This window comes from Triturus cristatus, chromosome 8 (assembly GCF_964204655.1).
Source record: "Triturus cristatus chromosome 8, aTriCri1.1, whole genome shotgun sequence".
NCBI lineage: Eukaryota > Metazoa > Chordata > Amphibia > Caudata > Salamandridae > Triturus > Triturus cristatus.
Window position 1 is genome coordinate 968,789,401 of NC_140591.1, and position 1,153,433 is coordinate 969,942,833.

The 1,153,433-nt window shown below is 48.2% G+C and overlaps 3 protein-coding genes across 5 annotated transcripts; 1 reads left to right on the forward strand and 2 right to left on the reverse strand.

Annotated features, from left to right (window-relative positions):
• Positions 1–338,567: 338,567 nt before the first annotated feature.
• On the reverse strand, positions 338,568–787,843 carry OFD1 (OFD1 centriole and centriolar satellite protein). Of its 2 annotated transcripts, none has more exons than XM_085622492.1 (23): positions 787,708–787,843; positions 730,028–730,140; positions 706,330–706,530; positions 706,167–706,235; positions 706,050–706,080; positions 697,864–697,971; positions 688,285–688,421; positions 683,883–684,056; positions 643,624–643,730; positions 525,207–525,326; positions 524,802–524,875; positions 516,227–516,318; positions 510,438–510,627; positions 489,398–489,528; positions 476,317–476,428; positions 460,489–460,956; positions 444,021–444,168; positions 436,026–436,126; positions 407,808–407,927; positions 387,589–387,743; positions 362,267–362,437; positions 343,418–343,485; positions 338,568–338,954 (listed from the first exon to the last, which is right to left on the reverse strand). In XM_085622492.1, the coding sequence occupies exons 2-23, from the start codon at positions 730,121–730,123 to the stop codon at positions 338,909–338,911; spliced, it is 2,919 nt and encodes a 972-aa protein (XP_085478618.1). In that variant the 5' UTR covers positions 730,124–730,140; positions 787,708–787,843; the 3' UTR covers positions 338,568–338,908. The 2 variants fall into 2 exon arrangements, with proteins under 2 accessions (XP_085478618.1, XP_085478617.1); XM_085622491.1 differs by having other exon boundaries at positions 460,489–461,109.
• A 125-nt stretch (positions 787,844–787,968) lies between these two features.
• Positions 787,969–885,854, forward strand: TRAPPC2 (trafficking protein particle complex subunit 2). The gene is made up of 5 exons (XM_085622493.1): positions 787,969–788,331; positions 809,059–809,179; positions 866,370–866,514; positions 874,907–874,992; positions 885,395–885,854. The coding sequence occupies exons 2-5, from the start codon at positions 809,087–809,089 to the stop codon at positions 885,491–885,493; spliced, it is 423 nt and encodes a 140-aa protein (XP_085478619.1). The 5' UTR covers positions 787,969–788,331; positions 809,059–809,086; the 3' UTR covers positions 885,494–885,854.
• A 46,059-nt stretch (positions 885,855–931,913) lies between these two features.
• RAB9A (RAB9A, member RAS oncogene family) lies at positions 931,914–1,089,955 on the reverse strand. 2 transcript variants are annotated; one of them, XM_085622494.1, is made up of 3 exons: positions 1,089,819–1,089,955; positions 974,739–974,771; positions 931,914–934,752 (listed from the first exon to the last, which is right to left on the reverse strand). In XM_085622494.1, exon 3 carries the CDS (start codon positions 934,714–934,716, stop codon positions 934,105–934,107), a length of 612 nt encoding a protein of 203 aa, XP_085478620.1. In that variant the 5' UTR covers positions 934,717–934,752; positions 974,739–974,771; positions 1,089,819–1,089,955; the 3' UTR covers positions 931,914–934,104. The 2 variants fall into 2 exon arrangements, with proteins under 2 accessions (XP_085478620.1, XP_085478621.1); XM_085622495.1 differs by lacking the exon at positions 974,739–974,771 and having other exon boundaries at positions 1,089,819–1,089,926.
• Between the last annotated feature and the right edge of the window lie 63,478 nt (positions 1,089,956–1,153,433).

Sequence of the window (1,153,433 nt, forward strand, 5' to 3'; positions counted from 1 at the left end):
GAAACAGCACCCCCTGCATGACACCCTACACTACCCAAACACCACTGCACTGCCCTGAACCCTAAAACACTTCCCACAGCATGAACCCCTACACTACCCGAACCCCACTTCACTAACCCTAAAACACTACCCACAGCACGACCCCCTACACTACCCGAACACCACTGCACTGCCCTAAACCCTAAAACACCACCCCCAGTACGACCACCTACACTGCCCGAACATCAGTGCACTGCCCTAAACCCTGAAACACCACCCCCAGCATGTAAATGTAAATTTGAATGTAAATTTGACACTTGTATAGCACACTACTCACCCGCAAGGGTCTCAAGGCGCTTGTACGAATACCGCTGTGGAACCCATCCTGACTTTCCCTGTGAGGCGTCCACTCCTGGGCACCCCCAAGGTGGAGGCCAGGCATCCTTAGCGTTGTGGGGGCCGTTGTGGAGATTAAGCAAGCTGTTGCCCAGAGTTGCAGAGTGGGACTCCATGATTGGAATAGGCACCGAGGCGAGAGAATTATCGGGTCTGTGGAATTTTGAACCCAAGACCCGCCGAGGCGGGGAATTGACCCCTGGTCCCGGGCTAGACCTCTGCATCAGGGTCTGCCGCTCTAATCATTGAGCCACACTTCTCCATGACCACCTACACTGGCCAAACACCACTGCACTAAACCCTAAAACACCAGCCCCCGTGTGACCCCTTACTCTGCCCAAACACCACTGCACTGCTCTAAACCCTGAAACAACACCCCCCTGCATCACCCCCCCTACACTGCCCGAATACCACTGCACTCACCTAAACCCTGAAACACCACCCCCATGCGACCCCCTATACTGCCCGAACACCACTGCACTGCCCTAAACTCTGAAACACCAGTCCCTGTGCGACCCCCTACACTGCCCAAACACCACTGCACTGCCCTAAACCCTAAAACACTACCCCCGTACGACCCTCTACACTACCCAAACACCACTGCACTACCCTAAACCCTAAAACACTACTCCCCGCAGGACCTCCTAGACTACCCTAAGACCACTGCACTACCATAAACCCTCAAACACTACCCCCAGCACGACCCCCTACACTGCCCAAACACCACTGCACTGCCCTAAACCCTGAAACACCACCCACAGCACCACCACCTACACTGCCCGAACACCACTGCACTGCCCTAAACCCTAAAACACTATGCACAGCATATCCCCCTACACTGCACGAACACCACTGCATTGCCCAAATCCCTAAAACACTAGCCCCAGCACAACCCCAACACTGCCCAAACACCACTGCACTGCCCTAAACCCTGAAACACTAGCCCCAGCACAACCCCCTACACTGCCCGAACACCACTGCACTGCCCTAAACCCTAAAACACCACCCCCAGCACCACCCCTACACTGCCCAAACACCACTGCACTGCCCTAAACCCTAAAACACCACCCCCAGCACCACCCCCTACACTGCCCGAACACCATTGCCCTAAACCACCACCCCCAGCACCACCCCCCTACACTGCCTGAACACCATTGTACTGCCCTAAACCCTAAAACAGCACAATCTACACTACCCTAAAACACTCCCCCAAGCACCACTCCCTACACTACCAGAACACCACTGCACTATCCTAAAACACTACCCCAGCACGACCCGAACACCACTGCACTACCTTAAAGCCTTAAACACTACTCCCAGCACGACCCCTTCACTACCAAAACACCACCGCACTACCCTAAACCCTAAAACACTACTCCCAGCACGACCCCCTACACTACCCAAACAGCACTACTTTACCCTAAAACACTACCCCCAACACGACCCCCTACACTACCCAAACAGCACTTCTCTACCCTAAAACACTACCCCAGCACGAACCCCTACACTACACAAACACAACTGCACTACCCTAAAACACTACTTCCAGCATGACCCCCACACTACACAAACAGCACTGCACTGACCTAAACTCTAAAACACTACCCCAGCACGAACCCCTACACTACCCAAACACCAATGCACTACCCTAAACCCAGAAGCACTACCCCCAGCACGACCCCCTTCACAACCCAAACACCAATGCATTACTCTAAAACACTACCCCCAGCACGACCCCCTTCACTACCCAAACACCTATGCACTACCCTAAAACACTACCCCAGCACGACTCCCTACACTGCCCGAACACCACTGCACTGCCCTAAACCCTGAACCACCACCCCCCGCACGACCCCCTACACTCCCCTAAACTCTGAAACACCACCCCCTGCATGACCCCCTACACTGCCCAAAGACCACTGTGCTGCCCTAAACCCTGAAACACTACACCCACATGACCCCCTACACTGCCCGAGCACCACTGCACTGCCCTGAAGCACGACCACCTACACTGCCCGAACACTGCACTGCCCTAAACCCTAAAACATAACCCCCAGCACGACCGCCTACACTGCCCGAACACCACTGCACTGCCCTAAAACACCACCCCCAGCACGACCCCCTACACTGCGTGAACACCACTGCACTGCCCTAAACCCTAAAATACCAGCCCCAGCACGACCCTCTACACTGTCCGATCACCACTGCGCTGCCCTAAACCCTAAAACACCACCCAGCACGACCCCCCTAAATTGCCCAAACACCACTGTGCTGCCCTAAAACCTAAAACACCAGCCCCAGCACGACCCCCTACACTGCCGAACACCACTGCACTGCCCTAACACCTAAAACACCAGCCCCAGCATGACCCCCTACACTGCCCGAACACAACTGCACTACCCTAATCCCTGAAACACCACCCCCTGCACAACCCCCTACACTGCTCGAACACCACTGCACTGCCCTAAACTGTGAAACACCACCCCCGCACGACCCCCTACACTGCCCAAACACCACTGCACTGCCCTAAACCCTAAAACACCACCCCCAGCACCACCCCCTACACTGCCCGAACACCATTGCCCTAAACCACCACCCCCAGCACCACCCCCCTACACTGCCTGAACACCATTGTACTGCCCTAAACCCTAAAACAGCACAATCTACACTACCCTAAAACACTCCCCCAAGCACCACTCCCTACACTACCAGAACACCACTGCACTATCCTAAAACACTACCCCAGCACGACCCGAACACCACTGCACTACCTTAAAGCCTTAAACACTACTCCCAGCACGACCCCTTCACTACCAAAACACCACCGCACTACCCTAAACCCTAAAACACTACTCCCAGCACGACCCCCTACACTACCCAAACAGCACTACTCTACCCTAAAACACTACCCCCAACACGACCCCCTACACTACCCAAACAGCACTTCTCTACCCTAAAACACTACCCCAGCACGAACCCCTACACTACACAAACACAACTGCACTACCCTAAAACACTACTTCCAGCATGACCCCCACACTACACAAACAGCACTGCACTGACCTAAACTCTAAAACACTACCCCAGCACGAACCCCTACACTACCCAAACACCAATGCACTACCCTAAACCCAGAAGCACTACCCCCAGCACGACCCCCTTCACAACCCAAACACCAATGCATTACTCTAAAACGCTACCCCCAGCACGACCCCCTTCACTACCCAAACACCTATGCACTACCCTAAAACACTACCCCAGCACGACTCCCTACACTGCCCGAACACCACTGCACTGCCCTAAACCCTGAACCACCACCCCCCGCACGACCCCCTACACTCCCCTAAACTCTGAAACACCACCCCCTGCATGACCCCCTACACTGCCCAAAGACCACTGTGCTGCCCTAAACCCTGAAACACTACACCCACATGACCCCCTACACTGCCCGAGCACCACTGCACTGCCCTGAAGCACGACCACCTACACTGCCCGAACACTGCACTGCCCTAAACCCTAAAACATAACCCCAGCACGACCGCCTACACTGCCCGAACACCACTGCACTGCCCTAAAACACCACCCCCAGCACGACCCCCTACACTGCGTGAACACCACTGCGCTGCCCTAAACCCTAAAACACCACCCAGCACGACCCCCCTAAATTGCCCAAACACCACTGTGCTGCCCTAAAACCTAAAACACCAGCCCCAGCACGACCCCCTACACTGCCGAACACCACTGCACTGCCCTAACACCTAAAACACCAGCCCCAGCATGACCCCCTACACTGCCCGAACACAACTGCACTACCCTAATCCCTGAAACACCACCCCCTGCACAACCCCCTACACTGCTCGAACACCACTGCACTGCCCTAAACTGTGAAACACCACCCCCGCACGACCCCCTACACTGCCCGAACACCACTGCACTGACCTAAACCCTGAAATACCACCCCCAGCAAGACCCCTACACTACCCGAACACGACTGCACTACCCTAAACCCTAAAATACTATCCCCAGCACAACCCCCTACTCTTCCTGAACACCACTACACTGCCCTAACCCTGAAAATAGCCCCAGCACGACTCCCTACACTACTCGAACACCACTGCACTGCCCTAAACCCTAATACACCAGCCCCAGCACGACCCCCTACACTGCCCCAAGACCACTGCGCTGCCCTAAACCCTAAAACACCACCCAGCACGACCCCCTAAATTACCCGAACACCACTGTGCTGCCCTAAATCCTAAAACACCAGCCCAGCACGAACCCCTACACTGCCCGAACACCCCTGCACTGCCCTAACACCTAAAACAACAGCCCCAGCATGACCCCCTACACTGCCCGAATACCACAGCACTGCCCTAAACCCTGAAACACCAACCCCTACACTGCCTGAACACCAATGCACTGCCCTAAATCTGAAACACCAGCCCCAGCACGACCCCTACACTGCCCGAACACAACTGCACTACCCTAAAACACTACTTCCAGCATGACCCCCACACTAAACAAACACCACTGCACTGACCTAAACTCTAAAACACTACCCCAGCACGAACCCCTACACTACCCAAACACCAATGCACTACCCTAAACCCAAAAACACTACCCCCAGCACGACCCCCTTCACAACCCAAACACCAATGCATTACCCTAAAACACTACCCCCAGCACCAGCCCCTACACTGCCCAAACACCAATGTACTACCCTAAAACACTACCCCCAGCACGACCCCCTTCACTACCCAAACACCTATGCACTACCCTAAAACACCAGCCCCAGCACGACTCCCTACACTGCCCGAACACCACTGCACTGCCCTAACACCTAAAACAACAGCCCCAGCATGACCCCCTACACTGCCCGAATACCACAGCACTGCCCTAAACCCTGAAACACCACCCCCTACACTGCCTGAACACCACTGCACTGCCCTAACACCTAAAACAACAGCCCCAGCATGACCCCCTACACTGCCCGAATACCACAGCACTGCCCTAAACCCTAATACACCAGCCCCAGCACGACCCCCTATACTGCCCAAACACCACTGCACTGCCCTAAACCCTGAAACACCACCACTAGCAAGACCCCTACACTGCCCGAACACCACTGCCCTAAACCCTGAAACACCACCCCCAAACCCTGAAACACCACCCCCAGCGAGACCCCTACACTACCTGAACACGACTGCACTGCCGTAAACCCTGAAACACCACCCCCTGCATGACGCCCTACACTGCTCAAACACCACTGCATTGCCCGAAACCCTGAAACACTACCCCCAGCAAGACCCCCTACACTGCCCGAACACCACTGCACTGCCCTAAACCCTGAAACACCACCCCCGCATGACCGCTTACACTGCCCGAACACCACTGCACTGCCCTAAACCCTGAAATACTATCCCCAGCAACACCCCGTACACTGCCTGAACACCACTGGACTGCCCTAAACCCTGAAACACCACCCCAGCAAGACACCCTACACTACCCAAACACCACTGCACTGCCCTGAACCATAAAACACGTCCCACAGCATGACCCCCTACACTACCCGAACACCACGGACCTGCCCTAAACCCTAAAACATTACCCACAGCACGACCCCCTACACTACCCGAACACCACTGCACTGCCCTAAACCCTAAAACACCACCCACAACATAACCACCTACACTGCCCGAACACCAGTGCACTGCCCTAAACCCTGAAACACCACCCCAGCATCACCACCCACACTGGCCAAACACCACTGCACTAAACCCTAAAACACCAGCCCCCGTGTGACCCCTTACTCTGCCCAAACACCACTGCACTGCTCCAAACCCTGAAATACCACCCCCCTGCATGACCCCCCTATACTGCCCGAACACCACTGCACTCACCTAAAGCCTGAAACACCACCCCCATGCGACCCCCTATACTGCCCGAACACAACTGCACTGCCCTAAACTCTGAAACACCACTCCCTGTGCGACCCCCTAAACTGCCCGAACACCACTACCCCCGTACGACCCTCTACACTACCCAAACACCACTGCACTACCCTAAACCCTAAAACACTACTCCCCCGCAGGACCTCCTAGACTACCCAAAGACCACTGCACTACCATAAATCCTCAAACACTACCCCCAGCGCAACCCCCTACAGTACCCAAACAGCACTGCACTGCCCTAAACCCTGAAACACTAGCCCCAGCACAACTCTCTACACTGCCCGAACACCACTGCACTGCCCTAAACCCTGAAACACTAGCCCCAGCACGACCCCCTACTCTTCCTGAACACCACTACACTGCCATAACCCTGAAACACTAGCCCCAGCACGACTCCCTACACTGCCCGAACACCACTGCACTGCCCTAAACCCTAAAACACTAGCCCCAGCACGGCCCCCTACTCTTCCTGAACATGACTACACTGCCCTAACCCTGAAATACTAGAACCAGCACGACTCCGTACACTGCCCAAACACCACTGCACTGCCTTAAACCCTAAAACACCAGCCACAGCACGACCCCCTCCACTGCCCGAACACCACTGCACTGCCCTAAACCCTAAAGCACTACCCCAACACGACGTCCTACACTATACGAACACCACTGCTCTGCCCTTAACCCTAAAACACTAGCCCCAGCACGACCCCCTACTCTTCCTGAACACCACTGCACTGCCCTAAACCCAGAAACATCCCCCCCAGCAAGACCCACTACACTGCCCGGACAATACTGCCCAAAACCCTGAAACAGCACCCCCAGGAAGACCCCCTACACTGCCCGAACACCACTGCACTGCCCTAAACCCCGAAACACCATCCCCAGCAAGACCCCCTACACTGCCCGGACAATACTGCCCAAAACCCTGAAACAGCACCCCCAGGAAGACCCCCTACACTGCCCGAACACCACTGCACTGCCCTAAACCCTGAAAAACCACCCCCTGCATGACCCCCCTACACTGCCCGAACATCACTTCACTGCCCTAAACCCTAAAACACTATGCACAGCATCTCCCCCTACACTTCACGAACACCACTGCATTGCCCGAAACCCTAAAACACTAGCCCCAGCACGACCCCTACACTGCCCAAACACCACTGCACTGCCCTAAACCCTGAAACACTAGCCCCAGCACAACCCCCTACACTGCCCGAACACCACTGCACTGCCCTAAACCCTAAAACACCACCCCCAGCACCACCCCCTACACTGCCCGACCACCATTTCCCTAAACCACCACCCCCTACACTGCCTGAACACCATTGCACTGCCCTAAACCCTAAAACACCAGAATCTACACTACCCTAAACACTCCCCCAAGCACCACTCCCTACACTACCCAAACACCACTGCACTATCCTAAAACACTACTCCCAGCACGACCCCCTACACTACCAAAACACCACTGCATTACCCTAAACCCTAAAACACTACTCCCAGCACAACCCCCTAAACTACCCAAACAGCACTACTCTACCCTAAAACACTACCCCCTGCACGACCCCTTACACTACCCAAACAGCACTTCTCTACCCTAAAACACTACCCCCAGCATGAACCCCTACACTACACATACACAACTGCACTACCCTAAAACACTACCTCCAGCATGACCCCCACACTACACAAACACCACTGCACTGACCTAAACTCTAAAACACTACCCCAGCACGAACCCCTACACTACCCAAACACCAATGCACTACCCTAAACCCTAAAACACTACCCCAGCACGACCCCCTTCACTACCCGAACACCAATGCACTACCCTAAAACACTACCCCAGCATAACTCCCTACACTGCCCGAACACCACTGCACTGTCCTAAACCCCACCCCCTGCACGACCCCCTACACTGCCGAAACACCACTGCACTGCCCTAAACCCTGAAACAACACCCCGCACGACCCCCTACACTCCCCTAATCTCTGAAACACCACCCCCTGCATGACCCCCTACACTGCCCAAAGACCACTGCGCTGGCCTAAACCCTGAAACACTACACCCGCATGACCCCCTACACTGCCCGAGCACCACTGCACTGCCCTAAACCCTGAAGCACGACCACCTACACTGCCCAAACACTGCACTGCCCTAAACCCTGAAACACCACCCCCCCCCGCACAACCCCCTACATTGCCCGAACACCACTGCACTGCCCTAAACTGTGAAACACCACCCCCGCACGACCCCCTACACTGCCCAAACACCACTGCACTGCCCTAAAACACTACCCCAGCACGACCCCTACACTGCCCGAACACCACTGCCCTAAACCCTAAAACACCAGCCTCAGCACGACCCCCCTACACTGCCCGAAAACCACTGCGCTGCCCTAAACCCTAAAACACCACCCAGCATGACCCCCCTAAATTGCCCAAACACCACTGTGCTGCCCTAAAACCTAAAACACCAGCCCCAGCATGACCCCCTACACTGCCGAACACCACTGCACTGCCCTGACACCTAAAACACCAGCCCCAGCATGACCCCCTACACTGCCCGAACACAACTGCACTACCCTAATCCCTGAAACACCACCCCCCTGCACAACCCCCTACACTGCCCGAATACCACTGCACTAAACTGTGAAACACCACCCCCGCACGACCCCCTACACTGCCCGAAAACCACTGCACTGCCCTAAACCCTGAAACACCACCCCCAGCATGACCCCTACACTACCCGAACACCACTGCACTGCCCTAAACCCTGAAACATTACCCACAGCATGACTCCCTACACTACCCGAACACCACTGCACTGCCCTAAACCCTAAAACACCACCCACAGCACGACCACCTACACTGCCCGAACACCAGTGCACTGCCCTAAACCCTGAAACACCACCCCCAGCATGACCACCTACACTGGCCAAACACCACTGCACTAAACCCTAAAACACCAGCCCCCATGTGACCCCTTACTCTGCCCAAACACCTCTGCACTCACCTAAAGCCTGAAACACCACCCCCATGCGACCCCCTATACTGCCCGAACACAACTGCACTGCCCTAAACTCTGAAACACCACTCCCTGTGTGACCCCGTACACTGCCTGAACACCACTGCACTGCCCTAAACCCTAAAACACTACCCCCGTACGACCCTCTACACTACCCAAACACCACTGCACTACCCTAAACCCTAAAACACTACTCCCCGCAGGACCTCCTAGACTACCCAAAGACCACTGCACTACCATACACCTTCAAACACTACCCCCAGCGCAACCCCCTACAGTACCCAAACACCACTGCACTGCCCTAAACCATGAAACACTAGCCCCAGCACAACTCTCTACACTGCCCGAACACCACTGCACTGTCCTAAACCCCGAAACACTAGCCCCAGCACAACCCCCTACTCATACTGAACACCACTACACTGCCATAACCCTGAAACACTAGCCCCAGCACGACTCCCTACACTGCCCGAACGCCACTGCACTGCCCTAAACCCTAAAACACTAGACCCAGCACGACCCCCTACTCTTCCTGAACACCACTACACTGCCCTAACCCTGAAACACTAGACCCAGCACGACTCCGTACACAGCCCAAACACCACTGCACTGCCCTAAACCCTAAAACACCAGCCCCAGCACGACCCCCTCCACTGCCCGAACACCACTGCACTGCCCTAAACCCTAAAGCACTACCCAACACGACGTCCTACACTATACGAACACCACTGCTCTGCCATTAACCCTAAAACACTAGCCCCAGCATGACCCCCTACTCTTCCTGAACACAACTGCACTGCCCTAAACCCTGAAACACCACCCCCAGCAAGACCCACTACACTGACTGAACACCACTGCCCAAAACCCTGAAACAGCACCCCCAGGAAGACCCCCTATACTGCCCGAACACCACTGCACTTCCCTAATCCCTGAAACACCACCCCCTGTGCGACCCCCCTACACTGCCCGAACACCACTGCACTGCCCTAAACCCTGAAACACCACTCCCAGCAAGACCCCCTACACTGCCCGAACACCAGTGCCCTAAACCCTGAAACCCCCCCAGCAAGACCCCCTACACTGCCCGAACACCACTGCACTGCCCTAAACCCTAAAACACTACCAACAGCACGACCCCCTACACTACCCGAACACCACTGCACTGCCCTAAACCCTAAAACACCACCCCCAGCACGACCACCTACACGGCCCAAACACCAGTGCACTGCCCTAAACCCTGAAACACCACCCCAGCATGACCACCTACACTGGCCAAACACCACTGCACTAAACCCTAAAACACCAGCCCCCTTGTGACCCCTTACTCTGCCCAAACACCACTGCACTGCTCTAAACCCTGAAACACCACCCCCCTGCATGACCCCCCTACACTGCCCGAATACCACTGCACTTACCTAAAGCCTGAAACACCACCCCATGCGACCCTCTATACTGCCCGAACACAACTGCACTGCCCTAAACTCTGAAACACCACTCCCTGTGCGACCCCCTACACTGCCCGAACACCACTGCACTGCCCTAAACCCTAAAACACTACCCCTGTACGACCCTCTACACTACCCGAAGACCACTGCACTACCATAAACCCTCAAACACTAACCCCAGCGCAACCCCCTACAGTACCCAAACACCACTGCACTGCCCTAAACCCTGAAACACTAGCCCCAGCACGACCCCTACTCTTCCTGAACACCACTACACTGCCATAACCCTGAAACACTAGCCCCAGCACGACTCCCTACACTGCCTGAACACCACTGCACTGCCCTAAACCCTAAAACACCAGCCCCAGCACGGCCCCCTACTCTTCCTGAACACGACTACACTGCCCTAACCCTGAAACACTAGACCCAGCTCGACTCCGTACACTGCCCAAACACCACTGCACTGCCCTAAACCCTAAACACCAGCCCCAGCACGACCCCCTCCACTGCCCGAACACCACTGCACTGCCCTAAACCCTAAAACACTACCCCAACACGATGTCCTACACTATACGAACACCACTGCTCTGCCCTTAACCCTAAAACACTAGCCCCAGCATGACCCCCTACTCTTCCTGAACACCACTGCACTGCCCTAAACCCAGAAACATCCCCCCCAAGCAAGACCCACTACACTGACTGAACACTACTGCCCTAAACCCTGAAACAGCACCCCCAGGAAGACCCCCTACACTGGCCGAACACCACTGCACTGCCCTAAACCCTGAAACACCATCCCCAGCAAGACCCCCTACACTGCCCAAACACCACTGCCCAAAACCCTGAAACAGCACCCCCAGGAAGACCCCCTACACTGCCCGAACACCACTGCACTGCCCTAAACCCTGAAACACCACCCCTGCACGACCTCCCTACACTGCCCGAACACCACTGCACTGCCCTAAACCCTAAAACACCACCCCCAGCACGACCCCCTACACTGTCCGAACACCACTGCACTGCCCTATACCCTAAAACACCAGACTCTGCATGACCCCCTACACTGCCCGAACACCACTGCACTGCCCTTAACCCTAAAACACTACCCCAGCACGACCCTCTACATTACCCAAACACCAATGCACTACCCTAAACCCTAAAACACTACCCCAGCACGACCCCCTACACTACCCCAGCATGAACCCCTACACTACCCAAACACCACTGCACTACTCTAAACCCTAAAACACTATTCCAGCATGACCCCCTACACTACCTAAACACCACTGCACTACCCTAAACCCTGAAACACCACCCCCCTGCATGGCCCACTACACTGCCCGAACACCACTGCACTGCCCTAAACCCTGAAACACCACCCCCAGGAAGAGCCCCTTCACTGCCCGAACACCACTGCACTGCCCTAAACCCTGAAACACCACCCCCAGCACGACCCCCTACACTGCCCGAACACCACTGCACTCCCCTAAACCCTGAAACACCACCCCAGGACGACCCTCTGCACTGCCCGAACACCACTGCACTGCGCTAAACCCTGAAACACAACCCCCAGCAAGACCCCCTACACCGCACCGAACACCACTGCACTGCCCTAAACCCTGAAACACCACCAATAGCAAGACCCCTACACTGCCCGAACACCACTGCCCTAAACCCTGAAACACCATCCCCAAACCCTGAAACACCACCCCCAGCAAGACCCCTACACTACCCGAACATGACTGCACTGCCCTAAACCGTGAAACTCCATCCCCTGCATGACGCCCTACACTGCTCAAACACCACTGCATTGCCCTAAACCCTGAAACACCACCACCTGCAAGACTCCCTACACTGCCCAAACACCACTGCACTGCCCTAAACCCTGAAACACCACCCCCGCATGACCCCTTACACTGCCCGAACACCACTGCACTGCCCTAAACCCTGAAACACTATCCCCAGCAACACCCCGTACACTGCCCGAACACCACTGGACTGCCCTAAACCCTGAAACACCACCCCAGCAAGAGCCCCTACACTGCCCGAACACCACTGCCCTAAACCCTGAAACACCACCCCCAAACCCTGAAACACCACCCCCAGCAAGACCCTCCACACTGCCCGAACACCACTGCCCTAAACCCTGAAACGGCACCCCCAGCATGACACCCTACACTACCCAAACACCACTGCACTGCCCTAAACCCTAAAACACTACCCACAGCACGACCCCCTACATTACCCGAACACCACTGCACTGCCCTAAACCCTAAAACACCACCCCCAGCACGACCACCTACACTGCCCGAACACCAGTGCACTGCCCTAAACCCTGAAACACCACCCCCAGCATGACCACCTACACTGGCCAAACACCACTACACTAAACCCTAAAACACCAGCCCCGTGTGACCCCTTACTCTGCCCAAACAGCACTGCTCTAAACCCTGAAACACAACCCCCCTACATGACCCCCCTACACTGCCCGAACACCACTGCACTCACCTAAAGCCTGAAACACCACCTCCATGCGACCCCCTATACTGCCCGAACACAACTGCACTGCCCTAAACTCTGAAACACCACTCCCTGTGCGACCCCCCTACACTGCCCGAACACCACTGCACTGCCCTAAACCCTAAAACACTACCCCCGTACGACCCTCTACACTACCCAAACACCACTGCACTACCCTAAACCCTAAAACACTACTCCCCCGCACGACCTCCTAGACTACCCAAAGACCACTGCACTCCCATAAACCCTCAAACACTACCCCCAGCGCAACCCCCTACAGTACCCAAACACCACTGCACTGCCCTAAACCCTGAAACACTAGCCCCAGCACAACTCTCTACACTGCCCGAACACCACTGCACTGCCCTAAACCCTGAAACACTAGCCCCAGCACGACCCCTACTCTTCCTGAACACCACTACACTGCCCTAACCCTGAAACACTAGACCCAGCACGACTCTGTACACTGCCCGAAGACCACTGCACTGCCCTAAACCCTAAAACACCAGCCCCAGCACGACCCCTCCACTGCCCGAACACCACTGCACTGCCCTAAACCCTAAAGCACTACCCCAACACGACGTCCTACACTATACGAACACCACTGCACTGCTCTAAACACTGAAACACCACCCCCAGCAAGACCTTCTACACTCACTGAACACCACTGCCCTAAACCCAGAAACAGCACAACAGGAAGACCCCCTACACTTGCCGAACCCCCCTGCACTGCCCTAAACCCTAAACCACTACCCCCAGCACGACGTCCAACACTACACAAACACCACTGCACTGCCCTAAACTCTAAAATACGACCCACTGCACGACCCCCTACACTACCCAAACACCAATGAACTACCCTAAAACACAACCCCCGGCACGACCCCCTTCACTACCCAAACACCACTGCACTGCCCTAAACCCTGAAACACCACCCTCTTCATGACCCCCTACACTGTATGAATACCACCGCACTGCCCTAAACCCTAAAACACTACACCCAGCACAACCCCCTTCACTACCCAAACACCAATGCTCTACCCTAAACCACCACCACCAGCAAGACCCCTTACACTGCCCGAACACCACTGCCCTAAACCCTGAAACACCACCCCGAGCAAGACCCCTACACTGCCCGAACACCACTGCACTGCCTTAAAACCTGAAACACCACCCCGTGCAACCCCTACACTGCCCGAACACCACTACACTCCCCTAAACCCTGAAACACCACCCCCATGCGACCCCCTATACTACCCGAACACCATTGCACTGCCCTAAACCCTAAAACACTAGCCTCAGCATGACCCCGTACACTGCCCCAACACCACTGCGCTGCCCTAAACCCTAAAACACCACCCCAGCACGACCCCCCTAACTTACCCAAACACCACTGTGCTGCCCTAAAACCTAAAACCCCAGCCCCAGCATGAACCCCTACACTGCCCAAACACCACTGCACTGCCCTAACACTTAAAACACCAGCCCCAGCATGACCCCCTACATTACCCGAATACCACAGCACTGCCCTAAACCCTGAAACACCACCCCCCTCACGACCCCCTACATTGCCCAAACCCCACTGCACTGCCCAAACCCTGAATCACCACTCCCGTATGACCCCCTTCACTACACAAACACCAATGCTCTACCCTAAACCCTGAAACACCACCCCCTTATGACCCTCTACACTGCCCGAACACCACTGCACTGCCCTAAACTCTGAAACACTACCCCGTGCACAACCCCCTATGCTGCCCGATCACCACTGCACTGAAACACCACCCCCAGCAAGACCCCCTGCACTGCCTGAACACCACTGCCCTAAACCCTAAACACCACACCCAGCAAGACCCCCTACACTGGCCCCAACACCACTGCAATGCCCTAAACCCTGAAACACCACCCCCTGCATGACCCCCTACACTACCCGAACACCACTGCACTACATTAAACCCTAAAGCACTACCCCAACACGACGCCTACAATATACGAACACCACTGCTCTGCCCTTAACACTAAAACACTAGGCCCAGCACGACCCCCTACTCTTCCTGAACACCACTGCACTGCCCTAAACCCTGAAACACCACCCCCAGCAAGACCCCCTACACTGACTGAACACCACTGCCCTGAAACAGCACCCCCAGGAAGACCCCCTACACTGTGAAGTAAAGGTTTTCCCTTTGGACTGTCTCACATCAATAATAGAGGCACTACTCAGGTGTCATGTCAAAGAGGGATATAGCTTATAAAAATGTCTACCGAGGCCAAATCAGTGGCCATATGAAGTTCAGAGCTCCCTAACAATATACACAATAGAAGCCAATAAATGAATGAAAATCGATCTTTCCGATAAAGTATCGCAAGGGTGATCCAATACACAGCAATGCAATTAAACAAAGGGCATACATAAAGGAAATTTAGTTAGTCAATACATGTTTTATTAAAACAAATTTCAAAAAAAGGAGAGCGCGCATCATGGATACAAACAAAATAAATCAATACATAAAAAGTTCTATTTATAAAAACCAATTGCTTCATAAAAATATATACACAGATTTTAAAAAAACAACAATATACCTTACAAGTCTAAATCACACAAATTAGGTGGAAGGACACATTTTGTAATAAAAGCACCCCAATTGTGCTTCAATAGTGTTGGTTTGTGTACCCTTAGGACCAGTACCACTAACCTCACTATACCCAGATATTTGGTAATTGGTCCCAGGACAAATACAACTCGGGTTGTATTTGTATTTGTTTTAATAAAACATGTATTGACTAACTAAATTTCCTTTATGTATGCCCTTTGTTTAATTGCATTGCTGTGTATTGGATCACCCTTGCGATACTTTATCGGAAAGATCGATTTTCATTCATTTATTGGCTTCTATTGTGTATATTGTTAGGGAGCTCTGAACTTCATATGGCCACTGATTTGGCCTCGGTAGACATTTTTATAAGCTATATCCCTCTTTGACATGACACCTGAGTAGTGCCTCTATTATTGATGTGAGACAGTCCAAAGGGAAAACCTTTACTTCACAGTATATTTTGGTGCTCTGTTCCTTTGGACGTTATTGAGCCCCTCTCCTTGTTTTTACAAGACCCCCTACACTGCCCGAACACCACTGCACTGCCCTAAACCCTGAAACACCACCCCCTGCATGACCCCCCTACACTGCCCGAACACAACTGCACTGCCCTAAACCCTGAAACACCACCCCCAGCAAGACCCCCTACACTGCACGAACACCAGTGCCCTAAACCCTGAAACCCCCCCAGCAAGACCCCCTATACAGCCTGAACACCACTGCACTGCCCTAAACCCTGAAACACCACCCCTTGTAAAAACTCCTACACTGCCCGAACACCATTGCACTGCCCTAAACTCTGAAACACCACCCCCAGCACGAACCCCTACACTGCGCGAACACCACTGCACTGCCCTAAACCCTGAAACACCACCACTAGCAAGACCCCCTAAACTGCCCGAACACCACTGCCCTAAACCCTGAAACACCACCCCCAAACCCTGAAACACCACCCCCAGCAAGACCCCTACACTACCCGAACATGACTGCACTGCCCTAAACCCTGAAACACCATCCCTGCATGACGCCCTACACTGCTCAAACACCACTAAATTGCCCTAACCCTGAAACACCACCACCTGCATGACCCCCTACACTGCCCGAACACGACTGCACTGACCTAAACCCTGAAACACTACCCCCAGCAAGACCCCCTACACTGCCCGAACACCACTGCACTGCCCTAAACCCTGAAACACCACCCCCGCATGACCCCTTACACTGCCCGAACACCACTGCACTGCCCTAAACCCTGAAACACTACCCCCAGCAACACCCCGTACACTGCCCGAACACGACTGGACTGCCCTAAACCCTGAAACACCACCCCAGCAAGACCCCCTACACTGCCCGAACACCACTGCCCTAAACCCTGAAACAGCACCCCCTGCATGACACCCTACACTACCCAAACACCACTGCACTGCCCTGAACCCTAAAACACTTCCCACAGCATGACCCCCTACACTACCCGAACCCCACTGCACTAAACCCTAAAACACTACCCACAGCACGTTCCCCTACACTACCCGAACACCACTGCACTGCACTGCCCTAAACCCTAAAACACCACCCCCAGTACGACCACCTACACTGCCCAAACATCAGTGCACTGCCCTAAACCCTGAAACACCACCCGCAGCATGTAAATGTAAATTTGAATGTAAATTTGACACTTGTATAGCGCACTACTCACCCGCAAGGGTCTCAAGGCGCTTGTACGAATACCGCTGTGGAAACCATCCTGGCTTTCCCTGTTAGGCGTCCACTCCTGGGCACCCCCAAGGTGGAGGCCAGGCATCCTTAGCGTTGTGGGGGCCATTGTGGAGATTAAGCAAGCTGTTGCCCAGAGTTGCAGAGTGGGACTCCATGATTGGAATAGGCACCGAGGCGAGAGAATTATCAGGTCTGTGGAATTTTGAGCCCAAAACCCGCCGAGGCGGGGAATTGAACCCTGGTCCCGGGCTAGACCTCTGCATCAGGGTCTGCCGCTCTAATCATTGAGCCACACTTCTCCATGACCACCTACACTGGCCAAACACCACTGCACTAAACCCTAAAACACCAGCCCCCGTGTGACTCCTTACTCTGCCCAAACACCACTGCACTGCTCTAAACCCTGAAACAACACCCCCCTGCATGACCCCCCCTACACTGCCCAAACACCACTGCACTGCCCTAAACCCTGAAACACCACCCCCATGCGACCCCCTATACTGCCCGAACACCACTGCACTGCCCTAAACTCTGAAACACCACACCCTGTGCTACCCCCTACACTGCCCAAACACCACTGCACTGCCCTGAACCCTAAAACACTACCCCCGTACGACCCTCTCCACTACCCAAACACCACTGCACTACCCTAAACCCTAAAACACTACTCCCCGCACGACCTCCTAGACTACCCTAAGACCACTGCACTACCATAAACCCTGAAACACTACCCCCAGCACGACCCCCTACACTGCCCAAACACCACTGCACTGCCCTAAACCCTGAAACACCACCCACAGCACCACCACCTACACTGCCCGAACACCACTGCGCTGCCCTAAACCCTAAAACACTATGCACAGCATATCCCCCTACACTGCACGAACACCACTGCATTGCCCAAAACCCTAAAACACTAGCCCCAGCACAACCCCTACACTGCCCAAACACCACTGCACTGCCCTAAACCCTGAAACACTAGCCCCAGCACAACCCCCTACACTGCCCGAACACCACTGCACTGCCCTAAACCCTAAAACACCACCCCCAGCACCACCCCTACACTGCCCAAACACCACTGCACTGCCCTAAACCCTAAAACACCACTCCCAGCACCACCCCCTACACTGCCCGAACACCATTGCCCTAAACCACCACCCCCAGCACCACCCCCCTACACTGCCTGAACACCATTGCACTGCCCTAAACCCTAAAACACCACAATCTACACTACCCTAAAACACTCCCCCAAGCACCGCTCCCTACACTACCCGAACACCACTGCACTATCCCAAAACACTACCCCAGCATGACCCGAACACCACTGCACTACCTTAAACCCTTAAACACTACTCCCAGCACGACCCCCTTCACTACCAAAACACCACTGCACTACCCTAAACCCTAAAACACTACTCCCAGCACGGCCCCCTACACTACCCAAACAGCACTACTCTACCCTAAAACACTACCCCCAGCACGACCCCCTACACTACCCAAACAGCACTTCTCTACCCTAAAACACTACCCCCAGCACGAACCCCTACACTACACAAACACAACTGCACTACCCTAAAACACTACCTCCAGCATGACCCCCACACTACACAAACACCACTGCACTGACCTAAACTCTAAAACACTACCCCACCACGAACCCCTACAATACCCAAACACCAATGCACTACCCTAAACCCAGAAACACTACCCCCAGCACGACCCCTTCACAACCCAAACACCAATGCATTACTCTAAAACACTACCCCCAGCACCAGCCCCTACACTGCCCGAACACCAATGTACTACCCTAAAACACTATCCCCAGCACGACCCCTTCACTACCCAAACACCTATGCACTACCCTAAAACACTACCCCAGCACGACTCCCTACACTGCCCGAACACCACTGCCCTAAACCCTGAACCACCACCCCCCGCACGACCCCCTACACTCCCCTAAACTCTGAAACACCACCCCCTGCATGACTCCCTACACTGCCCAAAGACCACTGCGCTGCCCTAAACCCTGAAACACTACACCCGCATGACCCCCTACACTGCCCGAGCACCACTGCACTGCCCTAAACCCTGAAGCACGACCACCTACACTGCCCGAACACTGCACTGCCCTAAACCCTAAAACATAACTCCCAGCACGACCCCCTACACTGCCCGAACACCACTGCACTGCCCTAAAACACCACCCCCAGCACGACCCCCTACACTGCCCGAACACCACTGCACTGCCCTAAACCCTAAAATACCAGCCCCAGCATGACCCCCTACACTGCCCGAACACCACTGCGCTGCCCTAAACCCTAAAACACCACCCAGCACGTCCCCCCCCTAAATTGCCCAAACACCACTGTGCTGCCCTAAAACCTAAAACACCAGCCCCAGCACGACCCCCTACACTGCCGAACACCACTGCACTGCCCTAACAACTAAAACACCAGCCCCAGCATGACCCCCTACACTGCACGAACACAACTGCACTACCCTAATCCCTGAAACACCACCCCCTGCACAACCCCCTACACTGCCCGAACACCACTGCACTGCCCTAAACTGTGAAATACCACCCCCGCACGACCCCCTACACTGCCCGAACACCACTGCACTGACCTAAACCCTGAAACACCACCCCCAGCAAGACCCCTACACTTCCCGAACACCACTGCACTACCCTAAACCCTAAAATACTATCCCCAGCACAACCCCCTACTCTTCCTGAACACCACTACACTGCCCTAACCCTGAAACTAGCCCCAGCACGACTCCCTACACTACTCGAACACCACTGCACTGCCCTAAACCCTAATACACCAGCCCCAGCACGACCCCCTACACTGCCCCAAGACCACTGCGCTGCCCTAAACCCTAAAACACCACCCAGCACGACCTCCCTAAATTACCCGAACACCACTGTGCTGCCCTAAATCCTAAAACACCAGCCCCAGCACGAACCCCTACACTGCCCGAACACCACTGCACTGCCCTAACACCTAAAACAACAGCCCCAGCATGACCCCCTACACTGCCCGAATACCACAGCACTGCCCTAAACCCTGAAACACCACCCCCTACACTGCCTGAACACCAATGCACTGCCCTAAATCTGAAACACCAGCCCCAGCACGACCCCTACACTGCAGGAACACAACTGCACTACCCTAAACCCTGAAACACCACCCCCCTGCACAACCCCCTACATTGCCCGAACACCACTGCATTGCCCTAAACTGTGAAACACCACCCCCGCACGACCCCCTACACTGCCCAAACGCCACTGCACTGCCCTAAACCCTGAAACACCACCACGAGCAAGACCCCTACACTGCCCGAACACCACTTCCCTAAACCCTGAAACACCACCCCCAAACCCTGAAACACCACCCCCAGCAAGACCCCTACACTACCTGAACACAACTGCACTGCCCTAAACCCTGAAACACCACCCCCTGCATGACGCCCTACACTGCTCAAACACCACTGCATTGCCCTAAACCCTGAAACACCACCCCCGCATGACCCCTTACACTGCCCGAACACCACTACACTGCCCTAAACCCTGAAACACTATCCCCAGCAACACCCCGTACACTGCCTGAACACCACTGGACTCCCCTAAACCCTGAAACACCACCCCAGCAAGACCCCCTACACTGCCCGAACACCACTGCCCTAAACCCTGAAACAGAACCCCCAGCATGACACCCTACACTACCCAAACACCACTGCACTGCCCTGAACCATAAAACACTTCCCACAGCATGACCCCCTACACTACCCGAACACCACTGACCTGCCCTAAACCCTGAAACACCACCCCCATGCGACCCCCTATACTGCCCGAACACCACTGCACTGGCCTAAACTCTGAAACACTACACCCTGTGATACCCCCTACACTGCCCAAACACCACTGCACTGCCCTGAACCCTAAAACACTACCCCCGTACAACCCTCTCCACTACCCAAACACCACTGCACTACCCTAAACCCTAAAACACTACTCCCCGCACGACCTCCTAGACTACCCTAAGACCACTGCACTACCATAAACCCTGAAACACTACCCCCAGCACGACCCCTACACTGCCCGAACACCACTGCACTGCCCTAAACCCTAAAACACTATGCACAGCATATCCCCCTACACTGCACGAACACCACTGCATTGCCCAAAACCCTAAAACACTAGCCCCAGCACAACCCCTACACTGCCCAAACACCACTGCACTGCCCTAAACCCTGAAACACTAGCCCCAGCACAACCCCCTACACTGCCCGAACACCACTGCACTGCCCTAAACCCTAAAACACCACCCCCAGCACCACCCCTACACTGCCCAAACACCACTGCACTGCCCTAAACCCTAAAACACCACTCCCAGCACCACCCCCTACACTGCCCGAACACCATTGCCCTAAACCACCACCCCCAGCACCACCCCCCTACACTGCCTGAACACCATTGCACTGCCCTAAACCCTAAAACACCACAATCTACACTACCCTAAAACACTCCCCCAAGCACCGCTCCCTACACTACCCGAACACCACTGCACTATCCCAAAACACTACCCCAGCACGACCCGAACACCACTGCACTACCTTAAACCCTTAAACACTACTCCCAGCACGACCCCCTTCACTACCAAAACACCACTGCACTACCCTAAACCCTAAAACACTACTCCCAGCACGGCCCCCTACACTACCCAAACAGCACTACTCTACCCTAAAACACTACCCCCAGCACGACCCCCTACACTACCCAAACAGCACTTCTCTTCCCTAAAACACTACCCCCAGCACGAACCCCTACACTACACAAACACAACTGCACTACCCTAAAACACTACCTCCAGCATGACCCCCACACTACACAAACACCACTGCACTGACCTAAACTCTAAAACACTACCCCACCACGAACCCCTACAATACCCAAACACCAATGCACTACCCTAAACCCAGAAACACTACCCCCAGCACGACCCCTTCACAACCCAAACACCAATGCATTACCCTAAAACACTACCCCCAGCACCAGCCCCTACACTGCCCGAACACCAATGTACTACCCTGAAACACTATCCCCAGCACGACCCCTTCACTACCCAAACACCTATGCACTACCCTAAAACACTACCCCAGCACGACTCCCTACACTGCCCGAACACCACTGCCCTAAACCCTGAACCACCACCCCCCGCACGACCCCCTACACTCCCCTAAACTCTGAAACACCACCCCCTGCATGACTCCCTACACTGCCCAAAGACCACTGCGCTGCCCTAAACCCTGAAACACTACACCCGCATGACCCCCTACACTGCCCGAGCACCACTGCACTGCCCTAAACCCTGAAGCACGACCACCTACACTGCCCGAACACTGCACTGCCCTAAACCCTAAAACATAACTCCCAGCACGACCCCCTACACTGCCCGAACACCACTGCACTGCCCTAAAACACCACCCCCAGCACGACCCCCTACACTGCCCGAACACCACTGCACTGCCCTAAACCCTAAAATACCAGCCCCAGCATGACCCCCTACACTGCCCGAACACCACTGCACTGCCCTAAACCCTAAAACACCACCCAGCACGTCCCCCCCTAAATTGCCCAAACACCACTGTGCTGCCCTAAAACCTAAAACACCAGCCCCAGCACGACCCCCTACACTGCCGAACACCACTGCACTGCCCTAACAACTAAAACACCAGCCCCAGCATGACCCCCTACACTGCCCGAACACAACTGCACTACCCTAATCCCTGAAACACCACCCCCTGCACAACCCCCTACACTGCCCGAACACCACTGCACTGCCCTAAACTGTGAAATACCACCCCCGCACGACCCCCTACACTGCCCGAACACCACTGCACTGACCTAAACCCTGAAACACCACCCCCAGCAAGACCCCTACACTTCCCGAACACCACTGCACTACCCTAAACCCTAAAATACTATCCCCAGCACAACCCCCTACTCTTCCTGAACACCACTACACTGCTCTAACCCTGAAACTAGCCCCAGCACGACTCCCTACACTACTCGAACACCCCTGCTGTTAGAAAAGGTAGACGGACCGGGAGGGCCGGCCGGGGTCAGGGGGAGAGGTCTCCGGGGAGAGCCGTCTCCAGCGATCGTACAGACAAGTAACTTCCCCCCCACAGACAGAGATCACACACGGATAAGGTTCAGTGTTCTTTATAGGTACTTAGTTATGATACGGTAGAATGGTACAAGGAGGTCTGGACGCAGGGGTCCCCTCGATTAGAGTCTCGTAAGGTAGGGAAGGGGGTAGCGGGTCAGTCTATTTACCAATCAGGTAGTTCGGATGAGATGATGATGAGCTCACAATCCTCGAGCTTGGGGTTTAGGTAGTACGGTCCGCGGCAGCGCCAGCAGGTCCCGGTAAGGATGGTTGATACAACGGGCCGCGGCAGTGCCAGCAGGTCCCCGGAAGATGTACGGTCCGCGGCAGCGCCAGCAGGTCCCGGTGAGGATGGTCGTTACAACGGGCCGCGGCAGCGCCAGCAGGTCCCAGGAAGATGGTCGTTTCAACGGGCCGCGGCAGCGCCAGCAGGTCCCAGGAAGATGACGGTCCGCGGCAGCGCCAGCAGGTCCCGGTGAGGATGGTCGTTACAACGGGCCGCGGCAGCGCCAGCAGGTCCCAGGAAGATGAAGGTTGCAGAAGGCCGCGGCAGCGCCAGCAGGCAGGACGATGGTTCACAAGAGCGGGCTACGGCAGCGCCAGTAGACCGTCAGGGTTGAGTTCACTCGGTGTCTCTCGACTCCAGGATACAACTGCCTTCCTGCTCCGGAGCTGTCTTAGTTATAGGGCTGGTGCCTTTTGATGTCCGGACCCTCGCACTTGGAGGTCGGAGGGTCCGGGATGAAGGTGTCCAGACACCCAGCAGGGGGTGGAGCCAGCGCCTGGGGGCTGCTGGAGGCGATCGGCACCTGGCGGGGGAAGAGCTCTTGACGCTTCGTTCTCCCATTGACCTGCCAAGTGGTCCGCTCACCTCCTGGGTGGATGGTGGTGCCGGGATGTCGGGGCCGGCCAGGCCCGGGGTTAGGGTCGAGGTGAGGCCACGCGGCCGCGTGGTGCAGGGCCCAAGATGGCGGCTTGACCCGGCCGGGGAAGCCGGTGGGGCTGGGCCCCGTGATGAGTAGGGGTCCGGGGGCAGAGGGTCCGTCGGGACACGGAGTACAGGGGCTTGTCACGGGGGTATGCCTGGTGGGCCGGAGCTCGGGCCCTGTCGTGCGGGGGGGGAGCAAGCCCTCTGTGTGGCCTGTCCAACATGCGTCCCCCCCAGCTGAAGGCGGGGAGAGTCACCCATCTCCTTGGGGACTCTCTTCGTCGAGGCGGAAAAAGCGGGACAGGCCATCCGCGTTGGCGTGGTCTTGGCCTGGCCGGTGCTCCACAGTGAAGTCCATTCCCTGCAGGGAAATGGACCAGCGCAAGAGTTTTGGGTTCTCCCCCCGCATCTGCATCAGCCATTGCAGGGGTCGATGGTCGGTTTATACCCGGAAGTGGGTACCGAAGAGATAAGGTCGGAGCTTTTTGAGGGCCCACACTACTGCAAATGCCTCCCTCTCGATTGTGCTCCAACGCTGTTCTCGGGCCAGGAGACGTCGACTGATGAAGGCCACCGGCTGGTCATGACCTTCGGAGTTCAGCTGAGAGAGGACGGCCCCGATGCCGTGGTCGGAGGCGTCGGTCTGCACCACAAATTCCCGACTGTAATCGGGGGCCTGGAGCACCGGGGCGGTGCACAGGGCGGCCTTCAGCTCCTCGAAGGCCGCTTGACAATCAGGAGTCCAGTGGACCCGCTTCGGTTGATTCTTGGATGTGAGTCCCGTGAGGGGCCCCACGATGCTGCCGTAGTCCTTTACGAACCGCCGGTAGTAGCCGGTGAGCCCCAAGAAGGCTCGGGCCTCGGTCTGGGTGACGGGGGGCTGCCAGGACTGGATGGCAGCAATCTTAAGTTGTAGTGGGGCCACCAGCCCGCTTCCCACTTGGTGCCCAAGGTAGGTCACAGACCCTTGGCCAATTTGGCACTTGCCGGCTTTAATGGTGAGGCCGGCCCGCTGGAGGGCTTGGAGGACCTCTTGGAGGTGACGGAGGTGGTCGGACCAGTGGCGGCTGTATACAGCGATATCGTCCAGGTAGGCAGCGCTGAATTCTTCGAGCCCTGCCAAGACCTGGTTCACAAGACGTTGGAATGTGGCGGGGGCATTCTTCATGCCAAAGGGCATGACCTTAAATTGATAGTGGCCATCGGGGGTGGAGAAGGCTGACCGTTCCTGAGCCCTGGGTGTGAGGCCGATCTGCCAGTAGCCCACCGTTAGGTCGAAGATACTAAGGTAGCGGGCGGCCCCCAGCCGGTCGATCAGCTCGTCTGCTCGGGGGATGGGATGAGCGTCGGTCCGGGTGACAGCGTTCAAGCCCCGGTAGTCGACGCAGAATCTCAGTTCAGGGGCGGTGCCGGGGGCAGCGGCCTTGGGAACTAATACAACCGGACTGGCCCAGGGACTGTCCGAGGGCTCGATGACCCCGATCGTGAGCATCTTGGCCACTTCCTCCTGTATGCAGGCCCGTACCCGATCTGGTACGCGGTAGGCCCGGTGCCGGACAGGGGGACTGTCCCCGGTGTCTACGTCGTGCAAACACCAAGGGGTGACCCCGGGGGTGAGGGAGAACAGGGCAGCGAACTGCAGCAGGAGGTCCCGGCAGTCCTGGCGTTGCTCCGAAGTGAGGGCGTCGGAGAGCCGGACCCCATCCACGGAGCCGTCCTTCTCCTGAGTCTTCAAGAGATCCGGGAGGGGCTCGGAGTCTTCTTCTGTACCACTGTCGGTCGCCATCAGGAGGCTTAGTTCGGAGCGCACAAAGTGTGGTTTGAGCCGGTTGGTGTGGAGGACCCGCAGGGGGTTCCGGGTGGACCCCATGTCGATGAGGTAAGTGACGGGGCTTTTACGCTCGACCACTTTGAAGGGCCCCGTCCACTTGTCTTGCAGGGCACATGGTTCGGTGGGGGACATCACCCATACTTGCTGCCCAGGCTCGAATTCAACGGAGGAGGCATTGTGATCATACCACCTCTTCATGTCCTCCTGACTGGCCTCGAGGTTCGCCTTGGCCATCTCCCTGAAGCGCCGGGTCTGGTTTCGTAGGGCCAGGATGTATTTGAAGACGTCGGGAGGGGTCGTTAAGGGGGCCATCTCCCAACCTTCCTTGACTAGGCTGAGGGGCCCTCGCACAGGGTGCCCGTACAAGAGTTCGAAAGGGCTAAAGCCGAGGGACTTCTGGGGGACTTCTCGGTAGGCGAAGAGGAGGCACGGGAGCAGCACATCCCACTGGCGACGGAGAGGCTCTTCCAATCCCCCAATCATCCCCTTGAGAGTGCGGTTAAAACGCTCCACTAGTCCGTTCCCTTGGGGGTGATAGGGGGTCGTGAATCTGTAGGTGACCCCGCATTGTTGCCAGAGGGACTTCATGTATTTAGATATGAAATTCGTACCTCGGTCGCTGACGACTTCTCGGGGGAAGCCTACCCTGGAGAAGATCCCCATCAGGGCCCGGCCAACCACCGGAGCTGTCACTGTCCGTAGGGGCACCGCCTCGGGGTAGCGGGTGGCATGGTCCACTAGTACCAAGATGAACCTGTGTCCTTGTGCCGTGCGGGGGTCCAGAGGCCCCACAATGTCTATCCCCACCCTCTCGAACGGGGTGGTGACCACAGGGAAGGGTTGCAGAGGGGCCTTCAGCTTCCGACCACTCTTCCCGCTGGCTTGGCACGTGGGGCAAGATCGGCAGTGGTTCAGGACGTCATTCCTCATTTTTGGCCAGAAAAAGTGGGTCACCAGGCGACTGTATGTTTTGTCCTGGCCCAGGTGTCCAGCCAGGGGGACATCGTGGGCCAGGTTGAGCAGAAAGTCTCGGAAGCGGAGCGGTACCACCATAACTCGACCGGCCCCCAGCTCGGCGATTCTTTGCTCGCTGTAGAGCAGGTCGTTGTCCCAATAGACCCAGTGGGTTCCGGTGGTGTCCCCTGCGTTTTGGGTATCGGCTTGTTGGCGGAGTCCCTCGAGGGAGGGACAGGTCTTTTGTTCCTGGCGGAACTGTTCTTGGGTGGGCCCCCCCTCTTGACGCCACTGAGCCAGATCCGGAAGGTCCTGGTGTTGTGCGTCTGCTTCGATAGTCGGGTCCGGGAGGTCGGACTCGCCGTTGTCCTCGACGGGGGCAACCGGGGGCGGAGGTGCTGGCCATTCGGTTTCTTCTGATCGGGGGGTGGCCCGGGCGGCCATGGATCGGGTGGTTATGCAGGCCCAGTCCGGGAGGCCCAGCATCCCCAGGTGCTCTCTTTTCTCGACGGTGGCCCACGGGGAACTCTCGAGGTCATTCCCCAGGAGGCAGTCCACGGGGGCATCGTCCCGGACCGTCACCTTCAGTAGGCCGGAGACCCCTCCCCATTCAAACGGGACGCAGGCCATCTTACACATACTCTCAGAGTTATCTGCCGAGCGGACGGGGCAGAGAATGTTCGGCAGGATCTGCTCGGGCTTCACCAGATGACAGCGGACGGCCGTCACGCTGGCGCCGGTGTCACGCAAGGCCTCGGCTCTCTGTCCATTAATGGTCACCCACTGACCGTATTTTCTGGTGTTGGCGGGTAGGGGAGCCCGCGGAACCATGTCTCTTCCCCCTAGGCATGCCAGGACCATGGCGGCCGGTTCCCACCCTTGCTGGGCCGGCTCGTACTCTTCGGGTCCCTCCGATGATTGCTCTTCCCCTAGGGCAGCGGCCGCTACCTGGCGGGGCTTGGGTGTTTGATTTAGCGGGCAGTTCGGGTCATTGGCGTAGTGGCCTAGTCGCTGGCACCGGTGGCACGTGACGTTGGCTCGGTACCCAGGCCGCAACGGGGGATTGCCCCGGCCGGCCGGAGGCGGGGTGCTGGCCACGGGTGTTGTTGGTAAGGCGTCTCTCCCTCGCCCCTGGCCCCCTCCTCCTCCCCGAGGACGGTGCTGGCCTTGGTTGCCTCTGTTCTGGTCGTGGGGCCCTCTCCGGCCCACTCGGGTGCTTTCCCACCGGTCAGCTTCGGCGGCGAGCTGCCGGGGGTCGGTCAGCTTACTGTCGAGTAGGTGCTGCCGGAGCTCGACGAAACAGTTGTTTGACAGGTGCTCCCATACCATAAGGTTGAAGAGTTGTTCGTAAGTGGTGACCTGACTTCCCTTGATCCACCCTTCGAATGCCCGGCTGAAATAGTTCACGTATTCTACCCAAGTTGTACCTGGGATCCTGGTGCAATCTCTGAACCTCTGGCGGTACATCTCGGGCGTGAGGCCGTAGCGGGTGAGGAGGGCAGCCTTCATGTGGTCGTAGGACGACATCTGGTGATCGGGGAGCTGCAGCAGGGCATCGCGACCCTCGTTGATAAATCTCCCCCAAAGTCCGGCTCCCCAATCACTCCGGTCGATTCGGTGGGAGGTCATTGCGATCTCATAGGCTTTAAACCACTGTTGTATGTCGTCTTCTCGGACATATTCGCGGACAACATCCTTGGGGATGTGAACTTTTTTCTCACTTGGCCCCGGGGTGTGTGGTCGCTCAGGCACCCCCAGTTCCTTATTCTGTTTGCGCAGTTCTATTTCCGCTAGTCGGCGCTCGTGCTCGAGCGTTATTTTTTTCTCTTCCAGCTCTCTCTGTCTCTGCTTTTCTTCTCGTTCCTCTCGAAGCCGCATATGCTCGAGGTTAAGTTTCTGTTCAGCTAACTTGAGTTCCCCATCCATCTTGAGTCGTGCCATCTCCAACTCGTGTAATCTGACTCTGTCTCTTTCTCGGATCTCCTCTTGCGGGAGGCCCGTTCCCCGCTCCTCGGGAGCCGTGGCGTTCCCCTCTGGTGTGATGCTGGTTTGGTCTGGTGTGACGCTGCTTTGGTCGGAGGGTCCTGTGACCCCCGTTTCTGTCCATGACTCCAGAGCGCGCTTTAGATCATCCTTGGTACTCAGGCCGGTGGTAGCAATGCCAAGTTCTATGCAAAATTGTCTCAGTTCGCGGTGGTTGTATTCTTCTAATTTCTCCATTTGGAATTTCTCGGTGGAGCTGCTCTCTTTGGTCGACATCGTGTTTTTGTCGTGGGGTGAGCTACTCTCTGTACGATTACGCGTTGATTCGGATCGCGCCGCTGGCCACCAATGTTAGAAAAGGTAGACGGACCGGGAGGGCCGGCCGGGGTCAGGGGGAGAGGTCTCCGGGGAGAGCCGTCTCCAGCGATCGTACAGACAAGTAACTTCCCCCCCACAGACAGAGATCACACACGGATAAGGTTCAGTGTTCTTTATAGGTACTTAGTTATGATACGGTAGAATGGTACAAGGAGGTCTGGACGCAGGGGTCCCCTCGATTAGAGTCTCGTAAGGTAGGGAAGGGGGTAGCGGGTCAGTCTATTTACCAATCAGGTAGTTCGGATGAGATGATGATGAGCTCACAATCCTCGAGCTTGGGGTTTAGGTAGTACGGTCCGCGGCAGCGCCAGCAGGTCCCGGTAAGGATGGTTGATACAACGGGCCGCGGCAGTGCCAGCAGGTCCCCGGAAGATGTACGGTCCGCGGCAGCGCCAGCAGGTCCCGGTGAGGATGGTCGTTACAACGGGCCGCGGCAGCGCCAGCAGGTCCCAGGAAGATGGTCGTTACAACGGGCCGCGGCAGCGCCAGCAGGTCCCAGGAAGATGACGGTCCGCGGCAGCGCCAGCAGGTCCCGGTGAGGATGGTCGTTACAACGGGCCGCGGCAGCGCCAGCAGGTCCCAGGAAGATGAAGGTTGCAGAAGGCCGCGGCAGCGCCAGCAGGCAGGACGATGGTTCACAAGAGCGGGCTACGGCAGCGCCAGTAGACCGTCAGGGTTGAGTTCACTCGGTGTCTCTCGACTCCAGGATACAACTGCCTTCCTGCTCCGGAGCTGTCTTAGTTATAGGGCTGGTGCCTTTTGATGTCCGGACCCTCGCACTTGGAGGTCGGAGGGTCCGGGATGAAGGTGTCCAGACACCCAGCAGGGGGTGGAGCCAGCGCCTGGGGGCTGCTGGAGGCGATCGGCACCTGGCGGGGGAAGAGCTCTTGACGCTTCGTTCTCCCATTGACCTGCCAAGTGGTCCGCTCACCTCCTGGGTGGATGGTGGTGCCGGGATGTCGGGGCCGGCCAGGCCCGGGGTTAGGGTCGAGGTGAGGCCACGCGGCCGCGTGGTGCAGGGCCCAAGATGGCGGCTTGACCCGGCCGGGGAAGCCGGTGGGGCTGGGCCCCGTGATGAGTAGGGGTCCGAGGGCAGAGGGTCCGTCGGGAGACGGAGTACAGGGGCTTGTCACGGGGGTATGCCTGGTGGGCCGGAGCTCGGGCCCTGTCGTGCGGGGGGGGAGCAAGCCCTCTGTGTGGCCTGTCCAACACCTGCACTGCCCTAAACCCTAATACACCAGCCCCAGCACGACCCCCTACACTGCCCCAAGACCACTGCGCTGCCCTAAACCCTAAAACACCACCCAGCACGACCTCCCTAAATTACCCGAACACCACTGTGCTGCCCTAAATCCTAAAACACCAGCCCCAGCATGAACCCCTACACTGCCCGAACACCACTGCACTGCCCTAAACCCTGAAACACCACCCCCGCATGACCCCTTACACTGCCCGAACACCAATACACTGCCCTAAACCCTGAAACACTATCCCCAGCAACACCCCGTACACTGCCTGAACACCACTGGACTGCCCTAAACCCTGAAACACCACCCCAGCAAGACCCCCTACACTGCCCGAACACCACTGCCCTAAACCCTGAAACAGAACCCCCAGCATGACACCCTACACTACCCAAACACCACTGCACTGCCCTGAACCATAAAACACTTCCCACAGCATGACCCCCTACACTACCCGAACACCACTGCACTGCCCTAAACCCTAAAACATTACCCACAGCACAACCCCCTACACTACCCGAACACCACTGCACTGCCCTAAACCCTAAAACACCACCCACAGCACGACCACCTACACTGCCTGAACACCAGTGCACTGCCCTAAACCCTGAAACACCACCCCCAGCATGACCACCTACACTGTCCAAACACCACTGCACTAAACCCTAAAACACCAGCCCCCGTGTGACAACTTACTCTGCCCAAACACCACTGCACTGCTCTAAACCCTGAAACACCACCCCCTGCATGACCCCCCTACACTGCCCGAACACCACTGCACTCACCTAAACCCTGAAACACCACCCCCATGCGACCCCCTATACTGCCCGAACACAACTGCACTGCCCTAAACTCTGAAACACCACTCCCTGTGCTACCCCGTACACTGCCCAAACACCACTGCCCTAAACCCTGAAACACCACCCCCAAACCCTGAAACACCACCCCCAGCAAGACCCCTACACTACCCGAACATGACTGCACTGCCCTAAACCCTGAAACACTACCCCCAGCAACACCCCGTACACTGCCCGAACACCACTGGACTGCCCTAAACCCTGAAACACCACCCCAGCAAGACCCCCTACACTGCCCAAACACCACTGCACTGCCCTAAACCCTAAAGCACTACCCCAACATGACGGCCTACACTATACGAACACCACTGCTCTGCCCTTAACTCTAAAACACTGGCCCCAGCACGACCCCCTACACTGCCCGAACACCACTGCACTGCCCTAAACCCTGAAACACCACCCCCAGCAAGACCCACTACACTGACTGAACACCACTGCCCTAAACCCTGAAACAGAACCCCCAGGAAGACCCCCTACACTGCCCGAACACCACTGCACTGTCCTAAACCCTGAAACACCATCCTCAGCAAGAGCCCCTACACTGCCCGAACACCACTGCCCAAAACCCTGAAACAGCACCCCCAGGAAGACCCCCTACACTGCCCGAACACCACTGCACTGCCCTAAACCCTGAAACACCACCCCCTGCATGACCCCCCTACACTGCCCGAACACCACTGCACTGCCATAAACCCTGAAACACCACCCCCAGCAAGACCCACTACACTGCACGAACATCAGTGCCCTAAACCCTGAACCCACCCCCAGCAAGACCCCCTATACAGCCTGAACACCACTGCACTGCCCTAAACCCTGAAACACCACCCCTTGCAAGACCCCCTACACTGCCCGAACACCTCTGCACTGCCCTAAACTCTGAAACACCACCCCAGCAAGACCCCCTACACTGCCCGAACACCACTGCCCTAAACCCTGAAACAGAACCCCCAGCATGACACCCTACACTACCCAAACACCACTGCACTGCCCTGAACCATAAAACACTTCCCACAGCATGACCCCCTACACTACCCGAACACCACTGCACTGCCCTAAACCCTAAAACATTACCCACAGCACAACCCCCTACACTACCCGAACACCACTGCACTGCCCTAAACCCTAAAACACCACCCCCAGCATGACCACCTACACTGTCCAAACACCACTGCACTAAACCCTAAAACACCAGCCCCCGTGTGACAACTTACTCTGCCCAAACACCACTGCACTGCTCTAAACCCTGAAACACCACCCCCTGCATGACCCCCCTACACTGCCCGAACACCACTGCACTCACCTAAACCCTGAAACACCACCCCCATGCGACCCCCTATACTGCCCGAACACAACTGCACTGCCCTAAACTCTGAAACACCACTCCCTGTGCGACCCCGTACACTGCCCAAACACCACTGCCCTAAACCCTGAAACACCACCCCCAAACCCTGAAACACCACCCCCAGCAAGACCCCTACACTACCCGAACATGACTGCACTGCCCTAAACCCTGAAACACTACCCCCAGCAACACCCCGTACACTGCCCGAACACCACTGGACTGCCCTAAACCCTGAAACACCACCCCAGCAAGACCCCCTACACTGCCCAAACACCACTGCACTGCCCTAAACCCTAAAGCACTACCCCAACATGACGGCCTACACTATACGAACACCACTGCTCTGCCCTTAACTCTAAAACACTGGCCCCAGCACGACCCCCTACTCTTCCTGAACACCACTGCACTGCCCTAAACCCTGAAACACCACCCCCAGCAAGACCCACTACACTGACTGAACACCACTGCACTACCCTAAACCCTGAAACACTACCCCCAGCAAGACCCCCTACACTGCCCGAACACCACTGCACTGCCCTAAACCCTGAAACACCACCCCCAGCAAGACCCACTACACTGACTGAACACCACTGCCCTAAACCCTGAAACAGAACCCCCAGGAAGACCCCCTACACTGCCCGAACACCACTGCACTGTCCTAAACCCTGAAACACCATCCTCAGCAAGAGCCCCTACACTGCCCGAACACCACTGCCCAAAACCCTGAAACAGCACCCCCAGGAAGACCCCCTACACTGCCCGAACACCACTGCACTGCCCTAAACCCTGAAACACCACCCCCTGCATGACCCCCCTACACTGCCCGAACACCACTGCACTGCCATAAACCCTGAAACACCACCCCCAGCAAGACCCACTACACTGCACGAACATCAGTGCCCTAAACCCTGAACCCACCCCCAGCAAGACCCCCTATACAGCCTGAACACCACTGCACTGCCCTAAACCCTGAAACACCACCCCTTGCAAGACCCCCTACACTGCCCGAACACCTCTGCACTGCCCTAAACTCTGAAACACCACCCCCAGCACAAACCCCTACACTGCGCGAACACCACTGCACTGCCTTAGACCCTGAAACACCACCACTAGCAAGACCCGCTACACTGCCCGAACACGACTGCACTGCCATAAACCCTGAAACACCACCCCCTGCATGACGCCCTACACTGCTCAAACACCACTACATTGCCCTAAACCCTGAAACACCACCACCTGCATGACCCCCTACACTGCCCGAACACGACTGCACTGACCTAAACCCTGAAACACTACCCCCAGCAAGACCCCCTACACTGCCCGAACACCACTGCACTGCCCTAAACCCTGAAAAACCACCCCCGCATGACCCCTTACACTGCCCGAACACCACTGGACTGCCCTAAACCCTAAAACACCACCCCAGCAAGACCCCCTACACTGCCCGAACACCACTGCCCTAAACCCTGAAACAGCACCCCCTGCATGACACCCTACACTACCCAAACACCACTGCACTGCCCTGAACCCTAAAACACTTCCCAATCAATCAATCAATCAATCATAGGCATTTGTATAGGGCACTGCTCACCCGGAGGGTCTCAAGGTGCTGGGGGGGGGAACGCTACTGCTCGAACAGCCAGGTCTTGAGTTGCTTCCTGAAGGCGAGATGGTCTTGCGTTGCCTGGAGGTGGATGGGGAGGGAGTTCCATGTCTTGGCTGCCAGGTAGGAGAATGATCTTCCTCCGGCGGTGGCTCTGCGGATGCGGGGGACGGTAGTGAGAGCGAGGCTGGCGGAGCGGAGCTGGCGGGTGGGCTTGTGGAAGGTCAGGCGGCTGTTGAGGAACTTGGGGCCCAGGTCTTGGAGGGTCTTGTGTGCGTGGATGAGGAGTCGGAACGTGATTCTTTTGTTGACGGGGAGCCAGTGCAGGTCTCTCAGGTGTCCGTAGATGTGGCTGTGTCGGGGGATATCCAGTATGAGTCGTGCTGAGGCGTTCTGGATCCGTTGGAGTTTCTTCTGGAGTTTGGCGGCGGTGCCGGTGTAGAGGGCGTTCCCGTAGTCCAGCCGACTGGTGACGAGGGCCTGGGTGATCATTTTCCTGGTCTCGTTGGGGATCCACCGGAAGATCTTTCGAAGCATGCGCAGGGTGTTGAAGCATGAAGACGAGACGGCGTTGACTTGTCTGGTCATCGAGAGGGAGGAGTCCAGGATGAAGCCTAGGCTGCGTGCATGGTCCGTTGGCTTGGGGGTGGCTCCCAGGGCGGGGGGCCACCAGGAGTCGTCCCAGGCAGAGGGTGATGATCCCAGGATGAGGACCTCCATCTTGTCTGAGTTCAGTTTCAGGCGGCTGTCCTTCATCCATTCGGCGACGTCTTTCATCCCTTCGTGTAGGCTGGCTTTTGCGGCGTCCGGGTCGCTGGTGAGGGAGAGGATCAGCTGGGTGTCATCGGCGTAGGTGATGATCTTGAGGTTGTGTTGACGTGCGATGGATGCGAGGGGGCTCATGTAGACGTTGAAGAGGGTGGGGCTGAGCGATGACCCTTGTGGAACGCCGCAGATGACTTCGGTAGCCGCTGACCGGAACGGGGGGAGGCGGACTCTCTGGGTTCTTCCGGCGAGGAATGAGGTGATGCACTCCAGGGCCTTCTCCTGGATGCCGGTGTTGTTCAGGCGCTGTACCAGGGTGCGGTGGCAGACCGTGTCGAACTCTGCGGAGAGGTCAAGGATGATGAGGGCCGCAGTCTCCCCGTTGTCCATTAGGGATCTGATGTCGTCTGTGTCTGCGATGAGGGCGGTCTCCGTGCTGTGGTTGGCTCGGAAGCCGGATTGCGAGTGGTCGAGGGATCCATTGGTCTCGAGGAAGGCGGCTAGCTGTCTGTTGACGGTCTTCTCGATGACTTTGGCAGGAAACGGGAGGAGCGAGATGGGGCGGTAGTTCTTGAGGTCGGAGGGGTCTGCAGTTGGTTTCTTCAGCAGGGCACTGATCTCGGCGTGTTTCCAGCACTCCGGGAAGGTGGCGGTGTTGAAGGAGGCGTTGATGATGTCGCGGAGGTGGGGTGCGATGATGTGGTCGGCCGTGTTGAAGATGTGGTGTGGGCAGGGGTCCGTAGGGGATCCGGAGTGGATGGTGTTCATTGTGCGTGTTGTGTCTTCGGTGCGGACTGGGGTCCAGGTGCGGAGGGTGGCGGTGGGGGGCATCGGTTCGGTGGTGGGGTTCGTGGTTGGTGGGCCGAAGCTGTTGTGAATGTTGGTGATCTTGTCGTGGAAAAAGGCTGCGAGGGAGTCGCAGAGGTCTTGCGAGGGAGTGATGTCATTGTTTCCGGCGTCGGGGTTGGAGAGCTCTTTGACGATGCTGAAGAGTTCCTTGCTGTTGTGGGTGTTGTTGTCCAGTTGTTCCTTGAAGGCTGTCTTCTTTGTGGCGCGGATCAGTTGGTGGTGTTTGCGGGTGGCGTGTTTGAGGGCCGTCATGTTGTCTGTGGTCTGGTTGGTGCGCCAGGTGTTCTCCAGGGAGCAGCAGTTCTTCTTGGAAGTGATGAGCTCGTCGGTGAACCAGGAGGCTTTCTTGCTGCCGCGTCTGCTGGGGGGGTTCTTCTTCAGTGGTGCGAGGGCGTCTGCGCAGTTGGTGATTGTGAGAAGTTGGCCTGGTATATGATGCTCACTAGTTAAAGTGATCACCTTGTACCATGCCAAGCAACCCTTATGGTGTGGTTGTAAGTCAACCTTTTCGGACTAGCTGCCCTAGTGGTAGCGTAGGCTAAGCAGTCTTTGAGGCTAAACTCGTGAAGCGTGTTAAGCCAGCTGTTTTACCAAATGCAACCCCCTTTTATACCAATGAAAGGACACCACACAGATATATATTCAAAATATATAGGTATTTATTTATCAAAGTAACCCCTAGTCTCTTTATGAGCACAGGAGCACAAATCGTCAAACAAGATTATCACAGAATACACAGAAGTTGCACTTTATATGGATAGGCCCTGGTGGCCACTCGAACCATATACTAAAATAGTGGTATAAGTACCACGAACAGAAAAGGGAAAAGGCCTAAGGCCTCTAGAATCGCTGGGCCTACAAGGAGCTAACGTCAGTTAGTGACCAGGAGGTCCAAGGGTGGCGTGTGCAGAGCGAATAGTCACACGCGTGCTCCCATAGGTTTCAATGGGTGCGTAAAAAGTACAAAGTTACTGCAAAGGAGATCTTCCGGGTTAACTAGGAACTTAAGATTTGGAACACAGGCACTAGAGATGTATTACTACACTTGGGCACCGGAGTACCAGCTTTACCTCACCCACAGGAAGCAGGTGCATAGGCCTCAAAGTGCGTCGGGTTTCTTCTATCTGTTCCGTTGAGCTTGAAGACAAAGATGCTGCAGGCGGTCGGTCCGGGAGAGATGCAGTGGACCCAAGAGTGGATCGGAGATGTTGAAGACCTGTAAGCAGAGGGGACAGTGTTCACAGTCACTAGCCAGTGACCAGCGTGGCACCAGGTGGGTACCAGGCAATGTCGGGTGCAAACAGGAAGGAAGGTGTAGCTTGACTCTGCAGCCACGTGGTCCCTGAAGGTCGACGACGTCCAGGAGTCGGCTCACGAGCTGTCCCACGCAGGCTCTCGCTGTCGGCGGTGTCGGCGTCTTGATCGAAGCAAACAAGCCTTGGCAAAAGCAATTGTTGTAGGCAAGGAGTTTAAGCTGATGGTTCTGACCAGCAAGGTCAGAGGAACTGCTCCTTTGGAGGGGAGCAAGGGCCAGTCTGGAGCAACCAGACCAGCGGTGTTTGTCGTAGATTTCGTCGCCAAGATGGCCACTAGCCAGCGGGCCAGCAACCGGTTAGGCGCGTCGAGTGGCAAAATGCAGAAGGGCCCCACGCAGATCGTGGAGATGCTGGAGGGCTCACCTTTGGTGCAGATGCTGCTCGAGGGTTGGGCTTCTCAGGACCCAAAGCACAACTTGGAGGGAGCCTCGGTTGTTGCACTGGTCAGCTTGTCGTAGTCGTTCCAAGATGGCTGGCTCCACGTGTCTCGGTGCCTCCACGGGTCTCCTCTTTGCAGGGACTGTGGATCGGGCGGTGAGAGGTCTGGAGGTCCAGGTCTTGTCAGTCTCTGGGCTCGGGCTCCGGCGGGAGGCGGCGGCAAAGCAGACGTTGATTCGCTGGATGGTGCTTGCGTTAGCAAGGTGGTCACTCCCTGACCACAGGGGAGATTGGCTTCAGTCCTCTGTGCAGCAGAGCGTCGAAGTTCCCGTCTTCTTCTTAGTTTCAAGTTGATTCCAGGATGTCTGAAGTCCTAGGACACAGCTCCTACCTTTATTCGGATTCTAGGGGCCGGACTACCTGCTAGGTCCCTCCCTATGGGTGGGACCAGGAAGGGGGGTGGTTACACCCCCAATCCTTTGTCCAGCTCGCCCCAGGCCCGGGACTGGTGTGCCCCAGGACCGGTTTGAACTGGCATATGCCCCGAGGCTCCTTGTGAGCCACAGGCATGTCTGGTTTCTTTCAAGCCCTACCTGACCAATACACAAAATCCTGTCTGGGGTGGTGCACGCACCTCCCCTGGCAGGAAACCCTTTGTCCGCACCTCCCAAGCTGGAAGGACTCCCAGCAGCAGGAGGGCAGACTTGTGTCTGTGGTGGCAGCATCCATTTTGTGGAGCTGAGGCTATGTCTGATTTTACCCGGGTTTCAGGTACTGTACATGTCGTGTCCCTCTAGAAGGGTGGAATGCTAACCCCGTCGCCAGAATTGGCGAGGGGTTAGTATTCCAATTCGTATGACACCTTACTCGACATGTTTTGATAAAGCCAAACCAAAGATAGCGTTTAACCGCGAGGTTCATAATGCACTTAAGAGTATATGGTATGACGATATCTGGAAACAGTAGAAGGAAGTTGTTCCGACCACTGCAGACAGGCTCAGCTCATGCCAGAGCACCATCTCACATGGAACCAAGCACTCTGCCTTCAGGATTGTTAAGGCCTGCTATAGGAGTGACTTATAGGTTACCAGGTGTCCCATTTAAGGTTAGGTATAGGTATACTACACCTAAGTAAGAGGTGATTACACCAACTTACCCCAGCTGAGTGATCAGCCAGTTGTGTCAAATCGTTAGGCCAAGCCTGGGGTGGCATAATACATGCTGCAGCCCTTGGCAGGCCTTGGGTACACCAATGCCCTGGGTACCTAGTGTACACTGGTACAGGGGCTGACAGGGTGATCCAACCAATTGGGTATGTACCTAGGGTACATGGAGTCCATTTTAAAGAGAGAACAGCCAGGCTGAGATCCTGAATAGCAGGATCTCAGGCCAACTAAGTCGAAAAACCAGCTAGACACTAGGCAAAAATTTGGGGGTAACCATAGTCAGATATCCACCTTCCTACACAACCCCCCCCCAAACGAAGGGAGATAAGGCTGACCTCGACCAGGTAAGCCTATATTGCCCAAGTGGCCATATAAGGAGGAACCAGCACTGGCATGGTTACCCCCTGTCTCATGGTCCACTAAGCAATCCCTCACCCTAAGGGTATCAGAGGGTCTCCACCATAGGGAATCTCTACCTTTGGTGTGTCTTGGCAAAGTAAAAGGCTGGTGTTGAGATGGAGTACTGAAGTGAGTGTCCTCAAAGTGAGGCCTCAGCTTCCTCCAATCATCCTCCACCATGGATGCCTTTCTTTCCTTAACTGAGTTGCACTGTGCTCTCAGGGTCAGCCTCTGGCTACCTAAAGCTGGAGGCTGGGTCCCTTTTGTGGGCTTACTGGAGGGACAGGTCAGGTCTGGGGCCCTAAGGTCCCATGTTTGCCTGTACCCAACAGAATCCCTCTGGGGGAGGTCCCTAACTACCTGTAAAGGAGATCCCTCAGGGATGTTTTTACCCATCACCTGACTAGGGCTACTAGCCAGGCAATCCTCATTCTTTTGATGGGGGGGTTCTTGTGGACAGGGGCCCTCTGGGGGTCCACTGGCCTCCCTGACCTCTGCAGCCCTGGGCTGACTGAGGCAGGGTAGAGAGAGGCAGGCTACCTGCACCAGACTGGATCCCACCTTGGAAGGGGCCACTGACATCAGAGGCTCTGCCAGGCCAGGCCTGGCTACCTCTGGGGCAGTTCCTTCACAAGGGGTGAGGTCAGATCCCTGAGGAGGCTGACCTTTTCCTAATGTCTGGGGAGAGGGAGACTTTTCTTCCTCCCCACTACTCTCAGTTTGTGTGGAGTGATCCATTGTTTCAGGCTTCACTACACCTATGTCAGTCTGAGTATAGGCTGAGACCATTACAGCCTTGCCAACCTTTTCAGGGGGGCACTCAGTTTGTGTTTGAGCTGTGACTGTCACAGCTCTGCCAGTCCCTACAGGGAAGTCTGTCTGTGCCTGGGCTGTGGCTACCACTGCCCTTCCAACCTTTTCAGGGAGGAAATCTATTTGGACAGGGGTTGTGAATGGCACAACCCCCCTACCCTTTTGTGAAAGGCCTACCATTTTAGAATGGGTGTCTTGTTCAACTCCAGCCCAAGCTGAGAGTTCTAAGTCATTCCCCAGTAAGCAGTCTACAGGCAAGGTGGGGGACACTGCTACCCTTTTAGGGCCAGTGACCCCTCCCCAGCTGAGACATACCTCTGCCATGGGATGACTGTTCTGTTTGCCATCAATGTTAGTCACCTGGTAGGAGAAACCGGGCAAAAGCTGCTCAGAGGGAACTAGCCAATGGGCCACCATTGTGATGCTAGCCCCAGTGTCTCTGTAGGCCTCAGCTTTTGTACCATTGATGTAGGGCTCCTGTCTGTACCTACCCAAAGTGTTGGGACAGGCAGTGAAGTTGGCAAACCCCATGCCACCATCACAGACAAGAGTGGTTGCTGTAGGGGAATTGGCTAAGCCAGGGTCCCCCTGTGTTCCCCAAGTAAACCCACCCAGATTTCTGGGGGCACTCCCACCACCTGGGGGATTACTGCTGACAGTAATAGGTGGTGTGACAGGAGTAATTGGAGGAACAGTTTTGTTTTTAGCCCTTGGGCAACCGCTGTCAGTTTTCCAATGCCCAGGAGTTTTACACTCATGGCAGTAGGGCTTTTTAGCTGTGGTAGAGGAGGGAGCTTGGGACCCACCACCCTGTGTGGAGTTTTGGGGCCCTGAGGAAGGTTTCTCTTTTTCTTTATCCCCACCCTTCTCTTGAGGCTTGGTGGTATCTTTCTTTTGGTCACCACCCTGGTTTTTAGGCCTGATCCTGGTCCTGACCCATTTATCTGCCCTCTTTCCCAATTCTTGGGGAGAGGTCAAATCTGAGTCTACCAGGTGTTGATGGAGAAGCTGGTTTTGACAATTACTTAAAATCTGCTCTCTCATCATCAAATTGTACAATCCTGTATAATCAGACACCTTACTTCCCAGCAACCAACCCTCCAAAGCCTTAGTGGCACATTCCACATATTCAGACCAGTCCTGAGTCTGTGTCTTCTGGGTGTCTCTGAACATTAACCTGTACTGTTCAGTGGTTAAGCCTAACCCATCAACTAGGACACTCTTCAGGACTCTGTAATTTCTGACATCCTCTTCTCTAACAGTGAGGAGTCTATCTCTGCCTCTCCCCTCAAAGGAGAGCCATAAGATTGCTGCCCACTGGTCTTCAGGAACCTGCTGCACTTTGCAGGCTCTCTCAAGAGCAGTCATCCATTTGTGGATGTCATCCCCACTTTTGTAGGGGGGCACAATCTTGGACAGGTTCCTATTGTCAAAGACCCTATCTTTGTCCCTAGGGACATTGCTGCCACCAGTGGGTATAGACCCACTCTCTCTATGCTGCCTAGCCTTGCTCAGTTTTTCTTCCATCAGGGCTACTTCTAGCTCCTGCTTCCTGATCCTCAGCTGGGCTTCCTGCATTCTGGCCTCATGTTCCCTCCTCTGAGGGGTGGTCATCCTTCTCCTGGAGTGACCTTGAGAGCCTCTAGAGCCATGGGAAGCACTGGAGTCACCTGAGCGATTCCTTTGCCTTCCAAGCCCTGTGTTAAGTCCACTGGGGAGATCCAGTGGGTTGAACCCACTGTCAGTCCCCAATAGCCTTGGTTTAGCTGGGCCAAGTATAACACTTGGCACTGGGCTAGTTCTCCCTTCATCCTCACTACTGTCAGTATTCTTTTCACTCTCATCCTCTGTGGTAGGCATCCCATCTAAGGGGTGACTATTGGGAAGGGGTACTTCAGTGGCATCTTCAGAAGGGGGGCCTCCTGTTCCTGTCCCTAAGGGGGCTAACTGGGAAGCTTTCTTGAGTGCTCTCTGATTCTCATCATTCTGTAAGAGCTCTCTGAGCTCAGCAGAGTTTGGGTTCTTGGGCTGTTTAAGGCCTCTAAGAGTTGCCAAATGCCTGAGCTCATTCTGATTAAGGGTAGCAAAGCTGGATGGTGCCCTCTGGGGGTCACTCTCAACAGAGATGGGTACAGTGGACCCCTCTGCCCCGGCCATTGCTCTTAAGTGTGGGTGGATGTGTTGCAATCTACCTACACTTGGGTTTACCTACTAAACCTATCTAGTAGTTGTAGTCAGGGTGTGCTACTCCCTTTGCTCTACAACAACTAAGTTCAGTAGAACTTAAGTATATCTAATCTTGTTTTATATGTACCTACAGGTACCTATGTGATCTTTCAATTGGTAACCAAGAGGTTACAATGGTAAAACACAGCAAGCTCAAATCCAACCGCTGCTCACCAATGTGAGAAGTTGGCCTGGTATATGATGCTCACTAGTTAAAGTGATCACCTTGTACCATGCCAAGCAACCCTTATGGTGTGGTTGTAAGTCAACCTTTTCGGACTAGCTGCCCTAGTGGTAGCGTAGGCTAAGCAGTCTTTGAGGCTAAACTCGTGAAGCGTGTTAAGCCAGCTGTTTTACCAAATGCAACCCCCTTTTATACCAATGAAAGGACACCACACAGATATATATTCAAAATATATAGGTATTTATTTATCAAAGTAACCCCTAGTCTCTTTATGAGCACAGGAGCACAAATCGTCAAACAAGATTATCACAGAATACACAGAAGTTGCACTTTATATGGATAGGCCCTGGTGGCCACTCGAACCATATACTAAAATAGTGGTATAAGTACCACGAACAGAAAAGGGAAAAGGCCTAAGGCCTCTAGAATCGCTGGGCCTACAAGGAGCTAACGTCAGTTAGTGACCAGGAGGTCCACGGGTGGCGTGTGCAGAGCGAATAGTCACACGCGTGCTCCCATAGGTTTCAATGGGTGCGTAAAAAGTACAAAGTTACTGCAAAGGAGATCTTCCGGGTTAACTAGGAACTTAAGATTTGGAACACAGGCACTAGAGATGTATTACTACACTTGGGCACCGGAGTACCAGCTTTACCTCACCCACAGGAAGCAGGTGCATAGGCCTCAAAGTGCGTCGGGTTTCTTCTATCTGTTCCGTTGAGCTTGAAGACAAAGATGCTGCAGGCGGTCGGTCCGGGAGAGATGCAGTGGACCCAAGAGTGGATCGGAGATGTTGAAGACCTGTAAGCAGAGGGGACAGTGTTCACAGTCACTAGCCAGTGACCAGCGTGGCACCAGGTGGGTACCAGGCAATGTCGGGTGCAAACAGGAAGGAAGGTGTAGCTTGACTCTGCAGCCACGTGGTCCCTGAAGGTCGACGACGTCCAGGAGTCGGCTCACGAGCTGTCCCACGCAGGCTCTCGCTGTCGGCGGTGTCGGCGTCTTGATCGAAGCAAACAAGCCTTGGCAAAAGCAATTGTTGTAGGCAAGGAGTTTAAGCTGATGGTTCTGACCAGCAAGGTCAGAGGAACTGCTCCTTTGGAGGGGAGCAAGGGCCAGTCTGGAGCAACCAGACCAGCGGTGTTTGTCGTAGATTTCGTCGCCAAGATGGCCACTAGCCAGCGGGCCAGCAACCGGTTAGGCGCGTCGAGTGGCAAAATGCAGAAGGGCCCCACGCAGATCGTGGAGATGCTGGAGGGCTCACCTTTGGTGCAGATGCTGCTCGAGGGTTGGGCTTCTCAGGACCCAAAGCACAACTTGGAGGGAGCCTCGGTTGTTGCACTGGTCAGCTTGTCGTAGTCGTTCCAAGATGGCTGGCTCCACGTGTCTCGGTGCCTCCACGGGTCTCCTCTTTGCAGGGACTGTGGATCGGGCGGTGAGAGGTCTGGAGGTCCAGGTCTTGTCAGTCTCTGGGCTCGGGCTCCGGCGGGAGGCGGCGGCAAAGCAGACGTTGATTCGCTGGATGGTGCTTGCGTTAGCAAGGTGGTCACTCCCTGACCACAGGGGAGATTGGCTTCAGTCCTCTGTGCAGCAGAGCGTCGAAGTTCCCGTCTTCTTCTTAGTTTCAAGTTGATTCCAGGATGTCTGAAGTCCTAGGACACAGCTCCTACCTTTATTCGGATTCTAGGGGCCGGACTACCTGCTAGGTCCCTCCCTATGGGTGGGACCAGGAAGGGGGGTGGTTACACCCCCAATCCTTTGTCCAGCTCGCCCCAGGCCCGGGACTGGTGTGCCCCAGGACCGGTTTGAACTGGCATATGCCCCGAGGCTCCTTGTGAGCCACAGGCATGTCTGGTTTCTTTCAAGCCCTACCTGACCAATACACAAAATCCTGTCTGGGGTGGTGCACGCACCTCCCCTGGCAGGAAACCCTTTGTCCGCACCTCCCAAGCTGGAAGGACTCCCAGCAGCAGGAGGGCAGACTTGTGTCTGTGGTGGCAGCATCCATTTTGTGGAGCTGAGGCTATGTCTGATTTTACCCGGGTTTCAGGTACTGTACATGTCGTGTCCCTCTAGAAGGGTGGAATGCTAACCCCGTCGCCAGAATTGGCGAGGGGTTAGTATTCCAATTCGTATGACACCTTACTCGACATGTTTTGATAAAGCCAAACCAAAGATAGCGTTTAACCGCGAGGTTCATAATGCACTTAAGAGTATATGGTATGACGATATCTGGAAACAGTAGAAGGAAGTTGTTCCGACCACTGCAGACAGGCTCAGCTCATGCCAGAGCACCATCTCACATGGAACCAAGCACTCTGCCTTCAGGATTGTTAAGGCCTGCTATAGGAGTGACTTATAGGTTACCAGGTGTCCCATTTAAGGTTAGGTATAGGTATACTACACCTAAGTAAGAGGTGATTACACCAACTTACCCCAGCTGAGTGATCAGCCAGTTGTGTCAAATCGTTAGGCCAAGCCTGGGGTGGCATAATACATGCTGCAGCCCTTGGCAGGCCTTGGGTACACCAATGCCCTGGGTACCTAGTGTACACTGGTACAGGGGCTGACAGGGTGATCCAACCAATTGGGTATGTACCTAGGGTACATGGAGTCCATTTTAAAGAGAGAACAGCCAGGCTGAGATCCTGAATAGCAGGATCTCAGGCCAACTAAGTCGAAAAACCAGCTAGACACTAGGCAAAAATTTGGGGGTAACCATAGTCAGATATCCACCTTCCTACAGTGATCCACTGTGTGAGGTTGTTGGCGGCTTTGTTGGGGTCCGTTGAGCTGGTGGGGGGGTTCTGGCTGAGGAAGGTGGTGAGCTGGTCGCCGGTGATCTTGTTCCAGCTCCTGCGGGGGGCTTGTTGAGGGTGGTGGTGGGTCGTCGTTTTACTGAAGCTGAAGTGGACGCAGCTGTGGTCAGTCCACTGGAGATTGATGGATTGGCTGAAGGTGACGTATTTGCTGGATGAGAAGACTGGGTCAAGCGTGTGGCCGGCGTAGTGGGTGGGGGTGGTTACCAGTTGCTTGAGTCCGAGGTTGGCCAGGTTGTCCAGCAGAGCAGTGGTGTTGCGGTCCTTGTTGTCCTCCAGGTGGAAGTTGAGGTCCCCCAGGAGGATGTAGTCGGTGGAATTGATGGCGTGCGGGCTGACGAAGTCTGTGATGTCTTCGCTGAACTGTGTGCGTGGTCCCGGTGGTCTGTAGACGAGGGTGCCTCTGAGCGTGGTCTTGGGGTCGGTGTGTATCTGGAAGTGGAGGTGTTCGGCGGAGGTGAAGGTGTCATCGGAGTTGGTCGTGATGCGGATGGTGTTCTTGTGGATGATGGCGATGCCTCCTCCTGTCTGGTTGACGCGGTCCTTCCTGGTGATTTTGTAGCCTTCTGGGACGGCGATGGCGACGTTGGGCGCTGAGGAGGCGTTCATCCAGGTTTCCGTCAGGAAGGCGATGTCTGGTGCTGTCGAGTCGAGGAGGTTCCAGAGTTCGACGGCATGCCTGTGAACGGAGCGGGTGTTGAGCAGGATGCACATCAGGTGTTTGTTGCTGGGGTTCGGTTTAGCAGGTGCGGTGTTGGGTCGGAGGCCGGTGAAGAGGCAGGTCAGGCAGCTGAAGGGTCCGTGGGTGCGTCTCGGGGTGGCTCGGTAGCAGGCGGTGTTTCGGCCGGTGTTGACTGCGTGGAGGGTTTTGGCGTCGTAGATGTGCAGGGTGTGCTGGCGAGGGCGAGGACCAGGGGGTCTGGTGCTGGGCGCGGTCCAGGCGCGGACGGGCGCAGACGGGCTTACCTTTGGCGCACCTTCGGCGCTCAATCGGCGCGTCCGCTGCGCGGTCACTCTGGTGGCGTCATAAGTAAGGAGCCGGGAGGGAGGAGCAGCTGGGTGGCGGGAGCGGGGCGGCAAATGGAATCACAGGGGGCGGGGCCTCAGGGAGGCAGCGGCGGGAAATTCCAAGAAGCAGCGGGCAGCGGAAAATTCCCAGGAGCAGCGGGAAATTCCCAGGAGCAGCGGGCAGCGAGCGAAGGAATCTGCAGGCAGGAGGCGGCAAAGGCAGGCAGGAGCGGCAGCAGTGAGTGGGGCGACCAAGCCCTGTGGAGGGCTGAGCGGTCACCACAGCATGACCCCCTACACTACCCGAACCCCACTGCCCTAAACTCTAAAACACCACCCCCAGTACGACCACCTACACTGCCCGAACATCAGTGCACTGCCCTAAACCCTGAAACACCACCCCCAGCATGTAAATGTAAATTTGAATGTAAATTTGACACTTGTATAGCGCACTACTCACCCGCAAGGGTCTCAAGGCGCTTGTACGAATACCGCTGTGGAACCCAACCTGGCTTTCCCTGTGAAGCGTCCACTCCTGGGCACCCCCAAGGTGGAGGCCAGGCATCCTTAGCGTTGTGGGGGCCGTTGTGGAGATTAAGCAAGCTGTTGCCCTGAGTTGCAGAGTGGGACTCCATGATTCGAATAGGCACCGAGGCGAGAGAATTATCAGGTCCGTGGAATTTTGAGCCCAAGACCCGCCGAGGCGGGGAATTGAACCCTGGTCCCGGGCTAGACCTCTGCATCAGGGTCTGCCGCTCTAATCATTGAGCCACACTTCTCCATGACCACCTACACTGCCCAAACACCACTGCACTGCTCTAAACCCTGAAACAACACCCCCCTGCATGACCCCCCCTACACTGCCCGAACACCACTGCACTCACCTAAACCCTGAAACACCACCCCCATGCGACCCCCTATACTGCCCGAACACCACTGCACTGCCCTAAACCCTAAAACACTACCCCCGTACGACCCTCTACACTACCCAAACACCACTGCACTGCCCTAAACCCTAAAACACTACTCCCCGCACGACCTCCTAGACTACCCAAAGACCAGTGCACTGCCGTAAACCCTCAAACACTACCCCAGCACGACCCCCTACACTGCCCAAACACCACTGCACTGCCCTAAACCCTGAAACACCACCCACAGCACCACCACCTACACTGCCCGAACACAACTGCACTGCCCTAAACCCTGAAACACCACTCCCTGTGCGACCCCCTACACTGCCTGAACATCACTGCACTGCCCTAAACCCTGAAACATCACCCCCCAGCACTACCCCCTGCACTGCCCGAACACCACTGCACTACCCTAAACCCTGAAACTCAACCTCCAGCACGACCCCCTACACTTCCCGAACACCACTGCACTGCCCTAAACCCTAAAACACCAACCCCGGCACCACCCCTACACTGTCCAAACACCACTGCACTGCCCTAAACCCTAAAACACCACCCCCAGCACCACCCCCTACACTGCCCGAACACCATTGCCCTAAACCACCACCCCCAGCACCACCCCCTACACTGCATGAACACCATTGCACTGCCCTAAACTCTAAAACACCACAATCTACACTATCCTAAAACACTCCCCCAAGCACCACTCCCTACACTACCCGAACACCACTGCACTATCCTAAAACACTACCCCAGCACGACCCGAACACCACTGCACTACCTTAAACCCTTAAACACTACTCCCAGCACGACCCCCTACACTACCAAAACACCACTGCACTACCCTAAACCCTAAAACACTACTCCCAGCACGACCCCTACACTACCCAAACAGCACTTCTCTACCCTAAAACACTACCCCCAGCATGAACCCCTACACTACACAAACACAACTGCACTACCCTAAAACACTACCTCCAGCATGACCCCCACACTACACAAACACCACTGCACTGACCTAAACTCTAAAACACTACCCCAGCACGAACCCCTACACTACCCAAACACCAATGCACTACCCTAAACCCAGAAACACTACCCCCAGCACGATCCCCTTCACTACCCAAACACCAATGCATTACCCTAAAACACTACCCCCAGCACCAGCCCCTACACTGCCCGAACACCAATGTACTACCCTAAAACACTACCCCCAGCACGACCCCCTTCACTACCCAAACACCAATGCACTACCCTAAAACACTACCCCAGCACGACTCCCTACACTGCCCGAACACCACTGCACTGCCATAAACCCTGAAACACTACACCCGCATGACCCCCTACACTGCCCGAGCACCACTGCACTGCCCTAAACCCTGAAGCACGACCACCTACACTGCCCGAACACTGCACTGCCCTAAACCCTAAAACATAACCCCCAGCACGACCCCCTACACTGCCCGAACACCACTGCACTGCCCTAAAACACCACCCCCAGCACGACCCCCTACACTGCCGAACACCCCTGCACTGCCCTAAACCCTAAAACACCAGCCCCAGCATGACCCCCTACACTGCCCGAACACCACTGCGCTGCCCTAAACCCTAAAACACCACCCTGCACGACCCCCCTTAATTGCCCAAACACCACTGTGCAGCCCTAAAACCTAAAACACCAGCCCCAGCACGACCCCCTACACTGCCGAACACCACTGCACTGCCCTAATCCCTGAAACACCACCCCCGGCACAACCCCCTACACTGCCCGAACACCACTGCACTGCCCTAAACTGTGAAAAACCACCCCTGCACGACCCCCTACACTACTCGAACTCCACTGCACTGCCCTAAACCCTGAAACACCACCCCCAGCAAGACCCCTACACTACCCGAACACCACTGCACTACCCTAAACCCTAAAATACTATCCCCAGCACAACCCCCTACTCTTCCTGAACACCACTACACTGCCCTAACCCTGAAACTAGCCCCAGCACGACTCCCTACACTACCCAAACACCACTGCACTGCCCTAAACCCTAATACACCAGCCCCAGCACGACCCCCTACACTGCCCCAAGACCACTGCGCTGCCCTAAACCCTAAAACACTACCCAACACGACCCCCCTAAATTACCCGAACACCACTGTGCTGCCCTAAATCCTAAAACACCAGCCCCAGCATGAACCCCTACACTGCCCGAACACCACTGCACTGCCCTAACACCTAAAACACCAGCCCCAGCATGACCCCCTACACTGCCCGAATACCACAGCACTGCCCTAAACCCTGAAACACCACCCCCTACACTACCTGAACACCAATGCACTGCCCTAAATCTGAAACACCAGCCCCAGCGCGACCCCTACACTGCCCGAACACAACTGCACTACCCTAAACCCTGAAACACCACCCCCCTGCACAACCCCCTACATTGCCCGAACACCACTGCACTGCCCTAAACTGTGAAACACCACCCCACATGACCCCCTACACTGCCCGAACACCACTGCACTGCCCTAAACCCTGAAACACCACCACTAACAAGACCCCTACACTGCCCGAACACCACTGCCCTAAACCCTGAAACACCACCCCCAAACCCTGAAACACCACCCCCAGCAAGACCCCTACACTACCCGAACACGACTGCACTGCCCTAAACCCTGAAACACCACCCCCTGCATGACACCCTACACTGCTCAAACACCACTGCATTGCCCTAAACCCTGATATACCACCACCTGCATGACCCCCTACACTGCCCGAACACAACTGCACTGACCTAAACCCTGAAACACTACCCCCAGCAAGACCCCTACACTGCCCGAACACCACTGCACTGAACCCTGAAACACCACCCCCGCACGACCCCTTACACTGCCCGAACACCACTGCACTGCCCTAAACCCTGAAACACTATCCCCAGCAACACCCCGTACACTGCCTGAACACCACTGGACTGCCCTAAACCCTGAAACACCACCCCAGCAAGACCCCCTACAATGCCCGAACACCACTGCCCTAAACCCTGAAACAGCAGCCCCAGCATGACACCCTACACTACCCAAACACCACTGCACTGCCCTGAACCATAAAACACTTCCCACAGCATGACCCCCTACACTACCCGAACACCACTGCACTGCCCTAAACCCAAAAACACCACCCACAGCACGACCACCTACACTGCCCGAACACCAGTGCAGTGCCCTAAACCCTGAAACACCACCCCCAGCATGACCACCTACACTGGCCAAACACCACTGCACTAAACCCTAAAACACCAGCCCCTGTGTGACCACTTACTCTGCCCAAAGACCACTGCACTGCTCTAAACCCTGAAACACCACCCCCTGCGTGACCCCTACACTGCCCGAACACCACTGCACTCACCTAAAGCCTGAAACACCACCCCCGTACGACTCTCTACACTACCCAAACACCACTGCACTACCCTAAACCCTAAAACACTACTCCCCCGCACGACCTACTACACTACCCAAAGACCACTGCACTACCATAACCCTGAAAACACTATCCCCAGCAACACCCCGTACACTGCCTGAACACCGCTGGACTGCCCTAAACCCTGAAACACCACCCCAGCAAGACCCCCTACAATGCCCGAACACCACTGCCCTAAACCCTGAAACAGCACCCCCAGCATGACACCCTACACTACCCAAACACCACTGCACTGCCCTGAACCATAAAACACTTCCCACAGCATGACCCCCTACACTACCCGAACACCACTGCACTGCCCTAAACCCTAAAACAGCACCCCCAGGAAGACCCCCTATACTGGCCGAACACCACTGCACTGCCCTAAACCCTGAAACACCATCCCCAGCAAGACCCCCTACACTGCCCGAACACCACTACCCAAAACCCTGAAACAGCACCCCCAGGAAGACCCCCTACACTGCCCGAACACCACTGCACTGCCCTAAACCCTGAAACACCACCCCCTGCATGACCCCCCTACACTGCCCGAACACCACTGCACTGCCCTAAATCCTGAAACACCACCTGAGCATAACCCCCCTAACTTGCCCGAACACTACTGTGCTGCCCTAAAACCTAAAACACCAGCCCCAGCATGACCCCCTACATTGCCCGAATACCACAGCACTGTCCGAATACCACAGCACTGCCCGAATACCACAGCAATGCCCTAAACCCTGAAACACCACCCCCCTCATGACCCCCTACACTGCCTGAACACCACTGCACTGCCCGAAACCCTGAATCACCACTCCAGTATGACCCCCTACACTGCCTGAACATCACTGCACTGCCCTAAACCCTGAATCACCACCCCTGTGCGACACCCTACACTGCCCGAACACCACTGCACTGCCCGAAACCCTGAATCACCACCCCGTACAACCCCCTACACTGCCTGAACACCCCTGCACTGCCCTAAACCCTGAAACACCACCCCCGTACGACCCCCCCTACACTGCCCGAACACCACTGCACTCACCTAAACCCAGAAACACCACCCCCATGCGACCCCCTATACTGCCCGAACACCACTACACTGCCCGAAACCCTGAATCACCACTCCCGTACAACCCCCTACACTGCCTGAACACCACTGCACTGCCCTAAACCCTGAAACACCAACCCCGTGCGACACCCTACACTGCCCGAACACCACTGCACTGCCCGAAACCCTGAATCACCACCCTGTACAACCCCCTACACTGCCTGAACACCACTGCACTGCCCTAAGCCCTGAAACACCACCCCCGTGCGACCCCCCCTACACTGCCCGAACACCACTGCACTCGCCTAAACCCAGAAACACCACCCCCATGCGACCCCCTATACTGCCCGAACAACACTGCACTGCCCTAAACTCTGAAACACCACTCCCCGTGCGACACCCTACACTGCCCGAACACCACTGCACTACCCTAAACCCTGAAACACCACCCCCCTGCATGACCCCCCTACACTGCCCGTACACCACTGCGCTACCCTTAACCCTGAAACACCACCTCCAGCACGACCCTCTACACTACCCGAACAACACTGCCCTAAACCCTGAAACACCACCCCCGAACGACCCCCTGTACTGCCTGAACACCACTGCACTAAACCCCGAAACACCACCCCCGCACGACCACCATACACTGCCCGAACACCACTGCACTGCCCTAAACCCTGAAACACCACCCCCAGCACGACCCCATACACTGCCCGAACACCACTGCACTGCCCTAAACCCTGAAACACCACTCCCCGTGCGACCCCCTACACTGCCTGAACATCACTGCACTGCCCTAAACCCTGAAACATCACCCCCCAGCACTACCCCCTACACTGCTTGAACACCACTGCACTACCCTAAACCCTGAAACACCACCTCCAGCACGACCCCCTACACTGCCCGAACACCACTGCACTGCCCGACCGGTCTATTTCTGGTTCCGGGTCTATGTCAACAGAGTCAGCGGATCAACGCGCAATGGTGTAGCCGCTGCTTTTCGCGCGTTTTCCTTAATTGAAGCTTATACTTAAACACCCGCCTACTTACTCAGTCTCACCGACGGAGCTGACCGGGCTGGTTATCGTGGCAGGACATTGTTCCTTTGGGGTGTAAGTACGGCATAGCCGCTCAGTACAGGTGGTGCCTCACCTGGGCTCCTTCCACGTAAGTCATGTGGCATATATATATTTTTTGCATAGATTTTTTTTCTCCTTTTTCCTTGTAGAACGCTAAGTTGGCACTCCTACCACTCGGTCTACTAGGTCATGAGGTCATTAAATTTCTCTATAACAAGTAGGTTGATATATTCTTTCCCCCCGTCCCACTGACCTGACCTAGAATTGATTTTGGATAGTATGATCATAGGAACCACGTTCCTTTACTGTATAGAGTGTGTGCTTTATGTTACATGTACGTTTTGTCCAATGTCTGTGTTTACTTTCACTCACCATTTTTCACCACAGACCACGTGATAACGTTATGGATAGCGTCAAAAGGAGATTACCTAATCACTTTTTTTCAGATCACTGAATGCTCACGATGGACTGATCATCTAGCTACGTGAATATGGTTTTTATCCCCCACTTTTGTTTTTTTCTAGGTTTATGGACCATTCAAGACCTATTTAGGCACTACTTATTCAATTCCCGTTACACCTTGTTTTAAATACACATCACAGTGAGTTCTTAGGAAGGGATCCTTAAGGTCCTGAAGAAGAAGCTTGGGGAGCTTCGAAACATGTCAACACATATAGGAGGCATAGCTCATTGAGGCATCCACACCTCCTCCCCTTCACTTTTTTTATTAATACCAGCTCAACGGTATATTAAAAGTTTCTAGACCACAGAGCCAGGTATTTTTTAATTCACTTGTCCATTCACTCCGGACCCTTCCTCTCACGCCCTCGCATCACACATAGTTGTCTCATCAAGATCAGTGCTCCCACGCAAACGTAGGTAGTAGCACGCCCCGTCCCGTAGAGGGGCGGGAAGACCCCTATGATGAAGCATGACACCAAGGGCCCTTTTGGTGTGTGAGGGGTATTTTAACAACCTGAGTGTATTCTCCACCACCGTGGGATACATATTTCGTGTGGGCGATTCTGACACATTATTCCTATCTGTGGGTGGATCACTGTGTTTATGAACTAAACCCTAAAACACCAGCCCCAGCATTACCCCCTACACGGCCCCAACACCACTGCGCTGCCCTAATCCCTGAAACACCATCCCCAGCAAGACCCCCTATACTGCCCGATCACCAGTGCCATAAACCCTGAAACAGCATCCCCAGCAAGACCCCCTACACTGCCCGAACACCACTGCACTGCCCTATACCCTGAAACACCACCCCCTGCACGACCCCCTACACTGCCCGAACACCACTGCACTGCCCTAAACCCTGAAACACTACCAGCAAGACCACCCACACTGCCCGAACAACACTGCACTGCCCTAAACCCTGAAACACCACCCCCTGCAAAACCCCCTACACTGCCCGAACACCACAGCACTGCCCTAAACCCTGAAACACCACCCCAGCACGAACCACTACTCTGCCCGAACACCATGCTCTGCCCTAAACCCTAAAACACTACCCCCAGCAGGAACCCTAAACTTCCCGAACACCATTGCTCTGCCCTAAACCCTAAAACACTATGCACAGCATCTCCCCCTACACTGCACGAACACCACTGCATTGCCCAAAACCCTAAAACACTAGCCCCAGCACGACCCCTACACTGCCCAAATACTACTGCACTGCCCTAAACCCTGAAACACTAGCCCCAGCACAACCCCCTACACTGCCCGAACACCAATGCACTGCCCTAAAATACTATCCCCAGCACGACCCCCTACAGTACCCAAACACCACTGCACTGCCCTAAACCCTGAAACACTAGCCCCAGCACAACCCCCTACACTGCTCGAACACCACTGCACTGCCCCAAACCCTGAAACACCACCCCCTAACAACCCCCTACTCTTCCTGAACACCACTACACTGCCCTAACCCTGAAACACTAGCCCCAGCACCACCCCCTTCACTGCCGGAACACCACTGCACTGCCCTAAACCCTAAAACACTACCCCCAGCACGACCCCCTACACTACCCAAACACCACTGCACTACCCTAAACACTAATTCCCCGCACGACCTCCTAGACTACCCAAAGACCACTGCACTACCCTAAACCCTAAAACACTACCCCAGCACGACCCCCTACACTACCCAAACACCACTGCACTACCATAAACCCTCAAACACTACCCACAGCACAACCCCTTACAGTACCCAAACACCACTGCACTGCCCTAAACCCTGAAACACTAGCCCCAGCACAACCCCCTACACTGCCCGAACACCACTGCACTGCCCCAAACCCTGAAACACCACCCCCTAACAACCCCTACTCTTCCTGAACACCACTACACTGCCCTAACCCTGAAACTAGCCCAGCACGACTCCCTACACTGCCCGAACACCACTGCACTGTCCTAAACCCTAAAACACCAGCCCCAGCACGACCCCCTACACTGCCCCAACACCACTGCGCTGCCCTAAACCCTAAAACACCACCCCAGCACGACCCCCCTAAATTGCCCGAACACAACTGTGCTGCCCTAACACCTAAAAGACAAGCCCCAGCATGAACCCCTACACTGCCCGAACAAAACTGCACTGCCCTCAACCCTAAAACACCACCCCAAGCACGACATCCTACACTACATGAACACCCCTGCACTGTCCTAAACCCTAATGCACTACACACAGCATGACCCCCTACACTACCCGAACACCACTGCACTGTCCTAAACCCTAAAACACTACCCAAGCACGACCCCCTACACTACCCAAACACCAATGCACTACCCTAAACCCTAAAACACTACCCTAGCACGACCCCATCCACTACCCCAGCATGACCCCCTACACTAGTCAAACACCACTGCACTACTTAAACCCTGAAACAATACTCCAGCATGACCCCCTACACTACCTAAACACCACTGCACTACCCTAAATCCTAAAATACTACCCCCCGCAGGACCCCCTACACTACCCAAAAACCACTGCACTACCCTAAACCCTGAAATACCACCCCCCTGCATGACACCCTACACTGCCCGAACACCACTGCACTGCCCTAAACCCTGAAACACCACCCCCAGGAGGAGCCCCTTCACTGCCCGAACACCACTGCACTGCCCTAAACGCTGAAACACCACCCCCAGCACGACCCCCTACACTGCCCGAACACCACTGCCCTAAACCCTGAAACACCACCCCCAAACCCTGAAACACCTCCCCCAGCAAGACCCCTACACTATCCGAACACGACTGCACTGCCCTAAACCCTGAAACACCACCCCCTGCATGACACCCTACACTGCTCAAACACCACTCCATTGCCCTAAACCCTGAAACACCACCACCTGCATGACCCCCTACACTGCCCGAACACGACTGCACTGACCTAAACCCTGAAACACTACCCCCAGCAAGACCCCCTACACTGCCCGAACACCACTGCACTGCCCTAAACCCTGAAACAGCACCCCGCATGACCCCTTACACTGCCCGAACACCACTGCACTGCCCTAAACCCTGAAACACTACCCCCAGCAACACCCGTACACTGCCCGAACACCACTGGACTGCCCTAAACCCTGAAACACCACCCCAGCAAGAACCCCTACTTTGCCCGAACACCACTGCCCTAAACCCTGAAACAGCACCCCCAGCATGACACCCTACATTACCCAAACACCACTGCACTGCCCTGAACCCTAAAACACTTCCCACAGCATGACCCCCTACACTACCCGAACACCACTGCACTGCCCTAAACCCTAAAACACAACCCACAGCACGACCCCGTACACTACCCGAACACCACTGCACTGCCCTAAACCCTAAAACACCACCCCCAGCACGACCACCTACACTGCCCAAACACCAGTGCACTGCCCTAAACCCTGAAACACCACCCCCAACATGACCACCTACACTGGCCAAACACCACTGCACTAAACCCTAAAACACCAGCCCCCGTGTGACCCCTTACTCTGCCCAAACACCACTGCACTGCTCTAAACCCTGAAACACCACCCCCCTGCATGACCCCGTTGTTGGACTTGGCCCTTCTGGCAAGTTCACCCCTAGAACTTTTTGCAGTATCCTAGCCTTTTTTCTGTGTTGTACTAGTGGTTTTAGGCCTCTAGGCGCTTTCACACTGTGTCCCAGTGGAAAGCGCGTGCGCTCTGAGTATGGTTTGGTGAGACTGACCTGCCCTCCCATAGGAATGCATGGGGGAATGTATGTGTCCTGGGTAGTTCCTGATGCGTGGGGAGTGCAGGTGCGAGTTTGGTTTGTACGGACTCGTGTGATAAAATGCTGCGCGATGATGTGTGCGGCGTGCATGTATCTAGTGTGGAAGTGCCACTTCTAGAAGTGGACACTTCTGTGTGCAGTGTGAAATGAGTGCCTTGTCTGGCGATTGGCTGGCTGAGGTCATGTGACGGGCTAGGGAATCCCCAGAGTCAGGAGGAGTCGCCCAGTGGGGAATAGGGAGATTAGCAATCAGATGGGTGGGAGGAGTACACCTAGGACCTGAATAGGGCTGGGCTTTCCCCACACAATGCTGGCTCCGCCCCCTGTGGTGCGACTGATGACCCTGGCCTGTTCTGTGAATAGGGAGAGGGGCTGAGCAAAACAAAGTGCTCAGGAACCAGTTGTATCTGGTTCGCCCCTTCCCTGCACTTTTGAGACAAAGGGATTTGGTGTATAAAAGAGGGGCTGTGACCCCATGAAAATGTTCTTGCTCTGACTTGAATCAGCCAGGGGCGCGCTGCTGCTGGGGCCCAGGGGAAGGCTTGCCTCCCTGGGCCCTGCCCAGCCCCTGGATGCCTAATGGACTTTGTGGGACCTTTTTTCTGCTTCCTGGATCTCTCAAGGACTTTCTGCTGGTCCTGAACATAGCGCCTGGAGAGCGCTTTATCCTAATTTCCCCCAGAGAGAGGAGCTGGGGCTGTGCAGCGTCGCGCTGCTGAGAGCAGGAGAGAGGGAATCCCCAGCGTAGGGATTCCCCCATGATGCGTGCTTTCGCGGGTGCCCACCCCGCTCATTTGGTCGTTAATAGCGGGAGCCTACTCCGCTTTATGTTATTAAGTATATGCAGGTGCCCACCCTGCGTCTTCGTCTCGACTTCCTAATTCATTCGGGTGCCCACCCCACGACTTTGCCCGTGATCGATTTGCGGGAGCCCACCCCGCTTATGTCCGCTTCATCTTTATTTTACGTTGCGGGTGCCCACCCCGCGATTTGCCTGTTGGAAATCACCGCTGCGGCCCGAGTCGCGGCAAAACCGGAAGTCAGGCAGGCACGCCCGTGACGTGGGCGGGGCCTGCAGCCAAGCCGGAAGAGGCCGGCGTGAGTTCACAGCGCAGGGCTCCCATGCTCGAGGGAGAGCCCCGCATCGCACAGACAGCAAAGGAGAGAGTTTCCCCCGATGTGGAAAGCCCGAGGGAGAACGGGAGCCCACCCCGCCTCCCAGAGATGGAAGAGGGAAGCCCCGCATCTAGCAGCTGAGAAACTTGAGTCCCGGGTCCCAGGAGGGGGCCCGGGTGAAGGAGAGAGGTGACCGGGGCAAGCCGCCGATCCCAGAGGAGATCCAGAACGGCAAGGTCACCGGAACCGGTGAGTAGAGGGGGGGGGGCTGCCTCCCTCCTTTGTTCAGGGTGCCCACGAGGCACCCAGGCAGTCCGGTTTAGGATGCAGAGCGGCCCCGTATGGTAGTGGGCCGCTCCAACCGGGACATGATATTTTTAAGAGCGCGAGTGGCGCTCCAACGTTCAAGGGGCATCTTTATTGTTCAAGAGTCCCCCAGGGACTCCAACGTACGGGGACATTGGTTAGAGCCGTAGCATGGCTCCAACGTCGGGGGCATTATTTTCTCTGAGCCCACGAGGCTCCAACATTATTCAGGGGCATTTCCTTGGTGTTTTGAGCCTAGAGGGCTCCAGTGTTTGGGGACAGATGCCATTTCGCCGCCAGTGCGCTCCACAGTACTTTGGGGCAAGGTCCTCTTCTATATTGGCGCATATTGATTTCAGGAGCCCGGGTGCTCCATGGGGGACATGTTGTTTCTAGAGCCTAGGTGGCTCCCACGTTGTGACATTGTGTCATGGGCCATTTGAGAGCCCATGCCTCATTTTACTTCCCCAGCTGCGCAGCACTTAGTGCCAGCTGCAGCGTTTAGGCCCTGTGCTTGTCCCCAGATGCCCAGCAAGTAGTGGGCAGCTGCTACGTTTAGGTTCTGGTGCGACCTGGACCCTAATGTGATTGAGGTGTTATTGCGATTCATGCTAATGTGATTGGGTGTTAGGAAATGTACTGGGTATAGCATATTATGCGCACCCTGTGTCTTATACCTCTAAATGTGGTCATTTCTGCCTAGGAGGTTGTTTTACCTGTTTAGGTTGGTGTTAGGGAGATTGTACTTCCCTGTGCGATTATACGCCCCTAGTGTAGGTTTACGTAGGTGGTTAGGTCTAATGCGTTAGACCAAGGAGAACTTGCATAATGTGTTTATGCCCCTGTGATGGATGCAGGATAGGTTTTATACCTGATGCTAGTGTGATGACGCTGAGGTCATTATTGCGCCACTAGTTACTGGTTGTGTTCTACAGTGCTAATTTGTGTTATGTTCTACATGTACACTTGGTGATTTGTGCTAATTCTGACAGTGGCCCATGTGGCCCTGTCCCGTGTAAATAGTCCCTTGCAAAATTCTGCCCAGTGCCAGTTGGCACAGTGTAAATTGTGTGAATATTATCTAATGTGTTTTGGTATAATACAAAGGCTATTTTTATATAATACCTTGTGTGGAGTTTCTTTTGTGGTGGGCCTTGGGTGTTGTTGCTGGGTGCGCGCGCAAACGCTTTACACATCACCTCCGGGATAAGCCTGACTGCTCGTGCCAAGCTACAAAGGGGGTGAGCAGGGGTTATCTTTGGCGTGTAACTCCCCAGCCCTGACTAGAGTGGTGGTTTCTGCCTGGCTTTGGCGCAAGCCCTAGCCAACCGGAAATCCCATTTCTAACATTGGTGGCAGCGGTGGGATAGGACTTGCGTTTGCGTTGTACCGCAGCAGCAACTGGCTGCACTACAAAACTCAGCATTTTAGATAGTCACATGGTATAGGGATTATTGTTCTAAGTTTGTTTTTAAGTGTCATTTCTGTGGAAATGTGTTTCTGGATTCACCAGTAAGGGTGGGATCCAGTGGTGGCAGCAGATGTGTGTCCAGTGCATGTATTCCCATTCCCAGTTCCCGGGGTAGTGGTACCTGTGTCACGTGGTGGTCAGGTTGAGAAATCAGGGGCGGTAGAAACTGTTTTACCAGTCTTGGGAGGGGTTTGGGGATGAATGTGTAATGCGCTGGATGAATGTGAATGTCCCATTCCCAGTTCCCGGAGTAATAGTACCTGTGTCACGTGGTGGTCAGGTTGAGAAATCAGGGGCGGTAGAAACTGTCTTACTAGTCTGGGTGGTGTGTGTGTGTGGATGAATGGTGTGAGTTCTCTGAAATAAGGAGCTTGCTGAATACTTTGGTGTGAGTTCTCTGAAATAAGGAGCTTGCTGGTTGATTGGGTGTGAGTTCTCTGGGATAGGGAGCTTGCATTGGGGAGTGATTCCAAAAGGAGTGGCTGAGGTGTCTTCCAGCCCAGCGTGGTGGAAGAGGTTCAGAGTAGCCCAGCTAGGTCTCGGTGTAGGAGCTCACGTCCTGTCTCTGCGGAGAAGGAGTGGGTGGGACTGCGTGTCTCCAGATGCCCGAAACCCAGTCTCAGGGCCTGGATGGTTTCTTTAGGGAACATCAGGTCGGGGGCCTAGGCTGTACCAATAGGTCATTTGAGGAGGATCTCCCAGTGTCTAGAGGACGTGGAGTGTCTGTAATCAGAGCTCCAGTAGTCCTGGTGTCTGGCGGTACCGCTCCAGTTGGGAGGGTGCGGAAGTCCTGAGGGCGGGGTGAGAGGGGGAGGGATTCCCCAGTGGGAACCAGTAGGTCAGGGACCAGCCGGGAGGGCTGAGTCGCCACTGAGTGACCGTGGTGTCGCCACTTCTGTCCTGGGGGGTCTGCACGCACTGTCAGATGGACAGGAGGTCGTGAGATCAGCACCAGGCAGACTGTCACTCGACCCATTAGTTATGTGTCACCCTACCTAAGTCCTGGTTCGCCAGGCATCTGACCAAAGGGTACGTCCCTCGGTTGGGGAGCCAGTAGTCGGTGTTTCCGGATCTGGACGTAAGGGCAGCTGTAGTCCTGAGGGCAGGTGGGACTCATCTTAAGTGAAGAGACCCTGCTCTACAGTGGAAAGGGGTGCAGAGGGAGGGAGTCCTCGCCTCTGACCCCTTGGATCCCAGGTGGTAGACCAGTTGGTGGAGAGAGGTCCTGAACTGGTGGGAGAGTTGTGTTCTGGTGGGTGCTTCCCTGGGAGGGTGTGGAACCCCAGAAGTAGAGGTAGGGTGGGGCATTCTTGCCCGTGACCTCTGTCCAGCCTGAGGGTGCGGACCCTAGGTTGAAGGATCAGTGGTAGTTGGGAACTACACTGAGAGGGAGAGTGGAGAATGGCTTGTATGCCAGGGGTTACTACCCCCCACTCTGGGTCTGGCAAGGACCAGTGGTATCTGAGTGGCCTAGGGCCTGGTCCTGGCCGTGGACAACTAGGTAGTACCAGTGGGGTAGCCTAGTTGGGCCTGAGTTTTTTTTCGGTTGTTTTTTTCAGATGGAACCACGTTGATTGAGAATGGCGTAGAACCGGAGAGTGTCCCTGCAGTGCAGGCCTGCGTCCGTGTTCTATCGCCCCAAGCAGGGAAGACCATCACGGTGGTGATTGGTCTGCCCTGCGTTTTGGCTGGAAGGGGGTTGTGTTAGACTTGGCCCTTCTGGCAAGTTCACCCCTATTTATTTACTTATTTATTTTGAAAGTTTTGTATAGCGCGAACAAGACTCTTGTGAGTAACAGAGCGCTTAACATGTTATAGGTGCAGTTCTGAAAGTCATAAAGATTAAGCTATACATAGGGACAAACTAAAGAGTATCAAACAAACAATCATCAGACATAAAATACAGAAAACCGTAACAAAGATCAAGTGAATTTAGCCATGAGGATCGCTTTCACTTCTTTTTTGAATGCGGCAGACGAAGGGTTCATTCTTGTTTCACTGGGTAAGGCATTCCAGATCCTAGGAGCCATGCCCGAGAAGGATCGGTTATAGTTTTTTTTTTTGGCAAATCTTTGTGGTTTCAATAGAAGAGTCTTGGCACTCCTGGAGGCTCTGTTGCCCGAAGAGTGCACCAATTTCTGAGCTAGGTAGTGGGGGGCATTGTGGTGGAGGGCCTTGTGGGTCATACAAGCGATTTTCAGATGGATTCTGGCTTCAAACGGAAGCCAGTTGAGTGCTCTTAAGTCTGGTGAAATGTGGGAGTTTCTCTTTGCGCCCGTGATGAGTCTCGCTGCAGAATTGATCGTGGCTCTTAGTGGGGCTGTCGATGTCCTCGGAAGGCCGCAAAGTGTAACTGCCCCGTATTCCACACGAGGGATTACTAGTGCTTGGACCGCTAGTTTGAGCTTTAGCAGTATCCTAGCCTTTTTCCTGTGTTGTACTAGTGGTTTTAGGCCGCTAGGCGCTTTCACACTGTGTCCCAGTGGAAAGTGCGTGCGCTCTGGGTATGGTTTGGTGAGACTGACCTGCCCTCCCATAGGAATGCATGGGGGAATGTATGTGTCCCTGGTAGTTCCTGATGCGTGGGGAGTGCAGGTGCGAGTTTGGTATGTACGGACTCGTGTGATAAAATGCTGCGCGATGATGTGTGCGGCGTGATGTATCTAGTGTGGAAGTGCCACTTCTAGAAGTGGACACTTCTGTGTGCAGTGTGAAATGAGTGCCTTGTCTGGCGATTGGCTGGCTGAGGTCATGTGACGGGCTAGGGAATCCCCAGAGTCAGGAGGAGTCACCCAGTGGTGAATAGGGAGATCAGCAGCCAGATGGGTGGGAGGAGTACACCTAGGACCTGAATTGGGCTGGGCTTTCCCCACACAATGCTGGCTCCACCCCCTGTGGTGCGACTGATGACCCTGGCCTGTTCTGTGAATAGGGAGAGGGGCTGAGCAAAACAAAGTGCTCAGGAACCAGTTGTATCTGGTTCGCCCCTTCCCTGCACCTTTGAGACAAAGGGATTTGGTGTATAAAAGAGGGGCTGTGACCCCATGAAAATGTTCTTGTTCTGACTTGAACCTGCCAGGGGCGCGCTGCTGCTGGGGCCCAGAGGAAGGCTTGCCTCCCTGGGCCCTGCCCAGCCCCTGGATGCCTAATGGACTTTGTGGGACCTTTTTTCTGTTTCCTGGATCTCTCAAGGACTTTCTGCTGGTCCTGAACATAGCGCCTGGAGAGCGCTTTATCCTAATTTCCCCCAGAGAGAGGAGCTGGGGCTGTGCAGCGTCCCGCTGCTGAGAGCAGGAGGGAGGGAATCCCCAGCGTAGGGATTCCCCCATGATGCGTGCTTTCGCGGGTGCCCACCCCGCTTATTTGGTCGTTAATAGCGGGAGCCTACTCCGCTTTATGTTGTTAAGTATATGCAGGTGCCCACCCTGCGTCTTCGTCTCGACTTCCTAATTCATGCGGGTGCCCACCCCGCGACTTTGCCCGTGATCGATGCGGGAGCCCACCCCGCTTATGTCCGCTTCATCTTTATTTTACGTTGCGGGTGCCCACCCCGCGATTTGCCTGTTGGAAATCACCACTGCGGCCCGAGTCGCGGCAAAACCGGAAGTCAGGCAGGCCCGCCCATGACGTGGGCGGGGCCTGCAGCCAAGCCGGAAGAGGCCGGGGTGAGTTCGCGGCGCGGGGCTCCCATGCTCGAGGGAGAGCCCCGCATCGCACAGACAGCAAAGGAGAGAGTTTCCCCCGATGTGGAAAGCCCGAGGGAAAACGGGAGCCCACCCCGCCTCCCAGAGACTGAAGAGGGAAGCCCCGCATCTAGCAGCTGCGAGACTTGAGTCCCGGGTCCCAGGAGGGGGCCCGGGTGAAGGAGAGAGGTGACCGGAGCAAGCCGCCGATCCCAGATCCAGAACGGCGAGGTCACCGGACCCGGTGAGTAGAGGGGGGGGGCTGCCTCCTTTGTTCAGGGTGCCCACGAGGCACCCAGGCAGTCCGGTTTAAGATGCAGAGCGGCTCCGTATGGTAGCGGGCCACTCCAACCGGGACATGATATTTTTAAGAGCGCGAGTGGCGCTCCAACGTTCAAGGGGCCATCTTTATTGTTCAAGAGTCCCCTGAGGGGGGACTCCAACGTACGGGGTCATTGTTTAGAGCCCTAGCATGGCTCCAATGTCGGGGGCATTATTTTCTCTGAGCCCACGAGGCTCCAACGTTATTCAGGAGCATTTCCTTGGTGTTTTGAGTACCACTGCACTCACCTAAACCCTGAAACACCACCCCATGCGACCCCCTATACTGCCCGAACACCACTGCACTGCCCTAAACTCTGAAACACCACTCCCTTTGCGACCCCCTATACAGCCCGAACACCACTGCACTGCCCTAAACCCTAAAACACTACCCGTATGACTCTCTACACTACCCAAACACCACTGCACTACCCTAAACCCTAAAACAGTACTCCCGCGCACTACCTCCTAGACTACCCAAAGACCACTGCGCTGCCCTAAACCCTGAAACACTAGCCTCAGCACAACCCTCTACACTGCCCGAACACCACTGCACTGCCCTAAACCCTATAACACTAGCCCCAGCACGACCCCCTACTCTTCCTGAACACCACTACACTGCCCTAACCCTGAAACACTAGCCCCAGCACGACTCCCTACACTGCCCGAACACCACTGCACTGCCCTAAACCCTAAAACACTAGCCCCAGCACGACCCCCTACTCTTCCTGAACACCACTACACTGCCCCAACCCTGAAACACTAGACCCAGTATGACTCCGTACACTGCCCGAACACCACTACACTGCCCTAAACCCTAAAACACCAGCCCCAGCACGACCCCCTCCACTGCCCGAACACCACTGCACTGCCCTAAACCCTAAAGCACTACCCCAACACGACGTCCCACACTATACGAACACCACTGCTCTGCCCTTAACCCTGAAACACCACCCCCAGCAAGACCCCCTACACTGCCTGAACACCAGTGCCCTAAACACTGAAACACCCCCCAGCAAGACCCCCTATACTGCCTGAACACCACTGCACTGCCCTAAACCCTGAAACACCACCCCTTGCAAAACCCCCTACACTGCCCGAACACCACTACACTGCCCTGAACTCTGAAACACCACCCCCAGCACGAACCCCTACACTGCGCGAACACCACTGTACTGCCCTAATCCCTGAAACACCACTCCCTGTGCGACCCCCTACACTGCCTGAACATCACTGCACTGCCCTAAACCCTGAAACATCACCCCCCAGCACTACCCCCTGCACTGCCCGAACACCACTGCACTACCCTAAACCCTGAAACTCAACCTCCAGCACGACCCCCTACACTGCCCGAACACCACTGCACTGCCCTAAGCCCTGAAACACCACCCCCAGCAAGACCCCCTACTCTGCCCGAACACCACTGTCCTAAACCTGAAACAGCACCCCCAGCAAGAAGACCCCCTACACTGCCCGAACACCACTGCACTGCCCTAAACCCTGAAACACCATCCCCAGCAATACCCCCTACACTGCCCGAACACCACTGCCCTAAACCCTGAAACAGCAACCCCAGCAAAACCCCCTACACTCCCTGAACACCACTGCACTGCCCTAAAACCTGAAACACCACCCCCTGCTCGACCCCCTACACTGCCCGAACACCGCTGCACTGCCCTAAACCCTGAAACACCACCCCATGCTAAACCCCCTACACTGCCTAAACACCACTGCACTGCCCTAAACCCTAAACCCCACCCCCAGCACGAACCCCTACTCTGCCCGAACACCACTGCTCTTCCATAAACCCTAAAACACTACCCCCAGCAGGAAGCCTAAACTTCCCGAACACCATTGCTCTACCCTAAACCCTAAAACACTATGCCCAGCATGTCCCCCTACACTGCACGAACACTACTGCAATGCCCAAAACCCTAAAACACTAGCCCCAGCATGACCCCCTACTCTTTCTGAACACCACTACACTGCCCGAACCCTGAAACACTAGCCCCAGCACGACCCCCTACACTGCCCGAACACCACTGCACTGCCCTAAACCCTGAAACACCACCCCCCTGCATGACCCCCTACACTGCCCGAACACCACTGCACTACCCTAAACCCTGAAACATCACCTCCAGCACGACCCCCTACACTGCCCGAACACCACTGCACTGCCCTAAACCCTGAAACACTACCCCAGCAAGACCCCCTATACTGCCTGAACACCACTGCACTGCCCTAAGCCCTGAAACACCACCCCCAGCAAGACCCCCTACTCTGCCCGAACACCACTGCCCTAAACCTGAAACACCACCCCCAGCAAGACCCGCTACACTGCCCGAACACCACTGCACTGCCCTAAACCCTGAAACACCATCCCCAGCAAGACCCCCTACACTGCCCGATCACCAGTGCCCTGAACCCTGAAACAGCATCCCCAGCAAGACCCCCTACACTGCCCGAACACCACTGCACTGCCCTAAACCCTGAAACACCACCCCCTGCACGGCCCCCTACACTGCCCGAACACCTCTGCACTGCCCTAAACCCTGAAACACTACCAGCAAGACCACCCACACTGCCAGAACACCACTGCACTGCCCTAAACCCTGAAACACCACCCCAGCAGGAACCCTAAACTTCCCGAACACCATTGCTCTGCCCTAAACCCTAAAACACTATGCCCAGCATCTCCCCCTACACTGCCCGAACACCACTGCACTGCCCTAAACCCTGAAACACTAGCCCCAGCACAACCCCCTACACTGCCCGAACACAACTGCACTGCCCCAAACCCTGAAACACCACCCCTAACAACCCCCTACTCTTCCTGAACACCACTACACTGCCCTAACCCTGAAACTAGCCCCAGCACGACTCTCTACACTGCCCGAACACCACTGCACTGCCCGAAACCCTGAATCACCACTCCCGTACAACCCCCTACACTGCCTGAACACCACTGCACAGCCCTAAACCCCGAAACACCACCCCCGTGCAACACCCTACACTGCCCGAACACCACTGCACTGCCCGAAACCCTGAATCACCACCCCGTACAACCCCCTACACTGCCTGAACACCACTGCACTACCCTAAACCCTGAAACTCCACCCCCGTGCAACCCCCCTACACTGCCCGAACACCACTGCACTCGCCTAAACCCAGAAACACCACCCTCATGCGACCCCCTGTACTGCCCGAACAACACTGCACTGCCCTAAACTCTGAAACACCACTCCCCGTGCGACACCCTACACTGCCCGAACACCACTGCACTACCCTAAACCCTGAAACACCACCCCGCTGCATGACCCCCCCTACACTGCCCGTACACCACTGCACTACCCTAAACCCTGAAACACCACCTCCAGTACGACCCTCTACACTGCCCGAACAACACTGCCCTAAACCCTGAAACACCACCCCCGAACGACCCCCTGTACTGCCTGAACACCACTGCACTAAACCCCGAAACACCACCCCCGCACGACCACCATACACTGCTTGAACACCACTGCACTGCCCTAAACCCTGAAACACCACCCCCAGCACGACCCCATACACTGCCTGAACACCACTGCACTGCCCTAAACCCTGAAACACCACTCCCCGTGCGACCCCCTACACTGCCTGAACATCACTGCACTGCCCTAAACCCTGAAACATCACCCCCCAGCACTACCCCCTACACTGCCCGAACACCACTGCACTACCCTAAACCCTGAAACTCAACCTCCAGCACGACCCCCTACACTGCCCGAACACCACTGCACTGCCCTAAGCCCTGAAACACCACCCCCAGCAAGACCCCCTACTCTGCCCGAACACCACTGTCCTAAACCTGAAACAGCACCCCCAGCAAGAAGACCGCCTACACTGCCCGAACACCACTGCACTGCCCTAAACCCTGAAACACCATCCCCACCAAGACCCCCTACACTGCCCGAACACCACTGCCCTAAACCCTGAAACAGCAACCCCAGCAAAACCCCCTACACTCCCCGAACACCACTGCACTGCCCTAAACCCTGAAACACCACCCCCTGCTCGGCCCCCTACACTGCCCGAACACCACTGCACTGCCCTAAACCCTATAACACCACCCCTTGCTAAACCCCCTACACTGCCCGAACACCACCGCACTGCCCTAAACCCTAAACCCCACCCCAGCACGAACCCCTACTCTGCCTGAACACCACTGCTCTGCCATAAACCCTAAAGCACTACCCCCAGCAGGAAGCCTAAACTTCCCGAACACCATTGCTCTACCCTAAACACTATGCCCAGCATGTCCCCCTACACTGCATGAACACTACTGCAATGCCCAAAACCCTAAAACACTAGCCCCAGCACGACACATACACTGCCCGAAGACCACTGCTCTGCCCTAACCCCTAAAATTCTATCCCCAGCATGACCCCCTACTCTTTCTGAACACCACTACACTGCCCGCACCCTGAAACACTAGCCCCAGCACGACCTCCTACACTTCCCGAACACCACTGCACTGCCCTAAACCCTGAAACACCACTCCCCGCATGACCCCCTATACTGCCCAACACCACTGCACTGCCCTAAACCCTGAAACACCACCCCCCTGCATGAACCCCTACACTGCCCGAACACCTCTGCACTACCCTAAACCCTGAAACACCACCTCCAGCACGACCCCCTACACTGCCCGAACACCACTGCACTGCCCTAAACCCTGAAACACTACCCCAGCAAGACCCCCCTATACTGCCTGAACACCACTGCACTGCCCTAAGCCCTTAAACACCACACCCAGCAAGACCCCCTACTCTGCCCGAACACCACTGCCCTAAACCTGAAACACCACCCCCAGCAAGACCCCCTACACTGTCCGAACACCACTGCACTGCCCTGAACCCTGCAACAGCATCCCCAGCAAGACCCCCTACACTGCCCGAACACCACTGCACTGCCCTAAACCCTGAAACACCACGCCCTACACGGCCCCCTACACTGCATAAACACCACTGCACTGCCCTAAACCCTGAAACACCACCCCAGCACGAACCCCTACTCTCCCCGAACACCATGCTCTGCCCTAAACCCTAAAACACTACCCCCAGCAGGAACCCTAAACTTCCCGAACACCATTGCTCTGCCCTAAACCCTAACACACTATGCCCAGCATCTCCCCCTACACTGCACGAACACCACTGCATTGCCCAAAACCCTAAAACACTAGCCCCAGCACAACCCCTACACTGCCCAAACACCAATGCACTGCCCTAAAATACTATCCCCAGCATGACCCCCTACTCTTTCTGAACACCACTACACTGCCCTAACCCTGAAACACTAGCCCCAGCATGACCCCCTACACTGCCGGAACACCACTGCACTGCCCTAAACCCTAAAACACTAACCCCAGCACGACCCCCTACACTACCCAAACACTACTGCACTACCATAAACCCTCATACACTACCCACAGCACAACCCCCTACAGTACCCAAACACCACTGCACTGCCCTAAATCCTGAAACACTAGCCCCAGCACAACCCCCTACACTGCCCGAACACCACTGCACTGCCCCAAACCCTGAAACACCACCCCCTAACAACCCCCTACTCTTCCTGAACACCACTACACTGCCCTAACCCTGAAACTAGCCCCAGCACGACTCCATACACTGCCCGAACACCACTGCACTGCCCTAAACCCTAAAACACCAGCCCCAGCACGACCCCCTACACTGCCCCAACACCACTGCGCTACCCTAAAACACCACTCCAGCACGACCCCCTAAATTGCCCAAACACAACTGTGCTGCCCTAACACCTAAAACACCAGCCCCAGCATGAACCCCTACACTGCCCGAACAAAACTGCACTTCCCTTAACCCTAAAACACCACCCCAAGCACGACGTCCTACACTACACGAACACCACTGCACTGTCCTAAACCCTAAAGCACTACCCACAGCATGACCCCCTACACTACTCGAACACCACTGCACTGTCCTAAACCCTAAAACACTACCCAAGCACGACCCCCTACACTACCCAAACACCATTGCACTACCCTAAACCCTAAAACACTACCCCAGCACGACCCTATACACTACCCCAGCATGACCCCCTACACTACCCAAACACCACTGCACTACTTAAACCCTGAAACATTACTCCAGCATGACCCCCTACACTACCTAAACACCACTGCACTACCCTAAATCCTAAAATACTACCCCCGCAGGACCCCCTACACTACCCAAAAACCACTGCACTACCCTAAACCCTGAAACACCACCCCCCTGCATGACCCCCTACACTGCCCGAACACCACTTGTTGGACCCGGCCTCGTAACATGGCTCTACTGGTCCCCACACCACATAACCTGGTACCGGCAGCCCCAATCCCCCGGCCTAACCGATTCTTTCCACCAGAACACACGCACCCGACCCGGACATCCTCGTCCATGGCCTCTCTCCCTTCGACCACCCCGGGCCAGCGTGCCCACTTCATGCACCAAGATGGCCGCCCGGCCCCAGCGCGACCCGGGCCTAGAGGCGCCACTCCGGCTGGAGGACATCACGCTTCCAGGGGATGTGAGAGGGAGGAGCAGTTTCTATCGCACCTCTGAACTCCCCTGGGACGATGGGTTTCGATCGGCCCTCCGGCCTCCCTGAGGGCTGGCTCCACGCCTGCTGGGTGTCTGGGACTCCTCCCGACCCGGCCCTGAAAAGATCACAAGACAATGGCAGGAAACCCCGACAAGCGACCCCCAGGTGACAAGACCCCTGCCTGCACAGACTCCGGACATCAAAGAGGGGTCGACCTATAACAAGGGGTGCTCTGGGACTGTCCGGGAGTTTTGACGCTGGAACAACGAGAGCCTGCTGACGCGGTCGCGGCTCCTGGAACTTAGAACCACCTGAGCCCTGCTGAGTGACTCGCGGCTCCCTGAAGATCGTAAGACCTCCGAACTGTACCTGAGCCCTGCTGAGTGACTCGCGGCTCCTTGAAGATCGTAAGACCTCCGAACTTGTACCTGAGCCCTGCTGAGTGACTCGCGGCTCCCCGAAGATCGTAAGACCTCCGAACTTGTACTTGAGCCTGCTGAGTGACTCGCAGCTCCCTGAAGATCGTAAGACCTCCGAACTTGTACCTGAGCCCGCTGAGTGACTCGCGGCTTCCACAGACTCCACCGGTCCCGCCGGACCCCACGACAACCAGCCTACCCCCCAGCTCGAGGATTGTGAGCTGTGCGCCGGGTACGTCCTTGCCTTGAACGTTTTACCAGAGACTGTCCCGCTACCCCCTATCCCCTTCCGAGACTCATTGAGCCCGTGCTCTCCTTGTACATATTTGCAGTGCTAACCTGTTTGATAAAGATTGGTTCCTAAGAACGCACGGTGTGGTGTTTCTGTGTCGTGTGGTGCCAGAAGTGCGATCCTCGATACGAGATTCCTCCTCCTGAGGAGTCTCCCGCCAGTGCCCGGCTACGATACTTTGAGGGTGGGTCTCAGGGTAGTCAGGACCCCCTTTCCGGGCTCCTCTGAGGTCGCCGTCTAACATTGGTGGCAAGCGACGGGATTTGGGCCCATCACCGAGAGATCGTACCGTGAACGACGGACGCACTACCGACAAAGATGGCAGAAGGAAACGCCATGATCCCCGCAGAAATCAACGCCAACAGGGTGTTCCAGGTGGAACAACTAGAGGAATACACACACAAAGAACTAAAGAAATTCTGCAAAGAACTTAGAATCGCTACCACCGGTCTCAACACCAAGGAAGATTTGCAGAAAGCACTGAAAGCCTGGGTGGAGGCCGGGGCCTCCCGCCCGGAAGACACGGGGGAGTGCCCCGACGAGGCCGAACCCCCCCAAGGCGAAAGCAGCAGCAATCAGGTGCGAGGCATCGTACCAGACGGGGGTCTATCCCCGGAAGAACTCGCGGACAGAGAGAGAAGCCGCAATCACGAACTCGAGTTAGCTAAACTCAAAATCGAAGGCGAATTAAAGTTAGCGGAGAAAAAGCTAGCAGTGGAGCAAATGCGCGTGCAAGGCGAGCTAGAAGAGAAGAAGCTCCAACGGGAACACGAAGGAAGGAAGCTCCAACTAGAGCACGAACGCAGCTTGAAAGAAATCGAGCTCAAGGCCAGAAGTGAGGAAGGGAGGCCCCCGGGAAACCGAGAGGCAACCTCCCCAGCGGAGCAGAAGGTCCACATCCCCAAGGACGTGGTCAAGGAATATTATAAAAACGATGACATTCAGCAATGGTTCAGGGCCTACGAGGTCGCCATGACCTCCCATCGGGTCCCGCAGAAGGACTGGGGGGCAGGGTTGTGGGGACGGTTTCTGAGCGAAGGAAGGGACACCCTGCTCGACCTACCCCTCTCTCTGCAGACCTCCTACAGCCACATGAAAGAGGCTCTACTCACAAGGTACGGTCTCACCCCCGAGATGTACCGTCAGCGATTCCGGGACTGCAGGAAAATCCCGGGCACCACCTGGGTGGAATATGTAAACTTTTTTAGTCGGGCCTTCGATGGGTGGGTCAAGGGCAGCAAAGTCACCACCCTTGAGGAACTCACCGACCAACTGTTGTGGGAACACCTGGCTGCGAACTGCTTTGTGGAACTACGCCAGCATCTGCTTGACAGCAAACTCACCGATCCCAGGAAGCTGGCGGTGGAAGCAGACCGCTGGACCAACACCCGGGTCACCCGGGGCATGGTAGGAGAATACCCCCGAGCCAGTCAGGGACCACCCCGCCAGAGAGGAGGGGGGAACCAGGGAGGCCAGAGAGAGTCCCAGCCTAGTCCCCCAAAGACCCAACCTCCACCTTTCCCAGCACCCCCCCCACCAGTAACCGGACCCCCCGGGAGACGGGGACACAGGGTAACCGTCACTTGTTTCCGTTGCCAGAAGCCCGGGCACTACGCCAATGACCCAGAATGCCCCATGGCCACCCAAAACACCCCTGCAAGACAGATAGCCAACATAGCTCTGGGGGAGGAGGTTGAGGAAACCGGGGAGTGGGAACCCGCAGCCATGGCCCTAGTATCCCTGGGAGATAGGGAGATGGTCCCTGGTAGCCTCCTGCCCTCCAACACGAAGAAATACGGGCAGCTCGTCAAGATCAATGGCCACCAAATAGAGGCCCTGCGGGACACCGGGGCCAGCATCACCGGTGTCCTCAGGCACTTAATCCCCGAGGAGCAGATCCTCCCCAACGTCTTTTGCCCAGTAATTTCCGCCGATAATCGAGAGAGTATGTGTCAGGTAGCTCTGGTGCCGTTTGAGTGGGGTGGAGTGATAGGTAAGCTGAGAGTTGCCGTAAGAACCTCCCAGCCGGTCGACTGCCTCTTAGGGAACGACCTGGAGAGTTCTCCCTGGAAGCACGTCGAGCGCAAGGCCCACCTAGAGATGATGGGGCTCCCCGAGTGGGTGTGCGCCACCACCCGATCCATGTCAGCTCGACTTCCCCCCCTGGGAGAAGGCGAAGACGCCCCGACCGAAGAAGTCAGAGCAGTAACCCCCGAGGGTCCTCCCGTCCCCCCATCGGAAGGGCCCGTCGCCAGCGACGAGCCCTCACTGTCCGACACCGCCCCGGTCCCCGAGTTAAGCGATCTACCCGAGTTGGCCCAATGGCGCCACGAGGGCGGGCCCACCCGGGAGGAGTTTTGCCGGGAGCAAGCCACTTGTCCTTCCCTGGTCAGACTACGGCGCCAGGCCGAGGGCCAAGCCGCAGGCGACCAAACTGGAACGCACCGAATTTATTGGGAGAATAGCATTTTGTACAGTGAACAGAAGTCGGTGGAGCTGGGATCCGGACGGGTGCTGGTGGTACCCCTCCGCTTCCGAGACTTCCTCCTGGGCTTAGCCCACGACGTCCCCCTCGCCGGCCACCTGGGTCAAGACAAGACCTACAGCCGTCTCGTGACCCATTTTTACTGGCCTAGAATGAGAGCAGCTGTAGAAGCCCACTGCAAGTCCTGTCCCACGTGCCAAGCTAGTGGGAAGAGTGGGGGAAGCGCAAGGCTCCCCTCCAACCCTTCCCGGTCGTCAGTACCCCCTTTGAACGAGTCGGGATCGACATCGTGGGGCCCCTGGACCCCCCCACCTCCCAAGGTCACCGTTTCATCCTGGTCCTGGTGGATCACGCCACCCGATACCCTGAGGCGATCCCCCTACGCACCGTCACGGCCCCCGTAGTAGGCCGGGCCCTGATGGGGATCTTTTCCCGGGTAGGTTTTCCCCGCGAGGTCGTGAGCGATCGCGGCACTAATTTTATCTCGAAGTACATGACGTCCCTGTGGCAACAATGTGGAGTGTCCTACAAATTCACCACCCCGTACCATCCCCAAGGGAACAGCCTAGTAGAGAGGTTTAACAGGACCCTGAAAGGGATGATCACCGGCCTAGAGGAGCCCCTCCGGCGTAAGTGGGACGTCCTGCTCCCCTGCCTCTTGTTCGCTTACCGAGAGGTCCCCCAGAAGTCCCTAGGGTTCAGCCCGTTTGAGTTGCTCTATGGACACCCCGTCCGAGGTCCCCTCAGCTTGGTTAAGGAAGGGTGGGAGGCGGCACCCCAGACCACTACACGAGATGTGTTCCACTATGTTCTGACCCTCCGGAACCAGACCAGGAAGTTCCGAGCACTGGCCGAGGCCAACCTAGAGACAAGCCAAGAAGAGATGAAGCGCTGGTACGACCAGAATGCCACTCTGGTCGAGTTCAAGCCGGGCCAACAAGTATGGGTCATGGCCCCCGTGAAGCCAGGCGCCCTCCAGGACAGGTGGACCGGGCCCTACAAAGTGATTGAGCGGAAGAGTCAAGTCACATACTTGGTGGACGTCCAGTCGCCTCGGGATCCCCTCCGGGTCCTTCACGTGAACCGCCTCAAGCCTCACTTCGTGCGGACAGAACTGAGCCTCCTGCTGGCCACCGATGACGGGACCGAAGATGAGTCCGATCCCCTCCCGGACCTCCTGTGTGTCAAGGAGCGGGATGGCTCCGTGGAGGGAGTGAACCTCTCCCCAGCTCTCACTGCCCAGCAACAAGAGGACTGCCGCCAGCTACTAGGACAATTTGCCGACCTCTTCTCCCTGATCCCCCGAGTCACCGACTGGTGTGTCCATGACGTGGACACCGGGGACAGCCCGCCAGTGAGACACCGAGCATACCGGGTCCCAGACCGGGTCCGGTCCTGCATTCAAGCTGAAGTCTCAAAGATGTTGACCATGGGGGTGATCGAGCCATCTGACAGTCCCTGGGCCAGCCCAGTGGTCCTGGTCCCGAAGGCAGCGGCCCCCGGTGTCGCCCCCGAGCTCCGGTTCTGTGTGGACTACCGGGGGCTCAATGACGTCACCCGAGCCGATGCCCACCCCATTCCACGAGCCGACGAGCTCATTGACCGACTCGGGGCAGCCCGGTTCCTCAGCACCTTCGACCTCACCTGCGGATACTGGCAGATTGCGCTCACCGAGGGGGCCAAGGAGCGGTCCGCCTTCTCCACCCCAGATGGGCATTACCGCTTCCGCGTAATGCCCTTCGGAATGAAAAATGCCCCGGCCACCTTCCAGCGACTGGTGAATAGAGTCCTGGCCGGGCTGGAACAGTTCAGCGCGGCCTATCTAGACGACATCGCCGTTTTCAGTTCCGAATGGAGTGAACACCTCCAGCACCTCCGGAGGGTGCTAACTGCCCTGCGCCAGGCAGGCCTCACAGTAAAAGCCAGCAAGTGCCAAATTGGGCAAGGATCAGTAGTCTACCTGGGGCACCAGGTCGGGAGTGGCCAGGTCGCCCCTTTACAGCCAAAGATCGACGCCATCGTGGCCTGGGAACCCCCCACCACCCAAACGGAGGTCCGAGCCTTTCTGGGCCTCACTGGCTACTACCGAAGATTCATCAAGGGGTATGGCAGCCTTGTCGGCCCCCTCACAGAACTCACATCCAAAAAACAGCCAAAGAAGGTGCAGTGGACGACCGCCTGCCAGGAGGCGTTCGAGGCCCTAAAGAAGGCCATGTGCACGGCCCCCGTCCTCCAGGCTCCCGACTACTCCAAGGAGTTTGTAGTCCAAACCGATGCCTCCGAGCATGGCATTGGGGCCGTCCTGTCCCAGATGAATGACCAAGGCCTAGACCAGCCCGTCGCCTTCCTCAGCCGGCGGCTGTTGCCCAGAGAACAGCGATGGAGCACCATTGAGCGCGAAGCCTTTGCCGTGGTCTGGGCACTCAAGAAACTACGCCCCTACCTGTTCGGCACCCATTTCAAAGTCCAAACCGACCATCGGCCCTTGCGATGGCTCATGCAGATGCGGGGAGAAAACCCCAAGCTACTGCGGTGGTCAATCTCCCTCCAGGGGATGGATTTCACCGTAGAACATCGCCCTGGTACGGACCACGCCAACGCTGACGGCCTCTCCCGGTTCTTCCGCCTCAGCGAAGAGAACCCCCCAAGATGATGGGCAGTTCTCTCCGGCTTTCAGCTGGGGGGGACGCGTGTTGGACCCGGCCTCGTAACATGGCTCTACTGGTCCCCACACCACATAACCTGGTACCGGCAGCCCCAATCCCCCGGCCTAACCGATCCTTTTCACCAGAACACACGCACCCGACCCGGACATCCTCGTCCATGGCCTCTCTCCCTTCGACCACCCCGGGCCAGCGTGCCCACTTCATGCACCAAGATGGCCGCCCGGCCCCAGCGCGACCCGGGCCTAGAGGCGCCACTCCGGCTGGAGGACATCACGCTTCCAGGGGATGAGAGAGGGAGGAGCAGTTTCTATCGCACCTCTGAACTCCCCTGGGACGATGGGTTTCGATCGGCCCTCCGGCCTCCATGAGGGCTGGCTCCACGCCTGCTGGGTGTCTGGGACTCCTCCAGACCCGGCCCTGAAAAGATCACAAGACAATGGCAGGAAACCCCGACAAGCGACCCCCAGGTGACAAGACCCCTGCCTGCACAGACTCCGGACATCAAAGAGGGGTCGACCTATAACAAGGGGTGCTCTGGGACTGTCCGGGAGATTCGACGCTGGAACAACGAGAGCCTGCTGACGCGGTCGCGGCTCCTGGAACTTAGAACCACCTGAGCCCTGCTGAGTGACTCGCGGCTCCCTGAAGATCGTAAGACCTCCGAACTGTACCTGAGCCCTGCTGAGTGACTCGCGGCTCCCTGAAGATCGTAAGACCTCCGAACTTGTACCTGAGCCCTGCTGAGTGACTCGCGGCTCCCCGAAGATCGTAAGACCTCCGAACTTGTACTTGAGCCTGCTGAGTGACTCGCGGCTCCCTGAAGATCGTAAGACCTCCGAACTTGTACCTGAGCCCGCTGAGTGACTCGCGGCTTCCACAGACTCCACCGGTCCCGCCGGACCCCACGACAACCAGCCTACCCCCCAGCTCGAGGATTGTGAGCTGTGCGCCGGGTACGTCCTTGCCTTGAACCTTTTACCAGAGACTGTCCCGCTACCCCCTATCCCCTTCCGAGACTCATTGAGCCCGTGCTCTCCTTGTACATATTTGCAGTGCTAACCTGTTTGATAAAGATTGGTTCCTAAGAACGCACGGTGTGGTGTTTCTGTGTCGTGTGGTGCCAGAAGTGCGATCCTCGATACGAGATTCCTCCTCCTGTGGAGTCTCCCGCCAGTGCCCGGCTACGATACTTTGAGGGTGGGTCTCAGGGTAGTCAGGACCCCCTTTCCGGGCTCCTCTGAGGTCGCCGTCTAACACCACTGCACTGCCCTAAACCCTGAAACACCACCCCCAGGAGGAGCCCCTTCACTGCCCGAACACCACTGCACTGCCCGAAACCCTGAAACACCACCCCCAGCACGACCCCCTACACTGCCCAAACACCACTGCACTGCCCTAAACCCTGAAACACCACCCCAGAACGACCCCCTGCACTACCCAAACACCAAAGCACTACCCTAAAACACTACCCAAGCCCGACCCCCTACACTGCCCGAACAATACTGCACTAAACCCTGAAACACCACCCCCTGCATGACCCCCTACACTGCTCGCACACCACTGCACTGCCCTAAACCCTGAAACACCACCCCTGCATGACCCCCTACACTGTACGAATACCACTGCACTGGTACGAATACCACTGCACTGCCCTAAACACTAAAACACTTCCCCAGCACGACCCCCTTCACTACCCAAACACCACAGCACTGCCCTAAACCCTGAAACACTACCCAGCGGATGACCCCCAATGCTGCCCGATCACCACTACACTGAAACACCACCCCCAGCAAGTCCCCCTGCACTGCCTGAACAACACTGCAATAAACCCTAAACACCACACCCAGCAAGACCCCCTACATTGCCCCAACACCAGTGCACTGCCCTAAACCCTGAAACATGACCCCCTACACTACCCGAACACCACTGCCCTAAACCCTGAAACACCACCCCCAGGACGACCACCTACTCTGCCCGAGCACAACTGCACTGTCCTAAACCCTAAAACACTACCCCCAGCACAACCCCCTTCACTACCCAAACACCACTGCACTGCCCTAAACCCTGAAACACTACCCCGGGCACGACCCCCTATGCTGCCCGATCACCACTGCACTGCCCTAAACCCTCAAACACGACCCCCTACACTGCCCAAACACAACTGCACTGCCCTAAACCCTGAAACACCACCCCTCGAGACCCCCTTCACTGCCCGAACACCACTGGACTGCCTTAAACCCTGAAACACTACCCCGCGCACGACCCCCTATGCTGCCCGATCACTACTGCACTGCCCTAAACCCTCAAACACGACCCCCTGCACTGCCCGAACACAACTGCACTGCCCTAAACCCTGAAACACCACCTCGCGAGACCCCCTTCACTGCCCGAACACCACTGCACTGCCTTAAAACCTGAAACCCCACCCCGTGCGACCCCAAATACTGCCCGAACACCACTGCACTAAGCCCCGAAACACCACCCCGCATGACCACCATACAGTGCCCGAACACCAATGCACTACCCTAAACCCTGAAACACCACCCCCTTACGACCCCCTACACTGCCTGAAGATCACTGCACTGCCCTAAACCCTGAAACACAACCCCCATATGACCCCCTACACTGCCTGAACACCACTGCACTGCCCTAAACCTTGAAACACCACCCCCATGCGACCCCCTACACTGCCCGAACACCACTGCACTGCCAAAACCCTGAATCATCGCCCCCGTACAACCCCCTACACTGCCAGAACACCTCTGCATTGCCCTAAACCCTGAAACATCACCCCGTGCGACCCCTACACTGCCCGAACACCACTGCACTCCCCTAAACCCTGAAACACCACCCCCATGCAACACCCTATACTGCCCGAACACCACTGCACTGCACTGCCCGAAACCCTAAAATACTATACCCAGCACGACCCCCTACTCTTCCTGAACACCACTACACTGCCCTAACCCTGAAACACTAGCCCCAGCACGACCCCCTACGCTGCCCCAACACCACTGTGATGCCCTAAACCCTAAAACACCACCCGAGCATAACCCCCCTAACTTGCCCGAACACTACTGTGCTGCCCTAAAACCTAAAACACCAGCCCCAGCATGACCCCCTACATTGCCCGAATACCACAGCACTGCCCGAATACCAAAGCAATGCCCAAAACCCTGAAACACCACCCCGCTCATGAGCCCCTACACTGCCTGAACACCACTGCACTGCCCGAAACCCTGAATCACCACTCCCGTACGACCCCCTACACTGCCTGAACACCACTGCACTGCCCTAAACCCTGAAACACCACCCCCGTGCGACACCCTACACTGCCCGAACACCACTGCACTGCCCAAAACCCTGAATCACCACCCTGTACAACCCCCTACACTGCCTGAACACCACTGCACTGCCCTAAACCCTGAAACACCACCCACGTGTGACCCCCCTACACTGCCCGAACACCACTGCACTCACCTAAACCCAGAAACACCACCCCCATGCGACCCACTATACTGCCCGAACACCACTGCACTGCCCGAAACCCTGAATCACCACTCCCGTACAACCCCCTACACTGCCTGAACACCACTGCACTGCCCTAAACCCTGAAACACCACCCCTGTGCGAAACCCTACACTGCCCGAACACCACTGCCCGAAACCCTGAATCACTACCCCGTACAACCCCCTACACTGCCTGAACACCACTGCACTGCCCTAAACCCTGAAACACCACCCCCGTGCGACCCCCCTACACTGCCCGAACACCACTGCACTGCCCTAAACCTTGAAACACTATCCCCAGCACGACCCCTACACTGCCCAAACACCACTGCACTGCCCTAAACCCTGAAACACGATCCCCAGCTCAACCCCCTACACTGCCCGAACACCAATGCACTGCCCTAAAATACTATCCCCAGCATGACCCCCTACTCTTTCTGAACACCACTACACTGCCCTAACCCTGAAATACTAGCCCCAGCATGACCCCCTACACTGCCGGAACACCCCTGCACTGCCCTAAACCTTGAAACACTACCCACAGCACAACCCCCTACAGTACCCAAACACCACTGCACTGCCCTAAACCCTGAAACACTAGCCCCAGAACAACCCCCTACACTGCCCGAACACCACTGCACTGCCCCAAACCCTGAAACACCACCCCCTAACAACCCCCTACTCTTCCTGAACACCACTACACTGCCCTAACCCTGAAACTAACCCCAGCACGACTCCCTACACTGCCCGAACACCACTGCACTGCCCTAAACCCTAAAACACCAGCCCCAGCACGACCCCCTACACTGCCCCAACACCACTGCGCTACCCTAAAACACCACTCCAGCACAACCCCCCTAAATTGCCCGAACACAACTGTGCTGCCCTAACACCTAAAACACCAGCCCCAGCATGAACCCCTACACTGCCCGAACAAAACTGCACTTCCCTTAACCCTAAAACACCACCCCAAGCACGATGTCCTACACTACACGAACAACACTGCACTGTCCTAAACCCTAAAGCACTACCCACAGCATGACCACCTACACTACCCGCACACCACTGCACTGTCCTAAACCCTAAAACACTACCCAAACACGACTCCCTACACTACCCAAACACCAATGCACTACCCTAACCCCTAAAACACTACCCCAGCACGACCCTATACACTACCCCAGCATGACCCCCTACACTACCCAAACACCACTGCACTACTTAAACCCTGAAACATTACTCCAGCATGACCCCCTACACTACCTAAACACCACTGCACTACCGTAAATCCTAAAATACTACCCCCCGCAGGACCCCCTACACTACCCAAAAACCACTGCCCTACCCTAAAACACCACCCCCCTGCATGACCCCCTACACTGCCCGAACACCACTGCACTGCCCTAAACCCTGAAACACTACCCAGCGGACGACCCCCAATGCTGCCCGATCAACACTACACTGAAACACCACCCCCAGCAAGTCCCCCTGTACTGCCTGAACAACACTGCTCTAAACCCTAAACACCACACCCAGCAAGACCCCCTACATTGCCCCAAAACCAGTGCACTGCCCTAAACCCTGACACATGACCCCTACACTACCCGAACACCACTGCACTGCCCGAAACCCTGAAACACCACCCCCAGGACGACCCCCTACTCTGCCCGAGCACAACTTCACTGTCCTAAACCCTAAAACACTACCCCCAGCACAACCCCATTCACTACCCAAACACCAATGCACTACCCTAAACCCTGAAACACCACCCCCTTACGACCCCCTACACTGCCCAAACACCACTGCACTGCCCTAAACCCTGAAACATTACCCCACGCACGACCCTCTATGCTGCCCGATCACCACTGCACTGCCCTAAACCCTCAAACACGACCCCCTACACTGCCCGAACACAACTGCACTGCCCTAAACCCTGAAACACCACCCCGCGAGACCCCCTTCACTGTCCGAACACCACTGCACTGCCTTAAAACCTGAAACACCACCCCGTGCGACCCCATATACTGCCCGAACACCACTGCACTAAACCCCAAAACACAACCCCGCACGACCACCATACACTGCCCGAACAACAATGCACTACCCTAAACCCTGAAACACCACCCCCTTACGACCCCCTACACTGCCTGAAGATCACTGCACTGCCCTAAACCCTGAAACACAAACCCCATATGACCCCCTACACTGCCTAAACACCACTGCACTGCCCTAAACTTTGAAACACCACCCCCATGCGACCCTTACACTGCCCGAACACCACTGCACTGCCCAAAACCCTGAATCATCGCCCCCGTACAACCCCCTACACTGCCAGAACACCTCTGCATTGCCCTAAACCCTGAAACATCACCCCCGTGCGACCCCTACACTGCCCGAACACCACTGCACTGCCCGAAACCCTAAAATACTATACCCAGCACGACCCCCTACTCTTCCTGAACACCACTACACTGCCCTAACCCTGAAACACTAGCCCCAGCACGACCCCCTAGGCTGCCCCAACACCACTGTGCTGCCCTAAACCCTAAAACACCACCCGAGCATAACCCCCCTAACTTGCCCGAACACTACTGTGCTGCCCTAAAACCTAAAACACCAGCCCCAGCATGACCTCCTACATTGCCCGAATACCACAGCACTGCCCAAATACCACAGCAATGCCCTAAACCCTGAAACACCACCCCCCTCATGACCCCCTACACTGCCTGAACACCACTGCACTGCCCGAAACCCTGAATCACCACTCCCGTACGACCCCCTACACTGCCTGAACACAACTGCACTGCCCTAAACCCTGAACGACCACCCCCGTGGGACACCCTACACTGCCCGAACACCACTGCACTGCCCTAAACCTTGAAACACCACCCCCATGCGACCCCCTACACTGCCCAAACACCACTGCACTGCCCAAAACACTGAATCATCGCCCCCGTACAACCCCCTACACTGCCAGAACACCTCTGCATTGCCCTAAACCCTGAAACATCACCCCCGTGCGACCCCTACACTGCCCGAACACCACTGCACTCCCCTAAACCCTGAAACACCACCCCCATGCAACCCCCTATACTGCCCGAACACCACTGCACTGCACTGCCCGAAACCCTAAAATACTATACCCAGCACGACCCCCTACTCTTCCTGAACACCACTACACTGCCCTAACCCTGAAACACTAGCCCCAGCACGACCCCCTACGCTGCCCCAACACCACTGTGCTGCCCTAAACCCTAAAACACCACCCGAGCATAACCCCCCTAACTTGCCCGAACACTACTGTGCTGCCCTAAAACCTAAAACACCAGCCCCAGCATGACCCCCTACATTGCCCGAATACCACAGCACTGCCCGAATACCACAGCAATGCCCTAAACCCTGAAACACCACCCCCCTCATGACCCCCTACACTGCCTGAACACCACTGCACTGCACGAAACCCTGAATCACCACTCCCGTACGACCCCCTACACTGCCTGAACACCACTGCACTGCCCTAAACCATGAAACACCACCCCCGTGCGACACCCTACACTGCCCGAACACCACTGCACTGCCCGAAACCCTGAATAACCACCCCGTACAACCCCCTACACTGCCTGAACACCACTGCACTGCCCTAAACCCTGAAACACCACCCCCATGCGACCCCCCTACACTGCCCGAACACCACTGCACTCACCTAAACCCAGAAACACCACCCCCATGCGACCCACTATACTGCCCGAACACCACTGCACTGCCCGAAACCCTGAATCACCACTCCCGTACAACCCCCTACACTGCCTGAACACCACTGCACTGCCCTAAACCCTGAAACACCACCCCCGTGCGACACCCTACACTGCCCGAACACCACTGCCCGAAACCCTGAATCACTACCCCGTACAACCCCCTACACTGCCTGAACACCACTGCACTGCCCTAAACCCTGAAACACCACCCCCGTGCGACACCCCCTACACTGCCCGAACACCACTGCACTGCCCTAAACCCTGAAACACTATCCTCAGCACGACCCCTACACTGCCCAAACACCACTGCACAGGCCTAAAACCTGAAACACGATCCCCAGCACAACCCCCTACACTGCCCGAACACCAATGCACTGCCCTAAAATACTATCCCCAGCACGACCCCCTACTCTTTCTGAACACCACTACACTGCCCTAACCCTGATATACTAGCCCCAGCATGACCCCCTACACTGCCGGAACACCACTGCACTGCCCTAAACCCTAAAACACTTACCCCAGCACGACCCCCTACACTACCCAAACACCACTGCACTACCATAAACCCTCAAACACTACCCATAGCACAACCCCCTACAGTACCCAAACACCACTGCACTGCCCTAAACCCTGAAAAACTAGCCCCAGCACAACCCTCTACACTGCCCGAACACCACTGCACTGCCCCAAACCCTGAAACACCACCCCCTAACAACCCCCTACTCTTCCTGAACACCACTACACTGCCCTAACCCTGAAACTAGCCCCAGCACGACTCCCTACACTGCCTGAACACCACTGCACTGCCCTAAACCCTAAAACACCAGCCCCAGCACGACCCCCTACACTGCCCCAACACCACTGCGCTACCCTAAAACCCCACTCCAGCATGACCCCCCTAAATTGCCCGAACACAACTGTGCTGCCCTAACACCTAAAACACCAGCCCCAGCATGAACCCCTACACTGTCCGAACAAAACTGCACTTCCCTTTACCCTAAAACCCCACCCCAAGCACGACGTCCTACACTACACGAACACCACTGCACTGTCCTAAACCCTAAAGCACTACCCACAGCATGACCACCTACACTACCCGAACACCACTGCACTGTCCTAAACCCTAAAACACTACCCAAGCACGACCCCCTACACTACCCAAACACCAATGCACTACCCTAACCCCTAAAACACTACCCCAGCACAACCCTATATACTACCCCAGCATGACCCCCTACACTACCCAAACACCACTGCACTACCCTAAATCCTAAAATACTACCCCCCGCAGGACCCCCTACACTACCCAAAAACACTGCACTACCCTAAACCCTGAAACACCACCCCCCTGCATGACCCCCTACACTGCCCGAACACCACTGCACTGCCCTAAACCCTGAAACACCACCCCCAGGAGGAGCCCCTTCACTGCCCGAACACCACTGCACTGCCCTAAACCCTGAAACACCACCCCCAGCACGACGCCCTACACTGCCCCAAACACCACTGCACTGCCCTAAACCCTGAAACACCACCCCAGAACGACCCCCTGCACTACCCAAACACCAAAGCACTACCCTAAAACACTACTCAAGCACGACCCCCTACACTGCCCGAACAATACTGCACTAAACCCCGAAACACCACCCCCTGCATGACCCCCTACACTGCTCGCATACCACTGCACTAAACCCTGAAACACCACCCCTGCATGACCCCCTACACTGTACGAATACCACTGCACTGCCCTAAACACTAAAACACTTCCCCAGCACGACCCCCTTCACTACCCAAACACCACTGCACTGCCCTAAACCCTGAAACACTACCCAGCGGACGACCCTCAATGCTGCCCGATCAACACTACACTGAAACACCACCCCCAGCAAGTCCCCCTGCACTGCCTGAACAACACTGCTCTAAACCCTAAACACCACACCCAGCAAGACCCCCTACATTGCCCCAACACCAGTGCACTGCCCTAAACCCTGAAACATGACCCATACACTACCCGAACACCACTGCACTGCCCTAAACCCTGAAACACCACCCCCAGGACGACCCCCTACTCTGCCCGAGCACAACTGCACTGTCCTAAACCCTAAAACACTACCCCCAGCACAACCCCCTTCACTACCCAAACACCAATGCACTACCCTAAACCCTGAAACACCACCCCCTTACGACCCCCTACACTGCCCAAACACCACTGCACTGCCCTAAACCCTGAAACATTACCCCGCGCACGACCCCCTATGCTGCCCGAACACAACTGCACTGCCCTAAACCCTGAAACACCACCCCTCGAGACACCCTTCACTGCCCAAACACCACTGCACTGCCTTAAACCCTGAAACACTACCCCGCGCACGACCCCCTATGCTGCCCGATCACTACTGCACTGCCCTAAACCCTCAAACACGACCCCCTACACTGCCCGAACACAACTGCACTGCCCTAAACCCTGAAACACCACCCCGCGAGACCCCCTTCACTGCCCGAACACCACTGCACTGCCTTAAAACCTGAAACACCACCCTGTGCGACCCCATATACTGCCTGAACACCACTGCACTAAACCCCGAAACACCACCCCACACGACCACCATACACTGCCCGAACACCAATGCACTATCCTAAACCCTGAAACACCACCCCCTTACGACCCCCTACACTGCCTGAAGATCACTGCACTGCCCTAAACCCTGAAACACAACCCCCATATGACCCCCTACACTGCCTGAAAACCACTGCACTGCCCTAAACCTTGAAACACCACCCCCATGCGACCCCCTACACTGCCCGAACACCACTGCACTGCCCAAAACCCTGAATCATCGCCCCCGTACAACCCCCTACACTGCCAGAACACCTCTGCATTGCCCTAAACCCTGAAACATCACCCCGTGCGACCCCTACACTGCCCGAACACCACTGCACTCCCGTAAACCCTAAAATACTATACCCAGCACAACCCCCTACTCTTCCTGAACACCACTACACTGCCCTAACCCTGAAACACTAGCCCCAGCACGACCCCCTACGCTGCCCCAACACCACTGTGCTGCCCTAAACCCTAAAACACCACCCGAGCATAACCCCCCTAACTTGCCCGAACACTACTGTGCTGCCCTAAAACCTAAAACACCAGCCCCAGAATGACCCCCTACATTGCCCGAATACCACAGCACTGCCCAAATACCACAGCAATGCCCTAAACCCTGAAACACCACCCCCCTCATGACCCCCTACACTGCCTGAACACCACTGCACTGCCCGAAACCCTGAATCACCACTCCCGTACGACCCCCTACACTGCCTGAACACCACTGCACTGCCCTAAACCCTGAAACACCACCCCCGTGTGACACCCTACACTGCCCGAACACCACTGCACTGCCCGAAACCCTGAATAACCACCCCGTACAACCCCCTACACTGCCTGAACACCACTGCACTAAACCCTGAAACACCACCCCCGTGCGACCCCCCTACACTGCCCGAAAACCACTGCACTCACCTAAACCCAGAAACACCACCCCCATGCGACCCCCTATACTGCCCGAACAACACTGCACTGCCCTAAACTCTGAAACACCACTCCTCGTGCGACACCCTACACTGCCCGAACACCACTGCACTAAACCCCGAAACACCACCCCCGCACAGCCACCATACACTGCCCGTACACCACTGCACTGCCCTAAACCCTGAAACACCACCCCCAGCACGACCCCATACGCTGCCCGAACACCACTGCACTGCCCTAAACCCTGAAACACCACTCCCCGTGCGACCCCCTACACTGCCTGAACATCACTGCACTGCCCTAAACCCTGAAACATCATGCCCCAGCACTACCCCCTACACTGCCTGAACACCACTGCACTGCCCTAAACCCTGAAACACAACCTCCAGCATGACCCCCTACACTGCCCGAACACCACTGCACTGCCCTAAGCCCTGAAACACCACCCCCAGCAAGCCCCCCTACTCTGCCCGAACACCACTGCCCTAAACCTGAAACAGCACCCCCAGCAAGACCCCCTACACTGCCCGAACACCACTGCCCTAAACCCTGAAACACCATCCCCTGCACAACCCCCTACACTGCCCGAACACCACTTCACTGCCCTAAACCCCACCCCCAGCACGAACCCCTACTCTGCCCGAACACCACTGCTCTGCCATAAACCCTAAAACACTACCCCCAGCAGGAAGCCTAAACTTCCGAAAACCATTGCCCAGCATGTCCCCCTACACTGCACGAACACCACTGCAATGACCAAAACCCTAAAACACTAGCCCCAGCACGACACCTACACTGCCCAAACACCACTGCACTGCCGTAATCCCTGAAACAATAGCCCCAGCACAACCCCCTACACTGCCCGAACACCACTGCACTGCCCTAACCTCTAAAATACTATCCCCAGCACGACCCCCTACTCTTTCTGAACACCACTACACTGCCCTAACCCTGAAACACTAGCCCCAGCACGACCCCCTACACTGACCGAACACCACTGCACTGCCCTAAACCCTGAAATACCACTCCCAGTGCGCCCCCCTACTCTGCCTGAACACCACTGCACTGCCCTAAACCCTGAAACACCACTCCCCGTGAGACCACCTATACTGCCCAACACCACTGCACTGCCCTAAACCCTGAAACACCACCGCCCTGCACAACCCCCTACACTGCCCGAACACCACTGCACTACCCTAAACCCTGAAACACCACCTCCAGCACGACCCCCTACACTTCCCGAACACCACTGCACTGCCCTAAACCCTGAAACACTACCCCAGCAAGACCCCTCTATACTGCCTGAACACCACTGCACTGCCCTAAGCCCTGAAACACCACCCCCCAGCAAGACCCCCTACTCTGCCCGAACACCACTGCCCTAAACCTGAAACAGCACCCCCAGCAAGACCCCCTACACTGCCCGAACACCACTGCACTGCCCTAAACCCTGAAACACCATCCCCAGCAAGACCCCCTACACTGCCCGATCACCAGTGTCCTGAACCCTGAAACAGCATCCCCAGCAAGACCCCCTACACTGCTCGAACACCACTGCACTGCCCTAAACCCTGAAACACCACACCCTGCAGAACCCACTACACTGCCCGAACACCACAGCACTGCCCTAAACCCTGAAACACCACCCCAGCATGAACCCCTATTCTGCCCGAACACCATGCTCTGCCCTAAACCCTAAAACACGACCCCCAGCAGGAACCCTAAACTTCCCGAACACCATTGCTCTGCCCTAAACCCTAAATCACTATGCCCAGCATCTCCCCCTACACTGCACGAACACCACTGCATTGCCCAAAACCCTAAAACACTAGCCCCAGCACGACTCCTACACTGCCCAAACACCACTGCACTGCCTAAACCCTGAAACACTAGCCCCAGCACAACCCCCTACACTGCTCGAACACCACTGCACTGCCCCAAACCCTGAAACACCACCCCCTAACAACCCCCTACTCTTCCTGAACACCACTACACTGCCCTAACCCTGAAACTAGCCCCAGCACGACTCCCTACACTGCCCGAACACCACTGCACTGCCCTAAATTCTAAAACACCAGCCCCAGCATGACCCCCTACACAGCCCCAACACCACTGCGCTGCCCTAATCCCTGAAACACCATCCCCAGCAAGACCCCCTATACTGCCCGATCACCAGTGCCCTAAACCCTGAAAGCGTTACAACAAACAAATGATGGACGGAATGCTGACAATGCAGACATTCTCCCCCAGTCAAGAGATCTGGGTTAAATCCATCGTTCTTTTGCCCACTACGCCACCCCAGTTCAGACATGGCCATATGCAAATCAGTCTTGACCCTGTGTAGGGGGTCGTGCAGGGGGTGGTGTTTCAGGGTTTAGGGCAGTGCAGTGGTGTTCGGGCAGTGTAGGGGATCTTGCTGGGGATGCTGTTTCAGGGTTTAGTGCAGTATTGTTCGGGCAGTGTAGGGGGTTGGATGGATTTAACCCAGATCTCTTGACTGGGGGAGAATGTCTGCATTGTCAGCATTCCGTCCATCATTTGTTTGTTGTAACGCTTTTCGCCCTAAGTGGGATGGGTATTCCCAGACGTGGGACCCGTGCTCACTACGTCACTGGAGTCAAGCTATCCTGGCTGATGACGGCTGATAGCCAGAAACCGGTCCTAGGATGCTTGATTCCGGTCCAGGGAAGACATGGCTTGGCAGTTCAGGCTGGACTGTTCCCATGAGGCACAGGGTCAAGACTGATTTGCATATGGCCATGTCTGAACTGGGGTGGCGTAGTGGGCAAAAGGACGATGGATTTAACCCAGATCTCTTGACTGTGTTTGGGCAGTGTAGGGGGTCGTGCAGGAGGTGGTGTTTCAGGGTTTAGGGCAGTGCAGTGGTGTTCGGACAGTGTAGGGGGTCTTGCTGGGGATGCTGTTTCAGGGTTTAGTGCAGTATTGTTCGGGCAGTGTAGGGGGTTGGATGGATTTAACTACACTGCCCAAACACCACTGCACTGCCCTAAACCCTGAAACACTAGCCCCAGCACAACCCCCTACACTGCCCGAACACCAATGCACTGCCCTAAAATACAATCCCCAGCACCACCCCCTACTCTTTCTGAACACCACTTGTTAGACGGCGACCTCAGAGGAGCCTGGAAGGGGTCCTGACTACCCTGAGACCCACCCTCAAAGTATCGTAGCCGGGCACTGGCGGGAGACTCCCCAGGGGGAGGAATCTCGTATCTAGGATCGTACTTCTGGCACCACACGACACAGAGTGACCACACCGGGTATTCTGAGAAAACAATCTTTATCAAGTAGGTTATCACTGCAAATATGTACAAGGTGAGCACGGGCTCAAGAGTCTCGGAAGGGGTAGGGGGTAGCGGGATAGTCTCTGGTAAAGGTTCAAGCAGGGACGTATCCGGCGCACAGCTCACAATCCTCGAGCTGGGGGATACGATGTTGTAGTCGGGGTCCGGCGGGACCGTGAGAGTCGGTTGGAGCCGCGAGTCACTCAGCGGGCTCAGGTACAGGTTCGGAGGTCTTACGATCTTCAGGGAGCTGCGAGTCACTCAGCAGGCTCAGGTACAAGGTCGGAGGTCTTACGATCTTCAGGGAGCCGCGAGTCACTCAGCAGGGCTCAGGTACAAGTTCGGAGGTCTTACGATCTTCAGGGAGCCGCGAGTCACTCAGCAGGGCTCAGGTACAAGTTCGGAGGTCTTACGATCTTCAGGGAGCCGCGAGTCACTCAGCAGGGCTCAGGTACAAGTTCGGAGGTCTTACGATCTTCGGGGAGCCGCAAGTCACTCAGCAGGGCTCAGGAGGGTCCAAGTTCCAGGAGCCGCGACCACGTCGGCAGGCTCTCGTTGTTCCAGCGTCGAATCTGCCGGACAGACCCAGAGCACCCCTTGTTATAGGTCGACCCCTCTTTGATGTCCGGAGTCTGTGCAGGCAGGGGTCTTGTCACCTGGGGGTTGCTTGTCGGGATTTCCTGCTATAGTCTTTTGATCCTTTCAGGGCCGGGTCGGGAGGAGTCCCAGACACCCAGCAGGCACGGAGCCAGCCCTCAGGGAGGCCGGAGGGCCGATCGAAACCCATCGTCCCGGGGGAGTTCAGAGGTGCGATAGAAACTGCTCCTCCCTCTCTCATCCCCTGGAAGCGTGATGTCCTCCAGCCGGAGTGGCGCCTCTAGGCCCGGGTCGCGCTGGGGCCGGGCGGCCATCTTGGTGCATGAAGTGGGCACGCGGGCCCGGGGTGGCCGAAAGGAGAGAGGCCATGGATGGGGACGTCCGGGTCGGTGCGTGTGTCCTGGTGGGGAGGTTCGGCTGGGCCGTGTGCTTGGGCTGCAGGTACCAGGTTTCGGTGGTGCGGGGGCACGGAGGGCCATTCTACGAGGCCGGGTCCAACACGCGTCCCCCCCAGCTGAAAGCCGGAGAGAACTGCCCATCAGCTTGGGGGGTTCTCTTCGCTGAGGCGGAAGAACCGGGAGAGGCCGTCAGCATTGGCGTGGTCCGTACCAGGGCAGTGTTCTACGGTGAAATCCATCCCCTGGAGGGAGATTGACCACCGCAGTAGCTTGGGGTTTTCTCCTCGCATCTGCATGAGCCATCGCAAGGGCCGATGGTCAGTTTGGACTCTGAAATGGGTGCCGAACAGGTAGGGTCGTAGCTTTTTGAGTGCCCAGACCACGGCAAAGGCTTCGTGCTCTATGGTGCTCCATCTCTGTTCTCGGGACAACAGCCGCCGACTGAGGAAGGCGACGGGCTGGTCTAGGCCTTGGTCATTCACTTGTGATAGGACGGCCCCAATGCCATGCTCGGAGGCATCGGTCTGGACTATGAACTCCTTGGCGTAGTCGGGAGCCTGGAGGACGGGGGCAGTACACATGGCCTTTTTTAGGGCATCGAAAGCTTCCTGGCAGGCAGCCGTCCACTGCACTTTCTTTGGCTGTCTTTTAGACGTGAGTTCTGTGAGAGGGCCGACAAGGCTGCCATACCCCTGAATGAATCTTCGGTAGTAGCCCGTGAGTCCCAGAAAGGCTCGGACCTCCGTTTGGGTGATGGGTGGTTCCCAGGCCAGGATGGCGTCGATCTTTGGCTGTAGAGGGGCGACCTGGCCGCTCCCGACCTGGTGCCCCAGGTAGACCACGGATCCTTGCCCGATCTGGCACTTGCTGGCTTTTACTGTGAGGCCTGCCTGGCGCAGGGCGGTTAGCACCCTCCGGAGGTGCTGGAGGTGCTCACTCCACTCTGAACTGAAGACAGCGATGTCGTCCAGATATGCCGCGCTGAACTGTTCTAGCCCGGCCAGGACCCTATTCACCAGTCGCTGGAAAGTGGCCGGGGCATTTTTCATCCCGAAGGGCATTACGCGGAAGCGGTAGTGCCCATCGGGGGTGGAGAAAACGGACCGCTCCTTGGCCCCTTCAGTGAGCGCAATCTGCCAGTATCCGCAGGTGAGGTTGAATGTGCTGAGGAACCGGGCTGCCCCTAGTCGGTCAATGAGTTCGTCGGCTCGTGGAATGGGGTGGGCATCGGCTCGGGTAACGTCATTGAGCCCCCGGTAGTCCACACAGAATCGGAGCTCGGGGGCGACACCGGGGGCCGCTGCCTTCGGGACCAGGACCACGGGGCTTGCCCAGGGACTGTCAGAGGGCTCGATCACCCCCAGGGTCAACATCTTCGAGACTTCCGCTTGAATGCAGGACCGGACCCGGTCAGGAACCCGGTAGGCTCGGTGTCTCACCAGCGGGCTGTCCCCGGTGTCCACGTCATGAACACACCAGTTGGTGACCCGGGGGGTCAGGGAGAAGAGGTCGGAAAATTGTCTTAGGAGCTGGCGGCAGTCCGCTTGTTGCTGGGCAGTGAGGGCTGGGGAGAGGTTCACTCCTTCTACGGAGCCATCCTGCTCCTTGACACACAGGAGGTCCGGGAGGGGATCCGACTCATCTTCGGCCCCGTCATCGGTGGCCAGCAGGGGGCTCAGTTCTGTCCGCTGGAAGTGAGGCTTAAGGCGGTTCACGTGCAGGACACGGAGGGGATCCCGAGGCGACTGGACGTCCACCAAGTATGTGACTTCACTCTTCTGCTCAACCACTTTGTAGGGCCCAGTCCATCGGTCCTGGAGGGCGCCAGGCTTCACGGGGGCCATGACCCACACCTGCTGGCCCGGCTGGAACTCGACCAGAGTGGCATTCTGGTCGTACCAGCGCTTCATCTCTTCTTGACTTGCCTCCAGGTTGGCCTCGGCCAGTTCTCGGAACTTCCTGGTCTGGTTCCGGAGGGCCAGGACGTATTGGAACACATCTCGGGGGGTGGTCTGGGGTGCTGCCTCCCACCCTTCCTTAACCAAACTGAGGGGACCTCGGACGGGGTGTCCATAGAGTAATTCAAACGGGCTGAACCCTAAGGACTTCTGGGGGACCTCCCGGTAAGCGAACAAGAGGCAGGGGAGCAGGACGTCCCACTTACGCCGGAGGGGCTCTTCTAGGCCAGCGATCATCCCTTTCAAAGTCCTATTAAACCTTTCTACTAGGCCGTTCCCTTGGGGATGGTACGGGGTGGTGAACTTATAGGACACCCCACATTGTTGCCACAGGGACGTCATATACTTCGAGATAAAATTAGTGCCGCGATCGCTCACGACCTCGCGGGGAAAACCCACCCTGGAAAAGATCCCCATCAGGGCCCGGCCCACCACGGGGGCCGTAATGGTGCGTAGGGGAATAGCCTCAGGATAGCGGGTGGCGTGGTCCACGAGGACCAAGATGAAACGGTGGCCTTGGGAGGTGGGGGGGTCCAGTGGTCCCACGATGTCGATTCCGACTCGTTCAAAAGGGGTACTGACGACCGGGAAGGGTTGGAGGGGAGCCTTGCACTTCCCCCCACTCTTCCCACTAGCCTGGCACGTGGGGCAGGACTTGCAGTGGGCTTCTACCGCTGCTCTCATTCTAGGCCAGTAAAAATGGGTCACGAGACGGCTGTAGGTCTTGTCCTGACCCAGGTGGCCGGCGAGGGGGACGTCGTGGGCTAAGCCCAGGAGGAAATCTCGGAAGCGGAGGGGTACCACCAGTACCCGTCCGGATCCCAGCTCCACCGACTTCTGCTCACTGTACAAGATGTTATTTTCCCAATAGATTCGGTGTGTCCCGGTCTGGTCACCTGCGGCTTGGCCCTCGGCCTGGCGCCGCAGCCCGACCAGGGAAGGACAAGTGGCTTGCTCCCGGCAAAATTCTTCCCGAGTGGACCCGCCCTCGTGGCGCCAATGGGCCAACTCGGGTAGATCTCCCAACTCGGGGACCGGGGCGGGGTCGGATGGTGTGGGTTCGTCGCGGGCGACGGACCCTTCTGATGGGGGGACGGGAGGACCCTCGGCGGGGACTGTACTGGTCTCTTCGATCGGGGTGTTCTCGACTTCTCTCCGGGGAGTGAGTCGGGCTGACATAGATCGGGTGGTGGCGCACACCCACTCGGGGAGTCCCATCATTCCTAGGTGGGCCTTGCGCTCGACGTGCTTCCAGGGAGAACTCTCCAGGTCGTTCCCTAAGAGGCAGTCGACCGGCTGGGAGGTTCTTACGGCCACCTTGAGTTTACCTATCACCCCTCCCCACTCAAACGGCACCAGGGCTACCTGACACATACTTTCTCTATTGTCTGCGGATATTACGGGGCAAAAGACGTTGGGGAGGATCTGCTCCTCAGGGACTAGGTGCCTGAGGACACCGGTGATACTGGCCCCGGTGTCCCGCAGGGCCTCTACCTGGTGGCCATTGATCTTGACGAGCTGCCCGTATTTCTGTGTGTTGGAGGGTAGGAGGCTACCAGGGATCATCTCCCTATCTCCCAGGGATACTAGGGCCATCGCTGCGGGTTCCCACTCCTCGGCTTCTTCAACCTCCTCCCCCAGAGCTACGTTGGCTATCTGTCTCGCAGGGGTGGTAGGGGAGACTTGGGTGGCCATGGGGCACTCTGGGTCATTGGCGTAGTGCCCGGGTTTCTGGCAATGGAAACATGTGACGGTCACCCGGTGTCCCCGTCTCCCAGGGGGCCCTGTCACCGGTGGGGGGGGCGCCGGGAAAGGTGGAGGTTGTGTCTTCGGGGGGCTAGGCTGGGACTCTCTCGGCCCTCCCTGGTTCCCTCCCCCTCTCTGGCGGGGTGGTCCCTGACTGGCTCGGGGGTACTCTCCTACCATGCCCCGGGAGACCCGGGTGTTGGTCCAGCGGTCGGCCTCCACAGCCAGCTTCCGGGGATCTGTGAGCTTGCTGTCAAGCAGATGCTGACGTAGTTCTATGAAGCAGTTCGCAGCCAGATGTTCCCACAACATGAGGTCAGTGAGTTCGGAAAGGGTGGTGACTTTGCTGCCCTTGATCCACCCATCGAAGGCCCGACTGAAAAAGTTTACATACTCCACCCAGGTGGTGCCCGGGATCTTCCTGCAGTCCCGGAATCGCTGACGGTACATTTCTGGGGTGAGGCCGTATCTTGTGAGTAGAGCCTCTTTCATGTGGCTGTAGGAGGTCTGCAGGGAGAGGGGTAGGTCGAGCAGGGTGTCCCTTCCTTCGCTCAGAAACCGCCCCCACAACCCCGCCCCCCAGTCCTTCTGCGGGATCCGATGGGAGGTCATGGCGACCTCGTAGGCCCTGAACCATTGCTGAATGTCATCGTTTTTATAATATTCCTTGACCACATCCTTGGGGATGTGGACCTTCTGTTCCGCTGGGGAGGCCGTCTCTCGGTTTCCCGGGGGCCTTCCTTCCTCGCTTCTGGCCTTGAGCTCGATTTCTTTCAAGCTGCGTTCGTGCTCTAGTTGGAGCTTCCTTCCTTCGTGCTCCCATTGGAGCTTCTTTTCTTCTAGTTCGCCTTGTACACGCATTTGCTCTACTGCTAGCTTTTTTTCCGCTAACTTCAATTCGCCCTCGATTTTGAGTTTGGCTAACTCGAGTTCATGATTGCGGCTTCTCTCTCTGTCCGCGAGCTCTTCCGGGGATAGGCCCCCGTCTGGTACGATGCCTCGCACCTGATTGCTACTGCTTTCACTTTGGGGGGGTTCGGCTTCGTCGGGGCGCTCCCCCGTGCCTTCCGGGCGGGAGGCCCCGGTCTCCACCCAAGTTTTCAGTGCTTTCTGCAAATCCTCTTTAGTGTTGAGACCAGTGGTAGCGATTTTAAGTTCTTTGCAAAATTGCTTTAGCTCTTTGTGTGTGTATTCTTCTAGCTGCTCCACCTGGAACACCCTGTTGGCGCTGGTTTCTGCGGGGCTCACGGCGCTTCCTTCTGCCATCTTTGTCGGTAGTGCTTCCGTTGTTCACGGTACGATCTCTAGGTGATGGGCCCGAATCCCGTCGCTTGCCACCAATGTTAGACGGCGACCTCAGAGGAGCCTGGAAGGGGTCCTGACTACCCTGAGACCCACCCTCAAAGTATCGTAGCCGGGCACTGGCGGGAGACTACCCAGGGGGAGGAATCTCGTATCTAGGATCGTACTTCTGGCACCACACGACACAGAGTGACCACACCGGGTATTCTGAGAAAACAATCTTTATCAAGTAGGTTATCACTGCAAATATGTACAAGGTGAGCACGGGCTCAAGAGTCTCGGAAGGGGTAGGGGGTAGCGGGACAGTCTCTGGTAAAGGTTCAAGCAGGGACGTATCCGGCGCACAGCTCACAATCCTCGAGCTGGGGGATACGATGTTGTAGTCGGGGTCCGGCGGGACCGTGAGAGTCGGTTGGAGCCGCGAGTCACTCAGCGGGCTCAGGTACAGGTTCGGAGGTCTTACGATCTTCAGGGAGCTGCGAGTCACTCAGCAGGCTCAGGTACAAGGTCGGAGGTCTTACGATCTTCAGGGAGCCGCGAGTCACTCAGCAGGGCTCAGGTACAAGTTCGGAGGTCTTACGATCTTCAGGGAGCCGCGAGTCACTCAGCAGGGCTCAGGTACAAGTTCGGAGGTCTTACGATCTTCAGGGAGCCGCGAGTCACTCAGCAGGGCTCAGGTACAAGTTCGGAGGTCTTACGATCTTCAGGGAGCCGCGAGTCACTCAGCAGGGCTCAGGAGGGTCCAAGTTCCAGGAGCCGCGACCACGTCGGCAGGCTCTCGTTGTTCCAGCGTCGAATCTGCCAGACAGACCCAGTGCACCCCTTATTATAGGTCGACCCCTCTTTGATGTCCGGAGTCTGTGCAGGCAGGGGTCTTGTCACCTGGGGGTCGCTTGTCGGGATTTCCTGCTATAGTCTTTTGATCCTTTCAGGGCCGGGTCGGGAGGAGTCCCAGACACCCAGCAGGCACGGAGCCAGCCCTCAGGGAGGCCGGAGGGCCGATCGAAACCCATCGTCCCGGGGGAGTTCAGAGGTGCGATAGAAACTGCTCCTCCCTCTCTCATCCCCTGGAAGCTTGATGTCCTCCAGCCGGAGTGGCGCCTCTAGGCCCGGGTCGCGCTGGGGCCGGGCGGCCATCTTGGTGCATGAAGTGGGCACGCGGGCCCGGGGTGGCCAAAAGGAGAGAGGCCATGGACGGGAACGTCCGGGTCGGTGCGTGTGTCCTGGTGGGGAGGTTCGGCTGGGCCGTGTGCTTGGGCTGCAGGTACCAGGTTTCGGTGGTGCGGGGGCACGGAGGGCCATTCTACGAGGCCGGGTCCAACACCACTACACTGCCTTAACCTTGAAACACTAGCCCCAGCACTACCCCCTTCACTGCCGGAACACCACTGCACTGCCCTAAACCCTAAAACACTAACCCCAGCATGACCCCCTCACTACCCAAACACCAATGCACTACCTTCAACCCTAAAACACTACCCCCAGCACGACCCCCTACACTACCCAAACACCACTGCACTACCCTAAACACTAAAACACTACTCCCCCGCACGACCTCCTAGACTACCGAAAGACCACTGCACTACCCTAAACCCTAAAACACTACCCCAGCATGACCCCCTACACTACCCAAACACCACTGCACTACCATAAACCCTCAAACACTACCCACAGCACAACCCCCTACAGTACCCAAACACCACTGCACTGCCCTAAACCCTGAAACACTAGCCCTAGCACAACCCCCAACACTGCCCGAACACCACTGCACTGCCCCAAACCCTGAAACACCACCCCTTAACAACCCCCTACTCTTCCTGAACACCACTACACTGCCCTAACCCTGAAACTAGCCCCAGCACGACTCCCTACACTGCCCGAACACCACTGCACTGCCCTAAACCCTAAAACACCAGCCCCAGCATGACCCCCTACACTGCCCCAACACCACTGCGCTGCCCTAAACCCTAAAACACCACCCCAGCATGACCCCCCTAAATTGCCTGAACACAACTGTGCTGCCCTAACACCTAAAACACCAGCCCCAGCATGAACCCCTACACTGCCCGAACAAAACTGCACTGCCCTTAACCCTAAAACACCACCCCAAGCACAACGTCCTACACTACACGAACACCACTGCACTGTCCTAAATCCTAAAACACTACCCACAGCATGACCCCCTACACTACCCGAACACCACTGCACTGTCCTAAACCCTAAAACACTACCCAAGCACGACCCCCTACACTACCCAAACACCAATGCACTACCCTAAACCCTAAAACACTACCCCAGCACGACCCCATACACTACCCCAGCATGACCCCCTACACTACCCAAACACCACTGCACTAATTAAACCCTGAAACACTACTCCAGCATGACCCCCTACACTACCTAAACACCACTGCACTACCCTAAATCCTAAAATACTACCCCCCGCAGGACCCCCTACACTACCCAAAAACCACTGCATTACCCTAAACCCTGAAACACCACCCCCTGCATGACCCCCTACACTGCCCGAACACCACTGCACTGCCCTAAACCCTGAAACACCACCCCCAGGAGGAGCCCCTTCACTGCCCGAATACCACTGCACTGCCCTAAACCCTGAAACACCACCCCCAGCACGACCCCCTACACTGCCCGAACACCACTGCACTGCCCTAAACCCTGAAACACCACCCCAGAACGACCCTCTGCACTGCCCGAACACCACTACACTGCGCTAAACCCTGAAACACTACCCCCAGCAACACCCCCTACACTGCCCAAACACCACTGCACTGTCCTAAACCCTGAAACACCACCACTAGCAAGACCCCCTACACTGCCCGAACACCACTGCCCTAAACACTGAAACACCACCCCCAAACCCTGAAACACCTCCCCCAGCAAGACCCCTACACTATCCGAACACGACTGCACTGCCCAAAACTCTGAAACACCACCCCCTGCATGACGCCCTACACTGCTCAAACACCACTGCATTGCCCTAAACCCTGAAACACCACCACCTGCATGACCCCCTACACTGCCCAAACACGACTGCACTGACCTAAACCCTGAAACACTACGCCCAGCAAGACCCCCTACACTGCCCGAACACCACTGCACTGCCCTAAACCCTGAAACACCACCCCGCATGACCCCTTACACTGCCCGAACACCACTGCCCTAAACCCTGAAACACTACCCCCAGCAACACCCCGTACATTGCCCGAACACCACTGTACTGCCCTAAACCCTGAAACACCACCCCAGCAAGACCCCCTACACTGCCCAAACACCACTGCCCTAAACCCTGAAACAGCACCCCCAACATGACACCCTACACTACCCAAACACCACTGCACTGCCCTGAACCCTAAAACACTTCTCACAGCATGACCCCCTACACTACCCGAACACCACTGCACTGCCCTAAACCCTAAAACACTACCAACAGCACGACCCCCTACACTACCCGAACACCACTGCACTGCCCTAAACCCTAAAACACCACCCCCCAGCATGACCACCTACACTGCCCGAACACCAGTGCACTGCCCTACACCCTGAAACACCACCCCCAGCATGACCACCTACACTGGCCAAACACCACTGCACTAAACCCTAAAACACCAGCCCCCGTGTGACCCCTTACTCTGCCCAAACACCACTGCACTGCTCTAAACCCTGAAACACCATCCCTCTGCATGACCCCCCTACACTGCCCGAATACCACTGCACTCACCTAAACCCTGAAACACCACCCCATGCGACCCCCTATACTGCCCAAACACGACTGCACTGACCTAAACCCTGAAACACTACGCCCAGCAAGACCCCCTACACTGCCCGAACACCACTGCACTGCCCTAAACCCTGAAACACCACCCCGCATGACCCCTTACACTGCCCGAACACCACTGCCATAAACCCTGAAACACTACCCCCAGCAACACCCCGTACATTGCCCGAACACCACTGTACTGCCCTAAACCCTGAAACACCACCCCAGCAAGACCCCCTACACTGCCCAAACACCACTGCCCTAAACCCTGAAACAGCACCCCCAGCATGACACCCTACACTACCCAAACACCACTGCACTGCCCTGAACCCTAAAACACTTCTCACAGCATGACCCCCTACACTACCCGAACACCACTGCACTGCCCTAAACCCTAAAACACTACCAACAGCACGACCCCCTACACTACCCGAACACCACTGCACTGCCCTAAACCCTAAAACACCACCCCCAGCATGACCACCTACACTGCCCGAACACCAGTGCACTGTCCTACACCCTGAAACACCACCCCCAGCATGACCACCTACACTGGCCAAACACCAACTGCACTAAACCCTAAAACACCAGCCCCCGTGTGACCCCTTACTCTGCCCAAACACCACTGCACTGCTCTAAACCCTGAAACACCATCCCTCTGCATGACCCCCCTACACTGCCCGAATACCACTGCACTCACCTAAACCCTGAAACACCACCCCATGCGACCCCCTATACTGCCCGAACACCACTGCACTGCCCTAAACTCTGAAACACCACTCCTTTGCAAACCCCTACATTGCCCGAACACCACTGCACTGCCCTAAACCCTAAAACACTACCCCCGTACGACCGTCTACACTACCCAAAAACCACTGCACTACCCTAAACCCTAAAACACTACTCCCCCGCACTAACTCCTAGACTACCCAAAGACCACTGCACTGCCCTAAACCCTGAAACACTAGCCCCAGCACAACCCTCTACACTGCCCAAACACCACTGCACTGCCCTAAACCCTGAAACACTAGCCCCAGCACGACCCCCTACTCTTCCTGAACACCACTACACTGCCCTAACCCTGAAACACTAGCCCCAGCACGTCTCCCTACACTGCCTGAACACCACTGCACTGCCCTAAACCCTAAAACACTAGCCCCAGCACGACCCTCCACTCTTCCTGAACACCACTACACTGCCCTAACCCTGAAACACTAGACCCAGCATGACTCCGTACACTGCCCGAACACCACTGCACTGCCCTAAACCCTAAAACACCAGCCCCAGCACGACCCCCTCCACTGCCCGAACAGCACTGCACTGCCCTAAACCCTAAAGCACTACCCCAACACGACGTCCCACACTATACGAACACCACTGCTCTGCCCTTAACCCTGAGACACCACCCCCAGCAAGACCCCCTACACTGCCCGAACACCAGTGCCCTAAACCCTGAAACACCCCCCAGCAAGACCCCCTATACTGCCTGAACACCACTGCACTGCCCTAAACCCTGAAACACCACCCCTTGCAAAACCCCCTACACTGCCCGAACACCACTGCACTGCCCTGAACTCTGAAACACCACCCCCAGCACGAACCCCTACACTGCGCGAACACCACTGTACTGCCCTAAACCCTAAACACCACTCCCAGCATGAACCCCTACTCTGCCCAAACACCACGGCTCTGTCCTAAACCCCAAAACACTACCCCCAGCAGGACCCCTACACTTCCCGAATACCCTTGCTCTGCCCTAATCCCTAAAACACTACCCCCAGCACGTCCCCCTACACCACATGAACACCACTGCACTGCCCTAACCCGGAAAAACTAGCCCCAGCACGACCCCCTAGACATCCCGAACACCACTTCACTGCCCTAAACCCTAAAACACCAGCCCCAGCACGACCCCCCTCTACTGCCCGAACACCACTGCACTGCCCTAAACCCTAAAACACTACCCCAGCACGACGTCCTACACTACACAAACAACACTGCACTACCCGAAAACACTAGCCTCAGCACAACCCCCTTCACTACCCAAACACCAATGCACTACCCTAAAACACTACCCCAGCACGACTCCCTACACTGCCTGAACAACACTGCACTAAACCCTAAACACCACACCCAGCAAGACCCCCTACATTGCCCCAACACCAGTACACTGCCCTAAACCCTGAAACATGACCCCCTACACTACCCGAATACCACTGCACTGCCCTAAACCCTGAACCACCACCCCCTGCATGACCCCCTAAACTGCCCGAATACCACTGCACTGCCCTAAACCACCACCCCAGCAAGACCCCCTGCACTGCCCAAACACCACAGCCCTAAACCCTAAAACACTAACCCCAGCACGTCCCCCTACACTGCACGAACACCACTGCATTGCCCAAACCCTAAAACACTAGCCCCAGCACGACCCCTACACTGCCCAAATACCACTGCACTGCCCTAAACCCTAAAATACTATCCCCAGCACGACCCCCTACTCTTCCTGAACACCACTATACTGCCCTAACCCTGAAACTAGCCCCAGCACGACTCCCTACACTGCCCGAACACCACTGCACTGCCCTAAACCCTAAAACACCAGCCCCAGCACGACCCCTACACTGCCCCAACACCACTGCACTGCCCTAACACCTAAAACACCAGCCCCAGCATGACCCCCTACACTGCCGAATACCACAGCACTGCCCTAAACCCTGAAACACCACCCACTCAGGACCCCTACACTGCCTGAACACCAATGCACTGCCCTAAATCTGAGACACCAGCCCCAGCACGACCCCCTACACTGCCCGAACACAACTGCACTACCCTAAACCGTGAAACACCACTCCCGCACGACCCGCTACACTGCTCGAACACCACTGCACTGCCCTAAACCCTGAAACACCACCCCTGCATGACCCCCTACACTGTACGAATACCACTGCACTGCCCTAAACACTAAAACACTTCCCCCAGCACAACCCCCTTCACTACCCAAACACCACTGCACTGCCCTAAACCCTGAGACACTACCCAGCGGACGACCCCCAATGCTGCCCAATCACCACTGCACTGAAACACCACCCCCAGCAAGTCCCCCTGCACTGCCTGAACAACACTGCCCTAAACACCACACCCAGCAAGACCCCCTACATTGCCCCAACACCAGTTCACTGTCCTAAACCCTGAAACATGACCCCCTACACTACCCGAACACCACTGCACTACCCTAAACCCTGAAACACCACCCCCTTACGACCCCCTACACTGCCCAAACACCACTGCACTGCCCTAAACCCTGAAACACCACCCCCAGGACGACCCCCTACTCTGCCCAAGCACAACTGCACTGCCCTAAACCCTAAAACACTACCCCCAGCACAACCCCCTTCACTACCCAAACACCAGTGCACTACCCTAAACCCTGAAACACTACCCCGCGCACGACCCCCTATGCTGCCCGATCACCACTGCACTGCCCTAAACCCTCAAACACGACCCCCTACACTGCCCGAACACAACTGCACTGCCCTAAACCCTGAAACACCACCCCACGAGACCCCCTTCACTTCCCGAACACCACTGCACTGCCTTAAAACCTGAAACACCACCCCGTGCGACCCCCTATACTGCCCGAACACCACTGCACTAAACCCCGAAACACCACCCCGCACGACCACCATACACTGCCCGAACACCAATGCACTACCCTAAACCCTGAAACACCACCCCCTTATGACCCCCTACACTGCCTGAAGATCACTGCACTGCCCTAAACCCTGAAACACAACCCCCATATGACCCCTACACTGCCTGAACACCACTGCACTGCCCTAAACCTTGAAACACCACCCCGATGCGACCCCCTACACTGCCCGAACACCACTGCACTGCCCTAAACCCTGAATCATCGCCCCCGTACAACCCCCTACACTGCCAGAACACCACTGCATTGCCCTAAACCCTGAAACACCACCCCCTTGCGACCCCTACACTGCCCGAACACCACTGCACTCCCCTAAACCCTGAAACCCCACCCCCATGCGACCCCCTATACTGCCCGAACACCACTGCACTGCCCGAAACCCCAAAATACTATACCCAGCACGACCCCCTACTCTTCCTGAACACCACTACACTGCCCTAACCCTGAAACACTAGCCCCAGCACGACCCCCTAAGCTGCCCTAACACCACTGCGCTGCCCTAAACCCTAAAACACCACCCAAGCATAACCCCCCTAACTTGCCCGAAAACAACTGTGCAGTCCTAAAACCTAAAACACCAGCCCCAGCATGACCCCCTACATTGCCCGACTACCACAGCATTGCCCGAATACCACAGCAATGCCCTAAACCCTGAAACACCACCCCCCTCACGACCCCCTACACTGCCTGAACACCACTGCACTGCCCTAAACCCTGAAACACCACCCCTGTGCGACACCCTACACTGCCCGAAACCCTGAATCACCACCCTGTACAACCCCCTACACTGTCTGAACACCACTGCACTGTCCTAAACCCTGAAACACCACCCCCGTGCGACACCCTACACTGCCCGAACACCACTGCACTGCCCGAAACACTGAATCACCACCCCGTACAACCCCCTACACTGCCTGAACACCACTGCACTGCCCTAAACCCTGAAACACCACCCCCGTTGGACCCCCCTACACTGCCCGAACACCACTGCACTCCCCTAAACCCTGAAACACCACCCCCATGCGACCCCCTATACTGCCCGAACACCACTGCACTGCCCGAAACCCCAACATACTATACCCAGCACGACCCCCTACTCTTCCTGAACACCACTACACTGCCCTAACCCTGAAACACTAGCCCCAGCACGACCCCCTAAGCTGCCCTAACACCACTGCGCTGCCCTAAACCCTAAAACACCACCCAAGCATAACCCCCCTAACTTTCCCGAAAACAACTGTGCAGCCCTAAAACCTAAAACACCAGCCCCAGCATGACCCCTATATTGCCCGACTACCACAGCATTGCCCGAATACCACAGCAATGCCCTAAACCCTGAAACACCACCCCCCTCACCACCCCCTACACTGCCTGAACACCACTGCACTGCCCTAAGCGGCGAGGTGTGGGGGCTCCTTGCCAGGGAGCCTCGTGGAGTGAGGGAGCCATGGAGCACAGGCGTCATCGTGGATTGGTGGCAGGGGTGTGTTGAGCCCTACTGACGGTGAGGGGAGCCTCGGCGCCCCATAGTGGCCACTGCTTCGGGAGGCTGCCCTGGAGGACGACTGCCTTGCGGCCCCCTGGTGTACCTCCTTGCTTGGGAGCATGGGCAAACCGAGGCCCCGGCTGGGGGCGAACCCGACGGACCCTGTGGGTGACACTGCCAGCAGCCGGGATGGAGGGGCACGCACGGAATCTGCGGCGGGCCTCCAACAACGCCAGTTGGAGCAAATCCTGCAGGCCATTGCGGACACAAGAACTGCGTTACAGACCGAAATTGCGCAGGTGTCTACAGATCTGGGACTGCTTCGGGCAGACCACAGGAAGTTGGCGGATAGGGTCAAGCAAACGGAGGACACATTGGACCTGGTGGCCCCGGCGCAGAAAGCCTCGGAGGCTCAGACGGCGGACCTCCTGCGGAGGGTGCAGATCCTGGAGAAGAGGGCCGAGGAGGCAGAAGGGCATAACCGCCGCAACAACATTCGCGTGGTGGGTCTGCCGAGAAGGTTGAAGGGGGAGGCATGTTGTCCTATCTGGAGGCCTGGTTGAAGGAGGTAGTGGCGCCAGGGGGGCTCACGCAGTTTTACACCTTGGAGCGGGCGCATAGGGTTCCGGCTCGCGACCCGGATCTGGGTCGGCCCCCCCGGCCAGTGGTGGCCCGCCTGTTGCACTGCAGGGACCGCGATATTATTCGCCAGAAGGCCAGAACCATGGGCCCCTATCAAGTGGATAATGTTCCAGTCTCTATTTATCCCGACTACCCCATGGAAGTCCAGCGCAGGCGCTCCTCCTTTCAGGCGGTGAAGAAGGCACTGCGGGACGAGGGTTTGCAGTATTCCTTGCTGTTCCCGGCCCGCCTCCGAGTTGTGCTGGACGGTAAGACATCCTTCTTCAATGACCCCGCGGCGGCCTGGAGTTGGTTGGAATCATTCCGGACTGGAGCTGCGGCGCATGCCGGCGGAGGTGAGCCATCGGGGACCCCGGCGAGGGCCCGTCGCAGCAGGCGCGCCAGGACACGGACGGCAGGGGTCAGATTACCAGGGGCGTCCCAAACAGTGCTGGAGCGGCGGGCGGCACTGCAGGCGGTCTCCGAGATATCAGGGGCCGCGGCTTCCAGGCCCAGTGAAGATTCGGGATCCCAGAAGGGATCTGAGACTTCCCTCTCCGATGGCGCTGGACGGGATGCGGAGCTGCTGCCTGACGTCACTCCAGGGACGGCGGATGAGATGCTGGACGCTTGAGGTTTTGGGGTCTCACCTGTGCACCGTAAGGGGAGCATGTGCAGGGCGGATGATGTTTGGGGTGGTTGGTCTAGCCTAGCATTATGATGCCGGGGGAGCGGTCCGTGCTGGGCGGTGGGTTGTGGACGGGGACTGTTGAGGGGATCCGGAGGCGGGAGCGAGGGGTCTGAGGTGCGAGGAACACCGGGGGAGGACTTACAGAGACTGGGCATGGATGCATAGAAGGAGACTGTCGACAAGCCTGTCTGGCGCAGAGCCACCACCTCACCCTCACAGACGTTGTGAGACCCTGGTGGCTACCAGAGTGTTTTGTTTTTTCTTGGGGTGGTGTTTGGATGGGTAACTACGGTTTAGCACCTGTTCTGGGGCAGGGAGGGAGTTCGGGGAGTTGGGTTGTTACAGGGTTTCAGGGGGATGTCAGTGTGCCTCAGAGGGCCAGGAAAGGATGGCGGATCAGGCGATGGGATGGGGACCCCACCTGAATTGAGATTTTTGACCTGGAATGTGAGGGGGCTCACCTCTATGGTGAAGAGACATAAAGTCCATGCCTACTTGGTGCGGAGAGGAGTCCAGGTAGCCTTCCTCCAAGATACCCACTTAGATCGAGAGGAGGGGAAGGCATTGCATCGGCGCTGGCGGGGCCAATTGTTCTATACTACCTTTTCGAAGTTTGCCCGGGGGGCCCTGATTTGGGTGAGGGCGGGAGTTCCTTTCCAGCCATTGACGATGCTAGTGGACCCGGAGGGTAGGTGTGTCGCAGTACAGGGGCGCCTGGACGGGAGGGACATGGCATTATGCAGTGTGTATGCACCTAATGTAGACCTGGCTGCCTTTTTCTCCAGATTGTCGGGGCAACTGGCTTCATATTTGACGGGAACGGTGGTGATGGGAGGGGACTTTAATTCAGTGACTGATGTGGATCTGGATAGGTCCCACCCACCCCTTGCACAGTCAGTAGTCCGCCAGGCGAACAGCAGTAGACGGGCTTGGCAGGAAACCTGGGGGTTGGTGGACAGTTGGAGGACACATCATCCGACAGATAGGGATTACTCCTTCTACTCAGCCCCCCACGAGTTGTATGTCAGATTGGATAGTATACTGTGCTCCCCGGATGCCCAGACTTTGATGCGGCATAGTGAATATTTGGCAAAAAACGTCTCTGACCATAACCCCTGCGTGGGGGCGCTGCAATGGTCCAAGCAACGGCAGGTTATTCCTACTTGGCGTCTAAACCCCTTGCTGCTGGAGGACCAGGTTTTCCGGGCGGAGGTTAGCAGATGCGTGGAGCAGTATTTTGGGAACAATTCGGAAACGGCGTCGAGCCGGGCGATGGAATGGGACGCGTTCAAGGCGGTCGTTCGGGGGGTTTGCATTTCGTCCACTGCCGGAGTGCGGAAGACATTGTTGAGAGACATTGAGGGAGTGGAGGCCCAGCTGCGTACGGCCAAATGCGCGCATCAGGCGGGGGAGGGCTCGCTGGCCACGATTGTCGAGGCGCGTGAGGGAGTGGCGGTGCGAGTGGAGTAGCTCTGCTGTTTTGACCATAAAGATTACCTCACCCGGGCACACGCGGAAAGAGATAAAGTGGGATCCCTCCTGGCATGGTTGGTGACCCCAACAGCCCGAGGCACCCCAATACTCTCTCTGGTCGAGGCAGAGGGCGCTCCGGTCTACTCTCAGGCAGGGATAAATAAGCAGTTCGCTAGTTATTATGCAGGGTTGTACGACAGCACCATGCAGGGGGAACCTGAAGGCCTGGACGAGTTTCTATTGGCGGCTCGGCTGCCCCGGTTGGACCCGGAGCACGGGAAAGACCTAGGGGGTGCCATAACATTGGGCGAGATTCGCGCGGCGATTAAACACATGGCCCGGCGAAAGACCCCAGGGGCGGATGGCCTGCCCATCGGGTTTTATGCGGCGTACCCGGAGCTGTTGGCTCCGCGGTTGCAAGCCCTCTATAGTGAGGCGTGGCGAGTAGGGCGTTTATCCGCCTCCGCTCGGGAGGCGATCGTGGTGCCCCTGCTGAAACCCGGAGGGGATGCTAGTGCCCACACGGCGTACCGTCCGCTCTCCATGCTGACGGTGGATTACAAAATCTTGAGTAAAATATTGGCGTCGCGCCTATTGCCTCATATGACCGCCCTGATTCATCCGGATCAAGCGGGCTTTATTCCCCGGCATAACACAGCCACCTCAGTTCGACGTTTGCTGCGGGTGATGGAAGTGGACCGGGACACATACCCAGAGGCCTTCACACTGTCGGTCGACATAGAGAAGGCCTTTGACAGTGTGGAGTGGCCATACTTGTATCAGGTGTTGCAGGCATTTGGCCTGGGGGATGGCTTCGTACGCTGGACCACCTTGCTCTATAACGATGCCACGGCCCGCGTGAGGACGGGGGCGACCATATCAGCCCCCTACCGAGTGCGGCGGGGGACGAGGCAGGGCTGCTCGCTATCCCCATTGCTGTTCGCCCTGGCCATTGAGCCATTGGCGGCGCATGCCAGGCTGGGGCGCTCCTATGCTGGAGTACAATTGAGGGGGGAAGCCCACTATATACCCCTTTATGCGGATGATCTGCTGATGTTCTTGGCGGACGCGGCTGGCGCACTACGCGGAGCAACCGCCTTATTGGAGGTCTTTGGTTGCCTGTCCGGGCTTAAGGTCAATTGGGGCAAAACATGCTTGTTCCCGCTGTTGCCGGGTGGACAAGCCCCCCAGTCGCTGGGAGTGATACGATGGGAGGGTAGCTGCCTGCACTATTTGGGGGTTAATATCTATCACACCCAGCCTGATTTGCTGGAGGGGAATGTTGGCAGGGCCATCCGAGGCTTGCGCGATGGGTTTCTGGAGTACGCTCCCACTTTCGTGCGCTGGGAGGGTAGCGCTGCTGAAGATGGTGGTGTTACCACGCCTCCTATACTTTTTTCGCACCCTGCCCATATGGATACCTGCGTCGTTCTTCGAACGGCTTCGAGCACTGTCTACGGGCTTCGTTTGGGGCTCGGGACGGCGGCGGGTGGCTTTGACCACATTGAGGCGGCCGAGAGCGGAGGGGGGCCTAGCAGTCCCGGACTTTGAATGGTACTATCTGGCGGCACAGCTCCAATGGCTCACGCAGGCGGTGGCTAGGGAGTATAGAGGCCCGGAGGGCCCACAGGGTAGGGTGATTCCACGCCATGTGCTCGCATTCATAATCCTTCAGCAGCGGCTGGACCTTACCCAGCTTACTCTAGAGGAACGCACCCTCAGGTTGTGCTGGAACCGGTGCCAGAGGAGGGCCGCCATAACTCACCCCTATGCCCCGGAGATCCCCCTGGGTATGTGCACGGCGTTCCCGCATGGGGGCGATTGGTCGGGACTAGCCGCTTGGGAGGAGCTGGGCGTACAAGTAGTGGGTGATTTATTCAGAGAAGGGGTGCTGCTGCCCTTCCAGGACTTGCAGGACTCTTGTGGGCTCCCGCGGGGGGATTATTTACTTCATGCAGCACTAGTAGCGAGCATCCAGAGGCATTGGAATATGGGGCTCTCGGAGCCACCGATCGCCGCGGGATGCCAATATGTAGTAATGGCGGCGGGGACGACCAAGGCCATTACATGCCTCTACCGCAGACTGTCGACGGAATGCCTGCGGCCTCTTGATGCGTTGAGGGATAAGTGGGAAGCGGACCTCGAGAAGTCGATCCCCGAGACGACATGGTCCACGCTGGTGCGGCGGGCCTGGAAGGGAACGCGTAATGCCCGGTTTCAGCTGGTTCAGTTTTTTACGCTACACAGGGCTTATCTGACGCCGGTTAAGATATTGCAATATTTCGGGGGCGCCCATTCTCAGTGCCCGCGGTGTGGGGGAGATGGGGCTGATTTTCGCCATATGTTTTGGTCCGGCGCGCAGTTGGGTGACTACTGGGAAGCTGTTATGGAGTGCCTGAATCAGGTGACAGACCGCTCTATTGCCCCGGAAATGGGGGCCTGCTTGTTGCTCTGGTTTCCCCATACCCGCCGAACGAAGGTTACCAGCAAGTTCTACGACTTAGGGTTAATCATGGCTAAGAGGGAACTGACTATGCACTGGAAATCACGGGCGGGGCCTAGCTTTTTGAGGTGGAGGACGGCGTTTGCGAGATGGGCAGGCGCAGAGGGTACACTCCGATTGCAATTAGCCCTTCGGAGGGATGACGAAAAGGCACTGGCGACGGCCCGAGCATGGGAGGCGTTGGTGGTGGAACTTCAGGGGCTGATGTCTGATGCAGGGGGCGAGGGGAGCACCTCTGACCAACAAGAGGAAGTGGCGAGCGGGGAGTAGGAGGGGAGCAGTGGTGAGAGCTGGATGCATAAAGTGTGGGTTGACATGGGGGACAAGCCCGAGTTGCCTAGGGAAGGTTGAGCACCCGTACATGATTCATTGTAAGGTGGGGGCACATCAGGAGGGGGAGAGGCAGAGGGGGGCACACTGACGTGGGTGGTGGGAGGGAGAGGGAGGGGGGGATTCACGTGGGAAGGGTGAATGATCTTTTGCATACTTGGTAGCAATGCTACATGTAACAGTCTCCGTTGGAAGGGGGGGCAGTGGAGAGCTGTGTTGAGTTGTGGTTACGAAAACAATAAAAAATGTTTAAAAAAAAAAAGGGTGGGATCCAGTGGTGGCAGCAGATGTGTGTCCAGTGCATGTATTCCCATTCCCAGTTCCCGGGGTAATGGTACCTGTGTCACGTGGTGGTCAGGTTGAGAAATAAGGGGCGGTAGAAACTGTCTTACCAGTCTTGGGAGGGGTTTGGGGATGAATGTGTAATGCGCTGGATGAATGTGAATGTCCCATTCCCAGTTCCCAAAGTAATGGTACCTGTGTCACGTGGTGGTCAGGTTGAGAAATCAGGGGCGGTAGAAACTGTCTTACTAGTCTGGGGGGTGTGTGTATGTGGATGAATGGTGTGAGTTCTCTGAAATAAGGAGCTTGCTGGTTGATTGAGTGTGAGTTCTCTGGGATAGGGAGCTTGCATTGGGGAGTGATTCCAAAAGTAGTGGCTTAGGTGTCTTCCAGCCCAGCGTGGTGGAAGAGGTTCAGAGTAGCCCAGCTAGGTCTCGGTGTAGGGGCTCACTGCCGGTCTCCGCGGAGAAGGAGTGGGTGGGACTGCGTGTCTCCAGGTGCCCGAAACCCAGTCTCAGGGCCTGGATGGTTTCTTTAGGGAACATCAGGTCGGGGCCTAGGCTGCACCAATAGGTCATTTGAGGAGGCTCTCCCAGTGTCTAGAGGACGTGGAGTGTCTGTAATCAGAGCTCCAGTAGTCCTGGTGTCTGGCAGTACCGCTCCAGTTGGGAGGGTGCGGAAGTCCAGAGGGAGGGGTGAGAGGGGGAGGGATTCCCCAGTGGGAACCAGTAGGTCAGGGACCAGCCGGGATGGCTGAGTCGCCACTGAGTGACCGTGGTGTCGCCACTTCTGTCCTGGGGGGTCTGCACGCACTGTCAGATGGACAGGAGGTCGTGAGATCAGCGCCAGGCAGACTGTCACACGACCCATTAGTTATGTGTCTCCCTCGTTAAGTCCTGGTTCGCCAGGCATCTGACCAAAGGGTACGTCCCTCGGTTGGGGAGCCAGTAGTCGGTGTTTCCGGATCTGGACGTAAGGGCAGCTGTAGTCCTGAGGGCAGGTGGGACTCATCTTAAGTGAAGAGACCCTGCTCTACAGTGGAAGGGGGTGCAGAGGGAGGGAGTCCTCGCCTCTGACCCCTTGGATCCCAGGTGGTAGACCAGTTGATGGAGAGAGGTCCTGAACTGGTGTGAGAGTTGTGTTCTGGTGGGTGCTTCCCTGGGAGGGTGCGGAACCCCAGAAGTAGAGGTAGGGTGGGGCATTCTTGCCCGTGACCTCTGGTCAGCCTGAGGGTGCGGACCCTAGGTTGAAGGATCAGTGGTAGTTGGGAACTACACTGAGAGGGAGAGTGGAGAATGGCTTGTATGCCAGGGGTTACTACCCCCCGCTCTGGGTTTGGCAAGGATCAGTGGTATCTGGGTGGCCTAGGGCCTGGTCCTGGCCGTGGACAACTAGGTAGTACCAGTGGGGTAGCCTAGTTGGGCCTGAGTTTTTTTCCAGGTTTTTTTTTTTCAGATGGAACCATGTTGATTGAGAATGGCATAGAACCGGAGAGTGTCCCTGCAGTGCGGGCCTGCGTCCGTGTTCATTCGCCCCAAGCAGGGAAGACCATCACGGTGGTGATTGGTCTGCCCTGCGTTTTGGCTGGAAGGGGGTCGTGTTGGACCTGGCCCTTCTGGCAGGTTCACCCCTGAAACTTTTTGCTTTTTAACTGTGACTTGTGTTAGTGATTTTTGGTTTCTGCGCACCTTACCACTGTGTCCCAGGGTAAAGTGCGTGCGTGTAGTGAGGTTGGCCTGCCCTCCCATAGGAATGCATGGAGGAATGTATGTGTCCCTAGTAGTTCCTGATGCGTGGGGAGTGCAGGTGCGAGTATGTACGGACTTGTGTGATAAAATGCTGCGCGATGATGTGTGCGGCGTGCATGTATCTAGTGTGGAAGTGCCACTTCTAGAAGTGGGCACTTCTGTGTGCAGTGTGAAATGAGTGCCTTGTCTGGTGATTGGCTGGCTGAGGTCAGGTGATGGGCTAGGGAATCCCCAGAGTCAGGAGGAGTCACCCAGTGGTGAATAGGGAGATCAGCAGCTAGATGGGTGGGAGGAGTACACCTGGGTCCTGAATAGGGCTGGGCTTTCCCCACACAATGCTGGCTCCGCACCCTGTGGTGCGACTGATGACCCTGGCCTGTGCTGCGAATAGGGAGAGGGGCTGAGCAAAACAAAGTGCTCAGGAACCAGTTGTATGTGGTTCGCCCCTCCCCTGCACCTTTGGAAACAAAGGGATTTGGTGTATAAAAGAGGGGCTGTGACCCCATGAAAATGTTCTCGTTCTGTACTTGAATCTGCCAGGGGCGTGCTGCTGCTGGGGCCCAGGGGAAGGCTTACCTCCCTGGGCCCTGCCCAGCCCCTGGATGCCTAATGGACTTTGTGGGACCGTTTGCTTCTGTTTCCTGGATCTTTCAAGGACTTTCTACTGGTCCTGAACATAGCGCCTGGAGAGCGCTTTATTCCCTCAGAGAGAGGAGCTGGGGCTGTGCAGCGTTGCGCTGCTGCGAGCGAGAGAGGGAATCCCCAGCGTAGGGATTCCCCCATGATGTGTGCCTTGCGGGTGCCCACCCCGCTTATCTGTTTGCTTTGGGTGCGCAGGTGCCCACCCTGCGTCTTCGTTCTAGGAGAAGGAGTAATACGGGTGCCTACCCCGCTTATTTACTTATTTAAAATTGCGGGTGCCCACCCCGCACTTTGCCCGCCAAAGAAATCACCGCCGCGGCCCGAGCTGCATTTAAAAATAGCCGCCGAGTCCGCAGCCCGCCTGGTTGTGGCCGGGGCCGCGGGACGGAAGCGGAAGTGCCGCCATTCCCCCGTGATGAGGAAGTCCGGTGACGCAGGGCTCCAGTGTGAAAGGGAGACAGGCGCAGGGCTGGGGAATTCCAGGAGACAGGCTGGCTGCCATGTGGTGGGTAGAGAGATTACACCAGGATGGGTGGGAGGAGTACACCTTTGACTCTGAATAGACCTGTGCTCTGCCACCACAATGCCGGCTCTGCCCCCTGTGGAGCGGCTGATGTCTCTGCCCTGCTGCTGAAAGGAAAGAGCAGAGTCACCACAACAAAGTGCTCCAAAACTGGACTGAGCCAGGCCCCCTGGCGACAAAGAACAAAAGAATTGTGCTATAAAAGAAGGAGCCCTGCTCCTAAGAAATCAGATCCTGTTTGCGCCAAGAAGTACCTCTGCCCGAAGAGAAGGACCTGCGAAAGCTGCATGGAGGACTACTGTCTCTGACCTGTGAGACTGGCCTGTGGTGGGTGCCTTACTGCAAGAAGGAGAGGAGGAAAAGACTAAGGAAAGACTTTGAAATTCAACTTGTGCTAAACTTATCTCCAAGGGCTTGCTGGTGAACTTGCCCCCTGAACTGCGCCCCAGGAACAGTGGGCGCTACCCCCCCCTTGAAGAAGAAGAGGCTGCCGTGGGTGATTCTGTACCACTAACCCCGGGGAACCTGTGTGCTCTTATCTCGCTGAGCAACGCGACTTCTGCCGCCGGAGCTGCTGTGAGCACCGTAAAGGCCTGCAAGCCTGAGCAATGCAAGCATCTGCCCCCCTCGAGCCGTAGCTCGCAACGTAAGGAGGAGGTAACTGTGTCTGAGCGCTGAGCCCTTGCGACCCTCCCCGGGCCGTAGAGACTTCTGTAAAGACCTAAAACGCACTGGTTCGCCATCCGGACGAAGCTAACAGCGCGCCGCGCTGAGACATCACCCCTGGGCTGCCTCTCCTGCTTTTAACCTCGCTGGTGTGCTGAGAAGTTGGCAAAGCGTCCCCGCGAAGCATCGCAGTCCACGAAGGAGCCGGGACTAGGACGCAACGTGGGACACTCGAGAAAGACGTCTGCAAGCCTCCACAAACATTTGCCCCCAAAGAAATAAGGTATTTGTGCCCTGTGCGCCTTGGTACGACCCGTACTTGCCTTGTACGAGCTGTGCCTGCTCTGCCGTCCGTGTGCGGCGCGTCCCTGCTACTGTACGATCTGTACCGTATTAAATCCATTGCCGGCGCTCACGCGGGAAGCGTGAGGTTTGGCAAGGAACGCCCCGAACGTGTACGACGCGCACCTACGAGGGTACGGTCCATACGGTTCGAGTCCGGCATACGCGTACTCACGCGAGAAGCATGAGAAACGGCAAGACACCTCTAAAACCTTGTACAAAGCGTAACAAAGGCGCTACGAAGCGCACAGAACCCCTAAGAATCCTATTTTAAGTACAATTTTGCCATTTTAAGAACTGTGGACTGCCTGAAAGCCTTCAAGAGTAACTGGAACCTTATTTAAGTTAAATACTGTATTTTTGACAACCTGCCTAAAGAAATCTTTTATATAAAGAACTTTATTTTGATATAAATACAGCCTTGTGTCTTTGTGTGGTGGGGAGGGGATTATTGTGTGAGATATCTTGAACCCTTAACCTAATGCAGGGGTTATTTTTAAAGAGGTAATCCTACGCCCTGACTTAGAGGAAAGGGTCTCTGCTTGTCGCAAGTGCATACCTGCGCCAACCAGAGACCCCAGATTCTAACATTGGTGGCAGCGGTGAGGATTTACGGATTTGCGTTCAGGGTGTCTGCGCAGTGATTACTAACCATTGCACAATGAGGACAGTTCAGTAGCTTGAGCTACAGAACTTTTAAAATTTTAACTTCGCTTGCCAAGAAAGAAGATCCCTTGTGTTTGGAGTCATGTCTGGCCCAAACAGCATTGAGAAATCAATCTCTGAAACCTCTGAAATCCAAGGAATGGAATGGGAGGCGTCAAAACTGGACAGCTACAAGAGAACTGAACTCAAGTACTTCTGCAGGAAGCTCAAGGTTCCACATGCAGGATGCAAAAACAAATCAGATCTCTACAAGGCGCTCAAAGCCTGGATTGAATCAAGGGGTACAACTAAGGAAGTTACACCATTGAAACCAGCGGAAAGCGTTCGCAGTTTTGGCAGAAGCCTGTCGCCAGAGGAGCTGGCAGACAGAGAGGCCACCAGGGATCATGAGATAACATTGGCAAAGCTGGAATTAGAAAGCCAATTGGAGCTAGAAAGCAAAAAGCTGGCTCTGGAAGAAAAGAAAATGGCTCTTGAAGAAAGAAAGATTCAGATGGAGCACGACTTGATAATGAGGAAACTTGATATGGAGCTCGAGAGGCTTGAGGCCAGGAGTGTCTCAGCCCAGCAACCAGAAAGGTGCGTAGCTCAGAGATTGAGCTTTTCTGAGTGGGAGGAGGAATCCAGCTCAGATGGTGGCAGCAATATTGAATTTTATAGTGCTGAGAGAGTAGTACGCACACCCAGAGATATGGCGCCTGACTTGAAGGAGGGGGTTAACATACACCAGGAGGTTGTGGTAAATTTAAATTACCTGTACTTAATTTATGCGGTAAAGTTCAATAAGGATAACTCAGAATAAATAAGAGGCAGAATCCGTGATATTTGAGGTTTTAAAAGGGGTTTTATTCCTTACAAAGGAATTGGTTCGAACCAGGCAATCGGGTTCCGTCACCACGAAGGTTCGGGAAGGGATCGAGCGTACTTTATTGACAGGTTATCATATATATAGTCAATGCATTACAGTAAAGGCAGATGCAGAAGGCGTAACAGTTGAGAGGAGAGATAAGAATACACATACGTAATGAAAAAGGCGTTACAATAGGCGTGCATAAGGGCGTGTACTAGAAACGTCATTATGAGGATGTCACAGGTGGGTGGATCCATAAGAGAATCCTGCAATGTCAGCAGAAATACATGGCAGAGATGCGCGTGCAGCAGCATGACGTGTGATTGACGTGTAACTGGAGGGTGAAGGAGACTTGACATTTAGCCCCACATGAGGAGACAGAAGTCTGGGATGTCAGAACAACCTAATCCCAAATCGTATCTAATATCTTGTGTTTAAGGAACTGTATTATCTGGAAGGAAAGGTCTCTTAGGCAGAGGCTATCCTATACTGACTGCTAGTGCGTGTATAAGCGTCTACGTGTCTACATGAGATGCGAGGGAGCATGGGCCTACCATGGTAACAGGAGCTATGAATTACTTGCACGGAGACAGTAAGCCGGGCCCTTTGCTCTGCAGCTGAAGGGATGTTTACCTAAACTACTAGACAGGAATGTATTTTTCGAGGAGCGGAGCAGATAACTTGAAGGCTAAATACAGTCTTGGCAGGCAACAGGCCGAGCCGGGCACCGTTAGCCGCGCAGGGAGTAAGACAAAGGTCATGGATACAGATGCAGGTCCAGGCTGGAGCATTCAGAGGCAGAAGGCAGGAAAAGGCTCGATGGCAGAATTCAGGCCTAACTTGCCAGAGCTGAAAAACGTGAAAGGTACACCATATAGAGACGGTGGCAAGGCATACTTAGGAACGGAATATTTGACCCATTCATGGTGGATCTGAAAGAGGACATGTTAACGTTGGACGCAAATGTATTTGCGTCTTCATAGCTGGAAGTGGAGGGAACATACATGTACTTGTAGCACGTACATGGAGCCGTTGGGGTCTAAGATAGGGGACACAATTGATCATAAAAATTCATATTTCCTCATTCCCTCCTTGTCCCCTACGGACCCTTCATGATATATCGATCCTCATGAATCCATCAATCTGTTCATGTAACATCATTTGCTCTTCTTTCTTCTTACAGGATTTTGAATGAGAACTTGAATGTGGAATACATGATGTGGCACACAGGCCGCAAACCGCTGGCCCACATTGTAGACACAGGCAGCAACTGAATACTATGAGAAGGGCAATACCTAGGAAGGATAGGACCTTCCATCCCCAGGCTGACAACACACTCCAGAACCAACCGGACCAAGTCCAGGTGCCTGGATTCTGGTGTATCTGACTTGCAATTTTATGAAGACGAGTTATGGCTTTATATACTGATGGCGCGTTTTCTGGAATGAAAACACAGCAGCTTGATCCGATGACTCTACAGGCTCCGCCCCTATCGGCCAGGATGACGTCAAGGACAAGACGATTTTGGAGAACAACAATCCGCATCGCAGACTGCTCCTCCGTTAAGTTGCCTAGGGCAGAAGTAGTTTCATTCACTACTGCTTCAAGGGTTCTGGTTAATTTACGTATCAGTTTACTATTAGAGACAACACCTATGTAGGGAAAGAGACATTTATTGAAGTCTGTGTATTGTTCCCATGCCGTTTCAGTGTAGTCGACAATCGGGAGATCTCTCTGGGGTCTATTGTGTATTAGATGGGTATTTCTATGATAATCAGGAGGGGCTAGGAAAACAGGTGGCAGAAGGAATGCAATGTAACAGGTACCATCCCAATCTAGAGGTAAACGTATATATGCGGTATGACCACAAATGAAGTAGGAATGACGGGAAGCTCTAAATGTAGACTTGCCTTGATCACTGAATTCGATCACAGTAGTACATTTACTATGACCCAGGTGTACTGAACCATTCTTTCTTGCACATAATTCACCTTTGACTGGTAATACTGACATAGCAGGCAAGACTGGTGCAGCTTCGGATTCAACATTCAGAATCATGAGGTTAAGTGTAAAGTTACCTAATCCATATACTTCGTTTTCTAGATCAGTTCCTGTCTTTCTGGGAAGTCCCTCTTTGTTAGGGTAGCAGGCTTTAAGCAAAACTAAGTTCAGGTTTCCCCATACCCAGTTGCCCTGGTAAACTACGGTATCTGAATCTAAAGAATTAATCAAACTAAACCATGCACCACAGGAACCATTGTGTGTGAACGGATACGGAAAGAGGGGCAGAACTCCCTTGTATTTCTGGTAGGGAGGGAGTCGGCCACATATCCAACAATTTGTAGCGTTGTTGGTCTGATGGAAGTGATGTAACATACTAATGAATGTGTTGTTGCTCAGCGCAAGTCTGTAGGGCAACTCATGCGGAGGTAATTCGCTAAAAGTGTGTTCGGCAGTAACATTGAAAGCAGAATGTGCACGCTTGAAAATAGGGTAGTATATGTGCAACAGTATACTTGCAGCAATAATCAGAAGATTTAGAAAAAACATAATCAATAATGTCACTATACAGTGACTACGAAGTGATTTACAATATGCACGTTTCTTGAGCTGTTGCTGTCTATCTCTCTCTCTATTTCGGTCTAGAGGATACATGTCAGAAACTAATTTAACCGATTCACCTAGGAGAGGACTTAAACAATTAAATTGTCTGACTTGCTAGACCTTAGTTTCAGTTTATATTCCTGGGAAGCAGTTTTCTTGACCAGGGGGAGTTTTGAGTCAGTCTGTGGAGGAGGGCAGGGCTGAGAGTTCAAATCAGAAGGCAGTCCGTGAAATTTCTTGATGTGGCTCGAGTGCAGCCAACCCTTGCGACCCTCAATCTTCACTGCTGTCCTCGTGGTCAGAAGTACTAATTTCGGCATTTGCCAGCGAGGCTCCAGCGGGCTCCTCCTGTCGAAATTTCTTATAAACACGTAATCACCGGGAACCACTTCATGGGGCTTCACCTCGGTGTTGTCGGGAAAGGCTGCAGCTACCTGTGAACGGCAAGATTGTAGTGCAGACATCAAGGAAGCAAGGTAATCTGTCAGCATATTACAATCCACATCAGTGATTTTACGAGGTATAGGCGTCCCCCACATATTTGGTGGCCTACCGAAGACCACCTCGTACGGGGATAGCCCTGTTATATTTTAGAAAGTCGAATTTTCAGAGTCTGATTATGACGCTCCACGAGACCTGCTGCCTCGGGATGCCGGACACAGTGGAATTTCCACTGATAGCCTAGCAGGAGTGTAATGTGTTTCACTAGCTCGGATGAGAACGGCTGACCGTTATCTGAGTACACGATACGGGGCAAACCATACCGTGGGAAGAATTCACGAACCAGCTGCTTGGCAGTGGTCGGAGCAGTGTAATCTGGGACTGGATATGCTTCTGTCCATCGGGAAAGTGCGCATACAACTACGAGGACATATTTGAATCCTCGACAACGTTCCATCTGGATATAATCCATCTGGAGGACTTCAAAAGGGTGATCGGGAGGTTGAAATCCACCTTGCTCTACAGGAATGCCTTTACCTGGGTTGAACTGACAACAAATCATGCAAGTACGCACTTTCTGTTTGGCTGCTGCTCGTAAGTGTTTATTGAACCAAATGTTTCGAATACTGTCTAGCATAGCTTTCTCTCCTAGATGCGCTGGACTATGTATTGTGTTAATGATAACTTGAACCATGGAGTCGGGGAGAAACCATGTAGATTTTCCCTTCGTCATCCATCCCTGATCTGTTTGGATCCCTCCTAGTTCAGTCCATTTCTTGATTTCCTCTGGTGGAGCATGTGTCTGTATGTCAATTACATCAAGGGCGGGATCCCTAACTGTCATGCAGTGTGTCGATGTCGGAACTATTGTCTTTGTCAAGTCAGTTGCATGAGTCCGATTCTGCGCTGTTTGCTTAGCTGTTCGGTCTGCCAGGTCGTTACCCTGGGAAATGATATCGGTGACTTTTGTATGGGCCTTGCACTTCATGATAGATATCGCAGTAGGCAGATGTATTGCATCTAACAGAGCTTGAATGAGGGGACCGTGTTGAATGTTGGCACCGTGAGAAGTTAAATAACCTCTCTCTCGCCAGAGGACTCCGAAGTCGTGTACAACTCCGAATGCATAACGTGAATCTGTGTATATGTTAACTCTCTTATTCTTGGCTGGAATACAGGCTTGTGTCAGAGCGATAAGCTCTGCTGCTTGAGCTGACAAGGTGTCAATACAATTCGTTTCAATAACTTCGGTGTCTGTCGTGACTGCGTAAGCGGCCACTAACTCTCCTGTACTTGTTCTCATGCATGAACCATCCACATAAAGTGTCAGGTCTGGATCTGGTAATGGAATGTCTGTCAAGTCTTGTCTGGGTTTCGTCGTAATAGTAATGACTTCAATACAATCATGTGCCAATGGGTCTGTTCCACTTAATGGCAAAAGTGTGGCAGGATTTAATGTACTACAGCGTCTGATTTCTATGTGTGGCTGGAACAATGTCAATTCATAACCTGTCAGTCGTGCTATAGTCAAGTGCTGGGTCTGTGTTCGGTTTAAAAGAACTTCCACGGAATGTGGAACTTGCACTGTCAATTGATGTCCTAATACTATGGAATCGCTTTGTCTGATCGCTAAAGCTGTCGCTGCGACTGATTTCAGGCACGTAGGCAGAGCCTGGGCTACTGGATCTAATGTGCTAGAAAAGTAAGCACACGGTTTGTGTGAACCTGCTTGTTCCTGAGTGAGTACTGACAAGGCAGTACCTTCGCGTTCTGTGACAAATAGTGTAAAAGGCTTACTGTAACATGGTGTCGCTAAAACAGGTGCTTGACATAAGGCTTTCTTTAAGTCTTCAAAAGCTTGTGTATGTTCCTGAGTCCAAGGGAGGACAGTCGATGTCGCTGCCTCCTGGGTTGTCAACTGAATGAGTGGCTTTACTAGAAATGCATATTGGGGAATCCATTGTCTACAGTACGAAGTGAGGCCTATGAAGGCCCGCACCTCCTTTTGTGTCTTGGGTGGTGACATGTTTACAATTAACTGGATGCGGTCAGGTGTGAGCTGTCTCCCCCCTTTGGACAGCAAGTGCCCAAGGTACACAACTTGCTGAACACAGAATTGCAGCTTCGAAGGGGACACCTTGTGCCCCTTGTCGGCCAGAAAATGTAAAACCGTCAGTGATGCTTTTTCACATTCGGGCTCGCTTCGGGCGGTGATCAGCAGATCATCGACATACTGAAGCAGGGCAGTGTTAACAGGCATGTGGATACTGTCAAGTTGTCTTTTCAGTGCTTGGCTATAGATGCTGGGGCTTTCTGTGAATCCTTGAGGTGCGCGTGCAAATTTGAAGCTTCGTCCATTTAAACAGAATCCGAACAAATATTGGCTTTCCGGATCGATTGGGACGCTAAAGAAGGCGTTCTTGAGGTCAATTACAGTAAAGAACGTTGCTTCTGAATCAATAGCTGTCAATAATGAAGAGATATCTGGAACCACGGGATACTGTGGTACAATGCATTTATTCAATTCGCGCAGATCAATAATTAATCGATAAACTGGGGGCGCATTTGGATCAGTACGTTTAAGAATTGGAATGATAGGAGAATTACATACATTGGAGTCGGTTTCCACAACCACTCCTTGTGCAATGAGCTCGTCAATGATTTGCAGCAAAGCCACTACAGCATCTGGAGGTAACTTGTATTGTCGAATTCGTGGTAATACCACTCCAGTTTTGAGTGTGACTCGATATGGTGTAATGTGCATACAACCTACATCAGTGGGGCCTTGTGCCCATAAATGTGCAGGGACATTCTGTAACCGGCGATCTATATCTTTCAATACGTAGTGACCTTTAAAGTCACGCAAAAATAGTCGTACCCCTTCCGGGGAACAACATATTACAGCTCCTAGAGCTTTCAGTGTCTTTATACCTAACAAGTTTTCTGGGCATGATTTTGTAAGCAATAAATCTGTAGTCCGTGTCAATGGACCAACTGCAAGAGGAAGAGGTTGCGATACTTCGTTAACAATAGGCTTTCCTGAAAATCCAAGGGAAACATTCTGTGAGCCTGAGAGGGGTGCCCCTGGAACCTCGTCGTGACTTATAGTTGTTCTGCTTGCCCCTGTATCAATTAAAAACTTTCTGTCTTTCCCTAATACTTGACTATGTACATAAGGACCCTCTTGATCTACAGGAACCTCAATAAGAGGCAAGCCAACCTCCCTCTCTAGGCTGTTTCATGTGTATCGCTGATAATCGGGATAGTCATTTTGTGCATACTGGTACATCTGTTGTGTCGTGTTTTGTGTTGTGGCAATAGGCTGTGGCTGCGGTACTGCTACGGTCTGTTGTGAAGCTTGCATAGGCTGTACATTCTGAGGTACTTGTGGTTGGATCTGATCCTGTCTAGGTGGACGCGGTCTCTCCTTGGTTTTACCCGTAGAGATATTGTGTTTCAGAACTGCACAATCGTTTATATAATGACCTGGCTGTTTACAATAGTTGCATGTCCCTTTAACAGGAGCCGCTGAATTACTGGACTGTGTCGCACCCTTTTTATGACCGTCAGCTGGAACTGACTGAGCAACGAGCATTTTCATTTTCGTGTCTTTCATACGTCTTTGTTCGTGTTCTTGTTCTTCTCTAATTCTATTCTGGTGGTACTGTAACATTTGTAACATTTGTGACGGGGAATTAGCTTGCCAAGTGCTCTCGACTTTCAATACTCTGTTCTTAACCTGGGGTAGGGAATTCTCGACTAATTTTGTTACAAAAAGATGTGGATAAGAATCGCTACTTGCTTTCAGGCCGCTATTAATACCAAAACATTTTTCAAATCGGGAATAAAAATCACTAGTGTCTTCATCGGGTTTCTGTTTGCAGGCTGAGATTGCACCCCAGTCTTCCTTTTTCGTAGTTAATAAACGTGGCAGTACTTGTACTAATAATCCTGGTAACGCTTTAGTTTTGTCCCCAAGCCCTAGGCCTGGAGTTCGGGTATTTTCTTCGTTTTCTAATGCAGTCCAATCAATCTTTTGCTCTCCCACCTCCCATTCTTTTTCTTTGAGTTTCTCGTAAATACCGGCAGGCAATAATACTTTTAATATTTTCATAATGTCAGGATAGGTATAATCACCCATGAGTAACATGTCTTTTATTTCACGGTGGAAACCTGCTGGATCTTTGTCATGGCTAGGCACTAATTTTTTCATTTCCAATAGTTCTATTTTAGTTATGGGCGTGTACACAAACACGCGCCTAAAAGTATTATCATCATTTCTAACTGGGTGCACTTCACGTAAGGGATTCTGTCTGTCTATGTAATACATTTTTCTTTCCATGGAGGGAGCTGGATCAAGCTGTGGACACAGGAAGGCACTGTATCTGTGCCGATGTTCTAGAATTACTTTAATTAGATCGGTACCTAGACCTCTCCATTTCTTCATGAGTAGTTCTATCAGTATATCAGGTAGGGGACCAGGATCGGAGTGTTGACCTTTATACAATATAAGGAGGTGTTGTATCATGTACATACCAGCTAAACACTGTTCGTCTGGTGAAAGATTCAAAAACGTGTGTGCTAGCGCGTCATCACTATATTTATCAGAACTGTCAGCCCATTGTACTGCTGACCTGGCTAATTCTTGTTCATCCATAGAATCGAGTACATGGTACCCCATTCGTTCTTGAAGTATTTTATCAGTAGCCTGAAATAAGTGTTCGGGGGTCTTTGGATTTGACATGGCTGCTTGAAAAATTCTCTTACTTTCTGGACGTATCGGACGCATTGAATTATTAAAAGATCTTCCCTTACCTACATAAGCTATCATTTCTCTAGCTGGTAATTGTAATTGTCCTGTTGTCGTTTCTGGTTGTTCCTCTTCCTCCGAGGATTCAGTCTTATCTGTATCTAGTTCTCTTTCAGGCTGTTCTCTTTCACGTATTTGTTCTACTGTTTTTCGGATCCTTCGGTACATATTTTTTATACTATTCTGTTTATCATGTTTTCCGTCTGCTATATTCTGACCCCATTTGTTAAGTGCTTTCATTTCTTCCGGGTCTGCACTAGGCCTGTCTCTGTTTCTTATCAGGCAGTTTATGAAGAAGCGTAACAACAGTTTTTGCGTGTCCACTTTCTGGTATGCCATGGCCTCGCCAATACTTTCGGGACCTTGCCCTGTTTGGACAAAGTGATATATTTTGTCTAGATGATCAACCATTCCTGGTAGTATCATTAAATAGTTCGCAACTCGTCGTAGACGTACTGATGATAGCATCATTCTGTCGTCTTTACCGGGTACTGGATCATATCTACAGTCTGTAAGAGGCTCTTTAAGTATGTCGTAATTCGCTGTTTGAGGTGTACGTTGGTGTGCTAAATCCCTATAAGTCAATCGATGTGTCGGTGGTGGCGTATGAAAACCTCCTGTCGCACCTCCTGAGGTGCCAGGTCCAAAAGGATTTGTTGGGTGTAAGGTAGGGAGAATAGGTGCAGGAAGGAGTGGAGGAACAGGCGGAAGGTTTGGAACGGGAGGAGTAGTATGTTGCTGCAGAAGTGGGGGCGGATTATCTCGGGGTCGAGCGCCGTTAGCAGGTGGTGTGCGTGGCGGCGGAACATTAACATATTCGGGGGCTGCATCGTCTAAATAGGAAGAAAGGAAAATGTCCTTTGCGGTCTTGTGGTGCAATTTAGTCGGAAGCAATGGAGATGGCAGATCTTTTGGTACTTCCAGGGTGGCCTTAGGTAAACCCTCGGCCAGAAGAGGATACATACCATTCATAAGAGTGTTTCGTTGTCTGTCTATTTGTTCTGCTTTTACTCGAATACCTTCCTCAACTAATACGTTTTCTCGGGCTTTGTCTGAATCCTCCCTACTTTTCTCTTCTTTTCTGAGCGCTTTCTCTGTGCGTCTATGCGATTCTTTACGCCATAATTCAATGGCATCTTTCTGTGACTGTCTGGCTTTCTTTTTCCATAATGCTTCTTCTACTCTCATGATGCAATCTGCATCCCATGTCCCAGCAGCGGGCCATCTCTGATTCTCTGCTAACTCCTTGGTGTAGTCCACCCACAAATCGAGATATAATACGGCATCTAGGCCATGTTTATGGTACATAAAGTACCCTGGAGTGTCCCTAGGTGGAATGGGAACGGCTTCCTCGAGTATCCCTTTTCTAGTTTTTATCTGTCTTAATTTTGAGAAGAACGGCATCTTAAACCTTGCTACTTGATTCTGACTCGGACTTGAACACAATTAATACAATAAACACAGTAATGAAGATCGAACAATCACTCATACCACGACATTTAAAACATATTAAAACATTTTAAAACGAACAACGATAATTAGAATAAAACTAGCTAACTGCATAATACTGGATGTACTGCTAAACAGTACAGATACACTGCTAAAACAGTGCAGACCGAGTCTGTGTACCCAAACCCGTCTTGACCGGCACAAATTAATGCGCACGTCTAGATGCGTCCCCAGCAACGGTACTCACCGGGAAGCACGGAACGGAACGGAAGGCCTCGGAAACTCTGGACTGGACTGGACCGGACTGGACTCGACTCGACTCATGACATAGGTACTTCGGAACTTCGGAACCTGGTGGGCCTCTGTATACCTCGGATCTTGCTCTCTCAGCTAGGCTCTGGTCGGGATCCTCCGCACTCCTCACCGCCTCGTCTGGGTGTTGATCGCAGCCTCAGTCACCTCCGTTGGCCTGAGGGAGGTACAGGAAATCCTGCGGGTACGCGTAGTTGTCCGTCCGGCTGTGGCAGGAGACCGGGTCTGCAACGCACCTCCGGCGCGTGGGGTGGGGGAGGAGTCCCTATTCGGGCGCCAATTATGTGGTAAATTTAAATTACCTGTACTTAATTTATGCGGTAAAGTTCAATAAGGATAACTCAGAATAAATAAGAGGCAGAATCCGTGATATTTGAGGTTTTAAAAGGGGTTTTATTCCTTACAAAGGAATTGGTTCGAACCAGGCAATCGGGTTCCGTCACCACGAAGGTTCGGGAAGGGATCGAGCGTACTTTATTGACAGGTTATCATATATATAGTCAATGCATTACAGTAAAGGCAGATGCAGAAGGCGTAACAGTTGAGAGGAGAGATAAGAATACACATACGTAATGAAAAAGGCGTTACAATAGGCGTGCATAAGGGCGTGTACTAGAAACGTCATTATGAGGATGTCACAGGTGGGTGGATCCATAAGAGAATCCTGCAATGTCAGCAGAAATACATGGCAGAGATGCGCGTGCAGCAGCATGACGTGTGATTGACGTGTAACTGGAGGGTGAAGGAGACTTGACATTTAGCCCCACATGAGGAGACAGAAGTCTGGGATGTCAGAACAACCTAATCCCAAATCGTATCTAATATCTTGTGTTTAAGGAACTGTATTATCTGGAAGGAAAGGTCTCTCGGGCAGAGGCTATCCTATACTGACTGCTAGTGCGTGTATAAGCGTCTACGTGTCTACATGAGATGCGAGGGAGCATGGGCCTACCATGGTAACAGGAGCTATGAATTACTTGCACGGAGACAGTAAGCCGGGCCCTTTGCTCTGCAGCTGAAGGGATGTTTACCTAAACTACTAGACAGGAATGTATTTTTCGAGGAGCGGAGCAGATAACTTGAAGGCTAAATACAGTCTTGGCAGGCAACAGGCCGAGCCGGGCACCGTTAGCCGCGCAGGGAGTAAGACAAAGGTCATGGATACAGATGCAGGTCCAGGCTGGAGCATTCAGAGGCAGAAGGCAGGAAAAGGCTCGATGGCAGAATTCAGGCCTAACTTGCCAGAGCTGAAAAACGTGAAAGGTACACCATATAGAGACGGTGGCAAGGCATACTTAGGAACGGAATATTTGACCCATTCATGGTGGATCTGAAAGAGGACATGTTAACGTTGGACGCAAATGTATTTGCGTCTTCATAGCTGGAAGTGGAGGGAACATACATGTACTTGTAGCACGTACATGGAGCCGTTGGGGTCTAAGATAGGGGACACAATTGATCATAAAAATTCATATTTCCTCAAGGTTCAAGGGCATGAGGTAGCTCCAGTAGTGCGCAGTATCCCTGAAGGGAATAGGGTAACTGGCGCAGGGGTTCATGGTCCTGGTGGCGGGAGGGACACTCTACTGACTCTAGATGAGAGGTGCAGGGAGAGGGGTTCACCCAAAATTGAAGTCCTGGTAGGTGAGTGTGAAGACAGCCCAGAAGAGTGTGGGTTGTGTGACAGAGATAGTCAGATACTGTCTTGCCAGTCTCAGGAGAGTGGTGTGGAGTATGTGTGTGAGGCACTGGATGGTCAGGTGAAGGATAGTTTGGTTAACCCTGCTAGGGGGCTGTGTGATCCAATTGTGGGAGAGCATATTGTAAGTCCCTGTTTTCCAGAGCTATGCCAACACCTATGGGAAAGTGAGTTCTCTGACCGCAGGGAGCTCACATTGGAGGCAGACCTTTTGGTGGATTCCAGAGGGTCTGGAGAGGCATTGGGGAGTGACCCCGTGGGGAGTGGCTCAGGTATCTTCCAACCTAGAGTGGTGGAAGTGGTGCAGAGTAGCCCAGCTAGGTCCCATGGTAGTGGGAGGGGTGTAGGGGCTCACGTCCTGTCTCAGTGGAGAAGGAGTGAGTGTGGGGCTGCGTGCCCCCAGGTGCCCGAAGCCCAGTCTCAGAGCCTGGATGGTTCTTTAAGGGAACACCAGGCGGGGAGCCTAGGCTGTCCTGATGGGCCGCCCGTTGAGGGGGATCCCCTAGTGTCTAGTGGACGGGGAGTGTCTGTAAGCAGGCCTCCCTCGGTTCTGGTGTCTGGCAGTACCGCTCCAATTGGGAGGGTGCAGAAGTCCAGAGTGAGGGGTGAGAGGAGGAAAGAGTCCCCAGTGGAAGAACCAGTGGGTCAGGGGCCAGCCAGAAGGGATGCGTCACCAGTGAATGACCATGGTGACACCACTTCTGTCCTGGGGGATCTTCAGGCACTGTCAGATGGACAGGGGTCAGGAGATCAGCGCCAGGCAGACTGTCAAACAACACATGAGTTATGTTTCACCCTCAGGGGGGGCATGCGTGCCCCCCCGGGAAGTCCTGGTGCGCCAGGCAAGCGTTCAACTGCATGGGTTGGTCCCAGGGTTGGGAAGCCAGGTTCAGGTGTTGTCTGACCTGGAGGGTGGGACAACTGTAATCAGTGTCCTGACCCATGTTGCTTCTAGGGGTACCACGCCAGTTGGGAGTGGGCAGTACTCTGGAAGGGGGTTCAGAGGGAGGGAGTCCTCGCCTCTGACCCCGGCTCAACTGAAGGGTTTAGACCCTAGGTTGGAGGGCCAGGTTCAGGGTGTCCCCCCTGACCTGGACGCCCAGTTGCAGGATAGAACCCCTGAACTGGTGGGCGAATTGCGCAGGACACCTGCCCCAGGTGCCCTGGCAATTCTGGAAGGGGGTATCACTCGAGGTGGGAGGGTACAGTGCCCCAAGAGAGAGGACCGGGTGTGGGAGAGGCCACCCCAGTCTTTGGTCCAGCCACCGGGTACAGTCCTGGGGCTGGTGGTTCAGTGCCAGGATGTCATACCTGACCTGACAAGGGGGAGAATGGACAAAGGGTGGCAAGCACCTGGGGCTACTGCCCCCCGCTCCAAGGCGCCACAGAGGATTGAGAGCCCTGAGAGGCATACGGCCTGGGTCTCATCCCTGACTACTGTCAGTGGCCACTGTAGCATTTTGATGTCTGTATGTTGGGACACACCGGTGGGCCAGTTAAGGTTAGGTGTTGCACAGGTGGTGTCCACAGGTGAGGAGAAGGGTTCCCCATGGATTGGCTTGGTGGGCCCTGAGAGTATGTACAGAGGGAGTCCGATAGTTTCAGATTGGCGTAAAAGTGGAGTCTGCCCCTGCAGTTGCGGGCCAGGTCCTTGTTCTATCGCCCCAAGCAGGGAAGACCATCACGGTGGTGATTGGTCTACCCTGCGTTTTGGCTGGAAGGGGGTTGTGTTGGACCTAGCCCTTTTTGCAGGGTCATCCCTAAACTTTTTGCCTTCCTCCGGTATTTTTTCTGACCTGTTATTGGCTGTTTTATGACTCTGGGCACGTTACCACTGCTGATCAGTGCTAAGGTGCATATGCTCTCCCTATGGTAAAATGTATATATTGATTGGTGTCCATGTTTGGCTTATTTGGTTTACTATCAGCCCCTAGTAAAGTGCACCAGGAGTGCCAGGGCTTGTAAATACAAATGCTGCTGGTGGGCTTGCAGCACTGGTTGTGCCACCCACAGAAGCGGCCTAGTAAAATGTGTCTAAGGTCTGCCACTGCAGAACCTGCGTGCAGTCTGGTACTGTCGCGCTGACTGCGCAAGTGCACTGACTTGCCAGTCCCTAAACCTTCCCTTAACTACATATTAGTCACCCCTCTGGTAGGCCCAAGGGCAGGGTGCATTGTAGGTATAAGGTAGGACATGTGTGTGGCATGTCCTAATAGTGAATTACAGCCATTTTCGTTTTTCACTATTGAAGGCTACCTGCTCTCCATAGGCCAGAATGGGCTGCTGGAATTACTACACGTTGTAATCCCAGTGGACTCATAGAGCATGGTAGAAAGTCAAGTTTAGTATGCCTGAACTCAGAATAATAAAACACTTCTTTTAGTAAAGTTTATTTTAATATCCTGTGTTTGTAAATACTACTTTTAGAAAGTTAGTATTTACTGACCTGGCCATTTCAGTCCGCCTCTGCTGTGTGTGTGTGTTCTGCCTAGTAACAGTAAAGGAGCAGGGCTGGGGAATTCCAGGAGACAGGCTGGCTGCCAGGTGGTGGGTAGAGAGATTACACCAGGATGGGTGGGAGGAGTACACCTTTGACTCTGAATAGACCTGTGCTCTGCCACCACAATGCCGGCTCCGACCACTGTGGAGCGGCTGATGTCTCTGCCCTGCTGCTGAAAGGAAAGAGCAGAGTCACCACAACAAAGTGCTCCAAAACTGGACTGAGCCAGGCCCAGGCCCCCTGGCGACAAAGAACAAAAGAATTGTGCTATAAAAGAAGGAGCCCTGCTCCTAAGAAATCAGATCCTGTTTGCGCCAAGAAGAACCTCTGCCCGAAGAGAAGGACCTGGGAAAGCTGCATGGAGGACTACTGTCTCTGACCTGTGAGACTGGCCTGTGGTGGGTGCCTTACTGCAAGAAGGAGAGGAGGAAAAGACTAAGGAAAGACTTTGAAATTCAACTTGTGCTAAACTTATCTCCAAGGGCTTGCTGGTGAACTTGCCCCCTGAACTGCGCCCCAGGAACAGTGGGCGCTACCCCCCCCTTGAAGAAGAAGAGGCTGCCGTGGGTGATTCTGCACCACTAACCCCGGAGAACCTGTGTGCCCTTATCTCGCTGAGCAACGCGACTTCTGCCGCCGGAGCTGCTGTGAGCACCGTAAAGGCCTGCAAGCCTGAGCAAAGCAAGCATCTGCCCCCCTCGAGCCGTAGCTCGCAACGTAAGGAGGAGGTAACTGTGTCTGAGCGCTGAGCCCTTGAGACCCTCCCCGGGCCGTAGAGGCTTCTGTAAAGACCTGAAACGCACTGGTTCGCCATCCGGACGAAGCTAACATCACCCCTGGGTTGCCTCTCCTGCTTTTTTTTTTTTTTTTTTTGTGAAAACCTTTATTGACATTTCAATCAATTACACATATGGGCCTACAACCCCCGGGGCCGGCCGCTAAACAATCAGAATAACAGAAAGCAGGTCTATCACAGTCAGTACCTCGGGGAGCAGAATCTCGACGCTAGCATTCTCACCAGGATAATAAAGGTTTACATTTTATAATAGAAAAGGATGGAAGGATCAGGTGCCAAACAGTTTCCCAGCAGCGAAAAATGGCAGGCAGAACGATGAACGTAAACAATACACAGCAGTCTATCTAAGCAATGGCGCTGAAACAGGAAGTTCAGGATGTAGAGGAATGACACGGCCATTTGCGCCTGCAACCCCCTGCCCCAAGACCCAGGAAACTCCACGGAAATTATGGCACTCCGGAAACAGCAGTGATTAACAACAAAGGAGTACTACCATGCTGATCCCAGAAAAAGACAAAGAAGAATAAGGAGAAGAAAAGGAGGCCATAGAAAAAGGAGATGAAAGACTAGAGGATCCCCCCCCCAACCCCCCACCCTGCACCTCTGCAGATGACTACGGCCCCCCCCCCCCCAGCAGTGTGCCTGTCGCCCCGGAACCAGACCCGAAATATAGAAGAAACAGAGAAAAGAAGTGGGAAAAGAGCCCCCACCAGACGGGGGGGTAGGGAGAGTATTAATAAACTGGAGGAGGGCCTGCAAAACACGCCCCCGGCTTCTCCCTCCCGCACCACACGGTTTCCCATAAAGCACACAATAAAGAACACAAAATCGACCCTGTCAAAGAGGAGTAAGGAGCATTACGCACTTGGTACACTAACAGTTATGCCGTGAGAGCACACAACTCCCGAGCCCGCCCGCCTAGTAGGTGACCACCTCGGAAGGGTCAGCATCATCCTTGGCCACTCTTTGCAAACCCACCCATGCATACCCCCAGTCCCAGTGCCATGTCCAATATTACCAGGAGGAGAAGTGTCCAATAGAACTCAGGAAGCGACACACACAGGTAGGGTAGAGGGCTCTGAAGACCGACACAGTCAGCTCTAGGGAGGATCGTCTTTCCCGATGCCGAGCCAGGATTTACACTGCACACCAGGCCCAGTAAGGCGGAATCAGCCAGGGCGGGCGACCGTTGCTTGGACGTTGCCTGGGTCGTCGGAGACCGCGCACGGGACAAGGCCACCACCCCCCACTCAGGTCCGAAACCTCCGGGACAGACCAAATCCACAGCCAGCTGATCGCACGTTAATATACTGTCCGGAGAGTCCAGGCGTGCACTATTCACAGGGGCGGCCACGACACTGTCCCCCCGTGCGCGGCGTGAGAAGCCCCAGTGTACCTGGGGATAGGCAGGCGGCAACTGTTCCGACGCTGATGTCACTCCATCGAGCTTGCTCCCCAACACCCAGGCTCCGTGAATCAGGGTGGAGTGAAGGGCACCGAGAGCCTCGAGAAGGTCACCGTACCCCAGTACAGCTCCCGGCGCTCGCTCCGCTACGCTCCTCAGAGTCGCACCCTCCCAATCCTGCTGCAACCCGGTGTACAGGATGGTGGACTCAGGCATACCAAAATGGCCGCTGGGTAGGTCCATCCCAGATCGGGGCCGGGGCTCAGACACAAGCGCCTCGGGTTCCATGGCACTGGTAACTGGGTTCCGAGGGCAGGCAAACAATGTGTCCGGTGTGTGGTCACGGGCCACGGTCGTCCCCACCACGGACCAGCGCCCGCGAAAATCCGGGAGCAGCCCGCAAGAATCGGGACAAGTTACGGGCGGCGTCCGGGCAGCTCACCGGCGAAGGCTGAAGCAATCACTGGAGAGTCTTGGAGTTGCCACCACGGGCACGCACTCGTTCAGCTACGCTTAGTGGTAGGAGCGACCACGGCGAAGCGCAGTCCGACATTCGCACCACTCCGGCAGTCCGACCACACCCAGTCACCAAAGGCCGTTGTTGTTGCACAGCCGCCCGGCCACGGCGTTCACTCGAGGTCCCGGCTCCGGGGCTGCACAGGCCGCAAACTTCAGACGGACATTTCTCCGGCGGTACCGCTGCCAGAAACTTCGGGGTCACACGGCCGGTTGCCGCTCGCGTTCACCAACACGGGTAGATGGCGCAGGCTAAGGATCTCGTGCAGGATATCTGTGCGGGGTGCGGAGGTTCACGGAGCCGGGAGCCTACGCTGCCGTCCCGGTCGCCATCTTGGCTCCTCCCCGCCTCTCCTGCTTTTAACCTCGCTGGTGCGCTGAGAAGTTGGGAAAGCGTCCCCACGAAGCATCGCAGTCCACGCAGGAGCCGGGACTAGGACGCGACGTGGGACACTCGAGAAAGACGTCTGCAAGCCTCCACGAACATTTGCCCCCAAAGAAATAAGGTATTTGTGCCCTGTGCGCCTTGGTACGACCCGTACTTGCCTTGTACGAGCCGTGCCTGCTCTGCCGTCCGTGTGCGGCGCGTCCCTGCTACTGTACGGTCCGTACCGTATTAAATCCATTGCCGGCGCTCATGCGGGAAGCGTGAGGTTTGGCAAGGAGCGTCCCGAACGTGTACGATGCGTACCTACGAGGGTACGGTCTGTACGGTTCGAGTCCGGCATACGCGTACTCAAGCGAGAAGCGTGAGAAACGGCAAGACACCTCTAAAACCTTGTACAAAGCCTAACAAAGGAGCTATGAAATGCACAGAACCCCTAAGAAGCCTATTTTAAGTACAATTTTGCCATTTTAAGAACTGTGGACTGCCTGAAAGCCTTCAAGAGTAACTGGAACCTTATTTAAGTTAAAGACTGTATTTTTGACAACCTGCCTAAAGAAATCTTTTATATAAAGAACTTTATTTTGATATAAATACAGCCTTGTGTCTTTGTGTGGTGGGGAGGTGATTATTGTGTGAGATATCTTGAACGCTTAACCTAATGCCCTCTGGAAATCTAGCCTGACTGCTCGTGCCACTTTACCTAGTGGGTGAGCAGGGGTTATTTTTAAAGAGGTAATCCTACGCCCTGACTTAGAGGAAAGGGTCCCTGCTTGTCGCAAGTGCATACCTGTGCCAACCAGAGACCCCGGATTCTAACAAATACCCAAACACAAAAGCACTACCCTAAAACACTACCCCAGCACGACCCCCTACACTGCTCGAACACCACTGCACTGCCCTAAACCCTGAAACACCACCCCTGCATGACCCCCTACACTGTACGAATACCACTGCACTGCCCTAAACACTAAAACACTTCCCCCAGCACGACCCCCTTCACAACCCAAACACCACTGCACTGCCGTACACCCTGAAACACTACCCAGCGGATGACCCCCTATGCTGCCCGATCTCCACTGCACTGAAACACCACCCCCAGCAAGACCCCCTGCACTGCCTGAACACCACTGCCCTAAACACCACACCCAGCAAGACCCCCTACACTGCCCCAACACCAGTGCACTGCCCTAAACGCTGAAACATGACCCCCTACAGTACCCGAACACCACTGCACTGCCCTAAACCCTGAAACACCACCCCCAGCACGACCCCCTACTCTGCCCGAGCACAACTGCACTGCCCTAAACCCTAAAACACTACCCCCAGCACGACCCCCTTCACTACCCAAACACCAATGCACTACCCAAATCCCTGAAACACAACCCCCTTACGACCCCCTACACTGCCAAAACACCACTGCACTGCCCTAAACCCTGAAACATTACCCCGCGCATGACCCCCTATGCTGCCCGATCACCACTGCACTGCCCTAAACCCTGAAACACGACCCCCTACACTGCCCGAACACAACTGCACTGCCCTAAACCCTGAAACACCACCCCGTGAGACCCCCTTCACTGCCTGAACACCACTGCACTGCCTTAAAACCTGAAACACCACCCCGTGCGACCCCCTATACTGCCCGACCACCACTGCACTAAACCCCAAAACACCACCCCACACGACCACCATACACTGCCCGAACAACAATGCACTACCCTAAACCCTGAAACACCACCCCCTTACGACCCCCTACACTGCCCGAACACCACTGCACTGCCCTAAACCCTGAAGACCACCCCCCTGTACGACCCCCCTACACTACCTGAAGATCACTGCACTGCCCTAAACCCTGAAACACAACCCCCATATGACCCCCTACACTGCCTGAACACCACTGCACTGCCCTAAACCTTGAAACACCACCCCATGCGACCCCCTACACTGCCCGAACACCACTGCACTGCCCAAAACCCTGAATCATCGCCCCCCTACAACCCCCTACACTGCCCGAACACAACTGCACTACCCTAAACCCTGAAACACCACCCCCCTGCACGACCCCCTACACTGCCCGAACACCACTGCACTGCCCTAAACGGTGACACACCACCCCCGCACGACCCGCTACACTGCCCGAACAACACTGCCCTAAACCCTGAAACACCACCCCCAGCAAGACCCCTACACTATCCGAACACCACTGCACTACCCTAAACCCTAAAACACTCTCCCCGGCATGACTAACTACACTACCCGAACACCACTGCACTACCGTAAACCCTAAAACACTCCCCCCCCCAGCATGACCCCCTACACTACCCTAATACCACTGCACTGCCCTAAACTCTGAAACACCACCCCTGCATGACCCCCTACACTGTACGAATACCACTGCACTGCCCTAAACACTAAAACACTTCCCCCAGCATGACCCCCTTCACTACCCAAACACCACTGCACTGCCCTAAACCCTGAAACACTACCCAGCGGACGACCCCCTATGCTGCCCGATCACCACTGCACTGAAACACCACCCCCAGCAAGACCCCCTGCACTGCCTGAACACCACTGCCCTAAACCCTAAACACCACACCTAGCAAGACCCCCTACACTGCCCCAACACCAGTGCACTGCCCTAAACCCTGAAACATGACCCCCTACACTACCGAACACCACTGCACTGCCCTAAACCCTGAAATACCACCCCCAGCATGACCCCCTACTCTGCCCGAGCACAACTGCACTGCCCTAAACCCTAAAACACTACCCCCAGCACGACCCCCTTCACTACCCAAACACCACTGCACTGCCCTAAACCCTGAAACACTACCCCGCGCACGACCCCCTATGCTGCCCGATCACCACTGCACTGCCCTTAACCCTGAAACACGACCCCCTACACTGCCCGAACACGTCTGCACTGCCCTAAACCCTGAAACACCACCCCGTGAGACCCCCTTCACTGCCCAAACACCACTGCACTGCCTAAAAACCTGAAACACCACCCCGCGTGACCCCCTATACTGCCCGAACACCACTGCACTAAACCCCGAAACACTACTTCGCACGACCACCATACACTGCCCGAACACCAATGCACTACCCTAAACCCTGAAACACCACCCCCTTACGACCCCCTACACTGCCCGAACACCACTGCACTGCCCTAAACCATGAAGACCACCCACCTGTACGACCCCCCTACACTACCTGAAGATCACTGCACTGCCCTAAACCCTAAAACACAACCCCCATATGACCCCCTACACTGCCTGAACACCACTGCACTGCCCTAAACCTTGAAACACCACCCCTATGCGACACCCTACCCTGCCCGAACACCACTGCACTGCCCAAAACCCTGAATCATCGCCCCCGTACAACCCCCTACACTGCCAGAACAGCACTGCGTTGCCCTAAACCCTGAAACACCACCCCCGTGTGACCCCTATACTGCCCGAACACCACTGCACTGCCCGAAACCCTAAAATACTATACCCAGCACGACCCCCTCCTCTTCCTGAAGACCACTACACTGCCCTAACCCTGAAACACTAACCCCAGCACGACCCCCTACACTGCCAGAACACCACTGCGCTGCCCTAAACCCTAAAACACCACCCCAGCATAACCCCCCTAACTTGCCCAAACACCACTGTGCTGCCCTAAAACCTAAAACACCAGCCCCAGCATGACCCCCTACATTGACTGAATACCACAGCACTGCCCGAATACCACAGCAATGCCCTAAACCCTAAAACACCACCCCCCTCACGACCCCCTACACTGCCTTAACACCACTGCACTACCCGAAACCCTGAATCACCACTCCCATACGACCCCCTACACTGCCTGAACACCACTGCACTGCCCGAAACCCTGAATCACCACCCCGTACAACCCCCTACACTGCCTGAACACCACTGCACTGCCCTAAACCCTGAAACGCCACCCCCGTGCGACCCCCCCTACACTGCCCGAACACCACTGCACTCGCCTAAACCCAGGAACACCACCCCCATGCGACCCCCTATACTGCCCAAACAACACTGCACTGCCCTAAACTCTGAAACACCACTCCCCGTGCGACACCCTACACTGCCCGAACACCACTGCACTACTCTAAACCCTGAAACACCACCCTCCTGCATGATCCCCCTACACTGCCTGAACACCACTGCACTACCCTATACCCTGAAACACCACCTCCAGCACAACCCTCTACACTGCCCGAACAACACTGCCCTAAACCCTGAAACACCACCCCAAACGACCACCATACACTGCCCAAACACCACTGCACTGCCCTAAACCCTGAAACACCACACCCAGAATGACCCCATACACTGCCCGAACACCACTGCACTGCCCTAAACCCTGAAACACCACTCCCCATGCGACCCCCTAAACTGCCTGAACACCACTGCACTGCCCTAAACCCTGAAACACCACCCCCCGCACGACCCCCTACACTGCCTGAACACCACTGCACTACCCTAAACCCTGAAACACAACCTCTAGCACGAACCCCTACACTGCCCAAACACCACTGCACTGCCCTAAACCCTGAAACACTACCCCAGCAAGACCCGCTATACTGCCTGAACACCACTGCACTAAGCCCTGAAACACCACCCCCAGCAAGACCCCCTATTCTGCCCGAACACCACTGCCCTAAACCCTGAAACAGCACCCCCAGCAAAACCCCCTTCACTCCCCGAACACCACTGCACTGCCCTAAACCCTGAAACACCACCCCCTGCACGACCCCCTACACTGCCCGAACACCACTGCACTGCCCTAAACCCTGAAACACTACCAGCAAGACCCCCCACACTGCACGAACACCACTGCACTGCCCTAAACCCTGAAACACCACCCCATGCAAAACCCCCTACACTGCCCGAACACCACTGCACTGCCCTAAACCCTAAACACCACCCCCAGCACGAACCCCTACTCTGCCCGAACACCACTGCTCTGACCTAAACCCTAAAACACTACCTCCAGCAGAAAGCCTAAACTTCCCGAACACCATTGCTCTGCCCTAAACCCTAAAACATTATACCCAGCATGTCCCCCTACACTGCACGAACACCACTGCAATGCCTGAAACCCTAAAACACTAGCCCCAGCACGACACCTACACTGCCCAAATACCACTGCACTGCCGTAATCCCTGAAACACTAGCCCCAGCACAACCCCCTACACTGCCCGAACACCACTGCACTGCCCTAACCCCTAAAATACTATCCCCAGCACGACCCCCTACTCTTTCTGAACACCACTGCACTGCCCTAAACCCTGAAACACCACCCCCTGCATGACCCCCTACAATGCCCGAATACCACTGCACTGCCCTAAACCCTAAACTCCACCCCCAGCACGAACCCCTACTCTGCCCGAACACCACTGCTCTGCCCTAAACCCTAAAACACTACCCCCAGCAGGAAGCCTAAACTTCCCGAACACCATTGCTCTGCCCTAAACCCTAAAACAATATGCCCAGCATGTCCCCCTACACTGCACAAACACCACTGCACTGCCCTAACCCCTAAAATACTATCCCCAGCATGACCCCCTACTCTTTCTGAACACCACTACACTGCCCTAACCCTGAAACACTAGCCCCAGCACGACCCCCTACACTGCCCGAACACCACTGCAGTGCCCTAAACCCTAAAACACTAACCCCAGCACGACCCCCTCACTACCCAAACTCCAATGCACTACCTTAAACCATAAAACACTACCCCCAGCACGACCCCCTACATTGCCAAACACCAATGCACTACCCTAAATCACTACCCCAGCACGACCCCCTACACTACCCAAACACCACTGCACTACCCTAAACCCTAAAACACTACCCCCGTATGACCCCCTACACTACCCAAACACCACTCCACTACCCTAAACCCGAAAACACTATTCTCCCGCACGACCCCCTAGACTACCCAAAGAACACTGCACTACCTTCAAACACTACCCCAGCACAACCCCCTACAGTACCCAAACACCACTGCACTGCCCGAATCCCTGAAACACTAGCCCCAGCACAACCCCCTACACTGCCCGAACACCACTGCACTGCCCTAATCTCTGAAACACCACCTTCTGCGCGACCCCCTACACTGCCCGAACACCACTGCACTGCCCCAAACCCTGAAACACCACCCCGCATGACTCCCTACACTGCCGGAACACCACTGCACTGCCCTAATCTCTGAAACACCACCTCCGCACGACCCCCTACACTGCCCGAAGACCACTGCGCTGCCCTAAACCCTGAAACACTACTCCCGCATCACCCCCTACACTGCCCGAACACCTCTGCACTCCCTAAACCCTGAAACATGACTAGCAGTACGACCCACTACACTGCCCGAACACTGCACTGTCCTAAACCCTAAAACATAACCCCCAGCACGACCCCCTACACTGCCCGAACACCACTGCACTGCTCTAGTCAGGGCAAGGAAAGTACACGCCAAAGATAACCCCTGCTCACCCCCTTGGTAGCTTGGCACGAGCAGTCAGGCTTATCTCTGAGGCGATGTGTAAAGCGTTTGCGCGCGCACCCAGCAACAACACCCAAGGCCCACCACAAAGGAAACTCCACACAAGGTATTCTATAAAAATAGCCTTTGTATTATACCAAACACATTAGATAAAAACACACACTTTACAATGTGCCAACAGGCACGGGCAGAATTTACAAGGGATTATATATACAGGGGACAGGGCCACATGGACCGCTGTCAGGAATTAGCACTTTTTAGAACTTAGCATAGCAAATTACTGTAGCACAAAATAACACCTAGCACACAACCAGTAACTACTGGTATCAGGTAAGTACCACCTACGCAACCCTAACCACCTTAGGAAAATATTGCGCAGGGAATCAGGACCTCACTAGCACCCCCTGTACTAGGGAGAAAACAACCACCTAAGTATCACAATACCTATAGGGGTCTAAGCACATAAACACATGATGCATAAAATACATTCAGAGGTGTAAGACAAAGCACATGACGCATAAACACATTTAGAGGTGCAGGAAAGGTACAATGGCGCAAAAACTCACCGTAGCCACTATCTGTGGCAGTCCCTGGGCCAACTGGCCTAGTAGGGGCAAGGACGCCCTGCGTCCAGAAAAGTCAGGGCACGGCTGCGCAAGCTGCGCAAGCTGCGCAAGCTAAAACACAGAGGCCCCAACCTAAACGTTGCAGCTGCCCACTAAGTGCTGGGCAGCTGGAGAAAGTGAGCGTGGGCACCACTGCGCCTTCTAAACAAATATGGCAGGGGTTGGAGTTCCACTGAGGGGAACTTGTGAGCCTCACAGGCTCGTGGAACAATGTGCCCCCTTCGCTGGAGCCTTCACGGCTCTAGGACCATGCGCCTGTCTGCAGCCTCCTGGGCTCTTAATCAAGAATGCCCCTAGATAACGTAGGAGCGGCCCGCTGCCTTCCGGGGCCGCTCTGCTGATGAACAAAATGCCCCCGTTAGGTTTAGAGCCTCCCTGGGCTCTTCAAAAACAATGTGGGCCGTTGGAGCGCACCAGCGCTCAAAGAAAATATTGCGGGCCTCGTGGAAGCGCAGGCGCTCAGTCCCCATGCGGCCCCAACTCAGCACCTCTCCTCCCCAGCCTACCGCCTCGACTCACCGGTTCGTAGCTGGGGGGGGGGAAGGGTCCTCGAGGCGAAGGTGGCGGCAGTCTTCCTCCGGCGGTGCAGGCAGGACGGTGCCCTATAGCGAGGGGCCCTCTTCACCGGAGCTCTTCCCTCGGAGGTCTGGAATGCGGAGCCTACGGCTCTGTGCACGCCAGCGGCACGTCCCAGTGCGGGGTGGGCTCCCGCCTGGGTGGGGGGCGCAGTACTTCTCCCCAGGGCCCCGGGGCGCAGGGTAGGCTCCTGCCGGCTCCGGGGCTTCCAAATCAGCACGAGTCCTCGGTGGGAGGCGGGGTAGGCTCCTGCCTTCCCACTTCCTGTTTTGGTTGTCCCGGAGGCCCGCCCCCGGCCCGCCTGACTTCCTGGTCGGGCGCCGGAGGGCGATTTACGGAGCAAATGCCGGGTGGGCACCGGCGCTTTTAGTATTCAATAAATCGAGGTGGGCACTCGATATTGTGGCAATGTCCCTGGCAGGGTGGGCACCTGCCAGGGGACCTCAGGATCAGCCCAGAACGGGGCAAACGCCGGGTGGGCACCGGCTTTCAAAAATAGAGCGCTCCTGAGCGCTAAAGGCAAGAGTAAAAGCGCTCTAGAAGTGCTGGGGTCCAGAATAAAGCGCTCCTAGTGCTATGAAACAAATGAAAGCGCTCCCAGGCGCTTAAGGATAAAAACCAGGTCCAGAACAAAGTCTTCAGAGGTGGGGGGTCAGGACTGGGCCCAGGGGCCAGCTCACAGGGCCCTCCAGCAGGGAGGCAGTCCCCAGTGGCGGTCTCTCCTGGCACCCAGCAGCAGCAGCCCCCCTCAGGTAAGATCCTGGCAGAGAACAGTTTCTGTGGGGACACAGCCCCATTTTTATACAGTCAAACCCTTTGTTCTGGGTTCAGGGTGAGGGGGAATTCCAGTCGCAGCTGGTTGGGGAGCACCCTTGATGTGCTCAGCCCCTCACTCTATTCACTGGCAGGGCTAGGGTCGTCAGTCGCACCACAGGGGGCGGAGCCAGCATTGTGTGTGGAAAACCCTGCCCTATTCAGGACCCAGGTGTACTCCTCCCACCCATCTAGCTGCTGATCTCCCCATTCACCACTGGGTGACTCATCCTGACTCTGGGGAATCCCTAGCCCGTCACATGACATGACCAGCCAATCACGCGACAGACACACTGCACACAGAAGTGCCCACTTCTAGAAGTGGCACTTCCACACTAGGTACATGCACGCCGCACACATCATCGCGCAGCATTCACTCCCACGAGTCCGCACATACCAAACTCGGGCCTGCACACCCCACGCATCAGGAACTACTAGGGACACATACATTCCCCATGCATTCCTATGGGAGGGCAGGCCTATCTCACCACATGCACTCAGAGTGCGCACGCACTTTACCCTGGTACACAGGGAAAGTGCGCAGAAACCAAAAAATCACCACACCAAGTCACCAGTAAAAAGCAAAAAAAAAGTTCAGGGGTGAACCTGCCAGAAGGGCCAAGTCCAACATGCCCTAAACCCTAAAACACTACCCACAGCACGACCCCCTACACTACCCGAACACCACTGCACTGCCCTTAACGCTAAAACACCACCCCAAGCACAACGTCATACACTACACGAACACCACTACACTGCCCTATACCCTAAAACACTACCCCCAGCACAACACCCTACACTACAAGAACACCACTGCATGGCCCTATACCCTAAAACACTACCCACAGCATGACCCCCTACACTACCCAACACCACTGCACTGTCCTAAACCCTAAAACACTACCCAAGCACGACCCCCTACACTACCCGAACACCACTGCACTACCCTTAACCCTAAAACAGTACCCCCAGCACGACATCCTACACTACACAAACACCACTGCACTGCCCAAAACCCTAAAACATTACCCTCAGCATGACCCTCTACACTACCCAAACACCAATGCACTACCCTAAACCCTAAAACACTACCCCAGCACGACCCCCTACACTACCCCAGCATGACCACCTACACTACCCAAACACAACTGCACTACCCTAAACCCTAAAACACTACTCCAGCATGATGCCCTACACTACCTAAACACCACTGCACTACCCTCAATCCTAAAACACTACCCCCTGCATGACCCTAAACACTGCCCGAACACCACTGCACTGCCCTAAACCCTGAAACACCACCCCCAGGAGGAGCCCCTTCACTGCCCGAACACCACTGCACTGCCCTAAACCCTGAAACACCACCCCCAGCACAACCACCCACACTGTCCAAACACCACTGCACTGCCCTAAACCCTGAAACACCACCCCCAGCACAACCCCCTACACTGCCCGAACACAACTGCAGTGCTCTAAACCCTGAAACACCACCCCAAAACAACCCTCTGCACTGCCCGAACCCCACTGCACTCCGCTAAACCCTGAAACACTACCCCCAACAAGACCCCGTACACTGCCCGAACACCACTGCCCTAATCCCTGAAACACTACCCCCAAACCGTGAAACACCACCCCCAGCAAGACCCCTACACTACCCTAACACGACTGCACTGCCCTAAACCCTGAAACACCACCCCCTGCATGACGCCCTATACTGCCCGAACATGACTGCACTGACCTAAACCCTGAAACACTACCCCCAGCAAGACCCCCTACACTGCCCGAACACCACTGCACTGCCCTAAACCCTGAAACACTACCCCCAGCAACACCCCGTACACTGCCCGAACACCACTGGACTGCCCTAAACCCCGAAACACCACCCCAGCAAGACCCCCTATACTGCCCGAACACCACTGCCCTAAACCCTGAAACAGCACCCCCAGCATGACACCCTACACTGCCCAAACACCACTGCACTGCCCTGAACCCTAAAACACTTCCCACAGCATGACCCCCTATACTACCCGAACACCACTGCACTGCCCTAAACCCTAAAACACTACCCACAGCTCAACCCCCTACACTACCCGAACACCACTGCACTGCCCTAAACCCTAAAACACCACCCCAGCATGACCACCTAAACTGCCCGAACACCAGTGCACTGCCCTAAACCCTGAAACACCACCCCCAGCATGACCACCTACACTGGCCAAACACCACTGCACTAAACCCTAAAACACCAGCCCCCGTGTGACCCCTTACTCTGCCCAAACACCACTTAACTGCTCTAAACCCTGAAACACCACCCCCCTGCATAATCCCCCTACACTGCCCGAACACCACTGCACTGCCCTAAACTCTTAAACACCACTCCCTGTGCGACCCCATACACTGCCCGAACACCACTGCACTGCCCTAAACCCTAAAACACTACCCCCGTACGACCCTCTACACTACCCAAACACCATTGCACTACCCTAAACCCTAAAACACTACTCCCCCGCACGACCTCCTAGACTACCCAAAGACCACTGCACTACCATAAACCCTCAAACACTACCCCCAGCACAACCCCCTACATTCCCCAAACACGACTGCACTGCCCTAAACCCTGAAACACTAGCCCCAGCACGACCCCCTACTCTTCCTGAACACCACTACACTGCCCTAACCCTGAAACACTCGCCCCAGCATGACTCCCTACACTGCCCGAACACGACTGCACTGCCCTAAACCCTAAAGCACTACCCCAACACGACGTCCTACACTATACGAACACCACTGCTCTGCCCTTAATCCTAAAACACTAGCCCCAGCACGACCCCCTACTCTTCCTGAACACCACTGCACTAACCTAAACCCTGAAACACCACCCCCAGCAAGACCCACTACACTGACTGAACACCACTGCCCTAAACCCTGAAATAGCACCCCCAGGAAGACCCCCTACACAGCCCGAACACCACTGCACTGCCCTAAACCCTGAAAACACCACCCCTGCATGACCCCCCTACACTGCACTGCCCTAAACCCTGAAACACCACCCCAGCAAGACCCCCTACACTGCCCGAACACCAGTGCCCTAAACCCTGAAACCCCCCCAGCAAGACCCCCTATACTGCCTGAACACCACTGCACTGCCCTAAACCCTGAAACACCACCCCTTGCAAAAACCCCTACACTTCCCGAACACCATTGCTCTGCCCTAATCGCTTAAACACTACCCCCAGCATGTCCCCCTACACTGCATGAACACCACTGCACTGCCCTAACCCTGAAACACTAGCCCCAGCACGACCCCCTACACATCCCAAACACCACTGCACTGCCCTAAACCCTAAAACACTACCCCAGCACGATGTCCTACACTACACAAACACCACTGCACTGCCCTTAACCCTAAAACACTACCCCAGCACGACATCCTACACTACCCAAACACCAATGTACTACCCTAAAACACTAGCCCCAGCACGACCCCCTTCACTACCCAAACACCAATGCACTACCCCAGCACGACTCCCTACACTGTCCGAACCACATTGCACTAAACCCTGAACCACCACCCCCTGCATGACCCCCTACACTGTCCGAATACCACTGCACTGCCCTACCACCCCCAGCAAGACCCCCTGCAGTGCCCGAACACCACAGCCCTAAACCCTAAAACAATACCCCCAGCACGTCCCCCTATACTGCACGAACACCACCGCATTGCCCCAAACCCTAAAACACTAGTCCCAGCACGACCCCTACACTGCCCAAACACCACTGCACTGCCCTAAACCCTAAAATACTATCCCCAGCATGACCCCCTACTCTTCCTGAACACCACTACACTGCCCTAACCCTGAAACTAGCCCCAGCATGACTCCCTACACTGCCCGAACACCACTGCACTGCCCTAAACCCTAAAACACCAGCCCCAGCACGACCCCCTACACTGCCCCAACACCACTGCGCTGCCCTAAACCACCACCCCAGCACGACCCCCCTAAATTGCCCGAAACACCACTGCACTGCCCTAAACTCTTAAAGACCACCCCCAGCATGAACCCCTACACTGCACGAACAACACTGTACTGCCCTATACCCTAAACACCACTCCCAGCATGAACCCCTACTCTGCCCAAACACCACTGCTCTGCCATAAACCCTGAAACACTACCCCCAGCAGGACCCCTACACTTCCCGAACACCATTGCTCTGCCCTAATCCATTAAACACTACCTCCAGGATGTCCCCCTACACTGCATGAATACCACTGCACTGCCCTAACCCTGAAACACTAGCCCCAGCACAACCCCCTACACATCCCGACCACCACTGCACTGCCTTAAACCCTAAAACACTACCCCAGCACGATGTCCTACACTACACAAACACCACTGCACTGCCCTTAACCCTAAAACACTACCCCAGCACGACATCCTACACTACACAAACACCAATGTACTACCCTAAAACACTAGCCCCAGCACGACCCCCTTCACTACCCAAACACCAATGCAATACCCTAAAACACTACCCCAGCACGACTCCCTACACTGTCCGAACACCACTGCACTAAACCCTTGTTGGACTTGGCCCTTCTGGCAGGTTCACCCCTGAACTTTTTTGCTTTTTACTGGTGACTTGGTGTGGTGATTTTTTGGTTTCTACGCACTTTCCCTGTGTCCCAGGGTAAAGTGCGTGCGCGCTCTGAGTGCATGTGGTGAGATAGGCCTGCCCTCCCATAGGAATGCATGGGGAATGTATGTGTCCCTAGTAGTTCCTGATGCGTGGGGTGTGCAGGCCCGAGTTTGGTATGTGCGGACTCGTGTGATTGAATGCTGCGCGGTGATGTGTGCGGCGTGCATGTACCTAGTGTTGAAGTGCCACTTCTAGAAGTGGGCACTTCGGTGTGCATTGTAAATTGTGTGCCTTGTCGCGTGATTGGCTGGTTGAGATCATGTGACGGGCTAGGGATTCTCCAGAGTCAGGATGAGTCACCCAGTGGTGAATGGGGAGATCAGCAGCTAGATGGGTGGGAGGAGTACACCTGGGTCCTGAATAGGGCAGGGTTTTCCCCACACAATGCTGGCTCCGCCCCCTGTGGTGCAACTAACGACCCTAGCCCTGCCAGTGAATAGAGTGAGGGGCTGAGCACATCAAGGGTGCTCCCCGACCAGCTGCGACTGGTTTTCCCCCTCACCCTGAACCCAGAACAAAGGGTTTTAGTGTATAAAAATGGGGCCGTGTCCCCACAGAAACTGTTCTCTTCCAGGATCCTATCTGAGGGGGGCTGCTGCTGCTGGAGGCCAGGAGGAACCGCCACTTAGGACTGCCTTCCTGCCTGGAGGGCCCAGTGAGCTGGCCCCTGGCCCAGCCTTGCCCCCCTGCCTACCTTCCTAGGGACTTTGCTGGACTTTGTGCGTGTTGGTGTCCCTAAAGCGACTGGGAGCTTTGGTGGTGTTTGGCGCTGAGAGCGCTTTTGCTTTGTTGCACATAGCGCTAGGGGCGCTTTGCTTGTGGCCCCCCTGCATCTGGAGACTTCACCAGTGCCTGCTTCGAAGCACCTGGGGAGCGCTGTACCTATTTTTGCTGAGTAGCGCCTGCCGTGTGACCGGCAGCGCGGCGCTACGACGATCTGCGAGGGAACCCCGACGTAGGGATTCCCCCGCTTCTGCCGGGTCTAAAGCGGGAGCCCACCCCGCATTGTGGCGCTCGTTGGCGGGTGCCCACCCCGCTGATATGTTGGTTTGAGGAACGGAAGCCTACCCCGTGTTGCCGGCACCAAAGCTTCCCGGGCCGCCGCGCTGCCCGCGGTGACCCGGAAGCCGTCTGGAAAGCCCTGAACGGGGGCGGGGACTGACTCGGAAGATCCAGGATGCGGACGGGAGCCTACCCCGCGCTCCTGGGATAGCCATCGCCAAGAGGGAACCTTGGGATTCACCGCGGCAGCCCGGGTTAAGAGGCACGTCGGACCCAGCAAAGGACCGCGCCTGACTGCACGGGGCTCCCTTGCCAGCGAGAGAAAGCCCCGACGGCGAAGAGAAAGGCCGGAGGGGAGCAGAGGGCCTCCCACCGTGACCGGAGCTGCCGTCCAAGTCCCGGTGAGTGGGGCCTGAAGGGGGGACCGTGTTAGCCCTCCCCAAGCACTGTGGAAGCCTGGTGAGGAGGGCTCCGTGGGGAGGTTGTTAGAGGGGGTGGCCGCCCCCCCCCTCCTGCCAGTGGTTACTCCTTTTTGGGGGCATTACTCAGAGTGTTCTCGAGTGCGAGTAGCACTCCAACGCGGGGCCATAATTGTTTCACGAGCCTGTGAGGCTCACGAGTTCCCCGAAGAGGGACTCCAACGACGGGGGCTACATTGGTTTTAGAGCCCAGAGGGGCTCCCACGTTACCGGGCATCATTACTCCAGAGCCCTAAGGCTCCAGCGGGGCCATCAGTAGTTCAGAGTCCAGAGGGACTCCAACGACGGCACATTATTATTTAGAGCCTGCGAGGCTCTAGGGGGCATTTCAGTTGTTTCAGAGCCCTGGGAGGCTCCAACGTTGGCCCCAGCATTTCTCCAGTTGCCCAGCACTTAGTGGGCAACTGCTACGTTTAGGTTGTAGCCTCTGTGTTTTTGGCTGGCGCAGCTTGCGCAGCCTTGCCCTAACATTTGGACACAGGGCGCCCTTGCCCCTTCACGGCCAGTTGGCCTAGGGACTGCCACAGTGGTGGCTAAATGTGAGTTTGGCGTTATTGTCTCCCTTCCTGCACCTCTGAATGTGTTTATGCGTCATGTGCCTTGTTTTACACCGCTGAATGTTTTTATGCATCATGTGTTTTGTTGGACAGGCCTCACAGACGGTTTGCTCCCTCCCCGCACGACAGGGCCCGAACTCCGGCCCACCTGGCATACCCCCGCGACAAGCACCCGTACTCCGTCTTCCGACGGACCCTCTGCCCTCGGACCCCTACTCATCACGGGGTCCAGCCCCACCGGCTTCCCCGGCCGGGTCAAGCCGCCCTCTTGGGCCCTGCCCCACGCGGCCGCATGGCCTCACCTCGACCCTAACCCCGGGCCTGGCCGGCCCCGACATCCCGGCACCACCATCCACCCAGGAGGTGAGCGGACCACTTGGCAGGTCAATGGGAGAAAGAAGTACCAAGGGCTCTCCCCCGCCAGGTGCCGATCGCCCCCAGCTCCCCCAGGCACTGGCTCCACCCCCTGCTGGGTGTCTGGACACCTTCATCCCGGACCCTCCGACCTCCAAGTGCGAGGGTCCGGACATCAAAGGGCACCAGCCCTATAACTGAGGCAGCTCCGGAGCAGGAAGGCAGTTGTATCCTGGAGTCGAGAGACACCGAGTGAACTCAGCCTTGACGGTCTACTGGCGCTGCCGTAGCCGCTCTTGTGAACCATCGTCCTGCCTGCTGGCGCTGCCGCGGCCTTCTGCAACATTCATCTTCCTGGGACCTGCTGGCGCTGCCGCGGCCCGTTGTAACGACCATCCTCACCGGGACCTGCTGGCGCTGCCGCGGCCTTCTGCAACATTCATCTTCCTGGGACCTGCTGGCGCTGCTGCGGCCCGTTGTAACGACCATCCTCACCGGGACCTGCTGGCGCTGCCGCGGCCTTCTGCAAACTTCATCTTCCTGGGACCTGCTGGCGCTGCCGCGGCCCGTTGTAACGACCATCCGCACCGGGACCTGCTGGCGCTGCCGCGGACCGTACCACCTAACCACCAAGCTCGAGGATTGTGAGCCCATCATCCTCTCATCCGAACCACCTGATTGGTAAATAGACTGTCCCGCTACCCCCTTCCCTACCTTGCGAGACTCTAACCGAGGGGACCCCTGAGTCCAGACCTCCTTGTACCATTCAACCGTACCTTAAATAAGTGCTTATAAAGAACACTGAACCTTATCCGTGTGTGATATCTGTCTGTGGGGGGGAAGTTACTTGTCTGTACGATCACTGGAGACGGCTCTCCCCGGAGACCTCTCCCCCTGACCCCGGCCGGCCCTCCCGGTCCGTCTACCTTTTCTAACATTGGTGGCCAGCGGCGCGATCCGAATCAACGCGTAATCGTACAGAGAGTAGCTCACCCCACGACATAAGCACGATGTCGACCAAAGATAGCAGCTCCACCGAGAAATTCCAAATGGAGAAATTAGAAGAATACAACCACCGCGAACTGAGACAATTTTGCATAGAACTTGGCATTGCTACCACCGGCCTGAGTACCAAGGATGATCTAAAGCGCGCTCTTGAGTCATGGACAGAAACTGGGGTCACAGGACCCTCCGACCAAAACAGCGTCACACCAGAGGAGAACGCCACGGCTCCCGAGGAGCGGGGAACGGGCCTCCCACAGGAGGAGATCCGAGAAAGAGACAGAGTCAGATTACACGAGTTGGAGATGGCACGACTCAAGATGGATGGGGAACTCAAGTTAGCTGAACAGAAACTCAACCTCGAGCATATGCGGCTTCGAGAGGAACGAGAAGAAAAGCAGAAACAGAGAGAGCTGGAAGAGAAAAAAATAACGCTCGAGCACGAGCGCCGACTAGCGGAAATAGAACTGCGCAAACAGAATAAGGAACTGGGAGTGCCTGAGCGACCACACACCCCGGGGCCAAGTGAGAAAAAAGTTCACATCCCCAAGGATGTTGTCCGCGAATATGTCCGAGAAGACGACATACAACAGTGGTTTAAAGCCTATGAGATCGCCATGACCTCCCACCGGATCGACCGGAGTGATTGGGGAGCCGGACTTTGGGGGAGATTTATCAACGAGGGTCGCGATGCCCTGCTGCAACTCCCCGATCACCAAATGTCGTCCTACGACCACATGAAGGCTGCCCTCCTCACCCGCTACGGCCTCACGCCCGAGATGTACCGCCAGAGGTTCAGAGATTGCACCCGGATCCCAGGTACAACTTGGGTGGAATACGTGAACTATTTCAGCCGGGCCTTCGAGGGTTGGATCAAGGGAAGTCAGGTCACCACCTACGAACAACTCTTCAACCTTATGGTATGGGAGCACCTGTCAAACAACTGTTTCGTCGAGCTCAGGCAGCACCTACTCGACAGTAAGCTGACTGACCCCCCGCAGCTCGCCGCCGAAGCTGACCGGTGGGAAAGCACCCGAGTGGGCCGGAGAGGGCCACACGACCAGAACAGAAGCAACCAAGGCCAGCACCGTCCTCGGGGAGGAGGAGGGGGCCCGGGGCGAGGGAGAGACGCCTTACCAGCAACACCCGTGGCCAGCACCCCGCCTCCGGCCGGCCGGGGCAACCCCCCGTTGCGGCCTGGGTACCGAGCCAACGTCACGTGCCACCGGTGCCAGCGACTAGGCCACTACGCCAACGACCCGAACTGCCCGCTAAACCAAACACCCAAGCCCCGCCAGGTAGCTGCCGCTGCCCTAGGGGAAGAGCAATCATCGGAGGGACCCGAAGAGTACGAGCCGGCCCAGCAAGGGTGGGAACCGGCCGCCATGGTCCTGGCATGCTTAGGGGGAAGAGACATGGTTCCGCGGGCTCCCCTACCCGCCAACACCCGAAAATACGGTCAGTGGGTGACCATTAATGGACAGAGAGCCGAGGCCTTGCGTGACACCGGCGCCAGCGTGACGGCCGTCCGCTGTCATCTGGTGAAGCCCGAGCAGATCCTGCCGAACATTCTCTGCCCCGTCCGCTCGGCAGATAACTCTGAGAGTATGTGTAAGATGGCCTGCGTCCCGTTTGAATGGGGGGGGGTCTCCGGCCTACTGAAGGTGACGGTCCGGGACGATGCCCCCGTGGACTGCCTCCTGGGGAATGACCTCGAGAGTTCCCCGTGGGCCACCGTCGAGAAAAGAGAGCACCTGGGGATGCTGGGCCTCCCGGACTGGGCCTGCATAACCACCCGATCCATGGCCGCCCGTGCCGCCCCCCGATCCGAAGAAACCGAATTGCCAGCACCTCCGCCCCCGGTTGCCCCCGTAGAGGACAACGGCGAGTCCGACCTCCCGGACCCGACTACCGAAGAAGACACGCAACACCAGGACCTTCCGGATCTGGCTCAGTGGCGTCAAGAAGGGGGGCCCACCCAAGAACAGTTCCGCCAGGAACAAAAGACCTGTCCCTCCCTCGAGGGACTCCGCCAACAAGCCAGTACCCAAAACGACGGGGACACCACCGGAACCCACTGGGTCTACTGGGATAACGACCTGCTCTACAGCGAGCAAAGAATCGCCGAGCTGGGGGCCGGTCGAGTTCTGGTGGTACCGCTCCGCTTCCGAGACTTTCTGCTCAACTTAGCCCACGATGTCCCCCTGGCTGGACACCTGGGCCAGGACAAAACATACAGTCGCCTGGTGACCCACTTTTTCTGGCCGAAAATGAGGAATGACGTCCTGAACCACTGCCGATCTTGCCCCACATGCCAAGCCAGTGGGAAGAGTGGTCGGAAGCTGAAGGCCCCTCTGCAACCCTTCCCTGTGGTCACCACCCCGTTCGAGAGGGTGGGGATAGACATTGTGGGGCCTTTGGACCCCCGCACGGCACAAGGACACAGGTTCATCTTGGTACTAGTGGACCATGCCACCCGCTACCCCGAGGCGGTACCCCTACGGACAGTGACAGCTCCGGTGGTTGGCCGGGCCCTGATGGGGATCTTCTCCCGGGTAGGCTTCCCCCGAGAAGTCGTCAGCGACCGAGGTACGAATTTCATATCTAAATACATGAAGTCCCTCTGGCAACAATGCGGGGTCACCTACAGATTCACGACCCCCTATCACCCCCAAGGGAACGGACTAGTGGAGCGTTTTAACCGCACCCTCAAGGGGATGATTGGGGGATTGGAAGAGCCTCTCCGTCGCCAGTGGGATGTACTGCTCCCGTGCCTCCTCTTCGCCTACCGGGAAGTTCCCCAGAAGTCCCTCGGTTTTAGCCCCTTCGAACTCCTGTACGGACACCCTGTGCGAGGGCCCCTCAGCCTAGTCAAGGAAGGTTGGGAGATGGCCCCCTTAACGACCCCTCCAGACGTCTTCAAATAAATCCTGGCCTTACGAAACCAGACCCGGCGCTTCAGGGAGATGGCCAAGGCGAACCTCGAGGCCAGCCAGGAGGACATGAAGAGGTGGTATGATCACAATGCCTCCTCCGTTGAATTCGAGCCTGGGCAGCAAGTATGGGTGATGTCCCCCACCGAACCATGTGCCCTGCAAGATAAGTGGACGGGGCCCTTCAAAGTGGTCGAGCGTAAAAGCCCCGTCACTTACCTCATCGACATGAGGTCCCCCCGGAACCCCCTTCGGGTCCTCCACACCAACCGGCTCAAACCACACTTTGTGCGCTCCGAACTAAGCCTCTTGATGGCTACAGACAGTGGTACAGAAGAAGACTCCGAGCCCCTCCCGGATCTCCTGAAGACTCAGGAGAAGGACGGCTCCATGGACGGGGTCCGGCTCTCTGACGCCCTCACCTCGGAGCAACGCCAGGACTGCCGGGACCTCCTGCTGCAGTTCGCTGCCCTGTTCTCCCTCACCCCCGGGGTCACCCCTTGGTGTTTGCACGACGTAGACACCGGGGACAGTCTCCCTGTCCGGCACCGGGCCTACCGCGTACCAGATCGGGTACGGGCCTGCATACAGGCGGAAGTGGCCAAGATGCTCACGATCGGGGTCATCGAGCCCTCGGACAGTCCCTGGGCCAGTCCGGTTGTATTAGTTCCCAAGGCCGCTGCCCCCGGCACCGCACCTGAACTAAGATTCTGCGTCGACTACCGGGGCGTGAACGCTGTCACCCGGACCGACGCTCATCCCATCCCCCGAGCAGACGAGCTGATCGACCGGCTGGGGGCCGCCCGCTACCTTAGTATCTTCGACCTAACGGCGGACTACTGGCAGATCGGCCTCACACCCAGGGCTCAGGAACGGTCAGCCTTCTCCACCCCCGATGGCCACTATCAATTTAAGGTCATGCCCTTTGGCATGAAGAATGCCCCCGCCACGTTCCAACGCCTTGTGAACCAGGTCTTGGCGGGGCTCGAAGAATTCAGCGCTGCCTACCTGGACGATATCGCTGTATACAGCCGCCACTGGTCCGACCACCTCCGTCACCTCCAAGAGGTCCTACAAGCCCTCCAGCGGGCCGGCCTCACCATTAAGGCCGGCAAGTGCCAAATTGGCCAAGGGTCTGTGACCTACCTTGGGCACCAAGTGGGAAGCGGGCTAGTGGCCCCACTACAACTTAAGATTGCGGCCATCCAGTCCTGGCAGCCCCCCGTCACCCAGACCGAGGTCCGAGCCTTCTTGGGGCTCACCGGCTACTACCGGCGGTTCGTGAAGGACTACGGCAGCATCGTGGGGCCCCTCACGGGTCTCACATCCAAGAACCAACCGAAGCGGGTCAACTGGACTCCTGATTGTCAAGCGTCCTTCGAGGAGCTGAAGGCCGCCCTGTGCACCGCCCCGGTGCTCCAGGCCCCCGATTACAGTCGGGAATTTGTGGTGCAGACCGACGCCTCCGACCACGGCATCGGAGCCGTCCTCTCTCAGTTGAACCCCGAAGGTCATGACCAGCCAGTGGCCTTCATCAGTCGACGTCTCCTGGCCCGAGAACAGCGTTGGAGCACCATCGAGAGGGAGGCATTTGCAGTAGTGTGGGCCCTCAAAAAGCTCCGACCCTATCTCTTCGGTACCCACTTCCGGGTACAAACCGACCATCGACCCCTGCAATGGCTGATGCAGATGCGGGGGGAGAACCCAAAACTCTTGCGCTGGTCCATTTCCCTGCAGGGAATGGACTTCACCGTGGAGCACCGACCAGGCCAAGACCACGCCAACGCGGATGGCCTGTCCCGCTTTTTCCGCCTCGACGAAGAGAGTCCCCAAGGAGATGGGTGACTCTCCCCGCCTTCAGCTGGGGGGGACGCATGTTGGACAGGCCTCACAGACGGTTTGCTCCCTCCCCGCACGACAGGGCCCGAACTCCGGCCCACCTGGCATACCCCCGCGACAAGCACCCGTACTCCGTCTTCCGACGGACCCTCTGCCCTCGGACCCCTACTCATCACGGGGTCCAGCCCCACCGGCTTCCCCGGCCGGGTCAAGCCGCCCTCTTGGGCCCTGCCCCACGCGGCCGCATGGCCTCACCTCGACCCTAACCCCGGGCCTGGCCGGCCCCGACATCCCGGCACCACCATCCACCCAGGAGGTGAGCGGACCACTTGGCAGGTCAATGGGAGAAAGAAGTACCAAGGGCTCTCCCCCGCCAGGTGCCGATCGCCCCCAGCTCCCCCAGGCACTGGCTCCACCCCCTGCTGGGTGTCTGGACACCTTCATCCCGGACCCTCCGACCTCCAAGTGCGAGGGTCCGGACATCAAAGGGCACCAGCCCTATAACTGAGGCAGCTCCGGAGCAGGAAGGCAGTTGTATCCTGGAGTCGAGAGACACCGAGTGAACTCAGCCTTGACGGTCTACTGGCGCTGCCGTAGCCGCTCTTGTGAATCATCGTCCTGCCTGCTGGCGCTGCCGCGGCCTTCTGCAACATTCATCTTCCTGGGACCTGCTGGCGCTGCCGCGGCCCGTTGTAACGACCATCCTCACCGGGACCTGCTGGCGCTGCCGCGGCCTTCTGCAACATTCATCTTCCTGGGACCTGCTGGCGCTGCCGCGGCCCGTTGTAACGACCATCCTCACCGGGACCTGCTGGCGCTGCCGCGGCCTTCTGCAAACTTCATCTTCCTGGGACCTGCTGGCGCTGCCGCGGCCCGTTGTAACGACCATCCGCACCGGGACCTGCTGGCGCTGCCGCGGACCGTACCACCTAACCACCAAGCTCGAGGATTGTGAGCCCATCATCCTCTCATCCGAACCACCTGATTGGTAAATAGACTGTCCCGCTACCCCCTTCCCTACCTTGCGAGACTCTAACCGAGGGGACCCCTGAGTCCAGACCTCCTTGTACCATTCAACCGTACCTTAAATAAGTGCTTATAAAGAACACTGAACCTTATCCGTGTGTGATATCTGTCTGTGGGGGGGAAGTTACTTGTCTGTACGATCACTGGAGACGGCTCTCCCCGGAGACCTCTCCCCCTGACCCCGGCCGGCCCTCCCGGTCCGTCTACCTTTTCTAACATGTTTTCCTTCCCTACACCTCTGAATGTTATGCATCATGTGTTTATGTGCTTAAACCCCTACAGGTATTGTGATACTTAGGTGGTTGTTTTCTCCCTAGTACAGGTGGTGCTAGTGAGGTCCTGATTCCCTGCGCAATATTTTCCTAAGGTGGTTAGGGTTGCGTAGGGGGTACTTACCTGATACCAGTAGTTACTGGTTGTGTGCTACATTTGCTATTTTGTACTACAGTATTATTCCTATGTTCCAAAAGTGCTAATTCCTGACAGTGGTCCATGTGGCCCTGTCCCCTGTACATATAATCCCTTGTAAATTCTGCCCGTGCCTGTTGGCAAATTGTAGAGTGTGTGTTTTTATCTGATGTGTTGTGTATAATACAAAGGCTATTTTTATAGAATACCTTGTGTGGAGTTTCCTTTGTGGTGGGCCTTGGGTGTTGTTGCTGGGTGCGCGCGCAAACGCTTTACACATCGCCTCAGGGATAAGCCTGTCTGCTCGTGCCAAGCTACCAAGGGGGTGAGCAGGGGTTATCTTTGGCGTGTAACTTCCTTGCCCTGACTAGAGGGGTGGTTTCGGCCTGACTTTGGCGTAAGCCTTAGCCAACCAGAAATCCCATTTCTAACAACCCTGAACCACCACCCCCTGCATGACCCCCTACACTGTTCGAATACCACTGCACTGCCCTAAACCCTGAAAAACCACCCCCAGCAAGACCCCCTGCAGTGCCCAAACACCACAGCCCTAAACCCTAAAACACTACCCCAGCACGTCCCCCTACACTGCACGAACACCACTGCATTGCCCAAAACCCTAAAACACTAGTCCCAGCACGACCCCCTACACTGCCCAAACACCACTGCACTGCCCTAAACCCTAAAATACTATCCCCAGCATGACCCCCTACTCTTCCTGAACACCACTACACTGCCCTAACCCTGAAACTAGCCCCAGCACGACTCCCTACACTGCCCGAACACCACTGCACTGCCCTAAACCCTAAAACACCATCCCCAGCACGACCCCCTACACTGCCCAAACACAACTGCGCTGCCCTAAACCCTAAAACACCACCCCAGCACGACCCCTCTAAATTGCCCGAAACACCACTGTGCTGCCCTAAAACCTAAAACACCAGCCCCAGCACGAACCCCTACACTGCCCGAACACCACTGCCCTGCCCTAACACCTAAAACATCAGCCCCAGCATGACCACCTACACTGCCCGAATACCACAGCACTGCCCTAAACCCTGAAACACCACCCCGCAAGACCCCCTACCCTCCCTAAACACCAATGCACTGCCCTAAATCTGAGACACCAGCCCCAGATCAACCCCCTACACTGCCCGAACACAACTGCACTGCCCTAAACCGTAAAACACCACCCCCGCATGACACGCTACACTGCCCGAACACCACTGCCCTAAACCCTGAAACACCACCCCCAGCAAGACCCCTACACAATCCGAACACCACTGCACTACCCTAAACCACTCTCCCCAGCACGGCCCACTACACTACCCGAACACCACTGCACTACCATAAACCAGAAAACACTCCCCCCAGCAGGACCCCCTACACTACCCTAACACCACTGCACTGCCCTAAACTCTAAAACATGACCCACAGCACGACCCCCACCACTACCCAAACACCAATGAACTACCCTAAAACACTACCCCCAGCACGATCCCCTGCACTACCCAAACACCAAAGCACTACCCTAAAACACTACCCCAGCAGACCCCCTACACTGCCCAAACAATACTGCACTAAACCCTGAAACACCACCCCCTGCATGACCCCCTACACTGCTCGAACACCACTGCACTGCCCTAAACCCAGAAACACCACCCCTGCAAGACTCCCTAGACTGTACGAATACCACTGCACTGCCCTAAACACTAAAACACTTCCCCCAGCACGACCCCTTCACTACCCAAACACCACTGCACTGCTCTAAACCCTGAAACACTACCCAGCGGATGACCCCCTATGCTGCCCGATCACCACTGCACTGAAACACCACCCCCATTAAGACCCCCTGCACTGCCTGAACACCACTGCCCTAAACCCTAAACACCACACCCAGCAAGACCCCCTACATTGCCCCAACACCAGTGCACTGCCCTAAACCCTGAAACATGACCCCCTACACTACCCGAACACCACTGCACTGCCCTAAACCCTGAAACACCACCCCCAGCACGACCCCCTACTCTGCCCGAGCACAACTGCACTGCCCTAAACCCTAAAACACTACCCCCAGCACAACCCCCTTCACTACCCAAACACCAATGCACTACCCTAAACCCTGAAACACCACCCCCTTACGACCCCCTACACTGCCCAAACACCACTGCACTGCCCTAAACCCTGAAACACTACCCCACGCACGACCCCCTATGCTGCCCGATCACCACTGCACTAAACCCTGAAACACGACCCCCTGCACTGCCTGAACACAACTGCGCTGCCCTAAACCCTAAAACACCACCCCGCAAGACCCCCTTCACTGCCCGAACACCACTGCACTGCCTTAAAACCTGAAACACCACCCCGTGCGACCCCCTAAACTACCCGAACACCACTGCACTAAACCCTGAAACACCACCCCCTTATGACCCCCTACACTGCCCGAACACCACTGCACTGCCCTAAACCCTGAAGACCACCCCCCTGTACAACCCCCCTACACTACCTGAAGATCACTGCACTGCCCTAAACCCTGAAACACAACCCCCATATGACCCCCTACACTGCCTGAACACCACTGCACTGCCCTAAACCTTGAAACACCACCCCCATGCGAACCCCTACACTGCCCGAACACCACTACACTGCCCAAAACCCTGAATCATCGCCCCCGGACAACCCCCTACACTGCCAGAACACCACTGCATTGCCCTAAACCCTGAAACACCCCCCGTGCGACCCCTACACTGCCCGAACACGACTGCACTCCCCTAAACCCTGAAACACCACCTCCATGCGACCCCCTATACTGTCCGAACACAACTGCACTGCCTGAAACCCAAAAATACTATACCCAGCACGATCCCCTACCCTTCCTTAACACCACTACACTGCCCTAACCCTGAAACACTAGCCCCAGCATGACCCCCTACGCTGCCCCAACACCACTGCGCTGCCCTAAACCCTAAAACACCACCCCAGCATAACCCCCCTAACTTGCCCGAACACCACTGTGCTGCCGTAAACCTAAAACACCAGCCCCAGCATGAACCCCTACATTGCCCGAATACCACAGCAATGCCCTAAACCTGAAACACGACCCCCTACACTGCCCAAACACAACTGCCCTGCCCTAAACCCTGAAACACCACCCCGCGAGACCCCCTTCACTGCCTGAACACCACTGCACTGCCTTAAAACCTGAAACACCATCCCGTGCGACCCCCTAAACTACCCGAACACCACTGCACTAAACCCTGAAACACCACCCCCTTACGACCCCCTACACTGCCCGAACACCACTGCACTGCCCTAAACCCTGAAGACCACCCCCTGTACGACCCCCCTACACTACCTGAAGATCACTGCACTGCCCTAAACCCTGAAACACAACCCCCATATGACCCCCTACACTGCCTGAACACCACTGCACTAAACCGTGAAACACCACCCCCACACGACATGCTACACTGCCCGAACACCACTGCCCTAAACCCTGAAACACCACCCCCAGCAAGACCCCTACACTATCAGAACACCACTGCACTACCCTAAACCCTAAAACACTCTCCCCAGCACGACCCACTACACTACCCGAACACCACTGCACTACCATAAACCCTGAAACACTCCCCCCAGCATGACCCCCTACACTACTCTTACACCTCTGCACTGCCCTAAACTCTAAAACACGACCCACAGCAAGAACCCCACCACTACCCAAACACCAATGAACTACCCTAAAACACTACCCCCAGCACGATCCCCTGCACTACCCAAACACCAAAGCACTACCCTAAAACACTACCCCAGCACGACCCCCTACACTGCCCGAACAATACTGCACTAAACCCTGAAACACCACCCCCTGCATGACCCCCTACACTGTACGAATACCACTGCACTGCCCTAAACACTAAAACACTTCCCCCAGCACGACCCCCTTCACTACCCAAACACCACTGCACTGCCCTAAACCCTGAAACACTACCCAGCGGATGACCCCCTATGCTGCCCGATCACCACTGCACTGAAACACCACCCCCAGCAAGACCCCCTGCACTGCCTGAACACCACTGCCCTAAACCCTAAACACCACACCCAGCAAGACCCCCTACATAGCCCCAACACCAGTGCACTGCCCTAAACCCTGAAACATGACCCCCTACACTACCCGAGCACCACTGCACTGCCCTAAACCCTGAAACACCACCCCCAGCACGACCCCCTACTCTGCCCGAGCACAACTGCACTGCCCTAAACCCTAAAACACTACCCTCAGCACAACCCCCTTCACTACCCAAACACCAATGCACTGCCCTAAACCCTGAAACACCACCCCCTTACGACCCCCTACACTGCCCAAACACCACTGCACTGCCGTAAACCCTGAAACACTACCCCTCGCACGACCCCCTATGCTGCCCGATCACCACTGCACTGCCCTAAACCCTGAAACACAACCCCCTGCACTGCCCGAACACAACTGCGCTGCCCTAAACCCTAAAACACAACCCCGCGAGACCCCCTTCACTGCCCGAACACCACTGCACTGCCTTAAAACCTGAAACACCACCCTGTGTGACCCCCTAAACTACCCAAACACCACTGCACTAAACCCTGAAACACCACCCACTTACGACCCCCTACACTGCCCGAACACCACTGCACTGCCCTAAACCCTGAAGACCACCCCCCTGTACGACCCCCCTACACTACCTGAAGATCACTGCACTGCCCTAAACCCTGAAACACAACCCCCATATGACCCCCTACACTGCCTGAACACCACTGCACTGCCCTAAACCTTGAAACACCACCCCCATGTGACCCCCTACACTGCCCGAACACCACTGCACTGCCCAAAACCCTGAATCATCGCCCCCGTACAACCCCCTACACTGCCAGAACACCACTGCATTGCCCTAAACCCTGAAACACCTCCCGTGCGACCCCTACACTGCCCGAACACCACTGCACTCCCCTAATCCCTGAAACACCACCCCCATGCGACCCCCTATACTGTCCGAACACCACTGCACTGCCCGAAACCCAAAAATACTATACCCAGCACGATCCCCTACTCTTCCTGAACACCACTACACTGCCCTAACCCTGAAACACTAGCCCCAGCACGACCCCCTACGCTGCCCCAACACCACTGTGCTGCCCTAAACCTAAAACTCCACCCCAGCATAACCCCCCTAACTTGCCTGAACACCACTGTGCTGCCCAAAAACCTAAAACACCAGCCCCAGCATGACCCCCTACATTGCCCGAATACCACAGCAATGCCCTAAACCCTGAAACACCACCCCCTCACGGCCTCCTGCACTGCCTGAACACCACTGTACTGCCCGACACCCTGAATCACCACCCCCGTGCGACACCCTACACTGCCCGAAACCCTGAATCACCACCCCGTACAACCCCCTACACTGCCTGAACACCACTGCACTGCCCTAAACCCTGAAACACCACCCCCGTGCGACACCCTACACTGCCCGAACACCACTGCACTGCCCGAAACCCTGAATCACCACCCCATACAACCCCCTACACTGCCTGAACACCACTGCTCTGCCCTAAAGCCTGAAACACCACCCCGGTGCAACCCCCCTACACTGCCCGAACACCACTGCACTCACCTAAACCCAGAAACACCACCCCCATGCGACCCCTGATACTGCCCGAACAACACTGCACTGCCCTAAACTCTGAAACACCACTCCCCGTCCGACACCCTACACTGCCCAAACACCACTGTACTACCCTAAACCCTGAAACACCACCCCCCTGCATGACCCCCCTACACTGTCCGAACACCACTGCACTACCCTAAACTCTGAAACACCACCTCCAGCACGACCCTCTACACTGCCCGTACAACACTGCCCTAAACCCTGAAACACCACACCGAACGACCCCCTGTACTGCCTGAACACCACTGCACTAAACCCCGAAACACCACCCCCGCACGACCACCATACACTGCCCGAACACCACTGCACTGCCCTAAACCCTGAAACACCACTCCCCGTGCGACCTCCTACACTGCCTGAACACCACTGCACTGCACTGCCCTAAACCCTGAAACACCACCCCCAGCACCACCCCCTACACTGCCTGAACACCACTGCACTACCCTAAACCCTGAAACACAACCTCCAGCATGACCCCCTACACTGCCCGAACACCACTGCACTGCCCTAAACCCTGAAACACCACCCCCAGCAAGACCCCCTACACTGCCCGAACACCACTGCACTGCCCTAAACCCTGAAACACCATCCCCAGCAAGACCCCCTACACTGCCCGAACACCACTGCCCTATACCCTGAAACAGCACCCCCAGCAATACCCCCTACACTCCCTGAACACCACTGCACTGCCCTAAACCCTGAAACACCACCCCCTGCATGACCCCCTACACTGCCCGAACACCACTGCACTGCCCTAAACCCTGAAACACTACCAGCAAGACCCCCCACTCTGCCCGAACACCACTGCACTGCTCTAAACCCTGTAACACCACCCCATGCAAAACCCCCTACACTGCCCGAACACCACTGCACTGCCCTAAACCCTAAAAACGACCCCCAGCACGACCCCCTACACTGCCCGAACACCACTGCACTGCCCTAAGCCCTGAAACACCACCGCCAGCAAGACCCCCTACTCTGCCCGAAGACCACTGCCCTAAACCTGAAACAGCACCCCCAGCAAGACCCCCTACACTGCCCGAACACCACTGCACTGCCCTAAACCCTGAAACACCATCCCCAGCAAGACCCCCTACACTGCCCGAACACCACTGCCCTATTCCCTGAAACAGCACCCCCAACAAAACCCCCTACACTCCCTGAACACCACTGCACTGCCCTAAACCCTGAAATACCACCCCCTGCACGACCCCCTACACTGCCCGAACACCACTGCACTGCCCTAAACCCTGAAACACCATCCCCAGCAAGACCCCCTACACTGCCCGAACACCACTGCCCTATTCCCTGAAACAGCACCCCCAACAAAACCCCCTACACTCCCTGAACACCACTGCACTGCCCTAAACCCTGAAACAACACCCCCTGCACGACACCCTACACTGCCCGAACACCACTGCACTGCCCTAAACCCTGAAACACTACCAGCAAGACCACCCACACTGCCCGAACACCACTGCACTGCCCTAAACCCTGAAACACCATCCCATGCAAAACCCCCTACACTGCTCGAACACCACTGCACTGCCCTAAACCCTAAAAATGACCCCCAGCATGAACCCCTACTCTGCCCAAACACAACTGTACTACCCTAAACCCTGAAACACCACCCCCCTGCATGACCCCGCTACACTGCCCGAACACCACTGCACTACCCTAAACCCTGAAACACCACCTCCAGCACGACCCTCTACACTGCCCGTACAACACTGCCCTAAACCCTGAAACACCACACCGAACGACCCCCTGTACTGCCTGAACACCACTGCACTAAACCCCGAAACACCACCCCCGCACGACCACCATACACTGCCCGAACACCACTGCACTGCCCTAAACCCTGAAACACCACTCCCCGTGCGACCCCCTACAATGCCTGAACACCACTGCACTGCCCTAAACCCTAAAACACTACCCCCAGAAGGAAGCCTAAACTTCCCGAACACCATTGCTCTTTCCTAAACCCTAAAACACTATTCCCAGCATGTCCCCCTACACTGCACGAACACCACTGCAATGCCCAAAACCCTAAAACACTAGTCCAAGCACGACACCTACACTGCCCAAACACCACTGCACTGCCCTAATCCCTGAAACACCACCGCCAGCAAGACCCCCTACTCTGCCCGAAGACCACTGCCCTAAACCTGAAACAGCACCCCCAGCAAGACCCCCTACACTGCCCGAACACCACTGCACTGCCCTAAACCCTGAAACACCAAACCAGCAAGACCCCCTACACTGCCCAAACACCACTGCCCTATTCCCTGAAACAGCACTCCCAGCAAAACCCCCTACACTCCCTGAACACCACTGCACTGCCCTAAACCCAGAAACACCACCCCCTGCACGACCCCCTACACTGCCCGAACACCACTGCACTGCCCTAAACCCTGAAACACTACCAGCAAGACCCCCACACTGCCCGAACACCACTGCACTGCCCTAAACCCTGAAACACCATCCCATGCAAAACCCCCTACACTGCCCGAACACCACTGCACTGCCCTAAACCCTAAAAATGACCCCCAGCACGAACCCCTACTCTGCCCGAACACCACTACTCTGCCCTAAACCCTAAAACACTACCCCCAGCAGGAAGCCTAAACTTCCCGAACACCATTGCTCTTTCCTAAACCCTAAAACACTATTCCCAGCATGTCCCCCTACACTGCACGAACACCACTGCAATGCCCAAAACCCTAAAACACTAGTCCCAGCACGACACCTACACTGCCCAAACACCACTGCACTGCCGTAATCAGTGAAACACTAGCCCCAACACAACCCCCTACACTGCCCGAACACCACTGCACTGCCCTAACCCCTAAAATAATATCCCAGGCATGACCCCCTACTCTTTCTGAACACCACTGCACTGCCCTAAACCCTGTAACACCACCCCATGCAAAACCCCCTACACTGCCCGAACACCACTGCACTGCCCTAAACCCTAAAAACGACCCCCAGCACGACCCCCTACACTGCCCGAACACCACTGCTCTGCCCTAAACCCTAAAACACTACCCCCAGAAGGAAGCCTAAACTTCCCGAACACCATTGCTCTTTCCTAAACCCTAAAACACTATTCCCAGCATGTCCCCCTACACTGCACGAACACCACTGCAATGCCCAAAACCCTAAAACACTAGTCCCAGCACGACACCTACACTGCCCAAACACCACTGCACTGCCCTAATCCCTGAAACACCACCGCCAGCAAGACCCCCTACTCTGCCCGAAGACCACTGCCCTAAACCTGAAACAGCACCCCCAGCAAGACCCCCTACACTGCCCGAACACCACTGCACTGCCCTAAACCCTGAAACACCATCCCCAGCAAGACCCCCTACACTGCCCAAACACCACTGCCCTATTCCCTGAAACAGCACTCCCAGCAAAACCCCCTACACTCCCTGAACACCACTGCACTGCCCTAAACCCTGAAACACCACCCCCTGCACGACCCCCTACACTGCCCGAACACCACTGCACTGCCCTAAACCCTGAAACACTACCAGCAAGACCCCCACACTGCCCGAACACCACTGCACTGCCCTAAACCCTGAAACACCATCCCATGCAAAACCCCCTACACTGCCCGAACACCACTGCACTGCCCTAAACCCTAAAAATGACCCCCAGCACGAACCCCTACTCTGCCCGAACACCACTACTCTGCCCTAAACCCTAAAACACTACCCCCAGCAGGAAGCCTAAACTTCCCGAACACCATTGCTCTTTCCTAAACCCTAAAACACTATTCCCAGCATGTCCCCCTACACTGCACGAACACCACTGCAATGCCCAAAACCCTAAAACACTAGTCCCAGCACGACACCTACACTGCCCAAACACCACTGCACTGCCGTAATCCGTGAAACACTAGCCCCAGCACAACCCCCTACACTGCCCGAACACCACTGCACTGCCCTAACCCCTAAAATAATATCCCAGGCATGACCCCCTACTCTTTCTGAACACCACTACACTAACCCTGAAACACTAGCCCCAGCACGACCCCCTACACTGCCCGAACACCACTGCACTGCCCTAAACCCAGAAACACCACTCCCCGTGCGGCCCCCTACACTGCCTGAACACCACTGCACTGCCCTAAAATCTGAAACACCACTCCCCGTGCGACCACCTATACTGCCCAACACCACTGCACTGCCCTAAACCCTGAAACACCACCCCCCTGCATGACCCTCTACAATGCCCGAACACCACTACACTACCCTAAACCCTGAAACACCACCTCCAGCACGATCCCCAACACTGCCCGAACACCACTGCACTGCCCTAAACCCTGAAACACTACCCCAGCAAGACCCCCCTATACTGCCTGAACACCACTGCACTGCCCTAAGCCATGAAACACCACCCCCAGCAAGACCCCCTACTCTGCCCGAACACCACTGCCCTAAACCTGAAACACCACCCCCAGCAAGACCCCCTACACTGCCCGAACACCACTGCACTGCCCTAAACCCTGAAACACCACCCCCGTGCGACACCCTACACTGCCCGAACACCACTGCACTGCCCGAAACCCTGAATCACCACCCCGTACAACCCCCTACACTGCCTGAACACCACTGCACTGCCCTAAACCCTGAAACACCACCCCCGTGCGACACCCTACACTGCCCGAACACCACTGCACTGCCCGAAACCCTGAATCACCACCCCGTACAACCCCCTACACTGCCTGAACACCACTGCACTGCCCTAAAGCCTGAAACACCACCCCGGTGCGACCCCCCTACACTGCCCGAACACCACTGCACTCGCCTAAACCCAGAAACACCACCCCTATGCGACCCCTGATACTGCCCGAACAACACTGCACTGCCCTAAACTCTGAAACACCACTCCCCGTCCGACACCCTACACTTCCCAAACACCACTGTACTACCCTAAACCCTGAAACACCACCCCCCTGCATGACCCCCCTACACTGCCCGAACACCACTGCACTACCCTAAACCCTGAAACACCACCTCCAGCACGACCCTCTACACTGCCCGTACAACACTGCCCTAAACCCTGAAACACCACCCCGAATGACCCCCTGTGCTGCCTGAACACCACTGCACTAAACCCCGAAACACCAACCCCGCACGACCACCATACACTGCCCGAACACCACTGCACTGCCCTAAATCCTGAAACACCACCCCCAGCATGACCCCATACACTGCCCGAACACCACTGCACTGCCCTAAACCCTGAAACACAACCTCCAGCACGACCCCCTACACTGCCCGAACACCACTGCCCTGCACTAAACCCTGAAACACCACCCCCCAGCAAGACCCCCTACTCTGCCCGAACACCACTGCCCTAAACCTGAAACAGCACCCCCAGCAAGACCCCTTACACTGCCCGAACACCACTGCACTGCCCTAAACCCTGAAACACCATCCCCAGCAAGACCCCCTACACTGCCTGAACACCACTGTCCTATACCCTGAAACAGCACCCCCAGCAAAACCCCCTACACTCCCTGAACACCACTGCACTGCCCTAAACCCTGAAACACTACCAGCAAGACCCCCCACTCTGCCCAAACACCACTGCAGTGCCCTAAACCCTGTAACACCACCCCATGCAAAACCCCCTACACTGCCCGAACACCACTGCACTGCCCTAAACCCTAAAAACGACCCCCAGCATGACCCCCTACACTGCCCGAACACCACTGCACTGCCCTAAGCCCTGAAACACCACCCCCAGCAAGACCCCCTACTCTGCCCGAACACCACTGCCCTAAACCTGAAACAGCACCCCCAGCAAGACCCCCTACACTGCCCAAACACCACTGCACTGCCCTAAACCCTGAAACACCATCCCAGGCAAGACCCCCTACACTGCCCGAACACCACTGCCCTATACCCTGAAACAGCACCCCCAGCAACACCCCCTACACTCCCTGAACACCACTGCACTGCCCTAAACCCTGAAACACCACCCCCTGCACGACCCTCTACACTGCCCGAACACCACTGCATCTGCCCTAAACCCTGAAACACTACCAGCAAGACCCCCCACACTGCCCGAACACCACTGCACTGCCCTAAACCCTGAAACACCATCCCATGCAAAACCCCCTACACTGCCCGAACACCGCTGCACTGCCCTAAACCCTAAAAACGACCCCAAGCACGAACCCCTACTCTGCCCGAACACCACTGCTCTGCCCTAAACCCTAAAACACTACCCCCAGCAGGAAGCCTAAACTTCCCGAACACCATTGCTCTTTCCTAAACCCTAAAACACTATTCCCAGCATGTCCCACTGCACGAACACCACTGCAATGCCCAAAACCCTAAAACACTAGCCCCAGCACGACACCTACACTGCCCAAACACCACTGCACTGCCATAATCCCTGAAACACTAGCCCCAGCACAAACCCCTACACTGCCCGAACACCACTGCACTGCCCTAACCCCTAAAATAATATCCCAGGCATGACCCCCTACCCTTTCTGAACACCACTACACTGCCCTAACCCTGAAACACTAGCCCCAGCATGACCCCCTACACTGCCCGAACACCACTGGACTGCCCTAAACCCAGAAACACCACTCCCCGTGCGACCCCCTACACTGCCTGAACATCACTGCACTGCCCTAAACCCTGAAACACCACCCTAAGCACCACCCCCTACACTGCCTGAACACCACTGCACTACCGTAAACCCTGAAACACAACCTCCAGCATGACCCCCTACACTGCCCGAACACCACTGCACTGCCCTAAACCCTGAAACACCACCCCCAGCAAGACCCCCTACACTGCTCGAACACCACTGCACTGCCCTAAACCCTGAAACAACATCCCCAGCAAGACCCCCTACACTGCCCGAACACCACTGCCCTATACCCTGAAACAGCACCCCCAGCAAAACCCCCTACACTCCCTGAACACCACTGCACTGCCCTAAACCCTAAAACACCACCCCCTGCACGACCCCCTACACTGCCCGAACACCACTGCACTGCCCTAGACCCTGAAACACTACCAGCAAGACCCCCCACTCTGCCCGAACACCACTGCACTGCCCTAAACCCTGTAACACCACCCCATGCAAAACCCCCTACACTGCCCGAACACCACTGCACTGCCCTAAACCCTAAAAACGACCCCCAGCACGACCCCCTACACTGCCCGAACACCACTGCTCTGCCCTAAACCCTAAAACACTACCCCCAGAAGGAAGCCTAAACTTCCCGAACACCATTGCTCTTTCCTAAACCCTAAAACACTATTCCCAGCATGTCCCCCTACACTGCACGAACACCACTGCAATGCCCAAAACCCTAAAACACTAGTCCCAGCACGACACCTACACTGCCCAAACACCACTGCACTGCCCTAATCCCTGAAACACCACCACCAGCAAGACCCCCTACTCTGCCCGAAGACCACTGCCCTAAACCTGAAACAGCACCCCCAGCAAGACCCCCTACACTGCCCGAACACCACTGCACTGCCCTAAACCCTGAAACACCAACCCAGCAAGACCCCCTACACTGCCCAAACACCACTGCCCTATTCCCTGAAACAGCACTCCCAGCAAAACCCCCTACACTCCCTGAACACCACTGCACTGCCCTAAACCCTGAAACACCACCCCCTGCACGACCCCCTACACTGCCCGAACACCACTGCACTGCCCTAAACCCTGAAACACTACCAGCAAGACCCCCACACTGCCCGAACACCACTGCACTGCCCTAAACCCTGAAACACCATCCCATGCAAAACCCCCTACACTGCCCGAACACCACTGCACTGCCCTAAACCCTAAAAATGACCCCCAGCACGAACCCCTACTCTGCCCGAACACCACTACTCTGCCCTAAACCCTAAAACACTACCCCCAGCAGGAAGCCTAAACTTCCCGAACACCATTGCTCTTTCCTAAACCCTAAAACACTATTCCCAGCATGTCCCCCTACACTGCACGAACACCACTGCAATGCCCAAAACCCTAAAACACTAGTCCCAGCACGACACCTACACTGCCCAAACACCACTGCACTGCCGTAATCAGTGAAACACTAGCCCCAGCACAACCCCCTACACTGCCCGAACACCACTGCACTGCCCTAACCCCTAAAATAATATCCCAGGCATGACCCCCTACTCTTTCTGAACACCACTGCACTGCCCTAAACCCTGTAACACCACCCCATGCAAAACCCCCTACACTGCCCGAACACCACTGCACTGCCCTAAACCCTAAAAACGACCCCCAGCACGACCCCCTACACTGCCCGAACACCACTGCTCTGCCCTAAACCCTAAAACACTACCCCCAGAAGGAAGCCTAAACTTCCCGAACACCATTGCTCTTTCCTAAACCCTAAAACACTATTCCCAGCATGTCCCCCTACACTGCACGAACACCACTGCAATGCCCAAAACCCTAAAACACTAGTCCAAGCACGACACCTACACTGCCCAAACACCACTGCACTGCCCTAATCCCTGAAACACCACCGCCAGCAAGACCCCCTACTCTGCCCGAAGACCACTGCCCTAAACCTGAAACAGCACCCCCAGCAAGACCCCCTACACTGCCCGAACACCACTGCACTGCCCTAAACCCTGAAACACCATCCCCAGCAAGACCCCCTACACTGCCCAAACACCACTGCCCTATTCCCTGAAACAGCACTCCCAGCAAAACCCCCTACACTCCCTGAACACCACTGCACTGCCCTAAACCCTGAAACACCACCCCCTGCACGACCCCCTACACTGCCCGAACACCACTGCACTGCCCTAAACCCTGAAACACTACCAGCAAGACCCCCACACTGCCCGAACACCACTGCACTGCCCTAAACCCTGAAACACCATCCCATGCAAAACCCCCTACACTGCCCGAACACCACTGCACTGCCCTAAACCCTAAAAATGACCCCCAGCACGAACCCCTACTCTGCCCGAACACCACTACTCTGCCCTAAACCCTAAAACACTACGCCAGCAGGAAGCCTAAACTTCCCGAACACCATTGCTCTTTCCTAAACCCTAAAACACTATTCCCAGCATGTCCCCCTACACTGCACGAACACCACTGCAATGCCCAAAACCCTAAAACACTAGTCCCAGCACGACACCTACACTGCCCAAACACCACTGCACTGCCGTAATCCGTGAAACACTAGCCCCAGCACAACCCCCTACACTGCCCGAACACCACTGCACTGCCCTAACCCCTAAAATAATATCCCAGGCATGACCCCCTACTCTTTCTGAACACCACTACACTGCCCTAACCCTGAAACACTAGCCCCAGCACGACCCCCTACACTGCCCGAACACCACTGCACTGCCCTAAACCCAGAAACACCACTCCCCGTGCGGCCCCCTACACTGCCTGAACACCACTGCACTGCCCTAAAATCTGAAACACCACTCCCCGTGCGACCACCTATACTGCCCAACACCACTGCACTGCCCTAAACCCTGAAACACCACCCCCCTGCATGACCCTCTACAATGCCCGAACACCACTACACTACCCTAAACCCTGAAACACCACCTCCAGCACGATCCCCAACACTGCCCGAACACCACTGCACTGCCCTAAACCCTGAAACACTACCCCAGCAAGACCCCCTATACTGCCTGAACACCACTGCACTGCCCTAAGCCATGAAACACCACCCCCAGCAAGACCCCCTACACTGCCCGAACACCACTGCACTGCCCTAAACCCTGAAACACCACCCCCGTGCGACACCCTACACTGCCCGAACACCACTGCACTGCCCGAAACCCTGAATCACCACCCCGTACAACCCCCTACACTGCCTGAACACCACTGCACTGCCCTAAACCCTGAAACACCACCCCCGTGCGACACCCTACACTGCCCGAACACCACTGCACTGCCCGAAACCCTGAATCACCACCCCGTACAACCCCCTACACTGCCTGAACACCACTGCACTGCCCTAAAGCCTGAAACACCACCCCGGTGCGACCCCCCTACACTGCCCGAACACCACTGCACTCGCCTAAACCCAGAAACACCACCCCTATGCGACCCCTGATACTGCCCGAACAACACTGCACTGCCCTAAACTCTGAAACACCACTCCCCGTCCGACACCCTACACTTCCCAAACACCACTGTACTACCCTAAACCCTGAAACACCACCCCCCTGCATGACCCCCCTACACTGCCCGAACACCACTGCACTACCCTAAACCCTGAAACACCACCTCCAGCACGACCCTCTACACTGCCCGTACAACACTGCCCTAAACCCTGAAACACCACCCCGAATGACCCCCTGTGCTGCCTGAACACCACTGCACTAAACCCCGAAACACCAACCCCGCACGACCACCATACACTGCCCGAACACCACTGCACTGCCCTAAATCCTGAAACACCACCCCCAGCATGACCCCATACACTGCCCGAACACCACTGCATTCCCTAAACCCTGAAACACCACTCCCCGTGCGACCCCCTACACTGCCTGAACACCACTGCACTGCACTGCCCTAAACCCTGAAACACCACGCCCAGCACCACCCCCTCACTGCCTGAACACCACTGCACTACCCTAAACCCTGAAACACAACCTCCAGCACGACCCCCTACACTGCCCGAACACCACTGCCCTGCACTAAACCATGAAACACCACCCCCCAGCAAGACCCCCTACTCTGCCCGAACACCACTGCCCTAAACCTGAAACAGCACCCCCAGCAAGACCCCTTACACTGCCCGAACACCACTGCACTGCCCTAAACCCTGAAACACCATCCCCAGCAAGACCCCCTACACTGCCTGAACACCACTGTCCTATACCCTGAAACAGCACCCCCAGCAAAACCCCCTACACTCCCTGAACACCACTGCACTGCCCTAAACCCTGAAACACTACCAGCAAGACCCCCCCACTCTGCCCAAACACCACTGCAGTGCCCTAAACCCTGTAACACCACCCCATGCAAAACCCCCTACACTGCCCGAACACCACTGCACTGCCCTAAACCCTAAAAACGACCCCCAGCATGACCCCCTACACTGCCCGAACACCACTGCACTGCCCTAAGCCCTGAAACACCACCCCCAGCAAGACCCCCTACTCTGCCCGAACACCACTGCCCTAAACCTGAAACAGCACCCCCAGCAAGACCCCCTACACTGCCCAAACACCACTGCACTGCCCTAAACCCTGAAACACCATCCCAGGCAAGACCCCCTACACTGCCCGAACACCACTGCCCTATACCCTGAAACAGCACCCCCAGCAACACCCCCTACACTCCCTGAACACCACTGCACTGCCCTAAACCCTGAAACACCACCCCCTGCACGACCCTCTACACTGCCCGAACACCACTGCATCTGCCCTAAACCCTGAAACACTACCAGCAAGACCCCCCACACTGCCCGAACACCACTGCACTGCCCTAAACCCTGAAACACCATCCCATGCAAAACCCCCTACACTGCCCGAACACCGCTGCACTGCCCTAAACCCTAAAAACGACCCCAAGCACGAACCCCTACTCTGCCCGAACACCACTGCTCTGCCCTAAACCCTAAAACACTACCCCCAGCAGGAAGCCTAAACTTCCCGAACACCATTGCTCTTTCCTAAACCCTAAAACACTATTCCCAGCATGTCCCACTGCACGAACACCACTGCAATGCCCAAAACCCTAAAACACTAGCCCCAGCACGACACCTACACTGCCCAAACACCACTGCACTGCCATAATCCCTGAAACACTAGCCCCAGCACAAACCCCTACACTGCCCGAACACCACTGCACTGCCCTAACCCCTAAAATAATATCCCAGGCATGACCCCCTACCCTTTCTGAACACCACTACACTGCCCTAACCCTGAAACACTAGCCCCAGCATGACCCCCTACACTGCCCGAACACCACTGCACTGCCCTAAACCCAGAAACACCACTCCCCGTGCGACCCCCTACACTGCCTGAACATCACTGCACTGCCCTAAAATCTGAAACACCACTCCCCGTGCGACCACCTATACTGCCCAACACCACTGCACTGCCCTAAACCCTGAAACACCACCCCCCTGCATGACCCTCTACACTGCCCGAACACCACTGCACTACCCTAAACCTTGAAACACCACTTCCAGCACGACCCCCTACACTGCCCGAACACCACTGCACTGCCCTAAACCCTGAAACACTACCCCAGCAAGACCCCCCTATACTGCCTGAACACCACTGCACTGCCCTAAGCCCTGAAACACCACCCCCAGAAAGACCCCCTACTCTGCCCGAACACCACTGCCCTAAACCTGAAACACCACCCCCAGCAAGACCCCCTACACTGCCCGAACACCACTGCACTGCCCTAAACCCTGAAACACCATCCCCAGCAAGACCCCCTACACTGCCCGATCACCAGTGCCCTAAACCCTGAAACAGCATCCCCAGCAAGACCCCCTACACTGCCCGAACAACACTGCACTGCCCTAAACCCTGAAACACCACCCCCTGCATGACCCTCTACACTGCCCGAACACCACTGCACTGCCCTAAACCCTGAAACACTACCAGCAAGACCACCCACACTGCCCGAACACCACTGCACTGCCCCAAACCCTGAAACACCACCCCCTGCAAAACCCCCTACACTGCCCGAACACCACAGCACTGCCCTAAACCCTGAAACACCACCCGAGCACGAACCCCTACTCTGCCCGAACACCACTGCTCTGCCCTAAACCCTAAAACACTACACCCAGCAGGAACTCTAATCTTCCCGAACACCATTGCTCTGTCCTAAACCCTAAAACACTATGCGCAGCATGTCCCCCTACACTGCATTTACATTTACATTTACATTCTGAACACCACTACACTGCCCTAACCCTGAAACTAGCCCCAGCACAACTCCCTACACTGCCCGAACACCACTGCACTGCAATAAACCCTAAAGCACCAGCCCCAGCACGACCCCCTTCACTGACCCAACACCACTGCGCTGCCCTAAACCCTAAAACACCACCCCAGCACGACCCCCCTAAATTGCCCGAACACCACTGTGCTGCCCTAAAACCTAAATCACCAGCCCCAGCACGAACCCCTACACTGCCCGAACACCACTGCACTGCCCTAACACCTAAAACACCAGCCCCAGCATGAACCCCTACACTGCCCGAACACCACTGCACTACCCTTAACCCTAAAACACCTCCCCAAGCACGACGTCCTACACTACACAAACACCACTGCACTGTCCTAAACCATAAAGCACTACCCACAGCATGACCCCCTACACTACCCGAACACCACTGCACTGCCCTTAACCCTAATACACTACCCCCAGCACGACCCTCTACACTACCCAAACACCACTGCACTACTCTAAACCCTAAAACACTACTCCAGCATGACCCCCTACACTACCTAAACACCACTGCACTACCCTAAATCCAAAAACACTACCCCCTGCAGGACCCCCTACACTACCCAAAAACCACTGCACTACCCTATACCCTGAAACACCACCCCCCTGCATGACCCCCTACACTGCCCGAACACCACTTCACTGCCCTAAACCCTGAAACACCACCCCCAGGAGGAGCCCCTTCAATGCCCGAACACCACTGCACTGCCCTAAACCCTGAAACACCACCCCCAGCACGACCCCCTACACTGCCCGAACACCACTGCACTGCCCCAAACCCTGAAACACCACCCCAGAACGACCCTCTGCACTGCCCGAACACCACTGCACTGCGCTAAACCCTGAAACACTACCCCCAGCAAGACCCCCTACACTGCCCAAACACCACTGCACTGCCCTAAACCCTGAAACACCACCACTAGCAAGACCCCTACACTGCCCGAACACCACTGCCCTAAACCCTGAAACACCACCCCCAGCAAGACCCCTACACTACCCGAAAACGACTCACTGCCCTAAACCCTGAAACACCACTCCCTGCATGACCCCCTACACTGCCCGAACACGACTGCACTGCGCTAAACCCTGAAACACTACCCCCAGCAAGACCCCCTAAACTGCCCGAACACCACTGCACTGCCCTAAACCCTGAAACACCACCACTAGCAAGACCCCCTACACTGCCCGAACACCACTGCCCTAAACCCTGAAACACCACCCCCAAACCCTGAAACACCACCCCTGGCAAGACCCCTACACTACCCGAACACGACTGCACTTCCCTAAACCCTGAAACACCACCCCCTGCATGACGCCCTACACTGCTCAAACACCACTGCATTGCCCTAAACCCTGAAACACCACCACCTGCATGACCCCCTACACTGCCCGAACATGACTGCACTGACCTAAACTCTAAAACACTACCCCCAGCAAGACCCCTTACACTGCCCGAACACCACTGCACTGCCCTAAACCCTGAAATACCACCCCCGCATGACCCCTTATACTGCCCGAACACCACTGCACTGCCCTAAACCCTGAAACACTACCCCCAGCAATACCCCGTACACTGCCCGACCACCACTGGACTGCCCTAAACCCTGAAACACCACCCCAGCACGACCCCCTACACTGCCCGAACACCACTGCACTGCCCTAAACCCTAAAACACTGCCCACAGCACGACCCCCTACACTACCCGAACACCACTGCACTGCCATAAACTCTAAAACACCACCCCCAGCACGACCACCTACACTGCCCGAACACCAGTGCACTGCCCTAAATCCTGAAACAGCACCCCCAGCATGACCACCTACACTGGCCAAACACCACTGCACTAAACCCTAAAACACCAGCCCCTGTGGGACCCCTTACTCTGCCCAAACACCACTGCACTGCTCTAAACCCTGAAACACCACCCCCCTGCATGACCCCCCTACACTGCCCGAACACCACTGCACTCACCTAAACCCTGAAACACCACTCCCTGTGCGACCCCCTACACTGCCCGAACACCACTGCACTGCCCTAAACCCTCTTCCACTTGTTTTTGATATTGTAGGATTAGGGGAATAGAACTGTGGCAGGTCATTAGACTTTTCCCTGAGACCCTTATAAACTTGATGTTTTGATTGAACTAAACCCTAAAACACCAGCCACAGCACGACCCCCTCCACTGCCCGAACACCACTGCACTACCCTAAAGCACTACCCCAACACGACGTCCTACACTATACGAAAACCACTGCTCTGCCCTTAACCCTAAAACACTATCCCCAGCACGACCCCCTACTCTTCCTCAACACCACTGCACTGCCCTAAACCCTGAAACACCACCCCCTGCATGACCCCCCTACACTGCCCGAACACCAGTGCCCTAAACCCTGAAACCCCCCCAGATAGACCCCCTATACTGCCCGAACACCACTGCACTGCCCTGAACTCTGGAACACCACGCCCAGCACGAACCCCTACACTGCACGAACACCACTGTACTGCCCTAAACCCTAAACACCACTCCCAGCATGAACCCCTACACATCCCGAACACCAGTGCACTGCCCTAAAACACCAGCCCCAGCACGACCCCCTCCGCTGCCCGAACACCACTGCACTGCCCTAAACCCTAAAACACTATCCCAGCACGACGTCCTACACTACCCAAACACCAATGCACTACCCTAAAACACTACCCCAGCACGACACCCTACACTGTCCGAACACCACTGCACTGCCCTAAACCCTAAACCACCACCCCTGCATGACCCCTACACTGCCCGAATACCACTGCACTGCCCTAAACCCTGAAACACCACCCCCAGCAAGACCCCCTGCACTGCCCGAACACCACAGCCCTAAACCCTAGAACACTACCCCCAGCACGTCCCCCTACACTGCACGAACATCACTGCATTGCCCAAAACCCTAAAACACTAGCCCCAGCACGACCCCTTCACTGCCCAAACACCACTGCACTGCCCTAAACCCTAAAATACTATCCCCAGCACGACCCCCTACTCTTCCTGAACACCACTACACTGCCGTAACCCTGATACTAGCCCCGGCACGACTCCCTACACTTCCCGAACACCACTGCACTGCCCTAAACCCTAAAACACCAGCCCCAGCACGACCCCCTACACTGCCCCAACACCACTGCGCTGCCCTAAACCCTAAAACACCAGCCCAGCACAACCCCCTAAATTGCCCAAAACACCACTGTGCTGCCCTAAAACCTAAAATACCAGCCCCAGCACGAACCCCTACACTGCCCGAACACCACTGCACTAACACCTAAAACACCAGCCCCAGCATGACCCACTACACTGCCCGAATACCACAGCACTGCCCTAAACCCTGAAACACCACCCCCTGCACGACCCCTTCACTGCCCGAACACCACTGCAGTGCCCTAAACCGTGAAACACCACCCCCGCACGACCCACTACACTGCCCGAACACCACTGCCCTAAACCCTGAAACACCACCCCCAGCAAGACCCCTACACTGCCTGAACACCAATGCACTGCCCTAAATCTGAGACACCAGCCCCAGCACGACCCCCTACACTGCCCGAACACAGCTGCACTACCCTAAACCCTGAAACACCACCCCCTGCATGAACCCCTACACTGCCCGAACACCACTGCAGTGCCCTAAACCGTGAAACACCACCCCCGCACGACCCACTACACTGCCCGAACACCACTGCCCTAAACCCTGAAACACCACCCCCAGCAAGACCCCTACACTATCCGAACACCACTGCACTACCCTAAACCCTAAAACACTCTCCCCAGCACGACCCCCTACACTACCCTAACACCACTGCACTGCCCTAAACTCTAAAACACGACCCGCAGCACGACCCCAACCACTACCCAAACACCAATGAACTACCCTGTTAGAATCTGGGGTCTCTGGTTGGCGCAGGTATGCACTTGCGACAAGCAGGGACCCTTTTCATCTAAGTCAGGGCGTAGGATCACCTCTTTAAAAATAACCCCTGCTCACCCTCTAGGTAATGTGGCGCGAGCAGTCAGGGGGCTGATAGTAAACCAAATAAGCCAAACATGGACACCAATCAACATTAACATTTTACCATAGGGAGAGCATATACTGGTCAGCAGTGGTAAGGTGCCCAGAGTCATAAAACAGCCAACACCAGGTCAGAAAAAATACAGGAGGAAGGCAAAAAGGTTAGGGATGACCCTGCAAAAAGGGCCAGGTCCAACATACCCTAAAACACTACCCCCCAGCACGAACCCCTACACTACCCAAACACCAAAGCACTACCCTAAAACACTACCCCAGCACGACCCCCTACACTGCCCGAACAATACTGCACTAAACCCTGAAACACCACCCCCTGCATGACCCCCTACAGTGCCCGAACACCACTGCACTGCCCTAAACCCTAAAACACTGCCCACAGCACGACCCACTACACTACCCGAACACCACTGCACTGCCCTAAACCCTAAAACACCACCCCCAGCACGACCACCTACACTGCCCGAACACCAGTGCACTGCACTAAATCCTGAAACACCACCCCCAGCATGACCACCTACACTGGCCAAACACCACTGCACTAAACCCTAAAACACCAGCCCCTGTGTGACCCCTTACTCTGCCCAAACACCACTGCACTGCTCTAAACCCTGAAACACCACCCCCCTGCATGACCCCCTACAGTGCCCGAACACCACTGCACTCACCTAAACCCTGAAACACCACCCCATGCGACCCCCTATACTGCCCGAACACCACTGCACTGCCCTAAACCCTAAAACACTACCCCCGTATGACCCTCTACACTACCCAAACCCTAAAACACTATTCACCCGCACGACTTCCTAGACTACCCAAAGACCACTGCACTACCATAAACCGTCAAACACTACCCCCAGAACAACCCCCTACAGTTCCCAAACACCACTGCACTGCCCTAAACCCTGAAACACTAGCCCCAGCACAACCCTCTACACTGCCCGAACACCACTGCACTGCCCTAAACTCTGAAACACTAGCCCCAGCACGACCCCCTACTCTTCCTGAACACCACTACACTGCCCTAACCCTGAAACACTAGCCCCAGCACGACTCCCTACACTGCCCGAACACAACTGCACTGCCCTAAACCCTAAAACACTAGCCCCAGCACGACCCCCTTCTCTTCCTGAACACCACTACACTGCCCTAACCCTGAAACACTAGCCCCAGCACGACTCCCTACACTGCCCGAACACCACTGCACTGCCCTAAACCCTCTTCCACTTGTTTTTGATATTGTAGGATTAGGGGAATAGAACTGTGGCAGGTCATTAGACTTTTCCCTTAGACCCTTATATACTTGATGTTTTGATTGAACTAAACCCTAAAACAACAGCCACAGCACGACCCCCTCCACTGCCCGAACACCACTGCACTACCCTAAAGCACTACCCCAACACGACGTCCTACACTATACGAACACCACTGCTCTGCCCTTAACCCTAAAACACTAGCCTCAGCCCGACCCCCTACTCTTCCTGAACACCACTGCACTGCCCTAAACCCTGAAACACCACCCCCTGCATGACCCCCTACACTGCCAGAACACCAGTGCCCTAAACCCTGAAACCCCCCCCAGAAAGACCCCCTATACTGCCCGAACACCACTGCATTGCCCTGAACTCTGGAACACCACCCCCAGCACGAACCCCTACACTGCGCGAACATCACTGTACTGCCCTAAACCCTAAACACCACTCCCAGCATGAACCCCTACTCTGCCCAAACACTACTGCTCTGCCCTAAACCCTAAAACACTACCCCCAGCAGGACCCCTACACTTCCCGAACACCACTGCACTGCCCTAACCCTGAAACACTAGCCCCAGCACAACCCCCTACACATCCCGAACACCAGTGCACTGCCCTAAAACACCAGCACGACCCCCTCCACTGCCCGAACACCACTGCACTGCCCTAAACCCTAAAAAACTACCCCAGCATGACGTCCTACACTACACAAACACCACTGCACTGCCCTAAACCCTAAAATACTATCCCCAGCACGACCCCCTACTCTTCCTGAACACCACTACACTGCCGTAACCCTGATACTAGCCCCGGCACGACTCCCTACACTTCCCGAACACCACTGCACTGCCCTAAACCCTAAAACACCAGCCCCAGCACGACCCCCTACACTGCCCCAACACCACTGCGCTGCCCTAAACCCTAAAACACCAGCCCAGCACAACCCCCTAAATTGCCCAAAACACCACTGTGCTGCCCTAAAACCTAAAATACCAGCCCCAGCACGAACCCCTACACTGCCCGAACACCACTGCACTAACACCTAAAACACCAGCCCCAGCATGACCCACTACACTGCCCGAATACCACAGCACTGCCCTAAACCCTGAAACACCACCCCCTGCACGACCCCTTCACTGCCCGAACACCACTGCAGTGCCCTAAACCGTGAAACACCACCCCCGCACGACCCACTACACTGCCCGAACACCACTGCCCTAAACCCTGAAACACCACCCCCAGCAAGACCCCTACACTGCCTGAACACCAATGCACTGCCCTAAATCTGAGACACCAGCCCCAGCACGACCCCCTACACTGCCCGAACACAGCTGCACTACCCTAAACCCTGAAACACCACCCCCTGCATGACCCCCTACACTGCCCGAACACCACTGCAGTGCCCTAAACCGTGAAACACCACCCCCGCACGACCCACTACACTGCCCGAACACCACTGCCCTAAACCCTGAAACACCACCCCCAGCAAGACCCCTACACTATCCGAACACCACTGCACTACCCTAAACCCTAAAACACTCTCCCCAGCACGACCCCCTACACTACCCTAACACCACTGCACTGCCCTAAACTCTAAAACACGACCCGCAGCACGACCCCAACCACTACCCAAACACCAATGAACTACCCTGTTAGAATCCGGGGTCTCTGGTTGGCGCAGGTATGCACTTGCGACAAGCAGGGACCCTTTTCATCTAAGTCAGGGCGTAGGATCACCTCTTTAAAAATAACCCCTGCTCACCCTCTAGGTAAAGTGGCGCGAGCAGTCAGGGGGTTGATAGTAAACCAAATAAGCCAAACATGGACACCAATCAACATTAACATTTTACCATAGGGAGAGCATATACTGGTCAACAGTGGTAAGGTGCCCAGAGTCATAAAACAGCCAACACCAGGTCAGAAAAAATACAGGAGGAAGGCAAAAAGGTTAGGGATGACCCTGCAAAAAGGGCCAGGTCCAACATACCCTAAAACACTACCCCCCAGCACGAACCCCTACACTACCCAAACACCAAAGCACTACCCTAAAACACTACCCCAGCACGACCCCCTACACTGCCCGAACAATACTGCACTAAACCCTGAAACACCACCCCCTGCATGACCCCCTACAGTGCCCGAACACCACTGCACTGCCCTAAACCCTAAAACACTGCCCACAGCACGACCCACTACACTACCCGAACACCACTGCACTGCCCTAAACCCTAAAACACCACCCCCAGCACGACCACCTACACTGCCCGAACACCAGTGCACTGCACTAAATCCTGAAACACCACCCCAGCATGACCACCTACACTGGCCAAACACCACTGCACTAAACCCTAAAACACCAGCCCCTGTGTGACCCCTTACTCTGCCCAAACACCACTGCACTGCTCTAAACCCTGAAACACCACCCCCCCGCATGACCCCCTACAGTGCCCGAACACCACTGCACTCACCTAAACCCTGAAACACCACCCCATGCGACCCCCTATACTGCCCGAACACCACTGCACTGCCCTAAACTCTGAAACACCACTCCCTGTGCGACCCCCTACACTGCCCGAACACCACTGCACTGCCCTAAACCCTAAAACACTACCCCCGTATGACCCTCTACACTACCCAAACCCTAAAACACTATTCACCCGCACGACTTCCTAGACTACCCAAAGACCACTGCACTACCATAAACCGTCAAACACTACCCCCAGAACAACCCCCTACAGTTCCCAAACACCACTGCACTGCCCTAAACCCTGAAACACTAGCCCCAGCACAACCCTCTACACTGCCCGAACACCACTGCACTGCCCTAAACTCTGAAACACTAGCCCCAGCACGACCCCCTACTCTTCCTGAACACCACTACACTGCCCTAACCCTGAAACACTAGCCCCAGCACGACTCCCTACACTGCCCGAACACAACTGCACTGCCCTAAACCCTAAAACACTAGCCCCAGCACGACCCCCTACTCTTCCTGAACACCACTACACTGCCCTAACCCTGAAACACTAGCCCCAGCACGACTCCCTACACTGCCCGAACACCACTGCACTGCCCTAAACCCTCTTCCACTTGTTTTTGATATTGTAGGATTAGGGGAATAGAACTGTGGCAGGTCATTAGACTTTTCCCTTAGACCCTTATATACTTGATGTTTTGATTGAACTAAACCCTAAAACAACAGCCACAGCACGACCCCCTCCACTGCCCGAACACCACTGCACTACCCTAAAGCACTACCCCAACACGACGTCCTACACTATACGAACACCACTGCTCTGCCCTTAACCCTAAAACACTAGCCTCAGCCCGACCCCCTACTCTTCCTGAACACCACTGCACTGCCCTAAACCCTGAAACACCACCCCCTGCATGACCCCCTACACTGCCAGAACACCAGTGCCCTAAACCCTGAAACCCCCCCCAGAAAGACCCCCTATACTGCCCGAACACCACTGCATTGCCCTGAACTCTGGAACACCACCCCCAGCACGAACCCCTACACTGCGCGAACATCACTGTACTGCCCTAAACCCTAAACACCACTCCCAGCATGAACCCCTACTCTGCCCAAACACTACTGCTCTGCCCTAAACCCTAAAACACTACCCCCAGCAGGACCCCTACACTTCCCGAACACCATTGCTCTGCTCTAATCCCTAAAACACTACCCCCAGCACGTCCCCCTACACTGCATGAACACCACTGCACTGCCCTAACCCTGAAACACTAGCCCCAGCACGACCCCCTACACATCCCGAACACCAGTGCACTGCCCTAAAACACCAGCACGACCCCCTCCACTGCCCGAACACCACTGCACTGCCCTAAACCCTAAAACACTACCCCAGCATGACGTCCTACACTACACAAACACCACTGCACTTCCCTAAACCCTAAACCACCACCCCTGCATGACCCCCTACACTGCCCGAATACCACTGCACTGCCCTAAACCCTGAAACACCACCCCCAGCAAGACCCCCTGCACTGCCCGAACACCACAGCCCTAAACCCTAAAACACTACGCCCAGCACGGCCCCCTACACTGCACGAACATCACTGCATTGCCCAAAACCCTAAAACACTAGCCCCAGCATGACCCCTTCACTGCCCAAACACCATTGCACTGCCCTAAACCCTAAAATACTATCCCCAGCACGACCCCCTACTCTTCCTGAACACCACTACACTGCCCTAACCGTGAAACTAGCCCCAGCACGACTCCCTACACTTCCCGAACACCACTGCACTGCCCTAAACCCTAAAACACCAGCCCCAGCACGACCCCCTACACTGCCCCAACACCACTGCGCTGCCCTAAACCCTAAAACACCACCCCAGCACGACCCCCCTAAATTGCCCGAAACACCACTGTGCTGCCCTAAAACCTTAAATACCAGCCCCAGCACGAACCCCTGCACTGCCCGAACACCACTGCACTAACACCTAAAACACCAGCCCCAGCATGACCCCCTACACTGCCCGAATACCACAGCACTGCCCTAAACCCTGAAACACCACCCCCTCAGGACCCCCTACACTGCCTGAACAGCAATGCACTGCCCTAAATCTGAGACACCAGCCCCAGCACGACCCCCTACACTGCCCGAACACAACTGCATTACCCTAAACCCTGAAACACCACCCCCTGCACGACCCCCTACACTGCCTGAACAGCAATGCACTGCCCTAAATCTGAGACACCAGCCCCAGCACGACCCCCTACACTGCCCGAACACAACTGCATTACCCTAAACCCTGAAACACCACCCCCAGCAAGACCCCTACACTATCCGAACACCACTGCACTATCCTAAACCCTAAAACACTCTCCCCAGCACGACCCACTACACTACCCGAACACCACTGCACTACCATAAACCCTAAAACACTCCCCCCAGCATGACCCCTTACACAACCCTAACACCACTGCACTGCCCTAAACTCTAAAACACGACCCACAGCACGGCCCCCACCACTACCCAAACACCAATGAACTACCCTGTTTGAATCCGGGGTCTCTGGTTGGCGCAGGTATGCACTTGCGACAAGCAGGGACCCTTTTCATCTAAGTCAGGGCGTAGGATCACCTCTTTAAAAATAACCCTTGCTCACCCTCTAGGTAACGTGGCGCGAGCAGCCAGGGGGCTGATAGTAAACCAAATAAGCCAAACATGGACACCAATCAACATTAATATTTTACCATAGGGAGAGCATATGCACCTTAGCACTGGTCAGCAGTGGTAAGGTGCCCAGAGTCATAAAACAGCCAACACCAGGTCAGAAAAAATACAGGAGGAAGGCAAAAAGTTTAGGGATGACCCTGCAAAAAGGGCCAGGTCCAACATACCCTAAAACAGTACCCCCCAGCAAGACCCCCTGCACTACCCAAACACCAAAGCACTACCCTAAAACACTACCCCAGCACGACCCCCTACACTGCCCGAACAATACTGCACTAAACCCTGAAACACCACCCCCTGCATGACCCGCTACACTACCCGAACACCACTGCACTGCCATAAACCCTAAAACACTGCCCACAGCACGACCCCCTACACTACCCGAACACCACTGCACTGCCCTAAACCCTAAAACACCACCCCCAGCACGACCACCTACACTGCCCGAACACCAGTGCACTGCCCTAAATCCTGAAACACCACCCCCAGCATGACCACCTACACTGGCCAAACACCACTGCACTAAGCCCTAAAACACCAGCCCCTGTGTGACCCCTTACTCTGCCCAAACACCACAGCACTGCTCTAAACCCTGAAACACCACCTCCCTGCATGACCCCCTACACTGCCCGAACACCACTGCACTCACCTAAACCCTGAAACACCACCCCATGCGACCCCCTATACTGCCCGAACACCACTGCACTGTCCTAAACTCTGAAACACCACTCCCTGTGCGACCCCCTACACTGCCCGAACACCACTGCACTGCCCTAAACCCTAAAACACTACCCCGTATGACCCTCTACACTACCCAAACACCACTGCACTACCCTAAACCCTAAAACACTACTCACCCGCACGACTTCCTAGACTACCCAAAGACCACTGCACTACCATAAACCCTCAAACACTACCCCCAGAACAACCCCCTACAGTTCCCAAACACCACTGCACTGCCCTAAACCCTGAAACACTAGCCCCAGCACAACCCTCTACACTGCCCGAACACCACTGCACTGCCCTAAACTCTGAAACACTAGCCCCAGCACGACCCCCTACTCTTCCTGAACACCACTACACTGCCCTAACCCTGAAACACTAGCCCCAGCACGACTCCCTACACTGCCCAAACACAACTGCACTGCCCTAAACCCTAAAACACTAGCCCCAGCACGACCCCCTACTCTTCCTGAACACCAATACACTGCCCTAACCCTGAAACACTAGCCCCAGCACGACTCCCTACACTGCCCGAACACCACTGCACTGCCCTAAACCCTCTTCCACTTGTTTTTGATATTGTAGGATTAGGGGAATAGAACTGTGGCAGGTCATTAGACTTTTCCCTTAGACCCTTATATACTTGATGTTTTGATTGAACTAAACCCTAAAACACCAGCCACAGCACGACCCCCTCCACTGCCCGAACACCACTGCACTACCCTAAAGCACTACCCCAACACGACGTCCTACACCATACGCACACCACTGCTCTGCCCTTAACCCTAAAACACTAGCCCCAGCCCGACCCCCTACTCTTCCTGAACACCACTGCACTGCCCTAAACCCTGAAACACCACCCCCTGCATGACCCCCCTACACTGCCCGAACACCAGTGCCCTAAACCCTGAACCCCCCCCCCAGAAAGACCCCCTATACTGCCCGAACACCACTGCACTGCCCTGAACTCTGGAACACCACCCCCAACACGAACACCTACACTGCGCGAACACCACTGTACTGCCCTAAACCCTAAACACCACTCCCAGCATGAACCCCTACTCTGCCCAAACACCACTGCTCTGCCCTAAACCCTAAAACACTACCCCCAGCAGGACCCCTACACTTCCCGAACACCATTGCTCTGCCCTAATCCCTAAAACACTACCCCCAGCACGTCCCCCTACACTGCATGAACACCACTGCACTGCCCTAACCCTGAAGCACTAGCCCCAGCACGACCCCCTACACATCCCGAACACCAGTGCACTGCCCTAAAACACCAGCCCCAGCCCGACCCCCTCCACTGCCCGAACACCACTGCACTGCCCTAAACCCTAAAACACTACCCCAGCACGACGTCCTACACTACACAAACACCACTGCACTGCCCTAAACCATAAAACACTAGCCCAAGCATGACCCCCTTCACTACCCAAACACCAATGCACTACCCTAAAACACTACCCCAGCACGACTCCCTACACTGTCCGAACACCACTGCACTGCCCTAAACCACCACCTCTGCATGACCCCCTACACTGCCCGAATACCACTGCACTGCCCTAAACCCTGAAACACCACCCCCAGCAAGACCCCCTGCACTGCCCGAACACCACAGCCCTAAACCCTAAAACACTACCCCCAGCACGTCCCCCTACACTGCACGAACATCACTGCATTGCCCAAAACCCTAACACACTAGCCTCAGCACGACCCCTTCACTGCCCAAACACCACTGCACTGCCCTAAACCCTAAAATACTATCCCCAGCACCACCCCCTACTCTTCCTGAACACCACTACACTGCCCTAACCCTGAAACTAGCACCAGCACGACTCCCTACACTTCCCGAACACCACTGCACTGCCCTAAACCCTAAAACACCAGCCCCAGCACGACCCCCAACACTGCCCCAACACCACTGCGCTGCCCTAAACCCTAAAACACCACGCCAGCACGACCCCCCGAAATTGCCAGAAACACCACTGTGCTGCCCTAAAACCTAAAATACCAGCCCCAGCACGAACCCCTACACTGTCCCAACACCACTGCACTAACACTTAAAACACCAGCCCCAGCATGACCCCTACACTGCCCGAATACCACAGCACTTCCCTAAACCCTGAAACACCACCCCCTCAGGACCCCCTACACTGCCTGAACACCAATGCACTGCCCTAAATCTGAGACACCAGCCCCAGCACGACCCCCTCCACTACCCGAACACAACTGCACTACCTTAAACCCTGAAACACCACCCCCTGCACGACCCCCTACACTGCCCGAACACCACTGCAGTGCCCTAAACCGTGAAACAGCACCCCCGCACGACCTACTACACTGCCCAAACACCACTGCCCTAAACCCTGAAACACCACCCCCAGCAAGACCCACTACACTACCCGAACACCACTGCACTACCATAAACCCTAAAACACTTCCCCCAGCATGACCCCCTACACTACCCTAACACCTCTGCACTGCCCTAATCTCTAAAACACGACCCACAGCACGACCCCCACCACTACCCAAACACCAATGAACTACCCTGTTAGAATCCGGGGTCTCTGGTTGGCGCAGGTATGCACTTGCGACAAGCAGGGACCCTTTTCATCTAAGTCAGGGCGTAGGATCACCTCTTTAAAAATAACCCCTGCTCACCCTCTAGGTAACGTGGCGCGAGCAGTCAGGGGGCTGATAGTAAACCAAATAAGCCAAACATGGACACCAATCAACATTAACTGTGAGACCGGCCTCGTGGCGTGGGCCCTCCCGACCAGCAAGTCACACTACAAACACGCCAAACCTCGTGGGCACGGCCTTCCGGCCTCCGTGGACCAACATCCCGAGGGCCGACCAGATCCCCAACACGCATGCCCGGCCGAGGGAGAACGAAACCCCCCCAAACCAGACCGAGAGGCGCCGACTCTGTCACACCTCTGGACTCTTCCCGAGGGAGGTTTCGATCGGCCACCAGGCCCCCGGTGAGCGGGCGCCTCTCCTGCTGGGCGTCTGGAGTCCCTCCCGGACGCATCTGAACAGATCAAGGGGCTGAGCGACAGGAAACCCCGACACACCGCCCCCCAGGCACGAGACCCCTCTCCGCGAGGACTCCGGACTTCAAAGAGGAGGGGGAGTATAACAAGGGGTGCTGAAGGGACGAGAGGCAGAGAAGACCTGGACTGACGAGAGCCTGCTGACCTGGTCGCGGCTCGATCGCTCACCGAACAGAAGAACGCTATCCGAACCCTGAAGCCACCTGAGCCCTGCTGACGCCGTCGCGGCTCCCCGAACTCTGAACCCTGCTGACGCCGTCGCGGCTCCCCGAACTCTGAACCATCTGAGCCCTGCTGACGCCGTCGCGGCTCCTCGAATTCTGAACCATCTGAGCCCTGCTGACGCTGTCGCGGCTCCCCGAACTCTGAACCATATGAGCCCTGCTGACGCCGTCGCGGCTCCTCGAATTCTGAACCATCTGAGCCCTGCTGACGCCGTCGCGGCTCCCTGAACTCTGAACCATCTGAGCCCTGCTGACGCCGTCGCGGCTCCTCGAATTCTGACCCATCTGAGCCCTGCTGACGCCGTCGCGGCTCCCTGAACTACGACCATCCGGTGCCTGCTGAGTGACTCGCGGCCCGCTCCTCCAAGAGAACCGGCAGAGATTGCCGAGAGAAGCAACATCCCCTCAGCTCGAGGATTGAGAGCTGTGCGCCGGATACCTCGCAGAGACACTGATTCAAAGACTGTCCCGCTACCCCTTTTCCCATCATCATAAGATCGCTGCCGCTTGTGGCATTAATTCTGCACCTGCCTGCCGGATCATAAAGATCCCTGACAACAACTGATAAAAGCTTATTACCTTATAACGACCTACTGTGTGGTGTCCCTCTATCCGAAGAGAGAGAGTAAGCGCAGCGCGTGCGATCCTAGGTGCGAGACCCTTCCAGGAAGGGCCTCCCTGCTCTTGCTCGGCCTAATTCTGGGAAAGGTGGGCCTCAGGGTGGTCAGGAACCCATTCCGCAGCCTCCCCGGGGAACGCCTTCCAACATTTGGTGGCAGGCGACGGGATCCGAGCCAACACCTAGAGATCGTGCAGTAGACGCCTGACGCACTACCAAGAAGAATGGAAGGAGAAACTTCCCTAGGTGCCGCAGGCACCAACCCAAGCACGGCATTTCAAAAAGACCAGTTAGAATCTTATACGCACCGGGAACTGAAACAATTTTGCAAAGACTTTGGAATCGCTACCACCGGACTAAGCACGAAAGAGGACTTCCAGGGGGCATTAAAAACCTGGGTCGAGGCAGAAACTCCCCGGTCACAAGCAGAAGGAGAGCACCCCAACGAACCACGAAGCAGCCCGGGGAGGAACGGCGCCCCCGAGGGGGGCCTATCCCCAGAGGAACTAGCGGACCGAGAAAGAAGTCACAACCACGAACTGGAACTAGCAAAACTAAAAATCGAAGGAGAGATAAAACTGGCTGAGAAAAAACTGGCAGTAGAACAGTTACGCCTACACGGAGAACTAGAGGAAAAGAAACGACAGAGAGAACACGAAGAAAAGAAACTCCAACTAGAGCACGAATGTAGCCTGAAGGAGATCGAGCACAAGGCCAAGCGGGCGGAGACCCGACCCTCGGAAACGCAACCCATCTCCTCCACCGTGGAACCAAAGGTCCACATCCCCAAAGATGTGGTGAAAGAGTACTATAAGAACGACGACATTCAGCAATGGTTCAAGGCCTACGAAGTCGCCATGACCTCTCACCGAGTCCCGCAAAAAGACTGGGGGGCTGGGCTGTGGGGCCGGTTCCTGAGTGAGGGGAGAGATACCCTGCTGGACCTGCCCTCCACGGTGATGAACTCCTACAGTCACATGAAAGAGGCTCTAGTAGCCAGATATGGGCTCACCCCTGAAATGTACCGGCAATGGTTTAGAGACTGCAAAAAGATACCCGGTACCACATGGGGGGAGTACGTGAACTTTTACAGCCGGGCCTTGGACGGATGGATCAAGGGCAGCAAGGTCTCCACCTTCGAGGAGCTGTTCGACCTAATCACATGGGAACACTTGGCCGCTAATTGCTTCGTAGAGCTGCGCCAGCACCTCCTGGACAGCAAACTCACACACCCTCGGAAACTGGCCGTCGAGGCTGACCGGTGGGTGAACACCCGGACCTCCCGGGGCCCCGTGGGAGACTACGGTCGCCACAATCAGGGACCCCCCCGCCAGAGGGGCGGAGGGAACCAAGGCCGGCAAAGGGAGCTCCCGGGGGGAGCCCCGCTCAGCCCTCCCAGAGGACAATCTCCGCCCTTTCCAGCTCCGCCTCCGGCCAGCACCGGGCCACCAGGGAGGCCGGGACCCCGAGGGAGAATCACCTGTTTCCACTGCCAGCAGACCGGACACTATGCCAGTAACCTTCAGTGTCCCCTGTACCAGCGGACCGCCACCACGACCCCGCCGGCTCAACAGATGGCCTTGGTAGCCCTGGGGGAAGAGATGGAAGAATCCGAAGAATGGGAACCAGCCGCCATGGCCTTGGTCTCCCTAGGGGACCGGGAGATGGTCCCCGGAACGCCCCTGCCCGCCAACACGAAGAAGTACCGACAGCAGGTGACGGTCAACGGTCACCGCATCGAGGGGCTCCGGGACACGGGAGCAAGTGTCACGGCGGTCCATTGTCACCTGATTTCCGAGGATCAGATCCTGCCTGACGCCTTTTGCCCCGTCATCTCATCAGACAATTCCGAGAGCCTCTGCCGGATGGCCCTAGTCCCCTTCGAATGGGGGGGAGTCACCGGCAAGTTAAAAGTAGCGGTCCGAACCTCCCAGCCCGTGGACTGCCTCCTGGGCAACGACCTGGAGAACTCCCCGTGGGGACAAGTGGAACGAAGGGCCCACCTCGAGATGATGGGCCTACCCGAGTGGGTATGCGCCACCACGCGCTCGATGACTCTCCGGGCGCCTTCCTCCGAGGGGGGAGAGGCCATGCCCCTGAACACCGCCACCATCCCCGAGAGCCAGGATACACCACCAGAGGCCAACGACCCCCTTCTGGACGAACCAACCGCTCCCGGCGAAGAATCCGGGCCTTCCGACCCCGAAACCCTGACCAAACTCGGGGACTTGCCAGAACTGGCCCCGTGGCCCTGCGAAGGGGGCCCCTCCCGTGAAGAGTTCTGCCAGGAACAATCCACCTGCCCGTCCCTCATTGGAGCCCGACAACAGGCCGAGGCCCAAGCAGCAGGCGACCGGACTGGCACCCACTGGGTATACTGGGAGAACGGACTGCTGTACAGTGAACAGAAGTCGGCCGAGTTGGGATCGGCCCGAGTACTAGTAGTACCCCTACGCTTCCGAAGTCTTCTCCTGGGCCTGGCCCATGATGTACCCCTGGCCGGACACTTAGGCCAAGATAAGACCCCTCCAGACGTGTTCCGATACATCTTGGCGCTCCGCAACCAGACCCGAAAATTCAGGGAGCTCGCAGAAGCAAACCTCGAGGCCAGTCAAGAAGAGATGAAGCGCTGGTATGACCAGAATGCTACGCTGGTCGAGTTTCAGCCAGGCCAACAAGTCTGGGTCATGGCCCCGGTGAGACCCTGCGCTCTCCAAGATAAATGGACTGGGCCCTTCAAGGTGATCGAGCGGAAGAGCCAAGTCACATACCTCATCGATGTGCAGTCCCCGCGGAACCCCCTCCGGGTTCTCCATGTGAACCGCCTCAAGCCCCACTTTGTGCGGACCGAATTAAGTCTACTCCTGGCCACCGACGATGGGGCCGAAGAAGACACCGAGCCCCTCCCAGACCCCCTGGGGGCGAAGGAAGCCGATGGATCCGTGGAGGGAGTGAGACTGTCGACCGCCCTCACAGCCCAACAGACCGACGACTGCCGCCAGCTACTAGGGCAGTTCGCGGATCTCTTCTCCCTGACCCCCGGGGTCACCAGCTGGTGTGTCCACAACGTGGACACCGGAGACAGCCCGCCAGTGAGACGTCGGGCCTACCGGGTCCCTGATCGGGTCCGGTCCTGTATCCAGACCGAGGTGGCAAAGATGTTAGACCTTGGGGTGATTGAACCCTCCGACAGCCCCTGGGCCAGCCCGGTAGTCCTGGTTCCGAAAGCGACTACCCCGGGTGTTGCCCCCGAGCTGAGATTCTGCGTGGCCTATCGAGGCCTCAATGCGGTCACCCGAGCAGACGCTCACCCTATCCCCCGTGCCGACGAACTCATTGACCGACTTGGGGCCGCCTGCTACCTCAGCACCTTCGACCTGACCAGTGGGTACTGGCAGATTGCCCTCACCGAGGGAGCCAAGGAGCGCTCCGCCTTCTCCACCCCGGATGGGCACTACCGCTTTAGGGTGATGCCGTTCGGAATGAAAAATGCCCCGGCCACCTTCCAGCGGCTGGTGAACAGGGTCCTGGCCGGACTAGAGGGGTTCAGCGCAGCATACCTTGACGACATAGCAGTCTTCAGCTCCCAATGGACCGAGCACCTCCAGCACCTACGTCAAGTCCTGCTGGCTCTCCGCCGGGCCGGCCTCACCATCAAAGCTAGCAAATGTCAAATTGGGCACGGCTCCGTAACTTACCTGGGGCACCAGGTGGGGAGTGGGCAGGTCGCCCCCCTCCAGCCGAAGATCGACGCCATCTTGTCCTGGGAACCCCCTACAACCCATACGGAAGTCCGAGCCTTCCTGGGCCTCACCGGCTACTACCGAAGGTTCATTAAATACTATGGCAGCATCGCAGGCCCTCTCACAGAACTAACCTCCAAAAAACACCCCAAGAAAGTACACTGGACTCCCGCCTGCCAGAAGGTGTTCGACACCCTAAAGGCCGCAATGTGCGCGGCTCCAGTACTCAAAGCACCCGACTACGCCCAGGAGTTTGTGGTCCAGACGGACGCCTCAGAACACGGCATCGGGGCAGTCCTCTCACAATACGACGACAAAGGTATAGATCAGCCCATAGCCTTCATCAGCCGAAGGTTACTGCCCCGGGAACAGCGGTGGAGCACAATTGAACGAGAGACGTTCGCCGTAGTCTGGGCTCTCAAAAAGCTACGGCCCTACCTGTTCGGAACACACTTCCGGGTGCAAACAGATCATCGACCCCTGCGGTGGTTGATGCAGATGCGAGGGGAAAACCCCAAGCTGCTACGCTGGTCCATCTCTCTCCAGGGGATGGATTTCACTGTGGAACATCGCCCCGGGACTAACCACGCCAACGCGGACGGCCTGTCCCGATTCTTCCGCTTCAGCGAGGAGAACTCCCAAGTGGATGGGTAGTTCTCCCCGCCTTTCAGCTGGGGGGGGCATGTGTGAGACCGGCCTCGTGGCGTGGGCCCTCCCGACCAGCAAGTCACACTACAAACACGCCGAACCTCGTGGGCACGGCCTTCCGGCCTCCGTGGACCAACATCCCGAGGGCCGACCAGATCCCCAACACGCATGCCCGGCCGAGGGAGAACGAAACCCCCCCCCAAACCAGACCGAGAGGCGCCGACTCTGTCACACCTCTGGACTCTTCCCGAGGGAGGTTTCGATCGGCCACCAGGCCCCCGGTGAGCGGGCGCCTCTCCTGCTGGACGTCTGGAGTCCCTCCCGGACGCATCTGAACAGATCAAGGGGCTTAGTGACAGGAAACCCCGACACACCGCCCCCCAGGTACGAGACCCCTCTCCGCGAGGACTCCGGACTTCAAAGAGGAGGGGGAGTATAACAAGGGGTGCTGAAGGGACGAGAGGCAGAGAAGACCTGGACTGACGAGAGCCTGCTGACCTGGTCGCGGCTCGATCGCTCACCGAACAGAAGAACGCTATCCGAACCCTGAAGCCACCTGAGCCCTGCTGACGCCGTCGCGGCTCCCCGAACTCTGAACCATCTGAGCCCTGCTGACGCCGTCGCGGCTCCCCGAACTCTGAACCATCTGAGCCCTGCTGACGCCGTCGCGGCTCCTCGAATTCTGAACCATCTGAGCCCTGCTGACGCCGTCGCGGCTCCCCGAACTCTGAACCATCTGAGCCCTGCTGACGCCGTCGCGGCTCCTCGAATTCTGAAGCATCTGAGCCCTGCTGACGCCGTCGCGGCTCCCCGAACTCTGAACCATCTGAGCCCTGCTGACGCCGTCGCGGCTCCTCGAATTCTGAACCATCTGAGCCCTGCTGACGCCGTCGCGGCTCCCTGAACTACGACCATCCGGTGCCTGCTGAGTGACTCGCGGCCCGCTCCTCCAAGAGAACCGGCAGAGATTGCCGAGAGAAGCAACATCGCCTCAGCTCGAGGATTGAGAGCTGTGCGCCGGATACCTCGCAGAGACACTGATTCAAAGACTGTCCCGCTACCCCTTTTCCCATCATCATAAGATCGCTGCCGCTTGTGGCATTAATTCTGCACCTGCCTGCCGGATCATAAAGATCCCTGACAACAACTGATAAAAGCTTATTACCTTATAACGACCTACTGTGTGGTGTCCCTCTATCCGAAGAGAGAGAGTAAGCGCAGCGCGTGCGATCCTAGGTGCGAGACCCTTCCAGGAAGGGCCTCCCTGCTCTTGCTCGGCCTAATTCTGGGAAAGGTGAGCCTCAGGGTGGTCAGGAACCCATTCCGCAGCCTCCCCGGGGAACGCCTTCCAACATTTAACATTTTACCATAGGGAGAGCATATGCACCTTAGCACTGGTCAGCAGTGGTAAGGTGCCCAGAGTCATAAAACAGCCAACACCAGGTCAGAAAAAATACAGGAGGAAGGCAAAAAGTTTAGGGATGACCCTGCAAAAAGGGCCAGGTCCAACATACCCTAAAACACTACCCCCCAGCACGACACCCTTCACTACCCAAACACCAAAGCACCACCCTAAAACACTACCCCAGCACGACCCCCTACACTGCCCGAACAATACTGCACTAAACCCTGAAACACCACCCCCTGCATGACCCCCTACACTGCCCGAACACCACTGCACTGCCCTAAACCCTAAAACACTGCCCACAGCACGACTCCCTACACTACCCGAACACCACTGCACTGCCATAAACCCTAAAACACCACCCCCAGCACGACCACCTACACTGCCCGAACACCAGTGCACTGCCCTAAATCCTGAAACACCACCCCCAGCATGACCACCTACACTGGCCAAACACCACTGCACTAAACCCTAAAACACCAGCCCCTGTGTGACCCCTTACTCTGCCCAAACACCACTGCACTGCTCTAAACCCTGAAACACCACCTCCCTGCATGACCCCCTACACTGCCCGAACACCACTGCACTCACCTAAACCCTGAAACACCACCCCATGCGAACCCGTATACTGCCCGAACACCACTGCACTGCCCTAAACTCTGAAACACCACTCCCTGTGCGACCCCCTACACTGCCCGAACACCACTGCACTGCCCTAAACCCTAAAACACTACCCCCGTACGACCCTCAACACTACCCAAACACCACTGCACTACCCTAAACCCTAAAACACTACTCACCCGCACGACTTCCTAGACTACCCAAAGACCACTGCACTACCATAAACCCTCAAACACTACCCCCAGAACAACCCCCTACAGTTCCCAAACACCACTGCACTGCCCTAAACCCTGAAACACTAGCCCCAGCACAACCCTCTACACTGCCCGAACACCACTGCACTGCCCTAAACTCTGAAACACTAGCCCCAGCACGACCCCCTACTCTTCCTGAACACCACTACACTGCCCTAACCCTGAAACACTAGACCCAGCACGACTCCCTACACTGCCCGAACACAACTGCACTGCCCTAAACCCTAAAACACTAGCCCAAGCACGACCCCCTACTCTTCCTGAACACCACTACACTGCCCTAACCCTGAAACACTAGCCCCAGCACGACTCCCTACACTGCCCGAACACCACTGCACTGACCTAAACCCTCTTCCACTTGTTTTTGATATTGTAGGATTAGGGGAATAGAACTGTGGCAGGTCATTAGACTTTTCCCTTAGACCCTTATATACTTGATGTTTTGATTGAACTAAACCCTAAAACACCAGCCACAGCACGACCCCCTCCACTGCCCGAACACCACTGCACTACCATAAACCCTTAAACACTCCCCCCCAGCATGAACCCCTACACTACCCTAACACCACTGCACTGCCCTAAACTCTAAAACATGACCCACAGCACGACCCCCACCACTACCCAAACACCAATGAACTACCCTGTTAGAATCCGGGGTCTCTGGTTGGCGCAGGTATGCACTTGCGACAAGCAGGGACCCTTTTCATCTAAGTCAGGGCGTAGGATCACCTCTTTAAAAATAACCCTGCTCACCCTCTAGGTAACGTGGCGCGAGCAGTCAGGGGGCTGATAGTAAACCAAATAAGCCAAACATGAACACCATGAACACCAATCAACATTAACATTTTACCATAGGGAGAGCATATGCACCTTAGCACTGGTCAGCAGTGGTAAGGTGCCCAGAGTCATAAAACAGCCAACACCAGGTCAGACAAAATACAGGAGGAAGGCAAAAAGTTTAGGGATGACCCTGCAAAAAGGGCCAGGTCCAACATACCCTAAAACACTACCCCCCAGCACGACCCCCTGCACTACCCAAACACCAAAGCACTACCCTAAAACACTACCCCAGCACAACCCCCTACACTGCCCGAACAATACTGCACTAAACCCTGAAACACCACCCCCTGCATGACCCCCTACACTGCCCGAACACCACTGCACTGCCCTAAACTCTAAAACACTGCCCACTGTACGACCCCCTACACTACCCGAACACCACTGCACTGCCCTAAACCCTAAAACACCACCCTCAGCACGACCACCTACACTGCCCGAACACCATTGCACTGCCCTAAATCCTGAAACACCACCCCCAGCATGACCACCTACACTGGCCAAACACCGCTGCACTAAACCCTAAAACACCAGCACCTGTGTGACCCCTTACTCTGCCCAAACACCACTGCACTGCTCTAAACCCTGAAACACCACCTCCCTGCATGACCCCCTACACTGCCCGAACACCACTGCACTCACCTAAACCCTGAAACACCACCCCATGCGACCCCGTATACTGCCCGAACACCACTGCACTGCCCTAAACTCTGAAACACCACTCCCTGTGCGACCCCCTACACTGCCCGAACACCACTGCACTGCCCTAAACACTAAAACACTACCACGTACGACCCTCTACACTACCCAAACACCACTGCACTACCCTAAACCCTAAAACACTACTCACCCGCACGACTTCCTAGACTACCCAAAGACCACTGCACTACCATAAACCCTCAAACACTACCCCCAGAACAACCCCCTACAGTTCCCAAACACCACTGCACTGCCCTAAACCCTGAAACACTAGCCCAAGCACAACCCTCTACACTGCCCGAACACCACTGCACTGCCCTAAACTCTGAAACACTAGCCCCAGCACGACCCCCTACTCTTCCTGAACACCACTACACTGCCCTAACCCTGAAACACTAGACCCAGCACGACTCCCTACACTGCCCGAACACAACTGCACTGCCCTAAACCCTAAAACACTAGCCCCAGCACGACCCCCTACTCTTCCTGAACACCACTACACTGCCCTAACCCTGAAACACTAGCCCCAGCACGACTCCCTACACTGCCCGAACACCACTGCACTGCCCTAAACCCTCTTCCACTTGTTTTTGATATTGTAGGATTAGGGGAATAGAACTGTGGCAGGTCATTAGACTTTTCCCTTAGACCCTTATATACTTGATGTTTTGATTGAACTAAACCCTAAAACACCAGCCACAGCACGACCCCCTCCACTGCCCGAACACCACTGCACTACACTAAAGCACTACCCCAACACGACGTCCTACACTATACGAACACCACTGCTCTGCTCTTAACCCTAAAACACTAGCACCAGCACGACCCCCTACTCTTCCTGAACACCACTGCACTGCCCTAAACCCGGAAACACCACCCCCTGCATGACCCCCCTACACTGCCCGAACACCAGTGCCCTAAACCCTGAACCCCCCCCCCCAGAAAGACCCCCTATACTGCCCGAACACCACTGCACTGCCCTGAACTCTGGAACACCACCCCCAGCACGAACCCCTACACTGCGCGAACACCACTGTACTGCCCTAAACCCTAAACACCACTCCCAGCATGAACCCCTACTCTGCCCAAACACCACTGCTCTGCCCTAAACCCTTCAACACTACCCCTAGCAGGACCCCTACACTTCCCGAACACCATTGCTCTGCCCTACTCCCTAAAACACTACCCCCAGCACGTCCCCCTACACTGCATGAACACCACTGCACTGCCCTAACCCTGAAACACTAGCCCCAGCACGAACCCCTACACATCCCGAACACCAGTGCACTGCCCTAAAACACCAGCCCCAGCCCGACCCCCTCCACTGCCCGAACACCACTGCAGTGCCCTAAACCCTAAAAGACTACCCCAGCACGACGTCCTACACTACACAAACACCACTGCACTGCCCTAAACCCTAAAACACTAGCCCAAGCACGACCCCCTTCACTACCCAAACACCAATGCACTACCCTAAAACACTACCCCAGCACGACTCCCTACACTGTCCGAACACCACTGCACTGCCTAAACCACCACCTCTGCATGACCCCCTACACTGCCCGAATACCACTGCACTGCCCTAAACCCTGAAACACCACCCCCAGCAAGACCCCCTGCACTGCCCAAACACCACAGCTCTAAACCCTAAAACACTACCCCCAGCACGTCCCCCTACACTGCACGAACATCACTGCATTGCCCAAAACCCTAAAACACTAGCCCCAGCACGACCCCTTCACTGCCCAAACACCACTGCACTGCCCTAAACCCTAAAATACTATCCCCAGCACGACCCCCTACTCTTCCTGAACACCACTACACTGCCCTAACCCTGAAACTAGCCCCAGCACGACTCCCTAAACTTCCCGAACACCACTGCACTGCCCTAAACCCTAAAACACCAGCCCCAGCACGACCCCCTACACTGCCCCAACACCACTGCGCTGCCCTAAACCCTAAAACCCCACCACAGCACGACCCCCTAAATTGCCCGAAACACCACTGTGCTGCCCTAAAACCTAAAATACCAGCCCCAGCACGAACCCCTACACTGTCCGAACACCACTGCACTAACACCTAAAACACCAGCCCCAGCATGACCCCCTACACTGCCCGAATACCACAGCACTGCCCTAAACCCTGAAACACCACCCCCTCAGGACCCCCCACACTGCCTGAACAGCAATGCACTGCCCGAAATCTGAGACACCACCCCCAGCACGACCCCCTACACTGCCCGAACACAACTGCACTACCCTAAACCCTGAAACACCACCCCCTGCACGACCCCCTACACTGCCCGAACACCACTGCAGTGCCCTAAACTGTGAAACACCACCCCCGCACGACCCACTACACTGCCCAAACACCACTGCCCTAAACCCTGAAACACCACCCCCAGCAAAACCCCTACACTATCCGAACACCACTGCACTACCCTAAACCCTAAAACACTCTCCCCAGCACGACCCACTACACTACCCGAACACCACTGCACTACCATAAACCCTAAAACTCTCCCCCCAGCATGACCCCCTACACTACCCTAACACCACTGCACTGCCCTAAACTCTAAAACACGACCCACAGCACGACCCCCACCACTACCCAAACACCAATGAACTACCCTGTTAGAATCCGGGGTCTCTGGTTGGCGCAGGTATGCACTTGCGACAAGCAGGGACCCTTTTCATCTAAGTCAGGGCGTAGGATCACCTCTTTAAAAATAACCCCTGCTCACCCTCTAGGTAACGTGGCGCGAGCAGTCAGGGGGCTGATAGTAAACCAAATAAGCCAAACATGGACACCAATCAACATTAACATTTTACCATAGGGAGAGCATATGCATCTTAGCACTGGTCAGCAGTGGTAAGGTGCCCAGAGTCATAAAACAGCCAACACCAGGTCAGAAAAAATACAGGAGGAAGGCAAAAAGTTTAGGGATGACCCTGCAAAAAGGGCCAGGTCCAACATACCCTAAAACACTACCCCCCAGCACGACCCCCTGCACTACCCAAACACAAAAGCACTACCCTAAAACACTACCCCAGCACGACCCCCTACACTGCCCGAACAATACTGCACTAAACCCTGAAACACCACCCCCTGCATGACCCCCTACACTGCCCGAACACCACTGCACTGCCCTAAACCCTAAAACACTTCCCACAGCACGACCCCCTACACTACCCGAACACCACTGCACTGCCCTAAGACCTAAAACACCACCCCCAGCACAACCACCTACACTGCCCGAACACCAGTGCACTGCCCTAAATCCTGAAACACCACCCCCAGCATGACCACCTACACTGGCCAAACACCACTGCACTAAACCCTAAAACACCAGCCCCTGTGTGACCCCTTACTCTGCCCAAACACCACTGCACTGCTCTAAACCCTGAAACACCACCCCCCTGCATGACCCCCCTACACTGCCTGAACACCACTGCACTCACCTAAACCCTGAAACACCACCCCATGCGACCCCCTATACTGCCCGAACACCACTGCACTGCCCTAAACTCTAAAACACGACCCACAGCACGACCCTCACCACTACCCAAACACCAATGAACTACCCTGTTAGAATCCGGGGTCTCTGGTTGGTGCAGGTATGCACTTGCGACAAGCAGGGACCCTTTTCATCTAAGTCAGGGCGTAGGATCACCTCTTTAAAAATAACCCCTGCTCACCCTCTAGGTAACGTGGCGCGAGCAGTCAGGGGGCTGATAGTAAACCAAATAAGCCAAACATGGACACCAATCAACATTAACATTTTACCATAGGGAGAGCATATGCATCTTAGCACTGGTCAGCGGTGGTAAGGTGCCCAGAGTCATAAAACAGCCAACACCAGGTCAGAAAAAATACAGGAGGAAGGCAAAAAGTTTAGGGATGACCCTGCAAAAAGGGCCAGGTCCAACATACCCTAAAACACTACCCCCCAGCACGACCCCCTGCACTACCCAAACACAAAAGCACTACCCTAAAACACTACCCCAGCACGACCCCCTACACTGCCCGAACAATACTGCACTAAACCCTGAAACACCACCCCCTGCATGACCCCCTACACTGCCCGAACACCACTGCACTGCCCTAAACCCTAAAACACTTCCCACAGCACGACCCCCTACACTACCCGAACACCACTGCACTGCCCTAAGACCTAAAACACCACCCCCAGCACGACCACCTACACTGCCCGAACACCAGTGCACTGCCCTAAATCCTGAAACACCACCCCCAGCATGACCACCTACACTGGCCAAACACCACTGCACTAAACCCTAAAACACCAGCCCCTGTGTGACCCCTTACTCTGCCCAAACACCACTGCACTGCTCTAAACCCTGAAACACCACCCCCCTGCATGACCCCCCTACACTGCCTGAACACCACTGCACTCACCTAAACCCTGAAACACCACCCCATGCGACCCCCTATACTGCCCGAACACCACTGCACTGCCCTAAACTCTAAAACACGACCCACAGCACGACCCTCACCACTACCCAAACACCAATGAACTACCCTGTTAGAATCCGGGGTCTCTGGTTGGTGCAGGTATGCACTTGCGACAAGCAGGGACCCTTTTCATCTAAGTCAGGGCGTAGGATCACCTCTTTAAAAATAACCCCTGCTCACCCTCTAGGTAACGTGGCGCGAGCAGTCAGGGGGCTGATAGTAAACCAAATAAGCCAAACATGGACACCAATCAACATTAACATTTTACCATAGGGAGAGCATATGCACCTTAGCACTGGTCAGCAGTGGCAAGGTGCCCAGAGTCATAAAACAGCCAACACCAGGTCAGAAAAAATACAGGAGGAAGGCAAAAAGCTTAGGGATGACCCTGCAAAAAGGGCCAGGTCCAACATACCCTAAAACACTACCCCCCAGCACGGCCCCCTGCACTACCCAAACACCAAAGCACTACCCTAAAACACTACCCCAGCACGACCCCCTACACTGTCCGAACAATACTGCACTAAACCCTGAAACACCACCCCCTGCATGACCCCCTACACTGCCCGAACACCACTGCACTGCCCTAAACCCTAAAACACTTCCCACAGCACGACCCCCTACACTACCCGCACACCACTGCACTGCCCTAAGACCTAAAACACCACCCCCAGCACGACCACCTACACTGCCCGAACACCAGTGCACTGCCATAAATCCTGAAACACCACCCCCAGCATGACCACCTACACTGGCCAAACACCACTGCACTAAACCCTAAAACACCAGCCCCTGTGTGACCCCTTACTCTGCCCAAACACCACTGCACTGCTCTAAACCCTGAAACACCACCCCCCTGCATGACCCCCCTACACTGCCCGAACACCCTTGCACTCACCTAAACCCTGAAACACCACCCCATGCGACCCCCTATACTGCCCGAACACCACTGCACTGCCCTAAACTCTAAAACACGACCCACAGCACGACCCCCACCACTACCCAAACACCAATGAACTACCCTGTTAGAATCCGGGGTCTCTGGTTGGCGCAGGTATGCACTTGCGACAAGCAGGGACCCTTTTCATCTAAGTCAGGGCGTAGGATCACCTCTTTAAAAATAACCCCTGCTCACCCTCTAGGTAACGTGGCGCGAGCAGTCAGGGGGCTGATAGTAAACCAAATAAGCCAAACATGGACACCAATCAACCTTAACATTTTACCATAGGGAGAGCATATGCACCTTAGCACTGGTAAGCAGTGGTAAGGTGCCCAGAGTCATAAAACAGCCAACACCAGGTCAGAAAAAATACAGGAGGAAGGCAAAAAGTTTAGGGATGACCCTGCAAAAAGGGCCAGGTCTAACATACCCTAAAACACTACCCCCCAGCACGACCCCCTGCACTACCCAAACACCAAAGCACTACCCTTAAACACTACCCCAGCACGACCCCCTACACTGCCCGAACAATACTGCACTAAACCCTGAAACACCACCCCCTGCATGACCCCCTACACTGCCCGAACACCACTGCACTGCCCTAAACCCTAAAACACTGCCCACAGCACGACCCCCTACACTACCCGAACACCACTGGACTACCCTAAAACACCACCCCCAGCACGACCACCTACACTGCCCGAACACCAGTGCACTGCCCTAAATCCTGAAACACCACCCCCAGCATGACCACCTACACTGGCCAAACACCACTGCACTAAACCCTAAAACACCAGCCCCTGTGTGACCAATTACTCTGCCCAAACACCACTGCACTGCTCTAAACCCTGAAACACCACCCCCCTGCATGACCCCCTACACTGCCCGAACACCACTGCACTCACCTAAACCCTGAAACACCACCCCATGCGACCCCATATACTGCCCGAACACCACTGCACTGCCCTAAACTCTGAAACACCACTCCCTGTGCGACCCCCTACACTGCCCGAACACCACTGCACTGCCCTAAACCCTAAAACACTACCCCCGTACGACCCTCTACACTACCCAAACACCACTGCACTACCCTAAACCCTAAAACACTACTCACCCGCACGACTTCCTAGACTACCCAAAGACCACTGCACTACCATAAACCCTCAAACACTACCCCCAGAACAACCCCCTACAGTTCCCAAACACCACTGCACTGCCCTAAACCCTGAAACACTAGCCCCAGCACAACCCTCTACACTGCCCGAACACCACTGCACTGCCCTAAACTCTGAAACACTAGCCCCAGCACGACCCCCTACTCTTCCTGAACATCACTACACTGCCCTAACCCTGAAACACTAGCCCCAGCACGACTCCCTACACTGCCCGAACACAACTGCACTGCCCTAAACCCTAAAACACTAGCCCCAGCACAACCCCCTACTCTTCCTGAACACCACTACACTGCCCTAAGCCTGAAACACTAGCCCCAGCACGACTCCCTACACTGCCCGAACACCACTGCACTGCCCTAAACCCTCTTCCACTTGTTTTTGATATTGTAGGATTAGGGGAATAGAACTGTGGCAGGTCATTAGACTTTTCCCTTAGACCCTTATATACTTGATGTTTTGATTGAACTAAACCCTAAAACACCAGCCACAGCACGACCCCCTCCACTGCCCGAACACCACTGCACTACCCTAAAGCACTACCCCAACACGACGTCTTATACTATACGAACACCACTGCTCTGCCCTAAACCCTGAAACACCACCCCCTGCATGACCCCCCTACACTGCCCGAACACCAGTGCCCTAAACCCTGAAACCCCCCCCCAGAAAGACCCCCTATACTGCCCGAACACCACTGCACTGCCCTGAACTCTGGAACACCACCCCCAGAACGAACCTCTACACTGCGCGAACACCACTGTACTGCCCTAAACCCTAAACACCACTCCCAGCATGAACCCCTACTCTGCCCAAACACCACTCCTCTGCCCTAAACCCTAAAACACTACCCCCAGCAGGACCCCTACACTTCCGAACACCATTGCTCTGCCCTAATCCCTAAAACACTACCCCCAGCACGTCCCCCTACACTGCATGAACACCACTGCACTTCCCTAACCCTGAAACACTAACCCCAGCACGACCCCCTACACATCCCGAACACCAGTGCACTGCCCTAAAACACCAGCCCCAGCACGACCCCCTCCACTGCCCGAACACCACTGCACTGCCCTAAACCCTAAAACACTACCCCAGCACGACCTCCTACACTACACAAACACCACTGCACTGCCCTAAACCCTAAAACACTAGCCCAAGCACGACCCCCTTCACTACCCAAACACCAATGCACTACCCTAAAACACTACCCCAGCACGACTCCCTACACTGTCCGAACACCACTGCACTGCCCTAAACCCTAAACCACCACCCCTGCATGACCCCCTACACTGCCCGAATACCACTGCACTGCCCTAAACCCTGAAACACCACCCCCAGTAAGACCACCTGCACTGCCCGAACACCACAGCCCTAAACCCTAAAACACTAACCCCAGCATGTCCCCCTACACTGCACGAACATCACTGCATTGCACAAAACCCTAAAACACTAGCCCCAGCACGACCCCTTCACTGCCCAAACACCACTGCACTGCCCTAAACCCTAAAATACTATCCCCAGCACCACCCCCTACTCTTCCTGAACACCACTACACTGCCCTAACCCTGAAACTAGCCCCAGCACGGCTCCCTACACTTCCAGAACACCACTGCACTGCCCTAAACCCTAAAACACCAGCCCCAGCATGACCCCCTACACTGCCCCAACACAACTGCGCAGCCCTAAACCCTAAAACACCACCCCAGCACGACCCCCCTAAATTGCCCGAAACACCACTGTGCTGCCCTAAAACCTAAAATACCAGCCCCAGCAGGAACCCCTACACTGCCCGAACACCACTGCACTAACACCTAAAACACCAGCCCCAGCATGACCCCCTACACTGCCCGAATACCACAGCACTGCCCTAAACCCTGAAACACCACCCCCTCAGGACCCCCTACACTGCCTGAACACCAATGCACTGCCCTAAATCTGAGACACCAGCCCCAGCACGACCCCCTACACTGCCCGAACACAACTGCACTACCCTAAACCCTGAAACACCACCCCCTGCACGACCCCCTACACTGCCCGAACACCACTGCAGTGCCCTAAACCGTGAAACACCACCCCCGCATGACCCACTACACTGCCCGAACACCACTGCCCTAAACCCTGAAACACCACCCCCAGCAAGACCCCTACATTATCCGAACACCACTGCACTACCCTAAACCCTAAAACACTCTCCCCAGCACGACCCACTACACTACCCGAACACCACTGCACTACCATAAACCCTAAAACACTCCCCTCAGCATGACCCCCTACACTACATTAACACCACTGCACTGCCCTAAACTCTAAAACACGACCCACAGCACGACCCCCACCACTACCCAAACACAAATGCTCACCCTCTAGGTAACGTGGCGCGAGCAGTCAGAGGGCTGATAGTAAACCAAATAAGCCAAACATGGACACCAATCAACATTAACATTTTACCATAGGGAGAGCATATGCACCTTAGCACTGGTCAGCAGTGGTAAGGTGCCCAGAGTCATAAAACAGCCAAAACCCGGTCAGAAAAAATACAGGAGGAAGGCAAAAAGTTTAGGGATGACCCTGCAAAAAGGGTCAGGTCCAACATACCCTAAAACACTACCCCCCAGCACGACCCTCTGCACTACCCAAACACCAAAGCACTACCCTAAAACACTACCCCAACACGACCCCCTACACTGCCCGAACAATACTGCACTAAACTCTGAAACACCACCCCCTGCATGACCCCTACACTGCTCGAACACCACTGCACTGCCCTAAACCCTGAAACACCACCCCTGATTGACCCCCTACACTGTACGAATACCACTGCACTGCCCTAAACACTGAAACACTACCCAGCGGACGACCCCCTATGCTGCCCGATCACCACTGCACTGAAACACCACCCCCAGCAAGACCCCCTGCACTGCCTGAACACCATTGCCCTAAACACCACACCCAGCAAGACCCCCTACACTGCCCCAACACCAGTGCACTGCCCTAAACCCTGAATCATGACCCCCTACACTACCCGAACACCACTGCACTGCCCTAAACTCTGAAACACCACCCCCAGCACGACCCCCTACTCTGCCCGAGCACAACTGCACTGCCCTAAACTCTAAAACACTACCCCCAGCACGGCCCCCTTCACTACCAAAACACCAATGCACTACCCTAAACCCTGAAACACCACCCCCTTATGACCCCCTACACTGCCCAAACACCACGGCACTGCCCTAAACCCTGAAACACTACCCCGTGCACGACCCCCTATGCTGCCCGATCACCACTGCACTGCCCTAAACCCTGAAACACGACCCCCTACACTGCCCAAACACAACTGCACTGCCCTAACCCCTGAAACACCACCCCCTCACGACCCCCTCCACTGCCTGAACACCACTGCACTGCCCGAAACCCTGAAACACCACCCCCGTGCGAAACCCTACACTGCCCGAACACCACTGCACTGCCGGAAACCCTGAATCACCACCCCATACAACCCCCTACACTGCCCAAACACCACTGCACTCGCCTAAACCCAGAAATACCACCCCCATGCGACCCCCTATACTGCCCGAACACCACTGCACTACCCTAAACCCTGAAACACCACCTCCAGCACGACCCTCTACACTGCCCGAACAACACTGCCCTAAACCCTGAAACACCACCCTCGAACGACCCCCTGCACTGCCTGAACACCACTGCACTAAACCCCGAAACACCACCCCCGCATGACCACCATACACTGCCCGAACACCACTGCACTGCCCTAAACCCTGAAACACCACCCCCAGCACGACCCCATACACTGCCCGAACACCATTGCACTGCCCTAAATCCTGAAACACCACCCCCAGCATGACCACCTACACTGGCCAAACACCGCTGCACTAAACCCTAAAACACCAGCACCTGTGTGACCCCTTACTCTGCCCAAACACCACTGCACTTCTCTAAACCCTGAAACACCACCTCCCTGCATGACCCCCTACACTGCCCGAACACCACTGCACTCACTTAAACCCTGAAACACCACCCCATGCGACCCCGTATACTGCCCGAACACCACTGCACTGCCCTAAACTCTGAAACACCACTACCTGTGCGACCCCCTACGCTGCCCGAACACCACTGCACTGCCCTAAACACTAAAACACTACCCCGTACGACCCTCTACACTACCCAAACACCACTGCACTACCCTAAACCCTAAAACACTACTCACCCGCACGACTTCCTAGACTACCCAAAGACCACTGCACTACCATAAACCCTCAAACACTACCCCCAGAACAACCCCCTACAGTTCCCAAACACCACTGCACTGCCCTAAACCCTGAAACACTAGCCCCAGCACAACCCTCTACACTGCCCGAACACCACTGCACTGCCCTAAACTCTGAAACACTAGCCCCAGCACGACCCCCTACTCTTCCTGAACACCACTACACTGCCCTAACCCTGAAACACTAGACCCAGCACGACTCCCTACACTGCCCGAACACAACTGCACTGCCCTAAACCCTAAAACACTAGCCCCAGCACGACCCCCTACTCTTCCTGAACACCACTACACTGCCCTAACCCTGAAACACTAGCCCCAGCACGACTCCCTACACTGCCCGAACACCACTGCACTGCCCTAAACCCTCTTCCACTTGTTTTTGATATTGTAGGATTAGGGGAATAGAACTGTGGCAGGTCATTAGACTTTTCCCTTAGACCCTTATATACTTGATGTTTTGATTGAACTAAACCCTAAAACACCAGCCACAGCACGACCCCCTCCACTGCCCGAACACCACTGCACTACACTAAAGCACTACCCCAACATGACGTCCTACACTATACGAACACCACTGCTCTGCCCTTAACCCTAAAACACTAGCCCCAGCACGACCCCTTACTCTTCCTGAACACCACTGCACTGCCCTAAACCCTGAAACACCACCCCCTGCATGACCCCCCTACACTGCCCGAACACCAGTGCCCTAAACCCTGAACCCCCCCCCAGAAAGACCCCCTATACTGCCCAAACACCACTGCACTGCCCTGAACTCTGGAACACCACCCCCAGCACGAACCCCTACACTGCGCGAACACCACTGTACTGCCCTAAACCCTAAACACCACTCCCAGCATGAACCCCTACTCTGCCCAAACACCACTGCTCTGCCCTAAACCCTAAAACACTACCCCTAGCAGGACCCCTACACTTCCGAACACCATTGCTCTGCCCTACTCCCTAAAACACTACCCCCAGCACGTCCCCCTACACTGCATGAACACCACTGCACTGCCCTAACCCTGAAACACTACCCCCAGCACGACCCCCTACACATCCCGAACACCAGTGCACTGCCGTAAAACACCAGCCCCAGCCCGACCCCCTCCACTCCCCGAACACCACTGCACTGCCCTAAATCCTAAAAGACTACCCCAGCACGACGTCCTACACTACACAAACACCACTGCACTGCCCTAAACCCTAAAACACTAGCCCAAGCACGACCCCCTTCACTACCCAAACACCAATGCACTACCCTAAAACACTACCCCAGCACGACTCCCTACACTGTCCGAACACCACTGCACTGCCCTAAACCACCACCTCTGCATGACCCCCTACACTGCCCGAATACCACTGCACTGCCCTAAACCCTGAAACACCACCCCCAGCAAGACCCCCTGCACTGCCCAAACACCACAGCCCTAAACCCTAAAACACTACCCCCAGCACGTCCCCCTACACTGCACGAACATCACTGCATTGCCCAAAACCCTAAAACACTAGCCCCAGCACGACCCCTTCACTGCCCAAACACCACTGCACTGCCCTAAACCCTAAAATACTATCCCCAGCACGACCCCCTACTCTTCCTGAACACCACTACACTGCCCTAACCCTGAAACTAGCCCCAGCACGACTCCCTAAACTTCCCGAACACCACTGCACTGCCCTAAACCCTAAAACACCAGCCCCAGCACGACCCCCTACACTGCCCCAACACCACTGCGCTGCCCTAAACCCTAAAACACCACCACAGCACGACCCCCTAAATTGCCCGAAACACCACTGTGCTGCCCTAAAACCTAAAATACTAGCCCCAGCACGAACCCCTACACTGTCCGAACACCACTGCACTAACACCTAAAACACCAGCCCCAGCATGACCCCCTACACTGCCCGAATACCACAGCACTGCCCTAAACCCTGAAACACCACCCCCTCAGGACCCCCTACACTGCCTGAACAGCAATGCACTGCCCGAAATCTGAGACACCACCCCCAGCATGACCCCCTACACTGCCCGAACACAACTGCACTACCCTAAACCCTGAAACACCACCCCCTGCACGACCCCCTACACTGCCCGAACACCACTGCAGTGCCCTAAACCCTGAAACACCACCCCCGCACGACCCACTACACTGCCCAAACACCACTGCCCTAAACCCTGAAACACCACCCCCAGCAAGACCCCTACACTATCCGAACACCACTGCACTACCCTAAACCCTAAAACACTCTCCCCAGCACGACCCACTACACTACCCGAACACCACTGCACTACCATAAACCCTAAAACACTCCCCCCAGCATGACCCCCTACACTACCCTAACACCACTGCACTGCCCTAAACTCTAAAACACGACCCACAGCACGACCCCCACCACTACCCAAACACCAATGAACTACCCTGTTAGAATCCGGGGTCTCTGGTTGGCGCAGGTATGCACTTGCGACAAGCAGGGACCCTTTTCATCTAAGTCAGGGCGTAGGATCACCTCTTTAAAAATAACCCCTGCTCACCCTCTAGGTAACGTGGCGCGATGAGTCAGGGGGCTGATAGTAAACCAAATAAGCCAAACATGGACACCAATCAACATTAACATTTTACCATAGGGAGAGCATATGCACCTTAGCACTGGTCAGCAGTGGTAAGGTGCCCAGAGTCATAAAACAGCCAACACCAGGTCAGAAAAAATACAGGAGGAAGGCAAAAAGTTTAGGGATGACCCTGCAAAAAGGGCCAGGTCCAACATACCCTAAAACCCTACCCCCCAGCACGACCCCCTGCACTACCCAAACACCAAAGCACTACCCTAAAACACTACCCCAGCACGACCCCTACACTGCCCGAACAATACTGCACTAAACCCTGAAACACCACCCCCTGCATGACCCCCTACACTGCCCGAACACCACTGCACTGCCCTAAACCCTAAAACACTTCCCACAGCACGACCCCCTACACTACCCGAACACCACTGCACTGCCCTAAGACCTAAAACACCACCCCCAGCACGACCACCTACACTGCCCGAACACCAGTGCACTGCCCTAAATCCTGAAACACCACCCCCAGCATGACCACCTACACTGGCCAAACACCACTGCACTAAACCCTAAAACACCAGCCCCTGTGTGACCCCTTACTCTGCCCAAACACCACTGCACTGCTCTAAACCCTGAAACACCACCCCCCTGCATGACCCCCCTACACTGCCTGAACACCACTGCACTCACCTAAACCCTGAAACACCACCCCATGCGACCCCCTATACTGCCCGAACACCACTGCACTGCCCTAAACTCTAAAACACGACCCACAGCACGACCCTCACCACTACCCAAACACCAATGAACTACCCTGTTAGAATCCGGGGTCTCTGGTTGGCGCAGGTATGCACTTGCGACAAGCAGGGACCCTTTTCATCTAAGTCAGGGCGTAGGATCAACTCTTTAAAAATAACCCCTGCTCACCCTCTAGGTAACGTGGCGCGAGCAGTCAGGGGGCTGATAGTAAACCAAATAAGCCAAACATGGACACCAATCAACATTAACATTTTACCATAGGGAGAGCATATGCACCTTAGCACTGGTCAGCAGTGGCAAGGTGCCCAGAGTCATAAAACAGCCAACACCAGGTCAGAAAAAATACAGGAGGAAGGCAAAAAGCTTAGGGATGACCCTGCAAAAAGGGCCAGGTCCAACATACCCTAAAACACTACCCCCCAGCACGACCCCCTGCACTACCCAAACACCAAAGCACTACCCTAAAACACTACCCCAGCACGACCCCCTACACTGTCCGAACAATACTGCACTAAACCCTGAAACACCACCCCCTGCATGACCCCCTACACTGCCCGAACACCACTGCACTGCCCTAAACCCTAAAACACTTCCCACAGCACGACCCCCTACACTACCCGCACACCACTGCACTGCCCTAAGACCTAAAACACCACCCCCAGCACGACCACCTACACTGCCCGAACACCAGTGCACTGCCCTAAATCCTGAAACACCACCCCCAGCATGACCACCTACACTGGCCAAACACCACTGCACTAAACCCTAAAACACCAGCCCCTGTGTGACCCCTTACTCTGCCCAAACACCACTGCACTGCTCTAAACCCTGAAACACCACCCCCCTGCATGACCCCCCTACACTGCCCGAACACCCTTGCACTCACCTAAACCCTGAAACACCACCCCATGCGACCCCCTATACTGCCCGAACACCACTGCACTGCCCTAAACTCTAAAACACGACCCACAGCACGACCCCCACCACTACCCAAACACCAATGAACTACCCTGTTAGAATCCGGGGTCTCTGGTTGGCGCAGGTATGCACTTGCGACAAGCAGGGACCCTTTTCATCTAAGTCAGGGCGTAGGATCACCTCTTTAAAAATAACCCCTGCTCACCCTCTAGGTAACGTGGCGCGAGCAGTCAGGGGGCTGATAGTAAACCAAATAAGCCAAACATGGACACCAATCAACCTTAACATTTTACCATAGGGAGAGCATATGCACCTTAGCACTGGTAAGCAGTGGTAAGGTGCCCAGAGTCATAAAACAGCCAACACCAGGTCAGAAAAAATACAGGAGGAAGGCAAAAAGTTTAGGGATGACCCTGCAAAAAGGGCCAGGTCTAACATACCCTAAAACACTACCCCCCAGCACGACCCCCTGCACTACCCAAACACCAAAGCACTACCCTAAAACACTACCCCAGCACGACCCCCTACACTGCCCGAACAATACTGCACTAAACCCTGAAACACCACCCCCTGCATGACCCCCTACACTGCCCGAACACCACTGCACTGCCCTAAACCCTAAAACACTTCCCACAGCACGACCCCCTACACTACCCGAACACCACTGCACTGCCCTAAACCCTAAAACACCACCCCCAGCACGACCACCTACACTGCCCGAACACCAGTGCACTGCCCTAAATCCTGAAACACCACCCCCAGCATGACCACCTACACTGGCCAAACACCACTGCACTAAACCCTAAAACACCAGCCCCTGTGTGACCAATTACTCTGCCCAAACACCACTGCACTGCTCTAAACCCTGAAACACCACCCCATGCGACCCCATATACTGCCCGAACACCACTGCACTGCCCTAAACTCTGAAACACCACTCCCTGTGCGACCCCCTACACTGCCCGAACACCACTGCACTGCCCTAAACCCTAAAACACTACCCCCGTACGACCCTCTACACTACCCAAACACCACTGCACTACCCTAAACCCTAAAACACTACTCACCCGCACGACTTCCTAGACTACCCAAATACCACTGCACTACCATAAACCCTCAAACACTACCCCCAGAACAACCCCCTACAGTTCCCAAACACCACTGCACTGCCCTAAACCCTGAAACACTAGCCCCAGCACAACCCTCTACACTGCCCGAACACCACTGCACTGCCCTAAACTCTGAAACACTAGCCCCAGCACGACCCCCTACTCTTCCTGAACATCACTACACTGCCCTAACCCTGAAACACTAGCCCCAGCACGACTCCCTACACTGCCCGAACACAACTGCACTGCCCTAAACCCTAAAACACTAGCCCCAGCACAACCCCCTACTCTTCCTGAACACCACTACACTGCCCTAAGCCTGAAACACTAGCCCCAGCACGACTCCCTACACTGCCCGAACACCACTGCACTGCCCTAAACCCTCTTCCACTTGTTTTTGATATTGTAGGATTAGGGGAATAGAACTGTGGCAGGTCATTAGACTTTTCCCTTAGACCCTTATATACTTGATGTTTTGATTGAACTAAACCCTAAAACACCAGCCACAGCACGACCCCCTCCACTGCCCGAACATCACTGCACTACCCTAAAGCACTACCCCAACACGACGTCTTACACTATACGAACACCACTGCTCTGCCCTAAACCCTGAAACACCACCCCCTGCATGACCCCCCTACACTGCCTGAACACCAGTGCCCTAAACCCTGAAACCCCCCCCCCCAGAAAGACCCCCTATACTGCCCGAACACCACTGCACTGCCCTGAACTCTGGAACACCACCCCCAGAACGAACCTCTACACTGCGCGAACACCACTGTACTGCCCTAAACCCTAAACACCACTCCCAGCATGAACCCCTACTCTGCCCAAACACCACTGCTCTGCCCTAAACCCTAAAACACTACCCCCAGCAGGACCCCTACACTTCCGAACACCATTGCTCTGCCCTAATCCCTAAAACACTACCCCCAGCACGTCCCCCTACACTGCATGAACACCACTGCACTTCCCTAACCCTGAAACACTAGCCCCAGCATGACCCCCTACACATCCCGAACACCAGTGCACTGCCCTAAAACACCAGCCCCAGCACGACCCCCTCCACTGCCCGAACACCACTGCACTGCCCTAAACCCTAAAACACTACCCCAGCACGACCTCCTACACTACACAAACACCACTGCACTGCCCTAAACCCTAAAACACCAGCCCAAGCACGACCCCCTTCACTACCCAAACACCAATGCACTACCCTAAAACACTACCCCAGCACGACTCCCTACACTGTCCGAACACCACTGCACTGCCCTAAACCCTAAACCACCACCCCTGCATGACCCCCTACACTGCCCGAATACCACTGCACTGCCCTAAACCCTGAAACACCACCCCCAGTAAGACCACCTGCACTGCCCGAACACCACAGCCCTAAACCCTAAAACACTAACCCCAGCATGTCCCCCTACACTGCACGAACATCACTGCATTGCCCAAAACCCTAAAACACTAGCCTCAGCACGACCCCTTCACTGCCCAAACACCACTGCACTGCCCTAAACCCTAAAATACTATCCCCAGCACGACCCCCTACTCTTCCTGAACACCACTACACTGCCCTAACCCTGAAACTAGCCCCAGCACGACTCCCTACACTTCCAGAACACCACTGCACTGCCCTAAACCCTAAAACACCAGCCCCAGCATGACCCCCTACACTGCCCCAACACCACTGCGCTGCCCTAAACCCTAAAACACCACCCCAGCACGACCCCCCTAAATTGCCTGAAACACCACTGTGCTGCCCTAAAACCTAAAATACCAGCCCCAGCAGGAACCCCTACACTGCCCGAACACCACTGCACTAACACCTAAAACACCAGCCCCAGCATGACCCCCTACACTGCCCGAATACCACAGCACTGCCCTAAACCCTGAAACACCACCCCCTCAGGACCCCCTACACTGCCTGAACACCAATGCACTGCCCTAAATCTGAGACACCAGCCCCAGCACGATCCCCTACACTGCCCGAACACAACTGCACTACCCTAAACCCTGAAACACCACCCCCTGCACGACCCCCTACACTGCCCGAACACCACTGCAGTGCCCTAAACCGTGAAACACCACCCCCGCACGACCCACTACACTGCCCGAACACCACTGCCCTAAACCCTGAAACACCACCCCCAGCAAGACCCCTACATTATCCAAACACCACTGCACTACCCTAAACCCTAAAACACTCTCCCCAGCACGACCCACTACACTACCCGAACACCACTGCACTACCATAAACCCTAAAACACTCCCACCAGCATGACCCCCTACACTACATTAACACCACTGCACTGCCCTAAACTCTAAAACACGACCCACAGCACGACCCCCACCACTACCCAAACACAAATGCTCACCCTCTAGGTAACGTGGCGCGAGCAGTCAGAGGGCTGATAGTAAACCAAATAAGCCAAACATGGACACCAATCAACATTAACATTTTACCATAGGGAGAGCATATGCACCTTAGCACTGGTCAGCAGTGGTAAGGTGCCCAGAGTCATAAAACAGCCAAAACCCGGTCAGAAAAAATACAGGAGGAAGGCAAAAAGTTTAGGGATGACCCTGCAAAAAGGGTCAGGTCCAACATACCATAAAACACTACCCCCCAGCACGACCCCCTGCACTACCCAAACATCAAAGCACTACCCTAAAACACTACCCCAACACGACCCCCTACACTGCCCGAACAATACTGCACTAAACCCTGAAACACCACCCCCTGCATGACCCCTACACTGCTCGAACACCACTGCACTGCCCTAAACACTGAAACACTACCCAGCGGACGACCCCCTATGCTGCCCGATCACCACTGCACTGAAACACCACCCCCAGCAAGACCCCCTGCACTGCCTGAACACCACTGCCCTAAACACCACACCCAGCAAGACCCCCTACACTGCCCCAACACCAGTGTACTGCCCTAAACCCTGAAACATGACCCCCTACACTACCCGAACACCACTGCACTGCCCTAAACCCTGAAACACCACCCCCAGCACGACCCCCTACTCTGCCCGAGCACAACTGCACTGCCCTAAACCCTAAAACACTACCCACAGCACGGCCCCCTTCACTAACAAAACACCAATGCACTACCCTAAACCCTGAAACACCACCCCCTTACGACCCCCTACACTGCCCAAACACCACTGCACTGCCCTAAACCCTGAAACACTACCCCGTGCACGACCCCCTATGCTGCCCGATCACCACTGCACTGCCCTAAACCCTGAAACATGACCCCCTACACTGCCCAAACACAACTGCACTGCCCTAACCCCTGAAACACCACCCCCGTGCGAAACCCTACACTGCCCGAACACCACTGCACTGCCGGAAACCCTGAATCACCACCCCATACAACCCCCTACACTGCCCAAACACCACTGCACTCGCCTAAACCCAGAAATACCACCCCCATGCGACCCCTATACTGCCTGAACACCACTGCACTACCGTAAACCCTGAAACACCACCTCCAGCACGACCCTCTACACTGCCCGAACAACACTGCCCTAAACCCTGAAACACCACCCTCGAACGTCCCCCTGCACTGCCTGAACACCACTGCACTAAACCCCGAAACACCACCCCCGCACGACCACCATACACTGCCCGAACACCACTGCACTGCCCTAAACCCTGAAACACCACCCCCAGCACGACCCCATACACTGCCCGAACACCACTGCACTGCCCTAAATCCTGAAACACCACTACCCGTGCGACCCCCTACACTGCCTGAACACCACTGCACTGCCCTAAACCCTGAAACACCACCCCCCAGCACGATCCCCTACACTGCCTGAACACCACTGCACTACCCTAAACCCTGAAACACAACCTCCAGCACGACCCCCTATACTGCCTGTACACCACTGCACTGCCCTAAGCCCTGAATCACCACTCCCAGCAAGACCCCCTACTCTGCCCGAACACCACTGCCCTAAACCTGAAACAGCACCCCCAGCAAGACCCCCTACACTGCCCGAACACCACTGCACTGCCCTAAACCCTGAAACACCATCCCTAGCAAGACCCCCTACACTGCCCGAACACAACTGCCCTAAACCCTGAAACAGCACCCCCAGCAAAACCCCCTACACTCCCCGAACACCACTGCACTGCCTTAAACCCTGAAACACCACCCCCTGCACGACCCGCTACACTGCCCGAACACCACTGCACTGCATTAAACCCTGAAACACTCCCAGCAAGACCCCCCCCACACTGCCCGAACACCACTGCACTGCCCTAAACCCTGAAACACCACCCCCAGCATGAACCCCTACTCTGCCTGAACACCACTGCTCTGCCCTACACCCTAAAACACTACCCCCAGTAGGAAGCCTAAACTTCCCGAACACCATTGCTCTGCCCTAAACCCTAAAACACTATGCCCAACATGTCCCCCTACACTGCACGAACACCACTGCAATGCCCAAAACCCTAAAACACTAGCCCCAGCACGACCCCCTGCTCTTTCTGAACACCACTACACTGCCCTAACCCTGAAACACTAGCCCCAGAAGGACCCCCTACACTGCCCGCACACCACTGCAGTGCCCTAAACTCTAAAACACTAACCCCAGCACGACCCCCTCACTACCCAAACACCAATGCACTACCTCAAACCATAAAACACTACCCCCAGCACGACCCCCTACACTACCCAAACACCACTGCACTACCCTAAACCACTACCCCAGCACGGCCCCCTACACTACCCAAACACCACTGCACTACCCTAAACCCTAAAACACTACCCCCGAACGACCCCCTACACTACCCAAACACCACTCCACTACCCTAAACCCTAAAACACTACTCCCCGCACGACCCCCTAGATTACCCAAAGACCACTGCACTACCCTAAAACACTACCCCAGCACGACCCCCTACAGTACCCAAACACGACTGCACTACCATAAACTCTCAAACACTACCCCAGCACAACCCCCTACAGTACCCAAACACCACTGCACTGCCCGAAACCCTGAAACGCTAGCCCCAGCACAACCACCTACATTGCCCGAACACCACTGCACTGCCCTAAACCCTGAAACACCACCCCTTAACAACTCCCTACACTGCCCGAACACCAATGCACTGCCCTAAACCCTGAAACACCACCCCTTAACAACCCCCTACACTGCCCGAACACCAATGCACTGCCCTAAACCCTGAAACACCATCCCCAGGACGACCCCCTACACTGCCCGAACACCACTGAACTGCCTTAAACCCTGAAAAACCACCTTCTGCACGACCCCCTACACTGCCCGAACACCACTGCACTGCCCCAAACCCTGAAACACCACCCCCGCATGACCCCCTACACTGCCCGAAGACCACTGCGCTGCCCTAAACCCTGAAACACAACCACCAGTACGACCCCCTACACTGCCCGAACACTGCACTGTCCTAAACCCTAAAACATTAACCCCCAGCACGACCCCCTACACTGCCCGAACACCACTGCACTGCCCTAAACCCTATAACACTACCCACAGCACGACCCCCTACACTACCCGAACACCACTACACTGCCCTTAACCCTAAAACATCACCCCAAACACGACGTACTACACTACACGAACACCACTACACTGCCCTAAACCCTAAAACACTACCCCCAGCACAACACCCTACACTACACAAACACCACTGCACTGCCCTAAACCCTGAAACACCACCCCAAAATGACCCTCTGAACTGCCCGAACCCCACTGCACTGCGCTAAACCCTGAAACACTACCCCCAGCAAGACCCCGTACACTGCCCGAACACCACTGCACTGCCCTGAAACACCACCACCAAACCCTGAAACACCACCCCCAGCAATACCCCTACACTACCCGAACACGACTGCTCTGCCCTTAACACCTGAAACACCACCCCCTGCATGACGCCCTACACTGCTCAAACACCACTGCACTGTCCTAAACCCTGAAACACTACCCCCAGCAAGACCCCCTACACTGCCCGAACACCACTGCACTGCCCTAAACCCTGAAACACCACCCCGCATGACCCCTTACGCTGCCCAAACACCACTGCACTTCCCTAAACCCTGAAACACTACCCCCAGCAAGACCCCATACACTGCCCTAACACCACTGCACTGCCCTAAAACCTGAAACACCACCCCAGCAAGACCCACTACACTACCCGAACACAACTGCACTGTCCTAAACCCGAAAACACCACACCCAGCACGACCACCTACACTGCCCGAACACCAGTGCACTGCCCTAAACCCTGAAACACCACCCCCAACACGACCACCTACACTGGCCAAACACCACTACACTAAACCCTGAAACACCACCCCTTAACAACCCCCTACACTGCCCGAACACCAATGCACTGCCCTAAACACTGAAACACCATCCCCAGGACGACCCCCTACACGGCCCGAACACCACTGAACTGCCCTAAACCCTGAAACACCACCCCCCTGCATGACCCCCCTACACTGCCCGAACACCACTGCACTGCCCTAAACCCTGAAACACCAACCACTGCATGACCCCCCTACACTGCCCGAACACCACTGCACTGCCCTAAACCCTTAAACACCACCCCCAGCACGACCACCTACACTGTCCAAACACTACTGCACTGCCCTAAACCCTGAAACACCACCTCCAGCACAACCCCCTACACTGCCCGAAAACCACTGCACTGCCCTAAACCCTGAAACACCACCCCAAAACGACCCTCTGCACTGCCCAAACACCACTGCACTGCCCTGAACCCTGAAACACCTCCCCCAAACCCTGAAACACCACCCCCAGCAATACCCCTACACTACCCGAACACGACTGCTCTGCCCTTAACACCTGAAACACCACCCCCTGCATGACGCCATACACTGCTCAAACACCACTGCATTGCCCTAAATACTGAACCTCCACCACCTGCATGAACCCCTACTCTGCCCGAACACCACTGCTCTGCCCTAAACCCTGAAACACCACCCCCAGAATGAACCCCTACTCTGCCCAAACACCACTGCTCTGCCGTAAACCCTAAAACACTACCCCCAGCAGGAAGCCTAAACTTCCCGAACACCATTGCTCTGCCCTAAACCCTAAAACACTATGCCCAGCATGTCCCCCTACACTGCACGAACACCACTGCAATGCCCCAAACCCTAAAACACTAGCCCCAGCACGACACCTATACTGCCCAAACACCACTGCACTGCCGTAATCCGTGAAACACTAGCCCCAGCACAACCCCCTACACTGCCCGAACACCACTGCACTGCCCTAACCCCTAAAATACTATCCCCAGCACGACCCCCTACTCTTTCTGAACACCACTACACTGCCCTAACCTTGAAACACTAGCCCCAGAACGACCCACTACACTGCCTGAACACCACTGCAGTGCCCTAAACCCTAAAACACTAACCCCAGCACGACCCCCTCACTACCCAAACACCACTGCACTACCCTAAACCACTACCCCTGCACGACCCCTACACTCCCGAACACCACTGCACTGCCTTAAACCCTGAAACACTACCCCCTGCACGACCCCCTACACTGCCCGAACACCACTGAACTGCCCTAAACCCTGAAACACCACCCCCCTGCATGACCCCCCTACACTGCCCGAACACCACTGCACTGCCCTAAACCCTGAAACACCAACCACTGCATGACCCCCCTACACTGCCCGAACACCACTGCACTGCCCTAAACCCTTAAACACCACCCCCAGCACGACCACCTACACTGTCCAAACACTACTGCACTGCCCTAAACCCTGAAACACCACCCCCAGCACAACCCCCTATACTGCCCGAAAACCACTGCACTGCCCTAAACCCTTGAAACACCACCCCAAAACGACCCTCTGCACTGCCCAAACACCACTGCACTGCCCTGAACCCTGAAACACCTCCCCCAAACCCTGAAACACCACCCCCAGCAAGACCCCTACACTACCCGAACACGACTGCTCTGCCCTTAACACCTGAAACACCACCCCCTGCATGACGCCATACACTGCTCAAACACCACTGCATTGCCCTAAATACTGAACCACCACCACCTGCATGAACCCCTACTCTGCCCGAACACCATTTCTCTGCCCTAAACCCTGAAACACCACCCTCAGCATGAACCCCTACTCTGCCCAAACACCACTGCTCTGCCCTAAACCCTAAAACACTACCCCCAGCAGGAAGCCTAAACTTCCCGAACACCATTGCTCTGCCCTAAACCCTAAAACACTATGCCCAGCATGTCCCCCTACACTGCACGAACACCACTGCAATGCCCCAAACCCTAAAACACTAGCCCCAGCACGACACCTACACTGCCCAAACACCACTGCACTGCCGTAATCCGTGAAACACTAGCCGCAGCACAACCCCCTACACTGCCCGAACACCACTGCACTGCCCTAACCCCTAAAATACTATCCCCAGCACGACCCCCTACTCTTTCTGAACACCACTACACTGCCTTAACCCTGAAACACTAGCCCCAGAACGACCCACTACACTGCCTGAACACCACTGCAGTGCCCTAAACCCTAAAACACTAACCCCAGCACGACCCCCTCACTACCCAAACACCACTGCACTACCCTAAACCACTACCCCTGCACGACCCCTACACTCCTGAACACCACTGCTGTTGGACAGGCCACATGAAGGGCTTGCTCCCTCCCCGCATGACAGGGCCCAAGCCCCGGCCCTCCAGGTGTTACCCACAGAAACAACCCGCACCCCGTCTCCCGACGGAACTCCTGCCCCCGGACATCTATGTATCATGGGGCCGAACCACTACCGGCTCCCCCGGCCGGACCAGCCGCCATCTTGGACACTGCACCACGAGGCCGCGTGGCCTCAGCTCGACCCTAACCCTGGGCCTGGCCAGGCCCCGACATCCCGGCACCACCATCCACCCAGGAGGTGAGCGGACCACTTGGCAGGTCGATGGGAGAAAGAAGTGTCGATGGCACTCCCCCGCCAGGTGCCGATCGCCCTCCAGCTCCCCCGGGCGCTGGCTCCACCCCCCTGCTGGGTGTCTGGACTCCCTCATCCCGGACCTCCCGACCTCCAAGTGCGAGGGTCCGGACATCAAAGGGCACCAGACCTATAACTAGGGCAGCTCCAGAGCAGGAAGGCAGTTGTATCCTGGAGTCGAGAGACACCGAGAAGAACTCATCCTTAACGGACTACCGGCGCTGCCGTAGCCCTGCCTTGTGAACTGTCGTCCTGCCTGCTGGCGCTGCCGCGGCCTTCTGCATCCTCCATCCTCGTTGGGACCTGCTGGCGCTGCCGCGGACCGTTGTCGCTACTACCTTTGTCGGGACCTGCTGGCGCTGCCGCGGACCGTTGTAACCACCACCTTCATCGGGACCTGCTGGCGCTGCCGCGGACCGTGTAACAACCACCTTCATCGGGACCTGCTGGCGCTGCCGCGGACCGTGTAACGACCACCTTCACCGGGACCTGCTGGCGCTGCCGCGGTCCGTCCAAGCTAGAACACCGAGCTCGAGGATTGTGAGCTATCCATCATCGCATCTACCAGATTGGTAACCAGACTGTCCCGCTACCCCCTTTCCCAAACCAAGAGACTAGAATCGAGGGGACCCCTGAGTCCAGACCTCCTTGTACCATTCCATCGTACCTTAAGAAATCGTTTATAAAGAACGTTAAATCCTATCTGTTAGACCTGGCACCATTGGCGTGGGTCACCCTTCCATTTTTGTCTGTGCCTCAATGTGTTTTGTGTTGGTGTTAGCTGCTCAGGGCACTGTGCCACTGCCATCCAGTGCCACAGTGCAAGTGCTCCCTATGGTAAAATGTATTATGTGAATTGACTTCCACGTTTGGTTTATTTGGTTTACTATCAGTCCCTAGTAGAGTGCACCAGGGGTGCCAAGGGCTTGTATATCCAAATGCTGCTAGTGGGCTTGCAGCACTGGTTGTGCCACCCACCGAAGCAGCGGGGTAAAATGTGTCTAGGGTCTGCCACTGCAGAACCTGCGCGCGGTCTGGTACCGTCGCGCTGACTGAGCAAGTGTCCCCACTTACCAGTCCCTAAACCTTCCCTTAACTACATGTTAGTCACCCCTCTGGTAGGCCTAAGCGCAGAGTGCATTGTAGGTATAAGGTAGGACATGCCCTGATATGTGTGGCATGTCTTAATAGTGAATTACAGCCATTTTCGTTTTTCACTATTGAAGGCTACCTGCTCTCCATAGGCCAGAATGGGCTGCTGGGATCGCTACACGCTGTGACCCCAGTGGACTCAGAGAGCATGGTAGAATGTCATGTTTAGTATGCCTGAACTCGGGATAATAAAATACATCTTTTAGTAAAGGTTATTTTAATATCCTGGGTTTGCAAATGCTACTTTTAGAAAGTTAGCCTTTGCGTGCCTGACCATCTCAGTCCGCCTCTGCTGTGTGTGTGTGTGTTCTGCCTAGCAACAGTACAGGAGCAGGGCTGGGGGATTCCAGGAGACCGGTTGGCTGCCAGGTGGTGGGTAGAGAGATTACACCAGGATGGGTGGGAGGAGTGCACCCTGACTCTTGAATAGACCTGTGCTCTGCCACCACAAAGCCGGCGCCGCCCCCTGTGGAGCGGCTGATGTCTCTGCCCTGCTGCTGAAAGGAACAAGCCGAGTCACCGCAACAGAGTGCTCCAAAACTGGACTGAGCCAGGCCCAGGCCCCCTGGCGCTAGAGAACAAAAGAATCACTGTATAAAAGTAGGAGCCTGGCTCCTAAGAAATCAGATCCAGATTGAACCACGAAGGAACTCTGCCCGACTAGAAGGACCTGGAAGAAGCTGAAGGAGGAGTAACTTTCCCTGACCTGAGGGACTGGCCTGCAGTAGGTGCCTTGCTGAGGAAGGAGAGGAAAAAGACTGAAAGAGACTTTTGCACTTTGTTCTTCAACTATCTCCAAGGGCTTGGAAGAAGAGCTTGCCCCCTGAACTGAACCCCAGGACCAGTGGGTTCACCGTGTCTCCGCTCGTCTGAGAATTCGAGCCGTGTGCTTTCTCCCGCCGGAGTGCCCTGCGCACCTTCGCATCCCTCCTAGGGCCGTGACACCCAGAAGCCTGGCCGCCTCCACTCGCCGAGAGCCCCGCTCTACCTGAGTCGCTCTGGACCCATCGAGTCTGGCCGTCCCGCTTCTCTGTCACCTGCCTGCTACTGGAGCGCGCTTGGTGCCCTCTCGCCCTCCCGCCGGATTTCTAGTGGGGAAGTGAAATCCAGCCTCGGACGGCCGCCCGTACGTCGTAACGTATCCGGCCGCCCCGCTTCACCTCCCAGCCTGAGTCTGACCGTGCCGCCCTCCGCAGTGACCTCCCGCACAGTCCGTGTCGGGGGCCCTGGGCCGCACCTGTCTACCGAGAGCTGCCCGCTGAAGTCTCGATCCGGAAGACCCGCGAGGTGCAGAACCTGCATCTCCCCCGAAGACTCGTCCAAGCACATCGCACGTTCCCAGGTACAGTGAACTCTCTATCGGACTCGGGGTCCGCAACGTTCTGATTTCCCCGTATCACTGTATCCCGGGTGCCCTGCGCATCATCGTGACTGGACCGACTCAACCGAGCCCTGTGAAGCGCTCGTGATCGAATAAGTTACCAAAGACAAGAACAGTGCCTAATTATCATCTTGTGGCCTCCAGTTCGCAACCGTTATTGATGGTCTTGTACATGCCTGCGTAACAAAGAATCTTTTATATAAAGCATCCGTATTTTTGATACAACTTACGCCTGGTGTCCATTTGTGGGGGATCGTTGTGATTTACTGTGTGTGATCATAAATGCTTAACTGATTAGCGCCCGGAAGTTTAGCCCTGACTGCTCGCGCCACACTACCTATAGGGTGAGCAGGGGTTGTTCTGAAGGGGTAATTCTCTCGCCCTGAATAGAAGAAGGGACCACTGTTTGTCACAAGTCCCTACCTGTGCCAACCAGAGGTTCCCCATTCTAACATTGGTGGCAGCGGTGGGATTTCGAATTTGCATTTATGATTTACATACAGTGAATTATTGATCACCACGTAGAGCAGACCTATAACGCAGCCACAGATTGATTGACAGTTGTTGCTAAAGAAGAATCTCCACCTTAAGGAACCATGCCTAGCTCAGTCAATGGAAAAGGAGCGTCCTCTGTATTCTCTGGAGTGGATGACATCGATTGGGAGCCCGAGGCACTGAGGAAGTGCACAAATGATGTCCTGAAGGGATATCTCTCCAAGTACAGAATCAAGCAAAGTGGACTTAGCAACAAGGATCAGTACGTGACAGCGCTGAGAGCCTGGCACGAATCAAAGTTCCCAGAGAATGCACGGGAGGTGATACCCCCGAAGGTGTTTTTGAGCCTAGCAGAGGCCTGACGCCCGAGGAGATGGCCGACAGGAGTGCTGCACGAGCACATGAGGTGGAGATGGCAAAACTGCAAATGGAGATGGAAAGGCAGAAACTGGCCATGGAGCATGAGGTAAAAATGAGGGAGTTGGATCTCAAGGCCAGGAGTTTAGACAACTCACCCTCTGGTGGCAGCAATTCAACAGAGTCAAGGGTGCACATTCCTAAAGATGTAGTCAAAGAATATTATAAACAGGATGATATTGGGCAGTGGTTCAGGGCCTATGAAGTAGCCATGTCCTCCCACCGGGTCCCTGAGAAGGATTGGGGAGCGGGGTTGTGGGGAAGGTTCCTGAGTGAGGGGCGGGACACACTGCTGGATCTCCCCTCGGAGGTCAAGACATCCTATCCACACATGAAGGAGGCTCTTATGACAAGGTATGGGTTAACTCCTGAATTGTACAGACAGAGATTTAGGGATTGCACCAAGAAACCTGGTACCACTTATGTAGAATATGTGACCTTTTTTTGCAGAGCGCTGGATGGTTGGGTGAAGGGTAGCAAAGTGAATGATTACCAAGGGCTGTTTGATTTAATTGCATGGGAGCACTTGTCGGATAATTGTTTTCCTGAGCTACGCCAGCACCTGATCGATAGCAAGCTGTCCAACCCGAGGAAGCTTGCTGAGGAGGCGGACCGCTGGATCAGCACCAGGGTCCACAAGGGTCCCGTGGGAGGCCCCGCCAAAGGTGTTCAGGGTCCCCAGCAGAAGAGTGGGGGGGGGACAAGGGTAAACAGAGGGAGTTCTACAGAGGGCCCCAAAGTAATTCCCAAGGGAACCAAGGGAAAGGTTCTCAGCCACCCCCACCCATGAAGCAGACCGGGGCCCCGACAGGTAACCCTGTTCAAAGAGGGCCCCTCAGATGTTACAGGTGTAACAACCTGGGGCACATTTCCGTGGATCCCAAGTGCCCCCTGTCTGGTAAACCAGCACCCTCTGGTGCTCCACCCCCCAAGCAGGTGAATAGTGTAGCCTTGGGGAGGGAGATAGATGTCCAAGGGGCGGGGGATCCCGTACAGATGACCCTAGTCTCATTAGGAGACAGTGAGATGGTCGCTGAGGCCCAGCTGCCCCCCAATACTCAAAAGTATGGGCAGTAGGTGACCATAAATGGCAAGAGGGTGGGGGCTCTTAGAGATACAGGAGCCAGTGTGACTGCTGTCAAGCAACACCTGGTGTCTCAAGAGCAGGTTGTCCCACACGCATTCTGCCGTGTTGTCAACGCCGACAACACAGAGAGTCAGTGTCCAATGGCTCAGGTTCCCTTTGAGTGGGGGGGGGTCTCTGGTACTCTGCAAGTGGCTGTGAGAGAGGCCATGCCTGTTGATTGTCTCCTAGGTAACGATTTGGAGAGCTCCCCTTGGGAAAAGGTGGAGAAGACAACTCACCTGCGGATGGTGGGCTTGCCTGATTGGGCGTGCGTGACCACCCGGTCGATGGCAGCCGGTAGGGGTGTTGAAGGAACCCTGGAGCCTGAGGGAGAGGCCCAGGAACCGGCCTTAGAGAGAGGGCAAGGGAGGCACGGGAATCCGGCTCCTGAAGTTCCCACGGCCCAGGAGGAAGCAGACCTTGAGGGGGATGCCCTGGAGCCTACCGGGGAACAGATAGCCGAACTGGGGGACCTGCCTGAGCTGACCCATTGGCAGCAAGAAGGAGGCCCCACCAGGGAGGAATTCTGCAGGGAGCAGAAAGAGTGCCCCTCTCTAGAGGGTATGCGGCAGCAGGCTGCAGCCCAGGCCAATGGTGATCAGTCCGGAACTCACTTGATCTACTGGGAGAACAACCTCCTATACTCCGAGCCTAAGGTTGCTGAACCTGGGTCAGCCCGTGCGCTGGTGGTACCCCAGAAGTTCAGAGCCTTCCTACTGGGGCTGGCTCACGACGTACCGTTAGCAGGACATTTGGGGCAGGACAAGACCTTTGAAAGGCTTGTCACCCACTTTTATTGGCCCCAAATGCGCAGGAGTTCTGACACTCACTGCAGGACATGCCAGACTTGCCAGGCAAGTGGCAAGAGTGGAAGGAAGCTGAGAGCTCCACTCCAACCTCTCCCTGTGGTGGGGATTGACATTGTGGGGCCACTGGACCCCAAGACAGCCATGGGCAACAGGTTTATCCTGGTCTTGGTGGACCATGCCACCCGGTACCCTGAAGCCATCCCTCTGAGGACAGTGACGGCCCCCGTGGTGGGACGGGCACTGATGGGAATTTTCTCACGAGTAGGATTCCCTCTAGAGGTGGTGTCTGACAGGGGGACCAACTTCATATCGAAATATATGAAGTCCCTTTGGCAAGAGTGTGGTGTAACCTACAAGTTCACCACACCTTACCATCCCCAAGGAAACGGGTTGGTTGAGCGCTTCAACCGAACCCTGAAGGGCATGATTATGGGTCTCGAGGAACCCATGAGGCGTAAGTGGGACGTCCTCTTACCATGCCTTCTCTTTGCGTACCGCGAGGTGCCACAAAAGTCTCTAGGGTTCAGTCCCTTTGAGCTTTTGTATGGCCACCCAGTACGAGGACCTCTTAGTCTGGTCAAGGAAGGCTGGGAGCAATCTCCCAGGAAACCTCCCCAGAATGTATACAGTTACATGCTGGCTTTCCGGAACCAGACTAGGCGTTTCAGGCAACTTGCTGAGGCAAACCTGGAAGCCAGCCAGGAGGAAATGAAGCGGTAGTACGACCAGAATGCCACTCTGGTTGAGCTTCAACCTGGCCAAAAAGTGTGGGTCCTGGCCCCTGTGGAGCCTTGTGCACTCCAGGACAAGTGGATAGGACCCTTTGAGATTGTGGAGCGCAAGAGTTCTGTCACCTACTTGGTGAATTTGCGGTCTCCGAGGAACCCCTTAAGGGTCCTACATGTCAATCGACTGAAGCCCCACTTGGAGAGGTCCGAAGTGGGCATGCTCTTGGCCACCGATGACGGGATGGAAGAGGAGTCCGAGCCTCTTCCTGACCTCTTGGTAGCCTCAGAGCGAGACGGGTCAGTGGATGGAGTTAACCTCTCACCCACCCTGACCCCTGAGCAACAGGGTGACTGTCGCCAGCTGCTGGGGCAGTTCCCTGACCTGTTCTCCCTGGTTCCTGGTATCACAAATTGGTGCGTCCATGATGTGGATACGGGAGACAGCTTACCTGTGAAGCACAAGGCCTACCGGGTAACTGACAGGGTCATCAGAGCCTGCATCAAAGAGGAGGTCTCGAAGATGCTTGCTCTAGGGGTGGTTGAGTCCTCCAGCAGTCCTTGGGCCAGCCCAGTGGTCTTGGTCCCAAAGGCTGCAGCGCCGGGTGCCACGCCCGAACTCCGGTTCTGTGTGGACTACCGAGGACTCAACTCAGTCACGAAGACTGACGCGCACCCCATCCCCAGAGCTGATGAGCTCATCGATCGGTTAGGGGCTGCACGGTACCTCAGCACGTTTGACTTAACGTCTGGGTACTGGCAGATCGCCTTAACTGATGGGGCCAAAGAGAGGTCCGCATTCTCTACACCAGATGGGCATTACCAGTTCCGGGTGATGCCCTTTGGGATGAAGAATGCCCCTGCCACCTTCCAGAGGTTGGTCAACCAGGTGTTGGCGGGGCTGACCGAGTTCAGCGCCGCCTACCTGGATGACATCGCAGTGTTCAGCGGCACATGGGAAGAACACCTGCAACATCTCTGGGAAGTGTTGATGGCGCTGCGCAAGGCAGGCCTCACGATCAAGGCAAGCAAGTGTCAGATCGGGCAGGGTTCAGTGGTGTACTTGGGACACCAAGTGGGGAGCGGCCAGGTGGCGCCCCTCCAACCCAAAGTTGAAACCATCCTGGCTTGGGAGCCCCCAAAGACCCAGACGGAGGTGAGGGCCTTTTTAGGACTCACCGGGTACTACAGGAGGTTTGTCAAGGGGTATGGCAGCATCGTTGCCCCCTTGACAGAGCTGACTTCGAAGAAGCAGCCCAGAAAAGTGATATGGACTGACACCTGTCAGAAAGCCTTCGACACCCTGAAAACTGCCATGTGCACGGCGCCCGTGCTCTTGGCTCCTGACTTCTCCAAAGAGTTCCTGGTGCAGACGGATGCATCAGAGCATGGTGTAGGGGCTGTTCTCTCACAGATCACTGAGGAGGGCTTTAACCAACCCGTAGCCTTTATTAGCAGGAGGCTACTTCCCCGGGAACAAAGGTGGAGTGCGATAGAACGAGAAGCATTTGCTGTGGTCTGGGCGCTAAAGAAGCTAAGACCCTACTTGTTTGGGTCTCACTTCCGGGTTCAGACCGACCACAGGCCCCTCAGATGGTTGATGCAAATGAGGGGTGAGAACCCAAAACTGTTGAGGTGGTCCATCTCCCTACAGGGTATGGACTTTACGGTGGAGCATCGCCCTGGCACAGATCACGCCAATGCTGACGGTCTGTCCAGGTTTTTCCGCCTTAGTGATGCAGAACTCCCTGGGGTAGGGTAGTTCTCCCCACTTTTCAGCTGGAGGGGACACGTGTTAGACCTGGCACCATTGGCGTGGGTCACCCTTCCATTTTTGTCTGTGCCTCAATGTGTTTTGTGTTGGTGTTAGCTGCTCAGGGCACTGTGCCACTGCCATCCAGTGCCACAGTGCAAGTGCTCCCTGTGGTAAAATGTATTATGTGAATTGACTTCCACGTTTGGTTTATTTGGTTTACTATCAGTCCCTAGTAGAGTGCACCAGGGGTGCCAAGGGCTTGTATATCCAAATGCTGCTAGTGGGCTTGCAGCACTGGTTGTGCCACCCACCGAAGCAGCGGGGTAAAATGTGTCTAGGGTCTGCCACTGCAGAACCTGCGCGCGGTCTGGTACCGTCGCGCTGACTGAGCAAGTGTCCCCACTTACCAGTCCCTAAACCTTCCCTTAACTACATGTTAGTCACCCCTCTGGTAGGCCTAAGCGCAGGGTGCATTGTAGGTATAAGGTAGGACATGCCCTGATATGTGTGGCATGTCTTAATAGTGAATTACAGCCATTTTCGTTTTTCATTATTGAAGGCTACCTGCTCTCCATAGGCCAGAATGGGCTGCTGGGATCGCTACACGCTGTGACCCCAGTGGACTCAGAGAGCATGGTAGAACGTCATGTTTAGTATGCCTGAACTCGGGATAATAAAATACATCTTTTAGTAAAGGTTATTTTAATATCCTGGGTTTGCAAATGCTACTTTTAGAAAGTTAGCCTTTGCGTGCCTGACCATCTCAGTCCGCCTCTGCTGTGTGTGTGTGTGTTCTGCCTAGCAACAGTACAGGAGCAGGGCTGGGGGATTCCAGGAGACAGGTTGGCTGCCAGGTGGTGGGTAGAGAGATTACACCAGGATGGGTGGGAGGAGTGCACCCTGACTCTTGAATAGACCTGTGCTCTGCCACCACAAAGCCGGCGCCGCCCCCTGTGGAGCGGCTGATGTCTCTGCCCTGCTGCTGAAAGGAACAAGCCGAGTCACCGCAACAGAGTGCTCCAAAACTGGACTGAGCCAGGCCCAGGCCCCCTGGCGCTAGAGAACAAAAGAATCACTGTATAAAAGTAGGAGCCTGGCTCCTAAGAAATCAGATCCAGATTGAACCACGAAGGAACTCTGCCCGACTAGAAGGACCTGGAAGAAGCTGAAGGAGGAGTAACTTTCCCTGACCTGAGGGACTGGCCTGCAGTAGGTGCCTTGCTGAGGAAGGAGAGGAAAAAGACTGAAAGAGACTTTTGCACTTTGTTCTTCAACTATCTCCAAGGGCTTGGAAGAAGAGCTTGCCCCCTGAACTGAACCCCAGGACCAGTGGGTTCACCGTGTCTCCGCTCGTCTGAGAATTCGAGCCGTGTGCTTTCTCCCGCCGGAGTGCCCTGCGCACCTTCGCATCCCTCCTAGGGCCGTGACACCCAGAAGCCTGGCCGCCTCCACTCGCCGAGAGCCCCGCTCTACCTGAGTCGCTCTGGACCCATCGAGTCTGGCCGTCCCGCTTCCCTGTCACCTGCCTGCTACTGGAGCGCGCTTGGTGCCCTCTCGCCCTCCCGCCGGATTTCTAGTGGGGAAGTGAAATCCAGCCTCGGACGGCCGCCCGTACGTCGTAACGTATCCGGCCGCCCCGCTTCACCTCCCAGCCTGAGTCTGACCGTGCCGCCCTCCGCAGTGACCTCCCGCACAGTCCGTGTCGGGGGCCCTGGGCCGCACCTGTCTACCGAGAGCCGCCCGCTGAAGTCTCGATCCGGAAGACCCGCGAGGTGCAGAACCTGCATCTCCCCCGAAGACTCGTCCAAGCACATCGCACGTTCCCAGGTACAGTGAACTCTCTATCGGACTCGGGGTCCGCAACGTTCTGATTTCCCCGTATCACTGTATCCCGGGTGCCCTGCGCATCATCGTGACTGGACCGACTCAACCGAGCCCTGTGAAGCGCTCGTGATCGAATAAGTTACCAAAGACAAGAACAGTGCCTAATTATCATCTTGTGGCCTCCAGTTCGCAACCGTTATTGATGGTCTTGTACATGCCTGCGTAACAAAGAATCTTTTATATAAAGCATCCGTATTTTTGATACAACTTACGCCTGGTGTCCATTTGTGGGGGATCGTTGTGATTTACTGTGTGTGATCATAAATGCTTAACTGACTAGCGCCCTGAAGTTTAGCCCTGACTGCTCGCGCCACACTACCTATAGGGTGAGCAGGGGTTGTTCTGAAGGGGTAATTCTCTCGCCCTGAATAGAAGAAGGGACCACTGTTTGTCACAAGTCCCTACCTGTGCCAACCAGAGGTTCCCCATTCTAACACTATCCTTGTGTGGTGTACATCTGTGGGGGGGAAGTTACTCATCTGTACGATCGCTGGAGACGGCTCTCCCCGGAGACCTCTCCCCGTGTCCTCGGCCGACCCTCCCGGTCCGTCTAACATTGGTAGCCAGCGGCGCGATCCGAATCAACGCGTAATCGTACAGAGAGTAGCTCACCCCACGACAAAACCACAATGTCAACCAAAGAGAGCGGATCCACCGAGAAATTCCAGATGGAGAAATTGGAAGAGTACAGCCATCGTGAATTGAAACAATTCTGCATGGAACTAGGCATTGCTACCACCGGCCTGAGTACCAAAGACGATTTCAAGCACGCCATTGAGTCGTGGGCAGAAACCGGGGTCGCCAGATCCCCAGACCGAGACATTGCAGCATCAGAGAGGAACGCCACGGCTCCCGAGGAGCGAGGAACGGGCCTCTCGCAGGAAGAGATCCAAGAAAGAGAAAAAAACAGACTACATGAGTTAGAAATGGCACGGCTCAAAATGGACGGTGAACTAAAATTAGCCGAGCAAAAACTGAACCTAGAACATCTGCGGCTCTGAGAAGAACGGGAAGAAAAACAGAGGCAGAGAGAGCTTGAAGAAAAGAGATTAGCATACGAACACGAGCGCAAACTGGCAGAAATAGACCTACGGAAGCAGAACAAAGAACCGGAGGTGCCCGAGCGACCGCGCACCCCGGGAGCGACAGAAAAGAAAGTCCACATCCCCAAGGATATCGTTCGAGAGTATGTCCGAGAGGACGACATACAACAGTGGTTCAAGGCCTACGAGATCGCCATGACCTCCCACCGGATCGATCGAAGTGATTGGGGAGCCGGCCTGTGGGGGAGGTTCGTCAACGAATGCCGCGATGCCCTGCTACAGCTCCCAGACCATCAGATGTCATCCTATGACCACATGAAGGCTGCCCTACTCACCCGATATGGGCTCACACCCGAAATGTACCGCCAGAGGTTTCGAGACTGCACCCGGATCCCGGGTACAACTTGGGTGGAATATGTCAACTATTTCAGCCGAGCCTTCGAGGGTTGGATCAAGGGAAGCCACGTAACGACCTACGAGCAACTTTTTAATCTCATGGTGTGGGAGCACCTCTCTAACAACTGCTTCGTCGAGCTCAGGCAGCACCTCCTCGACAGTAAATTGACTGACCCACGGCAACTCGCCGCCGAAGCTGACCGGTGGGAGAGCACCCGAGTAGGCCGGAGAGGGCCACACGAACAGAACCGGAACAACCAAGGTCAGCACCGTCCCCGAGGAGGAGGAGGAGGCCAGGGGCGAGGAAGAGACACCGTCCCGGCCACTCCCGCTGCCAGCACCCCGCCCCCGGCCAGCCGGGGCAACCCCCCGATGCGCCCGGGGTTCCGAGCCAACGTCACGTGTCACCGATGCCAGCGAGTCAGCCACTACGCCAATGACCCGAACTGTCCACAGAACCAAACTCCAAAACCCCGCCAGGTAGCTGCCGCCGCCCTGGGGGGAGAAGAAATCTCTGAAGAACAAGAAGAATACGAGCAGGCACAACAAGAGTGGGAACCGGCCGCCGTGGTTCTAGCGTGCCTAGGGGGAAGAGACATGGTCCCGCGGGCTCCCCTACCCACCAACACTAGAAAATATAGTCAGTGGGTGAACATTAATGGACGCCGGGCCGAAGCACTACGTGACACGGGGGCCAGTGTGACGGCCGTCCGCTGTCACCTGGTAAAACCGGAGCAGATCCTGCCGAACATTCTCTGCCCCGTCCGTTCAGCCGACAATTCAGAGAGCCTATGTCGGATGGCCTGCGTCCCCTTCGAATGGGGAGGAGTCTCCGGCATGTTGAAGGTGACGGTCCGGGATGATGCCCCCGTGGACTGTCTCCTGGGGAATGATCTTGAGAGTTCCCCGTGGGCCGCCGTCGAGAGAAGAGAGCACCTGGGGATGTTGGGCCTCCCGGACTGGGCGTGCGTAACCACCCGGTCCATGGCCGCCCGTGCCATCCCCCGACCAGAAGAACCAGAATGGCCTGCACCTCCTCCCCCGATCGCTCCAGTAGAGGACACCGACTATACCGATCCCCCAGAGCAAACCCCCGAAGGGGCCGCCCAGCCCCAGGACCTTCCCGACCTGGCTCAGTGGCGTCAAGAAGGGGGGCCCACCAAGGAACAGTTCCGTCAAGAGCAGAAGACCTGTCCCTCCCTCGAGGGACTCCGCCAGCAAGCCCTCGGCCAGAGCGCAGGGGACACCACCGGAGCCCATTGGATCTATTGGGACAACGACCTGTTGTACAGTGAACAGAGAATCGCAGAGTTAGGGGCCAGTCGAGTGCTGGTGGTGCCCCTCCGTTTTAGAGACTTCCTGCTAAATTTGGCCCACGATGTCCCTCTGGCTGGACACCTGGGCCAGGACAAAACCTACAGTCGCCTGGTGACCCACTTTTTCTGGCCGAAGATGAGAAACGACGTCCTCAACCACTGCCGGTCCTGCACCACGTGCCAGGCCAGTGGGAAGAGCGGCCGCAAACTCAAAGCACCTCTGCAACCCTTCCCAGTTGTCACCACCCCGTTCGAGAGGGTGGGAATAGACATTGTGGGGCCCCTGGACCCACGGACAGCACAAGGACATCGGTTTATCCTGGTACTGGTGGATCACGCCACCCGCTACCCCGAGGCTGTGCCCCTGCGAACTGTAACAGCCCCGGTGGTCGGCCGGGCCTTAATGGGGATCTTCTCCCGGGTGGGCTTCCCCCGAGAAGTCATCAGCGACAGAGGCACAAACTTTATTTCGAAATATATGAAGTCCCTCTGGCAACCGTGCGGGGTCACCTACCGATTCACAACCCCCTATCACCCTCAAGGAAACGGACTAGTTGAACGATTCAACCGCACGCTCAAGGGAATGATTGGGGGATTGGAAGAGCCCCTCCGTCGCCAGTGGGATGTACTACTTCCGTGCCTCCTCTTCGCCTATCAAGAAGTTCCCCAGAAGTCCCTTGGTTTTAGCCCTTTCGAACTCTTGTACGGGCACCCTGTGCGAGGGCCCCTCAGCCTAGTCAAAGAAGGTTGGGAGATGGCCCCCCTAAAAACCCCTCCAGACGTCTTCAAGTACCTCCTGACACTACGCAATCAGACCAGGCGATTCAGGGAAATGGCAAAAGCGAATCTTGAGGCCAGTCAGGAGGACATGAAAAAATGGTAAGATCAAAATGCCTCCTCCGTCGAATTCGAACCTGGTCAACAAGTGTGGGTGATGTCCCCCACCGAACCATGTGCCTTGCAGGACAAGTGGACGGAGCCCTTCAAAGTGGTCGAACGCAAGAGCCCCGTCACCTATCTCATCGATATGGAATCTCCCCGGAACCCCCTCCGGGTCCTCCACACTAACAGACTCAAGCCCCACTTTGTGCGCTCGGAGCTCAGCCTCCTGATGGCTACAGACAGTGGAGCGGAAGAAGACTCCGAGCCTCTCCCTGATCTCCTGAGGACTCAGGAGAAAGATGGTTCCGTGGACGGGGTCCGGCTCTCCGATGCCCTCACCCCGGAGCAGCGCCAGGGCTGCCGGGACCTCCTGCTGCAGTTTGCTGCCTTGTTTTCCCTCACCCCAGGGGTCACCCCCTGGTGCTTGCACGACGTGGACACTGGAGACAGTCCCCCTATCAGACACCGGGCATACCGCGTACCAGATCGGGGGCGGGCCTGCATCCAAGAAGAAGTATCCAAGATGCTCACGCTCGGGGTCATCGAGCCCTCGGATAGCCCCTGGGCCAGCCCGGTCGTGCTGGTCCCCAAAGCTGCTGCCCCCGGCACCACTCCTGAACTCCGATTCTGCGTCGACTATCGGGGCTTGAATGCTGTCACCAGGACCGACGCTCATCCCATCCCCCGAGCGGATGAATTGATCGACCGCATGGGGGCTGCCCGCTACCTCAGCATCTTCGACCTGACAGCGGGCTACTGGCAGATCGGTCTCACACCCCGGGCCCAAGAACGGTCCGCCTTTTCTACCCCCGATGGCCACTACCACTTCAAAGTCATGCCTTTCGGCATGAAGAATGCCCCAGCTACTTTTCAGCGACTAGTGAACCAGGTCTTGGCGGGGCTCGAGGAGTTCAGCGCCGCCTACCTGGACGATATCGCTGTGTACAGCCGCCACTGGTCCGACCACCTCCACCACCTCCGAGAGGTCCTGCAGGCCCTCCAGCGGGCCGGCCTCACAATCAAGGCCGGCAAGTGCCAAATTGGTCAGGGATCCGTGACCTACCTCGGACACCAAGTGGGAAGCGGTCTGGTGGCCCCTCTGCAACTCAAAAATCGCTGCCATCCAGTCCTGGCAGCCCCCAGTCACGCAGACCGAGGTCCGAGCCTTCTTGGGGCTCACCGGCTACTACCGGCGGTTCGTGAGGGACTATGGCAGCATTGTGGGGCCCCTCACGGGACTCACATCCAAAAACCACCCGAAGAAGATTAACTGGACCCCAGACTGTCAAGCGGCCTTCGAGAAGCTGAAAACCGCCCTGTGCACTGCCCCTGTGCTCCAGGCCCCCGATTACAGTCGGGAATTCATTGTGCAAACGGATGCCTCCGACCATGGCATCGGGGCGGTCCTCTCCCAGCTGAACTCCGAGGGACTTGACCAACCGGTGGCCTTCATCAGCAGACGCCTCCTGGCCCGAGAACAGCGCTGGAGCACAATCGAGAGGGAGGCCTTCGCAGTGGTGTGGGCCCTCAAAAAGCTCCGGCCCTATCTCTTCGGTACCCACTTCCGGGTGCAAACAGATCATCGACCCCTGCAGTGGCTAATGCAGATGCGGGGGGAAAACCCAAAACTATTGCGCTGGTCCATCTCCCTGCAGGGGATGGACTTCACTGTGGAACATCGACCGGGCCAAGACCACGCCAACGCAGATGGCCTGTCACGCTTTTTCCGCCTCGACGAGGAGAGTCCCCAAGAGGATGGGTGACTCTCCCCGCCTTCAGCTGGGGGGGACGCATGTTGGACAGGCCACATGAAGGGCTTGCTCCCTCCCCGCATGACAGGGCCCAAGCCCCGGCCCTCCAGGTGTTACCCACAGAAACAACCCGCACCCCGTCTCCCGACGGAACTCCTGCCCCCGGACATCTATGTATCATGGGGCCGAACCACTACCGGCTCCCCCGGCCGGACCAGCCGCCATCTTGGACACTGCACCACGAGGCCGCGTGGCCTCAGCTCGACCCTAACCCTGGGCCTGGCCAGGCCCCGACATCCCGGCACCACAATCCACCCAGGAGGTGAGCGGACCACTTGGCAGGTCGATGGGAGAAAGAAGTGTCGATGGCTCTCCCCCGCCAGGTGCCGATCGCCCTCCAGCTCCCCCGGGCGCTGGCTCCACCCCCCTGCTGGGTGTCTGGACTCCCTCATCCCGGACCTCCCGACCTCCAAGTGCGAGGGTCCGGACATCAAAGGGCGCCAGACCTATAACTAGGGCAGCTCCAGAGCAGGAAGTCAGTTGTATCCTGGAGTCGAGAGACACCGAGAAGAACTCATCCTTAACGGACTACCGGCGCTGCCGTAGCCCTGCCGTAGCCCTGCCTTGTGAACTGTCGTCCTGCCTGCTGGCGCTGCCGCGGCCTTCTGCATCCTCCATCCTCGTTGGGACCTGCTGGCGCTGCCGCGGACCGTTGTCGCTACTACCTTTGTCGGGACCTGCTGGCGCTGCCGCGGACCGTTGTAACCACCACCTTCATCGGGACCTGCTGGCGCTGCCGCGGACCGTGTAACGACCACCTTCATCGGGACCTGCTGGCGCTGCCGCGGACCGTGTAACGACCACCTTCACCGGGACCTGCTGGCGCTGCCGCGGCCCGTCCAAGCTAGAACACCGAGCTCGAGGATTGTGAGCTATCCATCATCGCATCTACCAGATTGGTAACCAGACTGTCCCGCTACCCCCTTTCCCAAACCAAGAGACTAGAATCGAGGGGACCCCTGAGTCCAGACCTCCTTGTACCATTCCATCGTACCTTAAGAAATCGTTTATAAAGAACGTTAAATCCTGTCCTTGTGTGGTGTACATCTGTGGGGGGGAAGTTACTCGTCTGTACGATCGCTGGAGACAGCTCTCCCCGGAGACCTCTCCCCGTGTCCTCGGCCGACCCTCCCGGTCCGTCTAACAACTGCACTGCCTTAAACCCTGAAACACTAACCCCTGCACGACCCCCTACACTGCCCGAACACCACTGCACTGCATTAAACCCTGAAACACTACCAGCAAGACCCCCCACACTGCCCGAACACCACTGCACTGCCCTAAACCCTGAAACACCACCCCCAGCATGAACCCCTACTCTGCCCGAACACCACTGCTCTGCCCTAAACCCTAAAACACTATGCCCAGCATGTCCCCCTACACTGCACGAACACCACTGCAATGCCCAAAACCCTAAAACACTAGCCCCAGCACGACACCTACACTGCCCAAACACCACTGAACTGCCGTAATCCGTGAAACACTAGCCCCAGCGCAACCCCCTACACTGCCCGAACACCACTGTACTGCCCTAACCCCTAAAATACTATCCCCAGCACGACCCCCTACTCTTTCTGAACACCACTACACTGCCCTAACCCTGAAACACTAGCCCCAGAACGACCCCCTACACTGCCTGAACACCACTGCAGTGCCCTAAACCCTAAAACACTAACCCCAGCACGACCCCCTCACTACCCAAACACCACTGCACTACCCTAAACCACTACCCCTGCACGACTCCTACACTCCCCGAACACCACTGCACTGCCTTAAACCCTGAAACACTACCCCCTGCACGACCCCCTACACTGCCCGAACACCACTGCACTGCATTAAACCCTGAAACACTACCAGCAAGACCCCCACACTACCCAAACACCACTGCACTACCCTAAACCACTACCCCTGCACGACCCCTACACTCCCCGAACACCACTGCACTGCCTTAAACCCTGAAACACTACCCCTGCACGACCCCCTACACTGCCCGAACACCACTGCACTGCATTAAACCCTGAAACACTACCAGCAAGACCCCCCACACTGCCCGAACACCACTGCACTGCCCTAAACCCTGAAACACCACCCCCAGCATGAACCCCTACTCTGCCCGAACACCACTGCTCTGCCCTAAACCCTAAAACACTACCCCCAGCAGGAAGCCTAAACTTCCCGAACACCATTGCTCTGCCCTAAACCCTAAAACACTATGCCCAGCATGTCCCCCTACACTGCACGAACACCACTGCAATGCCCAAAACCCTAAAACACTAGCCCCAGCACGACACCTACACTGCCCAAACACCACTGCACTGCCGTTATCCGTGAAACACTAGCCCCAGCGCAACCCCCTACACTGCCCGAACACCACTGTACTGCCCTAACCCCTAAAATACTATCCCCAGCACGACCCCCTACTCTTTCTGAACACCACTACACTGCCCTAACCCTGAAATACTAGCCCCAGAACGACCCCCTACACTGCCTGAACACCACTGCAGTGCCCTAAACCCTAAAACACTAACCCCAGCACGACTCCCTCACTACCCAAACACCACTGCACTACCCTAAACCACTACCCCTGCACGACCCCTACACTCCCCGAACACCACTGCACTGCCTTAAACCCTGAAACACTACCCCCTGCACGACCCCCTACACTGCCCGAACACCACTGCACTGCATTAAACCCTGAAACACTACCAGCAAGACCCCCCACACTGCCCAAACACCACTGCACTGCCCTAAACCCTGAAACACCACCCCCAGCATGAACCCCTACTCTGCCCGAACACCACTGCTCTGCCCTACACCCTAAAACACTACCCCCAGTAGGAAGCCTAAACTTCCCGAACACCATTGCTCTGCCCTAAACCCTAAAACACTAAGCCCAACATGTCCCCCTACACTGCACGAACACCACTGCAATGCCCAAAACCCTAAAACACTAGCCCCAGCACGACCCCCTACTCTTTCTGAACACCATTACACTGCCCTAACCCTGAAACACTAGCCCCAGAACGACCCCCTACACTGCCCGAACACCACTGCAGTGCCCTAATCTCTAAAACACTACCCCCGAACGACCCCCTACACTACCCAAACACCACTCCACTACCCTAAACCACTACCCCTGCACGACCCCCTACACTACCCAAACACCACTGCACTACCCTAAACCCTAAAACACTACCCCCGAACGACCCCCTACACTACCCAAACACCACTCCACTACCCTAAACCCTAAAACACTACTCCCCCACACGACCCCCTAGATTACCCAAAGACCACTGCACTACCCTAAAACACTACCCCAGCACGACCCCCTACACTACCTAAACACCACTGCACTACCATAAACTCTCAAACACTACCCCAGCACAACCCCCTACAGTACCCAAACACCACTGCACTGCCCAAAACCCTGAAACGCTAGCCCCAGCACAACCACCTACATTGCCCGAACACCACTGCACTGCCCTAAACCCTGAAACACCACCCCTTAACAACTCCCTACACTGCCCGAACACCAATGCACTGCCCTAAACCCTGAAACACCACCCCTTAACAACCCCCTACACTGCCCAAACACCAATGCACTGCCCTAAACCCTGAAACACCATCCCCAGGACGACCCCCTACACTGCCCGAACACCACTGAACTGCCCTAAACCCTGAAACACCACCTTCTGCACGACCCCCTACACTGCCCGAACACCACTGCACTGCCCCAAACCCTGAAACACCACCCCCGCATGACCCCCTACACTGCCCGAAGACCACTGCGCTGCCCTAAACCCTGAAACACTACTCCCGCATCACCCCCTACACTGCCCGAACACCTCTGCACTGCCCTATACCCTGAAACACGACCACCAGTACGACCCCCTACACTGCCCGAACACTGCACTGTCCTAAACCCTAAAACATTAACCCCCAGCACGACCCCCTACACTGCCCGAACACCACTGCACTGCCCTAAACCCTATAACACTACCCACAGCACGACCCCCTACACTACCCGAACACCACTGCACTGCCCTTAACCCTAAAACATCACCCCAAACACGACGTACTACACTACACGAACACCACTACACTGCCCTAAACCCTAAAACACTAACCCCAGCACAACACCCTACACTACACAAACACCACTGCACTGCCCTAAACCCTGAAACACCACCCCAAAATGACCCTCTGCACTGCCCAAACACCACTGCACTGCACTAAACCCTGAAACACTACCCCAGCAAGACCCCGTACACTGCCCGAACACCACTGCACTGCCCTGAACCCTGAAACACCACCACCAAACCCTGAAACACCACCCCCAGCAATACCCCTACACTACCCGAACACGACTGCTCTGCCCTTAACACCTGAAACACCACCCCCTGCATGACGCCCTACACTGCTCAAACACCACTGCACTGTCCTAAACCCTGAAACACTACCCCCAGCAAGACCCCCTACACTGCCCGAACACCACTGCACTTCCCTAAACCCTGAAACACTACCCCCAGCAAGACCCCATACACTGCCCTAACACCACTGCACTGCCCTAAAACCTGAAACACCACCCCAGCAAGACCCACTACACTACCCGAACACAACTGCACTGTCCTTAACCCGAAAACACCACACCCAGCACGACCACATACACTGCCCGAACACCAGTGCACTGCCCTAAACCCTGAAACACCACCCCCAACACGACCACCTACACTGGCCAAACACCACTACACTAAACCCTGAAACACCACCCCTTAACAACCCCCTACACTGCCCGAACACCAATTCACTGCCCTAAACCCTGAAACACCATCCCCAGGACGACCCCCTACACTGCCCGAACACCACTGAACTGCCCTAAACCCTGAAACACCACCCCCCTGCATGACCCCCCTACACTGCCCGAACAACACTGCACTGCCCTAAACCCTGAAACACCAACCACTGCATGACCCCCCTACACTGCCCGAACACCACTGCACTGCCCTAAACCCTGAAACACCACCCCCAGCACGACCACCTACACTGTCCAAACACTACTGCACTGCCCTAAACCCTGAAACACCACCCCCAGCACAACCCCCTACACTGCCGGAAAACCACTGCACTGCCCTAAACCCTGAAACACCACCCCAAAACGACCCTCTGCACTGCCCAAACACCACTGCGCTGCCCTGAACCCTAAAACACCTCCCCTAAACCCTGAAACACCACCCCCAGCAAGACCCCTACACTACCCGAACACGACTGCTCTGCCCTTAACACCTGAAACACCACCCCCTGCATGACGCCATACACTGCTCAAACACCACTGCATTGCCCTAAATACTGAACCACCACCACCTGCAGGAACCCCTACTCTGCCCGAACACCACTGCTCTGCCCTAAACCCTGAAACACCACCCCCAGCATGAACCCCTACTCTGCCCGAACACCACTGCTCTGCCCTAAACCCTAAAACACTATCCCCAGCAGGAAGCCTAAACTTCCCGAACACCATTGCTCTGCCCTAAACCACTATGCCCAGCATGTCCCCCTACACTGCACGAACACCACTGCAATGCCCAAAACCCTAAAACACTAGCCCCAGCACGACAACTACACTGCCCAAACACCACTGCACTGCCGTAATCCGTGAAACGCTAGCCCCAGCACAACCCCCTACACTGCCCGAACACCACTGCACTGCCCTAACCCCTAAAATACTATCCCCAGCACGACCCCCTACTCTTTCTGAACACCACTACACTGCCCTAACCCTGAAACACTAGCCCCAGAAAGACCCCCTACACTGCCTGAACACCACTGCAGTGCCCTAAACCCTAAAACACTATCCCCAGCACAACCCCCTCACTACCCAAACACCACTGCACTACCCTAAACCACTACCCCTGCACGACCCCTACACTCCCCGAACACCACTGCACTGCCTTAAACCCTGAAACACTACCCCCTGCATGACCCCCTACACTGCCCGAACACCACTGCACTGTATTAAACCCTGAAACACTACCAGCAAGACCCCCCACACTGCCCGAACACCACTGCACTGCCCTAAACCCTGAAACACCACCCCCAGCATGAACCCCTACTCTGGCCGAACACCACTGCTCTACCCTAAACCCTAAAACACTACCCCCAGCAGGAAGCCTAAACTTCCCGAACACCATTGCTCTGCCCTAAACCCTAAAACACTATGCCCAGCATGTTCCCCTACACTGCACGAACACCACTGCAATGCCCAAAACCCTAAAACACTAGCCCCAGCACGACACCTACACTGCCCAAACACCACTGCACTGCCGTAATCCGTGAAACACTAGCCCCAGCACAACCCCCTACACTGCCCAAACACCACTGCACTGCCCTAACCCCTAAAATACTATCCCCAGCACGACCCCCTACTCTTTCTGAACACCACTACACTGCCCTAACCCTGAAACACTAGCCCCAGAACGACCCCCTACACTGCCTGAACACCACTGCAGTGCCCTAAACCCTAAAACACTAACCCCAGCACGACCCCCTCACTACCCAAACACCACTGCACTACCCTAAACCACTACCCCAGCACGACCCCCTACACTACCCAAACACCACTGCACTACCCTAAACCCTAAAACACTACCCCCGAACGACCCCCTACACTACCCAAACACCACTCCACTACCCTAAACCCTAAAACACTACTCCCCCGCACGACCCCCTAGATTACCCAAAGACCACTGCACTACCCTAAAACACTACCCCAGCACGACCCCCTACACTACCTAAACACCACTGCACTACCATAAACTCTCAAACACTACCCCAGCATAACCCCCTACAGTATCCAAACACCACTGCACTGCCCGAAACCCTGAAACGCTAGCCCCAGCACAACCACCTACATTGCCCGAACACCACTGCACTGCCCTAAACCCTGAAACACCACCCCTTAACAACCCCCTACACTGCCCGAACACCAATGCACTGCCCTAAACCCTGAAACACCATCCCCAGGACGACCCACTACACAGCCCGAACACCACTGAACTGCCCTAAACCCTGAAACACCACCTTCTGCACGACCCCCTACACTGCCCGAACTCCACTGGACTGCCCCAAACCCTGAAACACCACCCCCGCATGACCCCTACACTGCCCGAAGACCACTGCGCTGCCCTAAACCCTGAAACACTACTCCCGCATCACCCCCTACACTGCCCAAACACCTCTGCACTGCCCTAAACCCTGAAACACGACCACCAGTACGACCCCCTACACTGCCCGAACACTGCACTGTCCTAAACCCTAAAACATTAACCTCCAGCACGACCCCCTACACTACCCGAACACCACTGCACTGCCCTTTACCCTAAAACATCACCCCCAAACACGACGTACTACACTACACAAACACCACTACACTGCCCTAAACCACTACCCCCAGCACAACACCCTACACTACACAAACACCACTGCACTGCCCTAAACCCTGAAACACCACCCCAAAATGACCCTCTGCACTGCCCGAACACCACTGCACTGCGCTAAACCCTGAAACACTACCCCCAGCAAGACCCCGTACACTGCCCGAACACCACTGCACTGCCCTGAACCCTGAAACACCACCACCAAACCCTGAAACACCAACCCCAGCAATACCCCTACACTACCCGAACACGACTGCTCTGCCCTTAACACCTGAAACACCACCCCCTGCATGATGCCCTACACTGCTCAAACACCACTGCACTGTCCTAAACCCCGAAACACTACCCCCAGCAAGACCCCCTACACTGCCCAAACACCACTGCACTGCCCTAAACCCTGAAACACCACCCCCGCATGACCCCTTACGCTGCCCAAACACAACTGCACTGTCCTAAACCCGAAAACACCACACCCAGCACGACCACCTACACTGCCCGAACACCAGTGCACTGCCCTAAACCCTGAAACACCACCCCCAACACGACCACCTACACTGGCCAAACACCACTACACTAAACCCTGAAACACCACCCCTTAACAACCCCCTACACTGCCCGAACACCAATGCACTGCCCTAAACCCTGAAACACCATCCCCAGGACGACCCCCTACACTGCCCGAACACCACTGAACTGCCCTAAACCCTGAAACACCACCCCCCTGCATGACCCCCCTACACTGCCCGAACACCACTGCACTGCCCTAAACCCTGAAACACCAACCACTGCATGACCCCCTACACTGCCCGAACTCCACTGCACTGCCCCAAACCCTGAAACACCACCCCCGCATGACCCCTACACTGCCCGAAGACCACTGCGCTGCCCTAAACCCTGAAACACTACTCCCGCATCACCCCCTACACTGCCCAAACACCTCTGCACTGCCCTAAACCCTGAAACACGACCACCAGTACGACCCCCTACACTGCCCGAACACTGCACTGTCCTAAACCCTAAAACATTAACCTCCAGCACGACCCCCTACACTACCCGAACACCACTGCACTGCCCTTTACCCTAAAACATCACCCCCAAACACGACGTACTACACTACACAAACACCACTACACTGCCCTAAACCACTACCCCCAGCACAACACCCTACACTACACAAACACCACTGCACTGCCCTAAACCCTGAAACACCACCCCAAAATGACCCTCTGCACTGCCCGAACACCACTGCACTGCGCTAAACCCTGAAACACTACCCCCAGCAAGACCCCGTACACTGCCCGAACACCACTGCACTGCCCTGAACCCTGAAACACCACCACCAAACCCTGAAACACCAACCCCAGCAATACCCCTACACTACCCGAACACGACTGCTCTGCCCTTAACACCTGAAACACCACCCCCTGCATGATGCCCTACACTGCTCAAACACCACTGCACTGTCCTAAACCCCGAAACACTACCCCCAGCAAGACCCCCTACACTGCCCAAACACCACTGCACTGCCCTAAACCCTGAAACACCACCCCCGCATGACCCCTTACGCTGCCCAAACACAACTGCACTGTCCTAAACCCGAAAACACCACACCCAGCACGACCACCTACACTGCCCGAACACCAGTGCACTGCCCTAAACCCTGAAACACCACCCCCAACACGACCACCTACACTGGCCAAACACCACTACACTAAACCCTGAAACACCACCCCTTAACAACCCCCTACACTGCCCGAACACCAATGCACTGCCCTAAACCCTGAAACACCATCCCCAGGACGACCCCCTACACTGCCCGAACACCACTGAACTGCCCTAAACCCTGAAACACCACCCCCTGCATGACCCCCCTACACTGCCCGAACACCACTGCACTGCCCTAAACCCTGAAACACCAACCACTGCATGACCCCCTACACTGCCCGAACACCACTGCACTGCCCTAAACCCTGAAACCTCACCCCCAGCATGACCACCTACACTGTCCAAACACTACTGCACTGCCCTAAACCCTGAAACACCACCCCCAGCACAACCCCCTACACTGCCCGAAAACCACTGCACTGCCCTAAACCCTGAAACACCACCACAAAACGACCCTCTGCACTGCCCAAACACCACTGCACTGCCCTGAACCCTGAAACACCACCCCCAGCAAGACCCCTACACTACCCGAACACGACTGCTCTGCCCTTAACACCTGAAACACCACCCCCTGCATGACGCCCTACACTGCTCAAACACCACTGCATTGCCCTAAATACCTAACCACCACTACCTGCATGAACCCCTACTCTGCCCGAACACCACTGCTCTGCCCTAAACCCTGAAACACCACCCCCAGCATGAACCCCTACTCTGCCCGAACACCACTGCTCTGCCCTAAACCCTAAAACACTACCCCCAGCAGGAAGCCTAAACTTCCCGAACACCATTGCTCTGCCCTAAACCCTAAAACACTATGCCCAGCATGTCCCCCTACACTGCACGAACACCACTGCAAAGCCCAAAACCCTAAATCACTAGCCCCAGCACGACACCTACACTACACAAACACCACTGCACTGCCGTAATCCGTGAAACACTAGCCCCAGCACAACCCCCTACACTGCCCGAACACCACTGCACTGCCCTAACCCATAAAATACTATCCCCAGCACGACCCCCTACTCTTTCTGAACACCACTACACTACCCTAACCCTGAAACACTAGCCCCAGAACGACCCCCTACACTGCCTGAACACCACTGCAGTGCCCTAAACCCTAAAACACTAACCCCAGCACGACCCCCTCACTACCCAAACCCCACTGCACTACCCTAAACCACTACCCCTGCACGACCCCTACACTACCCAAACACCACTGCACTACCCTAAACCCTAAAACACTACCCCCGAACGACCCCCTACACTACCCAAACACCACTCCACTACCCTAATCCCTAAAACACTACTCCCCCGCACGACCCCATAGTTTACCCAAAGACCACTGCACTACCCTAAAACACTACCCCAGCACAACCCCCTACACTACCTAAACGCCACTGCACTACCATAAACCCTCAAACACTACCCCAGCACAACCCCCTACAGTACCCAAACACCACTGCACTGCCCTAAACCCTGAAACACTAGCCCCAGCACAACCCCCTACATTGCCCGAACACTACTGCACTGCCCTAAACCCTGAAACACCACCCCTCAACAACCCCCTACACTGCCTGAACACCAATGCACTGCCCTAAACCCTGGAACACCATCCCCAGGACGACCCCCTACACTGCACGAACACCATTGAACTGCCCTAAACCCTGAAACACCACCTTCTGCACGACCCCCTACACTGCCCGAACACCACTGCACTGCCCCAAACCGTGAAACACCACCCCCGCATGACCCCCTACACTGCCCGAACACCACTGCACTGCCCTAATCTCTACCACCCCGCATGACCCCCTACACTGACCGAAGACCACTGCGCTGCCCTAAACCCTGAAACACTACTCCCGCATCACCCCCTACTTTGCCCGAACACCTCTGCACTGCCCTAAACCCTGAAACACTACCACCAGTATGACCCCCTACACTGCCCGCACAATGCACTGTCTTAAACCCTAAAACATTACCCCCAGCACGACCCCCTACACTGCCCAAACACCAATGCACTGCCCTAAACCCTAAAACACTACCCACAGCACGACCCCCTACACTACCTGAACACCACTGCACTGCCCTTAACCCTAAAACACCACCACAAACACAACGTACTACACTACACGAACACCACTACACTGCCCTAAACCCTAAAACACTACCCCCAGCACAACACCCTACACTACACGAACACCACTGCACTGCCCTAAACCCTAAAACACTACCCACAGCATGACCCCATACACTACCCGAACACCACTGCACTACCCTTAACCCTGAAACACCACCCCCAACACGACCACCTATACTGGCCAAACACCACTACACTAAACCCTGAAACACCACCCCTTAACAACCCCCTACACTGCCCGAACCCAATGCACTGCCCTAAACCCTGAAACACCATCCCCAGGACGACCCCCTACACTGCCCGAACACCACTGAACTGCCCTAAACCCTGAAACACCACCCCCCTGCATGACCCCCCTACACTGCCCGAACAACACTGCACTGCCCTAAACCCTGAAACACCAACCACTGCATGACCCCCCTACACTGCCCGAACACCACTGCACTGCCCTAAACCCTGAAACACCACCCCCAGCATGACCACCTACACTGTCCAAACACTACTGCACTGCCCTAAACCCTGAAACACCACCCCCAGCACAACCCCTACACTGCCCGAAAACCACTGCACTGCCCTAAACCCTGAAACACCACCCCAAAACGACCCTCTGCACTGCCCAAACACCACTGCACTGCCCTGAACCCTAAAACACCTCCCCCAAACCCTGAAACACCACCCCCAGCAAGACCCCTACACTACCCGAACACGACTGCTCTGCCCTTAACACCTGAAACACCACCCCCTGCATGACGCCATACACTGCTCAAACACCACTGCATTGCCCTAAATACTGAACCACCACCACCTGCAGGAACCCCTACTCTGCCCGAACACCACTGCTCTGCCCTAAACCCTGAAACACCACCCCCAGCATGAACCCCCACTCTGCCCGAACACCACTGCTCTGCCCTAAACCCTAAAACACTACCCCCAGCAGGAAGCCTAAACTTCCCGAACACCATTGCTCTGCACTAAACCCTAAAACACTATGCCCAGCATGTCCCCCTACACTGCACGAACACCACTGCAATGCCCAAAACCCTAAAACACTAGCCCCAGCACGACACCTACACTGCCCAAACACCACTGCACTGCCGTAATCCGTGAAACACTAGCCCCAGCACAACCCCCTACACTGCCCGAACACCACTGCACTGCCCTAACCCCTAAAATACTATCCCCAGCACGACCCCCTACTCTTTCTGAACACCACTACACTGCCCTAACCCTGAAACACTAGCCCCAGAAAGACCCCCTACACTGCCTGAACACCACTGCAGTGCCCTAAACCCTAAAACACTATCCCCAGCACGACCCCCTCACTATCCAAACACCACTGCACTACCCTAAACCACTACTCCTGCATGACCCCTACACTCCCCGAACACCACTGCACTGCCCTAAACCCTGAAACACTACCCCCTGCACGACCCCCTACACTGCCCGAACACCACTGCACTGCCCTAAACCCTGAAACACCAACCCCAGCATGAACCCATATTCTGGCCGAACACCACTGCTCTACCCTAAACCCTAAAACACTACCCCCAGCAGGAAGCCTAAACTTTCCGAACACCATTGCTCTGCCCTAAACCCTAAAACACTATGCCCAGCATGTCCCCCTACACTGCACGAACACCACTGCAATGCCCAAAACCCTAAAACACTAGACCCAGCACGACACCTACACTGCCCAAACACCACTGCTCTGCCGTAATCCGTGAAACACTAGCCCCAGCACAACCCCCTACACTGCCCGAACACCACTGCACTGCCCTAACCACTAAAATACCATCCCCAGCATGACCCCCTACTCTTTCTGAACACCACTACACTGCCCTAACCCTGAAACACTAGCCCCTGAACGACCCCCTACACTGCCTGAACACCACTGCAGTGCCCTAAACCCTAAAACACTAACCCCAGCACGACCCCCTCACTACCCAAACACCACTGCACTACCCTAAACCACTACCCCAGCACGACCCCCTACAGTACCCAAACACCACTGCACTACCCTAAACCCTAAAACACTACCCCCGAACGACCCCCTACACTACCCAAACACCACTCCACTACCCAAAACCCTAAAACACTACTCCCCCGCACGACCCCCTAGATTACCCAAAGACCACTGCACTACCCTAAAACACTACCCCAGCACAACCCCCTACAGTACCCAAACACCACTGCACTGCCCTAAACCCTGAAACGCTAGCCCCAGCACAACCACCTACATTGCCCGAACACCACTGCACTGCCCTAAACCCTGAAACGCTAGCCCCAGCACAACCACCTACATTGCCCGAACACCACTGCACTGCCCTAAACCCTGAAACACCACCCCTTAACAACCCCCTACACTGCCCGAACACCAATGCACTGCCCTAAACCCTGAAACACCATCCCCAGGACGACCCCCTACACTGCCCGAACACCACTGAACTGCCCTAAACCCTGAAACACCACCTTCTGCACGACCCCCTACACTGCCCGAACACCAATGCACTGCCCTAAACCCTGAAACACCATCCCCAGGACGACCCCCTACACTGCCCGAACACCACTGCGCTGCCCTAAACCCTGAAACACTACTCCCGCATCACCCCCTACACTGCCCGAACACCTCTGCACTGCCCTAAACCCTGAAACACGACCACCAGTACGACCCCCTACACTGCCCGAACACTGCACTGTCCTAAACCCTAAAACATTAACCTCCAGCACGACCCCCTACACTGCCCGAACACCACTGCACTGCCCTAAACCCTATAACACTACCCACAGCACGACCCCCTACACTACCCGAACACCACTGCACTGCCCTTTACCCTAAAACATCACCCCAAACACGACGTACTACACAACACGAGCACCACTACACTGCCCTAAACCCTAAAACACTACCCCCAGCACAACACCCTACACTACACAAACACCACTGCACTGCCCTAAACCCTGAAACACCACCCCAAAATGACCCTCTGCACTGCCCGAACACCACTGCACTGCGCTAAACCCTGAAACACTACCCCCAGCAAGACCCCGTACACTGCCCGAACACCACTGCACTGCCCTGAACCCTGAAACACCACCACCAAACCCTGAAACACCAACCCCAGCAATACCCCTACACTACCCGAACACGACTGCTCTGCCCTTAACACCTGAAACACCACCCCCTGCATGACGCCCTACACTGCTCAAACACCACTGCACTGTGCTAAACCCTGAAACACTACCCCCAGCAAGACCCCCTACACTGCCCGAACACCACTGCACTGCCCTAAACCCTGAAACACCACCCCGCATGACCCCTTACGCTGCCCAAACACCACTGCACTTCCCTAAACCCTGAAACACTACCCCCAGCAAGACCCCATACACTGCCCTAACACCACTGCACTGCCCTAAAACCTGAAACACCACCCCAGCAAGACCCACTACACTACCCGAACACAACTGCACTGTCCTAAACCCGAAAACACCACACCCAGCACGACCACCTACACTGCCCGAACACCAGTGCACTGCCCAAACCCTGAAACACCACCCCCAACATGACCACCTACACTGGCCAAACACCACTACACTAAACCCTGAAACACCACCCCTTAACAACCCCCTACACTGCCCGAACACCAATGCACTGCCCTAAACCCTGAAACACCATCCCCAGGACGACCCCCTACACTGCCCGAACACCACTGAACTGCCCTAAACCCTGAAACACCACCCCCCTGCATGACCCCCTACACTGCCCGAACACCACTGCACTGCCCTAAACCCTGAAACACCAACCACTGCATGACCCCCCTACACTGCCCGAACACCACTGCACTGCCCTAAACCCTGAAACACCACCCCCAGCATGACCACCTACACTGTCCAAACACTACTGCACTGCCCTAAACCCTGAAACACCACCCCCAGCACAACCCCCTACACTGCCCGAAAACCACTGCACTGCCCTAAACCCTGAAACACCACCCCAAAACGACCCTCTGCACTGCCCAAACACCACTGCACTGCCCTGAACCCTGAAACACCACCCCCAGCAAGACCCCTACACTACCCGAACACGACTGCTCTGCCCTTAACACCTGAAACACCACCCCCTGCATGACGCCCTACACTGCTCAAACACCACTGCATTGCCCTAAATACTGAACCACCACTACCTGCATGAACCCCTACTCTGCCCGAACACCACTGCTCTGCCCTAAACCCTGAAACACCACCCCCAGCACGACCCCCTACACTGCCCGAACACCACTGCACTGTATTAAACCCTGAAACACTACCAGCAAGACCCCCCACACTGCCCGAACACCACTGCACTGCCCTAAACCCTGAAACACCACCCCCAGCATGAACCCCTACTCTGGCCGAACACCACTGCTCTACCCTAAACCCTAAAACACTACCCCCAGCAGGAAGCCTAAACTTCCCGAACACCATTGCTCTGCCCTAAACCCTAAAACACTATGCCCAGCATGTTCCCCTACACTGCACGAACACCACTGCAATGCCCAAAACCCTAAAACACTAGCCCCAGCACGACACCTACACTGCCCAAACACCACTGCACTGCCGTAATCCGTGAAACACTAGCCCCAGCACAACCCCCTACACTGCCCGAACACCACTGCACTGCCCTAACCCCTAAAATACTATCCCCAGCACGACCCCCTACTCTTTCTGAACACCACTACACTGCCCTAACCCTGAAACACTAGCCCCAGAACGACCCCCTACACTGCCTGAACACCACTGCAGTGCCCTAAACCCTAAAACACTAACCCCAGCACGACCCCCTCACTACCCAAAAACCACTGCACTACCCTAAACCACTACCCCAGCACGACCCCCTACACTACCCAAACACCACTGCACTACCCTAAACCCTAAAACACTACCCCCGAACGACCCCCTACACTACCCAAACACCACTCCACTACCCTAAACCCTAAAACACTACTCCCCGCACGACCCCCTAGATTACCCAAAGACCACTGCACTACCCTAAAACACTACCCCAGCACGACCCCCTACACTACCTAAACACCACTGCACTACCATAAACTCTCAAACACTACCCCAGCATAACCCCCTACAGTATCCAAACACCACTGCACTGCCCGAAACCCTGAAACGCTAGCCCCAGCACAACCACCTACATTGCCCGAACACCACTGCACTGCCCTAAACCCTGAAACACCACCCCTTAACAACCCCCTACACTGCCCGAACACCAATGCACTGCCCTAAACCCTGAAACACCATCCCCAGGACGACCCACTACACAGCCCGAACACCACTGAACTGCCCTAAACCCTGAAACACCACCTTCTGCACGACCCCCTACACTGCCCGAACTCCACTGCACTGCCCCAAACCCTGAAACACCACCCCCGCATGACCCCTACACTGCCCGAAGACCACTGCGCTGCCCTAAACCCTGAAACACTACTCCCGCATCACCCCCTACACTGCCCGAACACCTCTGCACTGCCCTAAACCCTGAAACACGACCACCAGTACGACCCCCTACACTGCCCGAACACTGCACTGTCCTAAACCCTAATACATTAACCTCCAGCACGACCCCCTACACTACCCGAACACCACTGCACTGCCCTTTACCCTAAAACATCACCCCAAACACGACGTACTACACTACACAAACACCACTACACTGCCCTAAACCACTACCCCCAGCACAACACCCTACACTACACAAACACCACTGCACTGCCCTAAACCCTGAAACACCACCCCAAAATGACCCTCTGCACTGCCCGAACACCACTGCACTGCGCTAAACCCTGAAACACTACCCCCAGCAAGACCCCGTACACTGCCCGAACACCACTGCACTGCCCTAAACCCTGAAACACTAGCCCCAGCACAACCCCCTACATTGCCCGAACACTACTGCACTGCCCTAAACCCTTAAACACCACCCCTCAACAACCCCCTACACTGCCTGAACACCAATGCACTGCCCTAAACCCTGAAACACCATCCCCAGGACGACCCCCTACACTGCCCGAACACCATTGAACTGCCCTAAACCCTGAAACACCACCTTCTGCACGACCCCCTACACTGCCCGAACACCACTGCACTGCCCCAAACCGTGAAACACCACCCCCGCATGACCCCCTACACTGCCCGAACACCACTGCACTGCCCTAATCTCTACCACCCCGCATGACCCCCTACACTGACCGAAGACCACTGCGCTGCCCTAAACCCTGAAACACTACTCCCGCATCACCCCCTACTTTGCCCGAACACCTCTGCACTGCCCTAAACCCTGAAACACTACCACCAGTACGACCCCCTACACTGCCCGCACAATGCACTGTCTTAAACCCTAAAACATTACCCCCAGCACGACCCCCTACACTGCCCAAACACCAATGCACTGCCCTAAACCCTAAAACACTACCCACAGCACGACCCCCTACACTACCTGAACACCACTGCACTGCCCTTAACCCTAAAACACCACCACAAACACAACGTACTACACTACACGAACACCACTACACTGCCCTAAACCCTAAAACACTACCCCCAGCACAACACCCTACACTACACGAACACCACTGCACTGCCCTAAACCCTAAAACACTACCCACAGCATGACCCCATACACTTCCCAACACCACTGCACTGGCCTAAACCCTAAAACAATACCCAAGCATGACCCCCTACACTACCCGAACACCACTGCACTACCCTTAACCCTGAAACACCACCCCCAACACGACCACCTACACTGGCCAAACACCACTACACTAAACCCTGAAACACCACCCCTTAACAACCCCCTACACTGCCCGAACACCAATGCACTGCCCTAAACCCTGAAACACCATCCCCAGGACGACCCCCTACACTGCCCGAACACCACTGAACTGCCCTAAACCCTGAAACACCACCCCCCTGCATGACCCCCCTACACTGCCCGAACAACACTGCACTGCCCTAAACCCTGAAACACCAACCACTGCATGACCCCCCTACACTGCCCGAACACCACTGCACTGCCCTAAACCCTGAAACACCACCCCCAGCATGACCACCTACACTGTCCAAACACTACTGCACTGCCCTAAACCCTGAAACACCACCCCCAGCACAACCCCTACACTGCCCGAAAACCACTGCACTGCCCTAAACCCTGAAACACCACCCCAAAACGACCCTCTGCACTGCCCAAACACCACTGCACTGCCCTGAACCCTAAAACACCTCCCCCAAACCCTGAAACACCACCCCCAGCAAGACCCCTACACTACCCGAACACGACTGCTCTGCCCTTAACACCTGAAACACCACCCCCTGCATGACGCCATACACTGCTCAAACACCACTGCATTGCCCTAAATACTGAACCACCACCACCTGCAGGAACCCCTACTCTGCCCGAACACCACTGCTCTGCCCTAAACCCTGAAACACCACCCCCAGCATGAACCCCCACTCTGCCCGAACACCACTGCTCTGCCCTAAACCCTAAAACACTACCCCCAGCAGGAAGCCTAAACTTCCCGAACACCATTGCTCTGCACTAAACCCTAAAACACTATGCCCAGCATGTCCCCCTACACTGCACGAACACCACTGCAATGCCCAAAACCCTAAAACACTAGCCCCAGCACGACACCTACACTGCCCAAACACCACTGCACTGCCGTAATCCGTGAAACACTAGCCCCAGCACAACCCCCTACACTGCCCGAACACCACTGCACTGCCCTAACCCCTAAAATACTATCCCCAGCACGACCCCCTACTCTTTCTGAACACCACTACACTGCCCTAACCCTGAAACACTAGCCCCAGAAAGACCCCCTACACTGCCTGAACACCACTGCAGTGCCCTAAACCCTAAAACACTATCCCCAGCACGACCCCCTCACTATCCAAACACCACTGCACTACCCTAAACCACTACTCCTGCATGACCCCTACACTCCCCGAACACCACTGCACTGCCCTAAACCCTGAAACACTACCCCCTGCACGACCCCCTACACTGCCCGAACACCACTGCACTGCCCTAAACCCTGAAACACCAACCCCAGCATGAACCCCTACTCTGGCCGAACACCACTGCTCTACCCTAAACCCTAAAACACTACCCCCAGCAGGAAGCCTAAACTTTCCGAACACCATTGCTCTGCCCTAAACCCTAAAACACTATGCCCAGCATGTCCCCCTACACTGCACGAACACCACTGCAATGCCCAAAACCCTAAAACACTAGCCCCAGCACGACACCTACACTGCCCAAACACCACTGCTCTGCCGTAATCCGTGAAACACTAGCCCCAGCACAACCCCCTACACTGCCCGAACACCACTGCACTGCCCTAACCCCTAAAATACTATCCCCAGCATGACCCCCTACTCTTTCTGAACACCACTACACTGCCCTAACCCTGAAACACTAGCCCCTGAACGACCCCCTACACTGCCTGAACACCACTGCAGTGCCCTAAACCCTAAAACACTAACCCCAGCACGACCCCCTCACTACCCAAACACCACTGCACTACCCTAAACCACTACCCCAGCACGACCCCCTACAGTACCCAAACACCACTGCACTACCCTAAACCCTAAAACACTACCCCCGAACGACCCCCTACACTACCCAAACACCACTCCACTACCCTAAACCCTAAAACACTACTCCCCCGCACAACCCCCTAGATTACCCAAAGACCACTGCACTACCCTAAAACACTACCCCAGCACAACCCCCTACAGTACCCAAACACCACTGCACTGCCCTAAACCCTGAAACACTAGCCCCAGCACAACCACCTACATTGCCCGAACACCACTGCACTGCCCTAAACCCTGAAACGCTAGCCCCAGCACAACCACCTACATTGCCCGAACACCACTGCACTGCCCTAAACCCTGAAACACCACCCCTTAACAACCCCCTACACTGCCCGAACACCAATGCACTGCCCTAAACCCTGAAACACCATCCCCAGGACGACCCCCTACACTGCCCGAACACCACTGAACTGCCCTAAACCCTGAAACACCACCTTCTGCACGACCCCCTACACTGCCCGAACACCAATGCACTGCCCTAAACCCTGAAACACCATCCCCAGGACGACCCCCTACACTGCCCGAACACCACTGCGCTGCCCTAAACCCTGAAACACTACTCCCGCATCACCCCCTACACTGCCCGAACACCTCTGCACTGCCCTAAGCCCTGAAACACGACCACCAGTACGACCCCCTACACTGCCCGAACACTGCACTGTCCTAAACCCTAAAACATTAACCTCCAGCACGACCCCCTACACTGCCCGAACACCACTGCACTGCCCTAAACCCTATAACACTACCCACAGCACGACCCCCTACACTACCCGAACACCACTGCACTGCCCTTTACCCTAAAACATCACCCCAAACACGACATACTACACAACACGAGCACCACTACACTGCCCTAAACCCTAAAACACTACCCCCAGCACAACACCCTACACTACACAAACACCACTGCACTGCCCTAAACCCTGAAACACCACCCCAAAATGACCCTCTGCACTGCCCGAACACCACTGCACTGCGCTAAACCCTGAAACACTACCCCCAGCAAGACCCCGTACACTGCCCGAACACCACTGCCCTGAACCCTGAAACACCACCACCAAACCCTGAAACACCAACCCCAGCAATACCCCTACACTACCCGAACACGACTGCTCTGCCCTTAACACCTGAAAAACACCCCCTGCATGACGCCCTACACTGCTCAAACACCACTGCACTGTGCTAAACCCTGAAACACTACCCCCAGCAAGACCCCCTACACTGCCCGAACACCACTGCACTGCCCTAAACCCTGAAACACCACCCCGCATGACCCCTTACGCTGCCCAAACACCACTGCACTTCCCTAAACCCTGAAACACTACCCCCAGCAAGACCCCATACACTGCCCAAACACCACTGCACTGCCCTAAAACCTGAAACACCACCCCAGCAAGACCCACTACACTACCCGAACACAACTGCACTGTCCTAAACCCGAAAACACCACACCCAGCACGACCACCTACACTGCCCGAACACCAGTGCACTGCCCAAACCCTGAAACACCACCCCCAACATGACCACCTACACTGGCCAAACACCACTACACTAAACCCTGAAACACCACCCCTTAACAACCCCCTACACTGCCCGAACACCAATGCACTGCCCTAAACCCTGAAACACCATCCCCAGGACGACCCCCTACACTGCCCGAACACCACTGAACTGCCCTAAACCCTGAAACACCACCCCCCTGCATGACCCCCCTACACTGCCCAAACACCACTGCACTGCCCTAAACCCTGAAACACCAACCACTGCATGACCCCCCTACACTGCCCGAACACCACTGCACTGCCCTAAACCCTGAAACACCACCCCCAGCATGACCACCTACACTGTCCAAACACTACTGCACTGCCCTAAACCCTGAAACACCACCCCCAGCACAACCCCCTACACTGCCCGAAAACCACTGCACTGCCCTAAACCCTGAAACACCACCCCAAAACGACCCTCTGCACTGCCCAAACACCACTGCACTGCCCTGAACCCTGAAACACCACCCCCAGCAAGACCCCTACACTACCCGAACACGACTGCTCTGCCCTTAACACCTGAAACACCACCCCCTGCATGACGCCCTACACTGCCCGAACACCACTGCACTGCCCTAAACCCTGAAACACCACCCCCAGCATGACCACCTACACTGTCCAAACACTACTGCACTGCCCTAAACCCTGAAACACCACCCCCAGCACAACCCCCTACACTGCCCGAAAACCACTGCACTGCCCTAAACCCTGAAACACCACCCCAAAACGACCCTCTGCACTGCCCAAACACCACTGCACTGCCCTGAACCCTGAAACACCACCCCCAGCAAGACCCCTACACTACCCGAACACGACTGCTCTGCCCTTAACACCTGAAACACCACCCCCTGCATGACGCCCTACACTGCTCAAACACCACTGCATTGCCCTAAATACTGAACCACCACTACCTGCATGAACCCCTACTCTGCCCGAACACCACTGCTCTGCCCTAAACCCTGAAACACCACCCCCAGCATGAACCCCTACTCTGCCCGAACACCACTGCTCTGCCCTAAACCCTAAAACACTACCCCCAGCAGGAAGCCTAAACTTCCCGAACACCATTGCTCTGCCCTAAACCCTAAAACACTATGCCCAGCATGTCCCCCTACACTGCACGAACACCACTGCAAAGCCCAAAACCCTAAATCACTAGCCCCAGCACGACACCTACACTGCCCAAACACCACTGCACTGCCGTAATCCGTGAAACACTAGCCCCAGCACAACCCCCTACACTGCCCGAACACCACTGCACTGCCCTAACCCCTAAAATACTATCCCCAGCACGACCCCCTACTCTTTCTGAACACCACTACACTGCCCTAACCCTGAAACACTAGCCCCAGAACTACCCCCTACACTGCCTGAACACCACTGCAGTGCCCTAAACCCTAAAACCCTAACCCCAGCATGACCCCCTCACTACCCAAACACCACTGCACTACCCTAAACCACTACCCCTGCACGACCCCTACACTACCTAAACACCACTGCACTACCCTAAACCCTAAAACACTACCCCCGAACGACCCCCTACACTACCCAAACACCACTCCACTACCCCAATCCCTAAAACACTACTCCCCCGCACGACCCCATAGTTTACCCAAAGACCACTGCACTACCCTAAAACACTACCCCAGCACGACCCCCTACACTACCTAAACGCCGCTACACTATCATAAACCCTCAAACACTACCCCAGCACAACCCCCTACAGTACCCAAACACCACTGCACTGCCCTAAACCCTGAAACACTAGCCCCAGCACAACCCCCTACATTGCCCGAACAGCACTGCACTGCCCTAAACCCTGACACACCACCCCTTAACAACCCCCTAAACTGCCCGAACACCAATGCACTGCCCTAAACCCTGAAACACTATCCCCAGGACGACCCCCTACACTGCCCGAACACCATTGAACTGCCCTAAACCCTGAAACACCACCTTCTGCACGACCCCCTACACTGCCCAAACACCACTGCACTGCCCCAAACCGTGAAACACCACCCCCGCATGACCCCCTACACTGCCCGATCACCACTGCACTGCCCTAATCTCTACCACCCCGCATGACCCCCTACACTGACCGAAGACCACTGCGCTGCCCTAAACCCTGAAACACTACTCCCGCATCACTCCCTACTTTGCCCGAACACCTCTGCACTGCCCTAAACCCTGAAACACGACCACCAGTACGACCCCCTACACTGCCCGAACACTGCACTGTCCTAAACCCTAAAACATTAACCCCCAGCACGACCCCCTACACTGCCCAAACACCAATGCACTGCCCTAAACCCTAAAACACTACCCACAGCACGACCCCCTACACTACCTGAACACCACTGCACTGCCCTTAACCCTAAAACACCACCACAAACACAACGTACTACACTACACGAACACCACTACACTGCCCTAAACCCTAAAACACTACCCCCAGCACAACACCCTACACTACACGAACACCACTGCACTGCCCTAAACCCTAAAACACTACCCACAGCATGACCCCATACACTACCCAACACCACTGCACTGTCCTAAACCCTAAAACAATACCCAAGCACAACCCCCTACACTACCCGAACACCACTGCACTACCCTTAACCCTGAAACACCACCCCCAACACGACCACCTACACTGGCCAAACACCACTACACTAAACCCTGAAACACCACCCCTTAACAACCCCCTACACTGCCGGAACACCAATGCACTGCCCTAAACCCTGAAACACCATCCCCAGGACGACCCCCTACACTGCCCGAACACCACTGAACTGCCCTAAACCCTGAAACACCACCCCCCTGCATGACCCCCCTACACTGCCCGAACACCACTGCACTGCCCTAAACCCTGAAACACCAACCACTGCATGACCCCCCTACACTGCCCGAACACCACTGCACTGCCCTAAACCCTGAAACACCACCCCCAGCATGACCACCTACACTGTCCAAACACTACTGTACTGCCCTAAACCCTGAAACACCACCCCCAGCACAACCCCCTACACTGCCCGAAAACCACTGCACTGCCCTAAACCCTAAAACACCACCCCAAAACGACCCTCTGCACTGCCAAACACCACTGCACTGCCCTGAACCCTGAAACACCACCCCCAGCAAGACCCCTACACTACCCGAACACGACTGCTCTGCCCTTAACACCTGAAACACCACCCCCTGCATGACGCCCTACACTGCTCAAACACCACTGCATTGCCCTAAATACTGAACCACCACTACCTGCATGAACCCCTACTCTGCTCGAACACCACTGCTCTGCCCTAAACCCTGAAACACCACCCCCAGCATGAACCCCAACTCTGCCCGAACACCACTGCTCTGCCCTAAACCCTAAAACACTACCCCCAGCAGGAAGCCTAAACTTCCCGAACACCATTGCTCTGCCCTAAACCCTAAAACACTATGCCCAGCATGTCCCCCTACACTGCACGAACACCACTGCAAAGCCCAAAACCCTAAATCACTAGCCCCAGCACGACACCTACACTGCCCAAACACCACTGCACTGCCGTAATCCGTGAAACACTAGCCCCAGCACAAACCCCTACACTGCCCGAACACCACTGCACTGCCCTAACCCCTAAAATACTATCCCCAGCACGACCCCCTACTCTTTCTGAACACCACTACACTGCCCTAACCCTGAAACACTAGCCCCAGAACGATCCCCTACACTGCCTGAACACCACTGCAGTGCCCTAAACCCTAACACACTAACCCCAGCACAACCCCCTCACTACCCAAACACCACTGCACTACCCTAAACCACTACCCCTGCACGACCCCTACACTACCCAAACACCACTGCACTACCCTAAACCCTAAAACACTACCCCCCGAACGACCCCCTACACTACCCAAACACCACTCCACTACCCTAATCCCTAAAACACTACTCCCCCGCACGACCCCATAGTTTACCCAAAGACCACTGCACTACCCTAAAACACTACCCCAGCACAACCCCCTACACTACCTAAACGCCACTGCACTACCATAAACCCTCAAACACTACCCCAGCACAACCCCCTACAGTACCCAACACCACTGCACTGCCCTAAACCCTGAAACACTAGCCCCAGCACAACCCCCTACATTGCCCGAACACCACTGCACTGCCCCCAGCAAGACCCCCTACACTGCCCAAACACCACTGCACTGCCCTAAACCCTGAAACACCACCCCTGCATGACCCCTTACGCTGCCCAAACACCACTGCACTTCCCTAAACCCTGAAACACTACCCCCAGCAAGACCCCATACACTGCCCTAACACCACTGCACTGCCCTAAAACCTGAAACACCACCCCAGCAAGACCCACTACACTACCCGAACACAACTGCACTGTCCTAAACCCGAAAACACCACACCCAGCACGACCACCTACACTGCCCGAACACCATTGAACTGCCCTAAACCCTGAAACACCACCTTCTGCACGACCCCCTACACTGCCCGAACACCACTGCACTGCCCCAAACCGTGAAACACCACCCCCGCATGACCCCCTACACTGCCCGAACACCACTGCACTGCCCTAATCTCTACCACCCCGCATGGCCCCCTACACTGACCGAAGACCACTGCGCTGCCCTAAACCCTGAAACACTACTCCCGCATCACCCCCTACTTTGCCCGAACACCTCTGCACTGCCCTAAACCCTGAAACACGACCACCAGTACGACCCCCTACACTGCCCGAACACCAATGCACTGCCCTAAACCCTAAAACACTACCCACAGCACGACCCCCTACACTGCCCAAACACCAATGCACTGCCCTAAACCCTAAAACACTACCCACAGCACGACCCCCTACACTACCTGAACACCACTGCACTGCCCTTAACCCTAAAACACCACCACAAACACAACGTACTACACTACACGAACACCACTACACTGCCCTAAACCCTAAAACACTACCCCCAGCACAACACCCTACACTACACGAACACCACTGCACTGCCCTAAACCCTAAAACACTACCCACAGCATGACCCCATACACTTCCCAACACCACTGCACTGTCCTAAACCCTAAAACAATACCCAAGCACGACCCCCTACACTACCCGAACACCACTGCACTACCCTTAACCCTGAAACACCACCCCCAACACGACCACCTACACTGGCCAAACACCACTACACTAAACCCTGAAACACCACCCCTTAACAACCCCCTACACTGCCCGAACACCAATGCACTGCCCTAAACCCTGAAACACCATCCCCAGGACGACCCCCTACACTGCCCGAACACCACTGAACTGCCCTAAACCCTGAAACACCACCCCCCTGCATGACCCCCCTACACTGCCCGAACACTGCACTGCCCTAAACCCTGAAACACCAACCACTGCATGACCCCCCTACACTGCCCGAACACCACTGCACTGCCCTAAACCCTGAAACACCACCCCCAGCATGACCACCTACACTGTCCAAACACTACTGCACTGCCCTAAACCCTGAAACACCACCCCCAGCACAACCCCCTACACTGCCCGAAAACCACTGCACTGCCCTAAACCCTGAAACACCACCCCAAAACGACCCTCTGCAGTGCCCAAACACCACTGCACTGCCCTGAACCCTAAAACACCTCCCCCAAACCCTGAAACACCACCCCCAGCAAGACCCCTACACTACCCGAACACGACTGCTCTGCCCTTAACACCTGAAACACCACCCCCTGCATGACGCCATACACTGCTCAAACACCACTGCATTGCCCTAAATACTGAACCACCACCACCTGCAGGAACCCCTACTCTGCCCGAACACCACTGCTCTGCCCTAAACCCTGAAACACCACCCCCAGCATGAACCCCTACTCTGCCCGAACACCACTGCTCTGCCCTAAACCCTAAAACACTACCCCCAGCAGGAAGCCTAAACTTCCCGAACACCATTGCTCTGCCCTAAACCCTAAAACACTATGCCCAGCATGTCCCCCTACACTGCACGAACACCACTGCAATGCCCAAAACCCTAAAACACTAGCCCCAGCACGACACCTACACTGCCCAAACACCACTGCACTGCCGTAATCCGTGAAACACTAGCCCCAGCACAACCCCCTACACTGCCCGAACACCACTGCACTGCCCTAACCCCTAAAATACTATCCCCAGCACAACCCCCTACTCTTTCTGAACACCACTACACTGCCCTAACCCTGAAACACTAGCCCCAGAAAGACCCCCTACACTGCCTGAACACCACTGCAGTGCCCTAAACCCTAAAACACTATCCCCAGCACGACCCCCTCACTACCCAAACACCACTGCACTACCCTAAACCACTACCCCTGCATGACCCCTACACTCCCCGAACACCACTGCACTGCCTTAAACCCTGAAACACTACCCCCTGCACGACCCCCTACACTGCCCGAACACCACTGCACTGTATTAAACCCTGAAACACTACCAGCAAGACCCCCCACACTGCCTGAACACCACTGCACTGCCCTAAACCCTGAAACACCAACCCCAGCATGAACCCCTACTCTGGCCGAACACCACTGCTCTACCCTAAACCCTAAAACACTACCCCCAGCAGGAAGCCTAAACTTCCCGAACACCATTGCTCTGCCCTAAACCCTAAAACACTATGCCCAGCATGTCCCCCTACACTGCACGAACACCAGTGCAATGCCCAAAACCCTAAAACACTAGCCCCAGCACGACACCTACACTGCCCAAACACCACTGCTCTGCCGTAATCCGTGAAACACTAGCCCCTGCACGACCCCTACACTACCCAAACACCACTGCACTACCCTAAACCCTAAAACACTACCCCCGAACGACCCCCTACACTACCCAAACACCACTCCACTACCCTAATCCCTAAAACACTACTCCCCCGCACGACCCCATAGTTTACCCAAAGACCACTGCACTACCCTAAAACACTACCCCAGCACGACCCCCTACACTACCTAAATGCCACTGCACTACCATAAACCCTCAAACACTACCCCAGCACAACCCCCTACAGTACCCAAACACCACTGCACTGCCCTAAACCCTGAAACACTAGCCCCAGCACAACCCCCTACATTGCCCGAACACCACTGCACTGCCCTAAACCCTGAAACACCATCCCCAGGACGACCCCCTACACTGCCTGAACACCATTGAACTGCCCTAAACCCTGAAACACCACCTTCTGCACGACCCCCTACACTGCCCGAACACCACTGCACTGCCCCAAACCATGAAACATCACCCCCGCATGACCCCCTACACTGCCCGAACACCACTGCACTGGCCTAATCTCTACCACCCCGCATGACCCCCTACACTGACCGAAGACCACTGCGCTGCCCTAAACCCTGAAACACTACTCCCGCATCACCCCCTACTTTGCCCGAACACCTCTGCACTGCCCTAAACCCTGAAACACGACCACCAGTACGACCCCCTACACTGCCCGAACACCAATGCACTGCCCTAAACCCTAAAACACTACCCACAGCACGACCCCCTACACTGCCCAAACACCAATGCACTGCCCTAAACCCTAAAACACTACCCACAGCACGACCCCCTACACTACCTGAACACCACTGCACTGCCCTTAACCCTAAAACACCACCACAAACACAACGTACTACACTACACGAACACCACTACACTGCCCTAAACCCTAAAACACTACCCCCAGCACAACACCCTACACTACACGAACACCACTGCACTGCCCTAAACCCTAAAACACTACCCACAGCATGACCCCATACACTTCCCAACACCACTGCACTGTCCTAAACCCTAAAACAATACCCAAGCACGACCCCCTACACTACCCGAACACCACTGCACTACCCTTAACCCTGAAACACCACCCCCAACACGACCACCTACACTGGCCAAACACCACTACACTAAACCCTGAAACACCACCCCTTAACAACCCCCTACACTGCCCGAACACCAATGCACTGCCCTAAACCCTGAAACACCATCCCCAGGACGACCCCCTACACTGCCCGAACACCACTGAACTGCCCTAAACCCTGAAACACCACCCCCCTGCATGACCCCCCTACACTGCCCGAACAACACTGCACTGCCCTAAACCCTGAAACACCAACCACTGCATGACCCCTGTTAGAAAAGGTAGACGGACCGGGAGGGCCGGCCGGGGTCAGGGGGAGAGGTCTCCGGGGAGAGCCGTCTCCAGCGATCGTACAGACAAGTAACTTCCCCCCCCCACAGACAGAAATCACACACGGATAAGGTTCAGTGTTCTTTATAGGTACTTAGTTATGATACGGTAGAAGGGTACAAGGAGGTCTGGACGCAGGGGTCCCCTCGATTAGAGTCTCGTAAGGTAGGGAAGGGGGTAGCGGGTCAGTCTATTTACCAATCAGGTAGTTCGGATGAGATGATGATGAGCTCACAATCCTCGAGCTTGGTGTTTAGGTGGTACGGTCCGCGGCAGCGCCAGCAGGTCCCGGTAAGGATGGTTGATACAACGGGCCGCGGCAGCGCCAGCAGGTCCCCGGAAGATGTACGGTCCGCGGCAGCGCCAGCAGGTCCCGGTGAGGATGGTCGTTACAACGGGCCGCGGCAGCGCCAGCAGGTCCCAGGAAGATGGTCGTTACAACGGGCCGCGGCAGCGCCAGCAGGTCCCAGGAAGATGACGGTCCGCGGCAGCGCCAGCAGGTCCCGGTGAGGATGGTCGTTACAACGGGCCGCGGCAGCGCCAGCGGGTCCCAGGAAGATGAAGGTTGCAGAAGGCCGCGGCAGCGCCAGCAGGCAGGACGATGGTTCACAAGAGCCGGCTACGGCAGCGCCAGTAGACCGTCAGGGTTGAGTTCACTCGGTGTCTCTCGACTCCAGGATACAACTGCCTTCCTGCTCCGGAGCTGTCTTAGTTATAGGGCTGGTGCCCTTTGATGTCCGGACCCTCGCACTTGGAGGTCGGAGGGTCCGGGATGAAGGTGTCCAGACACCCAGCAGGGGGTGGAGCCAGCGCCTGGGGGCTGCTGGAGGCGATCGGCACCTGGCGGGGGAAGAGCTCTTGACGCTTCGTTCTCCCATTGACCTGCCAAGTGGTCCGCTCACCTCCTGGGTGGATGGTGGTGCCGGGATGTCGGGGCCGGCCAGGCCCGGGGTTAGGGTCGAGGTGAGGCCACGCGGCCGCGTGGTGCAGGGCCCAAGATGGCGGCTTGACCCGGCCGGGGAAGCCGGTGGGGCTGGACCCCGTGATGAGTAGGGGTCCGAGGGCAGAGGGTCCGTCGGGAGACGGAGTACAGGGGCTTGTCACGGGGGTATGCCTGGTGGGCCAGGGCTCGGGCCCTGTCGTGCGGGGGGGGAGCAAGCCCTCTGTGTGGCCTGTCCAACAACCCCCCTACACTGCCCGAACACCACTGCACTGCCCTAAACCCTGAAACACCACCCCCAGCATGACCACCTACACTGTCCAAACACTACTGCACTGCCCTAAACCCTGAAACACCACCCCCAGCACAACCCCCTACACTGCCCGAAAACCACTGCACTGCCCTAAACCCTGAAACACCACCCCAAAACGACCCTCTGCACTGCCCAAACACCACTGCACTGCCCTGAACCCTAAAACACCTCCCCCAAACCCTGAAACACCACCCCCAGCAAGACCCCTACACTACCCGAACACGACTGCTCTGCCCTTAACACCTGAAACACCACCCCCTGCATGACGCCATACACTGCTCAAACACCACTGCATTGCCCTAAATACTGAACCACCACCACCTGCAGGAACCCCTACTCTGCCCGAACACCACTGCTCTGCCCTAAACCCTGAAACACCACCCCCAGCATGAACCCCTACTCTGCCCGAACACCACTGCTCTGCCCTAAACCCTAAAACACTACCCCCAGCAGGAAGCCTAAACTTCCCGAACACCATTGCTCTGCCCTAAACCCTAAAACACTATGCCCAGCATGTCCCCCTACACTGCACGAACACCACTGCAATGCCCAAAACCCTAAAACACTAGCCCCAGCACGACACCTACACTGCCCAAACACCACTGCACTGCCGTAATCCGTGAAACACTAGCCCCAGCACAACCCCCTACACTGCCCGAACACCACTGCACTAACCCCTAAAATACTATCCCCAGCACGACCCCCTACTCTTTCTGAACACCACTACACTGCCCTAACCCTGAAACACTAGCCCCAGAAAGACCCCCTACACTGCCTGAACACCACTGCAGTGCCCTAAACCCTAAAACACTATCCCCAGCACGACCCCCTCACTACCCAAACACCACTGCACTACCCTAAACCACTACCCCTGCATGACCCCTACACTCCCCGAACACCACTGCACTGCCTTAAACCCTGAAACACTACCCCCTGCACGACCCCCTACACTGCCCGAACACCACTGCACTGTATTAAACCCTGAAACACTACCAGCAAGACCCCCCACACTGCCTGAACACCACTGCACTGCCCTAAACCCTGAAACACCAACCCCAGCATGAACCCCTACTCTGGCCGAACACCACTGCTCTACCCTAAACCCTAAAACACTACCCCCAGCAGGAAGCCTAAACTTCCCGAACACCATTGCTCTGCCCTAAACCCTAAAACACTATGCCCAGCATGTCCCCCTACACTGCACGAACACCACTGCAATGCCCAAAACCCTAAAACACTAGCCCCAGCACGACACCTACACTGCCCAAACACCACTGCTCTGCCGTAATCCGTGAAACACTAGCCCCAGCACAACCCCCTACACTGCCCGAACACCACTGTACTGCCCTAACCCCTAAAATACTATCCCCAGCATGACCCCCTACTCTTTCTGAACACCACTACACTGCCCTAACCCTGAAACACTAGCCCCAGAACGACCCCCTACACTGCCTGAACACCACTGCAGTGCCCTAAACCCTAAAACATTAACCCCAGCACGACCCCCTCACTACCCAAACACCACTGCACTACCCTAAACCACTACCCCAGCACGACCCCCTACACTACCCAAACACCACTGCACTACCCTAAACCCTAAAACACTACCCCCGAACGACCCCCTACACTACCCAAACACCACTCCACTACCCTAAACCCTAAAACACTACTCCCCCGCACGACCCCCTAGATTACCCAAAGACCACTGCACTACCCTAAAACACTACCCCAGCACGACCCCCTACACTACCTAAACACCACTGCACTACCATAAACTCTCAAACACTACCCCAGCACAACCCCCTACAGTACCCAAACACCACTGCACTGCCCGAAACCCTGAAACGCTAGCCCCAGCACAACCACCTACATTGCCCGAACACCACTGCACTGCCCTAAACCCTGAAACACCACCCCTTAACAACCCCCTACACTGCCCGAACACCAATGCACTGCCCTAAACCCTGAAACACCATCCCCAGGACGACCCCCTACACTGCCCGAACACCACTGAACTGCCCTAAACCCTGAAACACCACCTTCTGCACGACCCCCTACACTGCCCGAACACCAATGCACTGCCCTAAACCCTGAAACACCATCCCCAGGACGACCCCCTACACTGCCCGAACACCACTGCGCTGCCCTAAACCCTGAAACACTACTCCCGCATCACCCCCTACACTGCCCGAACACCTCTGCACTGCCCTAAACCCTGAAACACGACCACCAGTACGACCCCCTACACTGCCCGAACACTGCACTGTCCTAAACCCTAAAACATTAACCTCCAGCACGACCCCCTACACTGCCCGAACACCACTGCACTGCCCTAAACCCTATAACACTACCCACAGCACGACCCCCTACACTACCCGAACACCACTGCACTGCCCTTTACCCTAAAACATCACCCCAAACACGACGTACTACACAACACGAGCACCACTACACTGCCCTAAACCCTGAAACACCACCCCAAAATGACCCTCTGCACTGCCCGAACACCACTGCACTGCGCTAAACCCTGAAACACTACCCCCAGCAAGACCCCGTACACTGCCCGAACACCACTGCACTGCCCTGAACCCTGAAACACCACCACCAAACCCTGAAACACCAACCCCAGCAATACCCCTACACTACCCGAACACGACTGCTCTGCCCTTAACACCTGAAACACCACCCCCTGCATGACGCCCTACACTGCTCAAACACCACTGCACTGTCCTAAACCCTGAAACACTACCCCCAGCAAGACCCCCTACACTGCCCGAACAACACTGCACTGCCCTAAACCCTGAAACACCACCCCCGCATGACCCCTTACGCTGCCCAAACACCACTGCACTTCCCTAAACCCTGAAACACTACCCCCAGCAAGACCCCATACACTGCCCTAACACCACTGCACTGCCCTAAAACCTGAAACACCACCCCAGCAAGACCCACTACACTACCCGAACACAACTGCACTGTCCTAAACCCGAAAACACCACACCCAGCACGCCCACCTACACTGCTCGAACACCAGTGCACTGCCCTAAACCCTGAAACACCACCCCCAACATGACCACCTACACTGGCCAAACACCACTACACTAAACCCTGAAACACCACCCCTTAACAACCCCCTACACTGCCCGAACACCAATGCACTGCCCTAAACCCTGAAACACCATCCCCAGGACGACCCCCTACACTGCCCGAACACCACTGAACTGCCCTAAACCCTGAAACACCACCCCCCTGCATGACCCCCCTACACTGCCCGAACACCACTGCACTGCCCTAAACCCTGAAACACCAACCACTGCATGGCCCCCCTACACTGCCCGAACACCACTGCACTGCCCTAAACCCTGAAACACCACCCCCAGCATGACCACCTACACTGTCCAAACACTACTGCACTGCCCTAAACCCTGAAACACCACCCCCAGCACAACCCCCTACACTGCCCGAAAACCACTGCACTGCCCTAAACCCTGAAACACCACCCCAAAACGACCCTCTGCACTGCCCAAACACCACGGCACTGCCCTGAACCCTGAAACACCACCCCCAGCAAGACCCCTACACTACCCGAACACGACTGCTCTGCCCTAACACCTGAAACACCACCCCCTGCATGACGCCCTACACTGCTCAAACACCACTGCATTGCCCTAAATACTGAACCACCACTACCTGCATGAACCCCTACTCTGCCCGAACACCACTGCTCTGCCCTAAACCCTGAAACACCACCCCCAGCATGAACCCCTACTCTGCCCGAACACCACTGCTCTGCCCTAAACCCTAAAACACTACCCCCAGCAGGAAGCCTAAACTTCCCGAACACCATTGCTCTGCCCTAAACCCTAAAACACTATGCTCAGCATGTCCCCCTACACTGCACGAACACCACTGCAAAGCCCAAAACCCTAAATCACTAGCCCCAGCACGACACCTACACTGCCCAAACACCACTGCACTGCCGTAATCCGTGAAACACTAGCCCCAGCACAACCCCCTACACTGCCCGAACACCACTGCACTGCCCTAACCCCTAAAATACTATCCCCAGCACGACCCCCTACTCTTTCTGAACACCACTACACTGCCCTAACCCTGAAACACTAGCCCCAGAACTACCCCCTACACTGCCTGAACACCACTGCAGTGCCCTAAACCCTAAAACACTAACCCCAGCACGACCCCCTCACTACCCAAACACCACTGCACTACCCTAAACCACTACCCCTGCACGACCCCTACACTACCCAAACACCACTGCACTACCCTAAACCCTAAAACACTACCCCCGAACGACCCCCTACACTACCCAAACACCACTCCACTACCCCAATCCCTAAAACACTACTCCCCCGCACGACCCCATAGTTTACCCAAAGACCACTGCACTACCCTAAAACACTACCCCAGCACGACCCCCTACACAACCTAAATGCCGCTGCACTACCATAAACCCTCAAACACTCACCCAGCACAACCCCCTACAGTACCCAAACACCACTGCACTGCCCTAAACCCTGAAACACTAGCCCCAGCACAACCCCCTACATTGCCCGAACACCACTGTACTGCCCTAAACCCTGAAACACCACCCCTTAACAACCCCCTACACTGCCCGAATACCAATGCACTGCCCTAAACCCTGAAACACCATCCCCAGGACGACCCCCTACACGGCCCGAACACCATTGAACTGCCCTAAACCCTGAAAAACCACCTTCTGCACGACCCCCTACACTGCCCGAACACAACTGCACTGCCCCAAACCGTGAAACACCACCCCCGCATGACCCCCTACACTGCCCGAACACCACTGCACTGCCCTAATCTCTACCACCCCGCATGACCCCCTACACTGACCGAAGACCACTGCGCTGCCCTAAACCCTGAAACACTACTCCCGCATCACTCCCTACTTTGCCCGAACACCTCTGCAATGCCCTAAACCCTGAAACACGACCACCAGTACGACCCCCTACACTGCCCGAACACTGCACTGTCCTAAACCCTAAAACATTAACCCCCAGCACGACCCCCTACACTGCCCAAACACCAATGCACTGCCCTAAATCCTAAAACACTACCCACAGCACGACCCCCTACACTACCTGAACACCACTGCACTGCCCTTAACCCTAAAACACCACCACAAACACAACGTACTACACTACACGAACACCACTACACTGCCCTAAACCCTAAAACACTACCCCCAGCACTACACCCTACACGAACACCACTGCACTGCCCTAAACCCTAAAACACTACCCACAGCATGACCCCATACACTACCCAACACCACTGCACTGTCCTAAACCCTAAAACAATACCCAAGCACGACCCCCTACACTACCCGAACACCACTGCACTACCCTTAACCCTGAAACACCACCCCCAACACGACCACCTACACTGGCCAAACACCACTACACTAAACCCTGAAACACCACCCCTTAACAACCCCCTACACTGCCGGAACACCAATGCACTGCCCTAAACCCTGAAACACCATCCCCAGGACGACCCCCTACACTGCCCGAACACCACTGAACTGCCCTAAACCCTGTAACACCACCCCCCTGCATGACCCCCCTACACTGCCCGAACACCACTGCACTGCCCTAAACCCTGAAACACCAACCACTGCATGACCCCCCTACACTGCCCGAACACTGCACTGCCCTAAACCCTGAAACACCACCCCCAGCACAACCCCCTACACTGCCCGAACACCACTGCACTTAACCCTGAAACACCACCCCAAAACGACCCTCTGCACTGCCCGAACACCACTGCTCTGCGCTAAACCCTGAAACACTACCCCCAGCAAGACCCCGTACACTGCCCGAACACCACTGCACTGCCCTGAACCCTGAAACACCACCACCAAACCCTGAAACACCACCCCCAGCAATACCCCTACACTACCCGAACACAACTGCTCTGCCCTTAACACCTGAAACACCACCCCCTGCATGACGCCCTACACTGCTCAAACACCACTGCATTGTCCTAAACACTGAACCACCACCACCTGCATGACCCCCTACACTGCCCGAACACCACTGCACTGTCCTAAACCCTGAAACACTACCCCCAGCAAGACCCCCTACACTGCCCGAACACCACTGCACTGCCCTAAACCCTGAAACACCACCCCGCATGACCCCTTACGCTGCCCAAACACCACTGCACTTCCCTAAACCCTGAAACACTACCCCCAGCAAGACCCCGTACACTGCCCTAACACCACTGCACTGCCCTAAACCCTGAAACACCACCCCAGCAAGACCAACTACACTACCCGAACACAACTGCACTGTCCTAAACCCGAAAACACCACACCCAGCACGACCACCTACACTGCCCGAACACCAGTGCACTGCCCTAATCCCTGAAACACCACCCCCAACACGACCACCTACACTGGCCAAACTCCACTACACTAAACCCTGAAACACCACCCCTTAACAACCCCCTACACTGCCCGAACACCAATGCACTGCCCTAAACCCTGAAACACCATCCCCAGGACGACCCCCTACACTGCCCGAACACCACTGAACTGCCCTATACCCTGAAACACCACCCTCCTGCATGACCCCCCCTACACTGCCCGAACACCAGTGCACTGCCCTAAACCCTGAAACACCAACCACTTCATGACCCCCCCTACACTGCCCGAACACCACTGCACTGCCCTAAACCCTGAAACACCACCCCCAGCACGACCACCTACACTGTCCAAACACTACTGCACTGCCCTAAACCCTGAAACACCACCCCAGCACAACCACCTACACTGCCCGAAAACCACTGCACTGCCCTAAACCCTGAAACACCACCCCCAGCAAGACCCCGTACACTGCCCGCACACCACTGCACTGCCCTGAACCCTCAAACACCTCCACCAAACCCTGAAACACCACCCCAGCAAGACCCCTACACTACCCAAACACGACAGCTCTGCCCTTAACACCTGAAACACCACCCCCTGCAGGACGCTCTACACTGCTCAAACACCACTGCATTGCCCTAAACACTGAACCACCACCACCTGCATGACCAACTACACTGCCCAAACACCACTGCACTGTCCTAAACCCTGAAACACTACCCCAAGCAAGACCCCCTACACTGCCCGAACACCACTGCACTGCCCTAAACCCTGAAACACCACCCCCGCATGACCCCTTACACTGCCCGAACACCACTGCACTGCCCTAAACCCTGAAACACCACCCCAGCAAGACCCACTACACTACCCGAACACAACTGCACTGTCCTAAACCCTAAAACACCATACCCAGGACGACCACCTACACTGCCCGAACTCCAGTGCACTGCCCTAAACCCTGAAACACCACCCCCAACACGACCACCTACACTGGCCAAACACCACTACACTAAACCCTGAAACACCACCCCCTAACAACCCCCTACACTGCCCGAACACCAATGCACTGCCCTAAACTCTGAAACACCATCCCCAGGACGACCCCCTACACTGCCCGAACACCACTGAACTGCCCTAAACCCTGAAACACCACCCCCCTGCATGACCCCCCTACACTGCCCAAACACCACTGCACTGACTTAAACCCTGAAACACCACCCCCTGCATGACCCCCTACACTGCCCGAACACCACTGCACTGCCCTAAACGCTGAAACACCACCCCCTGCATGACTCCCCTACACTGCCCGAACACCACTGCACTGCCCTAAACGCTGAAACACCACCCCCAGCAAGACACCTACACTGCCCGAACACTACTGCACTGCCCTAAACCCTGAAACACTACCCCATGCGACCCCTTACACTGCCCGAACACCACTGCACTGTCCTAAACCCTGAAAACCTACCCCCAGCAAGACCTCTTACACTGCCCGAACACCACTGCACTGCCCTAAACCCTGAAACACCACCCCCCTGCACGACCGCCTACAGTGCCCAAACACCACTGCACTGCCCTAAACCCTGAAACACAACCGCCTCAAACCCCCTACACTGCCCGAAACCCTGAATCACCACCCCCGTACGACCCTCTATACTGCCTGAACACCACTGCACTGCCCTAAACCCTGAAACACCACCCCCGTGTGACCCCCTACACTGCCTGAACACCACTGCAGTGCCCTAAACCCTGAAACACCCCCCTGCACAACCCCCTACACTGCCCGAACACCACTGCACTGCCCGAAACCCTGAATAACCAACTCGCACGAACCTCTACACTGCCTGAACAACACTGCACTGCCCTAAACCCTGAAACACCACCCCAAGCATGGCCCCCTACACTGCCCGAATAACAGTACTCTAAACCCTAAACACCACACCCAGCAAGATTCCCTACACTGCCCCAACACCACTGCACTGCCCTATACCCTGAAACACTACCCACAGCAAGACACCCTACACTGCCCGAACACCACTGCACTGCCCTACACCCTGAAACACCACCCCTAGCTAGACCCCCTACACTGCCCGAACACCACTGCCCTAAACCCTGAAACACCACCCCCAGCATGACCCCCTACACTGCCGGACACCAGTGCACTGCTCTAAACCCTGAAACACAACCCCCAGCACGACCCCCTACACTGCCCGAACACCACTGCACTGCCCTAAACACTGAAACACCACACCCATGTGACCCCCTACACTGCCCGAACAACACTGCACAGCCCTAAACCCTGAAACACCACCCCCCGTACATCACCCCTACACTGCCCGAACACCACTGCACTGCCCTAAACCCTGAAACAGCACCCCCAGCAAGACCCCCTCCACTGCCCAAACACCACTGCACTGCCCTAGACCATAAAACACCAGCCCCAGCATGACACCCTCCACTGCCCGAACACCACTGCACTGCCCTAAACCCTAAGACACTACCCCCAGCACGACATTCTACACTACAGGAACACCACTGCACTGCCCTAAACCTTAAAACACTACCCCCAGTACGACACCCTACACTACACGAACCTCACTGCCCTGTCCCAAACCCTAAAACACTACCCAAGCACGACTCCCTACACTACCTGAACGCCACTGCACAGCCCTAAACCCTAAAACACTACCCCCAGCATGACATCCTACACTACACAAACACTACTGCACTGCCCTAAACCCTAAAACACTACCCCCAGCATGACCCCTTCACAACCCAAACACCAGTGCACTACTCTAAACCCTAAAACACCACTCCACCACGACCCCCTACACTACCTAAACACCACTGCACTACCCTACACCCTGAAACACTAACCCCCGCAGGACCACCTACTCTACCCAAAGACCACAGCACTATCCTAAAACACTACCCCGCGCACGACCCCCACACTACCCGAATACCACTGCACTGCCTTAAAGCCTGAAACACAACCCCCCTGCATGCCCCCTACACTGCCCGAAAACCACTGCACTTCCCTAAACCCTAAAACACTACCCCCGCACGACCCCCTACTCTGCCTGAACACCGCTGCATTGCTCTAAACCCTGAAACACCACCCCAGTACGACCACCTACACTGCCCGAACACCACTGCACTGCCCAAAACCCTGAAACACTACCCCGTGCACGACCCCCTACACTGCCTGATCACTACTGCACTGCCCTAAACCCTGAAACACGACCCCCGCATGACCCCCTACACTGTCCGAACACTACTGCACTGCCCTAAATCCTAAAACACTACCCCCAGCACGACTCCCTACACTGCCTGAATACCACTGCACTACCCTAAATTCTGAAACACCATCCCCAGCAGGACCCCCTACACTGCCCAAACACCACTGCACTGCCCTAAACCCTGAAACACCACCCCCAGAACGACCCCCTACACTGCCCGAACACCACTGCACTACCCTAAACCCTAAAACACTACTCCAGCACGACCCCCTACACTACCTAAACACCACTACCCTAAATCCTAAAACACTACCCCCGCAGGACCCCCTACACTACCCAAAGACCACTGTACTACCCTAACACACTACCCCGCACAACCCCCTACACTACCGGAATACCACTGCACTGCCCTAAACCCTGAAACACCACCCCCAGCACAACCGCCTACACTGCCCGAACACCACTGCACTGTGCTAAACCCTGAAATACTACCCCCAGCAAGACCCCCTACACTGCCCAAACACCACTGCACTGCTCTAAACCCTGAAACACTACCATCAGCACAACCCCCTACACTACCCAAACACCAATGTACTACCCTAAAACACTACCCCCAGCATGACCCCCTTCACTACCCAAACACCAATGCACTACCCTAAACCCTAAAACACTACACCAGCATGACTCCCTACACTACCCAAAGACCACTGCACTACCCTAAAACACTGCCCCCGCACAACCCCCTACACTACCCGAATACCACTGCACTGCCCGAAACCCTGAAACACCATCCCCAGAACGACCCCCTACACTGCCCGAACACCACTGCACTGCCCTAAACCCTGAAACACCACCACCCTGCATGAACCCCTACACTGCCCGAACACCACTGCCCTGCCCTAAACCCTAAAACACCACCCCATCACGACCCCCTACACTGCTCGAACACCACTGCACTGCCCTAAACCCTAAAACACCACCCCCTACACAGCCCAAACATCACTGCACTACCCTAAAACACTCCCCAGCATGACCCCCTGCACTACCCGAATAGCACTGAACAACCCTAAACCCTAGAATACTACCCCCAGCATGACACCCTACACTACCCGAACACCACTGCACTACCCTAAACCCTAAAACACTACCCCCAGCACTACCCGCTACACTACACAAACACCACTGCACTGCCCTAAACCCTAAAACACATCCCCCAGCATAACCCCCTTCACTACCCAAACACCAATGCACTACCCTAAAACACTACCCCCAGCACAACCCCCTCCAGTACCCCAACACCACTGCACTACCCTAAACCCTGAAACACCACCCCGCCCGACCCCCTTACAATGCCTGAACACTACTGCACTGCCCTAAACCCTGAAACACCACCCCCAGCACGACCCCCTACACTGCCCGAACACCACTGCACTGCCCTAAACCCTGAAACATCACCCCCAGCAGGACCCCCTACACTGCGTGAACACCACTGCACTGCCCTAAACCCTGAAACATCACCCCAGCAGGACCCCCTACACTGCCTGAACACCACTGCACTGCCCTAAACCCTGAAACAGCACACCCCGCACAACCCCCTACACTGCCCGAACACTACTGCACTGCCCTAAACCCAGAAACACCACCCCCAGCACGACCCCTACACTGCTCGAACACCACTGCCCTAAACACTGAAACACCACTCCCAGCAAGACCCCTACACTACCCGAACATGACTGCACTGCCCTAATCCCTGAAACACTACCCCCTGCACGACCACCTACACTGCCCGAACACCAGTGCACTTCTCTAAACCCTGAAACACCACCCACAGCACGACCCCCTACACTGCCCTAAACCCTGAAACACCACCCCCACGTGACCCCCTACACTGCCCGAACACCACTGCACTGCCCTAAACCCTGAAACACCACCCCCACGTGACCCCCTACAGTGCCCGAACACCACTGCACTGCCTGAAACACCACCCCCTGCACAACCCACTACACTGCCCAAACACCACTGCACTGCCTGAAACCCTGAAACACAACCCCGCACGACTCCCTACACTGCCCGAACACCACTGCACTGCCTGAAACCCTTAATCATCACCCTCCTTACGACCCCCTACACTGCCTGAACACCACTGCACTGCCCTAAACCCTGAAACACCACACCGTGCGACCCCCTACACTGGCCGAACACCACTGCACTAAACCCTGAAACACCACCCTGTGCGACCCCCTAGACTGCCCGAACACCACTGCACTGCCCTAAATCCTGAAACACCACCCCCGTATGACCCCCCATACACTGCACAAACACCAACGCACTGCCCTAAACCCTAAAACACCACAACCAGCACAACCCCCTACACTGCCCAAACACCACTGCACTACCCTAAACCCTGAAACACCACCCCCTGCACGACCCCCTACACTGCCCTAACACCACTGCACTGCCCTAAACCCGGAAACACCACCCCTGCACAACCCACTACACTGCCCGAACACCACGGCACTGCCCTAAACACTGAAACACCACATCCAGCAAGACCCGCTACTATACCCGAACACCATTGCCCTAAACCCAGAAACACCACCCCCAGCAAGACCCCCTACACTGCTGGAACACCACTGCACTGCCCTAAACCCTGAAACATGACCCAGTACACTGCCCGAACACCACTCCACTGACCTAAACCCTGAAACGCCACCCCCTGTATGACACTCTACACTGCCCTAACACCACTGTACTGCCTTTCAACAGGGTACTATCCCGGCACTCCAAGTAACAAATTAGTGTATCACGCAGTAAAGTGAAAAATGAGCAGTCTAACGCAGCCTAATTAACAGTTACAACTTGCCCCCAATGATTTGAAAATAAACAGTACTGTACCAATGAAATTCAATCATAGCACATACATGGTTTAATTAACATGTGATTCAAGATTCCAAATAGCATTACAGAAATGGTTCATGAGCATACATGGTTCAAAAATTTTCAAAAATCAGAGTACAAAAAATGTAAATCATTTCAGTATTGTGCCATAATTTTTCAAGTAGCAAAGAAACATGCAAGCGTATTCGAAATACAGCAAGGTAGTAATCCCAGAACAGCCGACACGTGTTTCGTTACCGATGTAACTTCTTCAAGGCTGTTAAAGTAAAATTAAAAAACATTTAAACACAATCCCCGTATGGATAAGAAATCATCAGTCTAATTCACTCCTTTCATCATGTTCATGTTTGTTATCTCCAGTCACGTGTATCAGAGTTAGTCCCACCGAAAGAACCCATTCCACTGAAAGTAGTGAAATGTCCAAGCATGCATTGGTACAGTGATAGCATGCTTGGACATTTCACTACTTTCAGTGGAATGGGTTCTTTCGGTGGGACTAACTCTGATACACGTGACTGGAGATAACAAACATGAACATGATGAAAGGAGTGAATTAGACTGATGATTTCTTATCCATACGGGGATTGTGTTTAAATGTTTTTTAATTTTACTTTAACAGCCTTGAAGAAGTTACATCGGTAACGAAACACGTGTCGGCTGTTCTGGGATTACTACCTTGCTGTATTTCGAATACGCTTGCATGTTTCTTTGCTACTTGAAAAATTATGGCACGATACTGAAATGATTTACATTTTTTGTACTCTGATTTTTGAAAAATTTTGAAGCATGTATGCTCATGAACCATTTCTGTAATGCTATTTGGAATCTTGAATCACATGTTAATTAAACCATGTATGTGCTATGATTGAATTTCATTGGTACAGTACTGTTTATTTTGAAATCATTGGGGGGAAGTTGTAACTGTTAATTAGGCTGCGTTAGACTGCTCATTTTTCACTTTACTGCGTGATACACTAATTTGTTACTTGGAGTGCCGGGATAGTACCCTTTTGAAAAGTATGTTCTAGCCACCAGCACCCTTTCTTGGGCCTAGTGGACTCTCGCATCCTAGGTAGTGGGATGCTTTCCTATCCGGATGGGCACCTTAAAATTGTTCTAGCTACTAGGGAATAGATGTGCGACCTAATTCCATCACTACCTTGTCTAGGATTGTTGTAAAACCACTGTACTGCCCTAAACCCTGAAACACCACCCCCAGCACGGCCCCCTACACTGCCCGAACACCACTGCACTGCCCTAAACCCTAAAACACCACCCCCAGCCCAACCCCCTACACTGCCGAACACCACTGCACTACCCTAAAACACTCCCCCAGCACGACCCCCTACACTACCCGAACACCACTGCACTACCCTAAACCCTAAAACACTACACACAGCATGACCCCTTACACTACCCAAACACCACTGCACTGCCCTAAACCCTAAAACACTACCCCCAGCACGACCCCCTACACTACACAAACACCACTGCACTGCCCTAAACCCTAAAACACTACCCGCAGCACGACCCCCTTCACTACCCAAACACCAATGCACTACCCTAAAACCCTAAAACACTACCCCCAGCACGACCCCCTACAGTACCCCAACACCACTGCACTACCCTAAACCCTGAAACACCACCCCCGTACGACCCCCCTACACTGCCCGAACACCACTGCACTGCCCTAAACCCTGAAACACCACCCCCAGCACTACCCCTACACTGCCTGAACACCACTGCACTGCCCCAAACCCTGAAACACCACCCCCAGCACGACCCCCTACACTGCCCGAACACCACTACACTGCCCTAAACGCTGAAACACCACCACCCGCAAGGCCCCCTACACTGCCCGAACACCACTGCCCTAAACCCTGAAACACCACCCCCGTGTGACCCTCTACACAGCCCGAACACCAGTGCCCTAAACCCTGAAACACCACCACCCGTGCGACCCCCTACATTGCCCGAACACCACTACATTAAACCCTGAAACACCACCCCGCGCGACCCCCTACACTGCCCGAACCCCACCCCACTGCCCTAAACCCTGAAACACCACCACCCTGCACAACCCACGACACTGCCCAAAAACCACTGCACTGCCCTAAACCCTGAAACACAGCCCCCGCACGACCCCCTACACTGCCCGAACACCCCTGCACTGCCCGAAACCCTGAATCACCACCCCCTGTACTGCCTGAACACCACTGCACTGCCCTAAACCCTGAAACACCACCCCGTGTGACCCCCTACACTGCCCGAACACCACTGCACTGCCCTAAACCCTGAAACACCACCCCGTGCGGCCCATTACACTGCCTGAACACCGCTGTACTGCCCTAAACCTCGAAACACCACCCCGTGCGACCTCCTACACTGCCCGAACACCACTGCACTGCTCTAAACCCTGAAACACCACCCGTATGACCCCCCTACACTTCCCGAACACCACTGCACTGCCCTAAACCCTGAAACACCACCCACAGCATGACCCCCTACACTGCCTGCACACCACTGCACAGCCCTAAACCCTGAAACACCACCCCCAGCATGACCCCCTACACTGCCCGAACACCACTGCACTGCCCTAAACCCTGAAACACCACCCCCCTGCACGACCCCCTAAACTGCCCGAACACCACTGCACTGCCCTAAACCCTGAAACACCACCCCCAGCACGACCCCCTACACTGCCCGAACACCACTGCCCTAAACCCTGAAGCACTACCCCCAGCAAGACCCCCTACATTGCCTGAACACCACTGCACTGCCCTAAACGCTGAAACACCATCCCCAGCAAGACCGCCTACACTGCCCGAATAACACTGCCCTAAACCCTGAAACAGCACACCCAGCAACACACTCCACTGCCCGAACTCCACTGCACTGGCCTAAACACAGAAACAGCACCCCCTGCACGAACCCCTACACTGCCCAAACACCACTGCACTGCTCTAAACCCTGAAACTCCACCCCCAGCAAGACCCCCTACACTGCCCGAACACCACCACAATGCACTAAACCCTGAAACAGCACCCCTAGCAAGAGCCCCTACACTGCCCGAACACCACTGCACTGCCCTAAACCCTGAAACTCCACCCCCAGCAAGACCCCCTACACTGCCTGAAGACCACTGCCCTAAACCCTGAAACACCACCCCCAGCAAGACCCCCTACACTGCCTGAACACCACTGCGCTGTCCTAAACCCTGAAACACCACCCCCTGCAAAACCCCCTACACTGCCCGAACACCACTGCACTAAACCCTGAAACACCACCCCCAGCACGACCCCCTACACTGCGCGAACACCACTGCACTGCCCTAAACCCTAAACACCACCCCCAGCATGAACCACTACTCTGCCCGAACACCACTGCTCTGCCCTAAACCCTAAAACACTACCCACATCAGGACCCCTACACTTCCTGAACACCATTGCTCTGCCCTAAACTCTAAAAGACTACCTCATTACGACCCCCTACACTGCATGAATAACACTGCACTGCCCAAAATCGTAAAACACTAGCCCCAGTGTTGGACTTGGCCCTTTTTGCAGGGTCATCCCTAAACTTTTTGCCTTCCTCCTGTATTTTTTCTGACCTGTTGTTGGCTGTTTTATGACTCTGGGTACCTTACCACTGCTGATCAGCGCTAAGGTGCATATGCTCTCCCTATTATAAAATGTATACATTGATTGGTTTCCATGTTTGACTTATTTGGTTTACTATCAGCCCCTAATAAAGTGCGCCAGGAGTGCCAGGGCTTGTAAATACAAATGCTGCTGGTGGGCTTGCAGCACTGGTTGTGCCAACCACAGAAGCGGCCTAGTAAAATGTGTCTAAGGTCTGCCATTGCAGAACCTGCGTGCAGTCTGGTACTGTCATGCTGACTGCGCAAGTGCACCTACTTGCCAGTCCCTAAACCTTCCCTTAACTACATATTAGTCACCCCTATGGTAGGCCCAAGGGAAGGGTGCATTGTAAGCATATGGTAGGACATGCCACACAGATCAGGGCATAGTGAATCACAGCCATTTTCGTTTTTCACTATTGAAAGGCTACCTGCTCTCCATAGGCCAGAATGGGCTGCTGGAATTATTACAATCTATAATCCCAGTGGACTCAGAGAGCATGGTAGAAAGTCAAGTTTAGTATTCCTGAACTCAGAATAATAAAATACTTCTTTTAGTAAAGTTTATTTTAATATCCTGTGTTTGTAAATACTACTTTTAGAAAGTAGTATTTCAGTCCTCCTCTGCTGTGTGTGTGTGTGCTGCCTAGGTTCAGTGAGGGGCAGGGCTGGGGAATTCCAGGAGACAGGCTGGCTGCCAGGTGGTGCGTAGAGAGATTACACCAGGATGGGTGGGAGGAGTACACCTTGACTCTGAATAGGGCTGTGCTCTGCCACCACAATGCTGGCTCCGCCCCCTGTGGAGCGGCTGATGTCACTGCCCTGTGCACTGAAAGGAAAGAGCAGAGTCACCACAACAAAGTGCTCCAAAACCGGACTGAGCCAGGAACAGGCCCCCTGGCCACAAAGAACAAAAGAAACTGTGTATAAAAGAAGGAGCCCTGCTCCTAAGAAATCAGATCCTGTTTATGCCAAGAAGAACCTCTGCTTGACGAGAAGGACCTGGGAAAGCTGCATGGAGGAGTACTGTCTCTAAGCCTGAGAGACTGGCCTGTGGTAGGTGCCTTGCGGCAAGAAGGAGAGGAAAAGACTGAGAAAGACTTTATTTTCAACTTATGCTTTGTGAACAATCTCCAAGGGCTTGCTTGTGAACTTGCCCCCTGAACTGCGCCCCAGGAACAGTGGGCGCTAACCCTCCCTGGAAGAAAGGAAGCTGCTGCCGGTGAATTGCCCTTCAAACGCTGACTCCAGAGACCTGAGTGCAACAGGGAACTTGTCCCGCACTCTGAGACCCTGTGTGCCCCCATCCCGCTGAGCAACGTGACCCCTGCACGACTGTGCTGCTGTGAGCATCGTGACGGCCTGCCCCGCCTGGCCTGAACAACGTAAGCTGCTGCCCCCTTGAGCTGGAGCTCGCACCGTAAGGAAGGATTGTCCGATCTGAGCCACGAGCCTCTGTGGCCCCCGAGCCGTAGAGACCACCGCAAGGACCGACGACACCCAAGGTTGCCGCTTCTGGACAACGCCCGCCGCGCCGCTGAATTCACCCCGAGCAGCCCCTCCTTCCCCCAACATCGCGACGAGCCTCGAAGTCCCGAGGTGCCCCACAAAGCACCGTTGTCCTCTGCCAAACGGGACTGCACCGCGACGTGGGATGCCCCTCCTACGACTGCTGAGGCCGCCCCGAACTCGCCATCAAGATACAAGGTACTGTGCGCATCAAACGCCCCGGTACGACGCGTAACCTCCACGGTACGGCCCGTACTACCCTGTACGCCATCGTCCCCGTACACTGACCCACGCGGGAAGCGTGAACCATCGAAGGGGTCGTCCTGAAGAGCGTACGTCCCGGTACGACGCGTACCATCCACGGTGCGGCCTGTACTGCCTTGTACGCCAGTGTCCCCGTATGCCTGCTCACGCGGGAAGCGTGAGAGTAGTGGGGGAGCGTCCCAAGGACTGTACGACCCGTACCACCAGCGGTACGACGTGTACCAGCAGCGGTACGACTCGTACGGACGGCGCTGCGACGCGCACGGACCCCCAAAAGGTGCAGACTGCACCCAAACCTTGCCTTGTGAAAGAACTGTGGCCTCAAGAGAGCAAATTGGAACCGTATTGCAAGTAACTGGAGCTGTGTCTGAACTCTTAAGCTTGTATTTAAAGCCTGCTTGAAAAGTCTATATAAAGAAGCTTTATTTTCATAAGTACAGTCTGGTGTCTCTGTGTGGTGGGTTGGTGATTGTTGTGGGACGCCCTAAATGCTTAACCTCATGCCCTCTGGAGTTTAGCCTGACTGCTCGCGCCACACTACCTAGAGGGTGAGCAGGGGTTATTGTCTAAGAGTAATCCTTTGCCCTGACTTGGAGGAGAGGGTCCCTGCTTGTCGCAAGTACATACCTGCGCCAACCAGAGACCTCCGATTCTAACACCCAGCACAACCCCTACACTGCCCAAACACCACTGTACCGCCCTAAACACTGAAACACTAGCCCCAGCACAACCCCCTAAACTGCCCGAACACCACGGTGCTGCCCTAACACCTAAAACACCAGCCCCAGCATGACATCCTACACTTCCCGAACACCACAGCACTGCCCTAAACCCTGAAACACCACTCCCAGCACGACCCCCTACACTACCCAAACACCATTGCTCTACCCTAAACCCCTACCCCCAGCACGACTCCCTACACTACAAAAACACAACTGCACTGCCCTAAACCCTAAAACACTACCCCCGGCACGACCCCCACACTACACAAACACCATTGCACTGACCTAAAACACTACCCCAGCACGACCCCCTACACTACCCAAACACCATTGCACTACCCTAAACCCTAAAACACTACCACGCGCAGGACCCCTACACTACCCAAAGACCACTGCACTACCCTAAACCCTAAAACACTCTCCCCAGCACGACCCACTACACTACCCGAACACCACTGCACTACCATAAACCCTAAAACACTCCCCCCAGCATGACCCCCTACACTACCCTAACACCACTGCACTGCCCTAAACTCTAAAACACGACCCACAGCACGACCCCCACCACTACCCAAACACCAATGAACTACCCTATTACAATCCGGGGTCTCTGGTTGGCGCAGGTATGCACTTGCGACAAGCAGGGACCCTTTTCATCTAAGTCAGGGCGTAGGATCACCTCTTTAAAAATAACCCCTGCTCACCCTCTAGGTAACGTGGCGCGAGCAGTCAGGGGGCTGATAGTAAACCAAATAAGCCAAACATGGACACCAATCAACATTAACATTTTACCATAGGGAGAGCATATGCACCTTAGCACTGGTCAGCAGTGGTAAGGTGCCCAGAGTCATAAAACAGCCAACACCAGGTCAGAAAAATACAGGAGGAAGGCAAAAAGTTTAGGGATGACCCTGCAAAAAGGGCCAGGTCCAACATACCCTAAAACACTACCCCCCAGCACGACCCCCTGCACTACCCAAACACAAAAGCACTACCCTAAAACACTACCCCAGCACGACCCCCTACACTGCCCGAACAATACTGCACTAAACCCTGAAACACCACCCCCTGCATGACCCCTACACTGCTCGAACACCACTGCACTGCCCTAAACCCTGAAACACCACCCCTGATTGACCCCCTACACTGTACGAATACCGATGCACTGCCCTAAACACTAAAACACTTCCCCCAGCACGACCCCCTTCACTACCCAAACACCACTGCACTGCCCTAAACACTGAAACACTACCCAGCGGACGACCCCCTATGCTGCCCGATCACCACTGCACTGAAACACCACCCCCAGCAAGACCCCCTGCACTGCCTGAACACCACTGCCCTAAACACCACACCCAGCAAGACCCCCTACACTGCCCCAACACCAGTGCACTGCCCTAAACCCTGAAACATGACCCCCTACACTACCCAAACACCACTGCACTGCCCTAAACCCTGAAACACCACCCCCAGCACGACCCCCTACTCTGCCCGAGCACAACTGCACTGCCCTAAACCCTAAAACACTACCCCCAGCACGACCCCCTTCACTACCCAAACACTACTGCACTACCCTAAAACATTACCCCCAGCATGACCCCCTACACTACCCATACACCACTGCACTACCATAAACCCTAAAACATTACCTCCGCATAACCCCCTACACTACCCAAAGACCACTGCACTACCCTAAACCCTAAAACACGACCCCCTACACTACACAAACACTGCTGCACTACCCTAAACCCTAAAACACTACCCCCAGCACGACCCCCTACACTACACAAACACCACTGCACTACCCTAAACCATAAAACACTACCCCCTACCCTACACAAACACAACTGCACTACCCTAAAGCCTAAAACACTACCCCCTACACTACCCAAATACAATTGCACTACCCTAAACCCTAAAACACGACCCCCAGCAGTACCCCCTACACATTCCAAACACCACTGCACTACCCTAAACCCTAACCACTACCCCTAGCACGACCCCCTACACTACCCAAACACCACTGCACTACCCTAAACCCTAAAACACTCCCCCAGCACGACTCCCAACACTACCCAAACACCACTGCACTACCCTAAACCCTACATCTACCCTCAGCAGAACTACTACACGACCCAAACACAACTGCATAACCCTAAATCTAACCCCAGCATGGCCCCCTACACTACCCAAACAACACTGCACTACCCTAAACCCTAAATCTACCCTCAGCACGACCCCCTAAACTACCGAAACACCACTGTACTACCCTAAACCCTAAAACACTACCCCCAGCACGACGTCCTACACTATCCAAACACCACTGCACTACCCTAAACCCTAAAACACTCCCCCAGCACGACTCCCTACACTACCCAAACACCACTGCACAGCCCTAAAACACTAACCCAGCACGACCCCTACACTGCCCAAACACCACTGCACTGACCTAAACTCTAAAACACTACCCCAAGCACAAACCCCTTCACTACCCAAACACCACTGCACTACCCTAAACCCTAAAACACTACCCCAAGCACGACCTCCTACACTACCTAAACACCACTGCACTACCCTAAAACAGTACCCCCTCAGGACCTACACTACCCAAAGACCACTGCACTACCCTAAAACACTACCCCCTGCACGACCAACCAACACTACCTGAATACCACTGCACTGCCCTAAACCCTGAAACACCACCCCCAGTACGACCCCCTACACTGCCCGAACACCACTGCACTGCCCTAAACCCTGAAACACCAACCCCCTGCACAACCCCGACACTGCCAGAAGACAACTGCACTGCCCTAAACCCTGAAACACCACATCATGCATGACCCCTTACACTGCCCGAACACCACTGCACTGCCCTAAACCCTGAAACACCACCCCCGCACGACCCCCTACACTGCCCGAACACCACTACACTGCCCTAAACGCTGAAACACCACCCCCCGCAAGGCCCCCTACACTGCCCGAACACCACTGCCCTAAACCCTGAAACACCACCCCCGCGTGACCCCCTACACTGCCCAAACACCACTGCCCTAAACCGTGAAACACCACCACCCATGCGACCTCCTACACTGCCCGAACACCACTGCACTAAACCCTGAAAACCACCCCCGTGCGACCCCCTACACTGCCCGAACACCACTGCACTAAACACTGAAACACCACCCTCGCACGACCCCGTACACTGCCAGAACACCACTGTACTGCCCTAAACCCTAAAACACTACCCCAAGCACAAACCCGTTTACTACCCAAACACCACTGCACTACCCTAAACCCTAAAACACTACCCCAGCACGACCTCATACACTACCTAAACACCACTGCACTACCCTAACCTGCCCGACCCCCTACACTGCCCAAACACCACTGCACGGCCCTAAACCCTGAAACACTACCGCCGTGTGACCCCCTACACTGCCTGAACACCACTGCACTGGCCTAAACCCTGAAACACTGCCCGTGCGACCCCCTACACTGCTCGAACACCACTGCACTGCCCTAAACCCTGAAACACCAGCCCCGTAGGACCCCCCTACATTGCCCGAACACCACTGCACTGCCCTAAACCCTGAAACACCACCCCCAGCACGACACCCTACACTGCCCAAACACCACTGCACTGCCCCAAACCCTGAAACATCACTGTTAGAAATGGGATTTCGGGTTGGCTAGGGCTTGCGCCAAAGCCAGGCAGAAACCACCACTCTCGTCAGGGCTGGGGAGTTACACGCCAAAGATAACCCCTGCTCACCCCCTTGGTAGCTTGGCACGAGCAGTCAGGCTTATCCCGGAGGCGATGTGTAAAGCGTTTGCGCGCGCACCCAGCAACAACACCCAAGGCCCACCACAAAAGAAACTCCACACAAGGTATTATATAAAAATAGCCTTTGTAGTACCAAAACACATTAGATAAGAACACACACTTTACAATGTGCCAACAGGCACGGGCAGAGTTTACAAGGGATTATATGTACAGGGGACAGGGCCACATGGACCACTGTCAGGAATTAGCACTTTGTAGAAATTAGCACTTAGCACATAGGATATAAAATACTGTAGTACAAAATAGCAAATGTAGCACACAACCAGTAACTACTGGTAACAGGTAAGTACCACCTACGCAACCCTAACCACCTTAGGAAAATATCGCGCAGGGAACCAGGACCTCACTAGCACCACCTGTACTAGGAGAAAACAACCACCTAAGTATCACAATACCTGTAGGGGTCTAAGCACAGTACACATGATGCATCGCAACACATTGAGGTGTAGGGAAGGAAAACACATGATGCATAAAATACATTCAGCGGTGTAAAACAAGGCACATGACGCATAAAAACACATTCAGAGGTGCAAGTTTAGGAACAATAGCGCAAGAACTCACATAAGCCACCACCTGTGGCAGTCCCTAGGCCAACTGGCCTTGTAGGGGCTAGGATGCCCTGTGTCCCAATGTCAGGGGGGCCTAAACGTGGCAGCTGCCCACTAAGTGCTGGGCAGCTGTGGGGACTGAGGCCTGGGCACCTCTGGGCCCTTAGAACAATTATGGCCTCCTGAGCCCCTCTAGGCTCTAAAACAAGAAATGCCCCCTGAGCCTCGCAGGCTCTAAACAATAATGCGACCCTTCGTTGGAGCCTCGTGGGCTCTGAAACACGAATGCCCCCGTAACGCTGGAGCCTCGGGGCTCTAAACAAATACTCGCCCCGTTGTTGGAGTCATCCAGGGCTCTGGCGCCAATGAGGGGGTATCGTTGGAACCTCGTGGGCTCTCGGAACAAGACTGCCCCCGAGTTGCTGGCCTCTTTGTCAGAAGGAGGGGGGCCTCGTCAGAGCGGCCCACTGCCAAGCGGGGCCGCTCGGGAATGAAGGCAGGTGCTCCTCTCCGTTGGAGTGCCACCAGCGCTCTCGTTAGTGTGGCCCCCGTGGGAGCGGCCCGCTACTGCGGCGCCGCTGGGGGGGGACAGGGCAGAGTCTACCACCCACACGGAGTCCCGCTTACCTGGGACTCTTGCGTGGTCTCTCGCAGCACTTCTCCTCAGGGCCCTGGGGCGCAGGGTAGGCTCCTGCCGGCTCCGGGGCTTTCAATCCAGCGCGAGTCCTCGGTGGGAGGTGGGGTAGGCTCCCGCCCTCCTATTTCCGGTCCTGGTTGTCCCGGAGGCCCGCCCTCGGCCTGCTTGACTTCCGGGATGCCCCGGCTCCGGGCTGCAGCGGTGATTTCTCCTGCCGTAAGAGGGGTGGGCTCCCTCGTGATGATAAAGCAATATCCCGCGGGGTGGGCACCCGCTTACAGTTACAGCAATGTCCCTGGCAGGGTGGGCACCTGCCAGGAGACTCCGGAATCGGCAAAGGCGGGGCAAACGCCGGGTGGGCACCGGCTAGCAGAAATAAAGCGCTCCTAGCACTAAGGGCAGAAGTGAAAGCGCTCTCAGCACTGAAGAAAAGTCCAGCGCTTCCAGGCGCTTGGAGAGGGAAAATAAAGCGCTCCCAGCGCCTAAAGGAGGATCCCAACCAAGTCCAGCAAAGTTCTCCCCTGCATGCAGCAGGGCAGGGGTGGGGGGCAAGGCTGGACCCAGAGCCAGCTCACTGGGCCTCCAGGCAGGGAGGTAGTCCAAGTGGCGGTCCTCTGGTCCAGCGGCAGCAGCTCCCTCAGGTAAGATCCTGGCAGAGAACAACTCTGTGGGGACGCAGCCCCATTTTTATACACCTTTTCCCTTTGTTCTGGGTTCAGGGTGAGGGGAAAAACCAGTCGCAGCTGGTTGGGGAGCACCCTTGATGTGCTCAGCCCCTCACTCTATTCACTGGCAGGGCTAGGGTCATCAGTCGCACCACAGGGGGCGGAGCCAGCATTGTGTGGGGAAAGCCCTGCCCTATTCAGGTCCAAGGTGCACTCCTCCCCAGCCATCAGCATGCTAATCTCACACTCACCACTGGGGCAGACCCAACCAGACACCTGGAGCCAGGCTCACCAGCCAGCTCCAGCCAATCACATGCCAGACACACTTTACACTAATAGGCCAACTCCTAGAAGTGGCACTTCTGCACATGACATAATCACGCATTATATATCATTGCGAAGCATTATATATCATTGCGAAGCATTCAATCACACGAGTCTGCACATACCAAACTCGAGCCTGCACACCCCACGCATCAGGAACTACCAGAGACACATACATTCCCCATGCATTCCTATGGGAGGGCAGGCCTATCTCACCAAATGCACCCAGAGTGCACACGCATTTTACACTGGGACACAGGGAAGTGCGCAGAAACCAAAAATCACTACCACCAGGTCCCAATAAAAGCAAAAAGTTCAGGGGTGAACCTGCCAGAAGGGCCAAGTCCAACACAACCCCCTTCCAGCCAAAACGCAGGGTAGACCAATCACCACCGTGATGGACTTCCCTGCTTGGGGCGATAGAACACGGACGCGGGCCCGCAACTGCAGGGACACCCTCCGGTTCTACGCCACGGTGAACCCATGGAATTCCTTCTAAAACCACTGTCCGGACCAACTGGGCTACCCCACTGGTACTCCCAAGCTGTCCGCGGCCAAGACCAGGCCCTAGGCCACCCAGGTGCCACCGGTCTTTGCCTAACCACAGAGTGGGGGGTAGTAACCCCTGGCACATAGCGGCCATTCTCCACTCTTCCTGTCTGCAAGACAGGACTAGACTGCCACTGGTTCTCCAGCCTAGGGTCTACACCCTCAGGCGGACCAGGAGTCTCAGGGAAGGCTCTCCTCCCCCTACCTCTTCTCCTAGGGTTCCTCCTCCTCTGGCGAGGGGTACACCTAGAACGCCATTCCAACCCAGGGTTTAACCCCTCAGGTTGCACCGGGGTCAGAGGTGGGCTCTCCCACCCTCTGTACCCCCTTCCAGAGCCCTGCTCCCTACCAACTGGGGCGGTACCTCTGGAAGAAGAACCGGTCAGGACACTGGTTACAGTCGTCCTACCCTTCAGGTCAGGCTGATCCTGAACCTGGCCTCCCAACCTCCGGTCTAGAACCTTTGGTGGAATAATCGCCTGGCACTCCAGGACTTCTTGGGACTTACACACCATCCCCCTGAGGCTGACACATGACCCATGTGTCGTGTGAATGTCTGTCTGGCGCAGATCTCCCGTCCCCTGTCCACCTGACTGTGCGCGAAGATCCCCCAGAACAGAAGTGGCGCCACCCCGGTCCCCCCAAGAAGAGCTAGCCCAACTGGCTAGTCCCTGGTCCACTGGTGCATCCACTGGGCAACTCATCCCCCAATCACTCCTCACGCTGGACTCCTGTACCCTCCCTACCGGAGCTGTACTTCCAGACTCTAGAACCACAGGAGCTCTGTTTACAGGCGCTCCAGGTCCTCTACTCACTAGGAGATCTTCCATAAAATGGACTAACAGGACAGCCTAGGTCCCCAACTTGGTGTTCCCTCATGGAACCATCCAAGTCCTGAGGCAGGGTTTCGTACGTCTGGGGACCCTCGGTCACCCACCTACTCCCGCTCCACTGAGCCAGGCCGTAAGCCCCTACACCCTCCTCGCTATCCTGGGACCTAGCTGGGCTACACTGAGCCTCTTCCACCACGCTGGGCTGGAAGATACCTGAACCACTACTTTTGGATTCACTCCCTAATGACTCTAGAGAACCTCTAGCACTTTCCCAGCACTCTGCTTCATCCACAAGCTCAAATGGCTCAGACAATCCACACCCCAACAGGTGTTGGCGCAACCCCGGCACACAACAACTGAGCAGGTGTTCTTTGAGAACCAGATCAAACAGTTTATCAAAATCAGATTCTGCTGGATCTTTTACCCAATCAGACAGTGCATCCTCACATGCATCCACAAACTCCTCCCAAGACTGGTGAGACAGATTCCTACTGCCCCTGAATTTCAACCTTAACTCCTCCTCTTGGGAAACAGGTACCAGACTGGGGGAACTGGGACTGGGATTTCCTACACTGAAATCTATATAGCTACCACCACTGGACTCTACCCTCCCTGGGGAATCCAGAAAATTTAAACTGCGCGCAGGGGATAGTCTACCCTCCAGAGCTACTTTGCCTCTGGTGGAGGCCCTCTCAGCCTCCTCTATCCTCTCCTGCGCCAAGACCCTCTCAGTCTCTAGCTGTTGCTTCTTGACCTCCAGCTGCGCCATAGCCTGCGCATGCTCTAACCTGAGCTTTTCTAACGCCAGCTGGTGCTCCCTTTCTTTCCTCCTATCTTCCCACTCATCTGGGGACAGGGAAAGGTATGGTGTGCTGCTCCTGACACTGGACCCAGCAAGGGACTCCCTATCTACTGGCGTCCCTGTCAGGTTACTTTCTTCCTCCTCTTCTGAATCTTCAGGGCTCCCCACAGACCCACCACCCTCCTGGTGTGAGGCTCGGGCCCTTATCCTACTGCGCTCAATACCCCATTGACCCTTTTGCCATAGGATCAGGCTGCTTCTAAGTTCGGCCTGAGTGTCTGACTCATCCACCCCTATGTCTCTCTCTTCACAGAACCTTACCCACTCCAACATACTGTACCCAAACAGATCACAGAAATCAAAAGCAGGCTCCATTTTGGCGGACGTTCTTGAGAAAAGATTACACAGGGAACCTAGGGGTCTGAGCTTAACAGGAGCACACAATTCACAAAAAAGGGTTCAGCAAGCTCTCTATCCCAGAGAACTCACACTCACTTGCCTAGTGCCACACACCATTCATCCACACACAACCCTCCCCTCGGACTGGTAAGGCAGTTTCTACCACCCCTGATTCCTCAACCTGACCACAAGTGACACAGGTACCAACTCTGTGCGCAGGGCAGGGGACAAATGTACTGGACACTATTATGCTGCCACCACTGGATCCCACCCTCTGGTGAATACAGAAAACACAATGCACTTAGGGGGATGATCTACCCTCCAGAGCTAGGGACACCTAAATCACAGTGCACAAGAAACACATTTCCACAGAAATGACATTCAACAGCAACCTTAGAACAATAATCCCTATACCATGTGATTATCTAAATGCAGAGTTTTGTGGTGCAGCCAGCTGCTACTGCGGTACAGCGCAAACGCAAGTCTAAATCCCACCGCTGATCACCAATGTTAGAAATGGGATTTCTGGTTGGCTAGGGCTTGCGCCAAAGCCAGGCAGAAACCACCACTCTAGTCAGGGCTGGGGAGTTACACGCCAAAGATAACCCCTGCTCACCCCCTTGGTAGCTTGGCACGAGCAGTCAGGCTTATCCCGGAGGCGATGTGTAAAGCATTTGCACGCGCACCCAGCAACAACACCCAAGGCCCACCACAAAAGAAACTCCACACAAGGTATTAAATAAAAATAGCCTTTGTAGTACCAAAACACATTAGATAAGAACACACACTTTACAATGTGCCAACAGGCACGGGCAGAGTTTACAAGGGATTATATGTACAGGAGACAGGGCCACATGGACCACTGTCAGGAATTAGCACTTTGTAGAAATTAGCACTTAGCACATAGGATATAAAATACTGTAGTACAAAATAGGAAATGTAGCACACAACCAGTAACTACTGGTAACAGGTAAGTACCACCTACGCAACCCTAACCACCTTAGGAAAATATCGCGCTGGGAACCAGGACCTCACTAGCACCACCTGTACTAGGAGAAAACAACCACCTAAGTATCACAATACCTGTAGGGGTCTAAGCACAGTACACATGATGCATCGCAACACATTCAGAGGTGTAGGGAAGGAAAACACCTGATGAATAAAATACATTCAGCGGTGTAAAACAAGGCACATGACGCATAAAAACACATTCAGAGGTGCAGGTTTAGGAACAATAGCGCAAGAACTCACATAAGCCACCACCTGTGGCAGTCCCTAGGACAACTGGCCTTGTAGGGGCTAGGACGCCCTGTGTCCCAATGTCAGGGGGGCCTAAACGTGGCAGCTGCCCACTAAGTGCTGGGCAGCTGTGGGGACTGAGGCCTGGGCACCTCTGGGCCCTTAGAACAATTATGGCCTCCTGAGCCCCTCTAGGCTCTAAAACAAGAAATGCCCCCTGAGCCTCGCAGGCTCTAAACAATAATGCGACCCTTCGTTGGAGCCTCGTGGGCTCTGAAACACGAATGCCCCCGTAACGCTGGAGCCTCGGGGCTCTAAACAAATACTCGCCCCGTTGTTGGAGTCATCCTGGACTCTGGCGCCAATGAGGGGGTATCGTTGGAACCTCGTGGGCTCTCGGAACAAGACTGCCCCTGAGTTGCTGGCCTCTTTGTCAGGAGGGGGGCCTCGTCGGAGCGGCCCATTGCCAAGCGGGGCCGTTCGAGAATGAAGGCAGGTGCTCCTCTCCGTTGGAGCGCCACCAGCGCTCTCGTTAGTGTGGCCCCCGTGGGAGCGGCCCGCTACTGCGGCGTCGCTGGGGGGAACAGGGCAGATTCTACCACCCACACGGAGTCCCGCTTACCTGGGACTCCCGCGTGGTCTCTCGCAGCACTTCTCCTCAGGGCCCCGGGGCGCAGGGTAGGCTCCTGCCGGCTCCGGGGCTTTCAATCCAGCGCGAGTACTTGGTGGGAGGCGGGGTAGGCTCCCACCCTCCTATTTCCGGTCCTGGTTGTCCCGGAGGCCCGCCCTCGGCCTGCCTGACTTCCGGGATGCCCCGGCTCCGGGCTGCAGCGGTGATTTCTCCTGCCGTAAGAGGGGTGGGCTCCCTCGTGATGATAAAGCAATATCCCGCGGGGTGGGCACCCGCTTACAGTTACAGCAATGTCCCTGGCAGGGTGGGCACCTGCCAGGAGGCTCCGGAATCGGCAAAGGCGGGGCAAACGCCGGGTGGGCACCGGCTAGCAGAAATAAAGCGCTCCTAGCGCTAAGGGCAGAAGTGAAAGCGCTCTCAGCACTGAAGACAAGTCCAGCGCTTCCAGGCGCTTAGAGAGGGAAAATAAAGCGCTCCCAGCGCCTAAAGGAGGATCCCAACCAAGTCCAGCAAAGTTCTCCCCTGCATGCAGCAAGGCAGGGGTGGGGGGCAAGGCTGGACCCAGAGTGTTGGACAGGCCACATGAAGGGCTTGCTCCCTCCCCGCATGACAGGGCCCAAGCCCCGGCCCTCCAGGTGTTACCCACAGAAACAACCCGCACACCGTCTCCCGACGGAACTCCTGCCCCCGGACATCTATGTATCATGGGGCCGAACCACTACCGGCTTCCCCGGCCGGACCAGCCGCCATCTTGGACACTGCACCACGAGGCCGCGTGGCCTCCGCTCGACCCTAACCCTGGGCCTGGCCAGGCCCCGACATCCCGGCACCACCATCCACCCAGGAGGTGAACGGACCACTTGGCAGGTCGATGGGAGAAAGAAGTGTCGATGGCTCTCCCCCGCCAGGTGCCGATCGCCCTCCAGCTCCCCCGGGCACTGGCTCCACCCCCCTGCTGGGTGTCTGGACTCCCTCATCCCGGACCTCCCGACCTCCAAGTGCGAGGGTCCGGACATCAAAGGGCGCCAGACCTATAACTAGGGCAGCTCCAGAGCAGGAAGGCAGTTGTATCCTGGAGTCGAGAGACACCGAGAAGAACTCATCCTTGACGGACTACCGGCGCTGCCGTAGCCCTGCCTTGTGAACTGTCGTCCTGCCTGCTGGCGCTGCCGCGGCCTTCTACATCCTCCATCCTCGTTGGGACCTGCTGGCGCTGCCGCGGACCGTTGTAATTGCTACCTTTGTCGGGACCTGCTGGCGCTGCCGCGGACCGTTGTAACCACCACCTTCATCGGGACCTGCTGGCGCTGCCGCGGACCGTGTACCGACCACCTTCATCGGGACCTGCTGGCGCTGCCGCGGACCGTGTAACTACCACCTTCACCGGGACCTGCTGGCGCTGCCGCGGCCCATCTCAGCTAGAACACCGAGCTCGAGGATTGTGAGCTATCCATCATCGCATCTACCAGATTGGTAACCAGACTGTCCCGCTACCCCCTTTCCCAAACCAAGAGACTAGAATCGAGGGGACCCCTGAGTCCAGACCTCCTTGTACCATTTCACCGTACCTTAAGAAACCGTTTATAAAGAACGTTAAATCCTATCCTTGTGTGGTGTACATCTGTGGGGGGGAAGTTACTCGTCTGTACGATCGCTGGAGACGGCTCTCCCCGGAGACCTCTCCCCTTGTCCTCGGCCGACCCTCCCGGTCCGTCTAACATTGGTGGCCAGCGGCGCGATCCGAATCAACGCGTAATCGTACAGAGAGTAGCTCACCCCACGACAAAACCACAATGTCAACCAAAGAGAGCGGATCCACCGAGAAATTCCAGATGGAGAAATTGGAAGAATACAGCCATCGTGAATTGAAACAATTCTGCATGGAACTAGGCATTGCTACCACCGGCCTGAGTACCAAGGACGATTTCAAGCACGCCATTGAGTCGTGGGCAGAAACCGGGGTCGCCAGATCCCCAGACCAAAACATTGCAGCATCATAGAGGAACACCACGGCTCCCGAGGAGCGAGGAACGAGCCTCTCGCAGGAAGAAATCCAAGAAAGAGAAAAAAACAGACTACATGAGTTAGAAATGGCACGGCTCAAAATGGACGGTGAACTAAAATTAGCCGAGCAAAAACTGAACCTAGAACATCTGCGGCTCCGAGAAGAACGGGAAGAGAAACAGAGGCAGAGAGAGCTTGAAGAAAAGAGATTGGCATACGAACACGAGCGCAAACTGGCAGAAATAGACCTACGGAAGCAGAACAAAGAACCGGAGGTGCCCGAGCGACCGCGCACCCCGGGAGCGACAGAAAAGAAAGTCCACATCCCCAAGGATATCGTTCGAGAGTATGTCCGAGAGGACGACATACAACAGTGGTTCAAGGCCTACGAGATCGCCATGACCTCCCACCGGATCGATCGAAGTGATTGGGGAGCCGGCCTGTGGGGGAGGTTCGTCAACGAATGCCGCGATGCCCTGCTACAGCTCCCAGACCATCAGATGTCATCCTATGACCACATGAAGGCTGCCCTACTCACCCGATATGGGCTCACACCCGAAATGTACCACCAGAGGTTTCGAGACTGCACCCGGATCCCGGGTACAACTTGGGTGGAATATGTCAACTATTTCAGCCGAGCCTTCGAGGGTTGGATCAAGGGAAGCCACGTAACGACCTACGAGCAACTTTTTAATCTCATGGTGTGGGAGCACCTCTCTAACAACTGCTTCGTCGAGCTCAGGCAGCACCTCCTCGACAGTAAATTGACTGACCCACGGCAACCCGCCGCCGAAGCTGACCGGTGGGAGAGCACCCGAGTAGGCCGGAGAGGGCCACACGAACAGAACCGGAACAACCAAGGTCAGCACCGTCCCCGAGGAGGAGGAGGAGGCCAGGGACGAGGAAGAGACACCGTCCCGGCCGCTCCCGCTGCCAGCACCCCGCCCCCGGCCAGCCGGGGCAACCCCCCGATGCGCCCGGGGTTCCGAGCCAACGTCACGTGTCACCGATGCCAGCGAGTCAGCCACTACGCCAATGACCCGAACTGTCCACAGAACCAAACTCCAAAACCCCGCCAGGTAGCTGCCGCCGCCCTGGGGGGAGAAGAAATCTCTGAAGAACAAGAAGAATACGAGCAGGCACAACACGAGTGGGAACCGGCCGCCATGGTTCTAGCGTGCCTAGGGGGAAAAGACATGGTCCCGCGGGTCCCCCTACCCGCCAACACCAGGAAATACAGTCAGTGGGTGAACATTAATGGACGCCAGGCCGAAGCACTAAGTGACACGGGGGCCAGTGTGACGGCCGTCCGCTGTCACCTGGTAAAACCAGAGCAGATCCTGCCGAACATTCTCTGCCCCGTCCGTTCAGCCGACAATTCTGAGAGTCTATGTCGGATGGCCTGCGTCCCCTTCGAGTGGGGAGGAGTCTCCGGCATGTTGAAAGTGACGGTCCGGGATGATGCCCCCGTGGACTGTCTCCTGGGGAATGATCTTGAGAGTTCCCCGTGGGCCGCCGTCGAGAGAAGAGAGCACCTGGGGATGTTGGGCCTCCCGGACTGGGCGTGCGTAACCACCCGGTCCATGGCCGCCCGTGCCATCCCCCGACCCGAGGAACCAGAATGGCCTGCACCTCCTCCCCCGATCACTCCAGTAGAGGACACAGACTACACCGACCCCCCAGAGCAAACCCCCGAAGGGGTAGCCCAGCCCCCGGACCTTCCCGACCTGGCTCAGTGGCGTCAAGAAGGGGGGCCCACCCAGGAACAGTTCCGTCAAGAGCAGAAGACCTGTCCCTCCCTCGAGGGACTCCGCCAGCAAGCCCTCGCCCAGAGCGCAGGGGACACCACCGGTGCCCATTGGATCTATTGGGACAACGACCTGTTATACAGTGAACAGAGAATCGCGGAGTTAGGGGCCAGTCGAGTGCTGGTGGTGCCTCTCCGTTTTAGAGACTTCCTGCTAAATTTGGCCCACGATGTCCCTCTGGCTGGACACCTGGGCCAGGACAAAACATACAGTCGCCTAGTGACCCACTTTTTCTGGCCGAAGATGAGAAACGACGTCCTCAACCACTGCCGGTCCTGCCCCACGTGCCAGGCCAGCGGGAAGAGCAGCCGCAAACTCAAAGCACCTCTGCAACCCTTCCCAGTGGTCACCACCCCGTTCGAGAGGGTGGGAATAGACATTGTGGGGCCCCTGGACCCCCGTACAGCACAAGGACATCGGTTCATCCTGGTACTGGTGGACCACGCCACCCGCTACCCCGAGGCTGTGCCCCTGCGAACTGTAACAGCCCCGGTGGTCGGCCGGGCCTTAATGGGGATCTTCTCCCGGGTGGGCTTCCCCCGAGAAGTCGTCAGCGACAGAGGCACAAACTCTATTTCGAAATGTATGAAATCCCTCTGGCAACAGTGCGGGGTCACCTACCGATTCACGACCCCCTATCACCCTCAAGGAAACGGACTAGTTGAACGATTCAACCGCACGCTCAAGGGAATGATTGGGGGATTGGAAGAGCCCCTCCGTCGCCAGTGGGATGTACTACTGCCGTGTCTCCTCTTCGCCTATCGAGAAGTTCCCCAGAAGTCCCTCGGCTTTAGCCCTTTCGAACTCTTGTACGGGCACCCTGTGCGAGGGCGCCTCAGCCTAGTCAAAGAAGGTTGGGAGATGGCCCCCCTCAAAACCCCTCCAGACGTCTTCAAGTACCTCCTGGCACTACGCAATCAGACCCGGCGATTCAGGGAAATGGCAAAAGCGAATCTTGAGGCCAGCCAGGAGGACATGAAAAAATGGTACGATCAAAATGCCTCCTCCGTCGAATTCGAACCGGGTCAACAAGTGTGGGTGATGTCCCCCACCGAACCATGTGCCTTGCAGGACAAGTGGACGGGGCCCTTCAAAGTGGTCGAACGCAAGAGCCCCGTCACCTATCTCATCGATATGGAATCTCCCCGGAACCCCCTCCGGGTCCTCCACACTAACAGACTCAAGCCCCACTTTGTGCGCTCGGAGCTCAGCCTCCTGATGGCTACGGACAGTGGAGCGGAAGAAGACTCCGAGCCTCTCCCTGATCTCCTAAAGACTCAGGAGAAAGATGGTTCCGTGGACGGGGTCCGGCTCTCCGATGCCCTCACCCCAGAGCAGCGCCAAGGCTGCCGGGACCTCCTGCTGCAGTTTGCTACCTTGTTTTCCCTCACCCCAGGGGTTACCCCCTGGTGCTTGCACGACGTGGACACTGGGGACAGTCCCCCTATCAGACACCGGGCCTACCGCGTACCAGATCGGGTGCGGGCCTGTATCCAGGAAGAAGTATCCAAGATGCTCACGCTCGGGGTCATCGAGCCCTCGGACAGCCCCTGGGCCAGCCCGGTCGTGCTGGTCCCCAAAGCTGCTGCCCCCGGCACCACTCCTGAACTCCGATTCTGCGTCGACTATCGGGGCTTGAATGCTGTCACCAGGACCGACGCTCATCCCATCCCCCGAGCGGATGAACTGATCGACCGCATGGGGGCTGCCCGCTACCTCAGCATCTTCGACCTGACAGCGGGCTACTGGCAGATCGGTCTCACACCCCGGGCCCAAGAACGGTCCGCCTTTTCTACCCCCGATGGCCACTACCACTTCAAGGTCATGCCCTTCGGCATGAAGAATGCCCCCGCTACTTTTCAGCGACTAGTAAACCAGGTCTTGGCGGGGCTCGAGGAGTTCAGCGCCGCCTACCTGGACGATATTGCTGTGTACAACCGCCACTGGTCCGACCACCTCCACCACCTCCGAGAGGTCCTGCAGGCCCTCCAGCGGGCCGGCCTCACAATCAAGGCCGGCAAGTGCCAAATTGGTCAGGGATCAGTGACCTACCTCGGACACCAGGTGGGAAGCGGTCTGGTGGCCCCTCTGCAATTCAAAATCGCTGCCATCCAGTCCTGGCAGCCCCCAGTCACGCAGACCGAGGTCCGAGCCTTCTTGGGGCTCACCGGCTACTACCGGCGGTTCGTGAGGGACTATGGCAGCATTGTGGGGCCCCTCACGGGGCTCACATCCAAAAACCACCCGAAGAAGGTTAACTGGACCCCAGACTGTCAAGCGGCCTTCGAGACGCTGAAGGCCGCCCTGTGCACTGCCCCTGTGCTCCAGCCCCCCGATTATAGTCGGGAATTCATTGTGCAAACGGATGCCTCCGACCATGGCATCGGGGCGGTCCTCTCCCAGCTGAACTCCGAGGGACTTGACCAACCGGTGGCCTTCATCAGCAGACGCCTCCTGGCCCGAGAACAGCGCTGGAGCACAATCGAGAGGGAGGCCTTCGCAGTGGTGTGGGCCCTCAAAAAGCTCCGGCCCTATCTCTTCGGTACCCACTTCCGGGTGCAAACAGATCATCGACCCCTGCAGTGGCTAATGCAGATGCGGGGGGAAAACCCAAAACTATTGCGCTGGTCCATCTCCCTGCAGGGGATGGACTTCACTGTGGAACATCTACCGGGCCTAGACCACGCCAACGCAGATGGCCTGTCACGCTTTTTCCGCCTCGACGAGGAGAGTCCCCAAGAGGATGGGTGGCTCTCCCCGCCTTCAGCTGGGGGGGACGCATGTTGGACAGGTCACATGAAGGGCTTGCTCCCTCCCCGCATGACAGGGCCCAAGCCCCGGCCCTCCAGGTGTTACCCACAGAAACAACCCGCACCCCGTCTCCCGACGGAACTCCTGCCCCCGGACATCTATGTATCATGGGGCCGAACCACTACCGGCTTCCCCGGCCGGACCAGCCGCCATCTTGGACACTGCACCACGAGGCCGCGTGGCCTCCGCTCGACCCTAACCCTGGGCCTGGCCAGGCCCGACATCCCGGCACCACCATCCACCCAGGAGGTGAACGGACCACTTGGCAGGTCGATGTGAGAAAGAAGTGTCGATGGCTCTCCCCCGCCAGGTGCCGATCGCCCTCCAGCTCCCCCGGGCGCTGGCTCCACCCCCCTGCTGGGTGTCTGGACTCCCTCATCCCGGACCTCCCGACCTCCAAGTGCGATGGTCCGGACATCAAAGGGCGCCAGACCTATAACTAGGGCAGCTCCAGAGCAGGAAGGCAGTTGTATCCTGGAGTTGAGAGACACCGAGAAGAACTCATCCTTGACGGACTACCGGCGCTGCCGTAGCCCTGCCTTGTGAACTGTCGTCCTGCCTGCTGGCGCTGCCGCGGCCTTCTACATGCTCCATCCTCGTTGGGACCTGCTGGCGCTGCCGCGGACCGTTGTAATTGCTACCTTTGTCGGGACCTGCTGGCGCTGCTGCGGACCGTTGTAACCACCACCTTCATCGGGACCTGCTGGCGCTGCCGCGGACTGTGTACCGACCACATTCATCGGGACCTGCTGGCGCTGCCGCGGACCGTGTAACGACCACCTTCACCGGGACCTGCTGGCGCTGCCGCGGCCCATCTCAGCTAGAACACCGAGCTCGAGGATTGTGAGCTATCCATCATCGCATCTACCAGATTGGTAACCAGACTGTCCCGCTACCCCCTTTCCCAAACCAAGAGACTAGAATCGAGGGGACCCCTGAGTCCAGACCTCCTTGTACCATTTCACCGTACCTTAAGAAACCGTTTATAAAGAACGTTAAATCCTATCCTTGTGTGGTGTACATCTGTGGGGGGGAAGTTACTCGTCTGTACGATCGCTGGAGACGGCTCTCCCCGGAGACCTCTCCCCTTGTCCTCGGCCGACCCTCCCGGTCCGTCTAACACAGAGCCAGCTCACTGGGCCTCCAGGCAGGGAGGTAGTCCAAGTGGCGGTCCTCTGGTCCAGCGGCAGCAGCCCCCTCAGGTAAGATCCTGGCAGAGAACAACTCTGTGGGGACGCAGCCCCATTTTTATACACATTTTCCCTTTGTTCTGGGTTCAGGGTGAGGGGAAAAACCAGTCGCAGCTGGTTGGGGAGCACCCTTGATGTGCTCAGCTCCTCACTCTATTCACTGGCAGGGCTAGGGTCATCAGTCGCACCACAGGGGGCGGAGCCAGCAGTGTGTGGGGGAAAGCCCTGCCCTATTCAGGTCCAAGGTGCACTCCTCCCCAGCCATCAGCATGCTAATCTCACACTCACCACTGGGGCAGACCCAACCAGACACCTGGAGCAAGGCTCACCAGCCAGCTCCAGCCAATCACACGCCAGACACACTTTACACTAATAGGCCAACTCCTAGAAGTGGCACTTCTGCACATGACATAATCACGCATTATATATCATTGCGAAGCATTCAATCACACGAGTCCGCACATACCAAACTCGAGCCTGCACACCCCACGCATCAGGAACTACCAGGGACACATACATTCCCCATGCATTCCTATGGGAGGGCAGGCCTATCTCACCAAATGCACCCAGAGTGCACACGCATTTTACACTGGGACACAGGGAAGTGCGCAGAAACCAAAAATCACTACCACCAGGTCACCAATAAAAGCAAAAAGTTCAGGGGTGAACCTGCCAGAAGGGCCAAGTCCAACACAACCCCCTTCCAGCCAAAACGCAGGGTAGACCAATCACCACCGTGATGGACTTCCCTGCTTGGGGCGATAGAACACGGACGCGGGCCCGCAACTGCAGGGACACCCTCCGGTTCTACGCCACGGTGAACCCATGGAATTCCTTCTAAAACCACTGTCCGGACCAACTGGGCTACCCCACTGGTACTCCCAAGCTGTCCGCGGCCAAGACCAGGCCCTAGGCCACCCAGGTGCCACCGGTCTTTGCCTAACCACAGAGTGGGGGGTAGTAACCCCTGGCACATAGCGGCCATTCTCCACTCTTCCTGTCTGCAAGACAGGACTAGACTGCCACTGGTTCTCCAGCCTAGGGTCTACACCCTCAGGCGGACCAGGAGTCTCAGGGAAGGCTCTCCTCCCCCTACCTCTTCTCCTAGGGTTCCTCCTCCTCTGGCGAGGGGTACACCTAGAACGCCATTCCAACCCAGGGTTTAACCCCTCAGGTTGCACCGGGGTCAGAGGTGGGCTCTCCCACCCTCTGCACCCCCTTCCAGAGCCCTGCTCCCTACCAACTGGGGCGGTACTTCTGGAAGAAGAACCGGTCAGGACACTGGTTACAGTCGTCCTACCCTTCAGGTCAGGCTGATCCTGAACCTGGCCTCCCAACCTCCGGTCTAGAACCTTTGGCGGAATAATCGCCTGGCACTCCAGGACTTCTGGGGACTTACACACCATCCCCCTGAGGCTGACACATGACCCATGTGTCGTGTGACTGTCTGTCTGGCGCAGATCTCCCGTCCCCTGTCCACCTGACAGTGCGCGAAGATCCCCCAGAACAGAAGTGGCGCCACCCCGGTCCCCCCAAGAAGAGCTAGCCCAACTGGCTAGTCCCTGGTCCACTGGTGCATCCACTGGGCAACTCATCCCCCAATCACTCCTCACGCTGGACTCCTGTACCCTCCCTACCGGAGCTGTACTGCCAGACTCTAGAACCACAGGAGCTCTGTTTACAGGCGCTCCAGGTCCTCTACTCACTAGGAGATCTTCCTCAAATGGACTAACAGGACAGCCTAGGTCCCCAACTTGGTGTTCCCTCATGGAACCATCCAAGTCCTGAGGCAGGGTTTCGTACGTCTGGGGACCCTCGGTCACCCACCTACTCCCGCTCCACTGAGCCAGGCCGTAAGCCCCTACACCCTCCTCGCTATCCTGGGACCTAGCTGGGCTACACTGAGCCTCTTCCACCACGCTGGGCTGGAAGATACCTGAACCACTACTTTTGGATTCACTCCCTAATGACTCTAGAGAACCTCTAGCACTTTCCCAGCGCTCTGCTTCATCCGCAAGCTCAAATGGCTCAGACAATCCACACCCCAACAGGTGTTGGCGCAACCCCGGCACACAACAACTGAGCAGGTGTTCTTTGAGAACCAGATCAAACAGTTTATCAAAATCAGATTCTGCGGAATCTTTTACCCAATCAGACAGTGCATCCTCACATGCATCCACAAACTCCTCCCAAGACTGGTGAGACAGTTTCCTACTGCCCCTGAATTTCAACCTTAACTCCTCCTCTTGGGAAACAGGTACCAGACTGGGGGAACTGGGACTGGGATTTCCTACACTGAAATCTATATAGCTACCACCACTGGACTCAACCCTCCCAGGGGAATCCAGAAAATTTAAACTGCGCGCAGGGGATAGTCTACCCTCCAGAGCTACTTTGCCTCTGGTGGAGGCCCTCTCAGCCTCCTCTATCCTCTCCTGCGCCAAGACCCTCTCAGTCTCTAGCTGTTGCTTCTTGACCTCCAGCTGCGCCATAGCCTGCGCATGCTCTAACCTGAGCTTTTCTAACGCCAGCTGGTGCTCCCTTTCTTTCCTCCTATCTTCCCACTCCTCTGGGGACAGGGAAAGGGATGGTGTGCTGCTCCTGACACTGGACCCAGCAAGGGACTCCCTATCTACTGGCGTCCCTGTCAGGTTACTTTCTTCCTCCTCTTCTGAATCTTCAGGGCTCCCCACAGACCCACCACCCTCCTGGTGTGAGGCTCGGGCCCTTATCCTACTGCGCTCAATTCCCCATTGACCCTTTTGCCATAGGATCAGGCTGCTTCTAAGTTCGGCCTGAGTGTCTGACTCATCCACCCCTATGTCTCTCTCTTCACAGAACCTTACCAACTCCAACATACTGTACCCAAACAGATCACAGAAATCAAAAGCAGGCTCCATTTTGGCGGCCGTTCTTGAGAAAAGATTACACAGGGAACCTAGGGGTCTGAGCTTAACAGGAGCACACAATTCACAAAAAAGGGTTCAGCAAGCTCTCTATCTCAGAGAACTCACACTCACTTGCCTAGTGCTACACACCATTCATCCACACACAACCCTCCCCTCGGACTGGTAAGGCAGTTTCTACCACCCCTGATTCCTCAACCTGACCAACTCCAACATACTGTACCAGTAACTACTGGTAACAGGTAAGTACCACCTACGCAACCCTAACCACCTTAGGAAAATATCGCGCAGGGAACCAGGACCTCACTAGCACCACCTGTACTAGGAGAAAACAACCACCTAAGTATCACAATACCTGTAGGGGTCTAAGCACAGTACACATGATGCATCGCAACACATTCAGAGGTGTAGGGAAGGAAAACACATGATACATAAAATACATTCAGCGGTGTAAAACAAGGCACATGACGCATAAAAACACATTCAGAGGTGCAGGTTTAGGAACAATAGCGCAAGAACTCACATAAGCCACCACCTGTGGCAGTCCCTAGGCCAACTGGCCTTGTAGGGGCTAGGATGCCCTGTGTCCCAATGTCAGGGGGGCCTAAACGTGGCAGCTGCCCACTAAGTGCTGGGCAGCTGTGGGGACTGAGGCCTGGGCACCTCTGGGCCCTTAGAACAATTATGGCCTCCTGAGCCCCTCTAGGCTCTAAAACAAAAAATGCCCCCTGAGCCTCGCAGGCTCTAAACAATAATGCGACCCTTCGTTGTTGCCTCGTGGGCTCTGAAACAAGAATGCCCCCGTAACGCTGGAGCCTCGGGGCTCTAAACAAATACTCGCCCCGTTGTTGGAGTCATCCTGGACTCTGGCGCCAATGAGGGGGATCGTTGGAACCTCGTGGGCTCTCGGAACAAGACTGCCCCAGAGTTGCTGGCCTCTTTGTCAGAAGGAGGGGGGCCTCGTCGGAGCGGCCCACTGCCAAGCGGGGCCGCTCGGGAATGAAGGCAGGTGCTCCTCTCTGTTGGAGCGCCACCAGCGCTCTCGTTAGTGTGGCCCCCGTGGGAGCGGCCCGCTACTGCGGCGCCGCTGGGGGGGACAGGGCAGAGTCTACCACCCACACGGAGTCCCGCTTACCTGGGACTCCCGCGTGGTCTCTCGCAGCACTTCTCCTCAGGGCCCCGGGGCGCAGGGTAGGCTCCTGCCGGCTCCGGGGCTTTCAATCCAGCGCGACTCCTCGGTGGGAGGCGGGGTAGGCTCCCGGCCTCCTATTTCCGGTCCTGGTTGTCCCGGAGGCCCGCCCTCGGCCTGCCTGACTTCCGGGATGCCCCGGCTCCGGGCTGCAGCGGTGATTTCTCCTGCCGTAAGAGGGGTGGGCTCCCTCGTGATGATAAAGCAATATCCCGCGGGGTGGGCACCTGCCAGGAGACTCCGGAATCGGCAAAGGCGGGGCAAACGCCGGGTAGGCACCGGCTAGCAGAAATAAAGCGCTCCTAGCGCTAAGGGCAGAAGGGAAAGCGCTCTCAGCGCTGAAGACAAGTCCAGCGCTTCCAGGCGCTAAGAGAGGGAAAATAAAGCGCTCCCAGCGCCTAAAGGAGGATCCCAACCAAGTCCAGCAAAATTCTCCCCTGCATGCAGTAGGGCAGGGGTGGGGGGCAAGGCTGGACCCAGAGCCAGCTCACTGGGCCTCCAGGAAGGGAGGTAGTCCAAGTGGCGGTCCTCTGGTCCAGCGGCAGCAGCCCCCTCAGGTAAGATCCTGGCAGAGAACAACTCTGTGGGGACGCAGCCCCATTTTTATACACCTTTTCCCTTTGTTCTGGGTTCAGGGTGAGGGGAAAAACCAGTCGCAGCTGGTTGGGGAGCACCCTTGATGTGCTCAGCCCCTCACTCTATTCACTGGCAGGGCTAGGGTCATCAGTCGCACCACAGGGGGCGGAGCCGGCATTGTGTGGGGAAAGCCCTGCCCTATTCAGGTCCAAGGTGCACTCCTCCCCAGCCATCAGCAAGCTAATCTCACACTCACCACTGGGGCAGACCCAACCAGACACCTGGAGCCAGGCTCACCAGCCAGCTCCAGCCAATCACATGCCAGACACACTTTACACTAATATGCCAACTCCTAGAAGTGGCACTTCCGCACATGACTTAATCACGCATTATATATCATTGCGAAGCATTCAATCACACGAGTCCGCACATACCAAACTCGAGCCTGCACACCCCACGCATCAGGAACTACCAGGGACACATACATTCGCCATGCATTCCTATGGGAGGGCAGGCCTATCTCACCAAATGCACCCAGAGTGCACACGCATTTTACACTGGGACACAGGGAAGTGCGCAGAAACCAAAAATCACTACCACCAGGTCACCAATAAAAGCAAAAAGTTCAGGGGTGAACCTGCCAGAAGGGCCAAGTCCAACAATAACCCCCAGCACGACCCCCTACACTGCCCGAACACCACTGCACTGCCCTAAAACCTGAAACACCACCCCCAGCTCGAGCCCCTACACTGCCCGAACACCACTGCACTGCTCTAAACCCTAAAACACCACCCCCTGCACGTCCCCTACACTGCCCGAACACCAGCGCAATGCCCTAAACCCTAAAACAGTACCCCCACCATGACCCCCGTACACTACCAAAACATCACTGCACTACCCTAAACCCTAAAACACTACCCCCTACACTACCCAAATACCACTGCACTACCCTAAATCCTAAAACACTACCCCAGCAGTACCCCTACACTATCCAGACACCACTGCACTACCCTAAACCCTAAAACACTCCCCCAGCACGACTCCCTACACTACCCAAACACCACTGCATTACCCTAAACCCTACATCTATCCCCAGCCCGACCCCTACACTACCCATACACCACTGCACTACCCTAAACCTACCCCTAGCACAACCCCCTACACCACCAAACACCACTGCACTGTCCTAAACTCTAAAACACTACCCCAAGCACAAACCCCTTCACTACCCAAACACCACTGCACTGCCCTAAAACCTGAAACACCACCCCCAGTACAAGCCCCTACACTGCCCGAACACCACTGCACTGCCCTAAACCCTGAAACACTATCCCCACCAAGATCCCCTACACTGCCCAAACACCAGCGCAATGCCCTAAACCCTGAAACACCACCCCCAGCAAGACCCCCTACACTGCCCAAACACCACTGCCCTAAACCCTGAAACAGCACCCCCAGCAAGACCCCCTACACTGCCGGAACACCACTGCACTGCCCTAAACCCTGAAACACCATCCCCAGCACTACCCCCTACACTGCCCGAACACCACTGCACTGCCCTAAAACCTGAAACACCACCCCCAGCATGAGCCCCTACATGGCCCGAACACCACTGCACTGCCCTAAACCCTGAAACACTATCCCCACCCGGATGCCTTACACTGCCCGAACACCAGCGCAATGCCCTAAACCCTAAAACAGTACCCCCACCATGACCCCCTACACTACCCAAACATCACTGCACTACCCTAAACCCTAAAACACTACCCCCTACACTACCCAAATACCACTGCACTACCCTAAATCCTAAAACACTACCCCAGCAGTACCCCTACACTATCCAAACACCACTGCACTACCCTAAACCACTACACCCAGCATGACCCCCTACACTACCCAAACACCCCTGCACTACCCTAAACCCTAAAACACTCCCCCAGCACGACTCCCAACACTACCCAAACACCACTGCAGTACCCTAAACCCTACATCTACCCTCAGCATGACTCCTACATTACACAAACACCACTGCATAACCCTAACTCTCACCCCAGCACGACCCCCTACACTACCCAAACACCACTGCACTACCCTAAACCCTAAATCTACCCTCAGCACGACTCCCTAAACTACCGAAACACCACTGCACTACCCTAATCCTGAAAACACTACCCCCAGCACGACCCCCTACACTACACCAACACCACTGCACTACCCTAAAACACTACCCCAGCACGACCCCCTACACTACCCAAACACCACTGCACTACCCTAAACCCTAAAACACTCCACCAGCACGACTCCCTACACTACCCAAATACCACTGCATTACCCTAAACCCTACATCTATCCCCAGCCCGACCCCTACACTACCCAAACACCACTGCACTACCCTAAACCTACCCCTAGCACAACCCCCTACACTACCCAAACACCACTGCACTACCCTAAACCCTAAATCTAACCTTGGAACGACCCCCTACACCACCCAAACACCACTGCACTGTCCTAAACTCTAAAACACTACCCCAAGCACAAACCCCTTCACTACCCAAACACCACTGCACTGCCCTAAAACCTGAAACACCACCCCCAGTACAAGCCCCTACACTGCCCGAACACCACTGCACTGCCCTAAACCCTGAAACACTATCCCCACCAAGATCCCCTACACTGCCCAAACACCAGCGCAATGCCCTAAACCCTGAAACACCACCCCCAGCAAGACCCCCTACACTGCCCAAACACCACTGCCCTAAACCCTGAAACAGCACCCCCAGCAAGACCCCCTACACTGCCGGAACACCACTGCACTGCCCTAAACCCTGAGACACCATCCCCAGCACTACCCCCTACACTGCCCGAACACCACTGCACTGCCCTAAAACCTGAAACACCACCCCCAGCATGAGCCCCTACATGGCCCGAACACCACTGCACTGCCCTAAACCCTGAAACACTATCCCCACCCGGATGCCTTACACTGCCTGAACACCAGCGCAATGCCCTAAACCCTAAAACAGTACCCCCACCATGACCCCCTACACTACCCAAACATCACTGCACTACCCTAAACCCTAAAACACTACCCCCTACACTACCCAAATACCACTGCACTACCCTAAATCCTAAAACACTACCCCAGCAGTACCCCTACACTATCCAAACACCACTGCACTACCCTAAACCACTACACCCAGTATGACCCCCTACACTACCCAAACACCCCTGCACTACCCTAAACCCTAAAACACTCCCCCAGCACGACTCCCAACACTACCCAAACACCACTGCAGTACCCTAAACCCTACATCTACCCTCAGCATGACTCCTACATTACACAAACACCACTGCATAACCCTAACTCTCACCCCAGCACGACCCCCTACACTACCCAAACACCACTGCACTACCCTAAACCCTAAATCTACCCTCAGCACGACTCCCTAAACTACCGAAACACCACTGCACTACCCTAATCCTGAAAACACTACCCCCAGCACGACCCCCTACACTACACCAACACCACTGCACTACCCTAAAACACTACCCCAGCACGACCCCCTACACTACCCAAACACCACTGCACTACCCTAAACCCTAAAACACTACCCCCAGCAAGACCTCCTACACTATCCAAACACCACTGCACTACCCTAAACCCTAAAACACTCCACCAGCACGACTCCCTACACTACCCAAATACCACTGCATTACCCTAAACCCTACATCTATCCCCAGCCCGACCCCTACACTACCCAAACACCACTGCACTACCCTAAACCTACCCCTAGCACAACCCCCTACACTACCCAAACACCACTGCACTACCCTAAACCCTAAATCTACCCTTGGAACGACCCCCTACACCACCCAAACACCACTGCACTGTCCTAAACTCTAAAACACTACCCCAAGCACAAACCCCTTCACTACCCAAACACCACTGCACTGCCCTAAAACCTGAAACACCACCCCCAGTACAAGCCCCTACACTGCCCGAACACCACTGCACTGCCCTAAACCCTGAAACACTATCCCCACCAAGATCCCCTACACTGCCCAAACACCAGCGCAATGCCCTAAACCCTGAAACACCACCCCCAGCAAGACCCCCTACACTGCCCAAACACCACTGCCCTAAACCCTGAAACAGCACCCCCAGCAAGACCCCCTACACTGCCGGAACACCACTGCACTGCCCTAAACCCTGAGACACCATCCCCAGCACTACCCCCTACACTGCCCGAACACCACTGCACTGCCCTAAAACCTGAAACACCACCCCCAGCATGAGCCCCTACATGGCCCGAACACCACTGCACTGCCCTAAACCCTGAAACACTATCCCCACCCGGATGCCTTACACTGCCTGAACACCAGCGCAATGCCCTAAACCCTAAAACAGTACCCCCACCATGACCCCCTACACTACCCAAACATCACTGCACTACCCTAAACCCTAAAACACTACCCCCTACACTACCCAAATACCACTGCACTACCCTAAATCCTAAAACACTACCCCAGCAGTACCCCTACACTATCCAAACACCACTGCACTACCCTAAACCACTACACCCAGTATGACCCCCTACACTACCCAAACACCCCTGCACTACCCTAAACCCTAAAACACTCCCCCAGCACGACTCCCAACACTACCCAAACACCACTGCAGTACCCTAAACCCTACATCTACCCTCAGCATGACTCCTACATTACACAAACACCACTGCATAACCCTAACTCTCACCCCAGCACGACCCCCTACACTACCCAAACACCACTGCACTACCCTAAACCCTAAATCTACCCTCAGCACGACTCCCTAAACTACCGAAACACCACTGCACTACCCTAATCCTGAAAACACTACCCTCAGCACGACCCCCTACACTACACCAACACCACTGCACTACCCTAAAACACTACCCCAGCACGACCCCCTACACTACCCAAACACCACTGCACCACCCTAAACCCTAAAACACTACCCCCAGCAAGACCTCCTACACTATCCAAACACCACTGCACTACCCTAAACCCTAAAACACTCCACCAGCACGACTCCCTACACTACCCAAATACCACTGCATTACCCTAAACCCTACATCTATCCCCAGCCCGACCCCTACACTACCCAAACACCACTGCACTACCCTAAACCTACCCCTAGCACAACCCCCTACACTACCCAAACACCACTGCACTACCCTAAACCCTAAATCTACCCTTGGAACGACCCCCTACACCACCCAAACACCACTGCACTGTCCTAAACTCTAAAACACTACCCCAAGCACAAACCCCTTCACTACCCAAACACCACTGCACTGCCCTAAAACCTGAAACACCACCCCCAGTACAAGCCCCTACACTGCCCGAACACCACTGCACTGCCCTAAACCCTGAAACACTATCCCCACCAAGATCCACTACACTGCCCAAACATCAGCGCAATGCCCTAAACTCTGAAACACCACCCCCAGCAAGACCCCCTACACTGCCCAAACACCACTGCCCTAAACCCTGAAACAGCACCCCCAGCAAGACCCCCTACACTGCCGGAACACCACTGCACTGCCCTAAACCCTGAAACACCATCCCCAGCACGACCCCCTACACTGCCCGAACACCACTGCACTGCCCTAAAACCTGAAACACCACCCCCAGCATGAGCCCCTACACGGCCCGAACACCACTGCACTGCCCTAAACCCTGAAACAGCACCCCCTGCACGACCCCCTACACTGCCCAAACACCACTGCACTGCCCTAAACCCTGAAACACCACCCCCAGCACGACACCCTACACTGCCCAAACACCACTGCACTGCCGCAAACCCTGAAACACCACCCCCAGCACGACCCCCTACACTGCCCGAACACCACTGCACTGCCCTAAAACCTGAAACACCACCCCCAGCACAAGCCCCTACACTGCCCGAACACCACTGCACTGCCCTAAACCCTGAAACACTATCCCCACCAAGATCCCCTACACTGCCCAAACACCAGCACAATGCCCTAAACCCTGAAACACCACCCCCAGCAAGACCCCCTACACTGCCCAAACACCACTGCCCTAAACCCTGAAACAGCACCCCCAGCAAGACCCCCTACACTGCCCGAACACCACTGCACTGCTCTAAACCCTGAAATACCATCCCCAGCACGACCCCCTACACTGCCCGAACAGCACTGCACTGCCCTAAAACCTGAAACACCACCCCCAGCATGAGCCCCTACACGGCCTGAACACCACTGCACTGCCCTAAACCCTGAAACAGCACCCCCTGCACGACCCCTTACACTGCCCAAACACCACTGCACTGCCCTAAACCCTGAAACAACACCCCCAGAAAGACCCCCTACACTGCCTGAACACCACTGCACTGCCCTAAACCCTGAAACACTACCCCCTGCAAAACTCCCTACACTGCCCAAACACCACTGCACTAAACCCTGAAACATCGCCCCCTGCAAAACTCCCTACACTGCCCAAACACCACTGCACTAAACCCTGAAACATCGCCCCCTGCAAAACTCCCTACACTGCCCAAACACCACTGCACTAAACCCTGAAAAATCACCCCCAGCATGACCCCCTACACTGCCCAAACACCACTGCACTGCCCTAAACCCTGAAACCCCACCCCCAGCAAGACCCCCTACACTGCCCGAACACCACTTCCCTAAACCCTGAAACACCACCCCATCAAGACCCCCTACACTACCCAAAACCACTGCTCTACCCTAAAACACTACCTCAGCATGACCCTCTACACTACCCAAACACCACTGGTCTACCCTAAACCCCTACTCCCAGCACGACTCCCTACACTACACAAACACCACTGCACTGACCTAAACTCTAAAACACTGCACCCAGCATGACCCCCTACAATCCCCAAACACCACTGCACTACCCAAAAACACTACCCCAGCACGACTCCCTACACTACCCAAACACCACTGCACTACCCTAAACCCTAAAACACTACCCCCAGTACGACCCCCTACACTACCCAAACACCACTGCACTACCCTAAACCCTAAAACACTACCCCCTACACTACACAAACACCACTGCACTACCCTAAAGCCTTAAACACTACCCCCAGCAGTACTCCCTACACTACCCAAATACCACTGCACTACCCTAAACCCTAAAACACTACCCCCAGCAGTACCCCCTACACTATCCAAACACCACTGCACTACCCTAAACCCTAAACCACTACCCCCAGCACGACCCCCTACACTACCCAAACACCACTGCACTACCCTAAACCCTAAAACACTCCCCAGCACGACTCCCAAAACAACCCAAACACGACTGCACTACCCTAAACCCTACATCTACCCTCAGCATGACTACTACACTACCCAAACACCGCTGCACAACCCTAAATCTACCCCCAGCACGACCCCCTACACTGCCCAAACACCCACCACTGCACTACCCTAAACCCTAAATCTACCCTCAGCATGACCCCCTAAAGTACCGAAACACCACTGCACTACCCTAAACCTGAAAACACTACCCCCTGCACGACCCCCTACACTACACCAACACCACTGCACTACCCTAAAACACTACCACAGCACGATCCCCTACACTACCCAAACACCACTGCACTACCCTAAACCCTAAAACAGTACCCCCAGCACGACCTCCTACACTACCCAAACACCACTGCACTACCCTAAACCCTAAAACACTCCCCAGCACGACTCCCTACACTACCCAAACACCATTGCACTACCCTAAACCCTACATCTATCCCCAGCCCGACCCCTACACTACCCAAACACTACTGCACTACCCTAAACCCTAAATCTACCCCTTAGCACAACCCCCTACACTACCCAAACACCACTGCACTACCCTAAATCCTAAATCTACCCTTGGAACGACCCCCTACACTACCCAAACACCACTGCACTACCATAAACTCTAAAACACAACCCCCAGCACAACCCCCTACACTACACCAACACCACTGCACTACCCTAAACGCTAAAACACATACCTCAGCACGACCCCTACACTGCCCGAACACCACTGCACTACCCTAAACTCTAAAACACTACCCCAAGCACAAACCCCTTCACTACCCAAACACCACTGCATACCCTAAATCCTAAATCTACCCTTGGAACGACCCCCTACACTACCCAAACACCACTGCACTACCATAAACTCTAAAACACTACCCCCAGCACGACCCCCTACACTACACCAACACCATTGCACTACCCTAAACCCTAAAACACTACCCCCAGCACGACCTCCTACACTACCTAAACACCACTGCACTACCCTAAAACACTACCCCCCTCAGGACCCCTACACTACCCAAAGACCACTGCACTACCCCATGTCACGGGTCCCATTGGTGCCGCGAGCAACGCTGCCAATTGCGTGGCTCGGGCTACCCTCCGCGATTACCTGAACTATGGGGAGAGGCTTCGGGACCTGTGGTGCGGTGTACAGAAGACAGCGGCTCCAACACTCTTCTGCTACGCAGCAGGAGGAGCGTGCGCGAGGACGTCAACCCGGAAGCCTTCCAAAGAAACTTCCGGGTTGACAACGAAGCAGATTATTTTGCTTCGTGAACGGATCATCGCGCTTCGAGAGAACTGCGTCTGTGCGGTAAGGCGGCGGAGGGTACCTGTGACGGAAAAGGGATATTATCCTGGTTAAAGACTTAGGCTCTACTCACCTTGACCTAGTTGGATGGGGGCTTAAGTTTCATGGAGAAGCTTGTTGCTTGTGACAGTACAAATTCCGCCGACTGCCATTTATATTTTGGAATGCATGTTTACCAGCAGTTATGTTTACGATGAGGAGGCAATTATGCATTATAACAATTATGTGACCAGATAAAACGTATTATCGATTATCACGGCAAGGGTGCAACCAAGTTACCGCGCACTCACAACCCACAACCATGGAAGTATAATTGTTTATTACAGTTTCCTAACAGGGGGCTGTAAGGTCTTTCTAGGATTCATCCCCTGTGATGCCTGTTTTCTTTATCAATTGGTGGGTATTGCGTGAGAGTGTGTGTTCAACTGATAACTGCACAGATGTAGAGAGATGAGCCTCACATAGGGCAGGAACTCATTGCTTAGTTCTGTACTTTCAGCTACCTTTTCATCATTGGATAAATAGGAATAGGACATTCCTAAATGTGCTTTTACGCAAGACTGTGTTGTTTTCTTTACAGGTAATAGGCACACTAGTTTTCGCACTGTATGTGTTATTCATTTCTGTCCCTGCTCAAAGGTGTTGTTTTTCGTTTCAGATCTCCCTCCCTGCTGTCCCCTTCCTTTCCTTCCCTCACTTGATCACCTTAACCTTCTGTGCTATCATAGCAAACAGAATTAGGGCTATCAAGGGGTGGACCCACTTGAGCCACGAATCGATCCCGAGGATTCGGCAGGAGAAACCGAAAGGTGACAAAATGATCTGCCCAAGTATTATCTCTCCTCTTGGTTGATTCGGGGATAAAGATGGCCACCTTAGAAGACGTGTTAGCAACCTTAGCCGTCTTACAACAAGAAGTAGTAGCCTCTCGAGCCGAGACAGCTGCCTTGCAAGAACAATTTAATAGGTTTTCACGAAACCCTTTTGACGTCCCCGCTGCTCAGCCTAGTATGGGTGGGTTATGGCCCAATAGAGGAGGGATACAGGTAGTTCCTCCCATATCAGTGGAAATTCCAACGCCCATTCCCTTAGCCCCACCCGAGCGTTATTATGGGGACGTAACCAAGGTGCAGGTTTTTTTAACACAAGTGTTATTACACTTCTCTTGCTGTCCCAAGGCCTTCCCTACTAACCAAGCGAGGGTTGCATTCATGATATCATACCTGGCAGGTGACGCAGCCCTATGGGCCGTTCCGTTGGTAAAAATGGACGACCCGCTACTATATGATTGGGATGAGTTTCGGGCTGAATTCGAAAAAGTATTTGACCAAAGAGCCACTACCCTATCAGCTGACAGGGAGTTGTTGGAACTAAAACAAGGTTCACGAGACTTAGTAGTGTACATCAACTCCTTCCAGCGGTTAATCGCGGAAACACAGTGGCCTGAACAGAAAAGAGCTGCACTCTTTTATCAAGGACTAAAGGACGACTTAAAGGATGTCCTGGCCCAAATTGACCCCCAGCCTTCTACTTGTACGGATTTAATTAATCTTACATTGCGACTAGATCACCGTTTAATTGAGCGGCGAGGGGATAAGCGTAGAGTAGAAAGACCATATCCCAAAACTGAAAAAAGTCGAGCACCCGGGGGTAACAACATCAACCACCCTGAACCCATGGAGATAGGGACAGTACGAGCCCCTCTCTCCTCTGAAGAGAGAGAACAGAGAAGAAGGAATGGCCTATGCTTATATTGCGGACGTAAGGGGCATTTCCTTAAAGACTGTATGGTTAAGCCTAAATTTAGAGCAGGTCTTCCTAGAGCTGTGTCTGACGTACCGGAGACGAAGGCGGGAAACTGAAAAGCTCAAGAATAGGAAAGGGGGAGTTCTTGGGCAAATCCACTATCCCTTCTTTAAGTGATTCATCACCAGACCTTCACAAACACTTCTACTTATCGCTTTCCATATATACTGACACAGGGTGGAAAGAATGTAAGGCTATGGTTGACTCTGGGGCTACTGGTCTTTTCATGGATGAGAGTACCTCACGGAGGCTACAGATACAGCTAGAAAGGAAACGGAAACCTGAAAAGGTGTGCACAGTGGACGGTAGAGTCTAAGTATCTGGTCCTATTTGCTTCTGTACACAAAAATTACAAGTAGTATGTGATGGTCTACATAAAGAAGAGATTAGTTTCAACATCATCCAGGCCCCCCAGTATGGGATTATATTGGGGTTGCCTTGGTTAGTCAAACATAACCCCAGGGTGGATTGGGTGTCCAGAACATTGACCTTTGACTCTTCTTGGTGTAAGGAGCATTGTGGAATTCCTCTACCCATGTCAGTCACTGGCTTAGCCGATAAGCACACTATAGCCACAGCCGCAGAACAAGATGTCATCCTTCCTCCTTGTTACCATGAATTTTTGGATGAAACTCAGGCAGAAATGCTACCACCTCACAGACCATACGACTGCCAAATCGACCTGGTTCCTGGTGCAAAAATACCATGCGGGCGGATATACGCCCTCATTGAGCCAGAAGAACAACATCTCAGGCAATACCTAGATAACTATTTAACTAACGGATTTATTCAACCATCTAAATCCCCTGCAGCATCACCCTTATTCTTTACGACTAAGGCTAACGGCGAACTCCGAACCCTTATTGACTTTCGTGCTCTCAACACTATCACGATAAAAAATCGATACCCGCTGCCACTGATTCCTGTCCTTCTCGATCAGGTAAGAGGGGCTAAGATTTTTACTCGCCTAGACCTAAAAGGGGCTTACCACTTAGTCCGCATGAGGAAGAGCGACGAGTGGAAGACGGCCTTCCGAACCAAGTATGGTCTCTTCGAGTATAATGTGATGCCCTTTGGGCTTTGTAATGCCCCTGCGGCATTTCAACACTTTATCACTGATGTCCTCCGAGAATTTTTGGATATATATGCCGTAGTATATATAGATGACATTTTAATCTTTTCTGCTGACGAAGACATCCATCGTCATCATATCAAATCTGTATTCCAAGCATTACGCAACCATGGCTTGTATTGTAAAATCAGTAAATGCGTATTTCATGTGCAGGAAGTGGAATTTAAAAGTGTTATACTAACACCTAACGGACAAGAGATGGCTAAACATAAGGTCCAGGCAGTGAAAGAGTGGAAATCCCCTTCCTCAGTGCGAGAGGTACAGTGTTTTCTTGGCTTTGCCAACTTCTATAGGCGTCTTATACACCAGTTTTCCAAGGTAGTATCTCCCATTACCGAACTCCTGAGGAAAAACACGGCCTTCCATTGGTCAGTTGAAGCCGTACAAGCCTTTGAACGCCTCAAGGACGCCTTTACATCTGCCCCCATTTTGGCTCACCCCGACCCAAAACGGCCTTTCACAGTAGAAGCTGATGCCTCAGATGTGGCCCTAGGGGCTATCCTGTCTCAAAGACATGAAACCACCGGACAAATGCACCCCGTGGCATACATGTCACACAAACTAAACGAAGCAGAATGCAACTATACCGTTGCTGAAAAAGAGTTATTGGCAATAAAGAGGGCGTTTGAGGTATGGAGGCACTATCTGCTGGGAGCACAACACATGGTCACAGTATATTCTGATCACCGTAATCTTCAGTTTATGAGATCTGCGCGTCTGTTATCTCCACGACAACTGAGATGAATGCTATTCTTTGAAGAATACAGTTTTGTAGTTACCTATAGACCAGGGACAGAGAATAAAAAGGCAGACTCTCTCTCCCGACAGGATTCAGCACAAAACGAAAATAGGAAACAAGTACACTCCATAATGAACCCTGCTCAGGTCATTGGAGTTCTCCAAACCATGGCATTCCTCCAAAAGATAAAAGACGCCATACAGCGACCTTATTGGAGAAACTGGCTAAGGAAACACAACCAATGGAAGGTCGTACAAGGGCTCCCTATGTGTCATAACCAGTTACTGGTCCCCACTAAGGCAAGACAGCAGGAAGTAATTCACTGGTGTCATCACGTACCCAGTGCAGGTCACAACGGGGTGGACAAAACGTTAAACCGAGTATTGAGAAATTTCTGGTGGCCCTCAGCCCACAAAGATGTAGAACAAGCCGTTTACAGTTGTACGACCTGTAGTCAAGCCAAGACAGACCACAGAAAATCTGCAGGCTTATTACAGCCACTACCCACTCCTTAAGAACCGTGGGAAACCATTTCAGTGGATTTTATTGTTGGTCTACCCAAGGATAAAGGGTTCTCAGCCATTCTAGTGGTGGTTGACAGCCTAACCAAAATGGGGCATTTTGTAGCCTGTACTAAAATCCCTAGCGCAGGACAATTGGCCCATTTACTTCTGGTACACATAGTGCGCTTACATGGACTTCCAAGGATCATAGTCTCAGATAGGGGGTCTCAATAAACCGTTCAGTTTTGGACGGCCTGGTGTAAGGCGTTACATATGGCCTCTGCTAGGTCAACCAGCTTCCATCTGCAGACAGACGGCCAGACCGAACGCCTTAACCAGACTTTGAAACAATACCTGAGGTGTTATGTGGAGGACAGTTCCAACTCATGGGTGGACTTACTATGGATCGTTGAGATGGCATATAATAGTGCTATTCATCAATCCACCTCTATGGCTCCCTTTTACAGTAACTATGGGTTTCACCCTAGAATAATTCCTTTTCTACATCCCAGTGTAAACACTAAGATTCCAGATGTCCACCAGAGAATAACACACATACAGAGAACTATCAAGATCACCAAGAAACATCTTAAAGTAGCCAAGATACGATACAAGATTCAAGCAGACAAGCACCGTATTTTTAATCCTAAATACATAGGCCCGTATCGAATCAAGAGGTGCATCAATCCTGTTACCATGTTGTTAGACCTACCTAAAACACTTCTTATACACCCGGCATTCCATGTCTCCTTACTCAAACCTTTATACGTCTCGCCACAGAAAAAACCCCCTCCAGTGTGGGTAAATGACGAGCCAAGATACGAGGTGAAAGGCATCTTAGACTCCAGAAAAAGAGGAACAAAGATGTGGTATCTGGTACCCTGGAAAGGATATGGGGCGCAGGAAAACTCATGGGAACCAGCTTCAGGCATCCATGCCCCTCAGTGTATACGCAAGTTTCATAGACTAAATCCATCCAAGCCACGCCCTTGTCAGCGTTCCTCGGAAGAGGGATGTGCTGTCACAGGTCCCATCGGTGCCGTGGGGGGTGCCGCGAGCAACGCTGCCAATTGCGTGGCTCGGGCTACCCTCCGTGCTTACCTGAACTATGGGGAGAGGCTTCGGGACCTGTGCTGCGGCGTCCAGAAGAGAGGCGGCTCCAACAATCTTCCGCTACGCAGCGGGAGGAGCGTGCGCGAGGATGTCAACCCGGAAGCCTTCAAAAGAAACTTCCGGGTTGACAACAAAGCAGATTATTTTGCTTCGTGAACGGATCATCGCGCTTCGAGAGAACTGCGTCTGTGCGGTAAGGTGGCGGAGGGTACCTGTGACGGATAAAAGGGATATTTTCCTGGTTAAAGACTTGGGCTCTACTCACCTTGACCTAGTTGGATAGGGGCTTAAGTTTCATGGAGAAGCTTGTTGCTTGTGACAATACAAATTCCGCGGACTGCCATTTATATTTTGGAATGCATGTTTACCAGCAGTTATGTTTACGATGAGGAAGCAATTATGCATTATAACAATTATGTGACCAGATAAAACGTATTATCGATTATCACAAGGCAAGGGTGCAACCAAGTTAACGCGCACTCCAAACCCACAACCATCGAAGTATAATTGTTTATTACTGTTTCCTAAAAGGGGGCTGTGAGGTCTTTCTAGGATTCATCCCTTGTGATGCCTGTTTTCTTTATCAATTGGTGGGTATTGCGTGAGAGTGTGTGTTCAACTGATAACTGCACAGATGTAGAGAGATGAGCCTCACATAGGGTAGGAACTCATTGCTTAGTTCTGTACTTTCAGCTACCTTTTCATCATTGGATAAATAGGAATAGGACATTCCTAAATGTGCTATTGCGCAATACTATGTTGTTTTCTTTACAGGTAATAGGCACACTAGTTTTCGCACTATATGTGTTATTCATTTCTGTCCCTGCTCAAAGGTGTTGTTTTTCATTTCAGATCTCCCTCCCTGCTGTCCCCTTCCTTTCCTTCCCTCACTTGATCACCTTAACCTTCTGTGCTATCATAGCAAACAGAATTGAGGCTATCAAGGAGTGGACCCACTTGAGCCACGAATCGTTCCCGAGGATTCGACAGGAGAAACCGAAAGGTGACACCCTGTTAGAATCCGGGGTCTCTGGTTGGCGCAGGTAGGCACTTGCGACAAGCAAGGACCCTTTCCTCTAAGTCAGGGCGTAGGATCACCTCTTAATAATAACCCCTGCTCACCCTCTAGGTAACGTGGTGCGAGCAGTCAGGCTAGATTCCAGAGGGCAATAGGTTAAGCGTTGCAAGTTGTCCCACACAATAATCACCTCCCCACCACACAAAGACACAAGGCTGTAGTTCTGTAAAAATATAGGTCTTTATATAAAAGATTTCTTGAAGGCAGGTTACTAAAATACAGTTCTCTTGTAAGTACTAATCCAGTTACTTTCATAGGCTTAAAGGTAGTCCACAGTTGTAAAAATTGCACAGTTCTTTTCAAAATAAGCTCCTTTGGGGGGTAGTGCGCTTCGTAGCGCCTCAGGTACGCTTCGTACCGCTATTTTCGTACGTCGTGCCGTTTCTCACGCTTCTCGCGTGAGTACACGTATGCAGGCCTTGAGCCAGACGGGCCGTACCTACGTAGGTACGCGTCGAACTTGTTCCCGGCTTCGCTTGCCTAGTCTCACGCTTCCCGCGTGAGCGCCGGCAATGCTTTTCGATGCTGTACGGTCCGTACAGTGACAGGGACGCGCCGTACACGGACGGCAACACGGGTACGGCTCGAACACGGGCAGTACGGGTCAAACTAGGGCACCAGTCACAAGGTATCTCAGAGGCAGGGACGCGCCGTACGAAGGCAGGTACGGGCCGTCCCAAGGGGTACAAGTTACTTTAGAAGCAGGTACGGTCCGTACGAAGGCAAGTACGGGCCGTATCACGCGCACAAGTCCCAAATCTTCCCAAAGTAGGTACGGCTCGTACGAAGGCAAGTACGGGCCGTACATTAGCGCAAACAATCACAAATACCGTTATTCTTCACAGGGATGGTCACTGCAGCCTTGGGGTTCCATGGAGAGGTGTCCCATGTCGCGGTGTCGTCCCTCACAGTCAGAGGGCGGCGGTGCTTCGTGGCAAACTCGCAGAAGGTCTCAGCCACACGACAAAGGTCAGAGGAGGGGAGAGCAGCTCCGGGGCAATTCTTAGCGCGTTGCAGCGCGATCGGCTTTCCAGGGGATCACTAGTGTGTTAAAGGTCCTCGCGGTGATCTCGGCGGCGCAGGGTCGCAGAGGCTCGGTGGTTGGACACTCAGGGTCTTTTCTTCGCGGTGCGAGCTACGGCTCGGCGGGGCAGTCACTTGCGGTGCTGGGACCAGGTGGACAGGTCCTTGCGGTGCTCATGGTAGCCCCAGGTGGCAGATGTCGCGGTGCTTGAAAAGTGAAGGGGATGCACACAGGTTCTCTGGAGGTCAGCTTCACGAAATCGCTTCCAGCCACTTCTCCTCTTCTGGGGGAAAGGTAGCGCCCACTGTTCCTGGGGCGCAGATCAGGGGGAAAGTTCACAAGCAAGCCCTTGGAGATTGTTTGAAAGCACAAGTTGATGCAAAGTCTTTTCCTTTAGTCTTTTCCTCTCCTTCCAGCAGACAGGCACCCACTGCAGGCCAGTCTCTCAGGCAGAGAGACAGTATTCCTCCTTCAGCTTCTCCAGGTCCTTCTCCTTCAGGCAGAGGTTCGTCTTGGCGCAAACAGGATCTGATTTCTTAGGAGCCAGGCTCCTTCTTTTGAAGCACAATACTTTTGTTCTTTGTCGCCAGGGGGCCTGGGCCTGGCTCAGTCCAGTTTTGGAGCACTCTGTTGTGGTGACTCTGCTCTTCCTTTCAGCAGCAGGGCAGAGACATCAGCCGCTCCACAGGGGGCGGAGCCGGCTTTGTGGTGGCAGAGCACAGGTCTATTCAGAGTCAAAGGTGTACTCCTCCCACCCATCCTGGTGTAATCTCTCTACCCACCACCTGGCAGCCAGCCTGTCTCCTGGAATTCCCCAGCCCTGCTCCTTTACTGTTACTAGGCAGAACACACACACACAGCAGAGGCGGACTGAAATGGCCAGGTCAGTAAATACTAACTTTCTAAAAGTAGTATTTACAAACACAGGATATTAAAATAAACTTTACTAAAAGAAGTACTTTATTATTCTGAGTTCAGGCATACTAAATATGACTTTCTACCATGCTCTATGAGTCCACTGGGATTACAGCGTGTAGTAATTCCAGCAGCCCATTCTGGCCTATGGAGAGCAGGTAGCCTTCAATAGTGAAAAACGAAAATGGCTGTAATTCACTATTAGAACATGCCACACACATCAGGGCATGTCCTACCTTATGCCTACAATGCACCCTGCCCTTGGGCCGACCAGAGGGGTGACTAATATGTAGTTAAGGGAAGGTTTAGGGACTGGCAAGTGGGTGCACTTGCGCAGGCAGCGCGACAGTACCAGACTGCACGCAGGTTCTGCAGTGGCAGACCCTAGACACATTTTACTAGGCCGCTTCTGTGGGTGGCACAACCAGTGCTGCAAGCCCACCAGCAGCATTTGTATTTACAAGTCCTGGCACTCCTGGTGCACTTTACTAGGGGCTGATAGTAAACCAAATAAGCCAAACATGGACACCAATCAATGTATACATTTTACCATAGGGAGAGCATATGCACCTTAGCACTGATCAGCAGTGGTAAGGTGCCCCAGAGTCATAAAACAGCCAACACCAGGTCAGAAAAAATACAGGAGGAAGGCAAAAAGTTTAGGGATGACCCTGCAAAAAGGGCCAGGTCCAACACACCCCAAAACACTACTCCCCACATGACCCCCCAACACTACCTGAATACCACTGCACTGCCCTAAACCCTGAAACACCACCCCCAGCACGACCCCCTACACCGCCCGAACACCACTGCACTGCCCTAAACCCTGAAACACCAACCCCCTGCACAACCCCTACACTGCCGGAAAACCACTGCACTGCCCTAAACCCTGAAACACCACCCCATGCACGACACCTTACACGGCCCCAACACCACTGCACTGCCCTAAACCCTGAAACACCACCCCCAGCACGACCACCTACACTGCCCGAACACCACTGCACTAAACCCTGAAACACCACCCCCGCGTGACCCCCTACACTGCCCGAACACCCCTGCCCTAAACCGTGAAACACCACCACCCGTGCGACCCCCACACTGCCCGAACACCACTGCACTAAACCCTGAAACACCACCCCCGCACGACCCCCTACACTGCCCGAACACCACTGCACTAAGCACCGAAACACCACCCCCGCACAACCCCCATACACTGCCCGAACACCACTGTACTGCCCTAAACCCTGAAACACCACCCCCAGCATGACCCCCTACACTGCCCGAACACCACTGCACTGCCCTAAACTCTAAAACACTACCCCAGGCACAAATCCCTTCACTACCCAAACACCACTGCACTACCCTAAACCCTAAAACACTACCCCCAGCACGACCTCCTACACTACCTAAACACCACTGCACTACCCTAACCTGCACGACCCCCTACACTGCCCAAACACCACTGCACTGCCCTAAACCCTGATTCACTACCCCCGTGCGACCCCTACACTGCCCAAACACCACTGCACTGCCCTAAACCCTGAAACACAGCCCGGTGCGACCCCCTACACTGCTCGAACACCACTGCACTGCCCTAAACCCTGAAACACCACCCCCGTACGACCACCCTACACTGCCCGAACACCACTGCACTGCCCTAAACCGTGAAACACCACCACCAGCATGACCCCCTACACTGCCCAAACACCACTACACTGCCCCAAACCCTGAAACACCACCCCCAGCACGACCCCCTACACTGCCCGAACACCACTGCACTGCCCTAATACCTGAAACATCACCCCCAGCATGAGCCCCTACACTGCCCGAACACCACTGCACTGCCCTAAACCCTGAAACACCACCCCCTGCACGTCCCCCTACACTGCCTGAACACCACTGCACTGCCCTAAACCCTGAAACACTATCCCCAGCAAGACCCCCTACACTGCCCGAACACCACTGCCCTGAAACAGCACCCCCAGCAAGACCCCATACACTGCCCGAACACCCCTACACTGCCCTAAACCCTGAAACACCATCCCCAGCAAGACCCCCTACACTGCCCGAACACCACTGCCCTAAACCCTGAAACAGTACCCCCAGCAACACCGCCTCCACTGCCCGAACACCACGGCACTGCCCTAAACCCTGAAACAGCACCCCCAGCAAGACCCCCTACACTACCCAAACACCACTGCTCTACCCTAAAACACTACCTCAGCACGACCCCCTACACTACCCAAACACCACTGCACTACCCTAAACCCTAAAACACTACTCCCAGCACGACCCCCTACACTACCAAAACACCACTGGTCTACACTAAACCCCTACTCCCAGCACGACTCCCTACACTACACAAACACCACTGCACTGGCCTAAACTCTAAAACACTGCACCCAGCATGACCCCCTACACTACCCAAACACCACTGCACTACCCTAAAACACTACCCCAGCACGACCCCCTACACTACCCAAACACCACTGCACTACCCTAAACCCTAAAACACTACCCCCGGCACGACCCCCTACACTACCCAAACACCACTGCACTACCCTAAACCCTAAAACACTACCCCCAGCACGACCCACTTCACTACCCAAACACTACTGCACTACCATAAACCCTAAAATATTATCCCCAGCATGACCCCCTACACTACCCAAACACCACTACACTACCATAAACCCTAAAACACTACCCCCGCATGAACCCCTACACTACCCAAAGACCACTGCACTACCCTAAACTTGAAAACACTACCCCCCCACGACCCCTACACTACTCAAAGACCACTGAACTATCCTAAACCCTAAAACACTACCCCAGCATGACCCACTACAGTACCCAAACACTACTGCACTACCCTAAACCCAAAAACACTACCCCAGCACGACCCCCTACACTACACAAACACCACTGCACTACCCTAAACCCTAAAACACGACCCCCTACACTACACAAACACCTCTGCACTACCCTAAACCCTAAAACACTACCCCAGCACGACCCCCTACACTGCACAAACACCACTGCACTACCCTAATCCCATAACCACTACCCCCAGCACGACCCCCTACACTACCCAAACACCACTGCACTACCCTAAACCCTAAAACACTCCCCCAGCACGACTCCCAACACTACCCAAACACCACTGCACTACCCTAAACCCTACATCTACCCTCAGCATGACTCGTACACTACCCAAACACCACGGATGTATGACATTACAACGCAGGTTTTTACAACGCGTGCAGTTACATCGCATGCGTTACAACGCATGCGATGTTACAACGCTATGCCATTACAACGCAAGTCTTTACATCGACTTGCGCTAGATGGCGTGCTAACATTAAAAAAGTGTAATTTACTATTCCAACTCCAGTCCACTTAACAGTAGGGAAGGTGTTGGGATAGTAAACTACACTATTTGTAATGTTAGCACGCCATCTAGCGCAAGTCGATGTAAAGACTTGCGTTGTAATGGCATAGCGTTGTAACATCGCATACGTTGTAACGCATGCGATGTAACTGCACTGCGTGGTAAAAACCGCGTTGTAATGGCTGTTCCCCTCAGTGATGTCATGAGTGATGTCACTGACCATGTCATGAGTGATGTAATATGTGACGTCATCAGCAGTGCATTGCGGGGGCGCGAGTTATAGTTAGCTGAACTAATTATAACGGGGGAATTTCTAGAGTTTTGTATGAGGGAAATGTCCAGCTAACTAGAACGCCCCTGAAACCTATGGTTTTTTAAGTGTATTTCTGGGGTTTTTTAAATGCTAATTCCTAACTATAACGCCCCTGAAACCTTTTGTTTTTTCAGTGAATTTCAAAGGTTTTTTAAATGCTAATTCCCAACTATGTCAGGCCTGAAACCTATGTTTTTTTCAGTGAATTTCAAAGGTTTTGTAAATGACAATTTTTAATGTATTAATTGTTATACTGTTTTTTCTGATACTGATTTACTACATTTTTTTAACTATTTATTTTTAGATTTTTTTTTAATTACATTATAATTACATTATAAATTACACTACAAAATATACTTTCTCAGAATGAATTACTTTAGTTTAAATACTTGGCCAATAGGCAACAGACTTAAGTACAGTAGTTACAGTTGTTGCAATGGGCAACACAATTTCAAACACAAAGCAACATTGAGCTCAATGTGAATTTCTAGTTAAATGCAATTAGTTACTTTATGGATTACTTTTCTAACCACAGGACTGGATCCTAGATTCAGTCCTTGGACATCTCCTGTAAACCGTTGAGTAAAAGCGCTTTGGTTACAGTAGTAATTTTTAAGGAATATTATTGTATTTTAAAACTTGACACTTAGAAACTTTTTCCCATAGAATCACCAATGTTATCCTATGGCAGAAAATTCACTTAGCAGGTAAGTAGTGTTATCGTTACTTTTTCTTACTCAGTGGTGGATCCTGGATCCAGCACTGGCCAACCTCCTGTAAACAGTTGAAAGAATGTGTTTAAGTCATACAAACGATTTTTGGGAATATTTTTAGTTTGTGAAAATAGACAATTGGAACCTTTTCTGGTGAAAACCACACAATGGATTCCTATGGAAGGAAATACAAGTTACTGGTAAGTACGCTTAGAATTACTTTTCAGGGTCAGTGCTGGGCTAAAAGATGCAGCCCTGGGTTCTCTCCTGATAACAGGTGAGTAAATCGGAATTCGTAGTTCGGCTGATTTAGAGGAATATTTGTACGTTTCAAAAATGGACACTTAGAACATTTTCTGGTGAAAACCACACAATGGATTCCTATGGAAGGAAATACAAGTTACTGGTAAGTACGCTTAGAATTACTTTTCAGGGTCGGTGCTGGGCTAAAAGATGCAGCACTGGGTTCTCTCCTTATTACAGGTAAGTAAATCGGAATTCGTAGTTCGGCTGATTTCAGAGGAATATTTGTACAATGGTGAAGGAAGGGGGAGGGGCCTGAGGTGACGTGTGCAAACACGCCCTGTGGCGCGCTTTAAGTTGGGGAATTAATTCCTCTTCAATCCTGAGGTCCCATGGGGGCCAACTAGCCCACCAGGTACCTCCAGTATGCGCCAGGGAGCTGCATTGTAGAGAGGTATTCAGAGGCCATGCCCCTTTTTACAACACTCTGCAACACAGCTCCGTGGCGCTTGCTGGAGGTACCTGGTGGGCTAGTTGGTCCCCAGGGACCCTCAGGATTGAAGAGGAATTAATTCCCCAACTTAAAACGTGCCACAGTGTGTGTTTGCACAGATCTCACCTCAGGCCCCGCCCCCTACCTTCACCACTGTGCAAATGCACCCCGTGGCACATTTTAAGTTGATAGATTAAGTCCCCTTGAATCCTGAGGTCCCCTGGCGGCCAACTAACCCACTAGGTACCTCCAGTAAGCGCCAGGGAGCTGCGTTGCAGAGGTGTAAAAAGGGGCATGGCCTCATTACACCTCTCTGCAACGCAGCCCCCTGGCGCATACTGGAGGTTCCTGGTGGGCTAGTTGGCCCCCAGGGACCCCCAGTATTGAAGGGGAATTTGTTCCCCCTCTGCAAACGCGCCAGGGGCGCGTTTGCAGAGAGATGAAAGGAGGGGGCGTGGCCTCCTCCCCGATCCCGTTTTTAAAAAAAAATTTCTTTTTAAGAAGGGGGGCTGTGTAGCCCCCCTTCTTTTTCTCATTTTTGGGCCCTGTCCCCCAGGGCCTGCCCCCAATTTGTATTTTTTTATTTAAAAAAAAAATCGGGAAGGGGGCCGGATGGCCCCCCTCCCGAGGCCATAATTTGCCCCAGGGACCCCATCCCCCGGGGCCGTTTTTTGAATTATTTCTTTTTAGGAGGGGGGCCGCGTGGCCCTCCTCCTGGGCCACTACTGGCCCCGGGGACCCCATCCTCTGCAGCCTGGCCATCTCGTTGGGGACCGTGGGGGGTCCCACGCCCCCCACGGTCCCAGCCGGCTCCCCGCTTCCTGCGGGAGCCGGCATTGCTTTTCCACATGGGGAGCAGCTAACATGCTGCTCCCCATGTGGAAAAGCAATCGTCTTTGCTTCATTGAAGCGAGAGCAGGTTTCCCTGCTCTCGCTTCAATGAAGCAAAGCAGTTTGCAATGGCAGGGTGGGAGCCGCGAGGCTCCCGCCCTGCCATTGCAGACAGCAGTGTCCCGGGGGTGGGCACCCCGGGACACTGCAGGAGCTGACCCTGGGGGGTGGCGGTCCCCAGGGCCATCTTTGGCTCCAGGAGGGGGGCCCCCCTCCCACTTAATTTTAAGCCCCGGGGGGTGGTGGTCCCCGGGGCTTGGGGGTCCGTAACGGACCCCTATTTTAAATAATTAGTGCCCCGGGGAGGTGGCGGTCCCCTGGGCGTGTGGGGGAGGCTCAACCCCCCCACACTTTTTTTTGTTCTAAACAAACATGCCCCGGAAGGTGACGGTCCCCGGGGCTGCGGGGGGCCATGAGCCCCCCGCATACATTAAATTAAAGCCCCGGGGGGTAAGGTCAGGTACATAGTTTGCAATAACAATCCTTCTTAAACTATGTACCTGACCTTACCAAAGGAACAGTTTCTCTCGTATGGTAGGACTCAATGTCCCAGAAGGCAATTGATAACACGCCCACTGGGGGCGGTCATACTAATGAAGCAATTAAAAGGAAACATCACCACGAGAGCCTCAGTTGCTTGTTTGCTGCCCATGAAGAAGGGATTTGATATCCTGAAACGCGTCGGCATAGAATACAATTTTAAGGGAAACAAGACGGCATGCTGCATTCTACAGCGAAGCAATGTCGAGTGACCTCCCATGCGCAAGGCACATTGGTTAAAAGATTTTACACGGCGGCCAGCCGTGGGGAGGAGCACCATCACAGGCTGGGGGAGACGTGCAAACCAGCTTGTGAGACTGCAGTTCTGAACTCTCAGGGCTTTGACAGTACAGCGCTTCATATGCAAATCAAGCCTGCAATCTTCGTTCCACCTACCAAGGTTAAGAAGGATTGTTATTGCAAACTATGTACCTGACCTTACCAAAGGAACAGTTTCTCTCGTATGGTAGGACTCAATGTCCCAGAAGGCAATTGATAACACGCCCACTGGGGGCGGTCATACTAATGAAGCAATTAAAAGGAAACATCACCACGAGAGCCTCAGTTGCTTGTTTGCTGCCCATGAAGAAGGGATTTGATATCCTGAAACGCGTCGGCATAGAATACAATTTTAAGGGAAACAAGACGGCATGCTGCATTCTACAGCGAAGCAATGTCGAGTGACCTCCCATGCGCAAGGCACATTGGTTAAAAGATTTTACACAGCGGCCAGCCGTGGGGAGGAGCACCATCACAGGCTGGGGGAGACGTGCAAACCAGCTTGTGAGACTGCAGTTCTGAACTCTCAGGGCTTTGACAGTACAGCGCTTCATATGCAAATCAAGCCTGCAATCTTCGTTCCACCTACCAAGGTTAAGAAGGATTGTTATTGCAAACTATGTACCTGACCTTACCAAAGGAACAGTTTCTCTCGTATGGTAGGACTCAATGTCCCAGAAGGCAATTGATAACACGCCCACTGGGGGCGGTCATACTAATGAAGCAATTAAAAGGAAACATCACCACGAGAGCCTCAGTTGCTTGTTTGCTGCCCATGAAGAAGGGATTTGATATCCTGAAACGCGTCGGCATAGAATACAATTTTAAGGGAAACAAGACGGCATGCTGCATTCTACAGCGAAGCAATGTCGAGTGACCTCCCATGCGCAAGGCACATTGGTTAAAAAATATATATATATATATATATATATATATATATACACACTTGTGGGCCCAAGTACACACATATATTTCTAAAGGCTCCGGGTTCCCGCACGTGGGCGGGGATTATTCAGTGCTTATGACTATTGATGAGTATCCCCTGGAAGAGGAGTATCTTTCCTACTAGCAGACACAAGGTGGGAATTTTTTCTTTTGAGTCAATTACCTGCCCTTGACCCAGTTAACTTCAGATTCTAACAGAGCACTGCATTGCTCTTCTTAAACAATATTTTTTGTACTTGCAAGATCTTCTGATATGCTTAATACCCAGTCTCCACACATATCTAGTAAATAAGTAAAGTGTGCTACTAGGCTTGCTTCATCTCTGTTTCTGACGAACAATGCTCATGGTCCTTGTGAATGCTAGCATCCAACACCGGGACTGAGTTGCTAACACCTCAGCAGTAGAACTTGTGGTGTATTGATGTCATGTTCTCAAGGCTGGAACTGTTGCAAACTGTATTTAGCAAGTACTGGAAACTGGGGAACTAGCCTTGAATATGATATAAAGTGTCAGTCCGAAAAGCCATTGCGGTGATTAGTTTCCCCAGAAACTCTTAAAGCAGCTAAGTGCAAGAACACAGCCCATGCACCATTTGCCACTGTTTGTTGTAGAATCTGTAACCTGAAATTCAACTTTTCTACCACGACTGCGGGCTAAGTGTATATTATACCATAATATTTGTTATATGTTCTAACAAACCTAAGGAAGTCCGAGGAGTAGTGCTAATTTTAGAAAGTCAAGATAATAGTTTTACGGTGTTGGAGAGAGGAAGAGAACATCTTCAAAATGGATGAAAACCGTACCGGATTTTACGGGAAATTAGGTCATTGTATAGGACCAAAGCCTCCTACATAGCCCAATCTAGTAAAACACAAGAAATAGAGATGCTTAGCATTATATCTTACAAATAAAATCTTTTACACACAAGAACTCGGCGCTAGGCTGAGGTTGCCTTGAAAGTTTAAAATGCAGAGCCCTTACTAGTAAGTGACAGCATGGCTGAATACATTCAGTGTGGACATGCGGCCTCGAGGAGACTGCATATTAGGTACAATGAAAAGAGAAGAGGCTCAAAATGAAACAATTTCAAAAGGTCTGTGAGCAAACTGATCATGGACGTCACAGGATGTGGGGGGGGGGTTGTAGGAGACAGTATTCTGCCCCAGGCTGACACCTTTACGGGGCTGCACACCCCTGCTTTAAAATCTATTTACAGATTTGAAAAGGAAGCCTGCTATTTTCTTATTATGTATTATTAAGGAGGCAAGTAACATGAAAATGCGACTATATAGCACCATGTGTTCTATAAAAAAAACTAAGACTACCTGTTTTCTTTCTCTGGAGGACTTTTTTAAACTTTGAATCAGGTACCAGTAGGTATAAATAGATGAAGTGGGGCCACGCATGTAGCTTTTTACCTGGGCGCCACAAAAATCTGTGGCAAGAATGAAATAGATGCAGAATGTGATGCCAAAAACTGCTTAGGGTGTTTGTTTAAATGTCTAGCAAAACATTTAACTCTCAGATAGATTTTGCAAGAGTCAGAAAAATTGAAGACATTAAGGTTTTTGCAAATTTTCAAATGGCCAAATTCTGAAAAGGAACAAGTGATATACGTGAGCTAATTTAAATGAATGAAATATACACAACGCCCTGTAAAACGTGCTTTTATTTTTGTACAAAAAGTAGAGCTTTATTGACCCAAAAGTGTTACACTAAAACAAATATGACTAAAACGGGGGAAAAAAATTGTATTTCATAGAAACTTTAATACATACAAATTAAAATTACACACCGTTGTACTATGTTGTTATTTACACGTGCCACCTTGCTAATGTAAGACAACATAATCACATAATCCATCAATCACGCATTTTAAATAAATGCAACACTTCTTTTGGAAAAACAGGATACACAAACGCACTCCATAGTTTTAGTGCAACAAAAGCACTTTATTTTGATGACAACTTGATGCCCTTGTCCAGCCGTAGCTCACCAGAAATCATCATCTGTCTCGCCACGAGAAATGGCGGCAATGCTAAAAGTTGGGAAAACAGAACAACGGTGTTAGGAGTCAAACTGCACAAACCATCTGCCAGAATGTTGAATTCATATTGTGTGAGCTCTAAATGGAAAAGGCCATTGTCCCACAAGAAGGAAACCTCCCATCCTGACCTTAACTATAGTGATGACGTAATACTTAATCAAACAGAGGCTGCACAGCTTATCTTTTTAACACAGTTACAGCTTAAAATAGGGCAAAACCGCAGCAAAGTTTTATCAGATTTTGTTCTTGATTTGCGAGCTTTTAAATCATGACTTTGCAATAGAAGAGCAAAAAAGAACATTTGTTTCAGGTAATTTTACATTTTCACGCGATGACTCTGGTCTTGAAAGTGAGAATTACCAATCACATATTAATAGTTATCAAAATCAATACAAGACCATTATTTGAAAAAAATAAAATGCGCTTAAGAAACAACGCTGATCCAAATGCACTGAGCAGACTAAGTTTCTATTGACTTCCTAACTCAGCGTTTTTTTTTTTTTAGGTCTGCCATTAGCCAAGACCTCTTGATTTACTAAAATTAGTTATATAATATACTTACATAAAGGGACATTCGATCCAAGACATGAAAAGCTAGAAGCCAACTCCGGATCCATATAGAAAGGCGCAGATAGAAAGGAAATTAGGTCAGCATGCTTGGGTGGCACATATATGTGACTCCAGTCATCACTTCTAGGGCAGGACAGGGTCGAGCGGAGCTGTATGACACCAGTTACTGGCACTGAAAAATGTTCCTGATCCAGTATGGTGCCAGGGAATATTCTAAATATCGCCAGCGCTGGGATGCCCGAGGGTAGCTATGCGCTATACAAATGCTTAATAATAATTATAATAAAGGTGAGTTACGTGCGGTTAGAAGTATCCATCAGAATGTAACTCTTTCCTCTCCAACCAAAGGAACATACCCAGGCATACCAAATTCTGTGAGTGACAGATAAGCATTCAATATAGGTTCATTAGAACAATGTTTTTCAATACACCTTCCGAAATAAGGAATATGGCTTGGAAGAAGATAAGACTTTATTTGTACAGTCAATTAAAATGATTGCAGTTAGGAATCCTCACATCCGGGTACACGTACACAATTGGATAAAACATTTAAAAAGTTTTAAAACAACTATAGAAGCATAGTTGTATTAGAAATGATCAGCGGTCTTTTCCCCTGCAGTCAAAAAGATTCCCCTTTATCCTCCTACGACTCTTATTCCCAGTCAGGTATGGCGGATTAGTAGACAGGCTTGCCCAACCTTTGCAAGTCAATCATTATAGGGGTTAGTGACTCAGCATAGAGGAGGTTCCTTGGCCTGGGGGAACCCAAGCTGTACAGCTGCATTTTGTAGCTAATCGGGGTGAGTAACCTCTCAAGCAAGGCTTCTATGGCATCTAGACGTGTGACATTTAGAATGCACCATACTGGCCGAAGGCAGAACTTCCTTATTGGGAGCAATCTGTCACAAATGCAGAGTACACATGTTAATGACTGCACAGAGGCGACATTGTCTGTCAGAGTCATCCAAGACCCTGTGTCCGTAGGATTTCAAAGGGGGCATCCAAATCGCAAGCCCATGAGCTGACGTTTCATACTCAAATCCAGAGGCAAGGAAAGGTAAGACGGGTGGGTTCCTGGTCCGTATAAACTTAAGCAAAAAGAACTATTGATGGACAGAATGCAGAACAATGTCATACATTCACACCAGTACAGAGATCTGAGCCTAAATCGATCGTTTTTTTACTCACCATGCCATTCCAGTTTGGACCCAGCCATATGCAAATCAGTCTTAACCCTGTGCCCAATGGGAACAGTCCAGCCCGAACTGCCAGGCCAGGTCCTCCCTGGACTGGAAACAAGCATCCTAGGACCGGTTTCGGGGTTTCACCCCTCTTCAGCCAAGATAGCTTGATTCCAGTGGCATGGAGAGTACAGGACTCACGTCTGAGCATACCCGTCCCACTCGGGGTGACAAATGCAAAAAGAACTATTGATGGACAGAATGCAGAACAATGTCATACATTCCCCCCAGTACAGAGATCTGGGCCTAGATCCATCGTTGTTTTGCTCACCATGCCATTCCAGTTTGGACCCAGCCATATGCAAATCAGTCTTGACCCTGTGCCAGGTCTAAACTGGGGTGGCATGGTGAGCAAAATAATGATGGATTTAACCCAGATCTCTTGACTGGGGGTGAATGTTTTGATTTGTTCTGCATTCTGTCCATCAATTGTGTGTCTTGTGCCGTATAAACTTAAGGCCATCCCTCAGTAAGACAATTTGCTAGCCCAAATGTCAGTTACCTAGAGTGCCTCAAGAGCGCGGTTCAAGTACTTGTGCCAATTTGTTGCCGGGTTCGTTGCCTCTTTCCAGATAGTACTCTTCAGCGTGTGACTCTTTGCTTACTTTACCGCTGTAGGCTAAAAACACCGCCTTGATGATCCAGTGCTGCAAAGTTAGACCAAACTCTTGCAGAATTTGAGCATGGGATGTGCAATTTGGGAGCGCGAAGTCTCTTCAGTAACAGGAAGACTGTGCAACATACCCAGCCAATTGGCCATTTTGTCTCTGAGTGCCATAGCCCCATACTTGATGGTGGGGAGGAGTTTGCATCCCATCACCTTCAGAAGAGGGGATAGATCTGGGTTCTTCAGTGATTTTTGAGGCTTGCGAAAAGCCTATTCTAGGGAATTTGCTGCCCCCTGTTGGGCATTAATGTGTGGAGCCTAACGGCCTCTATTGTCCAGCCACACTCCCAGACATTTATAGGCATCCACCACTTCAATGGCCTTCCCCTTCATGAGTCTTGACCCCTTCTTTCAGTTTACAGGAGATTATTATTGCCTTCATTATGTTTTTTTTCACGTTGTTGGATCTATAGTAGCTAGCAAGCGCATCAAAGAACCTCTAGAGGCCAATTGGCGTTTGGTTCAGAAGGACTGTATCGCCTCCAGGAGTCAGGTGTTGTTAAGGTAGGAGAAAACCGGTATCCCCCCATCCTTTGAAGATAGGCAGCAACCACCACCATCGTTTTCGTGAACACCTTGGGGGCGCTGGTAAGGACAAAGGGGAACACAGGAAACTGAAAATGCCCCTGACAAAACTTGATCAACAGGTAATGTCTGTGGAACTGCACGATGGGCACATGAAAGTATGCATCCTGAATGTCCAAGGCTATCATCCAGTTGCCCAGATCCAGGGCAGACAGAACTTGGCCCAGTGTTAGTACTTTGAATTTGTCCTTCCGTCAGCACTACAGACCTGGCTCCACAATGGGAAAAAACACGGGGTTTACAATTGCAAACTTTTTTCTCATTTGAGTTACTACTGATCTTAAAAAAGTGGAATTTGTTATGGGACCTAGGCCTGTTCTGTTAGGGTTTTTAGAGCATATCTAGCTGAACAACTCTGAAGGAAGGACAGGGCCCTCCACAGGAGGATCAAGTCTATTACTCTGAGGCCAGGCTGCTCGCCTTGGGAGTCATCTCCCTGTCCTTGTGGTAATGTACAAACAACCATCACACTTTTAAATATCTTGACTAACACCAAAGCACCATGTGTTTTGGCATCCCCTTCTTGCGCTTGGTGGTTCAACCACTATGGTCACTTATTTATAATGATCATAAACTAGATATAGAAGAAATATAAGAAAAAAGTACATGTAAATGGAGCTTGTATGATCATTGGACCTGATGGAAATCCCTCCCATGTATTCTGTAGTCTCACCACCTGAGTGGAAAAGGAAGCTGAAAGGACACAGGTGGGGAGGTGATGTTTATAATGAAGGGTTTTGTCACAGCCAACTGGCATCGCGCAGCAATATTTGAACATGCTGTCACATAAGAGGTGCCATGGCATCATTTAAAGTTTTTAGTGTCCCGGCCTGTGATTTGGATTTTATGAAAGATAAATGTGCAGATGGAATAGTATCTGAAATACAACTTATTGACAGTGTTGAGAAAACAAAGCACCCACCATAACCCGCAGACAAAAAAGCAGAAATTTTATCCTAAGCAGCCATTTACTACAACATGGAAATGCGTCTAGTACAGCTACTCACACAGGTGCTATTACGTCTCAATGCAAGAAAACCTCAAAAAATGGATGTAAATGCTATTGATTATTGTAACCTCCATAAGAATGAATTGTTTAAGCAAAAAAAATTACATTTTATTTGGATTAGGACATTAACCTTGAGAGAATAATTCCTAAGAGTGGAACTGAAGCTTAAAAAGTGGATAATTGTCAGTGAGGAGCACATCTCTGGGGTGAACTCACTTGATATTAGTACTAACAACTGTATGACTTGCCTCTTGATAATGGGTAGTGTTTCTTCTATACATCAATACACACCACACATAATTAACCAGCCTAAACAATATATGCAGAAACTGGCTTTCACTAGCAACAATGCTTATGAATAATAATTATCAATAGACCTTACCTGTCATCTTTTTCATCAGATGGCCTGTCTGTTACTAAGGTGTCTTCAGGTACATCTTTCCTGGAACTCTGAAAGCAAATCACAATAAATATTTTAGTTCAGGGCACTAACGTTTTCTCACTGATGTGCAGACTGAGTGAGAACATAAAATGACAACTGCACTTCCTATTGATATTTCCGAGCAGTTCAAACTGCCATAATTAGAGTGACTTTGTATTATGGAATTAAAGTTTGATGGTTAACAGCAATGCTAGTTCTTCTGCAATCCTGGAAACTCACTAGAAACAAAATCTTACAAATACTGGAGACTAGGTTAGTCTACACACACATTTTAATGACCAACTTGCATCAATATCCTTGGAAAACAAATTCTAGACCAGTCAAAACACTGAAAAAAGTCACAGTAAGACCTGTACTCCGTCTTTCCCCAATGAGGTCAGTTAACATTCTGACAGCACAAACATTTATAAGCATATTTCTAAATAAATTCTAAATTGACATAGGACTACATTTGTCTATAAAGCACAACAGTTTTAAGCATAAGAAATGTTTCTCTTCGACTATACAATGCCGGAGAAATCGGTGAATTTCTATTATATGTAAAGGTTGCTTAACTGGCAGTCTAGAATTAGCAAAAGTCTCTGACAAATGCACAGATTGGTTGAAGTGGAAATAATATACAACCCTAGGAAGAAAGGAAGGGCCAGTATGTAGGCTACATTTATCCCTATGAAAAAGCATTCAAGTTCATCAACAGAATATACTCATAAGGAAAACAATACTTACCTGACAATTGGTGTGCAGGCTGTAGTGATGTAGATTCCCAAACTTTGCACACTCCTGCAATCTAGCATTGGGCTTGGCTCATTAGAAGTTGTTTTTCTTCAAAGAAGCGGTTTAGGTTTTGAGGTGACTTCCAATATTTCCCACTGAAACCCACAATGTCCCAGGGCAAATACCCAACTCAGATCATGCTTTTCCCCAATGGGTAAGAGTGGGTAAGCTAAGCAATACAATGTTTGTGGACTGGAATTGTATGTAATGCACTTTATTATGTTAATTACATGTTATTTGAACTTGCACCCAGGGAGGCAGGATGGGTAGAATCTGCAACACTACAGGATGCAAACCGGTTGTTACAGGTAAGTAAAGTTTGCCATTTGCAGCATGTATAGCTGCAGATAAAATGATATGCACATACTAAAAAAAAAGTGTCTTTCTGTTAAAGGGCTGCCTTGCTAGTAAGAATGGGAGATATTTTAAATGATCTTTTTAATACAGTTTTAAATATATATACATTAATGGTGTGTTACCTGTAAATGCCATAGTGGCTCCTATTTTGAGAGGGTTGCGCCTTTGGAAAAGAGGGCAATATACATTTTTCTTTAGCTTAACATTGCTGAATGCACGTATTACATACACCACCTAGAAATGCTAGGTTAAAATTGGTTTGGCTAGATCAGATTATGCAAAAACAAAAAACAGTTACTTAGTCTTTCGAACAGTTTTTGTGTGATTAGCAGATTTTCAAGGTCTTTCAAAATCAAGTTACGGTAGTGCCCTTTCTCCTACCAATTGTGGATATTAAAAAACTGTAGGTCAGTAGTCTGACTGGGATGAAATAGTGAGACTACTTTAGGAAGGAATGGAGTGCTAGTTCTGAGAACCACCCCATCTGTGTGTACTTGAAGAAAGTGTTCCTAAGATGCTAAGGCTTCCAGTTCATTAACCCTATGAAGGAACTTAACTTCAACGAGTAAAGCCTTTTTGAAAGAAAAAAATTGTACCAGACTTAAGTGCAGTGATTTGAACGGCAGGCCCATTAACCTTACAAGAACAAGGTTTGCCCATAATGGAGTAGATGGAGCTCAATGCAGAATGGTTCTTAAGGCCTTTCATTACAGGTTTAATTACAGGAATTTTAAAAAATAAACTGAATTTGTCTATAGGCTCCTACTACGGCTAGATGAACTTTAATCGTAAACCAGCCCTGACCTTTGCAATAGTATATAGCAAACAATATCCCTTGTTGTGGCTTGAAACTGCTGGGTGCCCTTGTTTGAGAAGTGAATGAAGGGCTTCCGTTTCACAGTGCGTCATGCTTGAGTGCTTGTCTTTCTATATTCTTATGGTTTTCTAGCTTCTCTTTGGAAGCTGCAAATAACCGAATCCTAGGACCTCGATGCCAAAATATTTTTGAACGCAGAGGAGTAATCAGCCGAGCAGTAATAGGTGTGGAAAAAGCTGCAACTTCTCGTGCCTGTCGATCAGGTGTCTCCAACCAGTTGATCGCAAACTACCAGTAGTTCACACACACCTTCAGAGTAGCTCATAGCCTTGAGTTCAATTTTAAATACAAGCAGGTTCATATTTTCCTTGTAACGTTAAGGGAAGGCTGTGTTTATTTTTAGGTCTCGGCCTGGCGAAAGCAGCGCATACACTGCTTTGCCAAGCAGAGGCCTTTTGGAATCGATACGATTCCAGCGTGCACGCGGGGAGACAAACGAGACAAAAGATGTGCACGCGGGGATTGGATGATTTACTGGCGGCGTGATACACTGGGGACTTTTTTTTCCGCCGCCAGTAAAGGCAGTCCCGCGTGCACATCTGTCCCTCCCATGACGGGCCACGCTTGTTAATTACAGACACGTACAAATACTTCGTTGTTTTGTAAGTTGCATGCGTGGTCCGCTTTCTTGCATCTGTCCCCTGGGGCAGCTTTCTTTTCGGACTTGGAGTGTCTTGCTGCCGTTCCTCACAGACCCAACAGGTGACGCAGTTGCATGCCTACAGATGAGCTCACTTGCCCGAGCCTCTTCTGTCGCTCCGAATAAAGAGCTGCATCTCAGAAGGGTCCCCCTGGACCGGGTTGCGCACCGCGGCCTGTGAGAAGCAGCAAGGTTGGTGCTTCGAGCTGGGCGTTTGTACCAACTTGCCTTTTGTCACACAAGGGACCTCTCATCTTCCGTCGCTGGCTTCATCGCTGGTATCCGGAGACTCTGGTTGTTTTGAAATTAATTAGCTTTGCTGTCGCATTATACTGTAGATTTTGTAGAGCGCTTACCCTTTTTGCAGAGATAGCCCTCTGCCCTCCCTCACTCTTGGTTCCGTATAGCTTGTGCCTGGAGGCTGCCCTCTGAGAGGCGTAAAGCGAGTATTAGCACCTGGTTATAGCAGGACTGAACCGCTATCCTTCGAACGCTCCTGATGGGACCCGGAGACTGCTCTGGAAAGGTGTTCAACAGCTGAACGGGAAAGCTGCCATCAGAGCAGTTTACATTCGTAAATGTAGGCAGCGGACTGTCATGCGAGCACCTTGAAGTACCTTACAGCAGTACTGGGAAACTGCAGTCTGACCGGGTAACCACCTCTATGAGAGCCTGACATCTAAGCACCTCAGAGCTGTCCTGACATGGAGACTGACATCCAAGCTCTATATAGCGCTGAAGAGAGTCTGCTGTCTGGGAATCCTACTATGGGTGCAGGAGGCTGCCTCGGAACAGCTCACATCTGTACTAGGAAATGCCCACAAACGTTCTTTACCCCCATCTTTGGAAATCGGGCGGTTTCAGAAGCCACGGGCCCAGTTAGGGTTTAGGGAGAGCGCCTCACGCCCTTCACATCCTATAGAGTCCCTACGTATGGCAGTGGGTTCCGATGCATTCCTCGGTCACTAGCCCTTTGCACTGCAGTGAGATCTTACTCATCAAGGTACCACCGACTTGGTGATGTCATCATTGATGTACCTTGGCATGAAATCTTCCTTGTGCAGTCATGAACAGAAAGTAGTGGATAAAATAAATGTAATACAGCTTCCTTGCCTGTTGCATATATTGGTTTTCAATGTTCTATACTGCATCCATAACTTCTTTCACATACAGCGTTCAATGCAGTGACTTTTTGTACATAACATGTCTCACTGTCATTGTCCTGTAGTCTTTTAAAAAAAATCTGCAGGTGCTGAAGAAATAAAGGAGGCCTCTGTGGAAGAAGTAAGCAAATTGGCGATTTCTTTTTATTCTCCAAATCAGCGCTGTACAAAAGTGTTCCCACTTGCATCTCCCTAGAATAACCCTCTCATTCCTCCTTACTGACCCCAGAATTAAGCTGACAACCAGCCTCATCCGAGCATGCCTCAACTACTAACATATACCCTTTTCAGGCCTTCCAAAAACTCACTGCCAGACTCCAAAGACCACAGAACCAGTTAGCCAAACTGTGCTGCAACTTTTATGAACGAGAAGACAGGAGACTTATCCTCACAAAAATCCACTGGCTCCTAATCAGCGCCAGGGCCAATGTAAAGACTTGCCCACGGGGCATGCTTGGTCTAAGATCTTCTATACCTGCAGAAAATGCCTCCTCACTGAGACCCAATCAGAGCCCGTTACTCATTGTTAGCTTATCAGATTCACCAATGATCTTTCGATAGGGAGAAACGCTCACATCACGGGAAGTAGAAAGACCTACACTATGGATTTCCCTCAGCCTAAATGGGAGAGCAAAACCCAACTTCATTCAAAAAATCTCCTGAAAACCAACCCATTCAGACTTGCCTTTAACTGAACTCTACATGGTGCAGGAGTCACAGCCAAATAATTATGGACACAGTAATACCCCTGTGTATGGTCACTAAGTTCGGAATTCCACCATCCTGTTGTATTTATTACCCCATAAGTGATTTGAAGTAACCGCAGGCATGTATGCCTTATAACATTTCAAATAAATAAACAATATTTTTGCTGGTGAAGTTTTGGCCTAAGCTGGACAGGACTGTCACATCACTCCACTGTCCTAAAACCTGCCACCTGGGTTTGATAAATCAATTTCCAGCTTGACAAGCTTACTCTTTTACTGTTTGTACTCATTTTGATAAGGTCAATCTTCCTTTAAAGTTATTTGCAATAGAACACTTTTTCCGTATAAATTTTTAGCATTTAGTACTGTGACGTGAAGTTTGTAGGCCCGCAGCACGGCGTCTTTGAAAGGCTGATTGCCGGAGCGCTTCCAGAATGGCAAGTTTTGCGCTGACTTTTGATCACTATAATGCTGTGGAAGTGCGTAGATCGCTTCGCTCATTTTGGAGTCTCTTCAGCGCCGCGCGTAATAGAGATAGGATGGGGAGCTTTCCGACACACTAAACAGTTGCCCTTTTTCAACAAAAGGAAAGTGGCTCTTCATTTACTGGCTCCCACCTCCGCACGCCCAACCAGGGACGTGGTACGGCGCTCCTTGGCAGCTGGGTATGGGGTTTTGAACTGCAGGTTGTGTGACTGCACTGCTTGACCCCAAAGCTCGCTCACTTAGATAAGGGCAGGCATGCATACATTTCTCACCAATGCGGAAAATTAATGTGCGCTACATAGTTCGTGCATTGTTCTGTAGCTAAGTTTGCCTGGGTGCTCTTTGTGCCTACTGGCCTCGCATTGCTGTGGATATGTCCTGCAAACATTATGCAGTACCCTGTTGGTGTAGTGTTACCACCTCCGTTTAATGCCTCAAAGGTTTTCGCAGATGGAGACCTGTTACTAAACAAGCATTAAAAATGCAATAGGTCTCGCCTTTCATTAAGTTAAAGCCATTTGCTTTGCTATACAATACCATTAGCAAAGCAAATGGCTTTAACTTAATTAAAACCGAGACCTATTGCATTTTTAATGCTTGTTTTATTATCTTCAGGGTGCAGCTAGCAGGGCTTTATATTAAGCAATTCTGGAGTCAGATTTATGACACGGCACAGAGGTGAAGAACTGAAGCACTGAGGTATTTAAATCTTAAATAAAAGTCCTTGTCAACTCAATATTGGAGCATTAGAACACATTTATGTTTCTGAATGCTTTTAAAATGGGAGAAAATTCAATGAAAAGTTAATTTAATGATTAAGTTAAAACTTCATTTTAATTGTAGCCCATTTCAATGTGTTGCATTTACAAACAACAGGCTTCTTGCTCCCAGTAGACACCGTGCATATTTATAAAATAAAAATACCGCCATCTATTTTCAAATGGGAGAAATTTAAAGTGGATAAAAATATTTCTATGAAACATCGAGTTGATGTTTTTTCCCACTTTCAATTGAGCCTATTATGTCTTAATATTTTTGACGCATGTTTCTGCACTTTAAATTCCACCTATTTAAACAAATGGCTATACATTTTCTGTCATAAATATGGCACCGTGTATACAGGCCACTGGGTGCAAGATGCCTGCTGTTTGTAAATGCAGCACTTCGAAATGAGAGACAATTTAAACGATGAGGTTTGTGGAATCCATTTACTTACCTTCGGTAACGCTTTTTCTGGTGGATACAGTATCTGCCTGTGGATTCCTCACCTTCTGAATTACCCCTTGCACAGCATTCCACAGAAACATTTTTCATAGCTCTCCTACATCGACAAGAACGTCACAACGGCACGGCTCTGCTCGATACTCCGCGTAAAGTCATCGGAGCCATAGGAAGACCTCGTCAGTGTGCTGACATCAGTCCCACCCATTTTTTCTGTGCCTTTGAGGCGAACGGGTGATACGACAACATTGCACAAGTATACACAGTATACAACATATGCACAAATATACACAGTATCCGATTCAAAGAAGAAAGGAAACTCTAAACTATACACCTTTCCTAGCGACAAGCATCATATAATTTCAAATGACAATGAAATACAAGAATGCCATACCCAAAATTATTTTCAGTATAAGTAGGCAGACAACGTGGAGGCGGGTGGGTCAGTGAGAAATCCACAGTTAGATACTGTATCCATCAGATAAAGTGCTACCAAAGGTAAGTAGCTTGTTCTTCCGATGGATACATCTGTCTGTGGATTCCTCACCTTTTGAATTGAATCCCCAAGCAGTCTGCCGACCTATACCAAAACATCCTGAAGCACAGAACGTGCAAAGTGGCCGTCCCTCCTTACCTCTGAATCTAAGCAGTAATGCTTTGCAAAAGTGTGGAGGGAGGCCCAAGTTGGCACCTTGCAGATGTCTACAACAGGGACACATCTATCCAAAGTCTAAGAAGAAGACTTAGCTCTGGTGGAATGAGCTTGAATATCTTCAGGAGGCTCCTTCTTGGCCAAGGTGTAGCAGATCTTGATGCAGAGGATGATCCACCTAGACAGTGGTCGGTTGTGGACAGCCTTGCCCTTCAATTTTCCCTTGTACCCAATGAAGAGTTGGTCGTCCAGCCTGAAGTCTTTAGACCTGTCCAGGTAGAAGCTGACCGCCCTCTTAGGGTCCAGGGGTGAAGTGTCCCCTCTTCCTTAAAAGGGGGAGGATAGAAAGTTGATAGAGTGATAGATTGGCCTAGGTGGAAAGGAGTGACCACCTTAGGCAGGAAAGCAGCTTTGGTCATAAGAACCATCTTATCTGCATGAATAGAGGTGAAAGGAGGCTTAGGACTAAGAGCCTGTAGCTCACTAACCCTCCAGGCCGAGGTAATCGCAATCAGAAAAATTGTCGTGAATAACAGAAGCCTCAATGGACAACTATGTAGAGGCTCAAAGGGGGACCCCCATCAGGAAAGTAAGAACTACATTTAAATCCCACTGAGGCACGATAAATGGAGTGGGAGGAAACCTGTTAGTGAGACCCTTAATGGATCTCATGACTATAGAAGACTTAAATAAAGAGGGTTGGTCTGGTAAGCAAAGAAAGGCCGGTAAGGCAGACAAGTACCCTTGAACAGTTGCTACAGCTCAACCCTATTGAGCCAAGGAAAGAGCGAAGCTCAGAATATCAGACAAATGGGCCTGCAAACTTGGCCCACCTACCAGAACAGACAGATTTGGTGGAGTGTCTTCTGGCCGATAATATAACATCCACAACTTCCAGTGGGAGAGAGAAAGAACTCAGGTTGCCCCGTTCAATCTCCAGGCATGAAGGTGCAGACTCTGGAGGTGGGGGTGTAGAATCTTCTCCTGCAACTGCAAGAGGAGGTCTGCCCTAAGAGAGAGACTGAGCAGAGGGTGTGACGAGAGGTGAAGGAGGTCTGTGTCCTACACTCTTCTTGGTCAATCCGGGGCGATCAATAGGACTTGGGCCCGGTCTTGGCGAATCTTCCTCAGAACCCTAGGGTATGCTTAAAGAAGCTGTGAGCCCAAAACTATCTGAAGTGAGCCCCCCCCCCCATCTCTCCCTGCATCGGATACTGGCGACTGCAGAACAACGGGCAGTGCATGTTCTCGTGAGTGGCAAACAAGTCCAATCGAGGGAACCCCCACATCCTGAAAATGTGTTGGACCACATCCGGATGAGGACGCCACTCGTGATTGGCAGAGTATTGCCGAGTGAGATTGTTCGCACGCACATTCAGCACCCTGGCCAGATGATTTGCAATTACACAAATCTGATGGTCCTGAGCCCAGGACCAGAGTCGCAGAGCCTCTCTGCAGAGATGATATGACCCTACTGCTCCCTGTTTGTTTATGTACCACATTGCGGTAGTGTTGTCCGTCAGGACCTGAAATTAGTGACGCGAAGGGAGAGAAGAAAGACCTTGAGAGCCAAACGTATGGACCGCAATTCTAGAAGATTGTTATGAAACAATCTTTCTTCTGGAGACCAAAGGCCTTTGGTCTCCAGATCCCCCAGATAAACTCCCCACCCAGAGTGGAGGTAGACATTTTCACTGTGGCCACCGGAGAAGGTTGAAACGGCATCCCTAAAGACTGGAGCACTCCACCATAACAGCTCCGCTGCAGTGTCTCCGGAGATTCTGACCACCTCCCTGAGATCCCTGTTGTGTTGAAACCACTGCTTGAAGTGGCACCACTGGAGTGCCCTCCGGTGCCAGCGTGCATGGTTGACCAACAGTATGCAGGAAGCGAACAGACCGAGCAGGCGCAGAACCTTCAGGACTGGAACAGCTGCTCCATCTTGAAAAATTGGAATCATAGCTTGGATGTCTAGAATCCTCTGAGGCGGCGGGAAAGCACAATTCACAGTAGTGTTCAGTATTGCCCCTATGAACAGGTTGCGCTGAGAGGGCACATGTGAGATTTGGGTACATTTATCAAAAAACCCAAGTCGAACAATAGCCGTGTTGTTACTTGCAGATGATGAAGCACCATCTTTGGCGACTTTGCCTTGAGCAGCCAGTGGTCCAGATAGATGAAAACAGGAATCACCGACCTTCTGAGATGTGCTGCCACCACCGCAATCACCTTGGTGAAGACCCGTGGTGCGGATGCAAGACCGAACGGGAGGACCGCAAACTGGTAGTCTTGAGACCCCACTGTAAAACTGAGATACTTCCGATGAGACTCCAGGATGGGAATGTGAAAGTACGCATCCTGTAAATCAATCGACACCATCCAGTCTTCCTGCTTGAATTTCTCCTATTTGAGATCCTGAGGTCTAGGATGGGTCTCAATCACCTGTCCTTTTTGGGGATCAGGAAATACTGGGAGTAGCATCTCTGACTCCTTTCCTGCTCCGGAACAACCTCTATCACACCTTTCTGTAGCAAGGACAGAACCTATTGTTGCAGGAGCAACAGATAATCCTCCGAACACCATCCATGGCGATGGGGGAAAGGAGGGGGAAACTCCCAGAAAGGAAGGGCGTAACCATTTTCCACAAGATTCAAAACCCAAAGATCTGATGCAACAGATTTCCAATTTTGTAGAAAATGGGACACCCGACCTCCAACGGGACCAACATGCCCTAAGATGGGGGATCTAGAGCTGCTTTCCTGCAGAGCCAGTTGGGGGAACAGGAGAAGAGGAGGAGACTTGTTGGCGAGCAGATCACCGTAGACGACCTCTACCCTTCCCTCTGTACGTTCTATACAGTGGGTTCTGTTGTTGCTGCTGCCAGAATTGAAATGGAGCAGCCTTCCCAAAGCCCCAAAATCTTCGGTATCCAAAACTCCCAGGCTGAGATTGCAAACCTAGTGGTCTAGAGGTAGCCCTACTGTCTTTAAAACGCTGTCGCGCTGAGTCTGCCTTCGTTCCGAAAAGTCTAGAGCCATCAAACGGAAGGTCCAAGAGCGTGGCCTCAATATCTGGAGAGAAATCTGATCCTCTCAGCCAGGCGTGCCTCCTAGTTGCCACTGAGCAATGGAGTCGGCTGTATCAAGCCCAGACTGAATAACCTGACGGGCCTCAGCTTGAGAGTCCATCAGCACCTCTGCAAAGTGGCCCTGGACATCCTCTGGAAGTTCAGAATTCACTTTCTCAGCTGAGTCTATCAACACATTGATGTAGCGTCCTAGCAGACATGTAGCATTAGTTGACTATAAAGCCATACTGGCTGATGAAAACACTTTTTTTGCTGACTGCTCCAGTTTTTTTGAGTCCCTATCCCATGGAGTAGATGGAAATGATCCTGAAGATTGCTTTGACGAACATGAAGCCTGAACCTCCAATCTCTCGGGTGAAGGGTGCGTTGATAAAAAGGCAGGATCCCCAGGCGAAACTTTGCATTGCCTAGCTACCGTTCTGGATACAGCTGGGGCAGACATAGACTTTTGCCATACTTCCAGAAGGGGTTCCGTCAAAGCCTCATTGAACGGAAGCAAAGGTTCTATCACCGATGAGGGAGAGTGAAGAACCTCCATCAGACTGTTCGACTTGACCTCTGCGGTGGGCAACTGCAAATCCAAACGGTCAGCAGCCTGCCTGATGACAGAGTGATAGGAAGAAACCTCCTGAGAAGGAAGTGCCTTAGGAGAAGAGAGTTCCCACTGTGGCAAAGTATCCAGCCCACTAGCTTCCTGAAGCCCTTCAAATTCATGCATGGGATCCACCATCTCCCCTTCCTCTGCTTCTTACTGTTGCTCCTAGAATTATTGCTCTTACAGAAGCCTCTGTGCCTCCCTTCTTGATCTTATTTTCGGTATCTGCGTCGGCAGCGCCAGTGACTTCAGAGCCGATGTCGATGGAGGCCCTTCAAGGACTACTGCAGGTGCCGCACGAAGTCGGGACAGAGCCGGACCTTAGCCTGACAGCACCAGAGAATAATCTATCCTTGTCTCCTAGGACAGAATCGGCATCAAGAACGTCGGCGTTGGGTGAAGCCAATTAGGGGTCATTGGCATGAAAGGCATAAAAGGTGCCTGGGCATAATAATGAAGTAGGCCGATGTTGAAAGAAAGTGGTCCCACGGGGACACCAGGCACACCGGAAGGGTTAGCCGCCCTGGCAAACATGCCATACATTGCAGTTAAAAATGCAAAGGATCCGCACCTGGAGCCGGAAAAGATGGGCACGGATCTGGAAAAGCCTACTCTGGAACAGACCAAGGTCGTAAGGTTGGGTATGGCTGTGGTGCCGGAGACACCGAAGCCGGGGGCGGAGTGGTTGGTGGCGAAGGAGGCCCTTCCCTGGGCGCCAGAGAGTCCCTCGGAGCCGCAGAATGAGCCGGAGTCACCAGCAGTAGGCGAGATCTCATTCTTCCTGTGATCCTATAGGGCTGGGAACCCCAACTTTGGCGACTTGTCTTTAGAAAAGCGATGTCTGGAGACATGGCGCTTCTTCTTCTTGTGTTTCCTCAACGACTTCGAGGTGTGGGGCGTCAGGGACTTGGACCTCGACTTTGTCCTCTTCCAACCCCTCTTCTGATTCTTTGCCCGGGGCATGAACAGCTTTGCTTCCCTCTCCTTGAGGGCCTTCGGGTTCATACGGCGACACAAAGGCATCCCTCGATGTCGAGGTCAGATGACAGGCACTAAAGGAAATCATCGTGAGGGACTGTGATGGACATATGTCCCCCACATTCCCCAAAAAGGTTTAAAAGCAGACTTTTTCCGAGTAGCCATCGCACTGCTACAATAACAGACAACTGTAACAATGTTAAACCACAAAGAAGTGGAGAGTCCTAGAAAAACCGTTACGTGTTGATGGCGCGAAAAAAGGGAACTGACGTCAGCATGCCGACGAGGTCTTCTTATGGCTCCGATATCGTCACGCGGAGTCGTGAGCGGAGCCGTGCCAGTGTGACATCCTCGTCGATGCGGGAGAGCTATGAAAAAGGTTTCTGTGGAATGCTGTGCAAGGGGTAATTTAAAAAGTGATGAATCCACATGCAGATGTATCCATCATAAATTAACTCTTCAGTTTAATTTTTTCCCATTTCAAAGTGTCGCATTTACACACAGCAGGCATCTTGCTTCCGTGGCTGGTAGAAACGGTGTCATGTTGATAACTAAAAAATAAAGCCATTTTTTTAAGTGGGAGAAATTTAAAGTGCAGACAAATATTTCATATTATGAAATTTTTTGCAGAACATTTTTCTTCACTTTAAATTTCTCTCATGTAAAAAAAATAGTTGTATGTTTGTGTTTTACATATAACAGTGCCACATGAGGCAAAAGGTATATCCTGTGCCACAAGCATATACAAGACTCTCATTCACCCATACACATGTATCCCATTCACACGCACAGATGTTCATACATCTACCAAAGACCACGCTCTCACTGACATACATGGCAGCCTTGTCAAAGTGCCCCTAGATGGTCATGTCAAGAAGAAGATATGAACATGGCTGTCTCAACTACGTTGGCGTCACTAGAATAAGTGTCATATGTGACTGCTGCATTTTCCTGATCACATAAGGGATAAACGGAAGGAGGGGAAAAGTATATGCAAATATCCTTGACCAGTGTATTCATAATGCATTGCCCACGGACTGTTGGTGAGGGTACAAGCTTTGGCTGTTTTGCATTTATGTGTGTTGCAAACAGATTGGCTATGGGCATTCCCCAGTGGAGGAATTATGTATCCTGATTGAAGATTTCTGACAGTTTACATTCTTAGCAACTTCTGGCACGTGTTCCAGTAGGTGAATTAAATGGCATTTGGCCCAATGCTAGATTTCTTGCTCAAACTTGGATAGGTGGTTGAATGTATTCCTCCTTTTTGTATGCAGTACATTACTATCATGTTGTCTACGTGAAAACTGGGCTGCACCAAACACTAGATCCTTTGAAATCCAAGTCACTTTTAATCACTTTTTGGTCAAACACTCTTGGAGTGGATGCATGTACAACCTGGCATGCAGTCCTAACACAACGCATGGCGCCGTCATCCCTAGTGTTTTCATAATCATCCTCATTGCCAGAGGTTGCACCGTATCATATTATGTTATATGGATATGCATTTCGCACTAATCACCCAAAAGGGTATCCAGGAGCTTGGGCAGGTGTGTAGGTTTGTGGTCCCAGGGATGCTTATACAAAGAGCTAGATCTTCAGCTTCCAGTGGAACTCAATAAGTGAGGAGGAGACTGATGTGTTGAGGAAGGTTGTTACATGTCTTGGGTGCGATGTAGAAGAATGAGTGACCTCCAGTTTTGCTTTTGCAGATGCAGGGAATGTGTGTGAGTGAGAGTGAGGCAGAGCGTAGGTGTCTGGTGAGTTGGTGAAAGTGTATGCAGCTGTTTTGGTATTCTGAATCTGTGCTGTGCAGGCTTTGTATGTGTGCATGAGAAGTTTGAATTGGCTGTGCATGTGAATGGGGAGCCAGTGAAGCTTCCTGAGGTGCAGTGTGATGTGGGTACAGCGCAGCAGGTTGAGTATGAGTGTTGTATTGGTGTTCTAGAAGTACTGGAGTCTGTACAGGACTTGTTTGGTGATTCAGGCATAGAGAGTGTTGTGGTAGTCCAGCCTGCCGGTGATGAGTGCTCGAGTGACCGTCGTCTGGTGTTCTGAGGCAACCATTTGAAGATTTTTCACAGCATGCGAAGGATGTGGAAGCAGGAGGTGTACACTGCGTTGACTTGAGCATTCATGTTGAGCTGGTCATCTAGGACGATCCCTAGATTTCTTGTGTGGGCTGTCGGTATGAGTGTTGGTCCTAGCTCTGAAGGCCACCAGGTGGGGTTTTATGGGGAGGTCTTGTTCCTGAAGACCAGTACTTTTGTCTTCTCTGAGCTGAGCTGCAGGCAGCTGGTACACATCCAGTCTGCTATCATGGTCACATTATGGCGGTAGCTGTTTTGTCCATCAGAAAGAGGATGAGTTGGGTATCATCGGAATAGGAGGTGACGGTGAGGTCTTGTGATAGGATGATGTTGGTTAAGCCGTGTCATGCATCTGTTGAAAGGGGTGGGGCTGAGAGACAATCTCTGTGGAACTCTGCATATCAATTTCTTAGTCTCTGATGTGAAGGGTGGCAGCCTGACCCTTTGGGTTCTTCCTGTGAGGAAGGAACATATCCGTTTGAGAGACCCTTTCGGTTCGTTCGGTGAGGAAGGAACAGATCCATTTGAGAGCGGATCCTTGTATGCCAAACTCGTGGACTCTTTAATAAGGGTGTTATAGGAGCCAGTGTCGATAAATAGAAGTAGCCGGAAAGGAATTGATTTTCTCCAGGCTGAGACGGGCTTTTCAGTCATTGTATTAAGTGTTGTCCCCATGTAGGCTTAAATTACTTGGTGGACAAAGTTGGACTTTTTCACATTGATGGCAAACCCTAATTGGTGAAGTAGGGCAATTGTTTGCTGTATATTAGCAAAGAATTGCACTCGACTCCTTCACTTTACCAGCCAGTTGTCCACATACATGGAAACCATGAATATGGTTGTGACTCAGATGTGCTGCCACAACCACCAGATATTTTGTGACTAACCATGGAGCAGCTGGGACTCCAAATGGCAGAACTTTATTGGTAATATATTCCACACCACTGACTGTGAGCAGGATAGATGGGGATATTGAAATGCACACACTTAAGGTTGAAAGTTGCCAAGTCTTGCTATAGAAGAGGTATGATGTCCCTTTTGTTTATAACTGAGCACACAGTCCCATCTTTATTTGCAATGAGAAAATATTTGAAGAAGAATCCTTTTCTTCACTGTTTGTCTGACACTATCTTCATTTCTCCTTTTTGAAGCAGTACTTGTACTTCCTCGAGCAGCAGTTGCCGATGTTTGAGAGTCCTACTCTATTGTTGTAGTGGGTTATTGGGTGGATTTGCATGAAAATGGCAATAACCTTGGGTGATGATGGAAAGCACCCATCTATCTGAGTTTATATTTTGCCATTGAGGTAAATCAAACCCAAGTCTTCATTGGACAGGTGTTGGATGACCTGTTGGTGATGTCTTGGCTGCAGTGGCATCCATGCCCTGGACACCTCAGCATCGTCCATTATTATTGCCATGAAATTCACCTCTTTGGTACTGTCCTTGGTCTGCTGTTGGCTCTCAAGGTAGGGCTTTTGTGGAGATTAGTACTGCTGTTTAGTAGAACCCAAGGCTGTTTTAGCTCCTCTGCCTGTGCTTGTGGACAGCAAAATCCTTGCTTGGATGTGCTTGGCATAAGGCTCATAGCCTTAAGCGTATCAATTTATTTTTTCAAGGTTTTCGTCCACTTGAGGACCAAATACATGTTCCCCATTGAATGGCAAAGCAATGTGGTGTTGAACCTTTGGTGTAAACCCTGATTCTATGAGCCTGCAGGGCATCTGAGAAGGATGCTTGTATTTATTTGCCACAAGGCAGTATCTGACCATAAATACATATATTATAATTTATCTGGTTGCCCCGTGTACCAAGCATAGCAGCCGCTTGCGAGAACCCCATAGAGATGCGGGAAGTTCGTTACATTCAGCGTTACGAACAGCATTGGCAATCTTGAAGCGAGTTAAACACACGGCTTGTGACACAGCCACACTCCATTGATTGATCGTTCTACTTGTGGCATGGTTTGACATATTGGACATCGGCTGACATCTTAAGCAGAGGCTGACGTTTAGAGCAGGAAATCCCTCTGAATTCTGTAGACTGCATTCAAATTGCAGAGAACATTGGTCCTGACGAGGATCCCAGGAAGAAAAGGGATTCGAAACGCGTAGACCATAATATCCAAGGCCAATCAATTGGCACAAAGCTTTAATCAAAGAACAAAGTGTTTAAAAATTTAACATTGTCCTTCGGATGGCCTTTTTTGCGTCATTGACATGTTTGCACTGAGTTGTTTTTATAAGATTCTGATTGGGTATGAGTGGGTATGAATGTTGAAAAGTGTGTAATGTTTATGTTAAGTTTTTGTATATTGCTAGAGGGTGTCTAAAAAAATTTTCAAAAAATTGTTGTACACACAAAAAATTAATGTGGTTGCCACGTTGTGGCATTAGGGCTATGGATTATTCGATGCAAAAGAAAATTTAATGTAAACTAAATGAACTATGTCTGATTAAATCTGACCGAAAAAGTAGTCTAAAGTGTGATTGTTTTAGTCAATACACACATTTAAAAAGTTTTTGTCTAAAGTCATGTGCAGCATTGGCACACTGTTTGGTATTTGCTACAAGGCAGTATCAGCAGCATCCAGAGCAATATTTCCCTTCAGAATTATTTTCCCTTCCACCACAATTTTACCAGCTCTTTCATAGCATATGTTTTCATAAATCTCATCCCACTGGTCTCTGTTTTATCTGGCAAGCAGGGCTATGGAGTTAGTAATGCACCAGTGTGTGGCAGCTTCTAGCGCAACTCTCTTTCCTGCAGCATTAATTGTCTTACTCTCCTTGTCAGGAGGAGATGTTTCACCATTCGCTGCATAAGTTTTCTTTCATTATGAACCACCAACAAATCGGGTGTTAAATGTCTTTTTATAAATATAGGATCCTGGGGATCAGGATTCATTTTTTTCTCCACCCTTTTTACAATCTAGGATTTCACTGAGTCTTTCAAAATGTCTTTGAAGCACTTTAAAGTGGTCTCAAGCATAGGAAGAAATTGAGTTATGCACTCCGCCCTGGAGAGGGTTTCAATAAAAAAAAAATATATATATTTTCTACACCCACATAATTTGGCACCCTGTAATGTGCAGCTGACTGGAAATGACAGAGCAGTATGCTAATGTGTTGTCTGGGGGTGATGCCTTTGCTCGATAAGGCTCAAGTGAAGTGTCATGCTGCTGGTCTATCCCACAGTCATCCCGTGCATCTTCCAGGTATTCTGGTGCATCTAAATCCTGAACTACTCTGTGTATCGCTGGTATTATGCCTTGTTCTTGGTCCAAGCCGTCCTGTTGTGAAAACAGAGGGGGGAATGCCATAGGCAAGACAATATCCTCTTTTTCTTTATAAGAATTGTACATGCTCTTAATTTCTTTTAAATAGCCTGAATATAAGCAAGCTTCCTCTTTTTTTGGAGGATCTTCAGTGGCAGATGGAGGTTGTGATCCAATATGTGGGTCTATCTATATTGTGCACTGACTGGTGTCTGGTAGCTCAGTGTCTGCAAAATGTGTTTGTAGGTGCGATAGGCATTGAGGAAGCACACTGCCTCAAAGGAGTTTTTGGCATCAATGGTTGATCAACCTTCTCTTGGCGTTGAGGGTCTTGTAGCTAGACTCAAGGTGTTTCTCTTGCCAAAGACTGTATTTGTGCTGACCAGTTTTAACCTCTGCGGCTGGTTGATGGTTGATGCTTTTTCAAGAATGGTTCATCAAGCAAGGCATGGTGCTCTCAGAACTGTTTTTGGGTTTTGAGTTGGGACTCTGATGTTGATTCCCAAAGGGCTATCCTCAATATCATCCAGTGCTGACTCCATCCTCGGGCACTAATATTCCCAGGCTTCTGTGTCTGAACTGGAATCCTGAGGTGTGGTCTTTGTCTTAGGTGTGGGTTTCGTGGGAAGCCCTGAAGAATCCTCTCCAGTGTCACAGTCCTGTGAGGAACTCTATGTGGCATTCAGCTCCTCTATGACTTCCATGTTACCAGTGAATGATCCATTTTGTTGTTCGAAATAAATCCTTCCCCCATCTGCGCCATCACTGTGAGTGGGACTTGGTAGAATCTTGTCACTGCATTTCAGTGTAATGCACCCAACGAGTGTTGAGTCTGTGCCAAATCATCTTTTTTGGATCAAAAGGCATTACAGGCCAAACATGCACTTTTGTGGATGTCCCTCAGTAAACTGAGGTTACGGAACCTTATCATAGTATGACAATGGGAATTTGTGATTGCAGGACGGTCAAAATAAAAACGGTGTATTCTCCATGCCTGCCACACAAATTAATCCTTTTTATATAACCTTCAATTGATTCGTCGTTAAAGTAGTTTAAGAATGTAACATGTTATTGTTGTAAACTTTTCGTCCATCAACCACTGGTTCCATGAAGGCTTGCACTTTGGTATGTTCTTCAACGATGTCCTGGACATGTCTGAATCCAAATCTGGTGGTGGGAAAAACACAATGTAAATTGGAGTCTGGATTCTGATGTATTGTGGGCTTCAGGGTAAGGCATCACAAGTCCCCTTGAAACAGAAATCTCTTCTTCGAAGATTAATAAATCGCAATGATCCAAGCCCAACACTAGATGGCAGATGTATGCAAAGTATGTGATCTACAGTTAAACATGCTGCAAACCCTAAATGTATGGATAACTTCTAGCTATAGAGATATATGCCTACACGGGGCAACCAGATAAATTATAATATATGTATTTATGGTCCGATGTATGCTTCGGTTAGAAAGGAGGATCAATTTAGTGAGTATAATCGGTTTACTACAACGGATTCAAAGCTCTGCTTTGTCTGTAAATCTTAGAAATAACACTAACAAAAAGAACAATTATAAAAAATAGTGCCAGGAACCGAAGATTTTCTTTGAAGGCCACTGCCCTCAAGCACCGGTGGCTCGGCCCACTTCCAGTATCGGAGCCGTGGCTCTGCCCAACGTCACTCACTGGCTTATGCGTTACTCCAAAAGTATGATCCCTGCCTGCAATTAGTTAGTAAGGAAGACAGTCAGGGGATGTGAATATGTTTTAAGAGAATTAATTTAAATGCTTTATTGTGCTGTAAAAAGCATAATATGATTTAGATCATGATGGCTAAATTGCAACCCAGTGTTATATTACTACGGATATTTCACAATGTATCACTTCTCACCTTATCCAATTCCTGCTCCTTATTTTGCAAAATTATTTGCATATATTTTTCCAATGGGTTTGCAATGGGATTGGCAGAAAGATCTTCACGCTTAAGAACTTCACTGATCGTCTTTTCAGATTCAAGGTCTTCTTTTTTCTCTTCATGTCTTGGAGACTCTTCTCTTAGGTTCTAAGAAAAAAATAGGATGCACTTAAAAGCTGAAGTTATGATTAACACACATTTTAAGATTATCTTAGTGTGTGTTAAGCTGCATCAAAGTGATAATATATTTGGGATCAGATAACGTGATTTTTCTGACCCCATCATTTGACAATATATGCTCTTGAGGTCCAAAATGGCTAGAAATATTGACTTACTAAGTAAATACATGAATTTGCACACATGCTGCATACTGCAGATTGAAATGCCACCACTGGCTTGTAAGAAAAATAATTTGCATGATTTGATTAAGTTTGGAAGCTCCAAACGAACACACATTCTGTTTGTATAGTTTACAACTTGGTCAAAAGACTACATCTACACAAAACTGGTTCTATTTCCTGTCAGAAAAGGAGGACACACTTGGAATGTGCAACATTTCGTTCTACCTGAGTAAATTCATGAGTTGGATTTGCTAGTGTCCACAGGCTACGCAAAGAAGACATTAGTGACCACCTCTTGTTCTTCTCCTTTGACAAAAAGCTGATGAAAAGGGAGAAGCAGCTACCTTCACATCAGAAAATATGTGATGACCAGACTGACGCTTCACGATATTAACAGGAAATATGAGTTTTAATGAGAGAGGTGCAGAATTCAAATACCACTGCTAAATTCCTACTTTCGAACTTCATGAAAATTGCTAAATTATGAACATTTGACCATTCAGTTCAATACTTCAATTGAATGCTTTTTCCCATTCAAAATCATTTGTTGGATATTTCTCCGTCAAAAATGTTTTTTCCAGAGTTCAATAGTTGAAAGCAGTTAAGGAACTCATTTGGACTTATTTTATACAATTTATAAAAACTTTACAAGAAAAACTGTGCAATTTTTAATAATACGAAAGTTACATTTTCCAAGCAAAATAAGTAAACAGCCCGTACTATCTTATATGGGAATTTTCGCTTAAATTCAGGAAAACCAATACAATAAATAGCTTTAAAAATACCAGGATTTTTTTTGCATAAAAACAATACAAGTAGAAGGCTGCCATTTTTTGCTAACAACCCAACATTACATTTCACCAATTAAAAAATGGTAAATACATTTTACAAATGTTAAAAATAAATTTAGATTAATTTTTTTTAAGGATAATAAATCACACTTGCACTATTTTGCTAAGAAACAAATTCAAACCTTATGTTTTTTCTTCATCTTTTTCTTAGTTAGAATGAATGAAATTAGGATTGCAATATGTTTTGAGGAGAGTAACTCGGGTGAATGATGATTTTTCCTATTACCTTTATATAGGGGTAAAATGCACCTACATGTTTTAAACTCCACGAAGGCATAGCTGGATCCACCACGTAGCAGCACATGACATTTTCAAAACTCGGTTGGCATTGTGTTGAATTACATAGCGTTAGTTATGGTCATTGAAAATAAAGGCTAAATTACCTTCTTCACAGAGACTGCTCCCTCTTTCATATTTTACAGGGAGAAAAGGTGTGACCTCATCTGGCATACTAGTTTTTGTTAAATTCTGCATAGCAGTCAGCGATTTCATGCATGCATCATAAATGTAAGTTTGTTCAGTCACAAGACAGATAAATCCAAATACTTGCATTAAGGAATCTATTTTAGATTGTTGTGTGGTTCAACGCACCAGCAATTTCTGAAAGTTACTATGCAGATATGAAATATTTCTGCTTTATAATGAAAAATACTCCCAGTTTTTTTCATGATTTCATGGTATTGCACTTTTGAAATCAATTAACTTTACGTAGCATACAATTTAAAATAAATGGTACATGCAGCATCTAGAGGCTGAAAATCTTAAATTCTCCCAAAGAGAAAAAAATATAGAGGCTCTAGTTGAGACTCTAGCTATAAATGACGATGGACAATATCTATGGAATTGCCACAAAACAAGACATGACAAAATGTTTTACTCACTTGAATGCACCTGCTAAAGAACTTTTGTTTCCCGAGAACATTTTACATTTACTGGTGCACTTATAACTTATTTATAGCAAAACATTCTTAAGATGTCAGTCACCTACTTTATGCAAGTATTTTTTCAAACTACTTTCTGTTTCAATTAGAAATGAGGATTATCGATATCAAAGCTAAAGAATTCACTTCTACCTCATATCTGATATCAAGAATGGCCCACTGGTATGTCTGCCCCTGGTGATATTTTATTTACTCTCAACCTAAAAAAACAGTAAAAGTTAGACTAGCTCAATAGGCCTGGCAGAAAAATCCAACTTTGAGTTGTTTCATTCTGCTACCTAGCCTCTGTAAAGAAATAAAAAATTGCCATGCAAATAGGCAATCATTGCTTTTTCTCAGCGAGATTAAAGAGAGGAAGCCACTCCAATTAGACCTTGTTCAAGTGCAAACCATTTAAAACCCTCGTTGATGAGGTGTTATGCAACAATACATCTCCTGCTACAAATTAACCCCTTCGCCGCGGCGCAAATTCCGCCGCGGCGCTGGGGGGGTGTGGGGTGAGCGCGGCGCCGCCATGCTCGTGACGGAACCACGCCGTCATGAGTCACGGGCGAGCTGTGCTCATGACGGCGTGGTTCCATCACGACTCCGCCCACTCTTCATTTCGCCCGCACAGGCGGGGAATCAGCGACGCATGGGTGAAGCAGCCGCAGCATGACGGAACCACTCCGTCATGAGCACACGTCGCCCGTGGCTCATGACGGCGTGGTTCCGTCATGCGCACGCAAGGGGTTAAGTGCCACGTTGTGAAGAGCTTTTTTAATGATAATGTTCTCAGCACCAAACAAGCCATTCTTAATAGCAAAGCCCATTCAGCAAGCAGAAGAGGCCGAATTCAGCATAAGATCTCCCTAGAATAAAAAAGCATGAATTTTTAAAAGAGGATTAACCCCACTACACACACAATATACCAATGCCCAGCAAATATGGTTAGGCAGATTAGTGAAGTTTTGCCCTTAAAATAAAGGCAACCTGTGAATAATGATTCCCTTGCACCTGGTACCACCACAAAGGATTTAGAGAGATCCTGGACGATGCCATTAGGGAAGAAGGCATCCTTGAATCCATTAGACCTGAAACACATTAGACTTATTGCCAGCGACCGCTTTTTACTTAAGGTTCAGAAAAAGTAAGCTACAAATCAACTACAAGCCCACCTTTACAACATCAACGGGTTAGGTGAACGGCAATCAGGCATCAGAGCAAACAAAGGCAGTGAGACCTCACCCCAGAATGTACAAACAACAATCCTAGGTATCACTGTTAGAAGAGATTGTCCACCCTGATATTCCTGGATCTGTCGGCAGCTTTCAATATAATCAACTATGGTACTCTGCTTAACAGCTTCCGTGAGGTAGTAGTGAGGTTGGAGCTGGTAGGTGAATGGTTTGAATCTTATCTGTCTGGTAAATTTGCTAATATCAACAAGGAAAACGTATCCACGGCCCAGCCAGTCGAATTTGAGTGCCACAGGGTTCTCGCCTGTTCCCAATACAGGTTACATACAGGTTATTTCTTCCTGTCTGAAGGTCCCTTTTCAGGCAAGCCATAGTAATTGAAATAATTCGACAGTGGACATTAGGCAGCTGCCTTGTCTTTAACAAAGAGAAAACGGAAGGAATCACCTCTTTTCCATTCACAGAGCTTACTGGTCCCCCAAGAGACTGTCAAAGTTTGGGAGAGGAGGTGATATCGCCTGTCCAAAATGCGGCAGTATGAAAGAGGATGACGTTCACATGTTTGTGACGTGCCCAGAACTTCAGGTCTTTTGGAGAGAGGTGAGTAAAGCTCTGTCTGAATGTATGACAATCAACATCGAGGTAAGCGTTATGCTTGTTATTTTTGGGCATGTTGATCCATCGGTGAAAACTACAGGGGACCAGGCAAGGCTGATCTTTTATAGTATACTATTGGTACGTAGGGAGATCTGTAAGCTATGGGTGGCTGCAACTCCTCCGAGTTTTGAAAACTGGGTTTGTTCTGTTAAATATATAGCCTCCTTAGACAGGTCAGGTGTCAGCAATCATGACTTCTGGCTCCCGATACTTGAATGGTGTGAAAAATAAGTATTTGATAAGATAAGGAAAATATAAATATAGGGGTCCAATGATTAAGCCTGCATGCCTCTACCGGTATCCTCTGTATTCCCCCTCAGTTGAGTGGGGATGAGAAACGATCAAAGGTAGATCATGAAGGATGGAGATTTATTTCATGGGCGGTACAGTTTGAAATTTCTATATCTTTCTCTCGTGATCTCTCAGCACATGGAGTTTGGACTACTCCTATGTAATTGTGCAAGAGACAGGGGGTGTATTTTCTCCAAAGAGGCAAATGAGGACTTTTAAAAACAAACAAACAAAAAACAAAGAGAAAACGGAGACCATGCTAGTCAAATTGGATTATAAATAAATCCAGGGAAAATATGCCTGGAAGTCACTATAATAATATCACGAGAATGTTAAAACTTTGAATGTGCGTTTTAAAGAAACCTTTTAAAAAGTCTTTGATTACTCTGTAAGACAATTAACGTGTGGAACTGGAGCAACAGTATCTGGAGATCACCACAAGATACACTCTTAAAGAACCTAATCCTAATTAAGCCAGAAGGTATGAAAGCAATTGATGCAGTTGAGCATGCATTAGATATAAGCCTTGAGATGCACACCAGACACAGAAAGGTTTCCACTTGGTATGCCTTAGTGGACAGTACCTAAGCTTCATTGAGTATTTTTCTACAGTCATCTGGGACCTCTAGATGGGTGAACTTCTTGAGGTCAGGAGCCAGACTACGAAACTGTGTGAAAATGATCCTAAAGCAGCATCTGACTTTTTTGGGAGGTTAAGAAGAATAGGAAACGCATTGGACAGTTTCAGGAGATCGCTCTAACAGAACTGCCAGGTACATGCTGGAGCAACTAGAATAATATTAGATTTCTACTTCTTGATCTTGGCAATCATATATGAATCAAGGGAAAAAGATGAAAAGGCTTAAGCAAATATTTTGTTCCAGATCATTGAAACAGAGCCCCCATACCCCAGGCTGTTAGTGCCAGCTGGAAAAGTATTGCAGTTTCTTGTTGGACTTCATTGGTACAAACTGGGTTATTCCCACTGCTGAATTACTCTATCCAGAAACTGCCCGTTTAGTTTCCATTTGAAACACTGCTAGTTTAACTCCCACTGGTCCACTGAGCATGTCATTGCTTGTTCCAGGTAAACGTTCAATCTCAGTGAGCTGCTGTGTTGAACAGGCAAAGAACATAGCAGCTGTGCTCTTTTTTCTTTTTTTTTTACAGTGGCAGGGAATGCATTCTTGCCTTGCTAGGTTGTGTGAAATGGCTGTGGATGAGAAATGGCCCATATAAACGAGGACTGATGATTATTATTAAGCCCAAGCATATTTATGTGTAATGTTGACTCGGCTAGAATCCATAGCCCTTTTGCTGAGAATTCCTGAAGGTGTGCATCCACGTACAGCTCCATGCTCAAGAAAACTTATGTCTAGTTTTACCTCTACTAGGGTACATAGCCCTTATTCTCAGAGTTCCTGATGGTGTGCCTCCTAACTATTCAAGGAAGTATTCTGTTATTACACAGCTTAACGGCTGTTATTGCAAAAGAAGCCCCCTATTGAAGGGGTTTTTCACATGGACTGTCAAATGTAACCTGTCTTCAAAGGAGCCCTGAGATTCAACACGCTGGATGTCCAGTTCCTCTAGTAGCAGCCTCATCCTCAGGCGACACTCGTTTATCAGAGAGTTCCAGGTTGGTGAAGACGAGGCTTTTACCTCAGCTTCGATATTCCATTGGCTAGCCAATCGTCCAGGTAAAAGAAGAATTAATGCCCATGCATAGGAGGAGTACCACCACTGAGGCCACCCATTTTTTTTTTATAAAAAGAGGTGGAGTTTAGTCCAAAGGGTAGAAATCTAAATTTGTTGTGTCAACCAGCTACTTTGAAGCAGATATTCTTATAATGTTTGGGATGCATCGTTATACCAAACTATACATCCTGTATTTCTAGAGATATTATAAGCTCCGCCACATGTAGCAACACTACTGCAGAGAGACCATCCTGAATGATTATTTTTTAGGTACTTTTTTAACTGATGATCTGAAATTGGATATCCAATTCCAGATTTCTTCTTTACGAGGAGGAATCTTGAGTAAGAGTTCAGTAGCATTGGGATTTGGGGACAAACTTGACTTCCTTTTGTAACACAAAGAATCTCTGTCTGCAATTGTGGAATATGTTGGTGAGTTTCTTGAAGGGGAGGAAGGCCTGTCAGCGTCTGGACAAACTAGAGGGTTATATTTTAAACTGGACCAGATCTACTTGTCCGAGGTGATGGTGGACAGCTTTTGCAAAAAGGTAGCAATCCTCACTCCATTAAGATAAGGATGGGAGAGAAGAAACAAGTTACTTACCTGTACCTATAGTTCTCCAGTATTGGAATATTTCATAGATTCACATGCTTGAATCATTCCCCGTCGTCGAGATGGGAGTCCCCTGTATCATCAAAATATTTGTCCTATTAGACATAGCACATAAGGCTCTAGGCCTTAAATCTTTTATAACATATCCCTGTCCTTTAGTAAAAAAAAGGACCAAACTTAAAACTTAACCAATAAGAAGAGACCACCCTGTAGAACCTTCCTGAGAGAAGTTCTAGTTCCTCAGATTTTCCAAGCACACGTGCGGATAAATAGAAAAAACTGAGATAAGTAAGTGAGCCTTCTCCAGGGGAGGTGGGCGGGTCTAATGTGAATCTATTTAAGATTCCAATACTGGAGATCCATAGTTACAGGTAAGTAACTTGTTTCTTACTCCAGTATTGGAACTTTCATAGATTCACGTGCTTGAATCAGAATAGCTAGCATTGAGTAACACATTTCCATGCCATATAACCACTGCAGGAAAGGCATGCCTGAAAGCATTGTCTGTATACATTAATATAATCATATAAATGCAAAAGCAAAACTTTCCAAAGTATACCTTTTTACCATAAACCCACTGAAAATCTGAGACAGTACAGGATGGTGGGAAGGAACCAAAGAAGAAGGCTCACCTTATTGAAAGAGATGTCTGAGAACTGCTTGTCCTACTGCCACATCTCGCTTATTCCCAGCATCCACGCAGTAGTGCCTGGTGAATGTGTGCGGCGTCCTCCAAGTTGCTGCTCTAAAAATGTCATGCAGGAATAGACCTGCAAACAGTGCAGTAGATGTGGATATCGCTCTTGTAGAGTGGGCACAAACTCGTGACGCCAGAGGATGGCCCACTTGTTAATGACAGAATACGATTGCACTTGAAATACATCTCGAAATGCTCTGTTTAGTGATAGGGAAACCTTTTCTGGGTGCACTGTACACAATAAGGAGTTGATTTGACTTGCGAAATGACTTTGTCCTGTTCAAGTAAAATTTAAGGCACCTTTTAACATCTAAAGAGTGCAGAGCATGCTCCGCTGCAGTGTGCGGATTTGGGAAGAATGTTTCAGAACAATTAGTTTATTAAGGTGAAAATCCGAAGGAACCTTAGGGATGAATTTAGGGTTTGTTCGTAGAATAACTTTGTCTTGTTTAAATTGTAAGAAAGGTTCTTGAGTAGTAAAAGCCTGAAGTTCTCCAACCCTTCTCGCTGATTTGAGAGCTAGGAGGAGAGCCACTTTCCAGGATAGGAACTCCATGTCCGTCTTGTGAATAGGTTCAAATGGGTGTTTCATTAGTTGACTGAGCACTGTATTTAGTTGGCATGCAGAAGGAAGTGCCCTTACTGGAGGGAACATTCTAAACAGCCCTTTGGGAAACTGTTTTACTAGCCTGCAGGACCATAGAGATGGAGCCTTAGCTGATCTGCAGAAGCTGGAAATGGCAGCTAAATTAACTTTAATTGACGCGTGGGCCAAACCTGAGCAAGCCAAGAAAGTAGATAGGGTAAAACTTCCTCAGGAGGTGAATGGAGAGGATTGACTTTAGACGATGTACACCACGTGCGAAATCTCTTCCATTTAAGACAGTAAGTCCTGTTAGTACGGTCTTCTCTTTTTTTTTTTTTAACTTTTTTTTTTATTGAAAATAATAAGCATGACAGAAACACGTGGCCTACATATAGTTAGTCTCCATCCGCACCAATCCTTCTTTAACATTGTCAATGAAACAGTTATACGTGATCCCTGGAGCATCCACTGCGACATTACACTACAACAACCCCGACACTTTCCACCCCATAGTCCTAATCGGACACTTGGGTCGCCTCCAGTCTTGGTGGTTTGCATATATACCCTCTGAATGTATTCAATTTTCCCCAGATTCTTTCCCATTTTTGAGGACATCCCGATGCACATACACCGCCCTTTCCGTCACCAAAGCTTCATCCAGATCCCTACACCATTCCTGCAACGTGGGAGATTCACCTGATCCCCACCTCCTCGCAATATTCCTTTTAGCAAACATGATTCCTAGTGTTACCCAGTCCTGTGTCGGGTGGGTTAGATCATTTGGTTCCCAAATATTTAATAAGCACCGTTTCGGCTCCGGAATCAACGATTCCTCCACAGTTTGAGACACTGTCCTCATTATCTTTACCCCGTACTCCCTAATCTTCGGACATTCCCACACAGTATGGTAGAAAGTACCCTCCTCCCCACAGTCCCGCAGACAGAAGTGATGTACCACCATCCCTATTTTGAAGAGGGTCACTCTGGTGTAATACGTGCGGTGAAGTACTTTGAGTTGTATCAACCGCAAGCGCGCCGGTATTGCGACTTCCAGAGGAGACGACAGTGCCTTTTGCCACTCTGATTCATCCAATTCTCCCAAATCTGCAACCCATTTCTGTCTAAGCGCCAATGTGGGGTTAGGCAAGTTGTTTACTAACTTACGATAGGTGAAGGAAGTGGCTCTTTTATGCATATAGTCAGTCAATAACCTATCCTCCAGAGGTGTAGCCTCTGCCAAGATGGTCCCTGCCGGTATAACCGCCTGCAGCGCATGTTTGACCTGCGTGTATCTGTAAAGTTCAGATGAGGCTAGTTCGTATTGGGTCTGCAGTCGTTCAAATGGGATTACCTCACCCTTCCTCCAGCGATCACTCACCGTTGATATGCCTATTGCATCCCATTTATCAAAGCCTTTGCTATTCTTTAGGCGCCCAAGCCGCTGAGAGGTCCAGAGTGGTGTCATTTGTTTGATCACTCCCCTCCATCCCAACCTGGCATGCGCCTCATGCCATATGCGAACTGTGTGCACTGTGGGCCCAATCAATAGTCTGGATTTATTTCTATTATACAGCACTGACATGACCCAATCCTCCCCTAGGCCTTGCCTATCCGCCTGAAACGTTGGATCGGTATGAGGAGCGTGTAACCAACTATTAATTACCTTTAACTGGGCCGCCCAGTAGTATAACTGTATATTAGGGAGGGTTATACCACCGTCATACCAGCTATTGACCAACTTATCCTGCCTGATGCGCGCTTGCTTGCTCCCCCAAATCATACCGGAAACTTCCGACGCGATTGTCTTAAAATAGCTCAGTGGTACGGGAAACGGAGTATTTTCCAAGACATACAAAAAGCGTGGGAGCGCCATCATTTTAAAGAGCGCTGCCTTTCCCAGCATTGAACACGGCAGACCGCGCCAGACCAATGCATCACTCTGAAACCGCTCCAGGGGTTGCCCAAGATTTCTCCGAATGAATTCATCGTGTTTGGGTGTAATATGAATGCCGAGATATTTAAAGGTGGCCTCCGTGACCTGCAGCGGGCAATCCCTCGGAAGCGCCGGTATCGGACCACGCAGTACAAACAGAACCGACTTGGACCAATTAATGGTGTAGACGGATACCCGACCGAAAATCTCACAAATATTTAAGCGCACTAAGATGGAGCGGCCAGGGGATGTCAGATACAGCAGCACATCGTCCGCATATAGAGAAATGCGGTCTTCCCAGTTTGGCGTCCATTGGAGTCCACGAATCAGTGGCTCCCACCTGATCCATGCCGCCAGTGGCTCCAGCACCAGTGCGAAGAGCAACGCGGCCAGTGGACACCCCTGGCGCGTTCCCCGCGCCAGTGGGAAGTCTCTGGAGATATGACCATTGGCCGCTACACGTGCCAACGGTTTAGTGTAGAGCAGTTGTATCCACGCACAGAATTTCGGGCCGAATCCTAAGTGTCTAAGGACTGCAAAAAGATATGGCCACTCCACCATGTCAAAAGCCATCCGCGCATCGAGGGAAAGGATAACCGCCGGCTCCTTAATAGAGGACATCCGAGCCATTACGCCCTGCAGCCACCGCAGGTTGAGAGCCACGCTCCTATTAGGCATAAACCCAGATTGGTCCGGGTGAATTAGGGTCGTGAGATGTGGGGTCAGCCACGTCGCCAACAGTTTAGCTAATATTTTAGCTTCAGCATTAAGTAAAGATATCGGACGGTAAGAGGCGCACTCCTGAGGAGGTTTACCAGGTTTCGGGATCGTCACGATGGTAGCCCTGCGTTGATCTTGTGGGAGCTCCCCTGCCTCGAGGCTCTCAAGATACATATTCAAAAGATAAGGGGCAGTCGTAGCGGCCGTCTTTTTATACAGTTCAATGGGTAAACCATTAGGTCCCACCGCTTTTCCTGTCTGTAGGGAGCCGATAGCCACTTTCAGTTCTTCGACTGTGAAGTCGGCTTCTAGGGTGAGGGCTTGCTCTGGTGATAGTTTAGGCAATTTAATATCCCTAATATACGTTTGAGCCTCCACCGTCTCTATTGTCGTCCGCGACTCGTATACCTGCTGGAAATATCCAGCTAAAATATTCACTATTTCTTCTGGTGCAGCCGCCAATGAGCCATCCGGTTTCCGCAACTGCGCTATCGTTCTTTGTGCTCGCTCCTTTTTATCAAGCCAGGCTAAAAGTTTACTAGCCTTATCCCCTAACTCATATATCGTATGCCGCGTGGCTTGGAGCAGAGCCCTAGTTGCCTCCAGCTGGTATTCCCTGAACTCACATTGCTTAGCACTCAGGATTCGGGACGTCTCCACTGATGGATCCTGTGCGTGTTGATCTGTAGCATTAGTCAGGTCGGACTCTATGACATCGAGTTCAGCTTGCTTTGCCCTCTTGTGACCTGTTACAGAGGAAATGGCCTGCCCACGGATCACCGTTTTATATGCTTCCCAAAGAATACTTGGGGACTGGACTGAGGAAGCGTTCTCTTGGAAGTAATGTTGTGTCGCAGCGACTATGTCTTTTGAAATCTTAGGGATTTGCAAATACCCCGGATACACGGGATAGACCCTCTTCCGCGCTTTATGATGGTTTGTGTATGTTAGCAATAAGGGCGAGTGGTCCGAAATACCCCTAGGGCGGATCTCAACGTCCACCACATTCGTGAGGTGGTCTGCGGCTGTAAAAAAATAATCGATGCGGGAAAGGCTATTATGTACCCCCGATTGAAACGTGTATTGCTGCACTTCTGGATGTCTGTATCTCTACACATCGGTAAGCCCGAGGGCATCCAAAAAGCCCCCCATACGTGTAGTTTCTGCTGTGTGCTGCCTGGGGGGATACCTATCCCTGGTCCCATCAATGACCGCATTAAAGTCCCCACCAATCAGTATCATACCTGCTGGAAGACCTAATAAAAATGCGCTAAGCGCCGGGAGAGCTATTGAGTGAAGGGCCGGGGGGATGTATACTGACACGATATTAAACAGTTTCCCTTCCCATTGACAGGAAATTGCCGCAAATCGACCCTGTTCATCCGTATAAGTATGTTGTACTATTAGTGGGAACTGTTTACGCACTAAAATACCTACACCCCTTGAACCAGAGGAGAACTCAGAGTGTACCACCATCCGGAACCCCCATCGATCCATAGCCCTACAGGCCGAGCCCACTAAATGTGTTTCCTGTAGCATGGCCACCGCCGGCGCGCACCTCTTTAGATACTGTAGGACCAGACCTCTCTTTATTTTATCCCCCAGTCCATGTACATTCCATGTAAGCAGCATTAATGGGTTAATCGGGGACACTGGGGGCAATTGTGAATTAGACTCGGTGCGTGTCTGCGTCATCCTTGTCCATCACACACAATCTGTCTTCTCTCAGGATCATTTACATAGTGCGTCCAGAAATCTTTGCTAATCATAGACTGGAAGTGTGCCATGTTTGCCCATATAGAAATCAAAACCAAGAACAAATAATACCAACTCAACTTTTCCCTCTCTCTCATCCACCCCCCTCCTCCCCCCCTGTCCAAGCCAAATTTCCGTTAGTGAACATCTGGTCATCATGGCCTCGAAGTGAGCGTGCGTGAGTGTAGACAGTATTCAATGGTTTCCCTTGTAGGATACACAGCAGACCAATAATTTGTTTTAGGGAGGACTGCATCCAGTATACCCATACTCGCATACTCACCACAATTTGGCTAGCCCACAAAAAATAATAAAAACCGGAACAAACCCAAAATGAAGAAAGTCCCCCCCTACCACCCCCCTCCCTGCTTCCCTGCCAGACGGACCCCCCAACTATCCGCCACCCCAACTTAGCAGATTGCTTTAATCCCAGTAACAGTACTTGCGTGTGGAGGGAGAAGTCCGTGGAGTGCTGCTGTCCTTCCCCTCCTCAAAGACAGGTTATCAACAAGAACACGCTACAGCCCATTCTTCAATTATGTTACTCTGGTACTCGTGCCCACCACCATCATGTGGGAGGACCACGTTGTTCATATCTTGGACATGTAGCCACTGTCCTCCTCAAACATTGCGAAGCCACAGAGCCTCTCTCCGCCTTGGCATGTCCCAAGTATGTAACATCTCCGTACTTCAGTCCTTAACCGCAGTCTGTTTCGCACGGTCATCCTCACGCTCCCTTCCGCGATCCCTGGAGTCATCATCTTCTCTGTGCTGCTGTTGACGTCTCTCCGATCTTCCAGATCCTTCCACTCGCCGCCATCCCTCGAGCCAGTCATGGGCCTCCTCCGGGCTTTAAAAAAAAAAACAGGTTTTGCCATCCGCCACTACATGCAGCTTCGCCGGAAACAGTATGGAGTATGGTAGATCCCTACGTCTGAGTTCTTTCTTAATCTCAACAAAACTCCTGCGTCGTTTAGTTACTGCCGCTGTGTAGTCCAGGAAGAAGGACACCACTGAGTTTTGGATGCGCAGCGGTGGAGCCACTCTTGCCGTTTGTAGTATAGCATCCCTATCCCGGAAATTGAAGATACGGGCCACAACTGGTCTAGGGGGAGCCCCGGGTTTGGGCCTGCCCCCCGGAACCCTGTGCACCCTCTCCACATAGAAGAAGTTCAACAGTCCTCGGGGTTGAAGTCTGTGTTTTATGAGATCCTCAACGTATAGATCCATGGCTGGACTCCCTTCACTTTCGGGGATACCCGTAATTCGAACGTTATTGCGCCGCGAGCGCCCCTCTTGGTCGTCCAGCTTCTCTGCCAATAGTCTATTTTCTGCTTCGAAATGACTGACCCTTTGAAGCAACGCAGTGGTGTCCTTTGACAAGGATTTTATCACTTGCTCAACCTCTGTGACCCTGGCCGTCATCTTCTGAAAGTCTGCCCTCAAGAAGGAGACAACAGTCGAGATGGACTCTACTGTGGATTGCACTTTATCAAGAGCCGCCATAATATCTTTCATTGTCACTTTCATCGCTCCCTCCAGACCCGAGCCTTTGTCAGAGACGTCCTTGCGCTCAGGCGGAGTGGGAAGGTCTTTTTGACAGGCATGTTTATCCAATTTCCCTTGCGAGTTTGTGCGTGGACCCCTGCCCCCCATTTTCGCCCTGTATTGCGCCGATCGGTAATCACCGCCGCCTGCCGCGGGAGCACACTCCACGCGCGGCCTATCGGTTTTCCCACCGCGCTGGAAGTTGGTGGGGCGGGGGATCGGTGAAGCACCACCAATAAAAGTGCACCGAAGCACCAGCAACACCTGAGCGCTCCGCACTCAGCCTCTATAGGGCATCAAGTAGTGCTCCCTCACTAAGTCCCAGCCTTCGTCCCAAGCCATTACACGCAATGCTGCCGCATATGTCGTCAATGGTGCCAGCCTGGGTCCTGGGGAGAAGTTCGTAATTAATTTATGCCACCCCCCGACCCAGCAAGGGCCGGTCCGAGTGCTGCACTGCGTTGTGTGACACCCACCACAGCGGGGGCACTGCGATCTAATATCTATTTATATCCGATGGCCGTAGTAGCTTGTTAGTCCCGGGCTGCATCCATGCGTCCAGACTTACTTGGTCACATCCGTCCCCAGGCGCCCAGCCCCCTCTTTCATCAGCGCGCTTCACCCTGCACGCCGGCTCCGGTCGCACTTATCCCAATGTCGGACCGCGATGCCTCTGCCTCTGCTCGCGGTCGTCGTAGCAAGGTGCCCCCACCGTAGCGGTCCACCTTAGCGCGCTACGTATTAACACGGGGTCCGCAACAGCCCCGTAGGTGCCCTGCAAGTGTGGGGGGGGGGAGAGGGACGCACAGGGCACGGATAGTAGTGGCGGGCGGGTACAGCTCCCGGCAGCCTCCGTCCGCCAAATCGCCCACTTCGTTCTACGCTGCCCAGGTGCTCCAGCGAAACCTCCGACGGTCTCAGCAGCACGGCAGTCACCGGCTTTGTCCACGCATCAGGGCCACTTCCCTCGGTACGCCCCTTCCAGCATTGCACAGGACTCTTACCGGCCAGTAAGCGGAGCGCTCGATGCCCCTCGTCCTCGGCTTTCAGAAAGTGTCTATTGAGGCAGGATAAGTGCCCGGATTTTTGACGGATTAATTGGGGAACCGACGCCTCCCTCGGAGCTCCTCTAGGTCGCGGCCATCTTGATCGGCTGCAAGCCACGCCCCCCGTACTGTCTTCTCTTGCTTTAGCCAGCACCTGTCTGCACTCCTGTGGGATCATTAGGTGTTGAAATTCTCTGAACTCAGGAGCCAGGCTGTCAATTTCAGAGAACTGGGGTTCGGTTGGCATACTTGTCTCTGGTTCATTGTCAAGAGAGACGGAAATAGTCTGAGGTGGATCAGAGACTTGACTGAGAGTAGGTGTGTACCAGTGCTGGTGAGGCCAGGCTGGAGCTATCAGCATGATCTTGCAGGGTTCTGTCTTTATCTTTTTTTAACACTCGCAGAAGGAGAGGAATTGGGCGAAAGGCGTGAGCAAATATGCCGGACCAAGCTATTGAGAAGGCATTCCCCCATGAACCCGGATAGTGACGCGAACTTGCAAAGTACCAGCATTTTGCGTTCTTCGGAGATGCGAACAGATCTAGGTTTGGCTTGCCCCAAGAGGAGAAAATGTTGTCTAGAGTGTGCTGGTCCAGTTCCCACTCATGGAAAGTAATCATTAGCCTGCTCAAAGTGTCCCCTATGACATTTTGTTTTTCTGGGACGTACTCTGCTGATACATGAACTTTGTGATGAATCGCCCAGCGCCATATGAGTTGGGCTTCCTGAGAGACCAAGAGAGATCTTGTTCCTCCCTGTTTGTTGAGGTAGTGCATTGTCATAGTATTGTACGTCCTGACAAGCATGCGTTTTGTATTTTTGGCAGAAATGCTTGGAGTGCTAAGTAAACTGCTCTTAGCTCGAGAAGATTGATATGAAGATTCATGTGGGAGGCGGCCATCTTCCACTGGCCTGCAAGTCTTGCAGGAAAGCTCCCCAGCCCTCTGGAGATGCATCCGTTGTAATCACGAGAGGAACAGCCTGCGATAGGAACAGCAGACCCTGTGATAATTGGTAAGGTTGCGTACACCAGTCCAAGGCCGCTATCATGTGAGGGGTGATTCGGATCAGGTCGACGAATGAGCCCTCTATCTGCACCCATTGTTGGTTTTAGGCTTCCTGAAGAGGACGCATTTGGAGAAGACAATGAGGTATGAGGAGAGATTTGAAGAGAAGTACAGAAATGGACTTTCTTTTTTGGACCCTCTTTGCCAAGGACATTAACCTTTGTTGTCTCTCCGGAGTAGGATACGCCTTATTTTCTATGGTGTACAGGATAGCTTCTAGAAACACCAGGCTATGGGATGGTTGCAGGGTCGATTTTTCCACATTTAAAGTGAGGCCCAAGTTCTTGAAGAGTTAGACACAGGCCTTGGGGGACGCTTTCGCTGCTTCACACGTGGGGGCTTTGAGAAGTCAGTCGTCCAGGTATGGGAAAATTTGATGATGTTCTCGTCTTAGAAATGCTGCGACTGGTGCCAAACATTTAGTGAAAATGCGGGGAGTGGATTTTAGTCTGAAAGGTAAGACGCGGAATTGGAAGTGACTGTCGGCCACCGTGAATCTTAGAAATTTCTTGTGCTTTCGGCGTATTAGTATATGAAAATATGCGTCCTGGAGATCCAGCGACGCCATGTAATCGTTTCTATTGAGGAGGTGAAGCACATCTTGAATAGAGATCATACGGAACGATTGTTTTTTGAGGAATTTGTTCAAGTTCCGCAAATCTAAGATTGGTCTCCAGTTTTTTTTTTGTCAAAGTTGTATTTATTAGTAACAGGAAAGAAAGTACAAATCATGACACTGATAATATCACAGAATGGACCGGCAAGCAAAGAATATGCAAAAGAAAGGTCCAGACCCGACCCAAACCCGGACTTAGACGAGGCAAGCTTCCCCTCCAGTAATATATGCCAAAGTAGGTGTACAGCTGTGTGAAAATATGAGGTGTAGCAGGCCCCAAAACTGTGCCCCGGAGAACCCCCAAGGGCAAACCCCATAGACCAATAGTCCGGTGTCCACAGTCTAGGTAGAGAATAAGAGTCCATTCAAGCCGCAGTCTCCGTGCCACGGAACATCAAACTGATTTTATAGTAAACCCAACTCCCCACAAAACCCCCCCTCCCCACCCCCCGCCCCCCATTTAGGGAAAGGAGAGAAAGAACAGAAAGAAAAGGAAGAACCATAGAGAGAGAAGAAGAGGAGAAGCTCAAGGAGGAAATCCGGAGATCCAGGGTCGGAGGCATATCCATCAAGGGCGAGAGGCCGGGCGATGCCTCAGCCAGGCAGCACCGTGTCCCCGAAAGGGACCACAGTAGGCTACAGTTGGAACAACCGCAACCCCCTGATCTGGGGTGGGCAAACAGCCGCCGGCAGACCCCGAGAGAGGAATGTCACCAGTGGACCCCAGTTGAGTTCGAATGCCGGATAATCGTCTCTAAAGATATCCGCCATTCTCTCCAGACTTAGAAGCCTCCAAAGGCGGGAATGCCACATCGAGGTCGTGGAAGCTGCCTGTTTCTTCCAGTTGGCAGCGATAGCCACCTTCGCCCCCCCCAACCAAAGCCACATAATGGCCTTGTCTGCTCTGGTCTGATAGCGCAGGGAGGGGTCTCGAAGGCCCAACAGCACGGTCTCAATAGATGAGGGTATCGGATAGCCCAACATAGTCTTGATTTGCGCCAGTATCTCTTCCCAAAAAGGGCGAATAGTCGGACAGGTCCACCAGATGTGCTTAAAGTCCCCCAGTAGCCCGCACCCTCTCCAGCAGCGGTCAGAAGTGCCCGGGAAGATGCGCCTCAGTTTGGCTGGGTAGAGGTACCAATCTACCATCACTTTCATATGTGCTTCCCTTAGTTCTATGGAGTGGTTGTGTTTTGCGATGTCGGACCATAGTGCCTCCCAGTCCCGCTCCTCAATCGGCCTATTCACCATCACCTCCCATGTAGCCATAAAACGTGGGGTTGGGGAGACCACAGTGGCCAGGAGATGACCGTATAAGAAAGAAATTACCCCCTTCATGGTAGTGGTAGCTCGTATGAACTTATCAAACTGTGTCTGGGGTCTATTGGTCGCCCCCTGCATGGCAGGCGGCTGGAGCCAGTGACGTAATTGGAGATATTTGTAGTGTTCAGTTTGCGGAAGGCTAAAGTCAGACCTACATTCTGAGAACGTCATCATCCGAGAGCCTCTGAATAAATGCCCAACCATTAAGCACCCTCCCTCCTCCCATGCATTGAAAGGCCCCCTGGTGAGCGCCGGCGGGAAGGCCGCGTGTCCATGGATGGGGGTGTGAGTGGAAGGAAAAGTGGTCCATCGATCGTCGTGGGATAGAGTATCCCAGACCCGTAGCGTCGTTCTAGTGGGCGTACTAATGTATGTATTTTCTGGCCTATCGCTTTTGGGACGCCAGACCAGATCCCAAATCGTCCGTCCCGCAATCGACCTATCCATATGCAACCAGTGCTTATCTGACTCTCTTTTAGACCACTCAGTCAGCACCCGCAGCTGCGCCGCCTTGTAGTAGAGGTGGAAGTTGGGAAGGCCCACTCCGCCCGCAGAGCGAGGCCTCCGTAACAAAGAGTACGACAGGCGGGCCCTCCCCCCCTGCCATATATAGCGGGAACAGAGAGCGCGCACGGTCGAGAAGAAGGAGAGAGGAACCTCCACAGGGAGGGCCTGAAATAAGTGGAGCAGCTTCGGCAAGACCGTCATTTTAAGCGAGTGGATACGCCCCAGCCAGGAGATAAACAATGGTTTCCAGGGCGCCAGATCAGCCTTAATGTGAGCAAGTAGGGGGGGGAATTAGCCCTATAGAGGTCCTCCACCAATGGTGTAAGTCGAACACCCAGGTATTGAAGAGATTCAGTCTCCCAGCGGAAGGTCGTGCACTGCTGCAGCCTCGGGAGCTCCTCCTTGGGTATCGTAAGGTTGAGAATATAGGATTTGTCTAAGTTGATCTTAAATCCCGCAACCCGTTCAAAGCGCTGCAGCTCTGCATGTAGGGTCGGAAGGGACGTGGAAGGGTGAGTGAGGGAGAGAAGGACGTCGTCCGCGAAAAGGGAAATCTTGTGTTCCTTCCCCGCAAACGGAATGCCCGATATCTGCGGATTGTGACGTACGGCCAACGCCAGGGGTTCAATGCTCAGGGCAACCAAAAGTGGGGAAAGGGGGCAACCCTGCCTCGTGCCTCTAGAAAGTGTAAAAGGCGCCGAACAGGTCCCGTTGACCTGGACGCGTGAGGTGGGAATCCGATAGTTGGCCTGAATCATTGCAATGAAGGTGTCTGCAAAGCCCATCTGTCGCATAGTGGAGAATAAGAATCTCCAGTCCACCCGGTCGAACGCTTTTTCAGCATCGAGACCGACCAGGAGGGCCGGCATGCGCTTTTTAGAGGTTTTTTCTATCAAGTGTACTATACGGCGTGTGTTATCATGCGTTTGCCTTCCTGGAATAAAACCCGATTGGTCGGGGTGTATCAGTGCTGCCATAAGGGGATTGAGCCGTCGGGCCAGGATAGCGGAGTACAGTTTTGCGTCTAGGTTCAGGAGCGCGATAGGCCGGTAGGAAGCGCACTGATCTTTGTGTTTCCCCGGTTTTGGGATGACCGTAATGACGGCCTCTGCCATGGAGGGCGAAACCGCTCCCTGGGCGATTACGGCATTAAAAAGAGACTGCAGGCGCGGAGCCAGGTCTGGCGCAAAGGTGCGATAAAAGAGGGCCGTGAAGCCATCAGGCCCCGGTGCTTTATTGAGTTTGAGCGCCATAATGGCTTTGGTGACTTCCTCTAAGGAGATGGGGGCGCAGAGGTCTGCGTTGACAGAGGCGGAAACCTTGGGGAGCGTCAAACCCTGCAGGTATTCAGTCTGCAGCGAGGCCTCAAGAGCGTCAGAAGTATACAGCTTGCTGTAGAAGGATCGAAAACAGTCCGCCTTCCCCTTATCGGAGTGTATGACCGTATCTCCCGCATCTCTTATTCCCTCTATGTATTCTTTATCCCTTTTAACGCGGAGCTGGCGGGCCAGATGCCTCCCAATTTTGTTCCCCTGAGCATATGAGGTTTGGCGCAGGCGCAAGAGAGTATGTTCGGCCCTGTTTGCGTATATCGACTTCAGTTTGCCCCTTAAGGCCGCAAGGGGCCGCAAGGTAAGGCGGGAGGGCTTGGCCTTATGGGCCTGCTCCGCCGCCAACAGCTCTGCTTCCAAGCGCTCCCGCTCCGCCGCTCGCTGACGGTTGAGCGCAGAGTTAAGTGCAATACATTTGCCCCGAAGCGCCGCCTTAAAGGCATCCCACCGTGTCAGCTCCGAAGTCGCCTCCGTGTCATTAAGGGCGAAGAATTCATCAATGGCCTCGCGCAGCGACTTGCGCTGCACAATGTCTCTAGTGAGAGAGGCGGGAAAGTACCACTTGGGCTGGCGATCCCGTGGGCCATCCCACTGGAGGGTGACCGCGACCAGACTATGGTCAGAGATAGAAAGGGGTAGAATCCGCGCATCTCTCAAAGAACCCGACAGAAAGCGACTAACGAAAACGTAGTCCAGCCGGGAGTAAGATTGATGGACATGGGAAAAATGTGTATAATCTTTGGTGGAGGAGTGTAATGTGGGCCACGCATTACATAAGCCAAGATCCGAAAAACGTTGTTTGGTAGCTAGGGAGAAGGAACCCGATTCCACCCTTTGCGCGTGAGAACTGTCAAGGTCCGCTCGCCATACGAGATTAAAGTCCCCCATCAAGACGACCGAGCCTTCCGCAAACTGCTCCAACTTTGTGCACACGGTGGCCAAAAACCCCGCCTGGCCCGCGTTAGGCGCGTATATCGCGATGAAAGTGCATTTCTGACCCCTGATAATCCCCTTCACCATGACCCATCGCCCCTCCCTGTCAGAGCGCACATCTAAGGGCTGGAACTTCACCCCGCCATGAAACATCAACACCACACCCCTCTGCTTAGTGGCGGCTGAGGAACTGTATGTGAGTGGGTATGACCTATGTCTGAGCCTGTGTTCATCCCCCTTGCGAAGGTGTGTTTCCTGGAGGGCAACTACATCCAGGTGGTGGTCGGATATGTATTTCAGCACCCTCTGGCGTTTCTGGGGTGAATTAAGCCCTTGCACATTCCAGGAACCTAAGGTCACAGCCATCTCGGATCTAGTAGCAACGCTCCGGCATATGCATGTCTCAAGGCCCGTGCCCATGTTCCCCCGTCCCCCTCCATCCCCCGTATAGAGCCCTCCTCTCCCCTAGATAGAAAAAGAGAAAAAGAGATAGAAAAGAAAGAAAAGAGGAAAAAGAACATCAGAACAACCCCATGATCACATCCCATCTAAGAGCAGGGGTCTCGGAGGGCCGTGACAACCCGCCCACCCCCACCCCGGTTGCATAAATCGAAATAGGAAAAAGAACGATGGAAACCTCCATCAATGCTGAACCCAGGTCCCAGACAAAGCCGGATCGTGTAAACCGGTGCCCAGAGTGGCCCTCCTCTCATTACCAGCAGCAACCCCCCGCCACACACCCATCACACGGAGCCAACAGGGTCCTCAGCTGGCACACTGAACCCCCCTCTGTAGGTAAGTTTTCCTCATAGCGGCCTCCCTCGCGGAATCATCAGGGAGGAGAGTGACCCGCCGTGGCCCACTCCCCGGCTGTTGCCCCAAGGCCGCTGGCCGCCATGTCCCCAGCACCCTCCTGCTCGCCTTATGAGGGGGAAAGTCCCAATAAGGCCCGGCCGGCCGCGAGGTCCACCACTGTCCGCTGCTTGTTTTTGTATTCGAAAGAGAGGCCAAAGGGGAAAGTCCATCGATATCTGATGCGCTCAGCTCTCAACTTGGTAGTCAGTGGCCTAGAGGATTGTCGTCTCGCCAGCGTGGCCGGCGATAGGTCCTGAAACAATTAACACGTGAAGCCCTGAAATGAGACCTCCGGGGACGACCTGGCCGCTGTCAGGACTGCTTCCTTGACTTTATAGGAGTGGAATTTAGCCAAGATATCCCTCGGCCGTCGTCTATCACCTGGTGCCAGGAAGCCCACCCTGTGCGCACGGTCAAGCTTGATTTTGAGAGTTTGTGGCTTCACCACCTCTGCGAAAAGGCCCTCCAAGAACGCCTCGAGATCCGGGCCCTCCGCTCGCTCCTCCAGGTGACGCACACGGATGTTATCGCGCCGGGCGCGGTTCTCCAGGTCCTCGGCCTTGAGCTGCGTCTGTGTTAGTTGTTCCTGGAGGGCCTGGATCTGTCTCGAGTGGTCCGAGGACCTGCCACCCAAGTCCTGGTGTTGAGCCTCTAGGTCCATCACCCGCGTGCCCACTGCGTCTACATCCTGCCGTAGGCCTGACAGTTTGTCTTGAATGTCCGAGCGCAGTTGGTCGATGGAGCGCTGTACATCCCGGCCAATCTCCTCCCGCAGTTCGGCCTTGAAGACTTTCAGAGAGGCCAGGAGGTCCTCCTTGGTCAAGGCCATCGCCCCAGATGGGGCGGCCGCCGCCCCGGAAGGTCCCCTCTCCGCTGGGCCAAAAAAGGCGGTCACCGGTGCGTTTCATTTTGCCGGACCCTTCTTTGCTGGCATAGGGCCCCCCTGGCCGGGCACCGCGCCCCTCCAACGAAAGCGGGCGGCCCCCGGCGGGCGCACAACTATCTCGTGGTGGCACACCGAACGTTCCAGGTGGGAGTGGTGCGATCACCGGTGGGCTCTCAGCACAACTCCTGCCTCCAGGTCACTCCATGGTTGCGCTTCAGGCGTCACCAAGCCCCCTTGCCGAAATCCAGGCCACACCGGCACGGTCCCCGGGGCCCCCTCGGGCGTCCCGCAGCACTCACAGGGCCCCACCACCGTCCACGCCGCCGATTCAGGGCCCCCCAGGAATTCCCTGACCGGGAGGTACGCACCCCCCGCTGGAGGACTCCACCAGCCTCCCGAGGGAAGGCACAAAGCGTAGGGGGTCCGAGTGTCCTCAGATGTTGCCTCCGTAGCTCGGCAGGGGCAGGAGCAGCACTCACCCGATGGGCCGGGACGCCTCCTCCAGCCAGTCCGTCGGGCAGAAGTTCAAGCCGTGGTCGGAAGGGAGCCCTGCTCTCTCAGCCTCTCCTGCGTCGCCGCCTCAGTGTCGATCGGGGACCCCGCATGTCTCCAGTTTTTGTAGCTTCTTTCGTATTAAGAAGACCCAGGAGTCTCTGATTGAAGGGAACTCGTTCTATTGCTCCTTTCTGCATCTTGTTGATAACTTCCATCTTTAAGAGATACAGGTGTTTTTGGAAGCGAGGCAGAGGAGGAGTTGTTAGAGGGATCTCCATAAATTCCACAGACAGGCCGAATTGGATTATGTTAGAGTCATTGGTCGGAAGGTATGCCCTGACACTGCTGTAAATAACGGGATATTTTGCCGCCCACGGGGGATGAAATTGGTGGGATAGAGGCCGACAGCTGTGAGAGGCCATTGGCATTGACCAGTCTCCTTACTCTGGCATCCTTATTTTACCCTAAAAGAAGCCTTGTTGTAGGCTGCCACTGGGGTCTGTATTGTTGAACGGTAGCAGGATATGCTGAATAGCAAGATTGTTGGTATCCTGATCTGTAAGATTGGTAACTCTTCCTTGTGAGCCACGAAAAGGAGTCTTTTTGTATTGTAAAGTTCCCAAAGACTTAGCCGTATCTGTGTCTTTTTTGATAGCTTGTAAGGTTTCATCATTAGGGCTGCCAAATAATTCTTCACCATTGTAAGAAAGGTCAAGAATCTGTGTCTGTACCTCAGGCCTGAATGTGGTGGCTTTGAGCCAGCCTTGACGCCTCAAGATGCCCGCTCCTGCTAGCTACCTGAAACCAGTGGACGCTACATCCATAGAGCAGTTTATCACTTCAGAGATAGTCCGTTCGCCCTCAAGAAGAATTCTCTTAGCTTCCTCCTTGTCATCTGGTGGAAGTTTTTCCAAGAATGGTGTCAAGTCCGACCACATCTGCCTATTATAACGGCCCAGTAGAGCCAGAGAATTTGCTGCTCGTACTGTCAGAGCTGACACTATTGAAAAACTCTTCCCGATGTTGTCAAGCTTTCTCCCTTCTTTATCAGGAGGAGCAGTCAGGGTAACTGAAGGATTCTTTGAGCATCGCTGCACTGCGTGCGAGATCACAGAATCTGCTTTTGGATGACCTATCCAAGCTCACTCGAGCATCATCCGGAGCCTTATATTTTTTGTCCAGTCTTGAGTGGAGCAGTTGCTAGATTCTGCATTATTCTTAGCCCCTCCTTCCATATGTAGTTAGTGATGGGTATAGATCTCACTGATTTCTTATAAGGCTCTTTAAAGTCCTGCTGATGCATAGGCATCGGTAAATCAAAGCGCTTAGCCGCTCTCTCTAGAAGGTTGTGGAATCCCACAATATCTTCCGGAGGTGAATCCACTTGTGGGGGGGAGTTGGAGATGCCGGAGTGGGAATGATGTAGGAATCCCATTCATCTTGTTGAATCTTTCCTTCTTCTCTCTCTACTTCCACATCATGGTGGACGTCACCTTAAAAAATCCACTGAGTTGTAGTAAGCTGAAAGGGTGAAAAAACTCTCAAAATCTTGAAAAATAGAAAACTGAGCAGAGCTCAGTGGAGAATCCCTTAGGACGACGTGCGGTAGAAAATCTGAGGGACTAGAGCTTCTCTCAGGAAGGTTCTACGGGGTGGTCTCTTCTGATTGGTAAAGTTTTAAGTTTGGTCCTTTTTTACTAAAGGACAGGGATATGTTATAAAAGATTTTAAGGCATAGAACCTTATGTGCTTTGTCAAATAGGACAAGTATTTTGATAATACCGGGGACTCCCTTCTCGACGATGGGGAAGAACTCCGCACACATACGTATAGGCAAAATGTACTTTTTCTAGTACTGCAAAACATAGTACAAAGTGCAGTTTAAGAATTAGGCCCATACCGAGGACAGAGCTCATGTTGAAGAATTTTTAAATGGTGGTACTCAAATGAAGAACAGTAATGAACAAGTTACTTACCTTCTGCAACGCCTTACCTGCTAGAGACCATCCAGCCGCAGATTCCTTACCTTAGAAAAATCCCCAGCTGTGAAAAGAAACAGACACCAGCACACTGGGGTGGTGCCTATATAGGGACCGCACACGTCACTTCATGTGCGGTTGATGATGCCCCACAGAGTCAAGTGATGCCACCTACCGGCGTGCAGGGGTACTGCACACAAAAATTCCCAGATCCAGTATGACGCCTGCAGATTATTCTAATGTAAGAAATCTGCGGCTAGAAGTGTCTATTAGATAAGTCAATACTCAACTAGCTCCTTGAAGAAGATGGACAAAAAAGCAAAGTTTTTAATATATACCCAAATACAGTTTTCTAAATGTGCAAAAAGTGTTCTACCCACATGATTACAAGTATAAATAGCAATCCTACAGCAATTTCAGAAATATCTGAAAGGGAATGAAAATACACTACCTTTTCTCTCTCCAGCTCTTCGAGTTCTTTTTGTTCCCTTTCAAAAGCTTCTTGCCTTTCTCTCTGTCTTCTTTCTTCTCTTTCCCTTCTTTCTTCCTCCCACTTTTTATCCTCATCTTCCAAATTGTGCTGTTTGGTGTGAATCTGCCCAATGGCTTTAGGACATATAAAGAGAGGATTGATTAGAAAATATTGTGTCAAAGCGGATTCACTATTTAGAAGCAAAATTATTCTTACAATTCCGATTTTAGCCCTTCTGTGATCATCACAGAAGTCATCACACAAATGTAACTGATCAACGATATCACATCTCAAAACGTTAAAAGGTGTGAACCTTCTAATCGATTATAAATGTTCTACTCAGTCTAATATTTGTTAAATGATGGTTTAATAACAAACATTGCACAGTTGTATGCTTCTGGTACAAAGTTAGCAAAGCATATGTACAAAAAGGGTAGCTAAGCATGTACTGATGATTTCTGTATGGCCTGCAATGTTATTTGGTCCTATCCCTTCTGTGGAGCAAAGTCAACCAGTGCACCACCATTTCTCTTTGGTGAGTACATGCCTCATTCTGAATCCACAGTGCAAAGTATTTTCATCAGAGTTATGCATTATGCTATGGCATGCTAAAAGCACAGCATGGGGAGGGGGGAAAATAAATGTATTGGTCCAAAGTCTTATCTGACCAGCTGGTATACATGTGCGCCTGCCAAGCTAGCCATTCAATGGCCTCTCATAACATATTGGGTTCTAAATACACACAGTTTTCATATCTTATTTCTTATTCATGATAACCAAGGATCTACTGCATCAAGTTGTGGTTTTACTTCATTCAGTATTGTAAGTCTATGGCCTTTATGCAACAAAAAATCTGCCAAAAACTCATTTCTATACTCAACAAAGAAGAAAAGACAATTTCAGAACCAAGACAGACTATCCAACATAACGCTACACAAATACATTTGTCAGTTTGCTACTACAAATAGCTTGATTGGATTCACCCTAAACAAAACCGCTCTTTCAAGGCACAATTTGCCAAAAATGCAAGGGAGCCACAATACCAGAGCACACTGTTGACCAAACTGAAGGGCAGCACACTGTTGACGAAACTGAAGGTCTATCTCCCTGTCTCAGAATGTCAGAAAAAGCTTTAGTCCTGTCCCAATTCAATGGAGGGGACACCCGGCCCTCAAAGACGTCACTTTTTCTGCAATGATCCAGCTGAGGAGTGTTTAAGTGCAACTGACTATGTCATTAAAGAACCGAAGATATAAGGTCACGTTACCACTGTGACCAACAGGCACTGTCCACCCATCCAGTCTTGCATCATCTTCCAAGGTCTGTCAGCTCAAGATTGCAAAATCCCTTATTACCATGATTAAGGAACCAATAGCGTCTCTAGGTCTGGGCCCAACATCACTACACTTTTCCTTTTTTATGATTGTATATGATCTTATGTTCTCCTCTCCTGGTCCCTTGCCCAGCCACTGTTATGTACAGCAGATTATAAGAGCAGGTTTGAGATACATAAATACCAACAAGGACATAGAATTCTTAAACATCACATTTTAATTATATATTAAATAGTTCTAAATTCACAGAACACATAAAAAAAATCTGCATCCATATAGAAGATATGACTAGCAATACTATTGATGCAAGAAGCATGATAGCCAATGAGGTGGAAAGAGCATAGTTATTTACTTCTTGTCCGTGACCAAAATGTTGACAAGTGCACCCAGAAAGACTCCTTTTGATCCTAGTTCTTACACAAAATATTTCTTCACAGCCTTCATTTACTAACTATAACTGAGTAATAGCAGTTGTAACGGATCTGTGACTAGAAGTCCTATTGTGCTTTTTGTATTAATTGGCTGTCAGGCAGAGGGTAAGAGCTTATCTGCCAGTCATGTTCCCTTCATGTTCCTATGAAGATAGTTGTGTGTGATTGGCCTTTCCTCAAAGAGACATAAGTTTGCCTTTTCTTGGGGACAGACAGATAGTTGACTAGAAATAGATGAAGTTCAGGTAGGCATGTGCGATGACTATATTGAAATCCTGATCCCTCGTAGCAGCAAATCTTTGGTGGCAAGGTTAGGCATGTAGGGATCGGTAAAAATGTGCTGTGTAATATGTTGTCTGTGTTATCTTTTTACATCTTGTGCTTTTGCATTTGCAACAGTTCAATCAATTTCTGTGATTATACTATTACATTCACTCTGCACCAAAGTTGGCTTAAAATAAAGCCTTAACTCTAACAAGTGGGTGTAGTAATGTGCTTATTATTTATATATATATATATGTTGTACATAGGTGTTGTGCCACTTTAAGATCCATGTACAGGACAAGTGTTGATCATCAAAGTAGCTCCATGGTGATGGAATGCTGAGGTCTGGATCTGAGTCAGTTGCATCTGGCTGATGAGTCTTGATGTATGGGATCTTTCTTACTCTGTAATAAACTAAGTTCTTCTCACAACCTCCTGCTTGGAACCTCATATTTGGATGAATCTTACACTGGCGACCAGGATGGGATTAACTCTGCATCCTCACTGAGTTTTGAACCTATATATATTATTTTTTTTTGCTGTTGTGGGATGTTACATGTATGAGCATATATGGGGTGAAAGGTTGCCAGAACTCACAACAATAAATCAGAACACCCAACTGCCTCCAACATGTTTGTTATGAGCCCAATACACATTTTCTCCACTTCAGTTTGAGAGAGATGTGTGGGGTGCAAGTTGTCTATTACTCCTGCTCAAACTGGTAAGTTAGTACATATCTACTCTTGCATGATTGCCAAGTAGGATCTAACCAGGTCACGTTCACAAAATATTCTGCGAACTTAACACTTGAAACCAACAGTGCTTTCTTCCTCACATGTGTCTCTGTGATGAGGTCCAGGAAAAAGAATTTGCTGACCCTTGAAATCACACTTGTTTCTGCTGTTCAGCTACAAGACATATGCAAACTTGTCTGTTCATGAGAGTAATTTCACTAATAGCAGGCCCCATGCCCTCATTCATATGTTCTGAATTTCTATTTGTAAATAGCTGATATGATCTGAATACAGACTTGCACACTTCAACCTTGCTCTCATTCTATATCTTTAGTTATATTCTCACCATCGCCATCAGCTCACCATCAGGTACTGAGGAAGCAACACTCAGCATTCTTTGGGAGGGCCATTACTCCACAGACTGTTCAATGTATTCCATCTTTCCTCCATTCTCAAAATATTTCCCACTCCATATTGAGGGAAGTTACCAACTTACTATATGGAGCAATCTATTGCCATCTTGTAATTTGCCATTGGCTGTGGCCTGGTTGGCATCTTCTCGTGAGCTTATTCAAGGGCCTCTGACTGTACAAGACACTTTCTGTAGTTTGACTTTAACAGTTTTACTCAACATTTAGATCGTTTCAGTCTTCCTATTTAATTCCTGGAGCAGTGTTCTAAGGGATTTCAACAGTGCTTATTTACCACTGGTGAATGTTGTGTCTCCCTACTGTCGGCTTCATCCAAACCATTTGAGGACTCACAGATGGAGGGTGCCATGGGTTTAAATAATTACAACTCCCTCTTCTCTGCCCTTCGAGACAAAGTGGGGAGAAGGCCAAGTTGATCAGTCTCTTGTAACATTTAATGAGCATACTCAGCAGAAAAAAGAAGACAAAGTATCTCACTCTTCAGAATTATTCACAGGGGTAGATTCGGGAAGTGCATATCTCATCAACTGGTTGCCTACATGTCTCGTCTGCCTGCCTCTGCACCTCCTTGAGTCTCCGCAAGAGTTGTAAGTAACACTAGCTTCTTTTGATGCCTCAAAGTCATCAATCTACAGTATCTAATCTCAGCTCAATGGTCACTTGGAGCTCCTCATTTGTCTGGATGACTTAGCTGCTGCCATTCACAAGTATTATAAGCGTCCCAACTGTGAGCTTGTGCACTTCTGTCTTATCAGTGTCCTAGAAGGGTAAGAAGGGTAGAGTGACTCAGCTGTCTCCAAACCTTTGTGTCTTTAAGCCCTGCAGACCATACCTATACAAAGGTGGAGTCTCCCAAGGTGCAATCCAAAGATCTCCATCACTGGAGTCCTTCTATTGCCCTTGTGCACCATCCTAGATCACAGAAGGAGCCACTGTCATGAGCATTGACAGATAATGGTCATATTCAACCCCAGCTAGCTTTGTTTTCTGGACAATGTTTTTGGGCAAATGTCTCCTTTTATGTTTATCTAAAACATTACTGAAAGGAGTAGCTGTCAAAATAGGAATTAAAGCAACTAACACTAGAAATATGCCCCAAACTGCAGAATACTTATGTGAAGGTTATTTTGTTCTGGTCCCTTAAGTGGGTTAATGTACGAGTTACTTACCTTCGGTAAAGATGTATCTGGTAGAGACGTTGTCTAGCCGCAGATTCCTTAACTTAGAATATCCGCAGGCGTCAGACTGGATCCGGAATATTTTTGCAGCAGCACCTCTGCGTGCCGGGGGACGGAGCCCCACGACCCTGCTTTGAGGTCGTCCACGTACGTGACATCAGCGAGGTCATACAAGTCCCTCCCGGCGGGCTGACTTCAGTTTTCTTCAGAGAAACTTTTCCGTGACACAACGCGGAGCCACCAACAAAAAAACTGTGAAAGTATGGGAACAGTGTGCGAGGGATGAAAATCCGTGAATAATTAAGGAGGATGGTGCAAGACACCATCGTAAAAGACAGAATTAGACACTGTCTACATGTAAGTGAAAAAGTTGTGAGAAAGAACTCCGCAAGCTAAGCGAAGACCCTTCCCAAGTGCAACAAGGGAAGAATATCTCAACAGATAGAAATAGACTGTTATTACCATGCAGAACAACAGACAGAAATAGACAGTCAGTACCATGTAGAACTGTGTCGTCTAGCAAGAACGGAGCACAGAGAGAACAACAGTCCACCGCAGGATGGTATGAAAGACTGGCACTGCCCCTATAGTAATGGAGGTTTGAGACAGGGGTCAACAGAACCCCAAAGAAGACTACTGTAGAGGAGACCAGAACCCTGAGCCAATAGAGAAGGCGGGAAGGTAGCAGGAGAAGATAAGAAAATGAAGAGGAATCTCCTGGTGAAAGTCAATCCAAAAGGCATCATTTTACAGACAAGAAACCCTTGAGAGGGAGTCAAATGTACTATGGTAACAGAAACCCTTAAGAGGGAGTCAGCTGTATCATGGTAAATCTCAAAGGGACACAACAATGTGAGCACCATGAGAGAAAAACACCAATGCCAACTGTAAAAGGGAGGCCGACGGAGAACCCCACTTGGCAAGGTCCTTGCAGAATGGGGAGGCTGGGTGGGCGTTAAGGAATCTGCAGCTAGAAACATCTCTACCAGATACATCGTTACCGAAGGTTAGTAACTCGTACATCTGATAGAGACATCTAGCCGCAGATTCCTTAACTTAGAATAGATACCACAGCCATACCCCAAAGGGGAGATGGGTCTACGACAGAACAGAAAGCGCCAAGCATTTGAGCCGACAACAGAGTGACGGACAATGGGGAAGGCTGTGGCGGAACAGCCAGACAGCAACCCAAATAGCTTGAAAGAGCAAAAGATAATGGGATGCAAGACATCCCGAAAAGGCCATTATGGTGCTACACCATACCTGTATAAGCCTGGCAGGTAGAAACGAAACCAGCCATATACGAGAACAAAAGAAAAAGAGGGGAAGAAGGACCACTCTCAGCGTAATGGTACACTATGTGAACACCGACCAAAGGTTGAGAAGAAACATGCAACCAGAGCCTACCAGGCTAGCCCACGGAAGGAAGGCTGGAGAGGCTACAGCAAGAACCCAAGGTCAAGAGAAAGAAATTAGCAATGTTTTTAGAATTGCAGGCGGAGACAAGAAACACGCCAAGTGCACACCCAGTCCCAAAAAGGGGAACAGGGGCTAACAGTAACAATCTTAAGCCCGCTGACGCAGGTCAACACACAAACATGCGCAGAGCAAACAGCTACAGAGACCATAAGGTGGCATAGCTAAAATAAGCATAAGGCTGCTTGACCAGGCCGCGGTAAGACCAAGGTGAGAACCAACACACGAAATACAGATATGCAGGGTGGAGAACTAGGACGACTGACATTAGAAGAGCCGTCCCGTATGCCCAGCTGATACAATATAGCACAGCCGAAGGAAGGTGCGGTAAAGGCACCAAAGTACTAAGACGTAGAAACAGATGAATAATCGCAGAATTTCAGACCACACCCACTGACTGGAAGGAAAGTAACCCTTGTCCAGAAGAGAGAATCGTTCAGTAACTGAACACGAAGAAGGGAGCAGCGTAAAACTGGGAAACTACCCCAGCAAGCGGAACAAAAAAAGGGGCCTTATTGGTAATGCCGCATGCATCACCGGAAAGTCCCTGGAACATGGAGACTTCGGACCAGACCTTACAGCCTCGAAGAGAGTTGAAGAGTAGGTGTGTCGTCAAACAATAAAACCCCATCAAAGGGTAAATCAACAAGACTCTCCCGGATATTTTCTGGGAAGACGCTATCCCGTAACCAAGCATGGCGCCGCAAGGTGACTGAACCAGCCATAGCCTGGCCCAAGGCGGAGCGGATTGTAAACTCAGCAAGGCCACGGCCATCCCGGAGAAGATGAAGCAGGTCAACACAAGCGCCTTTTCAGCGCTGGTGGAGAATAAGACTCTGCAGAGTCCCACAGGGCAGAGGTAGCCCGAGCCAGGACACATACTGTATTTAGTGACCGTAGTGCAGCACTAGTGGAGGCAAAGATGTTCTGACCCCATGACTCAAGCCATCTGGACTCCTGGGAGGGAGGAAGCAATACCGGGGCAAGGAAGGGAAGGCAGTTTGCAAAACAAACCCCTGCACGTCGGGATGCACAAATAAGCAGACCGGATCATGTTAAACAGGACAGTGGCGGTGCAAGAGCAAACGAGCCACCGGGTCACCAGAAGCTGGCCGAACCCAGGTGCCCAAAAGAGCATCATAAAGAGAAGCTTTAAAGGGCAGAAGCGGCTCCACATTCCCTGACCCACGGTGAAGGACATCAAGTAAAGGGTCCACAGACAAGGGCGCCGAAGGGGGCTGCATGTTCAAAATCCGAGTCGCCAAAGAGACCACTCTGAGAAAAGCTGCACCAGCCTCGGTAGCCCTCCGAGGAGGGGATAGTAGCTAATCAGTAGGTGAGGGCTGTAAACTAAGGTTCCCAAGACAGTGAGGGTGCAACCAATGCCCAATTGAAGGGAGCCCCATTGACGAATGGGGGTCTTGATGAGGCTCTTGAGGAGGTGAGGAGCCTGCCGGGTGCGAGTGCTCTTGAGGAGGTGGGGACCCTGCCGGATTCACATACTCTAAGGGAGGCACAGGCAAGAATACATCCGGCGTCGCCGGGCGTGAGGGCGATACAAAACGCTCTCCGGACGCCTCCGGAGAAGAGTCAGCAACCCGGCGTCGATGCGGCGCCAAAGCCACTTTAGTAGGCGCCAATCGAACTTTTTCCGGCACCAACTCGACTCCATCCGGCGTTGAGTCGGCTCCGTCCGGCGCCAAATCCACAATAAGCTCCCCTTCCGAAGAAGGAGAAGGCGCCGGAGCCGGGGATGCAAGCCTCCTGCGCCGCACCGACTCAGCCCCACCCCAGATCGGCAGAGCCGAGGAGGTGACAAGTTCACCTTCCGAAGAAGGAGAAAGCACCGGAGCTGGGGGAGCAAACCTCCGGCGCCGCCTCAACTGCAACAGGCTCGACTCCAGAGAAAAAAGGGATACCCAGGATGGATAGCGGAGAGAGCCCCAGGTAGCGCTTGTAAATTGCAGGGTTCTTCCAAGGGCTTCTTTATAGTGAGTCAGGCTTTGGAGCCTGGAGGACAGGAGACGTCTGCCCCTTTGAAAGCTTTGTGAGTTTCTCCTGTACTTTCCAGCCCCATTGTTTACTGGAGGGGCTACCCTCCACAGGTTAATAGGTAATTAAGTTGGGTAACTTCCATCTTGTTGTACCCTTGACTTTTTTCTCTATTGACAGGAGACTCCCAGTTCCACTCCACATTCATGCTAATGCCTGACAAGAACTAGGCTAGACCGGTTTGAGGGGAATAATTAAACTGATTTGCAAAAGGCAGGGCTCTGTCCACAGAGGCACAGTGGGTAAAAAGCCACGGGTTGCAATGCTTCTCAGAGCGACTGCCAGTGTTTTAGACTATTTGCAAGCCTTCCTCCCATCACCTATTGTGGGTCTGATGTAACATCCTAAGTGGCTGAGGGTATGTCTTACTCCCTTGCTCAGTGTGCCACAAAATCCAACATTTTGTGGCACATCTAACATCTAACATTTAAATCAGTCTAGGGTTGCTTATGTTCCCTTCTTGATGGGGCCACACCTGGAAATTCAGGACAGCCTACTCCCTTGAGGACCAGAGTCAGTAAAGATTTGCATAAGGCAGGGCTCTGTCTACAATGGCATAATCAATTAATAAAATGGGTTGGATTGTGACACAGAGTGACTGCCAGTGGTTTAGACTATTTGCAAGTATTCCTCCATCACTTTTCATGTGTTTGGAACAAACAAAAGGCAGGGCCTGCCCAGAACCAGTCGCAGAACTGGCTGTTGGAATAAACAACCTCTATCTGTAACTGTGTTATAGAGGGTAAAGAAACTTCCAGTCAGTGTGCCTAGATGTCCCTACCAGAATCCACCCAGACCACATACCAGTGACAACCCAAGAACTTTTTGCTCCAGGGTTGGAGCAACAACTGCCAACTCCCCTTGCCAGGTTGGGGCACAGAAGCTTGGGGACTTCAACTAAGCAGTTATGGTGGGCTGCCCTGTCAGAGTCCGTACGTTTTAGCCATGCCAACAGGTTCCCTGCTCTCTTCTCTTTCCTTTGTTGTCTCTTTATATATTCTTTGGCAGTTTTTCCAATTGTTCAACATGCTGCTTTTGCTCATTTATTCCTGCCACGTGATAGCCCAGGTCCGATGCCGCCTTCAGATCTACATCTCGTAATTCCTCTTACTACCTGACTGATAATGGTCGATATGAGGATAGGTCTGGCCCTTTTGCCACGCTTAAAAGGCATCCCATTCTACCAACGTTTCCCCGCAGTGCCCTCATTCTCAGTAAAATTATGATCAGCCAGCTCCCTTATCAATCAGGTTTCTCATAAACCGCGGCTACCCAACCCTAAGGGTCTCAAGGCATTAGGAGGGTGAGGTGTCGGCGTTTCAGTCGAAGAGCCAGGTCTGAAGTCCTTTCGGAATTGAGGAAGTGACGGTGATTGCCGGAGGTGTAGAGACAAAGAGTTCCAGGTCTTCTCAGTGAGGTAGGAGAAAGATCTTTCTCTGGCAGCGGTCTAGCGGATCCATGGTATGGTGGCCAGGTGAGCAGAGAGGAGGTGTCAGGTGGGTGTGCAGAAGGAGAGGCGGTGGTTGAGGTATGTGGGTCTGGCGTTGTTGAGGGCTTTTAGGAATGTGTGAGGAGCTTGAATGTAATTCTTTTGTTGATTGGGAGCCAGTAGAGGTCTCTAAGGTGACTGGTGATGTGGCTGCGACGGGGGATGTTCAGGATGAGTTTAGGGGTGACGTTCTGGATGTTCTGCAGTTTAAGAGTGTTTGCGTGGTGCAAGTGTAGAGGAGGGTTGCCGTAGTCGAGTCTGCTTCTGACGAGTGCATGGGTGACCATTTTCATGGAGTCTGTGGGGATCCACTTGAAGATCTTCCGAAGCAGGCAGAGCGTGTGTAAGCAGGAGACGGCGTTGATTTAGCTGTTCACTGAGATCAAGCAGTTTAGGATGATGCAGAGGTTTCGTGCGTGGTCAGTGGGTGTGGGTTCTAAACACTGCGGGCCACCAGCAGTCGTCCCAAGGTGAGGGGTGGAACCCAGGATGAGGTCTTCAGTCTTTTCTAAGTTGAGCTTGAGTCAGCTGTCCTTCATCCAGATGGTGACCACCTTCATCTCGTCGTGGAAGTTACACTTGTGGCCACTGGTAGGGGGTCCACCAGCACCTTCACCCGCAAGACACATGGGTGTCACTTGACGTGTCCTACACCACGCAATCTGCAATTGCAATGGATTATGTTCTGACTTTGTGCGTCCCAGAGAGTGGCAAGACGTGGGTCCCTTGTTCACTTTGCCACTAGATTCAAGCTAGCCTGGCTGATGAGGGGTGTTACCCTGAAACCGGTCCCAGGATGCTTGTTTCCGGTCCAGGGATGACCTGGCATGGCAGTTCGGCCTGGACTGTTCCCATGAGGAACAGGGTCAAGACTGATTGCATATGGCTGGGTCTGAACTGGGGTGGCGAAGTGAACTAAAGAACGTTGATGGATTCAACCCAGATCTGAGACTGGGGGTGAGTGTCTGAAAAGTTTCAGCGCTCCGTCCATCGTCTCCTTGTGTGTGCTATCTCCTGGAAGGCACAAGTATCACCAACTTGTAATAGATAGTAAGAATTCAGACTTATTTCTTCGCGCATCCGTTAATATAGCAGCCACTCTATACATAATCCTACAATTTCTGCTGCCTATAATCATTAGTATACCACACCTGGTCCTAGACAGGTAGCAGTGTTCCATATTATGCTCTCTTCGTGCTGCATTTCCCTCCCCCCAGGCACCCCAAAACTATTCAAATCTTATTTCCAGCTATAAGAAAAAAATGAGTTGTGGTGTATGTGTGTCGGAAAATTATTCCTCCCTAGTTGCATGCTTCACCTGAGACTCCCAAGCACATGTATTCTGTAGCTGAACATTCCACATTTTACCTTTTAAGTTACCCCTTTTCCTCTAAATGTGCCAATCTTCTGACTGTTGAACCCCCAATTGGCTAGAGGGGTCATCCACCTCCAGTCTGGAGGCACAGTTACCCCATTCATAGCAGCATCATGTTATGTGTTCTGCTGTCATAGTTGTCACCACAGGCTCTCTTCCAGCAAGTCTAATGTGGAGACCTCATCGGAGTAGTCTTATTTGGCAGTATTCTTCTGATCCTTGTTTGAAGTTGTATCTCATAGATCCTTGTAGCTACCACTTTCTCCTTTCCCTTCGTGGCTTGCTCAGACATTGGGTGTCCATGAAGCTCCCTCCTTCTCCGGTGTGTGCACCAAATTTTTTGCTCCCTTTGTGTCTGTTCCTGGCCTCCATCCCTTGGCCTACAAGCAGATTCCTTTCAAGTCCAGACTTTGTCTGGAAAGGCAAAAAAACATAGACACCCTATGCATACTAAGCCTGAGCTTTTCTGGATACAATAAGGGATAATTAATGTCTCGTTTACATAGCTCTTTTTAACATTGTGGAGAGGATGTGGCTTAATGGGCTAAGCTGTCTAAACTTTGGAACTGGGGAACTGGATTCTTGTCTCTGCATCGGCTCAACAGCCTGTGATTTTGGGCAAATCACTTGATCTCCCCATGCCTAAAAACAAACAAATAAAACAATGAATGTGTCCTTGAGTAATGTAACTGGTGCTCAAGTAAAGCACTCCAATACCTTTGGGTTGAGTTTGTGCTAAATAAAACTACTAAAAAAATAACATGCAAGAGGGCATGCCTCTGACATTGTAACTAGGCTGTATAATCCTGAAAAATGTGTCTTATTTTCTTGCGTGGTCCAGGGCTATGATCCCACACCATCTCCAGAATGAGATTGCAGTCCCAGAAACTCAAGACCCTGGCCACCATAGGTCTGGAAAGTGCACAAGGCACCGGCAGTCAGACATATTGGTTTAAATGAATTCAATTTTAGCACTGCAAGTATATAAAACAGTCGCTCAGCGCCATGCCAGCAAAGCCCATCATGATATAGCCCCATAGCTATGAATCTTTCTTCTTTTTTAACAAGGTATTGTACTGAATCTGAGACAAGCCGTTGCAGGTAATTATTGACTATTCATGAACAACTGAAGACTGACAAAGGTATACAATTAAATGTGAGGCTAGGCCATTCACCTGATTGTTATTTGGTGGCTTTCCCGATGGTTATACTTTTTCATTTTAGTAATTGTGACCCCTTTGACCTGTTCTTGCCCTGAACTTTGGTGCCCCTAGGAGTACTGCGAACTGGGGGCCTTGATCATTCCTATTTGGTGAACATATCGAATGGGATGGGACTTGATTACTGCATGATTGAGGAAAAAAGGATTTTTTTGCCTGAAAGAGGCTTGAGTTGTCCGAATTATCGAAAAACAGGTATAACTCACCACGGAACATTTATGTTGTTTCTGTCACTAATGTTTGGAAGGTACATCCTTGTTTTTCATGAACTGGTTTATATATAACTCTCTTTATTTGACACAATTAGATATTTGATAAGGTTTAGTATTAACTTTGATGGTAAAAATGGTTGCACTAAATTGGCACTTAAGATGAAATACATGATGGATGTAACTACATTATTGATGTGATAATTTGCACACATCGGAGGCTATAATGAAATACATGACTGTTTTAATTACCATGATGATGTGATACTTTCCACAGGATGTTATCGCTCACACTTGATAGCACTGAGAATAATCCATGGTTGTCAGCACCTTCGTCCTGATGATGGTCTTGCAAATTATGGATCAAACCGAAATGTTGACTATTTCTACTGACAGGACTATCCCCATGTGTATGACCTACAGGTTCTTTGTTTATCCAAGATGCTGATGACTGTCCAAAACGTTTCATATTTTTGCCCAAATTGTTAAATGTGTGTGTAATATTTTATTTCTTTTTTTTCTCAAAGGGTGAAACTTTATCTCAGTGATTACGTAAACATTAAAATAAGTATAAAGTTTTGATATTCAACATCTTCAAGCTCTTGCTAATGTATGTTGAACTGTGTAGTGGATACATTCAATGTATGCCATGATTGATTTTTGTGGGCAGCTCTAGTATAATTGTTTACTAAATGATAGCTTCTGGGGCTGTCTAATGCATTTTAAATATTTGATCCAAACCCTGCAGGCAAACTGGGTAGCCCTAGTTCGAGTTGAATAGTTAGCCAAACATCACAAAATGGCAAACACCAAAAAATACTAATATATTATTTTCTTTAACTTGTCTGAAACCATTTGATGCTCTCAACGGTTTGTGTTTGCAGTGCTATGAGCGAGCACATCCTTCCCTTTTGGTCACCAGATGTACGGAGCATAATTTGTGATTCCCTAACAGCAGTTTTTTAGATATCTTCAGATATGTAATAAGAAAAAAGTTACCTACCTGTAACTGAAATTGCCAAGAATTGGTATCTTTCAAAGATTCACATGCGTGAATCATCCCAGTCATCAGGTGGGAGTCCCACGGTAATCATAGTGAGCATATACAATGTTAAACATAGCCAACAAACCCTTAATATATGAACATTATTAGCTTATTTACATCATTTTAGAAAGGATCAAATTCTAACTAATGAGGAGTTAGCTCATAGAACACCACTGTCTCAAAGGCTACCATACCTCAGATTTCTCAATACAAGAGTGAGAGGGGTTTGTAAGCTGAGCCCAAATCTGAGGAACAGGGAGGACCGCATGTGAATCTACGAGTCTGGATAATATCATTTACAAGTAAGTAGCTTTTTTCTTCTCCAAAATTGGATCTTTAATAGATTCACATTTCAATAAGACTAGCAAACAGTGATTTTATATTAAACAATCACTTCCAGATGATGGGTAATTAATTTAAAAGAAGACTCGCCTTTATTGAAAAAGATGGCACAAAACCACTTGTCTAACCAGCATCCTTCTGTGGTGTAGAATCCAAGCAATAATGCTGTATACATGTGTGCCTATTTTCTCAGGTTGCTGTCTGTCAAATTTCCACTATTGAATCCAGCGATCAAGGCAACTAATGCAGATACACTTTGCGTAAAATGTGCTGAAAAGCTTGTTTGTATAGGATGGCCTGCTTTACTGTGACAATTTATTATGCCAGCAGACACCCAGTGTACCATACCCTGCTTGAAAATTTGTTGTCCTTTTCTGGGAGGACCATAGCTAAGAGCAGCTGATCTGATTTCCTGAATCTGCTTGTCCTGTCTATGTAACATTTTAGACATTGTCTAATGCCAAGTGAATTAAGTGTTTTCTACTGCAGTGCTGGTATTTTTAAGAAAGCCTTAAGGATTATAGGTTCATTGAAATGAAAATCAGAGAGTACTTTAGGGAAAGTGTGTGTATTAGTTCTTCAAATGACCCTGTCATTCTGGAACTGCAGGTAAGTTTATTTTATTGAAAAGGCTTGAATTTTATCTACTCATCTTGCAGAGGCATCTTGCAGAGGTTAATGCCAATAGAAGAGCCACTTTTCAAGAAATAAATTTTCGGTCTGTTTGTATAAAGGCTCAGGAGGACTTTTCATAAGCTTAGAAAGTATGGTGTTGAGTTCCCAAGGAAACGGTGGATGTTTCATCAGTGGAAAAACTCCAACTAGTCTATTCAAGAAGTCTTTATAATTCCGTTGGACAAGAGAGCAGATTGATTTTGTGCTCTTCTGTAGCGTGAAATAGCAGCCAAGTGGACTCCAATGGAAGCATATCTCAGGCTTGAAAGCAAAAACTGAAGAAAGCACATAGGAACTTGATACGAAGCAAAAGAAATCTGGTGCAAATTCTATTGATTACACCAAATAGAGTGAGTGTTTCCATTTGGCTATGTAAAACGAATTTGCTAACCCAGGTCTGACTTTAGCTAGGATTTCTCTGCAGTCATCTGAAATATCTAAGCAGTAACATTTGTATTCATGAGCCGCGCTTTCAAACTTAGCTGGTTCTGGGTGTAGTACTTGGCCATTGGTGCATGAAAGCAGACTAGACAGAGGTGGCAACAGTAAATGCAGAGAAAAAGCTCTGTGGAACATTACTGCGATTGGGCGAACAGTACTATCCAACATGGTTCCCTCTTTCTCTTGATGAGAACTTTTGGGATTAAGGGAAGAGTGGGAAAAGCATAAGCAAAAGTTCCCGACCACTGTATTGAAAACACATTCTTTCAAGTGCCCTGTAGTGTATGCCTGTTGGCATAACGGTGGCATTTCCTGTGCTGATTGTCTATAAAAAGATCTAACTTCTTTTTGCCTCAATCTTGAAATATCTTGCTTAGCTGGGTTTGCTGTAAACTCCCATTTCATTCCATGTATGTTCTGCTTACGGCAGCGGCTAATGCATTGTCTATTCTGGGAACAGGCTCAGCTGTTAAATGAATGTGGTGCTTGATGGCCCAATCTCATAATCTCTGATTCTCCTTGGATAAGGGAAGAGACAGAGTACCTCCTTGCACATTTTTGTAGTACATAGAAGTTGTAATGTACGTAGGGATCAATACAGAACTTCATTTTATTCTCTGGAGGAAAGATTGCAAACCTAAAGTGAAGGCCCTCATCTCTAGAAGGTACATGTGAAATGACGCCTCGTCTGTCGGTCTTAGACTGCTTACTCCCAGATCCTGTAGATGAGCTTCCCAGAAGTCCTTGGAGGCTTCTGTTGTCATCATATAGCAAGGTTTCTGCTGAGGGAAGGTTAATACTACTGTAGTATTTTTGCATTGAGTCCACCATGGTAAGCATTGCCTCATCCTCTGTGTTCTGGAGATAACGATGTCAAACAATCCTTGGCTTTGAAATCACTCTTTGCCTGGCTCTTCTTAGAATGGTTGCATATGCATGCGGCAATTTGAGATTAAATGAATGCATGATGAAATCAACCCTAAAATAGATTTGGACAGTCCCACAGTACAAGTCTTCTCTTTTAGGAACAGCTATGTAAAGCTGGTTAATCGTGTTAATTGATCTTTGGATGGCAATGCTTTGCCTATGTTTGTGTCCAAAGCTGCTCCCAAGAATTGCATATTCTTGAGGGGTATAACATTGATTTGACCTTCTTTAGCATTACACTAATTGTTGAAAATGTTTTAGAGTGGCCTTCACGGAGTTCTCTGCAACCCGGAAAAGCTTTTCCTTGACTAGCCAGTCGTTGAGGTAGGGGAAAACTTGATGTACATGTTTTCTCAAACGTGGAACCACTGGGGTCACACATCGTGAAAATTCATGGGACTGATTTAAGGGTGAATGGAAAAACCCTGCATTGATTATAGGCGGCCCACCAATTTGAATCAGAGATATGTTCTGTGTTTTGGATGGATGAGGATATGAAAGTACGCTTCCTGTAGGTCTAGGGAGCACATAAAATCTCCTAAAATAACTATTCTTCTTCCTGGTGTTAGTGAAATGTTTAGAAAGGAACTGTGGATGCAGGAACCGCTGACTGTTTCTCATATTGTATTCCGATTGTGCTCTCCAAAGCCATCGTTATCTGGGTCTTGGTATTTTATGTTCAGTTGTGTAGGGCTATGCACTGGCCCAAACATTCCATCTTCAGACTTCTGAATCAAAGAGGTGTTGTGTAGGATTTGGAGACCCTTTGCTCTGAGACTTGTGTTCCAATATTAAAAGAGTCTGGGTACCTCTCTCCGAGATTAGTATGATATTTGATGTCTTGGTGAGGCATAAGAAAAGTTGACAATGAAATTGATGGAGACTGCTTCATATACAACTATGTTGTAGTTGACGGTGGAGTACTTGGCAAGATAGATGTCAAGAAGGTGATAGCAGTTGACAATGCTATAGATAAAGCTTTGATGACAAAGTTAACGTCAATGGTCTCATAGGTGCGATCGCCGTCAACACTATAGTGGATGCTCTTGTAATCGTCATTGATGATGTTGACTGTGCGTGTATGATCTTCTTTGGCAAAGTTTAATGGTTCTTCCACGACGAAAATATAGTCAACAATAATTTTGGCAATGACATTTTCATTGAGGGGCCTGACAACGAAGGTCTCACATAAACTATTCATTTTTGTCAAGTACATGAGGTATTTTCATCTTTGGTGTTGGTGGTTCAGATGCGGATTTGGATTTTGGCTGGAGCAGGATTATCTCTTCTGATAAATAACTTTTGTCTTTGGCTTTCTTGTTTACCTACTTTGGAGGTTCTTATAAAGTAAATGACATTCTTTCGTACTTGGATGTCTTGGGCCTCTGTAATCTGAACGTGCCCATTTTAGGTGTTTATTACGCCTTTTTTTGAGGCGGCGTCTAACTCTTCATTAGAGTATGGAGTTTCCTAACATTTTTTATTCTGTGCCCATATCAAAATCCTTCCCTTCATGTCTTTGACGGTTTTAAGGGAAAAGGTGTGACCTAGCTTACATTACTTACCCTTATGGTTAGGTTACAGGCAATAAATACAGTTTTTGTAAGCTTCCTCAAACTGAAGCCTTTTCTTGCTACAAGTCCAACAAGGGAACAATTCTAGAATCCATGATTGAGTTCATTAGCTCTTTTTATATTTCTTCATTATCAAATCAGAAATTCCAATACATGAACCTACATTGATAAAACACCCCACCAACATGTTGTATTTCAGACATGACAGATATTCTTTTTCAGTGATTCACTGATATTAAATGTCCTTGGACAAAAAACAAAAAAGATAAGAATTAACTCTATTAAGGCTTCACAGTTGTTTCGTGCAGTATCCTGTAATACAACTTCACTGACTTCAATGTGAATCATTGTCTGCTTGTTCTTAAATATCAACTGTTTGTAGATCAAACCTGTCCAAAGATCACACAGTTCTACATTTAACTAATAGTATTACGTGGGGGTGGCATCACAAAACGGGCCAACTAATTGTCTAGGTGGCTTAATAAATCAGCACACAAGGAATTATTTCAAGACTCCATACACTTTCCATACACTTTCATTAGGTCCCTCCAATCTTTACATTTAAGTTGCAACACTTTAAAAACAATTCTGCCTTCTACATAAACCTGCACTGTCAGTCGAGAAAGAAGCCTAGGTTATGCTGTCCATGTCGTGCTCTGCCCAATGCTGAGTAGGTCCATGTATTCACCCTATTTACAAGGGTGCACAAATGGTAAGAAGGCACCTTCCAGACCACTATGTGAACAAGTGATGCTAATATATATATATATATATGTGCCTCATAGTGATTAGTCTAGATATGACCAATGAATTGAAACTAAAGAGTGTGTTACTGAAATGGTGGGTCAACTAATAAACGCCCATTACTGGAAAGAACAGTCATCACCATCTCGGGGGAACCGAAAAGAGAATTTCTAGATTCATGTAAATTTGAGAAATGTATATGCTTTGCCCATTCATAGTCAATTAGACTCTGTAGGGTCTGGTCTAACATCGAAATTAAGTGTCTGGCTGAAACCCTTATGATGTACTGATGTACTCAAGTAATGTTCAAGAACTTTCATTCCATTTTTGTGATGGGGAGGTTCTGTGTTTTATTACTAATCACATCCTTCCCACTACACACAATAATGTCACTGTATTATCATTAGCAATAACCCTTATTTTGGAATTGGATTCCTAATCTGAGTCCAATAGGATTTGGAAGGCTCAGTGTCTTTTTTTTCAGAATCTCATCAACAATCGGGACAAACAAATATGATCCACGAAATAGTAGGTTTAAGAGATGCATTTTTGTTTCTGGACTAAAGTTTGACCCAATAAGCCAGGCTATGCAGCATAAATGAAGAGTAATACTGAGCTGAAACGTTGGATAAGTTTGCCTTATCCAATGAAGTACAAATGCCTGCCTCAGAGGCCTTTGCCTTCCTTTCAACTACACTTTTACACAGAGTCCTAGGAAAATATAAGATTAGATTCTATATTGTATCCCTCTGGAATCTACTGAATAAACAAAGCTTGTGAGCTGGCTATAGGCAAACTCACGGCTGCCTGTGGCTGCTTACCATCCCGCAACGTCTCTGTACTTGCTCTCCTTATCTGGGGGAACATTCAGCTGAACTATTGTTGAAGAAATGCTTATGAGTCGAGCAGTATATACAACTATTGTCTTAGATTTGTTGGGTTTTGAGGAGCAACTTTGGACTTGTGCTCCCTCAAGGGTAGCACTTATTGGACTTGCGAAATTGTTTTTCACAGGTTTCAAGACAGTCTTAAGCGATGGCAAATATTGTGCAATGTCAAATACTGTCTAGACTCTCACTGCTACTAAAAGTTTCAATGAGGAAGTGGCCATTAACCTTCGTTTCCATATGCATAGTGACCCTTTGATGGTAAGCTGCTCATTGGCTGTACGCCTCTTCGGGTGGGGATTCCATCTGGTAATTGGTCCATGCGTTATCCACATGCTCAACTCTGCCCTTCGTCATGATCATGATCCTCTGGCTCCCTCCTTCTGCTGTTTTGGTGCCGTGTCTACAAGGATGTGTTAAGTAAGAAGAGGTCTTATAGGAGGTGACTTGAGGTATCCCTTCTGAAGGATAGAATGTCTATGCATAACCGTACCTTTCTAGAGAACGGGAAAGCAGCACAGTTTTATTGAAAGTCGTAAGAGAATGTTAGCTCTATGGACAATGCAGGATGCTTTTGTTTAACAGAATTCAAAATAGTTGTGGAAATATGGGTTGCTGCAGAATCACCAGTTTCAGAAACCACAGAAACTGTTCTTTAAGAATAATTTATTTCCAGCTATGTGTCCCCAATCTCTGGTACATTTGGTCGTCTCCGAGTCAAGTTCAGTCTTTTATTAACTGACGACGGTCAATTCGATTTTTGTGGCGAGTACTACTTTTGAGATTAGGCTGAACCGGCAACCTGGAAGCATGTTCCTTTACCATCGCGTCAGGAAGGAGGGGGTTATTCACTCGATGGTAGTCACTGCATCGATGCATCTGCATATTTTCCCAGGAAACAAGTGTCTAAATCTGAAACTGGCGGGTAACAAATGACAAGGGATGTTCACAAGTAAGCTAAAAAGACCCTAAAGAGTAAAACCGTGCTAGTCAAAAACAGGGGAAGGAGGGCACGATTTGACAAAACAAAAATAGTCGCTGTAAATCCAAAAATATGACCAGTCAAAAAAGATGCAGTCGAGAAACCACTAACTATTTTAAGCCTCACTCCCCCCTCTTCAGACGAATGAATGAGCTTTTCTTCGGAAAATTAAATGTTACATTTCAACACACACATAACATAATGCAAACGTGCATGGTTAAGGTCACAAACATTCAACATTTCGTGCAATGCAAAATGGTCCCACTCCCAAGCTCCCTTAAACATAGCATTCGACACCGATGAACTCTTTGCCCCCCAAACAAAGCACCCGCAAACATTTGCCTAGTGGCGGGGGCATTCGGGCTTGGTTTCTGAGACGCGAACTCACTTGATTCCTGCTGTGAAGTGGCAGTGGCTGGCAAGGTGGCGCTGACAGGGCTCCCATTGTCGCTCTTCACAGATGGATGTGACGCGTCGCTCGCGAGCTGCTCCGGGATGGCCTCTTCAGCTGGGGGCGAAGCGGGAACAAAAGCCTCGTTAGTCTCCAATTACAATAGAGATGGCCGCACAGTGTGGGAATGGGCGTCCTCTGAATAAGCAAGCTTCAGACATGAAATTAATTAAGAAATCCCTTCCTGAGAGACTCGCTAGAGGCAAACAGTGGACAGTCCAGATGGAACGCTTTCAACTTTTTCGGGCTCAAATGTCTGGCATTGAAAACATGCTTACGTAACAGGTGCTAAGGACCGCATCGGCATCCAGGCACGATTTCTTCAGATTGCTGACAAAAATATAAACATCACATGAACAAACGTTCCTAACATTTTCTAAAAAGGAGCAATTAACGAAAATGTTTGTGCAAACGCAGTGGGATATTTATTTGCATTCTCACAATGAACGACACGGAAAAAGAAAATTCTGTCAGCATTTTTTTTATTTTTGTTCCTGAGCAGTCTTTTTCGTATTTCGCTCAAATGTAGACAACTACCAGAATAAAAATATCAACAGATAAATACGCAAAAATTCGGGGTGGGATAAGTCACTGAAATTTGGAACCAGACGCCTCGGGGCATATGTATCAAACGATTTTGTATTCGCAAACGCTGCGAATCGCAAAAAAACAGCGTTTGCGAATACAAAATCGCAAAATGAGATGTATGAGGCATTTCAGCAGCCCATTCTTAAGGAATCGCTAATTTTGCGATTTCTTAAGTTTGCGTAAGCATTTAAGAAATCGCAAATTGCGATTCCTTAAATGCTATGTAACACGCACCCAAGTTGTGCGATTTCTCCTTAAGAAATCGCAAATTACCACCAACTTCAAGTTGGTGGTAATTTGCGATTTCTTTGAAAAATGTAATTTTTGGCATTTTTCAAAGTGCCATGTGGCGCACATACATGCCCTTAGGGCATGTATGTGCGCCATATGCGCACACATGCTGATTTCAGGGGTGCATCAGGGTGTCATCATGACACCCTTGCACCTTTGAAAATATTCTCAATTTGCGATTAGCAAATAGCGATTCGCAAATTGAGAAAGACTTCCCATTCCTTGCTATGGGCCTCCTGGCCAATAGGAATGAATGGGAATGTATTCCTTTATTGCGATTTCGCAATTTGCTAATCGCAATTAAGGAATTTTAAGAAATCGCAAAATTTGTGCAAATTTTTAGATACATCCCGTTTTGCAATTCTCAAATAGCGATTCTCAAAAAATCGCTATTTGAGAATCGCAAATGGAGATGTTGATACATATGCCCCCTGGTTCTGGCTCAGCTCAATGTCCTCTGAGAACCCTAGTCCCAAATCGAGCGGAGCTTTCATGGAAGTAGACGTGGCAAGAACTGCCAACCCTAGAACATGGGGACCCAGGTTCGAAACCCGGCCTCATCTCAACATTCCATGACTCACCTTATCTCTCTGTGCTGACATATATGGGTAATCTGTGTCTGTTGTGATGCGCTCCTGTGTATTTGGGCCAGGTTTACACTGCGATAAACTGTCAAAAATGTGGGTTCTGCCTGTCACTCACCATATATGCCACAAATTAAAGATAAAAGCATTAACCTTTGATGCGAGAAAAATATACACATCTTCTCCTTCATTATCACATGACAGCACCTTTAAATACCGAGTTCAGGATGTGCGCTTAACAAAAGCCTCTTGTGTTTTATTTAAAAAGACAATAATGTTGCTTTATCTATAGTGATAATTTAATCCACATACATATAGGATGCACATGACAACTGACTCGCCTCAGTTCACTAACAGCATAGTCATCAAGGCGGAGGGACATGAACGTTCCTAAGCTCATGTTTAAAAGCTCTCCCTTTTAATCAATGCTTCTTAATGCAGTGATATCATCTGATGTATTTAGGTGAAAGGCTTCAACAGGTTATCAACATGTTAAAGAAATGCACTTTTTTTAAATTTCAGAGAGACTATCACATTTTTACTCGTGCCCTAAGGTAAATGTAGTGTGCGCCCCCATGCATAGTTTTCTCATCAATAATTTTTTAACAAATGTTGCAATGATATTACTAATGATGTCCCAGAAGAGGTTATTACTTATGTAATGTGTGGGGTAATTAGTAGTGCATTGCCATGGTAGGAGTTATAGTTACCTTACGCCATGAGTTATAGTTTCTTGAGATAACTATACCTATTGAATTTTTATTGTTTTATGTGTGTAAAATCTGAACCTAAATATAATATCCCTGTAACCTTTGATTTTCTACTGATTTTCTAAGTTTTTAAAAATTCTATTTCCTAACTATAAAGTCCCTGGAACATTTGTTTTTTTCAGTGAATTTCTACGTTTTTTAAAAAGCTATTTTTCTAACTATAACGTTCTTGTGAATTTCTAGTTTTTTTTAAACGTAAAGTAATATTTAATTACCACACATTAATCCAACCCCAGCCAACCTCACGCTGCGCACAGCGTTTGGCCATGTGCAATGGGGGTTTGGCTAAAAGGCTAGGCCCTGTTACCAACCCCCCCATAGGCAGCCAACTCACAGACCCCTCACTGGTGAGCTTTTAGCCACGGGGAGCGCATCCGCCAGGGTCCGTGCATAGTAAGGGAAAGGGGGCATGAGGCACCCCTCCCTGGGCCGCTTTTGGCCCAGGAGGGCCCTCCGCCAGGGCCCAGCAACATATTTCAGCGTGCGCGCCACCTCCCCAGGCCAATTTCGGCCCTGTGGTTCCCAACCCCGGGACCTGCACATTTGGTTAGGGAGGAGACCAGCAAACCCCATCTCTGGGAAATGGTGCTTTTTTAGGGGGGGGCACGTGGCCCCCATTCCTAGGCCTATTGTGGCCCCTGGGACCACCACTATATTTACGGGGAAGGGGAAAATGCGCCTCCCCTCACCGGGTGATTTTGGCCCCAGGGACCCCATCTCCTGGGGCTTGGCTATACTGCAAAATGGGGGAAGGCAGCATGCAGCACCCCCTCCCCGGGCCGATTTCGGGCCCGGAGACCCCATTCCCCTGGGACTGGTCTATTGAAATGGGGAGGGGGAGGTACACATCCCCCCTTCTCGGGCTGATTTCCGCCCCAGAGACACCATTCCCCAGGGCCTGGCCAATGTCCAAAGGGGGATGGGGCTGTACGCCCCCCCTCCCAGTGCTGATTTTGGCCCCCGGGGACCCCATCCACCAGGGCCCAGCCAACAAAGAATGGGTGCTCTGGTGCCCAGCTAGGGCAAACACTACACTATGGTTGGGGGCCACGGGAGGAGACCCAAGTCCTCCGTGGCTTCAGACAGCATCCCACCTCCAGCAGGAGCTGGCATTGCTCCCGCCTGCAGGGAGCAGCTAAAAATGCTTCTTCCAGCGGGCAGAAGCAATGTTTTCATTCGGGGTGGGATAAGTCACTGAAATTTGGAACCAGACGCCTCGGGGCATATGTATCAAACGATTTTGTATTCGCAAACGCTGCGAATCGCAAAAAAACAGCGTTTGCGAATACAAAATCGCAAAATGAGATGTATGAGGCATTTCAGCAGCGCATTCTTAAGGAATCGCTAATTTTGCGATTTCTTAAGTTTGCGTAAGCATTTAAGAAATCGCAAATTGCGATTCCTTAAATGCTTTGTAACACGCACCCAAGTTGTGCGATTTCTCCTTAAGAAATCGCAAATTACCACCAACTTCAAGTTGGTGGTAATTTGCGATTTCTTTGAAAAATGTAATTTTTGGCATTTTTCAAAGTGCCATGTGGCGCACATACATGCCCTTAGGGCATGTATGTGCGCCATATGCGCACACATGCTGATTTCAGGGGTGCATCAGGGTGTCATCATGACACCCTTGCACCTTTGAAAATATTCTCAATTTGCGATTAGCAAATAGCGATTCGCAAATTGAGAAAGACTTCCCATTCCTTGCTATGGGCCTCCTGGCCAATAGGAATGAATGGGAATGTATTCCTTTATTGCGATTTCGCAATTTGCTAATCGCAATTAAGGAATTTTAAGAAATCACAAAATTTGTGCAAATTTTTAGATACATCCCGTTTTGCAATTCTCAAATAGCGATTCTCAAAAAATCTCTATTTGAGAATCGCAAATGGAGATGTTGATACATATGCCCCCTGGTTCTGGCTCAGCTCAATGTCCTCTGAGAACCCTAGTCCCAAATCGAGCGGAGCTTTCATGGAAGTAGACGTGGCAAGAACTGCCAACCCTAGAACATGGGGACCCAGGTTCGAAACCCGGCCTCATCTCAACATTCCATGACTCACCTTATCTCTCTGTGCTGACATATATGGGTAATCTGTGTCTGTTGTGATGCGCTCCTGTGTATTTGGGCCAGGTTTACACTGCGATAAACTGTCAAAAATGTGGGTTCTGCCTGTCACTCACCATATATGCCACAAATTAAAGATAAAAGCATTAACCTTTGATGCGAGAAAAATATACACATCTTCTCCTTCATTATCACATGACAGCACCTTTAAATACCGAGTTCAGGATGTGCGCTTAACAAAAGCCTCTTGTGTTTTATTTAAAAAGACAATAATGTTGCTTTATCTATAGTGATAATTTAATCCACATACATATAGGATGCACATGACAACTGACTCGCCTCAGTTCACTAACAGCATAGTCATCAAGGCGGAGGGACATGAACGTTCCTAAGCTCATGTTTAAAAGCTCTCCCTTTTAATCAATGCTTCTTAATGCAGTGATATCATCTGATGTATTTAGGTGAAAGGCTTCAACAGGTTATCAACATGTTAAAGAAATGCACTTTTTTAAAATTTCAGAGAGACTATCACATTTTTACTCGTGCCCTAAGGTAAATGTAGTGTGCGCCCCCATGCATAGTTTTCTCATCAATAATTTTTTAACAAATGTTGCAATGATATTACTAATGATGTCCCAGAAGAGGTTATTACTTATGTAATGTGTGGGGTAATTAGTAGTGCATTGCCATGGTAGGAGTTATAGTTACCTTACGCCATGAGTTATAGTTTCTTGAGATAACTATACCTATTGAATTTTTATTGTTTTATGTGTGTAAAATCTGAACCTAAATATAATATCCCTGTAACCTTTGATTTTCTACTGATTTTCTAAGTTTTTAAAAATTCTATTTCCTAACTATAAAGTCCCTGGAACATTTGTTTTTTTCAGTGAATTTCTACGTTTTTTAAAAAGCTATTTTTCTAACTATAACGTTCTTGTGAATTTCTAGTTTTTTTTAAACGTAAAGTAATATTTAATTACCACACATTAATCCAACCCCAGCCAACCTCACGCTGCGCACAGCGTTTGGCCATGTGCAATGGGGGTTTGGCTAAAAGGCTAGGCCCTGTTACCAACCCCCCCATAGGCAGCCAACTCACAGACCCCTCACTGGTGAGCTTTTAGCCACGGGGAGCGCATCCGCCAGGGTCCGTGCATAGTAAGGGAAAGGGGGCATGAGGCACCCCTCCCTGGGCCGCTTTTGGCCCAGGAGGGCCCTCCGCCAGGGCCCAGCAACATATTTCAGCGTGCGCGCCACCTCCCCAGGCCAATTTCGGCCCTGTGGTTCCCAACCCCGGGACCTGCACATTTGGTTAGGGAGGAGACCAGCAAACCCCATCTCTGGGAAATGGTGCTTTTTTAGGGGGGGGCACGTGGCCCCCATTCCTAGGCCTATTTTGGCCCCTGGGACCACCACTATATTTACGGGGAAGGGGAAAATGCGCCTCCCCTCACCGGGTGATTTTGGCCCCAGGGACCCCATCTCCTGGGGCTTGGCTATACTGCAAAATGGGGGAAGGCAGCATGCAGCACCCCCTCCCCGGGCCGATTTCGGGCCCGGAGACCCCATTCCCCTGGGACTGGTCTATTGAAATGGGGGGGGGGAGGTACACATCCCCCCTTCTCGGGCTGATTTCCGCCCCAGAGACACCATTCCCCAGGGCCTGGCCAATGTCCAAAGGGGGATGGGGCTGTACGCCCCCCCTCCCAGTGCTGATTTTGGCCCCCGGGGACCCCATCCACCAGGGCCCAGCCAACAAAGAATGGGTGCTCTGGTGCCCAGCTAGGGCAAACACTACACTATGGTTGGGGGCCACGGGAGGAGACCCAAGTCCTCCGTGGCTTCAGACAGCATCCCACCTCCAGCAGGAGCTGGCATTGCTCCCGCCTGCAGGGAGCAGCTAAAAATGCTTCTTCCAGCGGGCAGAAGCAATGTTTTCATCTGTTTCCCTGGCCGCTTCAGTGCGGGCAGGGAAACCCACTAAAAGTCCGCTCCTAATCGGTGGGATCATTTTTCATGATCCTGCCCGTTGGGAGCAGACTTGGTGTTTGCTCCAGGAGTTTTGAAATTGCTCCAGTCAAGCGAATTTCTATGGCTTTTTAACTAGCAGTCACGTTTGCAGAGTGGTGGAGAAAAGGGGCTTGGCCTCCAACCAGCTCTCAGGAATTCTGCTGTGTAGGACTTACAGGAGGGCTTTTTGGCCCCCCAAGATCCCTCAGGAGTAAAGTGGACTTCACCCCCAACTAGTAGTGCGCCAGAAGGAGCGTTGCAGAGTGGTGGAGAAAGGGGGGGCGTGGCCTGCTGTCAGAACTCAGTAATCCTGTTGTATGGGACCTACTGAAATTAATAGGAGGGCTAGTTGACCCCCAAGGACGTCCTTTAATTTATAATTGATTTAGGGAGGGGGGCTGTGGGGCCTCCTCCCCAGGCCGATTTGGCCTGTGGACCCCATCCCCCGAGGCCCAGCCATTTAAAAATAAAAAAGGGAGTGCCCCCCCCCCCTCACAGGCCATTTTTGGCCGGGGCACTCCATACCCCAGGGCTTGGCCTCTCGTTGGGGAACGCGGGAGGGAACCTCAAGGCCCCCGCGGTCCCTGCCGGCTCCCGGCCTGCTGCGGGAGTCGGCATTGCTTTTGGGCAGAGGGAGCTGCTAACATGCAGCTCCCTCTACCCAAAAGCAATTCTGCTTCGCTTCATGGAAGCAAGAGCATTTTCCAAGCTCTCGCTTCCATGAAGCAAAGCAGGGTTTGCTATGGCACTACTCCCGCCAAGCAAACTGCAATGTCCCAGGGGTGGGCACCCCGGGACATTGCAGGAGCCGGCCCTGGGGGGTGGCGGTTTCCAGGGCCATGAAGGGCTCCTGGAAGGGGGCCACCCCCCAGGGCCGGCACCCCTCCCATCTTCTGTATAGGCCCGGGGCAAGGGGTCCGCAACAGAGCCCCGCATGTACTTAATTTGAGCCCCGGGGAGGTGGCGGTCCCCAGGGCTGCAGGGGGGGGCGCGTGGCTCCCCACATCGCATATAATTAGCCCCAGGAAGGTGGCGGTCCCCGGGGCTGCGGGGGCTCGCACGGGCACCCACATATATTTTGATCATTGCCCTCGGGACCAGGCCCACCCGGAGGCTAAAAGAAAACGAAGTGCGGGAGACCGCGATTCATTCTTTAAAAAATATTTCGGGAGGATTTGCGGATCCAACGCGAATTCCGCTGAAAATAAAAAATATATATGCTTTTGTTGTCCCTGGGGCTCCCTGTGGGAACCCCTGGGCCAGGCCTAGAGGGTCAGGGTGCTCAGTGGTTGAACATGGTGCATATCACCCTGTACATTATATATGCACCATGTTCTATCACTGAGCACAAATGTCACTTTAGTACACATCACTGTAAGCTTCACCTTGCTTTGACAACCTTGTCTACAAATGTGCCAGTATACATAAATGCTTTCATTTATATAAAACATGAGAATACTCATCAATTTGCATCAGTGTTATTTGCTATGTGTTCCATGGTTTCTTTCGGATATCATTAATGAAGGTTGTAGAATAATACATAAAAGCAATAATTCTTTCAAAAAGAAATAGTTTGTAAGCCCGACAGAACCACTGTTTTTGTTTATATATCCATACCCAGGTTCTGAGGGACACAGGGTCACCCCATTTTTGTTTAACTTTGACAGACATTTGCAGCAGATCTGGATGCCACCGCTGTCTTGCCAATTCTGGAGCAATGAGGATCATTTTTGCTTGACAATTCCAGAGTTTCAGTAGGACTACAGGTATCAATGGAATCGGAAGAAAGGCATTAAGTAATGTCCTCCTCGGTTAGTTCATCAAATGGGCATTGCCTAATTAGCTGGGTTACAGAAGTTTGAATACAAAGTCTTGGAATTTTTTGTTTTGAGATGTTGCAAAGGGATCTATCTTTGGATAGAATCAATCTATGAAGATTTAATGCAGAATATTCATGTTTGGAATCCACCCATCACTTTCTTCGTCAGAATTAACATAAATCAGCTTGATGATTTAGGATTTTTGGTAAGTGTATTGCTTCTATTGTTAGACCTATGGCCAAAGTGCAAAAGCAGATTTTCTGCGACTCTAATGAAAGAGGTCTTGATCCTGTGGCCGCTTGCTTCTTTAGATAGTGCATGGTCTTTATCTAGCCTATTTGGATAATAATTCTGTATGTTTCAGAGATGGTAGGAATGCCTTGTGAGATAGATGGGCTGACCTTAGTTCTAGGTAACTGATGCAACAAGAAGTCTCCTTCTCTGGCCAATGGCCTTGCACAGAAAGCTCCCAGATGAGCTCTCCATTTAAGAGAAGTGAATCTGTCATACCAGTTTGAGCTGAAGGTTCTTGTTGGAAAGAGGCTCCTTGAAGTAGGTTTGCTCTCTTGCATCAACAAGAGAGAGATTGGCTTGCAGATATTTATATGTAGAGATTGTCATCCCAATTGTTCTTCTGCGGCCACTGATCTTCCAGACACTGATGGACAGCAATTAAGTCACAGGCCCTAGTAAGCTGTAGAGCTGACATTTTGTTGAACTATAAGTCTTCAGTAGAGGATCCTTGCACTGTGTTTCATGTTGATCAGAGTTAAGACAGAACCTTAATGGGAGATCTGTTCTACTTCAGAAAGCTTATTTGTAGACCTAGATTGAGCAATGACTATGTTATGTTCCTACTTCAAACCCGAGGTACTTCCTGTCCATGATATTGGAAAGAGGAAGTTGGTGACATATCTTTATTGGCATATCTTAATACATTCTGCATCGCATAATAGTTGTCCAACAGTTGTCATGATATCTTCTTTGCATTTGAAATGTTACAAAAGTTGGTGTTATTACATTGCATCATTGATCACCGATTAACATTTATAAGGAAGGTATGACAGATACGATGTATGTCAATTGATTTTGCCCCTTCCGTCCATTACATGGCTTAGGAACCAAATGTATTTTCCTATATCCGTCACTCCAGCAGTGTAATGTGTTTCCCTTGTATGTTGGGATAACCACGTTTGGACAGGAGATGTCGCCGCCATTCAAGAATCATATTTAGTGAAAAATTGAGAAAAGATAACTAATAATAAAATGACTAACTACTTGGCTTAACTAGTGCAGATCCGATTGTAGATGCGTATCAATGAGACTTGTGATATATAGTGGGGAGGTTCATCTGCTCAGGGGCCCGGATGGCAGCAGGCAGTCCCCATGCAGATCCCTCCCATCCAAACGGCAGCTACATTTCCCTACACCGTAGCGGGGGGGGGGGGGGGTTTGGGGGTCAAGGGGCCTCCTCCGCCCATCAGGCCTTACGAATTCACTCAAACACCATCAGGTGGGGTCCCCCTTCTTCTTTGTTCTAACCCGGGGAGGGCTCGCTTTCTTCATTCACGCTACTTGGAGGGCTCGGGTACTCACAGGCATGTAGTGTGTCCTTCCATTGTTCCGCTATTGGGCGTTGTCGCAGCCCCCTCAACTCCTTCTTATGCAGCGCTCTCTCCTCGGCCCTAGCCCAGTTAGTCACCTCCTGACTCCAAACATTCAGCTACGGTCCCATGGGTGATTTCCATGTTATCGCTATATGCCTTTCGGTGAGCGTAAGCGCCAGGTCTACAAACCTGTTACCCACCTTATGCTTGGGCAGTCGGGGAAGAGCCCCAGCAAGCAGACCTCTGAAGTAAGGCCAAGTGTATGACCAAGGGGTTTTATTAATTTTAGACAGTACTTCATAAAAAAAGATTTGTAGGATCCCTAAGCCCCAGGTCATGTGCATAAAGTCTGCATCTTCCTGGTTACATCTCGGACACCTCCTCGGCTTCCCCCGAAGGTAACAAAGATCAAATGCGGCGTCAGGTAGGTCATAAGCACATAGTTAAATTGAACATACTTCAGTTGTGTCTCCCGCGATACCCTCTTAGGGGACTCTAGAACTCTACTCTATTCCTTGTCTGTCAATTCCCTTCCCAATTTCCTCTCCCATTTTCACCGCAGCTTCAGTAACGGAGCCAAAGAGGCCTCACGCAGGGATGCATAAAACCTTTTGATTTGGTGTTCCGCTGTTCCCAGGGTAATCAATGAGTGAAACACCCCATGGGATTCCCAGTTCCTCTCTGTTCAGGCCCCATAGCTGCCCAAATGCTTGCTACAATACTTCATATGTAAGGAACTGGCCTGGTGGCAAACCACGCCCCTCCACTAGTTCCGGAAAGGGAAGTAAAGTTTTCTCTTGGTAGCAGTCCCCCACATTCTCAAGTCCCACCTCTGTCCAGGGTGTCATCTGCTCCTCAGTAGTGATCGTCTGTGGATCTCCGTGTGGCAATCTCACCAGGGGTAGCTTCGGAGAGTATTTCAGAGTATCGAGTATTTTTTTTATGCAGAGTCTTCAGCACTGTAGTGCTGTAGTCTGCAGCGTCAAGTAGTAGGGGACCTTGGTTGCAAGGTCCAAGAGTTTTGCCAGCATTGGCTTTGGACTTTGGTTGGGATCTATCAGAAAGGTCCCCTCAGCATTCACTCCTTCCAACCATTGGGCCAACCACTGCAGCTGGGCAGCTAGTTGATAGAGCTCAAAATCTGGCACCCCCAGGCCTACGCAATGGGACGTTGCAGAGTTTGAAGCAACACTCTATGCCTCCCATTCCCCAGATTAAGTCTCTTGTCAGGGAGTCCAGGCCACAAAACCATCCCGTAGGCATTAGTACTGGTAAGTTGGTGAAATAATAAAGCAGGCGGGGTAGCATGACCATTTTAGCTAAGGAGATTCTAGACATTATGGGAAGTCACAGTGTACACCAAAACGTCACATTAGACCCAAGTGGTCTAAGCGCTTTGTCTAAGTTACCCTCTGTTAGATCTTCCAGTGAATTAAAAGGATACCTAGGTATTTGACCGTGTCTGTGGTCCAGTCACTGGGAACAATTATGTTTTGCGCTTATTGACCCGTAGGCCTGACAGTCCCCCAAAGACCTCTAGGAGTTGTAGTGCAGTCTCTGCGCCTTTTGGGTGTCACACAGGTAAACCAATAGGTCATCAGCATAGAGAGAGATGGTATATGTTTTCCCCCCTATTGTCTGTCCCATACCTCCCCTCCCTGCCAGAATAGCTCGACCAGGGGCTCTATCACTAAGGTAAATAGAAGTGGTGCCCCCCTCCACCCGATATTGTGGTGAGATACTTTTACCACTCCTGACCCTCGCAGAGGGGCGCGTGTACAATAGTCGCACCCATTCCACTGAGCCCTCCCTCATAACCTCTGTGAGAAGTTGGCCTGATATATGCTGTCCACTAGTTATAGTGGGCACCCTGTATCAGTCCAAACAACCCCTTATTATGATAGGTTAAAGACAACCTTTATTGAAAGCTATCCTAGTGGTAGCTATGGAGAGCAGCCTTCAGGCTAAGTCTTGAAGGAATGTAAAGCAGCTTGTTTTACCAGTCTATAATCTCTTGAATGACCAAACGAAAGCACAACCACACCAGGTATATATTTAAAATATATGTATTTAAGATAAAACACACCCCTCTACTCTCTTTATGAGAGACTGGAGTTCGAAGTACTTAAGTTACAATCAGCAATCAACAGTAATAGCACAAATACACGTTTGAGCCCTAGGGGCGTACCAAACCATATACCAGTAAAGTGGTATAAGAACCACGACTGAGCTAGACACACGGCCTATAGCCTGTAGAAGTGCTTGGACCACAAGGAACCACCCAAGGTAGTGACACAGGGTACCCACGGGGGACGCGTGCAGTGTGAAAACACAGCCGCGAATCGCCGTTTACTTCTATGGGGAATGTCGCGGTTGGAAAATTAGAGTTTAAGGACACTTAGAAGATATCTACGAGCTAACCCTTTTGGACTTAGAGGTGTCTAGGGCCACCACCCACGAGAGCACCGGAGTACTCAAGTTACCTCACCCAGGGAAGCGGGTGTATAGGTGTCAAATGGTGTTGGGTCGTGTCGCTGGTTTTAATGGAAGCTGCTCAGGAAGTGCTGCTGCCGTGAAGAGGAGAAGTGTCTGGAGAGATCCATGCCCGGATATAGGATGGAAGGAACCTGAAAGCAGAGGGGACAGAGTCTGGGTCACTTACCAGTGACCAAGGGCACGACAGAGCAATGCCCACAGATGTTGGGTGCTTCAGGTGAGTTGACGGGTGTCTTGACTCTTCAGCCACGAGGTCCAGGAGGCGCCAATGATGACCAGGAGCTGGATTCGAGCTGTCCCACGAAGTCTGTCGAGTGCTGCGGTGTGGGCGACCAGATTGGACCCAACAAGCCTTGGCAACGGCAAGTCACTTGGAATCAGAGGAAGGACGTTGGTGCAGACCAGCAAGGTCTGGGGGACTCACCCACTGAGGGTAAGTCGGGGCACGTCTGGAGCAACCAGGAAAGCCCAATCAGAAGAGGAGTTGCCTTCGTCGGTATCTACTAGCCAACGGGCTTGCGATCGTGAAAGAGCCTCGAGCGGTCTCACTGGAAACTGGCCCACGGGTCACTCATGGAGTGGAGGCCAGAAATCTTCGGTGCAGGAGGTGCTCAAGGCTGGGGCTACTCGGAGCCCAAAGCACAACTTCGAGGAAGACCAGGAAGATGATGGAGCAGCAAAAGTTCACGGTGTCCAGGGGTCACAGTTCCACGTCACCCACGATAGCCACAGACCTCAGCTTTGCTGTGGACTCAGGGTAGACTCGGGGAAGTCTGGAAATCCACCTCTGGTGATGCAAAGACTTCGGTGTCCGGCGAAAGCTTCAGCGATGCAGACCAGTCAGTTGCTTCTTTGGTGCCTGCCAAGCAGGGGAGTCACTCCTTGACCCCAAGGGAGATTTCTTCAGTCTTCTAGACAATGTAGAACGTCAAAGGTCCAGGATATATGTTGTAGAGTTTCGTCCAGGGTAATCTAAAGTCTCACGGACTGGGTTCCCATACTTATACAAAGTTTGGGGGGTGGACATACTCTAGGGACCCACCTATGGGAGGGTTTGGAAAGAGGGGTGGTTACACCCATTTCCTTTGTCCAGTTTCGCGCCAGAGCAGGGGCACGTAGCCCCTGCAACCGGTTTGAACTGGACTATGCACAGGGACACCAAGTGTACACATCTGCCTGTCTGGGGAGGTGCTTACACCTCCCTGGGACAGGAAACCTATTGTCCAGGCCTGCCCTGCTGGAGTTTCGGTCAGTAGCAGGAGGCCAGACCTGTGTCTGTGGCAGTGGCATCTATTTTGTGATGCCATGGCTGTAGAAAGTTTTTACCGGGTTAGACCAGTGTGAACATGTCTCTCCCTCTAGAAGGGTGGGATGCTACCCCCGCCGCCAGAACTGGCAGGGGTGGGGGGGGTAGTATTCCAAAGCGTTTGACTCCAAACACAACATGTTTCCGTGCAGCCATCCCAAAGTTAGCATTTACCGCGAGGTTATAATGCACTTAAGAGTATATGGTCAGGCTGCACCACAAACAGCATCAGAGGAAGTACTCTGAAAGCTGCAGAGGGGCTCTGCTCATGCAGGGGCACCCTCTCATATAAAAACCAAGCACTCTGCCTTCAGGATTGTAAAGGCCTGCCATAGGAGTGACTTATATGTTTTATATGTATGTGCAATGGTAGTGATATAGGTAGCCTATACCACTGTAAGGGGTGCAAGCACCACCCTACCCAGGCTGCAGTAGCAGACCTGTGGTGTCATTTTGGAGTGCTTCCCAGGGGTGGCATAATACATGCTTCAGCCCCTGGTAGGCCTCTGAGGTACCTATGCCCTGGGTACATAGTATACCATATACTAGGGGCTTATAAGGCACTCCAGAGTCCAATTAGAAATGTACCTAATATACATGGAAACCGTTTTAGAGAGGAAGCAGCTAGGCTGGGGTCCTAATTAGCAGGGCCACAGCCAGACTAAGGTAGAAAAACAGTGAAACACCAGCAAAAAGTGGTCAGGTAATCCCTGCGCACGGTGTCAAAGGCCTTCTCTAGGTCGATTGACAAAATGGCGGCCTGTCGAAGGGCCCGCGCCTTCGGGTGGTATAGCACTGAGTACAACCTACGTAAATTGTATGAGGTATTGCGGGAGAGGATAAACCCATTTTGATCAGCATGGATTAGGCTCTGCATATGTGGGAGTAATCTAAGCGCCAATACCTTGCTGAGTATTTTAAAATCAGTATTGAGCATGGAGAGGGGCCTTCGGCGTCAGGGGATGTAGTCTTGGGGAGCGGAATCACCAATCCGTCTCAAGTAATTTCTGGTAGGTAGCCAAATTGTAGTGACTACGCATACAAAGTCACCAGTCTTGGAGCTAATTCGGACTCATATTTCCTATAAAATTCCACAGGGAGGCCATCTGGGTCAGTAGTTTTCCCGTTGGCCTTAGAGGCGATGGCTCCCCGAACTTCCTGTAGGGTAACAGGTCCTCCCAACTCCTCCCTAGCATCTGCATCCAGAGTGCGGACATTTAACGGGTCTAAGAAAGCACCAACATGTGCACTGGGACCCCGGGGTGGCGGCGTATAGAGTCTTATAATAGCATCGAAATAAGCTATAGATCTCTCCCGGGTCGTGTACCGGTAGCCCAGTTGTCCGGATACGCATAATGGGAAACCCATGAGTTTCCGGCCAAATTAACCAAGCGAAGTGGCGGCTAGCTTAACCCTTCTCCCCTTGCACCTTGTCCAGATATGTTCTATAATCATAGGACCTTAATCTCTCCAAGGTATTGTTGTATTGCGCGCGATTGTCTTGGAGGCTCATGAGCATGTATGTCCTCTCCAAGGAGATTGTCTAATGCTCATAGTTCTCCCTCCCTAGCCAGCAGGTCCCGTGGAGTACCCTTCGCATGCCTACAGTTTGCCTCATGCAGTGGCCCTGCACCACCACCTTACATGCCTCCCATTCTATCAATACAGAGGAGGTGGAGTGCTCGTTTTCAACAAAAAACTGCTAAAGAGGGAGTGCAGGGCATCATCAAACGGTACGCCCTCTAGGGACATAGGATTAAGTCGCCACGTATCTCCCCTTTCCAATGGATCCCAGTGGATCCCTGCTTGGGGATCGCCACAGGAGGGCGATCCCCAAGCAGGGATCCACCCACTAGACACCAGGGAGGGAGGAGCGGCCCCTTGGGCAAGGGCCTTTGCTCCCCCCAAATAATTTGGGCATTATTTAGTCTTTTTGCCCCCCCTGGGGGGCAGATGGGGGCAGTAGCCCCCAATCTGCCCCCCCCCAGGGGGGGCAAAAAGCCCACTAGACACCAGGGAATTTTCAAAAAAAATAAAAATAGGGGTGGGGGCTGCCCAAAACGGGCAGGCCCATGCCCCCACCCCACCCCCCAATAATCACAGTCTTTCTGCCCCCCCGGGGGGAAGATGGGGCATTGGCCCCTAATCTGCCCCTTCGGGGGGCAGAAAGCCCACTATACACCAGGGATTTGTTTTCAGGTTTTTTTTTAGGGTGGGGGCTGCCCGAAACGGGCACGCCAATGCCCCCACCCACCTGCCACCATTACAGCCTTTCTGCCCCCCCTGGGGGGCAGATGGGGCATTGGCCCCCAATCTGCCCCCCGGGGGGGGGGCAAAAAGACCACTAGACACCAGGGAATTGTAAAAAAAAAAAAAACGTTTCCTTACCCAGAATGCCCTGCAAACCTCAAATTTAGCTGAAAAAAATCACCTTTTTCACACATTTGTGTGTGGGAAAGTTGTGGCATCACCGGGCTGACACAAATTTCCTACCACCCAGCGTTCCCCCGGGTCTCCCGATAAAAAGGGTGCCTCACTCGTGTGGGAGGCCCAATTACCCGCGACAGGCAAGGGCCCAAAACGTATTGAGGCGACATGAAAATTGCCTACCTCAAAACGACCTGGTTTTGCAAGGGGGGTCCCTGGGTTTTTGGCCCGGTGCTTGGGGGCCACCTGGGGGAACCTACCAAACTCACACATTTCTGAAAACTAGGCACCCGGGGGATTCCAGGGAGGTATGGCTTGCGTGGATCCCCCAACGTTTCCTTACCCAGAATGCCCTGCAAACCTCAAATTTAGCTGTAAAAATCACCTTTTTCACACTTTTTTGTGTGGGAAAGTTGTGGCATCACCGAGCTGACACAAATTTCCTACCACCCAGCGATCCCCCGGGTCTCCCGATAAAAACGGTGCCTCACTTGTGTGGGTGGCCCAAGTACCCGCGACAGGCTAGGGCCCAAAACGTATTGAGGCGACATGAAAATTGCTTACCTCAAAACGACCTGGTTTTGCAAGGGGGGTCACCTGGGTTTTTGGCCCGGTGCTTGGCGGCCACCTAGGGGAACCTACCAAACCCACACATTTCTGAAAACTAGACACCCGGGGGATTCCAGGGAGGTATGGCTTGCGTGGATCCCCCAATGTTTCCTTACCCAGAATGCCCTGCAAACCTCAAATTTAGCTGAAAAAAATCACCCTTTTCACACATTTTTGTGTGGGAAAGTTGTGGCATCACAGGGCTGACACAAAATTCCTACCACCCAGCGATCCCCCGGGTCTCCCGATAAAAACGGTGCCTTATTATATAAACCAGGTCGTCTTGATGTAGGCAATTTTCATGTCGCCTCAATAAGTTTTGGGCCCTTGCCTGTCGCGGGTACTTGGGCCTCCCACACGAGTGAGTCACTGTTTTTATAGGGAGAACCGGGGGAACGCTGGGTGGTAGGAAATTTGTGTCAGCCCGGTGATGCCACAACTTTCCCACACAAAAATGTGAGAAAAAGGTGATTTTTCAGCTAAATTTGAGGTTTGCAGGGCATTCTGGGTAAGGAAACGTTGGGGGATCCACACAAGCCATACCTCAGGTGTCTAGTTTTCAGAAATGTGTGGGTTTGGTAGGTTTCCATAGGTGCCGGCAGAGCTAGGGTTCAAAAACTACAGCTAGGCACTTTGCCAAAAAAGGTTCATTTTTCACTGCGAAATTGAGGTGTGTCCACGATGCGTTTTGCGCCGTTTCCTGTCGCGGGCACTAGGCCGACCCACACAAGTGAGGTACCATTTTTATCGGAAGACTGTGGGGAACACGGGGTGGGTGGAAATTTGTGGATCCACGCAGATACCAGAACTTTCCACCACAGAAATGTGGGGAAAATGTGGTTTTTTTGGCAATTTTTTAGGTTTGCAGGGGATTCTGGGTAACAGAACCTGGTGGGAGGCAGTCAAGTCACCCCATCCTAGATTCCCCTGGGTGTCTAGTTTTCAAAAATGTATAGGTTTGCTAGGTTTCCCTAGGTGCCAGCAGAGCTATGGTTAAAAAACTACAGCTAGGCACTTTGCCAAAAAAGGGTCATTTTTCACAGCGAAATTGAGGTGTTTCCACGTTGCGTTTTGCGCCGTTTCCTGTCGCGGGCACTAGGCCGACCCACACAAGTGAGGTACCATTTTTCTCTGAAGACTTTGGGGAACGCGGGGTGGGTGGAAATTTGTGGATCCACGCAGATTCCAGAACTTTCCACCAGAGAAATGTGGAGAAAATGTGTTTTTTTGGGCAATTTTTGTATTTAGGTTTACAAGGGATTCTGGGTAACAGAACCTGGTGGAAGGCAGTCAAGTCACCCCATCCTGGATTCCCCTGGGTGTCTAGTTTTCAAAAATGTATAGGTTTGCTAGGTTTCCCTAGGTGACGGCAGAGCTATGGTTAAAAAACTACAGCTAGGCACTTTGCCAAAAAAGGGTCATTTTTCGCTGTGAAATTGAGGTGTGTCCACGTTACGTTTTGCGCCGTTTCCTGTCGCGGGCACCAGGCCAACCCACACAAGTGAGGTACCATTTTTCTCGGAAGACTTTGGTGAATGCGGGGTGGGTGGAAATTTGTGGATCCATGCAGATTCCAGAACTTTCCACCAGAGAAATGTGGGGAAAAAGTGTTTTTGTTTGGCAATTTTTTAGGTTTGCAAGGGATTCTGGGTAACAGAACCTGGGGGAGGCAGTCAAGTCACCCCATCCTGGATTCCCCTGGGTGTCTAGTTTTCAAAAATGTATAGGTTTGCTAGGTTTCCCTAGGTGCCGGCAGAGCTATGGTTAAAAAACTACAGCTAGGTACTTTGCCTAAAAAGGGTCATTTTTCGCTACAAAATTGAGGTGTGTCCACGTTACATTTTGCGTCGTTTCCTGTCGCAGGCACTAGGCTGACTCACACAAGTGAGACACCATTTTTCTCGGAAGACTTTGGGGAACGTGGGGTGGGTGGAAATTTGTGGATCCACGCAGATTCCAGAACTTTCCACCAGAGAAATGAGGGGAAAATGCGTTTTTTTGGCAATGTTTTAGGTTTGCAAGGGATTCTGGGTAACAGAACCTGGTGGGAGGCAGTCAAGTCACCCCATCCTGTATTCCCCAGGGTGTCTAGTTTTAAAAAATGTATAGGTTTGCTAGGTTTCCCTAGGTGCCGGCAGGGCTAGGGTTCAAAAACTACAGCTAGGCACTTTGCCAAAAAACGTTCATTTTTTACTGCGAAATTGAGGTGTGTCCCCGATGCGTTTTGCGCCGTTTCCTGTCGCGGGCACTAGGCCGACCCACACAAGTGAGGTACCATTTTTATCGGGAGACTGTGGGGAACACGGGGTGGGTGGAAATTTGTGGATCCACGCAGATACCAGAACTTTCCACCACAGAAATGTGGGGAAAATGTGTTTTTTTTGGCAATTTTTTAGGTTTGCAGGGGATTCTGGGTAACAGAACCTGGTGGGAGGCAGTCAAGTCACCCCATCCTGGATTCCCCTGGGTGTTTAGTTTTAAAAAATGTATAGGTTTGCTAGGTTTCCCTAGGTGCCGGCAGAGCTATGGTTTAAAAACTACAGCTAGGCACTTTGCCAAAAAAGGGTCATTTTTCACAGCGAAATTGAGGTGTTTCCACGTTGCGTTTTGCGCCGTTTCCTGTCGCGGGCACTAGGCCGACCCACACATGTGAGGTACCAATTTTCTCGTAAGACTTTGGGGAACGCGGGGTGGGTGGAAATTTGTGGATCCACGCAGATTCCAGAAGTTTCCACCAGAGAAATGTGGAGAAAATTTGTTTTTTTGGGCAATTTTTTATTTAGGTTTACAAGGGATTCTGGGTAACAGAACCTGGTGGAAGGCAGTCAAGTCACCCCATCATGGATTCCCCTGGGTGTCTAGTTTTCAAAAATGTATAGGTTTGCTAGGTTTCCCTAGGTGCCGGCAGAGCTATGGTTCAAAAACTACAGCTAGGCACTTTGCCAAAAAAGGCTCATTTTTCACAGCGAAATTGAGGTGTGTCCACGTTGCGTTTAGCGCCGTTTCCTGTTGCGGGCACTAGGCTGACCCACACAAGTGAGGTACCATTTTTCTCGGAAGACTTTGGGGAATGCGGGGTGGGTGGACATTTGTGGATCCATGCAGATTCCAGAACTTTCCACCAGAGAAATGTGGGGAAAAAGTTTTTTTGGCAATTTTTTTTAGGTGTGCAAGGGATTCTGGGTAACAGAACCTGGTGGGAGGCAGTCAAGTCACCCCATCCTGTATTCCCCAGGGTGTCTAGTTTAAAAAAATGTATAGGTTTGCTAGGTTTCCCTAGGTGCCGGAAGGGCTAGGGTTCAAAAACTACAGCTAGGCACTTTGCCAAAAAACGTTCATTTTTTACTGCGAAATTGAGGTGTGTCCCCGATGCGTTTTGCGCCGTTTCCTGTCGCGGGCACTAGACCGACCCACACAAGTGAGGTACCATTTTTATCGGGAGACTGTGGGGAACACGGGGTGGGTGGAAATTTGTGGATCCACGCGGATACCAGAACTTTCCACCACAGAAATGTGGGGAAAATGTGTTTTTTTTGGCAATTTTTTAGGTTTGCAGGGGATTCTGGGTAACAGAACCTGGTGGGAGGCAGTCAAGTCACCCCATCCTGGATTCCCCTGGGTGTTTAGTTTTAAAAAATGTATAGGTTTGCTAGGTTTCCCTAGGTGCCGGCAGAGCTATGGTTTAAAAACTACAGCTAGGCACTTTGCCAAAAAAGGGTCATTTTTCACAGCGAAATTGAGGTGTTTCCACGTTGCGTTTTGCGCCGTTTCCTGTCGCGGGCACTAGGCCGACCCACACAAGTGAGGTACCATTTTTCTCGGAAGACTTTGGGGAACGCGGGGTGGGTGGAAATTTGTGGATCCACGCAGATTCCAGAACTTTCCACCAGAGAAATGTGGAGAAAATTTGTTTTTTTGGGCAATTTTTTATTTAGGTTTACAAGGGATTCTGGGTAACAGAACCTGGTGGAAGGCAGTCAAGTCACCCCATCCTGGATTCCCCTGGGTGTCTAGGTTTCAAAAATGTATAGGTTTGCTAGGTTTCCCTAGGTGCCGGCAGAGCTATGGTTCAAAAACTACAGCTAGGCACTTTGCCAAAAAAGGGTCATTTTTCGCTGTGAAATTGAGGTGTGTCCACGTTACGTTTTGCGCCGTTTCCTGTCACGGGCACCAGGCCAACCCACACAAGTGAGGTACCATTTTTCTCGGAAGACTTTGGTGAATGCGGGGTGGGTGGAAATTTGTGGATCCACGCAGATTCCACAACTTTCCAACAGAGAAATGTGGGGAAAATGCGTTTTTTTGGCAATGTTTTAGGTTTGCAAGGGATTCTGGGTAACAGAACCTGGTGGGAGGCAGTCAAATCACCCCATCCTGGATTCCCCTGGGTGTCTAGTTTTCATAAATGTCTAGGTTTGCTAGGTTTCCCTAGGTGCCGGCAGAGCTATGGTTAAAAAACTACAGCTAGGCACTTAGCCAAAAAAGGGTCATTTTTCACAGCGAAATTGAGGTGTGTCCACGTTGCGTTTTGCGCCGTTTCCTGTTGCGGGCACTAGGCTGACCCACACAAGTGAGGTACCATTTTTCTCGGAAGACTTTGGGGAATGCGGGGTGGGTGGAAATTTGTGGATCCATGCAGATTCCAGAACATTCCACCAGAGAAATGTGGGGAAAAAGTCTTTTTTTTGGCAATTGTTTAGGTGTGCAAGGGATTCTGGGTAACAGAACCTGGTGGGAGGCAGTCAAGTCACCCCATCCTGTATTCCCCAGGGTGTCTAGTTTTCAAAAATGTATAGGTTTGCTAGGTTTCCCTAGGTGCCGGCAGGGCTAGGGTTAAAAAACTACAGCTAGGCACTTTGCTAAATAATTTTGCATTGTGAAAATGTGGTGTGTTCACGTTGGGTTTTTAGCCATTTCCTGTTGTGGGCACTATGCCTACCCCAACAAGTGAGGTACCATTTTTATCGGGAGACTTAGGGTAATTCAGATTTCGATGCATTTCTGCCTTCCAAATGAAAGACATTGTGTAAAAAAGAAGTCATTCTAAAAAATGACTGATAATTCTCATGCTAGTATGAGTATTCCCAAATTCGGAAATGTGCAAATATCTACTGTTTCTAAACTCTATATTTTGTTCCCATCTCAGAAATACATAGGTGTCTTTCATACCGATTTTTCCATGTACAGATATTTACAGAATAATTACTATATACCCGGTACATAATAAAAAACCATTGCAAGTTGCTGCTCAGTTTTTGGCTCTGGGTTCGTCGGGTTCTTGGTGAACCTACAAGTCCTATATATCCCCACAACCAGTAATGTCCAGCGAATGTAACGGTACATTGCTTTCAAAGAGCTGTCATAATTACAAGAAGTTACAGGTGAAAACGTTGACACAAAAGGCGCTTTTTTTCAACAAATGTTCAATTTATCCTATATTTAACTGTTAGTTTCTATAAAGAAACCTTGATGGATCTACACAAATGACCCCTTGCTGAATTCAGAATTGTGTCTACTTCTCTAAAATGTATAGCTTTCCAGGATCCATTATTGCTTTTGTACCCATTTCTACCATTAACTGGAAGGAGGTCGAAAGCACAAAAAATAGCAAAAATAGGCTATGTCCCAGAAAAATGGCAAAACTGTGTAAAAAATGTTGGGTTTCTGACAAAGGTCTGGTATCTCCTAAAAGCTGTGAAAATGGTGATTTCAGCCCCACAAACCCTTTTTTGATAACACTTGCAGGGAAAAACCCAGAAGCTTTCATTTGCAGCCCGTTTTTCCCATTTTCCCCCAAAAAACTAAATTTTGGTGTATTTTGGCTCATTTCTGTTACCCCTCCAGGGGATTCCACAAACCCTGAGTACCTTCAGAATCCCCATGATGTTGGAAGAAAAGGACGCAAATTTGGCGTGGATACCTTATGTGGTCAAAACGTTACAGGGGCCTCAGCGCGCACTACCCCAAATAGCCAAAAAAGGGCGTGGCACAGGAGGGGAAAAGGCCTGGCAGCGAAGGGGTTAACAAAAAGGGAAGGCAGGAAAAAACACAGAGGTCCAGGATGGGGCGCCACTCTCCAGATTACTTCCTATTGAGAAAGAGACGTAATTAGAAACCTTGGCGATTCTGTGCTTTCGGTACATAATCCACAAAGAATTCTTGGGGAGTAGTCAGAGCATCTTTCCCTAGAGGACCGCTATGTACAGCTAGTTCTATTCCTTGGGAAGTCTCAGAGGGGGCTTAGAAATTAACTTGATTGAATGCCCTAAACTGATCATATCTGATACACAGAGTTGATGATGTGCCATACAGGAAGGGGAGTTGGCATTTTTAGTAAGGGAAAGGGTGTCAAAGGAAGTCATACCCGACGGGCCTGATCATGGCCCCAGCTAGCTGAGCTCCGCTGCCCTTTCATTATGTCCTAGTGGTAAACTGGCTCAGTCTGTTGTTTTGACAGTAGAACTGCCCCAGTGGGTTACTGTAGCTCTGCAATAGTGCTGTTGATGCTGGAGTGCCTAGAGAGCTTGCAATATTATGCCTTACCTAGATGAACAAGTTAATTTCTGGTGGATACTCTATCTAACCGCAGATTCACCTTTAGAATATTCCTCAGGGGCCAGACTGGAGAAAGAAATGTTTATAGAAGAGCTCCCGTATGCTGCCAGGTGGCATCATGTGCCTCCAAGTTGGCCTCATTCCAACCCCACAAGTGACCTAGTGGAGCCATAAGTATGAACTTCCTCTGAGTGCCAATGTTAATTTATCGCTTGACTCTTTCTGCGCCTTCAGACATTGAGCACAAAAACAATCTGAGGCAGCAGTGTGCATATCTCTAATTTGGGACCTTTTTAGATAACAAAAAGGAGATCAACTCACAGAAGGGGAAGACAGAAGAACAGGGAGGAATCTGTGATTAGAGTATCCACAAGAAAGATTTACCAACATTTTGTAACTTGTTCTTCTTGTGGATAATTCTAACTTCAGGTTCCATACCTTAGACCCAAAGCAGTCACTCCTAAAGGTGCAGGGTCTCAGACCAAAACATCCTGGAAAACCGAACAGGCAAAATGTATTTCATGCCAGCCCTGGATGCCAAGGTAGTTGTGCGCTGGCACCCATGTTGTGGCCTGCCAAATGTCAAGAACAAGTACTCCACCTGCCAGCACATTGGTGGCAGCTTTTGCACTTGTGCAAGGAGCCCTCAGCCCTCTGGAAGCTGCTTCTTGACCAATTCCCGATGGCTGGCCTCAATGCAGAGGCCTATCCACCATGACAGAGTCCTTTTCTGCACCAACTTGTCTTTCTTTGTACCAGAGAATCCCACAGAGAGCTGATCTTCTAGCCAATGATCTTTGGTGTGATCATTATAAAAGATGACAGCTCTCTTGTGATGCAGTCAATTTATTTTCTCCTACTCCTTCAAGGGGTGAGGAGCAAAGAACGTTGGGAGTGTGAAGGATTGCCCAGTATGAAACAAAGTCATAATCTTCATCCATAAGGCCGCCCTAGTCTTCAACATGAACGTGTATAGCAAAAAGGTGGAATAGGGCAGCTACACAGATAGAGCCTGGAGCTCACTCATGTGACAAGGTGAAGTGATTACAATAAGAAATACTGTTTTGAAATGTAGTACACATCTAAAGGGCCAACAAATAGCCTTTTGGAGTGTCACCTGTGTAATCTTGCTGGGCCAAAGACAAAACAATCAGTAATACAACAAACAGTTTGGCTTGTAAGGGATCTGTGTTGTGGATTCCACAGCAGACGACAGATTAGTCCCAGTGTTCAGCACAGATGGACTTTGTAGAGAGCGCCTTGTTACAAGGTTGACATCCACAACCTCAGGTGTCAGATCAAATGCAATCAACTACCTCCTCTTAATGTCCACATGTGGAGGTACAGGATGTGCAGGTTTGAGTGTAGTAGCCTGCACTGCTGCTACGACTAAATATCCTCCCACAGCGGTGCTCATGCCCATAAGTTGTGGGCAACCCAGTCTCCTGGCCCAATCCGGAGCCACTATGATGACTTGGTCCCAGTCATTCCTGATCATCTTCAGAATTCGGGACAGAAGAGGCCAATGTGGAAAGGTACGTATGAGTCCTGGGCTCCACTCTAGCCTGAATGTGTCTCCTAGAGAGAGCATTCTTGGGAACTTCAACACGCAGAAGTCATGTCACGGCACATTTTAAACAATGGCAAAAAGATCTGCTCCCCCTTGTCAGAAGAAGCCCTGCGTCACCTTTGAATGCAACTACCATTCGTGAACAGCAAGGCCTTGCTGACTGAACTCATCCACTCTGGCATTCAAAGATCCAGCCAGGTGGTTCATGATCAAGCACCCAGCACCCCACTATATCCTGCTTGTTGCAGTACCTCATGGTTGTGGAGTTGGCAGGGGAACCTGCACCAGCCTTCCCTTGATGGGTTGCAGGAAGGCCTTCAACATCAAGTGAATAGCACGCAGCTCCAACAGATTCATGATGGGTTTCTGCCACAGACCAGGGTCCTCTGATCTACTCTCCAAGATGAATGCCCCAACCCAGCATGGACTCATCCATCATAGTCGTTTGCTCCGGGAGGGAGATGGGTCTGCCAAGCTGCAAACACTGCAGATCTTGTGCAGTCTCCTCTGAAACCTGGATGGCATCTAATAGGTTTCCTTGGTGTTGGGCCCACTGAGACTTCAGATCCCACTGCAGAACCCTCATATGCTGCCTGACGAAGTGGACGAGCAGGATGCAGGGGGCCACTAGGCCCAGAAACGTCAGGGCTATTCTCACATCAAGATCCAGGACCGAGGCTGAAACATCAGCATCCAAGCCCGAACATCCTAGACTTGTTGCAATGGAGGAGAGGCCCTAAACTACACCGCACCCAGAACAGACCCTAGATAACAAAGCCTCTGCAAAGGAGGTAGACTTCGACTCATTGATCAAGAATCTGAATGATGCTGGGAGGTTCACCATCATTTCAAGATGGTCTACAACTGACTATGACAAGCCCATCTTCAACATCCAGCCATCGAGGTAAGGGTGAAACTGGTATTCTCAACCTCCGAAGATGGACCGCGATCACTGCCATGACTATTGCAAACACCGGAAGGGTGCAGGTCAGACCAAAGGGGAGCACAGCAAACTGAAAATACTCCTGGTCAACCTTGAACCACAAGGAATGTCTGTGAAACTGCTGGATGGGCATATGAAAGAAGCATTCTTGCAGCTTCAAGGCAACCATCCAGTTGCCCGGATCGAAGTCAGACATAACTTGGGCCAAAGTGAGTATTTTGAATTTGTCCTTCCAAAGGAAGGCATTCAGAGGATGAAGTTCCAAAACAGGATGTGGGCCTCTGTCCTTCTTCCGCATGAGGAAATAGCGGGACTAGTAGCTTATCACTACTTTTGAGGCTGGCATCCTCTTAATGGCCCCTTTGGCCAACAGAGTTGCACCTCTTTCAACAAGATGAGTAGGTGCTCCTTGAAGCTTCTCTAATGTGGGAGGGATTTTAGGTGGGCCAGAAAGGAATGATTGGCTTGAGACTCACTGGATGATCTGGAGGACCCACCTGAGGGATGTGATGGACTGCCACCCTGGAAGAAAATGTTTGATCCTGCCTCCCACTTGGCGGCAGTGTGCAACTAAGGGCAAACTAAAGCAGCATGGAGGCTGATGCTGCAGCGGGGGAGCGCTGTGTTGAATGGTGGCCATGGTGACCTGCACGATGCCCGCTTGTTCTCCGTCCTTATCCAAGAAAAGATATGGGTGACTGTTGCTGTGATGCCTATACGGCAGCCACCTAGAGTAGCCTCGAAATGGTCATGACAGCTGATGAAACTGCTGGTAGGGGTAGAGAATCCCAAGGAATGTGCTGTAGCTCCGCTTACTTTAAAGAGCTCCAGGTTAAAATAAGAGTTTTTGCCAAAGTGGCGAGACCCATCACAATCCATATCCATTAGAGACACCTGTAGGTCCCCAGCATGGTGGCAGAGCACCACACTAATGCTCACCGTATGCTCCAAGCAGTCAGTTGCTGGCAAGATTTCGCTAGCCATGTCCCAAAGGGTGTGCAAATAGCTGCCTAATAGGCACACCGCATTAACAGATCCCAAAGCCAAACTGGCAGAGGAAAACATAAGCTTTCTGAATGCCTTAATCCTTTTCAACTCCCCATCCGGAGGGGTTGGAACAAATGCATTACGGTTAACCTTACTGGTGGACGCTTGGACCACCAAACTCTAAGGAGTCACCCAGAGCAGGTCTATGGTGCCTGGCCACATGCCTTTTCACTGATGGGCAAGAGGCAAGCTTTTTTTGTGCCTGCGACGTCGGGGCTGACATCGGTGGAGAAAGGACTGATGTAGATCTTGAAGCTGGAGTGCAAGCCTGCAGAGGAGAAAGTGTGGAAGCCAAGGTGGATGCTAAGGGCCCAGGTGAAACAGAGGATGGATCTGCCGGTGGGTACCTGACTGGAGGGCCCCTGCAGATTCTTGGGGCCCAAAGGTCCACTAGAGGAACCAGAAGACTACTAATAATAAGCAGCATGGCCTCCTTAAAGGCCTCAACCTTCTGCATTATCGATGTCCTGGTAAAGTCAGGTGCAATAGGACCAGATGTGATACCGGCTCCACAACTGTGGATCGGGAACGAGATCAGTTGGCACCTTGCCGCCCTCCTGACTTCTCTTTGGACAAAAGGTGGCCGGATGTGGTTGAATCCCACCTTGACCAGCTGGGAGCGGCCATATGAGTGGAACAAGTCCATGCCCACAACGTGGAGTGGAAGCAGGACTTACGTGAGCTTTACGATTTCTTTAGTTGTTTGGCAACATACAGATTTGTCTGACTACACCAGATTGCTTACGGGTGCATGAGGGTACATTCTTCGCTGTGAACCCAAACAGAGGCAGAACCAATGCAGGTCCGTCATCAGCCTCTGCTTTCGACAGTCGCAGCATGGTTTGAGCCCTGTAGTCTTCGGCGGGGACATAATTCCCCTGCATACTGGAATTTTAAAAGGAATTGGTCAACCAACGAAAGGGAGTAGAGCTCTAGATCTGCATACAAAGGCAGGGAAAGAAAAGAACGGATGTCGGCACACTAGAGTTCTCTTTCATGCAGCTCTGCTTCGTCACTTCTGGGGCAGAACAAGGCCAACGCAGAGACGCATGATGCTGCCTCTGGGCAAGCGGAAGTACCGCTATGAAAACTTCCAGATCCAGTCTGGCGCCTGTGGAATATTCTAAAGGAATCTGCAGTTATAAGTATCCACCAGAAATTATAGCAGTGCAAGTACTATTGACCAACCTGACAGATATAGTGAGAAAGGCTTTGAGTATCTTTACTCATTGTATAAAGGTACTGTTCATCATGATCCAGGGGTACAGTATAAGCTGAAGATGGGTTGCTAGACCACCTTTGGGTGATGGCAGAGATGATGAAACCAGCTTTGATCTGACCAAGGCAAGGGAGAGAAGAGTGTGGGTTCTAGTATTGTTTCCCAAAGGAACAGAAAAAACTAATTTGCCACCTATTCCAACCTGGAAGTGTAGAAAGAAGGTTCATAAAAATACTACTTACAGTGAAGAGAAGTATCAGACTGTTCAAAGTCTTCCATCACCAACTTCGGAGGCATTGAGGGATCATTTGTTTCTTGACAATCTGCCCGATGGAGGGGATTACTAAAGAGAAAACATAAGGAAGGGCAAACACATTAAACAACAAACAAGAATCAAAAACTTACTGGTCAAGTCACAAACTATTATCAAAATGGTGACCTAGGTACTCCTAGTTCCTGCTGACTCCCCCTTTAACAACTTGTTGGGGACCTTGTTTTTAGTAATAGGCCAGGCTAATCCCTGTCATTCATAAAAGTAATTGTAACAGCTTTACATTTTTAAAGGGCTCAAAGTATGCCCCTCCATGCACCTAGTCTCTTCATCTCCCCTCATTCGTGGCATTACATTGACACTATCCATATATCCAAAGGCTATGTTCCCACTGGGGTTTAAATGTTACTACCCATTGTGGCCAAAAACAATTGAGGAATTATAGCCATATGTAAAGAAAAGTAGTTATACTATTTTCAATAAAATGTTTTTTCTTATGGAAGAAGATATATAGGAGGAAACCCATTAATCCTACTTATTAGCGTCAGAACTGCCAGATGTGCCAAAGAGCCTGGCAGTAAATAAACATCAAATTAAACTATTTAAAAACACAATTAGCATATTAACACAGATGTTGGCATACAAGGGGTGAGGCTTGATGGACTGGCTTCCAGTCACATGTCTGGCATTCACACGAAACATATTTCTTGACTGACAGACATAACATTAGCAAAAAGCTCTATCTCCTTGATGGCAAAGAATGCCCGTGGCCTTAATCCCACTAAGACGATGAAAATGCCGGCGTTTTGTGCCAGACACAATACCCAGATCTTAATGTTTAAAAAGGCTTACCTCGCTGCTAAGAAAAAAAACAGCTAACAACAACTTCTAGGCAATGCCTTACATATTTTGCTGGGTACTTAAAATTTTCTAGAAGAATCTGCAAAATTACACACACATTCTTACTGTTGAAATGTAAATATGTTATCACTGATTCTGAGGGTCCCTTTCTCATAGCTGTTGGGAGTCCATTTAGGCATTTAACATTCTAGATAACACACATGGTCATAACATTAATACTCTAGAATTCTTCAAGTCAGTGACCAAGACATATCTGTCCAATCCTCAAGGAACACTTATTTGGGTAGTGACTTTAACTGGTATTGATAACTAGCTACTTCAATACATCCAACAGGGCACTGGAGCTCCCTCTTACTTATTAGCGATTGATCACAACTTGTCAGCACACCATATCACATCAATAACTGGCTGTTGAAAATACTTTCCTGCAGCATCAGAGTGTAATATGCTACCTGACAACCCACTGGTTAGTACATTTCCCCTGTATCCTTTTCATTTACTTTAGTCACAGACTATGGCAACTGACTCAATTTCCTAGTTAGAAGCAGCATTATACAGGGAGGTGGGGAAGGTTCTGCACACAAAAAAAAAAAAGAACTGGGCCTGGGGACAGTAAAGGGCGCATTGAGGGGTGTCATTAAGAGATACATTGTATTGTATTGTATTGTAATTGCATTTATATAGCGCTTACTACCCTTGACGAGGCGTCAAAGCGCTTTTTCGGCGAGTAGCACGCTACTCCGGGACCCATAGAGGATTAGTGTTGAATTAGTATAGTGAAACATGCAAGTAATTTTAAGTGGTGGATAGGTTAGTCAGTTATTTGGATTCGGAATGATAGCAGAAGGATAGAAGAGGAAAAAAGGTTTGTATTTATATAGCACTTGTTACCCCTAATGGGGTCTTGAAGCACTATTGTTTTTTTGGCGAGTAGCACGCTACTCTGGAAACCCATAAAGGATTTGTGGTGAATTAGTATGGTGAAATATGAAAGTAATTTGAGTGGTGGATATTAGTCAGTTATTTGGAGTGAGAAGGTTAGCGGAGGGATAGAAGGGAAAGAAAGGATTGCTTTCATATAGCACCTGTTACCCCTGATGGGTGTTGAATCGCTTTTCTGGCGAGCAGCACGCTACTCCGGAACCCATAAAGTATTAGTGTTGAAAATTAGTATAGTGAAATATGAATTAATTTGAGTGGTGGATATGTTATTCAGTTATTTGGATAAAGAAGGGTAGGTGGCGGGATAGAAGAGGGAAAGAGGTTTGTATTTATATAGCGCTTGCTACCCCTGATGGGGTTTTGAAGAGCTTTTTTGGCAAGTAGCACGCTACTCTGGAACCCATGAAGGATTAGTGGTGAATTAGTATAGTGGAATATGGAATTTGAGAAGTGAACATGTTAGTCTGTTATTTTGATTGAAAAGGATAGTGGAGGGATAGAAAAGTGAAGCATTTGGATTTTTTTTTTTTTGGAGGTCATAGCAGTAAGAGGAGGCTTTTGATGAGTAAAAAGGGGTTTTGTAGGGAAAGAGTTTAGAAAGGTTTGTTTTGGGTGATCGGTATAGTAAAAGAGTTGTCAGATGATGCAAGGAGGGGTAGAGTAGGAGAGAGTCTAGAAACGGTTATTTTGGGGGTCATAGTAGAGGTATGGGGTTTGGGATAAATGAGAGAGTGGATGTAGAGGATATATTGATAGATGTATAGGGTGAGGGATAGGGGAGTGCATTGGAAAGAGTAGTAGAAAGAAGTTTGAGATGAGTCAGAAAGTTGGGCTAGAAGATATATTCAGAGAAGTATAGGCTGAGAAATAGGGTAGTGCATTGGAAATGCTAAATTAGAAGAAAGAGATAAATATATAGATCCATAAGTACATTGAAGATATACGGATGCCTAAAGGAGGTAAGTATATGTAGATTAAAGAAATTGATAGAGGTACAGGATGTAAAATAGGGTAGTGCATTGGATATGCTTTTTCAGGAGAAAAGTAACAGACATACAGATCCAAGTACATGGAAGGTACATAGATGCACAATGGAAGCTAGTACACGTAGACCAAAGATGATTTTTTTTTAACAAAATAATTATTCTACATGTTTATACAAAGCAATTCACTAAGATACGTACATATCTATAGTGAAAATAAATGCTAATATACAGAGGGATATGCTGTAAAATTCCATTTGCGTATGGTGCTTATGTTGGAAGAGCCAATTCTTGAGTAGTTTTCTGAAGATAAGGTGGTTGTCGGTGGATCTTATGTTGGGGGGCTAAAGAGTTCCATAGTTTGGCTGCTTGAACAAAGAAGGATGTGCCACCCATGGTTTGTTCTTGTATCTTGGGATTTTGAGGCGAGATGCCCCTTTAGAGCGGAGGTTCCTTTGTTGAATGTGTTTGGTGATTTTATTCCTGATGAAGAGCGGTCCCATTCCATGTATTGCTTTGTGGGTGATACAAAGTAGCTTGAACGTGGATCTTCTGGCAACCGGTAACCAATGCAGGGCTTTCAAGGCAGGTGAGATGTGGTCTCGCGGTTTGATATGCAAGAGTAGTCTGGTAACCGAGTTCTGAATCCCTTGTAGTCTTTTCATGGTTGTTAAAGGTGATCCGTGGTAGAGGCTATTGGCGTAATCAAGTTTGGACAGAACAAGGGAGATGGTAGCTTGGATCTTGTGTGGAAATCCCAAATGAGGGGAAATTCCTCGCAGCGTTTTTATAGTGACAAAGCTTGATCTTGCTAGTTTGTCCACTTGGGCATTCATTGATAGCTTGGAGCCCATGGTCATTTCGAGGTTTCTTACTTCCTTTGATACTTTAGGCGGTGATCCTAGTTCATCAGGCCAGGCGGCAAACTGGTTTATTCTGTACAATAAGCATACTTTCACCTGGGTAATTCTTGAGAAAATAGTAGGAGACCCACATAATATTGAGGGCTTGCTGGCCTCAAAAGAGGCCCGTTGGATTTGCCAAGAGAGAAGCGATCAAATTGGGTTGAACGATCAAATTGAATGGAATAAGGCAAAATATTGATGATAGGGAAATGAGATGCTGGGCAATATGTGCTTCCTTTGGTGTTTTTGAGATATAGTATGTGTAACGCTCTGAGATTTACCCTTTGAGTATATGACATTGAAGATTTTACACGCATGGCGTTCATATCAGCTTGTAATTCCACCTGGGTCTGGCATCCAATGGTGTATGTCATGCGGAGGAAGTTCTAGGCTAGGGCAACACCCAACGTGTTGCCTGCTTCCTCTTTGTTGTAATGTTGGATACTAAGAGAACATGCCGTGTATCAATGGACATTCGCATAATATCGGCTGGTACGAATACATACAGTATGAGATAGTAATCTGCATCATATCTTTAAATTTGATGAGCTCTAAAGTATAATTTGACATGCAAGGTAATGTTTTAGAAAACACACAATGTTCCTTGTTTTGATTGATAAATGTAGACAAACCCGAAAAAGTTCGACAATTGTGAGCAGGAAAATAAAAATAAAAATAATAATAAAAATGACAGTTTGTACGAGTCTAGGAATCGGGAATAGATGTATAAAAATGCTACATTACATGTATTGAAATAAAACGATATGGATAGGTTCCGGTTTGTGCAGAAATCGGGAGAGGAAAAGTATCAAATGTATGCAGGGAATCCCAATTTAAGATGGCGATTAACGCTAGGGCAGCTTGACGTCATCGGCGGTGTCTCGCAAGAGCATTGAAATGTAGGCGTCAGCCCGCGAAGACCAACCGGTTGAGACAAGAAGCTCCGTGAGGCCCCGGGTGGTAAGAATGGATGCTCGTTTGAAACAGAGTGGTTGTTTTAAAATGTTCGGCGTCTCGGTTAATTTAGCAGAGACGTGCGGATGAAGGGATTTTCCTATGAATATTGGAATTTTTTGAGGGATGCCATGGAATGATAGTCGTGTTCCCATAACTGCTTTAAGCGAGACATTTTTTGAATATAGAGATAGCTGATAAGATGAGTGGAACGCGCTGTGAATTTGTGGTAAGGTTCAAAATATTGAACTACGAGAGTATTTGGCAAACTATGACAGACATTCAATGGAGGTGCTGTAACCCTGTTGACATCTGAGCCATTTTTTTATGAATTTCTTTATGATGGTCCAATATATGAAGGAATATAAGCATTGGGGTCATCTTGTGATTAATTATATGTTTTGTCATTCTTAGATTTGTATTACTGCTGAATGCGAATCCTATTGTGAGGACTCATGTATGGAGCCCAATGTGTGACCTATAAAAACGAGCTGGTACGAGGAAGTGTGGCTCAGTAAGGGTAAATTACACATCCTGGTCAAAGTTTATGTGTAAAAATTACCATTTGTAGAGACTTGGAATATTTTAATGAGGTTTGTGTGTCTGTTTTTACTTTTGGCAGTCCCCGAAAAAGTTTTTGAAGTGTCCATCACTGGTGCCAGGCGACCTTGTTTGCCCTGAAGAAATTGCCTAAAATCGTTGTGGCGATGAAACATGTTGGCACAGTATAATGGTATGTATGATAAGCAACCTTTTTAATTTGAATAAGGTGCACAGAGGAGGAATACTAAAGTTGGTCTTGTGAAAAGTGCATCCTTTTTTAAATTTTACATTCACATTGGTCGCATCGTGGGATGTGATTGATTCACTATCTAACACCACTTTTTGTTTTTGGACACTTTATGATAATTTTTATAAGCGAGATGACAACCAATGATGATAAAAGTGGGCATAGCTGGTGAGTACCAACCAGCGAGCTCGATTGGTGGTGCGCACGTGAGGTGTCATCTCGTCTTTCACAATTTTTTTCACACTTTGTTTGTGCATTCAAGATTTCACTTGACTGACTCTTCCTGTATTGTGGACAGGGGAGATAATACAAAAATTGGGGACTGCCATTTGTAAAAGGAATTTGTAGTTTCTTTTATACATTTTGTTTTAAAAAATTGAATGGTATAAAGTTGATGGTGACTACCTCATACTAAAACGGAGAGGCGTACATGGTACAAAAGAAGTGTGTATCTACACTTCAGCTTATATTGAATTATTAGTTTGAGACCTTCAGAGACCCAATCCTTTTTTGTATTGAGAGTAATGTTTGGTGAACATATGCACTGACACCCACATTGTGCCTACCAGATGTCAAAGACCCAACTGTTGGGCGTGATGGTTTGCCAACCTAGGAAAAAATGTTGCATCCTGCCCTCACTGGTTAGCCATGCAAAGCTAAAAGCAAACTAAAGCGATTTGGTGGGCGTTGAAGGCGGTGATATCTGGCTTTCTATTCACAGATGAGTAAGAACAAAGTTTCGACCAAGTAGCCATCAAAATGGCTGTGAGGGCATCATTAAAGGAAAGTAAGAGCTCAGAAGTCGCTGGTCCCGGTTGCAGAATTTCAGTCACAACATTTGTTTTGGTTTCGATAGAGGGTATCTGATAGTACGATAGTGGCCTGGCTCACACCAAAGTTGGATCAGGGCGGTCAATGGCATTGGCATCAGATCATCCTCAAACGCCCAATGCATCAACAACACCTTAATGATGGCAGGAATCAGCATGTAATGTGGGACCAGAGTGGAAGTCTGTACCAGAATTGATACAGTACCAGTAATGAGTAACAAGGGGGCAGATAGCACTGGGGAGGAACCAGACAGTGTTAACGTCATTGGATGCACTTGAGGTCCCATGGTACCCGATGGAACGCTACAAGTGGCACAAGGTGCACCAGAAATTTGAAGCATGCCTTCTTTGAAGGTCTTAATTTGCTGCAGCATTGACAGTGACCCAGGAAATACATTTGGGGTACATTGGGATAAACTGCGGCATCTGTTCCATAACTGGAGACGTAAAAAGGGTTTGGACTTGCATCTTGACATCCTTGCACCTTCTCATTGGATTCAAAATGGAGGGATGGAGAAGAGCTCCTTGTGCTTTACTGTGCTTGGACTTTGGATTACTGGAGCGCAAAGTTGAATGGTTGCGGGAGCAGCCTCGGGATCGAGTCTAGGGCCAGGACTGAGCGCGAGTAGGACCTATGCGAAGGCCGTGACTTTTTGGCAATACTCAATTTTGCCTTGCAGTTTTGGAACATCTTCAGTCGGTGAGGCCCACATGTAACATGACTTGGAGTTGTGTCCTGAACGCAGGCACCAAAGACAACTCATGTGGGTTCTTGATGACATCTGCTTCCTGCACTCGTCTTCTATGGAGACATTGTTCCCTATCACACTGAAAGATTGTTTAGGCATTGTAAAAAAAAAACAACAAAAACAGGAGTGGAGCTCCAGATCCACGTAAGAAACAGCAGAAAGAAAGAAACTGAAGTCTGAGCAGAAATGTTCCTGATATGCGGCTCTACTTTCACCACTACCGACAGTATGGAGCCAGCACGATGCCACCCAGCGGAGAGCAATAGTACTGCAGTGATAAGTTTCCAGATTCAGTCTGGCAACTGTCGGGTATTCAAAGGCGAGGAAGTATGCAACAGAAAAAGTTACTGTGGTGCTATTTTCTGCATATGTGAATTTAAACCAATGTGACATGATATGCACTACAAGGTTATGAAATCACTTTAAATGCAGTAGTGACATAAGGCATCCATTACCTAAGTATGTTGCGCCGGACAACAACCTAGCCTTATCCATAATTACCTCCATATCACTTTATCACCTCATAAGACTTTAATGTCAGCAGTGTTGGCTTTGTGTTAATTCAATCCTAAAGTTGTGAAATCAAGGAAGCTAAAAATTAGACAACTAAGAAGCATCTATGTTGGCTCTCATCATTCAAATGCTTATCTGCCACGTGTGCACAGTGATTTGATTTTACCCATCAATATTCCATTGGTAAAAAAGATACATGCCATTTTCAGGCACAAATTGTGAAGATGGTACAATGACAGAGTTCATACTAAATGGTGCAGCTACACCATAAAAAAACTTACATGGAAATGACATCGACAAGAACACTCAAACATGAGCTCAAGAGAAATTATAACATCTGCATGCTAAACAGGTGATTTTATATATAGCATAAATCTTTTAAAAACTTAGCGAAAAGTGTTTTGGATACCTTACCACATTGTGTAAAATTTCAAATTACCTTATCATAGATCCGTCTTCTGCTGGGAATGCAAGTTGATGGACAACGGAAGAGTTTCCAGCAGAAGAAATGAGCTCTTCCTTTAGTATTGGAGAAAGGCGATGGTCGGGGCTATAGTGGGAATTGCCAATGTAAGACCCATTGGTATCTGTAAAGGCAAAAGAAACAACAGTAATCCTATTAGCTGTGGAGAGGTGCATAATTGGGCTTCAAAAATGGACTATGCAGCTTTTGGTACAGAGGAGCAAGTTTGATCTATGCAGTACCACCTCTACACAAAGATGAGTGGGAGTGCGAAGAAATTCTCAGTGTGCATCTCAAAAACTGTAATGCAACCACGTATGGTAGGTAGTACATGTATGCACCAGGAGTGTCTGTCATACAATTCACAGAACGTGTCATGCATCCGTACATGAACTAACAAGGAGCATTTGAGAAATAAAGCTATACTGGTGTTCTGTGCCATATAAAGCACAAACTCATTGCTTCACTGCAATTTCCAAAAAGTAGGTAGACGCAGTTCCACAGATATAAATACATATATAGATAACAGATGGGTGAAGGTAAAGTATCACGGCCATTGCAAGCAGGTACTATGAATCTACTTTGAAAGAATGAAATGATTAACCAAAACTGGATTCGGCAAATTAAGAGTGGTGTCAGCCAGCAGACTATAACTGCAAGTATTGTGAGACTAGTGCAGCTATCGGTTTGAAACTATTTTCTGAAGCAAAGTTTCAGGACCTTGTCTCATTATAGTGAATGCATATCTAGTAAATAACACCCTTGCAATTATTTGCAGGGTGATATAACAGACATAAGCTAGAGGTTAAGCTTCAAAAGCATTATCATAAACCTGAGTTCACTCTATGTTGTCATCTATTTCCATTAGCGGCATCCAGGAGAACCAACAGTGGAACTAAAGCATCGGAGGGCAATATTTGGACAATTAATATAGACACCCTTGGGAAGCTATAATTTCAGAAGATGTAGGAAGAAAGCAATAGTTTGTAATAAGTTAGATGACAAAGTGTCTGTGCCCATTTTTGGGAAGCAGTACATGAGCATTGGGCGCTGTCTAGTGTCTGAGGAACCACTCAAAAGGCTTGAAATAAATCTTGAAGCTGAAGCTGTTATGGAGAGGTATTAATTGTACATTCACAACCAGCCACCAAAGAAACTGTAAAGAAATAAGTATTAATTTTTAAACACGTATGTACCTTGTCAATGGATTGTTCAAATATGAAATTGAAAGGAAGGCTTTGGTATATACCACAGGAGTAATTATTGACCTAAACATAAAGTTAGGAACAATCTATTGCATGTCTAAACATAACTGGAGATAAAAAACATAACATATCAGAAGTATTTGCTTCTGTAAGAAGAAAAAACAGTGACAAAAAGAGAGGCGAAGTTTGCAAACCAGGTGGAAAAGCACCCCTGCGAAGATCTTTTTTAGCCACCCCTCACATGGGTTCAAAAGTGATTTTCAATGCAAAACTTCAGCGATGGTCTTAATTAAAAAATTAAGTCTCAGCGTTCTAAAACATAAGTCCAAAAACGCAACACAATTTGAAGAAAATGTGTAAAGCTCAAAAGATTCAGTGTTGACTAATGCACATGCAGAAGAAATGCTGACAGCTGATGCCTCCGACGAGGGTTGGAACTCTGGATACCTCTATCTGATTGGCTGGATGAAGTGGATGGGCTTCATGTTGTCTATGGCTGTTTTAATTAGTTATAAATGTTGGTTGCTGTACTGGCTGGAACACTGACTTGTTAACATGGACTACAAAGGGTTCCCAGCCCGATGTCAGAGAATAAGTTAAATATATAAATCTATGAAAGAGCCAATGCTGGAAATCCATTCTGTTTTTTTTTTTTTTTTTTAACAATTTTTATTGCGTCAAGTGTCAAATTCAATGCAGAATCCTGTGTGGCCATCCATTCTTTTTTTTTTTTTTTTTGTCCTCATCTCACCATATAGCACCTGCAATAAAGAGCAGTAAGCCATCCTATGGACCTGAACTCCACCTGGCATCTGCATTTTGCATTAGCTATAGACCTACCCAGGCCAACTTCTTTTGAAGCTAGGTATAATCATAGGACCTGGGGGTACTAGATCAATCTCAAGTCTCTACCCCAAATTACAAGTGGTGACCAAATGCTAAATTCCATACCATCCAAATGTCCAAGATCTAGTCGGGCAGCACTGAATGAGGCCCTCAACCATTTTTCATACAGTGGGGGTGATGGATCTTTCCACAGCTTACATATCTCCCTTCTGGCAATAAGGATTAAATACATAATCAGACCTTTTTGTGTTGCAGTCATCCAGTTCATCAAATCATTATTAATGCCAAAAATTACTAACGGGAGGTTCAAGTTGATCTTGACTTTGAAAATGGCATGGAGTGCATATTCCACTTGCTGCCAGAAGGACCTTAATTTCCCACAATCGAAAAAAATGTGTAAATCATCAGCCGGGGAGAATTCACATCTTGGGCATTTTGCAGATACAAGGGGAGCAAACTTAGCTATTTTCTTGGGAGTGTAGTATAACCTGTTGATAACATAAAAATGGTTCTTTTTAGGTCTCGCCTTGCTATCGCGTAAGCGATCGCAAAGCGAGACTATAGAATACGGGTTTGAAAAGTGCTCCCAAAAAGCGGATTGCATGGCTAGCACGCGCACAATCACGCGCATCACGCCGCCATGCAATCCGCTTTTTGGGAGCACTTCAAAGGGTCCGCTCCCCCGCCCCCAAGCGCGCGCCACGCTCCGCCTGGCTGGTTTCCTCTGCTCCAGGGCTTCTAATTAGCAGGTAACCCAGACCAACGAATAGAAATCGTTAAGCCCCGCCCACCGCTCTTTTAAACGCCGGCGTCTCGCACCACTGTTCTTTTTTTAACTTTAAGCGCGAGGCGCGCGTGCGGCCAATGCTTGTTCCCTCCAGTTCCTGCGCTCTTTTTTCCCAAAAGCAATCCCCGTTCCATCTGTAGATCCCTAGTCTGTTTTTTTCCCCTTTCCTTTAGCGGTCCTCCCCTTTCTTCGTCGGTTGTTACTGCCTGTCTTAATCCTTTAGCAGATCCCGACACCCTCTTCTACCGAAAGCAGAGCAATTTATCTCCCACCCTCTTTCCCCGTTTTTGCGTACTATTTTACCCTAAACGCTTCTTGCGGTTAAGTATCGCTACACCGTATCGCTCGCCCGAGGTAGGCCCAATCCCCGTCCTCGCGTAGTGGGTCAGCACGGCTGAATAAGCAGCTCCCTCTTGAGGTTGGTAGTGGAATACCTCTCTCGTCCCCTCACCCCCTTCACTAACTCACCTGCAGGTGCTTCTTGAGGTTGCTGGTGGAGGTGCGAGCCGTGGAGAGGAGTTTGACCTTGGGTTGGCACAGTCCGCACTGCACCGTGATGTTTTTGCCTTTCTCCTCCCAGAAGGTGAAGGCGCCGCGGTACTTCCAGCGTTGGAAGGCGTAACCCGAACCGGGAGAGCTGGTGCTGGCGACTCCGGGAGAAGGAGCAGAAGAAGGGGGCCCGGAGGGCGCCTCTGTGGTAGGCGGCTGAGTTACAGGGCTAGTAGCCTGCGGGCTCGGGCTCCCCCCGGCCTCCATCATCGACGCCCCACTCGGTCCCACTCCGGCGATGTGTCTACTTACTCCGCCGTTCCTCACCGCTTTCAGTGCCGGGCCTTTCGCAGTCTTACTTCCGTTCTAGGCAGGGTGTAGATCTCTCTGGCTGTTTTCTACCCGATTCTCAGTCGTTCAGCCGCCACGCTCAGCAGGAAAAGCCGTGGTTTCTCATCTACCTTCTCTGAAAAGGGCCCGGACCCACCCCCAGCGCCGGTCTATTTTTTTGGGATCCCCAGCTCGTCTCCGTGCTTTTTCGGGCAGGACCCCGACTCCGCTGGCTCTCACTGGGCTTGTTTTATTGTGGCTTCGTGAACCTCTTAGCTGCAGTTCCAGTATCTCTTCTCTCATTTGTTAAATTTGACCTGCCTATTTTACCGTTTGACTCTTAACCCAAAGAAGAAATCTGAGGCAAATGCAGATGTATATTTAGATTTGAAATTCTTGAATCTAAAAAGACGTCTATTTCGTAATTGACGTGGACACGGGGATGGCTAGTGTAAAATGTCTTTTTTTGGTCACGTAGTACATGTCTATTTTGTCGTTCGACACACTGGAAGACGGCAGAGAGTGCTGTCTCCCCAGATGCTGGGGTCAGATTGTGCTAAAGTCACAAGTGTATCCACGCAGATGCTGTGGCGGATTGTGATTTAACTGAACTTCGGTAGGGGACGTAGAGAGAAAGGAAGAGACAGACCGAGGCAAAACAAAAACTTACTGAGACAGGTAGATTGCGAATGATGCGGAGGGAATAAAGATACATGGACATAGAAACTGGTTGTTCGTAGTTATATTTATTAAAACGTCGTTAGAAGGAAAGGTATATTCATTCAGTCCAGTGTGTGCCTATCTCTCAATTTCTTTCCCCTGTACCTGTCTTTGTGGCGTGTCTATCGCTCCTTCTCTCCCCTTTTCTTTCTCACTCTGTCCGTCTTTCTCTGTTTAGTCTTTGTTTCTCTCTATCGCGCTCTCTTCCTGGCTCTTAATCTGCCTCTCACTGTCTCTTTTTCCCATTTTCTCCCTGCCTGGCTCTCTTTATTAGTCTCTGTCTTTCTTTTGCTTTCTCTCTTTTTCTGTCTCCCTTTCTCTTTTTCTGCCCCCCTTTCTCTCCTCCGCTTTCTTTATCCATCTGTCACTCTCGCTCTTTGTCACTCTCTCGCTCTCTCCTTGTCTCTCCAGTTTTCTTTCTCTGTTACTTCCTGTCTGTCTTCTCTCTCCCTCTCTCTCTATCTCTGTGTATGCTTGTCTCTGACTTTCTTTTTTTTCTCCCCATTTTTAGGTCTTGTCTGAGCCAGCGCTTTAGCGCTGCTCTCGCGAGAGCTTTTGTAAAAGGGGGATGTGGAAGTGCAAACTAGTGCTTTTCAGGCCTCCAAATACAGTGTATGTGCGCCGGGCGCGCGCACCATTTGGCAGCCTGAAAAGCACTGCCTGATCACTTTCGCGGTCGCTCTGATGTCCTCAGCGAGCCGGACATCAAAGCGGCCCACGAAAGTGATCACCATTTGCCACCCCCTCCCTTATTTTATCTCCCTTAGTTTGGTAATTGGCCATTTAGGCGAAACTTCACTTCCGACACTGGCTGTGCAGCAGGGACTAAGCACAGATTAATTCAAATTTAATCTGTGCTCGTCCGCTGCTCCTGACTTAATTGAGGTGCTATCTAATGCACCCTCCCACTTCCTGTCCCTGCTGCACCGTCCATAGCATTTCCATGCGTTTTAGATCGCTTTCCCCACATTCCTTTTAACCAGTTCTATTGCATCTCCTCAACGTTATCATGAAACGGAGACAGAAAGTAAGCCAGCACTACATTTCGTGCAAAAAAAAAAAACACAAAGCCCCGATGAAAATTACATTATAATGAGACGTTTAAAAAGTAAACTCTTCCGCGTTGTTAACAGCATTTATGCACTGCAGGTGCGAGCTTTGCACTTTTCATAGATGTGCATTTTGTAATTGATCGTCCTTCGCTCACTGTGCGCGTGTCCAGTCTCCTTTACACCCCTCGAGGCTGCAACTGACATTTTCCTGTTGGCAATTCACACATGTGGGGTAAGAATTGTCTCAGGAACCGACGCAGAACAAACAAGGTAAAGAACGCACAAGAAAAACAACATTAACATTTTGTTTCCCTTGGAAGTCGCAATTCAAAAAAAGAATGTAACTGTTTCCGAAATTAAATACGCAAGAGAAATGCTGATTGGGATTGTTTGTATCTAGATTTACATCAATGCTTTTATTTGTGATTTTTAGCTGCATATGATGAGGATTTTTAACTTTTGTTGTCAGATCCAAAAGACTCATTTACCTACTTATTTGTTTCAACTCAGACGTTGAAGTAAGTAAACACATTGTAAAATGCACAGGGAGGTGTGGGAGCGAGCAATCCGCATCGCCTCGCATCTTTATTTTTTTCTAAATGGCAATGCTTTGACTTTAAACACGCCTGTCATTGTTTAAGAACGGAGTCGCTTTCACTATGTATTTGCATTTCTTTATTTCATACATGCAAACAAATTGATTCGCTTTTCCGAAGGTGATGGGCCAACAGCTGTTTGTACTCCCGTGCCCAGATCACCCCCTCCCGCTGTTCACTGTTAACCCAACTTGCTCTTCTGCCCCAGCATCTCATCTCCACACCCCTCCTCCACCCTGAGCTACTTCCCTTCCCGCTGTCTCCTGAGCGCCGATCGCTTGATTTACAGCCTCAATAGCTGTAACTCTAATTTACTAAAAAAAAAAACCTCCACTGCAAATAAAATAACATGCATAAAAACATTACCACTACTTTATTGATGTCTCTCTGCTCTCCTTGTCACACTGTCCCTCTTTTCACTTTGTCACACTGTCCCTCCTTTCACCAGTCTCTCGGCTTCTTAGTAGACTTCTCCTTTCACCTCAGCCCTGCAGCTTTGTTACTCTTAACCCTGCTGATATGTAGTTTTACTTCTATCTCTGATATAGGGGCATCTATAGAGAGTCGGCTGCTTTCAGTTAAAACAGGTAATTCTTTGAGTTGCAACCACTTTTGAATACTGTATGAGTTTGGTATAGACTCCTCTCTATATAAATCTGAAAACAGGGAAACAAGGCATCTCTGCATATCCTCCCATTTTCCTGAGCTCCCCCCACTCTCATCGATTATTAGTTCACTGATGTTATTTTTAGCACGGTCTGCCCTTGCTTTCCAGGCTAAAATAGCCCCCGCTTTTTCGCCATATTCAAAATGTTGCCTATTTTGGACAGACCACTGTGCCTTGATTTTTGTCTCTAATTTTCCTCTATAGACCAGCCGTAGATGATCAAGGTCTTTATGGACTTGTGTCATTTTTTCATTAGAGTACTGGGGATTATTTGTCCTTTCGTCCTCCAATTTGCTTATATTATTTTCCAAGTTTTTAAAGGTTAATATTTCTTCTCTATTTTTTGAGCAAATCAAACTATGGAGTTGACCTCGTAGGTTTGCTTTAAAAGCATCCCAGACAAAATCCAAGGAAGTGGAGCCCAGATTGAGACGGAAGTAATCTACTGTGGAGGCTTTGAGAGCATTAATAATATCAGTGTTAGAGAGCATTGCCCTTTTTAATGTCCATCTAGGACTGGGGGTACTCCTTCCCCCTGAATATGAAAAAGAAAAAAATATAGGAGCATGGTCCGAGAGGATGGTGGGCAGGATCGAAATATCAAGAACATTCTCCAGGACAGTCCTATCAGCTAGCAGATAATCAATTCTTGAGGAGTGACCATATTTCTTGCTGAAAAAAGTAAAACCTGTCTTATCTCCTTGCTTTACCCTCCACACATCGGCCAAACCGAGCTCATGCATCATATTAATCATCCCACGGCGAATATTAGGGTTTCCAACATAGTGACTATTATTGGATCTATCCCGAATAGGGTTAAGAAGAACATTAAAGTCACCTCCAATAATGATTGGGGAGGCGGTTTCTGTTAGCTTAGCCTGTAGTTTATAAATATACGCTGGATCATCGAGATTTGGTCCATAAAATGATGCTATGGATAACTCCCTCCCTTCAATTTCAATCTGTGCAGTAATCCATCTACCTGACTGGTCTGAGGAGACTGATTTAATACTCACTCCAGTACCCGTTCTAATTAAAATAACCACCCCTTTAGTATGGCCTACTTGCTCAGATGGATAGAACGACTCAACCCAACGGAATTTACTAAAAGAAGCCCTGCTTTCCAAAAGACTCAAATGTGACTCCTGAAGGAGGAAGACCTGAGCTGTAGTTTGTTCAAGATATTTCATTACCAATCCAAGCCTCCGTGGGCATCTGAGTCCATTAACATTCCATGAGATGAAATTAATACATCTATTCATTGTAACTGCCCCTTAACCGAGCTTTATTCAGATATTCCATACACTGCTTACTTATTACCAAATTTACCAGGTTTCTTTGAGAATGAGGATATTTTTTTGAATTTTTCCCCCTTGCAACCCCACCTGTGCTCCCCGTCCCTCCACTACTCCCCCCTTGCACCCGTGCCCCTGTCCTGCCCCAACGTCCCTACCTTACTACCCTGGGAAACCCTCCCATCTCTTCTGAGCATAAGCTCTTAGGGCAAGATCCCCCTGACACTATATGCACATAATAAAAAAAAAAATAATAATTTCCTGAACCCCTCTGTGAGAAACTCAGCAAGAAATAGGTGTGGGAATATCGATTGTTGGCAATTGTTACAAGGAAGCTTCTCCCTCTTTTTCGCTTATTTTCCCGATTAGATCATCTACTTCCTCAATCTGATGAATATTATACATGTGGTTATTCCACATTATTCGTAGGAGAGCCGGGAATCTTAATTGGACCTTAACACCTTTTACCTAGCTCCCATTGTCTCATGGCCGTAATATGGGAAATATCAGACCTAATGGTGTAGGAAAACGGGCTGGAGTATAAGCTGCACTTCACTGGACCTGTTTTCAACGCAAGAGATAACATTTTCTCTTTAGATGTATAAGTGAGAAAGTTCACCAGGATTTTCCTCGGTTTTGGACTTGTAGGATTCCTTCTATAAGGATCACGGTGAACTCGTTGTATATCAGAGGACAGGTCCAGATCTGGAACATCTTTAAGGATTGTTCCCTTTAAGAGTGCAATCACAAATTCTTTTATATCGCTACCTTCCAGATCTTCCGGGACATTCAGAATTTTCAGATTATTCTTCCTGGCATGGTTCCCGAGCCGTTCAATGTTGTCTTTTAATTCTCTATTTTGGAGGGCTAACTTATCCATTTCGGCAGTGGAGCTGTGTAAGGCTTCCTTCAACTTGGGGATTTCCCCTTCCAGAATATCAGTCCTCTTAGAGACCTCTTCAATCTTTTGCGCCAAGACCTCACATGAAGATTTAATGTCGGCTTGGTTAGTCTCGGAAGTTGAGAATCTCCTTCCAATGTCTTCCTTTAAGGCCAATAATATATCCGCTAATGCCCCAACTCCTTCATTCCTATTCCTAGGAGCTTCACACTCTGGTAGATGGGGCATTTCAGCAACAAACATCGGTGTTGTCACGACTGAATCGAATTCCGTCGCTGTTTTGACTGTTCCTGGGGAAATCTCCTGATTTTCACAACTATCAGGGCTTCCTAGAATTTCTAAGGCCGAATATCTGTTTGACACACTGACCGAGGGGTGTATGTCCCGGACACCTGTTAGGGGTACTACACTGTGTCCCTCAGCTAGTATCAACTGGGTGTCATTCTCTGAAGATAGAGGTAAGGGTGATTTCACGGATCGTGGAGTCCGTTTATTAGGGGAAGCCATAGTAATTTTATTGTTTACTTCCTTACCTCTGTCTAAGGGGTTGGATAACACCTTATAAAAAGACTTTACCACTCAAAAGGCTTGAAATAAATCTTGAAGCTGAAGCTGTTATGGAGAGGTATTAATTGTACATTCACAACCAGCCACCAAAGAAACTGTAAAGAAATAAGTATTCATTTTTAAACACGTATGTACCTTGTCAATGGATTGTTCAAATATGAAATTGAAAGGAAGGCTTTGGTATATACCACAGGAGTAATTATTGACCTAAACATGAAGTTAGGAACAATCTATTGCATGCCTAAACATAACTGGAGATAAAAAACATAACATATCAGAAGTATTTGCTTCTGTAAGAAGAAAAAACAGTGACAAAAAGAGAGGCGAAGTTTGCAAACCAGGTGGAAAAGCACCCCTGCGAAGATCTTTTTTAGCCACACCTCACATGGGTTCAAAAGTGATTTTCAATGCAAAACTTCAGCAATGGTCTTAATTAAAAAATTAAGTCTCAGCGTTCTAAAACATAAGTCCAAAAACGCAACACAATTTGAAGAAAATGTGTAAAGCTCAAAAGATTCAGTGTTGACTAATGCACATGCAGAAGAAATGCTGACAGCTGATGCCTCCGACGAGGGTTGGAACTCTGGATACCTCTATCTGATTGGCTGGATGAAGTGGATGGGCTTCATGTTGTCTATGGCTGTTTTAATTAGTTATAAATGTTGGTTGCTGTACTGGCTGGAACACTGACTTGTTAACATGGACTACAAAGGGTTCCCAGCCCGATGTCAGAGAATAAGTTAAATATATAAATCTATGAAAGAGCCAATGCTGGAAATCCATTCTTTTTTTTTTTAACAATTTTTATTGCGTCAAGTGTCAAATACAATGCAGAATCCTGTGTGGCAATCCATTCTTAACATTATTTTATTGATTTAATTTAATAGATGATTATTGATCCAAATGTAAAGCAATTCCATTCATTCTACTAATACCAATTCAAACGCAAATGAATTATTCACTGAATTTTTCAGGAGAAAGGGTATTTTAGTAGTGGTAATGATCAACATTGAAGATCATTGTGTGTTGAAGGCGCATGTGTACGTTATTAAGTGTTTAGGGTATTAAGCTTATTGGATTTTCCGCCTACAGCCCAAGAGAAAATAGTAAAGTAGCAAGAGCTAGAAAAAAAGTTGACAATTTATTATAAAAGCAAATTTTAATGATGATGGGACAAGACTGAAAGGGCAACTATGCTTGAAAAGATGTGGTCTTGTAAAATGACTGTTCTAATGGTATCAAAGAATGAAACCGATATGATGAATCTATGTTAGTCCCAAGATGAAACACAAATAAAAGTCAGCATGGAGGCAGTGAGAAAATATAGATGAAGAAAACAGTAAACTGTCAGTAAAGCAAAGCTCAACTTGAACATCATAAACACTCTTGATCTTAATACCCCCTTTCTCCACACTAATGGGATAGTTAGGCTGGCATGTAATGGCATGGACATGACTTATGAACAGCAAAAAATAGGTAATAAATAGGTAATAATAAGGCCCCAAGGAATGCCTGATTTGACTCTGCTAATTACTGTATCCATCAAATCCCAATCCCAGCCCCAAATATCTGCCAAAAGGATGCACAGGGACATTTTGAGGAATTTGGGATGACTGGTGGAAGATTCACTACAATGAATATGTGGGACTAACTGGTACATCCAGCCATACTTCCTTCATCTTCAAGGGAGGATTATGAGGCATCTACAACTTACAAGGAGATAGATTTAGAACCTCTTTGAACCTTAACACACCATCATGACAAAATACCAATTGGAGGGGCTGCGCTAAACAAGTAGCCAGTAGACTAGGAAAAGTTGGACTATGAAGAGAGTCCTACAAACTGTAGCTTAATGTCAAGACAGAGAGGAAAGGGAAGGCAGAGGATAGGGAGAACTTTAGTCATAAGATCCAATGATCTCTAAAGATTCTAGCCAAACAAGATTACAAGTAAGAGACTGGCTAGCTCAGAGGCGCAAAACAGAGTGGCTGATATGAACAGTACCAAAGAGAAGGGTACTGCTTCTGAGCAAATGTTACACCCAGCTCACCAATGAGTTCTCTGAAAATGCCCTAAAAGATCAGTCTCAAGTTTCTTCTTAGACTTCATGCTTTGAAATGAATATTCTTTCATTACTCTTTACTCTTACCAATTATATTATTTGAACATCTGACCTAATACCTTAGCAGTAACATTTGGAATAGTCTAGTAAGACATAAGACTAATAAATATGAGTGCATTTTGAACACACTGGAACCACGGTAGCAGATCACAGCCTTGGCTTGAAAGTACATCCCTTATAGGAACATGTTACAGAATGAACTCTGCATCAGACTGCAAACAAATCCGTAAAGCAACTACCTTAAACATTCTCTCATTTACCATGCCTGGGACGTCTTTTTCGAAATGCAAGGAAACAGCTAGGACACATTTTTAAGTAGCTGCAAATCCGATTAAAACAATATTTTCTCCTACTTCAACCTCTTAATCTACAGTGTCCTCATCCCTGTGCCACAGTCTAGACAATATAACTTAGGGACTGCATGCATCATCACCGGTCAAAAAGACTTGATCACCAAATGTTTCACTAAAATTGGAGTGAGAATTAGCTCTTTGTACGATAACAGGGGTCAGGGTGTTCTGCCTGTAGTTTCCAGCTCTGACCATGATATCATTTTAGAAAGTACAAAAACCAAGACAAGGCAGCAGACCGAGAGTTGCTCCACCTATCCCGTATCCCTAAGCGCTTATCAACACAAAAAATCGATCCTGTGTGTGCACACAATAACAGCACCTGCTACCAAGATGCAGCCCTAAGAACAGGACATTTACATCTGGATGGTGGTAATGCCTTAATCAATGGCCTCCAAGACTCCCCACTGGCACCGATAAGAGGCATCCTGCATGCTGCAGAACATCTCACCCAGGGCCTGAAGACATACGATAACCTCACCTGCATCCTAATGGACCTACATTGGCTCCCCATGCCATCCCACACAATCATCAAAACAAGCTCCATCATTTGCAAAAACGTCATGACCAGCACCCCCGTAAACCTCCCTTTCCCCATAAATATACCCCACCCCACTCCCACGCTTATCTTGTAGAGAAGCTTTCCATCTCTGGTGCTTCTCAGAACACACACAGCCAGAACACCATCAGCCTTCAGTCTAAGAATTGTAAAAACAGAAAGCACAAGAAAGCAGGCCTTTTCCATCTATACATCCAGGATCTCGAACAACATTCTGAAATCCACCAAGATCACCTCAACACTGCACAATTTTAGGAAAGAGTTGAAAACTCACAATGCATTAACCAGCCAGAACCCAGCTTCCTCTCCTATTACACATTCACTTTATGCTTGTCTTTTACCACGTACAGCACTCTACTGCCTTGAGGCAAGGTTCGTGCTATAGAAATGCCATATGAATACATATGGACTATAAGTTCTAGCAACAATTGTATAGATGAAATGTGCCACATCTGTCAATGTCTAAAAACATCCTAAGCACAATCACACTACATCAATCGATAAAGGTTAGCCTGCTCAATAACCAACAGGAAAATCACACTAAAGTACATCTTGGGAGTCAATGTAGAATAAATATGCATACTGTGTACAGGATGCATTTCCATTGTGGCCTTTTTGGAAGCCAATTATTAGTGTGTGATATTGCACATGATCTCAGAAAGAAAGAGGACATCACATCCTAGAAACGTACAATCAGGAAATATTCTAGGAAACCTAGACACTCTCTTGCTCTCTCCTCCTTCTCAGTAAATGTAGGCAAAGAAACTCAAAGGAAAAGTTACTTTCCCTCGGTAACACGTTATCTGGTAGAGACATGACTAGATCCGGAAGATTTTCTTGAGCAGTACATCTGTGTGCCGGTAGGTGGCGTCACTTAACTCAGCGTACATCTTTGGCGTCGTGATTGTCCTTATGGTGTCTGCGTCATCTTCATTGGCACCACCTCGGCGCGCTGACGTCAGTACTTTTCACAACTTTCCATGCCAGAAGCATGGAGCCATGAAGGTGACCGACAGTGGTTTAATTAGGCAACTAGGGCCCTGAAGGGGAACAACCCTGACATTAAAATCTGATCTGGAGTGCCCAAGCAATACCATCCCCAGAGGAGGGAATGCAGAAAGGTTTTAAACCAGAAAATCCAGTAGGACCAAACGGACAAAAGTCCCTCCCTATGGACCTGATTGGCAAGGCAATAATGCTAAGCAAATGTGTGTAGGGATGCCCACATAGTCGCCTGGCAGATGTCAAGAACCGGAACACCACGCTAAAGAGCCAAGGAGGCTGCCTTAGCTTTGGTGGAATGAGCTCTTTGGCCCCCATGAGGCTGTTTCTTTGCCAGAGCAATCTTAATGCAGAATATAACCCATCGGGAAATGGTCCTCTTCTGCACAACACACCCCTCCTTTGCTCCAACGTACCCCACAAAGAGTTGGTTGTCTACTTTGAATTCTTTAGTGCAATCAAGGTAGAACGACAACGCTCTTCATGGGTTCAGACGGTGGAGACGTTCCTCTTCCTCAAAAAGATGTGGAGAAGCATAGAAATGGGCAAGGTAACAGTTTTCCCTAGGTGGAAGGGTGTCAAAACTTTATGCAAAAAAGAAGCCCTACTGCGGTGCACTTCCTTGTCTGGAAAGACGGTCAATTAAGGAGGCTGAGAAGAGAGAGCCTGCAGCTCACTCACCCTCCTGGCAGAAGTTATTGCCACTAAAAAGGATGTCTTGATCGTGAGCAGCCGGAGGGGGCAATTATGCAGGGGCTTGAATGGGGCCCACAACAGATAAGTGAGAACCAAGTTAAGGTCCCATTGGGGCATGATGAAAGGAGAAAGGGGAAACAAATGCTTAAGCCCCTTCAGGAAGCTATGTACAATGGGTGATTTGAAGAGAGAGGGTTGATCTGGCAACTGTAGAAAAGCAGAAAGGGCAGAAAGGTAACCCTTAAGAGAGCCCAGAGCAGAGCCCTGCTGGGCAAGAGAGAGAATGAAAAGGAGGATGTCCGAAAGGGAAAAAGACAGGGGGTCGATAAGACTGTTCTGTACAATATTTTCAATATTTTTGCCATCAGCAGGCGTACACCGACTTAGTGGAGGGACACCTGGCTGGCAAAAAAACTTTGGGAGAAAGGATGAATGCTGTCAACTGCCGCCGCTCAATCTCCACGCAAGGAGGCAGATAGTGGACTGGTTCGGGTGGAGGACCCTCACATGCTGCTTGGACAGAAGATCCTCCCGAAGCGGCAGCCTGATCGGAAGATCGATACTCACTTGTAGAAGCTTGGGATACCAAACTCTCAGTGCCCAGTCTAGAGCCACAAGAATGACTTGTGCCCGGTCGCTCCTGATCTTCTTGAGCACTCTGGACAGGAGTGGTATGGGTGGAAAGGCAGAAAGGAGGCCTGAGCCCCACTCAAGACGATAAGTGTAGACGAGTGAGAGCCGCCATGGAAAGTCCAACGCACAAAACTGCTGACCGCGTGCGTTCTCGACGGGGGTGAACAGATCTAACCAAGGGTCTCCCCACTGCTGTAAGAGTCCTTGGAACACCTCCGGATGGAGATGCCACTCGTGATCCGCTAGGGACCAACGGCTGAGTTTGTCTGCTATGGCTTTCAAGAAACCCGCCAGGTGTTGAGCCACGAGGGATATGCCCTGTTGTCCCAGCAAAGTCCAGAGGCGCAGGACCTCCTGACAGTGTCCGCGACCCCATTCCGCCCTGTTTGTTGAAGTACCACATGGTGGTGGTGTTGTCCGTGAACACTTGAACCAGCCTTTCCTTGATAGAAGGTTAGAAGTCTTTCAGTGCCAGTCGAATCCCACAAAGCTCCAACAGGTTGAGGTGGAGTCCGGCTTCCGCTGGAGACCAGAGCCCTCTGATCTCCACCCCCCCAGATGGCCCCCACATCCCGGGAGGGATGCATCAGTCACTGCTGTGAGAAAAAATTCCTTTAATTGGGCAGGGGTCGCTCCCGGCCAAGGGAAGGGAACGCGGAGCCGACCCTGGCACTCGTTCCGCGGAATGAGTTCTCAATGCCGAGACCCCTCCCTCGCATCAGGTGATGGACAGGGTTAAGTCGAGGCATGCTTCGACTTCTTGTGCTTCCTATGGTTCTTCTTACCTGGCCCCTTGGAGTGGGAAGACAAGGACCTGAAGCGGTGCTCAGACCTTCCTCTCAACCGAGACCGAGAATGGGAGCGAGACCTCCAAGCTGCTTGATGTTGGGCAACAAGCAGCTTTAGGGACTGCTCCCTCAAAGTTTTCAGCACCATGGCCCGGGAGTCGGAGCACGACTTCTGGTCGGCGGTTGCGCTCCAGGCACCAATGACACGCGAGGTGGGGATCTGTGACCGACATGGCGCGGTGACAGTTGCCGCACGGTTTAAATCCTCAGGTCCTCTTAGACATAAGGTAAACCTACACACCATGGAAAAGTGTGACAAAAAGTCAAAAAAAGTCTGTCAAAAAATGACGGGGGTAGCTCTCTTTGACGGATCTGCGCTGGCTGGCACGGAGGGAAAAGATCTGACATCCGTGCACTGAGGTGGCACCTATTTAGAGGACGCGGATGTTATAATAACGATCAAGACGCTAATGACATCACACTGAGTCAACCAACGCCAACTACCAGCAAGCAGGGGTACTGCATGAGAAGCTCTTCCGGATTCAGTCGGACTCCTGGAAAGTTAACAGGTAAGGAATCTGTGTCACTCTCAAATACAGCTAAATTATCAGTATGTTTCATCTCAAAAAGTGTATGGTGTCAGAATGTAGTAAAATTAAAAGAAAGGAAAAACTTAGAGGAGTCCAGATGCTGCGGAAACAAGATGGACACATGGTCATCAAATCATTATTGTAGTAAATAATAACAATGTTCACACTAAATTGCAGATTTAATTCACAAATATGAAAGAACATATTTCCCATGCCGAAACAGATATACACTTAGGTTACATTGCTTACCTTCTGTAAAACTCTTGTCACTGAAGCTCGCCTTTACTTTAGGAATGGGAGTTGAAGAGTGGCGCTTAGAAGAAGGTGCCTTCTTTTGTAGAGGAGTGCTGTCAGCTAGCCAGTCATCATGAGAAGAAAACATTCCATCATGTCTCTGTTCAGTCAACCTGGTCAAAGGTGGTTGTTGGGAGGCAAATGCACTCTCTGCAAAGGTAACTTTGTGAGGAAAGATAGAGGGAGTTTTATTGAGAGCACTTCTGAGGAATGGTGGGGAGGAGGGCTTTGTCTGGGGGCTACTTTTCCCTGCAGCCCTAATTACTCTGTTCTGGTAATTGCGATACGCCTCTTCCAAGTAGTCGGCCTCTTTTTCAAGTTCTTTGATCCGGGCCTTGGTAGTTACCACAAATTCAATGTCCGAGTCTGGGGAGCTGCTTCGCCACACTGGGGGCTGCTGATACCTTGAGCTAAGGACTCCACCTGCTTCAACAAAAGGATCAGAGAAAATCTGGCTCTTCAAGAGTGTCCCATCTATATAAATATCATGAGGAACAATCCTGTCTGTACTGAGGTCAAGGACAGAGCGATCAACCAGAGAGGGCTTGGGATTGCGATACACTTCATTTTCAAGAGCTGTACAAGCAAGCAAGACACACAAAGAGGATGATCATTTTGATGCAAAATAAGAAAACGTGAATCTAATACAGGCTGGCCAAATGAGATCATTTTATAAAACATTTAGATTGTCACCAGCCATTTAAACTCATTTTTAAAAGACGCATATATGGATAATTGTGATTTATAATACGATGCATGCAAATAAACAGAAAACAATTGTTGATACTCAGACACACTGATTATTTAGATGTTTGAAATCAAGCTCATGCTATGACGGGCTGGAAAGCACACTCAGAAACCAAAGTCGTTCCCAGGAAGCAAGATTCAGCCAACAAGTAGTGAGTAACAGTGCACATGGCAAACATTCAATTTAAAAAATGCAATCACAAAACAAAAAAAAAACGAATCACAAGATCTGTAGAGAAGGAAACGTTTATGTCTTGTAATCCTAGTTCTTGACTTTAGGTGTTCGATTTGAATTATAAAAGACAGAATATCTGTGTGCACATACAGGTTGTCAGAACTAATGTTAAATAAATTCGTTTCAAATTAAACAAAATATCTAGAAAACAAGCCCAATTAGGCAACATTTATTTCTTGCAACTAATTAGCCAGACTGCAATAATAACGGGGCATATTGAGCACTACTGCTACTTAGCATTTGGAGTAAAGATAAAACCACTGAAACAGTGCAAACTAATTGCGGCCATTTAAGAACGGTATAAGAATGCACTACCCATCGTGCCCAACATGGAGTCAGTCACGCAGTTAGATTTGAAACATGAAAAATGAGAAAAACTATCGGAAGGTGTTCGAAAGGGCAGCCTTGAAACATGTAGAGACAGGTGGGGCTTTTATGAATTCGGAGAGAATGCCAACAGCGAAGATGTAAGATTGCAAGACACGTTTTCTTTTTAAGCCAAGTGATTGTCTCTGAAATCCCTTAAAGACAAGATACAATTACAAGCTGAGCCGACCTTAAAAGTGTAACAGAGGCCCTAATTGCGATCAGATGCCCTGTTTCGAGATGGTCTGGCAACCAATTGAAACTTAGGTGAGAAGCTAATTGGGAAGGATGAGAATGGCACGTCAAACTCATACCTTGAAAAGATGGAATTGTCAGGCTTCTCACTTGAAAGCGAGGAAGTGGTAAATGGAGCAGGAGAACAATTGAATGAAACACACCTCACATTGCCCACCTTAGGCCCAGAGGTACGTGCCTTGAACATCGGCAAAAGCACCGATCTGAAAGCTCAAAGTGTCCACACTCTTTAACACATGGTTGGATAATGCAATATTGTCTTGCCAATATCCCAATACAACTAGTAAGAATAAAGATGAATACTGGTTTTCAGACATGCACATTGTGTTGTGTTATAGTTTATGATGAACATTTAATAAATAAAGTTATCTTAAAAAGTGTAACAGAGCCACAGAATCAAATGTAATGTCAGTAATTTACAAAGATAAAGCAGACAGAAAAATGCAACTGCCTTGGAGTCCGAATTCAAACATATTGCTTAGCTAAAGTATGGACCATTTCCCATGGAGCAGCCTTATACAAATGCTTGGAATTGAAGCACTTCTCAACAGAGCACCAGCTGCTGGTTTCTCTTTTGTAGAGAGAACCTTCAACTTGAATGGTAAAGACCTATGAGCTTTATTCTAATGAGGCACAATACAGAAGATCAACCATATGCTCTACAGCATGCTTAGAAGAGGACAGGCCTCTGTGAGCAGCTTCATAGTTCATAAAAAGTTGTCTGTCTTTATAAATAGATTTGATCTTGCTTAAGTAGTCTTTTTTAACGTCCAGGGTATATAGAGACCTTTCCATCAGAGAAGTCAAATTCAGAAAAAAGGCTGATAAAGAAATGGTCTACGAAATGTGGAAATCCTAAACAACTTTGTGTAGGAAGGATGGATGAGTACTAATTGGCACTTTAATTTGATGAAAAAGGATGTACGGTTCCTCTGTGCATGAAGAGAGAAGCTCACTCCTCCTTCTGACTTATGTGATAGGCAACAAAAAATCTAATTTCAACGAGAGATGTTGCAAATCAGCCACATGCACAGGCTCAACAGGGTCCTGATCAGTTTAGAAAGTACTTTGTAATTTAAGCCCGATTCAAGTATGCATTCTGCTACATTCATAGAATTCAAAGAAGAGGACCATGGAAAGAGGAGCCTCCCACCCACACAATGTTTGGGGAGATGCCCGTTTCCTCCTGCTGCTCCCAGCGCCACCCATACATTGCTGGCTCCCACCTAGTCTCACTAAATGGACCACTTCTCGTACACTTCACCTGCAACGAGATCTCCACTTCCACATGACTGTGCTTCTGCTTCTAGGCAGCTAGCATAGAGATGAAAGACGCGACTCCTCTACATCCTCTACTTGGACCGCTCCGTACCCAATGCAATGGGGCCACTGGGTTGAGGTTTGGTGAGTCAGGGAAGTCCACAGAGGGAAAAGTGGTTTGTAAGGGATACAGTTTCTTGTTTGTTTTTTTACTCCAATTATTATTTAGCAGTTGTGTTTTTGGCTAATTGTACTGCTGAGTTTACTATCTGGCTGATTCGTTGAAAAATACTGTAAATGTTGCCTTTTTGGGCGTGGTTTCTAGTTAATTTATTTTGAAAAATGGACTTTCATAAAATATATATTCCTGTATCTCACACAAGCATTGAGATTTTCTAACTTTTCTGAATACCAGAGAGAATTCCATGATAAAAAACTACACTTTCCTGCATGCTGCTGGAAATTGCATGCTTAAGATAACTGACCCACTATATTTTCTGATCAGTTGAAGGGTAAGTCCACAGCAAACTCATGCACGTACAATATGTGAACTACAATAATGTGAGGTAACACACAGCCACCATGCGCAAGAAAATTAAATCACAGTCTCTGGCTGATTAGAAATGTGTGAGGAGCTTGGGAAGAATGATACATTAACATTGTGGCATCCATACTTTGATATTATTTTAAACATGGCTATTTCCTCAATATGCTCCAATAAAACCATGGAAAGAGTGAACACTTTTTAAAATAATGCTGAAGAATTCATAGTCAGGTGCCCTCTCACATTTCTCTGCAATTCCACCTGCCCCCTAGCACCAAAATTAAACATTATTTTTAGCAGGTACAGAAGTAAAAAAGGTCATGGACAGATTTTGATTGAAACGCACATTGAGTTGTTCTCCCATAAACTTTGTTTTCAGAGTACTTGCAGACAAAAAAAGGAAAAGTTACTTATCAATAATAATTGATGCCCATAATGTGCATCTTCTACATAATTTGAAGAGCGGTGCTGGTCAACCACAAGTGTGTTCCTTCCAGTAGTGCTTTCAGCACAATGTTGTAGCTGTTTTATGACGACAAGAATTGACTTTGTGGACGATCAGCAGAATAAGGCAATTTATACACTCTTGACAGAAATACAGTTACTTAAAAAATCTCCAACTTGTGATTCTTTTAAAGTCACATACTTTTGTATATTCCAAGATGCGAGGATGGGAATCCGGTAGTACAGTGGTCACCAACGTGTAGCTTGTGAGCAACGTGGCACCATGAAGTGTTGCTCACCAGATGATCCTTACAACTATGTTTTTCGTCAGTGCTACATTGGGCAAGTATTTTGTTTTAAAATAGGAGGATGAAGACGCTGTACTGAGAGGATTTCCTATTTCCATTTACTCCCGACACTTGTTTTCTGAGAAATTGTCTAGAAGAATCCAAGGTTTCAGAATACTCAGGTCTTTGGCATTAAGGCCAGGTAATCTTAAATGCAAGATTGCTATTTTAAAACGGAGCTGTACGTTTTCTGCTAAAGTCCCCACTTGAGTTATGAGCAGGGGTCACCAGGTGGTTGCTTCTGAGCAGAGCATCATGGCAGAGAAAGATAGAAATAGTTCAAAACCTTCTGTTTAAATATTAATATGTCACCTCTAAGTAGGCCTTATTGCTCATAAGGCATGGTGCCTAGTATTTAAAAGTAGGCCATGTAAAAATTGAATGTTAAACATGTCCTTACAGTGAAAAAGGCCCACAAGCTATTTTCATTGTAGCAAGACTGGCTGTACCGTAGGAAAATGGGTTAAATTATTGCATTTAAAAATGCTAATTCCGTCTCGGAATCATCTATAAATATGATTCCAAGACGCATTAAAAACCAATTTAATGGTAAACCAGAATTTAAAATAATTATCAAGGAAGAGCTACCTTTAGAAAAATTACATTTTCACTGCCTAAAGACTTTGGAGACCTCTTTGCATGAGCTTCAACTGTTGTCTGGCAGTTAAATATCCCACAAAAGGGCTCAAAACTGCTCCCATAGCAGGACAAAGGTGTTGGCTGTGGAAGGTGCCATTGTTCCCTTGAAAAGATGGCCAGTAGACTATGCCCAGAAATTTGATTAAATTCAAAGAGGCCTACCTTGTCACCGGCAAAAGTTAGCTGATACACCGAGCATGCCCTTCCTTTGTTCCCCCTAGTCACACAGGCATCAATTCCAATGGGAGAGGAGCTGCCCCAGGGCTGGTTTATTGTGACCACATAGAAGGGTTGCTTTTTTCTCCTGCCACAAATCTAGGATGAGCACACATGATCTGCACAGAGGAAGAAAGGTTTTGCCAACTTGGATTAAGGTAGAGAGGTTTGTTTATTGTAGGGCACACAGTAAGTGCTACAAAAGTAGGTAGGGTTACCCCTCGGAACTTTCAACCTATTGGTTAGGGAGGGGCCTGGAGTCACGCCCAACCCACATGCTAGTGCTAGGCATAAATGTAGAACTCATAGTGCCCTCCTAAGACTACTACTGGGCATTTGGAAGATCAGAATAGGACTGAACTTGCTGTATGAGAACAGAGAAGAGCCTACAAGAATGGATCTGCTCTTTCTGTCTTTGACTCAGTACAAAGAAGTGGACTCCAAGATCATAAGACTGACCTCGTGTTCAAAGAACAGGGACACAGCATGCTACAAGAGGCCTTTCCTGCAACTTTCCAGATGGCCAGTTCCACTGGACCAGCCCTGGACCCTGCTGGTAGCTTCTGCTGGACTGAGTCTTGACAACCAAGCGCTGTTCTTGAGGTCCTGGTACCCTTGTCTGTGGCAAAGTGTACTTCCCTCCTAACATCTCCTGCCACTTGTGACTTTGAAACCTTTTAGCTACTAAGACCTCAGGAGGACCTGAACAAACCTATCAAGCGGATCAGTGTATTGCCACTGTGCTGGAGATTCAGGTCGCTCCTGCTCAGAGCTTTTCGACAGTAGTAAATTAGATTCAACAGGGCCTCACAGTATCTGGCCTCATGGAGCTACAGCCTGCAACCTTGCCCCACTGGAAGAATCAGAGCTCGAAAAAAGTGACTACGTCTAGACATGGAAATGTTCACAGGGTAAAGGTGCCAAAAGCATACGGCTTGTGATGGATCAATTTGGGCACGAAATTAAAATTTCTAATGCTACGAGCCTTCCTGCCATTAATCAACTGCTTCATCGATACCTTGTCCGATGGCTATCCTAACCTCATGGAGACCTTCTTGGCCAAAGTCTGCTGCCTTGCCCCACTGAGACTTTTGACTTCATTTCAGATACAAAATCCGAAGGTAAAACTTTTGACTGTATCATACCTGCGCACCATTGTGGGTGGCATTAACTCAAGCCTATGTACCCGTCAAGTGCAATCAGATGAATACAGTTGGCGCTTAAGCTTAATGTTTTTTGTGCTATTTTGAACTATACACTTTGAAAATTCATATCTATGGTTCCCCTTATTGGATATTGTCATTTTAGTGTCATTTTATTTATAAAAGTATACTTTTCCAAATTGGTTTGGGATTGTTCTCGTGCTGTGTTCTGATTTTATTATTGTCTTGATACTGCATAAATATCTTTACACATTGCTGCTAAGGTCTAAGTTAATCCTGTCTTCTCTATGCCATAGTTACTCGGGGGGTTAGTGGCATTAATGATTTACACCAACAGTGATAGTGGTTATTGCTAATACCCCAAGTTCTTACACTCACCATTTGGACAGACACAAATGTTTCTTACTGTTCACAGAAGGCTGGGAACCCCTGCCATGCACCTCGCTCTATCAACCATCATAGGCTGAGAACAACCAACATTTAAAAGAGGTAAGGTGTAGTTGGTTTCAAATCTATAAAAAAGCAGTCCTAGAGAAATATTTCTACAAGTAGTGACGTTATTTTCTCCTGCACTCTTATCTTTTATAGATTCCATTTTTAATCACTAGATGAACAAGCAGTAAGCATCTGCTTTTTGCACACATTTTTCAGAACTGTTTATCCTGGTATCACAGAACAAGAAGCAAGGGCAGCAGATAATTTTTAGCAGTCTAGATGTTGTTGCTCTGCAGATTTTCAATGAGTGGTGCACTTGCTAGGTGTGCCGCTATGGGGTTTTGCAACAGTGCCTGGCAATCCCCTGTCAGCTTTTGTGTAGACAAATTTGATGCGATCAACAAGCAATATGGCTATTCCAGTTTTTGTCAATGGATTTTGCTTTATTTTTAAATAACCTTTCCTTATCTTTGATAATGTACAACATAAGCAACAGCACAGTTGATTAGAAATTCCCTGTTCAGCAAAACCAAGGACAGTGAATGAATGTATATTAACTAACCTCTACTAACCTTCAAACAATAAAGATATAGTGAGGACCTCGACTGACAACACTAATTAATAATCACAATAAAAAGTTTGGAAATAAAACCTCCTAAAGCAGAGGTCATCAGGCAAGATCTATCACCTACATAGGTTTTAAGTAGATTATAATTTCCCTTCAAATTCTCTTCGAGTGATACCACCACTTCAGACCCTCCACATTGACTAGCTTTCTCTTTCCTTTGAATGAGCAATCACTTGCTTACCTTTTCTGGGCAAGCTATAAGCTGAGCAAAGGTGTGTAGATCCTCAGAAGTCATACACTCTTTCAACATAGTAACTTACAACTGTTTGGACATCTACCCTGAAGGCCCTCTCAAATTAACTGGACAGATTGTTGGGAAAAAAGTGTGGAATAATCCTGAGGGTTATTTACTTTGTCAATAGAAAACTTGATAATGTTGATTATTTGCAGGTAATGCCTGAACCTAGCTACCATTCTACGCTGAGGTAATGGGTACCCTAAAATATATTTTCCAAAAGAAAGCCTTGGCTTCAAAGGAGATGTCATTAGGTTTGAAAGTACCACATTTAATTCCAATGCCAAAGCACAGGGCCCAATATAGGTAGATTTTAAAAGCACGTATCCCAAGAGGTATGGCTTAATAGAACAGTGTTTCATGGCCTTCTTTCTTTCTGCAAATCCACACTGCTGTAAGGTGCCCTTAAAGGAAGCGTGATGCTGACCTGAGAATGCTGAATACAAATGGTAAGGTGAAGCTTCAGGGGTTTGCAATTAACCTGTTTTGGGGTCTTGTTTAGACACAGGCATAATCTCTTCTGCTTTTTGTAGTCTATTGTCTTGGTCAACCCATACCCAGAGTGGTTGAAAATGGTCATGCACTCATTAAGTAAACAACAGCGACAGAACTGACCTCATGAGCCCGTTTGTCAAATTAAGATAACTGGAACTGTGGGAAAGAATTATGCCTTTGAATCTGGACAAAAATCGGAGAGTAGCATTCAAAGCTGTAGGTTGCTGAATAACATGCGAAGAAGAAATTGTTTGGCCCACATGGGGGCTAGCAATACAACCAGGCATCATGATATCTTACGTTTTTCAACCAGAGTGATGCTCTATATAAATACTCAGTAACATAACATAACATAACATACTGGTAATTTTGTCTGTCTGAACAAGCATCATTCCCCCTTCCAGGATTGAAAAGAAGGCTTGAAGTGCACGTTTGGCAGTTCTGAATTCCAGAATGATCATATGATAAAGGGTCCCATGTGGTGACCAGAGTTCCTGTACAGAGAGATCCAACAGATGGGCTCTCTAGGTTTTTCCAGGAGTCGCTGATGATCAAAGTCATTTGAGGAGGACCCACTTCCATCAGGAAACGTATTTGCATGTTGTTGTGTGGGGTGGGGTTGATAGTTAAAATGGCGTTTACACTTAATCCTGTATAGCCTCCCTAGCGGACAGAGTTGGATTTAGGAAGTTTTGGATGCATATTTACTTACACTGCAGAAATTCAGAATTGCAGACTTGGAGTATATGTAGGAACAGCTGCAAATACTAGAAGAGGCAAAGTATGGCAATAGCCTTACTAACAAATATATCTCAAGGAACTGATGTGGCATGGCTAAGGCACAGAGGGGAAGAAAGGAAAAGTTATATACCTGTAACATTAGTCCACCATCAGGGAATTTTTCATTATTGTCACAATCAATGAACTGTTCTGTAAGGGGTTCAGGACTATTAGTTTCCTATGAATGATAATGAAGATCCCCTGGAGGCAAAATACCATAAATAAACATTCCTCGATTTTAACAATGAGATGAAAGGATTTGTTTGGCATAGCGTGGCAAATTTAAATCACCAAAGCGTAAAGTATTAAGCCCACCTACAGCAGCATAAAGCTGTATGAAAATGGGTATAGAAAGTGATGTGTATGCTAGGGTAAATTTCACCCCAAAGGAACAGAAGTGAAGAGGTAGGTCAACCGTATTTATTTGAGCTAGAAAATAAAGCATGACCTTTAAGATTAAGGAAAATGTTACCCTGTAACCATCTGTTCCTTGAGTGAAATGCTATAAATTGACATGTTCTGCACACTCCTCCCAACTAGGGCTGGGTGCAGACATTTACAGATTGTGTTTATTCAAAGTTCTTTTTTTATTCACAAGACCTGTTATGACTCGACCCTTAGTCCACAACTCTACAGGACAAAGACTCTACTTCACATTATTTTCTGTTCCGATGGTGTGGAGTGTGATGTTGAAGACATAGAAGTCTGCTTTGACATAGTGAAAATGAGTGTTGAGAGCATGTTTGATCAGTGGGGGCTTCCAGGGAGATGGGTGGGAGCATGTGAAACTATAGCAGCACACACTATAAACAGGTGTCTCCAACGAGTAGCTGGTGAGCTACCAGTAGCTCTCCAGCTACCTGTGTGCAGCCCAGGCAATATAGATGTGTTTGCTTTGTTGAACTATTATATGCATCAAAATTTAAAAGAATTAATTCGAAACAAAAATATGCACATTTTCAGAACTCATAAGCTGGTGTCTGGAGAAAAATGGTAACATTTTCAAAATGCATTTAAGACTATTATTTGACTTGGAGAGATTTGTTACTCATACTATTACCTTGGTGCGAGGGAAATTGCAGCTGTGGCTGTTACGTATTACCCATGCAGAGGTATTCCAAAATGAAAATGCTATTTTAGGTTAGTTCTAAGGACTACCCTATCTCTTTTAACCTGGAAAAAAAAGGTGCTTCAAGGCTTGTAACTCACTCATCCGTCTTCGGGAACTAATCGCCAGTAAAAAGGACAACTTCTAGTATGACAAGAACTACATGTCTCAGGAGTGTAATGGTTCTATAGGAGGTCCCTTAAGCCTATTGAGGACTACATTAAAGTTCCAAATAAGCACTGGAGGCATCCCTGGTGGAGGACTCTTTTGCGGCCTCCCATGAAGGTCTAAATTGCAGGGATTTTAAAATGACAAATTTCTATTTTGCATGAGATCTTAATCTGAATCTAATGGACAGAGGTGGATATAAATCTTGCTTTTTGAAAATTTAACAAGTAGCAGATGATGTACTGCAGGGTCACTGCACTTGCTAATGCAGTAACAACAAACCTTTTCCACTTGGTAGCATATTACAACCCTTAGAGGGTTGCAGTGCCTCACGCACGATTTGCACACACTTTCACAGATGTTTGAGTTAACTGAACTCCAAAACCTCAGTTTCTAAATAACTAAATCGAGTTGCCGGAGGTCTGGATGTCTGAGCTGAACGTGATGATGAAATAGAAGATCTGGCCTCAGTAAAACGGTGCAGTGCAGGAGCACTGGCATCTCCAACTGAATAGAGTACCATGGTTATGTAGCCCAAGTTGTTATGGTTTATGGTTAGTATATTTCTTTCCCGGTGCCTCCGACATCAGTCCGAGATGTAGCACCCTGGGGGCTGACCAGAAACATATCCTATGTAACTGCAAACATTTGCACAAGTACTGGCCCACTGTTCTCACGCACCTGGAGCGCCTCACAGGCATTCCAAATATTTCTACCTAGGAGGGAGTCACCCTGGGCATATACTCTAGGACGCGTAACCGCAGGGCCGCTGCCTGTTTCCATGACGTGGCCCTCTCATACTGGCTAAGAAGACAATCACATCTCGATGGAAGTCACCAATCCTCCCCCAACCCATGCTCAGTGGTTGGCAAGGTTTACCCGATGAGCTAAGGCCGATCAATGGCCTTGCATGGGGAGGATGCCAGAGACTTTGGCCGCCGCCCATTGGTCCATAGCCGGGAGGCACTACTCTCTAAATTGACCGACCCACAGTCCGAGTCTTCCTCCGACTTTTCCATTTCATCCTCTCATGGACTATTGCATGTCTTCAGTGGCCTGCCCCTTCCCATTGGGCCTTCTTTGTCTCACAGGACCTTCAAGTCCTTCGAATGTTGGAGGCACACCTCCTGACCTTCCTCTCCTTCTCCCCCCACAACCTACTGCCCCAATCTCTTTCTCCTAGACAGTAGCGGGAGCCTTGCCCCACGGACTTCTGACCCTTCATGCATGGGACACTAGAGACCGTTCCCAATTATAGGCTTGACCATCACAAACATATGCTTTACATGTTTTACCATTTCTTGTTATATACCAATTCAAAAAACCTCAATAAAAAGTTGTTGCCCAAGTTGATGCCATCTGAATGAGGGCCAGTGACACTTGCTTCATTTTCCTGACCACAAACAAGATCAGGGGAAATGGAGTAAAAGTGTTCAAATATCCTTTAACCAGTTCATCCAGGGCCCAATTTGTTTAAGTACCATTGGAGGACATGAGGATTAATTTCCCACTCACTGACTTGTTGCATCCTACAAAGCCATGGACCATGCCTTGGCGATATACCTCTGGAAGCAGAACACGATTGAAAATGCCCTAATGCCATATCTTCTGTGCCAACAGCCACTGGGAAAAGTGTGTTCCTCCATGTTTCTGGATATAGTACATGGTGGTAAAGTAGTCCATCATTATGAGGACTGTTTTGCTTTGAAGGAAGGGGCATATAAAAAGCTCTGAGAGTCAGGTAGATTGCTAATATATCTTGGTAGGTGATGTGGCAATCCGGTTTTGTTGTCCATGTAGCCTGTATAGTCATGTGGTTGAGATGTACTCCCCAACTGAGGAGCGAAAAATCCCAGGTAATAGTCACAGCAGAATTGGGTTTGTGAAACGGCCTTCCCAGCAGCGAGGTATTGCTATTCCATCATGGGAGAGTGCATTGTGTTTTGGCCAGCACTAAATCCTCCCAATGACCCTTTGCCTGTGACTACTGCCTGGCTATGGGACTCTTGCAAAGGGCGGATGTGCAGTCTGGGGAGCAGTACAATTGTGATACATGAAGTCATCATTCTCTAAAGTCTCATCACCGTCCATCCAGCTGTAGGACAACCTAACCGAAAAAGAGGCCACCACTCTTTCTTGGTTATTGTAGACTTTTCCCATAACAGCGTTTAAGATTGACCTAAAAAAAGCATTGATTTGTTGGGGCAAAGGTGGAACTTTTTGGCACTAATGGCAACCCCTAGCACTGATGTCTGGGATCATGCTAGGAATTGATGTCTGTTGCTGCTCTTCATAAGACAGTCACCTAAATATGAAAGAATATGAATGGAGTTTCTAAGCAGACGTGCTGCCACCACCTCTAGACAGTTTGTAAACACCTGTGAAGTAAAAGTACCCCAAACTATAGTACTTTAAATTGGTAGAGTTGTCCATTAACAACAAAGCAGAGATACCGGAGGTGGGCAAGACCTACGGGGGTGAGGACATAGGCAACCTTGAGATTAAGGGTTGGCATTTAGTCCCCTCTTCAGAGCAATGGGATGGCGTCTTGCAGAGTGACCATGTGAAAGTGTTCCAAAAGTTTGTAGTGATGTAAAGGTCTGATGTCCAGGATTGGTCGCAAGGTCTCATCTTTTTGGGGGAGGATTAAAAAGTACAGTGTATAAACTCCTTCACCATACTGATGTGGGGGCATGGCTAGACTTCGGTGAGCTGCCCTAGGACGTGGAGTCTGGTTGGAATGTTGGTAGCTTGCTCAGGACCCCTAGGCTGCACCCCTGCTGTTCAACTGAGAGCATCCACTTGTCTACGATTATCTACTGTCGCTAGGTAAGGAAAACCCTCAGTGTTCTAACAACAGGTGTTGTGTTATTGGGGGTACTCACAGGGGAATTACTTATTTGAGGCGGAGGAGCCCCTTCTACTCTTCCCTCTTCCATGGCCCTTTATCCATCTTTTCCAAAAGGTTTTGCTATCTTGTGCATCCTGGAAGCTCTGCTGCTGTTGGAAGCATTGCGTTTGGGGGCATAGGTTTTTTGTGTGCCTCTTGCCTGGTGTTTAAAAGAGGCACACCTAGGAGGAGCGATCTGAAGGGCACCCATCACTTTCACTGTTTTAGTGTACTTCTTTATCTTTTCTGTGAGTTACAAAGATGCTCTCTGCTGAAAGGCACGTTTAATCGATGTTGCTGGAGGACAGAATTTCATAGCCAGAGAAGGGACCACATTTGGATAGTCCTATTGATCTCCCTTGAGGCAGTGTAGGTAACACAAATGCGCATCTAATATTGGTGCTGGAGATTACTTTTCCTTCAGCTATCAGTTCTTGGCCCCATTTCCAATGGGCCACAGGGAGGTGCTTTATCAACTCCTTCATTTCTTCCTAATGTAGGCAGTCATTTCGGGAGAGCCAGCCAATAGATTTTGCAGTTCTCCACTGAGTGGCAGCTCACACCGACACACACACTACCTTGGTACATGTATCATTTATCCCTCCTTCTCCAGAAGAGCAGTGTTTCCAGTCACCTGTACTGAGGCTTGTTTTCTCATCGTGAGGACCGCCAGCGAGTCAGATGGGGCCTGGCCCTAATTTATGCAAAGTCATCTGGGAATATATTGAATGTCTTTTTATGCAAGTGGTGACAATGCTGGCCTACACCAGGTCCTTAAAAAAGTTCTTGAGCATGCCACAAACCATTAGGATGTACTGCACAGACCTCTCAGTCTTAGAGAGAGTCTTAATGAGGAAGTTATACTTCTCCATCACATGCATCTGATCATGATAGTGGTATGCAGCCCTTTCTATTACCGCATGGTGTGCAGCAGGATCGTCTGAAGGAAAAGCCATAACAGATTATGGGTCCAGGTCTGGGTCTGGGTTAGCTGGAAGACTGACGTGGTAGTCTTCCAGGGAGTCGTCTCCCTCCCCAAGTGCTAAAGGCTCATAATAAGGGTGCCCGGTGTGGTATGGGCCTCCCGGGAGGTGTCACCGTTGAGTCACAGGAGGGGACTGTGGAGACTGTGGGTCTGGAGGTTTGCATGGGTGTACTGGTGGAGAGGGTGAGGAGATAGGAACACTAGGTGCAGGAGGAAGGAGTTGTGGACTAGTGACCCTGCCCTAGACCTCTTTAGAATAGGAGGAGGGGGGGGGGGTCTCAAAAGGGTTCTCCCTCAAACGGGTTCTTCCTCTCTTTTGGTGGTATGTGTGTGTGCATTTCTAAGGTCAAACCATCTAGGGTTGACCCTTGTGCATCTGTGTAGAAATAAGGGCCCTGGACGTGATTATTGCCTTTGGACCCATGGGCCTTAAGTATAACACTCCATCTCCTTATGCTTTGCCTCAGAGGTATTGGAGTACAACACCTCCTGGCTCTCTTGCTCCATAGGAAGACCGAAAAGGCATGCCTCATCTCACGTGGCACCCAAGAGTCCTTCCTGAACAGAGATTTTGGGGTCTTGTATTGTGCCAGAACCGCTCCCTTTTGTGCCAAGGGGTCTTTTTGCATCAAAATGCTATGCAGGCCTTATTGTGCTTGGGAGACAAGCACACATTACACACCTTGTATTGATCTGACTAGGGCAATTTTGTGTTGCACGTAGGGTAGACCTGGAGACTGTTCTCGCTCTCCATAGCTCCTCACCACCACCCACAGTCATTCTTGGACTACAAACTAAACTCTCGATGGTGTAGTTGACACCAATCATCAGTGAGAATTACCAGTTGCAATCTGGTCAAAAGTCTTCAATAGCTAAAAGACCAGGTCGCCTCATTCTCAAAAGGAAAGTCTAATGACACCAAAGAGGTTTGCTATTGTTTCCTTGTTGCAGGGGTCAGATCTCAGTAAACTGGAACCATAGTCCTGGTAAAGAAGTGTCCTTGGCCCAGGAACTAGCATTTGACCGTCTTAATCGGAAAGAGGAAGAAAACAATTTGAGGTGGAATCCCTGTCCTGGTGCATTGCAGACTAAGGATGTCACAGCAAGCCTCGTAACACGAAAACAACTCTCAAATAAATCAACTTGTGCACAACACTATATAGCCAGAGTGAGCAGAGCATCTGTACCTACAGCCACACATGCCTCGAGAAAAAGTTTGCTAAATCACAAGTATAACTCACATACTTTAAATTTATACATTAGGTGTGCATATCTCTGAGAAGCTAAGCAGGTTTTTTCACAAATATAACAGCAGTTATTCTACAAGCAACGCGTCCAATGAAGGGTTGCTGTGTATGACCGTCATGTTAAATGTTATAAGCTTTCGAGACTGAGATATTAGCAACTATAGAGGACATAAAAGACATCCTGTTGTTGTATGTGCACAGCTGTGTATCTTGTTATGCCAGCCGCAATAAACATTATGTTTATAAATCCATCAGGACCACCCCAAATGATGCTGCAATTTAATAAAGAGTTAAAAGATCTCCTCTTTAAAGAACTCTAAATTACAATTCAGTAACAGCACACTTTTGCTCTCAGGTACCCCTCCTGTCATTCATTGACAGCATCTGATTTTGACCATGTATAACGCTCTTCTGTCTTTTAGCAAGGTTTGCACTACACAAATGTCACATTCATACAGACAAAACAGATAAAACAATGCCAATGTCTTATACTAGTGGTAATATTGATGTAATTAAAATGACTATCACTCATGTTTCTAGCCTATCTTTTTCGTCCTTTCACATGCTGAAACAGAAACATTTTGAATTGATCAGACCTTGTTGTGTTTGCTGCAACTGAAGTTTTAAATCCTCCATTTGGGCATTTGTCCTTCTGTTTGAGTCTTCTAAATTTAAAAGCTCAATCTTCAACTCCGCACAGAGTGCCACCTGTATGAAATTGAAAAGGGAAGACACACTTATTATCATCTCCCGAATTTGGAACTTGCCCATTATAATGATATGGGCATTTCCTTGTACATATGTATGTGATTATTTTAAAAGCTGTGCCTCATTACAAAAGTATCTTTTGACTGACATTCTGTAGAGTTATGCTTTACATTTTTTTTTAGTAATGCACCAGAAATGTTCCTCTAGTTTTCGTTCTCAGCAACGCCTCAGACAAGAGCAGAAATCATTCTTAGCACTACACCATTAGCATGCTTTCAATACACAGCAGTGAGGATGTGACGGCTTCAAGTAACTCAATCAAATCAGTTTAAACATGTTATTTGTCTATATTACAGCTACAAAAAGATTAGATACATTAATCCTAATTGTTCACTATAATCAGATTAACTAAATACATCAACCCAGCTTCACCTATGTGCAGTATTTAAATACACTTCTTGAAAGAGAACTATTGCTTTCAAAATATTCTAAACACATGCCTATCGGAAGAATATGTTCTGTATTTGTTTAATTAGAATTAAAAGACAAGCCTAAAAAAATGACTTCTCTTTTTAAGACTCTCAAAAAAACCAAAAGGCTGCTGTTTGCTACCCCTCCGGTGCCCCCATCAGGAATTGCAGCAGAAGTGTGTCCCTCCTTCGGCAAGATCATGACATCAGCACACACATAAGAGTACAAAACCTCATGATACTGCTCAGAGACATGCTAGGAGCCATTTTGCTTCGAATACATCTCCCAACAGGACCTAAAAGCGGTAGGATCTGCTTGCAGGGGATGGCCCAAGTGGCAACAGACATACACGGGGAAAGGTAAATGTTTGTCCTTTCCATGGTGGTCTCTCTTTTGTACAGAGGGGCCACAGGGGGGAATGTGATGGCTCAGCAGAAATACCCCATTGGACCACAAGGGTATTTTTGTTCTTGGAGGAAGCACCCCCTGGCTAACGGTTACGTTCCCAAAGGGGGCATATATTTACCTTTGGTTTCCACCCACTCCGGGGTGGCAGATCACCTGTTTTTGATGCTGATCTGCTCCTGTGGATTAGAGACCCCACTAGGGATTTCTTTGTTTGTGTCAGGAAAGTGCACCCTTGCTAAGGATCGCTTCCTGCTAATTGGCACATATTTGTTTTCCACGCCCTTGGGGCAAGTTGGCCATTTTTTTAAGCTGATCTGCCCCCGGGGGAAGGGTAAGAATAAAGCACATTAGAACACCTGGTTTATTTGTATTTGAAGAAGCCGCGATCCGTTCCTGGGTGGCTCTCGAACCAGGCCCAAATACTGCAGCTACATTTATTGCCAAATCAGGCCATTTCTTTTTACAATAAAATGTTGATGTTTTGTGGCCTTATGTGTTGTGTTTTGTATTGGGAAAACTGGATGGTCAGAATTCTATGGATCTCCACAGCTTCCAGAACTTTCTGTCCCAGCAATGTGAGGACAATGTTATTTAGCCAAAGTTTGGGGTTGCAGGGCCTTATGGATATGAAAATGTAGAAGGATCCAAGCAAGTCACACGATCATGGACTCCTCTAGTTGACTAGTTTTCAGAAATCTCTGGGTTTGGTAGGTTTCTCTCTGTGGCAGCTGAGCTAGTGCCCAAATTATGCAGCTACCCACATTGTTTTAAAAAAAGGTGTTGATTTGGATGTGTGAAATGTGATTTCTCCCGGTTTCAGAAGTAGTAGAACATTTGTAATTACTAATTGGATTTCTCTGCATTTTTTCTTAATGTAAGCCAGTGAAAGAAAGAACACATTTTACATAACGCCCTTTACCAACCCTAAATTCTGAGGTGTTCAAATAACCATTACTCCTAAACTCATGCCCTGATTCACAAAGAGCCTCCACACTCGGGACAGAGGCTTCTCAGTCGTGGCAGGATCGCTGCAATGGGAAACCGCAGCGCGGAGATACTGAAATGACTGCGGAGGCTCTGGCCCAAGTGCAGAGGTTCTTTGCGAATCGGAGCCTCAGTATCTTCTGCACGTTTCAAAAATGCATAAGTATACTTCATAACTATTTTTTATTAGATTTTACCTTATGAATTGCTGCATAGCAAAAAAATATATGCTGTAGCTCAGTTGTTGGCTCTGGGTATTGTGTGTTTTTGGGCAACAAATATTATATACATATATATATATATATATATATATATACATATATATATATATATATATATATATATATATATTCACTTAAAAAACCATAGGTTTCACACATGTTATAGTTAGCTGGGCATTTCCCTCGTAAAAAACCAATGAAATTCCCCCGTTATAGTTAGTGCAGGCAACTATAACTCACGCGACCGCAATCCTCTGCTGATGACGTCAGATATTACATCACTGTATTTAGACACTTATTTACCCATGTCTTCTTCCATTAATTTTTAGCTATACATATATTACAAATATTTTTTTTTCAGAAAGACACATATGTCATCAGTGATGTAATATCTGACGTCATCAGCAGAGGATTGCGGTCGCGTGAGTTATAGTTGCCTGCACTAACTATAACGGGGGAATTTCATTGGTTTTTTACGAGGGAAATGCCCAGCTAACTATAACATGTGTGAAACCTATGGTTTTTTAAGTGAATTTGCAAGGCTTTTTAAATGCTAATTCCTATCTATAACGTGTGTGAAACCTATGGTTTTTTCAGTGAATTTGTACGGTGTTTTAAATGCTAAGTTATGTATGTTTTAATATATTTTTTTAAACAAAACTTTTTCACAGCGTGCGCACGGTGCGCTTCGTGCACCGTGCGCGCACGGTGGGCACGCGGCGCACAAAGCGCACAAAGCGCCCACTTTACGCAGTTCGTGCCGTGCGCGCACGGTGCGCTTTGCGCACCGTGCGCACACAGTGGGCGCGCACACTTAACGCACTTCGTGCGGTGCGCGCACGGATCGCTTCGCGCACCGTGCGCGCGCGGTGGGCACGGAGCGCTTTGCCCCCAAGGGCCAAATACATTTTTTTTTTTTCGAAAAATCGCGGAGTGCGCGTACGCTGCGCGAACTTCGCGGAATTTTTTCCGTTAGGGTGGTGCGCGCAGGGTGCGCGCACTCGGCGATTTTTCGAAAAAAAACCAAAACATTTTTTTGCCCTTGGTGGTCCTGCGCGCGTACAGATATATATATTGATTTAAATGCTATTTTCTCTGGAAATACTGAGCAGATTTACAACAAATCTGCAAAAGGCACTTCATGCACCTTATGGCTACCTCTCTGCCAAATGTCACGTAATTCTGTTCAGCCGTTCGGGCTGTAGCTGCGACTAAAGTCCCTATGGAAAAATCCATGGGGAAAACGCGTTTTGGGACCCCCCCTTTTTCTCGGCCCCCGCTTGACGAATCACCCCGAGACTTCCAGGGTAGGAGCAGAGCGGAGCGCCCCATTAGTTTTGAAAATTTCGCAAGGATTCGTCAATCGGCACCAAAGTTATTCAAAATAGAATTTTGAGATTTCCTATGGAAACTCGGTCCTAACTATAACTATCTACTGGCGACCGCCAGTAGATAATATTCATTCATTTATAACTTCATTTCATGCACTAGGATCATAAAAGTACATTCTTCGGAAATAAATAATACATATTTGTAAAAATCATACAATCAGAAACAGGTAAAAATACAATATTATAAAATGACCTTCGGGCACAGCAAGTATACAAAACAGTTTTGTAGTCATAAAAACTTGGGGAATCACACAACTCAAAGCAGCAATATACAAGATAATGGGCTTCTTGGTAATTTCTTGCGCAATACCTGTTGTAGTTTAACAACAGGTCACAATTTTTATTTGAGATGGTGTGTCCTGTGCAAAGCTATTAGTATCCCTAACATTAAAAACCATAGAAGTACAAAACATCTGTTTTCCCAAAGTTGCTAAAAACAAATAGTAACTCTGTGATAGTTCCATAACAAGGAAGGAGTTAAAGCAGTAATAGCACAAATGTTCTCACATTTGCGGCTAAATGGGAACATCCTGACCCTCTTGTCGCTCTGGCTTATCGTGTTAGAACAAATATACACAATTCAGGTACCTCGACATTCCACCAACATTTAACCGTAGTGCCATGAGATATTTAGCCACACCGAACATGAGTACTCTACTTGTGTAGGTTATCAAGATTCTAAGAGTATCTAGATACCTCCTGGTGTCCAGATTCTTCCAGAGGGGCCCAACCCACTTAACCCGAAGGTTGTAATAGCAAGGACAAAAAAATAATATGTGTTCCATTGATTCTGTACCCCATGGCATACTGGAAACTGATCATCAACCTCACCATGTTCGTGCCATTTGGAGCAGACTTGTTTAATGGGTAAGCTGCCATATCTAAATTGGAGAAATAACTTGCGTGCTAGGGTTGGGACAATTTCATAAATGGTCGCTTCAGAGCAGGCACATGGTTTTACATCAAAGAAAGCTAATGATAATCTTCCTTTGCTCTCGGTCACATTTTCAAAGGCTACAAACTCCCAATAGGGTCCTTTGATCTTGTCTCGTGGGAGCATGATCATCCACTCTGGGGTGGACCATTAGATATCAAGCCTCTGTTTCTGTAGAAGTGCGTTTAGGTTTAAAACCAGGGGATCCTCTCTACGCACTGTGGAACCATAGAATCTCTTATGCCTTCCTGATATGGTTCAAGGGCTGGTTTAATCAACAGCCGGTGCCAGAAAGTAAGAAGTCTGCATTCTATTCTATCGGAGATCTTTCTCTAAGCTAGGTCTAGTTATACTGGCGTGAGTGGGGTACTTGGAGGAAGGTTGAATATAGATCTCAAAAACCTATGCGTCACAGTATCTAGGCTATTGATGTTCAAATTTCCCGACAGTTCGGCCCCATACAATACAGACCCCCTTGCCTTTGCCATATAAATGCGGAGGGCTGGGGCAATTCTTCTAGATAATGGGCCAGATGTACAAAGGTTTTTTGCGGGAGCGACCCGTTTGCGCCTGCAAAAACACAGTGGCCCATGTACTAATCTTAATTTGCGAGTCCCAAAATAGTATTAGTGACTCGCTATTAGGTAGGGGCGTTCCAAGTGCGTCCCTTCCTAATAGCGACTCCATAAATTATGTAAGAATGTTTTGCGACCGCAATTGCAGTTTACCACCCTTCTCAGAAGGGTGGTAAAGCCCTCGCAAACGGGAAGGGGTCCCCAGAGGACCCCTTCCCCTTTGTGTATGCATGCACAAATATTTTTTAAAGGCAGACAGTGGTCCCAGGGACCACTGCCTGCCCTCAAAAAATGAAACTGAATTTTTTTTTATTTTTTAAATGCATCCCGTTTTCCTTTAAGTACCATTTTCCTTGAATTTGAAGGTCTGGGAAATGGCCTCCTCAACCCTCCATGGAAGCATCGGTAGCGATGAGGAATTCCGGGACCGGAGGCAGAAAAGAGAGGCCCTGAGAAAGGTGCGACTTTAGAGTCCACCATCTGAATGCCTCCCTCACTCGTGGAGTGATAGTTATCACATGGTCGAAGAATTAACTGTACAATAAAATTACTTACTTACATCGTCGATGGATCCCACTGTTTGTATCCATTGAAATTGAAGTTCCTCTTGCAATGGCCTCATGTTAAGTCAAGCTTTAGGCACTAGGTCGATTGCTGAAGACAGCATCCTCAGAAGAGACTTGTATGTCCTCACTGAAGTGCACCGTCTTTTTTATAGTCTGAGAGTCAAGGCTCCTGCCTTTGCCGTGAGAGGAAAGCCTTGTTCTGAAGGGTGTCTAGGTCGGCCCGAGGAAAATCATTGTTTGACTTGGAAAAACTGATTACTTTTGTTGGTTTATGGTAAGGCCCAGTCAGTGGAACAAATTTATGCAGTCTTTTTGTAGCTGTAGCAGCTAGACGAGCCGATGGAGCTTTCAGGAGCCAATCGCCAAATATGGAAATACTTGGTGACCCTGGTTCTGTAAGGCGGTCGACACTGGGGCCAGGAACTTGGTGAAAATACGAAGAGCAGATTTGAGGTCAAAGGGTAGGGCTCGGAACTATAATGGGTACCAGCCACTGTGAATTGAAGGAACTTTGCGTTTGGGGTGTTTAGGAATATGGTAATAAGCATCCTCCAAATCCAGCAATGTCATGTGGTCTCCCCTGTTGAGGCGCCGAAGGATCTCTGAAAGCATAACCATTCTGAAGGTTTAACTGTTGAGGAATTGTTTAGATGTCTGAGGTCTAAAATAGGTCTCCCCTACCCTGATTTCTTGTGTATCAGGGAAAAACGAAAGTAAAAGCCTTTTCCTCTCTGCACTACTGGAACTCTCTCTATTGCTTCTTTCAGTAACACAATATTTGCTTCTGTTTTAGTAAGTGAAGACAAGGTGGGTTCGATCCCCTGGGTGGAGTGTTTGGAGCGCGCTGGATAAATTCTAGAGTGTGGCCATGAGATATCACGTCCAAGACCCATCTGTCCATTGTAATGTCGCACCACTGATGGATATGACTGGAAATGTTCGCACTTGCTTGGGGGGGGGCGGGAGTTGACTGATATTTTGATCTCCTCTGTGCCGCTTGTGAAATCACCAAATCAGGTTTGGGATGACCTGTCAGGCATGCGGGGGAATCCTCAGGTACCCTGTATTTTTTGTCGATTTTTGGCAATACAGGCACCACAGTGACTGGTGATTTCATGATTTTAAGGCCCTCAAATCAGGTGTTTGTTAAGCGCGACTACTTACCCATAAGGGTCTCAAGGCGGTAGGGGGGGGGGTCGCAGGTTCCGGTCCATCAAGGAGGGGGTCTGTCGAAGAGCCAGGTTTTGAGGTTTCTTGCGAAGATGGGGAGCGATGTTATCTGTCTGAGGTGGAGCGGAAGGTCGTTCCAGGCTCTGGCCGTGCGGAAGGAGAAGAAGCGGCCTCCCAAATCTGGTCTTTCTGGTGCGGGGGACCACGGCGTAGGAGAGCTGGGCTGATCGTAGGGTCCTTTGCGGTGCGTGGAATTTGAGTTAGCTATTCAGGTATGCAGGTCCGGTGTCGTGGAGGGCCTTGTGAGCGTGGGTTAGCATCTTGAAGGTGACTCTAGCTCCGATGGGGAGCCAGTGGAGTGTGCGCACATGCTTGGAGATGTGGAAGTGTCTTGGCAGGTTGAGGACCAGTCTTGCGGCGGCGTTTTGGATGTTCTGTAGCTTGCGGGTGAGGTTTTTGCTTATTCCGGCATAGAGTGTGTTGCCGTAGTCGAGCCTGCTGGTGACCAGGGCGTGAGTGACGGTCTTTCTGTGTTCGAGGGGATCCATTTGAAGGTCTTACATAGGAGGTGGAGGGTGTAGAAGCAGAAGGACGAGACGGAGTTGATCTGGCGGTCCATTTTGAGCTCTGAGTCCAGGATGATTCCCAGGTTGCGTGCGTGGTCCGTGGGGATGGGCGAGCTTCCGTGGGCGGGGGGCCACCAGGTGTCGTTCCAGGCATCTGGGTTTGGGCCCATGATGAGTACTTCCGTTTTGTTGGTGTTTAGTTGTAGGCAGCTGTTTTTCATTGATTTGGCGACGGCTTCCATGCTTTCTCGAAATTTGTGTCTGGCGGTGTTGGGTTCGTTGGATAGGGAAAGGATGAGTTGGGTGTCATGTAGACGTTGAAGAGCGTATGGCTGAGGGAGGACCCCTGGGGGACTCCGCAGGTGGTAGGTGAAAGGTCCGAGAGGAAAGGGGGGAGTCTGACCCGCTGCGTTCTGCCGGAGAGGAAGGAGCGGATCCAGTTGAGGGCCTTGTCTTGGATCCCTGCGTCGTGGAGTCTGAGTATTAGGGTGCGGTGAGAGACTGTATCGAATGCCGCTGAGAGGTCGAAGAGGATGAGGGCTTCTGTTTCTCCTTTGTCCAGTAAGGTACGGAAATCGTCTGTTGCGGCGAGGAGGGCGGTTTCCGTACTGTGTTTTTTTCTGAAGCCGTATAGGGAGGAGTCGAAAGTTGTGCTCTTCGATGAATGTGGCGAGTTGGCTGTTGATGGCTTTCTCGATGACTTTCGCTGGGAACGGGAGCAGGGAGATGGGTCTGTACTTTTTCAGGTCGGTGGGGTCTGCCGAGTGTTTCTTCAGGAGGGGGTTGATCTTAGCGTGTTTCCAATCGTCAGGGAATGAGGCGGTTGCCAGGGAGCGGTTGATGGTGTGGCAGAGCATGGGTGTCAGATGTGATCGATAATGGGTAAAGACCTTACTAATTTTCTTGACTGTTCTTCAAAGTCATAAAGTAAGCATTCTGATTGCTTGACTATTGTGGGCAGATGAAATCTGGAGGTAGCCCTGTCCATCAGAATATGAAACCCTCCAATGTCTTCTGGAGGAGAGTCCGAAGGACGATAAGGAGGAGGAGATGATGATGTAATTATCCCAGTCCTCAGTGGCGGTGGAGGATCGTGAATCCCTCCCTCTTCAGCCTCATCCTCAGAAGAGGACAGATGATCTCTAGGAGGAATAGGGATGATGGGTTGTGGCGTAATCCCAGGAGAAGAAGGATGAGGCAGTATTGGTGTAAGCAGCGTCATCGGTGGTGGTGGTGGAGGTGTCGGCGCAGTAGTCTGTTCCTCTTGGGGTGAGAACCATTTCCTGTAATCTGTGAGCATGGCCTGCAGATCTTGGATTAAAGAAGGTGGTATTTGAGGAGGTTCTTGTCTTTGGGGATCAAAATAATTCCTGAATTGCTGGTATTGTTTAGGAAGAACTGGAGAGTAGTGTTGGTAGTACTGTTCCTCGTCATAATAGACCTCATCCTCCTCCCGACACTTGACGTTGATTTCAGAAGGACTATGAGAAGTCGCAAAGGGACCGTCAACATCCGTTTCGTCTGTTTCCAGCAGGTGGCTCGGGGATAAAGGTGAAATGTTGCCTGGCAATTGAACATCAGGTCGCAGGGATGTCTTGGACACTCTGGATAGCTGCTGTGGAGCTGTTGACAGTACTGTCTGTGATGACAGCGTTGTTGACCTCGTCGACAGGAGTGGCGTCGACGGGACCGTCGGCATAGATGATTTTCTCGTTGATGGTAAAACCGCCATCTACGTCGTCGTCGATACGGATGCCGTTGACAGTGGAGTGCTCGTCGAAGGTGGTGTGCGCGTCGATGGTGGTGGTGGTGGTACAGACTTTGTCGTCGCTGACGACATCGACGATGGCACTGCCATCAATGAGGGCTTCATCAATGGTAATGAAATCATCGATGATATCGGGCGTTAATCCACCGTCGATGAAGTGGGCGCCGGCAACGGTCTCGACGATGAGAGAGTAGTCGTCGTTGAAGTTGTAGGCATCGACGGCAATACTGATGGCAAAAGGGATCAGTGACTGGATTTATGCCTGGAAGGCCCTGAAGAAATGGCCGACTCCAATTTAGTCTTAGAAGCCCCAGAATGAGATGGCAAGACTAGCTCTGATGAGACTTTGGAGTCTTTCTCCTTTTTATGAGCTTCCTTGGTTGGATGGGAGGTTTTAGGGTTCTTTCTTGACCTCCTCAGATTTACCCTCAGGCGACCTTGGCCTCTTATGGGATTTAAAGGAAGTGTCACTCTCCTCATCAGAAGATGTTCTCTGTGTCTTCTTCAGCCATAACAAAAGTTTGCATTCTCTATCTCTCAGAGTTTTGAATGAGAAAGTGCAGCAGATTTTGCACTATTTTGCCTCATGATAAGGATAGAGGCAATAGATGCAATCCTTGTGGGGATCATCAATGGGAACCCTCTTATTGCCACAGGACTTACAAGGGCGAAATAGTCCTTTCCTGTCAGACATTATAAGTATACAGAAGGAAATAAGACCTATCTGTGAGAAATTTTGAAGAACTGAGCAGAGATCAGGGAGACTCCCTTCACACATGATGTGCGATAAAAATCTGAGGGATTTAGCCTCGCTTATGACGGTTCTAGAGGGTGCTGGTTACTGATTGGTTGTACTTAAAGTTTGGTCCTTTTTTAGAAAAGGAGGTAGATAGGCTAATAAATGTATATTTGCCACCGTGATAGCCTATGGAAGCTTTTTTAATACTGCTTTATTTATATTACCATGGGACTCCCACTTTGACGACAGGAAATGATTTAAGCATGTGAATCTATGAAAGATACCCCAATACTGGATAATTAAAAAAGTTTGAGCAACAACTGATGCCCCTGTGGTGACTTAAGCAGCAGGGAATCGTCTGTGAAAAGGAGGGCCAGACCCCCCCCCCCCCCCCCCCCCAAGTTCAGGCACATCGCAGCCATCCCTGTTCAAATACTCTATCGCCCTGTTAATATAAAGGGAGAAGAAGGTGGGGGCTAGCATGCTTCCTGCCTAACTTCACAATCTATCTTGAAGGATTCCGTCACCTGCCCGTCCTCCTCCCGTATAACTTGGGCCATATTATCAGCATGCAACCTCACCAAGGTGTTCAATAGGGCAGCAGGAATGCCCATTTTCTTAAGCACCCTACAGAGCTTCCCCCTGGCAACCAGATCGAAAGCTGCGCATAAGTCAACAAAGGCAACAAAAAGATTGCCCTTGTTTATTAGTACCTCTCGCCAATAAATTAAAGTAATCCGGAAGACCTGGTCTGAAATGCTTACATTGGCTCTAAAGCCTGCCTGCAAATCTGACAGGACACCCTCTTCTAAAATCTGGGATTGTCTGAACCCCCTCCTTGTAAATTGGGAGAATCTCCATTAGTTTCTATGAAGTGGGACTATTCAGTCCAGAAAGGATGGTACTGGATAAGAGATTTATATATGGGACCCAAACGTCCAGGTTCGCCTTATACAGGTCATCTGGTTTCCATTTAATGTAAACAGCAAGGTTACTCAAATCATCTATATCACGCTCATCTAGTGACACTATCTCACCTTCCTCAACAATGCTCAAATTTGTGTACAACTTACTAAAATGGGCCACCCAAAGAATTCTAGCTCAGGTTTGGGGCCATTCAGGCAGACTGCTGCAGTCCTCCAAAATTATATATCTCGGAGTGGGTGGCAGTGTGCTAATCCCATGCTTAAATACTTTGATAGAAAAGCAGACATTTGAGGTGAGCAGATCTAGAGTGTCGCTGGTGTTGAGAGTGCTCTAACAGGAGCTGTTTTCCACCTAAACTTGAGAACTACCCATAATTTATTCGTCACTCTATGCCTGAAAGGGTATTGTTTTGGATTATACTGGGTGCTCCCTTGTGTCTGGACAAAGCTATATCTCTCTGAAGAGCTATAATTCGAGCAAAACACTGTGTCAGGGGTTGCTTTTATTCATTTCAGGTTGGCTTGGTTGGTATTTTACTAATTCAAAGCTGTAATACTGTGCCTGGAGTGGTAAATGGCTTTTGTCATTTTACAGCTCAGCATGGGCAGCACTTGCTAGTCCTATGCTTAAAGACTTTGCTGTAGAAATGGAAAAATACTTTGTCCTTTCCTATCTCGGCGTGGATGGCACTGTACCAATCCCATGCTTAAATACTTTGATAGAAAAGCAGACATTTGAGGTGAGCAGATCTAGAGTGTCGTTGGTGTTGAGAGTGCTCTAACAGGAGCTGTTTTCACCTAAACTTGAGAACTACCCAGAGTTCTCTGCTTCTTTTTTTTGCATATATATATATGTTGAGGTTGAGAATGGCACTATATTTTTGGTGCCTTAGATCACTCAAAATCTAAAGCACCAATCAAAAATCACATTGTTAGAGTAACATTGACTGGCATGGGAGAGGAAATGTAAAGTTTAAACAAGCAAATGCGAAGTCTAAAAAATGAACACTCATGAAATAATTAAAGTAATAAAGGAAAGTTCAGAGATATTGTAAACTTTCAGGTGCTGTGTTGACTGTGGGTACCTAAAAATGTGTAAATAAAAGTCGCTCTTAAGCTTAATAACTGCATAGAATTTAAAATTTGCCACAACAATCTGACTATGTAGTTTGTAGTTTGAAATTTATTGTGCAGTTAATTAAAACCTTTACAATCATACATTATACATTTTTTCCATACACTTAAAATTGATCGATGTTAAAACACACTAAAATGAGTAAATCTCAATAAAGGGAGAGCCTAAAAGTAGCATTAGGTTACAAAATGCAATGACGGGCAGCTAGGGGAGTAGAGAAGGGAGGTACAGGGTGCGAAGTTGAGGGTTATGCTTGGCCAGCGAGAGTGAGATATTTGAGGGGCTTTCCACCTAATATTAGCATTTTAGGTACATAGCGTATTAATCTTTAACGTTTACAAAGATGACAGTTCTGCAGCAGCTATACGGTCCTTTAAAGCACTAAGTCTGCTAGTCCTGATGTAACTGAATTTCCTGTTTAAACCGGCAGTACAAGCATTAACCTGTGTAAGATGAATCAAAGACCCGCAAGCAGCTCAGCAGTATTTCAATCTGTAACCTGGAGGTCTGCTTTTTTCATGGTTGTTTCTGCAACAGATAGAAATTTTACCAGCCGACAGCTTAATTGAACATCCTCGCCGGAAAAGGATGATTTTACTGCTTGTCTGCAGGTTCGAATGACTTTCATGTTAAAGATGGGTCTTAACAGAGTTCGTCGAGCCGGTTTTAGGGCCTTGCAGATGGTCAGTAGGTGCACTATATCCTCATCCCCTTCCCCGCAGTGGCGGCGAATTGCGGGCAACGGAGGGCGTAGCCAAGGTGGCATATGATATGCAGATGGTAATATGCCTAAGCAAAGTTTCAAGAATTTCTCTTTTGTCACTCTTGAGAAGCTAGCCAGGAGGTATGCTTGAGGTGAGGCCATGTGGTAAGTCTGTAGGGTGAACCAGCTGTGGGAGCGTTCTGACAAGGCAGCTTTGTCCTGTATGAGTGAGTCTTTTTTTCATCTGACTATGAATTAAAATCAGCGGAAGTACTTGTGAGTATGCTTATTGACATTAGAACTAATTACTACAATGTGATTAAAATAGTTCTCTAGCATCACATTCGCATCCACTACAAGCAAAAGTATATATATCATTTATCATATTTCAAATGAATATGTCATAGATTACCTCGCGTTGCAACTGTTTTTCCAATACATCTTTACGAGCTTCAAACTCTTCCTGGTCCATTGTTCTAGCATTTTCAACTCTTTGCAATTGTGCTTGCAGAACCAGTTCATCAGTTGTCGGTGAAGCTATTTCTGTAATATAAAAATAGCTCTATGTAACTTACTTGTTCGCTATATATAATACACACTTCAGGATATTAGAAACAGTATTAGGGCATCGCTGACATGCAGGCATGTTTTCTTATCAAAATAATCCTAGCGTTCTTGTATTTTTGAAGATCACAGTTGGACTATGCTTGAACAGTGCAACAAACTATGAATATTTTACAAATTAAATTGTGATGCTTGCTATCTTGTGCGGCATATCTATCCCTGACACAGTGACACAACCTAGAAAAGCATGCTATTCAGCTCAGCAAAATCATGATCCTGAAGATGGACATTGGCAGCTTAAAATAATTGAAAATGTAGTACAATTTCACACATGTTGACAATCACATTTCGGTTACAGGCTTTCACATATGAAGACAAAATGTGCATTCTTGTTCGGAGTAGGCTTTCTTTGCCCTTCAGAAGGTTAAAATAATCTAGGAGGAAAAACTACAACATTTAGTACTTCCATGCTCTCCACAATTACAAAGCAATAGCAAAATGTACCACTGAAATAACAATTGATTCTACGAATTGAGGAAACAACTGGATATGCTGTGTCTGGAGATGTAGGATTCACTCACTTGGCTTTAATGTCTTTTTACAGATACCATAATAATAAAAGCAGAATCAGAGTCTCCAAACCAGGAGGATTAATGGGCCCTACATACAAACATTCACTCGTCGCTTCCTCCTCGAGTGATCGCTCCCCTGCCTGCGCTCTCTGTGCAACGTGGTATCGTTATTTCAAAGCTGCACTGTTTGGCGATTTTAAAGCGTGTGCATTTCTTTGCCATTACTCGCTCATTTTAAGTAGACCTGTGCATTGTTTGTGTGAGCCCCCGGCGCCCTGCTCTGCCCTCCCCTCCATTTTGAGCTTGTTGTTGTGCTCCGTCCCTTGAGCCCGCCACGCCTCCCAGCTGAGCCGCCCTCCCACTAGCATTAAAGCGCGTCCTCTGACCACGCAGCGCTGTGATTCACTCGTCGCTTCCTCCTCGAGTGATCGCTCCCCTGCCTGCGCTCTCTGTGCAACGTGGTATCGTTATTTCAAAGCTGCACTGTTTGGCGATTTTAAAGCGTGTGCATTTCTTTGCCATTACTCGCTCATTTTAAGTAGACCTGTGCATTGTTTGTGTGAGCCCCCGGCGCCCTGCTCTGCCCTCCCCTCCATTTTGAGCTTGTTGTTGTTGTTGTGCTCCGTCCCTTGAGCCCGCCACGCCTCCCAGCTGAGCCGCCCTCCCACTAGCATTAAAGCGCGTCCTCTGACCACGCAGCGCTGTGATTCACTCGTCGCTTCCTCCTCGAGTGATCGCTCCCCTGCCTGCGCTCTCTGTGCAACATGGTATCGTTATTTCAAAGCTGCACTGTTTGGCGATTTTAAAGCGTGTGCATTTCTTTGCCATTACTCGCTCATTTTAAGTAGACCTGTGCATTGTTTGTGTGAGCCCCCGGCGCCCTGCTCTGCCCTCCCCTCCATTTTGAGCTTGTTGTTGTTGTTGTGCTCCGTCCCTTGAGCCAGCCACGCCTCCCAGCTGAGCCGCCCTCGCCCCTCCCCCTCCACTCTGCATATATGACAGTAGTTCCCGCGCGCAGCGTTTACGCGCAGCGCCCGCGCCCAACCCGCGCCGAAGGTGCGCCAAAGGTAAGCCCGTCTACGCCCGTCCGCGCCTGGACCGCGCCCAGCGCCAGAGCCCCTGCCCCTCGCGCTGCGCTGCCCTCCCGCATCACCTACGATGCCGCCACCCTCCAAGCCCTCAACCCCGGTCGCGCCCCCAACTGCGTCCAAGCCGCTCTTGGACACACTCATGGACCTTTCTCCTGCTACTCCTGCAAATTCAGCGGCACCGACAACATCTCCGCTACGACCACACCACAGATTCCCGACCCCAACCACCTACAATGCATCCTTCTCAACACCCGCTCGGTCCACAGGCACACCATTGACCTATGGAACCTACTAGACACCATCTCTCCAGACGTCGCCTTCCTAACAGAAACATGGATGAACGCTTCCTCCGCCCCAGACATCACCATTGCCATCCCTGACGAATATAAGATCACACGCAAGGACCGTACCAGCCACACAGGAGGAGGCATCGCCATCGTCCATAAGAAATCTATCCGCATCTCAACCAGCTCTGACGTCAACCTCGCCAACTCCGAACACCTTCACTTCCAGATCCACATCGACCCCAAGACCACACTCAGAGGCACCCTCCTCTACAGACCACCAGGACCCCGCGCAAAATTCAGTGAAGACATCACGGACTTCATCACTCCACACGCGCTCCCCTCCAAAGACTACATCCTTCTGGGAGACCTCAACTTTCACCTTGAAAAGACCAACGACCGCAACTCCACCACCCTGCTGGACAACCTCGCCAACCTCGGACTTAAACAACTAGTCACTTCCCCCACCCACATCGCAGGGCACACACTCGACCCCATCTTCACCTCCAGCAACCATGTCTCCTTCAGCCACACTACGGATCTCCTCTGGACTGACCACAGCTGCGTTCACTTCACCTACAACAAGCCAAAACCCACCAACCACCTCCAACCAACTCTGCAAAGAAACTGGAACAAAATCACCACCGACCAGATCTCCGCATCGCTCCTTCTAAACACCCCAGCCCACTCTTCTAACCCAAACCAAGCCGCCGCCAACTTCACCCTATGGCTATCCAACACCGCCGACACCCTAGCACCACTGAAAAAACGTCAAAGCAAACCTGGCAGCAAAAAGGCCTCATGGTTCAACGATGATCTTAAGAAGTCCAAGAAACTCTGCCGCTCCCTTGAAAAGGCCTGGAAAAAAGACCCATCCACTAGCACCAAGGACGCCTTCAAAAACGCCACCCGCACACACCACCAACTAATCCGAAAGGCCAAGAAAACAGCATTCAAGGATCGACTTGACAACAACGCCCACAACAGCAAGGAACTTTTCAACATCGTCAAAGAATTCTCCAACCCCTCAGCCAACTCCAACGACATCACCCCCTCTCAAGCCCTCTGCGACTCCCTAGCCTCATTCTTCCACAACAAGATTGCAGACATTCACAACAGCTTCGACAACCAACCCGGAGACCAACCCACCCAACCATTTGCTGAACATTCTCCCCCCGTAAACACCCTCAACGACTGGAACCCAATCTCCACTGAGGACACAATCCGCCTGATGAATTCCATCCACTCAGGATCCCCCACAGACCCATGTCCTCACCACATCTTCAACAAAGCAGACTCCGTCATAGCACCGCACCTCCGAGACGTCATCAACTGCTCCTTCAACTCCACCACCTTCCCGGAAAACTGGAAACACGCTGAACTCACCGCCCTTCTGAAAAAACCCACAGCGGACCCCACCGAACTCAAAAACTACCGCCCCATTTCGCTCCTTCCATTCCCGGCCAAAGTCATCGAGAAAGCCGTCAACAACCAGCTCGCCGCCTTCCTCGAAGCCAACAAATCCCTCGACTCCTCACAATCTGGCTTCCGAGCAAAACACAGCACTGAGACCGCCCTAATCGCAGCAACAGACGACATTCGAACTCTATTGGACAATGGAGACACAGTCGCCCTCATCCTCCTCGACCTCTCTGCAGCATTCGACACAGTCTGCCACAGCACCCTGTTACAACGCCTCAATAACATCGGAATACAAGGAAAAGCACTTGAATGGATCACCTCTTTCCTCTCCGGAAGAACCCAGAGAGTCCGCCTCCCACCATTCAAGTCCGAGGCCACTGAAGTCATCTGTGGCGTACCACAAGGATCATCACTCAGCCCCACCCTCTTCAACGTCTACATGAGCCCCCTCGCGGCCATCGCCCGCCAACACAACCTCAACATCATCTCTTACGCGGATGACACTCAACTAATCCTTTCTCTCACCAATGACCCCAGCACCGCCAAAACTAACCTACACGAAGGAATGAAAGAAGTTGCCGAATGGATGAAACAAAGCCGTCTGAAACTGAACTCAGACAAAACAGAAGTCCTCATCTTAGGTACATCCCCCTCTGCATGGGACGACTCCTGGTGGCCGGAAGCCCTTGGAAAAGCACCCATCCCGACAGACCACGCACGGAACCTAGGCGTCATCCTGGATTCTTCACTCTCAATGAACAGACAAGTCAGCGCCGTATCCTCATCCTGCTTCAACATTCTTCGCATGCTCAGAAAAACATTTCGCTGGATCCCCACCGAAACAAGGAAAACAGCCACCCATGCTCTAGTCACGAGCCGACTGGACTATGGAAACACCCTCTACGCAGGTACTACCGCTAAACTCCAGAAGAAACTCCAACGAATCCAAAACGCCTCAGCCAGGATCATATTAGACATCCCGCGCAACAAACACATCTCCAGTCACCTGAAAGACCTCCACTGGCTACCCGTCAATAAGAGAATCACTTTCCGACTGCTAACTCACGCACACAAATCACTCTACGACATCGGACCAGAATGCCTCAACTCACGACTGTCCTTCTACACCCCCTCCCGCCAACTACGTTCTTCCAACCAAGCCCTCGCCACTGTACCTCGCATCAACAGGACCACCATGGGAGGCAGATCCTTCTCATACCTGGCTGCTAAAACATGGAACTCACTCCCCGCTTACCTTCGCCTCACCCAGAACCACCTGGCATTCAGAAAACAACTTAAAACGTGGATATTTGACAAGTAATCCTCCTCCCCTTTCTAAGCGCCTTGAGACCCTCTGGGTATGTAGTGCGCTATATAAATTCTCTGACTTGACTTGACTTGAACAACGTGGGATTTCTGGTTATGTTACAGTTGATGATTGTAGAATATCTGACCTAAATTAAATGAATTGGGAATCAAACTCTCAAGCCTTTTTTAGTCTGGATCTTTCCTTCAACTTTATTTGATTTCTCCTTTCTAAGGTTTTTGAATTGTGCTACATACTGCTGTTTACGACCTTTGAGCATTTACTGGGGAGAGCACATGGAGGTTATGCAAGCACAACTTTATATGAATAATGCCCCAGGCACTGTATAAACTCAGCAAGCATCAGGTGTGTGGAAGTTTATATAACATCTACCTGTCCAACAGACAAAAGGCTTCCCAGATATACAAGTCCAATTTGGTGCCAAGCAATGAGGTGGCACATTACAGTAACATTCTCATTATATCCGATCACTGTTAGTAGTCTCTCTGTTTATGCTAGGGCTCATATTATTAGATCCATGATTAGATTCCAACAAGGATATGAATATGCCAACTTTCTGATTATACCAGACTTTAAGCACACCAGAGCTTTATTTATGTCAAATATTAGAAAATTCACAGGCTCGGCATGAGCAGGGGATTGGTTTATGAATGGGCTCCGTTTAGGCACGTTTTCTGATCACAGAAAGGCTCTCAATATGCCAGCACATTTATTATGCTGGAATTTTGATAATTGCAAAGCTCATCATATCATTCTATTTGTCCCATTACTTTTTCTTGATTTATTTTCTGAGATGTGTAATGTGAATTGACATGGCAAGTTACTCTTAGGCATTTACTCGATTAGACAAAATTCTACTGTAAATGAACTCAGGTTCAACTTGTGGTCTTGTGCCTAGGTTAGAAAATGATAATCAAGGAACTCACCCCTAGTCTGACGCTTCACTTGGCCACAATGTTTAAGTCTTAAGAAGATCACTTTATCTCACTATACTGCCGTTATTTTGTTTGCCATAATCTTTAACATACACCTAGCACTATGTCAGTAACTATATAGTCATATTTTACATCCATGTAAACTCTGCTAAGTGTTGGTAGCATCAAAAGAGTCTTTTTTTCCATATACATTTAGCTTGCATCAGTAAAAAGCTGCATTTATAAAAGGAGTCACATGGATGAAGGTTTTTATGTCAGCAAACCTTTTCACAGGGACTGAAAATAGCCAGACATTGTTTTGAACACTACAATAGTTCCCATCTAGAATCATTTATTTTTTTAAGTTTGCTTTGCTTTCCATCCCATTAGTATCTGTACTACAAAGTGTGAGCGTCCTTCTCCATGCAAACTGCTGAAAAACATGCAAGCCTCCAGTGCGGGCAGACATTTGTTTCTTTTTTTATCCTTACAATGCAATTCTTCATTGTAGGCTGACACCGTAATTGATTATGCACATGTTTACGCATGTCATCATGATAGTTTTGTGTGAGTTAAATACAAATAGGTGGAGTTAAGCTTAGGTACATTTGCCTGTGATAGTGTTTACACTGAGGAGATAATTTTGCACGCACTGATTTGTTTTAAAAACATTACCAAATTGATAAAAAAAAAGCCAGGGTTTTTGGCCACTGATTCTATAGATTTTCACAGGCTCCTTAAAATCATAGAGGAAGCAATCAGATTGTTTGGTGGTAAGGGGAAGCTGGAATCTTTTAGCTGCTCTCTCCATGAGGTTTTGGAAACAACCAATGTCATCCGGTGGGGAGTCCACTGGTGGTGGAATGGGAGGGGATGGTGTTGGGATTAAATAGTCATAACACTCATTTTGGATTGAAGCTGAATCCCTGATTTCTCCTTCTACTCTCATCCGAGGAAGGTGGATCATCCATTGGTGAATCCACTAGTGTACTTGCCAGTGCAGATGGAGGGGTCACTGGTACTGGTAAACTATGGGGTTGAGCGACCGGTGTCTCAATGCATGAAGACTTGATGGGTGTCGGTAGTTGTTGCAGAGGAGCAGATGTTGCCAGATCTGGGAACCATTTGTGGTAGTCCTGGAGCATATGTTGGAGATTGTTGACCAACTCCAACGGCATTTGTACCGACTGCTCCTGCTGTTGTTGCTGACCATAACAGGTATACTCATTCCCATATTGTACCGTTGGTTCACCTGCGTAAAATTGGACCCCACAGTATTGGATTTCCTCATATTCCTGGAACTTTACATGGGGTTCAAAGGGACTATGTGCTACCCAAAGGGGCTGTCATTCTCTGAATCGCCATCTAGTAAATACACAGGTGGATAAGGCAAAGCTTTACTAGGCAATGTATGGATAGGAAGAATCGCTGAGACAGGCATTAGAGGTGTTAGTGGGGCCTTTGCCGACGGTGCTTCAGTTGACAATGTTGATGAGATCTGTAATCAACGGGGGTCTCGCAGCTTTGCCGCTCATGGGGTTTTCGTTGGTGCTGCCATCGTCGGAGGAGTCTTCACCGACGGGGCTTTCGTCGTCATTGTCGTCATCGACAGTTTCTTAGGCGTCGCCGTCAGTGTCATGGTCTTGGATATTTTGCTTATCTTCTTAGTTGACAGTGCCGTTGTCGAAAGCAGCCTAGATGTTATCATCGTTGACGCCACTGGCGAGGATGTGAGTATCAGCAGTGGATCCGTGGACGTGAATGTTGACGTCATGGTCGTGGTTGTCGTCGCTATCATCGACAAATACTCAAATTCCTACTTGTTGGAAGTTGTGGACGCTCCTCAGATCTCTTTGAAAGTCTAAGTGACCAATAGTGGCTCTTCTATAGAGCCTTTTTTGGTGTATCTGGAGACTTTTTTTCATTAAACCAATCCCTTTTACTGGGTTTTCTTATCTTAGAGGAGTCATCACTATCCTCCTCAGCGAGAGGATTTTCTACAAATTTGAGTTTCTGCAACCAGATCAATAATCTTAGTTCTCTGTCTTTCAGCATTTTTTGAGAGAAAGTGTGGCAAATCTTGCAGACCTTCACTTTATGTTCCGGATGGATACAGTCAACTTCTTATGGGAATCGTCTGAGTGCAGTCTTTTTGCCACAGGTCACACATGGCCTAAACAGTCCTTTTTAGGTTGTTCTGGCATAGTCAGGTAGGATAAGTTTAGACAAAAAGTAAATGTATATCTAACCTGAAGAGAAATATTCTTCACTGCGGATTAACAGAAGAAAATCGAGCAGAGCTCAGGGAGATTCCCATCACACGACGTGCGGTAGAAAGTCTGAGGGACTGCAGCCTCTGTGGTGAGGGCTCTAAAGGGTGCTGTTGCCTGACTGGCTGGCCTTTGTATCTTTTTAAATGAGATTACTAAGCAATTAAAGTGAATGTCTTTTTACGTTGATTTCTATGTAGGTCTTTGACTACTGCTTTATATGGTACAGTGGGACACCCACTTCGACGACAGGAAATGATTCAAGCATGTGAATCTATGAAAGATCCAATACTGGAGAAACACGTTTCATAGCAGACAATACATTAGAATGGCAGAGGATGCCCAAAAATGGGAGCGAAGCCGGCAGATGTGAAGTAACATGAGGGAGGGGCTTTGCCTATACAATGTAGGTGGAAAATGCTGTGATCATCGCACGGGCGAGGCACACTGAGGAAGTTCAACTACATGTACTGTCATATGTATGGGGACTAGGGGAGAGTTCTTGGTTTGTGTAATGTTGAGACAGTGTGTGCATGCAGTGTTTTTGGATAATTTTTTTTGCAAATAAAAGAAATACAAAAAAGATGTATTGACTTTATATGATTATAAAATAAACTTTAGAAAATCTAAAAATCGCTTTATTAAATGCGATTTTCCTCCCACATGAATTATCCACTGAGGGTAGGTGTTTGGCACCAGACTTCCTTCAGAAGTGTGCTACCCTGCAACCTCCGATCACATTTAGAAAACTTTAAGCTTTGCTGGGATTTCCTAATTTTTGACAGACTTACTTGCCACATTATGCTGAGAAGGTTTAGCCCTTGTATGCCTTAATTTCTCACACATTTTCTGCAAAAAATTGAACAGAAAGAATTACAGCTATCTTGTATGCACTCCAAGCAGACAAGCTAGCGACAAAATATTTACAGACTTGGGATAACACATTGAACTTAGTCATTAGAATTGTACCAAGCACCTCAGGCTACATTTACAAGTTTCAATGAGTTAAAGACAGTTACTGTTGCTTACAAATCACACTTGTATTCAGCAGCTGAAGTACATTTTGCTGAAATTCTTACTGCGGTGCGGATGGCCATTTTGAAAGAGCACCTGCTGACGAAGGGAAAATGTATAATTTGTGTTTTTTTCATTCCTACAAGAGGAGCAGTTACAAAAGCCAGCAATCCTAATGCTTGTGCTCTACACCGGTGATGGGTACAATTGGTCTCTTCATTAAGTGCAGCTGATGTCAAATTTGAATATGACCAGACTCTCCATATTCAAGAACTTCTGCAATATACACAAAACATACAACAGACTCCTGAAACATTACCCATTGAGAATTACATAGTGCTGCACAACCTACGGGAGGGGCTAAGCAGACATATTCCGCGGCTTGAGCTCCAGTGAAAGGAATTTTTACAGACAGTGAGTTCCAACCTTTATGCACTCACACTAAAACTCTAGGTGACAGCAAATTAACAGCGGTAACAAGGTCTCAAACGAAGATCGACCCAGATATACTGGTGGCTGTACAAGCCTCAGCTAAAGGTGAAAATCCTTCAGAGGGTATTCCCTATAAATACTCCAAACTCTGATTTTAGATAACACTCTTTTGGCTTCCACATCAGGAGTGGGAGATAGAATAATACCTAATAAGCAAACTAGATTACATCTAATCGAAACAGCTCATTAAGGATTGGCGTCTGTACAAGCCGGCAAACAAAGACTATGTAAAATTTGCCAGCAGATTGAACACTCTACAACCCGAAGACGAGTGCATGATTTGCCTGCACACTCCAAACTAGATGCCACGGACTGCTTCTTCCTAATCACTGGTTTCGTGACAATCATCTATTACTACAGGAGCATTCTACTTGCTAATATGGCTCATTATGCTAATCATTTTTTTGCTATTACATTCCAGATAAAAGTGTGCCATCACCTGTAGTCCGAGAACCACAATTACATTATTACTCTCACCGAGCACCACGTGAACTTTATGCTGTTAATATTACTGCATATCCTGTACCTGATTGCATGGTTTGGGAGAGGGTTTCTTATCAAATAACGGGACCTATGGAGGTTGTTCAAAAACCTTGTGTTAAAGGGAAATAATAACACCTGTTTTTCTTTTTTTTCTATGATGAATGGGGCAATGATGGTGTAAAACAAATGATTGCTGAGTTATACAACCTTTGATGATGAGGATCCTTATTTAAATATAAACAATCACAAATATAGTTTTTGTTTCCACCTCGATGTACACCATTTCATACACTGAATTAGTGAACTAGAGAAATAAACACCTACACACAGTGGGAACTTTGGCAGACAGCACCTTTGAACACCCCAAAAGAAATTCCCTTACTTTAATAGTGTAGATAGGGGAGAGCCTTCAGTCTTTCATTATTTACAAAAACCGAAGTTATTATTAGTAAGTAAGTTCCAAAAGAACTTACTAATAATAAACTGATTTACTCCTGTAAATTTGTTGACCTTGACATACAAGGCTATGGGTATTGAAAACAAAATATTGATGAAACAAGTATTTGGAGAACAAAATTCGGGGTGCAGAAGCCCTATTTAGAGCTTGTATAATACCTAGAGAAATGATGTTCCTGAACAAATCAATCCAGCAGACAACGTTCTGGGATTTGGGTCATGAGGGATTTTAAAATACCTCCAATTCCAAAAGTAGACTCAACACATTTATCCAGAACTATTGAAAACATGGATTTCTCAGATTTCCTTCTGGGCCCTAACCCAGTAAAAACCAAACGATTTGTGTTCATTACTGGGATACGCAATTTATAATGTAGCGCAAAGATATTCAGCTAAAGAGGCTGCTGAGAGTCATGGGAATTGATAAGGAAAACCTGCAAATAGCATGCATACTCTATCTAAAAGGGACTACTCCCTAAATAATATAATGACTATAATAATATAATGACTTCCACCCTCAATGTTGGAAAAGTGCCTTGGAAACTACTGAATGACAGAGAAATTTTCAGTATTTATAACTTGACTTCTACTCACAAAGCAGTGGCTAAAAAGAAGCTGCATATACATTATCAGGCATACAGCAGTTGGAAGAAGCTCCTTTTTCAGTAGAGGAAATGTGCTTATAACATGGATTCTGCAGGGAGTAATTTCCATTCTCGTCACAACCTTTCATTTTAGGAATGCCGAAAGTACAAGTCCTTGGATTGGTATGAAAAAATCATCAATTTTCCTATTACACAGGAGCTAATCCTTTCATAAGCGTATCTGGTTGCCACAACATTCTAACTCATTCCCTCCTCTGTGAATCCATTACATTGCTTGGAGTTTGTAATTCTTGAAAGCCAGGGATGAATTGCTTGCTTTCAGTTGCACCTGTTTCATACAACCCGTTCCAAAATGCACTTCTGAAACACTGTTCCTATTTCATGTTAACAAACAAAACTCGTTGTAGGATGACTCGAGGTCAAAATTATGTACTAACTGTATCAGAGATAGTTAAATCCTGTGGAATAACTCTGTATCGCCACTCCTACGAGAAGAAATAAAAGTGTGCCCTGGCCTGGAACTGAGAGCGATATAATGGGTTTTGATAAACTGAGTAAACTAGTAGCTATTTTAAAACAGAAATAGGTGTCTTTGACAGCATCAGTTGAGACCTTACACTTAGACTGCTGCTCTGCATCAGAGATTAAAAAACTCCTGCTGACTCACAATCCTACAGTTTGTGTAAACCATTTTTAACTCATCCTACACCACTGGTGTACTGTACTTATTAAAAGATCTGACGTGCACTATTGACTGGTTTTGAAACTGTTCAGACTTATCTCTTGTATTCCCTGTTCTCAAGCTTATTTAGTGGATTTCCTTAAATCCTTCTGATAATTGGCTGTGGCATTTCCGTTTGTCTTGTAGTAAAGAAATAAACCAGTACAATGGAACAGCATGGAATATGCTTATCCAACAAAGAATAAATGCAAAGCTACCTAGCCTTCTATGTTGGTTTTGAATGGCTATCAGTATTTGGCGAATACTGGAAAATTTAGTTTCACCTACTGAGCGCTTCCCAAGTGAGGCTTGTTTTCTGGTGCAATGGCTGCCTGCAGGAGACAGTACTCGACCTACCTTTAGAGCTGCCCCCCATGGCATCAATCAATGTGTGATAGCTTATAAAATCTTTGAGGCTGCACCAGTCCTACTGCACAGCGACCCATATACAGAATGTGAAATATGCTCAGTGTGAAGGACAAACTTCCCAGTTCAAGCCAACTGCATCTTCAATGCTTGAACGCATCGATGAAGCAGCTACGACATCACCTCCAAGCGCTGTGCAACTACAGGATCTGTTTGACTACATCTATGCATCCACATCATCTTCATTGGCAGTTGGCACTAGACCTAAGGAAATGACTCTTCGCATTGATCAGGACTACGTGAGTCACTGTAGTACCACAGTGAAGGACTCCTACAAACTATGGAAATTACATAACTGCATTATCTCTTTTGGAAAGAAATATGTGTAAAAACCTTATCTTGAAAAGAAAAGTATTGTTCTTGCTTTTTCTTTAAAAAAAAAAAAAAAAATGATGAAGAGCATACTTGGACAGTTTTTGTATCAACCTTCAACTTTTAGCTTTTTGCATTAAGCCGGCTGCATATATGAACCTTACCAGACTGCCTGGGTAACTTGCTTTATCAGCACACATATAGTTCTAGAAAATGTTTCTATATTGCCAATATATCATGCTTTTAAGTTAACATGCAAAACGTTAATTTATAATGTTTTTTCCATTTAAAATGGTTGTATTACAATATTATACTTTTATTATTATACGCTTATACATAATGCATAAAAGAATCCAAGGAAACTGCCTCAAGTGGATTGCCTCCTTATTCAAAGGCAGAACACAGAGAATCCACCTCCCGCCCTTCACTTCAGAACCTAAGCATATCATCTGTTGGTCTCTGAAGGTTCATCCCTCAACCCGAACCTGTTCAACACCGATATGAATACCTTGGCCAATGTCATAAGATCGCATGGACTCAACACCATATCCTATGCCAACGATCCCTTTCTCATCATCTCCTCATCAGAAGACTCCTTTGCAACGCTGACAAACTTCTGCAGATGCATGACAAACATCACCAAAAGGATGAGGAACAACTCAAGACAGACAAGATGGAAATGCTGATCTTTGGAAACAGCTCTCCATGAAATGAAACCTGATGGCCCCCCCGAACTAGGACCCGCACCAACACCGACCGACTACACCCGCAACCTCGGCATCATTCTGGACAGCAAGCTCACCATGAAAAAACAAATCAACACAGCCTCATCCACCCTGCTTCCTCACCATCCGCAAGATTTTTAGATGAGTCCCCGTCAACACCAGACGTGCCGTTACACTGGTCCGGGTCATCAGCTGACTGGACTATGGCAATGCACAATATGCAGGAATCACCTTGCACCTCCTCAAGAGACTGCAGACGAAACAGAACGCAGCAGCCAAACTCATTCTAGACCTCCCCAAGCGGTCCCACATCACCCCCACCTCAGGATGCTCCACTGGCTCCCCATTCAGAAGAGATGCCAGGTCATGATGATGACCCACACCTTCAAAGCCCTCCACAACCAGGCACCAGAATACAACAACCACAGGCTGAACTTCTACTATCCCTCCAGACACCTGCGCTACAATTCCTTCTGCCTCACCCACACACCCTTCATCCGTCACAGCAACAGGGGAGGACGCTCCTTCTCCTACCTCGCAGCAAAGTCCTGGAACAACCTCTTTCTTCACATACAGACCTCACCTTCTCTACTGGCATTCAGAAAAGGACTCAACACCTGGATGTTCAACTGAGCCTCAGCAACAGTACTCTCAGTGCCTGGATACCCTCATGGGTGATTAGCTGAGCTTTACAAATCCAGATTGATTGATAGATACATAACTTTATGAATGCTTATGTTTTAATACTTATTAGAAAACACATGCCTAAAATGTTATCTTTTACCCCATAAACTGGGGAACGTTGTGAACACTACGATGAATCCCATCTAGAATTGATTATCTTCTAAGTTTGCTTTGCTTTCAATCCTATTAGTATCTGTATTAGAAAGTTACAGATTCCTTCTCCTTGCAAACTACTAAAACTTGCACGCCTCCAGCGCGGGCAGATACTTCTTGTTCTATTTTTATCTTTACAATGGACTTCTTCATAGTAGGTTGACATCTTACTTGATTGTGTACATGTTTACACACGTCATCATGGCAGCTCTTTATAAGTGTTCAAAGGTAACATAGCTCTATCCTTAAATGTAAATATGTGAGATTAAGCATACATATAGTAGGCTATGATAGTTTAGACTAAACAGATAAAAAAAGTCTCAAACTCTGGTTTGTTTTTAAAACATTCGGTTAAAACAATGGCATGAGCAAATGTATACTTCATATTTGCTCCAGTGAAAACTGAATTCATAAAGTTTGTTGGACTGGAAATCTGGAACTATTGCAGTTTTCCAGGTCCATTTCTGTAAACTCTTGTGAATTCCTAAAAGTCATAATTTTGTACCAATGCACCGTCATAGATGAACAAGTTACTTACCTTCGGTAACGCTTTTTCTGGTGGATACAGAATATGCCTGTGGATTCCTCACCCTTTGAAATACCCCTGAACCAGCATTCTACAGAAATTCTTTTCTTAGCTCTCCCATGTCGACCTAATAATAGCACCGCTCTGCTTGCGACACCGTATGACGTCACCCGAGCCATAAGAAGACCTTGTTGGCGTGCTAACGTCAGTTCCACCCATTTTTCCATGCTTTCGAGGCGAACGGGCGGACCGACAACATAACACAAGTATATACAGTATAGAGAATATAAATACAAATACTTAATTTATATACATAAGTAGAAAGGAAAAGCCAATAACCAAAGCATTTCCTAGCAACAAGCTGTATGCATGAAAATGAAATATAGAAAATAATAGTGTCAGACAGTCAGAACATTTTTGGCATATGCAGGAGGACAACGGGGAGGCGGGTGGGTCAGTGAGGAATCCACAGGCAGATACTGTATCCACCAGAAAAAGCATTACTGAAGGTCAGTAACTTTTTCTTCTGATGGATACATCTGTCTGTGGATTCCTGCCTATACCAAAAAATCTTGCAGTACAGAGCGTGCAAAATGGCCATCCCTCCTAACCTCCGAATCCAAGCAGTAATGCTTCACAAATGTGTGGAGGGAGGCCCAAGTTGCTGTCTTACAGATGTCTACAACAGGAACACCTATAGCCAGAGCAGAAGAAGAAGACTTAGCTCTGGTGGAATGAGCTCATATACCTTCAGTGGAGAAGTGTGGCTCAATGATTAGAGCGGCAGACCCTGATGCAGAGGTCTAGCCCGGGACCAGGGTTCAATTCCCCGCTTCGGCGGGTCTTGGGCTCAAAAATTCCACGGACCTGATAATTCTCGCCTCGGTGCCTATTCCAATCATGGAGTCCCACTCTGCAACTCTGGGCAATAGCTTGCTTAATCTCCACAACAGCCCCCACAACGCTAAGGATGCCTGGCCTCCACCTTGGGGGTGCCCAGGAGTGGACGCCTCACAGGGAAAGCCAGGATGGGTTCCACAGCGGTATTCATACAAGCGCCTTGAGACCCTTGCGGGTGAGTAGTGCGCTATACAAGTATCAAATTTACATTTACATTTACATTTTCAGGAGGCTCCCTCTCAGCCAGGCCGTAGCAGATCTTGATGCACAAGATGATCCACCTGGAGAGAGTTTGTTTGTAAACAGCTCTGCATTTCCTTCATCCAATGTAGCCCATGAAGAGCTGATCATCCAGCCTTAGGTCCCTGGTTCTATCCAGGTAGAAGCTGTCAGCCCTTTTAGGGTCCAGGCGATGAAGTCTCTCCTCCTCCTTGGGAGGGGGAGGATAGAAGGTAGGTAAAATAATAGACTGTCCTAAATATAAAGGAGTAACCACCTTAGGCAGGAAAGCAGCCCTGGTTCTGAGAATCCTCTTTTCTGCATCAATGGTTAAAAACAGAGGTTTAGAACCAAGAGCCTAAAGCGCTCACTGACCCTCCTAGCTGAGGTAATAGCGATCAGAAAGACCGTCTTGAAAGACAGAAGCCTGAACGGAAATCTATGAAGAGGCTCAAAAGGAGAACCCATCAGAAAAGTTAGTACTAAATTCAAATCCCACTGGGGCATAATGAAAGGAGTGGGAGGAAACCTATTGGAGAGGCCCTTAATGAACCTCATAACAATGGGAGACTTAAATAGACAGCTGATCCGGCAAACAGAGGAAAGCCGACAAATAACCCTTTATCGTAGCCACAGCACAACCTTGTTGGGCCGAGGAGAGTGAAAATACTAGAACGTCAGATAAGTGAGCTTTCAAAAGATCAATGGACCTCTCTCCACACCATTTCACAAACTTTGACCACCTAGATAAATAAAATAGATTTGGTGGAGTGTCTCCTGGATGATAAAATAACATCCACCACATCTGGTGGGAGAGAGAAAGAACTCAGATTTCCCTGTTCAATCTCCAGGCATGAAGGTGCAAGCTCTGGAGGTGTAGAACCTGCCCCTGCGATTGCGAGAGGAGGTCTCCCCTGAGAGGGAGACGGAGCGGAGGGTGCGATGAGAGGCGAAGTAGATCTGTGTACCACACACTTCTTGGCCAATCCAGATCGATCAATATGACTTGGGCCCGGTCTTGGAGAATCTTCCTCAAAACTCGAGGAATCAAGGGTATGGGAGGAAACGCGTAAAAAAGTTGCGAGCTCCAATCCAGTTGAAACGTGTCCCCCAACACTCCCTGCATCGGATACCGAACGCTTCACAATGACAGAGAGTTTGCGTTCTCCTGAGTGGCAAAAAGGTCTACCAGACGACATCCCCACATGCTGAAGATGTACTGGACCACCTCTGGATGAAGCCGCCACTCGTGATCGGCTGAATAATGCTGACTGAGACTGTTCGCACGCACATTTAGCACTTCTGCTAGATGATTTGCCACCAGACAAATCTGATGGCCCTGAGCCCAGGACTAGAGCCGCAGAGCCTCTCTACAGATGCAATACGATCCTACCCCTCCCTCTTTGTTTATGTACCACATCACTGTTGTGTTGTCCGTCAGGACTTGAATCGACTGACCGCGAAGGGAGGGAAGGAAGGCCTTGAAAGCCAAATGTATTGCCCGCAATTCAAAAAGGTTGATGTGAAGCAACCTTTCCTCCAGAGACCAAAGACCCTTGATCTCCAGATCCCCCAGATGAGCACCCCAACCTAGAGTGGAGGCATCCGTGAGCACTGCGGCCACCGGTGGAGGGGGTTAAAAGGGATTTCCTTGAGACAGGTTGGCCCGGACACTCCACCAAGACAGCTCCGCTGCAGTGTCTCTGGTGATTCTGACCTTCTCCCCGAGATCTCCACTGTGCTGATACCACTGTCTGCGGAGGCACCAAAAGAGTGCCCTCGTGTGCCAGCGTGCATGGCTGACCAACAGTATACAGGAAGCGAACAGACCGAGCAGGCGTAGGACCTTCAGGCCTGGAACAACCACTCCATTGTGAAACAAAGTAATCATTTCCTGAATGTAGAGAATCCTCTGCGGACGCTGGAAAGCTCGACACACAGTAGTGTCCAGTACTGCCCCCCAGAACAGGCTGTGCTGAGAGGGCACCAGGTGAGATTTGGGCACATTTATCGAGAAACCCAAGTTGAACAACAGTCGCGTTGTTGCATGAAAGTGGCGCAACACCATCTTTGGCGACTTTGCTTTGAGCAACCAGTCGTCCAGATAAGGGAAAACAGAAACCCCAGACCATCCAAGATGTGCTACCACCACCACCATCACCTTGGGGGAAGACCCGAGGTGCAGAAGTAAGGCCAAACAAGAGGACCGCAAACTGGTAGTGTTGAGACCCTATCGTAAACCGGAGATACTTCCGATGCGACTTCAGAATATGGATGTGGAAATACACATCCTGTAAGTCAATCAACACTATCCAGTCTTCCTGCTGCAGCGCCAGAAGAACCTGAACTAAGGTCAACATTTTGAACTTTTCCTGCCTGAGGTAAAAATTCAAAACCCTGAGGTCCAAGATCGGTCTTAGCCCGCCGTCCTTTTTGGGAATCAGGAAATAACGGGAATAACATCCCTGACCTCTTTCCTGCCCCGGAACCACCTCTATTGCACCTTTCTGTAGTAAGGCAAGAACCTCCTGGAGCAGAAGCAACAAATGGTGCTCTGGACACCAGCCCTTGTGAGGAGGGCATGGAGGTGAAAACTCTTGAAAAGTACTGGACCTACCAATCACACAGTTAGGATCTGGCATGCTGCAACCAAATCACTGGGTTGGAACGGTAGACTGACCCTCGCCACACCCTTGTGGGATTCACAAAAGCTAGGAGATCTGGGTAACTCCAAAGGCTTCGATAAATGGGATCTAATTCGCATCTCTCATATTAGGGACCTATGGGATACAGGGGGCGTGAAACCTTTCGACACTCTCCAAAGTCAACACTCATTGGCAGACTCGTAGCTTTTCCGATATCTGTAAGTCCGCCATGCGCTACAGACGGTTTTGCCTGGTGACTCATCTCCACCAGATAGCACCCCACTCGAGGACAGATTGCTAGATGGCCACCTGCCTGAGAGGGCAATCTCCCTAACCTACCGAAAACTCATCAACAGTATGGGCGATCCCCTAATATCGCTGAGGGAGAAAGGGACTGGAGACGGCATCGAATTGGACGATGAAAGTTGGCAGACGGCGGTCTCCTCCCCCAAAACGGTTGCTATTCCGGCGCGGCTTCGGCTTGTGCAGCTAAAGATACTGCATAGAATCTATGTAACAGGTCCCCAACTGGTACACATGGGTGGGCAGAAGGACGGGTCGTGTAGACTGGGATGCACTCAACTAGGCACATTCATGCACATTATATGGCACTGTGAACCATTCCAGGAATATTGGCGTAATATACATACAGTCATGAGCGACACATTGGAGGTCGAGATTAAGCCAGAAGCGCCCAGATGCCTTCTTAACATTTGGGAGCCGACCGACCTAAACACGTACACCACACAATGGGTCACACTCGGATGTATGATCGCTGAAAGGAACATCGCGCAGCTTTGGGGGGCCTCACATGCACCCATAATTGCAGATTGGGAAAAAGACCTTGATTGGTGCATGCTAAGAGAAAAGACTTAATATACGGCCCGAGGCTGCCCCGAAAATGGTCCAAGATATGGGCCCCTTGGAACTCATACAGTGGAAACATTTGCACCCCTCCTCGTGACCTGGACAGCGATGACCCCCCCTCCCCGTGATTTCCAATGCACTATCCTATTGTATCTGTATGTATGCTGGTTTTTGCTGTACCCTTTGCATTGACCTTTGTGGAACTGTACCTTGTTATCGAGTCTGTTTAATAAAAAGGTAACCGATTTCCAGTCTTGTAGAAAATGGGACAACCGACCGCTTTGGTTCTTTGTGAAACTTGGATAACAACAGGTTGCAAGGTAATTTTACTGATTTGATGCCCAGGTGAATGGCTTCATTAAAGGCATTTAGGACCTGAATCCTTTTGGTTTTAGGGCTGATTTAGTACATGTAGTTACATTTCCCCTTATTGCATAACTAAACACTTCTAAAGCTGCATTGTGCATTACATCACCTTTGCTGTAGCTCTTCTTGGTGCAGTCTGTCATTTGAAGAAAGGCGGGCCCTCACAACTCATATTCAGAGTGCAGAGATGCATGAGCAGTATCGCCCGCACTCCATGGCATCCTAGTCTTGTCATGCCCAGTCTAAGCATGTTATGCTGGAGCCATTGTGCCGATTTCCCCATTCTCACAGATAACGGCAGGAGTCTCCTATTCCAGCTCTCAACACTGTGTCCTAAATTAATCACTTTCAAGACCACTTACTGGAGATACCCACTTAAAAGGGAGAGAGGTGACAAGCTAGTGTTCCACAGCTTTAATGAGGTACATGCCAATGCATTTTCAAGCTACAATGAATTGGTCATTTGTAACGGGGTGTATTAATGATCAAATAGGCATAGAAACTACCTGACCACCAAATTCATTACGCCAGAGAATATCCATTTGCAGAGGTGTGGAATAAACCTGTTGATCTAAGGAAGAATTAGGTAGCCTTTGTCTTCATTTGAGTACTTATTTACTGATCAATCCGAAATTCAGAGGCCCTTTAGACAAACTGCTCACAGGTTAACTATATAGGTATAGTACATAGACCATGTTGCCTTTGCCATAGAACCTCAAGTGCAGATGGGTCTGAAGTCCCTAAGAATAAGAGGTAACTACCTAGGTGGTTCAAGGCAAAACATGCCTTAGGAATTACATTTCTTCAGAAGTCCAATATTGATAATTAAGATTTCTAGTGCCTGAACAGCTAGGTATATCATCAATCTTCTTGGTATTCTTGACATAGTGCAAGAAGGGTTTAGTAAAATCGGAGTTCATTGAAATTTAAAACCTTGGATATTCTCAGTGTGGCAGCTCTCATTTTTCAACCACTGCAGAGGTTCTTCATCATGTAAGCCAATACCAACAAATTGCTCTACTAACAGGGAATGCAAACCACGGCTCCAGCCACTTAAGTACTTGTACACACAGACTACAACCCCATTTTCTTATTGTTTCTGCTGGCATCTTCAACATCTTTCTCTTAAAACGAACACTGAAGTGCTCAACCAGCAACATATATAATTCAATTCACTACATCAGGAATAAGCAGATCCCCAATTTAGGCTTTAACAATGTCTTGTACTGTGAGAAATTAATCGCATTCTCTGAGGCAGTTTTTGAGGGACAAAGCACATTAAAAAAACGCGGAAAAATGTAAGAAATTAAAGGTAATTGTTTTCCTTATCTTGAGCTAAAACAAACAATCAGCATGTACAAGGTGTGGAAAATGGGCTAACATTTTCAGAAAAAGTGAAAAGGAGATCACTTACTGTCTCTCAGGAGCTTATTTTCACTCTTTATTTCCTCCAATTGCTCCTTGAGACATCTAATCTGAGTAAGAAGATGCAACTTCTCTTCCTTTAATTGGGTATAATCATTGGTCTCTTGTAGTTGTTCATTCAGTGCTTGGGTTTGCCTTGTTAGCAAGGACCGTTGAGCCTTCACAGAATTTAATTCCATCTTCAGGTAGAAATAATTTTATAATATTAGTATTGGGTTTTAGTCTAGACAGTTGTCAACATTTACACAAAACAGACACTGTAAACTCATGTTAAACAATTCATAAAAGCTACTCGATAAATGTAAGAATAAAAGAGGGTTCCTTGTCATGAATCACATTCCTGAGCTTCAAAGTAATGTAGAACAATCATAACTTAATGTAAGAGTTACTTACCTTCGGTAACGATGTATCTGGTAGAGACGTTGTCTAGCTGCAGATTCCTTAACTTATAATATCCCCAAGCGTCAGACTGAATCTGGAAAAAACTTTGCAGCAGCACCTCTGCACGCCGGGGGAACGGCGCCACACGACCCCGCCCTGACGTCGTCCACGTACGTGACGTCAGCAAGGTCATACAACTCCCTCCCGGCGCGCTGACGTCAGTTTTCTCTGTAGAAACATTTCCGCGACACAACGCGGAGCCACCAGTAAAAAAAACTGTGAAAGTATGGGAACAGTGTGCGATGGATGAAAATCCGTGAATAAATAAGGAGAATGGTGCAGACACCATCGTAAAAGACAGAATTAGACACTACCTACATAAGGTGAAAGAACTGTGAGAAAGAACCTCGCAAGCTAAGCGAAGACCCTTCCCTAGTGTAAGAAGGGAAGAACATCTCAACAGACAGAAATGGACTGTTAGTACCATGCAGAATAACAGACAAAAATAGACTGTCAGTACCATACAGAACCGTGCCGTCCAGCAAGAACGGAGCACAGAGAGAACAACGGTCCACCGCAGGAATGAAAAGTCTGGCACTGCCCCTGTAGTAACGGAGGTCTGAAACAGAGGCGAACAGAGTCCCAAAGAAGACTACCGTAGAGGCGCCCAGAACTCTGAGCCAACAGAGAAGGCGGAAGACAGCAGGAGAAGAAGAAAAGGTAGAGAAATCTCCTGGTGACGGACAATCGAAATGGCCTCATTCTACAGATAAGAATCCTCTGAGAGGGAGGCAACGGTAGAATTGTGACAGAAACCCCTGAGAGGGAGTCAGTGGTATTATGGCAAGTCTCAAAGGGACGCAACAATGTAAGCACCTATGAGATAAAAAACCAATGCCAACTGTAACAGGGGGGCCAGCGGAGAACCACACTTGGCAAGGCCCTCACAGAACGGGGAGGCTGGGTGGGCATTAAGGAATCTGCGGCTAGACAACATCTCTACCAGATACATCGTTACCGAAGGTAAGTAATTCATACATCTGATAGAGACATCTAGCCGCAGATTCCTTAACTTAGAATAGATACCACAGCCATACCCCAAAGGGGAGGTGGGTCTGCGACAGATTAACAGACAGTGCCACGCATCCGATCCGGCAACAGAGAGACGGATAAAAGGGAGAGGCTGAGGCGGAACAGCCTGACAGCAACCCAAGCAGCTCGGAAGAGCAGAAATAATGGGATGGCAGATATCCTAAAAATGCCAGAATGGCGCTACACCATACCCATATTACAAAGAGGGCAGGTAGCATGGCTTGAGCCATATACCAGAGCAAAGAAAGAGAGAAAGAAAGAAAGAAAGACCACTCTCTGCTTAATGGCGCACAATCAGGACATTGACTCAAGTTCAAAAGAACCAGAAGAGATGCAACCAGAGCCTAACAGACTAGCCCATAGAAGGAAGGCTGAAGGAGGAGGTGCCAAAAGCCCAAAAGCAAGAGCTAGAACCTGAGCAATGCGATTGGAATAGGCGGCGGGACAAGAAACACGCCAAGTGCACACCCAATCCCAAAAAGGGGAAATAGAGGCAAATTGCATCAATGTTAAACCCGCCGAAGCAGGTAGAAACATGCAGCAGGCAAACGGCCACAGAGACCTTAAATTGGCTTACACAAAAAGCTTAAGAATGCCCGACCGGGCAGTATGAACCCAAAGCGAGAAGCAACCCACAATATAGACTTGCAGGCAGAAGTCAAAGACCACGGCCATCATAAGAGCTGTCCTAAGAGCTGTCCCGCAGGCGTAGCATTAACAAATGGAAGGAGCCTTAAAATTCGAGACCAAACACTCCAGAAAAGTCACGTACGGTGTGGAACACCAAAAAGGGAGCATTTGTCAAATTGGAAAATCACCCCAGTAAGCGGAAGCAAGGAGGACCCTATGGGCAACTTGCAACAACTCGACGTAGGAAGAGGAATACCAAAGCAATCTGCACATATACATAAATGTATAAATATATAAATATGTAGAGACAGAACAAGCCAGGAGCATGAACATGTCCATACCGGAGCATAACTAGTACAGTAAGGGCAGGTAGGAGCCGTTTTTGAAGAGGAGAGCAAGAAACCTCCCAAAGAGGTGGAACAGGCAACAGGCAGGATAACCATGGCGCAAGAATATGGCACCAGGGAAAAACATAGAACGCCGTACAACGGGTCACCAAGTGACGCATGGAGCCCGCAGGATCTCCAGGCCCAGGTGGGATAAGCAAAGCTATATAATAGCATACCAGTACCCCACATGGAGTATGCGTAGCACAAACAATGGGGAACACCTCTTAGGGCAATAAGCCTAGCCAAAAGAGCGCAGTAATGAACTGAACCCGTGAACTTGAGTTCCGAGCCATATGACATTACCGAGCTGAGCCACTGGCTCAATACCACATTCAGAGGACCAGACACAGCAATCTGTGGAACACGGACCAACTGGCAGCCCAAAGCAAAAGGCATCCAAGGGATGCCAATAAAAGGGTAATCACCCTTGGCCACAGGAAAAGAAGACGTAAGGCTCAACACCCATGTAAAACACGGAGCGCAGCTAAAGGATGTGATATGAAAAAGTACCACCACGGAAGAAAGGTCTAAGACGACCTAAGTGGGAGGACGAAAGCCCGCAAGGAGCCGATGAACCACCAACTCTGCGTGAGCATCAAACAGCAAAACCCCATCAAAGGGTAAGTCAACCAGTCGCTCCCGGATATTTTCGGGGAAGACACTGTCGCGTAACCAAGCGTGACACCTTAAGGCAACAGAGCACGCCATAGCATGCCCCAAAGAATCCGCAGTATCTAAAGCTGAGCGGATTGTGAATTCGATAAGGTCGTGGCCATCCCGGAGGAGGTGAAGGAGATCAACCCGAGCACCTTCAGAGGTGGATGAAAGCAAAGACTCTGCAGAGTCCGACAGTGCAGAAGTAGCCCGTGCTAAAACACACATTGTATTCAAGGATCGTAGGGCCGCACTAGTGGAGGCAAAGACGTTCCTGCCCCATGACTCTAGCCATCGGGACTCCCGAGAGGGAGGAAGCATTAGAGGAGGCAGGGAGGGGAAAGCAGTCTGCAACACAAACCCTTGCACATCAGGGTGTACAAAAAGACAGACAGGATCATGCGGAGCTGGAGAGTGGCGGTGCAAAACTGAACGAACCACCGGATCACCTGAAGCTGGCCGGACCCAGGTACCTAAAAGGGTATCATAAAGGGAAGCCTCAAAGGGTAGAAGCGGCTCCACAGTCCCGGACCCCTGATGAAGGACCTCAAGCAAGGGGTTGACAGATAAGGGGGCAGAAGGGCGTTGCATGCTCAAAATGCGGGTGGCCAATGAGACCACCCTCAAAAAAGCCTCACCGGCCTCGGTAGCCCTCCGTGGAGGAGACAACAACTCATCAGTGGGGGAGGGTTGCAAACTGACCCACCCCAGACAGTGAGGGTGCGACCAATGTTCCAGAGAAGGGACTCCCATTAAAGAATGAGGATCCTTACGTTGCTCCTGGGGAGGCGAACAGCCTGCCGGATCTGGGGGAGGCGAAGAGCCTGCCGGATCTGGGAGCTCCCGAGGAAGCTCAACAAATTCCAAGGGGGGCACAGGCAACAGTACGTCCAGTGATGGTGGTCGAGAAGACTTCGCCGAACTCCCTACCGAGGCCTCTGGAGAAGAGTCCATAATTCTGCGCCGACACGGCGCAGAAGCGACGCGAGTGGGCTCCAACCCCGCGTTATTAGACGCCGACTCAGTTACGTCTGGCGTCAACTCGGTACCATCCGGGGCCGAGACTATGATAAGCTTCCCTTCCGAGGAAGGAGCAGACGCCGGCGAGGCAGGTTTTCGGCGCCAGCCCGGTGACGACTCCACCATATCCATGCTAGGCTCCGACTCCGGGTAAAGGAGCGGGGGCAGAGCCGAGGAGGTGAGCCTCTGTCACCGGTACGGCGCCGACCTCGGCTCTGGACACGCGGCAGCCTGCCCGGCCCGGGGCATATGAACAGGCTCAGACTCCGGAGAAAGCAATGGAGGCGGAGCCGAGGAGGCAAGCCCCCCGTCGCCGGTACGGCACCTACCCCGGCTCCGGGCAGGCGACCGCCTGACCGGGAGCCTGGGGTGTGCTTAGAGCAGGGCTATGAGCACCGGCAACCACCTGCGGCGCCGCAGGGAAACCAGTCGGGCTGTGCCCTAACGACTCCACATGGACCGCAGACGGGGACCCAACTGGGCCACGCCCTAACGGTACCACATCTCCGACGTCCTGGGGGGAAGTAGAGGCTCAATTGGCGCCGAGGGAGAACCCATCGGTGAGTCCATCAGAGAGCCCACAAGAAGCGGAGGCCCCAGGGACCGGAGAGGGCCCAAGGGAGGTCTGCAAAGCTGCGGCATATGCCTCCATTTGGGCCCGGGTCGCCCCCACACCCGGAAAGGGTGGGTAGGGCGACTGCTGGGAGTGCACGTCCGGAACGTTCTGGGAACCAGAGCTCCTGACAACAGAAGAAGAAGGGGAGGTCTAAGGCCTTGGCGACAAGCGCCTCAACTTAAAAAAGTGGCGAACGGCGGCCCGGACCACGGACCCCGGAGGCCGAACGACGGCGGGAGTGACCTGCTGTTGAGACGAGGCGAGACGACTCCGACCTGGACAACCGCGTGGAGAGAAGCTTCATACAGCGCTCGCGCCGAGACTTAGGCTTCAGATGTTGGCACGCCTCGCGGTCCGTGGAGTCATGGTGCTCGCCCAGACACCACATACAAATAAGATGCGGGTCCATCGCGGACATTTGTCGCAAACATGAATTACAAGTTTTAAAGCCCGAAGGCATCGCACACTGCTCCCCGACGCGAAGCGTCGACAAAGCCTGAAGACAGGCCAGAGGAACCGCTCACTCCGGATCCGCGCTGCACGCGAAAAAGAAGGAAACTGACGTCAGTGCGCCGGAATGGACTTATATGACCTCGCCGCTGTCACATACGTGGACGACGTCAGGGCGGGGTCGTGTGGCGCCGTCCCCTGGCGCGCAGAGGTGCTGCTACAAAGTTTTTTCCGGATCCAGTCGGACGCCTGGGGATATTCTAAGTTAAGGAATCTGCAGCTAGATGTCTCTATCAGATTTGTAATCTTTTCATATACAAATATACTTGGCTATCCACCACTGGTATCTTTCTAAGGGTCATATGCTTCATGACTATTCCCCAGAATCATGGATGGAATGCAGGGTTCCCAAAACCAGATAATACTGAAAAGATCATCAGAATCCATGGAAGATTCAACGTGTCAACATATAAGAAATATTTCAACATCAAAACTATAACAACCCCTACTAATACTGTAAAACAACAGCTCTTCTAATTATATTACCTCAAGTTCTTTTACACGAGACACCGCATTCTCCATTTCCTCCTTCTTCGTATTTATAAAAATGGCTTCCTCACGGAGACGCATGGCCTCTTCTGAAAAGCAGAACTCAAAGTCAACACAAAATGAAATCAAACCAAATGTACTCCACTGTTATTTTGCATGTACTACATCACATATGTAGTTCTGATCACCAGTAACCCTGCTTTTCGCTGGATTAATGGCTCACAGAAATTTTGACTTCTACTAAAGAAATTCATAATTTTTCAGGAAAAGGACCCAACAAGAAGCTTTTACTATGAGCATCCACAAGATCTGTGGAGACTCTTGTAATGAGATATGCAAAATCATATTCAAGAGTGAAAGATCAAATTATGAATCAAAATGGTGGCAATCAAAGGCTCACATGTCAGCATTATTGTTGTTTATTCAACCACAATCTCTAAAGATTTCTTTAAAAAAGTGTTTGAGTAAAGAGTTGTGCTTATTAAGCATTACTAGGGTCAAATGGTAACACATTTATACTCCAGTAATTCCACTTGAGGGACACTGTTTGAGGAGTCAGCTCATATCACTGAATACGCGTAAGGCCCAACAAGTCATTATATAATAAACATACTGGATTTACAGTAGTACTGTAAAATCATTAAAAAAAACTCTAGCGCTTCTAAGAAAGGCAGGAAGAAACTGCAGACAGTCATTCTGCATAGTGAAAAAGTTGGGTCAGAATGTATTTGGACAATATTATTTGGGAAGCCCCATTGATGTTATGGATCAATAGTTGAGGCAAACCGGAGGCGGTATTGCTTTAGATTTTTCTTAAAGATTGCCTCACACTTGACAGATTGGAGCGGATCCCTTGGTATGCTTATATAAGGAAAACGTTTGAGTCAAAGGGTATCCCGAAATTATTTAATAATCAGCAATCAATAACCCTCAGCGGTAAAGTAAAAGTCAAACATTGATACCTTAATGAGGTTGCGGCTGGAAAGGGGCCTCTTTATTGAAACAGTATTTATGTATTCTTCTGAGTCAACCATACGAGGGATGGAACTCTATTTCGATTAGATATTGAACCTCACTAATTGTTTTTATTTGACTCGTTTAAGATGAAGCACAGTGCACTTTTTGGTAGCTTTTCTTTCACAAAGAACCTGGCAACAGGATCTCCCACCTTGTCGATGTGGATAACACTTCTAATCAAAGCACGACCCACTTTATACTGTTTTGTCCACTGTATTTAAATGGATTTCCTTTTTGGTCTCCTATCTTTCGTAGTGCTACTATTAGGCACTGTAAGGATGGTTTGGTGTTTCTACAGCAACTAAATACACAAGATATTTGTCAACCAGTTATAAATTTGATCAGATTTGCACTTAGAAACGTTATGAAGATTAAATGCTTAACCACAGGATGAATTTTTATGGACATCTGCTGCACGGAATTATTTTTAAATGTTTTTTAGTTTATTACATCCAATGTCTGAAAATTGATGTTTTAATATTTTTAATGGCTTATGCTTGGATTTATGAACTGTATATATTGTGTTTCCACTTTAATGACTTTTGCAGAACAACGATTATTGACTGACTGACATCATTTATGACATCACTGATGACATCTAAAATGCCATCACTGACGAAAAGACTGATCTAATCATCCAAGTTTCTTTTGTACACATTACTCTATACACAAACATGGCATTAGAGATCTGAAAGGAAGTACAAAATAGCTCAGAATAATATGAAGCATCATTGACGCCATCAAGGATACAACTCCCCTAGGTGTAGAAAGCATGTGTTATGTGCAAAATTGACCCTATACCGCACAATTCACGAGTAGCCTAGTTCACATTAACAATCAACAACAGATATACAGGAAACCTTTATTACACACACAGTGTTCAATCTGTATAAAACTGTTCAGACAAAGCCAAGTTTCTCAAGATACTCAAAGTGCCTTCCAAAATGAATGTCCTAGTATTGACAGCTTTTATCTGTATCAAACCCCTCACAAACTCCAAACCTACATTGAGAAATAAAGTTGATACAAGTAGAAAAGTGGGACTGTAAACAGTGTTTACTCTGTGGTAAAGAGTAAACTCTCTCCATACTGTTTGCAGGCAGTGAAACTCTCATGAGAAATACACCTCAGAGTATTAGAAGTATCTACAAAGAACACTGAAAATAACCAAACTACCTGCAGTCTCCATACTGTAGTGAAAAAGTTACAGATATCCCATCTTCTTCTAAAGTAAAACAAGCACATCTACACAGGGTAGTACCTGGCCCTCACTGTCTTCTATGCTATGTAGAAATGGTCATGATGTGATGATTCTAATAACGCAAGGCTGCGTGCAATACTTAGTATGTATGCAAAAACAACAATTGATGGACAGAATGCAGAACAATGTCATACATTCACCCCAGTACAGAGATCTGGGCCTATATCCATCGTTTTTTTGCTCACCATGCCGTTCCAGTTTGAACCCAGCCATATGCAAATCAGTCTTGACCCTGTGCCTCATGGGAACAGCCCAGCCCGAACTGCCAAGCCAGGTCCTCCCTGGACTGGAAACGAGCATCCTAGGACCGGTTTCGGGGTTTCACCCCTATTCAGCCAGGATAGCTTGATTCCAGTGGCATGGAGAGCAAGGGACCCACGTCTGGGCATACCCTTCCCACTCGGGGTGACAAATGCAAAAACAACAATTGATGGACAGAATGCAGAACAATGTCATACATTCACCCCAGTACAGAGATCTGGGCCTAAATCCATCGTTTTTTTGCTCACCATGCCGTTCCAGTTTGAACCCAGCCATATGCAAATCAGTCTTGACCCTGTGCCTCATGGGAACAGTCCAGCCCGAACTGCCAAGCCAGGTCCTCCCTGGACTGGAAACGAGCATCCTAGGACCGGTTTCGGGGTTTCACCCCTCTTCAGCCAGGATAGCTTGATTCCAGTGGCATGGAGAGCAAGGGACCCACGTCTGGGCATACCCTTCCCACTCGGGGTGACAAATGCAAAAACAACAATTGATGGACAGAATGCAGAACAATGTCATACATTCACCCCAGTACAGAGATCTGGGCCTAAATCCATCGTTTTTTGCTCACCATGCCGTTCCAGTTTGAACCCAGCCATATGCAAATCAGTCTTGACCCTGTGCCTCATGGGAACAGTCCAGCCCGAACTGCCAAGCCAGGTCCTCCCTGGACTGGAAACGAGCATCCTAGGACCGGTTTCGGGGTTTCACCCCTCTTCAGCCAGGATAGCTTGATTCCAGTGGCATGGAGAGCAAGGGACCCACGTCTGGGCATACCCTTCCCACTCGGGGTGACAAATGCAAAAACAACAATTGATGGACAGAATGCAGAACAATGTCATACATTCACCCCAGTACAGAGATCTGGGCCTAAATCCATCGTTTTTTTGCTCACCATGCCGTTCCAGTTTGAACCCAGCCATATGCAAATCAGTCTTGACCCTGTGCCTCATGGGAACAGTCCAGCCCGAACTGCCAAGCCAGGTCCTCCCTGGACTGGAAACGAGCATCCTAGGACCGGTTTCGGGGTTTCACCCCTCTTCAGCCAGGATAGCTTGATTCCAGTGGCATGGAGAGCAAGGGACCCACGTCTGGGCATACCCTTCCCACTCAGGGTGACAAATGCAAAAACAACAATTGATGGACAGAATGCAGAACAATGTCATACATTCACCCCAGTACAGAGATCTGGGCCTAAATCCATCGTTTTTTTGCTCACCATGCCGTTCCAGTTTGAACCCAGCCATATGCAAATCAGTCTTGACCCTGTGCCTCATGGGAACAGTCCAGCCCGAACTGCCATACTTAGTATGTAGTCAATAGAATCTTTGCCCTTTCGGAAACTTTTTCTGCAGGGTCAAAAAACTTGTGTTGAATATGCTAAACACAAGTCATCCCCTGCACACAGAGTTACACTTCCAAAGATTTATAGCATGTTCAATACCTGTACACACCTATAGTGCATTAGGACCACATGTGTTTTGTAAACACTAACATCCATTAGCTGGACACAGGCTGTAAAACATAAGGTAGAAAAGTAATATGGTAGTTAACTGCCACTATGTAAACTATAAAACAAATGAACATGCTCATTGAATGATGTCATCAGTGATGTTATCAATGATGTAATTTGAGATGTCATCAGTGATGTCATAAATGATGTCACAGAAAGGCATGAGTGATGTGATGTGTGAGTTTATAAGTAGTGCATGGCAGGTGCGCACATTATAGTTAGCTTTGCTAACTATAACTGGTGAATTTCTGTATTTTTTTTTGTTCAAAACGTTAATGTGGTCACTGATATATTCACCTGACTATAACGTCACTTTAACCATTGCTTTTTTCAGTGAATTACAATTTTTTTACCTAAAATAACATAAGTTATAGGTGAAGCCAACCCTCCTGCCATGCATAGACTTTGGCCGTGCACAACGTGGGTTTGCTACAGGGCTTGGCCTGCCACCTGGCCCTGTGGTCAACCCCACACTGTGCAAAGCCTTTGACATGTGCGGTGTAGGGCTGGATTTCGGCCAAAGCTTATATATTAAGGGCAGGGGGCATGCAGCCCCCTTCACTGAGCCTTTATTGGCCCCAGGGACTGCATCACAGGAGGCACCTTCCACTAAAAAAGGGAGGGAGGCAGCGTGGGCCCACTGTCGAGCCTTTTTGGGCCCCAGAGGCCCCCATCTTCTTTGGCCAAAATCTATGGGGAGGGGGCATGGAACCCCCTGTCCGAGCCCTAAAAGGTCCTGAGGATCCTATCCCCTAGGGCAAAATACAATAAAATTGGAGTGGGGGGCATGACGCCCCTCGCCGGGCCTTATAAGGCCCTGTTACCCCATCCCCCAGGGTCGCATGACATTATAAAGGGGAGGGGGGGGGCTGCGTGGACCCCACCTCCCAGGGCAGTGCCTTTTTTGAAGAAGGAAAGGAGTAGGCTCTTCTCTTGGTGCCCACCCAGGGTGCACACAATCAACACTTTGGTAGCCGCGGGGAAGTCCCTGAGCCCCTGCATTGTGTGGGAGCTAACATTGCTCCTGCCTGGAGGGCGCAACTTCTTTTTGCATGCTCCCTTCCAGTGGGAGCAATATGGGTTCTGTTACCCTGCTTGCATCAGGGCAGGCAGAGAAACAGAATACAAGTCTACTCCCAGCCAATGGGAGAAAGTTTAAATCTGCCGCCGGAGAAAAGCAGACTTAGTGTTTGCTCCCTTTTGGCAGGAGATTTAAAAATGCTCCAGACAGACTGGAGCAAACACATGCTACCCTGCATGTGCTAGTACAGGCAGGGAATCTACTGTGTCCCCGGGGTGGGCACCCCAGGACACAGTATTGGAGCTGGCCTAGGGGGATGGGGCCCTCGGGCCATTAAATGCTCAGGGAAGGGGATTGTGAAGGCCCCCTCCCTTTTAATTTGATACAGCCCTGAAGGATGAGGTCCCCACAGCCTTTTTAAGGCTCGTGGAGGGGTGTGGGGGAGATTATACACCAGCTCACTTAAAATAAAATCAGCTCCAGGGGACGGGGTCCCTGGGGTCTTCATACATTCAGGAATGGGGGCCGTGTCGCGCACATCCCCTTTTTATTTTTAACAAAATAAGCCCTGGTGGATGGGGCCACCATTGGCTCAGGGAGGGGCCACCCTCCCCTTAAATATACCATGGCATGGGGATGCGGTTCCTGGGACCCTAAATGGGCCGGGGAGAGGGGGCCCTACTCTGTATATATGCAGGAAGAAATCCACCATTTTTTTTTGTTTTTTCACAAACACACTTGACTCCTGAGGGAGGGGGTTCCTTCTGATTTCTTCTCATGGGGTCTAGAGGGGCACGGTTTTCCTACCCTGCTCTTTTATATCATTTTTCTTTTTTTTTTTTTAACTTCAAGACAGGGGACTAAATCCCCGAGCCCTGTAATGGCTACAAGTTATATTTTTCTCATCTTGCTGACATACAATCAGAGTGCCGGCAGGAGCAAGATGGCTCAAGGGAATAAAGCTCCTTGGGCCAATCAGAGCACTCCATTTTGAAATGAAGCTCATGCAAGGCTCTTACGGGAGTACCTCGGACCCAATGGTCCAGATAAACAAATATTTTTATATCCTTTATTACTCAAAAACTAATGAATGGATTTATAACAAATCACAAAAAGAACAATCTGCGTACCAATATCTAGCTTCAGGACAAATTTGGTTTAATTCTGTTCAGCAGTTTTTGCTGTAGCAGACATATATAGATAATGCCTGGGAAAATATGCTTTTGGGCCCCGCATTTTTTCCTCCGCCACCGCTTGAGGGATCACCTCGAAACTTTCCAGGAAGGAGCTTTAGTGAAATTGCCTTTGTTGGGGAAAGTTTAATGAAGATTAACAAATAGCGCTAAAGTTATTAGCAAACAAAAAAAGTCTTGTTTGTGGAAAAGGAACACTAACTTGAACTACCCAGTGTCGACTGCCACTGGGTAATAGATGCATTTAGATATATAGAAATACACACAAATACATATATACACACAAATACATATACACACACACACACACACACACACATATATACATATATATATATATATATACACATTTTTTTTTTCTTCACTGTAAAAACAAAGGTTAAAGGGACGTTATAGTTAGGTGAAAATATCAGTTAAAACATATAATTTTAAACTAACAAAACTGTAATTCACCATATAAAGTCATCTTGTGTACTTATAACGCTCGGCCTTGGCATGATCAGTGTTGTCATCAATTATCTCCCTTCAGATATTACAGTGATGCTATGAATGATGTCATAAAACGTGTAATGAGTGATGTGATATTGTAGGATATTAGCAGTGCACTGCGAGGGGTCAGAGCACTAATATATAGATAGCAGGGAGCTATATGTTTTATCAAGGGGCCAGCAGATCAATATATATAGGGCAGACCTATTGGCTTTACTAAAAAGTCACAACTAACTATAATCAAATCTATGTTTTATAAATGCACACATTGCAATGTTTAATAATAGTGATTGTTACAACATGGTGTTCAATGAAACATTTATAAAAAAATGTTTTAAACATTTTTCAGGCCATAAAGTACAGTTATAGACCCAACTTGTAGAATGGCGGTGCACACAGAGGACCTCAGAGCTCAGGGTGATGTCCTGGGAAGTGAGATATAAGGGGAGTAAACAGATGTGGAGATCCCAGAGCTGTGCACCTGCTCTTATATTTACAGTCTTCAAGCCTCCACTTTTGCAATGCTCACAGGTAGAGTTACATTGTTTCATGCTAGCGGAGTGACAGACATAAGTGTGGAGTCAAAAGTGCTGGTACAACATGTCCACCTCAACTAGGACGTGCGCAGTCCATAAATTGGGTGTTTCAGTTTCTGCCACGACCACTCTTTTGAGTCTAGATAAGGAGAGGACAATAAAAAGTTTCTATTCTCTGAGCTCAGTGCATTTGCCATCCTCTATATACTGTTCTAAAACCACTGCTACAATGTTATAAAGTATAAATGCGTGAAACATCCTTTACCCCGCAGGCAGAATCACGACCTGCCTTTACTCCGCAGTCACTATCCAGACTGCGACGTTACAACGCAAGTCATTAAAACGGCTTGCTTTAGGGGGCGCGTCGTTGGACTGGGGTTGGATTTTAAGTTCAACACCTTCCCTACTGATACACTGACTGGAGTTGGAATAGTAATATATACTATTCCAAAGTCCAGCGCCCCTAAGGCAAGTCGTTCTAACAATTTGGTTGATAAAGGAATGTGTGGTAACATCGCAGTCGGGGTAGTGGCTGCGGTCTAAAGGCATGCATGGGAAATACATGCGGGGTTTCATCTTACATCCTATAAAAGCTGTTGCTTGGTTTGCTCTCCCACCATTCGACAGAAGGTATATGCATTGTTAGCATCCCTTAGATGACTTGTCTGGATGACTTCAAGTCCCCATAATACCTTCCAACTGGATATTATTGCCTATATAACTCGAATCCGGACGCAAGGATTTTATTGCGTCCAGTGCTTTGAATGGGCAGGCACTGCCCTGTACTGAGTACCTGACCTTCTTTAATTTGAAAGGGAGAGTACCTGAACTTCTCAGCACTGATAAAAGAGATTTAACGGGAAAATACCATCACTTTTCAGAAGGAAATAGGTACTCTAAATAGAGAATACTAGCACTTCTATTTTTCCAGTTAAAGCACTGATTGCGTCTATGTGTACTAAATGCCCAAGATGGACTCATTAGCCGTTGACCTGGCTTTTCCCTTCCTCAACTTGAGGCAAATGTTAAGTTTTCAAATGTCACTGCTCTATTTCAGTTCAGTTGGCTGCATTTATTCAGCTTGACTCCTTGAAGGGCCCAGACTGCTTTCCATGTTCAGAGCTTAGATGACCTATTGAGCCTTGCTGGCATGTTATAAGCCATCAAGAAAAGATGTAATCTAGAATGTCAAGACATGCTGCAGTTTCCTGAACTATTTACAATATTATAAAAAATATCAATCTTAGTAAGATGGGTACATAAATATTTTCAAGAAGTAACCTTTATTTCTTCTCTCATCTTCAGTGACTTTGTAAGTTCTCTTTACATAGTCTTCCTTCAGCTCAATCTGGTACCTGGAATTAAAATATACAATTACACACAAAGGCACAAAAAATTCGCAATTTCAAAAATGTAAGTTTCAAACATGTGGTTGGTCCATTGATACAGCACACACAAAAGACTGAAAAATGTAGTTCAAATTTACTTTTGCTAGTTTCATCTAATAATATACTTGCATGTAGTTTAGAAAACACAGGTACTAAGTTACAACCATATAAAACTTGCAAAGATTTGGAGAACACCATATAAAGAGCACAATAAAGATACCATTCCTAAACATTTCATATAAACACATTGACATTCCATGTTGTTTTCCTTTTAAAAAGACAAAGTACAATACTTTACTTCAAGACTTCATTCTTAAGCTTTTGGTCAAACGTGTCTTCTATGTTTTTCACTGCAAGTTCTCTACGCCGAAGAGCATCCTCAGCACTTCTTTTTCTTTCTTCATGCAGTTTTTCAGTGCTGACAAAAAAGAAGAATGTTAAAGTTACTAATCTTTATGAGAACATGCTAAGAACTATACTAGTTTTATCCTTTACAAAATGTTACCAACTTGAGAATTTGACCTCTAGTAGGTAAATTACCCAAGCTCCATCAAACTTACTCAATTCAATAAGTCTTTATTCGATAATTTCTATCATAAAAGACACAATACAAACATAAAAATATCATAAAATATCATATGGGCATAAAATGAATAAAAGTTACGAAAAATCATACATTCCATATGTAATCGAATAATTCCCTAACGATTGATTACCTGTGAATTGATTTCAGACCATAAAAAAAACAAAAAATCAATAAATAAAAAAAGATAGAATCCATACAAATGACAATATCCTTAAAATTCAATCATAAAACAGTCCTTTTAGCCAAAAACACAGAATTAAATGATATAAGAAATAGCAGGAGCAGCCTCCAAATTTGTTCTACGCAGTGCCCAACTCCAGCTAAGAAATGTCGCCATGGCAATGACAATATCTTCACGAGTGTTAGTTGTCAAAATACGCATAGCTGTCTTACATGAAGGTTAGAGCATATAGGCTTAAGTCACCTGTGTCGCGGGCCCTTATATGCTGGGCACACAAACAGTACATGAGCTATCGACTCTACCATGAATGGGCACGTGGGACAATTGATGTCTAAAGTATTGTTCCACTTTGCCGTAAAGGATCTTAACGGAAGAGTGCCCACTCTAAATTGGTGATATAATTTCCTATCACCCGGTCTCGTGATAAAGTTCCAATAAGCTTCTGTTCTCATTACAAGCTTATGCTCCAAGAAGACACCTGTTAGGGAGCTGCTACTCACCACTGACATGGTCTTCTTACTGATCAAGCCCCAGTAGAGTGCTTTATTCTCATTTTTATTAGGAAACAAATTCCCTATTGGATCTTCCCACAGGTGGCTGAGCCCCATATCATGCAAGGATCCCCTGATCTTTTGCAACCATTTAATTTTTGAGGACAGGTCTGCTTTTTTAATATGTAATACTGCATTGGCGTAAGATGCTAACTCTGGTGTCGTCCATAGCCTCCTCCAATAGGCTAGGGGTCTAAATCCTGCAGCCTCATCAAATGAGGTACAACCTAGATCTAACAAGAGGGGCTTAATAGGAGTTGATTGGGGCAGGGCGGTTAATGACCTCAAAAACTTGTTTTGTGCAAGGACTGGGGGGGGGGGATAGATTTTCGATTCCCAGAGCTCTGCACCGTAAATTATTGATGCTCTGATTTTCCCATTATAGATTGTTAACACCGGCCCCACCGGTTTAGTATGTGAAAGTCGATATTCTTTTAGTAGGGCTCCTGCTAGCTGGTTGTGCCTAAGCACTAGGAGATCTAGCTGGGAATTCCAGTTCATCCTCCTACCCATGGTAACTTCCAGATATGTAAAGGTATCAGTTTGCTCCAAAAATACATTGTTCATTACTACTCTGCCTTTTATGTTTTTGTGTTTATGCAGCACCATGAACTTGGTCTTATCTACATTTATTTCAAGTTCATGGTCGTTGCAAAAAACAATAAATCTATCAAGGGCACGTTGCAGACCAGATTGAGTTTTGGACAATATTAAAGTATCGTCTGCAAACATTAGAAGTGGTACCCTTGATCCGGTAAGAGTTGGAGCATCAGTTTCAAAATTGGTGTAATATAAGATAACCTTATTTATAAACAGGGAGAATAGAGTCGGGGCAAGAACACATCCTTGCCGCACTCCCCTATTAACTGGGAAGCGATCTGTTAATTCGCCCTGTTGTCCCCACCTTACCTGGGCATAGTTGGCCTCATGCAACTTGATGATAGAATGTAAGAGCTCTAGTGGCATTCCAGCCTCCTTTAGGTAATCCCATAGTTTATAACGGGGCACTAGGTCAAAAGCTGATTTTAAATCAACAAATGCAGCATATAAAGTCCCCCCTGCTAGGATCACAGTACTCCAATAGATCATCATAAATCTGAACACTTGGTCAATGGTGCTGACATGTGGTCGAAAACCCGCTTGATAGGTAGATAATACATCCTGGTCTATTATCCATTTGTTGACTCTACCTAACACTAATCTAGCCACGATTTTTTGTAGGGTATCAATCAGGCTTATCGGCCTATAGTTGCTTGGACTGGCGCGATCCCCTTTTTTATATATTGGGATAATTTCAGCCCCACGCCAGGTTTCGGGTATTGGAGCACCTCTGGCCAGGGCATTTATGAGGATATGGATATATTTAATCCAATTCTTCCTATCTTGTTTATATATATCGGCTGGAATACAATCCGGACCGGGGGCCCTTCCTGCTGGGACACCATCCAAGACTCTATCTATCTCCCCTATATCAAATGTTAAAACAACACCAGGGATCAACTCAGGATATTCGGTTAGGGTACTTGACAGGGAGGCGAATTGGGCCTGGTAGTGCGAAACCCAAAGTTCGGGGGGCACATTATTAACAGGTGTAGGCCCTATTTCTCCACTGCCCCATTTAACCAATTGCCAGAATGTAATCCAGTTCTTCCTATTACTAGCATTGGTTAACTTTCTCCATCTCCCTTCGTCAAAGTTCTTCTTAGCCCTATGTTGAGCTTTTTTATAATTTGCCCTTGCAATTTTAACCTCTTGTGAGACACCCATCTTAATTGCTGGTGAGAGATGACTAAATGCAGTCCCACATGCATCGCCATACCATTTGGCTGATTTCTTTATTGGATACCTAGGTGCTCTCCTACTTCTTGTAAAAATGGTCTTCAATTTTGCGAAAAGGTCCTCGTGCACCTTCGCAAAACCAAGAAGGAAGTCAGCATGGGTGTCCAAAGAAGAAAGGGATATTAGTGTGCCTTCAATAGGTTGCTTAATCTGGTTTAGGGTACTTTCGTCTTCTGATACCACTACCCATTTCAGCCATCGACTGTCTTGTGACATAATTACTTCTCTTTTTACTGTTTCTATGCAAGCCCCCGGGGGATCCAGTTTCCTTCCTGCTAAAGTTAGTAACAAGGGGTCATGATCACTCTCCGGTCTATGCTGTACCTTCATATCCACAATTCCCAGCCAAAGCTCTAAACTAATGAGAAAGTAATCTATTTTGCTACTTCTTATCCCATTGCTAAAAGTATTAGTGCCTTCCATATCAGAGGGGGATCTCCCGTTAACTGCCCGGAGACCCCTCCCGAGAGATATACTTTTTAGTTGTAACGCCGCCTCGGTCCATTTATAAATTGGCGGCAGCGATAAAGATGGTATCCCCCAGTTCGAGTCCTCCTCCATACTAAGACTATAGTCATCAAGACCAAGAGGCTCAAACGTACAATTCAGGTCACCTGCAATCACCAATATATTTGGACCATCTAGATCATTTATAAAGGTATCCAAGTGGGGAATAGTTGAGGATGCTTTCCCCCCTACAATCCCTCTCGCATATACATTGAATATTATAAGATCTGGCTCACCCTCTGATCGAACTTTAATAGCAAGAATATCTGGGCTATCTATTAATAGCTCTTCTATTTGGAAGGATGTCTGTTGCCTAACCCAAGTAATCAATCCCCCGCTAGGTCTCCCTTTGCGATTTACGATTGCCGCTTTAGCAAAAGCCAGATAACCTGGGCGGTAAATCGTATTCGTAAACCATGTCTCCTGGAGAGCAATAAAGTCATGCCCCTCAATGTAGTCTGACCAATCAGGTGACATAATTTTGGAGGATAAGCCGGCAATGTTCAATGATAGGAAGGAGATTAGAGAGTGAGATAAACCTTCAAGATTAGCAAGAAGCGGAGGCCAAGCCTGCTGCTTGGCCTCCGTTTGTTGCAATCCTACTTGGAGATTCGAAGGAGAGATAGGTCGAATGGCTGTATTCTCTGACAAAGTCGGGATAGGTGACTGTAGTCAATCACATAGATCTAAATCGAATAACAGGGCAAATCTATTGGACAATGGGACCTCTATAGGTCTTTGTACGGATCTAACTGGTACCCATGGGTGTCTTACTACCCTAGTACAACTCAGCTCAGTATTAAGATGGGGCCCAGGTTTATAGAAGAACCCTAGCAGTAGAACAGAAATTTTGTCCAGATATCTCCCATGACTTCTGCCCAAATTATCCAACAAAAATCTAGTTGTATGTTCATTATTGAAATTCACAACTACACAATCGCCATACCCTGCCTTCCTCAAAGGACCAATCCACGATGTACGTCTAGCCATTATCATGTAATTAACAATGCCCTCCTCCCAAATCCCAACACCCTCCAGTTGAGTGTTAAACCAGTGCAGGGCTTTAGATAGTAGTTGTTCAGTGGTTTCAATCTCTCCCTCCCGCAAAACTGGTACATTTCTCAGAACAACCACTAGAGGAGCTGCTGCCGTAGGAAGATGTAAGGGACGAGAATCAATTTTGGGTGTTTCATATTCCAGACCTCCGCGTCCCTGTGGTCCGTAAGATGTACGAACTTGTCTTGCTTTTATGGATGTTAACATCTGGCGCGTTGTTTGATGCTGTCACGGCTACCACAGTTCCTTTCCCCGGGGTACTCATGATGGATTGGGTAAATTCACTGGACATATTCCCTATTTCAGTGTGGTTTCCGGTCGATGGAACTAGACTTTTATGTGAAGTGACGGCTAGATCAATAGGCATCCTAGGGGCAGTTAATTTCAGACCGGGAGACTTAAGATTTGCTGTGGATAAAACTGGAACAGTATTATCTAGTTTTCTGGTTATGAACGCAGCTGTAGACTTGGATTGTACAAGGAGGCCCTCAAGAACAGAACGGTCCTCAATCCGACTCAATCTGTAGGTGATAGGAGTTAGCAATGTGTACAATAGATTTTCGAGTCTTCTCCACATTTCCTCATTGGAATTTTGACCAAGACCACCCATGGAATCAAAGTTAAAATCTGCACGGATGGAAGCAGCATTTTCTATGGGATTGGATTCATCCAATGTGGCACATCCTCCATTTTGGTGCGTCCTAGGCGCTTTTGCGGTTTTGGGTCTCTGTGGGCCTCCTCCCCTCTTTCTCTTTACCGCGGGATCAGGGATAGCTTGGTTGTTTTTATTTTTGGTCACGGACACAGTCCTAGTAAATGTTCGTTGAGGCACACTGATGACAGACTTATTTGCAACTAAAGGCAGTTTTGCAAACTCCTCCAATGGCCCGTTTGGAATGGAAGTATGCCCCATCACCTCATCGTTGTTGGTAGCCATTATTGCGTTTGTAGTACAGTTGTCGGGAGTGCGGGCTGAAGCCACAGTACCGAGGGAGGATCTTTTAGACGGTAACGGTTCGAGAGATAAGCGGCGCTCTGTAAGAGCCATCTCTTTTTCCAAGACAGAGGTTGCTCTCAGTAGAAAATGATCTAAGGTCCCTGCCACACTACTGCCTTGGAGCGCAGCTATCATCTTCCCTTCTTGCTTGCTCATTTTTGGGTTTAAATTATAACCAAGGCACTAGACTATGTACTCTGGAGTTATTGGAGTGCAAGATAATATGTTAGCAGCACTAACCTTGAACAGTGATCAGATTTAGAGGGGGGGAGGCCCGGGCACGGCCTACTCCGGTCTCTGACGGGCTCAGACAGGCCCGCCCTTGGCCCAGGCTTCACCCGGCGCGCGCCCGCGCGCGTCCCGCAAAGCGGGTGCCGCGAGGTGCTTTATGGCGTCCAGCAGATGAGCACAGGTGCGGGCAGTTACTCAGAAGGGTCCCTGGGACTTGCAGTCCCGCTGAAATTGCAGACAAATTCCTCTCTGCTTACGAAGCGGGTGCCGCGAGGTACTTTACGGCATCCAGCAGATGAGCACAGGTGCGGGCAGTTACTCAGAAGGGTCCCTGGGACTTGCAGTCCCGCTGAAATTGCAGACAAACATCTCTCTGCTTACGAAGCGGGTGCGGCGAGGTGCTTTATGGCGTCCAGCAGATGAGCACAGGTGCGGGCAGTTACTCAGAAGGGTCCCTGGGACTTGCAGTCCCGCTGAAATTGCGGACAAACTCCTCTCTGCTTACGAAGCGGCTCCCAAACTTACTCACTTAACAGTAACTTTAAGCGTACAATCTCATTCCAGACAAATGATTTTATGACAAGGATTATGGTCTCCTCTCAGGCATTTAGTCTTTGTCTACTTATGATAACAGCAAATGGAGGTGTATTTCCATCACTGCAAAGAAGAGACCAAAATCAGATTCAGTGAAAGAGGGTATGACAAGCGCATAATTCAACAAGCGCTAGAGAAAGTGAGGAACATTTCTAGGGACAATTTGCTGTCTTTAGAACCAGAACTCCATTCTGAGTATGGCAAATCATCTTGTGATGTAAGTAGAGGTGGGGCCAAATCGGAGGTTTGCCTTATAACTACTTATAGTCACCAACAGAATCAGGTGAGGTTCATTGTTAATGGCAATTGGCCTATAGTTATGACAGATACTATCCTGGGGGAACGTTTACCACCAACACCCACTCTCACTTTTAGATGGGCCATATCCATGAACAGTGCTTTAGTGAGAAGCAGTCCCGAATTACCAACTCAGAAGTCCACAGCTAAAGGTAATTGGTTAACTTTGAAACACGGCTTCTACAAATGTAGCCCGTGCAGAGCATGTAAATTTGGAAAGAACACCTTTGAATACACCTCTGCATTTGCTAGTAAATTCATTCCATTGAAGGCAATATAGAACTGCAGAACTGATTTTGCGGTATATGTTCTAACATGTACCTGTGGATTTCAGTATGTCGGCAGCACAAAGCTACAGGTTCATATCAGAATCCTGCAGCATCTGAGGGCCATAGTTAATTCAGACTCCTCATATCCTGTAGCTAGACATTTCAAAGTGATGCATAACAATAATCTGGAGTGTCTAAGATATTTTGTGATCGGGGCAGTGCCACCGTCAGGAAGGGGAGGTAATAGAGAAAAACTCCTTCAACAACTCGAGTCCAAATTTATATTGGAACTTGTCTAGAGCCCCTAATGGTCTTAATCAGGGAGAAAATCTTCACAATTGTCTTTGAATTTTCTTGAAGCCCTCGATTGCAGCGATGATGAATTAGTCAATATTTGGTGACAACAAATCTGCATATCTTTAGGAGTTTACCTGCGCCATACTTGATGTATTTCTATTGTTTTTAGACATTTATTCTGCACTGTTTTCCACAAGTCAACATCAGACATTCTGAGTCTCCTTCAAAGTAAATTCTGATATTTTTCTGACGATTTCAATATTCCTGTAGAGTTAAGTCTTATACATTCACTTTTGAGATACTTAGATTTTATGGAACCTTACTGACACAATGATCGCACTATTTGAGAATATTGCGTCTATGGCACATAACTATAAGATAGGAGTCCAATTGAATCTGCTGTTTTGCAGTTTCCCGATTTTAAGAGACATGCCACACTCTGTAAAGAGTACTTTACAATATTAATGCACTTTAGGGAAAGTTTGCACTTTGCACTTAATTGTTGTATTGATCAGTACTGTATGGCCATGGATTATAAATGTATATTTTTATGTGAATTATTAGGCAATACTCCTGCTATTGTAGATAAGCCATTACATTGATTCTATTACAATATTCAGGCTGCAATCTTGATGTGATCTATGCTTTTAGCTAACATCATTGTACCCGTTTTAAAAATTATGTAATGAGGACATTAATTGGTTCTGTACAACAGTTTGTAAATATTAATGGACACAAGGCAATACAAATTCAGATAAGAGAGCAATGATCCACTAGTGGCAATAAGGCATTTAGGCCTGACTATGTATTCTTTTTCTAAGATATACACTGTTCAATTGTGATCTTATTTTGTATTATAACAGATGACTATATTTATAACATATATAGGATAAGATTGTAAAATTTGGAATTAGTTTGTCCGTAAATTCATACTATGAGTATTCTTTCTTCCATGGCCATGAATGTAGTTGGTCACATGGTGCGGCTATTGACTATATCAGCTGTTCCTGCAGCACGTTGTGTTATGTGAGCAAGGCCACCCGTGGTGGCCGAAACGCGTCATACCGTACCGCCATGTCGAAAGGAATATATATATATATATATATATATCACCCACAAGGTATCCCACCTTCAAGGACGACACTTGAGTGAACAAGCGGATTCTGCGTATTCAAGCAGCATTCCTTTATTCTTATTTCAACCGGAACATCAAGGTGCTCGTTTAAAATAACATGGCCCTACGCGTTTCGGAGCTCCTGCTCCTTGGTCACGGGCTCCCGGCAATGTTCGCAGATGGATTAGCGTGTAACAAGAGTCCTCCATTCACAGTCCTTATAGTAGGTGCAGCCCTCTAGTGGGCGTAATCCATAAGAAAGATTTCTGGGACTCGTAGTTGTTGCCACGCTGCTGTTTAGATTCCCCAAATGGATTCCATCTTTAAACATGATTTATTGCACAATTTAAAGCTCTCCAGTGAGCTACAAGTACCTGATTCCGGGAACTTAAGAGATACGAGTTCAAACCTGCACCAGCATCACAGTCAGTCCGTGTGCAGCAGCCCACCTGGGTTGTGGTAGGTCGTCCTCACGGCCGGGACAGGCCGTTGCATATCACCCACAAGGTATCCCACCTTCAAGGACGACACTTGAGTGAACAAGCGGATTCTGCGTATTCAAGCAGCATTCCTTTATTCTTATTTCAACCGGAACATCAAGGTGCTCGTTTAAAATAACATGGCCCTACGCGTTTCGGAGCTCCTGCTCCTTGGTCACGGGCTCCCGGCAATGTTCGCAGATGGATTAGCGTGTAACAAGAGTCCTCCATTCACAGTCCTTATAGTAGGTGCAGCCCTCTAGTGGGCGTAATCCATAAGAAAGATTTCTGGGACTCGTAGTTGTTGCCACGCTGCTGTTTAGATTCCCCAAATGGATTCCATCTTTAAACATGATTTATTGCACAATTTAAAGCTCTCCAGTGAGCTACAAGTACCTGATTCCGGGAACTTAAGAGATAAGAGTTCAAACCTGCACCAGCATCACAGTCAGTCCGTGTGCAGCAGCCCACCTGGGTTGTGATGCTGGTGCAGGTTTGAACTCGTATCTCTTAAGTTCCCGGAATCAGGTACTTGTAGCTCACTGGAGAGCTTTAAATTGTGCAATAAATCATGTTTAAAGATGGAATCCATTTGGGGAATCTAAACAGCAGCGTGGCAACAACTACGAGTACCAGAAATCTTTCTTATGGATTACGCCCACTAGAGGGCTGCACCTACTATAAGGACTGTGAATGGAGGACTCTTGTTACACGCTAATCCATCTGCGAACATTGCCGGGAGCCCGTGACCAAGGAGCAGGAGCTCCGAAACGCGTAGGGCCATGTTATTTTAAACGAGCACCTTGATGTTCCGGTTGAAATAAGAATAAAGGAATGCTGCTTGAATACGCAGAATCCGCTTGTTCACTCAAGTGTCGTCCTTGAAGGTGGGATACCTTGTGGGTGATATATATATATATATATACACATATACATATATATATATATTATCTACTGGCGGTCGCCAGTAGATAGTTATAGTTAGGACCGTGTTTCCATAGGAAATCCGCAACATTCTATTTGGAATAACTTTGGCGCCGATTGACGAATCCTCGCGAAATTTTCAAAATAGGTGGGGCGCTCCGCTCCGCTCCTTCCCTGAAAGTCTCGGGGGGGATTCGTCAAGCGGGGGCTGAGAAAAAGGGGGGTCCCAAAACGCGTTTTCCCCATGCATTTTTCCATTGGACCTTTAGTCCAAGCTACAGCCCGAACGGCTGAACAGAATTACTTGAAATTTGGCAGAGAGGTAGTCCTCAGGTCAGGGATGTGCCTTTTGCAGGTCTGGTGTAAATCTGTTCAGTATTTCCTGAGAAAATAGCATTTAAATCAATATATATATCTATAGGCGCGCTCCGTGCGCGTACGGTAAGCTTACCGTACGCGCACGCTGCCGTGCGCGAGCGCGATTCTGATTGGCTGTTAGATCTTAGTAAACATTCGAATCGGTCGAAACCAGGAAGTGTCGGCCGCCATTTTGTCTCTCGCAGTCTGAGGGGGTGAAAAACAAAGGTGGAAAACCTGAAAAGGGGGCATGGTGGACAGTTCCTGAACCCCTAGCCTTTGTCAGGGGGTCCCAGAAGGACCCCCAAGGGCCAAAATTTCCTTTAATTTTTTTACGAAAAATCACGGAGTACGCGTAGCGTGTGCGTATGGTGGAAACGGAAAAATTCCGCGAAATGCGTAACGTGGGCGCGCGGTGCGATAAGCGCACCGTGCGCCCACAGCGTGCGCACGATGAGCGAAGCGCACCATGCGTGTACGGTACGCGCACGGTAAAAAACCTTAAAAAAAAAACCAAAAAACCCATAACTTAGCATTTAAAAAACCGTACAAATTCACTGAAAAAACCATAGGTTTCACACACGTTATAGTTAGGAATTAGCATTTAAAAAACCTTGCAAATTCACTTAAAAAACCATAGGTTTCACACATGTTATAGTTAGCTGGACATTTCACTCGTGAAAAACCATTGAAATTCCCCCGTTATAGTTAGTGCAGGCAACTATAACTCACGCGACCGCAATCCTCTGCTGATGACGTCAGATATTACATCACTGATGACATATGTGTCTTTCTGAAAAAAAAATATTTGTAATATATGTATAGCTAAAGATTAATGGAAGAAGACATGGGTAAATAAGTGTCTAAATACAGTGATGTAATATCTGACGTCATCAGGAGAGGATTGCGGTCGCGTGAGTTATAGTTGCCTGCACTAACTATAACGGGGGAATTTCAATGGTTTTTCACGAGTGAAATGTCCAGCTAACTATAACATGTGTGAAACCTATGGCTTTTTAAGTGAATATATATATATATATATATATATATATATATATATATATATATATATATATATATATATATATATCCACCAGAAATTGCTCTACAAGCATGAGGCGCCCAAACGATGTGCTTCATAATCCTTTTATTGGCTGACTGCACAAAGCTCCATGGTGTCATTTTATCAGCAACCCTTCCAATTGTCAAACGCGTTTCAGGCTCACACAGCCCTTGTTCACTGACTGAGGCAAATGGAGTCCAGCATCAGTTTCACCGCGCACCTGCATGATTATAAATGTTCCGCCCAGTGTGCGTGTGCACCACTGCATCATGGTAGATGAAGTTCTACCGTTAATTAATTTTCATAGTTCCTGCTGTCCTCACATCATTCACGCTGTTTAAAACCATAGTGGTAACACCAGGAAAGTCATGCTCTCTTGTGTCCATGCCAACAGGACACATCGCACTTGCAGCGCATACCTTCACAGCGCTGTAGATTCCGCTCGATAAGCAGCAGGGCTTCCTCACAGCCACAGAGCAGGCCGCCATAAATCCACCAGAAACTGCTTAACAATTAATTAATTAATGGTAGAACTTCATTCCCCATGCAATTTCTCATAGGACCTGTTGTCGCAGCTACAGCCCGAACTGCTGAACGGAATTACACCAAATTTGGCAAGGAGGTAGACCTCAGTTCAGACTCGTGCCTTTTGCTTAAATGGTGTAAATCCGTTCAGTAGTTCCTGAGAAAATTATAGTTAAAAGTTAGTGATATCTATGGCCGGGGAGGATCCGCGGATCCTCCCCGAACCCTCCCGAGCTGAATGGTAATTGGCTGCCAACACTCTGAATCAGGAAGTGTTGGCAGCCATCTTGTGGTAGAACCGAGGCACAAGAAAGCACAAAAACAAAGGTGCAAAACGCGACAAGGGAGCAGGGTAGAAACACCCTGACCCCCTTTTTTTTTCTTCCAATCGGCAAGCTTCGCGCACCCAGCGCGAATTTCGGCCGAATTTTTTTTTTAAAAGAAGCGCGGGCCAAATCCCAGGGGCAGAAATAAAAAAGTTTGGGGGTTCCCAATCCCCCCACACTGCCCCAGGGACCGCCACCCCCCGGGGCTTGAAAGTATTTGCGATGGGGGGCTCTCAGGCCCCCCCCAGCCCCGGGGACCGCCACCCCCCGGGGCAACTTGTCCGTGTGGGAGGGGGGCAACGCGGCCCCCTCCTGGAGCCAATGATGGCCCTGGGGACCGCCACCCTCCAGAGCCGGGTCCTGCAGTGTCCCGGGGTGCCCGCCCCCGGGACACTGCTGTTTGCAACGACAGGGCGGGAGCCTCGCGGCTCCCACCCATTCATTGCAAACCGCTTGCTTCATTGAAGCGAGAAGAGCAGGGAAACCTGCTCTCGCTTCAATGAAGCAAAGCTGATTGCTTTTCCACATGGGGAGCAGCATGTTAGCTGCTCCCCATGTCGAAAAGCAATGCCGGCAGAAAAGATCGGGATCGGGCCGGAGGCCACGCCCCCTCCTTACACCACTCTGCAAACGCACCCCCTGGCGCGTTTGCAGAGGGGGAACTAATTCCCCTTGAATACTGGGGGTCCCTGCGGGCCAACTAGCCCACCAGGAACCTCCAGTATGCGCCAGGGTTCTCCGTTGCAGAGAGGTGTAATGAGGCCACACCCCTTTTTACACCTCTCTGCAATTCAGCACCGTGGCGCTTACTGGAGGTACCTGGTGGCCTAGTTGGCCGCTAGGGGACCTCAGGATTCAAGGGGACTTAATCCCCCAACTTAAAACGCGCCACGGGGCACGTTTGCACAGTGGTGAAGGTAGGGGGCGGGGCCTGAGGTGATACTGTGCAAACACGCCCTGTGGCGCGTTTTAAGTTGGGGAATTCATTCCTCTTCAATCGAGAGGTCCCCTAGGGGTCAACTAGCCCACCAGGTACCTCCAGTAAGCGCCACGGAGCTGCGTTGCAGAGTGTTGTAAAAAGGGGCGTAGCCTCTGAACACCTCTCTGCAATGCAGCTCCCTGGAGCATACTGGAGGTACCTGGTGGGCAAGTTGGCCGCCAGGGGACCTCAGGATTCAAGGGGACTTAATCCCCCAACTTAAAACAAGCCACAGGGCGCATTTGCACAGTGGTGAAGGTAGGGGGCGGGGCTTGAGGTGATATGTGTGCAAACACGCCCTGTGGCGCGTTTTAATTTAGGGAATTAATTCCTCTTCAATCCAGAGGTCCCCTAGGGGCCAACTAGCCCACCAGGTACCTCCAGGAAGCGCTACGGAGCTGCGTTGCAGAGTGTTGTAAAAAGGGGCGTGGCCTCTGAACACCGCTCTGCAACGCAGCTCCCTGACGCATACTTGAGGTACCTGGTGGGCTAGTTGGCCCCCAGGGGACTGCAGGATTGAAGAGGAATTAATTCCCCAACTTAAAACGCGCCACAGGGCGTGTTTGCACACGTCACCTCAGGCCCCGCCCCCTTCCTTTACCATTGTACAAATATTCCTCTAAAATCAGCCGAACTACAAATTCCGATTTACTCACCTGTTATCAGGAGAGAACCCAGAGCTGCATCTTTTAGCCCAGCACTGACCCTGAAAAGTAATTCTAAGCGTACTTACCAGTAACTTGTATTTCCTTCCATAGGAATCCATTGTGTGGTTTTCAGCAGAAAATGTTCTAAGTGTCCATTTTTGAAACGTACAAATATTCCTCTAAAATCAGCCAAACTACGAATTCCGATTTACTCACCTGTTATCAGGAGTGAACCCAGGGCTGCATCTTTTAGCCCAGCACTGACCCTGAAAAGTAATTCTAAGCGAACTTACCAGTAACTTGTATTTCCTTCCATAGGAATCCATTGTGTGGTTTTCACCAGAAAATTTTCAAAGTGTCCATTTTTTAAACGTACAACTATTCCTCAAAAATCAGCCGAACTACGAATTCCGATTTACTCACCTGTTATCAGGAGAGAACCCAGGGCTGCATCGTTTAGCCCAGCACTGACCCTGAAAAGTAATTCTAAGCGTACTTACCAGTAACTTGTATTTCCTTCCATAGGAATCCATTGTGTGGTTTTCACCAGAAAATGTTGTGTCCATTTTTGAAACGTAGAAATATTCCTATAAAATCAGCCGAACTACGAATTCCTATTTACTCACCTGTTATCAGGAGAGAACCCTGGGCTGCATCTTTTAGCCCAGCACTGACCCGGAAGAGTAATTCTAAGCGTACTTACCAGTAACTTGTATTTCCTTCCATAGGAATCTATTGTGTGGTTTTCACCAGAAAAGTTTCTAAGTGTCTATTTTCACAAACTAAAAATATTCCTAAAAAATCGTCTGTATGACTTAAACACATTCTTTCAACTGTTTACAGGAGGTTGGCCAGTGCTGGATCCAGGATCTACCACTGAGTAAGAAAAAGTAATGATAACACTACTTACCTGCTAAGTGAATTTTCTGCCATAGGATAACATTGGTGATTCTATGTGAAAAAATGTCTAAGTGTCAACTTTTAAAATACAATAATATTCCTTAACAATAACTACTGTAACCAAAGCGCTTTTACTCAACTGTTTACAGGAGATGTCCAAGGACTGAATCTAGGATCCAGTCCTGTGGTTAGAAAAGTAATCCATAAAGTAACTAATTGCATTTCACTAGAAATTCACATTGAGCTCAATGTTGCTTTGTGTTTGAAATTGTGTTGCCCATTGCAACAATTGTAACTACTGTACTTAAATGTCTGTTGCCTATTTGCCAAGTATTTAAACTAAAATAATTAATTCTGAGAAAGTATATTTTGTATTGTAATGTATAATGTAATTATAATGTAATTAAAAAAATATATCTAAAAATAAATAGTTGAAAAAATATAGTGAATCAGTATCAAAAAAATCAGTATAACAATTAATACATTCAAAATTGTCATTTACAAAGCCTTTGAAATTCACTGAAAAAACCATAGGTTCCAGGCCTGATATAGTTAGGAATTAGCATTTAAAAAACCTTTGAAATTCACTGAAAAAACCATAGGTTTCAGGGGCGTTATAGTTAGGAATTGGCATTTAAAAAACCTTAGAAATTCACTGAAAAAACCATAGGTTTCAGGGGCGTTATAGTTAGCTGGACATTTCCCTCGTACAAAACCCTAGAAATTCCCCCGTTATAGTTAGTTCAGCTAACTATAACTCGCCCCCCCGCAATGCACTGCTGATGACGTCACATATTACATCACTCATGACATGGTCAGTGACATCACTGATAACATCACTGATGACGTCATCCAGTGAGTGTGTGTTTCTGTAAATTTTAAATATGTTTAATATATATATATAGGGAAAAACCTATGGAAGAATGAGTGGGTGTATACGTGTGTGAATGGATGATTTAGTAGGTGCGTGACTGACTCTATAAGTGAGTCATTAAACGTATCTTACTCCAGGCTAGTGACTAAACTGTGTGAATGTCTGTATCTCTCTGTCTGTTGGTGTATAAGCAGCTGCATGGTTTTGTGAATAGCTATATGAGAGTTTCTATGGGTTATTGATTGGTTGTCTGAGTATCTGTTTGGGTGCCTGAGTGTTTGTGTGGGTGGGGTGTGTGTGACTCTGTGCATACATGTGTGAGTGGGTGATTCTATGGGTGCATGGTTTTAAGAGTGCATCTGTGATGGAGTGTATGGTTGGGTGAGTGTATGTATGGGTATGTTAGTGATTGAATGTATATCTCAGTGGTACATGTGTGACTAACTACATATGTGAAAGGCAGTATATATGTGTGTAAGAGTAAGTGGGTATATGTGAGAGTGTGTGATTGTGAGAGTGGCTGTATGGATGAGTGTGTGCTTGTATCAGTGATTGTATAAGAGCGTAAGAATGTGGTACTATTTTTATGAGTAAGTGAACTTGTGTGTGTATAACTGCATAGGTGAGTAAATGGGAGTGTGATTAATTATTTACATGACTGACTAGGTGTGAGAGTACCTTTATGGATGATTGGTGGTGTGTGAGTGTCTATGTAGGTGTATAAATGCATATGATAGTCCTGTACTGAGTGACTGTAAGTATGAGTGACTGTACAGGTGAGTGAAAGGATGTGTGTGTAGATCTAAGAGTCAATGAGTGGGTATGTAGTTATTGGTATTGGAGTATCTATGGTTTTGAGAATGGACGTCTGAAATTTTGATTGAGTATATCAAAGGGTGTGAGAAGATGCACTAATTTATCACAAGGATGACGTCATCAGTGATGTCATCAGTGATGTCACTTCAGATTTCATTAGTGATGTCGTCATCAGTGATGTCACTGACCATGTCATGAGTGATGTAATATGTGACATCAGCAGTGCATGGCGGGGGCGCGAACTAACTATAACGGGGGAATTTCTAGGGTTTTGTACGAGGGAAATGTCCAGCTAACTATAACGCCCCTGAAATCTATGGTTTTTTCAGTGAATATATATATATATATATATATATATATATATATATATATATATATATATATATATATATTATCTACTGGCAGTCGCCAGTAGATAGTTATAGTTAGGATCGTGTTTCCATAGGAAATCTGAAAATTCTATTTTGAATAACTTTGGCACTGGTTGCCGAATCCTCGCGAAATTTTCAAAACTAATGGGGCGCTCCGCTCCTACCCTGAAAGTCTCGGGGTGATTCGTCAAGCGGGGGCCGAGAAAAAAGGGGGGTCCCAAAACGCATTTTCTCCATGCATTTTTCCATAGGACGTTTAGTCGAAGGTACAGCCCGAACGGCTCAACAGAGTTACTTGAAATTTGGCAGAGAGGTAGTCCTCAGGTCAGGGAAGTGCATTTTGCAGGTCTGGTGTAAATCTGTTCAGTATTTCCTGAGAAACTAGCATTTAAAAGCATATCAATATCTATACGCGCGCACCGTGCGCGCACGGTGACGTGCGCAAGCGAAATTGTGATTGGTTGTTAATGTCAGTAAACATTCGAATCGGTCGAAATCAGGAAGTGTCGGCCGCCATTTTGTCTCTCGCAGTCTGAGGCAGTGAAAAACAAAGGTGGAGAACGTGAAAAGGGGGCAGGGTGGACAGTTCCTGACCCCCTAGCCTTTGTCAGGGGGCCACAGAAGGACCCCCAAGGGTGAAAAAAACATTTTATTTTTTTTTCGAAAAATCGCGGGGTGCGCGCACGGTAAAAAACCTTTAAAAAAAAAACATAGGAACGTGAAAAGGGGGAGGGTAGAGAGTTTCTGACCCCCTAGCCTTTGTCAGGGGGTCCCTGAAGGACCCCGAAGGGTGAGAAAAAAATCGGAAAGGTGCGCGCACAGTGCGCGCATGTTGCGCGCAAGCTGTAAATCCCATTAAAAAAAAAGATAAATAAATTAGCATTTAAAAAACCTTTGAAATTCACTGAAAAAACCATAGGTTTCGCACACGTTATAGTTAGGAATTAGCATTTAAAAAACCTTGCAAATTCACTTAAAAAAACCATAGGTTTCACAAATGTTATAGTTAGCTGGACATTTCACTCGAAAAAAAACAATGAAATTCCCCCGTTATAGTTAGTTCAGGCAACTATAACTCACGCGACCGCAATCCACTGCTGATGACGTCAGATATTACATCACTGATGACATATGTGTCTTTCTGTAAAATAAATATTTGTAATATATGTATAGCTAAAGATTAATGGAAGAATAAATGGGTAAATAAGTGTCTAAATACAGTGATGTAATATCTGACGTCATCAGCAGTGGATTGCGGTCGCGTGAGTTATAGTTGCCTGAACTAACTATAACCGGGGAATTTCATTGTTTTTTTTCGAGTGAAATGTCCAGCTAACTATAACATTTGTGAAACCTATGGTTTTTTAAGTGAATTTGCAAGGTTTTTTAAATGCTAATTCCTAACTATAACGTGTGTGAAACCTATGTTTTTTTTCAGTGAATATATATATATATGGCCGAAACGCGTAGGTCGTTCCCTTTTTTGCACCTGATGCACGATGCACTTTGCCATGTATTCTTAAGAAAAAGAAGAAAATAAAATGAAATTGAGCAAACCTCAGTATTGACGTGGACTTGCCTGTTGATGTGCTGCCTTTCTGTGAACCTCTGACAAATCTGGTGAACAACTCCCTGGAGGTACAATACAGGAAAATCCTTTCCCATATATATATATATATATATATATATATATATATATATATATATATATATATATATATATATATATATATATATATATATATATATATATATATATATATATATATATATATATATATATATATATATATATATATATAACAACCACTGCCTTCTCCCAGGTAAGTAAAGGCTCGGCACACTCCGGGGTCTCTCAAAAGGGCTTTATTAAATTGACAATTGCGTGCTTCTGGTAGTCCCTGAAACGCTTTGGCAGACGCGTTTCAGCCATTCTTGGCTTTCCTCAGTGCCGGTCTCACGGACTCCATTGTCTCTCTGGGGGTCAGGCAAAGTGCAGTTGATAAGTTGACCACTCCCAGTCAGGTAATATTCGACCCCTCCTCCAATTAAAGGTGTACCTGCATCACGCGAACATCCTCCCAGGCAGATGCATGCTGGGTAACGTAGTCCAGATGGATGTCTGCACAGTGGCAGGGTCACTCCAAACACCATGTGATGCCCCCAACTCGTTGGGCCTGAGCTACAGTCCAGCTTGAGTGCCCAGTTGGATGAAAATAAAAGCCTCCTGTCGTCCCCTTGTTCAGGCATTGGATGCTGCCTCCTCTCTCCCCATTGCAGCAAATGCGACCGAATGGTGTTACCAGCTGCTGGGGGGGCTCCGTGTATTTGCATTTTAGTGCAAGCGTCCAGGGTTGCTGGTCTTCCGCGATGCTCCTGACCGAGAGGGTGTGCCGCATGTCAGCGACCTGCTTGCTGACCAAACACAACGACCACTGCCTTCTCCCAGGTAAGTAAAGGCTCGGCACACTCCGGGGTCTCTCAAAAGGGCTTTATTAAATTGACAATTGTGTGCTTCTGGTAGTCCCTGAAACGCTTTGGCAGACGCGTTTCAGCCATTATTGGCTTTCCTCAGTGCCGGTCTCACGGACTCCATTGTCTCTCTGGGGGTCAGGCAAAGTGCAGTTGATAAGTTGACCACTCCCAGTCAGGTGATATTCGACCCCTCCTCCAATTAAAGGTGTACCTGCATCACGCGAACATCCTCCCAGGCAGATGCATGCTGGGTAACGTAGTCCAGATGGATGTCTGCACAGTGGCAGGGTCACTCCAAACACCATGTGATGCCCCCAACTCGTTGGGCCTGAGCTACAGTCCAGCTTGAGTGCCCAGTTGGATGAAAATAAAAGCCTCCTGTCGTCCCCTTGTTCAGGCATTGGATGCTGCCTCCTCTCTCCCCATTGCAGCAAATGCGACCGAATGGTGTTACCAGCTGCTGGGGGGGCTCCGCGTATTTGCATTTTAGTGCAAGCGTCCAGGGTTGCTGGTCTTCCGCGATGCTCCTGACCGAGAGGGTGTGCCGCATGTCAGCGACCTGCTTGCTGACCAAACACAACGACCACTGCCTTCTCCCAGGTAAGTAAAGGCTCGGCACACTCCGGGGTCTCTCAAAAGGGCTTTATTAAATTGACAATTGCGTGCTTCTGGTAGTTCCTGAAACGCTTTGGCAGACGCGTTTCAGCCATTCTTGGCTTTCCTCAGTGCCGGTCTCACGGACTCCATTGTCTCTCTGGGGGTCAGGCAAAGTGCAGTTGATAAGTTGACCACTCCCAGTCAGGTGATATTCGACCCCTCCTCCAATTAAAGGTGTACCTGCATCACGCGAACATCCTCCCAGGCAGATGCATGCTGGGTAACGTAGTCCAGATGGATGTCTGCACAGTGGCAGGGTCACTCCAAACACCATGTGATGCCCCCAACTCGTTGGGCCTGAGCTACAGTCCAGCTTGAGTGCCCAGTTGGATGAAAATAAAAGCCTCCTGTCGTCCCCTTGTTCAGGCATTGGATGCTGCCTCCTCTCTCCCCATTGCAGCAAATGCGACCGAATGGTGTTACCAGCTGCTGGGGGGGCTCCGCGTAGTTGCCTTTTAGTGCAAGCGTCCAGGGTTGCTGGTCTTCCGCGATGCTCCTGACCGAGAGGGTGTGCCGCATGTCAGCGACCTGCTTGCTGACCAAACACAACGACCACTGCCTTCTCCCAGGTAAGTAAAGGCTCGGCACACTCCGGGGTCTCTCAAAAGGGCTTTATTAAATTGACAATTGCGTGCTTCTGGTAGTCCCTGAAACGCTTTGGCAGACGCGTTTCAGCCATTCTTGGCTTTCCTCAGTGCCGGTCTCACGGACTCCATTGTCTCTCTGGGGGTCAGGCAAAGTGCAGTTGATAAGTTGACCACTCCCAGTCAGGTGATATTCGACCCCTCCTCCAATTAAAGGTGTACCTGCATCACGCGAACATCCTCCCAGGCAGATGCATGCTGGGTAACGTAGTCCAGATGGATGTCTGCACAGTGGCAGGGTCACTCCAAACACCATGTGATGCCCCCAACTCGTTGGGCCTGAGCTACAGTCCAGCTTGAGTGCCCAGTTGGATGAAAATAAAAGCCTCCTGTCGTCCCCTTGTTCATATATATATCCAAAAGACTGCAGAACACTGTACAGGGTCAAAGGCAAGGATACGGTTAACTAGTGATTGGTGAGGTAGCTGTTTTTTGGACTGTTACTACATCTAAATGTAGCATTCTTTAAAGAGGGTTGTCTTCAATTTTTTCCTGAATTGAAGCTCAGTTGTGGCTGTTCTGGGGAGATAAATGGATGCTGTTTCAGATTCTTGGAGCATAAATGGAAAAGGTCTATATTTTTCTTGCGCTTCTTTGTCTCTAGTATTATGATGTCCCGGCTGTGGGCCAGAGGTAGTGAGCTTGTCAGCAAGACAGGGGGAGTGTGCAAGCTGTGATAGATTGTAAAAGATGCATCTGGTTTTGAAGATGATGCATGCTGGCAAATGGGAGCCAGTGGCATTTCATCAGGATGGGGGTGATGGGATCATATTTCTTCAGGTCCTTGATGAGACATGCTGCAAGATGTAAGGTGCTCTTCAGGATGGCAAATGTGGAGTCTGGGAGGCCTTGGAATATGGCATTTCTACTATCTAGATGGAAGAGTATGAGGCTTGAATAGCATTTCTGGGAGGAACAGTTTTATGTTCTTTGGTAAAAAAGAGCTGGCACTAGGTAATCATTGATTTATTTGCAGAATGTTCCATGAAGGTGAGGTTGCAGTCAAAGGGGAATCAAAGGGACTGCACTGAAGGAACGTTGGGGTTGAATCCATCAAGATTCATGTCATTGAGCCAGCTTTGTACTAATTCTTGCTTGCTATTCTTGGCAAATAACAGGAATTCTGATTTGGTGGGGTTAAGCTGCAGGTAGGTGGTGGATATCTAAGTCTGGATGAGGTGAAAGCAATGTTTGAGGTGGAAGAGACTATCAAGCGGAGCGGTGTATCTTTGGCAAATTGGTGAATTTTGATGCTGTTTTCAGAGTGTGAAGTCCTGGGGTACTCTAGGTAGAGCAAAGGTAAAATAAATCTGACCCAAGTATACATCTCTGTTGCTTTGCAACATTTGCAGCTTAGATGAGTTTCTCTTGTTATCTGTAGCTCACGTTTAAAGTAAGCATTTGTGGTTGTAAACAAATCCATCAACTGACCTCTCGTTACGGAAAGAGAGATTTTCATTGGCCCTCCAAAGAACACACTAGTATTGCTCAAGTCCTAATATTCACTACAAAAATACACATGGACGAGAATGCATAGAGGTTTCAAAAGGGTACATAAAACCTGTGAGAGCAGTTCATCAAATGGAGGTGAAGGGTTGGGCTCAGTAAGGAGTAGAAGGAAACAGATGGGGTCCGGAGAAGAGAGAAACACTCGAATGGGGCATACAGGTGAAACAAAATGCAGGAGGCCAGCTGTGAGAGACTTGGTGTGCAGCAATCAAAAGAAGGTGATTGAACAAAAAAGTGCAAGGAGATTTAGGGCTACTGGGTAATAACTGGCCAATGATTTCAAGTTCAAGGTTGATGTTGGAAATGAGAGAGGATGGGGGAATATAGGCGATGCAAGGGAGTTTGGGAGATAGCAGCTTCAATGGGGTGTTTTAGGATTGGGAAGATTGAAAAATAGGCAGGCTTAGTGTGTGTTTATTTGGCAGAAAATGGGAAAGGGTGTGCAAAGGCTGAGAAAGATGGGTAAAGAGAAAGGAAAGGAAGAAGGGAGAATGATGGGATAAGGCTGGGATAAGGCTGGGAGGTAGCAAGAAGAAAATGGAGTGAAGGCTTGAGTGAGTGTGATTTGGAGTTGAGTGTTGAAATGGGCAATGAAAGGGGGTGAGAGTTCAGAGGAAGGTGGGGTGGGAAGGAGAGCGAGAGACAGAGGGTAGAGGTACAAGGTGAAGGAGGAGGGGTTGTGCATACATATGTATGGACAGGGAGAAAGGGCCAGGGATGATAAGGTGAGGCTGTCTGTCAAGTTGGTAATGGTGAACTGAGCAAAAGGAGGACATTGGGTTAGTCTTCACAAGGAGTGGTAGCATGTGTGTTTGGGCATGATTGATGAGCTAGGCACAGGTTTACCAAGAAGGAGCTTCTCAAGAGGATTAAGTTGGCATAGACTGCTTTGTCTCATGGGATATGGGAGAATTGGAATGAAGACATTCCAGGGCATATTTGCTTCTGCTCCAGCATTTGATAAGAGGTATGCATATGTGTGTCTATAGGCATCATGCACTGGCTTAGTAGACCTCAGTTTTCAGTTTATAATTTATTGCACAGTTAATTAAAACCAATGCGATACAATAACACGTAATAAAGTTCATTAAAATCTGCAGCATAGATAATTCATCTATGTGAGTTAAATCTTATGTCCTGTTTGCTGAATTAATCATGGGTCAATTTTTGGTAGTTTTTTTTCTACTACTTTTAAAAATTTCACAAATCTGCAGCTCAGCTGAGGGTCCTGTGCTGAGAAGCAGGTTAACACTGCATTCCTTTGTGTGCGTACCCCCTGTAGAATGAAATGGCGTTTCAGCAGGAGCTTCCTTTCTTCTTGCAGTTCCTCACACGAGCATAGCAGGCGCAACATGTCTTCTGCCCCAATGCCGCATAACCTGCATAATGTTCCTGCTTTCGATCTCAGCCAGTGAGGAAGATGTAGGAGGCATGGTAGCAGGCCCAATCTATATATTAAAAAGCACAGTTTGATTTTTTTTGTGTAACCTAGGGCAAGGTAAGGCTGGGAGGCTTGTGTCAGGTATGTATTTAATACCATCCAAGCGTGAGATCTTTTTGATAGGATGGCTTTATCCTGAACCCATGACTGTAGCTTGATCGATTTTTTCACCAATTTGTTGAGTGTTTTATGATCTGCAGGGGACGCCCAGAGCTCCGCCAGCCCGGTGTTCACTATGCTTTTTTCCAGGTATTTTGCAGCTGGTGAGTTTTGGGTCTGCTCTAGCTCTTACCATATATATTCGTTCAACGTCCCTTCGGTCGTTTTTCTTACTTTATCCCAAGAGCAGATATATGCCCCCTGTCGTGCCAAAAGCTGTGACCGAATTCCAAACTCCAGTCTGATCTGTGCTGGGGAGGATCGCTTTGGGAGGCTGAAGATGATTCTATATGCCGACACGATTGTGCTGTCAAGTGTAGCGGCATCTCTGCCTCGGTGGGCCTCACTCCCATATGTTAGTGTTGGTAACAGTTTGGCACGTATGACATGTAGTAAGGGGGTCAGAGAAGGGCCGGAGAGGTTGTTGTTTAGTGTTTTTAAGGCGATTGCCAGAACGGTGCCTTTGCCTCTTATGCTAGCCCTTTGTTCGCTAAATTGGCCACCACTGTCTATCTTCACGCCTAGATATTTATACGACGAGGTGTCTTTGATACGGGTGTTTTTCCAGAACCACGAGAAAACTTTCTTCTTTTTGTTGTTGCTGATTGTCATTGTTTGCGTTTTCTCGAGGTTCACTGTTAAGTCATTTAGCTCAGAATATCTCTGGGTCGTATTCAGAAGATTTTGAAGCCCAACTCTTGTATGGCTTATTAACACCAGGTCGTCTGCATATAAGAGGCATGGTAAATTGAGGCCTCCTAATTTTGGCGAGTGTGAGTTGCAGTTGTTTAGTAGGGGCACCAAGTCCCCCAGGAACAGGTTGAACAATGTGGGGGCCAACACACAGCCCTGCTTAAGGCCGTTATTAGTTTGTATCCGCCTTGACAACATTGAGCCGTCCCCCACCTTGATCTGAATCCAAGTGTCTGTATGTAAATTAATTAACAGCTCCAACAAACCTTTTGGGATACCCCAATCATTGAGTTTTGTCCATAGTAGGTTGTGATTAATGTTATCGAATGCTGCTTTGTAGTCAATATAGCAGAGGTGCAGAGGCAATTTTTTCATCTCTGCCTTATCAGTAAGCATACCCATCGTCAGTATGTTTGTTGTAGTCCCCACTGCTTTAACAAAGCCTATTTGATTGACAGGTATGAGAGATTTCCTCATGGCCCATTCCTTTAGTTCTTCCAAGATTAGACCTGCAAAATACTTTGCATCGTTATCGATTAGAGCAACTAACCAATAATTTTGAGGAAGGCCCCTATCCCCTGCTTTATATATGGGGGCAATGATGGAGCCCTTCCAAGTATCTGGCAAGATGTTTGTATGTCTGATCTCCCGAAAGAGAGGTTCAAGTGCCGCTGCCCAGTAATCCATATCTTGTTTGAAGAGGACGGGCGGGATCTCGTTTGGACCCGGCGCGCCTTCCCTTCTTCCTTTCTTTATTTGCCGCTTTATTATGGGTACCAATGATATATAATCTGTGTTCCCCACCGTGTCCTGGTCGATTGGGCACCATTGTAACCTATTGCCGACGTCCTGGGCTCGCACAGGAAAAGGTTTGCTCATGTTCTGATTGGCCAACAGATCTCGGTTAAAATGGTTTTCAAGATATGCTGCCCAAGTTGCCTCTGTGATGTTTGATGTTATCTCCGTTTTTGCAGGGTGCGTTAATGAATTTATTGTTTTCCAAAACCTTGCTCCATCATTCTTTTTTATGTCCTCATGAAGGGTTGCCCAAAGTTGTTCCTCTAAGGTTCTATTTGCTTCCCACTTACGTTTTTTTAATGAGGCTTTTAGTTCAGAGAGTTGATACAGCATCCTTTTGTTGTTGTGGTCCTGCTGTGCTGTTCTCCTTAACTTAGAGATTAAGTATTTTGTTTCTTTAATTTTCAATGTATGGTTGAGGAAGGGTGCCCAGCTTGTTCGTCCTTGTGCGCAGATTGGGTTTTGTTGCATATTGCCCCAAGGTGGTAGTAAACTGCACCCATTTCACTACTTCATTAGGGCCTGTGCGCTCCATATAGTGTTGTTTTGCCAGTCCAGTCAAAAAATCGCCCATTACGGTCGAATACTTGATCTTTTTAAAATTTTCGGTATAAATGGACTCTTTAGGAGCTGTCGAATGCTCGCAGGTTGGCTTAGCAAGGTCCATAGTGATTTCCTGAGGGCAATGATCGCTATCTGCTTGGATCTCTATCTGATAGGATATTACGAATTGGAAGAGTGGAAGAGACATGAAGGTATAATCTAGCGTGCTATTCGCTTTTTTTGAGTGAAAAGTTGAAGCTGGCGGGTTATCCCCTGCAAACCTGCCATTTAATGCCCTGATGTTAAAGTTTTCTAATGCCTCAAGTACCTTCTTTCCCAATTTTGATTGAATGGCTGTTAGTGGCTTGCTTTGTTGTGGTAGTGCCCAGAATGTATTTTGTGCCATGGTACCCTCCTCTTGTGTTGTTCCCATAAGATTGAGGTTGAAATCCCCAGTGAGTACTAAATTCCCTGTTTTTTCCCCCGTGATACACTCTTCAATATATGCATATAACTCCTCCGCTGCTTTTTTCTTTCCTTTGGGGTGAATACAAGCATTAACCAAGATGCAGTTATTAATTGTTTTACCTAGTCCTGTTGCCAAAGTCAGGTTAACTGCGAGTGCAGCTGTCGCCGAGTGCCCAGTTTCTTTCGCCATCGCAAAGCTAGTTGTAGCTACATATGTTACCAAACCTCCTCTTAAGTGACCATACTTAGCTAAGCTCTTTGCGCCGGAGAAGAAACGTAGGTATCCTTGCAGGTGCGGGGGCTCGGCAAGCCAGGTTTCTTGTAGCGCTATTAGATCAAAAGATCGAATATAAGCTATGAAGTCTGAGTCAAGCATTTTAGATGCTTGGCCATTTATATTCCAGGAACATAAGCGCAATTGGTCCTGTAAGTTCTCCGTTATTGGCCACTGCACTTGTCAATTGCTGTTTGTTATGGTTCTCACAAACCGTCTTTGTTCCTGCCACCCGTTTGGAGCTTGTCTTCCATGTCGTACTCCGAGAGTGAGTTCGCTCGACCCGTTACTGCCAGTACGGCTTGGCCCGACAGCACCCCTGACAACCGAGATTTTGCTACCTTCTGTATGCACCCTCGGGTTCGGGTTTCTCTCAGAGCACAGTACATCCGAGTATCGTGGCTTTGTGAAGGGTTTCAGCATGATGCCCCAGTTTTTAAAGATCTCAGATTCCATAAGGATCTTTTGTGCCATGTCAGCCGAAGCCCAGGTCGCCTTCGTCGCTTCTTTTCCTATGCCATCCACAGCTATGAATTCGATAGTCTTCAGGTCCGAGCTTACCACAAATGACAATGAAGGAATGTGGGCCAATAATCGCAAGATATTGCCTCTGTTAAGGATGTCGTGGCTTCCTTTGGAGGTAAAATCAGGGATGAACCATGTGGCATCCAAAGCTTCCCCTTGATCGGTAACACCTCCAAATACGTTGTCCTTGTTTGGTGTTGCTGTCCGCTTCGTATTACTAGTTGTATTTACTGGTACCCGATAGCCCTCTCGGTTGTGTTCCCATACTGAGATTAGATCCCTTGCACCATTTGTTGGATCAGAGGTTTCGCGGCATGGAAGCTGTTTGTTTAAAGTCAGGATTACAGGGGCAATTGTTGGCATTGTTTGGTCCACCTGTAGATAGTTTGACACCGTTTCTTTGGGGATGGCTGATATTTGATTTTCGGTGAGTCCTAGATCCTGTCTTCCTGTTTTATCTTCCCTTGTGCTTATAGGAGCTTTTGGGCTTCCCATGGGTTTTGTGCAAGGCTGGATGTTGTGTATTAGTCGGTTCCAAGACCCAGGGTCGGCCAATGAAGTGATGGACCCAGAATGTTGGGACACCACAGCTTGATTGCTTTGTGGATCAGCTGCTGTCTTCACTAAGGTTTTATTTGCTGGTTGGGCGATGTCATCGGAAGTGCCGACTCTTTCTTCTTGTTCATGATTCGGTGATATTACTTCAACCAGATTGCTTGTGCTTTGTTCTGCGGTTTTAATTTGCCCGAAAAGTTGCCTAAAGCCTTCCCGTTTAGAGCAGAGCTTCTGTTTCCTCCCTTTGCGTTTTTTCGCTCTCCTTTGTTTGGCATTTAATTTCTGGTTTGTGTCCGCGTCGTCTTCGACACCTGCTGATAGAGGTGTTATTATCTCCGTCCTGTTCTCCCCTGTGTCCTGGATTTTCGCTTCCGTTTTTTGATGGTCATGCCCACCGATCATTGTTGTTTCACCGCGCCATTTGGCAGCGGTGTCTTTGCCGAGGGTGGCGTCAGCCTCAGCCACCCCTATACGTGCAGTAGACTCTTTGCCGGGTCCGTTTGATTTTTGGCAACCCAGTACACCACTGCTGATCTTCTGGCTAAGTTCGGCAGATCGTTTAAGATGTCCGCATAAATCTGACATTAGTGTTGGCAGGGTGGCCAGTTTGTCAATGATTGGGCCACATTCACAATCAATGTTGTTTCTCCTTTTGATGTCCACAAGTTGGTTCAGTTTCCTCTGAAGAAGCGAGTTTAGCGTGCCCAGCTTCCCGTCTATTGCGACTACGAATCTGCCAGCGTGTCTAACAACGTTAGTTGGGCGTCCATTTTCTCAGATTGATATTGTGCTGCGTCCACCAGGAGTTGTACTGTGTTAAGGAGACTGGGCCATGCGCTTTCTTGTCTGGCCTGAGCTGAATATGCATCCTGGTTCCCATCACACTCTTTGGGCCCCACTTCTTGGAGCGCGGGTGACACTTTGAAGGGTTGCGCTGTTTCTGGCCCCTCCGTTCCTGCTATGTTTGTCTGCTGGTGGGCCGTTCCACATTTTGGTATCTCACTGGCCAACCTACTTGTGCTCAGGTCTTTGGGGTATGCCGCCATGAGTTCCTCCCACTCCTCTTTCCTTAGGTAAGAAGAGATTTCGATCACTTCTGGAGGGCAAATCTTCTGGCTTCCATCTTTTTTTCCCGTCCCTTCTGACGCCTTAGGTACTAGTGTTGCTTCGTTGTTTTTTGTATCAAGGACTACTAATGAGGGTTCCATCTCCGATGACCTTGCTGGAGCAGTTTCAGGTTCCTCTTTTCTCCTGCCCTCTTCATTATTGCTTATGCCCTCGTGACCCTCCTGGCCTAATTCATTGCTCATGCTGACATTTTCGATGTTAGTGTTGATGTTAGAGATATTCTTCTCTAATTTTGATGGTAACAAATCCATGGCTTCCTTTGGCCGATGTATTTGTATTAAGTTGGCATCTATGGTCATTTTCCGTCTTGCCGGGATGTCTGCCATCTCGAGCTTTTGCACCGTTTTGAGATTATTGCGCTGAGGTGTTGAAGTTTTTTGGGGTGATATTATAGATGTTATACTTTTGTCTTCTCTGCTGTTGCCGATGCTGTTGCTGTAGCTGTCATCCAGTCGGCCCTGACTGTCGCTGGGATGGTGGTTTAAAGTTGGTTGGAACGGTTCAAGAGGTGATTGAAGGCCTGATACTTTGTTGATCTTAGAAAATATAATGTCTCCTGGATTCTTTAAAAAACAAAATTTTGTATAGATTTTAGGCTGAACCAAGGTTATGTTCATTTTATTTCCCCCTTCTTTGCTCATCGTAGTTCTTATTTGTTTGGTTGTAGTTGTAGCAATATGGGCCTGAGTTGGCTCCGCTGACTCGCTTGAGACTGTTAGGTCAATTATTTCTGGTGGGGGGGTCTCCTCTGTAGGTTTGGACACGTCTGTCTGAGCCTCAATCTCCCCCTTAGATGACTTAGTCCTTTGTTTTCGCTTATTTGGTCCTCCCTTATGCGTTTGGCTCCCTCGGATCTTACCAGATCTCATGTTAGATTATTGAGCCTGGGTTGCAAAAACCGACAGACGGTGGAAGGTGGAAGGCGGAAGCTGAGTAGAGCTGGGGAAGCTTAGGGTGCACACTGACCGTGATGTTGTTGTCTCAGTGGCAGAACACTTGTCCTTTAGCCCCCCCCCCCCCTCGCACCCCACACCAACACACCAACACACCACTCACCGGTTTGTCCTGGTGTGTGTCCGGCCCCTCCCGGGGTGGTCTGGTGCTTATTGCGGAGAAAGCGGCTTCACAGGGTGGTCCGTGCAAGGTTTGAGCTGAAGGGTTAAATAAATCGATTGTCCAATGTCCCCTTGCTCCCCTTTTGGTTGGTTGATCCCTCCACAAGATTTTGCTTGCTTTGCTTGCTTTGCTGAGCTGTACTGAGGCTATGCAGTGCTGTGGCTAGGGGCTGTGGCTGGGGGGCTGACAAGCCCGGCTGACCGCGGGTCACACTTTTCGACTCACTCACTCCGGTCTCACTCCGGTCTCACTGGTTTCTGGTGTCTCGCTGTTGCAGTTGCTACTCTGCTACGGATACTGGTACTGTACAGCGCCGCTTTCACCGGTTTCGCAGCTCACCGTTTGCTTATCCCGTTCAAAATTTTCCTAACTGTAGAGCACCCGAGCTTTCTGCCTGAACTCTCCCCTGCTCCGTTTCCGTCGGCAGGAATACCGCGGCTGCCCGCCTCTCCCCTGTTCTAAATTGCTCAGACTCTGTTCCCGTGTGCTTTTGCCAAAAACGCCGCAGCAGCCCCCCAGCAGGCTTTTCCGCTGACTCCCCGCAGGCTGGAAACCAGTGACCCGGCACCTTTTTTAACCGGCTACCGTCTGCCGGATAACATGGGCAGGGCAGGGCGCTGGATGAGAGGCTCCGGGCATTCAGCTAAAACTTGTCTGCTCCTCGCTCGCTGCTAACTGCTCGCAGGCGTGGCGAATGGCGAATGGCGAATGGCGACTAGGATCTGCTTGCTGCTGCTTGCTGCTGCTCTCTGCTGGCCCTCCTCACACCCGCAACAGGAACAATGGGCACATGAATAATTCACCAATGGGCACATGAATAATTTAATAGACCTACTAAACAATGGTTAGGAAAGCTAGATTAGGGTCTAGTCAGAAAACAGTTTAGTGTTTGTGGACAAAACATAATTATTGAATTGGTTGAATAGGGTTTCCCCCTTCGTTTCTAATCAAATTCAGGTGACCCAATTAGAGTTCTTACAGGTCTGAGCCCAAGAAGTTGGAATGGAGGGTTCCGCAAGAACATCACTAATCCCCACTGTGCCCAAACATCTGTCTTACGTTATAGACTGATCATCAAAGAACCAAATATCTTTACTGACGATACACAAATTGTGGTTAATCTTACGGCCGACAACGTGATAACAATTTAGCAGTCACTGGTGCGCTAGACAAAGCGAAAGGCTGGATGGAAGAAACATCCCAAAATGTAACTCCTTGAAATCTAAGATCCTGATAACTGCAACTACAATCAATGCTTGGGATACTAGGCTTTGGCTTTCAGCCATGTGAAATCTTCCTGTCCCATCTCTAAAGGTCTGGAAACTGGCAATCTTGTTTGACATAAACTTGAAACGTTAACACCCAAGTTGCTTCCACAGACAAATCATGCCTGTTTCACCTTCACACCTTGAAATATATTCCTAGTTTCCCCTTCCCCCAGAGAACTGCAGTGACCATAGCTTCATTCACGTGTGAATCGATTTCCACGATTCAATATACATTGGCCTCTCCTAGAGAAACTTGCATAAGCTTCCAATAATCCAAAATGCCATGATAAGAATGACTCAACTACACTGGCTGCCAGCTCATAAACACATTATGTTCAAAGCTGCCTGCATTCCCTGCAAGATCGTTTAGAACAGTAAACAGCTGATTTCCTGATTAATTTTTAAAATATATTGTAAATTGCCCAATGAGGTTTTAATTAGGTGCTCAGATTTTCCATGCCGACATTTAAAGCAAAAGGCACAGAAGGTAGAGCTTTTACAAAGCAAATACCAGATATAAGTAACAGAATTACTTAGTTTCAGGAAAAAAAAAATGGAAACCTGTCGATTTGTTAACTGTGTTCTTCCCACAGCCTAACATAGTTATCCATAAGGTTTAACACCATGAAGCTCCTTGAGAGTGTGTTTTGTGCTTTATAAAAAACAAATACCAGCATATAAAAAACACACTAAAGGATTTTGAATGTATTAATAACAAAATGATATCCTTGCTTCTCATTTCTACTTTTCATATTACCAGGGTCGGTTTTAGCATTGATGGTGACCGGTGTGACAACATTTGTTGAACCCTAGTTACCCCCTCCCACCATGATTTCCTTCTGTGCTGACTCCCTTACTAACACCCTCCAGTGGTGACCCACATCTCTCCTTTGCCCCTCTCTCATATAATTTGTAACACTTCTCATCTCTATGTAGTGTCAAAGCGCTTTTCATCACAAACATATTGTACAGAGACAATGAGTCATACAAGTGTGTAAATCAATGTATAAGAAATGTTACGTAAGACAATAAGGACTACAAGGTGTAGAATCACTTGTCATAGGTTAAGAGTGCTTGGTCTGGAGAAACAAAGGTCAGATATACTAAGTTTTCAGTTGCTGCCTTGCTTTGCATGAAAACAAGAGAGCACAACAGTACTGCACTAAGATATGGTGCTGTTGCTCTCTCTTGTGCAGGTGTACCTTAGGCTGTCTTATGCCTATGCACACATCCTTGCACCCTAGCGCAAGGGTGTGTGTATGATCAGGGGCTGCTCCTCGGTTGGAGCGGAGGACCATTGCCCCACTTAAATTGCTCCCAAAGCCCCAGAGATGAAAAATAAAATGGTAATTCATTACCATTTTATTTCTATTTCCCCGTCCGGAACAGAGCGTCAGGACGGGGCGGGCTTGCTGAGGGACAGCAGCAGGGAGGAGGGTAGGCTGTATGGGCACTTTTTAAAGAGCACGTCTTTTTGGCCATCAGTCTTGCAACAGCCAGCCACACATGCACACTTTAAACAGCCCTAAACCAGCTGTCTTAAGACAGCTGGGTTAGAGCAAGTGCAGGCATCCAGAGCGCTGTGGAGTGCCGAGTCAGGCCACTCCCTCCAATCAGGGTACTGCTCTCATGCTGCATGAGAGAAACGCCAGGATTGGTCAAGGGAGTTCCCTGGTGGCCAGGCTACAGCTGAAAGAAAAAAAAGGGGACCGGTGCAGAGGACTTGGTAGGAGTTTAATTTTATTTATATATTATATTTTTTTTATTTTATTTGCGTTTTTGAGCGCCCGCCTCCCCATCTCTGCAGGTGCTAGCCGCAACTATGTGTGATGTCAAGCATAGGTTTTGTACTGGAATGGTACTTTTCCAGCACACAATATATGCTTTTACACATTTTAACACTTTATCAATTTGTAAGTGTGTTGTATGGAGCAGCACACATAGAATGTTGGAAAGGTTTGCAGAAAATAAATCTTTTCTCCAACTGTATGCCTGCCTCGAGGAGGTTTAATCTTTTGATGTAAATCTTTTTCTCACAAAGTTAGTAGATAGGGATTACCATCAACCATGGGAGGGTGCATGGGAACGGTCATTAACCACCTTGCCTCCTTGAAGCAAAGTAGCTCATAGTGCTACTTTGTGTAACCTTAGGGCAACTTTCCAACACAATACAGGATTTGCACTGGAAAGTAAACCCCATCGCTTTTGTGATGCAAACCAGGCAGAAAGGTTTAGTAAATCGCTCCATTCAAGATTTGAAATGTAACACAATGATTGGGGGTGTCATACCAATACAATTGTATTGCTGCCCAAAGGAACATTTTAAGCAACCTTAGAAAATTAAAGATTGAGGAAAAAACTAATAAGGTTCTAAACCTATGCCTTGCAATTTGAACACAGAACTTTGATATCAGTGCCTAGCACAATGTGCTGTATTAGAAGGATTGTAACTTAAAGATCTCTGCAACAAAAGCAGTAACCCACTGATCTATCTACACAAAATACAATTCTGTGATCTGCATGCTACATGTTGCGCTTTGCAGTGGGAACTTTAACCCCCCATGCTACTTTATCACAAGTCAAAACTGTGACTGGACAAATTACAGATCTCTCCGTCAAGTGTATTAATCACCAGAGTTATCATGCTGGTTTTAATATCCCCAGAAAAATGCCGGGCACACCAAGATATCTGCAAGTGGCTCTTATCTATCCTAAGCCTTTCATGCAACGGGCGTCCCCTCACGATTGATGACTGGTGAGGCAGCACCAGTCGACCCGCCCTAAAACTGGCACTGTATATTACTTGCACTAGCGCGTGCCTGTAATATTTTAATTCTTATTATTCTGATTCATCAACTGATGCAATGAGCAGTACCTAACATTTTTATTAGACATTGACAATAAACATCATCATACCATTTTTGGAGTGTGAATTGTGTTGCTGAGTCACGGAGTCTAAAGTACCTTGTATATTTGCTGCAGTCTCTAATAGGTAATAAAATGTCTTGTTCACATATAGTTGCTTTCACGTAAGTGGGAGAAGAAACGCCTGTGAGTTACCCTTACCTGACATTAAATTATATTACATAGCTGCTCTGAGAGGCCTTACACAATTGTGTGATTTTAGTGACTTGAACGATTCCCTTATAAGAGATCAACTTGTAAGGTGTACTAATAGTGGTAAAGTACAAGAGAAACTGTTGGCGAAAAACCCATCCCTCAAGGATGCTGTTTCTATTGCACAATCTGTGGAGCACACCGCCAAGTGTGTTAGAGAAATGAAAATTAAAGAGGAGGTTGTGGCAGCCATTCAGAGTGAAGGGCCTGAGAGAGACGTTTTTAAGGTTAACAAGAGAGAAGAGAGTAAAAGCACACCATACAGTATTCCTGGAAAGGAGACCCAAGGGTTGAAATGTTTTAGGTGTGGCAGCAATAACCACCTGGCCAACAGCCCCTTTTGTACTGCGCGGGGGGTTTTATGTAAAAAATGTAATAGAAGAGGACATTTAGCCAGAGTGTGCAGGGAGGGTTCTAGCTCAAGTAGCCCTGCTAGAAATGTAAGCACCAGTGGGGAATCGCAAGCTAGATTCATTTTTCAGGTGAAAGATAGCCAAGATCTAGAAAGGCCAAATTATCCTAAATGTGTCATTCTCATTGACAACAAGCCTCTTGAGGTGTATGCGGACTCGTGTTCACCGTTTACATTGGTTAACCTAGCTGATTTTGAAAATTCCTTGGGGTGTGACAAGGGTATGCTGGTTCCCCCTGATATATCGCCTGAGGGATACACTAGAGACCCCATCCCTTTAGTGGGAATGGTTAGTAGTCACATAGACTTCAAGGGTAGAACCATTGTAGGCAAGGTGTTTGTTGTGGAGAGGGGTGCAAACCTGTTGGGGTGGAAACACCAGAAAGATCTGGGTATCATCCTGGACCCCAACAATGAGAATCAGGTCATCCTAGTAGACATTCCCAATAGCAATAACCTTATACAAGAGGCGTTTCCCGATCTTTTCACCGAAAAATTGGGAAAGTTGAAGGATTTCCAACACAGAATAAAAGTCAAAAGTAGCGCAAAACCAGTGGTCCATAGAGCGCGCCCAGTTCCCTTCCGGCTGAGAGAAGTCCTCAAAAGCGAGTTAGATAAATTGTGTGACATGGGCGTCATTCAACCTATAGAGGCGTCAGAATGGTTGGCTCCTTTAGTTATTGCTTCTAAAGCCAATGGCAGTGGTATTCGCGTTTGTGTGGACTTGCGCAGTCTCAATGACAATATCTGGGTGGAGAGGTTCCCACTGCCCAACATAAATGAGATGCTGAGCACTATGGGCAAAGGATGTTACTTCTCTGTCATAGACTTATCGATGGCGTACCATCAGGTTGAGTTACATCCTGAGTCAAGACCCCTAACGGCATTTTCATCACCGTTTGGGGCATACATGTTCATCAGGATGCCCTTTGGGCTGGCTTCGGCCGCATCCGTGTTTCAAAAAGTAATGCAAAAGATATTGGAGGGTACAAGAAACACGCTGTGTTTCCAGGATGACATACTGATGTATGGGGCAACGGAGGAAGAACATGATGATACTCTCAACATGGTGTGCCAGAGATTGTCTAAAGCGGGGTTAACTGTCAAACTGGATAAGTGCAAGATCAAAGTGACCTCTGTGGATTATTTGGGTCACACCATATCCAAGGAGGGGTTTAAACCAAAGCACAGTCTGAATCAAGCGGTCAGGGATGCGGCAAACCCTTCAAGCAAAGAGGAGCTTAAATCCTTCCTAGGCCTTGTTGAGTACATGTCAAAGTATGTGAAAAACTTTGCGGATCTGTGTGAGGGCCTACGTGAACTTTTAAAGAAAGACAGAGAATTTGTGTGGGAGGAGAGACACAGCACGATAGTGAAGTCAATAAAAGAGCGTATCCTTGGTTCACCTGCACTAGGGTCATTCGACCCACGGAAAAAAACTATTCTCACCACGGATGCATCCAATAAAGGTTTGGGTGCGATGCTGTCACAAAAGGATAAAGGCCAAGATACTATTATAGCTTTTGCATCACAAACCCTCAATTCAGCGGAAAAAAACTACTCAGTCATCGAGAGGGAGGCGTTGGCGTGCTACTCGGCCGTCAACCATTTTAAGTTTTTTCTATGGGGGATGCAATTCGTTATACATACAGACCACAAGCCTCTGACATTCATGTTCTCGTCAAAAAGTGTACATAACAATTCCCCAAGAATTTCCAAATGGGTCCTGGGTTTAGAAAACTACTGCTTTAAGGTGGAGTACCTCCCAGGTCCAGAGAATGTGATTGCGGACTATTTATCTAGGGCACCCCTGGTGGATTATTCTAGTGAGGAACAGTTGGATGTCCCCATTTTAGCCATACATCTCCCTGCGTTAAGTAAAGAAGAATGGGACGCCAGTGTGAGAGAAGACAGTGAAATGAGCATTCTGAAACAGTTTATTGTTAATGGGTGGCCTGAGACTCGCTCACAAGTTCCAGATACTGTCAAGGACTTTTGGGAGGTGAGGTATGAATTGTCTATATTGTCGGAAGTGGTACATCGAGGAAACAGAGCGGTACCTCCCAGGAGTTTGAGAAACAAAATTATCGACTTGGCACACGAGGGTCATTTAGGGAGGAGCCTCACTAAGAACAAAGTTAGGAGCTGTTTCTGGTTCCCAAAAATGGACTCTATGGTTGAACAAAAAGTAAGGGAGTGCATTAGCTGTGCTAATAGTGACAAAAGCAATATCACACGCAATACTCCCTTATCCCCGGTTGAAGTGCCGGAGGTTCCTTGGACAAAACTAGCTGTTGATATTATTGGTCCTATGGAAATCCTGGGTACACAAAAGAGGTTCATGTTTGTTCTTGTTGATTATACCTCTCATTGGGTGAATTTCAAATTTACTTCATCTACCACGACAAGCAACCTTATCTCATTTTTAAAGAGTGTCTTTGTATATGAGGGCATCCCAACAACATTGGTGACAGACAACGGGGTGCAGTTTACTTCAGACACAATGAAGTTGTTCTTAGAGAATCTCAATATTAAGCATGAGAAAACTGCTCTCTATTGCCCAAGAGCCAATGGTTTGGTCGAGAGGGCCAATCGGCTTATCAAAGAGCACATCCAATTGGCCATCACTAGTGGATTCGATGTAGAAGATTCTTTAAGAGAGTGCATCTGGTCTTACCATACCACTCCCAATCTGGTCACAGGGGTGTCTCCTTTTGCTTGTTTAAGAGGGAGGGAACCCTGCACCAAAATGAACCCGGGGTGGTTGGGTGGAGGAAGAAGGGTGGTCCCCGACCTTGGTAAGAGCAGAGTGAAGATTTCTCAACACCAACGGAAATACAAAGGATGGTATGACCAGAAGCATGGCGTTAAAGCCCAGGAGTACAAGGTGGGCACCACTGTACAGGTTAAAATGCCCACTCATGTTCCCCCAGGACGCAGCAAGTACCATACACCCCAGGGTGTGGTTAAGTGTGGTCGCAATGTAGTTCGCCTGGAGAATGGACAGACATGGAGCAAAGACAGAGTTGTTAACTCACCTCATCCGTGAAGCCTTTCCATTTGTTTCCCCACATAAGGAGATGTGTTATAATCTCCATCAGTGTTATATGGTATAACCCACTTCCCCCCTCACTGCTGACCCAGTTGGTACGCCCTGGCATTGGAAGCTCACCTTAGAATGTTGTGAAACGTAGGTTCTGTGTTCAGTGTGGAGAGCGGATGATCAGAATAAAGAGAGTCACACTTACCTCGTGTGTGGTCTGTCTTCATTATAACAGAATTGTCCAAACCTCCCATTGTTGTGAGCCAATAAATCGAATGGCGATGTGCCCTCCCCTTAAAAAAGGTTATTAGGGCCTAAGGTCACGAAAGAGGCAAGGTGAATGGATCGGTTTAATTTCTTCTTCATCTCAGGAGGGAAGTAAGGAAGGGATGCCCCCAGTCCACACTAATTTTTTGCAGTTACCATCGAGCTGTTAGTATACGCTATACGGAGAGATACCAGGATTGAACTGGGACCGTGGTTGTGAAGACATATGTTTATATGACCATGATATGGTGCAGATCTGTGGATAGGAAGCTTGAACTAAAAAAAGATATTTGATAGATATTTGGGATTCCGAGTTATGTTGATTTTTTTCTGGCTCACGGCCTGGGAACCCCTGATAGGCCTTGAGCCAACCACGTTATCGGTACCAATTGGGGGTATGGGTTCTAATATGGTTTATTGGCACGGTATGGATGCCTAGATATAGAAAATATGTGATTGCAAGACATAACTCTTTGCTTTTTGTATGTTACCACTCCACTCCCAAGATACCTTGATGTAAATGGAAATGTTTTCATAATTTTTATTATTGTGAATTTTATTAAAAATGCAATTACGGTAAACGTGATTATATAAATTGATAATTAAAATAGTAAGTTTGATTATATTAAGTACACCAAGCAAAATGTATAAATGTTTTAATTTATTTTTCAAGAGCTGGTGGTGAATGACCTTGCAGCATCATGAAGAAGACTGAAAAAAGCACATCCTGTCCCTCTTATTCCCAATGTATCATTTATTTATGGTCAAATGTCCAACATGGAGTTACCCTGACAAGCCCACAGGACTACTCATCATGGACAACTTTGTTAGAGGCAGCTCAAGTAAAGAATCACAATCCACTGTTAGACATTGCGAGAAATGTGGAAAGCAACACGGTTCCCCAAGTATTTTGCCACAGGAAGTGCAGGAGCCTGTTTACTATGAAGAGAGATTTACAGACTATTAAGCAAAAAGCTGAAGCAAGTGTCAGTGATGGGGCTGTAATAAGTGAGTGCAGGAGTAAAAGTTTAAATAGAAGAACATCATCAAAGTAAAACGTGTATGCTGAAGAATGTATATTTTGTGGAAAGAGAAAATGCTACAAGGGAACATCAACACATGAGAAATTAAGCAAGGCCAGGGAGCTTAAAGTTGGCAAAAGGCTCTCCGAGAGTGTGAAGCCATTAATTGTTATTCAAAGATCTTAGCAGTTCGAAGTAGGGACATAGTAGTTGCAAAACCCCATTATCATGCATCTTGTTATAGGAACTATGCAAGGGTTAAAGCAAAGGAGTAAGATCATGCATCTAGCATTCAAACTGATGATCACTAAAAAAATATGAGAGATGAAGCATATGATCAACTATTTCAATACATTAGAAGTGTGATTATTCCTAATAAAGAGGTAGTAAGTGTGACAACTTTCACTGAAAGGCTTGAAACCCTCATGACACGTAGAGGAACAAAGGGAATAGACAAATCAACAAAGAAGCATATAGGAAGAAAATTGTCCCCCGAGTTCGGTAACAGCCTTCACATATTCCCAGACAACCAAGGAAAATTATTGGCCCAACCTGATAGTGTCATTCTACATGACGCTTTAAGAGAAAACCAGACTTTGAAAAGAAAATTATCAGTTTTAAAGGTTAAAGCAACAGACATGAACAAGATCACTGATCAAACATCATCGCATATAAGAACAATTATTAAAACAAACTTGATATCAACACCATGGCCATATCATCCCTCAGATGTTGATAAAGATTAATTACAGTGCCTGATTACCTTAAACGACTGGAGATCCTGAAAACAAAAAGCCGTCCAAAATGGTCGCCTTACTTATGCAATCATTCAGTGAGGACATTATATATACAGTGACAAATGGCCAGCAGAAACCCCCAAAGCAATTGTTGCTCCCACACACCGTAAAACGCTGACAGGCAATGATGAATTCATTTGCACTCTAAACAGACTTGGTCATGGGATTTCATACTCTCAACTGGAAGAAATTGATAATGCCTTGTGTCTTCAGAAACTTGCTGCTACCTTAAATGAGCAAATTGTTCTTCAAGCCGACTTTCAGCCTCATGTCTTCACTAACTTAGAATGGGATAACATTGACAGGCTGGAAGAGACTCTTACTGGTAAGGGGAAAACTCACTGAGTCAACGGTATAGCTGTGTAGCCCAAGTTGTTTGGACTACAACCTTTTAAAGCTCCTCTCCCAAGCCCTGAGAGACAAAAGCAAATAACACTGACCACCACAAATACTAAAGAATTGTTCATGTATGTTTCTGGTGAACGAGTTGGTCCTCAGCCATTGATGACAAGTACTGAAGTCATGCCAGAATGTATTGCCCGATTGAAGCTTGCACAAAATAAGAACATAGTCTGGGTAGTCAGAAGATAAGAAGCAAGCCTCGCACAGATAATACCAAGTTGGACAGGACTGAACATCAGAACTAGAGACCTAGTTAGTACATCACAAGATCCCATTGGCTACTTGCCCGTCGTTAATGCGCCTGAAAATCAGTTGAGATGCGTTTCTGAAACAGGCAGAGCTGATAAGGAATTCACTGCATTTGGCGAAAATTGTAGTGTTAATGGATCAAGTTTCTACGCAAAAGCAACTGAGATCGTGTGTAAGCATAAAGGAGCATACAACAGAATCATTCTTCGAATGGGCACCTTTCACACCATTTGCAATGTCATTTCCATTCTTGGATAACTCTTTCAAGACACTAGCCTTCACGGCCTTTGCATTAAAGCAGACATGATAGCACAGGATCAATGTCATCAGTACTAGAAGGTTGTATGTACACTCATGCAGTTCGAGTACACAAGTGTGTGTATGAAGCTATGTTGAGACGGCCTTGGTTGGAATTTATCGCCTGGGTGAAGAAGAATTATGAAGAGAACATTTAGGTAGTCTACTCCTTCATTGAGGATGTTAATGACTTTGCAAAAGACCTATGCAAACATAGATTAGATGACCACTTGCAGAATGCTGCCTTTGCCGAAGTAAAGCAGCTTTGGGATTTATTTCTGAAATATCTTTGTTATGACAGTGGAGATCTCTCTGCATTTTGAACATCGTATGTGGATATTGATGAAAATGTCTTACTGGCTCTGCTGTGTGCTGCTTGAGAAGGAAATTGACATTTACATCTTACTACCATACGCTCTATGATCCCATGGTGTTTTGCGTATGACAGAATAAACTATGCTAGGTACCCTCCTGTACACTATGCCGAAATGACATTACTTGCAGTGAAACATCCAGAGAAACACCACAACTTCATCAACAGATGCTTTTCAGTTGAACTGCCAGAAGTTAATCTGTTTGTAAGAATTCCGGTTGATCAAGCGATCAAGGTAACAGTCAAAGACACACAGACTCTGGGTGGTAGGACAAAGTTCAACCTCAAGGCGGTGCTGTGAAGAAATATAATCTGACGGCTAAACACAGAAGCACTTTTTTGGGTCAGATAAGGGAAATGGTTCATAACAACAGATCAGATCTTACACACGCAGACCTACATAAGCCACGAATTGAAAAAGACGAAGATACTGTTATGAGAGATGTTAGTCGGGTTTAAAGCTTGATAAACTCATTTGTTGGGCCACATGATCTCATTAGTCTCTCCACTGCAAAAAAGGCAATGCAAGCTATGTTTCTGACATAATGAAGGCGCATGAAATAGGTGAACAGTGCTATACAGACTTCAAACTTTAGCGACTTGAGAATAATCCACTTATAAAGAAGTTTCATAACCCAATGAAAATGAACGAAAAACCTTCACTAACATGTCCAAGAAGAAGGCAGTGAACAGCAATGGCAGGACAATCATCATGAAAGCAGATAAAGCACTATTTGATCCAATCATTGTGACAGCACAGAATCAGAACCTTCAAATGGCGGATGTACTCTCTCATCCCTTACGACCTTCAACATGGGCTTTAGCAACAGAAGGTCTATTGCGAAAGACAAACAATGCTGTTTTAGCAACATACCTGCAGAAAAACTTTACCCCTGCTGAGGAAATACCTGAAAATTCAGCCATGCTGATTGATTGTATGGTTCTTGATCAGAGAGTAAAAGAAGAGGAATCAAACTTTGGGGAGGGAGATATCTCTGTCTTGTCCATGGCTTTGCAGGAAGGAAATAGGAGTCAAAGAATCAATGTTATGTTTGATACGTACGAGACGTATATTAAGAACAGCAAAAGGACAATCAGAGGGGAATAACTCGTGCACCAGTTACAGAGCATCTCACCATCCCAGATTGTCAGACAGTGGAGGAAATTCCTAAGCCACATAAGTAATAAAACTCTTCTTCTCACATTTCTTATTAGTGAATGGAGGAAACCACTATATTTTGTAAAACTTGAGAATAAAACACTGTTTGCGACCTGTGAAGATAAATGCTATAAAATCACATCTGAAGGGAGCCACAAAGTGTTCGATCTCAACAGTACACACGAAGAAGCAGATGATCATTTGTTGCTGCATGCTGCACACGCTGCTAATGAGGGTTATGAGGCAGTAATGATAACCTCAGATGACACTGATTTGTTTATTATGTGTTTGGGATTCTATGACAGAATCATGTCTAAATTAGGTTTTAAATATGGTAGTAAAATACGCATGCGAGTCCTTGACATTGGGAAAATAACTTCGACTCTTGGTGAAAATGTTGGTCGAGCTATGACAGGTCTCCATATGATTACGGGATGAGACACAGCAAGCGATTTTCGGGAAAAGTATGTGCATTCAAAATCCTGTCTGTCAACACACATACACAGGAAACATTTTCGCAGCTCAGTGACAAATGGGATCTCTCTGAAGAACTAATGGACAAATTGAAGCAATTTTCTTTCTTGCTGTATACACCAGAATCTTTGGTTCATCACATGAATGATTTGAGATATTACCTATTCTGCGCAAAGAAGGGTGAGATAGACAGTCGTCAACTTCCAACTTGGACTGTCCGAAGAAACATGCGAACCTGCAAATTATCAAGCTGCTATAAGCAAGAGATGTCGTCTGAATGATCCACCGATACCTAGTCCAAATGGGAGAGGGTGGAAATTGGAAAAACATGAGGGATCAGAGCAATTGGTAGTGGACTGGATAGAGGGGCAGCCAGCACCTCAGGCTGTGTTAGATCTACTAGCTTGCAACTGCATTAGGAACTGCAAACTGCCAACATGTGTCTGCTGTCTAAATGACCTAAAGTGCGCTGACAGGTGCACACTTCCCACCTGTGAAAATCAAACACATGCAGAAAATGATTACACCCATTCAGAAGAAGATGACAACGATGAATGTTAATGATAAAATTGTGTCTATGTTCACTCATTGTGAGAAAGTGCCCTCCTTCTGCATGGTTGCCCCAACCTGTTGCTGAATTGCTGATGTGCTTTGACTGAATGTGCCCTGGGCTCCTGCTAATCAGGTACCCAGGACCTATGTTCTTTCCCTAAAACTGCATTGAAGCCTAAACCCAATTGGTATCTCTGGCCACAGGTCAGCCCCTGGTAAATGGTACCACAGGTACCCAGGGCACTGTGACCAGAGAAGGCCTCTAAGGGCTGCAGCACTTATTGTGCCACCCTCAGTGGCCCTGTACCCTTACACTCACACACTGTGTTTTGGTGCAGAACAAAGTGAAGTCGACATGGCACACATCTGTGTGTGCCATGCCTACAACCCACTCCCTGGCCTAGATCAGTCACCCCTCTAGCTGGGTGCACAATACCCGTGGTGAGGGTACAGGTGCATGAGCCCTGTACCCCTACAGTGTCCAAGGCCATTGTTAGACATTGTAAGTGCAGTGCTGCCATTAAGAGTACATGGTGCTGGGTGTTTGTCATTACGAACTCCACAGCACCATAATGGCTACACTGAAAACTGAGAAGTTTGGTATCAAACCACTCAGCACATTAAACCCACACTGATGCCAATGTGGGGATTTAATGAAAGATGTACACACAGGGCATCTTAGAGATGGTCCCTGAAAACTAACCCACCACTAGTGTACAGGCTGAGTGGCTGCTTTCAGCTGCCACCACCAGACATGTTTCTGGACCCCTGGGTCGAGAGCCTGCTGCTCTCTAGGGCCTGAAACAGTGCACATCCTGGGACGAGGTGCCAAGCCTTCTCCCCCAGGATGGGCAGGGTTCACAAAGGGGAAGCTTCAAAGGCTTGCCGCCTTTGTGAGCTTTCCCAGGCCATTTGCTGCTCTCAGCCACTGGTCTCCACTGGATCTGACCCCACTTTGGGCAGGAGAACCATCAGGAAAACCAAGTGAGGAAGAGGGGTGTGCCCACCACTGCTAACTCCACCCCTCAGGTGGGGGAGGCGAGGTGAAGCTCAACTCTCAGTCCCCGCCATCTTGCAGATGGGGGGACTCAGCCAACCAAAGACAGGCTCATGCCCCCCTCCCACTGGAGGGTGGCATAATAGGGGGTGGACCCACCACAGGGAAGGGACCCATTGGTCCCTGCCTTTTACCGACCTGTAACGCCCCTAAATCTAGTATTTGGGGGCACCCCTGAACCTTGCTTCCTCAGACAAGAAGGAACTACAAGAAGAAGAAGAAGAAGAAGGACCGAACAGCCCTGCAGCAGATAACAAGAGGAAGACGCCCACTGACTTGCCCCCAGCCCTACTGGCCTATCTCCACCGAGATCCTGCTCCTGCGAAATCCCGGTGTGTCCTGCAGCCAGAAACCTCAAAAACCCCAGAGGACCTGCCTGCCTTCAACCACAAAGACTTTGTCTCCTGTGAACACCGCATTTGTTCATCTGCAACCTCTGGCCCCGGAGGGGCACCGCAAATCCGCCCCACTCTGCACCCGCAGTCCACGTCCCAAGCTCGAGTGGGCAAACACCACGAGGAGGTCCTCCCGGAGATCCTGACTCGAGATCCGGTGACTCCTGACCTGCCTCAAGCCAACTCTTGCAGCCTAAAACCGGAAGGTCCCCCCCAACCGCGACCAGGAGCTGGTAAGAAGATCCGACCCCAAAAGGCACCCCTGCACCAGACGCCCCACGGCCTTGGGTGGCCAAACCGACGGTGCCTAACCAACCCCTAACTTCCCAACTTACCTCTCGAAGGGTTGGTCACACCCAGAAGACCTTCGTCCCCAAGCCTGCAGTGCCTTTACAAACCGGAGGTTCCCCATTGAAACCAACAGGGCGCCCTACGTCGGAGCAGCACCCTGCACCCGGCCGCCCTAGTACCGCTGAGGGTGCACCTTTGGTGCTACTTTGTTACCCCATTTGCCCTGAGCAAAAGTCCAGGAGCTTTGCCCCATAACCAAGTGGCCTGCTGATCAGCCGCCACCAACTGGAGGCCCCCTATCCCCCATTGGATAACATTGGGCCTCAACACTCTGCACCCGGCCGCCCTAGTACCACTGAGGGTGTAACTAGAGTACATCCTTGACCCTGGGGGACCCCTGAGTCTACCCCCATAAACTCAACTCCCAAATACTTACCTCAAAACCGATAACACTATTTTCCTCCATAGCATAACATTAACTGTTTTTCTTGGAAAAGTTTGTGTGTGGAGTTTGAGAACCTAAAGAAATTCTTTAAAATTGCACTATCTACGAAAAACGATTTTAATAACCTGTTTACAGGAAATGTCCCAGAGTAGTATCCAGGTATACTACTCTGAGTAAGAAAAGTAATCTCAAAAGTAACTTACCTGTAATTTTATTGAAAACCCTATACAAAGTATATGTACTGTATTTATTACGCATTGCATTTCTCAGAAACAATACTGTAAGTCTAAAACCAAAGTACATTTACAATTGCAATTCAAACTGTTTACAAATTGCATTACTACTGTAAAGTATTTATTGCTTACCTGTGCCAGGCTCGCTTGGTTCTAGAAAATAAAATAACTAAAAGAATATTTTAATACAAAAACAATTGGTCTGAAGTTCAGTCTATGAGTGTGTACAACAAATGCTTAACACTGTCCTCAGATACTGCCTTACTGCTCGACCACACTACCACAAATAGAGAGTGAGGTGCTATATAACTTAACCTCTGCCTACCTTTGGTGATCCACTGGACTCTGCATGCTATACCTCACTTTGGTATAGTATATACAGAGCCAGCTTCCTACACTCATGACATACATTGCCTATGTAAGATGCAACAACTATTATTATTTGAAATTGTAAGTGAAAGTTATGCATATAATCTATATCAATATATGAGGAACACAATGACGTTTTATTGTTATTATTTTAAGGACTGAATTGTTATTATCACAATTAATAAGCATAATTATTTTAAAATAATATTTAATGTAATGAATATGGTGGAATTAGATTTAGTTTTCCACATATTATGATGAATTTGTATGCTATTTCTAAAAAAATATGTAAACTTTTTTTGGGGGGGCTATGATTGCTAATCCAATAATATCAGACAAAAGGCAAAGAGTGGGGACTTGCTATTGCATATTTTCCATCTCTAGGCACCCATACCTTGCAAAAGAATCATGTTAGAACCCATACCCGTCTTGTACCAATGGCCTAACTTTGAGGTCCTGCCTCATGGCCTATGAGGGAAAAGTATTGCCCATTTCACACATGTAAAGAGGGTCTGCGTTATTTAAGGATCTATGTAAATAGAAGTCAGTTTCTCAAAAGGAATCTTTCAAACTATTCTCTCACCGTTTAGGGTAATTTATTGCACTCTCTCTGTCTTCGCTGGGTAGAGCAGCCGTATAAAAAATGAAAATCCTCCACAGGTCCACTAATCTCAGAAGGTTATTTTCGGGGACTGGACAAGGCATTAAGGGAACTTATGGGATTTTTCCTTCCCCTGTTTATACTGCATAGGTTTATGAAATGAATTATAACATGCTTTAATATATTAAGCTATGTCGTGTAGTATGATTGTTGCTGAGGTATGACTGTTAGTTGTGCGTTTGTTCATGGTTTAGTGCATCCGTGAGATATTCTATCCATTTTGCTTTGTCTTTTGGGGCTCATCAAATATGCTGTTGAGATTTTGTATTATATTTTGAAAATGTATAAGTATATATATACATAAATAAGAAAACATAAAGCTTAGTGATAAATAAAAAGATGAATAATCAATACAATTTTGTGGGACAATGTTCTTCTTGATTATGGAGGTATTACCCGAATAATGATTCAATGTTAAGAAGAGGTTTTCTGTTGGTATTGTTCTTGTATTCCCTGCTTCCCTCTTCTTATACGATATATTCAGGGACCCTCTCTTGTTCTTTATAACTTATGGGATTGAGGCACTGCCTGCCTCTCTCTGAACATTTTACTCGGGGACATACAATGGGGGCATCAAACTTGCAGGTATTTGCAAATGCTACAAAGCAGTCAGTCGGTAATGGTAAACTGTTGGGCCTTTACACCCTAAAAGGAGCCTTGCTTGATGGTGACCAGGAATGCCATAATAGTGAGAGGATATTCCAGAGTGATTCATGTGGGGCTGGAAAGTTAAATTTACTCTGGAAACAACACTGTAGGACTTTGCCATGCTACAAGACCTTGTATTGCAACTCCATCGTGCGGGTAAAACAGATTACCGGGCCACCGAGTCTATGGGGAAACTTTGTCTGACTGTGGTGTAACAGTGCAGAGATACTTTGACTTTTAAAAAGCCATGGTGGAACCTCTAAGACTTGTACTCATTAGTGGGGCCTAGACTGACTGTTGCCTCACATGGGTGGTGTGGTCAAGCAAGATGGCTGACAAGATGTGCTAGGGGAGAGCTTCCCAGCACCCCGCTGAAATCCTCTGTAATCCTTTGCCCTAATGCACATTTGAGGAACCTCAATTCACGTGGAGGTAGCTGCCTTGGAGATGATCATGGAGAGCACCCCAAAAAGCTGATTGGTGCTGCGGGGCTCTCGCTTTGAGCGGTGGGCCGAGTCGCTGGAGAGAGGGCACAGCAGAGCAAGGCAGGGCTTGGAGTCCGCAGCTGATCCAGCTGCCCGGGGAGAAGTGTACGCAGTGTGGCCTGGAGCTGCAGTCACAGTGTCAAGAATGGGGCGGCCCGTGTGACAGTCACCAACTGACCTACTCTACCCTGCAGGCCTTGACGGGGAGACCCTTGCCCAGTCTCCCCGCCCCCCTGGCTCTTCCACATCCACTGCTGATGGGCCTGGGCCTTGCAGGTGGCTGCTCGGGTTAGAAACTAAAGAAGCCAGCGGCTAGAGAGGAGTGGAAGAGGAGCGGCCTGGAGATGTGGGCCACCGTGCCCTGTGACAAGCAGCCCGCGTGGCAGTCGCTGTCGGAACTGGTACTGTGCTCCCTGCGGGGCCTTGACTTGGAGACCCTCATCTCATCTGCCCCACCCCCACCCCGCCTCACAAGATTCACTGAGGCCAGAAGTGCTGCGAGCGAGCCGGCTGAAGACAGTATACTCCCCTCCTGGTGGGCAGCCACAAGATAAAGTGCAGCGGGGCCCAGCCTGGAAGGCCAGGGGGCCGTAAGCCTTGGGAAGTGTATGGACTGAGGTGTGCAAGCCCAGGAAGCTAATCTGGGGCACCTGGAAGACTGCATTCTTTTCCCACTCCCTCCCCCATTTCTGTGGTGACGGTCCAGCGGGCTGAGGCCTAGTTGGAGGGGGGACTGCATTACGAGTGAGTGGACCCCTGCGTTGCCTAGGCCACATACCAGAAAAGGAGTGAGCCTGGCTGCATTTTGCCCCGAGAGAGATGGGAATCAGAAGACCAGAGGCGGCTTCCTGAGTGACCTCCTGGAGACAGGTGTGTCGCCAGCCCTGGGGGATTGAGGCTGGGACTGCCCTTGCCCAGTAGGAGTTTGGGTATAGGAGCCTGGCTGGGTGAGTCAGTGCTGGAGGCCTAGACCTAAGGCACACCAGGAACTTGCAGGACACAGAGCCCTGGGCCTGGACTGAGATGGGTACTTGGGCCTCCTTCCAACGAAACCACCCCCCACCGAGAGTTAAGGTGCGTGGTAGGCTCTGACCTGCGGGGCAACCCAGGGACCTATTGCCAACGGTGTATGGACAACTGAGTGGCCCCGTTACACACTAGAGGACCTGCTGTGCTGTGAGGTGCTGAGCTAGATGAGGACTGCTTTATGGCGCAGGGAAAGGCCGAGAGAGAATTGCAGCAATTGCGTGTGGACCACTTCACAGGGACTAGAATGATCGATAATAATAATAATACTGCCATTTATAGAGCGCAAACAGCTACCTCCGAAGAGGTGTCCCGGCGCTATAGCAACAGGTGGCGTGTAAGAAAGCCTGCCGTAAAACAGGAGTCCAGGGAGATTAATCGTGATTAAAAAGCCATGTTTTAGCTGTTGTCCTAAATTGCGTTTCCGAGGTAATCTGGCAGAGGGCATTGGGCAAGGCATTCCATATCATGGATGCCCTGAGCATGAAAGATCTACCCCCATCCGTGCTTTCCTGACTCGAGGGATACATAGCAGGTTCTGCGAGCTAGACCTAAGTAGACGGTCCTGCTTGTATGCCCCTAGCCTATGCTTCCGATAGCTTGGGCAAGTTCCATGGAATGCTCGAAAGGCTAGGGATAATGCCTTGAATTTGATTCTATTGACGACCGGCAGCCAGTGCAGTTCCTTCAGGTGCAGAGAAATAGGTTGTCTGAATGGGACACGTTTGATCAATCTTGCAACCGCATTCTGAACCATTTGCAATTTCTTTATCTGGTATGTCGGTAGGCCCAGATAAAGGCCATTTGCGTAGTCCAAACGAGACGTTACTATAGCATGGACCACGACCCACCGGTAGTTTTCAGGCAAAAGATGTAAAACATTTCGCAGGTTTCTCAGCCTGCTGAAGCATGCTCCTGTCACCTGCTGGTTTTCAGCTGAAAAAGATAAATCCGTCTGCCATTTAACTCCCACATTTTTTGCACACTCTGCAGCCCATTTCCTCCGGCCACCAGAGATCAGTAACGGGTGGCGGATTTTTACCAGAAAACAACACCTCTGTTTTGTCCGCATTCAGCTTGAGTTTGTTGTTATTCATCCATTGAGCTATATCCTTTAGGCAGATCTTAAAATTCTCAAAAGAGTCACTCGACTGGTCTTTAAAAGGAGATACCAACTGGGTATCGTCGGCGTAGGAAATTGCCTTCACCCCCCAGTTGGCAATCAGTGAGAACAGGGGGGCCAGATAAATGTTAAAACGTAGAGGGCTCAAGGCCGACCCTTGCGGGACCCCACACCATAAGTGCTTGCGAGTGGACTGATGCTGTTGAATCGCCACCCTCTGTGTGTGCTTATGGAGGAACGATTTGAGCCACTCCAGGACAGTACCCTGTATCCCAATGTCCGAGAGGCGCTGGACCAATATGAGATGGTCCACCGAATCAAAAGCGGCTGAAAGATACAGGAGCACCAGCATAGATGATGCCCCTGAATCCAGCGCCATCCTGACCGAATCTGCCACCTCTATCAGTGCTGTTTCAGTACTGAAACCAGCACGGAAGCCAGATTGGGTGTCGTGCAGGATACCATGGCTCTCAATAAAATTAGATAGTTGTCTCTGCACCATCTTTTCAAGCATCTTAGCTGGTGCAGGCAGCAATGAAATTGGTCTGTAATTATTCAATTCACCTGCATCCACATTGGGTTTCTTCTTAAGGGGGAGGAGAGTGGAGTGCTTCCATAAGTCAGGAAAGATGCCGGTAGTGAGTGAGGTGTTCCAAATTTCAGACAACACCAGAATAGAAGAATTAGCCAGCTCTTTCCACCGTTTCGGAGGAAAGGGGTCCTCCGGTGAGCCAGACTTACAACCCTGGAGCACCGCCAATGCCTCCTTCTGTGAGATCTGAGTGAATTCTGAGAAGGAGGGCCTGGGTACTTTCCTTTTAGTTATGTCTGATTTGACCGTTTCAACTATAGCCGAAAAGGAATTATAGACCTTACGGATTTTGGTGTAAAAAAAATCCGATATTTTCTCACATAATTCCACCGAAGGTTGTGCGTTAGTCAGCAGCTCACAAGGTTTAAGAAACGTATTTATCACCTTAAAGACAGCCTTGCCACGTTTATCGGCGTTCTCAATACATTTAGTTATATGATCTCTCCTTGCTTCCTTCATTGATTTATGCATTTCTTTAAGCGATTTTTTATATATTGTTTTAGCTGCGCTATCATAATCCACTCTCCACTGTCTCTCAAGACGCTTACATCTGCTTTTCATAGCCCTTAGCTGCTCTGAAAACCAGGGGGCAGAGGGTTATTTCCTAAAGGATTTCATAATTTTTGCTGGAGCAGTGGATTCTACTGCAGCCACAATTCAATTATGAAGGCACACTGAGTCTACATTAGGGTTCTTAGAAAGTGCAGGTTGGCTAGCCAACAGCACCGGGTTTAAAAACTCCGCTGTCAGCCTTTTCCAGTTTCGATGTGGCAGTGGTGAAGGAGAGAAGCACACCTCTAGCGGCTGAGACAGAACCTTCAAGTACGCAAATCCTGGTGGCAATTAAGATATCCAAACAGGTCCTGGAGCATAAAATGGACACCATGTCACTCTTGCTACTTGACTTACTTGGTTGAAGTCGAGGACGATAGCCAGCATCCACGGGAGCGAAGAATAGGGTTACCCCTCTGCCCTTAGGTATCACTACCCTCAGTAATATCACAACAACTGAGAAATAAGCGACACCTCCGGGAAGAGCTGGGAACATAAAAGGAGCGCCGGGTAGCTCGGCAGAGGTTGCTAGTTCTCGATGGGTATTGGCCAGGTACACTTTTAGCAGAACTGCAGCAATCGCCAAAACTAATAACAGGGAGACAGAAAAAAAGAAAGAAGGAGAAATTAATATCGAGAAGGAACTAAGCAGGAGCACTCTCCTTGTTTCCCCCCCTATAGGTATGATAAAGGGTATGAGGCTGAGTGGTTGTGTACCTTCCACTGTGTGGTTGTAAACAGTACGAGGAGTCAAATGAATCCAGAGCAGTTCGTCTACTAAGAAACCAATGCAAGCAGTGTCTATTTGCCGGTCTGGAGTTGTCAATAAAGTTTTTTGTGGAAAGCAAAAATCAACGTGAAATCCACACCGTCTTCAACGGTCAGGGGCTGCTGAATAAGTCTTTACAAAAACGGCCTTGGATATTGGTGAATAGATCTTTACAGTTGGTGAACTGGGCCGTAGTAACAGTACTCTTTTATGCAAGTACGCGCGCAGCGCGTGCAACGTACCAGTAACGCTGATGTCCGGAGGTGTGTGATGTCTTTTAGAGACAAGCGCTGACTGCTGACTCCACTGACCCTCCGTGAAGACGTAGTAGAATCCCCTGGGTCAAACGGGAAGTAACAGGAGACCGGCTATGTTCCCAGCGGGTTTGGATAGAAAAAAAGGAAGCTGACAGAGTCCCAGCAGACGTCACGGCTTGAGGACCCTGAGTCCGAGAAACAGAAAGAGGACTCCAAGTTGCGGAAGCAATCCTAAGAGCCCAGTGTACAGGAGTGACTACACCGGTCACAAACAAAGCAAGGTAGAACAACCGCCAGGGTAGACAGAGGGTTGCTTCAGAGCGGCAGAGTTCCGAGGTTGGCGGTAATCCAAGAAATCCAATTACAGGAGAGGCGAGGTTCAACGAGGTTCCCAAGAGCTTCGAAAGCCAAGCACTGAACGCAAGGAGGGGCTTGGATTTAAACACATGTTCAACCAATCAGCTTGTTAGCTTGCAGAAAGGGGAGGGTGTAGCTTGCAGAAAGGGGACGGTACACAACCTAGAGCCAGCCAGATGCATTATGGGTATTGTAGTGGGAAAGTAGTGAGTGGGAAAGTAGTGAGTGCGAAAACAGTGCAAGTGGAGGAGCGTGTAACACACCATTACCACTGAGGTAAACCAGCTGCACATAGATCTCCGTGGATTCTCTGAGCACACCAAAGAGATTGAAGGGTAGGTGCAGGAGCTTATGCAGGAGGTTAAGACACTGACAGCTACAGTGCACACCCTGTCGGAGCAAGCTACCGGTCTTGATTAGCGACTTGAGGACACAGAAGGCACATCTAGGTACTGCAGTCTGTGTTTCGTGGAGTTCCCGAAGGGGGTGGAGGAGGAGGAGCCCATGGAGCTCTTCTTTGAACGATGCCCCACCGGACTGATGGTAGACGGGGCCCTATCTAACTGCTTCGTGAAATAATGAGCACACAGAGAGCTGAAACAACGTCCTCCGCCTGCAGCCATCCCAAGGGCTATTATTGCTAAATTCCTTAGAGACTGAGACACTATTCTGCAGCGGGTCTGTGGACCCCATATTTGAAGGAGCCACAATATGGATTTTCCGTGACTAAAGCTGCGGAGTTTAGGCCCAAAACAAAGTCATTCCTGTCTGTTAAGGAGCAAGTTCAATCACTTAATCTGAGATATATGCTCCTATACCCGGCCAAACAAAGTGTTTGGAGGGGGGCGCTCATATTTCTTTGGCTCCCCAGAGAAACATAGGAGAGATTGGACCGCAAGGATGGCGTTCAGTCCAGCTGAACTTCGGGAGACGGTGTCAGAAGGCCAACACCTCGGAGTAGACCCAGCGGATCGTCTGAAAGGAGAGTTGGGGAATGACCCAAGATGGAGGGAAATAGTGTATTCCAGTACAGCTAAATTGCACACTGGACCTGGCAGGAGACACTGTACAAGACAACCCTGGGGCATCAGAGGGGGGCCCCCTCTCGCCATTGTGCAAGTCACTGTCATATGACTGGCCTACAAGGGGGCGGAGGTTACTGGTGGGGCAGTGGATGGGGCACTTGGCTGCTGGAAAAATAAGGCTGACCATTCTGCATGCCGTAGGCCCCATTGGCAATTGGGCATTGTTGATGACTTGGTAAGATGTGCGGGTGCGGACTGGGGTAACGGGAAGGCGATTTTCATTTTCTAGCTAAGTTTCATTCTACATAAGCTGCAGTACCAGTTGGTGTTCTGGGGGAAGGCGTGGGCTACAGACCTCTCTTGTCTCTCCTGCGAGTGGTTGTTCAGTTCATATGAGGTCATACACTCGTGTGGGGCGGAATGAGGTGGGGTGGGGGGAGGTTGGAGTGGTCCTAATTGGGCGTTCTGAAGGTTACATTCAGCTGATAGAAGAGAGGGGTCAATAAAGACACACCTCAACTGGGGGGGGGGGGGGGGCAGAGCTGCCTGGCTGCAAGATAGCCGCTGTCTGAGCGAACTCCGTATGCCGTCCACACAATCCTTAAGAAATCCTTTTCCATCCGTGGGAGAAATAACTTGTGACACACCGTAATTTAAAGCTCCTGAGGGGTGCTTCCCGATGGTGCGTCTGCTGGAACCGACTGTGCTGCTGACGGGCTGAGCTGTGGTATCCTTGGGAGTGGTCTAGATGAGGATTGCGGCGCAGCCTACTGCGGCAGCTGCGTTGTGCCTCTCAGTGTCTGGGGTTTCCCGAAGGCTGGGCCCAGCGATTGACGGAGCAAACGGGGAGTGTCCGGCCTCGCTAACAGGAGCTGGGGAAGATAGGCATCAAACCGTTTAGTACGACGCAGAAGATCTGACTGCCAGGTTGCGAGGTGCGGTGCTGCCCGGAGCCTACCGGGAGCACGGCTGAGCATGCCCGATGGGCGATGAGATCACTGCGGGGAGCTGCGAGTGTGAGTCCAGCAAACTATCCTACTCCCTGCAAAGCACACTGAGGGCCGGGCCCCCAGCTCTTGTGCGGGCCCCAACCTGGGACTCTGTACGGCGGCAAGATGCTGGTGGGGGCCACGACCCTCGGCCCGGGAAGTGAGTGAGAGGCAGAGGCCGCGAGGCGCTGTGTGAGGCAGCTTGCAGATCTAATTAATCTGGAGGGTTCATACGGGGAGCCCCCACCTCCACTTAGAGACATATCAAGCGACTGAGCCCTCTTGGGGGAACGTAAAGCAAACTTTCCACATTCTCTCGCTGCACTGCTTCACATCGCATACGGATCCATCGCAAGCCTCTGCCCTGGGCTGCGGGGCGAGATAATTGGTGCAGTGCATCGGCTTACGTCCCACAGTTAGTGGGGGCTTATTACAGCGCAGCAAAGGTGTCTGTGGTCTCTAGTCACTAGGGCAGGTGACACGAGACTATGGGCAAGGTGGATAAAACCCAGCCTAAGCTGCAATTCGAGCAGTGTAAAAATCGAGTCATAGAGACGAAGGTGTCGAAAACTCAGGGCAAGGAGACGCTGCCGAAGAGTCGGAGGGAAACATTCAACAAATACTTACGGCCTTGCAACTCCCCTATGCCCCCAATACGCCCTGCTGGGAATTACTACACCCACTTGCTTGGACACTAAGTGTAGTATACTTAGATGGACACGGGAGGGTGTCTCCACAGTGGGAGCGCTTTTTAGGTCTCGCCTTGCTATCGCGTAAGCGATCGCAAAGCGAGACTATTGTAAGGGGGTTTTATAAGTGCTCCCAAAAAGCGGATTGCATGGCTAGCACGCGCACAATCACACGCAGCCATGCAATCCGCTTTTCGGAGCACTTCAAAGGGTCCGCTCCCCCGCCTGGAATGCGCTCCCCCGCCGCGCGCGCCACGCTCCGCCGGGCTTGTTTTGGTTTGTTGCAGTTTTATATAGTGCAAACTCACCCGAAGGTATCAGAGCACTTTAAAGACAGTGCTAAGATGTCCCAACCTCTCTACATTCGCGAAATCATCTGTGGACGAAAAGACGTGTGCAGCTCAGGGAGCCAGCGGCAGCCCATATTCGATGTTTGTTCACATTGATGCTGAATGCACAAGACAATCATTCTGGTGACCCCGTTGCCATAGGTTCGGACTCGCGTCCGTGACGCTGCCTGCGGCCCGAATCACGAGTGGATTATGCGTTAAAACACATAGCGCAACATAACACCACATTACATGCGCATGACATCTCTGCAAAGAATGGACGTGCAGGTGATGTCGCTGGCTTTTTTTTTTTTGTTGCATATTTATATAGCGCGAACTCGATCCGAAGGTATTGGAGCGCTTTACACGAGCACCGTATTTACATTACACATCCAGGCACTTGGAGATTAAGTGATTTGTCCAGAATCACAGGATGTGGACGCGACCTCGAGGCTCTTCTTAACCTGGTTTCCAGCACCAAAGTGGGCAGTCTAGCCGACGGACCACATCCCCTCCCCTTATAACAATCACGTAAATTAAGTGGATGCATGAATTTGTTTTCTTCTGCACTATGGACCAAGTAGAAAGAAATGTAGTTACCCCAGATTGTATTGCGCTTAAAACCCCTTTGTGCATCGTTGTCTTTTTTCTATGTTCATGCGCACCACCTTTTACTTTATTCTGTACACCTTGGTTCTATTCAAAACTGCAGTGCTGCGGCTGTGTTTATGGGATGTTCCAGTTTTCAGTTTTTAAACTCCTGTAGCCCTAAGCAATGTGCACAGACCAGAAGTTGTAACAAGCATTGGCATAGCCAATAGGTCTCGCCTTTGGGACCTTATAAGTGTTTAGCCATGCAACAGTTGCATAACTAAATACTTATAAGGTCCCAAAAGCAAGACCTATTGGCTATGCCAATGCTTGTTGCAGATGAGATCCTGTTGGATCATGAGAATTTCTCCCGGGAGCAAGGGGTCCCACGCTCTCTCTTTCTTTTACATGCAGCATTAGTTAGATATGTGAAGAAACACTGGGCACCAACCGGCAAAGAACCTCCGACACACGAGTTGACACATGCAGTGTACCTTATGGGTAACAGAAGCCAACTGACAGAGGTCAGATGTCAGGCTCTGTCTTCCAGGGAGCGTGGTGTTTACTTTTCTTGCTCAGACTTCAAAGTGAGAGGATTTATGTGACAATCATCCTGGCTACTGGGGGTGTGCTGAAGGAAGACACTACACTTTTTTTCCCAACACAAAACGAAATTTAAATGTCTGTAAATGAACTGTGCAGATATTTCAGAATATGGAATGCACAAATGAAGCACTTTTGTTTAGTAATTCTGGTGGTGGAAACATATTTTAATACAATCAAAACAAATCAATACACTAGGTGATGACATTTCCACACATTATCTTTTGTGTGCTGTATACTTTTATCAGTAAAACTGTATGTCTGTGCAAATGTAATGGTTATTTCAACTGAAGAGGTGTGTATGTAATGACAGTGTAATACTACATCATACATATTCTACTTTACCCCCACTCCACTCTGCACTACTTCACTGCACTTTACTCTTCACCACTTCACCCTACGCCACTTCACACTGTACTCTACTCTACACCACTCCACTCTAAGCATTTTCACTCAACACCACTCTATGTCAATGCACTCTACTCCATACTACTCTACTATGCACCAGTGCACTCTACGCCAATCCACTCTAAGCCACTCTAATCTACTCTTCACCACTGCACTCTACAACACTCTACTCTATGCCACTGCACTCAACACCACTCTGAGCCATTCCACTCTATGGTACTGCAAACTACCCCGCGCCACTCCACTCTACCCACTATACTCTTAGCCACTGCACTCAATGCCAGTACGCTCTACATAACTTTACTCAAAACCAATACACTCTATGCCAATCTACTCTGCATCACTATACTGCATGCCACCATACTCTGTTATGTGGTCACATTATAGACCCAGGTAAAAACATCAGCATTTTACATGCCTTCTTTCATTTGCCTCATCTTCGTTTGATTGCCTGTGCAGGATAATATTCTCTGAAACCAGCTTTGCTTACATTTCCACTTCGTAGGCACCTTATTGAATACCTTGAACATTCTTTACAAGGGCTAAGTTCACTAGGCAAAATGTTATTTGTTTTGACCATTCGGCTACAGAGTTATCACAATAGAATAATCAATAACGGCATGACTGGGGCTTCAGCATGGCAATATGTGTGATGTTTATTATACACAACATCAATCCTTTGTTTAGACAGAGGAGCATTTCGTTGCAACTGGGAGGTTGCCTCATGCAAGAATTCCAGCCCAGCTGATTCCCATTTACTTCATGCGGGGGATGCTGCCCAGCTCTCTACCAAGCCTGATGATACTTATCCACAGGTAACAGGGAGTTAGATCATCCTACGGGGATATGGCAGATTTACCCTCCCTTGACACATTAGGTTAGGAAGCGCTAGGCAGGAGAACAATATATTACAGTATTTATATGCAAGCATATCTTCTTCGTAATAGGAAAATGGTTGAACTGTTTATCTTCTTTACCATTCTTGTTATGCTGAGTTTCTTTCTATTGAATATTAAAGCACACTTATTTTACTCAAGAATCACAATGCTTCAATAAATATTGAAATTGCATGTTCTATATTTCTTGTGTATCTCTTTGAGTATGCATGAGTAACCATAGAAAAGGTTCTAGATTAGTTACCACGATTTTCTTGGGGAGTCAGGGTTGTCATGTTCTGAAGTTGCACAATCCATTTGTTACCTCGTCAGGTTAGGGGTACAGATGGTGCACCGGGAAGTAGCAGGACTAAGGCCAACATATCTGGATTGTGTGCGTGGAGTCAGTCTCGTACATTTCTGATTTTTATGTTGTCCAACAAACCCAGTTTTAACTGAGAAAGTATAAGCCGTACAACAACTCTGAAACACTCTATCCCGCTGCACTCTATTCTATTGTGCTCTGCACCACCCTACAACACTTTACTTTGCAATACTGCACTCTCTGCCACTGCACTATACGCCCTTCTATGCCACTCCAATGTACTCTGCACCACTGTACTCTGTGCCACTTTACTCCACTCTGCGCCAATGCACTCTATACCACTCTAATCTACTGTGCACCACTGCACTCTATGACTCAGCAGTCTACACTACTCTGCACCACTCTGCTCTATGGCAGTGCACTCTACCCCACTCTACTAGGCAGCACTGTACTCTTCGCCACTGCATTCTGCGCCACTGCACTTTCTGACACTATACTCTGCAAGACTGCACTTTCTGACATTATACTCTGCAAGACTGCACTCTCTGCCACTGAACTCATCACCACTCTACTTTGCACCACTGCAATCTACTCTGCTCTACTGCAGTCTACACCACTCCACTTTACATCACTCTAATCTATTCAGCATTACTGCACTCCATGCACTCTACACCACTTTACTCTATGCCTACGCCACTCCGCTCCGCTCTACACCTCTGCATTCTACCTTGCACCACTCCACTCTGCACCACTTCACTCTACTCTGAAACAATCTACTGTACGGCACTGCACTCTACATTACTGCAATCTCCTCTGCACCACTCTACTTCAATGGATTCTACACCACTTTACTCAAAACCAATGCACTCTACACTAATCTACTTTGCAGCACTGTACTTTACGTCACTTCACTCTAGTCCACTCTACGGTACTCCACTCTATGAAGCTCTACTCCATTAAAGTCTACTCCACTCTACGACGCTCTACGCAACTCCCTCTACGTGCCACTTTACTCCACTCTATTCTATGACACACTACTCTACGCCACTCCACTCTACAACGCTCTATGCCATTCCACTCCCGTACCCTACTCCACTCTATGCCACTCCACTCTATGACAATCTACTATGCTCTATGTCACTCTACAACATTCTACTCAACTCTATCAAACACCCTCTAAGTCACTCCACTCTAGCACTCTAGTACACTCTACACCACTCAAATCTATGCAACACCCTTCTACTCTACGACACTCTAACCTCTCCACAACACTCCACACCAATCCACTATATACCACTACATGACACTCCATGCCACTCAACTCTACGCCACTCCATGTCTCTCTATGAAATAAATAAATGAAATACCACTATTTGTAATGCGCATAGCTCCCTCCGGAAGGTGTCCCGCGCTGGGGGCCGTCGGGAAGATTAAGCAAGCTATTGCCCAGAGTCACAAGGTGCTGGGCTAAGCTGCCACCAGCCCCAGGGATCATACCCTGAGCACCCGTGTTCCGGAGTCAGCCGCCCTGGCCGCTGCACCACACCTCTTCTTGCAACTCCAAAACACTCCACTCCCCTTAAATTCACTAACTTTTAGCCATGCTGAACAGCAGCCATGCTGGTGAACAACATAGTTAAAATATATTGGCAAAATCAATAGCTCTTGTATAGGCAAGACCTATTGGCTGTGCCAATGCTTGTTCATAAATTAAAGTATCTGGCTTGATATTCATTTATTGGCGTTGCTGGGCATACTTTGAGTCTTGTGCCCGTGTAAAACTTGCACCTACTTCCCCCCAAGAAGGCTTGAACTGCCCGACACCCTCTACTGCTGGAAGTCAAGTGCTGAATGAATAGGTCTTGGTCCAGTTGCTCATGGATCATAGAAGGGCAGCCCTCTGAAAATTAGGAGTAAAAGGCGCTTATTCTCACGGTTGGGACCAGTAGCTCCTGCTTGCCCTGTGGCCCTCTGAAAGGGGACCGGACAGTAACCAATGTAGTTTCTTCGAATCAGAACATTCGAGAATTGGGTGTGTATCTGCCTATTTATTAATTTAAGAAATGTATAGAGCGTGTTGATGCCCGGAGGTGTCCTGGTGTCAAGTCTGAACCAAAAGAAGTTCAGAGCCAACCAATCAGCTGCTGGAAAAGACTGGTTTTCAAGGCTTTCCTGATCCATATATGGCCCATGATAGACTGAAGTCTGATGGGCAGAGGGTCCCAAAGGGGGGCGCCTAAAAGGGAAAGGATCTTCCACCTTGACCAGACCAGAGAGAATGTGAAGGAGTAAACAAATAGTTGCTGAATAAAAAGAGGACTGTTATTATGAAGACCTTTTGTCAGTAAGAAGAGCAATAAATCAAATGTTGAACATGATAGGTTTATGAAGTAAGAGACAATTATGATTTTTTAGGTGGCTGGTGCTAGTTGTTTGGCAAGATGTTTAAGCAGTAACCGAGCAGCAGTATTTTGCACCAACTTGAGGAGTGAAGTATGGATGTGGGAAGAGGCAGGCAGAGAGAGAGAGCATTTGCATAATCCAGGCAGGGATCAACAATAGCCTGGATGATAAAGAAAATGTGTGATTGGAAAGGAATGAAAGAATTTAATTTAGCACTTTCAAGCGACAAAAACAGGTGGTGCAGACATTGGACACCCGAGGTTTAACTAAGAGTGGGCATCAAAATGGACACAGAGATTTTTCACAGTTGTGGAGGGTGAGGGACTTTGAACAAGCACTTTAGGCTACCATGCCAATGAGCAAATTAAGAAATTAACACCATCTCCTCTGTTTTATCAGTGTTCATCTTAAAACTACTATAACACAAAGGCGAGGTGACGGCCACTGTGTCATATATATATATAATTATAATAATTATAATATATATATTATGGAGGTTTGCCTGCAGACCTGTGAATGCCAGAGGTGCTCAGTACTGGCGAGGACTATCCTTCGTGCTTCAGATCCAGACAAGCTCTCTTTTATTTAATTGTGCAAGGGTACAAAGGTTTTTTTCGGCCATCTTGTAGCCTTTGTCACCACACCAGACGATATTTTGAAAGTGCGATTTAATGCTCTTGTGTTCTCTAATACCAATAGACATACTGTTAGGTGAGTGAGAGTTTGCCAAGGTATATATCTGTATATCGGTCTATAGATATCTATCTATATCGATCTATAGATAGCTATCTATATCTATATTCACAGAAAAAAACATAGGTTTCAGGGGTGATATAGTTAGCTGCCCATTTCACTCATACAAAACCATAGAAATTCCTCCGTTATAGTTAGTTCTGCTAACTATAACTCACGCGCCCGCAATGCACTGCTGATGATGTCACATATTGCATCATTCATGACATGGTCAGTGACATCACTGATGACATCACTGATGACATCTCAAATGACATCACTGATGACATCACTGATGACATCATCCACTGAATGTGGTTTAGTTTGAAATTTTAATATGTATTATATATATACCAATCTGTATTGAAGATTGAGTGGATATATAACTGTCTGGATGGAGGATTTAGTAGCTGTCTGTCTTTTTAAGTGAGTAATTAAAAGTGTTTCCCTTAATACATGGATTAGTAACTAAACTATGTGAATGTGTGCAGCACTGTCTCTGTTGTTGTATAACATGCTGCATCAGTTGGTCACTAACTACATGAGTGTGTATATTAGTTATTGATTAGTTGGGTGAGTATTTGTATGGGACACTGAGTTTGTGTGTGGTTGGATGGGGTGTGTGTAACTCTATGCATAGATGTGTGAATGGTTGATTGACTAGGTGTATGGGTTTAAGAGTGCATGTGGAAACAGTTGTTTGGGTGACTGAGTGTATTTATTTGTGAGTTGGTGAGCGAATATAAGTTTTAGTTGTACATCTTCAACAAACTAAAAAAATAAAAGGCATTGTATGTGAGAGTTGGTGTATATAAATAAGTATGTGTAAGAGTCAGTGATTGTGAGAGTAACTATATGAATGAGTGTATAATTGTAATGGTGCTTTTTTAACATATTAACGATGAGTTACTATGTGTTTGAATAAATGAGGTGTTGTTGGATAATTGTGTAAGTGAGTAAATTTAAGTGCGATACATTTTTAACATGAGTGAGTAGGATGACTGCATAACCGACTAAGATGACTGCTGATGTGTCAATGTCTATATATGTGTATAAGTGCATTTGATAGTGTTCTATTAATTAATGACTGCATGTATAGATGATTCGGTTGTTGAATGGGTAGTTGTGTGTGTAGACTTAGGAATCAGTGAGTGGGTATGTAGTAACTGGTATTGGTGTGTCAATGGTTTCAAATATGGTACTCTGTATTTTACAGTGAGTGATGAAAGGTTATACTAGTGTATGGTGAGGTGTATCAGATTGTCAAGTGGATGATGTCATCAGTGATGTCATTTGAGATGTCATCGGTGATGTAATCAGTGATGTCACTGACCATGTCATGAATGATGCAATATGTGACATCATCAGCAGTACATTGCGGGCACGTGAGTTATAGTTAGCAGAACTAACTATAACGGAGGAATTTCTATGGTTTTGTATGAGTGAAATGGGCAGCTAACTATAACACCCCTGAAACCTACGTTTTTTTCTGTGAATTTCTAAGATTTTTTAAATGCTAATTTCCAACTATAACGTCTCTGAAACCTATGTTTTTTTCAGTGAATTTCAAAGGTTTTTTAAATGCTAACTTTTAAGTGTGATAGTAGTTATATCTTTTTTTTTATACTGATTTTCTACAGTTTAACTGTTTATTTATAAATATTTTATTCATTAAATAATATTATATATTTTTCTGAAAATTGCAAAAAAAATTTTTTTTAATTAAAACTGAAATATGTATAAATTTTCTTGTTTTCATTTTTTATTTTAATATATTTATATTTTCTTTTTTTTTTAAATTCAAATTTTTTTCGGAGTCGCGCACTCAAAGTGTACACATCACGGTGGGTGCGCGCATTCTAGCCGCCATTTTTGAAAAGTCATGAAGGATCCACGTATGGTGTGCGATGGCTGCGTGTTTTTCAGTTACATCATATACATTTAATATCACGTGATATGCGCGATTGGTATGCGACCAGTCTGCGACTCCTGCTCCCGCGCATTTGCGACACATGCGCATTACGGTACAAGATGTTTGCACGGTTGAGGGTCCCGCGTGACATCATATACGTGCTGGGGCGCGCTGGGTGCGCGACTCCCGAAAAAAAAATTATGTTCCCAAATGATATGTATGTGTCTTTAATATACATATTAAGGCAAGAGATTATGTAAGATATTCATCAAAATAATATATTTGTACTTATAATAAACTTATATTATTTTTAAATATATTTTCGCGAATTCGGGTGCGTGCATCATGAGTGCAGAAAACCAGGTCAGCAGAGCTGCTGTAGAGCCAGAGAACCAGGTCAGCAGAGCTGCTCTAGAGTCTAAGAACTAGGTCAGCAGAGCTGCTCTAGAGCCAGAGAACCAGGTCAGAAGAGCTGCTGTACAGCCAGAGAAACCAGGTCAGCAGAGCTGCTTTAGAGGGAGAGAACCAGGTCAGCAGAGCTGCTTTAGAGCCAGAGAACCAGGCCAGCAGAGCTGCTTTAGAGCCAGAGGACCAGGTTAGCAGATCTGCTTTAGAGCCAGAGAACCAAATTAGCAGAGCTTCTTTAGAGCCATAGAACCAGGTCAGCAGAGCTGCTTTAGAGCCAGAGAACCAGGTCAGCAGAGCTGCTTTAGAGCCAGAGAACCAGGTCAGTAGAGCTGCTCTAGAGCCTATGAACCAGGTCAACAGAGCTGCTCTAGAGGCAGAGAACCAGGTCTGCAGAGCTGCTGCAGAGCCAGAGAAACCAGGTCAGTGGAGCTGCTTTAGAGGGAGAGAACTGGGTCAGCAGAGCTGCTCTAGAGCCAGAGAACCATGTCAGCAGAACTGCTTCAGAGCCATAGAACTGGGTCAGCTGAGCTGCTTTAGAGCCAGAGAACCATGTCAGCAGAGCTGTTGTAGAGCCAGAGAACTAGATCAGCAGAGCGGCTCTGTAGCATACGAACTAGGTCAGCAGAGCTGCTCTAGAGCCAGAGAACCAGGTCAGCAGACCTGCTGTAGAGCCAGAGAAACCAGGTCAGCAGAGCTGCTTTAGAGAGAGAGAACCAGGTCATCAGAGCTGCTTTAGAGCCAGAGAACCAGGTCAGCAGAGCTGCTCTAGCTAACACTGACTGACTGACACGGACTGATTGACATTGACTGATACAGATTGACTGACACTGACTGACACAGATTGACTGACACTGATACTGACTGACTACTCTCTACTACTGACTCTCTACTACTCTCTCTACTACCCACTCTCTACTACTCTCTACTACTCACTCTCTACTCACTCTCTACTACTCATGTTCTACTACTCTCTACTACTCTCTACTATTCACTCTCTACTACTCACTCTTACTTTCTACTACTCTCTACCACTCACTCTCTACTACTCTACTACTCACTCTCTACTACTCTCTACTACTCACTCTCTACTACTCTCTCTCTTCTACTCTCTACTACTACTCTCTACTATTCACTCTCTACTACTCTCTACTACTCACTCTACTACTCTCTGCTGCTCTCTACCCCTCACTCTCTACTACTCTACTACTCTCTCTACTACTCACTCTCTACTACTCTCTACTACTCACTCTATTACTCTCTACTACTCTCTCTCTACTACTCACTCTCTACTATTCACTCTCTACTACTTGCTCTCTACTACTCACTCTCTACTACTCGCTCTCTACTCGCTCTCCACTACTCGCTCTCTACTACTCACTCTCTACTACTCACTCTCTACTACTCGCTCTCTACTACTCTCTACTACTCGCTCTACTCACTCTCTACTATTCTCTACTACTCTCTCCTACTCTCTACCACTCACTCGCTACTACTCTACTACTCACTCTCTACTACTCTCTCTCTACTACTCACTCTCTACTACTCACTCTCTACTACTCACTCTCTACTACTCACTCTCTACTACTCACTCTCTACTACTCACTCTCTACTACTCACTCTACTGCTCACTCTCCACTACTCGCTCTCTACTACACACTCTCTACTACACACTCTCTACTACACACTCTCTACTACACACTCTCTACTACACACTCTCTACTACACGCTCTCTACTACTTGCTCTCTGCTACTCGCTCTCTACTACTCTCTAGTACTCACTCTACTACTCACTCTCTACTACTCTCTACTACTCACTCTCTACAACTCCACTACTCTCTACTACTCGCTCTCTACTACTCACTCTACTACTCTACTACTCTCTACTACTCCCTCTCTACTACTCTCTCTGTACTACTCTCTCTCTACTACTCTATACTACTCACTCTGCTACTCACTCTCTAATACTCTCTCTCTGCTACTCACTCTCTACTACTCTCTACTACTCACTCTCTACTACTCACTCTCTACTACTCGACTACTCGCTCTCTACTACTCACTCTACTACTCTCTCTCTTATACTCACTCTCTACGACTCACTCTCTACTACTCACTCTACTACTCACTCTACTACTCACTATCTGATACTTTCTCTACTACTCTCTACTACTCACTCTCTACTCTCTATTACTCGCTCTCTACCTCTCTCTCTACTACTCTCTACCTCTCTACCTCTACCTCTCCACCTCTACCTATACACCTGTACCTCTCTACCTCTCTGTACATGCACACATATATATGCATATGCATTTATATATATGTATGTGTATATATACATATATAAACATATAAATATAATCTGCATATCTATATAAATATAAATGCATGCAAACATATACATATATGCATACATATGCATGGTATGTACATGAAAGTTTGAAAAACTCTAATACAAGCAAAGCTAAAAAAACACCTAATTACAAACAGAATTGCTTTAACTTAAACGAGGGCGAGACCTATTGCATTTTCAACGCTTGTTTACTTTGATTCCATCAAGAAGGCATTCAGATGTGTCACACATTTTCCATAAATTCTGAATGGTAGCACTCTAGTTGCTCATTAGATCACTGTAGTAAAGCTACTGCTCACCAGGGAAGTCTGCTGCTGGTATTCAAAGTGCATGTTTCAGTCTGCATGTCAGAATTTTTTAATGAAATAGAAGAGGATTTGAGAAGTCAAAATGTGCCCTAATCTTTCTTTCTGCAGCACTAATCATAATTTCTATGGCAAAATGAACCCCCTCATTTTGTTCCTTTGCAAATTAAATGTTTTAAGTGTTACCACTTTATTCCAATCAAGATGGCATCAGGTGTGCCATACTTTTGTCATAAGTAAGACTGTTAGCGCTCTAGTTGTTCTTTAAAACACTCTGGGACATTCTGTCATTGGGCTATAATTGGGCTACATCTCGGTGATATTTGTGCTACATTTGGGCTCTTTTGTTTCTGGTGGCCATCTTGGGAGACTTATTTGTTTTGAAGTTTCCTAATTTCCTCATTTACAACAGTCTCCTCAGTAGGAAATACTTTCAGGTTTTTTACTTTCATTCCATCAAGAAGGCATTCAGATGTGTCACACATTTGCCATAAATTCGGAATGTTAGCACTCTAGTTGCATATTAGATCACTGTAGTAAAGCTACTGCTCACCAGGGAAGTCTGCTGCTGGAATTGAAAGTGCATGTTTCAGTCTGCATGTCAGAAGTTTTTTAATGAAATAGAAGAGGATTTGAGAAGTCACTCAAAATGTGCCCTAATTTTCTTTTTTCTGCACTAATCATAATTTCTATGGCAAAATGAACCTCCTCATTGAGTTCCTTTTAAATTCAACTACTCACTCTCTACTACTCTCTGCTACTATCTACTACTACTCTCTACTACTCACTCTCTACTACTCACTCTACTGCTCTATACTACTCTCTACCACTCACTCTACTACTCACTCTCTACTACTCTCTCTCTACTACCCCCTCTCTACTACTCACTCTACTACTCTACTACTCACTCTCTACTACTCACTCTCTACTACTCTCTACTACTCTCTCTCTACTACGCACTCTCTACTACGCACTCTCTACTACTCACTCTCTACTACTCTACTACTCACACTCCACTACTCACTCTCTACTACTCACTCTCTACTACTCTCTCTACTACTCACTCTCTACTACACACTCTCTACTACTTGCTCTCTACTACTCCCTACTACTCACTCTCTACCACTTACTCTCTACTACTCACTTTCTACTACTCCACTACTCTCTACTAATCACTCTGTACTACTCACTCTGTACTACTCTCTACTACTCACTCTCTACTACTCTCTACTACTCACTCTCTACTACTCACTCTCTACTACTCACTCTCTACTACTCTCTCTCTACTACTCTCTACTACTCACTCTCTACTACTCACTCTCTACTACTCACTCTCTACTACTCACTCTACTACTCATTCTCTACTACTCTCTCTCTGCTACTCAGTCTCCGCTACTCACTCTCTACTACTCACTCTCTAATACTCACTCTCTACTACTCTCTACTACTCACTCTACTACTCACTCTTTACTACTCTCTACTTCTCTCTACTTCTCACTCTCTACTACTCTCTACTACTTTCTGCACTAATCATAATTTCTATGGCAAAATGAACCTCCGCATTGAGTTCCTTTTAAATTAAACTACTCACTCTCTACTACTCACTCGCTACTTCTTTCTACTACTCACTCTCTACTACTCTCTCTCTGCTACTCTCTGCTACTATCTACTACTACTCTCTACTACTCACTCTCTACTACTCACTCTACTGCTCTATACTACTCTCTACCACTCACTCTACTACTCTACTACTCACTCTCTACTACTCTCTACTACTCTCTCTCTACTACCCCCTCTCTACGACTCACTCTATACTACTCACTCTCTAATGCTCACTCTCAACTACTCACTCTCCACTACTCTCTCCACTACTCTCTCTCTACTACTCTCTACTACTCACTCGCAACTACTCACTCTCTACTACTCTCTCTACTACTCACTCTCTACCACTCTCTACTACTCACTCTCTACTACTCCACTACTCTCTACTAATCACTCTGTACTACTCACTCTGTACTACTCAGTCTCCACTACTCAGTCTCTACTACTCACTCTCTACTACTCACTCTCTACTACTCACTCTCTACTACTCACTCTCTACTACTCACTCTCTACTACTCACTCTCTACTACTCTACTACTCTCTCTGCTTCCCACTCTCTACTACTCACTCTCTACTACTCTCTCTACTACTCACTCTCTACTACACACTCTACTAATTGCTCTCTACTACTCACTCTCTACTGCTTCCTACTACTCACTCTACTACTCACTCTCTACTACTCTCTACTACTCACTCTCTACTACTCTCTACTACTCACTCTCTACTACTCCACTACTCTCTACTTATCACTCTGTACTACTCACTCTGTACTACTCTCTACTACTCACTCTCTACTACTCTCTACTACTCACTCTCTACTACTCTCTACTACTCACTCTCTACTACTCTCTCTCTACTACTCTCTCCCTACTACTCTCTACTACTCTCTCTACTACTCATTCTCTACTACTCATTCTCTACTACTCATTCTCTACTACTCATTCTCTACTACTCTCTCTCCACTGCTCACTCTCTACTACTCACTCTCTAATACTCACTCTCTACTACTCACTCTCTACTACTCTCTACTTCCCTCTACTTCTCACTCTCTACTACTCTCTACTACTCACTCTCTACTACTAACTCTACTACTCTCTCTCTACTCTCTATTACTCATCCTCTACTCTCTACCTCTCTCTCTACTACTCTCTACCTCTACCTCTACCTCTCTATCTCTAACCACCTCTCTCTACACGCACACATATGCACATATATGCATTTATATATATGTATGTGTATATATATATATATACATACATATATAAACATATATATAATCTGCATATCTATATAAATACAAATATAAATGCATGCATACATATACATATATATATATGCATGTTATGTACATGAAATTTTGAAAAACACTAATAAAAGCAAAGCTAAAAAACCACCTAATTACAAACAGAATTGCTTTAACTTAAACGAGGGCGAGACCTATTGCATTTTCAATGCTTGTTTACTTTGGTTCCATCAAGAAGGCATTCAGATGTGTCACACATTTGCCATCAATTCAGAATGTTAGCACTCTAGTTGCTCATTAGATCACTGTAGTAAAGCTACTGCTCACCAGGGAAGTCTGCTGCTGGTATTGAAAGTGCATGTTTCAGTCTGCATGTCAGAATTCTTTAATGAAATAGAATAGGATTTGAGAGGTCTCTCAAAATGTGCCCTAATTTCTCTTTCTGCAGCACTAATCATACATTCTATGGCAAAATGAACCCCCTCATTTTGTTCCTTTTTAAATTAAATGTTTTAAGAGTTACCACTTTATTCCAATCAAGATGGCTTCAGGTGTGCCATACGTTTATCATAAGTAGGAGTGTTAGCGCTCTAGTTGTTCTTTGGAACACTCTGGGAAGCTGCAGTATAACACAAAGGAATCAGCTGACAGTCTCTGCCCTTGTTGGATGTACATGTTTTACTGAGAATGTCAGACTTCATTCTCACATGACTAAGATAATGTGAATTTACAGAAAATATGCTCTCAGTTAGCTTATAGATCACCTTCCAAACCTCTGTGGGAAAAGCATGTTAAAATAGTTTTCTCTCAAACATGATTCATGATATCCCAGCAGAAGGCTTTTTCACATGGTAAAATCACCTTAGAACATACCACAATTCCTAAAATGAGTATGGTACCATCAACAAATGATTTATAATGTAACTAAAGTCTTAAAACCTTCTATTAACTGCAATGCTTTTTAATGAGGTGCTATCATGTATATTGGTCCCAAGATGGCTGCCAACACTTCTTGGATGAAGTGCTGACAGCCAATCAGATCTCACGATGAGATGTGTGGTTAGGATCTGCCCAGATATATATGGGATTTTACTTTTGATTTTCTTAGGAACTACTGAACGGATTTACACCATTTAAGCTGTCAAGAATTAATGTCATACAAGGGAAACACGCCCTTATGTAAACAGGAGAGCTGTTACATAACTCAAGGAAAACACGCCCTTATGTAAACAGGAGAGCTGTTACATAACTCAAGGGAAACACGCCCTTATGTAAACAGGAGAGCTGTTACATAACTCAAGGAAACACGCCCTTATGTAAACAGGAGAGCTGTTACATAACTCAAGGAAAACACGCCCTATAAAGGGAGGAACCGGGAGGTACAACGCTGTCGGATATTGTGTTCACACCGACGTACCTGCTTCGTGAAGAGCAGTGTTCCGGAGTGGTGCTCCAGTAAGGCAAGAACGGAGGTAGGTCGAGTCGTTACTCCCTGGGCCGTGTCTTGCCCCATCGTCACCTGTGAAGGACCCGGAAGCTCTACCGGTCAACCATTGAGCTTCGCTTTTTGACTCGGCTGAGTCCAAGCGCAGTGGCGCTTTTGCTGGTTGGAGTCGTAACTCCCAGCCCGACCAGAGACACAGGGACTGCCAGCTGTAACGCACACCAGGAGGTGTTTGCCGCGTTACAGACTCGGAAGTCCACAGGATCGATCGAGCGGCTGCTCTCGGTTCAGTCTTCTTGCTTGTGATTGGGGTATCGGTGACGCATCACCAGGAGGTGACTCCGCGTCCCGGTGCAGTCTGAGGAAGAGGTTGAGCGGCTGCTCCCTTCAGGTAGAGACCCCGGCTGGGTGTTTCCCTGACTCCTCGATTCTCCCCAACACTCTTCGTGCCCCTCACAGCCTACCGATTGGCATTGTCGGCCATTTCATTTCTGCCCTCTGTTGGCATACGCCGGGACCGGCGTATATGCAGAGGACGGTTAGGACCATCCGTGCTGTGGGCTGGTAACATACTTAGCCTGGAGGATTCCAGTGACTATAACTTTTGTTTATTCTTTGTATTATATTTGCCTCCATTAAAACAACTAACCCTTCACTAGTGGTTGCGTCCTCATTGTCGTGTCTGTTAAACGATCCTGAGACGTTCAGGGCGTTACATAAGCAAAAGGCACGACTCTGAACCCTTCTGCCAAATTTGGTGTAATTCCGTTCAGCAGTTCGGGCTGTAGCTGCGTCAACAGGTCCTATGGGAAATTGCATGGGGAAAAAGCGTTTTGGGACCCCCCTTTTTCCTCAGCCCCCGCTTGACGAATCACCACGAAACTTTCAGGATAGGAGCGGACCGGAGCTGGCCAAAAGTTTGGAAAATTTTGCGAAGATTCGTCAACCGGCGCCAGACTTATTGGGAATAGAATGTTGTGGATTTCCTATGGAAAATAGGTCCTAACTATAACTACCTACTGGCGACCGCCAGCAGGTAATATCTATCTATATATATGTATATATCATCTATCTACATGTATATCTAAATCGATCTCTATATCTTTCTATCTTTTTTTAATTTTATTGTCTCCCTGACTTTATTTTTGGATTACCTATCATGGTTGTAACTTACTGTGAATGGTGCTAATTGTTATTCACCACTGCTCTGGGTGCTTTCATAGCGGTCATGCCTCATTTGACCTTTAACTGGTACTAACCTTATTATTAATCTTTATGCTACTTACAATCATATTGATATACCTCACTTTATCTTTATATTGTATTGTGAAACTGTAAATTTGTACTCCATTGTTATTTTGACGTTTAACAGCACTTATACTCCCTTCTTCCTGTTCCTCATTGGCTTGTCTACTCCTAAAATTTTCTCTGACTTCACTACCTTTATTAACCCCGTCAGTATCGCTCTCCCCTCCCCCCTTCTCCCTACCTTCCACTCTCCCCTTTTCTTAAGATCGACCCAGTCTACTACCTCTTACCCTGGAACCTCCCCCCCTCCCACCTTCCTCCCTCCCAAACGCCTCTCACTTCACCACCACATTGCACGACCCTCTTTATCACGTGGTGATATTTATATTTCACTGATACTCCCCCGCCCTTTCCCTCCGTTCCCTTATCTCCCCTCACACGCGTCTGCCCCATCTCAATTGACCTTCCTCCCCTCTGCCCTTTCACCCTGACCACTATAGTAGATTCATCATGCCTCCCCTCAACAATACTCGCATGACATTGGACTCACCCATTGCTCGGCATGGCCCTAACACTTGGTCCATCCTCTACCCTTCCAACCTTTCCAAAAATGGCAAAAAAAACTTTAAACACAAGCCCTGGGGGGCGTGGCCAAGATGGCGGGGTGAGCGGACGCTTCCTCTGTCGGCTCCCGCTCCGCTGAACCCCTAGCCCTGATTTTGCAGCAGGATCTCCCCCCAGCCCGCGGCACAAACCGGCGGAGGGGACGGCGGAACCGAGGGGGAAGCGGCTCAGAGACCCGGAGCCTCGGGGAGGTCACGGGAGCGCACGGCGGGCCGTGGAAGCTGGAACGCCGAGAGGAGGCGGAGCTTAGCGCCGGGGGAGACGGCAGCGCTCTCGGCCTGCACGCCACGAGAGTGCCCGACATCGCAGGAGAGGCCTGGCGAGAGGCGAGCGAACTCGCGACGGGACGCGAGAGCGGTCCCCTGCTGAGCAGAGAAGTCCCGTAGACGGAGGGGGACGCAGCCCGGCTGCGAGGACGAGTTGAGGCGGCCGAGGGAGCCCCACCTACGAGAGACTGGGGAGACCACCAGAGGCCAGCAGGTGAAGGGGTAGGAAGCGGCGACCCCGGTCGGTGGGAGCTCCACGTCCGGACTCCCCTGGTGGGTCTCGAAGGGGGCAGATTACAGGGGCCCCCCCCCACCCACCCCCCCCCGAGCCACGTGGGCCAGCGGATCGGTGGCAGAGGGGGAGCAAGCGAAGAGCTGCACCACCCGCAGCGTCCGGGGGACCAGAGGGGCTGGCACGGAGACGGACTGCAGGACCAAGCAAACAGGGAGAGGCCAGGCGCCGGCCGAGAACGCGGAGGAGGCCCACAGCCGCGTGCGGAGGAGGGCCTCGGCCCGAGGGTCGGTGACCCCCTTTAGGGGTGGCTAGGGATCTAGCCTTGTATGGTGCCCCTGCGACGGTGAGTGGCTGACGCCCAGCGGCCGAGGCCGGAGCACGAGCCACCAGCACGACGGATGGACCCGGAGCTGGTGTAGTGGCGGAGCAGAGCGGTTGAGGACAGTGGAGATCAGCGGCGGCCGCACCAGGGTGAGCAGAAGCGTGGACGTTGCTCCCCCCAGACAGACGCTGCGGCAGTAGAGGAGCGGAGGGCCCGGGGCCTAAAGTGAAGGGCAGTGGAGCCGAGATCGGAGCAGCCCCCCAGAGCGGCGAGGGCAGCTGACGCTGCAGAGATAGGGACCGTCGGGAGTCCGATCGGAGCACCGGGTGAGGACCGAACAGGGAGCGCAGCCGGACACGCAGCGACCACGGGCGCCCGTCGCCGGGAAGCTCGTCCTGAGGAGGAGGGGCCGGAGAGCGTGGGCCAGGTGGCCCAGAGAAGTGCTCGGATACGGGACGCACGGGGGATAACCACAGGCCCAGGGTCAGCGAAGCGGTAGAGACGCCTGGACTTCCGACCCAGCGGACATGTCCGGCAGCAGAGGTGGACGGAAAGGGGAGCGCACTCTCCCCGAACTGTTGAGCCGGCAGTCGCAAAGGCTGGACAGAGGGCAGTGGTCACCCCAGGCCCCCGGACCGGCGGCAGACCCCGAGGGGGGGGAGGCCCCGCTCACCAGATCCTTTATGGAATCCCTCTTCGGATCCCTGCGGGAAGACTTTCAGGTCCTGAAGAAAGAAGTGGCCAGTGAGGTGAGGGAGATCAAACGAGAGGTGGACGGATTAGGCGAGCGGGTGGCCACGGTGGAAGAGACTAGCCAACAAAGGGATGAGGAGGTTGAGCACTTGCGACAGGAGGTATTGAGGCTCCGTGACCAGCAGATCGATCTCCAGGCCCATGCCGAAGACCTGGAAAACCGGTCTCGGCGAAACAACATACGGGTCCGGGGAGTCCCATCGTCGGAGGAGGGGACGGACATTGCCGACTACTTGGGGGCGCTGTTCCGAGAGGTCCTAGGAGAACCAGAAGGGTTCCAAGTCCGAATCGACAGGGCCCACAGAGTGGGGGCACAGCGGAGGGGACCGGCGCCGGCCCCGGACATCCTCACCTACCTCCCAGACTTCCCACTTAAAGAGCGGATCATGGCAGAGGCGCGGAGGCGGCAGCCTCTGACCTTCCGGGGGCACTCGGTAGCCCTCTATCAGGATTTGTCGGCAATCACGCTCCAGAAACGGAGGATGTTCAAACCCGCCACCGATTTTCTCCGAGAAAACCAGATTCCCTATGCTTGGGGCCACCCCTTCAGGCTCATCTTTAGGTGGAACGGGGTTCAGCATCAGCTGCGCTCCCTGCGGGAAACCTGCGGCATCCTGGGCTTGCCAGAAGGAGAGGGAGATGCACCTGCCCCACGTCGGGGGCGCGCCAGGGGAGGCGACTGGCAGCGGGTGAACGTGCGGCGCACCCGGGACCGCCCGGCGAGGCGGGACGCACCAGCCGATCGGACTGAAGTGGACAGAGCGGCTCCAGAGGTAGTCGAGAACACTAGTCCCGGCGACGTCGCATTAACGGCATAGATCTGCTCCGGGGGGAGATCACATGAGGATACATCAGCTTCCAGGTTCAGGGTGGGGGGGAGGGGGAGGGGGGGGCTGGCCGGGGGGGGGGAGTTGGCCTAACGTCCACTGGAGAGGGTTACCAAAGACTTGTCCTCTAGAGGACCGGACTTGGACTATGCAGGCAGGGGAGTTGGGGTTAGGGAGGGGGGTGTTGTTGGGGCAGTTGTTGGATTGAGTTGGGGGATCGGGTTGGGGGGCGGGAGGGGGAGGCAGTTGAGGTTACGGCAAGATGGGGATGAGAGAGCGGGCTCTACACCAGGACGGAGCGTAGGGGTGACAGGTCAGGGGGCGGGGAGGGGGCACCATCCAGAGCAGGACAGATTGCAAGACAGGGGAAAAGGGCAAGACAGGAACAGCGACCTCATGGCGACGCCATTTGACACCGGGGGAACACAGAGCGGGAGAGACGCCACTACTATATGTCACCCACAAGTCTTAAAATAGTGACACTTAATGTACGGGGACTTAACAACCCGACCAAACAGCGGGCGGTGCTCTCCTTACTGGACGAGACTCAGGCGGACATCTGTCTGCTTCAGGAAACGCACCTCCTACCCAGGGATTGCGCCAGACTGCGTTCCCATAAATTCCCCACGCAGTTCTTCTCCTCTAATAACACCAAAACGGCAGGGGTGGCGATACTGGTGGCTCGACGATTTCGGGGAGAGGTCCTCCACAAGCTAGCGGAGCAGCGGGGCCGTTTATTGGTCTACAGATTCCGGGTGGCGGGCACAGCCTTCACAATCGGATCTCTATATAGCCCGAATGACCGGCAGGATAGATTTCTCGAGGCAGCACTGGGGGAGGTGGCGGCTACACCGGACAGACACATAATTGTAGGGGGAGACTTTAACCTCGTTTTCGACTCAGCACTGGATAGATCTGCCCAACGGTCGCAGCAAGCGGGGGAGTTCTCAGCGGGCAGCAGGGCTCAACTCGTAGACATGGGACTGAGGGATCTGTGGCGTCACTTGCACCCGATGGACTGGGACTACACCTTCTACTCGCACGCACATAAAACTTATGCACGGCTGGACCACTTTCTAGTGACCGAGCCAGTCAGCACGCTGGCCACGGCAGCAGACATAGGAGTAAACTCCATGTCGGACCACGCCCCGGTGACGGCCATCTTCTCGGTACCGCCGGTGTATAATACCCCTGGAGTGTGGCGCCTTCGGGACACCTTACTACACAGAGGGGACGTCATCAAACAGGTGACCGCCGCGATCCGGGAGTACCAATCCCACAATGAGAACACGGAAACCTCCAGGGCGACGCAATGGGCAGCCCTGAAGGCAGTCTTGAGGGGGGAATTCATTGCGATATCGGCGGCAGATAATGCACATAGACGTAGCAAACGGGAGGACCTTACGCAGAAAGTCAGGGAACTGGAACAAATGCATCGCCGAACGGGGGCTCCGCGGATATGGCGGCAGCTCCAGGGAGCGAGAAAGACCCTGGTCGCTTTGGATATGGACCGGGCAGAATACGCCGCGCTTCGCCTTAAGCACACCTACTACGCCGGGGGGGATCGGTGCGGCCGCTTGCTGATGAGTAGGCTCCGAGTGGCGAGACAGAAGCACCGGGTGAAGGGGATCACCGACCCCTCGGGGTCGTTAGTCACGGAGGACGGCCTCATCGCGGAGGCTTTCCGCCAATACTACGCGGACCTTTATGCTGGAGAACCCCCGGACGAACGCGCCACGAGAGGGTACTTGGACTCGGTCTCGCTGCCCACGCTGACGCCGCTGCAAGCGGAGGGACTGGACAGGGACGTTAGAGTGGAAGAGGTGATCTCAGCCATTGCCAATCTCAAGCTAGGTAAATCCCCGGGGACGGACGGCTTTACCGCTTTCTTCTATAAAACGTTCTGCACTACACTCGCACCGATCCTCGCACGCCTCTTTAACACCTTCGCGGAACAGGGGACGATGCCGCGGGACTTGCTGCGGGCGTCACTTACGGTTATCCCTAAACCGGGGAAAGACGGCTCGCAATGTGGCTCCTACAGGCCGATATCCTTATTGAATGTGGATCTAAAAGTATACACGGGGATCCTAGCGACCCGATTGGCCCCCCTGCTGCCGGGGCTCGTAGGTCCAGATCAGGCAGGTTTTGTTCCCGGGAGGCAGACAGTGGACAACACCAAACGGATTGTGCACATCATAGAAAAGGCGTCGCGGATCTGGGGTGAGAGAATGCTGCTGGCGGTAGACGCCGAAAAAGCTTTCGATCGGGTGCACTGGCCTTACCTAGAGCAAGTGCTCGAGAAAGTGGGGATACGGGATAAATTCCGTAACATGATATTCAACTGTTACGGGACTCCGACCGCGGTGGTGCGAGTTAACGGCTGCAGCTCCGGGAGCTTTCATATCGAGAGGGGCACGAGGCAGGGCTGCCCGTTGTCACCCATACTGTTTGCCTTGTACATGGAGCCGTTCGCGCAACGTATTAGGGATAACCCAGAGGTGAGAGGAGTGAAAATGGGTGGGTTCAATCACGCTGTCAGCCTATATGCGGATGACGTGCTTTTCTCTCTGGAGGAACCGCTCCGGGCCCTGCCGGCATGCCTTGCGGAACCGACCTCGTTCGCAGCAGTTTCTGGATTTAAGATGAATATGGGGAAATCGGTGGCCCTGGGCCTGTCGCTTACGCCGGAGACCCGGACGCAACTGCAGCGTCTAGCCCCGATAATTTGGTCAACGGGCACGATTCCGTACCTGGGGATACAGCTAGCCCCCACCTTGCCGGAGATGACGGCGGTCAATTACGCTACCCTAGGTAGGAAGATACGGGACGAACTGGCTAGGTGGGACCGCGGTACTCTGTCGTTACTAGGCAGGGTGGCAGCCATAAAAATGACTATCCTGCCCCAGATACTCTATTTGTTCCGGGCGCTCCTGTTGGCGCCGCCGGTTGGGTGGATCCGGCAGATGCAGTCGGAGCTGGGGCGGTTTGTGTGGCAGGGAAAGAAACCGAGGCTGAGGCAGGCACTCTCCCTGCTGGCGCCTGAGGAGGGAGGCCTGGGCGTCCCGGATCTCCGCAAATATTTTCAAGCAGCTCAGCTGCGATATCTGGTGGAGTGGAGCAAGTGGGAATCAGATAAACATTGGCTCTTCCAGGACCAGGCGGTGGCGGGTAGGCCATTGCAGGAAGTGCCGTTCCTGCGAAGGGCACATCGGCCGGCTAACCTCTATGCCTCCTTTGTCACCAGAGTGCCACTGAGGGTGTGGGACGCCACGAATCTGGCATATGGGTTGACCTCGTTTCCGTCCCCGCTGACGCCCTTAGCGGACAACCCGGACTTTACGCCGGGTATGCAGAGGGGTGCGTTCGCCCATTGGCGAGCGGCCGGCTGTAGAGCTTTGTGTCATCTATACACTGTGGAGGGGATTATTCCCTTCTCGAGCTTTAGGCAGGAATACATGCTGCCCGAAGCGGAGAGAATGCGATACCTGCAGGCCCGACATTGGGCGCTGAACCCTCAGGTGAGAGAAACCGCGGATAGGAGACTATCCCAATACGAGCGCTGGCTCGTGACTCGGTCGTCCGACACGAAGCTTATCCGTGATCTCTATAAATTTCTCCAGTTACCGTCCTCACACTTTTATCACCCGGGCCGGGTGCGCTGGGAGACAGAACTAGGTAGGACACTAAGCCATAAGGAGTGGGAACAAGTTGCGTATAGGGCACGGCACTCGGCGTATCACACAGGCCTGACAGAAACTCTCACGAAGGTTGCTATGTATTGGTACTACACCCCGGCACGCATTCACGCAATGGACAACAGCAAAGACTCAAGATGCTGGCGGGGGTGCGAGCAGGTAGGGACGCTGACCCACGTTTTGTGGGAGTGCCCGCGACTGGGGGACTTCTGGAAGGAGGTGCTGGACACGGTGGACTCCCAGTTTAACATTGAATTACCACGTCTACCGGCCTACATCCTCTTGGGCCTCCCCAACGCATTGATGTACCCGCTTAGATCTCGTAGAGGGAGGCAGATAGCGATAGCGCTAGGATCAGCCATTCAAAACATTCTCATACACTGGCGAACACCCACGCTTCCCACAGTCACAGGGTAGTTGCACAGACTATGGTACGTGCTCGGAATGGAGAAAATGTCACTGACAGCGAGGGGAGAGGTCGAGCAGTACCGGGAGATCTGGGAGCCGTTTATCTCTTTGCTCGCCAACGAATTCAGAGAATTGACATGCCCCAGATACCTCAGACTCTTACGGCTTGCGGAACCGGAAGGGCAGGATGGGTGAGGTTATCCGAGCAGGGGGGCACGGCTGGGCGACATAGCAGAGGGCTGGCACTCTGGACAATAGCTACGGACGGGGGGGGGGTAGGGGGAAGGAGGAGTGGCGCAAACAGGGGGGGGGGAAGGGAGGGAGGGTCTAAAGTTTGCCGGCGACTGGCCCAGGAAGTAGGGCAGCTCTCAGAGGATGATATGAGGGAAGGGGGAGTGAGGGATCACACAGACAGGGCGACAGGGCCTAAGGGGGACTAGGGGGAAGAGGATGTTCCATGTGATACTTGCCGGCCCCAGTGGTTGTAGGCGTATGCATGGACTGTTATGGATGATGCTGGTTTGTTGTTGGAACTTAATAAAGAGATTTAAACATAAACACAAGCTCCTTATTTGCCACCAAGAAACCTTATTCGTTGACAACTACCATAGCCTAACCTCCATCATAAAAACGAACTACATCTTCTTCACTAAACGCCCTTCCAAATGGAAAAGCATCTTTCTCCAACTCCTTCCTGTCACGAAGTCACGAATTCCTTATGGTCTGAAACTTTCCACCACTCCTTCTTTTACATTTCCTGGAGAAATCGACATTTCTCTATTCAAATCTGGAAATATCCTTATTCAAGCCTCCGAACACCACCTTTCTATTTTTGAACACCACTTTAGCTCCTTATCCCAAAACTTACTTCCTTCACTTACCTTCGTCCGCCCAGCCTCTCCATCGCAAGATGCCTTCATGTCCCCATACACACTGACCCCTTCCCTGCCTTTCCCTGTTTCGCCTACCTCTAATGATATCCCCGATTCGCAGATGTACCCCTTCACGACATCTTCAGTATTCCCCCCTCCTGTTTTTACTACAACACCCTCCTCCTCCCAAATCCACCGTCCTCTGGTACCCTCGTCCCCTGAATCCCCAACTGCTCCTCGAATAACCCCAATATCCTTCCCTCTTAGTAAACCTACCACTATACCCTCAGCCACACAAACTCTTCCCCCTCCCCATGTTACACCTTTCCTTGATCCCACAATGGCTTCACTAATATCTCAAATTTCTTCTCCAGGCAAACATCCTCCCCACTATCCTGCAAGCAGCACCCGACTCTCCTCCCAGACCCTTTTCACTTCTCATGACTCCTCACATGACTCCAAGGTGACTCCTGATAATGCTTTCTATCACCCTTCAACTCCTCCCTCACCCTATAACCCTAACACCCCTCTCCTCCCTCCGCCTGGTTTCACACCTCTTTCACACCCTAGACCATCAACCTGGACTAACATAGACCACTCCCCCCTCCCACCGGATCTACTATCCCCCCTCCCTATATCACTCCTTACCCAAACACTCCTCAATATTGAACTCCACCTCTCAACCCTAGTGTTAGAAGTCTCTTCTCTCAGAAATGAAGTCAACTCCCTCTCCACAAGGAACCATTCCCATTGCACTTATCCCTTAGATCCCACACAAATACACCCTGCACTCTTTAACCAATAGAATATTATCCCTAATGACAACTCTCCATCTAGACCCCCAGGCAATAATAATAGCTCAGTTAGACCGCCCCTCTCCCCGACCCATCCTCCCTCCAACGTCCTCAATGACCCCGATAAAGTCTACCCCTGCTCCTCCACCCTGACCACGAACTTGCCCCCACCTCATTATTCTATTCCAGTTATACTGGGAACTAGTAGAATTCCGTCCTCCCCAATCTCACGTAGACCCCCACAGCAACTCGCCAATATCCAATCCTGTTCCTCCACAACACTATACGACCCTAAACCCCTCATCTGCATGCTGGTCAATTGTAGATCGGCCGCATGTCATGCTACAGAAATTGCTGAAACCATCCTCACTGAAAACATTGACATTGCCTTCCTGACAGAAACTTGGCTCAATTCCCACTCCACATCAATTCTTGACTTGCTCTCTCCCCCTGGTTATTCCATCCTCAGAAAAGATAGGCCTGACAAAGTTGGAGGGGGCCTCGCCATAATTTACAAAGCAGAACTTCAACTCTCTCCTGTAAACCACCCTGACCCTACCACTTTTGAATACCTTGGTGCTGAACTTACAATCCAGGGTTCCCCCTCTATCTGCTTACATAATATCTACCACCCCCCTGGCAACCCTCTTTCCTTTGCTGAAGAGTTGGCCGATCTTACACAGTCATCTATTTCTAAATCTAGAAACCTCTTCCACGGAGACTTTAACCTCCACTTTAACAAAAATGATGAACCCACGATTACTCTCATCAATGACCTTCTTGACATTAATGACTATAAACAACTCTGTAATTCTCCAACACACTCTAAAGGAGCCACCCTTGACGCCATTATCTCTAGCAAGGATCTGGCTTCTCTTTCCCACATTATCCCCATTGATTGGTCTGACCACCACCTCATCCTCTTAACGATCAATAGCTCTGTGCCCATTCCTCCCTCCAACTTAATCAAACAAAAGAAGTTAACCAGAAATCTTCACACTATTCCTCCTGGCGATCTAGAGACTAAAATAAAAGATCGTCTACAGCTTTCCCCTTTTTTGTCAAAGTCCCACCGGTCTCATAGAACATTACAACAATTCTATCAGTGAAGTCCTTGACCAAATTGCCCCAGCCAAATTAAAACTACAAAAGAATAAACCCTCTAGATCCTGGTTCAATACCGACCTTAATAATGAGAGACGTGCTCTCAGGCAGACTGAACGCACTTGGAGACAACAGCCTTCCCCCTCGAATCTTACCCTCCTCAGAACTGCAAGAGCTAATTACAAAAAACATATCTTTAATGAGAAAGCCACCTTCCTCCGTTCACAACTTGACTGGGCTAGAAATAGACCCAGGGAACTATTTAACATCGTCAAAATCCAAACCTCCTCAACCTCCCCTAAACTACTGGCTACAGTCGAGAGATGTGAAGAAATTGCTAACTTCTTTACTGATAAAATCAGTAAGATCGATCAATCCTTCATCTTGACCCCCCCTCTTAATAACCAACCTCCCCTCCATAACCTCCTCTCCATGTCTCCATCGTCTCCCACTACTCCCCCTAACTCTGCACAACGACCCCCTGATGTCACCCCCACAGAACCTTACCTCACCGTCCCCCAACTAAAAAATAAGGCTTCCTGGAACAACTTTTGCCCAGTTTCAGAACGAGATGTCCTAAACATCATCGGCAAGCTTAAACCATCCTCACATACCAAAGATCTCCTCCCAGCCTATCTTGTACAGGAACTAAAACACACCATCGCCCCTTACTGGACCACTATTATCAACTCCTCCCTTACCAATGGTTGTGTCCCTGCGTCCCTCCAACTAGGCCAAATTACCCCCACCATCAAAAATGTCATGGCCGACCCAAATGACCTAAACAACCTACGCCCTATCTCCAACCTTCCTTTCTTATCGAAGGCCCTGGAAAAATGTGCCCTGCTTCAATTGGACAAACACATTGACTCATTCAATCTCTTGGACGCTTTCCAATCAGGCTTTAGAAAGGGCTGTAGCACCGAAACTGCAATGCTCAACATTATCGATGACATCCATTGCTCCCTAGACAAGGGTGAATCTTCCCTCCTCATTCTACTAGACCTCTCTGCGGCCTTTCATACTGTTAACCATGTAGCTTTACTCAATATTCTCAAAGACCGTTTTGGCTTGGATGGTGCAGTGCTCAAGTGGTTCACCTCCTATTTCCAACATAGAACCCAACAAATCAAAGTCAGTGATTGCCTTTCTAAGCCTCAGCCAGTCACCTTGAGCGTCCCCCAGGGCTCCGTTCTCTCTCCTACTCTATTCAACCTTTTCATGGAACCCCTCACCCTTATACTTAAACAAGCGGAAATTAGTTACCACCTCTATGCAGATGACACACAACTTTACTACAGGATCAAATCCCAAGACGACGTCTTACATCTTAATGATACTTTGGCTAAGATTCAATTGTGGTTCCATAACAATCACCTCAAACTTAACCCTAAAAAAACTGAAATCATTCTACTCACTCCTAAAAACAACCTGCTCCCTATTCAACACTGGATCTCCGACATCAAAGCTCTCAACTGCTCTCTCACCATCTCTAACTCGGTCAAGTCGCTCGGCATCAGCGTCGATGAGAGCATCAGTCTTACTCCCCACATAAAAAACTCGGCCAAAGGTGCTCTCTTCATACTGCACCATCTTAAAAAAATTAAACCCTTTATACCTGCAGATGACTTTAAATCAGTTGTACAATAATTGGTCTTGTCCAGAATTGATTACGGTAACGCCAATCTTGCTGGGACTCCCAAAGCCCACCTAGCTCCTATCAAATCTGTTCTTAACCTTGCTGCCAGGCTTATTACTGACAACTGTAAACACTTTGATCACATCTCCCCCGTCCTCAAAAAACTTAAATGGCTTCCGATCGAAGGCAGATCTACCTACAAGACTGCATGCATCACACACAAAGCCCTCCACCAAAATAAACCTTCCTACCTCTCTGACAAACTCCACAAAGCGGGCTGCACTAGAACAATGAGGAGCACTAACGCACTTATACTTGTCCCTCCCTTGTTAAAAAAGAAAATAAACACAGTCTCGCTCTTTCTCTGGAAACGCGCCTACCATCTGGAATGCCCTTCCCAAAGATCTACGGTGCAACCCCTCCTACCCCTGTTTCAAAAAAGACCTCAAGATTTTCCTCCTTAATAAATATTGGGGTTCCTAATATATATTCTACTGATTACCAATTTTCTTCCTCATTACATTTTAACTTTTGGTCCCATTCCCACTCTGTTCTCTCTTCCCGTCCCCCCTTTCCCCCTCATTTGCCACAACTATCCCTCACTTTCTTGCCTGTCCCCCTTCTCACTCACTCTACATTATCTGCTGTCCTCCATTTCTTCCTGCCTCAATCAGTTTCTTTCTTACCGCTTCCTAGCGCACTTACCCTTCCCCATACCTATCAAAGTGCCCTGCCTCTTTACCTCAATGTACCAAAATCTACTGTAACTCTGTTATTGCCAAATGTTGTAAAGCGCTCTGATACTCTTGGGTCCAGCCAGCGCTATATAAAACCCTTAAATAAATAAATAAAATCTATCTGTCTGTCTCTATCTCGCTTTTCTCTCTTTATCTATCATTTGCAGGAGCTACTCTGTTGTTATAGTTAGGATTCCCAGAGATAGAAATTCCTCAGATTTTTACTTGGTAATAACTTTGTCCCCATTTGACGAATCGTCAATGCTTTTTCTACACTGGCGGATAACGCAAAGTTTTGCAGTGATTGGTCAAGGGGGTACAAAGAAAAAAAGGTGGTCTTGTGATTTTCTGTGTTTTACATTTTATTTTGTTGCTCAAAACGGTAATGTTGTCACTGACAAAAATAATTCACCTAATTACAAACCGTTGGTTATTATCTACTGGCGGTCGCCAGTAGATAGTTATAGTTAGGACCGTGTTTCCATAGGAAATCTGAAAATTCTATTTTAAATAACTTTGGCTCCGGTTGACGAATCCTCGCGAAATTTTCAAAACTAATGGGGCGCTCCGTTCAGCTCCTACCCTGAAAGTCTCAGGGTGATTCGTCAAGCGGGGGCCGAGAAAAAAGGGGGGTCCCAAAACACGTTTTTCCCATGCATTTTCCCATAGGACCTTTAGTCGAAGGTACAGCCCGAACGGCTGAACAGAATTACTTGAAATTTGGCAGAGAGGTAGTCCTCAGGTCAGGGAAGTGCCTTTTGCATATATGGAGTCAATCTGTTCAGTAGTTCCTGAGAAAACTGCAGTTAAAGCACATAAATATCTATAGCCGCGCACCGTGCGCGCACCCTAACGTGCGCGAGCGTAATTCTGATTGGTGGTTACATGTCAGTCAACGTTCGAATCGGTCGAAATCAGGAAGTGTCGGCCACCATTTTGTTTGTTGTGGGTGCGAGAGTGAAAAAGAGAGGTGGCGAACGTGAAAAGGGGGCAGGGTAGAGAGTTCCTGACCCCCTAGCCTTTATCAGGGGGTCCCTAAAGGACCCCGAAGGGTGTAAAAACTTTTTTTTTTTTAAATCGCGGGGTGCGCGCACGGTGAAAAACCATAAAAAAAAAAAAAATTGCATTTAAAAAACCGTACAAATTTACTTAAAAAACCATAGGTTTCACACATGTTATAGTTAGGAATTAGCATTTAAAAAACCTTGCAAATTCACTTAAAAAACCATAGGTTTCACACATTTTATAGTTAGGTGGACATTTCACTCGTAAAAAACCAATGAAATTCCACCGTTATAGTTAGTTCAGATAACTATAACTCGCGCGACTGCCACTCTATCACAAGGATGATGTCATCAGTGATGTCATGAGTGATGCCACTGACCATGTCATGAGTGATAAAATATGTGACGTCATGAGCACTGGATTGCGGGCGCGCGTGTTATAGTTATCTGAACTAACTATAACTGTGGAATGTCATTGTTTTTTTACGAGTGAAATGTCCACCTAACTATAACATGTGTGAAACCTATGTTTTTTTAAGTGAATATATATATATATATATATATCTATGAGTGACCCGGTTATTGGTGGGAGGTTACCGACTCGACCCTCCATTACATTTAGCAGGGGCCCCTCAATGCGGGATGAACTGGTGAAAACCAGCCTGGAGGGCATAGACAATACCAATTGTTTACAGACACATAAGGGTTTTTGCAGATGTAAAACCTGTAAGGCATGCCAACAAGGGGAAAATCGGACAGTGCACACAACATCATTCAGTGCAAGAAGTATTAAAATATCCAAACTTCTGACATGTAAAACTGAATATGCTGTATATATTTTAATCTGCCCGTGCAACCTACAGTATGTAGGTAGCACCAAGTTACAGGTGCACAAACAAATTTTACAGGCGATAACTAACCAAGACAACACCTACCCGGTGGCACGCCATTTTAAAAGTGTTCATGGATCAAGGAGTCAGGACCTCAAATACTTTGTGATTGATTCAGTCCCACCAAGTAGAAGACGTGGGGACAGGGAACAGCGTCTGCGTCAATTAGAGACCAGATACATTTTGGAGCTAAATTCTAAACATCCTATGGGGCTGAATGTTACAGAAGATTTAAATACATGCTTGTAAAATACTGAATGATAATTCTTAACACTTGAATCCTTTTATCTTAATTTAATTGAACATCAAATTGTTATTTATCTGGAAATTTTAAATGCGAGGGTTTTTAGCTTGTGGTTTTATATGTATTTTATATGCTCTTTTGACGTTTTTCCATGTATAATGATAATGCAATCAAGGTATTTTACTGTGACTTTTATGATTTTATCTGTATACATTGAATACTGTTGAAAAGATCTTATTAACAATACATTGATGCCAATTTACACAAGCTATGCGTGTGACATAAATAGACAAATAGCACTTGCACTTTACTTGTCGCGCATTTGCACGTGAATTAAATGATAGCACATATAAAGAACAGTGACTTGACCCGCATACACCAGATAGACAAAAGGCTTTATGGGTATTTACACCGACATAAAGTAGTTTGACATACACAATTAAGCTAAACTAAATCAAATGCCTCATTTGGGTCAGGATTTGCCATTTGCTAGCAAACAAATTTTTCCACCGATAGCATACACATTACCGGACTTATACTGGGGCTCCAGTACTAAGACAGAAATAAAGCCACGAAAGCTCACCCTCAAGAAAAACTCAATAGAATGATGAAACCAAGAATCAATGTGTCAACCTGTATATTAATTTTACACTCAGGGAATTGGGTGATGTAGCACAAAGCACTTTAAACACACCAAGCACTTAAAAAATAAGTGCGAATACACGCAAGGACAGGATTAGGCAGTAATACACCAAGGGACACAATGTGATCAATAAAGTAATAGAATTGTATTTTAAACATAACCAAAAAGGGTATTAACCAAAATCAAATGAGTGTGAATTAATAAGGCTTTACTTTTATCAAATCTTATCAATTTTACCTTCGTGTGTATATATATGCCGATACCAATGTATTATCGAATTTGTAACAGTAACTTTTCTATGTCTATAGCGCAATTTGCACAGGTGAATGTTGCACAAATCACTTTAAATACACCAATGATAACGCTGAACTTTGTCATGTGATCAAGGCTCCCGTGAGAGCTGAAATGCGTTATGCCGTCTTGCACTGAATAAAGTATTTTAATTACACCATACCGTGGTCCGGATCCGTTGTGTGAAAGACTCAAGTGATATACAGTGATATATATATATATATTCATGACCAAGTAACCAGGAGCTTCAAAACGCGTACAGTATTGTTGCTGCAATAAATAACGTTGTTAAGCAAATAAGCCACAGAAAGTTGCTGTTTATTCTGCTGAGCACCTTGTTGAATAATTTAGGGGTTTGCTACCCCGCCGTGGGCTCACCGTACAAAAGAGGCTCGGGACTAAGCGATTTGTGTTGATGGAGATAGATTTATATATATATATAGATGTATATATATATATATATATATATATATATATATATATATATATATATAGTAATTATATTTTACTTTACCACAAAGGTTAAAGTGATGTAGTTGGGTGAAAATGTCAGTTAAAAAGTAACATTTTATATGATACTTTTGTTTAATCTATGAAATGGCATCTCTTAACCCATTTTTTGATATCTGGCCAATTGCAAAGCTGTTATATACTATATGGGGAGGGGGATGGTGGAGGGGGAGGAATTCTTAGTAAAATTAAAAAACTAAATTTACAAAAATCTAAAAAAATTATAACATTTTAAACTAAAACAAACACTGAAATTCAGCAGTTATAGGTAACCATAACTTGCTCCCTCACTATACACAGTAATGCCATCAATGATTTCATTTCAGTGTCGTCAGTTATGTAATCAATGATGTCATAGAACATATCATGAATTTTGTAATATCGGAGGCCATAAGTAGTGTATAGCAAAGGCCGGCTCTGGAGTGGTACATAAAAGTCAATCACATAGCGCTTGCATGTTTCTTTGAGAAACAAATGCTGCTTGTGCGTCATTGTCTTCTTTTCAAAACAGTGGTTTGCTAACCATATGAATGTAAAATTGCTGTATTTCTGTAGAAATGTTTCCAATTAAAAAGAAACTAGGTGTACCGAGACGCTAGTTTAACATTCAACCGTTGAGCGCCCTCTGCCGGACTGTTGGGTCATATGTTTTTATGTGGAAAGGGACAAAACACGGTAAGCTCGTATGTGCTCTATACAGCCATCAGGAGTGTTGTATGCACAAAAACTAATTGAAACGTGCATTTAGTAATTTTAAAATAGAGTCCTTGAGATAAAAGGCGAGAGCGGAAAACCATGGTTGCCTGAACCCCAACTTGATCCAATGAAAATATGGCACAAGCTAGACTACTTTATTTATGGCCAGCAAGGAGAACTTAGCAGCTAGTTGTACTAAACTAAACTGTTTATCAAAGTTACTTATGTTTCATTAAACAATGCAGACTCGCATAGTAACCTCGTTTAAATGGAAGAAGACACTTCAGTCTTTATAAACTGGCATATCAGAATGTATTATAGGTCTTTGTATTATTTTGACAAAAAAAGAACTCAAGAAAAAGATATCGAAATACATTTTTAAAAAACACCAAATCAATGGACGATGCACTCTTGGGGCATTTTAGCCGAGTCATTTATCCTGGACTTCCCTTAAATGTTTTCAACTGTCTCTAGCTTTTAGTTCTCAGAGTTACTCTTTCACATGTTATAAGAGTGTGTAATGTAACATTTTGCTGGTCCCTTTTGCTCACCCAAATAAATCCTCGAGTTGCTGCAAGCAACACAAACAAAAGGTATAGCGCCAAGTTAGGAGCTGTGTTTAGAAGGACTTCCTTCCATCTCTAGCTCGCAATAACCTTCATCGGTACCAACTCGGGTACCCCATAATCTCAAGGTCCTCTGTGTATTTGGACAATCCAACTCCAGGAAATGCTTTCCAAACGTGAAAAACAAGGTTTTTTTATTTTTTTATTCCTCTCTGGTATTTTGTAGAGTGTGGGTCAAAACATTCAAGATTATCCCTTACAGTCTCAGTGCTCACTTCACTGAAGGCAGGTGATCCAGTCTCTTCAAACGCTAATCTCAAGTTTAGCCACTAGCAACGTATGGGACAGCATCATCCCCATCAAGCCTCGACCACCCGTCTCATAAAATTGACCCACCGCCCCCTAAACAGTGATCGCTTGATTATTGGGAACCTGAAATTGCTTCTTCTGCTTTAATGCCTCCTTCCAAAAATGGCTCTAATCAGGCATAACCACCCAATCTTCGCCTTCTTGGCCCCAGTCTCTACAACACCCGGACACTCTTGCTTGGACACTCAACTTAACTTACTCCAGGACATGTAGCAATGGACATTATTTTATGCTTGGGCTTACCTGTGCTGGACCTATTCTAAGTTTATAGTATATCCTCCAACAGTTGCAATTATTTATCACTAAATCCATACCCTAAGCATCTTCCCATTTGACCCTAAAGGGCCACTTTGGCATTGGGTGGGACAAACCCAGTGCCTTATATATCCAAGATGGGCCCTTTAGAAGATAGGTCCAGAAGAGGGCTTTGAATGGTGCAAAACTTTTAATTCTTGCCAGTTCGCTATTTAGTGCCAAAGCCCAATTTCCAAGTTGCATGTTGAGTCTCCCTTTTACATCAAGCCCACACTCCTTTTTGCTTATTTCGAATTCAATTCAATGGATACTTTATTTAGACAATAAAGTCTATCAAAGTGTCTAAAACTACAAATAACCTTAACATAAAGGTTATCACAGTTTTTCAAAGGTCTCCATAATTTAACAAATAATTAATAATTCATCATCAGTACTTACTAGTAAAAATGGTTAAAATACGTATCAATGTAAAGTGGATAGCTTAATAAAACTACCTTTGATTAAAAAGCGAAGCAATACTATCAAAGCATTAGAAATTGATTTGATTAAAAAGTAAACATTTTCAGAAAACCTCCAGTTCCTCAATTTGAGATTCAGAATATATTTTTAATTGCTTCTCCACGCATCCTAGAACTTTGACCAGATTTGTAATCACTTGCGGCTGCACATTGTTCAGTAAAAAATTAATGGCAGATGGAAATGTACGTGTACCCTCCTTGATCCATAGGAGCCTGAGGAAAATTCTACGCTCAACCAGTAGTATGGGACATATACAGAGCAAATGAGTTACTGTCTCCTGAGATAGTTTGCACAGCCGACAAATTGTTGACTCTGATTTGTCCGCCCATGGGGGAGACAGATCTATAGATGAAAAGGTTCCCATCCAAATCTGCAGAAAGTTCTTCTTATGATAGGTGGAGAAAGGTTCATTTATATATGTTTTAGGGCCTTTTCTGTCGTAGCTACCATGGACCAGGTAAGCATGTTTTCTTTTAGCAAATACTCTTTGATTCGATTTCCATGATACCGTTTTCACAATTCTGTTCAGGAGTGTTTTGAACTGTAAATGAGGTAATTTTAAGTGCCATAGTTCCCTTGATTGAGTCTGAACCAGGGCTACATCTAGGGCTTGTGACCAGATGTTTGAATGTTATATGCTGTCAAAGCCCGCAACTTCAAGCCGGATGAGATGTTTTAATAATCCTTGCACAGCAGATCTTGTAGAGTGCAGGAATTTTATTATGCCGGCAATTTGTACAAGCATTTGATCCTGTAGTGTGAATTCCAGCCTAACTTGTGCTGGCGAGGTGTTAGGTCTTGCGCATAGGAGTATAGGTTAACAAATGTGTGGAGCTGAGCTCATGCACATCACAGGCTTGGCAATCGCATAACTGGTAGCACAAACCACTCTCTTTCCCTTGAATTATCGAAAGAAACGGGTGAGGGGAATGGCCAGATTTTTGGGAGGAAAGGGATGCAAGAGAGACACTTTAAACTATCAGGACAAGTCACAAGGACAATGTACACTGCTGGTATTTCCTACCTCCATTCTTACAGACTGAATAGAAGATTGAAAACCAATAACTGTAAAGGGTAGAGGGTGGCAGGTAACCATACCAATAGCCACAACTTAACCAAACCAGTTCCTCAACAAATCTTTGCCAAACAAGTTCCTCAACAAACCTTTGCCAAACAAGTTCCTCAATAAATCTTTGCCACGCGGAACTCCAGCTTGCACGCTGAACTCAAGCCAGTCATTATGCTTACAATTTGCCTTGGCTACACCAATATAACTGGCTTGCTGATGCCATCCAAGAGGCTATGGCACCCAAAAAGCACGAGACACCGTTATGACGTTCTCCTCACTTGCATAAATGTCTACAGGGAAGAGTGACGTGGAGGCATTCTTGATATGTAGGAGATTGTCTAGAAAGTAGCTAAGCTCTTATTTTCCGGAAGCAGAGCCACAGTAGCTGATGAACAACCTATCAAGAGGTCCCTCACTAGGTTCACTAGTCCCACTGGAAATCAGGCTTTGGGTTAGATCCTCAACAACCACTTTAAACAGCATTATCTCTAGAAATTTACAGCTAAAAATATGGTTAAAAAACCTTCAGAATTGGGATGACTAACCTTGGACAGAAGAAACAGACCGGTGTCTGAAGAAAGGCCGTCTTCTAGTCCTTTTGGGACCAGGGAAGAGTAGAGGATGGTGTAAGTTCAACTGCTCTTGAGAAATATACAATATTGCATGTCCACAACCCAAATGGCGCTTCCTCAGTCTTGCTTCTCCTGGCCAGTACAATAGGATGAGTGGAATGTGATGGAACTTGTGTCTCCTTGGAAACCTTGGTCAATTGAGACGGTCTCCAACAGGTTCTTCAATAAGCTGGGCCATTGCAAGGTTTCTGGGAGATCCGGCGGATCTTCCTGGCAGTGGCAGTACATTTCCTCATGCAGGTAAACAATAGGTCAGTATTTCACATATGCAAGGCCTGGTACATTCTTCCCAGGTTTTGGGGCATTCTGGCGAGAGAGTAGCAAACCAGCAGAAGTTCTACTTGTAGTAAAATGTCTTTTCCTCTGCTGGTGTGAAGGGGACCCTTTGTTTCCAGAAGATATACCAATACTAACTTGAGGGGAAACAGAAATTAAATTCCTCTGGTGTCCAAGGAGCAAAGTCAAAACCAGCCACAGGTAGGCTTCATTAAAAAAAGTTAAAATCATCCTCCGTCCCTGGAGAACTGCACTTTCCTGTTGTCCAATATTCCATGCTTTTGTAGCCAAGTGCCGGAGTTTAGGTGGTGAATGTGGTTTGTGAATTTCAGATAAAAAAAGGAATGGTCAGGTGGCCTCATCTCATGCTCCATGTAAAACAGGTGTGGCGAGAGGGGCATCGAGAGCTGGGAAAAAGTACATGCAGGTAGGAAGGTAGGGTCTGACTGCATGGTTACCCCACTTTTTTCCTGGTGTTTTGCTGGTTTTTGACTAGTCTGACAGGGATCATGCTAATCAGGACCCCAGCCTATCTGCTTTCTCCCTTAAATTGCTATGTCTGTACTTTAGGCACACTCCAAATTGGATACTAGGGTACCATTATTAGTACCTAGTATATGGTACATATGTACCCAGGGCATAGGTACCCCAGAGGCCTCCCATGGGCTGAAGCATGTATTATGCCACCCATTTGAGAGGCCATTCAAAATGACGCAACATGTCTGCTACTGCAACCTGTGTAAGCTGGTGCTTGCACCACTTACTTAGATATAGGTCCACTATATTTATCTATATCACTGCACCTAAAACCTATCAGTCACCCCTATGGCAGGACTTATCAATCCTGAAGGCAGGGTGTTGGGTTTTATGAGAGAGGGTGCCCCTGCATGAGCAGAGCCTCTCTGCAGTCTTTGGAGACCATTCTCCCGGGTTGTCTGTGACTTAGCCGGATATATAGGTAGAGGTGCATTATAACCTCGCAGTAAATGCTATCTCGAAAACGGCTGCATAGAAACATATCGAGTTTGGTGTCAAACACCTTGGAATCATACCTCCACACCAGTAACTGGTGTGGAAGGTATGATTCCACCCTTCTTAAGCAAGCTTCACAGGGTCACTGGTCTTAGGGGTGCCAGCCTCCTCGTCCCGGACAGCACAAAATGGATGCTGCTGGCCAGAGACACTTTTCTGCCCTCCTGTCGCTGAGCCAAGCTCGAGCAGAGGAAGACAGCACAATTGGCAACCTGTCACAGGGATGTGCGACCACCACTCAGACAGGATTTAGTGTATTGGGGCTAGGTGGGTGCACTCTGAGAGTGCCTGAAAGTCTGCACTTGGGCCACATGTGGTGTCCCTGTGCATAGTCCAGCTCAAACCAGTTCTGAGAGCAATTGGCTCCTGCTCTAGCGTGAAACTGGACAAAGGACGTGTGTAGCCACCCCTGTGTCCTGCCCCTCCCCTAGGAGGGTCCCCTGAATCTGTCCAACCCTCTCCCGTGGGTATAAAATGGGTTACCTGGCTAAAGGACATTGTATTTTACGTGGACAAGTTTCTATAAAGAAGAGACCACTGACCTTCGACCGTCTGGACACCTGGACTTCACTGGACCTCGACTGGGCTCGACTTCGTCCCCCTTTCCGTCCGAAGCTTAGTAGCTTAGTTTGTGCTGTGACTCCATACAGGCTCAGTGCAGGACCTGTGGGGCACTTAAGACAACAGAAGAATCTCCCTTGGAGTGAAGGAGTCACTCCCCTGCTTCGCAGGCACCTAAAGCTTAACTGACCGGTAGCTGCTCCTGAGCTCCTGCGGACTCTGAAGATTTCAGCAACACAGGAGGTGGGTTCCTGAAGGTCCCTGAGGTTGATCTGCCCTCTCACCGAGTTTGAAGCCAGTATCCCTCGTGGGGGCTGCGTAACCCGAACCCCTGTGCACCGCGTCCATATGCAAGTGCATATGCTTGTTGGCAATTCCTGAGCTTGTGCATTGGACCCTGTGTGGTCCTGACCCTGAGCAGTATTTGCACCAAAGAACACTGGCCTCCTCATACCATGTGCTCCGTGGGCTGGTACTTTGCAGACTTGCTCGAGGTCCCCTTGTGACTCCTGGTCCTTAGGCCTGTGGGTCCCCCTGAGGGTAATCTTGATTGTTCTTGGGCTTTCCTGGTTGATCCAGACATGCCCTGACTCCCCATTGCTTGGAGAGTCCCCTGGACCTTGCTGGTCCACTCCATAACCTGCTTGTCCTTCCTGGGTGGGTTGCTGTTGCCAAGGCTTGTTGGTGCTCCTGCCGGACGCCGACCCCTCAGCACTCGACATCCTTCGTGGGACAGCTCACCTCTGGCTCCTGGTCATCCTCGACGCCTCTGGGACCTCGTGACTGCAGAGTCAAGCATCCCTTTTTCACACCTTAAGCACCCGACATCGGTGGGCATTCGTCTACCGAGCCCCTGGTCACTCTAAAGTGACCCAGACTCTGTCCCCTCTGCTTTCAGGTTCCTTCTATCCAGAATCCAGGCTTGGATTCCACCGGACCCTTTTCACCTTCACGGCAGCAGTACTTCTTTACTTCCTTCCATAGAGAACGACGAGAGTTTCCGATGCCACTTCAGACCTATGCACCCAGCTTCCCTGGGTTAGGTATCCGATACTAGAAGGGTCCTTAAACTTTAACTTTGCAACCACGACTTTCCCATAGAGTTGTACAGAGCACGCAGTTGTGTTTCCTCACTGCACCCGTCCTCCGTGGGTCTCCTGTGTCATCACCTTGGGTGGTTCCTTGGGGTCCCAGCGATTCTACGTGCTCTAGGCACTGTGTCTAGTCAAGTCGTGATTGCTATACCACTCTTTTAGTATATGGTCCGCGCCTGCTGTGTATGGTGCTACTTACAACTGTTCTATTAAACCTAGTGTAGAGGATAGTAGAGAGTGTTATATTAATATATACATATTTTTATATAACTACTGTGTGGTTCTTCTTCATTTAGTCATTCATAAGGTGATATTCTGGTAAAACAAGCTGCTTTACATTCCTTTAAGATTAAGCCTAAAGGCTGCTCTCCATAGCTACCACTAGGATAGCTTTCATAAAGGTCATCTTTGACCTCATACATAACGGTCATGTGGATTGGTACAAGGTGCCCACGTTAACTAGTGGACAGCATATACCAAGCCACCTTCTCACAACATCCATATATTGAGAAGTCTTCACCCTCGCTTCGCTGGTGCTTTATTGTACAGATATGCCTGAATTTCAGAAATGTAAATTACATGGCATATGATACTATACTAGTTACAGTTATGATGGATGTCCATTCCTTTTAATCATTTATTGATTGGGGGAGGAAGGATCTTCATTTTTATGCTTATTCAATGTCTTTATGCAGTAGCCATTTAGTGATCAGATTGGAAACACCGTGAAATAGGTCAATCTATTTGTAATATCTTACCTGAACGAATAGCTTATAAATTCCATTTAAAAATTAATAAGAAAGTCTTTGTAGATTCACCAACCATAGAAACTATCGATACCCCTTCGCCACCACTCAGAGAACAACATCGTATTACTCCTAGAACAATTTCTTTTACCCTTCCTTTACCTTTCAGCAAGCAGCCTTGACCTGCACTAGAATCCGTGGAACCGAGTTCTATTCCAGGGAACATGACTGTCAGGTCTCCAACTAGTTGGATTATCAAACACCCAGCAAGACTTATGGAATATCCTGAATCGCATTTGACAAAAAGGAGCTCCTTTCTACTCAAGCACTCTGGGGCTGCTCCAGTGGATGTTTTTTGCATTAAGACTCCTTTATTTGTAACAGATTGGTGCTGAATGTTTATTTTCCAAATACCTTTCATGGAGAAATAAGGCATCTGCAAAAAGTCACATATCAAAAGCAGGATATTTGGCTGCAGAGGTATCCCCGAATTCTCCAGCGATCTGGTGTGAAGTATTAGTCTGCACACTTGAATCTCAGCTGGGAGCATGATATCCACCTTCAGCCTCTTCCACCCCATCCAATTCTCCAGAGCCATGAGGAAGAATCGGATCTTGGAAATCCCTTCTGTGTCATCTCTCTTCTTAAAAAAGGTACATGTCACGACTCCCCAAATGTGGCAGAGAAGAGATGGAAAGAGATGATGTGCATGATGGAGGAACAGAACACAGGGGCCCTTACCACAGGGTAGCCCTCATACCATGAACCTGTAGGATCCATGGGTAACCGATGTGCACTATTTGCCACTTAACTGAGAAGGGTTCACTGGCAACCATGGAAGCTGATGAGCAGGTATGCCAGAGGTGGCCAACCTCCTTAGGAAAGGAACTCATGTCTGCATCTCAGGGAGGATAGATGCTGGAAATATAAGAAACTGTAATGTTCACTCAGACACCTAAAAAGGCCTAACAGCCCAGATATTCAGAACAGTAATTATTCATCTTTTGGTGCTGAAACCACCTTCCATGAGACAGGGCACCCAGTCATCCAGGGCCTGTTCCACTGAGAAACTATGAAACAGATAAGGGGCCATATGCCAGACCAGTTCGTCCTTGCTAATAGCTGGACCTCTCTGACCATTTCTTGTGAAGAGACTGGTAAAATAACATCTTGCTCAAATCACCAGCACGCCCAATGACTGCTAATGAGCACAGTTTCCAGGAATAAGAAAACCGTGACCCACTGTAGTTGTACAGACCATGCCTTTTGGTTTGTTTTTAAATTGAGGATAAACTGATCCTAAGCCAACTGAAGTAGAATTGGTGGTCTTAGGCCCCGAGTGGTATATACACTTTGGCCGTCACTTGAGGACCAACCGGATTAGTCTAAAGCAGCCCCATGAAAGACTATCTGGTGTGTTGATAGAATTATCCAATAAGGAAAACACCGTACAACTCATTATAACAGAGTTGGGCCAGTAAAACTGTTTATTAGAATGAGACAGCATCAATTACAGTGTGTGCTATTGCCATCCTTAACCTCTTCAGTGCCCCGCCCTTTCCACGCCCTGTGCCGGGCGTTTCATTAGCGGGCGGGGTTCATGACGAGATAGTCTCGTCATGGGCACAGCGCAACCGCGCTCCATGACGAGACTATCTCGTCATGGGCACTGAAGGGGTTAACAATAGATATATCCTAGACAGAACAAAATAAAATAGAGAAGGTCAATGGGTTATTGCGAAGGTAGAGTTAGAGACAGGTCATTTTTTATTTAATTTTTTTATTGAATTTCAAAAAAATCTTACAACAACGAGACTCCGCACTGCATCAGTACATTATATATTACTCACATATTCAGCATATAACCATCAGCATCATTCATTGAAATTGCAAAATACCAATGGACAACTTCAAACATATAAGACCCATTAACTGGAGTAACCATTTTAGGTGGATGGACGATGTCCCAGCACTTTATAATGAGCATCCACAGAACAACAAGAGCAGTATTTGCAAAGAAGTAAGTGAGGGTGCCCCCCGTCACATACAATCTAACCTCATGGTTGTGTGGCTGAACCAATACTGCCACTAGTAGAAGTGTACTGGTGAGTGTTGTACAATTCCCAGAAGTTTTTAGGCCTGTTACGTGGAGGGAGAAGCTAGCTAAAGATCTCTGTCTGGGTAGAGCAGTATGTCATGTCGTTCTTCCATTGTGCGAGCATAGGGAGAGGGCCGGGAAACCAGTTAAGAGCAGCCCTACGCTTGGCTATCAGCATTTGCATGTCTATCAGCCTACGAACCCCCTTTGGAATTAGCTTGGAGTAACCTAACAGTGCCAGCGCCAGGTCCGGATCAAGGGACAGCTTCGTGATCAGTCCCACTTCCTTGAAGACCAGTACCCAGAAGGCTGCGATTCCAGGACACGACCAAGCCAGGTGAAGGAAATCCACTGACCCTGCTTTATAGTGATCACAAGTCGCACTCTCCCGTAAACCGTACCTGTAGAGCCTCTCCGGTGTGTAGTATACCCTATTTAGGTATTTAAAGTGTACCAGGCGGTGTCGGCCATTGAGTGAGATCCGCTTTGTGCTGGAGCAACAATAGGACCACATACTGTCCGCTATTTCTATGTTCAAGTCCCTTTGCCATTCTAAGCGTGCTTTGGTGTAATGGTTAGCTCTATATGACATGGATGAGTTGTAAATGGTCGCTACTATGCGCTTCGGGGATTTCGCCTTTACAGTGAACGTCAAGGCAACTAGTTCAGGTGGCTCAAGGTAGTCGTCCCCTAATAGCTCTTTCAATGCGTGCCGTGTTCTGTAAAATTAGAATCTCGTCAACATGGTAAGTTCTGGATTATCAGTATCTTAGTCCACTTTTTAGCAACTCCATTGTCAAACAATTCCCCCACCTCATGTATACCCAATGCCTGAAGAGCTTCGGTGACCCCTTTCTCTTTGCAGGGGGGCAACCACATACACCAGTCTAATAAAGCTGATGGGAATATAGTAATGCTCCAGCCTGCAATTGCAATAAATGGTGCCAGGCATGCGTTGTGGCATTTACAGAATCTAATATACAAGTCCTACGATCTGCAGCCTGCAACAACATAGCATGGAGTGGGAGCGGGGCCGCCACCTCTGACTCTATGCGAAGGTGTGGTATATCTGGGGAGCCATGCATCCAATAATATGCATGTGAACACTGTGCAGCCCTATAATATAAATCAAATTCCGGCGCGCCGAGTCCCCCCATGGAATAGGGAAGTACAAGAATCTTCCACTTCACACGCGGCTGCTTACCTGCCCACGCTAATCGGACCATCAATGAGATGAGACGGTCAAAAAAGGCTCTTGGCAGCACCATGGGAATATTAATAAATAAAAACAAAAGTCGCGGAAGCACCACCATTTTCATGATGGATATTGATGGATATTCTGCCAAGAAGGGACAGCGGCAGCTTTATCCACTTCTCAACATCATCTTCCAGCTTACTAAAGGTCGTCCCATAATTTTCTTTAAATACCGTGTTAGAGTCCGTGTGTATTTTAATTCCCAAATATCTGACCGTGTCTGTGGTCCATTGCAGAGGATAGTCAAGCTCAAAACGAGGTTTATTTGGTGCGAGAAGCAAGATGATAGACTTTGACCAATTGACGTGCAAACCCGAAAGCCCACCAAATCGCACCACCTTCCGAAGTACAGCCGATAGATTAGATTCCGGGTGTCTGATGTATAGGAGTGTATTATCGGCGTACGTGGATACTATAATTTTGTAGCGCGGGAAACTTATACCACGATTTTGATGGTATTCCCTCAACGCACAGGCCAAGGGTTCTGCCACTAAAGCGTAAAGCAATGGGGATAATGGGCAGCCCTGCCTCGTCCCTCGGTTTATGCGAATGGAGTCCGTCACTATGCTACCTATTTTTATGCGGGCAGTGGGTTTGCTGTAAAGTGTACTGACCAGTTGTAAAAAGACTGGGCTCACACCCATCATAGTTAAAACGTGCTTCATGAATGGCCACTCCACAGAATCAAATGCCTTCTCTATATCTAAGAAGACAGCCACAGCGGGCGTTTTCGGCTTGATGTGTTGCAAGGCACCAAATACCGTGCGCAGGTTGTAAGTTAAATATCTACCAGGGACAAACCCCGCTTGTTCAGGTGCCACTAAGAATGGGACCAGGAGCACCAATCTATTAGCGAGAATCTTTGCAAATATCTTCGTGTCCACATTAAGCAGAGGCAAAGGACGATACGATGCACAGTCCTTCGAGGATTTTCCTGGCTTGAGGAGTGCAACTATCACTGCCTCGGACATGGACGGTGGCATGTGTCCCATAACGCACATATCTTTAAAGAGCGTGGTCAGCTGCGGGAGCAATAAATCTATGAAAGCCCTGTAGAATGCGACCGTGAGGCCATCTGATCCCGGAGCGTTACCTGCCCTCATGCCTGATAAGGCAAGAAGGATTTCATCCCTCTCTATGGGCCTCATGAGAAATTCCCTGTGTGTGTTAGTGAGCCATGGGAGTCGTATGTATGACAGGTAATCAATGATCTCCTCATCTGTTGCAGTATTCCTAGAGGCATATAGCTCGGAGTAATATTGCCGGAATCTATCAGCCACATCTGTGGCTTCAGTTAAAAGCTCGCCCTCAGCGGACCTAACCCACACTGTAGTCAATGTTTCTCTACGTTTCCTAAGTAGTTGCGCTAAAACCGACCCAGGTTGCTTGCTCTCACCATACGCCCTGGTGGTAGCATATTTACGTAGGTGCTTGATCTCATTGTCAGCCACCGTGTTGCATTCGCCTTATAACTCCTTAAGCACCACCCTATCTGAGCTGTCTACGTCCGACAGCAACCGTCGCTCAAGAATCTTAATTTTCCCCTCCAAGTCAGTAAGACGTTTACGTATGGAGCGGAGGACCCCAGAGTGTTTTGAGATAGTGATCCCCTTGATATAAACTTTGAATGCCTCCCAGACAACTTGGTAATCATCTACAGAACCCACATTCTTTTCAAAAAAGGTTTTAATAGCCACCGCTAGTTCCTCCTTAAAAACTGCATCTAGTAGAGAATAGGGAGGGAACCGCCATGTGAATGGGGGTATGCGTCTGCTAGGTGCGTTTAGTACCTGACAAGATTGGACCCTGTCACATAGTGACCAGGCTGCAAGCCAATAGTCGATTCGGGTATGCAAGTTATGATAAGCAGAATAGTGTGTATAACCACCAATATTCGGGAATTTCAAACGCCACACGTCGGCCAAACCAAATCTAATAAGCACGCCTTCAATCTCTCTAGCTGCAGCAGTAATATTCCTCTCAGGTCCCCCTGACCTGTCCAAAGCTGGACTCCTAACTAGATTGAGGTCACCTCCCCACAGGTGGCGGCCCTCACCATAGCTGCCCACCGTGTCCGCTAGCATTGTAAAAAATCCTGGGTTATCAAAGTTTGGGCCATATATATTAACAACAAGTAAGTCCATACCCTTCCCACAGCACCTAGAGATAACGTATCTACCATCTGCGTCAGTAAACAAGGGGCTGATGGTGAGAGCAGACCTAGGGTTAATCCAAGTAATTACCCCACGTGCATGTGTGGTGAAGCCAGCAGCATGAATGTTACCTAACAGGCCTCTGCACCGCAGCATAGGGGAATTAAGCGGGAGATGAGTTTCTTCTAGAAGTGCCACATCAACATTGTGTCTAGTCAAGTACGAGAGGACTTTACAGACTTTTCTATGATCGTTCAGTCCCCGAACATTCCATGCGAGTGCTCTAAGTGTGTCCGCTGGGACATCTCGACCACCCCCCTCTACATGTGTACTAGGGTAAATCATCGGTGCCATACTTCAGTAACGTGTGGTGCCACGGCATTATGCAACAAGTGAATTTGTCTAATATCTTGTGTACTGCAGCGTCTGAGTCTCAAAAACCCTCCTCCCCCTGCCACATTAAGATCCCTCCAACCAGGACCTGACGAAACAATACCCCTAGTGCCACATAAAACAAAACATACATTGCAATGCAGTGAACGAAAAACAGAACAGTCCCACCCGCCAGAAAACAACAATGACAAAAACCCCCAAGTGTGTGTAACACGCATAGGTGGAGGTTGCCAACATGTCTCATCGTCCAAATGGGCAGCAATCGATTGCCCTCCGCATTCTAAAAGTATTTTATAAGCATCAACCAAAGGCTCACGTACCCCGCCTATGTAATATCAGTGTAACCCAGCGCACAGCCCGCCGAATCCCCCCACCAAACATTGAAGGAGCAAGCCGGCACGATCAGCTTATGTTAAGGAAAAACATTACTGTGCAACGTGAATGAGTGCCACAAAGAACCACCCTGCCCCACAAAAGGGAAGTTAACATCAATAGACTGGTTGCGTAATGCACTTTCCCCCCGTTATGTAAATCTTATCTGTGCATCAAACGGAAAGTTCAGTCCTGCTCCTCCAAGGAGCCGCCAACCGCCCCACCCAAGGCCTCCCTTTCAGGGCTACGCCTCTGCTCCTTTGCCCAGTCCTTTATGGCTTTTTGCAGCATCTTAGGGTCTGTGAAGAAATGCGATCTACCCTGGCGATTGACACGCAGGCGAGCCAGATACAGCATTGCGTAATCAATATTTTGATCTCTCAGCTGCTTCTTGAGTGACACAAACTGGCAACGTACCTCCTGCACCTTCACGGTAAAGTCTGGGAAGATAGCAAGTGTAGACCCTTCGTAGTGCAAAGTCTGTTTCTCCCTAGCAATTCTTAACGCTGCGTCCCTATCTCGGTAGTTGAGTAGCTCTGCTATTATGGGCCTCGGAGGAGCTACAGGTGATGGGCGCGGGTCCAATGAGCGGTGTGCTCGTTCGACCACAAACATGGGCGAGAAGACGTCCGAGCCGAGCAGCGTGATCAGTAGTTTCACGATGAACTGCTCCATATTGCCACAAGAGGTCGATTCCGGCAAGCCAATAATTCGCAGGTTACTTCACCGAGACCTCGCCTCCAAGTTCTCCGTCTTGTCCAGCAACACCTGGAGCGCTCGATCCATACGTTTGTGGCCAGTGTCCATGTCAGTATGTGCTTTCTCTACCTCCGCGATGCGCCGTTCCGCCATGTCAAGGCGTTCAACCTGCTTGTCCATCCTTTCAGACATCCAGTCCATGCGGTAAGAAAGGGAGTCAATCTTCGTCCCCGATGCCATTAACGAGTTCTGCAGCCCTTTTTCCATAGAGGCCAGCATGGACCTAAGATCACCCCCATGTGGTTCACCTTCTTGCTCTTCGTCCTGCTCTTCGACACCGGCCGGCCGAGAACTGTCTCTGGGTTTGCGTTGTTCAAAAGACAGCTTCTGTTGCGTCTTGTCGGTTCTGCCCATTGCAGCCCGCCCCAGTAGGACCTTTCAGGACCGGAAGGAGCAGCTCCACAACAACTAGGAATCAAGCAATGCGGATCAGAGTTAGGCCAAGCAAAGTGGGGCAGCAAGTATTCACAATACGCCGTGCCCCGCACCGGGGGGGCAGGCCAGCACTCCAAGCCGAGCAAAGGGCTCACCGCCGGCAAATTCGGGCGCAAACGCACCCCCAGACCCTACCACTCGCTCTGCAGAGGGACTCATAACTCAACTTTCCACCTGTGGATGAGTAAGGGGGCTCCCAGTCAATAGGGGCAGAGGGCAGCAATCCCAAAAACCCTGGAGTGTAGCATGTGCCCAAAAAGAGCGATAGCGGCATCCACGGCAGCGGGGGGGGGGGGGGCACCGTTTGCGACCGCAGGACCAGGCGACCAGCGCGATCAGCAGGTAATGACAAATCCAGGCTGCGCTGTGCAGGTCGCGTCTCAGTGTGCAAGGTGGAGGGAAATATTAAAGATGAGGCGCACCCCCCAATCAGCAGCTCTTCGCAAGACGCGCCACCAATAATGAAGCAGTGAGGATCCCACCGCTGGAGCGCTCAAGCCCGAGGAGCACCCAAGGGCAGGCTCGCCTCATCGCGAGTACCTCCACTCCGGTTCGAAGTCCCCCTCGGGCTCCCGCCGCAGAGCTCCAATTCTCAGCAGTGTCCCGCTGAACGGGCGCTCTGCCAGCTCTCCACCGCATACAGCAAGCTAGGACTGGGCGTCACACATCGCAGGCTTCCACCCTCGTGCAACGGTAGCTTCAAGTGGTGCTATTGGCATTCAAGGGGCTCCGGCCGGGAAGAACAGACACAGCCGCCTGGCTCGGTAGTTCTTCCGGTCGGCCTGCGGCTAAAATTTAATCCGGGGATCAGCGGCCTAGTACGCATGCCGCTCGACCCCACGCAGCATTCCTCGGGCACCGCCTCTTGTCGCAGCCGTATTATCCCATCAGGAAGCAGCCCCACTCAGATGTGCAGGCAGGCGGTTTTGCGGATACGTGGCCCTGGACAAATGCAGGATTTTAGCAGGATAGTTTATTTGAAATGCGGAGCTCCTCGCTCAGGCGGCCATCTTCGGCGTCGGCAAGCTCCGCCCTCTCAGAGACAGGTCATTTTCATCTATGTACAAATTGTACACCTATTAAAGAAGATCCTAGATCTACAATGAATGAACACTGGAAATACACCAGCTGAAATGGACATCTGATCCTATGTGGCAATTTCAATTGAATTGCATCCCAAATGTATGTTTAGACATAACGAATTCCAAAGACTTGAGATGGATGCGGCTAACCAGAAGGATCAGTCCTGAGCTTAGCAAGGTCTTGAATTTGACAAGCATATGGCATCAGAGCAATTAACCTACTCCAGGATATACATTTACTTAATTCCTCTTTAGCAATACTGTTCACTTAATTATTCTGAGTCACTGCTGCAGTTTCCAAGCAGATGCAGTCTTATCTCTCCAGCAGCTAATTCTGATCATTCCCTTGTTATATTATTCTGGCCATTCTGGTCTACTGCACTGAACATCGCGTTGTGGACCCTCCTAAGGTATATTTTGACTCGTTCTGATTTTGTTGGATAAATAAATAAATAAGTCTCTAAATTCATGCTAACTAACCAAGGTTCACACCAGCTTTGATTGTCTTGGTCTGTCCTACTGCCTATAAAAAGGTGCAAAACACAATCATCTATTTCATAGATAAATACATTCAACTGCATTGACGAGAATACTCTCTGACAACAACTTCAAGAATCAGAGGATTGCCCAGGCTGGAATGATATACAATCGAGCTAGTAACAGACAGACACCTTTAAATAGTTATTACAGCAGGGCGTCAACCTACAGCGTTGCGCACAACTAAGGTGACCCAACTGTATCTGGCACAGAAGGAAGAAATATTGGAGACTGGGGAAGATCCGGCTGACTCTTTGCATCATGAATAAGCAGCAGGGAGTCCAAAATTCACTAGAAGCCATTAGAAAAGTAGCGTTTTCATAGTTTCAGATTTAATAAGAAGTCTGCTCAGGGTTTCTGAATTCTATTTAGAATTATACGCTACTGAGAATTATAATATAAACTTAATTAAGACCTCATGCAGTTATAAGAAATCCATACCACTCCTGAAAGAGTACACAGATCGAAACTGCCAATTAGGATCACATTCCACAACTAAGGAGATTTTGGCAAGTATAAAGGAAGTAGCTTCAGGGAAAGCAGCTCTGATCTATTACTGCTGAGGTCTATACATTGCTAGCCACAGAAAACGACCCTTTACTACATACAACGATTACTAAGACTTCTGCTTTGGGTGGCCTTTCAAAGTCATGGTCCAAAGCCACAATTACTGCATTAAAAAAAAAAACATTCTCTGGATTGGTATGATTTGCAAATCTTATCAATCTATTTTCCTACCAAACACAGATTAAAAACAGTTTACAAAATTCTCGCTAAAGGTCTGGCTAACTTATCCAAACAAAAAGATTTAATCCTGGGTAAGGACACCACCCATAGAAATTAGGAAAACACCGGATGGATGGTGCGGATATTTTTCATAAACCTTTGGCGATGATATTACTAGACGTGGAAAGGCCTTCGATTGGATCTCAATGGCAGTTTTGTGCAAAACCCCCTAGTTCAACGGGTCCCTCAACAATGAAAGGAGAATCCTTCAGCCAACACAAAGAACCTGTTAACAGCACCCCTCAGCCTCCCAACTAAAACTTCTCAGACAGATCAGAAATGTTTACAACAGGAACATCCTCAAATGAGTTCTTTAGATCGGAACTGGAAAAGGCTAAGAACAGACCTCACAAGATCTCTGAAATGGTCAAACAGCAATCGAACAAACTGGCTAAAACTTCCAAAGAAACCTCAAAATCCCTAATAACCTGTGAGGAGTTCTCCTCCTTCTTTATAGCCAAAATTACCTCCCTAGGAAAAGAACTTAATTCAGCCACCAACATCCAACCTCTTCCTGCCGGGTCCCATCTCTCCTCTCTCCCCCCCAGACAACACCCAAGAACAAAGCGCACTGGTTCAACTTCAGGTTATAGGACAACCATTCCATCTCTAAAATTCTATCCTCCTTAAATCCGAATAACGACTTTAAAGACCCACTCCCCTCCAGCTGCGTGGCCGCGACCTCCAAATTTATCATTCCCATTTGGACTACAATAATCAACGCTTCCCTACTACAAGGGTCCATACCGGACTCTCTAAAAGCCGGACAAGTCGTCCCCATCTCACAAAAAACCACCTTGAATCCTGCTACTCCAGACAATTTCAGACCAATATCCAATATCCCACTTCTAGCGAAAGCTCTGGAGAAATGTGTGCAGCTTCAACTAAGCCAACATATCACCAACTTTAACCTGCTAGACGATTTCCAATCCGGGTTCAGGCCTGGGCACAGCACGGAAACTACTATTCTCCATATTGTGGATGATGCTCTCCAAGCCCTTAACCAAGGCAAAACATGTTTACTAATTCTACTGGATTTATCCTCGGCATTCGACATAGTCAACCACCAGAAACTACTTGAACACCTCAAATTCAGGATGGGAGTAAGGGGAACTGTTCTCGAATGGTTTAGATCCTTCCTCCGGAACCGCACCCAGAGGTTCTTACTCAACAGTAATCTATCTGTTCCTTACCCGAAAACGATTGGAGTCCCCCAAGGATGAACTCTTTTCCCAACCCTCTTCAATCTCTACCTTGAACCGTTAGCTGAATTACTATGTACCGCCAACATTTCCTTCCACATGTATACCCAGATCTACATCGAAATCTCATCTCTATAGGAGATCTACTCTTTGAATGAGGCCCTAAAGCTGACTGTTCAATGGCTCGCCTGCAACCACCTCAAACTAAATGCACAAAAAACGGAGTTCCTTCTAATCGCCCCCCATAAAAGTAACACTGACATCCAGGAATGGACCAAGTCGATCACAGCACTAAACTGCACACCGGCCATAGTGGAATCTGCCAAATCTATCAGCATAACCCTGGACAGCAACCTGAATATGCAAGACCACATCAACTCGATGGCTGAAAATGCCAGGTTTCACCTGAGCTAGCTGAGGAAACTAAAACCTTTCCTTGATGCCTCGGACCTAAAAATAGCAGTACAGGCATTAGTTATCTCCAGAATTGAATACAGATGCTTAACCCTTTCAGCCCTGCCCAAGATCTCCTCGGCCCCCCTAAAAGCTTGCCTCAACGCCGCCGCCAGACTCTTAACAAGTTTAAAAAAATGTGACCACATCTCACCGCATCTGAAGGAGCTGAACTGGCTTCCTCTTGAAGCCAGAATCCAACTCAAACTGCCATGTATCACCCACAAAGTACAACACACAAAATCCCCAGCATATCTCGCCCAGAAAATCATGGTTTCTGGAGGAGCCAGAAACTCCAGGTCCACCAGAAACTTTGTGCTCCAGCCACCCGCTTCCGAAAAAAAAAAAAAAAATTACAATTGTGCTTTCTCTGGGGCTGCACCAAGAATCTGGAACTAGCTGCCGTCTTTCATCAGAAAAATTCCCTCTCTGTCAATATTTAAAAAGGAAGACAAAATCTTCCTAATGGGCAAGTTTCTCCCATAAACCATTAATTGCACACACCGCTTAGTGGCTTTGCTTATTTTTGTTGCCGCTAGAGTTTGGACTGACTGTCTGCTATCCATCTTGTACTTACCTTGTACTCCCACAAATGTATTTGCTGGATTTCTCTGCATTATGATCTGAACATTGTATACACCCTGTTATTCCCCAAATGTTTCACCTCCTTCTACTCCTACTTATGTATTTTTTTTCTTTGACTATTTCATACTTGTATACAACGTGTTATCCCTGTAAAGCGCTCTGATATCCTAACGGGTCACGTTCGCGCTCTATAAAAGACTAAATAAATAAATTAAAAAAATTAAATGATGCCACACTTGGGTATTAGTCAGCATTTACTAAATTAGTTCAGCTACAATGTAAGAAATCACAGGCATCAATGTGTTAATGGGAGAACCACGGTATCTATCAAATGGGGTACCAATCAAGGGTCTCCTCCTTTATGCCATTTATAAGGAATTATTTTTTAAAATGTAATTATTACAATCAATACTCTAATTAATATGCCCTGGATGATTGAAGTGTGTTACTATAAATAGAGAGATGATGTTGCTGTTAATACACCTAGATTGGATGTACCTATGGTAATAAATGATCAGATGAACACTGAATTTGGCACAATATTGGGATAGAAACTGAATCTGCCCAAGGCCCAAACCCAGCTTGCAGGTGACATGCCTTAACAAAACCCTGGAATTAGTATGATAGCATAGTATCTCGGGGTTACTCTAGCTGAAAATCTAGATGTGCGTTTAAAATTGAATTATGAACATTTGCTGGCTCGCTGCACCCGATGGATTAACTGAGAAATCTACTGATCTCCCCGGTGGGCTATATTAACGTAATTAGGATCATCAGATTATTTGAATTTCCAGATCTGTTTAGAGCGTTCCCTTTGTGAATTCGTAGTCACTACATTTGGCAACTACATTAGGTTGTCTTCTACATTATAAACAGCCTATGGTAGCTCATTCACTTTTGTTGCTACAGTTCGGCATGGTGATTACGTCTGCCTGCCAATTGTATTTTTGGGTTGCTTTTGGTAACAGACTTGCGCTACTTGAGCAAAACAATTTCTTTTAGATGTGTACTATGAAAATATTTGATGGGATATATATTGTTAAAATGCAATGATCGGACACACTTTAGGAAGGCTAATTCAAGATTTTGGCCACATTCATTCAGAAATGGGGCAGGATTAAGAGAATTTTCCAAATTCCTCTACAACATATCCCAGCCGTACTATTGGATAATCCAGACAAGACAACATTTTTCTTGACCAATATTGTGAATTGTGACAAACAAAGAACATCTAAAGAATTACTGACTCTTTCAATAGCGATACATTTCAAATCTTCATAACAGCTTGCTGATTAGGATTTATAGAAAAATCTACAAATTACAGATTACTGTTTTTTGTCCTTCACCAGCGTCGTATTTTCCAGTCTTTTCTTTTTTAAATGAATTTCAGCCTTCTATGAACATCTAATTGAAGACTGCAAGGACAATTAAGCGATGTGGGCAAGGAAATGGTCTTGGCTTAGCATTGAAACTGGCCAAATCTAATAGGTTCAGACATTCAATAATAATAATACCAACTCAATTAGAAGCTCAGAATTACCAAACGCTATTTGACTTCAATCCAATTTTTGCAAAAATTGTGATGTCATATGTGTTTTTTGCCCTTCTTGCAGACTCTACATGTTTGCTACCTGTCCGCGCTATTAGACTTTATATGTAGGCTCTCTAAAACATTACAGGCTATTCTAAATGCCAATGATACCACTGAGCAACATATTTCATGTATCATAACTTTTTATACATCCAAAGGAAAAATTGATTTTATATGTAATAGGTCTTTGCTTTGCAAAAACTGGAAAAATTCAAAAGAACCTGCTTATTAGGAATGTTGGAATTTAATTAGCAAAGTATTACAATTTGGACATGAGGGAGCTGTATTCGGTGATAGTTTTGTTAAATTCAGACACAAACCGGTTGCATTCAAGAAAGATATTTAAGGGTTAAATGGTTTTTGGACGGGTTTTCTTATCCTCCTCTTTTTTTTTTTTACATATATGTATATCTTCATTTAAATCATGTTTTTCTTGTCAAATGTATAGTCGTATTGCTGTGCAAATCACAAGTTAGGAAGTTTGGGTAGTTCTCCGATTTCGGTGGAAAGCTGCTCCTGTTTATGGACTGCAACTACAACACCAATGACACTAAATATGTTCGCCTCAAAAGTGCTAATCCAACGCTCCAACATTCTGCTACAAAAACAGACATTTGAGGTGGGTAGAGTGTCGCTGGTGTGAAAGATGCACTTCTATAAATAGGAGCAGCCCGCCCCCTAAATCTGGCAACTACCCAGAGTGCCTAGTTTGTGGTCTGAATCATTTCTGCAGAACTATAAGTTTGAAAGTGTTTGCTTTTTGACCTATACTGGGGGCCCCCTTGTGCCTGGGCAAAACCATGCTTCTGTTTCAAGTTGTAATGAGAGTGAAACAAGTCAGGAGGTGCATTTACTTAATTCAGATTGGCTTGGATGGTTTTATACCAATCCAAACCTACAATACTATGCTTGGAATGACAAACTGACTTGTCATGTTTCCGCTTCGCCTAGACCGCACTAGCTAAGCCTACGGTTAAAATCTCTCAGCTGAAAAAAATGGAAAACTGCCAGATCATGATTGTAGCTCATTGGCGCTGCTTACAAATTTTGGTAGAAAAGAGACATTTGAGATGGGCAGATTTAGAGTGTCATTGATGTTGGTGAGGCACTCCTTACTTAAAGGGCAGTTCTACACCTTAATCCAAAAACTATCTTTTATAACTAGTTTATGATTTGTGTTATTTATTTGGCACTCTAAGCCCCCAGGTGTTTGGTTTTAACTTTACCGATGTATAGAACCTTTGCCGAATTTCAATGAAGAAAATAATGACAGGCAGGCTTCGGTAGCTACTGCACCTCAATGCAGTGAACAATAACATTAGGCCACAAAGCAATTCAGAGTGCATTCCGATTGATACCCCTTGTAGCTTTCCACATTTTTCTTCAACAACCTGAATGGGTCCTGATGTATACTACCACAGTGGCCTGGGCATAAAGTCCACAAAAAAAGCATCCTTGTCAGGAGGACCTGTGAATTTAGAGGACTACTTGCCTGGGTATGCTGGAATCTCTTTTGCTACATTGCAGCATACTCCTCAATATGCCATGAAACGATGACACCATGTGGCCAATTTAAAAATACCATGTAGGAGATCGAATCACTGCAGAAGCATTGAGACTTTGAAATATGCAGGCCTGATTTGAAGTAGTGCTAATGTTACACATAGTATAATTCGAATCAATCGTTAATGGCAGAGGAAGAAACAGAAGGAGGACAAGGCAACATATTAGCAAACATTGATGCATAACAACAATAATCAGAAAATAACTTATTATAAAGGTCTTGTGAGTGAAACAAACTGCCATTTAGTGAGTCCAAATTCTTTCACTGCACAACCTCTACATTGTGTCACAGGTTATTTCATCACGTACCCCATGTCATTTTGGTATACAAACAGGTAAGTGAACTTAAGGAAACTCATCCAAATTACCTACTTTATGCCTCATAGAAAATAAAAACAGCATGAGTTATAATATTTCAATCCCACTGAACTTGGTTGTGCATTTATTAATAGAAACAGTTGATCTTTAAAGAGACCTGGTTTAACTCATCGCACAACTTGTTTCAAAGAACAAGTTACTTACCTTCGGTAACACATTATCTAGTAGAGACACTATCTAGCTGCAGATTACTTTTCTTTGAATTTCCCAGGAGTCAGGCTGGACCCAGAAACTTTTGCTTAGCAATACGCTTTGTGCGCGCCACCAGGTGGCTCCATTTGGCTCCAAGTGACGTCGGCGACATCGATAAAGTCGATTATGACGTTGCGGTTAACTATATAGGGACCACCCAGGCGGGCGGACGTCAGTACTTTTTGTTTTTTTCATGCCAGAAGCGCAGATTCACAAAGTAACTGACGAAAACGTGTAAAAAATTAGGGCATTGAAAAGGCGAGCAACCCTAGTCCTAACAAAATCAACCCGCAAAGCGGGGAGGCATAGCTGTAAGGAATCTGCAGCTAGATAGAATCTCTATCCGATAACGCATTACTGACTGTAAGTAACTTGTTCATCTGATAGAGACTTCTAGCTGGAGATTCCTTACCTTTGAAGTAGATACCCAAGCCATAACATCCCAGCGGTGGGTTGCAGATCAATACCTCACACTAGGAAGTCCTGCATGACCGAACGGGCAAAGTGCCCATCCCTGCGGACCTGACTGTCCAGGCAGTAGTGCAAATATGTCCACGTTGCTGCCTGACAGATATCTAAGACTTGGACACCCTGAGCCAAGGCCCTAGTCGCAGCCTTTCTCCTGGTGGAATGGGACATTAATCCCTCTGGGGTGCTTCTTAGCCAGGGCATAGCAGATCTTAATGCAGAGAACTACTGTTAGAAATGGGGGTCTCTAGTTGGCAGAGGTAGGTAGCTTTGTCCAAATAGGGACCTTTGCTTCTGGTCAGGGTAAGGGTGTTACACACTTTAGATAACCCGTTTTCACCCAGGGGGTAGCTTGGCAAGAGCAGACAGACTTATCGTAAAGGCAATGTGAAAAGTATTTGTACTAAAAAAAACACAGAAATACAGTGATAACACCACAAATGGACACCACACCAGTTTCGAAAAATAAAGTATCTTTATCTAAACTGAACAAGACCAAAACGACAAAAATCAAACATGCATGTAATAAGAATATGACTTTAAAAAGGTTTCAAACAACTTGTTCCATAGAAAACAATAGATGCGTGATTTCTCACAAAGTACCTGAAGATGCGTCAAAATTCACAAGGCCAAACAGCCGCAGAAAGGGGAAGCGGTGAGAAACAAAGAGATGCGCCCGGTCCTGAGACCTTGGGGAGGCGATGTGACAGTTCTGCTGCATGCAGGAGAAGGGATGCGTCGAATCCGGGCTGTAGGAGGAAGTGATGCGTCGACTTCAAGATGATTTTGGTCCGCGGGTGATGCCTCAGGAAGACTTGCCGCACTGGTGCGATGCGTGGAAATACGGGATGCGTCGGCGATCGATGCGGAGAGCGGTGTCTCTTTCTTCAGCCCCGATCCCTCGATGTGTCAGTTCTTGCAGCCGTGACAGGTGCTGCGTAGGTTCTACAGCGGCGCAGCAATGCTTGGAGATTCTTCTTGCACAGCGGTGTTGCATCGGAAAAACAGTCCCAAGAAGTAATGCTGACACTGCGCGTTCTCTTCGGAGGTGAACAGATCTAACAAAGGCTCTTCCCACTGCTGAAAGAGACCTTGCACCACCTCTGACTAGAGGCGTCATTCGTGATCCGCTAGGCATCGACAGCTGAGTTTGTCCGCCTGCCAGGTGTTCCAGCCATGTCCAGATATGCAGGGCCTCTCGACAAAGGGTCCACAACCCCACCCACCCTGCTTGTTGCAGTACCACATGGCGGTGGTGTTGTCCGTGAACACCTGCACTAACTTCCCCTTGACAGAGGGAATAAATGCCTTCAATGCCAATCGAATCACTCGAAGCTCCAACAAATTGATGTGGAGCCCCAACTCCGCAAGAGACCAGTTTCCCCTGATCTCCACCTCTCCCAGATAGCCACCCCATCCCAGAAGGGACACATCTGTCACAACTGTAAAATCTGGTTGGGTAAGGGAGAGGGGTCTGCTGTTGACCCAATCATGGTTCGTCAACCACCACTGCAGATCTCTTGCAGTTCCTTCGGAGATCTGGACCACGTCGGTGAGATTTCCCCGATGCTGTGCCCACTGGAACTTCAGGTCCCACTGCAGAACCCGCATACGCCACATGGCATGCTTTACCAACATGATGCATGAGGCCATGAGGCCCAGCAACCTCTGAGTCAGTGTTAGACCTGTCACCATTGGCGTGGTTCTCCCTTCTATTTATTTGTTGTTGCTCATGTATTTTTGCTGGTGTTAGATGCTTTGGGCACTGTGCCACTGCTATTCAGTGCCACAGTGCAAGTGCTCCCTATGGTAAATGGATGTATGGATTAGTGACTCCATGATTGGCTGATTTGGTTTACTTGTCAGACCCTAGTACAGTGCACTGAGTGTGCCCAGGGCTTGTAAACCAAATGCTGCTGGTGGGCTTGCAGCACTGGTTGTGCCACCCACAGAAGCAGCCTGTAAAATGTGTCTAAGGCCTGCCATTGCAGAGCCTGTGTGCAGTCTGGTACTGCCATGTTGTCTGGCCAAGTGCACCCACTTGCCAGTCCCTACACCTGCTCTTTTCTTCATATCAGACACCCATATGGTAGGCCCAAGGACAGGGTGCATTTTAAGTATCAGGTAGGACATGCCCTGGTGTGTGTGGCATGTCCTGATAGGGAATTACATCCATTTTCGTTTTTCACTATTGCAAGGCTCCCTATTCCCCATAGGCCAGAATGGGCAGTTTGATTATTACATCTTATAATCCTAACTGACTCAGGGAACTAGGTAGAAATTCGAGTTTAGTATGCCTCTACTCAGAATGATAAAATACATCTTTTAGTGAAGTTGGTTTTAACATTCTGTGTTTGAAAATACCACTTTTAGAAAGTAGGTATTTTCTTGCCTAACTATCCAAGCCTGCCTCTGCTAGGTTGTGTATTCCTTGTCTGGAGTTTGTGTGACAGGGGCTGGGGATTCCAGGATACAGGGTGAGTCAGCACAGGGCTGAATAGAGAGATCTGCATGTAGATGGGTGGGGGGAGCTGCACCTGGGACCTGAATAGGGCTGTGCCTTCCCTCCACAATGCTGTCTCCACCTCCTGTGGTGCGTCTGATGTCCCTGGCCTACACTGTGAAAGGAAAGAAGGAGTCTTGTCAACAAAGTGCTCCAGGGCTGACCAGAACTGGTTTGGACTAGGCAAAGGCTTCTCTGCCTTCAGAGAACAAAGGGAAAATGAGTATAAAAGGGGGGACCAGACCCCAGAACTTTAGATCACTTTGGGAAACAAGAAGAACCTTTGTTGAGGAGAGGAACCAGAGAAACGGAGGAAGAGACTATCCCTAGCTGAGTGCTGTTTGGGGGACTGACCTGCAGTGGTTGCCTGACTGTCAAATAAAGGAGAAAGATCTTTGTGCTACTTTCAAATCAACTTGTGAAGGATCTCCAAGGGCTTGAGATAGAGCTTGCCTCCTGCTGAAATCTCAGGGACAACAAACTTCACCAACCAGCTCCCCTAGAGTTCTTTTGAAGTGCCTGCTGTTGTGCGGGGCCTTCTGAGGGACTGCGTGTCGCAAGGAGTTGGAAGCGCGACTCACAAAGCAGAAGCGTGTCGCCGCCACAGCCGCTGTCGTCGCATCACTGGAGAAGGGTGTTCGCCGCTGCCGGTTGGCCTCGCAGAAGCGCCTTGCATCGCCGGAGAAGAGTGTTGCCGTCGCATGAGATGCCGTCGTACCATCGGAGAAGCGTGTTGCCGCCGCAGCGGCTGTCGTCGCATCACTGAAGAAGGGTGTCGCCACTGCAGCTGTTGCATCGCATCGCCGAAGCATCTCACATCACCGGAGAAGAGTGTCACCGTCGCATCAGACGCCGTCGCATCACTGGAGAAGCGTGTCGCAGGGCCTGTCGTGGCTCAGAAGAATCGTTGAGTCGCCGCACGGTCACTGGGCGTGCACGCATCGTGTCGCAACAAGAAGACGACGCCATTTTTGTTTCATTGCACCGGATCTTCATCGCATCACAGCGCTGCTGGTCGCATCGCCACGGAAGCGCAGTAAGAAACTGATGCATCTCCTCCCCACGCCGAGAAGAACCGACGCATCAGTAGGGACGCGACGCATCACCGTTCTTGCGTGTAAGGAACCGACGCATCACCTTCCCTGCAACACTTTCGTTGTATAGCGTTACGCATCCAAAAGTACATTGAACTTAAAGTGTCGCATTTACCATCTTAAGAGAACTAAGCTATTTCTACCATTTTTAAAGTACAGTGTGGTGGATTTTTGTCGTTTGTGGTCTTGTGATAAGTCTATATGAAGAATACTTATTTTTGATATAAAACCTGTGTGGTGTCCATCTGTAGTGTTGTCACTGGATTACTGTATGTGTTCACAAATGCTTTATACACTACCTCTGAGATAAGCCTGTCTACTTGTGCCAACCTACCAAGGGGGTGAGCAGGGGTTATTTTAGGAGTGTACCCCCTTACACTGACTAGAAGCAAGGGTCCCTATTTGGTCAAAGGTACCTACCTCTGCCAACTAGAGACCCCCAGTTCTAACAGTCAGTCTCACCACAATCCAGAACAGAGGCTGAAACATCGGAATCATAACCTGAATATCCTGGACTCGCTGCTCGGGAGGCTAGGCCCAAAACTGCACTGTGTCCAGAACAGCTCTGATAAAAGGGAGCATCTGAGAAGGAGTCAGGTGTGACTTCGGCACGTTTATAGAAAACCCAGCGAATGCAGGAGGTCCGCCATCGTCTGAAGGTGGGAGACGACAGCCTGGGGCGAGGATGCCTTTAATAGCCAGACCGTCGAGGTAGGGGAAGACTGACACCTCTAACTTGCGCAGATGAGCTGCGAACCCCGCCATCACCTTGGTGAACACCCGAGTTGCACTGGTAAGGCCGAAGGGCAGCATGGTAAACTGAAAGGGCTTGTGGCCTACCTTGAGCCGCAGGTAATGCCTGTGACCTGGCAGGATGGGGCTGTGAAAATACACATCCTGCAGGTCCATATGCTACCATCCAGTATTCTTGGTCTAGGGTAGACAAGACCTGAGCATCTTGAACTTCTTCTTGAGGAAGAGATTGACGGTCCAAAGATCTAAAATGGGCCACAACCCTTTGTTTTTCTTCAGAATCAGAAAGTAGCGGGAAAAAAAGCCACTGCCTACTTCTGAATCCAGGACCTTTTTTATAGCTCCCTTGGCCAGGAGAGCTGTAACTTTCTCTTGGAGCAATTTTAAGTGATCCTCTGGCAGCCGTTCTTGAGTTGGCAGGATGGGAGGTGAAAAGAAAGGAAAGGCAGAGAAAAGCCCTCCTGAATGATCTGCAAGACCCACTTGTGGCAGCACTTGTGTAACCGTCTCCCAAAGGGAGTGGGAGAAACGGCACAATAAGCATGTGGTACCCGCCGACCGCAATGCCAGGCTAGAGGAAGAAAAAACTTCTTTCCAAGTGAATCCAGCCTCTTGGATTACCTATCCGGAGCGGCAGAAGGGAACGCGTCCTGTGATGTAGAAGCCTGCACCACCAAGCTTTCAGGGTTGGGGTGTTGGCTGAGGAACTTTGGGTCACCTGGAGCCGGGCGATGGCGAAGGGCAGTTGTCCTATTCACAGGAGCCCCTGTGCTAGGCTTGGACCATGTGCCTAGAAGGACATTAGTTAGTGCCTCATTGAAGGGAAAAAGTGAAAGCCCCAGGTTGAAGCACGTCCGTCAGGAGGTTAGTCCTGACCTGCATGGAGGGCAACTCTAGTCCAAGATCCTCGGCTGTCCTCTGAACCTTCATGGCATAAGATGCTCCCTCCTCCATAGCCACAGTTGGCGGAGTGAGCATGCTAGTATCTGGGGAAGTGTCCAGTCCATTGGCCTCCCCAAGTTCCCCATACCAGTCCATCTGTTCTGCAGAGACATGTTGGTGTTCGAAAGGGTTCAAAGACCCCTCCCATTCTTCTATCGGGCCTAAAACATCTTCAAAGTGTTCCGGCAACAACACAGAACCCCTGGGCTCAATCAACGTTGAAATCGGCGTTGAGCAACGCAATTCTGGCTCTATGTCGTCAGGGAAAAGGATGGGGCTCGCACCACTGGTGAGCACTGGTGACACCGAAGGCACCAACTTCGGGTCTGACGCAGGGGGAGGTCACAGAGGCACGACTGGCATCATCCCCAATCCGGGAACGGATCCCTGAGGCCCCACTGGCACCGCAGCTGGAGCTGACGGCGTCTAATCCAGTGGGGCCCCTGTTGACTCCGTGGGGCCCTAAGGCTCACCAGAGGGGTCGGCCTGCTCAAAAACACGGCACATGGCCTTGTAAAATTCTTTGATTTGAGTGGGGGTCGTACCGGCTCCCGGAAAGGGAGGGAGGCACGAAGTCAACCCGGCTCCGGCTCCGCAGAACCGTGCAGAGAGCTCCGCAGAACTGTGCAGAGAGCGTCTGTGCTCTCTATCTTGTTCGTCAACGGACAACAGTCGAGGCGAAGATAAAGTCCGCTTGGACTTCTCCTTCTTCTTGTGCCTCTTCCCCGAGTGTCCCAAAGACTTTGAGTGGGATGAAGAGGACATGGGGCTCCGGGAGCAGACCCGCGACCTCCTCTTTTTCGATCATGACCGGGACCTCCGTGGAGTCTCGCTGGACAGTGTCGACTGCCAGGCCGCAAGAAGCTTCGTAGCCTCCTCCAGCAAGGCCGTCGGAGCCATAGCCCGACAGTCCGAGCACGACTTCGAATTGTGATCACCCTCGAGACACCAGAGACAGACGAGGTGGAGGTTGGTAAATGACATCATGTGGTGACACGCACCGCACAGTTTAAATCCTGTCTTCCTCTAAGACATCCTCGCACATGAAGTTACATTTTTTCGAAGTCAACAAAAAGTAGAACAAGGCCTATCAAAAAGTGACAGAGGGGTAGCTCATCCCGGATTGGCACTTAACTGGCGCAGATAGAAAATGACTGATGTCCGTGTGCCTGGGTGGCGCGTATATAGGTGACAGCAACATCATTATCAACGCTGGCGACATGCGGAGCCAATTGGAGCCAACTGATGGCACGCACGAGGAGTATTGCACAGTAAATGTTTCCGGATCCAGCCTGACGCCTGGGGAATTCAAAGGTAAAGAATCTGCAGCTAGAAGTCTCTATCAGATAGTTTTTTTAGAGTAAATAATTTAATTAATGTCCCATTAACTAAACGTCATACAAGGTAACTGACTTACAAAGAAACAACTGATCTGACAAGATTATTATAACACATGCCAATCCTACTTTAACAGTCAAACGATGCAGATTATGTACTCAGATTCACATACAGTTCAAATGCTTCCATCCTTTGCTTCAGGTTTGCTTCTCTACTTTTCACAATTTCGATATCTTTCAACAGACTTTGTCTTTGTGTGTAACCTTCCTTAGCTTCAATCTACAAAAAACATATATCTTCATTAATTTTGCATTCACCAACTTATTTTTCCAAACTGGACTAAATATTTAATTGAGCAGCATTAAACACATCCACACCACTCCAGATTAGAAGGAACTACTTAAACAGGACAGAACACGACATAGTATAAGCTACCACAGCAATCTGGAATGTTCCATCATCCAGGCAAAGGTGTCAATGTTGCATGTCCCTTTCCGTACAGGACTGAAAAACACAATAAATCCTTCAGCAAGCAGTTTGCTTGATGAATGTTGACAGGTATAATTATCACAGCATTACATTCCGCATTTCTCCGTTTTCTGGCAACATCACAAACATGCATTTATTCCATACCCATCTTAACCTAAAACCAACTTCAGTGACAAGATAAATGCATACATTAATCAAAACCCAATGCTCTCTTTCCATAGCTTATTGCTAGGAGACCTCAACCGTGATGCGCAATACTCCACGTCAGAAACACCAACTCTAATCATTGTCAAAACAAAGGTCAATTTTACTGCTTAATCCTCGTCCATAAAGTGTCTTTATTTGAAGCTGATTGGTCAGACCATCTTCCCGTCCCTTTCCTCGTAATAACTTCAAAATATCCTCTTCTGTGCCAAAAAGGCAGAAAAAAGGATAATTACCAGGAAAAGGATAACAGATCAACTCTCAAATATGTATCCAATTTAAACTCTTCAAGGTTGATCCCTCTGGTGACATTGACACTTGAAGGAATACAACAACCATGTCTCTCTATATCATGGATTCAGCTGCTCATCCTCAAATAAAATGTATCCAGCCCAAACTCGCCTAATCAAGGTACAAATAATGACCTTTGCAAATTAGGAGGAAGTCAGTCAAACTGCTCGTGGAGCTCCAAATCACCTATCATACCTCCAAAACAAAACTATCAGATAGGAAAACAAATCAGTATTTCCGCTGATTTTTTAAATAATATTTTTATTGATTTTCATATTATATAAAACAAACTCTCAGTAAAAGTAACATAAGGTAGCAGGACAAGTTCTCACTGGTTGTTTCGGTAGGTCCCGGCTGATGTGACGGGGTAACAACTATGCTTGAGGGTGGATTAGGTGTTGGTGGGAACCTTGGCATGCATCAGAAGGAAGTATCTGTGAGAAGGCTTGTCACCTTGGTTGGGGGAGCAAGGGGCATTGGATGGGCAGGCAAAGTAGATCCAGTAGATCCAGATCCTGAGGTTTTCAGGCACTGCGGCTAGGGTCAGTGAATTAGCACTTGAAATGGCAACGTGGGCCCAGGGAGGAACCAGTGTGGACTTGGGGCGAGGTCACGGAGGTTGGGCCTTTGGCCAACCGTGCCAGGGTAGTGGGTGTGTGAAGTACACGCTGTCATGGGAGAAGACTATCTGTGCATACCTCCTGCTGGGAGTGAGCCAGTAGGGTGGCCCACTGGGATGAGATTAGGCATTTACGCAGATGTTTCACCTCTTCAAAGCAGAGGGTATCCTCGTTGGCTAGGTCCCATTTCCGTCCTGCCCCATGCCATGCGGCCACTTGGGGGGAGGGGCAGTGGGGGATTGGCCAACGCAGTGTGATAGTTCGCTTGACCAGTAGTAGAGCTAAGGATGCGAAGCGGCTCGAGGTTTCTGTTGCTTCCTGCGTTTGAAAATACAGAGGGAGCCTGCCTCCCATGTAGTGGATAGAGTGCCAATAACTATGGACGGTTGGACAGGACCAGAGCATATGTTTGAGATCAGCATCGGGAGTTTGGCAGCGTGGACAGCTCACTTTTGTGTCGGGAAAGAAACGGTTCAGTTGTGCTGGGGTCAGGTATGCCCTGTGAAGAATGTGGAATTGAATGTTCTTGAAATGCGAGTTAGGGGATACAGCTTTGGGGAATTAAAGCGCCCGGTCCCATTCCCTGTCGTAAAGCGCCCTCCCAAAGTCGTCCTTCTATTTTTGGCATAAAGGGGTGGAGGGAAATGAGTGTAAGCTCTAATATGGCCTTATATATTCACGTAATGAGGTGCTGGCCCGTTTCCAGAACTAAGATAGACTAAGGGACTGGGTGGGTGGGAGAGTGCTTTTTCGTATGTGATATTTCAGAAGTGTGCGAAAGGTGTGTACGAGTTGCCCATCTAGAAGGAACTGACCTACGAGAAGGCAGCAATCTTAGGCCATGCGCTCAAAGGAGAAGAGATGTCTGATAGAGAAAAGGTAACCTGCAACATGTACTGAAAATTCCATACAAACCTCTAAAGTCTTAGCTGTGTCAACTACTTTTCCTCCCACCCAACTGATGCTCCCTCACTAGCTGGTACTAAAGTACCAATACTTATGTTTGCGGATGACATGTTAGTCATTCCAAAAACACAAAGCGGGTTGCAGAGAGCGCTGATGAGTTTCAAAGATTTCTGCAAGGACTGTGGCCTTGAGATAAACGCAAATGAAACAAAATTCATGGTCCTTAATAAACACAGAGCAATAAAGGGCAGGGTACACTTAAATAAGGAACAGCTCGAACAGACTGACACTTAACTATTTAGGGATTACCCTAGGAAGTAAAATAAACTGGAAACCCCAGATTGAAATCATGGCACTTAAACACCGCCAGTTAGCTGGAGCACTGCCTAGAGAACACAATCTCTTGCAAACTAAGCCTATAGGCCCAGCATTGCAGATGTATAAAACCATAATTATGGCCTCAACACTATATGGAGCCGAACTCTGGGGTTTCGACAACTTGACTCCACTAGTCTTAGCCCAGAACAAATTTGTGAGAGGCCTTATAGGTCTCCCGCAAAACACCCCACTAAAGCCCCTTTATTATGATTTGGGATGTAACCGTCTGGATGAGACAGCAAGGTTCCGACGGACAGCATTTTGGTGTAGACTACGGTCCACCCCAGATTTATCGCATTGTGCAAAAGCGTTAAAGGGAGAGGATGTAGCCTTGCGGCTAGAGCGGTCGACGTCGAAGCTGGGGAACCGGGTTCGAGTCTCGGCTACGACGCTCAACATCCTGTAATTCTGGACAAATCACTTAATCTCTCCGTGCCTAAGAAAAAATTTATGTATCCTTGTATAATGAAACTGGTGCTATGTAAAGCGCTCCGACACCCGATTTATCGGGTCTAGTTCGCGCTATATAAAAAACTTCCCCAAGAAAAAAAAAAGGACGTCAGAGAAGCCAACACTTCCTGCAAGATAACATGGCTTCAACGGGTGAAAAGCACACTGGTTAATATGGGCTTGAGCCACTTATGGGAAGATCCAGAAGGACTTAGGTTCCCCTCCAAAAAAGAAATAAAGGAGCTTTATTGGTCTATGGTCCTCACAAACAGTACACGCACCATTGAGAACACTACACTGACTGGTATCTTCATGGAGTTCAAGCCAAGTCCCATGTACGAAACCTTCTGGGATGTTATAACCAAGCCCAGTGACAGGAGATTATTCTTTCAATTTCGGATTGGCACACTCCTGGTCAAATCCTATATCAACATATGGCACAACTCCACTGATAGTAAATGCAATTTATGCATAGAGCAGGAGGAGACAGTCCCACATATCCTTTTTATATGCTCTGCCTACAAGGCTCCGCGGGACAAATGGTTAAAACCTTTATGTAGCACCCTGGGCACTAGGTCTAGTGCCATAGCGCTAAGAATACTGAAGTCAAACACCAATGAGCCCTGCGTAATATCCATCGCCAAATTCTTAAGTTGGATGTGGCGAATTCACGCCAAACTTCTAAAGATAATGGCGACTACACATAGTAGCAATCCACAGTAAAAAGAAGTTATCATTCTGACAGGTCCAAGATAACTCCTTGGTAAAAATGGACCATTACTTAGCCGTAACTACGACCAGGTTAGCTGTAGCAATGGCTAATTTAAGTGACCTAGCCCAGCACAGGAATTCATACATCAGATTGTTATGGTCATATAGATTTATATATGTACCCCTCCCATAGCCCTATTGTCTGAAGTTTTGACCTCTTTATCACCATTAATTCTTTTTTTTTTTATACAAAATGGAGGCATTTGTAAATTTAATTGTGTTATAAGAAGATTAACTATACAACGGTTTTATGAGCTATCTTTTTATTGACATATTTTGTACCTTTTATGACTTTGCACTGAAACCAATTTTTATGCTATATATATAATGAAAAACGTAGAGGCCTAATGAATGTCTCATTTCTTTTTATCTTTATTTCTATTCATATAATATTGTGAATGTCTTTTATGGTCAGTGCGATCAAACTAAAGATTATACCTTAGCTGTGTAGAACCTCGGATGGGGAGACGAGCCGAACAGTGGGAGGGTGGGAGCATACGCACAGGCTGTGCAGGAGAGGCAGTGAATGCCAATCATACAAGCTCATGCCACTGAGACCTGCAGAGGCCAGGGAGAGGGAGGCAGCACCTTCGGAGGAGAAGACCTTGGATTGTTGATATTGGTGTGGACCTGTGGCTGGTAGTTGCTTCCCCCAAATAATAACCCGCTGTCCAGCGCGACAGCCACTGGAGTTCCGAGGCCAAACATTAGGCCTCAAAAGATGGGGTGCATAGGGACCCATGATCCGAAGAGAGCTGTAGTTTAACAAGAGCTACCCAATGATGCTTGGCACCCCAGATTAGGATGGATAGGATAGTATATAGCTCTTTGAAAAAGGTGCGTAGAAGGACTACCAGTAGGTTTGCCAAATAGTATAGGAGATGGGGCAGGATGACCATCTTTGTCAATGCTATTTTTCCAGTGGAGGCCAGGAGAAGAGATTGCCAAAACTGGGCTTGGGCTTGGGCTTTAATCCCTACTAGGGGTTTACAGTGATTTCCCTCATAGATGTCTGTGGAGGTGTAATATACATAAATTCCCAAGTACTGGGTTGCTTGTGCCTGCCAAAGTTTGTGGGCATCACACAGACATAACTCTAGAGATGAGTGATCAGGATATAACGGATACCCAGAAGAATTTACCCAGTTGACTCGCAGCCCTGCAACAAAGACAAAGTCCCCCAGGGTGATCTGGAGGGGCATAAGATCCATTATGATGTATGAAAGCAAGTATAAAAGCGAATCGTCTGCATATAGGGACACCGCATGCGTCCTACCCGCCAGCAGGATACCCCACTCTTGGCCCTCCCCACCGAGACATATGGCAAGTGGCTCCATCACTAGGGCAAACAAGAACGGGGAGAGCAGACACCCCCATCTTGTGTCTTGACCGATGCAGAAGGGAGCCGAGATGATACGACCCAGGTAAACCCGAGAGGGAGGACTAGAGTTAACAATAAAGTGTAGGCTAGTAGTCTGGCCCTACCCCCATACGGGAGAGTACTCTAAATAGATAATGACATGTTAAAGTTTCAAATGTCTTGTTCAAATCGAGGATGAGGCACGCTGCTCTCGGAAAGCGGACCTGCACTTGATCCTGGACGTTGAAGAGTTGAGAAATATTTTGGGAGGTGCTTCGCCCAGGTACAAAGACATTTTGATCAGCAGGGATGAGGGATGGAAGGTTTTGGGCGTATCTATCTGCAAGGATTTTCCCCAAGATTTTATAATTTGTGCAAAGGATGGCAATAGGTCTAAAAGAGGCTAATCGTGTAGGATCTTTGTCTGGCTTAGGGAGGGGGATAAGGAGGAACTCGTGTAGTGAGTCGGGGAGTTCACCAGTGCACAGTGTGGAAGCAACCATGATAGTGAGGTGGGGGCTAGTTGGGCCAAAAAAGTGTTATAGTAATCCAAGGGCAGACCTTCGAGGCCTGGCGTTTTATTTCAAGCAAGAGCATGAAACGCCTGTGTCACGTCTGTGGTGGTGAATGGTGCTTCTAAAGAGTCTCTGAGAGATGCGGAGTTGGAAGGAATAGGGATGTTGGTGAGGAAGGCCTCAGTGAGGCTCGGAGGAGTAGTTGGTGGGGCCTGGTACCCAGAGGAGTAGTAATGGTAGAAGGCCTGCAGTACATCTGTCTAGTGGTAAAGGGTGGTCCACTAATTCTAATTCTAATGCAAGGAGACTGCTGCCTTTGTCGCCTTCCCTGTGTACTTTGGAAGCATGGACAGCAAAGTTAAGCACAACAGGACCTCCAGGAGGGCCCCATAATCCGTTTTAGCCTTTGCGAGCTGTGGAGCGAGCGCTGGGTTACTGTCCGACTCTGCTCAGAAAGGCCATTTTGCGTTCGGCCTATAGTGTATCCTTCTCCAGGGTCCTAAGGACTCCCACAATGTTCTGCATGCAGACTTCCCTCGTAACCACCTTAAAGGCATCCCATTCTAAGGCCCTTGTGGAGGCTGTGTGACTGCTTTCACAAAAGTAGTGCCGAATATGATCCCCCTGCTCCGCTAAAAGACTGGGTCCACAAGGCAGTCCTGTGGCAGTCTCCACGTGGGGACCAGGGGATGAGCGGGTGTCCAGCGAAAGTCCAAGGTATGTACGTCATGGTCAGAGACCACTCGTCCCAGGAAGTCCAAGTCTTGAATGAGTGGAAGAAGGGAGGGAGAGCAGAGTAAGCGGGCCAGTCGGACAAATAGGTTATGGGGTATGGAGTGGAAGGAATACAGTCGGGTTCCAGGATGGTGTGAGCACCAAACATCTGTCAGTGATAAGTGCAGGGTCCAAGTGCGCCTGTGGTGGGAAGTGAGGCAACGGGGGTGGAACCTGTCCAAAGTGAGGTCTAGGTTCCAGGGCCACAATGGAGTCGAGGGTGAAGACGGCCTCGTTCCGGGATCGCGGATACACCTCAGCAGCAAGCAGCAGGCATCAGGTGACGGGGTGGGATGGCCTCGCTCCGTGTTGCAGGAAACAGGGCCGCCCGCTAGGACCCAGCAGTTTGAGCTGGATCAGAGGAGCGCAGGCCAAATCCAGGGGAATCGCATTGGCTGAGTCAATGGGTAAGTAGAAGCATGAAAGGTGAAAATTCAAGTGAAGGTAAGCTGTAGAGAGCCAGGGCAGGAGGTTGGATGGCTGAGTTTAAGTGGGGATAACTACCGATGTGGTAATCCTCAAACCGAGAGCTCTCTAGACGGCTCCTTACTCGGCTGCCATCTTGTGAGATTGGCTCAATATGACTTGGGCCCGGTCTTGGCGAATCTTCCTTAGAACCCGAGGAACGCATAAAAAAAGCTGTGAGCCCCAATATAACTGAAAAGCGTCACCCATCGCTCCCCACATCGGATACTGCAGAACGACGGCCAGTGTGCGTTCCTGTGAATGGCAAACAGGTCCAACCAAGGAAATCCCCACATCCTGAAAATGTGATGGACTACCTCCAGATGAAGACGCCACTCGTGATGGTCCGAGTATTGCCAACTGAGACTGTTCGCACGCACATTCAGCACCCCGGCCAGATGATTTGCAATCACACAAATCTGATGGTCCTGAGCCGAGGACCAGAGTCTCAGAGCCTCTCTGCAGAGACGATACGACCTTACTCCTCCCTGCTTATTGATGTACCACATCCCACTAGTGTTGTCAGTCAGGACCAGAACTGACTGACCACAAAGGGACGGAAGAAAGGCCTTCAGAGCCAAATGTATCGCCCACAATTCCAGAAGATTGATGTGAAGCAATCTGTAGTGAAAGAGCCACTCTTGTGGTTGGGCAACCTATGATGACCTTCAACTACCACCATTTTAACTGACTTTAGTGTGTTATTATAGCCTAGCCTGGATATATGAGACGGTCCTGCATATGTCTGCTTCTCTCCTCTCTTGTAATCTTGTTGTCTTTTAGTGAGAGCCGTCACAGAGTAGAACAGTACATTTATATTATAAGTGCTTACTATTGGCTTTGACATGGCCTCATATCATCTTGTTTTCTGACTTTGACTATTGGCTTTGACATAACCTCATGTCATCTTGTTTTCTGACTTTGGCTTGCTTCTGCGTGCACAGTACTGCTTGCAAGTTGTTTGGGTTATGAGAATTATGAGTTCTTACTATTGGCTTTGACATGGTCTCATGTCATCTTGCTTTCTGACTTTGCCTTACTTCTGCGTGCGCAGCAGTGCTTGCGATTCATATTCAAGGTCTTTCTGCTCCTCACTTGTTTTCCACTCTTCCCTGACCAGAGTGAACTGGATATTATCTGTCTAATGGGCAACTCTGCCTCGAAGCCAACATACGGGAGCCTGGCCAGCCTCCGTCTTGGCCTTGACGCAGACTGGTACCAGCCAGCTCGATATATTCCAATGAGAAGGGGGCAAGGTTTTCTAGAAGCTTCGCCTCATGTTGAGTAATAGTATTAAAGCTGGGAACCAGTGGGGGCCAGGTGGAAGTTCACCACAGAATAGACGTATTGCTGTGGAGGTGACGTAACTTGAGAAACTCCTTCCTGGGCTTCCCAAGCTTGAGTTGGCAAGGATGATGCAAATTCAATCAGTTAGGCGTTCCTAACCGTTTTGTATATATTTTCTACTGTTTGCTACCTGTACATACTGCATTTTATTCTAATTGTTCATTGTAGTTAATTGATACTTGGGAATCTGCATTTATTGATATATTTGGCCTACCTTTTTAGGTGTCGCTGAGTCAGCGCGCATGCGCTGCTCGGAGAGACTTTAGTAGGTGAGTTTTCAAAGTGCTGCTGGCTGGCGACAAGCTTGCGTTCACGCGAGCGTGCACGCGCGACCCGCCAGCCTTCAGCAGCACTTTGAAAACTCACCTACTAAAGTGTCTCCGAGTAGCGCATGCGCGCTGACTCAGCGAGACCTAAAAAAACAGGATTGTTCTAGCCTTTCGTATCCGTGTCCTGAAAATGTCGCCGGGCAGTAAGTATCTATTCCCTTTTCATTTCAAGAGTGGTAACTCCTTAATTATCCTCAGAGAGTTTACACATGGAACCCATCTTCTATGAGCACTTGTCTTAACAATGTTCTCTAGAAAAACCAACAGTTTTTTAAAATAATGTGTAGCGCAATTCAGAATTGTGCACGAAAAAGATGCAAAAACTAACAATTAGGATTTTTTTTAGGGTTAAAATCGGATATGTAGTTACCAAACTGGAAGGCCAATTTATTATCACATTACTGTGCACCTTACACTTCCCAACAACGCACGTAAGGGAAACGGATTCAACTAGAAGCTGCAGAAAAATGCATATCCCCCTCAATGCCGTGCAAAGACTCCCTCACAACACTCCTCAGTGGTTGCATCTTTCTGTGATACAGGGTTAACTATATATTAAGGCATCTTAATTCAAAGAGTTCCTGCTCAAGGTGGTGAAAAGGGCTGTGCAGAGGGCGCGCTCGCAGTAGGAGCTCTATGATAGTTGGATTTCTGCTTGTGATTTCGGTCGTGCCACAGGACTCGGTTCTACCGTGTACACTAAAGGCGCCATTGAGGTTGGATGCTTACCCGCAGCGCATGCGCGCTTAGGCAAGTTAGCTCAATGATTTCTTAGATGAGTTCAGCTGCTGGTACATGTGGTGGATATTTTGTTCGCACTTTGTAGATGAATCTGCATAGTATGGAGTGTGAGTACTGGAATAGCACCCAGCACTTACAGGTTGCTTCATGCTGGTTGGGAATGGCTTTTTGGTGGAAATAGTAAACAGACTAAATGCGGCACCAACCCCTTGTAGAAATGCTGCGTAGAATAATACATATGGAGCGAAATGATCGCATTTTAGGCTACCTGGGGCTATGGGGACTTCGGTCGCGATTGTGGTTTTGCATGTGACAATGTGCAGTTGTTTTCCGAATGCTATCCCCGCGCTTATCATTAAATGTCCTTTTCTGTTATTTTCGACTGTTAATTTCGCACCTTGCATTTTGTGCAACAAACTATATGAACATCTTTCTCTTGCTGTTTCATGCCCTGCACTTTGGAGGCTCGTGTTTGACAACCCCCGTCAGCAACAGATGTCTCTGTACCACATCTGGTTTCAGTTAGTTTGTAGCTGCGCGGTCTGGGCTCCTGCTCTTGTTAATACATCTATCGGCTCGCTCTTGATTCGAGAGATTGACGAAGGATTCTCTCAGACGACAATAATCTCATTAGCTCTAGTGCTGAGAGTTTTTGTTATAGACATTTTGTCATTTTTCCACACTTCAGGAAAACGTCTGTGAGATTCCAAACTATTGTTATTTTTTAGGTCTGGCTTGAGGTAAGACGTCCAGTAAGGCAGTCGTCTGAAACATGTGGGCTCCAACTACTCTGCTTGAATGCCTATGAGCAACAAGTATGGCCAAAGACAATAGGTTTTACCTTAGCTGGCCTTTTGACTTTGCCAATACTTGTTATTGATACTGAACAGCATTGGCAAAAGAAAAAAATGATTGTTGCTGAAGCTGGCTGAACAGCATCAGAAAATATCAAACACAAAAAGGCCAAATGGCCAGCCACATATATGTGCATGCATTCTTTTTTAGGTCTCACCTACTAGACATGTGCTGTCTTTTGTGAGACATACTGTGGGCTTACCAGTTACATACAGGGACTTGAAGCTCACCCATTCATTATCATTCATTGTCATTGGTTGGCTTTCCTGTCACTCATTTACTGCTTCTTATTCATGTCCCAGCTTATCAAGCTTGTGTTTGTCCCTGCCACCTCTTTACCATCACTTTTGATTGGTGGACTTCTCTGCTTCCACTGCTTGCTTTTTAAGACCTACTTTTTTCTTTTCAGTTAAGCACCTGATGAAACTGCATATTTCATGCACCTTCCCCACCCTCAACGTTGCGTTCACCCTCATGTTTTTCCCCCATTGCATTCTCACCAATGTGCTTCTCCCTGCCCGCTCCACATTGTTCTCTTGCCCGTTGCTTCTCATCCCCTCTCTGTGTTGCTTCATCCACCCATGCCCTCCTCTCTTGCAAGTTGCTTCTTCTTCCCATGCCTATACTCTCCTGTTGCTTGCTCACCCACCTTCTTCTCACACACCCACTCCATGCTGCTCTCTTGCCAGTTGCTTCTCCTCCCCCACCTTTGCCCTTTATGTTGCTTCTGCCTCACCCAGCTCCCCGTGTTGTTTCCACCCCTCGTGTTCCTTGCACCCCTATGTGTTGTTTTACCTCCACCACCATTTAAAAGAAATGTTTTGCTATTTTATTCTTTTTAGTTACCAATCCAGTTCAGATTGGTAACTAAACAGAACAAGCATTGGCATAGCCAATAGGTCTCGCTTTTGGGACCTTATAAGTATTTAGTTATGCAGCACAATTTCCTTGGTGCAATAACATTAACTGTTGCATGGTTAAACACTTAAGGTCCCAAAGGCGAGACCTATTGGCTATGCCAATGCTTGTTAAACATTGCATCAATAAACTTGTGTGTGTTATTTTAAAAAGCACCTGAATTTGTCTTTTTGCCTCTAGAGTGGGAGTGCTGTGCAAACGTGTATTATCTAAAGGTGGAGTGGTAAATTTGCCTCCCAGGTGGGAGTGCGGGTTTGGATGTGTCCTTTTAGTGAAAAGCACATTCATTACATCTTGGCGTCATTCTCACAGGATTCGAACGTTCATTTAAAAGGGGAAGAAAAATGTTTTCTAGAAAATCAAAAGCAGATTCCCAGATGCCAATTGAAATTCCTAGATGGGAGTTAGTCCCATATAGCGCATTAGCTCATGAGTGGGCTAATTGTGCTGGGTTGAGTGAGAATTGGAGTGTGTGTTTAGCTGACGCTGAGCCAGCGCAATTGGTTGCGTGTTTGCAAAGAGTGCCTGTGAAGATAGGAGAAGAGCTTGCTACATTAGGAAGAAGGGGCTGGACCCTTTTAAATGCTTATCATATAATACATGAAAAATATGTTCAGTTGCAGTGTGAATTTGAAAAATTAGAGAAACCGTTTTTTGAAACCAAAAATACCTCTACGATATTAACCTGCCAGAATAAATTATTGCAAGATAAGTTGGAAACCTACCAGACTGTGGCAGAAAAGGATGCAGTTTGTATCGCACAATACAAGTCTATGAAAAAAAAGTTAAATATGTACCAAGCTTTGAAGCCGTTTACTTTGACCAGCGATGAGTCATATGTGAAAAATGTGAACTTGGAGAACGTGCCAGTTAATCTGCAGTCTTCACCGACGGTCTTAATTAATTCTTTTGAGGATGTTACTCAGCCAGAAAGGAATGTAAAGGGAGATAAACAGAGCAGTCTGTTAGCTATCGCTGGTTCCAGGTATAAATCAGACATGGTAGTGAACGATGAATCTTGCTCTACATGGAAAAAAGCTATTTTGGAAAAAGAAATGGTTTTTAAAGCATGGTCAATTCAGAAAGGAGACAGTGAATTTGATGTGCCAGTTCAGGAGCAGTCTGAGATTTTTAGTTACTGTGAAGAACAGGGAAAGAAAAGCATATTTTTAAATTTAGATGCTGGACAAATACAGATGCTTTTGTGCATTGAAAGACAGACACTGAGCAGAATGCAATAGAACACAATGTGATTTATCAGTGGGAGGAAGCCACTGTTATAAAGTGGCATATACAGACAGAGACTGCAGTTTTGCATGAACAGTTTGCACAGGTCTCAACAGAAAGTCCAGGGGTGGAGTTTGAGACACAGGATTCCCCGGTGAAGTGGCAGATTGTACTGCAAAGGGCAGCTACTGTGCATGACAGAACATTTAATTTCCTCGCAGATGAAAAGGCTAAAATCTTGGAGACAGAGGTGGTGACACACGATTAAGATTTGGTGTGCATAACTAAATACGAGCACCAAGGAGATAAAGACCATACAAACAGGTAGGCAGAAAATGAAGGGATGTATATTCCCCTAGATTTACTCAGAACTGTGATTCTTTTGTGTCAGAATGCACAAGCCAGACCAGTCCCACAGAAGGTGAAGGGCGGGTTGAAGAAAGGAAATTTACCAGGAGCAGACAGAGCAGCTGGATTGCCTTGGGCTTTTGCCAATTGATGTAGGGAGTACGTATTCAGCAGTGAGTGGAGAAATAGTCAGGAAGGAGACTGCCCCAGCCCTTTTTACTGTGCAGGGAAAAAGAGAGTTTCACTCCAATACCAAGAATTCAGAGGCTAAAGCGTGGGTAGAATTCTCAGACAATTCCCCAGAGCCAGCAGTGAACCGTGCAGACAGGAATGAGAATATTGTGCCTTTAGACTTAAAACAGGGACAGGAAAAGGTGCGCTTTTTGAAAACGGTTTCTTGCAAGAAGAGTGATGCTTGTTTCTTTTCCAGGTAATCATACTGTGACGTGTTGGTATGCCTGATGTCTCTGCCCGTGTCCCCGTATGGGTGGGACCCTTCCCTTCCCCTCCACTCCCCCGCTCCCCTCCCCTCAAGCCTGGAGTGATCACCGGATGAAGCAAGCGGATGTCCTGTGGCTGAACAAACCAGATGGGGACTTACTTTGCCAAGACAGATGAACTGTTTAGTGGAGATGAAGTTAAATGTGAGAAGGCTGTGCGTCTTTCTCACAGAAGGACTGTTTGTTTAAAGAGAAAACAGAACAACAAAAATGTGCTGCAATTGAAACTGTTTTATAAACATGAAGTTAAAACAAAATGCGAGAGGGCTGTTTCTTTTTCACACAGAAGGACTGTTTGTGTAAAAAGAAAAAGAACGACAAAAATGTTCTGCATTTGGAGAAAAATGGTTTTTGAGTTGCCTTTATTTTTTAGCACTAAAATATATGTTTGGCTGCTTCAACAGTAGAAGTTCCAGTATTAGCCATTTTGAGACATCAGGAGCATTAATGAGTTCATATGCTTGCATCATTTATCTTGTTGTGACGGAGCAGGGACCGAGGATCAAGGGGGGGTAGCGGACTGGTGGGTGCCCAATACGAACTCACACCCTCTTGTCCCCCCCAGCAGAGAGAATGGATGCCGTCGCCTGGCAGAGGAAGTCCTCTGGAGACAGAAGACGCCGGGCCCTTTAAGTGGAACTACGATGACAGCTGGTATACGCCCCAGAGTGACGTCATGACGCGAGAGACGTCAAAAGAGAAAGAGAGTCAGCACAGGACGGACGGCGATCCCCGGAGGAGCTTAGGAGACGGTTGGCGACAAGAGGAGGAGAGGAGCGAGGAGAACGAAGGCGAGGAGGACGGCGGTGGACGGGACGAGCGAAACGGCGGGGAGGAGACGTTCCGAGAAGAGGAGGAGAGACTCGGTCCGGAGAACGACAGAAGGGAGAGGAGCGAAGACGGTCGGAAACCGCCCGGAGGCTCAGGACCCCGCCACACCCCCAGGGGAGGGGTGTGGCTCGAACAGGTACGAGGGCGTATGGCAGGGTGGATGGGCAGAGGGGCGAAACCAACCAATCCCCCTGTGTGACCCGTGTTTCCCTAATCGACCCACCTGACCTTAAACCCGCACTACCTTCACTACGAACCCCCACACAGAGGCGTAGAGCGTATTGAGTGGCACGTTGAACACAGTTTTATGGTAGTCCCTCACCCCCCGGACCGGGTATTAGGGTGTACTTCCTCAAAAGAGACTAGTTTCCTGAACGATCCTTTTGTTTTCTTTTTGTTTCTGGGACCCATCCTGTACGAGTGAGGGGAGAGCCAGTGACGTTCCCAACTGACAACCCCGAAAGCCGGAAGCCGACAGGAGAGGGGGGAGAAGAGAGCCCGAGTCCCTTCACCACGGACCGCAAGGAAAGAAAGACTTGTAGCAAGAAAAACTATTTGTCAATAAAACCGACATTACCTACCATTCGAGCCTTGTCTATCCCTGACCAGTCGCCACACTTGTGTTATTCTTGCTGAATATCTAGAAATGCTCGAGTTGTTTCTACGTGCTTTGAAAAGATTATTTCATGCTTTTATGATTTCAGTGTTTTGTAGTTGTGTTTTTCAGTTAAGAAATGCAGTGCTTCAATCATAGTTGTGTTTTTCAGTTAAGAAATGCTGTGCTTCAATCATAGTTGTGTTTTTCAGTTATGAAATGCAGTCTTTCAATCATGGCTGTGTTTTCAGTTAAGACTTGCTTTGAAGTGCTTTTATGATTTCATAGTTTTATATTTGTGTCTTTCAGTTATGAAATGAGGTTGTTCACTTGTAGTTGTGTTTTCAATTAAGAAATGTAGTTTTTGTTCTTTCAGTTAAGAAATGTAGTTTTTTAACAGTTTTTGTGTCTTTCAATTAAGAAATGCAGTTGTTGTGCTTTCAGTTAAGAATTGCAGTTTTTTCACTCATAGTGGTGTCTTTAGTTGAGAGGTTCGGTCTTTGATATATGTAAATAGTGATAGTCAAAGGTCATGGGATGGAATGTAGTGAAAGAGACACTCTTGTGGTTGGGCACCCTATGATGACCTTCAACTACCACCATTTTAACTGACATTAGTGTGTTATTATACCCTAGCCTGGATATATGAGAAGGTCCTGCTCATGCCTGCTTCTCTCCTCTCTTGTAATCTTGTTGTCTTTTAGTGAGAGCTGTCACGGAGTAGAACAGTACATTTATATTATAAGTGCTTACTATTCGTTTTGACATGGCCTTATGTCATCTTGTTTTCTGACTTTGACATGGTCTCATGTCATCTTGCTGTCTGACTTTGCGTTACTTCTGCGTGCACAGCAGTGCTTGCGATTCGTATTCAAGGTCTTTCTGCTCCTAACTTGTTTTTCGCTCTTCACTGACCAGAGTGAACTGGATATTATCTGTAGAATGTGCAACTCTGCCTCAAAGCCAAAATACGGGAGCCTGGCCAGCCTCCGTCTTGGCCTTGACGCAGACTGGTACCAGCCAGCTCGTTTTTTTCCAATGAGAAGGGGGCGAGGTTTTCTAAAAGCTTCGCCTCATGTTGAGTAATAGTTTTAAAGCTGGGAACCTGCGGGCCAGGTGGAAGTTCACCACAGAATAGACGTATTGCTGTGGAGGTGACGGAACTCTAGTCCTGATTGAAACTCCTTCCTTGGCCCCTTCATGGAAGGAAAGTTAGCGGACAGCTTCCGCTGCTGAGGATGACCCCTCCCACTTCTCCCTGAGAGCCTGCACCGGCCGTTCTCGCTGTTCCTCTGGACGCTCGAATACGAGTTGCTGAATGCCGCGGGAATGGAGACGAAGTCTATGGACTTAACTGAGGTGGTGTAGGGCAGAGAACTACAGGACGCAATGAAAGGGGGAAAATGTTAAAAGAGGAGATAAGGCAAGGCTGCTGACGAGCTCACCCACCTGAATTTCGTTCCTGCTTGCAGCCGTCCTCGCTATCCTCGTTGATGTGCCGTGTTGCTGGGATCAGCTGAGCGGTGTTTGGAGTCCGCGCAGCGAGTTGGTTCACGTTCAGAGCTCATTCTGCGGCTTCATCGGTATCGCCCTCCCCGACACTCCTTCAGCGTGTTCAGGTGCCGTGTATGCAGTCGCGCAGAAGATAGCTGCCAGCCCAGGTGCCTGCCTGTATTACTTGGAGGTGAGGGCTCACACTTCAAAGCAGTGGCGCCGCCAAGGACGACCCGCCGAGGAAAGGCGGGGGCTACTGCAAAGACTGCAGCTTACGCTCTCTCCCCAACAGCTGGGTCAAATACGTCCAGGTCAGTTGAGCCATCTATGTGTTTGGGGGCTGGCTGTGGGGGCACTCTCGGGGTGAACCGTTCAAAGAAACGAGATATCGTGCCTTCCAACCCCCAGGTGGGCAAGCCCTTGCTGAAGCTATTACGATCTGGAAAGGTAACAGCCTTACTCCGCTCCCGCAGCATAGATATGGAAGTTCCTACCGACCAAATGGTCGATGTTCTAAACACTGCAGTCAAAGAGTTGACAACAATCTGCACTCCCTCTCCGGGGGAATCTACTGTTGGGACTGGTGGCGGTAATTCCTTGGCAAACCCGGAAAACTCTACATCGGCAGATATGTGTTTGCAAACTCCAACTAGCACAACTTGCTCTCAAGAGTGTACAGTATTATCTCCTTCTTTAGAAGCTAGTGGAAATATATTAACGTTACCTACGCAACTTAGCACTGAATCGGCACAATTGTCGTCACAGTTACTGCTTGACTCTGAGTGTGAGAACTCTGTGTTACTTTATAATGGAGGTCAGCAAAGGGGAGATTCGAGCTGCTTAAACTCTTTGAGTGTTAATTCCGCCCATGGAAAGGGGGGGGGCCACTGTGAGCTACATCAAGGAGCCGGAACTTGTTTTGCATAGTGATGCCCAAATTCAAATGTCCTTGAACTCTCCTCAACACTTAGATAAACAGGAGACACTTCATAATAATAATAATAATAAAGCCACCTCGGAGAAATGGGAATTTCAGAAGGGAAAAAACCATAAGCAACCTAGGTCTGCGAAAGGCGGCAGAGGTCGAGGGGGTTCGGGTGGCGCCAACACCAAGGCTCATTTATCAGAAGCAATGGAACGGTTGAAGGGAGGTATAAATACCACAAAACAGAGCTTAGAGCCGAGCCCCCTGCGGAAATGGGTTTCTTCAAAGGGAGAAGTTAGATCGATCGTCTCTAGATTATCTAACTCAGGTTTATCTGGTCCCTTCACGGCTTCTACTGCCACTCCTACATCAACTCTGAAGGATCACCCAGACGTGGCGTGTCTGTCAGTCGATGTTCTTGAGCTCCAGCCCACTGAAATAACTAGTGCACCTACTAGGAGGGCGATGATATCGGACGACCATCAGAATAGCCCGCTGGAATTGTTGGGATCAGAACCCGTCCTTGAGGCTGCGACGGCTGCGACGGCTTTAATAGCAGGGACCAGTCAATCAATGTCACCTAAGGACCTACTGCGCAGAGGGGTTGCTGCGGCTATAGGGATGGAGAAGTATTCTGATTCCCACCGTCAGGATAAAAGTCAGGAGGACGAGCCCTCTATGTTTGGAATTATGCAGGCACTTAAAATTCAAAGAGCTGAGGCCCAACAATACTACAATCAGGCCAGGGCTGATAGCATCGAAATCAAAAAATCGTTGGCTGAGGTCACCTCTAAGGTCTCTCATTTAATGTCTGAGGTCTCCGAACTCCAAAACAGAGTGGCCGCGGTAGAAGAGGATAACTCATTAACCATGAAACAAGTTAGCATCAACGAGTCACAACTTGCCGACGCTCAATCTAAAATAGAAGATTTGGAAAATCGGCAGAGGCGCCCGAATCTAAGAGTCTTTGGTGTTCCGGAGGGCAGTGAAGGCTCTGACCCCCGGGCATTTATTGTTGGTCTCTTTCGGAAGGCATTCCCAGACCTGGACGACTGGGACATGGATACTCAAATCCAAAGAGCGCATAGGTTGCCTCCTTTTCTTTCACGAGATGCCCAAGCTAAAAGAAACTTTGCTAGGCCTATACTGTTTTTTTTGGGCAATTTTTTGCTACGACAAGCTATTTTTTTTAAAGCACGTCCCACAGCCCCTGTAAAAGTGGGCTCTGTTTCAATTTTCGTGCGTTCTGATTTTTCAAAGTCTACTATGGAAAGGCGGTGGCTCCTCCGGCAACTTATTGATCCTTTTAAATTAGTCTGCTCGCAGGTTATGCTACAAGAGCCCGCCCGCTTGAAAATTGTTAAAGATGGCCATACTTATTTTTTTTTCAATGAGCTGGAAGCGAGAAAGGCTCTTTGTAAATGGCAACATGCAGCAAAGCCTGCTCCTTAATTTTTCTGTGGTTATTCTGTGATAGTGTGATCCTCTTTTTGTTAAATATAGTGATACCTTACTACTACCATTGAAGTTTAGCACTTATTTCTGTAGGCAAGCACATGGGTTATAGTTTAGTTTGGGCGGACTCGGGGAGGCGGGACGGTCGGTCTCTCGTGGGAGGTGGGAGTGAGGCATTCTCTTTGCTGTCACTTAGAACAGCCAATAGGGGGTTGATTCCCTTCCATGGTTACTGGGTGGGTGTTGGTCCTGGCTGGGGCTAGAAGAGGCAGATGGGTTGGTGGGGGGAGGTGGGGGTTAAAGGGTCACATCACATTTGAAAATGTTATCAAATTTCGTTTGCAAATTTTATATGTCAATTTATGTTTAGATGGATATGGTACACTTAGTTCTAAACTGAATCTACATTATGTCAAGCATTAAAATTATGTCTTGGAATGTGTGCGGGCTGAACCAAGCCAACAAAAGACGCCTTGTCTCGGAAGAGCTGAAGGTTTTTAAGCCAGACATGGTTGGCCTTGTGGAAACGCACGTGGCATTTAAAGATAGAAGCTATCTGAAACAGCTAGGCTATGAGCTAATTATATGTACGTCAAAGTCGGTCTCCATTAGGGGGGTAGCATTGCTGAAGGCTAAACAGCTCAGGGTTAAAACTATACGTACCATGGCCGACTCTAAGGGAAGATGGGTGATAGCTCAGCTCTCTATACATAATCATAATATGACAATCTGTACGATTTACGGCCCGAATAATGATTGTCCTGAAATCTTTTCTCAACTCAGCTCGGAATTATTAGACTGGCCAGGTGATCTTATAGTGATGGGCGACATGAACTGCATATTAGATAAGGTAATCGATACCACAAATATAAAAGCGAGGAGCAGAATGGTTCAGGTGAGCGTAGTGATTCAAGAAATGTTATATCTTCATCAATTGGAAGATGCCTGGAGAATTTTACATCCCTCACTTCCAGGGATTACTTTTTTTTCACACCCGCACAAACACTATTCCCATTTAGATATGATTTTTGTTAAAAACAACATGTTGGAGAATTCTAATATGGTGGTGTGCCCCAAGATCACTTCGGATCACAATCCGGTTATGCTTACTCTGATTATTGGCTTTAATAAAGGCAATCAAAGCAGGGAATTTTCGTATCCGAAGCACCTTCTTAGTAATGCAGATTATATTGCATATCTGCGTGAAGCTCTTAAAGAATTTTTAGCCAATAACCTAAACTCCACATCGCTCGCATTAGTCTGGGACTGTCTAAAGGCATATATAAGGGGGGTTACCCTTCAATATATCGTTAAACAAAATCGGACTTATTTTGGTCAGCTGGAAAAGGACCATGCGAAATATATGGAGTTAGAACAGCTACACGCCCAATCTATCGCTTTAAAAGACACGAGGAACATTTAATATACCTACAGATTGTTGACATTAGAGCAAAGCTAGGTAGAAGGCTTAAAGATAAAGCAGCTAGTAATTTTTTTAAATATTAAACCCGGCAATATGAGTACGGGGAACAGATTGGACGTATATTGGCTCATCAGATTGCTGATCAAAGGGCCGGGGTTTATATTAAAAAAATTACGGGGTAAATGGTGACGTCTTTTCGAAACCACAAGATATTTTGGAGCAGTTTAGGCTTTTCTATATGGACTTGTATAATGAAGCGAGTAACGGCAACATTCAACAAGCTATTGCGTATATACAAGAGAGCGGGCTTCCCTCATTAAATCCGCTTCAGATTTTGAGTTTGGAAAGGGAGGCCGATTTAGCGGAGCTTGACCTTGCAATGGGAGCCCTCCCTGCGGGCAAGGCAGTGGGGGAAGATACCTTACCACTCGAATTCTACAAAACATTCAGGGATTTATTAACTCCAATTCTTCTTGAGCTGATTAATGAGATACTTAGGGGAGGTGACTCCCCTCCTTCCTGGAACAAAACAAATATCATTGTCTTTCCAAAAAAAGACAAGCCACCGGATAATCTCGGCTCTTATAGACCAATATCTCTAATCAACTCAGATGCTAAAATTTTCTCCAAACTTTTGGCATCGCGTTTAGCTCCCCTGATGCATTTGATGGTATCTGAGGAACAACGTGGTTTTATTCCTGGTAGGGACACCACTGCACATATTAACACCGCTATAGTAGCATTCGATATCGCTAAGCATATGGAACAGCATATAGGAATGATTATGCTAGATGCCGAGAAGGCCTTCGACCGGGTGGCCTGGGACTCCTTGTGGTGCACAATGGGCTTTTTTGGCCTCGGTCGAGGGTTCATCTCGGCTGTTCAGAAACTTTACTATACACCCACTGCCATAGTCAAGTATAACGGTCTCGCTTCGTCTGCTTTTAGCATCTTTCGTGGTACGCGGCAGGGATGTCTGCTCTCCCCCTTATTATTTGCACTATATATAGAGCCCTTCATCAAACACTTGCTTCATAACGCGTCTATTACACCGTTTTTTTTTAACGATACCCTCTTGAAAGTCACTGCATATGCAGACGACATCGCTGTTTTTTCTATAAACCCAGTGACAGCCTTCACAGCGATAACTCAAGAGGCGCAGCGCTTTGGGTCCTTTTCTGGATATAAACTTAACCTGAATAAGACTCAATCTATTCTCAATTTCACGCCGAGTGCAGCTCCATCCTCGCTAGGTATTACAGTCTCGGCTAAGTATTTGGGGGTGTGTTTGAGTGCCAATATTAACGATATATTTGACCTAAACTACACACCGCTGCTGAAAAAGGTTACTAGTGATTTTCGCAGCTGGCATAGGCTCCCACTGACCATCATCGGTAGATGTAACATAGTGAAAATGAGCATACGCCCTAAATTTTTATATTTTTTTCGTGCCATCCCTCTAAGAATCCCAATGACCTTTTTTAAACGCTTGGATGGTGTTGTTGGAAGTTTTATCTGGAGCTTTCGGAGAGCAAGAAGGGCGATTAGATATATTAAGTTGTCCTTTAGGCAAGGCGGTTTCAAACTTCCAGATTTTAGAACCTATTTTTGGGCAGCTTTTGTCAGTTGGATTCAATCTTTAAATATGGGATCTGTCGTCAGGAAACCCTGGCTCTCGTTTCAGCTAGCATATGGCCCAAACACTGGATTCTTATTACAACATATGTCTGACCCAAATTACTACAAAAGAGTCCGATTTAAGACTATTCGGCATATTTTTCACATTTGGCAAGATATATGTAAAAAATTTAATTTTCCAAAGTGGCATGAGTTTATATATCTTTGGGGCAACCCTAGGCTCCCTGACATCTTCTCTGATACAGCTGCGCGTGCATGGCAACAACAGGGAATTACACTCTTGGGGCATTTATATGATAAACACGGCTTTAAACCATTTCAATCACTGATAGTAGAGTATGGGGTTACATATAATTCATTTTTTAAGTTTTTACAAATTAGGGATTTTTTTATGCGGGGAGAAGGTTTGTTGGCTCTCTCCCCTACAACAGAGGCTCTCCGAGCGATCTTTAAGAATAGCAATTGCGGTCTTATAGGGAGAGTTTATCGTTGTTTTACTGAGACGGTTGACGGGGATATTATACAGGCTACAGCCAAATTAAACATTATGTTTGCTATAGAGGTAACTCCCGAAGAGGTCTCAGACTCTCTGGTCAGAATTAATTCTTCTGTAACCTCAATTAACTTAAAATTACAACACCATCGCATCTTATTTATGTTATACTACACCCCTGAAGTTATTTCTAAATGGGCCGTGTCACATAATACAATTAAGTCTTATTGTCCTAAGTGCAATGATTTTGCTGTAGACCTACGACATATGTTTGTTACTTGTCCTAAGCTAGCCGATTTTTGGCATAAGCTTGCACATGAGTTAAGCAAGTTAATCGGCAAAGTAACTGTGTTATCAGAGAAAGAAATTGTATTAGGGTCAGTACCTGACACAGGTAATATTTCAAATTCTCTAGTGTCAGTCTTTATTGCATGTGCTCGTCTGACTATTGCCAGGGTATGGATAGAAAAATCTAGTCCTACCATTCTCAAATTTTGGTTACTATTAAGGGGGATTTATGAGATGGAATTGGCACTGGCAAAAGCAAGGGGATTGAGATCTTTGGTTAAATTTGGAAGGCTTTGGTCTAGCCTCGAGTGGGGCTAATAATATGTATACTGAAATTCTGTACTATTTGTTATGATATTGTTTTTTTTAGTGTATGTGCTTATATCCATCTGTACTTACTGTTATTGTTTTTTTTTAATGCCTTTATTCTAATTAATTGATATGTATGAACTTTTCTTTATTTTTATTTGTGTTTGTGACCATTAAAGTAAAATATGAAATAAAAATAAAATAAAAAATGAAACTCCTTCCTTGGCTTTTGACAGGCTTCCCAAGCTTGAGTTGGCAAGGATGATGTAAATTCAATCAGTGAGGTGTTCCTAACCATTTTGAATATATTTTCTACTCTTTGCTACCTGTACATACTGCATTTTATTCTAATTGTTCATTGTAGGTAATTGATACTTGGGAATCTGCATTTATTGATATATGTGGCCTACCTTTTTAAACATTGCATTAATAAACTTGTGTGTGTTATTTTAAAAAGCACCTGAATTTGTCTTTTTGCCTCCAGAGTGGGAGTGCTGTGCAACCGTGTATTTAAAGGTGCAGTGGTAAATTTGCCTCCCAGGTGGGAGTGCAGGGTTTGGGTGTGACCTTTTAGTGAAAAGCACATTCATTACACAATCTCTACTCTGGAGACCAAAGACCCTGATCTCCAGATCCCCCTGATGAGCACCCCACCCCAGGGTGGAGGCATCTGTTATCACTGTGGCCACCGGAGAAGGTGGTTGAAACGGCTTCCCTTGAGACAGGTTGCCTGAAACACTCCACCATAACAGATCCGCTGCAGTGCCTCTGGAAATTCTGACCACCTCCCTGAGATCCCCGTTGTGTTGAAACCATTGCCCACGGAGGCACCACTGGAGAGCCCTTATGTACCATCATGCATGGTTGACCAATAGTATGCAGGAAGTGAACAGACTGAGCAGGCACAAAACCTTCAGGACTGCAGCTCCATCTTGAAACATTGGGATCATAGCTTGGATGTCAAGAATCCTTCAAGGAGGCGGGAAAGCATGACTCAAAATAGTATCCAGTACTGCCCCTATAAACAGGTTGCGCTGAGCGGGCACCAGATGAGGTTTGGGTACATTTATCGAAAAACCCAAGTCGAAAAACAATTGAGTTGTTATTTGCAGATGATGAAGCACCATCTCTGGTCACTTTGCTTTGAGCAGCCAGTCGTCCAGGTAGGGGGAAAACAGGAATCCCCGACCTTCTGAGATGTGCTGCCACCACCGCCATCACCTTTGTGAAGACCCGTGGTGCGGATGTAAGACCGAACGGAAGGACCGCAAACTGATAATGTTGAAATCCCACTGTAAAACGGAGATACTTCCGATGTGACTTCAGGATGCGAATGTGTTACAAGGCGACCTCAGAGGGGCCCGGAGTGGGCCCTGACTGGCCTGAGACCAACCCTCGAGGTATCGTAGCCGGGCACTGGCGGGAGACTCCTCAGGGGAGGAATCTCGTATCTAGGATCGTACACTCGGCACCACACGACAAAGAGACACAACACTGAGAGTTCTTAAGAGCAAATCTTTATCAGATCGGAGTGGTAAGATCTTTATGATCCGCAAGGCAATATATATACAAGTGGAGCGCGGGCTCACAAAGTCTTGGAGGGGGGTTAGGAGGTAGCGGGACAGTCTTTGGGGGGAATGGATCAAATGCAGGAGCGTATCCGGCGCACAGCTCACAATCCTCGAGCTGGGGGATACGCTTGTCGTCGTGGGGTCCGGCCGGACCAAGGGAGTCTGTGGGCACTGCGAGATACTCAGCAGGCTCGAGTACAAGTTCGGAGGTCTTACGTTCTTCAGGGAGCCGCGAGTCACTCAGCAGGGCTCAAACACAAGTTCGGAGGTCTTACGATCTTCAGGGAGCCGCGAGTCACTCAGCAGGGCTCAAGCACAAGTTCGGAGGTCTTACGATCTTCAGGGAGCCGCGAGTCACTCAGCAGGGCTCAAGCACGAGTTCGGAGGTCTTACGATCTTCAGGGAGCCGCGAGTCACTCAGCAGGGCTCAAGCACAAGTTCGGAGGTCTTACGATCTTTCAGGGAGCCGCGAGTCACTCAGCAGGGCTCAGGTGGTTCCAAGGCGAATCTGCCGGACAGTCCCAGGGCACCCCTTGTTATAGGGCGACTCCTCTTTGATGTCTGGAGTCTGTGCAGGCAGGGGTCTTGTCACCTGGGGGTCGCTTGTTGGGGGTTTCCTGCCATTGTCCTTTGATCCTTTCAGGGCCGGGTCGGGAGGAGCCCCAGACACCCAGCAGGCGTGGAGCCAGCCCTCAGGGAGGCCGGCAGGTCGATCGAAACCCACCGTCCCAGGGAAGCGCAGAGGTGTGATGGAAACTGCTCCTCCCTCTCTCATCCCAAGGGGGGCGCGATGTCCTCCAGCCGGAGTGGCGCCTGTAGGCTAGGGTCGCGCTGGGGCCGGGCGGCCATCTTGGTGCATGCAGTGGGCACGCGGGCCCGTGGTGGCCGAAGGAGGAAGGCCTATGGACGGGGGAAGTCCGGGTCGGGTGCGTGTGTTCTGGTAGGAAGGATCGGCTAGGCCAGGGGCTCGGGGCTGGTGTGAGGTGCAGGGGTCAGGTCTGACTATGTTACGAGGGCCGGGTCCAACACGCGTCCCCCCCAGCTGAAAGCCTGAGAGAACTACCCATCTTCTTGGGGGTTCTCTTCGCTGAGGCGGAAGAATCGGGAGAGGCCATCGGCGTTGGCGTGGTCCGTACCAGGGCGATGTTCCACGGTGAAATCCATCCCCTGGAGGGAGATTGACCACCGCAGAAGCTTGGGGTTTTCTCCTCGCATCTGCATGAGCCATCGCAAGGGGCGATGGTCGGTCTGGACCCTGAAATGGGTGCCGAACAGGTAAGGGCGTAGCTTCTTGAGGGCCCAGACTACTGCGAACGCCTCGCGCTCGATGGTACTCCATCTCTGTTCCCGGGGCAACAGCCTTCGGCTGAGGAAGGCCACGGGCTGGTCCAGACCCTGGTCATTTACTTGGGAGAGGACGGCCCCGATGCCATGCTCGGAGGCATCCGTTTGTACCACAAACTCTTTGGAGTAGTCGGGGGCCTTGAGGACGGGGGCCGTACACATGGCTGTTTTCAGGGCATTGAACGCCTCTTGGCAGGCAGGGGACCACTGTATCTTCTTGGGCTGCTTCTTGGACGTGAGTCCCGTGAGGGGACCGACCAGGCTGCCGTAATTCCGGATGAATTTCCGATAGTAGCCCGTGAGGCCCAGAAAGGCTCGGACCTCTGTTTGGGTGGTGGGGGGCTCCCAGGCTAGGATGGCGTCGATTTTGGGCTGTAGAGGGGCGACCTGCCCGCTTCCGACCTGGTGCCCCAGGTAGGTTACCGAACCTTGCCCAATCTGGCATTTGCTGGCCTTCACGGTGAGGCCCGCCTGGCGTAGGGCGGTTAGCACCCTCCGGAGGTGTTGGAGGTGCTCACTCCATTCGGAACTAAAAACTGCGATATCGTCGAGATATGCAGCGCTGAATTTTTCCAGCCCGGCCAGGACTCTATTTACCAGTCGCTGGAAGGTGGCCGGGGCATTTTTCATCCCGAAGGGCATTACGCGAAAGCGATAGTGCCCATCCGGGGTGGAGAAGGCGGACCGCTCCTTGGCTCCCTCTGTGAGCGCAATTTGCCAGTAGCCGCAGGTGAGATCGAAGGTGCTGAGGAACCGTGCAGCTCCGAGCCGGTCAATGAGCTAGTCGGCTCGGGGAATGGGGTGGGCATCGGCTCGGGTGACCTCATTGAGTCCCCGGTAGTCCACGCAAAAGCGGAGTTCCGGGGTGACCCCGGGGGCGGCTGCTTTTGGGACCAGGACCACGGGGCTGGCCCAGGGGCTGTCTGAGGGTTCGATCACGCCTAGGGTCAACATTTTCGAGACTTCGGCTTGGATACAGGACCGGACCCGATCGGGGACTTGGTAGGCTCGGTGTCTCACTGGTGGGCTGTCTCCGGTATCCACATCATGGACACACCAGTCGGTGACCTTGGGGACCAGGGAGAAAAGGACCGGAAACTGCCCTAGGAGCTGGCGGCAATCCTCACGTTGCTGGGGCGTGAGAGACGGGGAGAGGTTCACTCCTTCTACGGAGCCGTCCCTCTCCTTGGTGCATAGAAGATCCGGGAGAGGATCCGACTCTTCTTCGGACCCGTCGTCAGTGGCCAGTAGGAGGCTCAGCTCTGTCCGCACAAAGTGGGGCTTGAGGCGGTTCACGTGGAGGACCCGGAGGGGGTCCCGGGGTGACTGGACGTCTACCAAGTACGTGACGGGGCTCTTTCGCTCAACTACTTTGAAGGGCCCGGTCCATTTATCCTGGAGCGCGCAGGGTTTCACGGGGGCCATGACCCACACCAGCTGGCCCGGCTGAAACTCTACTAGTGCGGCGTTCTGGTCGTACCAGCGCTTCATCTCCTCCTGACTCGCCTCCAGATTGGCCTCTGCCAACTCCCGGAACCCCCTAGTCTGATTGCGGAGGGTCAGGACGTAACGGAACACGTCTCGGGGGGTGCCTCGGGGCGCCGCCTCCCACTCTTCTTTGACCAAGCTGAGGGGCCCCCTGACGGGGTGCCCGTAGAGTAACTCGAAGGGGCTGAAACCCAAGGATTTCTGGGGAACTTCTCGGTATGCGAATAGGAGGCAGGGGAGCAGGAGGTCCCACTTACGCCGGAGGGGCTCTTCCAGGCCCGCGATCATCCCCTTCAGAGTCCGGTTAAACCGCTCTACCAGGCCGTTTCCTTGGGGGTGGTACGGGGTGGTGAACTTGTAGGACACCCCGCACTGTTGCCATAAGGACCTCATGTATCGGGAGATAAAGTTGGTCCCGCGATCGCTCACGACCTCGCGGGGAAAACCCATGCGGGAGAAGATCCCCATCAGCGCCCGGCCCACCACGGGGGCCGTGACGGTGCGCAGGGGAATGGCCTCAGGGTAACGAGTGGCATGGTCCACCAGGACGAGGATGAACCGGTGCCCCTGGGAAGTTGGGGGGTCCAGAGGTCCCACAATGTCGATCCCGACCCGCTCAAAAGGGGTACTGACGACAGGGAAGGGCTGGAGGGGAGCCTTGCGCTTCCCTCCACTCTTCCCACTGGCCTGGCACGTGGGACAGGACTTGCAGTGGGCTTCTACATCTGCTTTCATTCTAGGCCAGTAGAAGTGAGTCACGAGGCGACTGTATGTTTTGTCCTGACCCAAGTGGCCTGCGAGGGGGACGTCGTGGGCCAAGCCCAGGAGGAGGTTTCGGAAGCGTAGTGGTACCACCAGCACCCGGCCGGACCCTAGCTCCACCGACTTCTGTTCGCTGTACAGAAGGTCATTCTCCCAATAGACCCGGTGCGTCCCTGTCTGGTCGCCTGCGGCCTGGGCCTCTGCCTGTTGCCGGGGCCGACCAGGGAGGGACAGGTAGCCTGCTCTCGGCAGAACTCCTCTCGGGAGGGGCCCCCTTCGTGGCGTCACTGTGCTAATTCGGGCAGATCGCTTAACTCGGTGTCTGAGGTGGAGTCGGAAGGCGGCGGGTCGTTACTGGCAAGCGACTCTTCCGGTGGGGGGATGTGGGGGCCCTCGGCTGGGACCATCCCATCTTCAGGGGTCGGGGCGTCGTCGACGTCCCTCAGGGGGGTCAGTCGAGCCGCCATGGATCGAGTGGTGACGCACACCCACTCAGGGAGGCCCATCATCCCTAGGTGGGTCTTGCGCTCAACTTGCCCCCAGGGGGAACTTTCCAGGTCGTTCCCCAGGAGACAGTCGACGGGCTGGGATGTTCTCACTGCGACCTTCAGTTTACCGACCACCCCTCCCCACTCGAAGGGCACCAGGGCTACCTTACATAGGCTTTCTGTGTTGTCGGCTGAAATGACAGGGCAAAATACGTTGGGGAGGACCTGGTCCTCGTGGACTAAATGGCTGAGGACACCAGTGATGCTGGCCCCGGTGTCGCGGAGGGCTTCTACTTGGTGGCCATTGATCGTGACGAGCTGGCCATATTTCTTTGTGTTAGAGGGCAGGAGGCTCCCAGGGACCATCTCCCTATCCCCTAAGGACACTAGGGCCATAGCGGCTGGTTCCCACTCCTCGGCCTCCTCAACCTCCTCCCCAGGGCTACATTGGCTATCTGTATAGTGGGGGGTGCTGCCTGGTTGGTGCGTGGGGCCATGGGGCATTCAGGGTCGTTGGCGTAATGCCCGGGCTTCTGGCAACGGAAACAAGTGATGGTTACCCGGTGCCCCCGTCTCAGGGGGGGGCCGGATACAGCTGGTGGGGGTGCCGGGAAAGGCGGAGGTTGGGACTTCAGGGGACTAGTCTGGGGCTCTCTCTGCCCTCCCTGGTTTCCCCCCCCTCTCTGGCGGGGTGGTCCCTGACTGGCTCGGGGGTACTCTCCTACAGGGCCCCGGGAGACCCGGGTGTTGGTCCAGCGATCCGCCTCGACAGCCAGCTTTCTCGGGTCCGTGAGCTTGCTGTTGAGCAGATGCTGGCGTAGTTCCACAAAGCAGTTGGCAGCCAGGTGTTCCCATAACATAAGGTCGGTTAGTTCTTCCAGGGTGGTTACCTTGCTGCCCTTGATCCACCCATCGAAGGCACGGCTGAAGAAATTCACATATTCCACCCAGGTGGTACCCGGGATCTTCCTGCAGTCCCGGAACCGCTGGCGGTACATCTCTGGGGTGAGGCCGTACCTTGTGAGGAGGGCCGCTTTCATGTGTTCATAGGAGGTCTGCATGGAGGTGGGTAGGTCGAGCAGGGTGTCTCTCCCTTCGCTCAGGAACCGTCCCCATAGCCCAGCCCCCCAATCCTTCTGCGGGACCCGATGGGAGGTCATGGCGACCTCGTAGGCCCGAAACCATTGCTGAATGTCATAATTCTTGTAATATTCCTTGACCACATCCTTGGGGATGTGGACCTTCTGTTCCGTCGGGGCGGCCGCCTCCCGGTTCCCCGGGGGCCGCGCTTCTTCGCTTCTTGCTTTCAGTTCTATCTCCTTCAAGCTGCGTTCATGTTCTAGTTGAAGTCTCCTTCCCTCGTGTTCTCGTTGGAGTTTCTTCTCCTCCAGTTCTCCTTGCACTCGCAACTGTTCTACTGCTAGCTTTTTCTCGGCTAATTTCAATTCGCCCTCAATTTTGAGTTTGGCTAATTCGAGCTCGTGATGGCGACTTTTTTCTCTGTCTGCGAGTTCCTCCGGGGATAGGCCCCCGTCTGGTACGAAGCCTCGCACCTGGTTGCTGCTGCGTTCTCCTTGGGAGGGTCCTGCTTCGTCGTGGGGCTCCACCGCTCCTTCTGGGCGGGAGGCTCCAGAATCCACCCAAGCTTTCAGTGCCTTTTGCATATCTTCTTTGGTGTTGAGACCAGTGGTAGCGATTCTGAGTTCCTTACAGAATTGCTTTAGTTCTCTGTGAGTGTACTCTTCCAGCTGTTCCACCTGGAACACGGTGCTGGCGTCGTCTTCTACGAGAACCACGGCGCTTCCTTCTGCCATCTTTGTCGGTAGTGCGTCAGCCGTTCACGGTACGATCTCTAGATTATGGGCCCGAATCCCGTCGCTTGCCACCAATGTTAGAAGGCGACCTCAGAGGGGCCCGGAGTGGGCCCTGACTGGCCTGAGACCAACCCTCGAGGTATCGTAGCCGGGCACTGGCGGGAGACTCCTCAGGGGAGGAATCTCGTATCTAGGATCGTACACTCGGCACCACACGACAAAGAGACACAACACCAAGAGTTCTTAAGAGCAAATCTTTATCAGATCGGAGTGGTAAGATCTTTATGATCCGCAAGGCAATATATATACAAGTGGAGCGCGGGCTCACAAAGTCTTGGAGGGGGGTTAGGAGGTAGCGGGACAGTCTTTGGGGGGAATGGATCAAATGCAGGAGCGTATCCGGCGCAGAGCTCACAATCCTCGAGCTGGGGGATACGCTTGTCGTCGTGGGGTCCGGCGGGACCAAGGGAGTCTGTGGGCACTGCGAGATACTCAGCAGGCTCGAGTACAAGTTCGGAGGTCTTACGTTCTTCAGGGAGCCGCGAGTCACTCAGCAGGGCTCAAACACAAGTTCGGAGGTCTTACGATCTTCAGGGAGCCGCGAGTCACTCAGCAGGGCTCAAGCACAAGTTCGGAGGTCTTACGATCTTCAGGGAGCCGCGAGTCACTCAGCAGGGCTCAAGCACGAGTTCGGAGGTCTTACGATCTTCAGGGAGCCGCGAGTCACTCAGCAGGGCTCAAGCACAAGTTCGGAGGTCTTACGATCTTTCAGGGAGCCGCGAGTCACTCAGCAGGGCTCAGGTGGTTCCAAGGCGAATCTGCCGGACAGTCCCAGGGCACCCCTTGTTATAGGGCGACTCCTCTTTGATGTCCGGAGTCTGTGCAGGCAGGGGTCTTGTCACCTGGGCGTCGCTTGTTGGGGGTTTCCTGCCATTGTCCTTTGATCCTTTCAGGGCCGGGTCGGGAGGAGCCCCAGACACCCAGCAGGCGTGGAGCCAGCCCTCAGGGAGGCCGGCAGGTCGATCGAAACCCACCGTCCCAGGGAAGCGCAGAGGTGTGATGGAAACTGCTCCTCCCTCTCTCATCCCAAGGGGGGCGCGATGTCCTCCAGCCGGAGTGGCGCCTGTAGGCTAGGGTCGCGCTGGGGCCGGGCGGCCATCTTGGTGCATGCAGTGGGCACGCGGGCCCGGGGTGGCCGAAGGAGGAAGGCCTATGGACGGGGGAAGTCCGGGTCGGGTGCGTGTGTTCTGGTGGGAAGGATCGGCTAGGCCAGGGGCTCGGGGCTGGTGTGAGGTGCAGGGGTCAGGTCTGACTATGTTACGAGGGCCGGGTCCAACAGAATGTGAAAATAAGCATCCTGCAAATCGATCGACACCACCCAGTCTTCCTGCTGCAGGGCAAGAAGAACCTGAGTTAGGGTCAACATCTTGAACTTCTCCTGCTTGAGGTAAAAATTCAAGATCCTGAGGTCTAGGATCGGCCTCAATCGCCCATCCTTTTTTGGGGATTAGGAAATATCAGGAGTAGCATCCCTGACCCCTTTCCTGCTCCCGAACAACCTCTATCACACCTTTCTGTAACAAGGACAGGACCTCTTGTTGCAGAAGTAACAGATGTTCTTCCGAACACCAGTCCAGGCGAGGAGGGTAAGGAGACGGAAACTCCGGGAAAGAAAGGGCATACCTATTTTCTACAAGATTCAAAACCCAAAGATCTGATGTAACAGATTTCCAATTTTGTAGAAGATGGAACACCCAACCTCCCACGGGTCCAACATGCTCCAAGATGGGGGATCTAGAGCTGCTCCCTGGGGAGCCAGTGGTGGGGGCAGGGGAGGAGGAGGAGGTGACTTGTCGGCGAGCAGACCTTCGCAGACTACCTCTTCCCTTCCCTCTGTATGATTTATACAGTGGGTTCCGGTGCATCTACTGCTGTCAACCCCGAAAAGGAGCTTGCTTCTCAAAGCCCCGATATCTCCCATAACCAAAACCTCTAGGCTGGGATTGTAAGCATAAGGATCTAGCAGTAGCTCTGCTGTCCTTAAATTGTTGTAGAGCCGAGTCCGCATTGGTCCCAAAAAGTCTACAGCCATTGAAGGGAAGATCCAACAGCATTGCCAGGATGTCCGGAGAGAATCCTGACCCTCTCAACCAGGTATGCAACTTGGTTACCACCGAAGTGCCCATTACCCTGGCAATGGATTCAGCAGTATTGAGCCCGGACTGGATCACCTGATGAGCTGCAACCGTAGTGTCCATCAGTAACTCAGCGAAGTGACTCAGACATCTTCTGGCAGCTTAGGTATCACCTGCTTAGCTGAGTCCATCAATGCATGGATATAACTCCCCAACATGCATGTGGCACTAGCTGATTTCAAAACAATGCTGGCCAATAAAAACACTTTTTTAGCAGATTTTTCCAGCTTCTTGGAGTCTCTATCCCCTGGAGTGGAGGGGAAGAAACCTGCGATAGCCTAGAGGAACATGACGCTTGAACCACCAAGCTTTCAGGCGAAGGGTGAGATGATAGAAATGCTGGGTCCCTAGGCGCAACTTACAACGCCTTACCAACATTCTGGACACAGCAGGGGCAGACATTGGCTTCTGCCAAACCTACCAAATTGGTTCTCTCAAGGCTTTGTTGAACGGAAGCAAAGGTTCCAGCGCTGATGAAGGGGAGTGCATTGTCTCAGCCAAATATTAGACGTGACCTCTGTAGCTGGCAATTGCAAATCCAGGTCAACCGCCTTCCTTATGCCAGAATGGTATGAGGCCACCTCCTGAGAAGGAAGAGCTTTGGGAGAAGAGAGCTCCCACTCTGGGGATGTGTCCAGCCCACTGGCTTCCTGAAGACCTTCAAAGTCATTAATAGGGTTCAGTATCTCTCCTTCCTCAGCTTGCTCCTGCTGCTCCTGAAATTCCTCCTCTTCCAGAAGCTTCTGAGCTTCCCTCCTTGATTGCAGACGCGGTGCCGGTGACCTCGGAGTTGATGGTGGCCCTTCAGTAGCAGCCAGCGGCGTCGCACAAAGTTGAGACGGTGCCGGACCGGAGCCCGACGGCACCAGACAAAAGTCCATCCTTCCCTGGGACAGGATCGGCGCGGAGTACCTCGGTGTCGGGAGAGGTCAAGACAGAGTCATCGGCATGAAAGGCATGAATGGTGCCTGGGCATAATGTTGGGGAATGCCCAAATTATAGGAAAGCAGACCCACGGGCCCAGCCGGCGCACTAGATGGGTTAGCCGCCCTAGCAAACATGCCATACATCAGAAAATGCAATGGATCCACACCCGGAGCCGGGAAAGGCGGGTACGGATCCAGAACTGCCTGTTCTGGAATACGTAGAGGCCGTAAGGCGGGTTCTGACTGCAGTGCCCGAGACACCAGATCTAGAATCAGAGAAGCCGGAGGCGCAGGAGAGTCCCTCGGCGTTGGAGAATGCACCGGAGTCACCTGCGGTAAAGGAGAAGGCGAGATGTCATCCTTCCTATGACACTGCTGGACAGGGGACACAGACTTTGATGACTTGTCCTTTGAAGAGCGTCGCTTGGACCCATGATGCAGCTTCTCCTTAGGGTTTTTGGATGACCTCGAGGTGTGCAGGGTCGGCGACTTTGACCTCGACTTAGTCCTCTTCCGACCTCTCTTCTCCTTTCTGGCCCAGGCCATAAACAACTTCGCATCCCTCTCTTTGAGGGCCTTCGGATTCATCAGACACGACGAGCATCCCTCGATGTCGTGGTCAGACGACAGGCACCTAAGGCAATCTTCGTGGGGATCCGTGACGGACATATGACCCCCACATTCTCTACAGGGTTTAAAACCAGGCTTCTTCTGAGTAGCCATCGTACAGAAACAGTTTACAGACAACTGCAACAATGTAGACTACAAAGAAATGGAGAGTCCTAGAAAAACCGTTACGCGCTGCCGGCACGGAAAAAAGGGAACCGACGTCAGTATGCCGAAGAGGTCTTCTTATTGCTCCGAGGAAGTCACGTGGAGTCGCGAGCGGAGCTGTCCTATTGTGAAGTTCTCGTCGACGTGGGAGAGTTATGAAAATGATTCTGTGGAATGCTGCGCAAGGGGTAATTTAAAAGGTGAGGAATCGACAAGCAGATGTATCCATCAGAAATATCTAAACTCAACATAATTTTACAAAGTCAGTTCTGGAATTTCAAACACATGACTAAATAGGAGATGGCACTAGACATAACTAGAGACATGTGGTTATTCATATGGAGAAGTGCAGCCAAGTAATCAATATGTTCCCAACATAAGGAAACCTCATGCAAAATTCTGATGCACTATGCCTCACACCAGCTAGGCTGGAATAAAAGTTTGGGACCTGAAAACTGTGCTGGAGGGTATACCAAAACAGGTGCTATGGCTTACATGTGATGACAGTGCAGTCATATTAAAGTACATTGGAAAACCATCATGTCTTCGATCAAAGATATAACAGCATCATCTTTACCCTTAATCCACTGATTGCTCTATTAGGTTACATAGGAGAAGATGGTTCCTGTTCTCTCACGACACTTATGGAGACAATGCCAAAATATATTTAGCAAAAAGACTAAATGGCACATCACTGGAAAGTACACAGCACCACCACTGAAGGCTGTGAACCATAGATTTTCAATGTTAACGCAGCAGTGTACCCATAAAATCAAATAACTTTGAAAGAGACACAGACTATCCATAGCCCATACGCCTCATTTTATGACCTGAGCTCTGACCAATGAAGTGAAGTGACTGCAAGATCACTTACATATGCATTTGCACCGCACCTTTTGAGAGCACACTATTATTTTACTGCGCATAGAACTAGTACTCAATTATATGACCGCCTGTTTGTTGTTCCATCCACACGGACTTTAAGAAAAATCATTTGCCACTGGCTAGCGTTAGTTTCTTTCAAACCAAGCCTATACACTCTAAGATGGCGGACATACTGCCAGAGCCGGTAGTTCTTTCATCTCTGAGATGCTGCAGCCACGCCATGACTGGACGTGACGGGACGCCAGCTCCCCACACTCCATGACCGCAGGAAATGAGTAAGCCTTATATACAACCGATGGTGTGCCGGTACTCCCACGATCTGGCTTCTCGGCTCAGCGCGGGGTAGGCTACCAGCACACGTTCTTCAAGGACAGGTGAGTGAGCAGGCTGCACCTCAGGTAGTTATGTAATAGCGGTGTTGTAGGGACTGAATGGGTCCTTTTGAATATGGGCGTTTGGACGCCTGGAACCTTACCGGGCCACTGCCGCGGATATTTGCGTGGCTTAACTGACAGCGTGGACACACTGGCGGCAATGGTCATTTCTGGACGGACCACCCCTACAGCGCTGCTGGGGGTGTATCCGCCGTCTTTATCATGGACCGCCCTTTGTTCCACGAGGGTCAGCGGGCACACGCGATTGTTACGACAGGGTTTGGGTGATCTTTTGGACACCTGGTCACCAGTCTGGGACCTGTTTATGTCTTGCCCCACCACGGCTGTTCGACTGGTGACGACAGTCACTACGTTTTGCTTTATCTTCCACTCTACAGGACACCACCAATTTAGGTGTCTGGAGCGGAGAAGACTGTATGGAGCAAGCGCTACCACTCAGATAGGTGAGCTGCACCTTGATGGATATAATTAAACCCCTTAGTTCTCTCTTTTTTAATGTTGATTTTAATCCAGTCACTCTCTCAAAATAAAAGGGGTGCATTACTCACTCATTATGCATTGACCTGATGGGCAATTGTATGAGGCTGTGAGGATGACAGTATTCTTTTGTCAGACTATTATATCTAGTCATTTTGTTTTCCAGGTCATCCTTGTTTAGGTTACGACTAGGTTTGGCGGGACCTCGTGCTCGCACCCAAGAATAGTGGTAGGTAGGAACTCTTCTGCCCACCACCATGTGTAGATAGTGTTTTTCACATAGGTCCTGATGAAATGCAGTGTATCATTACTGAACGTATTGCATGAAACATGTCGACCATTTGCTAAGAGTTGAGCATCGCTCCACTGGACCGTTGAGCCAGCGAGCGGCCACTCTTCTATTCTTTTAATAAGGTGGATAACCACCCTAATAAACAATATTTTGGGATTATCTAAACTTTAACCTCACTCACGTCACCTCTACACAGTCCCCTAGGGCCCTCACACCCACTGCACCATACGGCAAGGACCAGAAGATTTCAACTAAAGAGCCCCTTTATGGGTGCCCGTCGGGTATTGCAGCGCCAACCCGACGAGGAGCAAGTCCATATGATGAACCATGACACCTAGCTTGCTGGGTGTGTGAGGGCTCTAGTTCCGAAAAGGAGAATTTCCCTCCTTTGGCCTCCCTACTTGTTGTCCATCCTTGGGGAAGAGCATACTCTTCTTATTACGCATTGCCTGGGCATGTTTGCTGGACCCCGTTAAAAAGCTCTACAAGTCCCCCTTTTTGTTAAAGACCAATCATAGATGCACATGTCTAAATTACCACTACCAAAGCAGTACCACAATAATATGAATAAATAGGTTGAAAGGAGGCTCATCTTACTGAACAGGATGTGAAACACTGCCTGTCCATTTGCTATTTTAGATCCTAAATGGTTGTTCAGCTAGCAGTGCTTACTAAACTTGTGGGTGGATGCCCAAGTTACGACCTAGAAAACGTACTTGAAGGATCAGCAAGGGAAAAACGCAGCTGTGACAGCAATGCCTCTTATAGAATGAGCTCCTATTCTGTGTTGGAAAAGCCACCCAGCATTTATAAGGCAGAAGGAAAGGCAAGCTGTGATTCAGAAAGCAATGACCTGCTTCAAGAGAGGGCAGACGGTTGGATCTACCACAGAAAAAGAAATTTTGATCAGACTTGCAAACATTTTTATTTATCAATGTCATTGTTGAACATCCAAAGAGTGTAGGATTCTGAAAATAGGGCTAAAGAGAGAAAGAACAAGTGAATATTTTCATTGAAGTAGAAAAACAATGGATGAATCAAGGACTGTTAGCGAGTGATGTTGATTTTTTTAATCAAACTAGACATGCTGTGGTTGGATCACGAAGGCCTGGATCTCTTCGCCATACTGAAGTAATAGCTTGGAGAAAAGGGGCCTTGCATAAAAGCACCTGAAGGGCTGCTTAATAAAAAGGTTTAAATGGACTCTTGGAGAGAACCAACAGAATAGTATTGAACTCCCAAGCGAGCAGATATTTTGTCACAGGAGTAAAAGTGTAAAACGGACCATTAATGAAATTGTTAGAGCTCATATGGATAACAAACGGATGCTTGCCGTCCGAAGATATCTGGAGAAAGTGGCCAGAAGTGCTTTAATAGAAGAATATGCAAGTCCAGATTTAGCCAGATGTAAAACCTCATGAGGACACATTGTAAGTGGTTGATGTGATAGGAAGCCACACAGATAAAAAAAAATGCTTCCATTTCAGTCAGTAAATCTTAAGAGTGGAAGCTGCTTTATCCACTGCAGAATCTTTCAGCAGACTGGGGAATATTGAGAGAGCCACATTCTAAGTTTGAAGCAGCTAGGCAGTCTAGTGTGGAGATGTTCGATTGAGGTGCAGGACCTGGCCTTGATTTTTCATAAGCAGCTATGCAACCAACTTAAACTGGATTGGAGTGCCCACGGAGAGACGCCAAAGGTCTATGCATGAAAACGGTTAGGCCCACACAAATACGATAAGTATGAGTGATCATGATTATTTCTTCTGCTTGTGAAGGAATTTTAGGATGAGGGGAATAAGTGGTAGACCATATAAAAAGATTTCCGATTCCTGACCACGGAATCTAAAGTGCTTCTCCATGGACTCAGTTGAAATAAACTGCTGGCAACATACTGGCACTTAGAGCTCTCCAGCATTACAAAGAGATCTTGTGGAGGCATGTTTTATTTTTGAAAGACCAACGAATGTGGTTTTGCAACTATCTCTAATTTCTTTGAATAAGAAATTCTTCTATGTAGGGTGTCGCCCTGACATTACAGAGACAGGGAAAATGCTCCACCATCAGGGTGCTTCCGTGTTAAAGGACATAGGGCTATAGGCACTGCACTTCCTTTGACCACATTGAAATGTTTGCATTACTCAGCTTTCTGAAATTATGAAGTTTAGTCATACTAGTCATCCTGAATACCACGTCTTGGTGAGGGAAGTAAGTGTAATAAGAAGGCTTCCAGAGCAAGTTGAACCACTAGGAGTTTCAACCCGTATCCATCCAGAGACTGCATGTTGAAAAATATTGTTGAGTTCTCCACCTCTTTAGAAAGGGGTCCGTCATGAGGTTAAGTGTGGTTCCACCGAGTACGAGTCTTTTCCAGAATAAAGGTTTTGTATGGGGTCCCACCAGGTTAGATTTTGTTTCGCTTTTAGGGGGAATCTGGACCAGCCTGTGCCACTCTCCTGTGGCTTGATGCCAGTGTAGGTCTTGCTGTTCCTTAAGTGACCTCCTTCATAGGAGAACCAGTCGTAACAAGGAAACAGAGGGAAACATCACTCCCAAGAGGGTTTTGTATTTTAGGATCATGAAGTGTGGCTTTGAGCGAAGTCTTGAGCTATAGCCACAAGCCTTGCTCCTCTTTACTGAGAGGTGCAATCCCTCAGATTTTCTGTACATTTGTAGGCTCCTAGAAAAATACCTTATTGAGAGGAACTGAGAACTGACTTTCAAGATAAGAGTGAGTCCCAACTCATTTAGCAGGTGCAGAGCCAAGATGATTACTTGAGTAGTTTACCAGAGTAAAGGAGCTCTAATTAGCCAGTTTTCTAGGTATTAAAAGATACTTACTCCTCAATGCTGCAGGTATGCTGCCACAAACTTAATGAATACTTCTGGTGCTGACTTGAGGCCAAACGGCAATGTTTTGAATCAGTAGTCTTGGCCTATCTACCATAAAGCATAAGGTATTTTGAAAGGCTCTGGGAATGAGAACATGGAACTAACCATTTTCTAAGTCAAGCAGGTAATCTCTGCAATTTACAGACTGAAGAATGTCAAGGAATGAAACCATCTTGAAGCTTGGATGCTTGGTAAGCTTATTTAACCCTTTCAGACCCAAAATAAGGTGCCATACTGCATATTTTATGCCAATGAGGATAATCCTTGAGTTAAAACCCCAGGAGTTCCTGTGCCTTTGGGTTCTTTTGTTGACTTGAGCAGAAGATTTCTGATTGCAAAACCTTCAAGAACAGATAGTGTTTCTTCTTTGGAGACTTTGATGGTGGCTTGGACATAAATTCTGCTTCCATTACCATACTTGATGATATCCAGCATTCAACGATCAGGTGTGATTTGATACCATGGTAGAAAGCAATCATGTACCTTAATCACACTGGTACAGGAAATAAAGGAAAATGTTGGTCCAGAGAGTCATATACATATGGCATGATCTTGGACCTTGTTGTATGAGGAGCCTCTGACTTTATGCAGGTGCGGCCTCAGGGCTGCTTTTAATACGATGATGACTGGAATAGTCAATTGTGCAATTTCATGACACAGTTGCCTGTAGTGCCATGACTGGATAACTCTAGCGTTTGCTACCTTGATAGAACTTACTGCAAAGGTGGTTAATCTTTTTCCATGGTGAATAGACTGCCTTTGTTAAAGACAAAAATCAATGCAAAATGTAGTTGTTGTTTGTGATCCTGTTCAAAGGGAATGAGGCTATGCCATTTTGGTGGGTCCCAAGACTGTCTCCAATTGTGCAGATACCGTAATAATGACTTGACAGTAACATCTCAATAGTAACTACCACTTTCTTAGACTGATTCAAGCATTTCCATTGGTCAATGTTTTGTTCTCTAAGCGAGTTAAAGCCCTAGACACTCTTGAAAATATGAAGATATATAATATCTATGTGCTCAATCCCTTATAGCAGTAATCTTTCCACATTAACTCAAAATCACTGCTTTAAAAAAACTACAGAGTAAAAAGGAATCAGTTGATAAAACTATCCATTATGTGAAGAACCAATATAAGCTGTTTTTATAGATGGAAACATTTCCCCAAAACAACATTTCATATTTACCTCCTGATGTTGCTGAAGCCTTTCAATAGCGTTCCTTTCACGATTAATCAGACCATCTGACTTCATCTGGTAGGTTTTCTCAAGCTCTTGTCGAAGATCTGACATTTCTTTTCTAGATTTCTCTTTCTCTTCCAGTCGAATTTTGGCAATCTCAAGCTCTTTAAAATATTGTAACTGTCAAAAATAAGACATAAACAAAATATTTGTAAGGGGAACAGAGAGAAGAGACCAAAAACAGTCTTTAACTAAAAGTAGTAATCAAATTCCTCAATTATTTTGGGTAAACGGTTTCAAGAAGGCAGGTCTCTACACAGATTTTCAAATTACGCCGAAAGTTTACAGGAATAAAAAATATCACAAAAAATACAAAGAGTTTATAAGTACAATGCACATACCGAATTAGTTTAGTCACAAATATTCTCCTAAAATAATTCTGTAGCTTTAGAGAAAAAGTGAATTAAATAAAACATTGAGACCTTATGTCACTCTTATTTCTGAATTTTAAGCCCCAGGTTTACTCTATTTAATGTCCACCTATTTGTGAAATCTATAGTCTTATGTATCCTCTAATTCAAACTTGTAAATTTCTTCTGGCCTATACTTCATGCAGCCAAGCAATGCATAGGGGCGATTTTGGCACATCTATGTTAGTTGCATTAGGCGCTTGAAGCAAGTAAGCAGCACGCTGAAGGCTAATTTAAAAAAAAAAAACTTTCATCCCTTGTTCGTCAGACAGTGTTTGTAGACATTGTTTTTGAAATTTTAATTGGTTACCTTAACTAACGATTTTACTCGCACATCGCACTTTCTGTTGCTCCTCTCCCTTCCTCCCCAGCCTGCTTCCCCGGTCCGCCGCGGCAGTTTCCTGCTGATTGAGCGGAGGGACGTAGCTCTTACCACTGGCTGCACAAACTTCCGGCAGGTTGACAGTCTAGCTGTCTATTTAAGCAGCGTGTGGGAACGGACGCGCAGCGGGCGCGCCAAAGGCAAGCCCGGCTGCACCTGTCCGCGCCCGGACCACGTCTAGCGCCAGAGATGCTGCCTGTCGGTCTAACTTGACTGGACGCCACCTGCTCTATACAGGCAAGGAATTGCGGGCTCTAAACCACACACCTTCTACCTGTTCCTACAAGTGTGCATGCTTTGACCCATATAAATTGTTTATCAAGAGGTTGACTAACTGTTCTAGCTGTGGTTTCTCTCTAGCATGAAGTTTATTACCACACACACTCCCTCTCAATACCTTACCTTCTCTGAAAGATACCACCAAACCCCTGCTAATACCCCGTGGAGCCCTCATTAATGCATGGTCTCTGCCTAAACACAATTTGGACATTGCTGAGTTGACAAATGCTCAGGGTCTAGACATGCTTTTTATTACAGAAACAAGGGCTGATCAGGAATCAGGCCTCGATTTCTGCATTGCTGTCCCACTGGGTTTCACGGTATTCAGACATGACAGAACTCACAAAAAAGGTGGAGGGCTAGCTTTGATCTATCGAGATACTTATATAGCCTCCTTTGAGCGAATACTCCCTCAAGACTGTGAAGCCTTCTTTTTTAATTTAAAGATAGGTAACTGCTTCGCTTTTAATGGGCTGTTGCTTTACCTCCCCCTGGGGCAAAAAATAGTTTCCTTACCTCCTTGAACACACTCCTTGAAAACTGCGCCCTTGAAAACATTTTTCATATCTTGGGTGACTTCAATTTCCATCTTAAAGCTGTCACTGATATAAATACTGTTTCCTTACTTGATACCCCGACATTGGAAGGCTTAGGCCAAAGGGTCATTGGCCCTACACATCAGGCAGGTCTTACCTTGGATGGCATCTTTACCAACAATCATTTAATTTAAATTAAGGAGATCCTACCTCTGACCTAGACTGACCATTTTGTGGTTATCTTTGAGCTTGATAGTATGCTCAAGAACCAACCGAATATATCTAATAGGCCAGTTGGATCCTAACGCAACTGGAAACAGGTCGATTACAACTAGCTTAGTTTCCAGCTTTCCCATAAAAAATGCTTGAAAAGGCGGAACAGGCTTCCTCTCATTTTAATCAATGGCTCATGTGGACAGCTAATAATATAGCTCCCCTCCAAAAAATCTTCAAGTAATAGAAAAACCCCATCAGCCCCCTGGTTTTCAGAAATCTTGGGATTAAAAAAAGCAAGAGTGTAGAAGACAAGAGAGATGTTGAAGATTAAACTATAATGATCTTGAGCTCACCAAGTATAAGATTGTATCAGCTGACTATAAAAATCTGATCTTGACAGAAAAACGCTCCTATTTTGCCAAACAAATTAAGGAGGTTGAAAATTCCACTAAAGAACTGTTTCGAGTGGTGATCAATCGGTCTACACTCCCTGGAAAAATAGTGAACACAGGGGCGTAACACAGGCCCCTGCATCCCTCGCAGTACGGGGGGCCCGAGCTGCAGGGGGCCCCCTCAGCACTGTACTCACACCGGAGAGCTCTGGATTAAATCCGGAGCGGGCCTCCTCTGTGTACCTTGCAGGGGGGCCCCTTCAACTTTCGTCACGCCACTGAGTGAACAGTCATTCTAAGGACTTCTGTAACTCACTTGCTCAACATTTTCAAATAAAGTTGAACAAATCCATATTATATTAGACAATGGGACAAGATCTGAGACTCATGATTTAGTAATCCCTCAAACCCCTGATGCTCTAGTTTTCAATGAATTTAGATCAATAACTCTGGACGAGGTAACCACCCATATTTTACAGGCCAAATAGGGCTCGCGCCACGACCCTTCTTCCCCTATAATATTTAAACAATTCCATGAGATCCTCGGCCCCAGTCTAACCTCAATTTTAACTCCATATTTATGGAGTGTGTTTTTCCCTCCACTTGGAAGATGGCGAAGATTTAGCCTCTTTTGAAAAAATCAAATCTTGAACAAGCTGATCCAAATAATTACAGGCCTATTTCACATCTCACAGTTCTAGCCAACCTGGTGGAAAAAGTTATGAATAATCAACTCACACGACATTTACATGAATACAACTTTTTGGATGAATCACAATTCAGATTTAGGGCAGAGCCCAGCACAGAGACTGCCCTGATAAAAGCCACAGATGAAATCAGAGCAGTCTTAGATGCAGGAGGTGCTGCGGCCCTTTTTTTGCTCGACCTGTCAGCAGCGTTCGACACGGTTGAGCATAACCTGTTACTTACCCATCTAAATTCATTTGGCATTACAGACAACGCGTTAGCTTTGATCTCCTCTTTCCTATCCGACAGGGTACAATCAGTTGCCTTGGGCAATTATGATTCCCCGTCTTTCATTCTCCCATGTGGGGTCCCTCAGGGCACTTCAATGAGCCCTACACTTTTCAGTGTATATGTGTCTGAACTGGCTGCATTAATCAGATCCTTTAGGTTGGCTTTAACATCTTACGCGGAAGACACTCAAATTGTCTTGTCCATCTGTAAATATGTCATGCCGCCGGTAAAAAGATTCAGAGATTGCATGCTGTAAGTCGACTCATGGATGAGTTCGCACTGCCTCAAGCTTAACTCAGGAAAAACAGAGGTAATCCTGTTCGGGAATTACTCCCCTAACTGCTCACAGATTTGGTGGCCGGACGAATTGGGAGCAGTACCTATCCCGGTCACCAAAGCAAAAAATCTGGGAGTGATTATAGATGAGAAACTAAACTTTGAAGCTCAAGTCAAAGCAGTCTCATCAGCCAGTTTTTTTCTACTCAAGGTGATCAAGAAAATTCTACCTTTGATCCCATTAGACAGCAGGAAAATAGTGGTTACTTCCTTAGTCATGGCCAATCTGGATTATTGCAATGAGCTCTATCTCGGAATGCCCGAGAAACGGTTACACAGATTGCTGATGATCCAGAATGCTGCTGCAAGGCTCCTGCTGGGGATCCCCAAGTTTCAATCAGTGGGTAAGCATCTTCGGAGACTGCATTGGCTTCCAGTCAAGTGTTGCATTAAGTTTAAGACCTTATGTGTCACATATAAGGCACTACACTGTACCCGACCACAGTTTTTGAGACCGCCATTGAATAGGTACTCCCCAAACAGATGCCTTAGGTTTGACGGGGCAAAACTAATGGCCTCTCAGAGATTCTGCAAGGCTAATTGGGGCAGCAAAAGTTTCACTGTGGGTGCTACGAACCTCTGGAACACCCTCCCTTTCTTCATCAGAAATCTTCCATCTTTAACATCCTTCAGAAAAGCCCTTAAGACCTGGCTATTTAACGAATAGTGCACTAGCTTGGGTCTGGACTGTTAGGGCTAAGACACCGTTTGGTGTTCGTGGGCTGTATACATTTTATAAACATAACATAACATTAGTGCAAACTCCATTGATCTATCTAGATCAGTGATCAACATTGCTGCTCAATGTTCTGCTCATACCTTTTGGGACATTTCTGCCTGGAGCTGCTGCTCAATTTCTTTGCGATACACAGCTAGTTTTCCTTCCAAAGACTCAAATTTATGACGCTGGGGGTAAATTTCCGCAAACTGTTCATCAATTAGCTGCAGCTTTTCAACTGGAACATAACCAATGAAACAAAACATATAAACATTAAACTGTAAAGCTATTCAAATACTGTAATTGTCAAGGAAATACAATATCATGAGAAGTACAAAAAAGCTACTGACATCAATTTGGCCAGCACTTCATAGGGAAAAATTACTTAGCTGAACCCTAATGTTCCACTTAGTGTATTGTTGTGCATGTGAAAAATGACTTGCACTTTTATAGCATGAATTGGGCATATAGCAGTGCGGACGTAGCATATCACGCTACTATGAGAGCATCAGGGGAGGACCATGAGTAAATTCTCACTTCAAGTACAGAAAGAGACAGGGTCTGCCGACACACCTCCAACTCTGCTATTGTGCAGCCCAACACATGCTATCCTTGTTAGAATTCCAGGGTCACAAAAGTGACTCACATTCAGGACACAGAGACTAGGCATCACCATTGTGTGCTGTCGACGACCTTCTGCATGTGCCCTCTCACTACCATAATAATCGTAAAGACAATAAAAGAAACCCGGTAGGGAGACATGTAATGCCTATATCAGGATGCTGATACCTCCAGCAGGGCTACCCCCTTCATATGGTCATTACACTCGAAACATATGTTGCAGGTAGATGAAAGCAGGAGAAAGCAGAGCACCTAGTACTTGCACATTCATTAGGGGATGGACAGTGCAGTACTACGTGTGCACTATGCAGCTGGCCGACACAAAACGAGGACAATACCATAATGTATTGTGTGCTTTCACATTTTGCAACATTCGAGTAGTTCAGCATAGTGCACTTTTGAAGAAGACAAATAAGGGCATTTTCAGGTGAGACACATCAAACTATAATGACGGAAAAGAAACATTTACCTTGAGACGCAATGACTTTCTAGTTTTCAAAACAAAACAGCCACAAATGGTCAGGACATGATTGGATTATAAAACAAAAGACTGCTATAAGTTGGTGAAACCCTTAATAACATGAGTGTAAACACAACTAAGGCTTTAAATGTACACTTTACAGGCATTTATAAAAACATTATAAGCTGTCATGAATAAAACCATTAGAAGCTGCTCCAAGAGGATTACAGTGGAAACGATACTTATATTAGATTATCATAGTTTTTTTCAAATACAAAAAAACAATTTTAAATCTCTGCTACTAAATTCAGATGAAAAAACTAAACACAGTATCAAGCAGGCTTTTGTGAGTAGAGATAACCGATCTGTGCCTCAATTGAATGTATTTTAATTGAGTGATATGTGATGTATTTGTCATGAACCCAAAAACAGGAGACAAGATTAAACTTCACTCTTGTGAGAAACGGAAGAGCGAGCTTCAATATGGAGCCCAATTTAATGAACTCTGCAGCTGTCCACCATATATTGGAAAATAGATACAATATGTCTCAAATTCAGAAACACATTTCGGAGGTTGAGGATGATGATAATGAGCAGTGATTTATAAAGGGCAACAGATGTTCCGAAGAGTGCCGAAGTGCTAGAACTCACAGGCAAGAAGTTAGACCTGAACAAAAAGCTGGGTCTTCAAATTTTTCTTAAATATTTGTTTTAAAATGGGGGGGAAGGCCTGACCCTCGGTGCCTCAGGCGGTGTGCCGAAGATGGCACAGTTTTCCACACGCTCTAGGAGTGTCCATACATCCGCCCATACTGGGAGAGAATTGTCTCCACACTTAACAAGCATTGGCATAGCCGATAGGTCTCGCTTTTGGGACCTTATAAGTATTTAGTTATGCAGCACAATATCCTTGGTGCAACAACATCGTCTGTTGCATAGCTAATCACTTATAAGGTTCCAAAGGCAAGACCTATTGGCTATGCCAATGCTTGTTTTAAATGAATCCCTGACCCACCCACCACGATACAATGCTGGCTTCTCGTGGGACGGAGGGCAGTGTGATTGCTTTAAGATAAAGCAATGAATCTGCATGTAACTCGGCGGCTGGTCGTAAAGCGGGGAGAGAATATTTTTAAAAGAAAAGCACGGTGTCTATTATTGGCACCGGGCTTACGTCTGGAAAATGGGGCATGTTGGTAAGTGGGAGGATTGCAACGGCGGCAAATAAAACATAACAAAAACACGTGGTAGGGCGGGTTTAGTAAGCGGGAGGATTGTAATAGCTGCAAATTAAACAAGCAATGGCCGCGCGGCCGGTTCTTTGAATTAATTATCAGAGAACGAATGATCGCAGAGGTGAATCTATTCTCTCATTAGGGATATGTATATAGAATACAGACGGAACAATGTATGACCGTATTACAGTAGCAACAAGGGATTTTGTTTGAATCAAGCTATTTAGTTGTATATTTTGAAAGAAATTAATTGACAGGTGTATTTCAAAATTAACACCAAGGAAGTTGTCAATCTATTGATATAATCGTCCAATATAAAGAGAACACACACGGAAATTGTTTTTTGTGAAATAAACACAAATCTTTTTATGTATAAATCAAGGTAAAAAGGAGTACATATAAACCATTGGTTTGAGCAATAAATCATGAAAAAGGGGGTTACATTAAATCCACATTTCATCAGAAAACATCTATTTCAATACACTTGAACAGAGATATATCTCATTCATGAGAACATGATCAGCTGTATATAGCAGATATTATGAAAATAGATGATGCAGTCGACGTTTCGGTCTTGGATGGCATCAGTCCGTTAGACCATCTTCAGGACAGTTATTATTGCATATGAAAGACTCTTCATGAATCATGGATGTCACACGATATTCATTTTAAATCGTGGAAGAAGCGTGTCTAGCTGATACCGATATTATTCAGATCTTTGACAGCAAAAATATATACAGGAGAAAGTCCTTCCTCGTATGCTTTCAAAAATGTCTTGTAAAGAGCTGGACGCGCAGGGATCATAGATCCCTGCGCGTACCTTATTATTCTGAGTTCAGGCATACTAAACTCGATTTTCTACCATGTTCCCTGGGTCTGTTAGGATCATAGAATGTAACAATTCTAACAGCCCATTCTGGCCTATGGAGAACAGGTAGCCTTACAATAGTGCAAAACGAAAATGGCTGTAATTCACTATAAGGACATGCCACACACATCAGGGCTTCTCCTACCTTATGCTTACAATGCACCCTGCCCTTGGGCCTATCATATGGGTGACTAATATAATAGGAGAAGCACTCACAATCATCTAAAAGGAATCTAATCAAATGCTCAAGATCCACAGAAAACGCCACCCCATTCATGGAACACCTGCACTTCAAGCTGCAAATCACTGAAATCATCATCCTGAACGGAACCCTCACCTACCGACCATGAGCCACCATAACCAACCTCATCACTAACTTCATTGCGCTGCTCACCATCAACTCCAGAGCCTACATTCCCCTTGGTGACCTCAACTTTCACCTGGAAGACCAAAATGACCCCTGCTTCACGGAACACTTAGAAAGCTTGAGCACCCAGCTAGTCCCAGAACCAATACCACAGGACACGCATTGGATTCTATCTTCACCACAAGCAACAGCATCAAATACAACTCCACCACACAACTCACATGGACAGATCACTCCATCATCCACTTTGAAGTCAACACAGCTCAAGTCAACACTCCGCCCAGGTTCAGCAGTCCAAGTCGTAGCTGGGGGAAAATCGTAGAAGCAGACTGGCTCAGCGTCCTAAGCACTGATCAATTAAGTGTCACAGACAGCCTCAACAAGACATCAACAACTGGATCAAGAACTGTGCAGACTCCTTCGCACCCATCAAAACCAACATGCAGAGTAGATCAAACAAGCAGCCCAGCTTGAACACAGAAGAGCTCTAAGACACCAAACAACACTGTAAACAGCTAGAAAGGAAATGGAGAGCCAGCCACGACAGCTCAGACAGAACTACTCACAAGCCTGCACACAGACGCTATCACCAGCAAATAACAGAGAAGCAAGAAAAAAGTACTAGTGGACCGCATCGAAGGAAGCTGCAATGAGATTTTTTAGATCATTAAGGATTTCACCTCGCCCTAAGCCACTGTCAATATCATTGCTGCCTCCCAACAACTCTGTGACAAGCTATCCAACTTCTTTAACAGCAAAACCATAAACATCGACAGCAACTTCGCACACCAACCCAACCCCAGATAACTCAGTGCTAACCTACCCACTACCAACCAAGACAGCCTTCCGACCAAATGGACAACCTTGATCAGAAAAGACACAGAGGCAATCGTGAGGACTATCCACTCAGGAGCCCCAACGGACCAATGCCCCCACTACATCTACAACCTGACAACATCACCAATAATCACCACAATGACCCACATCATCAACACCTCCATCACATCCACCACTTTTCCGGATTAATGGGAAATTGCAGAAATCAAAGCCATCCTTAAGAAACCAACTGCTGACCCGAATCAACTGAGCAACTTCCGACCCGATCTCCCTGCCTCCCTATCCAGTCAAAGTGATTAAGAAGGTCATCAACGAGCAACTCACAACCCACCTCAAATTTCACCATCTTCTAGCCAACACTCAATCATGATTCACAAAGAAGCACACCACTGAAACGTCACTCATCATGGCCACTGACGACATTCTAACCCTCCTGGACCGAGGAGAAACACCGGCCCTCAACCTGCTCAACCTCTGCGACCTTCGACACAGTCTCCCATAACATGCTAGCTTCCTGCAGCGACCGGCGGGAGCTCAGCACTGCCAGCCGGGCCTTGGCCTCTTAAGCAGGGAAAGATTTGCATTTGAGGTTCCACCCTATCTGATGTGGCCTCGTTTATTTGAAGTGACATATCGTGTCCTGATGACGACATTTTACTAATTCCGCCTGTAACTCATGTGGATTTGTCGATTCCCCGTGTTCTAGAACCCTGGTTCCTTTGATGGCTTTGCACATATGTAATATTAACTTGTTCTCTTCTGTTTGTTACCGGGTCTAAGCGGGGAACCCGGAATTTCTGCGTGATCCTAGCTTCGATAATTCAGCACCTCTGTCCTGGTTTTCCCTGCCAGGCATTACTCCTCACGGCACTGCTTCGCCCTGATGAAGGTGTGACCCAGATCCGGGCTTGACACCGAAACGCGCATCGGCACTGGAGCTCTCTGTGTCTCACCTGTCTCGATCTCCTTTCTGGAGAAGAATTTGTATTATGTACTGTACCATCGATTGAGGATTGCTTTTCTCTCTTGCTAACTATCTCTGTTATGTTGAAACTCCACGTGTGTCAGTACTTTTGGGTAAGACTCTTTTTATCACTTGAATACAACCACTGTGATCTAATGAACTGTGATTTGACGGGGTGTTTGAGTATGTCTGAGTATGTGTATGTTTGGCTGTTTTGATAGTATGAGTGTGTGTGACTCATGATGCATATTGATCTTTGTGTTATCTTTTATATTGTGCTGATTAAATAATGTGAATAAATATGATATATCTTTTTCTACCCGATTAACCATTTCTTAATTGGGAGGGCCAGTGTTTTCCAGGACCATGTTCTTTCTATTGGTGACTTTTTAGCACCAGATCAAATAATTTTTGGGCAGAGTGGTGTGTTTTTTGTATTTATAATTTTCTCCTTCCTCTGCTCCCTCTGCCAGCTATCAGATCCAGGGGCCCCTTCCGTGTGAGTGGTTGCAGTCTCCCATAACACCCTCATCAGAAGACTCTACGAGATTGGCATACAAGGATCTGCTCTCAAATGGTTCTGATCCTTCCTCACTGGAAGAACCCAAAGGATCAGACTGTCACCCTTCGCATCAGAGACCAAGAGATTGATATACGAAGTATCAGTGGGATCGTTCCTCAGCCCAACCCTTTTCAACATATACATGACACCGCTCGCCAACATCATTCGATCACAAGACATCACCGTCATCTCCTATGCCTATGGCACCCAACTTATACTCTCCCTGATGCACAAGACAACCACCACCAGGACCAATGTCACCAACTGTATTAACATGGTAGCAGAATGGATGTGAACCAACTGCCTGCATCTCAACTCCGATAAGACAGAAGTACTGGTCTTTGCCAATGATACCTCCCCATGGGACTCTGGACCCTGGTGGCCGTCGGAGGTAGGACCAACACCCACATCCACAGACCATGAGGGTAATCTAGGGATCATCCTAGACGACAAGCTCAGCATGACGGCTCAAGTCAACAAAGTGTGCACCTCCTGCTTCCACATTCTACACATGCGACGAAAGATTTTCAAATGGTTGCCTCCTAACACCAGAAGCATTCGTTACCAGAAGGCTGGACTACGCAACACTCTACACTAGAATCCCCAAACAACTTCTACACAGACTCCAGACCATCCAGAACACCACTGCAAGACTCATGCTTGACCTCGCACGCTGCACCCACATCATACCACACCTCATGAAGCTTTACTGGCTCCCCACTGACAAGCGCAGCCAATTCAAACTTCTCACGCACACATAGAAAGCCTTACACAGCACAGGACCAGAAGACCTGAACAGCCACATGCACGTTCACCAACACTTACGCTCTGGCTCTCTCTCACTCAAACACATTCCCCACATCAGCAAAAGCAAAACTGCAGATCGCTCATTCTCCTAAATAGCACCTAAGACATGAAACGACCTCCATCAACACATCAGAGCTTCCTCCTCACTTCTTCAGTTCCGGAAGAAGATGAAGACCGGTCTCTTTGTATAAGCACTGTGGGCACCTCACACCTACACACATACATACGCGCCTGGATACCCTGTCAGGTGATTAGTGTGCTATACAAATCAACATAACATATCAGCTGATTCTGACGCATCCAGGTGAAAACTTCAGTCAGACACGGTTTCATGACGTCTGGATCAATTCCTTCACCTTTATTAACGGAAAGGGCAGCTGTGTGTCATCAGCGTAAGAAATGATCGCTACAAAGTGTGTCAGAGGAGTGAAATAGATATTAAAAAGTGTAGGACTCAAAGCAGATCCTTGTGACACCCCTACTGCTAAAGACTTAGTCCCAGATGAATAAGGGGGAGAAGGGGTCCAAGTCTATTGACCTATGTTCTCCAGAAAGGATTCCATCCATCTCAGTGCTAAGCCATTTAACCCAATGGCCTGTGATTGGCAGAGGAGCAGAGAATGTGGCACCTTATTAAAGGCTGCTGAAAGATCTAATAGTATCAGCACAGTCTTTCCACCATTATCTAGAGTGCATTTGATGTGTTCTGTCACCTCTAGAAGAACAGTCTCAGTACTCAAATTAAGCCAAAACCCAGACTGACTGGGGTGAAGGAGATCGATGGACTCCAAATAATAAGAGAGCTGCCGATTTACAAACTTCTCTATAATTTTTGGAAAAGCAGATAGAGAAATAGGTCTATAATTAGCCAGTGTGTTAGGATCAGCCAAGGATTTTTCCAAAACAGGGAGTATTTTTGTCGGTTTCCAAGCTAAAGGTACGACTGCAGTGGCAAGTGAATCATTAAGTAATTTGGTCACCATTGGATTGATGACATCTGCCCCCAAAATCAGCAGTTAAGGGGGGCACGAATCAGAAGGGGAGCCAGATTTAAGGTCACGGATAGCAGCTATAGAAACATCCAGGGGGTTGGGACTGAAAGTAGACAAAAAACATTCTGTATCCTCTGTCACTACAGCACGTCATTGAAAGAGCCTGTGACAAAATTAGATTGTATTTTAAGAATCTTATCATAAAAAAGGTGGCTAATTTCTCACACTGTTCTAAAGAAGGTGGACAACTTCTATTACAGGCAGTAGGTGCAAGAATTCTTTTACCATCTTAAAACACCTCCTGCGATTTATTTCCTGTGGCCTCAAATCCCTCACCAAAATAAGCTTTGTTGCCAGCCTTAACTGAAGCATGATATTTCCTTATAGTTGCCCAGTAAGCGGCTTTACCTTCCTCACTATAATGCTTGCACCAATGTGTCTCAGCCCATTTACAACGTTTTTTTTTCTGCTACTAGTGTTTCTGAAAACCATGGCGCTGAGAAGTCATATGGGGACTTTGAAAGAACTTGGAATGCCGAAGGTTAAACTGGTTACAAACCTTAAAACAGGAGTGGGTAAACAAACAAGTTTGACCACAGATATTTCCAGCGAGGGATGGAGAGGAGCCTGCGGGGATGGAATGTAGAGGAAAGGATTTATTTTGTCCTGTAATCTCTACTATCTTTTGCTCAGAGCCTGGTACCAGTCCTCCGCTGGAGGCACTAGGTAGTTGGCATTTAAGCAATTACTTGCAACAAGAGGAATATGGAATTGCTGTTCCTTAAGATTGAAATTGTTCCTGAATTTTTAAGTGAAGTAGAGTGAGGCAGAATAACATCGCATGAAATTCTGATATTTCTCTTGTGAAATAGGGGATTAGGAAAGCAGACACTTTAAAGGCACGGGTTATGTAGTTTTTCTGGTTTTAGCCATTTAACTTTGAGAAATCCATCATTATCATCATACTTTGATGCAAGAAGATGTTGAAAAACTATTTTGTGCAACCAAATACAGCAGTTCTTTATAACTCATTTACCCTAACATTAATTTAAGACTACAGAAGTATTTTGTTTTCCTTTTACAACAGCATCTAAAAGGGGACATGTAGAAAAGACATTTGTGTGCCTTTTTAGCATTAAATGTCATGAGTTGTAGCAAAGACTGTACCTTTGATCAAGGCTAGGAAATGAAAACTAGGGTCTTTTCTATCAAACTCCTTGTTATTTTGTATTAAATTACTGTTAAATTATAAAGGATAACACATCAATTTATCTACACCAATTTATTCTGTTCTCATTATATTTGTCGAATGAACTTTACACAGTTGATTTGTTTACAAGCATTATATAGACGATTAGGTTTTTGATTTTCCTTTGGGTTGTATAATCGATTCATTCAGTGTCATGATGTTCTATGAATTGCTACTGACAACCCTATCAACTGTGATTCTTCAAACACACAGGTTATACATAAGCGCATGCATTTATATAGTGAATTGATGAAGTATTAACATGACAGGATGTAGATGTACTTCGCTTTTTGTTTGAGTGACCTTACCTACAGACTATTGTGCAAACACTCTGAGCAGGTTAATGGCCTGTGCTGTCTCGGCAGGTTGTAAACTCTCCATTATAGAAGCATGATCCCAGTCCATCACTTCTCAAATTGTTGTTGTAAGATCGTATCATGAGACAATTACCACAAAATGATAGATTAAGAGGCTTTCTGTGGCATCGGAGTAATTGTCTTGTTTTTATGGGATAAGCATCATATTGATAGATTAATTCATAGTGAAGAAAGGGCGTATGAGTTTTTTTTAACTTTAAGAGCATACAGGATCATGCAGCGAAACCAGTGCAGCCGAAAGGGAAGTAAGATTTCTTTATACAATTGTATATGCAATAGATGATATTACTAGAAAATAATTAGGACTGCAGAAAAAAAGAATGTGAAAAGTTTCATCTTACCTACTGATTCTTTATAGGGAGGTGTTGAGATTGTCTGTGTGTCTACATCGCGACTCTCTTTTTGCAGATGATACTCTGTCAACTCCATTAAAACATGGAGAAGAATCCCTGGGAAATGTGGAAAATGAGGTGTGACCGTTTGTGCAGCAACATGTTGATATTTCAGGGAAACAAAACGATAATCATACAAAATGATTGAAAGAGGTAAACATTGTGTGAAAGATGCATCTAAAAATCTGATGTCCAATACTGACAATTTTTAGGAGATTAATAGAACAACCAGTTATTGATCACTCCGATTTTGACTCATTCATCTATCTCAATGCATCACGGACTTTAAAAAAAACAAGATTATACATGAATCATCAAATTCATAACATAAGCAAGACATGTGTTCCAACCAGGGATTTAGCAGAGATGCATGCTCTAAAGTTAAAACTTGTTAGTACACTAATCATTGCCATAATGGTTCTTGCAATGATTACTGTAAAGTTAAATGCTACTAAAAGCAAAGAAAACTCAGTGCATGTATTCATGGAATCATGAATGACTCGCTTTGTATGATTTCAGTGAAGGATAGATGGGAACTGATCTTTTCCCCTCTGGCAATCTTACAGTGTTCACAGGGAATCCGTTTTATGCTGGTGCCCTGCTAGAACTCACGATGCCAAAGAACTCAAGATGCCAAAGCTGGTGCACATAATAACTGCCAGGTATAGCTTGACAAAGAAACACTTACAAACAACGCCCCTACAGCTATCTCCCTTGAGGAAGATAAGCCGCCTCTAATTTCGTTCCACAGTTCCAAGATGGCAGAGACTGGTGGTTGCATGTGCTAGGTGTGAAGCTATCACAACTATTCACATAAGTGTTGTATGATGTGATTAAACAACTCTCTCTCTGTATTAATAACATCCCTTCTTTGTGTATTAGTAAAGGCTTTAATGAGTAATTAAAATAGATAGGCGAAGAGACCGGACAGGAGCAAAAGAACTTAACCAGAGCTTTCGAAGTTGAGAGCTGCATGATCCAATCTGTAGGCACAAAAGTGAACTGTAAAGCCACTGGGAAGATGGTCCTTGGGAGATGTGGAGGGGGAAGCACAAGTCACAAAAGCATTTACGAGCAGGAAATAGTACCACAAGAGTATGTTTTTACATACTGCTACATGCCTTTGTAACCTCCTACTCCTTATTAGCGCAAAGAAAGCACAGCCCTGTTTGTACTAAGAGTATATGAATATTCCTCATTTATTTCCATTTTAATATTTTGGAATCAATTCACAGAGGCATATAGGAAGATGTCAAAGGTTTCTGAAGGAGTACCGCTTGACTTGCTTAAAAATGCTGGTTTGAATTGGACCCTTAACGTTTATGACTATCAAAAAAGATCCACTGATCAAGGTGCAAGACAATGGTGTGTTGTATTAACCAATAGTTTATAAACAATTCATTGGTTGGTCTACTCAATTAAAAAAACAGATACTGGGGGCGTGGCTAAGCGAGCTGCAATGGCGGACGCGAGTTAGCTGAGCTCCGTGTAGCCCGCGGCAATATCCTCACATATCCTGGTCCCCCTGGCCACACATTGGGTCGGAAGGGGGTGTAGGGGCATCTCCCCCCCCCGCACAGCTGACCGACGGAGCTCTGGGTGCCCGGGTGCGCTACCGGCGGTGGAGTCGCCCTGCGCGCGGCCCGGGTCTAGAGACGCTGCTGCAGCAGGGGACTCGAGTGCTGCCTCCGGACGGTCCCTGGCAGCGGCGGATCACGGTGAGCCCGGCCCTGATTGGCGGCGAGTGACGCTGGTGGCCTGAGATCCGCAGCGGAGGAGAGGACGGGGCCGATCGTACCACTGGGGGTCGGGTGCTCAGCTGATTGGGATCGGCCCGGCGACAAGAGAGTGGTGGCAGCGGACTAGCGGAGAAGAAGCGCTAAGAGTCATCACGGCCAGCAACGCGGGTCCCATTGGCTGAGAGTTGGAGTAGTGGAGAGACGGCCTGGAGTAACGGTGGTGAGGGCCCCCTGGACGTGGTGGGCCACGGAGACGCTGCCTGACTGGGTTCTGATCCCCACCCGCGTGCAGGAGGCTGGCCACCCGTGGACGGATACTCGCGGCAGACTAGAGGCGAGGGCCTACCTCTGGAGGCGAGTGATGGCCTAGGCGGAGCAGCGATCGCTTTTGCGGCGGCCAGACCGGGCCGCGGAGGTAAGCAGGGAGAAGGAGTGACGCTTGCGATGGATCGGAGGGCTGCCCCTAGACGGAGGAGCGGAGTATGATGATGATATCGGGGCGCCCGACACGTACGGGGCAGCGCCTGGGACCCTGCGGACTGCCATAGCGGTGCGCCATTGCTGGTGAGATCGGCCGAGTTGCGGTGGCGCATTGTGGCCCTGGGCCTGGGGGACGGCTTAGTTGAGGGCGACCGGTCTGGAGGCTCCTGGTCGATTGTTGTCCGGGGCTCTCGGGGAGGCCGCCCAACATCTGGCAGGACTGTACTGAGTCTGTGAACCTACCTCCGCGTGGGTCCGTGGAGCTTGGCCCCCTGGAGGGAACTTCTTGAGCCTGAGGTGGCTGTTCCGGCGTTTGGCCCTGCTGTGACTGATCTGGTTGGGGATCCCCGGAGAAAGACATGCCGAGGGATAAAGGTGGTGGCTCCGCGCGCCATGGCCCAATTGATGAATTTACCGGTCCCGGGGCGGTGGCTGGCGCGACCGGGAGTCCATCGGAGACTATCCCGGATAACGCAGCCCTGATGGCGGCCATAACTCAATCCAGAGATATGTTAGATGCCAAGATCGGGCGGTTGGGTCAGATGTTACATTGCTGCGCCAAGATCTGCGCAATGCAGTGTCTCGCATCACAGAGGCGGAAACCCGGATCTCAGGGGTTGAGGATGAGGTTACCACACTGAAGCAAAAAATGGCATCCATGGAAAAGATTCAGCGGGGATTGGCGCTTCGGGTGGAAGACGCAGAAGGACGGGCCCGGCGGAACAACCTGAGATTCGTGGGCTTTCCGGAGGGATGCGAGGCGGGTAATATGGAACGCTTCCTTACACACTGGCTGGAGGGTTGGCTCCCGCCAGACGCGCTGTCACGTTGCTTCGTGGTGGAGCGGGCCCACCGGGCATTCATGCAGAAGTCGCAGCCGGAGGCGCGATCGAGACCTGTGATAGCGAGATTCCTGAACTATATGGACCGGGATGCCATTCTGAAACAGGCCCGGGCTAAAGAGCCACTGCAATATGAAAATGCACGCATCACGATATTCCCTGATTATACCCGTCTGGTGCAGCAGCAGCGTCAGTCCTTCATGGCCGCGAAGGCCCGCCTGAGAGACCTTAAGCTACCATATGCTCTGCTGTTTCCGGCTCGCCTGCGGGTAGTGTATCAGTCCCATACTCACTTCTTCGATACTCCGGAGGAGGTCTTCAGGTGGGCTGACGAGACTGTGCGGATACGAGTGCGGATACGAGTGCATACGCCTCCTGGAGGAGAGGCGGCCCGGAAGGATTCGAAGAGACGGCAGCGGTTGGGGGACAGACGGTCGCGCTCCAGGAGGCGCTCGGGGTCGGGTGGGGCCGTGGCAGGAGATGGCCCGGGGCATGGACATTGACGTCTGTAACTCTGTTGCTTGGGGCTGGTTTGGGTCGGGGGGGGGGCTCTCCTGGGCCCCTAATGTGTTTATCATAGCCCTTGAGATGTAATGGTCGGGGGAACAAAGGGGTGGGCTGGTGTTCCGCCGGGCTAGTCCGGGATGGGATCTAGCCTGAAGAACATGGGCTGTGAGTTTGGGATCCACTGGATGGGGCGGTGCCACTTCCCCGGTTGGGAGGTGGGTACTTGCCCCGCCGCGACAGATGCTTCAGTGTTATTGAGGTATGGGGTGGGGGGTTTGTTTGGGGGGAATAGTTATTGGTTCCGCGTCGCACTTTCCTGGTGGGTTTCTGACATTGGTCCTACATCTAGCTGCAGTTTTCTATGGGGGAGGGAGATGAGGTTCATTCCCAATGGCTAGCGAACAGATTGGGGTCACAAGAGTCCCAGGTACCCTCCGAATTCTAAGCTGGAATGTGAGGGGGCACTTGATAAAATTAAGCGAGGGGCAATACTACATCAGGCTAAGAGGGCGCGGGCGGATATTCTTATGCTGCAGGAGACGCACCTCTTGGGTACGAAGACCCCATGTTTGCAAAGATATGGCTATCACCAGATATTTCATGCAGGGTTTGCGAGGGGGTCTAGAGGGGTAGCGATACTGGTTCATCGTAGGGTCCCATATGTGCACGCGCAGCAGTGGATTGACCCACAGGGCCGCTATATATTCCTCAGGGGTACGATTGGGGAAGTCCTCGTGATCTTGGGTAGCGTGTACGCCCCCCCCCCCCCTTGCAGTGGTCCTTTGTGGAGAGGGTATTGACCCTCTGGGCGGATTTGCCAGATGTGCTCTCTATCGTGGGAGGGGACTGGAATGATGTTATGGATCTGGCCAGAGACCGGAGCGGGGGGGGAAGGCAGTGAGCGGAGAGGTGGCCCCACGAAACTCAGTTCCCTAGTGACTAGTCTTGACTGGGTTGATGTTTGGCGGTGGACACACGGAGATAGGCGGGAATATACGTATCTTTCAGCGGTCCATGCTACCTTCTCAAGACTGGATTACATATTTCTTCCCCGGGCGCGAGCAGGTGGAGTGGTACTCGCGGAGATTCTTCCCCACGGCCTATCAGATCATTCTCCAGTGTCCCTTGAGCTGGCCATAGGCAGAGGGCGGCAGCCATTTAGATGGCGTTTGTCACCATGGCACCTACAGAATACAGCCTATAGTACTCACATGAGGGAAGCTATTGCCCATTACTTTGATTCTAATGAGGGATCGGTGTCAAGGGTGGGATCCCTGTGGGAGGCCTTGAAGCCAACTTTACATGGGGTGGACATTTCCTGGTGCTCGGCGGCTCGCCGCAAGCGCAGGAACGAACTGATGCGAGCGGAGGCCTCCGTTGAGGCACTCGAGCGACAAGCTAGGGAGGAGGGAGGAAGACGGTGGGTGAGGCACCTGCTCCATGCCCAACAGTCATGTGCAGCCCTTCTTATGGATGAAGCCCAACAGATTTGGCTGGCGACGCGTAGCAGGATTTATCAGTGAGGGAACAAGTCCGGGACGATGCTTTACAGGCTATGCCAGGGCCCCTTTCACGCTCAGACCCTTCCGGGCTTACTAGATGATACACGGATCCACTCCTTATAGCCGACAGCTTTGCTGCCTACTACGCGGAGCTCTATGCTCCCCGGGAGTGCCTGCCGGCGGCCACCATAGCGCCATTCCTAGCTGACCTACCCCCTGTACAGATATCGGATGAGACGCGGGAACGTTTGGACCTTCCACTGACGGAGGAAGAGCTCAGCACGGCCTTGGGGGAACTTAATTCAGGGAAAGCGCCTGGGCCCAATGGGTTTCCGAGTGAATTCTTCAAATGCTATAACACACAACTGGCCCCTTACTACCGAGCTGTAGTGGAGGAGGGCAGGGAGAGGGGCATGCTTCCCCCAGACTGGAAACACGCAGAGGTGGTGGTATTTCTTAAACCTGGCCGGCCCCCAGATCAACGGGCCTCGTATCGGCCTATCTCCCTCCTCAACGTAGAGGCGAAGATCCTGGCCAAAGCACTAGCTAATCTTCTTTTGCCCCATATATCGACTCTTATACATCCAGATCAGGCGGGATTCATGCCTAGGAGGGCCACTAGACACAATATAAGGCGGGCGCACGTGGCGGTGGCGGCGGTTCGGCAGACTGGGGAGGGGGCGGCATTACTGTTGGCGGACATGGATAGGGCCTTTGATTCCTTGAGCTGGGTATATCTGTTTGCCTTATTGCGCCGACTCAATCTGGGTCCGAGATTTCTGTCTTATCTCCAGCTCCTCTATACAGACTTGAAGGCGGCGGTACGAGGGTGACATCTCCTGTCTTTCCCATACAACGGGGCACGCGACAGGGATGCCCCCTGTCCCTGCACCTGTTTGCGTTGGCCATGGAGCCATTGGCGGCGTGGGTGCGTATTGATGCGCAGATCCGGGGTTTCGAGTGGTCTCCGGAGGTGTCGGACAGAATCGCATTATATGCTGATGACGTCCTGTTCCTCCTTACGGAGTTAGACACATCGGGGCCGCGACTCTTACGAATCATGCAGATCTTTAGAGAGACATCTGGATTATATATGAATCCCTCCAAATCCACGCTGTGGATGCTGGGGGACTGCCCGGGGCCCGGTGCGTGGGCATGGGATATTCCGCTGGCGGTGGGAGGATTGAAATACTTGGGGGTGTTCCTTTCAGAGACTCTGGAGCTCTCTTGGGTCCGAATGTAGCGCCAGTATGGGAAAGGATCCGCACGGATCTCAAGACCTGGTCTCGCATGCCTTTGACGCTGTATGGCAGGTCGGCAATCTTTAAGATGGTGGCACTACCTAAGTTGCTATATCAACTGCAAAACTATCCATACCCGATCCCGCCTCGATTGTTCTGACAGGTGAACTCAGTGTTGGGGGCAAAGTGCGAGTGGCTCTTAGAACGTGTTTTCTATCCTCGTATTACGGAGGACTTGCGTCTTCTGATGTCCTATCCTACTATCAGGCCTCGCACCTCCTTGTTCTTAATGAGTGGTGGTATGGGGATAGAGGAGACCCGGCGTATGCGCTGAAGAGGATGCTTATGGGAACCAATACAATACACGCTATCCTGTACTCGGCGTCAGTGCGCAATAGCCTACTGTCGGCCACACGTGTGGTTTTCCTGATCTGGCGGCAGGCATTGCGTCGGATGGGCTGGTGGAATGTCTTAACTGAAGAGACCCCCCTCTGGAGTAATGGGCGCTTCCCAGAATTGATGGCGCTGAGAGGCTTCCGTGGATGGGACGATATAGGCATCTCGACATTGGGAAATGTCATGAGTGGTACGAAACTTAAATCATTTCAGGATTTGCAGAGGGAATTTTCTATGCCCCAATCACAGTTCTACAAATATCTGCAACTGCGGCATGCATTGTCCCCCAGCCTAGAGGGTCTGACGTCACTCCCAGAGTTTAGCCCGTTGGACGCGTGGCTTTTTATGGGAGATCTGGAAACCAAAAAAATCTCCAGGATCTATCAGGCCCTGGTGATTCATTGCTCCACGAAGCTTCAGAAGTTGCGGGGAGATTGGGAAACTGACGTGGGTGCCTTAGTTGAGGATGACTGGAGGGAGGCCCTGGTAGCCCCAAGGGAGGCAGCTATAGCGATGAGACTGCGCCTCATACAATTTAAATACCTACACAGGGTGTACTTTACCCGGGTCAGACTGTACCGAGCGGGCTTGATTACTGCTCCGGACTGTCCTCGGTGTGGTCAGGAGGAGGGGACATTTATACACACTACGTGGAACTGCCCAGCGCTGGACCGCTTCTGGAGGGGGGTAATTGCCTGTCTGGCCGAGGTGCTGGGGTGGGTGATCCCGCGCACGCCACGATTTGCATTGCTACATGTTATGGAGGGCATTGGGGGCAACATATATAAGCGGCACTTGCTACGGCTGGGCCTTACGCTGGCAAAGCGGGATATCGCCAGGGCATGGAAGGCGCCTAGGGCTCCATCGATCACAGCATGGAAAAACGGCCTAGATTTTTGTATGGGGCTGGAACAACCCAAATATGTAGCCCGAGGATGTCCACGCAAACACTATAAAATATGGAAACGGTGGGCGGATTACCGGGGGCTGTGGCTGGAGCCACCAGTGGAAGAAGAGGATTAATTATGGAGATGTGTAGGAAGCCTGGTCGAGAAGGGGGGGAGCTGGGCAAGACGGGAGGTCCGGGGGACTTAGCTTACCACAATGGGATGCGGCTGTGGGATTTTGGGGCTGTGGTGGGGAATCCATGGATGTGGTGCGACGCTGGGGATGGGGTGGGGGGAGTTAGGGGGGGGGTTGTTCTTATTCAAGATATTTGCATGACACATGTACAAATAGATTGCTATAGAGATATGCTGCAATGTGAATCTGTCGTCGACCCTGATATTCAGGGTCCTGTAACACCTGTGCAATCGATTAATAAAAAAAATATGTTTTAAAAAAAAACAGATACTGAGATTCTAGATCAAATATTAATATATACTTAAGAAACAACTTTTTTATGAAGAAAAATTAAAAAACCTGTACCTCGTCTGTTGTCTTGCTGATTGTTTGAGGTCTGTGAAAACAAACAAAAAATGATTAGCTTTATGTAGCATGCCTATGTTGACTAATTAAAAATGCTACAATTAATCAGATGCTTACCAAAGACTTGTACAAACGAGATTTTGGGTTAACTTTCATTAGATGCAGCAGATCTTGTACAGTAAAAGCCTGTTTGGTAAAATTAAAGAAGACATATTAAAAAAAACTACCAAACACTTGAGACAAGGAGAAGTGCATGCCGACTAATGCAGATTGCACTCACCCGCTCTTTTTCCAAGCCACATTCTGGGTAGAACACTGAGAGTGTGTATTCATAGCCAGCGTTACGCAGATGATCAGCCACCAGGCTGTTCGATGCCCTAAAGAGCAGCGAATCTCCTTCGAGGGACCCTGAGAGTGGGTGAGGTTCTCCAGCTGACCCTGGGTTTTTCAATTCACGGATGAGCTGATTACGCAGCTGAATCTGTCAGTGTAAAAAAAGGTTTAGAAAAAAATAAAACACACACACACACACACACTACCCATTGTAAACTGAAGGAACGAAATATTTGCAAGGCTGATGATTTGTGACAAAGCACTTTGCAGACTGACTCTTGGCACTTTAAAATAAAATATTTGTTTTTCACAATACGGAATGCATTTTCCTTATTTTATGTCAGAATGCTTCCCCGGGAAAAGATAAAACAGCACAGTGAAATGTGCACACAGTACAAGTATATTGGAAATCACAAAAGTGGAACACATGGAAACATAATGTTCATCTGTTTTCTGTTACTTACGATTATGAAAAGTAAATCTCTGTTATAGTAGTTCCCCAGTGATGCATCAGTCACTCAAGCAGCCACACAATTTGAATTTTTTATCCATGGACAGCTCAGCACATTTGTCACACTCAGTCTCTAATTGTGCTCACACTGCAATGGCCCTTGCGCCAATGTAGTTTTCAAACCTTAACATGTATTAAGCGTATATATATATATATGGAGATTTCTGTCAACCCTCAGGTTATCACCAGCATTATGTGGCACTTTAGAAAGGAAAGAGGTACAGAGCTCTCTGTGATTAAATAATGTAAGCACACTTTCTTCTTTTGTTGGAGTCAACAGCAATGTTTGAGAGAGAACTCAAATTGAAAGTAAATTTAATGAGAATTCTCCTGGTCGTCATAGAGCAGGTAACACACATGAACTTCTTCATGGCACTAACCTTGCACCACATTTCACCCTTTTGGAAGAAATGACCATCCACTACCTACATTCACTTAGCCCCTGGGTGATCTTCTGAAACTGCTAACAAATATATCAACCAAAGCAATGATTTTAGGAATTGGGATAGCCAACAGACTCTATCTTCCACACGCCACCAAAAGCAGCCAGTGAATTTGCATGACCATATGGCTTCAAGGGCCTCAGTGGTCATATGCTTATTGTAGGAGATTTTATTTTGGGCCCACACTAGTGAAACAAGCAGTGACAATGGGTCTAGCTCATGAATCCACTGTGAAGCCGGACCGAAAAATCCACGTACATCAATGACTGCCTCCTCCCAACTGTGCTGCTGCTAGAGAAAAACGGGAGATATCCGTTACATCACGGTCTTCACACTGAGATACGTTTACAATGCAGGCATTACAATGCAAGTCGTTACAACGACTTGCGCTGGATGGCGCTATACACTAAGGAATAGTAGGATTTACTATTCCAACACCTTCCCTACTGTTACGTAGGCTTGAGTTGGAATAGTAAATCATACTATTCCCAAGTCCAGCGCCCTCCAGCGCAAGTCGTTGTAACGACTTGCGTTGTAATGCCTGCGTTGTAAACGTATCGCGGTATGAAGACCGCGATGTAACGTCATATATTTGAGAAAAACACCCTAAATTATGTAGTTATCTAAGGCACTTAAATAGCATTACAATGGCACATGTGTGGCCCCTAAAGTTCAATTCAGGCAACTGGATAAATAAGCAAGATGATCCCAGCTGTGTGGAGGACAAGCACTTACAATCAAAACGTGTAGTCCCTGCTCTCAACATGTGGGCGGAGCCAAAACCCCTCTCCTGGTGATTCTCCAAAAAATGTCTGGCGACAGTGGTGCTGCCAGACCAAACCATAAAAGGGCTAGGTTAAACTAAAAAAGCAGAGAAAGGCAAACTAACAGTTAGGGTGACAAATGTCAATTATTTCTGCTGCATCTGGACGGAGAAAGTGAAACATACTATATTAATTTTTGATATTTTAATTAACTCAAACATTGGATAAAAGGAAGGGTTTCATTTTAGTATTTCATTTAAGGGAAAACAGTTGGAACACTGCGGTCTAAACCACGAGTGTTCCACCTCCGCAAACCCTACCATGCATGTCTTAACCATGCAAATGCCTTAACCACGCATGTGCGTGGTTAAGGCATATGCGCGTTCTAGCTGCGGAACGGACGGACGGATGCAGGGAGAGGCGAGGTAAGCGGGGCTGGCTCGGGGTACTTTTGTGGGTTGGGGGGTGGGTCGGTGTAGTTTTGTGGGCTGGGAATGTTTTGTGGGTTGGAGGGTCAGGGATGTTTTGTGAGCTAGGGGGTGGATCAAGCATGTTTTGTGGGCTGGGTCAGGATGTTTTGTGGCCTGGGGGATGGGTCAGGATGTTTTGTGGGTTGGGGGGGTGGGTCGGGGATGTTTTGTGGGCTGGGGGGTGAGTCGAGGATATTTTGTGGGCTGCAGGATGCTTTGGACGGAAGCAGGGAGAGATCCGCGGTGAGGTAAGTGGGGGTGGGGGGTGGGTCGGGGTACTTTTGTGGGCTGGGGTGTAGGTCGGGTTTTTTTTTTTGGCTGGAGGATCGGTTGGGTTTGTTTGTGGGCTGGGGGATGGGTCAGGGTCGTTTTGTGGGTTGGGGTTGGTTTGTGGGTCAGGGGTAGTTTCGTGGGTTGGGGTAGTTTTGTAGGCTAGGGGGGTTTGAGGTCGTTTTTTGGGTTGGGTCGGGGTAGTTTTATGGGTCGGGTAGTTTTGTAGGCTGGGGAGGGGTCGAGGTAGTTTTCTGGGTTGGGGTAGTTTTGTGGGCTGTGGGTCTGGTCGGGGTAGTTTTCCGGGCTGGGGGGTGGGTCAGGGGTAATTTTCTGGGTTGGGGGTTTGGGGCTAGTCTTCAGGGTTGGGGGGTTGGAGGTAGTTTTCCGGCGGGGGGATAGGGAATAGTTTTCAGAGCTGGGGGTTGGGGCAAGTTTTCACGGCTGCGGGGAGTGCAGGGGTAGTTTTCAGGGCGGGGGGGTCGGAGACGTTTTTTGGGTTGGGGGGAGTGTTGGGCTAGTTTTTTTAATGAACGGTTATGGTATTAGGCCTCAGGGCAGGGGAGGGGAATGGGTAGTCGGGGTAGTTTTTAGGGCTTAGGGGAGGGCGGGGCAGTTTTTAGGGCTGGGTCAGGTTAAGGGACAGGGTATTAGGCATCAGGGCAGGGGGAGGGCACAGCGTGGGGGTTGGAAGGGGGTGGGGTATTTGCACCTCAGGGCGGGTGGGGAGAGTTTGTACCTTAGGGAAGTGAGGAGGGGGATGGCGACCTTAGCCACGCATGCCCCTTTACCATGCATGCCTTTACCACGAAAAATTGTGGTAAAGACATGCGTGGTAAAGGAATGCATGGTTAAGACGCGGTCGTTATTCAGACCACGTTGTTTAGGCATGCGGGGTTGGGGAAATCATGGTTGCATCACACAACCCATTTAAGACACCATACACAAGTCAAAAGCCCATTATTTTGAGGCGTATATAATGTTTGTTATAGGGCATATATATTGTTCATTATAGGGTTACATTTTTGGAAATGGGTGTGAAGGAGTAAAATATGATACATTACGTTTTGTAGGTATGTGCTTCTGTTACGCTTTATGTACTAATATTTGTAAAGGCAGTTTGACTGCTGGTTTATGGCAAACACACCCCATATAATGACACTTTTTAATGCCAAATATAAGTTACGTGTCTCCACCTTGTGAATGTTGTGTTTTGATAGGTTAAAATATTTTGTGCAGGTACGGGGGAGTTTTCTCTACAGCAATGAGTGTTTAGGGAGACGATCCCGTGTCTGTGTGATATTGAGGACTGGAAACTGAAATGAGCTCTTGGAGAAGGAGTTCTCTTCAGTGGACGTAGGACTGGACACCTTATATTATCCTGCAGTTAGCAGTGCCTAAGCATTTACTTGGTATCACATTCTCAATTGGCAAGTTCCAAGTAGGGGTCTACAACTCTGTGTTGAATAATTTTCACTCCACTTCGTCGGGCCCGTACAAATCACATATAGTAGTTATCTCCTGATGAAATAGGTCAGGATTAATCTGTGGTTCTCGTTGTATTCTATACTATTCTAAACCACTGGCAAACAGATGCCCATAAGATCTGCAGTGCAGATAGATGAACAAACTTAAAAAGAGTTCATAGGAACCCAGACCTTCTGAACTTCTGCAGTGCAGTAGTGGACAAAAAATGGAGGCTCAACTTTGGTAGGAATACTAAACCTATGTGGGTGAAAGAAGGCATAAGTGGGTCTAGATTATGGTTCAGGAGGTAAACCCTGCCTCAAGCCTAGCATGCAGCTAGTTATCCTGCCGTAGGTTTCAAGTCAAGGGTACAGGGCGTACCCACACTTTTGGTTAACTCACAAATAGTAAGTGAGGAAATGGTGGATGGTGGCCCATGACAAAGGCTCACGATAACCATTACAACATCTCTTCACATTGGTATAAGCACCCTAAGTGACTAAAACAAAAGAACCAAATGAAATTCATCTGGGAGGGCAGATGAAGTGTTTAATAGAGAAAATGCCACCGACACTGTGTGCCACAACTACCTGGGTACCCAAGGAGTTTCCCTTCATTACGGATCAAGGTTGGAAAGTTACTTATTTGTAATCCTGCTTCACCATCATGGCTATTCCAAGAACATCATTAGTCACATGCAGGGTCCCTGGAACATATTTTAGAATATACAGTTTTAATTTTGAAAATTAGGATAAACAAAGTAAAAATGCCTAAAGAAAGCAATGATTTTATATCTTTTCAGTGATATCATTTAAACAACGTAGGCAATCAAGTTTAGTCATATGTGCATTTGATTAAAACAAAACTGTTGAAAAATCTGCAGTAGCAGAACATTGAGAAGGTATCCGCATATTTACTAAACTCGATTGTATCACAGTTAAAGGAACAATGTACCAATAATCAAAAGTGCCAACAACTAAAGAGGTTATTGACTAGCATTGAGGCAGCCACATGCCATTAGACAAAAGCTTATTTGATTAATTTTCCTTTTTAATAAAGGAAGAGCATTAAGTGAAGAGAAAACTCAGGGTGACATACTACTTAATGAGAATCTGAAGATATTCAGAGAAATCGCAACAAAACTAAAGTAACTGCAACACAGACCTACAGGTATAGAGAAAGAGTGGTACACGGTGTTGGAGCTGTGATATTATGGAGCTATATTCAAAGATGGAAAACAGACACTAACAGCATCACAAGATGTATGAATGCTTTCCACTAAAGGTAAATTAATACTTGCTGGCAAGAAACGGACATACTAAAAATTAGACGAGTAGAATGTTAGGGAGTCTGGCAGTAAGAAATGTAGGGGACAACTGACTGGAGATGATCACAGGGGCAAGAGATTGGATGCAGGGGAGGGTGCTTTTGCTGATGTACTTGCTGGCTGCATAAAATGTGCTAATGAAATAAAAACAATAATAATTAAACCAACGCAAAACACATGCAACACTAGTTGGAGTTCTCCAGAGCAAATAGTCATTACCAGCCTACAAGACACACTCATTTCTTAAGGATACTTCCAATTGCAGATTCTTAACCTTTGGATACTCCCCAGGTGCCAGACCAGATATGCACACTTTTTGCAGCAGTGCTCCGGCGTTCCACTAGGTGGCGCAGTGTAGCTCTGCTTTGGTTCTGTACCACCCCTGAAGTGACAGTACAGAGCTGCATACAAGTTCCACTCATAAATGCTGCTGTCAGTTCCTTTCTTTCTTAACTTTATAACGACGATCCAGAGCTCCATTCCCAAACCTGTTGCTTTTCCAATTACTTCTACACATAGTACATCTATACTGATGTGCTAGGAAATGATGTCCCCTCCTACAACTACACTTTTCAAACCATGACATGACTGCAGGAGGCAAATATCAGTAACAGGCCCGCACAAGGTGTGGCTCTGGAATCAGGCCTCAACTCAAAGTCGTGCAATAAATGTGTCCTCCTGCAACTAAAGGTGATCCAGGCGAGGAAGGCAAAACTACATGTTGCTGAACACAAGAAGTATTGCAGTCTGCAGGTAATCCTGCTCCAAATTGCAGTACAGACTCAGTCCTGACACCGATGCAACCACAGCAAGCGGTCAGCTTTGAGCTTGAAATCCTCCTCCAAGTCCAAGTAGAATTCTGTGGAAGCATAAAAAAAAAAAAAAGAGCAAAACATCCCAACCTGCTCCTCTGTGCCAAAGGAAAGGGAATGAGGGTGTCATGATATGATTTGTTCACCATCAAGGTCTCCAGTCGTAGACATGTGGGTTATCACCAGCAGATCCATCCATTGTGCCATCTAACCCCTTGGGGCCTGCCTTGTGCCCTGAATCGACACTGGTATATACCTCAACTCAGGCTCCAAGACCTGCACTGGGCCCTTCCACATTGATGTTAGTAATAACACCACCAGTGCCGGAAGAGAATCCAGTGCTGAATCGAAAATTGGATACCATACTGACTTTACCGAGATTTTTTACCAATGTTGCGCACAAGATTAGAAAAAGCAACTGGTCGACATACATTGTGACTGACATGGTGCCTCAACCCCGGCAGATGTACCATCAGTGGCTCTATTTGCTTATTGGCTCTGACTCTAAACAAGGGACACCGCAAGATGGGGGATGAGGATGATGTGGATGGTAACTGTTCTCTCCATCTTCATTAAACAGATGATCATTTTGACATGAATTTAAGAGAGGCCAGAGGGCTGACACTTCCCCAGAGGCAAGATCTGATTTGCCACTAAGGCCAAGGAATAAAGTGCCTGCTGTGCAATTGTCAGTCTGTGGGCTGCCGAGCTCCTTGATTTACAGTTCTTCTCAGTTGGCATGAAAACGAATGTGCTTGCAGACATTTTACAGCCTGGGCTAGCCACGACAGAGCCTTTGCTGCCTTTTAATAAGGTCCTCAACAATACCGTGTTGGCCACTTCGTCAAAGCCCTGTTTCTGTCCACTAGTGTATATACAGGTAGCCAGGTGCCACAGACCTCATCCTGGCAATCCTGATGGTTGAAGCCTTATTTTTACATATCACGCAGGAGAGTTAGGGTACTGAGAAGTGAAAATGTATTCAGTTTCAATGAGCGTAACCTAGACAAGCAATCATCAGCTTTATTACTTGCACCAGAAACGTACTCCACATGGAAATAGAAATCAGTCGAACCCTCAGACTTCTTAATTCTTGGTGTCAGATTTACACTCCCTTTACTGGAAAATATTCGAATAGGAGGGCAATGGTTCGTCCTTACCATGAACGGTATACCACACAAAAAGAATTTGAAATGTTGTACAGCCCAAGAAACCGCCAAAGCTTCACACCAAATCACAGAGTATCTATCCTCAATACCTCTGACAGAGTGTGAAGCTAAAGCTATTACTCTTTCTTCCCCATTGACAACTTGAGAGAAAACAGCCTCCAACCCAGAAAAACAAGCATCATTAGACAATAAATATTTTCCGCATTTATTAAATTGCCCTACAGTTGGTAAAACAACTATATATTCTTGTCTCAAAGGCCTAGACACATTCTTCGTTCTATTCAAAGTTAACACCCTTTTTGAGCAGAGACCTCAAAGGTACGGACACATTAGAAAAAACAGAATGAACTTCGAGCAGCACGCTGCCAAACCCAAATATGAGTGCCCTTGATCTTTGCTGCAGGGAGACGGTGCCTTTAAAATACTTTTAGCCAGTTCAAAGTTGGAACTAATCCCTTCAGAAGAAATGGTATGTTCCAAATACAAAACAAATTTTACCCTGAATTTATACTTCTTTTACGAGTAAGGCCGAAACTGTGCATTCTAATCAATACTTTTCTCAAAATACCACCATGTTCACATTTGTCCACACCAGAAATAAAAATGTAATCTCAACATACCAATACTTTGGGTATCCCACAAAAAACCTTCATCTTAACTTTTTGGAAGCATGCAGGTACCAATATCAGTCTAAAAAGGCATGCGGAGGAAGCTATACGCCCCCAAAGGGATGAAGGCATAACAAAAGATGTCATGTGTCTTGATTCCACATGTAACAGAATCTGGTGATAGGCAGATGACAAATCCATTACAGTGAATAATTTAGCTTTATGAAGAGTCACTAGAGAATCAGATATGTTCTACAGTGGTTGTCTGTCAAGCCATATGTGTTTGTTTAGGTCACGTAGGTCGACACACACTCATTTTTCCCCTCCCTCTTTGGGTGCCAAAACTAAAGGGGCCAGCCACTCTCAGGATTCAATTTTCTCCATTACTCCCTGCATCCAGAAGTTTCAGACTTTCTTCCTTCAAAAAAATCCAAGCATCAAATTAGGTACCTTCCGCACCTTATGCAATGAAGGACCGGCATTCTTCTTGAGATTGATTTTGTGTTGTAACCATTTAAGTGAACCTAAAGCATCCTTAAAATCCTCTGGAAAGTTTGGTAAATGTCTGTATTGTCCTCAAGATTACACAGTAAAAGTACTTTAGGCTTAAGTGTGAGACCCATATCACACTGGTGTCACCATCCCAGTAAATTGTCCCCTCTTTGTCTTCAACAATTTTCCCTACAGTTTCTCTATCCTGGAATTGTACTCTCATAATAGTATAACCAAGTACATCTATCTTGACACCACCATATCTGATGCCAACAATGTAATATTATCAGGACCAAAAACTTTCTCCCAATTTTTATATCCAATAATTGTGCAGGGAAAACCAGAATCAACTAAAATATTTATAAAATTTCCACTAGTCATAATTTTGTGCTGAGACATAACAATAGGATCACTATCAATACTACCATCACTTCGGACACTTAGAACTACTTCCCTATCACCCAGAGCTGAAGACACGCTTTGAATGGTCACGCTCTTACACACTCTCATGGAGTGACCTTTCTTTCCACATTTTTTGCAAGTAGCAACTTTTGCGAAGCAAGAAATATAACACTGGCGACAAACAAGTCCTGCCACCTTCATGAAGAAAACCACCAGATTTTGATGAACCCACAAAGTACAATTTTGAAGCTTTCCTCATTGTTTCACTGTTACAGTTCATCACTGGTATTGTGTGTTGGGGTGAACCCCAATCAATGTCTCCTTCGTCTGCCTTTGGGGAGGAATTTCTTTTACACTTCAGTGCAACATTCCTATTGGGTTAAAACAGAGAAGGTGCGCCGGCGATGAAAAACTGTTCCGGATGGCGACTTATTGGGCCGCCCAATATCCCATAGAAACCAGGCACCACATTTGGAGGTCATTTTTGCAAGTTGGGCAATTCCAATGCATGTCCTACGGTTTGTAGAAATAATTAACCTTAAAACTTGGTTCCTATTTTATTAGAAGTTGATTTTTCCAATACAAGCTGGCTTTTAAAAAGAGGTCATTCAGCAATCATTGTGGCCATCGTAAGAGATTGGGAGTTATTTTTTTAAAAATCAAGAAAATGTGAAAATTATATTTCCTCTTCGTGAACATGGTTCCTGTAAACCCGTCAGCGGTGACAGGCACAACAACTTATTGCAAATTTTATTTTTATTTTTCAAGAATACTTTTAGACAATATGTCTGCTGCGATTGTCACAACGTCCACAGTTTCCATCAGAAAAGAGAGACCCTTTATTGACATGTTAACAATGGGAGTTTTTTGACTCGTATCAACTTGCAATTGGTGGGGAGAAATAATCTGCAATAGGAAAACTGTCTGTTCTACTTCACAATTTGGGCAGTTGGCTGGGGGTTTAAATGGCCATTCACTGAAGATGAATAAATCTTCACTTACCGGTATCCTGGCTCTCCTGCGTGATAAGTGAACATAACAGCCTCAACTAGTAAGGTGAATCCCAATTAATTCTCTATGACTACTTGTGATTCAGAGTCCAGGAAGAGTGAGGCTTTTGCAAGCATAGGTTTTCCTCTGCCAGCTTACGGCTGAAGTTGGTAAATGCAGTCTGCCTACTGGGTCGCTACAAGCATTCCCTGTGGAACATGGTCAGCAAGATCTAGCTGGAAGTCCTGGCTCAGACAATTCATGATGGACAGGACACTATACAAGCAATTGCCTGGGGAGGGCAGTTGGCCACAGCATTGTGATTGGTCAGCATGCATGGATGTGCTCCACAGTATTTACTTGTGATGTACAAGCCTTTCCCCTGGATATGCCTTTGATCTCCCACGCCTTCTAGCTGAAAATAAAGCTTTAGCATTGGAACAATTTAGGGAGTGTAGACCACTCTAAGATCTATGGGTTTGGTAACCCCTGCTAAGCAGTTTCCACACCAATTCAAAATGTTCAGAGGCTATTCCAGTGGGTTGGCATATAGGGGAAGGCAGTATTCTCAACCGGTACAGCAGTCACCCCAAGTCCTTTGGAGACAGAGGGCATTGGTTCTGGAGGGCATTGCACAGACCAGCCGGGCCATCCGACCTCCCATTTCCCCTCCCCTGCACCAAATGGCAAATGGAAATGTAAAAGTGGGCAATGGCTAAGGATAGGTGAATAAACACATAAGATAGAGGGCATATCAAACACTAGATATAGCTTATTGGGATTTGACTGGAGAGAAACTCAAGCATAGATCAGACTTCTTACCTTCATGAAATCAGTAGCCTGATAATAAGGTAAATGTTTTTTATTGATTTAATTCACTAACTAGTGATCATTGTAGTAAATGTGCTGTGATCATTTATTAGCTCGCGTTTGAGCCCCTTCCCTGCATGGTACCGTTGCTTTTCTTCCTTTATAGTAGGTTGGCACTCCAGATGTTAATGATGTACTGCATTTAAGAATGAACATGTATAGTATAGTTTCAGCACCTTTCTACTGGGCTTGCTTTGATCCTCTCCATTCGCAGTAGATCTCTATACTAGCCGGTTAAAACAGGAGCATTTTCTCGAAGGTTAATATAGTGTATTCCCATCTTTTCTTTATGCTGATCAAATGGTCTTTGTGATTACTCCTCAGATAGAACTGCAAACACCAGAGTTTTGAGGTATATGTTGCTGATAACATTGTTTTTAACATTCCAACAAAAACAAGCGGTTAAGGAAATCAGTCTCCTAAAATGAAGACTTCTTTATAGGTACACCTTTGGGTCATGTTTGAGCTTCCTTCTATGTGAATGTTGTGTAAACATCTAGCTAGTTTTAAGACTTGCATGTTAATATTCAAATAGAGAAAGCTATGGGATACTGAGTGGTCTCAGAAAGTCATTTGCGACTCATGGAGTTTGTTGTGTGAATGGACCTCTGCCTAGCTATGTAAATTTGTACCCTCCTGACTTGTTCGTTTTCCTTCCAGGAAGCATGATATTCTCAAAATCCAGTTGGGGTGTTCCAAGTTTTAGCATTTAGCACGAGCCAAACTATGCTGTATTAAAAGGAGGTACACTGAAAGAGTACTCCAACTCAACATAGAGTGGATACTGCCCCCTCACAACAATGTAAGAGGTGATTGGTAGAAGAATTATAATTAAGGCTCCCTGTTTTCCGTTTTTACAGATTTTTACAGATAAATACAGACTGAAAACATTTATTTGCTTGTCTGTATTTTTTTTTAAATGTGGATAAGAACAGAAATTGGGTTACTTTTTGAGTAATTCTAAATACTGTCTGCCATGACTGCCCGGCCAATAGCTGTGTGGATTCATAGGCAAGTGGGCTAAAAAAGAAAGGAATTTTAGTAAAGAGACTTTAACAGCAGTAAATATGCACAAGGTTGATAGTGAAATTTGCATGTTTTCTTAAAAGTGCATTTGTTGAGGTGTGGTGCAGCGGCCAGGGCAGCTGACTTAGGAGCACAGGGTTCACGGTTCGATCCCCGGCTCCGGCGGCATCTCAGCTCAGCACCATGTGACTCTGGGCAATAGCTCACTTAATTTCCATGACGGCCCCCAGCGCCTTGAGACCCGTAAGGGTGAGTAGTTTGCGCTTTACAAATACGGATTTACATTTGTTTATCTTCTGCAGGTGTTTACAGCATTGAAACCTAGTAGGCATTCAAGCATGAGTGAATATTTGCACAAAACCCTAAATAAATATGGATAAATGCAGATGAAATAAGCAAAAAATAAATATGAATACAGATGGATTTGTAAAAAAAATTAATACCATAAAACCGGGAGCCCTAATTATAATCTAGAGGTACAGGCCAGTTTAACTTGTTCCCCTCTGGGGAGACTGACTCCGGGCTCTCCCGGACAGTGGCCTTCCCTGTGTCCCAAAACTGGGGTCCCTTGTCTATCCGCACACCAGATATGTGCTGTCAATCATTGTGTTTTAATGCGACCTTTCCTCCTGGTGATAACTATCTCCTTCCTCCTTGGCGATGGTGTTCATGCCTTGAAGGGCAAAGGAGTTAGTCACTGCATGAGCAGCTAATATAACATGCAAATGGGACATGTCCCACAACGAGGAGCAGGGGCAAAACTATTCTCAAAAAGAAGCACCACTCAATTAAAACTCCGCTTGCAACACCAGCAACATTGGGTGATATCATTTTCAATACTAGATTGTTAAAGTTACCATGTAGCTTTTTATCATGGATGACTAGCGTCTCCAAACCCATGTTTTGATGAATATATGTGAAACTTATAGGCCATACAAAAATATTTGTACACACGTTGACAGTGAGCGTTCATAATCAATACCCTGATGGTTTTACACTTGCAGTGGGAGTGCCTATGAAATGCTTCTCCCACTCTTACACACTTTTGGATCTCTAGGTGACATAGTGTAGGTAGACCTAGGAGCAGTAGTATTACACACATGGATAGACTAGGAATAGGTTGAGGTATTGGACATCCAAGATAAACCTTAGGTACAATCTATTCATGTTCCTGACTGAATCTTCTGTTTGCCTTGTTGCCATCTCAACACACTTGACAATTCCATTGGAAGTTGTTTCCCTACTCGGGAGCAAACCCAATGATGGAGCATGCCATCAGTAACATTTGAGTGTCTGACACCCTTTTAAATACTATAGCCTACATCACAAAGCTTTAAAAACCGCTACATTTAGATGGGATACCAAGATTGGACACTACAGTATGAGTAGCCAGAGGGAGCAATATCTTGTGTGCATGTTCACAAATGCTGTTAGGCAGAATGTTCAACTTCCTCTCCCTGTTAAGTTTTGATTTGATTGATTTTATAGTTAGGACTTTTTATTTTCTTTGAATGTCGGCCTAACAATTATTTTTCCCTTTTGAGGAAGACAAGGTTGTCACTCCCTGCTTCTTTTTTCAGGTCATAGGATTCTACAGTTTCCCTTTTATGCCGTCCTGTCCCTTTGCCCTCAATGTCGGAATGTCTGATCCAGGATGTACTTATGTGCATCTTCCTAAAACAACCCTTGCCACCCCTCTGTCAACATGTGTTAGCGACCGATCACTGGGTGCCCAAAGACACATTGCCTAATTTTTGGCTGCTTTTACAGGCAGAAACACTGCCTCCTCTTTTCCGTGAGGGAGATTAAAGAGCTGTTCATTTTGGGAAGAATCCTCTGCATGGAATTTGTCACCTGCATGACAGATTGTTTGACAATTTCATTGTCCTCTTGAGATATCTATGTAGAACTTCTTTCAAAGAAAGGCTCACAGCTTTCCTCAGATTTCCTTCTTTTCCTCTTCACACCTTCATTACTTCATAGGTGTAATATCCAAATGAACAAGTTACTTACTTTCAGTACCACTCTGTTTTAAAAAAATGTTAAGCTCGGTCTATTGTTTTTAATTGGGTACATCTTCAACCTTTAGAGCAGGTCACAGCGAACGCTAATGTGGATCTCAAGACAGGAAAGCAACTACCTCATAGAGTACCCCTCCATCCACAGGTGTTGCAAACAATACACAGTACAGTATAATGCAGGACAGACAGCAGCAACAGATCACAGTATGTATCTGAACAAATAACTATTCAACCAACCACCCCCATGTGGTCTCTCCTCGGTTAGGTGCCCAGAAAACATAACATTGACAATGGGGATGGCATCTCATTAATGGTCCCTCTCAGGGGTTGAGTCCACCCTTAGTGTCTGTTCTAGATGTTTGAATGTCTCCAAGAGCTCATTCCAGGTTTCTGCGATGGGGCGTTTCCTACACCCTCTGCTGTCCACTAATCGCAGTGCCACTTGCTCACTCCTTGCCCACTGGACCAGTTCTCTCTTCCATTGTGCAATAGACGGGCCCCTATCTGTCCTCCAGTTCACTGTGATATGCTGTTTGGTCAATGTTAGTGCAAGCAATCAAAACCTGGAGCCCACCTATTGCTTTGCTGCCGATTGGGTGAGTCCCGATAGACATACCTTCTGCCCCAGCGCTTTGCCCATGTGTTCCAGTATCTCTCTCCAATACACCTTAAATCGCTTCACACTCCCAGACCATGTACACAAAGTCTGCCGCCGCTTACTCTGGGGGAGTTATATATTGTGGTAAAGGCAATGCGCGATAGCCTCTTGGGCATTAAATAAGTTGTGTGCAAGTAATTACATTTTATGTGTATGAGCTGTGTGTTGCAAGAGGCCCTCTGTCCGCTTTCCAATGCCCTTGCCCATTGCTTGTTGGTGAATTGTTTCTGGATTCAGGTTTCTCATCGAGTTCTCAGCGCCTGTAATGGAGGTGTCTTATACAACCAAGATATACTTTTGGTGCCACTCTTTCTGTTGGATATTCTAACCCCAGAATTCTCATCTTAGAATATTCCACTGATGTTAGACTTAATCTGGAATCTTTTTCAGCAGTGTTCCTGCATGTCGTTAGCTGGTGGCATGCGACTCCACGTTGGCTCTGATACTTCTGAAAGTGATGGAGCAGAGCTGCATAAAAATGCTACCCCTGCGTAATGACGTCAGTTTCTTATTTCCATTTTTGCATTCTCAGACACCGAGAGTGAACAGTTGTTGGTACGAGAATGTGGATCTCTAACTTGGGAACTTTTTAGATGTTAAAAAGAGGTGACTCCACAGAATGTGTAGTGGGGAGAGTGACAAGGTATCTGTGATTAGTTAGAGTTTCTGACAGAAAGAGTTTTACCAAAGGTAAATAACTTGTTCTTATTGTGGATGCTTCTAACCACAGATACCTCACCTTAAAATAGATATTCAAACAGAGTCTCCAGAAGAAGGACTTGTAGAATGGACTCAGACCAAAAGGTCCAGTAAGACTAAGCAAGTAAAGTGTCCTTCCTGATGAAGCTGGCCATCAAGGCAGTAGAGATTTGTGAATGTATGAATGTTACACAGTTCCTACAAATTTAGTCGGGCTGTGGACTGGATCAACAAAACTTCATAATACAAGAACTGAGTCTTCTTATATCATCAGTAAATGTTGGTTTGATAGCTCACAGTATTTCATCTAATATTCTAAACCTCCCGCGTTATAGATGCTGTCGGCCAACTCAAACATGACCACTCTTATTCCCAAGGAATTAGTGGAGACAGATCAAACACTTTTATAGGGCACTTTCGCATGCGTAAGGTTTCACAAAAAGAGACAATAATATATTTGCAAATGTTTATTGAAAAGATCTAATCCGTGCAATCTAGACATGAACTTATTATTAGCCAGATGAGACACACCATTGTTATAAAAATTGTTAGAATGGTGAAAACTACTAATAATTCAACCACATGGATTACTCCTAATATTACTCCTACCTGCCACTAATAATCCTACACTAGCGAGAGCATAGTGGGAGTACCACTCTGCCAGTTGGAATGATCTAACCCCATACCTTGGTGTAGTGTCTCAGGAAGCCATCCTCAGTGCATGAACAAATGCACTTTATCTCGGTGTGAAAGCATACACACATCTGCCTGCACAGCTATCTTTCTTCTTAGGTTGACTGTTGGGCCTGAAAAGCTGCATCTCATTCACAGCTCTCAGCAGCTCCATGATAACTCTGGTGTGAAGTGCCTCTCACCGAATTCAAAATGGACACGGTTTAAATAATAAAAAAACAATCTTATCTCATTCAGTCAGAGACACAGAACAACATCTTTACGTACTCTGGGTAAAAGAATCACCTCCTACGAGCACAAAATAATGAAAGAACATTGCGTTCTAGTACGAAGCCCTGAAACTAACCGTGCAGACTTCAGGACAACAATGTCCAACCATGATAAATGTGTGCATGGCATTTTATCGTGTTAGTAAAAACATGTTCAAATCATCTAAAAAATAAGCGAAATTAGAAGGAAAAATTAAAATGGAGACAAAATGTAATCCATAAACATGCTGTTACGGCCCACGGGTTATTCTCATTCCCCAGCACACGTAAATATAAAACTTTAAAGTATATGTTTGTTAACAACAATCATAGCAATGAGAATAATTTGTGCTAGCTTTGCTTCCCTCTGTAGAGTTTGTGGTTCTCTACACCTTTCAGCACCGTCATAGAAGTAGAGAACAGGAAACTAGTGTGTGAATCTTTTAGTGGCGCCTATACACCTATGACTGATACCACGTTGCTATTTGAAAACTGTTACGGCCCACGGGGTTGGCCGCCGAAAGAACACTGACGCAGCGCGTTTCAGCGCTCCAAAACTCGGAGTAACTCCAATTCCCAGGAGCCCCGGCGCGATGACGTCAACAACGTCCGTACGCGCGCAAGACGGAGCGTCTTAAGCGCTTCCATGGCGGCGAGAAGCTGCCGCTTACTTTTCCGGAGGGAGCGGAGCTTGAAGCAAGGCTGGTAAGGGTGCGCAAGCACCGACTCGGATTTCCCGCATTGCGCTGGTCTGCTTAAAAAGCTTCGCTTATCTGTGGTGGCTGTGTAGGGGACAAAGGATAACAAAAGGAACGCTCTGTTGGCGGAACCAATTCCCGGTTCCTTGCAGAGCGTCCTTTCTTCGTGAACCCCCACTTAGCCTTTCCCTGTTGGCGAGCACGCTCTTGCTCTTGCAGGGAAGGCGCCCTGTGTTTCCTTCTGTGGGGCAGGATTGCCCACTTTGCCTTTCCCTGTTGCGAGCACGCTCTTGCTCTTGCAGGGAAGGCGCCCTGTGTTTCCTTCTGTGGGGCAGGATTGCCCACTTTGCCTTTCCCTGTTGGCGAGCACACTGTTGCTCTTGCAGGGAAGGCGCTCTGTGGTTCCTTCTGTGGGGCAGGATTGCCCACTTCGCCTCTCTCTGTTGGCGAGCACGCTGTTGCTCTTGCAGGGAAGGCGCCCTGTGCTTTCTTCCGTGGGGCAGGATGCCCAAATTCGCTTTTCCTGTTGGGGAGCTTTACATGGCTCTTGCAAGGAAAGCCAAAGATTGAGTTCATTTGCGTAAAAGCACTATTGATAATTACTAACTAGCATCTACCAGAAACAGAGTGGTATCAAGTTTATTTGCGGACATACAAGCTGATGTCCCCGACTAGGAGGTCCTATCCAAGACTCATTAGAGAGGCTGAATGGATTGAGTTCTGTTAAAACCTATGAAATGTGCGACACTGCCAGACTTAGCCGAGGAGATATTTCTCTCTTTACAGGTATGGAATACTGCTAGAACAGCCTTCCTCAGTCAGGGTTAAAGCGAGGACAAGCAGATTGCTGTGTACTGTTGTGGTTTGCTTATAGTTGTTTTATTGTCATTTCAGGTCTCCCTCCCTGCTGTCCCCTTCCTACCCTTCCCCCGCTTGATCTCTACATGGAGTCTGTGTAAACAAATTCAGACCGTGGTGGTGTCGAGAGGTGGACCATTACTTGCAACGTTCGACCCTGAGGATTCCAGGCCACAACACATGCACGGATGCCCATGCTGCAGCCTGGCAGATATAAAGAACAGACATTCTACGAACAGTGGAAGCAGCCTAAGCCCTGACATAACGGACTCTCGGACATTCCGAAGGAGCTTATGGCACAAGACTATCCACCTCAACAGAGTCTTCCTCAGCACAACTTTCCAATTCTTAGCTCCGGAGAACCCAACAAAAAGGTGATCTTCTAGTCACTGATCCTTGGTACGATCGATGTAACACCTTAAAGCTGTTTTGAGGTCAAACAGATGGAGTCTCTCTGCCTCTTTCGAGGGGGAGCGAAGAACACAAACGGAGTGAGGGATTGCCCTATGTTACTGTGAGTTACCACTTTGGAAAGTATTTCGCCTGAGTCTTCAGCATCAATTTGTCTGAGGAAAGAAGTTGTAAATGGCAGTTGCACTGAAAGTGTGTGGAACTCACTCATGCAACCCACTGATGTACTCATTAAGCGGAACACAGTCTTCAAGGTCAAGAGATGCAGACAGGATCTAGCCAAGGTTCTCCCTCTGTTGGAAGATACCCTGCACCGGACGCAGACGCCACTCGTAATCTGCCATGCGCCACCTGCTCAGCTATTCTGCTCTGATATTCGGGTACCTGCTAGGTGGTTCACTGCCAAGGAAATGCTCTGGTGCTCCAACCGGCTCTAGAGGCGTAGAGCATCCTGGCTTCGGGCCCAGGGCCCCTCTCCGTCCTGGTTTTTTTTTGCAATACCAATGTTGGGGGTGTGGCCTGTGAGAACCTGCACCAGCCTCCCCCTAAACGATAGCAGGAAGACCTTCAAAAAGATATAAATGACCCACAACTTCAATAAATTGATACGGAGCAGAGGCCTACCAAACCCTGCAGGGATACATCCATCACCACTATCAGCTCTGGTTGGGGAAAGAAGAGGGACCTGCCACTGGTCTAATTGCTTTCAAGCAGATGCCACTGTAGATCATAAGCCATTTTAGTCAAAGGCTTGGATGGTATCAGTCATATTTATTTCATGCTTGACCAATTAGAACTTCAGATTTTATTGCATGTGCCCCCTGGTAGGCTGCCAAGGATGATGCAGCAGGCTAGTAGGCTATGAAGCCAAAGAGTCGCTCTGACGATGATCCATGACTGTGGATCATATATCAGGTCATTGCCTGGAAACACACTGTACCAAAGATTGCACCAATGAAAGGAAGCCTCTGTAATGGAATCAGGTGAGAATTTGGCTCATTGGTAGTTTACCCCAACTAAGTCAAGAAGTTCACCATCATCTGAAGGTGGAATCTGACTGCATGGTTGCCCCCACTTTTTTCCTGGTGTTTTGCTGGTTTTCGACTTAATTTGGCTGGGATCCTGCTATTCAAGCCCCAGCCTATCTGCTTTCCCCTTTAAATTGATTACCAGTACTTTAGGTACACTCTAGATTGGATTTTGGGGTACCCTTTAAGTCCCTAGTATATGGTATACTATGTACCCAGGGCATAGGTACCCCAGAGGCCTACCAGGGGCTGAAGCATGTATTATGCCACCCCTGGGAAGCCTTCCAAAATGACACCACAGGTCTGCTACTGCAGCCTGAGTAAGGTGGTGCATGCACCCCTTACTGACATATAGGTTCACTATATCTCTCCATATCACTGCACATGTAAAACTATCAGTCACCCCAATGGCAAGCCTTAACAATTCTGAAGGCAGGGTGCTGGGTTTCATGTGAGAGGGCGGCCATGCATGAGCAGAGCCCCTCTGCAGCTTTCGGAACCTTTATTCCTGGGTGGTTTGTGATGCAGCCAGACCATATACTCTTAAGTGCATTATAACCAAACGGCAAATGCTAACTTTGGAATGGCTGCATGGAAACATGTTGTGTTTGGTGTCAAACGCCTTGGAATCATACCTCCACACCAGTAACTGGTGTGGGAGTATGATCCCACCCTTCTAGAGGGAGAGACATGACAGCACCTGTATACCTGGTACCAGCTAACAGAGCCCTGGCATCACAAAATGGATGCTGCCAGCCAGAGACACAAGTCTGCCCTCCTGCTGCTGCATGATGAAACTCCGGTAGGGGAGGCCTGGACAATAGGTTTCCTGTCACAGGGAAGTGTCACCACCTCCCAGACAGGCTTTAGTGTATTGGGGCTGGGTGGATGCTCTCCAAGAGTGCTTTGAAGTCTGCACTGGGGGCACATCTGGTGTCCCTGTGCATAGTCCAGCTCAAACCGGTTGCAGGGGCTACCAGCCCCTGCTCTGGTGTGAAACTGGACAAAGGAATTGGGTGTAGCCACCCCTCTTTCCTGACCCTCCCATAGGTGGGTCCCTAGAGTTTGTTCCACCCCTTCCTTGGGTACAAGATAGGAACCCCTGGCTACAGGACTTTACATTACCCCTGGACGAAACTCTGATACATAATCCTGGAACTTCGACGATCTACAAGGCGCTAGATGACTGAAGAATCTCCCTTGGAGTAAAGGAGTTACTCCCCTTCAAGGCAAGCACCTAAAACGCATCTGACCGGATTGCATCTCCGAAGCTCCCGCCGGACTCCGAAGAATTTGCAACACAGGAGGTAGGTTCCCAGACTTCTCAGAGGCTGACCCGAGCTCCTAGCAAAGCTGAGACCCGTAGCCCTCGTGGGGACCGTGGAACCGGAACTCCTGGACACTGTGCACATTTTCAAGTGCATAAGCTTCTTGTTGATCCTTGAGGCTGTGCTTTGGGCTACTTGTAGTCCACACCCCGAGCAGTGTCTCTACCGAAGATTACTGGCCTACACTCACCGAGTGACCCGTGGGCTGGTATTGTGTGATTTCTCTCGAGGTCCCTTCGCGATACCTGGTCCGTCGACTGGCGGGACCCTGGGAAGGCAACTAACTTTAATTGGGCTTTCCTGGTTGCTCCAGACGTGCCCTGACTCTCCATCGCTTGAGGAGTCCTCAGGACCTTGCTGGTCCGCACCGAAGCGTCTTTTCTCTTCCTGCGTGGGTTGCTGTTGCCAAGGCTTGTTGGGTTCAATCCGAGCACTGACACCGCAGCACTCGACATCCTTAGTGGGACAGCTCGAATCCAGCTCCTGGTCGTCGTCAACGCCTCCTGGTCCTCGTGGCTGCAGAATCAAGCTTCACCTCTTAGCACCCGACATCGGTGGGCATTCGTCGATCATGCCCCTGGTCTCTGGCAAGTGACGCAGACTCTGTCCCCTCTGCTTTCAGGTTCTTCTGATCTTCGATCCAGGCTTGGATCACACCGGACACTTTTCCTCTCCCGGCAGCAGCACTTTGCAGCAGATCGCCTTTGAAATCAACGACGATTTCCGACACCATTTGACACCTATGCACCCGGCTTCCCTGGCTGAGGTAACTCGAGTACTCCGGTGCTCCCGTGGGTGCTGGCCCTAGAACCTCCTAAGTCTAAAGGGGTTTGCTCAAAGTCCTCTCCTAAGTGTCCTTAACTTCTAAAATTCCAACGGCGATTTTCTAATAGAATAGTACGGGGCTCGCGCATGTGTTCTCACACTGCAAGCATCCCCGTGGGCCTCCTGTGTCACTACCTTGGGTGGTTCCTTGGGGTCCCAGCGATTCTACGTGCTCTAGGCACTGTGTCTGGTCAAGTCGTGGTTCTTATACCACTTTCTTAATATATGGTTTGGCCCGCCCCTTGGGCCCATTGTATATTGTGCTATTTACTGTCATTTTAGCACAGTATTATTGTGTATCTTGGACTCTAATCTCATAAAGAGATTAGTAGTGAGTGTTTAGAAATAAATACATATATTTTATATATACCTTGTGTGGTTCTCCTTTCATTTAGTGATTCAAGAAGTTATAATCTGGTAAACCAAGCTGCTTTACACTCCAAGACTTAGCCTGAAGGCTGCTCTCCATAGCTACCACTAGGATAGCTTTCAATAAAGGTTGTCTTTAAACCTATTCATCAATAAGGGTTGTTTGGACTGGTACAAGGTGCCCACTATAACTAGTGGACAGCATATACCAGGCCAACTTCTTACACCCACTTTCAAGAGCCAGTCATCAAGGAAGGGAGAAGACTGTTGCTGACAACTACCATCACTTTTATGAACACCCAAGTGGCACTGATGAGGCTGAAAGGGAGCACAGCAAACTCAAAATGTTCCTGGTCTACATTGCACTTCGCCTAACGTCAGCCTGGACTGGAAAGCGAGCATATGAAAATAATTGTTCTGCAGATTCAAGAACACCATCCAGTTGTCGAGGTACAGGGCAGACAGGACCTGGGCCAGCACAAGCATTCTGAGTTTGTCTTTCCAGAGGTTTGTGTTCAGATGCCAAGGGTCCATAATAGGCCAGAGACCGGAATCCTTTGTTGGCACAAGGAAATAACCTGTGTAACAAACGTCTCCTCTTTCTGTGTCTGGCGCCCTCTCAATAGCACCTTTTGGAGGGTCCTGCAGAAGAATGGACAAGTACTCTTTTGAAATTGTCTCTGATGCCAGGGGAATGTACGGCAGGAAAAAAGAAGAAAAAGTAGGGAATAGATAAGCTGAATGATTTGTAAGACCAATCTGTCAGGCGTGACGGGGTGCCACATAGGGAGGAAGTGCTGAGTTATACCGGATGGCCATTTGCTACTAGGAGCAAACTAAACTAAAGCAGTTGCCATTTGATGGAGTCAAGGACATGAGCAGACTTCCATGTTGTGGAAATAGCCTTGTTGTCGTAATTGTAGCTACTTGTCATCTTATTTTGCTTGGGTCTAAACATTAAACCTAAGAGACATGTTCTAAGAGTAAAAAGATTATGCCAATCTGTAAGTACAGTCATGCAGATGGTAGTCTTGCTCCAGAACTGATTTATACCTGGGCAGGACCAGAACACACGAGAAAAAGTGGTTCCTGAATTTTCACACATAACGCATCTATCAAGAGCAGGGAACATGCTATTCACTTTCTACGGTGTGAGATATGTACAGTAGAAGTAATTAACTTGAAAAAACTTGAAGCATGCATTTTGGATACTTTCGGCACAACCCTGCGGGCACTAGGGCACTCTACGTCTGACAGTGCTCCACCTAGATCCATCTCCCATTTTGCCATTAGGGCTCCAAGACTGTGGTACAATTTTTAACTAAGTGCATTATGTAGATGGCTTATCATGCGGCACCCCCGATCCCATATTAACATTAGCAGGATCTTGTCCGTTTATATCTCAGCCTTGCTGTGGACTCATGTAGTAATTGCTGCATGGCGTAAAGCAGAGAGTATTATAAACTGACCTTGGTGCAATTCATATTCGTCTCAAATAGAAGCATAGCAATAAATATAAACATTTCAAAGTGTTTTTGCATACTCCACAGTGCAATCTGGATTATTTCTAGGAGCTACATTAAATTTAATGGTTATAAAAAATGTTGAATTGAGTGTGCAGAAATATAACTTCTAGAGGAGCGAAACTCTCCGCTTACCATGTTTATTAGACCCACTCAGGTAGGTGAAAGGACAATTCATATGTCATGCTCATTTAGGATCATCCAACCAAACAGCTTGCAACTCTTTGCCTCCTTTTAGCACAAGTGAAGCCCAAAGAAAGGCAGACAGAAGAATTTAAGACGCAGATACAATATGAATGTGCACAGTTGAAACAAGGTATAACTGCTAACCATTTTTGGATTTCAAACGTGAAACTCCTAACCCTTTTTGACTCATGTACATACATTAGTAACAAGAGTCAGGCAGGGTCTTTTATGTAACAGCAAAACGGAAAACAGTATTCTCTGAAATAAATTGCAAACTGAACTGAGGAATCTGAAGCACATCTTTAACCAAACATGGAATGCAAGTGTGGGGAGAGATTTGGGAATATCTAGCTTGAAAAAGTGATTCAGTTGTTAGGGTTTCGTGGGAATGCAATCACAGAAGGAAACATGACAATGTTTGTCTTCATCTGAACTACAGTGATTTAATATTTAATATTTGAATGTACTTGATGCCTTACTTTAAGAGTGTCCAAAACTCCTCTGTTTTTAAACGTTTGGTAAAGCCGTTTCCGTAGTTCATCCTGGGACATGGCTTGTAGTTCATTAGAAGACATAGTGGTCTGTCGGAGGTCTGATAAAAGCACAGAAAATAAAACAGATATTATGCCTCTGAAAATAATGGCTAAGCATTATGGGCTATGTCTGAAACTCTTAAGAATCCTTAAAAAAACAGGTTTAAAAACTACTCAAAGGACAACTGAATTTGCACGAGAGAACATTTATGAGGTTCCATTAAAATCTGAGCCTCTATTTGAAAATACTGAAGTGTTGACTAATCTCTTTATAGATTTCACACTTAAGTTCATTCAACCTCTAAATCAATAGAGCAGCAGCACCAATCTACACATTACCTCTTAAACATCAGCTCTACATACAGTGAAACCCTGCTTAAACATGATAAATGAAAGCGAAAATGGTCTCAACACATACGAAGACTAAACCATCTCCAGCAAGGATGCAGACTTTTCATTGGATATTCAATGAGGAGACACTCTCTCCACATATACCTCTACATCCCAGCCATCCAATCTGAAAGGCATCTCTTCCTCCATCAGTAACTTGGACAGTGCTTTCAGCCTTTGTGGGAATGTTATTGCTATATTTCTAATGGCGTATTAGTCTTGCAGAGGCTTCCAGATCGTAAAGGAAAACAAAAAGAAAAGAAGAAGTGTTCCTCTGTTAGTTCACTCTATGTTGAGTTTTCTAAGCTGTAATGTACAACAGTCTTTGATGCCACTGTAAGAGTTTTTCAACATTCTCATTCTTCTAGTCTGCTGCCATCAACAGTTTTGTTGTGTTCACTAGCTGTCCCTAAAGTATTATGTCACCTTTAGAAATAGGAGTGATCATTATCTCTCTGGATCCAAGTGTTAGCTCCTGGTCTGCTTCATTCCCAACACTTCCTCAACTTCTTCAGATCTTTTTGTCTCTCCATGAAGTGAGGAGAAAACACTACTTCAGAATATGTATTCTGTGCTGCATGCATTTATATCCATGAGCTATATCTCTCCAAAAGTTCTAGCGTCTTTTTGATCAATGATCTTCCAATTGTGTCTGATACAGTCAGACACAGCCATTTTAGGACCTATTTGTTTATTTGTGGTGCTATATCTGCATAGAGAGGCCATCATGGCCCTTGAACCTGTGCATGCTTTGATGATTTTTTCAACAAAAGGTGCCAGTACTTGTGATACTGCTAGTAGGTTCTGTGGTTACATTACACAGTGACGTATCTGGATGTAGCCAACCATATTAGTTTATGAAAGCTTAAACTCTCAATATAAATTGATAAAATATTTGGTTGACCGCCTCCAACAAAACATATCCAATAAAACACAATTGTCTTCCTTTCAATTTGAAAGCTCTAATTTCCACATCAATGTGGTAAAGGGTGGACTTTTTTTCAGAATGTGACAGGATAAGGAAAAGATAAGATATTTTTTCAAACCTACAACAAGGTCCCAGGCTTCCAGAACCATAATGGTGATGTTGCTCATGTAAATGTAACAAGGTCCACTAATTCGTGGCAGTCATAACAAGGTTCTTTACTCATAAAAGCATTCAGCAAGCAAATGAGACCTGGCCTGCAGAACTATACCAGGCGTATATCTCACTGGGCTAATATACCCACTGCAAAGATTGGACACCAGGGGCACATCACAGGTTAAAATCCCAAAATGCCCACTCAGATATGCATGCTCCTGCGATCAGTTTGAAAACCACAGCCCTTTAATAATAGTGTGACTACGGTTCTCCAAGTGAACATGCTGCCTGCAAATACACACTTCGTATTGGTTTTTTTTTCTTCCAGAAAATGCATTTTCGAGCAGGACGGCCCCCCTTTCAACATATGATGTTAAAGCAATCTTCAAGCTATTCTAGGCTTAACCCGTCTTCTCCTGACAAAATCCACTTTCCTTTCTGCATTTCTTACCTTACATTTTGCTTGGCCTGTATTTAAATCAGCTGTCAATTTTAGCCAAGTAGCTTTCTTTATCATAGAAATCAAACTTTTTAGATGGATTCCAAAATTTCTGAGCACGTTTTAGCCCATTTGAGAGATTTGATGCTTTCAAGAATCTGGATCTTATTGGGAGCTAACATCGGATTAAGCATTTCCAATTTACTACAGAGTATCTTGAACCCTGTGGCCCTCTCAAATACTTCAAGTTATTTTAAAAGGTCTTGTAGAGACCGCTTCAGCTCCCCTTCAGAGAGATGGGCATCATCTACATTGACTGATTTTATTCATTTCTACACAATATTTTGGGCTAGTTTTATCATAATTTTAAATGTCTCCATAGCTAAGACAAATGAGTCACGGGGATAGGGGTCACACCATGCGCCTCCTCAGAATTATTGGATTTAATTTAATGCTGATCACTGGGATTTGGAAGTTGGGCACTCGCTATCACTCAGCTGTGGAAACTTTCTCTTTCAGAAACCGCCAGCTCACCAGTAAATGACGTTGTACATACCAAGGGCTATCCCTGTTGCAGTACAGCACGTAATCTCAACGTTTTCCAATTTGGTGCATTATTTGGCTAATACTACCATTGTCTGATGCTTTTAATAAATCCAGATTTGCGAGACTAGCAAAAATGGTAATACCACATGCCTGATTGCTTAAACCTTTGTGACTATGTTTTCCATATTTATCACTGTCATTCATCTATAGGATGTATATTCCTCTAGACATTTGCCTGGCTCTATTGTAAGAGCATTATGAAAAAATGGATTTCAATCTGCACTCCTAACTTCTATTGATATGCCAAAGAAATTATCAATGTAAAAAATTCAACCGTGCCTGGTGCTGTGATCTGAGGAATCTGTCTATGACCCTATTGACAACAGCTAAGAAATAGGATACAGAGAACATCCGTTCCTGCTCACAGCGCACTGCTCAGAGTCCCTAAGGTTTCTTATTGTACCATATACAATCTCACATTATTTCACCAGAAATCAAACTTTATACACACATTGAAATTGAAAAGGTTTTTTCATTGGTATGTATATATATATATATATATATATATATATATATATATATATATATATATATATATATATATATATATATATATATATATGAAACAGTCTCGTCTCACCAAGTTTCTCAACAACAAACGAGAGTGGACCCAAGTTGAGTGCTGGTTTTCTTATTTTATTTCCTTAGTATGTCGCCATGACGCGTTTCGACAGCTCCCTGCCTTGATCACATGACAGCATTACTTCGTGTGTTCAATCCATTTAAAGTGACAGTGTCCAATCAAACAATTCATAGACATAAAAGACATAATTTGCATGATATTTACGCATGGATGCTCAAACAAATGATGTGGCTAACAATCGTACAATGTAAATATATAAATACAAATAATACTAAGTTAGCAACACATTTTTTTACAAAAACATAATCGGAATTTAATAGTTTGCATAAATGCTTGGTTCCTGAATTATGTATTGTAAGACATTTGCCAGTCCCATAATGTTGAATCTTTTTTTCATAATAGTTTGCTTAAATGCAATGAAGGGCTGGTGTAGCCTAATGCTTATTATGTTGAATGGACCACTTATTCAAGTGCCTAAAATGTGAGAAAATTAATAAAATCTAAAAAAATCCCCATATTACAAACAGCTATATTTTACCCTAATTTTTCTAATATTTTAAAGTGCCCGTGCCTTATTTACTAAAATATTGTAACATTACCTTTACCTCATCATATGCTGATTATATATCTTTTATGCACCATTCCATTTTTAGGAGGTAATAAAGGGTATTTGACGTACCAGTGTATAGACAGGGTTCAAGAAAAAGGAGGAGTTTATGGATATATTTTAGAGTAATTGATTCCCACCATTGTACTTTAAAAATAATATAAATATGTATATAAATATTAAATACATAAAATGTTAATAAATACAATTCAATTACTAAAATCACTCCATAAAATCTTTCCAAATTTACAATATAAAAAAACAGCATAAAAGGAAGAAAGTACATAGAGGATAAAAGGTCCCCAGACTCAGTAAACGTTTGACCAAAGACCATGGGTATAAAATATATGCATTTGTTTTTGTTTTGCTTGTTATAGATGATGCCAATGATGTCCTTCTCAATCTAAATAAGTGTGCAAATCCTCACTGGTGTTAAGGCCCCCCGGCTGCTTTGTATCCATTTCTAAAATATATTTAGTTTCAAGGCGCCTTAGTTTGTGTTCCCGATCACCTCCTCTCTTTAGTGGAGGGATAGCATCAATGACAAAATATTTCAAATATTTAAGATTGCTATCATGATGCAATTTAAAGTGCCTCGCTACCGGGTAACTTGGGTCATTGTTGACGATGGCCCTTGTGTGTTGCAAAATGCGTTTGTGGACAGATAACTTGGTGCTGCCTATGTATGATAGATTGCAGCTACATTGCAAGACATAGATTGCAAATTCCGTCCGACATGTCAAATGTTGTTTTATATCAGAGGCTTTGCTACTAAATGCAGTGTTATATGAGGTTTTATTTATGCCATACTGGCATGCTTTGCAGCTAGAGCATTTGAAGAAACCATTCCTGGCTACTAACCATCCTGTCTGCTGTTGTTCTTCATGATTTTTCCGAACCAAAGCATTGGCCATAGAGAATGATTTTCTGTAGGTTATAGCCGGATGCTTAGGGAGCATTGCTCCAATTACTGGGTCATCCCGGACTATAGGCCAATTTCTTCTAATAATGGTTCGCAGCTGTTGTTCCTGCCTGGAATAGGTTAGTATCAATCTAGTCGGTTCCTTGTCCGTCTTCCCTTTACTTCTGCTCGCTATCTGTGATTCGCTCTCTACCTTCAGTAAATCATGTCTGGAGCGTTTCCTGGATTTAACTATGGCATTGTCGATAGATACACTCCTGTACCCTCTTTCAAGGAATCGCTTTTTACTTTCTAACTGTTTCTCATGCAAGTCGTGATCGTCGCTACAAACCCTACGAATACGCAGCATTTCCCCGTATGGGATGCTTTGTATTAAATGAGGAGGGTGTGCACTGGATGCATGCAACATAGTGTTCCCTGCCGTATCCTTACGATATAGGGATGTTGTCATGTTATTATTTACTATGTTAATTTGTACATCCAAAAAAGTTATATTTGTCTTGCTAACATTAGAGGTAAATTGCAAATTCACATCGTTATTGTTTAAAGATGCCACAAATTCATATATATATTCACCAAAACCCCTCCATGCAGGAAGAAGAGAAGGCCACACGTGTAATCTGTCAGGAAGCACTTTAATGGACAGCTTGGCATAATGCATTTCGGCATACTCTGCCTTCCTCAGATGCCGCTGCTTCCAGGTTGCGGTCCCAATCCCGCCTTTAAAATTGTCCTGCAACTCTCCCATTGGTGGGGGCACTCATCACCCCAGGTCATGTGCTCGCACACCTGATGCAGTTCGATGAGAACTACATCTCCCAGAGTTCTCCATTGCTGGGTAAGTGTTGCGTGGGGGAAATTAGATAGTAAACGCCAAAATAGATTGGTGCTGTGCAGGGCAAGGCGCGGAGTTACCAGTAACCACAAGTCCCGGTTGTTAAAATGTCCTGGTGCCCCCTCGAGTCCCCTCAATGTTCCAGCCCCCAATTCAAGTGTCCGCCGGGCCGCAGGTTTGATTATAGTGAATCTCCCCTCTCGTGAAGTCACGAGCTGCCGCTGGCAGCAGCCTCTGCTTGGCTTGCCCTGTAGGGCGGGCCAGAGCGATACCGATACCTCGGACAAGAAAACTACTGCAGATGCAGACACCAGGTGCGCTCTGGCCAACTTGCAGCACTGGGCCTCCTTGCGCGTGTCTGGCAGACGCGCTGAACATTCACTAAAACCCCTCCATGCAGGAAGAAGAGAAGGCCACACGGGGAATCTGTCAGGAAGCACTTTAATATATATATATATATATATTTATATATATATTATCTACTGGCGGTCGCCAGTAGATAGTTATAGTTAGGACCGTGTTTCCATAGGAAATCCGCAACATTCTATTTGGAATAACTTTGGCGCCGATTGATGAATCCTCGTGAAATTTTCAAAATAGGTGGGGCGCTCCGCTCCTACCCTGAAAGTCACGGGGGGATTCGTCGAGCGGGGGCTGAGAAAAAAACGGGTTTTCCCATGCAATTTTCCATAGGGACCTTTAGTCCAAGGTACAGCCCAAACGGCTGAACAGAATAACTTTAAATTTGGCAAAGAGGTAGTCCTCAGGTCAGGGATGTGCCTTTTGCATATCTGGAGTCAATCTGTTCATTAGTTCCTGAGAAAATTGCAGTTAAAAGTACATATATATCTATAAGCGCGCACCGTGCGCGCACGGTGCGCGCACGGTGACGTGCACGGTGACGTGCGCGAGCGTAATTCTGATTGGTTGTTAGATGTCAGTAAACATTCAAATCGGTCGAAATCAGGAAGTGTCGGCCGCCATTTTGTCTCTCGCAGTCGGAGGCAGTGAAAAACAAAAGGTGGAGAACGTGAAAAGGGGGCATGGTGGACAGTTCCTGACCCCCTAGCCTTGGTCAGGGGGTCACTGAAGGACCCCCAAGGGTGAAAAAAACGTTTTGTTTTTTTTAAAAAATGCGCGGGGTGCGCGCACGGCATGGACAACGCATCGTGGGTGCTCGGTGCGCGAAGCGCACTGAGCGCCCACAGAGCGCGCACGGTGCGCGCACGGTGAAAAACCTTGAAAAAAATATATATTAATAAATACATAACTTAGCATTTTAAAAACCGTACAAATTCACTTAAAAAACCAAAGGTTTCACACACGTTATAGTTAGGAATTAGCATTTAAAAAACCTTGCAAATTCACTTAAAAAACCATAGGTTTCACACATGTTATAGTTAGCTGGACATTTCCCTCGTAAAAAACCAATGAAATTCCCCCGTTATAGTTAGTGCAGGCAACTATAACTCACGCGACCGCAATCCTCTGCTGATGACGTCAGATATTACATCACTGATTACATATGTGTCTTTCTGAAAAATAAATATTTGCAATATATGTATAGCTAAACATTAATGGAAGAAGACATGGGTAAATAGGTGTCTAAATACAGTGATGTAATATCGGACGTCAACAGCAGAGGATTGCGGTCGCGTGAGTTATAGTTGCCTGCACTAACTATAACGGGGGAATTTCATTGTTTTTTTACGAGGGAAATGTCCAGCTAACTATAACATGTGTGAAACCTATGGTTTTTTAAGTGAATTTGCAAGGTTTTTTAAATGCTAATTCCTAACTATAACGTGTGTGAAACCTATGGTTTTTTAAGTGAATATATATTACCTACTGGCAGTCGCCAGTAGGTAGTTACAGTTAGGACCTATTTTCCATAGGAAATCCGCAACATTCTATTCCCAATAAGTCTGGCGTCAAAAAGGGGGGTCCCAAAACACGTTTTCCCCATGCAATTTCCCATAGGATCTGTTGTCACAGCTACAGCCCGAACCGCTGAACGGAATGACACCAAATTTGGCAAAGAGGTAGCCCTCAGTTCAGACTCGTGCCTTTTGCACAAATGGTGTGAATCCGTTCAGTAGTTCCTGAGAAAATTAGAGTTAAAAGAACATAAATATCTATGGCCGCGGAGGATCCGCGGACCGTACACGCACCGTACGCACACCCTCCCCGAACCGAGCGCGCACCCTCCCGATCGCGCACTGAATGCTAATTGGCTGTCGAGTGTCTCTCTACATTCGAAACCAGGAACTGTTGGCGGCCATTTTCTGCCTCGGTAGAAGCGCAGCTGAAGAAGCAAGGGGAATAAGTGTGTAAAACATATAAAGGGGGCAGAGTGGAAATACTCTGACCCTCTAGAGGTGCTTAGGGGGTCCCAGAAGGACCCTCTGGGCCCCCCTGTTAAAAAAAAAAAAAACGGCGAAATGCACGCACAGTGCGCGCATCCTATCACTTTGGGTACGCGGATCCGCTGATTTTTTTTTTAAAAAAGACAAGACATCATTGGTTGTATGACTACTTTGTACACTGAAAGGTAGGGTGTATATTTCTGTTTTTTAAAGGTATGATTCTTATTGGTTAACAAAAACAGATTGTAAGGAACATTATATATGATTAGCTGATATGTTGAAAAGTGAAGCACACTTACTCTCTTGTGTAGGAACATTGTGTGCTGAACTACTGACCTGTGCGCTTAGTGCAGTGTTCCATGACCTGTTTCTATGGTAACAGGCAGAAGGCAGATTGGGGGAAGGGTTGAAATGTATTTCAGTTGGAAAGGGTTGAAATGTTTAACCAATAGAAATGTGTGTTTGCTTTTGAGTTTATGTGTGAAGGATTGTGATTTGATGTTTACATGTATATGTGTGGAAAATGAAAGGGAAACTTTTCCATTCTTTGTTTTTGCTGAGAGGTGCACAGTGCAGAGATTCTGTAAAAGAAAATATGGTGAGTGACTGATATACGTCTTAATCTACAAAAGAACTTGAAAGATGAGTTATTTAATTGTGAGGGGATGTATGTAGACTATTTTGATTTTAATCAGACTAATGCATTTCTCCTGCTAAAGTGTAGGGAGTACTTTTTTTCTCTACAATCTTATTGACAGTGTGTGTGCATGTAGAAACCATTCTGTGATAAGCATTTGTGTTTTTCGTGTGTTTGCAGACAGATAACTGTGCTGTTTTTATATTTTGGTAGAATTAGAAACCAGTCATTGTTTATGAATTTGTGAAATGAGTTATGTTATGTTTCTATACTAAAATGTAGTACTACTTCTAGATGAAGAAATGTGTTTTGGTATAGTGCAAGGGATAGTGTTGTTTGTCTAGAATCACACAGTGAGTCTGTGTGCATTTGGGAACCACTGTGAGAGAAGCATTTGGTAACATCGTGTATTTGCTGACAGATAACTGTTTTAACCTGTCATGTTGTGAAGTTTTAGTAGCATTAGAAGACAGTTATGGCTTATGATTTGATTAAATGAGTCAGGCTTTGACAGAAAAGTGCAGTCCTGAAATATGTAGATTGTGTGCAGTTCCCTTACCACTTGCACTGTAGTGAATGAGTTTTGGTAAACTCCTAGGGATAGTGGTGCTGGTCTAGAATCACAGTGTGAGTTAGTGTGTATTTGGGATCAGTGTGAGAGAAGCATTTGGTGACATCATGTATTTGCTGACAAATAACTTTTTTAAAACCTGTCATGTTGTGAAGTTTTAGTAGCATTAGAATCCAGTCTTTGCTTATGCATTGATTAAATGAGTCATGCTTTGACACTGATGTGCTGTACTTAAATATGTAGATTGTGTTCAGTACCATTAACTCTTCTAGACTAGTGAATGAGTTTTGGTAAACTCCTAGGATAGTGTTGATTGTCTAAAATCACACTGTGAGTCTGTGTGCATGTGGGTAAGGATTGTGAGAGACGCATTTGGTAACATCGTGTATTTGCTGACAGATAACTGTTTTAATACCGGTCATGTTGTCAAGGTTTAGTAGTATTAGAAGCCAGTCTTTGCTTATGCTTTGATTACATGAGTCAGGCTTTGACACAAAAGTGCAGTCCTGAAATATGAAGATTGTGTGCAGTTCCCTTACCACTTCCACAGTAGTGAATGATTTTTGGTAAACTCCTAGGTATAGTGGTTGTTGTCTAGAAACACACTGAGTCTGTGTGCATTTGGGAACCACTGTGAGAGAAGCATTTGGTAACATCGTGTATTTTTTAGCAGATAACTCTTTTAAAACCTGTCAAGTTTTAGTAGCATTAGAAGCTAGTCTTTGCTTATGCATTGATAAAAATGAGTCAGGGTTTGACACTAAGGTGCAGTTCCATGTACTATTCTGTTCACTGTGGCAGAACTGAAAATTTAAAAGTTTTACCTAAGCACTGTCCTAGAAGTAGTCTGATTATTTAGTCAGTTTCTAAGTACCAAATAGATTGCTTCAAATGTCTATGCAGTATGCATGTAGTGTTCTAACATACTATACACTTGTCTTTTACACCTTCAATTCCCTAGTCAGTATCCATACACTTCCACGAAACACCCTGTCACTCCCTTTGCAGTCCTCTAGAGACCCATTCAACAGCATGTACTAATCCATTCACTGTGCCAAAACCCAAACACTTATAAATTCACCAAGACACTCTCTTTCCAGTACTCTAATGATTCAGTCACTGCCTAAGTATTCATGCACTGAGCCAGGTCTTAGCACATGGACTTCTTCAAACCCCTATCCACTATGCATGCAGTCCTCTAACCACCTACACACTTGTCTTTCACACCTTCAATTCCCCAGTCAGTATCCATTCACTTCCAGCAAACACCCTGTCACTCCCGTTGCACTCCTCTAGTGACCTATTCAGCATCATGTACTAATCCATTCACTGCGCCAAACCCTAATAAATTCACCCAGGCACTCTCCTTGCAGTACTCTAATCATTCAGTCAGTACCCAAGTATTCATGCACTGAGCCAGGTCTTAGCACATGGACTTCTTCAAACCCCTATCCACTATGCATGCAGTCCTCTAACCACCTACACAATTGTCTTTCACACCTTCAATTCCCTAGTCAGTATCCATACACTTCCAGGAAACACCCTGTCACTCCCTTTGCAGTCTTCTTGTGGAAATATGGATTTTTCTGGTCAGTTATGTCCCCTATCTTGGACCCCAACGGTTCTATGTGCATGTTACAAGTACATGTATGTTCCCTCCAGTTCCAGTTATGAAGACGCAAATACATGTGCGTCCACCTTTAACATGTCCTCTGTCAGATCCGCCATGAATAGGCCGGATATTTCATTCCTAAGTATGAAAAGCCACCGGCTTTATATGGTTCACCTATGCCATTTTACAGTCCAGGCAAGTAGGCCCTGATTCTGTCATCAAACTCTTCTTGCCTTCTGCCTCTGAAAACTCCAGTCTGAGCCTGCATCTGTGACCATGAACTTTGTCTCATTCTCTGCGCGGCTCACGAAGCCTGACATCAGCCTATTCTCTGCCAAGAACTGTATTTCACCTTCGAGTTATCTGCTTCGCCCCTTAGCCGATGCATTCCTGTCTAGTAGTTTAAGTAAACATTCTTCCAGCTACCGAGCAAAGGGCTCGGCTTCTCTGTCTTTATGCAAGTAATTCATAGTCCTGTTACCATGGAATATTCCTACCCCCTCGCATTTAGTGTAGACACTTAGACGCTTGTACACGCACGCACAGTCAGTATAGAATAGATTCTGTCCGAGAGTCCTTCTTTTGTGGATAACATAGTTCTTTAAACATAGGATGTTAGATATGATTTGGGATTAGGTTGACTTGACCCCCCAGACTTTTCGTCTCCACATGTAGAGCTAAATGTCAAGTCCCCTTCACCCCCTAGTTGCACGTCAATCACACGTCATGCTGCTGCGCGCGCATCTATGCCAAGTATTATCTTATAGATCCACCTATATATGACATCATAACCAATTATGTTCCTTTTTACTCCTTATTACACCCATTTTCGGTTACGCATATGAATCGTCATTTTCCTTATCAATTGTTACGCCTACTGCATTCGCTTCATCGTAATGTATGTACTATAAAAGTCATTTCTTGTCAATAAAGTATGTACTTCACTTCCTGAACCTCCGTGGTGATGGAACTTGGAGCAACCGATTATAATCGATCATTGGAATAAAGCCCATTCCGAACCTCTGATACCACGGATTCTGCCTCTCATTTTACTGAGCTATTTTATTATGTTTCCGTATCAAATTAAGTCCCGGTAATGAATTTTATTTACCACATGAATGGCGCCCGAATAGGGACACTTTCTCATCTCACGCGCCGGCGGTGAGTTGCAGGCCCGGTCTCTTGCCACAGCTGGACGGACAATAACGCGTACCAGCAGGATTTCCTGTATCTCCCTCCGGTCAAGCGGGGGCGACTGAGGCTGCGATCAACACCCAGACGAGGCGGTGAGAAGTGCGAAGTATCCCGACCAGAGCCTAGCTGAGAGAGCAAGATCCGAGGTATACAGAGGCCCACCAGTTTCCGAAGTCCCAAGTCGAGTCCAGTCTCCGTAGTGTTCGAGTCGAGTCCAGTCCGGTCCAAGTTCAGTCTCCGAGGCCTTCCGTTTCCGAAGCTACCCGGTGAGTACCATTACGGGGGAGGCATTTCTGACGTGCACATAGGTTGTGCCGGTCAAGACGGGTTTGGGTACACAAATCCGGTCTGCACTGTTTTAGCAGTGTATATGTACTGTTTAGCAGTATATCAAGTATTCCGAAGTATCTAGTTATTGTCAAGGAATTATGCTTGGTGATTAGTTATGCAGACGATCATCATTGTTGGTTATTTTAAAGGTTAAAAAATGTTTAATGTTTAATGTTTAATGTGTTAAACGTCCTGCATATTGTGGTATGAATGGTTGTTCATTATTGTGCTTTTGTACTAAGTGTGTTCAAGATTAAGTATCAGATCAGTTCTCAATATGCCGCTCTTTTCGAAACTAAGACAGATCACTACAAGAAAAGGGGTACTCGAAGAAGCCGTTCCTATTCCTCCTAGGGACACTCCAGGGTACTTCATGTATCATAAACATGGCTTAGACGCTATATTATTTCTTGATTTATGGGTAGACTACACCAAGGAATTACCAGAAAGTCAGAGGTGGCCCACAGCGGGAACCTGGGATGCAGAGTGCATCATGAAAGTAGAAGAAGAGTTATGGAAAAGGAAAGTCAGACAGTCACAGAAAGATGCCGTTGAGTTATGGCGTAAAGAATCTCATAGACGTACAGAAAAAGCACGTAGACAGGAGGAGAAGAGTAAAGAGAATTCCAATAAAATTCGAGAAAATCTATTAATTGAGGAAGGTATCCGAGTGAAATCAGAACAAGTAGACAGACAAAGAAATGCCCTTATGAATGGTATGTATCCCCTTCTGGCCGAAGGATTACCTAAAGCTACTCCAGAAACACCGAAAGACTTGCCGCCCCCATTATTCCCAATAAAGGTACATCCTAAGGGGCATCCTAGAACCGCAGAAGATGTTTTTTTTTCCTCATATTTAGATGACGCAGCTCCCGAGTATGCTAATTCCGCCCCACATAGACCGCCTATCAGGGAGGTTCAACGCCAAGACCCAGTACCCGTATCCCTACAGCAACAGATCGTGTCACAAGTTCCGACAAGCACATCTGTTTCTACATCTGTTCCTACAGCTGCTTCTATAGCTGTGTCCACACCTATAGTTGCTGTGTCACGTTCAACGAATCCTTTCACACCCGACACCCCAGATGGGGCTACGGGAGGTGCTAGTGACATTTTTTCTACGCCACCCAGAATAAATAAACTTACCTTTCAAGAGTCAGCACATTCACGTACCCCCAAACTCATAAATGCCCGTACGCTTAAGGAACTTCTTATAGATTGTAGATATGACCCTGTGCCCGGAAAAGAGGACGAAATGACCCTAGCATCATTACGTATCAGACGAGCCGCAGTGTATTTAGGGAAATTACCAGGAATGACTGCGCATCTAGATAAAATATACCATTTGGTCCAAACAGGGCGAGATCCAGAATGTATTAACAGAGCTATGGAATACCAGAAAGTGGAGATACAGGGGGAACTGTTACGTTTCCTCATAAATTGTGTGATCAGAAATGAAGACCGACCGGGGGTAGACCCGGAAGCAATGCAAATTCTTACCAGATGGAGCCAGAATATATCAGAAGGTAGACATGATAAACAAAATTGTATAATAGCCATGTGCCGAAAGATCCGTAAAGAAATAGAACGCCTACACGAAGAAAGATTAGCGGTAGACGAGTTCGAACAAAACGAGGGGGAAGGGTCAGGACTGCCCGCAGGACAGTCAGACACCATAGCCTATGTAGGTAAAGGAAGATCTTGTAATAGTAATAGATGTCCTATTGACCCGATACGTCCAATATGTCCAGATAATAACAGGAATTTCCAAATACCTATAATTAACATCAGGTCTAACGAGCATTCGTTCCAAGCCGCCGACAAACTACTCCGAGAACGAAGGGGTTATCATTTCCTCGATTCTATGGATGAACAAGATTTAGCTAGGGCAGCTGTCCATTGGGTGGACAGTCCCGGAAAATATAGTGATGATACAGTAGCACGCGCATTTTTGAATCTCACCCCAGATGAACAGCGGTTAGCTGGGATTTATATGATTCAACAACTCATTATACTATATCAGAGTCAGCATTCGGACCCTGGTCCCTCACCTGATATATTGACTGAATTGCTTATGAATAGATGGAGAGGTTCAGGTACTAAATTAATTAAAGAAATTCTAGAATCAAGAAAGCAGTATATTCTTTTTGTATGTTCAGACCGTGTCTCATTGCCCATCAAGGAAAGAACCACGTATTACATGGATAGACAGAATCCCTTACGAGAAGTACACCCAATAAAGGGCGAGGACAACGAGTTTAAGCGCGTATTTGTATATACGCCCATATCAAAAATAGAATTGTTAGAAATGAAGAAAGTGGTACCCAGTCATGACAAAGATCCAGCGGGTTTTCACCGAGAAATTAAAGACATGTTACTCATGGGAGAGTATACCTATCCCGACATTATGACAATATTAAAGGTATTGATGCCTGCTGGCATTTATGAGAAACTCAGGGAAAAAGAGTGGGAGGTAGGAGACCAAAAGATAGAATGGTCAGTATTAGAAGCAGAAGAAAAGGCCCGAACTGCAGGAGCAGGACTTGGGGATAAAACTAAAGCACTACCAGGTTTATTAGTACAGGTACTGCCACGTTTACTAACTACAAAAAAGGAAGATTGGGGTACAATTTCAGCCTGTAAACAGAAGCAAGATGAAGACACTAGTGATTACTATGCCCGATTTGAAAAATGTTTTGGTATAAATAGTGGCATAAAAGCGAGTAGCGAATCATACCCACATCTGTTTGTAACAAAATTAGTAGAAAATGCCCTGCCCCAAGTAAAGAATAGAGTATTAAAATTCGAGAGTACCTGGCAAGGTAACACTCCATCACAAATGTTACAAATGTTACAGTACCATCACAATAGAATTAGAGAGGAACAAGAACATGAACACAGACGCATGAAAGACACGAAAATGAAAATGTTAGTTTCTCAGACAGTTCCAGCTGAAGGACATAAAAAGGGTATGACACATTCCGATTCAGCCGGACCTGTAAAAGGGACATGCAATTATTGTAAAAAGCCAGGTCATTATGTACACGATTGTCCAGTTTTGAAACATAATATCACCATAGGTAAAACACAAGAAAGACCACGGCCACCTAGACAGGACCAGAATGAACAAGGAGCCCCGCAGCATGCACAGTCCATGCCAGCTCCACCACAGTCTGTACAGTTTGTGCCAGCTGCACCAGCGCTGCCCGTTGCTGCCACACACACCACGACACGACAACTGTACCAGACCGCACAGTACGACTATCCTGATTATCAACGATACGCATGAACCAGCCTAGAGAGGGAAGTTGACTTACCCCTTATCGAGATCCCTGTAGATCAAGAAGGACCTTATGTACATAGTGAATTGTTAGGCCAAGACAGAAAATTTTTACTCGATACAGGGGCAAGTCGAACGACCATAAAACGTAGTGAAGTTCCAGGGGCACCCCTCTCAGGCTCTCAGAATATTTCCCTTGGTTTTTCAGGAAAACCTATTGTTAATGAAGTGTCACAGCCTCTCCCACTTACGATAGGACCTTTGACCCGAACTACAGATTTATTACTTACTAAATCATGCCCAGAAAATCTGTTAGGAATAAAAACACTGAAAGCTCTAGGAGCCATAATATGTTGTTCTCCGGAAGGAGTAAGGTTGTTTTTACGTGATTTTAAAGGTCATTATGTGTCTAGAGACATGGATCCCCGACTGCAGACTTTACCTACACATCTATGGGCACAAGGCCCTACTGATGTTGGTTGCATGAATATTACACCATATCGAGTCACATTAAAGGCAGGAGTGGTACTACCACGAATGCGACAATACAAGTTACCACCAGATGCTGTAGTGGCTTTGCTGCAAATCATTGACGAGCTCATTGCCCAAGGAGTGGTTGTAGAAACCGACTCCAACATATGTAATTCACCGATAATTCCGATTCTTAAACGAACAGATCCAAAGGCCCCGCCAGTATATCGATTGGTTATTGATCTGCGCGAATTAAACAAATGCATTGTGCCACAATTTCCTGTGGTCCCAGATATCTCGTCATTACTGACAGCTATTGATTCCGAAGCGACATTCTTTACTGTAATCGATCTCAAAAATGCCTTTTTCAGCGTCCCAATAGATCCGGAAAGCCAATATTTGTTCGGATTTAGTTTAAATGGGCGTAGCTTTAAATTCTCACGCGCACCTCAAGGATTTACAGAAAGCCCCAGCATCTATAGCCAAGCACTGAAACGAGAACTCAACAGCATCCACATGCCAGTTAACACTGCCTTGCTTCAATATGTCGATGATCTGTTGATCACCGCTAGAAGCGAACCCGAATGTGAAAAAGCATCACTGACAGTTTTACAATTTCTAGCTGAAAAGGGACACAAGGTGTCCCCTTCTAAGCTGCAATTCTGTGTCCAGCGAGTTATTTATCTTGGACACTCGCTGTCCAAGGAGGGAAGGCAGCTTACACCCGACCGCATTCAGTTAATAGCTAACATGCCAATACCTAAGACACAAAAGGAAGTACGGGCTTTCATAGGCCTCACTTCATACTGTAGACAGTGGATCCCTCAATATGCATTTCTAGCAAAATCGCTCATTCAGTTGACAACACAGGAGGCAGCCACATCGACTGTCCTCCCTTGGACTCAGGAACATACAAAAGCTTTTGAAAGCCTAAAGAAAGCTTTATGTCAAGCACCTGTTTTAGCAACGCCATGTTACAGAAAACAGTTTACACTCTTTGTTACAGAACGCGAAGGTACTGCCTTGTCAGTACTCACACAGGAACAAGCAGGAGCACACAAACCATGTGCTTACTTTTCTAGTACATTAGATCCCGTAGCTCAGGCTTTGCCTGCATGCCTGAAATCAGTGGCAGCGACAGCTTTAGCAATCAGACAAAGCGATGCCATAGTGTTAGGACATCCATTGACAGTTCAAGTACCACATGCAGTAGAGGTTCTTGTAAATAGAACGCAAACACAACACTTGACTATAGCGCGACTTACAGGGTACGAACTTACATTGTTTCAGCCACATATAGAAATCAGACGCTGTAACACATTGAATCCTGCCACACTTTTGCCAGTAACCGGAACAGACCCACTAGCCCATGACTGTATTGAAGTTATTACAATAACGACGAAACCTAGACAAGACTTAACCGATGTCCCATTGTCAGATCCAGACCTGACATTGTATGTAGATGGTTCATGTATGAGAACAAATACAGGAGAGTTAGTGGCTGCTTACGCAGTCACAACAGATACTGAAGTCATTGAAACTAATCGTATAAATACTTTGTCAGCTCAAGCCGCAGAGCTTATTGCTCTGACACAAGCCTGTATTCAAGCCACAAATAAAAAAGTCAACATATACACTGATTCACGTTATGCATTCGGAGTTGTACATGACTTCGGCGTGCTATGGCGAGAGAGAGGTTATTTAACTTCCCACGGTGCCCACATTCAGCACGGACCCCTCATTCATGCCTTATTAGATGCAATACATCTACCCACTGCAATATCAATTATGAAATGTAAGGCTCATACGAAGATTACTGATGTCATTTCTCAAGGCAATGATCTAGCCGACAGAACAGCTAAACAGACTGCTCAAGCTCAAACATCCGACATGACAAAGACAATAGTCCCGATGCCGACACATTGTATGACAGTTAAAGATCCTACCCTTGACGTAATTGACATACAGACACATGCTACACCAGACGAAATAAAGAAATGGACTGAATTAGGAGGGATCCAAACGGACCAAGGATGGATGATGAAGGAAAAGTCTGTGTGGTTCCTTCCTGATTCAATGGTCCAAGTTATAGTTAACACTATACATAGTCCAGCACATCTAGGAGAAAAAGCTATGCTAGACAGCATTCAGCACATTTGGTTCAATAAACATTTACGAGCAGCAGCCAAACAAAAGGTCCGTACCTGTATGATCTGTTGCCAGTTCAACCCAGGAAAAAGTGTTCCCGTAGAACAAGGTGGATTTCATCCTCCTAATCACCCTTTTGAAGTCCTCCAGATGGATTATATCCAGATGGAACGATGTCGAGGATTCAAATATGTTCTCGTAGTTGTCTGCGCTCTGTCCCGCTGGACGGAGGCATACCCGGTTTCAGATTACACTGCCCCGACTACTGCCAAACAGTTAGTTCGAGAATTCTTCCCACGATACGGTTTACCACGTGTTGTTCACTCAGATAACGGCCAGCCATTCTCATCCGAATTAATGAAACATGTTTCACTTCTGTTAGGTTATCAGTGGAAATTCCACTGTGTCCGACACCCCGAAGCAGCAGGTCTCGTAGAAAGACATAATCAGATACTGAAAATTAGATTGTCCAAAATATGCAGGGAGAAAGGTGTCGACTGGGTAGTAGCACTACCAGTTGCACTCTTTTTCATAAGAATGGTAGCACACTCTCGAACAGGGCTATCCCCGTATGAGGTGATCTTCGGCAGACCACCAAATATGTGGGGGACGCCTATACCACGCAAAATAACTGATATTGACTGTAATATGCTGACAGATTACTTGGCTTCCTTGATGTCTGCACTACAATCTTGTCGTTCACAGGTAGCTGCAGCTTTTCCCGACAACACTGAGGTGAAACCCCATGACGTAATTCCGGGGGACCTCGTCCTTGTGAGGAATTTCGACCGAAAGACTCAGCTGGAGCCCAGGTGGAAGACACCCAAGTTGGTCTTGCTGACCACAAGGACAGCCGTAAAGATCGAGGGCAGGAAAGGATGGATTCATTCAAGTCATATCAAGAAATTTCATGGACTTCCTTCAGATGTAAACAGCCCACCTCGTGTGTCCTCACCAATTGACTCAAAACTACCTCTGGCTGAGGCCGACAGTAAAGAACTATATAAACTAAAATTAAGGCCTAGACCGTCGGACGATTTGATTGTTTAAGTCCTCTCCTAGGTGAAGCGGTTGAATCTGTCTACGACATGTATCGCCTAGACCTGAATCATGGACAGTCGCGAAAAATGATGAAACGACAGGCGTATTGTAAATCACTGCGTAGCCATTGCATAGTGACATTATTAATCTTGTTTTTCTTAAGTCTTTTAATAATTACTGCAAGTATATTGTTGCACATATATTACCCTATTGCCAGAAATGTTTACAATGTTACTGCTGAACATTCTTTTAGTGACTTACCCCCGCATGAATTGTCTTATAGACTTGCGCTGCGTAATAACACTTTCATTAGTATGTTACATCATTCCCATCAGACTAGTAATGCAACTAATTGTTGGGTGTGTGGCCGGCTCCCTCCCTATCAGAATTATGAAGGAGTCCTGCCTTTCTTTCCACATCCGTTTACACATAATGGCTCCTGTGGAGCATGGTTTAGTTTAATCAATTCCATAGACTCAGATACAGCCGTTTACCAAGACCAGTGGGTATGGGGAAATCTGAACCTAGTTTTATTCAAAGTCTGTTACCCTGACAAGGAGGGTCGCCCCAAAGGAACAGGAACTGATCTAGAAAATGAAGTATATGGATTAGGTAACTTCACACCTAATCTCATGATTCTAAATGTCGAATCCGAAGTTGAACTAGTTTTACCAACCATGTCAGTATTCCCAGCGAAAGGTGAATTGTGTGTAAGAAAAGTTGGTTCCATACATATGGGCCATAGCAAATGCACTACTACAGTAGAATTCAGTGATCAAGGCAAATCTTCATTTAGAGCTTATCGCCACTCCTACTTTATATGTGGTCAGACTGCATATATGCGTCTACCTCTAGATTGGGATGGTACCTGCTACATTGCATTCCTTTTGCCACCCGTTTTCCTAGCTCCTCCTGATTATTATAGAAATATTCATTTAGTACACAACAGAGAGCGGAGAGATCTCCCAATTGTCGATTACACTGAAACAGCATGGGAAAAATACACAGATTTCAATAAAGGTCTCTTTCCCTATATAGGTACTGTTACTAATAGTAAGCTGATACGTAGATTAACTAGAACCCTTGAAGCAGTAGTGAATGAAACTATTTCCGCCTTAGGCAATTTAACAGAAGAGCAGTCTGCTATGCGGATTGTTGTGCTTCAAAATCGTCTTGTCCTTGACGTCATCCTGGCTGATAGGGGCGGAGCTTATAGGGTCATCGGATCAAGCTGCTGCGTATTCATACCAGAAAATTCGCCATCTGTATATAAAGCTATAACTCGCCTTCATAAGATTGTAAGCCAGATACACCAGAACCCAGGCACTTGGACTTGGTCCGGTTGGTTTTGGAGTGTAATATCTACCTTTGGATGGAAAGTCCTATCTTTCCTAGGTATTGGCCTTCTCATACTATTCAGTTGCTGTCTATGTCTACAATGTGGACCAGCGATCTGTGGTCTGTGTGCCACATCGTGTATTCCACCACCAAGATCTCATTCGTCCCGGAAGAAGAAAGAAGAACAAATGATGCTATATGAACAGATCAATGGATTAATGAAGATTGATATCTCTTGACGGGCAAGTAGGGGACAAGGAGGGAATGTGGAAATATGGATTTTTCTGGTCAGTTATGTCCCCTATCTTGGACCCCAACGGTTCTATGTGCATGTTACAAGTACATGTATGTTCCCTCCAGTTCCAGTTATGAAGACGCAAATACATGTGCGTCCACCGTTAACATGTCCTCTGTCAGATCCGCCATGAATAGGCCGGATATTTCATTCCTAAGTATGAAAAGCCACCGGCTTTATATGGTTCACCTATGCCATTTTACAGTCCAGGCAAGTAGGCCCTGATTCTGTCATCAAACTCTTCTTGCCTTCTGCCTCTGAAAACTCCAGTCTGAGCCTGCATCTGTGACCATGAACTTTGTCTCATTCTCTGCGCGGCTCACGAAGCCTGACATCAGCCTATTCTCTGCCAAGAACTGTATTTCACCTTCGAGTTATCTGCTTCGCCCCTTAGCCGATGCATTCCTGTCTAGTAGTTTAAGTAAACATTCTTCCAGCTACCGAGCAAAGGGCTCGGCTTCTCTGTCTTTATGCAAGTAATTCATAGTCTTGTTACCATGGAATATTCCTACCCCCTCGCATTTAGTGTAGACACTTAGACGCTTGTACACGCACGCACAGTCAGTATAGAATAGATTCTGTCCGAGAGTCCTTCTTTTGTGGATAACATAGTTCTTTAAACATAGGATGTTAGATATGATTTGGGATTAGGTTGACTTGACCCCCCAGACTTTTCGTCTCCACATGTAGAGCTAAATGTCAAGTCCCCTTCACCCCCTAGTTGCACGTCAATCACACGTCATGCTGCTGCGCGCGCATCTATGCCAAGTATTATCTTATAGATCCACCTATATATGACATCATAACCAATTATGTTCCTTTTTACTCCTTATTACACCCATTTTCGGTTACGCATATGAATCGTCATTTTCCTTATCAATTGTTACGCCTACTGCATTCGCTTCATCGTAATGTATGTACTATAAAAGTCATTTCTTGTCAATAAAGTATGTACTTCACTTCCTGAACCTCCGTGGTGATGGAACTTGGAGCAACCGATTATAATCGATCATTGGAATAAAGCCCATTCCGAACCTCTGATACCACGGATTCTGCCTCTCATTTTACTGAGCTATTTTATTATGTTTCCGTATCAAATTAAGTCCCGGTAATGAATTTTATTTACCACATTCTAGTGAACCATTCAGCATCATGTACTAATCCATTCACTGTGCGAAAACTCAAACACTTATAAATTTACAAAGATATTATCTTTGCAGTACTCTAATCATTCAGTCAGTGCCTAAGTATTCATGCACTGAGCCAGGCCTTAGCACATGGACTGCTTGAAACCCCTATGCACTATGCATGCAGTCTTCTAACCACCTAGACACTTGTCTTTCACACTTTCAATTTCCTAGTCAGTATCCATACAATCCAGAAAACATCTTGTCACTGCCTTTGCACTCCTCTAGTGACCAATTCAGTACCAAGTACTAATCCATTCCATGTGCAAAAAGCCTAGCACTTATAAATTCACCTAGGCACTCTCCTGGCTGTACTCTAATCATTCTGTCAGTATCCAAGTAGTCATGCAGTGAGCCAGGCCTTAGCACATGGACTGCTTTAAATGCCTATGCAGTATGGATGCAGTCCTCTAATCGCCTACACAGTTGTGTTTCACACCTTCGATTCCCTAGTTAGTATTCATACTCTTCTAGCAAACACCCTGTCACTCACCCAGTGTGTCTCCTTATAGTACTGTAATCATTTAGTCAGTAAGCATGTAGAGTTTTAGTGAGGTAGGCTTTAGGGCATGAACTGCTTCAAAGTAGTATGCACTATGCATGTAGTGTTTTAACCATCGTCACACTTGTGGTTCAGGGACATAGTTTCTTTGTCAGTATTTATATAAAATGTGTTTGTACAGTAATGGAATAGTATTATTTTGAAAGTTATTAATATACATTTATTTGTGATTCTTTTTTACAGATACAGAACAGGAGTGTTTCTCATCTGTGTGCACTCTTCTCGTGCAAGATTGTTTGGATGAAGGGTACTTAGGCGTTTCATCATACTTGCTGTGCCGCATGAGTATTTTTTGTTAGGATACCCTCGTAACAGAACTCTTTTGAAAATCTTGTGCATGAGAAAGGTGGTATTGGTCTTTGTTTGCCCCTCGAGAAAAGTAGAACATTTCCACATCACTGAAGGAAAACGTGGGCGTGGTGCATCCTCCAAAAATTCAACTTTAGATTTGGTGAATATTTTATAGCGACATCATTTACAGTTTTTGTAAGTTAAAGTAAAATAATTTTGTTAGCTCTGTGCATTTTATATTTCTGTGATTTGTATTTTGAGAATGGCATGTTGTTTTTTTTTAACAATCTTTGAGATTGTGTTTTTTTTGCCCGCTGTTAAGTGATGAGTACGATTGAAATCACTATTTTTAGTGAAATTTAATATATTCTGAGAACAGCAAAAAAGGCAAAAAAATTACTTTGTGAAAATTATGCTGTGTTGTATAAAATGTATTATTACATGTTATATATTTTTTTCCTTTTCTTTCACAGATCCAAATTTTAAAATAAGCAATTTATATGAATTTATATTTGAATGAAAAACAGAAAAAAATGTATACCATTTTTTATTCCTATTACTGTGAAGGTAAGTTTAACTAAGTCTCAATATGCAGAAAGAAGAGGCCTGCAAGAAGCTACAAAGTTGAAACACGTTTCTAAAAACACTCTGTTTATGTAGTTTTGAAATCTGACCATAATCAGATATCATGTGACCTGCAAAAAAAGAGATTTGAGGGGTTCATAATATTTCACCTTTTTAGCTGTTGAAGGACCACAATCATTTCAATCATTCTTCTTTGAACATCTTTGCAGACAAAACTCTGTGCTTACCTTCTATCATTCGCAAGGACATTTAAAAACGGAAATGTCAACTTTTTGTAAAATCGTTATTGTGCAAGATACTCTTTTATATTTACAAAGAGAGGAAAAGGCACTCTGTGCACTTTTTACACTCCATGTAAATATAACCTCATCATGCACACCACTTTGTGTTGAAAGGGTGTTCTATAAGTATTGTTGTGCATGATTGCACTTAATACTCCTAGAACAAGACACATGTCTAGATTTATCAGAAATCATGAATCTCGATATATGTGTGAATGCTGCACCATTCTAAAATTGGTGTAGGAAAGCACAACAAGGAGAATTGTTTTAATTTCTCCACATTTTTATATCTTCAATGCATGCTGAAATGTTCAGCATACATTGAAGAAGAAAAATGCATTTCCTCATTGTTTTTGTGCAGGAAGGTGTGTCTTCCTGCAGAAAAACAAACAGCACATGACACAGATATCCTTGCACTATGGTGCAAGGGTGCCTGTGTCACCACATGGCTGCAGTTTAAGCAGCCGTGCAGAGAGAAGCATAGATTTGCAACATATTTATGTACATAAGTTGCATCCCTGTGCTTCGGAAGTACTACAGCACACTGCAGTTAAATAGGTTACTGTGTGATGCTGCAGCACTTCCTCATAGTTCTGCACTTAAACATTCACCATATGCAACTAATGCATTCATTCAGTCAATTACATACTACACATACATTCATCTAAACTAACACTAACAAAGAAATGTATCTCTTTTTTAAACCAGGAAAGTTAGTTCTTATAAGAACTTTTTTTTTCTTCTTTTATAATTTTTGGGGGGTTTTCTGAACAATTTTTAAATTTTGGGGGTTTTTCTGCAAAAAAAAAAAAACTAGCAAATGTGACTTTCTTGCCGGCGGCAGATCAGATCGATTGACTGCTCACATAGCACCATGTCTTATTGCAGTTAGTGCAGAGCACTTTTAAAAATTGAAATTGAGGATGGATGTCCAAGGTTTGGGCTGATGGATGCACTCTTGATGTGCTCGGCTGCGATGAGGTGGATGGCGCAGGAGCAGGAGTGTTTCTCATCCGTCGGCACTCTTCTCGTGCAAGATTGTTCGGATGAAGGGTCCTCATGTGCTTCATCATACTTGCCGTGCCGCAAGAGTATTTCTTGTTAGGATCCCCTCTCGATAGGACTCTTTTGCAAATCTTGCACGTGACCAAGGTGGCATTGGTCTTATTCTGCCCCTCGGGAAAAGTAAAAAATGTCCACACCACTGAAGAAAAACGTTTTTTGGGTGGTGCCTCCGGTAAAAATTCATCCTCAGAAGTATGAGGTGATGCAGGTGATGCCTGCTGCCCTGAAGCCATTTTTGGTTGAAAAAAGTTAGAGCTAAGTGTAAACTTAGTCTAAAAAATCTTCTTCTCTCCAAAGAGATGGTGCTCTAAAGAAGGTCAAAGGAGAATGATTGAAATGGGTGGGGTCTTTCAATAGTTAGAAGGGGAAGTGTAATGAACCAATCAAATCTCTTTTTTTGCAGGTCACATGGGATCCGCGCACCCTGCGCTTACGCAGCACGCACCCAGCGCGCATCCGCGAAATTTAATTAAAAAGAAATCTAGGATTAGATGTAAAAATATATTAGTTTTAAGACTAGTTTAGAGTTTGTCTTTAATTAATATTCACATGAAATACATATATATATGTTTTTTTAAATGTTAAATATTTCGCGGGATCCGCGCACCCACCGCGCCATAGACGCAGATGACACATCGCAGAAGCGCGTAAACGTCGCGTTACGTACATCGAACGTGTCGCGTATAGGCTGGGAGTCGCGTACCTGTCGCATTGCGATCGCACACTAAACACGTACCCAACTCGTACCATGCGCGGATGCTATCACGTAGGGATCGAGAACGGTGCGCATAGGGAGCGCGGATCCAAAAACATTGAAAAAAATATATAAAATACAGTTTTAAACATATAGTTAAAAAAATATTTGAAAAATATGGTTGTAAAACCCATTACGTTCAAATAAATGTTTTTAATTTTTAAAAGAATTAATTGAAAAAATAAGTTTAAAAAATGGTGATTAAAAAGTATTTAAAAAAAAAAAGATAATTAATAAAATTGACACACTGAATTTGAAAAATATAGAAATCCAATCAAAATCATTAAACATGATATCTTCAGATAAGTTATAGATAGGAATTAGCATTTAAAAACCTTTGAAATTCACTGAAAAAACCATAGGTTTCATGCACGTTAAAGTTAGGAATTGGCATTTAAAAAACCTTTGAAATTCACTGAAAAAACCAAAGGTTTCAGGGGCGTTATAGTTAGGAATTGGGATTTAAAAAACCTTAGAAATTCACTAAAAAAAACATAGGTTTCAGGGGCGTTATTGTTAGCTGGACATTTCCCTCGTACAAAACCCTAGAAATTCCCCCGTTATAGTTAGTTCAGCTAACTATAACTCGCGCCCCCGCAATGCACTGCCGATGACGTCACATATTACATCACTCATGACATGGTCAGTGACATCACTGATGACATCACTGATGACATCTCAAATGACATCACTGATGACATCACTGATGATGTCATCCATGTGATATATTAGTGCATCTTCTCACACCCTAATATAACCTTTGATACACCGACTCAAAATTTCAGACGGCCATTTTGAAAACCATAGATACTCCAATACCAATAACTACATACCCACTCATTGACTCTTAGGTCTACATATATCTCCACTCACTCACCTGTACAGTCACTCATACTTACAGTCACTCCGTACAGGACTATCATATGCATTTATACACCTATATAGACACTCACACACCGCCAATTATCCATTGAGGTACTGACACACCTAGTCAGTCATGCAAATAATTAATCACAGTCCAATTTACTCACCTATAGAGTTAAACACACTCAAGTTCACTTACTCATAAAAATACTAACACATTCCGACACTCTTATATAATTACTAATACAAGCACACACTCATCCATACAGGCACTCCCTCAATCACACACTCTCACATATAGATAGTTATATACTCTTACACACATATACACTGCGTTTCACATATGTAGTTACTAACACATGTACAACTGAGATATATATTCAATCACTAACACACTCATACATACACTCACCCACCCAACCATACAGTCCATCACAGTTGCACTCTTAAAACCATGCACCATAGAATCACCCACTCACACATCTATGCACAGAGTCACACACACCCTACCCAAACAAACACTCAGGCACCCATACAGATACTGAGACAACCAATCAATAACCCATATATAAACATTCATATAGGTATTCACAAAACCATGCAGCCACTTATACACCAACACACAGACACATACAGACATTCACACAGTTTAGTCACTAGTCTGCAGTAAGATACATTTAATGACTCACTTATAGAGTCAGTTACGCAACTAGAAAATCATCCATTCACACACTTGTACACCCACTCATTCTTCAACAGGCCTTTCAATATATATATTAAACATATTAAAACTTTACAGAAACACAGACTCACTGGATGACGTCATCAGTGATGTCATCAGTGATGTCATTTGAGATGCCATCAGTGATGTCATCAGTGATGTCTCTGACCATGTCATGAGTGATGTAATATGTGACGTCATCAGCAGTGCATTGCGGGGACGCGAGTTATAGTTAGCTGAACTAACTATAACGGGGGAATTTCTAGGGTTTTGTACGAGGGAAATGTCCAGCTAACTATAACGCCCCTGAAACCTATGTTTTTTTTAGTGAATTTCTAAGGTTTTTTAAATGCCAATTCCTAACTATAACGCCCCTGAAACCTTTGGTTTTTTCAGTGAATATATATATCTCTGAAAACTTTGTTTTGACAGATTAAATAAAATAGGAATTATACTATAGAAACAATGATTCATTGATAACACAATGCCAATTTGAATTGTAATTACAAAGAATGACGTTTAACATTTAACTAAAGCAAACCCAATGCATTTCGGGTTAAGTAACCCTTCTTCAGGGGAAAATTAATATGTCTGTAATTCAAGAATACAAATATGCATCAATCTCCTGTGGCCTCCTGCCAGAACAATGGAAATGAAAAACAACAGAAAGTCAATACCTTTGTAAGGATCAGTGTCATACATAAATAATGCTGTATCTGTGTCCGCGCCAACTGTGACCATCAATGTGCTACCTCTAAAACATGCTACCAATGGTGCTGTAGTGACGCATGCAACACCAACTGAAAAAATTGAATCCGTGTACTAGCACTCCTTAGTCCGTCGTGATAGTGAAACTTCAGTGAAAAACTGGTGCATAATACAATATGAGTGCGCCAATGTAAAACACTAAGTGCCATGCTACATCCAAAAGAGCAAAATGCGTGGGTACTGTTATATGTCGGTTCACCCTTGATGTCTGTTTATGGCCTCGGGTGTTTGTCGTGGTGTGTTCACCTTTCACTACGTGTATTTTGTATGTTCAGGGGAAAGAAGGAGGGGTCACTGCTAGTTAGACAGTGTTAAGTCTTCCCCAAACTACGCAGTGTTAGGTGCGTTGTAAATTGTTATAATACTCTTCATGAGGGAGGATGGGTTATGTTGATGCATGTTTTATGATATGTCGTTTTTGCCTTTCTTCTCTTTGATTTACTTTGTTCTTGCTTTAGTGATGTTTTTCTTTTGGTTGCATCCTTGAGTTATGGACATTACGGTTTATTTTGTGTATAGTTCTTTGTTGTAGTAATGTAAACTTTGTTTTCATTTTAAAAGGAAAGGGATAATGTTATATCCTGAGTTTTACTTAATTGTAATTAGCCTAGGTCTTCCTAGCTACCTCCAAAGGTTGTATGTCAATAAGCTCAAACTTCCTATCTCTATAGAGGCATGTCTGAAAAGTTAAGAGTAAAAGACAACGGTGCATAAGTCTTAACACAGTGCTCAGTTAATCTCAAAGAGTGATAAAAAGATGAAAGTCTTACCGAGAGAGGACTCGAAAAACTAATCAACTATGGAATCTGGGAAAATATCCAGACTACAGAGTCAGAATCTACACGACGAATAGTCTAAAGCAAGTGCACCAAAGTTATTTGGGAAATCCCGATCCAAAGTAAGAGTTATATACCTTACCTTGAGACTGCGGCTCAACCTTGTCTCAAGCGAACTCTGGAAAAAACAAATTTACTCTAATTACTCCCCAATATTCTAAAAATACATGATCATTGTCTCCCAGCTAAAGACGGTAAACTGCCGAGACACACCAGCGTGTGACGTAATGTCGTCCAAAGTCACATGACCCCGTCATGACGTTAAAAAGTTAAAGCGTTCCGGCGTATGAAATGGATAAATTCCTGCTTCCCGGCGGGAACTATAACAGGGCACTTTACTCCAGCTCGGCGGGACGGACCCTTACGGGCCCTACTAAGATTGCGGTACGGATCTGGAAGGCGGCCAATGTAGCCTTGGGCTGGAGTGAGCGATTAACATGTGCTACTCCTCTGTTTGCCTCCGATCGCCTGGGAAGCCTCTGGACAACGAAGGGGTTTGAACGTTGGGACACGATTGGTATTAGTAGAGTGGGAGACCTATGGATTAAGGGTGCTGTTAAAACATTCGCGGCGCTCCAGAGCGAATACGAACTTACGGAAAGGGAGTTCTTCCGCTACGCCCAGATTCGGCATGCCCTGCTCTCTGTTTTTGAGGAGGGGACCAATATCCCGGCTTCTTCGCCCCTCGAGGACCGCATACTCGATGGTCATGTCCCCGACAGTACTATTTCATTAATTTATAAAAAACTTATCAATAATCGGGCTGACCTCTTGGTGCGCCTCCGGGAGGCGTGGACGGGGGATGGGGTGGAACTGGACGACGAGGACTGGCAGTCCGCACTGTCGTCCCCCAAGGAAGTGGCCATTCCAGCCCGTCTCCGTCTGGTCCAACTTAAGATTCTCCACCGGGTGTATGTGACGGGTCCCCGGTTGGTCTCGATGGGATTTTCTGAAGACGGGCTCTGTAAGCGGGGATGTGGACTCAGAGCCACCTTTCTCCATATCCTTTGGGAGTGTCGCGAGGTGGCGGAATACTGGCGTCGGATTCATGTGGTCATGGGACAAGTCACCGGGGTTGTGCTGCTGCCGGAGGTGCGTCGCTGTGTCCTGAATGTGTGGGAGCCCAATGATTATAACGCGGCTCAGACTCGGTGGGCGGCCCTGGGGAACATGATTGCCAAGAGAGATATAGCGCAGCTTTGGGGTTCCCAGCGGCCTCCCACCGTGTCCGTATGGAAGGAGAACATGGACTGGTGCATGTTCAGGGAGAAGACTGTGTATGTTGCTCGTGGCAAGCCGGGGGCGTGGGGTAGAATCTGGGGGCAATGGAATGCGTATCGTGGGGGTATCTGTGTTCCCCCCCTGGTGGACACCGACATTGCCTTGTCCCCCTGACCCTTGATGGTTCCCTGCGACTTTTGGGATAATCGAATATAGACGTTCCTCTCCCGTGCCCCCCCCCCGACCTATTATTACTCCTGCCTTTTAGTAGCTATTTGAAGATCAGAAGTAGAGTCCCCCGGATGTAGCCTTACCCACTTTTTTTTTTTTTTGCCTTTACGCCTCGCCTTTTGTTCTTATTTGTTATTTATGTTAAACCTATGTATCCTGCTTCCCTAGGACTTTCCGGAGTCATGTACGGGGCTGGACCCCGGGAGTCGACTACTGCCTTAACCTCTGTATGATCCTTCCCGAATCTAGCGGCCGGCCCCGGTGGTTGTAGGCCCATTCTTGTAATTGATTTATTGTTCAATAAAATTTTCAAAAAAAAAGTTAAAGCGTCACTCTATTCTTAAATGTCTACCCTGGGCCACTCCCGAAAGGGGTGTATCCATTTCAATCGTCCGCTAGCTTTATTCATGAGACCAGGACAACAATCAGGACTGTGAGGGAGTAGTTGGAAATCTACAGCTAATGTTAAAAGCACATACCATATCCGTGATGAGGACAGTTTAAGTACGTGACCTGTGAAGTCAAAACGTGTAACTAACTAATGTGCTGAATAGATGATATAACAGTCAATGCGGACAGAGATGCACAACCATGTATATGCACCAAGAGAACTAGTGTAATATAGTATACACAAATCAGCGAATCCAGCAAAGCACACCGCTTTACATGAAACACAATATTTCATAATGATCATTGAGACATTTTGGTATTAGAGTCCCGAGGTACTTTATCCAAAAAGTTTCCCTATGAGCTAGTGGAGTATGGGATACTGTCCCTGTGCGAGCAATGAGTTTCTCTAGAACAGTGAATCTAAGTTGTGGAATTGTGTGATGTGTATTGATCCAGTGGGCAGCTAAACATGAGTTTCTGTTTTTGTGCGGATCATACTTTTGTGTTCAACTATTCTTATTTTGATTCTGCGTGATGTTCTACCTACGTAGGTTAATTCACATGGACATTGGATAGCATATATTACTCCTTCAGTATTGCAGTCCGACAAGTGTTTAAAGCTAATCTTTTTCCCCAGTATGAGGAAGAGAGAAAGTGATGCCAGTTATCACATTACTGCATTTTCCAGAGTTCTGACATTTTCTCATACCTTTGTGTATTTGTGGTTCTTTCAACGATGCAGTCTTCAATATTTGTCTCAAATTCCATGAGCGTGTATGAGCAAAAAGGGGTTTATCTAAAAAACAAAAAATGATCTAAAGTCCGTTTCCTGCTCCAAGATTTCCCATCTTCTCATGATGGTCTTTTTTATTTTAGTTGCTTAATGAGAATGTTTCAATACAAATTCCCTTTGTTTGCTACAAGTTTTCGGTGTGCTAAGAGTAAATCCTTACGATACTTCTTGATCACAGTCTCTCTCGCGGATTTCAATATCTCAGGTGGATATCCCCATCGGTTGTGTCTTTCTGATTGCTCCTGAATTGATGTTTCAGCCTGTGATTCATTGGATGAGATTCTTTTGATCCGAATAAATTGAGACAGGCAAATGTCTCTTTAAAGACAGAGGATGAAAACTTGCAAAATGAAGTGCGTTATTTCTGTCAGTAGGTCTTTTATAAACCAATGTTTGTAGACCTGTCTCAGTTTTCTGTATGAGAATATCCAAGAAGTTAATCATATTTTTATGAATGTTGTGTATGAATTGGATACCGGGTTGCGTTGGTTTAGTATATGGATGTTATCCTCAAGTGTCTGGCGGTCACCTTTCCAAATCACGAGTATGTCATCAATAAAACGCATATAAGTAACTATGTGCTTATGAAGAATAAACATGTGTTCAAAGTATGCCATGTATGTATTCGCATACAAGGGTGTGCCGGGAAAGTCTATGGATGTTCCAGTTCTTTGTAAGAAGTAGTCCCCGTTCCATGAAAAGTAACTGTGGGAAAGTGAGAACTGTAGTAATTATAGTAAGAAGATGCCATTCAGATCATCCAAGAGGATGTATGTGTCTGTGTTGCAGACGTGTTCATCAACTTTCTGATCATAAAAGGTTTAGTCCATCGCAACAATTGCTCCACCTTTGTCAGCTGGCTGAAAGATAAAATTCTTATCCTGTCTTAAAGAGCGAAAAATCCTCTGTTCTTTAGGAGTAAGGTTTGTGCGCTTGGGTAGTTGATATTTGATGGATTGTAGGTCCTTTTTCACAAGAAGTTCAAAGTTATCAAGGGTTTTGTGGGAAAAGGGTGCCATAAAGGTACTTTTAGGCCAAAATTTCTCTGATGGTTCATGACATATCCGATCTTGCGATAAAGCTGTTGTGTGAAAAAAACATCTTAATCTGAGCTTTCGCATAAATTTAAAGAGAGCCACTTCAGTTTCCAAAGCGTTGGACGAGTAAGTAGGAAACATAAGAAACATAAGACATGCCTTTGTTGAGTACTGCTATTTCATCAGAACTAAAAGCCTTTTGTGAGATATTCATGACTAAGTTGTCGTTTTCTTGAGGTTCCGTTGAGGTCTGGACGATTAGGCCGCTCTTTTTTTGCCCCCTGCGGATCCGTTGCCTTTTGTGGTTTCTCCTTTGTCGGTGGATGATGTGATGTATGACCCTGATCTAAAAAAGAATATTTGCCACTTGTGGTTGGAATGTCACCTTCCGTGATTCTTAATGTGTGATCTTTTGCCGAGGGTACTGGTGGTCTTTGGAGGGATAAATCTTGATCGGTAGCGATGCTTTCTTCGGAGGATGTTGTGCCTGCTTTTCTAAAGAACATTTTCTGGGCATATCCACGAATAGACCTCATCAAGCTTGTAATCAATGGCATCTCTCTTAAATTTTCGTAATTTCCGATCGTGAACCTCTTTGGCATATTCGTCAAGTTTAGCATTAATGTCATTGAGAGTCTTTGTCCATTCTCCAGCTTCCATGCGTTTTAACAATGTCATCTTTAAGTGCACCCATTTCAATAGCCAGTTCTCCTGGAATAGATGATAGTTCCTCAATTATAAGGAGTATTAAATCAAGCAAGCAATTGTTTAAAATGGCGTACCAGCGTGCCATGAAGGTTTTGTTGTATTTGAACAACATTGGTTTCAGGGCGATCCTAAGGCCCCTAGGTATGTGTTTGACTTTGTGATACTCGATTAGCGTTGTCGCGTGTAAACGTTGATTAATCTCTTTACGAATGGTATATTCCAGTTATCGTAACATTTGTTGTAATGTTCCGGGAGTGGCACTGAATTTTCTCACATCCTGTATCAATGAATAGATAGATTGTGCTTCTTCCACAGAATAGACCTTCGTGTCTGCCTGGTTTATTACACTAGTTCTCTTGGTGCATATACATGGTTGTGCACCTGTGTCCGCATTGACTGTTATATCATCTATTCAGCACATTAGTTAGTTACACGTTTTGACTTAACAGGTCACGTATTTACACTGTCCTCATCACGGATATGGTATGCACTTTTAACATTAGCTGTAGATTTCCAACTACTCCCTCAGTCACGATTGTTGTCCTGATCTCATGAATAAAGCTAGCGGACAATTAAAACGGATACACTCCTTTCGGGAGTGGCCCAGGGTAGGCATTTAAGAATAAAGTGACACTTTACCATTTTAACGTCATGACGGGGTCGTGTGATTTTGGACGACGCTACGTCACATGCTGGTGAGTCTTGCCAGTTTACCATCTTTAGCTGGGAGACAGTGATGATGTATTTTTAGAATATTGGGGAGTAATTAGAGTAATTTTTTTGTTCCAGAGTTCGCTTGAGAAAAGGTTGAGCCGCAGTCTCAAGGTAAGGTATATAACTCTTACTTTGGATCGGGATTTCCCCGAGTAACTTTGGTGCACTTGCTTAAGACTATTAGTTGTGTAGATTCTGACTCGGCAGTCTGGATATTTCCACAGATTCCATAGTTGATTAGTTTTTCGAGTCATCTCTGAAGAAGACTTTCATCTTTTTATCACACTACGAGATTAACTGAGCACTGTGTTAAGGCTTATGCACCGTTGTGTTTTACTTTTTAATTTTCAGACATGCCTCTATAGAGATAGGAAGTTTGAGCTTATTGACATACAATCTTTGGAGGTACCCACGCATTTTGCTCTTTCGGTTGTAGCATGGCACTTAGTGTTTTACATTGGTGCACTCATATTGTATTATGCACTAGTTTTTCACTGAAGTTTCAATATCACGACGGACTAAGGAGTGCAAGTACACAGATTCCATTTTTTCAGTTGGTGTTGCATGTGTCACTATAGCACCATTGGTAGCATGTTTTAGAGGTAGCACATTGATGGTCACAGTTGGCGCAAACACAGATACAGCATTATTTATGTAGGACACTGATGCTTATAAAGGTATTGACTTTCTGTTGTTTTTCATTTTCATTGTTCCGGCAGGAGGCCACACAAGATTGATGCATATTTGTATTCTGGAATTACAGACATATTAATACTGAAGAAGGGCTCCTTAACCCGAAATGCATTGGGTTTTCTTTAGTTAAATGTTACACGTCATTCTATGTAATTACAATTCAAATTGGCATTGTATTGTCCATGAATCATTGTTTCTATACTATAATTCTTATTTTATTTAATCTGTCAAAACAAAGTTTTCTGAGATACATATACCAATGAAAAAACGTTTTCAATTTCCATGTGTGTGTAAAGTTTGATTTCTGGTGAAATAATGTGAAATTGTTTATGGTACAATAAGAAACTTTAGGGACTCTGAGCAGTGCGCTGTGAGCAGGAACGGATGTTCTTCCGTATCCTATTTCTTATCTAATGTAAGTGCCTCAGACATAGTAGTTGTAACCTTTATATCCAGTGTGAATGTGTTGAATAGGTCCACAGATGGGGCGCCACTGTGTCTATAAATGTTTCATAGAAGAACAAGGTAAACTCATCTGGTTCTAGGGAGTTTAGCTGTACCCCTCTTTAATCTCAATATTAATTGTTTGATTTAACCTCTCTACATATGCATTAAATAGTATAGGTATTGTTATGTGGCTGTCTTCTATTGTTTCTGGGCCTCTACTATAAAGCTTCTGACATAACTACCTGCAGAGATTTGGAATTCCTATAGCCAGAAGCCTAGGGCATATTGTTTGGGGTCAAGGGCAACAAGTTTTCATGTGTATTTTGTCCCTGGTACAAGCAGACCCAACCCGCTGCAGCACAAACCCTTTGGCTGCCAGTTTGAAGTACTACATTATGGATCAGGGAAGGGCACTGTCTGCAGTTAAGGTAATATTTTTGCCCATAGGTGAATGCTGTTCAAACTTGTATTTATGCTTCATTAATTGAAGGCCTTTATTATTAGGGTGAGCGCTCTAAGTAACTGTTGTAAGCTCTGACTGCACTACTGACAGTGGTTCCAGTATAAAAACGTACACACGTTTTCAAAGTTTAGCAATATGAGGCTATGTATAATGCTCCCCGAATGCTCTCTGATTTGATGCAAATATTTGCAGAAGCTTGAAAGCAATATTGATGATTCTTTGCTTTCAAAATAGAATGTTCATAAAAAAATGAAAGCAGAAAAAAAACATTTCACTAAACTACTGTAAAATTGCAGGTACCATTTCTTTGCAGCATCATTTAGTAACATGTGTTGATGCATGCTAGTATTTCCCATAAATATTCAAGTCAAGTCAAATCAACTTTATTCGGATCAATGATAATCCATAAAAGCACAATAAAAATAAGAAAAATAAGCATTGCAAAATACACAGTATGATGCTATTAACAAATAAAAACAACAGACCATACAAATTTTAGGACATTGTTAATCGAGCACGGACCGCAGTTTTTAAAAAGGAGCTCACCCGGAAGACAAGTTCAAGGTCATCCAGGGTCAAAATCATCGAAAATGCCCAGGCTAATTGGTTTTAGTTTTTTAAAATACGGAGTTAAAAACCATTTAATATACTTAATATAAAATTTACAGAAAAATAAAAAATGTAAAATTGTTTGCTTACTCCGACAGTCACAAGGGCATGGCTCAACACATTGATCATTATAATTCCATAAGGGAAAACTAAGGGCGTATTTGATGGTACCTGCCCTGAGGCGGAATATAAGGCCACGCTCCCAGCGACTTATTGGGAGAATTAAATAACTGGGTGTAGGGTGAGTTAAAAGATTGCGAGCTAGGTATCTAGAGACACTAGGTTTCAAAGACTCCCTCGCTGCCCTTTCGGCACTAAACGACATATAAAGTGCTTTTTTAAGATCGCATTTCGATGGAAGCGCAGTGGTGGTGGGTTTTATGAAAACATTTTGGGAGTTCACGCTGCGAAGTGCACTCGGCACCCCTGAGAGCCAGGGGATAGCCATGCCTTTATCACAACGTAAACAATCCTTTTTTTTTTTTTTTTTTGAAACCGTTTATTACAGGTCTTAAAAGTATACAAGTATGGGCCCACAACCTTCCGGCCGGCCGCTAGCAATGGTAGGAACATACGACATACATTTATGGAACACGTGGTAGTACAGGAGGAGCATTTCTCAGTTGATAACAATGTCAAAAGCCACAGCATCCAGGCTCCATTATGCGGTTTCATTTTAAATTAAGAACAACAAAAATTAAAACCACACCCACAAGGCAACCCACAATCAAAAATAGCAGCACGTGCTCCCCAAGAGGGGGGATCCCAACTATACACAGAAGTGTGAAGAGGGGGAAGAGAGCAAAGCGAGGACTGGGGGAACCCAATGCCCGGCAGCGGGGGAACGAGTCGGCTAAGGGGATGGGGCTGGCGAGGGATCAGGCAGCAGCGGTGGCGCGCAGATACCCCCTCGGTAGGCGTTCCAGGGGCCCCATACTTTCACCCATGTCCCAGGCTTACCCCTCGCCACATACACCACTTTTTCGCGAAACATGCACCAGTCCATGTGTTCTTTCCAGGCCGAGACCGTCGGGGGCCTCTGGGATCCCCACAGTTGAGCAATATCACGCTTGGCTATCATATATCCCAGAGTCACCCACCACGTCTGCGGCGCTGAGTAATCAGTCGGTTCCCACACATTCAGCAGGCATCTCCTCGCTTCAGGCAACAGCGCCACAAGCGTAACTAGTCGCAGCACCTCATGTACACCACGCCAGAACCTCTCTACCTCCGGGCACTCCCACAAAATATGCATAAAGGTCCCCAAAGCACCACACCCACGCTTACACAACCCATCTCCAGCATAGCCCATACGCAGAAGCTTTGGCCCCGTCATGTAGACCCGGTGGAGTATCTTGAGCTGGACGAAGCGGAGGCGAGCCGGTATGGCCACCTCCTTCGGGGAGGCCACCGCGGAGGTCCAGTCCTCGTCGTCCAACTCCAGCCCGTCGGCAACCCAAGTCGCACGAAGGGCAGTCAACAGGCCCGAGCGGTCGTTTATCAGCTTTTTGTATATAAGTGAGATCGTGCTGTCCGGGACGTGCCCATCCAGCATTCTATCTTCCAGGGGGGAATATTCCGGGATGGAGGCAACGTCCGAGAAGATGGAGCCCAGCGCATGCCGGACCTGCAAATACCGGAAGTATTCACTGCCTTGCAACTGAAATTCCGTCTGCAGCATATCGAACGTTTTAAATCCTCCCCTCGTCCAAAGATCCCCCACTTTACTGATACCTATTATGTCCCACTTCTCGAAGCCCTTAGAGGTCCACAGGGAACCTAACCGCTCAGACGCGTATAGTGGTGATGCCCGGGTCAAACGGTCCTTCCACCCCATAGCTGCATTGGCCGCGTGCCAGACTTGCACCATGACACGCGTGGGGCCCGTCAGACGAGCGTCGGGCGCGCTAGAGTAGAGCGCTCGATTGTAATCGCCACCTGGCAGGAGCATCTTGTCCATTTCAAATACCGGGTTTAAGGCGGGCCCATAGAGGCCGTGGTTAATGGCAGCGAGCTGGGAGGCCCAATAGTACCGTTTAATATCCGGGAGGGCAATCCCCCCGTCAAACCATGGGAGCGTCAGCTTAGCCAGAGCAATACGCGGCCTCCCGTCCCAGAACAGGCGGCGTTGCAGACTCTCCACCTCACGGAAGTAGCGCGCCGGGACCAAGTCCATAGTGTTCTGCAGAGCGTACAGAAAACGCGGCAGAGACATCATCTTGAACAGTGCCGCCCGGCCGAGCGGCGAAAGCGGCAGGCGCCGCCAGCGTGCGACATCTACCCGCAAACGCTGGAGGGGGGGGAGCAGATTCCGTTCATACCGGGCCTCCGGGTCCAGAGTAATGAAGACACCCAGGTACCGAAATCCCTGCGGGGCGATCTGGATCGGACAGCCCCGCGGGAGAATAGGAGCCTCCCCAGAGAGAACATACACACACGATTTAGCCCAGTTGATGACGAGACCGGAGTTACGACCAAACGAGTGTAACACATCAACTAGGACTATAAGCGATTTACGTGGGGAGGCTAGGTACAGAAGGATGTCATCAGCGTATAGGGATACGCGGTCCTCATACTCGGGGGTCCAACGGAGACCACGGATGGAAGGCTCCCACCGCAGCCACTCCGCCAAGGGCTCCAAGGCAAGCGCAAAAAGAAGCGGCGACAGGGGACAGCCCTGTCGCGTGCCCCGGCCCAGCTCAAACGGGGCCGATACTCTTCCGTTCACGACCACCTGCGCCAATGGGCCCGCATACAACAATTTGACCCAACTGATAAATCCTGGGCCAAACCCGAACTTCGCAAGCATCGCCCAGATGTATGGCCACTCAAGCGTGTCAAACGCCATGGTGGCGTCTAAGGACGCCAAAATGGCCGGCTCCCGTATAAACGGGACACGCGCAAGCACCCCATGCAAACGCCGCAGATTAAGAGCTGTATTGCGATGGGGAATAAAGCCAGATTGGTCCTGATGAACCAGATCTCCCACCACACCGACCAGCCGATTGGCGAGTACCTTAGCGAGAATTTTGGGCTCCGCATTCAGTAGTGAGATAGGCCGATAGGAAGTAACCCGTTCCCGGGGTCTCCCTTCCTTGTGGATCACCACAATTGTAGCCAGACGTTGGTCAAGCGGGAGGGAGCCCAGCGAGTGGGCCGCGAGGAACATTGCGCGGAGGTGAGGCGCCAATGTATCCGGTCGCAGCTTATACAGCTCGATAGGGATACCGTTCGGGCCCATGGCCTTGCCAGAAGCGACCGAGCGTATGGCGAGGGCGATTTCATTGGAGGTGGGAGCGGCGTCCAGCGACACCCTGTCCTCCCCGGACAGGGAAGGCAGCGCGATATCCCTGAGCAGAGCACGGGAATCCTCTTCCGAGCAAGAAGAGACCGGGGAATACACCTCGCGGAAATACTCCGCGAAACAGGAGACAATTTCTTCTGGCTCAGTTACACATACACCATTCGTTTTCTCAATCAGCGGGACCACACGATTCGCTCTCTCCTTTTTATCCAACCACGCTATCAGTTTACCAGCCTTATCACCCACATCATACAGTCGCCCCTGTTGCTCCCTACTGAGGCCCCTGGACGCCTCCGTAACGAGGGCCCTATAAGCCGCCTGCTTGAGCTGGAGGACATGTAATGCAGCATCCGTCACCCCATCTTCTAGATTACCCTCCAGCTCAGCTATTTCAGCCTCCACCCGGGTCACCTCCTCCCGCTCGCGCCTCCGGGCATGGGAAATAAGGGACAGGGCCTCCCCTCTAAGTACTGTTTTGAAGGCCTCCCACAGGGAGATAGCTGAAGGCACTGACCCCACATTCTCCTCAAAATAGCGCTGGAGGGATTTAATCAAGTCAGCGCGAATGGTGGGGTCGCGCAGGTACCAGGAATTGATTGGGACCACCCTACTCTCAACCCTCGGAAAGACATCAAAATGCAACAATAGCGGGGAGTGGTCCGAGATACCCCGTGCCAAATGGCGCACCTCCCCCACCCTCCCGACATGGGCCGCCGGGACAAGGACATAATCAAGCCGTGAGAGACTACCATGGGCCCCCGAGTGGAAAGTGTATTGCAGCTGCGTGGGATGTTTTAAGCGCCAGCAGTCCACCAATCCCAGTGTATCCAAGAGGCCGGATAGCCACGCCTGTGCCCGGGGGAGGTCCCTAGGGGGGTGACGATCCACAGTCCCAGAAACCACCGCGTTGAAATCCCCCCCCACCACCAGAAGCCCCCCCGGAAGGCCAAGGAGGAGGCGCCCCAGATCTGCAAAGGTGGTCGACTGCAGCCCCGGTGGGACGTACACTGACACAAAGACAACCACTTTGCCCTCCATTCTCCCCACCAAGACAGTGTAACGTCCCCTGTCGTCGTGGAGCACCTCATCAATTTCTAACGGGAGCGAGTTCTTTACCATGATACCCACACCCCTCGAGCCTGACGTGAAGCCCGAATGGGCCACGAGGCGGTAGCCACGCCGATTCATGGCGCAGAAGGAATTGCCAATAAGGTGTGTCTCCTGCAGGAAGACCACATCAGGCGAGAGTCGCTTCAGATACTGTAGGACCACACCTCGTTTAATCCTGTCCCCCAGCCCATTGACGTTCCAAGACAACAAAGTTAGTTCCCTACCCCCCATCATACACAAAAACCATCATTCGTCCCCCCGAGAGCACAGTAGAACCAACGCAAAAAAAGGGTTGCCTTGTGATAATAACGAACAACACCCCATCCCTGCCCACCCACCCCAACAAAACTCCCCCCTCCCTGCACCCCTGCATGAGCCCAAACAGCCCCCCCAACGTGCAGTGTGCCTGTCGCCCCATAGATAGTTAAACTAACTAGACCCCCAGAGGAGGAGGGAGAACCCCCAAGAGACCCCACACAACCTCCATAGGAGGGGAACTTAAACAATCCGACGTATAGTCAAAAGTGGCATCATTTTTGTCCCGAGCGAGGCCTAATATTAGTCCCTCAGTCTTGATCCGGCAAGCCCTCTCCCCCGGCCGCTCCCCCCCCGCCACCCCGATCTCCAGACAGAGTATCCAGCCAGTCCCCGGCCGCTTCGGGACGATCAAAAAAGTGTGTGCGACCTTCCACCTTCACTCGCAGCTTAGCTGGGAAGAGCATGGCGTATTTGAGATTTAGGTCCCGAAGACGGCGCTTGACACCAAGGAAGCTCAGTCTCTGCTTCTGGACCGCAGGGGTGAAATCAGGATAGAAATTAATGTCCATATTGTCAAGTCTAATCGGTCCCTGTAGTCTGGAGGATTGCAGGATAGCGTCTCTGTCCCGAAAATTAAAAATCCGGGCGATGAGAGGTCTCGGAGCGGCTCCGACATTAGGCCTTCCCCCGGGAACCCTGTGGGCCCTCTCCACAGCAAAGAATTTACTCAGCCCCCGTGGCTGGAGATGGGTAACGATCAGGTCTTCCACGAAAAGGTCCGCCGCCGCTTCCTCACGTCCCTCAGGCACCCCGATGATACGGATGTTATTCCGCCGGGCCCGACTCTCGGAGTCCTCCAGGCGACGATCCATCAGCGCACTCGCCCGAGCAAGTCGGCGCACCTCCGTTTGCAGGGCCGCCACATCTGTCGTAAGGCCCGATGCGGTGTGGGCCAAAGAATCGACTCGGTCGTTGGTCTTGGAGAGATCGGCCCTTATCAGGCCAACATCTACGAGGACCGAGTCGATCTTCTGCGCCAGTGTGTCAAAACGCTGGCCCACAGAGGCCTTCATCTCGGCGATGGCGCCCATGACATCCCGCAGAGTCAGATCCGTGGGCAGATCGGGGGCATCAGTAGGGCCCTCAGGGGACCTGCGTGGCACCTCAGGAGATCCCTTCTGGAGGGTATAGCGGTCCATGCTGTTGGACTGATGGGCTGCGCCACGCCGGGTCGATTTTACCTTTGCCCGATCGCCATCTTGTTTCGTGGCCATGGTCCCAGTCTCCCGATCGCACCAGCCACGTCGTGAAGGGCGGGCAAGCCGGTCCACGGGCTCTGGGGGGGTGCCACCCCAGATCTGCGGGGCGGATCACAGCCGGCGGGCAGGCAGGGAACGTAAACAATCCTTAATAATATCCCTGGTCAATTTGGCGGCAGGATTTTTCCAAATCGCCAGCCAAAATAGAGCAGGGCGAGCACGAATAAAATCCCCTATACAATGCAACCCCAATTCCTTATGACATATGTAATGTAGGAAAGGAAATGGGGGCACAGAGGAGCTTCCTGCAAAATCTGTTTTCCTCAGCAATTATATGAGGACATCTAGCAGTTCCACAAACCTCAGCACCATATGTGGCAACCGGGACGCATTGGGCTTTGTATATTTTTAAAATAGCAGCCAGCGCACCGGTCTTCTTGGGACGGGGGAGGCTCAAAATTGAGTTAATGGCCTTTGAGAACTTACCCCTGGAGTGGGCAATATGCCCACTCCAGGAGTTGTTCGCAGCAAAGACCACTCCCAAATACGGGAAGCTGCTAGTTGATCCCAGTCTCTCTGTCCCCACAACAATGCTTCCAATATGTCGTTTCTTTGGGCCACATGACATTACAAAAGATTTTTTGAAATTAGTCTTTAGATCTAGGGAGTCCATATGGTCAACAAAGCCATTCACTAAAGTGTGTAGTGCGTTAGGGGTGCGGCCCATGAGGACCGCGTCATCTGCATATAGCAGGGCAGGGAGATGGTTGCCGTTTATTAACGGAACGTCGCCAGTTAGGGAGACCAGGTGTTTGTGTAGGCCATTAATATAAATGATGAATAAAAGAGGGGCTAGGACGCAGCCCTGTCTGACCCCTCTATTGACTCTTACCATCTCAGTTACCTCACCCCCATGGCCAATCCTGACACAAGCCTTCAAATCTCTATGCAAATAGGCCAGGAAATGGACTATGGATTCGTCCAGACCATATTTCAATAGGGCCCGCCAATGCAGTGACCGCTTGACGAAGTCGAAGGCAGTAGACAAATCCATAAAGGCAAGGTAAATTGGGCATTTGCGTGCAACAGTGTATTTGCCCAAAATAAGGTTGAGATTGAGGCATTGCTCTGCAGTGCCAACCTTATTGCGAAAACCCAGCTGGCAACTCTCCAAAATGTGGTTATCCTCGGCCCATGTTAGGATTTTATTATACAGTACCCTGCCTAAAATTTTTAAGGTGTTGTCGATGAGGGAGATTGGCCTATAACATGATGGTTGAGACCGATCGCCCTTCTTAAAAATAGGCACTATTATGCTCGATGACAGTGGTGGTGGAGAGGTGAGAGTTTAATTTTTAAAAACGTTCAACAAAAGAGGGGCCCATAAATCGGGGAAGGCTTTAATAATATCAATGGGAAGGCCATCTGAGCCTGGGGCTTTATTCCCTGCGCTCTGTGCGATGGCCTCTTCCACCTCAGATAGTGATATGTCTACCCGTGGAGGGTGATTAAATATTGGAGTGGCCGTCGATGACGATGGGTCCGCGTAAATCTTAGAAAAATGGTCCACCCAGGCGGCTCCAGGAATGGTACAATCCATTGGGGTCGAGAGCTGACCTGAGCAGCGCAAGTCTTTAACCGCAGCCCAAAAGATATCCCCCCTTCCACGAGCAGCAGTTTGCGCTAAAACCTCCCAGCGTTCCTCGAGGATCTCCTCCTTCCTTCTACTAATGGCCAGTTTATATCGAATCCTAGCATTCTTCACGTCGGTCAAATTCCTCGGGCAGGAAGATAAGACACGCCGCAAATCACGGTTGGCAAGAGAACACTCATGATCAAACCATCCCTTGTCACTCGTGATTACACGCGGCGAAGTCGTAAGCTGGACTCGAAGAGCCGAGCAAATCTTAACAAAATCCACAACTGCCCCTGGATTCGGGTTTAGGTCAGACAGGCGTGAGAAAAAAAGGAGTAGATTATCTCTGACCAGGGTCTGGAAAGTTGCCGTAACATTAATACCCCTCCATTTTAATCTGAGATTGTTTGAGCTAATGGAGAGGTTCCTAGCACCATATTCTTTGTTATAGACTGGGCGGTGGATTGCTGTTAGACAGATCTTAATAGGATTATGATCCCCCTGCGGCATAGGAATAACCATAGCCTTACTGATGCGATCGGCCAGCCCAGGGGAAATAAAAATATAATCAATTATGAGAAATCTCTACCTCTAAATGTAGGCACTAGCGAGACTGTTGAGAAACAGTTAGCCATTAAGTCCATGGCGTTCTCCAAATTATGTGTACTCAAAAAGGAGGTTAATTCCACACCCCTTTGACATCCAGGTGCCGGATTACAGTCCTTCATAGTTGAGCAATCAACGTTAAGTCTTGCATTAAAATCACCTCCCAACACAAAACCACTAGTGTCCTCAAAGTCAGGCCTAGACTCCAAAATAGTAATAAAATTAAAAAGATTCCTAAAATGTGTATTTGGTGATGAACTAAAATCATTATTATAAAAATTAACCAGGAAAAAACTTATTTTCTGGTTAAATAATATAGCCTGGAAATTCTGATTATCCTTTGGTATAACTCTGGTAGTACCTCCAACAGAGATATTAATCCAGATAGACAATCCTCCTGAGGGACGGCCCATTCTGGATTTAGTTGCAAGGATATTATAACACTGAAACCCATTAACATATAAATCTGCGGTGGCCCACGTCTCCTGTAACATGATTATATCTTGACTCTGGATAAAACTAACCCACCCAGGATCACAAAGCCTTTGTTGAAGCCCTGCTACATTCCAGCTTAAGACATTCAGGGTGCCTGCTCTAGGTACTACACTCACTAATTGATTGTCTGAACTATTGGGAGTGACAGGTGCAAATACTGAAGGAAGAGCAGGGGCCGCATTCCGTAACAAAACTGGAAATTCAGCATTCATTCTTGGTTGTCAGTCAGGGACGTCTAAATCAGACAGAGCCAAGAAACGATTCGCCAAAGGGAGGGCCGTAGGTGTGGGCTCGCTATTAATAGTAATAGGTTTATAAAAATAGCCAAGAGTGAACATACATATATTCGTCTTAAAACCCGGCAATAGCTCACGGGTACGCATTAAGGACTGAACAGTATGGGGCCTACAAAAGTTTATAACAATACAATCCCCGGTGATGTTTTTAACAGATGTACCCACCCATCCCACTCTCCGCACCATTAAAATTTCATGTAATCTCGCTGGATCAAAACCCTTGTGTTTCCTCAACCAGTCCACACATTTGTTGCGAAGGTCCACCAATGTCTCCTTCTTTGTATCAGACAAACAGGGAACTCCAGCCAAAATTATTACGTAAGGGTGTGATGCTGGGAGGAGATTCAAGGTCTCAGTATTAGGAAAAGTCTTTGGCGCAATTGGGGCTGTGGGCATAGATCTCACTTCATGATCCGATATTTGGGGGGAAACAGTCACCGGGGGATGTTGAGATGAACTACTAGGTAGGCACTGGGTTCTATTATCAACATTGTCCATCCCAGAGCCTAAGTTAGCAAAGTCCCCCGTCAAACGAGTCGATGTGGTTAAGGAGCTACGATTAACAGCCAATGGGACAGAGGCTGGCTCCCGATTTAACAGTTGCTCCATGCGTATAAGTCTTTCCTGTAAGGGTACACAATTTTTATCAAATAAAGCCTTGGAGTGACTAACCATAGCCTTCAAGCCCGACTCCAAGGCTGACAAAATTTCATCCTTGCTTTGAGAAATACTAATGTCATCAGTTTGAATACCAACCGACACAGTATTAGGAACAACAGTTGTTTTCGATAAAACATTATTAGGATTTTCGGGACAGCGATGAGAAATGGGTTTATTATTGAGGCCCCTTTTCCATTTAGCCGGCAGGCCACTAGTTTTAGCCACAGTTAATTTAGAGGTACGTGATCTAGTGCAGGTTTTTTGTTCACTAGAAAAGGTGCCTACAGGTAAGTCTGAAATAACTAAAGGGGAAGGTTGGGAAGGTGTCACAGACATTGGAGGTAAAGTAGGTGATATAGAGAGGCGATGGTGTGAAATGCCTCCCTGTGTCAGAGCGTCAAGAGAAGAGCGTCGCTGAGCCGTTATTAAATCTAGAGATAGACGCCGCTCAGTTAGCTCAATCTCATGTAGCGTCGCTGAGCCGTTATTAAATCTAGAGATAGACGCCGCTCAGTTAGCTCAATCTCATGTGTCAGTAAACTCTCAGCCCTGATCATAAAAGCGTCAAGAGTCCCCAACGCACCCTTACGTCTATTCATATTGTACTTTATAAAACACCCTCACGAGCAAGAGGACACAGCAGTTCCAACAATTCACACAATCTTGAGGTTGATGGTCACCTGGACACGTAGCTCGTCGGTATCAACAGATCCAAGGGGGGTGTTCCGGCCCGGCCTCCTCTGGCCCCGGACGGCCACAGACGGTCCCGCCCTTGTCCCGGGCTTAGCCCGGCGCTGCCCGCGCGCGTCCCGCGACGCGGAGAGAGCCTCTCGCTTTTCACCGCCTCCGGGCGCTAGAGTAGAGCGTCACACCCGCTAAGGAGCCTGGGAGCTGTAGTCTCCCCCTCAGACCTCGCGATGGAGTGGAGCAGTCACGGAGGAGACACACAGCGTTAGGGGCCCAGAAGCGTTACTGGAAGCAGGTAAGTGGCAAGTAGCTGGACACACTGGCAACTCAGAGCAGTCCCCCGCTCCACCGAGGGAGCCTCTCGCTTTTCACCGCCTCCGGGTGCTAGAGTAGAGCGTCACACCCGCTAAGGAGCCTGGGAGCTGTAGTCTCCCCCTCAGACCGCGCGATGGAGTGGAGCAGTCACGGAGGAGACACACAGCGTTAAGGGCCCAGAAGCGTTACTGGAAGCAGGTAAGTGGCAAGTAGCTGGACACACTGGCAACTCAGAGCAGTCCCCCGCTCCACCGAGGGAGCCTCTCGCTTTTCACCGCCTCCGGGCGCTAGAGTAGAGCGTCACACCCGCTAAGGAGCCTGGGAGCTGTAGTCTCCCCCTCAGACCGCGCGATGGAGTGGAGCAGTCACGGAGGAGACACACAGCGTTAGGGGCCCAGAAGCGTTACTGGAAGCAGGTAAGTAGCAAGTAGCTGGACACACTGGCAACTCAGAGCAGTCCCCCGCTCCACCGAGTGAGCCTCTCGCTTTTCACCGCCTCCGGGCGCTAGAGTAGAGCGTCACACCCGCTAAGGAGCCTGGGAGCTGTAGTCTCCCCCTCAGACCGCGCGATGGAGTGGAGCAGTCACGGAGGAGACACACAGCGTTAGGGGCCCAGAAGCGTTACTGGAAGCAGGTAAGTGGCAAGTAGCTGGACACACTGGAAACTCAGAGCAGTCCCCCCATAAATATTCATAATGGAAGATCAGTGTAACCAGTTTAAATAAGATTATGGGAAACAAAAATAAACAAGCACTAGCAAAGCCAGTAGGTCTGAAATTGGTGGTCAGCATTTTAGTTTTGTCAATGTGTGAATTTTTTGGAATGGTTTTTGTTAAACCTTACTGGTGTGGGAGCTGCCTGGCCCTCACCATTATAACAAACAATGGCAAAAGCAAAAAATGTTTTTGGTCTCAAAAAGCACATACTGCCATAGTAGTTACTGTCACTGAACAAAACTATTTTGTGTGCAGATATGCTCCTTGTGAAAGAGCAGAATGCTTTCACTCACAGTGAAGCCAGACTAGAGAGAGAGACCGAATTTAAATAAACACAAAAGGTCATGTTCAACGCCAGACCAAATTATTTAAAACCTAAAGTAGGTAGTAGAGTTCCTTAATAAGGAAAAACCGCACATCACATTATAACAATATATATATATTCCAAAAGGCCCTTGGCGTGTAACGTAATATTCTGAGAGTTAGATCGGGTGCTTGAACAGCTATCAACATCTACTACCTAGAGATGTCATCAGCATATTAAATAAATAACATGCATATATTCAAAACCCAAAAAAGCCTAAACCGTACACCCTTAAATTAGCTTGTCAGTCCAACATTAGTACAAGTTGATTCGCAAACGCAAAGAACATGTACTTATTGGTACATATGAATCTAAAAGGGTCAATTCAATCAATATTTTTCGTATCCAACAGAAAGTCCAAACCAAATCAATTTCGTAGATTCTTGTCTTTATTCGTTTAAAAAGGATTCCCAGCACACGATCTAGCCGACACGTGTTTCGTCTGTACTCAGACTTTTTCAAGGCGATCAAACATTTTAAGCGTCGATAATTTGGTAGTCACAAAGACGATTAGAGGAACATCAAGTCGAGCTGAGTATGGATTGACCGCAGAAACCCGTCAATCTGGATGTTAAATATCCACTGAGAAAATATCGTTATCATTTAGTTCATGGGTATCCAGATGGACCCGTGGAATGCCACACCGGTATTAATCTATAGATATTGAGAAACCTCTGATGAGAATGTGGTCCAATTGATAATTAACAAACTTCCACCTCGAAGTCAACATTGACGGTACACCTCCATGATAAGAATGTACCCTACTACAATATAGCAATTCTCCACAGTGACCGGTGGCACAGCTGGCTGTCGGCAAAATAAGAAACCAGACCGAATTAGGGGCCCAATTATGAAAGAAAGTCTCAAAGGTGCACCCATGGTATATGACCTTGCATTAAGTGCAGCTATACGGCTTTCGTAAATTCTCAAGAAGTTACAGAAGTAGGATAATAAATAGTACTCCTAGAAAATATTTGTGAACTGCATTTTAGCATGAGCAAATATGCGTGTGTAGATTTGCTCGTGCGAAAAGCGGAGTGTTTGTAAGGTCACTTTCCCTCCAACCACTTTTTTCCAACTTTAGAAGAAGGTTTACATCTGCCATTGTCAGGAGTAAATTTCCAACATTTCTCAGTATGGGAAAAGGATTAGAGAAGAGTTGTTGAAAACTCTTAAAACATGCAAGTTTGTAGGTTTGCACAGACTCAAAAGGGCATTCTAACCCTGCAACTATTGCTTACCACTACCTTTAGCCCCAGTATGTAGATCTGCAGAAATGTGGCAACATAAGGGGATTGAAAGTATTCAAACACTACTAAGGTATGAGATCTGGCAAAATCAGAGATGCTATATCAGAGCTCTTATATAAAGAGATTGCTGCCATAATTTGTCGCCGCACTACATAGCACCAAAGGGACAAGTGGATTTTTTTTACAGGACAAGTAGATTTATGAAGCAACCTGCCCCATGGACAAGTAGATATTTTACTAAATTCCAAAATTCCAGAAATGCTTTCCTTGTTCATCCATATCTTTCTCCCTTCATTCTTAGCTTCTCCTACATAAGTCTTATCCCGCTTTGCTCTTAACCTCTCCCATATAATTATGATCATGCTACTGCCCTTTTAGGACGAAGCCTACCATAGCTGTCTAGTACCAAAGACCTATTGGGAGGTGCTCAGACAATATATTGGGAAAATAATATTGTGTGGAAAAAATATTGGGAAAAAAATATTGTGAACGTAGGTTTGTATGGGTAAGCAAAGTGTTACTATATATAACTCTACATCTATAAACCTTGACGATTATATATATATATATATATATATATATATATATATATATATATATCTTCAAGGTACACAGATGTGGAGTTAAGTATAGAAATCTATACTTACCAATTTGTTCTCATCTTCTGGAAATTTTGATATTTTGGCATGATATTCTTTCCACACAATATTTTTGTCGTCGATATTCTGTCAGTGATCCATTGGGGACATGCCGAAAGCTTAACTAAAAATGCATTCCACCCATTGCTTGCCATTGACTTTGTGTTTTGTCATTCACAGTTGCTTGCTTTCTATTTGCAGGCTCTATTTGTTTCAGCACATGCAGCATTTGTAGTCTCTCCCGTGGGGCATAGCCTTTTACAACCTCACTGATTGGCTCCTATTGTTCTCCCACCAGTGCTCACTTTTCGAGCACTCTTTTTAGGTCGAGCCTGGGCAACGCATGTGCTGCTCGGCGAGCCATGCTGTAATGGAGTATGTGTGTGAAGCCTCACCCACATTTGTTATTGGCTTGGTTCCTTGTCCTTCATAAATGCTGGCTTCTAATTCATTATTAGGCTTGTTAGTCCCGCCTTAGTACCGCCTTGTCTTCATTTGTAACCTTCCATGAGGACTGGCCCTTTTACTTCGGTTGTTACACAGTACGCCTTCTTTAGTCTGTAAGCACTATTTTCTTTAATGAGTTTTTCTTACTGCAGAAGGGTCTCTCGTGCACAGTTGTTACCATTGACTTGTTTATTTAACTCGTAGCAAACAGGGAACTCTTCAGGGGTCATAGGACATAGAAGGGGGCAACTCAGCAATGCCTTCAAGCATTTGGAATTCAATAGGTCTCGCATTTCCGAGAGTTTAAGCTATTGGCATTGTAAATGACAATGCCTTTTATTTATGTTTTAAAAACCAAAATATAAATAAAAGGCATTGTCATTTGCAATGCCAATAGCTCAAACTTGCGTAAATGCGAGACCTGTTGCATTGCAAATGCTAGTTTTCTTTCTTGTGAAGTACTCCACGAGACTGTTTGTGTTTTCCAACAGTCCTCCTTGTAGGCTACTCACTGCCCAGGATCTCTAAAATTGTAAGGCAGTGTGCTTCTGTTCACCTCCAGCGCTCCAGGATATTGCCTCATTCCTGTGTTTCCTTCCTGTCTGTATGGGTCTGTCAGCTCTACCAGGCCTGTTTTGATCTATTTTGCCCATGTTTACTTTACCCCTACCGTTCTCTGTATTGTTGGTATGCTCTTTGAAGTTTGGTAAAGCTGTATATGTTCCATGACCCGCTTATGGTGCTGATCTGTGCTGCTGAGTGAGTCTCAACCCACCCACAACAGCTTGAATGAAAGGCTTATATTGACACTTTTTTAAATTATATATTGCAGTAGCTCTGCAGCCTCCGGTGAGGTAAGACAGAGACAGAAGCCCCAATCTAAAGTCACTTTCCAATGTTCAGAGCTGAAAAGCTACACATTCCTATAAATACCAACTGTTGCCTCTAGCAGTGATTGTTTCGTGGCAGCGAGCATTTTTCAACCCATAATTTCGCTTTGACGTAGGATAGGTGCCAGTGACGTAGACAGCGTTATAGTTTCTTGTTGACAGACTGATGCTTTCGTATTATGAGAGAAGGGGCTTTGGTGCAATTCCCTTTGATTTATTGTCTGGTGCCCTCTGCCGCAATCAGATTTCCTCAGTGGCGGAGTAATATTTAGAAAGCAAACAGGAAATATGCTGATGCCGTTGCACACGTTGATCCCATCAGAGATATTCTTGCAGGCCGCAGCCTGAATTAGGGCGAGAGTTCAATGGCTGGCATCAAACACAATGGTAATTAATACACGACTGCTGTCCAACAGGACACAACTCGCAAAACTGAACCGGTAAGAAACAAGCCTTGGCAAAGCCAATAGTGTAGTGACATAGCCACCCGGCCCGCACTATACAATGTTACTTCGTGCAGTCGCCCGGAAGGCGGGCATGCCCAAAGGTATGTAATAAAAAAGCGCATGACCGCTCGGGGTCTTGGCCCGCACTACAGAAGTACGTGTATGTGTCCGTCATTCCAGCAACGTAGCTGAGGCCTACCTTATTCCCCAGAGGATGCCTGGTGTCTTGCCGGTCACTACATTGGCGACGAGGAGGGTCCCACCCACGCCTCTGCCGTTTTGCTGCGGACTGCCTGTCCAGTCTGCCATGGAGTGGTGCGGCCGTCACCTGGCCTGGGGTGCCGTGTTCGCCAGCAAAGTTGCGGGTGCCCAACCCGCCCGTCCAGCCTACGGGTGCCCACCCTGCGTGTCCTGACTGTAGGCACACGCCCCGCGGATCCTGCATTTGGCCTGGCAGTGTGAGCGGCGACTGCGGGTGCCCACCCCGCTAGCCTGGTGGTGGAGTACACCGTGCAACATCGAGCGGCGCCAGCAGGAACGTCAGTGCGGCGCTCGGATCCACGTCCGAGGCCCGAGTGCCTTAGCGCAGAGTCTGCTCGCATACGCACGCTCCAGGATCACTGAGGGAATCGCGTGAACGCCCGTGTGAGTGTCGTGCTCCTTTTCACTGTCCTTTGGACCCATGCGCATGTGCACCAACTCAGCCCAAGCGCGACGGCGCCAACTACCACCGCCTAACGCTGCATACCCACGAACTGGCCACTGAAGAAAAAAACCAACTAGAGAGGCACACACTGGAACAATGGTCACGAAAAACAAAAGAGAAGACCAAGGGTCCTAGGCAGCACTACACTCCACACAACAAGCATTGGCAGCAGCAAGGACTGTGAATGCTCTACTGTAGGAGGGAGCCTCTACACCTGGGTGATCTGAAAGTAGCCCGGGGTGGCAGACCCTACACAGCTCATCACAGCTCACCAACAGCATACTAACTGTCGTGCAAGCCCCTGCACACGCACGTGCCCCTGGAGCGATGAGTAACCAAGATCAAGGTGAGTCAGGCGACCCCGTGCCGGCACTACAGCCCCCACAACCTGTTCCGCAGCATGAATCGCAGCCGCCTGGACATGCGACAGCAGCCCTTTTGCCACCCTTCAGTGAGTTAGCGGATCCGGCTACGGCTAAGTCGCGGTGGAAGTCGTGGATCAGACGGCTAGACCACTACTTCGTGGGAATGCGAGAGACGGACGGAAGAGTGAAGAGGTCCCTACTCATGTGCTATGGGGGAGGTGAACTTTATGATCTGTTTGAGACTTTTTCTAACACTGGGGCGGACGTCAGGTGGCAGCCCTAAACAGGCTCTTTGACCCTCAGATCAACCCCGATTTTGAGAGGTTCAAACTCCGCCAGGCGAGGTAAGGTGAGACTGAGTCAATCGACGTCTTTTACGCGCGACTACGGAAGTTAGCAAATTCCTGTACCGTCCCGGACCAGAGGGAAGAGATAAGAGCACAGATCATCAAGGGCTGCAAGTCGGTGACGCTGCACCGGCTGATACTCAGGCAACCTGGGATCATGCTGGACGAAATCCTGGTGCTTGCTAGATCACACAAGCTGTCGAACGCTCAGGCAGATGAGATGGAGGAGGCACTCCACTGCTATCCAAGCACCACTGGCACGCCTCGGTCACAGGCGGTGAAAGAAGAGAGGGTGGACGTCATTCAGCGGCGCCAAGCAGCACCGCGTGGGGCCAGAAGGTCATCACGTAGTAGCACGTGTGGCAACTGCGGTCTCGAACAACCGCTGGCAGGGCAGTGTTTTGCGAAGGGAAAGTCTTGCTCCCGATGTGGGAAAATGAACCACTTCGCGAAGGTGTGTCACAGGGGAAGGAACCGACCCAACGCCCCGGGATAACGAGGGATGTCAACAGCAGTCAGACAGCTGTCGCTGGAAGACCCACAGGCGCAAACAGACGCTGCCCTACAAGGGTCTGGATTAGGTGCGGACGACGATGACGTCTTTGTAGTATCTTTCATGAGCCGTGAGTGGCCCGTCGCAGACCTCCGCCCGTGTGCTCCGTTGCAGTGGCTGGGTCCACCGTTCAAGCGCTGATAGACACTGGGGCCGTCATGGACAGCGAACAGTATGAACGTTTGTCCCCGAAGCGACCCCTAACACCCTCAAAGGCCAAGATCTACACGTATGGGGGCACCAAGCCGCTTCCCCTGAGGGGAGTCATAGAAGTTGACGTTGTCAGCGAGGGACACTGCATCCAGACGCAGTTCCACGTCACCGAAGGGAAAAGAGGTACACTCCTTAGCTGCCACACGGCGGAAGACCTGCAGCTGGTTTTCTTTGCTAACCAAGTACATGATTTCCATGCAGACGACATCCTCAAGGACTTCACCATGTTGTTTAAGGGTCTGGGATGCCTCAAGGGGAAGCTATTCAAACTGCACATCGACCCCACAGTCAAACCAACTGCGCTCCGACACCGGAGAGTGCAGTTTCATCTCCGCCCTCAAGTAGAGGAAGAGCTGCGGAAGCTTGAACAGTTAGGAGTGATCGAGAAAGTCTCCAGCCCCACCCCGTGGGTGTCGCAGTTGGTGGTAGCCCCCAAGCCAAGCTGCCCAAGGCTGGACATAAGGCTTCCCAATCTGGCAGTGGAATGGGAGCGACACCTCATGCCTACCATGGATGACATAGTGGCGGATCTCAATGGGGCCAAATGGTTCACAAAACTGGACCTCAACACCGGCTGCCATCAGCTGGAGCTGCACGCAGATAGCAGGAACATCACAACGTTTTCGAAGGTACCGCACGCTGAGTTTTGGGGCGCCGTCAGCCACTGAGGTGTTTCAAAACGCCATCCGAGAGACACTCTCAGGGCTGCAGGGGGTTATCAACTTGAGTGACGACATCCTGGGTTTCTCGAAGAGTCTGGAGGATCATCACGTCCACTTGAGGAACACGCTCCAGCGACTCGCAGACAATGGGCTGACCCTGCATCGAGCCAAGTGCTCCTACTATCAGGAGTCCGTAGAATTCTTCGGTTATATCTTCTCACGGAACGGGCTCCAAGTTGACCCCAAGAAAGCGACAGCCATACGCTCTGCTCCCAGGCCGACATTGCCCACCGAGGTGCGCAGCTTCCTAGGTATGGCCACATACTGTGGACGTTTCATCCCCAACTTGGCGTCGGTCTCTGATAGTCTCCGGAAGCTGACGAAGACCGGAAAAGTAGACGCGGTGTTCCACGCTATCAAAGAAGCCCTCATGGACAAGACGATCGTGGCTTACTTCGAGCCCAACAAACGCACCAAAGTGATAGTGGACGCCAGTCTGGTGGAGCTCGGGCGGTCCGTCTCCAGGAGACTTCAGCCAGAGAATGGGTTCTGGTGGCCTATGCCAGCAGAGCCATGACCGACACCGAGACACGGCATGCCCAAATCGAAAGGGAGGCTCTGGCAATCAAGTGGGCATGCCATCATTTTCATCTGTAGCTCTTTGGGCAAGAGTTTTGGGTCGTAACCGATCATAAGCTGTTGAACCCTCTCTTCGCTGGCACAGCTCGGCTGGCCCCTTCCCGAATTGAAAAGATGGGCAGTTCAGCTGCAGCCCTACCAGTTCGAGGTAGTGTTCCATCCTGGTGTCAACAACCCCGCAGACTTCTTGTCATGCCACCCCGTTAGGACTGCACCAGCTGGGCAGGCCATTGATGAAGAACGCACGGAGGAGTTTGTTCGACTGGTGTCGCAAGAGGCGTGTGCAATAGCGCTCACGTTAGAGGAAGTCGGAAGAGCAACTGTGGATGATGAGAGTCTGGCCAAGGTGAAGAGGACGCTGCTTGACCGCAGCTGGCAACACTTCCTGGATGTATCCAGTAGTCTGGTGGACTTTGAGAGGTTGACGTGGCAACACCTATGGAGGGTACGAAGTGAGTTGAGAGAAGGGTCGCATGGAGTGGTTCTGCGAGGGTCCGTGATCGTAGTTCCCTGAAGCCTGCAGAAGAGGGTTGTTGACCTTGCGCACACCGGCATCAGGGGATCGCCAAAACAAAGGCTCATCTTAGAAGCAAGGTGTGGTTTCCTGGAATGGACGCCCAGGTGAAAGACACCATTCGTACCGGCCTCTCATCCCATCATCACGGAAGACCCGTGGGCTCAAGTCAGCATTGATTTTGGGTCGTTTCCGGATGGGCGGAGCACACTTGTCTTCATTAATTCGCACTCCAAGTTCCCAGTGGTGGAGGTGATAGGATCCACTGTTTTTCCCCAGGTCAAGTCCACCCTGGATAGGATCTTTGCGATGTTGGGGCTTCCTTTGGAGATCAGGACAGACAATGGGCCCCCCTTCTATGGCACAGATTTCCAAGAATACCTGACATCTCATGGCATCAAGCACCGCCAGATCACGCTGCAGTGGTCTCAGGGGAACGGTAAGGTAGAACGTTTTATGCGGACTCTGAACAGGGTTCTGCGCATCGGCGTGGAAAGAGGCGAGGATGCCGAACAGTGCCTACAGCATTTCCTAGGCGCATATCGTCAGATACCTCCCTCTCCGTCACACCTGATGTTCCGGAGTGCCCCCAGACACTCCATTCGGGCCAACCTGTTTTGCCGTCCAAAAGAACTGGATTCAGTGGCTGCACAGGCCCGGAGGGCTTCCTCGAATCAGAAGGCGAGTCTGGTCCGGAAGGCACAAGTGTCTGACCTATGAGTGGGGGACCTTGTCATAATGAAAGAACGACATCCCGGATGGAAACATCGTACTGCATACGAACCAGAGGTATGGGAAGTTACAGAAGTGCGGGGACCCATGGTTTCCGCTCGATGTGGACACCGCGCCGTCGTAAGGAACGTCTCCTAGTTCAAGAAAGTGGAGAGTGAGAGCATGGACGGCGATGGAGTAGAAGCTGACAGAGAAATTGCATCGCCAAGGGTTCCAGAGCAAAACAATGATGACACTCAAAGGAATCTGGAGGGATGTACACCCTCGACTGGAGAACAACCCGTGGGTATCCCGAGCCCCTCACTGACTGCAACAGGCATGGCTGGGACGGGGAACAACAACTCCCGGAGCCAGAAGTATGGTCTCCGGCCAAACCATACCCCCAGTCAGAGACTCCGAGACTTTGTGTGTTGTGTGCGCAACTATGTCACGGAGGACGCTTTGCAGCATTTCAGCTAAACAAAAGGAGGGATGTAGTGACGGAGCAACCCGGCCCACGCTATACAATGTTACTTAGTGCAGTCACCCGAAGGGCGGGCACGCCCAAAGGTATATAATAAAAGGGCGCATGACCGCTCTGGGTCTTGGCCCGCACTACAGAAGTACGTGTATGTGTCCATCATTCCAACAACATAGCTAAGGCCTACCTTTCCCCCCCGAGTGGCCGCCTGGTGTCTCGCCGGTCACTATAAATAGGTCTTGCCTATGTTAAAGTTATTGGAATCTCAGCCAGGTTGTAGAGCAGCGTGGCTGCTGTGCAACAGGCTAAACGTTATTTTTAGAAAAGCGCTATGGCTGTTTTTCTTTTACCTTATCGCATCATAGCAGTTTTTTTAAAAATAACTTTTATAGCTTTTTGCTATAACATTTATACATGCTGCACAGCACCCACACTGATCTACAACCTGGCCAAAATACATTCACAACTCCAACAACTTTCACATAGGCAAGACTAATCAGCTTTGCCAATGCTTGTTAAGTCTTGAGTACGGAGAGCTTTTAGCTTTTTGTTTTTTCCAAAGACATCTTGTGCCAAAAACAGTGCGTTTAGAGCACATCCATTTCTTAACATTGGATGGCTAACTTTACACTCCCATTTGCTTGTTTCTAATTTGATGTATTTCCTTCCTATTCTTGTGTTTGTCTCTGCCCTGGAGCAGTGTGTTCTACCGCTATAACCGATCTTGTCTCTTGGTATCTTTTAGCTAATGGGTAGGAGAACGGAGGGAGGACCCACTGCGTTGCCTGCGCCACTGGGGAAGGGGGTTGCATATAAGCATCTGAAGTGCTGCATAAATGTTACACTATTGAGCCACCCACTGTGCACTGAGGCTCTCCAGTTACCCTCTTCCTTTTTGATACAGGAGACCCCATCCTTCACAGACCTAACTGCCCATTAGCAACAAATATTGACTCAAAATCCTCGAAGCGCTCTACTACCACGACCATACCACCAATGCCCCGTCTCACTAAATGCTTCCAACTCCGGTCAGCATTTCACCATGCAATTTTCTACCTATCTCCTTCATTGATTGAAATGAGCCGCTCTTACCTCTGCTGGTCACGTGAGCGAACGCGGACGTGAAACTACGCCGTTGCTAAGGGTAAGAGATTGCTCCCATGAAGCAGTTATTGACAGGGTGGCTCGCGTCTGCAGAAGGAGCCACTGACCCTGCGCCTGGGCGGAGTCCAGCTTTGAAAAGGTAAACATGCCTCGCCAGCCCAGATCAGGTTGACACTGCCCGCCGTGCTTCCAGCCCTTTCAGGCCTGCATGCCGGTTTACCGAGCAGGACAGACGAAGTCACCCAGTGAATAGAAAAGGAACTGACTCGCTGGCAGAAGGTGGGGATGTGCATCAGATAAAGTCTGAAAGTAGAATTTCCGGGAGCAACTGACAATCATGCTGAACAGCAAATGGTAAATCACAATACAGTCTCCAATTACCGAAGGCCAATAAACAACGAGGACTCAGTTAGACAAGCTCATCACAAAAAAGGCTCTTCAACCAATCCAATGACATCACGCTTTTGTACTCGTACAAGAAATGTGTTCTTTCCAAGATGATTGGCTGATAGTATCCTGACCCAGCCTGATGCTCGTTTTCTGGCTAAAAGACGGCTGTTGAAGTCGGAACAGTCCGTAAAAATCATGAACTGGTGAACACTTTACTGGAAGGTATTTCTGCAGTTGATTGTGTGTGTTGTAAGGAAGGAAAAAAGTATAATGTATGCAGTCATTTTCGTTTTAATGTTCAGGTCTTAAGAGTTAATGGGGTTTACAGCATCACATAACGGGTGCATGTGTACGTATTCCTTTTATTGATTCTGTATAGTACGGACATTGTCCAGGGGCATCAAAGCGCATTATAAGAGTATAGTTACCAACAGTCTGTAGGAACCACAGAGGCGGTATATCTTCAAAGTAAGCTTTATTGTAGGAGAACAGGCAGGTACGACATCAAGCCAGCTCCACACACGATAACTGACTCCTGCCCCAACATTCTGGAACTAGTGGCATCCAGTCACCTAGGAACAGGTAACTAGTCTAGGATACCACACAGTCATTGCAAACATATGTGTGCGATGCAGCACGGTAAAAGAGAACAATAGACATTCGAGATTGTGTGTGTGTGTGTGTGTGTGTATGTGTGGGGGGGGGGGGGAGTCATATATTCAACCCAAGTGTCTTTCAAAGAGAAGAGTTTTAGGTCTCTTATTAAAGGTAGCATGGCACGGAGGGTCAGAAGGAAACATTTTGATGTAAAAATTACACAGGAAAGGAATACTTAGCATGACAGATTAATTGGATGAGTAACATAAATTAGAGCGGCTAATCCAGTGTCATTGGTTATGAGGATTAGTCTTGTGCGCTCAAGCAAAGCATTTCATGCATTCCCTCCAAATTCTTATTTTTATTTAGAGAGTTTTATAAAGCGCAAGCATGACCCAAAGGTATCAGAGCACTGTACAGAGCAACCGTCAACACTTGTTACATAATCTTTAGTATCTTTTAAATAAAAAGCAAAATAATCAAAAGAGTGTTTGTGGTCCAAGAGATTGTGGTGAGAGCCCAGATAAAAAAACGTGTGTTACGTTAAGAATCTGTCTAGCGAAATCCTTCAAACCCCTTTCTTGAACCGCTCGTCGATGGGTTAGACCGAACATCTGAGTTCCATATTCTCTGCATGGCTCCAGAGAACCTTCGGGCGTCTTTGTTATAATCTCTTTTCTTCATATTATTTTAGTGTATTTAAACACACATGTATTAATATTATCAAATGTAAGTTGGTATGCCCCAGGCTTCCCCTATCAATTCCAGAACTATTGGATGGGCGATAGAATTCCTGGAATCACAGGGAGCATGGGTTTGAATGTTGATGCGCCCAGTCAGCTTGACACCTGCATGACCAAGGGAGCTCATGAGGCTGTTAGGGACAACTTTCAACATAATAAATTTACTTGTCACTTCTGGAGGTGTTCAGTTTCATCATTCGTACATCATTTCAGTCTTCTTCTTTTTAGGTCTCGGCCTGGCGAAAGCAGCACATGCGCTGTTCGCGTCATACGAGGGCTTATTGGAATCGATACGATTCCAGAAGTCGTGTCGCGGCTCCGCCTCCATTTTTGATTGGTGCGCGTCGTTTTGCATCATAGATTAGGCAAAACACAGTGTAATGATTGCACCGGAGGCAATCATTACACTGAGGGTTGCCACCCTTTCCTCTTTTGGCCCCGCCCACCGGGATTTGATCTTTTACTTGCGGCGGGAGACAGTTTCTCTCAATTAGCCTCTAAGCACTTTTTTTTCCTATTACGCGTTTGCCTCCAACAATGGCTGACGCGCTTTTTATGTCTCCGTTCTCGGCTTGGTTTTTGCGAGGCTTTTTTTTTCTTTCTCCTAGCCCTCTGCCTCTCCAGCTCACTGTCCTTTCGTTGCGGCTACAAATTGGATTTCTCGTTTTCATTTTCTGTGCGCTATATGCACTTTCATCTTTTTTCCATTATGGCAGCAATGGTCTCCACACACATTACTCATGGGAGGCGATGTGTCTTTACTCTCTTGCTGTCCTAGCTCTCCACTGCTCTCTGCCCCTATCGCCTACTATGTCTGCCCATCTTTTTCACTCCTACTCTCTGCCCCTCTTCCTTCCATTGCGGCTAAAAATAGAATTTCTCAAAGAAAGTAAGAAGGGTGCCGACTCGGGTGTAGGGGTAACGAGCGCAGGGGCGGCTGCAGTACTGGTGACAAGCTTCCTGCTGGAGCTTTGCGCTGCCTGTATATGGCCTACAGGACACACTTCTGGAATCAAGCTATCCTGGCTGAAGAGGGGTGAAACCCTGAAACCGGTCCTAGGATGCTTGTTTCCAGTCCAGGGAGGACCTGGCTTGGCAGTTCGGGCTGGACTGTACCCATGAGGCACAGGGTCAAGACTAATTTGCATATGGCTGGGTTCAAACTGGAACGGCATGGTGAGCAAAAAAACGATGGATTTAGGCCCAGATCTCTGTACTGGGGTGAATGTATGACATTGTTCTGCATTCTGTCCATCAACTGTTGTTTTTGCATTTGTCACCCCGAGTGGGAAGGGTATGCCCAGACGTGGGTCCCGTGCTCTCCATGCCACTGGAATCAAGCTATCCTGGCTGAAGAGGGGTGAAAGCCTGAAACCGGTCCAATAAAGCTTGTTTCCAGTCCAGGGAGGACCTGGCTTGGCAGTTCGGGCTGAACTGTACCCATGAAGCACAGGATCAAGACTGATTTGGATATGGCTGGGTTCAAACTAGAACGGCATGGTGAGCAAAAAAACGATGGATTTAGGCCCAGATCTCTGTACTGGGGTGAATGTATGACATTGTTCTGAATTCTGTCCATCAACTGCTGTTTTTACAGGACACCCACGCCATTCTGTAAATCTCCTGGCTCTTGGAAATCCTCATTTCCCTTGGCGCCTACCGACGACGGTTCGAAGGGTCTTCGCTATATGAATCCCTAAGGTGTGCCACTGCAGTTTAAATTCTTTATTACATCTGCCTTCTGCTGTAATTTTCATGTCAAGAGGAGTTAACAGATGTGTCTTTGACATTTGCCACGCTAAAAAAGAAATGGCTACAACATGCATGAACTGAGGCACATGCAGGTAACTAAGCAGAAAGATGGCAGGGAGAGTTGAAATCTCATCAAATCAGTACTATACCGGTTCACCCAGTCGGACAGGCAAAGAAAAGCTCTCCAAATAGAGCCAACCTTCCTGCGCATCTAACATTGCAAACTAACAAAGAACGATTGGGAATGAGCTGTTCGCAGCTAAAATAAACACCGCACCGCTTCGGGGCTCGCAAGCATGATTCAATAGCCAACGAAGTAGCACATTTTATTCCAGGCAATGACAAGTTACAAGCTGAGGAAGGTGACCTAGTTTGATCTTAGAAGGTTAGACGCTTTATGCTTGAGAGGAGTTTCTATAAGCGATTCCAGTGGGTCGCGGGTGTAGAGACATTTACGACAGTATTGGGATCAGTGTGACTGTCGGTCAGTTTTTCTTGAATTTGAGTTTATGGCGAGGCTGTGAGGAAGCGGGGTTCTGCAGTGCTATGGAGTTTGGTTATGTGTAAACCTCTACAACAGTGATAGGTTTGGGTGTTTTCGCCTGAATTTATTTTATAAAGCATTTCATATCTTGGTTACCTCAGAGGCATAATCAGTTTACAAGCGGGTGAGCGTGGGGTTAGCTGAATTTCAAGTGTATGCTTGATTATTTGTCTGTTAGATGCAGGGCCGATAAAGTTTTGTTTTGAATAGACATTTAGGCCAGCAATGGGCTGAGTTCACTAGCCGTCAATAAAGGGACTGAGGTGAGTTTAGATCCCGGCAGTGGGGTTGGTTAGGAGCAGCCGTTTGTGGCCAAGCACATGGGGTGGATAATATGCATTTTTGCGACCTTACCTCATCGTGGTGTTGCAGCGTTGCACCACAGAGACGGGCAGTTCTGTTCTTGTGTGTCTACTATGAACTGACCAGTCATGGGTGTGTCAGTTTCTTGGTGCTGGTGAAAGTACATTTTGGGTTTACCACTTTCCTCGGGGATCTCACAGCCAAAGGCCGCCGTTTTTATATTTCAAGAGTGCATGATACTAAATAGAAATAGGAGCATGTGCAATGTAACTGAACGGGTGCTTATGTAAAGCACACCATTATCTTAGGAGGAGTTTGCGCTACACAAAAGCTAAATGAAATAAATAAAATACATTATGACGCAGTACAACCTTACAACAACGGGGTGACACACAGCTACTGCGCAATAGTATCATGGTCTTTGGGGGAGGCATGGGCACGTTGCTAAAAGTCGGTACATGCATCTCATTACATGTACAACTGGAGCTGGCAGGGATTTAATTCAGCAGTTTGGAGTTGGAAAACAATGTTTGGCTGTTTCCAATTCTATGTCAGTCCACGGAGGCTCTGATTATGCTTCTCAATCTTTACTGACAATTACAGCAGCCAATAAAAACGATCAACATTAAACTGGCATGACCCCGGAAGGCAAATGCACTCCTGTGTCTGCACCAATCACATTCCAGTCCACCACATAAGTGTCATTGTAAACTCCATAACTTCCTCTTTCTTTGCTGCTGCAGCAGCAGATAAGTGCCTTTCCCTTTATTTTTTATTGATGTGGTAAAAATGTTGGGGAGGATTGTTTATCGATGTTGGTGAAGTATTGATGTAATTGTGGCAGCGGAGACTTGCTCGTGCGCGGTGTTTGTCGGCTTTTCTTCGACGGAGCGCGCGTTAACGATAGGGGGCGGTGGAGCAGGAGGAGGCAGACGCGAGACCCTCGCGTGCAGAGAGCAGTCTCGTCGTTGCCCCAGACGCTGCGCGTGAGCGCAAAGAGCTGTTTTCTCGCATTACGAGTGACCGGCTCTTCGCGCGTAGCGCTAGGCAGGACTGCATAAATCTCTGGCCTCATTGAACGCTGACCGGAGCAGTTTCCGGAAGAGAGCTTGCCTCTAGGGGAGTGTAGGGGTCTCCTTCCACCTTGATTTAAGGCCTCAGCCCTCAGAAGTGTAGGGGTTTTGATACAGCAGTTGGTATCATATTAAGGGTCTGAGGCACCCCTGGGTTGCTCCCCCCCCCCCCCCCCCTTGTGAAAGCTCCTCCAGTCCTCTCTGCTTTACGGCAATGGCGTACTACGCCGAAGAGGAAGACCAGTGGGTTGAGTGCAATCAATTTGAGGAATATCAGGAGCCAGAGGAAGAACTGTTGGAGGAGAACCTTGTGGAAGCCCTGGACACCCACGTCCAGGGCTCTGTAAATAAAGCCCTGATCAAGGCCTTAAAGCCATTTACAAAACCCCTTCACAATTATGGCAAGAGGAAGATGAAATCTTCTCATAAAAGCGCAGAGCACACGCAGTCATCGGCCCAAGTGTTAGCGCGCATGGCCAGGAATGTAATGAAGGATCATGGCTCAATGGCTAATTATACTACCGAGGAGTCTTCCCCGTCCACACCGGCTACCTCAGACTCGGAGGTTGAATCGGTGCTGCCTAAAAAGAAGGCAAAGAAGACTAAGCACACAGCGTACAAAGCAGACGACAGCCAAGCGCCCAAGAACCTGTTGTTTGACCCTCAAAGTTTGATCCATCCTAGGTCCACTGAGTGGGTACCTTGTCCGGAAGTGGCACATTATGTGGCTAATAATTTGCGGCAAGGCTTTGAGAAGGAGGTGCGGGCCACTTTACGATCGGAATGCCCGAGGCCCTCCTTGACCGGGAAGGTGGCGGATACGGCAGAATTAGACCGGAATATGGCGACTTTCATGAGGAAGTTCGCGAAGGATCCCAAGAAGGGTTTAGATAGGGCTTGGCGGGGGTGCCAAGACAAGTTATTAGATGTCTCTGCACCCCTCACTAGAATCCTGGAAGCTGCGGTCAACGCAAAGGATCAAATTGTTCCGATGGACACGTCGGACGTCATGGAATGGGCCCAAAGGGCTTTGTGTTTTCTTGGCAATGCCAATGTTGCTCTCTCCACGGAGAGGAGACGTTCCTTTTTGATACGTATTGATTCCCAGTTGGCGGAGATGGCCACTACAGAACCGGGTTCCCTCGCCAACGGTATGCTTTTCGTGGACAAATTCGATAAGGAGATGGGAAAATACGTGGCCACGTTTTCAGCGTTAGACAAAGCTCAAGCGAACATTAAAAAAGTGTTTCACACGGGTGTTTTCAACAGGGCCGGCCGCTCACGAGGTCGAGGGTTCGGCCGAGGTTTTAGTCAGACCTCACGAGGAGCGGAACAGCGAGGCAGAGGTAACCAAAAGCCACATTTCTATCCCTCCCGCAACAGGAGAGGAAGAGGCAGAGGCCAGAGAGGAGTCTACCGAGGACAACAGAACATGGCAGGAGATGTCCCCTATTCAGGTACGGGTCTTAAGTCCCAAGGAGTGCATGGTGGGAGGTCGGATAGCATTGTTCCTCCACAGGTGGCAGGGTCTCCCGTCCGATCCCTGGATTTTACAGACAGTGCAGGGTTTTCACATAGAGTTTTATGCCTCTCCAGAACAGAGTCACGTGCCCGGTCCTCTACATTTTTCCCCGACTAGAGCAGAGTTTTATCGACAGGGAAGTGGAGTCTTTGCTCCAGAAGGGGGCAATCGTGGGGACTGTCCCACACACTCAGGGCTTCGTAAGCACCATTTTCTTGGTCCACAAGAAGGATCAGGGGTTCCGTCTGGTTCTAAATCTCAGGGAGTTCAACGCATGGGTTGTGTATCGTCATTTCAAAATGGAGGGCATTCACCTCCTGCGGGACATCCTACTAGAACACGATTGGCTGGTTCGATTGGGCCTAAAAGACGTATATCTCGCGGTCCCTATATTCCCACCACACAGGCGCTTTCTTCAATTTCTGTGGCGCGATCAATGGTTCGAATTTTCCGCCATGCCCTTTGGCCTTTCGTCGGCCCCTTGGTGTTTCACCAAACTGATGAAGTCGGTCGTACAGTGGTTGAGAGAAAGGGGGGTGCGTCTGATCATTTATCTAGACGACATATTGATTTTGGTGCAGTCGAAAGATCTTCTGTTAGTCCATCTTTCATGGACAATACAACTCCTGCAGGAGTTAGGGTTCATTCTGAATCTGGTGAAATCGATATTGATACCATCGCAGGTAATGGATTTTCTGGGCTTTCAGGTCAATTCACTCACGACGCAGCTTCTTCTGCCTCTCAAGAAGAGAGTGGCGATCAGGAAAGAGTTGAGGAGAGCGCTTGCCTCTCCGAAAATATAATTAGCTCGCCTGGTAGGTCTTTTAGCATCCTCCATTCAAGCGATATTTCCGGGCCCCTTACACTACAGGGCCCTACAGAGACTGAAGATATTACATCTGCGCAAGGGTCTTTCGTACGCGCAGCAGATTGTGCTTTCGTCCGAGGCATGTACGGAGATGAATTGGTGGTTAGAGCATATGGATGCCTGGAATGGCAGAGCCATTTTTACAACCAACCCGGACGTCGTGATAGAGTCGGATGCCAGCCGCTGGGGCTGGAGAGCACGTTGTGGGACTCTGGAGACAGGGGGTCGGTGGTCCCGGGAGGAGTTAAACCTGCATATCAATTGTTTGGAGCTTCTAGCAGGCTCATTTGCGATTCACACTCTGGCCCCTCAGTGGATTTCTTGCTGCATTCTTCTCCGCATGGACAATGTGTCCGCGGTCCGTTACATAAATCGCCTCGGAGGGGCCACAAACTCTGCCCGTTTCTCATCCCGCAGAAGGTCCTACAGCTCCTCCACCCCCCTTAAACTTAAAGGAACAATCCCCGCCATATGCCATCTTCCCTGGAATCCTGCCGACCCGCACACATTGTGCCCACACTGCGGTTTCCAGCTCCATCTGGCCCCACCAACCAAAAACACCCAGAAAAACATGTAGCTCCTGAATTGCAGGTCATTACCTAAACACTCCATGGAAATCTCCATGCTATTAGAAGAGCTCCAGCCAGACGTCCTATACCTTACAGAGACCTTGCTCAACCCTGATTCAGAGCCCGACCTTGTTCAGGCCCTCCCCCAGGGATACTTAATTTTACGGAAAGACCGGAAAATAGGAAAAGGAGGCGGCCTAGCGGTCATTTATAGAGACTGCTATAAATGCTGCAGCACCCCCAACCCAATACTTGATTGTGAAAGTCTTTCCTTTGCCATTGACTTTTTCCCCCACTAGCACATTTTCTGGCATACTCGTATACCGCCCACCTGGTACGTTAGGACAATTTAACAATAACCTTCCCCCCATCATAGCCAGCCTAGTCTGTAGCCCATCTAATTTCACACTTTTAGGGGACCTCAACATCCATTTTGATAACATCTTGGATCACACCGCCTCAGAATTAACAGCAAGTCTTTCCGCACTACAACTGAAACAACTAGTATCAAAACCAACCCACATCAAGGGCCATCTACTCGACCCCGAGTTTAGCAACAGTGCAGACCTTACTGCAGGAATCCCCTCTCCTCTTCCCTGGTCGGATCACTTCCTGATCCCCCTTTTCTGGGCCACTCCTGACTCCTACCCTCCCACCAATACTGGCACACACACAGATCGTAACTGGTCAAGACTTCCTTTAGAGAACTGGCAGGCAGTCCTGTAAACTTCCAGACCTCCCTATAACTCTGACCCCGCCATAGCCAACGAGGACTATAATAAATGGATCTCGGGAACACTAGACTCTGTACTCCCCATGAAACGTACCAAAATGAAGCGCAGCAAAAAAAACGCTCCTTGGTACTCCCCCGGACTGCGGGATTTGAAACGCCTATGCAAAAAATTAGAAAGGCAATGGCGGCTGGACTATTCTCCGTCCAGGAACTGCCTACAGACAAGCGATCAGGACCTACAAAAACGAGATTAAAACTACCCAATCAACCTTCTTTGAAGAAAAAATTAACGCAGCAGCTTCTCGACCTAAAGAAATCTATCACATTGCGAAAACCCTTCTCAAACTCCCGGACTAACCTTCAAATGCCATTAATACACAAACTCGTTGTAACAATCTGGCTGCGTTCTTTCACCAAAAAATTCGAACTATCTATACCTCCTTTTCACCCACTTTGATCTGCTCAACCCTGACCAAACCTCCTGAGCTAGGAACCCAGTCCAGGCCCACTCTTGATTCCTTTCCCTCTCTTAATCTCTCTACGCTAGAACCCATTTTGCGCCAGGTAAAATCTGGCTTCCCCAACGACCCAGCACCTCCGCGCACCTTGCTGACAGCTACTGGCAACGTCCTCCCCACCATACTTAACCTACTCAGTGCTTCCCTATCCACTGGCTCTGTCCCGCTTCCCTGGAAGCGTGCTATGGTCAAGGCCCCCCTTAAAAAAACCCAATCTAGATCAAGACAACCCCAGTAATTATCGCTGGATATCCCTGCTGCCATGGCTGAGTAAAATCTTGGAAAAATACACCAACACAATACTGGCCAAATTCCTCGAGACTAACCATCTACTCGACCCCTCCCAGACGGGCTCCGGCCCATGCACCGGACCGAAACCGCTCTGGTCGCAGTAACGGAGGAAGCCAGAAAGATCCTGGATCAGGGAGGATTGGCGGCAATGATCCTTCTCGACCTAAGTTCCGCCTTCGACACTGTTAACCATAATATCCTACTACATCGACTCACCAGTGTAGGAGTCTCTGGAATAGCAATGGATTGGCTTGAATCCTTTCTTTCTGACTGCTCCTTCCAGGTCTTCGAGGGCGATTTCACATCCCCTTGATAAGCCCCTCGGCTGCGGTGTGCCACAAGGCTCCCCCTTAAGCCCTACCCTAATCAATATATACATGAGCCCCCTAGCTGAGATCGTCCGCCTTTTTGGAATAAAAATTATTACCTATGCCGATGATACTCTGCTAGTGGTGGCTCTCAATCAATCTTCCAACCCACACAATAGCCTGAGGGACTGCCTCGGAGGTGACCAAATGGATGACCTCATCGTGTCTCAAACTCAATGGGGACAAAACCAAGTTGAGGCTCTTAGGCAACACCTCAACGCTCCTCATCAACCCATCATGGCCGACCTCTCTTGGCCCTGCCCCCATTCCTAAGGATACAATCAAGAGCCTGGGCATCTGGCTGGACAAGTCCCATAATTTTAACCACCAAGCAGCAAAATTGTCAGCCACCTACTTTGGCCTACTCAGGCTCCTGTGTAAGATTCTTCCCTTATTGCCGCCCCAAGCACGACAGATTATGGTTCAGGGTCTTATTCTGTCCCGGCTAGAATTTGGGAACGCCCTCTATTTAGGGGCCCTTCAAACCACCCTGTGCAAGCTTCAGATCTTACAAAACTGCGCCGCCTGAACATTTCTTCTAATACCCCGTAGACTCTCTGCCAAACCCGGCCTAAGGAACCTTCATTGGCTCACAGTCAGGGAAAGGATCGAATTTAAGGCCCTACGCATCGCCCATCGAGCTTTCTGGAAAATCGGGGCTGTCATCAATCACCCGCTGATCACCCCCTACAATCCCACTAGACAGCTTAGATCAGCTTCCTCTTTCCTTGCCGCGGTACCCAGGATTAAGAGGACCAGGTGTGGGGGCCGGTCCTTCTCTTATAATGTGGCCATACTGTGGAACTCCCTTCCCCTTCGCTCTGAGCCCAACCTTCTGCTGTTTCGTAAGCAACTAAAAACCCTGCTTTCAATAGGTCTGAATAACCGTTAACTCCACTACCTATATGCTTTGTCCGTAGCGCTAGGACGCCTCAGGGTAGCTATCCCGCTCAATAAATGGTCTTTTCATTTCATTTCATTTCATTTCAGTAGAACCCTGCACTCCCCCCATTCTGAAGGCACTCACTCTTTGAGTGAGTCTCTGTCTATATCTAGAGATGCAGACTTCAACCCAAAGTGGTGAATGTTCTGTAAATCTAACCATGTGTGTCCTCATAATGTCCAGGAGCCTTCTTCACAACAGATTTCCCTCTCTGCTGGTGTTGTGAATGGGGTTCTAAGCCGCCCAAAGATATTGACACTCAGTCACTCATTGGACACTCGCGCCTAGAGGTAGAATGTAAGATGAACAAGTATTGAAAATGCAATAGGTCTCGCCTTTAATTAAGTCAAAGCCATTTGCTTTGCTATACAATACCCTTAGCAAAGCAAATGGCTTTAACTTAATCAAGGCGAGACCTATTGCATTTTCAAGGCTTGGTTAGGAATCTTGGGGGTTTCAGCAAGAGGGAGTTGGCACTTCTTAGGGAGTGGCTGCCCCCTGATATCTTGAGCTGGTCTTTGAGGTATTTCAGTGTATCATGGTGCAATACTTAATGCATCAAGCACACTAACTTCATCTGGATCCTTGCATCGGCTGGTAGTTAGTTGAGAGACTTTAGAGTGGGCCTGATGTGGTTGAAGCATCTAATTCCTGTTATTAGTCTCGCCACTGCCTTTAGGGTAGCCTTGCATGGTGCTGTGCGTGATTTCGGTAAACCTGTTAGGGTTGCACTCCTATGTTCCAGTCTGGGTATGATTAGGTATTTGACTGTGATCTTGAAGTTTGATGGTGGGACGAAAGGTTTCACCTTTTTTAAGAATATTAAGTTGGAGAAAAGCACTGTGTGTGGATGCACTCGTGTGCTTATATGTTATCATTTTTAGCCAGGGTTATCCTAAGGGATTTCGTTGCTCCTATGGTTACAAGTCTGCATTTGAAGGCGATCAGTTGCATTTATTGGGTTGGGGCTATGGGGAAGGGGAGAAAAGTAGGATTTCGGTTTTCATGGCATTTAGATTGAGGCGGTTTTATGACAGCCAGGTCTGGGTTTTCATAAGAGTGTCATTGAGTTGGGTGATATCTTTCATGGAGGAAATCTTCATGTAGAGCTGAGTGTCATCTAAGTACATGTGGTATGCCAGGTTTGCTTGTTTGAAGATCTCTGTCATCGGTTCCATGCCAAGGTTGAAAAGTGTGGGGGAGATAGTGAATCCTTGAGGAATTTGTAGCATCTCAACAGCAATCTTGATCTGTGCTCACCCTAGAGCCAAGATTGCTGTTGAAATGTAGTAGATAGAATTCTGTTACGAGTACCGTTCAGCTCGACAGTTGGCAGTTCTTAGGGAATGCTTCCCTCCTTATTTGATCTCTGACCATGGGGTTCAATTTGCTAATGACTTGGTTGAAGGTTTCCTTAAATCTTGTGATGTAAAACATTTAAAAACGTCTTTGTACTACCCTCAAACGAAGGGTTAAGTGGAACGCATGATCCGCATACTGGTCCATTGTGTCCATTGTGCAGTCAACAACAGATGCGTGGTGAGCAATGCTGTGGATTCTATGTTGTGGTTCTACCGCACCACCCCGTAGTCTAATACCCAAATTTCTCCTTTTGAGATGTTGAGAGGGAGGAAGCCAGCAACCAAGAATTTTCCGGGGTGGATGAGCAAATGGGTCGAATTCGGAATTGACGCCACGGTGTGTGATGCAAAAGCACGAAGCAATGTTGAGCGGCCAAGTTGAAACAAAAAATGCATTTTGATAGTGTGAATCAAGTTAAGTTATGCAACTTTGGCATAGGTGATGCTGTGTTCATTAAGAAAGGAGGTTATGTGCACGAAAGCGATAGTAAGTTCAGTGGACCATTTATTGTGGATAAAGTATGTGGCAACGCTGTGAGGGTAAATGGGGCCAATTGGTGGAATAGGGGAAGGCTGGTCAAAGCTGTTCATGGTTCGGACGTGGTTGTGTTCAAGAATGCTAGTCATAATTCCAATGCCCCCATTTTTGGCCCCGGGGTTTTGCCTCTTTCATTTTATTAAATGCATTCTGTAATTACGGCAGGGGAGCCGAGGGCCCCCTTCCCTGGGCCACTTTTGGCCCCGGGGACCCCATCCCCCGAGGCCTGGCCACACGTTGGGGACCACGGGGGGAGCTCCAATGCCCCCGCGATCCCAGCCGGTTCCCCTCATCCTAAGATGCAACTCCCTTTGCCCAAAAGCAATTCTGCTTTGCTTCATGGAAGCAAGAGCCGGTTTCCTGCTCTTGCTTCCATGAAGCAAGGCAGTGTTTGCTTTGACAGGGCGGGGGCATGCTGTGACAGGTCGGGAGCCGTGCTTCCGCCCTGCCATAGTAAACTGCAATATCCCCGGGGTGGGCACGCTGGGACATTGCTGGAGCCGGCCCTGGGCAGTGGTGGTCTCCAGGGCTAAGGAGGGCTCCACGAGGGGGGCCGCGCCCCCCCCCAACAGATTTAAAGCCCCGGGAAGGTGGTGGTCCGCGGGGCCAGGGGACCGCTACGGACCCCCATATTCAAGTGACTGAATACTCCGGGAGGGTGGTGGTGCACTGGGGGGCGCAGGAGCCCCCCTACACTTGTTTATTGAAATTGAAGCCCCAGGGAGGTGGAGGTCCCCGGGGCTGGGGGGGGGTCCCGCGAGGCCACCCTGCACAAAATTTAACTTCTGCACCGGGAAGGTGGCGGTCCCCGGGGCAGGGTGGGGGGAGCAGGGGGCCCCCCCCACGCATTTTTCTATTAAAGCCCCGGGAAGGTGGTGTGCTGCGGGGGGGCCGCGTGCCCCTGCGCATTACTGATAAAGCCCCCGGGAGGTGGCGGTCCCTGGGGCTGCGGGGGGCCTCGCGGGCCCCCACACCATAATAGAACATTGCCCCCGGGACCTGGCCCACCCGGAGGTTTTAAAAAAACGAAGTGCTGGAGACCGCGATGCGTAATTGTAAAAACAAAAATAAATTGGCCTGATTCGCGCACCAGGCGCTACTCTAGCCGAATTTCTTTAAAAAAGTGCTTTTTTGGGCCCCTCACGATGTCACAACGCCTAGGGGGTAAGGCTGTTTTTACCTTGCCCCCTCTACTTGTTTTTTAATGTTTCTCTCACCTTTTAGCTTCTCACTCGGTATCGAGTCACAAGATGGCTGCCAACACTACCTGGTTTGAAATGTTGGCAGCCAATCAGAAACAAGCTTCGTAATCGGGAGAGTTCAGCCAATCAGATCTCACGATTCTCAAATATCGATATCTGTAAATCTTTAAATATCTCAAAAACTATTGAACGGATTTGCACCATTTAAAGAAAAGCATGCTTTCTGGACCAAAGGCTACCTTTGTGCAAAAGTTGGTGTAATTCCGTTCAGCAGTTAAGGCTGTAGCCGTGTGTAAAGTTTCCTATGGAAATTAACATGTAGAAAACACATTTTGGGACCCTCCCCTTTTTTCTCGGCCTCCACTTGATGAATCACCCCGAAACCTTCAAGACTGCAGCTGACCTGAGCGGGCAATTCGTTTTGAAAATTTCTTGAAGATTCATCAAATGGCGCCAAAACGTGTAAGGATAAGAATATTTTGGTGTTGCTGGTGTGAAAATGGCAGGCGAAGCAACAATGTGACATGGTGTCACTGTGGGAGGTTGTGTACATAAAGAAATGTAGTTGACCTAGGACTGATCTTTGAGGAACGACAAATGGTAGAAACATCAACAGCGATTGAGTTTGAATTTCATGCAGTGGAGAAAGAGCAGTCAGAGAGGTATAATGTAAGTTTTACTGTAGAAAGGAGACTCCTGTTACCACTGTAGTGAAAAAAGGAAAGTTACCCAAGATGATCGACAGGATAAAATGCTGCAGACAAATCAACAATTATGAATTTTGCTGACAAATTGTTATTGTTGGGCAAAAGGATTGAAGGAAATTAAAAGAGAGAAGCATAATGAAACAGTTAAATAGTCCTTCCAGAACTTTGGATAAGAAAGGGAAACTGGGTGAATGGTAGCGGAAGGGTGGGAAGTCAGTGTTTTAAAGGGGGTAGTTGTACTACTGCAGGTCTAAAAGATTGTAAGTAAGGTAACAGTTAAATAGCTAAGTACTACAGGGCAGAATGTTTGCGGAGAGATCCTGAGCTTTTGTTTATTAATGATCAAAAGGGGTCAGGTGGGGGTCACATGATTGATTTTTACAGATTTTAATATAGGGATAAGGTGTTGAGTGCAAGCATGTGTGGTAAAAAGTGTTTGGATAAAGGAAACCGGTGTGGGGACATTGATTAGTATGGCAAGCGAGTCCCAGATGCTGAGGAATATTGAAGGAAAAAAGCCTCTTAGTAGTAAGTGAAGAATGTGTGATGTGAATGCATGGAGGGAAGATTATGATGTTAACTGTGGATGTAATCTGTTGCTGTTGAGACTGCAGTGATGTAATAACTTTTTGAAAATAAGTACATTTTTGCATTGTGTAAGGCTATTGGCAGCCTGGTTAAGGCTTCACTGTAGGGGTCAAGAATTTTCGTAGTCTTTTGTTTGTTCCATTTGTGTAGGAGCATAATTTATTTGTTTCAAGTAAGTATGCAATCAAGGGTTGTGGGTGTAGATTTTAGAAAGTGTATATTGGGCTATATTTCTTACATGCTAACATTTACCAAGGGGATCTAGAAATGGGAATATATTTTTTTCCCACTTTAATTTACATTGGAGTAGAGGAAGATTCAAGCTTTGAGTGTCAAGCACCGTATCCTGATTAGAGGGCATTGAGCAGGTTGTTGAAAACTATTGGGAAAAGGCAATTGAAGATCGGTCATTCAGACTTTTAGAGACTCTAGGGCCTAATTATGATGTCAAGCGGACCGCCTCCGAAAGGCAGTTGGCGATGGTCCGCCTGACCGTCAGCCGTGTGGTCCGACTGCCGTATTATGATGTAGGCAGTTGGACCCTTGTTGAATGAGGTACAGACGGCCGCCTCTGACAGGATGTACTGATCCAGGCAGCTGGCGGAATCCCAATCCCTAATGACAGTGGTGCTGAAGCCGGCACCGCCATCAGGATTACGAGGTCCATTTCCGACACCCTTTTCATGGCAGTCCCACCATGAAAAGGTTGTTGGAAAGGGGGCCCCAAACAGGACCCCTGTCCTACGTGGACCACATGTAGTGCCCCCACGCACATCCATGCACCTCGTGTCATGCACTACATGGTGCAGGCACACAGTGCATGGATGTGCACAAAGTGCTCTTTTACACTGCGACTTTCCAGGGCCGCAGCAAAAGCCTCCATGTTAAAGAACACTTTTCCAACCGCCAGCCCGGTGGTCGCATTATAATTGGGCTGTCGGGCCACCTGCTTGATGGTCGGTCTCCTAATAAGGCTCAATATTGAGATAAGTAGCAGCATTTGAATTGCAATGAAGAGAGGGAGGAGGGGTGTGTGTGTTTTTAAATAAAGGTAGTACAACAGCTGATTTGAAGCATGAAAGATAGATATCAGATGTGAGGGAATGATTGAATAGAATAGGTGAATTGAGAAGGGCTCTGGAGGTGAGAGCAAAGGCTTAGATAGTTTGTGAGTTGAAAGTTTCTGGAGGAGCTAATCAAGGGTTTGCAGAATTAATTAGATGGATAATCTCTGTAGGTGATATGCATTTAATTGTAAGAGTAGAGCAGATTGTGGTTGAAGGATGTTGATGTCTAGGAGTGGAGTAATAGGCTTATGAGTAATGTAGTGAAAACTGTTCTAATTGTAGTGATTTTGGAGGAGAAATTAGATGCTAAATAGGTAGTCAATAGGAACAGGTTTGTGTCATTGGTGTGTGTGATGGAGAAGGCAGACTGTTGATTGTGCATGCCATTCGCTGTGTGTGATGACAGAGGGAAGTGATGATGGTTTGAAAGTGTATTGATTTGGCAATATTTATACATGAAGATAGCTCAGCCTGAGCCAGTGTGTTTGACTGATGATTTTCTTAATCACAAACACTGTTGCTCTGAGACGGGATGATTTTTTATAATAATACTCAATTATATTTAGACAGTAAATCTCAACAACGGTTGGTTATTTTACAAAAACGTTTTTACAAATTTGTTTTTGTACTTCTACATATTACACTAATAGTAATGAGAAGTAAAGGCACATTCATGGTAAATAATTCACAAAAGACATTCTACATTACAAAAATACCATGCAACATAGGACTCCACATATATATTGAATCTTGCCCTGGACACACAGTCACATAATCTGACTTCCTACATTTTAAAATAGAAATGTTGATAAAAATGTTTACATTTTGGTCCCCTTGTAACTTATTTTTAGGACCATCATCAGGACAATTCCGTACCTCAGAGCAATCAAAGTGGGAAATCATTGCTCATTAACTTGTAATACATTCATTAATTCATCATTCAGTGGAGAGGTGTGGCTCACTAGTTAGAGGCGGCAGACCCGTAAGCTGAGAATCGGCCAGGGACCAGGGTTCAATTCCCGACGTGGCAGGGTCGTGGACCAGGGTCAAAAACGGACTCGATAATTCTCGCCTCGGTACCTACTCTAACCAGGAACACATTCGGCAACTCTGGGCATTAAGCTTGCCTCATCTCTACAACGGCCCCCCACAGACGCCGGGGATGCCTGGTTTCACCTTGGAGATACCCAGAAAGGGACCATCTCACAGGGATAGCCAGGACGGGTTCCCCAGCGGTCTACAGCGCCGGGACGCCCCGTTGCTGGGGTAGCTGTGCGCTTTACAAGTCTCCAACATTTAACATTTAAAGAGCGCTATGTTCATGCAAGCATTTATAACAAGTCATTGATTTAGCTACAATTCCAATAAATTATTTATATATTTAAATGATTTTTTTTTTTTGTTGAAACATTTTTTTATTGTTTTCATACACAGCAATACAACAACCAGCTCTCAATCCCCGCCCAGTCAGGAAATACCCCACATATACCAGCATTCCCACTCAGCTATCCCACCCGGCCCCTTCCCCCCCCGCCCCCCACCCTCTGTCAGTGTGCCCCCGCCTGCTACCCCGGTCCCACGCTCGATGCTTCCCCTCCCCTCAGTCAATGCAATACAGGAGCCCCACCTCTCCCTGCAGCCACAATACCTTTCCCCCAACCCTATCCAGATTGCAGTCGGTCAGGGCCCGCCAGTCGCCTCCACTACTCCCCACTCCCCACTGCCACTTCCTCATCAGGCCCGCTCCCTTCCTCCCCCGGCTCGGACATCAGCCCCTGGAGTTCTACCACCAACGCTTCCCACGCCCGGGCTGTCGCTAGCGCTTTTTCGTCATCTCGCCGGAGGGCCAGTTGCACCCGGAGCGTGCCCTCAGCCCCCGCCCAGCGCTCCAGGGCTGATCTCCAGCGCAGGAAACTGGGTCCCCCCCGGGATTTCCAGTGCAGCGTCAATTCCCTCTTGGCCAATATCAGCCCTAAATCATAGAATTTGCTCGTGACCTTCGTGCGACGGGTGTGGGGGAACCAAAGCAGCAAGCAGGTGCCCATCTGCGGACCAATGGAGCGATCCGTAACCTGGTTCAGGCACTCCACCACTGCTTCCCAGTAGTCCCCCAACTGCCTACAGGCCCAAAACATGTGTCGAAAGTCTGCTCCCTCCGCCCCGCACCGCGGACACTGAGAGTGCGCTCCCCCGAAATATTGTAACACCTTTGCTGGCGTCAGGTACGCTCTGTGTAGCGTAAAAAACTGGACAAGCTGGAACCTGGCATTCCTCGTCCCCTTCCATGCCCTCCGCACCAGCGTGGACCATGTGGATTCAGGGATCTCCTTCCCCAGGTCCGCCTCCCACTTTCCCCTCAAGGCGCCCAATGGGGGGAGGCTCTCCGTTGACAGCCTACGATAAAGGCATGTGATGGCCTTGGTCGTCCCCGCCGCCATCACCACATATTGGCAACCCGTGGCAGTCGGGGGCTCCGACAGTCCCACATTCCAATGCCTCTGAAGGCTCGCCACCAAGGCCGCATGGAGCAGGAAGTCTCCCCGCGGAAGCCCATAAGAGTCCTGCAAGTCTTGGAAAGGCAGCAGTGCTCCCTCTCGAAATAGATCCCCTACCATTTGGACCCCCATTTCCTCCCAGACCGCCAACCCCGACCAGTCTCCTCCATGCGGGAACGCCGTGCACATCCCCAGGGGGATCTCAGGGGCATAGGGGTGAACTATGGCGGCCTTTCTCTGGCATCTATTCCAACATAACCGGAGGGTACGCTCCTCCATGGTGAGCTGGGCGAGGTCCAGCCTCTGGTGAAGGACTATAAAGGCCAGCACGTGGCGCGGGATTAGCCTGCCCTGGGGACCGTCCGGGCCCCTGTACTCCCTGGCCACCGCCTGTGTGAGCCACTGGAGCTGGGCCGCCAGATAATACCATTCGAAGTCCGGAGCCGCCAAGCCTCCCTCTGCCCGCGGTCGCCGCAAGGTGGTCAGCGCCACTCGACGCCTCCCCGAACCCCAAATGAAGCTCGTGGTGAGTACCCGCAGTGCCGCAAAAAATGACGCTGGGATCCATATTGGAGTTTATATATTTAAATGATGTCAGTAATTAAACGCATTGTGTGTTAATGAGCAATTTGGAATTTCTCACTGATATGAGGACAAAAAGAGATTCATTTTCTGAAGATATCTGGGACCTTTGCTATGCACCGCGCATGGACTTGACCCTTGCATCCGCTGGGATACGCTGACGTGCTTCTGGTACTGGTTGTGGGCGGTCTTCCTTTCAGAGAGGAAGGCATAGTCTTGCTGACGGATTTGCATACTTTTGATAAGTTTCTTTGCTAGAACAATGTAAATGGTGTTAAAATAGTGTACACAGTCCTTAACCAGGGCTCTGTGATCTTCCTGAAAGAGTGTGAGGAATTTCTTAAAGTATGCAGAGCTGCAGGTTAATGCCAATGACTATTGCATTGACTTGCAGCATGCACAAGAGCTTGGTCCCGGAGAGAGCTCCAAAGTTTCCTGCAGTCAACCAGCTGGATCGAGACATTTGGAGGCAGTCAAAACAGCAGTCAGTATTGCAGGTTGTAGTGAGTATATCTGTGCATCCCCAGGACCATATACACGCACAGCCTCGCCTGTGTTCATTGAACGGAATCTTTAATTCATATGTTGGAACACATGTTATAGTCCAAAGGTGAAGTTGGCCTCGTTCCACGGTTTGTTTTATGCCCCGAGGTGGTGTCAAGTGCAGTATTGTATAAGCTACCAAGGAAGGTGGACACAAACGTTGAACAGCAGTAGAGTGAGCTGTTTGCTAAGCTGCATACCACTGTGCATCTAGCTAATTCTACTGACCCAATATGCACTTGTTGGCTGGAGCTGGAGAAAAGAGATAGGATCCACTCTAGGGCAGTTCCTGACACACCTATCTTTCTTTGAGCCTTTCCAATAATATGAAATAATAAACTGTGCTGTATGCAGCTGAGTAGAGGTGAACATTTTAGTAAACTAATTTGACTTTTGAAAAGGGAGCTGGCATGAATGTTTGGTAGTTCTTCACCATAAAAAAGTGTATGGCACTCATTCTATGGGAACGAGCTGTGCAGAACTTTATTTTCAGTAGCTTTTAAAGAAGAATTCCCCAGGATCCACACTTGGTGATAGCTTTTCCATTTCTTTGTGATTAGTAGATCAATTAGGAGTATATGGGTCACCATAACAGTGACAACTTATTTGGGTACACGAAGCCTCAAATAGTTCAGTGGCATCCATGTTTGGCAAACCAATATAACTGTAGATGGTCAGTATTTTTCTGAACAAAGTTTCCTTGCCTTCTGGTAGTCTTGGTGTCTTAATTAAGCTTTGGTATAAAGATCGATGCTGTGCCGATAAAACAGGTCTTGGAGAGGTTTGTACTTAAATATTGGAGGTGCGGTGAAGTAGTCAAACTCTGGGTTACTCCGAAGGTCACTGGGGCTGAGGGGGATATATCATTTCATAGAGGTAATTGGGAAGTTTAAGGTTATTTGATCAATAAAGTAAAGGGATTCCAGACCATTGATTGTGGATATTGCCATGTCTATTTAGCTGGTGTTCTCACATGCTCTACTTAATATGTGAAGATATCAAAAAATGTTGAGCAATGTTTATGGTGTTTTTCTCTCTCTAGTGTAAGTGGATGAAACTCACACATAACCATGTCTGGGAGTTTCTACTTCGTTATTGTTGGTCACCATGATAATCCAGTCTTTGAAATGGAATTTTTGCCACCTGGGAAAGTGGAATCGAAAGTAAGTAGATTTCTAGATAATTTATTGAGAACATGCATCTAGAATTATTTTGCAGTGTTGCAGAATGCTATGAGTCTTGAACAATGTAATGTTAAGCCACCAGTAAAAACAATGGCAAGCACCCAGACACAATAAAAACCCAAACTCAGGGAGGCACCATCAAGGTTCCAGTAATATATTATAAGTTTTTTTATCATGGCGCCATAGAAACACAATCCCTGAGGCCATTGTTAAGCTAGCAATGAAACACACTTTGAGGTCCACCCAGGAGTAATAGAATCCTAAACCCTTGAATGTACTGCTAAGGCAGATATAATGCATTATATGGAGTCTACCCTGGCGCAATAGAAGCCCTAACCTGGAGAAGCACTGGTAAGCAACCAGTAAAACATTACCTGGAGCCCACACAGAAGCAATAGAAGCATGCTTCACCCCACACGAAGCACTGTTAATCAAGCGGTCAAACACTGTGTAGTCCACCCAGGTCCAATATAAGCCCAGTTCCCTGGAGGCATTGTTTAGTCCCCTATAGAGCAATATGCAGAGTCAACCCCAGCACAGTAAAAGCCTAAGCATCTCAAGACATTGTTAGGACTGCAGTAAATCAGTGTGTGACATTCACCCAGGCACTTATGAAGCCCAAACCCTGGGATGCTCTTTTAAGTAACTATCCAAGCATTATGCAGAGTCCACACTTGTGCAATATAAGCACATGTGCCTGAAGGCACTGTTAATACATTTTGTGACACACCACAAGCATGTTCCCCGGGTGCAGAAGAATTCTAGACTGTAGGAGGCACTGATAAACCAGCAGTAAAATACTATATTGAGTCCACCCATGAAAGATCGGGGTCCAGCCCATGGAGAAACTGTTCAGCTACAGTGATGCAAAAAAGAAAGAAGGCTCTATTGGTAGTCTAGAATTTTAAATATTAATATATTTCTGACCTTTATCAAGTTATTTCAAGTCCTAACAGTAGATAAATCTAACCTCATGTGACCATAATACAGACAAATTTCCCTCTGTTATTATTAGCCTTATTTGAAAAAATCAAAACACCCTTTCTACGGTCAGTTAAAAAGATAATTAGAATCATGTGCTGCTAACAAGTGATCAAGATCACTTGATCATTAGGAACTTCTTCCTCCTGCATATAAAGTCAGATATTTTGTGAGCTTGGTCTGGAGGATTCAGATTTGCAATAAGACATCCTGGATGGGCAAAAGATATGTGTGACATTCTCCGAGAATGGATCATTGCTGCAAAGTCCGTCATTCCACATTGAGAGACAATTTACAAGAGGAGAAAGTTCAAGTGTGTGTGATATTTGTCATACAATTTTGAAATTATCTCCTATTAGGACTTGGTGATAACTAGATGAAGGTTAAATGTGTCTTAATGTGTTAAACAATAGACTCTTAAGAGGGTATCCTTTCTTTTTCACATCACTGTACAAGAATTATTATAAGTGGACAAATATGGATTTACATACTTGCAAGCATGTCACCTTTATGTTCAGCTGAGAAAAAAAAGGATAGGGGAGATATGATGATAATGGTCTGCGCGAAGGGGCAGAATTTCTCGCCCAAGGTTGTTCCTGTCCCTATCAGGCTCAAACAAGGAAAGCACCATTAATCTGTCCACCCCTTACCTGGAAACCCTAGGTAGAGAGGTTAAATAGGTGTGGCAAACTTCCAGGAAGAATATAGGAGAGTCCCAGAAGGCTAGCCTATGACCATTCATGAAGGGGTTGAATGGACTTCAGGGGAAACCCTCTTCGATAGGACCACACCATTGCTTGCAGGTGCAGGCACAGGGAATCTAAACTTGTTGAGCCGGAGAGTTTCCAAGGGAGGGATTTCGACATGGGTGGCCACTGGCAATGGGTGTATGCCCTGATCCATTTCCAGAGGGCAATTGGGCAGGACAGAGGAGCTGACTTTATTGAATCCTAGAACAGGGTGAAAATGGGGAAAGAGGAAAGGAAACACAACAAAAGAGCAACCAGTGCCCTAAATACACTCAAACTAGAATGGAATTGGAATCAATTTGTACCACTAAAGAAAATACCCTAATGTGCGCCATTGATCTGCAAAATGTCCCCTTCCTCATACTCATTTTCCAAATGTTTTGAAAGTTTATATGCTTAAAATATGGCAAAATTAATTAGAATTGCAAAGATTTTCTGTTTGACTTCCAGTCAATTCCAGAGGCAAGTTGATTGTGGCCGCTCACTTCAGTAAGAGTTGAAAATTATTTTCTCCTTATCTGGATGATTGAGTGATAAAGACACCGCTCAACATAGTAAGGCAACATGTGTTCCTTTGGAGGAGCGACTTTTCTATCCTAGGAGAAAGGTTTAATTCTTTGTGCAGGACCTCATCCCATGGGTCGTCAGCTTCTATCTCTGCTGGGGTTCATGGGATATTGAATCTTCATTTTTGAAAAGAGCTTACTTATGAGACCTCTCAAACTATGTCTCGAGGAGCAGTTGAACTACAATTTGATCATTGGGACAACACCCTGCAACTGTCTCAATAAGCGATTCAGTCTCCACCACAGACTCCAACCAGGACATTGATATCGGACACTTCTTTCACACGCAAAGGTGCGCTTAAGGAGTCCTTTCAGAGACCATGCACATGTTCAGAAAAAGAAATGACCTACCAGATAAACGTACCAGAACTCAGAGGTGTGTACTCCACGTTTTCCAGGCTTTCTGTGTCTCATTCAAGACCAAAGGAATTCTGATCACACAGACAAGACCAAAACATCACTACTATCCGAGCAGGCAAGGAGGTTGAAAGTCATAAACCTTGTAATTAAGTCCTTACATCTACCCGATGTGCAGAATGTGGCGGCATATACCTAAAGCAGAATGCTTCAAAAAAGCCCACAAATGGGTTGTTAATAGCAAGGTTTTACAGAAATCTCTCAAGACTGAAGTTTTGTTCAAATAGAGCATTTTGCAAATGAAGAAAAAAAATGCTGACTCTTCTCTTCTAGGAACCCAAAACAGTGATCCATGTATACTTCTTAATATAAATGGAAACCAAGCTCTAAACCATAAAAGTCTGTAAAATCAACATACACAAAGTACTATCATAACTACCATATATGGAGCAAGTTATAGCCAACAGTAACGCAACAATACCAGAACACAACAATTTCTTCAATATGAGTCACCATAATAAAATAAAAAATGCGTTAAATGAAAAAAACAGCATTAAATATCATTTCTGGTTGCAGATAAGTTAGGAACACAGTCACGCCAAGGTTTACACACTAATAAACACTTCTAGTCTCTTATTCACATCTCATTTCTATTGATCAGAAGTGATGCTCAAACAAAGGTTGAGTTTGTGTGGTAGGCGGTAGGGTGGAAGATTAGGTGACGATAGTTAGCTTTTGAATTTTATTTCTTTTGAGGTTTTGTGGCACATCACTATGTATAAGTCACTCTTGACTCCCTCTTAACGTTTCTTTTTTAAGCTATATTTTATATATCACAGAGTTGGTGATAGCTACTCTAGTTATGGTTGTTTCCCTTAATATTGGAATGGATAGTTGTGCTTTGCTAAAAACATTAATGCCATTTGATGTGTCTTTACAGAATTTGGCACACTATCAGTGCAATCAGCTAAGTTTCTCTACGTTAAGTTTCATGCAGATTTGCCATGGTGGAAAGGATTAAATCAACGAGTAGTAGGCTGGCCTAACGCGAGCGTGAACTTGCACAGCTGCCAGCTTTCCGCGCCATCTGGAGCGTGATTGCATTGCTTTCACTTTTGGCGGTGCTGCGCGCGCACCACTCGCGTGTTTGCCGGCGCGCGCGCACCCCTGCAATGCTTATTTTAAATTCTCATGGCATGAACTTTACTCCTACATGGAGTATGCACTATGCACATGGGTCAGGTGCGAATGGACATGCGGTGAATTTTATGCTGAGTTAGCTGATTAATTACATTGCTTGTCAGCCATTGCCTGAAGTCTTGCACCTGCCACCTGGAGGGAAAGCTCGCGGAAAATGCATGCCAAATAAATGTAACATTTTAAAGACAAGGCCACTAGATGGCTGCAGACACACACACGCACTCACGCACGCACACACTAACAGCTTTTACCCACAGACTGCAAGACTGAGAATGGAGTCCTGTGACAGACAGTAAAGCTGTTTCAAGTAATTTCAGGGCAGGCCTGGGAAGGAGGTCTGCATTATATACAAACCATTAACCCAGGCTTTTAACTTGTTTCTGCAGTTGACGAGCAGAAATAACATTTTTGTGGCAGTTAGTTCAAATCTGAACTACTGAAATACAATGGTTCAGTGCTTCCTGTACCGAGCAGCTTCTGCGTCTCCTTTCATTATTTACAGAGAGAAATTCGTCAAAGCTGTGCAAAGCTTATGAGAATTTGCATTGCTCAATCAATACGTTCACTTGATCGGGCAATGAATCACATCGCAGGCCGATGGGGGTTAAAAGGTCTCTTTTATTTAGCAACATACCAAAATAATCATAATGCCAAACAATGACTTTTAATGCAAAATTACCCCGCCCCCGCCACCCTTCAATGATCCCCCAAGAAAAATCCCCAAACCGATCCCCCAATGAAATTTCCCCCATATCGATCCCCCGAATAAAATTTCCCCCATATCGATCCCCCAATGAAATTTCCCCCATATCGATCCCCCAATGAAATTTCCCCCATATCGATCCCCCAAGAGATTTCCCCCATGAATTTTTCCCCCACATAGATTCCCAATTCTCCCCCACCTGGAACCTCTACCCCAGCCCCTTATCTCTGTTTCCCTTCTGTCCTAAGCTATTCTGCCTGACCCAACCCTTCCTACCTGCCTCAATCCTGTCCCAATCTGGCTCTAAAGGGAAAAGAAGGGATGGGGGGGTGAGAGAGAGACCAAAACCCAGGAAACCCAGAACCAGGAAACATTACCGTAACTGCAAAATATAAAATCTGTAATAAAATAGGGAGGGTGGGTGGGGCACAAAAAGCGAGCGAGCCTCCTGCCTACCTGCTCCTGGGCCCCCAACTGCCAATAATTAGAACGTGGCGTTTGAACGCCGCGTTCTAAAGCAGGCTCCCTGCCTGTACGCGGTCGGCCCTGGGCGATACCAAGCGCCCGAAGCTGCCCGGGGGTGGACATTCTTCGAATGCCACCCCCAAGCCCCAATCGGGCAATGAATCACATCGCAGGCCGATGGGGGTTAAAAGGTCGCTTTTATTTAGCAACATACCAAAATAATCATAATGCCAAACAATGACTTTCAATGCAAAATGACTCCGCCCCGCCACCCCTCAATGATCCCCCAAGAAAAATCCCCAAACCGATCCCCCAATGAAATTTCCCCCATATTGATCCCCCAAATAAAATTTCCCCATATCGATCCCCCAGTGAAATTTCCCCCCTATCGATCCCCCAAGAGATTTTCCCCATGAATTGTTCCCCCACATAGATCCCCAACTCTCCCACACCTGGAACCTCTACCCCAGCCCCTTATCTCTGTTTCCCTTCTGTCCTAAGCTATTCTTCCTGACCCAACCCTTCCTACCTGCCTCAATCCCGTCCCAATCTGCTACCAGGAAAAAAACCCTTGTAAAGGTGTTTTTCCTGTCTTATCCCCCCTACAAGCCCCCCCCCCCCCCCCCCGTTCCCCTTCTCTTTTTTTTTTGAGAATCAGATATTGTGCTAAACGCCTTCCCCAAATGACCATTGCAGGAATAACCAGAAATTGTTTAATATGAAATATGTTCCCCAAACAAGAAGGAAAGCCGCTACTGCAAACCTTCAACCCCACGGATGCAATCCCAAAATATAAGTTATCTTATCTTTAATATTTACAATGTACAATTCATTTGCAATGAACGTTAGATGTACACCATCCGCTCTGAAACATTGAAAGTCATCTTTACTGATGTCCTCATGTGTCAACCAAGAAATGTCATTGATGAGACAAAACTGGCGTAGTTCCCTGTTAAATTTACGCCGAGCCCTGTCGATGGCAGAAAACTTCTCAGCGCCTCACCAAACCCTCCTTGGCACCAGTGCAGTAAACAATTTTTGTATTGGGCCATGAAAGCATTATCTTAGCTAAATCAGCTTTCACCTCCAAAATGAGTCCCAGGCCTGACAACTGTACTAAATCATTTTCGCCCAAATGAATTAATAACACCGTAGGTAGCAGCTTTGAAGAAGCCAACTGTAACGCTGACCAGTCCTCAGGATCGGTTTGATGAATGAGAGGTCCACCTCTTGATCTAACCAAGCCTACAAGCCGTGATGGCACAGGTCGTCGGAAGGATCAAGTTGGGGAAGGAAAGGAAGGGAACAGCAGGGAGGGAGATCTGAAATGAGAAGAAAATAGAACATACAATGGTAAACATCGCCTTCACAAACACATATTCTACGAAAGCCAGGCCTCTATGCCAAGCCCGGTACGGAACCCCCTGTACCTGTAAAGAAAAGAATCATTCATGTAGTGGTTGCGATAGAAACAATAGTGGAGGGGGTGACTTCTGTGAGGGCGAACTTGTTTTGGGTAATTCTGCAGGAACGAGAGGAATAACAATCAATCATACAGGCACGATCCAACTCTCGTTATACTCCGGCACGAAATTCTGGCTCAGCACCTACCCTTCTCTAGACTCCACCGTTCATCACAGGGATAGAGCGTAGTCCTCTACCACTCATCAGTGGCGTCACTAGGGGGGTGCGGGGGGTGCGGACCGCACCGGGTGACACCATCGTATGGGGTGACACCAGGGCCGGCTTTAGACACCGTGTTCGAAAGTTTATTATGCTTTTGAAGCACCTGCTGCAGCGTTTCTTTCCCCCAGCAATTACCAGGCCTCACATAAATGTCAAGATAACTCGTGTGATTAATTATCTTCCTGGAGAGAGATCAGCATTTTGTATAGATGAGGTTTTGACTTTTATGTGAAGTTAGTGCAGCGGGTTAATGTGCCTGCTGCAAAGAACGTGTACCAAGTAGATTACAGAGTGGTATGATGTAAACAGATCTGCAGGTTACTGCTTTCCAAAGAGACATCCTTTTGTTACTTGCAATTTATAACTTAAAGTCCTAATATAGGATAGTGAGCTATTAACTTTCATCCTAGAACTGCATACACACCGCAAAATATACATTATTAGAGCATTGATTAATGTTGCAAAAAGGGTTAATTTGGCTAGAAATCGATTCTTATTTTTAAAGAAAACTCCCAACTAGGCTGTTTCTTTTTCGACTCTGAGTTTGTGCTTCTCCACACCAAGCACTCTTAAACTATACTGCCCACCAGTATGGATGACATGTGACTCCTACACTTTTAGTCCTTTGGCTTATGTAACATTGCCTATACACTGATTTACACACGTATGATTGATTGTCTCTGTGTAATGTGTGTGTGATGCAAAGTGCTCGGACACCCTACACTGGTATGAGTGGTGCTGTATAACTAATTCAATGCATCTGAGAGGGTGTGGTTATGGAAACCTGGTCACTGTTAAAGGGTGCTAGTGAGAGAATCCGAGGTGGAGGTGGTCATTGGGGGGGCGCCAACAAACATTGTCGCACAGGGCGCCACCAGCCCTAAAGCCGGCCCTGGGTGACACCAATCTGGTTACGCTGTGTAAGTGTAGCACAGCTCTGCAGCCTTGCCTCTGACTGCTTTATAATCAGGACTCAGAGGAACAAATACTGCAGTGCACGCCAGCGCCACGCACTCACCACCTACTAGCATAGTGGTGATGGTGCGATGCGCGGCGGTGGCGTACCCAGTTTGTGGGTCCCAGGGCCGTCAATCTTATAGCGCTACCAATGACGGCCCTGGGCCAGCCCCCGCGCTGTGCTCCTCTGACGCGCACCATCACCACGCGCTTAGACTGCGTGAAGACAGAGACAGTCTCGGCAGGGGAGGGCTGCTGGGCGATTTGCAGAGGCAGAACCCATACGGTAGGGGCCCAGCCACCACCACAGTGAAGTCTTAAAAGGTAAGATGTTTCGTGTAATCCAATCAGGCTGCTCGTAGTACCCGGAAGACCACACACACTGCAGTTACAGTTCATGTAACATTACAGTGATTCACCTGGAGTCAGCTTGGATGCCCCTGGGAAGAGATGCATGCATGAGGGCTGCTGTCTGACAAAGGCAATGTCACCCACTCACGTGTACCCCTGCATCCACCCACTCACAAGTACACCTGCATCACGTGCTGATAGGTACTGAGAAAGGTCAGGGCGGTTGCGCCACTGTGCCATGCACCTCTTGTTATTAAACTACCCACTGTAAAAACGTCATGAAACGTATGCCTTTTAAACGTAAACACCGCATACCTAAGGGGTTTATGGCGTGAGTAACCACATGCATATAAGGATTTTCCAGCAAATTTCAAGTCAGTTTATTTACTTTTGCTGGACCTATTAAAACGAGCGTTGACAAAGTCAGCAAGTCTGACTAGAACTTGCTAACGTATGTAAACAGAGGCATGCATAAACGAACACAGACCATGTATGTGGTCTCTCAGTGGAGCATGATTCTTTCTAGGTCACCCCAGACTGGACATTTTTTTATGCAGTTTTTTTTTGTAGCGTGAAACTGTCCCAAGGGCATTAGTACACTTAACAACAAAACCATACTACGTACACATTTTTTCATTTTTTAAGCAGCAAAAGATTAAGTGATTTGCCCACAAAAACTGCTAAGCCTAGACAAGGATTCAACCCCTGCTCCCTAGGTCAGCAGCTCAGTTCCACTAGGTATTCACCCCAACCCCATCATGTGGCAAGGCACTTGCACTGTAAACTGAGGAACAAAAAGAAAAGCAGCACCAGATGTTTAGGACAAAAAATCCAGGGCACAGACAAAAATACAAACAGAAAGTGACAGGTTACACAGAGGCACCGCACAAGTAGTCTGTCTGCAGTTGTGTTTCCCTACCTGTGGTTGCATGCCTTAGCAGCAAAGCGTTTCCCAAACTGTGGCTCAGGACCCACTGGAGGGTCGAGCTTACTTTTGGTGGGTCTTGAAAGTTAGTCCGAGCAATATACAAAGATGCTTGTAAATTCTGTATTTATCTTGTCACATTTCCTATGCTTCAAAGATAGAGGACATGACCTGACATTTGACTTCTGACAAATTGCTTCTTATGTTTTTTTCAACGTGAAGGATTGGTATTTACAAACTTCTCTCACGTTGTGGTCAGAGAAAGTAAAGTGAATTATATGACAATATTGCCAGGCACAGGGAGTGCGAAAGGGAAGGCTATCATTTTTTGTAACCCACAACAAAATGTAGATACCTGTAAATTAAATGTACACATTCACCTGTGAGAAAACCAAGCACAAAGCCCATTTAGTTCTGAAGAGTTATGGAAACACAGATTTAAAAAGGGTTAAAACAAATCAGAACACGCAACTCATTGATGCACAAATGATGAATGGTCACAGAAACCCAAGCTCCACACATCATCATTTGTCACCAATATAGTTTTATCAGTAAAACTGAATGTCTGTGCAAATTTAGTGGCCATTTCAATGGGCAAACTAAAATGACACCCAAAGAAAACAAACAATAAGAATGGGGTTTTGTGACATCTCACTGAGTGCAGTGGGCACAGTGTGGTTTGGTGACATAAGGCCACAACAAGGAAGCATTTTATTTTCGGAGATGAGTCCGTGTGCATTGGGACGTTCAGCTTTAGAACATGACGGATGCCAAGCATATAATGCTGCATGTCTGCACGTGCCTCCACAATAAAGCAACATGTTATTGAGCAGACATTGCCTCTGGGAGTTTTTTGGTGCCCCAAGGTAAGACCTTCCTCCTGATGACCTAAACAACATGAAGAAAAAACCTTCAGCAGAAGGCACAAAGTTTTTTATATGGCTCAATACATACATGTGGGCCCTCTTCCCACCACTCGGTACTCACTGTGGTTCATGGGGTTATTCTCAGGTGATGCCACCAGGTGCAGGTAGGCGGTCCAAAACCCTTCTATGGCCTTTGTAAATAGAGGACCTAAATTTACAAACGTTACTAAGGATTCTGTATGGTTCCGTTATTTGCCAACTGTGTCCACTAGTGGACTCGGAGCGGAGGAGGTCCATGCGGTAAGTCGTGATGGGGTGACACCATGAGTTACCCGCACCGGGTGACACCAACCCTAGTGACGCCACTGCCACTCATGCCAACCCCTGTTAAAGATAGAGCCAGAGATATACCTTTAAACAATACTGTGACTCTGTTACGTCACATACACAGCAAGCCACAGGCATTCAGTCACTTAGCTCATCCCCTCAATTGCTACTTTGCTTTGTAGCGTAACCGTCTGTGATCCAGCCAACCGTTGCAGTGTTTGTACCCAGTGTAATGACTATTACACAGACTTTGGTTGGACCAGAGTAAGTTTAAAAGACCTCGGTTCTGGTCAGACGCCCCTAGGACGTATAGTGGCAATGCACCCCCGCCGGCCGACAATGCAGGCCGATCACATCCAGAGAACCAGTTGCGATGACCCCCAGGGAACGCCTCTCACCCCCGCCGGCCGACAATGCAGGCCGATCAATTCCAGAGTGCAATAGCAATGTAAATCAAGGAACGCCAGCCTCCGCACGAGCAGCCGCTCACCAACGGAACGGAGGTTGGCACAAGGACAAGAACAAGATGTGGTGCAAGCACCCTTACCGGACCAGGAGTACGAGAACGGGAACTGTAGCGGACGAAAGTACCTCGGAGCTGAGAATTTCCGACAGCGTCCCGGGCCTCGACTTCCTGCTTTATGCGTCTTCTCGCGACGTCGAGCGTGACGCGCTAGGCATTCTGGGTGGTGTAGTTCCGGGCCGCGCGGTGGACGGCCGGTGACGGTTCCTCGTTCCTGATCACGTGCGCTCGCCGGGATGTGGCGATGACAGTACATCCCTCCCCAAACACGAGCGCACCTAAGGACCGGGTTTCAACGGATTGGCACGGTGAAAGGCCGCCACCAAACGGGGAGCATGAACGCCCAGCGCAGGCTCCCACGAATTTTCTTCAGGGCCATAACCTTTCCATGCCACCAAATACCACAATTTCCGGCGGCATAACTTAGAGTCCAACACCCTCTGTACTTCGTATTCAACTTCGCTCTCCACCATAACGGGCGAAGGCGGCTTCTGGATGCGTGCAGTGGATGGTTTCAATAAGGACACGTGAAATACCGGATGGATTCGCAGGTGCGCCGGGAGTTTCAGTTTCACCGCCACCGGACTTATGCGTTTCACAATCCGGTAAGGCCCAATGAATCGGGGGTTAAACACGCTATGTTTTCTGAAGCGTATATTCCTGGTGGATAATGAAACCGCATCACCCACACAATACAAAGGCCCCTGCCGTCGGTGTTTGTCCACCGCGGCCTTATAATGCAACTTCACCGCCCGGAGATGCTCTTGCGCCATGGTTAGAGTCTCCAGTATATGGGCCACCCTCTTGGACACTTCCGGGAGGGTGTGATCCATTGCCGGATGCACGAAAGGGAGAAACCGAGGATGGTGCCCATAGTTGCAATAGAAAGGGGAAGAGTCAGTAGAACTGTGCGTGGCGTTATTATAGGCGATCTCAGCAAGCCACAAATAATCCACCCAGTTGTTCAAACTAACGTCAACGTAACAGCGGAGATACTGCTTCAGCGTTTGGTTAAGGCGCTCCGTCTGGCCGTCAGTTTGGAGGTGAAAGCTGGTGGATAGAGCAGAGCTGATATGCAGAGAGGAGCACCATTTCCTCCAAAACTGGGCCGTAAATTGCGACCCCCTGTCGGATACAATCACACTTGGCAATCCGTGCAACCGCACCACATTCACCATCAGCAACCCCGCCAGTTGGCCTGCAGTAGGCACCTGTTTGCAGGCAATGAAGTGCCCCATTTTCGTTAAGTAGTCAATAACCACCAGTATGGTTGTGCACCCCTAATCCCTGGGCAACCCGACTATAAAATCCAAGGAAATGTTGTCCCATGGCTTGGTAGGGGTTGGAAGGGGTTGAAGCAAACCCTGTGGGCGTCTATGGTCCGATTTCATCGTGGCACACGGGGCACAGGAGGACACCCAGCCCGTAACATCCGCCCTCATCGACGGCCACCAGAACTGGCGGGCGATGTGTTCTCTAGTTTTCTCCACCCCAAGATGTCCAGCGCAGGGGGACATGTGACACCACATTAACACTTGTTTTCTCAACCGTACCGTGGGGATCAACAGACGATTGTTCCTCTTGGGGAACCCCCCATGGAGACGCCATTCCGGGTGGTATCGAAGCCAGGTTTTCCAGCCGACTGTCGCCACCCCTCTCTGAACATCTTTGAGGAAGGCGTCAGGTTATATGGCGCATATCATTTGACCCTTGGCTATGATGCTGTTCACCGGATCCCCCTCCGGTTTCTTGGCAGAAGACTGGCGCGTGAGCGCGTCAGCCTTCCTGTTCTCCGCTCCGGGCCGATAGGTGATGACGAAATGGAAACCGGAGAAAAACAACATCCAACGAAGCTGTCGGGGAGTGAGATGTCTGGCGGCGATCATGAATTGCAAATTCCTGTGGTCGGTGTACACCGTCACCACATGTCTGGCTCCCATAAGGAAATGTCTTCATTCCACAAACGCCACCTTGATGGCCAGGAGCTCCTTTTCGGCTATTGGGTAGTTCTTTTCGGCCGCATTAAGTTTCCTGGACATGTACGCCACCGGGTGGAGCTGACCTGTGGTGGTATGTCTCTACGATAAAACAGCTCCTACGGCCTCGTCTGAGGCATCGGCCTCCACAATATAGGGTTTCTCAGGGTCCGGGTGCGAGAGGATGGGTGTGGTAACGAAAGCCGTTTTTAAAGCCACAAAGGCCTGGTGAGCGGACTCGTCCCAAATAAACCTCTGCGATTTCCTCAACAACTGGGTCAGAGGGTCCACCAATTTGGAGAAGCGGTAGATAAACCTCCGATAAAAGTTGGCAAAGCCAATGAAACACTGTACTTCACGGACATTTTGGGGAGGTGGCCAGTTCTTCACTGCTGTGACCTTACGTTCCGCCATTTCCTGGCGAGTTGGGCTCAATATAACCCCCAGGAATTCTACAGTGTGGACGTGAAAGTCGCACTTGCTCAACTTGCAGAAGAGGTTGTGCTCTTGTAATATTCCGACCACCGTTTTCACATGTTGGACGTGTGATTCTTCATCATCTGAATACACCAGAATGTCGTCTATGTAAACCACAACATAGTGGTCCAAGATGTGCCGTAGGATGTCATTTAGAAAATATCGGAACGCCGCGGGTGCATTACACAGCCCGAACGGCATCACTAAATATTCAAACAACCCATAGCGGGTCTTGAATGCGGTCTTCCATTCATCGCCGTGTCTCATGCGAACCAGGTGGTATGCTCCCTTAAGGTCAAGCTTGGTAAAGATAGCCGCCTTCTTGACTTGTTCCAAAAACACACTGATCAGAGGCAATGGGTACCGATTTTTCACGGTGATGGCGTTCAAGGCCCTATAGTCCACACAGGCACGCAACTCACCATTGGCCTTAGGAATAAAGAACAGAGGGGAAGCGGCTGGGGATTTGGACGGGCGGATGAAGCCCAATCCCAGGAGTTTATCCAAATATTCCCTTAAATACTGAGTTTTGGGTTCCGTCAGGGCATAAATCCGACCACTCTGAACCACTGCCCCTGGAACAAGGTCTATCTGGCAATCATATTGTTTGTGGGGTGGCAACTCTTCTGCCTGGACTTCACTGAACACCTGTTCGTACTGATGATAGACCTCTGGAAGCTGGACGTTCTTTTCTGCGGCAGTAGCGATTATTGAGCCAAGGCTAGGGCGGGTTCCTCAGGGATGGTGTGGCAGTGTTTGAGGCAGTATAAGGAGGACATGTGCACTGTTTTGCTACCCAATCGATCTCGGGGTTGTGTTGCTGCAACCAGGGCAACCCAAATATGATCCCGTACTGTGGAGCGTGGATGATACTGAACGTGCCCTGCTCTTTATGTGATTCCCCATAGAAGACCTCTATGCTTTCGGTGTTAAACCCAATGGGACCTGTACATAGTCTTCTGTCGTCAACTGCATAGACTTCTTCGGGAGTGTCCTTGGGCACTAGACGTATACCCTTACTTTGTGCTGCACCCATGTCCATGAACATGCCCGTAGCCCCAGAGTCCACCATCGCAGACATCTGGATCCTATATGACGCTACTCTCAACTCCACCTGAATCACTAAATGGCCCCTAGATTTCGTGTCTCCTCCGGCCACAGAAGGGATGTAAGCCTGACTCCAAGAAACCCCTTCGTCTTTCTTCGAGTCAACTAGTTTTCCGATGCCGCCTCCACGGTGACTGTGGCTACTCGGGGGTTACGAAATCGACTGCTCTTAGGCTTCACAGGACACTCCCTAACGAAGTGTCCTCGTTTGCCGCAATATAAACAAAGACCCTGCTTGCGGCGGGCTTCTTTTTCGGTGGAGGTCAAGGCTGCTCTTACAGCCCCGATGTCCATGGGTTCTGTGGCTGATGAAGGGCTCATATGGGTGGCCTTCTGTCTTTCATAAGTCTGCGGGTATTTATCTTTCCGCACCCCCTTTCTTTCGCTCAGCCAATGGTCTAACCATAGCACCAAGTTAATCAAATCCTCACACGAGGTAGGCTGAGGGTCTATCTGGGCTATGACATCTTTAAGGTCTTCCCTGAGTCCCTGCTGAAATAGGGCGGCCTGCTTGCTCTCTGGCCACTTGGTCTCGGCCACCAGTCGTCGAAAGGAATTGAGATAGACTACTAATTCCTTGTTGCCCTGCCGTAGTTTTAGCAACTCTCTATCTGCCGTATAGGAGTCCGCTCGTCTATCGAAAACCCTCCGGAATTCTCCCTTGAAAGCTTCCCAGTCGTGTAAGATAGGGTCGTCACGGTTCACTAACGGCACCGCCCATTGAGCTGCGTCCCCGGCTAGGTATGATATAAGAAATGCGACCTTTGCCTGATTCATGGGGAATTATTTGGGTTTACTAAAAGTGAAGCATCACCTGTGTGAGAAACACCTGCACCATGTCCGAACCCCCATGGTACCTTTCGGGGGAGGCTAGAGGTACAGATACAGGCATCTCCACCACTACCGATGCGGAAGGGCCTGCCACCGGGCCTATATTAAACGGGTTTCGCTGGATACTGTCTAGCCTTGCTTGTAAATCGGCGGCCTCCTGTCTCGAGGCAGCTAGTTATCCCTGAATGGTAGCCAAGACTGTTATCACATCTTCAAGAGTGGCCATGCTCAACACAACCCGGTTTGATGAATGAGAGGTCCACCTCTTGATCTAACCAAGCCTACAAGCCGTGATGGCACAGGTCATCGGAAGGATCAAGTGGGGGAAGGAAAGTAAGGGAACAGCAGGGAGGGAGATCTGAAATGAGAAGAAAATATAACATACAATGGTAAACATCGCCTTCACAAACACATATTCTACGAAAGCCAGGCCTCTATGCCAAGCCCAGTACGGAATCCCCTGTACCTGTAAAGAAAAGAATCATCCATGTAGTGATTGCGATAGAAACAATAATGGAGGGGGTGACTTCTGTGAGGGCGAACTTGTTTTGAGTAATTCTGCAGGAACGAGAGAAATAACAATCAATCGTACAGGCACGATCCAACTCTCGTTATACTCGGGCACGAAATTCTGGCCCAGCACCTACCCTTCTCTAGACTCCACCGTTCATCACAGGGATAGAGCGCAGTCCTCTACCACTCATGCCAACCCCTGTTAAAGATAGCCAGAGATATACCTTTAAACAATACTGTGACTCTGTTACGTCACATACACAGCAAGCCACAGGCATTCAGTCACTTAGCTCATCCCCTCAATTGCTACTTTGCTTTGTAGCGTAACCGTCTGTGATCCAGACAACCGTTGCAGTGTTTGTACCCAGTGTAATGACTATTACACAGACTTTGGTTGGACCAGAGCAAGTTTAAAAGACCTCGGTTCTGGTCAGACGCCCCTAGGACGTATAGTGGCAATGCACCCCCGCCGGCCGACAATGCAGGCCGATCACATCCAGAGAACCAGTTGCGATGACCCCCAGGGAACGCCTCTCACCCCCGCCGGCCGACAATTCCAGAGTGCGATAGCAATGTAAATCAAGGAACGCCAGCCTCCGCACGAGCAGCCGCTCACCAACGGAGGTTGGCACAAGGACAAGAACAAGATGTGGTGCAAGCACCCTTACTGGACCAGGAGTATGAGAACGGGAACTGTAGCGGACGAAAGTACCTCGGAGCTGAGAATTTCCGACAGCGTCCCGGGCCTCGACTTCCTGCTTTATGCGTCTTCTCGCGACGTCGAGCGTGACGCGCTAGGCATTCTGGGTGGTGTAGTTCCGGGCCGCGCGGTGGACGGCCGGTGACTGTTCCTCATTCCTGATCACGTGCGCTCGCCGGGATGTGGCCATGACACCAACTCACTTAAACTGGGCAACAGTTGACCCCATTTCATTCCCCTCTTACCAAACCATAAAATGTCCGTATCTTCAAAACTAAAGCCTAAATTTACACCATAGTGGCTCCTGTCTGCTTGTTTGACTGACCATCTGACGAAAAAGTGTCCTACAATCCACACATTCGCCATGGAGGTTGATGAAGGTAAGTGGTGACCTAGAAAGAGATGCATATTAGCAACAGCGAAATGGATGTTTAACATTCATTAAAATCTCTAACATATTTCAAACAACAAAAGATGACCAACGGCCTAGCCTACGCAACTGTTGTAAAGAGAAGCCCCTTCTGGCAACCTCTGAAGCAGCTCCTATACGAAATGAATGTGTTCCAAAGTCAAACGGGTTTAACCCTAATGACGACAAAGATTTCCTCAGTACGGCCAAAAGCTGAGAAGCAGTCAGCTGAGAGCCATCCTGGTGTTGAAAAATGCAGCTGCTGTTGGGATAATGAGGAAATTCTTGAAATTTTAACCAGGCAAACCATGGGCATAGCGGACCGCTAAGTTTCCACAATACCACAGTTGCCCCCTTTCCTCTTTGATCTGTTTTGGATGATTCTAAACACATTTTTAGGGAATCTGCAGACATAGAGACATTTGAATATCTGAGACCCTGAATAAAAGGTTTACCCAAAAGTTCAGATACTCTAAAGGTACCAAAAAATAGCCATAACATGCAAAGTGTAAAGAGCGCCGCTTCAAACTCGGAAAAGCAAAGTGTTGGCAACGTTGTTGTAATCCTTTGCAATACATTTAGAGATATAGGCTTGCGCTGTACTGTACCACGTTTCTTAACCTTGGACCATCCTGACAAAATCCTTCTACCCAACTCTCCCAAAGACGGGTCATAACCCCAAAAATATTTTCCGTAAAAGGATATTCCTGATAGCTTTCCTGCAATGGTAGCAGCTGTAATGCCCTTATCAATGTTGCTCAACACAAAACGGAGAATGTCATCATTGCGTAGTAAAAGGCCTGTATGATCATTGTTATGACAAGCCGCACCTGACTGTAGAAATTCCACCCATGCCCTCCTGTACGCTAAGCGTGTGCTGATAGCCAGAGATTGCTCCACCAACATCCTAATCGTCAGTCCGCTAGCAGCCATAGCTCCTGAGGAATTGGAGTCTTTTCTGCATCCGCTGTGGGTGCCAAAGTACGGAATCTCCGCCACTGGGAACGAGAACGCATCAGCTATAGTATTGTCCATTCCAGGAATATGCTTCACTCTAAAAGTTATATTCAACAACAAGCAACTCGGCATTAAATTCTGCAATAACTGAAGCAGGCGTTTGTCCCTGGCTTTCTGACCACTGACCAGATCGACCACGGTCCTGTTATCGACATGAAAGAGAACAGATTCGTGAGCTAGAAACTTACACCAGACTGACAGTGCTACTATCAAGGGAAAAAATTCAAAAAACGCAATACTGCGCTTCTCAATAATCCAGTGCGGAGGCCACTGTTCAGCACACCATTTTCCATCCCAGAAAAGTCCAAAACCGTTAGATCCTGAAGCATCGGAAAATATCTGTATAGACCATAAAAATTGGTCGTCCATGGACCTAATAGGAACACCATTAAAACTGTCCAGGAAAATCAACCAGACCTCAAAGTCTGCTCTCATGTGAAGAGATACCCTGACCCTATGATGAGGTAATGACACACCCGCCATAGCAAAACCCAACCTCCTACAGAATGATCTCCCGGCTGTTACTACTCTGCAGGCAAAATTCAAATGACCCAACAACTGTTGCATCTCAAATAGAGTCAGTTTTTGCGCCGCCTTAGCATAATTGAGCAACTATACAATTTCTTGCCTCTTGTCTTGTGGTAACCTAGCTTCCATCTTTTCAGTATCAATTTCTATGCCTAGAAATATTAGACAAGTCTCTGGTCCCTCTTTTTTTCCTGACGCCAAAGGAACACCTAATTCCTGCATCACAGATTGGAAAAATTGGAGGGCCTTGCCACATGAACGAGAGCCCTTTTCACCCACAAAAAGAAAATCATCCAAATAATGCGACACTTGCATGTAACCGGACCTGAATGAAAAAAGCCATTGTAGGAAAGAACTGAAATCTTCAAAAAGTTGGCAGGAGACTGCACATCCCATAGGTAACACTTTGTCAACAAAGAATTGACCTTGAAAATGAATACCTAGCAACTCAAAATCTTGAGGATGCACTGGAAGCAATCTGAAAGCTGACTTAATATCACACTTTGCCAACTCCGCTCCTGAGCTGGTCTTTTCAACTAAATCCAGAGCTACGTCCACAGAAGAAAACTGCACTACAGTATCCTCTTTAGCTATAAAATCATTTACTGACAGTCCTTGAGGCCAAGACAAATGTTGAATCATACGGAATTCTCCCTCCGTTTTCTTGAGAACCACTCCTAAAGGAGAAACAATAAGATTGGGAAGGGGCCAGGAAAAGAAGGGGCCGGCTATCCTACTTTCAGCAATTTCAGAGTCTAATTTGTTAGCAATAACTTGAGGAAACTGCTTTGCAGATTTTAAATTTTGCGCAAACCTACGTTGCCTAGGACCTTGATAACCGAGTTTGAAACCGTCCTTAAACCCCCCCTCTAACTTTAAAGCTTTCTCCCTGAGAGGGTAAAATTTTAGCCACTTGCATAAGTTGGGAATGTCAATTGGCGTAACCGCCTTTGAAAGGAGGCTGAACAGGGACGCCTCTCCCTCTGCCCTGACCTGTATAGAAGCTGGAGTTTTGTTCACTAAAACATTGCAACACGGCATTCTTACCGCCGCACTTTGAACATTCGTGCCTATATTTGCATGGATACTTTTGACAGAAACCCCTGTTGAAATTCCAGCACGCCCCGTGGTGAAAGCTGCGTTCTTAGCCCATGACCCCACCCCTCCCAGAGTGGGTCTATTAAGAAAGGGCCGTGGGGTAAACGCCAAACCGCTTGCTGTATGTAATGCAGGAGGAGGCCTTTGGGGATACATCCACTGGACCCACAACTCGTTAAATACCTCACCCCAGGGTTTTTCTGGAATTAACACTAAACGGGCTCAAAACTCCTCATCATAGTGTAACCATATGAAGCCCCCAAATTCTGCATGCACCTTTCTAATAGTATCCAAATATTTTAAAAGCGAGACCGAACGGTCCGGAAACTTTTCACAGTAAACGCTTGCGAAAATTAAAAAGGCAGAGGTCCAGGAATCAATATTAGTGGGAACCCTGGGTCTTCTCGCTAGCTCCCATGCCTCCTCCTTCGAACCCTCTTTAGATTGAAGCTCCCGCTGTAGTAGTTTAAAAACGTCTATAAACTCCCTGCTCCAAATCTTTTCTTTAGTATGTTTAGTTAAATGTGACCCCAGGGGCATGGACAACCCCATATAAGGCAACCTCTTTAAACCTGTACCTTTGTCTTTGGTATCCTTTTCTTCTTGCGAAATTGAAACATGTACCTTATCTGCAACCATATCTGCTTTAGGGGATACCTGTCCCTGTGAACTCGCAATTTTACAATGACAACAGACCTTATCACCTGTGACTGACTCAGGAACTGCTACTTCCCTACGTTTTTTAACATTAAATAAAGAACAAGCATCACCAACTTGCCCACCTGTTTGAAGGGGCTTGTCCAAAGCTGCACGCTTCCTCGTCTGGAATCCTTCCGAGGCCTTGGAAAAACACTCTAGCTGCTTCCAGTTCCTCTCGGATTCTTGTGTCTGTAAAAGATCAGCTCGAGAAAACTAATTAACAAGCCCCCCCTGTTTGGAAGGAAAACAGTCATTAGAAAGGTTCTCTTGATGTGGGATTTCACCCTCCTCCAGGTCAGATAAGCCGTTATCATCATTGTCATAATAGCTCTGCGCAACACCACTACCTGAAGGCCTAGCCCCATCCCCAACACCACCATCGAAAACCCTCCAGTTCACTGCTTTTTTAAACTGTGGAAGCCTATAATCCGGTAAGGAATTTGGAAAAATCTCTTTAACAGCTTTTTCTTGCGTGGAAAAAGGCGAGCAAGACGCATGACACTTGCTCAATGGCTGTCCGCTGCACCCGCTGCCCTTGCGCAGGCTTACAGGAATGTCAGCCTGCAAGCCGCTACTACTTGCAGACTGAGGGGGTCCTTGAAAATGTTCAGGCACCGCGTGAAAAGGTGAGCAAGACGCTGGAAACTCACCGCACATGATGCCCTTCTGCAATCTGGACGCAGAGTTGGCCTGCAAGTCGCTATTACTCGCAGACAGGTGAGGTTCAGGCACCGCAGGACTGCCTTTATTTCCCCCACCCACCCAAACCCATCCCCCTGCAGCAGGAGGCTCACTCGCTGACCTAAAACGGCTAACGTCTGCTCCGAGAAAATCCAAAGAAGGCAAATCCGAAGACACTCCAGTAGCCAAATTCTCTTCAGCCCTTACAATGGGAACAATTGGCAAACTTGAACACTTCGCTGACAAATTAATGGTATCTGAAGACATAACAGGAGTAAGAAACCGGTCACCAGAAACAGAATTACCAACGGTTGAATATAATATTTTCTTATTAAAAATAGGAATATCGCGTTTTACAGGCGATTTACCAGAAAACATGTTTTCCCCATTGCCAGAATCGCAAAACTGTGCTTCGCCACTAGATGGCGCCAATGCCTCATCACTAACAGTTTCCACAACTTCAGAAACCTTGGATATCCCGTTAAGAAAAGCAGGTTTCCTTGCCCCTCTACCCCTCACTGAGTGTGTGCGAGCCCTCCCCCTGCTTTTCACCACAACAGTAGGAGCTGACTGCTGAAAAGAGGTAAGAAGGGGAGCCTCCCTAGATAATTTCTTCAAAGACTTTGAATTCTTCACAGAAAAAACTTCAGGGGAGCTGTCCGAAAATGTGCAAGTAATAACTGCAGCAGACACACCCTCAGAGGAAGCCCTTTCTTAAGGGTTAACCCAGTCAAAGCCTGATTCAGTACACCAGGGGCCAAAAAATCCTCCCTCCCTGCCTGGCACAATGTTCTAAGCGCTTCCCTCACTCTCTCCGCAGCTTCTGCCATCGTAAAAGGCTAATTAACAGCGGCACAAAAAGCGAGCGCGCCTCCTGCCTACCTGCTCCTGGGCCCCCAACTGCCAATAATTAGAACACGGCGTTTGAACGCCGCGTTCTAAAGCAGACTCCCTGCCTGCACGCGCTCGGCCCTGGGCGATATCAAGCGCCCGAAGCTGCCCGGGGGTGGACATTCTTCGAATGCCACCCCCAAGCCCCCATTTTGGCATGTCTGCATGTTTTTTAGAATTTTAAAATGACAGAATTTCAGTAGCAATCCATAGCTGTATATCCTGAAAATCCAATCCCATACAAACTTGTTTTGAGTTCCCAACTTGTATAAATGTACTGAAATCACATCGGATTGCAATTTAAGTCACTCATTTTTTATCCAAGTGTACAAATAGTTAAAACGGTAATGTCGAGAAATAGTTAATAATAAATGACAATAGATTCCTGGAGACTTTTATGAAAAGTTCGGTTTTGCAGGCGCACGAAATACAAATAACAAAAATAAAGCAAAAAATGTTCTCAAAAGTGCGAGTCGTAGGAATAGAACGACTAACCTCAGTACCACACTTTACTGATGAATAATTGTTGTTACATCACCTCCAGACAACCTACTAAAATAGTTCACTTGATAAATGTAGACACTGCAGAGATGTGTGTTCTCAGGTCTTTATTTCAACATGCTAGGGTTGATAATTACCTTCTGAGTTCATTCAATTAAGAACTTTTTTAGAATAAAAGAACACCTGTCAACAATGATACATGAAATGTACCATTAATTTACTTAAAATAGGGATTCTGAAATAAAAGAATTATTTTGTTTAGTCTTAATTTACATACCTGGATTTCTTGCATTTTTTACTTCTGGGCAGTGAGAGGCTGGCAACCAATCTCTCACTGCTTGTGCTTATCCTAAAATATGGTGGTCGTTTTGGACATTCTAATTGAAATATTACACTTTAAAAAAATCATGGTAAAATCGTGCAAAGACTGTTCAGGTAGCATGAAAATCAAATACAGAGTGAGACACTGTGTGACCTTATCCCAGCCCATGTGAGACTGAAAACATGTAGATAAAGCTGTAGGTTTAAAATGTCGGTAAACACAGTTTCAATTGTTTTGCCCTACATCTCGCACTAATAGAGTAAGTTATACCATGATATAATAAAGGCAACAATGATGCCATGCATGATGTCAAGAGTTGAAGGATGGAAGTCTTCCTATCTTACGTATTTCAATACTAAAAAAGGACACCAGAGGGCTGTTAAGGCATATCCTTAGGGTAGCATTATATTGACAAAATTGGCACCACTTTTAAACAAGCATTGGCATATCCAATAGGTCTCGCCTTTGGGACCTTATAAGTGTTTAGTTATGCAGCACAGTGGCTAAGCACTTATAAGGTCCCAAAGGCGAGACCTGTTGGCTATGCCAATGCTTGTTGTTACTTGTAAATCTGTTCTGAACTTTTTAAGATTTCCCATTATACAAGATGTTGTTGGGACTTGGAAGGATTAAATTTATGAAAAGCTTGATAGTTGAAAAGGTGTATTTTGATCTTCGCACCGTATGACAATTCTTCAAAAATGTGTCTGCCACTTATCTTGCTTAGCGCACTCTCGGACTCACATGAATAGGCTATCCTGTTTTAGCCTTAAACCTGTAATAACTGACAAAACAAGTGCTTAATTTGTATTAAAAGAAATAGATGCCATAGCACTCATCAGGAAGCCACTGCAGCCTGCATCATCAATTGCCTCTATCTGATAGGGACATCTAGCCACAGATTCCTTACCTTAGAATTCTCCCCAGGCGCCAGACTCGATCCAGAAAATAATTCCAGCAGAACCTCTGCACGTCGGTTGAGGGCTTCGTGCAACTCCGTAGCGATGTCGACGGAGTGCATGTAAGTCCTTCTGTGACGTTAGTTTCTTCTTTTCCGCGCTACAACGCAGATCTGGAGAAGTGGTTCCTCTGGCAATTTTTGGCCTTCTACAGCATTTTTTTGTCTGGAACAATGTTCCTTTTTCTATGCCTGCTGGTTTTAAACATTGTGAGTTTTGTGCTCAACAGATGTCGGACATGGACCCTCATTCTGTCTGTATGTCGAGCACCATGACTCAGAGGAGTATGGTGCCTGTCAACAAATAAGTCTGAAGGTGTTGCAGGAGCGTTGGATGAAGCTCCTCATGGCGCGGCTGTTGAAATCCTCGTAATCGTGCCGATCTCGGTCTCCTTCACGATCAATGGTGCCTTCACAAAGCTGTTCCTGTAGACATAGTTCGCCGTCGACGTCCACTGATAAGTTGTGTCGCAAATGATCGAAGTCAGGGCATTTCCCGGCTTTGTTGATTCACGATGTGGTTTCCCATGGTCTCTCTCGTCCTCAAGCTGAGGACCCCATGCAAGAGTCTCTCCCGTGCCTCGCTGCCTTTCCTGGAGCTGGGGCAACTTTAACCCAAATGAGAGATTATTATTGTGCTCTCCACGCAATCTTTGCGTCTTCACCTTCCCCTGGAGCGCCTTCGTGCCCTAAGGAGGTGACTGGTGCTTTGACTGTGCTCGTGCAAGTAGATTCTCCCTCGGCGGCAGTAAGGCTCTTATACACATCGACGCTGGTGCACAGCCCTTTGGGGCTTACTGTGGCACTGATCGACACTGACTTGGCTTCTGGACTTGCTTCTGAGGCACCGATTGACTCAGTGCCGGTGCACAACCCTTCAGGGCTCATTCCTGAGATGTCGGCCTTCCCTCGCCTCATTCTGTCCACGGCGACATAGGCCCTCCCACTGTCTTCTGATGTCGGTACGATGCTGGATCGGCGTTGATTGATGTTTGGTGCAGAGGCAATGCATCAGTGTTCGGTGGAACAATTTTTGGGAAAAAATGAGGAAAGGGTTGGGCTTGTGCAACCAATGCCTGGGAAACCTCCTATGGTGGATAGTTGGATTGCTGATTTGTGTGAAGCAAGCAGGTTCGAGTCTTTTGCTTCTGGTCTTCTTTCTCCCCTTGGTATGGCCACGAAGGACAGCTCTTCTTTGGCAGACCTATTGGAAAGGGTAGCTGTAGTTTTAGAATTGTCTCTTCCTTCGGTAGAAAAGTCTACAGACCCCCTCATTGGAGTTCTTCACCCAGGCCAATCAGATGTTGAGCCGATATTGCTCTTTTATGAGGCGCCGCATGATGTTTTGTTCGGGGCCTGGTCTAAGCCAGATACTGGTGCTCCTGTGTACCATTTTATTGCCAACAAGCACTGCCCTGCCCCCACCGACCCGCATCGCCTCCTCTGCCACCTGACACACTGTAGTTTAGTGGTGCAAGTTGCTACGGCTTCTCATGAGTTGGATTGTCTCCCTCATACTCCGCTTGACAGAAATTCTCGGAGACAGGACTCTGGTGGAAAGCATATTTTCTCTTCCGCCAGTGCTGCTTTACGTTCGATTACCACATAATGCGTCCTCTGACATTTTTCTCATGCCTTATGGAAATTGGTGGCACGGCTGTTGCCATTGCTCCTGGATGCTAATCTGAATGATCTGGCCCAGTTGATTTTTGGATGGGCAGCAAGCTGCTAAATAAATAATTTGGTGTAGGATGGCCACCACTGATTTGGTTGGCCGTGCCATGGCTTCTTCTGTGGTGTTGCACCGGCGGGCTTGGCTTCGTACCACTGAGCCTTTTGATGGCCTTCATTTATGTTGCCTCCGGGCTGACGTTTCCTTGCACCGTTTTAGAGACAGTGGAGTAGTGCAGACGCTTAGCTCTGTTTCCCTTCTCTCAACCTCCATCGTTATTCTACAGCTGAGTTGTTCCTGTTCAGCTGGTTATTCTGTGTTGTGTCACTGACTCATATCTGTGTTCAGTTATGCTTTTTGAAGGGCCCCTATGTGGCTCGGCTCTGTAAAGCATGTCACCCGGAGGAATGTTCCTGCTTCTGCAGGTCTTATTCTTCTTTGTATTTACACTGTCGATGACAGCTTGTGTTTCTTTGTGACCTTATGTTGGTCTACTACCTATTGAATACTGTTATCGCTGATGAAGGGCTTCTCACTCAAGATCTTTTTTCGATGTTATTTCTTTATTGTACGAGATCGTTTACCTGTGTAATTTGCTCTTAAGGGCACTTGCGGTAGGGATATTGACATTCTTTTTTACTAATTTGTTGTCCTTTGTGGGATCCTTGGGGAAGGTTGTGTACAGTTTGTTGAGAGGCCACTACTGGTGCAACATTGCTCCCTTCTGATTTTCTCAGGGAGCACCCTTTGTGAAAAGATTTTACAATGGAGCAGTGGATCGTCTGGTACGATCTCTACTCTGTGATTATTATACTGCAGTTTTGTCAGTTCATTGGATACACTGTGTGTGGCATATTATGCACAGGACTCTGTCCTGGCACTTGTTTTCCTTTCATTCAGGTCTTACGAGTGTTTGCCCTTCTTTTTCCTTCAATTTTGATGATTCCTGCTTTTTGTGAAACTTCTGTTCCTCTAATAAATATATAGTGTTTTCACTTCACTTGCCTCTCCTTTCGATTGCCTTTTTCATTGTTGGTTCAAAATTTTGGACCTTCTGCTTTATACAGCTTCTTTTCTGTATAGGACTGTGTTTATTTACTTTTTCTTCAGCTTCTGCTATGTCTGATAGCTTTCACTGTTCTGACAGTCTGTCTTCTAGTAGTTGTCCTTTACTGAACGTGGCCTATTTTAGGCTGGTTCACCCATGTATTCTGTATTAAAGGTTCCTTTTCCTGTTTTCTTTCAGGATTTGGCTCTTACCAGCCTTTTTCAGGTTTTTCTTTTGTTGTTGAGGGGTGTGGTTTTTTTTTTTTTTGTGGTTTCTCTCTCTCTCGCGCTCTCTCTCACGATATATATGGCATAAAGTCAGTTTGCAGACCCACCTTCAGGGGTGGTGTTGCTATAGTATCTAATTCTAAGGTAAGAAATCTGTGGCTAGATGTCTCTATCAGATCAATAAGTTACTTCTGTAACTCCTTATCTGGTAGACAGTCTAGCCGCAGATTCCTTACTGACCCACCTATCCTACCCTTTCTGTGAACTATTTTCTTCTTACCTACATCTGTTTCTTTAAATTATTTTATAGTAAATTATCATTTGTGGTGGTTTATTCATTATATAGTACATTTGCACTTGTGGTGGTTAATTTAAAGATATATATATATTTTTGGCACAGTGTTTCCATACAGAAAAAGATATTCCCTTTGTCTACCAATTGGAAGAGCATAAAATATTATGTCAGAGAGGAAGTTCTCTTTGGGAGTATTTCTTTATTTATTAAAACATATTCATCCTTGTTGATCATACAAATTCATATAACATTTCCTAATACATCAAATTATTAAAATCTCCTAAAATACAAGTACACTTCAATAACAATCGCATAAAACTATGTAACACAATTATGACCAGCATAACGTGGAGACCAACACAAATTGTAAGATTCAAATATTCCTCTTTACGAGTGCACATCAGATTCAATTTTTAAGGATACAGTACATTATACATTTGTAAATCCGTATATACGTAATCTGTATATATTGTCTGATTGTGCTTGTTCACAGCGTCGACGCGTTTCGATGGTTTCAAAATGATAGTACCATCTTTATCAAGACCATATGATATCTTTTTCTGTCTGGGTGAAGTACCCTATTTCCCTTGATTGTCAACGGGTCCCTCTCAATCCTTTAAACAGTGTTTCCATAGCCAGTTTCTATGGTTTCTCCGCCTTTTGGTGCGGAAATCAGTCACAGAAGAAACTGACAACAGTATATTGGGGAAGAGTTTATATGTACTCCGTCCACTTCCTATACGGTGGACAACATCGCCCTCAACCGATGCGCAAAGGTTCTGCTGAAAATCTTTTCTGAATCCAGACTGGCGCTTGGGGAGAATTCTAAGGTAAGAAATCTGCGGCTAGACTATGTCTCTGCCAGATAAAGCGTTATCCAATGTAAGTAACTTGTTCACCAGTGCTGCCAACGACCGTACTTACACAGCTACTAATCATCACACTCCTACAAGTGTGACAATTCAGACCCCCAAAGCTATAAGTTTGGCTTGGTCGGCAGGTTATAGTCGTTTTTAATGTATATGGAATTGATAAACAACTGGTTGTTCTGCTCCTCTCTAAATTACAGAAACAGTGCCACCATGTGGCAGAATGTCATCAGTGCTGCAGTTGACAATTAATTGCCGGTGCCAAGCACCAGAAGTCCGCTGCTCAAATTAAGAACTAGATGAAACCCCACCGAAAAGGAACCACCCTAATCTGTGTAAACATATAAACACTGAATACCTGCACAACCACAAAACAAAATGCCATTCAAAGGAAGGAAAGTGAGTGAGAATGAGCCATTTATATTTCTTTCTGTAGGGGGGGCAACAAAATGTAACATCGTTACACAAGGTAGCGGCAAGAAAGACTGGTCTAAGATTATTTTGCTTGAGTTTTGTTGTTTAGGGATGTCACTAAAATATTTTTTTTCTTCCAGTTTATATATTCCAGTTGTGTGCGCTTGGACTACAGATGCAGGTTTTAGAAGTATGTTTTAGGTCTGATCTAATTATTTTATACACTGTAAAGGATCAGGGAATATTAAAATCATATTTGATCTTTTGGCAATGTTTAATTGTTTCACTGATTGGTGAAATGGCTGGCTCACTAGAATCTTTGCCAATATGTACTATCACATTTACCCAGAGATACCGAATGAGTAAAACCCGTTTGATACATCAACCCACAGTTCTAACAAATCAGTATTGATAGCAGGTCACCTGCCAAATCCCCCAGGCTTTAAACATTCAATTATTGTGTAGTGACAGCTACCTTGTAAAAAGAGTCCTGTCCCCGTACACATTGAATTGGGTAAAAAATGGCACAAGTCTTTCCACATACTAACAAAATTCATAGCTACAAGATGTCCCGTTGTTATGTGTGATATCTTCAGCTAATTGTGGCTTTTTACCCAATTGCACGTTGCTGCTGGATTTTTTGAGCCCAAGGTTAGAATGTTATAAGGAACATTTCAAGCCCTGGAATAAAATGTGATGACTGTTAACAGGTCAGGACTGAAGTGAGACGTGCCATTAGGACATTTGTTAGCTGTGAATATACACACATCAGCAGTGCAACCATAATGTAGGCAGGCAAAGAGTACAGAAAGGCATTAGCGAACATGCTTAAAGCATCAAGTTTCTTAGATGTTTCTTAAAATGATGAGCTACAGCTGAATCTTGTAGAATTCAAAATGTTAAATGTTTTACAAGCTACCATACTGTTGACAGGGTTGACTGACCCTACAGTGCCGCCTTATTCAGTAAGGAGTAGGTGGCTGACCCCACAACTGTGTCCAGGAATTTGTTTATTAAAAACATTTGAATATAGCATTCTTACTTTTTTTTTTGAAAAATCCATTAATGGTCCTGGAAACCAGACAGAGTGAGTGTGAGAGGTGATGAGATGTGAAAGAGAGTAGTGAGAGTGCAATAAACAAACTTTCTGTGCTAAAAGCAGTCTATCGTAAGTTCATCTGACACTTTATACTAATCACTGCAGAAAACATGTTTTGTAAACACTGGAAAACACGTTTTTTGTTTTTCAGGTGTTAGGCATCTGAATGAAGCACTGATTTTCAAAGGTTTTGGTAAACGCTAAGAAAGCACCAGTGAAACCCCCCCCCCCCCCCCCCCCAAAGTAAACATTGAAAACAGGACTGCCTACTCTTGCCATGCAGATCAGTCAACGGAGGGTAGAGTTAAAGTTAGTGAGTCAAAAAAGTATTTGTTTGCGAATAACTTAGATGCCAATTGAAAAATCTGAATGAAATTTGGTAAGCAGTTACCTTTGATACCAGTGTGGCATTTCAAGTTTTATTGAATATCCGTAAAGAAGGGGGAAATGTAAGGGCAAAGGGGTCTTGAAAGCTGTGATTTATTTGCAAAGGGCATTGATGCGATTTGTCATATATAGAACCTGCGATACCAACATGCTAACTGACTGCCACGTTCATTCAGATTTCGTATTCGGTGCCAAAGTTAATAGCAAACAAACATTTTTCATCCGGTGCATGTCTTTTTAAATTTTGTCATAGGCCACGTTTTGCACTCCGAGGCCCCTGTATAATGACAAAAATAGGCTTTTACATCTGCATCACTTTCCCAATAGTCCAGCAGTTGGTCCAAGAGGCATCCTTTGTATTCTTAGTCCATTTGGCACAGTCATAATAATTTTTAGTTCCACTTTTGTTTTGCCTTCAGAGCAGTGCCTGCTTAATTGTAAATTACTATAGGTGCGGTTAAAAAGATAAAGGGTTTAGGTCCCACTATGGTTCTACAAGTCTAAAAAAGGAGAACTGGACATCCCAAACGTCTCACAGTATTATTAAGCGTTTCGGCTACAATGTCTTCTAGAAAGATTAAAGGCGGAGCTAGACAGACATTGGTGCTTTATGCGACTCCACAGTGAAGGATATGCCACTGTGCGAGGTCCCCTGGCTCCCTCCCACTGACAGACCAGTAAATGTAATGTGCTCAATTCTCTAGTAACGTGTTTCTCTATGGGTTTGGGACCAATTCAACCTGGAACTAACTGCATTTTCTTCTCTATAAACTCGGATCCTGTGTCAAACAGCTTTCTAAACAGGGCTCAGTGGACAGGCCATCTGTAGATGTCAACAGGTGCGGTGCTCAACGATTGGTGATATGCTTGTTGTAAAGCGGGCATTTCGGTCCTTCTATCAAAGTAAGACACATTTTTGGTCTGGGGAAGAACAGGGGTATTACTACATACAGGTGATACATTAGTGATGAATACAGCCAATGGAGCATCAACCATGAGACCTCTCGATTACTTTGAAAAATGACTGCAGAGAGTAGCTGAAGATTCCCACATTATGTCAAAAATATATAAACTGCTATAAGAGGGGAGAGGGACAATTGGACATTGCTTCAAAGCTGAATGAGAGAAAGAGATAGGCCCGAAGTTCTTGGAAGAACGATGGACAGTAATTTATAATAAACATGCAAAAACATATATTTCATCCCCAGGCAAGGAAGGCGGTAAGTCAAATTCTGCTCGGGTGGCATCTTGCCCCATTGGGAGGGAGTACTGTGGTAATAGAGACTATTGTTGGCCTGCAGATACTGTTTAACCCCTGTATCATTTTATTGGGATGGATGCCAGCGATTAACTGGGGATCCAGAAAGAGATCTTTCAAACTTGTTAACATAAAACTCCAGTCTGCTAAGCAGCGTTGTTGGCACGATGGGGGGCAAAACTGCTCCCACCTGTATATGAATGGTATCGTATACTCTGGAATATTTGAGGAATAGAGAAAGCTACACATGACTTCAAATGCTTGGGGCATGTTTATAAAAAAGTTTTTAAAAAGCTATGCAGACTACAGGGGTTTCAAAACCTAGGAGTTTCACGACATTACAAATTTTACTGACATCTCCAAAACCTGTCATTGCACAATTAGGGACGCACATTGGGGTAGCATCAATGGATCTCCTGTAGCACTTGCCTCTTCTCCCTTATGAGGGTGTGTCACTCAAAGTGGAGGGGACAAGGGGAACATTCACATTGTTAATGTCGATGTTCGAATGATAACTAAAAGACAATTACCTTTTATTGGATCATGAATTAAAATTAACTTGTCAAGAGATGTTGTGCTTTGTATGAAAGTTTTTCTTTTGTTGAATTGGAGATAAACTGGCTTGTCCATCCTTGGTGATGCCATCGATTATGTGAAGTTACCTGTGATATCATCTATGATGTCATTTGTGGTGTCATCTATGATCACATCTGTGCAGTCATGCGCATTGCATTGAGGGTTGAGTTATTGTTGCATTGCTTTTCTAAAATCCTCACATCGGAAGAATTCACAGCTCTCCAGGTTGCAAGTTAATCAACGCTTTTTGACAAACACTGTCTTATTCATCGTGATCGACAATCACTTTCTTGATCACAGTAATCAAGACAGTTTTTGTTGAAACATGTTGGCTATTTTGCTTTTCATCCACTCATAGCTGTGTGATTGCCAATAAATAGGAAATATTAACTTGCAACCTGGATGCTGAAAATGTCTTCTGATATTAATAGTTTGGAAAAGTAATGAACCAAACCTTGGTTCATCTACTCCTGTACACCTCTGCTAATGAATCCTGGCATGGTTCACCAACTCCTGTGCACTGGTGAAGTATGCAGAGTGCTATACAAATGGAAAACAATATTATGTATATTTACAGAATCATACGGCGTAACTGTTGTCGAATGTGGGCCAGGGCCATGACTCACGAGATGTAATTAAGGCATGAGACCCATCTCCTGCCTCAAAAATCGCAATAAATAACATTTTATACTCTGCACATGTGCACATGTTTTATGCCATTGCATTGTTATGTGTATTTTGTTTAATTTAATTTTATTAAGGCTAACTAATACAACAAACAAAGCATAACTATAATGGTGATCCATTAGAGGGCATGAAAAAACAACAACATGATTAGAAAAATCTGAATTAAATACACTGAAATGTAAAACAATTATATGAGAATAAAAGGATCACTTGAAAGATATGAATAGATACAAAAGAAGATGGAAGAATGAGGAAGAAACAAATCAGAAAAAAGGCAGGAATATAGGGAAAAGGTTCATTGTTTGCTGTTGTAAAATAATTAGAAGACCTAGCGGTTTTTGTTTAGTATTCTGTCAAAGATAACCACAGTCTATTATTTTTCATAAATAACTATGGTGAAGAACAATTCATAATATTTTATGTGCATTACATATGAAATCCCACCATGTATTATAAGAAAGTTTTGAATTTACTTTCCAATTCAGTGAAATTTGCTGTAACGCAATTTCGTTACATAGCTATAATCATTTACCTTTCATTGTAAGAGATTGAAAATCATCAGCTATGATTTCAAGAAAAATATTTTCCAAAGATAGGGGAGCTTTGATTTGGACTATAACATCAATCTTTTCCCAAAATCATCAGTTTCTAAAAGGGCTGAACTAAACTACAATCAAAGAGTAAAAGTACTAGGGGAAAACGAGCATCATCAACAAGAAGTAGGCATTGGAGAATTACCTTTATTAACAAAAACTGTAGTAAAAAAAATCTTGATTTATAAATATAGAGTTTGAGTAGTATTGATAGCACATGAGGTAGACGTAATCTTTATCCATATTTTACTCCAGATTAAAGGTAACAGATGTTTTTTAAGCTCGATCTCCCATTGCATCTCTATTTAGCGCTTAACATTACCAATCTTAGAAACATTCAATAACGCATACATTGCTGAAGTTTTAGGGGGTAAATTAAAATTACATAAATGATTGACATTCTGCAAAGTGCTAAGTAACTTTAACATAGCATCAATCTGTTTAGAATTAGAAATAGTTTCTTTTAATCTATGGTGTTTTTAAGCAACACATTTGGTATATTTTACTTGTTCTGTAATTAAGCAAAAGGAATCCCTTCATTTCATTAGAGATGCATTAGCCAAAAAAACATTACACTGCCCAAAGTTTGTTTTATTTTTATTGTACCAAATGGGTGAACCATACTAGTTTGATGCAGTCAACACATTTTCTAAAAGTAGGCATTGGTAAAACAATGGTTTTTGTGAAATACAAATGAAATCGGAGAAAGAAAACTGGACAATAAAGGATCTCTCTTACCAAATCAGATTACCTTAAACAGGCAAATCCTGTTACGAAAATGAGTTAATTGAGGAAATGGTCAGGGAAAGCTAGGAATCTAACCTCTCTTCTTCCCTTGGGTAGATTTAGTGCATAAAGAGATATATTGTAGTTTCTTTCATTTTTCCATTAAAAAATCATATCAAAATCTATATTTTACTAAATAAGGACTATTGACATTGAAAGAAAGTCTAAGCTTTTCTGTGAAATGATCATTTTATTAGAATCTAATACACCTCACCAAGATAGTTTTAATGGAGACCATTTGTTAATTAAATAAATCAATTTTTAAAGAAGATATTATAAGTTAAAATGTGGGGATTTACCTAGAGAGGTTGTCATCACACCAAATTAAATCATAATTTTAAAACCTGTTTTTGAAGCAGGATTTATTTCAGGGGAAAACTATTTGTTTGTGACTAGGGGTGAGTGTCTGAAAAGTTTCAGCGCTCCGTCCATCATCTCCTTGTGTTTACTTTGTTCGCCCTGAGTTGGCTGGGTATGCCCAGACGTGGGTCCCTTGCTCACTTTGACACTGGATGCAAGGTAGCCTGGCTGATGAGGGGTGTTACCCCGAAACTCGTCACAAGATGCTTGTTTCCTGTTCAGGAAAGTCCTGGCTTGGCAGTTCGGGCTGGACTGTTCCCAAGAGGCACAGGGTCAAGACTGATTTGCATATAGCTGGGTCTGAACTGAGTTGGCGAAGTGAGCTAAAGAACGATGATGGATTCAACCCAGATCTGTGACTGGGGGTGAGTTTCTTAAAAGTTTCAGCGCTCAGTCTATCATCTCCTTGTGTTTGTGTTGAGCTTATATCCAGAAACAATAGAAAATGTGTGTACTTTCTCATAAAAGGCTACTAAGGAACTCGCAGTATTATTCATATATAACAGAACATAGTCAGCATAAGCAGAGTATTTAACTTTGATGGAACCAAAGCGAAACCATTCAATATTGAACTTTTGTTGCATCCTGGCTAGAAAAGGTTGAATAGCTGAAATTTAAAGAAGAAGAGACAAAGTACATCCTTGCCTAGTTCCTCTTTTAATGGGGAAAAGAGACAAAACAATATCATTAACAAAAATAGAAGCACATTGACTTTTACTTAATAAAGATACCAAATTTAAAAATTCAGAACCGAAACCATGCCATTTCAAAGCCCTCCTCTACATAAAAACGCAATGAAGGAAGTCAAAGGATTTTTCAGCATTGAAACGCAAAGTTGCAAAAAAAAGGCTTTTCATGACATTTGCTATACAGTATACAATATTCAAGAAAGCTCTGGAGCAATCCTTTCTAGAACAAACCCAACTTGCTATGACTTACAATTAGAGGCAAAATGTACTGCTCAATTGGCTAATATTTTATACATGTTTTTGCTAACAGTTTTAATTTATGATGACAATTCTTACAAGAAGCAGAATCTTTTTGAGGTTTACGGCTGAGGCCAATCATAGCTTGTAAAAAGGTGCCTAGAGGTAAAGTAACAGAGCAAGCCTGCTTATAGAGGGACAGTAGTTTAGAAGCAAAATAATCAGAGTAATGGCAGCATCTTCAATTTTAATCTTTTAAATAGAAGAGGGTCTAAATGTGTATAATTATCTCATGATATTTCAAAAACCTATTTAACAATATATTTTAAGGAAAGAAAGGAATCAGTAGAATATGAATTAGAATAACAAGTATGGAAAGTATCCGCAATATCCCTCTGAGTTGCCTTAACACACCCAGTATTTTCAGCAATCATAGATTTCTCTTTTTAAAATTGTGGATATTTTGTCCTGTCTTATTTTTACATCTGTAATACTTTGCCATGACTCTCAATAATTCCTCACATGCTTGCTCTGTAGTGAAGGAAGTAAAGTCTATCTAGGCTTTAATAATATTTGCTAGGGCATCATTAGATTTAGAGGAATTTAATAGGTGTTCCAGGTTGTTATTATTGCATAAAAGTTCATTTGTATTGCTTGCTGCTGTCATTTTCTTTCTGTTACATATTTAATATCACTTGAAGCAGCTACCAGGAATTATGAACAAAAGTATCAGAAAATTAAATAATTTCATAAAAATTAATTAGTACGATTTTGAAATTATGTAATAAATTTAGCATATTTTAATAATACATTATTAAATCTCCCAAATGTTACATATTTTAAGCCCAATGAGAAATCCAAAATCTGAAAGAACTGGGACATGATTGGAGATCAAAATATAACCAATTTCAGAAAACTTCAGATTAGCAATTAGGTTTCTGCTAGAAAATATATAATCTAATCTGAACTGAGAAAGATGTGCCAGGGAGTAAAACGTAAATTCAGAATTATTGGGCTTCATATTCTCCAAGAATGTGAGTGTGCTCTTTTTTGTGTATCTTGAAAGGAATACATTTTGTATCAGTTTTTCTATCTAAAAAGGGATAAGAGGGTAAATTACAGGCACTTGCTACAATTAAATTCCAATCAAATTTGCGCTGACAGAACACTCAAATGTTAACCAAATATTTTTGGGACCATACATATATTTAATAATGATAGTAGTGCACCATTAACTGTAATATGAGCATAGCACTGTCTTCCCTCAAGTCGTTTTCTTGAGAAACTTCAACAATGTGGGGAGATTTATGAAATAATATTGCTATACCTTTATTTGTACCCGAATTGGAGAAGAAAATAACAGTACCTAACTATCACAAAATGAAGTGATGTAGGGGGAAAAAGGGATGTTAAGATCCAAGTATTCTAGTAATGTTGTGTTTGTTAAATGTTATAAAGTGTATATTTATCCCTTGGAGGGCATAACCTGCCCCTCACAGTATGAGTAATCGGACATTTCGTAGAAATGCTGGGATGTTTACAAGTAATGCAAATTCATGTAGTCTCTTAGAGTTCCTTCAATAAATAGAACACTAGGAGTACTAATAAACACTTTTATTTTTAGAAAAGTAAAATGGGAAATAACTGTAGATAGTGGAGATTTGATGATTTTGTTTATTCTTGGTTCTTCGCAGCCTACAAATAACAGCCACCATGTGTTTCGCTCTATTGCAGCGTGCAAGTCTGGGGCTTTTTCAAGGCGGGAACATACCATTAATATATAAATAAGTAAATGGTAAAAAGGCTTACAAGCTGGTGGTTGTGTGATAATAAGGGACCGATTATGATGCGGCCCAGAAAGGCTTCGACCCACATCGTAATCAGCCGCTCGGTTTACTTACAATACTGGCAGTCAGAAACTAAACCAGCCGGTCATTCCGGCTGGCTTCCGACGGGCTCAAGGAGCCCGTCAGCCAGTGTAAACTGGCTCGTAATCCCAAAGGGTGGGTTTCTGCCCTTGGAATTACAATGCAATTGGAAACCATGTCGGAAAGCATGTTTGCGGACCCCCAGCAAGGGTGCTCTGTTGGACTGTTGCAGAAACAATGGGGATTCACAGTCACTGCTGAGTCAGAAAGGAGCCATCTAATCTCCTCTAATAAAACTTTCAGTTGAATGTTTAACACCAGACGGGTCATTTCTTTTTGTCACTTGCTCATAATAGCAGTGTTGACAGATAGGTCTTTCTTGTTTTTGGCTGGAACTCAAAAGAAGATTGTACAGATATCTTAATAGCACAATTGCCAGGTTTGATCACTTCAGAGTAAGAATGGTCAATGATATGAGATATATTTGACAGCGTTTTTAAGACCTGAAAGACTATTTCTTTTTTGAATTAAAGAAAGCTTTCTGCTCCATCCCATATCTTTATATAACACATTGAAATGACCGCCCTGGTATTAACATGGCCTTAAACTGCAAGCCAGACTGATCTAAATACTGAAGAGTGAGTGGATAGAGGGGTGATTGAAGAAAGTAGACTGATGTTAACTTATGAGCGCACCAAGGCTGCTTCGGCGTAGCTACACTGGGTAGAGGAATGGATGTGCACTAGACTGTCCTGTCCGTCCTCTCCTCATCTACCTGCTGAAATTGGCACCCATCCGTCTTGTCTAAGTACTGCTCTGCCACCCTGCCGGGGGCTAGGATCAGAGAGCGAAATCTGCTGCTTCGGGGGCCATGGTGTGGCGAGAGGGACGTGGCTCTGGACCCTGTCCCAGGCCCAAGATGGTGGCCAGGAGCATTGCTCAGGTGCCCAGGACTGCAGCTGTGGTCCTTGGCACCCGAGTTTGAGCGAAACACCCATGGCCCATCGGTAGGACTTATTGGCCCCCCCAAGAACCTTGGGCTGCTGCGGCTGAAAAACTAAGGAGACGAGGCCTTCTGGCCCACCATACCTGCGAGCTACACCAATATGAAGAGGCTGCTAAACCCGTTGGTCTGGAGTAGCTGAGGCCTCAACCCCACACCCACCAGTGTGGCTGCAACCCAGGAGACTTGACAAGATTACTGGTCTCACGTTAACCTCTGCAGACGGCTATCTGCCCACTGTGGGCACCTTCCAGGTACTGTGGGGAGGTGCGTAGGGGGGCCAAGAGAGAGTCCGATTGGCCCACTGTGTGGCTTAATTGGAGACTCACAGTTGTTTCTCATAGACACGGTGCAATGCTCCTGGATTGGCTTAACAGGCAGTGGCAGAAGGGACACCACATCATTCCCAACCCAGGGGCTGCAGCCAAGGAGCAGACTTATTACCTCATGCCCATTTGCTGCTGGGGGACACTTACCCCTGTGGGTCCACAAGAGACTACACCAGCCCCCCTACCCCATGCCTCCCACATTGCCCCAGGACATGGACTGCTAATACAGCAGCTCCCCCGGGGCTGGCAACTCCGGGACATATAGACTACCGGGGCCGTATTGTGCCCATCACACTCAGCTGTGAGTCAGTCATAGACCGTCCACTCAGGAGTCAATGCGGGCCCTAAGTCCTGGAATTTTCACCGAATATGCCCCACCAAATCCAACAGGGACCCGGCGGAGCACTCAATCAGGTTTAGACACCACACCGCCTTATGTGGAGGAGAGACAACTAGATGTACAGGGGGTCCCTTGTGCGAAGCGCGGCCCCTGACAAGCTGGACGACATACACAATGCCTTCAATACCTCCAAGAAGATCAGGCTAAAATAGACCGATTGGCGATCAACACAACCATTCTGTCTGACAACCACCGCAAACTTGTGGATAAAGTAAAATCCAGTGAGACTACCATCCACACTATGAGCCCAATTGGGAATGAGTTGCAGAGACCGGTCGTGTCCCTTACTGGAAATGTTGAGCTAGTTGATTAAAAAGGCAGAAGAGACAGAGGATCATAACGGAAGCAGCAATTTGCGAGTGATAGGCCTTCATAAGCGGGTCGAAAACAAAAACATGGTGGACTATCTTGAAGCATGGTTCACTCTAGCGGCCCGAAAGGTCTTTCTCAATTCTTTTTTCTGGAGAAGGCACCCCGGGTGCTGGCATGACTCCCACAGCCGGTTGTGCTGCTGCGTCCTGTGGTCGCTAGACTGCTCCACTACAGGGACAGAGACACCCTACTGTGTATGGCTCGCTCGATGGCCCCCCCAATTGGGTCGGCACAACCTGATCACCATCTTACCGGACTATGTGCTGTAGATCCAACACAAAACAACCTCATTTCTGGAAGCAAAACATGCATTCCGAAATCTGGGAATCCAGTTTATGCAGCCGTTCCCTGCATGCTACAAGGTCACAGTGGTAAACCATTCGCTTTTTGACACACCAGCAGACACGTGGGACTCGATTGAAAGCCTCTGCAATGACCTGGCTGGTGCCCCCTCCCATTGTCCGCTTGACCACAGAGACGTGTACGTTGCCATAGACCCTGCCCGGCTGAGGGCGGTCTGACCAGGAGGCAGATGTACCTTTATAGAGCGTCTGTAAATTATATCGGTAGCCCATCCCGCACACCATCAATGAGGCACCTCCTGACTCGTCCCATGCTGGCACTGACTCGAATCTTGCCATGAAGGATCCCACCCAGGGCCCGTGCCTGACCCCATGCACAGCTGGCGATCTCTGACCCACTTCCTCCTGTCACCCATGTTTCAGCCAGTTGGGGCCCTTAGGGGACATGATGGTCCACAGATATTTCATGTCCATTTCTTCGAACATGTAACAGTCGGTGCAGGGTGCCTCAGATCGAACTAAGGACTGCGATTGTGGGCGGAAGGTGGCCTGCACATATGTGGGTGCACGTGGATTGGCCACTGCTCACTTGTATTCTTCTTAGCGTCTTTGTCGTTGGAGCAAGGTTACACACCGATTGCTGGTTTAATGGGGTTTTGAGCGCCTGACCGTTGTCCATTCACCCTGGGAGGTGGGGGTTGGGGATTGTTTGTTGGAAGGCACATAATGTTTAGGTTGGCATGCTTTCTAGGGTCACCTAGCCGAGAGAGATACGTCAAGAGTTCAACTCTCCCACACATGTTCACTGCGGTCCTATGCACATGGGGTCGGTTGACAGGACCTTGTCAACTGTTCACATTTAAAAATTACATTCCTGGTACCCAAATACACCATCCTCATGTGAAATGTCAGAGGCATGCATGCAATGCGGAATTCACCAGGTTAGAGACTACCCTACAAGACCTGGAGGCCTGTGTGCTGCTGTATCCTACCCGGTGCCTGGAGCTCTAAGACGCTCAGAAACAGCATGCCGAAACGGTACGCAGACTAGGCCTCTTTTCGTATAGGCAATACATGACGAAGATGCACACTCAAGGATGAAGCACGGGGTGACTTCTAGCATGGTTTGTCCCCGATACAGTGTTGGCACTCTGCGCTAATGATGGAATACTGGAACACACACTGACTGCCATCCACAACATATTTGTAGAACACTACAGAGACATGTACAGTGGGCCTTGTCTGGCAGAGGATGATCTAATTAACAGATTCCTGGGCGGGGTGACCCTGCCCAGGCTCCCATGCAATGTCAACAATCGCTTGGGTGGCTGATTAAGGAACAAGAAATCAGAGGTGCCATCAAGGATCTGGCTGCTGGGAGAACCCCAGGGGTAGGCTATGTTCCTGTGGAATTTTACCAGGCTTTTGGTTTTCTCCTTGCGCCCCATCTGGTAGAGCGGTACAAGAAGGCTTGGGAAATGTGCACACTAGCCCCATCCTGCCGAACGTTCTTACTGATATCCCTAACAAAGCAGCGTAAGAACCTGCAGGAGACCTCCTCCTACTGCCGTCTGTCGATATTGAACAGAACTATAAAATACTTAGTAAAATCCTGGCTTGCCGCCTACAGCCCCACCTACACCTGTTGATACATACAACCAAAATGGATTTATCCTACCCCTAAGTACTTCCTTAAATATCCAAAGTCTCCACCGAGTGTTAGGTGAGACCTCCCTGGACGCTGTTGTCCTCTGTCCACCTGCAAACGGCATTAGATACACAACATTGGCGAACATGCACGTTGGGATACTACGCATGAACGTAGGACCAGATTTAGATCAATGGATCACACTGCTGTACCGCGGAGCACAGACAATGGTGAAGATAGGTAAAATATATTTCAAAAACCTTCGAAATTCGAGCGACTGCATTACAGGGAACATATCAGCCTGTACTCAGATGATATGCTCTTGATCAGGCGAGACGCAAAGATGGGAGTACCTTTGGGGGCCTCTATGCTGCACCTGCTAGAGGAGACAACCGGCCTCCACACTAAATGGGGGAAGACGCGCATTCCCAGTGTGTGGTGATAATAGAGAAATCCCGCAGGTGGTACGAAATCTGAGTATCCCATGGGAACCCCAGATATTCCAATACTGCGGGTTAAGATTTATCACAAAGCTGTAGATAGCAGGGAAGGAAACCTGGGTGGGGTGCTCTCACTGAGAGGTAGTGTTGCGTTTTGGCGCACACTGCACCTCCCATGAATGGCAAGAATAGCTCTCAATAAAATGATCATACTGGCCAGGGTATGGCACTTCTTTGTGAAACTCCTGCTCTCAATAGCCAGATCCTGGTTCCAATCTCTGGACACCCTGATATGTCAACTGATTTGGAGTACAGACAGGTGTAGAACCTCTTTACACACCCTTCAACTTCCCACTAGGACGGGGGGGGTCAGGGAGTCCCAAACTTCGAGTTGTACCACATCATAGCCCAGGTGCAATGGCTGGCTCGATTGCTCAATGGACTACACCGGGAAGAACAAGGATGTAAGGGCACCCCTTTCAGGAAGGGGACACTAATATCCCTCCTTCTTGGGGTACCGCCCCCCCCAATGCGTTCTTTCCCATTAATTTTCCGAATAAGCCTAGGCTACTGGGGGAAATTCATCAGGCTCGCAGGACACCTCGCAGCACGGAGATTAAACGCCTGGACAGCCGCAGACCTACTTGCAGGTTGCAACTGTTTTGACGAGAACAGACTAAGACCGCTAGAGGTGCTTCTAACAGATTCCAGATTACATGCTTCTCAATTCCTCATGTGTGTGGCAGTCACCCAGTCAATAGATGTACTTTGGCAGGCAGACCAGACCAAGCCACCAACACAAAGTATTAGAAATTGTCCTCACATTCGGGGGTTGCCACCAACTGGCTTCTAGGCTCTATAAATTGGCTCTTTAGATCCTCACAGATTTATCGCTGCTCAGATAACATTGGGAGATCTCTTAAACCAGGTCTTACCCAACAAAGAATGGGCCATTTTACTTGAATAGGTCCATACTGCATCACGCAACACCAGATTCTGCTACACCCAGTTTAATTATCTTCACATGAAATATCTTACCCTACAACGGCTCAACACAGTACAGGCCACAACTGATAGATAATGCCCCAGATGCTGTAAACTAGACACCGACTTTATACACATGACCTGGTCTTGCTCAAGGATAACACAATTCTGGCAGGACGTGGCGGCAGAAATAGAACAATACACTGGACAGGACGGAACTCTGGATGATAGAGATGTGTCTTTTAAAACAGTTTCCCGCTTATAAGGCAAAAGAAGTGGGAGGTAGCTTCTTGGGGCTGGCCCTGGTTCTCACCAGGCGGATCCTCGCCATGCTGTTTCCCGAGGGACCACTCAACTAGGTGGAAGAGAGAGGTCAAGCACTGGGTACTAGCAGACGTATCCGCACTAATATACAAGGAAAGAAGAGGTCTGCGACGTCACCCAATCGCAGATAAGGGCATCCATTTTGGAATCCTTTGTAATGGTGGAAAAGTGGCGCTCCCTTGCTAAACACCAGCAGATGGAAAATAAAATGCCAATAAAACAATTTATTATCATTTTATTTTTCCCTGGCTAGGCTGTGTCGACATAGTCTAGGGTGGGGCTTGGCCATCCTCTAGGGACAGTAGCAGTGAGGAGGAGTGGTGGGCATGGTAAGTGCACTTGTCCGTTTGGCCAGCCATCTTAGTGCGGCCAAGCCGACATGCGCACTTACATTTCTCCAACCCAGCTGTGTTGTAAAGCCTGGTGCTGAAAAGCCACAGCCTGAGCGAGCGTTAAACCAGCCCGCTCAGGCCAATCCCGGCGCTGCTCTCACGCTGGGTAATGGCATGAGAGCAGCATCAGGATTGGGTGGGGGATCTGAGAGCTACACTGTGCTCGGGGAAAAAGCTGGACACCGGCACCAGCAGTGTCGGGTAAGTCCTTTATTTTCCTTTCATTGTTCAATTAGTTGTTTTTCATTAAACAAAACATGCTACCAATGTTAAAATCAAGCAAGTTTCACATCCATAAATAAAGAAAATTGCTGCATTCACCTCAGTGCCCCTATTAATTTGCTTAAGTCATTTATAAAAGGCCGAACCTTTTTTTGACTTGCGCCTTTAACTGAAGTGTTATTCGTCCTTCAAAACTTTCATTTTGAGCTCGACTGAGCACCACAGAACAACGAAGATAAAGCGGTGACAGGCTCATAAATCTCAAATGAACTTTACTAAACATAACATGGTGGCACGACCTCTGAAAGCATCACTCTCTTCTAGAAAGCCATTATACACAACAAACCTTCTGGACCCCAGAAATCAGCAGTTAACTCGCTTTACAGCAAAATTCCTATTAAGCTGCGACTACCAATCTGGGTTCCCAAGCCATGCACCCATATCTATTTGTTTCAACAAGCATTTAACCAAAACCAGTATGCAAGGGGTACATTTATGTAGCAAAGTAAAATGACATTGAATGGAACTCCGACTATTAGTAAAGTGGTTTCCATGTGTAAAGTAATTGTTGCATGCAATCTGTAAGGCAGTAAAATGTTTTTTTTTTCCTCATGTCATTTTTGCTGTACTGTAATAATAAACTTGAATCAGACCTTTGCACTGTAACAAATATGGGAATACATGTTTATTGTTACAATCGCTCTAAATGATGTGTTATTGGGCCACATTATTTTCACTGCTGTGGCTTAACATAGACTGCATGTAACTATTGACTTTATATAGGGAAACAAATCTCATAATAATCTGGAGGTCTCTACCGTGAGATTTTACCTTGCTGCACAAATGTAACTGCTTGCATCCTGGGTTTAGGTAGCTTTTGTTAACACACATTCATGAAAATGCTATGACATAACCATTTCTGCAGATGTGCAAAGTGCAATGTGCTATTACCGTTGTTGAGGAAGGGGAGAGGCATAATGTGAGTCATGGCCTTCCCCACACTCAATAGTGGTAATAAATAGCATATTACTCACTGCACAGCTGCATATAGATACATTATATGGAAAGCGTAGCTAAGAATTCTGGGTAGTTCCTGCATTTAGGTAAAGAGGCGTTGCTGTTGATGGAGCACATCTGGAACCAAGGGATTCTAGAGAGATTGAACCTCTTGTTAGAAGTGCTTTGGAAGCCTATGCACCGAAATGTGTATCGCGTTTTTATGACTTGAATGAATATTTCCATGATGTCGAACTAGTAAATAACTGTTCCATCTTCCATGATATCATGAATATGCACACCCTGGGGGGCGCTAGAGAACCCGTAGCAAAATGGCCGCACCTTAGTGCTGCTCTGCTGGTCGAGGAAACAATCCGCCAATTATCCTGCATCTACGCCATCCATCGGCGACACAAACATATTCCGACGCCTCAACTTACGAGGAGCACTTTGCTGACTTTGATGCCACTATTCCGAGCCTCTACGAGCCGCTGGCAGCGGAACTTCTAATCGAGCAAAATGGCAGCTCCGGAGGGGTCCCGGCGCTGAATCCTGCTAGTGCGGCTGAACCTCCTGCAGCGATACTACCCTTGCTCCCTGGGGAGCTGCCACAGCGAAGTGCTGCACCTGATCTGCCCCTGCATCATCGGCGAAACGCAGTAAGATCTTGCTGCCGCGACCTTCGCCCTGGACATCCCTCCATGCTGCAGATGGCGTACTGAGGTACGGACCTGTCGCGGCCTGGAATAACGTGGTGGAGTGCACATCTGCGCCCGAAACCAACTGCAGCTTTACTGCCGCCACTTTGAGCTCTGCGGGGATCGTGCAGTGTGGGGCTGTCATGGAGTGTCCCACTGCGGTGGGGAGGCCTAACATGGACGTTGGCCCCGAATTCCAGCACTGCGACTGAACGCCCGAGGATACGGCCGTGGAGCTTGCACTGCCTTCCACGCCTGTTTGGGATGCTGCCTGGTTGCGCGATTCCTGGCCCAGCGGCGGTGTGATTGTCAGGCGGGTTGCCGTAAATTTGGAACTCTGAGCTGGGATCCTGCGCAGCATGACGACCTTCCGAGCACGCCGCCTTAGCGGTTTGTGAGCTCGCCACGGTACTGCTCTGTGTGCTAGCGCAAAAAAGACTGGAAATGCGGATCGGCAGTAGTCGCTAAGGCAAGAACTAAACAACACAGTCTATTAGAGGTGGGCTCCAAGCTTCTGCACATATCACCTAGAGGCTGTGGCGTCCCGGCCTGGATACGGAAATGCGGTATACCACTTGCAGGGCCTGATGCAGAGCCGTGGTCACTGCTAAGCGACCCCCACCTGGGTTAAAGCAATCGACACGGATGCCGTGTCGGGCTGGTGCGGCGAAGATTGGGGTCCACACATAGTACCATATTGCTCCCGATGAGTGCTGAGAGGGGGGTCGACTGCGGCTGTGCTGATATTCGTCGCTGGTATATAGCAGTGGATGGTGAAGTGCTGAGTTTGCAAGAGGCTAAGCGCTGTATCTAACGCGACTGGTGAAGAACTGCATAGCACAACTCTACCGACAGCCGACTGCGTGGACACGAGCTACATGTGGGAGAGAGTCACATGTCATCGTGCAACAGCGAGCCCGCATTGGATATTCCTTAATTGTGTAGAGGACTGAGCGGCAGGCATAGCCCCGGCGGCGACCTCTTGGTGATAGCACGGCGTTGCCCCTCTAGAAGTGGCAATAACCATGGGCAAGGCAGACAAGCAGCAAGCAAAACTGAATTTCGGGACCCGGAGGCTCACGAAATCCCAAGCTCCACCTACATCAGACACTGAACCCGAACTGGAAGCGGGCGCTAGCATCAAATTGGAACGCATGCATGCAACAGAGTCTGCAGTCCATTGACGCCAAGATTGATCACCTTAACCTGCGAATGGACAACATGGCAGCGAAACTTGATAAGCATGGGTCGAGGATAGCTTAAGCAGAACAACGCATCTCAACGACTGAAGATCAGATGGAGGTTGTCAGCTCATCATGCTCCAATATGGAAAGACTCTTGGCGGTGATTCAGGCGAAGAATGAAGATCTCGAAGCTCGCTCTCGTCGTAATAATCTGTGGATTACAGGGGTCCCAGAGTCAACCAACACGGGCGCAATGGAGTTATACGTCGAGACTTTACTTAAAGATATGCTGGGAGCTGAACATTTTTCAAATGTACTGGTTGTGGAGCAAGCTCATCGGTCCCTGGCATCAAAACCCGTGCCGGGTGCCTCACCGCACCCCATCAATGCCAGACTACTGAACTATTTCGACCGGGATACGGCGCTTCGTCTGGCCGGGGAAAAAGGGTCTACAACCTACCAAGGCATGAAAGTGGAGTTATTCCCTGACTTCACGGTGGCTCTGCAGCAGGCACAGTGAGAATTCCATCCTGTGATGAAGAAACTACAAACACTGAAAATCCAATATACAATGCTGTACCCCGTGCGGTTGCGCATACAACGTGCTGGCAAAGCCCGTATTTTCGCGACACCCAAAGAAGCCATGCAATATGTGCGACAGATCGAGCGGCAGGGATTGATGCGGGAGGCAGGAGCTGACGCTGATAGAGAAGACTGCGCGTTTGAGCTGCATAATGTTAAGTGAAATGGGGTAGAACTCTGAACACAGACTGTTGGAACTCAGTGTCTGATTATTAATGTTATACTGTCTGTTCTACATAGAACCAACAGACCTGCTTACTTCAGCAACCCAGAATGATCACAAGAATTTATTCTAAATGTGATAGCAACAGGGTTCTTGTTCCATATTCGACCATCATGTGTCTTAACGGCATTCTTGAAACATTTAATAACTTGAAGTTCTCTCGTGAACTTTGACCACTCTGCACAACCTTTAGGAGCCTTCACTTTGACAAAGTCACCTACATTTACATCTACAACTTTCACACATTTCCGAGAATCAAACTCTTCCTTCCTTTTGTGCTGAGTGACTATTTCTTTCTCTCTCCACAAACCACGAGAATTGTCAACACAACCTTTATTCCATTTCATCCAACCTGGACAAACAGACGTAGAAGCTGTTCTACCTTTGAATAATTAAAAAGGCATCTTTCCTGTAGATGAAAATCTATAGCCCATGAGTCGATTGGACAATTCTTTTTTCCAATCTAATCCATTCGCTCTAGCTAATTGAATACCTTCCTTTAGAGTTTTGATGACTCTCTCAATAGCACCATTCGTTTCAGGATGATATAACGCTGATTTCTTATGAACAACCCCACACCTCTGTAGATAAGATTCAGTCTCAATGGAACAAAATTGTACTCCATTGTCTGTAAGGAGAAATCTTGGAAAGCTTTCTCTTTTAAACACACCTTCCAGAAATCTAATGATGGATGACGAGGAAATATCTTGTACACACGACACCTCAACCCACCTAGAATACATATCCATTAGTACAATAACATAAGGTGTGGCATGTTCACCTCTTATTGGACCAAGAATATCCATGGCAACTTCCTCCCACGGATATTTAGGTAAAGCTCTACAAACCATAGGCGAATATCTGGTCTTAAGACCTTTGTCTGAAACCATACATTCTACACAGTCTCTTATCAAACTTTCAACATCACGATCCAGTGTTGGCCACCAAAAATCTCTCCTAAGTCTCCCTTTGGTTTTCACAATGCCCATATGACCTTCATGAGCAAGACGTAATATTTTCCCTCTCAAATTCTCTGGAGGAATTAACCTCGTGCCTCTCAACAGAAATCCTCTATCAACTGCAAGCTCATTCACTACCTTCTCCCAACATCCTGTAAATTCCTTGAATTCGGAATTATTCTTCATACCTGAAACAATCAAATCCCTTATCTTGTTTAATATGACATCCTTGTCAAGATTCTCTAACCACTCTTCTTCTCCAATAGCTCCTTCTGTTACCTCACATACACTCACATGTTCTGTTCTGTCAAAATCATCACAATTGTCTGATTCAACCATATTGAGATCAACTAGTCTTGATAAGCAGTCAGCTGAGAATTTGCCTGCTCCTGGCACATACTGAACAGTAAATGAAAAATCCTGTAAACCTACCACCCATCTACGAATGCGTGATGAAATTGAATCAAGACCCTTCTTTCCAAATGTCTCCACCAAAGGTTTATGATCAGTTTGTACCGTAAACTTGATACCCCAAATAAATTGTTTGAATCTCATGATGGACCAGTACACAGCCAAAGACTCACGTTCAACAATTGAATAATTTCGTTCTGCATCTCTAAGTGTTCTCGGAATACATGCAATAAGATTTTCTTTCCCATTTCTTTTTTGAATTAACAATGCACCTAAACCTTTGCTACTAGCATCACATACAATCTTGGTATCTGATGAAGCTTCAAACGATTGCAAAGAAGGAGCGTTATCTAAATCATTTTTTACATTGATAAACTCTTGATGACACTCATTCCCCCACACAAACTCAATGTTTCTTTTAAGCAAACCCCTCATGTGAAACGTTTTGCTAGCAAAGTCTTTTATGAAGCAACTGTAGTATTCTACCATTCCTAAAAAAGATGACAGTTCTTCTTTTGACACAGGTTCCTTTAACTCCTTTATGGTATTGACAAGTTCCTTCTTAGGTTTTATTCCTGAAGCAGTGACATTGTAACCTAGATAACTCACTTCATTGACACTAAATTTGCATTTATCTGCCTTAAGTGTTAAGCCAGCTTCCTGAAGTTTTTTTCAAAACCTGACGAACTCGTTGATCATGTTGTACATGATTTGATGCAAAAATAATAATGTCATCTTGATAACATTTAACCCCAGGTTGATCCTTCAAAATGAACGGCATGGTTCTGTGAAAGACTGCAGCTGCAGAAATTAGACCAAATGGCATTCTCTTGAAACGAAAAATGCCAAATGGAGTCGTGAAAGCCGTGAGATCCTGCGAACTCTCATGTAACTCAACCTGATGATAGGCCGACATTAAATCCAGGGTGCTGAAAACTTTTGCATCAGAAAAGGTAGTAATCATCTCCTCGATGTTAGTAAGAGGAAATCTATCAACTACCACCTCTTTATTTAACGCTCTCAAGTCCACACAAAGACGAATGTTCCCATTTCCTTTACGTGTGACGACAATGGGAGCCAACCAACTTGTAGCCTCTACCTCTTCAATGACTCCACATTCCACCAACCTTTTAAGTTCCATGTCAACTGCTGTTTGTAAATGAATAGGAATCCTCCTGACTTTTGCTACGACAAGAATGGCATTGTCTTTCAGTCTGATCTAATGTTTATACCCAATTAACTTGCGAAGATTATTTTGAAATAGACTGTTAAATTCTCTAATGAACTTATTTCCCTTGTTGTCAACTTGGTCAACTTGTACCTGAGGATTTTTACTTGGATGAAGACGAACACCTAACTCTTCTTGATGTAACCATCCCAAAAGATCATCACCTTCACAAGACACGTATATCTTCCCACACGTACTCTTTCCACACACACTAATAACTGTTGTGAAATATCCCATCATGTCAATTTTCCTTCCCCCATAACCTCCAGGTTGTATATCCATTTCCTTAAGAGAAATCCCAGTAGGAAATAACTTCAGCAAAGTGTTGTTTGAAATAATTGAAATCTTAGAACATGAATCAAACTTCATCACAGTGTCTTTCCCATCAATACTGACCACTTCAGAAGGAAAACTATTTCCGAATTGCTTGACTTCTAAAACAATCTCCTGACAAGATTCCTTGACCCTGCTTTTGTTATATCTTCTGTTCTTATTCCTACAACACTTGCTAAAATGACCTCTAATGCCACACAAGTTACAGGTTTGTGACAAAGCAGGGCATGATCTGTCATTTGCTTTGTGGCCAGAATAACCACATCTAAAACAAGTTACATTTGAGTTTTGTTCACTGCTTTTAACACTTTTACTCTCTGTAAATTATTTACTATCTGAAGAACTTTGAAATTTAGTTCCAGAAGATTTAACTACACATACATCAACAGTAGTCTCCTTTTCACTAGAAGTTGACAAAAGAACTTCCTTTCCATCTTTGAGTTCACTAACACACTTTAACATGTGTTCTACCTGTTTTGCAACTATAAGTACTTCCTCAAGAGGAGGTTCATCTTTCATCCACAATTCCTCATGTATTTTATTACTGTTACATTGAAGTAAAAATTGATCTCTGATCCTTTCATCTACTGCACCACCAAATTTACACTTAGATGCTAGTTTCCTTAAAGAAGTTACAAAATCTTCAACCGATTCGTCTTGACCCTGAGACCTTAGCCCAAAATGATACCTCTCTAGAATAGTACTTACACGTGGTAAGTAATGTCGATCAAGTTTTGTTATTGCAATTTCAAACTCATTCAAATCCCTAGCTTCAGCATGTGGTAGATCAGGTAAATTCTCTAAAACATCCTGTCCCTCTGCTCCTAGACAATGTAACCACAACGCATGTTTACGCTCTGCGCTTAAATTAGTGCCACAAACTTGTGCATAATTATAAAATACTTTCTTCCACTTAGACCATTCTATATTTGGTTCACCAGGGGAAGGAAGAAAGAAAGGTGCTGAAGTCACATTCTGCATTTTCCACCTTTAAATAAAATTTGTCTCAAACCATGCAAAGAAACGTGTGTATTATTATTTAAACATGAATACCTAATCTAATTCTGATTATTAAATTTGAGTTTAGTAAAATCCAAACACATGTATATAACTATATTTTCTCAATGTTAAACTCTTTAGTAATCTATTTATTAACTTTGGGGTTAAACTAGTACTGTTTGCCTCCAAGTTCTTTTATTTATTTCATTTGCATAGATGTAATTGTCTCATTCTCTCCTTTCCTCCCCTTTAATTTTCCTTGCACAAGTTTTTTTTTTTTTTTTTAAAGTAAAACAGTTCTAGCGTTGCCACAAAATAATTATAGGCTATAACAGCTTCCTCACTCAGTCTTCTAATGCCCAAAACGAGTCTCCTTGTCTTTCAATCTTTTTTCCTCCTAAACAAATGAATAATTTATACTTGCAGACCGTATCGATATAAGCCTTCAACTTTCATCTCCTTTATGCTTGCGCACTGTGTCTTCGTATCGCGTTGATCTCCACCACTTCCTTTAGCTTGCCTCAACCAGTGACTTCCTGGTTGTGTCGTCGCACTAGTTTTTAATACTTCCTGACGTATCGCGCACTGCAGGAAGTAGGACAGCACTGGGGGTGGAGCAATATTCTTCCTGAGGACGCGCCTTAATCACAAATTGCCAAACGAGAGGGCGAATGGTCGTTCCTCCGCACACAGCACGAATCCCACAGCAAGATGAAGATCGCAATTCAAAAAAACCCTCAAATGATGCTGAAACGGCACCGCAGTGGATTTTGTGAAGTTCAGCTCGATGCCTTGTTGAGGTGTATTAATATCCCATCTTCTGTCGCCAAATTGTGATGTTCCAAAGAAGTGTCGGAAACACGGTTAGAGGTAAGTTAGATTTATTTATCAACACCTCATCCAACGGCCGTGGCAGCGCAACTGCCGGCACACAGAATCTGGACATAGAACATTCTATGAAGACCAATTCTAACATGACCTCATATGCAAATGAAGTACTACGCCACACCCCCCCTTGTGGTGTATTTTTCAGATTAAGACATGCGGTTGCATGGATGTGGTTTTGTTTTTCGGGAAGGGATTCTTAGCCTGGTTGAGATGCTGAAGTGGGTGGGGGGGACTGTTGGGGAACTGTATATCTTTGGAATTGAATTGGGCATGCAGTACTGGTTGATATTAGTACATTCAGGGACAGGCAGCGTGAGACGACACTTTGGCATGCTGAATGCCACAGGGCATGGCAGGCACTAAAACTAATGTAATCTCATGGTTAACCTGGAATTTCAGGGGCCTAAATAACCCCAAGAAAGTGAGGCAAGTACTAGCCTACCTGGATCGTCATAACGTCCAGGTGGCTCTATTACAAGACACCCACCTTACTAAGTATGCAGTCTCAGCAGTGGCAACTAGATGGGCGGGTGTGCGCCTGGCTGCCTCTTACTCCTCTTATGCGAGGGGTGTTATGATACTGATTGAAAAAAAAGAGTCCCCTTCGAACCCATACATGTGGAGGAGGACGAGATGGGGCGATACATATTGGTGCAAGGTATGCTGTACGGTACAAGGATGCTCATTGTAAACATCAATGGGCCTAACACTGATGACCCTACCTTTGACTATTATATGTGGGGGAATTTTAATGTTGTGTTAGCACCTGAAGTAGATCATTTGACATCAGCTGAGCCCACATCGAAAAAAGCAGCATCATCTGTAAATAATGGTATGCTAAACTTGGGATTGCTAGATATTTGGCGACTGCGACATCCGAGCTTGAGGGAGGGCACATGTCATTCTTATCTGAACCAATCCTGGTCACGCATTGACTATTGGCTGGTCACAGTCCAACATCTGCCTAAAACCTTGTCGGATCACTCCCCTGTTCTGCTCAACATATCTATACCAACGCACACTCCTTCACTGTTTCAATGGCGTCTACAATCCTCCTTGCTTGATCCGGTTTTCTGCGAGGGAGTTCGTGAAGCTATTTCAGACTATTTCTCGCACAACACCGGGTCGGTGCAGCGTGTGGGGACGCTCTGGGAGGCATTTAAGGTGACCATACGGGGAGCATGTATAGGTCTACAAGCTGGAGTTCTGAAATCCCTGCGTGGCACTATGAGTAAGTTAGCGCGCAAACTGGGAAGCTTAGAGCACAAATACGACGTTGCAGCAGACCCCGCCATACTAGCGAATATTAAAACTAAGATCACTGTGTAAAATAATTTGGCAGACCAAGAAATACATCACATGTCGTGCAGGCAAACCGGTAGATACTATGGCGAAGGGGGCTGACCTGGGAAAGCGTTGGCTAGCAGAATAACAGACCCATGGGGAAAGAACAATATAGTTAAAGCCGTCACAGGGGACGACACTATACACTATGATACACCCAGTATACTCAAAACGTTCACGCAGTACTACCAGACAATGTATGCAAATCGGCAATCGGCAGGGGAGGCAGAGATAGAGCAATAACTAGATGATGTGGATCATATAGACCCCTGTCTTTGATAAATACTGATGTTAAAATTTTGGCGAAGGTACTGGCTAATAGACTGTGACTGCTCCTTCCAGTTATGGGTCTCCCTGATCAGTCAAGGTTTGTCCCCACTAGACCTACGTCACCCAATTTACGCACATCGTTTGCAGTGCTACATGTGCTTGAACCCACTTTGCCTGCAGTGGCGGTCCTGCTGGATGCCGCTAAGGCCTTCGATTCTATTTCCTAGAAATATATGTTTGCAATTTTACATTGCATGAGTGTGCCTTTCATTTTTGCAAACTGGGTTAAACTTCTGTACACAGATCCCGTGGCACGCGTAAGAGTCAACGGGCATACGTCGGATATATTCAAGATACAGCGGGGTACGCGGCAAGGGTGCCCGCTATCGCCCTTGTGCTGGAACCACTGGCATGTATTTTACGGCAACGTTCTGCCCAGGCAGCACTGCACACTTTATCAGCGGCCCCTAGCAGTCTCCATGTATGCAGATGACATGGTGCTGTATGTGCGCGATCCTACAACTTATCAGAGAACATATATATATATATATATATATATATATATATATATATATATATATATATATATATATATATACGGTTCGAGGGGCACTCCGGACCTGGGATAAATTGGACTAAATCAATTATCTTGCCCCTAACAGCACACCACAAATAGAATGGGGCTACCCATTGGAGTGGTGCACAGACCCGGTAAAATATCTGGGGATAAGGATTCACAGAGATTCGCAGGTGGTTGTTCAAACTAATTGCGGTAAGGCCGTCACACGTCTCAAAGAGCAAGTGAACCGTTGGATAAAAACTACCGTTGTAATTTGCAACAGGATAGCACTAATGAAGATGGTGGTGCTTCTGCGGTTCCTATATTTCTTCATGAATATACCCGTGCACCGAACGTGTCACTTCTTCGACACGCTTCGTTCGTTACTAGTCACACTTGCATGGAGTGGGAAAAGGCCACGAGTTAAATGGGAAACCTTAACGCTCCCTTATGAAATGGGTGGTTTCACAGCGCCAGATTTTCAGCTGTATTATCTCTGCGCACAAGCGCACTATCCCTACTACTGGCAACAAGTGCCAGCCTACATTTCCCATGTAGTGGTAGAAGCGGGCGCCGTACATCCGATACCACTTAAAGCCATGATAGTCAACAAACATACAATTTTTGAAAAAGGTGAGATGGACACGGTGCAAATCACAGCCAGGGCATGGCAGAAACTGGGGAGACGTGCGCGGAAACTGCAGCTTTATGCACCAAATATGCCGCTCTTACACCATAATGCGATCTCAGTGACTAGGGAAGATGGCGCACTGAAAATTCTTAATGAGGTAGGAATGTCAGCCATGGGGGATGTGTTTCCTGGGGGTCAATTTGTGGAGGTATCCGCTTTCCTTGAAGATGGGAAAAATGCTGCAACGCGAATATTTGTGTACACGAGACTGCGATCAGCTTTGCGTGCTCTATACCCACAATTTCCTGCAGAACCACCAACTTTGGAGGCACTGCAACTCCTCTACACCACTCCGACTCGTGCTAAACTTGTCACACAATTGTATTGTACTTCGCAGAAGGAAGGGGCTGTCATGGGGGGGAGCGCATTGGATAAGTGGAATGCAACTCTCTCCGAACCACTGTCAGAAGATTGGAGTAACTGCTGTAGATTGATGGGGCAACTAACAGCAAACGGCAATCTTAGATTGGTACATTTTGAATATTTACATCAAATGTACTATACACCTGCTCAGCTATATAAATATGGTTTACGTGTAGCTGCCAATTGCAGAAGGTGCGGTGCCCCAGATGCCGATTTTCATCATAGAGCATGGTCCTGTCCGAAAGTAAGCTCATTTTGGGAGCAGGTCACACACATTCTGCAACTGATGGTTTGGGATGCCCATAGCATGCACTACCCAACTATGTCTGTTGGGAAATGTTGCCGATGTTAAAGCCTCTATTAGGAAGCTGGTGGTGCTACTATTAGTTAAACGTAGAGTTTCTATATGCTGGGGGGTAGACTCGCGCCGACACCTAGACAATGTTTGCAGGACATGGTATACTGCCGGGATCAACTCACTTGCTATGCTGAAGAACTACCCAGAGCCTTGAAACCCTGTGACATCTAGGGTCCACTTACCTCTTACCTGCTTACTGTAAATGATATTTGTTGGCCTTATTAAGCACTGTGCTGCTCCGCTCCTTCCTTTTTAGGCTTTAATAATTTTATATTAGTGTCTGTCCCAATAGCAATTCGGTATGAAAATGTTGTAATGTGCTGATTGAATTGCCTATGCTCTATATGCCTAAACAACTGCTCATGTCTTTATGGTTGTACACGTTTTTGAAAATGTATAAATAAAAAATAAAAAAATAATATGCACACCCTGTTTTAATTGCAATATCATTGCAATGAGCTTTGATACGAAAACATTAAACATGTAGACCAATAATGCAAACCACAAAAGACCATTAATGACAGCATGCTTCGTCTCTTGCCTACCCTTATAACTGCTAAAACACAATTCCGTGTCTATCCTTTTCGTTAAATTAAACTTTGGAAAGCTGCAGATAAAATCGCATCCTGCAACCAGCTGGCAAACCTTTGCTTAGTGCCCTGCTTCACAGAATTCTTACATACTTGTACACAGCTTCAGAGGGGTTTGGAACGTTTTATTCCTCTAGCGCCTAGTTCCTTAAACTTATGATCAATGCAATAGTCTCCTCTTAGAGGAATAAAAACAAATGGCAGATTGCAAAAGTGTATCTATTCCTCTCCCCCAAACCAAATTTACTTCAGCAAGACCACAGTTTGGTAACCAGACAATGACAAAACCTTCTCTGTGCTCACCAGTGAGGTTTGAGACCTTTGAATGGAATTAATATCACACTTGTGGCCGTCAGCGAAGGCTTTCTTGTCTCTGTACACATTTTTTAACAGCATTGTTAATACTTCTTGGCCTTTCTTTAGCTTATGAAGCTGTGGTAAACGACTGACAAGATTGCAACGCTTGGTGGTGATCTGAATCCCCTTGAAGGGATCAAATCCTTCCTTGAGAATCACCGGCACCTTAAATCATCCAGGAAAAGTTATACCAGCTGCTCCTTCCTGACCCTCTTCTATTGACCAACATGACTGATCTACTGCCCAAGCATCAGTTGGCAAGAAAGCTTAAGATGCCCATTCTAGATATCTAGGTGTATACAGCAAATTTACCTTCCAGTACTTCTATAATAGCGTAGATAATTAATCTGTTCACTTGTCTGTGACTATTGTAATGCACGCCTAGCTACATAACAAGGACTACTGCACAGGATGGGGGTGTATGCGTGGGTAGTGCAGAGGGAAAGAGCCATAGATACCTCACCGTTGATGCTGGTTTGCGGTGGAGAGACAAAGATTACTGTGTTGAGACAGCAATAGAGGTAGCAGACCTGCAGGTGCAAAGTGGTGGGTGACACAAGATGGGAGAAATTAATGGTTCAGCACCAATATCAGAGGTGCCTGAATAACTTCTAGAATTATTTGGAGGAAAGTCACTCTGACCCTGGAAGGAAACCAGAGGTTATAATACGTTAATGTTATTTGGATTTGAATTGCAGTGCTTTCAGTGATCTGAAAGTGGATTGTAATGAACACACGAGAACCATTTGGAAAGTCAGAGTCCGATTGGGCCATAAGGCAAATGGTATAAATAGTCTAATGCCTAGCATATAGGAGCTATGAAATTTGTGTTCCGTATCTTGGCCACTGAAAGTGCTACTATCTTATGGTTTTATGTGTACATCCTAATTTTAACTGTTCTGTTTACCTGCCTGTTTACCTGCCTATAATAAATGTCTATTTCGTTATTGTAGGTAACATCCTAACTGCATTTTAAAATGATCAACTTATTTACTGTCATTTAGTCAGAGTTCCTAACTCCCAGCTTCTCCTACAGTAGGAGATACTGAAGGTATGCGTCCTAGAATTTTTTATATATCAAATTTACTCAACCGAGTGAACACACCATTTTAGAGACATTCCTCTAATTCAGTGTGTACTCTTTTAATGCCGTCTCCATTTTATACTTAATTTAAAATGTGATCCTCTTGCTGGTGGCCAGGTGAAAGGCTATTCTGGGGGGATGCGTTAAGCCTGTGATTCTTAAGTACAAATGTTACCAAATGTAAATGTTGTTCCTCTCCTGATGCAGGATGATCATCGTCACCTGAACCAGTTCATTGCTCATGCGGCTCTCGATCTAGTTGATGAGAATATGTGGCTGTCCAACAATATGTACTTGAAGACTGTGGATAAGTTCAATGAATGGTTTGTCTCGGCTTTTGTTACCGCAGGGCATATCCTTTTTACCACAAGGAATGATGATCCAGAGTAACACTAATTACATCATTTAAAAAACAGTTAGTATTTTGGTTGAACTTCTTGACAGTTTAATTGTTTTCAACATATATTTTAAACACTGTAGTCTAAACTGTTGCAGTGATTGTTGTCCACGTGTTAATTGTTTTTTTGTTTGCATTGGTTGATCTGTTCTTTCTAAATCGTACAGTGAATGTGTAAGAATTGCTTTTCTAGTTCAGATGTCACGTTTTTGTGACGTCGTTTGTGGAAGGATGTCGTATCTTTAATTGGAATGTTGAATATTTGTCAACATTGAGAAGCCAAACAACTGAAACATTTATACTTACAAGAAAACAAATAGACCTATTAATTGAAGGGAAAGCACTTACTACAATGGGGCGTAACTTGCCCTGGCCCCTTATGGCTTTCTTCTGTCCTTTCCTCATAATGACAGCAGTGAGGCAGTAATCACACAATTTGAATTTTTAGAATTAAGTAAGCATAAATTATGCATGCACAAACTGTTCTTTTGTATTGGCAGAGAAAATTAAAGCTCTCTCCTCGTTAGAGAATGTCTATGTAAATGCAACATTTTGTTTTTATTTTTCTAATTCAATGAAACGTAAGCTAGGAGGTTTCGGAAAATCTCATACAGTTTTAGTCAAAGTTTAATTAGTGGTTCAAAAGGCACTGTTTTCTCCTTCCCTGCATAGAGTAAGATCTTATTGCAAGTTCTTTCTTATTCGTGATCTTTAGGTTTTTCCTGGCTACTGGTCTGTTTTTAATTTTTTTTACAGTGGGGCCTTACTCCTGTTAACTGACTATCACAGGTGTTCGTGTTAACAAGCATTTGCAATGCAATAGGTCTCGCATTTATACGAGTTTGAGCTATTGGCATTGTAAAAGACAATGCTTTTTATTTAAGTTTGGTTTTTTTAAAACCTAAATAAAAAGGCACTGTCATTTACAATGCTAATAGCTCAAACTCTCGCAAATGCGAGACCTATTGCATTGCAAATGCTTCTTTACATTGCCTTCAAGTGCTGACAAAGTCATCAAATTGCAAGGAGCAGACAAGCTGTTTGTCAACACTCTACCTTTGGCAATGAAGGAACACATGGGGCTTTTAACACAGGTTACTGACATGCTTTTCATGAGTCTAGGTGCCCAAAGAAGAACGAGTTACATTCAGGATGCTCTGTACATCCCAAAGAGCACACTGGTCTCAAGGCCCAAAATACCTTGTGAAACTAAACCATAACAAGATACCCGACTACCTTGGATCAGCATCAGACAACCTCCTTTCAGCAATATGAGTACTGGTGGAAAAACATCGGACTCTAGGTTCTAAAGCCTGGAAAAGATGTGTCCTGATCTTTCAGTGTGTTATACCACAAACGGAAATACCACAATGTACGGTAATTACTGGGTGAAATATTACCAGAGCCGGGCTCATTGTGGCTCATGGAATGAAGCATTGTCACAGAAATCATTTTTTGCGCACCAGCTTGCACTGGTTTTCCCCTCTTTCCAGGCATTTTCCCCTGGATACATTGCACCTTTTCGGGGGCAAATGTCTCTTCAGGTTCCACCGTGTGACACTTTAATGAGCATCAATGAATCATCAAATACTTCCAAATTGTCCTTTGTGCCAGGCCTTCCCAAACTAACTCCCAGAATGCCCCAGCACTTAGGCCCAGCTGCTTGAACAGTCACCTTGGACTGAATCTGTACACAACTGGGAGTTGGCGCATGACAACACAACAATCAAATGTTTGAACCGACCGCATTGTAGCGCTCTACAAGAGTAATGGAACTTGTGTGGTTAGCCTGCTCTCAGCCTAACACAACTGTATTCGAAGCCCGCTTCCTCTAGTAGGGCCTGACATCATACGCCAACATGTAATTAATGTAAATTGTTTTTAACATCCTTTTTAGAACACATTTTAAAGAGTTTAATGCTATGTCATAATTATACTAGTACTCTGCAATAATTTTTACGCATTTTTGTGGGTAAACTGGATCGTCCTTTTATGATTTTAAATGAAATTGAATAAAAGTATATTTCATCTGGAACTTGTGTGCAAACTCAGTTCATAGATTTCATATGTGCATATGCATATGGATTTATATATACAGAGTCTGTAAGAGAGTGTAAAAAATCATTAGTAACCATGCAAAGAGACACCTATGCTTAATTATATAAGCCAATCTCTGTGCACACATTACATAAACATCCTGGCACACCTGCGGGCTCGAGCACATTGTACAACTTTCGAACCCTTTAGACACGCCCCCTTTGCACATGAGGATAGCGCTGCGGTTTAGAGTATGGATGCGGGTCACAATCAGATAGAACGAGTCACACTTGGGATATCAGATCACAATACAGTGATGCTCATTTTGCAGATCAGGAGTACACTCAGTGTGCACCAACCGATAGAAAGTCGTGCATGCACACTCAGAATCCTGACTCTGCTGCACACTGCATGTGCTGACCCCTGGCTTCGCGCGTTAGTGCCTTAGAAATACTTGAATGCACTAGTCAGCAATTATGAGGAGTGACTGCCCATCGATGCATCTCCAGCCAACATGGAGCGGAAGGCAGAGGACAAGCTTCCGGTGGGGTAGAGGTTTGAGGTGTGAAGTCCCTGCACACGAGGCCTCAGTGTCTGTCCTCTTTGGCGGCTGCTGGCTCCGGCTGGTGGTGGGTGGTGCCAGCCCTGCTGGCAGAGAGCAGGGTCGCTCCGGGCAGCATCCCGCCGCAGATTTAAACCCTGCTTGATGTACCAGGCCAGGCAGGCAGAATAACAATCCCGCTGTTTCTCTGTGTGTGGCCAGGGGCTTAGTCTTTTGAGCTCTCCTCTGCCCCGTAATCAGATCACACAGCGACCCCCACCACCCTCATGGCACAGGGACAACGTGCTAATTAAGTTAGTAGGATCCAGCCAACTAGATCTAACAAAAGAGCAAACAAAGTGAGAACTGTAAAGTTTCTTTAAAGCCGAATCTGCACTGGACATAAAAGTAAAAAATGTATCAATCAAAACTACTTCAGTTAGCGAAATGTATAAATTGGCACAAGGAATCTCAGAAAAGAGGAGATGGTGAATATGATTTAAGAGGGGGTCTTCGATTTTAGCAAGTGATTTCGTTTAAAATGCACGATTATCATGACTTGATCCTGCAAAGTTGGAAAATCATTCTGTAAAATAAAAAGTCAAGTGATTTGACTGAGGCAAGACTCGAAGTGCACCAATGAGTTCTCGTGTCTGCAAAGAAGAGCCGAATTTAGATGTTAGTCAGTCATTAGGAGGTGGAGGGTGCATTTCGATTCGGACCAAACAACCCATGAGAACATTTTGAAAGTGGGTAATGCCAAACAAAACAAGCGGCCGTGCGGCCGCAAAACTGGAAGTGATCGCAATCGCGATCAAACATCAAAGCGGCAGTGAAAGCAAATGGTGTGCAGGCTGCCAAATGGTGGGGGATCTGGAAGTGCAAACGAGTGCTTTCAGGCTGCCAAATGGTGCGCGCGCTCGGCGCACATGCACTGTATTTTGAGGCCTGAAAGCACTCGTTTGCACTTCCAGATCCCCTATTTACAAAAGCTCTCGCGAGAGCAGCGCTAAAGCGCTGTCTCAGACGAGACCTAAAAAGAAGTTGTTAAGGAATTGTGATGGCATCTCATAGGCATAGGCATATTAATAGTCACTGCTTCGTTGGGCTACTTCTAGTAGTATGCCTTACTAATAGCTCACCAGAGGTATTGCACTCTACAGCATGAAAACGCAGGATTTCCTGCTTTACTTGAATAATGTTTGTGCAAATGCAGAATGGACTTTTCAGACGAAATTGCTCCATCCCCTCCTGTCCTAGCAGCAAAGCTGACTCTAATGGGTATGCATATTTCAGGCTCTATTCCATCCTATTCTTATGTCTACTGATTGCATTTGTATGACTCTCCCATCTCCTTAGAAAAGGATGAGATTGCAGCTCTTTTTATTGGTTATGAATAATATTGAGGGCTACCCCCACCGGGAAAGTGCAGAAGGTTGTATGCAACAGGGTGAGCTGCCTACAGGGGGTTTGTTGTAAGGTCCAGTTATGCCTACATGCGGGATGGTTGACTGCATGCTGATGGTTGGCTGCAGGGTCTGGACATAGGGCAAGCCCACTGCCCAATCCCTATTGTTTACTGGAAGCAGAGCCAGGTGCTGCAACTCTTATTGTGTATGTCCAAAGTCTGTGCATTGTGAGGGTTAATCACTTGTGGAGAAATGAGTGCAGACCCTGGCCACAGGCTAGTTCCAGGGTCACTTCCTACTTATAGCTGAAAATCGTGTTCAGTAGAAGTTTGATGCTTGCAGAGGGTTGGGGCAGTGCCTTGTTGGAATCTATACGCTGAGCCCAAGTCCTGGTGCAGTTTTGGTGCAGGGAGGCTATGACTGAAATTTCATGAGTGATGTCTGCATTTATGTCCTTTAGCATGTCCTGAGTGATGTAATACGTGAGAACATAAGCAGAGCATGATGGGGTGCAAAATATCGTTTTGCAAAACTACAACCTGCTTATTTCAGTGATTTGGGGGTTTTTCAATACTGTGTATCGATATAGAAAGAATGCAGATGACAGAAAAGTAGGATTACAGATGAGTAATTTTACCTTACTGATAAGATGGTTGTCCATTTTTCTTCCTGAAATTTGTAAGTTGAGACGGCTTAGAAGTAGGATTACAGTAGTTATTACCATGTGCAGGGAAGCTGTAACCTTTAATGAGGTTCGCTGACCGCTAATGAAATTCCTAGTTCTGTTTTTGGTAAAAGCTGAAGCAATTCTTAAATGTTTTGTTCCCCAATGGAACAGTTTTTCATAAGTTTAAATGGCATTCATACTACAACTTCTCTCACTTGCATGTTAAAAAATGAAAATGTATTGTATGTTCAATATAGGTGTGTTTGTATGTGCAGTGATGCAAAAAGATGATACACACTCTTAAGATGCTATGGTTTTAATATATATCTGACAATTCCTTAGTCCTTACCAAGTCACAACTGTTGATAAATTTAACTTCATGAAGCAACACACACGTATTTACTAAACAAAATAATCGGGACGCATTCTGAAGCCTATTGAGGGAGTGCACCCTTATTGCTTCCTTATCCGTTAAGAAGATAAGAAACAAATGCTGCTATTGCACTAAATTTCTTGATCATCCAGAAGTGATTCCGCTTGCATACATAATCAGAAACTTTATCAGTCTGGCCCGGAGCATTCAGGTTTGATGTAGTATCATACCTAGGCCTGTGGCAGTCTCCTAGAAAAAAATGTTGCTGCTCATCCGTTTGGTAAGGGCTATAAAACGATTTCAGAATGATATGACAGGCATCATTCCACATTGAGAAAGATAGAGAAGTTGGAGCTGGGCGTCATAGCTCAGTGATTTGATGAATGTGCTCCTGGAGTCCATATTTGATCTTATGGTCAGAGGTTCAAATCTGGCAACCCATTCTGCCTTTCCTCCTTAAAATGAGTACCATTAACATAGGTACAAATAGACTTCTGTTGTTCAGTGCTAAAAAAGGTCCTAAGGGCTAAATGCGCCTTTTACTAATGCATCTTATCTTATATTATTTTAAAAAAATATTTTAGGGCCACGTTTTTTAATGTACAACACATACCTAGTATATCAATAGTCATTTTGTTCATAATGCTTTTACCATCGTGAAGTAATCGATCACATCAAAGTTGAGGTTAAGAGCACCATATTTGGTGCCTGAGATATGGTTTGCATGGTGAGCTATAGGGATTTTCAGGGGGGTTTGAGTTTTCTGTTTTGTTAAACTCCAACTCCAAATCAGAGAGAGAGAGAAAGAAAAAAAACACATACATACTGTCTTCTCTCTGTCACAACATCTTGACCCCCCCTGAAGAGCTCGCAGATGTCCTTGATCTTACAAATCACTACACTGGCTCCATGAAATCTGTTCTTGACTCAGTTGCCTCATTCCAACTAAATAGAATACCCACCAAAATCTCCAAACAATGTTAGTCTAAACACAGAAAGACATAGCCCAAGACTAGCCAAACGTCAATGGAGATCTCACCTGTCCATTGAACATCTCAAGCAACTGAGATCACTTAGGAACAGTTACTACAAAAACATCCGAACTTCAAATGCAAATTTCTTCAGAAACCAACTTGATCAAGCCAGTAACCGACCCCAGTGAGGAATTTGCCGCCTCCTTTCTGCAGAAGGCAGAATCCATAAGACCTGATCTGCAGCTGGCCATGGAACAACTTCCTATCCCCCCTCAGCCTTGCCCATTCCCTCCCAGGTCTTGTGTCCCGATATGCTTGCCTAGCCTTTCCCCCCAAAAACAACGCTGCATGGAGCTCTTTTAGAACCTTTGATGAAGGCACCATTCATAAAATTTTAACTTAACTGAAACCCTCAAACCATTTCAATGACCCTTTTCCCTCGAAATACTTCAAGGAAATCATACCCGGAATACTCCCAATCTGGACCAAGATTGTTAATGCCTCCCTTCTTCAAGCTCCAACCCTGACTGCCTATAGTCCGGTCAAGTTATCCCAATTCTTTAAAAAAACAAAAGTGTACCAAACTGACCTTAACAACTACCTACCTATTTCGAATATCCCTATCCTGGTGAAACTCCTGGAAAAATGTGTTCACATTCTACTCTGCTACCACATCGATCATTTTCATCAATTAGACCAATTTGAATCTGGCTTCCATGCTGGGCACAGCACTGAATCTGCTCTGACTCACATTGTAGATGATGCACTAAAAATGCTGGACCAGAACCAAGCCTGTCTTTTGGCCCTCCTTGACCTATCATCAGCATTCGATACAGTTCAGCAAGCAAATCTCCTAGATCTTCTGGAGCATCGTATGGGCCTTACAGGTCTAGTCCTTAAATGGTTCTCCTCATACTTCCTCTACAGATCTCAAAGAGTCAAGCTTAATCTCTCTCTATCTCAGTCCACGCTGATCACTCTTGGGGTCCCACAGGGTTAAGCTCTTTCGCCCACCCTCTTCAACCTATTCATTGAGTCCCTAACAGAAATTCTAAGCTCATCTAACATTCAATACTACATGCACGTGGATGATACCCAGCTATACCTAAAACTCTCCTACCCAGATGACATCCGCTCCATCAACACAACACTAATGGAAACTCAAAACTGGCTAACAACTAATCACCTCAAGCTAAATACTCAAAAAACCGAACTCCTTCTAATCGCCCCACCCAACCAGTCACTAATCGTCGAAAAATGGCTCAAATAGCTTACTGCCCTAAACTGCGGAGTCAATGATTTGTGGAGTGCAAAGTCACTGGGCGTTACTCTTGACAAGAATCTCAACATGCAGAAACACATCAGTGCCTCCACCAAAGCAGCAAATCACCAAATTAGTATCTTAAGAAAATTAAACCCTTTCATCCCCCCCAACTATTTCAAACATTCTGCACAAGCCTTGGTGATCCCTAGGTTGGAGTATGGTAGTAAAACCTTATCTGGATTGCCAAGATCCAAACTTGCTCCTCTAAGGACCTCGCTCAACTCTGCCGCTAGACTCATCACCGGCTCAAAAAGATACAACAACGTCACCCTGGATCTCAAATTCCTCAACTGGCTCACTTACAAAGCTAGAATCCAGCTAAAAATTGTGTGCCTGACGCATAAAGCCCTCCACCAGAATACCCCTAATGATCTTGTCCAGAAACTCGAACTCTCAAGTGGTTCCAGAGCATCCAGAATCTCCAACACCCTTTTTATGAAACATCAGAGATTCCACAAGAAGAAAGCCTACAATCTGGCCTTCCCTGGGATTGCCCCAAGAATTACCTCCTAAAATCAGAACAAATTCCTCAGCCATATCATTCAAGAAAGAAGTCAAAGAATTCCTTATCAACTAATTTCTTCTTTTGATCATATAACTCCTATCTCCCCAGTCGTTCACATGATTGAATACTCTCTGGCTGCTCGCTCTTCCGCGCACTACCGACTTGTCCCCCCTGCTTCTCAACACTGTTTGGTACCTGCACTGGCATGAACTATTACAATATGTTGGTATTAACGAAGGTTCTATTTTATCCTACTGTTAGTGAATTTTCAGTCAATACTGTTTTACTACTACGCACGCTGTAATTCTGTAAAGCGCTCTGATACCCCGAAGGGTAATGTTCCCGCTATAAAGAAAACATAAAATATGTGTGTGTGAGTGTATTTTTTTTATTTGTAACCAATGAAAACCCAGAATTTGTGAACACTGAATTGATGTTTTATGTTGCGACACTCAATTAATGTGCTTGCATTTTTTTCCCATACTTTCTCCTTTTATTGTTTACTTAACTATCTTACATATGAGATTTCTCATGCTTCATGATGTACGACAGGAAGATGGCATCAAAAACTTCTTTAATGACGTCTATGATTTGTACATAAAGGTAAGAAGTTATGTTTTCATATTTATATTCTTGACTTAATGAGGATGTGAAACAGTTTATGACAATATAGGTAATTTATGCTATTTAGCTGCCTAACCTTATAGATTCTTCATTGTTTACCTTTTCCGCACATATGTTTAATCTCCTGCCTCAATTTTGTTCTGAATTGCTATATCATCCTTTCCTAATTCCAAAAAGGTGTATATTAATCAACATTGCATTTTATTTGGAGATTATTGCAGCAGCTTGATCGTAGCCAGAGCCAGCTCATTGTTTGCAAGTTTACTGATAAAATCCCATACATGTAGATATTTAAAAAATAATTATTTGGGCTGGGCAAACTTTTCTTGCAAGGTGCCTATGGTGTAAATTGACCCATTGCTGTATATATCGCCCAACAATGAAATACCTTCTTTTACACTTAACTTGTAATAATTATCTCTGAAAAGTTTGGGAAATAATTTAGAGTTCCATACGGTATATACTTATTATACTTCTTAATATGTAGCATCTTGGCCTAATTTTTTCTTAGCCTACCAACGAAAAACAGGATCTTAAAGCATATTTGTTTATAGTAGTTGTATTAAAAAAGCCTACCTATAATGGTTACATGTACATTATTTAATCTTTTTAGCCTACTCTCTGTTTGAATCAGTAGCTGATTATGATTCACAGAGATTAATTTATTAACCTCCAGTGACAATTTTATCCCTAAGTATACAGCTACGTTAGTTGTTCTGTGGTCCACTATTTTCCATAAAATAGTTGGATAATAATATTTTTGTTTCACTTGTATTCAGCAAATAGCCATTAACCATACCAAATCTGTCTGCCTCGGCTTCTATCTCTACCATTGCAACATCTGGTGATGTGGTCATAAGGGAGATATGCGCATTTGGGAGCAGTTAGTAATATGGTCATTAATGAAATCTGCTTGATCTTATCATTTTCTATTAATTTTAGTATGAATGGTTCGATATATATTGCTCAGAGCAATGGTGATCGGGGCAGCCCTGTTGACTCCCTCTTGAAATTTCTTTTTTTTTTTCTCCAATTCTTTGCAGTTTTGCTTGAGGTTGTTTGTAAAGAATCTGAACAGCATTCAGAAATGATGTGCCAAATCCCATATGTTTCATTGTCTCTGACAAATAAGTACAGGGGACCCTGCTGAAGGGTTTTACCGGCCACCGGATCCAAAAGCCAACAGCCCTATTGACATGATCAGTAGAACCTCTTTCTTGTACAAACTCATGTTGCCATAGAGCAACCAGTCTGGCAAATGTCCTGCTCAGATGCGCAGCCAATATTTTAGAACAGATATTAACATCATTATTTATAAAAAGTTATTGGTCAATATAACCCTGGACTCATTACTAATTTATTTATTTTTTCAAGCAAAAGACAATATTTGTTATTTACCAAGATTGTGGAGGATTTTGACCGGCTTGAACTGCTGCAAATAAAGTTAGTAATAAACTCAAGAGGAATACTTTCTGGGTCGTTTTTCTAGCTCGCTGCAATTCTATGGCCATTTTAATATTTTTCAAAGTGATGTGTATATCCAGAGCCTCTGTCTTTATCAGTTATAGATGTAATTCTGATTGATACATCTGCCTCTGGATTCCTCACCTTTTAAATTCCCCAATGTTCAGCATTCCACTGAAACTTTTCTCCTCAGCTCTCCCACGTCGACGAGGACGTCATAATGGAACGGCTCCACACGTGTCTCCGCGTGACATCATCGGAGCCATAAGAAGACCTTGTCGGCGTGCTGACGTCCGTTCCGTTTTTTCCACGCCGTCGCCGCGTAACTTTTTTTTTCCAGGCTCTCCATTTCTGGGAGATTCTTTGTTGTTGTTGTTGCGACTTTGTAGCCATCGAATATGACTACTCCGAGAAAATCAGATTTCAAGCCGTGCAGAGAATGTGAGGGCCAGATGTCCATCACTGACTCCCATGAAGATTGTTTATGGTGTCTTTCGTCGGACCATGATGCAGAGACATGCACTTCATGCAAGCGTATGAACACAAAAGCGCTGAAGGGGAGGGAGGCCAAAATATTATTGGCCAAAGCCAAAAAACAGAAGAGAGGTCGCAGAAGGTCAAGGACCCGCTTGAAGTCGCCGACTCCACACACTTCGAGGTCTTCGAAGAAACATCAGAAGAAGCGGCGCATGGTTCTCGGCGTTGCTCTTCGAGGGATGCGGCTCCGAAGTCGGTGTCCCCAAGTCCCAGACGTCATCGCAGAGATGAGAAACCTCTGACTCCTTCACCTGGGGTGACTCCAGTCCCGTTTCCGAGAGCAGTGACTCCACCGGCTCCGAGCGATGCAACACCTTTACTGTTGCCGAAGTCGACAACTCCACCTCTGGCTCCGGGGTCTCCAGTGCCTCAACTGGAGCCAAATGTAGGGCCTCCCAGAGCGGCTTCATAGTCGTATCCTACATATCCTGCTTTCCCGACTCCGGGATCGGATTTGTCGCATTTTTTAAATGCGATGTTTGGCTTATTCACCAGAGCAGCAAACCTTACTGGTGCACCTGTTGGCCCCATGGGTCCTTTGGCATATTCCCTGGGAGGTTTGCCACCTCACTTTCCCCAGGCACCACTCATGCCTTTCATGCCTATTGCACCAAGGAGTTGGCCTCTTCCGATGCCGAGATTACCGATGACTTTGCAGTTTTTGGAGGGACGAACCCCTCTAGATGGTTCATCCCCAATACCGTCTGGTTCCGAACTGGCGGCGACTCGACCGGCTTCGACTCCTGTTCCTGGGGACCTCCCTTCTATCGCAATCCCTAAGTCACTGGCGCTGCGTCTGGTGCCGCCGATGCCGATTCCAAGGATAAGGTCTCAGAGAGAGGCGCAAAGACTGTTGGAGGAAGAAGGGTACCAGGAGGAACATGGAGGGGCTGAGGAAGTAGAGGTCCTGACCCGTATTTTGAGGGTTTACAGGAGGCTAGTGGCCTGGGCACATCTCCTGAGTGGGAGCTTTCATCATCACAGGGCTTGCAGACGCAGGAGGTGACCACATATCACACTGTGATCAGACAGGCTGCGGACCTCTTGGAGTTCTCTCTTACTACAGCGGAGTTTTGGTCTAACATTCTGACGGAGGTGCTCCATTCTCCTTCCTCTATTTCAGAACCTTTACTTCCCTTCAATGAGGCGCTGACGGAGCCCATTTTTGATGTCTGGCAGAACCCAATGTCCACTCCAGCAGTTCCCAGGACCATGGCAAGTAGGTACAAGGTGGCTCCGGGGGATCCTGCTTTTCTGTCCATCCATCCTTCACCAGAGCTTGGTGGTCCAGGGTTCGTGCTCTTCGAGGCAGTCTGCAGGTTCCTTACCATCAACGCCTGCGGATAGGGAGTCAAAACTCATGGAGCAATCGGCAAAGGTGTTCTCGTCGGGGAGTATGGCCCTTAAATCCCCAAATGCCACATGCCTTTTGGGTCGCTACATTCACGCGTTCATGGACCCAGCCAGGGAGATTGTTCCAAAATTGCCTGAGGAGGTACAAGGGCATTTCTCAGAGGTGTTGTCAGATGCTCAAGCTGCTGCCCGCTAAGTGATACAATCCGGATTGGACAGGCCCGATTTGGTAGCCAGGGCGATAGGATCATCTGTGGCTACTAGGAGACACACATGGTTGTGTAGTTCCGGAGTCTCTCCTGATGTCCAGGCTACTTTACTGGATGGATCTCGCCCGTTTGAGGCTAAAGCAGGACTTTGCACAGCAGTGCTTTAAGGACAGTAAAGCCACAGCAAGGTCTTCGGGACTTCAATCTCAGTCTGGGAGCTTTGGGCAGTTCCACGCGTTTTGTGGCTTTGGAAGAAACTTGGCCTTTTTTTGCCAGGCAACAGCCACAACAGCAGCAGACAAATCCCTTGTATAGATCCTACAGGGGAAAGGGCAGAGGTCATCTGGGGGGTTCTCCTCTTCCTCCTTATCTTCATCTTCCTCCCTCCCTCCTTCCTGCTTCTTCCTCTCTCCTCCTTCTTCCTCCCTCCTTCTTCCTCCCTTTCTTCTTCTTCCTCCCTTCATCTTTTCCTCTTTCTCCCTTCTTCTTCCTCCTTCTTCCTCCCTGCTCCTCCTCCGTCTTCCTCCCTGCTCCTCCTCCTTCTTCCTCCCTCCTCCTCCCTCTTCCCTCCTTCTTCCTCCCTCCCCCCTTCTCTTTCTTCTTCTCCCATTTTCTACAGCATTTGAGGTCTGTTACTACAAATCTCTGGGTTTTGAACATAATAGAGAATGGGTATGCCCTAAACTTCCGGGAGTTTCCCCCCTACTTTTCCTCCCCATCAGGGCTCTTCCTCAGAAGAGCATCTTCTGCTTCTCCAGCAGGAGAAGCTACAAAAGGGTGCACTCGAGGTGGTTCCGAAGCAGGAAAGGGGTCATGGGTTCTACTCTCTGTACTTCCTGATCCCTAAAAGGGACGGTCGTTTACAACCAATCCTGGATCTCAGGCTTTTTAATTTGTACCTCAAACAGGAGAAATTCAAAATGTTGACTCTGGCACAGGTTCTTCTTGTACTGGAAAAGGAAGACTGGATAGTGTTTATCGATTTACTGGATGTATATTTTCACATTCTCATCCTGAAGTCGTATAGGAAGTATCTTCTTTTTTTATGGTGGTGTCTCAACATTACCAGTTTGCAGTCCTTCCGTTCGGCCTTACTATCACACAGCGAGTCTTCACAATGGTGATGGCGGTGGTGGCAACTCATCTCAATGGGTTTTTCCATACCTAGACGACTGGCTGCTCAAAGCAAAGTCCCCAGAGATGGTGCTGCATCATTTGCAGTTAACACAACTGTTGTTCGAGTTGGGGTTTTCCATAAATGTACCCAAATCTCACCTGGTGCCCTCTCAGCACAACCTGTTCATAGGGGCAGTACTGGACACTACTGTGAGTCGTGCAATCCCGCCTCCACAGAGGGTTTACGACATCCAGGCTATGATTCAACTTTTTCAGAATGGAGCGGCTGTGGTGGACTTTATATTATCAGCCAGAAGACACTCCACCAAATCTGTATATTCTGGTTGGTGGGCCAAGTATGTTAACTGGTGTGGAGAGAGAACGATGGATCCTTTACAGGACCATGATGTTCTTAGTTTCTCTCTAGTGCAACAGGGTTGTGCAGTGACTTCTGTTAAGGGCTACTTGTCTGCCTTGAAGAATTTTCTCTGCTAACCACATCAACGCTCGTTGTTTAAATCTCCCATAGTTATGAGATTCATTAAGGGTCGCACTAATAGGCTTCCTCCCACTCCTTATATCATGCCTCAGTGGGATTTAAATTTGGTTCTCACATTCTTAATGGGTTCACCCTTTGAACCATTACATAGTATTCTCTTATTGTTTCTAGTGTTTAAAACTATATGTTTAGTTTCAATCACTTCCGCTAGAAGGGTGAGTGAATTGCAGCTCTTAGCTCCAAGCCCCCTTTTACATCATTCCATGCGGAAAAGATGGTTCTTGGAACCAGAGCTGCTTTCCTGCCTAAGGTGGTCACTCCTTTCCACTTGGGGCAGTCCATCAACTTACTCACTTTCTACCCTCTCCCTTCAAAGGAGGAGGAGAAACTTCATCGCCTGGACCCCAAGAGGGCGGTCAGCTTCTACTGAGACAGAACCAAGGACTTCAGGTGGACAATCCACTCTACATCGGATATGTGGGCAAGATGAAGGGCAAGGCTGTCCACAAAAGAATTCTGTCTAGTTGGATCATCCTGTGCATCAAGATCTGCTGTGCCTTGGCCAAGAAGGAGCTTCCTGAGGGTATTTGGGCATATTCTACTAGAGCTAAGTCTTCTTCTTCGGCTTTGGCTAGAAGTGTCCCTTTGGTAGACATCTGCAAGGCCGCAACTTGGGCCTCCCTCCACACTTTTTTGAAGCACTATTTCTTGGATTCCGAGGTGAGTGGGGTCAGCCATTTTGCTTGTTCTGTGTTGCAAGATTTTTTGATATAGGCAGGCACCCTTCTCCGGGAGCGGGACTGCTTGGGGATTCAATTCAAAAGGTGAGGAATCCACAGGTGGATGTATCAATCAAAAGAAAAAGTTACTTACCTTTGGTAACTCTTTTGCTGGTGGATACAGTATCGGCCTGTGGATTCCTCACTGACCCACCCGCCTCCCTGTTGCCTGTCGGCTTATACCGAAAAATAATCAATGTATATCTTATGTGAATTATTGTTGGAATCATGTTATACTTGGCACTAGGAAATGCCTATGATGAAGAATTTCCAGTTTTGGGTTGTGTTTTTATGCTGTGTATACTTGTATAAATGTTGTCGGTTCACTCATTCGCCTCGAAGGCACAGAAAAAAATAGGTGGAACTGATGTGAGCACGCCGGCGAGGTCTTCTTATGGCTCCGATGATGTCACGCGGAGTCGCATGCGGAGCTGATCCATTGTGACGTCCTTGTCGACGTGGGAGAGCTGAGGAGAAAAGTTCCTCTGGAATGCAGCGCATTGGGTAATTCAAAAGGTAAGGAATCCACAGGCAGATACTGTAGCCACCAGAAAAAGCATTACCGAAGGTAAGTAACTTGTTTGACACTATGCAAATATGAATTGATTGTTAGTAGATAGGATTATTGTTTTGCGTATAAAGCGTTTGATAATATTTATGAAAAAGCTGGACCGTTTCCAGACTATCGCATGCAAGATCTCCTTCATCATCAATGATTGTTCCTTACTGAATCATGTCTTATCTAAGAGCAAATAATTTACGAATACTCTCACAGTGTTCATAGCTTCGTAATTTGGAGACTGTACTTTTTGGCCAATTGATAGCTATACCACCTATGAGAATTGGCTTTAATCACAGTGATTGTTGTAAATTTTGTTCAGCTGACTCATATTTTTTGCAATGACTATCTGATGCTTCCTCTCTAAATTTGAACGTTCAACATACGTCTTAAGCATCTGTCCGTTGGTACATTTCTGTTGATAGAATGAGTATCCTTTAGTCATGCTTCTAATCCCGGCTTTGAAGAATTCCCATACTACATCAGACCCGGAAGAGCCTTCAATGAACATGAAAAAAAATCTGAGATCCAGGTTGTTACATAACTACTATACTGAGGGCCTCATAGTAATGCCCTATCAAATGTCCATTTTGACATAGGTGATTTTTTGAAACTATTTAGAGTTTTGAAATCTAGAGGATTGTGATCAGATACAACTTTAGTATATAACTCTTTCTCTGCATCCTGCAATAAACAGAAACCATAACAATTTCAGTGCATTGACCCTGTTCTCCGTACCCACCAAGGGAATTGCATGACCGCTACGGCTGTAGCAAGTTATTCGAAGATTCAAGGAGCTCCGATAGGTGTTTGTTTACATGTTTCTCTACCACTTTACTCAGACCAAGTAGTAAGTATATGGGTCTGTAGTCCTCAAGGCAGAGAGGATCCAGGTTGGTTTTTTTAAGCAGGACCTGTCCATCGCATATTTCCATGAGGGCGGCATTATCCCTGTTGCTAAGGAGATGTTGGCAATTTCCAGCATCACTGGGAAGGTAAGTTCAACTACTTTAGCGGGAAGGTGCCTCTTTCTCAGTAGCTTTACGAAGGGCAGCAGAACCGCTGGATTTACAGTTGTCTGAGGTTGTAACTAAGGCAAAATTGTTAACTGAGATGCTTCTACCCGTCTCACCTCTTCTGAGTCGCTATTGCCGTTTAACAATGCCCTCACGAATCCTCTCACTGTCTTGTGGTCTCAGCTGTTCTTGGGTCCCCCAGTCAATTGGCCTGTCGACAGATGACATAATCCGGCTCCTGGTGATCTCAGTTTTTTGACACTGCATACTCTACCTGCAACCATAGTGGTACAGACGTTGACAAGTAAAGTCACTCCTAATGCGTTTCTAACTAATCCTTTGGGTAGAGAGTTAAAATGTGTTAATCCCTTCAGAAAGAGAATGCTCTCTATGGCTAGTTTATCCTCAAGATCATTGAATGCAGTGTGCTTTCTGGGCAGGTACACCAATGCTTTATGGACCGCTTTCCCGAAAGATCTCCGAGCCTCGTTGGCTCAAATTGGTGGCCAGGATGCAGTGAAGTATGTCTTTCACACTGACTTGGACACCACAAATGCTGTTGGCACAGTTATCTCCACCAATGTATTGCTTAGAAGCCATTCACTTTGACTGCTTTACTACAGGTTTGGAGTATTGACATTTTCATTCCTTTTGGCATCGCCAGACTGGAGAGAAGGCTGATTCGGGGCTTGATCGGTTTCAGGACAGTGGAGCCACAGCATGGTCCTTGGGATTCTTCTCTCTCATCAAGCAGTTGAACCTATAGTACAGGAAGTTTAGGGGTGATTCATGGGACTAGCATTAAGACAACACCGGACCTCCCAACCTGTGCTGCAACAGCAGGCCCAGTACTTTAGGGGTAGAGGGGTCGCTGTTAGGACGCCTCTGAGGCTTCTTTGCTTTCTAGCCACAGGCATCTTCCTCGTTCTAAACACCAGATGGTATATGCGGGCCCTGCAGAGGAAGCTCAGGAAGACAAATGCCAGCCTGGCCATGGACAGGCCAATCTTCCACTCCCCACTCAGAACCTCAAATGTATGGCAGATGTACTGCTGCTGGGTTTGGGGTTTATGAAGAGGGAGTTGGAGATCAGAGACCCCTGGTTTTCAGCTGAGAGGCATCTCCAAATCAGTCTTCTGGAGCATCTGCATCAGGTCCTGAAAGCATTCCAGCCATTCATCAAGGGGAGGCTGGTACAGATCCTAGCAGACAACAATGCACCCACATGGTACTGCAACAAGCAGATTGTTGTGCGGCCCTCGATCCTGTTCCAGGAGGCCCTTCATTTCAGAAGGTGGCTGGACCAGCAGAATAAATTTCTGGTAGCCAGACATCTAGCAGGATCTCTGAATCCCTGAACAGATGGTGGCTGGTCGACCACATGTGGCATCTCTATTCAGGGGTTGCAAGAGACATCTTTGATCAGAAGTAAATGCCCTGGTTAGATCTGTTTGCCATCGACAAGAATGCACAGTGTCAAAAGGACTACGCACTGGACTGTCCTGCATGAAAGTTACTAGGAGATGCATTCCGGCTGCGATGGGATACGGTTCTCCTGTAGGTACGTGTCACTCCTTCTCTTGCATTGTGTTCTGAGGAAAGTTAGGATGGATTGAGCTAGGAGAATATGGTACAGGGTTTCTGAGAAACCGCACTTGCCTTCCAATCCAACTACTGTTTCATGAAGACCTCCTGTCTCCACACCAAAGTCTCCGCAACTTAGATTCCATGTGTGAAGACTAAGTGGCAGCAGTTAAATGCATTGAATATGCTGACTGCAGTGGTCAGTCATCCTTGTTGCCCAACACCCTTCAACAAAGTCTGTATCTGCTTGGAGTCGTTTGTTACCTGGTGTGGCGTTTGTCATTCAGGTGTCTGTGTTCATGCAACAGCATTATGGTATCCCCAGTTGTGAGGTTTGCACTGTATTTTGTCTTATTCCAGAATTGTTTGAGTTTTCATTTTTTTCTCTTCTGATATGTAAGATCATGGGGGAACAATTTGCTGATTGCATTCTTGGCTGATAAGTGATTGCTGCATTAGAGGGTAGTGACTGTTAATTAACATGAAGGGTATTCTGTTCTAGCCACGCTGAGCTGCTCTGCCGACATTACACACTGACTAGAGCATGTGCTGCTGATTGTTGAGGGGTCTAATGAACGACTATGTGAACTGATTCTTGACTTGCAGATTGTACAACAGAGTGTAGAGAAGTCCATGATCAGACCAGGACAGAGGTATGAGCTCTTGGTTGACTAGGTTTAAGGTCCAAGTCATTTGTGTGCACATTGGTGCGTGCTTCATGTTTACCATGAGAGGAAGCATGTTTGCTTGTCGTTCATATCTATGCACCAATTTGTGTTCCCCATGAATCATGATGGGACAAGAACATTGTACACCCGAGTTTTGAGCTGGGTGAACACTGCGAGGCAGTGTCTTTGTGAAAGGAAAAAGTACTAAATATACCAATTTCATTGTCAGGCGTGACGTGGGTTGGCCATAGACCTTTCAGATAAGGGCTTCGGGGTAGGAAATGGTTAGTGCAAATAGTCAGCTAGGATAGGACTTTGACGATGCGGTTATGTGTCGTATGTGAACATGTGAACATGATGAAAAGTGCGTTCCTAAACAATAGCAAAACTGCAATTCCCAGGGCATTATTATCAGGTAGAGCATGCTAAAAATGTATTGTAGTTACCTCTCTGGATGCCCGAGATTGTCGACGACTACGAATATGATGTCTGTGTTGAAAACGATTTGCGAGTGCCCTCTTTATGTGAGAGGGCTTTACCGTCCACTTATGCAAGTCTGTTTCTGACAAATATCGATCTCTTGTTTTTTCCCCCCAGTTCGCAATGAACCCATTTTATGAGCCAAATTCTCCAGTCCGGTCAAGTGCGTTTGACAGAAAAGTTCAGTTCCTCGGAAAGAAACACCTTCTGAGCTAAATGAAGAAGAAAAAAATGTATATGCGCTGGTTTGTTTTACATTCATAAACATTTACATTAAATCAGCACGCTAAATGATGTACAGACTGCAGTTACAACTGGTCGCTATTATAACTGCTTTAATAATATCGTAAACAGATTATTTGTCTGCCATTTGCTTGGTTTGATCTTATCGTGTTTTTTGTCTTCCTTGTTCCAGTCATGATAGTATTTTTGTCACGTGCACTCCCTTCGAAGGATTTGTAAACCAACCTGAAGAGAATACGTTATTTATCTGTTAAATGTATATGATTTTTTAATTGCAAACGTTTCGTTGAAATGTAACCACAATTAAAAGAAGAAATACTGCACATTCATTAAAGGGTGCATATTTATTTTCAGGGCACATTTCCTACAAAAATAAACATGGTAGAAGTTCGGATAGCTAGTGTGAAAGTGATGGCACATAGACGGCTTATTTTGCAGCAGCTGCTGACTGGTAACGCGGAGAGGAAATACTCTTTCATTTGACTAACATCTAATGTTATTTGCACATAAAAAAAGAAACAAACAGATATAGCGTGTGAGTAGTATGCTTTTGTGTAAATACAACATTTCTGGAAAACTGGGGAAATGCATATCTTTAATTTTGCTCATGATATGGCGAAACGCATGACTATGTTTTTTGCACTAAGAAAATAGCGTGACACACCTCAGTTGCCTAAAACAACAGCGGCTCACTCACTAGTTGTTTTGTGTTGTTCCTGCACTATGATTCTGCAGCGAACGAGTATTTAAGCGGCTGGCATAATTACAGGAATTTTGCGTAAAAAGCATAATGTGAAATTCTCAAATTTATGAAAAATACACTGGTGTAATTTACATTTCACCTGGGCCTCTCTGAAACATAATCTGACGTGTCTCCTATTAATTTTTTGCTTCATTAGTCCATGGGTCTCGCAGAGTGCTAGGGTCGACAGTAGAATCCATCCCTGTATGGCTTAAAAGGTAAACCAGCATGTTGAAAAGAAGGAATTTTCGGTCTGCATTTTTAATGCAATGAGCACACATGATTGCTTGCTCTTTAAATGTGGATGATTCAAGTATGGCTGCTTCTAGATATCATTTTTTTTTCTGTGTGGTCCTCCTGCCAGATTACAAGCCCTGTACGTTTGACTTTCTTTCTAAAGAAAAAGATTTTGCTTTGGTTTGTTTTAAATGACACACAATCTGGAAATATGCTGCTTGACAGGTAAGTATAGCTGCCAGCCTAGTGCATACACAAAAATAGAGAAATTGGAGTCTAAAGTGTCAAAACAAAATCAGTAATTTCCTACTGTACTAAGTAGAAGAGCCCAGCTTGTATAAACCAATGATTGCTCGATCAATGATAAAATGTTGTCCTAGACACTCCTAGCCCTTTCTTCAATCGATCAAACAACTAGAATAAAAAAAATCTACAAACCCTCTTGCCAGCTTGGGGATTCTGTCGGCTTATGCTAGTACCTGCTTGATTTAGCATCTACAACTGCTCACTCTGAAACCGCTATAGAGACTGTCATGCACTGCAAATCTGTTCACCTTTCTCCAATACTTTGTGTGTGTGTGTGTATATATATATAATACATATAATACACCCCCCCCCTGTATTGGAGAAAGGTGAACAGATATGCAGTGCATGACAGTCTCTATAGCGTAGATGATGCTCGTTGCACTTCTTCGACTGATTGCATCAGTGGGGGGGGGGGCATGGTTTGTTGAGTAGGAGGGGTATTTCCTGAGTATGTAGGAGGGGAGCCTGCATCAGTGGCAGAGTAAAAGGCATCTAGTGCAGGAGAGCCTGAAGACTCCTGTTGAGATCCGGCCTCGTCTCTCCACATACAAAGACGTAGCGCATGAACATCACTGAATTCAAATTGTCATATTGAAAATGGAAACTAGTAATGTTCATAGTCATCCTTTGAGGGAAATCAGGGCTCACTGTGTTCTGGGCAGCGAGCACAGCATATCTGAGAGTCAAAATAATGAGTGGCTGTGCACTGTTGAGTAGGAAAGCCTAGGATAAACAGATGAATTTGGAAAGGAAGATACTTGCTATGAGGAGAAAGTATGCATGGAGGCCCTGTAAATCATTGTTGCGTGGCCTGGATTCTGCTAAATATAAGCTCCTCTTTTTGTCACAATCTAAGTATAAATTATCCGGCTTTCATTTGAGCCACCATGAAGATGGCGAGAAAGCAAACAGATTACTAGCCACCCAACTAAAGAAAAATTAGGGAATGTCAGCAGTTATAGCATTAAACAGCAAGGGATGGTTGCTAATGCATCCTCTAGTTATTACAAAGGAATTTGCAAATTTCTTTAGGAAAAAACTCGCACCATCGTGATAAGTTAACTTATTGGAACCACTCACTTCCTCCTGTCAAATGGGTGACGTTCATCGCTCACTAGGTTGTAGCATCACAAAGGAGGAGATTAGCAAAGTTATAAATGACTTTTCCACCAAGATAGCCCCTCCTCAAAAGTGGATTCTACATTGAACACAGAAAAATACACTCTTCACGATACTGCAGTTTTTTTTAAGACACTTTAGTCCCTTACTCACTGAACTGAGAATTTAGTAGGACAATAATCTCTGCAAGACCTGCTGCAGTGCACCAGCTGTCCTGCGATATCTTTAATCCGTACTGACTGACAAGAAGATTCCGGAAAAGATCCTAGCCATCATACTTCATAAGTTTATTTCCAGTCTGATATACAACTCACAGGTGGGATTTGTGCTTGGTTGCTTCTCCAGGAAAAAACAAATACACTGCTACCTCTCTTGCGGTAATTTAAGGATGACCCAAATTAAATTGTGGCAAAAGAGTTTCAACGTGGAAAACAGCAACTTCCCCAAGGGCAGGTACAATGACTTCAGATTGATGATTTTCTGAAACGTAGGCAGCTGGTCGAAATGTAAAGAGTATCCTACAGCAGGCAGGTGACCATTAAAAAGCCCTCTTTATGTCTTCATGCTAGACTGCGTTTCAATTCAAGTTACAAGGACCAATACCAGGTAAGAATATGGCATGCTCACCTAGGGGTGGTTCGCCATTTTCAAGTGTCTCTTGTACCATTAGCTAAATAGACTAATGAGCATACGAATCTCAGTTCCTTCAACCAGAGAACAGAAAACAGCAAGGCATTAAAAGCAGACAGCACGTTCTCCATCTGGTTTGAAATACGGTGGACTGCATCAGTGGGCTTTGTCCCTGCTCTTTTAGGAAAAATAAAAATCAAGGTTTAAAAAACAAGTCATGTGCTTTGTAAGGCAAACATAATATGCCTTCTATGCAAAATTATCGCTCCGCGCCTTCATTTTACTTGCCACAGATCTGTCATCTAAGCAGTTTTCTCTGCGTAAAAGAACTATGGTAATTTTTTATATCAAGGTCTCCCGAAGTAACAAATCGCTGATCTAGAACTAATCTAGAATGCTGCGGTGCTCCTAACCTTGAACTGTTTCGGAAAGGTCATATATTGCACCATCTTGTTGGGCTTCATTGTCTCTCTCTAGTCAAGTGGGATTATTTATTACGATGATTGAAAGTGCAAGTTTAGGAACCAGTGTCATTAGAAAAGTCAGCTTGGGGCACAACCCAGTGTTGCACATTACCTCCTCTACTTCTTTTCCTAAGCCCTCTTGCAGCAGCCCCAAGACAGCATGCCTTAATCCAAGGCATTGAAACTAGAGCTAAAGAAGAAACATGATGCTTCATGCAGCTCATAATCTTACTCTCTCTTGATATCCCATAGTCTTCAGTCCCCAAATTGATGTCACCAAAAACCCAGTTTTTTGCCCTTTTTGAAGTATCAACTGAATGTTAACCAATACCTAATTGAGAAAACCACAAACTGTCAAAGTTACATTGTTTTTCTCCGGAAAAGGGTTCAGCATATTAAATTCCTTGCAGAAACCCCCATCAGATACCCCAGACATTTCTGAGAAACATTAACGCTTGCATCAAGACATTTATTTGGGCACGCATGAAATAAAAACTCAAAACATAATACATCCATGCGATCACTGACCAGAAACCTGATGTTTTGTTCTAAGCTAAATCTGAGGCTTTGCACTTACTGGAAACTGAAAACCTAGATTCTGCCAAGGTGCTGCACCCTTGTGGAATAAACCAATAGTGCTCATAGACCAGAAATCAATAGCCTGCAAGTGAAGGTGCTTTAAAGGGATTCTAAAGCTTCAAAACCTTGGGCGTGAAGGACAAATCTGTTCCTTTGAAGACCTGTAATGTGTATACCTTATTGAATATTCATAACAGAGGGCTATCCGATTGAAGCACTGTTTATGGAGCTTCCACAGGAACACTACACACACAATTCATACTTCTCCAGTCTACACATTTTTAACAACTTGGGTATGACCAACAGGAAGGGTCCCAGGTACAGGGGACTGATATCTGAATTTTTCTGTTAGCCAACCAAAGCAGCACTATGTACATCTAGGCAATCCTCCACATGGACGCATAAATAGATGGATGCATTTGATGGTTTTGACTCATTGTTTTTCACAGACTATCCCTCAGGTGTCTGACTGGATCCAGAGATTTGTCATAGCAGTGCCCCTACCCACCAGTAGGTGATATTGTACAGCTCCACTTTAGCTCTATACCATCCTGGAAGTCACTGCAGAGATGTATATAAGCGCCACCCTTGCATGCTGATAGTTGCTTATCTTTTCTTTTTCTGGGTTCTCAGATAAGGAGTGTGAACTATTGTTGGTAACAGTGTGCTAATTAGTAACTTAGGAACATTTCAGATGTTATATAGAGGCTACTCCAAGGGAGGTGGGTGAGGATTCTGCAATTAGAGTATCCACTAGAAAGTGAATGCCCATAGATAATATGGATAATTCTAACTGGAGAGTCCTCATCTTCGAAATACCAAAGCAGTACCTTTGCAAGGTGGAGAGTCTGTGGAGTGGGCTCAGACCAAAAAGTGTTGAAGAACAAAGCAGCCAGTGTTGCTCCTGCTGTCCCCGACTGTCAAGGCAGTAGCTTGCTTTATAAACATATGCGCGGATGCCCACATCAAACCCTGGCAGATATCAGGAACAGGCACTCTGTGTGCCAATACAGTAGTATTAGACTTTGTCCTAGCAGAATGGGCCCTCAGACCCACTCTGGGCTGCTTCTTGACCAGTGCATAGCAAATCTTTATGTAGAGGACTATCCACCTTGAAGGGAGCCTCTTCTGCACAGCCTTCCCTCTTTATTCCAGAAAAACCAACAATCGTTAATAGTCTACTCAGTGGTCTTTGGTACGCTCAATGTAATAACTTAAATCCCTTTTGGGGTCCAACCGACCTTTCGAGAAGGTAGGAGGAGCAAAGAACGCTGTGTTGACCAATGTGGAAAGGACTCACAGCTTTTGGTAAGATGGCAGCTCGAGTCCTCTTCACCATTTGTCGAGAAAAAAATGTGGTGTAGGGTGGGATTCACTGACCATTTCTGCAGTTCATTGATACAGCAAGTTGATATAATCGCAATGAGGAAAATGGTTTTAAAGCAAGAAGCTGCGGAGAACACCTATGCTTAAGCTGGAAGGGCATTCACTTGAGCAAAGGCAAGGCCAAGTTAAGGTCCCACTGCTGCATCACAAAAGCAAACCTTTAACATCATACAAACATGATCTGAACAAGGACTGTTTGTCCAGCAAATGTGGTAAAAGACGGAAGGACTGACAAATTACATATTAATGTGCCCCACTGGTATAGGCCTTGCTAGGAGAAAGACAAAGCAAACAAAAGTATATCTGACATCTGTGCTTGTAATTGGGCAGTGTCTCAAGCACCGCGCAAGTTTACAAATTTGACCCGGCACCCAGCATAAATGCATTTCTTAGAAGGGCTTCTGGCGAAAGGGATGACATCCACCACTTCAGGTAGCAAGCCAAACACAGCCAATTGCCACCGCTAAATCTCCTTGCATGGAGGTGTAGATTTTGCAGATTCCGAGAGAGGGCTTTACCATGTTGCTGAGACAGGAGGTCTTTGTGAAGTGGTATTCTGATCAAAGGACAGATGCTCGTGCCCGGGAGTTCTGGGTACCACACTCTCCTGCCCAATCCAGAGCAATTAGAATGACTTGGGTCCAATCGTTCATAAAGTTCGTCAAAGCGCAGGACTGTACAGGTAGTGGAGAAGGTAGACTGGAGTCCCATGTTCCATTCATCTCCTAGTGAATGCTCTTGCAGAAACTCCAATGCGCAGATTTGTTGATATTGAACGTAAGACGCGCCAATCACTTCCAAATGCAAGGTCTCCTGGCACAGTACCCACTCCGATGGCCCTGGTTTCCTCAAGTACCCACACCAACCTTTGCTTAATGGATGATAGGAAGACCTTCAGAGCCAGGCAAATGCCTGTCGCTCCAGAAGACTGATGTGGTGCTGGTTTACCAGTGGAGACCAGAGTCCTCTGATCTCCACCTCTCCCAAGTGACCCCCACCCAATCCAGCAGTGACACATCCATCACCACTATCTGCTCTGGGTGGGAAGGGAGAGGAGCCTGCTGCTAGTCTAATAGAGGCCAATCAGTCACTATTGCAGACTTCTAGCTGTCTCTTTCGAGATCTGAATGGTGTTGGAAAGGCAAGCTCCATGCTGGGACATTAGGATTTCAGGTTCTATTGTGAAGCTCACATGTGCTACCTGATGTCGTCAACAAAGATGATGCACAAGGCTAAGAAGTATTTGAATTATCGTCACTAATCTAGGATTGAGACTGAAACATCATGATCATAGCCTCAATGTCCTTGGCTCACTATTGTGTAGGAAAAGTCATGAACTCCAGGATCACCCTAATGAAAGAAAGCTGCTGTGTGAAAGAATCAAGTGGGACTTCAGCTTGTTTATAATTAAACCCAATGATGTTAAAAGGTCCACCGGCGTATGGAGGTGGTCCACAACTGACTGTGGCAAGCTTGCCTTCAGCAGCCAGACGTAGAGGTGAACAAGTTACTTGACCTTCAGTAACACTCTTTCCTGATAAAGAATATCTAACTTAAGATTCTGCACCTTTTGAATATTCACCAGGTGTGAGACTGGATCTGGAAACTTTTCAACAGTACCTCTGTAGGTGGCGCCATTCCACTCCGGAAATGACATGTGGGGCCCATATATGCGTCACTCCTGCGCTTTGACGTCGGTTGCTTTTGAAGCTGTCTGCGCCCCCAGACGCAGAGCCCCAACAGCAAAATGGTTTTGACCAGTGTGCTGATTCCTAAACTTGGGGTCTTATTACTGGATAGAGCCCAATTCACTGAATGGGGAGAATGAGAGGGCCAAAGAAGAATCTTCGGTTAGATAGTCTCTACCAGAAAGTGTGTTCCTGAAAGTAAGTAACTTGTTCTTCTGATTGACACTTGTAACAGCAGGTTCCTCTCCTTTTGACTAGATAACAGTGGGTCTGTGAATTGGTCAAACCAAACTGTCCGCTAGGTTGAAATGCCGTTCTCGGCAAACCTGACTGTCCAGATAGTGGGGCTTTGAGAACGTAAGGAGTGATTCACACATAGAGTTCTTGTCCTGGACACCTCTCAGGTAGCTGTTTGCAGACGTAGTGGTAGCAGCTTTGGCCTGGTGTAAAGAGCTTGCAGTCCTTCTGAAGGCTGCTTTTTCACCAATGCATAGCAAATATTAATGCAGAGTATGATCCAGCTGGAGACGGTCCTTTTCTGTGTGGCCTTGCCTTTTGTTTTGCTCCAGCGAATTTCACAGAGCTGATCGTGCACCCAGTGTTCTCTGGTACGATCGATATAAAAGCTCAGTGTTCTTTTGGGATCTAAACCATGTGGTTTCTTCTCCTTAGAGTGGTGAGGATAACTACAGAACGCTGGCAGGGTGATAATTTGGCTCACGTGGTGTGGAGTCACAACTTTAGGCAAGATGGATGCTTGCATCCGCAGAACCACAGTGTGGGAAGAAGTTAGTGTACAGCAGATTAACATAGGGCTTGCAGCTCACTCACTCACCAACGTTATGGTGACAAGGAACACAGTCTTGAGGGTAAGAAGCCTCAAATGGCAGCTGTGAAGCGGCTCAAAAGGAGTACACATCAAATATATGCAGACCAAGTTAAGGTTCCACTGTGAAATGACAAAAGGAGGGGGTGGGCAACAGGTGTTGAAGACCTCTCAAAAACACATCTCATTGGTGATTTAAATATTAAAGGTGTTCTGGCAACTATAACTAGTCTGAAAGAGACGAAAGATACTCCTTAACATTGCCCCAGGCAAATCCTAGACGGTCAAGAGACAAAAGAAACAACAGGACATCTGAGAACGTGGCCTGCGGGGTTCAATCTGTCAGTTGCACCAAACCACAAATTTCTCACATTGACACTTGTATTTAGTTTTTGTCGAGATACATCTGCCTGCCAAGATGACCTTGACCACCTCGGGGGAAAGGTTGAAGGTATTCAGCTGTCACTGTTTAATCTCCATGAATGAAAGTGGAGATTGCCATGGCCTGGGTGCAGAGCATTGCTATGTTGCTGCAACAGCAGGTCCTCACAGAGGGGCAGATTGATTGGAGGACAGGTGCTCAAGCCCAGTAGCTTTGGATAACACTATACATGCCCAGTCCAGAGCAACTAGGAAGACTTGGGCCCATTGGGTCCTAATTTTCTTCAGAACTTAGGGCAGGAGAAGTATCTGTGGGGAGGCATATAGGAGTCCAGAGTTCCACTTGAGGCGGAATGCATCTCCTAGCGAGATGCCTTGGAAACTATGTTACACATTATTGGCGGTGACAAATAGATCGAGCCAGGTTCCCCCTATTCTTGGGGTTAATTGCGACATGTGATCCCCATAGGCATTGACAGCTGAGCCCGTCCGGTGGCCACCACCAGGAAAATCCCTTCATGGTCTAGCCATTTCACAAGGTATAACATCTGGCACAGGGCCCTAGACCCCAACCTGCTAATTGCAGTACCACAAGGCGATTGTGTTGCCTGTAAGCATTAGTACCAGCCTCTCCTGGATAGAAGGAAGGCTTTTAATGGCAAGCGAATGGCCCTCAGCTCTAGGAGGCTGATTGGAGCTGAGACTCCACCAGAGACCTCTGATCTCCACCTTTCCCAAGTGGCAACCTCAACCTTTAAGTGATCATCGGTCACCACATTTGGCTGTGGTTGGGGTAGGGAGAGGGGGTCTGCCGCTCACCCAGTCACAGTTCAGTAACCATCACTGGAGAACTTGTGCAGTCTCCTCTGAGATCTGGACATGGTCAGAGAGATACCCTTGATGTTGGTCCCACTTAAACTTCAGATCTCTCTGCAGATCCAGCATGTGCTATCTGGCATGCTTGACCAGCAGGATGCAGGAGGTCATCAGACCCAGCAGCCTCCGAGTTGACCTCACCAAAATCGAGGACAGAGGCTGAAAGTTTGGGATCATAGCTTGAATGTCATGGTCTCCCCTTTCTTAGGGGAAAATGCATGAATCTAAACCGTGGTCATATGACTGATATGAAAGGGAGCTTCTGAGATGAAGTCAGGTGTTACTTTGGCATGTTGATAGTGAATCCTAAAGAAGACAGGAGGTTCGCTGTAGTCTGGAGGTGGTTGATGACTGACTGGAATAAGCCCTCCTACAACAGCCAGTCATTGAGGTAGGGGAAAACTGGGTCCCCTGACCTCCAAAGATGATCCACCATCACCACTTTCATGAACACCCAATGGACACTGACCAAAGGGAGCACAGCGAACTGAAAATGCTCCAGTTCCACCATAAACCCTAGGAAGCGCTTATGGGCCTGCAGATAGGGTATATGGAAATAAGCACCCTGCAGGTCCAAGGCAACTATCCAATCTCCAGGGTCAAGTGCATACAAAACCTAAGCTAGAGAGAGCAGTCTGAATTTGCCTTCCCGAAGAAGGTGTTGAGAGGGTGCAGGTCTAAAAAGAACAAAGGCCTCCATCCTTCTTTGGCATAAAGAAGTGATGGGAGTTACAACCAAAACCCAATTCCAATGCAGGCACCCTCTTGAAAGCCCCTTTTCCAAAAGGGGTTAAACTTCCTGCTGTGAAACGGACAGATGGTCCTCTGTCTGAATTTTTGGGATGGTTGAAGGTTCAGCGTAGTGGCCAAAAAGAGTAGAGCATACCCCTTCTGAATTTTCTGCAGGACCCACTTGGCCAATGTTAGGGCTTGCCAACCCAGCAAGAAGTGTTGGATGCTGCCTACAAACAGTTGGCTGTGCTCCACTAAGGGCACACTAAAGGGGTTTGGCAGGTGGGGGTTGTGCGGGGAGGGCAGTGGTATGACTGGCTCACTAACACTGCCCGTTGGTCTGTGGTTTCCACAGCTGTGAGATCACTGGGCTCTGTGCTGAGACTGTAGTGGTTGATGGTTTAGGGTGCCTTAGCAGAAAACGCAAAAGGAACGAGAGGGTTGGTGTGGCTGGCTGGTGGGCGGGCCAGTTAGGTCTAAAGGGGTGTGCTGTGGACTTGGTCTCATTGAACTGTTTCGGAGCGGAATCGGTCTAGTCCCCAGAAAAGGAGAGTACTGTCAAAGGGCATGCCCATTAGGGATGACTGGACATCGCCTGGAAAGCCCTTAGACCACAACCAGGCAAGGGTACCGATGTGACACTGGCACCAATGGCTCGCCCAATGGAATCTATGTCTGAGCCACATTGAGTTGTAAATGTGGCTGGTTTCCTGACTGTCTATATACCTTCGGTTAGTATAGTTAAAAGGTCTTCCTGGACACCTAGGAGGAGTTGAGCCACAGAATCCCAAAGAGCTTGAGAATAACGGTACAGCAGACAACTGGCATTGATGGACATAAGTGCGAAACTGGTGAGAAAAAAAATACCCTCTTCCCAAAGGTTTCAACTCTTTCGGACTCCCATCATGGGGAATAGTTGGGAAAGTATTTGTATTTGCCTGACTGGTAGAGTCTTGCATAACTAGGCTGGAGAACAGGGCTGATACAGGAATGCAGGATCCCCTGGGGCAGGTTGATGGCAGAGAATAACCACAGTAAACTATTTAATCTGCCTCCATGTCGCAGATGGCCCCAAAAATACTGAGATTGTGCTGGAACAAGATGAGGGATGGGCTTGGATGTCAGCCGACTTCAGGAGCAAGATCGAGGGGCATGGGATTGGTGGTGCGCCCTCTCAGGAGTTAGAGAGCAGCTCCTGGACCCGGAACAGCATTAAAGCCGACCCATGGACTCTAAAGACTTGGAATCTTTCACGGTTTTATGTCGAGCTTCAACCTGAGGTCCTGTATGGTTTTTTGGGTTCTTCAACGCACAGTCACTGCAGGCCTTTGAATCGTGGTTCAACAACAGGCGAATCTGATGATCTGTCACAAACATTTGGTTGTGATTGTCCTTACAGGGTTGGCACTCTGTCGTTTTGGAGAGGGACATGTCCTTGCAAACCGGATTTAGTAATATTTTTAGAGGTAAGAATGTTTCTGAAAAGACAAGAGGTAGATCCAGATCCGTGACCTGTGGCACGGAAATAAAGCAACTGACCCCAACGTGCAGGAGTGGTGCCTGTATGGGCCCTGCACGGCATTTCCAGAGTGGAACGGCGTCAGTGCAGAGCTGCACACTGCCACCTCCCGGTGTGCAGAGGTACTGTTGAAAACTTTCCAGATCCAGTCTGTCATCTAGGTTAGGAATCTGCAGGTATAAATCTCTATCAGAAACGGGAATATAGGAACTCCCGACCTCCAGTGATGGCCAATAACACTGCCATGACTTTCATGAACAACCGAGGGGCACTGGTGAGGCCGAAGGGTAGCATGGCAAACTGAAAAGGCTCCTTGCTCACCTTGAACAGCAGGTTACTCTTGTGAAACTACTACAGAATAAATTTATGAAACTATGCATCCTGAAAGTCTAAGGGCACCATTGACTCGCCTGGGTCCAAAGCAGATAGAATCTGGGCAAATGTGTGGATTCTGAAATTTTCACTCCATAGAAAGTCCTTAAGTGGTCGAGGCTCGGTAAACAAATAACAATCTCCCCACCCTTCTCGGAGTACATTATTGATACGAATTCTGGCGATTTCCTCCTAAACTGCAGGGGTGAGTATGCCTAACCATGGTGCAGTGACTCAGATCAGTGCACATGCTGAGTTAGAGATGCCCAATGGGCCGCAGTCCTAACATGAGACCACTAAGCTATTCTTTGTGCAGGCAGTTTTTTCTCAGGTTACTTATCAGCAGTACCATTAAGCGCATTCAGGTACATAGTGGTAATCAAAACAATTTGTCTTGCAGATAACACATTCAAGCATTGCACTAAGAAATCAGGATTTGTTTTAAAACTCTTAATCTTGTGCAAATGAAATGAACGGTAATGACAGAGTGAGAATACGATTACAGTTACAATAGAAACATGTCATGCATGTTTGCAAGTTAGATAGCATCCTATGTGGAAATGTGCTTTTCAATGAGCACACCGGTGCAGGGGTCACCCTTCTCTGTCCACGGGTCCTTAGACCAACAAAATAGAGATTGGCACTGAAGCTGGAATTCAAATAACATGTTTATTAATCACTCATGAGTGGGACTACGTCCACACAGCACTCTCAAGTGCTGCCTGAGGTAGTACATTGAAGTCACAGAACACAGGCCTTATATACAGAGTTTGTTGCAGAGTAAGCATGTAGTTACAAATAGAAGGTACAAGCATACACAGGAATAACTACCGACAAACATGGGCAGATGGGAGATCGCTTAGTCAGCAAAGTGGGAGGGGGAGCAGGAGTGCTTATGGCAGCACTAAGAAATTGACAGTTGAGTCTGAGACCAGGTGTTCTGGCAGTTACAAACTCTTTAGTATGAATATTGCTTTTAGGTGAGTTAGGCAGTCAACTAAAATAGACAGCACAGGCAGGGAAAAGGACGAGCAGCAGAAGATGGGAGTATTACAAAGCCAACAAAATGGATGCCATAACCAAGATGGCTTCAGCTCATGCTAACAGAAATTATTTCAGATTTCCACACCTAGACCCTAATGCTATTGTTAACCCCTACAATAATTTAGTAGGCTAAAACATTAGATAGCATCCCTTGCTTTCGAGCATATGGAATGCATTGCACAGCATACCTTTTTGAAAGAGAAAGTCTGGCTGTTTATCAGAGTTTTAGTCAAGGAAGGTAGTCCCAAGCATGGCTGCTCCCAGCTCCTGCAGCTGGCTCTCATTGTTTCTCTCCGATCGATAGTGGAGTCTTGATCAGGAATCAGCAAATTGGCATGACCTCTTGGGATAATCTGTAGAGTGAAGGCCTCTCCTAATCGGTGGTTAAAAATACAGGCTTATATAGGAACTTGGCCACTGATTCGATCGATCTAATGTTTTCAAAACAAATCAGAGTTTGAGACTGTATGATCTCCTTAGTCTGAACTATTTCAGCTTAATATACGCAAGCTTAACTGCACATATTTACACGAAAGGACAGAGGCATGGTAGCCTTGAGAACTGAAAGCTGCCGTGACCACAGGTGCGTAATTTATACATAATCAAGTACGATAGCCTAAAAGAAGAGTTTCATTGTGAAGATAAAAATAGATACAAGGAATGTCCGCACTGGAGACACGCATGTTTAGCAGCAGTTTGCATGGGGAATACCAGTAGAACTGAAAGCAAAGCAAGCGTAGAAAATAAAATTTTCTAGATAGGTACTTTTGTAGTGTTCTCAACAGTATTATCGCTATGACACCCTTTGAGAAAGACAGGCATACCTCCTGCAGTCAGATACACAAGTGCTCTGCTGAAAACGGACATGGGAGGAATATTGGGTGGGGTGGCAAGAAATGGTAAAACGTAGCCTTTTTAAACAATTTGCAAGAACCACTTGTCAGACATACGGATTCGCCAACCTGATACGAAGTGCTGGATGCTACCTTCCACTGGGTGGCTATGCGCCACTAAGGGCAAACTCAAGTGGTGGGTTTTTGGCTGTGGTAGCAAGTATTGGCCTGCATGCCTTCTACTGGTTCCACATCCACAGCATGAAATGGGCAGAGTTGTCTCTTTCATCACTTACTGCTAAGGTTATCTCTGCCTATACACCAGTCCATTGGAGTAGCCACTAAATTTTATGGAATCGTGGGACTCTGCCAGGGCTAACGGCCCCAAATAGCAGTCTGTAGCTCTCATGTCATTAAAGAATTCCAAAGTCCCCCTTCTCTCCAAAGAGGAGCGACCATCAAAGAGCATATCCACAAGTGAATTATTGCCGGTGAAACTAGTAACCCTCATCCAGGCATGCCTGCAGAGGACAATGCTGATACCATCCCCCGTCAATACAGTTCATAATATCCAGCCAGGTACACATACCTTACTTGACCACATCATGTACCATCTGAGTCAAAGGGGCCCAAAGGTCCTTTAAAAATGCCAGCAATAAATTGCTGGGCACGTCCCAAAGGACGTGTGTTGCAGCCCAACAGTCATACCGCATTTATGGATCGCGGTTCCAGGCTGGTAGAGGAAAACATATGTTAGCCAAAAGCATCAATCCATTTGGATACTCTATCTAAAGAATTGGTCAGAAACTAATTATGGTTCACTTTACTGGTCAATGCGTGTATAGAAGACTCAGTAGTAATGTGCTTGGTGAGAAAGTCCGATCACCTGCCACTGGTCTATGACGCCGGGCTACCTGCCTGCTAACAGGTGGTTTCAACCAAATAGCCACCAATGGCTATCGGTGAGGGTATCATTAAAGAATGGCTCAGATGTTGCTGGCTCAGGCTGCAGAATTTCCATCAAAACATTTGTTTAAGACTTTATGGATACAGCTGTTCTAGTACTTTGGGCGATATCCGTAACACCACCTCATATGAGGTTCTTTTTTCTGTTGGTGTGAGTCCACCTCCGTCTCAGAGGAGGTATCAAGCCCACTGGCATTTTGTTGATCAATGTATAAGGCATCATCAGTGTAATGAGGGAGAGACGTAAGCAATCTTCCCCACCATCATCATCATCATCCGTATCCTGGCTTGCACTCCACTTTGTCACTGGATCAGAGTCAAAAAGATAATGGAGCCTCTGCTGGCAGTTACTATGTGGTAGAAGCACAGGATTAGAGTTGGTGCATGACGCAGGATCATTCAGCAGTATTGGAAACCGGCGTGGAACATGGGACCAAAGTGAAAGTATACCGAAGTCAGAATGAGCATGGTAATGCCACCGGGTAGGCACCCACCAGTGGTAAACCAAATGGTGGTCCCATGGGCCCGGAAGACACACCAAAGAGAGCCGTAAACAAACAGAAAATTTGCAGAATGGCCTTCGTAAAGGGCTCAATCAGCTGCAGAGGTGACGATGGCTTAAGGAACTTTGGGTGCTTCAGAATCAGGTTCGTGCCCGGTAACCTCAAAGAAGTGTGTCTGCAACACGGATAGCCTTGCACCTTCCCTTTGGAGTCAGAGTGGTGTTGATCAGGTCTAGCCCCGCTTCGGTTTTTAGTGCATGCATTTTGCCTAGGACTTGGAGCGGAAGTGGAGCTTTCACGGAAACAGCCCCATGACCAGGATTGAGACCGGGCCTGCAACTTCGAACAAGAATGGGATCTGCACTGTGCTTTCTCCTTGTTTTTTGGACATACAAATTCGCCACGTGGTCCCAAATCATTTTCAGGGTGCATTAGGCCACACTTGTCACACAACTTTGGTGCCTGGACTCATGATACAAATCAAAGGAAATCCTTGTTTGGATCTGTGATTGACATCTGCTTCCTGCAGTCCTAGCATGCTTGGATTCTGTAATTATCGGTGTGGCATTGCTGCCTAGAACACTGTGGCAAACTTTGGAGTCGTCGAAAAACAATGAAGTCCGGAGCGGAGCCCGGTTTCTTCTTTGGATTGCATGGTAAAAAAGGAACTGGCGTCAGTATACAGGAATGGCGCTTATATGCGTTTCTGTTCTGTTACTTGTGGGGTGGGATGGAGTTAATCCAAAGCCACACGGCGCCACCTAGCGGCACATGTAAGCAGTGCTACAAATATCTCTGAATTCAGACTGGCACCTAGGGGGGTATTTCTAAGATGGAGAATGTGCATTTAGAAGTATCCCTCACATTCACCAGTATTACAAACTGTGGTATCAGTGGACTGTTCCCCCATTATCCCTGTAACTCTCTGGTGTCCCATATGTTTTCTAGGAAGATGCCCTCCTCCACTCCACACCTTTGGCATGTACTACCCAGAACCAAGCCCATTTTCTCTTCTACCTCTTTTGTAATAGGTTTGGTGTACCAATTTGGATGGCATTAATCTCAGGCTAGCTTCAATGGCCACGTCCCTTAGGTGCTTCAGCACTACCTCCCAGCCTGCTTCCTCCGGGTGGGCCACTCTCCTCTTCCCATTTACTTCGAAGCTTGGCCAGGCATACAGGTTTAATTGATAAATTATATTATGTTAGGAAACCAACCCTTTATTTGTCCTTTCCATTCCTGTTCTGGACTCAAGATGAGTCAACTCCAGGAGACTAGTCCCGTCAAAAACCGAAGTTGCCAGCACTTGTTGAACCTCTATGTACTTATAACTTTGTAAAGGGGCAAGTTAATACACTTCCTGAAGATGAGCAAATATTTTGAGATTGGCCCTGCAATATCACCACAGGAAAAAATCGGTATGATATTGCAGCGTCTACATTACATTACAGCATCTGGATTACACCAATCAATCATCTATATAGCACAGGAACTCACCCGTTAGGGGCTCGGGCGCTTGTGGCTGCTGCTGGTTGTATCTCATTCGAACAACCAGGTCTTGAGGTCTCTTCTGGATTGCAGGAGTGGTGGAGGTCCTTAGGTGTAAGGGAAGGGAGTTCCATGTCTTGGCTGTCAGGTGAGCGAAGGATCGTCCTCCGCTGTTAGTTTGGCGGATCAGGTGGGTGTCTGCAAGGGATCGGGAGGCAGACCAGGGGTGTCTGGTTGGTTGGTGGAAGGTCAGTCGGTTGAGGTATGCTGGTCCTTAGTTGTGTAGGGCTTTGTAGATGTGGGTCATCGTCTTGGCATCTTTTCTGTATCAGGAGCCAGTGTAGTTTCTTGAGGTGGGGTCTTATGTGGGTCCTTCTGTCTAGGTCGAGGATAAGTCTTGCTACTGTGTTCTGTATTGTCTGTAGTCTCTTCAAGAGGTGTGCTGTGATTCCTATCCAGTGAGTGTTCCTGTAGTCCAGCCTCCTGGTAACGAGGGCCTGTGTGACGGTCTGTCTGGTGTTGACTGTCTGCCACCTGAAGATCTTGCGAAGCATGCAGAGGATTTGAAAGCAGGTAGATGAAACTGTGTTGACTTGGTTTTCCATCAAGAGCTTGCTGTCCATGATGATGCGGAGGTTGTGAGCATGATCTGTTGGGGCCAGTGGTGGTCTGGAACTGGCTGGCCACCCTGTGTAGTTCCAGATAGAGGTGTTCTTCCCGAAGAGGAGCACTACTGTCTTGTCATTGTTAAGTTTCAGACAGTTGGCTCTCATCCATTTGGTGACGTGCATCATGCAGGAGTGGAAGTTAGGTCTTCAGTCAGCGAGATAAGCTGGGTGTCGGTGTATGAAATGATGTTGAGTCTGTGTGATCTGACGGTGTGAACCAGGGGAGTCATGTAGGTGTTGAAGAGGGTGAGGCTGAGTGATGACCCTTGGGGAATTCCACAGATGATCTTCTTGAGTTCAGACGTGAATGGTGAGAGACGGTTCCTCTGGGTCCATCAGGAGAGAAAGGAAGCTATCCATTTGAGGGCGTTTCCCTGGACCCGAAGTGGTGGAGTCTGCTGATCAGTGTGCGGTGGGAGACTATGTTGAAAGCGGCTGATATGTCCAGGAGGATGAGGGCTGCCGTTTTGCTGCAGTCTAGAAGAGCTCTGATGTAATTGGTGGCTGCTATCAGAGCCGTTTCAGTGCTGTGGTTGGCTCAAAATCCAGATTGGGAGTGGTTCAGGAGGTTGAAGTGCTCCAGGTGGTGTGCGAGTTGCTTGTCGATTGCTTTCTCGAAGATATTCACTGGAAATGGGAGCAGGAGAATGGGCTGATAGTTCTTAGACTCGGTAGGATCCACAGAGGATTTCTTTAGGAAGGGTCTCACTTCCATGTGTTGGCAGTCTTCAGGGAAGGATGCCAATGTGATGGAGGTGTTCAGGACATTTCTGAGTTCATCTCCAAATGTCTCGCTTCCAAGGTTGAAGAAGTGGCGAGGGCAGGGTTCTGTGGGTGATCTTGAATGTACGGAGTTCATTATGGAGATGGTGTCTTGCGTAGTGAGGAGGTCCCATTGGGTGCGGAGGTGTTCCGGGTTCACGGGTGCGGGCTGGTGGCTTTTATCAGCGACAGAGGTTTGGGGTTAGAAGTTTTTGTAGATGATTATGTCGTGGAAGAAGTCTGCCAATATGTCGCACAGTTCCTGTGAAGGTGTGATGTCGTTCTTGGTGGCAGTGGGGGTTGGTGAATTCCTCCACAATGACGAAGAGTTCTTTCTGCAGTGGGAGCTGGCTTCAGTGCAGTCTGCTAAGGTGTTCTTTGTCTCTTTCATGAGCCGGTGGTACTGTTTGAGGGCTGACTTGAAGGTGTCGTGGTCTTGTTTTTTCATACTGGAGCGCCACTTCCTTTCTAGTTGTCAGCTGTAGGGATGGGCAGAATTTGCATAGTCGCACAACGCAAAGCTCCCTAAAACGGTAAAAAATCTCCGCAAGCACGCAGAAATTCCGCGAACACGCGGAATTGCTTGTTCCGCCCGTTCGCGTTGCTTTTTTCCTGTTTGCGAATGCTGTTTGCGTGCTCAGGGGAAATATCTTGTGAACACGCATTTTGAGAGCGCGGACAAGCAAATATTCCGTGAAGCTGCGGATCACAGAATTTTTGGGAATTCCGCGTTTTCCACGGAACGCAAAATTACCCAAATTCCGCGAGCCGACCGGAATTTACCGCCCAGGCCATGTCAGCTGGTGCACTTTGGGTCTTTCAGTTCTTTTTTTTTTCTTTTTTTTTTTTTTTTTTATTTATAAGATTTTTTTATTTTTCTTCATTACAACAATGGATTATGAGCATTACCTATATCACAAGCCTTAAATACTAACAAATAAATTATACAATAAATCTGACCGATCACAATGTACACATTTATACAAATCAGCTATAATTAGTGAGCAAAGTCCAAAATCAGTGAAAAAAAATAAGAACTCGACATCAAAGTAAAGGCAACTACCTACCCCTCCCCCTAGCTATTCCTTCTTTGTCTCTCTTTCCATTTACATAATGGCTCCCAAATTCTTCTCCCCAAACGTCTTCCACTCCTCCCCTTTCGGGCAAAATTTTTTTCCTCTATATTATATGCATATAGGGTATTTGCCAGCCAACATTGCATTTTCGGAGGGCTTTTATCTAGCCATGCCCTAGCTATTGTTAGTCTATAGACAGCCATTACTACAAAAAGGAATTCAGCATATTGAGTCTGCTCGTCATCGCTCACCCCTAACATAATCCAAACTGGTGTAAGAGATATCTCAATATCCAATGAGTTCGCCAAAAACCCCTCAATTTCCCTAATCAGAGTTCTTAGTTGTGGACATGTAGCAAAGATGTGTACGCTATCTGCTTCCAGCTCATTACATCTGGGACAATTGATTCCTTGATTCCCTCCCCATTTTGCAATCTTTGCAGGAGTAAAGTACAAAGAGTACAATGTTTTATAATGCTGCGACTGCAGCGGGGCAGCACATAATATCGTAGATCCAAAATTCAAAGAATCATAAAAAAGTCTAGTATCAATACCCAGTTTATCTTCCCATTTTTTACTAAATTTAACTAAATCATCCTGCTTGTCTTTCACCAATGCTGCATAAAAGGACTTGATGGTACAATCCCCCAACAGTTTTATTTTCTCCATTATTTCCATTTTATTAAAACCTGCCGGGCCCCCAACTTTATTATTAAGGAAACTTCTAACCTGTAGATATTTGAAAAATCCCCTGTTATCTAAGCCATATTTTCCTCTCAACTCTGAAAATTGCATAAAGCCATCTTGTGTATATAAATCTCCAATTTGCGTAACCCCCTTTAGTGCCCACTCTGCCATAGTATGATCTCCAAAAATTTCCTTGGGGAGTGACCTATTGTTACTTAATAAGACATATCTGTTATACCTCCCAAGTTTTACCCTCTTCAAGAATGCATTCCATGTCGTAACTGCCGCTTTAACAGTTTTAAACTTAGTCCTCTTGAAATAGCTATAATCAATGCACTTCAAAAAGCAGTTCTCAGCATTTACCCCTAAGGCGACAGCATACACATCTGTAGACATTTTCTGCATTCTAACATCGTCAGGGCTTCCACCAATAAGACCTTGAATATATTGCAGCACAGAGGCCATATAATATAAGCGAAAATCTGGTGCCCCCCATCCCCCTTTTTCTCTAGGGAGTGTCATGTACCTATAAGCTCTCCGGGTTTTACCTTGGGTCCATATAAACCTATTACATATAGCTTCTATGCAATTAAACCAGCTGGCTTCAATCAACAATGGTACAGCCCTGAATACATACAAAAATTTGGGTAAAATCATCATTTTGATAATATTTGTGCAACCAACTAGCGACAGGTGTAAATTGTTCAACTTTCTAAATCTTTTTTCATTTGAGTTATCAAGGGATCCATATTTTTTTCCACAATTTTACTTACTTCTGCCGTCATTTGCACCCCTAGATAAGTTGCCGTATTTGTCACTCTTACATCGTTACACGTTACCCACTGATTTTTGACTATCTGTGTTTTAGTTGTGTTCAAACTATACCCAGAGAACTGACCAAACCTCTCAGCTTCTGATTCAATTGCCCTGATGGCGGCTACAGGGTCTGGAGTCAAGATGGCAACGTCGTCCGCGTAGGCTAGTGATTTAAGTCTACAACCGTTTAGTACTAATGGTAATATTTGTTGATTCGTTTCCAATTTACGAATATAGGGATCAAGATATAGAGCAAACAATAAGGGAGAAGAGGGACAACCCTGCCTTGTACCTCTCTGGATGTTAACTGCGGCTGAGTAACCTCTATTGACTCTTATCTTGGCCGTCGGGGCTATGTATAGCGTCTGCAGAGCCTTTATAAATCCTGGTCCTATACCGTGCCACCTTAGAGCATCCCATAGATAACCCCATGAGACCCTATCGAAAGCCTTTTCAGCGTCAAGAAACACCGCTGCCATTGGATCTTCCAGGATGTCTGCTACATCAAATGCCGTAATTACCTGCCTGGTGTGGTGGGTTGTTCCTTTCCCTGGAATAAATCCATGCTCAGAGGGTGTAACTAAAGATTCAATTGTCTTAGATAATCTTTTTGCCAATATTTTTGAAAACACCTTGACATCGGCGTTCATTAAGGTGATGGGTCGGTAGGAGCCTGGGACATCTGGCGGTTTACCTTTTTTTGGGATAACAATGATGTCTGCGCCACCCCAGGAACATGGAACAGTTTCACCCAGTTGTGCTGACGCCATTATATTAAACATGTCTGCTAGCAGAGAGGTCTGGAAGACCTTATAAAATTCAACTGGAATCTGGTCCGGGCCAGCAGCCTTCCCAGATGGGAGTTCCCTCAACGCTTCAACAAGTTCATCCACCTTGAGTTTCTCTTCCAGCTCTATTTTGTCTGACTCCTCCAAGTTTGATGGCTCAATATCCCTCAGATAAGCCCTCATGTCCTCCTCTCTTCCATGCCCATTTGCCTGATACAATTCCGTATAAAACTGCCTAAAAACCTCTCTAATCTGTTCTGCACCCTTAACTTTAATTCCTTGACCATTTTTGATCTCCTTAATATCAGCCATCCCCTCTCTTTGTCTAGCTCGCACCGCTAATATATGACCCACTCTTTCGCTAAGTTCATACGCCATTTCTTTATTGGCTAAATATTTCTCCACCGTCTTTTTTGCCATCCCTTCCATGACCACTGCTTTGAGAGCGACTAGTTTTAACAATATCTGCTCAACTGGTGTGTGCGCATGTATAGCCAACATGAGTTCCTCCTCTGCCTCTCTAATTGATTCGTTATTTCTTTCTAGTTCCTCCCTTTCTCTTCTTTGCGTTCTAATAACATAACTAAGGGTTTCTCCTCGTATTCCAGCTTTAAAAGCGTCCCACACAATCCCTGGTGATGAAGTACCTCTATTAATTACCCAAAATTCCTTAACCCATTCAGCCATTCTTTCCCTATATTTATGATCCTGAAGGAGTGCTCTGTCAAATGTCCATTGCGTCGGCTCCTTATTTCTCCTTTGCCCAATATTTACATCTAACACTAACGGACTGTGATCTGATATGATCCTTGGTTCTCTTACTATCCTTGCACCGTCTAGCAGCCCTCTTGTAATTAAAAAATAATCCAGCCTGACTAAGATCTGATGGGGCGCTGAAAAGAAAGTACTCCCGTCGAGATTCGGATGGCAATGTACCCAAGGATCCTCTAGAGAGTTATTCCTTGCTAAATCTGCTAGAGCCCTATAGGTTCTTTTTTTCCTCCCCGCATACTTCCTGTTAGGGTCTAAAAAACTACTATCTGAATCATGAATATTCAGGTCGCCGCATAATATAATAGGCTCAGGCCACTGAGCAAGTTCTGCATCTAGGAATTGAGGAACGTCTGGGTCATCTCCAGTAGAGCCATAGACTGAAACAAGCGTAAAGGTTTCCCCCCTAAACGATAATTCTACTATAACCCATCTTCCCCATTTATCCTCCAGTTTTCTCTTAACTATTGTATCCTGTTTCCTGCCCAGTATCGCCACTCCTCTTGTCTTAGTGTTCTGATTAGTTTTTGCAAGAACATTAAAACCTAGTTGATCAAGTAAGTAGACCTTAGTGCCCTCAATGTGTGTTTCCTGAAGGCACACTAAATCCGGTTTAAAAGATTTTAACAGTGACGCAGCTTTTAACCTCTTATTGATCTCATTGAGTCCACAAATGTTTATTGATACTATTCTACACGACATTTATATTTCATAGCATTCCCTATTCCATTTTTCCAATTTAACCAGCAGGATTTAGTAGTTATCTTTAGACTTTGATCTTTCCAAAACAATTTCTCCCCCCTTTTAGTTTGTTTGTGTACCTTGATCCCTGCATCTTTTTTTAAGTCTTTTTTAACTCTTTCTTCTAGACCATAACTGTGCCCAAAACCAGCATGAATGTCTCCCCCCCCCCCCACCCTCCCCCCTCCCCCCTTTACCCCCCGCCCCTTGGGAGCCCCCCCCCCCCTCACTACAGGCAAATAGGCCAATCCTGGCCTATGTGTAGCCAACCGTACTCTGCAGCGTCGCTACTCTCTCCCATCCTATTTACCCCTCTGTCCGGTATTGCCAAATAGGCTATTTGGCATTACCATCTAACCGTCTTACGGAGTTTTTGGTGGAGTTCTCCGGGGAGACTGTGATGGGGTTCTGGTTCTAGCTCTACTCTCCTTCCCTTTATTAGTTTCCGAAATTTCTGCTAGGTATTCTGCTGCTTTTATCTCGGATGTAAACATTTTGGTATAACCTTTCCTGATAACTTTCAACCTAGACGGGAACAAGAGATATGCTTCTGCCCCTTGCTTTTGGAAAGGCCCAATCATCTGTCTTAATTTCCACCTTCTTTCCACGGTAACGTGGCAGAAGTCTGGCCTAGAGAAAAAAGTATTTCCATCAGCTGTAATTCTTGAGTCAGGTCTAGCTTTATCAATTATCTCCTGTCTTGCTAGAAAATTACCCAAAAAAACCAACATTGCTCTTGGGAGTTCCTTATCCTGCCCTCCCCGATTTTTCTTTTTGAACAGTGGGTACCTATGTGCTCTTTGCACTTCCACATCCCATTGCCATTTTGAGTCAGGAAAGGCCTCTTCCAAAATCTTAACCACATAACCTCTGGGATCCTGCCCCTCTTTTCCCTCCTCCAGACCCAAAAGTCTCACATTATTCCTTCTTTGGCGATTTTCAAAGCTTTCTAGCTTCCACTGAAGATCTTCAACCACCTTCTCTTGATCCGTTTTAAAAGTCTGCCAATCTGTCACTTCGTCTTCCACCCTACTTGTCCTTTCCTCCACTTGTAAGACTCTTTCTTCAACCTCTTCCTGTTTTCTACTTACTTTCCTTAGTGATGCTTGCAGTTTTTTTGTGTCTCTTTTCGCCCTTCTGCTCTCCATTCTTGCCTCCTTCTGCATCTGTTTCAAGGTCCCAAACAGCATTTCGAGGGTTACATTTTGGTTATTCTGCCTCCCCTCCTTCTCCCCTCCTTCCTGCTCACTTTCTTTGTAGGTCTCTGAAGTAGCGGAGTAGTCCCATGATAATTTCTTAGTCATACTGCTTCTTGAACCTCTTCCGCTTCTTTTTTTTACTCCCACAGTACCTTTTTTCTTTTTTGTGACTAATTCGCTAGATCCATTGCTAATATCTGAGTCAGAAGTACATTCAGTTCCACTCTCCCCTTCCTCTGATTCCACCTCGCTCGGATTTGATGAATCCGAGCCCTCATTGACCGAAAAAAACTCAGGCGAGCCTCCCCTTACACTTCTATCTATGCTATTGTTATTTCTGCTCAAGTCCTGATCCAAGTGTAGCCCATGCTGCTCCGTTAAACTCTGCGTGCTGCCCCAGCTTGCCTCAGTGCCCTTCGAATGTTTATTGTATAACCCTGCCTCTACTGACAGGAGAGCGTCTAACATCTGCGTGTTGTTTTGTTTTTCTAATTGCTTAGAAGCAGTGTCGATATCACAGCCCAACTCCTTACCAGCCTCCACCTCTGCCTCCTCGCCTCCCGCGGCTTCTGGAGCTTCTACACGCCGCTCTGCGTTCACCGCGCCATCTCCTGCACCGCTTCCCGCTTGCCTAGCAACCAGGCTTCCGCTGCTTGCGTCCTCGCGGTCCGTTGATTCTGCTTCCGCGTTTGTCTCGCAGCTGTCTCCCTGGGCGCCGGTAGCCGTCGGCGGCTTCTCATCCTGCCGTTCCTTTTGCTGCGGACCATCTGCCTGGATCTCTATTCGTGGAACAGACGGAGGAACACTTGTGGTAAACGACTCTGGTAAGGTCGCTTGCCGCTTCTGATCTTTAACAATCGTTTGCGCAGCATGCACTCGCTGGGGCTTTCCATCTAGTGCAGTGTCCCTCGTCGACTTATACATCGCTGAGCGGGTCTCCGGACCTGCTTCCAATTTCTTCTCCTGCTTCTCCGCTTTCTTTGCTGCTGTGTTCTTCGAACTCCGATTTGGAAATTCCGCCGCTTTTCTCACAGAGGCTGTTTTTGGGATAGCCCCCTCTCTCACAGCAACTCCTGAGGGTTTAATCGGTCCTGCTGACGATATTTTGTCTCTATCCGCCTTGAGCCTTTGAGACATCTTCAGAGGCACTTTCACGTCGTTAAACAGACTTCTCCAGCAGTTCAGCCAGTCTATCACCTTCTTTATCACTTTCTTTGTAGGGAAGCCCCTCAACCAGTCTGGGTTGAGTGTATCCACTGTGTCAAGAAAAATCCGGTTAGTCAGACCCCACATCCCTGGGTTCACCAATACTCCATCATCCTAGGATAGGAGAGAGTAAAAAATGCGACTTCCCTCTACAGAGCCACGGCGGCCATCTTGCCCAGATTTCTCGTAGACTGGCCGACCGGAATTTACCGCCCAGGCCATGTCAGCTGGTGCACTTTGGGTCTTTCAGTTCTTGGTGAAGGAGATTAACTTGGCACATTCCGTGATCCATCAGGAGAAGTTCTTAGCTGCTTGGTCAGGTTTGGATGTGGTGTTAAGGAGGAAGGCTCCGAGGGTTTCGTTCCACTGGTCTTCCGATATCCTTTTCCAGTCTCTGTTTTGTGGAGCACGGTGCCTGTGTTGGTGGGTCTTGAGATGGTGAAGTGGATGCTCTAGTGGTCTGTTCAGGTAAGCTGTGTGGCGTGGCTGTATTTGACTTTTGTCGCTGGAAGTGAAGATGGGGGTCGAGTGTGTCCTGCAATGTGGGTGCAGTCGTTGACCAGCTGCTTGAGGCCGATGTTGTTCATGGTCTCCAGGAGGTCAGTTGTGTTGGCGTCACTGGGGTCATCGAAGTGGAAGTGGAGATCTCTTAGGAGAATGTAGTGCTTGGAGTCCATGGCAATCAGGCCGGGGATGGCATTGCAGAAGCCAATGCATGGCCGGGATGGTCTGTAGGCGAGGGTGCCTCTGATGGTGCTCTTACTGTCTGTGTGTAGTTGAAAGTTGAGGTGTTCCATTATTGGGTTTGGGTTGTCGTTTGGGAGGTAGTGCATAGGATGGGGTCTTTGTTCATGATGGCGATTCCACCTCCATGTTTGTTGGTTCCGTCTTGGTGTGTTATTTTGTATCCTTCGGGATGGCGATGTCTGGTGCGGAGGCGAAGTTCAATCAGGTCTCCATGAGGAAGATGACATCTGGTTTGAGGGATGAGATTGTGTCCCAGATCTCTGTGGCGTGTTTTCAGAGAGAGTGTCTTCAGTAGGATGCACTGTAGGTCGTCTGTGGTGGTTTTGGTCGACATGGAAAGAGTTGTGGCTTTTGGGGTCTTCCTGGTGTTGCCAGTTGCTTCAGTGCTGTGGGTGAAATGGTAGTGTGGGCAGGAGAACAACCCTTCGGTGGTGTGTGGGGATGTTCAGCAGCAGTGGTTTTTGGGTTGTACAGGGCTCTGAGGTCAGCGGCAGTGTAGCTATGCGGGGTGGAAGGGTAAGGGTTCCTGGCGCTGGTCACGGTCCAGGGGCAGAGGGCTTGCCTTTGGCATGGCCACACCGTGGCCTCAATAAGTAGATAGGAGAGGGGCTGGGTGGGAGGGCAGGGGGTAGGGAAGAGGCATGGGAAAACTGCGATGTAGCAGGCATGGGAAAACTGCGATGTAGCAGGCATGGGAAAACTGCGATGTAGCAGGCATGGGGAAAACAGGTGGGAATAAAAGTTGTATTAATAACAAATGGGAGTACAGAAAACGAGGTCTCAACAAAAATGGGGGAACAGAAGAAAACGAGGTACAACAATGCAGGCAAATCGAAAATAAACATTTACAAACCAATGCAGCAGAGAGAGAAAAAATGAGTTCAACAACAATGTGGGCTGTAATAGAAACATAGGTAAAAATAAATGAAGACACATTGTGATGGCGGGGAGACCTGGGACATCCCGTGGTTCGCCGAGAGACTCAAGGGTATGGAGGTGCCTCTGGGCTACGAGGGTGGCAGCAGGGGAGCAACGATCAGGACCACAGGGGAGGTCGAGGGCTGCTCCTACTCTAACTATAGCTCTAACTCACATGGACTATTCCTGGTCAGTCCCTCTTCCCCACCCCAACAACATTGTAGCCATATATGTTTTGTCTCCCATTGTGTCTCTGACTTGTCCATAGCAGCGTAGGCTCAGTCTTTGATGATAATAATTTGGAATCACAGAAAGAATAACAAATGCTTAGAAGGGGAATGCCTCCATTGTGCAGTCCATTGCAAGGCATTCTGAACTATATGAGGGAATCTCCTCCCCTCCAGTCCCAAAGTAGCAAACTGAGTTTGCTCACCTATAGCTAAAAGAGAGTTTCAAGGACATAATGCAGGGTGTTCTGAATTATATAGAGACAGAGACACTTTGGGACAATATCATCTTAAAGAGGGCCACGCTTCCCAGCAGCGAGATATTATTTGCACCAGTGGCCTACATCCTCCCAGAAGTCAGCCAGCACTGCCATCAATTTTTGGTCAATAAGGGAGGCCAGACTCTACAAACTCAAATTTAGAGAACCTCAAGGGCTTCCCAGTTTCTCCCCTAAAATAAATTGTCAAGCCTGTAAATATTCATCATGGTACATCATGAAACCAACTTATCACATTGCCTGAGTGGTGTCAGAAATGGCAGTAGTTTGTGTCACTTTGGATTCCATATTATTATTACTAAGTGGCAGAGGTCTGATGGCAGCCGCCCCAGAACGGTAGCCTCTTTAAACATGCTCTAACAAGGGCTCCCAAAATTAAGATAACCTTTTCAAGAACTCAGCCAGGAGCTCATTTGGGACCAGGTATCTTACTAATCTAATTTCCCTATTGCCTCTGTCGCCTCTTCCTCCATTTTCTCATTGAGTTTGGCTCTTCTCTTTCTCATCTTTGCCTCTGTCTCAACCTCTCTATGCCTACCGGTACCACTCACTGGCTCTCTTCCTGTCCCTGACTTACCAAATTAATTTCTCTCTCTCACCTATCTCTTGCTCTACCAGACCTCACCCCTCTCTCGGACTCCTGTCAACTTCTGTCTACCTCGCTGTAACTAAATCTTCACCTTCCTTTCCCTACCTCGATTTTTTTTAAATTTGACCCCTCTACCTCTTCTTTCTCTACCTTACCAAACACTGAGGCTCATACTTATAATTTGTTCGTGCAACGCAGAAAGCAACCTTGCTGCGCTGCCTGAAAGGGAAGGAATGCGCTGTATTTAACGTTATACAGCGCATTACTTTACTTTCCTGTCGCTGGCCCACTTTTGGCTCGCATGGCACCAACGCAAGCACCCTTGAATCATGGTGCAAGGGTGCCTGTTGTAGGCAGGATTGTTTTTGTGCAGGAAGGCACACTTTCCTGCACAAAAACAATCCCCAGAGGCAAAAACGAGGAGAAAAATATATTTCTCTTTTTACGCCTCACCTGTGGAGGCGTAGCATTTTGACGCATTCCCAGGTCTGCCGCTAATGGTGAATCTGGGAATGCACCAAACTCCATTGGGTGAATGCATGGGAACATCCACGCTCCACAGATGGAACGCCTCCCTGGGGCAGAGTAACGCAAGGCAGCGATTTGCTCTGCCTTGTCTTGTCTTGTCTTGTCTTACTCCAGATTTTTCAAGCCATGCAAGGTGGCCTTGCGTGGCTTGGTAAATCTCACTTAGGCTTTGTGCCCTCTTGCATGGCGTAACGGTGATGCAAAACCTTGATAAACCTGGCCCTGAATCTGCACTCTTAGGATCAGAATGTCAGCTGCCCTGAGTACCCAACTGAGTGCATATCTGGTATCCTTACTTTTTATTGTGGCTCTGGCATCATGCTAAGCTTTCACACTGAGGCGCAGAACTATTTCTGACTGTAAGAGGTCCTGCACCTGTCCTGTGACCTGGAGAGGTGCACCCCGCATGCCGATAGTGGACTACTGTGCACAGTGCACTGGTGGTGGCTTACCGTGGTTAAGAGAAGTCAGTGGTGTAACCAGACCTCTTTATCGGTTTATACCCAGACCCTTGTGCTGACTCGTGAGTGTGTCAAGCAAGTGTGGCACAGGAATGGTGGCGACTGAGCCAGACTGGAGGCCAGTGGGATCCATTTAGAATATGCTTGGCCTAGCCTAGCACAAGGTGGAGGGTGAGAACTGTGCTCCAAGGCAGTGGAAGTGCATTACTGTTGCTGGAGGGATGAAACCGAGACACACAAGTATGGCAAGTGAAGAAAGGGCTACTTTTAGAACTTCTAAGAGCTCCTTTGTTATCAAAGAGCTGCTGATTAGTCTTCATGAGCACTGCCATTTGGTAGATGGTAAGGGGGATGGGTGGAACTGCAGACTGAAAGGAGTACTTACTGAATTGCCAAAGGAGATTGCCCAATTAGAATCTGTATCAGAAAGGGGAGTTCAATTGAAAAATAACAGATTACGCCTTCTGTTGGACTGACAAACGGGTGCAGAAACCACACACTTCGGTGTGTGTGCTCCACGATGGAGAGAGTCCCAGTTCTACCTGCTGTAAGAATCATCAATCTACACAAAGGCTGTGTCTGGAGAACAGCCTGGATAGAAAACTTGAAAGGAGAACCATCCCAAACCGGTAGTACAGGTGAGGCAGGGGTTCCACATCATATGTTTAGAAGCTGTGTAAAATAAAAACGTGGGACCCAAATCACCCCACTTGGTTGCAGTTCCAAGTCCTTTGGAAACAAAGAAGCAAATTCAAAGGGACTACTGGGCAACCAGGAATCATGTCTGGCTGACAGCCTGTCTCTCAAAGGTGAGGAGACCTCACTTAAAGTCTAGCCTTTTTACTAGAGAAACTGGGGGCTGCCTGTTGAGAGCCAGGCATCTGCTTGGCCCTCCATGATAGACTGTGCTAAGAAGAAGCGAGATCCAGTGTGTCATCAAAGGCTGTGGGACCAGGATCCAGGAAGAAGCAGACTCCTGGACAGCAATGTACAGAGGATCCAGATTGCATGCCCGCCCCCTTAGTCTCTCACCCATTCCTGTGGGGAATCATAACAATGTGCTCCTCATAACCCCAGTCAGGGCTTTGACTGCGAAAATGCCATGTGCCTGGACGGTGGCTGCTTTGCCCTCAGTTGTAGGCCCAGACAAGGTCTACAACTGCCTGCTTTGCTTCTGCCCGGATGGGGCTGCAACTCTGCCTGATTGCCGTAGGCCTGAACAAGGGCTGCAACTGTGTGATGGACATCAGCCCATTCAGTGCTGCACACACCATCGGTTTACCCAAGACTGCACCCTATCCGACTTGTATCTGTTCAGGCAGAGCCTCGTTGCCGAAGACGGCTGCAGCTGTGTTCTCACCTTGACCTGCACAGAACCAGGCACAACACCCTCTGCAACAGGAGAGGGGAGAACTGCCAGACACATCCCAGGCACAGTTCCATATTGTCCATTACGAGGAGGGGTAACTCACTGCCTGAGCGCATTTGAACTGTGGGCTTCTAATACCTGAGCCTGATTCATGCTACTCTTGATTTGCCAGTGAGAGGGGACAGCAGGGCAGGTGTAAAGCCTAGCAGGGATTGCACAGTGGATTACTGACTTGTGATTGTCGAAATGCGTATAGCTGTTCAACTAAACTCTTTCTTGTAAACACAAACACTTGGCTGGAAATTAAGATTATTGTCTCTACGGGTTGATTGTTGAGGACTGAGCTCAAGCCCCCCCCCCCCCACTACGTCCTTAAGAAACCTGTGATTATCTGCCCTCAGTAAACTGAACGTCAAGTGTGGAAGATTTGTACTTGGCCCAGTCAGCAGGGCACAGTTTTTGCAGCTACAGTCTTACAGTGAAAATAAATACAACCACTAAATGTTAAATGAAGGCAGGGTACTATTTTAATGAGGATATCACCAGCATTCCCTGACTTAAGAACGAGACCGATTTCAGGAGATGCTCAACACCTTGAGTGGAGGCAATTGCATGTATAAACAAAACAAAAGTCTGGGAGAGCCCACAGAATTCATTTGCCACAAGTGAAGTGCAGCGCTAAGGTGCAGGCTTTTCACAGAGAGCCCACAACTTTCAGCGGGCTAGGGGTGGCATTTCAGATGGATTGACCATCATGACTCTGCAGAGTGCTGTGAAAGTGCTCAGATAAAAATCATTAGTGTTACATCCCTCTCCGGACGCTTATGCAGTATTCTGCAGGGGCTTCACTAAACCAGCTGAAAAAACAGGGAGCAGCAACAACACTCCTACAGGAGTGGCAGGGGATTGGGTGAGGGAGGGCTGAATTACAGCAGATTTGAGGATTGAAGTAAGAGTGGGCAGCAGGAGCCAACTGAAGGCTCTGCATGTTTATGGGTCAAGGTTCCAATAGGAACTAGAGCCGAACCAGAAGCGACTGCATCTAGCATCTGAGAGGCATCTGGCTTGAGCCCTCAGTAGATCTCCCACCTTTATTATATTGTGAGTGCTAACTTGCCCTCTCACATGGTGATGAGCACAAGTACACGCTACACATGCAGTTCCCGTTGTGAGTTGGTCTATGGACATGGAACCGGTCTTCCTGCCTGTAGACTCCTATCTGAACCCCTAGAGCGCCCATGCCGCAAATAGCACCAGTAAAACAAGCATTGTCCAGTCACCCATTAGCATCCCAACCAGTGCTTTTTTTAAACCAACACTGTTATCTGGATAGACCACTCTGGTAGTATAGATGCTATTGTAAGAGAGAGAGTAAAATGAAAGACAATGGTAAGACCGGCACAATGCAGAATGGGTCAGGATCAGATCCCATAAGGACAAACAGGGCAGACAGGGGCTACTGGGGGTAAACCATGGTTGTTGAGGCTGTTTGCTCAGAGCTCAACAGTCAACCATGAGACAAAATAATATGCTTTCCAACCCAGTGCTTTTCTTTTAGTAGTTCTTCAGTAATATGACAAAATGTGACACTGTAAACAAGAATAGTATGTCAACATGGTTCCTTCAAAGCTCTGGTGTACAACTAATCGCAAAGTCCCTACAACCACAGAGATTCTAGACCAGGAATGCTAATTCCAACCCTAATACAGCAATCCAGTAGTATGGCTGTAGCTCCCATTTGTCTAAGGGGATGTCTTATTTTGGGGACACTCAGGTAAGAATCGGATCAGGTGCATTAACATTTTTTAATGGATGCTTCTACCTGCAAGGTCCTTACCTTTGAATATTCCAGGCACCAATCTGGATCCTGAAACTTCTGACATAGGTTTCCAACGCTGGTACAGGGCTCTTACTCTGTATGGACACTGGATCCGCTGTGACATCACTGGAGACCTAGCAACCACCCCAGAGCCCTAACTTCAGTTCTCCTATGTTTTTATTGTGACTTTCAAGGCAGAGAGGGAAAGAATGACTATAAGGTATAGGTGCAGCAGAAAACAAATTTGACTCCTTATAAAACTTTAATAACTTCCGTCACAACAGGGTAGGAGGGAAGGGTCAGTTAGGAATCTATTGGTATATAAGAGCGATTATCAGAAGGATTGCTACCGAGGGTAAGTAACTTTTTCTTCTGATGGATCCTTCTACATGAAGATTCCTCACTTTTGAATAGATTCCCACTCAATACTCCCCATGGAAAAGTATCTGAAGAATGCTCCGATGCTGCCTCTTACACCTTCATGCATGGATATTAAGTGGGGCCATCTGAAATCTTTTAAATATCCACCAGAGATGTTTGACATGATCCTTTCTACACATCACCCCTCAACAAAATCTGCCTATAGAGATGGAAGAGATTTTTCAGCTGGTGTTCAGAAAGGAATATGCTACTTACCAGTATGCATCTGTTCTTGGCATGTAGAGCTGCAGAGTTGTACACTTAGCATAGGTCGCCATCTGGTGTTGGGCCCGGATGTTTGCAGTTTGTTTTTCTTCTTGGACCGTCTTTGGAAGTCACGAGTTTGGTGACTCCTCCTTCGGTCCGTACTGCGCATGGGCTTCGGCTCCATCCTCAGATTGTTTTTCGCCAACAGGGAAATGATGGAGCGTAGTAATAACAGTGAGAAACCCATGTGTGTTGTATCTAAATAAGATGGACTGGAACGGATACAGGTAGCCGGGGAGGCGGGTGGGCGTGTACAACTCTGCAGCTCTACATGCCAAGAACAGATGCATACTGGTAAGTAGCATATTCCGTTCGAGGCATATGAGCTGCAGATTGTACACTTAGCATAGATTATATAGCAGTACCCAACCTTAGCGGCGACCACCGGTATCCGTTGCAGCTGTTTGAAAGAGTGTTTTTAGTACAGCCTGGCCCACCCTAGCTTGCTGCTGGGAGTGCACATCTACACAGTAGTGTTTTGTGAATGTGTGCGGTGTAGACCATGTGGCTGCCTTGCATATGTCATCTAAGGGTATATTCCCTAGAAAAGCCATAGAAGCCCCTAACTTTCTTGTAGAGTGGGCTCTAGGGGGAACAGATAATGTTCTCTTTGCCTTCTGATAGCAAATTTGTATGCATTTTACAATCCACCTAGCTATCCCTGATTTTGAGATGGGGTTGCCTTTATGTGGTGGAGAAAAGGAAACGAACAACTGTTTGGTCTTCCTGAAGGGTTGCGTTCTTTGTATGTAATATAGCAACGCTCTTTTCACATCTAGTGTGTGTAAGGCCCTTTCCGCAACAGATTGGGGTTGCGAAAAGAAGACAGGTAATTCCACTGATTGATTGAGGTGGAAGGGGGTAATGACTTTGGGCAGGAACTTCGGATTAGTTCGAAGTATGACCTTGCTGTGATGCATTTGTATGTAAGGTTCCTGTATGGTGAACGCTTGTATTTCACCAACCCTTCTAAGGGAAGTGATAGCTACAAGGAAAGCTGTTTTCCAGGTGAGAAATTGTAGCTCACATTTGTGCATTGGTTCGAAGGGCGGACCCATTAGTCGTGTAAGGACCAAATTTAGATTCCATACAGGGGAGGGTGGTGCCCTGGGAGGAATTACTCGTTTAAGGCCTTCCATGAAGGCTTTAATAGCGGGCACTCTGAAGAGTGACAAATGCTGTCTGTTTTGTAGATAGGCAGCGATCGCTGCTAGGTGTAGGCGTATGGATGAATACGCCAGGTTACACCTGTGAAGATGGAGCAGATAGCATATGATGTGTTGTATGGATGCATCTAGAGGGTTGATTGTATTGTTACGGCAGTACATTACAAATCTTTTCCACTTTGCGGCATAGCATGCTCTAGTGGTAGGACGTCTGGCTTCCATGATGATGTTCATGCAATCAGGGGGAAGGTTAAGGTACCCGAATTCTAAGATTTCAGGAGCCAGATCGCCAGGTTGAGCTGAGCTGGGTCCGGGTGCCTGATTTCTCCATGGTTCTGGGTTAGGAGGCATGGGGAAAGGTGCAGTTTTTGATGTGGTACCACTGATAGTTGTAGTAGCGTGGTGTACCACGGCTGTCTGGCCCACGTCGGAGCTACCAGAATGAGTGTGAGGGAGTGCTGTTGTAGTTTCCTGACCACTAATGGAATTAGTGGGAGAGGTGGAAAGGCGTATGCAAATCTGCCTGACCAGTTCATCCATATCGCATTGCCCTTGGACAATGGGTGTGGGTATCTGGCGGCGAAGCTTGGGCATTTTTTGTTTTCGTGGGTGGCGAAGAGGTCTATTTGAGGATGCCCCCACTGTTGGAAGAATGGGTGAAGAACTTGTGGATGCAGTTCCCATTCGTGTAGTTGTTGAGTCTGTCTGCTGAGCAGATCTGCTATGGTGTTTTGTACGCCTGGAACATGTTGTGCCAGGAGAAAAATGTTTTGGGGAATTGCCCATCTCCATATGCTCTGGGCTAAGCGGGAGAGCTGGGGAGAGTGTGTCCCCCCCTGTTTCTGTATATAATACATCGCAGTGATGTTGTCTGTGCGAATGAGGACTGCTTTGCCTGAAATCTGCTTTGGAAAGATTTTAGGGCTAGAAAGATCGCCAAAAGCTCCAGATGGTTGATGTGGAGCGTTTTTTGCTGTGGCGTCCATAGACCTTGCATTGTGAGGTGTAAGAGGTGCGCTCCCCAGCCGGAGAGCGATGCGTCCGCTGTTAGAGTCACTTGGGGAACCGGGTCCAGGAACGGCCGTCCCTTGGAAAGGTTTGTGGTGTTCCACCACTGCAGAGAGTGATGTGTGCGGCCGTCCACCAACACCAGATCCGTCAGCTGACCCTGGGCCTGGTTCCACTGTTGTGCTAGGCACTCCTGAAGTGGACGCATGTGGAGTCTTGCATGGGGCACTATGAAGATGCAAGACGCCATCATTCCTATGAGCTTCATAAACACTCTTGCTGGTAGAGAGTGCTGAGGAAGGAATATTTTGCGTAAGGCTAGAATGCTTGTGATTCTGGCTGAGTTTGGATAGGCAATACCTTTTGAGGTGTCTATGGTGGCCCCGAGATATTGCTTTGTGTGAGATGGTATGAGGTGGGACTTTTGGTAGTTCACCGTGAAGCCTAGCTGATGAAGCAGTTGGATGGTGCTGTTTGTATGTTGCACGCATTGGTGGTAGGACGCGGCTTTTATGAGCCAGTCGTCTAAGTAAGGGAAGACGTGAACATGTTGACGTCTGAGGTGTGCTGCTACTACTGCTAGGCATTTGGTAAACACCCGTGGTGCAGTGGTGACCCCGGTAGTGTTGCCCGTCCACCACGAACCTGAGGTATTTTCTGTGAGAGGGGTGTATTGGAATGTGAAAGTACGCGTCTTTCAGATCCAGTGTTGTGAGAAAGTCTCCCTGGCAGAGGAGTGGGAGGACTTGTTGTAAGGTGACCATGTGAAAGTGGTCTGAATGTATGTAGGCATTTAGAGGCCGGAGATCCAGAATGGGTCTGAGGGTCTCGTCTTTCTTTGGGATTAAGAAATATAGGGAGTAGACCCCTAGATTTCGTTGATTGTCGGGTACCTGCTCTATAGCGTGTTTCTGGAGGAGCGAGAGTACCTCTTGTTTGAGCAGTGTGGAATGCTCTTGGGACATTGGACGGTGCCTTGGTGGGATATTGGGTGGGGTAGATGTTAGCTCGAGGCAGTACCCTGACCGAATGATTTGGGTCACCCATTTGTCCGATGTTATGGACTCCCATACGTGGATAAAATCTTGTAGTCTGCCCCCGACCGGAGTGGAATGGTCTGGGGGGAGCGAAGGGGAGTCATTGTGCGGGTGGGGTGGCAGAACGGGTATTGTTGGTTTTGCCCCTGCCCTTATTGTTGTTGCCTCTGTAACCACCTCTTTGGTTGCCCTTTGAAAAGGTATTTTGAGGAGGGGATTTGTAGGAGGTAGAGGCATTATCGGTGGAGGAGCCTCTACCTGTGCCACGAAAGGACGAGCGTCGAAAGGAACGCTTAGAGGCTTGGGTCTGGAGCGCTCCCATAGACTTTGCTGTGTCTGTATCTTTCTTCATTTTTTCGAGCGCTTCGTCTACCTTTGGGCCAAAGAGTGTTTGCTGGTCAAAGGTGTGATTAAGTATTGATGTCTGGACCTCAGGCTTGAACCCTGATATCCTGAGCCAGGCATGGCGGCGAAGCAGGACACTGGTGTTTATGGCTCTAGAAGCAGTGTCTGCTGCATCGAGGGCACACTTAATGGAGGTATTTGTGATTAGTTTGCCCTCCTGTATCAGGTCATGAGCTTGGCGTTTGTATTTCTCTGGAAGGTGCTGCATAAGAGCCTCTAATTCATCATAGTGTGCTCTATCATATCGCGCAAGCAGTGCTTGTGTATTTGCAATGCGCCACATGTTTGCAGCCTGGTAGGCGGTGCGTTTACCAGACGCGTCCAGAAGTTTAGATTCCTTGTCTGGTGGTGGGGCATCTCCTGAGGATTGGGAGTTAGCCCGCTTTCTAGCTGTGGAGACAACTAGGGAATCTAGAGGAGCAGGGCCCTTGATGTATGCAGGGTCTGTGGGTGCCGCCTTGTACTTCTTCTCTATTCTAGGGTTTAGTACTCTGGCTCTGACAGGGTCTTTGAATACCTCTGTAGCGTGCTTGGTGACACCCTTAAGCATGGGTAAAATAGCAGTGGAACGATCTTGTAGATCAAATGTATCCAGTAGGAAGTCTTCTTCCACTGGTTCAGTGTGCATGTCCACCCCATGGTAGTGTGCTGCTCTCTGCACTAAATGGTGAAACCCTAAAGAGTCCTCTGGAGGAGACGGCCTTGATGGGTATAGGTCGTCTTGAGGTACATTGGGTACATCAGGGTTATTATAATCCTCCCATGGATCTGGGGTCCCTGGTGGAGTGGGATCCATTGGGGCGTCCCCTGGGTCATTGTCCGGGTCCCCGTCATCCGGATCTGGGGATGGGGCCGGATCGTAGTGAGGTAAAGGTGGAGGGGGTGGTGGTGGGAGGGGGGGTGGCAGTGGGGAGGGTACTCTAAGGGGAGAAGTAGCTGAGTCCCTCTTTTTGGGTGGAGGAGGAGGAGCCGGAGCCTCAAGGCGACGCTTCTTAGTAATCACAGTCAAAAGGCCAGTCTTTGGATCTCTGGACAAAGTCTTTTGTAAAGGGTCTGGTGTAAACAGAGCCAATGGCGCCGAGTCGTCTGTCGGCACCGGCGATTTCGGAACCGGAGGTTTCGATGTTCTGTGTACGCCATGCTTTTTGGAGGTCTCCGTGTGTTTCGGCGTCGAATGCTGTTTCGGCGCCGGAGCGTCGGTGCCGACCGATTTCTGTTTGTGTTTGGTCGGCGCCGAGTGTCCAGGCTTCGGCACCGGTGGTTTCGGAGTCGAGCTGGATTTTGCAGGCTTCGGTGCCGAGTGGTGTTTATCGGCACCGGGCGTCGGCTGGCTCGATCCCGAGCTGCCGTGAGACTTTGAGTGCTTCGACACCGGGCCCGAAGGTGGGGTGATCGAGGCTTTGGTTTTGGTTTTGCCCAGGCCGGCAGGCGAGGGAGTAACCGGAGTCTCTTTGGTTTTCGGTGCGGGGCTGGGAGGGGGCATTGTACTCACGGCCCGCTGTCCTGGTGTTACGTCCTCCAGGTCGGAGTCGTCGGCCTCGGAAGCGCTGACGATGTCTTCTCCCAGTTCGGTGTGTGTCTGCCCCGAAGCTTCGGCGTCGTCTCCGAAGATGTCCGGTGGAGCTGTCGAGGATGAGTGCGCCATGGTGCGTCGAGCCCTTCGATCTCGGATCGTTTTCTTCGATCGAAAAGACTTGCAGGCGGGGCAGTCTCGAGCTTCGTGTTCCGGAGAGAGGCAAAGGTTACACACCTGATGGAGGTCGGTGTGGGGAAATTTAGACCCACATTTTGGGCACTTTTTAAACGGAGTCCTTTCCATCGGCCGGGACCGGAGTCGCGGAGGGCCCGAAGGCCGGTGTCGATGTACGGGATGGAAAAAGTGCCGCTTCGAGAGATGAAGATGATGAAGGAACTCGAAGAATCGAGGATTTTCCGTCGAGGCTGGAACCGTAGAAGTTCGAAGCCGGAGCACGAAGTATCACATCCGAGCCCGATGGCGGAAAAAAACAATCTGAGGATGGAGCCGAAGCCCATGCGCAGTACGGACCGAAGGAGGAGTCACCAAACTCGTGACTTCCAAAGACGGTCCAAGAAGAAAAACAAACTGCAAACATCCGGGCCCAACACCAGATGGCGACCTATGCTAAGTGTACAATCTGCAGCTCATATGCCTCGAACACCGTATTTTTCCTTTGAAGAAGATGCTGGCAAATATTTTAAATTTTTCTGTATTGCTTGGTGCAGCAATGTTGTGCATCTACTTCTGTTAAAGAATACACAACGACCCTGTTTAATGTTTCTCCAGACGCCCCCTCTTGTTCAAGTCGTATCTTGTAGTAATATTTTTCAAAGGGTTGACTAACAGCTTTCTGCCAATCCCCTTTATTACGCCACAGTGGGAATTGAATTTGATATTGCCTTTTTTTTTTTTTTTTGAGTGTCCAGTTTGTGCCTCTGCATAGTTGCCAGTTGAGACTACTTATGTTTAAAACTACATTTTTGGTTGCTATAACTTTGACTTATAGAGTGAGCAAGAATTAAGTATCTGACATCTTTCATAAGCTTCTTCCCAGATAAGGTAGTCCTACAAAGTAAGGGAGTCTTCTTACTTAAGGTAGTGTCAACATTCCATCTTGCCCAATCTATCACCTTGCCCACCTTTTAATCACAACCCAATCCAACAAAGCAGAGGGTTCAATTGCACAGGTTGGACAACAAGTGTGTAGTGACATTTTACATCAGCTTCACGAAGGAGATCCGATCTGACCAGCTGCTCTTTGATGGGTACGTAGGCTACAAAAAGGCAAGGCATTTGAACAATTTCTCACTGGATTTTTCTGAACATTAAGATCTGCTATGTGCTACCAAAGTAAAATCCACCAGAAGGGATCCAATCCCATTCCACCAGGGCAAAGTATTCCACTGCAGGCTTGGCTCGGAGCGTGCCAGTGGTGGTCCTATGTGAGGCGGTAATGTGGGCTTCCCCCCAAACTTTTGCTAAGCACCACTATATAGATATGGATGTGTGCATGGATGACCACTGCGCACATCGTCTTACAAGAGTTCCTTGCCCGAGATTCCTGCAGACCTACTTCCTAAGGGAATATTGCTTGGGAATCTATTCAAAGGTAAAGAATCTGCAATTAGAAGTATTCCTCAGAAGAAAGTTACTTACCTTCAGAAACAATCTTTCTGGAAGATACTTATTTAAATGCAGATTCATCATCGACCCTCGCCTCCTCCCCGTTCTGAAGAAAATCCTTTCATATTAATACGAGGCCCAGTTAGTTGTCTGCTTCAACTTGATCTTCTAGTTCTTCTCTTTCCACCTCCAAAGTCACAGTAAAATACAGATAAGCACTGACATCAGGGTCCTGGGGTGGGTGCTTAAAGGTTCCGGTCACATCACAGGGGCTTCACTACCAGTATGGAGATGGTGCCAGCACTCCATGCCAGAAGTTTCAGGATCCAGACTCGCATCTAGGGCAATCAAAAGGTAGGAATCTGCAGTTAGCTAGAGTATCCACAATAGAAAAAGATAGTTACCAAAAGTAGGTAAGTCACTTTTTCATTTAGTTTTGTGGATGACCTCCCAATGCACAGGACCCATGTTAGTTCATATTCTATCTTACTGAAGAGTTTGTGACAGCACTCGCACAGGGTGTCTTTTTCTTTTTTGTACACTATTATTTTTCATTTTTGATTAACAAGTCAGGCATGCAGACACAGTAAGTATTGTTTAGAAAACAGTGGCATTATGAGAATTCTTCATGAGTACTAGTCAGTGGAATATGCGAGTATCTGATAGTTCAACAATTATTACATGCAAAGTATAAAATCACAGAGCATTAGACCCACATCTCTCTCAAAAACTCCTGCTCCAGTCTATCAGACTGAGTCCACCTCCACGCTGCAGATGTCGTTGATAGCCTTTAAATCAGCATGCTGGGGAGAGCAGATATCCCTGGATCTGGGTGTGGCCAGGGAGTGAGGGGGGGGGTTGGTGGGGGCACAAAGGAGAAGTTCATTGTAAACATCCACCAGTTTTACGCATGTGATAAAGTTGTGGTTTCACTGTGCGTATCTGGGAACAGTCTGTCAGTTCCAGTGCATGGTCACCCTACATTTGCCAAGCAAAAGAGCCAAAGCTACAAATTTGCGGTAAGGTTTGGCTACATTTTTTACACAGCCTATCAAGGTCATCACTGGGGTTATGTCCAGTTCAGGCGAGGTTGTCTCTTAAAGTTCATTAACACGTTTCTGCCAGTAGGAGTTAAATCCAGGGCATAACCAATCCATGTGGAAAATTCTGCATCTGGAACAGCACATCACCAGCATGCCGATTCCAGAAAGAGAAAGACACACAAATGATGGACGGAACGCAGAACAAATAAAAACATTAATTCCCAGTCAACAGATCTGGGTAAATCACTTACGGCGAGAAAGCAAAAGACACACAAATGTCTGGATTTAACCCAGATCTCTTGACTGGGGGTGAATGTTTGATTTGCTCTACATTCTGTCCATCATCTGTGCGTCTTTTGCTATCTCGCCTTAAGTGTGCCGGGTATGCCCAGACGTAGGTCCCGGGCTCACTGTGCCACTGGATTCAAGCTGGCCTGGCTGATGAGGGGTGATGCCCGAAACCGGTCTCAGGATGCTTGTGTTCAGTCCAGGGAGGACCTGGCTTGGCAGGTCGGGGTGGACTGTTCCCATGAGGCACAGGGTCAAGAAAGATTTGCATATGGCTGGGTTTAAACTGGGGTGGCATGGTGAGCAAAAGAACGATGGATTTAACCCAGATCTCTTGACTGGGGGGTGAATGTTCGATTTGCTCTACATTCCGTCCATCACCTGAGTGTCTTTTGACTCGAGAAAGAGGCCATTGCACAGCAAAGTCGCAGGTGTATATTGGCAGTTCCAGCAGGACTGTTCCCATGAGGCACAGGCTCAAGACTGATTTGCATATGGCTGGGTCTAAACTGGGGTGGCACAGTGAGCAAAATAACAATGGATTCAACCCAGATCTCTTGACTGGGGGGTAATGTTTGATTTGCTCTACATTCTGTCCATCATCTGTGTGTCTTTTGCTTTCTCTCCTCAAGTGTGCCGGGTATGCCCAGACGTAGGTCCCGGGCTCACTGTGCCACTGGATTCAAGCTGGCCTGGCTGATGAGGGGTGATGCCCGAAACCGGTCTCAGGATGCTTGTTTTCAGTCCAGGGAGGACCTGGCTTGGCAGGTCGGGGTGGACTGTTCCCATGAGGCACAGGGTCAAGAAAGATTTGCATATGGCTGGGTTTAAACTGGGGTGGCATGGTGAGCAAAAGAACGATGGATTTAACCCAGATCTCTTGACTGGGGGGTGAATGTTCGATTTGCTCTACATTCCGTCCATCTTCTGAGTGTCTTTTGACTCGAGAAAGAGGCCATTGCACAGCAAAGTCGCAGGTGTATATTGGCAGTTCCAGCAGGACTGTTCCCATGAGGCACAGGCTCAAGACTGATTTGCATATGGCTGGGTCTAAACTGGGGTGGCACAGTGAGCAAAATAACAATGGATTCAACCCAGATCTCTTGACTGGGGGGTAATGTTTGATTTGCTCTACATTCTGTCCATCATCTGTGTGTCTTTTGCTTTCTCTCCCCAAGTGCGCCAGGTATGCCCAGACGTGGATCCCAGGCTCACTGTGCCACTGGATCCAAGCTAGCCTGGCTGAAGAGGGGTGATGCCCCGAAACTGGTCCCAGGATGCTTATTTCCGGTCCAGGGAGAACCTGGCTTGGCAGGTCGGGGTTGACTGTTCCCATGAGGCACAGGGTCGAGAAAGATTTGCATATGGCTGGGTCTAAACTGGGGTGGCACGGTGAGCAAAATAACAATGGATTTAACCCAGATCTCTTGACTGGGGGGGGTGAATGTTTGATTTGCTCTACATTCTGTCCATCATCTGAGTGTCTTTTGACTCGAGAAAGAGGCTTATTGCACAGCATAGTCGCAGGTGTATATAACGCCCTATGATTGAATCAGAGGTGAATGAATCTAAAACATCTGTTTGTGACCTGTTCACAATACAGCAATTGTACATTTGTTACAGTGTGTCACAGCTGAAGCTCCCACCCTTCCTTCAAGGGTGTTATGTTTGGCAGTGCTAGTGCAGCGGCATTGTACATACATTTGATCAGTCTGTTCAGCAGGGGGTTAGTGATAAGCATTGTAAGCAGTGGACATTCAGAAGGTTCTGTGGGAACGAGGCTAAAGGTCTTTTAGAGAGTGGCTTAGCCGATGGTAACACTTGTAGAGAATTGGTAGGGGGCCCCTTCAAGAAGTCAGTGTAGGGGATAAAGTGTTTTTCAACAAATAAATCACCTATAATACTCAGTGATTCCACTTGTTGCAGGCGCTGTACACCTGCCTCAGACGTGAGTGGTGTTGGACTGAAAATGCATCCGGCTGACTCCTTCTAGCATTGTGTGAGTTAAGTTAGAATTTGCGCTACCATTTTGTATTCAGCCGCTATTTTGTGCCATGATCAAAATTATACGGTCTGCCTCAGCAGAGAGCAGCCTCGATTGTTTCTCTTTATTATTCAAGGTTGAGCTTCACTGCACTAATGAATAGATCATTCTATTTTTGCATGCCTTTCCTCGTAGGAGGCCCTCGTCCACTCTCAGAGAGACGGGCACGGGCTGAGTAACCTTGAAGTGAAGATAGTGTGTTCCCGGTCTCAAGATGGTAGCTCGTCCTTCTGTACCTCTTTTGTTAATCAGTGCCCAGGCTGGATGGGTCTTAGGGTTGTTGAAAGTGTATATCTGACTTTACCTTGTGGACGGGGGTCAGTCCCGCGGCAGCTATCCAAGGAGGCTGGTCAGACCGGACTTCGCTCAAGCGTATCATAAATAACCTTTGTTTGTATTCTCTACTGTCTGACCGACTCTTCATTTGTATGGAAGGTTGAGAGGTGGTCGTGAGTGACCTGGGTGACCCTAAGTGGGTCACTTCCTTCAGTGACAGTAAGGGATTATGGTGTAGTGTATTATGTTGGGGGTATCTTTCATGGAAGTCAACAAGGCCGGCAAGTCTGGACCAGGCCCACCATGTACATTTATCAGTTTGTGTTTCTTCTTTAGGGTGTGAATGGTGCAATAGAACGCATGCCATAGGGCTACAGGTGCAACCAGACCAACTTCCAGGTTCAGGTACAGGATTTGTTGTGTGTTATGTATCCAGCGATGATCAAACTGAGCCTGGACCACCAGAGTATAACTCAAAGTTGAGGGCAGCAAACCCTCTTAGTTTAATAGGCAGTTATATCTTTGACCAGGCTATTCTAAGCTGACCACCGTCCCACGCCGGTTAAATCATAAGGATTTTGAGTTAGGCAAAGAATCACCTGTTATGGGGAATTGTGATGTTTTGAAATAGAGAAGTTTAGACAGGAATACCATCTCCATGAGTCCGAGCCTGCCCGTCATTGAGATTGGAGTACGATACATCTTTCGAAAAGGTTGGAAATGTTGGAGATACAGCGGCTGCAGTTTTCTTGAAGTATAGTGGTAATGTCTGTGAGGTATCGGATGTTCAGATAGCACACTGCCTCCGTCTGCTATTTTAACAGGCAGGATAAGACAGGCTGATGCATGGCCGATGTATTTCGTTCTATTTATTAGCAGCCCAGAGCATTCTCATGCTGGATTTCAATGTGCAATTCTAGGGCAAGAAATGCTGTCAGTCTTTCAAACACAGCTCATGCTATCTGTCTATGCAGATTACTGGTTGAATTTGCTGCTGTCTTGCTGCACCACACCATTTGCAGTCGCAGAGCAGAGTTTTCTGGCTGTGGGAGCAGCGTTGTAGTAGCAGCCCTGACTCTCCAGTCAAATGAGTGTTGCTGCATTGGATGTCAGTGGACGTCTTTTCTTTTGCTCGGGCCGTTGGGAAATCCCTCGGCTGCAACATGGTGATATCTGGATGCACAGCTCGTCATAGCTCGTCAGTGGTAGCAGTCAGGCTCCTTAGGTCGCAGCGGCTTACAACTGATGATGCTTCTTGTACTTTGGGAAATAAACCACATAGATCGAACAGGTGACCCCCTCAACCTGGGTCGGAAACACGACAACAGTGAAGTGTGAAGCCACTGAAATGGGCTGTCGTTAACCTTCCTCAAGTAGCAATCAAGGATAGAAGAAAAGGGCAGGCCCTGCCTAGAAATTTCCTCACCTTTAACAGATTCGGATGACTCGCACACTAACCTCTACCACCCACGCAAATGGCAGTGCTCAACAAGGACTAATTTTCAATCCTCTTCATAGCATTTATAATGGTTACCCTGTCCCCAAACTCCCGTACTTCAGAGTTTAGGTCTCCACCCTCCTGCCACAGGAATGTGGGCAATACACTTCAACGTCTGGGGAAGCTCTATCCTCCTCTATCATATGCCGCACTAAACCAGGAGCAACCCAAAGAGTGGACCACTGGCCTCAGCCACCATACTCTCAACGCACCAGGATTGTTGTAAGCATACATGTGACACACAACCACTAGGCATACACAGATCACCCCAAATGGCAGCACAAGGATCTGTGCGTTACATCTCAGCAAACCTTTACATAAGTGGGCAGGTAGGCTACTCTCCGTCTAAAACAAACAAATAGTGTCCTCAGGACTATGAATCTCCCAAAATAATCAAGCTGTCACCACCCCTGTACGTGAACAACCAATGACATGGATGGTAGCCCCAGGCCATTACAGCTGTCATGTTTGCCCCACGCATGTCACAGAACAGGTCCTGAAACTTGGCTTTACCATGCCTTGGCCTAAGCCTCAGGTCAATTGAAAACAGAAACACAAAATACACTGACAATGGGGTCGAGGTTACATCCTCATTGGAACTAGGAAGCAATGTACACACTGGGGCAGGAAATAAACACTTGGAAAGAGTAAACAATGGAAAAAGGAATAAACCAAGACAGAGCCACATTTACTTTTGAATCGGAGCTAGGGCACACAGCTGGATAAAGGAACAAGCACAGTGGGACAAGGGATACAAAAAAAAATACAGAAACAGACACCAAATACACTAACAGGACAGTGGATACAAAGACCAGAATTTGTAAAGAAATGCACTGAAGTGTGTGTGGGGGGGCAGAGGGGTGACAGGGACATGCTCACACACCGGACAGTAAAACCATCAACGGAGAGGACTACACTGCGGCAAAGAAATACACCAACACTAGGACAAAGAACTTGATAACACTAGGACACACTCACTGGGCTTAAGAGAAAATGATACACACATTATCATACTAAGGCAGGAGGAGAGCAATACACACACTATGGCAAAGATAGACTCACCCAGGTACTCGCCCACTGGGGCATAGGCACAGACAAGCACACCACAACTGAAACACACAGGTCGCACGAAAAATAATTTGGAGGAAGGTTACAATTGGAAACATCTGCAAACCCCATGCCACTGAGAAAATCAGAAACAGATAGACCCTAATCAACATACTGAAAGTCCCAAGAGCATCACTAGGACAGTCAATTTGCAAGCGATGTGTTTTACACAAAAATCCCGTAACACAAAGCTTTGACATCATCACAGTCTTGCAGCAAGTTACTAACAACCCACATTATAAATGATCCCATGAAACATCTCCATTCCAGCTTGCGAACAAAAAATTAAACATAGCAACAAACAAAATCCCAGACAAGTTCAAGTACCTCTACTATTTACACACTGTCGGAACAAATTTACATAATTTTTATTTCATACATATCAAGTAGAACTGGCCAAAACATTGTATCGTTTTGAAATTGAAGTGTTCCTCTCAAAAAGTAACTATTCCAACACATTTAATTCTGCATTAGCCAACCTCTACCCCCACAAATTTAGCATATATTGCATAAGTCGTTACACAATCTGTTTTATGTGAAAATGTAAACGTTCATGGTTCCAGTCCTCAGGAATGAACAATGGCTTGTCAATTTCTGGAAGGCAACTTTTAATGCATTGAAGAGAATTATTATTCTGAAGACTAAAATAAGCATCTGTGGTATTGTGTTTGTCTGGATCAAGAAATCCAGTTCAGATGAATGTCAACAAGTGTCACGTGACAACTTTTTGAAAATGAGCACAGTTACTCTTGCATGAGTATTTCTGCTTTTTCGGTTAAGTAACACAGACGAGATAGGTAGATAAAGCGCTGTCCGTCTTGCACCGCTTGCAATCACATCTTTTGTTTTTATGCCTCTTTTTTCTGAGATAGTGAAAGGTATTACAGCGAGTTTGTTTGAAATACAGTATTTAACAAGTATTTCCACGAGTAGCCGAAGAAGTGCCCAGAAGAGAGCATTTATTGAGAAATAACTGAAATCCACCCTGTGCACTTCCAACTTTATGCTCAGATCTAAATAATTCTCTTTGATTCAAGAAGCCAGGTAACGTTAAAGGAACGTAGTCTTCAGGCCTTCCATAAACTCGGATGACGAGCAAGCATGTGAAATGAAGCACACACTGTCGTAACAAGAATGCCAGAGACCGCGCTTATTGGAAATAGAGTACATTTAAGGAAAATTTGCACGTTCCGCAGGCCACCCAGGCTACACCGAGTGTTACCATCGGCACAAATTTGAAGCACACAATGTAGTTAATCATTTAGTTTGCGGTGTCGGTCATTCGAATTAAGTTATAACCAACACGTTTGCTAAACACCGTCCCAGACGAGAGGTACACTCATTCTTAATTGCGAGCATACCCTCTTAGGTTGAGAATCTTCTGCCATTTTGGCACCTATGGAAGTACTCCCAAGACTGAGAACAAAATCAGATTTCAAGTCCATTTGTTAACATTTTGTGATTTGAGGGAAAAAACGCTCCCTGGGCTGCACTTATGCATGTGCAAATTTTTCTCTCCTAACAAGACCCTTGTGTTAGAAATAAACGGCGACTCCTTGTACATTAATTTTGTTATATCAATAAACATTTTAACAGAATTATACAAATTGGCCAATAATGGCATTATGTCGCGTATGCTGTGCCAACGATACCGCAGTTGTTATGCTAAAATTGTGTTTTGTTTTGTTAAACCGAAGCAGACTTTCTGATAAACAGAATATTCCACGCTGGCTCTGCAGCATTTGAGTGGTTTTTTATGTTCCAACCAGAATATCTTAAAAACCAGCAGGTTGATCTGAGTGTAGGAAGATCTGACACTTTGATAGTCACCCGAATACTCCTCCAAGTACACTGAAATTCTACCATTAAAACATGTTAATTACTAACATGGCCAGTGACTATGGATGCATGGCAAGCTCATGCTAATGAGGATTAATACACATTTCAAAACCAAATTCTGAAGTTATAGTAATTTAAACAATACTGTAATGGGAATGATGATCTTTTTCTATTGTAGTTTCTGACTCTTATAAAACAAAATTATTAAAAATAAGATGTACCACTTAAATCAAAGGAATGTTAAAATAAAACAACTAGACCCATCTCATGCATTATTACTTTCAAAATTAGCTGTCCACTGATCCAAGAAACCGAATGGATCTCATAAAAATGTATACACACACACACACACACACACAAACATACAAACATACTTATGTATGTAGTAGAAGCTTGCTCTGCATTGGATTCACACAAAACCCTCTTCCCCCATAGTAGTGCGTTTAGAACTTTCAAGTTTTTCTTCAGAATTATAAGCTAAAGTACTTCAATAATTTCAGCTGTGGTATCACAACTTACCCCAAACATTAATCAAGCAAGGTTATATCAGAATATTTATGTTCACCATTTAAAAGCGGAAGATGCTACCATTTTAGGAAGAGGTTAACTCATTGAATGGTATTTCACCAAAGAATATAGCCATACAATTACATGTTCCAATTGGAACATAACCGAAGGGAGTTATTCGACATTGAACATAGCAGTCAACAACAGGATGAGCTAGGCTTGGGCCTCGGCCTTCGATGCAGATTCACTGTGTCTGTCTCAATCATATGATCTGTTCGATCCTCAATTGCTAAAACCCTCCGAACGGCATCCTCGAAGGCTGCAGCAACATTAATGGCATCTTTTGCGCTGGTTTCGAAATAGGGATGGTTGCCGTTTTCTCTACACCAAGCCTGAGCTTCTTCTGAAGGCACTTGTCGGTCACTGATGTCGATTTTGTTACCTAAAACAACGAAAGGAAAACTCTCTGGCTCTTTCACATCTGCATAGTAGATGAATTCCTTCTTCCAGTTTCCCAGATTTTGGAAGCTCTGGGAATCATCTACACTGAAAGTAAGGAGGCAACAGTCAGATCCCCTGTAAAAGGGAGTCCTTAGGCTTCGGAACCGTTCTTGACCTGCTGTGTCCCAAATCTGCATGGTGACAAAATGGCCATCCACCTCCAATTCTTTATTTAGAAACTCTACACCGATTGTGTGGAACAGCTGAGTGTCAAACTTGTTGGTGACGTATCTATTCATGAGTGAGCTTTTTCCAACACCGCCATCTCCCAGCAAGATCACTTTGAGGAGAGAAGATTTTGCAGCCATTGTTCACAGAATGGGTTCTCTTCCAATGTCCGAGTTCTGTAAAAGAGTTAATATACAAATCAGTGGATACAAAGAACAGCAAATCATGTGAATTTAATCAAAACAGTACATCATTATTTATTCACTGCTGGTATGCTTGGCAACGTAAAACTTGCAAGGTTTTCTGGCAAATTACTTAAAACATTGAGACAGTAGCAGACAGCAATTCTGAACTCTCCAAGAAGTCCTCTCAGAACTTGGGCCAATGAGGTCATTTATCATTAAAGGGGCTCAATCCAGCAGAACCCCCTTTCAATTGAGGCAGCAGATCAGCATAGTGCTTTTTTGTTTTGATATGTAGAGTGACTGATCTTCAACTCATCTGCAACAAATATATTAACACAATTATAACACATTATGTAGTGCAAGGGGGGAACAAACTGTGGTCACAAATCTCGCCCCATGTTATGGAATATGGAGCCCTGCGGGGGAAATGAACCCGAAGCAGGGAATGGAGTTGTGAGACAGAGGGAGATGCGGAGGTACAAGACTGGATAGGCACAGAGGCATGTGTAAAGAAAAAAAAATACATTTAAAAAAATTGCAGGAGCTGTGCCGGCACCTCTCCATTGACAACATAGCAGCAAAATAGGTGTTTTTCCCCACCGCATCACAACTTCACCCTTCTTTTCATCACATAACATGTCAAGAGTTCCCAAGCACAGGGCTGAGTTTGAACTAGTGTAAGTAACAAATTTGTAACTTCATCTAGCATCATGCAATAAGAGGGACTGAGGCACCCCTCTTGTTGGAGACAAGCCCAGGGCCGGACTGACTGTAGCGGGCCGGACTGACTGTAGCGGACATCGGGTCGTTTGCCCGTGAGGCTGGAAAGGCGGGGGCCCGTTTTGGAGCAGTGGGGGCAGGTTTTGCAGCAATGCTGCAGTATCATCTCCCAGTAACAAAAGCAACAGTGCTAGGGGCTGGTTTTGTTAAGCAGCAGTGCTTCAGGTTGCCGCCCACGCAATGCAAATTGCCAATTCAGGCTGCGTGAAATGAAAACAAGACATGGCACACACCCTGTGTGCCATACCCACAGATACTGCATGCAATCTATGTAAGTAACCCCTACAGCAGGCCTAATAGTCCTATGGCAGGGTGCATTTTATTACATGTGAGAACATATCTGCATGAGCAGACAAGCACCGGGGCTGTTTAATTCAATTGCTAGATAGTATAAGTGAACAGGGAAGCCGTCTTAAGTATATGTACTGAGCACTGGTCATTTTGAGTCACCCAACTACATGATGGCTTCACTGAAACCTTTGGTGTTTGGTATCAAACACCTTGTCTTAATAAACCCATACTGAAGCCAGTAATGGATTTATTAAGCAAGCCACCCAGAAGGCATCTTAAAGGTGCCCCCTGAAGGCCTACCAGCTTCTTAGTGTGCTGGCCGATTGGTGTCGTCCAGCCTGCCACCACAGACATGTTTCTGATCCCCTGCAGGTGAAAGCCCATGCTCTTTGATGCCAGAAACAATGCCTTCTCTGGAAGAAGGTGTTGACACCTCCTCCTGCTGGAAGGCCAGTGGATCTGCATACCAAGCCTAGCGACGTCAAAGCCCCTGCCGCCTTTGATATGCGACTTCGGCTTCCCCCAGACCTAGTAGATGCCACCCCTTGCCTTGAAGCCCATTTGGCACCAGGGCAGGTGGAAAATTAGCTATGCAAGGAGGTGTGGTGCACTACCAGGGTAATCACACCCCTAACGTGGGCTGCCTGATGTGTCTTCTAAAAAAATGATTCTACCATTTTGTTTTTGATGGAATTTGTAACTTTGGGATAAGGTTATGCCCATTCCCCGCAGGAAGCGGTCATATAGGGGGTGTAGTGACGGCAAGGGTCAGTAGCTCATTGATTCCTATCCTTCTCTCCCCTTAACGCCCCTAAATTCAGTATTTAGGTGGCCCCCTGACAATAGGAACTCAGCTTCCCCTGACACAGAAGAAGGACCAAGAAGAGCCTAAGAAGCAAGAACTGCGGACTACTGGTGGACTTTGGCACCAAGCCCTGCCTGCTCCTGATAATCCCACTCATTCTGCAGCTGAGAATCGTTAAAAAGCCATGGAGGGGCTCCAGCACTTCACCAAGCAGTCAGCATCTCCCTTGAAGTAGAGAAGCCACTTCCTTGCAACCTGCAGGCACAAACTGCAACGACCTGTTCACCGTTCTGCTGACCACCGGGTCCACTGATGCAGCAGCCACCCAGGAGGAGGTCACCATGCTACAAGAGGCCAGATTCGTCTCCCCACCAAGTGTGAAGATGCCAGGACCAACTGGCCCACCCTGCACCAATACGCGGGGTGCTGGACCCCTTGCAGCACCAAAGCTTGATTGAGTCCAATTCAGACCTCAAAACTGCAATGCGGACCAGCAGACGGGGAATGTCAGCATTGTAGAGGTCAACATGGAGAGTGGCCCAACTGTCCTGTTTTGTCCTCCTTTGCACGTCTAAACGAGAACAGTGGGTGGCTTTGAAGCACGGGCACCAGGCAGCCAAAACTGTCTGCACCCGAGCTCCCCAGCTCAAGACCACGACAACCGACTATGCTCCCTGGACCCACACAAACACCACCCCTATCCCCCATTGGGAGCTCCCGGACTTGTCCCCAAGTCTCCCTCCCAGCCTGTTTCTAGGTACCCTCCCTTTCTTTGCCCATGGTGTAGCGTGCATGGCTACCAACACGTCCAACACCTCTGCCCCTGGATACGCCAGTGCAGGTAAACTCAAACTGCTGGTGGTACTTTGGACCTTTGCCCCCAGCACCTTAAGTCCTAAAGGAGACCACCGATTGCAAGTAACTGTATGCAGTATACGTTTCTTTCTCCATAGGAAAGCGTTACCGCCTAAAATGCATTTGTGTTACATTACCTTCCTGTAATAATTGATATCTCGAAATGTACCAACCCAATTACGAAGTTCTTGGTGTTCCATATAATATATATAAAAAATACTTGCTATTTTTTTTACAATTGGTCTCAAGTTCCTTCTCGAGTGTGTGTCTCATTTATTGACTGTGTGTTCAAAAAATGCTTAACACTACCCTCTGATAAGCGTACACTGCTCGCCCACACTAAAACAAAAGAGAGCATTTAGGATTATTAATTTAAGCCAATAAATATCATCGGCACTTTCTACAAAGTGAACCTCGTTTTGGTACACTGCATAAAAAGCCAGCATCCTATATATCCAAGGGGCTCCTTTATTACATTTGACGAAGCCCAAGAGGCCTTTGGAGAGGGGAGGAGGTCCACTCAGTTCCTCTAATACACTACTTTGGCAGGAATTCCTAGAGACATCTGGATGAGTTTCCAGGAGGAACCGGAGGTGTCTCAAACAATGAGGCCATACTAACCTTAGGACAAGCATACAGAGAAATCATACTCCTTGAAAAGCATTAAAGGGAGATAGGAAACAAATACGTCCCTAAAAGTGAAACAATATTGGGAAAATGACATACCGGCCCAATGATGGATGTGGAATGTAGAAAGGTGTGCTCTCAGGTGTGGAAGGTCTAGAGTAATGCAAGATTCAAATTAATCCATTTTAACATCCTGCATTGTAATTATCTGAATCCGTTGAAAATCTCCAAAAAATCTGCCTGTCCTAGATGTGTTTGCAATTGAGGCATTATTCTTCCCCATGGCATGCTCTTATGCGGCATTGACAGAAGAGGTTAGTGTTGAGGCTCCGCCAGACAACAGCATTGTGTTTGCAATGTACTCTCACACAATGCCTGCTGAGCATAATCCGAAAGCCTGAAAAACCTATATTTGCAATTTTGGGTCTAGTGCTGATGAAGCTTCACATGGCCATTAACTAGCTTTAGCACACACGCTCACAGGAGGGAGTTTAACAAAAAAAAAAAAGAGTTGGCGCTAGGTGAGAAGGTGTGACTGAAGGTAGTCAGGAAGAATGCAAAGGCAGCAGCAGATATTGCTCAGTGGGTGGACATGATTAATGATTTTATTACGGATTCAGCAGATGACAAACTGTGTCAATAAGTGATTTGATTTTTGAAATGCTGAAAGAGGATTTGGACTCTGTTCTTTAAGATAAATGTATATTCTAAGTATTACTGAAATCCAACCCCTGATAAGCTGCTTAAAATATGTGATTTTGCTGTTGTTCTATGTGATACTGACTTCACCCTCGCCTTAGATCAATCCCCAGCAGTTAGTCGACTGCACGTTGTCTGACATATATATTGTTGTCTTGCTGTCCTTGGTTTCTCTACGATATAAGAGAATGGTATAGATTGCCACACATTGAAGATGCAAGTAGTACTATAATGTATTGTGTATACAGTGCTCAATTTTCATCAATTGGTGTAATTTTTTGGCAACCGGCTTATCAGGAATTTAATGGTAGCTAAGGTGATTTACTTTTGTTTGTATTTATTTAAGTACTTACTGCTGAGTGTCCAGTAGTAGTTTACCAATACTACAAGAAGGCCGCTTCATTTTCATCATGTATTAGCTCGCTTGCAACAAACTGCTGTGCATGGTCCATTTTGAAATTCTTATGATTAACTTTAGTCTATGTAATGGTGCATTTCCTGTACGCAAATTGTGTGATCAAGACCGCCTCGGCTGTCGAAATGCGTTACCATATGTAATTAAACCCCCACTGCAGCACTATCTGAGAGTGCAGACATTCTTTCTTTTGTGTGCGATTGATTGACTGCTTGCTCCACCGCCATCCCGCGCCAGCCTGCCTCGTGCCAGAGATCCTAGCAGGAGCTTATTTGTGCGGGAGATATATATATATATACACACACACACACACACACACACACACACACACACACACACACACACACACACACACACACTGAAAAAAAACACAGGTTTCAGGGACGTTATAATTAGTTGAACATTTCACTCGTACAAAACCAGAGAAATTTGGCCATTAATAGTTAGCTCAGCTAACTATAACTCGCGCCCCCACAATGCACTGCTGATGACATCACATACTACATCACTCATGACATGGTCAGTGACATCACTGATGAGAGCTCAAATGACATCACTGATTACATCATCCAGTGACGGATTGTTTCTAAATCGTTTAAGAATGTTATGTATATATACGCCAAGGTTTATTGAAGAATGAGTGGGTGTATGAGTGGCTGAATGTATGAGTTAGTAGGTGTGTGACTGTACAAGTGAGTGATTAAACGTGAATACATGGGAGAATAACTAATCTGTGTGACTGTATCAGTCTGTCAGTTGGTGTGTAAGTGGCAGCATGGGTGCTTAGTAGCTGCATGAGTGTGTATATGGGTTAATGCTTGGTTGTCTGAGTACAGGTTGGGGGGTGGTGTGGTGTGGTGTGGTGTGGTGTGGGTGTGTGTGTGTGTGTGTGTCCCTACAAGGATGTGTGAGTAGGTCTTTCAGTGAGTGTATGGGTTCATTAGTGCATGTGTGAGGGGCTGTATGGGTTCATGAGTGCATCTGCGAGGGGCTGTATGGGTGAGTGAGTGTGCATATGGCTGTGTCGGTGAGTGAGTAGATGACTCAGTGGTACATGTAGGAGTAACTACATACGTGAAAGGCAGTATATGTGAGTGTTGGAGTATATAAGTGACTATATGTGAGAGTGACTGATTGTGAGAGTGGCTGTATGGACAAGTGGGTGCTTGTTTGAATGATTGTATACGAGAGTATCTATGTGTTAGTATATGTATGAATAAGTTAGGTGGTGTGTGTATAACTGTATCGGTGAGTAAATGGCAATGTGATTGATTCTTTGTGTTACTGAGTAGGTGTGTGAGTAACTCCATGGTTAAGTTGTGGTGTGTGAGTGTCTGTATGGGTATGTGATAGCATATATCAGTGGCTGTATAGATGAGGGATTGCGTGAATGAGTAACTGTATGGATTAGTGAGTGGATGCGCGTGTAGACCTATGAATCAGTAAGTGGGTATGTACTAACGAGTATTGGTGTGTCTATGGTATTGAGATTGGTAGTCTGTATTTTAGAGTGGGTGTATGAAAGGTTATATTAGGGTGTGACAAGGTGCATCAGAGATTAAGTGGATGATGGCATCAGTGATGTAATTTGAGATATCATCAGTGATGTCATCAATGATGTCACGGAACATGTCATGAGTGATGTAATATGTGACGTCATCAGCAGTACATTGCGGGGGCGCGAGTTAACTATAACGGCCGAATTTCTCTGGTTTTGTACAAGTGAAATGTCCAACTAACTATAAAGTCCCTGAGACCTGTGTTTTTTTATGTGAATTTCAAAGGTTTTTAAAATGCTAATTCTGAACTATAACATCCCTGAAACCTATGTTTTTTTTAGTGAATGTCTAAGGTTTTATAAATGCTAATTTCTAACTATGCCTACATAGGTAGGACATGTGCAGAAAGAGGAAGAAAGGCGCAGAAAGAAGTAAGAGAAGTACAGAAAGAGGCAAGAGAAGTCCAGAAAGAGGCAAGAGAGGTGCAGAAAGAACCAACAGAGGTGCAGAAAGAGGCTTACTTCGACTGTACCTTACAACAGACTCATATAAAGAAGCCTAATCACTAATCTTTCTTCAAAGATGTCTTAACCCTCACTTCCCTCTTGAAGGTTCAGTATTCATCGACTGCTCAGAATGTTAGGCGTACCAAATGTAAAACAGCAATCCTAAGCATATCACTGTTGCAAGTCTGACCCAGTTTGTGAAGGTATGCATGTGTGTGTCTCTGTTTTACCTAGTGACATGTTACATAAAAATAAACATAACAATACTTGAATACCTGGGTTTCAAAAAGCATACTCTGTAAATTGGTGTACAAAAAGGTAGAAGCAAAAGAAGTGCAGAAAGTGCAGAAAGAGGCATGGGTGCAGAAAAAAGCAAGAGAACTGCACAGTTATTTTAAGAGCCCCGTGGCTCCAACGGTGGCACAATGACTTTCTGAGCCTGCGTGGCTCCAAAAGGGCATTTTGGCCCAATGATTTCAGGAGCCAGTGCGCTCCACAGTACTGGGAGGACATGCCGTTTTCAGAGCCTAGGTGGCTCCAGCGTTTTGGACATTATTTCCAGGGCCATTGAGAGCCCATGCCTCATTTTACTTCCACAGCTGCGCAGCACTTAGTGCCAGCTGCAGCGTTTAGGCCCTGTTCTTGTCCCCAGCTGCCCAGCAAGTAGTGGGCAGCTGCTACGTTTAGGTTCTGGCGCAACCTGGACCCTAATGTGATTTAGGTGTTATTGGGATTTAGATGCTAATGCGTTGGGTGTTAGGAAATGTACTGTGTGTAGGATGTTTTGCGCACCCTGTGTTATACCTCTAAATGTGGTCTTTTCTGATTATGAGGTTGTTCTTGCTAGTGAGATTATGTCTCCCTGTGTGATGTACGCCCCTAGTGTAGTTATACTTAGGTGGTTAGGTCTAATGCGTTAGACTAATGAGAAATTGCATAATGTGTTTATGCCCCTGTGATGGATACAGGATAGGTTTTATACCTGATTCTAGTGTGATGACACTGAGGTCATTATTGCGCCAGTAGTTATTGGTTGTGCTCTACCGTGATAATTTGTGTTACAGTTAGTATATGTTCTACATGTATAATTGGTGATTTGTGCTGATTCTGACAGTGGTCCATGTGGCCCTGTCTTGTGTAAATAGTCCCTTGTAAAATTCTGCCCAGTGCCAGTTGGTACAGTGTAAATCATGTGGCTATCATCTAATGTGTTTATTATAATACAAAGGCTATTTTTTATATATAACCTTGTGTGGAGTTTCTTTTGTGGTGGGCCTAGGGTGTTGTTGCTGTGTGCGCGCGCAAACGCTTTACACATTGCCTCCGGGATAAGCCGGACTGCTCGTGCCAAGCTACCAAGGGGGTGAGCAGGGGTTATCTTTGGCGTGTAACTCCCCAGCCCTGACTTAGAGTGGTGGTTTCTGCCTGGCTTTGGCGCAAGCCCTAGCCAACCAGAAATCCCATTTCTAACACTATTACATTGCAAATGCTTCTTTAACTAGTAATCACGTTTGCAGAGAGGTGGAGAAAGGGGGCTGGGCCTCTGACCAGCACTCAGGAATTCCGCAATGTTGGACTTACAGGAGGTACCAGGAGGGCTTCTTAGCCCCCCAAAGTCCTTCAGGAGAAAAGTGGGCTTCATCCCCCCAACCCATAGTGTGCCAGGAGGTGCGTTTGCAGAGAAGTGGAGAAAGGAGGGCATGGCCTCCGAAGACCTCTTAGCAAACCCACTGTGTGGGACTTACTGGAGATAACAGGAGGGGTAGTTGGCCCCCAAGGAACTACCCCCACTATTACCTTCAGTAAGTCCCACACAGCAGCATTGGTAAGTTCCCATAGCAGGCCATGCCCCCCCAGTCTGCAAACCCACTACCTGGCGCGCTCTTCGATGGTGATTTAAGCCCCCTTCGCTGCTGGGGGTCGTTAGGGGCCAACTAGCCTACCTGTTACCTCCAGTAAGCCCCACACAGTGGGACTGCTGAGAGGTGGATACAGGCCACACCCCCTTTGTCCACCACTCTGCAAACGTGCCCCCCCTGACATGCTCTTGATTGGGGGATGAAGTCACCTTGCCTCCTGAGGGTCCCTGGGGCCAACTAGCCCTCCTGTTCTCTCTAGTAAGCCCCAATCTGCTGGATTGCTGAGAGAGGTCCGAAGCCACGCCCCCTTTTTAGGCCACTCTGCAAACGTGCCACCTGGCGGCGCACTGCTGCTCGGGGGATGAAGTCCACTTCAGTCCTGAGGTCCTCAGGAGACAAGAGGACCTAATCGCCCCACCAGCAGTGCCCCAAGAGGTGCGTTTGCAGAGTGGTGTAAAGGGTCGGTCCACCTCTCAGGAATCCCACTGGGTGGGGCATACTGGAGATAAGAGATGGGTAGCAGTGAAAGGGGGCAGGGCTTCCGTTATTTTTATTTTAGGAAGGGGCCCCCCCCATCCCCCGGGGCCAGAACCACTTTTCATTTTAAAAAAAAATAAACATACAAAGGGAGGGGGCACGGGCCCCCCTCCTGAGGCCTATTCTGGCCCCAGGAGCCCCATCCCCCGGGCCCGGTCAAAACTTTTTTATGGAAGGGGGGCCGCATGGCCCCCTTTCCCTGGGCTACATGGCCCCCCTTCCCTGGGCTGCTTTTGGCCCCAAGGACCCCATCCCCGGGGCCTGCCCTGCCTTTTCTTTAGATAATTTTGGAGATGGGCTGCATGGCGCCCCTCCTGTGGCCACTTTTGGCCCCAGGGACCCCATTTACGGGGCCCAGCCTCATTAAAAAAATAAATAAATAATAATAATTAAAAGAGGGAGGGGGGGGGGGGAAGGGCGCGGCTTGCCGAGCCAAGATGGTGGACGCACCTTGAGAGTGCTCCCGGACCCCTCCGCCATCCGTTTGCAATCCCCAAGTCCTGCGGGCCATCCTGACCTGAACTTGGTCATCTCCTCATCGCAGCACCTCTGGCTGTACTGCTGGATGTGGAGAGTCCCGTGTCTCGCCGCCTTGCTGCTGCCGATCGCCCGGCCGTGCTTCGCGGCCAAGGTGGCGGCCTCCTCACCCTGATTGCGGCACCTGCCGCCCCTGGAGTGCTTCATCTGGCCTCTGCCCGTACACCTGAGGGGGCGGTGAGGCCCTCTCGCTGCCTGCTCGACCGGAAGACATCGCTGGCCCAAGGTGGTGCCAGTGCCCTTCTCCACACCGCGCTCGGCTGGGCCTGGGGGAGAGAGGCCGAGACCAAGACTTCCTGGTCCTCGTTCGCTGGAGAGGGCGGGCCTAGTGTGCAGCGGCCTGGCTGCCTGTATCTGCAGCGGCGGCACTCCGGCCCCCCCAGCGGCTCAGCTGTGGTTACGGCTGTCATACAGGACAGCGGGGGCTGGAGGACGGCGTTATTTCCCGCCTGCTGTGAGGCGACTGCCGACCCGGATCTGAAGGCGTGGTGGACCATCCAGCGGGTGAGTTCCGGCGGCGGAGGGGGGGTGGGTCTGGGGACATTTGTTAGGGGGGAGGCCCCACCTGGGGTGGGGGCCAGCCCCGGGTGGTTTTGCCCATCGTTTGCCCTGGCTGGATCCCCTCCCCCTCCTGAACTGTGCTTTCTGGGCCTGCTCTCCCGAGCCCTACTAACATCCTGAGGCGGCAGACAGCAGACTCCTGCTGGAGTGACCCATAGGGAATACCAGCCGCACATATTGAGCGGCGAGGGGCTCGTGGTTGGGCCCCTCATCCACCATCTTGCCCTCCTGACTTGTTGCCACATGATCTGAAGAGGGTGCTGGGGCTGTTGCGGAGGCGTCCCCTTCCCGGCCGGGCCCTGAAACTCCGGTTCCATCACGCCTTCTCCAGGGTGGGAGATATTGGCTGCAGAGGCATTCGGACGCACACACCAAGCGGCGCCCGGATTCCTGTGGGGACCTCCACCAGGGGCCCCTCGTCCCGCATCTATTGGAACCGCGGGCCCGTCTTGCTGGGGCCAGGGTTCCGGAGTGGCCCCCTCCCTGGTATTGCCACTCATTGGGGCTGGGGCCAAGGGGGCGGATTCGGCCGCAGGCCTCGAACGGCGTGGGAGCGCCTCTTCCGCCTGCCCCTTCGGCGCCACTCAAGTGCTGCCTGGGGTAATCTACGTGCCGTGCGGGCAAGGCCCTCCCCGCGGTACTGGTCCAGCATTCTCTCTCCCCCCCCCCCCCCCTCTTCGTTGGTTGCTGGAGAGCCATCCTGCCTGAAGTAGTAGTTCAGGGTGGGCTTCCTTGCTTGCCCCCGTAAACCACCCCCCCCCTACCTGATCTCGGCCCATCCGGGGAGGACCACCGGACCCGCTGCAAGGCCCACCTGTAGAGATTCTCGGAGTTCCCTGCCCTGCGGAGTGTCACCATGGGCAGAACGGACAGACTGCCCAAGAACCCGGCCACTCAAGCCAAAATGGATCGTTTCACCACCACGGATGTGGGGGCTACCGGGGGCGCCTCAGACCAAGAACCTCCGCTGCCCGCGGATTTGTCCACAGTCCTACAGACCATCCACGCCTCACAATACTCGGTGGAGGGCAAGATCGCAGAGGTGCGCGTGGACATGACCCTCATCCGGCAGGATCTCCGAAATGCCACGGCCCGGATCAAAGAGACTGAAACCTGAATTTCCACCGTGGAAGACTACGTCCAGCAACTCAAGGGGCAAGTAGCTTGTCTCCAGTCATACACCCAGGAACTACACCGCCGGGTCGAAGATGCGGAAAACTGGTACCGGCGCTACAACAACCTCCGCCTCGTAGGCTTTCCGGAGGGAGCGGAGCAGGGCCGCACAGTGGATTTCCTGGAGAGGTTGTTGCGGTCGTGGGTCTCGGAGGGATCTCTCTCCCCATGGTTCACGATTGAGCAGGCCCACTGTTCTCTCGCCCCCAAACCGCCACCAGGTGCGGCCCCCCCGAATGATCATCATGCGGGTCCTCAACTTTAAAGACCGGGACGCCATCCTGGCTGAAGCCCGCGAACAGCAACGGCTCCACTATGACAACCACGCAATCATGATCTTCCCGGACTACACCCGTGAGGTTCAGGGTCAGCGCCACTCGTTCCGGTGATGTCAAACAAAAACGGAGAGCCCTCAACATCCAAAATAGGCTCCTCTTTCCGGCACGCCTGCGAGTTGTGTTCGCTAACAAGACCCTGTTCTTTGACACTCCTACTGAGGCCTGGGCTTCAGAGGAGCACCCTCTGCGACTTAATGACAGGAATCCACTGCCTGGGGGGGGGAACGGTGGGCCCGTCCGCCCTGCGCCTTCCGCCCCCCGGTCTCAGCGCAACCACTCCCGCAGGCGCAGTGGCCAAAGGCGAGCCCAGTCAGACTCTCCGTTGGGCCCTTCTCGACAGCCAATACTGCTTTTCAAAGAATCCTCGGCCGGGAGGCGATCCGGCTCGTCCGGCCACCTGGCCCACTGGGGTGCTTCCCCCGGCCCTCATTGCTGGACCTCTCAGACACAGATCTTTCCCGTAGCCCGGCGCTCCTGAGAGACCCTGCTTGAACTTGTCTCTGCCTGCCGGGCTTGGCTCCGCAGCCGGAGACTGTACTTGGACTCATATTGTTATTGTTTTTATTCCCAACGGACTTGTGTATGTACATCCTGTCATGAGGAGGGGTTCTCCACGCTTTCCCATTCCCAAGTGTTCTAGTTTGGTCTTTAGTTCACTTGTTTATTGTTAGGGCGACAGATGCTTCCATTCCTGAAGTGTAGGGTGGGGGACGGGATGGGGAGGGGGGACCGTTGTCCCAAGTTTCCTTTTTAATTTATTTCAGTAATTCTTCAGTTTGATTGCACCAGCACTCACATGGCACCCCGATCTGCACCCGGTGGGATGCGTTGACTTCTCTCTGGACACCTAACCAGGCCCTCTGGCGAACCAGTTTGAGGCCAGACCTCCCTTTGGGATGTCACAGCCACATTGACACACACTGCCACTATGCCTGATACACCTCTGCTAGGGGCCACCATGCGCATCATGTCCTGGAATGTTAATGGCCTCCTGGATCATTTTAAGCGCGTAGCTGTACTATGCTACGCACAACGCCTGGGGGCAGACATCTTATTGCTACAAGAGACGCACTTGTTGGGTAACCACTGCCCCTTTTTAGCACGTTACTGTTACGATAGGATCTGGCACTCGGGGTTTCACTCGGGGTTCCCGGGTGGTGGTGATGCTGGTGAAACGTTCTTTTCCCCTCGTGACAGCGCGGGTCATCCATGACGCCCAGGGCACCTTTGTGGCCCTTAGTGGCACACTGAACGTGAACCCCCTCAATCTTGTGTCGCTCTATTACCCACCCTCAATGTTAACTGCGACCCTAGCCAAATCCGCAGACCTCCTAGCGTCCCTACCCCTGGGTCCCACTTTCCTCGGGGGAGACTTTAATGCGGTCTCTTTACCTGCCCTAGATACGACTGGTCCCCCTTCCTCTAGTAGACTTGCACAGGCGAAACAGTTGACGTCTTGGTCCCAATCATTGGGCCTATGTGATGCATGGCGTACTTGGCACCCACACTAGACAGTTCACACACACACCTCAGGTGCGCATCATACGCAGGCACGTATTGACACCTTTTTCGTTCCATCGACGGACTGTCTCTTACTTCGGGATGTCTCTAACCTCCCTCGGGGCATTTCAGACCACTCCCCGGTAATGATTCACTCGGGCCCCCCTCCCGCTCATCTGCGTCAGACGTGGAGGTTAAATCCCTGGTTCATTCAGGACAAGGAGTTCCGGAGGGTGGTGGGACGGGAACTCAAACAATACTTTCTATCCAACGACAGGTCTGTATCCTCCCCGGGCACCCTATGGGAGGCTGGCAAGGCTACAATTAGGGGGATCGCCACGGGCCAGCTCAAGCTCCAGCGGCAGGCTTAACTGGAGCAAATTACCTCACGGGAGGCGTAGGCCTTGCGACTTGAGCGCGCCTCTTCCCGATCCCCGGATGCATCAAACGGGAGACTCCTTGCTTATCTCCGTTCGGAGATTAAGCAACTCTCGCTGGAAGCAGCCAAACTCCTTTGGCGCTCATCTGTGGCAAGGGTATATGGTTGGGGCGACAAAAATGGCTCGCTCCTCCACTGCTTAGCCACATAACCTAGGGCAAACGGCATAATCCCAGAAATCCTGGCATAGGATGGTTCGGAATGCCGCGCTCCAGCAGAGATGGCCCGTGCCTTTGCTTCATATTACTGCCAATTGTATGAGGCAAGAACTCCAACCCTCCCCCTTGCGGGTCTTCTGGAGGTCGGGAAGGCCACCTCCCTCGCCTAGACCCCATCCTTCAGGACGATCTAGATCGCCCCCATCACCCGCGAAGAAATTGTTTCCTCTGGCAAGACGCCAGGCCCAGATGGCCTCCCTCAGGAATACTATGCTCACTACCGGGAAACTCACCCCCCTCATCTTGCGGAACTGTTTCGGGAGGCTGTTGACAAAGGTTCCTTCCCCCAGGAAACAGACATGGCCACCATCATGGTCCTTCCCAAGTCCCAGCTGCCCTCTCCACGGTGTGCGGATTACCGCCCTATCTCTCTCATTAATACGGAGGTAAAATTGTTTGTCACGGTCCTCGCCCAGCGGCTCAAACACCATCTATTCGTGCTGGTTCATCCCGACTAGTGCGGATTCATGCCCTCACGTGGTACCAGGCACTGCCTCCGTAGACTGCAATTGGCCTTGGCCCACCGCCGCCTCCTTAGCCCTTATCTAGCCATTCTTTTGTAGACTTTGAGAAGGCTTTTGATTCGGTGGACTGGGGGTTCCTGGTGGAAGCTCTTGAGGAGACAGCGTTTGGTCCCAGCTTTCGGGCCATGGTCAGGGTTCTTAACGCTCATCCATGGGCTGATGAATGGGGTCCTACCTGAGCCCTTTTCGGTCTGCAGGGGAACAAGGCAGGGCTGTCCCTTTCCCCCCTGCTCTATGCTTTGGTCCTGGAGCCCTTGACATCCTTGATACGCTCGTGTGAACACGTGCGGGGATGGGACTGGCTAAACACCAAAACCGACAAAATCGCCCTTTATGCGGATGATGTCCTCATCTACCTAGCGGACCCCGCCCGATCAGGCACCCACTGTTTCCGCATCCTGCACGCCTTCGAATGGGCCTCTGGCCTTCGTTTGAACCCCAATAAATCGGTCCTAGTTGCCCTCCAGCTGTCCTGAGAATGCTTCGACTGGCAGTCCACTATACCGCTTCACTGTCAATCATTCAAATACCTAGGGATATGGATGACTTTGCTTCCCGAACTTAGCTGGGCCCTCAACGTCACCCCCCTGGTGAGACAGGCCAAAGCGGACCTCCAGAAGTGGCAAACATTGCCCCTGAAACCCCATGGGGAGGGTCGCCCTTTTTAGAATGATGGTACTCCCCCGGTTCCTTTATGTTCTTCAAAATACCACCCTGTGCTGCCCTTGGACCTGGTTCTGTGAATTGGATAGCATGGCTAATAAGTTCCTCTAGGGGAAAGGTAGGGCCCGTCTGGCGCTGAACGTCTGTAGGATCCCATCGTTCGATGGGGGTCTGGGGATGACCCACTTATATCTGTACTACCTCCCCACGCGCCTACTCTCTATACACGACTGGTTCAACGGGGGATGGTCCGACCCGGCCTACAGGCTCGAACTGGGCCTAGCTATGGTTCAGTCCATGTTGTATGGGGCTCCTATCCCTTCCCACTTACCAGAGGTCACACGCTCCGCGTTATTGGCCTGGCGGGCCGCTTTGCACCACACCAGTTGGACACACACATGGACTCAATGTACACTCTTGTGGCAGGGGACCTGGAACAAAGAGGTTAATGGGCTGCAGGGCTTCCAGGCATGGGACCTCATAGGTATCTCACAGCTAGGTGATGTACGGATACACAACTTCCTGACCATAGCCCGCCTGAGGCAGAGATCATGTTTGGGGACCTGGGGAAAGGTGGCATTTCCCGCATCTACCGCACACTGATCAATAATGCCCCTACTTCCCTGGACCGACTGCGAGCTCAAGGGGAGGAATGGATGGGCACCCTGGAGGAGGACTGGCGTGATACCCTTATGGCCCATAGGACAGTCACCACCTCCGCCAGGCTACGCTTGGTACAGCTCTATTTACATGCAGCCTATCTCACTCCGATGCGCCTTCATCGAGCGGGATTTCGCCCGACCTCAGCTTGTACTAGGTGCGGTCATGATCCAGCTGATTTTCTCCACATGGTGTGGGCATGCCCCAGTCTGACGCGGTTCTGGGGGTATATCGAGGAAGAACTTACCGAGACACTGGGGTGGGAGCTTCCTCACAACCCAAAACACACGCTCCTGGGTATCACTGATGGGTTGGATGGGTCTCGGAACGAGAAGTTGTTTTTCACTATGGTAATGGTGGTAGCCAGAAGGGATATAGCGGCCTCCTGGAAATGCCGCAAACCCCTGAGTGTTGGACGCTGGCGGACGGGGGTGGATTGGTGTGCCACGCAAGAAAAAATCATGTATAAGGCACGCGGGTGTCCCAAGAAATATTGTAGGGTCTGGGGGATATGGTTGGGGGGTATGGTTTAGTCCCGAAGGGAATGTACAAATCTATGTTGCTTTAAACGTATTAATATCTGTATACTGGGTCGCACAAAACCTCGTCTGTATTCCTGAAGTTTCATGGTGTCGTGATGATTGGCTGGTGTCTTTTGTCAAATCATTAAAAATGTGTTTATCAAAAAAGAGGAAGGGGGACAAGTGGCCCCCCTTCCCTTGGCCACTTTTGGCCCTGGGGACCCCATCCCGCAGGACCTTGCCTCATGTTGGGGACGCCCCAATGCCCCTGCAATGTGCTTCACTTCATGAAAGCGAGAGCAGGTTTTCTGCTCTTGCTTCAATGAAGTAAAGCACAAGTTTGCAATGTCAGGGCAGGAGCTGAAACAAACTGAAATGTCCTGGGGGTGGGCACCCCGGGACATTGCTGGAGCTGGTCCTGGGGGGTGGCAGTCCCCAGGGGCAAGGAGGGCTCCCATCGTGAATATAGCCCCGGGGAGATGGTGTTCCCCGGAGCTGGGGATCCGCTACGGACTCCGTTATTTCAATAATTAGTGCCCCAGGGAGGTGGTGGTCCCCAGGCAGTGTGGTTGGGGCTCAAGACCCCACCCACACATTATAATGTCACTTTAGGACAAGGATGTTTCGTTTAAAAAAAAAACAAAATGTGAAGGCAAAGGTGTCGTCTTTTGGCAGTTGAATGAAATTTCACTGCTATGCCCAAGGTGAAATTGGCTTCTATGAGGCAAAAAAGTAAGTACTTGACCAGCACAAACGCAATGCACTATGGACACTGGTCTGTGGATGGCTTTGTATTAAACTAAAGTGACATTACAAACATGAGAATAGCTCCTAAATGTCAAAAAAGGAACCTTTAAGTAAGCTTAAGGAGCCACAGACCACACTTGTTTGCTTTCAAAATGTGATTGAAAAACATCTTGAATTGAAACTCACTTGAAATGAAGCGTTTCTTCAATCAATACGTGTGCAATATGCTTTAAAAGGCGAATGAGCAACTACCCTGCAAGAGCCTTGTAAATGTGAGAGATCAAATCCCGAGTTGACCCGGGATACAATATTACTTGCAATGTCTGCGACTCCTCCGGTTCAGAAGGAAATTCAGTCCAAATCTCACAAAACGTACTGTGGAAATTTGGCAGAGATCGCTGTTAGCATTTAGCTGAAGCCATCTTGTTTCCAGCAGCCATTTTGTCAACCATGTGCTTTTTCCTTCTTAACTGTTGCTTGCCCTTGTGCTTTGCTCAAAGAACTGGCTATACTTAGCCTCTGCTACTCTGCACATGTGCAGACGAGTCTGTAGCTGCCCATGCACCTGCTCTACTCTGTAACGGTCAGGTTGTTTTTACCAAAGTCAGCAACTGTTGGCTCCTCCTTTACTGTTGACTGTGCATTCTTTGTATGACCATTTATGTATGTAACTCTCCTATGTGTGCTTGTACCGCTTTCTTTTGAGCTCTTGTGTGGGTATAAAAGACCCATGGTTCTTCTACTCCTTATGCTACTTCATACACTACCGAAGGGTGTTGTGTGAATGTAGTTCCACCTCATGAGGTTAATAAAATATCTTTTTACTATTTCATCTTCTGTGCCAACTTCAATTTTCTGGTCTGAGGACTTTTGTGCAGAGAAGGGCGGACCCCTAGCAGTGGTAGGCCTTTGAGGTCCACCTCTACAAATTGGCAACCGTCACGTGGGGCTCATCGGCGACTAGGATACCCGAAGGAGCGGTCTTCACGGAGGATCGGAATCTCGCTACGGGTGATCACTGCGTGAGGAGACCCGTGTCTTTGCATCCGCGGCGCTTCTTCCACTTATCCTGATATTGACCCTCCAGGCGGTGCTGGTCCTCGACTGAGATTCCTTCTGGTGTTCGCCGTGCAGAGACCATTTGGTTGATTCAGAACTTGGCAGAGGGAAGCTGATGGTTTGTGCTTGGTGAGGTCGTCGGCATTTTTTGTTAGTATTTGGCCAAAAACTTGACTTGTTTGGATATATGTACACTGCAATTTATATAGGCAGGTAATGAGAACATTTTGAAAAACTTGAACGGCACACTTTGAGTTAAGTGCTACTTTGCGTATAATATTGTATATAGTACAATATTCTTGGCATGCCTGTTTCAAGCACACTTCGTAGAATGTGTTGCTTTCTTGGAGGTACCAATATGGATCTTGAACGGAATCAGCCGGCTCCCCCAGAGGGGACACCAAATAGGGATATGTATATTAAAAATGGTATTTCTTCTATAATGTACAGCACGTTATGGAATAAATATACTAGTAAGGATCCTGAGTTGCGATGGCCTATAAATGGGTCATTTGATCTTAAAAAGATTCAGTATGTGGAGCAATGTATGTTTAAATGTAAAAGTAGACAGGATATGTTGATTGTGTACGAATGTGGGAGAAAGAAGCGCGTGAACGTGTGAGAAGACAGCAAGCTTTGGTAGAAAAAGAACAAAGCAAAAATATCCATGCGAAAGCGCTGGAACTGAAAAATAAAGAAATGAAGGAGATAAAAGAGAGAGAGGACAGGGAGCGTAGTTTACAGGTAAATGGCCAATACCCTGTCCGGTGCCCCCTTTACCCTCTACTTAATAAACCACAGGACGATTCCGTTTTGTTAGATCGTTCCCCGCCTCCATACACTTTTCCCTCTGCCCCTACTATTGATTCTGATGAGGATATTTCTCCTACAGATCAGGATCAGTTAGGATCCGATGCTCAGCGTCAGACTCGCTCAATTCTACCGGCTGATCGTGCAGCCGCTCTTAGATCAGCTGCTCGCAAAGCAGCTCGTGATGACATTTCTGCTTCAGATCTTGTAGCTGATGTACAACAATGGCAGGATAGGGAACAGTTATATTTTGTAGAAACATTTACCACAGAAGTGATAGCACGGTTTAGAAAGCATTGCACAGAATTAGAGTGTTGATATAGCAAACGATTGTAAACAATTGCGTGACGCTCTTTTTCTCCCTTCTCAGGTGGCTGACTTAATTAGACGCTTGGTTAAACTGCGAGCTGAGGCATTCCCATTGCGGGAGGAGAAAAAGGCAGCAGCTGCAGCTGAACAGACAACTCAGCCCTCCGTGTAGCAGGATAGCAACCCAGGGACAGATAAGGCTATTATAGTTCATGGGAAACCAATGCGTGAAGCTGCGCCTTTGTATGTCCCTCCTAAGGGTACGGGAAAGGATGACGATAAAACTTTCGATGATGCAAAGGGATATTTTATTTATAATTGGGTCTATACTCCTTGGAGTAGAGCAGATGTTATGGCTCTTAAGACTGCTTTGCCAGACCCGCGGAAAAATCTGGCGGCTTTTTACGAAGAAGTTGAAGGAGCTATTGGTTCTTGTATTATGACTTTGTCTGATATTGATATGTTTTTTGGGCTGATCCTACCCCCTGATATGTGGAGATCTATTCGTAAAGTAGATGATCAGGCAGCTTTTGGAGATGTTTGGAGGGAATTAGAGAGGACAGATAGAGAACGGGAACCAGCACAGAAACCACAACAACAGATTTTAGACCTTCCAAGAGTTATAATTGTTAAATTGAAAACTCTCATTCCTCCTAAAAAGATAGATTGGACTATGTTAGCATCCTATAAACAAAAGACCGATGAATCTGTCTCTGACTTCTTTACAAGTTTTGAGGAGACATTCCACGACTTTAGTAGCCACTCATTGACAGATGACACAGGCAGGCATCTGTTTGTCGATAAATTTGTTGCGAACATGCTGCCAGGAATAGCTAGTCGCCTAAAGGCTAGCGAGAGTTCATGGACTACGGCTTCTCCAGTCTCTCTTTTGACTATGGCTCAGTATTATGAACGTCAGGAATTGGAAGCTAAGGGCAACGAGGATAAAAGGACTAAAGACTTAAAAACAAAGGTTATGTTAGCTCAGGTTTATGGTCCATCCTATAGAGGTGGTGGCAGAGGCGGACGTGCGATCTACCACCCTGGCGCACCTTCTTTCCCCCCCCCCCGAGTAACTTTGTCTTCTGATCAGTGCGCTTATCGTAAGGAGATTGGACATTGGTTTGCTGACTGTCCACAATTGCGTACTCCGCAGTATCAGCGTGGTCGAGGACAAATGAGAGGCCGTCCAGGGAATTCAGGATATACGGGAGGTATGGATAGTCGCACTAGGTTTGAAGCTGTTGAGCATACTCAGAATTCTTCTAATACTTTGATAGGCATAATCACTATCAAATGTCTGCTTATCCGACTGCTGATTTGAAGGATTCTGCCTATGCATAGGAATGCCTAGGATGGGGTAAGGAATCAGTTGAAGTCCCAGTATATCAGGAGGGTCCTTATGTTACTGCATACGTTTTAGGTTCCACTGATCAGTTTTTGGTTGACACAGGAGCTACTCATAACGCTCTGTCTAAACAATTGGTTCCAAGGGCTCCCCTGTCTGGCTTAACAAGCTCATCAATAGGTTTTTATGGGACTACTTCCCTTAGCCCACTCTCACAACCACTTGCATTTCATGTTTTCTGCTCCATGTCCATTTTTGCTTTCCCCTAACACGCCGGACAATATTGTGGGTCTTGATATGCTCAAGCATTTCCGGGCTATGATACGTTGTTCCCCAGAAGGCGTGCGTGTTATTTTGAATGATAACTATCCCATGGTTGAGAAGTTCTATCTCAGTAGGGAAGATATTGCCTTGGCATCACTCCCTAGTACTTTGTGGGCGACATCAGATACTGATGTGGGACATATGGTTATCCCACCAGTCCATATTCAAGCGAGGGAAGGGGCTTCATTGCCTCGATTGCCTCAATACAAAATTTCTCGAGAAGGCGAAGAAGCATTAATACGTATTGTTCAAGATCTGATTGCAGTAGGAGTTGTGGAAGAAGTCCCTTACAATATTTGCAATAGTCCCATCCTTCCCATTTTGAAGAAAGATACTGATACTAAAATGTACAGGTTTATCATTGATTTGCGAGAGGTTAATAAGATTGTAGTGCCCCAATACCCGGTAGTTTCTGACATCACGACACTCCTTACCATGGTTCCTCCGACTGCAACTACATTTTCTGTGATTGATCTGAAGAATGCTTTCTTCTCGAATCCTATTCATCCTGATAGCCGATATTTGTTCGGTTTCACTTTGAATAATCGATCCTTCAGATTCTGTAGAGCTCCCCAGGGGTATACAGAGAGTCCTAGTATTTACAGCCAAGCTTTAAAACGACAGCTTGATTCTTTCCCTGAACCAACAGGGGTGGCTCTCATACAATATGTCGATGATATCTTGTTGGCAGGTGATACCTCTGAACAGTGTGAAGAAGGAACACGGTTATTGCTTTAATTTCTTGCATCACACCATCACAAGGTTTCTCGAAAGAAATTGCAATATTGTAGACAGCAGGTTACCTATTTAGGTCACCTCCTGTCTAAGGAGGGACCTGCACTCACACCAGACCGCATTCAAGTTATTTTAGACCACGCCTGTGCCTCGTACCCAGAGAGATGTTCGTGCATTTATTGGTCTTACTTCATTTTGTAGGCAATGGATTTTGGGCTTTTCACACGTTGTAAAACCTTTGTTGGCCCTCTTGACTAAAGACACTCCAATGCCCCTCCCATGAACTACTGAATGTCAGAATGATTTTCAGCAGTTGGGTCAAGCTTTATGTTCTGCACCAGTATTAGGCACTCCAGACTACACTAAGGCTTTTACACTCTATGTACACGAGAGGGACGGTTGTGCACTCTCAGTTCTAGTACAGACACATGGTGATAAGCAGCGTCCTTGTGCATATTTTTCAGCTGTTCGTGATCCAGTCGCTCGTGCGTTGCCTGGGTGTTTTCGCTCTGTTGCAGCGGCAGCTGTGTCCATACGTCAGAGTGAAGGGATAGTCCTGTCACATAGATTGCTTGTGCTAGTACCCCATGCAGTTAATGCCCTTTTGAACTAAACTAAAACACAGCATTTAACCAGTGCTCGTTTGACAGGATATGAACTGACACTTTTGGCCCCTCATATCACTCTGAAAAGATGTTCAACCCTAAACCCGACTACTCTGTTGCCATATCCGGCTACTCAATCCCAGCCACAAGAGTTTCACGATTGTATATTCCTTACTGAGGAACAGACAAAGGGTCGTGTTGACCTACAAGACACGCCCCTTTCAAAGGTTGATGGAGAATTATGGGTCCTGTTTACGATTACCAGATGGTACGACCTCAGCTGCATATGCAATTTCAACGCTTCACACAGTAGTTGAGACAGCTCGTATTCTACAGAAGTCAACCCAGGCAGCTGAGCTGATAGCACTAACAAGAGCGTGTGAACTTAGTACTGATTTGTCTGTTAATATCTATAGAGATAGCCGCTATGCTTTTGGAGTGGCTCATGACTTTGGGCTACTCTGGAAGGAAAAAGGCTTCCTTACATCACATGGAACGCAAATAGTGCATGGAGAATTAGTGCATAATCTCCTGACTGCCTTGACATATCCGAAGAAGATAGCGATTGTTAAGTGTAATGCACATAAGAAAGTACCAGATAAAATAGGCCAAGGTATTGCCTTTGCAGACCGCACAGCCCGCAAAACTGCAATGCTGTCAAGCACTACATCAGAGTACGTAGTGAAGTCACAGGCTGAACGTTGGCATGATACCAGGCAGGAGGTGCTTGATATGCAGCGATCTGCCTCTACAGATTAACTTGAGCAATGGTCTAAGGAGGGAACATTGGATGATGAGGGCTGTTGGAGGAATAAAGACATGACTAAATGGAGACTGTCCACAGCCTATTTACATCCTATGATTCATATGGCACATGGGCAAGCACATGTTGGAGCATCCTCAATAACGAAGTTGATTACGCAAGTTTGGGATCATCCAGAAATTGCTGGCACGGCTAAAAAGATAGTGCAGTCATGCTTGATTTGTCTCCCGTACAATCCTGGAAAAGGGACACGAACTCCAACAGGAGGGTTTGCTACACCAACTGCGCCATTTGAGGTTTTGTAGATGGATTACATCCAGCTTGAACGCTGTAATAATTTAAAGTATGTTCTAGTAGTGGTATGTGCTTTTAGTAAGTGGATGGAAGCATACCCTATGAAGGATAATACAGCTCTTACTACAGCGAAGGTGCTTCTAAAGGAATTCTTCCCTAGATTTGGGGTTTACAAACTTTTGTGGAGTGATAATGGACCCCATTTTATTGGGCAAGTTGTTGAGTATGTCTTGAAAGGATTGGGGATTAAGCAGAAGTTTCATGCTGCCTTCCACCCACAATCAGCAGGACTAGTGGAACGATATAATGCTACTCTTAAGCTTAAACTAGCTAAAATCCAGGCTTTCACATCTCTGAAGTGGCCTGATGCACTACCCTTGGCATTACTGTCCATTAGATCGGTACCGCATACACGATCTGGCCTCACACCATATGAGGTGGTATTCGGTAGGCCTATGAATATTTGGGGGATTCCTAAGCCACGCCCCATACATGATGTACCTTGTGTTATGATGAACGATTATCTATCGCAGTTGACCGATAGTCTGCTTTCTATTCATCAACAGGTTCGAGAAGCTCTCCCTGACAGGTCGAAAGGTGAAGGCAACGAGCTGCGGCCCGGTGACCATGTGATGGTCAAGGTCTTCCAGAGATCGAGCAGCTTGGAGACTAGGTGGCGCGGCCCAGAGCAAGTCCTTCTCGCTACGAGAACTGCAGTCAGAGTGACCAATCGGAAGAACTGGGTGCACTCCACACACTGCAAAAAGGTGCCATCTGCCTTGGTGGAACCTGCTGCACTTGCCAACCATCGAGACATCCTGGACACAGAGAGGCCAAGCCATATCACCTGTGGAAGTCTTACCGGAGCACACGATCCCTGGTACATCTTGATATCAGCTACGACCCCGGAGAGAAACTGCATTGCTGAAAGAGACTGGTTGAGCAACCGTCCTGGGTTAGTGAAAAACTGAGCTGCAAAGTGGGGGGGGGGATCTATTAGTGACACCCGTCTCAAACTCAGAGAAGAAACCAACAGCTGCCCAGGACTTTAGAGCTCCAACGGTTTTGTTACTTCAACAACAAGATGAATGTGCCTATGGAGAAAGCATCAACTGCTGCGAGTATTTGCGACAAGAGGATTATGTGTGTTGTTGGGTTCACTGTCACTATGATCACTATGGCAGTGATAACTTGGGTTGTAGAGTAAGTGGCTCCTGCTCAACAAATACTGACTGTCACTACTCCAGCACCCATTGAACACCACTATTTTACTCGCCCTTATAATGAGCAAAAACACAGACAGTCTTATCTGAACAACACGTTCATTCAGATGTTGCACCACACGCACAATGCTACGAACATTACTGACTGTTGGGTGTGTGGAATGATGCCAGCTCATCAGAAAAAGGGAGGAACACCTTTCATTCCTCTTCCCTTTTCCCACAACGGCTCTTGTCAAGCCTGGTTTGCACTTCTATTGGCTTCTCAAGTGGCTAATATTACTGATATGGGTGTAGGGAGATTAAACTACCACCTTAATAAAGCTAAAGGGACTAAATGGGAGATGGAGGAGTGGAGGAGTGGAAATGCTTCTACACATTATGTTTACCCAAATACTCAAACTGCTAAGGGTAATGGACCATTTGTTATAGCTGTCACTAGAGCTCGAGCAGATTTATGTGTGAGTAGTGTGGGGAAAATTCCAGTGGGAAGAAGCGAATGTACTCAGGTTTTGACTATTGATGGTACCAATAACAGCAGTTTTACGTCTTCACATAATACATACTTTATTTGCGGAAACAAGGGATACTACCATCTACCTGTTGGATGGTCTGGAGTCTGTTACGTGTCCTTTTTGCTACCTCTTGTGTTTCTGGCACCTGCATCATATCACAAGGACTATCGACTGTTTAATGACATTTCTAAGAACAGATACAAAAGAACAATAAGTAATGATGAGGTGGATCACTGCAGCAATAGGTTTACTTTAATTTGGGGCTGTTCTTTTTTGTTGGTGCTGCCTTAAACAGCAGGATAATCAGATGATTAACTCGTGTCGTGGAAGCTGTGACCAACCAGACAGCTATGGCACTTGGAAACATCACAGAGGAACTACAGATTGCGAGGATTGTGGTGCTCCAAAACCGTATGGTCCTGGACGTGGATCTGGCTGATCGAGGTGGTGCATGTCGCATCATCGGAAGTAGTTGTTGCGTGTACATTCCAGATCATGGCCCTTCAGTTTTTGATGCAATATCCAAGCTACACAGAATAGCTGCTGAGATTCACCCTGATACTGGCACATGGACTTTGGCCAGTTGGTTTTGGACATTGGTCTCTACCTGGGGCTGGAAACTATTAACAGTGCTGTGCATATTACTTGCAATTCTACTGACATGCTGCCTATGTATACAATGTGGTCCAATGCTTTGCTCCATCTGTATCACTGCTTGTATACCTACCAGACGTGATGTTAAGCAAATGAATGCCCAGCGTGTACTAGATAAAGAGAATGATGAGAATCGACATACATGATGCATACCTAGACTCTTCTAGATTATAGATGTCTTCAGCTAACGCTAAAAGGGTCGTCTGTGGAAATTTGGCAGAGATCGCTGTTAGCATTTACCTGAAGCCATCTTGTTTCCGGTAGCCATTTTGTCAACCATGTGCTTTTTCCTTCTTCACTGTTGCTTGCCCTTGTGCTTTGCTCAAAGAACTGGCTATACTGAGCCTTTGCTACTCTGCACATGTGCAGAAGAGTCTGTAGCTGCCCACGCACCTGCTCTAGTCTGTAACGGTCAGGTTGTTTGTACCAAAGTCAGCAACTGTTGGCTCCTCCTTTACTGTTGACTGGGCATTCTTTGTATGACCATTTATGTATGTAACTCTCCTATGTGTGCTTGTACCGCCTTCTTTTGAGCTCCTGTGTGGGTATAAAAGACCCATGGTTCTTCTACTCCTTGTGCTACTTCATACACTACCAAAGGGTGTTGTGTGAATGTAGTTCCACCTCATGAGGTTAATAAAATATCTTTTTACTATTTCAGCTTCTGTGCCAACTTCTATTTTCTGGTCTGAGGATTTTTGTGCAGAGAAGGGCGAACCCCTAGCACTGGTAGGCCTTGCTGAGGTCCACCTCTACAGTACAGGATACTTTAGCATACTGCAAAAATTGGCCTTGTTGAAGGTCAATGGTGTCTTGTGCCTCACCCAATGGGAGGAAGGTGCAATTAAGGTAGAGATCACCGGCGGTGTTACAGCCACCTTCAAACCATTGTGATATGTCCATCATGGACTATATAGCACAAAAGGGTTTCAACCATTGGATGGATCAAAGTTTGGCAAAGGCGCCCAACTACTTACTCGGACAACTGCTTTCTCCCAGGCCACTGCCACCTGTCTGACAATGAAGGGGTGATCACCTGAAATACTCCTTCCCAGCATGAGGGAGATTTGCATCCACCCCCCACGTCCCAGAAGTTTCTTCTTGATGTTGTTGCCTTCCATGCACCACTGAGCAGCATACTGCAAAAGTTCGCGAAGTAATATAACTGCATATCCGGCAATCCCAGGCCCCCAAGCTCAGTTTCCAGTTTTAGGAGGTCTAGTTTAACTGTGCTTCGCTTCCCAGCCCATACAAGGGACACTAGGAGACTACGGAGTTTAGCAAATGTGGATTTTGGGACATCACACATGGTATTTTCAAGGGACACAAACAACAAGGCAATAGAACTATTTTACTCAACACAACTCTGCCCATCACCGAAAGGGGTAGGCGAACCCAAAAGTGAATTGATTCCTCCAGTGCTTCGATGACTCTGCCCATATTAAGGCGATAACAGGCCTTTGGGTTATTTGCCACCTGTAAAACCAGGTACCCGAAGTGATCACCTTCCCAGCTAAGCTCAGTCACCGGGAGCTCGGTCTGTCGCATGCCCGCCAGTGTGGCTATTGGCAACTGTTTTTGCTTGTTGACCCTGCAGCTGGACACCCCACCAAATTTGGACATGATTCGCAGTAACACCGCAAATGATCGTTCATGGTGCGTGACATAGACAAGGGCGTCATCGGCATATAGGGAGACAACATGGGTGATGCCCCCTACTTCAATGCCCCACTCTGCCATATCACGGCAATGCCTAATCGCAAGAGGCTCCATCGCTAAGGCGAAAAGGAGTGGTGACAGGGAGCACCCATATCTGATGCCTCTCTTCATAGGAAAGCAATCGGATACCACCCTCCCAGTGCATACTCGGGCCACCGGTACAGCATACAGCAACCAAACTCAGAACAGAAACACCGGACCCAGCCCCATTCTAAGGAGGACTTCCAAAAGATAATCCCATTAAGGATATTGAATGCTTTCTCGCTATCTAAAAGCTATTAACGCTGCTTCCAGCTCCCCGTCAGGCACAGCATACAGTATATGGGACAATCTCCTTAGATTCAGGAATCCCTCTACCCGCTTCATGTAACAGTTGGGTAACCACCCCTCGTAGTCTGGTCACATGGGCCTTTGCAAGTATTTTTGTGTCGATCCCCAACACTGAGAGGGACCTTTAAAAACACGGGTCAGGATGGTCCCTCCCCGGTTTGGGAAGCACAACAATCCGGGCTTCGTGCACGGTTTGCGGACGTTTACCACAACCATGTGTCTGCTGAAGTGTTTCCCACAAGGAGGAGCTCCGAGTATGAATGGTAGCATTCCACCGGGAGACAATCTGGTCCCCAGTGCCTTACAGCGAGCCAATTCCCGGACCAGCTCCACGAGGAACTCCCGCTTAAGTTCCCCGGTCTGTTCCACTGTAAGCCGAGGGAGGGGTATATGGTCTAGACAACTGCAGATATCAGCTGGTTGGCTATCCTCAGTCTCCTCATAAACAGTCACTAGGTGGTCCCGTAGAAGTATGTTGATTGCAGCCTGTGATCCCACAATGCTGCCATTCTGGCGTCTAATAGAAATAATTACAGATGGCGGGCATTCCTTTTTCAGAAGCAATGCTTCAAGGCGTCTCGATTTGTCACCCTCCAGATGAAGTAGTTGACGGTAGTCCAGTCGAACCAGTCCGTCCCATGTCTTCTCCCCCTGTCCTCTGGATGTCGGTAGTGACCCTGCTGGCTCCCAGAGATAGAGGTGGCCAGCTGAAGGGTCATCAGTTGTTGCTCTTCCTCCAGTAACTGCATCTGCAAATGGCGTCTATTGCCACGAATATTACAGGCATTCCCCTGTGTCACCGCCTTCAGGGTGTTCCACTCCCCTACTCGCTGCTGTGGACCAGTTGGTGTTAAAATAACCAACCGTCACTTCTCTAAGCTCCTCATGGAACTGGATGTCACCGAGTGCCTCAGGACATAAATGCAACAGCTGCACTCTGGGTATACCTCCACACCCACCCCACTCTAGGAGCACTGAAGCATGATCTGAGAGAAATCTATTTAATACCTGAACATCTGCTATTTCAGTGGTGGTCTTCCATCTCTAAAAATCTATCAAGGTGACTATATGTGTTATGGTTTGGGGCATGGCATGTGTATTCTCTGGCCTCGAAGTGCATTGTGCGCCAAACATCCAAATAGCCCATGCGTGCCATCACACCTCTCAGTGCAGCTACCATGTGCAGCTTTGTGTCCTGCCACAGGAGGGGAGGAGGGTGATCGGCGATCCCCACTACCATCCAGCACACACTTGAAATTTCTTTCCCACAGTAGGGGAGTCCCAACATACGAGATGAGCTCACTCTCAACGTTAAAGTAGAAAGCCCCATTATCAGTGGGTGTATACACATTCAACAGGCACACCTCCCGACCATCCAGTAGGTCATACAGCAGTATATGTCAGCTATTGTGATCTACCTTAAACCTCAGAACTTGAAAAGGGACCTGCAGTCCAATCCATATGGAGACTCTGCGTGCAGACTTAGAGTACGTAGCGAAGTAGAGTTGTTCCCTCCATTTCCTATGCAATTTCTGGCTCTCTTTTTCTGTCAAAAGTGTCTCCTACAGCAAAGCAATCTGAATGCCCCGCTGCGGAAGGGAGGGGTATATCCTATATCGTTTAACATAGGTGTAAAGTCCACGCACATTCCATGTTGCTACTTCAATAGGAGTAGCAATAGCACCTCACATCACTCCACTCCTCCATGTCCCCCATATTCCCGCTGCCGCTGGATAACGCAAACATATCAAACATGAACATCCCATCCCTCGCACCGGGTAAACAACTGAACAACCCATGTTTCCCCAAGCATCTTAATCTCTCTACACCCACACCAGCAAATACTTACTCCACGATAAAAGCAAATCTCTCAAAACTCCCCTGCTCTTCCACAATCCACAAGCAGTCTGCAATGTCAATAAAATAAAATCGGAGGGGAGGCTGCTCCCGGAGGAGCGCAACTTAGTCCCGACCCCCAGGTACTGCCTAGCCCTGCACACCCACTTTTCCCACACCAGCCACACTACAACGAATACACTCACTTTCATTCAATACCTCTCTGCCAAATAAGATCTCCTTCAGAGATTCAAGGTTCTATAATTGTGCCAACTAACAACCTGGGGAGGGGGAGGGGGGGGGGGGATAAGAGGCAACCTTCCCGCATTACGCAGCACATGCCACCCATTCACCTACTCTCTCATATATGTACCTAGATCATGCCAACCACTTTGTCAGTCAGACTTCAGAGGATCTCCATAATTCAGCATCTCAGCAAAATAATTGATTACAAGCACTCCTCTTCAGGAGATCACATCATCATATAACAAAACATAAGATCAGCTGTGGTGTCTGAGTTATACCCAATGTAAGGTTTCACTCTGCTGCAGGGTCTCCTCCACCACATCCCCTGCACTTGGGTCTGAGTTGGAGGATGTTACCATGTCCACCAGTGCTATTGCTGCCTCCCTCTCCCACTGCTGCTGCTCCAGAACCAGGGTCTTTTCTTGTCTGATAATCACTCGAGAGGTGAGTTTTAAGGCTCCCATAATCGGTTGTCTCCGCTTTCACGATGGTCACGAGTGACCGGAGTTCCCAGTCCATCTGTCCAAGCCGCAGTGGGGGAGTCGGCGGTGAGACCGCCTTGGGAGTGGTCAGTATGGAGCAGTATTAATGTTGCGGGCTATAGGAGCATGTAGCCAAGTCTCATAGCTCTCAACTTTTGTTTGACCGCTCCAAAGATCTGTTGCAGCTGCTGCACCTATGCTATCCCTGTCCCTATAGTTAAGTATTTTTGCTATCTTAGTACAAGGGGGGCAGCCCCACAGGAGGCTTTGGCACCAAGGCACGATGAGCTCTCTCTATCACAAAGAAGGGAGATAGTTGGGCTGAAGAGATCATCTTTTTACCCTGAGTTTGAGGAACAGTTCCGGATCCCTCCCCTCTGCCCACTCCGAGAAGACTATGAAGCGGAGGTTGAAATGGCAAGAACGACCTTCTGAGTACTCCGCTCTTGCCTCCAGTGTGTTCATCCTGGCCGGCAGGGCATTTAGTTCAGCCCCCAAAGAAGCAACCTCTCTCTGCATCTTGGAGACAGCCTGTTCTGTGGCCAGGGAACGTTCAGCCACCCTATGGAGGTTGAGTCTGAAGAGGCCAACATCCTGGGAGACAGCTTCAATTTTGGCCTGTACAGTCGCACTCGAGTCCTCTATGTATGCCAATATCTGAGCCCCTGCACAGCGTCTGGATACTCCTGCGGTGGGTTGGTTGGTCACTGCATTCATCCCCAGGGCCGTAAACTGGTCTATCTTAGTCTGCTGCTCTCCTCTCTGTGCTCTATCCTTCCCCATGATGGGCTTCACCCAGTGAGTGAGTACATCCAGTCGAAACACCCCCAATCACCCACCATATCGTGAACGGGTACTCACAGCTCCAGCAGACAAGACACCCTCTCAGGGAGACAGGGCATGATCCACAAATTCAAAGCAAGTGGTTTCCCCACCAAGTACATCTGGTAGGATCCAAGCTCCGCCAGCAGTAGTAGTTTGCAACAGGCTTCCAGAATCAGGGGCCCTGGCACCAGGACACCAAAGCCAATTTGGCGCTGTTGGGCCAGGTCTTGACCACTGATTAGGACACGGGCTGGGACGCAAGGTGTTTGAGGAGATGTGGGTTACCTCGCCGGAGCACTTCCTCCAAGAAAATGAGGGCCAGCAGAACCTGACCCCACCTGGGGTGCGGGGTCAGACCCCGTTCACTCCCACGTAAGCCGTCCCGATGAGCTCAGCCCTTTGGCAGTTTTGTGGAGCCTCACCCTCCAGCGTAGTCACCTGCCCACAATCCTCACATTCCACGTCTTCTATGGGGCGGGCACAGCTCCCAAACCAGAGTCCGCTCAATCTGTCCCCTCACGGATGTCGTCCCAGCCATCAAAGTAAGTGAACGAAGGCAGCTAGGCCCTGATCCTAGGGCCCACCACATGGTCAGTCAGTGCCAGGGAGGAGAAAGAAGGAATCTACTATTTACACTGTCTCTCTACCGCTCTGTTCAATGCTGCAAGTCTCCAGTGTCCGCTGCCCTCCCAAAGTCCCTCTTGCCTCAAGGAGGTAGCAGGGTTAGAAAGGGTTCCCCTGCCGGGGCGTCATTCAAGCTCAGTGTTAAAGCCAAAAAAGGTAGGGTGGGGTGTCTTGCCCTCAGCATATGCCCCCCTCCCTCAGCCAAGCACACCGCCAGTGCAGAAGCTGAACGGTATATTTCATGGATGCCCCCGCGTATCACTGTTGCAGCTTATCAGATCGTTGATAGCACATCTGGGTTGTTTGGGTGGGGCGGGGGACCGCTCCCCTTCTGCCTCTGTTACAGCGCTCTGCTGTGAACTGGGATGACGTTGCCTCCGGATCTAAAGAACGATTGGTCTCTCCTGGTGATGCCATCTCTATGGCTTATCAGTGCAGATCCGCAGGCCCCCTCAAAACTGGTGCCACCTGGGCAGTGACTCATCCAGCGGTCCACCCCGCTGTCTTCACTGCAGTCAGTCCCCTCCAAGCAGTCGTGGCTTCCCGCAGGCCACATACACCTCAGCTGCAGGCCTGCCTTTGATACAGAGTGTTGTGCAGGTAATCAGTGCTCAAGGATGGCTCATGGGCAACAGGAGTTGGGTGTCCAGACTGTAGCTACTGCTAATGGAATTAATAAAGGAGGGCGCCTTTTTTACAAGGAAGTAGTGGTTGGTTAATACAGTAAGGGTAATAGAAGGAATGCTGACAATACTGCGGCATGCCATCATCTTTGCGACACAAACTACTACATTTCAGATCCATACATTGAGTCTACCATAAGCCAGACAAACTACATAAATGGATCCAACAGTCAGCCAACAATGTCAAAGATGTCGCTTTGGCCTTAATGGTCAGGTCCTCAATTGGTTCGCTTCTTTCCTTCAACATAGAACGCAACAAATCATAATCAAAGACTGCCTCTCCAATCCTACAGCAGTCTCCCTGGGCGTCCCCCAGGGCTCTATTCTCTTCCCCTCCCTCTTTAACCTCTTTATGAAACCCCTTACCCTCCTTTTGAAAAAAGCTGGAATCAACTACCACCATTATGCCTATGATACCCAACTCTACTACAAGATTAGATCCCACTCAGACATACTTTATCTCAACAACACCCTGAGTAAGATCCAAGCCTGGTTCTTCTCTAACCATCTCCAACTGAACCCTAAAAAAACTGAATGCATTCTACTTTCTCCAAAAAAGAACCGACTCCCCATCCAAAGCTGGATCTCGGACCTGAATTCCCTCAATTGCTCGCTCTCTGTATCCAACTCGGCAAAATCACTTGGTTTCACTCTTGATAAAAACCTTACTCTCAATGAACATATAAAAAACTCGGCCAAAGGAGCTCTTTTCACTCTCCGACACCTCAAGAAAATCAAACCCTTCATTCTATTAGAGGACTTCAAATGGGTTGTCCAAACTCTAGTTCTCTCCAAACTCAACTATGGCAACGCTATCCTCACCGGAACCCCTAAAGTACACTTAGCCCCCCTTAGAGCTGTGCTCCACTTGGCGGCTAGGCTCACTACTGACTGTAAAAGATTTGACCACATCTCTCCGACCCTCAAAGCCCTCAGTTGGCTACCTATTGAAGGAAGATGCTCTACAAGACTGCATGCATTAAGCACAAAGCTCTTTACCAGCAAACCCCTTCTTACCTTACAAACAAACTCAACGAAGCAGGGTGCTCCCGACCGATGAGAAGCACCAATGCTCTCCTCCTCGTCCCCCCTCTGTTTAAAAAGAAATCCACCCAATCACGCTCCTTCTCCGGGAACGCCCCGAACATTTGGAACTCACTCTCTAGGGACCTGCGCTGTAACCACTCCTACTTCAGCTTTAAAAAAGACCTTAAATCTCACCTGCTCAACAAATACTTTGGTCCTTAATCCCTCCTCTGAACCTACTCTCTACCCCCCTTTACTGATTATCTTTAGTGCTCCCCCTTGCTCTCTCCTCTCTCCCCACATTACACATCTCCCCTCCTAACTTCGACCTGTCCCCCATTCTACCCCCTCCCCATGTCCTCTTTCCATTACCACCCATAACTTCCTTCAATCTTTTCTCCGTCGTCTCTCTCTTCTACTCCTTAAACTTATTCTTCTTCACTTATATTCCTAAGCTGTTCATTTCACGTTACTACGCCCAGATTTTTGGGCCCCCCACTGAACTCAACTGGTTGAGCTCCACCTGCTTGTTTTTATTACCTTTGTAAAATTGCTTTACCTTATTCCCTCCTCTCATGTAAATTGTTCTTCCCCGTCCCTCTTTATTTATAATCCAATTGCTGTGTTTCATTGATTGTCAATATCTTACCCTTATTCCCTCCTCTCATGTAAATTTCTTCTTCCCGTCCCTTTTTTATTTCTAATTCAATTGTGGTGTTGTTATTGATTGGGTATGCTGTGCCCAAAGCAAATGTTTTTATTTCCTGTACTGCGTCTGCTCCTGTAAAGCGCTCCGATACCCACGGGTCTAGCCAGCGCTATGTAAAACCTTTCAAATAAATTAAAATATATAAAGCCCCCTTTGCCACATTTATACATCTATCCAGGCAATGCTCCTCAGGGAGGAAGTTCTAGGAAAATTCCTGTGATTATTCCTTGCTAATTGCACTTCTATCCACACTTATTAGATCCTACAGTAAACAGTTATGCACTCTAGACATGTTTGTACCACAGGCCGGCTAGAAACAAACCATTAGAACGCTTGATCAACAGCTCATGTGTCTGCATCAATGGCAATGCAGGAGTACCACCACCACCCTTCATCCCAAAATTTCCCATTACTTGGGAACAGACTCTCTACCACATCAGTCTGTGCATGTTGTGGATCTAGGAACTCAAACAATGTTTCCTCTATGCCCTCACTTAAAGGAGAGCTTCTCCGCAAGTAGTCTAGGATCTCAAGCCATTCGTCTATTTTCACAAGGAAGCAACAGCCTTTGACATGAAAGATATCATGTCATACCAGCAGAGGTCCCTGCTACCTTTCCCTCCAATGCTTCTGTTATCCTTTCAAACTTTTCATGTTTCTGCTCAACAACAAGAACCTTACCCCGGGCTTTTAGGAAATAGGAATTTCTTGGCTGTCTTTCCATCTGGCTGGCTGTCCCCATCCATTGCTACCCGTCCGCAAGCGCTGGGATGCCCCGTTGCTGGGGCAGCCATGCGCTATATAAGCATTGTTAACATAACATTACTTTACCAATCATGTCCTTCAGTTTCTGCTCAATTCCCTGTCCTACACCCCCCCCAATCACACAGGTAGTATTGACCTGATCAGGGTTTGTTCACATTGTGAAATCTCAGATTGGACGAGGTCACAGCAGTAGTACTCCACAGTCCTGCAATAGACAATATCCATAATGGTGCTAAGAAATTCTCTTTTTTCCAGTCATGCAGCCTAATGGTAGGTCTTGTGGAATAACCAATCCATGCAAGGAGTTAATTTTCATAACTGGATGTTTGCTTCATCATGCAGCTCGAAACCACATGCTTGATGAGTGGCTTCCATGGCACCTCTATCCCTATCCACAAGGGAGTACAAGGCCACTGAGGATTGTCCTCTGCCTGAACACCGCTGCAGAGGCTTGCGTGCCCTTCTCAACCATGGCTAAGAGATAACTGATGCACCCTGGAATGGTTCCAATCTCTCACTTCGGGAGTATCCAGCTGGCACCAAACACCATCATCAGGCTCCACTGTGATGCGATCATGTCAATGTTGAAAAGCATATATTTGGCGTATGGAAATGCACACTATTCAGTAATGTATGCATGGAAGGAGAAAGGGGTTTGTGGATGGTTTGCTTTTTGCCCCTATATCACAGGACCTTTATTGGGAGAGCGGGGTCTTTGCGCACATTCAAATTACTCAGCTGTAGTTTATAACTTGTGACTTAATGTGTTGAATCATTTTGCCAATTATGTCGGCATTGCTTAGTAGGAACCATTATCTGGTGCATACTTTCAAATAAGTACATATTTGTGGAAAAAGGAATTTACCTGGACCATTTACAACTGTGTTAAATAGGGGCCGATTCCGATGTCGGACGGACTCAGATTCGCCCGACATCGGTCAGGAGCCGTAACCGACCGACCTGCTGTCGTCGGTTACGGCCCTGCTAGTACGTTGCGACCAAACAGTGTTCGGTCGCACTCGTATACAAGACAATGCAGGCATGCATTCCAAGCAGAATGCATGCCTGCATCCTTAAAAGCAGGGGTGCAGTTCATCCCTGCACCCTGTGGGCGGCACCCCAAGGTGCCTGCCACCGGGTGCAAGAATCCACAGAGGGGCACCATAGGTGCCCTAGGCCGCCATATGGGAGCCTCGCCCCCATGGGGGTCCTACTGGGGTCCCCCAAAGACAGTTTCCGACTGCCTTTTCGTGTCGGAAAAACCGGCACAAAAAGGCAGTGAAAAACTGCCATCGTACTCCCTCGGTCGCAAAGAGGCGGCCGGGGGAGTACTGGGAGATTTCCGTACGGCGGACGGGCTCTCCGAGCATGTCGTCCGCAATCCAGAAATCAGTGTCGGATTCCTTTCCGACCGAGCCATTTCGATGGAATCCGGCCAACATGATCCAAATCGGTCGGAAGGGCTCCGACCGTCGTTCGGAGCCCTTCCGACTGAAATCGGAATCGGCCCCTTAGTGTAATACTGCAGGAGATCGGCGGTCAGATTTTCCAGGATCTATTTAAAAACAATAGACAAATTAGCTAAACGTTAGGTCAGAAGCTTCCTTATGGTTTTTAGAAGCACAACCATAATCTTTTGTTCACTACATAATTCCAGGGCCACTTTATATCAATCAACATGCTGTACCAGCAGAAAAAAATAGATCTGACAAGCATGTTTAGGTTTGATCTTTTAAAGTGATTTGTTTTCCTCAACAAGAAAAAAACATCCAATAACATACCCAATATGGCCTGGCTTCCACCAATAAAATGGAAGGTTTTTGATCAACTTTCTTCCAAGTTCATAGGCAGGTCATCACACAGAATCCTTAGGACATATTTTCCATAACTTCAAATTAAATATTTGTAAATTACCAGGAACAACTGGAGGCCTGTTGGGACTTAATGCCAACCGCATCCAGACCCAAGGACATATGGGGTCCAGTTGTAAATTGGATGAACGTGTTACATACAACGGACTACGAGGATGCATAACTATATTGTACCACAGTATGTTGTTGTAAAGTTTTTGGTCAAACGTTTTTTTTTGTAGATTTGTAAATGATGATAATGACCTCTAATTCCATTCAAAGAAGTGTTTGAGATGTAAAGTAATGATATATACAATTATTATGCCATTATGTATCCTCCAATTGTTTACAGAGATCTTGTCGGTGATATCTTATTATGCACGTTGTATACTGTAATGTACGGTTTTTCTCCCTTTTCAACTGCCACTAAAAAAAATATATATATATTTGTAAATTAACCCTTGCCAACTAAGGGATTTTAGTCGCTCAGGCCTCTCCTGAAGTGGCCCGATATCCCGCCGGGTAACTCAGCCCCTTGCAGTTACTGACTCCAAGGATACCCATAACTTTGGGAGAATATTGGAAGTGTCATGTGCACAGTTAAATGGACTGCATGTGGGACCCAGAGGTTCTCCTTAGGAATCATCAGGGAAATTAGACATTCCAGGTGCCGGTCAACAAATGATTACTTTTTTTGTCCGAGGTTTCCACCAGCTGCCTAAATCATTAGGTGAAACTAAAGATATCTGCGCTCTTTATGCAGATATCATAATTCTGAAATGGCCAGTGATTGTTGTCATTGTCTTGAACGAAAATAAAAGGGACCAGGGAGTGAGACCATAGCAATGAGAATTTCCTGTATTTTATTGAGCATATGGACCCAACAATAAACCCTTTTTAAACTGTAAAATACTGAAGTCACATGTTTTGTTAACCATAGAAAGGTGATCATAATAGTTTAGAGACAGCGAGGTTTATCTTAACTAGTTTCTCAAAGTATCAAAATGTGTCTTTTCAAAGAATTTCAATCAATTGTTCTGTGATTTTTTTATGTGAATAGCACCAGTAGAAGTGTGACATCTTTAAAAGCTGTACTGCATCTGCTTACATTTCCACTGGGGGGAGACATGCAAATAAAACAATCTCACGTGCATATCATGAGCTTTGGAAAATTATTTTCGAGGCTAGCTACACAATTCTTGACTGCTTATCAATAACCAGTTACTTTGCAACAAGAAGTAGGAAAATGGTGAGAACCTACAAATCTGTTCATTATTAAAAATATAGACTACACAATTCATAGAGGGTTCACTGGCAATTTCTGTATACACATTCACAATTCATAAAATCAGATTAAAATAAAAGATATCCTAAAAACAGTGTAACATTTAACACCACATCAAATTAGCACTTCATTGAATGCTTGTTTGATATGTAGCTGCAAGGAAACCATTTTTTAATATAGGGTTACTATACAACCCCATTTTGCTAAGCCACACATTTTCCAGTCCTGAGCTTTCATTTTAAAACCAACTGTTTTCAGTTGCAACAGTACAGGTTGTTCAATTGGCGCAAACACAGACTACTTTGCCATATTGTACTGGTATTGTAAATGAACGCTAAGGACTGGCACTGTGCTTTTGGCACATATTGTGCTGACTGGCAACCCTAAATTGACTAAAATCATCAAGCATTAAACTTAAATTTGATTTCTAACAGAAAGCATACACAGGAGGGGCCGATTCCGATCCGGGTCGGAAGGGCACCGAACGCGATCCGGCCGGAAAAACTACGAGCCGTACACGTGTTTTCTGCCCGACTCGTACAGCTGTACGAGCGAGCAAGTACGATGCGAACTACGTGAAATTCACCGACCGAGTCGTTTCCGGGTCCGAACCGCTCCGTACGTCTCGGTCGTAAGATAACCGTGGCGTGCAATGGATACGATTTACGACCGAGCCAGTACGATGCACGCGTCGGACAGCCTGTGCGAGCCGGACTGTCCAGCTCGCAAAACGTCCGGGTGGTTGCCTTTGGGGGTCCGCGTCGGACCCCCTGTCACCCACAGTCCTACGACTCGGACACAGGGGGACACCCAAGGGTCCCCCCCAACACAGGCATGTACGGTGCAGATGGCACCGACGCATACCCACTGTAGGGGGCGCCCTTGCACGAGACGTACCCATTCAGTCAATGGGAGTCCATGTACGCGTCGTACGACCGGCTCCCATTGACTTCTATGAGAGTCCGACCGAACAGAGTCTGGCAGCATACGGCCGCATCGTACTCGTTCGGTCGGACGGACTGCAGGACTCCGGCTCGGTCGGAAAACACTCCGGATCCGGCTCGGTCGGAGTGCTTTCCGACCCGGACCCGGATCGGAATCGGCACCTTAATTGTTCCTGGTGTTGACAAATTTAACTTATTTACTTTTCTATTGGTATTTTGCAACAGTTTGATTTGAAAAGTGACCAGCTTACAAAAATAACTCTTCATTTGCTTGCTTTCTTGTTTATCACCCTCAGATATCAAGTGGGAAAAAAACAATTCTAAACAACTTTTTTTTCAGGTATTCAAGTATAAGTATTTGACTTTTCTGTATTCCATTTAAGAGAGGTGAAATTACAAATGAGCTCCAGATAACAAAATCCACAACTTCATACTATGGCAAGTAATCAAATTATCACACTCAGAGTTAGCTAAGTTTAACAGGAACTTATTTAGACATCTGCTGCACAATGTGGGAAGGGCAGAAGATAAAACTGATTGTGTTTTTGCAGAAAAATGTCAATAAAAGCAGCATACCTCCGAGACTACGATCTCTGGGTAAGATTTGCCATTTCTAGCTCCTCCAGCAAATATTCAGTGTGTAATACTCAGAGGGCGCAAAGATGTGAAACTCGGCCTTCCAATACTCTCATTTAGGTGAATGTCTTACTATAAAGGGTATTTTAAGCAGCGAATGTCTAAACATGTGCCATGCTGCCCGATACTCATCCATGACTGAGGTTTGCCTAATCTCAGTGGGTTCAAGTGTGCTGCAGATGACTACTTATCTTCAAGGGAACCACAGAGTTTTGATTAATCTCTCCAAAGAGCTGTCTGTAGTCCATGCTACCATGTAAAACTGGCAAAATACTGGGCTCTTGTTTGATGTTAGTGTTTTTTTTTATATTTAAGAAGTATAACAACAGTATGCCTTGTTTCTCCTTTAGGTGTTTAAGTGAGTAGTGTTTGATGGGAAGTTGCTGCTACTGCAAAACGGAAGCAAAATCCTACTGAAAACATAAATGTCAGATACATGGTACAGTAAAAGATGTATATTGTCATCAAACTTGGGAAATCCCCAGTCAGGAGGAATAAACCTACTGCTAAGTTCTGTTTCTGATGTGAAAGGACCACACTGGAATTAGGCAACAGTTTTCATTGTTGAATTGTGATATAAAAGCAGCTTGGTTGTCCAATTCACAAATGAAAAATTCATAAGTTTACCTTGGTAGTTTAATTCAAAGCATTCTTCAGCATCTGTAAATAGACAAACAAAATGTTTAAGCTAGATTGTTTAGGACAAACACCAAGTTTAGAGTACAATAAATATCTTCTCTTATTGTGCACCATTAGTGTGTAAATTGTTCTAAGCTAAATCATTTTCAACCAAGACTACACAGTTGCCTTTAATAAGGAGTGAAAAAGCAAACAGAAGTGAAAAAGCAAATGGATGTGCTTTTTTTTTTTTTAGAGTATGTGTTCCTTATTTTACATATATGGATGAACAAGTGGTATGAGGTGTTTTCTGACTGTCCCCATCTGTATTGGTTTTGCATGCATGGATTTATATATGGTTGTTGAACGGGTGGAAGTATGTATGGTTTCTAAAATGTATCCTCTTGAGAAATAAGTACTCAATTGACAAACTGCACTTTTTTAGTAGCTTTACACGTGTAGCTTACACTTTTGTAGCACCCTATATTTTGTACTAAGTCCAGCACTACTACATGGCAAACCACTGGTACTGCTAAACCCTCCCATAGGAAATAATGTTAAATTAAGTTAGGTTATTTAAATAGTTAAATATATAAATAAATATAATGTGTTAAAAAAATGTATAAAAATAGTACATATTTATTATATAATTATAAAATATTTAGTAAGTTATTTTTATTTTAATACAATGTAACATTATTTCTAAAAATGAATGTAACTAATTTACATTCATTCTATGCATTACGTTTAATTATTAATGCACATTAAAAACATTTCCATTCAGTTGGGAATTCATTTTTTATACAAACTTAAGAAAAATAATGTTATTAATACATTTCCATTAACCTTTAAAGTCAAAATTAATGTAATGGCATTTATTCTATTTTGCTCTACATTTAGAGTAAATATATACATTGAATTTACATTAAGATCAAAATATTTTTAATATTTATTTTCAAGTTAAATATTTTGTTTTTAATTCCCTATACTTTAGCATGCGGAGAGCTACCGACCGACTGCGGAGTATCCATTTGGTGAAATGTAGTGAAAAACTAAAAAAAAAAAATTCTGAAGTTTAAATTGAAATATAAATTTCCACCATATGAAAAAAAAAAGCATTTTTTAATGTGTTAATTTATTAAAATAATGTAACTATGTAAGAAGAATTTATAATTACATAATATGTACTATTTTGTATATATTTTTAAACATTATATTGTATTTTTTAACTATTTAAAATAATGTAATTTAACATTATTTACAATGGGTGATTACTAACTATCTAACTATTTCTTATGGGAGGCGGTTGCAGTGGTTGGTCATGTGTTGAGCTGGAATTACTTAAAAAGTATAAATTACTACAAATCTGCAGTTCATGAATACCGAGAAGTAGTAAACTCACTCAAAAATGTACTTTATCTTGATTAATTAGGTCTGATTTAATATTCTAGATATTGGAATATTTTGCGGATTACTCTTGGCACAAGCAACATGTCAATACAACAGTGATATGGATAGATAGACCCAGCACCATCATGTTCCTATTGGAAGAAAGACTACCATCTGTTCTAGAAGACGGCTTTCCCACTGTTTCTACTGCAAAGCAGGACAGCTCCAACAGGCTCACTTCTAAATTAATCAAGAGGCTTCTGAAAGATTTGGCTCCAGGCTTGATTAGCAGTTAAATGTGTAACCAGAGAGTTTAAGATTATTTTCTTTCTGAATGCCAATTTCTTTCTTGACCGTATGGTATTGTAAGTTTGAGCAAAGAGTGGTTCCAGGAGTGATTTGCCAGCTCCGAACACCAAACACTAACACACACATAAAATAGTCTTTCATGTCTTTAGCCAATGAGTGACCTAGCAGCGCACATAGAATCATGCTGGATTTATTCCTATTTGTTAAGAATGAAAGAACAGCACGATCTTTCCACAAATCCTTTCTGTGGCGCGTGTGCTTCCTGGGCTATCCTGTAAATTACTTTAGCTATTTCAAAGTGGGAGTGGTGCACTTCGGCAAATCGTTTCCTCTGTGCCTGAGACATACACACTCCTAAACGCCATTTTCCATGTAAGCCCAGACTCCGATATAGTTGAACAGATAATTTGTTTTGTCTTGTATGGAAAATGTATTTTGTTTTGTATGTTGTCATTTTGGTTGTGTCTAAACTGTGTTTATGTTCATTGTACTGTTGAGATTTAGGTCGTTGGGAGGGATGAACACATTTGAATATATTTTGTATGTGATTTTCTGTGTTTGATAACTATTTTGTATGCTGTTTATAAACATAATTGAAATAAATGGCGACTGCTGTCATTGATTAAAGCAGCCACGAATGGATCAAAATTAAAAAGAACAGTCAGTGCAGCATGGTTTGTTTGATAAAACCTTCTTAAAGTAGCATTTTTTAAATTGTAATCAAAACCCAACCTTTACAGTTAAATAGGGGGTTCGAATTACAATTCCGAGGATACCAAACATGGCACAGCTATCAAATCCCATTTGGAAATTACAGCTCATTAAATGTAATAAGTAATGCCCATGTTATTCTATGAGAGGGGTAAGCGTCCCAGTAGTAAAAAGACATTTAGGAGTTTTTTACTACCAGGACATGTAAAACTTAAAAGTACATGTCTAGCCTTTTAATTACACAGCACCCTGCCCTATGGGCTACCTACGCCATACCTTAGGGGTGAAATGTGTATTAAAAGGTGAGTTTAAGGCTTGGCAAGGGAGTTTTATTCAATTCAATATGGCAGTTTAAAACTGAATTCTGGCTGCAATGGCAGGCCAGGAACATGTTTAAAGTGCTACTTAAGTGGGTGGTACAATAAGTGCTGCAGGCCCACTGGTAGCATTTAATTTACAGGCCCTGGGTATATGGCATACCACTCTACAAGGGACGTATTATATGTAAATTAAATATGCCAATTGTGTATAAGCCAATGTAGCCATGTTTGAGGGGAGTGGGCACAAGCACTTTAGCACTGGTTAGCAGTGGTTAAGTGCACAGAGCACTAAGGCAAAGACAAAAAGTAGCTTGATATGGAGGGGGTGAGGCAAAATGTTTTGGGGAAGACCACGCTAAGGCTGACAGATCTAACAGTATATAAATAAAGAAGAAAAACGTAGAGTGGAATTTTTTTAAACTCTCTAAATTTGAAGGAATATGAAATTGAATGGTAAAAATTAAGTTAGTATCCTCAGATTTATTCATGGGAGCAGTGCATCAAACAGAAGAAGAAATGGACGATGGCCTCAAAGGAATTCAGACAAGTGCCAACCCTCCCATTAAAATAAAAATAGGATTTAAAAAAATATTTGTTTGTGAATTAAGTAAAATACGTCATCATTTGTGAATTTGCAGAATGCTGGTTTTATTTTGTTGAAAAAGGTTAGATTCGGGTCTCTGGCTTAAATTATTGACTCAACAGTGGTCCCCGGATTCCAATTATGATTCAGTGGGGGCCACTGGGTGCCAGTAATGAATAAGCAGGGGTGGTCCACAGAATTCAAAAGGTTAAGAACCAGTGGTCTACAGAGTTGGTGAAACCTGCGTTTTCAGATTCATTAAAGGACCGAGTATGAGCCTCAAAATGTTCATGTTGGCTCGAGACAGCAACACACAATACTCTGTCAAGCTTTGAATGGGCCAAATTGCTCAGTTTTGGTAATGCACTGAGCTGCAACACACACAAAATCGGTTGTTTAATAAGTTAAAGGCAAAATAGTACTCCGGTTCCAGGGGAGTTTAATGGTTGGTGAAAATCTGATATTGATCCGAAATGTAACACCCAACAATAAACCTAATTCATTCGCTCAAACTGCAGATGAAATAAAACCTCTACGTTATACATCGACATTCAAACTTCTGAACAGACCCCGTCCAGGATATAGCAGCATAGATCTGCGGCACAAAAATTGAATTTTTCCGGCATTATTTTGGCACTTTCTTTACTCTTAATCATTCCTTTTCAGCCGTAAGTCAATGAAAACTGTTTTTGCAGAGTATTCCACTTTTAAATAGGCATGTTTAAAGGATCTGGGAGTGTTTGCTATACTCTTAACTGGTTAGAGGTTATCTAGTGTCTCAGTCCCCCTCTCCCTCTAGCGCACCACAGACATAGCCTCACTAACACGGCTAAAGGGAACAGCGTCCAAATAATGAGGTTCCTGGCTAAAGGCGACCTCTTCAAGACTCTGGTCATACTTGCTCCCATACCTGCTCAGTCGTATCAGATAAGGAACATCAGTCGGCGTCCATGACCCTTCCATAAGTGGTGGTTTCAGAGTTGCTCTGGGGAGAGGAAAGCAGTCCCCGCCAGGTGATTGGGAGACAGAGCAGAAGAGAGGAGAGGAGAGGAGAGACTGTTGCAGGCTCTTGGAGGAGAAGCTAACTTGTGAACCAGACTTGTTAAGAAGTGGTGCTGCTGAAGGGCTACATCACACCTCTCTTACCTGCACTTCCTGGAGGGGCCCATCTGTAACACTCAGGTCTGGAGGAGACTGTCAAATGCAGAGTACTTGTCCCGATTCACCGTTGCAAACTGAGGTCTATCATCACAGAAGGTGTAGGCCTGTCACACTACTCTTATGTTTTTAGGCAGGTGGTTCTGGGGTCGAAGGGGCACTAGTGCCTTTGTTGGGGTAAGGTGCTGGAGTGACTTCAGTGGAGGAGCAGTGAACAAATATTCTTTTTGTTTTACTATACCTCCAGTGACCACCACATGCGGCACGGGCCACCATTCATTTATTCTCATAACACCCCCCAGGGCCAAAATATTACCTCCAGGGCCCACCGCATGCAGCATGTGCGGTGGGACCAAATTATTATTTTTTAACTTACTGAACTAATATTTAAGGGCAATGAAAAGTATAAGCATATGCTTGCAACATCAGAAACACCCTCTAAACTAGAAAATACAGAGTTCTTGCTGAGTTAGCAGTTGCTCTAGCGGGGGGGGAAGTGGACACATTTCTTAGTCTACCCCAGGATCACTTAATGCTATTCACCACCTTAAGAGAATTTATATGACCTGTGTTTCTGAGTATTACACAAATGAATTTGAAACTCAATAAAACATGCACCAGAGCGGCAGGGCAGAGATGGCCAGCATAATGCCAGACATACCAGGTTTCCATAGTCACAGTTAGTGGGGACCCTAGGAAACTGGACAAGCAGGACACTCTAAAGACTACATTACATGATTATTTATGGGCGCCAGACAGTAATATTTCCGTTTTGAGCAAAATAAATAGACCCAAGTCAAGGCTGCAAACTTGTGAAACCACAGTACAAAATAATACACTCGCGCAGCCAGTACACAAACATTAGCATTCTTAATGTCAATTCTGCAAAAGAGAAGTATTCCTTACCCTAACTTCCTGGTCCCGCCGCTACGGCTTTTACTATGAGGAACTATTTCTTTAAAGGTTACAATTACTGATATCCATATAACCACAAGATGGCAGAAAGGGCACATATGTTCATCTGTGAAAACTATAGAAAAATAGAAAAACAACTTGGACGGACCAGACTAGCAGGTTGTCCAGCACTGTATTGCCTGGCACCACAAGGGTTATTTAAAAGAACCCTCACACACCAACCTAGTTGGTGTCATGCTTCATCATCGGGTTCCCAGCTGAGTAGCAGAATGCTTCTCAGCTGTGCTGCGACACCCGATTACAGTGGAGCTGTTTTTTTTTGTAAGTGTGATGAAGTGGCGGATTAAAAATACCTCTGGTACTCAGACTGATAGTTACTTTATTCCCAGTGGTCACGGGTATATTGAAAACAATGAGTGGATAACGTTATAAAGACTATTAATGGTGTCTTGGTTATCTGTCGGTCAACATGTTTCAACCCGTGGTCAAAAATTGTGGGGCTTTCTTCAGGACCTCTCACACACAGAATAAATAGTGAAAGTGAAAAAAAGTGTAAAGTGAGTGGTAAAAAAGTTAAACCACGTATATGTGCATTTTTTGAGCCCACGCGCTAAGGTGTGCTAATTATGCTTAGTGGACTGACCGCAATTATGGTCCACTGCTGTGTGTGTACGTTATTTAATGAAAAACACTTAAGATCTGGTCCCGGGAAGGGTAGCCCCCGTTAGTCAAACTCTGTATCAAGGTGCTCGCCCGCATAGCAACCTACTTCAGTCTCCTCGGGATCAGGATGTGAAGACTGCCAAGCAGCAGAATGAGTACCACAAGTGCAGACACTGAGCAGGATTTTTACAAAACTGCAGATTTCGCAAATCGTGAAATAGCAATATCCGGGAGGGGGAGGGGGTCTGTATTAATCGGTGTGAGAAAAGTCGTATTTGTTGACTGCTTAAAAACAGCAACAATTATGAAGATAAAGTCAAAAATAAAAATTTTTGCCTTACAAACTTAAAAGCAAAATAGTAAGAGAGCCGTACATGTGAGAGGTGAAAAAAAGCAATATAAATACCTAATCGTAAACCCTAGTAAATGGCAGCAGGCCCAAAAGCTACGCACACAGGACTTAAACACGCAGTTCCCTTATCGTTCAGTTACAAAAATGTGCTCAAGGAATGTTCATGACGTAAATAAAATATTGGCAAGCAGGGAGGTTAGCAGACAAATGGTAGACGCTGATGTTTTGGGAAAAAAAGGTGGAAAAAAAACCAAACAGCCCGTATTTGCTCTCAGCTCACTGGTATGCCCCTTCCCTCACACTGCTCCGAAGAAAACACCTTAACAAATTCTTCTGCGAGAGCCAATGCTAGTTCACAAAGCCCGCCCATAAACCCCTGAGCCCTGCATTTACGTTTGGAATTCAGATTTTACATTTTAAAAATGAACTTGTATTATGTTTTCTGACATCTTATTCTGGGGCCTGGAGCTCTCTTTTGTAAAGACTTCTGGGCTATAGAGGGATATAGGCAGGGAATGCAGAAAAATCCAGAATTTAAACTGAACATAGAACTTTTAATTCAAATCGATACAGATGAGGCTTTCTGGCACCATAAAAGAAAGTTTGCCACGCCGGCTTCCCACCAAATAAATACTTCCCAGCAGTGCTTTAAATGGAAAAAAAAAAAGTGCAGGTACTCCCCAAAAGGAGCAGTGGGCGGAGTTTAGGGAGGTGCTAAGGTGGGACAAGGGGCGGGGTTAGCTTTTTGACTTTGCCAAGGTTGTATGCACAAAATCTGCATGCATTGTTAGAATGTCGGATGTATCTGTCCATTAGTTATCTCACTAATAACTATATATATGGCACTTTTTAATAAGTGTTTATTTCTGCCCAGGGCAAGGCCTTGACAGGCCAAAAACAGAACAAACATTAACACCTCCAACAGTAGTGCAGAAAGGCAGTCCACATGATGTGTGGAACACCAGGTCACAAATTTAGCCTAATGGCAAGCGTATTTAGTTTTGGTGGAAGGATGCCTGGCTGCCAAAATGAGAGGAAGATTCTCAACTGCTGCCACTCAAACTCAATGCATGAAGGTGGAGCGTGTGCAGCTAAGAGTCTAGGACCCTGCCCTGCTCCTGCGTTAGGAGATCCTTCTGAAGGAGCAGGATGGATACTCATGCTCAAGAGTTTCAGTACCCTACTCTGAGCCCCGTCCAGGGCCACTGTGATGACTTGGGCCCTATCAGTCCCAATCTTCTTTAGAACTCTGGGCAGGAGTGGTATCGGCAGAATGGCACATAGGAATTCAGAGTTCCATTCTAAACTGAACGCGTCTCAGAGCAAGAGCCGCTGTGAAAACTCCAACATGCAGAAACGCAGACATTGCACATTCTTGGAGGCGGCAAACAAATCAAGATAAGTTTCTCCCTATTCATGGAAGACACCTAGTGCCACCTAAAGGGTGTAGTTGCCATCCTTGATACACAAATCATCGAGACCTGAGTTTGTCCTCCCTGGCGTTTAAGGAGACTGCCAAGTGCTGAACCACCAGGAAATATCCTGGCACTACACTAAAGTCCAGCGGTGCAGAGCCTCCTGACACAGGGTCCACAACCCCATCCTGCCGGTTTGTAGCAATACCACGTCAGAGGTGTCCATGGACACCTGAACCAGCCTCCCTTTGATGGGTGGAATGAAGGCTTTCCATGACAAGTGGATCGCTCTCAGCTCCAGAAGGCTGATGTAGAGCTGAGATTCCGCTACAGACCAGAGCTGTCAGATCTCCACTTCACCCAGATGGCCGCCCCAACCATCGGTCACCACTGTGAGCTCTGAATGGGTAAAAGAGTTTGAGGGGGGGGGGCTGGGAGCAGGGGCACGGGATCTGCAGCAGACCCAATCATGTTCATCAGCCACCAGGTCTTTTGCAGTCTCCTACGAAATTTGGATCAGGTTGGAGTGGTTCTACTGGAGCTGTGCCCACTGGGACTTCAGAGCCCACATAAACCATCCAGCGTGCTTTACCAGCAGAGTGCAGGATGGAGCTGGTGTGGGAGAAGGCACCCTCGTCGGCATCAGTCAGGATCCAGGGGCAGAACCAGAGGGCCCAGCTGGAGCCTGGGAGCAGTCCTGCCGGTGGTAACCCAGTCGGGACATCTCGCAACTTTTTCAGCTGTGCGGGTGTCATTTCAGCTCAGGAGAACTCGGGGTAGAGTGGAACGGCCCCTGAAGCTGGCTTAGCAGGTTGCGGGAGTGGGGCCAAGAAGCATGAAGTTTGGAGGGACAAGTCAAAGAACACTTCAACCTCTTTTTCTTGTGTTTCTTTGACTTACCCGACTTGGAAGAGGTCTTAGAGCACAAAGACTACCATCTGCGGGAACAGTCCAGAGAACAGCATACAGCCTTCTTCTGACAAGCCACCAAGAGCCTAATTTCCTGCAAGTGAATCATTGACTTGAACTCAGCACAGCCCTTGGAGTCATGACTCTATTCTAAGCACCAAAGCCAGACCGTGGTTGGGTGGGGGGGGGGGGTGGGGCGGGGTAGGTTGGGGGGGATCAGAAGCAGACATCTGCCTGTGACATTCCCCACAAAGCTTAAATCCAGTAGGTTTAGCAGGGAACAGGTCAAAGCACACTAGGAGAAATTTACTCAGAAAGGGGTTGACAAAGGTGGTAAAACAGTGACAGAAGTAGCTCTTTGGATGCTGTGCAGAAAGTAAGGAACTGATGTTAGAGCACCAGGGTGGCACCTATAATGGCACCGCGACATCACTTCCTAAGTAGATCATGCCTATATGGAGCAGATCAACACCATCTACTGGCAGGCAGAGATACTGTTCAATATGTTCCAGATCCAGTCAGACACCTAGGGAATATTCAGAAGTCAGGAATATGTGTTTAGAAGTCTTGATCAGAGATATGTGTTTTCTAACGTAGTTAGTTTCAGACTGAACACTATTCTTGTTCACCTTTAGTCACAAGGAAAAAACACCTATGTAGGAAGTTCAAAGCTTAATTTGATCGTATATGGGTCAGCACTCTCCTTGGACACTGAAATCATTGAACAGCAAAATTACTTAAGAGTCAGCTAAACATTTTGGCCAAATTTTAATCAACCCGTCTTGAAAACCAATTATCCAAGGAAAAAAGCCTCCGCTGGATTTTTTTCTTGGATTACAGAGGGCTCAAAAGACATTATTGCCCACATGGCACCACATCCACCTACATACAAAGAGACATCCTTAACCCAATAAGTGGAACATGGACTTGTATAACAAAGATAGTTTATAACAGAAGAAAACTATGAGACATCCGGCACTATTAGGCCCTACATTGTCAACAGATAACTTGCTCTTGGGCAAAAAAATTAACTACACCAAAGTTCTTACAGATTTTCAGGGTGGGTGCGATCTGCATCAAACAAGAAGAACATTGTAAACACAGAACTCATAACCTAGGTTTCTATGTTTGTAAGCTGTAACCAGCTAGTTTCTGAACTCTATTCATGCTCATCAATTCTGGGCATATGGGAAACGTCGTGGATTTGGGTACACCAAAGCCATTAGATTTCCTAAACTTAAAAAGGGCTGCTTAGAACAGTTATTTGATGTAGGCTGTATGCTGCTTACCTCTGGTCTCTACATTGTTCAAGCAAAACGTCCCTTCCCAGAGTTGTCAATATTGCTTCTGCCTCAATAATCCAGAGAAGCAAAAGGCACCTTGACAGAGTTCTCAACAAAAGGTAGAGAAGACAGGCACACGTTCGGAGGACTAGGCTTTTCAAAACGAGCCTTCCAGTCTGATAATTATATAATTGACAGATAGTGAATTTCATACAATATAGTGACGAAGTTATATAGATAGGCTCTATATTCTAACACATACATTGCATGTGATGGTTTGAATCAGAAGATGTATAAAGCGTGTTATTAAAAGACTGAGGTATAAAGTGGGAATAGACTCACGAAAATGGAAATACCACCAAGGAAAATCCACCTGATGTGCAAGGTTGAGATGGTTTTACAGAGGATGCCATGTGAAAGAAGTGAATATTTTTAAGTGTGACTTGAAAATCTGTACTGTGCAGAAGATCAAGTAATTCAAATCACCTTCAATTAATAAAGCTAATGATGAGCAAGCAGACCTCTTTTGGCAGAAGACGCGGGCAATAATTATATCTCACCTAACTGAGAAGCAAAAAGTAAAGTAAAAAACAGCAATAACATGAAATCAGTTTGTGGTACAATTTGTCATCGAGATTACATACAACTGTGAGAACTCTATAAAGGCAGCTCAATTGTGATATTATTTGAAATTCTACGAAAAAGTTAAAGAAATGAAATAAAATATAAATAAATGGATTGTCTAGTCTATTTTTACTTCACTTGCCACGTCTGCCAATGTGTTCACCGTTAAAATTTTCCCACAAGTCGTACAATAGGAAGCCAATGGATAAATTGTTCTTTCCACGCCTACTTTTTGGATAGACACGTTTATAGACACGTTTCTGTTTTTAATTGAACAAACTCAAACCACGCCTCATATCGAAGTAAAGCGATAATAATTAGAGAAAATCCAAAGGGTCCCTTTGGCTGGAACTATTGCCTTGTTCTTTCAGCTCAAAGTCGATACAATGCAACCTAATGTGAACAAGCATTGGTAAAGACAACTGTCTCGCCTATACGACCTATAGGCTTTGCTAATAGTTTTTAGCCATGCTGTACAGCATCACGGCTCCTTTGCAACATGGTTTAAAAAAACAATACGAGTGTGGGTAGGAAGAGAGAGAGAGAAGCACAAGGACAGAGTTTGAGAGGAGCAGGAGACAGCTGGAAAACACATGCACTCATGGATTTCGTAAACAAAAAGAAAAATTCCTAAAAGGGGAGCTGGTGAAGCATAAAAGACAGCCAGTCAAAGAGATGGTAGAGACGTTATGCTCCAGCAGAGGACAAACACAAGATTGACAAAGATGCTTTCAAATAAGAACTCAAATGAGCAACCAGAAACCAAACCAATTATATGCAATGGGCAGCTCCAAGGGCCTGTATCCCCTTGGTAAACCCACAATTCATCTTGAAAACCCGACCTAAAGAGGTGAAAGTTTGTATGAATTGCAAGACTCCCTCTGCAGTCCATATTTTGACCAGAGTTTCAACATTTTCAGTCATTTCTTTTATGCTGGCCCAGAAACATGTAGATTGTTCTACTAATCACCAGACCTTGAATGAGAGAAATCAAGCAATATTGATTGAACACCTAACAGTTATAAGAAAGAGTGTCTGGAGGAGATCAAGTCTTTATGTGGCGTGTTGCTGGGGACTTAGAGCTGAACATTTTTGCCCGGGACTTGGAGCTGGACATATTAGCCATGCTGTTTATTGAAGGAGGTATTTAGGGTCTTTAAACTGGCCAATAAATTAGGGACTCCTTATTGGAATTTTGGAATTCGTTGGGCTAAAAAGAGTCTTCTACAGAAATAAGGAAAAATGTTTTTAAAGATCCTGAGGTCTTTCAGTCTTTTGCTTGGAGTCCTTAAGAGAAACAAGAAGAGAAGATTGAATTATTTTTATTTGCAAAATTGAAGCTTTGGGCAGCTACCAGACCTGACGAAAGAATGCACTTTTGCCAAGCTTGTGTTCAAGAGTGAAGGATTTGCGAGATAGATGTTCTGTCTCTTCATTGGCCGAGGGCCCACAATTTTATTCCCTCGCCCCCACCTCACCATTCACTTCGATTTCAAAGGAAATACATAGCGAGAAGGATTTAGGAGCCCTCACAACTCCTTGTAGTATCCTCTCCTAGTTCAGATGCAGATATTTCCAGAGTGTGTGCGTCCAACATTTCCTTCTCCTCAGTTTCCCAGAGCAGCATCACCCATTTTGTCACAGCTTTGTTTGATGACCTCAGGATTGTTGGGGTAGACTTGCAAAAGAATGGCTTATCCAACGAGATAGCTTTATCAGAAATCAACTTTTTAAGAATTTCAGCAGTCGCAGTAAGCTTTTAGAGACTTGTGAGTTTGTAGGGGTACGAATCCTTGTTGGAAACTGGATTACTGGTTGAGGGGGGCGAAACCCTACATAAGCAGCAACCACAAGTCTGGTCAGGGTGAAGCCACAAACAAATCCTAAATTACCCTGTGCTTAACTCTCTGGTACCTTGGCACAAGCAGTCAGGCTTAACTTGGAGGCAATGTTTAAAGTATTTAAGTAGCACACAAACAGTAAAAGTGAAAACAACACTAGAAAAACCCACGCCAATTTAGAAAAAATACAGTAAAGTGTAATAAAGCATTTGAGAACAAAATGACAAAAACTCAGTAGATTTGATTTAAATGAAAATCGTGCCTAAAAGTACAAAGAGCGAACTGTGATTATCTTGTCGTGCTGGACTGGGGCAAAGTCACAAGTTTAGGCCAACCACATTGGAGCACAGACGGGATACAGGGACCAAGATAGGTCTGCTGAACAAAGGTACCTTAAGTCCTGGATTACAGAGCTTTGCGAGATCCCGTGTTGAGAAAGTGACACGCAGCAGTGGTTCTGAGAAGTTGCGGGGACTGCGATGCAGAGTTGAAGATGCCTCCGAAGAGGGGTTTGCAAATCCAAATCCTGCTAAGATGCATCTCGCACCAGCAGTTCTGGAGAGGTAGCGTTTCTGGATATAGAGTCCTACATTGTCATCGAGGATGCCATCAGTGAGAGACTAGCAATACGAATTCTTGTGTCAGGGATGTTTCACGAGGTAGCGGTTACGACGCAACTGCAGCGTTTCTGCTCACAGGAACACAGTTGGGCTGGAAAAGCATCTTCAGGCACACCTCAAAGAGTCCAGGACTTGGGTGGCATCACTTGGGGAGGTTTGACTTACAGCAAGTAGAATTCAGGTACTGGGTTCAAGGTGATTGGTGCCTTTTCTGTCCCTAAGGTTCTGTTCAATAGGCCACCCTACTAGCCCTTGAAGTAACTCTGGTGGAACTGGGTTCAAGATGCAGGTCCAGTCCTTCGCTCAGGCATCAAGGCAGCCGAGTAGCAGTCCTTCCTGCAGAGCAGCACAGCTGGCCTTCCGAGTCTCACACAGGTCAAGACATGTACTAAGGCGTTGTGTCTGAGGGTCCATTATTAATACCTGGTGCTTGCTTTGAAGTAGACGTTTCTGAAGAATTCTTTTTGAAGTTTCATTTCTCTCCTGTCCTGGCTCCAAGCTAGTTGCATGAATAATGCAGTGGTGACAAGTGCTTTGTGTGAAGACAGGGTGGATCCAGTTGCAAGTGGGAGAGTGCCCACCTCCTCTTCCTGCCAGTTGATGGGCTAACCAGGCATATCCAAACCTTATATTGTGTAGCTGTCTGGGAGGAACAAATAAAGTCCAGTTGCCAACTACACCCAGTCATGTGACCCAGGAACACGCTGCAGGCACCAGATGGCTAAGGCAAGAAAATGTAATTTTTCTAAAAGTGGCATTTTCAAAATTGTAACTTAAAAACCGACTTTACCATTAAAGAAGATTTTTAATTACAATTTCTCAGACACCAAACGTGAAATGTTTACCTGTTCCCAATCAAATGTTAGCACTTATTAAATGTAATAAGGTGACCCATAGTTATCCTATGGGAGAGGTAGGCCTCAAAATAGTAAAAAATGTATGTAGGAGTTTTTCACTACCAGCACATGTAAAACTTAAATGTACCTGTCCAACTTTTTTACACTGTATCCTGCCCTATGGGCTATTTAGGGCCTACCTAGGGGTGACTTGTATGCATTGAAAAAAAAAGGTTTGGGCCTTGCAAAAGGATCATTTTGTCAAGTCGAAATGGCAGTTTAAAATTGCATACACATGCTGTAATGGCAGGCCTGAGACATGCTTGAAAGGTCTACCAAAGTGTGTGGCACAATCAGTGCTGCAGGCCCACTAGTAGCATTTAATTTACAGGCCCTGGGTACATGCAGTACCACTTTACTTGGGAATTACATGTACATTAAATGTGCCAACTGGGTGTAAGCCAACTTCACCATGCACTTTAGCACTGGTCAGCAGTGGTAAAGTGCAGAGTCCTAAAAAGGTATTGCTCCTGTTTTGTGCCCTGAATTAATCCTTGCCCCCCCTCTGTGTCCTTTAGTACATGCGAGGACCCACTCAGAAACTTTGGGAATTCTTGACATAACCTGAGGTGGTCACTACAGACCAACTGCAAACAATTTATTAACCAGCCTGAGGCACTTTACATATCTCAAATCCCAGACGCACCCAAATCCCAGACGCACCCACTGATTCATGGATTGTGGTTCACACACAAGATCTTTTTATTTTTGTTATTATGGTGAAGCACACTCACACTCTGACACAGTAGGCAGCTTCAAAACTACTGGCGTCCTGTCGTACGTACCACCTGGTGATGGGATAGAAACTTGGACCCCGCTTCAGACCCAGTTTTCATTTCATTGCATCATTCTACAGAGCTTGATATCCCCTGATGAAGGGTGTCCAGCCCGAAATTCATTGGGATTGTTGAATTTCCATTATTATTTTGTGTATCGACCTGCACATGAACGGATACATTTGAAATGCTTTAATTTCATTGGCATGCAAATTAAATAAAAAGAAACTTGATTTAAGCATCAACCAAGCATATAAAAAAAATAATCCTTTTTGCTGAAATTGATCAACCTAAATACACCCCCCTCACCCCCCGGATTAAGGCAGTCCGACTAGGGGACGCTTTCCCGGTGTGAAGCACTCTGTTCACCCACAATAAACCCAGACACAAAGGTTTAGTAGTACAAAAGCATAGTCCTTCAGCATATAGACAGTGGAACAATAAGAACTGTCTTGTTCTCTCTCCTCACTCCAGTGTGCCCTTAGAGCTGTATGTAACCCAACAGATCTGCTGAGAAGGATTTGCCATTGTAGTGTCAAAAAGCATGACCACAGCCACCACTCTGCATGTTCGGCGGACTTCAGAAGAGTCATCTCTGCCTATTCAGGTCAGCCTATTGTTGGCTCCTGGGAGGCATTTGACGCCTATTCAAAGGTTCATTACGTTGGAGCTGGCAGATGCTTATGTTATTGTTAATTAGCTTTTTGATAGTCCAGGCAGGTAAAAGGTAACTTTCTAAAAGTTACTTTTCCTTAATATTTATTGAAAATCAGACCACCATTGAATTTGAGTTTTAATAACTATTAAAAATAGTTGTTTAAATTATTTTTCTAGTTGGTCCCTTTCCTGAGATACAGCATTACCATTTTAATCAGTACTCTGGTTTTCTACATGGAACAGCTAGGCCTGCCATAGTAAAAATAGATTTTGGGAGTTAGTCACTGTATGGACATACTTACAAATACATTTCTATATGTCTTTGAAATACCACGCACCCAGTATTGTGGGCTAAAAGGCCTACATTGTGGAGTGGTGTGGCTCACTGGTTAGAGGCGGCAGACCCGGGAGCAGAAGTCGGCCCGGGACCAGGGTTCGATTCCAGACACGGCAGGGTCTTGGGCCAAGGTCAGCAGACTCGACAATTCTCACCTCGGTGCCTACTCTAACAATGGATCCCACTCAGCAACTCTGGCCAACAGCTTGCTTAATCTCCACTTACGGCCCCATCAGCACCGGGGATGCTTGTCTTCACCTTGGAGATGCCCAGTAGGGACCATCTCACAGGGAAAGCCAGGATGGGTTCCCCAGCGGTTTACAGCGCCGGGACGCCCTGTTGCTGGGGCAGCTGTGCGCTTTACAAGTCTACAACATTTACAAGTCTACAACATTTACATGGGGTGACTTAGTGATGTTTCAAGAGTAGGATTTTAACCTGTCAAAAGGACTTTTTTTTGACAGGTCGAACTGCAGTTTTTACACAGTTTCAGTCAGGCTAAAATGGAAACCTGGAGCCATATCTGCACTGCCACTATAGTAGATGGCACAATAGGTTGCGTGCACACTGTATTCCTATAAGATCAATATAGCAATGGCACACTCACAATTTTAAGGTTCAGCGAAACGGTTAACCTCAAAGAACATGAGGCAATGTGTCCCTAGAGACAAGATTCAAAACAGCATTTCAGAGTACAGTCAATAAGGAAGGACTCAAAATATGAGTTTCAGATCAGAACTTTTGGGAAACCATACAGTTTTACTAAAAGATTAAAGTGCAATAGAAAATTTAGAAAAATACAGATGCAGCAATAATCTTATTAAAATGTGTAAAGTCATTTGCCACAAAGGCTTTCAGTAATATGAAATAATACAGAATAATAATAGGCAAAATCAGGGAAAGGTCAAAGTCTGAAATGTGCAGCAAAACAATAGTGAGAGAAAAAGAAAAAAATATATATATTGACCAGCATCCCTGGAGACTAAGCAAAGGTCTCTGGCTCACTCCCAAATTGAAGGGTTATGTACAGTTTTGCTTGCATAGAAAATTACAGAAACTTCAAAGTCATAATGTGATCATTGCTGTAACAAACCCAATTTTCTATTTTTCCATTTGAAAAAAATCACATAATTCTATCATTTTAGCACTAGCCACCGCATGAATATGGATTCGCCCCTTCTACCCTAATGTCATTCGGAGGGGTCAGGACAAACTAGTTAGATAAACAACAAATACATTTGTGAAAGAATGCAATACTGTGCACTATCAGTAAGAACCTTAAAAAACTAACCGAAAGCTTCTTTCAGAGTGTTCTTAACCCCTTCCATGCTCATGACGGAACGGTTCCGTCATGAGCCACGGTTGCGCTGTGCTCATGACGGAACCGTTCCGTCATCGGCCCGCCCGCGCACGAACCCTTCAGCACCGCGGCGGAATTCGCCCAGCGCTGAAGGGGTTAAAGAACAATATGTTAAGCAAAGTAAACAGTGCGCATCTGGTTGCATGTATACAGCATCCAATTTAGACAAGATGGTATCGAGGCCTAACTGAGGCCTAGTAAATTTAAGCCAGGAAAACACACTTAGAGACATCGGAATCTTGTTTTAATTGCAATAGCTCTATATCAGTGCACAAGTAAATTTGAATGTAGAGCAACCAACAGGGGCGGCTCCTCCATTAGGGCGTATAAGCATCGCACCACTGCTTTCCCACAGTGCAAAAAGCAGATACCTAAAACGGTAGTTTAAATACCATTTTATTTTTCTGCTTCTCGCACTGCGAGAAAGCGGACGGGTATGCCTGGTTGAGGGCAGGTGGGTGGGCGGGTCGGGGAGGAGTGGCTTGCCCAATGCTGTGGGCCCTCACTGTTTGGTCAGCCCTCTGGGGCCGACCAAACCAGTCACGCGCACTCTGCCTTTTCTCTATGTAGGCTGCATGGAGCCTACATAGAGAAAACGGCCTCCCCATAGGCGCCCGGCTGGGTGCCATCACCACCAATCACAACGCTGCCATTACAACGTTGTGATTGGCTTAGGGGAGGGAGGCTGCCTGTGGCTGCTTCCTGTTCAGGAGAGCAACAGGAAAACGCAGCCGGCCAGGAGCTGAAGCGGCGCGTGACCCGGAAAAGTAATTTACATTTTTTTTTACAATAAGCTCATCCCAACTCACCCCCCCCCCGCCCCCCCCTCCCCTGAGCCATGCCAGCCGCAACTGGCAACCAATATTAACATCTTATTTTGTTCAAATTTAGAAAGCTCACTCAAGTGCAGCAGTCCACTAGTGGCACTTAACTTCCGGGCTTGAGAACACTTTGTACCATATACCAGGGACTTAAAGGCAAGCCGAGTACGCCAAATAAGAATATGCCAATTCAACTATGTTTAAAGGGGGAGCACAGGAATTTCACTACAGGTCAGCAGAGGAACCTGCACACAGTTCTAAAGGTAGCAAAACAGATAGGGCACAAATCTGCGGGTACACCACGAAACAAATGGCAATTTCCTACAGAGATTATAAGGCATGCCTGTCTGAGGCACACGGGTCCCATTAGTGATGACTGGAAACCAGCAAATAGACATTTAGAATAAAAGTTTACTTTCTGCAACTTAAAAAACAAGCATTGGCATAGCCCATGGGTACTCACAAACTTTCTCTCGCGGGCCAAATTTACAGTGTGGTTTCTGGCTGAGGGCCGCACCGGTGGGGGCGGGGCCAGTGGGGGAGGGGGCAGGGCTAGAGCAAAAAAAAACTATGACCATGAGGTTGAACACAGGCCACTGCAGCGGACGCCTTCATCCACTGAGCCACCAGACCCGGTATGCACACATATCTATCTATCTATCTATCTATCTATCTATCTATCTATCTATCTATCTATCTATCTATCTATCTATCTATCTATCTATCTATCTATCTCTCACTCTGTCTCCCGCCCTATCTATCTATCTATCTATCTATCTCTCACTCTGTCTCCCGCCCTATCTATCTATCTCTCACTCTGTCTCCTGCCCTATCTATCTATCTCTCACTCTGTCTCCCGCCCTATCTATCTATCTCTCACTCTGTCTCCCGCCCTATCTATCTATCTATCTATCTATCTATCTATTTATCTATCTATCTATCGCCCTCTCTGTCTCTCTCTCCGTCCATCACTCTGTTTGACTCCCTTTCTCTCTGTCTCTCTCTCCGTCCATCACTCTGTTTGACTCCCTTTCTCTCTGTCTCTCTCTCCGTCCATCACTCTGTTTGACTCCCTTTCTCTCTGTCTCTCTCTCCGTCCATCACTCTGTTTGACTCCCTTTCTCTCTGTCTCTCTCTCTCCCTCCCTTCCTCTCCCTCTCCCTCTCTCCCTCCCTCTCCCTCTCCCTCTCTCCCTCCCCCTTCCTCTCCCTCCCTCTCTCCGTCTCCCTCCCTCTCTCCGTCTCCCTCCCTCTCTCTATTGCTCTCTTTCCCTCTGTTACCCTCTCTCTCTCCCTGTCTTCCCCCCTCTCCCTGTCTTCCTCCTCTCCCTGTCTTCCTCCTCTCCCTGTCTTCCTCCTCTCCCTCTCTCTCCCTCCCTCTTCCTCCCTCTGTCGCACTCTGTCTTCCTCCCGCTGTCACCTCACCCCCTGCTCTCACTCCCTGCTGCCCTCCATCACCTCACCCTGCTGTCCTCTGTCACCTCACCCCTCGCTGACAGCTTCCAGGGAACGCAAACGGCCGCCGCACCCAAGTACTTCACAGGTCTTTTAAAGGCCATTTACTTGTTAATGAGGCTTTGTTGTATTTCACCTCTTCTTAGCGCCCCTGCATCTCCACTCATTCAGAGGGGAGACACAGGGGCACTAAGAAGAGGTGAAATACAACAAAGCCTCATTAACAAGTAAATGGCCTTTAAAAGAATCGCCCGGCCTCACAGCTCTGCGCTGCTGTAACCGGCGGTGTTCGCTGACAAGCACAGGGCACAAGCACTATGTCTGCAAGGTCCGCGGGCCGCCAAGAAAGGCTTGCCGGGCCGCTGACGGCCCGCGGGCCGTACTATGAGTACCCGTGGCATAGCCAATAGGTCTCGCCTTTGGGACCTTATAAGTGGTTAGCCATAGGTACACCTCTTCCTGCTGAACCAACTGAGCGCCAACCTTCAGTTACCAGCGTTTACTCAGCCTCCTAGGACCTTCCAGAAGACACACCTTTTCCTGTTGAACAAACTGACCTCCCACCTTGGAGCACCGGAGTTCATTTAGCCTCACTCACGCCAAGAGATGCACACCCTAAAAATGTATTCATTAACATGTAATTAAACCAAACTACAATTGTTTTTACAATCTTTTATATTTCCTGAACGACGGTGTTGCTTGTTGGTGATTTTTAGGACAATTATGGCACATTTATAGCCAAAGGAGTTCAAAACCACCTCCTCGAAACTTCTTGCTTCTAAGAAGTGGGGAGGAGGGTGCTTCTTCAAGCAGGCCAGAAAAAACAGCCAGCCAGGGTCAGTAATCTGTGATTCAGGGACTGCAGGGTGTTCTGCATAAATATGTATTTACCATATTTGCTGCATAATCTGCCATCTGCTGCGCGATTTCACATTTCAGCAAAATATGTTTCTAGCTGCAACAAATCAAAGTTACTAAAACGCTGTGCATAAAAAATGCAACTCAGGCCCTGACATTGGTCGCCTTCCACCTGTTGCTCGCTGCATTGATGATGTCAGAATTCAGACCACATGGGGGTAAAGATCCCGCGCGGAGGGAGGGGCCTATATGTCAACAGCAGAACATTACCCCAGATGTTTAAACATAACTGAGCATGGAAAAACGTGTTCATTCCCTTTTGTGAGAAGGTTTGGTTTCCCTGCTCATTAAAATTCATGTTCACAATAGTTCCTTCTCGAGGAAGAAATTATCTGGACGAGGGAAGTCATAATTTAGAACAATGTTAAACATTTAGTATCTCTTTATGAAGAAGGACTCCCTGAATCTTAAAGTGGGTCTTGGGGAGCGCCTGAAGATACAGGGTACATCACTCTTCTGCAGTGTGAGAAGAGAGAATACACCCCGGACTGAGCAATGCATGACTCAACCTTACAGGGAAACAAACCTGCAGTGGTGTCCATGACAGAGAACAACAGAAGCACCTTCTGTCACAAGTGTGCACACGGGTACTGTGCCCCGGCCTGCAGCGGTGTCAACCGTCTCTTTACGACGGGCACGTCTTGTAAAATATGAAATAAACCCGCAACCCAGAAGCAGAATCCCTTGGGAAAATAATGTCTCCATATTAAGCAGACACCATGAAATCTATTGTTTCCGGAGTTCAGACGGTCGGTTAGAACCCAGGTCATCAATACGCATTTAATCGACATCAGAAGGATAAAAGGCTGAGTCAGCCCCGTCGTGAATGAATCCTATACTCTTTCGGTGGGTGATGACCCACCGAGTTACTGAGCTTCTAGAAACGTATTGTACATGGTCAGCTGGAACGGGTGAGTTTTGCACCAGCAGCAGAAGCACCCTCCCTGACGTCCAGCGCTGCCCCTTCAGAATGAGACACCCAGCGCTGCCCCTTCGGTTTTTGACACGTCAGACGAGCTGAACAGCAGCACCACTGTTTCAATGCCGTAGGCTAAAACAACTCCAGGCTGCGTGAGACCCCAGATGTGCAGCACGGAATCCATTGGCAGAGTTAGGGTCCAGTGAACCCCAAAGCAAGCATGGGATATGGACCCAATTGGTAGTAAAGCAAGCCACCTTTGGGAAGCGGAGGGCCCCTTGCTCACCTGTGACCTGGTGCCACTGCACCTCTGACAGCAGTAGCACTACCCCCCCCCCCCTGGTTCCTAGAATGCCCCCCTCCTGCCCGTTGGACCCATCCGGGCTGCGGTGCTGGCAGCTCCGGCCCAGTCAAGCAGCAGCTCTGTTTACACTACAGCTTTGCAGCACTGCACAGAAAGAGCAGCGCGAAGCGCCACACACAAGAGCCTAGGCGCTACCTTTTGAGTCCCTCGCAGCTCTAGAGGATTTTGGACGGGTTGGTGGGGTGGGGGCTACAAACGCCCTCCCAGGCTTCAAAACAGCGCTTCTTCAAATGACTGAGGCTAAGAAGATTAGACCAATAATGCCCTTCTCTCCTTCCATGTTTTTCTCCTTTTTTTTTGAAGAAAAGATTTCTACTCCTGGAGCAAAACCGTTTAGGCAGGAATTAGGGTTGAAAAGGGGAGGGGTTAGAGGACAGGAAGGGCTTTTCATTTTAGACAGGGTAAGAATTTGAGATTACGAACCGGTTGTACGGACCCGCAAAAGTCAATTCTAATGGCGAAGATGTTTTCCAGGGAAAGCTGAAAACATGGACATCTTAGCATTTAAAAAAAAAAGATTTTCCCCAAAACATCTGAAGATGACTGCCCATGCATACACTTGCAGCAGAGGTTTCAGTTTGAAAATGAACAGCGATGGTCAGTGTGTGATGGGAAGAACTCGGGTGAGGAATACGTGTGTTTAGGTGGCTGCAGGTAAATGTACTCGTGCTTGTGCTGGCATCCGCCTTGCGGAAGCGAGCAGCGGCGGCGCGAGAGCCATATGTTTTCAATTACCATGCGTGCTGCTGCTTGCTCCCACAAGGTGAATGCCAGCACAAGCACGAGTGTGCTTGAAAAGGAGCAGACCGATGGCTAAGGGCCCTCCTAGAGCAGCGCATGCATGCTGCCTAGGCGAGACCTAAAAACAACAGTTATCAGCGAAGTTAAATGACTTAAGGCCTTCTGTTACCCTGCACATCTGCAATATAAAACACAGCCCATTTTATAAGCACTAATATGAAAAACTGTACACGTTACTTCTGCAAATGCAGATTATGTCACGTGATTTACATTTTACAGTCCGTTCTCAGTGAAGGAGACCATTTTTGTAACTGGTGTGTTAATTATACATTTAGTAGTCAAGGACATTCGCTGCGAAAACATGTCACAGGCGAGAGAAACGTCGTGCCTTCCATTTAGGCCAATTTCTTAGCACCTCACAGTTTGAAAATGCAAATGCCAGCTGAATAATTTCAGTCGTGTGTTTTTCAGGATGGAGATTAAATGTATGTCAGTCACAGAAACTAGAAGTTGATATAAGCATGTTCTGTTGATGATTTTCAAACGTGTATTAATTAGTTAGACTGCATCCAAGTAATAGGTGCAGTTGGATATTCTGTAGATTGCATGAAGTAGGCAAATGAAGTAAAATCATAGTCAAACTATGAAGGCCAACAGTAACAACACATTCTTAGTATTATTAAAGCAAGACACCTTTTCGGATTGTTTGTGGCAGTACAAAAATATGAGATTAAGAGAAGCTTATAGAAGCTGATGATTTTCTATAGTACAAATTATTTGTTTTCATGTATATTCAATTATCTTTTAGGCAAAAATAGATGTTAATTACATTTTATTTCATATTTTGTGATTGCAAATAACAGGGTATGTATTCTGAAAGCTTTAAAGTGATGTCATGTTTGGTTAAAAATGTATATCCAATGAAGTGTGTATCATTAAGTATTTCAAGTCACTACTTACATAATCATGAAATTCAGGGGTTTACTTTAATAAACACTGACTGAGATATATTCAACTTTGATTATGTTTTCAATGTTTCCGCTGCCTGCATGTGCGAAACATTGACTGTTACCTTTTGGCGTGACACCGATGTAAAGATTCCAGGAAACGTGTGATGTTCTTAAGTGAGGAACTAAATTAAGAAATGTGTATCCCTGAGGCAAATTGATATATAAAGAAACAAAAATCTCTACTCATTACAAATTCACTCCTCACCCATAACCTATAAAGGGCCAAAGTTTAACAGCCTCCCGCCAAAACCGTGAACATCAAACCAGCAACCAAGCCCATCACACCCACATTTACCGCATCTAATCCTTACTCTGATCAAGAGGCTAGTAAAGAGTACATTGAGCCAGGGCAGGAATAAAAAAAAACTCAACCACCTAAGCAATATGCTCCCCCAATCCGGTACATAGAACATCTCACGGATGCTTCTCAGAGCAAGACCTGTGCTTTCTCACTTCGCAGACTGAATACTCCCACAGGACCCTGGAATTGTCTCCAGGCTGAATGTTCCAAATCCCACCCCACGCCCATCTGGTATTGTTTTGTAAAACATGTATTATTAATAGACTGTACATGCATTTCCAGAAATAATCGATCCTGCTATTCCCATTCGATGTAGGAGTTTGAAAGTCCTTTTGTCCACCTACATTGGGGCTTCAGCTGCAAAATTACATCTCATGCGTTTCAGAACAAAAAAGCAAGATGAACAGAAGCAATGTTAACCTTAAAAATGTCACTAATGAGTGAAGCGTTTTTTTTTTTTTTTTTAGACACAATCAAATATAAGAAAACATATCAATTAAGGCATGCGCTTTTGCAGATTTCATAACAGAAGTAAAAACAAGCATTGGCATAGCCAATAGGTCTCGCTTTTGGGACCTTATAAGTATTTACTTATGCAGCACAATATTCTTGGGGCAACAACATTAACTGTTGCATGGTTAAACACTTATAAGGTCCCAAAGGCGAGACCTATTGGCTATGCCAATGTTTGTTATTATAGCCACCCACAATCATATAAAATAAAACTATCTATGCTGCCATGATGCGTGCTGGTGCCTAGATCAGTGTTTCCCAAACGGTGGGTTACGACCCACTGGTGAGTCGTGAGCCAATTTTTGGCGGTCGCAATAGTACATGCTATAAATAGAGATGCCTTTAGATTCTGTATTTATCGTGTCACATTTGCTCCGCTGAGGTCAAATGTCAGCCTTAATCTTCTGCAGCTTATTATTTTTTTTAACATGAGGACTAATTGTCCCTCACTACACAGTCCGAGAAAGAAAAATAAAGTAAATTATGCAACAATATTGCTGCGCTAAATGAAGTGTGAAGGGAAAGGTTGTAGGATTTAATGTTTCGTAACACCCACGAAAATGTAAATACTTGTAAATGACCTGTCCACAATTCAATTGAATATAACTTTATTTGAAAAAAATAGACCATAAAAGTACATGTAAATATTGCACATAGCCACAATCAACCTCACTAGCACCCAAGCATTCCCTTGCATCACCATGCACTCCAACATTCCACACAGCACATTCAGATTGTGATGGTGACTGCAAGCAGAGGAACGTGATGCCATACCAGCTACAGGAAAAAAAGGTCATTGGTGGCAGTTATTGTGAATCCAGGCCATAGTGCTGAGACTAGAAAAATCTAAGATTGAATGCAGTAGGGCATGGCTATACAATAGTAGTTATTACAAGGAACACAAACTGCTCAGTGATGTGTTGACAGTAACTAATGAGTGAAAGGTGACGGTACACACACAAACAAATCAAAATATTTACAAACCGTTCCAAGAGGCGAGCGGCATAGATCTTAACGTGAAGCCATTCCTGAAAGGTAAGCCCTCGTTAACTTGTGCAACTGACAAATATAATGACCAACGTGGTACATTAATTAAATGGAGCCTTCTTACACAAACGTGCTTGCTTGTACCATATTTCTCAACTAAATAGATTTACAAAATCAAAGTTAATCCTTAAAAAAAGAATACATGACGAGTCAAGCTGATGGCGGTAGATAGGGCAGCAAAGTGGGACAATGCCTTAAATCCCAACAGTGCTTGGTCATGGGAAGGGGGCAAATATCTGGGGATTCACATCACCCCCTGACTCCAGTCCCCTGGAAGGAGAAAATGGTCATGAGAAGTGAGCGACGAACAGCCTCTCGCAGAGAGGTTTGTGCTCCACTACTTGCCAAGCTGGAAAGAAACACAAGGGTGCTAGTAGACAGGATGAAAGCAGATTCTGCCACAGGGCCCGCTCTCACTATGACAGCAGCTATAGCGGAGTCTCAGCTTCTAAGGCAGGAAGGGAAAGACAGGGTGGCTACGCATGGGAAGATGGGAAGCCATGCGCACTGGAAGCCTGGCATTCGCGCGGCAGTGGAAATAAAAAGCACAACAGGAGGAAAAAAGGTGTAAAATACTAGGAACGCAATAGTGCTGCAAGTATAATTAAACAGAATAAGTGAACGCACACCTAAACATTCCGGACCACAAAGGTATGAATAAACTACAGTATAATTAACAGGTTCCATCAGCGTAATGGGGCCACGCTCCTTTAAAAATAAAAAGGCAAAATGAGTGGTTTCAACATTTGAGGCAAGCTGCATACGTGCAGAATATGTGCTGTGAGTGGCTATATAAAGTATGCGCAATCACGCTGCTCATGCTATGGTACTTCAAATACGGGGGGGGTGATTGGCCCTTCAGGATTGGGCTCAATATTTTCCATAAAATAAATTTTGTAGAATGTGTTGTACTTCCTCAAAATAATGGATATAGACCGCCCCTCATTATTTCCACTCAGTAACTAAATACTGACCCCCCCCTAGTTCAAGGCACCGCAAGGATAAAGCATACAACCAAGGTATGCTAGTGGGAGAGGGTATCTGAAGATGGCCAGTTACGCCACCTCAAGAGCATTCAATTAGGAAACCAATTCCGAAAGGGGGAGCTGGGGCAGCTCCCCAAAACAACGGTCGAAGAAGGTGTGCAATACAAAAAAAAGAAATCAGAGGGAGCCACACGAGGAGGACTCCCTACTCACCCCGTTCAGATTAGAAAAGGTTCCTTAGTTATAAAGTACATTTTGATGAACCAGAGGCACACATGGGAGAAAACTGTTCCGTTTCTGGAACCACTGCAAAGAATCAAGCAGGGGAGCAGAAATAGGGCCACTTCACATTTTAGTTAGAAGAAAAGGGGGCGCGGGAGCAAGTGCTTTTACCTGGAGTACTAGAGGACATGTCACTGGGGACACAATTTACCTGCGGGTAATATTATTCCCAGGTCCGCTTTCAAATCATCAAGCACCTCCTCCATGAGAAGAACCAGAGCTTCAAGCTGCTGCCACTGGTACCGGCTGCGAAATGGCTAGGCTCTGCTCCAACACATCCTGAGTTGCGGGGTCAGAGCCCAGGTGAAGCTCTGGGTCCAGTCCCGCCTTGCGGATCAGACAAGCCCAATGTCAGGCGTGCGACGCGGTCTGTGTTTTGTCGGATTTGTGTTGCCGAGTTTTTTGCTGTGTCAACGACTGCAAGCGGTAGTCGAACCCACAAACAACTACATTAATCACACGGCTACCATTGTTAAAGCGCGGTGTGCCTATTTGTTAAAAATGTTTGAAAAAAAATTGCCGTTCATGTGTTATGGGTGAACAAGCCGCACATGGAAACAAGCATTGGCCGCGCGGCCGTAAAAGCGAAAGTGATCGTGATCACGGGGACGTGCTCTGTGGTGGAGGAGGGGTGGAGCGAGGCGCTTGGGAGAGCAAGCGAAAGGAAAGGGTGCCGCGAGGAATGAGCCATGACAAAAACGCAGATGGCGGCTGCGCGCGTGCACATGCGTAACCGCAAGCTTGAGGCCAAGAATAACGTATGGTAGGACTTTCAAAAACCCACTTACAAAATGTCTCGCCAGAGCAGCACATGCGCTGGCTTAGGCGAGACCTAGTAAGCACATAATAGAAGGGTGCATACAAGTTGAATGCAATCCTCAGTTCCATTAATGATCCACAGAGCAGGATGAACTACTAACATCAACATCACAGCTGCTAGCAGTGAGGATTATCCTTCCAGCTCCATCATTGACAGGTATATCCATAATAGTCTCTTCACACTAGTTCGACTTTTTAACCTCACTGCACCATTTTTCCAACTCAGATCTGTTGCATGGCGAAGACAAGCGCAAGCACAAGGTCTATAAACCTGTTGGTTACCTTGTTAGTTCTTGGAAACAACCTATACATGTGGCCGATGTATTCGGAAAGTTCCTGTCAGTAGCTCTTTGAATAAACTGTATCACGCTTTCCCAGTAGACAAGCAAATCACGTGGAAGAAGTCAGCCCAAAAATATAACATATAACATCAAGGGTAACTTGCATTTGCCTCAGGAAACATACAGTTTATCCTCTCAGGGGTAACATACACCCTATGCAGATAATATTGTTTTAATTTGAACCGGGGTACCTGGATATTTTGGGTGTAAGTTGTAATATACTAGACCATGCGCCATCGGTCAGTGGGGATTTTATATCCTACCCTCATTTGGCGTGTAATGATGACAAATCAGCTTTAGCTTGTGAGAGCAATGATCTGTACAAGAGAGTGAGCGCTTTGTCTCCAACATCCACTGTATACAAGTTGCTAAGTTAGGAGTAAACTGCAGGTTCCAATGTACCCGATTTCGACCACTTGTGAACAAATGTAGCTACTGCTCATACATTAAAAAATGTCCATCTGGGATCCAATATTCTTCAGTTAGTTCTCAGAACCCAGCCAAGTTGATCCCCTGTTTAGAAGTGTCTAACTGGATCGGATTGAGGAATCGAGAGAAAAAAAAGAGTCTTACATCAATTTCCCCAATGGGGGAGCACCTGCAATGCCATTATCACGATTTCACATGTGCAAGGAGTCTTATTGTGCATTCTCTTTAGTGATATTGTCCACGCATAACATAGCATCTTCATCATAGTATCTTCCACATGCCCTTGGGGGCCCACAGAGGGATACAACAGGTGTGTGAGCACAGCCTGCGGAGGCATTCAGCAGCTCCCATCACGAGAACTCCTCAAATAAACTGCTGCCCAGCAGCTAAGTGAATTTCCTACCAATTGCAAGTCTCTGGACTCTGACAGGGCAGACCTGTCAGGTTTTCAAAGCAAGTCTATCAATCAGATGATAACTATTCTTTTAGAATTTCTAAAGATTCCAATCAATTATTGAAACAAATCTTGGCGAGTACAGTCCAACTCTTTAAGCTGGAAGCTAAGTTGTTAGTCACTCGCAACGTCGCTGAGACCTCGCTGAACACATTTACTTCTCTAAAGCGTGGCTGCCTCACTCAAGTAATGGTGTGCACTTCAAAGGTCACTTTCTTGCTCTTTGGAGCAGCACTGACACACCAGCTGATTGCACCTGAACTTAGAGAAGCTCACTGGGCTGGGGGAATGACGTTAGAAGGCCAATATGACGCAAAGCTCAGTGAGACATCCTATCCACATACTGCATGATCAAGCCCCCCATGAACACATCATTTGTAGAAAAATAAACAATATTAAATTGCCTGCATTATACTCCGTCCAGTCGTCCATGACGTTACTTAAATTCCCAAATTAAAACACATTCCATAACCCAACTATGAGAGTTCCCTGTGGGCGTCCTTTATGCACTGAAAGCCACCACTAGCCAGGAATACACCCTGCCATTCAGGGTCCTAAATGGCCTCACACATAAATCCCTCACATAAATTAGACATGATTAACAGATTAATAGCCCTCAAATCCCTAAAAACATTGAATTCCTCCCAGAAGTGAAATGATCACCTTGATTGAGCCACACTCCGAAATCATCATCTCACCACACATCATCCCTTTCAATGAGAAGAAAAAACTATCAAACAAACTGGTTGCTCACCTGCTCCAGTCTCAGTAAGACGAACACACACTTACTCCTTAACTACCAGTGAGGCATCAAGTCCTACTTCAGCACCAAAGACCACATCAGTTCAATTACTGGAGAGTGTCCCATTTACTCTCCACAGCCGTGGACCCCATCTACTCATGCTATTCAGCCTCAAAGCTGCCTTGACAGGGCTTACAAGAAAACTCTAACACAACCCATTGAGTAAGAAGGAGCAGTGTTTGGCACTACTCATTCTGCGGACACACATTCCTCAATACATACTTAGGCTATGCACAGTCCCCCTTACACCACCATTAAAGCCATTGTACCTGTAGCCATTGCCAGCTAACTGCTAATTTATGTCAGTAAATTGCAAACACATGAAGACAGTGGTGTAGCAAAGATGTTTCAGGTCCTTATGCAAGCAAGGAAAATGGGTCCCACTTGTTCCTCATATTGATAGTAAGAGAATCTTAATTGGAGTGCAGTGGGCCCACAAAACCTTGTTTCCCTCTGCATCTGCCGCATCTCATGATAGCTATGCCTTTGTAGATTAAGTAAAATAGTGCTTTTTCTAAGCGTATTTATGAATTTAAAATACAATCGGGAGGCTTAATGTGTGTGGCAAGTAAAACAAAACTAATCAATTCTAAGTCTGCTGTAATATAGTAACTTAGTTTGTAGCAATATTCCTAAACCGAAGATAAAAGAGGATATTATGGGGTTTATTCCCGGGCAGGTTAACAAACAACGAAGAAAATACCACTCAGAAAAAGAACTAAGGAAACAGAACCAAATCCGGAAAAAAATACACTATAGAGGTTTGCTACATATTCTTAATGGTAAATTAAGAGAGTTTCATTTTTGGAACACGTGTCAGCATTCATGAAACATCTGTGCAAATAGTTCTACAACAGTGAAAGCTCATGGCCGACTCCCACATTTCACTACCTCCGAGCACAGCCTAAATGTTTGTCACTGCAGCTATGTGAAACAAAATTACTGTGGTTAGGAGTCCACTCACAGGAAATTCAACTGATAAGCCTCAAATTACAGCAGCATCACTAGTAGCGATTGACAGTGCGGATACAACATATGTTATGTGATTTGTGGAGTGCATGGCTGCCTCAGCAATGGGGCGTTCCAGCGCTAGTTTTGTCAGAAAGCCACAACTGTGAAAGAGAGACCCGGGGAAAAAGAAGACCAGCAGGATATTTAGATGGGGAACAACCAGGTCTTCAGAGATTTCCAAAAGGCCAAGTGGTTCTGGATGTGCCTAAAAAGGAAGAGGGAGGGCAGTCTAGAGGGCAGGGGCTTTGGCGTGAAAAGACCGACCGACCGCCCTTGCTCTTCTAACATGTTGCACACAAGCTAAATTATGATCAGCAGGAGAGGTATGGAAGTGACAAATTAGATAAAATGGGTGATCCCTGAGAAAAGAAGATCTTATGAGCCATGCACAGTGCCTTAAACAAAACACGCTTATCCACCTGGAGGACAGTGTAATTTGCGAATAGCATCTGCAGTTTAGCAGTATTTAGGAAGGGAAAACAGCAACCTTGCCGCTGCCTTTTGAGCCAATTGAAGCCTTCTAATCACAGGCTAGTTAGCTCCCAGGAAAAGGATATTGCAGAGAATAACAGGCTGAATGATGACTTGACGAATGTGGTGGTCGAAGAAACCCAGAATGGGTTTGAGCCCATGTAGCAGCCCAAAACAGGTGCCCATCACCACTTACGCCAGTGATTCAAAACTTAGGGCATTATCGACCCAAACACAAACTCCTACCCACCGACTTGGGGCAGGGGGGAGTCCCAAGGGAAGGGGGCCGCCAGTGGTCTCCCCAGGCATGAACGTCCCAGCCTACGAGAAGAATTTCCGACTTGCTAGTATTCAGCTGCTAACAATTACATACCATTTCAAGTTTAACTCATGAAACTACCTGTCCTAGCCTTCCTCATATACTGTGTCACCAGACTGGGGGTGTGCGAGGACTGCATAAATATCAGTAAAGCTGGATGTGCCCTCCTTTATTAAAGCCTCTGCTTAAAAACCACACAATTTTAAAGGGCTTGCAGATGTGGAAATGCTATCTTGCCCTGCGACAAAGAGGAGTGTGGACTTTTTTGCTCTTCAGAATATGTCCTACAACCTGGTTTTTATTGTAATGTGTACTTAAGCTGCCTTGAATCAGGGTGTGCAATCGGACTTAAAAAAAAAAAAAAAAAGTGAATGGGAAAAAACTAAATTTGGATCCACCATCTGGATCGGTGCCAAAAAGAAATCTTGCTTGAGCATGCATTTTAACAAAAGCATGCAATTTTGTACATTTTCATATTTATAGCATTATCATTTCTTAATTTATCCCCAAACACTGCCCCTTCTCATTTTGATACATAACCACTCATCTACCAATATCCCTATGGGCCCTGTACCGGACGACTCGTTCTAGTTAGAATCCCCCATAGTTAACTGTTATAGGAAAGGCAGATGGACACTATACAGCACACAAAAGATGGACTGAAGATCTACCTACTTCGTTCGCCCGGGTGATTGCTTCTTACCCGCATTCCCTATCTACATAAAACTTTACAGTCCTTCTGACATCAGAGTCGTGAACTTGCTCTTTCAACTTCATGTCCTTTGCAAATAATGAATAAAGAAATGATAGCTTACAGTGGACATCAAAATTCGGAATTTATGGGGAATGAACATGAAATGGGCTCAAACTCACTATTTTACAGAACACGTATTTTCCTTCTCGGTAGATCCAAATGAAGCTTTTGACCAACTTGATGGCTACCGAATATTACTTTAGGTAATTGATGTAATGTCCCCAGGTAGCATGTGTCCTACCTGGAGAATAAGCAACTTGGGTTGAACTGCATTTTATTTGTGCACAGGCCCCCTTCACGGGGACTAACTTGTTAGTGAGGCTGTTGAGGCTCCATGAAAGAATAGAAGACTCTGAGGATTTTGGCATTGATATTCCAATTCGTATCATGCACAATGTACTGTCAGATACTGGTACAATGCCAGGAGAAGGTGTGGGAGAGAATTTGATCAGCCTTGGAAACCACCTGCAACTAAACTTCGGTTTTGTTACTTTTTCCCTGTTACCAAGATCGATGCATTTTCCACTTAATCAGTATAGTATGGCTAAGGTGTGCCAGCGTTGCCCTTAGTGGGATTACCAACATCACGGAAAGGATACTTGGCAGCCAGAGGTATGAGGGACTGGACAGTAGCAGAGATTAAGACCCTTGAGGATCTTTATTCGGGGGAGCCCTTAGGAGACGGGACAATTTGGTAGCTGAAAATGGGCTACCTCGTGCACTATTGTCAATCTAAGGGGCGGTAATGCAGGCACCACATTGCATGTCAGGAGAGACAGGACTTGAGCCTCATGTGAACAAACTGCTGCAGACTATACTTACCTTCCGTGACTGTCTCCAGCTAATTTCCTGGCTATATAAGGTGTTGGTCTCCATGATATCTGACAGCCTGCAAAATGTACATGTGAAATGTCAAGGCATTCTGGGCAGGCTGATTAGAAACGGAGAGTGGGAACGGACTATTGAGCATACGCACACATACGGTCTCCAGGAACACATGGCTGAAGTTCACGCAATTTAATTTTTTGCACACGACGTACCTCGCGCCCCACAGGATGATTGTAATAATTCAGGTTAACAATCTGAGTTGCCCTAGATGTGTTCTTGTTCATGCGGATTTCGCACATATGGTATGGGACTTCCCAGTGGTTGCCCGCTTCTGAGCAGGGGTGACGTCTGACCTGGGGATAAGCCTCAACAGGCGGATATGAACATCGTAGAAATCTGCCGGCTTGCTTTATATGCTTGCGTAGTGAGGATAATGACACACCTACAGACATTGCTAAGTTAGCATAAGTTGGATGCCATTTTGCCGCTTTTGCTCACGTTACTACATGGCACATTCCTAGTAAACACTTTGCTTGCTCGCTTTCACATGAGAACTGTCTGTATTTCATGCATTCAGTTGAAAACTTTGCTCCTCGTCTGCACAGCGTGTTCAAGGTCAAAAAAACAATGACCTCTGCTGAATTGCTTTGGTCAATCTCACGTCCCTAGCCATAACATAGAACACAGCTGCAACCCTGGAAATCTGGTGCTTTTCATATTGCTGTGCATGCATGTTAAGACACTTGGGGAAAACGCTTTCCAGGATAGAAGAGAAGGGCTTGTCCGGAGATGTAAATTCCAGCATCTGAACTCAGAGGTATGGGGTCCCCTGACAAAGCCTGGAGGTCTTCTATAATTATAATAAACTAGCTTCTAGCAAGGGGAGGGTGACAAGGCGCTATAGTCCTGTTTCCACTATCATTATAATATGATTTCCCCTTTTGTTCTATATGGAATTGTAACTATGCTGATTTGTTTGATCTTACGCATTTTGCTGCTAGTACTGGCATGTGTATTGCATTATAGAGTACGTTAGTTAAAATAAACATTTTAAACTATACTTTGACTCGATTTACTCATGTTGTGGACAAGTATGAGAGTTTGAACGAAAGAGTGTTCTTGTTCCCACATATCCTGAGAGAGGATGGAGTAACATGTTCTAGGATGTCCAATCATTGGTAGCTTCGCTGTAGTACGGAGAACGAATGAGACACTGTAGCTAGTCGGATAGGGGCTCTGGGCACCGAGGTGGGTATTTTGGTACACCACAACACACTGAGGTCCTGGTTTCCAGCGCATAGTTCTGCATATGTGCAGAATCTCAGCAACATGGCGCACCTAACGTTTGGTCTGGTTCTTAATTGCGAGACGCTTTAGCAGTTCTTGTGCTTGTCCATGATACCTTCGCATCCGTTTTCCGGTAAACAGCTGTAACGGCATAACCTACCTATATTGATGTGTTTATAGGTTTTTATTCAAGCTTGATTCATAAAAAGGTTTTATAGTTACTATTGGGTTACTTACCCATTTCACTGCCACGCTTTAAGTTGTTCAGCTTTTTCTCGTTATGGCCGAAGTGGATATTGCGGCACAAAGCCGCGGGGCGCTCCATCGTCATTTGACCGCTTTTGGAGTGCCCAACGCGGGTGTCACACTCCTTTTTGTGGTAGGAGCTACTGGAGCTCACCCATTTGAGGTTTTTTATTCTTGGGTTACGCTTTTGGTAGTGGATAGTGATGATGGCTAAATCCATAAGTACTCTCCCGCTACTGTACCTATAGCGTATCGGCCATATACGACTTTGGAGGTTCCGATTTCAGCATGACAACACCGTGTTTGGTTTAATGGTGCCCTACCCCACACCGTGACCCCGGTCCGGTTAGGCCCTTTGTCGATTCTGGGGGCCGCTTGGCAAGTTTTGGCCGGGTACACACCACATCCACGTTATCTAGCAGTCGCTGTAGATGAGTTGCACATCTTACACTCTTCCTTGATTGAGGTGCACAGGGCTCTAGTACAATATGTCTCACGCAATCTTCAGGTGGGAGCACCTGGCGTTGCTGCGCAACCAGCTGGACTGGCTGGGTTAACTATTAGCCCAGTCATAGTTAATTCAGTTATGTGCAAGCATCCACAGAATAAGGAAGATTTACCTTATTGGCTTGCAGAGAAATTTGACCAGCTGGAAGCAGTATTTCCAAATACAACTCCTGTGGAGAAACACAGGATTCTTACTATTAGTTTGCAGAAAGACTTAATACCCGAAGTAAATGATTCTGAAAATAGGGGTAAAGTGTTCGCGGCGGTGTATGCGAAATGTTTCGGCACACCATCTATGACTGTGCTTCTCTCCGTGATTAAACGTGTTCCGGATGAACATGGACCGGAGGTGGCTGAGGAGTTAGGGATGAGGTTGGTCGGAGTGTTTGACGTAGTTGCTGATCTGATCCTTGCGAAATGTCAAGGGAGATGCAGTCCACTTTCAAGTGTCTAATGTTTTGCGCCTTGTCCGGGATGAGGAGAAACCCCGCGAATTACCAAAAATTATTGCAGAAGCTTATAGGACAATTGGGCGCAATAGTTTGGGTGTTAAGCCTTTCGCTAGAATACCGGCACAACAGCAGACATGGACGGCTCAGTCTGCTAAAGACGACCATCCTAATTTTCCTAAAAATAATTGGAAAAATAAGCAACAGGGAAAGCAACAACAGACACAGGGGTCGCGTGCAGCGTAACTGGTCCCCAAACTTTCTGAACGCACTTATGATTTGCGCGACCGCGCAAGAATTAGGTCTCCCGATAGGTTTCAGGTTCCTGATCAGTGTTCTCCTCGTTCTTCACAGGCAACATCTGCCGCACAAGCCGGTGGAGGGGGAACGCCAGGATTGCGGCAGAGGTCTAGGTGCCCCGCAGGGACGAGAACAACCTCGCCTGACTGAAGGCAAAGGGAAACAAGACGATTTTCCTCGTCAGCACACGCCTTTTCAGGAAAAAGAAAGTTGCTGATTTGACAGCGAGATATGCCACAGACGGTGAGAACCCGGCTCCGGAACTGAACATGGGCAGTAACGCTGCTAGACAGCCCAGGGGAATTTACCATAGTGTGGCAAGCACTGCATCCATTTCTGGAGGAGACTGCAACTGAAATGTTCATCACAGTTGAGACAGCTGACTCCCGAGTAGCTCCCCCTGACAGATTATATGACATAGTTCTTCTCATTGAAGGGGACATACAACGTGTAATACAAGGAATTTTTTGGGAACATCTAACTTCATCATATGACATACTTTTGACAGAAAAATATTGGCCGCCATCTTTTGTTCTAGCCGCTCCGCTAGGGAAGGAGGCGATCCTCCCCCGTTTTTCACATAACGTGTCCAAGGAGAAAGCTATGGCTTTTGCAGAAGAGTGGGCTTTGGTGCTTGCACCAGCTGTATACCGAAATCAGGTGGGCTGGGATAAAGACGCTCCCCCGCATGAGATACCATTACGGTCCATGCCACAGCCACAACCCCAATATCCCCTCCGGTGGGAGGCTAAGGCTCCCGTTGCCGATATTCTGGACCAACTGGAGTATCAGGGAGTACTTGAGACATGGGGGTCACCAATGAATAACCCTCTATTTACAGTAGTTAAACCAGATGGGTTGTACGGCTTAGTTTTGTTTTGGATTACCGACATTTGAAATCACATTGTCGGACTTGTGCGGAGTAGAATACCCATAGTTCAGCGTTAGTCGACAGTGTGGTTCATAAAAAATATTAAACGACATTGGACATATCCAACGGCTATTACACTCAGAATCTATCTCCTGAAAGCAGTCAATGGAGGTCAACAACATTTTTTTTTGCGTTTGACCATGGGCTACAAAAATAGCCTTGGTGTTTTCGCCGCCAGTGTTGCCTCTTTGTTAGACAGCATAGACGAAGAAGCTTACTCGTACGTTGATGACATTTATCTGACTGACGACGAGTTATGGCCGCATCTTTGTCGCGTGGATTGCATCATGGTATTGTTCGCGGACCACGGTTACAAATTTAACTTTGCTAAATCACACATTGCAGAGTACACTGTATTGTTTTTGGGCTATGTGCTCAATAATGAAAGAAGAGGCTCAGCGCCTCACTTCTTGGAGAAGTGCGCACGTTTGCGCCCTCCAACTACACTGAAAAAATTACAGACTTTACTGGGTTTTTTGAATTTCGGTAGGACTTACATTCCCGATTATGCCCAGCGTATCAAACAACCCTCTTTTTCGAAGTCCTACTGGCTTCCGGAACATTCCACTATACTGCAATCTTCGCAGTCTGATCTTATTGAATACAAATTCTTATTGACTCGTGATAACCATACTGACCTGGTGATAAGAATCAGTTCCAGGACATGTGGGTTTCACGTAGTTGACGTTTAATGAAGGAGACACAGTGCCTAATGCTTACAAGTCACATTTGTACACTTCAGCGGAATTGAGGTTTTCCAACATTGAAAAGGTTTTGACAGCTGTCCAGATGGCAATCCTAAAGGAACGCGCACTGGCACAAGGGAAACGGATTTTGGTTGTAACACCATGTACCGCGCTTGAAGCGGTGACAAAGGCAAGTGTACGGAACTCAAAGGCATTGCATCCACGTTGGATACAATGGGCCACATTGTTGACCTCTCCAGATGTCACCTTTATTTTTGACTCTTCTTTGAGGATGCAGGAGTTTACAGTATGAGTTTATTCATCCTCCTCCTTTATCGATGCGCCCACTTGAGCAGTAACAATGTATCATATACACTGACGGTTCAGCGCAACCAGGTCTAAACATTCTTACTCTGCGGCCTGCACTATAGTGGGGGGTACCATAGTGAACGGAGAGTTCAAGTCCAATGTTGTCCATACACAGGCACTAGGTGACTGTACTGCCCAATAAGCCGTATTGCGCGCTTTGGTGCTGGCTCTAGAGTTTGCTGATCCAAAAGTGAATACCCTAATTGTAAGCGATTCTTATTACTGTGTTCAATCTTTCAATGACAACTTATTCTTTTGGTCTCAAAATGACTATCGTGATTCTAAAGGCCGTGCAATTAAACATAAAATGCTTTGGGTTCGAGTTGCAGATCCTAAAGACCATCTGCCTCTCACACAAGTAATTCACACTCTTGGTAATCAGCAAGTAGGAGTACACGCTGTTGGCAACAGTTTGGCAGATGAAGCTGCCAAATCAGCAGTAGCGTAGTAGTGTTCAGTTGCAGCAGTTACAAGATCCATGAATAAGATTGATAATTAAATTTTGGCAGCAATAGCTGCTACAGAGAAGGGTGATAATTACCCACAGGGTTTCCCTTCCAAATACTCTTATCATTTAAGTCCTGATAATGTTCCTTACGTGAGAATTAACGACATTGGTGACAGGTTGATTCCCAATGAGGACTGCAGGCCTGCACTGATAACAGCAGCACACGAAGGATGGCTTCGGCACATGCTGGAGTGTCTGCAACTGGTTCTATCTTGCAGCAGCGTTACTGATGGCGCAGCTTATATAAACAAACCCGTAATTACGTGCTTTCTTGTCACATATGTCAGCAGATTAAACAGTCTACGGCAACGCGTCCACCACAAACACAGCTATGCATTTCTAGTAAACCTTTCGGTTGTGTTTATTTAGATCACTGCTGTCGTTTTTCTTCAGATACTGCCTATAAGTTCATCTTAGTTGCAGTTGATTCGTGCACACGCTTCCTTTGAGTTTGGCCACAACGTAGTGCTGACGCCCAAACTGTCATCAGGTATTTGCGTGTCTTTGTGGGAATTCTTGCATGTGGCACTTTCCATTCGGACCAGGGTCCTGCGTTCGCCTCTAAGGCATACAAGGATACCATGAGGGCTTTGTGGGTGCAGGTCAAATTTTCGTCTCCATACAGGCCCGAGGGCAATTCAGTTGTGGAACGAATGAACCGTGACTTAAAGCAATCATTGACAGCTAGGGTCTTAGGGACTGGCAGGAACTGGTTCGCCCATTTGTATAGCCCACAACATCTTCCTTGCTACATACCGGCGACTGAGCCGTTAGAGTACGCAAAGGTGACTCCCCCCGTACCCGAGCTGTAATTCATCATATCTGGAGCCGCCATTATAGCAGCCCTCGTCTCCCGCCTAAGTTTCCTCATTCTGGAATTGCGGCTAATGAGGCTCTATTTAACAGGCATGTTATTTAAGTCCTGATGATGATCCGCTCATCCTACAAACGGATCGAAACGCCGTCGACACCCTAATACACCTTATACGCAAAAAACCTTTCTTTCTTTCATCTGTAAAGGTGTTTTGTAGTGATTTGTTCTTGTAACACTGTATATCCTCCTTGTGTAACAAACCGGAAAAGCTTTGCCTGAGCCCCCTGTTGTTAGTTTTCTCCTTTGTTTATGTACTCTACTGGCTAAGTAGGACACAGGATTGTGTCCCATTTTATGTACTGTTTTGTAGGATTATATTCTAAACCTACAAGTAAATATCAGACTTCTGTCCGGCTGGACAAGTCCACTAAATATAGCTACGATAGAGTCTATATTCATTCCTTTGGTTTCCATTTCACTTTCTGGGGACCACTGTTGTTGAAAACAATTGCCCTTTTGGACATTACTTTTTTTTTTCTCTCTTCTCTAGCTTTCTTTTTCTGAATATTCCTCGCAAATCAATGGTATCACTGATACAAATGCTTTTGATTTTTGCTCAGACTTTTGAAAGCTGTGTTCTCTCAAAGACCACTGTCCCATGGACTGACCAAGGGGAGGGTGTAGTGAGGATAATGACACACCTACAGACATTGCTAAGTTTGTATAAGTTGGACGCCATTTTGCCGCTTTTGCTCACGTTACTACATGGAATATTCCTGGTAAACACTTTGCTTGCTCGCTTTCACATGAGAACTGTCTGTATTTCATGTATTGAGTTGAACACTTTGCTCCTCGTCTGCACAGCGTGTTCAAGGTAAAAAAACAATAAGCTCTGTTTAATTGCTTTGGTCAGTCTCACGTTCCTAGCCATAACAGAGCACAGCTGCAACCCTGGAAATCTGGTGCTTTTAATATTGCTGTGCGTGCACGTTAAGACACTTGGAGAAAACGCTTTCCAGGATAGAAGAGCTGGGCTTGTCCGGAGATGTAAATTCCAGCATCTGAACTCTGAGGTATGGGGTCCCCTGACAAAGCCTGGAGGTCTTCTATAATTATAATAAACTAGCTTCTAGCAAGGGGAGGGTGGCAAGGCTCTATAGTCCTGTTTCCACTATCATTATCATATGATTTCCCCTTTTGTTCTATATGGAATTGTAACTATACTGATTTGTTTGATCCTATGCATTTTGCTGCTAGTACTGGCACGTGTATTGCATTATAGAGCACGTTAGTTAAAATAAACATTTTAAACTATACTTTAACTCTATTTACTCATCTTGTGGACAAGTACGAGAGTTTGAACAAAAGAGTGTTCTTGTTCCCACGTATCCTGAGAGAGGAGGGAGTAACATGTTCTAGGATGTCTAATCATTGGTCGTTTTCCTGTAGTACGGAGAACGAATGAGACACTGTAGCTAGTCGGATAGGGGCTCTGGGCACAGAGGTGGGTATTTTGGTACACCACTACACACGGAGGGCCTGGTTTCCTGCGCATAGTTCTTCTTATGTGCAGAATCCCCGCAACACTGGACAGACTACAAGGAAGACTAGTAATGGATTTTTAGACCTAGTTCGGTATGTATCCCATAGGGACATTGCATTAGACAGGAAGTCCCCGGAAGGCCCACCTCATTAGGTGGAAGAAAGGTGTGGAGACCTGGAGGAAGACCGGGCCTTGCGTAAAGATGTGCTCGCGGCACAATGGATCTAGGTAATTGCAGACTTTACACAAACCGAGGAGTAGGGCGCCATCCTCCTTCTATGGAATATGGTGGCACCCCGGGTGAACATTGACACCCCAGTATGTGACATCCACAATGACCTGCCATGTTGAGGCCCCAGTACACTCTCACATGCAAACGGGACGCCTACTGTGGGTGTTGGTTCGCTACTAGTAATACCCCAGGCGATATCCAAATAGCCTATAATGAACTGGAATCGTTAAATAGCTGCACACGTTGTTTACCTGCTATCTGTACTGCTATGTATGCAGATATTATAGACATTGAGATGCAGTGAACCGTCAAAAATTCTGTGTTGTACTTAGATGCTCGTAGGAAATGTTACTATTGACGTACAACTAGGATTATACTGTATCCAAATTAAACCAATGAGGTTATAGAAGTGTACATGATGGAATCAGTGCTGAACATTGCTTTTAGAGTTATAAGTACTGGATAGGACAGCAGCGTGCCTAGTCCCTATGTTTTCTTTTATCTCTTTGTTGCCTATTCAGTGTGTATGTATTAGCCTTTTTTTTGTAAAAGGGACTTTCGTTTTTTTAAGCTTCATAGGACAGAAATGTATAACGTTTCGCTTATAAATTGTTTCTTAGATAACCTCCTTTATTACTTAATTGTGCACACTTCAAATAGCTATTGATATATGCATTTCTGACAAAAAAGCAACATCACACTATAATCCTCTCTGGAATATTTCTAAAGGCCATAAATTGTGTGGGAATCTGAAAGTCTCAGTAGCTCGTTTAGATGGGTTCATAATCTGGAGCATAGGGGAGGCAGATATTCCTTTCAAAGGGCAAAACAATTTACATTTATACCACAACCTTGCAGACGGTTCACCAACTGCTCTTAGACAGCAAGATGTAATAAACAATGTTGCTGCTACAAACCATGCAATACGCAAACTCACAGGGTTTGAGACCACAAAATGGTGTTTGACGATTTATTATGACTGCTTTTAAGAGTTAGAAAAGCCTTTCTAAATCATAAAAGGGCTTTGCGAATTGTTCCAAATTGCAATTAGGAGGGGCATAATACCGCAATAATCCCAAATTGTAATTTGCCATGGTAGAGAAGAATGGTTTGTAAAAACAACTGGGGGTCGTAAACCACTGAAAGGTTACTAACACATTATCGTGGTAACGGAGCCGAAGATGTGTCTGGGGGGCCAGCTACCCCTCTGGGAATAATTTCTTTGGGATTTTGGTGAGAGTAGGCAGTGGTACAAGCTGTGCATAATTTGAGCCGGTGGTTTCCGGTTCTCGGCACCAGCACTTGAATGTCAACACCCTGCGCTTGTGGCAGTCTGCCACATGGTGGCACTGTTTGTTTAATTTAGAGAGTAGCCAAACAACTGTTTGTTATAAATTCAATAAACACTAGAAGTGACTGTTACCTGTAGCCCAAGCCATTCTTCTAACCTATGGGGCATCAAATGGTCTAAATTATCACACTTGTAGGAGTGTGATGGTTAGTAGTTGTGCTGATACTATCAATGACAGTCATGCCAGGGGCAATATGGAGTGCGAGCTGCAGTGGTCTCCTGACAAGGTCCCTGGCACTTTCTTATTTTTACAAATCAAGCACTGGGTACAAGGGGCCACTGCCTGCTTGCCCCCAACAGCATGTATACTGAACTATGTGTATTCACTGTTGTGTTAGTTGAAAATGAGAGGGATCCATTCTTCGTTAAAAATCAAAGTTTAGAACTTGTGCTCAATCTCCCACAATCTTACAGGGCATAAGGTAGCATGTAGAGCCACCCACTTCTACACTGTAGAATAACACCAAATTGACTGAGAATCTAGCTCAAAGTCCAGTCTCAGATCAATAGGACTATTACATAGAAGTGGATAGAGGGATACACCTAGGAACAAATTGTACTTCCAGAATAAAGATGCCCACCAGGCCACAGGATCTGTAAAACTACACGACAAAGGACAGGGCACTCAATGGAAGCATGGAGGACATACCTTGTAGGAGAATTAAATAAACTTCTGCTTTTGCATGTTTAAAGTCACTATGTGTGTGGGTTCACCAAGACCTTTAATCAAAGAATGGCCTTGTAGTACCTGGTGCAGTTTGAGCCATGACTGAGAATAGAAACAGCTTTGATTATGTAGGAATGAAAATAAATTGCCTTGATTGACAACGTAGATCATCACTCCAAGAAATGTAATGAGCACCAAAGTGTGCCTTGAGGTCAGAGAGAAGGATCCTTTTACAGGCAGTAATAGGCTTCCACTTCAATTTGTAGGAGCTAAGAGTGGCTTTTCTAAGTGCCACTCAGAGCAGGTGTCCTGAAGTTCTTGGGAGCACATCCAGCCAGTTCCATACCCATTGGTTTGGTCCAGGTTAACAGTCGTTTTTCACGAGGCTGAGTGATGTGTAGCATGAACAGATTTAGAGTGCAGCGTAAACCTCCACGTTTACCTTTCCACATGCACCAGAAGTAGAACTGCAACGAGGGCAGCTCAATGGCAAGCACAGCTACTGGATTCTCAATGTCAGCATGGAGTTCTCAGGAGACAACCTGTGATGTTCCAAAGAAGACTCCACAGGGACTAATTCCCATTGGGGGCCTAAAAGGAAAATGAAAGATGGACAGGCTGTCTGAATTGGGGACAGTAAGATGTACTTGGACACCGAGTCTAGGAAATCAAGCGCATTCCCGGACCTATGGTCTCAGTCGCGTCTTAGCTATGAGAATCTGACTAGCTTTGTCCTGCACTGCTGGCAGCCTCGTTTTTGTTGGAAACTACACAACTAATACAGTCAATTAATTCCAAACCATGTACAACTCCAACAAGAGCTTGAAATTTGATTGTTACCAAGGGAGTTAGGGATTCCCAGCAGTCACTGAACCTTTGTATAGCATTGTAGTGTATTGTGTTATTGTAGCATTGTATAATGCTTACTACCTCCCTATGTGGGGCGCTAAAGCGCTTAGTCACACTAACAGTAAGCTACAGTGTGTAGGGTGTGTGGTTCAAAAGATGGTTTTGTTTTGAATCTATGTGGGAAGTGGTTGCATGTAACGCAAGATGAATTTTGAGCTGTGATTATCAAATAATGGAATTATTACCTAAAGACATGGTTTACAGTGATTTGGCAGTGCCTAGGAAGGCCCACAAACATTGTGTCCACCTCACCAGAAATCAAACATGCGACCTGGAGGTCACAGCTTAAATGAGCCATAATATCAGGCTTCAGTCACTAGGAGGTAAAATTATTTACTTTTTATTCTGTGCCGGTCAGTGAAATGTGGATCTCATTCCATGTTCAATCCAGTTAAAATGGCTGCTTGTGGAGATAATGCTTTGCGAAGTCACTGAAACAGCCAAACTCTGTATACTGACAAGATGGAAACCGCTGACTGTACCTTCTAACAAAGATTGCATTATGGAGCAGACCGCTATGGCTGGACATGAATGCTTGATCTACTTCCTAAATGATCAGACCCACTTCTTTCACCGCATAAGCAGCCACTTTCTACCATGCCAGATTGTGTCCAGGGTGCACTAGATCTGTGTCCCGTTGAATACTCTGGCCCAGAAAGTTATATCCTGCCTGTAGCGACACTAACGTAAGACCTGTCCAAATTCAGTTATTGATTGGACCTAGCAGGGATATTAATGGTTAAAGACTTTCACAAAAGAGAGGAGGGGTAAAGGTAAAGTAATAGAAGACCATGTAGGAACATTAATTACACATACATATCCACAATGGGGGGGGAAAGGAACAAAAAGGGGCACTTAACATTAGAAAGATTACTAGTGACCCACGACCCTCCCGACTGGAAGAGACAGCCATCAATACCTCAAAAATAGACATGGTCACTACATACAGGAATTGAGATACTTTACACACTAGCTGCGACACTGGAGGCTGGCATGGATCTTACGATCAGTCAGATGCCACTGCATGGCAGAGGATAACTGTGTTACCTTCTATCTAACCATTTTTATAAAAGATTTTTAGCCTAATGGAGGGAGTCACAAATAACTGGGTCGAAGAATTATGAAAGGTTTTCTTTACAATCTCACTATAAACCCGTGTGGTGATAAGTGAAAATACATTGCTATAATATTATGCTTGTTGAAAACAGAAAATTAAAAAAATATTGTTTGAAAACCAGGATTGGATATTTAGAAATCCCCTAGCTATGAATATAGAGTTCACCCTTTATCACTAAAACGGACATCGCAGAGAAGGCGTGGATTGTACAAACCTATTGCAATCAGGACCATAGAAAACTTTGCCACAGCTTATATCAAGGACACACAGGAGATAATATGCTTCTCCAATAACACTCAATGGCCAAATCAGCAACATGATAACAAACACGATAAACATACAGCATTGGCAAAGCCAGTAGTCAGGCACTGGGCACCAGCCTTTTGGCTTTAACAATTTTGGTTTTGTTCGGTCATAGTTTTGTGCAAAACCTTATTGTAGGGGAAGCCGCTGGGCCATCATCAATCCAAAAAAATAAAAAAAATTGCTAAAGGCCAAAAATATGTCTTTGGTTTCAAAAAAGCACACCTTACATTACCATAGTAGTCCTTGGTGCTGAAAACAGTTTGTTAATGTGCTCCTTTTGTACCGCTAGTGAAAGAGCAGCATTCTGCATTTTAAAGTCAAAGCAGCACGTTGCGCAAGTGTGCTAGCCCAATGTTCCATGATGCATGCTGCAGTGGCTGGAATTAAAATATCGATAGCACAAACTAATGGGTAAAGGTCTTGGCTAACACTAGGCCTAAAAAGGCAAATTGGTTTGACAATGGCAGCCAGCCTCTTGTCTTTGCTAATATGTTTATGTAATATTGTTTTTTTTACTTTCTTACAAATAGAGAGGCTTGAAAGGACAACTAGCTAGAAAGGCTTAAAATGACAACTAGCTAGAGAGACTTGAAAAGACAACTAGCTAGAGAGGCTTGAAAGGACAACTAGATAGAGAGGCTTGCAAAAACAGATAGCTAGAGGCTTGCAAAGACAGATCGCTAGATAGGCTTGCAAAAACAGCCGAATAGAGAGGCTTGCAAAAACTGCTGGATAGTGAAGATTATTAGATAAATAGTGTTGCAAAAATAGATGGTGTTGCAAAAAAAGATACACTGTTGTACAGAGAGAGAGTGTTGCAAAGAGAGACAGAGTTGCTTACATTGAGACAGCTGCATTGATGGATAGTCAATCAAATAATCTTTGGTTGACCATTTCCCAGATGATCATAAAAGACATACATGATTTAAAACACACACACGATATAAAAACAATCAAACATTTTAAAAAAAATTACATGCATCAATAAAAATAGAATACAAACCAGGCACAAAGCCATAAAAAATATGGATAGTGTTGTCTAGATAGAGTTGCAGAGATATATATATATATATATATATATATAGCATAGACAGATCGGGTTGAAAAGTTAGACAGAGTTGCAATGATAGAAAGAGTAGACAGTTAAATAGGGTTGCAAAGGTAGACAGAGAGTTACAAAGATGGAATAGGCAGACAGGGCTGCAAGGATAGACAAATAGCAAAGATAGGAAGAGTAGACAGATAGACAGGTTTGCAAAGGTAGACAGACAGGAAGATAGAGTTGTAAACATAGAGTAGACCGATAGAGTTGCAAAATTAGGTAGGACAGGAAATTGGAATAAATGGCAGAGCTAAAATTAGTAATGTAATAGTTACAAGTCTATTTAAGCAGGACATACAAAAGCACTGAAAGCACACAAGAAAGCCATGCAAGCACGACATAAAAACTAAACTGGTTTACAAATATAACTGTGGTCCTCAATTAACATACTTTGGCAGCATGAGGTACAGGAGTGCAGTTATAAATGCAGTTCATTGCACACATACTAAAAAAAATGGCAACTTCGTGGAGAACAGTTTCCAATGGACACAATTTGGTATGCTGTGAAATAGCGGCAGTCAGGTAAAGACGAATCCAAAAGGAATTTACAACACCATAGCAGGTGACAGGAACTGATAAAGCTGGAACTGCCTTGTGCTCAACAGGAAAAGCTGAAAGAAAGCTTCCTGCTTTCACATCAAAGTCTAAATACAAAGGCAACACTAAAGTCAAAGTAAAAACAAAATAACCGGCACTGAACTAATTGCCTTTTGTACGGAGGAGCTCATTGTGAAAAAGCAAAATCCAGTCACTCGAAGTGACGTTATCCAGTGGCTGAATTGGGCTGACCCAGCTACCCTATGCTGGATGCTGATGGGTGGAAGAAAAATTTGACTGAAACAAGAACAGACCAAGGAATTAAGACAGCTAACTGGAAGTCCCTTTAAATAAGTATATTATACATGTATTTTAATGAAAATCAAAAGGCCTTGGCCAAAGCCAAAATTGAAATCAGTTGCTAGTATTCATACGGTTTCCATATCGCAGTATAGGTGTGGCAAGCACAAAAGTGGTTTTCTTGTGCGGCAAGCCACGAGGCAAGTAAATGCTAAACACACTACTGCCTATTTTAACGGAAAATAGGTGGGCTAGTTCATATTCTAGCACAAGCCTATAGCTAAAAAAAAAAACTTTTGGGATAATACAGAACTGTAGTATGAGGAACAATTATTTGGGTGAATGATGGAGAAAAAAAACCATGTGAAAGCTTTAGGTGCAATGTGGTTTTCCTCCAACCTCACGCAATACCATGTATTGTTGGGAAAGTGAAACCCACCCTTCAGATTGTTAACGTACTCATTCATAACCGTATTTATTAGCCACTCTGCACTTTTTAATGTAAAGTGCTGCTAATTTAAGGTGCATGTTAAATTAAGACCTGTAAAGCATCGCAATGCATTTGTGCTGCTCGCTCGGCATTGTGGGTCAGCAACACTCCTTTGTGTGGGATAAGTGGATGCTGATGCACGTTTAATTTCATCACGTGACCCTGCTGACATCAGCTCTGGTCTCCTGTATCTTCAACAAACAGGCTCAGTGTCCAGCACAGAGGGGCGCTTGTTCTGGCTGTGCAGAAATTATTTCGTGATTCAAGCTTCACCATCACGGGTGAGGGTTGATGCCTATAATTTCCCCACATAAACGCCCCAATTATAGGTTGGGAGACAGATTCGTACTAGTCTATAATAAGACCGTGCAAATGAGACCTCCCTCGACACCTGCTAAGCAGCTCTTCGACCAAGCCGCTCGATAAACAATACACGGCAGAGAGAAACAACAAGAAACAGCCTGGCTTAAGAGTCAGAAGAGGGAGTGAGAGCAGAGAAACGCATATACGAGGGCGAAGGGATGCTGGGCAACATTAGTGAGATTGTGAATAAAAATATAAAGTGAATGAAATGCAAGGGTGTGCATTTTGGGGCCTGAATTAAAGGGGGAGCTGTCAAATCCCTGAAGGCGGAGACTGTGGGAGACTGCTGTAACATTAGGGAATACATATAGTTGCATTTAGCTATATTGCAGATAACATTAAATTATATGAAAATGTTCTGTCTCTGGACACAGCTAATCGTGTCCTATGTAACCTTTGGGTGTAACACAACTCTATCAAACACAGTAAGGATTTATTTTTAAAAAGAGTTGCTGAGCTAGTATTAGATATTAGCCAAGAAAAACAAAATGTCAGATTTCTATGTGAAAGGATATCGAGATAAAGTCATCATAACGGATAATTAAGAACACAAAAGCTGGCTGCTGTTTGTTTACCACAATTCAGCTTGGAGCAAGTTTCATCAATTAGTATGTAGGCCTTCCACTGTAAAGACATAGCAATTAAAAAGTGACTCGTATATAAAAAGTCATGGATTCATCACCTGCGGCTAATGGTCGACATCTGCATACATCTGAATGTGACAAACACGATGGGACATCAGACATGTAAGTTACCAGTGATATATGGGGAATGCCATATCCAGTGTGCACTAAATACCGTGACTTCGGGCACATGGGCACGACCACCACCAACCCGTCTTTGACTGTGTAAACATAGCCCCCTGCACTGCTCATGACCTTAAACATAATATCATCAACTAGAAACTTCAGCGTTTTGCAGGTTCTGCTTAATAACCATTACGTCCCTTCAACTGAGTTTTTTTCCACAGGGAATTTGTACATCTTTTTCTAAGGTAGGTTAGTAGCGGATCTCAGTAAACCCATAACGTTCTGTAATGTAAACGTGTTCAGTGCCACTTTTTAATATTAGCTTTAAAATGTGAAAGTTAGTCTACCTTTAACAGGGCGATACTCTTATTTTTTTTATTTTTGCCGTTCCATAAAGCCTAGACAGATACAAGGCATTGTTGACTATGCATGTAGGTTAAAGAAGGGAAGAAAGAAATACATGGTAAGGGTGAAAAGTCCCGGATATGTGGTTCTATGTATTTCTCAAGTCCTTGCGGTATCTGCTAGACTATAAAACTGCCCACTCTCTATAGTGTAGAGAGGAAGTGTCGCCCTTAATGATATGAAAACATCTTCCAAGAGTCTTTAACGAATGTGCATGCAACCACCTACACGCCGTGTTCACATATAGCCGGGTACAGTGCAGTGACAGCGTCTGCCTCCATTGGCTCAACTCCAACTTGGCCAAGAAGCTGGTACGAGGCTTAGTAAGAGTTCTGTCAAGGTGGTTTCCATCTCCGCACCTGCAGGCAATGCCTTATTCAGCCACTCAGATTTTTATCTTTTTGCAATTCTATTGATTTTTTAGGATTAACCTCAATCCTGATTACAGTAATAAACCAATATATGGGGTACGCTTTGCAGCATAAAGCGCTTCACACACACTTCAGTTTACTGTATTTTTTCGCAAGGCAGCTCAGTGTAATAATGCCTATTTGCAAAAATCTGAACGTAATCAGCTATTCAGTTTCAAATTGGGAAAGGCTAACAGTCTTTATTTCTTCAGAAGAAGTTATAAGGTTATAGTGCCTTGCAGCTGCACTCCTTGGCCTGTGCGGTGAGCTGTAGAATGGACATACCTCGCTTCTTGAGTTCTTGCTATTGTTTTTTGAGAAATTAGCTCAGTGATTAAAATCACCTTTGAATTCAGGTAGGGGATCTCAGACAGATAGAGCAATCCAATCTCATGTTGGGCAGTAACACTTCCGACTAGAAGTACGGAGATCACTGCAATCCATAATCTGCCCACATAATTCTTCACCAAGACTGAATCAGAAAATATATGGATAGAGGCAAAGGAGGGATGACGAGGGGACGAGGTCAAAGGGGGAAAAGCAGGTTAATGTCACTCTATTTTCATAATGAAAGGTTAAGCATTTCTTGGACCGGATTAAAATGAGTTTGGGGTACATGGAGTTTAAGGGAGCAGCGAGAGGGGACATAGGGTGTTCACAGTCCAATCTTTCTCATCTTGTTCATCAGAAAAATGGACTGAACTGGTCCTACAGAAAGAAGGAAGGCTCAGTAAGCTGGTTCTACAGACAGAAAGAAGGCTCTTTGATTTAAACTACTTTGTTGTACCCCTGTAGGGTTAGCCTCTCAAATGGCTCAAGTGCATAATCGCCTCAATCAAACCAACAAAACTCTCAGATGTATCAATATTCCTGAAAAGGGTATTTAACTTCTCGGCTAGAATGGAGCTTCTGTTGACAAGATACACCACGTACAACCAATGACGTACAACCAATGACAAGACATAACACTGCCACATTTTTTTCTGTCACAGAATACGGCTGAAATATATTGATCAGATTCTTTGACCCATTGTTTACAGCTCTCAATCAAGTAGGACTTTTACAAAAAATGGAAATGTTTGTTGGCGTTAGGGGAACTGTCCACACATTTTACCACTGACGTTTTCCAGCTTGGATGCTGAACTTTTTCCCTCACTAGGAAATCTGTGCACAGGTTTTCATTTGCTCACCCAATTCGAGTTGTAGCATCAACACTGAACAGTTTTCCCTTACGCACAACACATGCATAATGGAGAAGGCGAGGGCTAGAATAGGCGGTCACACTAGTCCCCGGCCAGGAGTAGGGGGGGGGGGAAGGAGGCCGTGTCAGCAAATGACGCGGCGCTCCCTCCCCCGCAACGATCTATGGGTGAGGTGGCCTCCTTAAAAGGGGGATGTGGGGAGCAGAACAGTCTCTTGTTCTTGCTCCCCACAGGAACGTCCACCGGGCCGGCTCCGGGCCCGTAATCTCTTTTTCTTTTTTCTCTTTCAGGCTAACGTCGAGCGCAGCGAAACGTCGAGGGAAGCGGAGACGAAAGAGGAGGAAGTTCGTCAGGCATCTCTCTCTTTGTTATGCAGGTCCGGGGGAGCAGAGTCGTCGCAGGAATGCTGCCGGCATTCAACGCGACCCGTTTTCAAGCCGCCACAACTGGGGGACGCGGCGACGAGAATCGACGCGTTCGGCGGTCCGCTCGGAGGCGAGGTTTGGAGAGATCGCCCGGGATCACTAGCTGCCCCCCTGGGAGTGCGGTAAGCCAACAGTGAAGGCAGGGGAGCAAAAAATCTTAGCGGGTGCTGCAAGGGGCGTGTGGAGAGGCACAGCAGATCCGGCCAGTTTTTATATGCACGGTTTGCTCAGTCTAAAGTGTAGGCAGTGATATTTCCTGCAGTAAGGTGGCGAAATAATTTGTGGCGCTTAGAATATTAGACCCGTACTTTGAAGATTAGGCATTCAATCTTGGTCTTTCAATGTCAATGTTTTTTCAGTCTAAAGTATAGGCAAATGGTATTTCCTTCAGTACGGTTGGGGATTATTTTGGAGTGCTGTGCCCAGGGCGAGTGTTGCTGGGGGCAGCGCAGTAATTGGGAGAGTGCTATAGATCGCTGTGAATCAGGTGATTAGGTGTTTCAACCCCTAGTCTTTCAATACACTGTTTGCTCAGTCTAAAGTGTAGGCAGTGGTATTCCCTTCAGTAAGATTGGGAAATAATTTTTTCGGTTACCATCTTAGACCCGCACTCTGAAGATTAGGTATTCAATCCTTGGTCTTTCAATGTCAAATGTTTACCCAGTCTAACGTGTAGGCAAATAATATTTCCTTTAGTACGGTTGGGTTATATTTAGGGAGTGCTGTGCCCAGGGTGAGTGTTGCTGGGGGTCTGCAGCGCAGTAATTGGAAGAGCGCTACGATTTAAATCGCAAGCGCTATCCCTGCAGCACGTGAGCAATTTACAATCAGGCTGAAGCGTGAGTGCCCCAAGGCCAAGGTCTAGGTGCTAACAGAGATTAGATGTTGTTGGGTAACAAGCAGGTAGGGCTTCGCGCAGCGAAACCAGCTTAATTTGTTGTTTCCACAGCCACAGCACGCATTCCGGGGAGGACAAGACGGTGCCTGGATAAAAAGGTCGCTGGTGGTCATTGGAGGAACTTGCTTGGGCGGCACCGGCTAGCCAGCATCTTATCCCTTCTGGGAGCCACAGAGGGTTTGAGCGGGCGACTCACCTGAGCTTACTGGGTTAGCCAGTAGGTCGTGGCTCTGGTTGCGTGGGTGCAAGGGTTGGCTGGGGGCTGCTGCTTCTTGAAGGTAAGAGGTGACACGGTCATCTATCTGGGTCTGCGGTTTACGGGTGCAGGCAGGTCCCATATAATTTTGCATCTTTCGCCATGGCCCCTCCGGTTCGGCGGAACGAGAAGCGATCACACACGGTCGTTTTGCTGGAGGCGTTAATGCAGCTAGTCCAGGTCATGGGGCAGACCCTCAACAGGTTACAGGATAAGGTGGAGGGTCCAGAGGTGCCAGAAGGGAGGGGTAGGCGGCCTATTGTCCCACCAAACACCTACTCCCCGCCACCGCCAAAGAGGAACAGGCACAGGCCTTGTGGGAGAGTGGCAGGGGTGGCACCGAGAAGTGCGCCTGCACCTACGCCAAGCCCTCAGGGCGAGGGGGGCTCAGGTGATGCAGTCCCACCTGCAGACACGCCGGGCCCCTCAGGCGAAGGGAGCCCAAGTGGTGCAGTGCCCGTGGGGCCCACTGTGGACCGGGCTGTTTTCCCTGCCCTGCCCCTCGGGGATGGGACAGGGGGAGCCACGCCGGCTCAGCCTGACATAGCCGCCAACCTGGCGGTAGTACTCCCTTGGCTGGAGATGGTGGGAAACTGATCTCACGCTGCTACAGCGGTGACATCTGGGGGGTGGGGCGATGCCATTGAAAGGGCGAAGAAATTGATGGCTGAGCTAGGAAAGTGGAGGCCAAGTGAGGTGCCGACAATACCGGCAGAGGGTGCAACACCCGTTGCCACAGTACCGGTCCCCGGTGGCGAAGGTGTCCTGGTAGCAGTCAGCGACGCGAAGAACACAGAGGCGGGCAAGACGGCTGATGCGGCAGCACCAGCAGGTACAAGGGCAACACTGCCTCCACTAGGCTTGGGAGAGATGCGCTCCGGGAGGGAACAGTTGAGGCGGCGTTTGTCTAAAGAGACTAAGGAAAAGATTTGGAAGGGGGAATATGTTAGCATGTTTTCCCTCTTGATAGACGAAGCAGAAAGGGAAAAGTCTAAGAAGAACAAGGAATGGACACATTACAAAGAATTGTCAAACATAGTCCTGAAATACAGAGTAGAGGAGAACCTGGCCAATTGGATACAGGGCTTCACTATATTCATGGCTGTCATGTTAGAGCGCTTCCCAGAGGTTGGATCTGAGATGGCAGGTTATCAGAATAGGATCACCGTCACCCATGCTACACAGGGAGGTGATAGGTGGAAAGAATATGATAGAGTATAGGAGGGCAAAAGCGCAGGATCCAACTCTAAGATGGAGCCAGACAGACATGTTTATTCATTTGAGACATTTGGTACAGGGATCAACTGATAATGGGCGGGGGCAGGTACCTGACAATGTTCGGTTCCAGCCCTTTAAAGCAGGCCCCACCGGTAACATGGGGGGTGGAGGGGGGGATGGTGGGGTGTCACGGGGAAAGACAGGGAACACTGGTAAAAAAGGCGTCCGTTTTGATTTTAACAAGAGAACTTGCAGTAGAGCGCCAGGCACATGTAGGTTCAAGCATTCCTGTGGTTACTGTGGTAACGCATCCCATCCCGAGTCCAGGTGCCACAAAAAATCCAGGGTCAAAGGGGGCAAGAAGCAAGAATAGCAATGTACTTCTAGGAAAGGCTAGATCCCCAGTTAACGTTAGCGCTATGATACCTTGGTTAGACTCATACAATTGCCCCGAAGCTGCCAGGACGATCAGGGAGGGGTTTGTTGAAGGTTTCAAGATACCAGCCCAGGGCTACAATGGGGTGGCGCACTGCCGGAACCAGCTGTCAGTTAGGTCCAATGTAGACATAGCAACATCAAAAATCCTCAAGGAAGTAAGCCTGGGTAGGGTGGCGGGGCCTTTTAAATGATGTCTCAATGAAGGATTTTGTTTGTTCACCTCTAGGGGTAGTACCTAAGAAAGCCCCAAGCGAATTCAGACTGATACACAATCTTTCTGCACCAAGGGGCAGTTCAGTGAATGATGCCATCTCTGATGCACTTAGTAGTGTCAAATATGCATTGTTTGACCAAGCGGTTGACATGCTCAGGTCGCTAGGTCAGGGAGCTTTTCTAGCAAAGGCCGACATTGAGTCCGCGTTTAGATTGCTACCGGTCCATCCTGCAGATTTTCACTTACTGGGTTTCCACTTTCAGGGAAAGTACTACGTAGACAAATGTATGCCAATGGGTTGCTCAGTGTCCTGCGCCTACTTTGAGAAGTTTAGCTCATTTTTAGAATGGGCATTGAGGAGGGAGTCGGGGCATCAATGGGTGCTACATTACCTGGATGATTTTCTTTTTCTGGGGGCACCAGACTCTGGGGAATGCAGGGCAGCAGTGTCAAAGTTTTGCACCTTGATGCAAGAGTTCGGTGTGCCCCTGGCACCCAGTAAAACCAAGCACAGCAATTGAATTCCTGGGGATTGAACTAGATTCTGTCCAAGGGGTTTCGAGATTACCAGCTGACAAAGTCAAAGATTTCGGGGTGGCATTGCAACACTGCCTCAACAAAGATAAGGTTATGCTGCACCAGTTACAGCAGGTGGTAGGGCAATTGAATTTCGCACTACGCATAATCCCAAAGGCGCGCCCATTTTCCCGCACCATCGCACGTGCCATGTCAGGCCTCAGAGAGAAGCATCATCACAACAGGCTGTCCGGCGAAGTCAGGCAGGACATGTTGATTTGGAAAGCATTCTTGCGTGACTTCAATGGGAGAGTGGTGTGGCCCAGCCCAACTAGGTCCAGCCCGGAGCTGGGCCTAATGCCTGACACTGCAGGTAGCGAGGGATTCGGGCCATCCTGGGGTGAGAGTGGGTAGCTCAGCGATGGCCAGATTGGTGGAGGAAATCTGGGCTCACCACTAACATAAGCTTCTTAGAGCTTTTCCCAATTCTAGTAGCGCTGACTGTATGGGCGGAGGGACTAAAAAACCAGGTCTGTAATATTCTGGTCCGACAACATGGCAGTAGTAGAATGCATAAATAGCCAAACGGCTAAATGCGTCATGATGCTGCATTTGTTGAAGGAGATTGTGTTGCAATGCATGAAATTGAATGTCCTTTTTAAAGCTAAACACGTGCCAGGTATTCTGAACCACGCGGCTGATGCATTGTCTCGTTTTAAAATGCAGGCATTCAGGTCACACATCCCAGAGGCAGCAGTGCACCCAACACTTTTCCTAGAACAGCTTTGGCAGCTTGGTGCCCCCGAGTATCGAACCTCGTGGCAGCGAGCCTAGCGCCCAGAACCAGGAGTGCTTACGAAGGGGCGTTTGGGTCTTTTTGCTTGTTCTTGGGGGAACAGTGGGAGCACAAGTGGCATGATCAGGAGTCAGTAGTTGAATATCTTGCTTTCATGAGGGAACAAGGGCGCACAGTATCGGGGGCAAGAAGACATATCTCAGTCATATCATTTTTTGCAAAGATAAATGGAAGAGGGGATCCCACAAGGAATTTCATGGTACGCCAGGCGCTGAAAGGATGGCAACGCCTGCAGGGAGGGCAGCCGGATGTCAGGAGACCCAGAGGATTAGTAACACTACGGAAACTAGTGGGAGCACTGCCGCAGGTTTGCACTTCCCCAGGCAAAGTGGTCCTGTTTCAAGCGGCATTCTGCCTTGCATTTTACGGCGCATTTAGGGTAGGTAAGCTAGTCGCAAAGAATAAGAAAGATTGGCTGGGGGGCCTGCAGTTAGGACACGTTAACATAAAGAAGGACTCAGTGCTGATTTCCATCTTAAAGTCAAAAACCGCTCAAGATGGTAGGGGAGAGAGCATAGTATTACACAGGGCAGGGGACACTTCATGCTGCCCTGTCTACAGGCTTGAGGCCTTTATGGCCCAACGGGCACAAACCACGAGAAGGCCTCTCTTGATACATGGGGACAGGTCACCACTCACCGTGTTCCAGTTCAGGAGAGTCATGCTTCTGGCATTGAAGAATGCCGGGCTACACACTGCCGACTTAGGGACTCATCCATTCAGAATAGGGGCAGCCACTGAAGCAGCAGCAAGAGGGCTGGGTGACTAGCATCTCAAGAGGATCGGTAGGTGGTCCTCTAACTGTTACAAGAGATATGTGCGGCTGCACATGCTCTAGCACGGTGTGACTGTCCGTGTTAAGTGTGCAATGGGTTTGTTCCCTTCTTCCTGTGACTCAGAGAGAGGGGTACATTTCACTATCATTTAGTGCTAGGTGCAGTTTTTTGTGGTATTTGTGTGCTGCATGCCAGCGTGGCAAGGCCTTTACCTTGGCTCTCTTGTTTCCACGTCATTCGCAGTTTCTTCCTCCTGTGACTCAGGGGGGAAGCCTGCACTCGTTCGCACTCACAAACCACAGGAGCAAACAGAAGAGCGTCGGACGACGAGCTTCGGGGAAGCAACAGAAATGGTGCCGCAAGATCACTCTTCGCACCAGGAAGATCAACATGTTTGGGTGATAGGGCACGCATATGTTCACCGTTTGAAGAATTTCTTTTCAGGGCCTGTCAGGAGGACTAGGGCCCATCAACTAGGGATAAGGTTATCATTTATCGGACAGGGTGGCTTGTGCGTAGGTCAATTCAGGGAGTTGGTAAACCGAGCTTTGAAAGCAAGTACGGGACCACCGGCGATCTGGATCCTGCACCTGGGGGGTAATGACTTGGCCCGATTAGGCAGGAGAATACTAGTGGAAGATCTGCTCAAGGAAGTGGGGTGGCTAGCGAAGCAGTGTCCTCAGTCAACAATAGCATGGTCACACATGATCCCCAGGTTCAAGTGGAGGGGGGGGGGGGGCGAGTCAGTTTGAGCGTTGAACTATGCGGTAAAGCGGATCAACAACAAATTTGATAACTTATTCAGGACCCCTAGATTAAGGTCCATAGGACACAGATACATCAGGTGGGACAGTTTTATCTGCAAGACGGGGTGCACCTCTCACATAAAGGGAATCAGGCTTTCATGGAGGACATCCTAGCTTGGGTGGAGAGTATGAGGTGCAGTACATGACCTTCCTAGTGCGTGAGGGGGAGACCAGGTAGTCGGGCAACTACGCTGGCCTGTGGCGGTAAGGTCATGATTGGTAAGCATAGTCTTCGGTCCTTAGCGGTCAGCACCATGTAACTCCAGGGGTAGTGACAGCTGGTAAGAAGGCTGTCGGGGTGCGGGGTCAGGGTCATCCTTCCCAGTGGGCCTGGGGCCACCCCCGCACGCGCATGCGCATCAAGGCACCATTATGCAGAAGTCTGCAGCCCCCGTAATGGAGTTTAAGGCACAGGGCGTAGGGGGCGCCCTGGGGAAACTATCCATCCGATAAGCTGTACCCCCTGTGCAACCTTATTAGAGGGGTAGTATTTGGTAGTACACTGGGACCGGGGGAGCTGCCAGTCATTGACTTTGCCGTAGGCTCTAGATGGGACACGCAGAAAGTAAATACATGCATTGATAGATTTACGGTAGGAGTGTCTTGTGTATTAGACTGTGTTAAGGTTAGCCCAGGAATATCTGTCTATCAAATGTATCGGGACTTTCTGCGTGTCCATATGGAGAAGGCGAGGGCTAGAATAGACCGTGCCGCCATTATGGCAGTCACACTAGTCCCCGGCCAGGAGTAAGGGGGGGGGGGAATGGGGGAGGCCGCATCAGCAAATGACGCGGCGCTCCCTCCCCTGCATCGACCAATGGGCGAGGCGGTCTGATCCAGTCAGCCTGGGCGCCCTCCTTAAAAGGGGGCTGTGGGGAGCAGAACAGTCTCTTGTTGTTGCTCCCCACAGGAACGTCCACCGGGCCGGCTGCGGGCCCGTAATCTCTTTTTCTTTCCCACCCACCATCCCCTAAGGCAAGTATTGTTGGAAGGTTTGTTTTTTGGTTGTGTGTGATGGATAACTATCTTTTGTTCCCCTTTTTTACAATTTATTTGCAGGTAACAAAGTGATTGTATGTAATTGATTCTGTATTAACGTATAAATAAAAGCATGAGGTTGAATTTCTCTTTCAGTTAGATATGGTCGTTTTTAGGGTGTCTCTGGTCAGGCGGTAAGGTCATAATTGGTAAGCATAGTCTTCGGGTCTTAGCGGTCAGCACCATGTAACTCTAGGGGTAGTGACAGCGGGTAAGTAGGCTGTCGGGGTGCGGGGGCCAGGGCAGCCATCCTTCCCAGTGGGCCTGGGGCCACCCCCGCACGCGCATCAAGGCGCCATTAGGCAGAAGTCTGCAGCCCCCCATAATGGAGTTTAAGGCACAGGGCGTAGGGGGGGGCCCGGTGGAAGTCTCCATCCGATAAGCTGTACCCCCTATGCAACCTAATTACAGGGGAAGTATTTGGTAGTACACTGGGACCGGGGGAGCTGCCAGTCATTGACTTTGCCGTAGGCTCTAGATGGGACACACAGAAAGAAAATACATGCATAGATAGATTTACGGTAGGAGTGTCTTGTGTATTAGACTGTGTTAAGGTTAGCCCTGGAATATCTGTCTATCAAATGTATCTGGACTTTCTGCGTAAAGGTCTGTATATAATGTTTTACAAATGGTTTGTTAATTTTAATAAATACGGCTGGGGGGTAACACCCTCCTAATCCAATAATATATCATTTTGGTATGGTTTCCAATACTGTTACTCTGGGGGGAGGGAGGTGCCATCCATAACCCCAGAGTCTGTAGTTGGAGTAGGGGACATAGGTAAGTACCAGACCATATGGTTCACAGTCTGATTTTTTAACGCAGACAGGTTTAACAACCTCAAAACAAACAAGCATTTACAATGCAATGGTTTCGGCATTGTTACAGTTAGAGCTATTGGCATTGCTCATGACATTATTTTTGTTTTTAAAACATTTATAGAAACGGCATTGTTATTTACAATGTCAATAGCTTAATCTCTCTAAAATGCGAGACCTATTGCATTTGCACCCACACACAAAGCCACCCACACACACAGAGCCACCCACACACACAGAGCAATCTACGCTAGCCGAGACCTAAAAAAGGGCCACAGTCAACTCTTCCGAAATGCAACTTCAAATGCCACAAGCAGAAGTTACTTTTCGCTTCCAAGCCAAAAGACCAAGTGCGCCTTGACAAAAGTCATCTTTTCAGTTTAAAGTAAGCGGAACGACTGCAACTGGGAAATTACGATGTTTGGATTAACAACCGCCTGGTCCCTGCGCTGTGTTATGGATTACAAACTACGCGTTGCCAGCATCAGTTTGCACTTTAATTCAAAAGTGTATTTCACTTGGGTGAAGTCGGTCTTCACATTGATGCCGCAATGAGTCTTGTGCGGTGAGGTATCCTTTGTTTTCTTTTGGGGGGGGGGGGGGGGGAGGGAAATCAGTGTATGTCAATAGAGGCCCCCGCTTTACAGTAATGGCAGTTAGATTTAAAAACTGTGGCACGAGTCGCAGGAAGCACGGGCACTCCTACCTGCATTGTTTATGTTGTGCAGAGACTTTCCCTGGAGGGCTTCGTTGCGAGATCTTTGTGCTGTAAGAATCTGGAACTCTGCTGAGGGTCGTGTTGCTGCAGGAATGTGCCGAGAGCCACCCTACACGATGTCGGTAGTGAGCCGCCATCTTGTGATTGGCACCAGTTTCTTCCTCCAGCGGTATTGGTTTTTTTTTCTGTTTTTTTTCCATTGGTGGCCAAATGTTTGCGGTGGAGCACTGGTGTCCGGTCGCGATGGTCAAGAGTCAGCCCAGAGTTTTGGTGAGAAGTGGGAGCTTTCGGAGGGCTCGCCTCGTCGTGGGATGCGTTGTTTTGATGTTCCTGTCGACATATGTTTCTGTTTGCCAAAGCAACCGGAAAACCTCTGGTACTCTGTTCTCTGAGATTTCACTTGCAATTCTTGCGCACAGACGAGGGAGCGGAGGAAAAGTAATCTGTGAGACCCATGCTGCTGGTGTCAAGCACAGTTTGAGGAACGTTCTAGCTCGGAGAAACAGCACGTCATTTTCGGATTGGGGGGCGTGTTTTTTTTTTCTCTCCTCTTGCCATTGGCTGGAATGTTTACGTTCCAGAGGAGAGAAAGAATCGAAAAAACACGCCCCCGAATCCGAAAAGGACGGGGCTTGTTTGGAGAGACGAAACCTCTTCTCCAATGGCTGACCAGCATTTAAGAGGCCAGCCAATGGAGAACAGGAGAGAAGAGGGCGGGTTAAAGCCCCTCTTCTCCAAGTCATTAAATCTCGTGAGTGAGACTGCGCAAGCGCAGCATTCGCTAACCGAGACCTAAAAAGGCTGAAACATTTAAAAGCATGTCTCTGACGCCTATAGCCTTTATAACTAGATTGTCACCATAATCAACCAGGCCTGTTGTATTAAATAGAAGCTTTTCCACAAGTTAACATGTGTACAGAGTCAAAAAACTACAAATATGTACAAAGTTACAGTTGACAAAACATACACGCCTCCTAAGAGAGACCATGAGGGAGTCTCACACAACAAATCTCCTACCCAAAGAGTTTGTCAGAGAGGTTAAACAACACTAAAAACCTTGCCTATAATGGTATTCTGGTAAGGTGTGATATAACAAAATATCTTCGCAATGGCTTTACAACAGAGTAGTAACAATCAACCACTACAGGCTTAATTACTTTAAAATATGCTTGTCACGATAACTAAGTCAGGCCTATTGCCTTACTCACGATAACAGTGGCATCGGACGAATGGTATCACTGGATTATCATCACACCAATTTAGATCTAATGTACCGAGAATAAGCTTTGCAACGAGGCACAACGTCTAGTAGAAGTACTATTTCAGAAGAAGCGGCACATTCGGCCCAATCAAATGATGTCGTTAAGGTTATTAACATTTCGAAAAAGCCCAAACCCCTCTCCTTGTGCTTCTTGCAGCTCTTTTTCGATTGATCACATAAGGTAAAGTGACAGCTGCGCTGTCAAGACAGACCTAAAAAGGAGACGAATAAAAATATAATATTGCTAAAAGGAGAAAGCAGTGATGAAGAAAAAGAATCCACAAGAGTGAGATTAAACGAGGTTAACCATGGAGTGGTGAAAGAACGAGGCAAGTGGTCGAATCAAGGCTTAGGCAAACTTGGTATAATTCACGCATAATACACACAGAGGGCGGGCTTCCAAGAAAGTTTGTGTGCTGCATGTCGTTTTAAACATTAAGCACTGCTTACACGCAGTGCAAAAAAAAAACTCGCCCTCCGAGGTGGCGAGTAAAAAAACAATACAGGACTAATTATGAACGAGCTCTTCGCAATATTGGAAAGGTTTTTGAAACCGAGATCAAAATTCAAAACCGCTGAGGTTCAGTGCATATGCATTTCCAATTGCGACAAAAATAGCTTTGCAACTGCTATCAAGATAACGTTCTATCTTGCACAATTTCAGTTTGCTGCGTGTGTCACAAAAAGTTCTTCTCTAAATGCAAAAGCCAAGCCCCAGGGCCAGCTGGAAAAACATTTTTAACTTCAAACATTTTTGAAAATTGCAAAACGCCATGTGACAAAATGGAGGTCATGATTTTTTACTACTGGCTACAATTTTTATTTTTGCCTATGGTAATGTCCGACCTTGCCCTTTGAAAGAGGCTTTTACGCCCATTAACTTCCCAATGAAATACAAGTAAAAACTGAAGCAAAGTAAATTAATTCGGTTTTAGAAACAAGTCACAATTCTTAAACACAAATGTCTATTTTCATAAAAGTACCCAAGGTTTACAGCTACAATTACACAATTCAAAGAACAGTGAGAATTGTTTTTAGTAGTGCTACGCTGCAGGGTAGCTGTCAATGTACCTAATTATACGTAGCAAAACATGATGCGCCATTAAGAGTAAGTACTGAAAACAAGGACAATCAATGCAGTGCCGCCGACAAACAACCATCGCTACAGGTCACAATGGCAAGGTTTCAGATTTGCCTATTGCTCAAGCACTGAAGCATTTATACTACAGTGCACTTGTGTAAGAATGTGTTACTGAACTGTGCCTACAGATCCCAGAGCATTAGTGAGGATGCAGATTACCACTCTAAATTTTGCCCCGTCCAGGAAGTGGAACTTGCAGGAAATAAAAAAAAAAAAAAAAAATCTTTCCACACCATGCGGAAATAGTCCCTGTTTGTGCGGATCCTCTCTCGTTAATGAAGTGCTGAAACCCAGCTATTAACATTGCTTACGCAGTGGGAAGACCAAATTTGAATAATGGGTGACTACTCCCCTGCCAGCAATGAACAGGTGCCCTCATAGTCAGGTAGGTGTGCCAATGACTCTATATACAGAGGCCCGCAGGCCTTTACTAACAGAGTAGAAAAGCTAGTATAAGTGCTGGAGCCACCAGTTGCCAGACACCCCCCCCCCCCCCACCCATGACTACCCCACGGATGGTCCAGCTGAAACATCCAGGAGTGGACATCTCCATGTCAGTAGGACTAGTACTGGCGGATCTAGAGGAGAGAACTGGCCTGCACTGGTCCGGAGGTCCTTCTGGCACCAAGAGATGCAATGAGGGCATGGTGAGATGCACCATGGGCACCAGGAGATGAGAGGATTATTCCAGTAACTGTTTACCCAGGCTTCTGCTTTACACTAAAGTTATTCAGAAAGGTTCTCAAACTAGAATGAAATGTTAGGCTCTTAACAAAAAAAAGGAGGGGGGGGGGGGGGGACTATATCATCCTCTAGAGCCTGTAATAAAAATAAGTCGAGAAAACGAAAATGGAACTCTGGCAGGAGAGATTGACTTACGATTTAATGCAGATAAATTATCAGTAACTGAACGTCCAAAAAAACATAACTATGGATTAAATAATTAATAGAGAAAATTGTCTATCAAACAAATTGTTATTGCCAAGGCCTCGTCGCCGTGTTGTCAAGAAAGCAACTGGCAAAAAAAAAGTTATACAAAAAATCGGTTTTTTTTCCAAGGGTTTAAACACCAATATTTTAACAAACTACCCCATACACATGTTGTGTAAAATAATCAAAACAGTATTTCTGAAACTGTATATTTATACAAATTCAAAAAGCCTAAAATCGATTTTCTGCTACGTGAACGTTATACATACAACAGACAAATCCATAACTCAAGGAAAAGAAAGTACCGTCACCAGGAAAGACCGCCTTAATACAACAAACCAGCACATCTAATACACAAATTAATTCCAAATAGGTCAAGCAATGGTCTGCAGTACAGATAGGACTTTCTTTAAATTAATTTGCAAGGCGAAAATCCTGGATATAGGTGGTCAATGCGTTTCGAACTTACTCTTTCAGGCCTCTTCATGACAATGCTTAAAGAGCACCATAGCATATCAGAAGGACTGAATCCCCTCAGTCAGACTAGCTGCGTCTTTTCGGAGAAGCTTCAGAGAATGCTACTATTTAACAGTGAAAACTTGTAGGAGAAAGTCTTGGGTCGCAACCGCGAACGCCAGGACAGCGTAGGTGGACACTTCTTGCAAGCACAGGGCAATACGGGACATGTCGGGAGCGTAGCAGCAAAGGCAAAAACGAGATGTAGATCTCCATCTCTGGTTGCGTCACCGTCCCAGAAGGTGTGGGTAGAGATCCTTAGGAGCTCTGCAAAGTTGCCATAAGGGGTTGGGCATGGCACAAAGTTCCGCCGAAGTGGCCATGTAAGGTCCAATGCGGCTCAAGTGTATATCAAATACTAGGCTATTAATAAGGCACTGCCACAAAACTTTGTGAAGTAGAGTTTTTTTTCGATTAGTTCTTTTAAAGAAACCTGTTCCAAAAATACACTTAAGTAAGGACAGCATTAAAGGGATAAAGACTGAGGGGTTAGAGAAAGGGTCACAAGTTATGGGTATAGAGATTAGATTTTAGGGTTCAGAGTTTGGTGTACAGGGTTAAGGGTCTGGGGTATAGGTTAAAGGTTTGTGGTAAAGAGTTTAGGTTATCGAGCTAAGGGGAGAAGGTTACAGGGGTTAATGGAATGGGTTAGGACTCAAGAGTACAGGTGTAATGGGTAAGGGGTGAGTTTTAGATGTTTAAGTGTATGGGACACAAGGTATTAAGGCCAACATATGGGGTTATAGATTGAGGTTATGGGACTAAGGGAAGGGTCAAGACTTTGGTGTATATGGTCAAAGGTATATGATAGACGGGTTATTTTATTTTTTATTTATTTTTTTTTTCAAAATTTTATTGAAGCAATAAATCAGATACAAGCATGGGCCTACAACCACCAGGGCCGGCCGCTAGATTCAGAAATGATCGTACATTAGTTAAAGCAGTAGGCGACACCTGGGGCCCAGCCCCGTAAATGGCTCAGGATAGCTCGAGAGAAGCAGGAGACATACATTTAACATAAATAACAACAAAAAACAAAAGGCGAGGCATACAGGCAGAAAACGTGGGTCAGGCTACATCCGGGGGACCTTTACTCCAAGACCGCAATTAGCTATCAACAGGAGGGAGCATTGAAAGATCGGGGGGGGTAACGGGGAAGGAACATCCATATATGCAATTATACAATCAGTTACGAGGAACCATCAAGGGTCAGGGGGACAAAGCAATATCGGTGTCCACTAGGGGGGGCGTACAGATACCCCCGCGATATACGTTCCATTGCCCCCAAATTCTACCCCATGCCCCGGGCTTACCGCGGGCCACATATACAGTCTTCTCCCTGAACATACACCAGTCCATGTTTTCCTTCCATACTGACACGGTGGGCGGCCGCTGGGAGCCCCAAAGCTGCGCTATGTCCCTCTTGGCAATCATGTAGCCCAGGGCCGCCCACCGAGTCTGCGCCGCGTTATAATCATTGGGCTCCCACACATTCAAGACACAGCGACGCACCTCCGGCAACAGCTCCACCCCGGTGACTTGCCCCATGACCCTATGAACCCGACGCCAGTATTCCGCCACCTCCCGGCACTCCCAAAGGATATGGAGAAAGGTGGCACTGAGCCCACACCCCCGCCTGCAGAGCCCATCCTCCGAGAATCCCATCGAGACCAGACGGGGGCCCGTAACATACACCCGGTGGAGAATCTTTAGCTGAACCAGGCGGAGGCGGGCTGGAATGGCAACTTCCTTGGGGGACGATAGTGCGGACTGCCAGTCCTCGTCGTCTAATTCCACCCCGTCCCCCGTCCACGTCTCTCGAAGGCGCACCAATAGGTCGGCCCGATTGTTAATGAGTTTTTTATAAATTAAGGAGATAGTACTGTCGGGAACATGACCATCAAGGATGCGGTCCTCGAGGGGCGAAGAGGCCGGGATCTTGGTCCCCTCCCCAAAGACAGAGAGCAGGGCGTGCCGAACCTGGGCGTATCGGAAAAACTCCTTTTCCGTGAGTTCGTATTCGCTCTGGAGCGCCGCGAAGGTCTTCACCGCGCCCTTCATCCATAAGTCTCCCACTCTACTGATGCCAATCGTGTCCCAACGGTCAAACCCCTTCGTTGTCCAGAGGCTTCCCAGTCGGTCGGAGGCAAATAAAGGAGTAGCGCATGTTAGTCGCTCACTCCAGCCCATGGCTACATTGGCCGCCTTCCAAATCCGTACCGCGATCTTAGTGGGGCCCGTCAGGGTCCGTCCAGCCGAGCGGGAGTAAAGCGCCCTGTTATAGTTACCGCCGGGAAGCAGGAATTTATCCATCTCATACGCCGGATTCAAGCCAGGCGCATACGTGGCGTGGTTAATGGCTGCTAGCTGCGAGGCCCAATAATACCTGCGAATGTCGGGAAGCGCGATGCCCCCGTCATACCAGGGGAGAGTAAGTTTGGCCAGGGCAATACGCGCCCGCCCGTCCCACACCAGTCTCCTCTGCAGACTCTCTACTTCCCGAAAGTAGGCTACGGGAATGATGTCGAAGGAGTTCTGAAGTGCATAGAGGAACCTGGGAAGGGACATCATTTTAAACAATGCGGCCCGACCCAGTGGGGACAGGGGCAGCCTACACCACCGAGCCGTGTCTTCCCTCAATCGTCGAAGTGGAAGCAGGAGATTGTGCTCATAGCGAGCTACCGGGTCCAACGAGATGTGTATCCCCAGGTATTTAAAGCCGGACAGAGATATTTGGATCGGAAGCCGAAGCGGCAGGAGAGGGGGGCCACCGGAGATCGGATAGACACAGGATTTAGACCAGTTAATCGTGAGACCCGAATTTCTCCCGTAGGAAGTCAGAACATCGAAGAGAACGTTAAGCGACTGCCGCGGCGAGGTAAGATACAGGAGAATATCGTCGGCATATAACGAGACCCGATCCTCAAAGCCCGGGGCCCACCGGATCCCCCTGATCGAGGGCTCCCAGCGGAGCCAAGCGGCGAGTGGCTCCAGGGCGAGAGCAAAGAGCAGAGGGGACAACGGGCACCCCTGCCTCGTACCCCTACCAAGAGCGAAGGGCCGAGAGACCCGCCCATTAACCACCACCTGAGCCATGGGTCCCGTGTAGAGAAGCTTCACCCAGCCAAGAAATCCCTCCCCAAAGCCGAATTTGGTCAAAACAGCCCAGAGGAATGGCCACTCGATGGTGTCAAAGGCCATCGTGGCATCTAAAGAAACCAGCACGGCCGGTTCAGAGAGGTACTCCGCCCTGGCTAGGGCGCCATGGAGACGCCTCAAGTTGAGGGCGGTGTTGCGATGTGGGATGAATCCGCATTGATCAGGATGAATCAGATCGCAGATGACGCTCAACAAACGATTGGCAAGGACTTTAGCCAGGATTTTAGGCTCTGCATTTAGCAGTGAGATAGGCCTGTAGGAGGCACAGCGGTCCCGTGGCTTACCGTCCTTGGGGATCACGACTATCGTGGCCAGTCGCTGGTCGACCGGAAGGGAGCCGGCCTCAAGGGACTCCTGAAACATACGACGGAGGAAGGGCGCTAGTTTATCCGGGCGCAACTTATATAATTCGATAGGTAGACCGTTGGGACCCATAGCCTTGCCCGAGCGAAGGGACCGAATCGCAGTCGCGATTTCATCTACCGTCAAGGGAGCGTCCAGCTGCTCACGGTCCTCGGCAGAAAGGCCAGGCAAAGCAATGTCCCTCAGGAGAAGGCGAGAATCTTCCTCATCTCTATCAGTCACCGGGGAGTACACAGTCCGGAGGTGGTCGGCAAAACATTCCACAATCTCACCAGGCTCCGTCACACACACTCCATCCGAGACACGCAACTCCGGGACCACACGATTCACTCTCTCCTTCTTATCCAGCCACGCAATCAGCTTTCCCGCCTTGTCCCCGGCATCATACAACCGACCCTGCTGCTCCCTATACATAGTTTTGGCAGCGTCGGTGACAAGAGATCTGTATTCAAACTGTTTCAGATTAAGGGCATGGAGCCCGTCCGGAGTGACACCCGCCTCCAAGGCCGACTCCAGCCCCGAGATGTCAGTCTCCAGCTTCACCACCGCCTCACTCCTGAGCTTCTTAGCCACCACTATCTGGGAGAGGGCGTGTCCGCGGATTACAGTTTTAAAGGCTTCCCACAGGGACATTGCAGACAACACAGACCCCTCGTTTTCAAGAAAGTATTGGTCCATAGCCTTAACCAGACTCTCGCGGGTCGTGGGGTCTCGCAGGTACCACGGGTTAATGGGAGCGATCCGCCCTGCAGACCGCGACTCGGTGTCAAAGAGAAGCCACAGCGGGGAATGATCGGAGATACCCCTCGCTAGGTGCCTGACCTCTCGAATTCGACCCGCCTGCGTCGCGGGCATAAGGAAATAGTCTAACCTAGAAAGACTCCCATGTGCCCCAGAGTGAAAGGTGTATTGACATTGGGTCGGATGCATTAATCGCCAACTGTCCACCAGGCCGAAGGTCTCCAACAGACCACCTAGCCAAGCCTGGGCAGCGGGGAGGGCCCTGGGTGGGTGACGATCCAGGTCACCCGAGACCACCGAATTAAAATCCCCGCCCATAAGCAAAAGGCCATCCGGAAGTTCAAGCAGCATTCGACCCAAGTCCGCGAAGGTGGAGTTCTGGAGGCCCGGTGGGACGTAAATTGAGACCAGGGCAAGGGGATGCCCCTCCCACCTCCCAGTCAGACAAACATAACGCCCTCTGTCATCTGAGACCACCCTCGTGATCTCCAACGGAAGTGAGGATCGCAGGAGAATGCCCACCCCCCTGGAGCCAGTTGTGTAACCAGAGTGAGCCACGAGGCGGTATCCCCCCCTGTTCATTGCATGGCAGACATTACCAACCAAATGCGTCTCCTGGAGAAACACCACATCAGGAGTCAGACGACGCAAATACTGCAGAACTACACCCCGTTTGATACGGTCCCCCAACCCATTGACGTTCCAAGACATCAGCTTCAACCCGTCCCCCCCCATCCCCTCCAATAGATCAGAGGTCCCCCCGCAAGCAGCACAAGTCCCAAAAGTGGAAGAAAATCAATACCTCGCCCTACAAACAAAAACCACACTACAAAACAACCCTTCCTTCCCCCCCACCCCCCCCAACACCCAACTCCCCCCACCCTGCACCCCTGCGGGCCAAAAAACCCCCCAAAATTGCAGTGTGCCTGTCGCCCAACTAACCCCAGTCTACAAAAAGACCCCGGAGGAGGAAAGGGACCCGTCCCCGCCCGCCCCCCATACACATACTAGCAAAACACACTGAACCAAAGAAGTACAAACCAGCTGAGCAGTGCAAATTGGCAAAATCAAGGACCAAAAGTCACTCTAAAGGGGACCCGCCACCGTTGGCACCCGCAGAGGGCCCGGGACGGCCACCTCTGTCAGGCAGCGAGTCCAACCAGTCACTCACGGCCACAGGAGAGTCAAAGAAGGCAGTCCGATCATCATGTTCCACTCGGAGTTTGGCAGGGTAGAGCATAGAGTACTTTAGGCCCAGCTCACGAAGACGACGTTTCACCCCCTGGAATCCCATCCGCTGCTTCTGAACAAGTTGAGTAAAGTCCGGATAAAAGTTAATGGATGAGTTCTCATGTCGAACCGGGCCATGGACCCGCGAGGCCTGCAGAATCGCATCCCGGTCTCTGTAGTAAAACAATTTGGCCACGATAGGCCTCGGGGGGGCCCCCGGCCGTGGCCGCCCGCCCGGAACTCGATGAGCCCGTTCAACGGCAAAAAATTTACTCAAGCCCGCAGGGGTCAGCTGTTGGAGGATGAGTTCCTCGACCAGGAGGTCAACCGGGCGGTCGTCGGTGGACTCCGGTACGCCGATGACACGGATGTTGTTGCGTCGGGCCCGTCCCTCGAAGTCCTCCAACCGCCGGGCCATCTGCTCGTTGACCACCTTGATGTCGCCAAGCGCGGCCTGCAGGCCCGACACATCCGCACCCAGGGTGGAGGTCCGTGCATCGAGAGTTTGAACCCTCTCGTTTGTTTTGGAGAGGTCCGCCCGTATTAAGGTGACATCAATCGCCACCGTATCGATCTTGCGGGCCAGGGCCTCATATTGCGTGGCGATGGTCTCCCTGATGCCATCAATGGCGCCCATGATGTCCTGTAGGGAAAGTTCCGAAGAGACGGATGTGCCACCACCGGCGACGTCTGAGGGGGGACCGGCCGTTCCAGGAGAGCCTCTGCCCTGAGTGTAGCGGTCCATGTTGTTGGTCTGGACCGATCCTCCACGGAGGGAGGATTTAGTCTTACGCCCCTCGGGGCCCCCCTTGCCCCCCATGCGGCCACGGACTCCGAGGGGGACCGCCGATCAAGAGTAGTTGGGATACAGGCCCTGGAAACCAACGCCTCACCCGAGGCCACAATACGGCGGTGCGGGGGGACCCAGGGCGATAGGCACTGGAGACAAAGCTTTGTGCAGAGTTTAGGGAAACACCCCGCCACCTCAATCGCTCCACCGGCCAGCCCCCCGAGGTCTGAAAGTGAAACCGAAAGTGGCCAAGCGGCCCCTGGCACCGCGCCACAGCCGTTGTTGTTCAACTGCGACACGGCCCCACGGCTCACCTTGCCCCGGGCACCTCCGTCGGGTGGGTCCCAAAAGTTCAGACAACGATATTTCAGGATTCCCGGGTCCGATTAGATTCCTGAAAAGAGATACGTGCACAGCTGGTCGTCCTCTCCCAGATTCCATAAACCAAATCAGGATATTGTCAGGATAAATTCCGAGGAGCAGCGAGGGTCTGGGGAGCCCTGTGCTCACGCGACCATCTTGGATGCGCGCTAGGCTCCTCGATAGACGGGTTATTGTTTAAGGATACATGGCTAAGAGTATAGAAGTTTACTTATAGGGTAAGGTTAAAAGATAATAAGTAAATGGTTTGGGATACTCAATTAAAACTGAATGGTTTTGGATATAGGTTCAGGGTAAAGGGTTCACCCCAATGATTAAATTTGCTTAGTGTCACTGTTGGAAATATGATTAATTTCAGGTGTGTGGATAATTGTAACACTTTTTTGAGCTTCTATTAAAATTTAATGAAAATCAACACTTTGATTTGTTTTTTTTATAACACTGAACTTGAGTCACTTCACAATACATTTTCGAAATGATGCAATCATACGTGTTAGAAACGGGCTGATGCTATTTCACCTAGAAGTAGAAAATGTAAACCATTAGTAAACCCTGGGCTTGGACCAGAGAAAAGCAGAACAGACAGAGTTACATTCAGATCCTTATGCTTTTACCTGAAGGACTGGTGGCGCATGACCTATCTGCAATGTCGTTGACCTTTCTGGACACTAGACTGTCAGTCGACAACCCTAAAGAGATGGAGTCCAGAGGTAAACCAACGCAATGGTCGCCCTGGGAATGAATGGTGGGTACTGTTGCAAACGCTTGGCTCTCCAAGAATCAGAGGGAGAAAAATGCATGGTGTCATATACACCTATCTAGTCCAAGGTTTATTGTTGTTTCAGTATATGTTCGAACTGTTGCGAATTCCAACTTCCCATTTTATTGACTAGCTAAGCTCAAAGTAGATCAGAACGGGTGTCTAGGTTTCATCATTCTTTTTATTTGTGTAACTAACATTTCTACTGGAAAAGATGGTCATAGCAATCAATGTGGTGCATAAAAATGTTAAGTTCTACAGTGGATTAAGTTTATAGTGAGTTGATGTGCGTGATGTACAAACCCTGGGACACACACATGGAGAAATGTAATTCACAATTTACATATGTAAAGTCCCAGGAAGCATATGAAAGAACAGGGATGTTGGGTATTTGGGGGGATGGGGGGGGGGGGAATCAAGGTGGTGTACTGATCTGGTGGAGGTGTGCTTTTATGGACACTTTGAATTCTGGAAATTAGGAGGTGGAACACTGTTCTAGTTGGGAGAGCGTTCCAGTTAAGGGAGCCTAGTTGGTGGAATGCTTGAAATACGGAAGAAGCACATAGTGGTTTATGAGCAAGTAGAGTGAAGGGTCCTGGGATATGGGAGAGGTAGAGGTAGATCAATGTACGGCCATAAACAAATCATACAGAAAGTGAAGTCACCTGACCGATGTCATTTTAGTGACCATGTTATGACTTTGTTGAAGGACTGAAGAAGATTGCGAAAGCTATTCAACTTTCTCATAACCAGTCGAGTTGATGAAGGTTTTAGCTATCTGGAGGTCGAATTCTGCATACATTAAGTAACGGATGTGCTTGCAGTCAAAAATTGCTCCAAAGTTTTAGTTATTTTGGGACTGGAGGAAGGAGACTGGGGCAAGGTGGCAGGTGGGTATTAAAAAAACAAAAACAATTATTGCATAATAGTCGACCACCTTGGTGTTTTGGACAGGTTTAGAAAGAGAAATCCGGCAGCCAACCAGTGTCTGACATCAATAAGGCAATCAGAGGGTCACAAATGGAGAAGGGAGGACAAATATTTGTGTGTTGTTAAAGTAAAGTAGACATGAAAAGTAAAAAATATATAAAATCACAGAGGAAGGTGGTGTAAAGCGTTAAGAGGAGAAACCTCTGACAGATCCTTGGGAAAGCCAGCACAAGAAAAAAGTAAAGCATTAAAACGAGCACCAGGATATGAGAAGCAATATAGCTCAAAGCTGACGAGATGACTTAGTGAGTTTCAGTGCTTGCCACTGAGGTATGCAGGGATCTGCAGGTAACAAGCTTAAATTACAGTAAGGTCAACTCAGTCATCCATCCTTCCAAGGTAAGTAAGTTAAATAGCTTTAAAATTGGGTAGTGGTAACACTGCTGTTAACAAAGCTTAGAAAACAACAGAAATGCTGTATGAAAAAGTTATTGATAATTGGTGATCAACTAGAAAGAAAAACCAAATGCTTAGGATGCAAAGAGAAGGTACCAAGCATAGCCAAGTGCTCCATATTGCTGAATACTGTTGAGAAATTAAGGAACATGAAAGTATGAGGCGATTGTTGAGGTTGAAGGCTATATAGGCGGTCACTTAAGTCAATGCAGTTTAAGTGAAATGCAGGCACACAAGATTGGAGCCCGGGAGCTTAGGCCCAACAGTCGGACAGCTGAAAGGGAAGGAGTGTATAGGATAATTTAGTTGTACTAAGAAACAGCTCAGTTAAGGAAGTTTGAGAAAGAGATGCAAGTAGGGGATGAAACAAAGAGTGAGAGTTTGATGAAGAACAGCGGCGGTGAGTAGAGAGTGGACCGTCAATCAAATCTCTGATCTTTGAGGCAAAGTTGTTCAGAGTTAGCAAGGTTTGGAATACCGAAGCACAGGGGTCAAAGGTGAAGGACATTCACTGTTCAATTGGAGAAAGTGAAATGTTTTTTTGTGTCAATTAATTGATTTTGCAATATCGCGTGCAGTATTGAGGGGTTCTTACCTTTCTCCATCTGTGAAAATGTATGCAAATGGAGTCTTGAGTGTGCGTATTAAGGGTGGTTGAGGCAGGGAGCTTGTGGGGTGAAGGCATGAGGGAGTGTAATTACCCTTAAAGTGGACCAAAGAGTGTCTGTTGGAACTCTACGACAGGAGGTGGAATTTAGTAAGGGTTCCACAAGATAGAGTAATTGAGCATGGTACAAGGTATTGTCTTGTGCCGAATTAGTAATATATTATCTGAAGATGTGACCCAAAGGAGTTGTTGTAGATATGTGCATGAGAGGGTGATCAAACGAGAATAGGCCAAAAGAAGGGATGAAGTAGCTTCAGAAAAAAGGAGATAAGAAGGGGTGCATTATAGGTGTGGCTGGAGCAGAGTGGGGTTTGGTTAGAGTGTGGTAAGAAAGAATGAGAGGAATCTGTTGATTGTGGTTTTTAACATCAAGGTTTAAGTCTCCAGGATAATCAGTGGGGAGTAGCTATGAAGGTGGTACTGCTATTGGATCAAGCTTTTTCTAATACCTGTGTAAAAATTGAAATATAAGGGTAGGAGCAGAAATCAACTGCAAAGTAACACGGTTAAGCGAATACAGAGCACGCCAAATACACAGTAAGATGACGTGTGTTGACCAGGAGAGTCTGAAATGCAGGTAGATGAGAAGAGGTTAAAGTGGGAGAGTTTGGCCAGTCAGTTTGGGAGAGATTGGCAGTGGCTGCTTGGTCTGAATGAAGAAGCCATGAGCAAGTGAAGTGGGATATCATAATCTGTATGAAGAGGAAAGGAGAATCAATTGTTCTAACAGTCTTGTAATCCAGTGGCACCCAAAGGCATTGTAGGATGATGCTGGGAAGAAGGTGCTAGCAGAAAACATCTGACAAGCACATTTGGGTACGAAGTGACAGGTGACCAAAAGTCTGACAATACAGCTCAAGATACATGCAATACAAGTGCAAATGAGGTGGGAGCCCAGTACAAAACCACAAATGCAAACTGGTGGACGGGCACTGATCATTCAACAGCAGCCCAACAGAATAAGAGCAGTGTGCATTAATTATGCAAAGGGGTGCAATGTCAGTGTATTTCATAGGTTGGTATGGGGGTAAAGTGGATACAATGAAAAGATAGGTATGACGTAGATAAAAATTCATGTGGGAGCTGAAGGGATAGTAGGTAGGTGCAAAGTTAGGTGAAGTACCTTCTTCCCCACTTGATCAGGTATGCGGCACTTTGACAAGCAATGTGAGGTAGCTTTCAATAAGTACATTATCTTGGTCTCTAATGTGCTCGGACTCCGCTACTTACTAGTAAAGCCAAAATTCACAACAGTACCTAAGATAGGACACAAATCAATGTTTGCTATTACAATAAACCCTTCCACTTTACTGTCTCATAAGCAACAAGCAAACATTGTGTGGGCCTAAGAATTACACTGCGTTGCACACTCTGTGCAGTAAAGGGCAACATCTCTGCCTTTACTTTATGTATTGTTGTTTAGAAATTCAAAACATAGGCAACACTAAAAGCAGAGTAAACTGATAAACGCGGTGCTTTGATGACAAGATGTCCAATGAGTACAGAGTTCAAAGATATTTGAAAATATTTAAATCATCCATTTGTGTTTTTTACTTCAAAATACAACAATCCCCCTTTCGGCTGCTATGGTGTAGCGGAGTCTCTAAAATACTAAGCCACATAACAGACGAAATCGGTGGCAGTGAACTCTTCCTGCTTAGCAAAGGTTTAAGACTTCCGCATGGCTACACTCAGGAGCACACGTCATGAGATAGTTTCCTCTGAAATAGGAGCGCTTATCTTAAGACAAAACCATATGCTGACCAAGTGTTAAATGTTCCAAATGAAGTGCTCAGTCTGCAAACAAAATATATTTCACCTCTGCAAGTAGCAGATAATAGCGATGGAATGTACGATGATGGTACGAAAAATGAAACACGAGTTGATTTTGAAAGTCACAAGCTGCAACCACAAATGGAGCAGTTTGTTCCCTTGGAAGAAACCATCACCGTGTGCCACATGACCAAGTGGCGTGAAAGTATTCATTTCTACATTTCCTCTTTCCAGCTGCCACAGAACGTTTTGACGAACTGATGCGAGCTGCATGCAGAATGCATAAAAATACGGAGGTGTTAATTGGCTTACAAGTCCACGTGCCAATGCCAAAATTGCAACAGCTGTGCGTAGAGGCAGTTGCGGAAGTAGGGCAAGGGGAGCATCAAATTTTCACAAAATGACAGGGTGAAGTGGGTGTGAACAGAATCAAGTCACCCAGTCTAGCCGAAGCCAAGTAGCACTTTAAATTCAAAGAATTAAATTTAACAACATGGATTGGCGCGTTTTGATAACGCAATGTGGACTGGTGTAAAGGGCTATAGAGCAGATGTGCCCTTTGTATGTTTACTACTTATGTAGTTCAATAAACAATTGCATGCCTCCTTCAGAAGCATCAGATGGAGTCTAAAAATTCAGGAATGAGGCCCACTTATTGAGAGAACAAGCACTGGCAAAGCCAATAGGTCTCTCCTTCATAATGAAAGTGCTATGCTACAGCAATTGCCAATGCTGGTTTTTAACAAACACAACAAGGTGATGGACGGAGTGCAGAAACTTTTCAACCACTCACCCCCAGTCAAGAGATCTAGGTTGCATCCATCCTTCCTTTGCTCACTATGCCACCCCAGTTTGGACCCAACCATATGCAAATCAATCTTGACCCTGCTCCCAATGGAAACAGTCCAGCCTGGACTGCCAAGTCAGGTCCTCCCTGGACCAGAATCAAGCATCCTGGGACCGGTTTCAGGGTATCACCCCTCATAAGCCAGGCTAACTTGAATCCAGTGGCACAGCGAGTAAGTACACACGCCTGAGCATACCCTTGGCCACTTAGGGCTTTGCACATTGATGTCAGGTCAGCATGACACGAATGTGTTTTCATTCAGGACCACTCCTCTATTAAAGGATCGACTCCCACTTGTGGTTAACTCTCGCATGGTATTCAAAACGCCTGTTAATAGAAGCAGCACTAAAATTGATCGTATCGTTCCATGGGTTATATCTTAATTTCTCCCAAATCCGCAGCAATTTTTGGATAGATCAGTGCACCACTACCTTTGTAGGTGCTTCATTTGTGTATGATACTCATGAACAGGCACGAATTGTGTTGAAAAAGCCTGTTTGCTTAATTACAGATTGTTGAAAATCAGGTGCTTCATGTAATATATCAATGGATACCATGCTAGGCAACTGATCCTCAGTCCCGATGATGATCCCATATTTTTACTGGCTCAAAACGTCATCAACATACACTCTGACCCAGTACACTATGCTTTGTAGAATTTTTGTTTTGGGTGCAGTAGTGTTTTGCTTTTAATAAGAAGTGACCTAAAGGTTTTATATTAATGTTGGTCACTGTCTGCTTGCCTGAATATGTCTATATGTTTTTTGTTGTCAGTTTTTAACACCTGGTTTTCTGTGCATTAATGTTTTTTTGCTCATTGTTTGTTTCAGTTCATTGTTTTTTTGCTCTCTTGATCTTTGGTGTATGAAATGATTCCGGCTGGGGTAATTCAAATTTTGTTTGAATTGTAGTAATAAAATTGAAAACTCTGATCATTGTATCTGTTTATGGAACTGATTTTTGTATCCAGAACAACTATTTCATTTTTGTTAAGGGGCTGTTGCCTCTAGAATTACTCAAGTACCCTTGGTCCCTTATGATCTTTGGGTTTCCCTTGTGTACATACACTACCTTTAGAAAGTGGGTACTTTATTACTTTGTCATTCTGTGTGCCTCTGGCTGTTTGGTTATTCAGCGTCTGGTGTTTGAGTGACAGGAGCTGGGATGTGCATTCACTCTAGACATTCATTTGGGTGGGGGGGGGGGGTTGAGGTGTGCCCTGCCTTACCTGGGCGACTCATCGCTTGGCTTAAAAGACATGGTCTACATTTAGAGTGGTGGGAGGAGTTTCGCTTGCACCTGAATAGGTTATGTCACCTTTTTCACGATGCTGTCTGGGCTACCTGTGGTCAGGCTGCACCAGGGAGGGCAGGGCTGGTTTGGACTGGGTTCAGAGACCATTGCCACAAAGAGAACAATGATAACTTGGGGTATAAGTACTGGACCTAAAACCCCAGGATTTTAGATTAGTTCAAGGAACAAAAGGACCCTGCCAAGAAGAAGAATGGAATGACTGTGTGAGGAGTGCTGCCTTTTCTGTGTGAGGGTTGGGTTGGCCTGCAGTTGCTGCTTCCATCTGTGGTGGAGGAATAAGACTGACTCTTTTTGCCCTGCTGTGGCATCCTGCTTGTGAGGAATCTCCAAGGGCTTGTGTGTGCTGGCCTCCTGTTAGAAATCTCAGAGACATAAAATATTTTAAGAAAGATATGTGCTATATCGAAAAGGACCTGCCTGGGACAGGAGAAGGACTGGACTGTTCTTCCCCCTTTCAGAAAGAAAGCCTGGAAGAGAGCTTTACTGCATTCTTCCTGTGTGTGAGGCCTTTTGCTCTTAGCCTTAAATTGAGGGGTGAGTGCTGTGTACTATCTCTAATCAAGCGTGTGGTGAGCGTTTTACTACTCTTGATCTGAAGTAACTGGTGGGCGTTGTTTCCCAAAGTCATCATGCAGCCTTCCTGCTTTCCCCATGGCGTCAGGAGTGCAGCTTTGTCCCCTCCCCTCCTCCTTGAGGTGGAGCTGGCGAGAGAGAGAAGTACGCCGTGGTTGGCCTATTTTCTGTTTCTTAACAATCTGCACGTGGTGAGCACTTCAAATCCTTTGAATTTTGCCCCAGTATCACAGAGGCGCCAGCCGCACCGCGGGATGCCAACTCGTTCCCGAGAAGGAGGTCCACCCAGCTCCTGCATTGCCATGGCAACCATGCCGATGCCGCTGACAAAAGGAGAATAGGACGGGGAGGAGTACAGCGGTGACTGTGACAGTGGATGGAGCTACACTAGAACGGTTTCTGCAGAAACGGAGGAGTTACCGGGGACATCAGCGACATGCTGCCGGGTGAATCCGGGGCAGGCCAGTCAGCACCATCCCCACCCAGAGCTCTCAGAACAGGTCCCCACGGACACTAGGACCCCTCTCGCCACCAAGGAGCACAGTGAATGCATCAGACCCCGGGTCTGACTTTGGTACTGCCACTGAAAGGTGCTCTTTGGATCATCAGAAAGATGCCTCCTCAGTGTTCACATAGCACAGTCGCGGCGCGCTTAGTGTTTAGAAAGAGGCCTGAAAATTCACTCTCATTCACAAAATGACTGGGATAGTCCTACATGTCTGTTTTATAGGGATCTCTGCCCGCCTGCGGAACTCTGTGGAATTACATGGATTAAAACTCTGCACGCTCCACCCAGCCCTAATGGTACGGGTGTGTGAATGGGTTTGAGAATGGTAGTGTGGAAGTTGGAGTGGGTGTATGAAAGGTTACATGGGGTGTGATGGGTGCATCAGAGAATCTGTGGATGAGGTCATCAGTGATGTCGCAGACCATGTCATGAGTGATGTATTATGTGAGGTCATAAGCAGAGTATTGCGGGGGCACGAGCTATAGTTAGTTCACTAACTTTAACGGTTGAATTTCACAGGTTTTGTATGAATGAAACCTGAACCTAACTAGAACGTCCATGAAACCTTCGTTTTTTTCAGTGAATTTCTATGGTTTTTTAAGTAGTAGTGGCATTTGCAGAGTGGTGGAGAAAGGGGGCGGGCCTCCAACCAGCTCTTAGGAATCCCGCTATGTAGGACTTACAGGAGATGCCAGGAGGGCTCCTTGGCTCCCAAGTCCCAGAGGAGTAAAATGGACTTCATTCACCCCCCCCCCCCCCCAATCAGTAGTGCACCAGGAGCTGCCTTTGCAGAGTGGTGGAGAAAGGGGGCATGGCCTCCGGAGAACTCTTAGCAATCCCGCAGTATGGGTCTTATTGGAGGTAACAGGAGGAGTAGTTGGCCCACAAGGACCTCCTTAGGGCCAACTTCCCCTCCTGCAAGTCCCACACAGTATTGGTGAAAGGTTGTCAGAGGCCATGCCTCCTTTCACCGCCACTCTGCAAACTCGCCGCCTGGTGCACTACAAGTTGGGGAATGAAGTCCCCTTGGCTTGGGAGGGTCCTTGGGGGCCAACTACCCCTACAGTCTAGTAAGTGCCACACAGCTAAGAAGTTGTCAGAGGCAATGCGCCCTTTCTCCACCACTCTACAAACGTGCCACTGGTGCACTACTGGTTGGGGGAAGAAGTCCACTTTAGTCCTGAGTCCCAAAATGGCTGCCAACACTTCGTAGTTGAAGTGTTGGCAGCCAATCAAATTTTAGTAGGATTCCAGAGTCCACTGCAAGTCTGGATTCCCAGATATATTTTTTTAAGTTAAATATCTCAAAAACTACTGAACGGATTTACATCAAATCACAAAAAATGCGCTTTCTGGAACATCATCTAGCATAGCTTTCTGTCAAATTTGGTGCGATTCCGTTCAAGCAGTTCGGGCTGTAGTTGTGTTAAAAAAAAAATAAAAAAAAAATCCCCATAGACATAACATGGGGAAAATGCGTTTTGGGACCCCCCCCCTTTTTTCTCGCCCCTGCAGACTGGAGTGGTGTGGAGTAGATTGGGATGGGGTGGAGTAGATTGGAGTAACCAAGTGGGCAGTGGCGTAACGAAAGTTGAGGGCCCCCCCATGCACACAGAGGGGCCCCCGCTCCGGATTTAATCCGAGCTATTGGGCCGGAGTACTGTGCTGAGGTGGCCCCCTGTAGCTCGGGGGCCCCACCCGCACCGCATGGGATGCGGGGGCCTGTGTTACGCCCCTGTAAGTGGGGCAGATTTGGAGTAGGATATATTGGAGTGGAGTGGGGCAGATTGCAGTAGAGTGGGGTAGATTGGAATGGGGTACAATGGAGTGGAGCAGAGTAGACTGGAGTGGGATAGATCGTGTGGATTATGGTAGGGTAGATTGGAGTGGACAAGATTGGAGTGTACTTGGATAAAGTGGTGTGGGGTGGATGGGGTGGGGTAGATTGGGATGGGGTGAGGTGGGGTGGAGTGGTGTAGATTGAGTTTGGGCGGGGTAGATTGGAGGGGAGTAGATTGGATTGTAGTAGACTGGAATAGGGTAGTTTGGGGTGGGGTACTGTAGACTAAGTGGGATGAATTAGATTGGACCCACAAGGGGTCGATTTGAGTGGCTTGTTGTAGTATGAAGCGGAGTGAGGAAGATTGGGTAGAGTATAATGGAGTGTGGAAGATTGGGGTAGATCAGGGTGGACTGGAGTGGGTAGATTGGGGAGGGGTAGAGTGGGGTAGAGTGGAGCGAGGTAGGCTAGATTGGAGTAGAGTAGAGAGTGGAGTTAGACTGACTGCGGAAGAGTGGGTGGATTAGAGCAAGGTAGACTGGAATGGAGTGGGTAGATTGGAATGGAGTAGATTGGGGTAGAGTGGAGTTAATGGGGTAGATTGGAGTGGGGCAGATTGCGGTGGCACAGATTGGTGAGGGCTAGATAATAGTAGAGTGGGGAGGGGTAGATTGGGTTAGATTTGAGTGGAGGGTAGTAGATTGGAGTGAAGGGTAGACTGGAGTATAGGGAGTGGGGTCAATTTGGGTAGAGTGGAGTTCAGTGTGGTATAGTGGAGCGGGGTAGGTAGGGTGGTTTGGACTATGGTAGATTGGAGTGGAGTGGAGTGGGGTATATTAGAGTGGAGAGGAGTTGGAAAGATTACACTGGTGTTCGGAATGGAGTGGGGTAAACTGGACTAGGGTAGACTGAGTGGATTAGATTGGAGGGGGTTAGATTAGAGTGGTGTGGGGTAGATGGGAGTGGGGTGGAGTAGGGTGGGTATATTGAGGGAGTTGGGTTGATTGGAGTAGGATAGATTGTAGTAGAGTGGGGTAGACTGGATCGTAGTGTAGTGGACTGGGGTAGAGTGGAATGTGGTAGATTGGGTTAGAGTGGGATAGCTTGAAGTGGGGGAGATTGAGTGGGGCAGATAGGAGTAGGTGGGATAGATTGGAGTGGGGGAGATTGGGGTAGATTGTAGCGAAGTGGAGTGGGATGGGGCAGATTAGAGTGTAACGGGCTAGAGTGGAGTGCGGTAGGCGATGTGGAGTAGAGGAGTGTAAAGTGGAGTAGTATGTTGGGTCGTGGAATGAGTTGCATAGATTGGAATGGGGTCTTAAGAGTGGAGGGACTTAGAATTGAGTGGCAGGACTTAGAGTCGAGTGGCATCTTGTAGAATGGAGTGACGTGGCATAGAGTGGAAGGGCACAGAGTGGAGTAGTGTGGAGTATGCATGATGTGGTAGCGAACTGCCATTACAGACAACACATTTCCAATTGAAATCACAATTACATTTGCACCGAAATACGCACTGAAATACAGTTTTACTATAAACAAAACGGTCGTCACCTAGTGTGTTAATGTGTTTTGATGGTATTCAATTAATTGTTTCCACTACACTTCAGAATTACAAAAAAAATGTGCTTCATTTGTACTCATTCTTAAATATTCTGAAACATCAGCACAGTTTATTTTTTGTTGCATGCTGGGAAAAGATAAAACACTATACCTTCCTCTTACATGGATACTCAACTAGATCGTCACATACATTTTCTCACTTTGAAGTCAGAGAAAGTGTTAATATTTAAAAAGTCAGTGAATGTATGCAATGATACATGTGTATATAAAAACGAGATCGCATCTCTTGTCAAAATCACCTGATATGACCTCTCCATCAACCCAGAGTCAAAAATGCATGGTCAGTCAGGAGTTGCGAATTAGGTCTGAGGCAACTGATTGACCGATCACAGGTGGGGTGGCATGTAGCCAGCAGAACAAACACACAAACAGGTAAACCCAGATCAATCCCACAGATAGGCAGCAACACTGTAATAGTCCGGGAAGATTGACTCCAATAAAGCACACATGGCCGGAGGGGTGCGTGCATTCGCAAAACATCATAAAGTTAGATGGCACATAAAGTTAGGAACACTCTGCCAATCAGGACAAGGCACACACAGCACACACACTGATCAGGCGCTCCCCATGCCGGACATCTGGACACGTTACCTATTGGCCCTCATTCTGTCCATGCAAGGTTGAGACCCACCTGCATTTGTTATGAGGTGGGAGTCATTTATAACTCCATGGCTAGGCCCACATTCCTAAAAAAGATCTATGAATTGTTTTAGGGTGCTCAAAGAAATGTACATAATGGTGCTCAGATTGATTGTACTTTGAGACAGTTCTCAGACAGTCGTGTAGTTCCTATAAACCTATATAGGAGCTGAGCGTTTAGGCAACATAGACTGTGGGATTGGTGTCCAGACTGATTCAGTCACCCCCACCGGGTATGTTTGGCTGTATACCAGCTAGCTCACAGTGCCACTGTAAACTCCTCTTACCAAGGAGAGAATAGTTCTTGGCAACTATCGAACATGACAACTCTGTCCCATCAGGGATCGTGGAAACAGTACAATACTTGTCGCTCTGTCACTCATGCTCACTTTGTCTCAGAGAAATATACAGAATAAATGGTTGGGACGTTTTTCAATAAGCATTTATTGAACCAGCGTCATTCTTGTGTAAAATAGGTGTGCCGAAACAACCATAAGACAGATATAGATGATTATAAGCACCTATAGGGCAAATGGATGGTAGATTCCTACCATAGTGCTAAAACGATGAATACAGGCATGTATACAAATACATGGACAATGATAATGCGTACTCCTACCATGCAACCCTGACTAGATGTACCTAAGTGTACCTAGCATGAATGTAGGTGTAGAGCCAAGAATCTCCCGAGGCTGAAGCCAACGCCATTACCTGAAGGGAGAGACTGTGGGACCCCGTACTGGTCTCGAGATGGACACCCCGCGAGGGATGTCAGCTCACTGCGAGCTGGAGTGTCTGTGTGCAGGAACCTCAGAGTCTCGCGTCAGTTTGTCAGCATGGAAGTCTTTCTCCTCTGCCTGCCTCAGCAAAGATATGGTGTATATATACCAAAATGGTACCCTCAGGGGTTCTACCTTGCTGTGTCATGTCGATAAAGGATGACGAAAGGGATATACATAGTTATTGTGCAGAAGATGGTAGTCCTGCTGTGATTCCGAGAATCCTCATGCATAATAAATGAGGCTAGTTTTCTGGGAAACCCAAACATTTATGCAGCACCTTAACTAGGTAAAAGGTCAATACAAAACCCGTTATGTAGTGTAATGGCAGGATAAATATAGGTGAAAGGTTGGGTGACTACCTAAGCCTATACTGGGGTACATTTACGAATCATAACAAGACCCAGATTCTGTGACTGTACTCCCGGCCGAAGAGTTTGATTAAACCAACTGTTCCTGTTTTGCCAAACGCCCCTTGTCTTTTGTATTTTCAAGGTAAATTCACACTCGGGCAACTAAAGAAAAATGAACTCCAATCTCCCTGGAAGAGACAGCCTGACATTTGACCTCTGTGTTTGAATGCACAGCAAATGTGACTAGATAAGAACAAGATTTAAAGGCCTATTTACAGAAATCCAGTTCATGGAAGAATTCAGTAAACAATGTTTGGGCAACGGGGGGGATGAACTCAAGCGGACAGCCTAAAGCAAATAAAGCCAGCAAATAGAAAGCCAGAAAATAGGAGTTACAAACCAGAAAGACAACGGTAAGCAACAGGCGGAATGCATAAATAGGTCAACTTTCTGAAAGTCCTCAAGATGTCTTTAGCAATCCAGACAGCTGCGCTGTCTGGTAGGTTCCGATCGAATGAAGTATATGGTTACGAAACAAACCTAAAGATTGGCAGACTTGGTGGCAGCGAGTGCAGACATATGGATTACTGGGATGGGGATGGGGATGAAGATTCCCTTGTGCAGTTCTTAATTTATGGACATTGGTGAGTGCCACAGTAGCACAAATTACCTTTTAAACTTCATATATTGCACAAATACGCACAGGTTCTCCATAACTGAAAATACTGTTTGTATTTTCAAAGACCAAATTGCTTCAATCTGAAACAGAACTAAGAAAAAAATGAGTTTGAGCAGTTAATATTTATGTATATAGTAGAATAGTTGTTTAACTAGTAAATCTACAAAGAGATACATGAAGCAGGGGTCCATGAAAATCCAGTCTAGCTACAGAATACCTCTGTCTGGTATCTTCCGGAATAAGAGCATTAAAAATAGCCAAAATTCATCTAAATAATTATGAACGAGGAGCCTCAGATTAGAACAGAGAACAGCAAAATGTGGAAATGAACAATTAGGACAATAATGCTTATTCATTTAGCAAACATAAACTGAACTGTGTAGAAGCAAAAGACACACAATAAATGGACGGAATGCAGGACAAATCAAAACATTCACCCCCAGTCAAGAGATCTGTGGGATGAGTATGCCCTGACGTGGGTCCCTAGCTCACTGTGCCACTGGATTCAAGCTAGCCTGGCTGATGATGGGTAATACCCAGAACCCGGTACCAGGATGCTTGTTTCCGGTCCAGGGAGGACCTGGCTTGGCAGTTCGGTCTGAACTGTTTCCATGAGGCTGTTTCAAGACTAGTGAGCGCCCGTGGAGAGGGCACTTGCTGCACCGCTGAACACTGCCATACTGCAGGACTTGAACTGGACTGTGGGGCCCTAGGGACTCGCTGATCAAGGTGCTGGAATGTATGAGGAATACATTTTTGTCAATCCTACCCTCCTTACATAGGCCCATCTGACTCAGTACCACTGATTTGATTGTGCATTATTCAAAATTTGAGTAATCACCACCCTGCAAGATGAGAATACATATATCTATGTAAAAATAAATAATGGGTTTTTATTGGCTTGAGAACGGCAGTCAATAACCAGAACTGGTCAGAATGGCAGAGATGCTTTAAGACTGAAATCCTCACAGTTTCTTTTTTGTTATATATATATATATATATAAAAAATTATCATAAATAAAAACACCCACACAGTGATAGTCCCAGACCTCAAAGTGCGAATTTTCATTCTGGCGGGCAAAGCTTTATGGTGATTAACACAAGCAATATACAAGATTTAATAATTTAGGACAATGCACCAGCTTATTACTAGTTCTGGACTTAAAAATTAGCCGAAAAACACACTGTAGTATAAAATAAGAATCGGATGTATGAGGATCAGGATGAAGCTAAGCGTGAGCAAGCTTAGCAGAAACCAGAAGCTCTGTCAATATGGCCCATTATTAACTAACTCAACTTATCCACTTCAAAACAGTTAAAGACAGAGCTATCCTTCTTAAGACGAACCTCTGACCTCAAGGTCTTCAAGTGAGGGCATGGTCCATTGAGGTACCTCATCACCAACAAACATTGCTTCACATCCGGGATGATCACAACTGGAGTAAGCCATGTAACCATATACTTCACAAAATTGTATTTCTTTTGTATAGTACAGACAGTGCTTAATTGTAGCCAATGGTTTCCGGTGCTCAGCACCGGCACTTAATCATCAACACCGGCTCTTTTCATGAGCACCACCTAAGGACACATTCATTTATGGTAGGCACATTAAGTGATTTGCCCAGGATCACAGGATACGGAGCCAAAGCCAAGATTCCCGCAGTCGGCAGCTCTGGCAATTAGGCCACATCCTCTTCCCACTTTCATGTCATCGAACATGCTCCGAAGTCGGCAGGTGCAAGCTGCCTCTTAACGAGAGCCACGGCACTTTTTTATTTTACAAATTAACCACTGAGTACGGACTAGGCCTACAGGGTGGGAGAGCACTTTACAAATATTAATATGGCCTGCAGAAAGAACAGTGATGATAGTTACAATACAGTGCTAATGGGGTACAGCTGCATTAACCCTGAATACTCAAAATAGTCGTTATTGTATTGCAAATTAAATGCAGTATTGTAGGAATGAATAAAGAAAAAGTGTGTAAGATGTCCACATATAAATATATAGTCCATTCTTACAATCGACTCTACAACTTGGCCCTTGTTCTAAATGGAGACTCTCAGAGAGTTTATTGTGGAACAGATGAAAATTGTGACCGGTTGGTTGAAATGTGTCTTTCATTTCTTTTTCGAATTTTTCCATGGCAGGGATGAGATCCGATAGAGGGAATGATGGAATCCCACTGCTTCAAAGCACACCTTGAGAAACATTACTCCTTCTGAAGAACAGAATTTCTGGAAAGTCAGATAAAGCTTGCAAAATGATGATGTAACTAAGATGACCAATTTATTCAAATGGTAGGTGGAAGTGTTTGAAACTATGGTTTTGTGGCCAATGCAGGCCCGTTTCAGTGTGCACTTAGCTTTGATTAGGAGCCAACTGACGAGTTCAGAGTTGGAGCGAGAAAGTTGTACTTCCTGGTCCCCAAGACCAATTTAGTTGCAGTATATGGAGCAGCTCAGGGGGGCGGGGGAGTTGGAGACAGGCGGTGGGTTAGGTGCACTCCATAGCATAACTGTTTCTAGGAAAAACGTGTGAATTTTGAACGCATTGTTTTAATAACTAACAGCAGCGAGCATCTGGACTCCTTTGGACCGCAGTGATCACTACTCTTATCAGCCCCTCTGTTTTAGGATTTCCTGCTTACTTTTAAGCCCAGACTGGACAAGATTCACACACTTCCCTACCACCATAGGCTGCCGTGCCTGACACAGCCCACCCCTAAGAGACCCACATACCATTTCTTGGTTCCCACAAGGATTTATACTAAGATGCCGGTCATGACATGCCCGCCAAGGCAGACTGACTAGACAGAAACATTACCCCACTTTAAAGCCTTGAGAAAGCTTCAGACCTGCACGCCATAGGAGGAGAAACAAGTGCTGGCTGGCCGTTTGCTGCATCTAACCGACTGACTAGACTGAAATATTTCTTCGATAAACTACTGAGAAATAAAGGAATCTCACTCACTGTACTTGATACAGGGAACAATCTAAATTTCTGAATATTTTGTTTATCACTTTATTGACTTCCCTGGATCTTCTTATCATTGCACATTTGTCTCTATGGGATTAGCGATGGGACCCACAGATAGGATTAGGCAATCTTTTATGAGATTAGAACCCTTTCTAAGAGACTTGGGCCTTGAAATTGTTCTCCCCTCTCCATTGCCTTCCATAACTAAGAGCCTTCACTTTCCCCATGGTGAGTGGTTTGTGATTGTGCTTGCCTTGTGGTATGCATAGAGACTCTACACCCTGATGAAAGTCCTCACATTAATGCGGTTCTTAGGCTTCCAAAATGCATCATAAAGGAGACTGCTGCATCATGCATACCACAAATCAGAGGAGGATTTCTTGTGGGAGACAAAAAGGGAACACAACATTAACATCATCTTTGAGAAATTCACTGGTAAGCACCTCATTGTGCGTTAACACTTAGAGCAAGTAGAGTACCTCTCAAAGATTTACAATTTGCTAGCTAAAAGAGGTTATGTTATCACCTGCTACAGCGCGACGAATCATACACAAAAGGTACATCTTGGTGCTCTACTGAATAAGGATTGACCGAAAAGCTAAAACGGCCATGTCTTTAAACGTTTTTTAAATATACCCTGCTCCGTACATGATCGAAAGTGTAAGGGCAGTTTGTTCTAATAAAAAGGAGCTAGGTACAAGAAGGACCTCCCGACAAATCTTGAAGTGCAGATTCGTGGAGTCCGAAGTAAGGCTTTGTCCTTTGATTTGAGTAGTCTGACAGGACAGTGATGGGTAAGCCTACTCTGCAAATAGATTGGGCCTTTCCCAGTCAATGCTTTGTGGGTGAGAGAACATAACTTGATTAGCACACGTTTCCGGACAGTTGATTGCTGATATAGTTTAACACTTAGCGTGGCCCAGAATAAATGCCACAAAACCCACCCATCTCCCTACATTTAAGAATGTGAAAGGATAAATAACATGCTCAGCACTTTTATCCAACAGAAGAACACACACTTAATCTCGGCTATAATCACAGTTTGTGCTCCTATGGGGCAGGGCCAGTGGCGGTCCGTGAAGGGAATTCGGTGGGGGCAGTGAGGCGGGGCGGGGGAGGGGCAGGGTGGGGGAAATGTAAACACCGAAATATGGATGAACGAAGGCAAGTACACATTTAAATAAAACGAATTCCTTTGCGCGCGCTGTATCGCAAAATGCGATGCAGCACGCGCAACGTAATTCGTTTTACTTATTTAAATGTGTACTTACCTCCGTTCATCCATATTCCGATGTTTACATTTCCCCACCCTGCCCCTCCCCCGCCCCGCCTCACTGCCCCACCGAACTCCCTCCACGGACCGCTACTGGGCAGGGCTAATCAATATCGACCACCTCTGTTCTGTTCATGCCCACAGAACAGGGGAAAAAGGGCAAAAACAGAAGCACCCACATGGTCACATATAAAGGAAATTGATACAGCCATCAAGAAACTAAGGCTCAGGGGACACGAGTAACTGACTCGCCGTGTCCACTAGTTCTTTAGTGGATTGAATTCAGGATTTTATACTTTAGTAGACAGCATGTTAACAAACAGGGCTAGATCGAGAGCCAAGCAATCCTGACCTTATGAAGGCAATAATATCCTGCTTCTTCGACATTTTTCACTTTCTCTTCCTGGCACGCCCGGACCCAGAGGGAAGGCCAGTACTCTAGCATCCTTAAGTAGACTCCACTATTCTTTGCATCCTTCCCCACCTATCTGCCAGTCCTCATAATGAACTCTCACCAGGGTCGGATTGGACGCAGGCACCCAGGCAATGCCCGAGGGGCCAGTCTTTAGTTCCAGGTGTGGGCTGCTTTTTTGAGCAGTCTGGGGGACCGATTTCGGTGGTTTATGCCTTGTTCGGATACCGCCATTGGCCCAGTGGGTGCCTGGGTGGCCTCCCTTTTATCAAGGGGCAGAGGTGTCACTCGCTTTCTCTCGCTGGGCTGGATCATTAATATATGCATTTTGAGCGGGGGCAGGGGGCCTGAGCAATAGTGCCTCACTTGTTTTTGGGTGTGTTTCACCAGTGTAAACAAATCCGTGCATTTTTTTTAACCCCCCCCCCCCCCCCCATTTTAAAAAATAACATTTCACGGAAGCAGTGTTTTGCAAAATGACAATATGCAAATGTGGGCCACTTTTTTTTTTTAGCGTGCCCGGGCCGGTTTTTAGTCCCAATCCAACCCTGACTCTCATTGATTTCTGAACTTTTGGGACAATAAAAGCGTAAGAGTTTTATTTCTGGCGTAAGTTTCCAAACTAGCAGGAGACGAACGTTTCTAACAACAGAGAGAGCAACTAAATGCTATTAGGAAGCCTAGGTAGGGGGAAATGTTGGTTAAACCGACGTAATCGCTGGAATTTTGTTTTGCGCTTGTTACATGGTGTTCCACCACGTGGCGTAATTATGCTGTGTTTGCAGCAAAATGTTAGCAAGGGGACAACATGCATGGTCAGAAACGTGAGAGCCTGCTGTTTGCATCACTTTTTTTGCATCCTTGCGTTCGTGCTTCCATAATGGACGCCTTTGGCTATAAAATATAGTGCCAAATGGCACTTTTGCACTATGCATATATTCTTGGCATTTCAGGTGATTAACCAAAAGAAAATTATGTGCATTTCGCATACACCCAGTCATTAGACCCTCATCCTCTGACACACTTAAAACAAAGGAGTACTCAGACACATTACCAGCTCCCAGCTTTTCCACTGGTCTTAACATCTATTCTATTTATGTTTTTTACTGAAAATAAAACATTTCCCTCTCAGTGCTGAGGAGGCGAGAACAAAGATTCAAATGTGCCAAAGTACAACTCAGTATACCCGTTAACGGAGGGGGTGGGGGGCGGGCCCCTTCGTTAACAAGCTCGTCACATGCCACATCCAGCAGAGAGGTCAAACCTGAAAGGAAAGGCAGCCAGTCACGGGATCCGACGTCACGCCACGTTCAAAGAAATCAACCCGCAGAAGTCACATTCTGGAACACCATCTCGTTTATGGCACGGAGGCAATTGCCACTTTGTATTTTCCTAGTTTAATTTCAGCTTCTCGTCCACGGTGCTCTAGAATACTCCAAGGTCACACACGGATTTATCAACACTGTTGCTATTCAGGAGTGACAGCTGCAGAAAATGTTACCAGCGAGGAAAACCGCATGAACCAAGAAGAAGCGCCCCAAGCATAGAAGGAGTCCGCAAACAGCACCCGCCACGGACCGGACTCGGGTGCATTATTGTTTGAAGGCCTGAGAATCAACAACTCTATCCGGTTTTGGGTTAGACCAATCGCGGTAAAGACGGATTCACACTAGCTAATGGGGCAAGAAAGCGCGTGCACCAGTAGGCCAGTTTTGTAACTGATGTCCTATAAAGTCTGAAGAATTAATCGGCCAGAGTGAGCTCAACTCGGCCTCCTGGAACAGCGAGTTATTGCACTGCGGCTGATTTCAAGTAGTGAGGAGTGCACTGGTGTTCATTTTTAGGAAACTGGGACGCAGTTTTCATTAGGCACTGACCAAGAGCAAGGCATAGATATAAACAGCAAGAGAAACAAGCATTTGCAATGCAATAGGTCTCGCATTTGCGAGAGTTTAAGGTATTGGCATTGTAAATGCCAATGCCTTTTATTTATCCGTTTTGCTAATTAACAAATAAATAAAAAGCATGGTCGTTTACAATGCCAATAGCTCAAACACTTGTAAATGCAAGACCTATTCAAAGCAGTGGGTGCCATTGTCCCGGGCTGCTCAGAAAGTGAAAGCACGCATGGCATGGCACGCTGAATGTTGCAGGGAAGCATGTCGTGCCTGCAGTAGAAGAAACTCATTAAAGAAAATAGCGCTTACAGACTAAAATAGACGTACCCTGTAACAACCAAAGTAAAAGGGCCAGTCCTCATGTGAGTTTACAAATGAAGACAAGGTGGTACTAAGGAGGGACTAACAAGCCTATTAATGAATCAGAAGTTAGCATTTACGAAGAGCAATGACACAAGCCAATGACAAATATGGGCAGAGAGTGGGCGGGCTTCTATTCCATACTCCAATACATCATGCCGCAGCGCAGCGCATGCGCTGCCCAGGCTCGACCCTAAAAGAGGAAATAACGAAGGAAGAAACAAATTAGCATTGTTCAAAAGAACCTACAGTAGTGAGAAAAGAAACAGACAGGCAGGCAGGGTGGAAGAGAGACACATGGAGGACTAAAGACTAGCAGCCCGGCACTCGGCAGCAGGTTCCTTAAAAAAGGATCAAATCAAAACTCATGCATTTTTATTATTTTACACAAATGAATCGTTAGATGGACACCACGAACATTAGGGGTGTTAAAAAACAGACAAATGCTGAAGGGAACAGGAATTAGAGGAGGGAGGAAAACTAAAAAACTCGCCGTAGTGCAGGAAATTCGACGTCCAAAGAAGAACTAACAGAAGTTCCTCCAAGTGCCAATTACGCAAAGTCAAAGACAGGACAGGCCAGAAGTGGAAGGCCAATAGGGAACTTACCTGAACACAATTCGGAGGCTCCCTCTGCCCACAGTGAGCTTGAAAGCATGGGCCTAATTATTGGGATTCAGAAGTAGATTTGTGGACAGAACGCATCTTATGTTACGTTACACGATTTGTAAAGCCCGTGGCAACCCGCAGACATCCCAGCGCTGATTGAGGAAAATGTTCAGCAGAGGCAGAATGAAGCATTTAAGACTTAGTTCTTGAAGAGGCAGGTCTTAAGAGCCTTCCAAAATCCCAACTCGTTATCAGTCGAATGGATGGCGAAGGGGAGCAACTTTGAAAGCTTTGCTACATTGAAACTAAAAGATCGACCACCACTTATGGCTCTTTTAACCAAGAGTACGGAGGCTAGATGCAAATGAGTGGCCTGTCTGTAATGTGAGGGGTAACCAGTTGAAGTAAAATGGGGGGGACCACGTGCACGTAGCACTCTGTGGGCAATACAAAGAGGTTTGCATTCAATTCTCTGAATGACCGGTAGCCAGTGAAGAATGTTCACACCGTTTCTGGCTGACTCATGTCTGGGAATCCCAAGTAAGAGATGTGCCACAGCATTCTGCACCACTTGTAATTTCTGAGTGACTGCCAAAGATGAGCCCAGATACAGTGATTTGCCGAAGTCCAGGCGAGAAAGGATCAAGGCCTGAACTACCAGCCAGAGTCCTCACAATTTGAGGGAGCAGAGGCAGAATCTTGCAAAGCATGCGCAGGGTTCCATGACAACTGGCCGAAAGTTGAGTGGCCTGGGTTTTCTACATCAAGGTTTATCAAGCCACACCCCCAGGCTTTTTATAGCTGTATTAGCAACGGGGTGGGGGGGTGGACTTGAAACGTCCTGGCCAGTTCAAGGCCCATCGAGTGGAAGAATTCCTCCCAAGAATCACAAGTTCAGTCTTCGATCCATCGAGCTTGAGGAAGGATGTGTTCAACCAGCTGGCAACCTGTTCCAGATAAGGGACCTATGTTGATGCTAAAGGCTTGCAATCAGGAGCAAGCGAAAAAACAGGGGTATCATCAGCATAGGACACTATTGAAATCCCAAAGGGAGTAATAATAATGAACAGAGGTTGCAGGTACACATTAAATAACGTGGGATTGAGCGAAGATCCCTGCGGCACTCCACAGGTGACTGGAAGGAACTTGGTATAGCAGCCTTTGTCAAAATACCTGGAAGGAGCACCCCTTCAAAAAGGAGCACACCCTTGCCAGAAACACCTGCCCTGCTAATCTGTTCCAGAAGTGTGGGATGGTCCACGGTGTCTAAAGCCGCGCTCAAGTCCAGGAGTATAATAGCAACCATGGTTGCATGGTTCCATCTCCTCTTGGCACCCTCCACCACTGCCAGCCAGGAGGGCAGTCTCAGTAACGTACTTGTGCCGAAATCCGGTTTGTGTGGTGAAGTAGAGAGTTGAACTCCAGAAAGTCTGAGAGATGTTTAATAACATGTTTCTCAGCCACCTATATCGATGACAGGGAACAGAGATTGTATAGATACAACAATAGCTCAGCCGGATTCATTGAGACTATTTAAATTTGTATGTCCAAGACATTACGATTAACGAACACAAGAAAGGAGGCTTCAAATTATTCACTCAATGCGCCCATAGGCGTCATATATTTTTTAAGAAGACCAGAAGATACACAAAACAGTTGTTACAGCACTGTTGGGTATAAATACCAAGGCAACCCTAAAGAAAAGTGTACAAAGTGCTTGTGACAAGGAAGTGACGGCGCAAGTGACAATGTGAGAAAACACCACAGCATACGGCGCAAGAGAACATACAATATATATACACGATTAAAAAGGTTCACACATAGATTAATTCCGATATACAATTGGTCATTTTCGTTGTGTTAAAGAACCAAAAGTCAGGGTGCGCCTAAGGCTTTTGAGCTGGTGGGCAGGGGTCGACGGCGTTTCGATCCTATTCAATTAGGATCATCTTCAGGACCTGGGTGGCCTATTCGAGGAGTGCTGTGTGAATAAAAGAAAGTATCAGAGCGGCTGAGAGCGGGAAAGAGTGCAAGTGCATTGAGGGAAGGAATAGGGAAAGAGAAAGGACTAGGATTTGCCTACCTGATCCCGTAGCGCATGCATTTCCTCTTTTTAGTCAGTTACGCCGCTTTGATTCAGGGCACTGACCGTGGACTGCACATGACTGTGGCATCCTCACGCTCCTTTAATTTTGGATGGATTCCAGCCTCGGATTCTTTGACCCTGGAAACAGGTAGGCTGATTTTGCTTATATCCTACGTTTCCCTGCTAAATCCTTCATAGAGAAGGGGTTTTAATCAACTGTCTCACGACTTCCTGCCCTCTCTATTAGGTATCGTCCTGAACCTTACCATACCGATCAGGGTGGTATCCCTGCAACTCTCCTTACCTCCCTCGATTCCCTTCTCTTACCGGTGAGTTTTCTACCTACTCCGGTTCTGGTTGTCTTCCCCCGGAGTCTCCCGCCTTGCCTCCTCCTTTTCGTGGTTTACTACCTCCTTGTCCACTACAGTAAACCTACCACCCTCTGTTCCCTTTTCCCCCCCACCCTCACAACAACCCCCCCCCCCCCTTTTTTTACCCTTCCCTCATTTCCCCGCGGTGATATATCGCCCTGTTTTCCCTTTAGATATCTGCTGGCTGATTTATCCCTGACGCCCAGCCTAAATTCGACCACTCAGCGGTCTTTCTTCACGTCCCATTTCTTCCGCCTCTGCGCCAGTGATTAATTCAACGCGCATCAGGTAGGCAAATCCTAGTCCTTTCACTTTCCCTATTCCTTCCCTCAATGCACTTACACTCTTCCCCGCTCTCAGCCGCTCTGATACTTTCTTTTATTCACACAGCACTCCTCGAATAGGCCACCCAGGTCCTGAAGATGATCCTAATTGAATAGGATCGAAACGCCGTCGACCCCTGCCCACCAGCTCAAACGCCTTAGGCGCACCCTGACTTTTGGTTCTTTAACACAACGAAAATGACCAATTGTATATCCAAATTAATCTATGTGTGAACCTTTTTAATCGTGTATATATATATTGTATGTTCTCTTGCGCCGTATGCTGGGGTGTTTTCTCACATTGTCACTTGCACCGTCACTTCCTTGTCACGAGCACTTTGTATACTTTTCTTTAGGGTTGCCTTGGTATTTATACCCAACAGTGCTGTAACAACTGTTTTGTGTATCTTCTGGTCTTCTTAAAAAATATATGACGCCTATGGGCGCATTGAGTGAATAATTTGAAGCCTCCTTTCTTGTGTTCGTTAATCGTAATGTCTTGGACATACAAATTTAAACAGTCTCAATAAATCCGGCTGAGATATTGTTGTATCTATACTGTACTTACCCAGATCTCAGTTTGGTTTATGGGTTACACTCCTGTGTTTTTTCTATACAGGGAACAGAGATTGGGCGTAAATTCTCCAGAAATGATGGATCAATGTTGGGCTTCTTTAAAATTGCCTTAACCATGGCGTGTTTTGAAGGTTGTGGCACCGTACCAAAGTCCAGAGAAAGATTAACTATTTAGAGCAAGAAGGGGAACATAATTTCCGTCCCTAGACTAACAATATGGAAGGGGGGGGGGGGGCGCCACCCCGAGGTCTTTTGACCAAAGAAGGGCAGTAAACTTGTCCAGAGTAAGAAAAGAGAATTCAGAGAAACACGAGAACCACACTCCTTACTGCTACTCAAGGAGTTGAGATCAAGGCTTCCATCAACTTTTTGGAAAGACCGGTAAATATCCGAGATTTTGGTGTCAAAAAAAGCGGCCAGCGCACTGCATCTGTCCTTTGAGGGTTCTGAAACTGGACCTTTAGAGGCTCGTTCATTTAATGCATTTGTGATTCTAAACATCTCCCTCGGGGAATTAGCAGCTTCGGTAATTCTGATTTCATAATAAGCGTCTTGTGCAAGCTAAATTCCTGCGTGGTAGGCCCTTACTGTTTCCCAATATGAGGTTTTTTTTTTTACATTCCCTAAAATACTTCCTCCATTCAGATCTCCAAGATTGGGGGGGGGAAGCACTGGGGGGGCAGACATCTTTTAAATATTTTGCTTAAATAAAGTATTAGGAATAGTTTGGTCCAAAGAATGGGTTATCCGTTCCAAAATCCTGTTGTTGGAGTCTTGAAGATGTGTGCCCAATGAAGGCGAGGTCATACTGAAGATCCTTCTCCAATTGTGAGGATGTACTCGCGACCAGCACCGACCTTCCAGCACCAAAGGTTTCTGATATGAAGGCAGGCCAGGAATCAGGAGGACCGATGGCACTAAAAAATTATCTGTCGAAGGGACCGGTAAAGGGTTCAAGACCTGAAGCATTGCATTGTTTGAAAAGATGGGTTGAAGCAGATGCCCCTATTTGTGGGTAGGGTCATGTACTCATCATGCCCCAAAAGTAGTAGTAAAGGGGTAAGGGATAATAACATATGGGGAAGGACACAGAATACTGTAAAACGAAAAGGAGATTTGTCACTACAACACACATACTACAATCGCAGTAAGAAATCAAACAAAAGAAATATAACAAAGTAGTATAAAATATTGAGAAATGTGCCAAAAAGCAAGGAGTAAAATATCAGCCAACAATCTAAAAGAACAGATACACACAAGAACATAAAAACAAATGCAGCAGGAAATCTGCATGAGTTCACTCCAGAATCCAAAATGAAATACACATCTAATATCAATATCTGAAGAAGGAAAAGTCATTGTAGGTGCCACAAAATCATTTGAACAAATGATAGGATCAGTCGGGACAGTGACGATATTATGAGAAAGCACCCTCATACATTGCCAGGGAAAGAGTATGTGAAGTGCTGGGTATCAGACAACGAGGATTCAGTCATAACAATAAAGGAAGGGCTGTTCTTTAACACTGCAGAGGCACAAAACATTTAATGAGGGCAAAAGGCAACAGCAAGATTTGACTGAACACATATTTGCTGAAATATTCTTCTAAACCGAAGGTGATTTATGGCAAAAGTTTAGTTTTGTGAGGTAGAACAAAATGCAAACGACCGCTTGGAAAGGCAGAGGCTGAATAAGAGGTTATAGGGCGCAACATCTTTGGACAGACCCGGGAAGCAAGAAATCTACCAGTGGAGCAGCATGTAGGAATCGGACTCAAATGCTGGACCGCTTGGTATGGGAGTTAGGAGGGCATGAATGTAGAAGTGTCTTAATTAAGTGAGGAAGATGGAATATGAAGAGGTCCAGATACGGAAGAATAATTTACTAATCTACAAAAATACAATGGAAAGAACCTATAATAATGGCCCTCAGCTCTGTTGGTTTGTGTATGACTGTATGGGCATTTGGCTTTGAGGAGAGACCCAAATAAATCAATGACCACATATTGAGCCGAAATGTAATGTTGAAGGAGATGAGGCTCTGATGAGCAATGCTTATTAGTGGGAGGAGTGACTGAGCCCAGAATCCAACAATAAATGACAATGGAAACACACTAGCAGCATGAGATAAGCATTGGCCATGCCTATAGGACTGGTCTATACGAGATCTATTAGCTCTGTCAATGTATTTTTTCTAAACCATGTGGTACAACAGCAGCACATGATAATAATGCCAACAAATGTTTAAAAATTGGCTTTTTACTTGAGGTTTTCTTTGTTTACACTCAGTAGATTGTCTCCAAGTGACATCACAAGCACGCTGCCTGCAGACAAGATCTAAAACAGACACAGTAGAGTATGAGATGGGGGACCTGATAAGAGTATAGTATTGTTTGTAATCCCAGTAGTGGGGAATGGACAGGCACACTTCCTAAAACAGCACATTCCAGAGCAGTTGAATGGGTGGCACAGAAGCAACACGGACGGTTTCCAGTTGTATCAAAGAAGATAAAGATATGTGAAGAAGGATCTGGGGAACGAATTACCGACAAGCTAGAGGGCTGAGGCAGGAGGCATATTTCATGTGAGAGAATTGCAAGTATGTGCAGATAAGTAACATGCTGACAAAAGGCTCACCGCAGAAACGGATCATCCAGTTTGACATACAAACAAACTTTTAAAAAACTCAAACAAAAAACTAACAGAATGGGGTCATACTTTGATAACTACTACATTCAAACAGTACAGAAGGCATACACTGGAGGGGTAAGTACAAGACATTATATTTGACAAGTCAATAGATGCTAAATTCCAATTTACGTTGAAGGCAAGTTATGGCAAGAAAGCCTGGTTCCTTGATTCACATTAAGAGGCACAGAACTGGTTGAAAAGGTGGAGCATGGAGAAGCAGAAAGGGGATGAACCACTTCCAGTCAGAGAGACAAAGCCTGAAGCTCTTGGTAGAGCATGGAGGAGTCCCATCATGTCAGAGAACCAGAAACAAATGCCTACCAAGGGTTTAAAGAGGAGAGTGCTTGCATGGTCTTATTCCATGAAGGGTAAAGGCATAACATTATAGCTGCCAGTGGGGACTACTGCCCCATGCAAAGAGTACTTTGTTGGATAAGGAGAGCATGTATGTTATGGGGACAGGGCAGTTGAATGATCAGCAGACATACATGTATTTAAACATATCCAAACTTGGAAAACAATGGTTTTGAAAACAATCATGACCACATTTAGGGATCTGGCACGATTGATATTTCAGTACAGGCTTTAAATTCGCACTGACACATTTACAACGGTTATTTCCAACTACCAGATTGACAATAAAGGCCACTGATTGCCTAATTAAAGGGATGGGAAACTGGAAGCTGTTTGACGAGTGGAAAATGCAGCATGGCAGAAAGAGGGAATAGTTAGTCTGCTCACATTCATATAGTTAAAACATGAATTACATTTTGACAAACTTCTGTACAATGCATCTCGGTGTTCAGAGTGTGTAGACTAACGGCATGACTCTTTGATGACTCGCTGCGTGTTTCATGTTCCGCCCTAAGTGGCATGGGTATGCCCAGACTTGGGTCCCATGCTTCATGTGTCACTGGTACCAAGCTGTCCTCGACTGATGAGCCCATTAGTAGGGGGAAACTGGTCCTAGGATGCTTGGGTTCCGGTTCAGGGAGGGCCTGGCTCGGCAGTTTGGGCCGGATTGTTCCCATGAGGGACAGAGTCCAGACTGATTTGCATATGACTGGATCAAGACTGAGTGACATAGTGAGCAAAAGAACAATGGTTTGGATGCTACCCCAAGCTACTGCAAGTGGTTAGGATTTATTGTAAGGCAGCTTCCCACTTCACCTTTTATATGAGTTTCACTGCTGTAGTACATATAGCGGGCCTGGGGTAGAACAATCCCTATAGCCATGTGGAGCTGTGACATTTACATAAGGGGTCACTGGTAGATATAAAACTATTTGCACCCACTGTCCAACTAACTGTGCCTCCCTTCTGTAAGTATGGATAGTTTAGCCCAGACATGTCGATGTGGTATAGGAGCCTTTCGTCATTATTGTTCCTCACACAAGAAAGTTTGGTTCAAAAGAGATCAATTTTTTTATCTGAAAAATATCAGCCATGGACAGCAAACAAACCAATGAAAAACCCCAAGAAAACTACTAGCAAACACAAAACTGAATGTGTATTCTTCTCTTCTTGTGTGTGGCATACCTGACGAGGAGTAAAACTCATCATTTGAAAATAATGAAATGAAAAAATAATTTATAAAGCACACTTATGCCTGGAAGGTGTCAAGGCATTGAAACTCCTAAGAAAATTCTAAGAAACATCTACGAAAATGAACAACAGTGGTAGAACAAGAAAAAATGTGGGAAGCCTTCAAGTGTGAAGCACAACGTTTGTATTAACTACACACCATGTGTAAGGAAATCCCTGAATAAAAGAAGAGTGATACTAGAGGATCAGCAGTTGAAGTACTAGAAGAAGAAGTCTTGCTAGTGCCTGAGGTTGTCAACAAATAAGCAAAAGTGTATGCCTTCGAGAGCTTGAAAAAATGTAAATGCTGAGGACATAAACTGTATACATAGCAAGGAGCAAATTTTGTGTTTTCCCTTCTTCACAGGCAAATTGTGAGAAGGGCACAAAGGACAGGACAAGGAAATGACATTGACTTAAATAGACTAAGAAGACAGAAAACAGGACGAAATCAGGCTATTTCTCTGATCCAATGAACAATTTATACATTTATAAGGAATGATGATGAACATTTCAGTAAAAATGGGGCACAAACAGATCAGTGGGACAATTCTTACAATATGTTCAAATTATGAACAAAGCTAAAAGAACAAGCATTTTCCATGCAATAGGTCTCGCATTATTAAAGTTTGAGCTGTAGGCATTGCTAATAATAATGCAACACCAATAGCAGCTCAAAGATTCAGTAATGTGAGACCTATTGCATTGCAATTGGTTTTTAATTTTTTTTAATTTATATTGCACGAACTTGAGTGAAAGGTGTGTATTTATGTTGCATTGAGTACAGTATAATTATGTGTTGTGTTATTATGTGGCACAGAGTGGTATTGTGTGGAATGTATTTATCTTGCATTAATTAGAGAGTAATTATGTGACGTGCAATTATGTAGTACTGAGTGGTATGTGGAGTGTATTTATGTTGTATTGAATCCAGTGTAATTATGTGATGTGTAATCACACAACCACACCTAACCATACAACCACACACCCACAACCACACACACACACACAACCAACCACACACACCTCATTATCCATTCCTACCTTTTGGGAAAAAGATGTTGCACTCAAATTATGTACGTGACGATCGTTTAATTAATTCTCCCATTCTTTATTTTATTCCCTTAAGATTAAATGTAAAGAAAATTGTTGTTTGTTCATCGCAAAGTGCATTAACCCCATTTCACAGGTAGAGTGACACTATATAAAATGTAAAAATTTTTAAAAAAATTGCACCGGCTGACTACTACTAGTTTTTGGCTCCCCAAACTCCAAAAGCAGCCTGGTCTTCATGTGATTTACAGAAAGGTAGTTCCCTTGAGATTATGTGTTTAGAGTCGGTACAAACTTCCTTGAAGAGCCAAAACCATAGGTTCTAGGTCAGATCAACTTCAGAAGCGAGGAATCAACTTCGGCTGATAGGTCACCTGCATAAATCACAAAGGATCAGTGAAATGATACAATCTCAACTCACTCCCCTGCTGCCTTGCTAGGCTTTTGACTATAGTGCCCGCTCAAGTATCTAGGCCAAAAAGATTCTCCTACAATGCACTGGGAATGCCAGTCAACCAGGAAGGCCTTGCCATCTTGGCCAATAAGCATCCTCTCTCTCCATCGTATGCTACATTGTCCAGTGATTCTATTCTCTGCCTAAAGCCTGTCTAGGCCGAAGGAAAGATGCCTAGGGTGTGAACCCATTCAAGGAGATGCTGGGTAAATCTCTCGGTAAAGACAGCAACTGAGCATGCGGGCTAGCATCGCTGTTAGAATATATGGTTCTCATGTAAAAAAAAAAAGGAATTGCTCTGGTCCTAAGAATTTCGGGGAAAAACTATTTAACATCAATTAGTCAGCGTCCCTGCATCTCTGAAGCCCTTGTGTGTCAGATTATTTCAGATAACGGACAGCAAGAGAGAAAAGAACATTTCACCAAAAAGGATTGGTGAGAAAGGGGTCTTAAATTTAAATTTAAAGGACAGTGAGGCAATTCCAGAAAGAGATCCTGCTGCACTTTCTGTGATAACTCTGAAACTGCGTCACACTTGGAAAAATCTCATTGATCCTTTAAGGGAAATAAAAGACCCACATCTCCCACGAACGTGTGAAAATCACAGCCAGTATATAAATGGAACAAAAACTAGAAACATAACGATCTAAAACATCCTGATCAACTATTAAGCAACAGAGTGAGAGCCTCCCGTGCTCTCAGGTTTCCATCTTGGGATCTACAAAAAATAGCGGGCCAAGAGCACCTTCAAAAGTGCTGGTGCACCTCAGTTTAGGCATTATAAACTCACCAACTACACATACTTCTATCTCTGTCGGACTCGAAGAGGTGGTGGGGGGCCCGGGGGTACCAGGAGAGTGCCCTGATGTCCTGTAAATTCCAGGTGGCACTACATACTATGTGTACAAGAGGCGTCAAAGACCCCGGGATTCGCAGCCAGTGACACTGAATTCACACCCTTCAAGCACTCCAAAGCCCCCATCCCCATTTTCAAACGCGCTCGACACTCACTTTGCTGTCCGGCAGATTCCATCCCGGTTCCTTGTTCACCAATTCTGATGCAACATCAACAAAACGTGTCCGGAAGTAGACCTTGCAGTTTCCAGGTCACGGACGGTATCCAAGCAACCATGGGACGCACATTAAAACAGAGTTAGGCTCGCTCCTTGTCAGTGCTCTGCTCTCGTGCCCACTGCTCCGAGAGCGGTAATATGGCAGTTTTCAGAACAGCTTCTCGGTGTTGACACTCAGAAGGGCGAGAAGGCGCTCTGCAATATAATGCTATGGCTGAAGACGGTACATGCCAATATTTTGTAAAAACGAAAACACATAAGCCCTGCGCAATAAAATACAAGCGGCACTGAAGAAGAAAAAAAAAAACACGCCTGCGAGTGGTGCACGCGCCACTGCGAGGCGTATATTTTCAATTATCGCACCCGTGTCTGGGTACGATAATTGAAAACATATGGACTTTGGTGCGCGTAACAGACACCAATAGGCCGTGGGCGGAGCAATGCGTCCGCCTTTGGCCTATTCCGTGCTCTGTTGAAACAAAACACGCACTCAAAGACCAATTACAAACCCCAAAACAGAAAACACACGCACAAGCGTGTGCGATTCCAGGGTCCACTTCTGAACCCCCGACAAAAGGACTCTCGCCTGCGCGAGCATGCTGCGCAGTGCAAAGCAGGTCGCAAGACCTAAAAAGTGGTACAGCTCCTCAGAAACCCCACCAGTATGTATGCTGAACGTTTACAAATTACTAGAAACTGAGCAAACGTGACAACAATATACAAGGTGATCAGAGAAGTATGAAGATACTGAGCAGATCCATACAAAATGAAGGTCTGAGAGATGAATGAACAGCTAATCAATGAAGGTGGGCAAGCATACAGGCAAAACAGCAGCATATATGCCAGATCCACGTTAATTCAGTTACACGGTCTCTCTAGAACTTGGACTCCCCATGCTGACTAAACTTGCCTGTAAGCATCATCCTAGGGTTCTTTCCCTTTCCAATTGTATGCCAGATATTTGATCTATACCCTTCTGTGGGCTGCCCCATCTACAGTAAAACCTAAATCACACATTGTATAGTGCTCTGTTGCTTTTTAGCTATGATCACACTGTTCCAGACATACCAATATACATACTGATTAATTACCTGAGCTATACTACACATAGTGCAAGCCACGCTATGCTCAATACACATCGATATCTGCTATAACTACCGCTGTTGAGCCACCTGACCAGCTGCTAACCTTGGGTAGAAGATAAAACCGTTACGGTGGATCAACGGGCTGCAGCACCGACTGCGGAAAAAAATTAGGGATGAGGTGTCAAATTTCATTGTGAGATACTCAGATATATATATATATATATATATATATATATATATATATATATATATATATATATATATATATATATATATCAACCAACGCTTGTTCCCATTCAGAAAGAAGCACGGCACACTCTGGAGTCTTGTGAGGGCTTTAATCAGATTGAAGCTCGCATAGCAGGTAGTCCATGAGAATCAGGCACATCAAGGTACTGGCAGTTCATGAAGCGTTGGCATACGCGTTTCAGCGATAAATCGCCTTCGTCAGTGCCGGTTTCACAGAGTCGCCAGCACACAGTACAGCTGTTGTAGTTCCTGTTCAAAATTTACACATGCCCCTCCTCCACATCATGTGCTTGTTGCAACGCGATGACACTCCCACAGGCCAAAGGATGCTGGGACTTGCAGTCCGTGTGGGCGCTTGAAAAGTTTCGTGACGCTCCAGGACATCAAGTGGTGCTCCCAAATCAATGGGCACGGGCCACAAAACCAGCTCGGGTGCCCGCGGGGGTGTGCGTAAAAGGCCTCACTGGTTCCTGCATCAGGCACACCATAATGCCTCCTCTCTCCCGATCCAAGCCTGTAAAACCTAATGGCGGTACAACTTGTTGGGGGGGCGCCTTGTTTTGCCGAAAAGCAAAAATTGCCACAATGCTGGTTTCACCTGGGCGCTCCTAATCGAGAGTGTGTGCCGTTTGTCCGCCTCCAGCCTGCGGACTGAACACAACAACCAACGCTTGTTCCCATTCAGAAAGAAGCACGGCACACTCTGGAGTCTTGTGAGGGCTTTAATCAGATTGAAGCTCGCATAGCAGGTAGTCCATGAGAATCAGGCACATCAAGGTACTGGCAGTTCATGAAGCGTTGGCATACGCGTTTCAGCGATAAATCGCCTTCGTCAGTGCCGGTTTCACAGAGTCGCCAGCACACAGTACAGCTGTTGTAGTTCCTGTTCCTGTTAAAAATTTACACATGCCCCTCCTCCACATCATGTGCTTGTTGCAACGCGATGACACTCCCACAGGCCAAAGGATGCTGGGACTTGCAGTCCGTGTGGGCGCTTGAAAAGTTTCGTGACGCTCCAGGACATCAAGTGGTGCTCCCAAATCAATGGGCACGGGCCACAAAACCAGCTCGGGTGCCCGCGGGGGTGTGCGTAAAAGGCCTCACTGGTTCCTCCATCAGGCACACCATAATGCCTCCTCTCTCCCGATCCAAGCCTGTAAAACCTAATGGCGGTACAACTTGTTGGGGGGGCGCCTTGTTTTGCCGAAAAGCAAAAATTGCCACAATGCTGGTTTCACCTGGGCGCTCCTAATCGAGAGTGTGTGCCGTTTGTCCGCCTCCAGCCTGCGGACTGAACACAACAACCAACGCTTGTTCTCATTCAGAAAGAAGCACGGCACACTCTGGAGTCTTGTGAGGGCTTTAATCAGATTGATATATATATATATATCAATGTTACTATGAATTAAAACAAGTTCAAACAACTGGTAAGCTAGCAGGATAACTGGAAGAGATATAAATTTAGTTAAGAGAAGCCAATTTAAGTTAGTTGACAAAACAGAAATATCTTCCTTATTACTAATAACTATGATTTTCCAAGTTATAACATTCCAAAAGGTACACCAACATTTTGTGTACTGTTAAAATAGGCAGCGAATAAACAATACAAGTTAATAAAACTTTGAGAGGATCAAAATGTCGGTTTGGTTTCATATTTTCATTCTTTAAAAGTTATATAATAAGAAAACGTAATATTTGGATTGCTACAAACCTGGAAGACTCTTAACAGGTGCCCGAGTTGCAGCAGTAATAAAGGGGTTCCTTTTAATAAAATCTCTCTCTCCCTCATTTTTCGGTTTTTACCTGCACAGTGCTTGTGAAATCTTGAGTAAATAAAAATCTAACAAGCATTGACATAGCCAATATGTCTCGCCTTTGGGACCTTCCAAGTGTTTAGCCATGCACCTTTAAAGTAATCTATGCTTAAGCACTGATTTACAACTAGTCTTTCCACAGCACGCGGGAGGAAAGGCATAGAGAAGCCTTTAGCAAACACAACACAATTTTAAAATATCCAATGGCATGGAATGTTATTCAGAAATGAAAGCTTTGGCTATGAAAATAAACATGTTATAATGATAAATTTGATGTTTGCCCTGGTGGGCTGTTGGACACTCATTACGTATAAAAAGTGAAGGGATTACTATGCCTTGTTTACATTGTTAATTACCATTGAGAGGGTAGAGTTCATTGTGGACCGAAACAGCAGGCCTTTGGCATCAGATCGGTGAAGGGGTGGGAGGAGGATGAGGAGCAACAAAATTGTAACGCGTGAAATGGAAGAAGGAAGTTTTCTACGCAACATCGGAACATGGGAGGGTGATGGAGAGAGAGGGGCAAGCAAGAAGAACAGAAGGCGAGAAGGAGCATTTAAATGAACGAAAAAGGTTCAACTATGAAAATGATCAACTCCATAAACGCATGTGTTGTCATTGCTTGAACGAAGTTGAGAGAATGCGTGACTAACACAACAATGAATGTTCTGCCTTGCCCAAGATACAACAAAAGTTTATTTTCCAAGGTCTGTTGTTGGCACAGCAAAGTCATTTGTGCCGTAGCACTGATTAACAACTCGCCTTTACAACGCAACGCAGGAAGGAAGACAAAACTAGAGGTAAAATGCACAGCATACCACCACTACTGTTGAGCCAGTGCCGTTGTTATGCACTCCCAGGCCACATGCATAGAGAGGCTGCATGCAGTGCTATGTTTTTGTTATAAGCTGCAAGCGGGTGTGACTCTGTACTGCAGTGAACATACTATCAGTCTGCTGTGCAGAGCGCCTACTTCACCCATTGAGGGGCGGGCTCCATGCTTAATTAATATTATTAATGGCAGGAATGGTCTGTGTGCCTCAGTTCACACAGCAGCAAGCGCTGTGACTTCCATCTGCAAAGGACAGCAGCGCTTCTCCTCTACAGTAAAGTTTCTCCGTTTAATATGGTAGGCGAGGAACAATTGGATAAGTAAGATTAGGGGAATTTGTGCCATGCACTCTCCCCGTGCCTAAAAATGAATCCGCCATCTGTACTGCAACCAGCGCTCATGGAACACAAGGCAAATCGCTCACTCTCCCCGTGCCGAAAAATGAATGCGTCCTCTGTACTGCAATCAGTGCTCCCGGAAAGCTAGGCAAATGGCTATCTCTCCCTGTGCCTAAAAATTAATGCACTCGTCTGTACTGCAACCAGTGCTCAACGGAAAGCTAGGCTAATCGCTCACTCTCACCGAGCGTAAAAAAGAATGCGTCCGTCTGTAATGCAACCAGTGCTCACGGAAAGCTAAGCAAATTACTCACTCTCCCCAAGCCTAAAAATGAATACGTCCATCTGTAATGCACCGCTTACGTAAAGCGCTCCGATCACTTCATACTATTTACAACAGCAAAAAAAAAAAAAAACAAGCATGAAGGGCACCAACTATCCTCAGGTAGCTCTCTCTGTCCACCATGCTACAGAGGTGTGGACGACGGTGGATCAGCTGCTGCAGGGGAGAATGGAAGGTGGGCAGGCCTGAGGCCTGCAGCGGCTGTATAGGTGATCCTGGGAGAGGCTCACCCCAGCAGTTTACAAAGGCGTAGTCTCCTTAACCCAGCAGCGTGGGTGGGAGGAGCTGCAATAGGCAGGCTGATTTTGTCACTGGGAAAAGAGAAAGCACAGCGCTCGTGAAATGAGCAGCATGCTGAGAAGTGTTATTAAAAAAATGGTGGGAGTTGAGCCAAGGGGTCGCAGCATTAACAGGGCGAGGGGAAGTAGGGCAGGGGTGAGGAGTGTCTGTTACAGGCACAAGCGCTGGCTGTCCAAAAGTGAATGCCATCTGTTTCCAATTAACACGACCGCAGACGGGCAAATGTAAACAAGCGCGGACGACATAATTGGAAACAGATGGCGCCGCTGCTCGCTCCTGAGACACATGGGCTATGAGAGGGGACATTTAAAGTTAAGGTGGGACATACCCGAGCGTTTGGCCATTACCGCGCTTTCTTTTGTGGAAGCCTTACGCATTGGCTAATCAAATGCGTAGCAGTAAAAAAAAAAAAAATTAAAAAAAAAAAAAAAATACACGAGCAAAGCTCTGGGAGTTGGAAGTCTTACAATAAGCCTCGCAGAGCAGCGCATGCGCGCCGGCTCAGGCGAGACCTAAAAAAGGGGCTTGAAGTCCGCCCAGTACTTACCTTTACTTACTATTGGCTAGCTCCCACATCACTCTTGTTTCCTATTCATCAGTGGCTCCTCCTGAGCTTTGGAGTCTTAATCCAAGCTGTGGAGCATGGACCAAACACTGCTTCCTGTGGACAATGTCCTTTCACTGGCCTGCAGGCGCTTTTTTTTTCTTTTTTGGCTTACAGGCATGGCACTCTAAGAAAGTGCATGCGTTTGCAGCCACCAACTCATACCCGTACATGTGTTGCTGATATGACAATAGGGCACATTCCAGATAGACCACAGGCTAATACACAGCAGCGCCAGACGGGCATGCCAATAACAGCATTCACTCCTTTGGGGCGCTTTATGTTTGAATTACGGCATCGGCAAATGGACACAAAACATGCGATTCTGGGAAAATTGCGAGCTCTCCACCACCCACCCCCTGTGTCTCCCACTGAACATGAGTGACATAGAAAGCAGGACAGTGTGTGTAATATCCGGTTACTGTGTAATCCTAATCCATCTTCCTACGATCCCAGACATATAAATATGCAATAAAATAAGTGCTTAATTTGAGCCGGTGGTTTCCAGTGTTCAGCACTGGCACTTAATTGCCAACACTGGCACTTGTACCAGCCTGCCACAATGTGGCACTGTCTGGCTAATTTAGAGCTAACCACAACAACAGTTAATTATTAATTCTATATACTTTTAAAATCACTATTAACTGCTGCATGCAATGAATAGTATGAATTGTCACACTTGTAAGAGTGTGATAGTTGTGTTTTTATTATTGGCAGCATGTCTGGGGCAATGTGTGGTGCAAGCTGCAGTGGCCTCCTTACAAGAGCCCTGGCACTTATATTTTTACAAATTAAGCAATGAATAAAATCTGTCACGATGTGTGTCGTATCTGATGCCATTTGATAAAGTCCTGCAAAGTTGACCTCGGCGCTATCACCAAGACTCACATTACATTCACTTGAAGCAAACATATTATTTCACACCCCCAGCCGCCCTGCTACAGACTGAGTATCATTCATTAACAACTTGGAAGAAGACATGTCACAACAGATATGTCACATAGAGTACACTATTTCAACAATAAGCCCGAGCCTGAAATAAGCAACTGCATCCAAAAGCAGTCATGTGGAGAAAACCATTAGGTTTTTTTAAAAAAGCACCCTCACTCACCAACCTAGTTGGTGGCATACTTCATCACTGGGTTCCCACCTAGGGTGCAGAGTGCATCCTAGGTGTGGTCGACACCTGACTACAGCGGAGCAGGTTTTCGTTTACGATAGGTAGTGAAGAAGGTATATTTTAAAATTGTCTCCAGGATCCCCCTCCTAGCCAGAATTTTAAAAGTGGGGCCCCAGGGCAAGATTAACAAGCATTGGCATAGCCAATAGATCTTGCGGTTGGGAACTTATAAGTATTTAGCTATGCAGCACAATATCCTTGGTGCAACAACATCAACTGTTGCATGGCTAAACACTTATAAGGTCCCAAAAGCGAGACCTATTGGCTATGCCAATGCTTGTTTACATAGTAACTGTATTTGTGTGGTAGAATTGCGTGACATGGTGAATAGATAGTGGTGAGAGCTACAGAAAGTAGGAATGAAAGGGATAGGCAGTTTGTGGGAGCAGCAATAGTGTGTGAGAAAGATAGAAAGAAGGTGCCTGAATTGCTATAAGTATATAAAAAGTTATAATTGAAACAATTCACAATGGATGCAAAAGAAAAGGATGGGAGATTATGCTTACATCAAGGTCTAACCAATGTATAAGATGAGATAATTCTAGGGGATGAAAAGAGCCACAAAAAATAACTATAACGATCTGCTACTGAAAGAATTAAAGAAATGCAAGCAGTATCATAAGAGGATGTCATGAGGCTCGTAATTGTACTGAGACTGGGCAGGAATACAGTGTAACATCAGACAAGCATTGGCATAGCCAATAGGTCTCGCCTTTGGGACCTTATAAGTGTTTAGCCATGCAACAGTTGCGTAACTAAATACTTATAAGGTCCCAAAATCGAGACCTAATGGCTATGCCAATCGGCCTTGCGGCCGCGAAAGTGAAAGGGATCACGATCGTGATCAACATCAAAGCGGCCTTGCGGCCGCGAAAGTGAAAGTAATTGCGGTAAAACGCAGCGCGCGCGCCCGCGCACATGCACTGTAGCTCTAGGCTGGCCTGGTAGCACTTTTTGGAGCCCTCTCAATAAGTGTCGCCAGACCAGCGCATGCGCTGGGTCAGGCGAGACCTAAAAAACGATAGGGGAATAAAACCGAATCATTTGCTCTGATCATTGCAAAATATTAAATACAAGCAAAACTACCTGCAGTATGAGAGTTCAAAACTGTGAGATCGAAATCTATAGTGGTAAACATACCATAATGGAACTACAGCAGTAGAGCTCTCAAGTATGCTAAAACCAGATGGAACACTCAATAGCATACTTAGCTCTAAGATATATATGTGCGTGCGGCGGGGCATCTGAACGGATGGTCTTAAGGAACTCTGTATCAGAGGTAGAGGCCGTACAATAAAGTGATGCAACGATAAAAATCTGTGTGAGGCAATAACTAGACGCTGGCTAATCATAGAACTTACTTTAAAGTTGCAGCATGTGCATCAGATAGGGTGATCCTCCTCACGCTTCGATAGTATGTGCAGATTAACCGAAGCTTAGATGGCTTCCGCGTTATAACATCATCCTATGTGTCACGTGTTAAAAGGTGGCCAATCCGGGCTAATCTCTAGGATTTCAACCGATGCTTTAATGATTCCGTGCCGGCGAACACGAACAGCCATTAACTGCAAGTAAAATACCAGGGACGGTATACATCACCCTCAGCGATATGAAAGAGAACCTGTGTGCGTTTCAAAAGGAATTCTAAACGGTACTGGTAAAAGTTTTTTTTGTTTTGTTTTCTCCATGGTAATGGCCGGCTTCGGTTGAGTGCTTGCAGACAGTGGGAGGATAAGACGTTGTGTGTTTTATCAAAGGCAAGCAGTAAGGAGAGGCAAGCAGTAAGGAGAGGCCGAGTTATTAGGAGAGAGCACTTTCTGCAGGATTTGGAATTCATGCAGGGACTCGTAACAGCATCTTCCCGGCAATGACTGCATCAGCGGCGCTGGGCAGCAAGACGGGCAGGCTCTGCATGTGTCTGAGGCCGGTTAACTGAGTCCCATTACATTGGATAATAGTAACAAGTGTTGCTCACAGTGCTTAGAGGCAGCAAAAGTACTATACAAAGCATAAATACAAGCCCAAGTCCGCGAGTGGTGCGAGCAGCAAAAGGAAATTAAAAACATTTTTTTTTTAAAAGCACGGGAGTGGTGCGCGCGCAGCAGCGGCAAAAGTGAAAGCGATGGCACTCCAGATGGCGCCTCGGGCGCTAAAAGCTGGCGGCTGCGTGCAATCACGTGCACGTAACCGCACGCTGGAGGCCAGCAAAAGCCTCTGGTAGCACTTTTAAAAACCAACTTACAAAATGTCTTGCAGAGTAGCGCATGCGTTGGCTCAGACGAGACCTAAAAATGAGATCCAATTGCTCTCGCAAATCCTAAAATAGATCTACATTTTTCAGCCAATTACGTATGGGTTGCAAAGACTTTCTTCAGGACCTACAGTGAAAGGACCTACAGTGAAAGGCCATAACAAATACAGCCTTAAGTGAAGTGACAGTACACCCGCTAAGGTGTACTGAGTGGTGGAGCTATTCTCTCTGTTTCCAGGATGAAGCAGCAACTTATGGTTCACCCAGCACGCTGTATTTGAGTTGTTATAAATGTATGTGATATGGACCCCGCCGGAGGGCAGTGCCTGCAGTCACACTTTCTTCAAGGTCCCCGCCCTTGTCGGAAACCTTTTGTGGCCCTGACACAAGATCATAGATTACACTGGCATACAGCTATTTTAGATGTCATGTATCATGCATAAGAAGAACATTCCATATTCCAGAATTTGATAGAAACAATTTACAGTTAAGACCTACTGTTGGCATATCACTTGGTATTCCCTATTAATACTGCACACAAAAAATAGGCATTAGCAAAGCCCATAGCATTTGCGTATGTAAGATCTATTGCCGTTGAAAATGTGTTTTAAAGATGTTGCATCGCGGTTGCTGAGTAACATAGCTCGAAGTAATTTAAAACAAAGCAATACGGCACAATCAATACTGGCTGTGCCATAGCGGTTTGTTTATGTGATGCAGTAGGTGTTAATAGTATCACATCTTCTTGCTTTGTCTAACCCTTTGTGGCTATTGGCAAGCTGTGAGGAATACAAACTGACAACCTCTCTAAAGATATAGTTAAGAGACCAACTGGCTGCCTTTGTTTTGTCAAACAAATATTTATCTATTCCAATAAACTGAAGGCAATGGTTACTCTGCATATCATTAGCAGAGAAATAAACTTTTGCAAATTGTATAAAGCAATCCTCACCAACAGCTGGAGACTGGACCCAGGCTTTTAAACATATCTATCTACAGGGTGGCACTAGGCATGGACAGTGTGGGCAGCTGCCCAGGGCCTCGCACTCAGACCACCAGCATGGGGCCCACACCAGTGCAACACACCACCAAACCTCTTGTGCTCCTGCCAATCCCATTGAAGAAAGGTGTCCGTTTGCAATTGGTCTTACAGGAGGAGGCCCCCTCACTGGGCCTCTCAGGGATGGTGTGGGGAGGCCTGGGGGGGGGGGGGGGGGGGAACTCTTCATCTTGTGCCAGTTGCAAGGAGGCCTAATTGCAGGTGTGTCCTGCAATTAGGCCTCCTGCCTGGCTGCCCACTGAGAGACACTGAGGGACACCCATTGTCAGCACTTTACAGTCCACACAGTTTTACCGCTCAGCCCCCAAGCTATTCTCGCACCTTCAGCCTGATTTGAGCTGTGAAAGAGGTGCTTGTAGGTGGCAGAGTGGGGAGCTGGGGCCCAAGAGAAGTCTGCACAAAGCACCTTCTGGAGCCCTCAGGTGTCACTTATGTAAATTAGAGGGGCTTCGCGCATTGCACTTCGCCCGGGGCCCCAAAAATCGTAGAACCGGCCCTGCCTATCTATTATGCACTTGTTCAGAAAAAAAAGAGACTCTAACACTTGCAAGTGCCGCAGGAGTTACAAGTGCCGCAGGATTCGGGAAAATGTTAAGACTTTTATGAGTGATGGTAACATTCAAGGTGTTGTGGTCCTATGATTATACCCAGTCTCTAATGGATCTCCTGATGGTTGGACCCCCAGTAGAGTTCGATATAAGAAGGGACTCTGGCATCATCTATGGCATTACGGTAAGTTCTAAGAAAAGCAGCACCTCGGGTTAATATTGGCACTAAGAAAAATATAAAAATTTAAAAAAGGATCACAATAGGAATTTTTAAACCAAAAACCATCAACACAAAAATCGTCAAGCGATGTCAGGGCACTCAAATACGTTAATATGGTTTATGATAGTTCCCTTGTTACAGAAGCTTCAAAGGCAACAAGCTCAAATATAGTTTTGTGTCACTTTATGGAGGAAGTAGAATAGATCATAATTAGGGGGGGGGGGGGGGGTTCAATTCAGTTCATAAGGTACTGCTGAAAACTTAAAAGCATTTAAAAGAAGCCTGAATACATTAAACAAGGTAACAACGCCCACAGATATAGTGCCACTGCTGAACCTCAGTGCAGAAGCTAAAATTGTGTTAACTATGTCTGAAAATTAAAAAATATTAGTTCAGGTGCTTTACTAAAACAATCACTTATACCTGATCGTAGCAGCTTCCAGTTTCTGGGAGACGCCTCAAATTTCACAGAACAAGCAGACATTTCTGTGCTCTAGCCATTCAATACAATAACTTCCCTACAAATCCGAAAAATAAATTTAAAAAAACAACAGCTACTACAAGCATTTATTGCATTCTGCGTTTGTTCCTTACTAATACATACTAAATGCGCAATCATTTCCATCTGCTGAGCACACAACCAAACGAGCTCGTCATAGAAGAAACAGGGTGGCCAGTTTTTACTCCGTTCTGGTATGGGAATCAACCTTAACCAAATTGTCCATGAAAGCTGTCACAATCTGATATGATACCAATTTGATAACTTCCCCTACGAACTTCGCAAGCACCGTTTGTCCATTCAAATAAATCAAACTTCTTGTGAATGGCCCTTCCTTGAGAATAGGTTATGTACGTTAAAATAGTAATGGCAGTGATGCTTTCCCACGGACTATTCATCTACAGTAATCATCATGAAACTGAGCCAGGTGTTTAATTGAACTGTAATTGACCTTTGAAAAATCCTGCCAAATTATCCACTTAATACTGTCCTTTTTAACGACTTGGAAAGATTGTCAGAAAAAAGCAGAACAGCAGTATAGAAAGAAGCAACAGCATAAATGTGGTAGGGATTACAAAAAAAATAATAACTGATTTAGTAGTTAGGAAGGCAAGTGGCAAGTTTCTTAAAGTACTTTTGTTGAAAAATATCAATGGGCTTGATCTGATGTTTAAGGATGGATTTTGGAATGGGTTACTACTCTCTACCCCCATCCCGCCACAGAACCAAATAATTATGAGCCTCTATCCTGTTAAAAACTATAACCCACAATCCATTGAGAAAAGCTGTTTTGCCTGCTAAACACCATGATCTAATTTTGATACGGATTTATTACTCTCCAGTTTGACTTTGCCCTTCTCAGTGCCAGAATGTGAAAACGCAAGCTTATACAAAAAAAAATGCATTAGCCATTTGCAAGCTTATTCAAACCAGGGGCACACACTGGATGACAACATCAGAGCTAATTCCTAACCATGTTCTTGGGGAACAAAATTAATTTGGATTGACAACATGACAAATCTGTTTCCAAGCTAGGAAGTGGAACAGATGTGGAAAGCAAAGAATAAATACGCTTGAGTCTACTTATATACTACGAACTGCAAAGACGAATATGTAACAAGTAAGTCTATGTAACCGCTATACATAGCTGTCAGAAAAAAAAAGTAATACAAACAGAAAGAAGGTAACCTGCTTTAGTATCAAGGAAGTTCAAATGAAGCAGTAAGTCAACAGCTGCAACGCACTCTCCGGCTATTAGTTACTAAGGTACAATAACAACCAAGATTACCAGATGACTCAGTGTCAACAAGAACACTGTAGATCAGATCACTATTCCATTATGCAAACTAGTGACCTTTGAACTGATACTGAATCAAATAAAGTGAACCAGGACTGGAAATCCCAAAATGCACTGTTTTCTTAACTTACTACCAGCACGGCACCGAGATGCCCAATTGGACATGGGTCATATGTTAATTTTATTGCGCCTGCTAAAGACACCCACAACCAACCCATTGTCTTGTGAAGACAAGCTCCCAGCCCTTCCCTCCTACAATTATCTGGTAATGACACCCACTCACCAGTGTCGGCTGAAGACAGCCCACTGAAACTAGCTTGAGTTGTGAGCAACCACATTTGAAATTAAAATGTAAAGGAAACAAAATAACGCTCGGTTAACCTTTTACAGAAACAAAACAACCTCCCATTCCCCCCAGTCCCTCCTTCCTAGTACCGGGAGACGAGAGGGGGGTGAGAAACTAACTGCAAATATATAAAACGCAATTCGGCACGACTAATCACACAAAGTAAGGGGAAATGCCCAACTTCCAACAGGCTCATCACGTGCCTCGTTCAGCTGGCAGGTCAGGCCTGAATTGAACTGCAGTGAGTCAGTCATGGGACCCTGCATCATGCCTATCTGACAAGCAGTTTCTTTTAACTCGCACTGGGAGACAGGATCTGAGGATTCAATCAAGGCTGTAGGAATTTCTCTCGATTGAAACAAAACCTCCTGTTTCCATACATGCAATTTCAGGATCAACTATTAGGCTTTTGTATTCGTGATATTAATCATATCGTTATGTGTGTTTCGCAGCACTGAAGACGGACACTGCGATGTGCTGGGAAATAGCGTTGGAAAAAACAAAAAATAAATCAGACAGAAATATTCCCCAGAAAGAGAGGGCGGGATGGCAGCCAGAAACATCAACAAACTGCAGCATTGAGACAGCAGGTAAACAAACAGCACCTGGCCCAGCCTGATCCTGTCCGCTTTCCGAGGCGTTCAGCAAAGGACCGATAATCCTAGTATCGTAGCACTAAAAGGTGACAGGGAAACCCCAAGAGCAACCCCCACAGAATCCCCAGTGAGACTTACCGCCCAGCGAAGGATCTTTAAACATCTGATCGCCACAGACTTGCTTTCGACTCTTCAAGACTTCAAAAAGTGAAGGAGAAGAGAGCCAATAGGAAAACCACTCTAAAATGACTGGAGCGGAGCGGGGCGGAGCTCCGTGGCCGTATCGGCTCAGAAAGCCTGTGATTGGTTAGAAGAGAGCAACATGCCCCGGAAAAGGCGACCCATCCTTCCCAGAGAGAGACCGCCCAGGCCGTGGCCGACCCGGAAATATCAACCCAAGACTAGACTACACACTTGTCTTTAAAGGTTTTTTTATGGGTTCTGGCCGTGCTGACATTGTATCCTGCAACTTATGGTGCCCACCGCAATAAACACTAAAAGAACGCTTTCACATAGCGTGGGTCACGGGGGAATTTCTTCAATGGGAAGTGGAAAGGAAACGTCACTCCAGGGCCCCGTCCAGAACAGAGGCGTATCTCAATCTTTTACGTGCAAGTAATCATGAAGAGTGCTCCCCACAACTTTTTTTTGGTTAACCAAATTGATTTCGTGATCTCGTCTTTCCAAAGAAAGTGCGGCTGTGATACAATAATGGGATTTGTGTGACTGTGGCTGCAACCGCTCCCGCTAGAGCGATCTGCGAAGGCCAAGCAGTGCAAATTAAGTGATGTTTAGTTTTCTACCACAGTTTCCATCCATCTAGGGGCTTAGGTCTTTTTATTTTTTTGCTATTTTATATAGCGCCGACATGACTTCAGAGCGCTCTACAGCAGTAGCAGGATACATGGGTTACAGTGAGTTACAGTTATTGAAATTACACTCAGCCCTTTGCATCGGTATATGCGTGCAGGGGTTAGCACATGAGACAGTATCGCCATTGGCACCCCTCAGTCCCCCCTCCAACAAAATACATTACCCACTAATAACACACACACAAACTGTTTGGGTACAAAACGCTGCAGGTTTATTACATACACCGTTATGTAATAGGTGGGTTATCTTACGGGCGATCCAAGGGCAGGCAACCAACTGGGCCCCCTGCCGGCATGATGAGCCGGGCAGCACTGGGGCGAACCCCGCCTTTGCTGCCGTCCAAGTGATTCTCTTACAGGATCACGTGACCGTTGGTAACTTCTACTCACGCCCCTTCCCCGGGGCGAAGCGTCGCATAGCAAACCCCTGGTTGTTCAGGCCCACAACCGCCCGAAGGACTAGCGGGGCGCCGACACGGCTTCCAGGACCCTCCTATGAGGCTCCTCGGATCTGGCTCTGTCACCCCCTATGGTGCCGCGCAGAGGTACCCTTGGTACCGGCCTGCTTCCAGATCGCCCTGTAACTCCGCCTGCAACGAAAAAAGGAAACATTACAATATTCTCACCTCCACCTGCCATCACCACGCCGGGTAAGCGGTAGGGAGGGATGCGGCTTGCGAGGCGAACAAGAAGTTGCCAGCATGGAGGAGGATGGCTATATAGCCTCCCCCTTCGCACAAGGAGCCCCGGAAGTGACGCCCCTCGCGTCACTTCCGGGCAGGAAAGAGGAGGGGGACACCGTCCGGAGTCCCTGCCCCCCAGGAAGGGGTGGCGGGGAGGCGTGACCGGTGCCCAGGTGACACTAGGGTGCCGACCACTCTAGTGGCCCCCTGTGGGGGCCGTGGTCAGCGGCATAGTATCGCCATTGGCATCCCTCAGTCCCCCCTCCAACAAAATACATTACCCAATAATAACACACACACAAACTGTTTGATTGGGTACAAAATGCTGCAGGTTTATTACATACACCGTTATGTAATAGGTGGGTTATCTTACGGGCGATCCAAGGGCAGGCAACCAAGTTGAGCCAGGCAGCACTGGGGCGAACCCCGCCTTTGCTGCCGTCCAAGTGATTCTCTTACAGGATCACATGACCGTTGGTAACTTCTACTCACGCCCCTTCCCGGGGCGGAGCGTCGCATAGCAAACCCCCGGTTGTTCAGGCCCACAACCGCCCGAAGGACTAGCGGGCTGCCGACACGGCTTCCAGGACCCTCCCATGAGGTTCCTCGGATTTGGCTCCAGCACCCCCTATGGTGCCACACAGAGGTACCCTTGGTACCGGCCTGCTTCCAGATTGCCCTGTAACTCCGCCACAGCTCTGGAGGCGACCACCGGTGCCGCCAGAGCCCCCCACCAAAACCACTATAGTCTTACCTGCAACCTCTCCTGTCTAGAGCATCCTGCAATCTAGATGAAAGTGAACCAACCCTCTGATTATAGATGGCCCCATCTATATTCCAAAGCCCTTGACGCTAGCCTGGGTCAGGTAGTGTCTGATGAAACAAAGACCCGTTGGGCCTGGGAAGTTGTGCCGAGAACTATTCACCCCCATGAGGGAAAGTTCCACTGCTTCAGTTTCCTCAGCCCGAGCCAAGTCTGGGCGGGGGCGATGCCGGCCCCCAGGCTCACAAAGCCCCATCTATTTGCTGATCTCACCTAGCTGCCGTCGTACTAGCGAGGAGTGTGTCTGAACACCAGCGTGCCCATCTATGGGACAGCAGCCCACTTGCTAGGTGACTACTCCCCGACCCGCCTGCCTACTAAGGCTATTCTGGCAAGGAGGAATAACTTCCTTTGAACAGTCCCTGTGCTTGCCAAATGAAGGCGCACAGGAATGTCCATAACTAAGCTTGCTGTGACAGTGAGCCAAGATTTCGCACGCTCAGCTCCCTCTGGGGAGCCCCCAAGGCATACCCGCATGGAGAATCTGTCTGATTCAACACAGGGCGCACTGTCTGTACTATGGTGCCTAACATTTGATGCAGGCGATGCCACGCACCGCCTAGATCATGGGAACCTAGGGGAGCCCCGCTTTTCACCCCCGGCGTGCCTCTAAATTGGCCTGGCTCCCCCCAGCTGAGGTGCTCCTACTGGGCTGTGTAAATGCGGCCCAGGGTGACCTTAAACAATCAGCTTGGTGTGCTACCACAAACCGTATTGGTCATGAGAACCTTGAGAAGCACACCGTTTTCACCTGTGCGTACCCTGCGATGGGACCGCCTCCACCCAGCTGCAAGGCCTGAGAGACATATCTATACCACCTATCTACTTAGTTTTTAGCCCTTGGTACCCGACTGGTGCTGCTCTGTGGTTTTGTGGAGCGCCCGGGGCCCCGCTGACACTGACCAGCCGGTGTCTGTTACCCGCCGTGCTGTTACTTATCTATCGCCAGCTGCCCTTACTTGGATTGGAGGAATACGAGGGGCTTCCTAAGGACAGTGGATTAAAAGCTCCAACCTAGTTTGATCCCCAAAACTTAGGGAAAACCAAAGTAGTAATCATGCCCTTCATGGTGTATCTACCCCGGCGTTGACTATCCACGTGTTAGTGATACCGGTCGCAGAAGGAGCCCCTTCCAATCTTCAGCCCATAGCAGGAGAAACCAGGGGGCAGGCAAGTCTGTCGGAGACAGACGGGGAACCTTCTGTGCAACTACTTGCCCTTTCCGGAATAAAGGTAATGCCAGGTCATTAATACCCTGTTGCCAATAGGCTCTAACGCAGTGTTTACTAACTTTTACACACCGCAGCACCCTTGTTAGATGGCACGACCACCACCCGCCTGCTGTCCTGGCTAAAGCGCGGGTAGATATGTCTAACTGGGGCGACCCAAAACCTACCCATGGTTGCAGAGGGATGCCCACCCGAGTACATGGTATTCGTCTATTTGGTGCCAGCCGATGTTTGGATAAGGCCCTCGAGCTGAATGCAGCTCAGCATTTCGCAGCGCCTCTCTTTGGGTTGTAACTACCAGAGTGAGAGGCCCCCTAATTGTATGTAGCCGCCCACTGGTTAGCCAACCCCTCGCGCCTGCAAAGGACGCAGTTCTTTATCACGCTGGTGCCAACCCAGAACTGGTTTCTGTTCAATCCTCTCAACCTGTGGGAGCAAAACTAACGTCAATTGTCTCAATACCGAGCCACAGCGCTTCACTTAACGACCCCGGTATGGCTACCTGCACAGCTTCCCCATGCGCTGCTTGGGCCATGTGTCCCACACTTACCATCGCTAGCAGGTTTCACTGGTAAACAGAACCTCCTATATGCTAAGTGGGAGGGTCACCTATTATTTCTGTACTAATAGTGAGCTGCTGCTGTGTAACCATGTTGCAAACACACCACCACCCTGAATATTGTATGCAAACTCATTTTAGAAATTGGAAGGGTGTGCCCGTGCACTGTCAGTACCTTCACCTAAGTGGGCATAAAAGGGGGTGCTGGACTTTATCAAAACCAACGCTGCTCCAAACAGTGGTCCTCAATTAAGTGTTTACCAAGGGCAGCTGCTAGTACTACCGCATGTGCTGTAGTACACGAGTAGGCATTCCTGACCTCAAACCTTAAAATGCCATGTTAAACGCCCCAGAGCCAAAGTAGCTGCCTTTAGTCTCACTTAGCACTTTGGCGACTGGCCAGTGCAAAATTGCAGCATACATTAAGGTCCCTGACTGGAACCATAACAAATCCCTGCATTTTATCGGTAGCATGTATCCACTGTGTGCTAGCTCTGCCTTTCTTGTGGGCAGCTGGATCACTGGATCTTAACATGCCTTCAAGGCTGGACTACGACTATTTGTTTATTTCAATTCTTTATAGAGTTTTGTATGGCGCGAACTGCGACCCGAGACGTCGGGTCACCGAGCAGCACTTTACATGAGCACCAGTTCCGTAATCTGAGGACCTTACATATTGTAAGGCACGAGAGGTTAAGTGATTTGCCCAGGATTCCAGGCTGTTGGGCATTGTTGCAGAGACTACAAATTGTGTGTTAGCTTTTCGCCCCAAACAATGTGAGTATTCTATCCTGTCCTCCTAGGAGCATCACCTTGGCCTTTGATGACAGAGACCCTCCCCGGAACTTCCCTAGCCCCTTGTCAGCCCGCTGCAGCCAGATGTGCATCTGTATTCCTGCACATACCTCAGGCGGCCACCTCCAGTTGGCCCACCCTAGCTCCTGCCGTGCTGCCAAGCAAGGTAGCATCCCTGCTATAAAAACTTTGAGCATGTGCAAGGGGGGCATCCCGACTGTGCCAGGCCCATGTCGCTGTGAGCGTGGCTTGTGCAGCAGGCAATCGGAACTCAATGCATAACACTTTGGTCGATGCCAGTTGGGGTGGACATCTCTAAAATGGATAGTACCCTTCGGGGATGCAGTCAGGGTGACGGTGGTGTTAGGCCGAGGCGGTGCCGCACACCCGGACCCCCCGTTCATTTGTAACCAGGAAAACTTGCTGCTGGGGGGCGTGCAATGGATCCTTGTTTTGGCCACACACGCCTGTGATCCCCAGTGTTGGCAGTCACTGCAATGCACGTCCTAGGCGCAGGGCCTGAAACAGCCCTAAAAGCTTGGCATTAACTGCACACTTATCTAACACCATGATTGCAGGTACTGAACCTGCACACTTATCCTGCCCACCACAGTACTTAGCACCATGGCACGGGAGATAATTGATTTGCCTAGCCACCGACGGTATTGGCACGCTGCGTGCGTGAGCACATTACAGTGCACAATCGGGCACCGGGTCAGTATGGCCAACAGCACAGTGCGGCCTATGAGTGCTAGCGGTGCCCCGCTTCCATTGAATAAAGGGGGGGCCGGGAGATAAGTGACATATCCTCTTGGACCTAGAGGGGCCTGCTTCATCCTTGTGCTCCTGCTCTACGGACGGGACCTCGCTGGCGATTCCAGAGTCCTCGGGGATATTGGTTTTCAAAAGTTCGGTGGCCCAAGCCAATCCCTTGGTCTTGGCTAGTTCGAGAAAAGCTGCGATATGTGCATCTTCAGAGATGCCAGTCTGGGTCTCCTCGACTTGGGACCTCATCGTAAAAAACGGTGGGGATCCCTGACTATCCATCGAATTTCGTGCGTGTGCCTCCCAATTTAAGAAACCGAGGGACACGGGCAACCGTCGTGCTGTTTGGACAGGCGTTCCAGCGGCACTGCAGCGTGCAAGTGTCCCTTTGAACTCCGCGTCCGAATCACTACTCTTCCCTCACCGACCTGCTGAAAAGACAAAATAAGTGTGAGGCAAGAAAGGGCAGTGCTGCACCCATCCTCCTAGCGTAACCAGTGTCCACCTCTCCCACTAGCTTAAGCGGTGTACAATCCCTAAAAACACAGCCGGTATAAGCCAGCCACGCCCTACATGGCACCCTGGCGCCCCTAAGGGCCGGCAGGTTCAGGCCACACCACTTACACCCTGGTGCTGCTCGTCTAAACCTGTAGGCCCACAGCATCTGCAAGACAAAAAGGGGGAGATAACCCACCGCTGCATGGTCACCCACCGACCGTCCATTGCGCTCCCTGGGTGCTCGTGGGGGGTGGGGGGTTACACCGGGGCGGCACTGCACACTGGCCAAGCGAGAATCTTCTACCCACCATGTCCGCCCACTCCTGCTCTGCGGATCGCGCTGCTGCGGCAATGCCCCCCGCACCTCTTAGCTACAACCGGTACTCCGCGCACTCTTAAGCAAAGGTATTCTGGTGCCTTACGCGCGCGGGCCGTTTTAGGCATGAGAGCAATTTGCCCCCCAATCCTAGGAAAACGGGGGGGGGGGGAATGCACTCATGTCCTCTGCGTGTCCGTATCCCCCATCTGCCACATGCACACATCGCAACAACAGAATCGGGGCACCATACGTGCGCTCCGATGTTCTGATCCTACAGGCACCCGAAGCTTGCACAATTTGCCCGGCCTCCCAGGGAAAGGGACATAGCGCGCACCTGATATGCCCGCCCCTTCACCTCATGTGACCCGCGGTTGCTTTGCGGAAACCGCCACCCTTGCCAACAGCAACCCCCCCCCCCCCAGGTTCCTATCGCGTGACTCGAACCGCCTAAATTATTTTTTTTTGTGTAAATTTATATAGTGCGAACTCGAACCGAAGGTATTGGAGCGAAAACAAACAAGATTGTACTAGCCCTGCGTATTTATATAGCGCAGTATTGGAGCGCATAACATGCGCACCGTGTTTGCATTCACATTCAAAAAAGGGAGATTGGGTAAACACGGAGGGATGAAATGACCCGCGCGACGAAACAGCAAGATTTTTTCATTGTTGCATATTTGTATAGCGCGAACTCGAACCCAAGGTATTGGTGCGCTTAACATGAGCACCGTGTTTACATTCACATTCGGGTAAACACGGAGAGATTAAATGATTTGCCCAGCATCGAGGATGTGGACGCGACCGCGAGGCTCGCACCCTGGTTACAAGTCCTGCATATTTATATAGTGCGATCTCCACCCGAAGGTATTGGAGTGCTTAACATGAGCACCGTGTTTACCTTCACATTCGGCTAAACACGGAGGAATTAAATGATTTGCCCAGAATCGAGGACGTGGACGCGACCTCGAGGCTCGCACCCTGGTTACAAGCCCTGCATATTTATATAGCGCGATCTCGACCCGAAGGTATTGGAGCGCTCAACATGAGCACCGTGGGTGAACACGGAAGGATTAAATGATTTGCCCAGAATCGAGGACGTGGACGCGACCTCGAGGCTCGCACCCTGGTTCCCTGCACCACAGTCGGCAGTTTAAGCTGAGGGACCGCAACCTCTTCCTCTTTCAAAGAGCACCGTACATAGACGGGGTGGGGGGGAGATTGCGGTTACGACGCGCTTCTACGCTGGCCTGGAGCCGCCGCGGCACTCGGGCCTGCTCCGTGTTCGGGTGGTTCCAGCATGGCGCGACACCTCCCGCATGCGACCCAACGCACGGCGCGGCCTTCTCAGGGAGTGTCCTGGACACTTGGGGACATATGCCAACACAGTGTTCCCACCTATGGTGGCGTGGGGGGGGTGGCGGGGGTTCGGGGGGGCTCTCTGACCAGACATCGGCATCCATCCCACCGAGCCCCCAGCGCTGCCTGCAGACGACATCCCCTTACAGGCAAAACCCGTACTGCCCACACAGCGCCCGCACAGCCCCTGGCTTCGCACTGAGAGCTCCACGCCACGCACCTAGCCAGTCGACCCTGACGCCTCACCAAGAACGTGCTGCCAGGTCCCGGGCGACCCCGGCAGGCCCCGTAATTGGGACCGTACTCCCCCACGGCATTGCCGACCTCAGGGTGGGCCACAAAGCAACGCCACCTAGGGCCACGTGCAAGGCTTGCGCCCCCTCCCCCCTGGCCTTGGTAATCCATGCCACGGGGCCCCGTACGACCTGGTACTGCCCAGGGCCGGCGGCGGGGGGATGGGGGTAGCAAGCAGCACTCACCGTTTTTTGGGAGCTGGTAGAAGACGATGACGACGAAACGACGCGACCCTCCGTGTGCGGCGTGCGAGGCGAACATGAGGTCGCCAGCATTGTGGAGGATGGCTATATAGCCTCCCCCTTCGCACAAGGAGCCCCGGAAGTGACGCCCCTCGCGTCACTTCCGGGCAGGAAAGAGGAGGGACACACCGGCCGGAGTCCCTGCCCCCCAGGAAGGGGGGGCGGGGAGGCGTGACTGGTGCCCAGGCGACACTAGGGCACCGACCGCTCTAGTGGCCCCCTGTGGGGGCCGCGGTCAGCGGCAATGACAACAGTTGTTCAAGGTCGTACTCAGTTATGGCATCGATTTAGATGGTGGGGGGTCACAAAACGAAGGTGGTTCAGCTCCTAGTGGAGAATGAATTAAAAGATTTTATAAAGCACGCGATTACCCTAAGGTGTCTTAGAACTATAGGCTGAACATTGGAACCCAGTCTGTTACCGAGACACACTAGATTGTAACTTTAAAATTAATCAACTGTTTCAGTAAATAGCGAAGTCTTCAGCTGCTTCCTAAATTGCATCAGAGAAGGTTGACAACAAAGCTTAAAAGGTAGTGCGTTCCAGCATTTTCCTACCTCTATAGAAAAAGCCCTGCCTCCCCATCGTGCTTTATTTGATCTGGTAATGATGACATATCCTGAGGAGCTAGATCTGAGATTCCTGCTTGGCCTGTACCAGGAGAACAGATCCTGAAAGTACTTAGGGCTAGTCTTGTGTAAGGCCTTATAGACTGCACATTGCCTTAAAACTGATTCTTTGGGTACAGGAAGCCAATGAAGATCCTGCAATAATTGTAATATGGAGTTAAGCTTAGGGATTTTGAGCAACTATCTCGCACCTGCATTTTGTAATATCTGCAAATTCTTTATCACACATTTATTAGCTCACAAATTTGGAGCATTGCAATAATCCAGTTTTGAAAACACAAGTGCAGTTATCACTGTTTTGTGCAGATCAGTGGGAATAAACGGAAAGCTTTTTTTCATGACCTTCAGCACAAAGAAACCTGAGGAGGTGATTGAATTTGTTTGCTCCAAAAAGGTTAATTTTGAGTCAAAAATAACTCCTAGATTTCATACTTTCTGGACCGGAACAGGTAGCATGCCTAGGCTCCACGGCCACCAGGAGTCATTCCAGAAGTTAGACTCTTTACATGAAAGCATAACCTCTGTTTTGTCCGAGTTCAATTTCAGACAATTAGTTTGCATCCATAGTCCAACTTGGGACATGCAGTTACAAAAGTTTCTTGCTTCTTTGTTTACGCCAGATCAAATAGATACCACAATCTGAGTATCATCAGCGTAGGAGAATACGGCCAGGCCAAAGCTATGGATCAGATTAACAAGAGGACTAACATAGATATTAAACAGCGTGGGACTAAGGGGGACCCCTGTGGAACACCACAGGGTAAAGAGAAAGGCATGAAGCTTATATTCCCCAGCTCCACCCGCTGTTGTCTGTTACTAAAAAATGAACTCAACAGGGCTGGAGCCAACTTTCTGAAGCCTAACAGGTGGGTCTCTCTATGAGGAGTGAATGGTGAACCGTACCAAAGGCGGCAGATAGATCTAGTAGAATCAGTGCCAATCTCCCCCCCCCCTTGTCAACTGCCATTGTTACTTCCTCTGAGGCCTCTACCAAGGCAGATTCCATGCCATGATTTGCTCTGAAACCATACTGTGAGGAATCAAGCAAGAGATTACTTGAGTGTGGATGAAGGTGATTAAATAAGGGGTCTGTCAAATAGGAGGAGTTTGAGGGCCTTTTTGGAGGTGACTAGGCATGTGGTTAGGCAGAGGGAGGGAGGCAGAGAGTTCCAGTTTCTTGTGGCAATACCAGAGAATGACTGGCTCATGTATCATTCTCAACTGAAGGTGGATGGTTTCAGGAGCAGGCATTGGGCATTTCTGGAATGCCTGTTAGCCCCAGAGATTTTCAGTTTCTCGTTTAGATAGGAGGGTGAAGAGGAGTGCAGTGTTCTGTGGGTAATGCAGGCGTTTTTTTAATTGGGCACATGCTTGTGTTGGAAGCAGTTGGAGTGTTAGCCGGGCAGGCTGATGTAAGTTGATAGGGAATGATGCAGGAGTCTTCTCAAGGTAAGTAGAGGTTTATTGACAGAGCACAGGATAAGCGTACACCTCACCAGCTGACCAGACCACCAACTGACAAGTCTGGAATGCAGCTTGGTTACACATAATGCACTAAGAACATTACAGATATTCTGGAAGGATGGGGAGGAGAGGACACAAAGGAAGGGCTATAACTAGGAAACCATGTTGAAAGAGATAAACATTTACAACACATCTTCTCCCTTTAGACTGAAAACAAACACAAGAAGGAATGCACTAAAAATGAAACATTAACAGAAATAATCATTCAAATAAACAGGAGGTCTGCGAAGCCTTGAACTTCTAGCTTCCGTGGATACTGAAACATCTTGAGTAACCTCACAACGAGAAGATGAATCATCAAAAGCATCACCACCTCCTTCACCCCTGCAACAAACCAAAGCTGAAGGTGGAGTAATATCTACCGGGGTAGATAACATGTACCCACTGTTAGAGAATCTTGATCAACCTGAGCGGTGGCAGTGGAGGATACAGATTTCTTATACAATGCCATTGTCATTTCTCACCATTCTTCAGGACCACATAATTAGAAAAAACTTCTCTAACCTTGTAGGGACCTCTGAACTTGGAAAATCCCTATGTCACCCTCCCTGGTTTGACTTTAACCAGATCACCCGAGGAAATGAAGTAGAAAGTAGAAGCACGATTGACCTGAGAAAAAGACCCTAGATTAGTACCTTCACCAACACTATTTTTGATCCAAGACGGTGCAAGTTTAGTGCCCGGACATCTGCATGAGCTCAAAAGGAGACTTACCATCTTGTTTATGAGCAGTGGTTCGATAAGCCCACACCATCTCCTGGACCATCTCATTGGCAAAACCACCAGAAGTACATGACATTTGTATTATTCCTTTGACATCTCTGTTTGCTCTCTCAAATACACCGGTCCCTTGTGGGTTATAAAGGGAAGTGCGATGGTGGGTCACCCCACGCCCAGACTGGAACGTACGCATTTTATGTGAAATAAGTTGGATACCATTATCTGTTATGAGTACAGAGGGACAGCCTTCATCATAAAATAAATATTTAAGGAACAATATAGTACAATCAGTGGTGATGTCTTTAACAAATCTGACAGTAAGCCATTTAGAAAACATGTCAACTACAACAATGGCAAAATGTTGAGCAGCAGGCAATTCATCCATAGGTCCGAAGAAATCAAGACACACACTGTGCCAAGGTTAATCAGGAGTAGTGATAAGACTCATGGTTGAACTTGGAGCACCTTTGAGTCTTTTCTCACCATCTCTACAAGCTGAACAATTCTCGACCCAAGAAGACACTTGTGCGTCCATGGCTGGCCACCAAAAATCAGACTTAATCCTGCGCTGAGTGAGAGTTTGCCCTAAGTGTCCTTCATGGGCCAGTTTTAGTAATTTCGGCCTCAAACTGAATGGAGGGATCAATTTGTCACCTCTCATAAGAATACTGTCACCATATACCGAAAGTTCATCTAAAACTTTAAGTAAAGGACGGATCGGGGGTTGTACACAACTCTCCCGCCTGGCACCCAATTTGACCCTGTCAATGACTTTAATGAGGACCAAGTCTTTCGCCATGGCAACACACCACTCATCTTTCGTAAAAGTACCATCACTCAGGGCCAATACATCTTGGACAAAAGCTACAGCCCCTTCATCTTGAATTTCTTGAGAATCACCTTTGGAATCTTCACTCTTGACTGAAAGTCTAGAGAGACAGTCAGCCTGTACATTGCACCAACCTTGGATATAAGAAATGTCATACTGATATTCCTGAAGTCTGGATGCGAGTCTTGCTAGTCTAGGGGAACCCTTTCCAGACCCACCAGGAGACAAAACATGAACCAAAGTCTGTCTTAACTTGAAACTTGGTATCCCAAAGGTATGTCCTAAAATACTGAACACCCCAAGCAGCAGCCAAAGCCTCCTTCTCAATTACAGAATAATTTTGTTCAGAAAGAGAAAGGGTACAGGAGACAAAAGCGATGGTTCTCTCCCCTTCAGGATGTTTCTGTAGAAGTACTGCCCCTAATCCAGTGGCACTCGCATCCAGCATTAACACTGAGGTGCGCCTGATGCCAAAGGGTGCTAAGACCTTAGCCTCACACAATTCTTTCTTGATAGCAGTAAAACAATCAGTATGCTTTTCACACCAAGAAAACTTCACTCCTTTTTTGAGTAGGAGTCTCAAGGTTAACATTTTGTCCGAGAAATTCTTCACAAATTTAGAGTAAAACTCTATAAGCCCCATGAACGATCTGAGATGATCCCTATCTGCAGGACATGGGGCTGAATGTATAGCCGCCAAAAGATTCCTTTTGGGCTTAACTCCCTGTGCAGAAATTTCATAATCCAAATGCTCAATGTGTTGAACCAGAAAAGAACATTTTTCTTTACGTAAAGTAAGACCTGCTTCCTCAATTCTGTTCAACACGGATTTGAGTACCTGATTGTGCTCAGAGATGTGTCACCAAAGACAAGAATGTCATCTTGGAAAAAGACAGCCTTTTCTATTCCCTTAAATATCTCTGTCACCATACGTTGAAAAACGCCAGGCCGCAGAGGTCAACCCAAAAGGAAGTCTTGTAAACTGAAATGTGCCCTCCGTGGTTATGAACGCAGTCAAACTTTTGGAATCATCATGAAGGCGAATCTGATGATAGGCACTCTTCAGATCTAATTTTGTGAAGAATTTCGCACCTTTTAACGTGGACACTAATTCCCCAATGTTGGGGAGGGGAAACGTGTCTGCTACAACATTTTTATTAAGGGATCTTAAGTTCACATAAAATCTTATTTTGCCATCGGCCTTTTGAGTAATAACAACCGGAGACACCCAAATGGATGCCTCCACTGGCTCATTTACACCCCCTTGTAACAGTTCATTGATTAATGATTTAACTTCATTCCTAACCGCAAGGGGAACCCTCCTCAACATGTGTTGAATAGGGACATCTTTTTTTAGTAGGATTTTATGTACATAACCCTTCAACTCTCCCCAATCATTTCTAAAAACTCTGCTTGCATCCTGTAATATATCATTGTGTGTAAAATCATCCACGACCATGACTTGGGAAGGTGGTCTAGGTTTGACAATAATATGTAAGTCGTATTGATGAATCCACCCAAGGATTGGTGGCCCTTCAATGGCAACATACACTTTTCTCCTAGTAGACCTGTCAGAAAATGAGATGTCCGAATCAAAGTAGCCTAACAAATCTATATTTTCACCTTGATACCCTGTAGAGGAAATATCACTAGGTTTGAGTATTTTATCACCCCATTCTTTCCTAAACATGGGCTCAGGGATTATTGTGTATCTTGAGCCTGTATCTACCATGAGGGTTACATCATGACCATCAATGATGAACTCAGTTTTAGGTCTTCTCTCTCTCTTTTCATTAAAGACATCTGTAGTTGAATCTTCAACAATTAAAATGTTGTCTCTCTCCCTTCTAATCTCTAGGTCGTTATCATCGATAACAGCCACCTTAGGCCTACCTTTGTTCCTACACATTCTAGAAAAATGACCCATTTTACCACATTCAAAACACTCTTTGTTATTTGCAAAGCAACATTTTGCATCAGATGTATGTGCATTATTGCCACATCTTGAGCAAAATCTAGTGGGAGTCTTAACAAAAGGGCTTTTATTGTTGAAAATGTTCCCTTTCGACTTGACTAGAGCAACTGACTCCTCCTCTCTTGGTTCACTCTCAGGCAAACCCTTTTCAGATACTTTAGACATTTGTTGATGAGGATTAGACTTTTGTAACTCCTTCCTACATATTTCTGATTGTTCAACCACCTTGGCTAAATCTATCGCTATCTTTAAAGTCGGATTCTTGGCTGCCCAGAGTCTTTCCAGAGTCTTCCTATTATTACGTTGTACAATCAGCTGATCACGAATCGGCTCATCAGCCATTGAACCAAAGTTACATTTCACTGATAGTTCTCGTAATCGTGCCACAAAATCGTTGATGGATTCCTCGTTACGTTGCTTGTGTGTATAAAACTTATATCTGTTCATAACCAAATTCTCTTCTTTGGCAAACCTCACTTCAAGTCTAGAAGCAGCATCTTTGTTCTCGTCAGGCAACGACTGCCCACTGGCTTGCAAAGCTTGAGGAAGGTATTTGAAGATACATTGAGCTTCCTTACCCAGAGCACTCAACAGCAATGCTTTTTTTCCGTTTGGCAGAGAAGTCTTGACCATCAAGGGCGTCAAGATAATTGTCAAACATAACTATCCCGTCTTCCCAATAAATTTGCAGTGTGCCTGGTTCACTTAGAAACGGTGGAGGAAGGGTTGTATCATTTTACTTCGCAAACAATTACCACGCATGGCATAACCACGCAATTGTTACTTCGCAAGTGGCATTACCATGCAGCTTTTAACAACGCAGCATTTTACCACGCTTACTTTCAAAATGTAAATTCGTTCCGAAACTTCAAACGTCCCTTAATCACATATTCCCATTGAATGTACTTAATTACATTGGTTGGTTAAATAATATTACGTCATTTTTGTGTACGATTGTCTTTCGTCACTTTCAGTGACCCTCTACAAACGTGTCCCCAAGCAAGATGGCTGAAATTCTTTTCAAAGAAGGTCAGTGGTATTTTCAAATCAACATTTTAAAATACACATTTAGTCACAAATTGTAATGTTTTTAAAAGCAGATTCCAAAACTTATTTTATTTAAAATTATCGTTGTCCCTCCATTAACATATATAAAGGGTTGTCCACCGATTTATAATCAGTGGTTTGCCGCAATCTAGAGTGTTCACACTGTTGTGTGCGACTGGAGAAAACAGATTCCTATTTGGACCATCACTGCCATCTAGTGTCAGAAGTAAGTACACGTTTTAACACACAATCATTAACAGCCAAGCGTAGTAAATCCCCTGTAACATTTTTACAAACTTATTTATAAATTATACTTTACAGAACTTATCTGTGGAGAGTGACAAGGTCATCCAACAGTTAACATCATATCACAGAAGTAAGGAAAATATGTTTTTGCCACTTTTTAAAAAAAATAGCTTTTATTAACAAAATGACAAACATACTAAGTTACCATAGAAACCATTGTGTGTCATACAGTTTTTACACACCTTAAGTATGTGATGTATGATATATATCTACATTTAACTGAGAAGTAAATGTAACCAATTAAATATTTTTAAGTTAGTGAGTAGAGGACAATTAGCACAAATAAAGAAACTGGTCAATAACTTGAGTGAAAAAGTATGTATGTTTTTAAATGTCAGTTTCCTTAAAATATTTTCTCTGAGTAAGAGTATAATAGTGTATGGTTGGTTGACTTTTTAATTGTACCATTATTTTAATTTTCACTGTACAGTAACTGAGAGGCAGTTATAGATTTTTAAAAAAAATAAGGCGTGTACTTATTTTCCTCAGGGAAGGTGTTTGGCCAGTGTCTGGTGGCAATATTTTTTATTCTTAGTCCGCCAGGTACTTACCTCAGGGAACGTGTTGGTCAGTGTCTGGGGACTAGATTTACTATTCTTACTCTGCCGGGAACTTACCTCAGGGAAGGTGTTGGTCAGTGTCTGGGGGCCAGATTTTTTTATTCTTACTTCTCCGGGTACTTACCTCAGGGAAGGTGTTGGTCAGTGTCTGGGGGCCAGATTTTTTTATTCTAACTCCGCCGGGTACTTACCTCAGGGAAGGTGTTGGTGAGTGTCTGGGGGCCAGATTTTCTATTCTTACTCCGCCGGGTACTTACCTCAGGGAAGGTGTTGGTCAGTGTCTGGGGGACAGATTTTTTTATTCTTACTTCTCCGGGTACTTACCTCAGGGAAAGTGTTGGTCAGTGTCTGGGGGCCAGATTTTTCTATTCTTACTCCGCCGGGTACTTACCTCAGGGAAGGTGTTGGTCAGTGTCTGGGGGCCATATTTTTTTATACTTACTCCGCCAGGTACTTACCTCAGGGAAGGTGTTGGTGAGTGTCTGGGGGCCAGATGTTTTATTCTTACTCCCCGGGTACTTACCTCAGGGAAGGTGGTGGTCAGTGTCTGGGGGCCAGATTTTTTTATTCTTACTCCGCTGGGTACTTACCTCAGGGAAGGTGTTGGTCAGTGTCTGGGGGCCAGATTTTTGTATTCTTATTCCGCCAGGTACTTACCTCAGGGAAGGTGTTGGTCAGTGTCTGGGGGCCATCTTTTTTTATTCTTACTCCACCGGGTACTTACCTCAGGGAAGGTGTTGGTCAACATATAGTAACTTTTCTAAGTAAGTTACAACAAAGAAATGTAATAGATCTAAATTACAATTATGAAATATACTATGTCTTTGTTTTTCTAACTAGATATCTAATAGAGAGCCATTTCCATCAATCCATAAAGTGGTAAAAGGAAGATCAGCTTAAAACATCAGTTGCATGAAAGAACAAAACATACAATATTCAGGTACGAATGAAACAACCTTTTAATTTGCCTTATCTACTTTTTAAACTTCTACTGGTGCAACAATCTAACTCTGTTTTCTGGGAGCACGTTTTTCTATTCTTACTCTGCTGAAAACTTACCTCAGGGAGGGTGTTGGGCAGTGTCTGGGGGCCAGATTTTTTTATTCTAACTCTGCCAGGTACTTACCTCAGGGAAGGTGTTGGTCAATGTCTTTGGGCCAGATTTTCTATTCTTACTCCGCCGGGTACTTACCTCAGGGAGGAAGGTGTTGGTGAGTGTCTGGGGGCCAGATTTTCTATTCTTACTCCGCCGGGTACTTACCTCAGGGAAGGTGTTGGTCAGTGTCTGGGGGCCAGATTTTTTTATTCTTACTCCGCCGTGTACTCACCTCAGGGAAGGTGTTGGTCAGTGTCTGGGGGCCAGACTTTTTTATTCTTACTCCGCCGGGTACTCACCTCAGGGAAGGTGTTGGTCAGTGTCTGGGGGCCAGATTTTTCTATTTTTACTCCGCCGGGTACTCACCTCAGGGAAGGTGTTGGTCAGTGTCTGGGGGCCAGATTTTTTTATTCTTACTCCGTCGGGTACTTACCTCAGGGAAGGTGTTGGTCAGTGTCTGGGGCCAGATTTTCTATTCTAACTCTGCCGGGTACTTACCTCAGGGAAGGTGTTGGTCAGTGTCTGGGGGACAGATTTTCTAGTCTTACTCCGCCGGGTACTTACCTCAGGGAAGGTGTTGGTCAGTGTCTGGGGGCCAGATTTTCTTTATTCTTACTCTGCTGGGTACCTACCTCAGGGAAGGTATTGGTCAGTGTCTGGAGCCAGATTTTCTATTCTTACTCCGCCGGGTACTTACCTCAGGGAAGGTGTTGGTCAGTGTCTGGGGGACAGATTTTCTATTCTTACTCCGCCGGGTACTTACCTCAGGGAAGGTGTTGGTCAGTGTCTGGGGGGCAGATTTTTTTATTCTTACTCTGCTGGGTACCTACCTCAGGGAAGGTGTTGGTCAGTGTCTGGGGGCCAGATTTTTTTATTCTTACTCCACCGGGAACTTACCTCAGGGAAGGTGTTGGTCAAAATATAGTTACTTTTCTAAGTAAGTTACAACAAAGAAATGTAATAGATCTAAATTATAATTATGAAATATGCTATGTCTTTGTTTTTCTAACCAGATATCTCATAGCCATTTCCATCAATCCATAAAGTGGTAAAAGGAAAATCAGCTTAAAACATCAGTTGCATGAAAGAACAAAACATACGATATTCAGGTACGAATGAAACATCCTTTTAATTTGCCTTATCTATTTTTTAAACTTCTACTGGCGCAACAATCTCGCTCTGTTTTCTGGGAGCATGTTTTTCTATTCTTACTCTGCTGAAAACTTACCTCAGGGAGGGTGTTGGACAGTGTCTGGGGGCCAGATTTTCTGTTCTTAGTCCGCCGGGTACTTACCTCATAGAAGGTGTTGTCCAAAACATAGTATCTCTTGTCATAAAGTTTCAACAAAGAAATGAACTAGTTCTAAAGTTTAATTAAAACATATGCATTGTCTTTGTTTTTCTAACCAGATATCTCTTTGAGAGCCATTTTCATCAATCCATAAGTGAGAAAAGGAAGTACAACTTGAAACATCAGTTGCATGAAAAAACAAAACAACGTATCTCCAGGTAGAAATGAAAAAACCTTTTAATTTACCTTATCTTATTTTTAAACCTCTAATGGAGCAGCCATCTTACTCCGATGTTCTTTAAAATGTAAAGGTTTCTAAAGTAATATTAAATAATTATCAGAGAGTTAAACTAACTTTAAAAATATTTTTTTTAATTTGCAGTTTAGTCAACATTTCTAAGTAAACTATTCTAATCCTATTATTGATACTTGTCATTGCAGCTACCTCTATAACATACACCTGGAATACCTATCAGAGTTGAAAAGAGAGTACAAACTAAAGCAGCACTTCCAACAATACTTTTGCAACCAAAACCTCACCACAGAAGAACAAAGAAATGCAAACCTCAGGTACAATGGAAAACATTTCCCTTAACCTGAAAAACAATTCTATAATTAACTTTTCTTTTACCCAGATATTAAAACTGTCAATAGTATAGCACATTATAAATGGTTATATGATCTTAGTACGCATTCCGTCGCAGCGCATGCCTTTACCACGCAACATTTTTTTTTGGGGGGGGGGAGACCCCCCAACCCCCCTTTTTTAATTTTACCTTTACCACGCATGCGTTACAACGCAAATGCCATTACCACGCATAACCTTTACCACGAAAATGCCTTTACCACGCATATCTTTTCAACAATCTTCAGTAGTCGAACAGTTAACACTCCACTGCAGGGGCTGACCTATGTCCCCCAAAGACCATATTCCAAATACATGCGCCCTCCCCACTCCAGCTCTCTTTTTTATATATAATACCCCTTCCCTGCATCGCACGTCGTAAAGAGGAAGCGGAATTGCCTTTCCGTTTCCTCTAACGACGCCGATTGCCTCCACATCGCGTTGTAGTGGCCGTTTCCCGTTTTAAATGAGTTGTTTAAACTTTATCTTGCATCCATTCTAAATCAGTGATAAACTTGATTTTTGTAATTCTATTTAGGAACCATAAATCTTCTGTAAAAAAACACCAGTAGTTTTTAAAAATGTACACTCATTTATCATCATCCTTTATTTACAGGATCATCAACAGAAAATTCCAGTCGCCAAGCAAGTTACGTACAATCAAGGCGGGGTAACAGGTTATTGAAATTTGGTGGCTACATTTACTGTAAGGAACGTTTAACTGAGCCCAGGAGTCATTGGAGGTGCGTAGAATATTTCTCCTCACATTGCAAAGGCAGCGCGGTTACTCTGGGAAACATAGTGCAGAGGTCCACAGAGCATAACCACTCTGCCTCTGCAATGGAGATAGAAGTAAGGGAAAATCTACAGCAGGTTAAATTTTTGGCTGCCATCTCCAATGAACCCTGTGGCTCAGTTTTACGGGAAGTTGCGCAAAACGTCCCCATGCATGTTGCCAGTAATATGCCCACAATCCCTAATTTAAGGCGCATGATCCAAAGAACAAAACAGGCCATCAATCCACACGCAATAAGACCGCAAACTTTCTCCGATATTAACATCCCACCAGAACTAACTGTGACTTTTACTAACAAAACTTTTCTTTTACATGATAATGATAATCCTCTAAAACGTCATCTAATCTTCTCTACAGCACGTAATTTGGTCAACCTTGAAAATACTGAAATTTGGATGATGGGTGGCACTTTTAAGTCTACACCCCATCCTTTTAACCACATTTATACTATTCATGGCAATATTAACAACACAACTGTCCCCTTAGTATTTGGTTTGCTGCCTAACAGACAATCTTCCACTTACACTGAGTTTTTATAAGTTATAAAAACCAAAACTCTGAACAAACGTCCTAGGAAAGTAATAATTGATTTTGAGATACAAATGATAAATACTATTTCTAAACTATATCCAGAAACCCAAATTCAAGGATGTTTTTTTCACTTTTCCCAGGCGTATAGGAGAAAAATACAGAAAACATCCTTAGCAGAAGATTATGTGTCAGACAGCAAACTACAATATGAACTTAAGAAAACTAACAGCTTTGTGTTTTTTTCCTCCTGATTTTGTTGATGACTTCTACACTGCAATTGTTCAATCAGATTATTTTATAGCAAATGAAGAGAAATTGGCACCTCTTTTAAATTATTTTGAGGGAAGATGGATTGGCCATCTGAGCAGGTCAGGTTGCAGGAGGAAGCCAAGGTTCCCCATTGAGTGGTGGAACTGCTACTTAAACTGGCTTAGAGGGAGGAGCAAAGACAAACAATTCCATCGAAGGATGGCATAACTCTTTTAATAAATCAATTGGTAGGAGTCATCCAAACTTTTATCATTTCTTGGAAATTAAAAAAAAAGAGCAAAGTTTCCAAGAAATGAGGATGGCTCAGTAACTTTCAGGTACTCTAAACCCTCGAGGGTCACGATGTAGCAAAGTGATGAGTAAAAGGCTTCAATCTAAAAATCAAAAATGCCCTTTATTGGGCACGTCTGAGTGTCTTGAAAGTATTGCTTATATTCTTCATTTCTAGCTACCATTATCACCCTGTGAATTAATCGCCTGTTTTACACAACTTCCAAAAGATTTAATTGGCGTTTTTCAAAATTTATCCTGATTCCCCCCAAAAAATCATTTTGCTGTCTTGCCAACTTGCTAATTTTCTTAGAACTGACGTCACATCAATTGTGGTTCATTACTTTTATTTATATAGACTTTTATCAAATTTTCATATTTTCGAAAATATGCAAAGTTATGCAAGGTATGGTTTAATGAATGTGTCTGTGTTCATCTAAGATTGCTTTTATTAACAGTTTAATAGTCAAAAATTAATTGTCCTAAAGTTTGTATGTTACGGCAACCTGCATGGGATCAAAGTGTAGCTAATAGAAATTAAAAAACTTACTCACCACAGTATTTGAATTTATCTCACGCATCTTTCCTTACAGTAAATGTACCGTCCACATGTTATAACGTAATGAAAAAAAAAAGTTCATATCCTAACCGCACCCCGTCTTCATGCCATTGCAGTCTGGGAGACACCACCAACTACAGAAACAAATGTGAAACAATGTGTGTATACAAAGTTTCTATAAAATTAAAACGGACTATTTTATCCATTATAATTATCGCCAAACAGTTGAATATATCATATTAGGAAAATATTGACAAATGTTTTTGAGTTTGCAATTAAATATTTGTTATGCTTCATTAAAAATTAACTGATACATTTTTTGGGAAATATTTAAATAAATATTTACTGAATAAATAAATCTTTTCACTGAAAACTGGCTGAATTTATTTGCTTTTTTCATTTTTAAACGTTAGATTTATAGTTACATATGTTTTAAAAAGATATAAAATGTCATAATGTTATTAATAATTGCATTGATCTATTGTTTTTTTTAATTGATTGTATATCATTTTTTTCAAATAAAATCAATACTCTGGTATTTTTTCCTCCAGGAGAAAAAAATACCTGGGTATTAAAACACTACCCCACCCAATACCCCTATATCACAAGCATCCCACTCCTAAAGAATGACATAGATTTTATACTTAAAGAATATTGTTCTTTTTTTTTGCAAAAATAATGGAATGACACTTTAAAATTAATACTCAGGGTTTTTTTTCCACTAGAAAAAATACCTGGGTATTAAAACACTACCCCACCCAATACCCCTGTATCCCAAGCATCCCGCTCCTACAAGTTAGGTTAGTAATTTCATGTTGAGTATTCTTCTTATTTTTTGTCAAAAATAAGAAATAGACACTTACAATTTAATACTCAGATTTTTTTCCACTAGAAAAAATACCTGGGTATTAAAACCCTACCCCACCCAATACCCCTCTATCCCAAGCATCCCGCTCCTAAAAGTTAGCGTAGTAATTTCATGTTGAGTATTCTTCTTTTTTTGTCAAAATTAAGGGATAGACACTTACAATTTAATACTCAGAGATTTTTTTCCACTAGAAAAATACCTGGGTATTAAAACACTACCCCACCCAATACCCCTGTATCCCAAGCATCCCGCTCCAAAAAGTTAGCGTCGTAATTTCATGTTGAGTATTCTTCTTTTTTTGTCAAAATTAAGGGATAGACACTTACAATTTAATACTCAGAGATTTTTTTCCACTAGAAAAATACCTGGGTATTAAAACACTACCCCACCCAATACCCCTGTATCCCAAGCATCCCGCTCCTAAAAGTTAGCGTAGTAATTTCATGTTGCGTATTTGTAGAGTTCATTACATGAATAGAATGTAATGCTTGTTGCTAGGTTGGAATGTTGATGTTTGAAGGGGAATTTGGCATTGCAGAGCTGGAAGAGCAAGCTGGAGGTATTCATCCTGTGTACTTCAAATAAAGATCAATTACTACAATCCCTGAGTTGGAAGATCTTTACATTGGCGACGACGGACTAGAGCTGCGCAGGGGGCAGACTGCGGATACCTCCACCCCTGGATAACCACTGAAGTTTATTTTCAAAGAAAGAAAAGGAAAAGAACCCACCAGAAGAATTGGCGGTTCCTGGGATAAATAATTAAGATATCCACTTCTGGAATGTACTGTATATCTTACTAAGATCCCATGCCTTCTTCAATTTCATCATTTTCTGCTCTTCCAACATCCCTTCATTAAGAGATTGCTAAAGATCTACATTTCTACATTTCTACATTGAATTGGACTATACAACGTTTCACGCAGCACGTACTAATGTTTGGGATGATACTGGATCTAATTGTATGACGTGCGCGTTTCGACTTTGAATATCTGGTGCATTTGATGTTCGGCGCATTTGAATATACGTGACAGCGCTTTGATGGGCATCCGAAAATGAACGTTGCTACAAGCATTTTTCGACTTTGCGCGTTTCAACTTTGAATTCTGGTGCATTTGATGTTCGCTGCGTTTGAGTGTGCGTGTCATTGACAGTCCTATTTACTATTTACTGGGCATCTGAAAATGAACGTTGCTATAAGCATTTTTTAACTTACTGGTCGTGGAGACAGGCACGCGTTACAGCTCGAGATGGCTTCACGACCTTCGGAATAATAGTCAAAGCACATGCGCGCGTAGTGCAACAAAGGCACATTGCATGCAGGGAATGTTCGTGCCCAACCTACTGTAGAAAAACGACGAATTGCACGCACGGCCGCCATTTTGAATTGGGATTCAACTCCGACGATACTGCTACGAAGAGCACTCTCATCCAAACTACAAACGAAAGAAGAATTTCAACAGATAGAATATATATATATACAGAGTACTGCCACAGAGTGTTCATATCAAACAGTTTACAGAGGAAGAAAACATTACAACAATTCTTAACACCTGGAATACTAATCCAACAATATATACATACCTATAATAACCGTTTTTTTTTCTTTCAGATCATCTGGTCATCGTTCTACTTGTTGCAATAACCGTTTTCTTTCAGGTCATCTGGTCATCTTTCAAAAGAAAGAAAAGAAAAAAAACAATTAAAAAAAATTGTTGTAATTGCTTATAATTAGTATTGTAATTCTCTGTTGGTTTTGCCATGTTAGATCAGGGGTTAGCAGCGCCTCCTTCATTTCTTCCAACACCTGGTGATCCTCCCATTCCTTGGAAGGAATGGAAGAAGTTATTTTTAACATACATATTAGCAACTGGAGCTGATAAATATGGACCCATACGCAGACAAGCCATTTTACTCCATCATTTAGGTGTTGAGGGACGGCGTTTATACGAAAATCTTCCCGAGATCTCCCTAGGGATGGGTGATGGACAACCTAATAACGTTTATGAGATGAGCATGCAAATGTTAGAAGTCAGGTTCATTACAAAAATCAACGTTGTGTTAGAGAGGCATACATTTTTTTGTCGTATACAAAGGCCAGATGAAGATGTTGCAAGTTATGTAGCTGCGTTAAGGGGGCTTTCTCTAACTTGTTGTTTTGAGGGGTTAGGTGACTCACTCATACGTGACCAAATTGTCAGGTGCACAAATAATAAAAGAGTGCGCGAGAAGTTACTTATTAAAGATTGTAAGTTAGAAGAAGCGATACAAATAGCTAAGGGACTTGAACATTCAGATTTGTGGATAAAAGAGATGGACAAATGTAGTAGTTCAATAATACCAAAACAAGTACCGTCAAGTGATTCAGGGGCAAAGGATTTAAATTCAAAGGGATCAGAAATCCAAGCTTATGTTGGTGAAACTAAAACAGTGAAATATTTAGGGAAAACTCAATCCAAACCAGTTATTAAAACAACAGAAAGTCCTCGTGCCGGAAGTAGTACACCAACAAACATCACGCGGTCAGGGAACTTAACACATACAACAACCATGCGCAATTTCAAATGTTATAGGTGTGGTTCTCCTGGCCACATTGCCTCAAGTCCTAGGTGCATGGCTAGAAACACTATCTGCACGGCATGCGGTAGACGGGGACATCTTGCTAAAGTGTGCAACTCCAAAACCCAATATGTACATGAAATAGATGACACGTGTGAGAGTATTCATGAGTTAATGCTTTGTGTGGATGGTTTACCTATTCCCTGTGAAGTAAGTTGTAATACAGTCAATAGTAATGATGTTGCTATGGAAAGCACTGATAAGTTAGAAAAACCGCATTCAGTAATCAGTTTAGACGGGAATGGCGTGAAAATGCTAATTGATTCTGGGAGTCTGTACACACTGTTGTCCAAAGATATGTATTTCAAGGTATGGAAAGAAGCGAGTGAGATGGATGATTGGGATATTCCTGATATAAAAGCAGTAGGTTATAGTGGGAAGACTATAGATATACTTGGTCTTAAGTGGATGGTAATAGGCTTTGCTGGCGAACAAGTTTATGGTCGAGTATACTTGACAAAGCAAGGATCAGATTTACTGGGGTGGCGTCACCAAAAGGATCTTGGAATAATGCTTAATCCTAATGCTGATCAACCGGTCAAATCTACTGTTGTTCATGAAATTGGAGATTATGAAACAAGTGTGATGAGAAGATTTTCCAATGTTTTTTCAGACAAATTAGGGAAACTGGTAAACTTTTCTCACAAAATTATTCTAAAACATAATGCAGTACCAGTTGTTCACAAAGTGAGGAACGTTACCCATTTAATGAGAGGTCCTCTTCAAGGCGAATTGAACAAATTGTTAAGTCAAAAAATTATTGAGCCCATTGAGGCTTCGGAATGGTTGGCACCCATTGTAGTCGCCCCTAAGGAAGGAAACAAAATTCGTTTATGTGTGGACTTACGCGACTTGAATAGAAACATATGGGTAGATAGGCAGCCACTACCTAACATCTCTGAGATGTTGACTGCCATGGGTGGTGGGGTGCTTTTCAGTGTTATTGATATGTCGTCAGCTTATGACCAAATTGATCTCTGTGAAGAATCTAGGCACCTCACCTCATTTGTGACCCCACTAGGTGCTTTCCGCTATTGCAGGATGCCATTTCGCCTAGCATCTGCTTCGGCGGTGTTCCAAAGAGTTATGAAAGAAGTATTTGCGGGAGTTGAGAATGTTTTGTTCTTTCAAGATGATGTGTTGGTTATAGGAAGACGTGGGGAACATCATGATGCAGTGATGGAAGAGGTTTTAAAGCGTATGGATAAGCATGGGTTGACTATAAAGAAGGAAAAATGTCAGTTAAGGAAAAGTAATGTGACATATTTGGGTCATGACATATCTGAGGCGGGATTCAAACCTAAAAAAAGCATTGTGTCCGCCATTAATGATGCCCCCATCCCAACCAATAAAGAACAATTGAAATCCTTTCTAGGGCTAGCGGAATATTGCTCCAAATTTGTAAGTGGGTTCACAGAAATAGTAGAACCTTTAAGGGGATTGATGAAGAATGGCGTGGTATTTGAGTGGAATGAGGCGTGTGATAGAAGTTTCAAACGTATAAAATACTGTATACTTCATGCTCCTACTTTGGGACACTTCAACGAGAATGCTAAGACATTTGTCACCACGGATGCTAGTGCGGTGGGCATTGGGGCAGTTTTAACCCAAGTGTATAATACTGAAGAAAGAATTATTGGGTTTGCATCAAGGAGACTTCAAGGGGCAGAATTATCTTACTCAGTTATTGAAAAGGAGGCCTTGGCTTGTTGCTGGGGTATAAAGCATTTTCGTTATTTTGTTTGGGGGTTACCTTTTAAGGTCCGTACAGATCACAAACCTTTAGTGCATTTATTTAAAGGTGGCAGGGGATTGGAAGGAAATGTCACTCCGAGGATTTCTAGGTGGATTCTATCTGTGATCGAGTATAATTTTGAGATGGAATACGTGAAAGGTTTAAAGAATGTTGTGGCTGATTACCTATCCAGGATGCCGGTGGACGCCATTGATGGAGATGTGGAGGATGATGTAAATGTGATTAAGTGTAATGAAGAGCAAGCTTTTGATAAAGTACAATGGGAAGGTGCAATGTTGGATGATAAGGTGTTACAAGAAGTGATGGTATGCGTGTCGGCAGGTTGGAAGGAGAGTTACAGTCAGGACAGTTGTTTCAAGAGTTATTGGAATGTAGGGGCAGAACTGAGTGTAAGCGATGGGAAGTTATGGAGGAGAAACAAATTAGTACCACCAGTCAGTCTTAGACGCAAGATTGTCAGTATAGCTCATGAGGGTCACTTAGGTAGGAATATGACCAAGAGACGTGTCAGACAGTCCTTCTGGTGGCCGAGCATGGATAATGAGGTTGAGGAACTTGTCAAAGATTGTTATGCGTGTGCTAGAAGTGACAAAACGAAGGTTGTGAGGCAACCACCACTTACGTGTCCTGAATTTCCTAGTCGTCCATGGGAAAGGGTGGCAATAGATTTTCTGGGTCCCATTTTGAAACTTGGCTCTAGGAGTAAATTCTTAATGGTTTTAGTAGATTACCACTCTAAGTGGTTTGTTGTTGAGAGTACGGACAGCATTGAAACTGAAAAGGTGATTGGTTTTATGGAAAGAGTCTTCATAAACGAAGGAGTGCCAAAAACACTTGTATCCGACAATGGAGTTCAGCTAGTCTCCAGCAAGATGAAGGAATTCCTTTCTAAAATGGGGATCAATCATGAGAGGGTTGCATTATTCAGGCCCCAAGCCAATGGTCTTGTGGAAAGGATCAATAGGTTGATAATGGAGAACATTCAACTCTCTATTTCTAATGGTTTGTCATGGTCGGAAGAACTGAAGAAATTAGTGTGGTCATATAGAGTTACACCGCACTCGGTGACAGGTGTCTCTCCTTTTATTTCCCTTAAAGGGAGAGAACCGGGTGTGAAGGAGATTCCAGGGTGGCTTAAGAATAAGGAGTGTGTATGGGTTGATCGTAGTGCAATCAAGGAGGATGTTACGAAACAACAGAAAGTTGCAGAACAGTATTATAACAGCTGGAAAGGTGTTAAGGATCATGACATAAAGGTTGGAGATTGGGTGGCTGTAAAACGTGGGGGAATTGTTACCAAAGGGGAGAGCAAATTTTCACAGCCTGTGAAGGTTAAGGCAGTGAAAAAGAACATTCTGATTTTGATGGATGGTTCTGCTTGGAGTACAGGAAATGTTTCCAAATGTTGTACTCCTGATTAGAATGTGCATGGCTAATTTCAATTCTTGATGTATAAATTGTTTATTCATTTATTATTATTCTATTTGTAATATATGTAAGGGGGAAGATGTGTAGAGTTCATTGCATGAATAGAATGTAATGCTTGTTGCTAGGTTGGAATGTTGATGTTTGAAGGGGAAGTTGGCATTGCAGAGCTGGAAGAGCAAGCTGGAGGTATTCATCCTGTGTACTTCAAATAAAGATCAATTACTACAATCCCTGAGTTGGAAGATCTTTACAGTATTCTTATTTTTTGTCAAAATTAAGGGATAATAATAATAATAATCCACATTTGTAAAGCGCAAACAATCACCCGTAAGGGTCTTTAGGCGCTGGGGGCCGTCGGGAAGATTAAGCAAGCTGTTGCCCAGAGTCACATGGTGCTGGGCTGATCTGCTGCCGGGGATTGAACCGTGATCCCCAGATTCCGGAGTCAGTCTCCCTGGCCGCGGCGCCACACTTACAATTTAATACTCAGGGATTTTTTTCCCACTAGAAAAAAATACCTGGGTATTAAAACACTTCCCCACCCAATACCCCTGTATCCCAAGCATCCCGCTCCTAAAATATGGGTATGTAATTTCTTATAAAATAGCGTTCATGTTTGCATTAAAAATGGAATGACACTCAAAGTTTAATACTCACATATATTTTCAAAAAAAAAAACCTGGTTAGTAAAACACTACCCCACCCAAAACCCACACATCCCGAACATCACGTACCTAAAAGTTAGCGCACTATTTTCTTATAAATAATTGTAAATATTTGCAAAATTAACGCAATTCCTTCTCTAATTTAAATTAATACTCTTACATCCTAAACAAAATAATAAAAATAATCATGTAGTTCCTCCAATAAGAAAATCAACCTAATAAACGTAGCCTTAACAATAGTAAGTTCAAAGTATTTTAATAAATAAAAAATGCCCAATTATTAAAATTCATTCTATTACAACCTAAACATCCCACATATAAATAATCATGCAGTTCATCCAAAAAGAACTTCCACCTAATAAACGTAGCCTTAACCATAGTAAGTTAAAAGAATTTTAATAAATAAAAAATGCCCAATTATTAAAATTCATTCTATTATATCCTAAACATCCCACATAAAAATAATCATGTACACCCACAAAGCATGCCATCAACTTTTATTTCTAATATATAAGTATGTCTGGAACTCGTTTTCAGCATAAAATAAATATATTTATGCGTACAGCAAAAAATGTGTTTAACTTCAAATTGTGAAAGTATAAACAAAAACTACAAATGCAACATAAAGCATATTACCGGACAACTCCTGCATAAAAAAACCCTGCATAAATAGTCAAATGTGCTGAACAAAGCAAAACATCGATGTATGTAACATTCATTTAAAACAAATTACTTTAAAGAAAACAATGCATTTCGTTTAAAGTGTGCATTAGTTTTACATTTAAATGAATAAAGTTAACTTTTCTTAACTGTCACCTGCACGCCTTTCACCAGCACCCTTTACTTCCACCAAGCTGGGAAACAAACGTGAAAACACGTCTACGCCGACAGTAAAAATTAAAAAAGGACTTGTTAAATGACGTACGCGCCGTACGTAGGTACGTGGAAGACATCATGAGACCGGACGAGAAGAAGAAGATGAGACATTCCTGTGCAGCTTGTGTTGTAAAGAAGATCGTGGAAGGCATAGGAATGGTAAAGACGTTTAAGTGGTAAGTGTACCATTGTAAACGTAATGCGTAGTAAAGCCTTCGTGGTTAAGGATGTTTCCCTGGAGGAAGTGCTACTGTGACTTGCTGTGCCATAGTAACACTAAAATGTCAAGCCAACACTGTAAAACGAAATTACAAAATATCCTGCACTATACTGCTAAATGGAGAAAAATATATAAATACAAGTGGGTATGGAATGTCACCTAGTACTTGAATTACACACACAGTGAATATAAAAATGACACCTTATACTTGAATTACACATTTCAATGTGGCAGTAGCTGTACCGTGGTGTGCGCATCACCGAATGACAAGCATGTGTGAAATCCAAAGAATATATTTGCAAATCTGAAGTACGAAATGAATTAGGATTGGTGCCCGTATCACCGTGTAGGCATAGCGCTCGTTACAGTAACCTTGTCAACACAGCTGACTGTGCGAAGTGTAAAAACTCGCGTTGCACGAAATAGTCAGTGTTTCAGCTGCAAATACTTAAATTCCAATATGGCAGCCTCACGTTGCGGGATGACGTCAGCACGTTACGTTGCACATCATGTTGATGAGAGACCGTGTAGTAAAGCCTAACAACAAACTAGGCTGGCGATACGGTGATGCATTGACACAAAAGGATTTCGCTGCTAAGTATTAAAGCGTGCGCACATGCACGTGACAACTCACAGTTACCGAAATGTAGTCGGACCTTCAATACAAGCTCGGGACACACCGGGACTTCCAAACTTCTCCGTAGGCTCAGGAAAGATCGCAGGTGATTGCCCCTGGAGGTACACGATACTGCTGCACGCAGGGATCCACTGTCGGAGAGGAGTCGCTAACCTGAAAATGCTTGAAGGCTGCTCTGATGAAGACTCGATGCATGTAGTCCGGTCAGCTTCTAAAATCGTCGCCAAATTAATGTAAGGTGATAGGGAATGATGCAGGAGTCTTCTCAAGGTAAGTAGAGGTTTATTGACAGAGCATAGGATAAGCGTACACCTCACCAGCTGACCAGACCACCAACTGACAAGTCTGGAATGCAGCTTGGTTACACATAATGCACTAAGAACATTTCAGATATTCTGGAAGGATGGGGAAACCATGTTGAAAGAGAGAAACATTTACAACACAGGCCACATGTGGTCACATTTTTTTGAGACCTAACACAAAGCAAGCTGCTGCATGTAGTGTTGCTCTCAGAGGGCCTAGGTGAACTTTGGGAATGTCTGAGAGAAGGGCAATTCTATAAACGTGTCTGGAGAGAACGATAGACTGCAACACTGTTTTGAGTTCTTGTTCCCGGATCAATGAACTGATGCCCCAAAGCAGCCTAAGTTGGTGTTGTGTGCTTTTGGCCACAGCTGCGATGTGGCTCTGAAGATTGAGATGATTATCTAGGGTGATGCTAAGTGATCTGGCACTCTGGAAAAGTTAGTCACCCATTCCTTTACTGGAGGTTTTGCTTTCTGAGGCGAAATCAAAAGAAATTCTGTTTAATTTGGTTGAGTTTTAAATGGTAGTTGGACATCCAGTTTTGAATCTTTATGAGCGGGATTGAAAGCAGGGCAATGTCTTCTGGGGATGACATTTTCAAGTAGATTTGGGTGTCGTCGTAGAGGTGGATGAGAATCCCATAGTTTCTCAGAATCACACATAATGGTTCCAGGTAGAGGGTTGGGGAGAGGATCGAGCCTTGCAGGGACCCCTTGATGTACGCTGTTTGGTCTTGAGAATGAGTTACCCATTTTCACAATTTGGGAACGGTTGGTTAGGCATGAGGAGAACCAGTTGAGGACTGTGCCTCCACATCCCATTTGTTGCTCTAGAGTACAAAGGAGGTGCAGATGTTTGACAGTGCTGAATGTAGCAGATAAATCGAGCGGAGGCCTGCTTGGGCCTACAAGACATCGCAGCTGGAGTTGGCACGATTACCAGAACTGCCACTGGGCACGCCCAGGGGATGGGGCTTTAATTCTAGACCCGCTCGGTGACTACAGCGGCTGGAGTTTGCTCATTTGTCCACCCCGCCCACCTGGACTGTGCACATACACAGGCCGCACTGCCTTGTGCGAGTGGTGTGCGACAGCCTCTTCTGCACCAGGCCGGCCCCCGTGAGGATCTTTGCTGGATTTGGCCGGGGCTTGCACCTTGGGGGCATCTCCTTTTTTTAAACGTTGGCCTCCCTGAGGGTCCCACACATTGCCCTCTGCTTGGGGGCTCCGAACTCTGACTTTCAGCGGATCGCTCTGCATCAAGTGAGAGACGCACAACTCAGCGGCTCCCGCATGCATGAGTCCATCACCTGTGTGAGGCACTGGTGAGGCCTGCTGACGTTCTCACTGTGGGGACATTTCACTCTTCATTAGATTTTGTTCTCCCTTGGGACCCATGCATTATTCTCTGATTGAGATCCATTGGTGCCTTGAACACTTCTCATAGACAAGTGGTAAGAGGTGGCTGGGAGGATCTTCTCTAGTGGAACGGCATAGGACTTACCTATGAATGGAACTGTGATGTGAGAAGAAGGCTTTCCATGACCCTGTAGCACCTACATCTGTAGCTTATTGTGGGGGGCCTGTGCTGGACATTGTTGAGACTCTGCTTCCGCCTTTGCCTACTGCTGATTACTCAGGGATCACACCATTATATGTCTCATGCTGAAGCCCGGTGGACTTGTGTAGGCTACTCCCTATGCTCGATTTTCCGATGTTTGGATTCTTTGTAAAATGCTGGCATTAAGGTTGGGGGGGTGTAGTGCAAGATCTGGTGCATGAGGACCAGTACTGGTTTATGCTGACCTGTAGTATCACATTTAATCTTCAACTCACCCATGTTTTACATGAAACTGGGGGGTTCTTGTTTCCATAGATTTGGAAAAAGCCATTGATACAGTGGAATGGAACTACCTAATGGCAGTGCTACAGGAGATAGGATTTGGACCCGTGTTTCGGGATTGGGTGCAGCTACTTTACACTGATCCTGTAGTATGTATCAGATTTTGGGGGGCCCTCTCAGAGGCATGGATGATTGGGAGAGTTACACGGCAGGGTTGCCCCCTCTCGTCACTTCTATTGGCCCTTGCAATTAAACTCCTGGCGTCCTTATGGCGCAGGAAGTTGTAGCCCAGTGGTATTCGGGTGGGCGCTTCTAACCATATTATTTCACTCTATGTGTATGATGCGCTCATTTATCTTCATTCTCCTGGTCAAGCAGTGCTGCACCTGCTGAGGCCGGTGGCTGACTTTGGTATGGTGTCGGGCTGGAAGGGTAATATTTGGAAGATGCTGTTGTTTCTTCTGGGGCAGTTGGTGGAGACCCATCCTGGGCAGCTCCCAAACCTGAGCATCCATTGGGAAATTGAGTTTCCGATATTTAGGCATTATGGTCACACATACAGAGGACTCCCACCTTCTTCAGAATGCAGAAGGGGTCCTAAGTGTCTTGGCGGTTCTATTGGCTTCTGGAATAAGGTACCCCTGTCGGTGGTGTTGTATTGCTTCGCCCACCCAAATAATAGAAAATACCGCCCTCCCACACGGAGGCACAAACACAGCGAAACAATAAAAACACCATCAGGAAAGGGATTTCACTCTCATAAAACGACACATCAAAAATACAGTTTTCAGAATAAGGCATGGGGTTTTATTTGAGCAACACTTTCTAACAAAAAAGCTTTCCCAGGTGTCAAATTAACAACATTCAAGTTTATATAGATATATATATGCAAACAATATTATTCACACTTATGAATAAGCAAATGCAACAGTTAAATGTACGGAATAAAATACATGAAATAAAATACAAGCAGAAAATAATAGGGATGTCCACTGCAAGAAATCAGGAAGACTTTTATACACTAAATATATCAGATGATCATAACCACTGAAGATTTGAATGTGCATACAGACATACTCACACGTCACAATGAACACACCTCTGAGGTGTGTTGAGATGATCATCTCAGAGATTATCTGAGGTGTGTTGCATGAGTGTGTCTGTGTGCACACAGACACACTCACCCATTACAATGATGATTGTAGCCACTGGAGTCTTGAATGTGCACCCAGACACACTCATACATCATAATGTCAATAATCAAAAATAAAACACCTCACGGGCTCCACACACTTCATCTTAGCCCACTCCAGACTGGGGGATTCACAGCCGGGGTTAAGAGACTCAGCAAGCCGGGTTCTGCTGCTGCACTCAAGTAGACATGTCCGTCCCCATTCAGATTCAAAACAAAATCACGGTTTCAAAGTCAACAAACCCCAGTTGTATGATCTCAAAGCACACTAGAAGTTTCTGAGAGGCCCTCCTCTGCGCCAAGGAAACTTTTGGGAGGTGGCCACTCTCCATGCAAGCATTCCAAAGACAAAATAGTTCTCACATTCCTTCTGTGCTCTCACATGTTCCAGCCCTTTAACTTACCAAAGCTTATGAAAGTCTCCAACAGTACAGAAAACAATCTCCAAAAAACTACCTTGTACCTGAATAACCTAAGCAACTTTAGTAATCTGGAGGCCTGCCTGGGTGCGCAAAAGCTCAAGCTAGACAGAGTCAGAATTCAAGATGGCATGAAGACATGGCAAAGCCAATTGTAAGAACTTCATAATACTTCCCAATATACAACACCATGCACATTTGTGCACCACTGCCTATAGCACTACACACTTAATCTCCTAATGTACAACATAATGCACATTTGAGCACCACTGCATATAATACTGCACTTGAGGACTGAGAAGTACATTCCACACCTCTTTCTCTCTCTCTCATGCTTTCAAATGCACATCCCACACGTTCTGTTCCCGGCAAGGCTGTTCTACTCTGTGAAATCTTCAAGGGAAAAGGCACATGCAGGAAAAATTATGTTGTACATCCAATCTATGATAAAGTAAAACATCAAAAGTCAATTTAAATAATGGTAGTCAAAGGACATCATGTGGTCCCAATATCTGGGAGTGCCTCTGGCACCTCGGATGGGTGGAGCGGCGATTGCCAAAAAGGTCTTTCTTCAGCACTGCCTCTGTCTGGTACAACATTTTTATTCCTGCTGCGCCCACAATTTGTTTGTCAGCTTAATGGCTTGTTGATATCAATAATTTGGATGCGGCGGCGTTGCAGGGTGGCTCTGTCAGTCTTCACAAGAGACATGGAGGATGTTGGTTTGGCCCTTTCAGATATGCAATACTATTTTGCCGCACACCAGCAGTATGCTGCTCGATGGCTCGCAGTGCCTGACAATTGGGAGAAGTGACTTTTCCTGGAGATGCTTGGGGATGATACATTGGCCTGTGTATTAATGTGTGGGGGCGGAACAAAGAGGTATGTTCCAAATCTGATTAGGCATACAGCTGAGATATGGGAGACAGTAGTTAAGAAGGTGCTGTGCATGGCTCCATTTGCTAGAGAACTGGTCCTATGGGATTTGGCATTGTGCCATGTATAAAGTCAGACATGTCTATGGCACAATGGCAAGCGGGCGGGTGTCAGGTGGTCAGGGACTTTTACACAAGTGAGGTGTCCCTCTCTTTTCCAGAGGCACAGGAGGCCTTCCAGGTGGGGGCGGGTTACTTCTTGCATAATGCTAAGCCAGGAGGTCTGGAAAAGTTTCCTAGCGGCACCCCCGGCCCTCTCAAGTGTTGGGGGGAGGATCTGCTGCGATGGGGAAAGGACAGACATTTGTTCACACTCTTTTATAATCAATCAATAAATGTTATTTCGGTCGACAGACCTTAAAAGTGCATACGCATAGATTCTTGGATATTTTGTATACAGAATTCATTGATTTCATTAAAACAGTGTATTTAAGACATATTCATATTTTAAAAGTTCATTAGAATAAGTATATAAGAAACTATACCAATTAGAATTCATCATTTGGATATAAAGATAAAATACTATAAAACAATTGAACAATGGTCCCCTGTCCTTCCACTTTCAGAAAGCTATACATAGTCTATTTTACAAGGATGATTTGGGTTGATGTTCCCTGGCCAAGGATAGGGAGATCACATTAGATCCAATCAACAAATTAGGAGATGCAGATTGTGCTTTCCTTCTGATTCTCCACACATGGCCTAGGAATTTAGCGATTGCGCAAGCAAACACAGTTCTTGCATCAGTTCTTAAAATGCGCAATGCCATGCTATATCTAGTTCCCAGCTGTTTGCATATAGGAGTAAGCCATCTGCTTATACAGACTGAGTGTGCTAAACAGTGAAAGAAGGCATGGTCTACAGTTTGTAGTGCGGCAAGACAGCAGGGACAAACGTTTTTGCAAGCAGTACTGCATAGCCATGAGCTAGTAAACGCATTTAGAGGGATTGTGCCATGTCTAAATTGGATATATAATTTCCTATCTTCCAGCACCTGTATAACATCAAGAAAAACCTCCAGGGCTTAAAATCTAGGAATTCCCCTGTTAATCTTCCTAGTTTGCTATTTCTAGACTTGTTCTCAAATATCCAGTCTCAATACATAGATTTGAGCTATGTTTTTGTGGGGAGGTCCAAACAGCCGGTACAGTCTCCTTTCAGCCCAATGTTCTTGTAGAATATTGATGTTCCTTATCCAGCCTATCTTCTTCGATGGGTCTAAGGTATAAACTTCTTCTAAGGCTGATACATACGGGGACAATTCGGGAGTTGATAGCAGTCTCTGCCAGATAAGGAGAGGGTGTAATTTGGCTAAGTCTTTTATTGATTTGACCCGCATATCTAATTTGAGGGGGAGTAGTGGAGTATTGAGTGGAAGAAACACTAAATTCCTAAGATACCTATGTTCGGTTGCCATGAGGTCGTCCATTTTCTCAAAGCCCCACAGCTCAGACTCATAAGGGGCACTACTTACTGCCTTGCTTTTATAGAGTTCTAGGGCTGGGACAACTAGTTTAGTATATAAACAAGAGTGTTCCTTTCTCAAGGCTCCAACTATCTGTTTGAATTTTAAATTTGTCTTGATCAAATGTTGCTTCCAGGTCATACGTTAAGCCAATTTTACACCCAAATATTCAAAGCTGCATACCTCTTCTAAGCAACTATTATTTAAAGTTAGGCATCCTTTAAAAGATTTATGCGGGTTTAGCCTCATAAGTTTTGTTTTAGTGGTGTTTATTTCGAGGCCCCTCCCATCGCAGAAAGCCTTGATTTGATTTAGTATTGTCTGAAGCCCCTTGGGAGTTTTAGAGATGAGGAGCATATCATCCGTAAAAAGAAGCGGGCGATCCTCGTATTCCCTAGCGAAGGAGCATCAGCTGGGGTCCTAGCTAGGAAGTCCACAACTTGAATGACGTAAAGGGAAAACATTATGGGGGCCAGGACACAGCCTTGCCGCACTCCCCTGTTAACAATAATGGGGTCGGTGACTTGGCCCTGATTACCCCATTGCACCCTGGCATAGTTGTCATCACGAAGGTGAACAACCAATGACATGATCTCCAAAGGCATTCCCATGTCTCTCAACACCACCCTGAGCTTTCCACGGGGCACAAGGTCAAATGCCAATTTCTGGTCAGCAAAAGGAACGTATAGGCTCCCCTTACCCAGCACCACCACCTTCCAATACAACAGGATAAATCTAAAAACCTGGTCAATTGTTCCAGTTTTTTGTCCAAATCCCGCTTGGAATGGCAACAGTATGTTTTCCTCTGCCATCCAGTCCTGGATTCTCACTAAAAGGGTGCAGCTGACTACCTTCTGTATACAGGCTATTAGACTGATAGGCCTATAGTTAGTTGGATTGATTCGATCCCCTTTTTTAAAAACTAGTATAACCTCAGCTCCTTTCCATGAGTCCGGAATTCGACCACCCTCTGCAATGGCATTAAAAAGTGACAGCATGTACTTCGACCAGTTGCTTTTGTCGTGTCATAACAGATCTCCGGGAATTCCATCCAGACCCGGAGCTTTAGCAGGTGCAATGGATTCTATTGAGGTTTCTATTTCCTCCTTGGTAAAAATAACCCTTGCTGGGTTTGAAGGTAGATCTAAAAGAGGCATCTCTTCGGTATAGTTAGTGATAGTAGAGTAAAGGGCACCTAAGTGATCCTGCCAGTTCTTTGTGGTAATATTATTTGCTAATACAGATTGAATTCCCAGATTACCCCTCCCTACAAGAAATCTTAATTTCCTGAGGTCTTTCTGGAATATGCCGCCTCAATTTGCTTCCACTTTTCCTCAACCCAGTTCCGCTTGGCCTTTTTGATAGCTAGTTTGTACAATCTCACACTAGGGATAACTGTTTGATATTAATAGCTCTGCCAACCAAACAAGTAAATCCTACTTGATTTTATTACGTTTGATTACACTGCACTCGAGGACTGAGAAGTGCATTCCACACCTCTCTCTCTCATGCTTTCAAATGCACATCCCACGCATTCTGTTCCTAGCAAGGCTGTTCTACACTGTGAAATCTTCAAGGAAAAAGGCACATGCAAGAAAAATTATGCTGTACATTCAAGCTAGGATAAAGTAAAACACTAAAACTCAATTAAAATAATGGTAGTCAAAGGTCCAACTATATGGGAGTGCCTCTGGCACTACAGATGGGTAGAGGGGTGATTGCCAAAATGGTCTTTCTTCAGCACTGCCTCTATCTGGTACAAAATTCTTTATTCCTGCTGCGTCCACATTTTTTTCGTCAGCTTAATGGCCTGTTGATATCAATAATTTGGGCTGGGCGGCAGAGCAGGGGGGCTCTGTCAGTCTTCAAGAGAGACGTGGAGGATGGTGGTTTGGCCCTTTCGGATATGCAATACTACTATTTTGCTGCACACTAGCAGTATGCTGCTCGATGTCTTGAAGTGCCCAACAATTGGGAGAAGTGACTTTTCCAGGAGATGCTCGGGGATGATAAATTGGCCTTTGTATTAATATGTGGGGGCGGAACGGAAGGTCTGTTCCAAATCTGATTAGGTATACCGCTGAGATATGGGAGACAGTAGTTAAGAAGGTGCTGTGCAGGGCTCTATTTGATAGAGAACTGGTCCTATGGGATTTGGCATTGCACCAAGCGATACATTCAGATATGTCTGTGGCACAATGGCGAGCGGGTGGGTGTCAGGTGGCCAGGGACCTTTACCCAAGTGAGATTTCCCCCTCTTTTCCGGAGGCACAGGAGGCCTTCGAGGTGGGGGCGGGACACATGGTCTGGAATAGTTTCCCAGCAGCACCTGGGGTCTCCCAGGTGTTGAAGGGGGATCTGCTGCAATGGGGAAAGGACAGACATCTTATCACACTCTTTTATAAGGCTCTCTGAGAGGGCATGATGCAACCTTATAAGGCCAGGCAAGCCTGGGAGACTGAGCTGGGACAGTCCATTGCAGATGTGGATTGGGCGCGTGCCTGTGAATTGGTGAGGACAGTTTCCGGTTATAATAGATTTAAGCGGCTACACTTTAACTATCTCATTGCACCTATGTTACCCTCTCCAAGCTCAATAGAATAGATCTAGCTAGAGTGGCGAAGTGTGTGTGCTGCGGCCTGGTGGATGCTACCTTCTTACATCTTGCATTGACGTGTGCTGCTGTACAGGGGTTTTGGAAGAAGCTGGTTCTCAGGATTGAAGCGGCAGCTGGCCTCAGAATCCCATTACACCTGGGGTCTTCTTGTTTGGTGTGGTGGTATGGCACAAGGGGTGAAGGATCCCTTATAATATTTCCCGGCTCGCACTTTTCCTAGCAAAACGGCGGGTGGCAATAGGATGGCTGGGACCCAGGGCACCACAGGTGTCGTCCTCGATTAGAGATGTCCCTGAATGGGGAGTGGCAGAAGAGCCTCATTTACATTTATCCCTTACAGATGACATGGCTGGTGATATACTGGCATAGGGGTTATTATTGGATAGATTCAATGGTGATGATAACCCAGACCTGATTCTGGATCTGTGGACAGGAGATGGCAAAATGGTTTTTGCTTGAGAGTTGTGGCGGCCAGGTGTTGGGGTACTTTTGATTACTGCATGTTAGTATGGCTCTATGTCTTGGCATATGCTATGCTGTATGTATACTTCCCTGCCCTCATGTTGTTCTGCACCGCAATGACTTGGGATGCTTCTCATCAGAGACTGATATACTGTTAATTTATGTACTACAAAGAAGGTAGCTGGAGCTTTTTGTTCTCGCACTGCTTGTGTTGTTGGTTTCATGAAAAACTAATAAAACTAAGCTTAAAAAAAAAAGTACACAATTCTAACAGTTGTTGCACTTACACATAGTTCCCATAAAATGATCCAATCAGGTTAAAGGAAGAAGATACAATCTTGAACTCATTAGCTTCTCAGGATCCTCCACAATACAACTTCTCTAAGCGCCCTTCAAACATATAATTATCTGCAACAAAATAGGACACATTGGGCTAGCGGTACTCGGAAGGTGCACTGTTGCAAGCAGGACATTCTACAGTTATCAAGTAAAAAAAGATTTCACATGGGAAAGAAAGCAAAGACACATCATGTGTGTTAATTGGGAGTTCAGCTTTACCCAGAAATAAAAATGCACACGTATGAAACCAGATGGCATTCAAACGTTAGCCATTTTAAATACAGGCCTACATTAACTATGCTAAATCTAGGTGAATGATACACAGTTAATACACTTGCGTGTTTACATGTCAATAAAGTGCAATAACATTTCAAATTAAAAAAAACATTCAACAGTTGTTATTGACCTTCAAATTTCACTTGCATGTCACTGCAATAGGAAAATTTAGTTATGGTCCTCTCACATTTTTTGTGTCTTAGCCTCCGACATACGGATGTACATGCAGAAATAAATAACCAGCTTCATATCAGCTATGCACCATAATGAAATGTCAGACTGAAATATTAGTTAACTGGGCTAGTCTAAACATGGAACAATGGCACTTGTTCCCAATGCTTGCTGTACTTTTCATGCAATTATTTTCTGCAATTTCCATAATTTAAAGGTTTTCAAATAATAGTAACTATTCAATTTCGATTCATCACTGTTCCACATATATCAAAGTGTTTCAGATTTTTATATACTCTTCCTCCGGAGAAATAACAACAGTCTTGTAAATAAGGTAATACGTCCATTGTGGGTTTTTTTTAAACGTCACTTTTTGTTAAGTTTCGATACATACAAAGAAGTATACTTCACTCATATGGTTTTAGAAATGGAATTCATGATTGGCTGAGGTATGCACCCAAGCCAGGCAGGAATTGCCACTCTTGTCAGGGTAAGCTAAGTACATACTAAAAGATAACCTGTGCTCACCTTCTGGTAGTTTGGCACAGAGCACTCAGGCTTATCTAAAGAGGCAATGTGTAGAGTATGTGTGCAACACACACACACACACCCAGTAATACAATGAATACACAAAAAAAACTCCACACACAGGTTTATAAAAATCATTGTCTGGATTAGTAGCAAAAGGAGACCAAAACGATGAAAATATCACATATATTTCTCAAGATATGCACAATTAAAGAATACGAAGAATCACAGTGTTCAATAGTTCTTGAGTGCCTAAGGGGCACTCGCGTTCAAAGCTTTTTGCTTAAAGTAGGCAAAAATGCAAGATTAGCAAACTCTGGAGTGCTGAAAAAACACTTGCGTTGGATCGGGCAGGCACGGTATCGCTTACTGGTTTACACTGCCAGGCGCAAACAACAGAGGAGTTGGAACAACACGGCGCTGCTACTGAGGCAGACTCTGCCACCTGTCAGTGGGAGCACAGAAGCTTCCGGTACCTCTGATGTGAATCCGTGCCTGCTCCGGGTGCTGAAAACAAGGGAAGCGTGTCTTCGGCATCGGAAGGCACAAGGCGGCTGGGGTGGGAATGACGTAGTCTCTGCACTCTGCATTGCCCAGGCAATGCATTCAAAAGGAATAAAGCTGATCTGATAGGCACCCTGGCCAGGGCGCCACTCTCGTCTGGGGTCTCCGCTTACCGGTCGCGGACGTAGTGGGCACAGAGTGTCGGCTTCCCTAGGTGGAGCGCTCATCTTTAGAGAAGTGAATTGCAGAGTCTGAGGAGGTTTCAGTTGCCAGACTCAAAGTCCCACGGCAGCGCCGGTATGGCAAAGTCTTTGATGACCCTGAGACTTTTAGGAACAGGGGCAAGCCAAGAAACCCTTGGAGAATACTCGTAGCACAGCAAAAGGTTGCAGTCAGCAGGCCAGCACACAAAAGCAAGTCACAGAGTGGCAGTCCCTCCTGCAGCACAGCACTCAGCAAGCAGCAAGCCAACACAGCAAAGCAGTTAGCAAAGTGGCAGTCCCTCCTGGCAGCACCTCACTCCTTCTGGAAATGTGCAGATGCAGAACCAGCAGCATCTCGTTACAAGTCCCACGCCGTGTCTGATTGTAGTGGTTCAGAGCCCCAGTACTTATAACAAAAAGTGCCTTTGATATGGGGGTGACTTCAAAGGAGTTCTCTGAAATTCTTAAGGAACCCAGTCTTGTCTGCCAGGTTATCATTGGGGGATTATCAGTACTTTGCGTGGAAGGACAATACCTCTGCAAGTGGGGTGTGAGCCCCACCCAGCCCAGGAAGACCCATCAGAATGCACATAAATGCAGATGCAGTTGAGTGACCTGTATTATGGAGGTTTAGAGGGAATGCACACATGTAGCTGTCACCCGGGCCAAACTAGAAGTGTATTGGAGACAAGCTGTCAGGCACATAGAGCAGTAAGTGCAGAGAAACAGTCACTCTCTAAAAGTATACTGAAAACATATGGACCCCTCCACCATAAATTCTATTTTCTCTTTTGCACCAGATTACGCCACAAATCCATGTCTGTATGAGCCAATAACAGCTACATGTACTACATGTACTTTCATTACATTTTTGTTCACACAGTTCACACTCATATATATTTTATATGTAAATTGATATGCCATCACCCTACTTAGAGAAATACGTGGCATATGTGAGAAATACTTTTTACTTAATTTTTATAAATGTCCAACATGTCCCCACAGTCCCCACAGTCCCCCCACTCCCATGGCATCTTGCCATGGTCTGCATTTATAATGTTGGGGATAGAAAAGGTTATTGGGAATGGGCTGTTGTATTCTCTTTGTGGTTTCTGTGGTTCATACAGGCCTCATTTGGTGATGAGCACGGGGTTGCATCTGGTTAACATCTGTCTCTTTCAGACCTTGCTGGTGCTTTACTGGATCATCTACCACCTTTCTTGTGCATCTCTTTTTTCCTTACCCATTTTTAGCTGCCACCACTGTCTCCTTCCAGCACATCAGTTCCCCACTCTGGCAGAGTCTTGTTTCACCTTCGGGGCATAGCCTTTCAAGGGAACTGCCTCTTCATTCAATTGATGCTGTACTTCGTTGAGGGGCAACTTGCCAAATGAACAGTCTGGCACTCTGTCTGATTGATATTTTGTCACTCATTGGAACTTTTTAGCTCTACTGACACCAGGCTCAATTCAGTATTGTGGATCAGACATTATAGTGAATCTCTGCTTCTATTTAAAACAAGCATTTGCAATGCAATAGGTCTCACATTTACGAGAGTTTGAGCTATTGGCATTGTAAGTTACAACGTCTTTTATTTATCTGTTTTGATCATTAACACATAAATAAAAGGCATTGTCATTTACAATGCCACTAGCTCAAACTCTTGTAAATGTGAGACCTATTTCACTTCAAAGAAGCGGCCACCATTGTCCCGGGCTGCTTAGAAAGTGAAAGCGGGCATGGCGCGCTGCATGTTGCAGGAAAGCATGTCATGCTTGTAGTAGGAGAAACTCATTAAAGAAAATAGTGCTTATAGACTAAATAAGACATGCTGTGTAACAACAGAAGTAAAAGGGTCAGTCCTCATGGGAGGTTACAAATGAAGACAAGGCGGTACAAAGGAGGGTCTAACAAGTCTACTAACGAATCAGAAGCCAGCATTTACAAAGGTCAATGACAAGCCAATGACAAACATGGGCGGAGCTTCAAGTCCATACGCAAATACATCATGTTTTGCAGAGCAGCACATGCGCTGCCCAGGCTCGACCTAAAAAGGGATAGTCTTTTACATTCATCACTATTCGCTTTAGTTTACATCACCTTTGCTCTCCTCTCTTATGCTCCAAGTACATTTTACTCTTGTTTTGGCCACTATGTCTGGGGTGAGAAACACAGTGGGAATGCCACCACCTTTTTAGAATTTATAGGACCCCTATGGAATGGTGGAGTCAGTAAAAAAAAGCTTTGAGGTGCACGTAGTAGCATGTGATGTTGTTTCCTAAACTGGGGTCCGTGACACATTCCTAGGGGGTCCGCAGTCAGCAGTTTTAAAAGCACTGCAAAGTTCCTTGTAGAATTAGCAGTTTTCAAGCAACAATAAAAGTTTCAAGATAACACCAGTGATTAATGTACCTGCTAGAGAGAGATGAGTTTTGTCCAGTGGCAGGTTTGACATATCTAATGTAGAACAGAGGGTTAATATGCCTGCTGCAAAGAAGGTTTGCCATGCATTTTAAAAAACAGTATTTTATGTGCATAGGTCAGTGGGTTACTGCTTTTGTCACAGATTCTTTTGTTACTCTACAGCTCAAAAGAGACAATCATAATCTAGCACAGTGACCTATAAACTGTCATCAAGGAGCTGCTTACACACTGCATGATACAAGTTAGTAACGTATCTTTTTTCCCAGTCTTTAATTATCCTGATGCTGCTAAAGGGGTTTATTTGGGTGGAAATACATTTTTATTGTTAGACAATGCTAACCACTGTGTTCTGTTCTGAATCCTCCTGAGTTTGTGCTTTTCGAGACCAAGCACTCTTTACAAATGCCTACCAGTATGAAAGACATGTGAATCCTACACCTTGTAGTTCCCTTTGCCTTATGTAACATTTTCTCTACAATGATTTACAAGTATGATTCATTGTCTCTGTATGTGTGTGATGTAAAGTGCTCTGACATCCTACAATGGTATGAGAGTTGCTATAAAACAAATGAAATACATGTGACAGATGTGCTATGGAGAAATGAGAGGCACTATTGAAGGGTGATAATAAGGGAACCATTGAAGAACCCCAACATAGATAGTTGTATCCTGGTGCATAGTAAGGTCATCATTTACTATTCTTTATTTAAGCTAATACAATTCCATATATGATGGTAAATGTATTGTAGAATGCACCATTGTATCCTAAATTTTCTTTGTGGGGGAGAGCCTCCCAAAGCCCCCTTTGTAGTGGTCAGGCTCACTCACTGCACTTGGTGTGCACTGTATGGGGACTGGTCTTAAAACATTTGCCAGGGCTGCTTTGGGTTTCCACTCTGGCCCTGGCAGGAGCAAGAGCCTTGTACTGCGAAATAAAACTAACCATTTAAAAGTTAATCACGGAGATGCAGCACCAACTTTCCCATTAAAATTTTCAGTTTTTTGCAAACTCTTTCAATATAAAATACTAAAATCCTTAGTAATTTGAGTATTTCTTTTGTGTGCACATGTGTGTTTATTATTTTTTTTAATTACTCTTTTAATATTTGAAATTTAAATCATGCAAATTGCTGGGGGTCCCCGGCTTCCAGTGGTGAGTCATTGGGGGTCCTCAGGAGTCAAAAGTTTGGAAATCACTGGAATAGAGTATAGTCCATAGCACAAACAAGTTCTCTTATGCATTTGCTTAGGATCAGAAAGAAGCTTGTTTCATAATGTAACACTCATAGGTAAACCAGAAGGAGAGCAAGTCTGAGATCAATATATTGAAGCTCAAAAAAATAGTTTCACAGTACCCTGGTATTATCATAGAACATCATACTTCCTATCATAGATACTAGGCTCCAGGAGAATCTGTAGAGGCATATGCTGCAACTATACTCATGTTAAACTACAGAGGATGCCAATGCTGACAATTATTTGTACTGTTTGACTGTAGAAGAAAAATGGAACAACTACGTCCGTACTAATTAATAGTATTTTATTAAGACTTGATCTGTTTTTATCATACAAAATGAATTATTTTATGAAGATATTCTGATCTGGACACACAATCATGATTAAGCAAGATGAAAAAAGGGAGAGAAAATTGTATTCACAAACAGCAATTAATATATTCACGACAAAGACAAAAAAGGAACTCTAGGACTCTACTGCCCAAATGGCAGAGAAATGAATCTAATGGTCAATCATACACCACTCCTCATTCATACAAAACACTCACACAACCTACTAAACTCAATATGCCTTTGGTTATAATTTGAATATACTTTTTGTATACCCCCACAGCGGCACTACTCTTTAAAGTGTACGTGTGCGGAGACCCCTTTGCTTGTTTCTAATTATAACCAAAGGCATATTGAGTTTAGTAGGTTGTGTGAGTGTTTTGTATGAATGAGGAGTGGTGTATGATTGACCATTAGATTAATTTCTCTGCCATTTGGGCAGTAGAGTCCTAGTGTTCATTTTTTGTCTTTGTCGTGAATATATTAATTGCTGTTTGTGAATACAATTTTTTCTCCCTTTGTTCATCTTGCTTAATCATGATTGTGTGTCCAGATCAGAATATCTTCATAAAATAATTCATTTTGTATGATAAAAACAGATCAAGTCTTAGTAAAATACTATTAATTAGTACGGACGTAGTTGTTCCATTTTTCTTCTACAGTCAAACAGTACAAATATTTGTCAGCATTGGCATCCTCTGTAGTTTTATATGTCTATCGGCTCAGCCTTGCTGACGGGAGCCACACCCATTTTTGTTCCTAACTATACTCATGTTAGCATCAACATGTGCATTCAGAAACACAGACAAATTGATACATGACCAAGTAGTCATGTGATAAAGTACAGGAAAGATTATTATGTCACAAAAATCCTAGTCCTGACAAGGTGTTTAGTATGATTGAAAGTTGTGAATGCTCTGCTAAGTGTTAAAATACTTAAGAAACCAGAAGGACAATCCAACAATGTACATTTTGTTCGAGCTAATGTTCTACAGAACCACTGTGCATTCTGTTTTTACCAGAATATCACCGATAAAGATAGTGGCATCTCCATTTCCCCGAAGACTATTAAATAAACGTCTTTGGCGGAAATTGGATGGCATAGCTTTTGATCGAATACAGAATCAACAAAAACCTGACCGTAATGGTAATATTGAGGTCGCTACTGATAATTTCAATAATTGTCTAGACTTGGCAGCCACTAAGATGGCACCACCAAGAATTACTTAATGTTTTTGGAAAAATCCTAGTTCTCCATGGTACTCCCGGGAGTTGAAAAAACTCAAACATGTAGGGAGGGCCCTGGAAAGAAAATGGAGAAATGGCTTTGAAGAAGAGAAAGAAAGTGCAATACAAAGCAGCACTAGTGGAGTATAAATAGCTGATTATGCTGGAGAAACCTAAATATTCCACGGAGAAAATATGCTTGGTCAAGGACTCTACCAAATAATTGTTTAAGACTGTCACATCTCTATCCAACTACAATATTTATCATCCTATTTCTCCCTCGCAGGAGATTTGTAATAGGTTGTCAGAGTATTTCCAATCCAAAATGTCAGGTGTTTATGATGAATTTTCTATAATTTCTAATAGGTTTTGTCTAGAGAAGGCAGCTGTTGGTCCCTTTCTCTCCTCAAGGCAGTCAATTCAGCCGCTCATCGCTGGATCTTTTGACCCCTTTCTCCCAGGGAAGGACTCTGGGTCTTCTTGGAACTATTAAATTAGGGTCTCCGTTTCATCCCTGACCTCCCTCAATCTTGTATTTAGTATCTGAAACGGTGGCTGAGCAGCTAACCATTTTACTTAATCAAGTGTTAATATCAGGTGTTTTTCCTACAAAGTTTTCCCACTGCTGAAAAACCCCCACTCTGGATCCTAAATGATACTAAAAGTTATCGACTATATCCAGATTACCCTCGCTTGCTAAAAGTATTTGCCTTCTCAGCATGGTTTCAGGCTGTCTCAAAGCACAGAAGTCGGCCTTGGTGGTTGCTACAGAGGAGATCCGTAGGCAAGTGGACTCATGCGGTCAGGCTGTGCTGATTCTCCTTGACCTCTCAGCCACATTTGATACAGTGAACCATTCTGTGTTAATCAATAGGCGTGAGAGAATCTGGGTCAAAGGCGTGGCCCTCGCCATCCTGAGTTCTTCTCTTAAAGGCAGGAAAAACACTGTGGCTCTTGGAGACTTTACCGCAGATTTGTTTATCTTGCCTTGTTGGGTACCACAGGGATCCTCACTATCATCCACTCTTTTTTAATATTTATGTTGCACCACTGGCTGAACTTTGGCTTAGCCTTAGTGTTGTACGCAGATGACACTCAAATTGTAGTGTCTATTTCATCTGCTGCTAATGTGGTAGCGACCACATTCAAAGAATGTATGCCTAATATAGTTACCTGGATGCAGGAAAACTATCTAATACTTAACTCTGAAAAAGAAATGGAGGTTATTCTTTTGGGTCCTGATCGGGCTTTCTGGAATATCTCCTGGTGACCCCCATCTTTTGGCAACCTCCCATGTCCAATCCAGAAAGCAAAAAACCTTGGTGTGTGTTGATGGACAACTTTGCTCTTCAGATCATATAAATAAGAGCACATCTTCTTGCTTCTATCTCCTCAGGATTCTGAGGAAGGTGTATCCTTTCATTCCGGTAGACTTGCAGAAGATGGTCTTCCTTGCATTAGTTCTGTCTACAATAGACTATTACACCGCTCTTTATTTAGGCATTCAAAAAAGTATCAGGTGAAACTTCAATCGCTTCCAACTGCAGCTGTTTGTCTGATTTTTAAAACCCCCAAGTTTAGCTCTATGTCCAAGGGCATTTGTGACCTCCATTGGTTACCAGTAACGAAGAGGGTTACATTTAAAGCCCTCTGCATTGTCCATAAGGCCTTGTATACTGGAGGTCCTGCATATTTTCAGAAGTAATTCTCTTAGCATATGCCGAATTGTAATCTAAGACCCAGGTGTCATAAATTGGGAGTGGTCCCTAAAATCAAGAGGTCAAAATCTGAAGAAGTTTTTCATTTTTGGCTTGCAGGCTGTGGATTTCCTTACCTATTGCATTGAGATCGCAATCTAGTATTTCTTCGTTCAGACCTGGCTTTTCTCAGATCATTATTAGCAAATCTTTTTCAGTTCTATCCAGTAGGAACCCTTGGTGCTAAGACTTCTCGGCAATTGTACACTTTATAAAATTGCTAATGTAATGTTTGACAATATGTAGCTAATATGGCTAAGATGTACATGTGTAGTGACGGGCAATGCCGGAGCGAGACCTGTCTTATTCCACAGTGGCGAGTCAGAGGACTAAATAATGGGTAAACTTTCATAGCATGTTTAGTTGGTGGACCAGCTAAAAGCAGGCCTGCCTCTCCTAGACTTGATCTTCTTTCATAACGAGAGGTTGGTTTGTAGTATTGAAATTGCATGTTATAATAATGGAGCAATTGGAGTTAACCACACTATCTTTATAAACATTTGTCAAGCAGTTATCATGAGCATTGACCGAGCCAATAGCTCTAGTCTCATGAGACCTATTGGCTTTGCCAATACTTGTTGTTGTAGGTACTTGGCATCTGCAAAAAAGACGGGAAGTGCGTCAGTTTTTTTCTTTACTTGATTCCAATTTATTTGCTGTACTTTCTGGTCTTCTGCACCACTTGTGATGCTTGGAATACCTAAAAGCATGGGCAGATTAGACACTGGGCAGTGTTTGCTAAAGAAAAGTTTCATGTTTCTTTCCAATTTCATACTGCTTGACAAGGCCAATTCTGTTCTGCTTAGGTGAATCATTGTTTCATCACTGTTCTTAATATTGCTAAGTTTAAGGGTACTCGACTTGTCAACCGTAAGCAGACTAAAGGCAGAGTTGTCTGCAGGAATTTAGTTTTGTGACCAACAGTTTATCACTGATGTATTCAGCTAGTGTTTAGTTCTGTGTAACTCCTGTACACGGTAATGATTTTGTAGGGGGAAAATGCCACTTAGCTGCACAACCGGGTTTTTCTCCCCTGAACTATGCAGTCCATCTCCATCCTCCGAAAAGCAAGAATTGAAAGGTTTTCAGCTATACCATTGTCCAGCAAAGCTCTCCTGACCAAACTTGCTACCAACTACTTCATTTAACAACATTTCATAGACTTGGCCATCTTGAGAGCTCAAGCTCAACCGGTAACTGCCGTAGGGGGGTGAGTGTTTTGTTTTTTAAAATCTTAATTAAGAGACCTTACTAAATACCCTTTTAAAGATTGTTACATTCCATGGTAAAAATAGTTGCAGGCAGGTTCAAGGGGAAATGGGTCTGTTTGTTCTCTCTGTGCCTGCTCTTGTACATAAATATGCATTTTTGTTGCCAGTAAATTATGAATTTGTGATAATTAAACCCATAATGGTGAAGGTTTTGAATCTGGCAGTAGAATGATCTGTTTCTTAAGGGCATTCGTTTCCTGCCCTAGGGATCTGTTAACATATAGCAAATGGGGCTACTATCTCATGGCCCTGCGTGACAGTCTCGGTAGAGCTTGTCTCGTAGGGTGGTTGTACAGAGTATTCCCTATTTAAATGCTCTTTCTAAATCTGTTGCTGATAGTCTATTCAGTTGGTGAAGGGTTTTCTTTTGTCATAGCCTTCCTGGCCTAGTGATTCGAATTTGCACACACAGAAAAGGTGTGCATTGTTATCAGTTATTGCCTCGGCAACACCCACAGAATACATCGCTAAACATGTAGAGACATGACTTATTCTAATTCCACACCTAACCACCATCTAGGTTCCAACCCACTTGATAAGTCAGGTAAGACCAAGGTAGAAGTCACCTACACCCCCTCCCCGCCCCCCAGTAAAATGTATTGACGCCAGGGAAGGTTTTCAGTGTTATATGTGCTAACTGATCCTTGAAATGTTTTTTTTTGTCCTCATAATGTGCAAAGATAAGATATTGCAAGACAAGGATCCTTGCGGCATACCTTTACCGGGTGGGATCTTTTTTCACCTCGTTTCTGACATCGGAACCTTACATAGTCTGAGGTGGGGTTAAACCTTCTGATCTTGAAAACTTTAGGCAGGTCACTCTAGGTTCTTCCACTGAACTGAACCATGCCCGTATTTAGTTTATTGCACAGTAGTAATCATCGGACTGCCCTCCCTACCTTATCCCTTCTCTATTGTCAATTTCTGCCCCAGATCTCCCAGAACTTCATTCGTTTTCTTCCCTCCTTATTTAATGCTAGTCTTTTAATCCTATTCACTGAAGTCCGTCATTAATTTATTGTTGGGGGGGGGGGGTGAGGTTGCGCTTGTCCATTTTATACATACTTCCCGTCTGGCAAGTAATATTAATACAAACAGTAAGTCCCTCTGTTTATTATTTAAAACTAGTGCACTACCGGTATCAATTCCACAAATAGTTAAATCTATGCTTACCTCTATGACTTGTCTGAGTACTTCATTTATAACCTTACCCACATCTTCCCAGAACTGTTGTATTTTCGGACATTTCCGAAACACATGAAGGTCATTTGCTTTTGCCTCTTCGCATTCAGGAAATCTTTTCACAACCTGTTTGTTTATCCTTGATAGCTTTTCCGGTGTACAGTATGCCCTATGTAATGTAAAAAGATTATTTTTTCTGAGAGGTGCAGATTGTACAACTCGCCATAATGTAATCATAGATACTTGCCATAGATGTTGGCGATTCCTCGCTAGCAAGTCCTTCTCCCAAAGCTCAACCGGTAGTTTGAAGTCTTCCTCCCCTGCCTCAATCATTAACCAGTACCATTTTGATACTTCTTTTTTTGGGGATCACTATTTAGCTCTTCCTCTGCTGTCGTTTCCTCTGCTTCTCTCTTTTCCAAGCATATTGACCAGCTTGACAATTGGTAAAACTTGAACTTTGAAAGTTTCCCCTTGGTGCTTTGCTGTAAAGAGTCCCAACTAATCATTGACCCTGATTGTATCAGTTGACCCCATTTTGTTATACTTGCTTGTCTGATTGGGGTTGCCAGTGTATCTTTCAGACATTCTGGTGTGCCTGGAGAATCCCAGATTGGAGCAGAGGAACAATAATACGATACTTGCAGTATTCCTCTGATTTTATACCATTGGTTACAAGCAGCGCGTAGGACTTTTAGTTTAATTTTTTTAAAGTATTTTGGGTGGCCAAACTTATATAAAAAGAAATCTTCTGTTACTAAGGATTTGTAATAAAGGGGCTAGAAAGCATGTTCATTGAGTAATGTTCTAATGTTTTTGAAATGGAAGGCTCTAAAATAGAATAAAAGATCTGGACTCGCAATGCCCCATGTTCTTTTTTTTAACGTAGTTTCTTCCCAGCTATCCGTATCCCTTTTGACGCCAAATAAAGCTATTTAGCTGTCCTTGTAATTTCTTAAGCCATTATATTTTGAATTCCAAAGGAATGGCATTAAAGAGAAACGCAAATTTAGGCAGGATCGACATTTTGATAGCATTAGATCTTCCCAGGAAGGACAGCGGTAAGCCACTCCAGGTTTTTAGGAGTTTCCTTGTCTCTTTCACCTTTATCTCAAAATTTGATTGTGCAATTTTATCGATATCTTGTAATATCTCTACACCTAGATACTTTATTTTAGTTTTTGCTGTTGGATGTGGAAGTGGTGGATTCCACTCCATAATTTCAGTTTTTTGATGGTTCACTTGATAGCCAGAGACCACTCCAAAATAATCTAGACACTTAATAATATTTGGTAGTGACCCTCTGGGATTTCCTGTAAAAACCATTAAGTCATGTGCATAGAGGGCGACTTTTTTTTCCCCATCCTTTAAATTTGAACGGAATTACTTCCAAAGATGATCTTATGGAGCAGGCCAGTGGTTCTAAATACAAATTAAATAATGAAGGTGAGAGAGGACATCCTTGCTGAGTGCCTCTTTCAATTCCAATCTCTGTAGTCAAGTTTCCATTTACCAATATTTTTGCTACCGGAGATTTATAGATGTTCATAATTGCTTCCAAAAAAGTCTTCCCTAGCCCATATTTGTCTAATACCTTACAGAGGAAGTTCCAGTTCACTTGATCAAAGGCCTTTGCGGCATCAAATGTTAGAATATGGAGGGGGTTTTTCTCTTGTGTAGCAATGTCAATTGATTCAATGAGTTCATGAGTTGATCCTTGAAATGTTGTACGTTAATGTGGATTGAATGCGTGCTATTGCACAGTGCACTTTAACCAGCTTAGTTACTGTGTGCTAGTTGGTTTGTTAAATACCAATAAAGACTCTTTTTTAAAATAACCTTTTGGCTCAGTTGCACTTTTAATTTTCTCAGACCCGTGCCTACCTGCAGCTGTAACTTCTGGACAGGAGCTTGATGTCTAGGATGTTTATGTATTTTTGTTACATTGGCATGATCATACTGTTCCAATTACATGTTTGAATGCAGGAGGGCAAACAAGAATGTTGGAATGATTTAATGTAGGGTGGGATCTTGTTCTTGCATTTATTTTCCCTTCAGCAATAAACTTGAGGACTAATGGTCTCTAGCAAGAAATCTTTGAACAAAGTGCTGAGATTCTTGCTGCTGTCTGTGTTTCTTATATGCGTCTGGCTTCTCAGTTTCAGCTAGGCATGCCAGTGTTTTGCTCATGACCCTCATACCATTCTCTTGCCTCCCATTCGTGCCGTGCTGTCAGGTGTAGTAAGGTGAAGTAAGCTTCCCATGTGGATACAGTGGTGAGGAGGAAGATGAAGGTAGGGATTCCAGTCCTTAAGACTACTCCAGGAGTGCCTGGTGTTGGAACATAGAAGATAGTATTGATAGATGAACTAGACACACTAAATTAGAGCTGAATTAATAACGAGCATTGGCAAAGCCATTGGGTCTAGTCTACCCAAGAATTATTGGATTTGCTAGTGTATTTGAGCCATGTTGTACTCCAGCATGGATAGTGTTCAGCATGGCTAAAAATTAGTGGCGTAAGGAGATCTGTACAAGGCGCCCGCCCGGAGTCCGCTGAATCCGATGACTCAACTTGATCTCCTAACATTAAACTGCAAGCATTAATAACCCAATAATACTGGTTTGATTTGCTCCGCACCACTTCTGCTGATTGCTCAGAACGCGCCAGATAGCCGACATTCCAATGCGACATAGCAACATGGTGACCGATACATAACTCCTGAGCTTCGCTGAAGCAACCGTGCGACCACATGCCCAGCTGACCAACATACCCTATACATGTTATGCACGTTATGGACCATTTAACACCACAGATTACCCTACCTACGTGTTATAGCCATCTCACACGCTACAACCACAGTCGGCGAGAGATACGGTCCGCACACATCAGTCGGATTTGTTCACATGCATTAAAAGGTCCAATGAGAGTGCCCACTAATGCTCATCAGACAAAAACGATCACTTCGATTCCCTTTTAATTTCTAGAGGGCTCTAGAGCATTGTTGTTGTACAATAGCCCCTTGCAGCTTGAATGATCGCCTCACAGCCTGCCTGACAACCTACCTGTTCTTAAGATGGCAACTAGGAGCAGCTCTGAATCACGCCAGACGATCCTCAGCATCCCAGGTGTCGCCTCATTCACTCGAATCAAGAGATCTTTTATGACCTCAACATCCTACATCCAAGGAACTCGACTCTAGTGTCATTAGCAGTAGAGGCGGGCGGCGTTTTCCCTTGAACACCGGGACTGGCGCGGCTGATGGAACTATGATGATGCCCTCTGACGGAAACCTTATATATTATACTGACTGCAGTGCCCGAGCAACATGGCCGATGCACGGTGGAGCTGTTTTAGGCAGCTATAAAGGAGATTGACTTTGGTTTCACCCCCTTAGCCGTCACCTACCCTTCCGGACATTGAACATTGCTTTTCCTCGTCTCTCCTCTGTGTATCCTTCCCTCCCCCGCCTCCTCCCTCCGCGATCTTGTTGCTCCCCTTTCCAGCCCTATCTCAACATTTTTCTTTTTCTTTTCTACACCCCTTTCTCGAACCCTCTACCCCCACCTTCCCTCATGCTCCAGGTAACTTGTATATGTTTGTTATTTTATGCTATGGTAACTGATGTAACTGTGTGCAACTTGTTCTTATGTAAAGTGCTCTGATACCTCCGGGTCGAGCCAGCGCTATACAAAACTCTTCAAATAAAATAAATAAACATTCAAAGAATAAAGGAAAAACAAATTTACTGAGACATAAACAAGAAGAAATTAGCAGAAGTGAATGCTACCGATGTGGACCTAGCAATCATATACCTTCCTGAGAAATTATCCAGCAATTTGTATGGAATGCTGTAACTGTGGAAGAAAAAAACACTTTGCCAAGATGTCTCAGGCAAGTAGTCACCCTTAAAAAATCTTTACTATGCATTAAAAGATAGTGCGTTCACTCATGTCAGTGAACAATTGGGCAGTTCATTCTATTAGTAGCCATCCTGGACAAATGTAATACTAATGATCAACCAAATGCACTATACAAATTCATCTGCAGGATGTTGAAATTCTAGTCGATACTGGGTCACGTATCACTATCATCCCCAAAGAAGAGTATGATAAAGTACAAAAAATAGACACTGCAACCAAGATGCACCACACCAGGTGCATAGGAGGGACAGAAGGTTAACCTTATAGGCATCTTCAGTGTGAATTTAAGTTTTAAGGACAGAACAATTCAAGCCATGGTATATGTTGTCAACTGTGGAATCAAAGTTTTCTGTTGATCTGAACAGCACAATCTTTATATGTTGGTAAACCCATGTAAAGCACCCTACATATTTAGTGTCTCTGAAGTGTACCCTGACAACATTCTGCAAGAGTATACTGGAAGGTGAAAGATGAGTTGACTATTATTGATTAAGTCATTAAGAAATTAGACCTCATCTTATTGCTTTAGCCCATGAGGGACACATGGATATATATGTATAGGAATGCCAGTTTTGTAAGGCTGCTGATAAGACGTTGACTGTGCACGCATGTCCCCTTACACCTGTTACACTTCATATAGGGCCTTTGCAGAAAGTGGGTGTATACCCAATTGGACCCATGAATAAATTATCATTTGATATGGGCTTTGCCACTGTCATGATAGACTATTATGGCAAATGAATTGTCTTAGAATTCATAGGCTGTCCCACAACCTAGAATGTATTGGAGTTTTTCAAACAAATATTCTCAAGAGAGGGTTTTCCTATTATATCTTAGAAATGTCTGAACTTTTCAAATCTTGTAGCATCACTCATTACAAATCATAATTGTATTATTCCCAAAGTAATAGCAATCGAGGGGACTAACTGTATTATCAAAGAAACTATTCAATTGACTTTAAAAGGCAACTTACCTGTAAGAAATGCCTTAGGAACCCGCTTATAGGCTTACCGTACCACTGCTCATACTGTGACCAGTAAGACCCCATTCAAAATATTAATTATTAAGAGGCTGACTTCCAAGAACGAATTTGCAGTCCCATTGGTTCATAAAGGGGGCAAAAGGTGTTCCCAGTGACGACACCAATGAGAAGGACACTATGCATAGCTTGGTTGAAAAGAAACAGTCCAGATATAAATAGTATTATGTTCAAAGAAGTCTGGAACAAAGGTGGAATATGTGTTGGGGACAAATCAGGGGTCAAAATCAGATGTCCATATAGCAAGTTTGGTGGTGACAAAATTGGTAGTCCCATGCAGGTAATTAAATCCTCTGGTTCAGCGTTGAGGCTGAAAAATAGGAATAGGTGGAATGTTTTTCTGCTGTGAGAGTATCACCATCTAATGGGTTATTTAGACCCTTTTCCAATACTAGAGATGAAGCTAATCTTCACTTTCTACAAAGGCCTCACCTCTTACCTCTCCAACATAACACCAAAGCTTTTCATGTGCATCAGCAAGGTTAGAGTTCTGTCTCTAGAGGACCAGTCCAGACTGAAATTAGATGGGCTCAGAGTCTAGCAGAAGGCTCAGTACGTGCAGACACATTCATAAGAGAAAGGCAGGACCTTCAGGATATGTGTCTGCCGAGCTTGGCAAAATCTCTGTTGTCTTGTCACCTTTGTGGATGCAGTTTTTCCCTTATTCTATGTTGGGCATATTCCAGAGAAAGTACGTCATGTGGGACCAGTTCGTTTCAATCACTTTTGTCATCAGGCAGTGTGATGTCTAGCAGTTGCTCTGCTTGGTCCTTATCTGTGAAGTGGTATATTTTGTTCTGTCAGTTGAAGGTAATGACAAATGGGAATGGCAATCTGTATCTTACATTTTCTTTCTTTAATTTGTCCGTTATTGGCTGGAACAGCTGACATCATAGTAATGTATCAGGTCTATGGTATAGTTCACACGTGTAATTCTGAAAAGAGATTTTTTTCAGTTTTCCTATCAGTTTGAAGGATGCACTCTTTGGCATTGAAGCTTAGACATTTTACCAGTATGTCTCTAGATTTATTTATGTTCCCTAGTTGCCTGGGCACCACTTTATGGGCCCGCTCAATGGTGAGGATAGCTTGTGGATCTTCAAGAAAATGTGAAGAGCACCTGTAAGAAAGCCTTCAGGTCAGTACCATCAGTCCCCTCTGCTAGATTGTTAATGTGAATATTTTTGCGACGTGAACAATTTTGTAGCTCGTCAAATTTTTGCAGTTTCATTTGTTCATGTCGATTTGTAAAGGAGCCTCTTTTGCAGAGCCTGACTCTTATTCTCAATTTTCCCCACTGCAAATTTTATTTCCACCATCCGTGTAGCCATTGAGTCCGGGTCTACTTTAAAAAGAAACATCTTGGGGCATAAGTCTTTCAAGGTCTGTTGTAGTATCTGCCTTGAGATCACCCCTAAAAGTAGAAAGGCTGTCTAGTAGCTGTGCTTTAAAGATTGCCATGGTGGTAGACAATTCAGTCAGTGCCTTGGGGACTTGCATGGGAACAGAGAGCTTGGCGGTCATTTGTGTGCCAAAGAAGACAGCAATGCTTTTTTTTGTCTGTTCTTTTGGTAGTATGGGTGCTTTCGTACAGGTTCAAGGAGCCTAGAGCTTCCAGACTCCGTTAGGCATTTCATAAACTAGATGACTGGTTGCCAGTGTTATGGTCTGTCTTCAAGGCCCGCAGCTGAATCTGCAGTATTATGCAGCATTTTATGTGGCTGCTTACGTAGGTATCACTTTGCTCCGCCACTATATTTACACTGTAGATATTGCTCAAATTGAATGAGGGTGCATTGTGGAGTGAACAAGTCAGTAGGAGTGATGATTGGGGGATGTAGAGATACTAAATGAGTGGGGTGGTTGTGCTTTTCCCCCATGCCTACCTCACAGCTCCTAGAGCCGTGACAAGGCCTATACCTATTCCTATGCTCCGAAGAGGTCTCAATGTTTCCTTTGTGGGGTAGGGACATAGTAATGGTCGGGACCCTCCTTCGGGTGTCTGTGAGCATGGCTGGACCCTTGGAGACAGTGTACCTCCAGTCCTCCTTCGTCATAAAGCCGGGAACACCAGAGCATGGAGCCATCCCCAGTGGGCCGTCAAATTCCGTTCAACTCTGTGTCAGTATCCACTGGCCATTAGCGGTTTGCCAACTGCCTGTGCTCTGGCATCACTCAAGTGCTCTGGAGAAGGCCTGTATTGGAGTCCTGTTGCCCAGCTAAAATAAGCATGGCTGCCTACATCATCGGTGTGGAAAGCATCATATTAAGGTATGTGGCAGCTCTTAAAAAATAATCGTAGTTGGGTCATAGTATCTGGGATGTCGTTTGACAGTTAGGTCCGGTAGGTTCCAACTCTAAATACGTCAGAGCGGCCATCTTGCCCGTCCATGCACGCATCATGTTTTTCCTTTCAATACATTTTTGCTTACCCAAGGGCATTTTCAGTGTATTAAGCCAAATTATTTCTTCAATTCTTTCTGATACATGTGTAAGAACTGCATGCAAGTCTGAATAAATTATCTATTTGAATAATATACTTCTGATTCTTAAAAGCAGAGTAAACTTTAAGTTTTCCTCAATCTGGATTTAGTCTATAATAAAAGACTTATTTTAAAATATAGATAGTCACTAAATTTACTATCGTTCATATTGACATTCACATCCAGAAAGTAAAAATCCGGTTTTCCTTTCTTCAGTATTAGTTTTATTCAGTAATACTGTTTACTTCAAATCTATGCATTCAAATATAAGCATAAGTGAGAGCTGTGTTACTTCCCGTGGCCATCCGCAATGTTTGAAAAATATTGCCTGTCGTAACGACATAAATTGTGTTACAATGTAAGAATTTGTTGTTTAAGCAAAATATGTTTGTTTTAAATTACATACAAACAGAAGGCCACGTCATGTTGTTTCAAATTTTCGCAATTTAATTAAAAAGTCGCTGTATCCTTCAAACAAGATTTTACTTCAGGCACAAATTATTGTAAAATTAATCCCACATAATATTGTTGAATTGAATCCACAATTATTGTACTATTAAACCCACATATGTAGTGTGCAGCACACATATTGAATCAACTCATCGATTGCATGGGTGTACTACAGACATTTTTATGGACTTTAACCAAATTGCAAACTGTCAGAAATTTAAGAATAACATATTGACTGATTGTGAGGAAATGGCTTTTTGCAGGTTCACCCCCAGTATTTGACAACTAGGTACTGGTCTAACGATCCTGAGAGTGCACTGCAAACCAGATGTCAGTGCCAGTGCTCTGATCCATCAAAGTATATGTTTGATTGGCTTATACCCAATTGGGATACGTTAAGTTACTTAAAAGTTCCTAGTATACGGTATCCAGGGTACTGGGAGCCTATAAGTCAGTGTCCATCAAGAACTGCAGCACCTATTGTGCCACTATAAAGGTCACAAAATAAAAGCATGTCTCCCACCTGCCACGGCAGACCGGTAGAGCAGTTTTAACGGCTAGCGCGACTTTGCCATTTAACCTAGTGACAAAGTCCAGACCTAACATTTTAATATACATAAGTTACCCCTAAGGAATGCCTGTCGAGCACTTAGACTTGGGGCTGTATATAGAAAAGTAGGACATGTGCTTTTATACATTTTAACAGTAAAACCCCCAAATTGTCGTTTTTACTGTAGAAAGGCTTGTAGACCTATTGGTGAGTACAGAGTTTCACACTGACAACTCTGCTATGCAAACTTCTGAATGGGACTACTAACGTTGATACTTCAGGGTATCAAAAGAATAGTTTAATTAAGCCTGACTTTATGCCCAATGGAACTTATGAATGAAAGGCCCATGTTTTCTAGTGGCCATGTACAGTTACTGGTCATGAGACAGCCTTCTTCCCTCCTGGGAGACGTGTAAACGACTCCCAGGAAAAAACACCATAGAGGTCTGCTGTTGAAAGAGGTGTTACTTCTCCCTGGCAGGAAACGACAAAGGGTGTGAGCTCAAAAGGCGAGCTTCAAAAGGGAAGCCGGCTTGCAGCCTTGGAAGGGCAAACAGTGGATACCTACAAGAAGGGCTGCTCCTTGTTCTTGTAGACAGGCTAGCGTCGGGGGCAGATACTGGAACAACAGTTGCAAAACTGGTATTCCCAGGGGCAAGCAGCTCTTAGGGAGCCACACCTCTAGGGTGGACTACCAAGCTCCAAACACTGAGAGGGGTCCTGCCATCTTCGGAGTGGGTAGAATGTTGCACGCTTGGATAGCTAGATGCCACACTTTGCAAGAAGTCGTCTTCAGGTGGGAGGGACCTGGTAGCCTATTGGCTACTAGTCACCACATTCATTGAGGGCAAGTTGTGGGCATAAAAGTGGCACACCTAGCACCCAGTCCTCAGATCATGTCTGCACTGGAGAGAAGACCGAAGTGTCGCGCCAAGAACTATATGTATCACTAACTTGTTTTTAGATACCCATGGGAGCGAAGATGTTCCTCCTACCGTCTAAGAAACACAACCTGCAGGTGACTAGAAACTATTACACACAGTGACAGGTTATATTCCCTGGAAGGCAGAAGGAGGTATAACGACGGGACCACGTCTTGTGATTCCGAAGGTATGAGTGTATCTTACTAGGGATATCTTCACTGACAACAATAACTTGCCAGGAAGTCTCTAAAGTACATAGGAAAAAAACAACAGAGAAGAAAGGAACCTATTAGTAAACTGCTCTCATATGCAAGTCCCTTTCACCCCTGCTTCTAATACATTTCGTGTTAATAGCCAGGAGAGTGCTCACCAAACGAACATTAATTATACTCCCATAGAATTTTGCATGAGTTAACATCACTCTGGTATCTCAAGGAAGTATTTCTTGCCTAGGAAGCTTCCTCATTAATCCATATGTCCTCTCTTTGCCCATAAGGAATCAAAACAAAAAAAAATCAAAACGGCATTCTTCATCAGTGCAGTAGACCATGTGACTCCACGATGGCCTTGTACATTAGGGGAACCAAGAAAGGAGAAAATGTCTCAAGGGAAAAATGCGGGAATGAGCACAAACTGCTTTCTCTCCAGCTGATACAAAACGTTGACTGCAAGACAGGAGAAACCGGAAGCAACTGCGGCCAAAGCTATCAACTAGACCGCAGGGGGAATAGTCAAGAGTTCCAAATGCGGAAGCAGTCAAGGAATGGAGGAAGGAGGATCTGGGGCGTGTCCAGAACGTCGTCAGGAAACAACGAAGCCAAGCGCAGAGTCCGGGTTGCATGGAAGCTTAAATATCACTTCCCACGTGGTAACGGGAACTGCCCTTAGACTGCAGCTGTGTTGGGGCGTGACCAGTAAGTACGGCTTTTGCACGAAACACAAAATGCCTATCGGTAACAGGAGGAAAAGGAAAGAAAAAGTTCCTGCTGTGGGATAAAGACCTATTCTGTCGTACCGTAACCCTTGAAGCCCAAGATGTAACACAAAGAAGGACTGTCATGCTGATCCCTGGATTGTGTAGAGAGCCAGCACCAAAGATTGAACTGCATCTGCTGCTCCTGGGCTAGCAAAGAGAGGACTGTGTCTGTGGTGCCCTGCTTGAGGAAACGTCATTGCCTAGCCCAACCCAAAAGGTGAACTCCGAGAGTCAGTTGGCAGACTTCCTGTTTCAGCACCAGGGCCACAACTGCTTGTTCACTGCTAACTGCCAAAGTGCAGCCCGGGAGACCGAACCCTGACACTTGAAAACTTCAGATGAGTCTGCTGGACACTGGAGGGATGCTAAAATGCAGTTTGTCCACACAAGACCGATACAAGCCTCCGTTAAAGGGAATCGCTGGTTTTGCTGTGAATGGAGAGCAGTAGACCAGAACCAACTGGTTTTTGGTTGGACTTCAAGAAATATTGAACTCCGTGGCCAAAATTGCCCCACCATGAACGTGGACTGAGGGGCGACCCCAGGAAGACCCCTGTTGACCAGATCATTATCCCCAGCATCTTCAGCATTTTGTATCCCTTGCATCAGGAGCACTCAATTGAAGTCTATGGGACTTTGCCCATAGAGCCTGGAACTGTACCGGAGACTGCTTTAACGGCAAGGTATCTGTCCTGCTAAGAGTTACTGGTCCATTTGAGTTGCTCCCTGCTGCAGTTGGTTGTGAAAAGTGGACCTGCGTACCCGAACCCAACTTTACAAAAAGTTCCGAAGTAACCGCTATCCACAGTAGTTGCCAATGTTTGTTTGCACTTTGAGTGAAAAGCTGTGATTTACGATTCACTTTAAAATTCATATCTCCAGAACCCTCTGGTATATGTTTTTTAATTTTGGTGCCTAAAAATTCATTAACATTAGACCTATTTTTATAAATTGGTGTTCGATATCCTTTATGTTGTGCTTCTTTCTTATTTAAATGTTATGGTAATTCTAAATGCTTTGCGCTAGTTCCTTTGTTGAAGCCTGACTTCTCGAATTGACAGCAACTGTCGCACTTGCCGCATCGCGTACAGCAGCACGCGTGGCAGCGTGGTATAAAAGACCTCGCTTTCAACGCAGAAGGCTTTGCGTTCTAGTGTTGCTGGAGGACGGCCGCGTCTGCTTCCTTTCCGCACGCTATCCTTTTCCAGTTCAGGACGCCTGAATCCTGCAGCTCCTTGGCGTTGTCCTTGTTTGTGCCTCTTCTGTACTTACCTGCTTTTTCTGACCACTCTGGCGGCAGTAATGACTCCTGACAACCCCTGTGACAGTGGTGATTCTTCTTACGATCCCAGGGACGGCGACTCCTGACGATCCCGGTTGCGGTGGTGACCTTCTTAACAATATCGGTGGTGGTGGTGACTGCCTTTGTTGTAAATTGAAACAGCAATGTGATTAAGCATTTACTAAAGACATTAATTCTCTCCCCTTTTGGGCATGTTTCCTCTGTTATGTTGACTGAAGTTCGGACTCCATTTTGTATTGTCATGCTTCCACGTGTTCCCCACGAGAAGAGTCCAACCTCTGTGTTAGTTGCTCTTGTAATCTGCCTAGTAACAGTCTATAAATAGCTCCTTTGTCCATCTGGCGCATGTCCAGACTTGACCGCATCTGTTATCAGTTAGCCTTGCTTGACCATGTTTTCGCGGGCTCAAGGAGTGTGTTAGCTCCGCCCACATATTGATTCAGTATCGAAAATGACCATAAATGGTAATGTTCTTCGGCCTCATGTTGTATCCACCCACTTATGAGCCCCTCTGTTGTGTATAAAAGGGGACCATGTACGCAAGTTCTTTGTGCTACTCTATGCAATACTGAAGAGTGTTGTGTGGATTGTAGGACCACCCTTAAGGGTTAATAAATGCTGTCTTTGTACTTTGCAGTTTCCGTGCCAACTTCCTTATAGATTCCATTACAGGAGAGCGAACCCTTGTGTCCTGCGGGCCTAGCTGGGGCCTGTATTCATCAATTGGCGCCCGTCACGTGGGGCTCATCGGCGACTCGGATGCTCGAAGGACTGGTCGTGACGAAGGTGAGGAATTTGGCCGGGGACGTGATCACTGCCAGCGGCGTCTTAGCCCTGGCATCCCGAGGTTTTTCTTCCTTCCCTTCCGAGCTGACCGTCTGGGTGGCG

What these genes read in the sequence shown, in the direction of transcription:
- TRAPPC2 (XM_085622493.1), top strand. Translation starts at nt 809,087, where the DNA reads ATGTCTGGGAGTTTCTACTTCGTTATTGTTGGTCACCATGATAATCCA. An exon ending in CTGGGAAAGTGGAATCGAAA is followed by an intron (nt 809,180 to 866,369) that starts GTAAGTAGATTT and finishes CTCCTGATGCAG; the next exon opens with GATGATCATCGTCACCTGAA. An exon ending in TCTATGATTTGTACATAAAG is followed by an intron (nt 874,993 to 885,394) that starts GTAAGAAGTTAT and finishes TTTTCCCCCCAG; the next exon opens with TTCGCAATGAACCCATTTTA.
- OFD1 (XM_085622491.1), bottom strand. Translation starts at nt 730,123, where the DNA reads ATGTCTTCTAATGAACTACAAGCCATGTCCCAGGATGAACTACGGAAA. An exon ending in CTCGTTTGTACAAGTCTTTG is followed by an intron (nt 706,081 to 706,166) that starts GTAAGCATCTGA and finishes TTGTTTTCACAG; the next exon opens with ACCTCAAACAATCAGCAAGA. An exon ending in AGGAGCAGGAATTGGATAAG is followed by an intron (nt 343,486 to 362,266) that starts GTGAGAAGTGAT and finishes ATTTGCTTTCAG; the next exon opens with AGTTCCAGGAAAGATGTACC.
- RAB9A (XM_085622494.1), bottom strand. Translation starts at nt 934,716, where the DNA reads ATGGCTGCAAAATCTTCTCTCCTCAAAGTGATCTTGCTGGGAGATGGC.